This window comes from Spermophilus citellus, assembly GCF_964194105.1.
Source record: "Spermophilus citellus genome assembly, chromosome: 9".
Lineage (NCBI taxonomy): Eukaryota > Metazoa > Chordata > Mammalia > Rodentia > Sciuridae > Spermophilus > Spermophilus citellus.
In genome coordinates, this window is record NC_138191.1 from 79,378,908 (window position 1) to 80,532,340 (window position 1,153,433).

At 34.3% G+C, this 1,153,433-nt stretch overlaps 1 protein-coding gene across 1 annotated transcript; it reads left to right on the top strand.

Moving 5' to 3' along the window:
• Positions 1-131,920: 131,920 nt before the first annotated feature.
• NEGR1 (neuronal growth regulator 1) lies at positions 131,921-937,911 on the top strand. Its single transcript, XM_081305503.1, has 7 exons — positions 131,921-132,188; positions 455,652-455,884; positions 592,268-592,393; positions 655,851-655,982; positions 743,074-743,194; positions 758,381-758,532; positions 937,427-937,911. The coding sequence occupies exons 1-7, from the start codon at positions 132,013-132,015 to the stop codon at positions 937,549-937,551; spliced, it is 1,065 nt and encodes a 354-aa protein (XP_081161629.1). The 5' UTR covers positions 131,921-132,012; the 3' UTR covers positions 937,552-937,911.
• The last annotated feature ends 215,522 nt before the right edge of the window (positions 937,912-1,153,433 follow it).

Genomic DNA, 1,153,433 nt, shown 5'->3' on the forward strand with positions numbered 1-1,153,433 from the left:
ACTCCTCACACTTCAGATAGAGCCCTAATATCCAGAGTATACAAAGAACTCAAAAAGTTAGACAATAAGATAACAAATAACCCAATCAACAAATGGGCCAAGGACCTGAACAGACACTTCTCAGAGGAGGATATACAATCAATCAACAAGTATATGAAAAAATGTTCTCCATCTCTAGCAGTCGGAAAAATGCAAATCAAAGCCTCCCTAAGATACCATCTCACTCCAGTAAGATTGGCAGCCACTATGAAGTCAAACAACAACAAGTGCTGGCGAGGATGTGGAGAAAAGAGTACACTTGTACATTGCTGGTGGGACTGCAAATTGGTGCGGCCAATTTGGAAAGCAGTTTGGAGTTTCCTGGGAAAGCTGGGAATGGAACCACCATTTGACCCTGCTATTGCCCTTCTTGAACTATTTCCTGAAGACCTTAAAAAAGCATGCTACAGGGATACTGCCACATCGATGTTCATAGCAGCACAATTCACAATAGCTAGACTGTGGAACCAACCCAGATGCCCTTCAATAGATGAATGGATAAAAAAAATGTGGCATTTATACACCATGGAATATTACGCAGCACTAAAAAATGACAAAATCATGGAATTCGCAGGGAAATGGATGGCACTAGAGCAGATTATGCTTTGTGAAGCTAGCCAATCCCTAAAAAACAAATACCAAATGTCTTCTTTGATATAATGACAGCAACTATGAACAGAGTAGGGAGGAAGAGCAGGAAGAAAAGATTAACTTTAAACAGAGACATGAGATGGGAGGGAAAGAGAGAGAAAAGGGAAATTGCATGGAAATGAAGGGAGACCCTCATTGCTATACAAAATTACATATAAGAGGTTGTGAGGGGAATGGGAAAATAAACAAGGAGAGAACTGAATTACAGTAGATGGGGTAGAGAGAGAAGATGGGAGGGGAGGGGAGGGGGGATAGTAGGGGATAGGAAAGGTAGCAGAATACAACAATTACTAATAGGGCATTATGTAAAATTGTGGATGTGTAACTGACGTGATTCTGCAGTCTACATTTGGGGTAAAATTGGGAGTTCATAACCCACTTCAATCTAATGTACGAAATATGATATGTCAAGAGCTTTGAAATATTGTGAACAACCAATAAAGAAAGAAAGAAAGAAGAAAGAAAGAAAGAAAGAAAGAAAGAAAGAAAGAAAGAAAGAAAGAAAGAAAGAAAAGAGGGAAGTACAGAGAAATCAGAGTGATATGTTTAAGACTGATGAGATGTTGGCTATAATTTGAGGTTTAAATTCTGCTCTAAAAGCCGTTTGGACTGATACCTATAATGTGTTCTACTATTAGTAGTCACTATTGAATCAGGTGACAGAGAATGTGATTCTACTGCCATTATTCTCATTCCAGAGCAATCAAACTAAGATGTAAAATGCTTTGACTAGTCCTTTTGCTATCTTGTTTCTTTATAGTAGAATTGTAATTTGGGATATATTTTCTATCTTCAGGCCACTGTAAAAGTGTCAGAAGCTTAGAGAAGGTTCAAAGTATCCTATTCATTTCCTCTGTCTTGGGATGAGGATAAAAATCCTTAGTATCATACTCCCTGAAAACACCTTTGACAGTATTTAACTATGACATAGATGTGTATCATGGAGACACATGATCACAGGCTCTAGAAGCATAGAATTATTGTTGTTGTTTTTAATTCACTCTGTAACAGAAAAACCCTTTAAACTCATTACTCAGACTTAAAATTTTCAGTGTTGGCCACTGCCCATCTGCTGTCTATATCTTAAAAGACAGATATTTCTGAAATCCTAACCAATCAATATATTGCTACAGAAATGATACCCTATAAACCTCAATGGCACTTGTTGACATTAATTCTCATGCCTATGGGCTGGGGTTGTGGCTCAGTGACAAAGCGCTTGCCTTGCACATGTGAGGCACTGGGTTTGAGCCTCAGAAACACATAAAAATAAATAAACAAAAGAAAGATATTGTGTCTGTGTATAACTAAAAAAAAAAAACTCATGCATACAGTATACACAAAACACCAAAGATGTCATATGAATTTTCTAATTCTAAAACTTCTTTTCATATAGTATACTGTTTTCACTAATAAGCTGTGTTGAGTCATCCCTAAATATTTTGACAAAAGAGGGCTGTGGCTGGGCATGTGTGAGGCACTGGGTTCGATTCTCAACACCACATATAAATAAATAAAGGTCTATCAACAACTAAAAAAAATTAAAAATTTTTGACAAAAGTATTAAATCTGTAAATAGAGCTGCTTAGTAGTTTAGGCAGCATTATTGTGGATCAGAAATTCAGGCACTGCAATGTAAAATATCTGGAAATTTTATATGAACTGACCTGCACCTTCAAATTTATATATCCCAAATCTTTATATGGTTTACACAGTTAATAAGTAATATAACTTGATTTTTAAAAACTGACTCCTATATACATGTGAGGATTTTAAATTTCAAAAACTACATAAATCTCTAACATGCACTGGGAAAATTCTTTACACAAAACTGCAGTGTGTTTTAGTCAGTTTTTTCACTTCCGTGACCAAGAGACCTGAAAAAAACAATTTAAGGAGAAAAATTTTATTTGAAGGCTCACAATTTTGGAGTTCTCAGTCCATTAACGGCAGCCTCCATTTTGGGGGCTCAAGGTGAAGCAGGACATTACAGTGGAAGAATGTGACAGAGGAAAACAGTTGGAAACATGGCAACAGGAAACAGAGAGGTCTGCTCAACAAGGATAAAATGTAAACCCCAAAGACAAGCCTCCCAGGGACCCACCTCCTTCAACTATACCTTTCCTGCCTACAGTTACCATCCAGTTACTCCCTATTAGGGAATTAACACTTGATTAGGTTAAGACTCTCATAACCCAATCATTTTACCTCTAAATCTTCTTGCATTTCTCACACATGAGCTTTTGGGGGACACTTAATATCTAAACTATAACAGCATGGATATTTTAATATTCTGTAGTCTAAGTAGAAACTAAATACAGATACAATAAAATCAGTAACTTATTTGCATGATATTTATCATGTTTTTATTTATTCCAATATACTCATGCAAAAATGTGGTAGGAAAATATGTGCTTTTTCTGTAGATATATAAAGGATATAATTTTATACATAAGCACCAGAGACCAAAATAAGGATTCAAGTTCAAGATTCTCTGAATTCATTAGATTGTTGAGGTAAACATGTTGATGTAGCTCATTAAAAGGAAAGTAGAGTGGATCATTAAAATCTTTCCAAAATTTATCCATTTATAGACAAATCCATCTGTACTGACAGTCATTCAGCTACATGTTTTTCCATCAACATGTGTAAATGTAGCAAGATTTAAATTGTTTCTCTACAATGAAAACACAATTTTGTTCTAGTTTCCTGATTGTATATTATACTCTGAAAATTTCTGTTTGGTCTTTTGAGTGGTAATTGGCATTCATCTCTCATATGCTGTTTTATCATGTGCCTTTCTCCCTGCACATTGAATTTGGCTATGAAAAAATACAATATTCTTACAATTCAATATTCATACTTGTAGACAATAAACTTGGAGGTATATCAGTTTGCTTTTAGTATGTATGTCTTGTATCTTGACCTAATCAATTAGTTTTTATTACCTGAAGATTTAGTCCAGAAGTTTTCCTGAATTTTTTTTGAAGAAAGTGAAAAAAACATGGTTAATATAGACATGTAAAGAAAAATACAGTGACATAAAGAGGGCGGGTGCCATACAAAGCTAGGAAAAGAAATAGAATAGAATCTTCAACTTTAGTAGCTGTTAGGATTTGCCAACAAGGCCATTTTCTCCTTGCCAGATGGCATAGCTCAGCATTGTAAATCTTCCAGCTTTTGCAAGTAGATGAAGATCAGCAAACTGAAAAAAAAAATGTATTTGACTACATTGAAAATAGGAAATATAGAACCCAATAACAACCTAGTATTAATAAAAGTCTAATTGTCAAATAAGACATAAATAAGGGGCTGGGGTTATGGCTCAGCGGTAAAGCGCTTGCCTAGCACGTGCAAGGCCCTGGGTTCGAACCTCAGCACCCCATAAAAAATAAGTAAATAAATAAAACAAAGTTAGAAAGAAAACGACATAAATTATTATACATATATTTTGAGAGGGAAATTTTTTTTTCAAGATTTTAATGCTCTTATGTTTGTAAAAGTTGAAGAGACAGTAGACAACATTAAGTGGTTAGATAATACAGGCACACTGATAGCAAAAATATACATAATGATGGGAAATTGAGAAGCAGATAATCATAGACTACCAATTAACCTATGAAATCATTATTAAGTAACACTTGAGTAGAACTTAAACTGTAGAAAATGTACTGGGTAATCAAAATTAAATAGTGTCTTTTTCATGAGTTAAAAACATTGTATTTCTGCAGTTGAATTATGTTATACAGTAGTTCTCCTAATTAACCATGGTTCCTGGAAGCAAATTCTAAGTTCAATTACATTTTATGTTATTTTTGGTACCCAAACTATTGCCATCAAGAACAAGTGACATAAGATCATGATTCTTAATTGAATGAATAAATGAATGAATGAAGTCAAGTAGCAAGCAGTATTTTCAGCCACTTATAATTCTATAAATCATGAGATTATCATAAAATTTATATGACACTCTACTCTCTAGTTAACATTACCTTGTAAATATATTTTGAAAATATACATGATGGTACCTGAATGACCAAAAAAAAAAAAAAACTTGTTTTCTCCAATCAGCATTATAACAATGGTAAGAGTGTGAACATGCCTACCAGAATTCACTATTATAAGGTTGTGAAAATTTGATGTTTATTCTCTTATTTTGCATTTTTGTGTTAGTAAAATAGAAATAAATGTAATAAAAAAAACTTCATAGGCCGATATAAAAATTAAATGAGAGTCATTAAGTCAAATACTTAGCCCAGTGCCTAGCACATACTAGCAACATAATAAAGGGTGGTGGATTACTTGATTTCTTATCTTGTTTTTAAGGAGGTTTAAAAATTATTCTAGAAAAGCAAATAATGACCTGGAAATTTGCTGGACATTTTCAAAAATAATATCATGAGATAACAATAAGCTAGTCAAGTTAGTCAACATAATAAATATTCACAGACTATCATGTAATAAAGACAATGGGAATTGTCAATAAGAACATAAGCAAATCTTTAGATATAATTGTACCAAAATATTTATAGTTTTATGTTTCTACTTTTTGCATTTATTTATAAATGCAAACAGAAAAGAGCTAGAAGTAAATAATATTCTGTTTTCTTGGAAGGATAATGGCTCATAAAGCCTAGAGAAGATCTGGAAACATAATACAAGTAGGATCAAGTAAACCAAGGAAAATTCCTATGGTGGCTAAGAACACTCAAGGAAATACCACCTACATGATTTGGGAGAATATTATAATCACAGATGGAAACTTCTCATTTTTAAATTTTAAAATTTAATAATATTTGAGTTTGTAGAATGATACATATTGCATTAATGTACATAATGCATAATTAACAGATATGCAACATATTTACAAACCATGCTAAATTTATTATGCTCCCCAAGAATCTGAGAGGATCATTAAAGAAAATAAAATAAATGACATTATAGGAGAGTTGGACACAATTCATTATCCATTGAGTATTGTCTAGGATTTGTTAAATGCTGGCAAATCTGAATAATTTACAAAAGTATTGTAGACTTAGAGTTAATTCTTTTATTACATTGGGCAATATGAGTAATTAAGAACAAAAATACAGAACAATCAGATCATCAGAATTTACAAGTGTTGGTGAGGATGTGTGAAAAAGGGAACAGTTGCACACTGTTTGTGGGAATGTAAATTAGTACAACCATTAGTGAAAACAGTATGAAGATTCCTGAAAAATTTAAACTAGAAATGCCATGTAATCTAGCAATCCAAATATTGGCTTTATATCCAAATGAAATGAAATTAGTTTGTTAAGTGGACATCTGCACTCCCATGTTTATTGCAGTACTATTCAAAATAGCTAAGAAATTTAAATAATCTATGTGTCCACCAAGTGATGAATGGATGAAGAAAATGTAGTAGATATACACAATAAAATACTATTCAGCCATAAAAAGAATGAAATCTTGTCATCTGTGATTACATTGATGGGACTAGAAATCATTATGTTAACTGAAACAAGCCAAGCACAGAAATACAAGAATCACATGATATCACTGCTATGTGGAATTTAAAAAGTTGATATCAGAAGTTGGAGAATGATGGTTTCCATATGCTAGGAGAGAAGTTTGGGGAAAGATTTGTCAAAGCATGATGTTATGGTTTAGATATGAGGTGTCCCTTAAAAGTTAATGTGTGAGACAATGCAATAATTTTCAGAGGTGGAATGATTAAATTATGATAGCTTCAACCAAATCCATGGATTAGTCCACAGATCTGGATTAACTGGGCAGTAACTGTAGATAAGCAGGGTATGGCTGGGGATAGCAGGTCACTGGGGGTCTGTCTTGGGGGTTTAGGTTTTGTTCTCTGTGAGTGGAGTTCTCTCTGTGTTTCCTCCCAATCATGTCCTGAGCTGCTTCCCTCCGCCATGTCTTTTCCCCATGATGTTCAGTTTCACCTTGGGTCAAAAGCTGTAGTATCAGCCAGCTGTGGACTGAACCTCTGATACTAAGTCAAGGTAAATTTTTCCTCCTCCACATTATTCTATTAGTGCTTTTTGATCACAGCAGCAAAAATTAACTAAAACAGGGACAAAGTTACTGTTAGAAAGAAGCAAGAAATTCTGGTGTGCTATTGCACAGTCAGATGAATATAGATAATAATGTACTGTCAATTGCAAAATGTTAAAAAATAGTATTGTAAAAGTTTTCATCATAAATCAACAATAAGAAGATAGCTCTGTTTATCCAAATCTGTGTGTTAAACTTTATACAAGATATATTGCCGCAGTCTTGGCTGGGCACAGAATCACGAGCCAGTCAAGCAGGAACAAAACTTTATTTTGAAAAAGCCGCCGCAGGCAAGCCAAACCCGGTCCTCCCACGCGGGCGTCTGCCGGAACCGCGCGCCTCCCGGAGCCAGGGTCCCGGACCTTCCCCGGAATTTCCTCCTACTATCTTTCCCCAACCAATGGGAACTCTCCAGCAGTCCGGTAACTTGAGTCCTGTAGCAAGCCAAGGTGAACAGCAGGAGCCCAATTTGCATATGAATGTAAATCTTAGCATAATAATACCTCAGTGGCTAGTTGGCGTCACTTTACAACCAAAGGTGCCATTTATATTTTGTTTGTGGCTCCTAGCATCTGCCCCCTTCTGTTTAATTAAGCAACAAGCAATGTGGCTATGGACCGTGCCTGGTAGGTTGTCCAATTTAACATATGGTTCTTACCCGTCATGGGAGAACTGACCTTTAGGCGTCAGCTTCCTGTCTTAGGTTGAATCCATTGTAATCAGATCAACCCGTCACTGACTACCGGTCCAGCATTCAGCCATGCTTGTGGATAGGCCTATGCACCAGTGGGGGGGGTGAGGTTCTTGCCTCACCTTTGTTGGCCCCCAAATTTTGCCTTGGTGCCAGTGGGGGGGTGAGGTTCTTTGCCTCACCTCTGTTGGCCCCCAAATTTTAGACCATCACTAGTAGAAGGGAGGAGGATACAGAAATGCCACGACATTAAGCCAATTGATGGCTCCTTGAAAAAATTGCGTCACTGGTGACACCATCAGCAAAGATATGCCAGTATTACCACAATAAACATGGGGTGAGCTGGCAAGGAAATTGCATCACTGGTGACACCATCAGCAAAGATATGCCAGCAGTACCACAATTCGGTGCACCAGATGATATTTCACAATGTATGCAACTGATATATAGTCCAGGCAAGTTCTGGAAGCAGTTCAAATTGGAGGAGTCTATCAATGTGTCCATTTCCTCCCAAAGTAAATCAAGTCCTTGATAGCATTACTTGTTGAGTTATATTCATTGATGCATCAGTTTATATAGTTTACTGTGATTGCTATCATAGAAGCTGTAGTTTGGTTTTATCTTAGTCTTCACCGGCACTGGGATGGAGATGGGAATTCTGGCAATGATGCTAAAGAGACATTATCCTGAACAGAATTATTAAATATAATAAAAAGGAAAGGTGAAAGTAAACAAACAGATCTGTTAAACTCCTTTAAAAACAATCCTTAACAGCTGTTTACCAAATTTAAATTAGCAAACAAACAGATCTGTTAACCATCTTTAAAAACAATCATTAACAGCTGTTCACCTAATTTAAATTAAACCATATAAATCACGTGAATAAAGAAAAAATTTGGATCCATTTTTTCATGAGCGCTCCTCATATAAGAAATATGGACATACATACATACAGACATACAACACAAAACAGAAGTGTGCACACAACATACAACACATAAGACAATAGTAAATAAAGGCCTTGTAACTATACCTAGGTGAAATCTCCATTGCAATGTTTAAAAACTCCACAGTCAAAAAATAAAACACAGTCAAAAAATAAAACTGATCAGAAAAACATTAACCTAGGTTTGTATGAGCTCAAAAAATAAATAAATAAATAAAATAAAATAAAATAGAACTTTATGGTGTGGGAAAAAGCAATAATAAAATAGATATTGAAAAAAAAAAAAAACACCTTGGTTAATCACTGCCGCAGATGTAAGAATAGCCAAGCTGGAGCTCTGGATGTCAGCTGTTATGAATTTGAGTCAAATCATCTTCTTTTTCTGTAGAAATTGTTTTAGTTAATCTCTCTGGAATCCAAATCGGTTGTTGTTCATCCTGTGGGAAAACACAGACAGCACCCCGATTCCATACTATGACTGGATCGGGGCCTTTCCATTGTCCTGTTAGAATATCTTTCCAAAGTACCTTAGGCTTATGTACATTTTTGGGGTACAAGTGTCTTTCCGCAGCACTAAGTCCCGAAGAATCTAAATTTAAAAAGTTTAGAGTAAAAAGGGTTATTTTAAGTTTATCTTTGGGGGATATATACCCCTTTCCAATTCCCTCCTTTTGTTTTAATAAGTACATTTTAATAGTTTGATGAGCTCTTTCAACTATGCCTTGTCCTTGTGGATTGTATGGAATTCCTGTTATGTGAGTAATACCAAATGATGAGCAAAATTGTTTAAAAGAGGTGGAAGTATAACCAGGACCGTTGTCCGTTTTTAACTGTTTTGGAACACCCACAGTGGCAAAATTTTGTAAGCAATGAGCTATAACATCTTTAGTTTTTTCTCCGGCATGAAGGGAGCCCATCAAAAATCCGGAAGAGGTATCAACTGTAACATGTAAATATTTTAATTTTCCAAATTCTGGCAAGTGTGTGACGTCCATCTGCCAAATATGGTTAGGTATCAGTCCTCTAGGATTGACTCCAAGATTAACTTGTGGTAAAAATGTCACACAATTTTGACATTGTTTTATTATATGTCTGGCTTGTTCTTTAGTTATTTTAAAACGTTTTTGTAAAGTATTAGCATTGACATGGAACCTTTTATGAAAATTTATAGCTTCTTCTATTGTGGAGAAAATATGTATGTCATGTGTAGATTTATCTGCTAGTTCATTGCCCATACTAAGGGCTCCAGGCAATCCTGTATGTGCCCTGATATGACCTATAAAGAATGGATCTTTTCGGTCCCAGATTAGACTTTGTATAGCAGAAAACAAAGAGAAAACAGTAGAAGAAGGTGAAATCCTACCAGCATCTTCAAGGGATATTATAGCATTAACTACATACTGACTATCAGAAAATAAATTAAATACAGAATCTTTAAACATCATAAAAGCTTGTAATACTGCATTAAGCTCTACCTTTTGAGCTGATTGTTTGGGAACTAAAAATGTAAAAGTTTGATCAGGAGTAACTACTGCTGCTGTACCATTGTTTGACCCATCAGTGAATATATTTGGAGCATTTATGATAGGGGTTTTTCTTGTCATTTTTGGAAAAACTACAGGATGCTTAGACCAAAAAGACAACAAAGGATTAGATGGTAAGTGATTATCAAATGAAACACTAGTTTTACACATGATTATTGCCCAAGTATTTAACTCATTAGCTAACTCATCAATTTGATCCATAGTATATGGAGTGATAATTTTATTGGGAGAAATCCCAAATACTCCCTTAGCTGCTTTTATTCCTTTGAGTATTAATTGTCCTACAGCCTCAGGATATCTAGTAAGAATAGTGTTAGGAGAATAAGATAAATGTATCCACAATAATGGACCTTCCTGCCAAAATACTCCTGTAGGAATATTTTTTGTTGGTAGTACAATAAATAATAAAGGCAAACTTATATCAATTCTATCCAAATGCATATTTTCCATATACGTTTCAATGATTTTTAATGTTTTTCTTGCTTCAGGCGTTAACATGCGGGGTGAATTTGGATCTGATGGACCTTTTAGAATATCAAATAAAGGTCCTAACTCTCCTGTTGGTATGCCTAGATAAGGCCTTATCCAATTTATGTCTCCCAATAACTTTTGAAAGTCATTAAGTGATTTGAGTTGATCTATTCGTATTTGAATTTTTGGTGGACGGACCATGGTTGAGGATAATAGAACTCCTAAATAATTAATTGGAAGATTTAATTGTACTTTATCTATTGCTATCTCTAGATTATAATTTTTCAATAAGTTTGTAAGTGTGGCATAACATTCTAGTAATGTGTTTTTATCTTTATGTGCCAATAACACATCATCCATATAGTGAAATATTTGTAGGTCAGGATTTTGGTTTCTAAGTGGCTGGATTGCTTTATTAACATAAATTTGACACATAGTTGGGCTGTTAGCCATCCCTTGAGGGAGTACTTTCCATTCATATCTCTGATCAGGACCTTCATGATTCAGTGCAGGGATAGTAAATGCAAAATGTGGACTATCCTCGGGATGAATTGGAATTGAAAAGAAACAATCTTTAATATCTATAGCTAAAACATGCCAGGTTTTTGGTAAAGCAGACAATTGAGGAATCCCTGATTGAGCAGGTCCCATAATAACCATCTCATTATTAATGGCTCTTAAATCTTGTAATAATCTCCATTTACCAGATTTCTTTTTAATGACAAAAATGGGAGTATTATGGGGAGATACGGAAGGTTGTATATGTCCTTCCGCTAATTGTTGTCTGACCAAGTCATGGGCTACTTGTATCTTTTCTTTAGTCAGGGGCCACTGAGGAACCCACACTGGTCTTTCTGATTTCCAAGTAATTTTGATTGTCTCAGTGGCCCTTTCTGAAAACCCAATTCGTGTCTATTTATTTCTTGATCTATTTGAATAGGTGCTGTTATACCTTGTTCTTGTTCTCTTAATCTTTTTTCTTTCCTAAAGCCTTGTTTAGCCCTAGTAGTGGGCGCATTAGGATTGATGTTATTTGTTAATGTCAATCCTAATTGATCTAGGACATTTCGTCCCCATAAATTTACGGGAAGATGATCCAATACATAGGGCTGTATAGTTCCTTCACATCCTTCAGGATCCCTCCAATCTAATACCATAGCACTTCTATGGGGATTAGTCGCCACTCCTAGGCCTCGAAGCGTTTGAGTGGCTTGTTGTAATGGCCAATGTTTTGGCCATTCTTGACGAGAGATGACACTAAGGTTAGCTCCTGTGTCCAGCAGCCCATTAAAGTTATGTCCTTGTATATTTAATTTTAGCATTGGGCGAGAATCTAAATTCAAAGACAGCATAGCCCAATCTACACCTGTGGAGCCTAATCCCTTGGAACCTCTTTCTACATTACGACTGGAAAATTTATCATGCAGGCTGGGTATTATTAATAACTGTGCTATTCTATCTCCTGGTGAAATTACTGATATACCTCTTGGAGAACTAGCTATAATTTTTATTTCACCCTCATAATCGGGATCAATTACCCCAGGACTTATCGTAAGTCCTTTTAGTGTAGAAGAACTGCGTCCCAATAATAAGCCTACTGTTCCCTGGGGAAGAGGTCCTTTTACTCCTGTGGGAATGATTTGAACTCCCATCTCTGGAGTTAGTACTGCTCTGGCAGAGGAGCAGATGTCCAGCCCTGCGTTCCCTCTAGTTTGTCTGATGAGGGATTTAATGGATAATGCGTCCTGGGCACTACCTTGATGGTGCTGTTGGGTTCCTCCATTGCCCCATATATTTGTGGTTTTGGGCCCCGGGGCATTGGGCCCTCTAGTCCGTTTTTTGGCAACGGAGCTTGATACCTTTCTCCATGATATCGTGGGTAAACATTTGGTCTTTGTCCGTTTTTTGATAACGGAATACCCTCTATGGTGGTTTGAGAACGGCATTCATTAGCCCAATGTTTCCCTCTATGGCATCGTGGGCAAATACCCGGTATTCTATTCCTTTGATACCCCGCTTTGTTAAACCCTCCTCTTATGGGGCAACTCCTTTTAAAATGTCCTGTTTGATTACAATTATAGCATGTTTTTGGCCTGGCATCTAAAGCCTGTTGTACTGCTGCTAAGACTTGCCCTTGTTCATTAATGTCTCTACATAATTTAATATATGTGTTTAAATCTTCATGTCTCCATGGTCTAATGACCTCTCTGCAGCAACGATTTGCTTGGTTATAAGCCAGTTGTTTTATAAATGGCATTACCTGTTCTGTATTACCAAATATCCTAGAGGCTGACTGAATAAGTCTATCTACAAATTCAGCGTAAGGTTCATTAGTTCCTTGTATTACCTTAGATAATTGACCTTGTAAGTCTCCATGCCCCTGTAAAGTTTTCCATGCCCTAACTGCATCTACAGCAATCTGTGCGTATACGCCAGGGTCATATTCAATTTGCTGTCTTTGACCCTCATAAGGTCCCTTCCCCAAAAGCATTTCTATATTTCTTTGAGGATAACCAGCTTCTGCATTTCGCCTAGCTGTCTCCATGCAAAATTCCTCATTGGCAACTTTCCATAATAAATATTGTCCTCCGTTTAGCACAGATCGACACATGTTAGCCCAATCTGCTGGTGTCATGTCCAAGTTGGTAACAGATTCGACCATGCTTATTGTGAAGGGAGCTTGCGGCCCATAGGTCGTTACAGCCTCCTTTAATTGCTTTATTGTTTTGAAATCTAAAGCACGGTGAATTCGTTGCCCTCCTGCCTGCTCAAGTACAGGGCATGCTAATCTTTGGGGTCCTGCCTCAGAATTCCGTCCATCAACTACGGGAGTTGAGGGCCGCTCAGCGGTAGATGGAGCTGTTGGTTGAATTATGCCCTCTGGTGATAGAACAGAGTTAGTAGCAACCTCCTGTTGTAATTCTCCACCTGATGGCTGCTTTTCCTCTAAGCTTGGTTTCTTTAAATTTTCCTCTGTCTGACTAGCTTGAGAGACCTTCTCTTTTGCTTGACCTAGCGTTTTTTCTACCATAGTCTGGACCTCTAACAATTTACTTAGCAGTTTTTCGGTTTGTTTTTTACTGGATTCTAATCTACTATAAAGGTAACGTAACCCAATAAGATAGGATAAAACAAAGCCAAAACAGAATGAAACAAAAACGGAACAGACAATGGTTGTATCAATTTTCTCTTTCTCAGGGCCGAATAACTTCAAACCTTGAGCCAACCATTTTTCCCAGTTCGCCTGAGAAAATTCTAGGGCTAGGGAGCTTGAAATAAAAACAAAATAAATCAAAACAAGAACACATTGTTTTTCTAAATGTTCACCCATTCTGTCGCCTTCCCTCAGGGGCGAGCAGTTTTACTCACCTCTAAGTTTCAGGCGTTCCCCGTACGGGCCGCCAAATGCCGCAGTCTTGGCTGGGCACAGAATCACGAGCCAGTAAAGCAGGAACAAAACTTTATTTTGAAAAAGCCGCCGCAGGCAAGCCAAACCCGGTCCTCCCACGCGGGCGTCTGCCGGAACCGCGCGCCTCCCGGAGCCAGGGTCCCGGACCTTCCCCGGAATTTCCTCCTACTATCTTTCCCCAACCAATGGGAACTCTCCAGCAGTCCGGTAACTTGAGTCCTGTAGCAAGCCAAGGTGAACAGCAGGAGCCCAATTTGCATATGAATGTAAATCTTAGCATAATAATACCTCAGTGGCTAGTTGGCGTCACTTTACAACCAAAGGTGCCATTTATATTTTGTTTGTGGCTCCTAGCAATATATGTGTAATGAAACATCACATGACCCCATTGTTATTTACAAGTTTTTTGTTTGTATGTATCAGTTAAAAATACATTTAATTTAAATATTAAAAATCACCAAAAAATTATTGAAATAATTCTTTTGCCCAAGATATACAACAATGAAATTATGGATTCTTTTTAAAAGCATAAAAATGAGGATGTTTAACATTAACTTTACAAAATAAAAATAAAATTCTATAAACATCAAAACAGTATATGACACTTTTACAAATAATAAAAATGTATAAATATTTAGGAAAATAATCCAGAAGAATGACAGCAACTCATAACTATATAAGACTGAATTAAGGGAACAAATCAAGGGTGGATATATGAAACTGCAGAAAGGAGTGATGAGCATTGCAAAGGTAAATGTAAAAAGACTATTGACCCCTTAAAGCACATATAATAGATGTTCATTTTATAGTTTGTAACATACTTCTATGCATAAATAAAATGGACTCTAATAATACCAAGCACAGAAGAGGTAACTAGAATTTAACTTTTGCTTCTTAAGTAGCAGTAAGAATACTGATTTATGAAAGAAGATAATAAACCCAACAAGCATATTATACTTTGTAGGTTATAATAAAAGATATTTTATTGATATGATATGACCAAAAATAGAGTGAAAAAAAGAAAATGTCCCAAATGCTTGATTAATACAAAAAATAAAAAAATAAAATATTGCTAGTTATATTAAAAGTAATATACTCTAAGTAAAATACATTACATAATCTAAATAAAATACTGAGATTTTCAGACTAGCTAACAGCACCCAAAACAAGAAAAACATGCTGTTTACAGAGACATAGTATAAATACAGACATAGAAGGTTAAGTTCAAATGAATAAGGAAAAATACATCATCACTCACATATAAAAAGGCTGGTGTGGCAAAGTAGGAAGTAAGACAAAATATTTTGAAAGAGCAGTGTTTAATATTGAAAGAAGGGTCAATTCATCTGATGACATAATGTCCTTTAATATAATTGCATAAAATATAATAAAGAAATTGTTAAGATTAGCCAGGTGCTGTTACACATGATTTGGGAAGGTAGGATCAAGAGTTCAAAGCCAGCCTCAGCAATTTAATGAAGCTCTAAGCAACATAGTGAAAACTTGTCTCAAAATAAATAGTAAAAAAGGGGCTGGGGATGTGGCTCAAGCGGTAGCGCGGCCCGGGTTTGATCCTCAGCACCACATACCAACAAAGATGTTGTGTCCGCCCAGAACTAAAAAATAAATATTAAAAAATTCTCTCTCTCTCTCTCTCTCTCTCTCTCTCTCTCTCTCTCTCTCTCTCTCCTCTCTCTCTCTTTAAAAATAAATAAATAAATAGTAAAAAGGTTGGGGATGTGGCTCAGAATCCCTGGATTCAATCCCTGGTACCAAAAACAAAATAAATTGATAAAGACAGATCTCCAATCATCACTACAGATGTCAACCCATATTTCTTTCTAAAGGATAAAAAACTAGGTAAAACTAATTATAATTGAATAATATAATATTAAAATATTATATAATATTAATATAAAATATTAATGTTTTTGGATATTTGAATAACAAATTAATCGATATATATAGAATAGTGACACAAGTACAAAATTATTAATTTACATATTTAAAGAATGTTTACCAAGATCTTTCCTATGATTAATAATGAAATCATATCTCAAAAACTTTTTTATTGGTTCATTATAGTTATACATAATAATTATAATTCATTGTGACATATTCATGCATGCACATAACTTGATCAATTTCATTCCCTTGTATCTCTCCTTTCCCTCACCTCTTCACTTTTCCTGAGCCCATTTATTTATTGGTCTCTTTTCTATTTTCATGACCTCCTTTTTTGTTTTTCCTTTTTACTGTCTAGCATCCAGATTTGAAAGAAAAAATGTGACCCTTGACTCTCTTAAGTCTAGCTTATTTTACTTAACATGATGTTATGTTCTATCCATTTTTGTGCAAAACCCATAATTTTATTCTTCTTTATCACTGAATAAAAAAAAATGTACCACATTTTTAAACCCATTTTTCACCTGTGGACAGACATCTAAGCTGTTGCAATAACTTAGCTATTGTAAACTGCACTTCTATAACACAGGTATGCATGTATTGCTGTAGTATCCTAACTTCAGATCTTTTGTATATATACCAACAAGGGGTATATGTACCTGGGTTCCACCCTTATTCTTTTGAGGAACCTCCATATGTATTTCCATAGCAGTTGTATCAGTTTCCAGTCCCACCACAAGTGCATAAACATTCCTTTCTCTCCCATCCTCATCAACATTTATTAATATTTATATTCCTGATGATAGCTATTCTAAATGGAGCAAGATGAAGTCTCAGTTTTGATTAGCATTTCCTTGACTCCTAAAAATGTTGAACTTATTTTTCATATATTTATGCTCATTTGAATTTCTTTTGACAAATGTTTAATTCATTTGCTTATTTATTGATTTAAATATTATTATTTTATATATTAATTTTTTCTTTTTTTCAATTCAACCAATGATATTAAATTTTTTAATTCTTTATGTATATTACATGTTAATCCTCTTGTCAGATTAGTAGCAGCAAGGTTTTCCTCTCAATTTTGTAGGCTTTTTCTTTATGCTTTTAATTGTTTCTTTTGCTGTTCAGATTTTTAATTTGATGCCATCCCATGGAATTAAATAATTATTTCCTGAACCTTAAAATCCCATAAATGTAGTTGTTGCCTTTGCCTCTATGTTGTACTGTTGTCCCTATGTTGTCTCCTCGTAGTTGCAAACTTTTATGGTCTACTTCCTAGCTCTTTCACCCATTTTACTTGACTTTCATGCAGTGTAAGAGTTATGGATCTAGTTTCATTCTTCTACATATGGATATCACCTTTTCTCAGTATCATTTGCTAAAGAGACTAAATGTGACCTGACATTTTACTCCTGAAGTTTTTAGAATTCTATTCTTGTTTTACATATCTGGGATTTTAATTATAATATGTTCTGGAGAGGTGCTCTTTTTTTTGGTATTGTCTATTTTGGTTTCTAAATGCCTCCTGCCTTTAGATGACCATCTCATTCCCAAGGTTGGAAATATTTCTGTTACTATTTTACCCAATAGGTGATGCAATTAGTCTATATCTCTGCTCCTTCTTTGATGCCAATGATTTTTAAGGTTTTTTTTCCTAATGTTGTTACAGAGTTATTGTATATTCTGACAATTTTGTTGTTGTTGTTTGCTTGCTTGTTTTCATGTTATTTTGATGTCTTAGTGTTCAAGTTCTTGTCCCTTGTCTTCAGGGCTTGAAATTATGTGTTTTTTGTCTAATCTGTAATTGAGACTTTGAACTGAGATTTTTATTTGATTAATGAATTTTTCACACCCAAGATTTCTATTGGTTATTTTTTTTTCAGAATCTCTGCCAGTTAAATGATATGCTTTGTCAAATACTGCATTTTCTCTCTTGCAGAGATCTTGTAGGGCTGGGGATAGGTGTCATTGGTTAGAATCCTTGGCTAGCATGCATAAGACTCTGAATTTGATCTCCAGCACCACAAACAAACGAACAAAATCTTCTTTTAGTTCACTGACTATTTCAACAGTAAAGTTTTGAATTTTTTATCTGGCATTCCTTCCACATCAGTAGTAACAGCTATTGGAGTATTCACTTTGGGTGAAATCTTATTGTCTCATTGTCTTAAGTTATCTATATTGCTATGTTGATTTTAGTGCATCAGCTGGGGTGATTACATTTTATGTTACACAAAGGACATTTTAGTGAAGTGATTTTTCATTACTATGTGCCCTCTGCGGGGTGCATATATGTCAAAATTTCCAATCAAAATGATCATGCTACCATGTTCAGTTGTTATCATCATTTTGAGAGAAGAAAATAATCACAAGTACCTGGGGCCACTTCAGAACAAAGCCATATACTAGTAAATTTTAAAACTCTTATTGAAAATATTCTCTACAAAAATATTCTCAACTCCAAAGGGAAAATAGGAATAATGCTCTAGAAGAGATTGAGAAATTAGTTATTAAGGAAAGTAGACTTGTTATTGAAGTATATATGATATAAAAGGGAAATATAAAAAATAGAAAAACTTTAAGATAAATAATGGAGGAATAGAGACTGTAACAGATAATGCAAGAAGAAAAAGAGAGACAAAGAGGAGAAAGTATAAACATGAAGGGAAAAGAAAACATAATTCCAATTTGTGCTTTTAAACCATAATGGAAATACATAAAATTTGATTAAGGAATGCAATATCAAATAAAGAGGGGAAACCTATCAAATCAATACAGCTGTTGATATCCGTGAAATCAAAAACTGACATTTGAGAGATTTAAGCTATTACTTGACAAGCACTTATATGTGGCCCTTCCAGATTTTTATTTCATCTGATTTTGGGAAACTTAGTAAATGTCCATACCTCTTAGATTTACCCCTATGTTTCTGAGGGAGTGGAGGTAGCAATGTCACCAACCCACCTCTGACAGAAATGTAGGAGGCTCCTTCCATTCTTTTGTGTGTCCAATACATGTTTATGGCCTAGCATCTAGTTCTTTCCCTGTTTGGAAATGACATGTGTGTGCCCACTTATAGAAATCCTTCCTGTGCCTGGAGTTATCAAAATATGTGTGAGCTTGCCTGTGTAGATTTTAGGGTGCATGGGCAGTGGGAACCTATGGCAGAGATACAGCAGGCCAGCGATTTTTGCATTTTCCTATGGAAGATGTGGGTTTCTTCTCTCAGCTAGGCATGTGTTAGTGGGTCTGCAGTCCTGTAAACTCAGTGGCAGCCGATATCTGTGGAGCATGCATCTGGTAATAAACATGAATAGACTCAGACACTCGTTAAGCTATCTCCTTAAAAAAGTTAAAAAGCACCTGGAAATAAAATATGAGTTGCTAATAATGAAAAATATATTAATATATAATAAATGTATAAGCAATAAGTAATTTCTAAGGCTTATAAAGTGTTCCTTAAAAATAATAAAATGTCTAAATCCTAGCAAGAGTATAACCTATGAAGAACTCTTTTTCTTTTTGGCAACCTTTTCTCTTTCCTTTTTGAGTAAGACCCACCTGTAAAGGAACACCGGTAAAATTCTGAGAGGCAACTAAACAGATTCATTGTAACCTCAGGGAGATAAAGGTAAGGACACATATGCTGTCTTTATTTAATCCCACTTGTATCTGAGGGGTCCTGAAGCACAGAAAAGGTTTATGTAGCCTTGAGCATGGATCAAACTTTGGTACCTATTTATAAATGAGGAAACAGCTAACTGCACTTCTTCCTTTTGGGGCACATAATTTAGCCAGATGAGCATAAGACATCTGTTTGTCAGACCTTACTCATTCTCTAGTTTATCATTCTTGTGCAACTTCACAGACATAGAACTTCCTGACCATGGATGAAAGATTTCAGGAGACACCAGAAAGTTGACAGTCATCTTGGGGGAGGGCCTCCCTGGCATGCTCACTTAGGATGCTAGAAAGATCTGTCTGCTGACCTCTGAACACCTTGAGAGGGGCTACTGATGGTACTTCTCTGATTACCCCTGGTTTATCACCAGTCCACAAGTACAGAAACTATGTGCTTAAAACCAATCACTAAGGGGCTTCCTGAGACTACACAAAACCCTTAGCAAGCAAAGAGAAATTACAACTGAAAGAAAGACACTAAGGAACCAAAGAAAAGAACAAGATGAACACCTACAAAAGTATATGAAACTGATGAACTCAGGTGAGGTTTTCAACTAAAATGTAGAAAAAGGGATCAAAATTTTAAAGTAAAAAAATATATTAATAATTATCTTATAATATTACTTTTAAATTGCTTAATACTTTAAAGTCTAAACAACAAGAAGGAAGGAACATGACTAATATAAAGAATTGAAGACTCTGAATGTCAAGTGCAATGTCAGAGCATGTGGCAATTTTTTTTAAAAAAATGGAATTAATAAAGGGAAAAATGAAAAACAGGCAGAATAGCTTCAGAAAGTGTAGCATCCAAATGTTGATATTCCAGAATAAACAAAGAAAACAGAATAAGAACAATTATACAAGTAATTAAAACTAACTTCTCTTTATAATAAAAAGACTAGATTCTTCAGCTGGAAAGGGCTCATTGAGATTCATGCAAGATTCATTTTTAAATATAGACACAAATGTATTGTTTTAAAATTTCTGAACAATAAATATGAGTAGAGAGCTTCCCAAACAGCCCACCCCACAAAAGAACCAGCTTCTTATCAGGGAATAATGATGAGATTTTTTTTAATATTTATTTTTTAGTTTTTGGTGGACATAACATCTTTTATTTTTTTTTATTTTTATTTTTTTATGTGGTGCTGAGGATCAAACCCAGCGCCCCCGCTTGCCAGGCCAGTGCATTACTACTTGAGCTACATCCCCAGCCCGAGTTTTTTTTTTTTTTTTTTTTTTTTTTTATCTGTACAGAGATAGAATGATCAAATATTGTCCAGTACTTGATCAGAGGAATTGACACAGTCTGCTGAGAAGAAAGGGTTTGGCTCTCAAGAATCCTGCATCCAGACACAGTAGCATTTCCCCGCAGGATCTCTATGCAATTTTTAACTGTCTGAGCATACTTGATATATTCTTTCCCTGAGTAAAAATTAAATTAAAACAATGGTATGGTATAGATATTAGGTATCCCTTTAAAGCTCAGGTCTGATACAATGTAAGAAGGTTTAAAGGTAAAATGATTTGACATTTTAAATTATGACAGCCTTAAACTAATTAATGCATTAATCCCCTTACATGAAAAACTGAGTGGTAACTGAAGTTGAATAGGGTGTGGCTGGAGGAGGTGGGTCACTGGGGTGTGCCTTTGGGGTTTGTATTTTGTCCTGAGAAGGAGAACCCTCCCCACTCCAGCTGGCGCTTCTCTCTCTCTCTCTCTCATATATATATATATATATATATATATATATATATATATATATATATATATATATAAAAATTGTGGTGAGCTGCCTGAGCTACTTCACTCTACCACACTCCACCCTGATATTCAGCTTCACCTCAAGCCTCCAGGAATGGAGTCAGCTTTCTATGGATTGAGACCTCTGAAACCATGAACCCCCCAAATGAACTTTTTCTCCTCTAAAATTGCTCCTGTCAGATCTTTTAGTCACAGAAGAGAAAAAGCTGACTAAAGCAAACACTGAACACAAAAATGGGGACGATAACAATGAGCACAAACATCTATTCTTGTGTACATACCTACCTGAGACTGTGAGACTATTTAAAAACAGTTTTTGGACTGTCTTCTAAATGTCCATTTACCTTTGGATGGGATAACCTTGGTAGCAATAAAGGGCAAAGAAAGAATTCAAAGTAGGACACAGGCAGGTGCAACAAAAATCCCAAACCCTACCACTCTCAGTCCTGAAATTTCTTTTGTATTACGGTCTGCCAGAAGTTATTCATGACCACTGACATCAATCTTCCTATGTGAGATACACAACAGTCCTGCAATAAAGAAGAAATAATCAAGCTCCCAAGCTTCTTAAAAACAGACCTTATTTATAACCTCAAAGCACTGCCTGAACTTCACCATTTTTTCTTTTTTTTTTTCAAACCCTAGAGAATTTTTAATTGAATTAGTGGAGATGATCACACAGGGCTCTTTCTGCAAACCCCAAAATTAAATTAAAAAATCCATACATACTGGATGCTAAGTCAAGATGGCTCCTGATGGATTCTAACTTTGCAGGGTAGACCAATTTGTTCTATTCACCTTCAGCAGGTCAGAGCACTGAGAAGGCCAACCTTCTGAGGGTTAACATTTTTTTTTATTGGTTGTTCAAAACATTACAAAGCTCTTGACATATCATATTTCATACATTTGATTCAACTGGGTTATGAACTCCCATTTTTACCCCAAATACAGATTGCAGAATCAGGGTTTCTCATATCCTAGAGGAATTTTCTTAATACAGAGGTGGTTAGACCAACAATTCACACACCTACAGTCTGCTTGGGCTTCTCCTATGTAACTTTCCTTAAAAAGCCATCAAACTGAAACCAAGGATTCTGGACATGGAAACTGAGCTTGGATTTCCTGTTTTATCTGGTTGAAATCTACATTCTCAACCCACCACTTTATGTGTGAAAACTAAATCAATTTTGGCATCCTTCCCAATAAAAGTTTACCTGAATTCCCCTATTTCAAATTTAAAACTTTAATTTCCTCCTCTTAAGAAAAATACCATTTCCCTCTGTTCTGATTCTTAGTCCCTTAAAAAAATGTAATTATTTATAAACAAAAAAGATGTATGGAGATCAATACTGGTCTGAAAAAAGAAGTGGTGAAGTATTCTTAAAAAATAGAATTTATAAGAGTAGAATGGTAAGTCAAGATACCATATGTTTGCATCATTTCCTGTATGCAAAAATAATATATTTCAGACTTTCTTGAAATCAAGTAAAGTCACTAATGCAGAAAACTAAAATATGAGTGGAAGTAAAACATAAAAACACAATTTGGGGAACTTCAGCTCTCTTCTTCTGCTTTAGTAACTGAAGGGTCCATGGACTGAGGGGTAGGACACCCTAGGTAATGGAGGCCAATCGCCACGGCAAAAGTTCCCATGATGTCTCATAAGTGAAAAACAAACTTTAAAAGGCTAAAGAATTGAGATTCCAGCATTTTTCCCTCACAGTATAGCCTAGTTTATCCTGAATAATATAGGACGTAAAAGAAAGGAGAAGTGGAGAAGTTAATGTTTTCCAAAGCTTTTATCTTGGATTGTGGTCAGAGATAATGCCATTTGCTTTCATTACTATAACAAAGAAAAACAATGTATTAAATTATGATTATCCAGAATGAAAAGATGAATACTACCATATTGAAAAGCGTTGAATGTAATTAGCAAGGCAAAAAAGGGAAATAACACACTTACATTAAAGCCAGCAAAATAATAAAAAGGAAAAGAAAACAACAGCAAAGTAAAATAAATAGACAACATAAAATAAAATGCTAGTAATAAAAACAATTATATCATTTATTACACAAAATGTGAGCTGGCTGAATTTCCTGATTGGAGATGGGATAATTGTTAGAATGGGTAAAAGCAAAATCCACACATATGTTGTTTACAAAAAAATAAAATAAAAATAAAGTGATAAAAACAAGTTTGAAATAAGAGATGGGCAAAAGATTCTTAAGCAACTATAAACAGCAGAAAATGGTCTGGGAAATATATTCATAACAGTGGAATCAATGAAAAAAGCATTCAACAAGGAAAAATGGCACAATAAAAAACAATTCAAAAATCTTACATTTTCAGGGAAATGTAATAGACTTAAACCTTCACATATTGAACAAGATAGAAAATATCTGTATAAAACATCTTTCTAAATTGAATTTCTGAAAAACAGTTATAATTGAGAGTTAAAACATCTCTGTCTGAATTTTGACAAATCATATTTAACAAAATATAATAGCTATAGTGGATTTAAATGTTCTGAACATTATTAACAGACTTAAATATTCTCTCAAAAGGAATAATTAGTTATATCCATAAAATAATTTATTTTATCCATGGAAAAAAATATTTTAAAAATAACAACAAAATTAACAATTTTGTTTTAGATAGAGAATTCATATGCTACATACTGTGATACTAATATATAAAATTAAGTTGAATTGATAAAATGTAGCATAACTAGTACAACTTCCAACAGATATTCTCCCACATATTCCTCATGGACAAGCGAAAAACAAAATTAGAAATTAAGTTAAAAGTTATAAGAAAAGGTACCGCTTGAAGTGAAAACTATGACATTTGGGCATATCCCATTTCTCTTAAAAGTTTTTATTCAAATAAAAACCATAATAGTAATAATAGTTAACATTGTACATATTTATTTTATCAGGAATTGCTCTAAGAACTCAGAAGTATTATTAAACCTTATTTCAAACCTAAGAGATAAACACTATTATTTTCCCCATTTTACTAATGAGAAAATTGAGCCACAAAAGTGTTAAAAAAAATCCATGCACAAACCAGCATTCCAGTGTATAGGTGGTCAAGATCCATAGATCACATTCTCTAATATTAAACTGTAGTGAATATTAATCTTGAGAATTGGGATAGAGGAGTTACAGGGAACTAAAAGGAGAACAAGAGAAAATAGGAGTTTGCAAATAATTAATTTAAAATTGAAATTAATAAATCAGAAAAAAATATAATTGACAAAACCAGTAGAAGAAAGCTGAAAATTTTGGCAAGAGTAAAAAAAAAAAATGATAAACAATTATAAATCCAATACACAAACAATATTTACAACAGCATACCTTTTGATCAACTAATTCTATTTCTGGTCATGGATTCTAACTGAAAACTGGACAATCATGGAAGGAATGTACATCTCTCAAGACCTTTCATAATTAAAATTTTTGAAAAATATGTAAATAAAAATATGTAAATAAATTGTTTGGCCACTCAGTGATTCCATATACATGGAACACTTAACATAGAACAATGATAATATAGATCTACAGTATTGCCATAGAAAAGCATTAACAATTTTTGATGTTTTAAGGGTATCAAACATCATGTAAAATATCATTATTTAATAACGTGTATGTACTTAAGGAAAAGTATCTTAAAAGATTAGAATACAAACATTTAGTTTTTGTACTTGTGACCTCACCCAGCTCTCCGGATAAAAATTTTAGTGATTTATTTTTAGCTCTCTTCTTAATTAAATTATTTCAGGATTTGAATTGCTTTAGAATTAAAATTATTTGTATAGTAAGAATAAACATTAAAAACAGAAAAACAATGAATTCTGGATATTTAAAAAAATGGGTCACAAATTTTAAAGTTATATACTACCACTCAGTCTTAGAAAATGTAATGAAAAAGAGGCTATCTTTGGATTCACAATCATTAGAGAGACATTAGGCATAACTTTTTCTTCACAGTAAGTGTAGTTCATTATCTGCTTATAACAAATGCAAAAGAAGGCAAAGACTAGGCCGTAATAGAATAACAATTAGGAGCTTCCTAATAATTGGCTTGGTCTAGAGGCAGAGTTTTGGAAGTAATCTAACTTTTGATGCACTCAGAACTTTCTCTAATTTTTCCATATTTATCTCTTTATTTCTGTGAGATAAGTTTTAACATATTTTTTCTATTTCATATTAACATATAGGAGGCATACTTTGTAAAAATAGAATTCATGTTAAACCATATTTTAAACCAATTTTTGCTTTTAAAAAGACACATTAAAATACAATGAGATTGTCAAGATAATCTGATGAGTTTAAATTTATAGAAACTGTTGGCTGATAGACAAGGCTGACTAGAATTTACTTATCTCCTTCATATAAGAAGTGGATTTTTGAAGTCATTGTGAGGGTTAGGAGGCATAGATTCTGATTTCTTAATACAAAGATAGCCCTGATTCTATTTTTAAAAGTATTCTTAAAACATTTCATATCTCCCAATTAATCTTTAATTTAAACTATTTTGACCTATTCATCATAAATGTGGCAATAAAAAAGACCTCCCTAGAAAAATATAGTAAAACCTAAGAAGTAAAAATCTGGTGATTATTGGGATGCTAATCTATCTAATCTCACTATATTGAAGACCTACAACATACCTACCCTTTTTCTAAGTGTTGAGACTACAAAAAGAAATAAAACACAATACCTTTCACTCAAATATTCTAATGGAAACCCAAGGAAAACAATAATGGGAAGTTCACTATTATAAGCAGAAGCCATAATAATTTTGTACAAATGTATTTCTGATATAAAACTCCAGTAAAAATAATGCATTAAGTAAATACATTTAAAGACCTGTTATGACTTATGTCAAATTGTTTAAGGACTTAATATGTTTAAGTAAAGACAGACAGGAGTATACAGGAGTATACAATAAATCTTGTATCAAAAGAAAACCACTAGCTCTCTGGCTTTCAACAGATTTGTTATCACGTATTTTTTAGTTGTTATTTACCCCTTCTGAGTGTGTGTTCCTCATCAGTGATCATGAAATAATTATATGAAATAACTTAGTTTATAAATCAAGAAAAAATATGTTTTAATACATTTTTAATAGTGAATAAATGGTTAAAAAAACCAAAGAATGAAAATTCCACCTTTTTAGTTTTATGTCTTACTATAGTTTTCACTGTGTTTGGGAGAATACCCGTTTCTGGAGTAGTTGACAGTCTGTGACTACATCAGGATAGAGGGCAAAGAGGGATTAAGCTGACCTTAAAATATAGGAATTATTCTTGATTACTCAATCTTATCACAGAGCCACTTAAAAGGCCAATCTTATCACAGAGCCACTTAAAAGTGCAAGTGGGGAGGCAGAAGGGTATAAGAAAAGAAATGTGAGTACTGAAAGAAAAGAAGGAAGAATTGAAGGCCCAGTAGAAGTGAGAAAGGGAGGGATGGGTGTCTATGGATTTGAAATCTTTTACTCTCAAATCCTGATGTTTCACCACTTTTTTATTAATTTCTAATTTAAGAACAACACCTAAGGTATGGCCACCATGATTATATATTTAGGAAGGTGTCCCATCCATAGATCCCCTTGGATGAATAATGGACACAGTAACCTAAAGTCAAAAGGGATATGGAGGAATATAGGAGATTTTAAATGTGGAAGGAAATAAAAAGAAAATGTTAATTTTAAAGTCATTTTACAAAATAGGAGTGTCTCTTTTTCACTTGAATTAGGCTATCGGCTCAGGTTTGAATTTTCTTTTTAATCAGTTTTGTACTCATGCTATTTATAACAATGCACTCTAAGCCACGTAAGGAAAAATATTTGTGTGGGAGATTTCTTTCTATTTTTCCATAATTTCTATTATTTAAAATTATATTTGGTATTTTCACTTTTATCATTTTCTTGTTTTCTTAGCTCTGTTTTTGGACCTCTGGTCACTCTCGCTCTTTGTACCATTTATATCACATACTTAGGTGTTGATATTACAGCCTTTAAAAATCCATCTCATGAATTCCAGAGACAAGAAAGTTAGATGAAAAAAATTGGGCTGCTGAATTTGTTGGCATACATCTTACAAAATTAGAATGTTCTCTGAGAGAAAAGTTTACTGAGCTTTAAGCCAATTGATATTTACATATGTCTAACATTATCTCAATAGCTTTGTATTTGATTTGCAAAGCATTTTAAGGTCACTATTTTTTTAAAGCTATCTCAATCATAAAAGCACTTTTTGAGCTTACATAAAAAATAAGGTTTATTAGGAAGGAAAACTCTGCAAAATATCCCTCCTGCTAGCACCTTAAAATAACAAAAACAAACAAAAATTACAAAAGAATACACAGTTTAATATACTAAAATAATTTACATGATGCCATGAGTATATATGTATGTAAATGATATTACATTGCAACAAATTAAACAAGAAGTAGGGAATGATGATTTTTAAAATGATAATCATGTGAACATTTCTAAGGATCTCTTATTTATATGACAACCTTATTTAATTGTTTCATATATTGACCAAAAACAACCGAATTTACAATGATTTGTTCTATAAAACAGTTCAGAATCTTTTTCTAATAATTGAATGGCATTGAATTAAAACTCTTAAGTGAGTTTTTGCAGCTTCACTTTAACTGAGTCATCTGTATAACCACACATTGTTTCCATCCATGATATTATTGCATTGTAGGAGTAGACGTGGGTTAAGTTTTAATAAGATCTTTATAACTATTCACTAAACACCAAGTAGCTGATGAACAAGCATTAACTAAAGAGGCTTATGAATCAAATTAGGGTATAGTTTTGAACTTCTATTTTCTTAAATTGTATCAAATTCCACTGTTAGTCATTTATTTCAATAGTGGTTCAGCCTAAACATATTTTAAATTGAAAGTTCTTTTGAAGACTTGAAAATCTTTCATTTCATGATCTTTTCTTCATTAAATTTCCTGTCATAAAGCCAAAGCCCTCTAAATATTCATTACTTTGCTCTTCCAATTAGATAAATGTTTTAGTCTTCCTCTGTTCACAATACCATCTATGCCTAGAAATAAGCAGTTCATAGACCCACTTTAGTCAGGTCGCTAGTGACTCTTCTATCATTTTGTATATACAATAAACATATAGTTAAATAGCAATTAAAAATCTGCTCTACTATTTAGATGAGAGATAAAGTATACTCAAATCTTGCCTCTAAACATTACTTTCTGTGAACAATATTTATCTTTGTCTGGATTTTGTCCAGATAGAGTATAGAACTCCTGAAAGTTAGATTGGATTTTTGTTTGCTATATAGAACCAAAATAATCAGTATACATACTAATTCCACATCTTATCACAGATGGCAGAGAGGTACAATCCAGAGAAAACCCACAAGTGACAGTGGAGAGAAATGAGAGGCATAAAACAAACAACAGCTTTCATAAGGCCTAGAGCACAACAGTATTCATCTGCCCACCAAAAGCTTTCTCCAGCCTGGAGTTAAAGGGAAAATGAGGAAGAAATAGAATAATGGTCTGGTCTTCATCAAGAGCAAAGTAAAGCACAATAGAAAGGGAAGGACAATAAGGGATTATGCTCAAGATCAATACCATGTCTTGTAAGCAATCTGGGATCAGAGAACACTATAGACACAAACCAGGAATAGCAGCCCACTCATCCTGAGCCACTGAAAATCACAGAATATGATTAATACAAAGCAACATGTCCTCTTCTCTATATAAACAGCACATGTGGGGAACCTGGTACACAATATTACTTTATTTTAGAGCCCATTATGTTACATATTTGTTTTTCCCTTTCCATATTAAATATAGCCTGCTGAGCACCGTGGCTCATGCCTATAATCTCATCAGCTAGGGAGGTGGAGACAGGAGGATCCCAAGTTCAAAGCTATCCTCAGCAATATAGGGAGGCGCTAAGCAACTCCTGAGACCCTGTCTCTAATAAAATACAAAATAGGGGTAGGGATGTGGCTCAGTGATTGAGTGCCCCTGAGTTCAATCCCTGGTACCCAAAAACAAAAATTAAAAAACAAAAACCAATAAATATAGCCTTATTCACTTTTAAAACCCAGGTTGAAATAAAGAAACCCCTATGCTTACTTATAAATTGGCTTTATGTGAAAACAATTATAAATAGGGACGGATATTAATTTTTGTTAATAAAACCCTCCAATACTTAAACATGAAATTATGATTTTTAATAATTTGCTTTTATTCCGTAGTGTGAATGTTTGTGTGTTTAGAGTTAAATATAAGTCTATGTCAGTATGTTCTCATTTACAAAATTTGGCCTAGAAGCAAAAATAATAGTGTATTTCATTTCACTTAAATCAAGCAAGCATATCAGAAAAATTCTAGACAATAAAGTTTGAAAGACATTTTACCAACAGATATCAGTATACAAATATTATTTAAAATATACATATACTAAATAACTCAGATATACTATCATGAAAAGTAAAAATATATATATTCTTATTCTATTTCTTTGTCAATAAGCAAATCTACAATTTACCAAAACACACTTGCCAAATATCATATGTATAAATAACAAATGCAGTAACAAAACTCTAAATTCATATGTACTTTCAACATTAATTTATTGATTATTTCAATTCTAAGAACTTTTGAGAAGAATTTTAAGATTTATAAAAACACAATTCTCTGAAAATCCTCTGACCATTTTTTTAAATTCATTTTAATGATGCATATAAGTACTTTCTCCATGCCTTTATCCTAATTCATTCATTGGCAGAGTCATTCACCCATTTTGTTAAAATCCACCTATTCCGGGAATAAGTAGAAGTCAATTGAAATCAGGTTGGGGAGGGCAACAACATAGGAAGCCCACACTCTATTGACAAAAACTGCTATCAAATGATAAGTGCTATGAAGGGCAACACACCGGGACACACAGGAATAGGCTGGTCTGAGGATGAATATGGATTAACATATTATGAGACGAAAGAATATTTCAAGCTAAGGAAAGCACTTGTTCAAAAGTCTCAAATATCACAGAATATCAGTTGAATCAATTTTAAAAAGAGGTAATGTTGGAATAGAGATCATACAGAAAGGAATTAAAGAAATATATCATTCTTCAGACAAATATGTTTTTAAATTTTTTCTTGATGAACCTTTATTTTATTCATTTATTTATATGGGTGCTGAGAATCAAACCCAGTGCCTCATATATGCTAGACAAGTGCTCCACCACTGAGCTACATCTCCAGCCCCTTCAGACAATATTTATTGAGGGCCTATTAGACTGTTCCAGGTGATATGGATACAGTAGTAAGCAAAACAGTCCAAGAACCCGCAGAACTTACATACTTTTCATGGGAAAGAGTTAACATGCAATAAAAATTAAGTGAATGAAATATTAGGAGAAGAGTTAAATGTGGTGAAGTGGAAAAGGAATGTCAGGGGAGGGAAGAGGGTTGCTGTTAAATTGGGAAATATTTGCAGAGTGGTTAAGAGTGATGACTTGAGTCTAAATACCTAGAGGTTATAAAGGAAATGTTGCTTAACTTTAGACCTTACGAAACATGAAGCACTGCGAAAGATTCTGAAGTAGAGCGTGAACATAGATATATGAGAATATTTTTAAGTTCCCATCCTCCTCCTCCTCCTCCTCATCTCATAATCATGTTCATTATTGCCATCATAGGAAAGTAATGGAAGAAGTCATTGGAAAGAAACCATGGAAGAAGCCAAATGAAGAGCAAAATCAGTGAGAAGAACATGACAGGCAGAGGGAGTAGAGGTACAAAGACCTCAATGCAGGATCCAGTTAGGTGAGGTCACAAAACAATCAAGAGTAGCACTTGACCGGGGGATGGATAAAAAGGTATCTGAAGGAGGTCATGGCAATTTCAATAGATCTTTAAGAGTCCTTGCAAAAGATTGGTATGCATTAGGTGGGAAGGGATATATTAGAGTGATTTAAGCAGAAGAGTGAGATGATGTGATTTTGTGAGGATAAACTTGATTTTTATAGAGAACTGTGGAGGCAGAGTCAGGAACAGAAGGATGGAAAACAATTAGAATGTCTATAAATGAGGAAAAACAAAAGTGTAGTCAAGAAAGACCTCGGCCTGTCAACTGGAAGAACAAAAGCGATACTCATTGAAATTGCTAATCATGTACAAGGAAGAAGTTTGGTTGTGTTGGTACCGGGTGGAAAGGGGTAAGGAATTCAGTTCATACATGATATTTCAAATGCACATTCAAATGGTGTTGTGGAGAATGGTTGAACAGGAATCTAAAATTAGAAAACATTAAAAGATGTAAGTTGGTTGTATTCTTCTACACTCTCCTTGCCATTTATAGATAGATAGATAGACAGACAGTGTGTGTACACCCAGTCAGGCTCCACTTACCAATAATGATGCTGATACACTCTGAGAAATGCATCATTCCTCAATTTCTTCATTTTTGTGAACATTGTAGAGAGCACCCACACATACCTAGATGGTTTAAGTCAATCACTCAACCTGGCTTCTTGATATAGTCAAGAGGGGAGGAAAACAGGACATGTATGAGGAAAGAAGAGAAGAGATGTGAGAACAGAGCCTTGATGCATTCTGAGATTATAAAAGTAAAGGAGAAGAGAAAGGAGTCGTGGAGATTACCAGGGGTTGCTCTTTACTTGGAAGGAAGAGATTTCCCTGTGGGTGGATTATACTTAATTCTTTCTTCTCAACTCTCTCATTTATACTCTGAAGTTCAATTTTTTTTCCATAACTCACACTGATATCTTTTAAAAAAAATTAAATGGTGTTAAAATTGAAGACAAAGATTCTCTTTATAGATGAATAACAAGGTTTAATTTTCACTACTAAGACCAGGTAAGGCACTTTCTGGTAAGTATGAGGGAGGAAGATAGCCTTTTCTCACAGGGAAAAAAAAAATTAAAAATCCAAAGACATAATCAGAAGATATTGAAAACTTCCCTATTTCAATACTCACCATTCTTCAATAGTACTAAAAAACTCTAAGACCTACAGAAAACTTGACAATATAATAGATATCTTGTGTGAGGATAAGAAAAGAGAGAGGCATGAAGAGACATTTTGTACAGGTGTAGTGCACTTACCAGTTGGATCTAAATAGAACTAGTGCTCTCTGAGGGAGAAGTACTGGTAGTTCTCTTATGAGAGGATTCCAAAAGAAATTGCATTAAGTCACAAAAGGCTTATTAAGTTATTTAAGGTAAGAAGATCTCTATTCTGGTGGTTGTTAAGTAACCAATCATTGAGTCTTAGGGATTAAATAAAAATTATGTTAATAGCCCTCTTGGTTCTGTGGGTTGACTGGTCTCAGCTGGGAAATTCTTGCTTAGAGTCTTCTGTGAAAGCTGTAGCCAGATGTCAGCTGGAGATGGTTATTTGGAGGCTCAACTGAGCTTGAGAATTAAGATGGTTCATTACACGATTATGGGCTCAAGATTAAACTGATGCTATCAAGCAGAATGCCTACACTTGGCCTTTCTATATGGTCTGGACTTCTTGCAGCATGGCAGCTAGCTTTCAAAATGGAACATCTCAAGAAGGAAAGCCCAAAGAACAAGGGTTCCAAGAGGTTCAGGTAGAAGCTCCAAGAATGCTGCGACTTTGATATAAAATCATACATTATCATTTTCAAAACCTTTTAATGGTCAAAGCAAATCACAGGATACTCTCCATTCAAATATATACAATACTGCACATGAATACAGACAAGGATATAAACACTAGGAAGTGTGGCACATTGAAAGGATATTTTTGGAGACTGGTTATCACACTATCTACTAGAGTAGATTTTTTTAAATGTGATATAGCTAAAAATACAAACTGAATTTATTTTAAGTGTATTCTTTTGGTTCATAACCATTGCTTCTCTAACATAAAAGTATCTAGGCATTCTAGTTGATCCCCATCCAAATGTACCTACATCTGCCTTTATAACTCTATATAACATGCAAGAAATATCCTTACAGAAGCATTCTTACAGAATTCAAACTCTTTATAAATTATTTTTATCAGAAAAACAATAGACAATTTAAAGTGTTAATTTTAAAATGAAATGTGAATCTTCCTCCAAAAACTGCTATAATAATTTCTACTAGCATTAACAGTGCTTGGAGTTTTCCATTTCCTCACAGAAACCATCAAAAAACCCTTCTGATGTGGAAAATATATTTTTGGTCCATTTTTTAAATTATCTGTTTGTACTTGTCATTGGATCGCTAGTAAAACTGAACATACTTTAATCCACTTATTTTTATCCTCATATTTTATCACAACAATATATTGTGATTTTTCTGTTCAAGGTCTTTACTATATTTTCGATTAAAATTTGTATTTGTAAAAAGGTATTTTTGGTACCACATTAAATATTTTAATAAGTCATCAGAACATTGGTGAAATAAAACAAATACACCAAATACCATGGTCTGGATGACATCTGTGATTGACTTCATGAATCAGTACGTGATAATATTCGGAAACAGAAGCAGAAGATTACTATTATCTGTTCATTTGTGGATAATCTTTTAATTCATCATCTATCATATATTTATTTTATGTTGTAATAATTACCATCAAAATTTTGTTCCACAAAACAAATATATGTGTGTATATATATATATATATATATATATATATATATATGTATATGTGTGTATATATATGTATATGTTTATATATATAGGATAGGGAGATATATCAGGTCCTTTATTCCACATATTTCTTCTAAACTTTGGAGAGGAAAGATTAGACACCCCCTCTATATTTGAGGAACTAAAAGAATGTTCAGAAGTATGCACTGATAAAATGGGTAAAGAAAAGAAGTTTTTTCCTAACTAATATTGATAAATAATAAATGCCTAACCATAATTTGTATATTTACCAAACTGTAAAACTGTCTGTTTTCTAACAGGTGCCAAGACCATTTAATCACTAAATTAAGGGAGAGTGATTACATAAAGTTTCTTTAAAATTATTTTATTTCTTGCTTGTAACCAATGTTTATTACTAGTAAGAAACATTAAAATTATCATTATCAAAAACTAATATAATAATCTAATGAAATACCATTTTATCCAGTTAAATACATTTCTGCATTTCATTAATTCAAAATACAATCAAAACCACAAGGATAGAATACAGTTACTATCTCCCCCAAAAAAGTCATTGTGTGATACTATTTGTTTAAAATCATGAAAACAAATGGATCTTGTTTTTACTGCATAGTTTTATTTGTTTTAATGTCTAATGAAATACTGTTTTTTTCTAATATTTTACATGTTGAAATCCACTTTCATGCTACTGCATAAAACATGAGAATTAACTTTTGCTATCAAAACTGCAAAATTCATTTGTAAGGAATTCACTGGACATTGTCTAAAAAGAAAATCCAATTATAAAATTATGTATGATGTCATAATTTATACTTTTGAGTAACGAGAGTGGTAAAGAGCTCAAAGTGAGCAACGTATTATTGAAAAAGCCATATTTGTCAGAATAAGTGAGATAGTCTCACTAATTCCTGCCTGCTCAGGCTCTTGGGTTTGCAATCCTTCTGGAATTTGGCAGATAAAGACACAGAAACAATTCCTTGTTTTCCCCAGATAGCATGCTCAAAGATATAATACATAGCCTCTCTGAATGGCCCACAAATTTGTTATGTCAATTACTCAAACCTGTGGACACCTTGAAAACACACTCTAATTTATCTATTTTCCATCTTTGCCTATCACGTTCTTTTTCTTTTCTTTTCTTTTCTTATTTTTTAGTTTTTTATATATGCAACTGCACTTGAAAAAATGTTCTTTACACATTGGCTGTCATCAAACTAATAAGTTTTCTAGGGACTTCAGACTAGCACAGTTTCTCAGTTACTAGATCTTATGAATAAACAAACCCATGGGAGGGATCCACACAGCTAAAGAGATTGAATAGGCACCTAAAGCCAAAGTTAGACAAGATAAAGACTAACACCTATGAAAGTGAGAAACGATTCACATAAAAAGAATTACAGTCTTTGGAATAACAAAAAACGATTTTTGTTGTTGTTGTTGTTAGTGGGATTGAACTCAGGTTCACTTTACCACTGAGTTACTTCCCCAGACCTTCCTATTTTCACTTTGATACAGGATCTGGCTAAGTTGCCCAGGCTGGTCTTAAACTCCTTGTGCTCTTGCCTCAGACTCCCAGGTTGCTATAATTACAGTTGTGCAACCATGGCTAACAACAAAATCTTTAAAACCTTTGGAATCACATCAAAATGACTACATGCAAAACTATATTTTTGCATTCTTTAATACTGCTCCATTTTAGCTTTGTTCCTACTCATTCTATCATTAGAACAGTTTTTATAGCTCTAACAGGTTCCTGCCTGAATTTATAATAGTTTAATGTTTGCTGTTGAAAATGTGGTCTGTGAAAAGCATCACAGATACACCTGGGATCTTGTTAAAATGTAGACTCTTTAGACCTGCTGAATTCACTCTGCATTTTATCAAGATTCCTGAGCTATTCCATACACAAGAAAGTTTGAAAAAACACCAACTTATCCAATGGAAGTTAGCTTTGAAAACTGCAGAAAGACAAACTTAATTTATAATACAGCACCATGATAAGTGAGGTCTGGCTCTTGTCTCCAAGGCTGAAATTGCTTGGTTGAGTAAATAAAACTTTTGGCAGTTTTCCTTTAGTTTTCACTGACTCACAAGAAAGCCCAACTATTATTTGGACAAAGGGACAGATAGCGGAAAAAAAAAAAAAAAAACTAACAAATACTCAGTATCTATACTAGGTCAGGTACTTTACTTAAGGGATTCACCAAAGTTATTTTATTTCATATTATCAAGAAACCACTTGAGTAGTGGTAAGATGGACTTCATTTCACTGATGAATAAGCTGAGATTAAATAACGTGTCAGGATCACAAGCCCAATAACTCTTGGGCAAATATTTCTTTCTGCAAGAAAACACACTTTCTACTATTAAGTTCAGTGCACATGAGTTAGAAGTAGTTTGTGAGAAAATTTAGTATAATTAAATGCATGCAGCACATTTTAAATTACAAAAATGATCAGAAGACAGTATCATCACTGTGGACTGGTAAACTTACTAAAAAAGACTCATGGAGGGTTTGGAGTAGAAAGAAGGAGAAGATGTAGATGATGGGAAAGATGATTAATTATTTTTTATTTATTTATATCAGCTTTGTATATAGCACTGTGCTAAGAATTTTCCATTCATTTTCTATTTCTTATGCTAGCCCCATTAATTACAAAATATTTTCAACTTAAAGATAAAAACTAGAGTCTGAAAAGTGTAATAAATAAGATGAAGTTTACAAGTTAAATAGCGTACAGAATTGTGGAGTCAGAGTTTTAAAGCCATGATATTCCCACCAAACCACTGGGTGTAAAAACAAATATTGGTATAAGGTTCAAGGCAGGGGAAGGGGCTCAATTTATAGCTTTATTTTTGACGGTAATAATTTCCACAAATAATCAGAACCCATATGTATTAATCTTATTGATATTATGCCAAAGTGTTTGCTTTAAAAAGTCTATTTTTTTATAAATATCAGTGGCCTAACTATTCATGCCTCCATTGAATTATAACTGATATATCTAAGAATTTTCTTCAAATAATCTTCTGGTTCCTTCTGGGATAGAATAAAGAAATAGAAATACTTGCAGATCAAAAATACAACCTTCCAAAATCATATGTAACTTATCCCCTAAGTATAAAACTATAACATCACAAGCTTAATAATAAAGAAAATACCTAAGTACCTAAAGCCTCCTCAGGGGTAGATCAACATTACTGGAATGTTGCATTTTTATTTGCCATTATATCAAAGGGTATCACAATGGTCTCAGTGGAGAATCATTTTCTAGCTGTTTAATAATACCAAGCAACTAGTAATCCAATGAAAAACAAATCAGCAGGGCTATTTGATGTCACATATAACTCCAAGAGAGACTAATTCAATGAGTCTACAACCTACATTTCTAAGTAATAAGAATGTTTCATTGTATTATTCAGTACCTTGCAGAGACACATTAAATGTTTACTGAAAAGAATTTAATTGGAAGTAAAGCCAAAAGCCTCTTGATGGATGTGAATTTGTAGATATTGCATGAATTTCTACATAATTGATATTTGCATTTTCCTCTCTCCTTCATTTCTCCAGCAACACAAATGAAATTACTGATATTTGCTAACTGTAAGAAGTAATGCAAAGGATGCCTAAAAGAGATGTTAAAGGGGTGTTGATAGCAATAAATATACTCTTTTCATTAAACTTTAATATGTAGTTTTTATATTGATAGACATATAAAGTTCTTATATTCACTGGCACAGAATATACGTCATATATTCCCTAGCTCAAATTTCCATTAACACATTTTTTCATTAATTAATTTATATATTTTTATTCAGGCATTTCAATAAAATACCTCATGCTTATGTTCTTTGATAAAAATAAATAAAAATGGCACTTGCCTCACAGTGTTGTTGCAAATATTCAATCAGATAATCAAAGTTAAGCATCTAATATACTTTCCGATAACTAGTACATATCACTGTTACTATTACTAAATTAAATATGTCCAATAAATAGCACATTCCACTCTTATATTAAATATATATACTGAGAATCTAGTTTGAACAAGACTCTATGATGAAAAAAAACAATGAATAAAACAAGTACCTGGCTCTCATATTATGTACATCCTGGTAAGGAATTTAAGAAACATATTCATATAATATACACCAGTAAGGTGATGATAGTTTCCAAAAAAAGCTCTACAGGAAGGCAGAGACAATAGTATTCCCTTCTACAGTATACACTGACAGGTACTTTAAATTTTCTTTTTGCAGGTTTTCTTTTTCACTGACTCACAAAGCAGCCCATTCTATTTTTGGATATGCTTAATTATTAGAAATTGTATTTTATTATTCCATGTGAAAACTGACTTCAGTGCTTTTCAAAATATTTTCCATTATATTTCTAATCTCTATCAGGTATATTTCAAGCAAATGCAAATCAAATGGGAAAAAAAGTGAGAGAATTTTCTTCAGTGTTTTTTTTTTTTAATACAGAAACTAGTAACTTATAAGTGAATTATTCCTTGTATCATGTTGTTGTATTATTTCTGCTGACTTCTAAGTAAAATATAATTTTAAAAAAGGATAAGTAAAGGGCTGCCCTGGCCACTTGTTCCCAGTATATTTCCAAACAAAGAGCAAAACATTTCCTTGGGGAAAAAATTACCCTGCTATGTCCTTAACATTTTTTATATCAATGGATGTCTGAATTTCAGTTTAGCCACAGAAGAGAGCTGAAGGAACAAAAGTTGACAAAGTTGAGTGCAACTAATGAGAGGTAAGGGAGCTTAGAGTTTTGCCATGAACTCTGGTTTTCATTATAGCATTTTAGGAAGCAAGACCTATCAAGGAGAGGGATTAAATGGCATGGGGAAAGGGTGAACATGATTAGATTTCATTTTTGAAAAGATATATTAGAAAGTATGCTGTCAAAATGTGACAGTTACCTTCAGTTTTTTTTCAGTTATAGGCAATATTGTTTCTCCAAATATGACTTTTTTGAAAGTATTTTTTCACTTTGTATTTTTCAATTTGAACAAAATAATTGAGCTTGTTGTTGACACTATTTGTTAATAGAAATGATGGATATAAATGCAATATTGCCTAAGAATGCTCATTCTTTCTCATATTCTGCTATTGTGATGTCACATTTTACCTGTCTACATTTGATGTTGCTTATTACTGCAGGCAGCAAGAAATGTGCACATGTCAAACTGCCTCTAGCTAGCAAATATATTTCTGGGAGACATATGTTTTAAACAGGAAACACAGGCACATATCTATAAGGCAATCTGTCGACAACTAATAAAGTATTCATATTTTACCTCTAGCACTGTAAGTTCAAAGGGAAGCCCTTACTAGTAGAATTCCTGTGCATGTATTAAAAGTTATTATTATTAATACAACAGTTTTACTATTACAACAGCAAGTTTAACAAAGTCTTGTTCTAAAGGAAAATGATTTGTCAAAATTATTAAATGTGAATTTTTATCTCCTTTTCTGCTCAAACTAGTTTTTAATACCTACATGACATACTTAATAATGAATGTTTCATGATCCTAGGAACTTTTATTTCCTAATCCCCTTAATCATGGGATATACCTTTGAAATTCCAACCTAAAAAAGAAAATGAGAAAACAGAAAAAAGAAAACTATCAAAGAAAATTTTCATAATGGTATGCCATTTAATATCATAATAACTATATTTAGATTGCTGGGGATACAGAACTCTATTAAAACTCATAATAAATGAATTTTAAACTGACATTTGCTGCAGTGCTCTTTTATAAAAAATATTTTAAAGTGTGAATGAGACTTGTTTATTAAAATGTTTGCATGTATACATATGTAGATGTATTTATAAATTTGATTTTTCTACATATATCTACATAAAAGTTAAAGAACCCTTAGTGTCCATACTTTGAATCTCATATTTTCTGAATAAATGATAATTTTAAGTCTTACATTATAGACTTCCACCTCTGACCAAGATGGAATAATAATAGAATGACTCTAAAACAAACCCATACTAGATAAAATATATGCAACAATTACTTTTCAAGCTACTGGAGATCTGGAAATGCAAAATAAGGATATCAGAGAGAGGGTAAAGAAATGTGGTGAGCTCTAGGCTAGTCCATAACGCCAGTAGGGAAGACTTTACAATGCATGAGACACTGTATGGAGACCAGAAGTTCAGCTCAATCATGGCCAATACATGACCTTAAACTGAGCATGGCATTGGACTTTCAAAACAAATCTTAAAAACAAAGTTTGAAAAAATTATTGTCAAGTACACAACTGAGTACCCAAATCAAGTTCAAAACAATTCTAAGAATATAAAAATATCCAGAGCTGGGGATATAGCTCAGTTGGTAGAGTGCTTGCCTTGCATGCACAAAGCCCTGGGTTCAAACCCCAGCACCACAAAAAATAAAAATAAATAAATAAAAATATCCAGTACCCTAAAGGGAAAATGCATAATTACAAAGAACGCAAGGATTCAGGGGGAAAAAAATACCCCAAACTAACACAGAGGCTAGAGTTATAAAAATAAAATTTCACTATAGATTCCTCAGATATTAAAATTAAAATAAGAAATTATGAAAAAAATACATGATAATATACATTTAAAAACAAATAAAATGAAAAATTCATCTTCAAAAATACAAGTTTATTTGAAAAGAAATAGCCTGAATGATTATATAGCTATTCTAAAAATTAATTTAAATTAAAAATCTTCCAGCTGAGAAAATGTCAAGCCAAGATGGGGTTTCCAGTGAATTCTACCAAAAATTTAAGAAAGAAATAATACCAATTCAACACAAATGCTTAAGAAAATTTGAGGAAGAGAGAATAATTTCCAACTATTCTTATTAAGTTGACATGTCCCTGATACTAAAGTGATACAGATATACAAAAACCACATCAAATAAGAACAAAATGATATAAAATGTCTTCAACTTGCTAGAAGTATCTAAGAAAAAATATACCTAACATTTTACATTTTAAAAATTTTAGTGTAGTGAGAACAATTAAATGAGATCTATCCTTCTCTTAACAAATCTTTAAATGTATGGACATTATTACTCCTTATAGGTTTCACGCTATACAACTGGTCTTCAGAGCTTCATCCTGCTAACCTGAAACTTCATCACTACTCATTAGGAACTCCTACTTACCCTATCCTCTTCAACTTTCCTGATAACTACCAGCCCATACTTTGATTCTGTGAATTTACCATTTTATATGCCTCAAATAAATAAAATCATTAAGTATTTTTCTGAGTCTGGCTTATTTCAATTGGTCTATGACCTTGCCTTATCCTTAGCCCAGTTGTGTCAGGGTAGTGGGATAGATTGCAGACAGGCCAAAGACAGTGTCCAGAGACATCACCGGAGACAGTTTATTGGAAAAAGTTTTCAAAAGATGAGACTGTTAAGAGTTCTGAGGCAACAGGCTAATGGACACACCTCTGTCCCTCACAGTGATTTGTCAACCAATGCCTCCTCTCCCACAGGTGTTGTATCCAGTGGTGGCTGGCTGAATAAGTGACATATATCCCTTCCTCACTTCTGCACCTATATCCATTCAAGGAGAAGTTTTATGTTAGGCTGCAGAAGCCATGGAATCATCAGCATTAACTGGCTTAGTTTGCTGCATGACCAGCATCCCAAAGACTAACTGTCTTGGTGTATGTGAAAGAAAATTGCTTTCTAGAGATAATAGTAACTTGCATTAATTTCCAGTGCATATGAGACAAAGTCCTTTAAAATAATATGTATCTGGGGGCTAGGGTTGCAGCTCAGTGGTATAGCGCTTGCCTAATACATGTGAGGCACTGGGTTCGATCCTCAGCATGACATAAAAATTAAATAAGTAAAATAAAGTTATTGTGTCCATATACAACTAAAACATTAAACAACAACAACAACAATAATAATAAGTACCTGAACTTTCCAGTCTAGGCTTGATCTCATTGTTTCCTTAACTTGGCTAGGTTTTGGGAACAGAAAGGGAATATTTAGGGACAAGGTATTTTTCCATTTCCTTATGCTTTAGAGTTAAAAACAAAGTCAAGTCACATCTAAGTTGTCATATTTTGCAGAATTACATTCTTTTTAGAGGTCAAACAGTATTTCCTTGTATGTGTTTATCATGTTTTATTTATCCATTCATTTGTGGTATATTTGGATTTTTTTCTATATTTTCACTGATGTGAATAATGCTACAATGAACATCAAAATGCCAATGTATATTTGAGCTCCTAATTTCAACTCTTTGGATCAATATCTAGAGGTGGTATTGCTGGATCAAATAGTAGTTCTGTTTTCAATTTTCTGAGGAACCTCCATAATATTTACCTAGTAAGAGGACAATCTTGCATAGTTACTAAAAGTGTGTACCAGGGCTTGAACTCAGAGGCACTTGACCACTGAGCCACATCCCCAGCCCTATTTTTTTTTTTTTTTGTATTTTATTTAGAGACAGGGTCTCACTGAGTTGCTTAGTGCCTCACTTTTGCTGAGGCTGGCTTTGAACTCTTGATCCTCCTGCCTCAGCCTCCTGAGCTGCTGGGATTAGAGGCCTGTACCATCACACCCTGCTATCTTTTGGGTTTTCTTAGTAGCCATCCTAAAGGATGTGATATGATAATACATTGTGGTTTTTATTTGCATTTTCCTGACTAATAACATTGAGAATTTTTCCATATATCTGTTGGCCATTTAATTCTACTTTGGAAAAATAGTCACTTAAGTTCTTAACCCAATTTTAAAATCAGATTATAAGCTATTTGCATTTGAGATGTAGGAATTATATTTTCATATATTTTGAATTTTAACTATTTGTCAGATACATGTTTGCAAATATTTTTGCCATTCCATAGGTTGTCTTCCTGTCTTACTGATTGTTTCCTCTGCTATGCAGAAGTTTTTAGGTTGATATAGCCCTACTTGTTCAGTTTCATCTGTTGCCTGTGATTTCTGTGTCTTATCAATGAAATTATAATCAAGATTAGTGTTGAAAAGCTTTTCCCTTAGGTTTTCTTCTACAGACTTTATAGTTTCAGTTATTATAGTTCTTACATTTAAATCTTTAATCTATTTTTAATTGATTTTCACATAAGAAAATCATCCAAATTAATTTGGTAAAATAAACATTCAGTTTCATTTTTTGTTATGCAGATACACGGTTTTCCCAGAACTATATGTTGAATAGATTATCCTTCACATCTTGGTTATTCTGGGCATCCTCTTTGAAGGTAGCTGACTGTATATGCGTGGATTGATTTCTGAACACTTTTTTTTTTGTAGAATTGTAAATGAAATTGTTCAGATACGTCTTTGTCAGTTTATGAAAACATAACTGGTTCCATATCCTGCAACTTTATACTAAATTTATTTATTACTCTTAAAAGTTTTTACAGGATTTTCAGGATTTTTTAAATATATAAGCTCTTACCATTTGTAAATAAGAAAAATTCTATCTTCTCCATTCTGATTTAGAATTCTGACTTGGAATTATTTCTTTTTCATGCAAAATTGTTCTGGCTAAGACTTCTAGTACAACATTTAACAGAAGCAGCAAGAGTTGAAGTCTTTGCTTTGTTCCTGATTTTAGAGGAAAAACTTTTAGCTTTCCACTGTTGAGGATAGTTAGTTTTGAGCTTATAATGTATGGAGTTAATTATGTTGAAGTATATTTCATATTTTTCTAGCTTGCTAAATTTTACCAAATTCTCTTTCTATATCTACTTATATATAATTATTTGATTTTAACTCTTTATTTCATTAATGTGGTTTATCACATTAATTGATTTCATATGTTTACTCATCCTTGTATATGATCCATTTTTTAAATATGCTGTTGGATTCTATATTTGGTTGAAGACATTTGCATCTATAATCATCAACAATATTGGCCTATGATCTTCTTTTGTTCTGGTGTATTTGTCTAATTTGAGTATCAAGGCAATTTTGGACTCATAAGTTGAACTTGGAAAGATTCTAATTTTAATATGATAAAATATTGTTCCTTACCTCTTGTTATAGTTTTGATGTGAGGTATACCCAAAAGCTCACATGTGAGACAATGCAAGAAGGTTCAGAGGAGAAATGATTAGGTTGTGATAGTCTTCACACAATCAGTGAATTAATGTCCTTATAGGAATTAACTGAGTGGTAACTGAAGGCTCCTAGTATGTGGCTGGAAAATGTGGGCATTGGGGGGTGTGACTTTGAGATACATATTTAGTATCTGGCAGTGGAGTTCTTCTCTGCTGCATGATCATCATTGTGAGCTGCTTCCCTTTGTCATTGATGTCCTGCCTCACTTAGAGCCCTGAGGAATAAAGCCTGTTGTCTATGCTGAAACCATGAGCCCTCAAATAAACTTTTCTTCCTTTGCAAAATTGTACTGGTTGGGTCTTTTAGTCACAGAAGCATAAAAGCTGACTAAAACACCTCTTATAAGAGTTTTGGAGTAAAAGTCTATTTGTCTGATATAAATATAGCCATTCCTGCTTTCTTTTGCTTACTATTTACATGGAAAATGGTTTCAGTCTCTTCAGTTTCAGTCAAGATGTGTCTTTAAATCTCAAGTGAGTTTCTTGTAAACAGTGTATTATTTTATTGAAGAATAAAATCCATCTATATTTAAATTACTAATAGGAAAAGATTTACTATTGTGATTTTGCAGTTGTTTTCTGTGAGTCGTGTATTATTTTTGCCTTTCTTCCCCTCTCTTTATGTCTTTCTTTGCATTTTTAAAATTTTTGTACTGATGTACCCTAATTACTTTTCATTTTTCTCTTATATAATTTTGATAAGCATTTTTTTGTGATTTCCTTGAGGTTTACATAAAATACTTGTTAGTCAGCTTTCCATTGTTTTGACAAAATATCTGAGAAAATCAACTTGAAGAAGGAAAGATTCATTTTGGCTGATCAATTCAGAAGTTTTAGGCCATGATCATTTGGCTGTCTTGTTTCTGGACCCATGATAAAGCAGAACTTCATGGAATGATGCATGTGGTAGAGCAAAGCTACTTACTTCAGAGGTGCCAGAAGACAGAGTCAGCGGAGGCATTGGGATTCCATTACACCCTTCAAAGGAATGTTCCCAGTGATCTTATTCCAAATAGAACACACGTCCTAAACTTTCCACCAACTTCTGATATCCCATCAAGCTATTAATTCATCAATGGGTTAATCCATTAATAGGGTCAGAACCCTCTGGGACTGAGGTAGTGGCTCAGAGGTAGAGCATTCACCTAGCATGTCAGAGGCCCTGGGTTTGATCCTCAGCACCACATAAAACAATAAATAAATGAAATAAACTCCAACTAAATAAATAAATAAAATAAACTACAACTAAAAAATAAATATTAAAAAAATAATTAAATAATGTCAGAACCTTCATAATTCAATCACCTCCCCAAACCTTCATCTTTGAACATTGCTACACTGGGAACCAAGCCTTCAACACATGAGCTTTTGGGGGACTTCAGATCTAAACAATGTCTTAGAGCTATAATATTTTACTTAACCTGACAGCAACTTAAATTCAATTGCACGCAAACACAATAATTTATCTCATACATAATTATATATACTTGTAACAATTTACATAGATGCATATTGTATATTTTAAAATGTACTTTTAGTTTTAGTTATTTTGATATTTCTACTCTTTAACTTTTATGCCAGAATTAAAAATTAATTAACCACTTCCATGACAATAATACACTGTTATGGATTGGATATCAGGTGTCCCCAGAAAAGTTCATGTCTCAATGCAGCATATGTAATGAATAGAGTATGGGAGTTGTTTAGCCATTGAAAGAATTAGTAATTTGAGTGGATTATATCTAGGCATGCAGGGCATGGTGGAGTAAGTGGGTCACTGTGAACATACCTTGGGAATTACATATTTTGTCCCTGGATCTTTGATCTCTCTCTCTACTTCCTGGCTTTAACTAAGCTGTTTTCCTTGACCATGTCCTTTTGATATGCTCGAGTTTGGAACCCCCAAAAGACCACCAGAGACCAAGATGTATGTAAGCAGCAAAGAGGTGTTTATTACAAGCTAGCTCGGTCCTCCTCACACAGCAACTGACGCTGAGAGGCCCCAAGCCCAGGGTTTGCAGCAGTTTTATACACTCTTTGGGGAAGGCAGGGATTTTACATACATCATAGCATCTTTTAGCAAATCATCACACACCTCAGGGAAATCAAACAACAACTCTTAACATTGATTAGCACATTCACTGGTGGGAACAAGTTGGGTAAGGGTGATTGGTTAGTACAAGAGGGGGATTCGTTTGAACTGATTGGTTTAAGCCACGAGGGGTGAACGTCCTGAACCACATAATTTCCCAACATGTATCAACCACCATAAACTACTGGGAGAGTCATCTGGTATCCCAGGTATTTTCCTTGTCTCATGCTGATTGGTGGTCATTAGGGGATTGCTATGGGTCCTCACCTAGCCTAACTGAGTCAGGGACACCTGGCAGCAGATCTCTCCTGTTATTTGCAGATGAACAACTCAGCAGGGTGGGTATGTGCCTAGAAAGGTTCTGTGGGTTTTTCCAAGGACAAGGGTCATTCCCCCTTCCTTTGACAGGCTTTGCTCTGAGGTATAGGCTGTTTTCTCACAAATGGAGTCACATCAGTTTCTCACTTTTACCATGATGTTCTACCTCACCTCAGGCCCAGAACACTGAAATTAGCCAATGATAGACTGAAACCATGAGCCAAAATAAACTTTCCTTCTCTAAGTTTTTCTGGTCAGGTATTTTGGTCACAGTGATGAAAAGCTGACTAATATACACAGTCTTCTGTACTGGTCTATGATTTACCTATATCAACATGCTATATATTTCCTAGTGCCACTGTGTGGCTCTTTAGGGCTCTTTCATTTCAACTTTGAGTACAATCTTTAAGGCTTTTTTAATGTAGGTCTAATAAAGATGTCACTACTTTGGAGGGATAGTAATTCTCCTATATTTTTGAAGGAGAGATTTCCAGGTATTGTATTCTTGGTGAGTAGGTCTGCATTTTTTCCCCATAACTTTATTTATTATTATTATTATTATTATTTTAGAAAAAGGAAACAGAAGGTTTATTGCTTTGTTAGCAAATGAGAAATAAAGGGAATCCTGTGTCAGAGGTTGTGTTTCTGTCCATCAGCAAGAACAGCGAGCTTTTAAAGTTTTAAAGAAGTGATTCAAAGATGGCATTACATTTGTCCTCTGTTGTAGATGCAATTCACTTATTAATTTGGGACATAATAATTTCTGAGATCTCTTGGTACCTTCCAAAAAGTCTAGATTACTTCTTCGGAAGGTGGGTTTGTACTCAAGGACAGATAAATCTGCCTAAAATGGGGAAATAAAGTTAATCCTGTTTCCCAGGAGATTCAGGAGGGGGAAAAATTAGGGAGGAGCATAGAGAGAGGAAGAGAAAGAAACTTATTTCAATTTTGAAAATAAGTTGCAATGGCAGAGCAGCAAGGGCTATATTTAAAGCATAATGTAGACCACTGTTATGTCTCCCCACTGTTAATACCTACATTCCATTTCTATGGAAAAATGGGGAATGGTATCTCCAAGCTGCTTCTTACTAAAAGAGGGCAAAGTTAGGGCAAGTCCTTGTTCTCTATCAGGCAGGGCATGGACAGTTAAGGGTATTCAGCATCAGAGCAGTTCAGAGGTCCACAGTGGTTGATGGCAGGTGACTGAACAATGCATGCATAGGGCAGGGTTCCTGCTAAGAGGACAATAAGCAAGACAACAAAGTATTAATTTTTTTTTGCAAAAAATTAGCACAAAAGCAATTTCTATTTCAGCCAGTCTCTGAAACCATGAGGAACTAAGTCATAATCATATCAGTGTAAAACAGATCCAGTTTATCAATGTAGGAAGTTAGAAAGATTTGTAAGTCTATCAGATCAGGCTCAAATTAACTCAGGACAAACTTGCAACTCTACAGACATTTATGATCATCATTATTAGGCACTCCCACACAAAAACCCTTCCTTTTCAGCCTCCAGATTTACTTACTTTACTTTTGGTAGGGCTGACAAATTTGTACACCTTAAGTTACATTAAAAAAAAAAACATTATTTTTTCTTTTAAATGTCATGTAGGACTGTACTTTGACTATTCTTTCCTTCCAGGTGTTTAGGACCAAGTTGGTCAAAACTGACTTGGTTTCTATCTATTCTTAAGAATCAGCTAAGATTCCTCAGAGATCACTCTTGGAGATGTGTGTGAAGCCTCCTGGCTCCTTTAGATTTCCTCTACCAATGGTGCCATCTGCCAGAATGGGTCAGGATTTGAGAGACCATTTGTGGCTTCTCTTGGAAACATCAGGGACATTTCCCTCTCCAAGGACCTTCCCCTTTGAAGAATGTATACTGGTTGGGTTCTTGTTCTGAAGAGTCCTCTCAATCTCCCTGTTCAGCAGATGGGGTAACTCACTGGAGTTTCAGGACCCAAGAGGGGTCCAGTCATTCTCTGGATCCTGTCTGACCATAGATGGCAAGGACCAAAATGTTAGCTGGTTTTTTCTTTATGCTTTTAGTTCCTTGACTTATGGTCTCCAAGTTTGTGGTTTTAAATACCCAGCAGGACAGTTTCATTCTTAAAGGGGGGTGTAACAGGTTATAACTTCAATATCTATACTTTTACAGTTATCTCTTTCATTTAATTGGGGTCAGTATTAGTACTGGAAATCAGCATTTTATCTGTTTTATAGGTGATGGCTTATTATCTCAAGTTATTTCATTAGAATCAGTATCTATAAAACACTAACAAGCAACAGTTATAAAATTCACAAGGACAAAATGAAATTAACAGAGCAAAAATATATTCAATTTGTATAATAACTATGAACCAAGTAAAATGATTTTTATAATCTTAAACCTTAGTTCTGTATAATATGCCCTGTTTATTTTGAGATCATAGTAATCTTTACAACAAAATTCAATCTTTTGAACACAACTCTAAATGAACTCAAGTCTAGTGTATTTGGAGCCATTCTAACATGGAATAAGGTGGGAGGAAGAATCTTATCTCAGGTAAGGTGGGACTCTTGACAAATAACAATACAACATTACATCTAAAACATGAATCAAACAAAGGCTAAGAGAGCTTTTAACTTTCTTTTTGTGGAAAAAGTGGCAAAATGCTTCTATGTTTTACAGTGTCACCTTAAAACAGATCAGGATCTCATTATCTTCCAAAACTACACTTAAATTCTAATTCCAGTGTGAAGCAAACACAAAATTGTATATATAACTTATTTACAACAGGTTACTTTATTCACCTATATGGGTTATCAAATATCAAAGTATAGCCTTAATCTCTTCTAGTTTAGGAAACAGTGTTAATGATCATGAATTGACATAGTCAAAGCAAATAGATATAAGACAGACAAGTCTTCAAATGACAGTTTTGCCCATCTATGTCAGATACAATGTATAAAAAAGAGCACTTATTGGTTACCTTGCCAGTAAACTTACATTAACTTTTTTTTTAATATTTATTTTTTAGTTATAGTTGGAAACAATACCTTTATTTTATTTATTTATATGTGGTGCTGAGGATTGAACCCAGGGCCCCACATATGGTAGGCAAGTGCTCTACCACTGAGCTAAAACACCAGCCCTACTTTAACTTTCATTTTATAAACTTTTACATAACATTTAGATAAGGCTTATACACATATGTTTCTCAGATGCATACATATACTTAGTCACATGTACTTAGGATGTCAACCATGTTGTTATAACCTAAATAACAGTTGTTTATCTAACCAATTACAAGTGACCATTTAAGACTTTACAACAGGTACAAACACCAATTCCTTAAACAATTTGTTACCTCAAGTTATAAAACCTAACAAATGAAAAAAATTATCTTGATAGATAAGAGCAGATCAATGTTTCAAACTTTGCTTCATTTCAGCACATTAAAGTTCAAATAAATTTAGGCTAATTATAGACAATTTAATGACAAATACAAACTTTTTGAGATTTACCTTCCACAAACCTTCTGTGACTTAGTTAAACATTCACAACTTGACTACATCCTTAGTTTTGTCCTCTCTCATCTCAGATATTAGCCCAGGAATATTAATTTATGAGAGAAAATGCTTTCTTATCCAGAAACATTTCTTTTACCTTCTAATTTTCCACTCTAAAATATTTCCATATCTATAACTTTCATTTTACTTTTTTAGTTTCAGACTCTTTCTTAAATTCACATTCTGAAACAATCCTTATGAGTGTTATGTGTGCATGTAATCTACACAACAATTCCATCTCAGGAGAGGGATCAGATAATCTGGCAAATACAAAAACTGTGCCTTAATCTTTTCTCTTCCAGGTAGCATTCAGAGAGTAGGAGCAGAGGGTATTTTTAAGCCTTACCTGTCTGCCTTATTATTATCATGATGCCATCAACTTTAAGTGAGATTCCCAAATGCTGATTTTACCCAGAGGCTCCTTTTGGACCTTTTTCTTATGTTAGACATATTGACATGCATTGGAGGAAGCCCTTTCTATCCTTTTTCTTAGGTCTTCTTGAAGATCCCTTTGCAGAGGCTGCCTACAAAATAAGGGTTGGTAGTTTCTGTCTTTTTCTTTTCTGGGTGTATTTATTTATTCTCCCTAGGCATGTAGTTTTATGGGTTAAGAAGAACTGCCTGGCCCTGCCGCAGTCTGGCTGGGCACAAAATCACGAGCCACTCAAGCAGGAACAAACTTTATTTTTTGAAACTGCCACCAACGTCCCGTACGCGCCCGGGAAGATTGCTGATCCATTCATGCAGAGTTCTCCTGGAACCCCAGAGGAAGTTCCTCCCCTGGAATTCCCTCCTACTGCACTTCCCCAACCAATGGGAACTCTCCAGGAGTCCTGTAGCAGGCCGGAGGTGAACAGCAGGAGTCCAATATCCATATGAATGGAAATCTTAACATAATCATATCATCTCAATGGCTAGCTGGCGTCACCTTTCAACCAAAAATGCCATGTATCATATTACTTGGCTGTGGCTCTTAGCATTTCCCCCCTTCTGTTTATTTTTATTTATTTTTTTTATTGTTGGTCGTTCAAAACATTACATAGTTCTTAATATATCATATTTCACAGTTTGATTCAAGTGGGTTATGAACTCCCATTTTTACTCCGTATACAGATTGCTGTATCACATCAGTTACACTTCCATTGATTTACATATAGCCATTCTAGTGTCTGATGTATTCTGCTGTCTATCCTATTCTCTACTATCCCCCCTCCCCTTCCCTTCCCTCCCCTCCCCTTTTCTCTCTCTACCCCCTCTACTGTAAATCATTTCTTCCACTTGTATTATTCTTCTCTTACCCCTCATTTCCTCTTATGTGTAATTTTGTAGAACCCTGAGGATCACCTTCCATTTCCATGCGATTTCCCTTCTCACTCCCTTTCCCTCCCACCTCTCATCCCTGTTTAATGTTAATCTTCTTCTCAAGCTCTTCGTCCCTACCCTGTCCTTGGTTACTCCCCTTATATCAAAGCAGTCATTTGGCATTTGTTTTTTAAGGATTGGCTAGCTTCACTTAGCATAATCTGCTCTAATGCCACCCATTTCCCTCCAAATTCTATGATTTTGTCATTTTTTAATGCAGAGTAATACTCCATTGTGTATAAATGTCACATTTTTTTATCCATTCATCTATTGAAGGGCATCTAGGTTGGTTCCACAATCTTGCTATCGTGAATTGTGCTGCTATGAACATCGATGTAGCAGTGTCCCTGTAGCATGCTCTTATTAGGTCTTTAGGGAGTAGACCGAGAAGGGGAATAGCTGGGTCAAATGGTGGTTCCATTCCCAGCTTTCCAAGAAATCTCCATACTGCTTTCCAAATTGGCTGCACCAATTTTCAGTCCCACCAACAATGAACAAGTGTACCCTTTTCCCCCGCACCATTAAGAGAGGTAAACAGGGAGCCTACATCCTGGGAACAAATCTTTACCCCCTTCTGTTTAGTTAAGCAACAAGCAATGTGGCTAGGGACCGTGCCTGTTAGGTTTGTCCAATTCAATATATGGTTCTTACCCGTCATCGGAAAACTGACCTCTAGGCGTCAGCCTCCTGTCTTAGGTTGATACCACTGCAATTGGATCATACCCATCACTGACTACCAGTCCAGCATATAGCCATACTTGTGGATAGGCCTATGCACCAGTGGGGGGGTGAGGTTCTTTGCCTCACCTCTGTTGGCCCCCAAAATTAGACCATCACTAGTAGAAGGGAGGAGGATACAGAAATGCCACGACATCAAGTCAATTGACGGCTCTTTAGGAAAAATTGCAACACTGGTGACACATCAGCAAAGATACGCCAGCACTACCATAATTTGCTGCATCAACAGATAGAGCACAATGCATACAAGTGATACATAGTCCAGGCAAGTTTTGTAAGCAGTTCAAAGCGGAGGAATCTATCAATATGTCCATTTTCTCCCAAAATAAATCAACTCAGTGATTGAGCATTACTTGTTGAGTTATTATTCATTGATGCATAAGTTTATACAGTTTGTTGTGATAACTATCGAAGAAACTGTAGTTTGGTTTCATCTTGTCTTCACCGGCACTGGGATGAAGATAGGAATTCTGACAATGATGCTAAAAAAAAAAAATTATGTAACATTCCAACAGGTACTAAGAAAACAATTTTTTGAACAATTTACATTATCCTGAACAGAATTATTAAATATAATGAAAAGGAAAGGTGAAAGTAAACAAACAGATCTGTTAACCTGCTTATTTGTACACATATTAAAACAATCCTCAACAGCTGTTTACCCAATTTAAATTAAACCATTAAAATCACGTGAATAATAAAAAAAAATTCACATCCATTTATTCATGAGCGCTCCTCATATATGATATATGGACATACCCACATACAGACATACAACACAAAACAGAAATGTGCACACGTAACATACAACACATAAGACAATAGTAAAGGCCTTGTAGCTTTACCTAGGTGAAATCTCCATTGCAATGTTTAAAAAGTCCATAGTCAAAAAATAAAACTGATCAGAAAAACATTAACCTAGGTCTGTATGAGCTCAAAAGTAAAATAGAACTTTATGATGTGGGAAAAAGCAATAATAAAATAGATATTGAAAAAAGCATCCTGGTTAATCACTGTCGCAGATGTAAGAATAGCCAAGCTGGAGCTCTGGATATCAGCTGTTATGGATTTGAGTCAAATCATCTTCCTTTTGGTCTGTAGAAATTGTTTTGGTTAATCTCTCTGGAATCCAAATTGGCTGCTGTTCTACCTGTGGAAACACACAAACAGAGCCCCGACTCCAGACAATCACTGGGTCAGGACCTTTCCATTGTCCTGTTAGAATATCCTTCCAAAGTACCTTAGGCTTATGTACATTTTTTGGATACAAATGTCTTTCTGCAGCACTAAGCCCTGATGAATCCAAATTTAGAAAGTTTAGAGTAAAAAGGGTTATTTTAAGTTTATCTTTGGGGGATATATACCCCTTTCCAATTCCCTCCGTTTGTTTTAATAAGTACATTTTAATAGTTTGATGAGCTCTTTCAACTATGCCTTATCCCTGTGGATTGTATGGAATTCCTGTTATGTGAGTAATGCCAAATGATGAGCAAAATTTTTTAAAAGAGGTAGAAGCATAACCAGGACCATTATCTGTTTTTAACTGTTTTGGAACACCCACAGTGGCAAAATTTTGTAAGCAATGAGCTATAACATCTTTAGTATTTTCTCCGGCATGAAGGGAGCCCATCAAAAATACGAAAGAAGTATCAACTGTAACATGCAAATATTTTAATTTTCCAAATTCTGGCAAGTGTGTGATGTCCGTCCATCTGCCAAATATGGTTAGGTATCAGTCCTCTAGGATTGACTCCAAGATTAACTTGTGGTAAAAATGTCACACAATTTTGACATTGTTTTATTATATGTCTGGCTTGTTCTGTAGTTATTTTAAAACACTTTTGTAAAGTATTAGCATTGACATGGAACCTTTTATGAAAATTTATAGCTTCTTCTATTGTGGAGAAAATATGTATGTCATGTGTAGAGTTATCTGCTAATTAATTCATTGCCCAAACTAAGGGCTCCAGGCAATCCTGTATGTGCCCTGATATGTCCTATAAAGAATGGATATTTTCTGTCCCAGATTAGACTTTGTATAGTGGAAAACAAAGAGAAAACAGTAGAAGAAGGGGAAATCTTACCAGCATCTTCAAGGGATACTATAGCATTAACTACGTACTGACTATCAGAAAATAAATTAAATACAGAATCTTTAAACATCATAAAAGCTTGTAATACTGCATTAAGCTCTACCTTTTGAGCTGATTGTTTGGGTACTAAAAATGTAAAAGTTTGATCAGGGGTAACTACTGCTGCTGTACCATTATTTGACCCATCAGTGAATATATTTGGAGCATTCATGATAGGGGTTTTTCTTGTCATTTTTGGAAAAACTACAGGATGCTTAGACCAAAAAGACAACAAAGGATTAGATGGTAAGTGATTATCAAATGAAATATTAGATTTACACATGATTATTGCCCAAGTATTTAACTCATTAGCTAACTCATCAATTTGATCCATAGTATATGGAGTAATAATTTTATTGGGAGAAATCCCAAACACTCCCTTTGCTGCTTTTATTTCTTTGAGTATTAATTGTCCTACAGCCTCAGGATATCTAGTAAGAATAGTGTTAGGAGAATAAGATAAATGTATCCACAATAATGGACCTTCTTGCCAAAATACTCCTGTAGGAATTTTTTTTGTTGGTAGTACAATAAATAATAAAGGCAAACTTATATCAATTCTATCCAAATGCATATTTTCCATATATGTTTCAATGATTTTTAATGCCTTTCTTGCTTCAGGCATTAACATTCAGGGTGAATTTGTATCTGATGGACCTTTTAGGATATCAAATAAAGGTCCTAGCTCTCCTGTTGGTATGCATAGATAAGACCTTATCCAATTTATGTCTCCCAATAACTTTTGAAAGTCGTTAAGTGATTTGAGTTGATCTACTCATATTTGAATTTTTGGTGGATGGACAAAAGTTGAGGATGATAGAACTCCTAAATAATTAATTGGAAGATTTAATTGTACTTTATCTATTGCTATCTCTAGATTATAATTTTTTAATAAATTTGTAAGTGTGGCATAACATTCTAGCAATGTGTTTTTATCTTTATGTGCCAATAACACATCATCCATATAGTGAAATATTTGTAGGTCAGGATTTTGATTTCTAAGTGGCTGGATTGCTTTGTTAACATGAATTTGACACATAGTTGGACTATTGGCCATCCCTTGAGGGAGTACTTTCCATTCATATCTCTGATCAGGACCTTCATGATTTAGTGCAGGGATAGTAAATGCAAATTGTGGACTATCCACAGGATGAATTGGAATTGAAAAAAAAAACAATCTTTAATATCTATAGCTAAAACATACCAGGTTTTTGGTAAAGCAGACAATTGGGGAATCCCTGATTGAGCAGGTCCCATAATAACTATCTCATTATTAATGGCTCTTAAATCTTGCAATAATCTCCATTTACCAGATTTCTTTTTAATGACAAAAATGGGAGTATTATGGGGAGATACAGAAGGTTGTATATGTCCCTCCGCTAATTGTTGTTTGACCAGGTCATGGGCTACTTGTATCTTTTCTTTAGTCAGGGGCCACTGAGGAACCCACACTGGTCTTTATGACTTCCAAGTAATTTTGATTGTCTCAGTGGCCCTTTCTGAAAACCCAATCCATGTCTATTTATTCCTTGATCTATTTGAATTGGTGCTGTCATAACTTGTTCTTGTTCTCTTAATCTTTTTTCTTTCCTAAAGCCTTGTCTAGCCCTAGTAGTGGGCGCATTAGGATTGATGTTATTTGTTAATGTCAAACCTAATTGATCTAGGACATCTCGTCCCCATAAATTTATAGGAAGATGATCCAATACATAGGGCTGTATAGTTCCTTCACATCCTTCAGGATCCTTCCAATCTAATACCATTGCACTTCTATGGGGATTAGTCACCACTCCTAGGCCTCGAATGTTTGAGTGGCTTGTTGTAATGGCCAATGTTTTGGCCATTCTTGACGAGATATGATGCTAAGATCAGCACCTGTGCCCAGTAGCCCATTAAATTCATGTCCTTGAATGTTTAGTTTTAGCATGGGGCAAGGATCTAAATTTAAAGACAGCATAGCCCAATCTACACCTGTGGAGCCTAATCCCCTGGAACCTCTTTCTACAGTATGACTGGAAAATTTATCATGTAGGCTGGGTATTATTAATAACTGTGCTATTCTATCTCCTGGTGAAATTACTGATATACCTCTTGGAGAACAAGCTATAATTTTTATTTCACCTTCATAATCGGGATCAATTACCCCAGGACTTATTATAAGCCCTTTTAGTGTAGAAGAACTGCATCCCAATAATAAGCCTACTGTTCCTTGGGGAAGAGGTCCTTTTACTCCTGTGGGAATGATTTGAACTCCCATCTCTGGAGTTAGTACTGCTCTGGCAGAGGCACAGATGTCCAACCCTGCGCTCCCTCTAGTTTGTCTGATGAGGGATTTAATGGATAATGTGTCCTGGGCACTACCTTGATGGTGCTGCTGGGTTCCTTCATTGCCCCGTATATTTGTGGTTTGGGGCCCCGGAGCATTGGGCCCTCCAGTCCATTTTTTGGCAATGGAGCCTGATGCCTTTCTCCACGATATCGTGGGTAAACACTTGGCCCTTGTCTATTTTTGATAATGGAATACCCTCTATGGTGGTTTGAGAACAGCATTCATTAGCCCAATGTCTCCCTCTACGGCATCGTGGGCAAATACCCGGTATTCTATTCCTTTGATACCTAGCTTTGTTAAACCGTCCTCCTATGGGGCAACTCCTTTTAAAATGTCCTGTTTGATCACAATTATAGCATGTTTTTGGCCTGGCATCTAAAGCCTGTTGTACTGCTGCCAAGACTTGCCCTTGTTTATTAATGTCTCTACATAATTTAATATATGTGTTTAAATCTTCATGTCTCCATGGTCTAATGACCTCTCTGCAGCAACGATTTGCTTGGTCATAAGCCAGTTGTTTTATAAATGGCATTGCCTGTTCTGTATCTCCAAATATTCTAGAAGCTGTTTGAATAAGCCTATCTACAAATTCAGCGTAAGGTTCATTAGTTCCTTATATTACCTTAGATAATTGTCCTTGTAAATCTCTATGCCCCTGTAAAGTTTTCCATGCCCTAACCGCATCTACAGCAATTTGCGCGTATACACCAGGATCATATTCAATTTGTTGCCGTTGACACTCATAAGGTCCTTTTCTTAATAACATATCTAGATTTCTTTTAGGTTAACCAGCTGCTGCATTTCGCCTAGCTGTCTCCATGCAAAATTCCTCATTGGCAACCTTCCATAACAAATATTGTCCTCCATTTAGCACAGATCGACACATGTTAGCCCAATCTGCTGGCGTCATGTCTAAGTTGGTAATGGATTCGACCATGCTCACAGTGAAGGGTGTTTGCGGCCCATAGGTTGTTATAGCCTCCTTTAATTGCTTCACTGTTTTGAAATCTAAAGCACAGTGAATTTGTTGCCCTCCTGCCTGCTCAAGTGCAGGGCATGCTAATCTTTGGGGTCCTGCCTCAGGATTCCGTCCATCAACTACGGGAATTGAGGGCCGCTCAGCTATAGATGGAGCTGTTGGTTGAATTACGCCCTCTGATAATAGAACGGAGTTAGTAGCAGTCTCCTGTTGTAATTCCCCACCTGATGGTTGTTTTTCCTCTAAGCTTTCTTTCTTCAAATTTTCCTCTGTCTGACTAGCTCGAGAGACCTTCTCTTTTGCTTGACCTAACATGTTTTCTACCATAGTCTGGACCTCTAACAATTTACTTAACAGTCTTTCAGTTTGTTTTTTACTAGTTTCTAATCTACTATAAAGGTAAAGCAACCCAATAAGATAGCATAAAACAAAACCGAAACAGAATGAAACAAAAACGGAACAAAAAATAGCTGTATCAATTTTCTCTTTCTCAGGGCCGAACAACTTCAAACCTTGAGCGAACCATTTTTCCCAGTTTGCCTGAGAAAATTCTAGGGATAGGCAGCTTGAAACAAAAACAAAATAAATCAAAACAAGAACACATTGTTTTTTGAAATGGTCACCCATTCTCTCGCCTTCCCTCAGGGGCGAGCAATTTTACTCACCTCCAAGCTTCAGGCGTCCCCCGCACAGGCCACCAATTGCCGCAGTCTGGCTGGGCACAAAATCACGAGCCACTCAAGCAGGAACAAACTTTATTTTTTGAAACTGCTGCCAATGCCCAGTACGTGCCTGGGAAGATTGCTGATCCACTCACGCAGAGTTCTCCCGGAACCCCAGAGGAAGTTCCTCCCCCGGAATTCCCTCCTACTGCACTTCCCCAACCAATGGGAACTCTCCAGGAGTCCTGTAGCAGGCCGGAGGTGAACAGCAGGAGTCCAATATCCATATGAATGGAAATCTTAACATAATCATATCATCTCAATGGCTAGCTGGCGTCACCTTTCAACCAAAAATGCCATGCATCATATTACTTGGCTGTGGCTCTTAGCATGGCCCCAGTGATATATATCCCCTAACCAAGTGGGGATAGCCTGTCAGATCTTAAAAAGGAGAGACTATTCTAGTCCTTGAGTCATAAACAACAGTACTGAACTGAAATCCATTGCCACATCTTTTGTGGCCAGCAGTCTTCACACTCCATGGGCAAAAGAGGCTGAAAGGCAGTGTAAAGGCCAGGTTTGCTTTGGCCTTTATGCTACAGCCCAAGCAGCTTTGCTTGGATTTTTTATTTTATTTTTTTCCAGCCTCTGGGACAGATGGTCAGTGTCTCTGACCATGATGAGATGATCTGAAGCTGCCTGGGTCCAAGGTGAGGAAGAGTGCAGGAGCTTCTGTAGCTGCTGAGATAGTCCCTCAGTCCCTCCCTTTACTCATAGGAATAGCTCCTCCAGTTAAACTTGAGGCAAACTCACCTGTCTCCTAACTCTCCTTCAGTTGGATCTCAACAAGTTCATAATCACCTTGAATACTCAGCATGGAAGTGGGATTCCTCACACAGGGAGACCTGCTTAAGAAAGCTGGAGTGGGGCCTGCTCTCAAGGTCCCAGATGGGACGCCAAATTTGTTGCTGAAACTGGGTCCTTATTTGGATGCCAATCTACTGACAAGGACACCATTTTGAGAAAAAGGGAAAACAAGTGTTATTGTTTTGCTAGCAAAGGAGAAACACAAGAGACATCTGTCCCAGAGGCTGTGATTCTCTTTTACAGTACTTTGGAAATGTCATGTGACTGGATTCTAGCCTGCAAAGTTATGCTGAAAACTGTGCTGATAGTGTTCATTGAGATTTGCTTGTATAAAACAAGTTGTTTTTTACTTGCTACTCTTGAATTTTTTTTGTCTGACTTTTGACAATTGGATTATAAGGTGTCTCAGTGTGGGTTACTTTGGGTTCATCATATATAGTTTTCTTTGTGCTTCTTGAATATGTATGTTCACTCCCTTCAAAAAAAATTGGTGGTTTATTATTTTTTTAATAAACTTTTTGGTCTCTTCTTTTTCTATTTTCCCCTGATAGCCTCATAATTCATATACTGGTTTTATAGTATTCTGTATTTTCTTTAGTTTTGTTTACCCTTAATTTTTTTTCTTATAATTCTTCTGAATAAATTATCTTCCATAACCACAAATGTGAAAAACCCAAAACTAAACTTTTATGGTTTTCATACACTAGAAACTATAAATGTTGCTTATGAAATTTAAATATGATGCTGTAGTTTGAAACTGTCTTCTTCAAGATTCATGTTGAAATATTGTAATGGTATTAACAGATAAGACTTCTGGGAAGTGATTCAGTCTATTTAAGTTCTGCCCTCAAGAATAGATTTGTGCCTATAAAAGGACTTATGAGAACTAGCTTAGACCTTTTGCTCTTCACCTGCTGCCACGTGAGGACATAACATCTATCCTGTCTGGAAAATATACAAGAAGATACCATCTTGAAAGCAGAGAATGGAGTCCCTCAGCAAATTCTGCTTCTGTCAGTACCTTGATCTTGGACTTCCCATTCTGGAGAACTATAAGAAATAAATTTCCATTCTTTAAAAATTACCCAGTTTGTGGAATTTTATTTTAACAGTACAAATTAATTAAGAAAGATGATGATATAAATAGAAAAATAAACACAGATCACAGGTCATAAGATTTAATGGTGTTAAGATATTAAATGTCTTCATTTTTTCTACAAATTTAATGCAACATCAATTTAAAATCTTGCAGAGTTTCTTTGTCAGAAAGTGAAAACATAACTTGAAAATCATAAGAATATTCCAAGTATAATTTTGGAAAAAGTAAAATACAAACAATTTATTTCACAGCTTTTCATAAAAATAGAATAATCCAAACCATGTGATATAGAATTAAGATATATAATTACACCAACAGAAGAGACTGACACATTAAGAAATGGACCTAAACACATAGATGGTTGATTTCTTCATAAAGGTGCACAGCAATTCCAAGGAGTTATAGTAGTCTTTTCAACAATTGAAAATTGATATGAAAAATAACAAAAACTTGTTATATATACTATATAATGCAAAAATACATAAAATTGATTATAAATGTTAATATATTTCAAAATATTTTATAAGAATTGAGTGAATATAGGAAAAAGTTGTTAGGTTGAATAAGATTCAAAATTTTTTAAATATTACACTAAATCAAAATTTGTAAAGAAAAAAATTGACTTATCAGATTAAAAACTTCTACTCTTCAAAAGGTGATTTTGTGAGAAAGAAAAGTCATAGAGTGGAAGAAATTATTTATAAAAAAATACTGAATAGTGATCTTAGTATATTTAAAAAACATTCAAACAATAATCAGGAAATAACCCTATTATTAAAAATAAATTAAATTTATGAATATAAACATCAACAGTAAAAATAGTCAGGTACACGAACACAGGAAAAGTTGTGCAACATCTCACTATTTATTTAGTCAGTGAAAAATGTAACAACAGTGAATTAGCACTACAAATATTAAAATTGCTAAAATAAAAAAAAAAAATGACTGAACATACCACAGGTTAAAGAGGAAATAGAAACTGCTTCATTGGTGTTGAAAACATATGATATTAAAATTAACTTGAAGTAAAGTTTAGCATTTTCATAAACAAATATATGTGAAAATCATGTAACTACCACATGATCCAACCATTCCTTTTTAGTTTTTATCTAAGATAAATAAGAACTTGTGTTCTTATGAAAGACATTTACATGACTGATTATAGCAGCTTACTTTCAATAGCGAAAGAAAGAAAGAAAGAAAGAAAGAAAGAAAGAAAGAAAGAAAGAAAGAAAGAAAGAAAGAAAGAAAGAAAGAAAGCAGGAAGGAAGAAAGAAAGGAAGGAAGGACAATTACTTAAATGCCAACAAGTAAATGACAAGCAAGCCCTACAATGTAACAGTGCTCGGCAGAATAAGAAATAATAAAGGTAATGAACCATTGACATTAGCTACCTCATGGATGAATCTCAGTATAAGTAGGTCAGGTACAGGAAGCCAGACAGAAAATATCATTTTATTTATATGAAATCCTAGAAAAATCTAAGTATAGTATCAGAAAGCAGGTCAGTGTTTTCCTGGGGCTGGGAGAGAGAGACAGAGATGGCGCAGGGGCAAAAAGAAATTTGGGAGTGACATATTCACTTTTTTGTGATTTCATGCTTATATGCCTATATAAAAAATATTATCAGAATGTATCCTTAACTCTAAATTTGTGTCACTTATCTCTAAGTAAAATTCCCGAAATATATTGTTACAAATTATTTTCACTGAATTCATTACAATTTATTTAAGCATTATTTCTAAATGATTACTATGAACAATTATAACCTATTCTAGATTCAAATGTACTCTCTACATACATATTAATATAACACAAGAATCTTGTCATTTTGATATATATATATACTTAAAAGCTCTAGGGCTTTGGAACTACATATTTTAAGGAAATTTGGAAATAGTTGAAGTGGGCAGAGTGAACTCAGTTATTCTGCTGGGATTTCCCTTCTGTAGATGATAGCCTAAATTACAAATCACTTCTAGTTTAAGAAACAACAGAAAAGTGACTGCTAGGTGTGTGTGTTTGCATGTATTTACACTTAATGAAATTAGTGACAAAAGGTACTTGCTTATGTGTGGGAGTGATACTATGGTCTGACAACCATCTGTTTTCATTACAGATGAACTGAAGGATTTCTATTTACACTCTTAAGAATATGACATTAATTTTGCACTAGGAAACTTTGTTTAAGCTCCAACGATAAAATGGCATTGAAACAGTTGAGTTCCTGATAATAGATACAGAGATGAACATTTGAGGCAATTAAGAAAGTATCAGTAGAGAGGAAAGCAAAAGAAAGGTATTAACTAGCAAAATATCATTTTCAGCAACTATAACTTAGTCCCACCAGAAGAATCTATATAACATATTCAAAGTGAAGTGGGGATAGAAGACAAAGAAGTCGGCTGAGAGTGTTCCTGGTGTGTTATGTCTCTCATCCTACATGTGAGGAACTTAGCACACTTCTACTGTGAGAGAAAGCTTTCAGACAGATCAGAATCCATTTAAGGACCATGGCAAGGGGATATGGGTGAAGTACCAACAGTGCTTCCAAAAACTAAATTAATGTTACATATTCAAGAGTTTTTTTCATTAAAAAAGGATGGGGGGTAGATTTTGAAATTAGAATAGAAGCAATATTTACCAGAAGCAATGTTTATATACTTGTACATTAGGGTTACTAATACTGAGATAAAACAAGCAGTCTCTATACAAAGCACAAGGACTTTGGGATTTACAGAAACTATTAAAATAAAATAAAATGAAGACTCACTTGAGATGTAGACGAAATGAGTAGAGGCAACTAGAGTTATCCAAATAGATGCTCATGAGTTCTCGGATGAAGTCCCTTGCATTGGCAGGAATAATGGTATAAAACTGTGTGCAATGGTAAATGTAGCACATGTAGGAATTTTATTAATTTAGATTTTACAGAATATAATGGAATACAGATGAAATGCTTACCTCATGTAAAAGAGATTTAATATAAAGCTCCATGGAAAAATGGGAACCCAAGAAAGTGTTCCAGCAGGGAAACTTGAGCAGTCCACTTTGCCATACAGGAAGAAGCAACAATTCTGGAGTGCCAGTATCAGCCTGAGAAACCTAGTCACCTAGTCTTCCCCTGCTCTGATGCACTCCTCTAGGAACTCCAATGTAGCAAGTCACTTCTCCTCCCTTGCTGGTTTGAATGTTTCCCCCAAAGGTTATGTGTTGGAAACTTAATCCTCAAATTCATATGTTAGTATGTAGAGGTGGGGACCTTGTTGATAGTATGTAGAGGTGGGGACCTTAAAGAAATAATTAGGGTTAGATGAAGTCAAGAGGGTAAAATCCCAATGATAGGATTATTGGCTATATAAGAAGAGGGAGAGAGACCCAATAGACCCCACTATTTTCTCTATCCTGCATCTTGCCATGTTATAATGCAGCTAGAAGGCCCTCCCCAGATGTGGACTCTCAATCTTAGATTTCGATCTTAGAAATAAATCTCTGACCCTTATAAACTATATAACCTAAAGTACTATGTTATAGCAACAGCCAATATTCTAAAACACTCCTTTCTACTTTTTGTCCTCTATGACCATTGTTTTTCATCTAATGCCTCTTGCTGATTCCCCTCTCTCTGTTTCATAGTCAAGGTACCCAGGGGATATGACCTAATTGTATCACTAGGTTATTCTCCAATTGAGACAACATCATTAGACAATGGTCTTGTTCTAAAACTTCTTAAGAGTGGCTGTCTTTGCAAGAGAGCAGATTCCCAGCACAACATGTTGGATCATGGTAGCTGTCTTGTTGTAAAGCCTGCCCACTCATGGAAAGAACCCTATTCTAGTCACTTTATTCTTAAGAGGAATTGAATGTGCTAAGAATATGGTGGTTCCTAAAGTATTTTTTATTGTCCTCAGGAAAATGAGATCAGAGAGTTAAGTTTTCCTATAAACTTTCCTGAAAGAGTAAACATGGTTCCTGGAATGTGGTAATAAATTTGTGTGTGAAAATATTAGATGATGCTAATGTTTATTATAATAAGCTAAAATGGAAGGACTCTGAGAAATAATAACACCTGACTGGGTAACTTTGATAATGATATGATGAAATAAATAAGAGTAAGACCTATGAACCCAAAATAGTACCAAGCAAGAGAATTATCATTGAGTGTTCCTGAGAACACATGCATATGTTTTCATAATGGCAAACAGTGCCTTTTGGCTTTCCTGACATGTTTACTTTTTTTATGAGCAAATGCTAATGGACAAAATTTAAATTGTCTTTATTTATTTAACATCCAGGATATGGCTTTTATTTATTAAAAATTAAAATAATGAAGCAATATTACTGAAAAATACCTCCTCATGCAAATTAATGATACTGGTTTTTAAGTAAGCATTTTGTAAAGTACTTAAAGATCTTCTTGTGGTTTATACATAACAAACAAAAGTTTTGTTAAGGTTATCAGTCGTTTACCTGAATTTATTTAATTGAAAATGACCATTAATTAAGCCACCACAATCAATACATTTAAAACACTTTGAGTTGATATAGCACCTATGAATAAGGTGCATAATAAAGCTTCAAGTACACACTATATTAAAACTTTTTTTTAAGATGTGACTTCAGTTGCAAGGTAACTATAATTTAAGGGAATCTTTAATTATTAATATTTCTGGGAAATGTATAAACTCCTTTCTCTTTTACCCTCAATAACAACAACTCCTATAGGCAATGTATTTTCAAATATTCTTATTATTTTATCTCTTAGCAGTTTGTTTAAAAAAATCCAACAATGCCAAAGCCAATAATGAAGTCAGCTGGTGAATCATAATGCTACACATCTTATTGACACAGAGCATAGATATCTTAATAATTGACTTCAGATGAGAGCAAAAGAGTGAAGTGATTTCACTGAAAATAGTTCTTTCACATCATGTCTGAAAGATGAAGGGAAATACAAATATTTCAAATAAAAAAAATATTCCTGAGTCCTCCCTTTTCCTGGCTTTGTGCCAGGGCTGTGGGTAACACAAGGAAATTAAACCACAGTTCCTGATTACTAAGAACTTTTGATAGTAGTTCAAGATAATAAAAAATTTGGCATATTGCCCCATAATTAGTATAAACCATATAGACCTAGCTGCATGAAATGCCCTATGAAAAATGATTTCATGTTAAGGAATGTTAAATGTAGAATCACATTGAATACATTTTAAGTTTAGGAGAAGTTGAGGTATAGAGTATATGTAAAGTTTTGGGGATTTATTATCCATTTAATTGGGGATAATTTTATACTTCTCTCAGACAAATGAAAATATTTGCATTTCAAAGTATTACTGTGCTCTAACTAATAATAATTAAGCAAATCAGTGAATAAGAATTAAGATCCCAAGAATTAAGATCCTCACAGCAGAGCATGAGCTATGAACACCAGAACTAGTTGCAATGATCAAAACCATAAATAAAATTTTTTAAAAAATCAATAAATGCAATGGTATCAAACTAAAGAGCAAAGGAAACAATCAAGAACATGATGAGAGAGCCTATAGAATGGGAGAAAATCTTTGCTACCTGCAACTCAGGTAGAGAATTAATCTCCTAGATATATAAAGAAATTTAACAAACAAACAAAAAAAAAAACTTAACACCCCAAAACAAATAGCCTAATCAACAAATGGGCAAAGGAACTAAATAGAAACTTCTCAAAAGAATAAAAATTAATGGTCAACAAATATATTTAAAAAATGTTCAACATCTCATGTATGTATATAGGTGACTCCATGACCAGTGTGATTCTGCAATCTGTACAATTAGAAAAATGAGAAATTATACCCCAATGATTCAAATGTATGAATTGCCAAGATCATTGTAATGTCATGTGTAGCTAATAAAAAAATAAAATTTAAAAAAATGTAAATCAAAAGTACACTGAGATTTCATCTCACTAGAGCCAGACTGGAAATTATTATGAATACAAGTAAAAATAAATGTTGGCAAGGACATGGGGAAAAGGGTACACCCGTACATTGCTGTTGGGGGTGCAAATTGGGGCAACCACTCTGGAAAAGGAATATGGAGTTTCCTCAAAAAACTAGTAATGAAACCACTATTTGATCCAGTTATCCCACTCCTCAGTATATATCCAAAGGAGTTAAAATCAGCATTCTACAGTGATGCAGTCATATCGACATTTATAGCAACTCAATTCACAAAGGCTAAGCCATGGAGTCAATCTAGGTGCCCTCCAAGAGGTGAATGGATAAAGAAAATGTGGTACATATACAAAATGGAGTATTACTCAGCCGTAAGGAAGAATGACTTTATGATATTTGTCCATAAATGGATGGATCTGGAGACTATCTGCTGAGAGACTTAAGCCAATCCAAAAAAAAAAAAAAGTCTAATGTTTTCTCTGACATGTGGAAGCTAACTCAAAATAAGCAGGGGAGGAGAAGAATAGAAGTTCAATGGATTAGACACAGGGGAATGATGGAAGGGAGGAAGCATAGGAAAAGGAAAGACAGTGGAATGAATCTAACATAACTTTCCATTGTAAATATATGAATAGATCACAGTGAATCTCACCATTGTGTATGTCCACGAGATTGGGGTTCTAATTATAATAAGATACATTCCATGCTTTTAGGTATAATTATATCAAAAAGATTCTACTGTCATGTATAACTAAAATAAAGAAAGGAAGGAAGGAAGGAAGGAAGGAAGGAAGGAAGGAAGGAAGGAAGGAAGGAAGGAAGGAAGGAGTGTGATACAAAGGGACATCAAGAAGATTCTGCTATAACTGCATTCTTGGCATGAACTGCAAATGTAGTTGTGTTTAATGTATGCATTTTGATAATGATCCTCTAGTTCATACAACTGTGATATTCAGTTATATGAACTATTGGAAAATTGGAGTCTATAGCCATCAAGTCATGGTCTGAATGTGGCCATCCCATTCCAGCCATACCGGTTATGAGGGAGTGCTTTTCAAGGTGGCATTTCTTGCTTCTTTTCATTGTTTACTAGGACATCTAATAAGCTTTTCCTTCCTTTTAAAGAGCTTTCTATTAAGGGACCAAGTTGATCTGTTTTGAAAGAGGAAGCAAAGGATAAATGAAATATTGGGAGGAATGTTTATCTATTATTATCTATTGATAGGGATTGATAGGGAAACATCTTCATATAAACTTATCTGATGTGACATGTAAGGCACTCTGAACATTTCAATGAAAAATAAATTTTTGTGACATTGGTGAAATTATTTTATAACTACTTTGTGGATGACAGTGAGAGTGAGAGGGAAGGGGCATCTGTGTTTTCCTGTATTATCCAGTTGAGGCATCTCTAGCACGGGGCTAATAATACAGTTCAGGAATCCTAACACCTGGATTTAAACTCTATCTCTGTTTTTTACTTGTGGAATGAACTTAAGCAATTTGTTCAATAATTTGCAACTTTATTTCTCATACTTAAATTACAATATGAGTATGATCCTATAAATATTAAATATCACAATATTTAACACTATCAGTAAAAAATATTTTATAAGCAGTTATTTTCAAATAAAAAAATAATAACTTACTGTGGCCATTTTACTTGAGCTAATTTTCCCATCCATGTTGCTCTTTGGGCAACTCAAATCAATGAAGAAACCCCCATAGAGGAAAACTCATTAAATGCACAGTATTATTAATAAAATAGTGTACAAAGAAAGGAGTATTTAATAGCATTCTGTAGCCTTCTTATAGTCCACCTTAGAGAATTACTTTTTAATTTTCCCTTGGTCACCATGGAAATCACAAAATCCTTAAGATGCTCTGCCTGGGGATTTAGTCCCAGGGACATTGCCCTGGTAATGGTGATGTATTGTGTTCTGTAGGTGTTAGATCAGTGTCTTCTTTGATGACCAGGAAGCCAGAAAACACATAGCAATTAAAAAGATGTACAGTCTAATATATTCCAATTAGAGATGATTACGCACATCTACCAATGGGTATTCACAAATTACCTACTAACCCTTTCAAAAACAGGACTGACTTTGTAATGTTGCCATTGATTTTGAAAGATGTACAAAAGAAAATGAAGATTATATTAGGCACAGAGTGATTTTTAAAAATTTGCTTGTTTTTCTTTTCCTTTTCTGGATAATAAGTTGGTTCACTTTCCTCTTTAACATATAATATCCTTTAAAATAAGAACCTGAAACACTAACATCTTATTTGGAAAAAAATTATTTCACAGAAGGTAGGATCAATGGAGGAAAAAGTTACCAGTAATTTAATTCTGATCATTAGGATAGAATTATCGATAAGGAAAAAAATAAAATGAAGTATACAATTTCAGGGAAAATGACCTTGCAATATTTGTCTTTAAAATATATAGAAAATGAATTATGAAGGAATTTTACTGACTAGTCATACTTTTTCAACTAAGGAGTTAGAATGGAGCAGAAAAAGAAAACAGCAATAAGAAGCAGGCATGAATCTGTCCTACAGCTACTAACATGTTGTGTTGATATTTTTAACTTGATGTGACCAACTCAAAACCTTTGTTCTCTTTACTATCAACCATTCTTATCTCTCAAACTTCATAAATCACCACAGTCTTACTCAAGCTAGAAACCTTAGAAGTATTATGGATGTTTTTTTTTTCTTTTTCCTCACTTCTGACATTCACTCCAGAAAATACTATCATTTCTATCTCAAAAAGTGTTATCTTATGCCTGCTCCCTTCTCCCTATTTCCATACCTATCATCCTAACAGAAAAGGAAAGCAAGCCCTGGCTTTTTGCCTCCTGGCTGCATAGATTAAAGTGGGGAATGCTCTACTCCTTGGTAACATGAAGAGGACTCCAGAGATTCACTCACACAAATCAGGAGTGCTTCTGAGAAAAAGGAGCCTTCACCTTGTTACCATTAGTGCATTCAGAGTACAGACATTGAGAACATTTCTGGGAAAGCTGGCACGTGTCCTCTGGAGTTTTTCAGAACCAGTGATCAAAGAAGATAGTACCTTGCTTCCCATCGGGAGAAGTCAGCATGCAAAATGTTCTATCTTGCAAGCTATAAAAACACCATTTGGCAGGAGAAGAATAGTTTGTTTCTCATGATAACGGGAATGCATTGGTACCTGGGTAATTTGAAAACACCTCATCTTTCCTCTCAATCCTTCTACTCTCCTCTATCCCTAGACTAGTACCTAGAGAAGCCAGAAGCAATTAGAGAAGGAGAAAGACCAAGGTCATCGTAGAGTGCATGGAATACACCATGTTCCCCATTTTCTAGTGCTGCACAACAAATTCCCACAAATTCAACAGTGACATCTATTTATTAGCGTATAGTAAGTACCATGAGTCAAAAAATCTGACACAGAATGGCTTAGTTCTCTAGTTAGGATATCATAAGCCTGAAATCAGGGATTTGAACAGAATGAATTATCAGCATAAGGCTTTGGAAATTAAACAAAACAAAACAAAAAACCCAAAACATTCTGTGCTCAACTAATTCTTGCTATTGGCAGAATTCATTCTGTTGTGGATATAGGACAAAGGCCTCTGTTTTCTGGCTGGTTGCTCAAGTGCATTTCTACACTTTTCTCTGTCGTTACACCACCACATTAAGTCTCCCTCATGTCACAATACTCTGACTTTCTCTTCTATGATCAGCCAAAAAAAAAAAAAATCCATTTTTAAGAGCTCAAGTTATTGGGTCAGACTAATCATAAATTATACTGAGGGGAGACTTTAATCAAATCTGCAAATGCCCTTCACAGCAGCACCTATATTGATATTTTAATGAATAACCACCTGGGGGCTGAGAATCTGGAGGGGTTATCTTAGAATTCTGCCACCACACTTCTCTTTTTAACCACATTATCTCAAATAGCCTCAAACAGCTTAAATGATGCTGGGAATGAGGACAAAAGAGGTATCAACTAGATGTAAAAATAAAGTTGTTGTTGTTGGTTTTAATCTTATGTTTCAAATGACTGAAAATAAAGCTACAATTTAATTCAATAGAACTGAGTTATTATCAGCCTGCAAAAAAAGAGTTCCAAAGAGCAGGCTGTGGTGTTTACACATCAAGGGCCTCCTCTGACCACTCCAACAAGGTAGCCCAGTACAGCCTTCTACTCAGTTCTCAAAAAGGCCAACTTCTTTCACTTGTCACAGACTTCCTGCAAGTGGTTGTTTCTAAATAGAACATTATTTCCATTTCAATTCCCCCGTAGTCACATAGCCCACAAATTTTCACATATTTCTCTTAAGAAATTTTCTAGCCCACACCACCTAATTAGATACTGTTGTATTGTAACCTGTTGCTTCATCATCTCCGTTCTTTTCATAATATTTATGGAAGTTTGTAATCACTTATTTATTTGCTTGTTTACTTATTTTTGTCTCTCACAGCTAGGTCTCAATTTTATAAGTACAGGAAACATGTAGAGTTATGACCTTTCTCACGCTCAATCTCCTGAATAGACTTAATACTTAGCAGGTACCAATAACTGTTTTGAATAATTAACAATGTATAGTATTAGGAAATATAAGTATCAATCAAATCATTGAGAAGGGAATGAGGTATATACAGGTTATACAGGTGATAAAGTCACAAGGAGTTGAACATTGAGCCTAATGTGATCAACAGAGTTATTTTGTTTGGAGAAAGTATGTTTTTTTTGTTTGTTTGTTTGTTTGTTTTTCTTAAATAAACCAGAATGTGATCTGTTAGGGACTAAATTTCAATGACCTTTCTACCTTCTAATACACCCATCACTCTAGCATTTTTAATGCTGTCTTATCTCACATTTATATGTCCTACCTCACAAATTCAAACTTTAAAATATGTATTACTACTTATACAGTGACAAGAACAGGAAGCCAGTTGAAAATTCAGAAGAGTGGCTATATTTTAAGGCTAGGCAAAATAAGGCAAGGCTTGTTGTTTTGGTTTCTATTCTAAAAATACTCATGCCAGGACCTAAACCCTAACCTGAATTCTAATAAAATTCCAATTCCTGCTCTCTAGAAACTGTAGATCTAAACTTGGCATTCTATCATTTTATGTCCTTTAAAAGGTAATGTCTTATTCTGTAATAATTGAACAGGACTCTTCTTTTTCCTTCAGTACTACTATTTTTTTTATACAGGGATTAAAACTTTTACAAATTTCTTATGGTTCCTTATACATAGTTGATATTCAACAAGTGTCTCCTATGTAAAATGTATAAATGAGTGTTTATACTCATGAAGCCCTAACTGTAAAAAATGTAAGGCTCAGACAGCTTTTTTGTAAAGATTATCCACTCAGATTTAGAAATATAAGACCTTTACAGCTCAAATATAGTTTGCTGAGATCTATGAAGACACATCTTTATGTCATGCAAAGATTTCTCCCATTATTATTTTTGTATGCCTACCAGATGAATTTTATCATAAAGATGTTGTCTTGGAAAGTTTCCCATTATAACTATGGGGCACTTTCTTCCCAAACACATCTATAAATTGATGCTGCATGCAAAATAAAAATAATCATGCTTTTTATTTTATACTCTCCCATTCCCCATCCTATTTCCAATTAGACAGGTGAAATGAAACTTGTAAAGACTGGAAAGGTCCTTGCCTAGATGATAAGGGATTACCAAAGAAAAATACATATATCTCACAAGGTAGAGCAAATTGCAAAGTACTGGACTCACAGCTCTTCCTTCATGATTCCCTGCAGTTTTAATGTAGTTATCTGGCACCTAAAGGACACACTCAGAATTTATTATGCCTGCTTAGTGACAGTGATCCTGAAGAAAACTGGGCTGGAATTCTCAGCCTCAGTTTCTCCAATATTGAAGGTCATATATAGACTTCATTTTGTCCTAACCTCCATCCCATCACCCTTATCACTGAATCTCTAGGACATTTCCTCCTTTTTTAAACTCTTTTTAAAAAATATTTTTTAGTTTTTGATAAACCTTTATTTTATTTATCTGTACATGGTGCTGAGAATCGAACCAAGTGCCTCACACATGCTAGGCAGGTGCCCTACCACTGAGCCACAACCCCAGCCTGACACTTCCTCCTTTTTAAAGAGAAAAGGCAGTTGTGGGAAGGGATGGTACATGATGCTCTTTGTGCCTCTCACTAAGCTCTGCTATGCACTTTGTTTCCTGTTTAAACTTTCCCTCTCTATCATGATCATTCACAGCTATGGCTATTTTGCTTTTATCAAATGGCCACCCTTCAGCATGGAAAAATTGACTTCCATCTGTCTTGAATCCTTTTATTTTTTCCAACAGCAAATGCAATACAGAAATTCAATGATTTTCAGCATCATTATTGAAGTGTCCAGGAAAACATATTCATTTTTGGATAAATATTTACAGTATGTCCCATCTTGTCTCTTTCTAGATAATTATTAATTTTAAACCTATTATGTAATATTGCATTAATTCCCTTCAAGTAGAAAGATGAACATGTACCTTGTCTGTCTTCCTTCATGAATAAGTAACTCCAAAAATTAAACAATAAATGAATATATTTATTCACTTATATGAAGAAAGAATTCATATAAATTCATCTTTAGCAAAACTTCTTACTGTTGTCATTTTGGGTACAGGTAACATAAATAGTATAAGCTAATTACTTAACCTAATGTGCAGTAATGTTTTATCTCAGAGCTCCAAAGTGAATACAGTTAAGCCTGTAAAAATTATCCCATAAATCTGAACAGTCAAAAAGCATCACGTCAAATTTTATCCATGTATATGTGCGTTTCATATGCTGAGTTCACTCCTGTGTGATAGAAGACAGCTCAAGGACATGACCAAGATTAACTATAAATTTTCCTTCAAGGATCATCTTTATCTTTATACCAAGGAGGAAAGTCATAATCCTTTTCAGGTAAGTACATAATGCAAATACAGATCTATGGTAAAATGGTTTGTTCAAAATATTTTGGCTCTGGTAGCTAATAAAATATATATTTGTTATACAAAGAAAATAATAAAAACACAAACCCCAATTTCAGAATCATACCAGAAAAAGGACATTATATTGTGTTTTGTTTTCCAAAACTTCATCTATTTTGATATTTACATTTGCTGGTTTAGGGTGGAACAGTTCTTGCTAAATAAGGAACTGACAGCTTAATTATATGTGATTGATATGCTTTCTTTCAAGAAGTCATTGCTGGCATATAAACACCTACCTTTATTGTTATTTGTTTTTATCATACTCAAAATAAAATAAATATAGAATGGAGAAATTTAAGTTTTGTTGAATTTAGTAATGCTCTTTGGAAAAAAAAAAACCCTAACACAGGCAATATTCTATTTAGCAAGTATTAAATTATCCTGTTCTGCATTGTAAGGTTATTCCGCATATGGTATATTGTTGATCTAAAATTGCTATGCAGATGTAAATATGACAAGTACTGTTTTAATGAGAAATCCTTTACAACATATTCATTGCCATGTCTCTATTTAATACTCAGTGTAAACAGCAGGAAGAAACTGTCCATTTCTCCATCTTAGCTAAATTGCACAAAATTGTCTGTAAAGACAGGCAGTGTTTTAAAGAACTGCACTTTTAAATATCTGTACAGTGTTAAATGTTCTTCATAAAATGCCACCATTTCCAGATTATTATGCCTTTCCCATCAGTAGCAGAGTCTAATGGGAATAACATTGCCTTTGGAATAAAATGACCTGGTTTGCATCTTTGCTTTGTTACTTACTAGCTGAGCAAACTGGCCAATACTGTTCAACTATGAGTTTCAAATTCTTCCTCTGTAAAATGTTATTACAAAAATTATCACAAAACTTGCAGAGATAACCATGATGCTTAAAGTAATGGTGAGTATAAATTGTGTAAAAGCATGTATGCACTTTGTATACACTATCAATAAAATTGTTGTTGTAGTTGTCAGGACCGATGAAGGTTTACACTGAAAACTTCTTGATTATTTCCCTAAGTAGTAATAAACCCTTTTCCATATATGACTTTTAATGTGTTTCTCTTAGTCTGTAGCTTTTATTTTCAAGGATTCTTTCCATCTCTGGGCAGAATCACCTTGGTGTGACCAACCCCAGCTGCCTATGTCACGCTTGTTGCAGCCAACATAGCCATGCTGTGTCACATCCTAAGTTCACAGTCCATCAAGACAAGCAAGCTCTGCTGATGTAGTACAGAAGAGGCTGGACCCCCTATGAATTTTCAGGAAGCAAGTTTATTGACTCCAGGGTCCAGAGAGGCTATTGCCTAAAAAATTGTCTAGAAATTCTTTGAACTTTATATCCAATGAGAGGAGGAGTTAGGGGTATAAAGATTTACATGACAAATGCTTTTTGTCCTTTTTTTTTAGACTAGACAGAGTAAGAATTTTTGTAAGAATTTTTTTTTCCTGCAAACCTGGCATTTACAAAAAAGAGGAACTTACACACCACAATGCCCTCTGCAGAAGTTTTTGCTGATATCCTATGTAAAAAGCTTTCCAACAAGAAGAGGAGTTACATGTTAAAAATATGGTGGGAGTTTCTGCTTAATTATGGTAAGGGTCTTCTGGGGAGGGGTCTCTGTTCTGCTTCACTGGGATAGGACCACTGCCCATACTCCTACGGGCTACCTACTAAGGAGGTGGAATCCTGGCCTAAGACTTCTAGCCAGAGGTGATGCTTGGCAGAAAAGAAGTTTGAAGGACTGGTGCCACCTGTTTCTACCTGGTATTGAGGCTATACCACAGGCTCTGACCGTGGATACTGAACCAGGGAAAGGGGCCATTAGGTTATATGACCAGCGTTAGATTTTACCAGCTTAGCACTGAGTATCAAGGTAAAGTCCTATACTTACTACCCTGTCCTAATTCCCTGTAAATGGAGTCTTGCTCCATGTTAAGCTACCCAAAGTTGGAATAATATTGGTGAAGGCAGTGTCTTGGCCACTAATACTGTTGCTAAGCTGGGTCCCACCCGAATAACATAGCTACAGGGACCTGCACAGCCAGGTGCAGTGGTGCACGCCTGTAGTCCCAGTGGCTCAGGAGGCTGAGGCAGGAAGATTGAGAGTTCAAAGACAGCCTCAGCAACAGTGAGGTACTACGATACACAGGGAGACCCCGTCTCTAAATAAAATACAAAATAGGGCTGGGGATGTGGCTCAGCGGTTGAGTGTCCCTGAGTTCAATCCCCGGTATGAAATATGTATGTGTATATATCTGCACAGTCTCAGGGGAGAACCTCAGTCTATGATGCAGCTGGTAGGGATATTCAGGTTGAAACATGAACAGTTTCCCAGTAGTGCACACTTCTCTGTGTAATGCCTAGGAAGGTTCAGAGATGGGATATAAGGGCTTTTGTTTTCTCTTTGATGCCGAATCTTATTACAGCAGGCTTAGCACCAAGCTCCAAATCAAACTGCTATGTTTACTTCACTGCCCATCAGTGGGCAGTGTCTTATTTCTTCTGCTCTGCTGCCTCAGATTGGAGGGGAAAGGTGGTCAAGGCAGTAACCTAGTTATCTGGCTTATGCAGTTCTGGTATCTCAGGCCACAGGTCCTGGAGTGGGATCATGTATTGTGAGGTTCTGTCTGGCACATAGAGGCCTGGTTCTGGGTTTCAAGTTCTGGATTTCTTCCTCCTTCCCTCAGATGGATGGTGTCTCTCTCCGTACTGCTTGGAGATGGGGTAGAAGTAATGAAGAGAACTCTTCCCTGATTTCTTTAATAATTTGTATACTAAAATTAGTCTCTATGGTCTCTCACATGGATTCTGTAGCTCTTTTGAAGATAGTTTGGTGCCTGAATAGCTGTTCAACTTGGTGCATGTATCAGGAGATGATTGCAGGAGAATCTTAGCTGCCGTTATACTCTGCCTTTCATCTTTGACTGTTGAACCACCTTTACATACCTGAGACAAATCCTATCTGACTTTGGTCTATAATTCTTTATATACATTGTTTTACCTGATTTTCTTATGTTTTGTTGAGGGGTTTTGTTTCTATGTTCATGAAAAATATAGGTTTGCAATTTTCTTGCAACTTCTTCAAATGGCCTTGGTACTAGGATTGGTGTTGAGGTTTAATATTTCTCTCATATAATGAATAAGAAAGTATTATCTCTACTATCTCCCAAAAGGTAATATATAAAATTGAACCATTTTCTTCATTAAATGTTTGGTAGGACTCACCAGTGAACTTATCTGGGCCTGATACTTTATTTTTTGGAATGTATTAATTATTCAGCCAATTTTCTGAATCAGACACTGTCAATTTTTTCTTATGAGAGTTTTGGCACATTTTGCTTTAGAAAATTGGTGTATTTCTCTATATTGGTCTGTTTCATCAAGTTTGCGGGCAAAAGTTGTTAGTAATATACCTTTACTATCCTTTTACTATGTACAGTACCTGTGGTGATGTCTCCTTTTTCATTTCTGCTTTTAATAATTTGTGTCCTATTTCCTGTAGTTGGCATGGCTTAACAATCTGTGATCTTTTCAAAGAACCAGCATTTGTCTTTGTTCATTTTTCTATTAATTTCCTGTTTTTAATTTTACATATTTCTGCTCTAGTTTTAATTTGGTCTATTGAATTTATTTTGCTCTTCATTTATTAGTTTCATATGGTAGAAATTCAGATGTAATTCATATCACTCTTCTTTAGTTATATAAGCATTTAATGTTATCAACTTTGCCTAAGTACTAATTTCCACACAAATTCCCACAAATTTTGCTAAGTTTTCTTCATTTTCATTTAGTTGCAAATGAAATAGTAATATTATTATCTTGTTTTCTTCTTTGACCCATGTGTTATTTAAAAGTTGCTGTTTATTCCCCATTTATTTTGATATTTTCCAGATATCTTCCTGGTATTGATTTCTAGTTTACATTCTTTCATTATTACCCTCCAGTCTCTACTTGCATGCCAACTTCATGAGAAGTCAGATACGATGATGATTTTGTTGCTCTATCCTGGATCTGTGGTTTGTTCTCTGACATTAATTTGGGGAAATTCTTTGTAAACGTTTTAATTATTTCTTCTGCCCCTTTCTTTTCCTTCTGGTACTTTTGTACTTACTGCATTGTAACTTAAATGTCCTCTTTGTGGTGTTGTTTTTAGTCTTTGCCTTTGTTCTTTTTGCTTTCCTATTTGTAGTTTTCTAAGGAGTATCTCTAAGAGAGATTCTTTTGGAGATTCTTTCCTAAGTGACATCCAGTCTAATCAGAAGCCTATTTGAAGGCATGTTTCCCTTTTGCTGAAATAGTTTTATATGCAGCATTCTTACTTGTTCTTTCTTAGAATTTAAACCACTAATTACATAGCTGATTTGTTCTTATATGTGATGTGTCTATTTTATCCAATAGAGGCCTCAGTTTATTAATCATAATGGTTTAAAATTCCCATTTTGACAAATCCAGAATCTCTGATATTTGTTCTTTCTCTTCAAATTGTGGTGTTTATCTTTCAATATGTCAGTGTTGTGGTTCGGATATGAGGTGTCCCCCAAAAGCTCACATGTGAGACAATGCAAGAAGGTTCTGAGAAGAAATGAGTGGGTTGTAAAAGTATTAACCCAATCAGTGATTTAATCCTCTGGTAGGGATTAACTGAGTGGTAACTAAGGTGGTAGGGTGTGGCTGGAGGATGTGAGAATTGGGGTATGGCTTTGGGTATCGGTTTGTATCTATTAAGTGGAGTTTCTCTCTCTGCTTCCTTATCACTGTGATGTAATCTGATTCTGTCTGCCACCCTCTTCTGCTGTGATCTTCAGCCTCACCTCCAGCCCTGAAGAATGGAACTGGCCTTCTATTGACTAAGACCTTTGAAAACTGTGAGCCCTCAAATAAACTCTTCCTCCTCTATAGTTGTGCTGGTCAGGTCCTTTAATCACAGCAGCGAAAAAGCTGACTAAAACAGCCAGGCACAGTGGCACATGTCTGCAATCTCAGCAACCTGGGAGACTGAGGCAGGAGGCCAGCCTAAGAGACTTTGAGAGGTCCTAAGAAACTTAGTAGGACCCTGTCTCAAAATAAAAAACTAAAAAGTGCTGGAGATATGGCTCACTGGTTCTATCCCCAAGGACCAAAATAAAACAAAGCTAATGGTGATGTTGATCTCCCCTCAAATTTTGACTTAAAAACCCATCTAGAAAGCCCACAAACTAAATATTGGAAATGAAATATAAGTTTATAACCCTTTCTTGTTAAAAGTAAATGACCCCTAAAGCTGCTATCCCTTTCCTTAAAAGTTTAAGATAGTTTTGGGTAGAGGAAATCTTGAGTACCATTGTCCTAGGAGAGTAAGTTACCTGTCACCAGGGAGAGCTTTAGAGTTGATTTTATAATGCTGACCTATATTTGGGAGAAAAAAATAAAAGAAAGAGAAAGAAAAAGAAAAAAAAAACAACTCTATTTTTTTTATGATACTGTCATTGTAATCAAAGTAACACTGGTCCAGATATTTGGGTTAAAAAGTACACTAAAGAAAGAAGATAACCACATACAAAAGGAAAACAGATCTCTTTTCTAAATCATGTTTTGTTTGTTTGTTTGTTTAGTACTGTGGTCAGAGAAATGCAAAGTTTACCCTACTAGAAGGGTTCTGAAACCCTGTGTTATCTCAGACCGCAGGCTTAGAAACTTTGACGTGTCCTCCTGGAGCAAATTTGCCTGGGTGATAGACCAATAGCTAGGCCAGTAAGGTGCTGAGAGGTATGCTATCCTTCTAGCTGCCTTGTAAGTGAAAAATATCAATACAGACAGTGGAAGGAAGAGCTGGATATCTCACCCTTGTCATGTAAACTGTACAGTTTTATGATCTGGACTATGTCATAGGCATAAGGGTACAAAGCACCAGCCAAGATCCTCCAACTGAGGGTCGTGCATTTGAGAATCACTTGTGAGACTCTCTATGAAGATAGGGTGCCCTGACCAAATCAAAAGGGTCTGCATGCTGAGGTTGAAGGGGGCTGTAGAATTCACAGGAGAAAAAGAATAAGGATTGATGGAAGTGCTGGATGAGATGCCTGGAAGGATCTCGTTTGGTGGCTTTCGTGTTTGCCATTGCTATTGCTGCTTCCTCAGTTTGAACCTCCTGTTCCTGAACCAAACCTTTCCTGTTTTTCTCTCAGAGGTTGAGTTTTAAAGCTAGCTCCTCTGGAAGTTGTTTTCTGGGAACCTGGTCCGGGTAAATAGAGCTCCCAACCCTTCATTCTTGATGCTTCTTTAATACTATGGAATTGGCTTGATCCTATGGTAGCAAGTGCATGCTGAAATCACCTGTGTTGATTAAAATGTGTGACTGAGAAGACTGAAGAGGAATCTTGTTCATCAGACATATTATCATAAATCCCTCTGGATTGCCCATTTTCAGTCCTGCTTGATGTGTCTCTCTAAGGAAATGCATTTTCTTTAGTGTGTCATTTTCTCTTGATAACTACGCAATGATGGACTTGGCACTAGCTCACATGGAGATTTCTGTTCAGGAGTTGCAGCTTCAGTAAGTTGTGATTCTCTGTGTACTTCTGTCTGACTCTCCAATATGGGGATAATGTTTTGCTCTCAAATTTTTCTTCTCTTATGAATTTAAGAAGCATGTTATTTTTTTTTTTTTTTTTTACTTTAGCGAACTTTTTTACATGTTGTTAGTTGTGGAAACTTCCAATCTCATTACTGATGGAACTGGAAGTCCTTATCTTTTAAATCCACATTTTCTTCTTCTTATGTTTCTCATCTCACCTCCACTTTCTCTCTATATTCCCTTATACTTCATTGATATAATTTGTTTCCATTCTTTTTTTTTCTTGTCCCACTGTTTCTTCTTCATTAGTTTGGAAATTACAGCTTTTATTATACAGTAGTTATGCTTGAAATTTAATAATGTATATTACCTTAATAATATCTGAAATGAAATAATATCTTCCTCCACATTCTGAATAATTGAAAGCCATTGGAATAATTTACCTGTTATTACACTTTCCAGACATGCAATTATTTCTTATATATTAACCCTATGAATTAGATATATATTTTTATATACATAGCTCTTCAAATTTACATATATGCTTCCATTTATTTGGCTCACTGACTGTTAATAGTATCCATGTAATTTTCTTATATGGGGCATAACCTGAACTGGTTTTTTTGTCTAATTTTTTCAATTGTTTTTAAAACTTTGATTTTATTCTGTATTTCTGGGAATAAATATAGACAAATCTATCATTTCTGTTGCTTTAATATATTCTGCTTCTCTTTCTCTGTTGCATTACAGAAAATTTCTTCATAAAAATCCTTTATTTATATATTCATCCTTATTTTATCTTTTTGTTCTATTAATATTTTAAGAGTTTATTTTAAATAAATGATATTTATCTTTCTAGAAGTTTATTTTGGCTTTTTTCTCTATTAGTTATTTCTGATAATCAAATACTATTATTTTTATGAGTCCATTTTTTTCCATCCTTTGTTTTCTTTTTTTTCCACTTTAATGAACTCTGTCATACAAAAATCTGTACATATTTAATATATAAAACATGATGAGTTTGGAGATATATATATATATATATATATATATATATATATATATATATATTATGACAAGGGTATCCTGTGCTACATGCCTCATGCTTATAATTCTAATTACTCAGGAAGCTGAATCAGGAGAATCATAAGTTAAAGGCCTTTCTTGGAAACAGTGTGATTCTGTCTCAGACATATATATACACACGCTCATACACTTGCACACAAATACCATTAAACCGTTACCATAATCTATGCCATAAATGTATCATGGATCTTTCACCTCTAAATGTTTTCTTCTGCTCTCTCTCTCTCTCTTTTTGGTTGTGAGAACATTTAACATAAGATCTACCCTTTTATAAGACCTGTCAGAATACAATATAATACTATTAACTTTAGCCATTGTCTATTTTTTATTCCTAGATATTACATTGCCAATTATAAAAACTGAGGAATCAGACATTCTATGGACTTTCTGTGGACTTCAGCACATGTTGACTTTCTCTTTCAGTACTTAGTGATACTTGATTGTAATGTTGTAAAATTCCTATTATATTGTCATAATTCTCAACATACTCCAGGACTAAACAGGAGAAGATTTCCTCTAGAAACATTTCCCCCTTCTAATCCCCTCAGAATTTTTACCTTAAATAGGATTCCTGATTTTAAGACTTCTACTTATTGGTCATCCAAGATTTATTATTCTTATACCCAAAGTAATAATACTGCTTTGAACTTCCATTCTTGGTAATCCTATTCCTCTTATTTCCATACATTTTTGCCCCTCGATAGGAATTTGGCATTTGTAGTGTTCTCTATTTGTTATGTATGTTGGGAATAGCGATTAAAATTTTCCTTTTTTTTTTTCAAGCTGTAGATCATATTAAAGTACCCTTGTTATGGAGGATTTCCCAGAGTAGCTTGTTCACCATGATGCTGAAAGCAAAATCAAGAATTTGGGGATCATGGTTTGTAAGATTTCATCAAATACATAAATATCAGTAAGAAATCTCCAAAGAATCAGAACCAATAGGATGGGCAGATGTAGATGGTTATATAGATAAGAGATTAATCATGGAATTGGCTCACTTGATTATGGAAGCTGAGAAGTTCCATGATATGTGGTTGTCTACAAGAGAGTGAGTCCAGAAAGCCAGTGGTGTATTCAGGTGGCTGAAGGCCTGAGTGCCAGGGAAGCCAAAGTTATAACTCCTGTTCTGAAGCTAAAGGCTTCAGAACCTGTCAGGCCAGTGAACACTGGAATTACCTGTACATGTTTCTACATCAGAACGTCCAATACCAGGAGCTTTGGTGCTCAAAGCAAAAGATCGGTGTCCACAAGAAAAGAGACAACAAATCCTCCCTTCCTCTGCATTTTTCTCATGTAAAATACCTCCAGGAATTTGCTGACGCCCACCCACATTGGTAAACCTGGATCATATTTACAAAGTCTACTGATTCAAATTCTAATCTCTTCTGGAAAAAACCCCAAAAATGAACCTAAAATTAAGGTTTTACCAGTCATCTGGGTGTTCCTTAGCCCAATCACATTGACAAACAAAAGTGAACACCACAACATTTCGTTTGTCCGATTGTAAGAGTTGTTGATCCTGAATTTTTGTATCAATTTATTATTGCTTTAGTGGAATAGTTACTAGCTTAAATGCACAGAGGCAATACTGCAGTTATGCCTACTTCATGTTGTTACCTTTGTCCTTATCAACAAAAAAAATCAGTTAATTTTTATCCTTTCTCTGAAATATGCCCTTTTCTCTTTACTTTCTTCTTCAACTCCATATAAAACAAATCATTGTAGGTAATTATTAATTATCTTCTAGATGTAAAAGTCAATTTTAAAATGACTTTACTTTGTGTAAGTAAAAATGTCAAGTGTGTTGTTTTATTTTTTCAAAAATCTCTAGCCTTATACATTAAAGCAAATGTATTTCCTATTATCCACATTCTAAGTTAATTTCATTAAGCATCTTCAGAATAAATGAACTGTTTTAAGATAACTTTTTGTTTATTCAAACTATATGCATTCCTATGAACAAATGATAGATGTTCTTATTTCAGATTCTAGTCATATTCATTGCATTAGTAAAATAATTAATTTTGAGGTGGCAGGTGGTGATGAGTTGTACTTAGAAATGAATATATTTAAGAGGAAGGAGGCAGAAAGGAAAAGCAGAAATACTGGGGAATAATACTGACCAATTTATGTTGTTATATTGTGTGCATGTATGGATATGTAACAAACCCACCATTAAGTATGACTATATTGCACCAATAAAAGTGTGGGGAAAAATAAAGGAATATATATCACTCTTTCTAAAATATATAATCCCTTTCTTGTTGAGTTTATTAATATTCACCAATTATTAGATATGAGGTGTCCATCACAAATTTATGTGTGAGACAATGCAAGAATTTTCAGAGGTGAAATGATAAGATTATGAGAGTTGTAAACTAGTCAATGGATTAACCCACTGTTATGGATTAACTGGGTAGTAACCATAGGCAGGTAGGTTGTGGCTAGAGGAGATAGCTCACTGGGCATGTCTTTGGGGTTTATATTTTGTCCTGGTTGGTAGAGCTCTCTGTTCTGGTTGCTGTGTTCTGAGCTGCTTTCCTGTGCTATGCCTTTCACCATGATGTTCTACCTCATCTTGATCCCAGAGCAACTGAATTGGCCATACTTTGGTTGCACTATGCATAAATTCACATTATCATTATAATTATTTAATTATTATCACATATGCATTCCTTATTTTTGTCAGTGATATGCTAAACACTTCAGATTCTCATAAAACTCTATATGCAATCTTAGAATTGGAAAAAATGATGCAAAGAATATCGATGTGATTTGTTGTATTTTTCACAAAGCATGATTTGTTACATTTTAATATAAAAATTTACTTTTTAATAATAGTATTATACTTAAGACTCATCAAATCATTATGCAGGAAAAATACAAGATTATTGACTCAAAAACTCTAGTATTTCCAGGAATTTATTTTTCCAAAAAAAATACATTTTAAAAGTATTTTCTCTCTGACAATAATATTTGCATCCATATACAAGCACTTTGAAGGAAATGACTGAATCAGAAATCAACAGATTGCATCAAACCAAGGTCAGCAAATCTTGCAAATGATTATCATAAATGCCTGTCAGCAAGCCTATATAAAAATGGATAGATGTCATTGTTTGGTTCTTAATAGACAGGCACTAACTCCAGTCTCCCTTTCAATACAGTTGGCACCTCTGACTTCACATTGATAAAGCAAACATGTGCTGACCACAGCAAAGGCAAAGGCAGGATGAAACCAGCATGGAATATCAGAGGCTGCAAATATTATTAAAGCATTATCATTTGCTGAGCCCCCATCTGCCAGGAAAGCTCAAGTGATTACACACAGTACATCCTTGTAGACATATACTTTTCCTTTTCTCTCTCTAGTCCAAATTTTTCTTACTTCACTAAATTGGCCCTATATTTACATACAAAAAAAAAATGATCCAGCTGCCTTTAAAACAATACATCCCACTTTTGCAAAATGATGCAAAATAATTTCCATACCTGTAGCATGATGCACATGTGTGCTTATACACAGAAACACACAGCACTAAAACAAATTGACTAGATCTTAGAGCAGATATTTATATCTAGAATAGGTTTTTCAATGGTTTCTAAATATAAATCTAAGTTCATGACAGGTTAGGGAGTTATTTATAATTCTATGCAAAATATGTGATATGTGCTTGTGTTGTAAACAAATATCTTCTTTTCATACAAGAAGTCTTCTCTCCTTCTGGGGGAACATTCCTCTACCCCAAAGAACCAGTTCCGCATGTGTGTTATACATTTTCATGGCCTTGTGTACACAATTAATTGCACTGTGACTGATTTTTTTACCTAAACTGAACTATTCTGACTCCCTTTCCTAATAATTTGGAATTGTATTCAGACTTTGAGTGAGTGGCTAGAGGTTTATGTGCTCCAAAATGTAACATGCCCACTTATGTACTTACAGACTGTCATATTTCACTAGGGAAATAAAGTTATCTTACAAAATCAAAATCAGAACAGAAATAGGAGAGTTATTCCTGACAATACTCCATATTCTAAATGAGTGTATTCGGTTGAGGCCTGGCTTTATTCCTAGCTTAAATTCTGTGAGCTACCCCAATATATAATTAACAGAGTCATTGTCCTTAAGTTGCTTCAGATTGTTTCAGTTACACAAAGGTACATAAAAGATTGTATTATTTTTAAGAGAGTTGGTATGAGGGGTCACTGTTTTGAGTGTATAAACCCTTTTACAATCATGCAGATATTGCTCTGGTTTTAGGGATTGCTTTACTCGTAGTTCACCGTTAGTCAAAGCCTTGAAGAACCTCTTTAGCCTTGCAGAATATAATAAATTTCTTGTATTTTCTACAGAGGAAATAAGATAAGACTTGGTCATCAAAGTAAACATGTATTCTCAAAATAAGATATTAAACAAATACTGGAGTTAAAAAGGAAAAGTGCTTTTGGAATCAGACTACATTTAAATTTCACCATATGTATTTTCCTCTTTTTTATTTTTATAGCAATCAGTTCCACTTGATTTTTTATCCTTGAAATGGATGTTTCGGAATTAGAACAAAACCCTGTTAATTCAAAGTGTGGAAGAAGTCAGTATGTCACAGTGAAAAGAGAATGCACTTTTGAAATAGTTATTCTAGTTTCAAATTCCAAATCATCCATTACTATGTGCATGATCTTGGGCAAGTTACTTTATCACTCTGAGTTACATTTTCTTCATCTAAATAATGGTAAATGGATCAGTATGAGAAATAAATTAAATGAGATAGCACTTGTCATGTAGCTTGAGTGGTGCCTGATATATAGTAAGTACATAGAGCATATTAATTCCTTTCTCTTGCACTCACACTGGAAAACCTTTAGGCTTAACTCAGGAGTTTATGCTAATTCAAAATCAAGTTAATAAGGCTGGGTAGTGGTGACAGAGGTCCCCAAATGTTAATGTCCCCTAATCTACTGTTCCCACAGGCCCCAGAGGTCTTTCAGTGTTAATAACACCAATGATGAAGAACCTTTTTATTCATTCTAGAATCAATTTTCATTATGTATCTGTCTAGAACATTCCCTATAACAATAATAAATGCTGGTTATTGATCACTAACTAGGTAGTAATCAGCTAAGCATTGTATGATTTATTACATTTAATATTCAGAGCAACACCCTGAGTTAACTACTGCTATCTTTATTTTAATACTGTGAAATCTGAGGCTTAGAAAGTTTAAATAAGCCTATCATCCAAGGTTACCAGCCAGAAAGTCAGAGTCATGATTCAAAACCAACTTTGTCTTATCTCCAAAGTCAATATTATATTCAACCTTTTTTATATCTAGCCCATTAAAGTAATGGTAGCCTAACTTGAGCATTTCACAGGAACCCAGGAAGAAACACATCAAAAAAAAAAAAGTGATTCTACACACCAGTGCATTAAAAATGAGCAGTTTATATACTTAATCTTTTTTTCAACTTATACTTCAGAATGACATTTTATGATATATTTTTCAATTTAAAAATTGTACCAAATTCAATTTAATTTTAATTATACCAAATTGAACTGAATTTTGATCATTCAATTTCTCTCTTTAAAAAAAAAAACTGTGTGGCTTTGTTGCGGAGTGATTCTTGTTTTCTTCTGCACTATATTTCCTTGTTTTTGAAAATATATGCTTTAACTGGTTATCTGTTCATCATCTTGCTTCTCCACTAACATTCAACCCCAATAATTGCACAAACTTTATTTTATTCACCATTGTAAATGCCAGCACCGAGGACCCTGCCTGGAACCATTAGCAACTAAATGAATTTTATTACTAAAATATATAAAAAATGTATAAATCTTTTTAATATATGGTTAGAAATCTTGCAGTCATTCTATGAATAAATGAGGTGCAAATGATTAAACATTTAATTTATGTATAAATGTAGACCAAATTACAACAAATATACTGCCAAACTACTGTATATTTCTATTAATAACTCCTATAGTTTTCTTAGTGGGAATTAACAAACAGTGAATACATAATTGTTCTCCATCTGTTTTTTTTTTTTTCATTGTTATACTTTATTCATTGAAGTTTCTCTTTTTATTTGCCAATCCAAATGCTCATGATTTTCACATTATTTCCTATATTCCACTTTATAATCGGCTAATAAGTTTGACACACATGACACACTGACTTATAAGAGATTATTTTTTTTCTTGTTGAACAAACCATGTTACTCAAACATGTGAAAGAAGTGACTCTTCCATAATGTAAGTAAACTTCTCTATCCATCCATCTTATGTATCTATTTATTATTTTGAGAATGAATTTATCCAAAGCTTTTTCCAACACTATTTCCCATGCAAGTTAATAAAAGGATTAAAAGTATGTCTATGGAGCAATATTTCCAAATGCTATCTGATAATTATTTATTCTTCCTGTGCCTCATTTTATCTTAACTAAAATGAGCATTAGAGTTCCCACTTTACACAGTTGTCCTAAGTATAAAATCAGTTAATGGAAATAAAATAATTATTATCAACATAACCATGTTGTGAAATGTTAGTGTCTTCAAGACAATTCTCCAAAGACTTTTCATGTTTCTATACATCATACAAGCTGAAGCATTGAAAATTTTCCTCCAAGCTATCTTGTATGAATATTTTTGGAGTGAAAGTCTTGGAAGTCACACATAATAGTATCTCTCTCCTGAGAAAAAGGCAGATTTATTTACAATTCATAAAATAATGATAATATATCCTATTATAATCCTTATAAAGGATTAGCAGACTTGCTGGAAGACCATTATAAAGTTTGTATTCTTTTTAGTTTAGGGTTCCTCAGTTGTAATGTAAACATACTCTTTGTGCAGACAGAACCTGGCCCTCTTCTTTTTATTCTAAGAATTGCGGCTTAGAAAATAAGTATAAGAAAACATTGGTATTCTGGCTGCTACTAATTCTGTGAGTACTAAACTTTCTCTTGTCTCTGAACCACAGGCCTCATGTTCTCTCCTAGCATTTATGAAAATATAATGTGTATGCTACCAAGTAAGACAGAATGTCAAACTCTTCACAGATCTTGATAGGCAGCAATATTAATATAATGCTGTGTTGCTTATTTTTGGTTTGTATGTAACTTTCTAACTGTGGGCAACATAAATGTTTCTGAAGTAATCACAAGCTGGATAGCCCCCCTGCCCATTAACTGTAAACATTTCTCTTTTGTGTTTTACATCCCCTCAACTACTACATACCATCAAATAAAGCCCTGATTGGAGAACCTGTAATTAAAAAACTATTTCTGGGAACAAACCACTACATGCTAGTTTCTCTTATTTCATCATTTCCTATAAGTCACATATAAATTAACACAATTGCAATCAATTTTCTAATTGTGTAGGTCAAAGCACTTTCAATTTATCAAGAATGTTCAGACTTCTGGGAGATAGACTTCTTTCTTTCCTGATTTTTGCCTTACTCCACTATAATCTCTGTTGCTTTACTTCTCGATGTTCAATCTCTCCTGTTTATCCCACATAGTTCTTAATCCCAACTACTTTACCTTCAGGTGTTTTAAATATTCAGAGAAGTAAAATACAGCCAAGGGCTTCAGGTTTCTGTTCACTGCCTGAGTGATGGTGCATGAGTAAAGTCAGCAATATTTACTTTCCAAGAGATCTTATAATGAAACATTATCTTCATTTTTTTTAGACTCAGTTCCTGATTCCTAGTGAAATAAAAATACTCAAAATATCATGCAAGCTGGTTTAAATTTATATCATTAAGTAATTTCTTATCAATATTTTATGTTTCACATCAACATTTAAAAGGCTATCTCCTATGGTGTGTCTGGTGCAATAAATCATGATAAAGATTACTGTATCCTATGGCTTCAGCAGCAGTTATTAAGCTGTTTAGTAAACATAACTCAGCATGTTTAAGGTTTGAGAAATACAACTAAAACCAGTGTTGTAAAATCACTACTTATTTTTGAGTTATTGAGATTATGTTAACAACACTAGCAATTAATATAAAATTATAATAATCATTATTAGATTTTTAATTTATTCTGTTTGAGTTTAAAAAATAAATTAAGGAACTGAATCACATCATTTGTAAAAACAAAGTTGCCCCCAAATACCTAGAGACAATCTAAAATAAGACTTTACAAATCAGTGTATTTGCCCATCAACACCAATTCTCCCCATATTTTACACTAACAGAAGCAAAATACACAGGCACACACAACAAACACACCATAATGCCACCATAATTACATGGTGGTAGTAACAAAAGAAGAGAGATGAAAGATGGCTCAGGAACAAAACATTTTTTATTTAAAGTACACCATTTTAATATTCATAAAAACCTTCTGAATTTGTCATACAAGAAAGTTGAGTCTCTCTGGTCTGCTATAACTTGACCAGGGATTCTGAGGCAGAACCCCAGGATTCAATACTATGCCAGTCTGACTTTGGAAGGCATACTACCTGAATGGTTAAAATTTGGAAATACCATTGATATATTTAATGCAATGTTTCCTAAGGAGAATTCCAATCTTTATTCTTTCTTTCTAAGCTAACAAAAGAAAAAGTGAAGTCATGCTCCTCTATTTTGAGAACGGAAAACATAGAGAAGTTTCATGTCAAAGACTGTGGATATCTTGCACTGAAAATAATTTTTTTATATCTGTCAGTGTTTCTGGTTGTCTTATAATTTCATAGTTGGGTAAATTTATTCATATAGCCTGAACAGTTGTCATTATTCCTCATATACTAGCTGTGTGGCCTGAGACTAGTAACTTTAAAACTCTCTAATTTCTGTTGCTCCATATTTGAAAAATGGGAGTAAGAAATGCTCTGTCTTCACAGAGTTGTGCTGAGAATTAACAAATGATGCATGTGAATTGTTGGCACCATGTTTCTTACATAGTAAGTTCTGAAATAAGTGTTAGCTATTGGTAATTTTCTGTACATTAAAACTATTATTATTTTATTACTTCATCAAGATTATTACCAGTGCAAGAGAAATAGTATTTTAGACTCTTTTGAGCTTTCCGTGGCAGGCATATAATTGTGCTTTAATTAGAGTCCCTGGTAAAATCATCCATCTAATCTAGCCCTTTCTGAAGGGCTAGTTTATGATTCATATGTCTGTACTGAATTCTCTCTTGTATTTTTTGAATTCTGCTTTATGCTTCTGATGTGAAGATTTGGGTGTAATTCCTTGAATCTTTATCTATAAATTGACAATTCCATATTATCAGCAGATTTGTATGAGTGTTTTATAGTGTATGGGATAGAAAAATCTCAACATATTCTTTTTATTTTGTTTACTTTCTTAACTTATTGAATCTTTCCCATTCTACTTATAATATATGCTAATTATAGAAACATTACAAAATTACATGTAGAAATGAAAGGTAAAAGAAACAACAAGTGTTCTCAAGCTATTTAGAGATAAAGATTATAAACACTGGATTTTAATTTCTTTTAGGGTTATTGCTTTATATTGTATACAATTCTGTATTCTGATAAGTGGAAACATCTATATGGCTTTCTGTTTAAAATTATTTAGCACTTATTATATGTTGGGCCAACATGCTTACATATAAATTACCCACAATGAGTATTTGATCTATTATTTAACAATTTGTATTATGGGAATGTTAGAAAAGTGCACAAAACACATATGCTTGGTTTAAACAAAAGTTAAAAATTTAACATTTATTTAACCTGTATTGATCTAATGAGGAAGTAGAATGTACTAAACATCCTCAAAACTCCACTGAATAGGTCTCTCATCAATTCCTTCTTATTTGTGTCTTTTCAGGGATAAAACCATCTTGACTTTTTTTGCTAGCCACTTCCTCACTTTTTTCTTTCTTTCTTTTTTTAAAAAATTTCTTGGCCCATAAACAATAAAGTCTGTGAAAAGAACTGTGAGTGATCTGAGATGTTATCTTACATGTAATCTGATATGTTAGTACCCTATAATTACATGGGTAATACACAAGACTTCTATATAGTAGACAAAAGACAGTTTATCAATCACAGGAATAGAAGAGCCAGATAATTAGCACTGCTACAAGTTTCCTGAGTATTTTTTCCCACCGTGGTACTTGGAAAAGGTCAGAGGACCCACACTCAGTGAAATGGATTACACTAGAAGGACCCTGAGCTTACAGGACCCCATTATTTTTTATAATGGGCTGCAAGTATGCTTGAGTTTTGTCTTAGAAATCATTATTAATACAGCGTATGGGGCAGTAAATAACTGGACTGTTATTGAGGGTAAAATGTGCAGTGCAGACAGTATCTTTGTCTTCATGTCTGTTTACTATAACTTAAAAAAATAGTGTAAAGCAAAGAAAGTTAGTGCCTTTGCTCAAAAGGCATAAAGAATCACTTGGAAGACCTATAGACAATAATTAAGTTATTAGCACCAATTGTGGCAAAGTCAGTCCTTTCCTTAATTATCTAAAATTATTTATTTCTGGAGCAGGATGTGCATCTTAGTATATCTGCACATCCTTCTTCGTTGCTTTTGTTTTGTTGTTTTGTCTACTCCAGAGAATTACCACCTTAACTTTTTGTGACTTCTAAATTTTACATCAAAGATTACATGATATTAACCATAGTTTAATTATCTACATATGTTCTGACAGATACACACTTCTTGGTATTATTTTAGAATTTGTTGGCTACTATGAATATGGAATTTGCAAAATTTTCCCAAGCAACATCTTGAATATTAATTAAATACTCATTAACAAGTAAATCATAGTGTGATGCTACAGTAAATTGTATCTTTTAATTTTTTCTTCATGTTCATTTGACAAGAATAAAATTTACTTTATATACATACAAATATATATACATATGCAATGTGTATTTTTTGTTTTTAGTAATCATATTAATCAGATTAATTTTAATTTTATCCTTAGTATTTTTTTTTAATTTTTTTTCTTTTTATTGGTTGTTCACAACTTTACAAAGCTCTTGACATATCATACTTCATACATTAGATTGAAGTGGGTTATGAACCCCCAATTTTACCCCAAATGCAGATTGCAGAATCATGTCGGTTACACATCCATAATTTTACATACTGCCCTTTTAGTAATTGTTGTATTCTGCTACATTTCCTATCCCCTACTATCCCCCCTCCCCTCCCCTCCCTTCTTCTCTCTCTACCCCATCTACTGTAATTCATTTCTCTCCTTGTTTATTTTCCTATTCCCTTCCCAACCTCTTATATGTAATTTTGTATAGCAATGAGGGTCTCCCTTCATTTCCATGCAATTTTCCTCATCTCTCCCTTTCCCTCCCATCTCATGTCAATGATTAATGTTACTCTTTTCTTCCTACTCTTCCTCCCTGCTCTGTTCATATTTGCTCTCATTATATCAAAGAAGACATTTGGCATTTGTTTTTTAGGGATTGGCTAGCTTCACTGAGCATAATCTGCTCTAGTGCCGTCCATTTCCCTGCAAATTCTATGATTTTGTCATTTTTTATTGCTGCATAGTACTCCATTGTGTATAGATGCCACATTTTTTTTATCCATTCATCTACTGAGGGGCATCTGGGTTGGTTCCACAGTCTAGCAATTGTGAATTGTGCTGCTATGAACATCGATGTGGCAGTATCCCTGTAGCATGCTCTTTTAAGGTCTTCAGGGAATAGTCGGAGAAGGGCAATAGCAGGGTCAAATGGTGGTTCCATTCCCATCTTTCCCAGGAATCTCCAAACTGCTTTCCAAATTGGCCGCACCAATTTGCAGTCCCACCAGCAGTGTACAAGTGTACCCTTTTCCCCACATCCCGCCAACACTTGTTGTTGTTTGACTTCATAATGGCTGCCAATCTTACTGGAGTGAGATGGTATCTTAGCATGGTTTTGATTTGCATTTCTCTGACTGCTAGAGATGGTGAGCATTTTTTCATATACTTGTTGATTGATTGTATATCCTCCTCTGAGAAGTGTCTGTTCAGGTCCTTGGCCCATTTGTTGATTGGGTTATTTGTTATCTTATTGTCTATTTTTTTGAGTTCTTTGTATACTCTGGATATTAGGGCTCTATTTGAAGTGTGAGGAGTAAAAATTTGTTCCCAGGATGTAGGCTCCCTATTTACCTCTCTTATTGTTTCTCTTGCTGAGAAAAAAACTTTTAAGTTTAATTAAGTCCCATTTGTTGATTCTTGTTGTTAACTCTTGTGCTATGGGTGTCCTATTAAGGAATTTGGAGCCCGACCCCACAATATGTAGATCGGAGCCAACTTTTTCTTCTATCAGACGCAGAGTCTCTGGTTTGATATCAAGCTCCTTGATCCATTTTGAGTTAACTTTTGTGCATGGTGAGAGAAAGGGATTCAGTTTCATTTTGTTGCATATGGATTTCCAGTTTTCCTAACACCATTTATTGAAGATGCTATCCTTCCTCCATTGCATGCTTTTAGCCCCTTTATCAAATATAAGATAGTTGTAACTTTGTGGATTAGTCTCTGTGTCCTCTATTCTATACCATTGGTCCACCCGCCTGTTTTGGTACCAGTACCATGCTGTTTTTGTCACTATTGCTCTGTAATATAGTTTGAAATCTGGTATCGCTATACCGCCTGATTCACACTTCCTGTTTAGAATTGCTTTTGCTATTCTGGGTCTTTTATTTTTCCATATGAATTTCATGATTGCTTTGTCAATTTCTACAAGATATGCCTTTGGGATTTTGATTGGCATTGCATTAAACCTATAGAGAACTTTTGGTAATATCGCCATTTTGATGATGTTAGTTCTGCCTATCCATGAACAGAGTATGTTTTTCCATCTTCTAAGATCTTCATCAACTTCTCTCTTTAGGGTTCTGTAGTTTTCATTATATAAATCTTTCACCTCTTTTGTTAGGTTAATTCCCAAGTATTTTTTTTTTTTTGAGGATATTGTGAATGGAGTGTTTTTCCTCATTTCCGTTTCAGAAGTTTTGTCGCTGATATACAGAAATGCCTTTGATTTATGCGTGTTGATTTTATATCCTGCCACTTTGCTGAATTCATTTATTAGTTCTAGTAGTTTCTTTGTAGACCCTTTTGGGTCTTCTAGGTATAGAATCATGTCATCTGCAAATAGTGATAATTTAAGTTCTTCTTTTCCAATTTTTATGCCTTTAATTTCTTTTGTCTGTCTAATTGCTCTGGCCAGTGTTTCGAGAACTATATTGAATAGAAGTGGAGATAGAGGGCATCCCTGTCTTGTTCCGGATTTTAGAGGGAATGCCTTCAACTTTTGTCCATTCAGAATGATGCTAGCCTGAGGCTTAGCATAGATAGCTTTTACAATGTCAAGGTAAGTTCCTGTTATCCCTAATTTTTCTAATGTTTTGAACATAAAGGGATGCTGTACTTTGTCAAGTGCTTTCTCTGCATCTATCGAGATGATCATATGGTTCTTATCTTTAAGTCTATTGATGTGGTGAATAACATTTATTGATTTCTGTATGTTAAACCATCCTTGCATCCCAGGGATGAATCCTACTTGATCATGGTGCACAATTTTTTTGGTGTGTTTTTGTATTCGATTCGCCAGAATTTTATTGAGGATTTTTGCATCTAGGTTCATTAGAGATATTGGTCTGTAGTTTTCTTTCTTTGAGGTGTCTTTGTCTGGTTTCGGAATCAGGGTGATGTTGGCCTCATAGAATGAATTTGGAAGAGCTCCCTCTTTTTCTATTTCCTGAAATAACTTGAAAAGTATTGGTATTAATTCTTCTTTAAAGGTTTTGTAAAACTCCGCTGTATACCCATCCGGTCCTGGGTTTTTCTTGGTTGGTAGTCTTTTGATGGCTTCTTCAATTTCATCCATTGATATTGGTCTGTTCAAATTGTGTGTATCCTCCTGACTCAGTCTGGGTAAATCATATGACTTAAGAAATTTATCGATGTCTTCACTATCTTCTATTTTGTTGGAATATAGGTTTTCAAAATAATTTCTGATTGTCTTCTGTATTTCTGTAGCATCTGTTGTGATATTGCCTTTTTCATCCGGTATGTTAGTAATTTGAGTTCTCTCTCTTCTTCTCTTCGTTAGCATGGCTAAAGGTCTGTCGATCTTATTTATTTTTTCGAAGAACCAACTTTTAGTTTTGTTAATTTTTTCAATAGTTTCTTTTGTTTCAATTTCATTGATTTCCGCTCCGATTTTAATTATTTCTAGCCTTCTGCTACATTTGCTGTTGTTTTGCTCTTCCTTTTCCAGGGCTTTGAGATGAAGTGTGAGCTCATTTATTTGTTGGTTTTTTCTTTTTTTGAGGAATGACCACCAGGCGATGAATTTTCCTCTTAAAACTGCTTTCATTGTGTCCCATAGATTCCGATATGTTGTGTCTGTATTTTAATTTATCTCTAAGAATTTTTTGATTTCCTCCTTTATGTCTTCTGTAACCCATTGATCATTCAGTAACATATTGTTCATTTTCCATGTGATGTAGGATTTTTCCTTCCTTCTTTTATCATTGATTTCCAGTTTCATTCCATTATGATCAGATAAAATGCATGGTATTATCTCCACCCCTTTATATTTACTGAGGGTTGCCCTATGGCATATTATATGGTCTATTTTTGAGAAGGATCCATGTGCTGCTGAGAAAAAAGTATATCCATTTGATGATGGTTGATATACTCTATATATGTCAGTTAAGTCTAGGTTATTGATTGTGATATTGAGTTCTATAGTTTCTTTATTCAATTTTTGTTTGGAGGATCTGTCCAATGGTGAGAGAGGTGTGTTGAAGTCACCCATAATTATTGTGTTGTGGTCTATTTGATTCTTGAACTTAAGGAGAATTTGTTTTATGAATGTCGCAGCACCACTGTTTGGTGCATAAATATTGATAATTGTTATGTCTTGTTGGTGAATGGTTCCTTTTAACAGTATATAATGACCTTCTTTATCCCTTTTGATTAACTTAGTCTTGAAGTCGATTTTATTCGATATGAGGATGGCCACTCCTGCTTGCTTACGAGAACTGTGTGCGTGGTATATTTTTTCCCATCCTTTCACCTTCAGCCTGTGTATGTCTTTTCCAAACAGATGTGTCTCCTGGAGGCAGCATATTGTTGGATTTGTTTTTTTAATCCATGATACCAGCCTATGTCGCTTTATTGGAGAGTTTAGGCCATTAACATTCAGAGTTACTATTGATATATGGTTTGAACTTCCATCCATGTTTGATTGTTTATCCTTTTTTTTTTAAAAAAAATTTAATTTGTCTCTCTGTGATTATCTTTCCCCTCGCCCACTGTCTTTATTGAGGTACTTCCCACTGATGGTTTTGGTTATTGTTTTTCATTTCTTCCTCGTGTAGTGTTTTGCTCAAAATGCTTTGCAATGCAGGTTTTCTGGCTGCAAATTCTTTTAACTTTTGTTTATCATGAAAGATCTTTATTTCTTTGTCATACCTGAAGCTTAATTTTGCTGCATACAGAATTCTTGGTTGGCATCCATTGTCTTTCAGTGTTTGAAATACATTGTTCCATGACCTTCTTGCTTTCAGTGTCTGTGATGAAAAATCCGTTGTTAACCGTATTGGTTTACCCCTAAATGTAATCAGTCTCCTTTCTCTTGTAGCTTTTTATATTTTCTCTTTCTTCTGTATATTGGATATCTTCATAACAATGTGTCTTGGCGTTGGTCTACTGTGATTTTGTGTGCTCGGTGTCCTGTACGCATCTTCAATTTGTATATCTGTTTCCTTTTTTATTTCTGGAAAGTTTTCTGTAATTATTTCATTCAGCAGGTTTCTCATTCCCTTGGTTTGAATCTCTGTACCTTCTTCTATCCCGATGACTCATAAGTTTGGTTTCTTCATGTTATCCCATAACTCTTGGATGTTTTTATCATGTTTTTTTACCAGCCTTTCTGAGTTGGCTAGACTCTTTTCAAGATGGTATATTTTGTCTTCATTATCTGACGTTCTGGCTTCTACTTGCTCCACTCTGTTAGTGATACTCTCAATTGAGTTTTTAATTTGGTTTATCGTTTCCTTCATTTCTAGAATTATTGTTTGATTATTTTGTATAATCTCTATCTCTTGATAAAGATGCTTAACTTCTTCTTTTAGCTGTTTATGTAATTCCTTCTCAATGTGTTCTTTCGCTGCTTGAATTTGCTGTCTTGTATCCTCTTTAAGGTTCCATTCCATCTGTCTAAGGTATTCCTTGAGGTCTTTATATGACCATTTTTCTGATGACTCTAGGTTCTCCTGAATATTTAGGCTGTCCTGCATTGTTTGTACTCCTTTTCTTCCTTGTTTCTTGAGGCTGCTCATGTTGCTTCTTGTTATGTTTGACTGCTGAGTTACTGCTTATTCCTATAAATTTATTTGATGCTTGGAAGGAAAAGTATTAGAAGGGAAGGGAAGAAGTCACTAAGGAGAATGAGAGTAGGCAGGTAGAATTCAAGGAAGGGGGGATAAGAAAAATGAAAAGACAAAAGAAGAAAGAAATAGGAACTAAAAAAGAAAAAAAAATTAAAAAAAAATTTTAAAAAAATAATAATAATAATATTTAAAAAAATTAAAATTAAAATTAGAAGAGAAAGAAGAAGAAAAAAAGAAGAAAAAAAAACAAAATATAAAAATGAAGATGAAAGAAAAACCCAAATCAAAAAAAAAAAAAAAAACAAAAAACAAAAAACAAAACAAAAAAAACTAATAAATGCCGTCTTAGAGTTTGATTAACTTCTCTTCCACTAGGTGGCGCTGTGCCCACCAGGCCAAGTCTCTCCTGTGATTATGCGGGACCAATCAGTGTGCAGCAGCTCCTCCCAGACTGGGCGAGTCTCCAATCCTGAGTGCCTAGGGCCTCCTCTTGTGTCCAATCACTTCTACTTTTCCTCTAGCCAGGCCCCTCTCACGGGTGCCGCTCACCACAATACTGGCTACACGCCAGGTCTGCTGCTCCCGGGAGCCCTGTTTTCATGAACGACTGGGCACACTCTCCCAGTTTGCCATTCCCTCATACCCTAAGTTTGTAGAGCTTGGGGCTGAGAATCCTCAGTGAATTTTACTTGCCCTCCAGTAGCCACTCCCCCGTAGCTGGTGCAAGAGGCCTCAGCAGTCAGCCCTGGCGGGAGCGGCAGTCCCACGCCGCTAACTCCCTTGCTGACTCCCTCGGGCTGGCTGTAGCACTCTCGGGAGAGCTGGGAGGGGCCCTTAAGGTTTCCCCGATGGGTGGAGAGGGAAAGCCAGGGGTCCACACACCTGTAGCAGCAGGCTTCAATGAAGTTATCTCCACCGCTGCAGTCCCGCGACGCCAGCCCTCCGCCACAGTGGTGTCCCCCGCAAACGGCGACAGTTCGCCTCCCCCTGCCGGGCGACCAACGCAACGGGTGGGTCCCCACTGTCTCTCCCAAGCCCCGCCTGGACCCTGCGGCCACTACCCACAAAGGCCCGGCAGGCATCCACCTCCGTAGGATGGGAAGGGCTGACCAGCCGCCTCAGCCGGATGGATTAATGCCGAGTCGCAGCTGTCTGTCTCAGCTTTTCAGACGCAGCGGCACGGGGCGCGGAGCTCAGAGAGGCTTACTCACTTCCCGACGCCATCTTCCTCTTCTCGCTATTTTGGGATGATGGTGGGGCGCTAGCTCGCTCTCTCCGGTGTGTCTCAGCCTCGGGCTCCCACGCCTCTCTCTGCGCGGCCTCCACAGCCAGCGCTGCCCTGGTCGCTCTCTCCGCCCCTGGCGTTCCCGGCTTCTAGCCACACCGCGGCCCGATCCGTGTCTTTCTGGCTCACGGCTCCAGCGGCGCCCGGGGCCGGGGAGGCGACAGCCCCTCTCCGGCAAGTACCGCAGTCCCCGGGCCCCAAGTCCCGGCGGCCACAAACTGACACTTCTAATAGACCTACCAATTCCCGGCGGGACCCCTCTTCACAGAATTTTGCTAAAAGTTCCTTGGTATGTAGACTGCCGCTGTTCCAAAGGGTCTTTTTGATCCCATTAATGTGGAGACATTAGAATCGCTGCTTCCTCCTTGGCGGCCATGTTCCAACCCCCTGCGTAGGAGGGGTGCTCTCCGCACCCGCGGGGGAGGAAGAGGTGGAGGAGGCCATGTTGTGCAGCTGCTGCTGCTGCTGCTCCTTCCAGAAACTCCGCTCTCCGCCCCCGTCCCGCTCCTCCTGCCCCTAAATGTGGGACTTCTTGGGGAAAAAGTTCAGCTTCGGCTCAGGAACGCCAAGCACGGCTCCGAGACCTCCTTAGTATTTTTTATATTGTATTAATCACTTTAAAATAGTGTTATCCAGTTATAATAATTTTAATTTTGTTCTTTTCCTTGTCTCACTTCTCTAGCTAGAAGCCTGAGTAATATTAAATGAAATTTATAATAGACAATATTCTTACTTTATTCTTAACTTCAGTGGAAATGATGTCAACCTTTGATAATTAAATGTGAAGTTCCCTATAGGTTTTCTGTAACAGTTAACAAGTTATTAAACTATATTCTATTTGCTAGCATATAAATCTTTTTCTTAAATTGTGAATTGATTTTAGTTTTTATACACTGCCTTTGCTACCTCTATAGAAATGATTTTAAATGAGTATTTGATTTTACAATATTAGTATGGTGAGTTACTTGAATGATTATCTACTGTTTAAAGAATCTTTAATTCCTGACATAGAAAACATGTGGTCATGCAGTAAGATGTTTATATATTCAGGGTTACAATTTCTGATGTTTTCATTAGTATTTTTTGCTCTACTTATGAGCTTGATTGGTCTGTATTCTTTTCAAAAAAATTCTTTTGGATTTTGTATCAAAATGATAATTGGCTAATAATATGAAGTGAATAGTGTTTTTTTCTTTCCAATTGTCTGGGAAATACTTTCTCAAAATTTGAAATATCTCTTCTAGCTTTAATTATTGTTGGAATTATGAAAGAAAAATCTCACTCTAAAATTTTGTTTTTCTAGAAAGATTATTTCATTGTAATTTATTTTTATTAGGTTAAGTGAAGTTTTCTGTTTCCTTTTGTGTACATTAGTAATTTTTTACTTATTTGCTTAGCTGCTTGTGGGTAAAGTTGGTGGTTTAAAAGACAATTTCTGAGTCCACATTTTTTCATTTAAATCCCAGTTCTGACATTCATTAGTTGTATGATGTTGGTCAACTTATTTAACTGGTTTATGATTAATACCTAAAATGTGCTCTCTCCTACATTGCCAGTAGAAATGTACATTTTATAAACACTTCAGAAAACTCAAATATGTATAGATAGATGTAATAATGAAAAAATGCAGATGAACATTCAAAGCAGCTTTATTTATAAAAGACAAATATTGTATACATTCCTAATGACCTTGTTATGAAAGTGAAAAAGCAAACAAACAAACAAAAAAACACTGCATAATGTTCCTAAAAAAAACACTACAAAGCAATGAAGAATGACACTAATGCACATAGAATGTTTGCATCTCAATCACAGTAAGGAAGTGAAGTTAGGTACAAAAAGTAGAAAACATTATTTTCTTTCCTTTTTTTTTCTTATACCATAAAAAAACTTTTATTCTCATTAGGCAGGGATGATGTGGAAGACTTGGGAAAACATTATTTTCTATTACTTCAAAACAAGTCAAATTATAATAGATGTCAGAACATGGATTATCCTTCAATGTAAATACTGACAAGAAAATGGCATATGGAAACATTCTGGAATGATGAAAATTTTGATGGGTTATGGTTATGTGGGTACTGACATAAGTAAAAATTTATTTAGCTGAACACATTAGTATTATGGGATTGCCATGTGTAAAATGCACTCCTAAAATTAGAGAATTAATGGAGGCAGGTGATTAAATAAAGTCTATATAGATGATATTTCAAAAATAAAATAATGAGATTACAAAACCCCTAATTAATTTTCCATTATTCCCTGTCCAATATACAGACTCTTGTCTATTTAAATTTAAGTTAGTTAAAATTATAGAAAAATAAAAAACTTAGGTCCTCATTTGTTCTAGCCATATTTTAAGTGCTCAATACCACTTGTTAGGAAGATGGCATTTTGAGAAGACAAATTTTAGAATGTGTCTGTCAATGCAAAACGTCTATATGGACAACATTTACACTCATTCCTTGAAATCCTTTGGTATTCTGTAGAGAACAAAATAAACATCTGAATATCTGCTGAAATATTTACTGATGAAAAATAATGATTTTTGTATGTCTTTCATTTTATTTATGTCATTATTTTCATATTTTTATTTGTTCCAATATATCTTATTTCTTAGTTAAACATGACAGTATAACATAGACATGGAGTATAATTTATTCTTCTGGTTGTACACAATGTAGAATTATACCAGTCATGTAATCATATATGCACATATGGTCATGATGCCAGATTGATTCTATTATCCATCCTACCTATCATAGCCCCAACTCTCCATTCCCTCCCCTCTGTATAATCTGAAGTATCTCTATTCTTTCCTAACCTGGCCTTTTATTGTGAATAAGCATCCACATATCAGAAAAAACATTCCACCTTTGGTTCTTTGGGATTGGCTTATTTTGCTTAGCATGATATTCTCCAGCCCTTACCAGCAAATGCTATAATTTCATTCTTCTTTAAGGCTGAGTAATATTCCATTGTGAATATATACCACATTTTCTTTTTTGGTATTGAGGATTGAACCCAGGAGTGCTTAACCATTGAACAACATCCCTAGCCCTTTTTTATATTTTATTTAGAGACAGGGTCTCACTGAGTTGCTAAGTGCCTTTCTGAGTTGCTGAGGCTGGCTTTGAACTCAGGATTCTCTTGCCTCAACCTCCTGAGCCACTAGGATTACAGGCATGCACCAGGGTACCTAGCTATATACCACATTTTCTTTGTCCATTCATTTGTGGAAGGGTACCTAGGTTGGTTCCATAGTTAAGTTACTGTGAATTGAGCTGCTATAAATATTGATGTTTCTCCATCACTGTAGTATGCTGATTTTAAGTCTTATGGTTAACATAGATATTCCATTCTCACAAAAATATTTAGATATTACATTTATAACTATGTCATTTTATTCTATGTTCTGGACTAGTATTTTAAATTTTTCTTCAAGTTACTTATATTATGTTTTGTCAGTTTTAACCCATAATACCCTCAGTGTACATTTAAATTTTACTATTGGCTTTTGATCTTTTTGCAACCTTCAGGAAAATTTCTTTCCATCTCCCTTTTCATATTATCCTGTTTGTTTTGTCCTTCTCAGCATAGTTCTTCTTTAGGACTTCTGATTCTGTTTCATATAAGCATTTATTTCTTTCATTTTTGAAACACTAGAATATTCACAATCTTCATCTGTTTCTAGCAGCAGGGTATAGTTGTTGTTGTTGTGTTTTGTTTAAATGCGTGTTCTTTGTTCTTTCCAATTTTGGGATAGTTTTTTTTTCTTTTTTTTTTTTTAGCACTACTATCAAGACTCTTTAGACTTACAGATCAAAGATTGACTTGTAAGAATGACTGCCAATCTAGTTCCATTTTTCTATCTGATGCTCACCTGATGCCATATGAATGCATTTCTGTGCTTAGTTTTCTGAGACCACAGAATTCTTAAAAATTACAATTCCCAAAATGTACTTGAATAATGGTCTCTCTGTAAACACCACTCAGAGTATCAAAGCTCTAATTTGTAAGATTATAATCAGAATGTATCACTACTAATTCATATCATTCTGATCTGTTTCTTCCCATCCTTCTTTCCCAGAAAATACTCTTAGGTAGTATATAGAAATTGGGATAGAGAGAGTGAGGCATGAGTTCTTCAGATTGGGACAGTATTTTTCTCACTTTCATTAAAGGAGACACATATTTTAACATTCTAATTAGATTTCACAAAATTAGCTAAGAATGTTTTGGATATAAAAGTTAACTTTGTAGTCTGGCTAAACATCAAGAAGAATAACAAATCCCAATCTACTAAAATCATTTAACACTAGCACAATGTTAAAAATGGAAAAACATAATTTCTCATATAAAAATCAGTGCCAGAAATATAACAACGTACAGATCAGAAAATGAAGAAAAACAAAAAGTCTATTCCTGTATTATATACCAAATAAATTCTTCATGGATTCTAATATTCACAAAGCTAAAATAAAATTATAAAAGGATATGTTATAATATAAATTATTATGAAAACATTATTCCATGAACTAAAGAGATAGCAGAAGGCATTATTCTTATGTTCAGTATTCATGCTTTGGAAGAAGCATGATAGTCAAAATGAAAGTTCTCTCAAAATTATTCTATGGATTCAACAAAATCCCAAACTATTTAAAAAATTCTGCCTATTTTATAGACATTGGCAAATCAATTCTTAAATTTATATGGAAAATAAATGTATATTTAAGTTAACACAATATTGAAATGAAGGAAGAAAATTAGAGGCCTCACAATATCTGACTTCATTATTTACTATGAAGTTCTGGCTAATAAAACCCTGTCTTATTGGTGAGACGAAGATACATAGATTAGTAAAACAGCACAGAGATCCCAGAAATTGACCTACACAGATATAGTCAACTGATCTTTATCAAAGCGGTAACAGAAATACATAGTGAAATAATATTTTCCACTAATGGTGCTGGACCAATTAGACATAAAAAAAAAAAGAAAGAAAGAAAGAAAGAAACAGGAAGAATGAGAGACAGCAAGGAAGGAAGGAAGAAAACTTTATATGTGTCTCAAAAATACATCCAAAATACATCCAAAAGAAAATGGATCATAGACCTGTAGACTTTATACTTAAAGTAGAAAACTGCTGAGGGGTGAGGGGCAAAAGGACAGTCAGTGTAGGTAATGAATGATTGGGTTAGGAAGATGGTGGTTGATTCTAGAGGAAACAAAATCCTAATACCTCCAGGATTTGTCCTCCTCCAACCTATCGCCAAGGTTACTTGCCTCCAGGAAATTTTTCCACCCTACAAGGAGTTGTTAGTAGCACCTGGGTGTAAGTTGTTATTAAGTAGCACCTGCCTGTAGCCCTGGGCCGCTTGGTTCCTGCCCTTGGATCACTCCAACTTTTGGGTCACATAGGCAGGATGAGAAGAGGAGGGGACACAAGAACAAAGGAACTCTAAAATCTATAAATGGGACAGGATGTAAGAACAAAGGAACCAACTTGGATTCCCCTCTTCTGCGGAGGAGCCTCTGCCCCTCTCTCTCTGTTTACCCTTTAAATAAAACGTTCACACTGGCCTCAGCATTTCTCAGGTGTTCAGTCTTCAACATTAGGAGAATGAGGTTCCAACCTGATTCTCAATGTCAGTATCAAAATTATGAAAGCTCTATAAGACAACAGGAGAAAATCTAGGTGACGTTGGGGTTGGTGATGATTTGTTAGGTACCACATAAAAGGCATCCATGAGAAAAAAAAATAAAGTCATATTTCTTTAAATAAAAAAAAAAAACTTCTATTTGCAAAGAAAATGAAATATTGTAAAGACAATGAAAAAAGGAGTCATAGACTGAGAGAAAATATTTGCAAACACACATACATTGTAAAGGTTTTGCATTTAAGTAACAAAAAAGTCACTTAACACTCAAAAATAAGAGACCAACTCAATTTAAAATGCAGAAAATGTTCTGGACTGGACACCCCACCAAAGAAGATAAACAAATGACAAATGAGCATATGAAAATATGCTGACTACTGTTTTCCTTAAGGAATTACAAATTAACATAACAATAAAGTTTCAATTTACACCTATAAGAATGGCTAAAATCCAAAGAATTACTTATGAAGTGCTGGCTAGAACACAGACACCCAGGAATTCTCCTTCACTGTTAATGGGAATGCAAAAACCTACACCAACTTTGGAAGAAAGTTTGGCAGTTTCTAACAAAGCTAAACACAGTCTTACAAAATCGCAATTAAACTCTTAGATATTTACCCCAAATGAAATGAAACCTTATGTCCACACCAAACCCAAACACAAATGTTTATAACAGCTTTATTCAAAATAACTTGGAAGTAAACAAGATGTTCTTCAATAAGTGAGCATATAAACAAACTGTGGTGCGTTAATATAGTGTAATATTACTCAACTATAACAATAAATCTTATTAAGTCACAATAAGACATTTGTAAACCTTAAAAATACACTGCTACACGAAAGAAGCAGTCTGAAAAGGCTAACACAGTATGATACCAATTATAAAACATTCTCAAAAAAGCAAAACTATAGAAACATTAAACAAATTACTGGTTGCAAGGGGCTTGTAAGAGACTGAATAGGTTAAAAAAAAACAAGGAAGATTTTAGGTTAGTAAAAATTGCTCGCGTATGACACTTTAATGATAGATGCATGACATTGTACATTGCTCAATACATAGAACATTGCAGTACAAAAACTGAACATTAACATGTGCAATTTTAAGTCTCATTTAAGGGAACTATGAATCTTAGCAATGAGAGCAAATGTTGATGGAAGAAATTATTATTTCAAGTGTAAAGAACAAACAAACAAAAAATACCTCACCAAAGTGGTAGAAGAAAAAAATGCTGACATTTAAAAAAAGAATTTACTATTAAGCAAGGTGAGAAGCTAGGGTGATTCATATGTTAATAAAGTTAATAGAGTTGGGGATATTAGTATGAATTAATGTTTAGCTTACCATACATGCAGATGGTTACATATAGAAATATTTATGTATACCAATACATACTTGCAAAAATAAGGGAGCTCTCAAAAAACACAATAGGAAAAAACCTTGACTGATGAAGGTGATGTAGGACAGAAGAGGCTAGACACTTGTGGAATTTTCAGGAAGCAGGTTTATTGGCTATAGGATCTAGAGGGATTATCACATAAAATTCTTTGGACCTAGAGTCTGGAAATTCTTGGAACTTTATATCCAAGGGGTGGGTGCTTGAAGGTTTAATCTTAATATATATATATATATATATATATATATATATATATATATATATATATATATATATATATAGTAATAGATGGACACAGTATTTGTTTATTTTTTTTTTATGTGGTGCTGAGGATCAAACCCAGGGCCTCACACCTGCAAGGCAAACACTCTACTACTGAGCTATATCCCCAGCCCCCTAGGTTTGCATTTTTGTAGGAGTCTATATAAAAGTATTTTTTTTCTTAAGTTCACAGAAAATGCTATTCTTCGTTCCATTTATTTTTAGATAAGTCAGAGGTTTTACAACAAAAGCAGTACTGATGTCATCAAGTCTGTGGCTAAACTTGCTTTTTGCAAGACAGACTAACTTAGCCCTCACAAGAAATAGGAAGTCCTAACCAACATTGGGTTTTTGTAGAAATTTTTTGTGGATATTCTGTGAACTGGTGCATACCCTCTGCATTGTATGATAGAAATGGCACTCTATTCTGAAATCTTTTTCCCCAAAGACCCATAACCCTAGTCTAACCATTATAAAGATATCAGATAATACTCCAAAATACTGGATGAACAATACTTCTCAAAACTGGCCATCTCAGGGAACATATGAAAAACTGTCATAGCTAAGAGGAGACTAAAGAGAAGTTGTAACTAATGATAATAGGATCTTGGAACAAGAAGAGAATATTAGATAAAATCTAAGAAAATATTAATAACGTGTGAGCTTTAGTGAACAACAACATGTCAATAATGGTTCATTAATTGTAACAAATGTACCATGCTATGTAAAGTGTTAACATGAAAGAGACTGTATGATATTCTCCAGTGTTCTATGAATCTAGTGTTTTCTATAAAATTAAAGTCCATTACAATGACAAAGACTAATTGTTTTCACAAGCAATGTGCTCTGAGAATTTATGAAAACAGTGAGATAGAAAAAGAAACGAAATACATATGTATACATAGAACACTTACACATAAATCCTGTGGTCTGGATAAAGTTTGAGTGTGTCTTCAAAGAACTGAAGCTCAAAATGTGGTTTCTAGTGTGGTGATACTGAGAGGTGGTGGATTCTTGGAGGCAGGGCCTAGGAGAAAGACTAATAATGAATTCAGGTTGCAAGGAGGATCACCTTGGGAAGGGATTAATGTAGTTCTTAGAAGATGCCACTTAGTTCCAGACAGTGGGTTGTTATACAAAGGGCAAGCTTATCTCTTAATCTCTCTGGCTTCCTACTGCATGATGTGATGTCTTCTGCACATAGCCATTTGACCAAGGAGACCTTGATAATACCACAGCACTCTGTTCTTAGAACCTCCAAAACTATGAGCTAAATAAACCCCATTTCTTTACAAAGTATACAGCTTCAGGTATTTTGTTTTAATACCATGAAAGAGACTAATACCATCTATACACAGGCCAAAAGATGAATTAATAATAAATTTTATATATATGTACATATATATATATATAAGCAGAATGAATATCAAAGATTCATAAGAGATTATTATGAAAATTTATAGGCCAACAAAATAGTTAACCTAGAAAGAATGAATAAATTACTAGAAACATATAAGCCTGAATCATGAAGAAACAATCTGAACAACGTAAAAATGATTAAGGAAACTGAAGCAGTGTAATCAAACACCTCCTAACAAAGAAAAGTGCAGGTTCCACAAGGCTTCATGGTAACATCCTACCAATCATTTGAAGAATACCCAATTTTCTCACATTCTTCCAAAAATCTGAAAAGGTAAGAATTCTTTCAAAGTTATTTTACCAGGCCAGAACTACCATCATACCCAAACCAGAAAACAACAGTATAAGAAAAGAGAATCACAGGAGAATATCCCTGATGAAAAGAATTGCAAAAAATACTTAACAGAATATTGTCAAAATTCAACACAATATTAACAAGATCATACACCATATCCACATGGAATGTATCCCTGGGAAGAGAGGATAAATCAGCATATATAAATCAGTAAGTGTGATATACCACATTAAAAGAATGAAAGATGAAAATCATATTTTCATCTCAACAGATACAGAAAACATTTGAATAAATTCGAAATCCTTTCATGATAAAAACTCTCAACAAACTAAGTATAGAATGAATAATGTACCATACATGATAAAAGCCATAAATGACAATCCCACAGCTAATATCAAACTCAATGGTTAAAAAGCTGAAAGCTTTTCCTCTAAGATCAGAACCAAGACAAAGATGCTACTTTTTTTTTTTTAATACCACTTCTGCTCAACCCAGTCCTGGAAGTCCTACCTAGAGAAATTAGGTAACAAGAAGAAAATGGGGCATCCATTTTAGAAAGGAAAATGTTACATTTTCTGTTGGGAGATGACATAATCTTATATATTCAAAATATATATTTAAAATATATAACTTACAAGACTTAATTTTATATATTTAAAATATATGATATATTTAAAATCCTAAAAATTGTTGCAAATAACAATGGATTAAGTAAAGATACAAGATATAAAATCAACAAACACAATTTACATTTCTATATGCCATTAAAGGCTATCTGGAAAAGAAACAATAAACAAGTAGAACTACATCAAAGTAAATGCTTCTGCCCAGCAAGCTATCTCATTTATAATTGCATCCAAGAAAAAAAAATACCTAGGAATAAATTTAACTATGGAGGTAAAAGATTTGTACACTGCAAACTATAAAATATTGATGATAGCAATGGATAAAGAAAAAAATAAAGGAAAGCTATTCCATGTTCATGGATTAGAAGAATTGATATTGTTAAAATGTGTGTGCTATCCAAAACTATCTGTTGATTCAGTACAATTTCTATAAAATTTCACTAACATTTTATATTAATATAAAAATTCATGCATAATATAAAAATGATGCTAAAATTCATGCAGAACCATATAGAGTATCCATATCAGTTTTGAGAAAGACAAAGTTATAAACATATTTTCTGATCAAAAATAGAACACAAAAATACAATAATACAAACATGATGATACTATTATAATAACAGACACACAGACCAAAGGAATAGAATCTAAAGTCCATAAATGTGTCCATGTATATATATATGGTCAACTAATCTTTGCCATAGTTTCCAAGAATATTCAATAGAGAAAAAATAGTCTCTTCAATAAATGGTATCAGCCAAACTGAATATCATGTGCAAAGGAATGAAGTTATACCTTTAAGTTACAAGATACAAAAAAAATTAACTAGAAATAGATTAAAAATTAATAGACTAAATTTAAATCCTGAATCCATAAAATTCCTAGAGGAAAACATAGGGGGAAATTCCCTTGACATTGGTCATGTTGATAAGATTCTTGGAACTGAAACACAAAGTGCAGGAAGCAAAGCTACAAAAACCAAGTGGAATTTTATCAAACTAAAAGCTTCTGCACAGAAAAGGTAACCATCATCAAATTAAAACAAAGCAGTGGAAGAAACATTTGTAAACCAACACTTGATAAAGGTTTAATATAAAAAACATATATGGAATTCATACAAATCAACAGTTAATTTAGATGGACAAAGGACCCAAACACCTATTTTTCCAAAGATATACAAATGGTCAAAATATATCCAAAATGTCCTCAATATTTCCAATCATCAGTAAAATGCAAATAAAAATCACAATGAGGTATCACCACACTTTTATTAGAATGACTACTAGCAAAAGGATAAGAAATAACAAGTGACAATAATGGTTTGCAGAAATAGATGGGGTAGAGAGAGAAGATGGGAGGGAAGGGGAGGGGGGATTTTAGAGGATAGTAAAGGTAGCAGAATACAACAGTCACTAATATGGCAGTATGTAAAAATGTGATGTGTAGCCGATGTGATTCTGCAATCTGTATTTGGGGTAAAAATGGGAGTTCATAACCCAATTGATTCTAATCTATGAAATATGATTTGTCATGAGTTTTGTAATGTTGTGAACATCCAATAAAAAAAAAAGAAAAAAAATAAAGATAAGGAGGCAAAGACAAAAAAAAAAAAAAAAAAGAAAGCAAAATCTTTGGTCACTGTTGGGAAAATAAATTGATATATCCATTAGGATATGACAGTTTCTCAAAAAACTCAAAATAGAACCAAAATATGATCCAGGAATCCCACTCCTGGAAGTATATCTATAGGAAATATAGTCAGTATCGTGAAAGAGTTTTCTGCTCCTCCATGTTCATTGCAGGATTATGCAATAGCTAACACAAGGGAAGAGTCTAAGTAATCAAATTGATTTTAAAAAATGTGCTTCATTACACAATGGAATCCTACTCAGTCTTTATGAAGAATAAAATCTTGTCATTTGTGACAACATGATTGAATCTGGATGACATTATGCTAAGTGAAAAAATTCAAATTCAAAAGCAAAAGACAAATATTCTAAAACTTCATGCACATCTGGAATTTTAAAAAGTTAAATTCATAGAAACCCAAAGCGAAATGTTGGCTGTCAGGGGCTGGAGTGTGGAGCAAATGGGGAAACATTGTTAAAAGAATATAAATGTTCACTTACAAGATAAATAATTTCTTGAGATTTCATGTATAACATGGTGACTATAGTTTATACTGTATTATACAATTAAAACTTGTTAAGACAATAGATCTTACATGTTCTTACCCTTAAAAATTTTAAACATGGGAAATATGTGGTTTAATGAACAAGTAATTGACATGATTTTGAATCATCATATACATTTCAAATATATATCATTTTGTTAGTTATACTCAAATAACATGTTGTACATTTTAAATATATATAATTTTATTTGTTAGTTACACTTCAATAAAGCTGATAAAAATTAGTAATCAAACAAACATTAACTGAAACATAAATAGGATACTGTACATGGATTGTCAAATTGGAAAAAATAATAACCCAAATTCTCTAATGGGAAAGTAAATTTTGGCTGGGGAAATAGCTCAGTTGGTAGAGTGTTTACCTCACATGCACAAAGTCCTGGGTTCAATCCCCAGCAACACAAAACAAACAAACAAACAAACAAAAAAGAACAAACCCATAAATTGAATTGAAATAACTTTTGGAAAATAATTTGCAATATTTCAAAAATTTACCCTTCAAGCTTATAATATTGGACCCATATATTCCAATTGTAATAATTTATTCTGTGTGTGTATATATATATATATATATATATATATATATATATATATATACACACATATATATACACACACACACACACATTCATATTGATTATATATTATGTAAAGTTTTAGCACTATAATTGTATATTGTTTTAAATAGCAAAAGTTAGAACTTTTAATACTGTATTTAAATATATTTTTAGTTGTCAATGGAGTATTTATTTATTTATTATATTCAGTGCTCAGGATCAAACCCAGGGCCCCACATATGACAGGCAAGTGCTCTACCACTGAGCCACAACCCCAATGTCTTAAATACTTTTACCATAAGGAAATGATGAATGTTTGGGGAGACAGATGTTTATAATGATTTAAATATTGCTCATTATTCAATTGTAGTAAACATCACATGGTACTCCATGAATATGCATCATTTTTTATGTTTTTATATGTTAATTTTAAAAATAAGTTGAAGTTTTAAAAACAGCAAAAAATAGAAGAACCTAATTATTCCACTAATAGAAGATGAGTTAAATAAATTATACCTATATGATTACACACAGCAATATAACAACATATTACTTTGGAATTAAGATTTGGAGGTATATCAATGGCTTGAAAAGTTGACCGAATTAAAATCTTTAGCATATTACAAATTTTAGTGCAGTATAATTCTGTTTTTATAAATTCAAATAAAGCTACAGAATATCCAGCCTCCAAGATGGTCCTCAGAATGATCTTGACTCCCAGTATTCACAAAACTGTATAATGCCCTTTTGCACTGAATCATAGATATATTGCAGAACAATCTGTCTATGACAGAATTATGGCATATGACTTCCAAGGATAGATCATAAAAATCTCACCTCTTGGAGTTTGGATTGTTTACTGAGAGAGAAGGCACTCATAATAGCACTTCAAATACTCAACCACCCAAGAGGAGATCCTTTCTGAAAAGGAACTGAGACCTCCCAGCGAAAGCCAGTACCTCTTTTTCAATCCATGTGATTGAACTACCTCCGTAATGACTGGCTCTAATCTGAGAAAACCTTGAGATAGCTACAATCCCATCCAATCTCTGACTGGTTCCTCAGTAGAGATTTTAGGCAATACAATCCATTCTCAAATCTTTGACACATAGAACCTACTAATAAGTGGCTGGTTTTGATTTACACAGCATTAGATCACATATGCACATAGATAAAGTACTAGAAATGTATATACTAAAATGTCATCTCATGAAATGTAAATTATGGGAATTCTTTTGGATTATATATATTTCAAGATTTTCTATGATAAAGATTTTATGAACTATTTTTTAAAAGAGTTTAAAATGGAAACTTATAAAGCAGTAAAATCACTCTTTTTTTTGTTAATATATATATATATATATATATATATATATATATATATATATATATATATATATATAAATTCCTAAGATTCAAGGTTCTCCCAGGGTAATAAATTATCATTGTTTTTTTCAAAAGTCTTATGTCATGAGAAAAATTGGGGTATTTTTTTGCTTATTTTAAATGTAGTGTTAAACATCTTACAGTTTTAGAGATATTTCCCAGAAGTTAGAATCAGGATATTTATTATTTTAGGCTTCAGAATTTATACTTTTAACATTTTCAGAATATTCATAGATATTTCTTTGAAATGCTATCTTTGTACCATTTTAAATCGTAATTACTTTCATTTTTATTTTTAAAAATTTGAAGCATCTAAATATTAAAGAAATTCTTATTCATTGTCGAACATTTGGCAAACACAAAAGAGCACAACTTAAAAATGAACAAAAATAATTAATATATCACTAAGAAATAAGAGTTGATGATATTTTGTATATGAAGGATGGATTTGTATGTACACAAAAACAAAGATCATTGTATAGAAGTTGGAGAAGAAAAATAAAGACATAGGCAGATGATAGATTAAAATATTTATAATTTCCCTTTATTTTTAGGAAAGGTAGAACTGTATATACAAAGTTCCTTAGATTTCTGAACAAGGTCATACTGTACATATATGTAGTTTGAGATTGTACTTTGTTCCACAGAGGAAAGAAAAAAATTGAGAGGCAGAAGAACAGACAGAATAAATCACAAGTGAGATCACAGAACTAAAAACGCTGGAGGAGGAAGAGCTAAAAGACATAATCCAGAGCCAATATTCTTTGCTTTTCTTATAAATCCTATATGAGTTGTTTTCTATAGCTTGAACCTGATCTTAATCAAGGTAGTTGTTACAGAGACAGAATAGTGGAGAGGAAGAAAATGCAGAATTGGAAGCCCGATTTCTTCATTTCAGATTCCAGTTTTACACTTGAGGTCTCTGGGACCTTAATCATCCATTGAGCTGCTGTGTACCCCACTTTCCTCTTCTGTGGCTGGGACTAATGATGGTGCCTAACTAATGGGGTTTTTTATGATGATGAAATTATTTAAATATTAGAAATGGAAAGAGTGGCCATCATTAATTAGTGTTATTTTAATTTTTCATATAATTATTTTATTGGGTTTTCATTTGTTCTTAAAATTTGTGCAGTATTTTATAAAGCACAAAGTAAAATGTGCCTTGAATTTTTTTCATTCTTTTCTCTTTTGACATCTACACAGTCTTAAAAGTCCTTTGCATCCTGGGATCAGATAGATTCCATATCCCATTTGACCCTCAATGACTTTTGTTTTTCTTTCATGGAATGGCATAAGATGATGGTTTTTACTATTTTCTAAATAGTTGACTCCTTTTATCATTATTGTTTTTTAACTAATTTTTCCTCCTGTAATCTACTGGTTATGTGAACTTTATCATATTCATATACTAGGTATCAATCATTTTTAAAAATATTTTTTAGTTGTAGATGAACACAATACCTTTATTTTATTTATTTATTTTTATATGGTATTTAGGATTGAACCCAGTGCCTCACACATGCTAGGCAAGTGCTTTACCACTGAGCCAAAAGCCTAGCCTGGTATTATGCATTTTTATTTTCTGTAAGTACTATGAGTTCTTTGGATTTTTCCTGTATATCACTGGTCAGTTTGCTGCAGTGTCAATACTGCCAGCATGCCTCCATGATTTTAATATCGTGGATGTGAACTTAAATTGCAACATTGCATTTTTTTTCTCAGATAAGTTTTTATTTTTGCTGTGTATTCTTCTTGGTTTTGAAAGATTCATTTCTTTGTTGTTTACAGCATTCACATGAATGGATGCCCATGTAAGCTTTTGTTTTGTTTATATCGTTTTCTTTCTCAGGCACTTATCCAAAGAGAAAAAACTCTTGACTGATATTTGTTGACTGTTTCCTTGGCTATAACTATAAATAAATTTTAATAGAATCATTGGATAGTAATGCCACATCATATACTGGTAGTTTATAAATATGGAAGTCAATATATAGTTTAAATGAAGAACATTTATAGATATATACTATTACCTACACAGGTAGGTAATGTAGAACTTATTTTTAAAAAATCATTTGGTTCAAAACATGAATCCTGTAATTTTCTTTTCCATTACTCCTTTTATTTCTAATCTTTCTTATTGTGATTAAATTCTATTCCTAAAGCACAAAAGTGGTCATGTTGTTCTCCAACCTAAAATAAAATGGAACTTAATTCCATTCAGAAGACATATTCCACAATTCTCCCAATAGTGTTTTTACAGCATTAACATGTACTATTTCTTACTGCACCACTCATTTTATGGTCAAGCATACTCTTCATAATGATATTCTATATCCTAGATATGCTTTAACGCAGAGCTAAAATGTTATCTCCAAACAAAATACTAATAGCAATTCCTCTGTGTCATAACACTTCATTTCTATCACTATTGTGGTAAACTTTTCTATAAGGAGACATGAAGTTGTGAGATTATTAGACACTGAGGTCAGCCTTGGTCCAGACTGGAACATTTACCAAAAGTAAGCTGAACTTGAAATGAAATAGGAACTTGCTTCATCCAGAGTCATGTCCATGGGCAGGGATTATGTCTAGATCTTCTTAGTATGTCTGGGGTTCTTCCTCTGTAAGTGAACCTATGTCTACCTTTTTTAGGGGGTGGGGGGTGGTACCAAGGATTGAACTCAGGACACTCGCCCACTGAGTCACATTCCCAGCTCTAATTTGTATTTTATTTAGAGACAGGGTCACAGTGAGTTACTTCAAGCGTCACTTTTGCTGAGGCTGGCTTTGAACTCGTGATCCTACAGCCTCTGCCTCCCGAGCTGCTGGAAACATATGTCTATCTTAAAGGTAGAAAAACACAAGTCAAGGAATTAACAGTTATAACAGTTTATATGTTATTTTTTTTAAGAGGTGAGTGTAAGGTCGGGCATGATGGCCCACGTCTATAATTCCAGCAGTGCAGGAGGCTGAGGTAGGAGGATCGCGAGTTCGAAGCCAGTCTCAGCAAAAGTGAGGTGCTAAACAACTCAATGAGACTCTGTCTCTTAAAAAAAAATAGGACTGGGGATGTGGCTCAGTGGTGGAGAGGTCGAGGGCCCCTGAGTTCAATCTCTAGTACCAAATATAAAAAAAGAGGTGTGTGTGTGTGTGTGTGTGTGTGTATCACAGGGCCGGGGGTGGGGGAAAGAAAGAGGGGGGGGGGAGAGAGAGAGAGAGAGAGAGAGAGAGAGAGATCTATGAAAACAAGGCCTTTATCTTATGTACCTCAATTTCTAAAGCTTTATAGAGTGCTTAGGCATGTATCTTCCATGTCCAATATTTAAGTGAACTTATTCTTTAATTCTTTCAGCAAATATTTGTTGAGTCTCTGCCATATGCTTGTATTATACTAAACTCTGGCAATAAAATAGGAAGCAAAACAAATCTCAAGGAACATAGACTACTGTGGAAAGAAATTTGAGCACCCAAATTCCCATGTTGAATCACTAATCTTCAATGTGACTCCATTTGGACGTAGAGGTGTTAAAGACGTAAGGTTAATGAGATCATAAAGTTAAGGTCCTACTCCAGTAAGACTGGGGTACTTACAATTAGTGGAAGCAATATGAGGAATGTCTATAAAGAGGAAAATCATGAGAGTAGACAATGAGAAGGTAGCCACCTCCAATCTGAGGAAAGAGGCCCAGAGAAACTAACCCCTCAAAGACCTCCATCTTAAATTTCTTGCTTCAAGTGGGAAACGTGTTTCTATCTTTAGTCACCTATCTGTAGTATTTTGTTACCATAGTAGTATTTATAGTATTTTTGTTGCTTTGGAAAACTAATACATAGCCCATAATGAAGTGGGAGAGAAGCAGGATCCTGCAGTCTGCTGAATGGGTTGAGGATTTGAGTTATTATTCTTCACAATATAATATAAAACCATAGAAAAAATGAAGAGGAATAACAATAATTTTTGCTTTGAAAAACTACTCTGAAATATTAGTTTGCAGGAGAGCAAGAAGGAATTTTAGAGATCAACAGTTGGTTAGTTATTAAGATACAGAATTATTAATTACTTTTTGCTACTAAATGGCAAAAAACAGACAAGTCTTTATTTCTTAAATAAAGTATTCCTTTAAAATATATTAGGGCTTAATATAGCCTTAATAAAATAATTTAAAGCAATATTCACATATAAAATAATAATTTAGAGATACGGTATGTATATTTATTAAGAAAAATCAAAGAATAACAAATTTACTAACTAAACAACGAGAAAAGGAATAAGACCCTCACACAATGTTCTGTTGACTAAATTGCTTTATATAATACCATTACAATTGTGATTAATAAATATATTTAAATAAATTTAACTTATCTCTGTTTATCATATCATTTTTAAAAATAATATATATATATATATATAATATAATATATGTCAAATCACATTATATGAAATGAGTTAATGAAATAAACTTACAGAGTTTGGCATATAGTAAATTCTCGGTGAAAGTGGTGCCTTTTATGTCTTTTTAGATTTCTTATCAGTTTGTGTTGAATCTTCTGGAGTTTGCACATTATTTATTCCTTTTAATTGCTTCTAAGACTTTACAGTGATAATGGTATCCCAGGTTGCCAGATAATTTAGAGAAATCACTAATCATCTAAAACAAAACTGTTTTTGAAATAAATTCACTAGTAAGGTAGGATCTTAATAAATATAAATAGAAATCGTTTGAGAAATCTTTATTATAAATATTAATCCATCACTACTTCCATGCTGTAGCACCTCCATTCTACAGTGAATATTATATGGAACATTAGAAAATCAGTCATAATTAAAACAGTAGCTTGAGGTCTTTAAAAGCCATGTGACCCCTCATTGAAAATAACAGAATTATCATATATGAATAACCCAAGTAAATTAGTCATTTGGGAATGCCAAAATTGGTTTCTGAATGATGATATAGGAAAAAAAAAAGCACTTGAAAAAATTAGCTAATTACACTAGAAGAAATCATGCAATTGTCTGGCCACAACCCTTCTCTCCTTTCTCAGAAGAGACAGGACTAAATATCCCTAAGAGTTCCTGATAGCATCTGGATTTGAGTAATGGAAAATTAGATCACCCATAAATGATCACAGATAAAACCTTCCTCATAAATCCAATTAAAATTGACAGATCAGGGTAAGTGTACCTTCTAGATTATTATTACAGAAATAGAGAAAAGTTTTATTTGTTTTACAGCATGATCATTTACATGTCTCATGCCAAGGATGTGGGGTCTGGGCAAATATACTTTGGACTGTAGACTTGTCTCAATTTTAAAACAGCTCTCAAATGTTCTTTAAATCTAATAGTAGTCCTTAAAGATCTTTCATTATAAATAACGTGTGTTTGTGTGAGTGCACCCATATACACACATGCAGGCATTTGCATGCACAAGCCAGGAAATAATATGCACCAGGATAAACATATTTTGTTTTCCACCAAAATTGTATGTCTAGGTAAGTTGCTTGAAATAGCCTGCAACTTCAGCTTTGACACTTTGTCACTGTTTATAACTTATCCATGTGTACAAATCCCCATCTCATGGCCCTGATATTTTTTTACTTTAATCTCCAAGAAAAAAAAATATAACTGAGTTTAGTTGTCACTTTACATTGACTGAACTGTTGTTTTTTTAGGAATAAAAACGAGAACATTTGCCACCATAGTTCATGTCCAATCATATCCAGAATAAATGAGAGATAGAAAGTAAGTATTGAGTGTACAAGAATAAATCTCTTTAGGCAAGGACTATGGTAACCTATGATCTTATAGAAGTAAGCTGATCATTCAGTTATTAAAATATCTAGTCCCTCCAATTATTCTACAAGTAGCCTTAGAGATTACATATTATTCTTTTCTTTTGCATTGCAAGAGCTGAAATGGAATCTAAGGAAACAGATTTACCTTTGGTCCTTCACAACTTAGTAGCTAAAACCAGATGAATTGAGGTCTCCTGTCCTCAATTTCAGTTTTCACTCTGGTTGAAAAGATCATTTAACCTAGAGGTATCAATTTAAAATTTATGGACATCCATAAGAAAATTTCCTTTTCTTCATTTCTAACCTTGGGGTCTTTTCACTAAATGTACCTACCCATCATTGTAATTGATTTATATTGCCACAAAGATTTTCTGATGAACACACAACAACAATAGATAACAAAAAAAATAGATTGATAGAACCAAAGCCATTTCCATGATATCACATGAACACAGCCTGCCTGTTTTGAAATACATACTGAGTCTGAGAAGTTCTACAATTAAATTCATCATAAAGTTTTTTTTTCTCTAAATTTGTTTTTCTTACAGACATCACTGATATTATGTTCTACAGTGGGAATGTGGAAATGAACAAATTGGTTAAAGTAACATTCTATGATAAAAGAGATGAAATCCAGAAAAATTATTTCTATGATGATTTGTGATCTTATGTACTTTTTTATGTACTTGTTGCTCATTTTTATGTCTTCTTTGAAGAGATGTCTATTCAAGCCCCTTGTCTACTTTTAATTGTATTTTTCTACTATTGCATGATAACAGTTCTTCATAAATTTAGATTATTAGATATGAAGATTGTACACATTTTCCCATTATGGATGTTACCTTAAATTTTGTTGATTTTTTTTTTCTGTGAAAAGCTTTTCTAGAGATATTTGGTTTATTTATTTATTTTTGTTTTTGTAGCTTGAACTTGTGGTATTAAAACTAAAAAAAAAAAAAAAATCACTATCAAGGTTAATGTCAAGATCTTCCCCTGTATTCTGTTCTAGAAGTTTTATGGTTTCAGATCCTACATTTATGTGTTTTATCCCTTTAGAATTAAATTTTGTAAATACCATTAGGGTCCAATTTGAACTCCTTTGCAAATGGAAAACCACTTTTCCCTGCATCATTTATTGAAGAGCCTATCCTTTTCTGATTGTTATCCTTTTCCCTTGGTACCCTTGTTGAAAATTAGCTGACCACATATGTTTGAATTTATTTCTTGATCTGCTTTCTCATCCATGGTTTTATGTTTCCATTTTTCAACCATTAACATATTGTTTTGATATCTATAGCCTTGGGGTATAATTTAAAATGTGGAAGTGGGATGCACCCACCTTTGTATTTTTATTCTTCTCAGTATTGCTTAAGCTGTTAGAGGTTTTGTGGGCCTACACAATTTTAGGATTTTTTTCTATTTATACGAAGAATACCATTGATAAATGTTGCATTACATATGTATATTATTTTATGTAGTATGAAAAAGGGGGATTATCGAACAAAGAGAAGACTGAATTCTGCCACCAGACTCCCCTCACATTCAAGGATGAGGAGTAAATGGGGAGACAGAAGTCAAAGGATAAATATGTCCTCAAATTGGAAAAAAAATCTTTTTGAAAAATACTTGATAATTTTATTTAGCTCATAGAATTTGACAAAATCAAACAGAACTGGGTTTGATTAACTATCATTTTAAGTAGGAATGCTTCAGTATTCTAATCTGTTTTGTTTGGCACTCATTATAGTTTTAATGTAGTTTCAAATAGCAAAAAAGTTTTGAAGTCTGCATTTAAAATAAACTCAAATAATACGCTAAAAAAGCAAAGTTTTCTTCTTAAGTGCTTGCTTCAATGTTATTTAAGGGAAAGAAAGCCTTGAAAAGAATCAAATATTATATATCTAAGTGACAAAAGAATTCATAATTCAATGCTGACCTAAAATTCTGTTGATTACAAAGTACTGAAGTAATAAATATAGTAAAGGAATAGCCAATGGTTTATATTATTAAAAACTCTCTTACTTTAAGCTAAGATGAGGAAGGGCTACCCTTTAGCATGAGTAAACTGGAGGTATACGAGTGTGATGGGTAATATTATGTGTCAACTTCACTCAGCCCTGGTACTCAAATCTTTTATTAAACACCAGACTGGATATTGCTGTGAAGGTTGTTATTTTAGATGTGATTAATTTTTAAATCTATAGATTTTACGAAAAGCAGGATATCCTCCACATTTAGAAGGGGGATCATTTAATCAGTTGAAGACCTTAACAAAAACTAGATTGAGGTCCCACGAGGAAGACTGAATTCTGCCACCAGACTCCCCTCACATTCCAGGTATAATACAACACAACTCTAGGTCTCCAGCCTGCTATCCTACTTTGCAGATTTTGGATTTGCCACCTTCCACAACTGCATGAGACAATTTCTTAAAAATCTGTGTGTATGTGTGTGTGTTGCTTCCATCTGAATTGTATAAAGATGTTTTAGTCAGGGATAGACCACATATATGATGATGATCCAGAAAATTATAACGGAGCAGACAAATTCCTATGGCCTAGTGATATCATAGCTATTATAATACTTTACTGCAATTCATTGCTCATGTTTGTGGTGATACTGGTGTAAACACTCACTCTGCTGCTAGTTGCATACATCTAGCACATACAATTATGTATAGTATACAACACCTGATAATGATAATAAACAACCTATGTTACTGGTTTGTGTATTTTTATATTATACTTTTTATTACTTTTGAGTGTACTTTACTTATAAAAAAATGTTTATGGTAAACTAGTATGACATGTTAGGTCAGCAGCAGCCTCATATAGCTTCATGTTTAGAATGTCTCTTGATTCCATCATTTTCTCTTGTGCTTGATTTAAACTTGCATCGTGTGTGGTTTGGATGTGAAGTGTCCCCCAAGAATTCACATGTGAGACAATGCAAGAAAGTTCAGAGAAGAAACAATTGGGTTGTTAATTCACCCAATCAGTGAATTAATACCCTGATAGGGATTAACTGAGATTAAAGTCTGGAAAGGTATGGCTGGAGGAGGTGGGACATTTGGGGCGTGGCTTTGGGGTATATATTTTGTATCTGGGAGTGGAATATCTCTCTCTGTTGGCTGATCATCACGTGAGTCATGCTCTTCTGCCATGATATTCTGCCTCACCTCATGCCCCAAGGAATGGAGCCAGCCTTCTATGGACTAAGACCTCTGAAACCCTAAGCTCTTAAAAAAAAGCTTTCCTCCTCTAAAATTATTCTGGTGAGGTCATTTAGTCACAGCAATGTAAAGGTTAACTAAAACATATTGTTTTGTTCATAACGGCCTCTAGGTATACAAAATCTACTGTTAATGTTGCCAGTAAAAGGCATCATTGAGTGGTTGACCTGGACACAGAATTAAAAATGATTAAGGAGAATGAATGTAGAAAATCAGTGATTGTTATTGCTTGCCAGACATATCCCACTTGACCTTAGTTATCATCTAAAAAACAAGAACAATGTAATAGAAATCATTAAAGGATCTACTTCATTGAAGTCAATGAGACTAATAAAAATTTGAGAAGAGCCTATACTAAATATGGAGATGACCTAGATTGAATGACCAGGCACCTTCTCAGCAACATATGAATCACAGACAAATCAAAAGTCTATTTTTGATGTTTAAATGCAGATTGGCATCCTTGAAACTATAGCCAGAGCAGTTAGACAGAAAGAAGAAAGAGGTTAAAGGGATATGAATAGGAAAAGAAGAAATTAACTTATTCCTTTTTGCCAATAACATGATTCTATATTTCGAAGATCCAAAAAAATCCCACCAGGAAGCTTCTAGAATTCATAAATAAATTCAGCAAAGTAGCAGGATATAAAATTATCACCCATAAATCAAATGTAGTCCTATACATCAGTGATGAATCTGTTGAAAGAGATACTAGGAAAACTACCCCATTCACAATAGCCTCAAAAAAAAAATATGTGGGAGTCAATCTAACAAAAGAGGTGAAAGTCTAACGTGATGAAAATTATAGAATACTAAATAAATAAACTGAAGAAGACTTTAGAAGAAAGATGGAAAGATCTTCCACGCTCTTGAATAGCAGAACTGACATTGTCAAAATGGCCATACTACCAAAAGCACTATACAGATTTAATTTAATTTCCATTAAAATCCCATTGACATTCTTCAACAGAAAAAAGCAGTCATGAAATTAATTTGGAAAAATAAGAGACCCAGAATAGCCAAAGCAATCCTTAGTGAGAAAATGAGGCAGGAGGCATCACAATACCAGACCTGAAGTTATACACAGAGCTATAGTAACAAAAACAGCATGGTATTTGCACCAAGACAGATATGAAGACCAATGCTAGAGAACAGAGACAAACCCACATAAATACAGTCATTTCATATTATACAAAGGTGCCAAAAACCCTACCTTGGAGAAAAGATAGCCTCTTCAACAAATGGTTCTGGGAAAACTGAAAATCCATATGTAGCAAAATGAAATTAAACCCCTATTTCTCACCCTGCACAAAACTCAACTCAAAGTGGATCAAGAACTTAGGCATTAGAACAGAGATCCTGAGTCTAATAGAAGAAAAAGTAGGCTCAAGCATACATCACATTGGCTTATGAACTTACTTCCTTGACAAAACTCCTAAAGCACAAGGAGTGAAATCAAGAATTAATGAATAGGATGGAATCAAACTAAAAAGCTTCTTCACAACCAAGGAAACAATAAAAAATGTGAAGAAAAAGCCTACATAATGGGAGAAAATCTTTGTCACCTGTACTTCAGATTGAATGCTAATCTCCAGGATACAAAAATAATTCAAAAATTTTAATACCATAAAATCAAATAACCCAATCAATAATGGACTAAGGAACTGAACAGACACTTCATAGAAGAAGAAATAGTATCAGTCAACAAATGTATGACAAAATGTTCAACATCTCTAGCAATTTGAGATCACTGAAAATCAGCATACTACAGTGATGTTTATACCAGCCACATCAATGCTTATAGCAGCTCATTTCACAACAACTAAACTATGGAACCAACCTAGGTGCCCCTGAAGAGATGAATGGAAAAAGAAAATGAGGTTTACATATACAATGTAATATTACTCAGCCATAAAGAAAAATGAAATGATGACATTTGCAGATGAATGGATGGAACTAGATAACATCATGCTAACTGAAATGAACCAATCCCCCCCCCAAAAAAAGGCCCATTGTTTTCTCTGATATGCACATGCTAATTCATAATGAGGGAAGGTTAGGGAAGAACAGAAAAACATTGAATTAGACAAAAAGGAATGAAAGGATGGGAGGGAGAATTGGAATAGGAAAAATAGTAGAATGAAGTGGACATTACTATGTGTACATATTTGATCGCATGACCAATGTAATTCTATATCATGTACAACCAGAAGAATGAGAAGTTATACTCCATATATGTCAAAATACATTCTACTATCATGTATAGCTCATTAGAACAAATGAAAAATTATAAAAATATGAAATACAGGATTGGGCCTGACCAACACATTGAATTCACTGCTAGCTCTGAGTAGTTTAAATGATTCAAAAAGTTTTATTCATTACATAAAATGAAAGGAGTGATGAGCGCAAGTGATGATGTGTAGGAGGGATATGAAGAATTTTAGGAAACTGATCCTTGAGGATAGTTACTTGCCACAATAAATCTTCAAATGGATGAAACTTTCCATTTTGTATATGGATCCCTGAAAGTATTTTCATCCACAAAGAGATCAAGTCACTGCCAGGTTTTAAGGATATGAAAACCAGGATAACATTCTTGCTTGGGGACAAAGTTTCAGGCTACAGATAGAAAACACTGTGATCTGGCACAGTGGGAATGCATGGTCCACAAGGATCTTCCTTACTGCCCATGTACTACAGGAGTAATATGAACTCCTTAATGACTCAGCTTCTCTTCCAAGATGCCTTCCTGAATTGATGAGCCAGCAAAACGGACAAGCAGTATTGGGAGAATAACACACTTTTCAAAATTTTGTTTGTTATTAATAAAGCTCCCAACATCCTCTTTTATGTGGTTATTAACCTTCCAACATTCAAAATGGTATTTCTTTCTCAAAACAACACCTCTGGGATCCAACCCAAGATCAAGGTGTTATAGAAGCCTGTAAGGTCTATTACTTGAGGGGGACCTTGGCCCAGACTACTGCTACAACTAAGGAAGACAATGAGAAGACAATGATGCAATTGCGGAAGTACTGTGACATCTGTGACAGCATCAATAAAGACACAGGTGAAGTTTGTCCATGATTTCAAAGTATTTGCAAAGAGAGAGAGAGAGTGGAAGTTGAAAAAATCAACCTGGCTGTTGCTGAGATGGCAAACACCTTTAACTCCATTATGGATGAGGATAGACATTTAGGCTCTCCTAGAGCTGGTGCCTGAGGAATTGCCTAATGAGGAGGGGATGGAAGTGCAGCAGGAATACAGAGATGAAGCAAAGACAAAAGGAAAGGAATTGCTGTAGAAGAAAAAGATCTTGTTAAGAGTCACAATGAAGGGTTTAGCAGTAGCTTTTGCAGAACTTAACAAGTCCCTTTAAAGCTGAAAATACAAACCCCCAAATCTGCATGCATTCATTCACAGAAAGAATGTGTATCATCTGCTTACAAGCCAACATGATGAAAAGCAACAAGAAGAAGATGCAGCAAACCACCATGGACTTATTTGTGAAGAGACACCTCTTCCAGAAGACCCTTAGGCAGGTCCTTTGGAGGGTATTTCAGAAAAAGGCATTGTAATCACAGGAAATGACAGCTCCATATGTGTTGTTGCTCCTGAAGACCTTCCAGTAGCGCATGATGTGGGGGCGGAAGCCAGTGATATTAAAGATCCTGACCCCATGTAGGCCTAGGATAATGTCTGTGTTCATGTTTTATTTTTAACAAAATTCTAAAAGTAAAAAAATAAATAATTTTACAGTATACAAAGTGTTTGTGTTTTAAGATGATGTTATTACAAAAGAGTCCAAAAGTTTAAAATATAAAGTTTATAAAGTAAAAACTTACAGTAAGTTATGGTTAGTTTATTATGAAAATTTTTAAAAATAAATCTGGAGAAGTACATGTAAAGCTCACAGTAGTGTACAGTATTTCACATTTATTGACCACTCACTCACTAATGCAGAGCCCTTCTAGTCTAGCAAGCTCCACTCATCACATAAGTGTCCTACAGCGATGTATTGCTTTCTATATTTTGTACTGCAAATTTTTACAGTACTTTTCCTATATATAGATATGTTTAGATATACAAACACCATTTTGTTATAATTTCCTAAAGCATTTAGTACAGTAATATTTCATATAGGTTTTTAAGTCTAGGAACAATAGGCTATACCACCTTGGTTTGTAACAGGATTAACACTTAGGTTTGTGTATGTATACTCAGTGATATTTGCACAACAAATCACTTAAGGAGCATTTCCCAAAGTGAATCTATCATTAAGGGATGCATGTGTGTGTATGTATGTGTTTGTGCGTGATGTGTGTGTGTGTGTGTGTGTGTGTGTGTGTGTGTGTGTGTGTATGTGGTGCCCTGAGGGAAATTTTCAGCACTGATGTTCAAAAATATTTGTAGTATAATTTTTCTATAACAAACAATATAAAACATAACTATCTGCTAACAATATAATGGATATATATGCAATAGTATAGTCATACCATGAAATGCTATATAGATTTTAAAAAAATGAAGAAACAACAGTTGTACAATGGCACAGAGGAATCCTAATATATAGGATTGTTCAGCACAAGAGACCAAATACAATTTGTGTGTGTGTGTGGTGTGTATTTAACAATATATTTCTACTGTTAAATAAAACAGTATATCATATAAAGTGGTTTTGTATGAATACATGTAAAAACAAGTTATTATTTCAGATATATGCAGAACAAAGGGGCAAAAATGCAAAGACATTGAGGAAATGCTGACCATGAAATAATTAATTGTTGTAAATACATTCAAAGAAATAAACAGAGGTTGTAATTAAGAAAAGGCTTACAGGAAACTTTTGGGATACTGATGATTCTTGTTTGTTAAAGTGGATGAAATTAAATTGATGTTTAGTTCAAAATAATACTTTTAATAAATTGCACATTTATATTCTATGAACTTTTTGAAACAAAAATTCTAAAATGTCATGAACATGGGTGGGTAAATTTGGAAGGCAATTTGAAATAGTTCTTTAAACTTATTACACTTCAAACCTAGATGTTTTTCTCAAGTCTTAAGACAATTCAATTGTTTACTTTCCTATGAATATAGCTTATAGTAATAGCATTGAAGACCCCAAAAGTTTCTAAAAGTGGTCATGGAACAGAAAAGGTATAATAACTTTGTTTATGCTTAGGACCATATCTTAACGCCAAGTTTTATGAAAAGATGAAAGCGTGTTTTACAAAAACCATTTCAGTAGTGAACATTCTTCCAAATTAAAAATTACCAATTCCTGTCAAGGTGCCATCATAAATTTACACAATGAGGTACTTCCTCTTCTAAAAACATATATAAGTATATAAATTTCAGAAAAAAAAGGAAAAAAGGAAAAAGGTTGACAAGTCATAATAGAATTTTAAAATATTCAAAATAAACTTATCAGCAATAAGAATCAGAACTTTCCAAGAAATAAAATGAAATAACATAATAAAGGGCTTGTTTGAAAAAAATAAGGTTTTATAATTTTTACAGTCCAAAACGAAATATTAAGTTTGGTGTTTATTTTTTAATAGATGGTCCTGAGTTCCCTAAAGTCTTTTGGGAAGTGAGGAAAATCTTTTAAAATGATTACTGTTTCTAACTGGACCCATGCAAATATATGATTAAATGTCTTAAAGCCAGACTCATTATTTTATAAGCAAAAAGAATAAAACTTTCAGTGCTTTAGAAATGATTTCTACCCACACCTACTGTAAGATTTCTCTTTCCTGTTTAAGTACTTTAGTGAAATTTTCAGGGTCATTTTATGGGAATGGTTGAAGAGCTTCATAAATGGAGTAGGTATCCCCACTCCCCCTAAACAATGCACAAACACATACTTCTTATTTCTTTGTTTACCCTTAGAGCTGATAGTTATTAGAAAAGATGGTAAATAACTGGAAAGTGAGTGAAATAAATTATGATTATTAAACAGCATGATTCAATTTTGAAATGACTTTGTTTTTCCTCTCCTTTATTCAACAGCCATCTCCAAGAGTGCATACCCTGAAACTGCCACAATATAAAGAATACCAAGACTTAAATGAGTTCTGGCTGGAAACAAGCTCACCATTTACTTTTACTTGAAAACCACAAAATGACAAGTTATTTTAAAAATGAGAACTATCAATTCAATTCTGGCTTAAATGTAATCCTCCTTTAAAACCAAACCATGCATAACTAAAGAATGTATTCTAAAAATACAGAAGACATTGTAATTGTATATTGTAATTGTGGTCTTGAGAAGGTCTCCTACCATACATGAAAAAAAAATCATAGAAACATATTTTTATGTTCTGTCATTAAATTTATTGCATCTGTGCTAATCTGGGCTACTTGATTATACAGAAGAGTAAATGCAGAGAGTGAACTGATGAGGAGAAATGATTTTGTAGCTACAGAATTCAAATTAGTTGTTTTTTTGGACCAAAAATCTGCTTCATTATTTTGTCAACAAGGAGAAGATAGCATATATTTCTAGAAAGTAACCTACACTGGAATGGTTTGTAACTTGGGGTGATCCAGTTATCCATGCCCCCAATCCACAAAACATGTATCAAGTCAGGAGAAATTCCGGTTATCATAACTACTGCCATCTACTGGTATCACTGGCATCTAGTGTAGAGGCAGGGGATGATGTTAAACATTTTCCAGTGCTTGGGGCAATCCCTACAAGTACCTGGCCCAAAATGTCAAAAGAGTCTAGGTTGAGAAATCTCTCAACAAATTTGCCAAGTTTTATACATCTCATACTGATTTGAAAACCATCACCAATGATCAGTTTTAGGTGTCAAGGTGCTCCAGTCTTAAGCCAGTTTAATTCAAATAGAGAATCAATTATAGGCCAATTTATCGAGTTTTATTATTCATATGTCCTGTTTTTAAGTGTACCTTGACTGACTTCCTTTAGAAATTACAAAATGCTCTCATTAGTTCTTTTCATTAGATCTTGGGTCCTATCTTGCCTAAAATTTCTCATGCCTAGACAGTAATAATATGAAATATGAATATGGCTTTACTCATTATCAAGAAAAAATGTGAATTTATATTTTATCTTTTGGTAATAACAATCTCTTTTATACCACTGAATAAAAACAGGCTTATTAACTAACACAGCTTTACAATATTACCCTGCCCAACACTCCTGAATGTTCAAAATACCAGTCAGAGGGCATGGAAGAAAAGAGTGTAAATCAATCTACATAACCGAATAATAAGCTATCACAATCAGTCTCCACCTTTCTCCTTCCAAACTAATTCCATACAGATTATTATATTTCTTCAAATATTAGAAGTTGAAGTTTAAAAACAAAGGAAAGCACCTAATTATAAAAGAAGAATTAAAAGCAATGTCATTTCTAAAAATTCTGACTGAGGATGGATTCCATTACATCCAAGACAATCTTAACTATCTAAAAGATTTTTTTAAACAATCCTATTATCTATTCTTGATACTAGAAGGTTTTCTTTCATTTTGTTGTGGTTATTTGTTTTTGCTTTGGTTTTTCCTCAAAAAGGAGCCAAGACTTCCAGGATTTATGTTTCTGCTTGGAAGAACTCTGGGACCTCAAAAGCAAATACTGGAAACCCTGTAAAATCCTCTCAGATATATACCCTTAGAAAGGTCAAGGGGAAAGAATGTCATAAAAGGCTTTTAAAATCATTTTCCTCTCTAGTCAGAGGACAGCAGAAGTATACAGGGCAAGAGGGGCTGCCCCATCCAACATTCTTGCACTCACTTCAAATAGCACTGACCTACCTGTAAATAATCTCTCCAATGCTCTATGCAACTATAAACTAGGTTTAGTTATTGCTTCTTTGGGTTGTGTTCTGTGAGAATTAAGTGCTTTTTGATCAATGAATAGAAGCTGAGATAGAAACTAGAAATAAGGAAAATAAACTCTTTGCCTTTAAATAGAAGTGGCTCCAGCTTCCGTTTACAAGCTTGAAGGGTTGTTATACATATTAAAACTGCTGCAAAGCTTCATCCATGGTCACAGAAATCCCTCCTCCTTCTTTCCCAGTCCCCCGTTGACACTGAAGATGTCAGATCCCAGGGAAACAACAGTTAGGAAAGGATGCGTTTCATAGCTTGTATTAGAAAAGGCTGGCAACCCCATCTCTGCATAAAATAGCAGTAAAGTGAGTCACAATGCCGGAAGCTGTGCCTTCTGCTTCTCTTTATCCAGATCTAATTCATCTCTAGCGAAAATACTAAATAATATTCCATAGTTTTGCCCATGTATACGACATGTCAATTCTTCTAATCCCTCGTTTGCTCTAGATAATTTTAAGCTTTAACTATCGTGTACCACGCTAGAAGGAAAAAAAAAATTCAGTTAACAAGATGACAGTGTTATCTAGGTATTTGGCATCAATATTAGCAAGAGTCTGTCATTTGACAATTATTTCCCTAGCACACCAGACGGTAAAGAAAATGTTTTCATTCATCCGCAAATGACTAACATTTTATTGACGTTTCAAAATGCGGCTGCATACTATTGCACTTTCAATCTGAGCCGGTTTTAAGAATTAAGCCTGAATACTAATAACATCAGCAACTCCTCCTGCAAACCTCTTGGTTAATTGCTGAGCTTGGAGTGTTAGTTTAGCAGGGAAGTGTTGTTGGTTAGGGGCTCTTAGATATCAGTCAATTTGGGTGGTCACAGGTGATGGGAAGCCTTCCCTTTTCCCACACGTCCTTATGCATGGCGATAAAAATCACTCTGAGTACCACTACTACCAAGCAAAACGACTCCCTGCCTGCCTCATAAAGAGCTCGGGCTGGGGAGGAAGCCGGATGCTGACCCCTGCAGAGATTATTGCTTCGGTGCGCTTTGCCAAAGGATCCTGCTAGCGTTATGAAAAACGAGTTAGGATGTGCAAGGCAGCTATATTGCTTAAGAGGAGAAGGACTGGGGCGAGGCGAAGAATATCTTTTTGAAACACTACTAAAGGCGGAGGGGTGCGGGAGGAAAAGAATTAAGGAGGGGCTAATTTATTTTTAACTACTTGTTTCTCTCCACTTGGGTCCTCTGCTTCCCGAACTCCATACTGAACAAGATTGATCGGCAGAACTGCTATGGACTCCAGCATCAGTTCTTTCATTGATTTGTAAATGGCCCGGAATAGCTAAAGGATCTTGAATCTGAAAATGAGTTAAAGAAGGAAAGAAAAGAAAGCGGGAGGAGTAAGGGTCGGTTCCCCGTCTGGTACTCCATTCTACCCTGGGCCAGGACGGCGGTTTGCAGCAGCCTAGCTAAGCAGCAGAGGGGCTGAGGCTTGAAGAGCGGAGATTGCAGCTCTACGCCCCCTGAGATGAAAGCTTGTTCCAACCCGGTTTTGAGGTTGTTAAAAAAAAAAACTCTGTGACTCGTTAAACCCGATAACTCTGCCCTGCCTGGATTCGGATGAGCTGATCATTCCGTCTGATAGACGCAAACGGGTTAAACTGTTAAACTGCTTCTTACATAACAGGACTGACTGGCTCTACACAATTAAAACACTTGATTGCAGTCTCCTTCCAACACTGCATCCCAGCACAGCCCGCCTTGTCCCTCCCAGCGCGCCTGCGTGCCGCGCGCACACAAGCTCTGCGCTCGCGCCCCGCGCGTACTATTCGCTGTCTCACACACACACACACACACACACACGCGTACACACTTTTGCTCTCTCCCTCTCTCTAACACACACATACACACACACACACACGTGTGTGTGTGTGTGTGTGTGTGTGTGTCAAGACGCCTAGAGAAGGGCCGGCGTCCTCCAATCCATATGGGCTGACCGGACAGACTCGCCAGCTGCTCTACCGCAAGGCCTTGCACCCCTTCGTGTCCCCGAAAAAAAAAAAAAAATCGGCGCCCTGCCACATCGTCCCTTCAAATTCCAGAAAAGGAGTAAAAAGAAAACTAGTTAGCAGCTTCTTAACTGTAGCGCGAGACCACCCAGGCAAGATTAAAAACAAAACGGTAACAAAAACCAACTTACAGTCTTCGGCGTCATGATGGCGCCGACCACAACTTAGAAGACTTAAAACTTACGGTGCCTCAGGAGATAAAACGCACCGAAGAGGGGAAGGAAAGCGCCCCTCAGCTCTCTCCACCCCAGCCCCGGTACACTTTTCTAGCAAAGCATCCCTCTAGCGCTTACGACAGTGAGGGAAACCTTCCGTCTATGTGCATCTCTTTCCTCCTCAGTTTGCACAATTGTGATATACCTCCTCGGAATTTTTTTTTTTTTCGTTTTCTTTCTTTTCTTTTTCTTTTCAATCTTTTTTTTCCCCTTTCATTTCCCCCCCCCCTCCCTGCTCCATCCTCAATCCCCGGGCGGGGTTGCTAAGGAAACGGCCGCTTGGCAACGCGCGCGAGCCCGGGGGCCGGCGGCCGCCGCTGCGCCCCGCGCTGCTTCTGCCTCTGCTGCCGCTGCTACTGCTGCTGCGATTGCAGCCACCGCGGCTCGCCCTGCCGCCGCCGCCGCCGCCGCCGCGCCTCCTCCCTCACTCGCCAGCGCGCTCGCCTCCTCGCTAGATGGTGTGCGAGCCGCCCGAGAATTAGACACACTCCGGACTCGGCCAAAAGCAACCGAGAGGAGGTGTAGTGTGGCGCCAGGGGGTGGGAGGGGAGGGAGGGAGGGAAAGTGAAGAGGAGGAGGAGGAGAGACAGAAAAAAGAAACAACACCCGACAACTAGGAAGAGGGGGGAAAGAAAGAAAGAAAGAAAAGAAACCCACCCACCCACTCAAAAAAAAAAAATCTGTGGCGCGCCGCCTGGTTCCCGGGAAGACTCGCCAGCACCAGGGGGTGGGGGAGTGCGAGCTGAAAGCTGCTGGAGAGTGAGCAGCCCTAGCAGGGATGGACATGATGCTGTTGGTGCAGGGTGCTTGTTGCTCGAACCAGTGGCTGGCGGCGGTGCTCCTCAGCCTGTGCTGCCTGCTACCCTCCTGCCTCCCCGCTGGACAGAGTGTGGACTTCCCCTGGGCGACCGTGGACAACATGATGGTCAGAAAAGGGGACACGGCGGTGCTTAGGTAGGAAGAACGGCTTTCTTTTCGTACTTATCTCAGTCTCTCTTTCTCTTTCCACCTTCTTTACCTTCTTTTAAACTGAACAGTAATACTGGTGGTGCTCACTAATCAAAAGACCACATCTCAAGAAATCCAGGTGCTGATTCTTCCCAGAATCCAAGCCTCTTTTTTTTTTTTTTTTTTTTTTTGCCAGGGCAGGTAGGATGCTAAAGCACTTTGCTGGGAAGCCAAGTAGCCCAGGGTTGAGTGAAGTGTCAGGTTTGGAAGGAGGAGCAGGTGCCACTTTGAAACTCAATTCACAAGGTCTCTGTTTTACTGTCATGGGGTACTCTCGGAGAGTCTGACAAGTTTATCAGGTTTGTTTCTATTTCACTCTAGCCTAAGCGACTTTGTCAAAGTCCTGGCTCTCTGCTCCATTTATTTTTCCCTCTCACTCGGACACTCAGGCTCAATTTTTCTCCCTCTTTAGCTTTCTTTCTTTTTCTTTCTTCCGGTTTCTCCCCTCTCTTTTTTTCCTTCCTCTCTTTTACCATTTTCTCCACCTCCGTCTTACTCTTTGCTCTCGATTGCCTTCTTTCATCCGTTTTCTATTTTCTGTTTCCTCCCCTTTCAATCTCCTCCACTTTTATTTCTTATCCACTTGTTTAACCCTATCCCCTCCTTTCTTCACCCTTCCCTTTCCCTTAATTTTTCATTCTTATTAGTGTCCTCACTCTGTGCCTTGTCTTCCCTCTTTGATTCCCATTTCCCACATCCTTCTCCCCATGCTCTTCCCCACCCTTGTCACACCCACATGCATGTTCCCGCTTTCCCCCTAAGTACCATTTCTCACCCTCATAAATCTTAGTTTTATAAACGCACTCCTTCACATACTCTTTCATATCCTAGCACACATGGGCACTTCTGTACTCTACCGACCCCTCTTACGTTCAGATTCTTGCTGTTTAAAACACATACACTCCTCTCCTCCACACACTGTCACTCATATGTGTGTACACACTATCTCCCCCGACCCCCTCCTGCCTTCTCACCCTCCCCAACCTGCTGCCACCTCTTCTTCCAGCCTTTCTCCCTCCTTCTGGTCTTCAGTTTTACTTCTCCCCCAATCCCTTCTTCTGGTTTCTCTGAGCTTGAATGTTGAAATGGTTTGTCATTAATGAACATCCTAGCCTGGTTTTATCCCTAAGCAACATTGCAGAATGAGCTTCTGGAAACATTTCCTTTCCTGTGAAAATACAAATTTATGATCAGTAGTGCCTGAATCTAAACAAGGCTAAATGCTCTATTCCTTCATTTCCCATTGCCCTCCCTTCTCCCCTGACACCCCCACCTGACATATACCTCAAATCTTCCTGAAAGATATTCTTTCTCTCCACTGGGTGGTAGTTGGCTTATAAGTGTAGGTTACACAAATTCAGGATACATGGCTTGTGAGAAGTGAAAGAAATTGGTATATATTTCTGTTTGAATCATGCAACATATTTTAAATTTAATGATGTGGGTGTGGTATATGCCTTATACATCTTGAAACGTGAGTCCCAATTTGCAGACTGCTATTATAATTTCTAATATACACTAATTTATGCTTTAACAATATGTTATCTTTGTTATGAATACTGTTGTATATACAAAAGTAACAAGTTTTCAAATTACACATAGTAAAATAACTTCATTGTTGGTCATAACATTGTCACATAGAGAATATAATTTAAACACATAATTACTTTTTATATTGTTTCTTTTAGAAGTTTGAATAACAGTGATAAAGACAAAATACTACCTTCAGGGGCTGAAAACACATATCATGGGAGCTGCAATATGTATGTCTGTAGTGTCATATTGCTTATGTGTGGAAAGCAGTACCATTTTCAACCTAAGGGATTTGGTAGATGGCTTATCTTTTCACCATTTTACTTGGCATTTTTTTTTCCTAATGAATAATCCATCAGATACTATGGTTAATTACAATAGCTGGAGCCACATTCTGTTTCCAGGAGAACTCATTGCTTCCAACAGTGAAGCTTTCCTGACATGTGGGGACCATATCTTTCCAATGTTGTTGGTTTGGTGCAGTCCTTGTTTACTTTCTGAGCAGTGTACCTCATCCATTTATATGCTCTATCCTGAGTTTTGTAATATCTTTAGGAAAATTTTGACTTTTAAAATTTCTTAAAGCAAATAGAATCTCTGTCTCTTCTCAATGATGTTTTGAACCAATTATATTTTACTTTTTTGATGAACAATCATTTTTTGTAATATGAAACAGAAATCTTATCTGCATTACCTTTTACTCAAAGCAATTTGTTCATATTAATTTATCTAGGATGTATCCAATTGTTCAATTTTTTACATTGCCCAAATAATTAAACCTATTTATTTACAACAAATTTTATCTCTATTAAAACAACTTTAAGTAATATCAGATATTTTTCTTGACTTCTGCATTTGGTATTGTCTTTGTTCAAGACCAAAACATGTATGGCCTAAGGACTCATATAGTGTGGGCAACTTAGGTGCCATATTTTTCATCAGGAATAAACTTACAGAGTTATATTCTGGTTTTTTTTTTTTTTTTTACTGGTATGCTCAGCATCATATTTGGCATTAACCTGTAACTCATTAGAAAGCAAACCAAAAATCTACCCTCCAAATATACACCCCCTTCCCATCAAACTAGATGAATCCATTGTTAAGAGAATATTTAACTGAATTACAAGATGTTATTTATCAAGGTTTACGCAATATATTGTTTTTATTGTAGCATGTTCCCCAAAGTGTCTAATAAAAAACAAATGGTGGCATAACAGTTATCAAATAACTTTAAGTGGTAAAGGCCTTAAAGTGCAAGCCTGCCAGTCAGTGACTCTGTTGCTTGTGGTTACATTAATGAAACAGAAGTTTAAAGGTCAAATGATACATTTTCATCTTCTAAGTGCCAGAATGTCTGTTTTTAAGAAGAGAATCACGAAAAACAAAACTTTCCTTAAGTGGAGCTACAACTCAAAGGAAATTCATTCTGTGATCTACTAACTTTATCATGCAAATAATATAATCTGTTAAATTTGAATAGAGAATTTATAGTGAAATTACATTTAAAAATTTCAACATCTTTATTATTTTAACTTTGTCCTTTAAGGTTAGTCAATAATATTTTTCATTGCTAAATCTCTGAAGAATTCTCTTGAACTATTTGGACCTTCTTGATAAAATATTTCATGGTGAATATACTCAATATAATAATATATACTTTCCTTGCCTAAACTTTGGATTTAAGCAAATTCATGAGCGTCTAAAGGACATTAATTTTATATAAACAGAGCATTTCCATTAACTAATTAAATATTGACTTTGATCACTACATCATGTAATAATGTAGTATTTTATTTATAACAAAACTTGTTAAGCTTTGTGTGGACACATCAACTTTTTTATAGTTTTCATGTTGCATTTATACTGCATAGAAGATATGAGTTACTTTGTCAGTGGATGACAGCAGAGAACAGAAGATGGTAGAACCACATTGGTTCTATTGTAGGAACCAGAGTGTGTAGAAGTGAGGAGTGGGACAAACATTACTTTGGAAAAGTATGTAAATTTTAGATGACTTTTTTGTTACATAGAATGTTGACATTACTGTACTGTCAATCAGTTGCTTTATTCTTACCCTGTTAACATATACTGTTGTATAAACAAGTTGAAAATGGTTAACATTCTTTGGAAACAACACTGTGAACATCCTCATTTATATCCTCCTTGTGCCTGCAGATTTTTTAATTACATGTCATTTTTAAGCTAAATTTTTCAATCTGTTTCTCATTCAAACCCTTCTGTATGAATTTTGTGCATTTTTAGCCATCTTCCTGATAGGAATTCAAAATATCCTATTATCTGCTTGTCATGCTTTAATCAAAGGAAGGAAGAGAGATTCTTTACTTAAATGTGATATCTTCTTTTACTTTAGCAAAACTGAACACAACTCTGTCATTTTAATGCACTGAATTTGAATGGAAATTGTATGATATCCTACTATGATATTGTAATAAGCGGAAGCTTTTTGCTTACCGCCTAGAACACAGTTCTAGGAAACATTTTCATTGGAACATACAAAACTTTTTCAAGTATATTTCTAAATGGATATGACAATTATTTATTATTTCTCAGCATGTTTGTCCAATACATTTTGCCTTTTGACTAAACTGTATTAATTAGTATTGGTTTGAATGCATACTATTGGCTATAGTAACTTAAATGATTTATGTATAAAAATGCAGAATTACTTATTGCAGTAAAAATGCATTATGCTGTACTTAGGGAATATCATTAGAAAGTATTTCATTGTTGAGTTGTTCCTACAGGTGGATACTTTGCATATTCCAAGTAAACTTCTTAATGTGGCATAGTGGTTTTTCAGAACTATTCTGTAGTATGATGTATTGCCAAGTATATTATATACAGCCTTTATTAATTAAGTAACAACATAATATTTTTAACCTTTCTAGATAAATGTATATTTGCCATTGGAGATTTAGACCCTTTTAAATTTATTTATTCATTTTTGATACCAGAGATTGAGCCCAAGGGTGCTTAACAACTAAGCCATATCCTCAGCCCTCTTTTATTTTTTATTTAGCGACAGGGTTCACTAAGTTGCTTAGGACCTCACTAAGTTGGTGAGGCTGGCTTTGAACTTATGGTCTTCCTGCCTCAGCCTCCCAAGCCTCTGGGATTACAGACATGCATTATGCACATAGTTCAATTTTTTTTCTTAATTCACAATCATTGAAAAGTTCATTTTGTTGTATAAATCTTTGCACCAAAACATGTTAATATACTACTTATTTTGAATAGATTGGTTTTGTAATTGAACTGCTTCATGAAATAAGTTAATTCTGTAACACTTGACTTCTAAAGAATTTAAGAAATTGGTCATATCATGGTATGTGTCAGCCAGTTGTGGGCCTGTTGTACTGGTGAATCCTTTATCATTCGGCTCTTCTAAGTGTCTGGGAATAGGAGATGGAGCTAGCACCCCAGGTTTCCATGTCAGCTGTTTTCTGACTGTGACTGGCTAATGGAAAGTATTTTGGGAAGGAGGGAGAGCATTACAAAGTAAAAATCTAGGGTATTTCCCCTCTCCTGTCTTTCATTGTTTTTAGGCAGTGTCCAGGACCATATCCAGCTTGCACTAGAAGCCTTTTGTGCTAGCTTCCAACTGATAGCTAGCTCTTGGACTTGTGTTTACTGCCTTATCCTTTTATTCCTTCAACTTAGGAGTACTTGTGGCTTCCTGCTGTTACTACACACTGTGTTATCTCACCAATCTGTTTGGTCCTCAAAAATTCTATCCCCTTTGTAATAAATTCCCTGTATTAAATTGCCTTTGTTTTAAATATACTGAATGGTTTAAATGTTTCTTGCAGAGCAATGATTGATACATAGTGAAAAAATAATAGTTTCAGTGATTTTAATTATGTTTGATTGAATGACTACTTCCCCCTGGTACTACAAATGTTGCTTGCTGGGGATGGATGTAATACTTATTTAAGAAGAGATGCATAGAAGTTGAACAATAACATCAGGGTTTTTTACAAAGAAGAAAGATGGATACATTGTGGGTTTTTTTCCCCATACCCAGATTATGGTGAGAATAATAAGCCAAATATATAAATATTTAACATAAAATTGAGCAAATTCAGTAGAAAAAGATAATTTTTTGGATGGAAAATTAAGTTAGTGAATCTATATTGATAAAATTTAATAGGACTCTATTATTGCTTTTTACAAAATCAAAAAGATAACTAGGACTACGCCCTGCTTGTGGATATGAGATCAGAATGCTAAGACAATTCCTGTAGTATTGCCATGAGGATCAAAAGGAATTCAAAGTTTTTCTTTTATTTAGCTTAATACCTGAGAAGCTAATCAAAGTTTCTTGTTTCTTATAAGGTATATGATCTTAGCAATGCTCTTGATTCAATTATTTGACTGTTGTAGGATCTAGTCTCTCAAACTATAGAATTCTCTAGTTAGAAATAAGATCTATCTTTTATTATATCTTCCTTCAGAATGACAGAAATTAAGACATTGTAGACATTGCATGATATGACTAACATGACGAGCTATGAGAAGTTTCAAAAGTGATTATTGTTGCAGGAATTACTTAAGAGTGTTTTTTAAATTCTCCCCCTTAATGAAGGACTAGAGGGTGTAGTTACCAGTGACCTTCCATCCACTTCTGTAGAACACTTTCTGAAAGACAACTGTTTTTCCGAGTTGCTGTCTGGTTTCAATATAAGCAATTACAATCAAATCCTACTTTTGGTACATTTCTCCATAATTTTTTAGGAAATGTTAATTTAAAATCATCATTGATTAAATGACTTTCAGAGATACTTTAGAAAAGATTTCTGAATTAGGAGGAAAATTAAATTCTTGATGTCTGCCCTTCCATCTCTCAAAGCTTTGGTGATCCATTAAAGTTCATCATTGACATTTTTCCTTTGGTATATATACTTAGATATATAGAAATTAAAAATTATTGCTCTTTTTTTTTCCTACAAGCATCATCTTACCTATCCATATAGACATCATCTTACATGTCCATGTAGACATCATCAAAAATGTTTCAAATTAATTAGTGAAAACAAGGCCTTTCTATACTACCACACAGTAAGAATTAGGAATTTTCAGCATAGGCATAATAATTATCAAATTATAGTTCCATACTATAGTTATTTCGTGATGAAAAGTGCTATAATTAATAAGATTCTGAAGAAATTAGTAGCTTGGGATGTTTTGCTAAAATATACTTCTTTTCCTTTGCTATATTTTGATTAGAAAAAATATTTACATTTTTAAGTATCATGACTCTTTTGTATCTAGGGCCTTAGCATAATATCTTGAACACAGGAAGACAATGCCTACTATTTTTTTTTTAATTAGAGAATCAATGGAAGTATAAGGAGAGGAATAAAACAATTTGTTCCTTGTTGTTTCACATTTTAATAATTATAATACCATTAATACTTAATTGGAGCTTCATGTTTATAGAGAAATTTTTAAATTAAATCTGTATACCAAAAGTCTCTTGAGTAATTCCTGCAAAAGTCTTAGAAGATCAAGACATAGACATTAAAAACATACAGTGCCTTTAGATTGCAAGAAACAGTATGTTAGAGGGTCCTGAAGAAAATATGCTGAATATCAACAGTATTTGAAAAATAAAATGTACTAGAATGTAAAATAAAAACCATTGCATATAATAAAGAAAAATATTGTTTGATTAACCTTTTACTTTGTTTGTATTTATGTGTGCCTGCATGTATGTACTGCTAAGACTTGAGATGTTTCTTAAAGGGACTTCAACAGAACTTTAAAACATAGTGGTCCAGTTGCAGATTTTGAGATGTTGATATAATTTCAAAATCCAAGATTTTAAATTATATAGGAGGGCTTTTGCTCTTTGCAATTATAATCATCAGGTAATAGGAACAGTTCAAAATAGTGAAATGTCTGTTGTGACCTCCTAATAATTTCTGTGTTTCTACCTCAATGCATGAAACCTCCTCTTCCTTTCTCTTAAAGCTTCAATTAAAACGAAACCAGTGAAGATAATGAAGGTAGAAAGAATTGGCTGTTGCTACAGATGAATAACTCTGAATTATGAAAAATAGCTACACACCCAAACCAGAGCAGAATTTTGTGTTATTCCAACCTCAGCCATTCTCCAGAGATTGGCTAACAGTACTTTATAAACCACAGGGTATTGATACTAGCTTAAAGAATTTTAATGTGGCCATGAGGTTTTGATTTATAATGTTGAGGAGGTTATCTATTAGCATAGTGGTTTCTGAGCCATATCAAATTCTGAATCCTGACAGAGGACCTTTGATGCTCTTAAGCATCTAGCTGGCATGGAAACTGGTCACTTAATCACATTCTCTAAGAAAAGTGGGATAGAGGAAAGAGGAATTTGGCAATGTTGCCCACATTAAGTATTTGTCTTCTGACTAGAAGCCAATATATTATAGTTTCCAAATAGCTCGTAATTTGCTCGATGTATGGAAGATGTGTACAACCATTTTTAGTTCAGAGCTAAACTGTTCTTTACTGAAGTTCACAAAGTCATTTGGACATAGGTCCAGTGCCTATGCTCATGCTGCATTATTGGATTTTTGTTCTGTTTTGTATTGTTTCTTTCTTTTGTTTTTTTTTTTTTTGGAGTTTTTTTAAAGCTGAACCTACTCCCATAAAACTTTTAATGATTCTGGATTACTTAAAGGGTCACGGAAAATGTATGTTCTCTTGTCTTCAGAAAACCCTTTCCCCTCATGCAACTTAATTAAATTTATGTATAATAAATGGATTTAAGAGATACAGTAAATGTAAAAGCTATAATAAGGCATTGTATATTCACTCCAATAATATCACATCCTATGGTATAGGGATATTAAAAGAATAAATCAAAGGAATCATAAAGTTTTCCTAATCTTCTAGACAGAATATTTCTTCCAGGAGAACATATTTAGATATATTTGATTCACACGTAACCTTTTTTTAAAATTAATATCTTGGGTAATTGATCAGTTGAATAGAAAATGACAATTCTGCTGCTTCCCATAGTGTTTGGCCCATTATGACTACTGAAACTCAGAATGCAGAACGAAGAAATGGAAGAAGAGAGGGAGAAAAAGACCAGAGGAAGTGTTATACTGTTTGAGTGACTTATAATAAAAATATTTAAAAGTTTAAAGATTAGGAATAGCATAGAATTAAGCCCATAAATTGTCCTATATGCAAGTATAATAAGAGAACATTCGTTTGTTTAATATAATTAATTAAATAATGGACATTATCCTAAGCCTGTGTCCTTCCTATGATGAAATGAGGTGCACTGTATAAATTTTAACTCTGAAATTGTGTCTTTCACTCAGGGATATATCTTCATTTCAATTTAGCGATTCATTTATGATAATTTTATATATTGGCCTGCATTGAGGTCAGGCGATATGTTTTGCAATATGTTCATAAAAGGAAATTTTATATAAATCTTCAAATAATGGGATGCTTCTTTATCATTGATCAATATTTTTTGCTCATGCATGACTAATATGAGATAATAGATATAAAGAGTTAAGAGATATGAAGATTTGCTTTTTCTTATGCACAGTTTTTCACTTGTTATTGCTTAGTTTTACTGAAATTGGTCATCCTTTGAGGTATCCAGAATAGCAGGGACCCGATTTTTGCACACCTGCTTTTTTATTTAACTGGATTTCTAACCTTGAACAAATGCCTTACCTCAGTAGAACTATGAGCATTATATGAAATATTGCCTATGAAAGACTATCAGTATATAATGCATAGTAAATACTAAATTTATATCAGCCAATAATTTTGGGCTGCTTCTCTTCTAATCTCAATCTGAAGTTTATTGATACATCTTACCTACTAATGTGAGTATATTTTGGTCCCATTTAACTCACTGTACCAATTATTTGTGGCCCTCTGTAAAACATTCACCAAATATATATTTTACATTTTAAAGATTATATTTGATACATATACTTGCTTTTGTTGTTTTTAGCCCAATAAAAATGATATGACTCAAAATAGAATTACACCTATGAAATGTTAGCTATTAGAGTGCAGAACCAAGGCATGAAAATGCAATGGAACCATAAACTTTATGCTCAGCAGACTGATGGTGATTTGATTTCTTGCCAGTATTAAGAGAGGACAGTAACTTGGTGGTCACATGAAATGTAAAAGGCATAAAGGAGAAACAAAAAGACTCAGAAAAGAACAAATAAGAGATTAGAAAGTAGGATGCAATTCAGTGAAGGAGTCAGAGGGTAAAGATTAACATTTGTGGAAGTTTCAAAGAAGATTTGATAACTGGTGATAACATTGGAAGAGTAGATAAGAAAATTAGAAATTTAAAAAAATAGCTAACTCTGGACTCTGTGTAGGGTAGCAAATAATTATCCTGGATTAGGAACATCCTATGATTCCTTAGATCATCTGTAGGTTAAACTGAAAGTAGTACATATCAGAGGGAGGATTTACAGGCAAGATCTTTCTTTCTTGCCATTTTAGCCAAAACAATATGCTGAGTACAAGCTCAGAAATTATGTATGAATGCTTGCTCTAATTCTGCATATTTTAAAAATGCATAGCAGAATGTTTTATATACATAATGGTGGAGGCATCAACATCTTGACTTAGATCCATCTGGTACTCTTTGAATATCTATATGACACAATTTTGCAATAGTATGTTATGAAGTATTGATTTCCAAGTTTTATAACCACTTAGGCTTGTAAAGGTGATATAACCTGCTCCAGGTAGAATAGGAAATGACTATATCAGAATTCCAATCAGAATTCCAATCCAGGTCTTCCTATACCAAGTTCAGTGCCTTATCCATTATCTTTTACTTTTCTTAAGAAAAATTGGCATAATTGATAAATTTGTTATTTAGTTATTAAACATTTATTGAACACTAACTTCACTTTAGCTACTTTTGTGTCTACAGTGATAAAAATCAAGAATATATGTTATATATTGATGAAAAATATGAAATTGATCTAAATGAGACTAAGTAGTTTACACAATGCATTAGATGGTCATCAGCATATACTAGGTAGGAAAGAGTGAATTCTTAAAACTATGTATTTCCCCAATGAAAAACCTCTCATCCAAAAAAAAAAAATCATCTCTAATGATTACAAGCTACTGATAACACAGAGAAAAAAAACAGCTAGTGAACATAATATATAGTTAGTATTATATATTCGCTACTTCAACATTTCCTTGCAACAACATCTAATTTTTATACTCTAACTGTGGAGGAAAAATCATAGAAGTACCTTTCTGAACTTAATTAGGGGAGTAAATGCATGCCAGGACTTGGTCCTTGGCCTGTGTGTCTCCAAAGCCTATGTTCATTTTTAAAAGTGACTACCTTTTTTGATCTTTTGTATATTGTAATCCTTAACAGAAGGGACAAGCATTGGTTGCTCACTATAGTATTCCAAATCCCCAGTTTAATCATTTGAATGTTAATTCTGATATAACTCTGAACAGTTGAACCACCTTGATTTACTCCTTTGAAGAGGCCTAGGCAGCCGAGAGTGTCGAGTACCATTATTTCCCATAATAGACAGAAAGATCAAAAAATGCAGGAACCTATGAAAGATGCTTTTACTCCTGTTTCATTAAGCCTGTCAGTCTTTTTTAATTGCTAGAAATGAATAAAATCAAGCATATTAGGCATGTTGTCTTTTTCTGCTAGTTGGTAGGAGTGTATATAGTTTATAATTAGGCAACTATATGGTCTAATTAGAATATATATGAATGTATGTATATATATACACATGCACGTATATATACGAGTTGAGTAAAAACTTGTTTCCATCTGATAGTATGTAATTTATTAATATTTTTATTTTATTCTTATATATTCACCTGCTCCAGACTTTGCATGCATACCAAAGAAAAATGTAAATTTCATGATGGTGATTTGCTTTAGGTATCCAAAGTGCTCCCCAATAAATGTATAGTTTTTGTTTCATATCATCCTAGAACATTTTTAACCTTTCTAGGCTAATTCTAGCTCTGTCTTTGAATTCCTATAGCCATCATTTTTTTTTGCTATGAATTTTACAGTCTATTGTTATTTGACTTCAAAATAATATAACAAACATGATTTTAATTGATGTATATTATTGCAAACCTTTAATTCAACCTTGTATATCACAATTTCTTTAGAAAATTTTTATTAAATTTAGGATCCTTAAACTAATTTTGTTCATTTTTTTTGAAAAGTTATTTTTCCAATTGATGTGATAGTTTTTGCATAGAAAACATGGTCTTTCAGATTTGAACTCATTTTAGCATATATATTTATGGAGTCCCTGTAATACAAAGTTAAAGGAATCATTATAGGTCATTTTATACTAGGTACAATCTGTTTTCTCCCTAATAACTTCTCAGGTTTACCTATTTTTAAAGGAACTTTTGATACTGTAAAGAATAGAGGTCATTTAAACATGCAATGACCATCCCTTCATATTGTTTTTAATTTGAGGGTTTGTTTTGATAATTATCTGAAATGCTTTGTCTTCATACAATCCTCTCATTAAAATATTTATGCATAGATTTTCCTTCACCTTTATTGTCAATTTTGATATATTCTGAAGGTCCATAATGAGTTTTCTTTCATACAATTTCTTCTAATTGACACCTTGTTGCCATTGTAATTTGTTTCTTCTAAAATACTACACTTTTCTCAATGTACTTGCTTTATATTTTTTCTTGCTTGGAGTGATAATATTCAAAGGAAGACTTCATAATTACCACATGATGCTCTATTCGACTGACAAAGCAAACAGTATTTGTAATTCTTCTGTAAATTGAAATAGCGCTTCATTGAAATAGCGCTTCTGTGTTTTCGTCCCTTCATTTTCTCAGCTATTTCAATCTTTCTGCTCACAATGGAATGGATGACACTTCTTCCAAATGTGTAAATTGATGAATTTAATTTCTGACTTATCCTGGGACATTTAAAAAATTCTCCTCACGTTTGACACAAATAATCAGTTGATTTCTGCCAGATAATATCTTCACTTTTCTGTGTCATCTAGCTTTAGAAGTAAACAATCTGAATAATATTTGTATGGGGAAATCATGAAAATGTAAATTTTTGTTACTATTCTGAGGCAGCAGGATCATGAGTTTGAAGCCAGCCTCAACAAGTTATTGAGACCCTAAGCAACTCAGTGAGACCCTGTCTCTAAATAAAATAGAAAAAAAGGACTGGGGATGTGGCTCCTGAGTTCAATCCTCAGTACAAAAAAAAAAAAAAAAAAAAAAAAAAGTAATGGTAGCTGAAAATAATACTTTTTTTGCATTTGATTAAATAAAATTACTTTAATCCTGGTGTGCGTATTGTAATATTTTTTCCCATATATATTATAAAATAGGCTGTCACACATGGGAAGAAGAATTAAGTTTCTATTTGAAAGTGACAATCAAATAAGTTTCAGAATTAGAAAGTTCTGTTGATTATTATGTCTTAACATTGATGATAATTTCTATAGTCCAAGAAAATTTATTTAAAATTATAAAATTATAAAGACAGCTCATTAGAGGTTGTCCAAATATTTTGTAAGTTTCTAAGGTATATTTGATACTACATGTTTTAGTTTGAAGAGATAGAGTTCTTAGTTTGGTTTTAAAGAGAAGACATTTTGATTTCTAAGGTCTTCAGTATATATTAGTAGTAAGTGGAAAATTTAATAGATAGTTTATTGAATGATTATATCATGTATCCTTGAAAGCTTGAACTACACTTAACCACTGACTCATTATTCCATAATAAATTGTCATATACTCTAGGATCAAATTAATTCTTAGTTGTTCAACGAAATTGTGCATTTGCATTTCAAGTATTTTCCTTAGAGAAAAATGCAAAGAGGAAGTTTGATGTATTTTAAGATTAAATGGAAATACCGAAACTGATTGACTTTTAGTACCATAAAACTAATTAAGATTAAAGGATAACAAAACTATCTTCTTAATGAAAGAGTCGATTTATTATCTACTTTAAATGATTTTCATTTGGCATCAGCAACTAGGTTGATGGTCAAACAGGCAAACAGCTATCATCAGTCATGCATAATTAGAACATAAAAGATTGTCTGAGTGTGCAGAGTAAGTATAACTTAGGAAAAAATTGACATAAAAAGTGTAAACAAATTGGTAGTAATGGTGTAAACAACATTTCATCAAGAGAAAATGGAAAACATATTTAGCTTTTGTACTAGTTTTTGAAGAGTTGACAATTGAAAATATACTTAAAATGTATTCACTTCATTAGTTCATAAGAAATCATTAATGTATTATGTCTTCATATTCTTAGTAAGGACAAAAATACCTAAATTTAATTTTTGAAGTGTTTTCTACCTATAGAAAAAATGACTTTTGGTACATTTAAATTTTTTTCTTTATATTCAAGAGGAGAATTTTTAATGAAGAAATAAAATATTAGCATTTAAATATGATAACTATTGAAAAATTTCTTTATTATTAAATATGTTATACATGTCAGTAGGCTCTTTATTGTCTGTCATTGAAAATAACCAATCAATTTGTTTAAATAATTATTACCATAAAACTATGGTTTCCATATATATTATTTTACTTTGGATGATAAGTAATAATAAACATTATAGAACAATGAGAACCAAAGAACAATACTCATTAAAATATATTTAATTACATTTATTCATTAATTTTCTATATTTAAAAACCTTCAACTTGAAGTCTTTGTATTTATTAATACAGTGTAAACATTCCCATGAAAGTAGAAATTAGGATATGTTGATAACTATGCCTTATAAACTTCAAGTTAAAATCTAAGCATATTTCTTTCATACCTTTGAAATATTGCTTATTTGTTATCTCACTTAAATAGCACAACAAGCTTATGAGGAAATCAGAGCAAGTGTTAAAATTCCAGTTTTACAAGTGAATAAGGCTTGGATGTTTGAAGACCTTTTCTTGGTTACTAGCAATAAATATGTATTATAAACATCAAAGCTTGGACTGGAACCCAAGATGAGTTCTTACTTTTTATCCCTTGCTTCATATTACTGATTACACAGACATAACTACAGAGTTACAGATTCATTTGATTTTCCAGGTTCACTACAAAGGCTTTTGGTTTCACCTTAGCCTCCCTATTGCTTGTGCCTGTCATAGCTAATATTACCTCTAACTTGCAGAGACTGCTATTCCCATTTTGTGCTCCATTCCTCATCATACTCTGCCCATTTCTACAGAATATATGTACATTGAGTAAATAACAGAAACATCTAAGAAATGGAATCACACGAGGAGAAAAAAAATGTAAGAATGATGTAGAAAAAATGATTTCATCCTAATCTACCAAGATACCATTCCCTTTCTCTTCAGTCATTGTCATTGCCCCACTTCCACTTCAATAGCTTTTTCCCTTCACCCTGAAATCCAAAGAAGAAAATACCAGGAGAGGATAAATATGTTAATGGTTGAATGATATTTTTATAACATTTTCTTTTGGTGATCCTTCTTACTATATCCTCTAAGTAAAAGCCACATCCTATAGTTGTGTCTAGAATCTTTCAAATTTGTATTGACACAATCAAACACTTTATTTATAAGCTTCCACTTAAAATCTTCTAGAATTCTATTGAATTCCAACTGGAATTCATTTGAAATATTAAATATTAAAATAGTTTAATTCAAACAATTATTTTATATCAGTCTTGATACCTGTAGTATATTTTCTTGGGAACAGTTTTAGGAGTGCTCTACCAAGTAACAGAGGAAGGAACAGTGAAGTATAGTGTGTCTCTAAAGACAGCCTCTTTGTTTTCAATCACAAATTGCTACCACATAGGTGTGACTTTGGACAAATTGCTTATCAAATCCTGTGCTAATAGTGCATATTTTATAAATTTGTTTTGAACATTTGTTCGTATAAACTTATATATTACTTAAAACAATGTCTGGCTCATAATAAATACTTAGTATATATTAGTATATTACCAAATGTTGTTTGTGCATATGGATCATATAGCTTAATGAGTGAGAAAAGGTTGTAATTCAAAAACATTTTCATACAAATTAGCTCACCTATAGAGAATTAGATCTGGGTTTTGGGTGGAACTAAAAATGGAGGATGTCTTTAACTACATAATATAAATAACTATATAAATATAAAATATATAAATAAAAATTTAAATGTAGCAAAAGTCAATTTTTCTATAGATAGAAAACACTTTACCAAGAAATAAATTTAGGTATTTTTGTCCTTCCTAAGAATATGAAGACATAATACATTAATGATTTCTTATGAACTAATGAAGTGAATAAATTTTAAGTATTTTCCCATTGGTTGAAACATCATTTTAAGCCCTCGGATTTCAGTCAAAGTACTGTGGGATTCTTGACCTCCTAGACGATGTGACTTTTGGCAGTTCACTTAACCTCTCAAAATCAGCTAGTAATAAAAAGAAGGATGTGTCCCTAGTTCTTAGGGTTGCTCTGTAGATCAAAAGAGGAAAGTTATAGAAAGCTTTTAGCAGCATATACAATACTTTGTGAATGATTGATAGGTTTTGTTATGGTTTTTGTTTTAGTTTTATGTTGTATCTAGTTATGTTTAAAATTTATTTTAAATTAGAAAAGGAACAAATGTATAAAGAAATAATGCATGATGAAAATTAGAAGACTTACTACTGAGAAGTAAAGAATAAGAACAATAAAAGAGACAAGCAGTAGCAAAAGGTAAACTTTGCCTGCATAGCAGTTTTTCCTAAGAACTATATGCAAGAGTAGTTTTATGTGTATCTCATTATTGTCAAAGAACACGTATCAGCCTTCTGCATCTTCCTGGTTTTGAGATTGCCCATCAAATAGACATGATACTTAGCCTTTAGAAGTATATAAGGAGATGTATTTTCTCCATGTATAAACTCCCTTTCCACAATAGGCTTGATACAGCAGGAAGCTTCACTGCATCACAGTTATACAATAAAATAATAAAATAATAAAATTCCTCCTTTCATCATAGCTGAGACAGAAATTTTTGTTTTGAGATTTAAATACTAAAAACCACTGATGTAAATCAGGGGGTGATTTTATGAGCCAAAACTTGTCTTCAAATACAGAAGGAATCATTACTGATGGTGCAGGAAAAAGGGTGGGTGAGGAACAAAATAGTAAGATATTTCAGTGTATTAAATGAGAAGACAAGAAAAAAATCAATACTGAAGAGGGTCTTTGGCCCTGGTCACTTGTTATCTAGACTCAGCCTCACTTCGTCTTCCTTTGATGACCATCTCTTCAGGAGGTGAGCATTTCTCTCCTATCCTCAGTGACCATCCTTCAGCGTATTTTCTGAATTAAGGTCTACTGAACTGTACTCACTTCAATTCTAATCAATGGCTTTTTAAAAAAAATATTTTCAAGTTATTGATGGACCTTTATTTTATTTATATGTATGTAGTGCTGAGAATCAAACCCAGTGCCTCATGCATGCTAGGCAAGCACGCAGCCTCTAGCTCTTTGTTTTTAATGTACTTTCCTAAAGATAATCTTGTAGACTTGGTAAAAGCTGCCAAACTAATGCTGTAAACTTGGGGTTTATAAGACCTCATCATAAAAGACATTTATTTGGTCTTCTCATGGTTCAGATCACGTATAACTACAGGAAAACGAAAACAACTTAAAATGTATGAATAAAACAAGCTGGGATAATCAACAGGAAAACATTTTATATAGAGATACACTTTTTGAAGAGCCTTGATAATTTATTCTTCATTGGGATCTTTGGATGAGCTCAATGAAATATGTGGGGAAGTTTGTAAAATAAAAGAGAGAAAATAACCCAAGTCATGTATCTATTTAGTAAGGAAATCTAAAAAAACAATTTTCTGCTTCTCATACTTTACTTGTTTCATGCAACCAAAAAAGTGATAGGTGAATTTTAGTGCCTACATATACATGTTAGTATATTTAGAGCTTAATGTAGTTGATTACTTTCAGTTATAGGATATTTTCTCATGATTTATTATCCTTTTGGGGGTGGGGCAGTTCCAGGGATTGAACTCAGGGGCACTTGACTACTGAGCCACATCCCCAGCTCTATTTTGTATTTTATTTAGAAACAGGGTCTCACTGAGTTGCTTAGAGCCTGGATTTTGCTGAGGCTGACTTTGAACTTGTGATCCTCCTGCCTCAGCCTCCTGAGCTGCTGAGATTACTGGTGTGGGCCACTAAACCTGGCCTATTATTCTTTTTTAATTTTTTAAAGTAAAGTTAAAAACTAACTTACTTTTTTCCATATTTGCTTTATATTCATTACTTATTTGATCATTTGTTGTCTAGACTCAACCTCACTTCATCTTCCTTTGATGACCATCTCTTCAGAATGGGAGCATTTCTCTCCTATCCTCAGCGACCAGAGTATTTTCTGAATTAAGGTCTACTGAACTTGAACTTATATTTAGGTATAATAACTTAGTCATGTAATTGCACTGTGGAATGCAGGGCCATAACTAATTTTATTTCATAAATGTCCATAGCATTTTTATGATTGTTTCTTCTTTCCCTTTGTTCTATTTTCTTGTGACCCTTTTCACTTTAAACTAGTGATAATCAAATATTTTGGAGGTGTGTTTGTTCTTGATAAACTTAATAAAATCAAGGGAGTCTGATGAATGCTCAGATCCTTGAAGGGCTATCATGTATCTCTGAACTTTCATTCCAGAGTTTCTGAATTTTGAGCCAGAAGATTCTGTTTTGGGGGTTGTCTGGGTTTTCAATGTTTAGTATTATCTGTGGCTATTATCTGTGTGATAAAGGTAAATTATTGACAGATGCCCTCATAAAGTTAGAATCATCCTCAGTTGAGAATCATCAATCCATATACCAATGACTCTTGATTCATGAATTACAGATTTTAAAATCCTGCATGAATGGCAATTTGGAAAAGATTGAGAATATATACTTGTGAAATATTAGCTTCCCCAATTCAAGACTTCAACCTTTTATGTCATCATTTCCATAAACAATGACAAAAATGAACTTTTAGTAATTAGTGATGTTCATTATGTGTTTTTTTTCTGAAAAGACTTCAAGGAATTGTATAAGAAAATTATAACTAATGTGGGTAACATTTTTATCTTTATACTTTATGAATTTCAAATATTTGGTCTTTGCATTTCATTTCAATAGATGCATGGTCAGATAACTATTGTAGCCTCATATTACAGTTAACATCTCTCAGACCTGGGGGGATAAAATAGTCCACAAAACAGAGGTATATTCCAAAACAGTGAGCAAGAAAGAGCTACTTCAGTAGAGATGGTCATTAAGTTGCTTTCTCTTGTTCTATTTATTCCTGATAGAAATATTGCTGCCTTAAAAAAAGTGATGGAAATAGAAATATATGGAAGAAGGACATATGGACAGGAGACAATATAAAATTTATTTACACATATCAAACTGTAGTTATATATATTTATCAGCAATTTTAATAAAAATATATCAAATTATCATTTATTAAGCACTTAATATTTGTCAAAGGATAAATCAAATTACACACATATTTTTTCAATCCTCACCCAAACTTTTAAGAAATACTATTATATAATATTATTAGCTGATTGATTAAAGAAAATTCTTAGTTGTTAATTTGAATTTGAATCAATGTTTGACTTATTCTAGAACATATTCTGTTAACTACTCCATTATATTGATTATAAAGTTTTGTTATTATAGATTCAAATTTTTAGGATTAAGCTGTGTCATTTCTCTAATCAAGTAAAAAAAAAATAAAAACAGTAAAGAACAGTAAGTTTTTATTTATGCACACAATATAGTAGTAGTTTTTACATAAATTTTAGCTCATCAATTTTATTCTATGAACTGCAATAATAAAAAAGATGTGAGGAAATAAATTATGTTTTGTAAAATAATGTACTTACATGGTTAGAGTAATTATAATTCGTAATTTCATTTTAATTTCAAATGTGTATTTTCTACCTCCTCATCAATTTAAACTAGATAAACAAACAAACAAAAAGCATATTCTTGTTTTTTTTTTTTTTTTTTTTTCTGTTGAGAGTTGGGTAGAGGAAAAGGATCTGGCCAGCTGGTGCAGAGTTACAATTTACTGTAAATGGCAGTGAAAACAGACTTGTTTGGAATCTCCAGCTGGATGAGCATTGTGTCAACACTTTTGTGATATTTCTTGATGATATCATGTTAGTCTGAAGAGCACTCAGCAGATACTAATTATCATCTGGTGAATACTCTTCATTCAAAAAGGTGAAAATCTATTCAGTATGTGCAATGCATGCTTAATTGTTAACCTAAACTTCAGGCTACTAAGACAATAGTGTAGGTATATGCAAAGCATAGTCTGTGTTATTGCATAAAATATTTCTTTCTCAGCATTTGGATTTTGTTTTCTATTATTTTTATTGTGTTGGTTAAATAATTTATCTGTTCATACAAAATATATGTTATTGTACAATTATTATATAAAACACAACACATAAACATCTAGATTTGTCTTCAATATAATTTGAAGTTTTTGTTTAATTTATAATAAAGATAATAAATGTTTGCTATATGTCCATGGTAGGTATAATGGCTTAAAATTAAGATATATTTTTAAAAAATTATAGTAGGAATTCTTACGTGATAGTAGAGTTCTCAGCATGTCTTAAATACCAAAAATGGGACCGAGTACATTAATACCCTATATAGGTTAAAATTATATCCTGAATTTTTATTGTATTCTGAACATCTACTTATTTACTCATTCATTTATTCAATATCTATTCAAAACCTCATATATGCTAGCTATGTTAACTATCATTTCACGTTGCTGGAAATAAAATAATTGCTGTTCGTGTATTTTATCCAAATAACCACTCATACTATTTATTATTTTATTTAAATTATCTGTATGTGAAATATACTCCACAGCAAATGCAATCTTTAAAATAATAAATGTCAGATTAGCACACAAGAGGAACATTTTACTCACGTGTACTTTCTAGTCAAAAACAGCCCAGCTCACAGGTTTATTTTCCATAATATATTTCCTTTAAAGACCAACTGAATATTCGATACCATAAGTAGAATCAACAGATCAATATAATAATATATTGTTGGATCATTGAGATAATACAAAATCTAATGTGGATAATGAGGGAAAAACAAAACAAAGCTAATACTAAAAGTAGATAAACACTGATACATTTTACTACATCTTTAGAGTTGGATATATAAATTGCCCCAGTGAGTATCTGAAGAAATAGGAATGTCTGTAAATTGGGGGGAGGGGATTTAGGCAGAAATAATATGAAAGAAAAACATTTTAGGGAGGATGAGGGTATCAGGGATTGACTTCATGGGTACCAAACCACTGAACAACATCCCCAGCCCATTTTTATTTTTTATTTTGAGACAGGGTCCTGCTAAGTTGCTTAGGCCATAGTTAAATTGCTGAGGTTGGCTTTGAACTTGCAATCCAGCCTCAGCCTCCTGATTTTTTGGATTATGGGTGTGAGTCATCATGCCCAGCTTAAAAAAAAATACAGTTTTAAAGAAACAAAAGATCTAATTCTTGCAACTGAATCCTGAAACAAACAAACAAAAACTATGTAAAATTTGTCAATATTTTGCAGGCTGTTGAAAAATATTGAACCATGTGTGAATTTTATGTTTTTCATAATGTGTATAGAAAGTGGGAGCTAAGGTATCACTTTGGAAAACTCAAAAAAGTGTTCAGAACTTTAATGTGATGACTAGAGTGGCAGCAGCATTCCTCTTTCATTCATTTTATTTAGGCTGCAAGTATTCTGAGTGTCTCCTAAAACATATTTCTACTGTGCATTAAGCAAAAAATATAAAGCACATTGTCCATTACAGAAGAGTTGATTGTAACAGCAAGAAACACACCCATGAAAGAGGTACTATACATCAATTACATTATGAAAATATTACATAATACTTAAATCCAAAGAACAAAGTGAATGCATGATATAGAAAAATGGAAATGTTGTATGATCTGAATAAGGACTTGGCTTATGTATGAGATTTGGCTTAGGAAAGTATACATGTCAATTTAGTTGCTATTAGAAAATGTCATCCAGCTCTGCTTTGGAAACTTTTGGCCTGGGGAAAATCATTTGAAACTACTTCAGTTTTCATTTATTAATTCATAAAATGGTGGAATATAAAAAGGTTTCTGTCATTCAAGATCTTGTTGAATTAATCTTTCATATTAACTTCATTCAGTGTTTTTACTGGTGATTTTTCCTCCAACACACATCCAAGATCTAATTCAAATTTCCTGAAATCTCCATTTTAATATCATAGAAAGAGCATTGATATTCTCTGCCAATATCCTGAAATCCAAATAATACTTCTATTTATTCCATTTGAAGGCATTCACCATTGGATTAATTGTTCCTGTACTTTATTTCTTATATCCTTTTAATTAGCATCACATTTGACATCTCTCACAGATTTCCCATTTCCATTTTTATTGGTAACACAATGCTCCAGTATGTATCTCTTCCACAGAAAACATATTTATTCCTAGGGTATTTTCCATGTCTTTCTTTGTGTTCTCTTCTCTGATAGCTGAATGGAAAATACCCATCATTGGCTATGCCCCAAGATACGGCAGAAAGACTAATATATTGAAGCAAAGATGAGTGTTGATTTATTATTTTAATCCCTCTTCAGGCTCATTGTCACTCCATAAAAGTATTCTGATTCTGTTACTTGATCTGAAATTCATTGTCTGATTTCTCTGCCTGAACTTCTGGGCATCTAGCCTAATGAGATGGAAATATTTCCTAGAGAGTCCCCAAAGCATCTTAACATGAACCTTTCAATTCTTCAAGTATTTCCAAAAGAGATAAAATGAAAATAGAACTATTAGAGATTCTTTGTTGACAATGAGGAAGGGATGATGGATGCAGCAATGGAACATTATTGCTCAAAATCTTAAACAAAAATCACTGCCCACCAAATTCAGTATAAATTCTGAAGCTACATTATCAGATAATTTGAACAATGTTTTCACATCTTTTGGTCCATAAAATTCAATGCACCCAACTCAATGTAACTTTCCAATTATTTATGCTTGTCAAACTATTGCTTGAGGCAGAAGGTCCTTTAAGTTAAAAAAATCAGAAAACATATATTCCACTTAGATAGGGAACACCAGTTCATTGTTCCTTAGCAATGTCATTGCTTTCTAAACAGAAAATTTCACTTTGCCCTCAATATGACCATTTATAATCATCAGCCTGAACTAGATGTTGTGAAGTTATATTCTGTACTATTAAATCTATAAATCAATGTCCTACACATATAAATCACATACTACTTTCAGGAATTAATATATTTAGATCCCCAAATGGTCAAGCATCTGACAAATTTAGAACACCCAAAGAAACATTAAATAAAACCTATTCTCTCTCTGTTTCTCTATCTCTTTCCTTCTCCCTCTCTCTCCTACCTCTCCATCCTCTTACTCTCAGTTTCATATATGCACATACAGACTCTCTTTACTCTCTCTGCAAGTCCTTCTAAAGGTAAGTCAATATATAAACTATATAGAGTAATTGTAATGTCACAGAATATAGTAATTGAGCAAAATAAATCAACCAAAATGTCATACACATATATTAGAATTGTTGAGATTTGAGTATATCAAACAAACTTTGGGGTTATAGAACATGGTATAGTAATCTTTTAAATGATTTTTAAAGCTCTGGAAGCAACCTGACATAAGACCACATGGTATATAATATTATTTTTCAAGTAAATTCATTGACTTCCCTAACCAAACCTTTAAGTTATTAGGCTGCACATTTATAGGAAAAAATTCACACAAATTGATGTTCTTGGAAGTTTCAAGTAAGATATAGAAAGAATATATACTTCTAAATGAATTATTTATAAACAAAACACAATGATATCTACACAATAAAAAGCAATATGCTGAAAGTTCTAATGTGCTAAATAAAAGTCTTTCTATAATCAGTCATCTTATAGAAAAAGTAATTTATTAAATTTTGCTAGAATGCTTCCGTAGAAAAAAATACTTTAAATATATATCATAAGAAAATATTTATTCATAAGTATATAAAATAGTGTATAGTCATTTGTCCTTTACTTTGTCTTGCTTTAATATATTTTTGTGAAATAAATATTTTATTATTATCTATTAATTGATATATTCACCTAATACTTATAAATAATAAGATTTATTTATTAGAAGAATAATATCTACATAATACATAAAGTATATTTTGTTTAAAATAATACATTGCCTGAAAAAAAATCAATGATACAGTATGACCTAACAAGGTGTAATATGGTCCTAGCCTACTTTGTTTCCTACCTATTCACAGGAGAATTCTAGTCAATAAGAGTTGATTTTAATGTCCCATTACTCTTCCCACACATTTTCTATTTTGCCAGAGGATCTTCACATAGGCATAGGAAATCCTCTGGTGAATTTGACCGGGGTTCCTACAATAAAAAAATTCATGAGTTCATAAATCTTTCATTCTCTTCAATTTATCTGGAGAGTTATGGATAGCATGCTGGGTAGCACTACTTGGAGCAGATCATCTTGAAAAGTAATGCCATCTCCATAATGGGGAGGTTGCTATTTCCCAGTGGGGGTGAGTGTTTAGACTGTACAGATAGAGCCCTATTGCAGATTGCTGCTATCAGAGAAATTCACATTCTTGGTTTCGGTATCATTTTGAATATATTTCAGTGGCTAAGATTAATTAATTATATCAAAAAGAGCCCATGAAATCACTACTAAGGTTCTGATAAAAATGGATGAAAGAAGAAAATTTTACAGTTCAATGTATTATTTTTGTATTAAAGCCCTTCAGTGTATGAAGGTACTACAGGATTCTGGAATTATAAAACTATTTTATGCTATGCATACTGTGTCTTTAGGCACAATAGTAAACAAAGAGACTATTTTTCTTTGGCTTATTTTGCATATTTCTTTTATATTTTATTATGTATTACTTGAAGGAAAGGATCTGTATTTTATTGTCCTTAATAATCTTCCAAATAATCATTTTTTGAAGCAAGTTATCTTGCTCTTTGGTATGAATGTCACAATATGCGTGTAAGTGTTAAGGCTTAAAAATAGTTTTCTTACTAGACATGGAAAAAAATAATTAATTACAAATGTAAGAGTAGGAGATTAATCAAAATTCTCAAAAAAAAAAAAAAAAAAACCCAGAATAAATAGAAGATAGGCATACATGGCAGGGAGAGAGAAAGAGATTCGTATATTTAAGGAATTGTTTTAGGAGATTGTGGGGGCTAGAAAGTGTGGAGTTTGTAGGACAAGGAAGCATACTGGAAACTCAGGCACAGTTTCTATGCTGTAGTTTTGAGGAAGATTTCTTGTTTAGGAAACCTGATATTTACTCTTTAGTTCTTCATCTGATTGAAAGTAGCCAATGAGGCTGTTTCTCTGCTTTTTGGTCCCTGTGACCCAAATATCTGACATAACCAAAAGGAGGAAAGAGTCAGTTAAACTCAGGGTGTCAGTCCATGATCAGCTGGCTCCATTCCTTTGACCTCAAGGCCAGGCAAAACATCATGGTGGAAGGGAGTGGTAGAAGAAAGTGGTTCAGCTCATGGCAGTGGCGAGTGTGGCATGGGGGGAGAAGAAGATGGTATCTTGGGCAAAATATAGTGCCCTAGACACACTCCAAAGGATCTAGTCACTCCAGTGAGATCCTAACTCCTACTAAAGTTTCCACCTTCCTGTGATGTCATCAGTGTTTTAATCCATCAGTGTATTAGTTCACTGATGAAGTTAGAGTCCTCCTTATACAAATACTTCCCCCAACCCCAAATTCTGAACATCACTACCTAGGGGAACAAGCCTTCAACATATGGATCTCTGAGGGACACTTTTTAATCCAGACCATTACAGTGGCCCACCCACATGAAGCAAGGTAATCTGCTTTACTCAAAATCTCCCAATTTAAGTGCTTATCACGTCTGAGAAATACCTTCAAACCAAAATCTAGACTGCTATTTGAATCAAAAATTAGATTCCATAGCCTAACCAAATTAACACATGAAATTAACCATGACTTGTTAATAAAAGGCCAGTTTTTGTCATTACTGATATCACTATTAATCTCCCAAATATTAAAGAGAGATTTAGGGTATTTATAACAGAAAGGAATTCAGTGCAAAATAATTGTTTATTTATATTTGTTGAGGAAAATATCAGAATGAATCTCTTTTTTCCAGGCAGCGTGGGCATTATTCCCCACACCCACCCCTCCTTTTTTCCCCCATTTTCTGCTTTGCTTAGAACCATGTGTCTTCTTGTCTTCTAATTCAATTTACTGAAACTCTACCCAAGTTTAACTTCAATATAAATGTTAAGTTTTATTTAAAATTTCATGCTCACATTCATTTATTTTTCTCTGAAATTCTGTAATACCTATAATCTCCACCAGAGCTTGGTCCTTACTTCTCCATTAGTTGTACTTGTCTGTCTTGTATTTTTTCTGTTAGCATATAAACTCCTTTGGGGTCAGGAGCTTGACAACGTATTTTTTTATGTAGTTCCCCATAGTGCCTCACTCAAATTAAGTTCATAATTAGCTATCAGAAGATTTGTGTGAAAAAATATGATATATATATGTATATATATATATATATATATATATACATATGTTTATAATATATAATATTATATTATTTATAATATTATATATATTATTTGACATATCCATTAAGGATACTGGGACTGATCATATGAAAAATATACTTCTCTCAGCCCATTAGAGCTGTTGAAACAAAATATCATAAACTGGGTAAATTTTGAAGAACAGAAGTTTATTTTTTGTAATTATGGAGGCTGGAAATTCCAAGATCAAACTGCCACTGGGGCCAGGCATAGTGGCATATGTCTGTAATCCCAGCGGCTCAGAAGGCTGAGGCATGAGGATCAGGAGTTCAAAAAATAAATAAAAACATTTAAAAAAAAAGAAAGAAAGAAAGAGTTCAAGCCAGCCTCAGCAACTTAGTGAAGCCCTAAGCAACTTAGTGAGACCTTGTCTCTAAATAAAATAGAAAAAAGGGGCTAGGGATGTGGCTCAGTGGTTAAATGCCCCTGAGTTCAATCCCTGGTACAAAAAAAAAAAAAAAAAAAATTAGTGCCAGTGGGCTAAATATCTGATGAGGATCTGCTTTCTGAATCACAGATGATATCATATGATACAGAGGTGAGGGGTTCTCTCTTGAGCCTGTTTTATATAGGAACAAATCTCTGAGCCCATTAGAGGACTGTATGCCTGAACTACTCACTTAACAGAGGTTCCACTTTCTGTTATCCTTACATTAGTGATTAGATTTCAATATGTGAATTTTGGGGGGTTTGAAGATATAAAATTAAATTATGGGATAGCAATCAAGGATAACTTTCCAGAGAATATGGAAAAAATATCAAATAAATCAATACATGTTTTAGCCTTTTTACTCTTGCAGGATTATTAGATAATACAAAATAAGATTTCTTTATGGTGTTTTCCTATATTTTCTTTGGTAAGGTGCAATTGTTTCTAAATAAAACCAAAACTACTATCATTTTTACGGTACAGTTACTCCTTAACTAGTGCTTGCTTTACAAATAACATATTGTTGAAGACAGTAAGATGGACTTGCAAGATAAAGAACAGCATTGTACATTGTTTCTGTTAGTGATACAAAGAAAATTTTGAATGATTTATAATAGTTTTATGTTAATTATGTTACCAGGTGTAAAAATGTGGGACAGCAAGTCTGATGAGCCTGGACAGATTAAATACTTTTGAGGGTTGTTATGGGCTGAATTATGTCCCTTGAAAAACTGATATTAAAATTCCAACCCTCCATGTCTCAAAATGTGACTGTATTTTGAGATAAAAATTTGTACAGAGGTAACTTAAGTTCAAATGAGGTTGCTAATATTCACCCTTTCCAACATGACTGTTTCCATAAAGAAGACAGATGATGTGTTGTAACATGGCAAAGGCATTGGTCTACAATAGGCCCAGGTGAGAGGCCAGGAGCACATCCTTATTCAAAACCCTCAGAAGAAACTATGGCTGCCAACACATTGATCTTGGATTTCCAACATTCTGAACAAAAATTCTGTTATTCAGCTCTAGCAAACTAAAATACGGGTTACCAATATTCAAGTAATTGTGCTGTTGAAACACATATATTAATAAAGGACAAATAACCTATTCTTCTCTTATTAGCTTTTGTATTACCTTACTGAGGAATATGTATTTTTGTAAAACATTTAAATTAATTAAGTCTTTTGTTCTTCCTTAAGAACACCATAATATAGATAAGGTGAATTTTGGATATAGACATTTCAAATCAGAAATACTAAGTAATATATTTATTAGTTAATTAAGTCCCTTATTAGATGCAAAGGTAGTATGTATTATATGCTAGGAACTAGTCTATGAAACTTTACTCCTGGCATAGTTGTCTGTTTATTTTCTTCTTTGTGTTCAGAGGAAGTCCTAAAATAAATATTAATAAAAATTTCTTAAATTACTTTTTACCTTGAAAGTTATTCTTAGGATTTAAGAATGAAGTAAAATAAGCCGTTTTGTTCACAAGCAAAGGAATGTTTTTCAAACTTTTCCATGATTATAAAAAATCACTGTATTTTCAGTTTTAAAGATTTTTATTATACATATTTTTAAATATACAAAAAACATTCAAAATAACACAATGAATTCCTATGCGCTTAGTACCCAATTGCAGTAATTATCAGCATTTTGCCAATCTTGTGTGACATAGCACATATATATCTTCTCTTACTGAAATATATTAAATTATATCCTGGTTATCATAATAAGTCATCCACAACTTTAGGAAATACCACCATCATACTCAGCAATATTAATAATGACTTTGTGATATTTTCTAATAGCCATTGAATACACAGCACAATCTTGCAATCACCAAAAGTATGACAACCAGATAGCAAATAAGGACTAATATAGTGAAACAAGCAACATTCATCCTAAATATTAAGTAATCTTGCCAAAAGCATTGAGTCTGCATCTTTTTAAGTTTGTATAACTAATTACAAATTTAAAGAAAGTGCAGGTAGTAGAAAAAAATTTTTTAAACAAAGCCACTATGATACAGAATAAGTTCAATATATGCTTTACAATATGGTTATTTTTAATATAACCTTTACTGTAGTCAATAACAATGTATTATATTTAAAATTGCTAAGACAATAGATTTTAGGTGTTCACACAACAAAAATCTAAGTGTCTTAAGTAATGCATATGTTAATCCATGCAATTTAGATATCCCACAACATATACATATTTAAGAACATCATGTTGTACCCAATAAATATATGTACATATAAATATATGTATGTATATGTAAGGTTTATTTGCCAATTAAAATCTATAATAAAATGTAATAATGCATTCTGCTAACTAGAGAACTCCATAGGAATTTTTTTTCAGTAACTAACTTGAGAAAATATTTGTAAGTATGGAAGGCTGTAACTGCTATAGAAAATTAGTAGACATCAACTAAATGCAATGTTGTTAGTTTATTGATTTGGACAAACCAAGATCATGCATGCATTTTCAGATAATTGAGTCAAAGAAAATGAATAGTATGATTTAGTAAAGTCTAGAATTTATTTCACATTAAGGATTTTGCTTATTCATATTTTCTCTCACTTGGGGTAGAGAATATGGGTAATGGAATTTGGGTGAGAACACTCAATTTTGGAATTTCTTTTTTAGTAACCATTTATATCTTCTTCATCTTTAATTTATTTATTTGTAGTGATAATAGTCATAATAAAACCGATCTCATTCCATCCCGTGAAGATTAAATGAATTAATGCAAATAAAGTACTTAGAAGAGTGCCCAGCTAATAAGATCATTCATTGTATTTATTTTCTGTCTCTTATTTTAATGCATATAATTCCTACTATGACATGATGTTTCAAGCCATTTTAAAGGAGATGGTATAAAAATCTAAGATAAAAAAATGAAGTTCAACTAGTGATATTTAATGAACTTCTTACCAAATTACAAATACTTTTAATTCTTTTAATGTTACTTTCCTAAATTACAATAAAAGTAATTCCCCATTTTCTCTGTTACTACTGAATTATTTTAGGGTGAAGAATTGTCATCCTACTATTGTGCTGTGTACTAAACCAAATCAACATTTTAAGTGGAATACACAGAACTTCCTTTTAGTTTCATTTGTCTCAGGGCACAAAATCACTGGTCATTAGCTATGTGATAAAGCCTGTGTTAACTATTTAGCTTTCAAAATAAATAATATAAAATAAATGATATTGGTAATTAAGAAGTCACTCTAAGTCATTTGGAATATTATTCCAATATAATAAAGGAAACAGCAAATGGATGTTAAAATTTCTGAAGTGGAAAATGATCAAGATTTTTCTCAAGATAGCCAAAGCTTCATAGAGAAGAAAATGCTTGAGGTGCTTTTAAAATAAGTAACAGATCTTTTAGACAGAATAAAGGAAAAAGATTCTAAAGTATGAATGCAGGGCATGAAGTCAGAAAAAGTAACAGGATTTGGGGTAAATTAGATCTACTACATAATTGTTAAGGCACAATTGTGGAAGGGCATGGCAGGAGGTATGGTTCAAGGACTAGGCAAGGAATACAGTAATAATGATGTTTGAGTTTCATTTGCACAAAGCAAATTACAATAGTTTGGGTTTTATTTAGTTGGCTGTGAATTTTTTCATGCAACAGGGTGATCTAGGCAGGATTTTATTTTAGAAAAGTAATGGTTGGAAAAGAGACAGCAAAACACTGGAAGTAGGCTTATTAGTTTCAGTAATATATTGCAAATAGGCAATAGATAAATATAATCAGTCTATTATTAAATGGAACAAAACACTTTCTACAGTAAGATAATTGTAATTCATCTCACTGTAACAATGGAACTCACATAGTTCAAGGGAAGAAGAATATTTTGAAAAATACTAGCAGTTATATTAGGAGAGTAGTAAATAATTATTATTTTGATATTTTGGATTAAAGCTTGCATTTAGTTTCTGTAGCCTATTAATTTACATGTATTCCAGAAGTAGTTTTTAATAACATATGGTTTTATGTCATTTTTTAAAAATATAGGTAAAATTTGTTTGGTTCCAAACTTATACATTAGAAGTATAGAGTGTATAGTTGGTTTTAGATGAATGGAATTTTTACGTAGCAATTTTATTAAAATGAGCCATGAATATTCTATTTCATCATTGCAAATGCAAGAAACTTTGTGTAAAGTTGAAATATTTTATTTTAGAATATTTTTCACATATTTAAAATTAATTTTGAATCTTACAAATGATTCACATGAAACTTTTTTTTTCTTATGGCCAAGAGTATCATTCTTCTTTATTATTTTGACATGATTAGATTTAAAGTTTATGCCTATTTGACAATTTCAAAAACTTGTGTGTATTATTTATATAATTATTTAAATATTAATTGATACCACATGCATTCAGGAATTACTACTACTACTACTACTACTACTACTACTACTACTATTATTTTGGTACTGAGCCACATCCCCAGACCTATTTTGTATTATATAGAGACAGGGTCTCACTGAGTTGTTTAGCAACTAAGTTTTGCTGAGGCTGAATTTGAACTCACGATCCTCATGTCTCAGCTTCCTGAGCATATGGGATTACAGGCATACACCAGGCCGCCTGCCCAGGAATTATTAATGGTGTTGTGACCATGCATTGACTTGGGAGTTGACTGGAACTTGGAATTGGAAGAATGACTTTTCTGATGGTGTTGTGCTATTACAATAGATGTATTAGCATAATCCTTTTTGCTTCTAAACATTTCTTTAATAAATTTTAGGTAATTTACTAAAAAAGATATTTAGAATTTATTATAATCTCTTCTCAACCAATTAGAAAACTTTTGAGCTTTGTGATCCACTATGGAAACTTTGGCAACATATAGCTGATCCTCAATGTGTATCCCATATATGTGAAATTATTATTATTTATTTGTGATGCCAAAATCAACACTTGTGGCACCTGTATGGATATGCAAAGGGGGAAAACTTTGAGTTGATGGTGCTCTAATTTCTATTTGAGATCAAACCTGGTGATTCTGTTTTCTTATTTCAGCTCTTATACTTTCCTCACAGTCTATTAGTGATATATTTTCCACATTTTTGTTATTTTTGTTGGTGATTTCACTGTTTAAAATGGTCCCAAGTCAGAGTGTGGATCAGTTCAAGAAAAGTGTTATGTTTCTTATGGAGAAAATACATGTATAAGGTGAGCTTCATTGGGCGTGACTTAGAGTGTTGTTGGTGATGAAATCAATGTTAATGAATCAATAGTGCCTATTAAATATAAGGAGTGTTTAAGTAAAAGCTCATATAAAACCAGGCAGTGTATTAATTGGTTGATGAAAATGTTGTGACCAGAGACTCACAGGAACCTAACAAGAAATATAAGAAGTTAACTTTGTATTTCCTCCAGAAGCAATGGTCCAGTGTTTGTTCATGCAGGGTAGGCAGTGAATTAAAAGAACATTACTACCATAAATAATGAGAATTGACTGCTTTTGTGTACTCAGTTTGTAGATTTGGCAATGTGAGGGTAGGAGATGCAATGACAACATGATTTGCTTCCATGCATATGTGTGTATAGCTAAATTGAATAATGTTTATGAATTCATATTCTTGGTTAGAAAAATCCTGAATCACACATCATGTTACATAAAGTAGATATAAAAGAATTACAAAGTCTCATAGAACTAACACTTCTTAATATTTTGGGTAGGTAATTTAGCACAGGTTATTTCAGAGACAGAGAGTTCCAAAGGTATAAGTCTAACAACTGTCAAACAAAATGCCAAGGCATTTGTATCAGCTGACATGCAGTAATCCTGTCTTCATCCTGCACAATATATATTTTGAATATACACAAATAAAAAAAATTACATGTATGTGGCAAGAAGTTGTCTACCACATATTGTTTTCAAAGCAAAAACAAGTTCAGAATGCTGAACAAAATAAATAATTAATGAAACATAGAATTAACTTGGGATCAGGGACTGGTGTACTAGAAAATCAGATTAAGATGCTATCCTTAGATAAATCTGAAAGGATAAATCTAGCTTCTCTATAAATCACCTATTAACCTAAAACAAAAAGAATTTAATTTCCAATTCAAATTAAAATGAAAAACCTTGTTAAAACATATTTCAATAGCCCATCGCTATTTATCCAAACTTCATGCCATATAGAAATTAATGTACTTACTTTAGAAATAATTGAAAGTAGCATAAAGCCAGCAATATAAATAATATTTTTAGTCTCTTAATGCATATAATTAGTTAATGAGTTAATAATTGTAGTGGATATAATCCATCAAATTTATGCACATCACAGACTTCTTTTTCTAGATTGTTATGATTGTAGTCAATTTGTGGTTTTTGAGTTTATGCTATCTCTTGAAAATTAACTTTATTCATTTAAGAAATATATCTAGTATTAAAAATGTCTCCACAGGAGCACAAAACTTTGAGTATGATAGGCTCTGTCTTAAAGTCTGGTGGTAAAACCATTTTCAAAACTCCAGATTATTTATTATTTAAATATTAAAATCACCTTATAAAATAGATACTATTTTTTGCTTCAAAGTTTATTCATCCTGTTAAGAAACCTACCTTCTGAAGAAATAAAATAGCACTTTTAAGTTTATCATATCCAAAGATGCCATTGGTCATTTTAATTAATAGGGGTACCTTTATGATGTAGTGATAATGATTAGAATCATTTCTTGTGACCTTGATTAATAAAACTTGATTGATAAAACTCAATTTATTAATAAAATATTGATTATTAAAATTTGACCATTAAATATTACTCTAAATATTATCAGAGTCAGAATTAAATATTTATAACATGTTATTAAAATGTTTAAAGATATATAAATAATTAAAATATTATCTTATTTTTATTCATTTTATCCTGTTCTTTATTTATAGCTTAATAAATAGATTTATTATAAAGGCATGATTAATACCATTGCAATCAATATTACTTTTCCTAATCATGTTACATTATAGTTTTAAAACATGGTGTTAAATCTTACTTTGTAAAAAATACACTGTTATACCCAGAAAATAAATAGTGATATGTAGTATAGTAATATTTATACAAAAATTATTTTGGGTAGCCTCCAGGAAGGGTTAATTCCCCTATTCTTTGTTGCTATAACATGAGGCAGTGGTGTAGGGCTGGCCAAGAATGGAACTGAGCTTATTTTCAGCTTTGTCATATACTAATGTAATATTCTTGGACAACATGATTAATCTATCTGTGCTTTGATTTACTCTTGATATAAATGGAAATAATAAAGTATCATATAGCTTTGCAGTGGGGATTGGATTAAAGAATACATTTAAAGTGGTTAGACAGTATCTGATAAATTTTACCTGATAAATATTACAATTAGTGGTAATGTAAGCATAGTTTATATACACTATCATGAGAAGATCATTAAATCATGGTAACAGAGGCTAGTAAACATATCAGGAAAGAGTTGTTGAATGAAGGAAGGAAATCTCTTAGCTATCATGTGGGCCTGAACTCAGTCAAGACATATTTACTGAGTTACCATGTGTTTCTGAGGCCAGGAGGTAGTTCAATGAACAGGATAGATCTGGCCTCTGCCATTTCAATATTAGTACTTAAAGTCTAATAGTAAAACATAAAATGAAATATCTAAGTATTTCCATATACATACATGGAGAATACACATATACTCACAAATTTGTTGTATAATGACTACTGATGAATGTCTTATAGTTTAATTTTCCATCACAGATTTTTTTTCCTGTTATTGGAATTGAATCCAGGGGTGCTCTACCACCGAACCACATACCAAGTCCTTTTCAGTTATTTCTTTCTTTATTTATTTTTGAGACAGGGTCTAGCAAAGTTGCTGAAGCTAATCTCAAACTTGCAATCATCCTGCCTCAGCCTCCCTAGTAGCTAGAATTACAGGCATGTGCCACCAGACTCAGCAACAGATAAAATTTTTAATACCTCAACTAGTTTTACTTTAAAAAGAAGCATATAAAAATTTCTTTGTTCTAAAAGAATGATATTCAAGAGGATGATTATTTAATTTATAATTCACTTTTATTGTTCTATGAGTGATATGTCAAGAAAAATAATTTAGATAATATCAAGTATATACCATGATATGAATTCACAATTACTTTGTCATCTTGTCTATATTAATAGTTTATGCTGTAAAATGTATAATTATCTTTCCTATACTCATCTTTTGAATGGAAATTATCATCATCATTATTCAAACTAAGTCATAACTCCAAGAGTTCATTCCAAACAAAAACATTTCCTTCTGTGCATGATAGAAAATGTGTTTTGGATGCTTAGTATATGCCAAACACTGTTCTAAGGGTATTCCAGGTGTAATGACTTTTAAAGCTTCACAATATGTCTTTCAAATAGTTATTATTTAATATATTACTAGATATAGAAATAGAGACCAAATGAGGCTAAGTCCATATTCACAAACTGGTGGTAGAACTGGAACTCAAATCAAATCTGACTCCACAATTTGCATAAGTACCACCTTTATGCTGTACTATGTCTATTATGGAGCTGTTTAATTTTGGATTGCCTGGAAATAGAGGAATATTTTAATGAATTAAGGTTGGATTTATCTGACTTTTGAAATCATTTTTACTATTTGATTTAGAGGCCTAAAAATGAAAGAGGAAAAGTAGTTGATATGTGTTTCTAAATGTAGAATATGATAAACACCCATTCACACAGATTGTATAATAATTTTCTTTAAATAGACTTATTTCATAGATTTAGGGTTTATTATACCGATTAGTCATTCAATAGCTTTATATAAGTATTAGTGTAAAATCTGAAGTCATTTTAGATCTGTGCTGTCCAATCATTTTATTTTGAAAGTTATCTGTAATTTGGGTATTTTGCAGGTAAGAAAAGGTAAAAATTCATGTGAAAATCTAGAGTCTTAAAATATCTCAGATCTACCTTTGCAACCATGCAGATGTTGCTTACAGATGAGCTAACCAAGGCATGATTTTACAATCTTTCTCAACAAAGCACAGAGGCCACCTATAGGCATTGGTCAGAGTTAGTGTGTAAGGAAAAAAAAAAGTGCATAGCAGCGTGGGAAGCTGAGGCAGGAGGATGGAGAGTTCAAAGCCAGCCTCAGCAAAAACAAGATGCTAAGCAACTCAGTGAGACCCTGTCTCTAAATAAAATGCAAAATAGGGCCAGGATATGGCTCAGTGATCAAGTGCCCCTAAATTCAATCCCCAGTACCCCCCCAAAAATATGTGTGACCTTATTTCATACATTTTATAGAACCTGATTCATCAGTTATAGTTCTCACATTCTTAGAAGCCCAAAGAAAAACAAATCCCCTTTAAAGCACTTGCATAGACTTTATTAATAAAATAATTTGCCCCCTTAAAATTATGGTCAATGGGTAATATCAAGTATCCAGGACTTTGGATTCCAGTCCTATCTAAATATTTGCTATTTTAATTTAAATAATTCCTTAATCTCTGGAATTCCATATTTTCACCTGTCAAAATACATGAGGGAGGTTTTCATTTCTAAAATTATATTCATCTTGGTTCTTTAAGTATAATAATAAAATTATGGCCTTATTTCCAAATCAAAATACTATGTTTAGAATTTCTCATGTTAAAAAAGCAAATTATTTTATAAGTGAAATGTAAATTAAATAGTAACAATTATCTTTTAAGTCCTGTTAAACACTTCTCTTATTTCATTTTTTAAAAATTTTGCCAACTATAAAGTCAATTCTAATCCACTTATACTATCTCTTCTAGCCTCCAAATGATGGAAAGCTGTGGGTGTAATTTTTAGGTAAATTTTATCTGAAAATTTAATTTTTCTCTCACTATATTTTTATCATTCTGTTTGAAGAACTCATCAGTTTTCATCATGTAAAAATTATATAGTTTCACTACAAATTGCCTTTTCTGATTTTAATTTCAGAATACTACTTAGCCAACCCTGAAAAATAGGTGATATCTGTGAAGAACACAAGTAGCATAAAATGAAAAATACAAATCATTTTAAGTAGCTGAAGTACTTAAAAGGTTACTTATGTCATTGTTTCTTGATTCAGGCTAAAGAAATAAAGAAAAATTTAAATAATCTTAGCACCGTAGTTAATTGTTTCAAGGAAGAATTTTAGGAAAGAATTTCAACTGAACTTAATTTTATGATGAATTATTGAAGATTATTGCTGAGAGCCATAGCCCAGTCCCAGTGACGCATGGCATTTTTGCCAGAACAAAGTGGTTGAGAGGTGACAACAGCAAGCCATTGAGATGATAATGGTTATGTTAAGCTGTGTATATTAGACCCCTGCTGTCCGCCTGGGCCTGCTACTTTGGAGTTCTTGTGGGGATTCCCGGAGAGTTCCCATTGGTTGGGAAAGTGCTGGAGGAGGGATTTCCGGTTGGTGGTTCCTGGAAGAGCCACGTGGCGTGCGAGAGAGTTCCTGGGGAGCATGTGTGGAGTGTGCTGGTGGAGTTCAGAAATAAAGTTTGTTCCTGTTTGAGTGGCTCTTGATTTGTGCCCAGCCAGACTGTGACAGATGATGTCTATTTTCCTGAGAGCAGAGTCACCTGCATTCGTTTGCAGTTTTATATGCTTAGGGATAAAGCATCTTTGTGGGAAAAGAAAGACTAGTACAACATTCTCTTCATAGCAAAACTATTCTTTTCATACAAAAAAGTGATGGGTTGACGGTGACATATTTTTGTTTATTATTTGCCTTCTTTCTTAGTTGAAAAATAGAGGAATTATTTTTAATATTTTTTTAGTTGTTGATGGACCTTTATTTTAATTTATTTATATGCAGTACTGAGAATCGAACCCAGTTCCTCACCCATACTAGGCAAGCACTCTACTACTGAGCTACCACCACAGCCCGAGTAATTATTTTTGAGTGGGCGAAAGTTCATGTGAAATAAGATTTCTTTCAACAATTTGGAAGCATTTTTAATGTAGGATGTGAGACCCATGAACTCATGAACAGTGCTCAGGAAGGAGAATGCAAAGCACATATTTTTGAGAAAGTACCTTACTGTAACTTCTCTTTTACTATAACACTAATTATTAGGCTCCATAGTGTGAAGTACCATGAAAGGTTCTTCTGCACCACAGGTCCTTCCTATCCTTCCCAAGTTTTGAGCTTTAAATTCCTTGTTTATTCATTCTGCATTTGGTGTACATTTGGAGGAGACACGTAACTAACTGTATTTAGCCTGAGGATCTTTAGGAAGAATAGTAAGAGGGCACACTGAATCCTAAAATAGGATTGTTTTTTTCAGATTAAATGCAATAGGACTGCATCATAAAGGAGAAGAGGGCTGTGGGATCTCATGCAGTTGTCAGGAATTGTCTTGCTGAATCTCCAGCACCAGAGGCAAGGAGATGTCTATGTCTGGGAGGACTGTCCTGACACCCCTGAGATAATCCTGCATTCCCTTAAGGAGGTTTCAGTTGATTAGAGAAGTGGACTTTCATGATAACCCTGAAATAATCATGTCCCTGTAGGAACTAGGTTTTGTTTTATTTATTTGTTTTAATTTCATCAGCCTAACATAACACAGGTAAGAAGTAAGTATCTCTAGGTTCAATTTGATGTGGAAATTTAACGTGGTTTATAGCGTACACGGTAAAATCAAGAAGAATTTTATACTTTGCACATATTTCAGTTATCATCTGTACTCAATTTTATTGTGGTTATTTATTTATTTATTTATTTTGCAAGCCTATCTCTTCTACAAGAATCTCAGGTTCTGAAGGGTTGACACCATGTGTTATTCACCTCGGTATGGTTAACCTTTGTCACAGTGCCAAGGAAATTGCTATTGTCTGATGAAGGAGGAAAGAGGAAGATCCTAAAAATCCCTAGCATTACTACTTGAAAGGATTGAATTAGTAAAGGTGGATATTTGATGATGTTTGTCCGAACAATTGAGGAAATTAATCACTTATAAATAATCAGATATTTAAATCATACAAAAGTAATTTGTATGCAGTAAGACAAGAAATAAAACATGGTCCTAAAGACAAGAAAAAAGAAGGAAGTATAAAGAATAAGGAAATAGAATACCTACCAAGCTTGGCTACCATATGGCAAGTTTATTAAATGATCTCATTTAATTCTCACAACAACTGTGCATAAAGCCATTAATACCTTCATTGCACATAGGTACTAATTAAAATGTCACTTGTCTAAGTGACTAGTAAATATCAATACCAAAATGAGAGAACAGGTCTGTCCTTACCAAATTTTACTGTACCACCCAGTCTCCCTAAAAAGCATTTAATAGGAGAAATTTACAGACATCTCATTTTAAACTCTTAATAACTGGAACCTCTACAAATTGAATTTACATAGTCTGATGAACTGCTGGGAGGTGATGGAAACTGTAAGCAGTGGGGCATGGATGGAGGAAGTATGTCAATGAGGGGCATGCCTTTGGGAACTGTATCTTCTCTTAAGCCTCTTCTTCCACCCTCACCCATCCTGGCTACCATGAGCTGTGCATCTTTCCTCCTTCATATCCTTCTGCCTTGACATTCTACCTCATCTCAAATCCAAAGCAATGAGCCCATTGACCATGGGCTGGAAACTCTGAAACCATAAGCCAGAATAAATCTGTCCTCCTCACGGGGTTGTTTTTCTTGGGTATTTGTCACAATGACAAAAAGCTTAGTAACAAATCAGGCATTTGTCACTTTTTAATTAAAGTCAAGAATATATTTTTTTGTGAATATCTCATAAGACAGAAAATATTTTCTAAGTAACCGAAACATAGAGAAGATAAATGTGTAATATAACATTTTAACCCTAGGTTAGAACCTAGCATACAGTGTCATTTGAATCTTAATCATTCTTTTTTCTTCCCAAAACAAATCTCTCAATTATTTTATGTATTTCAACTAAAATTATACTCCAAAATATTAGAAAAATGAATCTTATCTCTTCATAAAAGTTCTAAGCAACTGAAAATGATTTATTCAGGTATCTCAGTGGAAAGAGAAATATAATATAAATTTGTTAATGTCCTTCATTCCCCTCATTTCTCTTTTACAGCACAAAGAGCACCCTTTAAAAGGAAAAGAGCCTATGACCAACAATTAAGAGGATGTTAAAAATAATTATTTATACATACTATTTAACACATAAAGGAAGGTCAACTATTGATTATTTCCCAAGATGGACTAGGTGTTAGTATGATTCAAAATTGCATTTAGTTCAATATTTTCATGTTTAATTTTTTAATCTCCATGATCTCACTTTAGAAGATTAACCTTCATAAATAATTTGATCATGGTTTCTTTAACTTATATTCTCTTAAATTCTTATATTTGCTGACTACACTAATTTTCTAGTAATTCTCACATTTCTTAACTCTTCCAAATGTTATAACTTTAACCATGTTACCTCTTACACTGTGCAGAGTGGATCCCTATGATGAACAAAGTACCAGACTCTTCAGACTAACTTACTTCTCCCAGTATTCCTCTGTTGTCAATTCGATTAGCAGTAATCTGCTTTACTATTCTAAATGCCATATTTTCTGTCTCCACGTCTTACTCACTTTTTATCCTTCTTATTTAACTATTTTACACAAACTTTGTATTTCATAGTGTACAAAACGCTGTTGCAAATATGACATTCCATAATCTCTTACTTCCCTCAGATTCATCCTATATTCTGCTTACCAGAAACCTCTCTAAAATGTAGATCTCTTTCTGCAATCATCCACATTTAAAAATTATTCATAGATTTCCATTGCCTAATAAGATACCAGTTTTTCTTGGTGTAGGTGTCCTCTAGCTTCATTATCTAAATGAAGGTGGAGGACACCTACACCTGCCTCTCCAGGTTATTCATCACCCACCAACCTTTACATTCAGTCCATGTTTAAGCTATGGTATGCAGTGTTATATCCCAACATGTACACCACATGTCCTGTCTGAGTTCCACACCTTAGCTGACAGTCATCTATCTGCTGGAATGAACAGTGTACCTTTCTTCTCACATCCTTCCCCATGTTCTTCATATTCAGGGCTCTCCTCTAGGCCAAGAAGTGTGATCTCCTTTCTCAAAGTTTCCCTGATGAGAGCAACTGTAATGGACTACCACTCTGTCCTCAAGGCCATCTCAGCTTTTAAATATTGCTTTTAACAAGAACCACACCTTGATATATATTCATGGAGGTGTTATTTTCTCTTTGTAAATTTTCAGTTCTTTGGGGGAGAGAAGCAATGCTACATTTCTCTGTATTTCAGTATGTCTGTATTTTTCCATATTTAATCAAAGTACAAAATTTGCTAAATTTAGTGAAAAACATGAGTTATCATAACTATCAGAATTGTGAAATGAAAATATAGCTGTATAGCTACATGACTATTTTTAAGACTTTAATGTGTAGCTCTTTTAATTCAGCTGTCTCATGCCCTTTTGTTGTTTTCTCTAGAGGCATTAAAAGCATCTCAGGGGAGATTTGATAATTACCTTCAGTCCTATGTGGTAAGAGAGAAATTCATGAGACATGAGAGTGAGTGAAGACCATGTTGTTTTAGTCATCTGTGTCCCTCTGCTTTTCCTTTGCCCAGGCCTACAAAGTGGATTGTGTTATACTTATTTTTCATGGAACAATATTTGATAAAAATGAGAAAATAGTAACCCAGGATACAATTGAAACTGTATTATATTACCTTATGGGAAAATATATTACTTACACATCATTCAAAGCACACAATTTCATAGATATTGTTTGTCAAGGCCAGAATGAAACATAGTTATAGCCATGGTGATGGTCAGTAACAAAGCTCATTCAACTATCAAAAAAGACCTTTTTCTATCTCCCCTTCTCTCTAAGAAAGCCAAATGGACTTACCTGAGTGGATTGACGTGTAGCATTCACATGCTTTGTGTACCTGTCTGTGCATTAAACTTTCCTTTGAGCGCCTGTCGAAAAAAGACTGCAAGATCATTCTAAGAGATCCTGATTCAGTAGCTGTATGCCCTGTTTGCTATTTCAAAAATTCCCCCAAGAAGCCAGACTTGTACAGCTCATTGATAGCGTGTAGTAGATTTTTCTCTGCTTCTATGTGAATGAGATTGTTTATTGGTGAATTATCAAATATTTTATCAAATTTGTGCTAAAACAACACCCTTCTTTCTATATTCTACCTACTTTCTATATTCTACTTAATTCTTTATTTCTTCTGTTTGTTATTCTTCTAAAATAATATTGGCTAATTAATGAAGCACCATGTATATTCAGAAGAATGTAACACAGTGCCCTGCTCCTAAATTATTCACTGTTTAGGTAGATGATCCCACAGATTAACAATTTTTTAAAAAATACTACAGTCTCATACATTTTGGGTAATATGAAGTCATTCGGGAGGAAAGTTGAAGGAATTTTATCAAAATGAACAAGATATCACATGACAGCAATTATAAAACCAATAATAATAGCAACCACTGACAGACCACTTACTATGGTTTTAAGCACTTTTTATATATGAACTCCTTTATCTTCAGAACAGTACTGAGATATGTATTACCATTTTCTCATCTTAAATGTGAGGAAGCTGATGCAAAGCAGAAAATAAAGAGGGATAAAAATTATTTGATAAAAGAAAGAAAAGAAGGGTAGAAAGGCAAGTATTGTGAAAAGAAGCTATGAAAGAGTAAGTTGGAAGGAGTTGATGTGCAATGTGTATAAAGACAGATGATCTCAGTTGTTTCAATCTGCCCACTTTGTGGGGTCACTCCTCTAGCCAACAACTTTCATGCATTCATTAGTCAGGAACTGGTTATGTTATTCTGGGCAGGACATGAATCACTATGTAGACATTCCTTGATACCTTGGAAATCCTTCCTTGACCCTTACAGACCACATAGAAAGCATTTAAAAATACTGATGTTTGCTAGGAAAGGGCAGATATTAAGATAGCTTAATTATATTATTTGTAAATAACTCAATGTTAACCTAAAAGGGCTTGTTAAATCATAGGTAGTAGGATGCAGTTCCAAAATCAGTATTATTTCATATAATTTATTATTTACAAGGCTAAAACAAGAGTGTGCTTATTAAATTTTGGATGACAGGAAGTTGGATACAGTTGAGAGAATTTTGTAAATAATAGGATAAGAATTCAAATTAACTTTGAAAAATCAGATAAATATTCAGCTTTATACTAGATGAATATGACATGTTCAAAGTGAATATTATAAGAGAAATAAGGTTTGAAATGACTGGCTAAGACTACTATTTTACACAGAAATCTGAACTTCAAAACTAGATAAAGAACATTGTGTTTCATTTATATTTATTAAGCAGAAATCCAAATTTATGTTTGTAATGAAGAACATCATAATTTGATTTACATATTTGATGACTTAGGAAATGCATTTGAAATCTACCAGGTTTACCTTCTATCTGTAAATCCATTTCTAGCAACAAAACTGTAAAAAATAACTTTGTGGGTCCCATTTGTAACAATGAGTTCTGCTTTTTTAGTTTAAGTTACATGTTGGATACAAATAATTATTTTGCAATTGATAATCATCTTGTTACACCAAAGAGAATTTTTGAGGGAGTTAGTTAACTTCATTCTTGAGAAGATTTTTTTAACTTTGAGTGAACTTTGGGCTGCTTACTTTAGTAGAATTACATTAGCAAATGATTCATGTGATATTTCTCGCAGTAAAATCTGCAAAGTATCCTACCCAATTTGGTTGCTTAAACAGTTAAATCTTCTGCAATCAGAGAACTCCCACTGAACTAGTGATTATCTGTTTGATATATTCTAATGTACTGAGCAACTGTGTAAAGATCATGTGGATTGATTGTTCATTTCACTAACTTCTTAAAGGGATTGAGTGGAAAAATTACACAGTACACTATTCATTGTACAAAATCTGCTTTTTGATAAAAGCAGAATGTCCTAGAAGAATAAAGAATTTAGAAATGTAATTTTCATTACTTGTTGGAACAGATTTTTTTATTTGTAATGAAATCTTTGAAATGAGAAGATGAATCTAAATAAATCTTAATTTTACAGGTGTTTTAGAAACTTCAATCATTGTGTTTCATTATAAATTAAAAAAAATAACCTTAAAAAATAAAAGGATATATTGATTAACATAAATATAATACCCAAGGACTTAACAATTACTGAAGTGTATTTTAAGATTTATTCTTACTTTTCTTAGACTCAAACATGAATTTTGCAATAAAGATTTAAAGGTCTTAATAAATATTATCTTTTTGAAAATGCAAATTATTTACTTTGAAAAATTTGAAATTTATTATAAGATTCTTACCAATTAAAAAAATAAACAATAAGATCTGCTATCAATACCTAAAATATTATTTACAAACAAAATATTATTTTATGTAAGTGTATATGTAGGCATATATATGTAATTATATATTTATAAAACAAAAATCTATCAGACCCAATACTACAGATTCCTGGATCAACTTGCTTAAGCATTAAGCCCTATGGAATGATACCCTGTTTCAAGACTCTGTAGGATTTTTGACAAGTGGAGTTGGGAAAGAAATTTGGTAATGACTTTCAATAGTATAAAACTAAGGATTTAATAACCTGTACATACTAACACATTAACAACTTAGTGAGAGCACTATTCTCAAGAAAGTGAATTTTTGTCATATTTCCCTTATTCTATTTTTCATTGCCCTAATTCTAACCTCCCCCGCTAAATTGTGAGCAACAAAACTTAAAAAAAATGCCCCAGATTAAACTATTTCAGTTTCATTTTCCTCAAAGAAATACAGCTGAATGAAAACATGAGAGCTTTACAATTTAAAAGTCTCTGACCACTCTTTGGTCTATAGATGTATCCAGACTTCCTTTTGATGCTTTATAGAGCCCAAGGTCATTTAGTATATCTTACATCATAATATAAAGGGATTTGTTTTGAGGAATTAACTCATAACATTAGGGAGGCCTAGAAGTCCTACAATCTACCTTCTCCTAGCTGAAGAACCCAGAAATTACAATGATGTAATTCTAGCCTGAGCCCAGAGGCCTGAGCAGTGGGAGCCATTCCACATGCAGGAAAAGACTGATGTGCTATTTTAAGCAGGTAAGCAGGAATCCAAACACTAAAATTCCTCCCTCTTCTACCTTTTCTTCTATTCAAGCCCTCAACAGAATAGAGGACAGGATGATACCCACCCCTACTGAGGAGGAGAGTCCACCATTTCAAATGCTAATCTCATTGACATTAAAATTATCTGCCAGGTACTGCTATCATACTGATTAGAGTGATGAAGAAAGTGAAGCACTGAGGAGTTAATAACTTGCCCAAGGACACACAACAGTAAAGCCAGTGTTCTAGATCAGGGCAGTCTTATTTCCTTGTGCTCTGGATAATCCTAGCTAAAATTGCAGAACACATTCTGTGAAATACAAATCTTTCTCCAATTTTATGAATTACCAATATTGTTCTCTCCCCCACCCCCTTTTTAATGGTAACCCCAGCTTCTTTGTGAACCTGCACTTATTCATATCACATCAAACCCATGTCTCACAAGGGGAAAAAAAACTTGCTTTGATGAAAGATTTGTATATATAGTAGAGGAAGAGTCTAAATTTAGCTTAGCAAAGTCAGATACTTCAAATATAAATGAAACATTTTCATCCTCAGAATATTTTTTAGCTCCTTCACTCCAAGCTGAGATGTAGTGCCAGTTTCTCCTCAGTTTCTAGCATTGCAATATCATCATGGTTTTCTTTCAGTCCTTCCCTTCTTGGAATCAAAGTGATTCATCTTGTCCCATGCAAAGTAGTTCTTCTGCAAACTTCCTTTATGACCTTTACTCTTATCTTCAGGTCATTGATTTTTCATCTTATTTTCATTATAACTTTAGTGTATTTTCACAAATATTTCCCACCCATAAAGGACTCTGGAAATAGCATTCAGGATGATGTAATTTTGAACTCCTTCTTCTATCCTTTATTTGATGTTCAGTGTTTAGGAGACACTGTTTTATAAGAATACTTCTCATGACTTTCCCACTAGATAGGCTTTTAGTATTCCTGTTTTAGATATGAAGAAATTTAAATTTTGATAACATTAACTAGGTTTTCTGACATTACAAAACTATGGAGTAGAAGACTACGCGTAGTAGCTTTGATTTTACTAAAACCCAATTTTAGTTTTAGTTTCAGGTGGTATCTTCTCATTTAGGTCATGGATATTCCTAAATGCGTTATTTAAACAAAGTATTTTAGGATTTAGACACTTTATATATATATATATAGGTTCCATTCTCTTAAGGCAATCAACTTGTTCGCTATTCTGTGAAATTAGAAGGGATGGCCATTTCGCTTACCCTAACACTGTAATAATTGTAACCTCTTGTTTCTTAGTGCCATTTTTAAAAGTTACAGAATAAAATATGACAGAAAGGAGAATGCTTTGTTTTATGTTGGTTTCTATTTAGCTCAGAGATATAAAAGTTAAAAAAAGTGTGTGTGTGTGTGTGTGTGTGTGTGTGTGTGTGTATGATATGATAACCCGGTTTTTAAATCACTTTTTTTCTTGAATTCCAAAAAATTATAAAGGATGGGAATAGCACCATTTTATCAAGAAGTAAATAATTTCAAGAACATATTGTGAATATTCTGGTAAATATTAATTTCTAAGAGTCACATATAAGTAATAAATACACTTGATTTTCACCAAAGGCTAAATATGGCTTGTAATATAACTTGAGAATTTCTGAAAATATGAATTTATGTATGAAGTGAAATGTAAGCTTTCCCTTGACAATTAGGAATTGAAGGTTATAACATTTGCCATTGAAAAGATAATTATTCTCTAGATATCCAATAAAGGCTGTGCCCTGTGACACTGGTGATTCAGAAAGCAGGTGCGTGCCCTTTATGAAGGATTGGCTTTGAAAGTAAAGAGGGCATGTGTGTCATTTGTAAAATGTGACTTTTTGGATCCTGAGTTTCTGATTGATCTTATTCTTTTATAGCCATTCAATTTTGATGTTCTTTGATTTGAAAAGATCTGTAGTAGTAATGTAGCATGTTGTAATATGTCTACAACTGTCTCTTTTAATGAAAGGCCCTCTTGGAATAATACCAAAAAATTCTGTAGTGTATATATTATTGATACATTAAATAAATATGTATTTTTTACAAAAATGTAGATTCCAATTATTCCAGTGGGTATGTTTAAGATTCGTTTTTCTTTTATTTCCACTCAAACAATATTTATGACTATTTACTTTATAATATATTTAATCCTTAAATTGTTTTTTTAATTTAGCTTCTTAGATCTTTCATTTTATTTTATTAGTTTTTGGTGGTACTGGGGATTGAACATAAGGACTCACCCATGCTAGGCAAGTGCTGTACCACTGAGCTATATCGCCAGCAGACCCATTTTAGATCTTTTAGTCTATAAGTCCCTACTAAGTGAGTTACTCAAAATATGTATTTGCATATAATACAAGTCTAAACTTCTTTAAATACATATTCCCTTTCAAAATGAGCAAACATCAATGGAATTTCATCAAAACCAAAGGTAATATGGATCAAATTTTATTCCAGTTCTTGTGAAAAGTAGCACTAATGGTCAAAGTAGTTGAGTTTGATTTCTTTGTCCTTTCATTACTACTACATGAGGCTATATTAGAAATGATCAGATTTAAAACAGAAATTAAAAATTACTAATCAAGATAAACTATCCATTTAAATTTAATTAGTCTCAATTAAAAATATTATTAGATGTCCATTAAAGAGGCTGAATATGTACCTAATATGTATGTTTATACTTGTAATACTCTTAATTCTTTAATATATGTTGTTCTTATTCTTTTGTCCTTGATTAATTTTGGCTTAAAGAAATAATCTGTAGCACAATTGTTTTGATACTAGGAGAATTCTGATGAGTCTCTTTTGTAAAGTCACTATTTTGTAAGATAATTGTTATAAAATACCTTGAAAAGTAAAATTTTATTTTTCAGAAATATGAATGTAACAGTATAATTTTCAAATCTATAATCAGTGCAGAACTCATATTTGAATAAAATAATAGTTTATTTGGACATAATAACCATAAACAAACTTGACTATAAAAAATACACAATGATGTTACCCTATTTAATCCAGCTCTGATGAGAAATAAGGGACAGTGTGATGTAATAATTTATAGTCACCTGAATCAGAAACATGGTTTTTAATGATATTTTATCACTTTTTACTTACTAGGAAGGAAATAATTAATAAGTAACTTCTCTGATTCTTAGTTCATTTATCTGTAAACATTAATAATTAGGTTGTTGTGATAAACATACACAGTACCTGGAAATTGCTAACAGCATTACTGATTCAGTAATTTTAAAATCTTTAATTTGGGGGATATTTTAATAGAAGATATCTTATCAAAGTCTCAGATATTTTTAACCATTTTTAACCAAATTTTAATTAATACTAAAATATTTTACTAATTTGCCTCCTTAACAAATAGAACACATTCAGATATTTAAATATTTGACATGGAATCATTATTAAGTATATTGTTTAGTCTAATTTTTATAGTCATAAGCAAAATAAATATTAAATCATTAAATAAAGTCCTTATTATTTCAATTATAAGCAGTGATTTTTGGACTTTATGATGTAGATTTTGGTCTTAAGGCCTCAGGTACCACTACCATGTGTTTGAAAGTGTAGGCATTCTCTGATTTCCATATACAACTGTTAAATTTTTGTGGTCCAATGAAGATGCAAAATAGACAATAAGACTCAGATTTGTAATCATGAGCCTCATCTTGATGTTGAGATGTTTTGAGTCAATTCATTATTCAATACTGTTGGAGTACAAAATAAATTTAAATGAACTGAGTTTTAAGTCATCAAATAATTATAGTCTACAATCTAAACCATTCTATTAGTTAAATAAATAATTATAATTATTCATCTCTTTTCATAATTCAGTTAGTTTAACTAATTTATTATATAGCTTTTCAAATCTAGAAACATTGTCTCTAGTCCAGATCAAAATAATCAAGTATAGGGGTTGGGGTTGTAGCTTAGTGGTTGAACACTTGCCTTGCATGTGTGAGGCACTGGGTTCAATCCTCAGCACCACATAAAAAAATAAATAAACAAAACAAAGATTTTAAAAAATAATAACAATCAAGTATATTTTGAATAGTGAGTGTCTTTATTGCTGTTTGTGTCTGTCTCTCACAGTTTTAGTTTGTGATTAACACAATAAACTAAGTTAAAAATTTTTAAAAGCTACCTTTAATTCAGACTTTGCAATATACTATCTAGGTAAGTTGCAAGTTATTTGTATAATCTTGGACATCACCTTGGATATTCAAGCAGATAATGAATATTAATTAAAAATAATATTGAGACCAAACTCATAGAGGAGTTATATGAGAATTACATTAAATAATACATGTAAAGAGCAAATAACTCAATGTTTTTTGCATTTTTATATCCCCTATGTAGAACACTCTTCCCAGGATATTCATCTTCCTAAAGATATTCATCAGAGAGAAATTTACTAACTCATTTAAAACAGCATTCTTTACTTCCCCACCTCCTCTCATTACATCTCAAATAACATGGCCATACATTAGGAAAAAATTCAATGAATTTGACAGCTTTCCTAATCAGTTTTCTCACAGGGTCATTCTTAATGATATGGTTCTCAAGAGAAATGTTATTAAACAGGAATCTCTTTTTCACAACTTAGTCAGAAATTGTTGAATCCCATACATCAAGGAAAGCCTGAGTTCTTGGGGGATATTTTGGTACACTTAAGCTTACAATAGTTTTCTAATTTTCATCAAAATTATTTTTAATTAAAGTGGTTGTCATGTAGCTGTGATGTTGTCACTTATCAGCATAATGAATTTAAACTGAAGACCAATCTTACTGTGAGGATGAACTGATTAACTGGAGGGACTGCATTGGTAATAATTAGTAAGAAAAGTGCAGTGGTGCAAATCAATATCTTGGTGCTGAGACTATCCTTGGGGAATCTAAACCATAACAAAGCTGTCAAGCTGCCAGAAGATGGGGAAGTTGCTGATTTGTGTTGCTAATTTATTCTCTGATTCCTTCAATTTATCTACTGAATACATCAAAAATGAAAGAAAGATATTTGACTTAATAAACCATACTGAAACCTTAAATGGTAAACTAATCACACCTTTTTTTTTTTTCCTTTTGAGAGAAGCGGAGTAAAAAGCTTCAAGGAATATAAGGAATTATTATAATGTTTTATTTTTTGGTCAATTTTTAGAAAAGTAGGTATGCATCACTTTCTATTTATTTAAAATGATTATGTTAATATAATTATTTCAATATTTTTTTTCATTTTAATGGAGTATTGCATTATAAAGTAGTCAGGATCTTTACTTAACTAATGAAATTATAATTGTTCTTTTGGTTGCTTAAACACCGTGCTTCAGGAATGAATCACAAAGACAGGAGATAGTTCACTCATTATAAGTGTTAGATTATCAAGTGTAATAACTCGTTAACAAAGAGGTATTTCTAATACTTTTTTCAGAAAAATCTTTCCTGCATCACATGGAAAGTAAGCCACACAGAATTTTGTATGAATCTTATTGTTTTGTTTTGTTTTTGTTTTTTTAGTACAGTATGTTAAAATACTGGAGTCCTGATCTATTTTTCTATAGCTACATAATGAACTACTCCAAACTTTGTGGCATAATGCAAAAGCACATGTGAAAACTCATGAATTCAGAAATAGTTAAGCAGATGTCTTGCCTTTGCCTGATGATCAGCACAGGGTAATATAAATGGGTAAGGGCAAGAATTATCTGCCTACTATCCAATAGGGAAGTCATTATTAAAATTAAAATTTATATTAACTAAAATTAAATAAAATTAAAAATTGAATTCTTCAGTCACACTATATTTTAAATGACTTATAGAAAAATACAGTAGCTACCTATTTAGAAAATACTGGCATATAGAAAGTACCTTTTGGACAGTATTAATCTAAAGATACCTTAATTCATATATTGAACACCTGGACTGAAATGATTCAGAGGTCAGGAATAGGTAGAATTGTTGAGTATGTACATTTGGGGGTTTTAGAGGATGAAAACTGAGTTCTGAGTGGGAGATTCTCAACAGCATGCGTTCCTAGAAAACAAGTTTGGAAGTTGCCTGTCCTTCTATTTCTTAGCTTCAGAAGTCTCGTAAAGTTCTATAACCTTACTTTATCAAATAAATAAGCCCAGCCATTAATAACAACCCACTCAGATAAATAATGAGTGAATATTGACTCCAGCTCTAGAAGTTTGCTGAACTTTCTTACAATGAGTATTTTGAATTTTTTGTTAGGCAGTTCATACATCTCTATTTCTTTAGCATCAGTTGCTGGTGCTTCATCTTGTTCCTTTGGTGATTTCATGTTTCTTTGTTCTCAATTGTCATAACTATGCCATGGTATCTGAGCATTTGAAGAAATAGAGACTTATTTCCTTCTTTATAGACTGGTTATGTTTGGGAAAGCCCTTTACCAACCAGCCCAGGCAGAGTGTTTTGGGCAGGCTCTCTATAACAGACTGTATAAGGACTACTAGTGGTTGGAGTCCTTCATCAGTCTAGCCTTGTGCTTGATCTTTAGAAATGGGTCTGCACCTGAATTCACTAGAGTGGACCTGCTGATTGGGTCAACAAGGGCTAGTCTGCACTGGGCAAACCTACAGCCTGTATCAATAAAGGCCAACACGAAGGCCATGTATTCAGGTATTGGACTGATGGCTGTAAGCCTGAAATTGGGGATGGTCCAGAATCTGGAGTTACCAGATCCAGGCTTGCTAGACAGAGACTGATTCTGTGGTGTAGATCTGGAGCCTGAATCTGTAGGGGCTGGTTTCATTTTGCAGCAGGCCTGATCCACAGGGTTACTTGGGTCTGATTGGCCTTACTTCTAAGTGAGGGGAATGTCAAAGATTCTGAAGCTGTAAGTTAATATCACAAGATAAATGGTGCCTTAGAAAACTAGATACTTACAGTCATTGTGGGAAATGCTCAGTAGTCAATAAAGAAGGCTTAGTTTAAACAATACTTAACAGAATTTTTTATAATTTTTATGGCTAATATCAGAGGTGGAATTATGTGATATTTTTACAATTGCATTTTATCATGGTGTATTTTAATAAATTAACACTAATTTGTATCCAGTAACATTAAGGTCCACAAAAGGAAAATTTGAGCAATGATAGATTGAGTATACTTCAATTTCAAAAATCATGATTTAATTTTACCCTTTTTCCAGAAAAAAATTATAAGATTTATTATGAATTAAAATTAAAATATATATAAGGGATTTAGCTAAATAAAATCATTAACACTATTGGATTGAATAGGGTTTCCCCTGAAATGCATGTCCACTGAAAATTTATATATAACCTAATTTGTAAGCAGAGATTTTGAAAATATAATCCATTTATGATGAGGCTATACTGGATTGGAGTGGCCAGTAAGTAATACCAAGGACTGGAATGCTTATAAGCACTATCTTTTTTAATAGCCTAATTGCTGGGGGTTGTGGTACACGCCTATAATCCCAGTTACTCAAGAGGTGAGGCAGGAGGATCCCAAGTTTGAGGCCGTCCTCAGCAATTCAGTGAGATCCTGGATCAAAATTAAAAAATGAAGGGTTGAGGAAGTAGTTCAGTGACAAAGTGTCCCTAGGTGCAATCCCCAGTATGTATGAATGTATATGTGTGTATACACATACACACACACACACACACACACACACACAAATGTAATAAAACTGTTTCCAAATAATATACTCCTTTCCATATTAACTACCAAGTTGGACATAGTATATCATTTTGGCATTGATCCTATTTCTAAATGTTCTTACCTTTCATTAAACTAACTCTATTCCTTCAATAAGAACACTCAGAATTAAAATGTTGGTTTGGTTAAGAGCAACATTTAATATTAAAGACACTTTAATAGGCTCTAGAAAGACTATAACTGTTTATGTGAAAATATTTAATTTAGAATGAGAAAATGTTTTCAATATGCCTTAAGTATTAACAATTTATTTGTATACCTGAAATATCATAATTTGATTTTCTATTTAAACATTATTCCTGTTGTTGTAAGTATATGGCTATATCCATATGTCTGCTATAAACTCACAATAACTTGATTCTACAATGACTGAAAATATTATAATTAATAATGACTTTTAGAAACTTGAAAAATTTATGACTTTAAGACTTTAAAATTGAGATCTCATTGTTGATTCTGGAGACATATATTGTTTAAATTAGTATGTGGTAAAAAACAAGAATATGTGAAATATATGAAATATATAAAATTTGGCACATCTCTGTGTTTTCAGGAATACTTGGAATGACTAAGAATTTATCCCACTTAGGCAAGGATGAAAAATTATCATGTCATTATTTGAAAATTATTTTAAAGCTTCTAGATTGATATTTGTATTTCAAATACTTCAGTTTCAGTATTTCTATACTCTGAAATATAATATAGCTGATACTTTCTGATAGGAAAGTGATTTAATAATTGGTCCTAACTAGATATGTACTTATAAGTACTTCTTTTGTGAATTATGTTCTTTAGTGTCTTTAAGATACCTAATATGAAAAGTTTTATTAAGGATTTTTAAACTGCATAATTTATCACCTTGTCAAATTCACTTTTATTTTTATTAGAAAGAACAAAAACTATATATATATGCATGTGGTTTATTTATCTATCTCTATATATCTCCTAGGCATATGCAAAGACTGAATCATTTTTGCAAATGTTTTACAAAATCAACAGGAAAAAATATATCTGGACACATAAATGCTGAATTAGTCCTTATTCATTCTTGTGAATGAAGAATTTACAAATATGCCTACCATTCTTCTGCTCCCATGTGAAATTAGGAGAAGACAATGTAAATAGTTACCTTCAATTCATACCTTTAGAAGTTTATCTGTCCATGGGCTCTTTAATAGTGTAATCAGAAAATGCAATATGCATATCTTTTGATGAGAATAATCTGTTTTCTGATGTCTTTGCTATGCATCTTTACCTCAAATGACTTTCCTCTGTTCCTTTTCACCACCTGTATTAACTGATTGCCTACCACAAATGGATTGTCTTATATAATGTTCTATCATGACAGTTAACCTCTCCCATATACTTCACACATTGTATGGTCTTCTATTCAAAGACTGCTTATTTTGCACTTTTTATGACAACTTCAAAAGTCTTATCATTCATGTTAAAATGTTGTTAGCTTTAGGAAGTGGGGATATTTTATATTTCCATATCTAACCTATGGCAAGTTGTTTCTCTATCCTAGTGAGTGGGAGGATGGATTTTAGAATTACTAATTAACAGTTTCTAAGTTTATTACCTTCCTCTCATGTGGATACTATTTTGCTTATTATTTTCTTAATACAAAAAAAAAACTGTATAAATAATTTAATGCTCCAAATGTAAGTGATTATTAAGGCAAAATGTAAGTAGTGAACTGGATTATAAGAACTTCCTTAAACATTGAGCATTTGTGATTTTAGTGGAAGTCTTAGTTTCTATTGTTGTTGGGTTTTTGATAAATTTGGTGTCCAGCTGCCCACCACCAAGCTTGGCTTCCTGAAATGACTTCCAGCCAAATGTGTTAATTTTGTCCTGTTCGTTTCAGGATCGCACCTAACCAGTGTGCCATCTGCCACCCTGGACATAAGAAAGACTAAGAAAAAATTATTTCAAAGTATAATATGATAAAATGAAAATATGGGTTTTGTAGTATTGTAACAAAAAGTTCATTAATGAAGTTTACTGGTTATGACTCAATGATAATTGAAAGAGAAAAGATTTACAAAAACTATCTTATTTCTTCAGAAAATTCTATCCCTTATTCTTTTAATATAGTTACATCCTAAAACTGAAAAAAATCAAAATAGTGTGAACATCTTTGCCAATATCATCATTTGGTGACTGGCAGGATTCAGAGAACATGTATCATGAGTTTCTACCTTTAGGAATAAGGATTTCATTCAACAATTATGTGTTTTTGTATTCCACAATTGTGTGTTTGATTTTTAAAATAAATTCTAACTTTTTTCTGGTCCATTCACTTTTCATTGCAAATGAACCTTAGAAAATAAATCTTTCCAAAGACAGTAGTAAGGAACTATAAGGTATTATTTTAAGACACTCTCCAAAGTTGTTCATCTTTTCCTAGACTGACTATTTTATCGATTGATCTTTGTCAATAGGGCAGCAGTTCTCAAGAGTTTTTAGTCTAATCACCTTTATACTCTCAAAAAATATTTAGAACATCAAAGACATTCTGTTTATATAGGTTATATTTTTCAATATTCACCTTTCTAGAAAGTAGAGAAATTATAAATATTTATCAGTTCATTTATAAATAAAACAACAAGGCCATTCCATGTTAATATATAATGAAAATAATATAAGCATGTGTGTATTTTGTAAACAAGATGAGTGGCATTTTGCATTAGATTTTCTGCATATCTTTGTTGTCTGCCTTAATAGAAGACAGTCTCATTTTATTCTGATTCTGCATTCACTTAGTGACACTATGATATTTAGTTGAGCATAAAAATAAAATCTGCCTACCCTTTTATAAATTTGAAAGAGCATAAGTGTGTTAATAGCTTTTTCAGAAAATTGTGAGTATTCTAATTTTAAGCTCCTTTAAGTAGAATTGACATATAAAGAAACAGTTCATATTTAATACATATAATTTCCTGATTATAGACATAAGCATACTCCTTTAATACCATCACTACTCAAGTTATCAGATATATCTATAATACTTTTAGAATTCATTAAAACTTTCATGTACTGATTTTTAAAAAAAATGTAGTTGTAGATGAACAGCATGATTTTATTTTGTTTATTTTTATGTGATGCTAATGCTCGAACCCAGTGCCTCTCCCATGCAAGGCAAGAGCTTTGTCTCTGAGCTACAGCCCCAGCCCACATGTATTGATTTTAAATGGTTAATTGCATTGTTGATCCTTGTAATATACCAATAAACTTTTTGTGTACTGTTACATTAAAATTCATTGATTTACCGTGCTCTTTGAATACATCTTTTACCTTAATAGGATTCTGTAATATTGCATATTGCTAAATTAGAAAATATTTGTTTTTAGGGTTATGCAACCTTTTAACAATTATGTTACACAATATCAGAAAAAAGAATCACATTTGTTAATATCATGGCCAATATCATCTAAAAAATACTGTGCAAGCTAGGAAGCCCTCAAATTAACAGTAGCAGAGTCAAAATGTCAGAAATTTATATTTTTGCTGATTTATATCTTTGAAATAGAAATTTTTCATGGGTGATAGTGCTTCATTTGAAGCATATATCTTCCACATATCTTTGTTTAATTTTGATTTCATCCACCATTTATTCCTTTAAGGAAAAATAATGTTGAAGGCAAATCCCACTAACTTAGCTTGCACTTCAACAACCCAGAAAACCATGGTACAAATCAGCAAAGGATGTACTTTTTGTGTTTGTTCCATTTCACCCCTAGAATACTAAAACAAACAAACAAACAAACAAACAAACAAAAACACAAGTGCTCAGGGATTAAATATTTTTTCCAGTCATGATGCCACATTGTTCTACTAAGTTATTTCTTGCTAAAGGCTGTCATTTTACTCACCATTGTTTTTACAAAATTATTGCAAATGTCAACATGATTAAAAAATAGTGCAACAATATCACTATAAAAATAATTTTTATGGAGTAATTGAAACTCACAGATACTTAGGTTTCTATGGACTACTATATAAATTAAACTTCCCTGTAATATATGTTCAGGAATGTCTTAAAAGCCTATTATATTCCTCCATTGTCTACATTTGATTTTACAAAAACAATAACTGGGTCTGCAAGATCGAAAGCAATTCATTATTAAATGACTGTCATTCAGTAAGTATTAAAAATGTTGCAAAGTAATCATTGTCATCATTATAACTATCATTGTGTGGGTATTTATAATGTGTCTGACACAATGATAGGAATGATCTATGATTACTTTGATTCCTTATAATTACCTATAAAGTTAGGTAATTATCTGGTTTTACAGATAAGAAAACTGAGGCAGGAGATTATGAAATTTGCCTATGTCTGCTGTTCATGCTTTCAATCTTTACTTATAAAAGTAATATTAAAAGGCAATGCAGAATGAATTCTTTTAAAATCATATTATGTGCATGTATAAAATCTATGTCAAGGAACTTCACCTGTATGCCTCGGTAGAAAGAACCAATCAAATATAAATTAATAGATGAGCAAAAAGAAGTCTAGTAGAGTAGAGGAAGATGGGAGATGGGAAGGAAGATGGGAAGGAAAAGCAGGGACATGATGAACTGAAATCTAATTCCATGTATGTATGAGTTTGTGAGGATGAACCCAATAATTATCTATAATTATAAAGCTCTAAACAAAAACAACTATTATTAATAAACTATCAACCACTTTCATGAAAAAGGAAGTAAATATTTACCCACATATTTGGAATGTTTAAGTGTATGTACATGATTATAATAAAATACCTTATAAAGGACAAAAAATATAAAAATTCAGAAATTTTTCAAAAAAGATGGCTCTAGTGGTTATAGGAATCTTCAATGAATGAGCAGGATACATGCCCAAACTGTTAGAATTATTTGTTATTTAATTGATTATCATGGTATGAGGGAAAATTCAAAGAGATTTATCCATAAAATAGTATAGAAATGAGTAGAAAAATATACTAGTTATAAAGGCTACTGTGGGTGTTTGAGAAATAGCAATGGTATTAAAAATAGAATACAGTGGTTGAAGGAGATGTGGCAAAAGCTGAAGACATGGTAAATCTGTGGGAGATTATGAGTCAAAGATATTTTGGGGTTTTGAGTGTGTGTTCATAGAAACATTGTATTTCTATGGCCCATGAGATGATGGATAATTTTTCTTATTCACAATTCTTGTCACTTTTCTTGAGAAAAATTAGATAAATGGGTTAAGGAGAGTTGCATAATTAAATAAGATTTCTATATTCCTCAATGTTGAGGAATATTTCCATACACTCTTCTGAAAATAAAAGTTAAGCATCCAATTACTTCCAAATAAGTGCATCTAATTTTTAATTTGGTTTTATATCCTCAGAAGACAAATGCAAAGGTAAAAATTTGCAAAAACTTTAGAAATAACCATATTAATTGATAATCATTTCTGGGGGGAGGGAGAAGAAACAGGAAATTTATACTGTTTGTTTCCTTTTTGTTATTTTTTTAAACCCATGAATCACCCCTTCCTTTTAAAATTCTAGCAAACCTCAAAGTAAGTACTTTGAAGTTGCTTAATTTTGGATCTATAATCGTACTTGTCAAATTATTTTCTAGTACCACTGGATATAAAATAGCACTTTTTAGAATATATAACCAATTGACATAGTAATTGTCCAATTTCTCACACTTTTCTCTATTCTCTATGTCTTAAATAAATGACTTAGATCTTTATTTTAATTGGAAAGTCAAAGACATTTCCATGAAGGAACATGTAATGTGCTGATCCTCTGCTTTGTGTCCTCTCTGTTCTTCTCTTTTCTCATGTTGTATTTTGTGCACTGTATCCCATGATTTTATTTATTTGATATTTAGTTCCTAAAATCAATCAGTTTCCTTATATACTTTACTGTGAACTTCTTTCAAGTGCCTGTATTTTGGCTTTTTTGGCTTGTTTTTGTCCTCATTGTCATTGCTGTTTTCTGTCCTCTCCAACTTACACCTTTCCTCTGTGGTGTAACAAGTTGTTTTAGAATAGTAGTTAACATCTTCATCTGTTGGTCCTAAACATCTTCTAAGAACATCTGTCTTCAATTCTTCATGGACCTATCATTCACTAGTAATAAATTTCGCCTCTGAGTTCTACACTTTTGAAAGCTAATCCTTCTTTTTCAAATATGTCTTATTTCTCTTTATAATTCATTTCTTGAATTCTCCTATTTTTCATCCCACTCCATTCTACTTTTGTATTTATTTTGTTGTGTTTGGTTCTTCTCCTTCTATTATAAAACTGTGTATGCCCCAAATTCCTGTCTTTAATCTTCTTATGGCCTTTCATCAATTTTAGCCACATTAGTGTTTACCTTTATATTAATATTTAGCAAATCTTCATCCCTAGACATAATCTTTTTGGGAAACAAATACTCAGTTCCACATTGATATACTGTCCTCTGAAATGCAAATGTGCAACTTAAACATGACATCCTTGCTCAATCACAATCTATTTTCTTTGAAAGAGTATACATGGGCACATTCTGCCTCAGAGTCATAGTATATGAACCATTTTAAAAGTGATAAGTCATAAATAGCATCTTGTGTGTAAGGAAACATAATGTTTGAGGCTTTAGTCATGCTGGCACTGTGGTCAGCTAAAGATTTCTAGAGATGATTAAAAACAAGTGTAACATTTGTTATTAGGAAGAATTCTTGATTTCTATATATTTGCATATAGTTGATTACTAATAAATTAGAGATCATGTTAAAATTAATATAACACATTTCTTAGAAATGTATGTACAAATACTAGTACAACTACAAACTTGGCATAACTCCTAGTAGCATATATGCAGTTTTAACAGTAGTGTGACATTTAAATATTTCTTTCTAATACCAAATTCATAGAAAGATTCATTCAGAAATAAATACAGTAACACACTCTTTTGCATATTTGTTATAAACTTCTGGTTAATATAAGAAGAAACTATTTTTGTGTTATTTTGTATTAACTGTTTAAAAAAAATAATCACATAGTTATTAAAACTCTTATTTTTCTATTTTCTATAGTTAACATTTTTGAAATAATGAGCATGAAGTGCAAATGATTGTAAATATAATGTACATTTTATGCTTTTGTATTTTTCTATTAATTTTCAACTCAATTTTACAAATCTCACTTTATAATGTATATACTTTCTCACCTTGTCTGGCATGTACCCCTTAAGTACTTTGTAACTAAGTTTAACCTCATTTTTGGCTCCTAAGGTTCTCTGGTATTTGAACTCAGAATTAGTTACACTGGGAGCTTCTCTGGCCCTCCAGTTTGCAGATGGCATATCCTGGGACTTATCTGCCTCCATAATCATGTGAGCCAATTCTTATAATAAATCTCCTTTTTATATCTAAAGATATGGATAAATATATCTAAAGATAAATCTATATTTATCTCACTGGTCTTGTTTCTCAGGAGAATCCTAACACAGTCCTCATGGGTGAAAATGAAAATGAGACTTGAGGTCATAAAATGTAATATGACTTCGCTCCACTTTAGTAATTCTCTTACTATAAGGATTAGCCTATCATCTCTGCATACTAAAAAAAAGTAATATCAACTTATAATGTATATACTTTCTCACCTTGTCTGGCATGTACCCCTTAAGTACTTTGTAACTAAGTTTAACCTCATTTTTGGCTCCTAAGGTTCTCTGGTATTTGAACTCAGAATTAGTTACACTGGGAGCTTCTCTGGCCCTCCAGTTTGCAGATGGCATATCCTGGGACTTATCTGCCTCCATAATCATGTGAGCCAATTCTTATAATAAATCTCCTTTTTATATCTAAAGATATGGATAAATATATCTAAAGATAAATCTATATTTATCTCACTGGTCTTGTTTCTCAGGAGAATCCTAACACAGTCCTCATGGGTGAAAATGAAAATGAGACTTGAGGTCATAAAATGTAATATGACTTCGCTCCACTTTAGTAATTCTCTTACTATAAGGATTAGCCTATCTGGTCCTTAACACATTGTTCATCTCTGCATACTAAAAAAAAGTAATATCAACTTTTTGAGCGAGGACAAAGTAAAACATAAAGATTAGTTCCTTGGAAAAACATTATATAAGATTAAGATTGTAAATGTAGGAAGATAACAAGTCATAGAAATAACCGTAACAAATTAGGAGGCACTTCAACATGCTGTCCAAAATTTATATCACTGAATATTTGCTTGCAATGAACATTAGGACACTGATATTTCTTGAATATTTGGTTTTGCTGTTTGTTCAGATATTTTAATAAATGTTGAAATTAATTGTGTTTTCTTCTCATAGTGTGCCACATTTTCAGAAATAGATTTGTGCCAAGACTCAGATATAATCATCTGTTAATAATGTGTATTTGATGCTTTTAAAAATAGCATTTCCCATACACACTCACAAAATTGCCTGACCTTCCTCCCCCACAGAATTAATCATGCCATCTGTAGTTGCATCGTGTTTAATTATACTTCAGTATAACGTTTACCATATCATATTAGAGTTAGTTTTATATCTCTTTGTCTTCTCCACCAAACCATGTGTCCCTGAGAATAGAAACATTTCATTCATCTCTGTATCCCCAGCAACTGGCTTCATGTTTGACATATAGTAGATATTCAATAAGACTATATCTGCATTCTTTTGAAAAGCAATCAAGTCAATGAATGGGAGTATTTTTTAATTAACAAAATCACCTGGTACTCATCACTCCTGAATGTGAAGCTTAAATTTCTTAAAAGTAGCAAAAAATTGTAAAAGGAAACAATCTTAGAAAACTAATAAGATTCAAGTTTCAATAATATCTACTAGACGTATAACTGAAGTTGAACTTGCACACTTAGCATCTATTTTGTCTGGTGTTATGTTTGAGGCAATTCCCCAATAGATGAAGGCCAGAGTCAACTCTTTTTTCCCCTGATTCCTAGAGTCATGCTTTGTATTCCAACCAAGATTGATTTACCCATTCCTGAACATTCATGGAGTTAGTACCTCTAGAGTGAAGAGATCTGATGTCAGTGTGTGGGTTGACTGAGAATGTAGAAGTGATAGAAAATCAAAGGAAACTGGTCACTGCAAATTGGGACTTGGTACTTTAAAATCACTTTCAAATTCCATATTAGCATTCTATCCAGGTTTTTTTTTTCTCTAGAAAAAAATATTTTTTGTTCCTTCCTAGTTATGATCCTGTGACAGGAAAATCCTACATTTGCAACAAATTTTTTCATACATCCAAGCTTTGTCTGTCATCAACACAGTTGTTTATTGTTTTGGATTATATTCTATAAAGGCATATATATAATTTTATTTTTTAGCATTGTTATATGCAATTTCAGATCTATCAACCTGCTTTAGATTTTCTATGACAAGTTGTAGAAAGGAAGCTGGAAATAATTTTAGTATTACAACCAGAATTGAGGTCTATTATAACCTGTTAACATCTTTCATTCTATAACATTTATTCTCATTTGGAAATTAGAATAAGTGTCCTGATTGTTCTGTTTGATAGTTCTGAAACAGAAGAATCAGTGACTATACGTATGTTTTAAGTCTTAGCTCATTAACACTGCCTTCATTATTTGTGTACCTCTATTTTTGTTGTTGTTTTCCTGTATTCTCAGCTATAACAATACTGCAGAGAAGTCAGCATCCAATTAGTTCGGATGTATGAAAAACAGATTGCATTGTTTCACATGCTGTGAACTTTGAGTGATCTACAATGCTGTGAAAGTAGCAAGCATCAACAGTGTTTCCCCTTAAAGCTCAACATTCTTGACTTTTTACACATCACTGCTTGGGGAACTGAAAAACACATAGGTCCTACTGATATGATGACTATTGACTAAAATGGCTGGATTGGTTAGCATTTATTGGCTTATGGCTTACCTCTAAAGATGCTTTTATTCTTAAAATCAATTGTGATCTTATTTTGAGCATGCATGTTACAGAGGAATAAAGGGAAATGGTGAGGAAAAATGAAATGAATTTTATTCTCATGTAATACCGACTTCAGTGAATCTAAAGATCTTTGCAAGGAACCAGGTGAATGATGTTTATGATTATGGTCCAGAAACACATTATGTGGTCAAATAGTTAATTCAAATTGACAGAGAGTTTTCACTGTGTAACTTTGTTTTATGAAGGTTTAGCCTTTAAGAAGGTTATTGGTTATTATTCTGAGATTTCACTGATGGATATTTGGTGGGATCAAGTCAGAGTTCAACGGCTGGTGGATCTAGTGATTATGACTATTCTAATTTTTCTTTCCAATACATTTCTATTCTAATCAGGTGTTTGGTCAAGATTAATTTAATCAACTTTTATGCATAAAATAAGACAAATATTTATAAAAACAAATTTCCTGATTCTTTTACTACCCTATCCCTTCAACATTCTAACATTTTTGAAATTATGACACAGCTTAAACTCCATGTAACCTTATGTTTGTGGTTAGTCAAACAGGAGAAACAATGTCAATGTCCTGTGTGTATAAAAACTTTGTCCAAAGCTATTATATTTTTCTTTCTTCATTTCAGATATATACACTGTTGAGTGTATAAGAATAGAGACTATTTGCCATATGCATCATCCTCAACTAATGCCCTAATAAGTCAAATTAAAATGAAATTTTGAACACTATGTTCTTAGAAAGCTCTGAAAAAAGAACAAAAGACATCTGATACATTTGATACTAATTAATAAAATATTCTCCACATTGGAGGAATATATTCTCTTTCAAAACTATAAACAAATACCTTATAAGACCCAACAAAGAAACTATTAAGTGAAGATGTATTGTTTTCTTACTAAAATATATGAAATATGATTTCCTGTCATTTCCAAATAATGTAAAATGAAAGCATTAGAAATTGTTTGATCTATTAGACTAAGGACAATAGATTTCAATGTAAATAAAACTGATAATACCCATTAGTATATCATATACAAATATTATTAAGTCATTTTATAGTATGTAGGATGAATTTTTCTTAGTTTTGGCACATAGTTTTTATCACTACTAGTGTATGAATGTAAGGCAACATAAAATTACTGAAATATATAATCTAACAAATACATGTAAATGCTAGAATGAAACAAACTTTCTGAACACATTCTTTATTGAAAAGTTAGATTGAAAGTTCATCAACTCAAAGGTATTCTCACTCATTCTTACATTGCTGTCAAATACTCAACTTCATTTAATATTTATGATGATTTTTAATTATACATTTTATATTTAAGTATAGGGTAGTAATGTCATTCATCACCTCTGGTGCATTTGCTGACCAGCAGTTTCCCCAAATGTATCAAATCACTTTCTCCAGTGGTTGATACATAGGTGTCTTTCTAATCAAAGATGGCATAAAAGAAGGAAATGATACACTAGAAAATTAATTTCAAGTTTTCAAGTTCAGCATTCACTTCTATATCAGAGTAGATGTAGGTACAAATTTTTAAGACATACTATATAGACCCATGCATGTTAGCATAGGTCTGTAACCTCAGGGTGTTAGGAGGCTGAGACTGGAGGATTGCATGTTCAAAGCCATTCTCAGCAACTTACAGAGGCCCTTAGTGGGACGCTGTCTCAAAATAAAACAAACAAACAAACAAAATAAGGGCTAGAAATGTAGCTCTATGGCTAAGCACACCGGAGTCAATTCCTGGTACAAGAAAAAAAATACAACCCCTCTTCCCTATACCCTCCCTCCCACACATAAAATACTATAGAGCAGCTGTTATAACAAGGTAGAAATCAGTGTTTGTCATACATTAAGTTGCAGAGGTAGGTGGTCCTGGCCTTTTGTGGTATTCCTGACTGTTACAAAATTATGCTCCTTCCACTCTTACATTATCTTACATTGCTTACACTTACATTTTCCCTATCCTCTATGTCACTCTTTGGCCAAAGGTCTTTAGAGCTCCAATATTATATCTCATTCCAGCAAATAGGGTGGACAGCAAGCCAGAAATCCACACACTCTTCCCTTAAAATTCATGCCAAATTATTCTCTTTCTTCTTCTCTTGTCCTTTGACTAGAATTAGTCTTCTATGTTCCTATTTCTGAAGGAGATTGGGAAATGGGGTCTTTATTTTGGGTATTATCTGAAAATTAGAGGCACATTTTCAGTTCAGAGAGAACTTGGATAAATTCTACCAGCCTACCTTCATACTCTCCTGAATCATACCTCTTTCTGCTACCCAGATAGAAGTGAAAAATTATACTCTTCAGAGAGAAAAAACCTTTCTATCTTATTTTCCAAAATATTTGAAATAAGTATAATTTTCACATACTACCAGGGTTTTATTATTCCTTACATGTCTTTATGTTCATATGATTTAATAAAAGTTTATTATGAATTTTGTGCTTGGTTAAATCCCATCTTATTGAATAGTTCCAGGACTGCAATTGAAATTGAATATAATAAGAATGGTTCTCCTGGAGTTGTGCACTATAATGCCCCTGTTTCGTAAAACAAAAAAATGCAAACAAAATGCTAAATTTTAACTGATTTCCTTAAAATCTCTTTTAAATATGAATGATATAAATTGACTCAACCAATGGCTAATGAAAAAGTCTTATTTTGTTTTTAAATCATTGAATCTTACCATCCATAGAAGTGTCTTGCTCTATTGTTGAGAAATATATTTTAACTTCTCTTCTTGGGTCTGGAGTTTGGTGATTCATACTTAATCTACTTGGAATAGTAGGTAGGTGACAATTTATCTGAGAGATGAAAATGGAATTTAAACATTTGGAAGTATACATTGCCAAGTATTGGTCAGTAAGCTGCCCCTGTCCTAGTGATTTAAGTGGCAAGTTTTTGACTCTATGTAGTTAAAACAGTGTGTGAATAATTAAAACAATTATTTTCACAAAGTTTAATATATAAAATATTCTATCTTGAAGTCTAAAAGCCAAATAGTAGAAGTAAAGCTTCTGTTGATTAAGGTTATATTTTCTATCATTCTACTTTGTAGCAATAAAATTGAGTAAATAAAGGTACAATAAGCAGTTATTTGGAATCTTTTATTAATAATGAAGAATATGATTTTCCAATATATGGTTTCTATTTTTATCACTGTAATAATTTAACTTGAGTACTTATTTCCTTGGTTATTTTATCACTTTTGGGGAAAGCATTATAAACATTGACTTTTAGTAGAATATAAAAGGTATATACAGCATAGCTCTTGTTGCTATCTGAAGTTTCCTCTGATCCAGGTATATCATTAAAATTTTTGGATAATTTTAAACACATAATATAAGCAATGTCATAAAATATTCTCCTGAAAAAAATTTATGTCAGCTAAATTCTCTGATTAATTGTTTCAAATTATGTTAGGTTGTCCCAAATCTACTTGCCGCTTTTATATGGCACATAGGGAAATGAAAAAATGGTTATTAAAATTTTAATTTCATTCTCAATTATTAAAATGACTTCTTGTGGGACACTGTTTTATTATCTCAACTTGCCAGAAATCCTTTCATTATAGTTACATGTATGTCATTTTCTCTCTTACACTGATTATATTTATAAGTAAAAAATTTTGCATTTCCCTGTCATTTTTACAAAGGCACATATTTTATTCAGCATTTTAGCATGTGTTAAATTAAAATTAAAGTCCTCACTTAATATAGCATTACTAAGAGTTTCCTGTGGTACTTCTCACTTCTCCTCCAAAGTCTTCTTGAAGTCTAAAAGCAAAATTTTTCAAAGATATTTTATTTGCCATCAAACTTTGAGTCTGAAAGGACACTGTTACCAGGAAGAAATCCTTGTTACAGTCAAAGTCCAGAGCAAGCAATTTAGGTAAGTTTCCAAGAATCCTTAGCTGATTCTCTGAAAAGCATGTAAAATCAATTATTTAACTCAAGAGTAGGCTACAAGCAAGGTTAAATAAACAGGGAAATATATTTTGAGTGTTCCATACCTCACAATATGAACGATTTTATTCAGCTTAAGGAAGGTGCTGGTACATGGATAGTATCAGATAAAGACGAAGATCTGGTTAACATTTTGGGGAACTTGATTTGCCCTCCACACAGGGGATTCTATATTTCTCTTCTTCTCCCTCTTCTGAAGATTCTAGTTGCATGACCACAGACCACCTGAATGACAAAAGGGCTTTCAAAATTCATGGTTGGATCTTCATATTTTATCTGATGTTTTCACTGTCCTCAGCTCCTCACCCTAGAAGATGTGTTCCATGACAGGAAGAAGAGAGTATCCTCTGCTGGACCCTCTACCTGGTTATTCACGTTTGTACACAACACAATGAGGCACAGGGATTTTTCAGGGACACTCAACTAACTCTACATTTGACCACCCTTAATATTCAGTCTAATTGAATATATATAATTGAATAAGGCTCATCACTATGATAATGTTAAACAACCACCATCAAAGTACTTTAGACATGCCAGATGTCACTTGAGGGTGAAGATTTACTCCTTATTGTTATATATTTAATATTTTCTCAATAATTTCAAATCTTATCAGGGTGACTTTATCTACTCCAAATTTCTAGGATACAGTTCAGATAAACGTTTTACTAGGAAATGGTAGGCCAAAGTTTCTTCTATGTTTTTAGTTGTAAAGCACAAAATTCATTTGAAAGCCATGTTAATTTTACTTAAAATTATTCTTCTGAAATTAAATAATTCAGGTTTTTTTCTTATTATGTAATATATTACTTTAGTTTAAAAATAGCAATTTGACAAAGGAAAACCAACGTTTAACTCTTGGAGATAAAAACCAGGCATTTTCAAAGATACATGAAAAAATATATTTGTGTGTTTTTGTAAAACCTTATGAAGTATAGTCAGATAACTTAAATTTTTTTTTACTTAACACTTATAATAATTTATTACTCTGATCATAATACTCAGGTAGCCTAGGTTATAGCAGCACAATTCTCAATATACAATGAACTAACCTAGGTGTGTATCAATAGATAAATGGATAAAGAAAATGTGGTATATATACAAAATGGACCTTTACTCACTCCTAAAGAAAAACAAAATTATTTCATTTGCAAGAAAATGGATGAAACAAGTCAACATCATTCTAAGCAAGATAAGCCAGACTCAAATTCAAGGGTAGTATGTTTGCTGTCACACGTGCAAGATAGAAAAAAAGGAAAGAAAAGGACCTTATGAAAATAGAAAATAGAATAACCAAGGTGTTGGGGAAGAAGGGCAAAAGGAGATAGGAGGTATTGGGAATAAAATAGGCTAATTTATGCTATCTGCAGATAAGACTGTTATCACAACGAATCCCACTATTATGCATAATTATAATGGACCAATGAAAACACTAAAAAATAAACACAAAATTATCAACAGTAAAACAGGTATTTGTCTTGATACTACAAATTATATTTATTAATATATGAGCTATATGAAACATGTTGAATGAGAAATGCCAGCAGGAAACAGTATACAAAGCATGAGTTCATTTTTATGAAAGTCTATTTATATGTGAATAAATGTAGATTTAAGCCAAAATAATAAATGGATATAATATCCAGAAATATCAATAGAATTAGGAATGATTGATAAATGAATGAAGGTCTTTCATTGATATTCTGCAAAATACTGCATATCTTATTTGTGCATTAAATTAAAAGGTGGTACATGTTGCACACTAAAGATCAAACCATTCTTGTTGTTGTGATGGTGGTGATTTAAGTTTCAGGAAAACTGAGAGAGCAGTTGCTTAGAAGAAGCAACCTAACAGTATTTCATGCATTAACTCTCAGTACATTTGTGCCTTCTTTGTCAAGTTCCCACAACCCCTTCCTTCTCCTCCCTTCCAATGACTTCAGTTAGGTACTACTACACAAACTTTAAAAATTTTGTTCACAATTGTGAACAAATGCTGCCACTAAAATTAAAATATTACTCATTTGTTTAATCCTTCTGATTACCACATCATAAAAAGATAGCAAAAAAATCGCTCCCTTTCACTGTTTCATCCTTATGTATGTGTATCTTTGAGATACACACACACACACACACACACACACACACACACACACACACTTTCACCCCTGTGGGCCCCATCACCAAGGAGGCAAGGAGACTGCATGGTTAGGCGGCACTGCAAAATTTGTCTTAGCCTACTAGAGAAGTAGTCCCATTTATGCACATACAGGGAAGTGCTAAGCAAGACACACATCTGGACAAATATTGATGTTGTTTATTGTATTCGAATACTTCTTTCTGTAAATTCAAGTGATGAATTTTTTTTTTCTTGTGAGTTTATGGATTTGTCAGTTCTATGGTTTGTAACAGTTTTTTGAATATAAAATGTTTATGTATTATTTTCTTTATTTTATATAGAGATGATGTACACTGACTGAAAGTAATGAAGTGATACATTAGACCAATATATTTAATAAATTTGATATCACTATGTTCTTTAGGCTGTGTCTGTATGTTTTAATTATAAAACTTTGGAGTTGATACATAGGGCCAAGTTTCACGGAATTACAATGGTGTTTAGGAAGTAGATTTTCAGGATTATAAAATGACCTGGGATGCATTTGAATAAAATTGAAAATAAACTATTTTATAAATACACACATGAATTTCGTATAGTAAAAGAATACCAACAATCAACTTTTGTATAGTCTAATGTAGGTGCTTGCTTCTTTTATACAAAATGCAGAAAGGTTAATTGAATAATTGACATTCCAAATTAGTGATTTTCTGTCCCTTACTGGCTCTAGGACCTTAGAGAAAAAAAATTTCTTTTTCACTTGATGTTCAAAATCCATATTGTAGATATAAATGTTCTTTTCCTATAAAAATGTATTTATTATTTAGAACATTAAAAACATTTTTTTTCTGAAATGTGGACTGAATAGGAACAATAAACAATGAAAACAAAATTGGACCATCAATAATCTAATTCTTTCGAGGTGTTACACACTTCACACAAAAAAAAAGAAAAAAGAAAGAAAGAAGCAGAATCTCAAACTGAGAAGAAACTATTCTACCATCCAGTGATAGAGTCCCCAGGTATTTACAAAAATCTGGACCTTTAAAACCTATAATTTGTAAATTATAACCCGGCATGACAAAGTAACATCCCAGAAAAACCCACCATTCTAATGTGGCAATATACAGTTTGATTAAATACAGTTAATACATTGAATATTTGAAGCTTAATTAGTATTTTAGTTTTCTAAGTGAAATATTATTATTCTTACTGAATCATTGCTAAGAATGTATCTCATAAAGACATACGCTTTTGCCCTCCTAGACTGTAATTTACATTTTTAATATTTGTGATTTGCAATTAGCACTATCATTACCTTTTATTTGGGGAGGTATATTAAATCAGTACTCTTAAAATTTTAAGAAAAATCCATATTTTGTAATGTTCTTCCTAGAGTTTATTATAGTGAAATGTATTTTACTATCTGCCAAAACTGCTCTCTTTTACAGCAGAAGATAAATTGTTCTTTATCTCTGAGCAGTGCCTTTTTGCCATAGCCAGTGGGATTCAATACCACTGATTCTTTTTACAATCTTGGTTTAGAAAATTAAAGAAACTCAAGTAGCACTGCTGCAATCCATTCATAGCTAATACATCTTGTCGCGCATGGCTGAGGACAAGTGCCCTCCAGATTAAATTTTGCTGCTCAGCACCCTGCATTTTCATAAAATATAGTCCTTACATAGCTCCATGAATATCCCAAGCATGTGGTTTAATTTAAACCAACATGCTTGAGTCACCAACTTAAATAAAATGTTTATAATGTTCCAAACTATTTTATAAATCTACCTTAAAATAAAACAAGCAAACACTATAATTTCAAATGAAATAAAATGATATCTATACTCATTGACAAGTAGAGACTTCTTCAGGGAGAGTTTACTGAATTAACTTGTAACCAGGTATTTGTAACTATTAACCTGTGACAGAGAAAGCCTCTATTGCCTGCTTGGTCTAAGTCAAGGTGCTGGATAGACTATCCTGCTTCCCAGTCTCAGGGCCAAAGCTGCTGAGTTATTTTCATTATGAACAGCCTCACCAAAAAGTTACCTTTTTTTTTTTTTGATGCTGTCTTTGAGTTCCATGCTACACCACTTATAATCACAGATTAATGGCAGTCTTTGATATGAATTTTGAAAAACAAATCTTCATAATAACAATTTATATTTGAGTTTAAAGGAAATCAAGACAGAAAGGGAAACAAAATGGACAAAACCAATCCCATTGGGGAGTTACTAAGTGTGTTGTATACACATACATGTCTTTTTAATGGTTCTTGGGAGTTATTTTTATTTTATGTATTATTTTTTGGTGCCAGGGATTGAACCCAGGAATGCTTAACCACTGAGCCACTTCCCTGGCCCTTTTTAAAAAAATTTTCTTGAGACAGGGCTTCACTAAGTTGCTAAGGGTGGCCTTGATCTTTCAATCCTCCTGGCTCAGCCTCCCAAGCCACTGTTCTTTGGAGTTATTTATTGTCATTATTAACATACATGTGGATTGGTTTTCCTATAAGAGGCATCATCTGAAATCTACAAGAGCACTTTATACTTATATGTGATTACTAAAACAAACTATTTAAAATAATCATCTAATGCTACAAGTTTCTTGTGTGTGTGCATGTGTTTGTGTATGTGTGTGTGTCTCTCTCTGTGTGTGTGTGTGTGTGTGTGTGTGTGTTCTAGTCTCAATATAATCTATCAGATGATTTCTCATAATGATAAAAATTTACTTTAGGAACTACTAATAGAACTTTTGTCCACATAGAAATATAGATGAGATAAAAATGAAACTAAAGGTTAAGGAGAAAGTATCCATCCATATTCTAATGACAAGTATATACAGTTATTAATGTCTGTAAACCAGTTGGAAGGGTATTGTGATCTTTTATTGTTAGAAGAGTGTGAATAGAACATCAGGCAAACAGGAGTCTGTGTGTCTGTTGGGAATTTGAAGGAATCACACCATATGGTTTATAGGGAGATCTACTGAATCATCATATAAAGCTTTAAGTAAACCTTCAACTAACATAACAGCAATATTATAAATTTAATTGAGGCACCATATACACAATGTTGAAAGTATCAAAGGTCATCAAAAATATCAAAAAAGTAGTGGAATCCATATAACTCAAAACAGATAGTAAACAAAATAATTTAATGTTTTAAAGTGCTTTAATAATTGTATATCATATACAGTTATGTCAATGTTTTAAATTAATTTTCACATGAATATCAAAAGCCCTTTAATATTTTTTTTCTAATAAGAATGACTGGTAATTTCCTAAGAGCAGTCTCATGACTTTAGCTATTCACATCACACATAATTATTAGTTATTCAGGTACATTAGCAGATGTATTTTTTGCCTCTGTAAAACATTTAACCAAAATGTTAATTCTATAGACATATCAATTTGATTGATATGTTAGATTAATATAATAGAAAACAATATTAAATTGAAATTAATGCTTAGGAACACCATTTCTTTGTTGGTAAGAAATAAAAATGTATGCTTTATGGATTAACAATACCATTGTTTTCAATTTAAGTAGAATACCAAAATTAAATATACTCTCCCACATAGATATCTAAAGGCACATTTTTATTTTAGTTACTCAGTTATAGGTAATTCATTAGTAATTATCAGCAGACACATTTCATGTAGTGAGAAGTTATGTGTCACTTAAATGCTCACATAAAAACTGTATTTAGTTATTATAGTAACTCTAGAAGTAAAGCACATAAACACACACCCAGCTTGGACACATACATATGTGCATGCAAACACACACACACAACCAGAGTATTAGAGGGGTTAAATTAACTTTATTAAGCAAATATATGTATTATGTGATAGAGTTGCAATATGAATGCATATATTTTGCTTTCCTTCTCATCAATTTGTTCTTAATATAGCTATGTTTGACAAAAGGAATTTGAATTTCCCATTTACGTACGTGTTATTTTGGATAGTGTATCGATATTTTCTACATTAGTAAAACATTTTAACATATTTTATTAAGTTGAGGGATTCTAATTCACTGACTTCTTGATGCTATTGATTAAAGAAATGACGATTAGGAAAAGAGAAAAAGGAGAAATAAAAATTTGTGCACTGTAAATTTTATTTCCTGACTATAAAGACCAGGATAAATTCTTTATATCAGATAACTTTGAATATTTTATATTCCTCTTAAAGTCAATGTGTTCTTCAGCTAAGGCCTTGAAGAATACTCTCATATGGTGACAACATAATGCCAGTTGTTATTATGTGTATCTTTGATAGTATGTTTACTATCTATATTAGTTCTTATGTGGGGAGAAACTATGTAAAACATGGATATATCACTTAAGCAATGTTACTTTGCCATCTCATGTGGGTACTAATTTATGATTTCACTAATCCATTGAACAAATATCATTTCTTAGGACCTGCTTTGATGACCATTATTTTAGTGACTCAGAATATAGAGATAAATAAAATGCATCGAAGCACATGAATTTTATATCCTCATAAAGTTTCAGAAAGAAATAAGAGAAGAATTGCTGCACAAGTGACCTTCTAAGAGAATATTCCTAGAGTATTCAAAAATATAAACATATATGTAAAGGAAAAATAAACCAATATGTTTTTATACTATCATAAAAATACAGTTTATCATTTGAATAGTGAAGCTATTTTCCTAAAGAGGAAAAATGAGATAGCATCAATTACACTTTTGACAAATTATTATGAATGGAAAAATGTGTTACATTTATGAAATATATTTTTGTGTTAAGTTATGAGGAAAAGAATCACTACTCAATAAAAATATATTTATGGATTTAAGACAAATGTGAAATGAAAAGTACATGTTAGAACCATTCCTGTCTTGTTTTGTTCTTGACTGCTATGAAGACCTGAGTTAAAGCCATTCAGAACTGAAGTATTTATCATGACTTGATGGTCTGACTGTTGTTTAAAGAAAATCTAGGGTTGGGGATGTGGCTCAAGCGGTGGCGCGCTCGCCTGGCATGCGTGTGGCCCGGGTTCGATCCTCAGCACCACATACAAACAACCATGTTGTGTCCGCCGACAACTAAAGAATAAATATTGGAAAAAAAAATTCTCTCTCTCTCTCTCTCCCTCTATCGCTCTCTCTTTAAAAAAAAGAAAAAAAAAGAAAGAAAATCTAATAGTTGTTCAATTCTGATTAGAACAATAGGAAACTTGCTCCCTACGGTTTCTGTGTATTATATACAAATAGTATACACTTAGAAAACATTTCCTAAGATGATTAAAAATAGCATAAAGGACTCTTGTATAAGCGGAAGCCTAGGAATACTATCTTGGATATCCTATACAAATCAATTGTATGGCCTTTAAATAGAAGAGTTAAGAAAACTCATTTTTTAAAGTACAAGCACTAAAAGCAAGAATATGATTCATTCTAATCCAGTTAATGAACTATTGCCAAGAATTAAACAATGGTATTCCACCAGTGTGATTAACCTACAGGCTATGGAGAATATGGACATAATACAGAAAGGTCATTTTTTAGACAAAAAGCAAAGAAAATTTTATGCTACAGATATTGAGAACAAGTCCAACCTTCTTGATCTCTACAAGTTCATAATTTGTGGATAACACTGCACCGTTAGAAAGGTTCATCTTTGAAACTTAATTCTAGTATTTTGAAACACCCGTGTAGTAAGAGAATGGCACAGAATGGCTAATGCGAGTCCCTCCACATTCCTTTCATGAGAGTAGGAGATCAGCGCTCAACATCAATTTAACATTCCTTTAGCTTCAGGAACCAAAACAATTTTAATGCTCAGAACGATTTGAATGTGTGTTGGCATTGAATTCTTCCTTATTCATTGATTAAATTAACCTCACTGAAGCCTTCTGAAGGAAGGCCACATGAAGCATGGAAATTCAGGATAGTCATCAAAAGCTTGTGCTAAGCCAGCCATGCTTGAATTTGTAAAGTGGCTCCATCATCACTCAGTATCTTTATGCATTAGTTACTCAGTCCTCAAAAGAGGATTTAAAAATTGTGTCTACCCTGACAGAATGGTGGACATTAACTAAGGCTACACATGGAAAGCTCTTAGCACTGTACTTGGCTGTGGCTCATTAAATATTAGCTGCTATTATTATATACTACTTTTGAATTGTGTGTCATATATAATTAAATATCTGTATATCTGTAAAGTTTAGGGTTCTCATCCTCCCTCTATTGGTCTCCCTCTCCCTTTTCCTGAACATTCAATAAGAATAAATTCAAGGAACCTCAAAATCTTATAGCTTGAACCTAGGAAAATATAGTAAATCTTAGAGTCATTTGTTCAAATATTTTGAATAGCAGTCAAAATGTTCCTGAATCATGTCTCAGGTATAATTGATCAGATAAATTAAGTTAAACACAACTATTTTTAAAAATAAACATTGAATACTGGACATATGTCAAGTACCATTCTGGAATCTGTTTTCTATTTTATATATATATATATATATATATATATATATATATATATATATATATATATAAAATAGAAATTATATATAATTTTTTGAAGAACTAGTATGAATTAGACAAAAATGTTCCTTTGGTGACAAAAATAATAGCCCTTGCTGATAAGATTTTGAAGGTTAAAAGTTTTATCACTAAAGGCTGAGCTTTCTCTAGAGGGGAGAGATACCACCTGGAAACTTGCTAAGGATGAGGATAAATCTGCAGTAAAGTCTCCTCGAGCTAAAGGGAAAAGCACTGGAAACCCCAGTGATGCCTTTCTCTTGCTATAATATCTGGCCCAAGCTTTCCCCCTCTTGCTGTCCTCTTGAATGATTTAAGGATATGCATTCCTCTAGTCAAGAATTAATGAAATATTCAAGATGAACCAAAAAAGAAAGTGTGTTTCCAGTGCACTTAGATTGGTCACCTACAGTGATGGTATCCTAAGTCCAGAATGATTGGCCACAGAAAGAGGTTTTCTTTGAAGCATTGAATAAGAGAGAAAAATAAAAATAAGAAGAGAAAGGTGAGTATTGCTTTCTCCTAGGGGGTACAGATCTCATAGAGCATACCAAGGACTATGCTATTAAAGGATTGAAAACAATCTTTGTGCAGAACTTTTCAGAGTTTTCAGCATTCTTCTGATATGCTTATCTCATTGCATTTTCAAAGAAACCCTTGCAGTTTTAAAATTTCCACTTTAAAATAAGGTAGCAGGCTCTTAATACAGAACATGACACAATTCCAAGAGTTATGCTTGGAGAACTAGGATGGCTCAGATTGAGAGTTATGATTTAAATAGCAATTTCATTTGAATTTATTGAGCTTGTAAATGTGGGATGGAATAATCTATGTAGTATCTTAAGCCCTGTTACAAAATTACAAAATCACCTCACCCTGTCTCAGTTCTTTGTCTACTAAGTAGAGAATCTGAGATTTCAGCATTTGTACTATATCACCTGGCCTGGTCCTTTTTTCCCCTGCTGCTGCCTCTTTTCAATGATTTAGGTTAGGCATTACCTTAGGCAAGAATTAATGATATATCCAAGAAGAATCAGTATTAAGTTATAAACTCTCCAATAAAAGCTACTTAGATTGAATAGGGAAGAGAACAGAAAAAAATGGAAACATTGTGGAAATTCAAAGAATTATTTGTTTTCTTGAGAAACATATTCATGAAAAAAGTAAAAACTAGAGTTAAATTTATTATGATGAACTTTTTGAAAGTTGTGTAGGCAGTTGTCAAAATGTCATGTTAAATTTCTTTTTTTTTAATTTTTTATTGGTTGTTCAAAACATTACATAGTTCTTGATATATCATATTTCACACTTTGATTCAAGTGGGTTATGAACTCCCATTTTTACCCGGTATACAGATTGCAGAGTCATTTGGGCTATAAATCAACAGGTGGAGAATGATCTAAATGCTTTTATGTGATATTTTCCAAGTTATAGGTGGACAGGAATTACCTTGATTAGGAAGATTTTTTTTTGCTGAATAGAGATAAATCTACTACTTTGTTTTCTATGATACATTTCCAGAAATGTATCATAGATTGCATAATCACAAATTACAGAATGAGTAATAACTTACTGCTTCTATTGATCTTAAGGGTTGCAGCTAGCATTTGGTATGTATTTTAAACTAAAGCCTTATAGTCTGTGATATTTTATATTTCATATTAAGTTAGATCTAATAAATTAAAACATTTGCAAGTCCAGAATAGTGCATGTATTTTCTTCACCTATAGAGGGGAAAACAGTATATGTGTCACATCTAATCTGACCAGTGATGTAAAGATTTTATTTATTATCCCAGTTACATTGCATGAAGGGTCCAACATAAATGTGGGTCTTCGTACTTCTCAATTTATTATACAGTTGAACAACATTTTAAGAAACACCCACATAGTAATCTGACAGTAATTCCCACCAGATTCTGCTTTTCGTCTCAGCTTCTGACCTAATAAAACATTAGACATATTTTATTTTTTTAATCTATCTTCTCCTGGCTGGTGACCTAAAGTAGGAAACATAATTTTAATGGTAGAAAACCCTATTTAATGCATGGAATCATTTCAATGAATTCCATTTCCATTTGTGCAGTTCTTTTTGTACTTATCACTCAGCCTTTCTACCACTCTCCTGGGGAAAGGCAGCCCTTATTGTTTCTCTCATTTTGAGACCCTGAACAAGTAATTTCTAAGTTTATGAAGTCAGTCATAACAGGTATATTCATATTTGATTGATTGTTCTGGAGAGTTCTGCCACTGGATTATACCATATTATGTTGAACTCTTTGACAGTCTTCTCTTTATTCACAGTGCTTTAGAATAAAGGGAAATATATCTCTAAGACTACTTAATTTAATAGGCTTTAATTCTAAACACGATGCAAATTATGGTCTTTTCCTTTAATAATTGCATAGGTATAAAGATTTATTTAATTGGTGACAAAATGATAATAACAATATTAGTAATAAGTTTTGGAAGAAGGAAAGTGAGAAAAGTAAAAGGAAGAGGTGCAAGTACTGAAAGCCTGCTGTGTGCCAGGCTTTGTTCTCATGCCAATTGTTTTGTTCTCATTGACTCTAATCTTCACACCATTAAAATGTGGTGTTTGCCATCCTCACTTTAAAAATAAGATATTCAATGTTCAGGGAGCTTAAGTAACCTGCTAATCATAATAAAACTAGTATAATAGCTAGCATTTGTTGAGCATACCCTATGTACTATAATTGAGCTAAGCAACTTTTTCTGTTATTTCATTTAATACTCAAAGAAGCCTGTGAGGTAGGCATTGTTTTTATCCACCTTTAGATATAAAAAAACAAAACAACAACAAAACAAAAAAAAAAACACTATCATTACAGAATTAACAGCATTGACAAACTAATAAGTATTTCAGCATACATTCAGACCTGGAACTTGAACTTAGTACCTAGCACTAGGATCAGATGTTTCCGAATGATCATCTGCATATTCCAGGATAAAACTATGGTATGACAGATCTAAAGGATATCAGTGAATTTTGTACCACTAATGTGTGATTTGAGCTATGCCTAAAACACAAGAAAAAATGGAATAATCATAATGAAACTAGTATAATAGCTAGCATTCCACTTATCCAAGAAAGCCAAAGCTACTGATTTAGGTCTGTTACCTAGTTGCTCATCTGTCCAAATCTGTCTCGCCTTCTGTTATTTTCAGTGCATCACAGGAGGCTTCCTAACTGTGTTCAGTGACTCAGGATGAAGCCATTTATTGTTCTTTCTCTCAAGTCTGATATACTTTGCAGAGCTATTAATTCATATGGTTTATTCTTTATTGCATTCCTTATTTCCTGAGCTTCCTTTTCAGTCTTCTTGCACGTTTCTTTTCGATTCTGGCTCTCTTTCTTGCTAGTGTTCTTTTCTGGTACTTACTTTGCCAACTGCTTTTCCGTCACCTCCTTTCAGGTATCTTCTTGCTCACTGGTCAGAACACACTTTATTTTTTCAGTGTTGTTACTATTGCTGCTACTGCCTCACAGAGCATTGGGGACGAAGCCCAGTACTCAACTGTTTTAGTTTCTTTTATTCTTGCTCATAATATATGAAGCTCTGAGCTGCTCTTAAAGCCCCATCCAACACCAGCCTTAAAAGTTTCCCCCTCCCACAAAGTTTGGGTACTTTTCATAATCCCAGACTGAATGAGAGCTCTACAAAGGGAAGGTGTATTTGACTGTCAAGATCACTAATAAAAAGCTTAAAGAACACAAATAAAATTTGTCCTTGGAAGCATCTTAAATATGACTGTCCAGTTATAGCTCAATAAAAAGTTAAAAATTGTTGGATGTTCTTTTCATATGTCATTTACATCCATGCTGCTTTGTCTACATCTATGCAGGTCCTTCTATTTGGGATATCCTCTTCCAACATCTTTCTCCATCCCTATCTTCCACTTAAGAAAATATCACTCAGACATGAAAGCCAATATCAAATGTCAGATCATTCGTGAAACCTTTAATGAGCTTCTCTTCCTGCAGAAGAAATAACATCTCTTCAAGTCCTTGTGCATGTTATATACCCCTGAAATCACAGAAATTAGCAAATTGCACTCAAAAGAAGCCTGTGAGGTAGGCATTGTTTTTATCCACCTTTAGATATTAAAAACATAAGTAAAACCAAAAAAACAACAACAAAACAAAACACTATCATTACAGAATTGACAGGATTGACAAACTAATAAGTATTTTAGCATACATTCAGACTGAAATTTTTAGGCAAGTAGAGATAAGTTAGGGTACTACAAATAACTATCACCAACAATAAGTTTTGAGATCTCTAGAGACATTCTTACTATCAAACTCTTAGCACCTGGTATTCGACATACACAGTTGATAATGAACAGATGCTTGAATATTTATTAAGTTTGTTAGATTTTCCAAGAAGCACCAGTTCAGGATTAGATTACAGTATTTGTCAGGGAAATATTTATGAGGGCTGAGGAAACTGGAACAGAGTAGGCAGGGAGAGACTTTAGATGGTGACACAGGTCCAACAACTGTAGGAGAGGCAGAAAAATGGAAAATTGAAGGGGAAGAGGATCCTCAAAATGCAGCACAAGACTGAGACAGACTTGTCCTGGTTGTTGTGAAGTTTCTCAGCAAATATCAGAAGAAAACTCCAAAGTTAGGAAAATCACAGTTTTTATAACACCCATGCACAGCCGTTCCCTAGAAGCATCCTTGGGAAAGCTTGGCCTTGTCATAATTTCCAAGTGGATATTTGGCCAGTATCTCTCTGCAACAGGATCTCTTAAAGAGAGGTTGCAATGATCCACTTTCCCCACTACCACTTAGTAGCTCCATAAGAATAGTTCTGTTACAGACTCATGTGGTTAATATATTGGAAAATGGGGGCTTACCTCTAAAATTTTTAAGCAGGTAGAGATGAGTTAGAAAAGAGCAGACCTAGATTTGGGTCTTATTTTTAGTACTTAGATGCATAATATTTGTATGTAACTATACCCTTGTACACCTCAATTTTCTTTTGTATATTATATTAAAACTTTTCTGTTTTTATTTTAAGGGAAATATAAATTGGCAAAAGCAGACTGTGTATATATATATATATATATATATATATATATGTGTGTGTGTGTGTGTGTGTGTGTGTGTTTGTATACCTCTCTATATGTGGTTATATACACATATATTTAATAAATATGTAATTATACAATTGTTACTTTTCCCAATTCAGACCTTACAGAGCCAGATGTTAACCTTAGGGTTGTAAGGTAGATTTGGGCATAGATTCTTCTTTCATAAGCTGCTTCATTACTAATATTAGTGTTTACTAAAAGAATCAAAAAGTAGAAATTGCAATGTTATCTTGTGATTGAAAATGAGAATGAAACATCCAGAACTTTGGACTGTGATAATTTACTCAAAGGGCTTAGAGATCCTTATTAAAATTTGAAATAATAATGATGATGATGATAATAATAGTAATAATAATAATAATACCTGAACATTTTTTAAAAATTCTGTATCTGATGCATTTTTGTAGTATTCTGTGTTCTGTTTCATCAGATGACTGAGTAAATCCTATTAAGAATGTCAATATAAAATTAATCTGTTAGGATAATAAAAAATGTAACCAATATATCTAATAAACGGGTAATTTTTAGAACTAGGGATTCTTCTAACCACAGGAGAAAAGGAAGTGTTACAATGTCGTTAAGCATGAAGAGCTGCAAGAGCCCTCAAGTCCATGAGTCATGGGTGTCCTGATTTAGCCTACTTGTTCATGCGAGCTGTCAAGGAGAATCAGTAGAGGGCAAGGGAAGTGCTGTGACAAGGTGCCACTGAGAAGAGAGCTAATTGGGATTCTGCAAACCAGTGGGTGTACGGGGTTCAGAGAAGAAATGGACCAGTTAATGGGCTATACTAGCTTTAGGAAATGACCATAAATATCACAAAATGCAATTGCGTATTGGCCAAAAATTCAGTGTCTGTATTTTTAAGTAAATTTAATTGTTAAGAATGAAATAATTTAAAAAACAGTGGTTATTATTTTAACTACACATAATAAACGATTTCTTCAGTACTAACCTCTCCTAGTAAAAAATGAACAACAACAAACAAACAACAACAAAACTACCGGTTTGATTATATTAATTCTCTGTCTTTGGCTTTTTAAAGACTTCTGACAACTAGGTTAATACCATCCTTCCTAAATTTTAAGATACTGAGATTCTAAAAACTTATGACTTAAAGTCTACAGTTAGGACCTGAAATCAGCAAGGTGTGCTTAATCTCAGTGAGTCATTCTTGCAGTCCTCAAAGAAACTTTATTGTTGCTCCTTGTACTGTCTGTGTTGCAGGTGTTCCCTGGTGTTTTTTAAAAATAATCTATCAGTGTATTGACGATTTTAGATGTCTTATACAAAAAAAGATATGGTCTACAATTACATTTAAATAATGCTGTTTTTCTAAAAGATGAGAATATTAATGCATTGAGAAGGAAAAGCTTATATGAATGATTTTTGAAGGAATTCTTATTTTGATATACTGTCCACATAAACATTAACATTATATGTAACAATTTATATAAAAAAAATTCAAAAAATGGATTGGTGTATGTACAATGATGTTTAATGTAGTATTAGTTATAATAATAATATATGTAAAAATAAAATGAATGTCCCATAATAAGAAAATGGCTAAACCCTAGTATATATAAACCACTGCAATGTGCTTGTGCCATTGCTTCCTAATCTTAGAGGGAGGCATTCAATTTAGCTAGAACTAGGCATTGTGTCCATCTCTTTACTCATCATATCACATTGCTTTTGCCTGAATTTGAATCATGACTTTGGCAATGGCTATGTACATCCCATGAGTAAGTTCCACACCTTCTCCTTGCCTCAGTTTCTTCATTTGGGAAATTGGAAAAAACAGCGGTATATATACTTTAGGCTGGCCAAGATCATATAACTACAACACATAAATCAACAATAGTTGCTCCATGAGCATTAGCTTTTAACTATTGTGAAGACCATGATACAATCATTTCTGTAGTTATATGAAAAATGTTCAGTGAGCCAATCTTGAAAATAACTACTCACTGTTCCCAACTATCATTATTTTTCCACTGAAATCTAACTTTTTTTTTTTCTTACAGACACTAACATCATTTATCTAAATTTAACCAATTCACTTCCCTATTTCAGATCTCCCAGTTACAGGGCATGGTGGCACCTGTAATCCCAGCTACATGAGAAGCTGAGGCAGGAGGATTGCAAGTTTGAAGCCAGCCTGGGAAATTAGCAACACCCTGCCTCAAAATAGAAAAAGTAACAGGAGAAACAGGGCTAGGAATGTAAGGTCCCCTGGGTACCACACTACTAAAAACCAACAAATAAATAAAGAATCAATCAAAAACCCTGTCAGTGGTCTCCCCAGCTACCATGATTTATCCCTGCTACAACTACAAGCACATTCTTAACACTCTACCTTCTATTTCATGTTCATCTATCCCAAACTGTTTATTCTTTCCCTTGTAAAATGGCAGCCTTTGTTGTTGTTTTTAAGCCAATGCTAATATCTGTTTCTCTTGTGTCTAGCAATACACATCTGATGACCTTGATAGATTAAATTTTACTCATGCATTGATGTTTTAATTCAGCAATTTAAGTATTCTTCTAGAGCCAGACTTTAGTTAGGTGGTTCTTCTCAGGACCCTCTTGATACTGCTTGTCTATTTCTATCATTTCATCTACCACCTTGTATTTTAATTGTTTTGGTGTTCTCCTTCTTCATGAGAGTTGGAGTACATTGAGGCCAAATTCTTAGGAAAAGGTATTCATCAAGCCTGACAGTGTTTAGAGCATACCGTTTTTCTATAAATGCTCAGAAATAAATCTTAAATTGATGCAATTGTTGTGATCTTTATAAAAGTACTTATGAGCAATTATATAGTCACACAAAAATATTTGTTTTATTTTCTGAGGTGAAACATGGTACAAAATTTCATAGGAGTCTACATACATACCATCATTAGAACTGTATAAACTAATCATAGATGGGGAGAAAACAGTTGACTTATGGAGAATTTCGATGTTGATTTTCCAATCAATTTCTAGAAAAGAGTTATTTAATATGTAATTTAGTACTGGTAAAATTTATGCAATTTTCTTAGAAAATCTTTTTAAAAGATTTTGTTCTTATTTTTAACTGTCTTCATAGAAAAAGTATCCTACAGTATTCATAAGTTTTCATTTCCTTGATATAGATAAAGGTTACATAAATACATTCAAACAAATAACATATAAGTTGTATCCATAGTGCAGGACTGGCTTAACCTGTGAAATATATGAAACATTTTAGTTATTAAATATTTTAGTTATTAAGTATTTTAGTTATTACATATTTTACTTAAAAAGTGTAAAAATCATTGATAGAAAAACAGTTGTAATTTCAAATTTTAATATTTTATTCTATAACACTTCCCAAAACTATAATCAGTAATTTTGTTATAGATGGAGAATATCACTACTTATATTTAGATATTTTAAAGATTTCTCCTGCTTAAATGTATATCCAAAACATACTCCACTTATATTTTCCAACATATTATATTTTCCAGCATTTTTACCTCAATACTTTTGGTTAATTATTTCCTAGATAGTCTTGATATAATCACATTAGTAGCAATTAGACGTTTATAAAGAGGAATGAACATGAAGTATTTTACCATTTAAGTAACTTTTGAAAACCATATCTGAAAGTGCAATCAAGCTACTAAACATCACAATGACAATAGAGAAAAAGGGGGAATGGACAAAACATTAAATGGGAGGAGGAGACCTCTGGTAACTTCTATTACTTTCCTTCTCGATAGGTTATATTTGGATGATGATTAGCCATCATTAATCACTAATCATCCATTAGTAATTCCAAATATACAATATCTAAACTTATCATACACAGTTCTTAGTGGTTGAATATATTATACATATTGTACATAAAATGACTAAGTCTCAAAGAATTTAAAACAACTTGTCAAAACTGAGTGAAATCTTTCCAATTCTTTTTTTCCCCCATTATTCCACTTTACCTCTCTTAGATCTTGGTAATGCAATAAAACAAAGATTTAAGAATAAGAAATAAAAAGACTTATGTTTTCTATTTTTTAAAACTTAAAAAACATAACTTCCTCCCTGGTCCTTTGATTCATCAATATTAGCATGCAAACTTTTCATTTGAAAAGAGTAACAAGGTTTCAAAAAACATACTTAGTATCAAAATATCTTTGTTCTAATTTAAATCCAGACACTTGACTGAGTAGATGGCTTGAGGAATGTCATTGAACTTCTCAAGTCTCAGTTAACTCACCTATAAAACAGGATTAAACATGCCCAGTGTAGCAAAACTCTACAAATGGCAAAGAGAGCAGTGACTGCCAGACTTTCGGAGAGAAGAATGAAGAGACAAAGTACAGAGAAATTTCTGGGCATTGAAAGCATTCTGTATGATGCTATCATGGTGGAAACCTCTTGTTATACCTTAATGCCACTCCACAGATTGTGCACTCACAAGCATGAGCCCTCATGTGCACTCCAGGTGCTATAAGAGATTAATGTGGTGGGGCATTTTGAAGAAGTCTGTGCACGTGTGAGTGAGGAATATCTGGTAAATCTCTGTGTTCTGTACTCAATTATTTTGTGAACCTTAAACTCCTCTAAAAATAAAGTCTGTGCATGAAGTACAGGATTAGAAAATGTACAACTTTATACCAGTAAATCTTAAATAAAATTGACAGTTTTTTTTTAGGAAAAAATTGTCTTGGGTGCTCATGTCAAATGATTGTTGTGCAACAATATGAGAGAATTAGAATGTACTTAAATAATTATAGGCATTGTAGAGAGTTACAACTTTATTATCATTGTCACTAATTATTTTCATCTATCTTTTGTTATTTAATAGAATGGCAATAACAATCAAAATGATGTAATGAGAAATATAATGAAGATTTGAGCTGCAGATGAAACTGTTAGAAATTAAGTAGCCCAAAATATGATGGGAAAAATGTCTAGCCAATTACTCTAGACATTTTCCTTTAAAAAAAAACCAGCATTTAAAAATATATTAAGAAACACTTATATGATACTTCCTTACAAGCTGGAATATTACATTAAATTATATTGCATAAAAATTGATTTAATACCTGGGACATATGAATATATTAGTTTATACAGCAAAAGAAGTTGAAGTGTTAGATGGAGTTGAGATTGCCCAACAATTGACTTTGAGATGAAGAAGTTATTCTGGATTATGCTGGCAGGCCTAAGGTAATCCTAACAGTTCTTACAAGAGGAAGAGGAAGATAGAGGAGAAAGAACCAGAGATAACCAGAGAGACACCTACAGTTACCTGGAAGGACTTAGTTCAACATTGCTGATTTTGAAGATGGAAGGAAGATCCATGAAGCAAGAAATAGGGGAAGTCTCTAAAAGCTAGAAAGGGCAGGGAAATTAAGTCCACCATAGAACCCCCAGGAGAAATGTAGCTGTTTGATCTTAGTCCACTGATACCCACTTCCAATTTCTGACTTTGATAACTGTAAAAATTTGTGTTCCTTAAACCACTGAGTTTGTGATAAATTGTTATTGTGGCAGTATGACACGGACATAATATGCTTAGCATAACAGGAAAAGAATATAACAGCTTTTTTCATCTGTTTATGATGATGGCAAACAGGTTTTCTATCCCAATGTGAAGAGTGAAGGCACCTTTGGGCAAATTACAATTGATACTGGTGCTTTTATTTATGGAGAAGGTGAACATATACTTATTACTATTAGAATTATATTCATAAATTATAGCTGAGTAGGAAGTTTTTCAAACTGTCTATTAACAAGTTGCATGTTGGTGAGTGAGTGAGTGCTATATACTATTTTCTTAAAAAATTATATATTGGTGCCTGATGGAAGCACACGGAATTATGATAAAACATTAAAATATTTTATATAGAAAAGATGTAGTATAGGTACTTTCTTATACCTGTCTATGATACATTTAATGCAGGCAAACTACTATTTAGGATGATTTTACTAAAAAAAAAAAAAAAAAAAAGAACTCACATTGGTTCAATTAAAAAACAAAGGACTAAATCATTAACATTCTGTAACTTACATCTTGATGACCTCTTTACCACCCACTGATGATGATTATTTCATAATCCAAAAATGTTTTGTTTTAATCCACCAGTTTTTTCCTTGTGTTTCCTGTTAATAAAGTAATTTGAAATTACAAAAGTTTGATTATAGAAAATATTGGTTTCACAAAAAAAAATCAGCTTTTCAATGACTTGATGTGTAGTTGTTGAAAGAATAGTTTTTAATACAAAGTACATTTCTCATAATTTTAGTATTTTGTATAAATATTCACAGAATAATGTTCTTAAGCTGGAGATTTGGGTCAGTGTTAAAGCACTTACCTGGTATGTGTGAGGCACTTGGTTTGATCCCAGTGTTCTTAAAATAGTTCTAGGTAATGTATTGACTTTTCTCTGTCAATCAAGAGGACTGAAATCGAATCTAAATAGAAGTTTACTAACATTCAAGTGTGAAACACTAAGAAGAGCACAGGACCAGTTAAAAGCAGGGGAAAGATTTCTGAACCTGGAGAGTTTACAATTTATTAGAATTTATACTAAGCATCTTGTAGAGATATTAAAAGAAGTGCAAACAAAAGAATCTTGTGTGGAAATAAAATCATTTTTATTATTGAGTATCAATAAATGTAAATCTGAATTCCTTGGTTAAACATCTAAAATTGGTATTACTGGTCCCACATTTTTATTATTTTTTCATATGGTGGTTTCAAGAGCTGTGTCTTTCCCCCTTCTACTGATCATTTGTGTTTAAGTCTTTCATTTGTCTTTCGCTCACCTCTAATTTGTCAGTGAACCTTTAACTGACATTTATTAAAGTTCACTAAATTTGGAAGCAATTCTCAAGGATTAGGAAGTGTCAGACATAATTTTATGCTAAAAACAATGGGTCAGAAAGGAAAGCCTCATCAGTATATATCCATTTAATGGAGAGTTTGGCATAAATTCTGGATCATATAAAAGCCCTTACAGGGGAGGAAAAAAAGCACTATTTGCATATGGATAACCATTAGAGAATTTCTACTTCATTAACCTGTTGAATCCTGTAAAAGGTCAGAGACAGAAATAATATTAAAAACCATAAAGAAGAATTCAGTAGAGACAATATATTTAATTCCTAAATTATAAGATTACACACTAAGTCCAGACCTGAGGCAAAATATCTTAGAATGGATAATTAACTGAACATCAGAATTAAATGATATAGGGAAATATATCCATTATTCAATTAATATGTAATATGAAAAACTGTTTATTAAAGACATTTGAAGCCTTTTAAAAATCTGAACTAGCAACATTTAATCCAATGTGCTGAAAGTTATACCTTGCTGATTTTGAGGAAAATAAAATTTCCTAAGGTATGTAAAGATTTGAATATGATTTTTAAATGTCTGATTAACATCTATTGTTTCCTAATATAGTCATGAGAAAAAACTTTACCTAACACTTAATATCCTTTCTTGATAGTAAGCTATTGAATATGCATGAATATCTAACTCCTTGCAACTGCTACTAATTATTCTGATTTTTTTATTGTGTAGAATGAATTTGGTACATTTTTTATATGAAAGATTTTTTTAAATTTAAAAACTATTATGTCCTTCTCTCTCTTCCTCATATCACTCTCAGATTCACCTTAATTAGTTCATATACTATGCATTTCATAAAATTTCCCAAATCTTTATGAAATTTGCAGTTACTCTCCCTTCTGAACTCTCTATCTGGGTTGCCAATGTTCTGTAGATAACTAATGTTTTGTGGGCCCAAAAATTAACAAAACAAATGAACAAAAATCATACAAACATATCTGTATTTCTCATTCAAATTTTTTTTCATGTGTATACTTTTATTTGTGTATATGTGTTCAGAGAGAAAAGGGATAAAAAAAAACAGGTCAACTTTCCTTTTAACTCACCAATTTCTCTCCAAAATTTAATGTAAAAACTTACTAAGTAACAGGTTAATTTGTCTATTTCTGGCACAAAAATTACTATATTTTTAAAACTTCATTTGTAAATTTGGAATAGTTCATACATTAAAGATGAATTTACATAGACTGGTAAATATAGAGCTGCATATTAGTTTGAAAGAAATTCAATGATCCAAAATGAGAGTTACATATGATCCTTAACATTTCATTAAAAAAACCATTAAATATACTTCATTTGATTTCCTCTACCTTAACTTCTTTCCATACTGATAAAAGAAAAAAGAGGGAATTAAAACAAAAACAAAAACAGAAAGCTGTGAATGTAAATATTCAAGACACTGATGATCTAGAAAATTATCAATTTTAGATACTCTAATGAAGTATAATATTCTAAAACTAAATAAAATACATACTTGAAAATCATAAATTTTATTTGATTTACAGTTTAATCTTAAAGTATTCATATGAATAAAATGACAGACAATTGTATGTTGAAAGAAAAGATGGCTCTCATTTGAAGTCTGGGCACAAAGTACAAACTGGAAATTTGGGAAGTTATTGGAGCTGATCTCAGCAGTTTGTAAGACAGGGCTTGAGATGAGTGGATCTTAAAAAGAACAGGTGGAGACAGTAAGTTGGATGATAAACAGGTAGCAATACCCTTCTTTAGGCTGCTCAAGGATGCTTCTACCTGTATCACAGAGAAAAACTAATAAGAAAATTAAACAATTTTCAAATTCATTTGGAATGGATTACATTCCAAATGCAAGGTTCTTTCTTTTAACCTACATTAAGTCTTTTAAAGTAGCCGTTTAGGATCTCAAAGCAGCAGTTCACCACAATGTGAGCTATAACTTTAAGAAAAGATAGGCTCCCTCTAAGACTCAAGGAATTTGGTTTTGGTAGCCTGCAAAGTAACTAATGGAGGCCTGTTTTTCCATTCACCTTCTGATTTATGCTTTTACCTTTACTTTAAATAAATGTTTGTCTGGCCTGGTGTTGTGGCATATGCCTGTAATCCTAGCAGTTTGGGAGACTGAGGCAGGAGAATTACAAGTTCAAAGCCAGCCTCAGCAATTTAGCAAGGCCCTAAGCAATATAGTGAGACCCTGTCTCTAAATAAAATATAAAAGAGGGCTGGGGATGTGGCTCAGTATTGAGCAACCCTGGGTTCAATCCTTTCTACAAATAAATAAATAATGTTCATCTGAAGATTTATTTAACTTTGGATTACTTTCTAATTCTTGTATCCAAAAGTGTCTACTTCCATGATATCTCTGAGGATTGAACATATTTTAACTTACAAGAGAATACTGACTTTCTGTAGGGCCATTCTTTTTTTGTTCTTTAGTTTAGATTTAGCTCCTAGTAGAAAATATGATTTCTGATGCCATAATTGAATAACACATTATACTTCTACTTTCTTTCTTATGCTGTGTGAAATATATCTATATTCATATCTATCAATCAAGAAACCTAATTACCATCTGCCTTAACAGTATTTGAGAGAAGGATAAAATTCATTTTTAAATGGTTGGATTGCTTTTGTCTAGTAGCACCTTTAGGTAATTTAGTTAAACTGTATAAAGTATTCTAAATTTGTAATCAGTATAGCTTAACAACTTAATTGTTCTAAAATACATTTTTGTGCCTACGTTTGTTTACATATTCATCAAACTTCTAACTTCACTATTTAGTAATCCTTTCTAATCATATTTGTGTGTTTATGAATTAGGCCATGGTAGAAATAAAGCACATAAAGAAATATAACAACCTCTAGAATGTTTTTAAGTGTGTAATTATTAAACAATAGGCTATGTTATTACCTTTACATCTCAAATTAGCAGTATAGGCTCTGGACAGGGAAGTTTGGATCTGATCCTCGCCAATCACCTTACACAAGTTGTCTCTGCTGAGTTTCCTTAAATATAAATCAGTAATAATAATAACAGTGTCTGGTACAAGGATTAAAGACAATTTCTCAGTTGTTTAGCATGTGTCCTTATCCTCATATTCTTATTGTAAAAGATATGTAATCCAGCAATGGAAGTAGCGTGGTTAAATTCAGCACAGTACCATTACAGAACACCGATGAATTCTACAGCCTTTTTGGTCAATCTTACACTATTTTTCTGATAATTTCCCCGCCAAAAAAACTACCTTATGTTACATATTATAATGTATCTTTATTTCATAATAAATGAAAGATAATGAAAATCTATATTTATTAAATACCAACTGTCCATAAACTCTCTGGGAAATTATCTATGTTATCAGGAAAATGTGACACTTTCAAGTTGTAAGAAATTTTCACAAATAATTTCCTAATTAAATATAACAGAAGCTGTTGATTTATTTAGGTGTACATTATTGAATTGCTTTTAAGTCCTATCTTTAAGAGAGTAGAATCTTAACAATTTTGAACTGCTGGGTTTCTAGGGCTCAGAATGTTGCTTATTATACTATAGGTGCATATATATAAATATTTGTTACTGAATGAAGAATCACTTAACTCCTACTACTCACTTTAGTCTACATAATATTGCATAAGGATGTAATGGTTTTTAGTCCCAAATTATTATTATTCAAGACTCTATTGTTCTCAATTCTTCAACCTGTCTCCTGATAGGCTAGGTTCATCTGTTTCTAAGAACAGATTTCATGTTTTTCTACTCCCATTTTCATAGCCACGTTGCTCTTTGCTGTCTATGTCATAGACATCATTGCTTTGCTGAGCACAGGAATTTTTATTAATGACTGTCACTCTAGTCTTGAGGCATGGAGCCATCGATGTCTTTCCTTTCTTTCTCGAACTTTTCCATATGCATACAACATATAGTTTAGTTGAACAAAATTAAATTATTTGGAACTTGTTGTGGTGCTTACCTTTTCCATAATTTCTGATAGCACATTTGGGTCTAAACTATAACTTAACACTAGTTGAATTAATACTTTAAGGAGAAAGCAAGGAAAATGCAAAACACCGGCATATGTTTCACAGTATCTGTGGTATGGGCATTTTGACTGGATATTCTTTAAATAGGTTGGTACCCTACACATCACATTGTAAGCTGTTTAGCTTCATCTTGGCTTCCACTTACTAGATGCCCATAACAACATTCCAAGTCATGACAATCAAAAATATCTCCAGACATTGCCAAATGTCCCCTGGGGGCAATACCAGCCCAGATGAGACTCATTCATCGAGGGGATATGGAACATTTCAGTTCCTACACTGGAAGTACTCCAATCCAATACACATCTAGGAAGCTAGATGCAAGCTTCCCCAGAAAAGGAAGAGAGGTGCTTTCTCACTGTAGTCTAAGTAAAGACCACCACCTGGCATCTTCGCTGCCCCAGGAATGGGCTGACTCTAAGTGATAAAGGGTATCCATGAGCTCTCCAAATCCAGCCTCTTTTCAAAATCTACAGTGGTGAAGTTGTCAGTCCTACAAGTCCTTCTAGCAGTAATTCTTCCTCCAAGATCCTGGAGTTCCTGAAATAATGCTCATAGTAATAATGTGCAACTAGATAGATACGTAACAGACTTTCACCCAACTTGGCATTACTAAACATAGAAATTGTCGGGTTCTTTCACAGAATTCAATCTGCCAAGAAACTCTGAGAGAGTCTTACTATGTAGCAACTTAAATAATAGTTACAACCTATTTTGGTTTGGTTTTGTTTTTCCCTAAGAAGCAAAGGGATGACAATAAAAATAAAAATTCAAGTCAGCCCTAGAAGGCAAAGACTGTTCACACATTTTTATGTGTCATTTTTCTATATTTATGTATCTTAAACTCTAGCCTCAGAAGGAATTCTATCTTAAGTATTGTGGCAATTTCTGATGTTCTGCAAAAGTTTCATTTGTAGAAAGACTTTTTTATAAATTTTCTAAAAAAAATACAAATAAGAATTTTTTCAGTAACAATATCATGATAGAATCTATGTATATATTATTGAAATTATTTTAAAGTTCTAAATTTGGATTTGGTACTTAGATTACATGAAGTATCTGACTGCCTCTCTGGTCTTATCATTATTGAAATAGACTTTTTATTTAAAATATTTTTATATTGAGAAATATAAATAATAAAATCTGTCATAATAATATTCTTATAATTGCAATTCAGATTTGTAATGGGAAGGAGAACTAATGAAACTATTGAAATAGTTTTAGACTTTTTAAAGTTTAATTTGCCATCCCACCTGGGCACTTTAGGGAATTTAAAAGTATTTTGATATAATATTCCAGGGAGAAAAGTCATCAGCAAACGGTCTGTTCTTTTTAGTGCTAATATTGTTCACCCATCAACACCTGCTTCTTCAGAGAGGGTAGCAGCTGTTTCAGTTGGAAAAAGGAATGAAACCTTGATAGTTTCACACTCAGTACTACTGTGTAATGAGCTGAGCCAGCTTTTGAAAACCCTACTTACCTTCTGGAGGAAAGTGAGACATTGCTTGCAGAAACTTTGGTCATTCGTTAAAAAAAAACAAAACAAAACAAAACAAAAAATGGTTACAAAAATAAGACAAGTTTGCAAAAAAGAAAAATGAATAAATAAATCACATAAAATCCATTTAGCTATAGTTATTAAACTATTTGTATGTCAGAAACACATTAGGCAGTTTTAATGCACCTTAATTTCAGATCAGTCATATATATATATATATATATAGAGAGAGAGAGAGAGAGAGAGAGAGAGAGAGAGAGAGAGAGTTTAATCATGGGCTAAATTAATTCAAATATACAAAATGTAAACCACACATTGTTCTTTCATCCACAAGATTTATTTGCTTATGTGTGACTTTATTATACCCCATTTAACTTTCGACCCAAATTATGCTGCCCCGAAATATTTAAAAGGTCTCAGGAAAAACCACAGCAGGAAATAAATTATATTAAAACAAAATGTGTGACATCAGACCCAAAGGAAACTGTAACACAATTCCTGGGAAAAGCTTTGCATTCTTCTGTAATATTTAAATTCATGGATACCAAAGTTTTTAATTGCAGAAAATGAGCATAATGTGACTCGGCTTGTAATATTTACTGTTTGAAATTGCCCTGCAGTTGTCTTTCTTACTAAAGTCTTGTAGCACTTTCCATTTGGAGATGTTCTTGAAGACCATGGGGAGATTTTGTGTTGTGCAGAAATCAGTGACCCATTTTACTTTCCAATGTGAACCCAATATTGCAGCCATGTTCTGTGGTACCAGCTTTACCTTTAGTGATTGTCAAGGTGTTGTGTTAATTAGCTAAAACCTCTATGATATGGCCTATCATTTTCTTAGCAGTAAAATTTTCTTCTCACTTATTAAAGAGAGAAGGTACAAAAAAACAAGGAGATAATTGCAGGCTCTTCCTACTCATAAATACCCTGTCTGTCTGAAATGAAAGTTTACAGCTGAGGATATACCCTAGCAGGTTTCTAAAGTAAGTACCAAAATTGGCACGAGAATAGACATCAACAGGCACACAAGAAAATGATTTTGTCTAACCTTTAGTAGACAGTTAGGATCTATTACACTAATTTCACATTATCTAGGCAAAGTACACACCACCTGCAGCCACAACAGATGTATTCTTCAGTCTCACAAGGGCCTTACACCTGTGTTTCATTTTATTTAGGGTTCAGTTTAACATGTTGAATTAGATAATTTGGGGTTTCATCTTTGTCAAGTGAATTCTTAGACAATACATTCCACATACTATTTATGTTTTAAAAATCAGCGATATCTTCATTTTAATTACAGTCATCCCATTCTTAAACTCAACTAATGTAACAACTGTGAGACACTTGATCAACTAATGTATATTATAGATCTTGTGTTTTTACTAATTTTCACATTACAACTTAGTTATTGCACAAAAGGTCTTCCAATCTGAAATGTAATGATCTAGGAAAAAGGTTTTATATTTCTATGGTGAGATGGCTTTATTTCAGTTCTATCTGACTTAAAATTTTGCCCCCAAATTTAGAAGCAGATTCATCAGACAAAGGCAGAGAAGAGGAAAAGGGAAATAGAAGATGGCAGGGAAAACTGAATGGGCTACACATAAACTGGTAGGGCTGGTTGGGCCACTGGGTCACATGAAAAACACAAGACTCTTCCCTGGCACAAGCTCCTTCGACTGCATCACAGCTAGTGGGCCTGCTGCCCAGGTCTGCCCACAGGCAGCTGGGCAAGAGCTGCACAAAAGGGCACTTTCTGCTGAGGATCCTCTTTCCTGAAGTACATCATCTAAGAGACTTTATGTCCTGACAACATTATAGAATATTATATTCATAAAATACTCCCCCCCCCAAGATGTCTTTTGACCTAGAAAAACTTTAAACACTGTAGGTGCCCATCTTTCCCAGATGATAGAATCCCCATGCTCTGAGGTGGTGAAGAATACCTGGTCTTTGTGCTATTTCTCAACTGTGTTACTAGAGGGACATTCCAAAGTCACTGATCCCTTCCATGGTTAACTTCAGAATGCTTTTCCTTATGTAGACTTATGTAGGAAGCCCTTAGCTTTTTTTTCTCCCAGTACGTCCATGGGCAAATGGTGAAAATGAGAGAAATTTGCTAAAGCAAATAATCTTTGATGTTTACTCATAATGCTTTTCCATAATATTTATTTATCTGTGTGAAATTTGGCCCTCTTTATTTTTTTATAACTTTATTTTATTTATTTATTTTTTATGTGGTGCTGAGGATCCAATCCAGGGTCTTGCACGAGCAAGGCAAGTGCTCTACTGCTAAGCCATAACCCCAGCCCCTAAATTTGATCCTCTTTCCTCGTATTCTAGTCTATTAGTACTACTGTCTGGTTCATACAGAGTAAAAATTGTGAAATGAATGCAGTGATTACTTTCTGTAACCAGGGTCTCATGCTTGTAGCTTTGTTCTTGAGTGAGTATGTGCAGTGATAACTTGATCTATCAGGTTGGCTTCTGGAGGGACTGGAAGACTTTGAAGAGAATCAAATAGCATGTACCTCAATTTTAATGACTTATCGCCCTCATATGATGAGGTGGAGCTGCCTTGGATTCATTGCATGCAGTCATTGTTGTCCAGGCCCCACAGTCCCCACTCTCTGGATGTCTTTACTGTGGTAGCCCAACTGACATGCTTATATTGGATGGAATGGTTAAGCTTCCCTAGTTCAAATTGCAAAAATACTCTCTTCATTCTAAGAACAATGCTTTTTGTAATCATGAATCAAATATAAGTGCAGAGATTAACCTTACAATGTCCACTTGGTTAAACTTCTAGTCTTACATACATACCTGTTTATAAGAATATGTGAAAGTAACAATGTATAGAATCATGAACCCACTGCCATAAAAGTTAGAGATAAAAATGTGGAAATTAGGGATTGCATTAACATTTACATTAAATATCGTTTATTGTAAGTTTTATTTTTGGTAACATGAATTAAAATATCTTTTTCCATTTTGGAAGTTAGTGGGAGACATTTCTTTTAATCTCCAAAACATTATCAAAGCAAACATGTAAGCTGTTTTGTATGATATATAACAAGCAATTGAAAGATAGGGTGTTTTACATCAACTGAAACATATGTATAAATTTTTTTCTTATCAATTTTTAAAAAGCTGACAATAGTACAAAACAAAAAAATTGTTCTCATAAAATAGGAAAACATTTTTTAATTATGTTTATTAATTTGTGTGAAATTCGACCCTCTTTCATTTTATTGTAGTCTATTAGTACTGCTTGGAGATTTATATATATATATAAATATATTATATATATACATATATAATATGTATACTTCATTATATATATTTCATATATTTATGCTAGTTATATAAACTAGTAATATATAATTTATGTATTATTTATATATACTAATATATATATTAGTAACAGCAGTGATAGAAGAGGAGGGAGAGGAGGAGGAGGAGGAGGAGGAGGAGGAGGAGGAGGAGGAGGAGGGGGAGAAATGTACCTTTTGCATTTGTTGAAATAGTTAATCTATCAAGAAAAGTTAATGTCTAATTGTGGAAAAAGTTGCTTAATAACAAAGTTCATGTGAAACATAAAACCATTTAGCAGAAATGAGGTAATGAATCTTTCCACTTCTTGCAAAAAATATTGTTTATGATCTAGTTAAAAACAAATATTAAGAAATTCATCTGAAACCCTTTGAAATACAGCTAAGTGGCCATATGGGCTTCCAAGCTCCAAAATATTGCCAAGACCAGAATTGTGATTTTTATATTAATTGAAGACTTAAAACAGGAATCTGAAATACTATTGAAAATATGACATATAAAATATAAAAACATGATCCAAGCAGGTAAAGTAATAATATGTTAAGTCTGTCTTATTTTCTAAAATCTCTCATTCCTATACTTTTATATACATAATACTTAGTATTATGTTATTCTATAACATAGTACTTTTTTTGCCAGAATGTTCATGTTAATTTTTATAAGAAGTTGCAGGTATTTTCCATTTGCTGTTTCTGATACTTTTCTTCTATGTGAAATTATTTTATAAACAGGACTACCCTTGTGTTTTAACCTAGTAGTATTCTCTAAAGGATGTTTCTACTTCAATTTGATTAGTTTGACGTGGCTTCATTTGGTTACCTTGGTTTGATTTGAGGAGGATGTGAAAAAAAAATTACCACTAATAAAATACATATCACTTAAATTTATAAGATCCACAAGGTAAGGATGGTGTATGTATCAATGACAATCATCACTGCAGACTTGGACTAAAGCAGGTAAAGTCATATATCCCCTACTCAAATTACTTGGGACTGGAAATATTCAGATTTAAGAGTCTTTTACCTTTTGAAAAAGTTGCATAAACTGGGTGTGCATACCTATCCAGAAAATCAAAAACCCTAAATGTTCCAAAGTCTGGAACTTTTTGAGCATGTTACATTTCAGTCTATAATTGGAATGATTGTAAATTGATGTTGTTTCTCAAACTTCCTGTTTCATCATTAGAAATTCTTAGGGTGGGGAGGAGCTTAGGAGAGCTTTTTAGTTAATTGTCCAAGGAATGTTGAAATGACTAGGAACATGTAGAAGATTTGAAATGTGAAATGGAGAGGTATCAAAAGCACACTTCAGCTACTTCCCAGTGATGCTTCAGGCTATTCTATTTCTTAGATAAATCAAATCTGACACTTCATTTAAATCTGCTTCTTCACATTTTCTCCATTTTCCCTGTCAATTTAATATTTGATGTTCCCTGTTAGCAACTGCCCACTATTGAATATGTGCTGTCTTCGACACCAATGTTGCATCACCTTTATTATCCCATTCAGTGTGTGTAAAATATTTTCCATTATCCTTATTTTGAAGATAAGAAAAAACTGAGGCTTAAATTAGGTAAGGAAATTTTGCAAGGTTGAGTCTCTTACAGTCAACATGTCATTTTGCTTATTCAACTAAAAGCCTACATTGGGTCTGAAGATATTGAGATAGATTATGTCTTGCTTAGAAAATACATTAAAATATTTTGCAAAATAGCCCCATAAAGATAAATATTTTATTTTCAATTATTAACCTGAGTAAGTAAAAATACTCAAATCACTTTTGAACTACAATGTAGTTAATATATCATTTTTTAGGAACTTGACTCATGATGAAATGACTATCTAGGAAGAGATAAAATCCTTGCCAAAATGTTAATTATTTCAAAATGGAAATCTGATTATTTTTAGGATAACTGACTAAGCCACTAGGTTATGTGATTTGGGTACTGATGACATTTCTTCCCTTAAATTGTGATTCAGAAATATTATGAAGGATGGGCTTCCTTGACTGAAGTTGATAGTTAATTTCTCAGCGTCCTTTAACTGCTAACATTTGAAGTGAACATTTTTATTACTAAAGAGGGATGCTCTTGGAACCACTACTGGGATAAGAGTCACAGTGGTTTTAGCAATGATGAAAAGGTTAGAACAATTAGAAAGTACTCATGGCATAATTGAGATGTATGAATTTCTGGTACATAATCAAACTCTTTTAAATAGCTTCAGGAAAAGTACAGTTAGATTTTAAACAGGAAAAATAATTTTAAAACAGCTCATTTAACTATTGTTATTTTCTATTATGTATTTTTCCCTGGAGGATCAGGAATTTGAAGAGTTATTCTATAATATTTATCATTGTGTTTACTATGTTTTATATTTATTGTTGTATTCAAAGACTAAAGTTACTCATAGCCATTCTTCTAATAGCCTCATTTTTAATGTAGCCTATTCAAATATGGTTTGCTGACATTCATTCTGAAGGATAATTTATTAATGTATTAATGTACCCAGTGACCTGTGGACATCTAATAACTGCTAAACCAGCAGGGCTCAGATTTGCCCATGAGTCATGTATAAAAAAACATATTAACCTAAAGTTACATATGATCTTAGGATTTGACTCAAAGATGTTTTTATAAAGTACACTTTGTGCATGTTCATATTGAGAGAAGTCAAATTTTGTATGAAATATACAATCTGTAACATTTATTTGATATTGAACTAGCTCAAAAGTGTTTCAGGGGCTGGGGATGTGGCTCAAGCAGTAGCGTGCTTGCCTGGCATGCGTGCGGCCCGGGTTCGATCCTCAGCACCACATACAAAGATGTTGTGTCTGCCAAAAACTAAAAAATAAATATTAAAATTCTCTCTCTCTCTCTCTCTCTCTCTCTCTCTCTCTCTCTCTCTCTCTCTCTTAAAAAAAGTGTTTCAGATTTGGTGGGTTTCTAGTTGAGTTGGGCCTTCCTGATATTCCCCCATTAGAAGTATATTTGTTATGTTTATGCTGTGGAAATAAATGTACATAGACAATTGTGCCCTGAAGGAAATGGAGAGCTTTCTAAGTTATAATGATGACAGAAATGGATTCTAGAAAAGGTTCTGGGAAGACTGGCTCAGCACCAACAGCCAGTCATGGACCAGAGGTCACAAACTATAAACTAGAAAAGAAAATTTAGAAGGTTCTGAATTGAATAACTGGTAAATATGTTGGTAAAAATTCCTGACTCTTCAGAGACTTCACTTTGCCTTCAAAAATTCACTCCTAAGCTCTTAAACTTCTCCCTCTGAAGTGCATCAATCACATGGGGATACTCATATGCTCACTTCTTGCCAGAATTAAAAACAGCCAATTTTTTTTCATGGTCCATAGATAACTTTTATTAAATATATTAAATTAGTTCAAATTTTAAAGATATTAGTTTTTTTCCCATTTTGACCTCCAAGAAGGGAATGCTTTTTAATGTGATGTACAAAAACTGTCAGAAGAAACATAGCCAAATTTACCCACAAATCTTTTCTCAGCACAAATGTCTCCCAGATACTGCATTACCTCAGCCTATACATCTGGGTAGAGATATTCACACTTACTATCAATACTTGCTGAAATCACATTCACTTTTCACATTTTTACTCTATGATATTAACTTCTACCACTATCCAGAAAGTTTATCTCACCAGATTCCAATCGTCTTTCTTCTACATAAATCAGCAGTCAATTTTTAGTCCTGAATATATTTTACTTCCAAGAAGCTCCTTTATCTTTGGGACTCCTTTATGTGTGTTTCATGCTATTGTAGGTTTCCTTACACTATTCTACCTTATTCTTCTTAGATTAATTCAATATCTTTTCTCACTTATCTTTAAAAAGATATGATCCATCCATACCCTATTTTTAGGTCCAGTTATCAATACTAAATGATTCCATGAATAATGTATGAATAACCTCACCTATATATGTAGCTTCAGTCATTGTTTATATAGTGTATGTATGCACATATATATACACATTTATTATCTATCATCTATCCACTTCCATGTGTCATCTGTCATCCCTACCTCTTATCACAATTCTGACCTTCAGTTCTATCTATTTAACTTGTCTTTTGGGCTGGGGTTGTGGCTAACTTGTTTTTTGAAGTCCTTATTCAGAATCCAAAAATCAATTTGTATCCAAGTTTATAATAATAATAATGCTTTCTTAAACTCTGATTTTCACTTGGGTCTTTTTCTCAAAGAATACTATTATTAGGATTCAATTTCCAAATGATATCTCTGTGTCATTTTAGATTTATATCTTTCTACTTTATTTCCTAAAGTTCTCACCTTTACTTCCAAGAATTGTGTATGTGTACGTGTGTGTGTTCATTTCCTCCACTTTCCTGATAAATCTTACCATATTAATAAATTTTTATAATTCTCATATATATAATTTTATTTGCCTTATGGTAACAAATCTTTAGCTTCTGATTTTGTTAAAATTAGTATTTTATAGGAAAGATGTTTGTTTTCCTTTTTGTGTTTTTTGTATTCCTTCCTTCCTGCCTGCCTGCCTTCCTTTTTCTCCATGTTTGCTAAAGAGTCAGAGGAGTTATTTAATGGACCAAGAACTAAACCAAGCAACCAAAGGGCTACAAATCAGGAAGATGGTAATGATACAAACTTGGTGCTACTATGTTTTTAATGTTTAGGTTGTAGAATGCCATTGGAAAATGTATGTAAATAAATAAAGTTACCATTTTTAGCTTTGTAAAACTGTCACAATTTCATATTCTAGTACAGAATACAACCTGAATGTGTATATTTTGAAAACCTAAAAATCATTAACAGATCTTTACAGGTAATAGGTTTTTGGCCAGTCATGGCTGTAGAAGTCCAGGGTTTTCCACAAACTCTAGTCACCCATGTTGATCATTTTGTGAAGTGATTAATAATTAAATACTACCAAAATATCACTCTTCCAAAATTTAAGATTTGAAATATGCATATTGTTTTGTATTTGATGTATTATCTCTACATTTGCTAAGGTCTCAGGTAAACTTACTTGGTTTCATTTGTCAATCTTTAAATAACGATCACAAATATCTTCTTCAAATTTATTTCAGTTCATTTTTGCAGTAATTATATTTACTCATTGCATAAGCAAGAAGTCCTATCACAGCTCTTCATGCTTCTCACACTTAAGAGGAGATTTCAACCATGTTTTCTCTCGAAGTCAATGTGTGTCAGTTACAAATCCCTAGTATCTTCGTATCTTGAAAAGCTTGTGCTTCATGACAGGTGTCAGGATCGGTGTTGATTCAAATTAATATTAAAGAATAAGAAATGCATGGAAGAAGTACAAAAATCTCTCTGAGATACTCAGCTTTGGATCTTTAATGCCTATAAAAATGAATTGCGACTAGGCAAATTACAGGAGGATTCAGAGGAGTGATATGTGAAGAGAATAACACAAAGAAAAACATAACAGGCTCTTTGAATATAGGTCTGGTGTATAAGTTTTAAACTTGCCTTATAGTTATTGTGTAAGGATATTAATACTTGGTGGATTTAAAATAACAATTTTGTAAATTGAGTCTATTTTTTCCCTTTTCCTTAAGAAGCTTGCATGTTAAAATATACTAGTTCTCAAAGTCTAAATTTAAATTTAGTGTGAAATCCTTTAGAAAAATATCAGTAACAAATCTCTTTTTTATGAACTCATATACATTTAAATGTGAACTTCTGCAATGATATCTTATTGTCTAAATATGACTAATGCCTTATGCATGCAACACAAATACGTACATGCTTGTGTGTGCACACATAGAACATTGTGCTATTTTCACAGAGTAAGAAAGATTGTAAAAGTCAGCCACAATCAAAATGCATTCATTGGGAGCATAGGTCAGTGACTAGAGTATAAAAATCCCCTGTGAATTGGAAAGCAATTGTACATCATGACATAGTAGAAAATTCAACTTTTCTCATAATTTCACAGCATATTCTACATAAAGATGTAGTCTCTGGCTTGTGTGATTGCATATAAATGACATTTGCTATGTGTATTTGTGCCACCTACCAACCCTTAATTGTTGAAATAGCATATTAAAACATTTTTAAAGATCTAGTATTGATATTGATATGGTAAAACAAAATCCTTCTGCAAAGAATTAAAATTCAGTTTTGGGAAGATCTCAACCCACACCAACCCTGACCAATAGAAAAGAGAAATAATGGGAATCACATAGCATGTGAAGACAACAGACCCTCTGAGAATTTTTCTGAATTATATCCTTCAACTTTAAAGAAAAAATTAAGGTATTCCAATTCCAAAATTATAATACATGTCATCAGAGATGGAGTTCTTTATATGTGAACAGAATTTAATAAAATATTTTGTTATCTGCTCAAATATGAAAAAGTTGATGGACTTAGTAAAAAGAATCCCTTTAACAGAAATGTCAATTAGCAAGGGAAAATTTATTTTTTTCAAAACACGGAGTGATATTTTAGCAGTCTGCTTTATGATGACTCTGAGTAAGTATAACAGGGTTACATGAAATAGTGAGAGTAAAGAAAAAGAAAAAAAAATGGAATCTCAGAAGCACACAAAGACAAAATTTTCTAGGATAATCAACTATATTGTGAGATATGATTTGGACCACCAGATGCCCACTTATCAAGAAGGCAAAAAGATGGAATTTCTACCACCTTAGTTTATCCAAGCTTAACATTAAAACACCCAGTTTCCTATCTGTCAAGATCATTGTACGGTCATGTGTAACTAATTAAAACAAATAAAAAAATTATAAAAAAAGACCCAGTTCCTCAAGTAGACAAAAACAACAGATTCATGACAGCATGGTGCACACTTATCACCCTGAAATTCGCACCTTGCAAACTCTACTTTCTGCTTTTATGTAGCATTCACAGGCAACCAAATACTGTTCAACAACTTGATTCACTTGACCTGAAATCACAATGATTAATGTACTTGGAATGAAAATAAAACTACATAGGTATATTTATATGATGCCAGAAGGACACATATAAGATAAATTTTTAGTAGTTGACTATGAGGATATCTTTTTTTCCCCCAAGCATGTCCTTGTACTTACTATCCAGAATGCTTTAAATTTCTTGGTATTATTATTTTTTTATTAGTTACACATGACAGTACAATGATCTTGGTATTATTCAGGATATTTAATGAGTGGCATGACTGCATGACTGACAAACTTTTAACGTGAGTTTATTTTGTAGGTATATAGGCAATATATACAGATCATGGAGGAACAATGAAAACCCTGGGGGCCAAGTTACATATCATATTTGAAGGAAAGATCATAATAAATTCTTTTCTTGAAATTTTCTAGGGACAGAGATATGTATTACACATATACATACATCAATATTAATTCTGAGTCATATGGAGGTACAGTTCAGGAAGCAGTAGATAATTTAAGCAGTAGATAATTTGGCTCCTTTTTCTAAAGTGTAAAGTGAAATAGGTCCCTTTTGATCCCTATGCCCCTTTTTCTTGTCTCTTAAATTTGGACATTTATCCACACAGGTAAAAAAGTAACTTTGGGAAGAGTTTTAAAATCTAGGCAATTTGTGTATACATAGTGCATTATTAAGGAAGGATTACCAAAATATGGTGAAATTCTAAAACATGTCTGCTTTGTTTGTTTCTTATGTGAAATATGTAGCTACCTAATTATGAATGTGTTTACTCCATGCATATATAAACTCTAGGTTTTGAATTGCTAATTCACATCCCATAGCAATTATGGCATATATATATATATATATATATATATATATATATATATGGTAAATTGCTGGTCTGTTTTTTACATTTTCTTATATTTTGTGATTACTTCCTCTTTATATCATAGGAAATATCTTAAATGTGAATGGTATTTGAAAATGTCAGATAATATTAAATATTGTGTTTTTCACTGACCATTACATATCCACATGTACTTAATAGTCTAGTATATGCATGATTATAAAATAAATGCATATTCAAAAATGAATGAATTTTTGAATAAGATATAATTTGGAGTTCCCTAAAGACCTATGTGTTTTGTATAATTTAGAATGAGCAAAATCTTGTATTTATTTCTGGACCATTCTACTCTGAATTTATATGCACTTGTTCTTCAGAATCAAAACTGTAGTAATTTTCCTTCTTCGTTTTAAAAGCCTACTCCAAATACCTGAAAGATAAAATACTTCTCCATCAATAATAGAATTGATGCAAAAGGGGAAAGGACAATGAGAAAGTACTAGATCATTCTGACAAGTCCCTCCCCATCTGAAAAGCCTGAGTTAATGAATATATACATTTAAAATCGTTTCCTTGGTTGTCAAGACATTTTCTTGAAGTGAAGATAACAGTGACCTCAATTTACAACGTGAAGGGACACTAAAATTGTCCATATTCAATAAAATTTTTACATAGAACAGGATTTCTCTATTGCTTTTCATTATTATTTTAAATATATTCACTATTGGAGTGGAAAATGTCTACTTTAGAAAGCATTTTTTGTGACTCAGAAAAAGTAGATATTTAATAATCAGCAGATACACAATCTGCAAAACAGTTAATCAGAAAAATAATAATTTAATGTAACTTTTGCAAATTATACAAATTTTAAAATCTGAAATTATTTTCTTATTAGAAATTCTCACTGAATGTTACTTATATGTAGCATAAATAAATGTTTATTTGGCCAATTGTGAACCCTCCATAATACTAATTTAATACATACTGCATTTTTATAAAATAGGCATTATTTTAATCCCCATTGTAAAATGTGCACTATCTTAATCCCTAAAAGAGAAATGGAGGCACACAGAGGTTAATAAGTTGATACGCATTATACAACAATGTGTTACAGCTGGAATGTGAATCCATATGGTGTGACTCTGCAATCTGTGATTTTAACAAATTGGAATACAGCGTCTCTGAAAAGGCTTTGTAAATATGTATTCATGATCATAGGTGAATAACGAAGCCCATCATTTTTTCTTCTAGATTGTGTACCGTCTTGATATTCTTTAATAGATAATGAAAAATGTGTGTTTCCAAATAATGAGTGGTATTTGGATGTTCAGCACTAATTTTCATTGGATTGTATTAGCTCATGTAATTTCACAATTTCACTCACCAAGCACCTCCTATGTGTTAGTCTTTGTGCTGTGAATTGAAGAGAACAAGGATGCCTGAGTTGGAATAACTTAAGAGCTAGGGCACATACAAATAATTTATTTTCAGTTATTATTGAACGCTAAATAAAACAAAATGTAATATGTGTAATCTCATTCCATATGATGCAGATACAGTCAAATTAGTAAAGTTTGCCTCATATAATTACCTTCTTATTGACTTCTGTATCATTCATTGAACAAATGTCTATGGAACATGTATTCTTCTTTACAGATCCAGGTGTGGAAATAAAACAATCATTAAAAGATGGACATCACCTTTGTCTCCACTGAGTCTAACCCACCCAGCCATCTTTACCATCTATCGCCTGCTCTTTATCTGTTCACCCGTGCTCTCCTGACTTCCCTTACCCACTATCCCTGCTTACTTTCAACACAGACACATTACACTCAACATTATGATTTCCAGCTCCATCCATTTTCTTGCAAATGACACAATATAGCTCTTTTTTATGACTGAGTAAAATTCCATTGAATATATATCCCACATTTTATTTTCCAGTTGTCGGTTGATAGACTCTTAGTCTGATTCCATAATTTGGCTATTATAAATTGCACTATGATAAACATGGGCATGTATTATGACTTTGATTCTTTTGGACAAATACCAAAGAGTGGTGAAGTTGGATCACATGGCATTTCTATTTACAGCTCTGTAAGGAACTCCATACTAATTTCCATAGTGGCTGTACTATTTTACATTCTCATCAGTAGTGCATTAGAGTTCCTTTTTCATGCATACTCATTAGCATGTATTGTTAATTTCATTCTTGATAATTGCAATTCTTACAGGGGTGAGATGGAAATTCAGGGGTAGTTTTGATTTGCAATTCCCTGATGGGGAAAAATGATAAACTTTTTCATATATATTTTGGTCATTCATTCTCCTTTTTTGAGAACTACCTATTTATTTCTTTTGCCCATTTATTGACTGGATTGTTTGTTTTGTTACTGTTGAGATTTTGAGTAATTTATATATTTTGGAATAGTAACTGGCAAAGATTTTCTCCTATTATGTTGGTTGTCTCATCACTTTGTTAATTGTTTCTTTTACTGAGAAGAAGCTTTTTTAATTTAATGTCATCCATTTCTTGGTCTTATTTCTTGAGCCATAGGGATTCCTATTCAGAAAGTCTTTGCCCGCAACTACAAATTGAAGTGTTTCCCCCTATATTTTCTTCTAAAAGTTGCAAAAGTTCTAAATCTTATACATGGGTCTTTGATTCATTTTGATTTGACTTTTATACATTCTTCTACATGTGTATATCAAGTTTTCCCAGTACCTTTTGCTAAAGGTACCTTTTCCTCCAATGTGTTTTTGTCATCTTTGCCAAGATTTTAATGAATGTATCTGTGTGGGTTTGTTTCTGTGACTTCTATTCCACTGATACACATGTCTATTTTTATGTTGGTCCCATGCCATTTTTGTTACTATGTTTCTGTAGTATAATTTGAAATTGGGAATTGTGATGTTTTCAGGTCAGGGTTTCTTTGACTATTCTGAGTCTATTGTTCTTCAATATGAATTTTATTACTGTTTCTTCTAGTTCCATAAAGATTGTAATTGGCATTCATGTGGGCTATATTGAATCTATGTATTGCTTTTCATAATATGACCATTTTAGCAACATTAATTCTGCCTATTCATGAACATGGGAAGTGTTTCTGTCTTCTAATTCTTCTTCAATTTCTTTATTTAGCATTATCATTGTAGAGGTCTCATATGTTCTTGATTAGGTTTATTCCTAGCCTTTTTATTTCTTCTGAAACTATCATGAATGGAATTATTTACCTGATTTCTTTCTCAGTGGATTCATTATTGGTATACAGAAAAGCTATTGACTTTTTTATGTTGATTTTTTTATCCTGCTACTTTGCTCAATTTCTTTATCAGCTCTAAAAGCCTTTTGTTGGAACATTTAGGGTCTTCTATGTACAGAACCATATCATATGAAAATAGAGATAATTAGATTTTTTTCTTTCCTATTTATATCCCTTTTATTTCCTTAATTTTATTTCCTTAATTTCCTGCTTAATTGCTCTCTAAAATTCTAAGTGCTGTATTAAATAGGGGTGTTGACAACAAAGGGAATATGCTTTTATTTAAATATCACTGGATCTGGACCAAAAGACAACTCTAAATTCTAATATAATATTTGAGTCACTGGTGCTACCAGGATTCAATGTAAAGCAGCCTGGAAGTTAATATGTATCTCAGATTGGTTCTTTTACTTAAAGGAAACAAAATGCATGCAACTCAGGCAGCCATCTGTATCCATGTGTTCCATATCCACAGATTCAACCAAAAGTGGGTAAAACTTAATTTGTAAAAGTTACATCAATACTGAACATAGAGAGACTATGTTTTCTTGTTTTTGTGCCCTAAAGAACACAGTACAACAGGAACATTGACACTTTATGAGGTATTAGAAGTAATCTAGAGATTATTAAAAGCACACAGGAAGATAGCATAATTTATATGCACATACTACACTTTTATTTTTTGTATACCTTAAGTATCTGCAGATTTTAAGATCTGTTGGGTCACTGGAAAGAATCTAGCACAGATATTGTGAGATAACTATGTGTTTAAGCTATGAAGTTACATACATTTTATATACATATGTATGTTATGAACATGCATGCACATGTATGTATGAATCTCTCTTTCTTACTCAGTATTGTAGTTTAAATATGAGATTTCCCCCCAAAAGTTCATGTGTATAACAAGACAAGAATTTTCAGAGGTGAAATGGTCAGATCACAAGAGAACTAGCCTAATCATTGGATGGATCTGTTGATTGGCTTAACAAGTACTATGGATGTTATAAGTGGGTAGGGTGTAGCTGGAGGAGGTGGGTGATGAGAGGTATGATTTGGGAGTTTTTATTTTGTCTCTGACCACTAGAGCTCTATCTGCTTTCTTTTCACCATGTCCTAAGCTGCTTTTCTCTTTCACACCTTTCCGCAATGATGTTTTGCCTTACCTTAGGCACATATGATTGAGTTGGCCATCTATGTACTGAGACCTCTGAAACTGTGAACACGAAATAAACTTTTCTTCCTCTAAACTTATTCTGGCTAGATCTTTTGATCACAGCAACAAAAACTCTGACTTAAACAGTCAGCTTTTATTACTCTAACAAAATACTTGAGATAATCATCATTTAAAAAGGAAGGGGTTATTTTGCCTCATAGTTTTGGAGGTTTTAGTTCACGACTGATTGGCCCGCTGCTTTTGGACCTATGGCAAGACAGCACATCATGGTAGGAGCACATGGCAGAGGAAATCTGTTCACTGTATAGTAGGAAGTGGAAGAAAGAAGAAGGAAGTACATAGGGCGTCTCAATAACCTTTTCAAGGGCATTCCCCTTATGTCCAGAACACCTCCTACTAAGTTCTAACTCTAAATATTCCACCATTCTCCAATGGCATTATGGACTGGAGACCAAGTCTTTCACACGTGGTCCTTTTGGGACACTTATCCAAAACCTAGCTCTTGGGCACTGGGGTTGTGGCTCAGCAGTAGAGTGCTCCCCTAGTGTGGGTGAGGCCCTGGGTTCAATCCTCAGCACTACATAAAAATAAATAAATAAAGGTATTGTGTCCAACTACAGCTAAAAAATAAATATTAAAAAAATCCTAGCTCTCTATAGTGACCTATCAGATTATTGTGTCTCATAAAATGTCTTATTTCCTAACTAAAGAAGTGGTCATGAGAAAAATCTGTCTTTTTTTGGTGAAACTAGGATAAAATATTTTGGTAATGTGGATTTTATTATGTTACCTACTACTCAGTAAGTGAAAATTGAGTTACTGGTGTTGAAGATCAATCTCATATTTTGCATGTGCATGTATCTTTATTTCCATGTGTCTCTGATAATCATTTAGAATTGCTTTTTGCTTAGTAAGAAATAAAAAACATCACACTCTGACAGAGTAGAACCTTCCTAATGAAGCATTAAATTATAAAATCTAAGTACCAATTGCCTCCTTGGGTGAGAGGGCATGGAGATGGAGTCTGGCAAAGTAGAATGAATGATGAACTATAGGTTCCCTCCAGTTCCTGCAGTCTGTTTCTCTGATGCAGAGATGTTTCGCTAAAGGGGTACTCCATTGGTTTATTTATAATGATTGCCTGGGTATGGTGTTCATGCAGTTGCTGCATTCCTTTTCTTTATTAGCTGTAGACTATTTTATTATCATGCTTTTCCTTTTTGCTATAAATTGTTAATTATTATCTTGATGGTACGGGTAAAACTTCTATTACTGTCATTGTGTGCCTAGCAGTTACAGAGATTTGCTTTTGCCAAACCCCTATCATACCAGACAGTCATAAACCACAGATACAATGCATTAGAGAAAAACCTTTCTGCTTTTGTGGCATTCAGCTCAAGGGGATATGTATGTTTCCAGGTGCATAAAGAGACGGTTTATCATGGCCCTGTATATTTTGTCATATAGGTGTAGTTGCCATCATTTAAAGGAATGATTCCACCAATGACATATGTTCCTTTAATGAACCTGTCACACTTTGACCAATGTTATTGTCACTGATTTGCTAAAAGTTTAATAAGAGATACCAATAAACTGAATGGTACTTTCAATTGGTTTCAGGTGTTGGGATTTCATTTGAATAACTTATTAAAAATTTATTAACTGACTTCCAAATATAGTTCAGGATAATACATACCATAGAGTTATACAGTGGATTCTGTTTATTGAAATGTGTGATTTTGATATATTTTATCCTAACTCCATGGTATAATTTCATATCATGACAAGACTAGAAAATATGGATAAAATATAGCTTTTTATTTTCATAATACCTTGAAAATAACATGCACATTTATTTTTTTTACAAAATACTTTTAATTTGCACAGGATGGGTCCATGTGTTTCCAGTTGCATGTTTCTGAATCTTCTGTTTTAGACAAACGCGTTTCTCTTACTAGAATCCCTGTCTTTCCGATTATTCTAATATTCGCTTCCTCTTAAAAAATGTTTTACTAATGTTTTATAGTTATATATAGTAGTGGAGTTCATGTTGACATATCAATACATGCATGGAATATAATTTGCACCCTATCAATTTCCATTTTTTTCCATTTTTAATTCCCTCCTCTCTCTCTCTCTCTCTCTCTCTCTCTCTCTTCCCCTTCCTCTACTCTACTACACTTTCTTTGATTTATTTATTTTTAAGATAGATTTCACTGTTGCCTATTCATTTTTGTACATAGGATAGTTGTCAATTTCATTCCACATTCTTCTCTGTCCCATCCCTCCTCCCTCTGCCTCAAACCCTTTCCTCTATTCTACTTATCTTCCTCTTATTTTCATGATTCCCCTTACCCTGTTTTCCCTCTTATTTCACTCTAGCTTCTGCATATGAGAGAAAATATTTTGAGTTTGACATTCTGAGTCTGGTTTATTTCACTCAATGTGATGTTCTCCAGTTCTATCCAATACCAGCAAATGCCATAATTTTGTTCTTCTTTACAGCTGAATAAAACACCATTGTGTATACATACCACATTTTCTTTACCCATTCATCCATTGACAGGTACCTAGGCTGGTTTTATAACTGTGCTACTATAAATATTGATATGCTGATTTTGGTTCTTTTGGATAAATAGCAAGGAGTAGGATAGCTGGATCTTATGGTAGTTCCATTCTCAGTTTTTTGAGAAATCTTTGTTCTGTTTTCCAAAGTGCTTGTACTAATTAGAAATCCCCCCAAAATATATGAATGCACCATGTTTCTCCACACCGTCATCGGTATTTATTATTATTTATATTCTTGATGACTTTCATTCTAACTAGAGTGGTATGTAATTTCAATGTAGTTTTGATTTGCATTTCCCTGATAGTTAAGGATATTGAACATTTTCTTTCATACATTATTGGCCATTTGTATTTCTTCTTTTGAGAAGTGTCTTGTTCAGTTGTTTTGCCTATTTATTGATTGTGTTTTGCAGTCCTTTATATATTTCTGGATATTAATCCCCTGTTGGAGGAGCAGCTGGAAAAGATCTTCTCCCATTCTGTAGACTCTCTTTAAGTTCTTATTTCCTTTGTTGTTGAGAAGCTTTTTAACTCCAATAGGTTGGAGTGTTCAGCCTATGTGTTTTTCTTGCTGGTACAGAATTTCTGGTCTAATTTCTATGTCTTTGGCCCACTTTAAATTGACTTGTACAGAGCAAAAAATAGGGATCTACTTTAATTCTTCTATATATATTTATATATTTTCCTTGGCACCATTGTTAAAAAGGCTATCTTCTTTCTAATGTATGTGTTTAATACCTTTGTTAAGTATTTCATGACTGTATCTCTGTGGATTTGTCTTTGTGTCTTCTATAATGATCTATAGGTATTCATGTCTGTTTTGTTGCCAATACTATGCTGTTTTTGTTGTTACAACTCTGTGGTATAATTTGAAATTGGGTATTGGGATTCCTCCTGAATTACTCTTTTTGCTCAGTATTGGTTTGGCTATTCTGGTTCTTTTATTCTTCCATATTAATTTTAGGTCTGTTTTTCTACTTCTTTGAAGAATGTCATACTATTTTGATGAGGATTGTATTAAATCTATATATTGCTTGTGGTAATATTGACATTATGATATTAATTCTGCCTGTTCAAAAACATGGGAGGTCTCTCTCTGTCATTTAAGATCTTTGATTTCTTTCTTTAGTGTTCTATAGTTTAGATTGGAGAGGTATTTTACCTCTTTGATTAGATTTATTCCCAAGAATTTTGTTTGTTTTTTGAGACTATTGTAAATGGAATAGTTTTGGAAGAAGTTTCTTACAAGATTCTGGTACATTGATATTGAATTTCCCCACCTCTAACTTGTGAGACAATATATTTCTCTTCAGTATAAGTTACCTTGTGTCAGGCATTCTGATAGAGCATAAAACAAACCAAGATAAACTCCTTTTATCCTTCCTCCCTCTCTCCCTCTCTCCTTCTTTTCTTCCTTCCTTTCTTAATACAAAATCATGTTAAGTCATTTGGAACTCAGATAACAGCCAAGAAAATAAGTTGGGAAATTGAAAGGGTGGTATATGGGTGTAAAAATAAAATTCTACCTCTACAAACAGTTCTCTATATGGGTTAGTTTGGTAACTGTATTCTTAACCAGAGGGTCTTTCTCAAAAATGATGATAAGCATGTTATTATTCTAAACTAGGAAGCAAAATATAGTGGCAATCTCATTCATTGGATGAACTGCAAGTACCAAGGTAAGTGGAGGATCTGCTACTTTGACCAATGCAAACTTAGCTATTGTTAAGAGAGGCACAGAAATCAAAAGAAATAACACAATTGACATTACTTTCAACATAATAAAGATGGTGTTTGTGATGTGACCTTTTAAAAAACTTTTATAATATTTAAGTCCTGAAAGAAATATTTCCATGATTATAGAAGACAAATGAAAAGGATTTAGTATAATAATAAACTACCCATTGAACAGATTTAGCAGCTGTTGAAGCTTTGTAATATTTATTTCATATCCTTTTCCATTAAGGGGATAAAACAATAAGATATAGTTAGAATATTGAAAAGAATAAAATATTATAAATTAAGCTAGAAACACTTTATCTAATTTCCTTTCCATCTGCCCTACAGTTATTTCATAAGCAACCCGAGGTTTCTAAGTTTCTGTATAGTATAAAATAAGAACTGTTTAATATAATTTTTAAAATGTACCAAAAATTATACCATACCCTAGATATATTTCAGACATTCATTTTTTTACTCATGTGATGTTTTGACAATTGATTTATGTTCAAAGTGATGATTTAGTTATTTTATTCATGTTATTTGCTATTTTGCATATCCATAGATTAATAATACATAATATAGTATTATTTGAATATTTTCTAGGCTCTTTGTGTTTTTTAAAAATTTTGTTCTTTTTGTTATTGTGTCTTAAATTTAATTAATTAATTGTTGTCTTTATTCCTTTTCTCAAAATATAAATTTGAAATTCTAGTTCTAATCTTGTGCAGTTTTTCTTGTTTTTAAAAGTTGTTCTCAACTTAACATACAAAATAGGTTAGTGGTTCTGTCCTCCACCCAAATGTTCCAAGAACATAAAAATACTTCAACACTTATTAGACCCAATGGAAAGCCCTGTTGTTTTTGTTGTTTTTATTCTACATTGTTTTAATTCCACATTGTTTAAACCCACCATTAGAAAATATTGCTGCCGGTAGTTTTACAGACAGTGAATGTGGAAATTTTGTTGCTTCTTGTTGATTTTTCTGTCCCACTCCTTCCCCTGAATTCTGTTTCTTCCTTTCTTCTTTTCTCCATTTTTTTGTGGTGTATTCAGCAAGAACATATGAAGCATGATTTCTTTATTTTGTTGGGAAATGTTATTATTTGCCCAGACTATTGAATACTTCAGAAGAGTTTAGAATTCTCTAGTTATGTATTTTTCCCTCAGCACCTTGCAAATGAACTTCTAGTATGTTTAATGTTATTGATTAAAATCACCTTTAATCTAACTTGCTATCATTATTCTGACATTTCCATTTTTCTTTGTACCTATTGTTTTGCTAGTTTTACACTAGAGATGTTCTATACATGGAGTTTGTTTTATTCATCTTTTTGTCACTTACAAAAAGACCAGACAAGGGCTGGAGATGTGGCTCAAGTGGTAGCGCTCTCGCCTGGCATGCGTGTGGCCCGGGTTCGATCCTCAGCCCTGCATACAAACAAAGATGTTGTGTCCACCGAAAAAACTAAAAAATAAATAAAATTCTCTCTCTCTCTCTCTCTCTCTCTCTCTCTTAAAAAAAAAAAAAGTCAACCATTATCAGTAAGAGATGGCTTAATGGGCTCCTGCTTCTCTCTTCCTCTTAAAAAAAAAAAAAAAGACCAGGCAAGAAAGGATAAAAAGTTTATTTGGGGCTCATGGTTTCAGTGGTCTCAGTTCATAGATGGTTGACTTGACTTCCTTGCTCTGGGCACAGGTTGAAACAGAACATTGTGGCTCAAGGGTATAGAGGAGGAAATCAGCTCAGGACCTGAAAATCAGCAAGCAGAGAAAGACTGCTTTGCTCAGCTGGGAAAAAGCATATACTTCGAAGGCATGCTCCCAGTGACCCACTTCCTCCAGCTACACCCTACCTGCCTATAGTTACTACCCAGTTAATCCATTCTAGTGGATTAATGCACTAATTAGGTTAAGGCTCTTATAACCCAGTCAGTTCACTTCTGAAGTTTCTTGGATTGTCTCACACATGAGCTTTTGGGAGACACCTCATTTCTAAACCATAATAGAGATTTTTCATTTTTATTCTAGATTTTGACTGATTATGCTTTTTCATTCTAAAGATTTAATCAATTCTAGAAGATGGCATCCATTTCCTCTTGCCATTCTTGTTCACCTCTTCCCCTTATCCCTCACTGCTTATACCAATCTGTCTCCAAACACTGATACATTTTCTATTCATAAATTTGTTTGCAGTTTCTACAATTTTACATAAATAGTATCTTATATACTTCAATGGATATAGGATATTCAGTTTGTCTGTGCTTTGATTGTTGGTGCCTTTCAAGGAACTGGTTCATTTAATCAAATTGTTGAATTTGTTGACAAAATTATTCATAATATTTCCTTATTATATTTTTAATATCTGTAGAGTCTGTAGTAATTTTGAGACATTCACTCCTGATAATAAATTATTTACTCTCCCAAAGAATGTGATTAAATTTTCAATTTCATTGGATTTTCACACATAACTAGCTTTTGTCTATTGTTTTTTTTTCTATTGTTTATTTCATTCATTTCTGCTCAGATATATATTATTTCCATGCTTCTACTTGGTTTGAATTTAATTTTCTCCCATTTTTCTTGTTGCTTGAAGCAAAAGATGAGATTATTGGCTTGGGATCTTATTTTTTTTTAATTTGTTCTAACTAGTTGTACATGGCAGCAGAATACATTTCAACTCAATGTACACAAATGCAGCAGAACTTCTTATTTCTCTGGCTTTATTCGATGTAGTCACGCCATTCGTGCAATCATACATGTACATTGGATGCTAATGACTGTCTCATTCCACCATCCTTCCCATACCCCCACACTCCCTCCTCTCCCTCACTCCCCTCTGCCCAATTCAAAATTCCTTCACTTCCCTACACCCCAGCCATTATGTATCAGCATCTGTGTATCAGAGAAAACATTTGGCCTTTGTTTTCGGGGGGCGGGGAGTATTGCTTATTTTGCTTAGCATGATATTCTCCAACTCCATCCATTTACCTGCAAATGCCATCATGTCATTCTTCTTTAAGGCTGATAATAATCCATTGTATATGTATACCACTTTTTCTTTATCCATTCATCTGCTGAAGGACATCTAGATAAGTTTCATAATTTAGCTATTGTCGATTGACCTGATATAAATATTGATATGCCTGCATCACTGTAGTATGCTGATTTTAAGTCCCTTGGGTATAAACCAGGACTTCTACAAAATCTCTAAACACTGCTTTAGTAACAATTGACAAATTTCTAATTTCTCTTTCATTTTTTATCAAGTTATTTATATATATGTTATCTAGTTCCTAATACTTAGGGGGTTTCCAGAAAATTTTATTCCATTGAACGGTAACTTAATTTTACTCTATAAAAATAGAATACTTTCAATGACTTGAAGTTTTTGAAAGATTTGAGACTTTGATGACCCAGAATATGTCCAATCTTATAAATGACTGGTGTTGCACTTGAAGAAAATTTACTAATCTGCTGTTTGGCAGAATATTTTATACATGTAAACTTACATCTAATAATTTAATAGTGTTTTTGAGGTATCTCATATCATCGCTGTATAATTCTATTATTAGTGAGAGACAGGTATTCAAATCTCCAACTATAATTGTCCTTTTGTTTAGTTACCCTTGCAGTCTGAGCAAAATTTTATTCATGTATTTTGTATTTCTGTTACTGGGTTGAAAATGACTTAGACTTAAATTGTTATGGCCTCTTAAATTGATGTACTTATAAATATGAAATCATCTTCTTTATATTATATTCTTTCCTCTGAAGTAAATTTTGTGTTTTTAATACAATCTACTGAACCTCCTTTCAATTTGTGCTGCCTTTCAGGTGTTTGCCCATCCTTTGACTTTTAACTATTTCTCTTTTCACATGTTAAATTGTCTTTCTTGAGAGCACAGAACTGAACGTTGCTTTCTAATCCAGTTTGACAATATTTGCCTTTCAATTAATGTGTTTGGAGCACTTATGTTTAGTGTGATTATTGATGTAATTACAACTAGGTCTATCATCCTGATGTGTATTTTTTAATTTTCCTATGTGTTTCGTATCTCTGTTTTATTATTATTATTATTATTATTATTATTATTATTATTATTATTATTATTTGTTTTACTTTCTTTTGGATTAATGGAGTTTTTTTTTATTGTTCCACTTTACTTCTATTGCTGGCTTATTTTTATAGTTCTATTTTGCTGCTTTACTGATTGCTTACATAATTTATAATATACAACTTTCAGGGGTGTTTTGTGTTTTTTAAGTAAATGATCTTTTGTTTTCATCTCACATTTAGTAGCCAAGGACATGCAAAACCATCCAAATTTAATAAGAACAATGTTTTTTAAAAACATAATTTGATCAAGCATATATTAAAAATGTTACAATGTAACTTAAAGTGACTTCACACCTATTACTCTGTATAAAAACCTAATAATAGCATATTCTGTTTCTTTCCCCCATTCTTCACACAAAATCTGTTTACATATGCATATGTGATAAATGCCACACTACACATTTTTTTATTTTTGCTTAAAAAACTAGTTATGTTTAGACAATTAAATAATAAGAAAAGTCTCACATTCCTCTCCATGGTACCATTTCTAGTTCTATCTAGCCCCTGTGTGGCTCTAAAGTTCCATATAGTATATTTTTTACACCTGAATTACTTTTTTAGTGCATCTTGTAGTGTGGCTCTGATGGTGGTAAATTCTTTCAGTTATTTTGTGTCTGAAAAACTCTCTTCCAGCATTCCTTAAATAAATTTTCAATAGTCATAGCATTTTAGATTGACATTTTTTTCAGAATTTTGAAGTTTTCACTTCACTATCTTCTATCTTCCATTGTTTTGGCAAGAAAGCTGCTGTCATTTAGAACACATTTATGCCTCTGCATGTAATATACTGCTTTTGTCTAGGTTTTTAAAAGGGGTTTCTTTATCACTGATTGTGAGCAATTTGTGTCGTACCTATGTGAAGTTTCTTGTGCTTGGGTTTATGGGTTTTCTGCCTTATTTTGGTTTAAAGTAGTATTTTTATTGTTTCAATGGACTTCATTTCCTCTCTTGGTTGTATGGGTTTAACATTTTCTCAAATCTGGAAATTTTTTATCCATTATTTCTTCAAAAGGTTTTTTCATCCTTTGGCTTCTGTTCTTGAGATTCCACTTACAGTTACATAAGGCATTTGAAGTTGTTTCCAAGTTTACTTGAGATATCTCTTCTCATATGCTTCATTTGGAAAGTTCCATTGCTGTGTTTTCGAGGCCAAGGTACTGATTTTTTTTTCTTGAAAAGTCTTACTACTGTCAATGCTACCTTTTGTATTTTTTTTTACCTTAGATAATGTATCATATTTTTATATCTTTTGTTTTTATTTAAATTAGCAAACATGTGAAATGCAATTATAATAATTAATATTCTTTCCTACAAATTCTAACATTTTTATTTCTGGGTCATTTTTGATTGATATCATTTTTGTCTTCATGCTTCTTTTTTCCCTTAATTTCCTAAGAGTGGATTCTAAGCAGTGAGAGTTTTATGTTGATTTTTGCTGGATATTTTAAATGCTGTGAATATTTTGATCCTTGCTATCAGAAGTACTTTAGTTGCTTGGAAAGTGTTTTATTCTTTAGAATCTGGATTTTAAAGTCTGTTAGTCATACCAGAATGATGAGCAGTATTCAACACATATTATTCCTTTCCACAATGGTGCAATTCTTCTTGGTATCATGCCCAATGCCTTGTGAATTATTATATTCTTCTTCACTTATTGGAGTTGTCATATGTTAATAAAGTACATGAATAATAGTGTTAATTAAAGAAATGACATTTCAAAAAGATTACCATAATACCTTTATCTTCAAATTTGGTCCAAATCATAGTTGATTCTACTCTTGACATGCTTACCTTAAGGGAGTTTTCCAAAGCACCAATTCATGGACTTTTAGGAGCTATGCTTGCTGCTCTCTCTGTTTCTGACCTCAGGTTTGGTTTCTTATAAACTGTACTTCCTCACGACACTCTAAGCAGAATAACCAAAAAGATCAAATTTTACTCTCCATCGAGAGAGTAAATAAATATGAATTTTTAACTCCATAATAACTTTTTAAGATTCTGAGGAGATCCTATCTGTGTTCTATTTATATTCGTAGACACTGGAAGTAAAAGGATTCTAAATGGTGGCAGTGTAGTATAAAGTCAGTCCACTAATGTACATATAAACAGTGAAGGCATATGTGATATATTATTAGATTTATCTCAACTTTTATGGCATTACAAAATTTTCTTGAAAAAACAATTTATTAGATATTTTTAATATTTGATATACAATATTATTATATAAAGATTAACTACTAGAATTTTTTACTTTATGTCTTCCTGACTTCTATAAAATGAAATTGTGCTAATTCTCCAATTAGTTGGGACTCAAAATTTCCCTCAAATTCATTTTATTTGTGAATAAAATATTCACAAAAGCACTATATGCTGGACCTTCTTTGTTTAAATTCCTCCAAGTCCACTCAATTTTTAATATATTTCTTCTGTATCTTTATTTTTACATAGTATATTGTATATATCTCAATCCCCTGTTATAATACATAAAAGGGAAGTTTTCTTCTTCATTTATTTCTAAAACACCAGAGTTGCTTGCAAAATATAATAAATATATAATGCATAGTTTTTGAGTGTGTATTATCAAATGTATTGAAATGTAGGTGTACTCAGTGGGTTGTTTATAAATGCTAAAGTATACAAAGTTGATCTTATTAAAAAGCTAGACCAAACTAATCAAGTGTCTGAGAAGACAGAAATCATAACAATTTTTTGATAGTTAGATGAATATGAATTAATAATTTGAGCAATGGAATTCTTTTATTAAAGTCAGTTCTGTTCCTTATCCATCCTTCCATCCATCTATCTATCCTTTCCTTCCATCCTCCTATCTAACATACTTAGGTGTGCACTTTTAGCTAGAATCTATTCCAGGTAGTAGAGATGTAGCATACATATTCCTAATGTCATGAAACTTATACTGGAAATGTGAGAAAGAATTTAAGGTTACTCAGGGGTCAATGAGAAGAATAGTGAAAATTAGCAAAAAGTTAATTGGAAATGAAGCTTCAGAAGTAATGAGGATTGAGGAATCCATGTTCGGTATTCAAACTGGCCAAACTTACTACTGCAGTCACCCCAAAAATAGCAGCCAAGGAATTTCCTCAGAGGAGTGCCCCAAACCATCTTAATATGTGACCAAAGAAAGAAACAATAACTGCCAAGGAGGTTGGTTCAAAGTACTTATTTCGGGAATTTACATACAAAGGACTTCAGCAGCTTATAATAGACACTGAGAAAGGAAACCAAGTATGTCTTTAAGGAGGAGTTGTGTTATAGAGTTTATTTGAATGTTTGGACAATTTGGTTCAAGACAAAGGCTAGTTTCTCTGTGTTTAGCCCCATTTTTGATATTTCAGAATTTCAGGCAACAGTTTAAACTTCACCAGTAACAGTATAAATGTTTAAGGTTTGGGCCTGGGTTCAAGCATTCAGGGGAAACATGCAGCTACTTGGGTCACTGTATTTTCTATGTCAAGACAAAGAAATCAAGAGTAATTGGGGAGTATGGTATTAGACTATCCGTCCACTAGTGTTCAAAGTGTACATGATGCAAAGTGAGATGGGAGTCATTAAGAATTTGAGAAGAGGAGTGGTAGAATTTGATTCACTGACTATTCTGTAAACTGGATTGAAAAGATGATCTATTGATGAAGCTATAGAAGCAAGAATAATAAATGGCAGACCATTACTGTCAACCAGGTAAAGGGTAAATTTAAGTTTGCCTTCAAAATATATAGAGAATGCACATATTAGACTTTTTTCTGATAAACCTAATATATAGTATCTCAGAGCAAAAAAAAAAATGTAGTGAGGGATCACTCCAACCTGTTAATTCTGAGCAACTTCAAGCAGAATAGAAATATCCTTAACTGAGAGAATAGTCAATCCTATCTATTTTCATTCTCTCCCATTCATTCTCATGGATCTTCCAATTTAGATCCTACATCAAACACTGAAATAAATTAGACCTCTATCTATCTTCCTACTTGCCTACCCTGCAACACTTCAGTCTCTTAGGAAACTCTTCCCTCCCTAAATTTTAGGATTAATGTTTTTATCCTTGTTTGCCCTAAATAATTTTTGCTGTATATTTCTTTCTCACTTTCCATTTGTGGTCTTCCATTGATTTTGTATGCAAGAAACTATTAACAAAGCTATACATCTATTAATAAATAAAGATATTTAGCTTAGTTATTAATGGATATAGTTTATTAGAATTTGCTGTTGGGTTTCTGTTGTTATTAGCATGATTAAATATGGAAAAATAAATACATTTCGTCAACTAAATCATATATTAATCAAAGAATATAAATATGCCTTCAGAAAGACTTATTTGGGAAATTTTAACAATAGCATTCAAAAAGATTGAACATGAATGTGTTCATGAGGATTTTCCAGGGAATCAGAACCTATAGGCTATATACATATGTATACCAATAGAATATATATGTATATATAAAATATATATAGCTATATATATATATATATATAATATGTATGATATATAAACACAAACACATGTACATCCATACATAATTAAAATTTTATATGTATGTGTATATACTGATATATATATATATATATATATATATATATATATACATATACATATATATGAATGCATCATACACACACACAAAGAAAGTATAGGGAATTGCTCATGTTATATGGAGACTGAGAAGTCTCACAATCTGTCTTTATCTGTAAGAGATCCAGAGAGGCCAGGAAGCCAGTGATATAGTTCCTGTTTGAGTCTGAAGGCCTGAGAACTAGAGAATCAATGATGTAATTTTCTAGTTCAAGTCCAATGGCCAAAGAGCCAAGAGCACTGATGGTGTAAGTCACAGTATAGTGACAGATGATCAATATCCAGTCCAAGAAATTAGGCAATATGAGTGAATTCTACATTCCTTCAAAATTTTGTTCATTCAAGTCCTCAACAAATAGAATGATGCTAACCCATCTTAAGGGGGAAAATTTATTTTAATCAATGTACTAGATCAAATGCTTATCTTATCAGGAATCCTCATCACAAAAACACCCAAATTGATGTTTAGCCAAATATGTGGACACTGCTGTCCAGTCAAGTTTACACATAAGATTAATCATCATCATAATAAAATTAATTAAAAATAACTGAAAATGTTTATGACTTTTAAAAATAATTTTATTTAAATATATATAGAATTTGAAAACTTATTTCCTATTTAGCATGGGTGGTCAATTCTATACAACTATCATATATATTTACAACTCCAGTTAATCTTGTTTTACACAACTCATGAATATTATCTATTATTATGTTTCAATTTCAAACTTTAACTGTTAGATATGTCTACCTTATGGCATCTCTGTTTATTATAATTCACACACTGGGGATAGAATTCATTTCTAGATGTGCAGGTTTCATGATTTATTGCTACACTCTAATACTTTTTTTCTTGCCTGCATAAGTTCTACACTTGTTCTCTATCAATATTTTTTAAAATTTTCAGTACATCTAACACCATTGAAAACCTTTAATGTAACATAGTATCATAATCCCATGTTTATAATGCAGTTTTAACTTCTTATATTTTTACACTTCTTGAGAGGGCTTTTAACAACCTATATCAAATAGCAAATGAGAAATATTTCATGTTTTATTTATTATGGATATCAAAGGAATGTAAGTTTTTATCCATATCATTTTAAGGTTAGATTGGGTTATTCTTGATTCTCCTACTAGTATGTGATGCCACTCTTCTTTTAAGGGAATTTGTTATATTTATTTGCCATATTCATACATTGTTATTTCAACATAAGAATGTTTATTGGCTTTGTTTTGTTTTGTTTTTGTCCTACAATCAATTACAAATAATATTTATTTTTGTCTTCTCTTTTGAACCTTGGAAAAGATGATATGGAATTATAAATAAAGGCTTATGTATATGGACATTTTCTCTTTTAGATTGGAAACATTGCAAGTCAATTATTTCTTGATTGTGATGAATTAAATGTCTTCCAAAGCCTGTTTTACCTAATAAGTGGATGCACTTAGGATACACTTAACTACTTGTTGATCTATTCATTTTATAAATTAAACATATGTTCAAGGTGTTGAGCTTTATAGAGAAATAACAAATTGGACTTCTTTGTCATCTTTAGAATCTTTTTCATCATTTCATTATATGAAGATTATTTTGGAAAATTTATATTAGTGATCCCATACAATGAATTACAATTCTTACATTTTTAAGTGCTATTATACATATATCAATCATACAAGTACCAATAGTCACAAAGATGATGCTATTATACATGGAGGGCCAATTTTCCATGGCATTTCTACACATCTTGTGACAGCTTTTGTCAAGACCTTTCTAAAGCAAACAGAATTGGAGGATATAGGTGGTGTTTCCTTTCAGGACAAAAGGCAGTTTGCCTGCAGATCAGATTGATAAACATAAGTTCTCTGGGGCAAATGTTTGGCATTCTTTCCTAAAGACTTCTTATAAGATTGGGATTTTCTAACTTCAGAGATCCTCAGCTACAACACATTCCTGTTGTGTAACATCAGCCTGGGCCATTCAGCATCACTTCAGAGAGTCTGGGTGGTAGGAAGAGGATATATGAGAACCTGAAATTCATACAAAAATAATAAAATTATCTTTGTAGCACTGCATGTTTTTTTTAATCAATGATGTCTTAACCTGGCATAAATACAATAATATGTATTCTTCAATAAAGCAAACTAGAAGGGAACTTTTTAAAATGATTATTTCCAATTTTTATAAATTTATAATTGTATTTTAATGTAAAAATATGTTCTTGGAATTTGGAAAGTTCCAGAAATAATATGGAGATGGTAAAAACAAACAAATGAACAAAAAACACTCTTTCTTGAACACTGCCTCCTTAATGTCACAAACATACTTTCTCCCTTTTTATCTTTCTCTCTCCCTCTGACTCTGTCTTTTCCTTTCACTCATTAACATTCTCCCCTCCCCCCACACACATTCACCATTTAAATTTCAGGAGAAAATTACATCACATTGCAGACTATCCTTAGTAGTATTAGTATATTTTAAGGATTTAGCATTACTGCTTTGGGAAACTGGAATTATTTCTTTGTTGGGGGAACTGTCTGTGCAAGACACCAAAATGTAATAAAATATTTGAAATAAGAGTCTAGACCCCTAAGTTCCATTCTCACACATCCCTACCAGTAGGATCATTGTAATTCTCTTAAATGTGTTGCTTCTTGTTCTGTTCTGCTAGGAAAATGAAAGTTCATTACTTTAATAATTTAAAATAATTTACAATAATTTAAAAGGCCATGTCCAATTGTAAGTCAAGTCTCTTGATTCTGTGTGATAAATATAAATACTGTCAAAGCAACAGAGTTTCCATTATTCTACTGCATCACTTCATACATACTTTGAATATGATAAGCATTAGTTGCTATAGTTTATCTATTCAATACTTTACCTTTGCTCTCTGTATATCTTTTTAGAAATGATATATTTTTTTACTATTTTCATAAAATATGATGAAACTGCCATTGCACTTTAATACTGAAACGTCTCAATAATCCAATTTACAAATAACTTACAGAAGAGTTGTTAAATGAATTTAGTGTATAACTTATTAACTAAATTTGAGTGCTTTAATTTGAGCACATTTTATATTGTACTTTATAACCTATAATATACTATAATAATGATGATGTAGGAAAATTGTGTTACTCTGCTATTGTTGCTATGCTAAAAACCTGTGGATAATTTTGTAAATATTTTCTTTAATTTTTTAAAAGCAGAAGCAACTGAAATACATGTGACCATGTAGAATTTTATTTGGGATATTTATTTGTCTATAGGAAGGATGAAGTTTTGTTGTTGTTGTTGTTGTTGTTTGTTTTTTTAATGTCTTGCACAGTGTTATTTCTTTTTTGTTAACTAGGAAATTTGAATGAGCTGTGATCATATGGGGTTCTACTAATACCATTTTATACTGTTTTGTGGAACTGATATTTTTATCAGATGTCATTCCTTACAACCTAACAGATTGCTTACTGAAGTTGTTATTGAGTGACATGAGGTCATGAAAAAAAATTAAGATTTAAGTTAAATTAACCTCTGATTTTTAAATAAACCTTGAAGTATTTATTACTAGTAAATATTTTTATTATGGAAAAAATACTACTCATTCTAAATTTTAACTAATACGTCATCAAATGAGGAAATGAACCATTTAGATGGCTTTGTACTTCCAAATGAAATTATTTGTAACAACCTTTCTGTAGTGAAAATGCTAGTTCAAGATAAATTCAGCATCAATGCTAGTAATAAACTAACATCTAAAATGTCTATCAATAGCAAAATTGAAGACAGTCATAAACCTAACAAATTAAGAACAATAAAATTAGGTCTGGTAATCTTTTCTGTATTCACAGGCAACCTAGATTCATTTTAGTTACAGTAATCCTGAATTTGGTCTTTGTTTTCCACATCTATGTTTCTATGTATTTCTGAGTCCCAGTAATCTTTCTTTATCTGCTGCCTTGCTCAAGGATTTGTTGTTCTTGTTCTGTTCATGTTTGATTTTTGGTTTGGATAGTTTTTTCCTACCCCAATTATGGAGACTTGGATTTTGCTCTGGGCTAATCCTTTTTCAGTTCTCTTTCAACTGTACTCCAGGGGTTTCCTCAATATTTTGGGGGGAACAGTTAGAAGAGTTACTATGGCCATAGTAAGAGAAGGCCACCTAGGAGATTAGTTATAAACCTGCAGTGAGCATAGAAATACACAGTGTTTGCTAAAATGTGTATTTACTTAGAAGGAGGGAGGGTCATGGAATCCCTGGGGAGTTAAAACCCTGGTGTTGGCTCTCACTGCTGATCATCAACAAACTTCAAGGCAAGAGATTTGCAAGCTAGCAGTTTCTGAGGTTGAAGGGAGAAATATGTTTTCATTTCCTTTCCTTTCCAATTCCTCAAACATTACATCTCAGATTATATAAACTATATAAATGATAAATTTCTAGTTTCAAAGAAGTGATTTATATGTAACTTTAAAAGAACATCTATTTCTTAGAGTATATGAAACAGCAGCAATGCTAACCACGGCAGAATCATCCACCTAGGCCAATGGTTGTACTTCACTATGTAAATGTAATTTTACATATGCAGATAATACCAAATAAATCCATTTTCTCTTCTGCTTTTAAAGATATTCAAATGCTCAAAACCTCAAATCCAGTCATCATAATAAAGAAGCTTTTGAATTCCATCTTTTAATCAATTATATAAAATTATCTATCACTTCATCTTTTTAGCTAATGACTTGTTTATACTTACTATTAATTTATTAGGACGAGAATACAAAAGGGATATAGTATCTGTACCTATACAATATTCTCTACAGGACTTTTCCTATCGCCTAAAACCTGTGAGAGGCTCTTTGTAACTCCTAAATTTGTACTTTTCTTCATAAATTTTTAGAAACTTAATGCATTATTTAGCGTTGAATTTTTCATCCCTACCTGGGTCGTTTGCCTTCATTTCTATATGAATGATTACCTGCAGTTAGAATTTGTCATCATTATGATCCTGAAGCATTTATGAAGCACTTCATACTATATGGTACCAAGCAAAAGGTATTTCTCGTCCTGCTGCCATGCTTCTTGAGGGATTTGCCTTTCTTATATATACTTCCATGAATTATACTGACTTATTCTCAAGATTATCACTATACATTTAAAATTTATAGGAATTATTTTATTAATGATATTTTATATTAGCCAAAATTGGCTTTTAAAGTAAAACATTATTTCACCATAGCTAAAGATACATGGAAAAGGACAAAGACAGAAACAACTAAAATTGAAAATCTTAGAATTTTTAATTCCAATTAAGAGGAATTGTGTCAATTTCAGGACCTTACCATGGAGAATAAAAATGCTACCAAAATAAAGCTTCTGAAATAAGTTTTTTTAATAACATAAAAATCTTTTAAAACAATATTCCAGGAAGTATTATATGTCCTCAAGGTCTCCGTTATTTAAACATACAGAGAATACTCCTAGAACTTTCATGTTGTCATTACAGAATATAGAGTTGTTTTATTTTGTATTTTGAAAATGTGTTAGAGTGTAATCACACTTTAACATTATTACTGGACCTTACTGCTTTCTATTAGGGACCATATGGAACTGTACTCCAACACGCTAAATAGTTGTCATTTTCTGATATTTATATAGTATTTTTAAATGATAATGTGCTTTTAAATTGCTGCCATAGCAATGGACCGTGGTACCCTGCACAATATCCTTCCGTTTCACGGATGCTAATATTTTCTATTAATTAAAGAACTCACTATACTAGTCTTAAGAAATTCTATTGAATCATGTATGTTTACAGTAGAATAAATACATGCATGCATGACAGATATCAGATACATTACATGCAAAAACACATATACTAATCTCCGTAGAAGTACCAGTATCACAAGTTTGCATATGTTTCTATATGTTGAAAATCATAAAGTTACTAAATGTATTGGGAGTAAAATTTACAAGATTTGTTTCACCAGCTAAGAAACTGCATGATTGTGCATGTTCTTGAAAAGGCCATTTCTTTACAAATAGGGTCCTGGGGGATTGATAACACTAGATGAAGCTTCCTTTTTATTCAATTGCTCTGGGATTTCCCATTTTGTCAGCACTACATGCACATTGTATTATAAATGAGAACATCTTGTTGAGGGCCATGGTTTAATGTTTTCTGGAAATAGATGAAGACAACAGGTTGTGATATATCTGTAGCAAGATCTCAATGGGAGTTTGTGAATATGAGAGTTTGTGGTTTGGTTTTTTGAACATAGAAAACATATTTTTGCAGTGACACCATTGATAATTACAAATTCTTCCTAAAGAAGTAATAATGCATATTTTCGAATAACCTGGTTTTGGGGAAACAATTGATGCTCAGTTTGCTCTCTGAGAAAACAATATTTACATATAAATACTATAAAGCCATTTGTATATTGACCTTAAAAATCCTCTTCATTATCTCTTTTGTTGTTGTTTTGGGTGTTTTTAAAATTTATTTATTTATTTATTTATTTATTTATTTATTTATTTATTTATTTATGTATTTATTTTCTTTATGGTGCTAGGGATTGAACCCAGGGCCTTGTGTGTGCAAGGCAAGCACTCTACCAACTGAGCCTTATTCCCAACCCCCACATTATCGCTTTACAAAGAACTAACCTAGTATTTTTTTTATTGTTAGGACTCAATTGATAAACTCTCCTTACTCATCTAGAAAATACTTACTTTTCTGAAAAAAACATGGGGTAAGGTAAAATAGTCCTTTCTATTTTTCCTCTAAACATGTTTTGCTTTCTGTATGTTTACAAGTCTGCTCATTCACAACACTGTAAAATTTAGTTATTAAAAAATATTTACTAATGCCTTTAAGGAAAACTAAGTTATGCCTTTATTTTCTATCTTCTCATAGATTGATAAAGAACCTATTCTTAGATGTATTTATTTAAGTCTTAGTACATATCTGAAGTAGAAGATTGAGTGTGGTATGGCATAAATATTATGGTATTGACTTTTTGAAAATATAGACTTAGAATTCTATGCAATTGATTTTAAAACATCTAGCATTTAAAAAAAATAGCAGGGATGATTTAGATCTGTGATAGGTGATTAAAAGATTGACCTTTGCTCTGGGAGTATGTTTAGGTAACAGTTTGTTTGCAAATGGCAAGGTAAAAGACATATCACGAAACAATAGTAAACTGGGTAAGGTAGTATATATAAAATTATACCAAACAGATGTAAGAAAATGACTCCAATGTGGAAGAAAAATTACCTCTATGCACCCCATATTTAAAGTTTAAGTATAGTCTTGGTGTACACAAATGTGCAAAAACTTGTTCTAACCTCCTGCAATAAATTATGTTTCATCAAATGTTGGCACCTCCATTACTGATCATTTTTTAAGAGAAAATGTTATATGACAACATTTTGCATTAAAGTGAACTATAAAAATATTTAAATCAAACAGCTTCAGAATGATACATTGTTCATTGAAAATTGCAAAGCATGAGGGAAAAAGGGAATGAATTTATAATAGACTTTAATTTCATCTGCTAAAAAATAGGCTTTCCTAAATGAATATCTTAAGAAGTACTGAATTATGCACAGATATATAAAACATTAATAGGATATTTGTTTGGAGTGGCTAATTTCATCCTTAATTGCTGAGTTTATTTACAGGATACATGATACCATTCCAATTTCCTATCTTTTCAGTTATACTCTTGAATAGATATATATTTCTAAAAGATACTACTTAATCAGCAAAGCATTCTTTTCATCATAAAATATATTTTTCAGATTGACCTTTTCCATTTTGAAAATAAGTCAAATATTTGTTGAATATAAAGAAAACTCATTTAACTCTCTTTGTTTAATATGGTTTATTATCATCCATTTATGACTATTATTTTTAACTCTTGTATTTCCCAAACGTTCTCTTATCTGTCATCTGAGCCTTTGTCATCAGACTTCCTCTAGAATTAAGATAGCTCTGAGACAATCTTAAACTCTTATTTAAATAAAATTATGTGAAATCCAAAAGGCCTTGATTTTGTCAGATTATGGTGTACAGTTTCATATTCGACTCATTTTCTAAATTAATAATTTATATATGGTTCACAAAAAGTTCACAGTAATGCCCATTTACGTGAAAACCTTGTCTTCCAGCATGGCCAGACATTTCAGAAGGTGTGAGTGTGACCAAGCGTCACTTGTCTGCAAATTCACAATGAAACGCTCTTTGAAGACATTCCAGGATTTCTCAACCACAGCTCATTGACATTTGGGGCTGGATAGGTTTTTGTTGTGAGGGTCTGTCCTGGGCATTGTAGGACATTTCGCAGCATCCAAGTCCTTTATCAACAACATGCCAAGAGAAATTCTCTGCCAGATGTGACAACCCAAATATCTCCAGACATTGCCAAATGTCCCCTGTAGACAGAGGGCAAAGAAATCGTCCCCAGCTTAGAATCATTGAAATAACCCAATATTCACAACAATATAAATATACCACCTGTTGACATAGCTCTCTGAATTTGCTAACCCTGGTAGTTTCTTTTATCATAGAAACAAAAGTTTTCTTCTGCCTGAAGCTGTTTTTTTATTATTATTATTATTTTTTTTTTTATTTTATAGTACTAAGGCATTCCAATTCTGGTCTTCAAGATACATTACATTTTCAGAAGCATCTTCATCTCTTTTTAAAAAAACGGTTTTGGAAACTATTCATAAATTTTAATCTAAGCACATTTACTAATACATCTTTGTCATTATCTTTATTTAACAAATTTAGGCCATTTTTATTCTTAATAAAAATAAGAAATTATTATTTCATTTATCATTTACATTTCAAATGAGTTACATCCTGAGAGCATTAAATTTGTTTGATGTTTACCAATTTCCATTTGTTCTGCATTCATTGCACTAAATTATATTGTGAAATTGGATTCTCTTTATTTAAATTGACATTTTACTCATATCTTTTTTCTCCACATGTCAAACTCCTATTCATACTTCAAGACCCAATTTTCCACACTTTTAGAGAAAGGTATATTCTCCTCCTCTATGTTCCCAGAGCACTTATTTCTAAATGTTATTCAATTTCATAGCTTAAATATAAAACATTATGAACAGTTAAATTAGAATAAAGCAAAACAAACTTTTAATTTTATTTACCTTAGAATTGGTTGAAAATCTAATTCAATTAAATATGATAAAAATTATTTTCATTACAGGATATAGTCAAGTTCCTTTTGGCATACCATGTTGCTTGAATTCAAGAAATTTTCTTAAGAACTAAAATATTTAATTGACAAAATCATATTTATTGGAAATTTGTTTGGAATAGCTGCCAAAATAGAAATATATTTCTATATATGTGTGCTCCATTTATAGAAACTGATTTATATTTATTAAATTCATGTATGTAATTTATGTATATATCTGGAGTCAGGTGAAGAAACAAAAACCAATACAACCATTTTAAACAGAATGAAATTGAGTTTGGGTACTTAAAACTTTTGAAAGGATAGAAAATCAGGCTATAGGTTAGGCTGCTAGTAATGAGTCCTAGAGGAACACTGCAAAACTGCTACTACCAGTTGAGCATCCCTATTCCAAAAATCCAAATTGCTCCAAAAATGTTAAAAATTTTTATTTTTTATTTTTGGTACCAAATATTGAACCCAACCTTGGGGGCACTTAACCACTCAACCACATCCCCAGCCCTTTTTATCTTTTATTTTGAGACAGTTCACACTAAGTTGCTTAGCAACTCACTAAGTTGCTGAGGCTTGCTTTGAACTTGCGATCCTCCTTTCTCAGCCTTCTGAGCTGCTGGGATTACAAGCATGCACCACCATGCCTGGCCAATGTTCAAAACTTGTTGAGTGACAATATAACATCACAACTATAAAATTTCGTACCCGACTTCATGTGACTGGTTGTGGTCAAAACACAAGCACACTCCAAATATTGCATAAGGAGTTCCATATATAGGAACTCCTTATGCAATATTTAGGCTTTAGGTCTCATTCCCAATATTTTATATTTGCAACTATTTCAAAATACAAAATTAAGCAAATTTTAAAATACTGCTGGTTCTGAGCATTTTGGATAAGTTATGCTCAACCTCTTAAACACCACAATCAGAAAGCAGGAAAATCAGGATATGGCTTACTGATTACAACATTCAAGATCATACTACCTAAGCCAGTGCCAGAATTTTTGCCACCTGAGATACAAAAAGTGCTGCATTAACCATACTAAAGCAAAAACAGTATTTCCCACTACTTAGCTTCCCAATTCACTTGGTTCCTAATTGTGATGGGCAGAACCTAAGTCATTTTGGAATTTTAGTTGCAAGAGATATGGGATAGTTTCCTTCCTCCCTCCCGCCCTCCCTTTTCCCTCCCTCCCTCCCTCCCTCCCTTCCTTCCTTCCTTTCTTCCTTCCTTCCTTCCTTTATTTTCTTTCATTCCATCCTGGGCATTATAAAGTGTTAAAAATAAGAAAGACTGAGGAAAACAATCACCTGCTGTAGTTTGCAAGCACAGAGTTAGAATATGGCCACAAGTAATATGATTCTGAATCCAAGGTTTTATATTACAACCACCAAAAGAAATGCATCAATCCCAGTACCAGGTACCTACCTAAAGGAATTGAAGGTTGGGGATATGGCTGAGTGGAAGAGTGTTTGCCTAGCATGCATGAGGCCCTGAGATCAATCCTCAACACTGCGAAAAATAATAAATAAAGGAATTGACATCAGTGTGCAGAAGAGATATCTATACTCCCATGTTTACAACAGAATTAGCATTACTCACAAATAGACAAGGTATGCAAACAACCTAAGTGCTGAGTGGATTAAAAACTGTGGTGTTTGTACACTTGGAATACTGTTCAGTTTTTGAAATGGGAAAATTCTGTCAACTGCAACAACACAGGTGTACCTAGAGTGGGGACAGAATTCTAAGAAATTAAAGCCAAGTACAGAGAGACAAATATTACATAATCTCACTTATATGTGGAATCTAAAAAAAAAAATGTGAACTCATCAAAGTATAGAATAGCATGTGGTTTCCGGAGTTTGGGGTAGGTGATTAGATGGGGTAAGGGGAAGCACTGGGCAACAGGTACAATGTTATAGTTAGATCCAAATATAAACATTGGTGTTCTCTTGAATAACATGGACCCAGTAGTTAATAATAATGTCTTGCCTATTTCAAATTAGCCAAAAAAAGATTTTTAATATTCTCAACCACAAATAATTAATATTTGAGTTCATAGATATAGTAATTAGCCTGATTTGATCATTTATGTTCTTTCCCTTTTGCTATAGAAACCTTTAAGAACACAAAACTACCTATGGGGTATTGTTTCTGTAACTAGGGTAACGGGGCTCGGTTTCTGTAACTGGGGTGACTGGGCTAACTGTGATTGGTTAGGCTTCCCTCCGCTTGACTGCACTGTCCCGCTTCTGTAACCTGGCTTGCTTGCATTGGCTACACCCCCAGAACATCCCGTTTGCGGTTTTCAGGCTTATAAGGAGTGCCCTTGCAATTGTTCAGGGGCTGATCAGGGGAACAGCCTTATGTTCTGGTCAGCCACCACCAGTGTGCTTCATTAAAGGCTTGATTCGATTATATGTGAGTGGTCTGGAAGTGAGTTTATGAAACCCTGGGACAAAGCTTCAACTATAACATCTATATTTTATATATATATATATATATATATAAAATATATGTATTGAAACATCATGTAGGACCCCATAAAATATATAATTATTATTTTTCAATTAAAATAAGGCTGAAGGTGTAGCTCAATTGAAGAGCTTTCCTATTAAATATGTACAAGGTCTTGGGTTTCATCCCAGCATGGGGGAAAAATATATATATATATAATACTTAAAAATAATCTAGAATTATAAATCATTGGGAAGAGTACATGTTTAGCATGCATAAGGAGCTGGGTTCAACGTTCCCCAACATTGTAAAAATAAAAATAAGGCAGGTGTAATGGTGCATGCCTGTAAGCCTAGTAACTCAGGACAATCAGAGGTTTCAAACCAGTCTTAGCAATGTAGTGAGTCTCGAAGAAATTTAATAAGACCCTGTCTCAAAATAAAAGATAAAAAAGGCTGGTGATGTGGCTCAGTGGTTGAGTGCCCCTGGGTTCAATCCTTGGTACCAAACAAATAAATAAATAAAAATAAAATGAAAAGGCTATATTATATTGTCCTTAACAACACTGCTATGGCCTAGCCACTCAGTATTACAGATGCAAGTCTTGGGGCATACATAGGAAGAAGTCCAAAACCTCAAAAATATTATCTACCTTTTTTTTTTTTAAAGAGAGAGAGAGAGAATTTTTTTAATATTTATATTTTAGTTTTCAGCGGACACAACATCTTTATTTGTATGTGGTGCTGAGGATCAAACCCAGCGCCGAGCGTGCATGCCAGGTGAGCGCGCTACTGCTTGAGCCACATCCCCAGCCCAATATTATCTACCTTTAAGGAGTAGGAACAGAAAAGTAGTTTCTTGCCACAAGAGATTTGCTAGCATTCCTCCAAGGCTTCCTTCCATCACATTTCCAGAAAAATGTGCAGATGACGTTCCAGAGTGAGTAGCTTCAGTTTTTAGATAGTCCTGCATATTCACAAAATTTCTTCACCATACTTTCTGTCTCTTCTCTTAAATAACATTTGGCTGCAGTTTCTAGAGCAGGTGGCACTTGAGAATCAAAAATACCTTGAGGCAAGTGAACATCCCTCTGCTTACAGTCTGGCCTATATAAAGAATGTTAAACTAGCAGGTGTCCACACCCCCAGATGCATTCTGCCTACAAACCAAAAGGAGATCTTTTTTTATTTTTTCCCCACTGGGGAATATATGTCTGGCTTTGAGAGATTGGTGGACAGTGATTAATTCCTTCAGTGTTAACAATGTCAGGTCATAGTGTATGTAAGTGGATAGGAATCCCGAATTCCAATGATCTTACTATAAAAATGAAATCTGCCCAGGTGTCTTGTATTTGCTTTCCTTCCCTTCCCCAAATGGAGCAAGGTAGAAATGTCATTGTAGGTGTTTTCTCTGTGCCTGGAATGCTGAGAGATCAAAGCACAGAAATCAGTGTCAGCATTGCTACATTCTGGTTCACCTTAAATCTTTATTCCCAAACAAGCAATTCACTGATGTGTTCAAAGGGCCGATGATACAAATAATAAAGGAACAAAGATTGCCACTAAACCTTGTGCTTAGAGATGGTTGAGGACAAAAAGAAGTCATGCATAAACATCTCTAGTTTTAATAAAAGTCACAGATTTAATGAGATATTTCTTTCAAAACCACATATAAGATGTTCTAAGCACATGCCACATAGTCTGTGAAAAGAATGGGCCTTCATTGTCCCAGTGTATTTAATATGTATTAGTAAAACTCATCAATTAGAGATGATGTGTGAAGATAGAGGAAGAAAAAGATGAAAGTCAAAATGGCTTACGATATCGCCACTTCTTTTTTGAACCAAAGTTCACAGAAAAATTACTTAAGCATTCTTTTGAGCTTTCAGACCAGCAATAGTAAGCTCAAATAAAATGTATTCTCCAAGGTACATAGCACCAAGCTATTAGTGAACTATTTTAATGTTACTTAATAAAATATTTCAATTAATGTTCTTGAAATCAGTGAAGAAAGTTTTCTATACATATGAATATTGGAGTACATTTAATGTTAGCACATTTATTTCTAAGGAAATAGGTGAAATAAATAATAAACACTTTTAAAGATTATGTCATTTGAAAGATTTAAATGTTAATCTCTATTTATATAATTTAAATGTGTTTTTAATTAAGCTGTTATCTGAAGTCAGCATAAATATTCTACATAAAGCAAACTAATTAAAACAACTCCGTAAGCGGGTATATGGTGGAAATCATGTTGGGATATTTTATTTTCATTAAGTAGGGATTAAATTAGCTGTAATTAGCTTAGAACCACTTCTGCCTATTTTTGTCTAATAAATATTTATTGATTATATTCTATATGTACAACAATTATGCTAATGATTATAAAGTTAGATCATTAAGTCTGCATATGACTTTAAAGAAATCCAAATTGCTAAACCTAGGGTTGTAAATTGGGTGTTATTGTTCACATTTCAAAAGGATCTATGCTTTGCAAAGCAATTCTTTTAAAATGCCATCTCTAATGCATTTGCTGCTTTACAGATCATAGGTACTTTTCAGAGATTTGATGGATAGGTACATTTTAACTTAAGGTTTATGGCTTTACTTCTTTCTAAGTATCTTTTAATGTGCAGGACGTTAAAAAAATCAAAAAGTGAAGAGCATTATTATACAAAAAATAAAAGTCTTTCACTACAATTCCTCTCATTGCACTCCCCAGAGTGGGACTTTTTCTGTATCTGTTTTGAGAATCAAAATTTCTATTATCCTTTTATTGAACCTCCAAACTGACAGTGACAATATAAAATCTCCAGGGTGATTTCCTTACTTACATAATATGTGCCTTCTGTTTTAAAGGATCTGATCAACTTTTGCATGATTTTGAGGTTAGGATGCATATAACAGTGTCTCTAATGTTTCATTGTTTCCCAGACATTCTTAAGTGAGTGTTATTGCTAGTCAAGCCCTACTTGTTTTCTTGACTTCCTGTATTTATAAGAACTATTTCACTTGCCCACCTGCCATCAGGATGGCATCACCGAAGATATAAGAAGACAGGCCCTTAACCTCACACTCTGAATTTGAAATTTTCTTTCCTTTAGTGACTATCCCACATTTCATTTTGGGTTAGTCAGGGATCATCTAGAGCTCATCCTACGTTTGACGGAAGTATTAGTGTCTCTGCTATGCCATCAGTGCCTGGACAGCTTGCCAGCCAAGTCAATGGAGCCACCATGCTCCCCTACTTTCATCTATCTAACTTGCAGGTGTTTCTCCAGTTGGACACATGGTCAGCCTCCTTTGTCAGACTTAGTCTACTCATGAGGCTCTTTCCAAAGGCCAGGCTGATGCCAGATTCTCTTATACAGATTTCTCATTAGCCTTAGCAAGATTATAGACTCTTGAGGCCAGGGTGCAACACCAAACAAGTTTCCAGACAACGACAGGAAGTGAAGAGAGAAGTAACTCTAACAAATGTAATTCTTGCCATTAAATATCACTGTGAAGTCTAATGCCAGCCACATTTCCTTTGGTTCATCAAAGATGCCTACAAGCCCTACTTCTCATCTTTGATCTATAGTGGGAATTCCCATGGGAGTATGCTTAACCCAAAGTGATGTGTCACTATTTTATATGCTAAATGGAAATATGTGAAAGGCCAAAATTAATGGATTGTTCAGTAGTTTAGTATTCCTTAGGTTGTTCTTTGCCTCACTCTGGCTCACTCAGGAAGATTAACAAAACAAAATTTGGAACCAAACTTTCAGTATTTTTTGCACAACCACAATAGCTTTCAGACTAGGAAAAAAACAGCTTTCTCATAATTCTACAAATCCTATTTTGTCATAAAAAAGCGATAGTAACAGATATGTCACTTCATCTTTTTACAAGACTCAAGTTTGTTCAAAAACACAAATGCTTCATGAATATAATACTTTTTACTTTCAGTAAATTGTAGGTTCAGTGAGCTAAAAGTCTAACTCCTATATGAACAGTTTGCTTCAAAGAAATTTGTGCTTTGCCCTTGAGAATGGTGGGGAATAGAATCAATTAGAATAAAGGAACTTCTCAGAACTCCTTTAGTTTCTTCATTTAAAAACAAAAATATCTTCCAAAATGTCTATCCAAAGTAGATGTTAATTTTTCTATGTCACCACTTCAAGTCCTAACTACTGCACTCAATTTATTAATGAGGGCTGTCCAAAGACATAGAAATAATAGGATGGCAGGGGTGTTAACTGAACATCTGACTCAGTAAGTTGATCAATTCTAAAACTTTCAAATATCTACAGGTTGTAACTGTTATCATGATTAGCAGGCAATAACAGAACATCACACAGGTATTTGTACATAGACTATTTGTATATATAAGATATGGTTCAGTGGGTTATTTGGTAAAAAGGGAAACATGATACAATAGCAGCAGACTGCTGAGTGATGAAGCAGTGTGTATGGTGCTGTCATACACAAGAGTCAGTTCATCCTTACATACTGTGCAAGGTGGTGCTGACTAAGAAACTGACACCCTGATAGTACTTGAAAAAAACGAGAGCCACCTAACTGTGAGAGAACAAATTCTACAGAAAATCCATGATTAAAGATCACAGTCTGAATCTGCTTAGAAAGAGTAATTTGGAAAAATAGCCTGAAGTGGTGCAATTCCTCAGCTTTGCCATCCAAAACACCAAGCAAAGGAGATCCGACTTGTTGCCTTTAAAAGGCAGGAAGTTTAAGAAAATCTAGGCAGGTGAGGGCCATGGAGTTAGTTCTAAAAGAAAGAATTTGAAGGGAAGGAAGAATAAAATGCAACACTAGAAAAGTTAAGAGGGAGAAAGTATTGGGGAAAAAACCCAATTCCTCATCCAAAACCTATTAAAAAGAGGAACCTGGAGGATCAAAAGTTATGCCATGGGATGGGCGATACTGAGAGAGGTGGGGAGGGGAAGGGTTATGATTTTCAACAGGAACATCATTTGAGCCCTAAAAGAAGAAACCTGGATAGCAGACGAATCACCTCTACCAACTAGAAGTAGTTCCCAAAGTTTACATCATTTTCACTTCCTGCCCCCCAGGTGGAGAACTGAGGGAACAGAGAAGTGGGGGAGCAAAGCAGAGGTCTCAGGAAAGGTAATCAGAAGCAAATAAATAATGAGATATATTTTTTCAGAGTTGGAATATGGTGCCTTGCTATTTCTGGCTCCTGAGAATCTATGGTTGCTCCATTATCCTCAGTAAACTACAGATTACTCTCTATCTTCACTTCTCCCTTTCCCCCAATCTTGGGAAAATAATTTTCTAGTCTGTAAAAACTATCTCCCTTCATTTTGGTGACTAAAACCTATTTTCCTTTGAATCATTGGATGTAGACTTCACTCAATTTTTGTATATCATCTCTGTGGAACACTGTGCCTAATACTTATAAAGTTAAATTAATCTGAGAATGATTCTTTTGTACTTTTTTATCCCTTTAATACTTTGTTTAGACCTATCAACTAACCAAGTGCATTTACTTTGGTGACTACACACTTGTGATTACAAAAAATGATTCTCAGGTGTCCCAAGCAGGGCTACAGCATCTTCCATAACATAGTAACAAGATTTCAGTAATCACTGTACACATGGATCTTTAAACTGCTGGTTATTATGGTTTAGATATGAGGTGTCCCCCAAAAGCTGAGATGTCTCCCAAAAGCTCAGGTGTGAGACAATACAAGAAGGTTTACAGGTGAAATGATTGGGTTCTGAGAGTTTTAATCAGTGAATTTATTCCCTGATAGGGATTAACTGTGTGGCTGGAAAAGGTGGGCATTGGGGGCGTGCCTTGGAGTATTTATATATATTGTATCTGGGGAGTGGAGTCTCTTCCTCTCTCTGCTTCTTGGTAGCCATGTACTGACCTGCTTTCCTCCGATACCTTCTTCCACCATGATGTTCTGATTCACCTAGAGCACTGAGGAAAGGAGCCCTGAGGAAAGAGCTATTTATGGACTAAGACCTCTGAAACTGTGAGCCCCCATAAACTTTTCCTCCTCTGAAATTGTTCTTGTCAGGTCTTTTTAGGATTTGGCGTCTCTGATAAACTCCATGATTGTGACATGCTTGGTGACTAGGAAGTTTCTGTGCAAAGACACAAAATGCCTGGGTGCTAGGAAGTTTCTGTGCAAAGACATGGAATGTCTGGCTGCTGGGAAACTCCTGTGCAAAGACACAGTATGCCTGGCTGCTACAGCAGTGTCCTTCACAAGGAAAATCTGTGTTGGAGTCTTATCAGTTTCGACCCTCATCTCAGGCACACAGCCTCTGGGAATATAGGGACTTATAGGTATTCTGACCATGGAAATGTATAGGGAAGTGTTCCTCTGGTTACCAAACTCCCTTGAGGGGGTAGAGGGGAGCTGGCACTCTGTTTCCCATGCTTGGAATGCACAGCAGTTTCTCCTTGAAGCTAGTAAGATAACTATACAGGTGCAATATCTAGTTTCTATGGTAATGTCCTTAGAGAAAAGGGCTCTGTGTCTTAATCAGCCTGGACTTTGATCTCACTTATCTAGCACCTGGGATTAAAGGAATACTAAATAATAATGTAGTCATGGTACTGAAGACCTAAGTAACTTTTGATATAAATAAACGCGGCTGCTTGGAGGAACAGCCACTTATTTTCCTGCCTCTGCATCTTGTCTCTGTGTATTCTTTTTATTTTCTTTACATCTTTTAGTCACAGCAGTTAAAAAGCTGACTAAAACACTGGAGGAATTATCCATGTAAAATACTTCATTTTATCTCCACACCAAATGGAAATTAATCTTCTGGGTTTTGCAGTTGTATTGTCTCTCATGGTTCCCCAGCCAGGAAACAGATTCTAGAAGTTTTCTTTCCTAAACTTTTGGTTTCCTATCAGGGAAAATATGAGAATTCCACACTGTGAATTTGTAAGTAACAACATCAGTGTTTTTATCCTGTTATCAATGTTTTTATTCTATTTTATTCATGACGTAGGGGCAATTGAAGGAAATTTTTTAAAAATATAATTTAAGAATCTTTATGGATATAGACATCCTTTTCCATACAGTCAGAAAGTAATCAAAATTTTACCCATTGTCTTATTGCCTAATTCTCTTGTTTTAAAAATATGGTAACAAATATGTTCTTCTTTGTTAATGCCAATGTTGATTTGGTTATTTAAAGCCAATTAGGAACAGTTGACTAGAGTCAGTAAGATTTAATTTCCTCCTGGTCTTGGGAATTAAAGATAGTTGTCAAGTTTCTGCCTTCATACTAGGAACAAATTAAATTTCGAAAGCAAATAGAGAGATGGGAAAATATAATACATATTTATAATTTTGAAATATAAAATGGATGTACAAAAGAAACAATTACTATAACATATGCCTCAGAATGATTGCACAGAATCGATTGAAAGTTCATAAATACTTTGAGCTACTTTAAAGAAAAAATTTCATTAAAAATACTCCTCTCTGTAAGTTTTAAAGGTAAAATAGTAGTGTATGAGTTCCTTGCACTAATAACTCAGGTAGAATTAAATGAAGTGTTTTTATTTACAATTTTTCCTGTTGTTTTTTTTTTTTCTCTAAACCATTAAGCTTGATCTTCCTTTCAATGAAAAAAAGGACTCAGATAAAAGAGAATGAAATAGTAACATAGGTTGGGAATTTTTTCTTTATTTTCTTGGAGCTGTATTTTAATGTTTAAACAATTTTAGAAATCACCACTATTTTCCTGTAAACTTGTTATTCTATACATAGTGTTATCACATTAAGAAATTTGTCCAGATAATCAGATTATTAAATTATTTTATATATTGTTAAAATGTGTTTATGTGAAAATGAGATGGAAATATTGGAATATCACCCATTTTCTAGACATGACAACCTTGTCTGGTAATGTTGCTTGCTTACCTGGGAAGTTATCGACTCATTAACACCAGGAGAATACTTTATAATATTAAGATCTATTAGTACAGTTGTATATTAAATAAAAGAAAAATTTCCAAAATAAATAAAAGCTAGACATCATTGCTTTACTATGAAAGAACTGTATCCAAATTAATACTCAGCAGAGCAGGAGACAAGGTGTTGCTGAAAAGAGGAACACACCAAGAATTTGGAAGCTCAATTCATTATCCTAGTGTTTTTCCTGTCCCCCTTGGAGAACTTGGATGTGTTTTTGGATTACTAAGGAGGCTGATATATCTGATTCCCAGGGTCTATTCTAATCTCCCATAATTGTGCTTTAATTTAGCAAATAACTGATGAGGTGTTCTTGAATCCCATAACACATACTTTTAATAAATTTTAATTTATTTATTCTTCTGGACCAAGTCTTATATTATTGCAATAATATGAGATTGTTCTTTTGTTAAAATTATATGTATAGAAATGAATAATGTTGAATTCTTTTGATAGACTCTAGTCTTACATTTAAATGATATATTATTTATCTAGTTCCATAGTGATTAATCATATTGCATCTATATATCATACTTGACAATGTAATAATTCTCTGAAGATACTAAAATTATCCTAAAATGAAAAGTAAAAAAAATCACAATTAGAAGGAAGGTTTGTCTGTAATGCTCTAATGAACGTAATAGAGAATGTTAACAGTTCATGGTATTACATTAATGACTTAAATAAAAAATGATGGGGATGTGGCTCAAGAGGTAACGCGCTCGCCTGGCATGCGCTGGTCGGTCTCTGGGTTCAATCCTCGGCACCACATAAAAATAAAATAAAGATGTTGTGTCCACCGAAAACTGAAAAAAAAAAAAGAATGAATCCAATGTGTAGTCATAACAATGAAAAAACCTTTCTGAATATTTTTGTCATAAAACATCTAATCATATGGGATTTAAGTACATGAGGGGACAATAGAAGGTGATTTTAAAAATATTTGTAATTACCTATTCAGTTACCCACTAAGATGTTCTGGAAATTGTTCAACTACAACTTTCATTTTTTTTTCTCAAAAGACTGTTCCCTTTTTTCTAGAAACCCCAGTTTCACCACAAATTGTGTGTGTGTGTGTGTGTCTATATGTGTGTATATATATACATATATATATAATATTATATATATTATACCTATAGTAACAGAATTAACCACTGATTTTAGAAAAGACAGGGAATAGGGTAAGAACTCAGCCAAATGTATTTTGTTAATTTTAAAGAAAAACAACATGTGTAGAATGATACAGATTTATTAAGTGCATATATATATTTGAAGATTCCACTAATATTTATTTAAATAGACAACAAAAAAATAGTTTCAGAGAAGAGAGACCAATTTTGGCGATTCCATGGATAGAAACTCATTTTTAAGTGGAAAGCATAATAGATATGACATCCTTTTGCCTAAAAGAGGCTAACATTAGTTTTTTTCCTTTGAAATAAGACTAGAAAATCAACCCAAAAGAAATATGGCAAATGGGTTTAAATAGGTACAAGTTGTTAGCACATATTAAAATATAATTTTAAAGTATATGTAAAAACTCTTACACATCTATCATATATTTTCCATACTAATATTTTTTTGCCGTTTATTTAGTATAATTTTTTATTCCAGAATAAGGCCTTATTCTCTATTATTTAGACAGGTTATACTATGTGTAGGAATTACCATGAATTTTCAAAAATAGACAATTCTAATCAGAAGTATGATTTCACAAAACTTCAGTGTGGTAATTTCACATAATGAAATTTTTAATATTCTCAATATAAGTTTGTTTCCTGCCTATGTTATCATTGCAAAGCAGTTCTGCAATCAGTTGATTCATTAGACCGTACTTTTAAGAAGATGTATGATTATTCACACCATAATGATATTTCACTCAAATCATTGTATACAGACCTAATAAGAGAAATTTTCTTATCTGAAAAATTGGTTTCTTGAAGAAGCTATATAAATCAAGCTTGAACCTTTTACAATTCTAAGTTTCATGAGTTGTTGCCAAGTAGCTAATGCCTCTTACCTGATGCCATAACAGGAAATAGGACAGTGTCATATATCTAACTCTCTATTTCTGTATTATAATGACACTCTTTGCCTTTGATAGAGAGGGAACATTGAAAATCCTGAATATCCTAATGATACTTCATTCACAATTGTGTCTAAAGATTTATCCAAAATTTAGAAGTAGTAAATTAATCTCTAATCTACCATTACTCTGATTCATTCAATTTTTCTTTGTTGAAAAGTTTGATGGGTTTCTTACTCTAAATACATTGCTGTCTTCCTTAGTCATATTTTCATTTTAGTTTTCCATTCAAGGCAATGGGAAGAAATTTATAACCTGTCATTTTAAAGGCATAATCCAATCATCCTAGAAATCAAAACCTTATTATTTAAGTCCATTTTTCCCCCTCTCCCAGCCTCCTTATTTCATAGTTGGGATTGAGAATAGATATCTGAAATGTATTATGAGTAACTTAAACTAACATAGTTAGCAATATCTACTGAATTTTTTCCTATATAATGAGGCATGCCTCTGAACAAAGAAGTTTGAGAAAGCAGGCAGTGAATTTTTAATATTGCATATTCCTGGGTCACTGCCTTCTCAAATTGAATTTGAGTGCTCAACACTGCTTTTGACCATGCTGCAGAATAGTGTAGTAAGAAAAGCTAACTGAAATTTCAAATCTACTACTGAGACCAAATTCCCATTTCCTTTGTCTAGCAACCATTTGATGTGGTTTACCAATCTTCTGACCCTATTCTAGAGTTACATTTCTTAAGTGTTCTTTATATTTGCCATTATTGTTTCCTTATAGTTTAATCTCAGTGTATCAGTTATTATTTATCATCATATTTCTTTACATTTCCTTCAACCAATTGTAATAACTTTAGAAAAGAAGTTATCTAATATTTTTTCTCCTGCTCAAAAAATTAAGTTTAGATTCTACTTATTCTAGGGCAAAGTCATATTTATCTTAGTTATATCTAAGTTTTCACTGCCATCTGGCATCTCTGATGCATTTTCTATTTTATTTTCCATTAAACCTTTCTAAAAGTCTTCTGCTCTCAATAAACTTAACACTGTTCTCCCTGCTCAGTTATGAAAAGCAAGTTTCTCTACTAAGGTAATAAAAAAAACTGTAATGCAAACTTCTTCAATATGCCCCTTTGTTGGCTTTGAAACATTCACCTCCATCCCCTTCCTTCTTTTTCCTATTGCTTCCCTCAGTCATCCTCTGTTACCATTACATGTGTAATTCTCTCTCTCTGTATACCTACAGATATCTTCAAGTTTCTATAGCATAAGATAGATTTCACAAATACTGTTGATACTTAAAGTAGTTTCTTTTGTTGTTGTTGTTTTGGCTGTTGATTTTTTTATTATATTTTAAAACCTTCATAATAAAGTAGTCTTTCTGCCAAAATTTTCTAATCTCTTACTCTTTATTGTCAGATGCTTGCCTTTTGCTTCTGTTGAATTTGTTCTCTTCAGAATCAGTGATGATTATATAATCAGCACATGTCATCCATTCTCTTATTAAGTAATCTCAGATATCAGATAGCTCTTGGGGCATAATGGGACAGTGGAACAAAAGGCAGAAAATGAACCTGAGAACCAGGAGAACTGACCACTGTAGACATTCCACTTTGAGGCAGGTCTGAATTAAGGGTGGAAGTGACAACACTAAATCAAGTTCAGAGTCATGATTAATATTTTGGACTTGACAATCTCAGCAAATTGAGATGGTGACCCAATGGGTGTTATCTGTGAATGAATACAGAAGGCATGAAAAATGCTAGATATTTCATCCATCATCAGAAAAGATTTTCCTCATGAAGTCAAACCTAAAGGAATTAGTAGGAGATAAAACATTAAATACATTGTGAGCATTAATATATTGTGATTTTTTAAAAAATTATTAGTTATGCGGTCAGCATACTGTATTAGAAAATGGAGGTAAGACCAAAGGACAAAGGAAGAAAATATACACACACACACACACACACACACACACACACTTTATTCACTACCTTTACTCAAATATCAGTGGAACACCATACAAAAAACAAACAAAAAATGAACTATTAACATCTTAATAATCAAGTATACATGAAAAGTGGAATTTAAGGACTCCATTTAAAAATTTGTAGTAAATACAAAAAAATGTGTGTTATTATATATTTAAAGAAAAGTACTTTTTGGAAAGGGAGATAACAAATACAAGCAGTTGCAAACAATTAGAAATATTATATTACAAGAACAATAAAAAGATAGCTATTCACTTAGAGTGGTTGCTTATGATATATACCTTTTCTCGTCTCATCTTCTCTGTTGACTTTATTGTGATTGTAAGGAATTGCCACTCAGCTAACATTGCAAAGTTTTCTTTTAAAAATCATTGCATATAGTGGATTTACTACTGAAGTTGCTTACCTTTTAAATATTGCTTGTATTTATTGAGAAAGATTTGGGATTCATTTTACTTACAGTATCATTGCTTCAGCAATAAAATAATCAATAATTAGGTAAAATAACTACAGGAGCAAATATAAATATATTCATAATTCATATTTAAAATATTAACAACTATAAGTGAATATAACTATATTCTTAATAATAAATATGAAAGTGAAGTATATGTGTGTCTATCCAAGTGTATAATATTTTATTTGTTTGTTACATAATAAGATGTGGCACTTCAGCTTGCTTTGGTAAGGAGGCCACTAGTAAACACCTCACTTTAAAAGCTTTTCAGTTATACTCTCATTAGCAGAAAGTTACATAGCTAGCATGTTTACATAGCTACACTAATTTTACTATCTTCCAAATGTGGGTAGTTCATTAAGCTTAAATACTATCTTTTTTTTCATTTTATAGAAGCAAGGTCACAGTTATAGCATAGAATGTTGCATATTGCCAAATTTCTTGTAAAATAGCAAGACTGCAATATTTATACAAATAGGCAGTTGTTTTTAAGTTTGGCCTTTTAATTTTGAAGGTCACCCTCATAAAGACCATGTAGCCTTCTCACCATTAGGCTTTTGAATTATTTAGAGCATAATTGAATTGGGAGGGGGTTGAAATACCCACTATGTCAGCTAACTCATCATATTACTTAGACTAATTATTTTCATCTTACAAGTAAAACATTCACAAGTATGCTTCTTTCTTCAATCTGCTATAGGATTCATTGTAAAGCAAACTTAATTGAGAACTGTTGAGAAACCCAAGTGTGTCCTTAGTTTTCTTTAGGGTAGCACCTTTTTTCTTAACTGCTCCCTAAGGTGACCAAATACTTCTTATTAGTGTTGAGGCAGTCAGCATAGCATTTCAGGTGTGCTATAACTAGATAAGAGATGAAGGAATGGGTATGCAGATACAGAGGCAGATAGTAAAACATGCATAAAACTCTAACAGATTTTAAAAAGCAATATAATGTTATTAAAGCTCAAAATCAGTTAATGTAAAAATAAAATAAAACCCCACTGAAGACATTGTTGCCATTTCTAATTTGATATCTAGAATTTATTTCTGTAGACCTCTGTATTAGAGAAGTTTCTTCAAACTCCTTACTTTTATATGGCCAGAGACTCAGCAGTGTCTGTTCTTTGCTGTGTTTGCAATCAGCATTTATTTTCTTTTTATTTATGGAACATTTGATATAAAACTTTCAATGATGTGGTTCTTTATTGGGGCTTAAGCATCTCTTTCTCTTTCAACCTTTTTTAAAAATAATCTATAGTCTCCAATTTTTCATTAGTTTCTAAAGAAAATAATAATAATAAAACTGCTCACAACTGTCCTGAAATATTGGTGAATTCAGTCCATTTATGCTCATTGTGTTTTATTTAAATCTTCAACTTGACATAGAAGTAGACTCCTAGTAATTAGGAGTTTTTAAGGGGCCAAACTTAGTTTGGTAAACTTACTACATTCAGAATTTAATAATTAGCAATTATTTTAAAAGTATTTGCTTCCATCATGTTAAGTACTTTACAGTTATATTGAAGGCATCTTTGCAACTGGATAGCTCTTTTCCTGCTAGAGAATTCTTCAACATATATGTTTAATGAGTTCTCATATTGATAGGTATTTTGTTAATGTTTTGTTGAAGAACTACACAAATGCCTCCTACTGAATTTTTGTTCTTTAGAATGTTTTATGGGAGAAAATGAGAAAGACAAAGCCAAGTTCAAAAGTTGTGCTTAAGCACTATCAAGGACTGAATCATGCACCCTCAAAGTTCATGTGTTGAAGCTGTAACCTGCAATTTGATGTGCTTTGCAGACAGCCTTGAAGAAGTAATTAAGGCTAGACAAGGTCATGAGAGTGGAGTCCTAGTGATATGCCAGTTACCAGTGACAAGTTCTACTTCCTCACATGTTGAAGTATAACATTAGAGAAGCACTCCAAGGCAATCATATAAAACAGGGTTTATTTAAAAATAGGTAACAGAGACTTCTGCCAGGAGGGAGAAGGGGGCTATAGTTGGTATCCTAGTATCCCAAGAAGTGAGTGTGTTCTGCCTTTTTATATGTCCCAGGCTTCCTTTGTTCTCCTGCTTTCTTCATCTTATCTCTCTCCTGCATACATGACTAGGCCCTGGGGATGCTTGATGGGATGGCCAGTAGGTGGGAAACAGGTGGGCTGGAGGGGCTAGGGAGGAGTGATCCTGGTAGGGAGAGGGCCCAGAGCAAATTAATTAGCAGTTCCTCATAAGATCAGAAGTTGTTTCATTATGGGCTTTATGTACAGCCACGGCTTTGGGAACATTAACATTTCAATCCTCCTGTAGCCCAGTTTCCAAACTTTGGAACCAAAGTGGTTTGGTCTGTTTTCTTCAATCTGGCCCAGAATACATATCTACACTGACTACCTGTTTTTTTAATTTTAGCTTTATTAGTCTGATGGGAATGGTATCCTTACAAAACAGGCAGAGACCCTTAAACTTTCTCATTGTGAGGATACAGTGGGAAGGTAGCCATTTATAAGGCAGGGAAAGATCCATTACCAGAAATCTGCCTTGCCAGAAACTTGATTATGGACTTACAGGATCAAGAACCACAAGAAAATAAATTTCTATTGTTAAGTCACTTAATCTGTAGTATTTTGTTATGGAGGCCTGAGCAGACTGACATAAGTATATGTCATATGCACATCATATGAACATAGCTACAAAAACTTGTGTAATTCTTAGCTCCATTTTTGTCCTCAGTAGAAAAAATTCCACATCACATCAAATGCTCACTAAGTAATTGATAAGTAATTAAGTGATTTAGAACTGTTCTATATGTCTGTATCATTGAAACCATGCCAGACCAGTTCCACAAACTGGAACAAGTCAATTAATTGTACTTAACATTACCATGGTCACATTGAGTGGGACTGACTGTGTACTGAGATGCCTAGGTTCTAGAATAGCACCAAAGCACTAACCTCCACAATACACTGAATAAATGCATAGCTGACAAGATTTTGTGTTGGCCGTTTTATGAGCTGAGATATGATAAATTGATGATATTGTGAAATTATAATAATAAAAAGTAAGTACTGAAATCAATTTTAAGCAAAACATGAACATTCATCTATGTGTTTTTCTCAGGGGTAGCTAGTACAGAAAATTTGTGTTATATTTCTAAACTTTCCTGGTGGATGTTTTAAAATTAAATATTGATTTGGTTTTCAGTTATACTCTTGGGTCCTTGGTCATAGCTAAGTTCCAAGTCTGTCTTTTTATTCCTCAGAAATAGAGAATCAATGAAACAAATCTGACAAGAATATTCTAAAAAGTTATTTGAGTCCTTAGAAGAAAATCAGATCATTTTATTTTTGTAATTACAATATTAAAATTTAAATCTTCTATATTGGCAATGCCAAGATCACTACTTCAGTTTTATTTTTTTTTCAGCTGTCATGCAATGGTTAAATATAAGAATGTTTGCTACTTAAGATCCAATTCTAGAGTGTTATACCTATGTAAAGATATTCAAATTTTTGTTTACTTAGAGTTATATCAACTAAAAGAACTTTACTGTTTGCAGAAGACAATAATGAATTTAGATAGACCATATTTAAAAATAATATTTAGGTTTTATAATGGTTTTAAAATGGTTCAGATGCTAACGACAAGCAAGAATTAAATTGGTGAGAAAGGCAAAGCTACACTGTATATAGTATGGTAGAATTACTATGAGGAATAAGCCAAATATTAGACCTATATGGATAAAAGATTTCACTAAGTTTACTGGGCCCAGTTTGAATGGTAAACCATTTATTCTTGCCACTAAAGAAGAAAATTGGTATGTACAAAAGAATTTTATTCCTTATATCATGCCTTCATAAAGTTAGAAAATCAGCAGGCCAGAGTCTGAACTAATATTTGTCTCTTTGCATTTTCCATTTAAGAAAAAAAATATTAAAATCTCAAAACTTTTATTACTAATGGACAAGATGTGCTCTTTAAGCAGCTAACTCATATAAGAAATAAAGTACACTAAAATATACAATACATTTATGCTAGGTTAGAAAAGACAACTAATCTTTGAAATAAAATCATTCTTAGGCTTAATCAAGAAATTTATAAAAACTGTTAGCATTTCTTCGATTCCTTGCTATTTCTTTCTATGAGAGTACATTATTTGAAATAACCTAACTTACTGGAAATTATCCTATGAAACATTAATACAAAGTATTTAAAATAAAATAATACTCTGTAATAATAATTATAAATTTCTGGTTCAAACAAATGCTGATAATAAAGATGTAGTATGTCATTAAAGATAATATACACAAATAAATCAGTAGACGAAATTCCACATCACATCAAATGCTTTATAAGAGTTCAAAGAACTGAAATGTTTTATAAGAGTTGAAATTATAAATTTTATATTACTGCTGATTTCAAGATGAAATGCATTTCATAAATATAATCTGAGTCAAAATGTATTTATTTTTCTAGTTTTAATTTTGTAAGTTTTGGAGTGCAAATGAGACTTTATCCATAGAAACTGAATTTTAACACAGCTGTAAATGTGGGGGACAAGTTTATAGTAAAAACAAACAAAAACCCTTAAATATTACACTGCTTCAAAAAAAAAGTTTGTCTTGTGACTTGAATATTTTTACTACAATGACCCATACCTTCATTAAAGCTTCTGATATAACTGTTTACTTTCAACTTACCTATTATTATTACATATTAGTATAGGCTTCTCAAAAAACTTATTAATCAAGTGAAGCTAACCTTTAGATTTAGTTCACATGTTTCTAGTAGATACTTCAAGTAGGAAATGAGAAAAGGTATTTATTTATTTATTTATTTATTTTTTCTTTTTTTTTTATTTGGTTGTTCACAACATTACAAAGCTCTTGACATATCATACTTCATACAAGAAAGGGTATTTAAAGGCATCTGTGTTGGATGATTTCAAAGTGGGTCTCACAAAGTACATAACTGGGATTGGACAAACTTAGGACACAATAGTTTTATATTGGTGCTCATAGAGTGGCAATGTCTTGATGTGATTCATGAGATAACAAGTGTTTTGTCTCTAAATAAAACAGTTCCTTGAGCTAGCACCTAAGAGCTAGCACCTATTTTTTTTTTTTTAAACTGGTCTCTTATTTAGCAGAGGAACAAAAAAGTAGGCCTGAACCCTGTATTTTTTAACACAGAACCAGGAGAGTGTGACTAGATCTGGTATTGTTTACTACTATAGGCAAAGGGAATTATATTATTGCTGTTCTCAGTCCCTTCTTTTGGTTATTTTTCAGCCTAAATTGGATAATAACCAATTAAGGTCTGGGAAATGATCAATCCCGCTCTGCATAGTTGTTTTATCATGGTCATAGACATTTAGTTTTTTAAGGTGTTGCCTGCCTCTTTTGCCCTTTTTCTTTTCAAAAGATTAATTATTCCACCATTTTACAGGACAGTGGCTATGCAACAGTGTTTAAAACTCTGAAGGTCACATTTAAACATATAGCACAAATACTAATAGAATGATTATAATCAGAGTTTTAAGCAAGCAGTTAAAATTGACCCCAGAGTTAACAAAGAGAACAGATTCCACTTCCAATGCAAAATTTGCACAGAAAAAAGACATGGGGCTTTAGTCAAGTTACCCACATTCTTGATTTCTTCTGTAATTTCTAAAATTACCTTAATGATCCCAGAGGTCTCTGCAAGCATGTGAGGACAGTATTCCTACCTTAAGGATGAGTGAACATGAAGATGAATGTTATATGTAAAGCAGCTGGTCCAGCTTTCAGGAAACTTTCAGAAAAGGCATCCTCTGGTCCTTCTGAAATCACCTGATTCTCCTGCTGTTCTCTGAACAAAAGCAGGTGATATCCTTCCTACTTTGTAAACCTTTTGTAAAACATGGCATGGAAGTCCTGGGGGATGAAAAAAGAAAACTGTCCAAAATTTCAATGAAATTTTTGAACTCAAAATAAGCCCTAGCTTATTTCATTTTCTATTATACCATTCATAATTCTCTTTTCTAAAAGGGAAATGAATGGGTTAAAATGGAGCCTGTATGATGTAAGCCATGCCTTACATCAGGAGGAGGAGGCCTCTGAGGCCTGTGCCATGGAGAATAATGAGACAGGACAGAGCAATCCCAGTAGTCTTCCCTAGCAAGATGCATTATCACATAGACTGATAATTGGGCACTTAACCTTTATGTGTGGGTCAGATATCCTGTAGTTGCTTTTCATATTACTCAATCCTCACAACCACCTTATGAGATAAGTACTGTTATAATCCTACCTTCCTGAGATAGAGTGAGCTTAAAAGACCTCCACATATTTGCTAGCTTCTAGAAAGTGATGGTAGTGGGCTTAAAACCCAGACTCAAGGGTCTTTAGTTTTGATCATTGTAAAATATCACCTCTCATAAGCAAGCACAACTTAAAAAAAAATAAGAGTTAAAACTAATCAATCTGCCTAAGAACTTATAAAAATTTATTTTGCCTGAAAATTCAAAATTAAAAGTTTAAAACACATATCTAGTTACGTTGACTTGAAAGAAAACCTACTTAATTCTCTTTTACACATTTATAATTTTTAAATGCACTAGACTGAAAAATACATAAAAGTATAATTCATCATTATTGACTTTATGATTTTCTAATCTGTATTAAAATAATATTTTAATGTTGGATTTTATAATAGGCAGCACTTAGTTTGAGTTAACTTGATATGAAAATAAAGTTAGACAAAACATGATAGCTTTAGAAAATTCATGCCACATTTCATTATTTTTCCTATTAATTCAACCAATTATTACTTATCGAGGTTTCTTATGTAGTAAAATAAGTTTAAATAATCATTGACTTTATTATATTATCTACTCAAATTTTTGTTTGCCCAAACTCTGGGGAATCTATAAACCAAAGAATGAAACAAATGGAGCATTTTGTTATTTAAGAACATTTAAAATGAAATAAGGTTCACCTTGAAACATCAAACATCATTTCTAGTTATTTGGTGTATATTCAACCTTAATTGGAAAATTGATCATTTAAGACTTGTATTTGAAGTGTAAAGAAATGTGGTCCACAGAGAGAAGAAAATTCCTGCACACTGGATTTGAAGCCTTGTGAAAGTCTTAGCAAGATGCTTAGTCATACTTTAGAAATCATATACTTTGGATCAAAGCTTTTAAAAAAGGACATATCTAATCCATTGCTTTGCTTATTAAAAGTAAATGTGAAAGCATGGGAAGCAGAGTTAAGAGGTGGAAGAGGAAACAGGAAAGAAAATACTTTCAAGGCTTGGAGAGAGAGCACAATTCTATTTTCATTAAAAATAAACCCTTATAGATGTACCTCACCTGGAATTGGTGTGGGTTAGGGTTTGCCCTCATAATTACAGTGCTTTTGGAATTTGAGGATTCTAAAGTTTTATATCTTATGAAATACCTAAATAGTAAAGAATCAAACTATTAGACAATGACATACTATAATAGACTTTGTTAATTTTTACTTTTAAAATAATGACTATGTAAGACACTGAGAAGGAGATGTCTGACTTTGAGAAATGTAAGCAGTATGTTAAACTTGGCATTCACAAAAAGCAGAACTTAACAGGAATTTTAGTGTGGGGGATAAGTAGAGGGCAGGAGATTCTTTAATTAACATAAAGCATTTCAAGGAAATACACCACACAAATCAATTAGAAGTGTCCTTAGATCTTCTGTTTGATTCCTACAAGAATTATACATGTAGAAGTAGTGTAATTTTGTCTGAAAAATACTAAATAGGAAATCACTGAAAAGGTAAGGAAAGTATGACTGCACTCTCATTATATTATGGAGCAGAGACTAGATTTTCTTGTAGATTTCTTGGAAATCTACAAGATTTTTTTGAGTGTAAGAATAAACATGAATTATTATTGAACTATCTGAAATGGATTTTAATCCAAAGTCACCACTAGTCCAAGTTTGTATTCTAAAATGTAAATCTCAAAGGAGACTTATATAGATAATATATAAAACCAAGCTTGAGAAAAGTACAATATTCTCGCATTTCATGTGCATACTTAGGTAATTCACTATTAAGTTGCTCAGGCATCTCCACTTGTGGAATAATTTCTTCTGAGTATTGTGGATGTGGGGAGGTACTAGAAGTTACTACAGTAAAAACATGACATTATGTGACATTCTTACATAACAGTTTTGGCAGCTGCAATGCACTATTAACCTTTATGAATCATGATACTTTTAAAGCCTATGCATTTATTATGGTGCTTATTTAATTAATTTAACCATATTACTTTTGGTCCATTCAATGTAATTATAAATATCTTCAGTTCCTGCTAGCAGTGACCTTTCCTAATGGTTTTCTTTAACCATTGGTGCAATTCAAGGTTACTGTTGGTTATGTGATGATTCCTATGGTGAATCAGTAGGAGACATTCCTATTGAATAATTGAGCTCTATTGTTTGTTCTGTTTTATTTATCTTTAAATGTTTCATTGTACTCAAAAGGAAAAAAAAATCCTCCTGCTCCTTATTAGAGCATTAACTTGAATAAAGTGAATGCCAATGGATTATTAAGCATTTATGTAAACTCATTTGAAGTATAAAGTGGGAAAAGAAACACTGAGATGTATAGAAACAAAAAGTATTAAGAAAAATAGTTTTTGGAGATTATCAGTGCAATAGTTTGGACTCAAGTAGTATCTATGTGTGCTATATATATGTGGGGACACAGGAAGAAGTGTCTTCATTTTTGATGATAGGATGAGAAAAAAAAAAACTAAAAAAACAGAAGCACAGAAAGTGATCCAAAAAAACAGATGCTAAAATAAGAAGATGATTAAATATATAGAGTGAGTGCTAGGTACATGACTAAAAACTAACACTCTATGACTAAATGCTCAGAGTCCAGACCATTTTGAAAGCATGAGGACACAGGGAGCAGGAAGTCTAGGTTTGTTCAGGGAGGAGTTTTGTTTCCTGTTGTAGACATTTGAGTATCTGGGTAGAAAGAAAGTAGCTCTGGGATTGAATGCCAATACTAAATAAATGTATTTGTGTTTCTAAGAATCTAGAAGCAATTGTCTTAATGGATGAAATGAGATTAGAAAACAGTCAAAAACTTTCAAAATTGTAACAGCAAATTATTTTCTCTGAAAGGATTTCTAAACTAGATAATCTTTAGCTATAAATGCAGAGCTAGACAATAAATATCAGTGAGAAAATTCAGTTATTGGTTACATCTGACTTTTACTCAAGTGTAATGACCTTTATTTCCTTCTAATCACTGCAGCATCTTTTTATTACCCCTTTTTCTTAAAATTCATATTACCAATAAACAAACAGTAAATCAACATCAAAATAATTGTGATGCCAGCCTAATAATTTTTTTTCTGGGGCTTTCCTTTGTTATTCTAGATGAGGGCTGAAACACACTTCATAATAAAAATCAAGCTCCATAATTCATCAGTCCAGTTATTTTCAATTCACATAGGAAAACTTGTAGTTTATGGCAAGAATCTATGCTCATTAAAGTTTTCATAGAGAAAGAACAGGAACCTCATTTATGATTCATTTGGGTTCAGAGCACAGATTATTCTCTGCCTGAAACATTCTATCCCTCTTTCCCTACTACTGTTAGTATTGAATGCCAATACTAAATAAAAATATGTGCTACTGCTTATTGATCCATGAGATTGTTGATTTTCTCTTTAGTTTCCCCAAATACATAAATTAGTTAATTCTCATTTTCCTTTATGACATAGCTCTGATATTATTCTTCATAGCCTTTTCTGTAATGGGTAGTTACAGATTTATTTGTGAGCGTACTGTCAATTTGGCCTCTTAGTCTGATAAACATGTGTTGTTCACAATCTCTAACATTGCTTTAAATTACATGGGATCATTACTTGCGTGAGAATTGACATCATTAATTAATTATTAAATAGTAAGGGAAAGAGATGAAACAAGCCAAAATACTTACAACTGAATGCCTATTTCTACTGACTTTTAAGCAATAAATGTCAACAAAATTTATTGTATTCAATTCTTTACTAAAAAAATGAATCACTCACATCTGTGAGTCCCTTCCTGCTTTGAAGTTAGATGTTCATTGTCCCAGAAATGTGAGAATGTGTACTAGGTGAACAACAGCATGCTAATTAAAGTTTTCACTAAGAAAGCAGAACATGGGGAATATTTACCGGCAAGATTTTAAAATGTGATCTGACCAAACTGTAGTTTTAGGAAAATGCTGATGTATAAGGAATGACCTTAATGAGACTTACAATTATAAACATCTTTCTAGGTAGAAAAATCACATTATCAATATAACCCAGTGTAAGGATGTTCTCATATCTTGCTAGATTTTGATTATGTTCATATAGTGGGTATTTGGAATAATAAATACTTTCCATTATAAAAACATAATGGCCACATAATACTATTACATATACAAATTTGTAAACTATTGAACATTGTTAATGACTTGAAAATACTTTCTTCCTCAAATCTATGAAGATTTGGAAGCAATTACGTAGTTTTTATTAGTAATGTTACATTATTAGACTCCTAAGTAAAAAATGTTTTGCCTTTTGCTTTATCATTTGAGTTTCACATTTTTAAAGAACTTTTGTAGTAGGTACAAGGCTTATAAAATGTCCAAAATTAAAATTAAAGATTCACCAGTAATAATAAGAATTTGAGGAAATTGCACATTATAGTACAACAAAGAGGAAGAGCTCATCTCCAGTGTGTTCATTATGGCCTGAAAATGAGAAAAAGCACAATTGTACTTCACTTGTGCATTATATTTTTTTGTATTAAGTAAAATTCGGTTAGATAAATGAAAATTATAGAGCAACCTGTGTTTTCAAAATTCTGTTTCTTTCAGAAGAAAAAGGGGGAATAACTAGATCTCTTTTTTTGTATAGCTAGAAATCCTCCCCAAGTGCAGCTCCATCTACTAGTGTATTGTTAAAAAGAAGTGAAGCATATCAAGTCAGAAAGCCTTTTCAGTGGTGGGTAGAGAGACAACACTAACTAGATAAACACTTCTTGTTGGTCTTTTCCATGGATGTTGACAGGTGCTGGATGCTCCTCCAGACTCCAGAGGAGGAGGGAATTTCAGACCAGCCTCTAATTTTCCTCTTTTTTCCTAAAACTTCCTTACTTGCTCTCTCTCCCAGCTGTACAGTACATGTTTGCATTGCTCAAAGCATAGAACCCTCTCCTCCAACCAGTACCACTCCCTCACACTGACTCAACACTTTGCCATCAGTGTTACAGACTAAATGTTTGTAGTTCCCCAAATTCCTGCTTTGGGCCTGAGCCTCAATGTGACTTTATTTGGAAAATAGACCTATAAGAAGTAACAGGAGTGTGGCTTTGACCCATTTAGGATTAGTGTCTTTATAAACAAACACACACACACACACACACACACACACACACACACATCATGTGAGGATGCAATGAGAAAAAATTGCCAACAAGACAAGAAGAGGCCTCAGAATGAATCCCACCTTGCTGACACCTTGATCTTGGATTTCGCAGACTCCAGAACAGTTCTGTTGTTTAAGCCATCCAGTCAGTCCATGGCATTTTGTTTTGGTAGCCCAAGAAGACTGACACAATTGGTCTAGTTATTCTGTGTGAATGAGAGAGCTAAAATTGCTCTTAAAGCTTCTAGAATCTTTCCTGACTTACAGTAAAGCAAAATTAGCTCTTCCTAGCTCTGCACTCCCATGGGACTTGAAAAAGATTGTGATATGACAGTGTGTGCTGATTTTTATAGTTGTTTATTCATTCCTTCCTTTCATAATATCCTTGAGACATAAAAATTGTAGTTTGGCACAAACGAAGAAGGAATAAAAGAGAAAAGGGACGAGAGAAGCCATGCAATCAGAGGGAAAGGAAAGGAGGAATATAGAAAGATAAAGAGGAAGCAGAATCTTATAAATTCAGCTATAGATTCATCACCATTTTCATAGATGTACAGTGTCCATGAAAATGGATGCCTTCATATATCTGAGTGGGTATCATTTGAAACATAAGTGTGGCTGACTGTCTTCCCCAGGCAGGGAGTAATTCATGCTCACCTCTCCTGAAACTTTTCTAGATCTCCAGAGGGATGGAAAGACTGAAACTGTCTTTTATAACTTGTAGGGAGGAAGATTACCCAATAAATTTAAGATATATTAAGCATATCAGAGACAGGGAAAGACACATCCTTTCCCAGCAAACTTCACAATTGGGGATTGCATCTTTATGAATCCTGAAAGCTATTAAAATCATCTCCAACAGAATTCCTAAATTCTTTATAGAGAGATGGCATTTGTGGGAATCTCAGCTTGACACTGCCTTGGATATAACCTCAGTCTTATTTTTCATTCGTGAAAATTCGGTCTACACGACTTCATGACTTACCCAAAGCCCCCAGCTCTAGTCTACTCAGGAAAAATGCAAGCAGGCAAGTGTGCTCCCTCCCCAGAAAGTGGGCCTGCTGCCTGCTGAGAATGTGCTCCTTTTAATTTTCATGAATCTAGAGTTGTCGTTAGGCAAGCTTAGCCAATGTGTTCAGTGAGCAAACTTGCTTCCTGTTAAAAAAATTATCCAAATTATCAGGTAGATGATCCTGGAGTTATTTTAATTAAAGGCAATGGAGAAAAAAATTAGGCACTTAGATAGGTTTCTTGGACTCATAAAATTCAAAAAGGCTCTTCTGTCAATATGTAGGTTAGAGGTAATTCCTGTAAATGTGAATGTAAATTAACTGTGTAAATTCCCATGCATATTAATTACAAAATAAAGCCTCACTGCACTATCTATTACTTCCATGATGGGAGTTCTGATTTTTAAGGGAAAAATTTTTATAAACTAAACTAGAAATGTTTCAGTTCTCTATCTTGATCCTGTATGACCTCAGACACTCAGGTATATAATGATTCTTTGATGAACTTTTGCCTTAAGGCATTCCACGAATGGAATGGTTACATAAAACTAAAGGACCCCACAAGGCAACACCCCAGGAGAGTGATTTAACCTCCAGGGACTCCTGCTTATAGGTATATTTAAAGAAATATGCACACAGCTCTACTATTAATGATAATATGCAAATTAGTTATTTGAAGCAACCATAAGTGATTTTGCATTTTTAGACAACCTTTTGATGGAGATAGAAATCTAATGTCAAGCTGTTAGTCATCTGGCAAATCCCTAATTTCTGACTTCAATTTCCAGTTTGACCATTTACATGATTAAAAAGCTCATAAAATGTAACAGTAATCATTTTTCTATTTAAGAAATTAGGAGAATTTCCATACCACAAGTCCCTGAAGTTAGGTGTGATTTGGTATTTCTTATCTCAACCAAATTTAAAATTAATCACTGAACTAATTACTTATATATATATTTAATAGTCCATAATTTAATCTTCTGTCTTCTGGGCAAGAAATTATTTAAAATGCCCCAAGTGAACATAGAGTATAACTGATCAGATGAAATAAAGAATAGATAAAGACTATCAGAAAAAATAAAAGGTGTATATAGAAGTTGTCCTTGGTGGAGACATATACCAATAACATATGATTTAGTAGAAAATCAAACAATATTACATAAAGAAATAAACTTTATTATTATACGAATTTAAGAATTAGTAAATTTTTGGAGAAGTTATTGCTTCAAATATAATGATTATACTCCTTTATATAAATTAATTATTCAATTAAAATTGTGCTTTCAATGACTGATACATATGTATTGACATGTAACTTCTTGTTTGGAATATTATTAGCTAAAATTTATGTGCTTTTGAGTGTCAATCACTATTCTAAGCATAATGTACACATTATGTCATTTAATACTACAACCATTATAATTTAGGCACTATTCCTTGTCTCATGGCACAAATGGAGCCCAGAGAGATTTATCAGCTTGCTTAAACTTACATCATTAGGAGTGGAAGTCGGTGATTCCATTCTGGCTAACAGAAATGTTCATCTTAACTTCCAGGTGTTGGTTACACAAAATATGGTTCATGTAACAACATTATTTGGTCCAATGAATGACCAACATCCTCTAAGAGCTTGTTAGAAAAGTAGAACCCGGGTCCCAATTGAGGCCTGATAATTTAACAACTAAGTACAGTCATGTGCATATAATGACATTTTGGTCAACAATGGACTACATATGTGAGTGTTGTTTAATCAGATTATATCACTAACTGATATTGCAGCCATCTTAGCTTGTGCAGGTACATCATGTGATGCTCACACAATGATGGAATTTCTAAGGACACATTTCTCAGAACATGTCCACATTAAATGGCACATGACTATACTGCCTCTTAGTGAAACATTCCTTCCACAACTATACTATGTATTATTTTATATTCCAAATTGATAATATATGCTTCCAATTTTAAAAGGAAGAAAAAACCTCCTTAGAATCAACTTCTGTAAGATTTTGTATCAATTAAAATATAAGACTTAGGCATTGAACCAAGAATTTATTATCTAATCAATTATTTATTAGAATATTATTATAGAATAACTAGAGAATAATAAATCCTTAGAATATTATTCTATTCTTGATCTTGCTATTTAGTGGGAGAAATGAAAGGTATACATTTGAGTCCTGTTTAAGACTGATCTGGGTTCTACTTCTTTCTGATTGAGGGCAAGTTACTTAAACTTTGTTCTCAACTCCACAAAAATTTGAGATAAATTTTGACAGTGTCTCTGAAATATACCCATGAATAGCTTTTTCTTCATCAGTCATATACCAGCATATTGTGGTAGCTTACTTCAGTAGTAGAAGTTTAGTGTTTACAGCAAGAGCCTGGAGGTCCTTTCAACTGTAAAGGTAGTTTCACTTCCTCATGGTTTCTGATTTCAGTAAGTTTGGGGTGACCTCTGACAATGTGCATTTCTTTTTGAGGGTACTGGGCATTGAACTCAAGAGCACTTGACCACTGAGCCACATCTTCAACCTTATTTTGTATTTTATTTAGAGACAGAGTCTCACTGAGTTGCTTAGCACCTTACTTTTGCTGAGGATGATTTTGAACCCTTGATCCTCCTGCCTCAGCCTCCAGAGCTGCTGAGATTAAGGCATGCACCACTGAAAATTTGCATTTCTATCAAGTTCACAGGTGATGCTTGCTTTTCCAGCTGGCTAAGGATTACATTAACAAGACACCTTTCTGGCCTCTGGTTTCATCTAGGTTGATCACCAACATTATTTCCCAAATTAATTTAATTAGACATTAAAGAAGTCTCAGGGTTATCTTGTACATAAAATAGCTCTGATTCTAGAAAGACAGTGAAATAATTCTTCCAAACTGGGTGGAATTATACCCCACTGTGTGAATACCTCCTAGGAACCTGAGGCATGCAAGTATTTGGGGGATATGTATTTTCTCTGCCTCTTTGTGAGTCATTTTATTTCTTCTTCCACGGAAGTCATTTCTTCCATGTTAATAAGCAAATGTGCTCTGAGAGAACTGTGCTGTTTGTTTCTACCAGGGTGATTCTGAGGAGTATATGCCATCCCATTATTGAATGTTTTGAACATAATCCCTGCATCATGTATATTAATTTTGTATTATAAAGTAAGTCATTCATATTCTAAGTATTTGTAGAGTCAAAGAATTTTTGAGTTCCTTTGAATTATCTCTGATAACAGTTCATATTTAAGATAAATGAAATATAGAAAGAAAATCATACTAAGAATCACAGTTCATTATTAGTATCAAATATAAAACAACTATAAAATGGGTTTACTAAACTTTAACCATATGTTTTTAATCACAATAATTTACTATACAGTATAATGATTTGGTTTTATAAATAATTATTTTTAATCATTGCTATGTATCTAAAGTTATTAAATGCAAGGAAATAAAAGTTATAACATTATTATAAATTGGTGATTAATAAACCTTTGGCAAATGGATACATGATAACTAAGAAGTTTTTCATAATAAATATAACACTATAATACATCATAATTGATTCTCATAATTTTATATGGATGTGTAAAAAAAAATTCAAGATATAGGAATTTATCAAATTACCAGAACAACTTTATTTAAAGGAAACCAAGCAGTCTAAAGTTTTAGCACAACCTGCTTAGTAAAACATTTTTGTAGCATAAGTACTCAAGTAATATCAGTCAGTCTAACAGATTATCTAAGTTCTTCTGATAAACAAATAATGCATTTATGTTATGAATAAAATTATACTATATTTAAACAAGAAAGTGGTCTAGGAAGTAATCAGGCTCTTTTTTCCATTTTTCTTTCTCATTTTTAATCTCATAGTACATTAAGCATATTTAACGGTAAACAAAGGGTGAAACAACAAATAGTGTAAAAGTTACAAGCCATGCCATGGATGACTTGTAAATCCCTGAAAAGCTGGTGTCATGTAGTCTGTCTGTGTTCATCCGAGGAAGGGAGCAAGAAACAGAGCACAGAGGATATTTAAGACAGTGGAACTCTCCAGCAATTATAATATAGAGGTGGATACATGTCATTATAAAATTTTCAAAACCCACAAAATGTACACCAAGAGTTCACACAGTGTAAAGCATGGTCTGTGGTTAATAAGGAGGTCAGTGTAGATTCATGGAATCCTAACAAATGTATCACTTTGGTTCAGGATATTGACAGTGGGAGAGAGACACACACAGGGCTTAGGGATTTGTGGGAACTCTCTACTTTCCACCCAATTTGTTGTGAATCTGAAACTGCTCTAGAGAAAGCCTTTTGAAAGAATCAAAGCATAGAAAGAATTTCCCTCTCTCCCTCAAAACAGAATGCTTATGAGAGGGGAGCAAATGTTTACTGGGAGGTATTGAACAAATGTCCATTGTTACTAAAAAAAAAATTGGATGATATTTTTCTTTATATATTCTAATTCTAATAGTTGTTTTATATCTAATTTTCAAATTTATTTAGAAAGAATAACATAGCCTCTATCGTTTCCTATTTTTTAATTTTTAAATTATACCAAATATTTCAATTATAAATAGTCGAGTCAGTATAGTTAATTTGTTTCTATAATGCAGAATATTGATCCAAGATTTTAAAATCATGGATTATTAATGTTTTCATTGATTTTCAGTTCATGTTTAAAAATGAAATTCATAGCACACTTTGTGTTTTGGATAAAATAGTCACTACGATGAAAGAAATGACAACTTAACCAATAGTAAGACATACACTGCAGAGTTCTGTGTTCCAACATTGAGGCATACACGTAAATCTTTAGGTTTTATCTTGATTTGGGTCATCATTTCTTTTGTCTTTAAGTGAAGGAAGTTAAGCTTGAAATAAATATAAAGACTGGCTAAGAAAACAATTAAGCAATATTTTAGACACAGTAATGCCAAGGCATTAAATGAGATTGCAGTTTCTGTCAGTATGATCCATAGTTTTCTTCTGTTTTTGTCGTTGTTTTGTAAGCATAGCATTTCATCATGTACAGGATCTGTTTTCATTCTTATCCATGAATAATCCAGGGAGAAGATTTGCTAAGGAAATAAAATGACCAGTATAAGAGATTGAAGATTTCTTTTGTGTGTCCTCAGATAACACAGTGTCTTTAATATGAAGATGGAATTTTGGTTGAGGAGAATAATATATGCCTCTATATGGAAAGTGAATTGTTATAGGTACATAAAGAAGGATACACACAAATTAATACATTCATTAAAATATTTGAATTGCAATAAATTTTCTATAGTTTGGATCTTGAATGTCTCCCAAAGGTTCCTGTGTGAAAGGCCTGATTTCCTGGGTGTTGCTGTTGGAAATTATGGAATATTTAAGAAGTGAATCCTAGTCACAAGTCTTTGAAGGCATGCCCTTGGAGGGAATAGTGGGACCCTTGCCCATTTTTTGGTTTCTCTTTGCCCCCTGGTGAATGGTTTTGTTCTACCAGGGGCTTCTCCCATGATATGCTACCTCACCACAGGCCCAAATAAAACAGCACAAAATGGTCATGGGCTTGACCTCCCAAACTGAGAAAAGACAAACTTTTTTTTTTCTTTATAAGATGATCTTCTCAGATCTGTTATAGTAATATCAAGGAAGTTAACATAGTCATTAATATTCCTTGATTTAATGTCAATTTTTATTGTTATCATCTTAAGTATCATCAAATAGTTATTGAACAGTGTGTTTGATAATACCTGTCACTTTCTAAGGAGAAGTCTATTAAGGATTTCTTTCCCTATCTCTTTCTTTAGCTCCTCTCTCCATCCTAATTCTAGTCCTTGCTGCTCAAATAACAGCCTACCTGTGTGGAGAAGGCAAGAAATAGTTACGTTCCCTGATTTTTGGTTGCAAAATACACTGATCAATTTTATTTCCATGATCATAGAATGGAGATCCTGGATATAGGTCTAGGTCAATTGAGAAACTGGTCAAGCTAATGTTTGATAACTGTCCTTCTTTGTTTACACAGCTGTATCTCATTAAAAATCTTCAAATTCAAATCTTCTTTGAGTCTGTTTTATGACCAACTAAACCAATTGATGCAGTCATTCACACAAAAGTTTCAGAGATATCTAATAAGGTCTCCTGAGAAAGTACATGGCGTGGCTAAGAAGAGGTATCAGGGGATACTCATAATACATAGTGATGAAGAAATCATAAGATAAGAATCAGGAGTGTTGCTTTTAGATCCAAATCATGTCACTCACTAGACATTTATTAAGACATAGTACCAAACACCCTTGGCCTCAGTTTCACCATATATTTTTTTCAGTTAATATTTACTTTTCATGTGTCTTGCTCTGTGTTGAGCCATTATGTACACTGGGATAAAATGATGAACATAAAAAAGGAGACATTATTTACTTTTAGGAGACTCATAGACTAATGGAGTCAAATTAATCAAGATATGGTTAAGTACAAAAAACGGAACCTACAGGGAGATGTAAAGAAAAATTATGTGAAGGTTTGGGACTATGTAATTTCTGAGATTTGTTTTAGATTTCAAATTTCATAAAATAATCACATAATCTTTGATACAAGAGGAGATATATTTAAATGCTGAGAGTGGGCATAGGGAAACTGCATCAAGCCCTCTTTATTCTTCAGGCAATCTTCTGCTTTCAGATTGGGTATGACTTGAGAAAGCCCTATTGTGCTCAAACACCATGCAGTTTGATTGGTTTCTCCAGAATGTACTAAATGTAGATTTTAGGATCACAATGTCTTTCTTTATCACTCAGTTTTGTGTGTGTGTGTGTGTGTGTGTGTGTGTGTGTTTCCTAAATTAAACCCAAGTCCTGCCTGCCTGCATCTTCCTGACTGGAAACTAAAAGTGTCTGAGAGTCTAAAACCTATCCATAGCGCAGCTTCTCTTCAATTCTCTATTGAACCTCACAAAACCTGTTTCTTTGAACCTGATCTTTCATGCCTCTGTCTTTTTTTTGTTGTTGTTGTTGTTATTTTTTAACCCATCCCATGGTCTGAAATCTCCTCTCCCAACTGGAGACTCAAGTGTACATTCATTCTTTTATATGTTCATTCATTCCAGTCATAATGTCAAAATGTGGAGCCCAAGTCATACCATGAAAGTTTTAGGAAGCCTTCCTTGATTCTGCCAGGAAAATCTAGTTGTAGTTACCATTTACCAAATGTTTTCCAAGTATGTGTTTCTGCCATAAACACTTTTCATGCTTCATGTCATTCAAACCTTGCAACATTGCTGTGAGGTGGTTCCTCTTATTCTTTCTATTTCACAAATGAGGAAATTGTAACCCTACAGCTGATATATGGTCATACCAGAATCCAAATCTAGGCATATAATTCTATAATTTTGTTTCTTAACCACCACCCTTGTCTTTTTCATTTATAAATTTTTTTTTTAGTTGTAGATGAACACATCTTTATTTATTTTCTTATTTGTTAATGTGGTACTGAGGCTAGAACCTAGCCTGGCAAGCATTCTATCACTGAGGCACAAACCGAGCCCCTCTTTTTTGTCTTTGAAACATTCCATTTTTTATCTAAGTGTAGTGCCTAGTACTTAATTCATTTTGTTTTTGATATTTTTAAATATCTTTCTTCTATATTTAAATATGAAATCCTTGTCCACAGGTGCCATATCATGTTCTTTTTATTTGCAATCTCTAGGAAAGCAATTTTAAAGTATATTAATTAATTAATTTTGTATATTATTCATGAACCTGAAAAAATGTTGAATCACTGTAATAAGTTTTGAAGATATACTTCTGGAATATGTATTTTTTCTCAATAAGTAACTATTTGAATATTTGTACATAAATGGTTAATACATTTGAAATACTAAAAGCTTATAATGACAAGATTGCATTACTTTCAATGTTTCATGATATCATAAATTTCAAAACATCCTAATATTTAACCCTAGAAGATTGATAAATGAATGAATTTATAATATCATATCTCAAGTGGAAAAAAACAATAATAGCAGCAAAATATGAATATTATACAGATCATTTTTTGCCCAAACAAGGCAAACCCGATTAATAATAGGTTTCTAAATAAATCACTTAGAGGGTTTTTGACATAAACAAGTTAACTATTCTGCAGCAGTGACCCTTGCTTGAATACCAGTTCCTTAGGAGACTAAGTTAGGAGGAGTCTTTGAGCCCAGGAGTTTTGGGGCCTGACTGGGCAACATAGTGAGATCCTATGTGAAAAGTGATAGAATGAAAGAAAGAAAGCAGGGAGAGAGAAAAAAAATAAGTAATGGTTCTATCTAGTGAAAGAAACCATAGATATTTATTCAAATATACAATTCAATCTTGGAATTTTTTTTGAGTGTGTGTGTGTGTGTGTGTGTGTGTGTGTGTGTAAGAGAGAGAGAGAGAGTGTGTGTTTTTGTTGTTTTGAAACTATCAGAATACTTTTGAATATATAGAAGCATTTTTAGTATTCAAAAGCAGACTTTGGGATTCTCTTCAATATGATAGAAAATTATAGAGGCATGTTTTGGTCTTTGTTCCTTAATTACTCTGAATTCAAAGACAATTCTCCAAATTTTGAATATTTTTTAATACTCATTTGGCTCATCTTACCTAAATTTGTAATGACTGGTTATGAAACATGAAATACATATAAGCAGATATTTATTATAATGACTGACATTGTTTTGGTTGTCAGATCCTTACGAGAAAATAGAGAATTTTCTATATTTCTTTCTTTGCTATTGTAGTAAGATTGTAAAGTAGGACTGATTTGTCCTTATGTCTGATACTGCTTTTTATCCTTAAAAATCAGAAAAAAAATAATTCCCAGATAACCAAATATTTTTTCTATGAGCTTTTGATAACTGTGACAATTACTTACTTAATTGGTGTATTACTCTTCCCACTGGTATACTAATTACAAGGAATTTACTGTCATATAGAATTGATGAAATAGTGTGTGGTTGTTTACGAATCTTAACTCTTAATTATCAAGATTACATTATTATATGTATATCACACAGAAATCACTCATCCATATTTCTAAATGAACTAATGAGTACTAGGGATTCTGAAATTATTTTTCATGTTTTAATTTTAATTTATATTCTTTTAGTTATAGATATATGACACATTTCATTTAAGAAGATTTTATGTGTGTGTGTGTGTATATCTGTGTATATATATGTGTGTGTGTATATACACATGTATATACACACATAAATGCCTACACAAATATCTCCTGTTAAAGTTACCATTGACATATCTATTAAAAATCCATATGTTTTTAGAAGTATTATGAATTTTTCAATTTTATATGTATTACAATGAACTCATCATTTGAACAAATGGTCTATTCAGAAGCAAGAGCTACATTTTGAAATGGAGATAAAGTAATATTAATATATGGGTTCATTATTATATGTGTTAATAAATTAATATAAACATAAATATTCATATCATTTTAATTTTAATATACACTGATAGTGAAATTTCAAGTATAAATAAGAACATATTCTCCCTACAGATATCAGTGAAATTGTAAACACAACCCCAAAACAAGACTAGATCCTTAGAATCTGTAGTCTTTAAGATTATGGTGTTTACATATGTATATGAATATTTGTATATGTCTTTTCTGATAAATCATGTATGAATTTTAATGAGATTTTTAGCTCAAAAGTAAAAGGTTGAAACATAGTGTGTTCATATTTTCTGGTCATTTTTCAGTCTTTTTTCTGGTCTTATAGTGAATTAAACTTACTGAAGATGCAATGCTGTAAGTTATTTTTCTGGATTTTATTTTTGCCAGTAAATTACATTTGGCATCTTTGCTGTGTCTGAATTTTTACTATGTGACTTGGATAACTCTTCGGGTTAAATTAGGGAGTAGTAAATTAGTACTCACAGTTGATCATGGATGAAAAGACAGGCTGTCTAATGGACAGAGATGTTAGAATTATACTCTCTTGAACTAGACATTGTTAGTTCCAAGCTAATAAACAAGAAATGTGCATCTTTTCAACAGGGTAGTCATTAGTTGTTCTGCATTTCCACTGTATTCTGATTATTTATAATTATTTGTTGCATTAGAACTGTAGAAAATGACTTAAATCAATAGATGCTTTATCCTGATTTCTAAAGACCATCCTCTGTTCTTTTCTAGTAATTTCACTTTCTTTTCTTGGTGCTTGACTTAGGAAAGAATAATTTTAAAAATAATTATTCATTTACCCTGAAGTGGTAAGGATTTTGATTTTTTTCTTTATAACTTTTTTTAGTAGAGATTTATGTGGAGAAAAGGAGAGCTTAAATAATGTGGTTCAGTTGGCATTAGTTTCTCTGAAGGCTATAGAACCCCATCATTCTACCTTGCTGCTTCCCCATCCTCAGCTTCCTCATGACATCCCATTGTCTAGTGTGCCTGCTCCAACTGCAGATGTTACATTCACATTTCATCAACAGAAAGGAGGAAAAGGCCTGAGAAAAGCACACTTTTTATTGATAGTGACTAGATATTGAATACTGATTCTGTTTTGCTTTCATTTACCACAGTTTGTCATATGGTGAATTAGTTAGGATTCTTCAAAGGAAATAGAACTAATTATATATGTGCATGTGTGTGCACACACACACACAAAGGAGAGAGAGAGAGAGAGAGAGAGAGAGAGAGAGAGAGAGAGAGAGAGAGAAGGAGGTATTATATATTACTATAAGAACTGGCTCACACATGTAAGCCAAGAAATCTATCTGCCATCAAACAAGTCAGCAAACTGAAGACCTTAGATACATATCATGTAATTCAAACCTGATGGGGGTAGGGTGCTGGGTAGCAGGTAGAGTTCCTATTTCAGTCTATTCAGCTAATCATTTATGAAGCAAAGAATGGGAATTTGTAGACTCTGTGTTTTGTCAATGCCCCATTTGTTTACCTCATTATATGATTCTCATGTAAGTCAGATAGATAAGGATGTTTCTTTTCAGTGACTATAGTAGTGAAAACACTGGAGGGTGGGGGTATTTCACTAACCTTCCTGTTCTTCCTGTTTATTAAATTGATAGGGTTTAGGTAAACAGGAATATTTTCACTGTGATAATTTAAAAGTCTACTAATTTAGAATAGTACAGAAAATTACACTAACAGCACAGAGCTCTATAGTGATATTAAATAACGCTTGACTAATGGTGGTATTGTACGTGCACTTGTCAAAGTTATTTGTAATAGAGCAATCCCATGATTATGTAATGGCTACTTATAAAGAATATGTCACTTTGTGAAATATCTTTCCTGCTGAAGCCACTGATTATTTTGGTTTACACTTCATGGAATACACTGGTATGGATAATCTCTAAATCAGCAGGAGTTGTCATTCAAGAAGGTGAGAAGCTCATGTCTAAACAAGGAAACTATATCTTTAAGAGCAGAACTTGGATATGAGAGGAAATGGTTCCTTCTCTTTTTGTCTCTATCTTTTGAGTCTGAGAATTTTGTTTGGGCTTTAACTGTTAGTAAAGTATAAGAATTGCTTCTATCCCAAGCTTGAATCTCTGCCCTCAGGGTGGTGGAGGTAGCCAGCCTCAAGCCATCATCATTCTAAATGGAGAAAAACTGAAGGTATTCCCTCTAAAATCTGGAACAAGACAGGGATGCCCTCTCTCACCACTTCTATTCAACATAGTTCTTGAAACACTCGCCAGAACAATTAGACAAACAAAAGAAATTAAAGGAATAACTAAAGGGAAAGAAGAACTCAAACTAGCACTATTTGCTGATGATTCTATACCTAGAAGACCCAAAAAACTCCACCAGGAAACTACTAGAACTAGTAAGTGATTTCGGTAAAGTGGCAGGATATAAAATCATCACCCATAAATCAAAGGCATTTGTGTATATCAGTGACAAATCCTCTGAAAAAGGAAATGAGGAAAACTACCCCATTCACAATATCCTCAAAAAAAAAAAAAAAACTTGAGAATCAACTTAATGAAAGAGGTAAAAGATCTATACAATGAAAACTACAGAACCCTAAAGAGAGAAATAGAAAAATACCTTAGAAGATTGAAAGATCTTCCTTGCTCATGGATAGGCAGAGTTAATGTTATTAAAATGACCATACTACCAAAAGCACTATACAGATTCAATGCAATTCTGATCAAAATCCCAATGGCATTCCTCATAGAAATAGAAAAAGCAATCATGAAATTCATCTGGAAAAACAAGAGATCCAGAATAGCTGAAGCAATTCTAAGCAGGAAGAGTGGAAAAGGTGGTATTGCTATACCAGACCTTAAACTATACTACAAACAATAGTAGCAAAAATAGCATGGTACTGGCACCAAAACAGGTTGGTAGACCAATGGTACAGAATAGAGGACACAGAGACTAACCCACAAAATTACAACTCTCTTATATTAGAAAAAGGTGTCAAAAGCATGCACTGGAGAAAGGATAGCATCTTCAACAAATGGTGCTGGGAAAACTGGAAATCCATATGCAGCAAAATGAAATTGAATTCCTATCTCTCACCATGCACAACAGTTAACTCAAAATGGATCAAGGACCTATGAATTAGACCAGAAACTCTGTGTCTAATAGAAGAAAAAGTAGAACCTAATCTTCATCATGTGGGATTAGGCCCCAACTTCCTTAATAAGACACCTATAGCACAAGAATTAAAACCAAAAATCAACAAATGGGATGGATTCAAACAAAAGTTGTTTTTTTTTTTTTTTTTTCAGCAAAAGAAATAATCTGTGAGGTGAATAGAAAGCCTACATCCTGGGAACAAATTTTTACCCCTCACACATCAGATAGAACTCTAATCTCTAGGGTATATAAAGATCTCAACAAGATAAGCACCAAAAAAACCAAATAATCCAATCAATAAATGGGCTAAGGACCTGAACAGACACTTCTCAGAGAAGGATATACAATTAAAAAACAAATAGACGAAAAAATGCTCATCATCTCTAGCAATCAGAGAAATGCAAATCAAAACTACTCTAAGATACCATCTCACCCCAATAAGAATGGCAGCCATTATGAAGACAACAACAAGTGTTGGCAAGGATACGTGGGGGGGGGGGGCGGGGGGGTGTACACTCATACACTGCTGGTGGGACTGCAAATTAGTGCACCCAATTTGGAAAGCAGTATGGAGATTCCTTGGAAAGGTGGGAATGGAACCACCATTTGACCCAGCTATTCCTCTTCTTGGACTATACCCAAAGGACCTAAAAACAGCATACTACAGGGACACAGCCACATCAGTGTTTATAGCAGCACAATTCCCAATAGCTAAACTGTGGAGCCAACCTAGATGTCCTTCAGTAGATGAATGGATAAAAAAAATGTGGCATTTATACACAATAGAATATTACTCAGCACTAAAAATGAATAAGATCATGGCATTTGCAGGGAAATGGATGGCATTAGAGAAGATTATACTAAGTGAAGTTAGACAATCCCCCCAAAAAAACAAATGCTGAATGTTTTCTCTGATATAAGGGGGGTGACTCAAAGTGGGGTAGGGAGGAAGAGCATGGGCGGAAATTATCTCTAGATAGGGAATAGGGGTGGGAGGGAAAGGGAGGGAGAAAGAGAATAGCAAGGATAGTGGAAGGAGACGGTCATCATTATACAAAATTCATGTATGAAGATGTGAATTTGGTGTCAACATACCTTATATACAAACAGAGATATGATAAATTGTGGTATAAAGGTGTATTAAGAATTGTGATGTAAAAAAAAATAAGAACTCATGTATAATGGCATAATTTGACATGAACATACTCTATATACAGTTATGAAAAAAAAATGCTGTGAATGGATAATTAAGAATGTAATGCACTTCACTATTGTCATGTATGTAAGAAATAATTTATAAAAAATTGCCTTTAACTGTGAAGTCAGGTGGGGTTTTGGGTCCACCTGGACTGAGCTTAGTTTTAAGCTAGATTATCTAAGCGAAATTATTTTCTGTTTTCCTCATTTTGGTTACTCCACAAAAGTTTTAAAGATGGACAAATCATTTCAAATTCAAGCCTTTCCGAATGTAATTAAGAGGCAACTCTAGTAATAACTATAATAATTTAGAAAGAAGTTAGACCATGATGTCAAGTTGTCCTTTCCAACTGAAAGATGCCCCTACACTGACAATTCTGTTTATGTCTTCAGATTACCTGTGAAGAAGGCTATAGAACCCCATCATTCTACCTTGCTGCTGCCGATCTTTCAATTGACATTTTATTCATGGTGCTCTAGCCAAAACATGCTGATAGAGTATTTGAGGGTGCCCAGTGAATGTTTTTAACCAATTGAAAAAAAAAAGAACAAAAAATTAAGGTGAAATAGTTCAAAATTACAGAGGTGTACCCGGTTGGAAGACATCGTTTAGTGCAGATAAAAATAGGCTTGCTAATTCCCTATCTCCTTGAAACATTGTTTAAGCATCTGGATGGAGGTATGGGAGAATAGGAGATGAAACCCCCTACCTAGAAACTTGCATCACCCAGAGCAGGCCAAGTGACCCGCCGGCGTGGTATCACGACTCCCCAACTGCAGCTGGGGCCAAGGAGAGTAGCCGCCCTCGCCTGGAACAGGACCAGCGACCCGACGGTACGGTAGCCAAATCACCCCATTTGGAGTGGGGGCTGTGCAGAGCCGCCGTCTGAGCCTGCAAGGTAGGCAGACCTGCAACCCACTGGCAGGACAGGCCCGGCACCCTGCCAGTGTGGTGGACAAGTAGCACCGAGGCAGTCACGTCACACTGGTTGGAGTGGGGGTGGAGCAGAGCCGCCGCCCATGTCCGGAAAAGGCCCAGCGACCCGTTGGAGAGGCAGTCAGGTACCCCCACTGGGAGTGGGGGCTGAGCAGAACTGCCGCCCGAGCCCGCAAGGTAGGCAGAAATGCGACCCACCGGCGGAACAGGCTTAGAGGCCGACCAGCGTGGTAGACACGTCACACCAATTGGAGTAGGGGCGGAGCAGAGATGCCGCCCACATCCGGATCAGGACCAACAACCCGAGGGCGTGGTAGTTACCACAATTGGAGTGGGGGCAGAGCAGAGCCGCCACCCGCGCCTGCAGGGTGGGCAGACCTGTGACCAACCAGCATGGTAGATAGATCACCCTAATTAGAGGAGGAGCACAGCCACTACCCGCCCTGCAAGGGAGATCTCCCAACTATACAAGAGCAATATAAATAAATAGGGGGAAAATTTCAAAAACACAACAGTTTCACCAAGCAGAAAGAAACGTGAGCAGTATGAAAAGACAAGGAAAGAAAGGACCACAAGCAATGCAGGTCAACTCAACTTTAGAAGAGGTAATAGCTGCAACAGATGGAATGTCAGATAAAGAGTTCAGGATATACATGCTTCAGATGATCTGGAGTCTCAAGGAAGACATGAGACAGCAAAATCAGACAATGAAAGATCACTTTGACAAGGAACTACATAAACAAATCCAGGAAGTAAAAGACCAATTTCACAGGGAGATAGAGGTAATAAAAAACAAACAAATAGAAATCCTAGAAATGCAGGAAGCAATAAAACAACTTAAAACCTCAATTGACAATACTACCAGCAGAATAGATCACTTAGAAGATAGAACATCAGACAATGAAGACAAAGTATTTCAACTTGAAAAGAACATAGACAGCTCAGCAAGTCTGCTAAGAAACCATGAGCAGAACATCCAAGAAATATGGGATAACATTAAAAGACCAAACTTAAGAGTCATTGGGATACAGGAAGGCACAGAGCTCCAAACCAAAGGAATAAACAATCTATTCAATGAAATAATACGAGAAAACTTCCCAGACCTGAAGAATGAAACAGAATCCCAAATCCTAGAAGCCTACAGGACGCCGAATGTGCAAAATCATAAGAGATCCACACCTAGACACATTATAATGAAGATGCCCAACATACAGAATAAGGAGAGAATTTTAAAAGCTACAAGAGAAAGGAAGCAGATTACATTTAGGGGTAAACCAATCAGGATAACAGCTGATCTCTCAACACAGACTCTGAAAGCTAGAAGATCCTGGAATAACATATTTCAAACACTGAAAGAAAATGGGTTCCAACCAAGAATCGTGTATCCGGCGAAATTAAGCTTCAGGATGGAAGATGAAATTAAAACCTTCCACGATAAACAAAAGTTAAAAGAATTTGCAGCTAGAAAACCATCTCTTCAAAAAATTCTTGGCAAAACATTACAGGAAGAGGAAATGGAAAATAACATTGAAAACCAACAGTGGGAGGTAGGACAGTAAAGGGGGGGAAGTAATCAAAGAGGAAAACAAATCAGGTTTAGTAACATTAATAAACAAATATGGCTGGAGGAACAAACCATATCTCAATAATAACCCTAAATGTTAATGGCTTAAACTCACCAATTAAGAGACACAGGCTAGTTGAATGGATCACAAAACAAGACCCAACAATATGCTGCCTACAGGAGACGCATTTGATAGGAAAAGATATACATAGACTGAAGGTGAAAGGTTGGGAAAAATCATTCCACTCATATGGACTGCGGAAACAAGCAGGAGTGTCCATACTCATATCAAATAAAATAGATTTCAAGCCAAAATTAAAAGGGATAAAGAGGGACACTGCATACTGCTCAAGGGAACCATACACCAACATGACATAACAATCATAAATATATATGCCCCAAACAATGGTGCAGCTATGTTCATCAAGCAAACTCTTCTCAAGTTCAAGAGTCTAATAGACCACCATACAATAATCGTGGGAGACTTCAACACACCTCTCTCACCACTGGACAGATCTTCCAAACAAAAGTTAAATAAGGAAACTATAGAACTCAATAACACAATTAACAACCTAGACTTAATTGACATATATAGAATATACCACCCAACATCAAGTAGTTACACTTTTTTCTCAGCAGCACATGGATCCTTCTCAAAAATAGATCATATATTATGTCACAGGGCAACTCTTAGACAATATAAAGGAGTAGAGATAATACCATGCATCTTATCTGATCATAATGGAATGAAACTGAAAATCAACGATAAAAGAAGTAAGGAAAAATCATGCATCACTTGGAGAATGAACAATAGGTTACTGAATGATCAATGGGTTATAGAAGACATTAAGGAGGAAATTCAAAACTTCATAGAGTTAAATGAAAACACAGACACAACATTTCGGAATCTATGGGACACATTGAAAACAGTTCTAAGAGGAAAATTCATTGCTTGGAGCTCATTCCTTAAAAAAAGAAAAAAACAACAAATAAATGATCTGATACTTCATCTCAAAATCCTAGAAAAAGAAGAGCAAAACAACAGCAAAAGAAGTAGAAGGCAAGAACTAATTAAAATCAGAGCTGAAATTAATGAAATCAAAACAAAAGAAACAATTGAAAAAATTGACAAAACTAAAAGTTGGTCCTTTGAAAAAAATAAATAAAATCGACAGACCCTTAGCCATGCTAACGAAGAGAAGAAGAGAGAGAACCCAAATTACTAGCATACGGGATGAAAAAGGCAATATCACAACAGACACTTCAGAAATACAGAAGATAATCAGAAATTATTTTGAATCCTTATACTCCAATAAAATAGAAGATAGTGAAGGCATAGATAAATATCTTAAGTCATATGATCTACCCAGATGGAGTCAGGAAGATATAGACAACCTAAACAGACCAATAACAATAGAGGAAATAGAAGAAACCATCAAAAGACTACCAACTAAGAAAAGCCCAGGACCGGATGGGTATACAGCAGAGTTTTACAAAACCTTTAAAGAGGAACTAACACCAATACTTTTCAAGCTATTCCAGGAAGTAGAAAAAGAGGGAGAACTTCCAAATACATTCTACGAGGCCAACATCACCCTGATGCCTAAACCAGACAGAGACACTTCAAAGAAAGAAAACTACAGACCAATATCTCTAATGAACCTAGATGCAAAAATCCTCAATAAAATTCTGGCGAATTGGATTAAAAAACATATCAAAAAAATTATACACCATGATCAAGTAGGATTCATCCCTGCGATGCAAGGCTGGTTCAATATACGGAAATCAATAAGTGTTATTCACCACATCAATAGTCTTAAAAATAAGAACCATATGATCATCTCGATAGATGCAGAGAAAGCATTTGACAAAGTACAGCATCCCTTTATGTTTAAAACACTAGAAAAATTAGGGATAACAGGATCATACCTCAACATTGTAAAAGCAATCTATGATAAGCCACAGGCCAGCATCATTCTGAATGGAGAAAAATTGAAGGCATTCCCTCTAAGATCTGGTACAAGACAGGGATGCCCTCTCTCACCACTTCTGTTCAACATAGTCCTCGAAACACTGGCCAGAGCAATTAGACAGACGAAAGAAATTAAAGGCATAAAAATAGGAAAAGAACTTATCACTATTTGCAGACGATATGATTCTATACCTAACAGACACAAAAGAGTCTACAAAGAAACTATTAGAGCTAATAAATGAATTCAGCAAAGTGGCAGGATATAAAATCAACATGCATAAATCAAATGCATTCCTGTATATCAGCGACAAATCCTCTGAAATGGAAATGAGGAAAACTACTCCATTCACAATATCCCCCCAAAAAATAAAATACTTGGGAATCAACCTAACAAAAGAGGTGAAAGACCTATACAATGAAAACTACAGAACCATAAAGAGAGATATAGAAGAAGACCTCAGAAGATGGAAAAATATACCCTGTTCATGGATAGGCAGAACTAACATCATCAAAATGGCGATATTACCAAAAGTTCTCTATAAGTTCAATGCTATGCCAATCAAAATCCCAACAGCATTTCTTTTAGAAATAGATAAAACAATCATGAAATTCATATGGAATAATAAAAGACCCAGAATAGCAAAAACAATGCTAAGCAGGAAGTGTGAATCAGGCGGTATAGCGATACCAGACATCAAACTATACTACAGAGCAATAGTAACAAAAACAGCATGGTACTGGTACCAAAACAGGCGGGTGGACCAATGGTACAGAATAGAGGACACAGTAACCAATCCACAAAACTACAATTATCTTATATTTGATAAAGGGGCTAAAAGCATGCAATGGAGGAAGGATAGCATCTTCAACAAATGGTGCTGGGAAAACTGGAAATCCATATGCATCAAAATGAAACTGAATCCCTTTCTCTCGCCATGCACAAAACTTAACTCAAAATGGATCAAGGAGATTGATATTAAATCAGAGACACGGCGTCTGATAGAAGAAAAAGTTGGCTATGATCTACATAATGTGGGGTTGGGCTCCAAATTCCTCAATAGAACACCCATAGCGCAAGAGTTAGCAACTAGAATCAACAAATGGGACTTACTTAAACTAAAAAGTTTTCTCTCAACAAAAGAAACAATAAGAGAGAGAAACAGGGAGCCTACATCCTGGGAACAAATCTTTACTCCACACACTTCAGATAGAGTCCTAATATCCAGAGTATACAAAGAACTCAAAAAATTAGACAATAAGGTAACAAATAACCCAATCAACAAATGGGCCAAGGAGCTGAACAGACACTTCTCAGAGGAGGACATACAATCAATCAATAAGTACATGAAAAAATGCTCACCATCGCTAGCAGTCAGAGAAATGCAAATCAAAACCACCCTAAGATACCATCTCACTCCAGTAAGATTGGCAGCCATTATGAAGTCCAACAACAACAAGTGCTGGAGAGGATGCGGGGAAAAGGGTACACTTGTTCATTGTTGGTGGGACTGCAAATTGGTGCAGCCAATTTGGAAAGCAGTATGGAGATTTCTTGGAAAGCTGGGAATGAACCACCATTTGACCCAGCTATTCCCCTTCCTACGATAGCAAGATTGTGGAACCAACCTAGATGACCTTCAATAGATGAATGGATAAAAAAAATGTGGCATTTATACACAATGGAGTATTACTCTGCTTTAAAAAATGACAAAATCATAGAATTTGGAGGGAAATGGATGGCATTAGAGTAGATTATGATAAGTGAAGCTAGCCAATCCTTAAAAAACAAATGCCAAATGACTGCTTTGATATAAGGGGAGTAACCAAGGACAGGGTAGAGACGAAGAGCTGGAGAAGAAGATTAACATTAAACAGGGATGAGAGGTGGGAGGGAAAGGGAGTGAGAAGGGAAATCACATGGAAATGGAAGGTGATCCTCAGGGTTATACAAAATTACATAAAAGAGGAAAGGAGGGGTAAGAGAAAAATAATACAAGTGGAAGAAATTATTTACAGTAGAGGGGGTAGAGAGAGAAAAGGGGAGAGGAGGGGAGGGGAAGGGGGATAGTAGAGAATAGGATAGACAGCAGAATACATCAGTCACTAGAATGGCAATATGTAAATCAATGGAAGTGTAACTGATGTGATACAGCAATCTGTATATGGGGTAAAAATGGGAGTTCATAACCCACTTGAATCAAACTGTGAAATATGATATATTAAGAACTATGTAATGTTTTGAAGGACCAACAATTAAAAAAAAAGAAAAAAAAAGAAACTTGCATCAAATAGTTACATATAATTTTAAAAGGCATATTAATGATTATTAACCACTGATAACTTTATGTCCATAACCAGAAAGGACAGCTCTTGCCTTCTTATCAGATGATTTCTGTACTCTTCAGTAGTTACCTTACTGTCTCACACAATGAGACATGGCAGACTCACCTTACATAGCTCTTGATCCAGACCCTGGAATAAGCCATTTATTAATAGACCTTACTTCACATTAGTGGGATATGAAATTAGAAACTACAACTGGATACCAGAATAAATCATGCTAGATATGACTTATTTTATCACAGATCAGTTTAAATATTCATGAGTTTATGATTTTCAGCTCTTAATGTTTTATAGATATTTTTCCTATACAAATTACCTTTCTTTTAAATTATGAAACCATGTAAACAAAACATTTTCAGTAATATGACAAACACATAACACTTGATTAAACAAAAAGTAATATTTTTCATTTGATTTGTATGTAATTTATATTCTTACAGATAACAAAGATATATATAAAAGTATTTATCCCAAAGCTGATGTGAGTCACACATAATAACATACATGTGGGTGTGTTTTATATTTAAAATGTAGAAAAATGACACAAAGAGGTGTGTATAATCTCAACTTGCTTTTTTCAGTGGACATGCTATATTTGTGATTTGCTCCCTGTTAATAAGGAGATGTGGCTTGATGTCTATATAGTATTATATGAAATGAATAAATAGGAGGTTAATTATCTCTTCAATTGAGAGACTGTTAGAGATGTTTCTTCTACTTACTCTTATTTACAATGCTTCAGCAAAACATTCCATCCTGTGTCCTCTTGTATTCATGTGAAAGATTTTCTCTAGGGAAGATATCTAGAAGTGAAATCGCTGCAGGAACTATATGTACAATTTTGATTTTACTAAGTATTAATGAAGTTCCTCCACAGATTGGTTCCACAGTCTACACTTTTGCCAGTGCAGGAGTTACTCCAAGTTATCATTAATATGTAGAGTTATAAGGCATTAATCTTTGGAGTGATACCTAGTTTTATATATATTTTACTTATTACTAATGGCATTCTATAGATATTTCATAAGTCTATTTTGTTATATAAGTGTGTATTTCTTCATCAGATTCATAGTATTTGATTGTTATAGAACTAGTAAGATTTTCTCTTTAATCCTGTCAATTTTGATAAATTTTTCCTATAATCTGATTCATCTTAATTTCCATATATATATTTGCATAAAGTAGTCCTAGCAGTTGTTTATGATCTCAAACATTGCTACTGCTTTATGTATTTATTCTTTGCCTTTCAGTAGATGTTTCTGTGTATTTGAACTTGTCTATTTTCTTGATCAGTCTTACAAAAGTTTATCAATCTTAATCTTCATAAATGAAAATCTTTTATTTTTTGTTTTATTTAGATTCTTTGATTTGGTTCTTAAAGCAATCTTGTTAACTATGTGTTATTATCCTTTTTAAAAGATGAAGAAACTAGAACTTAGAACATTTGAGATTTGCAAAACTCAACAAGCAGGAAAACTGTTAAATCCTGAGTTAAACCCAAGTACTCTGACTCTAATCTTAGTTATTTAATCTTTTTACTCATATGTAGGAAGAGTTACTCTTGTTCATACAGTTAAAAGGCACTAAAGTTAATATATAGAGGAAAATTTCTGTATAGAACATACCCAGGCACATTTCCACTTTGCAGCATGTTGACAAATGGACTTCCTAAGGCTCAACCAAAATATATTTTTCCATAGCAGCAGGAATAACTTTAGCTTCTGTTGAAAGGACCTGGGTAGTCATCTGTAGCATTCATTCATCCAGATGGTCAGCACCATAAAAATTTGGATGAAAATTAGAATATGCAGATGAGCTGTAGATGCTTCACAGCTTGACACAGCTGAAAAATTTTTAAAAATTGTGTCTGAGAGCGCAACATTTTTTATTTTGAAACATAAAGAAAAGCCACAGTATACATATTGTTTTACATCCAGTATGTAATCTTCATACTTTCATAGTGCAATGTTTAGAAGACAATTGTTTTAGGCTTTTTTTTTTTTTTTTTTAGTAAATCAGAATTTAGAGTAAAAGTAGTGTAACTCACCAGACTGACCTGCTTTTCTGTAACAGTGTGTAGGCAAGCATGCTTTAAAACAATAGATAGAAAGCAAACTTTTTAAAAAATTAATAAAACCTATATCAGTTATTTGTTTCTTACTTATTCAACTTTAATTACAATCTTGTGGATCTCTAATTTTTAAAACTAAATATTTGGTAAGCTTCCCTAAACCTATTCGGAATCTTGAAATATGGCAATATTTCAAAAAATATCTGCAATTATATTAAAGAAATTTATAGAGAAAATTGTGAACTCATTTTATTCCATGGTTCAAAAGTTATATCTATTGGAGGTAAAAATGAGTTAAACATGTAATATTTTAGGCTTAATATTATCCATATTTATATCTTCACAGGTGAATTTTGGAATGTCTGTTAAAATATCTATTACAAATACCTGAATTTGAAAAGATTTCCCAGTTATTTAAATTAGAAATATTAAGGGCAAAGGAATTAATAAACTTGTTTGAAATAATAAATTTAGAATAAAAAATAATAAGAAAAAAATGGAAAAACACCATTTTTTGAGTATTTTTGACATTGAGAATGATAACTTATGTTTCATAAATTTCATATTGTAGAATCCTTTTTGAAAAACATAAAATAAAGTAAAAATAAAAACATTTTGGGAGAGTTTACAAAGTATTTAAAATCTGTGCTTATTAACAATTTTGAATAGGTATTCAGGAATTTACCATATTATCTTCAAATAATGTCAAATTAATGACTTTCCCTTAGGTATTAATCAACTTTGAATTGTTATAATGAAATACTTGAGATAATTATCTTATAAGAGACTGGGCTTATTCAGCTCAAGGCTCTGACAGGACTCCAATCAAATATGAGACCAACTCCTTGGTCTTTGATAAGAGTGACAAATGGCCATGTGAGAAGCATGTGACACAGCAAATTGCTCTCCTCATGACCAGGATGCCAGAAAGGAAGAGAAAGTGAGTTGGTTCCTAAAATCCCCTTTGAGAGCAGCCCCTAGAGGCCTAAGAACCTCCCATAATGCACCTTCAGAGATCCATAGCTCCTCCCAATAGAATCACACTGGGGTCCAAGCCTACAACCAATGGACTTTGGGAGATGTTTAAGATTCAAACCATAGTCCCTTATATCAAAAGCTGATGTTCCTTTAATGTCATAGGAGTAGAAGCCCAGAAATTCCTTTTTCACTGCCAAGAACAGAGGGAAAGAAATGCCTTCTAAAATCTGAAAGAGCAGTGAATAGAGACATGTGATTTTTTTCTATCCCAACTAATATATGTGATACATTTACATTCAATAAATAAATAAATAAAACATGATGAAGAATAATCTAAGTAGCAATATAGTTAATCTTTATAAATGTAGCTAAAGCACAAGGAAACCTAACTTATTTTGTAGCAAATGTATATAGAAAACTATAACTTGAGGAACTTATAATCACTGACCAAGGAATAAACTTGAGTAATATCAACATGGTTATTTGTACATTTATCCAATTCAATCTAGTTTGGTACCAGTTTTCTTTTTCATGCCACTTCTTATTTTTGAACTTTTTTTTTCTAATTTTGCTATAGTAGTCCTTTAGTGAATCCAAAGGGCAAAGCTTTTATTCTTAAGAAAGGCTTATATGCAAAGATATTTCATTTGTTTCTCTAGAATTTCATTTGTGGAACTGTTCACCCAAGTTATCAATGTTTAATGGGAAAAAATGATCCTATTGAAAAAGCATTACCTTTTGATGCACTTTTTATGCAGTTTGTTGTAGATAAACCTTACCGGTTAACTTCATATTATTTTAATTATGTAAATATTTTAAAGGCTGTGCACTGGTATGAAAAGCCATTTCCTGTTGGACCCTTTGTTTCAGTCACCATAGTAGGTATTGAAAATTCAGTGCTTCGAACAGTTCTGAAATAATCTTCAAACATCTGAAAGTGAAGACAAATAACTTTTTCTGCCTGCAATCCAATTTGCATGTATATGTATACACACACAAAAGGGATTGAACACAGGTTCACTAAACCACTGAGTCACATCCCCAGCCCTTTTTGTTTATTTTTTGAGACAGAGTATTGCTAAGTTGCTAAGGGCCTTGCTGAGTGGCTTTGAACTTGGGATTCTTTTGCCTCAGCCTCCTGATCCATTGGGATTATAGTTATGCATCACTGCAAGTGGCCACAATTCAGTACTTTAAAAATATATTTGAAGGGCATGCAGAAATGTAATGATGTTACAAAAGATATAATAAACCCAGACTGGCATTTTGGGGTTTCTTATAACTGAGGGGACTTAAAAAGAACTGGATATTAGGAGAGGATTAGGAATTTGCCAAAGAGGAAAGACTATTTCAGTAGTAGTAACTGACATTAATAAAAGTAAAATACATTTATATGAAGTGTTTAGAAGGTACTGGGAAAAAAATAATACTGGATGAGTAGTTCTAATTTCATTCTGAAGTTCACAGTAACCATTTAAAGTTTTGTAACCAAGGGAGCATGATATTTAAATTGTTTCAGAACATTTCTAACAAAGAGGAGGACTGAGAGAAAAACGACTAAAGAGTGAAGATGTTGAAGTCAGGACAGTGTTTAACGTACTGCTAGGAGGAAGAAAAACAAGTTTCCAACTAGGTTAGTAGTTGTGGGAATAGGAAAAATTCTTTTTGAAAGATATTTCAGCATTAGACTCGAAAGAAATTAGAGATTAGTGAAATATAGTAGAAAAGTGGGATGACAGAGGGATAAATCCACAGTAGCACTAACATATTGCATTAAACTTACATTAAAGAATAGCTTATCAGAGATTCTTACAAGCCTCATGTACATATAGCAAATTCTAGTGGAGATACTGTCAATTAGGCAAAAATAGCAACTAATGCAGTTTTTTGCATGTATTAATATTGATTAGCAGTCATATTATTGACATCTAAAATATAATCATCGAAAGGAAATTATTGAAAGGAAATTAAATATGTACTCAGCTAATTTGGATAAGTTGTTTTCTCTATTATCACCAGTAAAGTGAGTACTTTATTGGGCATGAATATATACACAGTTAAATGTGTGTTTATTTTTGTGAAATTTTGAAAGAAAAATGTTTTAGCATCATGAAAGAATCATGGTTTTATTATTTAAATCACAATGATGTCTTTAAATTTACATTTACTAATATTTTTACCTGTTATAAACATTTGTTTCATTATAATAGTTTTAAACAAACAACATCTTAAATTTACATAATTTACTTTTTTTTTTTTTTTTTTTTTTTTGCTCATTGGCTCCTTGATTTAAATCCATCCTTTTGGAATCATTTTCCTACTTGAAGATCATCCTTTTACAGCTTTATTTTTCAAGTCAGTTGATGTTAAAAGCTTTTTCATCTGATCCTGTTTTTTATCAGTTTTGCTTGGTAATTATTCTATGTTGATGATCAAATTTGGGAATATATTGTTCTACCATATTTTGGGTGTATTGCTGCTGCTGAAATGTGTACTAAGTACTTAATTGTCTTGCTTCCCTGATAATATACAAGCCCCACTTTGGTTGCTTTTACAATAGGGTTTGGTGTTTTGCAGTTTCATTATGTTGGGTCTAGGCATGTACTTTATAAAAATATGTGTTTGGGACTTATTGTGCTTCCTGAATTTATGAGTGTATGACTTTCCAACAATTGTGGGAAAAAACAATCTGTTATCTCTTTAAATATTTCCTCTCCTCCATTCTGTTTTCTCATCCTAGTACAACTAGTCCTTGGAGTTGTTCCCTCCCTATGTATTAACATACCTTTAGTATTTTCTATCTCCTTATTTCTTCTTGCTGCATGCTAGATAATTTGATAGATCTACCTGTTCATTTTACATATTATCTTTTTATCTGAGTTTAATGTAATAGTCAACATAATCTCATGATTTGTAAAGTTTTTTTTTTTTGTATTTCAATAGATATACTTCTCAATTCCACCACTTTTTTTTTCTAAATTCAGATATGCCTGTGGCTCCACTCTTCATTTCTTATGTTGCTGTTGAGAACTTAAGTAATTAAATCCTATTTAGGTGCACTTCTCTAGTGGTTAACCAAATGTTCCACTTACTCTTCTTAGACTCTCTATATAAATGAATTTAAAACAGTGATTGGGTGTTTAGGTATGGGCATCAGAAACTACAGAGATTTATAAGTTTATATGAAATCAGAAAAGGCATTTTGCATGTGGAAACAGCATAAAGTTTACATCAGATTTTTTATTATAAAAGTATAACTTATATTTTGAGATTTTAAAAATTAATATGCTATTATTTATGGTATAAATTTAACTAGATTTTTCTTTAATATTCTTAGAAGATAACAAATAGCAAAACAAAGTAACCAAAGTACACAGTTGGATGGATTTGCATGGTGTGCTACATATTATCCTTATTATATGGTTTTCTGGTAGCATGAACACCAGTATTCATATTCATAGGAATAGTATATATTTTAAGGTTATACTGATGTACAACTTAACATAAAACACTTAGTATTTTAGTGTTTTATCTAAATATTTAGGTGTTGATTTTAGAATCTACCAATTTTACTACTTCATAAATATAGTTCTTTATTCTTTATCATATTTCAAACTTCTACTACATGAAGCAATAAAAAAACGAAACACAGAAAATTGCAGTATTAAGCATAAAAATTTTTTTGACCAAGTCGCTACTGATAGCTAATATCGACAGAACTTCAAATGAGAATCCTATGACTCTTTTGGGAAACAAGAGAACAAGTACAAAAAACATAGCCATTAGGAAAGAAATTTCAATTTTGCAAGTGCAAGAAGAAAACATTAAGCTATAATTAAAAAAAGTTATTGAAGATCTCCAGAAAGCTTCAAGCCAATTTAATTAATGCAGCCAATCTACTTTGTATATTATAAAAAAAATCAGTAATCTAAGGATCAGCTTTCAAAGTTTATGGAATTTGGCAGTACACATTTTAAAACCTAAATTTTTTTTAATTTTAATTTTTTATTTTTTTATTGGTTGTTCACAACATTACAAAGCTCTTGACATATCATATTTCATACATTAGAATCAAGTGGGTTATGAACTCCCATTTTTACCCCAAATACAGATTGCAGAATCACATTGGTTACACATCCACATTTTTACATACTGCCATAATAGTTACTATTGTATTCTGCTACCTTTCCTATCCTCTACTATTCCCCCACCCCTCCCCTCCCATCTTCTCTCTCTACCCCATCTACTGTAATTCATTTCCCTCCATGTTTATTATCCCGTTCCCCTCACAACCTATTATATGTAATTTTGTATAACAATGAGGGTCTCCCTCCATTTCCATGCAATTTCCCTTTTTTCTCCCTTTCCCTTCCACCTCATGTCTCTGTTTAATGTTAATCTTTTCTTCCTGCTCTTCCTCCCTGCTCTGTTCTTAGTTGCTCTCATTATATCAAAGAAGACATTTGGTATTTGTTTTTTAGGGATTGGCTAGCTTCACTAAGCATAATCTGCTCTAGTGCCATCCATTTCCCTGCAAATTCTATGATTTTGTCATTTTTTAGTGCTGCGTAATACTCCATGGTGTATAAATGCCACATTTTTTTTATCCATTCATCTATTGAAGGGCATCTGGGTTGATTCCACAGTCTAGCAATTGTGAATTGTGCTGCTATGAACATCGATGTGGCAGTATCCCTGTAGTGCGCTCTTTTAAGGTCTTCAGGGAATAGTCCGAGAAGGGCAATAGCAGGGTCAAATGGTGGTTCCATTCCCAGCTTTCCCAGGAATCTCCATACTGCTTTCCAAATCGGCCGCACTCGTTTGCAGTCCCACCAGCAATGTACAAGAGTACCCTTTTCCCCACATCCTCGCCAGCACTTGTTGTTGTTTGACTTCATAATGGCTGCCAGTCTTACTGGGGTGAGATGGTATCTTAGGGTGGTTTTGATTTGCATTTCCTTGACTGCTAGAGATGGTGAGCATTTTTTCATGTACTTGTTGATTGATTGTATGTCCTCCTCTGTGAAGTGTTTGTTCATGTCCTTGGCCCATTTGTTGATTGGGTTATTTGTTTTCTTATTGTCTAATTTTTTGAGTTCTTTGTATACTCTGGATATTAGGGCTCTATCTGAAGTGTGAGGAGTAAAAATTTGTTCCCATGATGTAGGCTCCCTGTTTACCTCTCTTATTGTTTCTCTTGCTGAGAAAAAACTTTTCAGTTTATGAAAATCCCATTTATTGATTCTTGTTATTAACTCTTGTGCTATGGGTATCCTATTAAGGAATTTGGAGCCCGACCCCACAATATGTAGATCAGAGCCAACTTTTTCTTCTATCAGATGCAGAGTCTCTGATTTGATATCTAGCTCCTTAAAAATTTTTTGTTTTTAATAGAATCAGAAGAATCTTAAAAATGCATGTATAATCTGAAGTTCATTATCTTATATTATAGATTATGAAATAAATAATTGTTAACAAAAATCATATTTGCCATATGAATAATAAACAAAAACTATTTTGGTAGAATTTTTTAAAATGAAGCTATAAATATTTGAGACTAACTTCTAGATTTTTCATGTCTGTACAGAAAGAGAATTCCATATCAAAACTGAAAGAAACATGCAATTCTGAAATGATCAGACCATTAATGTGCCAAAGGTATTCTCACATGTATGATCAATGGAATATTCCAAAAGTTTTATGCAATTTCATAACACAACAGGATTCCATTAAAAATTAAAAATTCAAAATGAATTCACCTTAATTGAACACAAATTTCCTTGCTTTGCAAAGTATTCCTTCAGCAAGAACTACTCAGAAATAATATTGAGGAGAAAGGATTAAAAATAAGATAGAAAGTCAGGGTGTGCCTAGGTCTGTACGTAAGGGAGAGGTAAATGCAGGAAGATATTTATGCAGCAGATAACAAAAGGTTTATGTTGTTTATCATATCACATAATGTACTTTAATCAACATCTTAGAGCAAAAATAATTGTTTAAACTATTGTTTACATATTAAACTGATTCAAATGATATATGATGTAAGAAAATTATTTTAGGTTAATTATGTCATTATTGGTTGAAATCTTAAGAATTTCCTATTAGAAAACATAACGATTTCTCTAAGAAAATAATTTTTCTAAGTGTTAATTGACCAACATTATGCTGGTCTAATATATCTTTAATGTTTCTCTGTTAAGTAAATATAACATTTATATCTGTTGTTTCAAATTAAAATGATTAAATTTTAGATATCAATATGTGCTAATATCTATCAAATTCCTCAAGAATAATTCCAAACTGGTATTTGGAGACAAAAGTCATTTGAGAACATAATTGTATAATTGCTAGAATGTAACTACCAACAGTTACTAATTCAGATTAAGTGTTTTCAATCTTCTTATACTGGCCTTCTATTCAAATAATTTATGATCTCTGTAAAGTTCTATTGCCTTCAGGAAGTTGTGTTGTCTTATGAAATTTTATTAAAACATTAATGCATTATCCATCCCATCATTTTCTTACCCTTCCATCTATTCATCCAAATAACAGCATTTTGAACAATAATCAGTGAACCTCTAATGACATTCTGTGAAGTTTCTGAAGAGATGATCCTCTTTAAGAGCTGATTTTACTGTGCATTATACTGCCAAAGACAAACTTGTCAATATACATTTCATCGCTGAATGCCAAAGTCTATATATTATATACAAAGGAGCAACACTTTGGTCTATCCTGTTAGAAAGTGTCCACTAAATATTTTTTTTTAATTTATTTTTTAGTTTTTGGTGGACACAACATCTTTCTTTGTATGTGGTGCTGAGGATCGAACCCAGGCCACAGGCATGCCAGGCGAGCGCGCTACCGCTTGAGCCACATACCCAGCCCCATCCACTAAATATTTTAAAATCTATGTAATCTTCACTAATGAGAATTGTAACTGGAATTATACTCAGTTCAACCAAATTGGATACTAGCTATTTATTGCTATCTTTTTTTTAAATTAATTTTTTATTATTATTTATGACAGCAGATTGCATTACAATTCTTATTACACATATAGAGGACAGTTTTTCATATCTCTGGTTGTATGCAAAGTATATTCACAGTAGTTTGTGTCTTCATACATGTACTTTGGATAATAATGTCCATCACATTCCACCATCTTAAAGAAGATAAATCTGATAACATTTTTATGTAAATGGTATATTTTAAGAACAGTCCCTCCCCAGGATGTGAAGTATATTCACATTCAGAAACCTGATATTATTATGCATTACTGAGGATGTTTCTTGTTAGAATGGACAACAAAATTGACAAGCTAGAGCACAGATTAGGAAAATTACTCAGTGTAAAACCACAGTTCAAGCAGGATTCAGAGCAAGTAAATTGTCTGTAAATTATGGTACCTTATCTTCAGAGTTTTATAAATTGAATAAGTTGTACTTCTTAAGATTGGAGTAGACATCAAGTCATATATTTTTTTTTCAGTAGTAAGAAATGGGTATGGTGTTAAAATACACATTTTATCTTCTGTTTGGTGCTTGAGGTATGACGAGATGAATCTCATCTTTACATAAAATCAAAATGTGGTTCACACTGTGAACTTTTTACAAACCAGTTTGAGCAGAACACTCATTAAGAGTAATGGAAATTGAACATATACAGACTCTGTTACACCACAACAAAATTTAAATCTCTAATGTACAGGATATTACTAAACATGAAAGATTCATGAGTTGAGTTAGGATCTTAAAATTAAAAGGTGTATAATTTGGTTTACAAATCAAGTCGATCTTTCCCATGTTTATAGAAGTTGCTATTTTGTCACTAAATGTTGTTACAACTAGTAAGATAGTTCTTTACTGCTTTAGCCAGGTATGATATTCCTAGCATGAAATAAATGTAAGGTAAATATATATTGATATTTTCTGTCAAAAATTTTAATTGATGATGGAAGGTTCTACAACTTATCTTGTCCTTCTCTACAAATGTTTCACTAGCATTCTACCTCGTTTTCAAAATTCTTCTAAGACCTTCTGCATCATACCTGCATATTCTTTAGTTACCAAAATTTATATGACAAGTATCTTATTCTGTTAGGGCAAACATAACAAAGTACTGCAGAGTGGGTAGCCATAAAAAGAGAAATTTCTTTTCTTGCAACTCTGGAGGCTACAAGTGTCAAACCAAGGGTAATAAGGGTTGTTTTCTCCTGCGGCCTTCTGCTTGGTTATCTATAAGTCTTCTCACTATGTCCTTTTTGGGGGCATTTGTGTCCCTGATGTCTTTCTTTTTATAACAAGGCCAGTCATTTCTGGATTAGAGTTCCAAATTTATGCTTTCCTTTAACCTTAATTACTTCCTTAAAGGCTCTATCTCCAAATACTTCACAGTGTAGCTTAGAGAGCTTCCATCTGAATTTTGGGAAGACATACTTCCATCCATAGTAGTCAACCATTATTTATTATTTTGTTTGTTACTCTATAAGATAAAATTTGGTCTCAGTTTCAGGCCTCTAGAGGAAGCAGACTAATTCTGTATATTGAAATTTTGTTGTGCACCATTATTTTGTTTACAGAAAACACATAAATTGAAATTAATGTTAATAACAAGCAGTGTAGGTGAGAGTTTTAGCCTGTGGACTCAGGTTTGACTATCTGAATTTGCTTCCCAGCTCCACCATGTATTGGATGAGAGATCTTGGGAAAGTTGTTCATCTTTCCTGTACCTCAAACTTTTCATGTGTAGAATTGATATGAATAATGTTTTAAGAGCAACTCATGAAGAATTTGAAAAACTCCTGGCAAATAGTAAATGCCTTATAAACATTAGCTACATTTATTATTGAAAATAGTTTTCTATCTACTCTACATATTTATAGGTATACTTGGGATACTTTTTAAAGTAGAGGAACTTTTTTAAAATAATACTTTTAATTGCAGGTTGGTTAATTGTAGGCTCTGATCTCAGTCTGCTTTGGTTTCTATCCTGGTTTTTTCACTTCTGGGCTTGGTGCTATTGGACAAATCATTTAATGTCTTTAAGACCTATTTTGCTTATGGAAAAATGAGAATTCAAAATAGTGCCTTTTAGTGGTGTTTTGAGCATGAAATCCAGAAATGAAAATGAAGAAGAATATTACCTGTTGTGAAATAAGAATTATGACTCTTATTTATGTTTTACTTAAATTAATCATCATCACATTGATATTTATATGCCTGTTTGCTAAAAGTAGACTTCATACTTTGTGTTTCATTCAGTGCAGTCAAATCTGGACAATAAGCCAAACTCTCCCCAAGAGTCATTGCTGCAGTACTTTTAGTAGACACGTGGAAAAGGTGCTCTGCTCCCAAAGCAGCCTCTGCAGATTGATTCTGTTTGTTTGTTCATCTGTTTGAAGCTTGGGTAGATAATAAGCAATGCCATTGTTTCCTATCTAAATCTTTGGGAAAGAAATTGGTAGTTTGCTTCTGTATATTCTGACAAAACAAATCAAATTCACACCATTTAGGACCATTCACTAAATTATGGATGCTATAGAGGAAAGACCTACAAAAAACATAAAGATTTAAAGAGGAACTGGGAGATTCAAAAACAGGTAGACAGGATGTTTTAGAATCCTTAACAAGTCTGCCACCTCTTTGACCAAGAAGTTAAAAATATCTTGTTATCTATATTTTGAACATAATATGAAAAGTGTGCAAAACGTACACAGGAAGATAAAGATGCCTAGTTGAAAAAAAACATGAAAATGCAGTTTACAGTCTTGTAGGTATTTGTATGCTTGTTTTCATGGCAAATGTATGAAAAAATATACATATGTATATAGCTACACCTGTTTACCAAAATATCAGTGGGTATCTTGAGATACTTGGATTTTTTTTCCTTAGAAATATCTGGCATTTGACCTACAGGTAGATATGAAAACCACAATAAGTATAACAATAATACCATAGAGCTTGAAGTTTATGGTTATAATTCAGACACTGCAACAAAATGTCATGACTTTAGGCCAAGTCATATGTATTCTGTATTTCCTAGTTCCTTCACTTATGGAGAGGAAACAAGAAAATGTACCTTCTGTATCTCAAGGTTGCTCTAGAATTTATGTGATGAAAAAATAAAAACACGAAAATGCTTTTCAGTGTTAAAAGAACAGTTTAAATGCCAGGTATTGGGGTTAGCAGCAACAAGAAAAATAATAATGATGATTCTCATTTCAGATGATTAATGGTTATAAGTACATTTGCTTTTCTGGTAAGGTATAGCCTTTGGTAACACAGATCCTATTAAAAGTCCATTCTGGAAAGAAATTTAAACTAAATTGACAAGAATGACTGTGTTTGGACACCACTGATGAAAGAATGGGGCCAGCATAAAGGAAGCCTTGGGCTCAAGGCCACTGTGCTCTGGTTTGATCCCAGCTGTCTGAACCACAGGAGCTTTTGCTCAGACACTATCAACATATTGCTTGTTCAGTCAGAGTTTATCTTGCTCCAGTTATTGGTGCACTAACAAAGCCGCAGAGGTAAAGGATCCTCAGCTCCTCTACATGCCTGGAGAGAGGATTAGAGGCTTTCTTTTCTTTAGGTAACTGTGTCTGGTTTCTGTATTTGGAGGGCTTATTTTTAATAACTGAAGAGAAAAAGGCGAAGTGAAAATGTTCTTTCTGAGAGACTGGAAAGGCAATATGATTTGTGATAAAGGCTGTTTCTTTCTACAAAATAAATGACACAGACTTAATTACCCATCACTTCTCTACATCCGACTTAACTCCCTATACCTTTGGCTAGCACAGTTTTAAGTAAAACAAATGCAAGAGAGAAGGAATTTTTTTTTTCCTTTTCCTTATCCTTTTAGGTATTTATTTCTGCTCCAATATTAAAAAATTTATTAAATGCACCTCTTGGATTGTTCTTTAAGCTGAAATTGAGTCTGTAAGTCATCTCATCACTGAGCATTATTTTATAGGATGGTAGCTGTCAAAAATTACATTAAACCTAACACTTTGCAGACTACATCTTACATAGAGATTCTGTGAGCATTAAGCCTTAGGAAGAGCACATAGACAGTGTGATCAAGAGCTGCAATCTCAGCTTTGTAGATGGTTAACACTGTGAGGGCTATTAGTCATGATTTAAATTGTGCACATATGGGCTGGGGCTGTGGCTCAAGCGGTAGCGTGCTCGCCTGGTATGCTTGCGGCCCAGGTTCGATCCTCAGCACCACATACAAAGATGTTGTGCTGCCCAGAACTAAAAAATAAATATTAAAAAAAAATTCTCTCTCTCTCTCTCTCTTTAAAAAAATTTAAAAAAAAAATTTAAATTGTGCACATATGTGCATTGTGTGTTACTCCCTGCATACTACTTTCAGGATGACATTTGCAGTAGTTTTGTGAGCTGCTGAAGGTTTTAATCTATATATTTAGGTCTACTTAGTCCTGTCTTAGAAACATCTTAGATTCCTAGTATATTGGAAATAGAACTAGCTTTAAAATAAACGAGACTCACATTCAAATTCTGGGTCTGTTATTTGAGTCCCAGAATCTTCATGTAACTTGTAGGGAATGGTAGAGGATTAGAAAATTGCATGTGAAACAGATTATCCATTTGCTTGTTGGGATAAGAGATTATCCAGGGAAATGTTTGATTTTGAAATTTATAAATTTATCCTATAAGATGATTCTTACTGATGCAGTTTGAGAAATAATTTAAACCTGAATAGATTTTATTCATTTCAAAATAGATATAGCACCCTGATCTATTAGCAATTCCACAAGTAAATGGTTCTTCAGCAATACAACATATAGAAAGAAGTTTCTTCTTTCTCTTTCCTTCCACTAGTTTCAGCATAGCATGGGTTAGCAGGCTTCACTCCACTTGTATATGCATATGTTACCTTCTTTTTTTATATCTTTTTTTATTGGTTGTTCAAAACATTACAAAGCTCTTGACATATCATATTCATACATAAGCTTCAAGTGAGTTATGAACTCCCAATTTTACCCCAAACACAGATTGCAGAATCATATCAGTTACACATCCACATTTTTACATAATGCCATACTAGTAACTGTTGTATTCTGCTACTTTTCCTATCTTCTACTATCTCCCCTCCCCTCCCCTCCCATCTTCTCTCTCTACCCCATCTACTGAAATTCATTTCTCCATGGAGTATTACGCAGCACTAAAAAATGACAAAATCATGGAATTCGCAGGGAAATGGATGGCACTAGAGCAGATTATGCTTAGTGAAGCTAGCCAATCCCTAAAAAACAAATACCAAATGTCTTCTTTGATATAATGAGAGCAACTAAGAACAGAGCAGGGAGGAAGAGCAGGAAGAAACGATTAACATTAAACAGAGACATGAAGTGGGAGGGAAAGGGAGAGAAAAGGGGAATTGCATGGAAATGGAGGGAGACCCTCATTGTTATACAAAATTACATATGTTACCTTCTTAACAGAGGAAGATGGAAGACAACTGAAGCTGGAGGTGCATTCTCTCTGAAAGTGGCTAACCATCTGTTAATTGGCTAACAACACCATCTGGGCAGACCTTTGTTTCCTTTTCAGGGAAAACTATCTCAGGCAAATATATCCTCTTGCAGTCTGAGAGGCACAAACCAACAAGGTCAGTTCAGTTGAGAAGTTAGCTCCTGCCCCAATGTTGGAGAAATAGCTAGGTTGAAGAGAGAACCCTCCTTCTGTGGCACCAGGAATAAAAGTCTACAAAGAGATACACAAGTCTTTTGGGAGTTCTTCATTTTGGTGACCAGAAAAAAATAGGTGCATCTCCAAAGTTCTTTATAACTACTTTATTTTTTGCTCTATTTGTATTTCTCAAACTAATTCAGCTTCTTCATACTATTCAACATGCTGGACATTTGAAGTCAAATCAGCATAACCTTCTGCTCAGAAGTGGGAACAATATCAATACATGTAGTATAAAGATATAACACCTAATAAATTCTGCTAATACAGGCTGTAGTAGTTGTACTTATAAAAGTACATAATAAATATTGTGGTATCACAGAGAAGGAGTGATTAACTCTGCCTGTTGGATTCTGGAAGTCTTTAAAACTTGGGTGACAGTAGTTGGGAAATGCCCTATTGAAGAAGGGGTCATGTGAGCTGGGAAATATTTTATAGGCAGAGGAAACAAAATAAGTAAATGTTGAGAGAAAGGAAATTTTATTGTTTTGTGGAATGCCCATGTGTATCGTGAGGCAGCCAGCTCCTCACCAGGGTAATTTTTCCTGATCAGGTGGTGATAAGCCACCTGAGAAAATAGTCTGAAATAATTAGTGAAGAAATTTAAAAAATAGAGTGAAATAATAGGTTTTAAAAGAAGAGCAACTGATAGATTCTTCCAGTCCTGGTAGGAACTGAAACAGAACAATTAAAAAATGGCTCTGGTAGTTTATTTAAAGGGGTAGGTCAAAGGCAGGAATAAGGTTTCAGGGGTAGAGTCTTGCTTTATGATGTCTTGGCTGTCAACAGGTTGATTGGCATCTTGGCAGGCTACACCCATCTCTGCGAGGCTGTGTGGCTACAGAAGGTCACCTCATCTCTAGAGGAGGAGTTCCATGTAATAGGTGATCTTAATAGTGTGATTGTCATTATAAATTCCCAAATACCAGATCTACCCCCTCAGTGGCTCCAGTGCTGAAAAGGTCCTCCTGGGTAGTTCACAGATGGCTCTTGACACATATGTGATGATGGTCCATCTTATTGAGAATTAGTTATTCTGGAATATAAAGTGGGGACCAGTTTGGAAAGATCTTGAATCCTTATTAAATAATCCTGCTTTATCGAATATGATCCTATTGACAGTAGAACACTAAGAATCACTAAGAGGCAAGGAAATTCATGTCAGCACTAGATGTAATTCTACTTGTTACTCAGATGGGGCTGAGATTTCTGTGAAAATATCTAATGAAAATTATATTTAAAAGTTTATTCCCTTGTATCTTGTTCCAGCTATGTAATGGTTGGTAGGGAAAAGTCTGCTATCCAATCATGTATTCAGTCTCCATGTGCTATATGTCATACTATGTATCAGGCATTAAATGAAACATACTAAGTACAGGGTATTAAATAGACACAACTATGACCTTGGTCATCTCACTGTTAAATGCCTGAAAAACCAAACCAAACAAAACAATGCTATGTATTGGAATAAACCATAGTGACTCTGTTTGAAAGTATGTGTATTTGTAGGGAAAAGTTCTCACTAGCTGTCCAAAATAAGCTCATTTTAAGTGCAGTTTTAGGGCAAAATGTCTCCATTACACTTGATGAAATAATGGCACACTGCTAGTAATGATACAGATGATAGGGTGTTAGACATTAATACAGCAAGCAGTTAATTAGGTTAGTTATGTGTTCCTTCAGCTAATTCTGAACCATGGAAGATATCTGTAGTTCTGTGTAGAAAAGGAAGACTTTTTATGTTCTTTTTTATTATCTTTTTTTTTCTCTTGACAGAAATCCATTCTAAAAGATAAAACTAGAAAAGTCAAAATAGGTATCAAACTTTTTTACTGGGATGAGGAAGTGGCTGTGCCATACATTCAAGCCCTGAGTGATGAAATCCATAGGTGACTGTCCCTCTTGCCCTGGGCCATTTTCCAATAGGTTCTTTTTAGTCCACCAAAACTTTTATCCAGCAGAAAATACAATTTGGGAGTTGGTTGAGCATTTTGGAATGTGCCAGGGTAAACATTCAGATAAGATGCAATGGATCTGATGTTGAGAAAAATAGGAATTAACCTCTAAAGAACTATTTATACAGGAAGTACATCACTTTTAAAAGTCCAGTCTTCTCAAAACAGTCCTGTTTAATGACTAGAAGCCTGGAGATTACAGATGGAAGATAATGGATGACACTAATGTGTCCATCTCAGTTAATTACATGAAAACTTAGGGAAATTGAGTACTGTTTATTGTTGATGTCCATCTCCTGCTGAGAACTGCTCCAATTGAATGTCACAGAATTTTATTTATTCCCAATTTTGAAAGAGTGTTCTGTAATCCAGGAGCTTATCGTATTAACTCCTCCTCTAAACAAGGGCAGAGATGCAAATAAAGAGGTTATTAAAATCGTCTGTAGAAGACATAGATCTTTCATTAAAAGTTTCTACACAAGCAGAAGCACACAAGCTTAACTCAAGGAGATTAACATGGTTAGGTTAGAGGCTAATTGTGTTTTGCATCTGAAATGTAATAAAAGTTTGTACCCTTTGGGGGGAAATACAACTAAGGTTCATCAATTTTTACCATCTTTAATTCTGCAAACCCTGGAAAACTAATTCAGAGCAATAGTACGGCTAGTTAAGATGATAAATCTCTAATTAAACAAGGAGCTATCTTCTTAAATGAATAATCTGTTTCTAGATCCCAATGTGTCTCATTGTATTTAACTGTCTGTGGGGGGCGATCAAGGTAGGTTCATAATCGTGGACATAGAGTTTGAATTATTTTGGAAATAGTATTGACATAGGTGTAAATTATTAATATCGTAATTTCCTAAAAGCAATTTTTGCCACTTCATGAATATGAACTTTATGAAAATTTTATTATAATTTTTCTAGCCAATTACTTTGTCAGAGGACTGCAAGATGGATTCTTTAAAACCTGAGTTTCCAACTAAATCATGTTGAAATCTGAATTGCTTTAGGCATTGTCATGGAGGGAGCACTGGTCTATGTGTGAAACAATGGAGAATATTTTCATTGTTTTCTAAATGTGACTTTGCTGCTTGTTTTATGTTTGTAAAATAGTTATTAGTGAAAACATGACTTAGGATTTAACATGCATAATGTATAAATTTACAAAAAGTACTTGATTTCATAATTACTAAAGCATGTTTGTTGAATGAATATTCGTGGTTATTTTTAATCTGCTGGATAAAACTGAGAAATCTGCCTAACATATAAGCAAAACCAACCAAAATAGAGGACGTTACTCTTTCTCTTTGCCATTATATATATTATCACTCAAACTATTAAAATCTATCTACTATTAAAAAATCATTGGCTGGATTGTCTGTGTATTTAAAAATGTATATTGAGTATCTATTTAAAGTCAAGGATGCTAAAAAGAAATGCTGATAAACTCCAGTAAATAGGATTTCACTTGTCAGTATCAGATCTGATAACAACTTGACACATCCAGGCAAACAAACCAAACAAACTCTTCCCTCTACCCTCAAAAAAGAATGGATGGTTCCTGAGTCTACAGGAAGATATATATATATATATATATATATATATATATATATATATATATATATATATATAGTGTGTGTTTTATTTTATTTTATTTTTTTTGTTTAAGATGGAGGATCTATAGTGTTAGTGGTGCTAAGAACATTTATTGTGAATTTGCTTTATAGACAGAACTTTATGGCTTTGGATGCTCATAATCCTTACTTCTTGGCTTAAAACTAGGAAATCAAGAGCACTAATAATGAAAGCTCAGGCTGTAACTAAATGCCAGGCTCTAAGAAGCTACATCTTTGACATCTTGTCACATTAACTTCCCTGCAAGTCAGATGTAAGAGAAAGACAAGAACAATGAAAACAAAAAGAAATCAATGTGTTGCCATAGATCAGGGACCGTTCTGAAAGACACACTTCTAGTTGTATTTCCAATGTGCCTTTTCCATTTTGTGCTGCTGTTAAAGTAACATCTTCATTAGATACCTCTGGTGTTTACAATCCCCACAATAGAAATAAAAAGGAAATGAGATGTTCCATTTTTAATATTACACATACAATCATTTTAGAGTTTAGAGGTTAATTCCACCCACAAAAGTGCATGAAAGAAATTAAAGGAAACAATTTGAACATTTTAATTCTTTTCATGCATTTCAAGGAGAGGAATTAGGCTCCAAAACACAAAACAATTATATGTGTAATTTAAAATACATACTGATTTTTTTCAGAGCAATAAATAGGCAATGGCACTAAAGTGTAGGGCTTACCTTGCATAAAAGAAATGTCTACCTACCCAATAGCATGAAATTTTAAGGACAGCTATTAGCAGATGCTTAGCTTACCATCATCACGTCTGTGTAATGACATAAACCTCAGCCATTTTGTGGAAAGCATACATGTGTAACAAACTAGACAACCTACCACTTAAATTTTTCTTCTAACACCACTCTATTTCAAATTTTATTAACTCTGTTTATTTAGAAACCATTTGATTCTCAGAAATCTTTAATAGAACCCAAAGCCTTGAACTCTTTAACTTGCTGTTAACAAGATACTAGACCAGAAATCATACTGAACTATCTAATGGGAGTATGCTAATTACTTGGTCTTTCTTTTGATTCTCTTTGCCAAATTTCTAAATTCCTTTTGTATTTTTAGTATTTTCGAAGGCAAAGAAAAAAAAAGAGCTGTTAGCTCTATTTATGATGTTCCTTCATTTCTTTCGAAATTATCAGGCTGAGTTATGTCACATGCAAGGATCCCTCTTAAAAGTTTCATGTGAAGGGAGTGACAGGACGCTGAATCTCAAGGGCACATGTTACCCATGTGAAACTTTAATGTGTGTCCTGTCAGGTTGATAATGTTCAGATACATCCTATTAAGTCAGAAAATTATCAGGGAAGGAAATGTAGAAAAAAATTAGTGTATATTATAGACATTTTTTTAACCCCCAAAATTTATGGTTTGTGGTCCCAACCCCCATTGTATTGTGTCTGGAGACAGGGCATTCAGCAGGTTAGGAAGTTTAAATGTGGCCAGCAGAGTGGAGCCCTAATCCCATAGGAATGGTCTCCTTAGGAGCAGAAGGCAGCAGAGGTTTCTATCTCTGCCATGTGAGGACAGAGAGATAGCAGCACTCTGTAAGCCAAGGAGGGAGCTCTTGATAGCTCTGCAAGATACCAGACTCCAACCATGCTTCGACCTTAATCTTAGGCTTCCAATCTCCATAGCTGAGAGAAAATTAATGTTATTTAAGTCCCCAGTCAATGGTATTTGTTCTGGCAGCCTGAGCAGATGGTATGGGGTGTGGGTAATGGGGTGGAGATCCTCCTTTAGAGGATTGCAGAACCAACAAGAATACCTGGTGCTCCTCAGATCCTCCAGGCTTTCAGCAAATGGCTAGGGAGTCAAGAATGGAAAAATCTTTTTTTCTTTGGTCTTTTGCTAATTCTAAACAAAGCGAATTACAAAACTATCCCTTTTTGTACCCATGATGTAAGAAAACTGCAAAACTACAGTAGGTATGAACATTTGGCTGTTTAACTAGAATCCAGATACCTGGACTAGTACACACAATTATCCATGCCAATCTAGGAGTAAGAAGTAAATAAATGAATAAAATACAAAGTTGAATTTAAATGTACTTCAGGAATATACCAAGTGAATTTTGCTGATGAGATTTTTAATAAGGAAACCCCTTCCTTAATTTAGACTGTGTGTAAGTATCTCATGCAATTCATTTTTTATTCATTCTTTCATCTGATAAATATCAATATTATTCACCAGCAGTAATATCAGGTACTTAGAGAACTCATCACTGCTCCCACTTTCAGGAACTCTCAGCATTTGGGGGAGAGAGGGGATTTTTAAATTATAATGAAAACAGATGAGAGAAATGAGACACTGGGTACTATTGTGATGCAAAGGAGAGATGACTGGCCCTACCTTTGTGCAGGGAGATTTGACAAAAAATGCACCTGCATTACCAGCAGTTATGAGCACTGAAGGACAGAGGTATCTACCTGTGTTGAATCAGAAAAAAAAATAGTTCCAAGGGGGTCAATAGAAATATATGATTAATTGGACAAATTAGTGGGCAAGTAGAGGAAATATAATATAAATAGATTTCAAAACAAAAGTTAAGTTTCACATTCTATTAATTCTTATTTAAAACACTGTTATGTGTAATGAAAAGGAACTAATTTAATAAAAATGAATTACTGGCTATTGTACTACATTTTAAATGTAATCAAAAGACATGGATCAGTGAAAATAATATTAATGAGCATAAGGAGACATTTGTTTCTTAAAATAATAACTTAGTGAAACTCTATTGCTATTCTAATCACTTTGGTGAGCTTCTTAAGTAAATCACCATAATTTCATCAGGACTTTTTGCTTTCTACTAGACTCTTCTAGTTTCTGTTTCCACCACAGCATCTGGAAGAACACTGACAATACTACCTCTGAGAGATTGAGAGGAAAAAGCTAGCCTCTTGCATTCTTATCCTAACTCAGCCAAGAATTTTCCTTTGATCATCTATGTAGTCATAAACAAAGAAACCTTCCTTGTGCTGCCAGAAAAAAAATCAATAAATAATGAGTAAATAAATTTCTAATTCAATTCATGGGATGCATAAATTTGGGTTTCTCTTTACTCACCTTCTCCCCCTGGACCAGCAAGACCCACACAAGGAATATAAAGGTTTGATTTACTCCTTAACAGTATTGTGTTGTTAGCTAAAATCAGAATATTGAGTATTATTGTACTCATTATACATAATTACTCTTGTTGGAACTATAAGTATTGATATCCCACAACAAACAGACTCGTATCTCTCAAAGAGCTTATTGATTTGCCAATTTGTCAAGAATAAGAACTAGGATATGCACTTAGTAGAAAATATATACATTCAAATCATAAGATCATGGAATTAGTTCTAGAATTTTAGGAATGATGAAAGTAGAAATCAGATTAAGTAGTTTATTTAGGGTAACACAGTTTTGTTTGTTTGTTTGTTTTATTTATTTTTTTTCAGAACTAGTTTTTAGCAGCTGGATTTCCAGGCATTAAATCTTTTTGATTCGTTTTCATGTGCTTTGTATTTTTGAAAAGGTTAAATGAATGAATTGTGCAGACTAGATGCATAGTATGAGTATTATTTGAAATAAAACTTTGACCACAGTTTTTTTTTCAAATACATCTAAATTGATATTTGTTTTTCCAGTTTGCTATATTTTTATTATAAGCAGTTGATACATTTAGGAATAGGATAGTACATTTTGTTTCCCAAGTAATTTTGTCAATAAATAGTATTTGGTGTTTCTGAAATAATGTTGAAATTAAGGCATAACTAGCATAATTAGACATATTTCACTTATTCTCTCATTTTTTAGTGAACTTTATAAGAGATTAAATTTTATCTCCAAGAATGGAAGGAAAGAGCATACTTAAACAATAGATAATTCTAGAGCAAATCAAGCAGCATTTTGAATCAGTAGAAAAAGACAAAAGTAATGGAATATAATTATTTGTTATAGGAAAAAGAATTTTACCCTATTAATCAATTGAAACTTATTGTAAATGACTTGTTCAAAAGGATTTGTCTATGCCATTAAGGATAAAGATTATATGAACATTGTATTTAATGTAAACCTCCAACCTTTGCAAAATATTCTGATATATAGTGAAATAAACACATATAAATATACATAGTGAAGAAAAAATAAAAATATTTGGCGTAAGCAATGTAAATATAAGTTTATTTTACTGTAAACTAATCATTTTGAAAGGAAAAAAATGTGGTCCACATGTCACTTATTGAATGTGTAATCTTGCTAATTACCTAATATTTGGAAAAGGCTTTGAAGATGAGAAGTGCTATATGTGTGAATATTATTTGTGTACTATATCCTCCATAAATTAAATCTTTGAAAAGGAAATAACCATTCTTTTGATCTCTCTAAGGGTAATTAGCGATTTCTGCCCTCTTCTGAATTTGTAAGTCATAACATCTCAAAATTATTAGAAATCCAACCTGATAATACAGGTTTTATATATATATATATATATAATATATAAAATATCTGCTATAGATAGCAAAGATGGAAAGTCAAATATTAGATGAACTCCAACAGCAAATTTGTATAGGACAATTTTTTTTTTTTATGATGAGTGTTAGCACAAGATGACAAAGCTTTGAGTCTGTTATCAAAACACAATTAAATACATATTTATTACTAAATAGGGTACCATAGTGCTGCAGATACAAATTAGATACATGTAGGGACAATTTTTGTAAATAAAAATTCACTTTCAAAAGTTAGTTTCTTTAAATAATGCACTGTAGCTTGAATTGAGTCAAGGCAGGAAAATAATAAACTGTTTCCAAAGGATCTATAGCCTGAAAGTGATTCTTCAGAAAATAGTTCCAAAATGCCAAGAAAAAAAGCACAAGAGAAGACAAAGGCAGATGGAAAGTGCGAAGATACAAAGATGTAAAAAGCCATAGATGTGAATATTCAAAAACGCACATGCATCCATCCTTTACTCAGCAACAGAGATCTTCCTAAGGGGTTCCGTGCATGCTGAAGGGTTTCTGGCTTAACCTGCAAAAGCTCTGATGATTTACTTTGCACTAGGGAAGAAAGACACTTTCTTTACAATTTTATTTTTCCACTTGCTATATTTTTCTTTTGTGCAGAAGATATTTTGCTGTAATTTTCTCTAGCTAATGTACCTATTATTTTAAAATTATTCCCCAGAGCTAATTAACTTCAGCAGGTTTAGATCCTCTCATTTTACCTTGTGACTTTCTACTCTTCTAATTGCTTAAACAATACCTTCTATCAGAAGAGATGATTTTATTCTGAATATTTAGACAATTAATTTAAGTTCAACAAATATTTAGTTGAGGTTATTATATATTTAAGGTATAAGAATCTTAAAGTTGAAAAAAAATCTCATGTTAATTGTAGAATACTTAAAATATTCTGACATTGATGTATTATTGTAAATATAAAATATGAAACTAGTGTTATTTTTAGATACAGTTCTAAGAAGGGGGTGAGAAATAAATGCAGTAGTTAAATAATTCAGCGTTTCTAATTTTTCCCTAATTCATCTAGCAACTTAGCTAATTACAGATAGAATTTGGCTGAGGACATTGTGGCCTTTGAGTTTAATGTTAATTACCTTACTATGATTCCTGGCAATTAATTTTAAAGAATAGATCAAGCAAATTGTTTCTAGACCCAAGTATGATTTATGTGATATGAAAAATTAAAAGATAATTTAAAAAATCTTTATGCTGTGCACACTTAATTGGCAAAAATATAATTACTATTTTTCCTATATGTAGTCTATTTACTCTTATTTAAATATTGTTAAAAAGTATATTTTTATAATTTAAAAGTCAGGGTTCACTTGGTGTTGGGGACTAAAATTCCCAAACTTTCACATAGTTCGTAATGATTAGCCTTACCTAGTTGTCCATTCAATTTTTCATTCCTAAGCAAGGAATGAAGGAGATGAAGGTATCTTCCCATATAAAATCATTTGTCTTACAAAATCAGGCTGCCCCCAAAATATCAAAACAAAGGAGAAGGTGTGTGTATTTGTATTCATTTACCCATGAATGTTTTGTGAGCACCTACCACTTCTAAGACATTGCGCTAATTAATATGTGCACTGAATGCAAACATGAATATATACTTCCTGTTCTGAATAATACTGCAATCTGGTGACAAGAAAAAGGAAACTACAATAAAATCAGGTAAGCACCACCATAGACATAGACAAGAGTGCTAGGAATGCAAAGAGAAGCAATGTTGACCCAGCCTAGAGAAATCAAGACAAATTCTGCTGAAAAGTTGAGATATATGGCCTTTCATTACTGCAGTCACCAAATCCATCTGATGGAATCACTGGGGGTCCCACACTGGAAAACAGCAAATATAAACAGAAATAAAAAATTGTTGTTTAAATCTATGTATGCATTAGCATGTACTTTAGTCATATACTAAGTTAAACTATTCGTAAAATGCCTCACTATTTTTATGCACAATTTAATGGTCCAATTCTAAAACTAAGATGAAAAGCAAGAAATTAAATTTATACAAAATAAAAATAAAACTTTTACTATTCAAAATTAATTTTCTTGACAAGACAACTGCTTGAATACAAATTTGAACTTGTGTACTTTCTGTGAAACATGGCTATATGTACATCATTTTGATGTAAATGGAGGTTGCCCTCCTTTTGATTGGAAATGTGCAAACTTTGACACTAATACCTAAAGAATCAGGACTTACTGTTAGTTATGTCTGTGAGGGTCTACCTATTTTTTAGAATACCAAAATTCTTTCAGATTCTTCATTTGAATTTTTGTGAGTTATTAGAGTCAGATTTGACCTTGAATACTTCAATAATGCTTTCTATGTCAATATCAAAATTATTCAGTGTGTGATCAGTTGTAAATCTATTTCAGCAGGAGCAATAATCAAAAATTCTATTAATTCTGGGATCCTAAGGCATTTTTTCATGGAAGAATTTGGTCAATATTTGTCACTATCAACTTAACCTGAAGAAGCATTTTTATAACATTTGGAAATTCACATAGATGTCCACCTCCTAATTTTGTTATCCAATTACAACTTGAACTAAATACTTCATGGTTTATCATCACTATCAAGAATGATGTCTTCACATTCTACATGAAATTCAGAAATACTCTTCTACATAAGTCAAGGCACCAAGAAGTGCTACCAAATTGTTTTGAAGATGAGCTTTATATCTCTTGAATTTTTACTGAAAGTTGGACCAAGTGCTCTGGAAAAGTTGGCAAACTTCGATGTAGGACAGAAAAACTTTATATTCTCTTTGTGTACTCTTGACATGTTTCCAAAAAAGGCAGTGATTCAAGACACTGGATCTGATAAAGTTCAGGACAGTAGACAAAAATTGTCTCAGGATCATTGGCACTGTTGTTAATGCCAGTGTATGCCAACTTAGAAAGCAGTGAGTCATAGTCTTGTGCAGGGCTCCTTTCCTCAGCAAAGCAGCAAAACTATGGATATTGCCAAGCGTCACAGGTGCTCCGTCTGTGCACAGAATTACCCACCTCTACTTCCAAGCTGAGTTTTCCTTGGCAAAGAAACTTTTTCACACTTTCAAGGATATTGATGGCCCTTGTAGTTTTCAAAGGGGACCGAAAAATGTAATAAAATAATACAGCATAACAGAAGTGTCCACAATTTTATACATATAATAGCTGACAATATATTATTTTTCTTCAAATCACAGATGAGGTGGAATCTTTCCAGGGATAATAACATTACCATGAACTGTCCAAAAAAAAAGTAGTTCTTCTTTTGCTTGACAACATAATGCTTAAAACAAAGGTGTTTTATAGAAGAAAAATCTAAATTCAGGAAACCAAGTTTTCTTCTCATGACAGTAATCTTGATTGCATTGTATATTTTCATGGTAGACAAATGCTTCATCAAAATTTTGGTCTTTCAGAAAATCTTTCTGGACATTAATGCTAATTATGTGTTCCTTGAAATTTACTGATAAATAGGTAGTCATCAGACATTCAAAGAAGGGTTGGGCTTAACATGTTTGGGGAGCATCACATGCAAAGCCACATGTGGAAAGTGCATAAGGTAGACTGGAAGATTAGCATGTTTGGGGAGAAGAGAAAAATTAACTTCTGAATATGAGACTAAGGGTCAATGAACAAGGTTCTGAGGTCCATGAAGCAAATACCAAAATAATTATAAATGAGGTACATTTTTTCTCTTTTCTTCATTAACTAAGAAAAATAATTTTATGTTAAATGAGGACATGATGTTGTCACACTCTGTACAAATTTGGAATATCAAAGGGTTTTACTATTTAGTTGCAGATCTGAAAGCCTGAGGATCTGATTCTAAGATGGTTCATAGTAAGGCAGGCGAATGGGTGCTAAGTCTTTTCAGAAGATTTTAATTTCATTCTCTACAGACTTCTTTGTACAGCTGCTCAAATGTCCCCAGGATACTAAATTCCCCTGGAGTAAGTAACTCAACAGAGCAAGATAGATGCCTCAGTGTCTTTTATAAACTAATCTCAGAGGTTACATGCTCATTCCCTTATATCCCATTATGTAACACAGTATTCCATGAGAAAGGAGAATTACAGAAAGGCATGTATACCAGAGATGAAAATTATTGGGAGCTATTTTAGAGGCTTGCTGACATAGACAATAATCTTTGTACAGCAGAATATCCAGAAGAGTCATCCATGGATTAAATATTTTAAAAACTTCTCTTTCTACATTAGTTAGAATTGAACTGGAAAAAACATTTCAGACAGTAATCCAGTACTTTAAGTATCTGACTATAGCAGCTAATAGATTTAGCATAGTTCTTAGACGATAATTTTATGATAATTATTGTTCCTGATTTGTGGCTTCAAATTAAATTTAAATGAAATTAATTATGTATTTGTATTGTAGAAATACCTTACAATATCAGTGAGTAATACTGTATATTAACTAATTCATTTACAAATAATTCATTAAAGATTTTAATTCATTTTTGAGATAATTTTAATATTAATCAGTAGCATTTAAGTGTATATGCTATATATTAATTAATTTTTTAAAGTTATGATTTTGTTAAGCTTTATAATTTTTTCCTTTTAGAATAGAATGATATTACCTTATCTAGAAAAGCAGTGGACTTGAACTGAATCAAATATTATAATGTAATTGAATTTTTTATCCTATATTAGCAACCATTTTTCTCCATCATGATGAAAAATACTTCAACTATCTATGAATTAACAAAAGAAGTAAAGCAAAAATTGTAAGTACTTTTCTCCATATTAAGCCAGAAGCTGATATATATTGCCTTCAACTTTCAAAATTGCTATTTTGAAAGGTTCAACCATTTTGGAGTTTAGCCTATTTAATAGAATAAAATTACTTGTAATAGAACACAATTCAACTTTTATTAATGCCCAGCAGTATGCAAAGAATTGGGATGCAAAGATGAGTCAGAGATGGTGCTTACCCAGAAAACTTCATCTTTCAGTAGGAGAAACTGGCATGTCCTTATTTAGCCTGCTTCCTAGATTCAGGTAGTATATATTTGAAGAAAGGCACACTAACGGAAGAGCATAGAGGAATGAACTTGAAACTAAATGCTCTGTGCTGTGCTGCTCTGCATCCAGATAAATATATGTGCAAACAACTTTCCATTCTGCAACTTTATAGGTTTCATTTGTTTCATTTTAAAGCATGGAAGAATTTTCTGATCAATAAGCCGTGCTGCCACCTATGCTCATTTAAACATATCTTTGCACTTCCTATTTTTCTCTGCCTTGAATGAATTTCATAAAATTCTTCCTGAGGCAGGATACTTTCATCTTCCATCCTCATTTTCAATGTCACTTCCTCAGAGAAATTTTAATGACTTCTCTATCTTGAGTAGGCCCCCAATTATTTCCTATTTCATCATTCTATATCTTTTCTTAATATAACCAAATTTTTGTAATCTCCTTGCTTATTTTCTGATTAGGTACCCAACTTCTTCACTACAGTGGAAAGTCCACCTATGTGATCTTGAGCAGGTGGTTTTAAGATCCAATTTGGAGAATTCCTATTCTAGGTTGTTCTTTTTTTGTTCCTTTAAGGTTGTTCAATAGTTTGACTTAATTGTCCAGAGGGTCTCAAGAATGTAGCTAAGGCAAAAGAAGGACTAAACCTCTAAGTGAGTGTAACTTCACTTTGAAGATGACAGGATTATCCCCTGGAGTTTGGGGAAAGACAAAACAAGCATCTGCAAATTAGTATTGTATTTTATCAGATCCCTGGGGAATATTTTACTCCTTATTTGCTAGTCATGTCAAAGCAAGGCTTGTCCATACTGTTCCCCCATCCTACTCCATTCTTCAATTCTTTTATCATCTCCATCAATGAAAAAAACTTGCTGTCTAAGTATGTATTTATGGCCAGGTGCAGCAATGGATGCGTAATCCCAGTGACTCAGAAGGTTGAGAAAGGATGACGGCAAATTGCAGACTAGCCTCAGCAAGTAAAGCAGGTCCTCTGTAAATTACCAAGATCCTATTTCAAAATAAAAATATATAAATAAATAGGACTGGGAATGGGGATCAGGGATAAAGCAACCCTGGATTCAATCCCTGGTACCAAATTTTTTACAAAACAAAGAAATTATGAAACTTGAAAGGACTTAGGCATTTTAAAAGATAATGGACTACATAGAAGAACAATGCAAAATGCAAGGTAGAAAAGAAGATTATCAAATACAAGGAATTTAGTCTTTTTTGCTTCCAGTGATATCTTCTTAAGCAATTTACTTATTTTTTTTCTCTTTTTTTATTGGTTGTTCACAACATTACAAAGCTCTTGACATATCATATTTCATACATTAGATTGAAGTGGGTTATGAACCCCCAATTTTACCCCAAATGCAGATTGCAGAATCACGTCGGTTACACATCCACAATTTTACATAATGCCCTATTAGTAATTGTTGTATTCTGCTACCTTTCCTATCCCCTACTATCCCCCCTCCCCTCCCCTCCCAACTTCTCTCTCTACCCCATCTACTGTAATTCATTTCTCTCCTTGTTTATTTTCCCATTCCCCTCACAACCTCTTATATGTAATTTTGTATAGCAATGAGGGTCTCCCTTCATTTCCATGCAATTTCCCTTTTCTCTCCCTTTCCCTCCCATCTCATGTCTCTGTTTAATGTTAATCTTTTCTTCCTGCTCTGTTCATAGTTGCTCTCATTATATCAAAGAAGTCATTTGGTATTTGTTTTTTAGGGATTGGCTAGCTTAACTAAGCATAATCTGCTCTAGTGCCATCCATTTCCCTGCAAATTCTATGAATTTGTCATTTTTTTATTGCTGCATAGTACTCCATTGTGTATAGATGCCACTTTTTTTTATCCATTCATCTATTGAAGGGCATCTGGGTTGGTTCCACAGTCTAGCAATTGTGAATTGTGCTGCTATTAACATCGATGTGGCAGTATCCCTGTAGCATGCTCTTTTAAGGTCTTCAGGGAATAGTCCGAGAAGGGCAATAGCAGGGTCAAATGGTGGTTCCATTCCCATCTTTCCCAGGAATCTCCAAACTGCTTTCCAAATTGGCCGCACCAATTTGCAGTCCCACCAGCAATGTACAAGTGTACACTTTTCTCCACATCCTCGCCAGCACTTGTTGTTGTTTGACTTCATAGTGGCTGCCAATCTTACTGGAGTGAGATGGTATCTTAGGGTGGTTTTGATTTGCATTTCTCTGACTGCTAGAGATGGTGAGCATTTTTTCATGTACTTGTTGATTGATTGTATATCCTTCTCTGAGAAGTGTCTGTTCAGGTCCTTGGCCCATTTGTTGATTGGGTTATTTGTTATCTTATTGTCTAATTTTTTGAGTTCTTTGTATACTCTGGATATTAGGGCTCTATCTGAAGTGTGAGGAATAAAAATTTGTTCCCAGGATGTAGGCTCCCTATTTACCTCTCTTATTGTTTCTCTTGTTGAGAAAAAGAGACTTAAGTTTTCTGATGTGCTCAAGAAAAAAAAAAAAGAGTCATGGGTGAAATGAACTCTAAAGTTGCTTCTAATTCTAACATCTTTATTTTAATATGAACTATTATGATGAGAAAGATCCATGGGGATTCAATGCTGTTCATGACACTTCTGACAGAGGATAATAAGAAAAAAAACTTTACGAAAAAAATGGAGTTCCAATGGATGTACAGAAAGGGGGTGGATTTGAACACTTAAGGATAGAGGTGGAAGATGAGAAATGGAGAAGGATATTGCAGATGAATGGAAGTACACAAAAAGAGAAGTCGAAGAAGTAGTTGGCCATTTTGGCTGTCTCCTGTGTACATGGATGACTAGATTCTGGGGGGCCTTCACTGTTTGGATGAGCTGTGTTTTCTTATGTTTCTTTCTGTACAAATGAAATTTTGTAGTCCTCTATATTTCACCTACTGAGCAGAAAAAAAACTTCATGTCCATCAATTAATAATAAAAATTTAAAGTATTGAATGTTAGTTAATGATCCAAATACTTAACAGAATGTGAATAGTAACCCTTGTTAATAAAGAATAAACTTCTCAAGTTGAAAATTTTAATTTCTAGATTTTCCATGTCAGTGGTGCATAAGAGGTGAATGATTGCTTACAATAAGAACATTCCTTTAAATTTAGAATAAATACCAAACAAAATTAACCTCTGAAGAATTCTAAATATACTTCAGAATAATTTATTATTTTAAAGGATTCCACAGCTCTTTAGGGATGACATAATTTATTAAATTCATATTTACTGATATCTCAATGAAACATGCTATCAAGCCATAATTAATTTTTATATTAAAATGGGCAAATTCATTTATCAATTATGTTATTCAAAAATCAGGGATTGAGTACAATTTTAGAAAATAAATCATCTGGCACAGCTACTCATTAGAACTGAATGAACTTTCTTTAGGTTTTAACTCTATTTCTGTTTCTCTTTTTAAATTCACTTATATATTGGGTGACAAGAGATACTCAAAAATCTTGAAATGGTTTTCTGAAGATTTAACTTTAAATCTCTTATTAATATTAAATCTCATCCCTTTTCTGAATGCTTGAAATGCTCTCTGAAATGGATGAGTAGATATTTAAAAAGCTAAGAACAGATTGCTGGTATAAAAAAAATATAGCAGAAACTAATCTTTAAAATGAACTTGAGTAGAGACCAGAAAAAGGAGAATGCTCAATTAAAAAGATTCTGAGTTCTTTTGATGGTAAGTGTGGAAAAGGTGGCTAATCATTTCTCACAATCTGTGTATCATTCTGCTTATTTGAAAATCATAGATACTAAAAGATGGATGTTTATAGGTCACATGGACCGCATCCCCACTAGCTTCTGAGATAGCATTTCAATATTTTTTTCTGCGCTGTTTTTTCTTGTTTCTTGTTTCAGGCTTTCCTGATTATTTTATTTGTATTTATTTTTATATATTTGAAATTTTTCTTATTTTTAATTAATGTTTTATTTATATTGTATCTTACATATTTGAAGTTTTTGTTCTGGTACTATAAATATATTACATATAGAACTCTAGAAGCTTTATAAAAGTATTTTATCATTGAAAAAGCTTTATTACTATTAAATGGGCAAATCTTTTAAATAACTAAAGATTATTTTATTTATTGCTAAATAATCAAATCATTTACCTGTTTTAATTAACTCTAATATAGATTGCTTTAGGTCATTTATCCAGCCATAATCTGCAGCCTATTATTTTTTTGTCATTTTTAAAGTATTTCAGTGCCCTAAACTTAATGTCATTGAACTGAAGTCAAGACTCAACTCTCTGCAGTTTGTTGTTTCTTGTATACTTTTCCTAAGTAAAATATTTTAAGTAATAAACTGTGCACATACTTTTCTCAGTGCTTACTTTGTTCTAAAGAGATTTTTAAAGAACTTTCTCCTTCCAATTATAAAATAAATAGATGATTTCTGTCTTGCAGAACTCTAATGCAGCTATGTTACGCTGAGTGAGAACAGGTTATGTTAAGAAGGTACCACTAAAAATTTCCTGTGAGTATAAAGGATCATGGGAAAATAAACTTAATTTTTGGTCACCACCTTTTTTTGTCAGGATATAAGACCTATAAATCTACAAAATCTGCTCCTGCTCCCTGTCCTTGAGTACCACAGAATGACCTCAGATATGTGTTGTTATGGAATAATGCTTTAGTTCTCTCTATTCTTTTGGGTTAAAAAAATAATGAAAGAAAGAAAACCTTGAAGCGTGTATAAACTTTATTTATAAGCCATTTGTCAAAACAGTAAAAGGTGAACATACACTTGACAATTTGGCTTTGCCATCAAATAATGCTGTTTTATTTATGATTAATCCTTAGAACCAAAGCAAGGTGTAAAATTCCCAAAGGACTATTAAGCACTTGCCTATAGGACAATTAATCATTGCAGAGTTTGTTTCTTCATTGGGTGAGATCATGACTTCAATTTTTTGGTGGGTGGATTAATAGAATATTTAAGTGGTTACTGATTCACCTTAGATGTCCTAAACATTATACACTGCTTAAATAACATCTGGCTATATCCAAGGCTCTGCAGTTAGGTATGGTTGCAAAGATGGTATCAGTGAACTTGTTATTTACATAACATCAAATATTGAATTTATTTAAGTAATAGTAGCTAAAGTTATGGAATATTCAATATCTCAGGGGAAAAAATCATGGACCTCCTTTATTAACTGAGGATATTATTCTGTTTTGTTTTCTTCTTTTTGTTTTTTTTGTATTTGTTTTTTAATAAATCTTAGTGCTAACTCTGTTTTATTACATTTAATATTGAACTGACAGAGTATTGAGATTTTTTACTTGGTAGGAATTTCTCAACATTCTTAATTCACTCACCAGTAATCAAGTCTTAGTAATATTAACCATCATATCATATATTAAGTAGTTATTATGTGTCAAGCACTGTGTTCAGGACTTTATGAACATTAGCTGGAGCTTAGAGAGATTAAATATTTTTCAAGGATTCAGTGGTGGAAACAGTGTCTGAATACAGATCAGTGTGTGGCGCTTCACAGTGTACATGGTAAAGCTTTTTATTTCTTACATCTTCGTTTTAATCCTTGTATTTTAATATTTTTAAAATTTTTACTTTTGTTTTTCTGTATCCCAGAGAAATAAGGGGTATTTATTCTGATATGCTTTTTTTGGGATATGGTTAAAGAGCAATTGTGCAGTCCAACCAAAATTTCCAGGAGTATTATATTATCCTTGCAGGTACTGATGCAACATGGGTCACTGAGCAGTGTAAATTCTACTGTACTATTTCAAGTGCCCTTGCCCAGAAGTCAATATATGTCACATTTATTCCAATGTCATTCAGACCATTTCAAAACATGATGGAAGGCTCAAATTTAAAAACCTCAAATAGCATGTAATTGAAAACACATAACAGTGTGGTTCTGAGCATTGCCAACACAGTTATGCTAGCTTTTGACTGTGAGATAGATATATCATTCATTTCAGAGAATATAGCATGCAATTTAACTTTTCTTTTTTGAGTTGAAACTTGACATTCATTCTGAAGTCATTTTATAATTTCTTGTAAACAAGGTATAAGATGAATTTATGAACATTTACTACAACTTCATCCTCCAACACTTATATTTATATTCATACATTCCGATATGACACGTAACACACGGTGTATCAGTCTGGGCCCAATTAGGATCAATGCTATTTCAAAGAAAGAAATTTTGACTAAAAAAAAAAAAGTGGGCAAAGGAGAGGGAAGGATGGAACGGGGATGGGGGAAGAAAAGATGGTGGAATGAGATGGACATCATTACCCTAGGTACATGTATGACTGCACATACGGTGCAATGCTACATCATGTACAACCAGAGAAATGAAAAGTTGTGTTGCCATTGTGTACAATGAATCAAAATGCATTCTGCTGTCATATATACCTAATTAGAATAAACAATTTTTAAAAGACAAAAGAAAAATAATGTTTCATACAAAATATTGCATAGGTTGGAGAATAACAGAGAGTATGAGGAAAATGCAAAGATTCTTGATTCCAGGGGAAAAATTGTCAAGTGAGCTCAGGAGATAAACTTGGGACAGATGTGCCTAATTGGATATCTTGGAGGAGGAACCTTCATGACTAAGCCATGTTAAGAAAGATAAGTACCAGATGATTGATACTGGTTATCAGGGGTATGAAGCCCAGCAGTTTAGCCCAAAAATGAGAACTGAGAATGTATCTACTAGGTATGCTCTGAAAAATTGGAACTTTACAGAGTGTAGTACGAAACCAGTTTTTTCCCTAACCCTTTCCCTGTGTTTATTTAAAACCACTATAGGAAAAAGAAATGTTGGGTAATATCTAGTATAGATTCTTTGAATTTTTGGGGTTGTATAAGATAAGCAGAACTGGTAATAGTCAGAAAACACACCTGTGTTTACAGGTAATATGTCTACAATGTCTTCGGAAGTATAATAGATAAAATTCTAAATTTTATTCCCCCAGTTTTGACCCTTTCCAAATGTGTGAAAAGGTGAGGATTTTAGGTGACTTTGTTTTTTTCCTTTTTCTCCTCTGTTGCTTATGTGATTTCTGAATTTTCTAGAGTTGATGAGAGGATACATCAAGGGGAGATAAGAAGCAAATGTGTTATTCTTTAATTTGTGCTTTCATGATCTGACATCGGTGCTCACTGTGCTTGGCAGATGTTCAAAATTCATACTTCCTTGAATATTTTCCTCACACATATCTGTGCTGGGGATACAAAGTGCATTTCTTCTTATGCAGGGTGTATATTCTCTGGATGAAGTCTTTTGGCTTCTTCTTATCCTGCAGTATCAGCAGGCTTTCCATGATATAGCAGGCAGGTTTCTGAGGTAGCATTCCTATAAGTCATCTCAGGCTGACTTTCTGTATCATATGATCTACAAATGGTCCACATTCACTTGCTTTGGCAACCCAGGATGTGCAGAAAAGTCCTATCATGGTCCCCTCACCTACCCCCTGCTGTTTGAGGAACACACATAATCTCTTTTCTTTTTCTCAGTAGCTCAAAGACCCCATGTGCTATGCTAAAAGGCCTGTCACCTGACATGAGGTAAGATATGTACACATCTACTTGCTAGTATTTCCATTTAAAATAAATAAGCATAATATTTTCCTAGATTCTTCCACATTCACCATTTTGTACCCTTCAGTGGGAATTGGCAAGTTTCACCAATCCAGATGATTACTCTCTTTGAAGAACTACCACATGGGTTAGATGACTTAGCGTCTCATTTTAGAACACAAGGGTAAATTTGCCATCCCTTTTTAATTCTTATTCTTTAAATACACAAACTATTCAAGACATTAAACTTATTTTGTAATAGAATATGGTAGTTCAGGAGACAAAAAATGAACTTCTGAAGAAAAGAGAAAGTACAGGTTGGAAAGAGCATAGGAAATAGGATATAAAATTCTAAATATGTGTGCTGCAGATATATGTATGTATTTGTATATACTGCATATACTGCAGATATATGTTAACTGTATTTATGTGTTGAGCACATGAAAAAAAATTTAGATCCTTTCAAAGCAGATTTAAAAGAGAACTCTGCAAGAGAACTTAAAGGAATTGATGAAGGATTTAGTATCTTAAGATTGGGATTCAATTTATTACAAACAAATGGATAAAAGTATTAGTGGTCAAAACAAAACATACATAAAGTATATTTTAATTATTTTATGCTTCATTTAACTTTTAGATTAAATTAATAATATTCTGTAGGGAGATTGATAATCTCAAACAAATTTGTCTCTTTTAACAAATTTCCATTAATGTATGCTGTCATTGATTACTTGAAACACACAGTACTGACATATGGATGAACCCAAATAGAAACTAGACTGTTAATTTAATGTCCAGAGAGGTACAGACTGTTCTGACTTGGACTTCCTTAACTCATAGTCTTTAGTGGAAAGATCATTGTTAAAGATTATGGCATTGATAACCTAGAAATAGTTGCAAGCCATAATTGGTGTTGGATTTAGTTTTTGACCAAATTTAAAGTGATATTTTTTCACAACTTCCACCTTTATATTATCATAAGCAGCACTTAGTCACCTATTTCGTTATGAACCTTGTAATAACCATTGTCTTCCTACTCTCTTGCATGCTGCTATGTGCATGTACATGCGCACGCACACACCCACACCCACACACACATTCCCAATTTCTTTCCTTTCACTAAGATGCAGAGTTGATGGACTTGTTCTCTGATTTTTTTGTCAGTGCTCTTACAGCACTTGCCAATTTAGCTGCCGAGGGTTAGCAGGCTGACAAGTTCATCATAATCAGCATCTATTCCATTTCCATTTTATACTCAAGGTCTATTGTTGCCAATTCATTCAAGAAGGTGTTTTTATTTAAGTGGTGCTTAAGTGCTGGCTTCTGTGCTCTGTGAATGCAGCCCTCGGAGGGAATGATACTGTGGAATGGTTCACTCCGTGTGATTCTAGGCTCTTGTCTATTTCTATTGCAAATTCATCGGAGATTTTCCTTTCCTCTAATGTAACAAGTGTTTATCTGGCTTGTCTCACCCTCTAGCATTTTGCAGGCCATTATGTTGCTTTCAGGGGAAGACTATTGCAAAGCCTTTGTCATAAGTTGTGCTAAATATATTTGGGGTTCAGCAATTATAATATATAATAGAAAATCATATACAAAACATATTAATATTATATACAATTTATAATATGCCTCCTCCCTACATTCTTGGCATGTTATACGTATTTGCACTTAATACCAGAAGATAGTCCTTTAGTATTTATTCCTTGATATCATATTCATTCTTCTTATCAAGTTGCCTAGAGTTTCTCTATTATTCTTTATATGCTTCAGGGAATCTGCCTAGTAAAAAAAAATCCAAAATCCTCTTCGTTCCTTTGATCACAATATTGAGCTGGTATCCAGGAATACAAGTTTATTTTATTTTTCTAACACTTAGATGGTTCTTCCTATTAAATGAAATTTATATGTAAAATGTATTAAATATGTGATACAAGTAGTATTAAAGGAAATGAAATTATTGAAGGGTTTGAGCATGTCTTGCCATCTAATTTTTTTCCTGGCTACACATTAGACATATTTTTTTTTACAGCTGTGTACATTGGATCTTACTTTATGCATTTACTTCAGAATATATGGAAAATATATTTTTGAGTAAAGTGCTTATGACCAGTCTTCTATTTCATCAGAAACACTTCTTAAATAGATTTTTAGAACTACCAATGGTTCTCAATCTGAGTAAAAACTGAATAAATTTTTAGGTCTTTCTGATCATAAAAGAATTCCAGATTGTTGTGAATCTTCAGGTCTCTTCTCTACATTCTTGGCACGTTATGTGTATTTGCACTTAATACTAGAAGATAGTCCTTGAGTACTTATTTCTTGATATCATATTCATTCTTCTTATCAAGTTGCTGAGAGTTTCTCTATTATCCTTTATATCCTTCAGGGATTCTGCCTAGTAAAAAAAACCCAAATCCTCTTTGTTCTCTTGATCACAATGTTGAGCTGCTATCCAAGAACACAATTTTATGTTTTTTTTTTTTCTTTCCAATACTCAGATGGTTTTTGCTATTAAATGCAAAACAGATGAATGCTGGAATATCAGAATTTTGAAGAAGTGAGTTCTTCATTATATTATTGTTTCCAAGAAACTACTTCTGAAATACATACTCTTATGCTTACTTTTCTGTGGCTGCAAGCATTCTTATCTGGGCTTCTGTAATAATGTCTACACATCCACGTATTTGTCCTTTACCTTGCTTACTTGGTGATCACTTTCCTGATCGAAAAACCTCAATGGTGTCTCAGTGTTTACAGGAAGAAGCTAACCCTCTTAGCGTAATATCCTTAGTTTCACATTAAGCAACCATTATCATCTGCAGTCATCTTAATGTGCGCTGAACTGTAATCGCATTGCATGATTTATTGTTTCCAGAACTTTTCACAATCTATTTCATCCCATGTCTTGACTCATTTTGTTCTGTTTGTTTAGAATGGCATTTCCTACATTGCTTTCTGAAGAGAGTTTACAGGTTCCTCAAAGTTTAGGTCAGCTTCTTCTGCCTTATTTTCCCTTTGGGGGAAAATCTCTCTTCTATGCACTCACAATGTATTTTGTTATATTCTTTTTACAGAAGTTATTATAATCTGAGTCATATGATTGTAACATCTGCATGTTCTCCTCTGAGTGATAGTGAATCCCCAGTGACCTGAATGATGCATTCCTCAGGACAGTCTTGCATTCAGTGTCTTACAAACAGTGTTACATTGGAATCCATTTATGTTATTAAAGCTGTTGACTCATGGAGCATCCATACTAACACTTTTCCTTTTCTTATTAATGTTTTGTCTTGGAACACAAGGATCTTCACATACCTAAATTACCATTGCTGCTCACTAATGAGATAATTATCTCAAAAGATTATAAGCTTTTGAAGACTGAAATCCTATCTTTCATCTTTGTACCCTTGCATTTGTGGGCAGAAATCTTTGCAAATGGAGATATGATGTGAAAGAGATGTGAAAGTTATATGCCTGAGCTTGTGTCCTTAATATCTCAGCTCTCTCCTAGCTTACTGAGTAGTTCCCTTCACCTTGAAGGCTAGTTTTTATTAAAATATCATGATTTAGTGGAAGTATTATGAGCTTCCTTGGGAATAGACCCAGCTCCAATCTCAGATTAAGCATATTAATCTATAACTTATCTTAATAAATGTATCATATTTGTGTAGATGATGTTTCACTGCAGGTTTTTCTTGACACTACATTATGGATATTTATCCCTGATGGTGTGCGTGGAACTACCTCATCCCCATTTATCACCATGAGCATTCAGTAGTATGCATGTAGCATATTTGAAGATTTTTTTTAAGGAGGAAACCACTGTACCATAGTGGTTACCACCTTCAGTTAGTGTCAGAATTCAATCCTTCTAAACCTTACTTACTAGTCATGTGACACCTTGGCCAAGGCCTGACGTGTAAAGTCACAGTATTTAAAAAATGGGAACCATTCACTAATGCTAAGAAATATGCTTAGCAACAGAAACTTTAGTTCTTTTATTACATGTAAATGCCACCAGAGGTGGCAGCAACTTTGAATGGTGGCCATAAACACCAAGAATGGTGCTTGTTTAATTATAGAAGGCTCAGGGAGCAAATAAAAATAAATGACCTGGCAAATATATTCTGTCAGTATCTTTACCAATAGAGCTGTGTTACATTGTTACATATTGTGTACTATTTAATAAAAATGAAATCATATTTTGGCAGTACATGATGGAAATATATTCAGATACTGGCAATTGTTCAGATCGACAGTCTAATACAAAAATTCATGGCATAGTCTTTTGCTTGATTATAAGTATAAAACCATTCAACTCTATTGTTTTGTCTAGGTTTTATCTAGGTGTTAATAAAGAAGGAAAAAAAAAGGCAAAGAATGATAACCAAGGCCATTGTGCTTTAGGTTGGAAAAGCAGAGCATTTTCCAAAGAATTGCTATGACACAGTTGGTTCAGGGTAACAAGAAACCAGTCTGAGCCAATAGTTTATGTTCCTATGCTGGCTCTATCACATGTTATGTACAGGACTTCAGAACACATTCCCTCATTTGTGAAGTGGTAATAATAATATTGATTTTCTAATGAGATTGTGAACATTAAATGATATAAGTTGTTAACAGTGCCAAGAATATAATAAGTACTCAATAAAATGTAGCACTTTTCTTTTTTAACATGGTCTTAAATTGTATTTTTAATTTTTTCTATTAAATATCTGTTCTTACATCTCTTTAAAATCTGTAGTCCTTAGAGTCAGTCTTTTTCCCAGATTTTGTGTTTAAAATATCAGAGATGTGAAAAATACTTAAGGTAAAAATACAGACACAAATTCATTTACAAAAGTGATTGATGTTGCAGTAGCAGGATGCTGGCACAGGCGAGAGAGAAACACCCAGTACATCATCACCTGTATTCTATCAAACACATCTGATGGGTACCTGAGGGAGTAGTACTTTCCTCTGTAAGCAAAAATATGAGGTTTGCAACATCTATTTTAAATGCTTTTATTTTACTCTTTTCCTCTATCTTTTGATATGTTCTCTGCATTAATGTACATATATAAGTGTACATATACACACACATACAAACACACATATTCCACCTTGTTGTAAAACAGAATAGAATTAACCATGATTATTATTTGCAGTATTTGGCCTATTTCTTTCATCTTGTTATACCTAGCATTATACCCAAGATATATATATATATATATACATATATATATATATATATATGTGTGTGTGTGTGTGTGTGTGTGTGTGTGTTTATAAAATACTCTTTTATCATTCTAATATACTAGTTGAATCTTTAATATTCCATCGATATGATTTAATATTGCTTTTAATGATTATTCAATGTGCAACTTTTTTTCTACCATTGCCTAGTAGGGCATAGAACCATATAAACATTTGTGACATTCAGAAATGTTAAATACTTATTAGGAATGCTTCACATTTTTCCATAGGGATTTTACATTTCAAGAATAAATTCATATCTATCTATCCATATAAATAAGTTATAGGGAATATCAAAGTGATCACACTAGGAAGACGGATTGCTGGATTCATTTCCCTCCTGACAGCATCACATTAGTACTCACTAAAATGTTACTTATGCTAAATCAGAGTGCAGTTGTAGAAATTGTGAATTGTTGACATGGTGTTCAAAGGAATCAAACATCTCTGGAATCTGAGAAGACAATTTTTAAATCTTATGCCTTTAAGATTTTTCAACTGTGATGCGATTTCTTACATTCAAAGTTATTCTAAATCTATCCATCTGTGATTTGTGAAGCTATTACAATACAGTGAGTGTAAATGTGGGAAGAACTTTTCTAACCAAATGACAGGATAAATGTGAAAAATCCCAATTCTCCTCACTCTTCTGGGTCCCTATTCGCTCTTATGTAAAATAGGGGCTGTAAAAGGACATAAGCTCAGACAGGTTTTGTGAAGGTTTAATGAATAATAAAGTGCCAAACAAGTATCTGACTCATAGACATTATCCATTCATGTTAATGATTTTCATTATTATAGAATGCTTTAAATCCTTTAAACTTTGACTTTCTGAGGATGCTTCTCCCAAGGGTGCCACTGGGCTCCCTGCCTTCCTCCACATGCATGCGTTCTCAAACCTCTGCATCATGTTGTAGGGAAATAGCTCTAAACACAGAGTTTAAAAATTAAACTTTTGAGTCTGAACTCCATATTATTAGCTGTTTAAATTTAAGCAAAACATTTCAGCTTTTGATTCTCAGCTCAGTGAGACTTGGTAAGATGCCTCATTCCTGAAGATTATTTGTAAGTAATTATCTCCTCTGATTTCTTACTGCCATTCTGCAATAAGGTTCAGAGAAGTCAGATGCCTTCCCTACTTATTAAAAGACTTTTTGATCCAGGGAAGTAGCAGCAGTCGTCCACTAATATCCCAGTTCCTTAGAACAAGAAGTATTTTCTATCTGGTCTATCTGTTCAACATTCTGCTTACTGTTGCCACCAAATAAGGTTTTGTGGATGAAAAGAAAGTGGGATATGTTTTCCACAAGAGAGATGCTGACTTATGCTTTTCCCAAAAATGGACTACTGAGTTAATTAATAGTAAACCAAAAAGTAAATACATAAAAACATTCTTCTCTCCCCTTTCCTGCTCATCAAAAAGGACATATGAATTATACTCCACAGTGGGTGATCACACCTGCATGTACAATAGGAAACCCTTCTGCTGTTTCCAAGGGCTAAAGATGTAAGACAATACTAGGAAAAAGTAACACACCTGTGCACTTTTGGCTAGGCTTGCTATGTATTGTAACTGGCCAAATGTTTTCAAATAAGAGTATTCTGAAACAAATTTTATATAAAAAACAAAACTATCATTCCATTTTGCACATCTTATTCAAGAGTGCCTCTACTAAATGGTTGCTGTGCTAACAAGGAAAGATACAAGAAAGTAATTCAGTTCTTGCTCTTTCCAACTTCCTGAAATACATGCAGCAATTAAGATTGGTTCTTTAACAAAGAGGATAGCATTTTGTCTGTTTTCTTGTTTAATGTAAACATATGAAAATAAAACAATAACTCATGGCAGGTCAGTGTTTCTGAATAATTTTCACACCTTAGAGGATATTTAGAAGCTTGAGTCCAAGAGGCTTTATTCAATTCAGAGACAGGTGATAAACCCAGAAATGCTCTAACCAGAATATTAATATTATGAAAGAGAATCCATACAAAGGAACTCACCTAGCTCTGTGCATTCACCATGTTATATACACATGGAAAAACATTAACATATTCCTAAAATGCACATTTGTAGAAGTTTTTGTTCATAAACCCAGTTAAATGTCCAATATTGTGGATAAAGCCAAGATTTTAGGGTTGGGATATAGTTCAGTGGTAAAAGTTTATTTAGCATGTAGGAAGCCCTGGACTCAGTCTCTCGCAGAGAGGGGGGGAAAAGTGGCAAAAGTTTGGTATAGTTTTTGAAATCAATTAAATTATTATAACTGGAAAAATTATCATAAGGTAATTGCTTAGGTAAATTTGATTAGAATTTGAGATGAATGAATTTACTTGAAAATGAAATACTGCAAAAGCTGATGATTAATGTTCCATATTTTAAGAAATAGCAACATTTATGAAATACATGACATCAGAATAAAATTCTAACCTGTATAAAAATCTCCCATTTGACAGTGCTTTAAAAAATCTTTCCATTATTGCAAGGTAATAGCTTGACTGTAATGTCTGCTGTTAAAGGAACAAGTGCCTGTACAAATATTAATCTTACATTATTACTGCTAAATATTCAGCTGATTTGAATATTAAAATAGCCCAAAGGCTCTTCAATAAAATATGTGATTACTGAAATAGTGCAGTCCCTTTTATCATGCCATACATATATTAACAGATTTCATAGTTGCTTAAGTTAAGTAAATATATTAGTTTATAATAGTGCCAAAGCCTGAAGTCTAATTTTGTCCTTTTAGAAATATTATTGCTATTATACTTTGACTTTTCTAGTAGATTGCAACAAAATCTTGACTATATAACATTTAACTCTTGTAATTTTGCACGATTTAAAAAAAAATTTAGAAATGCTAATGTAATTTTTAAATAAAAATATCATCTTAAATAACAATAGCTAACGTTTAACATATTGTATGCTATGTTGTATCAAGATACTTTGAGAGAGTGAATCTTTTAAGCCTTGCAGAAGGGCTTTGGCAAGTTCTGTCATTATTCTCATTTTAGAAATGAGGAAACTGGGTTTGAGGGTGCTTAAGTAATCCACTCAAATCGACCCAGCTAGCAAGTGACTAAACCAAGATTCTAATCAATGTGGTCACATTTTGCAGCCTGTGCTCTTTTATGCTAAAATGTATTTGATGAAGAGAATATTAGTCAAGCACAATGTTTTTTAACAGGACAATCTACATATGTGAGAATGTGAGGACAGTATGAATAATAACATTTGCAAAAAAAAAAAAAATCTTGTGTGTGTGTGAAATGGCTTCTTTGTTTTGGATGTGAATAAACTGAAGCAACCTGATGATCTTGAATCCTGGCATCCTATTTTATAACAGAACTCATTTATGCTGTTTAGACTAAGGAAAAGCTGAAGAATACAGCAAAAGTCCTTCATCTCTGCCTTCCCCATGGCATTGCAAGATTAGAGACACAATAAACAAGGACAGCTCAAGTCCAATTTTAAAGCTGGCAGGTGTCCGGTGTTCCTCACAGCTTCCCACTCTGTTACTTATTCTGCACACAAAGTTCTCCTTGGTTCCTAATCCCTCTGTTCCCAAACTTTAAAACTTGGAAGTTTTCTCCATAAGCATTTTCAGCTCTTTAGGATTCTTAACAAGGACTCCACCAAAATTAACCCATACTCAGACCCTAGATTTTAGGAATTTTAGAGTTGTCACACTCAACTACCTTAAAATGTTTGAATCAGATATGAAAATGTATGTGAGCAGTAAGTCATTTTCCATGTGTAAGATGCTTCTTGAAAATGTGGAAGCACAAGTGTTTTGAAGTCAGAAAAATCTGAGTTTATTTTCCAGCTCTTTTACTTTTTAACTCTGTGAGTTTGAGAAAATGAGTTCATCAATCAAAATTTGTTTTCTTATCTGTAAATCCAGATAAAATAATATCTATCTCACTGAGCTATAGGGATTGATTTTTTTAAATGCATGTAAAAATCTTGATATATTGTGGATACTGTATAAAAGGAACACCCTATCATTTTGTTGAATATACCCTTTTATTAGCCTCAAACATCCTCCTCTTCAGACCGTTTCTACCCCCCCCACACACCCTGTCCACTTCTGGATTCTCCTGGGCCTCTGCCTCCCATAACCCCACATAATTCTCAGAATCTCTCTGGACTACCATGCTCTCACTTGAAAAATGAAAGGATTTTTCATGTGAGATATTTTACAACCTCTTCTCATCTATAAAACTTGACAATACTTTACAGTGTTCTCACATTTAAATCTTTCTCACTTTGCTTCTCATTAACTCTAAAGTCATGAACAATCCACTTGTGATTTTGTGTTTTCTTTTCCCAAATCTTGTCCTGTGGAGGGTCAACTTTAAGGAGCAATTCTACTGATTACATTTAAGGTAAGAAATGCATTTGATTTTCAAAGTTGCAAGCTGAATTTTAGTATCCAATATATGTAAAAGTGGAATGGTACCACAATAAAGTAGGGTTGGTACAAGGAGTCCTGCCTCTGGACTCCTTGCTTTCTTGCCCTCAGATCCATTCTACCTTCGTATCTTCCCTATTGCCAATGTCTTTTTAATGCCTTAAACAGATGGTAGCTTTTCAATAGTATTCCAATAGTGTCTCAATAGTATCTCTCTCTAAGTGGCTCCATGGAGACTGAATTCCATGAAACATTATTTTAAAATCACTTCCTTAAACTGAGTGGTGACCTTTATGGGGAATCTTTAATTCTATCTGGAAAGCTGTTGTCGGTTACCTCTTCTTGGTGGTTAAGGCCCAGGAAAAGCCTAGTTTCCAAACAGCTGCAGGTTTCTGTGTTTTTTCCTCTCCTGTTTCTAAATGGACTGGTCTTCCTGGTAATCAGTAGGAGAGCCATCTACAACATGTAAATAACAATGAAAACTTAAAATTTTCAATTGTATTATGACTCAATTTTCTGAGTGTGCACAATGCAGAATTGTTTCAAAATGCTCATAACAAGTTGCTTTCCTTCAGTTTTTTTTCCTATGTATAAGTCTTCTTTTCTAGGAAAATGTAAAAAAATGCTCAACCAATAACTTTGTATGATCCCTGCAAAGATTAAATTGTCCCTATCATACTTTCCAATGGCATTGAGTGATAATTCAAGCAACTTGAAAATTTCATTGACTATATATAACTGCATTTGCTTTAGTGCAATTTTAATTATAAATGGTATATATTTTTTCATCTTTTGGCTTTGAACAGAAAATATTTTTATTCAGTGTGATAATTCAGAAGAATTCTGGTTGCTTTACCTTACTTGTATAGTTGATAGGATTACTTTTTATTTCATGAAGAAAAATACCCACGTGTCATGTACTATTATTATTTTAAGTGATAAAATTTGTTTCTTCTAATGAGATTTTTACACACAAGGTAGTCATATAAGGTATTCGTCTTAAACATGCCTCCCCATAGATACAGAGATAGAAATATTATATTTCTTAAGCCTTAAACAGATGGTAGCACCTCAATAGTACCCCTAATTGTGACTTTACGTGTAAGAATTTTACATTCCAGATTTTCATTTGTGACAAGTGTATACTAAAGAATGCTGATTAGACATACTTTCTAGGTGCATTAGGATTGGATTTAGTTTTATACTACCTACTTATAAAGTTGTATTAATTTTTCCAAACTTAGCTGTTTTCAAAAACATTTCTTAACACAAAGTACTTGAGAGAGAAAAAAAAATCTATAATTTTTACAGCATATTTACATCTTTCAATATGAATGAAATTATATTTTATTCACATACTATTTTTTATCAATAAACCTACTTCAATTCCCAAAATTAGGGTATGAAGTCTGAATAGTATTACTGTAGTTTAGCATTCTGACCTACTTCTATTTTAGCTATTTTTATTTCCTTAATTGGATCACATATAAATATAATTCTCTGCAGGTTGTTGAGCATCTCTCCAAATATACTTTATCCTTAAACATGTTGTATATAATTCAAATACTGTCTTTCTTCCATTTTCTTACATATGAATTTTGGTGCACAGAGGAAAAGTCTTCAACTTGGCCCATCATTTTCTATTTAAAAGTTCATATTTTCAATGAAGTGTGCTTATCAATAAATTCATCAAAATTACTCTGTCATGGACATACAATTCTTGATATATTAATGATCCATTCTGTGAGTTTCACAGTTAACTATTCAGAGCTGCTATCCAATTGCTGACTGGACATGGATCTTGCTAGGTTTTCCTTATATCTTGATCTCCACACAAACAATACTGAGATTGTCTCTATTCCTTTCCCCTTCTTACTTTTCTCTAAATTATTGCCTTATTTGGATCCCTTTCTCCATTATCTTTGGTCTCCTTTCTAGATTTTCAAATTATATTTTCAAAATGTAAGAATCACTTTTTGCATGCCAGTCTAAATGATTGATAATCTAATTTTCTCTAATCAGTCACTTAAATCGTTTCTTTTTTCTTGAACATTTTAGAGATATTCATATTAATAATTTCCATTTTTAATTTTTAATAAATATTTAGTTGTTTAATTTAATTGAGGTATTTAGTAAACGTTTTATTGTGCATCACACCCTGAAGGAGGAATATAAGACACGGTTCTTTTTTTTTTTTTTTTTTTTTTTTTTTTAAGAGAGAGTGAGAGAGGAGAGAGAGAGAGAGAATTTTTAATATTTATTTTTAGTTCTCGGCGGACACAACATCTTTGTTGGTATGTGGTGCTGAGGATCGAACCCGGGCCGCACGCATGCAAGGCGAGCACACTACCGCTTGAGCCACATCCCCAGCCCAAGACACGGTTCTTACCTCCAAAGAGTTAAACACTGAAACTTTGCAGTTTTCAAATTGCTGCAATAAAGAAATATGTAGGGTGCAGTGGGAATATAAAGCAAAAATATCGAAGTTTATCTGGAGAAGGTCAAAATAGTTGACAAAGGCAGAACTATTTGAGCAGAATCTTGAAGGTTAAGTAAGCATGTTCCACACTTAAAAGGGTGGGAGAAATCATTCTAGGTAAAGGTATCAGTGTGTACAAGGAGAGTGACAAAAAATCACTTAGTGCTCTGAACTCAGGGTGATGTGCTCAGGAAAGTGTAATTTGTGGGTGAAGTGGTCAGAGAGCTAGGGAGGAGGAAGGAAAAGGAGGGTTATTTGATATTTATAGGTAGAGAGAAATGATAATTGCATACATTTATTCACATGCATATATCAGACCTCCTAGTATATAAAAAACATACATTTTCATATATATTTTCTTTGTATTTCAATGTAAAAATAGATATTTGTGTGAAAGCTTTTATCAAGAGTATAAATAAGATTCATGGTTCTGACAAATAACTTCAGTATAATAAGAAAAATAAATTATAATAAGCTTGACACTAAGTCAATTTGAAAGGTGTTGTAATGGCCAAGGTAAAAAATGATAAAGGCTTAGAATACTGCTTTTACTGGGTTTAAAAAAAAAAGAGGAAACAATTCTGAAGATTATTAAAGCTATTTATTCAATAGGATTCAGTGGCTATTGAATGTATGAGGTGAGGAAGTCTCCAAGAAAATTAGTATGGATAACTGAGTGAATTGGGAGCACCAGATATTAAGACAGGAATTTCAGGAGAAAAGATATGAAAACATCTGTTGGAAGTAGAATATTGTGAGGATGAAGTGTTGGTGGAAAATCCAGGAAGAAAAATCTAGTATGATGCTTCTCTAAATTTAACATAAATACAAATTACCTGGTGATGGTCTTCACCTTTAGATTCTCCACTAAATTCAACATGGAGTACAAGGTTCTGCAATTATGGCAAATACTTCTGGGAGATGATAATCTAAGTACCCAGGTACACACTAGGACATAGTTGGATTTAATACTTAGTGAAGATATGAGTTGGAAACATAAATTCACCAAGGTGTGGTGGCATATACCTATAATACCAGCAGCTCAGGAGGCTAAGGCAGGGGGATCCCAAATTCAAAGCCATCCTGAACAAAAGCAAGGCATTAAGCAACTCAGTGAGACCCTGTTTCTAAATAAAATACAAAATAAGGCTGGGGATGTGGCTCAGTGGTGGAGTACCCCTGATTTCAATCCCCGGTACTCCCCCCTCCCCCCAAAAAATCCATAAGTTCTTATATTATTTGGTTGGCAGCTAACACCAGGCTAATGATTATTTATATAGCTTAAACATTAAAAAAAACTTTCCTATAAAACCAAATTTGAGAGAATATTTAAAAGATTCAAACTGTACTACTTTTGAATACTTTAAAATTTCACATAAAAATGTTGATGATTTCTACCTTTAACTAAGTTAGCCTACCAATCAAAGAAGCTCTTTATTGTAATTTATTTAGAATAGAATACATATGCCTTTTATCTGGACCTGTATCTTTCATATGCAATCAGTAAAGGCTAACTTTTTTTTTTAAGTGAGATAATCTCATTATCATAAATATCAGATGAAACATCTCAAACTATCACACAAAAAACCAAACTGGTAAATGAAAAAAATCTAAACATTCAGACCAAACCCAGTAATAATGCATAAAATGAGAAGAAACATAAGGCCAACTTATGTTTTCTACCTACTTCTCAAATATCCTCAGGGAGTGAGGATATTTGAGAAGTAGGTAGAAAAAAGAGAAGCTAGCTAAGCAAATAGAGGATTACTAGAGAGCTAGAAATAAAGTCAGGAATTCATCAAATTATTGCAAACAGAAGAAAGAGAGCACTAAGGAGGAATTTATAAATAGTAGTACAGTTAAGTCAAAAAAAGTAAGGTGGGGCTTGAAGCTGGTGCCTAAGAAGTTTTGCTTTATGCAGTTGATAACCACTGCCAGGACTACTCTGTAAACAGAGAGGAGAAGAACCCAGTTCTCTGAAGCTTGAAGACAGAACTGGTGGTAAGGAATTAACAGGAATCAGGGCAAATTCTTTCTTCTTTTCTAAAGGGATGTTATTATGGATGGTATAAAAGGGAAAACAGGCATTTTATAAAACTCATTTTCATGTTACGTTTTAATTTTAATGTTCAACTTTACTGATAAAGTCTTTAATGTGTTTTGGTGTGGGTGACACCTATACCTTAGGAAAAGAAATAGTCCAGAAGTAGAGAAAACAGTTTTAGTTTCAGTTTTGCCATGATAATCCACTTAATGGAACCATAAAATTTTCAAATCACCCAGTCTAAATGCTGCATGACCACCTTTTCCATGTCTTTCCATTCTTAACAGCAAATTGGTTGAGAACTACTTCACAGGTGGAGCAGAGATAATATTGTATTTGATCCAATGAACCATCTGCTTTAATTATGTCACTCCTTGAAAGTGGGGCTCCCTTCTTCAGAATCCAAACTTAGCTTTTGGGAGAAAGTACAAAGATCAAAATTACACTGCCTTTTCTCATCAGTGAAATATTTAAATGCTGCTACATGAAAAGTCAAAATTCAGCAGCTAACTCCAGGTAGATCACAGATCAAATTTGTTTTCCCAATTTGACCTATGCCTTGTTTATTTTCTTCAGTAACTTTCTCCATGTTGATGCTGCTGACTGGTCTGGGACTAATTGTGATCTCAACTTGGATGACATTTTGCTAGCTCTTGATCCCCAAGAGTTAGTAGAGTGCCTAGAAACATGAATGATGTCCCCCGGATATTTACTGAACCAAGCAATGAATTATTTTATTACTTATAAGAGTTTTAAAGACCATCAGAGGAGTATTAAGCTAATTAATATTAACATTTTTATAAATAAATTTTGTCAATAGGCATTTTAGAAGTATCGGATGTCTAATATGATAAGAAAGTTATATAAGATCATTTTTGTTCAGTATAGTATCCAGTATCTATATAGGCTCTCGACATAAAAAATGTTAAAATGTTTCATGTACAGAGAATTTGAACATCTTAGAGTTTTTTTGTGAAATCAATGTGAAGGTTATACTATATATTAAAACTTAACCATATGTATAACAAGTTATATTTGGTGTCTAAACTGAGCATATTCCTTAAAAGTTTAATAGACATTTTTGGTTTTTTGGACCATAATTCATTTGTAGAAAAGTGAAATTGAATTGTTTCTCTATAACTCCCAAGTGGCAAATCATTTCAAGAGTTCTATGAATAGGCATATTTGCACAATCTTATTGGCTACCCTAAAGGCAGAACCAATTATATTATGCTAATGCACATATTAAACTCAGCGATCTGAATTCTAGTACATCAATGTATATTGTCTTTTTAAGAGGTAAGCTTATAGCTGTCAAGTTTGCATAAAGAGAGGTTTTCAAGATTTTCAATTGTCAGGTTTAGAGAGCTTGAAGCATTCTTACATTTCATAATAATGACTGAATATAACTTTGACAGTAAATACAAAGTTGAATACAGTGGTAACCTTGATTAAGTATAACATGGTTGTGGAAACATTCTGAAAAAGGCTTTTGCATCTTTATGTGAAGTTCATAACAACCTAAGGAAAATTATTTGGAAATTTGCTCATTAAGAGCTTAGCAGAAAGACATTTACTTTGCATTGCCTAATAAAACAAACCAGTGGATACATATTTTTTTCCTAGGGCATATAGTTTATGGTTTAAAATGTTGTGGTACTTTTGTGACATAATTTACCAAGGGATTTTATATATTTTATTTTATTTCTTATCAGACAGTCTAACTTCAATGAAGAGCTTCCTCTAAAATAGAGTAAACAAAAATAAAGGCTGCTAACACTTCCAATTTATGTAGGTACTTTATAAATCCTAGGATGCTATGAGCATCACTTGTGCAACTAAGGAAAAAATGTATAAAGGTTTTTTAATTGAAATTTTATTTTTATTTTTTGATGAAAAGAAAAATAAATGATGTGGTAGTGGGGGAAAACATTTAGTACATAAAATTTTTCTCAAATAATGTCTGGTTTGTTATTCAGTAATATCATATAGCTAGATGGTTATCTATGAGAAATCACCTGTGAGTGGAAAGCATTTTAACCTGAATTTTAGCAAGAGTGATATATTGAATTAAAGAAAATTAATGACTTGCAAATGAGATCTGGGTTATAAATGGTGAAGTTAGGATATATGATGGCTTCTTTAATGTTTTTAAGGGCTTTTCTTAATATCGTGAAGGTGAGAAATGAATGTGCATCCTAGTTCTAAGCAACCCATTTATTTCACTCTCTGTCTCTGATTGTGGTTATCCTTTTGTTTAAGCAATACAGTGTGTTGAGGCAGGACAGCACAGCATAATATGATAGGAGAATCTAATAAAGTATAATGACATTTACTAGTCCCTAATACTCCTACCATGTTATTTTTGTTAGTTCATTAAACAGTTTTCTTTTTTCACTTTAATGTTCATTGATCCCTGGTGTGTATTAAAGCCTTTACATAGCTCAAGTCTTTAATTTGTTATTTTAGTAATTATTGTTCTTGGGTTATTTATTAAGACTTTTTTATCAAAATGTTTTAAACATGGAATGTAATCTAGTATGGAAGCATTATATTAACTTTAAAAATCTCTTGCTTTAATTTACAAGATATTTTCTAATCTCATTATGGGGGATTTAGCAACATAGCTCTCATTTATACAAAAACAGGCTGGTTGGCCTGTCTGTGTGGAAAAATTTGCATCTGCATTTTAAATCACTAAGCCTTTTTAATATTCCCCAGATAAATCAGCTTTTTGGATTCATCCAGCAAATAGGTATGGGGACAAACTATAAACACTTAGCTAAGTAGTTACAGATACATGAGCAATTAAAATAAGGTAATTTTATTTGTGTAAAGGGTTTGGGCTTAATGTCAGTCAGACAAGTGTCAAGGGCTTTGCTCAGGGTCCATTGCCAGCAGCAACACACAGAAAAGGAGTCAGCGGACTGTCTGCTTTCTGATCAATAATTCCTGCCACAAATATGGCAGTGAATAGAAAACTGAAATGCAGCAAAATGAGCACACAAAATTCTATTTCATGAAAAAAATTGTGTATATGCAGGTTTTACTTCTATCATTTCAGGGTAGTTCAATACACAGTATTACCATGACTTGTGGAAATGAAATAATATTTAATGAAAGTAATGCCACATGTAGAGATTTTATTATTACTATTGGGATGTTTCTATAATTCTATATTATGAGTCTTTTACCTTTTTTAAAATAACAGTAAAATTAGAAGGATGTAGAAATTATCATTACTCCACAATTTTTTTTCAAATTCAATGGATTAATTATTTTTGTTTAACTGAAAAAAAATTAAAATTTTTTCCTAGATATATTGTCAAATATGTTCTCAGAAACCTTGTCTTTTTATTATTATATTACCTTTTTAAATTATAAATTTTAAATATTTATTAGTAGTGTATAAAAAGGCAACTGATTTATATTATACTGATTTTATATGCTGCAGTCTTACTATATATTGAATTTAATTATGAATTTGTAGATTTGTTTAGTTCCTCCATCTAGATAATTATAAATAATGACAACCTGGATACTTCATTCCTGGATACTTAAGTTCTTATTTCTTTTTCTTGTCATATATTCATGGCTAAAGTACTTGTAAAAAGTGATAGTAACTTGCCTAGCATGTGTGAGGCACTGGGTTCCATCCTCAGCACCAAAATAAAAATAAACAAATCAAATAAAGGCATTCTGTCCATCTACAATAACAACAAAAAAAATGTTTTAAAAGTGATAGTAACAAATATTAGTTTATACTCAAAAGGAATTACATTTATTTTTTTCACTATTTATAATACTATATACTACTATAGCCCTTAGTTTATATCCATTTTAAATTTTTGTTTTTGTTTTTGGTACCAGGGATTAAATCCAGGGACACTTAACCACTGAGCCACTTCCCTGGTCTTTTTTATTTTGAGGAATGTTCTAGCTAAGTTACCTCAGGCTTTGCTAAGTTGCTTAGGCTGGCTTAAAACTTGTGATGATCCTGCCTCAGGCTCCCAAGTTCTTGGGATTACAGACATGTGCCACCGCACTTGTCTATATCCTTTACAAATTTAAACGTTCAAATATATAACCTTTATCAGTTTACTAAACTTTTCTTATAAATAAATATGAATTTTATTTAATATATTTTATGCATGAATTGAGATGATCATATACTTTTTCTTTAACGCATTGCTAAACTAATCAAATCCTTGAATAAACAAAATATGTCTAAGTGGTATTTTTAAAATAAACTGCTAAATTCAGTTTACTGTAGAATATTTATATTTGTTAATAAGAATCATTTATAATTATCCATTCTTATAGTTTTCTTGTCTAGGTTTGGCATCCTACATATAATTATTCAAAACAAAACAAAACAAGTACATAATATTTTCCTTATTTCTATTCTTTGAATTGGCTTAATATTGTAATATGGTTCCCTGGGTAATTGATGGATTTACTTGTAAAAATGTTACTGGATTCTTAGGTCAGAACAGTGCTACTTTGTAGAGTCACATCAAATCAGGTCTGATTACTCATCTCAAAAGATGAAATAGAGAAATATAATGGTGAAGTAGGAAAAGAGTTCATTAGTATAGCTACACCTGGAAGACAAGGGGACAACCATCTTTGTGGATACTGGCAAAAATTTCAGATTTAAATAGCCAAAGAATTGGAGCAGGGGAAAGAGGTGTATATAATTAAGTAGACCTAGGCAGATTGGTCAGGCTGATACAGTTATCAGGTTTGGTTCCAAGTCTCCATGGAAGTTTTAACTGCTTTAGGGGAAATTTGGTCCCTGTGTGTGGGTTGCTCCTGCTTGTGGAGGTGGCCTCAGTTCTCACCATAGGGTGATCTGTCTACAAGACTTGCTGTTCTTGTCAGGTTCAGGACAGTGAATGGAGACTTCTAGGTGCTGTCCAAATGGTATGGAACAAGACATTGTAAAAGTTGGTGGTTGACAATCCACTGAATATGGTGTCCATGTGAATCTTGAAAATAGCTTAGCTACTCTTGTAAAAGTCGACAAGAAGCTGTTGTCTTCAGCCTTGAAGGAAAAGGATTGTCAGATTTAGATGAACATGACTTAAATGATTAACATGCGTATGTGCAGAGTTGAGGAGGAATTTGATACAGAGTTTTAAGGTAATGAAGTCAACAGATATATTATAAAGGGGTAGATGCTAAGCTTTATCTTGGTTTTAGTTCCCCATGTGCAGATGAAGTGTCACTACTTTAGTAAATGCAACTTCTAAGTCCCTGTTATTAAAACAGGGATGATAGTCTTTAAAGGATGATGTTTTACTAATGATTTATTTTCAAGTGCCAGACAAAAACTATCAAAATCCTCTTCCTTTTTGAGTCAATTTCTTGATTAAATATTTTTACTACATCCATCATTTTTTTCTGGTTTTTAAAAATTGTTATTATTAAGATGCTGGGCATTGAACCCAGGGACCCATGAATGCAAGGAAAGCTCACTATCCACCAAGCTACAACCCTAGTCCCTTGCTTTGGTTCTTAAGTATATTGGCATAAAGTTTTTAAAAATATCAATAAATTGTCTTTTTAATTTATATCACATCTCTGTATTTCTTTTGTCATTTACAATATGGTTTTGATGACTTTTTAATTAAATTCACTGGATATTAATTAAAACTAATTTTTTTGAGCTTTGGGATGATATAATCTTTTTTTGTATTTCAATTTCTATTGCATTAATTATCATTCTTTAAAATTACTATTTTTACTTCTTGAATTTTATTTAACTTCTCATAAATTTACATACTTAGTTCATCACTTTTTAGTGTTCTGCCATTGTCTACATTTTTTAAAATTTTAAGTGCTATATATATGTGTATATATTCTTGAAGTTTGATAATGTATAATGCTAGTTATTGGTAGAACTCAGTAATTTTTAAAATATCTATTCTGATTTTCTTTAACCTATATATGACTTAGAATTCTGTTATTTTTCTAAACTAATAGATTTTTTAAAAATATAATTTTCTTTTTTTTATTTCAAATTTATTTAGTCAGAAAGTAGTCATTATGAAATTTGAGGGGACTTATAGGAGTCCCAAAAGTCAACTCTTCATATTAATAGGCTGCCCATTCGTAAGTTCAACCACGTGTAGATTAAAACTCCTCAGAAAAGAAAACATTCCAGAAACTTCAGGAAACAAACCAACAAACCTGAATTTTCTGTGCTCCAAGCTCTAAATTGAATCCATGTAAATAAAGAGATCTGCAGGCATACCCTGGTGGAGCCACCTGCTGTGAAGGAAGACAAGGTTACAGTGTTGCTGATGTTTGCTATTGTAGTTAGACCTTAATGCCCAGTCATGCTGAGCACAAACATTATAAAAAGTAAGGTCATCCCTGGCTATCATGGGGGATTGGCTTCTGTAGATATCACAATTCATAGATACTCATATCCTGTTTAAAATGGTTTAGTATTCACATATAACATACACGCATCCTCCCATATTCTTAAAATCATGTCTAGATTACCTATATGACCTAATGCAATTCAAAAGCTTTGTAAAGAGTTGTTAGGCTGTATTGTTTAGGGAATAATGACAAGGAAAAAATTCTGTACATGTTCAGTGCAAACAGCCATAATAGTCCTAACTATGTGATACTCCTCAACAATGTAGCATTTTCTTTCTTTCCTGGGAGGGGGTGTAGTAGGGTATTCCTATACATCATTTCAGTCAGGCAGATTCAGTGTAGAGCTAATTGGAATGTGGCCAATTCAAGTTTTGATAACTTGGAACTTTCTGGAATTTGTATTTTGAATATCTTCAATCCAAGTCAGTTGGATTTGTGGATATGGAAACCAGGAAAATGAAGGGCCAATTGTATTTATATAACTTGTACTGTACTCATTTTTATATGTGAGTTAGAGATGATTTTAAAGTATACCACGGGGTGAGAGTTGGTTATATACAAATACTACCAAGTTTTATCTGAGAAACTTGAACATCTGCAGATTTAGTACTCTCATCTCAATTCCTATGCTTACAGAGGGATGACTATATGTACTTAATTTTTATGAACATTTAATTGGCTCTTGGGAGTGTGTGTCCTTTCCAACAGTTTGAAAGACAGTTCAATTATGACCACTGAATCAGTCTCATTAATTGATTAACTTGTTCACATCTTTTATGCACTTCTCTGATTTTTTTCTTTAAAACTAATTAATCTTATAATGACCGGAGGAATTGTGTTAACACCCACTACTCTGATGATAGATTTGTTATTATATTTCTACGGTTATATTAATTTTTTCCACTATTCTGAAACTGTATTATAAGCACATCCCAAATTAAACCTTTCATACCTTTTCTATAGAATTGGCACTTATATGAATAAGTAGTTCATCTCTACTTTGTCTCTACTGTGTTTGTTGGTGGCAGTATTGGTGCTTTGTTTTACTATTTTACATCATAATGTATTTGATATTAGCATAATTACATCAGGTTAACCTTGCTCAGAATTTACCTGACATCTTTTCTGACGTTTGACTTTTGATATCAGAATGATTTTGTTTTATGCATTTTTTTCTTATAAACAGTATAAAGTTGGGCTGTATTTTATTTTAGCTAATCACAGATTTTTTTGGTAATCCACGGTATAATGTATCTACTATAGCAATTATCTCTTCTGTTATCTGGAAAGAGAATTTTTTTTCTGGCATAATAAGGGTGCTACTTTTTAGAATTCTAATATTATCACAGATACTCTTCCAACCTCCCAACTTTCCTGGGCCCCAAGTTTTGTCTATGGCCTTCAGGAATGACTTGAGATATCCAAACTAGTATTCATGTTTTGCCTTCCTACTTTAGACATTGTGGAAATTTTGTCCCTTGAGTATTTCGCTCCTTAATTTCCTACAGTTAAACCATACATCTGATATCCTAAATGACCATACAGGGATTATTTTCCTCAAACTCTTTGATGATTTATTACCAAAAACAAAAAGGGATTTTTAAAAAAATTAGTGTAAAAACTTAGAAGGAATTTTAGATGAAATTTGCCCAACATTCATATTTGTTTAGTCCCTCAGTTTCCTCATTTGATAAACAAGTATTCTAGAACCTAAATTCCTGTATTAGTTCTTTTATTATAGTCAGAATAAGGATGAAGTCCTTGACTCATACTTAGTCACATAAGAACTCAATGATAATTTATATGATTTGTCACTTATAAAGATTTTATTAAAATCAGTATTTTACTAAATAATGCCTTTAAAAAGAAGAAGTGAAGATGATGAAGCAGACTGTAAATAAAACTATAAATGATTTTACGTTAAAATGCATAGCTTCAAATTTACAATGATGCATGGAACAAAATGAGGAAATGTGATACTGTATGGCAAATTAGGCACAGTAATGAAGCTTGACCATTATTCAGCTTTGATCAAAAGAGAAGTGGCAACTTAAAAATTAAGACAAAACCAATTTAAAGATGTCTTTGCCATCCAAAAGCTTCCACCTAGTTGAAAGTTATTCATTGATTTCATCAAGATTTCATTTCTGTCTTCATGTTACTTTTTTTTTTTAAGTTCTTCCTAGCTTCTCTTACTTTTAAAGAATTTTCAGTTTCATATTGATGGAGGCAGCATATAGTACACATGAGTTCTCATATAGGGTTGTCCTCTATTTTTTTTTTCCCCTCTCACTATTTTCTAATGTGGAACAAGAAGACTCTCAACTTAGGAGCATTTTGTAACTGTGCATGTGATTATGTAAATATGCTTTTATGCTGTGTCCATATGATTAACACTATATATACATGTGAAAGAGAACTCTAAATAGATAATTTTACCATAGTATTTTAAGTCACCAAGACCCATCTTCTGTCTAATCAGCTAGATGGAAATGCATAAGCAGATAAATCCAAGCATGATGAGCACAGAACTGCCATTCATTTTATTGCTTGAGGTAACAACTATGGAATCATCCTTAGCTTTTCTCCTTTTCTCTCACATCATATACAGCCTGGGAATGTGTTTTCTCCTTTCTAATATCCAAATACATGTTGAATCATATTTCCTGATTTCCAGGCTACCATCCTCTCAAAGCCACCATCATCTCTTGAGTTTTCCAATGGTTATTGTTGCTTCCACTTTTTTTGAGTCCTCTGCAGAAAAGGCTGAGGGTGGTGATATCTATGTTAGATCACAACTCTCTACACTAAGAATCCCCCATGTCCTCTTATCACATTTAAGCTCAGACACAAAATTCACATAGTGGTCCTTAAGCACAACCTAAAATAAAATCTCTTACTCTGCCTATCTGGTCTTCATAGCAGCCATGCTGGCCTTCTCCCTATTCTGGAATGTTCTCTGGGAGATATGCATATAGCTCTATAGCTGCTTGCTTATTTTTTTTACATTTCATTCTGCTTTATGTTGCTTCATAACAATTATCATCACCTGATATTGTATTTTATGATTTTGTGCTTATTTATTTTTCTTGGATATTGTACACTTCACTTGCACATCAGAATTACCGGATAAATTATCAAAATTACATATGTCCGTGTGTGTGTGTGTGTGTGTGTGTGTGTGTGTAATCACTCAGAACACGAAGGGTGGAATCCTAGATTTATATAGTTTTTAAAAGCTCTTCAACCAGATTCCAAAGTGGCATATATTCATTTTGTTTTGATTTTTCTTCCTTTAATTGACTATAAACTTAAAAAAGCCATGGCATTATCTATTTTGTTCTTTGCTTTATTCCTACCCCTTTGAATAATACTTGGCTCATAGTAGGCTTCTGATACACATTATGTTCAAAATTTTTAAATGCCTGATTTAATCTTATCCATCTAGAATATATAAATAAATATGCACTATTGGTAATGTTGTAAATAATTCAGTAAATACTCTTGCTGTTATTCTTTCATCATCCTGTTCACCCACAGAAACTCTGAGTTGAATAAGTATATAAATATCTTTGTCCCCATGGAGATTACAATTTCATCCTAGTAGTAAAGTTCTGTAGATGATTATAGTTTTTGAATTAAGACTATCTAAGTCTCTTTAGGACTGGTTGTGAAATTATTTAAAGAATCCTTTTCCTTTAATTCAATGTAATTGCAACTGTTATTTTTGCAATGCTGTTTAAAGTAACTTTCCAAAGTAATTTCATAAGATTCTTTCTTTTTAAAACTATGACTAATTAAAAGAAAAACCAATTTTCTGCAAAAAAAATAATTAGATTGTAATAGATTTACAAGAAAGACTCACTACATCTATCTTAAAAAAAACTCATATTCTGCATTATAAATACAATTTGTGTGAAAACTCTGGGATATACTAGATGGAAAAAAATCTTAGATCATTTAAAAGTTCATCTGAGATTTATTCCCAATGATCATTGATTTATTTTTTTCACCCACTCACTCAACAAACATCTTCAGATGCTAAAAATTATAGGTATTTTCCTAGATCCTAAAGATAAAATACATGCCCTCTGCTCTTAAGAAGATCATTTTGTCAGAGAGGTCTACTTTCGTAAGGAAATATTTTTTAAAAAATCCTGTTGGAGGTAATATAAGCCATAGATTGTAAAATGCTAGGAAGCACATGAAGTGAATCCAAAGTGAATCCAAATATGGTCTTGGCCCATGCACTTAACTCAAAATCTCTCCCTCTGGATTTTGTAGTATTCAACTTGTTTTGTGTTAAGAGAGTCTACTTATTATTTACTCATGTTATTCAGTCCATTAAACTCCCTTTGTCTACAACACACACACACACACACACACACACACACACACACACACACACACATTTTGCACTTAATTCACATTGCATTGGGTACCACATTTGTTCAATATAGATATTTTATCAAATTGTATAGAAAAATATCAAATGACTATAAGGGGTTACAGTAAGTATCATAAACATCTACTACAAAATTCAAACTCATGTCATGCTTAAAGGCTACCAAAGTAGCAAATAAATTCACACAAATTACTGTGGTTACAATTCAAGTATAATACAGAAACAACTGTGAGTTGTAATTAAGGAGATACAAAACCAAAATCTCTAGAAAGGTCAAAGTGCTGATAGCATTATAGTAACTGCACATTAAACATAATTTGATATACCTATACTTATTCTCTGAGAGAGGGCCTCTGTAGTAGTTTTTAGAGTGAATCCAAATATCTCAACCTTTGGAATCGGGGCTTTATGAGTTGCTGTCTGTTTTCTTCCAAGTTTACAGGTTGTTTTCCTCATACATAACAGCAAGACCTAATCATTTTTTAGAAAATTTTATTTGTTCTTTTTAGATATACATGACAGTAGAGTATATATATTTATACAAACCTGGAGCATTTCATTTAGTCCTATTTCTTTGATTGTGCAAGTACTTAGGGGAAAAGGGGAAATTCCATGTACCTGAAAAATTTTCCAATCTATTGCCTTCCTTTCAACTCTGGGATAATTATCTAGCCTCTTTTTTTTTCTTTTTCTTTTTCTTTTCTTTTCTTTTTCTTTTCTTTTTTTTTTTTTCTTTTTTGAGGCAGGAGGCAGATGAGTATAAAGAGAATGAGGATCCCAGAGGTATCTAGGCCTGAATTTCAAATCTAGCTGTACTACTCATAACTGTACCACCTTGGAAGAGTTCATTTATTTAATTCTTAGTTTATCTACATGTGAAATAGGGAAACATTCTACATCTCACATACTCTCTTTTTTCTTTCTTTCTTTTCTTTGTACCAGGGATTGAACCCAAGGGCATTTAACTACTGATCCAAATCTCCATTCACTTTATATTTTTATATTTTATTTAAAGGCAGCGTCTCAGTAAATTGCTTAGGGCCTTCCTAAATTGCTGAGACTGGCTTTGAACTTGCAATCCTCCTGCCTCAGCTTCCTGAACTGCTGGGATTAAAGGTGTGCACCAACATCCCTTGTTCACATGGTCTTTTTTGTTTTGTTTTGTTTTTTATTTGGCACACAATCATACAGAGTTATAGGTCACAATGCAATGTTTTGAATCACATAGGCTTGGATAATTTTTTGGATAATTTTTGATGATTACATTTAAAAATCTTTGTAAAGGATGGTAAATAACAAATGTGAATTTTTCCTGTACCTCTCTTCCTTACACATTTTTTTTAAAAAATCTTTTTTAGTTGTATATGGACTCAATGCTTTTTTTTGTTTTTATGTGGTGCTAGGATCAAACCCAGTGCCTCACACTTTCTAGGCAAGTGTTCTACTACTGGGCTACAACTCCAGCCCCTTACACATTTTTATTAGTCAGCTTTTCATCACTATAACCAAAATATCTGACAAGGAAAAAAAAACTTTATTTTGTACTCATGGTTTCAGAGGTTCAGTCCGTTGTTGGCTAACCCCATTTCTGTGAGCCCCAGGTGAGGCAGAAGAGTAGGGAAGAGTGTGGAGGGGGAAGGCTGCTTAGCTCATGACAGCAAGAAAGCAGGTGTTGGGGGAAGGTACCAGGGATACATTAAACCCAAAGGCACACCCCCAGTGACCTATTCCTTCAGCCACACCCTCCCTGCCTATAGTTACCATACACTTAATCCATTTAAATGCTTAATCCAGCAAACTGATAAATATAATTACTAGTTTACAGCAATCACAGCCTAATGGTTTCACCTCTGATTATTCCTGTGTTGTCTGATACATAAGCTTTTAGGGGATACCTCATATCCAAACCATAACATTTTATCAATTATTTTTAGTTTAATTTTCTTTTATTCCCATTTGTTTCATTCTGAGTTGTTGTTTCCCTAAGGTGTGATTCAAATCTGTCAATGATACCTCAAGGAATTTATTTATTTTAAAAGGTCTTTTAAATGCAAACTATAAGGTAAAATTATCTCAGAATGAAAGATAATTTCTTAATTTGAGAAAATTTACCTAAAATAAAAATTACTACATTCTTCTTGTTTTTATTTCTTTTTGGACAAAATAAGAGGTCAGCCTAGTTTGGAATTCATGCTTATGACTTATTAGATAACTTTGGAGACCCATTTTTTTTTCTGATATTCTTTGAGATTTTTTGGTCATGAACTCCAAAATACCTGAGAAAAAATAATGATCATCTTTTCCATGGTAAAACATATATGTTTTATCTTTTCCATGGTAAAACATATGCTTGACTCAGAGGTCCACCATCTGTTCCCACCACAACTTTTGTATAACATTATGGATGCGGATACTCAGGACCATAGGACAATAAAATGTATATTTTTATGACTACAAAATTTTAATATCAATATGTTTATTTTAGAAGAATATAGATAAAAGGTGACATTAAACACTAAACATTTTTAAAAGATAAAAAATGAGTTACCAATTTCATTTATGCTCATAAAAGCATCACTCCTACAATAGAATTTTTATTATATTTCTTCTAAAAACTGTGCACATATAACAAATTCAGGGAGGTCCTCTTTTCTGAACTATTTAGTTATGTGTATGGAGTGTGTGCGTGTGTGTATACATACATATATATAGTTACAGATATAGATATACACATATATATAAATACACAAGGGAAGGAGAGATGCACGCACACACACCTACAAACATACAAACATATATATATATATATATATATATATATTTTTTTTTAATTTTGTTTTCTTTCAACTCATACTAGTACTTTTCTCTAAAAAAATGTTTTCTGATTGTTAACAATAATTGGAACAAATAAGGTGTTAGCTATGACATTATATTGAACACAGTTGTATTTACTTGAATTTCTTAAAATAGATTCTTAGACTGTAATACAATTTTAATGACAAATGTATGCCTAAATTTGGTGCTTTTGTTTGTCAAGAAATAATTTCTTGTGGAATATTTGGAAGTCTTCTTAATTGTTGCATTTATGTTGACATTAAGGGTTAGAAATAATTGTTATGTAGAAAACTATCTTGGTTGTAATAAGTAAAATGCACAGTATATATTTCCAGTTTAATGAGGATATCATAGTTAAATAAAGAACTTCCTTTAAAAACCTAATGTTCACACAAGTTTCATGAGAATTTAATATGCCAATATTGGTTTTATAAACTGGAAATTTTTATTCAAATGTGTTATTTAACTAAATTGCAATATATAGATATAGTATTGTTAATAGATCTTACAGAAATTCATTCAAAAGCTTCATACATCTTTCAATAAGTTTTATATGTTTTGCTGTTAGTATATGGTAAATAATATAACTTAGAAAACAATTAAACAACCTGAATTTTAAAGTGAGATTCGTAGTATTTTATGGTTTGGATGTGAGATGTCCCCTAAAAGCTCATGTTTAACACAATGCAAGAATATTCAGAGCTGAAATAATTGGGTTACGAGAGCCTGAACTCTTAATCAGTGAATTGATTCCCCTGATAGGGATTAACTGAGTGGTAACTCAAGGTGGGTAGGATGTGGCTGGAAGAGGTGGGTTATTGGCAACATTCCTTTGGGGTATATATCTGGTGAGCTGAACTTAGTCTCTCTGTGCTTCCTGATCATTCTATGAGTTACTTCTCTCTGATACTCTCTTTCAGCCTGACCTTGAGCCCTAAAGAATGGAAATGGCTGTCTATGGACTGAAACCTCTGAAACCATGAGGCCCCAAATAAACTCCTCCAAAACTGTTCTTGTCAGGTCTTGTAGTCACAACAGTGAAAAAGCTGACTAAAATATAGTAATAAGAATAAAATAACTGAGAAATGTTGCATCAATATCTCAGAAAAGATTTTTTCAAGTGTTAGTTCATTTATAAGTATAATGGTACCATTTATGGGCTAGAAATGTATCTATGGAACTCAACAGTCCTAGATACAAACTTTGTTCTGCCACTTACCACTTATGGGGCTGCTAATGGTTTCTCATATTAGCCACAGGCTCTTCAAAAATAACCAAGATAATGTTTGTACTGCAAAATGCCAGGAAGACAACAAGCACTCAATACATAATAGTAACACAATGATAATGTTAATCTGTATCATGTTAAAAACAAAAGAAGTTATATTGTTAAAGCATTTTAGAAACATTGCATATAAAAAAGGTGAACAGCTTTTATTTTTTCTTCAGTGATCTCTAGAGCTTTTAAAATGCTAATGTGCATTGTGAATCTCTTCAAATTCTACAATTCCCGAACTTAATTAACTATGAAGCACCCTCCTTTTTTTTTTCCCACAGAGCATCTCTTGGGACTAGTGTTCTTCCCACACACTTTCTTAAATGATTTCTTAGGTAAACACCTACCTATTAATCATGACGCATGTAGAATTCATATCGGTTAGGTTTTTAACTGCTTGAATTTTTAAAAAAGTATTAAATGTCAAATATCAGAGAACAGAATGCTTACAAAACTGATAATGAAGATGACAGTCAGCTAACTAGAATATTTTAGGAATAAAATTTCAACTGCATAAAAATTAATCTCTCTGTCCTAGATGTTACTGCAAGGACCAGAGCATAATTTCAACTAATACCAATGTTAGTAATTATCATTTGTTAATTATAGAAATCAATTTATTTATAGTTACTTTGTGTTAACAAAAATAACACATTATATTTCCCTTCTACCTTCTGAAGTTTCCCTGATTAAACTAGAAAGGGTATATAGGAGAAAAGGCACACACAAATTTATTAATATGCAAACAAGACAAATCATACAAGGGGAAAAATCATAGGAGTATTATTTCCCATGTGTTCAAAAGTACTTAAAAACGTATATACCCCATTTCTACAGGGGAGGATGGAATAGGGACTGTTGGTGAACATGAAATGATTTCTAGAGGAACTGAATGGGTTTGCTGAACATGTGATGGGCTAGGACAGTTCCACAGAAGGCACAATATCCTGTAAACGATTTTCTTTGGGACTGAAATAGAGGAGAATATTGTGTGACAAATGTCTGTCAAAGTGTATAGCCAGACTTCAGTCTCTTCCTGTGAGTTTTAGTTAACAGAAATGCCCGGAAGGGGCTATATGTGATTATTTTCCTCTCTGTGGACCCAACCTTTCAGCAGAGGAAATGGCAGAATTCAGCATCTTCCAGCACCTTCTGATAACTTTCTATAATTGGAAATAATCAGCATATGGGGTGACATGGGGGGAGATGCTAGTCCCTGGATTCTGGCAGTTAATATCACAATTTTCTCTTCTCTTTGTTTTTTTTTTAATGTTTATTTTTTAGTTGTAGTTGGACATAACACCTTTATTTTATTTATTTTTATGTAGTGCTGAGGATCAAACCCACATGTTAGGCAAGTGCTCTACTGCTGAACCCAGCCATGTCACAATTCTCTTTAGGGTCCAATAATGTGTAATCTTGTAAATAATAATAATAATAACAACAATAACTAAATGGCAAGATTTTTATCTTGCCCTCCTACAAAAGTCTATAGATTCCTTATCTATTGATTATAAAACCAAGATTGGTTGTTGAAGTCATTAGATATTATGTATCAACTTTAAATTTAAGCCTTAAGATCTCAAATACTACCCTCACTTGTGCAATTTTTATTCTATTTGGTCTGCCTTGTATAGTTTTTAAAAATACACCTTATGCATTGTCCCAGAGGGATTCGAAAGAACCTGACTTCTCTTTGCCTTCAGTCTAACTCTGAGCTCTAAACACATCCTAATGTTCTGCACAGCTTTGCTTGCACCTCACTCTTCACCCCCTTCCCTAGAACTTCATGTGTTTCATCACTTAAGTTTTCTCCACCTACAGTTTTGTAGGTTCCTCGAACTTCAGTTTGTTTGCTTGTCTCCATGCCTTTGTGTGTATCATTCTTCTTGGCTGCTAACTCCAATTTCATTGTTCGACTTGGACATCACCAGTTCTAGAGACCTTCTCAAAGCCTTAATCACTACTGCTTATAATGCCATTCAGCTCTGTTCCCATCTCCCACTATCACTTCTCTTATTTGCAGTGAACATGTTGTAGTCTAACAATATAAACTTTTATTCCTAAAAGGTCACCTTTGTGGCTCATTAATTCTTAGCATCTCTGTGGTATCTTGCTTGATCTATGGTTATTATTTGTGATTGACCTCACTAAGTGTTAGCAAATTTTTCCAGTAATAGATTAACCTTACAAATCTGTGAACCTTCCAAGTTACCCACATAGCATCTTGAGAGTATTTGATCTGCTAAGTCAATATTTCCATGTGAATACTATTATGTAACACTGAGAGATCATCCTTTCAAACCCTAAACTTCCTTTTCCCAAAGATATCCGCTCACCCACTGATTTTCTGAATTATTCTAATACCAACTGCATCTTATTCAGGCACTTACTGGTAATGAACTTTTCATGCTGAGCCCACTAATATCCTTTGAATTCTTATATTCTCTCTCAGCCCTCTTTCTGGGTAGAGTCTCAGAATGTTCATCAGCCCCCATGGTGCCCAAATTGATCTTCATTGACATGACCAAAATCATGCAGAGGGTACTACATTAGGCAATTAGGAAAAGCAGGAACTTGAAAGAAATAGTTTGTTTTAAATATGTACTTAATTTTTCTCCACTTACTTTATTCTATATTCAGAATCCCACTTATTCTCATGTCCCTTTCCATTTTCCATTGCCACTGATGCCATTTCTAGGACCTCTTTATAACAAGGGATTTCAGGATGAAGACAATAATGGAAGCTAGGGCAGAGGTCATGATTTGTCCTGTGTATCAATTTTAAATTATCTTTTTAAAATCTCATTGTGGGCACATGACATCCTGTGCTCAAAGAAACATCTTTTATTCACCCAGTCCCTTCCCATACACCTACCAGCAAACCAGTGCTCATATCCTCCTATACTTAGGAGACATTCCCCTGGAACTTACAGCCAAAGTCAAGTTCCCTTTGAGTTCCACACGATCCTGATTTCAAAGAATAAATCCTGTTATTTTCACTGTCCTAGTGGGGATGGGAAAGTATGGAAATAAGGATGAGAAAAAAAGAATATAAATAGACAGGAGAGAATATTGCGATGCTTTAGTTGAGCCTGGCAGGTATATAGAGTCGTATACTGCACATAAGGCAGAAATTTCATTTTTATCCATTTTCATCACATTTTCTTTAGTGAACAGAAGGAGGAAAAAGAAAGAGTATGACTTCGTACTAATTAGAAAAATAGAGATAAAAATAGGCATCTTGAAATTGGACATTTTATGGGCACCATTTGTTCTCTTTTCCTTCTGTTTTTATCCAGAGCTACTTTTCCTCTGAGTTCTTCCCCTTCATATATCCTCACCTCATTTTATCAGCTGTCTTTAACTTCTTCTGACCTATCTTACAAGCATGGGCCCTGGCAATGACAGTTGTCAGCAGCTCTTCACAGCTGATAGAGCCATGTTCTCACTTGATTCCCCACCCCCCCCCATTAAAAAAAAAAAAGAAAACAACAAACACCTGTTTTGACTCTTGTCTCTTTTTTTTTTTTTTCACCAATGGTAAATTAAACTACAATCAGTAGAAGGAGACTTAGTTCAAATAATGTTTAACTATATTTCTTTTTTTTTTTTTGCCAATAGTTTCCCTTCTGATGTTTCTTCCACGCATGTTTTTGAATGCTTAGATTATTTTTATAATACATTTAAGTCTTGGTTTTTAATATCTAGGATTTTATTTTTTCACTTCCCAGATTTAACTAGCAGTGGAACTGCTATATCTGACCCCATAATTAGTCATGTTTGCCAAGTTTAAAATAACTACACTATATTTCATTCATTTTCTAAGAACACAAATATTTATGATATGGTGATGCTATCAGATGTTGGAGCCAATGATTTGAATAACACATAATCCTGTTATTGATAGCTAAGCATGTAGTGACTAGCTGGATACAAACAGTTTAATAGATAGAGATGCAGGAAGTCTTGCCTGGATAACCCCATGGGTTACATGTAAACTGTCTCAGAAAGTTGTCCTGCCCGTATTAGGATGCTACTAGTCCATTTCCAGATGGTAACCAGTAGAGACTTTGAGGACTACTTTGTCCAAAGAGTATTTTTATCCTAAGATTGTGCTTTTTATAAACACAGCAAAAAAGCATTTAAAAGTGGAACGATTTTTAAAAAGAAAGAAGAAAAACGCAAGTTGGGGAAAACTGCTAATTTTGGATTTAAATGAAATCAAAATTAGAATATTATGTAAGAATCCATATGTTAACCTTCACAAAAGCATAGAACACTTAGAAGAACTGTCCCTGACATGTCGAGGGAAATGGAGTGGCTTGGTGCCTCTCATTTTCTATAGCTGACAATAAAGGAAACTTTGTATTTTAGTTCTGATTATTTATGTCATGGAAGATAAAAGAATTCAAGAGACAGATGTAAAACTTGTTGATTATCTGCTATATAATATTGCATAATGTATTTTGACAAGACATTCAGGTGGGTTTAACACTGATATATACTTGGACTGGCTTGTAATGCAAGTTTGTTTGATTTCAGTCATCCAACCAAAGTAGTTTCTGAAGAGGTTTTCCAAACTATCAACCCAGCAGTATATACTTAGCAAACACTATAGGTGATTCTGATGAAAATGGTCTAGAGGTGAAACACTGCACTTGCATCTTGAGTTATGACCATCAGTCAATCACCTGTTATTCAGAACAACTTGCATTAAGCACTGCAATAATCATGGAACTATGGAAAGTATTGATCAAAGAGAATCATAGAGGCCAAGGCTCAACTTTCAGTGAACTTGACTCACCAGTTTTTATGGTTTGGATATTAGTTTTGCAAAAGCTCTTCTGTTAATGCAGGAAGTGAAATTATTATATTATGGGATCTGTAGCCTTATCAGTTCATTATGATTTGAATGGGTGAACTGAATGGTAGGGCTTGACTGGAGGATGTATATCCCTGGGGATGTGCCCTGAAAGGGTTCACTTTCCCTGAGGCCTCTTCCCTCTTCTCTGTTTGCTTCTTGGCTTTCATGAGGTAAGCATATTTCCTCCGATGCCTTTCTGCCATCATGTTCTGCCTCACTTATCCTCAAAGCAATGGAGTTGATGGACCATAGATCGATCCTCTGAAATCATGAGCCCAAAATAAACTTTTCCTCCTTTAAGTTGTTCTTATGTAGTATTTTGGTCACAGTGATGAACCGGTGATTAACAAAACAATGGTTATGGAAATAACTTTATTTAAAGTGTATGAGCAATTATCATTTGTCAGGTCCCATTCAAACTTATTATATAGATGATCTCATTTAATTCTTGAAACAGCCCAGTGCGGTAGGTACCATTTTAATTTTCACTTGTGAATGAGAAATTAGAGCCTAGCATAGTTAAACAACTTGTATCATTGGTTCATGCACAGAACACTTCAAAAGTAGAGTTGGAGAATGTTTCTATGCATACTAGAAGATCATGAAAACCAAAGTAGGTGCAATTTATTGAGTAAAAAACAATATTTACTTGTAAAAAAGAGTGTAACATGAGAAGTAGATGTTTCTTAGTTGCTAGAAATTTCTATACCCTCTTTGATTATTCTATTAATTATGTGACTTTGGATGTACCATGGCTATTAAACTCAATTACCTGTTGTATAAAATGTGGATAATGGCCAGTCATGGTGGTACACTATTGTAATCCCAGCAAATTGGAGGCCTGAGGCAGGAGGATCACAAGCTCAAGGCCAGCCTCTGTAATTTAGTGAGGCCCCAAGTAACTTAGTGAAACCCTGTATCAAAATAAATTTTAAAAGGGCTGAGGTTGTGGCTCAAGGGTTAAGCACATCTGGGTTCAATTCCTACATCCAAAGTCACCTCTCCAAAAAATGTTGATAATAAGAATTGACACCCACTAAAACCACCAATTAACTTGTATATCCATACCATTATTGTTTCCTCATCTTTCAAAGTGATGTTTGTGTTTGTAGAAAGGTCACCAGATGTTTATTTAAATAATAAAGAGTATTGAAATAAATTTTTAAAATTTAGAATTTCGTTATAACTTTTCTATTTCTTCCTTATAGTCAGAACTAGTCCCTCTGTCCTTACATGGCTCATTATTACACAAATATAAATAAAGCTCACTCAACGTATTTTCATTGAAAAACACAAGGTTCAGAACTTGAGCAAAGTATTGTATTAATGCATGTCATGAAGAAAGAATCACAATTACTTATAGATTATAGAAATTATCTTCATCTTCAGAGTTCATTTGGAAAATTAGATTAGGTTTACTCTAAGCTTCCAAACTTCAAACAGACAGTGCATGAATAAGTAAAAATGATAACAAATGGATTTTTAACGAGTTCACTTTTATTGAAGGATCTGTTTAATTTGGGCTGTCTTCCCTTTTTGCATACTGGCTATAATACTTGATTTCTATGTGCATTTTTCAGCTGAGAGCCCTAGGACAATTGGTAACTTAGCTTAGCAGTGGCAGAGCAAAGCAGGAGCTGGTGGAGGGAAGTGACCTTCTTCAGAATCACCCTGGCTTTCCCTGCTGCCAATCAGCTGAGCTCACACTGAGCTTGACCCAGAAAATTGGTCAGGTTAAATAGGAAAGGAGGAAATTTCTTCCTTTTTTCTTCTTTTATGTGTATTTTTTTTTTTTATCCTTTGGACTAAGAAGAAGAAAAAAAGTGTTAAAAAGATATAATGCCTGTATTCACTCTGGGATACTCATTTCAAAAATGAACTCCAAACTGGAATAAACATACAAAAATTTGAGAAAGAAATGGTCAATCTTATAAGTATGCCAAACAACACTTACAAGTGTAAGTGAATTTTTATGTTTGCTTCTAGGGTGAACCCAAGTATTTAAAAGATACCTTTTTAAAAATGCCCTTGTTAATGTTTATTCTACTTTACTATAAAAGGAAGTGATTATTTTAGATGGGGACTTTTGGCCTTTGAAGGGAATGGAATCAGAACTTACTAACAGTAAAGAAATACGTGGAGATATACAGGCTTATTAAAACATACACAAACAAACAAAAAATTGCACCATTAACTTTGACCTTGATCTCTCACTTTACACTTTCATCAAAAAGCTGTTAACAATGTACTCATCCCCACTGTGCTCTGTGGGAAAGGTAAGGCTGCTGCAGAGACTATTCAACTCGGGGTCACAGGGACTTGTTAAAGGCACTCTAACCTTGTCTTTGCAAGCTACCTCGTTTTTTCTTTTATAGTTTTTTTTTTTCCTGCACTAAGTCAAAATAACATTTTAGAAATGGAGATTCACCTCCACATTATTTGAGTTGGTAATGTTATTATTTTTAGTGGAACTTTTCTGAAATGCCTTTGTTCTAATATAATTGTCATGTTCTTCCTCATCACATTATGCAGTTAGGTACATGGTACATGGTGTTTAATGTCAAAATGTATAATGTATCTGGCATGCACAGGCCTTTCTTCCCTTCATGATACCCTAACAGTATTGTGCGGGGTACTGACCACAAAAGAATATAAACAGGACAGTTAGTTTGGTGGCAGGGATACTTATAGGGGAAAATGATTATTCTGATAGAACATATATTACATTTTGTGGTGGAGAATTATGATTATAGGCATTTAAAATGCATGGAATGTTTCTGCTATACCTACATGGTTTGGAAGGCCTTTTCTATACAAGGCTTATTTACTCTCAGAACTCTAAATTTACCATGTCATTTTAACACAGTCTTGGGGGCTGACAGAGCCAGGGATACTCTCATAGACTAATGTAAGTGGACACACAGAAGTGCCAAAGTGCATTAGGAAAATGGAAATCTATTCTGCTTCATGGTTGAATTTACCCTTCTCTAGAGACTGAATTTATTTGCATATTTTATTTCAAATATATTTGAGTTACACTGAAAGAGGTTTGAAATTAATGCCATGATTAAATGACAGACATAACAATGGCTAACCTGGTAGCCACTCATGAATTTTCCTTTCCATAGAATTTAACTATTCTTTACTTTTTGGTTAAAACGATATCTTTCCTATATACATGAGTAAAATTGTATTGGAAATGGTTGGCCAAATAAAAGGTATAGTTGACACTTACTATATGTATGCATTACTTATACATAAGGAGATTTTTAGAACTAAATAAGGTGAAATTATAGAGGCTTTTCTAGTTGATTTTCCTTTTTTCTAAACTTTCTTCCTTGAATCCATGCATTGTTGTCTTCTGCTAAATATTTGGAAATATTGAAGTCACTAAAAGCTTGCAGGTGATCAACTTTCAAATAAAAATATGGAAACTTGATTTATAAAACAAACAAACCTGCATTATGATGCCCAAAGTTTGGAGAACTATCTCAATTAAAATTATTAAAAGCAATCTGAACCTGAGTTTTTCAAATAATCTACAAATTTCAAATAAAGACAAATTTAGATAAGTTTAACTAGAAAACATGAATGTTCAATGTTTGAAAACCCACTATCAACTTTGATACTTGATTTTATCTTTAATAAGTTTAATTTATAAGGAGAAAGAATACTTGACAGAGTGACTTATAACATTGAACATCTCATCAGTTAGGGTGTGAAAACATCATTTAGAATCATATATATATATATATATATATATATATATATATATATATATATATATATATTACTTATCTTGATTTTGTTGGTAGACTGTTGGGATCTTCCTCTCTTGTTGGTGTTGGGGAATTTTCATTCATGATGCCCTTATCTTGTCTCTACTGTTCAAGTTCCCTGAATTTCTCAACATCAAATAATAGAAATATCATACCTCAAAATAAATACACAAACAGAGTTATTTATTTTCAGCTCTCAGTCACTGTTACATATTGGTATGCCCTTGACTTGCAAATGTTAGCTTCTGTTTTACCTAAGAAAAATGCAAATGGCTCAGCAGGTGGAATGGAAACCAGCAAAATGGCATGCAGATAAACATAATCACCAAGGAAGCAGAGGAAAATTAATGTATCAATGTCATTATGACCACCCTAAAAATCTAGTCTGAGGTGCACAATAGATAACTGTTAGCTAAAATTAAAAGACTTTTATTCTTTTGTCTTTGTCTTGATTCTTGCTTTCCAAAAATGTATTCTTAGACTAATGAATCCTGAATTTTTAGTATATTGAAATGAATTAAGCAATGGTTTTCCTAAATATCAGTTTTCAAGTCAGAGTATTAGTTTGTGATTTTTCTTATATACACAGAACTGATCAGGGCAGCAGGACAGGACTATAATCCCAGCAACTTGGGAGGCTGAACCAGGAGGATCCCAAGGTCAAAGCTGGCCTGGGTAACTTAGTTTAAACCTGTCTCAAAATAAGATAAAAAGAGGTGGGGAGATAGTCTGGTGACAGAGCACTTGCGTAGCATGTACAAGGCCCTAGATTCAATTGCCAATACCACAAAAATAAGAAAAAGAGGTAGTTACATAATATTTGTTTTATTTTTCTATTTTACCACACCAAGGAGGTTGGTATGGTTATATATGTATACTCATATGTAAAACCCTATAATTATAAATATAATGTATGTGATTAGACAAAAGGAAACAAAACAAAAATAAAATTGTGACATGAAACAGTTGTGGGTTATGGGAATTTTGATTATCTATTTTCTCTACACTTCTTTCTTCCTCAATTAATTCAACATGCTGATCACACAAAATAAGTGGAAAGAAAATTTATCTTTACTCATTCATTTATCTTGCCATTAATCTTTCCCTTACTTCATGAACAGTGGCTCATGTAAATGAACTTCAAGTATATATATACTATGACTGTGTGTCACACACACACAATTGTGTGTGTCACACACACACACAATTCTAGAACAATAACAACAGTGTGCTTTGTAATGATTCTGAAATGGAATTAAACATTTTAGTTCTGTTTATCCCAGTATTTCAAGTTTTCACTATATTGAATTGATTCTGGAACAGACTGAAGTATATATTCCTTCATACTGATATTTTCTGTGTATGATTTTATACCATTTTTATACCATGTTTATTTACATAAGTTCAACAGGAGGATGGTCCCAAAATATAACCATTTTCAGTTAATATATTTTAAAAACAAAATTGAATCCTGTCTTCCAACAATTTTATGGCTTCCTCCAATTAGGCCTTTTTTCTTTCAATACTTCTATTTTATTTGTTTATTTTTTTATGTGGTGCTGAGGATTGAACCCAGTTCTTCACGCATGTTAGGCAGTCTACCTACTGAGCCACAATCCCAGGCCCAAATGTTAGCTTTTGACTTTTAAGTGTCTTTAATTTTATTTGCTATACCATAGTGCTCTATTTTCTTGTGCTTTCCTTTCCACCAATATTTCCTCCTTGCTTATTTAACTTTCTAATTAAATTCTTCCAGGATCCCGTTAGAGTTGCATTGCATGCTTCTGGCAGGCTTCATTTTGCTGCGCTGCTTCAGCTTGATTTCGGGTACAACAATGTTGATATTTACAAAGCATCCTGTGAAAGTCAATATTGTACCAGGCAGAGCAGAATAGCAGCTGGGTTGTCAAGCCTGACCTGCTAGCCCAACCCTCAGATAGGGTTTAAAGGAATCAAGGCTAAATGAAAACCTCAAGCATTTTTGTATGTATTTTAGGTTATTCTTGAATCAAAGATTAAGTTTCTAAGGAAATGAATATCTGAACGTAGAACTGAGTCTCTATCTTTTCTTTATATTTTTGTTTAGGGCTTGTAATTTGCCAGCCTTGAATGTGCCCATAGGAATGTTGCCTAGTTTTAAGTGTTACTTTTAAGTCACTTTACAGGTTAATAACAGGTGTAACCTCTCAAGATATTTTTATTCATATGCTATTTAAACTGTAACCCATTAGCAGCAATTACTTTTTGGTAAGCTTAGAAACATGCAGCATTTTACATTTGATGTGTCCTTTGCATTGATTCAAGGAAATCATGAGAGATCTGTGGTAAACTCTTTGGTGCAATTTGTAAAGAATAATTAATGAATCGCTGAATTGCATTTTTGAGAGCTAGTATTGATTTACATTTAAGAGTAGGCAATCAATATGACACTATTGATTAATAATAGGAATACTAAATTTTTTATATAATTTCCTCATACTATGGTTTTGTTAGTCCAACACTCCTACACCCAATTCTTTAAACTCCTATTGAACACTTTTTCTATAGAATATGTAGTAAAATTCTGCCAAACAATTATGTGCTTCTTTTAGTGCTATCTAATGACTGCATCTATCACTTCACTGGACCATGGACTCCTTGAGGATGCAGTTTCTATCACAGTGCAGTCACAGTCCAGGTGTTGAACAGCTTCTGTTAATTAGTTGGTATTAGAGACATCATTTTACTTTCCCAGATAATACTGTGTAAATGTGTTTGATTTCTTTGCTATCATCTAGCATGTTTAGGAATTCAATAGGGGAACTGAGAAGTGTATATAATTTAGAAAAGGTGATAGTTATCACATTGCTATCTTTTAAATATTTTATTATGTTTTTTCTGACTTTATAATACACTTCCCACACCTTTATGTGGAATTTTCATTAGAATAATATTAGCAGTTGATAAAGTCACTTGGTTACTCGACTCCCAGTTTATTTTCTATGGGTCATAAGACAATGTGAGAGCAGGAAAGAAATGTGTTTAAGTCCAGATTCAAACTAATTGTCTTTCAAAGCAGCTTACAAGATTTCACATTTAATAATAATTAAAAATATATATGTATTAAACTTTAAGAAGTTGTGACAGGATGAAAATACCAGGACACTAGAATTTTATTAATAGTAAAATTTAAAAACAAACATTTGATTCAAGAAAATGGTAAATTCATTTTATTCTCTGGAAAATCTGTAGAATGAATTATCAAATTGACTTTTTGAAAGGGAGACACTCAGGGAAAAAAAAATGTCTGTAGTCTGTGTAGCACAGGGGACAATTTCCTTGGAGTGAGCTCTTAAGTGCATCAAGAGCTTAAGGTGAACTTTAAGGAGATGCATTCTTATATGATTTTTGGCAATCACTTTTGTATTTCCTTGGTATTCTGATCTTGCACTGCTCTAGTTTGTTCTAGCTACTATACATAAGATTGAATGCAATATTTATAATGCCTTTCTTAATTTTAAAGGAGTTGATGAATGACTAGTCACCTATCATTCATCTTGATCACTTCTACTTTTCCTGGATAGTGCCTAATGTTAATCTGTCTATTTTAATATTTAACATTTTTTATTTGTGGCATGTCCAGAACATTCAAATGCTATGATATTGTGATTATAGTTCAAATTTGATCCCTAGAAGAGTGATTCTCAATATTAATAAGCATACAAATCACCTGGGAGCTTATTTAAATGCTGATTCTAATCCAATGAGATACTGCATTTCAAACAAGGTTGCAGGTGATGAATATTTTGCATCATCGAAAATCCAAGTTTATAAAATAAATGGCAAAAATGAAACGTCAATATAAGCAACAGGTGCTACAAAATACCTTTACCTTGGGATAATTTGATGTACTGCTCATTGGTACATTGCTACACACTATTTACACAAAAGAATAATTTTGTGACATGAGTATAAAAAATTTGAATAAACTGCATTTACCAACATTATGTGATAGAAGTAAATGAATGGTTTTCTTCTGATATAGGATGGTAAACATTATTAAACCAGAAAAAGTATTTTGAATACACAAAACCAAAAATGTTTAAAAGGAATTAAAATAAACTTTCAGATTTTATTTCTGGTAATACAGAATTTATATTTTTAGAGTTACTAAAGCTCAGAGTGCACTAAAAAAAAAATTTGCACATTTCCTCTAAACTCTTTGTCTTTATCTGGAAAATGGAAAGAGCATTACAGAGCACGTAATATCACTGTATGAATAATATACTTAGCACATGGATTGTGCAGGGGCTCAGACCCAGGAAGCAGATTTGAGATCCTGACATGTGGAAGAAGATTCAAGGCATGGTGGGAATATTGGTCATCCTTTATTTGCAGGTGGCAATAGCTGCTAGCAGGCCTCCTGGAATCACTTCCTGTTTTCATAATACAGGCCAAACAAAGAAGGCACACTGCCAACAAGTCACATAAATGAGCACATGCTGACAAGCAAATATTTATGACCTTGAGTAAATACAGTGAATCAGAGTGTTTCTGACCTTGCCTGCACACTGATCATAACATAGCCTATTCATGGCCTTGGTCACCCACAAAAAGCATAGCATAGTGTGGGAGCTTAACTATAGCCATTTTGTGACTGCCTCAACAGTATGAAAGTACTAAATCACTAGTATTCATTTTGATTGTACCCATAATTATTACCTTTGTCCAAAGGTCAAAATTAAGTAGAAACTAAGGGAACTTAGGAAGTAAGTAGCTTCATAATACATCATGCCTCTTCTAGAATAGTAGTCACCATGGGATTCAAGTTTTCAGAACAAACTGGAAATTTTAAAGTGTAGGCTTCAAAGTTAGCATTGTATACATTTAGGAGCTTGATTATGCTGCTTAGCCCTCCTGAGCCTTGGTTTTAGCATCATGTACATAGTGTTATTATGAGAACTATACAAGACCATCTACATTTCATTCACAACACAGTGACCAACACAAAGTAGAGACTCAATTATATATACTAGTTTTCAGAGAAAACAGGCAAACATGGACTATGGAAAACAAAAGCAAACTATTTAGTGACAATTAAGCAAAGTGTGGCACATAGCTAAGACTAGGATTTGAGACCAAGGCCTTAAAAAACTCAGGAAATCATTGATAGTCTGTAAACAAAGTGAAAGATATGTAATTTTAGTGACTAAAACTAACTGTCATGGAAAGCCAAGGCCCAGAGACCCAAAGGGGAAATGCATTTATCCAGATACAAATACACTAACATCTTGGGAATAGGGAACATGCATCTTTGAAATTATCAGAAGACAAAATTACCAAACCTGAGTGAAAATAGCTGAAGACCTTCAATTCTGAGGACTAAACCCAATTGCCATAGTTCTTGCTCATTCTTACATATTCCAGTTTCTTAAAATTTCTGATATTATGTCATCTTCCTAGACAGGAAAAAAAATGGTGGAGGGAAGGCAGATAATGATTCAATTTCCTTGAAAAATAATCTCAAGACAGTCTGCAAGAACTAATAGTGGACATTATTAAATATGAAAGGATAGAATGAATGGGGCAGGTTATGAAATCCCATTCAAAGTTGAACTCATTTAAAATAGAAGAAGTTTCCCAAGTAATGATGGCCTCGTTGAGTCTGGAGTGGACATTCTTGTATTTCTTTTCGGCCCTACTATTTTATGATGTCAATATAATTGGGATTCAGAAAGTGCATTTTAGAAATTGATATCTTTCAATGAGGAAAAACTGAGAGCTGGAGGAAAACCTTACATCTGTGTATTTTGCAGATGGTAGCATAGAAATCAATTCATTCAATCACATATTCTTACATTTAAGAAGACTGAACTGATCATTTAACATGTGTCAAATACTTAACTCACAGAGTTAAGGCTTGGTAGAAGAGAGCCAGATACCTGAATTTTACCATTTCCAAGTGCAAGAGAATTCTACATACATAGTATAATATATATGGGTATAGCTATAATAGTCCTAGATATGTCAGCATATGTATATATAAAATTGCAATACTCATTTTATATATCTAAATTACTTACAAATATTCATATGTAATATAGTGTATATAAAAACTACGTACTTAGAGTCATAATACATATTGTTTGTCTATTCAAATATATGAAGGGGTTATGTATATTATATATTATATAAGGGATTATATATATTATATAAGGTGTTTTATATATATGTATATATATGCATACATATATATATATATATATATATTTTTTTTTTTTTTAAATCACATACACAGGGAAAATTCAAGTCTACTGGAATATAGTAAATAAAAATATTGTGGAGGGCATGACCTACTTTCAAGCAATCTCCCAAAGTGTGAGTAAAAATCTACACAGGAAGGACTTAGCGGGGAGTCAGGAAGGGCATTGAAGAGAGAAAAAGACATGAGGCTTAAAAGTACATGACATACTTTTATCCTGCCTTTGTGTACTGTATGTGAAATAAACAATAGCATTATAAGACTATAATAGTTAAGTAGACTTCTATTATGGGTATATTGATCTGTAGGCCAACAATTGTAGAATTTATTTTGTGAGCAGTAGGAAGCCATGTGAACCTTCTAAGCAGGAAGAGCCATCATCAAGACTGTGTTAGGAAGATAGCTGTGGCCATAATGGGAGAGATAGGATTGGCATATTTAGGAAATGATTTCAGTAGTTCAGGTTACAGATGATAGGAGACCATACAAAGGTTGTGACAATACGAATGGAAGAGTGAGATCCAAGTACTGAAAATCACATGAATTTTCACAGAGATCTCTTCCTTTTAACAACTAACTTTTGCTAATCACAGAAATTCATAGACTCCTGTTACTCTGAGGCTCCAGTTTATTTAACTCTTTATATGTTATAATCACACACTAAATATAGATGGGCTTTACCTAAATTATAGAACCAGAAGAAATAATTCCAGAGTATTCTTTGCAATTGAATTTTTATGAACTGACTTGTTATACCAATGTATAAAGCAAATCTTTTCATTGAAACTGTTTAGTGCCTAGAAGATGGGAAGAAACAATTAATAAAAGACTTATTAAACTACATGCCAAAAATCATGGAAAACACTTTATATGCATTTTTTTGGTAATCTTCACAAAGCCTTTGTCATAAGTATTATGACTGCCCTCATTTTACAGATGGATTCAAAGGCAGATAATTTGTATAAATTTTTTATATAGGGTGTTAATTGAAAATGCGTAGGTTGGGCTGGTGATTTAGTTCAGTGAAAGAGTACTTACCTAGTTCCCATAAGAGCATGGGCTCAATCTCCAGCATTACAGAAAATTAAAAAATAAAAAATGTCTTAGTGTTTATTCTTTATATAGAATCTCTTAGCCTTACCATCCACAATTACAACAACAACTCAAAATTTTCTTAGGGAAAATTAAAAACTCATTTCAACATTGTTAGTTTTTACAACAAAAGATGAATCTATTAATGCTAAGAAATGTTAATGCAAACTCTATTAATGTTAATTAAAACTGGTAGGAGTATAGATAGGAAGTGATACAGTGTTAGACCTTATGTATAATATTGAAATTCATGACTGGCAAAAATGTTGGAGATTATTTAGAGTAAGTGTATAATTCAGTAGCTGGGCAACTGATGATCTAACTCAGTGAATATTACCAATTAAAGAGAGAAGCAAATAATTTATGTAAATGGAAAGAAAATGTAGCAGACCCATAAATATTTTATTAGTATATGAATTCTGGTGTCCTGCTATTCTTAAGAAAATGCATTCAATAAAAATTCACTGGAATCTTAGTTATGCAAGATTTTATAATGAATTCTCAGGAAGAAAGAAAAGTCCGGTGTTTTGTGTGTTCAGAAATTTCAGAGAGTAGAACATTATATTACATCAAAGAGTTAGAAATTAGTAAGCACTAATTGAAAAATACAGTGTTCTTACATGTATTAGATGATGCTCCATGGAAAACAATGGGGGAGTTTAAGTGATAATTAGGGTTTGTAGTAGTATACCTGTGAGTAGAAAAAGGCCTTGTACTAACCTTGGTGGCACAATGTGTTTACAACTTGGAATATGGGAAATTGCCTCTAATTTAGGAATAATTAAGAGGAGGTAGTAGTCAAATTTAAACTTGAAAAGTTAAATTGAAGTTAATTATGGAAATCCTAGAATAACAACCTACAGAGTTTGGATTTTATTCTACAAAGATTATTACTGAATGGATATGTAGAAGGTGTTTGAATTCAGTCACTTCATCAGATGATTCAGAATGATTAATCTCTCAGTAGGTATAGAATTCATAATGTAAGAGAAGATATTAAAGGATAAAAACAAGATCTGTTTGGAAGGATTGTACATTAATATAAGCATAAAGTCATCAGATCCTCAGATATGAGAAAAAAAACATAAAATAAAACAACAAAAATTTTAAATCTAATTGGTCTATAAAATAGAATTCAAGAATGTCTACAAAGTTTCCAGGCTGGTTGACCTTGTACCATTTTATGTCTATTTAGAGATCTCAGGAGAATCAGAGAATTAAAATGAGAACTTAAATTTTAACCATACTGAATTTTTGAAAATTGCAAATTTTTAAGAATTAGTTGGAAATACAAAACTGAAGCTAAGAATAGAAATGAAAGCTAAACTTTTAGTTTTAAGAGACATCAAACAAAGGCGACATTAATACTACACAATTATGTTATCTAGAAACAATGTGATTTAAGGAGAAGTAGTAAGGAAGTAGAAGGAACAAACAGGAAGAAATTTGGAAAATACAGCATTTCAGAAACAAAAGAGAAGCATGTTACAAAAAGGCTCAAGGAAAACACAAATCTGAAAAAAATAAAAAATAAAAAAAAGATCAATTGAGAGATCTTCGGTGTCTTTGGAAAGCATTTCACAAAGAATGTAAGGTTAAAGCTCAAAAGCAAAAGATGTGAAGGGCAAAGAAAGTGAGCTCTTTCAAAGCAAAAATAATCTTATCTATTGTTATGTCTCTGGATCCTTTCAGTCATGCCTAGAACTTTGTAGGAAAAAGGATTAAAAATTTCCTAAGGTGAGGATTGATGAGAGAAGGCAAGAAGGAATGGGATCAACATCATGTTATTGTTGGAATTGAGGATAGTTCCCTGAAGGAAAAGTTGAGTAGAAAAACAGACATATTTCTGAGATGGCTAAAAAGATTGTGAGAGTATCCAGTGTAATGAGTTTGATTTTTTTTTCTCATAGCATTGAAAAAGGAGTCTATTAAAAAATGATGGAATTGATTAGGTCCTCAGGGGTTTTAGAAAAGGCTTAAGAAATCATTGTGAGGATGTAAGAGGTAGGCACAAATGAATAAGCAGAATAAATAGCAAGGGTATATTTGTGATAGCAAATCATGATTCTAACTTGTCTCAATAAAATAATTGCAAGACTTCTTACAGGTATATTTGACTATAAGTAACTGAGTGCATATATTTAATTATGATATAAAGAGGTGTAAAGTATGTTTTGTTTTTATAAAATGTCAGCAACTTGGACGGACCTTAAAACATACCCATGTTTTAATAATGTTACCAATATTATTGCATATTTATAATACATGTTTATTATATGTCAAAAAACCTACAAGGTACTATACAGAAAATAGAACATTCTCCAGGAAGTTTTTCAAGTGGTATATATTGCTGGTGTATATGACTTTTTTCATCATATTAATGGTTATCCTTAACTCTTTATGCAGTTGCAAAGTTAAGAGATGTATATACATAGATATTTCTAATTTTAAGAAGATTCATTCTATAAACTAATGCCAAATCATTAAAAACATCTTTAACAAAGCTAGCTACCAAGAAAAGCAAAGGTTTTATGTATATAGAGAATGGCATGAATGCGATTAAAAAGAAAGCTTCAATTAATTTCATTTAGTAAATTGTCCTAGGATATTATGTTTGAGTTGCAATTGGTGACTGATGAAATGATCAGAGAAAGAAATGTTGATTGCCTGTGGCATTAAAAATTAGTTTAAATTTCTTGTCTTAATTAACCACACACAGAAAGCATAGGTTGTATATTTTCAACATTTTCTTGAAAATGTGAGAGGCCTATATGATAAGGCAGAACAGAGAAAGCAAATCAATGTACTTTTAAGTCTTAGAGTGATATGTTCTGAATAAGCTAACTCCAATTGATCCTTAAGTATAGTGAGGATGACAATGGAAAAAAGGTAACAAATGTAAGAATTTCCACCCATTTTTATACCTACAGTTAATTTGCCTGCTGTTATTTCCCTGATAGATTTGCCTAATTGATTTTTCCCCCAAAAAATACTTTCATTGATCCTGGCTCCCTAAATGTGTAGAATAGTAATGTTTTCCATGGTATAATCAAAAAGCATAGATTTGTGTCTCTACCCATTCTTTATAGGTTGTTCTTTGTGGGTACAGGCAAAGAGATTTCAGTCATCAATTCCCCCACTAGTTTGGCTGTGCTGGACAACACAAAGGAAGTTATCAAAGGAAGCTTCCAAGGTCTATGCTCACCCTTCCTAGTCAATGTTGGATGCAAACTTAAATCTTCTGATCTTGTTGTGACTCAGCTACTACCTGTGAAGGTTTTCTCTGAGGGCAAATTCATTCCTGGAACTTGGTGTTTTTACCTTGATGTCATAAATTGTGACTTTGGTAGTGTTCTTTTAGTAAATAACTTTTTAGGGGATTCCTCAAATACGAAAGCTGTTTCTTCTCTTAGATTTAGAGTTTTCAATTCTCCCCAATGCTTATACTGCTCTTCCAAAACTCCTGGCATACTGATGCCAGGCAAAAGTCTTGCATAAGCACCATCTGCTGATATTCCTGCACAATTCAAGTTAAGAATGAAAGAAATGAATCCAATGACCTGCCTCTGGGAGGACTGTGAAACCATCAGACAAGAAATTCACAGAGTAATACCAGGTTGTAGGTCCTAAGCATTGACATAAGCAGTTAGTCTGAGGTGGCATGATTTTGGGATTTGATTGGACAATCCCCTTTTCTTCCCTCCAGCTGGTATAGATGAAGGGCATTTGGGAAATAAACAATGACCATCAAACTTTTTATAATAATAAACTTTACATGGACTTCTTGGCTCTGAACAAATAAGAGAAGGGTAGATTTTTCATGGATAACATATTTAGAAATTTTAATATTAATGTTGTCTCTTCTACCTCATACTTATGGTTTTTAGGCTATTGAATCTCTAAGAGCAGGTGGCTTTTTGACAATGTGATCCTCTACATTAGCAAACTGAAGGCTGTCATTTTGTAAGTAGTTGACAGTAGCTTAAATGGCAGTCCTCACTTGTTCATGTGTTCATTAAACCACTGTTGTGATAAGTTTCTATTAACTGTTGGGAATATAAAGCCAGGTTCTCTAGTACTTTGTCACATTATAGATAATAAGAATGGAGAAATAGTAAAAGATAGTCCCAATGGCCAGGTTAGACATCCATAAATTGAAAAGAAAGAGTCCTCTAATAAAGGGTTGGATTTGAAAAGTGCTCTTTGTATCTATGGGTGACTCTCTCAGATTAAGATCATGACATTGGAGTTATACTTGCAGTCTGAGATCTGCCATCAAATAACTAACTGCATGAATTGAGGAAAAATTTTTTCTCTCTTTTTTCAGTTTATTCATCTATATTTTACCTATAACAATAATTCCTGCTTTATGATGTAGTTATAGAAAAAATTAAGAATTCATTGGACATTTTAAGGCTCATCTTAAGCACTTAACATGTAGTCATTATTATACCTTATTATACCTGAACTATTGCCCAACTTCCATTTTCTTTTTTAGTAACTAAAATCTGAAACAAATTTTATTTTATTGTTTCTAGGATAATTAGATAAATTCCATTGTCTTATAAGAAGATAATATGCATATTTATCTTTGTAAAAACAATCCATTTTTACATAATGTTTGGCTCTTGAGAGATCTGAACCTAAACAGTTTACATATTATTATGAGTACATTCGGTCAGTAAAATAGATGAGACATCATTTTTCAAGTTTAGTTAAGTATAGAATGAGGTCATAAATGGCCCCTAACTCCACTCTGCTCTTTGCCTATTACATAATGCTTTCTTTCTTAAAAAGTACTTTGCTGTCTGGATAGTCTCTTTAGATTCTAAGAAAGTTGCTAAGAGATAACATATCAGTCTAAAAGTTTAAAAGTTGGCTTAGCTCCATAACTAGGTCATATGGGGATCATGAACCTTTAGTTGAGAGCAGTATGAACTACCAAAGATATCCACATTAATTTGTCTGAGAAGCAACCTGCTGAGCAGTTGTCCCCACAGAATGCACTGCTTCAAGAAAGATGGAAGAAGGAAGATGGTACTCTAGTTCTCAGTTATTTGTCTGGAAATTTACAATCAGTATATTTGTTCATTTTGTAACACTTATGATATTGACAGAGAAAACCTATATACTGTTTTCTGAGTCACTCTTATTTTACATAAAAGATAGCTCAGAATTAATTATTTAAGTTACTTCAGTCAATATTTTTTGATACTCAAAGATGAACCAAGCACTCAATTTCTTATCTGCAGTTCCAATTTCATTCAGAGATGAAGTTTAACTAACTTATCATGAAACACAATTAAACCACTGTCCCGTGAACTTTCCAATTGATTCATCACACACAGCTACATATGACTATTAAATGTTGACATGATGGCTACTCTGAATTGAACCTTATTATAACTATAAATTTCACCCTAGAAATATATAAAAGGTTCCAAAATATCTCAATTTCATATCATTACATGGTGGAAATAATAGTTGGTGTATGTTGACCTAAATGAAACTTATTACAAAAGTTAATCTCTTTTCATTAATTATTTTTTAAGGTGCCTACAAGAAAATTTAAAATCACATTTATGGCTCATATCACATTTCTATTGGTTAGTGCTTTTCTAGACATGTAATTATACATGCCTTAAAAGACATCATTTGAGAGTAAATCCCTCAATTATTTAAGAAGTTTTTAGTGGCACGATATTTGGAATATTCTGGTAGTTTCCATTTCAAGTTTTGTTTTCCCTTTTTATATTTTATACCTATTTAGGGAATTTTAGGAAATTTTACCAGTTATTCAGCAAAAATATATGTGTATGTTTGTGTGTGTATATGTGGGTGTATAAAATTTTTCAATAATAGTACCTGATAATAGTCTCCAACACTTGAGTCATCTATGTTGGTATTAGATAGAGCATAATGTTTTATAATTGAAAACACTCTGGTTTATTAGTTTTCTGATGTTCCATAAACACCTACAATAGAGTTGGAACATAAAGTTGGATGCTTGGTTCTTGCTCTCAAATAAAATCCAGTAGATTAAATAAATAATAGAAATATCAGTAAGGATGCAGAGAAAGGTACTTTGATAGGAGTAAACAGAAGTTGTTATGAGAGTACACAGAATAGGCAGAAAAAATAGTAGAAACTGTGTTTGAGGAATAGTATGGACCAATTAGTGATCATCAAATAAAAAGTTAACCCACATCCCAGGTGCAAGCATGTTCTGTCAAGGAAGGAAATGTGTTCTCTGTGGCAAGAGGAAATAGAGGCTGAAAGGGAAGGAGTAGTGGCAAAAGCTGAGATTGTGCCAAATGATAGTAAAATATGTGATTCTAAAATATGAAATCCATTACATAGTATTGAGTACTATATAGGGAAACTTGCAATTTGAGAGCTACCTCTAACAGCAGATTAGAGGGTATATTTCAGAGTGAAAAATTGGAGGTGAGGAAATCATTTAGGAGGTCATTATAGCAGTTCCAACAAGCATTTGTGACCATCTTAGCTACAGAATTTTTATTCTGTAAGAAGTATGGCAAGGAATAAATAAATGAAGGCAAAGAGGATAGCACTGAGCTTTTTGCCTTGGGTTACAAGACATTTTCAAAGATGGAAACTGCAGGGAGACAAGCAAGATAGGTTCAGGGAATGATTATTCAATTGAATACATTGAATTTATAGCATCTCAGAATATCTTCTAGTCATTAATTATATATATATTACCTGGAGATATAGATCGGGAGAGTCATTACTGTATTTAAGAAATAGTTCCATTAAGTGTTTATGGATTGAGCATTCTCTCAAAAAGAAAATGTAGAGTGACAAGAACCTAGAGCTAGTGACTAAGTCTTTGGATGAAATTTAGTAGGTATCAGAGACATATCCAGAGAAAATTCATTTGCATTTTTCCAATATAATATAATCTGTAGCTTTGCTAGGCCAGGAATGTTCTAAAAGACAGATGTTTTATAATTTCACTAAATTATCATTTTACCAGAGATAAATTTTGAGATCCATACTATTATTCAAAAGTATGTAAATTAAATATAAAATATATTTTGGCATGCATTTGATGTCTATAACCAAGAATTTCCCAAAAATACCATATGAACACTACATACTAAGAAACTCCTTACAAATGACTGGGAATAGATAATGGATTCATCCAAAGGGTGCCCAAATGTATATACTTCAATTGTAACTTTCACTTAACAGTCTTTGGGGGCGGGGGGAATAATGTATATACAATAGATGAGTGTTGTTGTTGTTCTTGTTTTCATCAATGTTATGTTGTCAAAGAAATCAGAACTGCTGAGGTAATTCAGCAAACTTGTCCATTCTAGTCGCTATGAGAAAGAGAATTTGCCTTCTTTATGTAAGATCAACAACTTCTGTAAAGCGGTATGCTGTTTGTAGATAAAACTATTGGAAATATTATATTGACATCATTTGGATTCTGAAAAAGAGTAGTATTGCAGATACTGAAAACAAATTTGGCTGTACTTCATTTTTTTTTTTTAAAGAGAGAGTGAGAGACAGAGAGAGAGAGAGAGAGAGAGAGAGAATTTTTTTAATCTTTATTTTTTAGTTTTCGGCGGGCACAACATCTTTGTTGGTATGTGGTGCTGAGGATCGAACCCGGGCCGCACGCATGCCAGGCGAGCGCGCTACCACTTGAGCCACATCCCCAGCCCTGGCTGTACTTCAATAATTAATAATAAAATTTTTTTGTAGAAAGAATAGAAAATCTTTAAACTATAACATAGTGACTCCTTATAAATGGACACATCCTTGTTGTTTATGGTCCAAGTTATATCATTTTGCTCTAAGTTGTGTATCAGAGATCAAACAGGTTCAAAGAAAACAACAAGGGCAGTTAGGTATATATCAGGATTTACATATGATAAGTGATTGGAAAAATAATAATGGGAATGGTATTGAAATTAGAAAATCAAGACAAGGAGTTTTGTTGGGAGAGTCACAATCATGGAAGCTATGATCCTTATGACTTCTTTATGCTGTTTCATATTGTGTAGAAGAAAAATGGAGACTCCCTGTTAAATTTGTTAAAAATATACTTACCAAAGTGTTTTAATTTTCATCACTTGGGTATTTTTAGTAATATACTTCCAGTTCACTGTATGATCAGGTTTAGGCTTTATTCTCCCAAAGTTTATGAAATAAGCATGCTGGTGGGAATTTTTTAATGGACTGGGTCATTTTTAAAGATGGATTAAAATCATTAATAACATTTACAGGTATGTAAGCTCTGGCCCTGAAATGCCGTCACTCATTTGTTCTACTTAGGCAACACAAAGTGTAGTTGCTGGATTGATCAGATCTGCAGCTGGATCACTTACCGGCTCATTAATTTTTATCATATATTGAGTATTCTGACCTGGTACATCAGCTTTTGAAATAGCCACTTGTCTTCTTTCCCTGGGCAAATAGCTACTGGATGCATTTTTAAAATGTTGATCTAATTTATTTTGTTCTCATTGAACATCTGTGGGAGTGGAAAGCTGGTAAACAAGTGTTTAGGTTTACATGTACTTTGGGACTCATATCACCTCTGTGTACACTCAGGCAGGATCAGCCTAGGCAAATTTGTTTACGTGGCAAAACAGGTCTTCAGAACTTCACCTCTTTCATGCTCTCCTCCCTTCTCTTTCGGCACCCACCACCACACATTTAGTTTTAGCTCTTCTTGATACTTGGTAGTCTCAGAAAAAAATAATTTGTATGCTTGACATGCTTGTGCATTCTTAGTCGCCTCAAATCTTTCCCAGTGCAAAGAAAGCCCTTTTCCTACCCAGCAGGATAGATCCCATTGCCTTGACATCAAGAATCCCCATCCTACATATTCAGTGTCTCCTTCATGAGTCACAGGATGAAGAACAACAGGTGTGTCACAGAAGGACATTGATTCTGTTGACTTTAGGGACTTTGACTCCTTACACAGCATTTTCTTTTGCTATGCAAGTAATTTTTATCTTGTTTCTCCTCCTAATTCCAACAATCTGTTCCTATCTCCCAAATTAATGCACACCAGACTATTAGTGCCTTCATATATGTTTCATGCCTCTGAAATAGAGAAAACAAGACCTCCAAAGATGGCAGTGCTTCACATGTGATTTCAAATATTCATGATAATCTAAGCACAAAATCTTGTGTAGGTAACTTTTCCTTGCATTTCCAACCAAGTATGTTTAGCTGTACGGTCAGAGCCATTTTATTTTTTGTTAAACCACGTATTAGCACCGCAGGTTGTTGTTCTCTTTGATTTATTCAGCAGTTGTTTATGATGGACGTGTTTTGTGTGTGCACCACTGTGAAGTCTCTATGTGTATACAGTTCAGTGCCCTTCTCCCTCCTTTCAGTTTGGCCTCCTCAATTTTTATACCTCCTTCCCATTTTACAGTTTCCTCCCTTGAAAATGTAAGTCTCTGTTTTCCCTCTGTCTCTTCTCTTACTCTTCATCTCATCCTCATAACACCTGTTTCTTTCTCACTTTTACATAGATTTCTCTGACTGCTATCCTTTGTGTGTTTGTGTCACGGGAAGGGAGGATTCAGTTCCTTTATGGCGATTTCATGAAAGAACAATAACAAAAAAAGACAACTAATGTGTGCCTGACTGTCATGGTATGTCAGGAGGATCATGAATTCCCCTGCTGTTAATAAGGCAGGGCACAAGAAGTCATATCTGTAGGATTGGAGTGGCCATAGCAAACAAGAAAAAGATTCTTTTCTCATTAATAGCTTAGAGTTGACAAAGATTTTCTAAATGATTTTTAAAGTAGCTTCCAATACATCCTTTTTGAATGAAGGGCTATGCTTTCAAATTCCATGTGGCAGAGTTGATTATTTTATACACATCTTTTCAGAGACTTAATTGTACAGAAAAGGAACTAAGAAAAGACACAGAAAATAAATGGCTTTGATAAAACAGATTTTATAAAAAAAAAAAAAAAACAATTTCTTCAATTCATCATAATATTCCAGAGATTTTCCCCTGGCGATGAATGAATGTAATTTTCCCTTTTGTACCACAAATGGGGGTGTTTATTTTCCTACTGCTCAATAGTAGTTAAAATGCTGTGGGAATGTACTTCCGTGGTATCTTCTCCAGTGTGCTCTATCCCTGTGCAATCAAATAAATTGGATCATTGAAGACCAAGAGGCACATTCATGCTGCTGCAGTAGTGACAGGGTCAGTATTCTGCATTCTGTTTCTGCCCCTTTCCTTCTTTACTCAGCAGTGTACTATTTGGCCAGCATTATTTAGTGTTATTTCTGCATCATGTCCCCCTTCCCCTACCCTTTCCACATATCACTACCATGTGAGTGATTTGTTTCTCCCTAGTAGCTCTTGCTGTCCCCTCTCTCGTGCCTGTCTCTTTATTTCTTTTTTTGTGTGCAAGATGTGAAGCTGACATCAGGCCTTGATTGAAACCCTGGAGTAGCCCTTTCACTACTTCCTATTCCTACCTCTTCTTTCTTTTATCTGGATTCAGTAAGTGAAGGCTATATATTAAGCAGGTCTGGGAGAGAACTGGACATTAACCCTTTAGGAATTCTAGGGTGTCTGATAAAGCCATCCTGTTGAAAAGCAGGGCAGTTGTTTCCTAACAAGCTTGATTCTAGAGACAGCAAGAAATGCTCCTTTCTGGAAATCTCTTGTTCACAAAACACTCAAAATTCTGATTTTAGAGTACCAAAACTCTAAGTTAAATGTTTCTTCCTCAAAATATCAATATCAAGGCAGACATGGCAATTTTTTCCCCCATGGGTCACTATGTCGACCTCTAGATTCTATAACTGTGCTGCAAAATCATCATTCCCTTTTTGCACTCAAGACTATTGGGCAAAAGGACAGAAGGATTCTGAGTCATTTCTAACAAAAAAAAAAAAAACAGTATTAGAAAGCAGCATTTCAAAGACAATGATTAGAGTGAACTTTTAAAATTTGCAAGTCTGACATAGACCAGAGAGGCCCCAATAGCAAGTCAAGGTGTCAGGGGAGGATCTGTCTTATTAAATGTAACACAGGTAACCAGACATATAGACATCATTTTGAAGCACCATCTTCTTCCTAGACTACCTTGATTCCATTGATCTTTATCATGGAGCCCTGCAGCGTGTATCTGGAATTTGGAAGCCCTTCATGGTAAATGTCCTTGAAGGAGTACATAACATGAGGGAGAAGGTGTGATAGGAGAAGGACTGAGTGGGACACCAAGGCAGTCACGAGAGGTATGCGGAAGAAGTATAGAGTGAAGGCAGGTCTCTGGGGTCAGACCAGATATGCCAAAGGACATATTGAGTTGTAGCATCCAAAGAAGTGGAAAAGACAACTTAAACATTCATTCAGCCAAGACAAATATTTCTTTTAAAGTCTCATAATGCACTATTGTGTGGAACATATCTAGTAGATTAATGACCAGCTGTGGTGAAGGCCTGGAGCCGAATTTTAAGCTAGTGATAAATATCCTGGATTTAGAAGATTAAATGTTTCTGTAGCTAAGCTATGTTTTATGAAATGATAAAAACAATTACCCTGCCACATATAGAGTTCTCACATACTGAAACCAAATTTAATTATCTGTATCTTTCCAGACAAGATTGGAGAACAAATAAATATTAATATATGAGTATTTCCAGATTCATATAATCCTTTCTTTTTACAGTATTGTCTTATATATTTTCTTAGCTAACATATTTCAACTACTATACTTTCCAATTTTCTTCTAAGGAGCAAAGTTATCCTCATTTCAAACATGAGAAACCCTGGTGGTTGGAGAAAATTATTTCATCAAGTATAATGTTCTTCCAAGTATGGTGAAGCAATGCAGGTTGTCTACCAACGAGAGAATGAATAAACAAGTCTATCAAATGCCATAATTTTCTAGATAGTCTGGGGAGCCACCAATATAAAATAGATGAAATGCTTAATAGATTAAAAGAGAGAAAGAAGTTTTGCTTCTTTCCTTTGTGTTATTCTATGGTTACCATTTCTAAAATCCATAAAATCATGCATATATATAATTTAGTAGGCTTGTCAATACATTTTCATAGCTTTTATATGAAAAATCAAAGACATAAATATACTTTTCCACTCCCCCCTAGAAACTATAAAATGCAACTGTAAAATACAAGAATGTATATGAGTGAATATAATAATGCTCAGCACATAGTGAAAGTCCACTAAATGCCCTTTTATTATTTTTCAGAGAAATTCCTGATACACTAATAGCAACTGGAATATTTTCAGTCACATGGACATAATTCTAGGTCTGTCTTTACAGTTTTACATCTATGTAAACTTTAGCATGCCTTCCATAGTGATAATAATGATATCAAAATAATAACTCACTACTACAGAGTAAGTCAAATACTAATATGAGTCATTTCCATATATTAAAACTAAATAGATCCTCATAACAACCATAGAGTATTCTGACTCATATTTAAGGATGAGGAACTCAAGGAACATGAAGGCGTAATCACCAAGAACACTCTGATTGCAAGTGGCAAAGACAGAATTTGAATCCAGGCAGTTTGTCTTATTTTGTAGACTCCAATATTAGGCTGTCCACATTTAAATCCCAGTTGGGGATTTTATTGTGGTCTAACTTTGGGCAAATTACTTGAGCTTTCTAACTCCAGCTTTTTCATACGACAGCCTATGAAGATTAAATGAGCTATTTCATATCTAGTGTTACCAAAGTGATTTGAACATATTTTATTACATATTACAGACAGTGATATTTTCATGGCTTAAAGTGTACAACGAAGGAGGCGAATTCAAAGGATATCCAGTGCATCTTCATATTTTTATAGTATCCTAAAAGCCTAAATATGTGTGATACTTCCAAAATTATAATTTATGCTGCTTTTTATTTATGATTTTGTTTGTGAAGAGATTAGTAGAGTATAGAAGAGGAAACCAAAGCTTACAGAGATGAATGTAATGTGATATAGAGGTTAAGAGGCCAGATCCTGGAGACAAACTGCCTAGATTCAAATTCTGTGAGTTATTATTTTGATATCATTATTATTACTAGGTAAAGCATGCTTAAGTTTACACAGGTGTAAAGCTGTAAAGACAGACCTAGAATTATGTCCGTGTGACTGAAAATATGTCAGTTGCTATTAGTGTATCAGGAATTTCTCTGAAAAATAATAAAAGGGCATTTAGTGGACTTCTACTATGCACCAAGCATTCTTATATTCACTCATATGCACTCTTGTATGCAACTACTTTCCTTTCAGAGCAAATTTATCCTCATTTCAATCATGAGAATTCATAGAAGTTGGATAAAATATTCCACCAAGTATATGCTCTTTTAAGTATGGAGAAACCATACACATTGTCTACCAGTCAGAATGAGTAAAAAATTTTATCAGTTGCTGTGAGGCTAGGCTATTTTTGTTGGAATATTAAAAATTATTCCTTGTCCCAAATATAGGATGTAAGATGTTACTGTGCCCTTTTTATCCAAAGGAACGCGAGAGATTAAACTATTTGCCTAAAACCACCAGAAATCCAACAAAGTAGTCTAATCCCAGAGCATGCATAATGTTACACAAATTTTAATTTATTATTTTTCTCTGTATTTTTAAATTATCCTTTGTGGATATATATTAATTTTACAAATGAAATAAGTGAATATTAAAAGTTATTTCAACAGAATAACTATTCTTTGAAACAGTCAACGCCTGAGGGAATTGTGCACAACTGGTGATGACTAAGTTGTGGAGGCAGAAGGTGGGATCCTGTTGCTGTGGGTGGGCAGGAGTCTTTTATAAAGAGGAAAGAAGAGATAAAAAAGAGAATTAAAGTGTAGCAGACAGTAAGGGAAATGGCAAACTTTAGCTTCTCAAAATAAATACTGGGGGCTAGATCTATATCATAGAATTGTATGGTTATGATGCAAAACATTTCAAAGAGACATATTCTATCACAGCTGGATTAATGCAAGTATTGACACACCTTAGACGAACAACTGGTATATTTGTTAAATCACAGTTATTTAAAGAATAGCTAATTATTTTCAGTAAAAAAACAGACTAATTTTAAAAGTTACAGTGAGGGGAAAAGCTAATATATAATAAATAAAACTGGAGTTTAATTCAATATGCCTTATCTGTATTCATTACTATTTTGATCAGTTTTTCCATATTTGGGGATACATGGGTACCATTGATCATATATGTATCCTTTGTCCAATTTTTATTTGTGAGACTTAAACATTTGTTCTTTAGAGTCTTATCTAATTGTTCAAACATAGCTTGAACTTCTGCAGGTTTAGCAAGAGCAGCTAAGAGGCCTGAATTGGGTTTAATCTGATTCTGTTCAGTGGAATTAAAACTGACTTCAATCCAAGTCTTTGTGGCGGGTGCAGAAAATTTAGAAAGGTGGCAAATTATTCTCTGCTCTACAAATGTAGAAAGTAGTCTCTTTGTGACATGATCCAAAGAAATAAATCCTGTCAGTAAAAAACAGAGAAGAAAAACACTTGTTTAATTTGTCTTTGCAACTAGAATATAAATTTCTTTAATCATTTTGTTCTTGGGAAAAATAGGTGTTTATCTTTGTCCTTTCATTTTTTATATACCATTGTATCAAATTATTCATATCTTCATCATTGCATCATAGTGAAATTGCTTTTTACCTTATTTATTTTTATAGTAATTAATAGTTTAATAATTTGAAGTTTAATTTAGAATTATTTTTGTGGGATTTTTGTTGTTGTTGTTGTTATTATTGTTTGCTTTAGATTTGTACAGGTATTGCCTACAATATATAGGGAAAATAATTCAACTGCAAATTGTTTAATGATTAGCAAATGATAATGATTCCTGTTGCTTTCTATATGACAGAGCTATTAAACATAGTTTTAAAAGGATAGCTTATTTTTAAGTTGGTCAAATCCAGCTAGTATGTACAGGGACTTTGTTTTCTGTATAGGATTCATAAGAACTGCAATGATGCAATATCACATGAACACCACAAAGAAAGCTCCTGGGAAGAAATATGCCCAGAAATTATGCAATGTGAAGCAGAAAGCATTTATCCTTCCACCTATGCTGGTATCAGAAAAATCACCACTTTCTTGTTCTTGGAAGTTTAGGTAGTTAAGGATTTCTCCCCTTCAATAGACTTTCATGAATTATACTTCATTTACACTTGTTGATGTCTTCCTAAGTTAATCTTTGTGGCAGGCACATTCTAATTGAACTAAGTTCAATTAAATAATTTTGTTTCATTTTTTTTGTCCTTGTATTTGAGTATCTGAATCCACTTGGAGTTTTAAATATATACAAACACTGTGAAGCCTGCTCCAAGGTAATCAGACAACATTTATTGAACCCCTGCTTTATGCACTGCAATATAAGAACTGTACAACTTTTGGAAGAAAATAATGGATGTAGTTGCTAACTTTATGCAACTGGAAAAGCAAATGGAATATAGGATTAATACATTTTAAAATCAATAGCTATGCCATTTCATTTGTGAAAAAGGTTTTAATTAAAAGAAATTAGAATTCTAGGCTGGCTGTCCTGTATCATCAAGGTACTTTGTTTACTGTCCTAAGACAAATAATAGAGTAAAAGAAATTTACCTCTTAGAGATAAGGAATGGTAAGGATTTAATAATAATAATAATAGAGTCTTTGTTTTATGCTGAAAGTTTCTTGGAAGAAATGGTCAGGCAAATGCTCATGAACTTGGACATATAAAGTTTCAAGAGGACACTGTATTTATAGTTTGACTGTACTTTGCATTTGTAAAGCCTAAAGAAAAAGAGATTTCAGTTTTGAAAATTAGGATTTATTTATTATTGTATTTTTGAACTTACAAATCTAGAAATTCTTTTTTCCTTCTATAAATTGAAAGAACCAAATAGTACCAATATCACAAATTACTATTCCACAGGACATTGCTCATTGGATGCAAAGAAAAAAAAAGTGTCATTAAACATTTTTGCTTACTCTACAGTGTATACAATGTGTTTGCAATATATGTGCTTTAGTATTCTGAATAAGAGCTGAATGATTCTAAGCTGGGTGTGAATTTAGAATTCTTAAGTAATTCACATCATGAATATAACTGCAGGGCATGTGCCATCTTTTTTACTGTGAAACATGAAGCATCTCACTTTCTCACCCTCTTAAATCTCACCCTCTTAAACCTCACTTTCTACTTACTGGTAAGTCTGGGGCCATGACATAGAAATTGTATGCCTTCTACAGTGCCATATTGTTCACATGCTGAGATTGAAAACCTTGGATCCACAAGGATTCCATCTCACCAACATCGTGCTTTCCACAAACCCTGCAGAGGTTTCACTTATAAGTTTTCCTTTGTGATTCTCCACTGCCTGATGGTACTTTCAAAAATACTTTTTCAGTTTTTTTTTTTTTTAAGTCATTATGCCACTACTTACTTCACTCCCTTCTGCTCTACACATGTCCAAATACTTCAGTACCAGCCCCATTCACAAAGTTCACATTCCTCCAAGCTATGGAACTAAACCTTCCACACCATACACTAGTAACACTGAGCAGGTCTCTGCTTTCTGATGGATTTGCTTGAGACTTCTTGTATCCTCCACTAGTACTTTATCCTCTGCTTTAATGATGTAATGAGCCTTATCAAAGCTATCCTCATACAATAAACTCTCTGTAATAATAATATTCTTTCTAGAAATTCTCAAATGAGAAATGCTTATTTCTCATAGTCTTTTTAGTGTCTAAGTTGAATTATAACTTTCTATGTGAGCTTTGCTATCTCTATTTTTATACCCAGTAACTCTTGAGGTACAATTGAATGAACATGGTGTCTACTATGACCAGTTCTTGCACTCTCACTGCTTATGGGATTTCAAATGAGTCACACAGTGTACAGACAGAAGTTTATTAGAAAACATGAGTGAATAGATGCCCACATAGGCACTGAGTGGACCGACTCTGGGAAGAGCTGCAGAGTTCATAGAGAGCCCAGGTGTTTAAGGAACTTGTGTTCCTTTGTGCTTGCCTTACTTTTTTTCCCCCCTGTTATGTGATTTATTATGCTTTGTGTACCTACCCTTCATCAAATTTTCTGTGTGAGGGTCATGATCACAGGGTTGGTTGTGACATGATTTTGACATAGTAGTTCCCTTAAGGGGTTAAAGTTAACTATGGCCATGTAAGGTTTGGTATACCAGTTACCATTTCCAGGTGCTGCTTTGATAAAGTTCCCTGTGATTCTCTGTCCTGTTACCTATGGATTCTCTTTGATGTATATGTCTGATGCTCTCCCTGGGGTTATTGCCCTTCATTGTCTTTCCCCCATCCGTCTGCCATGGCTGCCTATCTGGACAATAATAAATTTCATAATATCTCTAATATCTCTCACTGATAGAATATTAGGCATGGATGTGTAGGTGATAAGATCGATGAGGAAGGACACCATGGTTACGGAGGCCCAGAAGGACATTTGAGCCAATCTCAGAGTTTTGGAAAATTTCTTGGCAAAGATCACACATAGGTAGACTAAATTATAAAAAATGGAGAAAGAACAAATAAATAAGAAGATGGAAAGAATATTTAAGACAGAGGGAATAACATAGGACTATAGTAACACTGAGGAATGTGGCTCTGGTAGAGATAGTTTGTACTGAGAGAGTTAAGTATATAAGACAGGAAATGTCCAGTAATAACCTAAAAGTTTGGCATTGGTTTGCTTAATTGTGATATGAAGGTTGAACATTATGATACTATGAGCTTGGACTTCATTGTATAGATGAAAGGTAGCCACTGAGTAGTATAAAGTGAGAAGGGACTACAATAAAGGGACTTTTAAAGCATATGAATATCTATATTCCTACTTTGCCACATGCTGTGAGCCATTAGGAATAGGGAGGTGTTCCTCATTTGTAAAATGTATAGGATAATTTTTAAATCATTTTAGAAGAATTAAATGAAATAATTCTGATATCACATGTTTTGTATGCTGCTTAGATATTGTATTTTTCTGTGTTGTCTAAAATATACCCTAGCATATGGAAAATTTGCAACAACCACTGTTAAATAGACCACAGTCCTATGCATAAGAGAATGGGTCCTATGTTGCACTGGGTTGCCAACAGAAATGGCTTATATTTGAATCTTTGTTTTATTTTTAGATTGAATTTTAATTTTTATCAAAGTAATGCATGTTCATAGCTTAAAAGTCAAAGACAACACAAGCTTTCTCACTACTATTTCTGGATCCTCAGAGGCAAACTCTTATAATTCTTATAGCTGTTTCTTTTTACATGTATCTCTGTTTTTCTAAATAACATTAAATCAATAGCGTCATTTGATAATTTTCAATTTGAGGCATTTCTTGTGAGTTACAAGTAGAAAAGATAAAATTCTGATTTTTCTAACTTCTTCCTCATTTCTGTGTATTTACCTATTTCTTTCCCTATTCATTTCTTATAATTGTATCACATTTGAGGGTTAAATGAATAATAATCAGGGACTACAACCTCACTACTATAAAGATTGTTCATACCAAATAAATAAATAAATAAATAAATAAATAAATAAATAAATAAATGTTATGATTAGATTTTTATGTATAGCTTTTTAAAAATACTATATTTAATAAGTATTTCATTTCTATAGTTGTTTATATATCTGTATTTACATTGTCTGAAGATGATATACTTAATATTTTAAATATTCAATTTATTTTTCTCAGGCACTTACATTGCTATTGTCCAGGAACTATTTCTTATCTATGACAGCTGTATCTAATTTTACTCTCTGAAGTCGTTAAAGGTGTTTTCTCTTTCTGTTTAGTGTTCTCACACTTCTTGCATCAGTTATTTTCTTTGTGTTCCTTTATTTTATTAGATTCATTTGTTTTTCTCAAATGCTTTATGATCCTTTCTGTTTAGTTGCTTTAAGTAATCAGTAGACAAAAAGAATTTCGAAATTATGTATAAGAATAGTAGTGTGTTTGTAGAAGGATCGTGTGTATAATACATCCATTTCTTTAAAAACCCCAGAATATCATTATCTGTGTCTCATGACATTAGGACATGACCCAAAGTTTTCTTATTTCCTGTCTCCTTTCTGGAATGGGGGGTAAGCCTGTTCTCCAGCTATCTGGTGGATGCACAGGAAGAAGAACTCTGTATTATATTGTTGTAATTGTGAACTTCATGTCTGTTTTAATCAGCTTTCTCGCTGCTGTGACTAAAGGATCTGACCAGAACAACTGTAGAGGAGGAAGAGTTTAATTGAGGGCTCACAGTTTCAGAGGTCTAAGTCCATAGAAGGCCAGTTCCATTTTGGGGGCAGGAGGCAAGGCTGAACATAGCAGAAAAGTGTAGTCTTGGGAAGCAGCTCTCATCCAGGTAATCAGGAAGCAGAGTCTGTTCCCCAGATACAAACACGTATCACAAAGCCATGCCCCAATTCTCACCTCCTCCAGCCACACCCTCCCACTTCAGTTAATCCCACCAGGGATTAATTCACTGATTAGGCCAAGGCACAATCATTTCTCCTCCAAACCCCTCTTGCATTGTCTCATATGTGAACTTTCAGGGGACATCACATCCAAACCATAACAATGTCTTATCCCTGTTTGCACTATAATGACTTTTCCCCTATTGTGCAGGACAACCTTGACTTTATAGTCTTCAGCATAATTTCCCTTGCCTAAATTAGTTGGAGAAGGATTTAAGTTATAGAGTTACACAAAATTCGAACTAACCTTTTTTTCGTGGCCACACTCCTCACTCCCATTTTTTAAGTTAGCTTGTTTTGCCTCTGATTTTCTAGCCCCTCTAAACTTTGATGATTCCAATTGACTTGCTTCTTTTCAGTCACAACCTCAAAAGAAACTTGGTTTTCATCTGTCTTATAAATCAGTATCCATTCCTCCATCACATTCTCTCCAAAAAAAAAAAAAAAAAAAAAAAAAAAATTCATCTCATTTATTTTCATGTCCATTTTTAGTCTCATCCTATGGTTTATTCTTTCTTCTACTTTGGTGATATTTTAGTGTAATTTGGGGATTAATTGAAGATGTAAGCCCTTTCAATCTGGAACTTTAACCCTAGATTTGAAATTTTCAAAATACTTTTTTGTGGACCATCTGATTTGACTCCCACAACAGTCTGGAATATTTCACAGATGGAGTCGGTTTTATCTCTATTTGATTGATAAGTTATGGGGGCAGCTTCTCAAGTTAAGTTTGGTAGTTGTTAGGTAAAACTTCAGATCTATAATTGGGTTTCATCTTCATTGCTCTTTGTAATATATTGCAGAGTCTAAGGTATAAAACATGGAGAAACTATTAGAAACTCAGAATTAAATAAACATAGAAAATAGAAAAATAAAAATTTATCATAATACCCAAAGAAAAGGTCTTACAAAAAAGCAAAAGATCTGTCCATCTTCTTTAACTCTTACATTTAATTCTTGCTCATTTAAAAAGACTAAATAATTTTCCAAAGTTAAACAAAATATTGGTTATTGCTCTGTCTCCTGTGTTTTACACACAGCACTTAGCTGGTGGTATTTGGCATGGCCTCTCTCACCATGATGAAGAACTCTCTGATTACAGAAATTTAAGAGTCTTACATGTTGGGGCTCATGTAGAAGACCATCAGGAGACTGTGCTCTTGCTGAAAAGCACCTTGAATAATGCTCATCACCTAATGCAGCCAGCCTGTCTGGACAGTCCTCTTGGTACCTCAAATTACATGAAACAGTAGCAGCAACAACTAAGGAGAGGATGCGTGAAAAGATATTTATTCGGGCCGATAGCGAAATTAGTGAAGTGTATCTTCAACAAATTCTACTAGTTTTTCTCTTTTATTTTTGTCTGCTTTTTTCTTGGCTCTACTCCTTGGAATTCTTTTCCCTCTCCCCCTTTTACTTTGCCATTGTTTTCCCTAATGTTTTGTCCATCATGCTTTGTAGGAAGAATGATATTCTTGGTAAAATTGTAATGAAGATGAGATAGTAAAAGGATGCAACCTGATATATAGTGTTTGGCGTGTATCTTTAAAAAGAACAATTTTTATACTTATTTTTTACATAAACTAGAGGTAGCTAAAGAAATGAAGTTCATTTAGATTCAGTTCTTATGGAATCAGTTTTTAAAGAATTCAGCTTTAAAAATTCATCATTAAGTTACACTCACTGACCAATTTTTAGGTGCCTAAATTCCCCCAGAATGGGATGTTATCTCAACAATAGCAAATAGCATCTCTAATATTTTACAGTCTTTGAAATGCAGGGACAAAAAGGTAGTTTCTAATTTTAGCCTTTCCCTCATAGTACCTAACATTCCATAACTACTGTATAAATTTTCCAGATTTAATTTGCCTTTAAGAAACTCTAAATGTGTGATTATAAGACACAAAACTCAGTTAAAGGCTGTCTCACAATCTTTGAACAATTTTTATGAAGCCTGCATTTAAATCTATTGAAGCATATCCTGAAAATATGCATTTTTTTCTTTGCTGATATTTCACTCGAAGCATGACTCTTGATTTTAAAGGCAGTGAGAGTAAGTTATTTGAAAGGAAATATTTGTGATTAAAATCCTAGTGCAAGATAAAAGTAATCTATAAAAACCTTTCATAAAAAATACATTTTTTTAAATTTCTAAACTCAGAAATAATTTTGTTTTAAAAGTAACTTTTAAAGAAAGTATGATTCCAAAAACTGAGAGATAGGTAATTGTCCATAGTTGAGATAATACACACGCAAAAAAAAAAAAAAATTCTGTAAGCTCTGATAGCCATGAGCAAGTCTCCCTCAATTAGATTCACTTATCAGGTATTACAAGTAAATAGAATGGAAACCCTGTGGCTTGAGCCAATGTATTCCAAGTTTGCATATTCACAGGAAATCTTCCAGTAAATCATAACATATGACAATAGCATGGAAATCTCAGGGCAATATCAAAGACACCCGCCTCATTACTCTTTTATCTCTTGGCTCATGTACATACTATATAAACTGATGGGATTGGCATTGCTTCAGTGACCTACATTTTGGATGGAGACTCCTAGCTGTGTTTCAAGGTTATGAAGGGAAGCAAAAAATAAAACAAAATAAAAATATTTCTTGAAAATATAAACTTTCCTTTTGGAAGTTTTAGATTAATTTATTCCATTGGTTATACATGAGTCTTACATATAAGCTGTTCCATTTGTATGAGTAAATATGATTATGGAACCCAGTTCTGGAACACTAATCAAGACTTACTTGGCTAAAAACATACTTACAGAGGATCTGTAGAATGCTAGCCATGGTGCTTGATGATGACCAAACAATGTCAAAGTCTCTGTACTTAGGTGAAATTAGAAATAAGTCTATTTCTCTTTCCAAAAAGAGATAATTACAATCAATGATATTCTCTTCCCAAAAATGATAAATGAATCTGGCTACATGGCAAAAATATGTGGTAATCATAAATTTTCAGCTGGGGCTTGGGGAGCACCTATTCCATCTAGAGATTTTGTTTTGGGGAGAAAAGTCTAAGGTACAGAGACCTTGCCTTCAGTTACAAGGCTTACAGCTTGCACATCTCTAGTGAACAGGACATGGGATACAGAGTCAGGCATATTTTCTTCTGTACAGGTTGTATTGTAAGATTACAGACACTTAGCTATCATTAGATCATACTTAGTTTGATTCCATTGAGCCAATTTAAGGAGCTTCTGCAAAAGTAGTATCAGACCTTACTTTAAAAATACTGATTTTCAGACTTTACATGAGAAACAGGACAAAAGAGCAGCCCACATGCAAAGATCTGAGTATATAATACTTCTCCTATCACATCCTTCCTGATCTAATGTTCTGTACCTCTTTAAGTTGTAATATTTTTAAAGTACTTAGATACAGCCTTAGTTTATCTGACACAGAGAAGAATATAAAAAATGGGGAAATTAATATAAAATGGCACAAGAAGTCAGAAGAAATGTGCCACAAATAAAATAACCACCATCAATGTTCTCCTCACTACTCTCTCAAAAAAGCTTACTTTGCTTTTCTACTTCTGAAATTAGGTAGGCTATGTTCTGTCTTATCGTAGGAATATATTTGAAATCCTCTATGCTCCTGTGGATAGATCTATGCTATCTCACATTTGTAATGCCTATTTAATAAGCGATTCAGCATGTACGTAATAGAAAATTGCTCTTTCTGGAATAAAGAACAATGACTGAAGAGCAGAGTGGCTATGTCTTCTCTTAATGTTTCCCCCACTGGAAATCTCTTACCATGTCTTTTTATGAGTCCCACACTGAACATTTAAGTGCATTAGTGAAGGAAACATTGACACAATGGGAAGTATACGTTCTGCCTTATGCTATTCTGGAGTTAGTTAAAGCTTTCATTAATTTCAACAAGAATTTGAATAAAGATGGTGAAACCTCATGATTAAAGTATATACCTTTTAATAGATCACCTGTATTAGTCTACCATATTTATGAAATAAATAAGAAATGCTAATTTCTGATTTTGAGTAAATAAATTCAGATGTAGACATTTGCAAAAATAATTATCATTGAATATAAAACAGGCTAATTTTAAAATAAAAAGAACTGTTAATTATGAAAGATTTGAAAATAACTTACCCTTAAATAATTTTAAGTTATTGCTAGAAAATCAAGAAATAACCCTATTACTTTTATTAATTTTTACTGATTATTTCATTAGTACTATATTAAAAACTAATAAGTTGTATGTTTAATTATAATTTGCATCACCAATATGTGGAATTTTTAAAAAATTTTAAATAATGCTATTTTTAAAGCGGTTAAATGTAATGGTCTATCAAAGGCTCAAAAGAAAAAATATAGTTTAGAAACTATATAAAATAGGTTTAATTATCCTGAAATTATGAAAGATGGATTATTATTTTACTCATTTTGCTCATATAAAAATAGGTATTAATCAGGGCTTAATCTAATTTGGTTGCAATACTATTAGAATAGGAAAATATCAAGCTTATTTTGAATGTCAAAAGAGATAATGAGTAACTGATTACAATCAGAATATCAGAATCAATATTTGTGAATGTCTTGAGGTAATGTTGTAAATGTGCATGTGCAGAGTGCTTTAGTATGGATTGTGGGAACAGCAGTGTAAGTATCTGTATTGAGAAGATAAAGAGCACCAGGTGAATAGAGATGAGGGTTCTGCTGATGAATACCCTTCTTCGACTGCCTTCTGTAAAAGGTGAAATTCATATAGTAAAATTTATTTCGCCCAATAAATGCATCAAATGAAAATTAGAATAGGATCTGAAGGAAAGAATGAAGTTAGGAAGATGGGAAGGATGGAAAGATGGATGGAAAGAAGCAGGGTGAGAGGGGAGAAAAACAGAAGAAAAGGAACTCGTCCTGTTGGCAGTACAAACACAGGAATCTATAAGGAAAGGCACCAATACCTGACCCAGACAGCTCTTAAGGGTATCCTCTTGGTGGCTAATACTCTTTTATTTTAAACATTCCATAACAGTCTAAAGAATGATAAAAATGGTTTCATTCATTTTTAGCCCAAATTTAGTATGTTTTTATCATATTTTCCAATATTCATTTTGCTAAAAGGGAAAAAAAGAGGGTAATCAATCATTCTCTATTTTGTCCCCAAATAGTTTTAAAACATTCTTTAAAGATAAATATTTCAAATAATATCTCTTGTCCCTTCTATTCTACATGGTAGATTAAAAAATCCCAAAGATTTTTGGGCACAGATTAAAATCTTTATTACTTTCTGAGAGCTTCTATAACAAAGTGATACAAATTTAGTGACTTAAAACAACAGAAATTTATTCTCTGAAGCCCTTGGGCCTAAAAATCTAAAATTGAGCTGTAGCCAGGACCTTATCCCCTCCTGGATGTCCTGGAGCTTCTGTTCCTGGCCTCTTCCATCTTCTGGTGACGCCATGTGCTAGTTGGCCTCTGGCCAGATCACAGAAGTCTCAGTCTCTGTAGTCACATTACCTCCTATTTTGCTTGTCAGATCTTGCCTGTGTTTTTCATATAAGAATGCTTACCTTTGGATGTGAGGGCCACCTGGATAATTCAGGAAGATCTCTTTATCTCAACATCTCAAACTTAATTGAATCTGCAAATGCTTTCCCCTATAAGGTAATATTCCCAAGTCAGGGAATAAATGATTGATTAGATTATGACTCTTGTAATACAATAATTTTACCTCTGAATATTCTTACATTTTCTCACACATGAGTTTTTGGGGGACACCTCATATCCAAATCATAAGATGGTACAACTCCCAAGCCTTGAAACTGTGGCTCAAATACCCATGTGGTATGATAACTTTCCAAGGCCATGAAGGCACAGTTTTAAAGGATTTCTTGTTGATCATGAATTTTTATATGTATTCTTCCCTTAAATGACCTAACTAATAGGCCTGCCATTGGGCTGCTTCTAGTTCCCACATAATGGAATCATTGTGAAAATTAAATGATAGACTATAAAGTTCTTGGAACCATACCTAGACATAAAAAGTGATTAGTGAAACATGCTTGCAACAATATTATAATATTTAATATAAACATTTTTGTATTAATATTCGTACTTCCATTAAACAAAAAGCTTTGTAATACATGAGTTTGGGAAGATGTTACTAATGTTAAATAAAAATGTTTATTCTTGCTGGCCACAGTGGTGCACGCCTGTAATCCCAGCTGCTCAGGAGACTGAGACAGGATGATCATGGGTTCAAAGCCAGCCTCAGCAAAAGTGAGGCATTAATCAACTCCGAGAGACCCTTTCTCTTATTAAAATACAAAATACAGCTGGGGGTGTGGCTTGGTGATTGAGTCCACCCCACCCTGAAAACTGTTTAATCTTCCACATTCACTTTGGTAAAGAGAAATTATCAGTATTTCTTGATTGGCTATTTAAAATTTAAGAACATCAACCAAATTGGTTAGGAGGTACAGATATATAACAGATATCTACCTCTTGAAATGTTGATTTTATCCAAGCTCTATTTGTTGGGTGTTAAATATGTTTTAAATGATGTTTTAAATAAATAATTAGGAAATACCTTCTGTTGAAGATCCTGCACTGAACTATGAAAAACAAAGGTAGATGAATGTAGTCTCTCCTAAAAACACTCATGACAAAGAGCATATCAATGTAGACAGATGAAAAATGAGCATGATTTGTGTCAGAAATACTGTACACTTGCATTCAAAACAGAAAACTATATTCACAATTTCTAAAATTAAAATATTTAAATGAATTAAAGAAATCTAGCATTTTTACACATTTTACAGGCAAGGCAATGTTGAATTCTCAAAATAAATATTGCCAAAATTACTTTCAGATACAACTGAAAAAAAAAGTGAGAACTTTTGTGGTTTCAGTTGATTAAAAAAAAAAAAAAAGTTTTGCAGGAAGGGCTATAACTCAGTGGTAGATCACATGTTTAACATGAATGAGACCCTGGGTTCAATCTCCAGCATTAAAAAAAAGGAAAGTTTGAAACTAATTTACATAAATAAGAAGCTTTCCCAGAAAAGACCATTACTAATTTGGCACATACATTTTTTTTTTTGTCCAGACCTACTCAGAAAACTGTAACAGAAAAATAGTTTATGAAAATCAAAGTAGGAACCAGGAAAATGTAAGCCAAAGACAGGCAAATCAGAATAATCACAAACTTTAATTATGTATGTTTTCTCATTTTTATTGTAATGTGAGAGAAAATGATATGACTTTGTGTTTAAACTATTGTGTTTCTCTTTCTTTTAAAATATGTATTTGTCTGTTCACTCACCCACAATGAATATTGTAATAACTTGTAAGAGGAGATTTTGGAGAGGACATCATTATTTAAGTCCTGGTATTTAAAAATACATTTACTGTGTTTCTACTTTCCAACCAAGTCAATGAAACCAAAGTATATAATATCTCTTAAGGTGAAGAGTCAACTGATAAAGTAATATAATGACTGTAATAATCTATCTCTGTTCTACCTCATTCATTACATTTGGGTTCAGCTATATCAAAATCAACAGAAATTCCGTAGTATCACAAGCACAAATAGATACTTGTTGAATAAATAGGAATACGTAGGACAGGAAGTAAAATGGTAACTGTTTTGCAGGATTTTGAAATCTCCTCTAGAGAAACAAATACTACCAGTCAGTAGAGTGACCTTTTCCACATATCAGAGAAACAGGATTAAAAAAAAATTAAGAGGGGAGGAAATGTAGCTAAGATTAGATATACCCAGGTTCTTCCTAAAATGTAATCTGACAGAAGTACTTTAAGAAAATGGTATATCAACAGAAGGACTTATTTTGTTCTTAGTTTCTGCTTTTCATTCAATTCTTTCCACTCACCTCAACCCTCCTTTACATTAAACATATATGGTAGGTGGGGATGGTGGTATATTTTTACTTTATAGTTATAGGTGTCCCAGCATGGTGTCTATTTATAAACCTGTCATTTTTAATTTGAAAAGCTTTGTAATATACCAGTAATAAATGAATTCATAACCACATCTTCTCTAATCACTACAGTGCCTGCACTGCTATTTGGCACTCATTAGCTGAAACTGCCATTCACCTATAATTTATGACTAGCATACAATTATGTGTTATCACTACTCCAAGTGATTACTACGCTGCATGTTTTTGAGATAATGGTATGCAACACTCTATGATAAATTGTAATGCAATGGATAGTTCATTTCTGTCATTTGCTCTATTATTTTCCTAAAAACAGTCTCAAGAGAATTATATTGAAATGTGAGTACTTATCAGAAGCAAGAATATTGGGTTAATGTTGTTCCTTTGAGAAAAGGGGGAAACTTCATTCAGGGAAGGAAGCACACTTGATGGTAATAAACACATTTGAAAATATTCTGATAAAAGTGAAATATGGAACTTTAAGGATTCACTTGGAGTTTTGTTTTAAAAATGTGTGATCATGTATTGATTAAAGACCAAAAATAATATATTTAATAATTTGACATTATTTCAACATTGAATAACATGGAATTTAGAATCAGTAATTGAGAAAGATCACAAAGTATCAATTTGGCTGTGATGTATTAAAAACCAAAATACTTTTAATTGTTTAAACATTTTAATTTTATTATCCTTCTAGTACTTTCACAACAGTTGTGAGAGCTACTATTATTTACTCTGTGTCAAATGAAGTACTGCTCTAAGTATTTCACAGGTATAAACTCATATAATTTACATATTAATACTATAAATTAGGCATTAGTATTTCAATTTTACAACGGAAATGAAGAACAAGAAGTGAGTAGGTTGTTCAAGAGCACAGTAAGACCACATGGTTGTTTTAACTTTGTAGGGCTACCATAAAAAAAAATACTTCAAACTAGGTGGCTTATAAAAACAAGAATTTATGTTCATTTTGAGTTCTAGAGGCTAGAAATCCTTACTTAAAGTGCTCAGAGGGCCACACCACCTCTGAAGACTCCAGGGAAGGTTTTTGTGTTGCTTCTTCCAGGTTCTGGTGGCCCCAGGTTTTCCTGAGCTTCTGGCAGTGGAACCTGATCTCTACCTGCATCTTTCAGTATTCTTCTCTGTGTGTCAGTGGCACCTCCTCCCCCAAGTAGGGATACCAGTCCTTGATTTAGAGCCAATCCAGGAAGATTTTATTTCAAGATCCCTAATCAGTTCCATCTGCAAAGGGTCTATTCAGAATTAAATTGGAGTGAATAGAATTAAATTGGAGGGGACACTACCGTGTCTGAGCTGGAGGTTCCATTCAAACATAAACATACCACACTATCTGTTCCCTTAAGCAGGTATGATTGTCCCAGGGTCTGGGTTCAGTACATATTTCATTTAATGACAATTCCAACCCTCTGGAGTGCTCTCTCTTTTCCATATAACGCCCAAGGTCATTTAGCACAAAGCAACATCATTTAAATTTGAAATGCTTTTCCTAAAACTTGGAGTATGCCATTTTCTAGCTTAAAAATTATTTAATGCATTAGTTATCTTCTGAATTAAAACTAATTCCTTAAAATAATTTTTGAGTCCCCCAGAATCTGGTCTCTGCCTGTTTCTCCAGCTCACACTTGTCTTTACTCCTATAACCTGTCAATTCTCTAGCAACCTGGCTTCCAAACTTTCTCCCAGGTTGTTCCCTCTGCCTACACACTTCCCCTGTAACATTTGTGCTTCTGCCTATTCTTTAGGTCTCACAGCATCACTGCAGCTGGACTGATCATTCTAGTATCCTAGTCATTTGTGCTGTAGAGATTGCTTATTTAATGGTTGATAACTTTGTGAGAAGAAGCACCACAGCAATGGGTTCTCAGCTGCACATTTTTTATGTCCTTTAAAAAATAATTAATTCTTTTTAGTGATACATGATAGTAGAATTTATTTTGATATAATTATACAAGCATGAAATATATCTTATTCTAGTTAGGACCTCATTCTTGTGGATGTATAAAATGGTGGTATTCACTATGATGTATCCATTTAAGTACATAGGAGAATTAATGTGAATTTATTCCACTATCTTTCCTTTTTCCTACCCCCCCATCCCTTCCCTTCATTATCCTTTCTGTAATCTACTGAATATCTATTCTTCTCCTTTCCCCCCTTATTGTGGGTTGGTTTTCACATATCAGTGAAAACATTCGACCATTTTGAGAACTGGCTTAGTTATTATTCTGTAATAGAGAACAGCACATACAAACATACTAGCTGTACTTTTAATACAGCTCTGCAACAAATTTTCAATATGTACTACATAAAAGAGTGGTAGCTATGCTAAAATATATATATTGAAATGTGAACAAAAGGAAAGAATTGAAGCCAGACTATCTCTACATATGATGCAGAAGCAGAAAACTGCCTAGTAATTCATGATTCAGTGTCTTCATCAATTTCCCAAAAGGCTTATTTTGAGTTTTTGTCAAGAAAAAAACACATCTGGATTTCCAGTGAGCAGCTGAAAGTCAAATAATATGTCTGCAGAGTCACTCCTGTTTTTCTTCATGATTCTAGAAGAAAAACATGGAGACAAGTGAGTTTTCATGACAGAACAGTTCTGACACAAAAATGAGATTGGCTGAGTTGTTTGATTAAGGTTCTGCTTGCATCCTGGGGTTGTACTTCTTCCAGTGCTCATGGAAGCCACATGATGACAGAGTCAGGGCAATGCTTTATGACAAGGTTCCAGTGGAAGAGTCTTAGTTCTGTGAACATGATATATCCCACTGTGGTGTCAGATGTGTGGGGGTAAGCCACAGCCACAAAGTATCAGACCTTTCATTTAGAAATCATGCAAACTATCTTATCAGGAAGCCACCTGCCACTGTGGAAGAGTGCAATATTTTAAAACATCATCATATTTTTAGTTCCACAAGCTGGTTTTCCATGAGAAAAAATATTACTGCCCACAAACAAGGCTATGATCCATTTATCTCTTGCCAAAAATATCATTTGCTATCATGTAGACTAACTACAGATCTAATATGCGATTTTACATGTAATTGAAACTTAGCTGTTTCTAATTGGGAAGCAGCAGATCAAATTTATGGGCGGGGGTGATCTATATTTTTGAAAAAATACCTATGCAAGTCACTCTTTAGTTAGCACTACACTTTGTAAAATTTCTTCTGTACAAAAAAAATAATCTTTTTCCATAATTTTTCAAAACCTTTCCTGTACTTTTTCTCTGTGTTAAATCTCTCTTCTTAATACAATTGTTAAGCAAAACAAATCTTATTCACCTTGTAATGTATATTAGGAATTTGTGTGTAGAGTGACAGTTCCAGGGATATTTTCACAGATTTTGTTCACTCTTCAACCTCCAGTGTCCAGAATTGGTACTCAATAAATACTTCAAATACATAACAAATATGAAATAAATGTTAAAAATGAAAGTACTGTGACTTTAACTCAGTCATTGGACAAATTTGATATCCCAAAACCATTTTGGAATACTTTATTTTTCATAGTAACATCAGAAGGTATTCATTATTTAAATTATCTTTATATATACAAAGAAGTTATTGGGTTATACTGGTTCTCTCTCTATTAACTGAGGAGTGCGTTCTTTCAGAAGTCTTTGTTGCAATAAAGGATTGATATGGAAGGTCTAAGTGACACTTACCAGTGCAACTTGTCCACTTACTTATAATTAAACAAGTTTAATTTATGAAGGGAAAGTTGATAAAGTTCCAGAGTCATTAGGCTAAGGAGATAATTTAAGTACAATGTTAGCAGGCTGAAGAGTGAAATGATTTTCTGGAAAGCAGATTTGTTAAAACATGACAACCTAGAAAATTCACTTTTCTTTCTTAAAGCTGTTCTCCATAGTTAGAGCAACTGATTATTTTTCATGTCATTTATATGACTAATCACCATCATTATTACAAAGTGATTTTCCACCTCAACATATGAATCTATGAATAAAAATCATATATTAAATATTATTTCATAATAGAGTATGGCACATACAAACAGTGATCATAAAAGTTCATGCAACCACTTTTCCAGTTAAATGTGGAGGATTTTACCCCAGTCACATGGTTTTAAGAAAATAATAATATGTACCATTAAATATTTGCAATATCCATTTTATGAAGAAATGTAGTGCTTCTGAATTATTTACATTTGAAAAAAAACATGAACAAAAAATAATGAATGGCCATATTATTGCCTGGAGTAATTCACTTATTTGTCTATATTTTTCTTCTTTGTAAATGTATCAAGCCAGAGTTGTTGATTATAGAGAGATATTCTTCATTTATTAGATTCATAGTTATGATAGAAGATTAATTTTGCTTTGAGATAAAACTCTAGATGTTAAAAATTGTAATCATCTATGTATTCCACCTACTCAAAATAAGATAAGATCATGTTCTTTAAAGTTCCAGCTTACAAGTTCCCCTTCCTCACAAAGACTTGTGGTGATATAAAATTAATATGCACCATTCTCTGAGAGTTCCATAGAAGAAAACTTATTGGTGCCTTTGGCTGATGGTCGGATTGAACTGCTCTATTTTCTTCCTTAAGCTGCTTGCTATGAGTAGGAACACCCAGCATGGACTTTTCCCATTGTCATAATCCATTTATTACAGAGATGTGGCATTTATTTGAATTTTGCAAGTATAATATCAGTTCTCCATTCATTATTTTTTCATAAGTGCATCTTAGTGTGATAATCCTCTGCTCTCTGCTCTCGTGTTTTTGTCAGAACCTATTACATCAGTGAAGAAATCTTTGTTTCTTTCTTAGCCCTGAACATACTCAGAGCTCATTTAGGTTTTCTAAAACTGAAATAAATGCAGCTAATTATTCCTTGACCTGTATTAACAACCCAGCTGGTCTGGGCGCATATTTAGCCTACTGAATATAAAATTATAATAAAATCTACTTGCAACCCTCTTCCAAGCATGAGCATGTGAAATATCATGAAGAATTTTAAGAGCTGCTTTTTTTTTTTTTTTTTTTTTTTACTTTAAGCATGATCAACCACTTTTCTATGGTCTCAAGCCGTATGTTGCTTTTAACTCCTTTAATTTCTGTTTCTCTGCCACAGAGCAGAAAACCAGAGGAGAGAAGTTGCCATCTGCATTGGCTGTCATCACCTGCAGGAACTTTTAACTTGCCTACTGAAGTGATTGAGGCATGGTTGATTTTCAGCATGCTACAAAAGATGCCTTTGTTTCACTGAAAACTCAATATATATCGAGATCTCATAGGCACTTTAACTCTTAAAAAAAAAGAACAAAAGATCATTGGATTCTTTTATATAAGTTAGAATCATTTTGAAGCTCTTGTTTGAAAAATAAAAGAAACTTAGAAAACAATTAGAAGACTCATATTTTGAAACCTGCTTTTTAAGAATCTTTTTTTTTATTGGTTGTTCAAAACATTACAAAGCTCTTGACATATCATATTTCATACATTAGATCCAAGTCAAGTCGGTTATGAACTCCCATTTTTACACCAATTAACTCCTTGCAGAGCAAAACCATTGATATAGGAAAAGGAGTACCTAGCCCAAGTAAGAATCAGCAGCACAACAGCCATCTAACCAGTTTGACTGAGGGAACACAGGGCTTCTTCTATTGTTTTGCTCATGGCATCTGACATTTTTTTTGAGAAAATTATTGCAATGGACAGAGTACATATACTAATAAGTTAAAATATAAAACCTCAACTTGAATAAGTTTGCCATATTAGCTAGCTATTATTTAAAGGGGTAGCCATGCTGTAGAAATAAGGGATATCTGTATTTTATAAAGTGCTAATAATTATGGGTTACAGGTATTTTAAAATTAAACAATTCATATCTACACACATATATAATGCATAAGTATATATATGTTTATATATAAAGAATATATGTATATAAAGTGTATATATACATAAAATATATATACATATAAGTATATATGTGAATACTTAGTATATATATATACTTATGTGCATATATTTTAAATTATGAAATATTATTTATGAGCTCTAACAAATATTTGTATAACTGAGATGAATTATTGAACTTTTTATGTAAAAGTATTAGCATTCTGCATAAAAGTTTTACACATGATTATGGAATTAACTTTAAATCATTAGATGTGATAATATAATTGTCCCCAGATTGGAAATTATTATCATATGACATACTACACAAGCTTAGACAAACATCAATACAGTTCTAACTGTTTACACTCTAAACATGCTAGATGAAATTTTCTGTTGCCTTATTACCAGGCTCAAATGAAACATATCTAAGAGATAGAGATTAATCTCTTAATACATTTTCAGATTATATGGAACTGAATTAAAAGTCATTTCCTACATTTAAATTTCCAAATTCTAATATAGTGTTTTAGGTTCTGTTAGGAAAGTGAGCAATTAAATACTAACCTAGAAGTGGCATGTAAAATCCCAAAGTTCAAGAGAATAGGTAAAGGTGCAACCTAGATTTTAAAACTTTTCTATGAATACATAAAGCCCATGAGTCTGATCACTACAAACTTCTATTCAAAGAAGAAAATCTAGGTTTAAGATACATAATCAGTCTGGAAGAGCTTAAGGGCAATGAGAAATTTCTTTAGAACTTATGGAGGAGAATCCAAAACACTTTTCCAAAGGATAATTTCTAAAACACACTGACTCAAAAAAAAAATGTTGTGGATTAGATCTGCACCACATTAAATTAGTTTTAGAAATCCTACAATACTTTATCCAATATGAGAGGAAGATTTAGAACGAAAATTCACAGGGCCATTGCACTACACAAATCTGGTAATACTATTCACACCCTAAAATATGAAGCCTTGACTATGTGACCTTATGGGGAAGGTGACTTTCTGAACAAAGTGCTGTATTTATAATGCATTCATCTGCAAACAACAGAAACACTGACCAAAGCTTTATGAAATCACACAGACACGCATTGTCCTTCTTATGATGGGAGATAAGTGAATCCAAGTTTTGTTCCCAGGTTTAATGACTTCACTCCTGTGTTTTTGGTCCAGAGTTTCTACAGTTTCTTTGGTTTACAAATAATTTGTGAACATAATTTCTTTGTTTACAAGCTAGCCAACACTGCTTCTAGCATCAAGTCTACATATATTAAAAATTCAAAGTACTACAGTGTTGATAATCACAATATTGCAAAATAACTGCATGGTAATAGAATTACCACACTTAACTCAGATTATTTATTAATCACCATCTGAGAGTGGGAGGTGGACAATTATCAATATCTATTTCCTCAAGTTGGACATGGGATTCTCTTTCACAAACTTCCAATTTATAAGTGCACTTTGGCAAATGTTTCATGTGATTACATATAAATATAATAAGTAAAATAGTTTTTTTAATGATTTACCTGTGTTACATAATAAACCACTACAAACATAATTTTATAAAATAACAACCATTTTATTTTGCCCACGGGTGATATTGATCATGAGTATGCTCAGAAATATCTGGGGCCTCTGCTGGGAAAATCAAATTGCTGGGGGTGACTTGAATGACTGGAGGTTGGAATTATCTAGAGACCTCTTTAATTCATATGTTTGGCACCTCTATGGCTGGAATCAAAGGCCCAACTGGGGCTGTAGATCAAAAGAGGTCATCTACACTTGGCCTTTCCCTGGCAATTGGATTCCAAGAAGAAAAAAAAAAATCAGAGAGAAATAATGTGGAGAGTGAGCACTACAAAGGAAAAAAAGAGAATCCATATGGGCTTTCTTTGACATGGTCTCAGAATAATGCCTCAGTATTTCAACCATATTCTAGAGGTTGCAAGCTCATCACTAAGGCAAACCGACATTTATGAGGGAAACATAAACTCTACCCTTCAATGTAGAAATGTCAGTGTCCTAATACATAAGAGACCAGGAAGAGATGTTGTGGCCATTCTTGGAAACTATCTGCCACAAGTATTAAGATTGAAGTGAAAAGAATTGGGATGGGATTTGCAATGACCTATCATGGATGCTATTAAAAAATTTTAAACAGCTACTCTAAACATTGCAAACCTGAACTTTCAATTCCAGTTATATTTTAAGATGAAAACGCCATTCTTCATCATTTTGAGTCTCTAAGAATCTGAATGTAGAATGGACTCTGATGTAATTTAGAACAAAGATTCCTGACCATAGTTGTATAAATCACCTGAGAGATCTATATTTTTTGATAGAACTCGTCTCATATTTACCACATCACAAACTCTCATAAAGTTTCTGCAATTAATGTTTTTTATTACAAATCTCAAAACTGTTAAAAATAATGATTACTAAATATGCTTAATCACAGGATTATCATTGAGAGTGTTTAATTGTGTATATACATATTTATATATAAAACATTATATAAATACATATAATCATATCATAGCAGATGTAGTCCTAGAAATTCTAAAAGTGTTAATTTTCAATATAATCTTCTTTTTCCCTCCTTCTCTGTCTCTCTGTTTCTTTCTGTCTCTCTCTCTCTCTTTCTCTCTCTCTCTCTGTATGTATTCATAAAATAAACTATTCCAACAAATACAAAAATGATGGGAGCAGTAACAATATTTAAGAAAGGATTTTGGCAAAATTAAAGGTACACATAGCCTTTGAGCCAACAGTTCCATTTCTATAAGCTTGTGCTTCAGTACTACCTACATTGTTACATTGAAAGCCTATTCTGTATTTATTAGCACATCTCCTGGGAAACAACTAAATAGCCCTATCTAAAAGGCATGACTGATTAACATCACTTGTATTATCTTCATAAAACACAGACTATTGGTGATTTCTTAACTAGTAGTCTCCTTCCTTGTTAGTTACCCTCATTGATTAATGGATCATCTATGTCTTCTACTATCTGTAGTGTGTGGATGAGTCATCAGGAACTCAATACAAAAGGAGAATGTGCCTATGGATAGGCATTAGAGGAACATGTCCTACATACATGATGAAAGAAAGCAAACTGCTTATAACATTATATATGGAATGATCTTATATATGTTAACAAAAAAATTTAAATAAATAAAGGTATAGAGAAATATTTTTGTTTTTATAGTACCTATAGAGTCATGATAAGAAATGAACAATTTCTTGAAAGAATGACAGTGGAAGCTTTGAAATGAAGAGTATTTCTGTATTTTGCTGTTGGTGGTGGTGATGTTGTTTTTTTCACTAGCATTCACTATTTTTGAACTAAGAGGCTAAGCAGGGGGCTTGGGGTTCTTTTTTACACTCTTCAAAGTGATTCTGATGTCCATTTGGGCTTAAGAGTAACTGTCACTAATGTGCTTCTTTTTTTCTCAGGTGAAAAGAAAACAAAAGGTATACTTAAAACAAAAAAAAAGTAGAACTGTATTCAGAAAACTTGAAAGACTAAAAGTCTGAGCTTTTTTATTTTTTTAACAGTGTATCCTTTGAAAGAAATAAGTAGGAGACATTTTTTATTCTTTTAAATTAGCATTTGTAAATGCAATAATCAGATATGCTTTAACATATCATTATCTAAGAGATAGGTGCTACTTAATTTCTAAAGGATTTTTAAGTATATTCAATAGAGCCAACTAGGGCAGATTTTCATTATAATGTGATATCATTATGCCAATGATTGCAGGCTAATTCCCCACTTACACAATCTGACCACTGACCATGCTAGATCAAGAGGGTTTAATTTCCTTTGTAAATGTTCGTTCCTGTTCATTTTACTTGAGAGCAAGTAAAATGGTAGTTTAATAAGGGAAGAAATCATTTTTAAAGGGAGAATATGTAAAGGCAAATGCTGTGGATTTTTGTCAGAATAATTACATACTTCCCTTTACCATCATCCCCTGACATACCTATGTAAAACCAAAAAGAAATCATGTTTTCTGATTTGTTTCCAATAACCTTTCAAATGATGTCCACGTTTGTGTTGACCTTTAGTGTTGACAAGTGCACAGTGGACTCTTGTCTCCAGGAAATAGGGTATAATAATAGATCCTATTCCCTATGTCTTATCTGACATTTTGGCATTCATCACTTTCTAAGACTGTATTGGGCATTTTTTTTAAAGCATTACTTTATACTTGCCAACAGTAAACTTTGTTATTTTCTCATTCACAATAATTTCTTAACAAGAAGAGGAATATGAAGATTAATAAAGCTAACATATTTAAATCACTCCCAAAGTTGAGATTATTTCATTAGAAAACTGATGTCAGAGTTATAGCAACTGTAGAATAGAAAACAAGGGAGAACTCAGAGAAGATATGTGACTTTCTCAGCTTCCATGATGGAAGTGTCAAAATGGGATCCAACCCATTTTGGATCTGTTTGACTTCACACCTCTGTCAACCATATTTTACATACTTACCTTTGCAAAGCAACTTATAGTTTACAAAGTATTTTCATGAACATCTCTCATTTTAGTCATAAAATGACTCTAATAGCTGGTTATTAATATTGGCGTTCTGCAAACATATAAAATGAAGGATTGAGGAATCAAGAGAGCTACCCAAGATGATGGAATTAGTATGAACTTGGACCTTTTACTTTCCATGGTTCTTCCCATTGTTCCTCACCTGACTGAATGATTTTGCACCCATTGTATCACCTAATTTAATCCTTACTACCACCTGTGAGGTTGGGGAGTTTTATTCCTGATTTTAGGATCAAATAAATGTGCTAGGAAAGTTAAGAACCAGAAATAGTAAGTGGTGGATATCACATCTATTGACTCCAAAGTCTGTGGTTTATTTAAGTCTTATCCTCTTGGCATTTTACAACAAAGTTAATGTCATCTGTAAATGTAGAACTTCACTTTGTACCCCTGTTTTCAAGCCAGTGACAAATAATTTTCAATAGCACATGTATCTGAATTGATTTCAGCTTTGCACCTGAAGACATAGAAAAACCAGGACCAAACTTTAGGAAAGAAAGTTCTAATGGATGGCTACTTAACTGGAATTAAGGCATAACACCCAGCCCTCCACAGCTCAAGTTTAGCTCAGTTGGTGACTTCAAAAGAAACTGATACTTCTTATTGAGCCTAAAATATGACCAAGGAATTTCCCAGGCACTTTAAAAAAAATGTAGTAAAAACCCTCCCCTGTGTGTATTTGACAAGTCTGATATATAGGCATAATAATAATTTGTTTATGGAAAATTTAAAAGTCATCAAATCACATAAGCCTTGGGGTTAATATTATATAAATGATACCTGAGGTAAATAGCATAATTTTATTTTGTGTTCTGGCATATAAGGCATTTTGTTTCATTGGGGGACATTTTTGTATTTCAACAAAACATATAGTTCATTTTAATAAAGATAATTTTTAGAAGAGCTGACTGAGTTAAATTTACTATTGTGACTTACGCAATAAAATTAACAAAAATTAGATTCTGCTTATTTCTAAATCCCAGGAAAGCAGGCCTTAATAATGGAACAAGTGTTTAGCCCTGCGGATTAACTTTGAGCCTCCTAATGAGCTACTAATGTTCATGGGAATGTTGGACAGAGCTGAAGATGGATATAAGAAATGAAAACTTAATAACAGGAAAATAATTAATTTGAGAATCTGCTCTGGCCATTAAAGATTTAACTTCAGTAGGAAATAAAAGGATACTTACATCTTCATTTTATTGCTGTGATAATTTTCTAGATACTATAAAACCCTTGTAAAATTATATGTAGTTGCTTTTATCAGATTCAAATTTGTGTGGCAATAAACCTTTTAAAGAATCTACTTTATTAACAAATACCTTGTATAACTTTGGCAGTATAATATAAAATAAAATACAATAGCTAGTGACATTGAATTAAGACAATCAGAAGAAATTCTTTTTTTTTCAAGAACCAAGTTCAAAACAAGCTTTTAAGGCACAAAATATTTTTCGTTTTTTTGTTTATTCGTTTGTTTGTTCTTTAACATGGAAGGTTCTCAGTAATTGGGTTGAAAGAGATGTGTGAGATTTCTTCCACATCTATGTAAAAATAAAAGATAATCTATAAACATACCAGTACCAGGTGTGTAAATTGTTCTAAATTCCATTTGGTACAAAGATAATATGAGTGAATGCTAAAGGCATCTTTACACATTTTTAATAGTAAATACTTGTTGTCTTTGTGCTTACCTATGAAGGTTTTGAATTTGAGAGTTGAGGGTAGAGAATGTCTATGCATATTGATGTTGTTTCCATTCATATAATTCAGAATTTTTGATATATCTGGTATAGAAAATAGGTGACATAATCTGGACTAAATGGTTATCCATTCATTATGTTACTTTTTCTTTATTTCTAATATTTACTTATTTACTTATTATCAAAATTGTCCACGGAAACTGTCCATGAGAAAATATTTCCACGCATAAAGGTTTTCAATTCACAAAATGTCAGTGAAAATTAGTAACTATTAGGGCATAATCAACTTTTGTCATGAAAATATTTAAAGAATTGGATATGGTGAAAAAGTTATAAGATTTAGAAACACGGTAAAATCCTAAAACATAAATTATTTGGCAATTAAATTACCAGAGGATGAATGTTAAGAAGGGGTAAAATTAAATATTCATTTAAGTTCATTTAGACCCCAAAATAGATCAGACTCCAGAGACACAGGAAATATATCTTGTATGCCCAAACCTGAATATTGTATTTAAAAACCTATGCATGTTTGTTAAAACCAATATTGTTCCACTTAGTAAATGACATTGTCAAAAAAGATAGAGAAATGGAGATAGCTTAAAACATTTGATTTATTTGCATTTGTAATTTATTGGTCACATACAAGAAAAGGGGAAAAAAGGAAGTGCTCTTTAACAGGGTCAATGTTGTTGGTAGTTGGCAAAATAATGAAAATTGGAAGAAATAGAGGACATAGAAGAAGGATTAGTCTGGTACTAAGTAAATTCAATGTAAGGCGTAAGTGCTTGTGCCCAATGGCCAGGAAAGTAGGAAGACTAGGTAGATGTGTAGACTGAAAACCAAAATGTTATAAATGGTAACAGTAGAGTGAAAAAGAATTAGGTCACCAAGCGGGGAATCCAGTTGTCCCTTGTCATCTACATTGACTGAGTGAATTATATTTTTAACAGTACAACAAAAATACTGAGATAATAGAGAAAATTAATCACTGGGGAGGAAGGGTTAAAGAGGATTTCACAGAGATGATAGCATGAAGTCCAAGGGGGTGGGTCTTAAAAGATGAATTAGATCTATCAAGTAGCCCTGAACTGAAAGACCAAGTAATATGAGTTGATGATGTCCTCACAGTTTTGAGACAGGTAAGTGTTCTATTCATCAAAATACTGAAAGTAGTGAATCAGTGTTGATGTCACTGCTGTTCTTGGAAGTAGTATGCTTCCTTAGAGCAGGAGAAAGTGTCCTTTTGGTACTTCTGTTTTCTCCATTATTTCAGTTTTTTTCCTGGATTCCTTTATTGAGAGACAAGAGTTCCGTTTCTGGTTATAAATTAGGCTTAAAATACAAATGTCTGGTTAAGTTACTGATGTGGATAAAATATACATTTCAAATCTATTCATTCCTAGTTTGAGAAAAGGAGTTAGAAAATTGGAAGATGTAGATGCTAAAAGAAGGAATTTCCCGAAGGGGAAATGTAGTAGAAGTAGAAGACTATGGACATGAAATTTTGTCTCATACTTTTCTTATGAAAATTCTAAACTCAGGGGATATGGGCAAATAGGAAAAAAAAATTAAAAGATTCTCCATGACCTACCTTAATTGTACATACTTTAGTGGAAACTATTCACATAGGATAATAACAAAAGGGAACTTCAAAGAGGAAATTTAAAATGAAGCTTAAAAAATAAAGGAAGCTTTATAATGTGGTAAATAGAAAGAGGATATTTCAGGGAAGTCTATCCTTAATGATTCAGTGTAGTAATCATTCAGGAAGGAAAAAAAAAGAGAGACCAAGTTGCCTATTATGCAAAGGTCATATTAAAAGGTTCTAGGAAAAAATGGCTAAAAATAAATAGAAATCAGATTATGAAAATCATTAATTCCATAATAATGCCTTTGGGTTTGTTTCTGTGGGCCATAAAGAGTTACTTGGTGGTACTGAGAAAGAAATTGTGTGGTCAAAGTAGAATTTCAGGACAATAATCAGAGAAATAGAGTAGAATGATGGTCAGATGGTGAGGCTGCTTCATGTTTTCCAAAGGCAGAACTTAAGAACTTATCTTGCTTACTGAGTCCTTACCCTACACTTGGTTGGTTTTGTCACACTTTTTTGTTTGTATTATTGATTTAACAGCAAGAAGTTTTATTCATATGGACATTTGATCTATGTTAAGCAATTTTACAGTACCAATGTTGAATTGGTTTCAAACCCAATTAACATTTTAATGTGATTATTATTTGAGAGTAATTATTGAGAAGGAGTTGGGTCACAGGCAATGTTAATCTTTTACAAAGAACTTAATGAGTATATGCTTTATTCTCCTCAGCTGCAAAAACATAAGCACTTTCTTGCTATTCATCTTCAACTATTTTCTAATCCCAAAGTTAGTTTCTCTCTCTTTCTCTCTCTGATGGTGATATAACCCAAGGTCTTACACATGGTAGGCAAGCATTCTATCACTAAGCTATACCTCCTGCCTGCTGTAACCAAGTGTGTGTGTGTGTGTGTGTGTGTGTGTGTGTGTGTGAGAGAGAGAGAGAGAGAGAGAGAGAGAGAGAGAGAGGATGAGATCAAAGCCAGGGGCCTGGCACATCCCAGATAAGAGGTCTACCACTGAGCCCCATCCCAGCCTTATTTTATATATTCTGGTCATGAATCACTATACTAATATGCATTTATCCATAAAATTACAGCTATGTTTCAATTTGATTCATTTGAGGGTTTTTTTTTGTAAATTATTTCTCTGTCTGGAATTGGTTTTAAATGACTTCAATACTTACAAAAATGAATTTTAGAGCTTCAAATTACTTGTGTAAAGCTTACTCTTGAATCTAATCCTGGTGCTTTGACTATTGGCATTTAGTGTTCTGCTCTATAGACTAAATCTCTAAATGAACCAGAATGAACAAAGTAAGATTCCAAAACACTAATTCTGGAAGATTACTACTGGACACCATGTTCAGAGGCAAAAAGAACAAAAATAACCTGTGTATTGTTTCTCTCTCATGTACATTAGTACATTGAATGGTCTGAATATTCTTGCAATGAGGATACCTGATCATTTTTGTTTATATACACATGGACATACAATTTAAAGAAATGCTTGTTAACTTCCCAGGGAAGTAGTTCCATGGAATCCACCTTGAAAAACTGATACTATTTAACTGTTAAGGGTATCTAGGTCTACAGACACTAATCCTGAATAATAGTTGTGGGCAGAACAAGATTTAGAGTCCAAGTTTCATATTCTGCTTTTGAGCCCTTTATTTTAGGTTGTATTATGAAGAGTGTCACATTCTCTGCATTTAAACATTAGAGCAGGTATACTTATGTAATCATTAAAATTTACCCAAAGTAAAATAGGACTTTATCCTGCTTATATGACTGTATATTGACAAATAATTTTAGAAACACGGTACAACTTTTGAAGGATCAGCATTACAAAATCATTGATTTTTGTTTCTCACCTTGACTTTAATAACACAATTTTATAAATCCAATTTCAGGTTACTTATTTCTCATTATTTTTATCATGTAGAGAAAGAGTTTTCACTCTTTTAGGCTACCTGCAGCTTTGGCAATAAATGTTTTCCAAAACCAGAAAGAAATGTTAGAATTTAAAGGCTAGAGTATAGCTCAATGATAGAACAGTTTTCTAGACTATCTACAGCTCTTAGTTTGATTTTGATCTCCAGGACCAGCAAAAAAAAAAAAAAAAAAAAAGAAGAAGAAGAAAAGAAAAAGTTAGCATTTTATAATTTTGTAAAAAGATTCTACTCAATCATTTTTATTTGATTTAGTTATTTTTTAATATCCTTTAATAAACTTGAATATATTTCAAACTTACATCATTAATAATCATGGTGAAAGATGATTTATTCAATTAGTAACATATTCAACAAGTATTTATTGAGTACTACATAAATATCAGAAACTGCTAGTCTCTGTGACTATACTGGCTTCAAGAAAATCTTTGTACTCAAAGACTTGACAAGCAAGTTGACATATGGAAGGTATGTTTAGTATTGAAATAAATCAGAAAAAAATAGTGATTTGTTTTTGTTTTTACTATCATCTAGTTGCCCAAAATATTCAATATTAGCACTGCCTTTTTAAAACATTTATGTACTTGAGATATACTTGGATTAATGGAAAACACAAAAGAAATTGAATTTATCTATTTTAATGCTGTCTTCATCATATCTTCAGTTTTAAGAGAGAAAAAGTTTTATATAGACAATAATACGTGAGAACATAAATTTCTGCACAGAAGTATGATTTGTTTATAAACTTTTTTTTTTCCTCAGCAACAGCATGGTTAACTGAACCAGCCTGAAGGTTCTGTGAAAACTAAATTTCATGCTATCAGCCACCACAAAAGCACAAGAAGAATTGACAACAAAGATGTATATCATGTTCAGTGTCACTGCCGACCTATAACTAAGATATTTTAATGGATACTGCTCTAATAATTTCCAGTGCTAAATTATTTTGAGAAAAGTGAATACAAAAGTATAAACTATAAAAATTAATAATACTTATTCTTTCAATACTAAGGCAGAAGACAGATCTTAAGCCAAATCACAAATAACTAATACTGGTTCATAAAGTGAACAAATAAGAAATTTAAAGGTTGTATAAGAAATAAGTGTACAGATGCAATCTACATTTTTGTTCTGCAGGGAGATCTGCTTCACCTTTGTGGTTATGACTGACTTCAGGGAGTTTGTAATCTGTCATGTCAGATAATCCTAGAGTCCAGAGTTCACTGCCATTTATATCTGTAGGCTAGGAAAGGGACAATGTCAGTACTCAAGCATTTATCTACTACCACATCAGAGAATTACTTTCTGCTTTTTTTTTTTCCTGTTTCTTTACTGACTGTGCCATTAGGCCCACAAACTGACCATAGCTTACCAAAAAACTTTGTTAATTTCCTGACCTCACTTAGACAATTCAGTGTAGGATAAAAAATGATGCTCAGTGGCATAGGGCTAAATTGAAGAATATCTTAGAAAATTATAATTTTATAATAGTCTGGAGAATATGATAGAAATGGCCAGGGACTTGGATTCACTTGGAACTAAATTGAAATTTCAACTATACCTACACCTAGCTTGCTCTTTGAACCATTAATTTCTTTATGATGCATCTTTATGTAAAGTTTAGCAACAACACTAACTTATTATAAAGTACTTGTGCATATTTGACTCGTTTCTAATATGTCACTAAGTACCTTTCATGGAATTAATGATTTAATACTAATATTAATTGTAACTTGATCATTACGGTATATGCCTCAGAGTCATAAGACTGAAGCACTTTTTACTATGATTGTATAATTGTACTTTTGACAACATACTCATGTGGGGTTTTCTTTTTAATGTATTGATTTCTCTAGTTTCCTTTTTAGAAGTTAGAAAAGCATAGATTATTAGAAATGATGATAATTATTCCAAAACTTTCTTCATTCTCAATTTAATATTCATTAATTCTAAGGCTATTATATGTGTGAATTATTCAGGTAATTGATTAGGTCAGCAAGTATTTTTCTCTCTTTCATTTTGTTTAGGCTAATATCCAACCAACTTCAATATACTATTATTCAAATTTTCAGCTTCTGAATTTATGGTCTGTGGGGTTAGTCTGTCAAGAAGATAGAAAAATTGGATTCATTGAGATGATCAAGAAGAAACAGGCATATGGCCTCTGTTGATAAATGTTTAGTATTAAAAAATACCTTTCAATATACTAAGTAAAAGTGTAATGGTAGGAACTCTAATTATTATTTTTCTCAAGGCGCTGAGTGAATAATAAATGGTGTCAAAGATGCTGTCCTGCTTCCATATACTTAAAAGTATTCAGATAAATCTGAAGGAAATAGAACTCAAGGATTCACACATTGTATTATTAATTTTTTAATTTTTTTTTAGTTATACATGGGCACAATATCTTTATTTTGTTTATTTATTTTTGTGTGGTGCTGAGGATCCAACCCAGGGTCTCACATGTGAGAGGTGAGTGCTCTACCGCTGAGCCACAACCCCAGTTCCCACATTGTATTATTTTGAGGACAGAAATACCGGTTTGACTCTACAGTTTAGTACAGATTGTTAGTTGGCTGAAGACAGACTTTGAATACAATTTTTGAAATAAAATTGTCAGCCATTAAATGATGCTTGCCAACTCAACAACCACCAAATAGGAGGTTGTGATTTCTAGTTTCAAAGCATTTGGGGTAAAAATGGGAGTTCATAACCCACTTGAATCTAATGTATGAAATATGATATGTCAAGAGCTTTGTAATGTTTTGAACAACCAATAATAAAAAAAGAGTACAGACCATACAGATCATCTAATTGCTCGGTTTTATCTATAAATAAAGACTGCTGTATGTAAGGAATAAGCTAAAGGAAGCAAACTGAGAGACATTAAAATGCAATGAGATCAAAAAGGAGGATGATTGGAAAGCTATTAAAAGTTTCAATGTTATATGAATCTACTTGTAATAAGACTAAGACTAAGCAATGATGGAAGGAGAGTTTTCTGTTCATCTTCTTTTCTCTTCCATAAAACCTCTTAAAAATCTTGCATCCTAACATTCTCCTCATTCTGCTAAAAATGCTTTTTGGTAATGCCACTGTGAAATAATCTTCTGGTTAGCATTTCAGTCTTCCTTTCCAACATCTTGGTAATATTAGACACTGAAGAGCTCCCCTTTCTTATGAAAAAATGTTCTTTTTATATTTTTCCTACTATTTGCAATACCAAAATATGCTGTACCTAATAATTTTTGAAATTCCTTTCTATTGATAATGTCCCATAGAATGGCATGCTTGCATTTATTATAAATAATTTTCAAATGTATCTTTTTCCTAGTAACCAAATTTATAATTACTATTTGACAGTCTCTTCCTGTTGATTCTGTTTGTATCTCAAATATATTAAAAGAAAATAATTATCATCTATGCCCTTAAACCAAGTCCCCTTTCAAACAAATTTAGGTAGTACTTGCATTTTTCCAGGTAGCTAAGTTCAACCAGATAGTTTCATTCATTCATTCATTCTTGTTTTTTACCAGACCACATGTCTTTTGAGACTAACAATCTCATCCTGACCATGACACTCCCATTTATCTTCTTTAAATTTTCTCTGTTGACAAACTGGTCTGGGCAGGCATGACCTCTGGCTAATATGAGCACATATTCTTCTAACCACATATTCTGCCTGTTTTAAGAATTCTTATTTTAACTCATATCACACACTCCCTCCATTGTCCTCTTTGGACTTTTTATCCACCTATATTATATTACCTAGAAGAGCATGTTCATATAATCTGCTTTCTGATATTTCTCATTATTCTTGAAATTTCTGGAATTTCTGGGGCCATATATTTCAAACTCAGCATCCTTAGCCAAAGAGACAGTGCTGAAACAGAAGGAAGTTCGGTAAGTGCTTGGTGAAATAGCAATTGGATGAACAGATGAATGAAGAGAACAGCTAGAAAACTATTTTTTTTCTGATTTTCCTACCTTGGGACAGTTATTGACAGCTCTGGAGCCTTTTATTTTAGGCATATAAAAAGAACAGTAGTATAAACCATGGAGGGTTATTATAAAAATTTAAATTATATAGTATATGTGAAATCATTTACCTTATTATCCCATATGGGATATACTTAAAAAAATGATTCCTCACAAAATCTTTTCAAGAATATTCCCTAGCTACTCTAAAATATCTCCATTGCCTATTGAAATTATTCTCAAATCAATGCCATTTAAAATCATCTATCATGTACCTCCCACTGAATTTTAGAATTTTATTCTTCATTTCTATCATATATTTCCAATCACCTTATCAGATTGAATATGATTGCACATCCTTTCTTCCCATTTTGTACCTTCTTCTCTGTAACTTCTTTTTGTCTTTGTTGTTGAGAATAATTCTTTCTATAGCTCTTATTTATCCTTTTTTTTTAAATTCTAAATGATTCCTGTCCATAAAGAGCCACTCACATTCCTATTTGTCCAATTAGCTTTCCTAATTCTAATGCAATGAGTTATGATCTTTCCCTTCTCCTATTCTGTTTTGGTCAGTTTTTTCACTGCTTTGACTAAAAGACCTGACAAGAACAATTTATGGGAAGGGAAAGTTTATCTAGGGGCATGGTTTCAGAGATTTCAATCCATAGAAAGCCGGTTTCATTCCTCATTCCTCAGGGCTCAAGATTAGGCAGAACATCATGGCTAAAAAGTGTGGCAGAGGTTAGTAGCTCACATGATGATTAGAAGCAGAGAGAGACAGACTGTACTTGCCAGATACAAAATATATACCCAAAAGGCATGCCTCCAATGACACATCTCTCCAGCCACACTTTACCTGCCTTCAGTTTTCACTCAGTTAATCTCACTATAGGATTAATCATTTCTCCTCTAAATCTTCTTGTATTGTCTCACACATGAGCTTTGGGGGGACATCTAATATCTAAACCATAACAAAGTCCTATAAACCATATGTCTCTTCTGATCCTTCTATTATGTGCATCATGGTGGTCATTGTGTAAATAGTTGGCTTACCTGCCCTTTTGGATTGTAAGCATATTGAAAGGGAACTTTATTCCACCTTAAGTTTCTAGTATATTTGTATAGTCAGAACTCAAAAAGAAAATTGGTTGAAGAGTCAAAATGAGAATTGACTCACACTCAAAACAACAATCTTAAGTTCATTTTGAAGTATTATTATTTATCAGTATGATTAGACAGGTGTATTTTGGTTTCACCTCGTTTTCTCTATTTAAAAACAAAAGTGAAGTTTAATTATTGATAATACTGTGATTTGCCTGACATAGTTGCTTTCCCATTAATAGCTTATTGGGATGAGTGGCTCATCTCACAAGGGTCACTGAGCATCTGTTAGATAATGATGACTTTCAGCCATTGCTAAAGATGAAAGATAAATGTTTCTCATTATGTGTAAGACAATTTGCTGTTTGGCAAAATAAAAAATGTGTTTTGCCAAAAATGATTTCTTTTAATTATTGGGTCAGTGTGTATTTCAAAGGAAATGGAATCAATTCATTTATTAAAACTCAATAAAATGTCACTTTAAAATCTATTAGCTGCCCATAAAGTACATATTTATTTTACAACTTATCTTTTTTCCCCTTTTGAACAAAATATATAAAAAAGAAGGTGGGCCTTTAAAGAATTGTGTAGAATTGATTTGAAATCTTGAAAACAAACATGATAACTCAATGATTTATCAAAAACAAGAGTACTATAGCTTCATTGAAGGACTCAAAATTAGGAAAATTATATATAGAGAAAAAAGGGTGTATCTGCATAGATAGTGTGACATTCATGAAGTATTTTAAATTAGAAGAGAGTCATAAATTAAGGACCTCTTGAAATAAGCAAAGCCAAGAACAATAGACCTGTGGGTTTGGTATTGATTGCAAAGACCAACATGAAATATGGGTAACAGAATAAAAGCTGAGGAAAGTACGGATGTATTCCTAACATGATTTTTACAAGGCAGTTTGTGCTTAACTAACTTGCTGGGCTTCTTGAAAATAATGCACCATGAAAGATAAGAAAAGTGGATATAGTACATTTCGATTTTCATAAAAGATTTTGACAGCTTCACATGAGAGATTAATGGCTAAGGTAGAGAACTATAGAGAACACAGTAAGGAGTTCCTTATAGGAAACCAGTTCAAGAATAAAACAGAGTATTTGAGGATAAAAATATTCTTAGTTAAAAAGAGTTTCAAGTGTAGTAACCATTACAATTCTCAGGGCATGGTACTTTTATATTTATAGTTTTTTAAAAAAAGCACTGGATCTCCATTCTTCTCCCTTTCCTTCTCTAATTTATAATTACTTTTATTATGATTAATTTTGTGTTATGCAATTATAACTTATGCAAGTTATAATAAAGGTAGTCACTAGTATATTCAACAAGAAAATGCAGGTAAATCCAAGGCCATTGGATGACAAATTTACCTTTTGCTAATAAATGAAAGATTGTCACGAATGAACTCTGAACTATATGCACTTTAATAATATTTCACTAAGACAAAGTTTGTAATTCATCAAAACAAAAATGGGGGGGGGACCCTATGCTTGCATTTGCAAGAGTGATAATTTAAAATATCACATTGTTTAAATTAAATTAAAGCCAGATGGGTGAGGTTTTCCCAGGTTTTAACAAAACATTTGTTCATTTATCGAGTTTTCTTCATGCCTCCTCCTCACCCACTCCTTATGTATTTAATCTAGCATCTGAGTTATTCTCACATAGTTCTGGAAATATAGAAAAGAAAATACCACCATATGAGTGGCTTTCAGTGTTTTTTTTTCTCCCTTCATAAATAGCAGTTTGATCTACTTTCATTGTGTCAGAGCTAGAATTTAACAGCACTAAGATATTTTTAAAGTAAAATTAACAAGCAGGTACAAGTAAACTCTCTAGATAATGGGTGTTCCTATTTGTTCTGAATGATATGTTTAATTTTTGAACTGTAGACAAAATCCAGAAATTCCTGTGTGTGCTTCAATTTAGGATAATCAGGGGTAATGAGCTAAAGAACAATAGAATGAGGGAGATGATGCCAGGGCTACCTCTTATACAAAACCTCCCCGACCTCTTTCAACATAATGTGTTGTTTTCTCTTTTATATACCATTCACATTTTTCATTTGGAATTGTAATTGTACTACAAATGTAAATTGTGTGTGTGTGTGTGTGTGTGTTGTGTGTGTTGTGTGTATAGGTGTGTTTTAAGTGCCCACTGTATGACAAACACTTTGCTCCTTACTGGGTATCACAAACAATAAGTTAAACGGGGTTGTCTTTTATAGTTTAGGAGGGACAAACTGTGATCCAGTGACTTTTAAAGCATACCAAAAGTGAGCAAAGTAGCTAAGATATGGAGATAATGCAAGCTTTAGGAAGGGCCCTTCACCTGTGTGGGAGTATGAAATAGAAACAGCAGGGAGAACTTCCCCCCAAAAAATGACATCTAAGGTTCATTGCTTTGATCTTATCACATGGGACATTTCAGTCAATCCTCACCAAACAGCTCTTGTAAGTATACATTTCTATTCCCTTTTTAAAGAAGCAGATGTGAAGGCGAAAAAATTTAGCACCCAAATCCATAAAGTTAGTAAGTGACAGGAAGAGCTGTGATTCAACACAAAGTTGTTCTGTATTCAAGGTACAGATGTCTTTGGAGAAACCCTTTCAACATTCTCAAATTTCAGTTCACTTGTTTTTAGAGCACAAGTCTTCATTGCTTTTTAGGTTTACTTTTTTAGAGTGACTCAAGGAAGTAATGACAAATATCACAGAGTTCTGACCTTGAGAAGTGATTAGTCACAGGGATAGGAAAATAGGCAGCAATCTTGTAAAGAGAGGTCCAGCCAGAAATTCATGGATGAAATCTCAGCTTTTCCTAAATCACAGTGGAATTTTATATCCCTTGGAGGCACTCACTTTCCGGAGCCAGCCAGGCACTGAGATATGACAGGTCCAGCTGTCCACTAGATGCTGCTTCTGGATGAGTCCTCTAGCAAGGGAAGCATTGATATTTGGGGAGATTCTGCTCTTTGTAGGAAAGAGCTCAGATTAAATTAATTTAAATTGTATATTGGTTACATATTCAAACTTCACTTTCCTTTACTATGTTCATAATTATAAATATTCATTTTTATTTCTTATTCATTTTTGTACCCAACATCTCTCTTTCTCATTCACACACACTTCTTTCTTGCAGCACACACATAACTCTCAAAGATTTAACAGTGACTAAAGAGTTGGCCACAGAGAAAAGGTAGATATTTTTAAATTTCTCAAATGAGAAATAAAATATATTTAAAAGTAAATATTTGAACTGCATGAATATATTCATAACATTTTTAAATGTATTTGAATATTGAGTAGATATAAGGAATGATCAAGTTCATAGGATTTAGCAAAATTAATAGAAAACTATTATTAATTTCAAGAAACAAACAGGGTAATAATTACTTATTGGTGCATACACAATTAAAATATATCCGGCTATGCCCCAGTTTTGTTTTAGTTAAAAAATTTGTTCCTAGCAACTTTGGACACAGACTTAACTCAGATTGAAAAAGACTTAACAACTGTATAAAAACCACCCCTGTTAATAATGAATGTCTTCAAACGACTACCCTGAATGTGTAAACTAATATTCCACTAACTCTCATACAAACTCAGTTTTCTGTTTACCCCATCTCTAGGAAGATATACATTAGAGATTGAAAGGGGGAAAAATAGAGACAAATATACTGATAGCAATAGAAGAATATTCTGGGCTCCAAATACAGTTAAGTACAAGGTGACTTTCTAAGAACTATGTATAAACACAAATTTATTTATTTATTATTATTTTTTGGTACTGGGAATTGAACCCAGAGGCACTTAACTATTGAGCCACATCCCCAGACCCTTTTATTTCAATTTTGAAATAGGATTTCTCTAACTTTCTTAAAGCCTCACTAAATTGCAGGAGCTGGTTTTGAACTTGTGATCCTCCTGCCTCAGTCTCCCCAGTCATTGGAAATAGAGTCATGTGCTACTACGGCTGGTCTAAGAAATTTTTTGATCTTAAATTTTTATATGTGTTTTTTGCCAAGACTCAGCTGCCTGCAAATAGTTCTGTGATTGGACTAGATCCCATTTCTACCACCTGCTTTTACACTATTCTTACCAAAAAAACTCTTAAATATGCAGTCATATCACATGGCCCAAAGAGAATAACCCCAAGATTTGAAATGAAACAGAGAAATTATTTAAAATACTGATGTTGAGACAACATCTAGAGGTTGGTAAATCCTTTCGCAAAATACTGACAGTTTTCAACACATCTGTGAGTGATATAATTAAGTCTCCAACTGATATAGCATTTGGAATGATTTTGGTGATAGATGACTATAATTTTTTCTCATCACTCTTAGGAAGTTAAAGAATTGAGTGGCATTAGTGGAATAGAATTTCTTCCATTTACAAAAGCAAGTTTTCTTATGGTTTCTATCTATAAAAACAAAACCTAGGAAGAATTGACTCTGGACACTGTTTTTGATTAAGCAAAATATTTACCCATTTGAGTAAAAAGTTTGTCTATTCATATAGATAAAACATATCATTAACATATACATTAATAAGTATATAAAATAAATATATATTTAAGTATTATCTATCCAAATGTGTGATATATATGATTTGATCAGTTGTATAATATTAAAAATTATAAAAAATAATATTTTTTACTTAGATTTTCATGGTCACAAAACTTTTTTTAATGCTGATTTATAAATATAATCTTATAGCAGAGAAAATAAGATATCAATACAAGATTAAAAATAAGATTAGGATCAAATTATGTGGCAGAAGCGATATGAAAATATTTATATGAGCAAAATATGAAATTGTGTAACTTCTTTTGAAGTAGAGCTTGTTCATATTTATTTAAAGGCTATTAAGTGCACATCAAATCAGGGTATTGTTTTGATTTTTTGAACACATTAAAGTAAAAATTAAAAATTTTATTTTAAAATGGATATAATTTATAGAAATACAAATTATAGGTTTGCAAAGACCTCAGGTTATGATTAAAAAAAATTAGGTGGCCAATTCATGGGTATACATAATTTACAAAACTGTTTAATGGGTCATAAAAGAAAAAAAAATGTGACTCTTTACATCATTTCAATAGATTTGAGATTTGTGTTCATTCAGTCTATAGAGATTCTTAATTCTGTCCTAAAATTATGAGATATAATCCATAGAACCTTATAATATGTATGAAGTACTTACATTCATAATTCAGTTTATAACTTTATGTCTTTATATACATGTCTGCTTTGCAGAGATTCTTAGATCACATACCAAATTAGTAGTTATTTAATACCAATAGTATTATCTCCATTTTGCAAATATGTAAATAAAGCCACAATAGAAGTTGAATTATTTGCCCTAAAACAACAATTAGTAGTAAACTAGGGATTTGGTGTCTGAATAAAGATTTTGAGTCTTAATGTAACTTTTTAAATTTTTTTGTACACTGATACCCTGTTTATAAACATTATCCTCATAAAATGGAGAAATATTAAAAAGAAAAAAAAAACTTTTATGGCTGTTCAAGGAATTTAAGTAGGAGAATGGTAAACATAGCATTCTGTTATCTACAAAATTAACTCTGTGAACTAGCCCTGTGCTCTGAAAAATCTACATGAATAGTTTTGCTATATCGGGCAATACTCTATGAATGTTTCTTTTTTTTCCTATTTATAATTTATAACACAGTTTTTGCTAAAGATGTTGGAGACTGTAGTTTTGCTTTGTTTTTAAACACAAAGTTAACCATAGTAAAGTAGGGTAGTTATAGTTAACTTTATTCACCATACTTAGCAGGTACCTGGTACATTAATCCAAATAATTAATTTAACTCATAATAGTTTTATCCCATAAGGATTTTTAATAGCCCCATCTTACAAGTGAAAAAACTAAGAAATTAACTTGCCCTGGGTTCCACAAGAAATAAGATATTTGAATCCCAGTGTTAACTATAATCACTACATTATGCAGAATAAAAAGAAAAAATAATAATACAAATAATAAGGTCTGGGAGCAGCTGGGTTTGTGGCTCAGTGGTAGAGCACTCGCCTCTCACATGTGTGAGGCACTGGGTTCTATTCTCAGCACTGCATATAAATTAATGAATAAAATAAAGGTCCATCAACAACTAAAATATATATTAAAAAAAAATAATAAGATCTGGCAATAATTCAAATTCGAGAGTATTTTTAACATCTCTTGGGAAATTCTTATCAACTTAAATTTACTTGTAGGGAGCTTGTTCAAAGTACATTCTTCTTTTCTCTGGGTACACTCCCCAATTTATATTTTTAGGCAGAGTTTGTACTGAATTATGGTTTCATTTTCTCAATAGAGGACACATAAATATGTATTAATGGCTACTTTAGTTAATGATACCAAGACCAGCTTTAATTGGTAGTGCTATGTAGCCATTCTTTATTCATAAAATAAAACTTGTGCTTGGAAAACTTTTTGCAGAAAAAAAAATATTGCAAAAAGAAAAATCCAACCAGGACCACCAGGAATTATAAAGATCCTTGTAAGCGGGGGAGGGGGGGGGATTTATTTTGTTTTTTAAATATCTCTATTCAGTGATACTGTAAAGTAGCACATACTTCCTTTGACAAAACACAAGCTTTTCTGCATATCCATTTTGTTTCTTATTCTATCATTTCTATTTATATGCAAATATAATACTTTTAATGATAAAAAGATGCTTAGAGGAAGGGAGTTTAGTTGTTAATGTTGTTTTTAGTTTAGCATCCATATCATTTGTTCCCTGGCTTGGGGAAAGAGGTATCTGTACCTACCATCCAAAAGGATAGACAAAAGGAGAGTCTCTGGGCCTGATGGCTTTCCTGCTATTTTAAACACCTCATGCCTGCATTTTGAATATAGTTTTCTTTCCCTTTATAGCTCCTGAGGTGAAAGTCCAACTTCTCCAGGAGGCAGCTGCCAGGGAGACAGCACTTTGCAGACAGAAATCTCCCACAGCGGTTCAGAGCACCTGCCAGTTAGCAAAAATCTTGAAGCTCTTCCAGATCCAAATATCTCACATTCAAGTCCATGTGTAGAAAAGCAAGCTGGTTTAGTTGAATTCAAAAATTAAAAAGTAGAGATGACAAAGAAATTTCCAAGTTGATCCATATGTAAAGCTTTGGAACAAAGCTATTCCTAAACTAACTTTGCAAATATATGATACCTCCTCCTTTTTAGCACCATTATATTCTCTGCTTCATTGGTCACTCTTAGATCTTCGTCCTTAAAGTGGGGATAATATGACCTGCCTACCATGCAGAATGTTGTCAGTGTTTAATGAGATCATATATAAAAGTGCTTTCTAAGCCTCTTAACTTATACAATCATGCAGTAGTGAAACTTATTATCATTGTCAGGAAATGGTGATGATTATTAGAATTTAGTAACAAGACCAAAACAAGTTTTTTTGTTTGTTTTGCTAGTCAGTATTTCACAGTTTCTTTAAGCATGATGTATAGAATACCTTTTGTTCTACTCATGCTTTTGGGGGAGAGGGGTACTGATACTGATGTTGACCGGTGACGAGTCCTTGCTTCCCCGATGTTGAAGAATAACACCAAAGAAGCACGCTGAGGTAAGGTCAGAGTAGAAATTAGAAGTTTATTAAAGGACAGCAGAAAAGACTTCTCCCGGAGGAAGAAGGGGACCCAAGAGGTGGAATCCGTGGAAGTGCGGTTGTTTCCCCTTTTTATAGTTTTGGTGATGGAATGTAGGTGGGAAGGGTTAGGACACAGGTGGGCCAAATGGGCAGGAAGGACTTTTGGGATGGGCTTATCACTTCTCTGGGATGGGTTATCTCCAAATCTGTTGGGGGCTGTTTCTTTGAGGGGGACTTTGGCCTAGGGCCTTTTTGGGACTTCATTAACATTCCATGAGTTGTCCTGTGTTTTCCCTGAGTCATTCTCAGCATGGCCTCCATTTTAGATTTCACTCGATATTAGACCCGATTTACCTAACTAAACTGACTGCCTAACTTTAAATCTGGCTTCAGTACTAGGGATTGAACTCAGAGCTATTGGACCACTGAGCCACATCCTCAGCTCTATTTTGTTTTTTATTTAGAGACCGGGTCTCACTGAGTTGCTTAGCACCTTGCTTTTGCTGAAGCTGGCTTTGAATTTGAAATCCTCCTGCCTCAGCCACCAGAGCTGCTGGGATTATCTGCTATATGTGCCACTGCACCCAGCTCATGCTTGTTTTAGTAAATGCTAAGTTACATGTTAAATTGTTTACAGATAACACATTCAATTACCTCAAATATTTGTTATTGCTATTTCTAAATCAAGGCATTATTACATGAAAGTTTGAATTGAATGTCAGTGGAAAGAATATGATAAAGCAATTTGGGGAAATATGTAGAAAAGCATGTTTTAATTATAAGTTAAATAAGTGATTCAGATGTTTAGAAGTGTGATCAATCCATAATCAAATTCAAATATGAATGATTCCCTAGCATTGAAAATATTGAAATTGCACACACACACCACATGTACACATACATACATATATACATATACATACATACACACAAGTTTAAATAATTAAATTGTGCCTTAAATTAAGACTGAAAAATACAAATGTCTATGTTACATTATATTAACATTCCTAGCTTTTAGGAAAGACATAGGCATAATTCTTTGTCAACTTTTAGGCATAGTTCTACATAAAAAAAAGCAAGAAAAATTCAAAGAGCTTATTATTTTTTCTAGGTTTAACTCCCTGTAACTTATAGCATCAAAATTTGGTCTTGCCAGTAACTGATACCTTTCAATCCTTTATCCAGGATATTTTTAAAAAGGTCTTATCTCAAAGAAGTACTAGAATAAGTATATGGAAAATAGATTTATATCCCTCACAAAATAAGAAATCAATGTTATTTGTGCATCAATATTTTTTTTCCTTTTTTGCTACTATAAAAGAAGAAAAGTATGGCCAACATGGTATATAACTCACATCCTGAAATTACATTTACATGCTACATTAATATTACTTAGGTAACTAGGCATTGAGTTTTAATGTATATAACCTCAGCATTTCTATACATTGCAAGTTTCAAAATATAAATCTTCTATAAGTTACTTAATGTCTCTAAACCTCATTTTCTTCCTTGTAAAATGGGCATAATGAGTATTTCACAGAACCTACCTCTAAGGTTTGTTGTGAAGACTGACAGAAATACATGCAATATTTTTAGAAATGTGTCTGGTATTTAGCAGTGTTAGTATTATTATTCATACAACCGTATTGAATTGTTACTTGCAGAAGTGTATTTCTCACTAGATTGCTCATTTGAAAAAAAATCATTTAAAAATATTATTTTTTACTATAAGGGTGAGTTCTTCATTAAATAATTGAAACTCATTGGACAAATTACTGATATTATAGATTTTTCACCATATAGGACAAGGTTTCCCATACTGCCAATTATTGCCAAAATAATGAGAGAAGGGTGTGGTGGAGAACACCTGTAATCCAAGCAACTCAGGATGTAGATGCAGAAGAATTGCAAGTTTGAGGCCAGCCTCAACAATTTAATGAGACCCTAAGTGACTTAGTGAGACCCTGTCTCAAAATAAATAAATAAAAATAAAGAGGGTTAAGGATGTAACTCCGTGTCCCTAGGGTCAACACCAAAAACAAAACAAAATAATGAGAATCATTTCTGTCTCAAATTAGTTCTAAGAAAAAAGCTTCATATTAAATCAATCATAATATTGCTAAAATGCTATTATATAGGAAATATGTCATGATTTATGCATACATAAATTATATGCAAGTTTATGTATACATACAAACACATTATCTAGAGAATAACTTTCCTGAAAAATATGAAAAGAAAATCCCTTAAAAACAAAGATGGGTGGGAGAGGGTATAGAATTTGTTCTGTTCCATTTAATTTCCACTTTACTTCCCTTACTGCACCTTGGCTTGGTAGTCAGGATGTCAAAAATTTCTTTGAGAGTAGAATTCACCTGAAGATTATATGGGGTTCTAAATAGTTTTGTATACTTTTGAAAATTCTCCTTCTGACAAAAGTAGTACTTTGTGATATAATGAAGGAACAAAGAAGTACAATGTAGGCAACTGGCCAAATCCCTTCATAGAAATATTGTTTTCACATGGTTTAACTTTGAATCCAAGGGAACTTGTGCTTTCCTTCTCTTATTGATTAGTGCATTTAATAAGGGCTTTCATTAATCAACATGGCTTGAGAAGAGCTGATCTATTTCCATGGAGCTGAGCAAATCCTGCTATATTCAATACCAGTGATGGTGCTCAGGCTCATGTTCAGGGATGTTCAGGGATGAGAACTGGAAATATAAAAGGGGGAAAAAATCATTCCTAAGTAACAGATTTTTTGCTTGTTTGTTTTGTTTAACAGAGCTTTAAAAATAATAGTAAGTTAATTTCCAGTAAACACTCTGATGTCCACCTTTCAGACTTAGTCATCACAGGAGGTAGTATCACAGGCAGGATCTGTTAGCATTATTCCACCCATAGTACTAGCAGCTTCTCAAATGGGACTTCATACCCCCATGTTGGGAGCCACCTAAAGTATAGTAACATCATTTATAAGGGGGCTCATGAAAGACTTCAGGAGCAGCAATACCATCCTTCTTAGAAAAGCATTAACTCCTGGAGCCAGGGTTTATATAATTAACAACTGTGAAACAAAATGAAATGTTCAAGTTATTTGCTGTACATATTCCAGTATCCAGATGTTTGGCACTATGTATACAAAACATCCATATGATTGACTGAAAATTTAAGTATTTGTCATTATATTTGGTATGGTGTTAACACAGCTTCTTCTGAAGAGCATATTTTTAGAACTTCTTTATTCATCACCCTGAAAAGTAGGTAGTCTAGCAAGTGCTTTTTTTATTTTATTATTTTTATTTTTTTATTTTTTGCAAGTGCTTTTTTTAAAGTGGAAAAAAAAACACACACACTTTCAAGAAAAGCCATGCCATATTCAATTAAAGAATATATTCATTATTGAGCATTTTTATTTAGATTCCTTCATTTTATATACTTCAAAGAGATTCTAAGATCATTAGCTGCTAAAATGTTCCATTGGGAAGTCCAGAGAAGAAAAATATTATCTGAGTTTGCCATCAGGGAAATGTGGCTTCATTCTGCCCATTAGTGATCTGACTGTTCTCACTTTACCAAGCCTCTCCTTTGGACTCCATTTTGAACAGGAAGAATGCTTTACCCTGTTATAAAATCCACCACTGGTTAAGAGTGAAGACAAGCTTGGTGATTTTTTTTTTAATAGCAAGGATAGTGTAAGAAGACAGTCATTATTATACAAAATACATGTATGAAGATTTGAATTTGGTGTCAACATACCTTATATACAAACAGAGATATGATAAATTGTGGTATAAAGGTGTATTAAGAATTGTGATGCAAAAAAACAATAAGAGCTTATGTATAATGGCATAATTTGGCATGAACATACTCGATATACAGAGTTACAAAAAATTGTGCTGTGAATGGATAATTATGAATATAATGAATTCCACTATTGTCATGTATGTAAGAAATAAATTTAAAAATTACTACAAAGAAAAAGAGTGAAGACAAAGTTTTGATCAAGTCGTAACCAATTATTCCCTTTGTTTTTTCATCTTTTAAATAAAGATAATAGTGGCATCTGACTCAAAGAGTTATGTGAGGATTAAATTAGACAATAAAAGCAAAGTGGCTAACATAGTGCCTAACACATACTATGCAGAATGTCCAGAAGTTTAAAGGAACTCTAGAAGTGTAGTCAGGTGGTGTAGCTTTTTCTTATTTCAAGTACCTATTTAGCGGTATATATGATTTGCTCATTCATCTATGTCATATAGCAGTTATTGTTTGTGTTACAAATATTTTCATTTAATTATATGCTATTATAGTTCATGTAGGTGTAATCCTGCCTTCCCAACTATGTTGCACTTGATAAATTTTTATATACTTTACTAAATTATTACTTTTTTCAATTATGTCTTACTTTTGCCTTCATTCAAGCACTCAACACACATTTATATTTATTGTTCTTTATGTATATAGGTCCTTGGAATATACAGACAAGCAAATAGACACATTCCTGAGTCATCTAGCTGAGAGAGGAAGAAAAAAAAATCAGTCAAGTAAATATGGTACCAAATGAAAGTTGTGAGAATAATGGTTATTTCTGCTATTTAATATCTTAGTTATCTTGATGAAGACCTAAATCAGAAAGGAAACAAATTGTGCAGAATTCTGGGGGAGGGAGTTTCAAGCAGAAGAAACAGTCAGTGCAAACTAAACATGCACACCTGGCTGTTTGGAAACACACCTAACAGATTGGTCTAGAGCAGAGTGGAAGAGAGTGGAGAAGACAAGGGTAGGAGAGCCTCAAGGACAGGTTGACCACCAGCTGGATTGTGTGTTCTTATGAATGAAACAGGCTGGGAGTTGTTGATGATCTGATTTAAACTCTAAAAGTTTCATTCTGTTTATTGTGGGAAGAAGAGACATGGATGTAATATCATGGGCAGGAGCCAGAGACTCTCAGAATGATCCAGTTGGAAGAATGATGATTTAATAACCTCATTTTCACTCCCTGTTCTCCATGAGGGCTATTCATGGACATGCTTTCTCATCCTTTTTTACATTATAAATTCTGCATGGACTAGGAATCCAACAGATTTATATGTTGAGTCTCATTCATGTGGTCTTTCTAATGTATGTCTTGAAAAATATTGGGGTAGGACCAATGACCATTATAAAATAGAGTTATCCTCCTCAATGAGACATAAAGGACTCCCTTTAGTTTTCCCACACAGTGCAGTAGTTAAGTTCTATTCTTCTGTGATGACCTTTGGCATGCCAAAACAGGGGAATAACGCTTATGCTAAGACTTGCTGGTTATTCTCTTAACCAATGTCTTCCTCTACACCAGCATAAAAGTAAAGCTGCTACTGTCTCTAGGGAAAGGGAATCGCCCAGCAGAGTGCTCCGAATCACACTTCCATGGTAAAATATCCATTAATAATTAATTTTCTGCTTCTTTTAGAATAGGACAGGTTAAGCAGTTGGTCACATTCAGTAAATAAGAAATTACTTGCGGTAATATCTGCAACATTCTAATCATCTTCCCATTTCTGAAACCCATTTAAAAAGTCTTTGATCTGCATTACAGTGGAAAGGACACATTGAATGTGGAAAGAGAAGACTTGATTATAAATTCAACTTTGCCACCCACTAATAATGTGGCTTGGGAAAGTCTTTTAACCTAAACATCTCTATTTGTTTTCCAGTGATTAAGGGCAAAGCAGTCCATATCCTACTGGGCTGTAATGAGTACCCAATATGACAAACTGCAAAGGCTATGAATGCAGCAGTCACACAATAAACACTTGATGAACCCAGATGCTAAATGACACAGTCCTACACATGGTATTTAGAGCTCTACTCTACAGCAGCGCAAATGTGATCTTGCAGAATGAGGAATATGGTCCCCTCTATCTTCTTTCTGCATATCATTTAAAATTACAATATACTGTAATTGTTCAATTATATTATTAAAGGGGTTTCATTTTCTTCATTAAATACATAAGGAAAAGCTTTTCAATTAACAATGACCTTTAAGACTTCTAGTAGTTGGGATTCTGTAGACGGTAAAGCTGTCTACAAATTAGATTCTGCAGTGTACCTTGCTGCTTACTTTTTCACCCAGTGATTAGTTTCATGCAGTTGGCAGCAGCCTGCCCTGTTGCCTTCAGCTTGCAATTTTGCAGCAATCTCAAACACTGTGTTCAATCCCCCAAGGTATTCTGTGGAAATGCTGTCAAACTATTTCAATGTATGTGTGTTTTCATTCTGTAGCTGTGCTTTGTACTCATTTAAGAAAACCAGTCTTTAATTTGTAACAGAACGTTTTCAAGATGAAACATATAATTCTAGTCCTCAGCAAAATCACTGGCATATGACCACAGCCTTCTGTTGTAAATCTTCAAGTGCTTGACTGCTATTAGATACAAAGCTGTATTTTTGAATCTTGTTATAGAATATGACTTTGAGTAAATGGTTTCAAAATCAGACTTAAAATATACAAATTGCTATTATGCTTGCCATCATCATATGGCTGGTCCCTCTTACCCTGTGTCCCTTGCTTTTTTGTGCTTTCATGGAACACCTCACTCCCTTTCTTCTACCTGGTGTTACCCACATGTCACACCTCTGTTCACAGTGCCCTGTCCTCCAAACCCCTCAGGGACTTCCTCTTCCAGAAAGTCTTTTTCTACATTCCCAAACCCCTTTCCTGGGTCCAGCAACCCTGTCTTGTCTACAATGTGTCTGTACATGATATAATAAAAATATTCTCTTCTGTGTAGTAATAATTGATTACTCAACTAGTCTTCCTTAGTAGTCTCAAACTTTTACAGAGAAATGGTAGTAGTACCTTTTGAATCCATAAATAAGTACTTATAAATATTTCAGAATAAATGAATGCTTCCTAGAAAAACTATTGGACAGTTTATTGAAAAGACAGTAAAAATTTGCTCCTGAAAGTATTATATTAGCTTTGCTACATTTAATTAAGACAGCCATCGGTAAAAGCAGTTTACAGTTTTATCAATAAAATGCAGTTTATAGTTTCTGGGTACAGGCTCACCACTGGGCAATTAAAAATAATAATAACACATGTGACATTATTCTATGCTTTTTATATCTGGTTCATTATATTCAGAATTGGAATAAATCAAATCCGTCTAACTCAGAGACCTTTACTACTGCTCATAATTTCTAACAAAGAAATATGTTTTAATGCAGAAAATTGTTATTTGAATTAATTCTACTTCACTCAGATTTGTTAGGATTTTTCATCCAAACAGGATAAAAAAGGAGTTTGATTGTCCATTTAAATATATTGAAACACCTTGCCCCCCCCACACACACACACACAAATGTATGCAGGTATTGTTAACAGATTTGCATTGGGAATGAAAGTTGTATCAGTATCCTGTCTCCTGAGTTTGATGTTTGCATTTGATGTTGTGCTATTATTCAACATTTGGAAATAACACTCAGACCAAAGATAATGTTGTTTCTCATTTTCACTTTGATTAATAGTGTTCTGTCTTTGGTAATTTTTAGGTGTTATTTGGAAGATGGAGCTTCAAAGGGTGCCTGGCTGAACCGGTCAAGTATTATTTTTGCTGGAGGTGATAAGTGGTCAGTGGATCCTCGAGTTTCCATTTCAACATTGAATAAAAGAGATTACAGCCTCCAGATACAGAATGTGGATGTGACAGATGATGGCCCATACACATGCTCTGTTCAGACTCAACATACACCGAGAACAATGCAGGTGCATCTAACTGTGCAAGGTAAGCCTTTCCAGAGGTGCTGTATTGTGAAGGACTGTATTTTAAAATGTTTAGTATTTAGATATCAAAATGAAACATAAGTAACAATATTGAAAGATATGCTGTCATTGTCTTCAGAAAATTATATTCCTAAACACCATTAAATGTAAGGGTATTGTAGGCATAGAAATCCCCAAAGATCAAGAAAATCAATATTGGTTAATGCCAGATGATGATTTTTGTATGTTTACTTCATAACTTCCTTTGAATAATGTCTTCTATAAATCTTCAAGAACCAATATTTAATACACTAAAATAAGTATTTGAAAACTATGATAAATATATATTGAAATATTAAACTTATAATTTTTTATCTGCATATTTATATAGATTAGTGGATTTCATTTTGACATATTTATATATTCATAAAAACAGATTTTGATTAGTTACACTTCCCAAACCTCCCTTACTATTCTTTCCTCACTTCCCCTGACCCTCTTCTTTTATTCTAAAGGTCTCCCTTCTACTTTCATGGAATTTCCCACTTTTTCTTCTTTTTTTTTTCTCTCTAGCTTCCACATATGAGAGACAATATACAATACTTTTCTGAGTCTGACTTAGATTGCTCAAAAGCATGGTCTTCAATAAACTTTTTGAAATATGATGGTACCTATTTAAAAGCAGTTCTCTTAGCCTCCAAACACTTTCTCCATCCAACTTCTGTTTACATTGATTCAAGGCACAATGAAAAGTGGCAGTGTTCTAGAATTACTTTATTTCAACATTGAGTAATTGAAAAAAATATGTGCACAATGCTTTATACTTAGATTTACTTTCAGTAGATCATAAATCATGCTAGCTAACTTATAATCTCCAAATGCAAACAGAACTATCAAATTATTTTGCTTCTGTTGCATACTAAAATGTAAGAGCTACATACCCCCAATTTTAGTACATTTCAAGAAATGTGCAATTATAATGCTAGGAAACCGGAAAATGTATATTTTTATTGCCCTTTACATTATTTACTTGTGCTCTATAGATTAATCATGTCTTGGTTGTATAGAAATATTATGCTCTATGGAATTCAAAAATAGCATTGCAATATTTCTAAGTAAAATTAATAACAAATTCTATGATAATGTGGTGCCAGTGCTTGCATGCTTAATGCCTAATGGAAAAAAATTGAGGGAGCAACTTTGTTGTACTTCTCTGAGTTTATCCTTCAATAATTCAAGGGTAAAATGTAATTTAAGTATAAGACTTAAGTTTGGAAAAAATAGCCTATAATTTTTCTAATTTGATCTCTGTTGTCTTATGTAAAAATAAACTGGAATGCAAACACAACTTAATTTATTAATATGTATTTTTACAATGTGATGAGGTTAAACTTCTTAATTAAATGATTTGATTTAAGGAAAAAAAGTATAAATTGAAAATAAATCAATGAAATTCCTCAATATTTTTTTGACGCCGATTGTCACATATCGTAGTGCTGCACATTATTATAAAGTGTTGTATAAGAATATGATAAAGTTTTTACAGGACTCTATCTTTATTCAGAGATTATTCTGGGACTCCAAAGGGCAAGAGTTTGTCCAGCTTGAAAAACTGACATGAGATTACAAGACACAAATACATTTTTCTGTTATCCACATGTAATCTGTTCTCTTGTTCAATTCTTTGCCTTTTGACCTGAGTTTCTAGACCAAAGACTACAAAAGATTTTTATTATCTGATGAAAAAAAATGGGCATAGACAAGATATATTTGAGTCATTTAATTTACAGACATTTTGCTGGTACACTGTAAATTTATAGGTTTAAGTACTGCATCTCTGAATACTCAATGGGTCCTCTTTTTCTTTTTCCATTCTCTCTTTTTCCATGCTAAGTATCTATTTTTAAACCAGACTATGGGACATAAGTCTTTCCCAGGCACATGTTTAATAGTCATAGGACTTTGTTTTAACTATATGTTATATAGACTATTTAATGCAGTTAATAGTTTAAAAATGACTGCATGAGTTACTATGGTAATAGTTACTTTTGCTGGCCATTTGGTGATAGTGAACATTTGAGCAGTTAAAAACACCCTTCGTGAATGTTTTGTCAGTATATTTTGTTCCTCTAGAAAAAAAACAAAAATTCAGGCTACTGTTTTGAAAGTATGTGGTGGGGTCAAATTAAAAGCTAATAATTTTACAGCATTTATGAACATAATTACTTATTATAAGTTGATTGGCATGTGGGCTATTTTCCAATTACATTAATAAAGTTCAGGGAATACATTAATAGGCTTGTCAGTCAATTCAAGAACTAAATAAATGTCATAAAAAGTCAGTCCCACTTAAGCTACATTTCCTCTCAAGGAACAAAAATAAACTGATGTGCACATTTCCTCAGTCTCTAATGTGTTAGGCTGTCTGATACTCAGGTATATCTGGATAGTTTTGAAGCACATGCTCTTTGCCTAACAATTTGTCAATCCTTTATTCACCAAGATAAAGAAACTCAGCAATTGAGGGAAGACCGTATTAATCACTGATGTCAAACATACATTGACTGGTAAAAACACAGCTCATCTTCAATTGTTTCAACTGTGTACTCCAGGGAGCTAGTTTTTCAAAAATCTTTTTAGAAAAGGAATAACAAAGCGGTTATCTTGCCAACACAGACAATGTGGAAGTTTGGTGCTATTGATTTCTTATAGCTATTTAATATAAATGAATGGAGTAATCAGGAAGGAAAACACTGGAGTAGAAGTCAGAAAACCTGGATTCTAAATTTTCCCTCAAAATTGAGTAATTTTCAAGTCTCTCTTAACACTCATTCTTTCCAATTGAAATGACTTAAGCAGATCTTTAAGTCAAAACTCAAAAGCAAAACAACAAAAACCCATAAAGAAAACAAATAAAAACAAACAAAAAGCAGCTCTACTGTTATTATTTGCCTTAGATTGTAAAAAGATAAAAAAGATGCTAAAAAATGAAAAATTTCATAACTTTCATTGAGCATCATGCTAACTAATGTTTGCACCAGACCTCCACTAATATTTACATATTTCTTTACATAGTTTTCTTTCACCATCTGAGCCCAACAACCTATGCACTCATGGAATTTATAGAATGTAATAATTTGGGGTTTGGTTTTAAGATGGCAGTAACTTGCTAACATATTCAGGAAGAAAATGAAATGTGTGTGTGTGTGTGTGTGTGTGCGTGTGTGTGTGTGTATTTAGTATTAGTAAATCGAGTTACCTAACTATTCAGTTTCAAATCATGTGATGCAACCTTTACTAAGGGCAATCAATCTTCTTTGTTCATGAGGAAATGTGCAAGACTGGAGAGGACTGGCTATGAAGCTAGAGCGCCCCATTATGACACCAAAATGATAGAAGCATAAAATGTAATGAGTGCTTATTTAAATATATGTCTAGAATATTTTGTACTTTGACTTCTCCATAATGTCTAAAGACAAGATTGAATATAACACAAAATAGAAATGTAATTAATATTATATATTAAGTATATATGAAATATATATATTTATATGGTATATAAATTATATATATATATATATATATATATATATATATATGATAAATAGATGTTTATCACTCACCTCATGCCTTTTCAGGTAGATATACTATGTGTGTTCTCTGAGCAGAGTAGATTTGAGTACATAACTACATGACCAAAATAACATCTTGAGTATATTTAACTTCCCTAGGATATTGCCATTTCCCCAGGGTTTGACATATATAGCATATGAATGCTAGACAGGATGCTACATTTTCTTCTTTTTCATCAAGGAAAAATTGTTTCTGTACCTACTGGGAATGTGTCATCAGAGAGCATTCACTGGTCAGTTCTTTTGGAGTGTAGAGATTCATTTGCTTTCCCAAAAAGGGCCTTTAAAACCTCTGCCCTGATTGAGGCAGAGGTTTTAAAGGCCCTTCTCTTGCAGTTCAGTTTAGGACAACTTTGATGGGCCACTTAAGCTCCAGAACTTCCAGTTGTCCAGCATGCACTAATATTTTTTGCTCAATTTGTCCTACTTCCTTCCTCTTTCTTCCCAGTGTGGGTCACAAGAATATGCCTTAATAAATACCCATCACTCTACACTGGATCTTATTTCACAGTATGCTACCCAAAGATCCCCCAAAATAACAATGTGAGGTCCTGGTCTGGCTTAGTCAGTATTTTGAAAAAGTCTTTGTAAACTAGAAAGACGACACGACACACTAAAACACCATTTATTATTAACAAAGTTTTATGTTGGAAGGGATTTAAAGTGGCTTATAAAGAAATATTCACTATATCAAGATGAATAGCAGAAATAGGAGGTGAAAGATAAATAAGGAAAGAGTAGGATGCAGTCAGAGGTGAAGTTGAATCATAAAGTTCATGCCAGGATTTCTATATACTTTCAGAGCTTCGTAAAATATTTAGTTTGAAGACTCCTAGCAGCCAATACAGAGAGAAAAACAGGATTTGTTATTCATTTCATGGTCCATAAGGTTAAAACATTTTTCTCAGTACCCTGATCCTGTTATTCAGAATGGAGAAACATTTTCACTGTGTAAGGACATCTCAGCAGTAACTGCTACAGGACACAGTGCTCATTCACTGGATTTTTCTTCATAACACCTTTCAGTATAACCTAAAGTGAAAGGAAGTAAAAATAAATAAGTAAATAAATAAATAAATTCAAAAAGGTGCTAGTTAATAACACAGAGATAGCTTTTTGATTATTGCCTTAATCCTTAATCCATGAATAAATTTTAGAACCTATCCTTCCTGAGGCAAACCTCACAAATACAATTGCTCTCAATGAGTCTTTTTTTAAAGTACCAAGTGGAGATACTTTAAAATTATACGACCAATTAGTATCAGGAGAGCAATTGTTCCATGTAGCCACAAGTATAAATCCATATTCTTTAGGTACCAGCACATCTTAATTTCAGGTTAACATCCTTTTTATGAATATTAAGACCTTTACATGATACACACTGCAACAGAACAGGCACCACACTTCAGTTCCATGTTGAGCTTAGGGGGGAAATGCAGCATCCTAGGACCTGGGTAGGAAAAGACTCAAAGGGGAGGAAAGCTTTAATGGTCAAAAAAAGCATGTCAAAATGCCACGTACGTTAGAAAACTCAAGTCACCGTTCGCAACAATGAACATTTCAAAATTTTCAACAAGCAACAAAATGAAACCAAAGAAAAATTATCAGTACTAGGAAAGTTTTAGAGAGCCTACAAATGTCAAAGCAGTCACTGCCTACATGTAGTAAGGGCTCAGAACAAGACTCTAAGACTGGCTCCCACCTGTGTCATTCCATCTCTATTTACACAGGAGAGAAAGATTAAGATTATACATAGGAAACCAGTTTGAAACATGCTCAAAAACACAAAGCAAAGGACAAAGTTCCTTAATACATGTTCTTAATGTTTTTAGTATGAGAACACCTAAAATTAAAATGGCCCCATAACTTCTTGTATATTACTACCCTTCTCTAAGAACCTTTAGCTTTAAGGAATGAAACTTTGTGGCATACCAATTAAATAAAACAGTTACAAAACATAATCTTAGGTAAGTGACAGAGTTGACTTGTTTGGCAAAGTTACTATAAATAAAGGGGATAAGGTTTCCCCAAAAGTAGACTTGGGTTTCTGTACATGATCTGAGTCTTTACAGCATTATTAAGATAAGAGAGATAAATTTGTAGGGATACCTTACAAGTGATGATATCTAATGATATCTGTTTGTGAGGAAATGATCATCATTTACTACTTAAATATTGACTAAAAGTGACATAAAATTATTAAGGAAATAAGTAGTCATATATTCCTTCTCATTCTTTCTGCAAGGAATTCCTTCCTGCTCTACTATAAACTAGTCTTTACTTACTCCAATTCATATAATGTGGTAGAATCCAATGAAATCATATTATACTAAGCTAACAAAGTCCAATTAATACTCAACTACTGGTCTCAGGACCAAAGACAAATTAAGTTCAATAAATGATACAAATAAGCTTATATTAGTCCTTACAGGTTTTCCCCACCATAAGGTAGTTGTAACAATGAAACTGAACCTAAAAATACTCCATTTTTAAATTTTTGTTGGTTGGTTGGAAAGATCCATGTTTGCAATTTATGAAGATAGGAACTTACTAGAATTCTGGAAAATAGGCCTCAATAGTTAATAGGAATATCATTATATTTCCCAAGCACTTAATCTAATGGGAAATGTGTAAATCTGTTGAAATATATGAGATAGTACCATGGAGGTCTAGAGATCAATGATCTGATATTTAAACAATTATGAAACTGGGAAAATTAAGTCTTTCAGGTGTCATTTATGATCTGTACTTAAATGACAGCATTCTTCAAAATGTTGTCATAGATAAACTCAAGCCCATTGTCTGTGCTCATGAAATATTGCAAAACAATTTTTTAAATGAATGCATTTTTTAAGATCTAGGTCTTCTGTTTATTTTCATGCAATCCAGAATGGCTAGAATAACTATTGTTACAAGGCAGCATATCAGGCCAGGTTCTAGGAAGCCATTGCCTCACATCTATCTGTAAATATAATAGCATTGATTGGGTTATTGGCTTAGCTAGTATAGTCCACAAGATATAAGGTTAATTGAACTAATTTTTAGTGAAATTCTCATTTGAATATTGGCTTTTGTTCCAGAACACATTTTTTTTTTAAGTATCCTTTCTCTCCTTACCTACCTTCCTTCCCTTCCTTATTCTTTCCCTTTCCTCCCTCTCTTCCTCCCTTCCTTCCTCCCTCTCTTCCTCCCTTCCTTCCTTCCTTCTTTCCTTCCTTACTCTCACATTCTCTCCTTCAGAGTCTTTAAAACATGATTATTGTCTATTATTTTATGCATTTGAGATGAAAGAAGTAAGCGGAAAGATAAGATAGATTTCAATAAATAGTATTTTTTCTAAATATATTTTTTGCTAGAAGTATAGCAATCATATTTTTCTAATCAAATGTCAGTATATGAAATTTAATATAGGCTAATGGAAATCAGATATTAGAATAATATTATAGATTAATGCTGTGCTAAATTTCGTAATGTACTCTTTACCATATTCAAAGGGAATGATGACATTTATGGAATTTATACTTTCATTTGCCAATGGGGGCAGGTAAGGAACAAGAAAAATAATATTGTAGATATTGCACATTTCTGGCTTTCATCTGAGTCACCCCTTTTCCTAGAGAAGGAGTATTGTGAGCGGGTAACAACAAATAGGAACAATATTGGAATACAAATGAGCATCTCTGCTGACTAGGAATTGTGCCAACAAGAAGGAATTGTGCCTTGGATTCACTCATGAATGCATAATTTGAGGATGTGGCAAAAGAAAGGCAAAAAACACGCATTTGTACAGTTTGTGTGCTGATGAAGAGCAATTGTGCCCTGCCTTATCCTCTTGTAGCTTTGAATCATACTGGCAAGGATTAAATAATAAGATATCTGGGAATAGGATGTATAATAAAGAAGAGGAACATTATTTTTCATTTTGACTGAGTAGAACAGTACTTCTATTTTTGATAATGAACAGTTGAAAATAATTTGAATTTATTTTGAAGTAATTAACCCTTTAAGCAATATTTTTTGCCCTTAAAAGTCCCTTAATGAATAGTGGATATTTATTACAAGATGTAAGGACATAGTTTGATAAATATCTCAAAGCTTGGATCAAACACATTTTAAATTTCTTGGTAGTAATTCTGAGTTCTGTTTAGTTTGTGAATTATAGAATGCTTAATTTGCTGACAATCAGAGAAAATATTTTTTTCAAAAATGAAATAACTGATAACTGTGTGTAAGTAATACATGACAAATCCCAGTGTAATGTGTATGATCACTATGAAAATCTCTCTATAAATAAAAGATTATCAACCTCTAGCTGGCCCATTTATTTTGAGAAACACTGCAAATAAAATCTAAATCAGGTGGAATAACTTATCTTCTAAGAAGTCATTGTAATGTTATTTGATCTATAAAGTAATTTTTCTGTTTTGCTTTCCAAATCATATATAATTAAGCTATTGTGACAAAGGAAATTAGGATTTTAATATTTTCATCAGTTAAATTCTAAATGACATACCCTTTATAAATTTATTTAAGTCAATGATAAAATATAGTAGAGAAGAATTTTTTAATCTGTTAATGATATTGTTTGATTTATAGCAGAAAAATAAGCATTAATCATATGTAATATCAAAAGGAAAGTGGTGCAATTGAGACCATTGGCAAAGTTTATTTTATGGGGTCAGAGTGGTCTAAGTCCCAGTGTTCCTCTACCCCATACCACTTCACTTCCCATCTCTTCCACACCTTCTGTTTACTGATCTAGTAAGAGCAGTAGACAGAGAAGGTGGACTATACACCTTCCCTTAGCTGTTAGCTTTCTAACCCACTTTGGTAGGTTTGCATTTAGCTCAGAAATTCTTTAAAAGTTTGTGGTCATTTAAAATTCTGATGAAATCTGTCAATCCTGTCTTTAGTAAAATCTTCACACCTTTAACATATTATGTATTTGCTTACATGAACATGAGACTCATGAACCCCCTACATCCATCTATAGTCTCCAAAGAAAACTCTTTGAGGATGAGGACTGTCTTAATCCTTTTTGACTCCCAAATATCCATAACAGCGCCTGATAAATGTTGAGAATTCAAGAGTGTTTTATTGGTTGGATACATGTGCATAATTTTTTTTTCTCCTTGGCTTCATGCCAATAATTTTGCTTAAGCTGTGACCTAATGTATTGATGCTATCTTCAGGGCATTAACAGGAGGAATGCTGACATAACAAGAAAAAAATTTAAATTAAAAGGATTAGTTAGGTATTCATGAGTTAGTTTGCTTATTTTCATTCCAGGTCATAGCATCCTTATCCTCTGCTAATCCCCATGTTTTCACTAATGCAGCAGAGTGATGGCATGTTGCAGAGAAAAAATAATAAATGAGATACAAGCATTTTACAAAACTTGTTTTTCTTCTAGCAATGTTATCTTAAGAAAAAATATATATTTTATATGGGCAGAATTAGTTATAAAGATTATAGTCAAGAGTTCAATAACCACTAAAAAAAAAAAAAAAAGAGTTCAAATACCAAACCCAAGTAAAATTTAAAAACATTTAAAAAGAGTCAAGAATTAAACAATTGAAATTTTCTTTAGATATTTTACAAATTCATTCTGGTTTTGATTTGAGCAAGTGGGTAGATGAACACATTTTAGAATGTTGAAGAAGGGGAATAGATTTCAGAGCTATTTGTCAGTGCAGAGTAAGGTAACACATACTCATTACTGTTACCTCTGCTTAGGACCCTTTCATTCTAAGATAGTTCACTTTAACAGGGCATATTAGATTCCTGCAGTTTAATTTGAAGGAGATGTGCTGTTCCACTTCAGTTCAATATTTACTATGTGCAAATGACTTTGCTCAAAGTTGCACATGTGTTCCTCCTTGTGGTGAGCAAGTGTTGTCATCTCTTTAAGACTTTCTTTCATCCTCTGAGAGCTAAAATGTAATGTCAGCTCTCTGGTTTGTCATGAAATTTTAAAAAACAACTAGATACATAAGACTTTTCAAAAAGTGTCTGATTCAGAATAGGTATTCAATGGATGTTGTGATCTTTCTTTTTCTAAAGACCTACTATTGTATAGACAGGTTCCTTCCTCCTTCCCTTTCAGTTAGAATAGAATTGATATTGCTCTCATTGATTTCAAGAGACTTTTTTTAATTTGAGAATATACATAATTAAGTTAATTTGTAAAATATTGTTAAAAGTAATTACTTTCCCTTCCCATGGAGAAATTCTTCTTTTTCTTTTTAAACATGGAATAACTTTGTACTAATGTTAAGATTTTGAGCTAATTAGAAATAATTTCACATTTTGGGGGTGCTAATTGCTACCTAAAGTTAAATAAAAGATATTGTGAGCTGGTTTTTGCCAACTTGATCTCAAAGCCATTCTTTGCTTCTTTCTTAGTATGCCCTGTATCACATCCATGAGTATATCTTTTCTGACTTCAGAAAGGATTCAGCCAGTGGAGGCATTGGCAAGAAAGAGCTAGGAGAGAGGAGGAATGAACAAGTAAGGTTGCTTTTCCCTCTCATTGCCATGGGCACTGTCTCCTGCAAGGCTTTTCTCCTTGGCAACAGCTTCAGCTGGACATCCCACCTTGACATTGGCATTTTCACACCAGGAAACCCCATGTCCTGATAGGACTGCCATTACCAGTCTGACCTCTGGGCTCTGGCAGTGATACCTACTTGCAGGAATGTCAGCATCTCCTTGTTATTACAAATCTCTGATCTGCCCCTCCTTCACATGCTTGGTCTTCTTAGCTTTTTATCACAGTTGTAAACTGCTTGCTTTATTAGATCCTTTTTATTTGAAATACTTAGATTGGTTTCTGTCTTCCTGACTGGATTCTTGCTGATACTGATTTTTTCAAGTGTTTCCTACTTGTAAATATTCTCAAGAGGCATGTTTTTTTTTTTTGTTTTTTTTTTTTTTTGCTTGTTTTGGTTTTAAGTTCTGTCCTCTATATAGGTAACCATCTTATTTAAAGATAATTACCGATTTACATTCTGGGAAAATATATCTCATTCCTGAGTCTGAAAAGCAAATTTAAAAACAAATTTTAAAATTAATTACACATATGTTGGGATCTCAGATTTACTAAACTAATTATCAGAAAGTAAGATAAATTAGGGGGAAAGCTAAAAGTATGCATAATTATTAAATGTTGGCATTTATGTGAGCCTTGGGCTTCTCTTTATTAGCTTTTTGGGTGCAATTATCATTAACATTTCAGTTGCATCTTTAATGAATATTAGTGCTACAAATACACAATGGCATGAGTGGAAACAGCAGTCTTTCATTATCTACACAGACTGCCACTTTAAGGAAAATAACCTACAGAGAAGCTGTAGAGCTATAGTTGTATATTTACCCTGGAAGCTCAGAGATGTCCAGCAGTATTCCTGGCCTTAATTCCCACCACCCCATCCCCCCCCCCCATCCTTACATTATATAGATGAAACCATGCCTTGTGGGTAAACTAGTTAAAAGTAACTTGAAACTCTTCTCCATTAAACTAGCTAACCAAGTTTGAATACTAAATTCTATTGCAGCAAAGGCTTATTCTCTGAACATTTGCTTTGTGTTAAGCATTTCATGTATGTTGGGATACAAAGATCAGCAAATAAAAATTAACTTTTCTTTTCAAAAAACATACAAATCAGGAGGTGAAATGATGTGAAGGCAAATGAGTGCACTAAAGTTGGATAGAGGTTGGATGAGTGTATCTGCAGGGCACATAGGATACAATAGTCCTCTTTTTTGCAGATTCATAGTCAATGTTTGGGATGAAGTAATTGGCAGGGAGAGGGGTTTGAGATTAAGTGATAAATAAGGAAGTGATGGTTAGTTTGTAGTAATCTTGGAAGTGACTTTTAGTGTGTATATAATAAATCATTCAGAGCGGAGTAAGATGCTACTTCAAGACTCAGCTAGGACTGAAGAAGCACTTGGGAGTAAGATGCACATTATTTTTGCTCTGTAAATTGGAATGAGGGCAGGGGGAGAGGTGAGAACAAGGGTAGATAAGTTCTTGAGGCTGGAGGAATATCTAGATCCGAGAGGTCTTTTAGAAGTGGTGCTGACAAAGAGATGCTCAAATATGCCTCTCCTGAGAGATGAAGATGCAGTTGGAGATTGTTTGAGCATGTGAGAAGCAATGGGACTCTTGGGGAGCAACAGTAGGAGGCTGTAATTGCTGGATTCAACTGCTGACTGGAGCCATTCATTGCTGAGAGGAGCAGCTGCAGAGAGTTTAAGCAGGGAGCCCTAGGGAACCACCGCTGGGAGCTTCCCCAGATTAAGAAGCTGCCAGGAGAAGCAACAGTTAGGAGAGTCTTCATATGGAAACTAAAGTTATCCATCCAGTTCCACCAGCTCAGCAGGTGGTAATGGAGAAAACACAGCCTTACTTACATAAAGATATGTTAAAATATTTTGATAAAATATACTTAAGATTTTTTAAATAACAACTTTTCTCAAAATCTTAAGACGATTCCTTGGCTGATGCAATATCACCTCTGTTGTTATCATTCACTGAAGGATAATTTTACCCTAAAAAGTAACTGTTATATTGGTTCACAAGAAATACAAAAGAATATATGCCAAATTTGGTCCATTTGGAGATATATATATATATATATATATATATATATATATATATATATATATATATTTTTTTTTTTTTTTACCTGAATGAATATAGTGGTGTTTTTTTTCTTTTTATGTTTTGTTTGGTGGGGGGAGTGAGGTCAATTTATGGTATAAAAACTTGGGAAAGGGAATCCAGTTGCATGCCATTGTGTTAGTCTACATCTCAATAACAGAAGGAGAAACAGAGTGGGTACTGTGGAAATGAAAGAATATGAAAGTAAACACATTTAACTTGTGAATGGATGCACTCTAAAATTTAAAATACATCCAGTAGTATTTTTGTTTTGCTGAAAACTTATAATGTTGCCAATTTTTGTCAAAATCACTCCATCTAGAAAAGTTTCACATGGATTAAGAACCACGGGAGTCAGTTCTCTGGCTTAATAGATACTTCATGGCTATGTGTTTTAATCGATAAACTCCACCTTCAAACTTTACCTGTTATATAATCTGTTCTGAGCAAACAATAGAATAAAGTGAAGTCAGTTAGGATTTGAGTATATTAGTGATTCCACAGTCTAGCTATTGTGAATTGTGCTGCTATGAACATTGATGTGGCAGTATCCCTGTAGTACGCTCTTTTAAGGTCTTCAGGGAATAGTCCCAGAAGGGCAATAGCTGGGTCAAATGGTGGAGTATGTTAGTGAACTGGGGATTGACTGACCAAGAATGAAATGTCAGAATAATAACACAGTAGAGAAACTCATTTTTGAAGGTTCAACATATTAGATTTTTTAATAGGTTCATTATATATAAAAGAGCATTTTAAATAGAAACACTATGTGTATTTTCAAAGTATCAGGGATTTAGCCTTGAAATTTCTGAACTATTAAACGTTCCTGGAAATAGTTACTTGAGTTCTGCTCTGGACAAATAAAAAAAATGCTCTCAAAGGTATTTATTTAGCTAATGAAGATGCCTTACAGAGCATTTGAACAATTATTTGAAGGCAGAAAACATTCCAAGACTCATCCATCTCTTGTGGAGAGTTGTCGGCTTTGCACACCTCGGAGTGTTTTTTTCCCATCTCCAAAGGAGACACTGTCCCACTTTTGGAGATTTGGCATGTGGTTGAGATTACTGTGAGGCTTTTGAGCTTGCAGTTCACACAGCCCACTTGTCTTTGACAGTATGATGTGTTCCTCTTTTAACTTTGCAGTACACAGCAGTGAGGTCTTACCTAAAGACAACCAAACTCAATATGTGCTTTCTGAAGTGTGGTTTCCTATTCAATTTGGCTGCTTCCAAAATATGATATGACTTACTTTTTGCATTTGCATGTAGTTAGCAAACTGGTATGGACTTAACAAGATCAAAGGGAGGGCATATGTGCATCTCTGGAACATTGAATTCACAGAGATTTCTTGGAACACACTCTAGGTTTAAAATATGAAGTTAATCAAAGAGGAAGAGCTATTTATTGGAGAAGCAAATTTATCTTCTGTTTTCTCCCTTTGAGATAGGTGAAGGAGCTAGACTTGTGGTTCATCACCTTCTGAAAGAAAAAGGAATATTTGTTATTATTAAAATATTCTTATTACTTTTCAAAGATAACAAAATATACCAGTTTGATTTAGCATGCTCCATAATTTTTCAGTTCTCTCCTTGTCCCACTGCAGCACTTAACATTCCATATCCTCACCATCAAGTAATATTTATTAGTAGCCATAGGCACCAAATGCTGCACAGTGCACTGTGTCAAGAATGGTGTCAGTCCTCTCTGACTCTCTACAAAGAGCCCTGACACAGATGGAGAATGAGAACATGTGCACACACAAGAACTAAATGTCACACTCACCTTGGCCTTTTTCTTTTGCCCATTGTTATGATTTGGATATGCAGTTCCACAAAAGCTTGTGTGTTAATGCAGAATATTCAGATGTTAAATGATTAGACTATGAACTGAGTGGTAACAGTAGTCAAGTCAAGTATGGTTGGAGGAGGTGGGTCACTGGGGGTATGGCCTGGAAGGATTTATCTGCTTTGTAGCTGTTCTTCCTTCCTTTTCTCTGCATTCTGGCTGTGATGAAGGGCACAACTTCCTTCCAAAATAATCTTCTACCGTGATGTTCTATTATGTCTTGGGCCCAGAGCAATGGACTCAGCCCACCATGGTCTAAACCTCTAGAACTGTGGGTGAAAATAAAAGTTCCCTCCTCTAACTTCTTCTTGTCAAGTATTTTGGTCACAGCAATGAAAAACTGTCTAACCAGATTCCTGTCACTGACCAATAATTAGAAGTTGCCTGTTGCATACAGCTGCATGTAACTGTTGTTTGAGCCCAGAATGAAAATATTAGATTTGGCTAAAATAAAAAACACTGGGGCTAGTATGGGGAAAAGCCTGTTTAGTGAAAAGTTAGAATACAGTGTATTAGGAATTGAAAAAAATCTTGGGGCTCTGTATTTCTGCATAAGGATTCTATATTTTCAGTATTTCATAGTGAATGAGAGGTTTCTTAAGGAACTCAATATCATTCAGAGACTTGCCATCAGATTATTGCTTACTATCCTGATAAGAAAGAACATTTTTCTAATAAATCTCATTATGTTTTTTCACTTTATTTTTTATATTACAAAATTAATAAAGATCTATTAAAGCATCAACTAAAAACAAATAGGTTTTTAAGTAAATGGATGGAATTTGAAGATATCTCTGTGGGAAGCAGTGTAGTCCAAATGTCAAACAACCTAGAACCTACAGCCTGATTCTCCAATGCAACAATCTCTTCTGCTTCTCTTTATTCTTTTGCTCCCCTTTACCTTTTGGAAGTACTGAATATTTTGAGGTTTCATTAAATAACCATTAAATGTTTCAAACATCTGCATTCTTTCCTGAAAATTATTCCTTTTTTTGAAGTAGAATTACTCATACAGTCTCTGAACCATCTTTGACTGTTTCAACCCTTCTATCAAAATCCCTTATTGCTAAAAATCTGTTCTGGCTAAGTGATAAACTACAGGAGGGTAGGTTATATTCATGTATTAGTCAGCCTTTCATTACTGTAACAAAATATCTGAGAAAATCAACTTAAAAGGAGAAAGGTTTGCTATGGTTAACAGATTTTGAGGTTCTAAGCTATGGTTGGTTGGCTTCATTGCTTTTGGGCAGGTAGTGAGGCAGCTTGTCATGGTGAGGAGTCCATGATGAATCAATCTGCCTATCTCATGGCAGCTGGTTAACAGAGCAAGAGGCTGGTGTCCCTCAATTCCCTTGAAACACAGACCACCAGTTACCTGAAACCTCTCATTATTCTCTACCTCTTTAAGGTTCCTACCACCTTCTAATAGCACCAACCTGAGGACCAGATCTTTACCACATAGGCCTTTGGGGAACATTTCAGATCCAAATGATAACAATTCATTCTTTTCAATAAATATTTTTGCCATAAACTTGATACTATCGCATGCTAATTTCTACTATCAGAGCTGATAGAATCAGCTAATGGAACTGTGTTTTGTAGATAAAAGACTTCTTTAGAAAGTGGTAGAGTAATCTGGGCACTGGGGTGCATGCCTGTAATCCCATTGGCTTGGGAGGCTGTGGAAGGAGGATCATGAGTTCAAAGCCAAACTTAACAACTTATTGAGGCTGTAAGCAATTCAGAGAGACCCTCTCTCTAAATAAAATACAAAAAAGAGCTGGGGATGTGGCTCAGTGGTTGGTTGAGTGCCTCTGGGTTCAGGCCCCTGTACTAAAAAACAAAGAAAGTGGTGGATGAATATAGGCCTTTGTTCTGTCACTTAGAAGTAGTATGAACTCTGATTTGAGATGCTTAGTCCATTTGAGGCTTGGTTGAGAATCAAACCTCTGTTACAGAATTACCTGAAGAATTAAGAGATAAAATGTCTTAAGGAATGGACACAAAGTCAATATTCCATAAGTGAGACTCTTTTAAGAGATTTGTGTTTATGTTTATAACCAGATAAAAGGATCTGTTTTGACTTTTCAATTTCACCTGTCACTTTAACTTTTTATTTAATAGATAGATTGACCTGCCTTGTTATAAATATTAGCTGCCTCTTTCTCCAGCTTCCTATTTTTTCCATTTTATTTATTTATGACAGTACAACATAGAAAAATGCATATACCAAGACATTTTTCAACTTTATAATGACAAAAAGGCTTCTTATCAAACCTAAATATGTTAACATGCCACTCAACTCCTTTGTTTATTAGAATTAATGAGATTCTTGCTAAGGTTTTTTTTTTTTTTTTTTTTAAATCTGACTAACCATCTTCTAGCCTGATAAACTAAGCATTTTTTTTTTGTTGTTGTTGTTAAAATATAGATTTTATAATGACAGATTAATTGTACACCAGACTGTTGGCAAATTTTTTAGTATCAACTAAAGGAAGAGAAAAGACACAATAGTGGCCCAAAAGACATGTATGTACAAAATGTTATTCATTACTAATGGCCAAACCAAGAACACAGAGCAGATGAATATACTTGGTTAAAATAATAGCCAGGGATTTCATTATGAGATGGCAGTAGCCTGAGCATCTACCTGGAACTACTAGAAACGGGGGGGGGGGGGTGATACCATTTCCTGATTGCTTTGAGGTTCTGACACATGTGAGAAAGAGAGAGACACTGAGAGGAGGAGAGGGGGAGAGGCTACACTGACCCAACTCTGGTAGTTCCCAATGTCCACCTCCCATCAGGAGGTGATACAAACTTATTATTTAGGGAAGAACCATATCTCTCCATAGGATGGAATACTTAGTGCTACACTGCCTGGATGCTTGTATAAACTGTGAGAATAATAAAGAAGCATCCCTGTATATCTCTTGGAAAGACAGCAATAAGAGCAACAAACATGAAATCATGTGAAAGGTGGGTTATCAAATAAATAGGGCATCTTGTTTGCAGTGTCTGGACCAGGACCACATCAGTAGCAGATTCTCTGTCTCCACTCCTGAAGTTACTGGAGGAAGAGGCGGTTAAACACACACACACACACACACACACACACACACACACACACAAACACACACACACACACACACACACACACACACACACTAGTTGTTTCACAAGTATAAGCTTACTTACTAAGAAAATATCCTGCTTCTATAGACTCAATTTTCATTAATTTCCAAAAATTCTGATTAATAATGAAAAATGTTTATGTGTGTGGTTTAGTTTCCTCCTCCTCCTCCTCCTCCTCCTCCTCCCCCTCCTCCTCCTCCTCCTCCTCCTCCTCCTCCTTAATAAAGTGGCCCTATGAGTATTGCATTTAAGTTCTCATATCTCCCTAGAGGTTAGCCTAGACATTTTGACTTTGTCAGCAGACTGTGGAAATTGAGGAACAATGATCTATCCAGTTAATTTATCCACTAACAGCCAACAACTTTGTGCATTATTTACCTCTTCAGTGAAATGTGGAAGTATAAATTAAAAGGATAAGTTTAATTAGTCATTAAAGTAACAGTCACTTCAATTTTGATTGATGAAATAAAAAATAGATGAAAGCTGTCTATGGTGGCAGCCCAGGATGAATCTGAACCAAGAAAAATAATTTATGCCTATTTTCATGGTTACCCTGGCAGTGTCTGCTAGGAGGCAAAAGTGATATGGATTGGCTCAGAACGAGTTAATTTCTACTCAAATTTGACATCTCAGAATCATATCCTAGGTTGACCATAAGCTCCCCTTTCAAGGGCCAGAAATATCTCACAATCCAATCTTCTTATATTGTTCAAATTAGTATGTCTTTGTTTTAAATTTAGCAATTCTTATGTTAATGGGAAAGGATGTTGGTATTGTGATCAACTCTTCACAAAGAAGCTTAAACCTCTGAGGGATTAGAGACATGCTGGGAAAAATATTGTTTGTCTTGCATACAGCAAGGGGTATATTTAGCTATCTCTTTTATTTTTTTTTCCCTTTACTTCAGAGGAAACAGTGTTACTAGAATTTGCAACTAGGTGTTAACGACTTCAAAATAACAGAATTCAGGAATTATACCTCAATTTTTTTTCTTTTTTCTTTGTGTGTATGTGTGTGCAATTCCTTTATTATGAAAGATTAAAAAGTGCTAAACAATTAGAAAAATAATTAGAAATGAAATCAGGGTAAAATGAATAGAAAGAAAATTCCAATCAGTTGATGAAGGCAAATCATTTGGCATTGAGTCTACTTAATGGTTCATGTATTTCTTCATTTTTCAAAGTTTAATCTCTAAGAATGAGAAATTCAAAACCAAGAACAACATGGGAACATCAAACACAAAATATGAGCTTAGTGGTAACATCAGGCAGGATTCTTTTCTTTTGTTGAAAAGAAAACCAAGATGTAATGCAGAGAAGGATTGCTTCCAATGAATTTATGAGGATAGAAATACACAAATTTTGGATCCAGTGTGCAACTTACTACTGTTCAAACTGACAAGGTTTTCCCCTAGAGAACTGTATATCACATGTATCTAACAATTAAAATTAGAGTTAAAGAAATGTCAGAGAAAGTAGAAAATTAGGGGGCCAGGTTTGTGGCTCAGTGGTACAGCACCTGCCTAGCATGTGTGAGGCACTGGGTTCGATCCCCAGAACCATGTAAAAATAATAAAAAAATAAAGGTATTATGTTAAAAAAAGAAAGGAGGTAGAAAATTATCTTAAATGGTGAAATTGAGAGAATTATTATAAAGTATATGAAAATAGTCAGTCTAATAGTAAATTTATATATGTATACATATATATCATATATAGAATGACACATCCATCTACTATTCCTAAATCTATCCTCACAGTACATTTTTAAACAAATAAATTGGAAAGATTATGATAGAATACATCTTTTTCTAATGTGTACTATTTAGAACAATAATTTCAAAGAATCATCTGCAACAAAAGGGATTCAAATGTTTTGAAACTTAATACTATACTACCCTCTAAAACATACACATGATAAATTCACATAGAATTCTCTAGCCCGAGTCCCTTCATAGTATATTTGACTTTGTTCCTCAATGTTCATATAATCTTGTTGAAGTAATTTTGTATCTTGGCCTCAATTCCTTCAAATACTTATGTTCACAAACAGCCCCTATTCTCATGGGGCTTAGAATCCATTCCTTAGCTTTACTCACAGTTAAGTTGAATTTGCTTCATATTCTTTCAACAACTGTCTGAGAAAATATGAAAAGGTATCTTATTTCCATTTTTTTTCAGAAATAGAGAAGTTGAGTTTCTTATTCTAGATCAAAGAGTAGTAAGGAGCTGGGCATGGTGGTGCATGCCTGTAATCCCAGAAACTTTGGAGGCTGAGGCAGGAGGATCTCAGGTGTAAAGCCAACTTCAGTAACTTAGTGAGGCCCCAAGCAATTTAGTGATACCCTGTCTCAAAACAATAAAAAGAATGGCATCATGGCTCAATAATTAAGTGTCCCTGAGTTCAATCCTCAGTACAAAAAAATATATATATACTAAGGAGCAGGGCCAAATGTTAATGGATGTCTTCTCTTTCCTGACCAGAGCTCTTAGTGTCTGGGCTCCTAGCATCTTAAAGTTTGAAATAGTGTCTTATTTCAAGTTTATTACCCAGTATCTAGCATGTGGTCTAGTCTCTGTTATTCATTAATATTTGTTAAATGTATAAGAACCTTCTCCCATAATTATGTAGCATTTAATTAGAGTTTGTGGGTTTACTTTAAAAATTCAGGATGAGAAAAAAATACTTAAAAAATAAAAAGTAGTATTCTACTCCTTCTGTTGATTTTAGTTTTAATTTCTTGTCTTTTTATTTTTGTATGCTCTAATCATATAGTAGACTGAATTGAATCTGTGTCATATTATAAATATGTATAAATAAGTAAATGTCAATGCTATTTATAGTGTCTATGCATAACTACAATTGATGACTTTGATTAAACATGTGTGATATTTCTGATATGTTATTTGTTATCTTTCTGTGATTAATAAATTTTTCAAATATATCCTCAATATTAATATATTGATTTAGTCCTCATAATGTTTTTGAAGTCTAATTTATTTTCCAAATATGTCCAAGAGAGACTTACATTTAGAACAAGATAAATCATATACAGATTTGTATAAAGTGCAATGAAATAAATATCCAAAAACTTCTAAAACCAAGTAAAAACCCCTTTCCAGTTAAAACTGACAATTCATTTCTCTTTTAAATTGTGGGTACTTGAGTGAGTTGTCAGTTTTGGTTATATTATTAACTCACTAGTGCCAGCCACTGTTATCATCTTGTCCCAGCTTAGAACAACAACAACAACAACAACAACAGCAAAAACAAAACAGAAGAAATTTTGTCTTGAATTTTGAAGTGGTTTGCTGAGATTAACCAAATAACAACCAAACAATCATGTTAATGAAACACGAGGAACATTAAAAGGCTATATTTTAGTTCAAGGTATGTCTCTGAAGAATACCAACAGTGAATTTTTGTAGTCACTCCCAGTTTCCCCATAGCTTTTCTTTTCTCTTTTCCTGTTGCCTTCTCTGTGGAATATCTTATGGGAAAAAAAAAAAAAAAAAAAAAAACCCACCAGCCATTTCAAGTGGACTCCTACTGACATCCCTTACCACATGACAGAAAGGATCTATGCATTCTCTAAAATGTTCTCTCTGTAAATGCACCACTGCATCTTTCATCTTTAGTACTGTGCCCATAGAGCACTGTGACAAAGACTTAAGTGATTTGAAAGTCTCACAAGCAATCTAGGAGGAGTTCTCCAAGCATCTCAGCAGCAACCTCCTTAAACTTCATTAATATTGTTGGAAGTCGTATGCTCAAGTGGTTTCAGATGATTTGTCTTCTATAATAGTAACCTTAATACTGTTTTAAAATACATTCATGTTAAATAAATAAGGGAAGAAAGCTCATTTTCCAAGATTTGACAAGAGAAAGGAAATATAAATAATCTAAAAATTCTTTAAGTCTACTTTGGTAACAAAACATAATGAAAAAATTGGGTTGGAACATATGGTTCTCCAAAAGATTATGACTATTAATTTATCATATGATAAAATAGTAGATTTTGCACATGGAACAGGTTTTAAAAATCAAGTCTCTTAATTTATAAATAAAGGTGCCAAGACCCACTGTAGTTTAATGACTTCCTTAGCTTGCAGAGTTAGTAACTGGAGTCTGAAAGATCTGTTTAAAATCCAAATTTTTCCTAGTTGGAGTACTTCTCAGAGCACCTTTTCTTTACACTTTCTAGATGAATCTGCTTTCTTCGGATGTTGCATAGATGCTGAAGCTTTTTCAGACATGTGGCTGGGTTCCTGTACCACAGAGAGTACATAACTCTGTGTATTTTCTTTCCCTTCCTGTTCTTTTGTCTTGAAAATTTTCAACTATCGCACATTTTCCAGACTTGGTTTGCTGAATGCAAACCTTGTCATAATCCAGATTTGTGATTGTGGTTACACTTAAGGAAATGTTTGCATCACAGAAGATCAGAAACGGTTCTAGAAAGACTCAAGAACATGTTGTAAAGAAGAGACCCAATGACTGACTATTCCATATGGATTAAACTGGTATCTTCAAAATTCTCTCTTTCTTCCCCCCGCCCCTGCTCTTTCTCTCATAATTTGACATTTGTTCCAAATAAATTATTTGGTATTTCTAACAATGATCAAATTCAGTGTCTTGGCCAATTATATTACCACATCAAGTTTGAGTTAATAAAAGCCATGTAGCTTCTTAAAATCACTATGGACATGACACAAACAGAGGTCAACTCTAAAAATTACTTTAAAATCTACAAAAAAAAAAAAAACTCACTTTGGGCCAGGTGTTTAATCTTCATTCAGTTAGAAATCATATTTTCTCCTATAAACACTGATCACCAGCTTTAATTTTTCTTTTTCAAATGAAGCCAAGTATAGAGAGGAAGAGGACTGAATTAACAGATCTAAGACAAAATGATGGATACCTAACATTTTCCTGTAGAGCCAACTGGAGCTAAATAGTAGGCTGGTGACAGCAGCTAATACAGCAAAAAAGTCATACATGTGAAATGAAGGGAGAGTCTTTATGAAATCCAATTGACTTCCTCAAGTTTCTCTTTACTAATTACTCCTCAAGCTAGATTAGAGTTTGGGTTAGTCAAGGGGCAGTTTAGGTTGAAATCCAGTATAATCTAAGCCAACAAAATGTCACATACACACTTTACCTTTTTTTTTTTTGTTTTGTTTTTTTCCTTTTGTGAGTCTGTTTGTTCTTTTTACTTTAGTGCAGTGATAGAGTTAATAGGACACATGTTTCTAGTGAAGTTTGTTAGGAGGAAAGCTTGACAAATTGAATATGACAGAGTTTATCTGACAAAGAACAATTCATGAATCAGGTAGCATTCAGAACTGGAAGTGTTCCAGAGAGCTCCACTTTAGGACTGTGCAACCCAGGCTTTATCAACAGAAGAGAGAAGCAAAGTGAAGAAATTATTTAGTTTTCTACATCTAGTCCTTTGACTTCATAGGGTATGAGCTAGTGGAAAACCCTTGAAAGTCAGTTGTTGGCTTCTGATTGGTTCTGAGTGTTTACATTTGGCTTCAGTTTGCTTAATTATGAACCTAAAATACTAGAACCATTCTAACCTAATGGCCTTTTAATTAAAAAGTTTTTAACAATCTCTAACATGTCACACTACTAAGTTCTAAGTGAATTTTAATGCTCCACTCCTGTTGGCCTATGAGAATAACATGCTAAGCCTCCTATCATAGGTGGTTTTGCTTATTTGGGAAGGAGTTATTACTGTACCCTTTTCTAAATCAATTTCTTTCTGTGAGCTTTGTGTCTTTTCCTGAATCAGAAAAGTTACCCCCACCTGTTGTTAGATTTAGAAGCTTAGTTTTATTTTGTAGGCCCCATCAAGAACCTGAAGGACTAATTAGTGACCAGAGGGACCCATAATGTTAAATTTTAATAAACAATTTTCATGACTTTAATTTTTTATTGATTATATTTACAATGTTCCAATGTAAGAAGAAAATTCCACTTACATTAAGGTGTGAATAATATATAAATCTAAGTAAAAAGATTTTACTAGAAAATATATTTACATAAGAATTTTTTATTTTAATTGACATTTATTTCTTAAGAAAGTTATACTTTAAAAATAAATAAAATATTTTTAAATATAGCTTTTGAAGAAAAAATAGGTAAAGTTTATTTTGTATTTGCACATAAAATTGAATTCATAAACTATATTTTTTTGTTGTTTAGCACTTCCTAATCTTTCGGTACTTTAAAAAAAAACTAAAATATTGTACCTAATATCTTTATACTTAAGACAAAATTACATATGAGAAACAATAAGCAGACTATACAAAAAAAAAATGTCCTGATTAAGAAGAAAAATCTTTCATGATCTTTTGAGAGCATTCTAATTTTATAGAGAATTAATTTGCCTACTCTAGTGTTCATCAGAAAGCTATGTTATGGATGTACAGAATTTCCTTGAATTGGAAGCTTTGCATATAGCGAGAGACTCCCATGTAAGTTTCCATCTTGAACATGAAATGTATTAGAATCTGAGGTCACATAACTTTGTACTCCAGTAGAACTGCCAGAGGACACCTTCCTCCTGTACTTTGAGTTCTTTCTGCATATCACATTGAGTCTGTGGATGCCAAAGGAGTAGAAGTTCTGAGACTATCCATTAGTGAGTTAGCTTGTTTGGGTTGGCAATTGTATAAGCAACTGGCTTATGCAAATTCTAGTTTAAATGTGTTCCCAGTCACCTTTATGGAGACAGATTTTTCACTTCTGAAGAAGAGAGGCTAATTTTATCAGATCCTTTACTGGAAGAGAAATAGAAATAAAATTTGAATGACAGTGTTAAAAAATTTAATAAACATTGCTACTGTATTAAGTTTATATTACTTAATCAGACTTTATGTCTTTACCATGGCAATTATAGTATCTTGCACTTAAGAGTGATAGTGATTGTTTAGTACCATAAAGTACACTTGAATATTTTTGGAGATCGTACTATAAATATCATATAATTCTATTCAGTTTTGTAAAATTGACACATAATAGTTATTAATAATGACATTCTATAACTTGTAATACAATTTTTGATTAACAATATAAATTAATTTTATTAAGCATTGTCTGTTTAAAATGAAGTTATTAATAAACATGCCCAAACACCCTCTTTTTCCCTTTGTGTATCCTGTTAGACACGGTTGCTCTCTTTAGCAATGCCATCACAATTGCTTTTGTTCCCTGAGGCACTGTTTCATACTGTATTTCATTTTGAATAGATAAAAGAGACACTAAAGGATTTTAATATGGTATATAACACAGTGATGAAATGGAGTCAACTCTTTAAGTTCTTATGCCACATAGATAGAAGAAGCAAAGTAATAAGTTTATTGTTATTAAATAAATGAATATGGTTCAAACAAATTATCACCCCGAAATATATTTCTGCACACTAATATTAAAGTCAATAAATAATAGCATGCATAGCACACATCTTACTGATTAATGGAAAGAAAAATAAGGCTATATACATAGATATATAGCAAGACAGAAAATGAGGGGGACTGATACATAAAGGAAATTTCATATATATATCACATTAGTGCTATATATGTCCATACACACATATGTATTTAGAAATATATATATATACACACACACACACCTATAATTAGAGACAGGTATAATGTTCATATTATTTAAATATTAAACATTTAAATATTTTTAATAATTAATTTAATTTAAATATTACATATTAAATTTAAATATTAAAAATAGTGAAAGCATATAATGAACATTTATTTGGACACACCAAAATTCATAGATAATCTCTCTTGTCTCCTGCATCACCTTAATAATGGGACTTCCAGAACATATCTAGACAAAAGATTTAGGTCACACTGGTGCTTTTGGATTGATTTAAAACTAACAATATCTGACATATTAAATATCTTAGTTGAAATGCTATCATCATATAAAACTCTTTTGTCAAGTTTGGTTAATATTTTATAGAATGAAGTGCATAGAAATAACAGTGAAAATAAGATTCCTGATATAGTTTGACTGAGAGTAGAACTTTAAATAGAATTTATTTCTTGTTTAGTAAACATACCAATGATATGAGCAGACACAACAAAATAGCATCACAGTGGTGTCAAAGTTCACAAAGTCTGTGCTGGTGTGGCATCAAATGTGTGCTTGAGTCATAGCAATGTGAAGAGGACTTTGTTTTCTGATCTATCAATGAGGATCTCTGGAGGAACACATTTTGGATCAACTTTCTTCATTTTCATTGACTCTAAAAATTCCTACACCTAACAAATAAATTTCACAGATGATAGCTCTAAAATGAGAAATTACAAAATAAAAGAGGATTAATCATAGCATTTCAATAATTCATTGTCTCAGAAAGTTTCCCTGTTTCAGATACATAGCTAATGAGATAGTACACAAATACATGAAAATATAATCTACAAGTGACACTCACCAGAAAAAATACAGCAAAAATTTAACTTACAATTGAAAGTATATTTGAGGATTAAAATGACACATTGTACCCACAATGTATTTATCTACTGTTATGGTTTGAATATGTATTGTCCCACAAATTCTCCTGTGTTGATGCAGAAATGTTCAGAGTTGAAGTGATTTGATTGTGAGAGCTGTATCCTAATCAGCCAATCCTTGTTTGAATGAACTATAACTATAGAGGAGTGGCATGTGACTGGATAAAGTGAGTCACTGAGACATGTTCTGAAAGTGCATCTTTCTTGAGATGCTTCCCTACCATCCCCTGCTTCCTGACCCTGCCATGAGGTGAGCAGCTTTCATCCACCATTACCCATCCGCTAAGATGCTCCAGGCCCAGAGCAATGGAGTCCATGGACTCTAACTTTGAAACTCTGACACAAAATAAACTTTTCATCCTAGAAGTTGTTGTCAGGTATTTTGGTCACAGTGATGAAAAGCTGACTAACATAAAAATTGTTACTGAAAAGTGAGGTTGTTGCTATGACTAACCAGACTAATGTGATTCAGAAGCATCTGGAGCTGGTTTTTGGAAGAAATTTGGAAAAGTTTGGAAATGCAGGCCGGGAGTCTCAAAATGTTGTAAGTAGAATTTAATGTGTGATTCTGGTGGGAGCTCAGAAGATCAGAATACCAACAGAAATTTGGACAAAGACTGCACATGAGATTTCAGAAGGAAAAGAGGATTCTATTGGGAATTGGATTAGAGGCTATTTGTGTTACATTCTGGTAAAGAACTTTCCTACATTTGGCCTGTATGCTGAGACTGAGGCTAAATTTAAAGGTGATGGACTAATAAATCTGGCATAGGAAGTGTCAAGGCAGGACAGCATTTGGCAGAGATTTTGCTGGCAGATTTTTAGCCAGGTTAACTATGGGAATTGGGAACAGAAGGCAGAGCTGAAGTATTTTAAAAAGTTGTAGTTTGACCAGAAAATTGCATGTAAAACTGAGACCAAGGAAGTTGTGCTTATTGAAGGGATTAAAACTCTTCAAGAGGTGGTAAGTACATTGCACAGAGACAATAAAAAGGATGGCTTAAAGACATCTCAGGAATCTGCAAGACCACAACCATTGCAAGCTCAAGAGTCTTGAAGGGAGCATTCCTTTGAGAACAGTTTATGGGGGCCTTAGGAAGCTCTTTTCCTGTGTTCAGGCACTCAGAAACCACTGCAGCTGTGATCCCTTGGGGGCTTATCTACTGCAAGAGCTGGTATTAGACCTTGGCGTCATCCTTGCCTGGTTCTACAGGAAGGCAGAATGCTGGAATTAGTGGGTCATGGGAGCTTTCACAGAAAGACCTCACTGGCCAGGCAAAGTGTTAGCAGGGTCAGGATCCCTGCAGGCTTCCCCCGAGAGGGCAATGCATGCAGCTTTCAAGGTGAAACTGAAGCTGGAATGGAAATCCCAGGAATTAAGAGATGTCAATAACATGGGCTGACTTCTGAGAAAGGTTGCTGGATGTAGAGCCAAGTTAAGAGCTGAGAGCCAATGTGTACCACAATAGGCAAGGTCAAAGAGGTAGAACTGCCTAAGCCCTTTGGAGAGCACATTTTTGCCACTATGTGTCCAGGTTTTGGTCTTGTTTTGGACCCATCCCTTTCTTCTATGACTTTATTTATTTCTTTTTGAATGGGAATTTTATTATGTACCATTTTATATATGATATTTGTAACTTGCTTTTGGTTTGCACTGGGTCTCTCATCCAAGAGCTTGCCTTAAGTCTCAGATTTTTGAACAATGTTGGAACTGTTAAGTCTATGGGACTCTCAGAGATGAATGAAATGCATTTTGCATTGTGAACTGGATATGAGCTCTTGGGCATCAGAGGCAAAATATTTTGGTTTGGATATGATTTGGTTTGGTGTTTTCTAAAAGTTCCTGTGATAATTCAAGAATGTTCAGAGTAAATGATTGAATTGTGAGAGCTGTACCCTAGTCAGTTCACCCTACTTTGAATGGACTGTGTAGTAACTATAGGTATGTGGGCATGGCTAGAAGAGATGGTCACTGTGGTTCTGCTTTAGAAGGGTTAATCTTCACTAAGGTCTCTTCCCCTCCCTCTTTATCTGCTTCCTGACCCTGCCTCAAGATGAGCAGCTTTCCTCTGCCACTGCACATTAGTCATGACACTCTGTCTCATCTTGGATTCAGAGCAATGGGGTCAGTCCACTGTGAACTAAATCTCTGAAACAGTGAGCCAAAAGGAACTTTCCTTCCTCAGAGTTGTTCTTGTCATATATTTTGGTCACAGCAATACAAACCTGACTAATACATTTACCAAGGAAATTTGATAGAATAATTTACAAGTTATATGTTCTCTTGAATAATTGTAAAGAAAAATTTCAAAAATTATAGTAGTTGTAATAGTAACCTTATAAGTGTTGAGGTAGCACATGAAAAGCAAAGGTTAAGTGAGTCCTGAAGTCACCAATTTATATTTGATGTAAAATAACAGATTATAATATACTTATTTCAAGTGTGAATTTAAAAATTGAGTTGATACAAAATAGCTCATTTTCTAAGCAGAAAATATTGACAATGTTGACAAAGCAGATCATTGTACACAGCAGATGTGTAAAAAGTACAGTTCTTTTTATGGGACACTGAATATCCTATAAATTGAAACAAAATTTTTTTGAAATACAATGTGAAAAATAATCCTTATGAAAAATTCTTCAACTTCTGCTAATCTCAAGCATTTTTATTGGCTAACAAAATGCATAAATTGATAAATACTCTTATATTAAATTAGCATTAAATAATGCACAGCTTTGGATTCTTCAGAATTTGTTAAATATCAAGCAACTTAGTCATATACTTTATATTAGTCATATACATTTATATTTTATCATCTGGAAAATGATTACTGGGCCATGGGCATTGGGATAAGGTGGCTAGTCTTGTCATTACCATTGGATAGTTAAATTTCTGTGTGCCTTTCTCAGTTTCTAAGTCTATGAAGTAAGAATAAATAGTTCTTTCTTTCTTTAATTTCCCCATACATGCAATTAACAAGAGAAATATATCTTATTTTTAAAGAAAAATATAGATATCATCATTTAACCTTTCCATTTTTGTGGTATTATGATTACAAATCAAACATAAGATGTTTATATCTTATTTCTAGGGAAAGGGCCTTTGCAAAGGCATTCATCAGAACCACAATGCTGCATTGTAGTTAGGAAGAAACTTTAACCCCAGTGACCTGTCTGAATCATTGTTTGATCTTCTCTAACCCAATTGCATGAACTCTAAATCATGATCAATGAAGTTAATTGCTCATTCAATATTTGCATTTTTAGCACTTAGTTTGTACCATATGTAGTTATAGAAGTTAGGGATTCAGCCATGTATGAGATAGCCTCAAGGGGCTGCTTTGTTGGGGCCAACATCCCAGTGAAGGGAGATGCATAATAAATAAGAAAATTGTCAGGCTGTAATAATGGTATCAAAGTACTAGTGGTTGGTAAATGGTAACTACTATTATTACCAGCAGCAGCAGTATAAGTAATTATAGGCTCTTGGAACTAACATGGGGGCATATTCTTTATTTTTAGATTATTTTCTTTCTACTTACTATGTCTTGAATTCAAACCTCATTTTAAACTTCATATGAGCACCGATAAAATGTTTGGAAAATCCCATATAGTTTCTTTATGAAATCCTTAGCAAATATAGATCACAGATTAACATTATCAGTAGTGGATTTTATTGTAGAGGAAAATGAGCTTTAAGGTCAGATGGTTATGTGTTCAAATCATTTAGTTATACAATTTTTGATGATTAAACAGGAAATATTTTGGAGTATTTTAATGCTGCTCAGCTACAATCATGATGACAGTAATGGTGACTATTTTATTTTTAATGGTGACTTTTTTGTAAAATTTAATACCTAAACATGTCTATAGCCTACTATAGATGCTATTTCTACCATAGATATTGTTTCGTGCTTCAAATTCTTTCTCCTTCAATGCTTCTTGCCCAGTAAAATATTTAATTAATATTAATTAAACAAACCTACATTTGATGTGGAATAATTCTGTACATATTGAGAGATGAGTTAAACAAATAAATGTGCTTTCCATCCCTAGCATCTATAATTGTGGGTACAGCCTAAACCTTATGTTTCTTCTTAAAAGTTATTAAAACATGCAAACATTCTTTTCCTACATTAATTAGAGCCCTGCCCTCATTTTCCAGTATATAGTTGGCTACCCTGCAAGTTAAATAACTCTAATTATTAAGATTCAAAACATTACATGTATCAGTGAAGGCAATTAAGATGATTTGAATATTATTAAATGAAAATGAACTATTTCTGTTTCAAAAAACTAAATAAATATGCTCAGGGATTTTTACATTGTTAAATTGCCTCAAAAATAATTGGACAATTCAGTATAATAAAGTGAATGCAATAAATAATTTTAATTTATAGTAATAGTAAGTAATGTGCTTATTTGCATGACTAGGATAAAGAACGGATTGTGCAAATACTAAATAGAGACTAATAGCAGAATGCATAGGTTATTGTATTTCTAGTTCGTAACTTATGGTCCTTTACCATGGTCCAATTGGCCCAGCTACACTGTAGCATCTCTTATAAGATACATGAGGAAATCCCCATGTATCCTACCAAAGAAACTGTGTAGCATCTTCCTCAGTAGGATTTCACATCCAGCAGAACACTGTATTGTTTGGCTGTTAGTATAGAAATGAAAACTAAGCTGTCAGGACAATGAAGGAGGGTTTTATTGGTCATTACCTCAAATGTTTTCTTTCACTAGCCACGTTTTTCTCTGTAACCCTTTAGAAAGATTCTCAAATACTCCATTGACGATTTAAGAAGAAGAACTTAAAGAAAGCTGTAAGCCCATAGAGAATTCACAGCAACTAGAGGTCCCCCCTCAATCAGTAATACTGACCTTTTAGACATTAGTGGAATGGCTCACGTTTGATGAGATTTGGATAAAATTAAAATGCAAATATGGAAAATTTCAGATAAGCCTGTTATGAGATAAAAAGGTTTCTGATCAAAACAGAGTTGAGTGTTCATAACTATGAATAACATGACCTTGGATTCATGACATTCCAACACTACTCAAATAATATTTCTATAAATGAAATAATATTATTTAAATAGAATAGTAAATTGCTCTAAATTTGGGTACATGAGGCTATTAGCATTACTGCAAAACTGAAATAAGGATTTATGTAATGCTTCAGCTGATCCGATGAATTGGAGTCCTTGGTGCATGCTCTCAATAGTTTCTTCCTCAGTGTTTCTTTGTTTCCAGTGCCTCAGTTCAAGTAATCTCTCAGGCTTAAAGCCACACCTTCTTTTCCCAGCCTCTTTGCTCTGGGCTAGTGTCCAAGAAGTTTTATTAGTTGATTCTGTCTGCAGATCTGTCCTTATAGATTGCCCCACTTGCCCTATCTTCCTACTCAAACACTATTGGGGTACCCTCTGTATCTTGAAATTCAGAGGTATCAACCTCATCTCTGAATCTAATGACTTTTTCATGGTCTCAATCTACCAGTTGCATTATATCTGTGAAGGTTGTTCAGAAACCAATGTCAATACCTTGGTTTAGTATTTGAGAAAACATCAATGCAGGAGGCAGTAGTTTGAGCTCTCCATTTTTAAAAAGAATTTTAAAAAGTGGACTACTTCTCCAGGGAATTTTGCATGTGTAGGCATTTTTTTTCCATTGAATTCCTAGGGGTGTGTGTGTGTATGTGTGTGTGTGTGTGTGTGTATGTATGTAAGTTTGTGTGTATGTAATGTGTGTATACATAATATATATGTATATATACATATATATGTGTATATGTAATGTGCCTAGAAATTATATGTATTTTTTCACCAATTTCAACTTTTGGATCTCAATTATTGCAAGAAAAATTCCAAACTTCTAAAATTTTATTAAAACCTTAAAAAAACTGCCTAGCAGTTTTATCTTTTAGGAAAACCTGTTGATTTTGATATTTGAAAACATTTTATGGAATACTCTCTTTTTAAACAAATGTATTAAGAAGACAAACAAGGTACAGCCATACCACTGAGGAAGAAATTATTAATTTCCTTGATGACTGAAAACTTAAATACCCATAAGACTGCCTTCAGTAACACCACTGAGTATCTTCAATGTACCCAGGCTGTCATTCCTAGTTCATGAGTTTTATTCCATCATTGATTGTAACATTCTAGTAACTGTGATAGTTAAGTACTTAAAAAATCAATTCTTTCAAAAAATGCTATCCTTAATACAAAATCATCTGTTAACTCTCTAAAGAACCAGGACTATTTAGCTTAAATTTTTGAAATTAGAAATAGCCTTGTTTTGGAATTATGCATATGTTGTGTTGGCTTCAATATTGATCAAAATTCTTTAAAATTCAGTATCAAATTTATTGGATGAATGTATAGTTATATCTACAGTTTTAGGTAAGCATTCTTCAATAATTTCTAGAGATTTAGTCCCACAGAAGTTGACCAAATTTTTAAGTCAAAACAAGACAAATAAATAAACCCCTGATGTTTTTATGTAGTCTCTGTGCTTTTAATCATAGAATCATGTAGGTGTTTGTAACGTTAAGTTAGTAAGTTTTTATACTAGGCAGTAAATACACTCTGCTTGAAAGCATGAATTAATTCCCTTAAAATAGTGGGGCCAATGTGCTTTTATCTTCAATTTTATAAATATCAAATACAAATTTATAGACTTCATTTGAAACACACCTCTCAAACTAGGGTTCCAAATGCACAATGGACTTTGGATATTTCAGTTTTCTTCTTTTTTAGTATAAAAGAGTAACAGAGAAGTTGAGGGATTTATTAAGGGATAGGTAATTAACCAGCTCACCAGCCAGGATTAGAACGCTTTCTTTTAATTCTAAATACACCAAAGAATATTGTCTTTTATCCTGGCTTATATGACATCTGTGTTATATTAAGCTCAGTCCTTACTAGCCATTCATGTTGGTAGTGGGAACAGTGTTATGTTTTGACATTTAAACATTTTTAAAAAATGGAAAACAGAGTAAATAACACTTTGAGTTATAGTAATACTTTGAATATTATTATATAGCTTTCAGTGTATGTTGAAGAGAATACCAAAAGTTTTTTTTTGTGTGTTCTGAACTTCCACTATTCCTTATTAGGTAATTTTTCTATTCGGAGATAGGTTAGAAGAAAAAATAAAGAGAGATAACTAACCTCTATTCTAGGCGAGTAGCACATGAAGAATAAGTTATGGGACCCTCACACTATTCAGACCTGGTTGCTATACTTGAAGTGTGTAAATGTGTGGCCTTTCTAAAATTCGAGCTCCTCTGGCTTTTGGTGCTACTATCTGTTGCAGTGAGATTGTACCATCAAGGGTCATGTGAACCAGACTTCAGATGGGGTTGAAGGATGCTAATCTTTTGGACTTCTGCATGGAGAAGATTTGTTTCTAGCTGATTTTACAAGAAAATATACATTTCTTTTTTTTTTAAAGAGAGAGAATTTTTTTTAATATTTATTTTTTTAGTTTTCGGTGGACACAACATCTTTATTTTATTTTTATGTGGTGCTGAGGATCAAACCCAGAGCCCCACGCATGCCAGGCGAGCGCACTACTGCTTGAGCCACATCCCCAGCCCCAAATATATATTTATTTATTCTTCATTATCAAAGAGAATCTATAGAGGACAATTGGAAGGAAAGAACTGAGAACCATGTCAGTTAAAAAAAAATAGTAGGCTCGGTGCAGTGGCACACTTTTGTAATTCAGTGTCTCAGAAGGCTGAGGCAGGAGGATCATGAAATCAAAGCCAGCCTCAGCAAAGGCAAGGTACTAACCAACTCCCTGATACCCTGTCTCTAAATAAAATACAAAACAGAGCTGGGGATGTGGCTCAGTTGTTGAGTGCCCCAGAGTTCAATCCCTGGTACATCTCTCCCCCAACTGAAAAAAGTAATTTAATAAACCTGGCATAAATAATGGGAGCAGATATTTACCTCTGATCTCATGACTTGCTTGAAGAGTATCTTAGTGCATTTCATATTGCTACTTAAGAATACCTAAAACTGAGTAATTTATCAAGAAGAGAAATATGTTTATCACAAATATGGAAGTTTGAAGTCCAAAATTGAGGGGCTGCATCTGGTGAGGCACTTCTTGCTGCCTCATGATATAACAGAAGTTCCCAGCTGGTGAGAAAGCTAGAGTATGCAAACATGTGTCTCTCTTCTTCCTATAAAAAGACAAATCCCCTCACAGGAGCACCACCTTCATGACCACATCTAACCCTAACTACCTCTCAAAGGCTCCACCTCCAAAGTCCATCAGCATGTGATTTTGTAGATTGTTTCCAACACCTAAAATGTGGGGGAACACATTCAAAATATAGCAAAGACTAAGGAAATAAAAAATTAAAATGTTTACATTTTTGATAGCTGTCAAGCTTATAATATGTCAATATCTTTCACACCAAAAGTATCTTGTTCTTACCATTGGTCAGTGCAAAATAAATATTGCAAAAGCAGTAGACCTAGCCTCTCTTTTTGTGTCTAATTCTTCCTTGTTTGCATCCCTTTACTTCCTATTTTAGAGAACAAGCAAATGTTAAAACCTATAAAAATACAAATGCAGCATACATTACTCAGTAGTTTAGTATCTCAGTTATTGTCACTGAAGATATTTCTCTCTGTTTAAGGAAAGGCTGGGAATAGGTGAGTGTAGATATACTATGCCTTATACCACCTGTTATGGTTTGGATATGAAGCATCCCTCCCTCCCAAAGTTCCTGTTACTGCAGGGATTTTCACAAGTGAAATGATTAGATGATGAAAGTTGTAATCTAATAAATCCATAATAATAGTTTGAATGAACTGAGTGACAACTGTAGGCAGGTTGGGCGTGGCTGAAGGAGGTGGGTCACTGTGGTGGTAACCTGGAAGGGTACATCTTCCTGTAGCCCCATTTCCCTTCCCCTCTCTCCCTGCTTCCTGACCCCGCCATGAGGTGAGCAGCTTTCCTCTGTTGGGTCTTTCCTCCATGATGTGCTGCCTCACCTTGAACCCAGAGCAATGGAGTCACCCATGTATGGGCTGAGACCTCTAAATCTGTGAGCCCCAAATAAACTTTGCCTAGTCTAAGTTGTTCTTGTCTGGTATTTTGATCACAGTGATGCAAAAACTGACTAAAACACCATCTGTATTATCCTTTTGGAAGCCAACTGATGTTAAAAAGTGAGGCTAAATGTTTTACCCAAAATAATTTTCCTGATTAAATGTGAAGAACTAAGGACTATTGATCTTTTCTACCACTAATTGCTGTTTCTATTGTTTCCTTCCTTCCTTCATTTTTTCCATAAACCTTGACTAAACACATGCTTTGCACAGGCCATTTTAATTTATAATGTGGGTTCACCCAGAACGATTTTAGATACCAATATTTTTTGTGGAATATCCAGATAATACTATGGTAGAAAAATAAAATAAAAATTCCATGTCTCACATTAGCATTGCTAAAGCAAACACTAACATTTTCATTTGCTATTCTTGTTAGGTTATAAATACTAATCATAATTCTCAAGGGAGAACATGTTTAGCAGGTTTTGAATTTAGAAAACTTCCCTGGATAATCTAAGCCCTTTTGTTATAGTTTTCAACACCTTTTGTTCCTTTGTGTATAATTAGCAACTCCTTTGAAAGCTTGCAAACATTAGAGTTCAGGCTTGTCATAAGGACTATTAATGGTTGATAGTCTTTTCCCAGAAGTGCATAAGTGAAAAAGCTGTCGTCTTTTGATATAGAAACTTCATTGCAAGATTTAATTAGCATTTTAAGTATAAATCTTTTCATCTTAGTCTTCCACTTATTAAAAGCATTTCTATATCTTAGTTTATAGTATAAAGACATTTTTATGAAAAAAATATTTTATAAATTTTCATAGTATATATAAAACCCCTATTGCTTTCTTATGAAAAATAATTAAGTAAATCTAAAATAGATAAAAGTTTAAATAGAAACATTTGATAAGATATTTGGATAAATCATAACAATGTGTATAACCACATGAAAATGATTTCCTAATATGTTGAGTACTTCTCTAGTCTCCAGTATCTCTGTGCAAATTAAATATTATGTTCATATGATTAATTAATGGCTTGTGGACCACTTCACTTTCTAAGAAGTCTGGAAGTTTTACTGTGTAGTTCAGTTTCTATGTGTAAACTTCATGTGTTTTTAATTCATCCAGATCCTCTTACTTATACTTGAATTGCTAATTTTTGTGTTTTAGCTCAGATATTTTTAAAAGGAGATAATGTGCACATTTTCCTTACAATTAAAAAAAATCTAAACAAGTAGAAATTCTGCAAGAAACAGTGCTATGTGAGTCAGGTCTTTTGGGAGAATTGCAAGCTGGCATTGTTCCCACTTATGCAGCGTTTCTTAATTTGTTCTACTATAAAATAATGTGAGTGTTCTCCCTAGCCATAAGTACCTCCCCAGTTTGAAATGCAGGAAGTGTAATTAGACTTGAAGCTGAAAAGGAAGGTACCTTGGAGAGTCCTGGCTCTTATTAGCTTCAGAGCTGGGGACAAACAGATGCCACAGACTATTTGAGGGCTGTTTCTTGGATGATGCTAATTGTTTACTGTGCTCATTATTCTGTGACATCCTTGGAATCACCCAGGTGGGGAGATGTCAGAGGAAAATTACCAATATCACACTTCCATAATGTAAGTCTGTTTTGGCCAAGGCAGAGGGATTCAAAGCCATTCTAAAGTTTATGAACAAGATTAAGAAAGCACTTGGCATTGGTTTACCTTGTAAAAATGGGACTGCCCAAAATTGTTTCAGATTCTTTCACATTCCCATCTCAAAGATATAGAGAAAAATGTTTACTAAAAGAAAGAAAGTCAGGGACAAGTTCAGCCTTTCTCTATATGAATTTAAATCATTTACTAGGCAACTGCTTTTAGTCACTGGATGTGACAGGATTGATTGGATTGCCTGTTGACAGCTCTTCCTGTCTCATTTTGAATAATTATTCAATATTTTTAAATGTAATTTTTCTTGGCATATTTTCTTCATGAAAGTAATGAGTATGTCAACTTCCCACATGTGAAGTACAGATTTCTGTATGTCATAGATATTTAATAAGAAATTAAAGCTTCTTACCAGGGAGAAGGAGATGTGATATTTGAGTTTTGTCAGGAGAAATTTTAAGACAAATTGTTTTCAAATTCTGAAATTTTAATCATTTGTTTATTTGATTTTGTTGCTTTATGTTAGTCAGCTTTTGCATGTCCGTGACCAAAAGACCTGACAAGAATGATGTAGAGGAGGAAAAGTTTATTTTGACTCATGGTTTTAGAGGTCTCAGTCCACAGATAGCCAACTTCATTGATCTGGGTGAGACAAAAAATCATGGCCAAAGGGCATGGTGAAAGAAAGCAGCTCAGGAAATAGCAACAAGGGACTAAGAGAGAGAGAGAGCTCCACTCACTAGGGGCAAAATATAAACTCCAAAGTCATGTCTCTGGTGACCTACTTCTTCCAGCCACACCCTACCTATCCACAGTTAATCCATATCAGTGGATTAATACAGTGAAATGATACACAATCATTTCACCTCTGAAAATTCTTGCATTGTCTCCAACATTAACTTTTTGGGACACCTGATATATAAACATTTACAGTTTGCATTCCAAATAATGAAATTATAAGTGTAAAATAAAGTGCTTTAAAAATAGATGGATTATATAAGTTAACATTGGAATAATGCTCATGTATACTGGTCAGTTGGGGTATGAATTTAGACTATGAGTGCATCTACACGTGAGTTGGGAGTGCGGAATTGTCATCATGAATAATATATAACTCTCAGGACAATGGAAGTTATTTGAACAATGTTTTTATCAACCTTTCTGAACACTCTATGGAAAATACCAATCTTGAAAGAAAGGATAAACAATGAAAAGCAAAATATAAGCTGCTGACCACCTCATGTAGAGTAAACAATTAAAGACAGTATTAGGAAAGATAGGGAATAAGGAGGGAATGACCTAAATTACTTTCAGCAGATGCTTTAAGGGGTCCCATAGAGAAACTGAGCAATTTGATTTCATTGATTTGAGAAAGGCATAAATATAGAATGGTGTTATGGCTAAAGACACAAAAGAGTCATAATGCCTAAGACAGCAAGGAAATTATTTCAGTCAGGTTATTGTTAACTCTTTACTCTTTCCAGAAACTTTACCTTATTTAATTTTTTGTTTTTTTTTAACAATAACTATTTGAGTTATATGTGGTTATAAAGCTGGATCTATGTTAACTGTAAGAAAATATCTCCTTTATGATATCTTATTAAAAACATGTGTTAGTGTTATAATCTATAATCATCTCTATCCTAAACAGTATCTTTTCTGGGATCAAATCATCAGATTTCTGTGTTGAATTATCTATTGGTGGCCTAACTTCTTGTTAAACAAAAAGTCATCCCTTTAATTTTTTCTATAAATTAACCAGAAGCCTAAAGTTAGTCAACATGACAACATAGGAAACAATAGTGGAGGTTTAATACCTTTAATTATTATATAATAAATCAGATATTTCAATATGGAGAAGAATATAAAAATTATTTTATAATTGACTATAATGTCTTACATTATAAAATCAGCTTTCTATTCTGAATGGAATGCAATTGCCCTTTGGTAATGAATAGATCTTGAAATAGTGGTGTTGGTGAGCTGAGCAAGTGTGTATGATTTGTGTTTGTTGAATAATGGTTAATACATATGAAAAAATCAGAAATCAATATTTCTGAGGCCCAGAGATATTGCTGCTCCATAACAAAATAGCAACAAAGTGGAAATCATACTTTTTGAGTTTATTTATGTTTAATTGAGTTAAAACAAACATTGTAGCAATAAGTGAAAAGTTACAGAGTTCACTTTAGTATTTACATGTCCTGGATATTGTGCATGTTTTCTCTAATCCTTTTGTAAAACAGATAAACATCACTTTCAAATGAAAAAAACAGAACCTTCAAAAGCAGAGGAAATTATTCATAATCATATAGCTAGTAAACAGGAGCAAAGAATCCCTTAAACCTCTTCCAGGTCTAGACTTAGAACTTCTGAAACTAAATCCTTGGAAAGAGCTCAAAATGATTTTATTTTTTTTCCTGATGATGAAGACTTTCAGTATGTGGAGCTGATAACCTGTTATCACAATTCCTGGGGGCGAGAAAACAGGAATACTAAAAACAGGTCCTTTTAAACCTTATTAAATTTCACAGTGTCTGTTTAATTTTTAAGGAACTAAAATTTTACACATTGTGTTTGCAAGAAAGTCAGCCATGAAAGATTCAGTGTTCTTATGGGAAACATTCTCTTCCCTAAATGAAAAAATAAATTCTCTGTTAACTCTCTTGAAAGGTCTTCTAATTGAGGAAGTCCATTCTTCCCTCAAAGCACGTGAGCAGTTCCCATTAATAATAAAGCCCTTAGGGGAAAAATAATTCCCTAAGACACTATAAAGTGCACAAACAGGATGAAATCTTCTGCCAAGGTTTATACTGACTCTGAGTTTTGATATAAGCAACTTGCTATGCATTCCTCAGGAATGAGGAAAATTTTATCAGCAGTTATACAACTAACTGAATTAAATGGAAATGAGCAAATATGAAAGTCAACAGATTTAAATTGTACCCTCTTATTACAAAGCCAGGTTTGCACGTGTTTATTTAGATGACAGTCCATCTTTGCGTGCCATGTTGTAGGATCCAAGAGCCCAAGAAAGTGAGATAACAGAGCTCTTGAATTCCACAGGAAGGCAACATATTTCAGAGAGAATTTTCCCAAACTGTGTTAATGTGAAAACATCTGTCAGTTGCAGATTAATTTTCTTCACAAATTTTCTACCTGTGGGAACATCTGCAGCTGAAATGTATTTCTCTAAAATGTAGATTACAGAGGTCAACCAGTTTATCAGCCATGCTAAGAACTGGTTGCTTTCTATAGAGCACAGATATAGCTGAAATAGAAAGATTGAGTGCACACCCTCAAAACCACAAGCAAAACACAGTTGGGCAAAGGAGAAAAACTTTTTAAAAAGAGCATATTGGGTCTAAAAATAATTTAGTTGGGAATTCACTTGTGAAAATCATGTGATACTTATTATATTCAGGAAACGTTTTAGCAACCTTTTTCCCACACATGAATTTTTATAGTAAAGACGTTCCCTTTCCAACTTAATAATAACTAAACAAATAATAAATTGAGCAAGTGCACCTTGCAGAAACTTTGTTAAAATGTTTATTTATAGCTTCATACTTAAATATTCTATTTTAAAATAGATATGCACAATAATAGGTTAGGCAAATGTAGCAGTAGAAATCTGTGCAAAGTCCTAATTGCTTAGCAATTAACAGTTACAATTTATTTTGGGCTAAGATTTAAGGCTCTTTAAGGAACTTGCATGCTAGTGCCAAAAGGCTTGGTGATGTCACTAGCATGGAAAAAATAGACTATCAATAGTGTTCTTATTAAAAGCTAAATTTGCTGTGAAGATACCGTCCTCTTCTAATTATCATCCTTTATGTGTGTGTGTTTGTGAGTGTGTGTGTCTCCTTTCTGTTTTAGACTCTTATTGTCCATACAAGTTTCTCATAAAACATCTGCATATTTGCGGATCCTAATATCTACAAAACTTCTAAAAGAGGTATTTTCTTGAAACTTGATATAAGTTTCACTGTAGGAAGAATTCTGACTGGACAGAACTCTTTTGGAAATGCTTTCTAGGTTTTTAAAAAAAAATGTGAGTGAGACACCAAGGGAAGGTGAGTCAGTAAATTTCTTCAATTGAAGAGCATATACACCACTAAACTTTTGCTATTCTCAAGGTTGGCCTCACTGATTTTATTTTATATATATATATTGCCTATCAATCTTATGGAATTCCAGGAAGATTAATTTCATGCTGGAAATTGAATCTAAATATTAATCAATATTAATTATTAAATAAATATTGAAGCTTCTCAGCCTATTTATTCCCTATTGTGGCAAGATGTGAGGTGTTAAAGAAAATGCTAGCAGCTATAAGCATAGAGTCTTTGTCCAAATCTCTTAGCCTTTTTTTGAGGTGTTGCATTTATGGGAGAGAAGAAAAATATTTATGCATACAGCTAGAATTGAAGGCAGTAGGTTATCTTGGTAGGAAGCTGCAAAATAATATTTCACTAGAGGGTAAAAGAGTACTTTAAAAAGCTCCATTGAAAGTATGAGGTTTTCTATCTATATCAAAGTGCTTGGAGCTCATTTCAAAGAAGTTAAAAAATATTTGCAAAAAGAAAATTCAACTGGAACCAAAGGATGTCTTAAATTTGAACAGAGAGCAACAAATAAAAAGAGTAAACAAAGAATCTTTGTTCTGCTAATGCTAACTTGCATATATCCTTAGAGGATTCATTTGGTCAATTAGAGACATAGTCATTTTTGCCTCTAGAAATGTGCTTTTAAATGAATTAAAATTATAATTTTATCAATCCTAAGAAGTTGGTATAAAGTGGCACTTTAAAATACAGGCATATTTCTTCAAAGTATGAACTATTAGTGTATTTTTTTTAGAAATTATACCAATAACATTAAAAATTATAGGCTTCTCAGTACATAAAATTATTGATTTTTTTGTTATGAAGTATATCTTCAAAGATTTCTACCTTGATACCTGGGGCATTTTTAAACATAAGAACTTAAAAGAGTCTCTCCATTATTAAATCTTAAAAGTTTAAATTCAAAATGATACTCATTTGAGAATATGCTTGGGAAGGAAATAAATTTGATACTATTAGCTGTAAGCAAAAATAACCAAAAACAAGAGCAGACCTCCAATCAGAGAGCTGTATTTATTGAGCAGCGGTGGAATGGTACATTTTCAGGGGGGAGAAAATGGCGACTGGTTGCAAGAAGGGTGTGCTTTTTATAAGTCTTAATAAGAGTTAATCAGAGAAGAATGTTTAGTGTGACTTAATCATTAGAGATTTGGGACAAGCCAGCTGGGCAGTCAAGAAACTAGTTGTGCAGGTTAAAAAATTTAACTCAGGAAAAGAGCTATAAAAGCTCAAAACTCATTCTAACTCAGGGAAACGGTTGTAACGGTTTGAAACACCTTGTTACTGGGATAAAAATTCAGAGCCCAGTGCCCATTTGTTTGCCTTCCTTGCCAGGACTCAGTGTTACCAGAAAGGATGAAAGATCAGAGCCAGGGCTTAATGTTTACCTTCTCTCTTCCAGACCCTTTTTCCTCCCTCTTCCCTGGGGGCTATCATCCCCTTTTTCTTGGGGGATGTTATTTTCCATATCTTTCATTAGCTATCTTGCTAATCTTGAAATATTTAAAGACAAAAATTACTAAGATTGATGTACTTGGATGCTAATGAAATGGTTGTCTTCTTACAGACTTTTAGTATTGAAAATAATTTTATAGTGAAGTTTTTTTATGAGTCAGTTTTTTTTTTCTATACTGGATCATCAGAAATCAAAAGTTTTGGTTCTTTTGCACTGTGATTGTCTGTAAATTGATTTTCAATATGAAGAAAAAATTCTAAAGTTTTAATCAATGCTCCATCTGAACACAGAGGGGAAAAAATAACTAGGCTCAAGAAATGCTGTGAATGCCATGCTAAAAACTTGGCATTTCTATGATTTTTGTGAAATGTTTTAGTAACGACCAAAAAAAGTTAAGATATTTTTCCTAGGAGAAAAAGAATATTCTATTTAATTTGTTGGCAAACTAAAACTTTTTTGCTTGTCTAGGGATCTTAAGCTCTTGAGGAATGGAATTTATTATATGTTTATCATGAAGCATTTAATCATCTTTTCACCTATATTGTCAGCTTTAGGGTCGGTAAGTCCATATTTCCATAAATATGGAGTAGATTTGGCCTCCCTAAAAGTATCCAGGCTTGAGCAGATTTGCTGGTATGATTTGTTTTCTTAAAGATATCCTTAATCATTAAAAATGATTCTCTTCTCTTAAATACTGAATTTGTTCCAGGCTGCCAACTCATATCCTTTCAATTCTATCTTATATTAATGGGGGTAGGTGAGGAAGGGCATAGTTTGTCTTCATTGTAGTTCTTTGCCTCAGTTCTAGGAAAATAAGAAAAAAGCAGTCCCTCTCATTACTCATCAACCTTTGCACATTTTTGTGAGTTATCTGATGGCCAATAGGTAGAATGTATATATGTTATACATGCTGCTTTCAATTTTGTGTTTTAATTGTCATATCAAACAATCAGGGGACAGATATTTATTTCATTGACCTTACTATATCTCTTATCAAAGAAATTCACTGATAAATATATTGATATATTACTTTTTATTGTCCTTGCCCTAGTGTGGCTAACACCATTTGACACTTGGGTGGGTAACATATATATTAAATGTACATTGATGTCTTAGAGATCCTTGAATGTGTTCTTGGTGATGATAATTGCATTTGATTGCATATCTTTGAGATGTCATCTGTTTCATGATTATTTCTAGCAATTTGTCATTAATAATGAGTGACTTAAATTAATTTATTTAATTAAAATTAGATATTTTCAGAATGGAAAACACTTTTATAAAGACAAAATGACATAATTTGATTTTATAGGTACAAACATCACTGTAGAGCAGGTTTTCAGAGTGATCTCTAGATTATCAGTATTGATGTTATTCAGAATTTATTACTGCAAATTCTCAGATATAGCCAAGACTTCATTCAAAGTTCAGTAATCTTTGCTAAAAATGTTTATGTGGGAAGTAAAACTTAGACTTATTTGTTCTATAAAATTTGAAAGAAAAAAGGTTAAAGAATATATTGACCACTGACAATTTGAGATTATTTATTGATTTAAGAATAATACTACTGCTTCTTTCTCTTTACTCCCACCAAACAATACTGAAATAGTAAGAGTAGGTTTTTTACAGTGTTTGAAATTATTGCCAGGAAAGAATCATTTTAAAGTCATTTCTAATTTCAGATAGGAAGGCCAAATCATTACCCTGACATCTCTAAATATATTTGCTGCAGTCCAAACTTATAATACAAAATCTATAAGCTTATCTCTCTCAAGGACTAAGCAGCCAGTCTTTAGTGCTGGGGTAGCCCAACAGAGTGTTCTCAAATTCAGGAGATATGCCTATCTATGTTGGCAAGTAAACACAAAGTGGGAATTTTTGTTGTGCTCTTCTTATAAAAGCAAGGTGAATTTATTTTACAACTTATAAATAATGAAACTAAAATCACAATTTTCTTCTTGTCTATTCTATTTTCTTGGTCATAATAGTAAATTGTGTCCCCTCTCCTCCCCAAAAATCATATTATCAAAATCCCAATACCTAGTAACTCAGAATGTTACTATGTTTGAAGATAGAGTCTTTAAAGAGGTAACTCAGGTTAAATGAGGGCCTGACTGTAATCTCAGTGACTGAGGAGGCTTGAGACAGAAGGATGCCAAGTTCAAGGCTCACCTTGGCAAAGAGAGTCCTATAACAGCTTAGTGATACCCTGTTTCAAAATAAAAAATTTACAAATAAATACAAAGGCCTGGGGATGTAACTCAGTGGTAAAGCTCTAGAATACAACCCCTAGTACCAAGAAAAAGAAAAAAAGTTCAAGGAATTCATGAGGGTAGTCCTTATCCAGTGACTGGTGACCTTAGAAGGGGAGGAGCTGAGAAGAGGCACAAAAACAAGCTCAGAGAGAAACAGCAGGAGAAGGCATCCCTTACAAGTCAAGAAATGTATAGTCAAAAGAACAAAATAGAAAAAAAAAAAAAAAACTTGCCAACACCATAAAAGGGCTTTTGACTGGTCTGAGTAGCCTTGTCTAAGTCCAAGGTAATCATCAATTGCTACAGCTGTTGGTGACAATATGAATCAGTTAAATTCCAAAAGCTCCAAATGATCAGGTATCTCTCTTTACAGACAGAAGCAGAATTATTTGGAAACAAAATTATGAGCTTTAGTTTAAGAATGATGATGATGATGATGATGATTAATTCTGAGACTTGCTTTCCAGTACAATTAAAGCAAATAAACACAGCCTAGAAGAGGATTACAAATTGACCCAAGGATTTATTTATATATTTGAGTTTCAGAAAAAAATGTTAATCTATAAGATTAGCATTTTAAAGGCATATCAATTTATTCTTATTTGTTTTGTGATTTAATACATGCACATTTTACATTGGAAAGTTTCCTCAGTAATCAAGGTCTGCAGAATATTTACTTGTGATGTTGTGATATGAAAACCCAGCTCCTCTTGTGTTGGCTAGTTTTTAACTGAAGGCACTTGGACCTTAGGGAAGGAACATACAGAAGAAGCAGGCCTGGCAGCTGAACCCTCCAGTAACAGCAGATTAATATTCTACCTGCTTTCCAGTGTTGTCTAATGATAATATTAGGCTGGGACATTGAAAAGGCAGAAAGTGATGATGGAGAAGATAACATTATAAGGTTAAAAACTCAGATAACATTGGGTTATAAATATAAGTATAGCCACACAGTTTTGGGGTTGAAGGTGGAGACACACAACCCTAGTAAGACACGGAGGATAAAAAAAATGAAAAGTTGGTTGTTTTAGAGAATAAAGATAATAAGCACCATAACTGTTTTATATTCAAATTTTTTAAATTTTATTTCCTGTGTTCCAAATAAATCTGGAATACAATATTAATGACACTGTACTTTCATAGAGTGCTTTGAGATCCTTGGATGAAAGGTACTAAGTGTGAATTAATGTCATTTAAAAGCCGTCTTAATGACTTCATGAGCAATAGTGGAATGGCTTCCAATTTAGTTCTAAATAGGTGTAAATCATTTCACATGAAGAACCAAGTGAATTAATTGCAGAAGAATAGTTCAGCATGCACCAAACCTATTAGGATACTTGAACACAGCTGCAACTCGGAGGATAAACTAGATTAGAATACTGTTTGCAGAAAATAGCAAATCGAAGCACTCTTTGAGGCAATTAACAAAATCAGAGCATCCTTTGAAGCAAATAAGCATGAAAAATGCCTTTCTTACTCTGATTTTTCCAAATGCCTAATTTTGCTAGTGTCTTGGATTATGTTCAGAGCCCAACACAACAGAGTTTCTCTCATATAGATGAGATTTTGTTTTGATGTGAACTATTCAACCACAACTCAATGCACATTTTCAACCATAGCAATGATGAATATGAACTATTACAGTAACGCCCACTCCAGCTTGACTCACTGGTGGTATTACCCTTCATGTTCTACTTAATGTTTCTCTATTGATTTGTGGGGACGGAGGGATGTAAGAAGATTGAAGGGGAAACAAGGAAAAGTTAAAATCAAGTATGAAAATCATAGATGTATGTTATTTAAAATACACAGTGTTTTTAATCTATGTTATCTTAATGTTATACAACTACCCTATGGATTAATAGGGTAGAAGTCATTTTCCTATATTTAAGAAAGGGAACATTTAATTAACTGGCCCAGGGCCATAGTGAGTCAATTGCAAATAAGGGATTTAACCTAATATTTTTATTTAAAAATCTTTTCAATAACTCATGCTACAATAAAATGTCTCCTTTTAAAAAGTTTGTGCTTCTTTTTTCTTTATAAATAAATATCTGAGATACTTATACTGCAAAATAAACCTTAGAGATAATGTTTTGCTGTGGGCTTTATATATTTCACATATTTGTCTCTATATTTACGTACTTAGTTTTCAAACCTGAAACTCAAATTATTCTATGAATATAAATTTTACTCTGTGAAAGAAGATAAATGAAATTAGGAAAAAAAATAAACACAGACTTCAAAACATCCTATTTGTCCTTTTTCTTCTGTGTCTTCAAAAACTTGTATTCAATATGCTTCAATTCCTAAAATGCAAACATTAAGAAATAGACATATCAAGAAAAGGCACATAGAGATATGAAATAAAGGCCATTTTGTTTCTGAGTGGAAACATCCGTGAAGCCCAAGAGGTATCTTGTGTCTACTAACCATCTACAGTATTTTCAGGAGGAAAAAAAAAAAGAAATAGAAATGACAGTAAGTGTTTATGGTAATATTGGCTATTATATCATTTCTTAGATTCCATATATTGTTAACTTATTTTGTTTCAGGTCCTATACAAACTGCTCACTTAAATAGTTTGCCCTTCTCAGGAGTGTTTCACTGAAATTTGAACATATATCTGTTGGTATATTAAATTATACTGTAATGTTATGGCATATCTTGTTTTCAGTGGCTCAAAACAACCAAGTTTTATTTTTTGCTTATGTTCTGTCCAGCATGGTGAGTAGAGGAGTGTTACTTTCATTGTCTCTGCTAGCTTAGGATGAGAATAGTGCAGCATCATCTTGAAGATTATGCTGGAGGGACAATTCTACATTGAAATAGGAAGCAGCACATGGTCACTTCTGCTTATTACGCTCACTCTGGAGCCCTTGTAAATGGCTTGTTACAGAAATTAACAGAGTTAATGTCTACAACACAACAATATTACTTTAGTTCTTAGAATAGCCTGTAGAACCATGGTTTGGAAAGTCATATGCAAGTAGCTACATTAGTCAACCTTTATCTATAGTTTTGCTTTCTGGGATTTCAGCTATTCAAGGTCTACTGCAGTCTGAAAATATTAAATGGAAAATTTCAAAAATGTATAATGCATAAGTTCTATGCTGCCTGTAGTTCTGTGTCTCAACTGTGATGTGAATCATCCTTTTGACCATCATATATACTCTATACACAATCCACTTTTCATCATCTAACAGCCCTCTCAGTTACCAGACACATCATCTTGGTATCACCGTGCCTGTGTTCAAGTAACACCTATTTTACTTAATATAGCTTCAAAGCACAAGAATAGTGGTACTGGCAATTAGGTTATGCCAAGGAGAAGTTGTACAGTGCTTCTCCTTTAAATAAAAAGGTAAAAGTTCTTGAGAAAAGGAAAAGAATCATACTTTGAGGTTGTCAAGAGCTATGGTAAGAATGAATCTACCTTAAATTGTGAAGAATGAGAAAAGGAGGAGAAGGAACAGAAGGAGGAAGAGAAGAAAGTTGTGCTAGTTTAACTATCATATCTCAGAAAACAAAAGTTACACCCATAATGTGTGCTGAATGCTCAGTGTAGATGGAAAAGGCATTACCCACTTGGATTTTGGAACTATGTGTGGTTTCAGGTGTCCACTGGGGATTTTGGGACAATTCCCTGTGGGTACTATAAGAGTACTGTAATTCAGCAAAATGCATTAAAATCACTACAGAAAACCATAGTCTAGGACTTAGATGCACCTAGAGGGAGACATCCCCATCTTCCGTTTTAGAATAATTTTTATATAATATTTAGCCATATAATTATCATAGAGTTGACTTAGAAGTTCATAATCTTAATGTATTATTATTTTCTACCTGTCTTACAACATTACCTACAATTTCCATTATTTATTTTTATTTCTGCTGTATTGTCTAGTTGGCCAGAGTAGTAAACTTTGTGGATTGTGCAAATTAAAAAATGCAAGGTTGATGCTGCCGTATTTGATTTTATGTAAGCAAAATTAAGAGGGGCTGCTGTGACTAATGTGTCCCACAATTCTCCTCAGAAAGGATAAATTGATATTTCAGTTATTCTTATTTGATTGTAGAAATAGATCATTTGAGCTCAAGTTAGATTTGTCTACTACAAATCAGTTTATCTTGTTATGTATGGGTATGCCAATATAAAGCATGTTGTTTCATGACTGGCCACAAATGTAACAGAAATGCAGAATGTGTGCAGCTGACAGGGCTTTTTAATATGTATTCTGAGCTTCAAAGAAGCATTAAACAACAATCACAATTGAGCTGCCAATGAAAAAATTGACTTTAATTCATTCTTACTTTGACATTTCCCATGATACTTAAAGTAGTACCATTAGAGGTATCTCTACAAGGGAAAATTATCCCACAACACTGCATTCAACACAAAAATATACAAAAATACTGTTCTATCAATTTTGAGGTTGAAGAACCATTAGAATTTTAGAGATTTGAGACCCAGGCAGGACTTCCAAAATGATTAGGTCATTCACTTCTGAGCTGCCCTAGGGCTATGGCTTTTCATTTCTGAGAATAATATATCACCTACATTAGTTAGCCTACGTAAGGGCATTCTGCAAGATGTTCTCTGCACTCCCAAGTCACTGAAACAAAGATGATGGAGTATTTGATTTTTGTAACACATACTGGAAAAAAGCTCTAAAACTACTACTATATGGCTCTTCTACTTAATGCAATCCTGCAATAGAATTTAACTTCTATTAGACTTGCACCTTACAGCTTTTTTATCCCCAGGTATTCATATGAAAGCTGAGATTCTTACAAACAAAATATTCTAGCCTTTAGGGTGAATTTTCAAAATCCTGCAAAGGCATGGCACATACAAAATCAGTTAGTTTATTTCATTTAGGGTACATGTTGCCTCAGCAGTGTTTTGAACATTCACCCCTTCAGGTTAACACATTCATTAAAAAACATCTCATGAGTATGATATGAACTCAAATTTGAGCACACAGATTTGAATGAATAAAAAGACACTTACAGAACTAGATAATAGTCACACCATAGGTCTGTGATTTTTCAACCTAGCTCTAGGCCAACATAATTTCACACAGTGTAACAGAATGAATAATAACATTATTACCTAATCTTTAAGACATTACATACCAAATTCTGGAATTAGGAAAATGAGTCAGCAATATGTATCTCCCCTACCCCAAGCTTTAATCATGGAGTAAATAGAGTTTGAGTTTAATTTATACCACTTTATTTTTTTCCCTTTCCTCCTCCTTCTCCTCCTCTTCCCCCTCCTCCTCTTCCTCCTCCTCCTCTTCCTCCTCCTCCTCTTCCTCCTTCTCCTCCTCCTCCTTCTTCTTCTTCTTTGGGGGGGGGGGGCTTATAATCTATAGTTTTATGATGTTTTTCCTTGATCAGTGGTGATTTTTTTCAAACTAGTATTTGCTCTTTCACCAATATCCAGGGAAGAATTCATTGATCATTCTCTAACACTAATTAATTAATTATGTAGCCCTCCAATATAATTATTCATTAATTATTTTAATTTCTTTGCATGAAAAATTAATCTCTATAAAACTGTATAAACTTTTCTAGCATATCTTTGTGAATAATGAATTCTATATTTGAAAATATTTAAAACAAATGATGTGGTTTGAGTGTTAACACATTCAAAATGCACAGTTTATAAACACTTTATAAGAACTATACAAACAAGTTTGATTAGTCTAGTAATATAAGACCACTGTTACATATTATAGATTTTTCAGAAAAAAATGCTATTTTTTACATTTTTAAGTGAATATAAGAAAAAGGAAAAAAAATAATTATTCTTTACAGCAATTAAAACATAAACTCTCTATTTTTATGTGACCTGAACATAAACTCTCTATTTTTTAATCATGTTTTCATCTTTATATATACAAATATTTTCTGGGCAGATTTCCAGCTTCTTCCCTCTATTTTGCTACCTTTTTCATAATGTAATAACCTGAAAATAACAAGCCATATAGAGCACTATCGATGCTATCTAGGTATCAGTATCCTTCACATTAAATAAATAGGAGACTAATTGCATTTGTATTATGGACTGTATTTGTCTTCCAGAATTTCAGGAAGGCAATCACTTTTGCATGCTCCATTTTCTTTAACACTTATTTTATATATAATAACATATTCTAGAATTATTTTTCACAATTATTTGTTATTTTCTCATGATAGCATAGTTTTAATTTATGGGATCCTTCTCCACATAATCAAGATTTGGGGGACTCGTGTTAGTTAAATATGGATCTACCTAATTTCATTTATAATTTCTTTCTCCCATCAAGTCACTAAATATTTAGCAAATATTTATCTAAACTAGTTTGAATCCTAGAGTTATTTGGTTCTGAATATTAATCTGTGAACAAGACATGGGAGGATCCTGCCTTCATAGGAAATAAAATGGTGAAGGATGCAGACGAACACATAGAAGTTTCAGGCATAGTGTAAAGGAAATAGTGTACTGAGAGGACACAAGAGGTACCCCTAAATGGAATTTTGGAACTGAGAGTGCACTCCCTGGAGAAACTTATGCATAGGATGGGGTAGCAGGTATAAGATACATAGGGTGAAGTGGAGTGAATGAGATAAAAGTCTTGTTGTCTATTATATACATACTTCTGTGAGAGGGCTGGGGATGGATGAGGAGTGGGAGAAGAGTCTGTGAGTGTGTTGGGGCAGAGGAGAATAACAGAGGAATATAAAGTGCAGGCAGAAATAGGAAGAAGGAATAGAAATATGTTTCAGAATAAGGTATAGCTTTCACTGAACAAGAAGCAGTTTAACATGACAAGGATCATATTAGAAAGTTCCTGAAACATTATTTGGCAATAGAAGTAGATTTTCTATGAAGCCAGTGAAAGTTAACTTTTAGAGGCACTCAGCTATGAGCAACTTCCATGGCACTGAAGTATAATTGTTTATATGAACATAGACCTATTTATCATTTACTTATCTACCACCTATTTTAATTTGTAAAGAAAAGTATTTTACTTCATCAGTTAAGATGACTGTGTCTTTCTAGTTCCCTTAGTATCACAAGAAATTGGAGTGGCCATTGTAAGGAAATTGAGATGATTGAGGGTTAGTGGAATATTTTTATGTAATTCAGTTGCTTCCAAAAATAGTAGTTACATTTAGCTATTCCTATGATAATATCTTTCTGGAATATGCCTGCTGAGAAATAAGGAGGAGTAGGTTCAGAAAATACTTGGGAAAAATATTTAAATGTCTTGCTGATTAGACATGGAAGGGTGATATTGTCAAAGATTATGTATAACTTATATGTGCCAGTAAAACGAGGCTATTGACCACATTGTTTTAATGTTGTCTTCCATTCAAAGAGCAAGTCCTTTGTATCAAACAGGTCATATCTAACAAAGAATTGATGGACTACTTTCCAAAACTGTTAACTATCCTGAAATAATTTCAGAGTACAACAATAGTGAATTGATATGCCGAAGCATGTTTTCCTAAACTAATATTAAAGGGATCAAATGTAACAAGTGCTGCAAAAGGAAAATTGAAAATAACCTTCCTTTTCTCTTGATAGAAAAGGCATCTTGTTCCATAAAAGGCAGAGTACCTATTTACTTTATAGGTGGTTCATAGTTAATTCTTAAAGCACTGATGCTTCTGATGTTTTAACATATGTTTGTCTCAATTTTCTTTTTCTAATCTTAAATAACTTTTTTCTCACAGAGAGCCCTAAATATTTTTACAAAGTTCTCTAAATACTGAATGTGTCCATCCGACAAATAGATGTACTCTTCTCATCCCTGTCCTATAATTCAGGTTATGTGATCCTCATTAATCTGTATCAAATGGAAATTGTTTTCTCCATTAAATCTTACAGAAACCAATATCATCATCTCAATTCAGTGATTTTTCAGAATTCTTGACTATTGAAGTACTTACTTGAATTGTGACCTATGGCACTATTATATTAAGAGAACTTACTTATTTCTTCAAACCTTTATCCTCTCTGATAGTCTAATGCAATACCTTAACTGATTTAGAATTTTGCTAACTGAAGATTGACTCATCTAGATTTTTAGAATTGTATCTTGTAATAAAAGAGTAAGTTGTTTTATTTTATTTTATTGTTCATTTTTAAAGAATGATGGGATCTCTAAAAGTGTTATTTTCTTTAATTTGCATGCTTTTCTTCATTTACTTTTATATACAATAATTAACTGGAATTAAATAAGGGGAACTAAAAATATACTGTTTTGATAGCACTCAGTGTACATATTTGAAGCACACATAGACTATTAATATTGGAAGGGAACTTTAATGCCTTCACCAAATAAAATTTTCCTTTCTGTCTTTAGCATACCTGGCAGTTCTCCATACATGGCTAGACTATTTCCATGGACAGAGAGTTAGCCATCAATTTCAAACGTGGCTCTCTCAAATCATGGCAGTCATAGTTGATATATCAGATCTCTGTTTGTAAGATCTAGGTGCTTCTTGAGTAATGTATTCATTCACTGTCATATTTAATTATAGCAGCACAAAAGAAGTAGTTATGTTTCCATTTTCAGAGATGGAAACTTCAGTTCAGGGAAGTTAAATGATTTATCTAATTCATTGTTCTTAGTATAAATCTTTGACTTGCCTTTGATGTACCAAGACAGTATCCTGTTATCCTATTATTTCATACCACATTTGTTTATAAAATATATAATAGTTGTTGATGTGTCCTAGATCTTCCCTCATGAACACAATTTAGTGACCATAAAATTAGCTTCAAACTAAACAGGAGAGTAACCCTGGACTTTCATTATGAATACGGCAACATTGGTGGAGTTACTACAGGGTACAATATCTAAAAGACAAAATTATTATAGGGCATTTAAGAGAAAAAATTTAATATCCCAGTTGTTTTAATGAAAATGCGCAAAACTTTGTAAGGTCAGATATTTGTGCCATCATTTAAAGGACAGCTTACATTATTCACAATAGCTATAGACTTTTTTCATTTTTTAAATATTGAAATATTAAAAGAATTAAATGGTTAGGGAAGTGTCTGCTCTTCATTATTATTTGATTAGCCTATTCTTACTGACATTATAATGGAAGAATATGATATGTTTTGAAACATGTCAAAAACAATTCCAACACTGCCTCTAAAGCCAAAATTCCTCTTTCTAATAATTGCTAATAGGAGATATTTTACTATTCATTTGATGTTTCTCTGATTATTGTTCAATTAAAGATTTTTAGATTATTTGAATAGTCTTATTTTTAAAACTAAAGATACAGTACCTTGGACATATTATGTGCTTCTTTTCTCACATTCCTTTCCTTTAGTAAAAGGAAAGACTTCTGTTTGCATCCGTTTTTGTGTATGTTCCTATGATAGGAAATGAGGATATTTTTAAGCTGGCACTGGGACATTAGTCCATTTTCTGTTACTATAATAAAATAACTGAAATGATTACTTTATACTGAAAAGAGGTTTCTTTAGCAATCACTTTTGGAGGCTGACAGTCCAAAATCCCATGTCCCCATCTATTTCTCTCTGGTGAAGGATCTCTTGAAACTGAACCACAACTTTTCAGAAAAACAGGAAAGAAAATGGCCATGTTCAAAAGAGTCAGATAGGACGGTTCTTATGGTTTTGGCGTGAGTATCTCCCAACATCTCACTTTTGAGACAATGCAAGATTCAGAGGAGAAATGATTGGGTTATAAAGTCTTAATCTGATCAGTAAATTAATCCCTGATAGGTAACTGGAGGCAGGTGGGGTGTGGCTGGAGGAAGTGATTCACTGGGGACATGGATATGGGGTATATATTTTGTATCTGGAGAGTGGACTCTCTTTCTGCTTCCTGATCACCATGTGAGCTGCTTCCTACTGCCACACTCTTCTGCCATGATGTTCAGCTTCACCTTGAGCCCCAAGGAGGGTGACTTCTAAGGACTGGAACCTCTGAAACTGTAAGCCCTCAAACTTTCCCCCCATCTACAGTTGTCCTTTAGTCACACCGTGTAAAAGTTGATTAAAACAATGGTCTTGCATTATAGTCTACTATGTTGAGAGCTAACTCACTCCCAGAGACCAGCATTAGTCTCTTCTGAGGGCAGCACTTCCAAAGACTTCATGATTTCGCACTAGGTCCCACCTCTTAAAGGTTCTACCACCTTAAAACCACTTTGAGCACATGAGTCTTTGGAAGACAAATAACATCTAAACTTACAAAAACTGTGGTATATTTTAAATGTTGACATTTTAAAAATAACATTTTCAACATAAATGAAAATCAGTGAATTACAGTAGTGTTAGTAATATGATATTTTTAAGATGTATGTCTTTGTTCAGGACAGCAAACAGAAACCACTTGAAGTATTTTAAACACAAAGGGATACTTTCTTTTTTCTTCTTTGCCATGCTGGGCGTCAAACCCTGGGTTTTATGCATGGTAGGCTAACTGTCAATGGGATTCATTTTTACACAGACATTGAGGTGCTCACCAGATTTGCTGGAGTGTTGTGCATCAGGCCTCCAGGTATGGCTAGCAAAACATTTTATATCTTATCCCCCAGGTGACTAATGCTGAAAAATAATAAGGTAGGGAATCAGGAGGCCACCACTGGAAGGGTCTAACCATTTTGCCCTTCCCACCCAATTCCATATTTTATTCACATGTGATAAGTGGTCAGTCATACAAACACCCATATCTGATCTGTCCTTGAACTTCTCTTTATTGACATACTTGCTAGAAAATGTACTCTCCAAAAAGTAGCTCATGACACTGTTTTCAGTATTTTTCTTTCTTCTTAGGGGTAGTCTATACTTTCCTCTTGTTCTTGATATATCCCTAAATCAGAATCCCTATAAGACACTGTGTTTTGTTTCTCATGTGATATTCAACCTGGTATATAATGGCATGTGCACCTAGAGCACTGTATAAATAATAAATAATAATATTTATGTCCTTCAGGGATAGACTGAAAACTTTTCTACTTTAAATGAGTTCTTCTGTTTGTGCTTTTGATGTTTTATTTATTGTGTGCTTTGTTGGAAGGATTTTTCTGTTTATTGTTATGGTTCCTGTTCTAGTTCAGCACTGGAAATAGCTCCTGTCTTCTGTTGCCCTTTTCTTTGAAATTTTGTTTAATTTCTGTCAGATGAAGGTGCTTTGGAGGCTGGAGGGCACTTGGGTCAATAAATTAAGGATATAAAAAATGCTGTCAGCCACTTTTTCACATACCATACAACATTCATCAATGTATCAGGAAAAATTACTTTAGTCACAATTCCCTCACAGAGAAATTTATTTTCTTGTTTTTCTCTGATGACCTTCTAATTTTTAGGTATAATCAGATTGTAGTGAAAGCCAGTAAATTATACACATGGTTTTCTTAAGTCTAACATCCAGGCATTGCTAGATCATTCAGAATGTAGCACAGCAAAAACCTGGCCTGAAGTGCAGAATGGTACAAATTCTCCCTTTCAGGATACATTAGTGGCCAGTAACTGATTGCTTGTGTCCTCCACAGGGGATATATTGCATTATCTCCATCACCAGAAATCACTTAGCATGAGTAACAACAAGAGATGATGCTATGACACCTGTGGACCTCGTGATTATAGCCCTCTGACAATTACCTGGGCAATCCATCAGTGCATGGGTGAGGGAAGAACCTGATTAACAATGGTGGGGGGGAATAATTTAGTGACATATGGGCAAGCTTTGTTAATGAGTTGTGAGGTAGTATCTGAGTTCCACTACATGACTTTGTCAAAGTTACTTACCTTGCCAAATTTCAATTTTCTCATCTATAAAAATGTAAAACAAAACAAACTTAAAATGTTGTGGGGAGAATTAAAAAAGACAAAATATGTAAAATTATTAGCATATAACAAATTTTAAGAAATAATATTTTAATATTCTATTAATAAGGGACAGCCTTCTTATTCATTATGTGCCTTGGGTGGGTGCCAGACTGTTCAATTAAATCTCAGGGGGCTCTGGAAGACTGGTACATTTTATTCCCAATTGTGAAGAATCAATCTGCTTTGGAAACTATGTGATAACTCTAATTGAAGGAAAACAAAAGAGAAATATAACTAGTATTCTCTCATTCAATCACTTATATATCCAAATAACATTTTTGAGGCAAATGCTATGAACAGTATTGTGCTACATATTGGGACTCTAAAAATGAAAAAAAATAATAAAGGTATGTCCCTCCTTTGAGAAGCACACAGATATGTCAATAATTGATTTCAGTGCAGTGTCACCTAAAATGTAGAATAATCTAAAATGCACACAATAGAGAGGAAAGCTACTGACCACTTAATGGAAGTGCAATGGCAAGATTTACTTTAGGAAGCAGGTTGAAATAGTTTTGTGAAATCATTAGGCCAGAACAGTTCTGGATAGGAGATATCTCAGAAAAGAAGGAAAAAAGGAAGAAGAAATTATCTCATACTATTATTGAAAATGAATGAATGGTGGCATACTAAAAGTGGGGACAGAGTAGGAACTCTAGCTCAACTGTGTGGTAGAGTATGATCTATGGCATTAGCACATCCAGGTTTAATTCTCCTTTGTGCCCCTTCCTAGTTATATTATGAATGTTTTTATGTTCAAATTTTCTTTTTTTGTAAATTTTGCAGAGTGTTTGTTTTTATAGATCAGTAGAGGACCTGCATATAAGAAGCATTCAAAAGGGATGATTATTATTTGTAATTGGGAAAAATTAAGACAATGTCATGGATTGTATATATAGATTAGGGTAAAATACACATAAAAATTCAAAACAACATTCATCTCAAGTTAATATCTATTCTGTCTTAAATACCTAAATTATTTCTTCAGATTCATACCTCTGTATATATAAAACTGACATATGTTCCAGATGAGAAACTATGACTTTATAAATGAGGTTCTGGGGTGCCAACCTTATCTAAATACATAGTTTCTCTTCATGGAGTGAAGTCTATTTCATTTTATTCATTTCTGTTGAATCAGATCCCTTAAATGGTTAAACAGAAAAATGGAAATGGTGATAATTACTCACTAACTTGAATTAATGCGACTGCATTATGCCCTAATAACTGCAGTTTACTCATGTCTCCCCTGTAATAATACAAAATTAATTTCACTTTATGCTTGCAAATAATCAGTTTATTTATAAAGGTTACCCATCTTTCTTAGTACAAGTTATTCATTTCTCATTACTTACTGGATTGTGCTAATGAAGCCAAGGCTGGGGATTCACACAGATCTATTTCTCCTGCTCTCTTTGGTGTTGAAAGAGCAGCATGGGAAGGAGAGAAATCTGCAGACAACTGAATTTGGGCCTGGAAATTTGATTCCAGCCTGAGATATCTGCCAGGCCTAGAGATGCTTACGTATCTCCTAGCACCTCCATGGAGGGAAACAACACTGCTCCAAGAAAAAAAGTAAGTTCTCTGAACTCAGGCACTGGCTGTGTAAGCTACCCTGTCTTGATTCTAATAATAGCACAGGGTGCTAATTGTATGCTAGCCTGTCTCTAAATGTATTACATTTAATTCTCATGATGATGACAGAAGCTAAGTGCTACCATTATCCTCATTTTATAGATGAAGAAACTGAGTCACAAAAAATTCAGAACCTGGCCCAGTTTCTAACAATTGTTACATGCTTAAGTCATGATTCAAGGCCAGGCTATGGGACTCCAGAGTTTGTGATCTGAAACATTATACTAAGCTGCTTCTTAAAGACAGAGCCAAGAAAATATTCCATAATTTTTAAACACAGTAGCTTCTTAGCTTTTATTATTTAGCAAAAGTGTGTCTTTTCAATGGCCTCTTCTTGCTTTTGGTTTCATTGGATGCCCAATTATAGTATTATAATTTGATTATGCAAATATGTTATTCTATAAGATTATCTTAATTTTCTTCATGTCCATATGTTCACTATTTCCAAACACAGAAATATTTTATAATTTGGGAGGTTGTTTATCCTTTCTGGGTAAGTATTTATTTTTTTTTCTTTTACATAAAATACTGGGATATAATTAAAATCTCTGAGGACTTTTTACTCGGAAATGTAATCCTCCTATAATTCCATAAGAATGGAATTAAAACTTCATATCATTCTTCTTTTTGTAGTTATGCTTTTCAACAAATCAAGTTCATAGTTTTGCACAGAGTCAATTTAAGAAAAGTCTTCATTTCATTGTATTTTGTGATAATATAAATTCTAATCTAATGATTTTTAAAACACTGTTTTTATTATACACTAGAATTAGTCACTAAAATGAAGTGCACAGTAAATTTGAATCATAATTTCCTGACCTGTGAAAACAACCCATAATATAATATCAGCTGGTTCACAAGACCTACTAGACAAAGATTTTGAATAAACTGCTGAAAAGAGGTAGATAATGGGTTGGGGTATACCTCAGTGGTAGATGCTTGCCTAGCATGCATGAGGCTTGGGATTCAATTCCCAACACCACAAAAATAAAATAAAAAAAAATAAAACAGAGAGATAGATAACAAAAAGAGTAGCTAAATTCAATAATTCCACATTGTATTCATAAATTTAACCATCAGTGTGTATCCCAAAAATTTATACAATTATTAATTGTCAGTTTTCAATAAAAATGGGAAAAATGTATAGTTATACTGTGCAATGATCCTTCCTATCTTGTAAGAGACTCATGGAACCAGTCTCTTGTAAGAGACTAATGGAACTACATGCTAGCAGATAGTATGAGTAAAAAGATCTACAAGAAGGGGGAGAGGAAGATGGAGTGTCAGATAGGAATGGCAGGGGACAAGTTACCAATGATCTAATATTTATGTTCTCAGAAGTAAGTTCTGAAAGAAAAGAAAGCAGGAGTATATTGGATCTCACAAACTTTCTCTTTGCAGATAGTTCTTAGTGAGAAGAACTTTAGACCAACCACATATGAGTGCTTATTCCATAGGTCTGGGAGTTTTTTGGTGTACCCATAAGGGTAAGTGGGTCATATGTAACCTGGATAGGCAGAATTTGGAAGGGAGCTCTCATATTCACAGAGCAGTATGGATCTGGAAACAGACTGTTGGCAGCCCCTCTTCCTTTATTAATCATTGTGAGGATGGCAGATGGTCCCTGGTTATTTTCCAAGTGAAGTGAGAACAGGGTGTGGAGAGAATTTCTTCTCTTATGTTGTCTTCATTCAGGAATATGTGCTGTTACCTAAAGATTTAGATGGATAAGTGAGAAACTTTTATTCAACCATTAACTTGTTGAAAGTCTGCTATATTTGATGTGTCATTATAGGCAGTGGTGAAAGAATAGTAAGTCAACCCTTGCTGTTGTGGAGTATACATTCCAAATATGTCCAGAAAGAGATGATAGATAAAAGAAATAAAATAAATCATACATTACACCTAGGATCAGCAAATTCAACCTGTAGGCCTAATGTGCCCTACCACCTACTTTTATAAGTAAAGTTTTATTGGAACACAGTTGTGTTCTTTTGTTTATCTATTGTCTATGATGGCTTTCGTGCTACAATGGCAGTTTAGAGTAGTTGCAACAGAAGCCATGAAGCCTGCATCTGTCCAGAAAATATCTGCTGAACTCAGGGTTGGATGCTAGCAGACAGTATGAGTAAAAACATATACAAGAAGGGGAAGAGGAACATGGAGTGTCAGATAGGATGGGCAAGGGACAAGTCACCAATGATCTAATATTTATGTAAAGCACCGAAGAGACAAGAGATCAAGATGTTCAGCTTTTAAAGAAAGACTGTACTAGGAAAAAGGAACCACAAGCTCAAAGCTCTGAGGCAGAAGAATTCTTGGAGGGTTCTGTTAGCAGAAAGGCTAATGTTGCTGGAGAAGGGTGAAGGAAGAAAAGAGGCAGGAGATCAAAGACTGGGGACGGGAGAGGGCAAATCATCACACAGGGCCTTTGTGGCCATCACAAGTTCTCGGACTTTGTGTAAAGTGGGTTGTGAAGCCACAGGAGGGTAGAGACCAAGTGGCATGTAACTTAAGTGAACAGGATCTTTCCCACTGCTGAGTTGAGAACATTCAGATGGAGAACAAAGCCAGGAGAAGGGAGGGGAGACCTTCTAGTTAATGTTATAAGGAACCAGACACGATATATCAGTGTCTGGGAATATAGGAGTATAGGAGGTGAGGAATTTTGAATTTTGGATAAAATTATCATGTCTAACATCCCTCTTCCCATCAAAGAGAACTGATAGAGAACTGATCTTCAATTAAATACCACTTTCGTTTAGTTAAGAGCAATTAATAATCCCATTTTGAAATGCAACGAATATTAGTTCTTTTCTATGGAGGTATATTTATTACGTAAGTTCCCCCCCCCATGTATGGGATACATACACACAGGCACACAATCACACACACACATGCTTAACAAGTAGTTATTTCTAATTAGAATTTAAAAAGAGCTTTTGTTTGTTCATTTGTTTTCCATAAGGAGTATGTGATTTAAATGCTTGATTATGGATACTCAAGCAGCCTGAAAAGTGGGAGAATAGCACCCAGATTCCTATAGATTCTTTCCTTTTCTTTAATTATCACTGAGAAATCCAGCAACTTAAAATAGGATTCTCCATCACTAACATGTATCAGCGAGTTTCCACTATAATAATTTGCCAATAAAACCCATGAACTTCAGGTTTTACATGGTGAGTTCTGAGATGCACACAAGTGCAAGGCTCAACAGGCAGTCTGTTTAATCTAATGTCAAAGCCATTGTGGCTTTTAAAACTTACCTGCAAGAATAGCTGGAAAATGCAGGCTGAGAAATAGAGTCCTAAGTTTCAGAAAGGAAACTTTAAGAGGAAAGATAAGAAGATCTTTTTCCACTGTGAGCTTTGGATAAGTGGGGGAGAAGGACATCTCTACAGTACCTCACCAGGCTGCTGACATGAGGGATCAGCTAGTCAAAACGTGTTTGTGCTGCTGTAAAGAGTGACCATTGATGATCACCACTTCAATAGAACTCTAGGGAAAATATGTTTAGAAAAATGGAAATTAGGACAGAAGAAAGTGAAAGCCAAATTGCAACGCTTGGTGTTAGAAAGTTGAAGGGAAAAGCAAAGCCTGCCAAATTCAATGCCCTAGAGAATATCCTAAGGGAAAGAGAAATTCATGCAAAATTCTTTAGCTTTGCAAGAAGAAAAGAAGAAAGGCTTTATATAGCAAGGCTTAAAAACACAAAAACATCCCTTCAATTAGATTCTTCAGAAAATTTTGGGTATTGTAGAATTTTTGAAATATTTGAGGTAGAGGTAGGTAGAATATATACTTTGTTGAAGTTATACTGGCTAGAATTAATATATCACAATTGAGAGATAAACAACTGTATCACATATTCCTTTAGAGCTTTATAATGTATAAAATGGTTATACATAAATTCTCTAATGAAACCAAGGAAGTTTGTGTGTTAGGATATATTTTAGGAAACAACAAAATAAAAACTGTGTCAGGAAAATTATAAATGACAATTTTGGAGAAAAAATTATTGCAGCCAAATTCTTTGGAGTCCTAACATAAGACACTTCTCAACACTTATGCTCCCTCTGACAGTGAATTCTGTCTTATATTCAAAATCAATACTGTATTTTATAACCACCTAGAAGTTAGAGGGTAAAAATACCTAAGCACTGCCATTTAGTTTATACTTTCCTGTTTATAAATCACCCATGGGCTATCCCACTAGCTCATTCCATTTTACAGAGAAGGAAAATAAACCTGAAGTACTTATCCAAGGTCACAGCATGTAAATACCTGAGTGAGAACGGAAACCCTAGTCGTCTGATTTCAAAGCCCCTGTTTCTTCCCGACATCATAGAAACTATACATGAAAACCCTGTCTATCCTGGTTTAATTCATGATAATGTGAACCAAATACCAGCAGATCCCAGTGGCACCAACACTAATGAAAATTAAAATAATCTACATTGCACTAAAGGTTTCCTTTAGATTGTGAGTTTCTCATAAAGGAGCTGAAATTTAAGCTATCACTTGTAAATTTTTATTTTGTACAATTAATATGCTGACTTGTACAATTAATATACTGACAGGCAATAAATGTTAAAATGGACAAAAAAAAAATAGATGAATGGACATAGGGATATGGGCAGAATTCTGTTTATCTTACTATTGTTTTATTTCCTCCTTCCAGCCTTTCATTATACTCCCTTTCCTAAGCCAAGAACTATTAGATGAAAGTCCTTTCTGTTTCCATAAAGTAAGGTGCATTAGATCATGTGTGCCTGTAAACAAGGAACTAAATCTTGCTAATCACTAGATATGGCACACTGTAGAGAACACATTTTCTAAATGAATGACTAAATGGACAAAATGAATGAAATTAATAGATAAATAAATAAGTCGTACAATGATTTTCTATAGGATCACGTGTTTGCTCCTAGGAGAACTCCTTCTTCATGAAGATTTCCCTGATATTAGCTCCCTAAGCAAGGTTACCCCTTGCAATGCCTTAGTACTATGTAGAAGTTTCTATGAACTTGTGTCATTTGGTGTATGTATCACCTGGTAGGGGCCGTACTTGTGTATATAATTGGTTGTTTTTTCACCAAGTTTTGAAAATGGACACTATTTCTCACTCATTTATTTGATCTAAGTACTTTGAACACAAGCATATCATAACTATCTGACTTTTTTTTTTTGGGGGGGGGCCTATCCTTAATCTTCATCACCAAGATTTGTAGGGAGACAAAAAAGAATCATATCCTGTGCAGCAGATGTAGCACACCAACACAGAGAATTGAAAAAGCATTGCTAGGCCACCTAGAGGGGCTGTGGAGTATGGTTGGAAACTAGAATACAATGACATCTGCTTGCTGGAATAACAGGTCATAATTATACACTTGAGCATGAAATTTCTAGCATATTCCAAAAAAGGTGTGTTTTGTGAATTCAGCCATTTCCTAGTAGAATTAATTTCACCTCATTGCCACCCCAATCATCTATTATAACAATGTTTTTTTTTTCATAGTGGCATAAATATTACCTGTGTCCTCTAAAATGCTTTGGGTATCTTAAAATAAAGTATAATGCAAATCTAAGAGAACATTATTAAATTTAAGACTCTCTTAAGAATGCATAAGTCAAAGCTATGGTTACTGTACCATAAAGATGATTAAGCATAATCAAAACCACAGACTTATTGTTCTTAACACAATCTGGTCTCAGTACCAAACATCTTTTCCAATTAATTCTTCAGCATCTTCCAAATGCCAATGTACATTATAAAGGAGTTTTTATTTTTCTTTTAGAGGTTAAATGGCTATGGAGGCTTCCTCCAGAGTGGAGTTGGCTATTTCCGCTTCATAAATCAACATTTTTTTCTCCTAGGACCAAGGGAACCTCTGGATTCATTTATTTCATTTTGAAAGAAAAATGAAATCATTATTAAGTGTCTTCCAAATAACTTCCAGTGGAAAAAAAATGAAGTTTCTTCAAGGTCTACTAGGAAAAACCAAAGATTATACAAATGTAGTTTGTCAGCAATTGCATATCGATTGAATAAAAGTTGTTTTGCTTTCTAATTGCCATGTTTCCTTACAGGGAGCTTGGCAGGTCAGGGATTTGAGTTTATTGAAGGAAAATGAAACGGGTTGCAGTTTGACCTGACAGACTGCACATAGGGAAATACACAAGTGAGTTACATTTTGAACAGGGAATTTGGGCAAGGAAAGTGATTTATAGAACTTCTACATGCCTAAACTTGGTATTCACTGGAGACTATTTAAAGATAAGTGTGGAGGATCCTAAATTCAAATAGCAAAATTCTGAGTCAAGAACAAGGTGAACTCAAAGTCTTACAAAGTAGACCTTGTGCAGTAATAGAATGCTCCCCAACTGTTTGGCTGTTGGTGCCAGTGAACATTGACTGTCAGGACTGCTGTTTTGATACTTAAGATTATAATTCTCAACAACTCCTGACTGACCAGTTAATTTATGGTGTTGAGTTAGATAAACTTTCATTTAAATATTTTTTAAAATATTGAATGCCCTATTAGAAATATATACATGATATGACAGGAAATAGAAATATAACAAAATATACTTTTATCCATTTACTAATCTACTCAATATGCATTTGATGGGAGCCTACTGTATTCTAAGAACTGTACTAGATTTGGAAATAGAGAGATTAAATATCATTTTGGCCTGAACTATGAGAACTCACATTTAGGAGAAGAAATTCTAGTGCTCACAGTGGAAAAAATTTATAGTCAGTAAGTCAGCTGCTCGTGTGCTGTGAACTAAGCACATTCATATGAAAGCAGACATCTAGCAGTGCTAACAACCAAGTGTGAACTGCACTATAAATGCAATCATCTCCACACCACACCACAGAAAACCTGGGGTACTTTTTGTGAAAAAAATTTTGCTCTGCAAATAACAAACTCTCTAGCTAATTTATTTTTCTGTTAATCCCTTTCTTGATCTTGCTATTGTGTATCTGAGTGTGGGTGGGGGGAAGCCTGTGAATTCAGAGAAGCCAAAAAGCATAACTAGAACTATAGAGAATCAAGGTAGTGTATTCTGTTCACCTTCAGTTTTCTCTACTGAGAGCTATTCATTTTTGCCTCCTTTCAGCTTAATTAATTACCTAGTGTGCTACATAGCTTATGAAAATTTCAAGAAAGAGGCAAAATTTGGTGGAATTCTACTCCATTATACTGGACACAAAATTTTAACACCAACATTTACCTTTGAAGAATTTGGAAATTTCATGATTATCCTTTAGCATAGCATAGTAACATTGAATTCCTGTATGTCACCATCACTTCATGTAGAATAATTAAGAAGAGTACAGTTATATCTGAGAATTCATCAAGCTTAAAACAGCAAGTGATTTCAGTTGTAGCAAAATTATGAGTAGGATCTGTGAAAATATGCCAACATTCTAAAGACTGATAAAAATTTATGTATATTCCCTATAATTTAATTCAATAAACATTTACTGAGGGCATACTTTTTGCCAAGCCAGTCTGAGATTATATAGATGTATTGTCACCTTTGCCATGAAGACTCACAGCTTATTATTATTGATTAGGAGGTGAAAATACTTCTGAAAGTCAGCATAAAATTTTACCATGACTCATGATTATTGGAAATCGCCTTAAATTGAAGTATACAAATTTATTTTGTTGCAAATTGAAATTTCTGCTATTTTTAGTCATACTCTGCTTCATCCCATTTCTGTTATGTACTCCTTCATCCTTTAGTTACATTACAATAAGTTTTTATTTTTACCTCTTTTTTCCCCCAGATAGCAAATTACTCTTTGTGATTCCTTTGGATTCATTTCATATCAACTCTTTTCTGCATACTTTCTTCATTAACTTGACCTATGTGCCTTTTATCTAAATTACTGAAAACCTTTTATTTACCTGCCTCCAATCTTGTTCTTCTCTAATCAAATCTACAAATTACAGAGCTGTAATACTTCTGAAAGTACCTGAACAAACCATCCTCTATTATTAAAAAATCAATCATGGTTGATTTTCCATTAAAGTATAAACTAAATGGGCCACGTATGTAACAAAATGAGTGAGTTGAATAGATTTGAGGTAATAGGGAGTGGTGAAGACTCTGGCATGGAGAGGCTGTTGATAAACCTCCAAAAGGACTTAGTTCTAGCTGACTGCTTTTGTATGGAAATACAGGATTTTTTGGAAAAATTTTTGCAAAGTATATGTTAAATTTCCTAATTTTGGAAATTCTATTTGGGTTGAAAAGCTGATTATGGAGACAGGCTGTTAGCCTGTGAATTCTGGTATATAAAGTTTGACCATTTTATATTGCCTGTATTTCAAGGCCCTATAAAATCTAGCTGTTTCATCTGATTACAATGTTTTGTCATTATTATTATCTAACATTGACTTTGTGACTGTTTTTATGGACACTACATCTGGAATTTACTCCCTATAACAGTTTAATGAAGGAAAAATTATTATACCTATTTAAAACATGAAAAAGAGAGAGAAAATTGGACAGTAACTAAATACTGATTTTTAGTTTTATGATTAATATATAACAGTGTTGCATTCCAAAATTTATGCCCTTACACTTTTGAATGCTGTTTCCTGGATACATGTCTAATAAGTATATATGTCTTTCCAAGAACACCATGGAAAAGGGACTGTTTTTAGCCTCATTTTGCAAGTGTGGTGAAGTGAGTTATATGACTTGTCTAAGGTCACAAAACTGCTAATGGAATAAACTCAGAATACAAATCCACACCATTTAAATCTAGAGTCTTCTATCTTATTAAACATCCCAAATAAGCAGAAAAAATGGGTAAAATAAGCTCATTTAAAAATCCTGCCCAGGGGCTGGGGATGTGGCACAAGCGGTAGCGCGCTCGCCTGGCATGCGTGCGGCCCGGGTTCGATCCTCAGCACCACATACCAACAAAGATGTTGTGTCCACCGAGAACTAAAAAATAATAAATATTTAAAAAATTCTCTCTCTCTCTCTCTCTCTCTCCTCTCTCACTCTCTCTTTAAAAATAAATAAATAAATAAATAAATAAAAATCCTGCCCAAATGCCACTTCACCTATAATGATTCTCCGATTTTCTTTATCAGAATTATTTTTTTCTTTCACTGAGCTACCATGTTACTTCACCTGTAATTCTCTTATCTACCTTGTGTTAAATTTGCATAAAGACCTTCTTCTTTTACTAAACAACATCAGCACCTTGGTGACCATGCACAGACTGCTGTACATAGTCAGAGCCTGATAAAATTGTGTTGATTGACTTTAATAAAATACATATGAATTAAAGAGTTTTATCTGTTTCCTTATACAAGAAATGTGCTATGTCTAAATGTAATAAAAAAGGGTGTCAGTTCAAAGCTCAGGGGTTAGAGCACTAGTCTTGTAAATGTAGTAAAAATATTAATTAAAAATAAAATGCCAGTTTCTAAAGAAAATTTGCATTTTCTTCCCACCCCTTGCTGATAATGCTTAAAAATCTTGGTTCAATATAATTCATCAAAACCATTTATTAAATTATTCAGCAAATAGGCCCAGGATGTATTTGTAAAATATTAGAAAGGAAAAAGCTCATTTGATCAGGAAATAAACCAGGGCTTGTGCGTGTGGGCGGTAATGTCAACATGCAAACCAATTCCCCTGGTAACACATTGCATAAAAACATTTTGTTCCAACCAGGGTATCCTGCTGTGTTGTGTAGTTTCCTGCCAAAATACTCCTTTGCTGTCATGTAGATAGCCAAAGCGATCTGTTAAGAAAACTCCCTTCTGTACACAAATAGCCTAACTCAGCACTTCTGAAGGCCCATAGGAAACAGGTGCTCATATTGAAATTTTCAGGAATGGATGCTTAGGATAAACACAGGGAGCTTCATGTCACATAATCATGGATACTACCCTCTCCCAAACCTTGAATCAGAAGTGACTTTAAACTGTATTCTTAACTCTCAAGAAAAATCTCAGCCTCCAGTGCTTCTAGTGTTGGACTTTTTTTTTCCCCTTAGATTCTTCTTCTTATTATTTTTTTTTCTTGATACTGGGAAACAAACCCAGAGCCTCACACATGTTAGGCAAGAACTCTACCACTAACCTACATTTGAGCCTTTTTTAAAAAAAATTATTTTATTTTCAGACAGTGTCTCCCTAAATTACCCAGGCTGACCTTGAACTTGGGAACTTGCTCCAGCCTCCCAAGTATCTGGGATTGAAGGCATGCACCACTGTGCCCAATTTGGGCTTATTTTTAAGTGAACTTTATCGAGAAAATTTTGAAAAATGAGTGTTGGGGTCTTTATAGATAACTATGACACCCAAGATAATAAGCAAGATTTTATTTTTAAAAAAATATTGTCTATACCCTACTACCACCCCTACCCCATCCCAAATAATTTTTTTTCTTTTTTTGGTGCTAAGGGTTGAACCCAGGGCTTTGTTCATGCTAGGCAAGCATTCTACCACTGTGGATTTAATAAAAGAAAACTCCCATTTCATCTACATATTTAAGTATGTATCTTGTCTTTGTTAAACATAACCATGGAACCTTTAGTGCACCTAAAAATTAAAACTAGTTTTTAGTTGTAAATGGACACAATACTTTTATTTTGTTTTTATGTGGTGCTGAGGACTGAACCCAGTGCTTCACACGTGCTAGGCAAGTGCCCTATCACTGAGCTACAACTCCAGCCCATGGTAATTTCTTAATGAATTTATATGCCAGTGTTTACATGTCTGTGATTATCTCATAAGTTTTCCCCAGCTTATCTTTTAGAGTCAGGATCTTGTAAGACTCAAGCAAACATTACAACTGGGTGGTCCATCTCCAAGTCACGTACCTTAAAATGAGACAAGATACACGAACAGATCCTCTGTATGCCAGTGTCTGTACTGCAGTTGTGTGTAGTCTTGTCATGGGCTCACCCTTCCCCATTTTTAAACTTTCTTTGAAAACACATCTAGTGGTTTTATGAATGTTACTGTTCCCTTTTGTAGAACATGGATATTTCCCATTTTTTTGCTATTATAATAAATATCCTTGTATATAAAAAATATATATTGTTTTAGTTGTAGATGGACACAATACCTTTATTTTATTTTTTATCTGGTGCTGAAAATCGATCCCAGTGCCTTCCACAGGCAAGGTGAGTACTCTTCCACTGAGCTACAACCCTAGCCCAGCAAGATTACATTTTTAGCTGCCCTACAGTTTAAAGATTAGAGCATCTGAATGTATGCTGTCTTTTCCATGAAAAGAAGGTGAGAGTGGCCAGTGACTAGCTTCATCATGTACTCAAGATTTCCCCCCTGGGAAACATATCCTTGAAAATATGTCAGCAATCTTTTTAACTTTCATAGTCTTCGTGTGTGTGTATGGTGTGTGTGTGTGTGTGTGTGTGTGTGTGTGTGTATGTGTAGCTCTAAGGAACAAAGGAGATAATCATGTGAGTAGTTAAGACCTCTTGTTGTGTAAGATAGATGTGGCTAATAGCACTCTGTGGTACTTGGTATTAGAAAAGCAATCTGACTTAAACTGCTTTCTATGAGAAGAATTTTGATGAGCTGGGAGGGCAACTTATCTAAAGACAGCTCTAGAGAAGGAGCCGGAGAAACAGGAACAGAGGCCCTGGGTCAAGTAGCAAGAGGCAAATACCTTTTTGCTTTGTGAATGTGTTAGCTTGATCTCTTTCTGCCTCAGTTATTTGTTTATGAATGGTGATAATAAGAGTACCTATGGTAGGATTGTTGTGAAAATTAAGTTGAATGTTAAATATTTAGAATAGACATTCCAAATAAGAAGTACCTGATAAATATTATTACTTTTTAGTAGTTGGTTTTGTTCTTACTACTTAGTTTTGGTGGTATCTGTTGAAGAACTTGGGGGAGGGGGTTGTTTTCTCTGAGTTAGAGAACTCCATTTATTTAGGGTTTGTTTCTTTTCTTACACCTTTTTCTATTTTTTCCTTTTTCTGCTTCATAAATATGATAATAATTTAATTATTTACTATTTTTTGTTATTTATGCCTGCTTATTTAGCACAGTATGACTTTGTATATCACAGTAGAACTTTATGACTGTAAATGTAAAATATATCTGTGCAGATATATAAGATCATATAGTTAATTATCAAAATTAATGAAAATTAAACTCTCCACTTTGGTTATTATGTCAAAATTAACACAAAAAGCTTCTATATGACTGCCTGCTCTGCAATTAAAATGATGTAAGTTATTGATTATTAAAAGCAATTTTCACAAAAAATGTAGTGACTTCTAATTTGTTTGAACCATTATATATCATTTTTAACATTGAACCTCTATCTTTCTTGAATTCTGATTGATTCATATTAAGAAAAATTTTAATAGATATTGTCAAAACCCCAGAGACTAAAGTCATTTCTGTCTGCATATGTGAACTCTTATGAATGGCAATTCCTTGGATGAAACATGGCTGTCCACCTTGGTAGACCTGTTCAGGTATGTCTGTCAGAGTATCCAGTTGGGTAAAATAGTCTTTTTCATGGTTTGGGTCAAGGCAAGTTACTATGTGTTCGTGATCTGACCTCCCTCATTCATCTCATCTCTAAACTCTTTGCAATTTTCATCTATTAAGCTCAGCAGGAGCTGTTGGAAACAGCTGGTGAGGAACTTCTTATTCCTTATCAAATCTAAAGCATAGAGTCCTTCCTTGGGCCATTCTTGCTAGTTGAGATTTCACGCAAGGCAAAACAACTCAAGAGTAGTTTTAATATGTGCAAAAGTTCAAGGATAGTCTCCCTGGAAGTGCTAATTGCAGGATCATGATTCCTGTCTTTAGCAGCTTATTCAATACCTGAAAGATCACGAATGAGGTTTGCATCATTAAGGTTGGTTTTGAAATGCCTAATAGTGGCAAAGCAAGTGTGACTTCTTTTTTCCCTTCACCATAAGTAAAATTGCTGTTGATTTGGTAATATGACCCTATCCTTTAGGAACCATTAAACAGTTTTTGAGGATCAGGAGGCCCTGATTTTCCCTTTGTGGTGTGATTCAAACCCAAGGGGTCATGAGGGAAGGCCTACTTCATAAAATTCTTCCATTCCACTCCTTTCCCCTCTGCAGTATTATGTCTTTGTTAAGAGATGGTTTCATCCATAGTTCTCATTAGTTTGATTAATGGTATACTTCTAATAGAGGCCGCCACCTGACATTTGGGAAAAAAATCCGTGGCAGGTAATTTTTAAAAAAATACAGAACCTGTCCCCTTAACCTAGTTTCATTCCCTCTGGTAACAGTGGCAATTGGATGTGACACTCATCAATGAACATAGTCTGACATCCTCTCTTTTCCTCCCTCCCAAGTTCAATTAAAAAGATAGACTGACTTTCTGGAGAGACCGAAAGAAATGCAGTGAGAAATGTATGTATCCCCAGCACAGTATCACATCACCAATTTTAAACTTTGCATTTCCTGCCAATTAGACACATTAAGCTTTCACCAGAATATTGAATTAATGGAGTGGTTCTGTTTCTAATAGATAATGTATCTACTGCCTAGCTTGTCTTTTCACTTAGAAAAACAATGAAGTGTGAAAATAGTTCAATTTGAAAATTTTCAAATGCTGAACATATCTGTTCAAAAGTCTTGCTTTGGATTGGCTTCAGGTCTCATTAATGAGACTACCTTCTTCATTCTTGGTCTTTGCAAGGACTACAAGTATTTCATATCCTTGATGGTTATCGACTGTCTCTTGCAATAACATGATGTAACTTAAATTTCAGAATCTATTTTGTTCTGAGATAATGCCCTTCTAACACATAGTACATAGAGGAGATACAGAAGTGGTCTCTAATCACCCTTCACCTGGTAGATTTCCTCAGTCAGTATGAAATGACTGGAAAGCACCTTCTCTGATTGCATTTTAGTGCACAAGGGTCAATATCCTCCACTTCTGCTCTTTTGTTGCCTAATGGGAAATGGATGTGTTTCAAATTCACTCAAGCAAATCACAAGTTCTTTTAAAACAATTTTTGCTTTTATCTTCAAGTTTTGTATTTCCATATCTAAATCTGTTTCTCTCTAAAGATTAGAGACCCTGTGTTTCTGTGCAATAGTTCAAGCCCTTCTCTGTCCCCATGCCACAAAGAGGATGTTGCTTCATCCTGGAAACCTATGACAACAGCTGTCCTTGGGCATGGATGTCCTCTTTAATCAAAGTGAGTTCCCTAATGGGCACTCTAATGACATTCATTTGCCATTCGGATGTACCTGATCTGACACTTGAGGCAATGCCACAATTATTTTCCCTTAAAAATGTGAAATAATTTTACAAAATATAAAAGATAGAAATATTACCCAAAGAAGTTCAGTTTTAAAAATAGCATTATTATCCTGGATCCAGGAATAATCATTTATCTCACACATAATAATAGAGTAATTTCATATTTAAGTTGGTAACAAAATTCTGTATTTGAGAATGATAGATCTATTGGTTGCAAAAGATCAATATGCAGACTCCATAACATTATTTCTTGAGTTAAGATAATGGTAACTTAATGATAACATTGTTAGGCACATCTGAGAAATAAAATGCTTTACTCTCTAGAATTTTAAATGTGTTTGGCAATGGAAGAAGTCACTCTACACTAGAAGCAATATTTAAAGCTAGCTTAATAATTTCAAGTTTTCCCTTTCATGGAATTCCTAATAATACTGTAACTGAGATGCAAGCAGGAAGATTTTCCATGATAATTTGAAAGACACATATAACATGGTAGATGAAAACACATTTTCAGTATATAATAGTATAGTTTTATTACTGATAATAAAATGCTTGTAAAATTTTGGAGAAATTTCTTAATATTTCCTCATTTGGTTGGTTATCAAACTTAAGAAAGCTAGAAGAATCTTTAGAGCACAGTTTGTTTTTAGATTCTTGGACCCAAGCCTTAAGTAAGTGCCGCCCATGATAGTCTGTATCTTGTCCAAGCATGATGAATCTAAAAATTAAGCTCCTCAGATAGGCGGTGCATTTTTCTCTTCAAAAGAATCACCAGGGACCATCCTTTCCTCACCTTCCCTTTCACTTTTTTTCCACTGACTAACAAACCAGAACAGCTAGACTTCTAACTCCCAGAGTGCGTCAGTGCCAGATCATCAGGCAGCATGAAAATGGAATAAAAGGACAGAATATTGTGATCAATCACAACTTCCCTTGTGATTTCCAAAGTAGCAAATGCCTATTACCCATCATCTAACAGACAATGACAGTGAGCTCCAAAGCAAAATGCAGGGTTTTGATTTAGATCTGCGTTAAATTCTTTGTTCACTGCTAAGCAGTGATGTGTGATCTTCAGAGCTGTGACTGTCAGAGCCTCAGGTTCCTCATCCAAAAAAGGGGGAAATAGTACCTACTTCAAAGTGATTTTGTGAGAATCTTAAAAATTCATACACCATAAACACAGCATAATTGGGATCTGCTGTCAACAGTGACTGACTGATGGCCCAGATTAAAAAAAGTTCTGAACCAGGTGATCTATGGATGGAAATTTGTTTTCCAAGGGGACTAAGAACGAGGATTTTACTCCTACAATGTGCTATGATTTTTTTTTTAAAGAGAGAGAGAGAGAGAGAGAGAGAGAGAGAGAGAGAGAATTTTTTAATATTTATTTTTTAGTTCTCGGCGGACACAACATCTTTGTTTGTATGTGGTGCTGAGGATCGAACCCGGGCCGCACGCATGCCAGGCGAGCGCGCTACCGCTTGAGCCACATCCCCAGCCCAATGTGCTATGTTAAGAGCATTGTATGTGTTATTCTCATATTGCCCTTATGAGGTAGGTGTTTTGTTTTATTGTTTTTAGTTTACTGAGAGTTACCTAACCTTTCTAGAGCATGACCTCAGAATGATGACTCATAGCCACACATTGTACTATCATGACAGTGTGTGCTCTCTAGGGCAGATAGATGGACATACATGACTGGAACACACAGTAAATAAGAGGGTTTTTGTTTACAGACATAGTATATGTTTCAATCTTTCAAACGGGGGATTTAACACCATGGTGTATAATAAACTAGCAAACCAAACCTGTTGGAATAATATTCTTTGAAAAGCTATTTCTTGAGTACTGGATTATAGTCAGTAATCATACCTCCCTACCCATTACTTCTGAAAATAGAATAGATTTATATTTCAGTGGTATTTAAGGTTTACATTATTCTACAGAACTGAGAGAGATATTCATATTTAATATAATTTTCTTCTCTAAGGATTCCTTACATGAACCTTTGTTCCTTGTTTTGGGTGGACATCTGATGATTATGCAGATTTTGTTAGTGAAGTTGTTGCCAAGAAACAGAATCAATAGGACTTTCATATATACAGAGAGATTTTTTTTTAAAGAACAGGTTCATGTGATTATGGAGGCTGCCAAGTCCAAAGTTTGCAGAGTAAGCTATCAGGAGGGAAGCTCAAGAAAGAACTCATGTTGAAGTTCACATCCAAAGACTGCTGAATTTCCCCTTGTTCAAGGTCAATCTTTTGTTCTATCCAAACTTTTAACTGATTAGATGGGGCCCACCCATATTATGAAGGGCAACCTGCTTTAGTCAAATCCATAAATTAAATAAGGTTATAATTACTATGAATGTCAAAACCTTTAAATAGTAGAAGAGATTCACATTTTAAAGTAAATTAAGCTGAGGATCCCAAATCATTTATTTTTAAATATAACAATAGAGAAGGAATAGTTAAGGCTTTTGTTTTCATATATAAAACACTACAGATAGTTTTGACAACACTGAAAAGGGACTCAGTCCCTTGAATTGACTTTTAGAGTGACTCTACTTAGAAATCATTTCATTATTTTCTAAAATTCTGGATATCAGATGAAATATTACCACAGAATACACAAAAGTACTGATTTTGAATACATACCTAATGACATGGTGATTTTGAACATTATTTAGAGTATTTATGGTAGCAAAACCCTAAACATCTTTTTCAGCAGCTGAACTATATTTTGCCCACTGTGCATAATCCTACAGATGTTGTTGATGTAAATGTTTCCTGATTCACATAAATCAGGTGTGATAGAGGAGCTCAAACTGAGCACACTTCCATAGTCCTTCTATAAAGCAAGCGCTTCCAGGAATTGTATTTACAGAAAAAGAGAAATCTGCTCTGGAGATAATGCATATAATCACATTGGCTAAAAACGGAAAAGCCTTATTACATTCTTGCTTAGTATCTTTTTTACATCGTCACCTGCAGCTATGTTCTGTTGCCATTATTCTAATACTAGTAAGAAGAAATCGCCACTGAAAACCTCAAAATAGAGGACTTATTTTGTAAAGCTATAATTATGTAACTCGAGTTTCAGCATCTCCTTCAAAGAATAACAACACAAGGGCTCTAAGAGTATTGCAAAAGAAGCACTTTGAAGAATCCTTCGTGAATATGTTTTCTTCAAAAATATACTTAAATCCTTGCAGAAACAAGGGATTTTTCATTAAGAGAAGAGTTTCAATACCCTGGTTAAAAGGAGATCCTCTGGAATATTTGCAAATAATATGCCCAATTCTACAGATGAAGAAGTAGCCTATTTGATCACAATAAAATTATATCCTTCTATCTAAGCTTTATTTTTTCTCTCTTGATTTTGTTTTCCATACTTTTAATTTTTACTATTTCTTTAGAAATATCCAGATCCTTTGAAACATTTGCAGAAAATTATCATAACAAACCCGTCCTTTCCCATCCAACTGTATTTTTCCTTTTCAATTCCTCTTTTCCGCGGGATTCCTCTCAGGGCCCTTGCTCCTTCTATTGGATGGGAGTCTGAAAGAATAAGTAAAACTGTTCTTAGCATCTTAAGTTTCCCAATGTGGTCATCCAGACAGTGGAATGTTTGTTTGTTTGGGGGTAATGATTACTATAAGAATTTCAATCTCATGGCCATTGTAAAAACAGCTTGCATTTTCTCAAACCATCACAGAATATCAGATTAATTTTATATTAACTATTGGAAATAACTCTTTTATTGAAATCAATTTTTAATTCTACTTCAACTTTTATTGGATCTATTTTTTAATCAAATACTGGCCTTTATAGTTCAAGATTAAATCTCATTTGATTAATTCTAGATGATTTTTTTCTAGGCTTTTTGTACTATTATATGATGTCTCATTGCTTGATATCCTCTCTCATCTGAGAATTTAATTACTGTCATTAACAACCAACTGCATAGCATTTATAAAGATGTTTAACAGAGTAGAGTTCAAGACTACTGTGAATGAAATAGAACACTTCACATCCATTGCCAGACTTACCATATGCCTTATATTCCTAGCTTAGCTTACCAGCATCCTACATGTAACCTTCTATTATGACCTAATATTTTTCAACAGAATTTTCAACTAACTTAATACACCAATTATTTTACTTACTTGAAACTAAGAATTCTTTATTTGACACGAATAATGATTTTTCCTATTGTGGTTTGGTATACATGCATAAATGCATTTTACTATGGAAAGAGTTCATTTATAATTTTATGACTAATTCTCAAAGAGTACTTAGTTCTCAAAATATGCAAAGTTATGTGTTTTCTGTCATGGTTATATTTAAAAAAACAAATTATGCTACATTTTACCTATGTGCCACTACTTTTCCAGTGGTGCCTAGCCTATATGTTATTCGTATCATGCAAATAAATTTTCTTGGAAAGTATTTTTTTATCAAAATCACATATTTATAACTGTCCTGATAACTTTTTTTTCCAAAATGCATATTGTAAATATGTACTATATTTGGCTAAAAAAAATATTAGAACCTAGAAACTGAAAAAAGTATCATATTGTTACCACTGTTTACGGGTGATGAGTCCTTGCTTCCCTGAATGCTGAAGTGTAACACCAGAGAAGCATGCCAAGGCAAGTGTAGAGTGGAATGGAAGGCTTTATTAAACGATAGCAGAAAAGACTACCCCCAATGTAGAAGGGGACCCAAAAGGTGGAATCTATGAAAAGGGGAGGTCTTCCCTTTTTTATATCTAAGCTCTTCTTTTAGTTCTCCCACATTTCTGTCCTTTGTTTTCCTCTATCCTGCAGTGATAGAATGAAGATAGGAAGGCCAAAAGGTGGGAGATAGGTGGAAGATTGGGCAGGGAGGAGTAATCTGGGCAGGAAGGGTCAGGGGTGGTTCAATTAGCACCTCGATGTTTGCTGGGAGCTACTTCATTAATAGTTCTTTAGGATGGAGGGAGGGGGCACGGCTTGGGGACATTAACATTTCAATTTCCCAAGGTGTTTTTCTGGTTTCCCAGGCTTGGATCCCACTCCATCTTTTTTATGGACTCCACTTTGGATATTGTCTCCATTTTCTTTATCTGACTGGATATTAGACCCGATTTACCTAAGTATATTAACTACCTATCTTTAAATTTGGCTTCAATATTATTTCCATTAATGTACCTCAAATAATGTGAACAAATGGGTATTATCTAGGGATTATAAAACTTTTAGAAAAATAAACCCTGTCAGTCTTATTTAATAGTCTTTCCTGACATTAATATTTTTAGAATGTCAAGAAGAGTCAGAAATCATTTTACTTTTAAAAAATGTGCTTCCCATTAATCCAGCAAAAAAACTGAGGGAAGTAGATGATATACTTTAGTATTTGTTCTAATTAGATGAATGCCCAATTGTGAGTGATTAACAATAACTCAATATTTTTCTCTTGGACTTTGCTTTACCATTTTAAATAGATGTTAATTAAGACTGTGCCAATGGTGGGGAAGCTGCAGTTGCACATGCTCTAATATTGAAGGAAAAGTGCATGCAGGAAACAAAATGTTATCTGCTCTTTATTTATATAGGGTAAGTAGAGTGCTGCATTCAACTGGGGGCCCATTATTAAAAGAGAGATGGAAATGTGTAGAGTGTTAACAAGAGGGTGACAAACATGACTGGATGTTCTGGATAAGATAAAAAGAATGAATGTATTGCAAGTGAAAAAAAAAAGAAGTCTGAGGAGAAATAGAGTGTCAGTGTTCTCTTCACACTAAGAGAATAAGGCCTGAAATGAAAGGAACCTGGATCCTGTTCCTATGAACTGATTAACAATGATCCTAACAATGATCCTCTGCTACATGCCCAGTAGAAATAATATCTACTTCACCAGACTATTGTTCAGAATGAAGATGACATAATATGCCTAGAATGGTGTGTGGCATATAAAAAAATCTTTCTATAAATGATAGTTGTTATTTGCTTTACTATTTTTATGAGCTACTTTGCATAAGGAATTCTGAAGCTGAGTCATAGGGCTTTCTTAGGATTGCTAACCAGAGAGTTGCTTTTGAGTATGTTGGTATTGATGGAGGGTGGAAAGCTAGGAGAATACAAGGAATACAAATATAAGAATGAATTGGGAAAAATTCAAACTTTGCAGAAATATGTATGATTTTCTGTTTTTCTTCTTTCTTTCTTCAAGTGCTCTAACCCTTTCCTTCATTTCTTCCCTTCCTCTCTCCCTTGCTTCCTAGAACTATCACTAAATATAGTCATGTGGCCCTGCCAGACATTTGTTCATCAGGTGTGACATGGCCATGAGCCTTCCTCTGAAGTGTGGTAGAAGGTGATAACATATGGCAGATAAGGAATCAAGTATTGGCTACATGTTGTTTTTGTTCTTTGTTTAACAACAATAAGGGATACCATGTATATAGAAATGTTGGCAAAAATGAAAGTACAATGTTGTTTAGATTAGCGTGAGCTCTTTCAAATATATTTTTTTTTCCAAAATAAAATTTTAAAATTTTCTTTATTGAAATTGATATCTACATAGTCCCAATTTTTTTTTCCTCAGGTGGTCTTGATAACACTAGAAAAAATAATATTTCATCCTCTTGCATCATCTTCCCTAACCGTAACTGCCATTGTATTAACTCTAAATAATTTTACTGAATGTTTTATTTCACTACTCTTAAGTTTTTAAAGTTTCTTATATTATCATTGCAGACATACATCACTGCTATTTGTGTATTATTAGTCCTTTTTATAGTTTTACAGGATAAAGAGTGTTATAGGAAAAATGAATATTGAAAACAGAATTTTATGAACAATAAAACCTAACCAAATAACTTACACTACAGAATGCAGAAAAATAAACTCTCATTGTATGCTTAGAATTTCCTTCAAAATTTAACATTAGTGAATTTCATCTATTTGGATTTAACGCAAAAGTGGAACATGCTGTATATACTCACAGATTAGGGATTGGAGCAGTCTGAGATAATGAGCCCACTCAGTCACTCAGCACTGGCTTTGCCTTGTCTGCTAATCACCAGAGGCCAGAAATCCTGATTTTATACCTCACTGAAGCAAATTAATTAATTAAATCACACACAACCCCCCCCCGCTCTCTCTCACTCACTATATACTAGACACAGATATTAAACAACTCAGGAACTCAATAACTTCATGTTGTATACAATAAAACTGTGGTACAAAGAGATAAACCAACAAGCACAGTTCACATACTTATAACTTGGCAGAATCATAATTCAAAACAAAGCAGTCTAACTTGGAGGAGAGACTGCTCATTTAACTGGTATGCTATTGTGCCTTCCTTGACTGCAATAGTGAATTGGAAGATTCAGAAACTACAAGATTCAAGAAAATTACAGGAGCCATCCCTAGTGATTACTTCTTGAAGTAGTTAAGTCAGGGGACTGACAGAAGGGACAAACAGAGCCATCTCCTTAATCCACCCCGACCTTCCTTTTCTGTTAGAAAGATGGAATTGCAAACATGAAAGGAATACAGTAGGAGTGAAGAAAAACCTAACAAGTAAGCAGGGAGGTTTCAGGCTAATAATAGCAATAAAAGCAATTTATTGAATGCTTATGTATGCAGGTTCTATGATAATTTTTATGGTGTGATATATTGCAAAACTGAGTATGTTTTCTCTACTGTTCCCTCTGTCCTTGTCCCTTTTCAGTGTACCTTAGCAGATTCTCCCATTAAGAGGCAGAATCTGTTTCTCAGTCCATTACTACTCGCTGTCCTTGTGACTAACTTTGACCCATAGAATGTAGCAGAAACCACATTATGCCTGTTCTGAGATCTGAAGAGTATTAGAGACATTTATTAGTTCTGGGTCTTAAACCTCTGCCATATTAAAAACAAAGAAGAATGTGGTCTTGTTACCCCCATCACACTGGCTGGCATCCAGCCAAATACCAGACATGAGATTTAGCCAATTACCAGAAAAAGATCATGAGAAAGTCTAGCTAAAATCAGCCAAGCCTGGTCCAGATCAGTAGAACTGTCCAGCTGTGTCATAAACCTGTGATCTAAAATAAGTAAGTTACTAAGTTTTGGGTGCTTTCTTGTACACGCAGATAATTGATATTTATTTGTTATGTGTTATCTCATGTAATCTTATAACAATACTCTTTGATCAGTATCATAATCTCAGGAAAAAACAAAGCAAAATTATTATAATAACATAGTAATGGCATAAACCAGCATTTATTCCCAGATTAAGTGATTTTATAGCCAGGGCTTGTCCTGATCAGAAGGGAGAAGGTTAAACAATTGTCAGTTGAATTAGGGAAGGTTTTCCAGCAAAAAATAACCAATATGATATATATAGAATTGACTCACACAATGTGAAGCCTGAGAGGTTCCATGGTCTGCCATCTGAGACCTAGAAGAACTACTGATATAGTACAATCTGAACCTGAAGGCCTGAGAACAGGGGAACTGTGGCAGAAGTGACATGACATGTTCCTGCCTAAGCAAGGCAGAAAATAAAAAGGGGATAAAGTCCTCCTTCCTCTGTCTTTTTTTTCTTTTCAGACCCTAATGGATTAGATAATGCCCAACTAAACTGGCATGAGCAATCTCCTTTACTAAATCTACAGTTCTTTCAATGTTTATCTCATCTGCAGGCACCTTCACAGATCTGCCCAGAAATAAGGTTTAACCTGGGCTCTCCAGGGCCCACTCTGTTGGACATATAAAATTAACCTTAACACCAGTAAATGAAGGTCTGGAGGCAAATTTCTATTTATTTCATATCTGAATCTTTATGAATCAAGCAAATTTTGTGAAACAAATGCCAATATTGGTGAAGGTGGCTTCACATTCTAGCACAAGGCAGTTTATTTGGTTATCATTGTGAAAATGTAGGCCAAACTCCAAGACTGAAGTGAAACTCATTTATTGATTCAACAAATATTTTATCAAGTGTCTGCCATATGCTAGGCCCTCTGCTTGGCACTATTATGTAATTAATTTAAAAATAATCCATGATTTCAAAACCAACTCTAACCTGAATAATTTAGACAGAGTAAGACAAGTTATTCACAAGGAGGCAGATTAATTAGAAACCTAGTTTAAATGCTATGCTCATGCCGCAGTGAGATTGCTATGGGATCTGAAGGGAAATGAACATAAAGATCTTAAAAAAAAAAAAAGGTCTAAATAATTAAGCACATGAAGAATGGCATTTGGGACCAAATTTCTTAAGCCCACTCTGCAGAGAACACAGCATGAATTTGATGCAGCTGGTTTGTAACACCAGATCTAGAACACTCATAACCCCAAGTCAGGATGCTGAAAGCTTGAACTAGCTTTATGTATAACTGGAGACAGCTCAGGGAATCAGGCTAAGCACCAGAATGCTAGAGACCAAGCTCAAAACGGCATTTGCCATTTGTTTTCTATGCAGCTTTGCTTTCTTCTCCATTGCCTCCAGCTCATAAAAAGACTAGTTTCTTCCAGAAAGATTCTCTCTGTTGAGAATTCTAGGCTTGACCAACCATGGAGAAATAAATTTTCTCTTCTCTCACAGTGTATAATTTTCTCTTCCTAATTCCTGAGAAGGGAGCATTGGTAGGAGTTAAAGGCATTTGCCTTCAGAAAACAATATTGTCTGGCTGAGAATTTTACAAGATCTATTTTATTTTCTTGTTACAAAGAAAAATCCCAACATTTTCTTACTGGCAGGTGCAATATGTATTTTTCTTAGTTAAAAATAATAATAATATTTCTGTTATTTTTAACATTTATATTACTGCAAGTAAATAAATAGTGAACAATCACAATTCTATTTTGTAATCATCTCAAAAACTAGTTTCTCATTTTGAAAAAAACAGGTAATTTCTCCTTATTGGTTGAAGAAAGAAAATTTATTCCCTCTGGGTCACATCTCTAGTCTCATGATGCTTTTCTCTCTAGGTATGTCATTGCAATTTCAGGATCCAGGAATTGCTTGCTCTTTTTTACATTGATTTTAAAAATATGTTAATAATTACTTACTAATACTATCTGTTCCTACATATTGTAGTCAACACCACTTGGTCAAAGCCCACTATTTAAGCCTATCAAATTCCAGATAGGATGGACTTCTCTCATTGAACTTCTCCAATTTGTCATGGTAGTGAGCTTTACACACAAGTATCAGAACAAGTGGTCCCATTTTGATGAGTTGGGTCTTGGCTTTGTGATTCATTGAATTTATTCCTTCTCCACTCTGTCCTCATGGTGTGCATCATTAAACTGCATTGTAAAGTCTCCACGGTCTTGTTAACCCCCCAATCCTCAGACCAGTTCAACAAATCTTCACTGAGGGCCTACCAAGTATTGTTATTTGATGTTTTATTATGGTTTATAGGTGACCTGGATGAAACTTCACAAGGAGAATGTGATATCTATTTGCAGTTCTAAATTGTATAGACATCAGAGCTGACCCTCACTCTATGGGCCTTTAATTCAGTCTGACACATGAGGTCACATCAGCTAGTGCCTTAGAGGGCTTCTTTTTGTAAGAGTTCATCATTTACCCATGTACTCCTGAGCAAGAAAAATCTAGAGACAACTCTCCTTTCAGTTTCATATCTCTGATGATGAGCTTTCAGACATATGGCACAAGTGAGGGGTGTCACTTTGATCATCTGGTTGTCAGTTCGTGGTGCTATGTTGATCCTGTCACTGGTATCACCATTCTTCCAGGCTATCTTTTACTCTTCCTGCTCATTCAAACTCAGTATTCGATCTGTCATTGAGTCCTGTCATTTTCTCTTTGAACTGTCTTTCAGTTTCTGCCCTCCTTTCCTTTCCTACCACAATCAACTAGGCTTGTGATTATTGCCGGTTGCTCAGATGAATCTCTACATTGCTAATGCTTCTTGTGCACTCATGCCAGTCCAGTGTTCCCAAAGTCCTATTTTATTTCTCTCATTCTCTGTTCAACAACCTAAAGTCATTCCCTTTTTACCATCTAACAAAATACATCCTAACTGTACCCCTATACCCTTCAAACCAGGGTTCCCATTCATCAGAGGCACCTCATGGATACCACAATTCGAAGTATCATGTTCATCCCTGCTTATTGCTTTCATTATGTTTTTCTCCCAGCCCCAAATTTCCTCACTTTCCCCTTTCTTATATAAAACCTATGGTGTCCTCATGGACCCATAAAAATACGATTCCTCACAACGTTCCTATAACAACTGTTAGACATCCTCTGTGGTTCCTTGGCACCCACTAATACTCAGAGCACATATCACATTGTGCTATAATTTTCTGCTTAATGACTGTGTCTCACACTCAGAAAGATTCCTCTGATAGCAGAAAACCTTTTCTCTTGCTCAACCTTCTAATCCCATGTGCCCAGAAATGTTTGATTCATAGTAGGTGCTCAATGAAAATTTCTCAAAGTATTTAATAAATTTCTCCCACCTTTAAATGTTTGCCTTTAAAAATAGAATAGAAGTTTAACAATATGTTGTGTATATAAAGATGAGGATTATAATATATTACATGCATGACCCTAGATAAAAGGAGCTTTTATTAACTCCAAAGACCAGCTTATTTGTAATTGTTTTCTTCTCAAAAATTTTCTAGAGGCAGAAACCATATTTTAATAACCCTTTGATCCTTTGATAGCAACTGGCATAATAATGATAACTGAGTACCTAGTGATCTTCTAGAACATGTGATCCCGGGTAACTGCACATTAACAATTGACTGCCCTAGAAAGACCACATACTGTTTTTGTTTACATCAAAGTGTGTGGACCTATCCAATCAAAGAAGACATTTTTAATTTTCATTGTTCTGTGTGCACTCATTGTTCTGTGGGCTTATGCTGAAGGCTACACTGAGAAAGGTGGAGGTCAGTCTTTAGAAATGTTTCTTAATTTAACAGGTTAAAATGTCCCCAGAATTCCTATTGAATTCCAGATGATACTAATGGCATACAAGGTTTTCCCTCCAACTATATGGTATGATCTTCTTGAAGATTGGAAATTTGGCTTATATAAGTACATTTTACCATAACACAGGTATCGTACAACAATAAATACTGAGTGAATATTTGCTGAACAAATGACTGAATTATATCAATTAAGAGCTAAACTTCCTTTTGACTGAGAGAAGAAAGTATTACTATGGAATAAAATAGAAAAGCATTGTACTAAAACAGTATGCTTAGACCTTCTCATATGTATATTCTTTATATCCCTTTGTGGCTTTATTTTTCTCTTCACACGTAAGACTGAACTGCCTGCTTTACTTATACATCTGGTATAAAAGTTTTAACACAGCAGAGATTTTTGGGTTTTAGTTGCTTTTTGTTTACCACTAGTGTCAAGAACAGGGATCAGCCAAACACCATTTATAGACCAAGTCTGACCAATAGTCTTGTGTTATTTTTGCTTTTTTAAATTTTTTTTATTAGTTGCTCAAGACAATACAATGATCTTGACATATTGTACATTTGATTCAAATAGGGTATGAATTCTCATTTTTCTATATGTACAGATTGCAGGATCACATTGGTTGTACAGCCATGTACATACATACAGCAATACTAGTGTCAGTTGTATTCTTTTGACGTGTTTTTTTATGGAAGTTTCATTAAACATAGCTGCTAACATTAGTGGCTATTTTTGTGCAACAATAGCTGAAATGAGTACTTATGATAGAGAACCCACAGCTTACACAACTGAAAAAACTTAATACTATTATTCATTTCCAGAAAATGTTTAATTCTTGGTCTAGATCAGTGACTCACACCCAGTAGATAGTCAATAAATATTTGCTATATGAATTAATAAGATAATAATTAAATGAATCAGAAAAAATTCAGATAACATTTAACCATGCCTACCCCAGTGGTCTTTTGTGTATCAAAATGTTTGGAGACCTTGTATCACATGCACAATCATATTTCTTTATCTATAGGACTCACAATATATTATGTGAAAAATAATTATGTGGAAAATAATTCAACCTACTTCTTGGGATTGATTTGTGTAAACCTCTTTTGATGGACTGGTATCCCTTAAAGGAGATTAGACAGATGAAAAGATTAATATAATAACTGAAAGAGAATTCCCATTGATTATAGAAACCTAGTAAAGTTAGGCAGACTTGAATGCAACTACTTAGTGCAAGTAGACATTTGGCTAACAAAAGGCTGGGTCAGACATGCCTTTGACCCCCAGCCCCACCTTGCAATATCAAGGATAGATTGTTGATATTGTTTAAAGAACTTGTTGAAGGGAGCAAAGGATTTTTTTCTTGCTGCCTGAAGAGGGAGGGAAGCTTTGGTTGCTTCTTTTTTTGTGTGGAAATGAGCACCAAATTATGGACTGGACTGCAGAGGTCAAGAGACCAGAAATGTGTTCAGAACCTTTGAATCCAGACCTGAAGAATTGCAGAGTTGTAGGCAGCAGCTCTGATTACATATCAGAACCCCCTGCCAGAAATAATTGGAGTGTGATATCTCTGAAAAGACTGGCTGTCTGCCTCATCAAGTTGATAGGAGCTTATTGCATTGAGATTTGGAGTATTGCTGGGAATGTAACAGAGTTTTACTTACTGGTTGGCGATGCCAGAGATTTGCTGGATCCAATATCTGTTAAACCTCAAAAGAAATGAAGATTTCAGTTTAATTTCTCATAAAAACTGAAAGAAACGTATGATATGACAAAAAAAAAAAACTTTGGGGATTTAATACTAATTGATTCCAGTTTGATTTCACATAATAGCTAAATCCAGAAAAAAACTCCTGTACATTACAAATTCAGGAAACATTTTTTTTTTAATTATGAAGTGCATCAAAGGCTTATTTTCAACTTAATTGGGATTCAGACTTCAGATAATAGCAATAGACTATGTGATGAAAAAGGAGGTTAAACTACACTGATGTTTCACAACTTCCTTATGTGATTGTTCTCACTTCTACCCCTGAGAAAACCTGCCCTGAAAGGCATACACAACCCCTTAACTCTCTGCCTTTAGCCTGCCTCATCACTCAACCGTCAGTAGTATTCATTGTACATTGATTGTGAAGAAAACATAAGCCAAACCTTTTTCCTTGAAGGAGCACAGCTCACACTGCAGGCAATAAATAATGACACAGAATCAGAACAAACAGCAGCTCCTGTGGAGTGAAGGACAGCAGGTGTACTTTGCTAGAAAGTTAGAAACTCAAGAATTTGGTCTCTGATGGCAGTAGGCATAGGTTACTGGAAAAGACAAAGCAACATGCACTTGAATCCCACAGACAAGACCAAGATCCTCAGGAGAGTAAAAAGCCAGTGGAATTGTGGAGAGCTGCATATATTATATAGCAAAAAGACAGAAAGGAAGGAAGGAAGAGAGAGAGAGAGGAAGAAAGAGTGGGTGGAGGAAGAGTAGGAGGGAGGGAGACATGGAGAGGGAAAGGGAGAAAGAGAAAGGAAAGAAAATCTATCTTTCTCAATGGAAGGAAAAGAAATGTTCAACAAACTATGTAAGAGCAACAATGTGTTTTTAGTTATTCCTTTGGGAAACCAAAATGCAGGTGTTATCTTCTGTTTATTTTTATATTTTCCTTTGTTTGCTATTATTATTTTTATTTTCTGTGTGAAGGAGTGAAAAATAGAACTATTTCAGGGTTAAAGAAAATGGTAAACATTTATGAGAACTAACAAGGACCAGAAATAAACTAAGCACTTTGTGCATGAGGAAAAACATTCTTTCTCTGAAATTCACAGCTTCCTTGAAGAATAAGCAAAGTTAAGGATCGAAATACAGAGTAAGAGCAATCAATTATTCTATCCCCATTAATCCAAAATATTCAGTGCATATCATAGCATTTACTATAACATCTTATATGCTATAATTCCATAATTCAAATATCCCTCTAGCTTTTAAAGAAAATGCTGCCCTTTACCTGTTTCTGAGATTTTATATGTGTTAGGAAAAATTTATTGAATTCTTACAGAAGCTGTTAGAAATGAAATATTTATTTTCTGAACTATTCACTTGACCTTACTTTTGGTTCCACAAGTTTTTTTCCCCCTTCTTTTTTACATCTGTGTGGTTGATATGGAATTTTTATTTCTATCTGGGCCAATTGGAATAAAGAGCAAATCTTTTACATGCCTGTTTATCTCTTGACATAGTTACATAAACTCCTAACCATGGAGGGAGTAAGACTTTGGAAAAACAGACAAGGAAAAAAAATATGATGTTTCGTGTTTTTGTCTTCAGACAGTTAATTTTGGAAGCAAATGTTTCAGAGAATAAAACAATGTTGTTTTATTTTCAATTTCTGGATTTCTGAGTTATAAATTATAACTGCAAAAAAAAATGTGCATAAAAGACAGTTGAAAGAGATTCAGTAAGCACCAGTGCTAGCCTGCTCTCCATTGGCATTTACCATGAAAACACAGAGTCACAAACTGTAAGGAAAAATCTGTGGCATCAGAAATTGAAGAATGATTATCTACAGAGAGTCGTTCAGCCTCTTCATTGATTGAACAGGGTTGCATGACAAAATAACTGTTGGTAAGTGATGTGGACCCTTCAATTTACTTGGAAAATGGAAAGCTAGTCATTCTTGGGAGATTTTCAACAGCCTATCAAATGTTACCCATCAATGGCAAAGTTGGGATTGTTTCTATTGCTCAGTAGTAAAAAGCTTTATGTATTTTTCAAGGAATGATGTTTCCTTTTCTCTCTGCTCCATTTCTCTATAAAATAGAATACAATAGAACACAAAAATAAAGGCTTCCTTGTTTTCCTATGTAATCATTGACCGTTTACTGGGTAGCCATACCAAACTGGATGTCACCATGCATCTCATCTTTTAGGAAAGCCCTGTCAGAGACAGAGCCAATATTGGCACCTGCTCTATAGCAGTGGCATGCTATAGACCCTATTAGTTAAAGCCAGTTGATTTCTCCTTCTTCAGGATAGGGAAGCTGACTCTCATCAGTCATACAATATTATTTGTAGACAAACATGCTGTTAGTTTTATGGGTGTTCTCTTTATCCTTCTCATTATCCCTGGGTCTTACTAATGCATAAAACGTATTCCATAAGGAGAGCTAGTGCATTTTGACACCAGATAAATTTAGTTCTGCAGGTAACTAGTTAACCCTTCCCTTGTCAGCAAGTTCAGCCTGTGTACAGATAGCAGATGAGTATCTTTTGAGGTTCAAACCACAACACCACTAACACACTCCTTTTGTAGAGAAAAGGGGAAATCATCTTTCCTCCTCACTCCTTCAGACTCATATGTGATGTTAAGTAAATGAAAATTTACTTGCACTTCTTTTTAGACAATATACATCATAGTTTTATAAGTTTTTTAGCTAAAGGAAGGAAGACCCTTTCAAGTAGGAAGGTACAGCTGGTTGTTAAATAAAATAAACCAACAAAACATAAGAAAGCCAGAATGAACCTCAAATGAGAGATGTTTTTGTGAAGGAGGAGGAGGAGATGGTTTAATGAAAGGCATGATTAGCAGGTAGATCCATGATTGTTGTGGTAGGAGAAGAAAAATTTACTGTGCTACAAAGTAACATCATGGAAGTTCTAGTGTAGTGTAATAAATGGATGGAAAACCCACAGAGAGTCTAGAATCCATACAGTGGGAACAGGCAATAAAAGATCAGACCATAAAATGGAAACAGGAAACATAATCCAGTGGTTCATTTGTGAATCAGAATTATATTTCAAAGAGGCCTTATGCTGGATCTTCCAAATTAAAAGGTGAGACCTTAGTGTAATTTTTAAAAGCTACATAGGTAAGTTATAAATGCCACAGGCAAACAAAGGAGAAGAATATAATCAAACTACTTTCTGAAGAAGATTAAAGAACATCTGAATTCCATGTGGGTAATAAGTGAAAAGAAACTTAGTCTCATGAGTTATGTAGAAAATTCATATTAAAACCATAATAAGATATAATCTCATACCCTTAGAATACCTAAAATCCAAACACTGACAATACTAAATGTCGCCACAGATGTGGATCAACTAGAACTCCTCGTGGGAATACCAAATGGTTCCATTATTTTGGAGAACTATTTGTGAGTTTCTTATAATATCAACCAATTTTATGACCTGCAAATTCCACACAAGATATTTACCTAAAAAAGTGAAAACATACCTACAAAAGACTTGTAGATAAATATTCATAGCAACTTACCAACTCATAAAAAATTTAAAAAAACAACTCAAATATTCAAAAAAGTAAAACATAATCAAATTATTGTGTATTCTGATGTTGGACTGTTATTCAATAATAGAAATAAACAAATGATGAATACATTATTGATAAAACTTACAGAGATTATGATGAACAAATGAAGCTAGATGATTCCATTTATATGAAACACAAGAATAGACAAAACTAAACTATAGTAGCAGAAAGTTATTACTTTAGAGTGTGTGGAGAACAGGGATTAATTGGAAAAAAAAACACGATATAACTTTCTGGAGTAATGGATATGTTCTGCATCTTATTTTAAATGACAGATATATAATTGTATACAGCTGTCAAAATTCACTGAACACTTAATATCTGTGCATTTAAATTATTCTTCAATTAAAAAAATTGTGGTGGGCCAGGGCTATAGCTCAGTGGTAGAGAGCCTTCCCTACCATGTGTGAGGCACTGGGCTCAATCCTTAGTAGCATATAAAAATAAATAAAATAAAGGCATTCTATCCATCTACAACTACAAAAACAAACTAAAAAACAAAAATAATGTGGTTTCTAGCATCACTCCATTTATCTATTTACAAAAGAAAAGAAGACTGATGATCAAGGAGTGTAGGTAAGATGATATGGCACTTGGGTTATAGATTTTTATCGGAATCTAGATCTCCTGATTTTTTTAGTCTCATACTTTTCTTTTTTCCAATTGCTTTTATATAATCATTTCTCCTTCACAATGCATCCATATGATTAGCAAAACAAACAGACTAAAACCTTTTTCCCCCCAATAAGAGTGCTAAAGTAGGAAAATTGCAAAAACTACAGCATCAAAATTAGCTTGCTTTGATGTTTTCCAGTAGACATCCATCATCAGCTCTGAAATCCTCTTCATATAGATTATATTTTGGTTCAGTGTCTTAGAGTGGCCTTGCATGCCACACATGGGTACCAAAATCTATACTTCTAGAAACAACCAGGGAAGATGACTTGGCACCTTTCTCAGGATTGCATTTTATATTTAAGGAGTACCTCCCACACTGGTAAACGTAATGAATAGAGTACATTTTGTTTCATCAAACAGCTTCTGTAGGCATTTGCAGAAGATCAGCTTCTGTGCACTTCAGTCAGATACACAGTTAAGAAAGTGCCATAAAACCTGTGTGATCACCACCTGCAATGTAAAAAATGCCAGCAATAACTTACCAAAATATTTCCAGTGAAAATATGACTTTGACCCAGATGGCAAAATAGGCTGCGTTGGCCATAAATCTGCAGGCAGTGAATGGGCAGGTGGTGAGTCTGCTATCATCGTTTCTGTTTTCTCAACACTTTATCTCTACAGACTTTTCATAAGGAAATAAAAATTCTGAAAATATGGAAGAAGAGACAAAACACTGACTGAAAATTCTAGTATGAGGTTGTAAGTTTCTTGAAATTTAAGTAACCTGTCCTTAGTTTATAGGCTCAGGTCTGAGATGCTAGGAGGTAGAGTAACAGAACACTGAGAACAGATGATAAAATATATGAAGGATGTCAAGTTCATTTCTTGTCAGTTTGGGCAGGAAGAATTAATGTTGTAATGCAAAGTTTGTTTTCTTCTTTATTTAGGAAATATATATATTTACTAAATACCTAAAGTTTATATACCTTCCAACCTCAATTTCCTATTACTTTGCCTCTATACAGAATGAGAGCAGAGATATAAAGAAGTTCATCATGTATAGATTGCAATAAACCATAGTTGATTTAAGAATAATTTGTGATCATATTTTGATTTTTTTTTATTTTTTTTATTGATTGTTCAAAACATTACAGAGCTCATGATATATCGTCTTTCATACATTAGACTCAACTGGGTTTTGAACTCCCATTTTTACCCCCAGATACAGATTGCAGAATCACAACTGTTACATACTCACAATATTACATAATGGCATATTAGTGACTGTTGTATTCTGCTACCTTTCCTATCCCCTACTATCCCCCCTCCCCTCCCCTCCCCTCCCATCTTCCCTCTCTACCTCCTCTGCTGTTGTTCAATTCTCTCCCCTTTTTCCCCCCCTCCCCCTTACCCCTCATAACCTCTTATAATTTTGTGTATCATTGAAGGTCTCCTACCATTTCCATATGCTTTCCCTTCTCTCTCCCTTTCTCTCCCCCCATTCGTCTTTGTTTACTATTAGTCTTTTCCTCATGCTCTTCCTTCCTGTTCTGTTCTTAGTTGCTCTCTTTATATCAAAGAAGACATTTGGCATTTGTTTTTTAGGGCTTGGCTAGCTTCACTTAGCATAATCTGCTCTAATGCCATCCATTTCCCTGAAAATTCTATGATTTTGTCATTTCTTAGTGCTGCATAATACTCCATTGTGTATAGATGCCACATTTTTTTTTTTTTTATCAATTCATCTATTGAAGGGCATCTAGGTTGGTTCCACAGTCTAGCTATTGTGAATTGTGCCGCTATAATCATTGATGCAGCCGTATCCCTATAGAGCGCTTTTTTAAGGTCCTCAGGGAATAGTCCGAGAAGTGCAATAGCTGGGTCAAATGGTGGATCCATTCCCAGCTTTCCCAGGAATCTCCATACTGCTTTCCAAATTGGCCTCACCATTTTGCAGTCCCACCAGCAGTGTACAAGTGTACCCTTTTCCCCACATCCCCGCCAACACTTATTGTTGTTTGACTTCATAATGGCTGCCAATCTTACTGGAGTGAGATGGTATCTTAGGGTGGTTTTGATTTGCATTTCTCTGATTGCTAGAGATGGTGAGCATTTTTTCATGTACTTGTTGATTGATTGTATGTCCTCCTCTGAGAAGTGTCTGTTCAGGTCCTTGGCCCATTTGTTGATTGGGTTGTTTGTTATCTTATTGTTTAATTTTTTGAGTTCTTTGTACATTCTGGATATTAGGGCTCTATCTGAGGTGTGAGGGGTAAAAATTTGTTCCCATGATGTAGGCTCTCTATTTACCTCTTTTATTGTTTCTCTTGCTGAGAAAAAACTTTTTAGTTTAAGTAAGTCCCATTTGTTGATTCTTGTTATTAACTCTTGGGCTATGGGCGTCCTATTAAGGAATTTGGAGCCTGACCCCACTATATGTAGATCGAAGCCAACTTTTTATTCTATCAGACGCACCGTCTCTGATTTGATATCTAGCTCCTTGATCCATTTTGAGTTAACTTTTGTGGATGGCGAGAGAAAGGGATTCAATTTCATTTTGTTGCATATGGATTTCCAATTTTCCCAGCACCATTTGTTGAAGATGCTATCCTTCCTCCATTGCATGTTTTTAGACCTTTATCAAATATAAGATAGTTGTAACTTTGTGGATTAGTCTCTGTGTCCTCTATTCTGTACCATTGGTCCACCTGCCTGTTTTGGTACCAGTACCATGCTGTTTTTGTTACTATTGCTTTGTAGTACAGTTTGAACTCTGGTATTGCTATACCTCCAGATTCACTCTTCCTGCTTAGAATTGCTTTTGCTATTCTGAGTCTTTTGTCTTTCCATATGAATTTCATGATTGCTTTATCTATTTCAACGAGAAATGCCGTTGGGATTTTGATTGGCATCGCATTAAACCTGTAGAGAACTTTGGGTAATATCGCCATTTTGATGATGTTAGTTCTGCCTATCCATGATCAGGGTACATTTTTCCATCTTCTGAGATCTTCTTCTATCTCTCTCTTTAGGGTTCTGTAGTTTTCATTGTATAGATCTTTCACCTCTTTTGTTAGGTTGATTCCCAAGTATCTTATTTTCTTTGAGGATATTGTGAATGGAGTGGTTTTCCTTATTTCCATTTCAGAGGTTTTGTTGCTGATATACAGGAATGCCTTTGATTTATGCATGTTGATTTTATAACTTGCTACTTTGCTGAATTCATTTATTAACTGTAACAGCTTCTTTGTAGACCCTTTTGGGTCTGTTAGGTATATTATCATGTCATCCGCAAATAGCGATAATTTAATTTCTTCTTTTCCTATTTTTATGCCTTTAATTTCTTTTGTCTGTCTAATTGCTCTGGCTAGTACTTCATGAATTAAATTGAATAGAAGTGGTGATAGAGGGCATCCCTGTCTTGTTCCAGATTTTAGAGGGAATGCCTTCAGTTTTTCTCCGTTTAGGATGATGCTAGCCTGAGGTTTAGCATATATAGCTTTTACAATGTTGAGGTAAGTTTCTGTTATCCCTAGTTTTTCTAGTGTTTTGAACATAAAGGGATGCTGTACTTTGTCAAATGCTTTTTCTGCATCTATCGAGATGATCATATGGTTCTTGTCTTAAGTCTGTTGATGTGGTGAATAGCATTTATTGATTTCCATATATTGAACCAGCCTTGCATCCCAGGGATGAATCCTACTTGATCATGGTGCACAAGTTTTTTGATATGTTTTTGTATTCGATTCGCCAGAATTTTATTGAGAATTTTTGCATCCAAGTTCATTAGAGATATTGGTCTGTAGTTTTCTTTCTTTGAAGTGTCTTTGTCTGGTTTTGGGTTCAGAGTGATGTTGGCCTCATAGAATGAATTTGGAAGAGCTCCTTCTTTTTCTATTTCTTTAAATAGCTTGAAAAGTATTGGTATTAATTCTTCTTTGAAGGTTTTGTAGAACTCCGCTGTATACCCATCCGGTCCAGGGCTTTTCTTGGTTGGTAGTCTTTTGATGGATTCTTCTATTTCTTCCTTTGTTATTGGTCTGTTTAAATTGTGTGTGTCTTCCTGTCTCAATCTGGGCAGATCATATGCCTTAAGAAATTTATCGATATCTTCACTATCTTCTATTTTACTGGAATATAGGGTTTCAAAATACTTTCTAATTATCTTCTGTATTTCTGTAGTGTCTGTTGTGATATTGCCTTTTTCATCCCATATGTTGGTAATTTGAGTTCTTTCTCTTCTTCTCTTCGTTAGCATGGCTAAGGGCCTGTCTATCTTATTTATTTTTTCAAAGAACCAACTTTTAGTTTTATCAATTTTTTCAATGTTTTTTTTGTTTCAATTTCATTGATTTCTGCTCTAATTTTAATTATTTCTTGTCTTCTACTACATTTGCTGTTGTTTTGCTCTTCCTTTTCTAGGTTTTTGAGGTATACTGTGAGTTCATTTATTTGTTGGTTATTTCTTTTTTTGAGGAAAGAACTCCAAGAAATGAATTTTCCTCTTAAAACTGCTTTCATTGTGTCCCATAGATTCCAGTATGTTGTGTCTGTATTATCATTTGTCTCTAAGAATTTTTTCATCTCCTCCTTTATGTCTTCTGTAACCCATTGATCATTCAGTAACATATTGTTCATTTTCCATGTGATGTAGGATTTTCCCTTCCTTCTTTTATCATTGATTTCCAATTTCATTCCATTATGATCAGATATGGTGCATGGTATTATCTCCACGCCTTTATATTTACTAAGCGTTGCCTTATGGCATAATATATGGTCTATCTTTGAGTAGGATCCATGTGCTACTGAGAAGAACGTGTATCCACTTGATGATGGTTGATATATTCTATATATGTCGGTTAAGTCTAGGTTATTGATTGTGCTGTTGAGTTCTATAGTTTCTTTATTCAGTTTTTGTCTAGAGGATCTGTCTAACGGCGAGAGTGGTGTGTTGAAGTCACCCATAATTATTGTGTTGTGGTCTATTTGACTCTTGAACTTGAGGAGAGTTTGTTTTATGAACATTGCAGCTCCATTGTTTGGTGCATACAAATTGATAATTGTTATGTCATGTTGGTGGACGGTTCCTTTTAACAGTATATAGTGACCTTCTTTATCCTTCTTGATTAACTTAGGTTTGAAGTTGATTTTATTCAATATGAGTATGGCCACTCCTGCTTGCTTCCGAGGGCCATGTGAGTGGTATGATTTTTCCCAGCCTTTTACCTTCAGCCTGTGTATGTCTTTTCCTATCATATGAGTCTCTTGAAGGCAGCATATTGTTGGATTTGTTTTTTTGATCCAGGTTACTAGCCTATGTCTCTTGATTGGTGAGTTTAGGCCATTAACATTTAAGGTTACAATTAAGATATGATTTGTACTTCCAGTCATGCTTCTTTATTTATTTATTTTAGTTTGGCTGGTTTTACTTTTTGGTTATTTTCCTCCCCCTTTATTGAGACACCTCCTGCTGTTAGTTTTGGGCACTATTTTTCAATTCCTCTTCTTGTAGTATTTTGCTCAAGATGCTTTGCAGTGCTGGTTTTCTTGCTGCAAATTCTTTTAGCTTTTGTTTATCGTGAACATATTTTGATTTTAAGGAAACATCCTAATGAGTAATTGTGTGTGTGTGTGTGTGTGTGTGTGTATGTGTGTGTTTCCTAAAAGGAAATGGATGAACTCACTATCCATTATCCTGTGAAGAATTATTTAATCTTCAAACAAGAAATGGTGCAGAAGTTAGGACTCTGGAGAAAGTATGTCCTCTAAAGTGTACATAAAACCTATATACCTGAGCCCAATTCTGTGGCATGCATTCTAGTGGTTAAGGGGAGCTGCCCTGTCTACATGGAGTTAGATTAGGAAGACTACCCTAGATTCTAAGACCTATATGTATTCTACTTATCAAGGATCCAGTGCCATGTAATGGTCTTTGCTTCAATGCATATTTTGAGTCTTGGAGAATGGAACCCTTCTCCAAATATTATCTATAACATGCCAATTCAGCTATGCTTTTCATAGGCTGTTCCAACACATTGTAAAGTCAAGAGTGTGGATAAAGTATGTGATAAAAAACAGTGGATCCTGTTGTCCTGGGTGCATTTATACATCTCCCTTGCAATGGAATTTGGTAGTGGCCCAAATACATTGTGAACCTTTGAATTATAGAGCTGAATCAGGCCCTAATATCAGTAAAGGAAAACCCATATGCAGAATGTATGTCTATCCCCGTGAACACAAACCACTGCCCTGTCCAGAATGCAAGGGAAACAAAGTAGTCAACTTGCAATTAAGTATCTAGTCTCCTCAAGCAATGGTGCCATAATGAGAGCTCAGTATTAGTTTGTTATAGAGAGTTGGAAACTCCGCAACAAAGGATATTTGGATATTTCCTTGGATACTTGGAAGCTGATGCTGTTGGAGCTGTCTGAAACATTCATATATATATGCCATTGCAAACACAATGTGTCCATTGTGTCACTCACTCAGCCAATGATAATAGCTGGGTGGCTATGACTAGCCAGATCATTCTATCTCCTTAATTCTTGAGTACCTCTTCCCTTGTCTGTGTTCTCTAGTGGATATTTACATGTGATATTTACAAACATCTTATCATTCTGTGCATGCCTTTCAGTCCATCTCTGTGCCTCTACTTCATTCTTTCTTGTTTACAACATTCTAATTTTTTACTTCTAGGTCATATGCATAGGCCATCTAGTGGACCGTTTTTGAGCCATTTCTCTTACTATACAAAGTAGAAGACCAGTTGTACTGCCTGAAGCTCCTACTCATTGAGAAAATGTTCCTTACCACTAACTTTTAAGGGTACACTATAAAATGCTTCCACTATCCATGTTTGGCTATCACACCACCCTTCTGGAAGCCAAACTGGAACTATTTCCTCCTCTATCATTTGTATCCTATAGTTAGTTGGTGCTCTGTCCAAACCAGGACCCAATAGCACAACAGAAAGTTTTCAAAGGGCATGTAGATCTCCCATTGAATGTGACATGACATCTTCTCAGAATTCTAAGGGTCTGTGTTTTGATTCTCCTCTCAGGATTGTCACAAATTTCATGTGGTATTTTTTCCCCATCACTGATAGTTTCAACACCAGAAGGTGTAACCCAGGTGGTAGGACTGTTACATTTTAGCAAAAACCCTTGCAGAGCTTTTTTTCTTTGGGCTTCACTCAGATTTGTATCCACCAATAAATTTCTGTTAACAAATGTTTTGTGTCAACTGATACATCTCTAGTTTTTGAGTGAATATATTCCCTTTTAGTTAGAAAGACCCAGGAGGACAATGTTTCCTTTTTGTACAAGGAGGTACAGAATGTAATCATTTATCCTTTTACTTAGGACTCTTCAAATTGTTATAAACAGGCTGACTTCTTAATCTTCACAGGATTTATCTCCCACCCTGTGAAGTGCATGTGTTCTACCAAGGCCTCCAGAATGTTAGCTACCTCTTACTCATCTGGTGTGATCAATGTAATATCATTGATGTAATGGATTAATGTGAAGTATTGTGAGTTGTCCAGATGGTTCAGATCTCCTCAGACTATATATATGACAGAGGGCAGAAGAGTTAACATAGCCCTGGGGCAAAACTGTAAATTAATATTGTTGTTGAATCCATGTAAATGTGAACTGTTTCTGATTGTCTTTTCTGATTGAGATAGAAAAGAACACATTTTCCAGAATAATGGCTTCATACCAAGTTCCTGAGGCTATATTAGTCTGCTCTAGCAAATATACTACATCTGGCATGGCAGCTGCCAAGGGACTGTTACTGAGTTAATCTTGCAGTTATCTTCCAGTATCCATCTTGTTTCTCTAGGGTTCAGACTAGTTAATGAAATTATAATATTATGAGAACAAATATCTTGTGTCCTTTAGATCCATAAGGTGAAACTTACCTACAACCCCATATCCTACTCCTAGGATTAAATAGTATCTTTGATTTTTTTCTTTAATTTCATCTTGGTTGAGGGGTACAGCACACTGGTTCAATAACTTTTGTTTTTGCCTCCTCTGCATGATAGCTCTTCCCCAAGTCACTAAAGATCCAGTAGAAATATTTTACTGACTTTCAAGTGTTATTCTTGGTGTTTCATTCAAGGACAAGAAAAATGACCATTAGTAAATATGCTATAATTGACAGGATATACTTGACATTAATGATCATTCCATTTATTCGTTTATGACCGGATACCAATATGCCCTCACACTCACCATGAGAATTGTCTTTGGAGGTCAGTGTCAACTTAGATCCGGTGTACAATGGTCATCAAAATTCTCAAAGCAAATAGCCACAGTCAATTTGAGGAAGAGCTAGAGGAATAATTCCCATGTACTCAGAAAATAAAATCGTGGGAGACTTGCTCCTAGAGACTGGAACATATCTTCCTTAAAAACTGGATCAGGTCTGGAAACTAGGCAAGGGATAATGAATTTTTATTGATGTGACTGACCTTATCCTCCTGGTCATCTAAAATTGAGTTGCTGGTATAAGCTGAGAAGTACCCTGTTGACAGCCTGGATATTTTCCCCTATGGATGCTGTGTTCTGCTGTGTCTCCATGACTCTCTATGGGTCCAGCTTCCTTGAATATTATTCTGATATAGCATTAATTCAACCACCTTGGGTTCTAACAGTTAAGCACTGTCATTCAGTTCTGTTTTGGAGGGGGCTCTATCATTCACACTGATATAAGTAGGTCAAAATCTATAAAGGCCTCTTTTTCTGCAAGTTCTGGTCCAGAGAGCTGCCATCAAATACTGATGTTGGTAATATCCCCTTTGCACATATACTTCATAGCCTCAATAAATGCTCTGTCCACTGGCTTTCATGTCAAACACGATCATCTACTGGGTCTGTCAGATGCACATTGAATACCTACTCCAGCATTGCCTTGCCCTTCTACCTCCTTCCTATGAGCTTTCCATGACAATTCTGGAATATTACTTTTACTTATTGTGCATCATAACTTCTTCCATATTTCTAGGAGCCATTATAATATGGGATTCATACCATCACTTGGGGTAGACACTTTCAAGTTAAATTCTGTACTTTGGGAAGACATACTCACATTGATAAACACTTAAATCCAATTTAAGATTCCAACCCCTTGAATAAGTACTCTCAGAATCCAATTGCACATGCACTCGCCCAACCCCAGCTAGTACAGTTCATTTGGATTGAGTAGGTCCTTAGGGTCAAAGACCATCTCATCTCACCTGGCTGATCCTGTGAGTGTATCAAACTTTCAGGACTAGGGTCAGGAGGAGAAGGTAGGGCAGATTCTGAGGCAGATATCTTTATCTCAGAGGGTAGAGGACTTCATACTGACTTTCAACAGGGATGGCAGCAAGTGATAGGTGTTAAAAGGAGGGTAAGCCATATCATAGGCTCAGAAAACTCAGAGCTAAGAAGGCAAAAGTTTGGGGGGGAATGTGCCCAGATGTATATATCTTGACCTTGGCTTTAATATTTACACTTCTTTCATGTTTGGCTAATCTATTAAATCCAGAACTGAGTCCTCTGCTTTCTTCAACCTCTCACTAGAACCAATGCTAACTTTTTTGGAAAAAAAAATAAAGAGGCCCACTGTCTTCTCTATCTTTCAATTCCCTGTTAACTAATCTTTAGTATGCCCCCACATAGGGCAATACTGTACCATAGAAATATAATGTTAGGTTCATATGTACTTTCAAATATTTCTAGTAGCCAAATTTTATAAATCAAAACAGAGCAAAAAATTCAATTAATTTAATATGTATTTTGTTTAATTCAATATATCCAAAACTGTTTGACATGCAATCAGCTTAAAAAATTAATGAGACATTTTACCTTTCTTGAACTGAGTCTTTAAAATCTGGTGTGAGTTAATCCATTCTGTGTATCTTAGTTTAGACTAACCACATCTCCAGGATATAACAGCTAATTTAGTAATGAGGCCATTACATTGGGCAGCATGGCTACAAAGCACCAGAAGAGCTTAGCAATAACTACTCCCCATATTCTTAATATACTATTTTCTTCATATTTCTTAAGAACAGTAGTGACATCAGCTGCTAGTGTATACCCCTCTATCAATACATCCTTATGATCAACCAAACTTCCCAAAGGGGAAGATTTTAATTGGATGTCACTTTGTGCCCGGTGCTGTCTATGTTTCCTATTACTAGTGATGGGTTGTCATTGCTTGCCAGATAGCATGTGATCTAGATCTAAAAAGCACACTTGTCTTTTAGCCTGCTTTCTCAAACCTCTCCTGGTACTGCCACAGATTGGATTCTTGGGAAGCAGACCATGAGTTTGGGTACAAGATATTTATTAGAAAATAGGACTTCTGAAAGGAAGAAAGAAGGAAGCAGGTTTGATCAGAAAAAAGATGTCACATTGTAATGAGCATCTGACAAAGGTTTGGCCAGTCTGGTGGGGGAATGGCCTAGAAATACAATAGCCAGGAGATTTTGCCCCTGCCCCTGAAATGGCTGGGACTTCTACTCCCCTTGCTCAGTCTTTGATGTGGGCTGTTTGAGCCAAGCAGCTCATCTAGCTGTGAAATCTTCACAGCAATTTTTTTTTCTTGAAGAAAAAATGGGCAGCACATCTCCATATCTGTTCAGAGGCCACTGGTAACCGTCAGGTGTGGCAAGTCTGCTGTTGTAGGGGAAGCTGAAGACTGAGTGAGTGGAGGGGCTTGAGGAGAGGATGGTTCCATGGCAAGTTGGTTTACTATGAAGTTAAATTTAAACACGGGGGATCAATGAAGGGAGGTTAAATTGAAGACCTGATTTTTTTTTCTTCATTTCTAAGATAAGAAAATAAGAACAGTATTGATTAAAATAGCATATAATTTCAGGAGGAAAGTTTCTGAGAGGCTAGAGGGATGTAATGCAAGCACAATTTGAAGGCCTAGACTTTAATAGGCCAAGAATATTATATTCACTGGAACAGTGAAGAAGGCAGAGAATATGAGTACAGACCAGATTAATTGGTAAGATTTTAGGGTGGGAGGAGGAAAGATTTCCTAGTTGAATGTATGAAAAAAAAGTTATCTACTAAGAAGGTGAATGGATATATAGAGGAAAGGAAGAAAGAAGGAAGAGACTCCTATGGGAGGTCTGAAGACAAAGAAGGTATAAAAGTAATAAGTGTAAAAAGTCTGGCATTATAAGAATTATTTAAAAATTAAATTACAATTTCACATATTATTGAGTTCTCATTTCAGTTTTGTGGTCATGAATTTGAATTCATACCACATAGTAAGTAGGTAAACAAATGCTTGTATTTAATTGGTTTTTTTTTTTTTTTTTTTTTTTTTTTTTTAGTTTCCCAGATGAGTGTGACAAAGGAAAATTGGCCTGAGGGAATTAAAGTCTTGGAAGGAAATGATTTATTTATGCATTTTGAAAACCACTATTTTTAAAAGCAAATTAAGGACACAGTGTGGGATGCTAAGTGATAGTGGAAAAAGCAGTTCAGTTCCATGAAGAAGTAATATATTAAATCTTTTACCATTTCAAATATCTTATTATCCGTTCTCACTGGCTAATGTAAGTAGAAAGGGAAACTTATCACTAGAAAAAGAGGAAGAAGAAGATGTTCATAACATATTTTACCAATAGCACATTTAACTGGAGAAGTTTTTTTTTTTATATATAAGCAAGGGATGGAGTCATCTATGGATTGGAATCTTTAGATTTTGAGTATCTGCAAGCCCATGTGATAGCATACAAAGAGCATTAGATATTGAGGCAAAGCATACCTGGCTTTGAATCCAGCCTCCATTATTTTTTCACTCATTCATTCCTTCTTTCTTTTTTCATCAAACATTAATTAAATAGCTACTCAGTGCCAGGCAATTTTCAAAAGGTTTAGAAATAAACTGAGAAGTTCTTCTTTCACAGGCTTACATTCTGGTGGCATTCTAATTCTAGAGGAGAAAGATCATACAAGAGTAAATAGGTAGGTAAGTAAGGTACAGATATAGATGGTGTAATTTCAAATTATGGTAAGTGTTACAGAGTAAATTAAGTGGAATTATGATGGGCTAAGGATGCATAGCAACTGTTAAATAAGGTGGTTAGAGAAGACCCCTCTAAGGAGGTAACACTGGCCTCCAGATCTGCATGACAAGAAAGAATCCACCTACACCAAAGGAGTATTCCAACCAGGGGAGAAAGCAGCTAACTCTGCCGTCTCAGATTAGGAACTAGAATTTTCTGAGCCTTGGTTCCTTCCTTAATAAGTGGTGATAATACCCTTTGTTGCTGTAAAAAGTAAAAATGGCATGTGGCCCAGTGACCAGAAAAGAGTGAATAGTCATTGTTTTAGTCAGCTTTGTTGCTCCTAGATTAAAGGACCCAACCAACACAATTATAAAGGAGGAAAAGTATTTGAGGGCTGATGATTTCATAAGTCTTAGTCTATAACAGGCTGGCTCCATTCCTTGGGACTCAAGGTGAGGCAGAACATCATGGCAGACAAGTGTGGCAGATGAAAGAGCTCAAATGAAGATCAGAAAGGAGAGAGAGAGAGAGAAAGAGAGAGAGAGAGAGAGACAGAGAGAGAGAGAGACAGAGAGAGACAGAGAGAGAGAGAGAGAGAGAGAGAGAGGCGCAGAGAGAAACAGAGACACTCACCAGATAGAAATATATACCCCAAAGCTGCACCCTAGGTGCCTTCAGTTACCATTCAACTAATCCCTATCAGGGGATTAATTCACTGATTGGGTTAAGGCTCTCATAACCCTATTATTTCTCCTCTGAACCTTGCATTGCCTCACACATGAGGTTTTGTGGGACACCTCATTTCCAAACCACAACAATCATGAAACAGGATTTGCCCTCAGTATTTCTTCACAGAGCAGGCAAAGTTCCTAGAATATTTAAGTTAGATCTGATCTCCCTGTGTTCTGGCTCCTCCAGTTCACATCTGAGGAAGCTCTTGCACAGAGAGATAGCAGAAGTGTTGGCCATTTGCATCTATCTGTTGCTTAAATACCTCCAGAATGTCAATGAAAGGTTTTTTTTTTTTTTTTTTTTTTTTTTTTTTTGCCATCTAGGCCTCTAGGAATGCCCTCTAGAAAAATGTATTTGAGTAATATCTACATTTAATATACAAGTGTTCACAAACATTGCAAACCTTATTCAATATCACTATTTCAATAAACCTATTAAAAAGCTTTTAATGTGTTTCAATCTTTATTTTGACATGGTATCACAGTATTAATGCAGTATCAATTCTATCCATGGTGGTATTAAGATTACCTAACTAAAAATTGCTGAATTTACTCTAAGGTCAGTGGCTCAAAGGAAAATTGGAGATTGTGGAGGTGAAGTACACCATGCTGACAATCCATTCTCTGAGTAGAAGGAACACTGTGATTTTAAGAATGTCATTACAGTATAATTGGACAGGATTTTTTAAAAGTTAAAGTGAATCAGACAGCAGCCATTCAGTCCTAGAACACAAAAGAAAACTTATTATAAGTACAGGAACCTCTTCCTTCCCCCAAAGTTGCCCTTGCCAGTTCAGCTGGAGTTTTATAACTATTAATAGTGCATATTACTAGCTTGAATAAATGAGTATATTAGTTCCTGTAACCTAAAGAAACTCATGGTTCATAATGAACCTCACTGAGATCAGGCATCTCAGTTCACTGACAACAAAACTCTTTCAACAATCCTTTAAAACACAATAACACTTTGTACCAGATAGTTTTAGTTTTCATCCATGCAAAACTTTTATGTTTTCCTTAACTTGCTCAAAGAAATCTCTTTAGGATCACAAGAAGGTTTAAGACTAAAACATCATCGATTACATTCTTAATTTGTAACCAAGTTTCATTGAATCTCTTTAAAGTGTTGAGTATTCACACACACATACACACACACACACACACAAATTCATACAACTTGTCAGTGTCAAATTGGACATATGAGCTTTCTCTTGGCAGTTATATGTCATATATAATGATGACATTACCATGAACTCAGAGAAGTTAATGAAGACCTTTGTTTTCTTATTGTTATCTGTTACTGTTATATCTATGCCTTTGATAATAAGCAAAATAACTTTTAGAGTTTAGGTTGTACTTTCCCATCATCTCAATTCATTACATTGCAAGGAACTGGAGGCACTTTTAATTTATCTTTATAACCCCCCATGCCTAGTACAAAGCCTGAGAAATAGACGATGCACAAGAACTGTTCTGTGAATGAATGAATGAATGATTATAGCCACTGAGCTTATGTTGTTTCACCATGTGGGTGGCCCTTAAATCACTCTTTGGAAAGTGAGATAAATGAGATAGCAAGCTGAATTTCCGTGGCAGTAAATTTCTAGAGACGAGACCAAGGCCTATTATATCTGTTTACTTAACTGCCTGGTGTAATGATGATGAGAGAAGTGTGATGATACAGGTTAATCAAAACCTCAGAGAAGCACGACTTTCCACCAGAGCCCACATGCTTCTGCAGCACCAATAAATTGGAAACAAACAAGGAATGGAGGCAGAGGCATTTTTCTTCCCTGTGCAGCCATCACTTATCTTGTCAGTCCCCCTGCTGCTGTAGCTCTCGCACATGGAGATGTGTGTTTAATAAGCAGTAGGTGCGAATCGTCCTCAGTGTGCTCCTCAATCACATTGCCGTTAAGGATCTAATCATGTAAATGGAGAGAACCACATACATACGCTCTTATTAGATTTTGCGAGCCAGTGACGAATTGGCATGTATAGAAAGCAGGCGACAGATAGACAGGTATTGTCATTGCCATTTTTATTTGCTTTGAGCTAATTTGGTGTGCATGGCCTTAAAAGCTTTAGAGAGTTTAAGGGGGGAAAATCACATATTCGTTTTGGATGTCTCCTACTCTGAAAAACAATCTCTCATTTCCCCTATTGTTCTCCTCTTTTTTCTGAAATAACCATATGTAATAAGGAGGGGGAAGTAATTATGCAAAAGATCCTACTCTTTTTTCACGTTAATGCTTTTTGAAGTTCAGAACTAATATTACCTTGGATTGCACAACAGATGAGGTACATTCTCTTGTTTATTCAGAAATCATTCAACTATAGTAGAAAGTATAATAAAAACTCTTTTGATCTATATGTGTAGAATACACCTGCAGGCCTGTGCCATCTGTGTGACTGATAGCTCCCTAAACTCTCTTCTCAGGCTGAGTTTCTTCATCTATAAAATAGGGAGAAATTCTACCTGGCACCATGATTATAGGAAATAAGCAATCTATTTAAATCACTCAATGGCTGCCAAAATATTTTTTTTTCATCTGCAACAAACCTCACTGATAACAGCAGAACAAGTGCCTCCCTACTCTTAAGTCCTTCAAAACAGAATCTGAAATACCCAGATAACAGCATCAAGAATTTGAGGTGAATTTCCTGAAGTTTGAAACATCATCACACATATATTTCTTCTGTTTCGATTGGATTCAAGTCCTGATTTTCAGACTGTGGCAGAGTGCTTTTCCATTTTAGAGTTTTAACATTGTGGTGTGGGGTAGTTGTGTTTCTGGGGAAGGAATTGATGTGTTTTATTTTCCTTTGTGAAAAGTCATATGATGTCATGTGTAAAAAGTGTATCTTTGTGTAAGAATTGAGTAGATAATTTCAGGTAGAGTGGAAAAATTAGTGAGATAATTTCCTTTTGTTGGTACATTTCTAAATTTATGAAATGAGAAAAAAAAATCTCCTGGGAAATCTGGGTGCTTTCTTGTTAGTACTCATTATTTTCCTTGCAGATGGACTTCTGTAGTGTGAAAGTGATGTTGATGGGAAGTAGGAGCAAATCTTAGTAAGAGACACTCTGCTACCTGCTTTGTCACTGCTAAATATTAGAACTGCATTTCCAATCTTCAGTTTGGTCTCCTGGGTTGAAGTATTGATTTAAAACCTTTGAAACGGTTTGTTACTTAGACTTTGTAAATGCAAGGAAAAGTATAAACTGAGACTAATCTACACCATATAATAAGAATCAGAGCATGGTAGGCAATTGAATTAAACATGAACATTTCCTATTAACTTTGGTTTCCCTTCAAAAGAATTCATTAAAACATTGGATTTGAAAAGTAGTATCATTATCCTCTACATTTTCTTTCATAAGGTCTTTCGTATTCACTCCTCATCAGTCTTTTTTTTAGGAAATTTTATTGCATTGCTGATTATTTGATTGATTTATATTTTCTTATCTATTATTTGAAAATGTTTAAATTTTTTTTCATAAATGTTTGAATTTTGTTGTTTGTTTGTTTTCAGGGGGGTACCGGAGATTGAACTCAGGGGCACTTGACCACTGAGCCACATTTCCAGCTCTATTTTGTATTTTATTTAGAGACAGGGTCTCTCTTTCGTTGGGGCTGGCTTTGAACTCACATTCCTCTTGCCTTAGCCTCCTAAGCCAATATGATTACAGGTGTAGCCACTGATACTGGCCCAAAGTTTTTTGTTGTTGTTGTTTTGTTTTTTAAATTGAAAGTCTTTTAAAGCCATATTTTGGTACCTAATTTCATAGAATGAATAAGTTTTCTAGTAACTCTTAAAAGTATCTTATATAGCATTTATCTCAAAAATATAAGGGCTGGGGTTGTGGCTCAGTGGTGTAGCTCTTGCATAGCATGCATGAGGCACTGGGTTTGATACTCAGCACCACATAAAAATAAAATAGAGGTATTTGGAGGTGTTGTGTCCACCTACAAATATATATATGATATCTATGATAGCTGGGCATGGTGGTGGTGCCCATCTGTAATTTCAGTGAAGGGGAAAGCTGAGGCAGAAAGATCACAAGTTTGAGGCCAGCCTTGGCAACTTAGCAAGACTTTCTGGGAATGATGATGATTGTGATAATAATGATGATAGGACTAAGTATATAGTTCAGTGGTAGAGCACCCCTGGGCTTAATCTACAGCACTGAAACAAACAAAAAGACTGGTATGTTAAAATAGTACTTAAGTTTGTGTGGTATACTGGCATTATAGAATAGGGATTAAGAATAATGACTTAGTGCCCCAAAACATCTAAATCTAAGTTCACCTTTATCATGTATTTGTCTCATAACCCAAACAGATTACTTAAGTACTCATTTTTTCTTAAAAATCCACTAAATGGGGACCATAAGTGTAACATTTTGTAGTACCACCATGAGCATTAAATGAAACAATGTATACAAGTTACCTACCAGAATTCTGGGAAAAAAAAAGAAGTTCTCTGTAAGTGTGAACTGGTGTTTGTACTATACTACACTATAGCAATTTTCTAAACTGGTTTGTGGCTCTGGTATAGAAATTTGTAGGTTATTTAAGAAAAATACTTGGTAGGTCATTTTTTGTTTTTGTTCTTTCTCTCTCTTCCCTTCTCTTCTCTCCTCCTCCTCCTCCTCCTCCTCCTCCTCCTCCTCCTCCTCCTCCTCCTCCTCCTCCTCTTCTTCTTCTTCTTCTTCTTCTTCTTCTCTCTCTCTCTCTCTCTCTCTCTCTCTCTCTCTCTCTCTCCCCCCCCCACCCCCCAAGGGTTGTGGCTATTTCCAAAAGAAGTTTGAGTCAAAACTATTTCTTACATTGCATATATCTACACATTATTTTGAAAGTTTTATATTACAGTATAGAAATCTTTATTAACATAGGTATATACAGTTTAACCCACTTGAGGGAGGGAGGGAAGGAGAGGGAGAGAGAGAGAGGGAGAGAGAGAGAGAGAAAGAGAGAGAGAGAGAGAGAGAGAGAGAGAGAGAGAGAGAGAGACAGAATAAACAAAAACAAAAAATCCCAAATAATGGCGATTCCAATTGCAGTAGGAAAGCAAGAAATTTAATTTTAAAATTCAAATGGTCCTCGGCGTTAGGAATTAAATGTTTTAATATTTTATAATATATTTAAAAATTTAGTATCACCTTTTTGGCCAAATATAATCAACAATTGATTAAAATGTATGGACCAGGGGGTAACCTATTATCATAGAGAGCAAGGACTTTGTTTATTGTGACATGATATTTCATGATACATCTGTAATTATTTATCATCCATTCCATATAAGATTCTTGAGTTACACCTTGCTTAATTTTCAAAATAATAATGGAAAATTCATGATAAATGTGAGGCAGATGTTTTGCATGCAGAGTTATTGTGGGGAAAAAAAAGCAATAGATTGAAATCCTTACACCATTTTGAGAATATTCTCAATCACTTTTATTTGGATAATGAGAAGTTGAGAGGTTGGCAAAAGCAATTATTCTATAGTCATTATTTTTTCATTAACCACTTAATTTCTGTTTGCTTTTCCAATGCCTATTACTGAGAACATGAATAAAATTTGCCATTTAAATAAACCAGGTGCACACATATTTCAATTCTGTGCCTATTATATATTACAGCAGGCAAGTAGTTAAGCATTTTACAAAAGAAACATGAGAAATTATAAATATTGTTTGTAAACTGTGATGAGTTTGCAATGAAATCTCTAGCTAAATACAACATTCCAATTATCTCTAAAATTGTGTTAGTGTTTTGTTTTCTTTGAAAGTGATATTCAAAAAGAGTGTACTGCCATCTCTATGATTCCACATGTGAACCTAAATTGGATGGTATCTAAATATGCAGTATGTCCACACATTGTACCAAGAGACCAGACACTGGACAGTGGCCAGCAGATCTCTTAGAATTGCATTATATGCTTGACATCTGTTCTTACTAATTAATTCACCTTGCAACATTCACAGTGGTTGGGAATATTGGCAACTGGACCTGTGTTGGCAGTTTATTATCAAGTTTATAACACATGAATAAACAAACATTGCCTAAGATTAAGTATAATACCCCTATTATTTCCAAATATTACATAGAAAATTTGTTAAGTATAAATATGCGAAATGAAAACAAAACATATTTTAGACTCCTGATTCCTCTTCCTGATATCACCAAGCACTTTTTCACTTGACTGATACCTGATTCATTATTTCACTTTAATATACTCATGTAAGAAACTATAAGAAATTTAATAAAACATTACATGTTATATTTTTAATATAGTCACCATGAATACGGATATGAAGACTACTATTCTTGACTAACAGAGATGAAAATATAAATACATTTTCAATTAACAAATGTTTATCAAATATCTGTTATATAATAGAAACTGTCCTAGGCACAGGGGTGAAGAGTGACCAAGACTGATAAAAATTCAAGAAATTTTCATTTTAATGAGAGTAGAAAAAAAGCAAAACACTTAGGTAATTTATATAATATGTTTGAAGTTGATAATTTCTACAAAGGAATTTTTATCAGGGACCATGGAAAGGTAACATTTGTAAGTAAAATGATTAGAGAAGTCATTTTGACAAGATGACATTTAGACAAAGTAAGGAACCCAACAGCAGCGGATGACACTGTAAAGGAATAGGGAGGGGAAGGCTACTGTCAGCCATTGAAAGGATGTTATCTTTCTTATGAGTACAATTATTTATTATTCTACAGGGGCTATCATAGCAAAAGACCACAAACTGGGTGACTTAAACAATCAACATTCATTTTCTCACAGTTCTGGAGAAAGGAACTCTAAGGTCGAGGTGCTGCTTGGATGGTTCCTGGCAACAGCTCTCTTCTTGAAATGTCCTCCTATGACCATTCCTTAGTGTACAAGGGGTGGGGGAGAGAGGGTGTGGGAAAGCCCTATTGTCTCCTCCTTTTCTTTTAAGGCCACTGATCATATCATATTAGGGCTTCACCTTTATGACCTCATTTAGCTTAATTACTACCTTAAAGAAACTATTTTAAAAAACAACCACATTCTGCTGGATTAGGACTTCAGTATATAAAGTAGGGGGTTACGATTCAGTCTATACAATTCAGTACATAATATGCTTTCCTCTGACTCCCCCAAATTATATCTTTCTTAGTCTGAAGTGCATTCACCCATTACATGCCACCAAAAGTGTTAACCATTCTCCCATCAAATCCAAGTTCAAAATCTCATCTATATAGTACCTAAATCTGATATGGGTGAGGCTGTAGATATGACTTATCATTAGGCAAACTTCCTTACCAGCTGTGAGCCTGTAAAACATTACAAGTGATGTGTTTGCCAAATATAATAGTGGGACAGGAAGAGTATAGATATTCCCATTCCAAAAGGGAAAAATTGCAAAGAAGAAGCCCAGTATCCCAAATGATTCCAAAATCTAGCAAGAAAAATTACATTAAATCTTAAAGCTCAAAAATATTCTTCTTTGGCTGGATGCTCTGCCTTTTAGGCACCATGAGGCAACAGCATGACTCTTGACACTGGAATCTAGAAGGCAACCCTACTCTCTGAAACTGGGGAGAAGGCACCCTTGTTTTTCTAGGTATGTACTAGGGACTGTGGTGACAAGGCAGCACAGATTATCTGAATTCAGAGATTCAGATAATCTCTGAATCACCTATAATGTCATTCTTCCCATTTTTGAAAAATAAAGCATATTCCCCGCTTTGTAGCATACCTCCATGCCCTATCTTGGTTTATTGTCAGACAAATGATTAAATCTATTGGTAATCTCTTTATGGAGTGATTATCCAGCAACATCCTTGTGGTTTCCAGAACATAATTTGTCCCTTTTTTGCAATATGAGCAGACAGAGATTTTTCTAAATCATTAAGTTCTGGTATGTTTTTATTTAATAATTTATTTTTCAGTTTGTATCTTTCCTCTGTCATGTTACCATGAACAGGATAGAACCCAAGCAGCACCTTCAACATACTGCTTAGAAACCTCTTTGGCTAAGTATCTAGTTTTACTGCTCACAACCTCTATTTTCTACAAAACTTCAGAACATGATTCGACCATGTTCTTTGTTGCTTTATAACAGAGATCTCCTTTCTTCCACTTCCCAATAAAATATTCCTCGGTTCCCTCTGAGAAATAACCACAAGCACCTTGACTGTTCATGCCAGCATTCTGTTCTTGGTGATATATTTATTCTCCAAAGCATTAATTTTCTCTGTTGCTCTCCTCTTCCAGAGCCCTCACTAGAATCATATTTACACTTTTTTCTACCAACAACACAATTCATAACATAACAGATGGAAAACCATTAGAATATTTTGATTAGAAGAGCAATATAAATCTAATTTATTTAATCAAAATTACTATTATTTCTGTGTTGAGAATTGATTGCAGAGAGTGTGGATGCCAAGCAGGAAGAACCATTTGGATGTTCTGAAGATATTAAAATAGATTTTCTGGTGTTGGAACTGGAAAGTGCCTCTAAACCCAGTGGAGCAAATTAGAAGCACCAGTTACCATAAATTGAGATATGGATGGCTGATCATATAATAAGTTAGAGTGGGAATAACACTAGTTCTTATAAGCCACGTTAAGGATGAAGTATATATTAGACACTCAAAAGGAGATACTTAGCTGGCAGTTGTATAGCTATACTTATAATTCAGAGGAAAGAGCTGGAAGAAGTGTCTACAGTTCAGGGGAGAATAGTCTGCCTTAGGCTTGGTATGGAAAAACATGAAATTTTCGAGGATCACTAAAGGACTGATATAGATAAGGAGGAGATCCCCAAATCCATTCCTTAGATCCCTTAATGTCAGAAGATCAGTAAGATAGAATAAACCTTCAGAACTGACTGTGCAGGAGAAGCCAGGGAAGTTATTAAAAAAACTAGGAGAGTGTGATGTCCCAAAATCAAAGTAGACAAAATGTTTCAAGGAGAACAAGGTGAACAACTGTTGCAAATACTGTGTAATAGAAAAAAATAAAATGAGAAGTGAGAACTAGCCTCTGGGTTAAGTAATATGTATGTCATTAGGGACTAGCAGGAGAGAAGGTAATTGCAGAGGAGTAGCAGTGGTGAAAGTCTAGTTAGAGTGAAATCTGGGGAGGATTTCATGAAATCAATGGGAATCCTAAGTATAGACACTATATTGAGGCATTCTACTACAAAATTAGTATTTGAAGGTAGATGAAGACTGGAGATGTTGTTTTTCTCTGTGTTTTGTTGTTTTCTTCAAAAATTAGAGAAATACAATACATTATAGGAACAATTCAATCAAGATTAAACACAGGATGATGTAGGAGACAATGGAAGAGCTACTGCAATGAAGACTTTCAGGAGTTTAGGGAAATGGGCTTAGTGAGCAAGTAGAAGGATGGGTCTGCATTAAGAACAAAGCATCCCTGTTGATAGGGAAAAAGGCAAAACCTGAGGGCACAGAGGCTTACATGGAGAATGAAAGCAAATAATTTTGATTGAACATGGACTATGAGGATAAGAATAGTATGATATAGGGATAAGGAAAAGGGATGTGGAGAGGAAAATACCGAGAGTTTTGAGTACCTATAATATACAGATATTCTCTAATGATTGAGAACACACAGACCAATACAAAGTCTTTTCTCTTAACTTCAGGAGGCTCCATTAGCAAGGAGAGCAAGTGGGATATAGTCTATTTATACAGGTTGGTTTCTTATAATACTAGCTGCAGCTACATACCTAAAGTGTGTATCCATCCCATCGATGAGTGCATTCACACTCATAAAATAGGGGCGTGGAACTCAGCTCTGTGAGCTACTGATTTCTTTACACAATATGCTCCTTTTAAGATTTGTTTTAATGCATCTCTCTTATTTATCTTTCTACCTTTTTTATCCATGAAGGGAAAAAATAGGCTTTAGAGTCAGAGGACTTCAGTTTGAATTCTACATCTTATGTCCCTGGTCAAATGATCTGAGCAAGTTCATGCATTTGCCTCAGTCTCCCAATTATCAAAATGGGAAAATAGTGCCTCACACAATTATTGTGAACATGGAATTCCTTTTTTATTAATATTTAGTTGTAGATGAGCATAGGACCTTTATTTTATTTATTTATGTGGTGCTGAGGATCAAGCCCAGTGCCCCATACATGTAAGGCAAGCTCTCTACCACTGAGCCACAATCCCAGCCCATGAAGGTGGAATTCTTTAATATGTATAAGTACTTAGAAGAGTACCTGGCAGATTGTAAATTTATCATCAATATTGTTATAATTAATCCATTTCTTTCAATATACATTATTTTATATTTTCCATCTCTTAGTTTTATCACCTTCCTTTTTCATCTTTTCTTACTCATTTTTAAACCTTTCCATCTGCATCTTCTATTTCTCATTTAAGATGACAATTTACCATGGATTTTCCCTTTAATACTAACTATTCCTATTATTCCTATGATTTTTATTTATTTTTTCCATTTAATATTAACTATTTCTATTATTCCTATGATATTTACTTATTTTTCCCTTTAATATTAACTATTCCTGTTATTCCTATGATTTTTATTTTATTTTTTATGTTTTATTTTTTTTGTTTTGTTTTGCTGTTTATGTTTGAGCTAATGAAGGAACTTTATGCACCATCAAGTCTGATTCAGACTTGTGAATGGGCTGGGGTCAATGGCAATGTCAGAAAGCCAAACACAGCTTCAGGAGGTTGGCTTCTCAACAGTTCCAACCTGGATGTGCTCTGTTTGTCTATGAAGTAGACTACCCAGTCTGCAAAGGGGAGAATATCTGACTCATTGTGTCCTTTAACATTGGCCATTGATCGAAAGACTCATATTTTTTTTTATTATGACAAGAAATGACACCTAATGAAAAAAAGCCGAGATTTTATGCTTGAGCACCTTCTACATCTAGATACTACAGTGAATTGGGTTAAACAAAATAAGCCCAGTTTGTTTTTCCTAAAGATATTAAATAAAAATGATCAGTGCAAATAGAAATTTTATGATTAAATTTATGGCACAGTCTATATAACCAGAGGAGATCTGCCCAAGAGTGTTGTTTAGAAGAAAATAAAGACAACTAAATAAATTAAGAGAAATGTATACATTATTCAGAACCATTCTGAAAAAAAAAATCAGAAAAGATTGCTGAAGCTATTCAGTGCAAGAATATTTCAATACGAGTTCCATAAAGGTATCATTTATCAAGTACATAATTTATGTCAGGTAATGTTCTGTTTCTGTACATGTATTATCTTACATATTCTCACAAAAAGTGCTATGATGTTTATTCTGTAATCATCCACATTTTACAGAAGCAAATCAAGAATCATAAAATTTAAGTTATTTATTCAATGTCAAACAAACAGGAGGCACCAAACTCATTTTATCTATTTATTTATTTATTTTTTGCAGTACTGGAGATTGAACCCAGGGGCATTCTTAATCACTGAGCTATCTCCCTTCCCTGCTCCATTTTTTTTTTCTATTTTTATGTTTGAAACAGGATCTTGCTAAGTTATCCAGGGTGGCCTAAAGTTTGCAATCCTCCTGCCTCAGCTTCTCAAATCACCAAGATTGCAAGTGTGCACCACCAGGCCAGGCTGCACCAACATGTCGAGGAAGCTAAGTCTTTTATGTCCATACTTTTATGTGCATATGGTACATTTTCATTGCTAATCTCATTACCAGGATTCAGTGGCTTAAATCCTTATGAAAAGTCAGCACATTTTGGTCTACTAAGCACAGGCTTTAGTAAAAAACAGTCTTGGAGTGAGACCCAGTTTTGCCACATAATATCTGTATGGTCTCAGAATTTTCTTTTCTTAGAATTAGTTTAATAGTTTCTGATTCATATCCTGTCTGAGGTACTGTGACTCATATTATTAAATGAGATAATAGATAAAAGTACCTAGCATAGTGCTTCCCTGTGAAGTATTCAAAAAATTCTTTCTTGTTTGCTTCAGTATTCCCATCTATCTGGAAACTACTGGCTTGTGTAAAGCCCCTTCTTTTCTTCTTTAATGATACAAATACTTCTTTTCACCACCTGACAAATATTTAATGAGCTCCAGTTATATAAGTGCCTCCTGTAAAAATGACCAATGCATAGGCTTTACCCTTAAGCCCCTAATAATCTTTTTTTTTTTTAAAAGAGAGAGTGAGAGAGGAGAGAGAGAGAGAGAGAGAGAGAGAGAGAGAGAGAGAGAGAGAGAGAATTTTTAATATTTATTTTTTTTTTAGTTCTCGGCGGACACAACATCTTTGTTGGTATGTGGTGCTGAGGATCGAACCCGGGCCGCACACATGCCAGGCGAGCGCGCTACCGCTTGAGCCACATCCCCAGCCCCCCCTAATAATCTTTATCTATAGTCTCTAAGAAATTTTTCTTTAGCGCCCCAAGCAAAAGTGCTTCTCTCAAGTCACCCAGAACTTAACTTTTACTTCTACTTTTCTTAACACTAAGCTATGTATTTGCTTTCTTTGTGATTTCACCTTATAAATGTACAGTCTTTGGCTCTGCAAGGGTATTATGAGGAAATGCCACCTTCCTTATTTAAGAGACCCTTCTGCATGGTGGGTATCTACCAATTTTCTGATGAATAAATTTAACAAAATATTTTATTCGGGAATTGATTTTGAAAACTTCTTCCACCTAGTTAAATGCCACCTTATTACAACAATAACAACAAAATTGTATTTGGCCACATGTTATGTTGCATTTAAATCCCTTGAACGTTTCTTCTGGCATGTCATCTCACTTATTTTTTAAATTATTTGAAGATGATGAAAATACACAAAATGAAAACCTGTTCCTGGATGATTTTCTTTTCTTCAAAAAAGAGCAATAACCAATATTGGGGGGTGTGGGATAAGTGAAGGAACTTTGGATGGGGCAAAGGGGAGTGGGGAAGGGATCAAAAGGGTAGGAAAGACAGTGGAATGAGATGGACATCATTACCCTAGGTACATGTATGATTGCACGAATGATGCAACTCTACTAGAGATGTAACTCTACCAGAGAGGTGAAAAATTCTGCTTCATTTGTGTACAATGAATCAAAGAGCTTTCCACTGTCATGTATAACTGATTAGAACTAATACATTTTAAAAAATAAAGGGCAATAACTTTGTCTATAATCACCTCCAAAATTAAAAACTATAACAACCTAGCTGATAATAGTGCTGTGCATTGATAGGGCATTCTTTTCTCAAAAATATAATTTCCCAAGGAGATGTGTAAATAATAAGACTCGTTTAGCACTAGACTGAAATATGGCCCCAACTCTGCAATGCCTCCTGAGATGGAGCAAAGAATACACAGGAAAGGCCTCTACATGTGAGCAATTGCTAACAGGCGGTAGGTGAGGTGGGGGAGGAGGAAGGAGATTGGATTGGAATTCAGGTGAACCAAATGTTAACAGTTAAAACATGGAACTATATTAATATGCAATCTGGAGAGCAAGACTGGCACCAGCACTGTTACAACTGCTAGATTTTGATGACCACAAGTTGGCTTCTCTGTAACCTACAAGCACACTCAGAAACGTAATGTTTTCTCTAGGACTGACAGGGATTTGAAATTATCCCCAAAGTTCATCATAGCAGAAACTGTAGATGTTCTTTATTTCATAGTATATCATTAAAAAAAAAAAAAAGCTTCACTCCTTCCTGAAAGGATGTGAACTTCAAAAATTTTGCGAAACATCTTTGTAATACTTTCTTTGCCTTATTCTATTTGTCTGCTGTTTGGTGATACACAACATAGAACTTAACCAGTAAAAATTTAATGGATATTGTTTTTTTTCATTTTGTTATAGTTTTTCCTTATATTTGTTTTTTTGTTATTGTTTTGGTTTTAAACAAATTTATGAAAACATTAATCATCCCATTGAGTCATCTGGATTTAATGTTTGATATCTAAAATTTATTTGCTAAAATTATGTGATAATTTTTTTAGTTTAATTGATACATATCACAACTATGGTAGAGATGAAAGAAACAAGAAAAATGTTAAAGTCAGAAAACAGAAAATGAAAAACTATAAGGAAGTAATTTCAAAAATAAAGAAGAAAAAAGGAAGGAAGGAAAAGATGAGAAGGAAAGCAGAGAAGAATAAATTGAAAACAAAGATGGAAAAGCATGAGAAAGGAATCATTAGAGAGGACTTGTTAGAAGGCTGGAAATCAAATGATTTTGGTTAATTTCATATTAATTTCATTTCTATTAATAATAACAGCTGATATTTGCAATTTCTGTTTAGTTTCTATTATAACAATTTTCATTAATAATGACAGTTAGTATCTATTTAGCACTCGCTTTGCAAAGCTGCTTCTTCATCCAAGCATCAAATTATCCCATTTACAGATTCATAACAACCTCATGAAATAAGGATCTTTGAATCTAGGCTTTTATTAAACTTTAAAAATTTTATGAAATTTGAAAAACACGGGTAACTATTAAAATAATATTGACACCAATGTTCCAATACACAGATTTAACCATTTGATAAAATTAATTCATTTCACTTTGTAAAATAGAAACAGTATATAAATCAAGCTAAATACTCATGCTATCTAATTCCCTTTAGTGATCCCTCTGTTAGCATATAGCTTTTATATTTATGTTTTTGCACTTTATCACATATGTGTGTGCCATAATAATTTAAAGGATAGTTTTATATATATTCAGTGTTTTCATAGTATAATTTTATTACTTATTATTTTCCATTATTTTTTCAGTATCATAAATTAATTCTATTAAAATATTTTAAATTGTCACTTTTTTTACTTGGACTTTTAATTCATGACAAATTAATTCTGAATATGATGTGAGATGAGAAATTCACTTTTTATTTTTTTTTCTAAGAGTAGCCAATTTTCTACTGTCACTGACTGAATCCTTCCCTGGCTTGCAATAAACCCCACTTTCACATTTCATACCTATGAGTGTGCATGTTCTGTGACTGTTATGTATTTTTTGTGTGTATTGGCTTTATTTATTCTGTTTTTTTTCCCTAGGGTTTTAGTCTTAATTTTGAGACTATCATAAGATAAGTTCTTTCCTTTAAAACTATTTGCCATGGCTCATCTTGCTCCTTTTTCTTGAATATCAATTAGGTAATCTTATTGAATTCTGTGAATAAAATGAAATGTTTAATGTAATTGCATCAAAGATATAGGTTTATTTGGGGAGAAATTAACATATTTTCTGTAATTTAACTGAACTCTCTTATCAACTCTAATAGTATGTAGCTTCTTTTGAATATTTTACAATTATATTGTCTATCAGCAATGCCTTGTTGGCAACTTTGTTTCCAGTACTTACCTTTCCAACTTATTTTTAAACCTTAAGGAACCAGCTGAGAACTCCAGTACAATGTGAATACAAGCAGTAAAATTGGGCTTACCTATCATGTTTCAGGTTTAATGAAACATGTCTAACATTTTATAACTAAAGAAGGTGAATACTATGGATTTTTATTATATGCTTAAATCACATAATGAAATTTTTTTCTGGTTTGCCACATTTTATTATAAACTATAGTATTCTTTTATAAGGCTTCTCCACATGTATTGGCATGATTGTAAACATATATAGATATATTTCTCCTCCATTTATTTCTACAAAGTCTGAGTATTATTAAATTGTTAAATAATCTTTTCATCTCTGGAATAAGGAATATATTACTTAGGACTGGTTTTTATAAAGAGTACTGGATTCAGCTGATGCATTCAATATTATAATTTAAATTTTTCTATATTCATAGATGAAATTACTGTTCTTGTACAGTCCCTGTCCCTATTTAATATCACATAGCATCAGTTTCATAAAAATGAATTCATAATGTTTTCCTTGTTTTATTTTGGGAAATAGGTTAATAGTATAAAAATTATTACCCTAGAGTTTGATTCTTGAATCTTCCTTTAAGTGAATTATGTAATGTAGAAATTATTCCTTTAAATATTGGTTGATCTCTTCTATAAAACTGTGTGGGCCTAGTGTGTATTTCTTGCTAACAGAATATTAAAATCAATAGTTCCTTATATAGAGAGACTGCATTCTCTAGAGTTCTCTGTTCAGTTCTCTTCTTTTTTGCATTTCTGTCATCTACAACACATGATTTCTAATTTCCAAGGGGTTGAGCATCAATCTGTAGGAAATACCATGGAGGATCACCCATGGGAGACTTTTTTGGGCCAAATCTGAAAGTAGCACAGATCACTTCTGCTCATATTACATTGTTTAAAACTCAGTCATAAGTAACTGCAAGGGATTTGTGGAAACTGAATCTAGTTGTGTGCAAAGAAGAAGAAATGAACTAGGTGAACAATTAGCAACCTTACAACATCAAGAAAAAAGATGTATTATATTTCTCTGCCACAAAAGAAAAGTTTATGCTTCCACCTACAAATTTTGTCTAATCCTCTTTTTTAAAAAATGCCACTCAGAAACAAACATACAACTTGGCCACTTAAATTACTACTTAAGTGTCAGATACCCCCAGCTTGATTCAAACAGTTTGATAATACAGTCACAGCACAATTCTGCTGAGTCCCTACCAAAAGCACAATATTATGTACATAATAAATCGTCTCATCACCTGGCAACTCTGCTCTCATTTTTTAAGTAACTGTCAAAAATCAACACTAGTCACTGCTGTTTTTGCAATATGCTTGAAAGGCAGGTGGTCATCCCATCTCTGGAAATTTAAAATAATTCAGTGATAAATGGGGAATAAAAGAGAAACTGGGGCAGAGAGTGTGTGGGTTTAGTTGTTTGGTGAAACAGGATGAGAAGGGCTCTTATGTTACTCATCAGCTGAGAAACATATTTCCATCTGTTTATACTAACATGTCAATCTGGATTCATACACTGTGAATGCTTTAATGTACCCAAACTCACAAAAATGTGCTTAGGTATAAACACTGGACATAATGCTCATATAATGGGGAAAAGGCAAATCTAAAGCTAGCCAATGGAATTTTCAAATACCAGAAAATAATCTTTTCTCTCCATAAAGATATTAATCAAACTTTCTTTCCATTCCAAGAATTTATAAAGAACTGATTTGTGCATGTTAAGTTTTAAGCCCTCGGAGAGAACACAGTGAATACCCATTTATGGCATGTTTGCTTTTGCATTTGCTTGTTTATTTTAGCAAGATTTAACTCAAGGTCCTCTATAATTTATTCCCATCCTGCCATTTTAATGTTGTTTCCAACTAAGTTTCTTTATGGCTAAACTGTCTGATCTACAAACATCGCCTAAGTGTTTACATAACTGTTTATTTCCAGACACTGATCTCACAATTCTCATCCTCTCAAGCACAAAGTTATTTATTATCCAAAGCTGAGCTGAGATTTCATCTCTTCAACCAAGCCTTTTCTGATTCTTCTCCACCTGTCTGCCCTTCCTCTGCCTACCCTCAGTTATAGCTAATCATTCTCTGTCCTAAAATTCCATAATAATCCTTAGGATATTTACTTTATTATTGATGTTCTCATTTTCTCTCTTAATTAGGCCCTAGACTTTTGGAAGCCAATACCATGCCTTTGATTCCTTTTTATAATCTCAATTCCTGATACGACATAGTTGGAACACTATAGAATATTCCATTAGTATTAAATATTTTAATATCTATTAAGTGAACAACTTTTACCATATATATATATATATATATTCTTTTTTGAGTTTTTATTTATTTTATTTTCAAATTTTTAATTTTTTATTTGTTTTAATTATACATGACAGTAGAATGCATATATGCACTCATGTTTTCTTTACACATGTACAGCTAAAGATTGTAGATCGCTGATAAATATTTAATAACAATTTCACCAAATAAAAACCATTATTTGTATCATTTGCCAATTTCCATGCTAGAAACACACCTACAGTGGCCAATTTCAGGTCACCACCATGATATCACTATCATGAAAGGAGATTTCAGTAGCATACCAGTACTTCTACCTCCTAGGTATAATGCAAGCCAATAACTCCAAGAGAATTGACAATAGGAAAATGTAATAAAATATCTAAGAAATGATACACTCTTGAGTTTTTATAACTTTTTCAAAATTACAAATTATGTAACTTTAATGTTATATTATTTAAATTTAGTAATGGCTATACTTAAAGTGCAACTTAAGAAATTTTTGAAAATCTAACAATTAGCTTTCACGTGCTAGAACAAATTAGCTCTAGTACATTGCTGGGGTTCTTTTCTTCCTTTCCCTTCTTCTTTACCTCTCTCCCTCCCTCCTTCCCTCCCTTCCTCTCTTCTTTCCTTTCTTGGTACAGGGGATTGAACCAAGGAGTGCTTTATCACTGAGTAAATTTAAGTTCCTCTTATTTTGAGACAGGCTTTTGCTAATTTGCTGAGGCTGTCCTTGAACTTGTAATCCTCCTGCCTCATCCTCCCAAGTCACTGGGCTTACAGGCATGGGCCACCACTCCTGGTCAACACATCCTATTTATATATTTTTTTGCTTAAAATAATTGTAAAAAGGGGAAATTCCAGATTTAGTATTTTTAGATGAAACAGAATACATTCCATTTCCCTCCTGTCATGGGCATACTCATCTTCCCTTTGTTTTCTTGTTATCCCTCTTGTTTTCTCACCCTCTTCTCCAAATATCTACCAGTCTTATTGCTGTTTCTGAACTCATGTTCTATGCTCATCATTTTAGTTTCTCATTTTCAGTTTCTAATAATTCTGGCCCTTTATGGTTTTCATGGTGTATGATTCCAATTTACTTCTTCACATATATATTCACAATGCAGCAAAAAAAAATTGAAAAATTCTTACAGCATATTGGATTCAAGCACCCACTCAATACAGTAATCCCTTCTCAATGCAGTAATTTTCTGTATTCTCATAAAACCTTTTGATGACAGTGAGTTTATATTCTCTTAAAATATCTCTTTTATGGGGAGGAAACTTCTTTAATACAAGCTGAAATCTGCCATTATTTTGTGCAGTAGGTCAAAGTAGAGTAAATCCACAATTCAATCATTTTCCTCCTTAGATTTCATGTCATTTTATAAACCTACCTAGTTCCTTCATCATTGTCTTCATGTGGTATTTTATCAGGGCAAACTAAATATCAGTTTGTCACTCTTGGGTTGATTATACCTGAAAGCATGACCTCTGGTAGGTACATCAGTAAATATGTCTCCAAGAGATGCACACAGGTTATATTTAAAATTGAGTGAAGAAATTTGAAAATTCAGACCGTAATGGTACTTCTCTAAGATTTCCCTTCATTTTAGCATGAACCCACCACCAATATTACTTGCAGTACCTTAACTAGTTAGGGTTCCATCTGGCTTTGTGAATACCTAGTCCATACATCATTTTATGGTTTGGAATTTCATTAACTACTTTCAAATGGCTCCTGAAATATACATGTACTCAATATGTTCGTAGAACTTCCTTCACCTGCTAAGCTAGTTAGTCTACCCATCAGGTATGTTGGGTTATTTTGACATAGCCTATTTATTTATTTATTCAAGCCAAAAATTTAGATATAGTTTTCATTCTTCTATTTTTACTTAAGAGTGAGAGCTGTGAAAAAAAAGAGAGTGATTATGACCATGAGTTGTAGGTGAAAATACAGAATAGAAGAGCCAACATTTATTGGATAGTTTGAGCTTTTGAACTTCCAGCAAGAAAAAAAAAAAAGGGTTTGGCTTGTTTTTGGAAGATTTATCAAGATGATGAGACTAGAGTACTCCAAAGAAGAAAGTTCAGCAGGTTGCAAGGGCAGTTGCAGAATCCAGGTGCCCATGGGGATATGCTTTTCCCTCTTCACTGCATTTTTAAGTTCTTAAAAATAGAATATGGTACTATCTAGAAAGCCAAAGTAAAAAATTATGATACTTTTAACCTGGGATACAAAAGATATGTTATATACCTAGTCTTTTAGAGAAGCTAAAGCAAACCAGTGTTTTTACTCAGTAGTCAAGGTAGTCATTTTCTCTCAATGTATTTTAATTCAAAAGGCAGTAATTGTGAAGCATTTCTGCTCCTCAGAATATAATAATTAATATGAGAGAGTGACTTCTTAATGAGTGTGTTGAAGATTCAATCTCCAAATAAGAAACATCTAGAACTGTTAAAAATATTCTCAATTTGTTCTTCCAAGTAGTTACTTATATTATTTATGATCCTGTAAAATACTCAGGGATGGATATATATATATATATATATATATATATATATATATATATATATATACACACACACTAGTTTCTGTATTCATCTGGTTTCTCCAGAAGTATTTAGAGAAAAGAGTGTTTCTTAATGAATAGAAAGGGGTCACAGGAATAATTTTAGATGTGACCAGCTGGGTAGTTCAGTCAACCTATAGCCATAAACATAAGACTATAGGGTCTACAGATGGCTCCTGATCTTACCCAACTCTGCACCTTCACAACTGTACCACTCTACCTGAAATGCACATCTCCCTTGAGAGAGTTCCAGCATATTATTCCAGTAATTATCTTTGTATCCTTCCATCTCCATTTGGTTTGGTTGAATTTCCTCTAGCATAAACATAATATTTTATGCATATGTCTCCCATAAAACTTGATGTAATGATATTTTTAATCTATTTCAATGTTTGTTTTCTAATATAATATACAACCTACCAGAAAACAGAAACTCTATTTTATTAAATTTTAAATCACTAACACCTACTGTGATCCTTTGTGCATAGAAAGTGATAAATGAAACTTTTCAAACCAAATGAAATTACATAAATCTGTAAGAGAAAGACTTTTGAGGCTATACTTCCTATAATTAGACCTTTCTGTTTATTACAATATTTGAGTATTAACAAAGACACATAATGATGTTATAAGACACACAGGCACAAACCATATTCAATGATATATACCCAACTATGTAAGTAATATACATATAAGTATAAATGTAGATAAGTACTTATATATGAAATTCACTAATTATATATTTATAGGTATATAACTATATTTTGGTTATATTATTTCTATATTTAATTAAAAATACTAAATATGAGTCACCAAATTTTTTTTAAAGAGAGAGAGAGAAGGGGGAGAGAGAGAGAGAGAGAGAAAGAGAGAGAGAGAGAGAGAGAGAGAGAACTTATTTTTTTAATATTTATTTTTCAATTTTCAGTGGACACAACATCTTTATTTTATTTTTATGTGGTGCTGAGGATCGAACCCAGCCCCGTGCATGCCAGGCGAGTGCGTTACCGCTTGAGCCACATCCCAGCCCCAACCAAATTTCAATATTTTTATCAGGGTCTTCCATAACATTTTAGCATATTTTCTAAGGATTACCTAAGAATACTTTCCCTACAAATGAAAATGCTTATTATAATTTCACCTAGATATAAGACAATATATAATATCTAATGCACTTGAGAAAACCAAGCAGATAAAGAGATAAAACTTTTCGTATACAAGGCCAAGATAATTTTAAGTATCTGAAATTATAAGTATCTGAAATTTTCAGTTTTGTGATTCATATTTAAATGTAAATCCCAGAAGCTAGCCCCAGTATAAAACAATTTCTGTCAAGAGACTGCCTTTTTTTATTCAATGAATAATTTAAAACTCAACTTTTTTTCATGTGAACTGTCTTATATCTTGGCAGTAGGCATAGTATTTCAATAATTTATATAATTTTGAATATAATATACTTAATGCCATAAAAGCAATTTCTTTGATATTGAATTATAAGAGAATGCACTTAGGCCACTGTGACTAATGATCTAGGGGCCAGCAGCATGGCAAATTACCTTTTAACCCAATTTCAGGCTGAATCTGTATGTGTAACCATAGAACTGTACCATCTTCTGGGACATAAACTGCATGATAACATTGGGTTGTAATATTTAAAATATATATATAAATAAATCATCTCTTTGAGAAAAGTAAATAGAGTGACATGATCATTAAAAAAGTGTAGATGATAATTGCATTTTTGGAAGCAGAGAATTAACATGAATCATGGTCTTTTATAATTTAAGTTTCTGAGTTAAACCTATTAGAATTCCTCCTAAGACAGGGCTCCAATCACTCTGGAGATTGAGTCCATGACCAGTGAGCAACCACATATTACTGTAATGATGCATTCCTTTTAGAAGAAATCCAGCAGTGTAACATGAAAATGGGTCTTCCACAGCAAAAGTAAGCCGAGGGCTTGCCAGGATTTAAGACAGAGATGGCAAGATCATGACTCCCTGGCTGAATCTGGACCATGCAGGGCTTGCAGCATATGGTGAAGATTTTGTACACACATAAATCTACAGGCAATGTTTACTTTCATAGACCATGTAGATTTCTGTATTATGAAAAATTTCCAGCATGTGGTGATGAAGTATCTTTGATAAGAGCCAGTTTTCTCTAATTCCCATAAAAATGCCATTTGGGTTGACAACAGGCTAAGTTCACAGAAGAGGTTGTATGGTACAAAAATAAATAAATAAAAATTTAAGTGTAAGAGCTAGTAAAGTTAGACTTCCATTTTCTAGTTGGAAATTAACTGTGAAACCTGCTCTCTTTAGACTGATGTTCTCCTCCAACCTCTGTCACTTACAATGTAAATATGCACAATTTGTCTTGACCCACATTACATTTTATCTTATATGTTCTTATCCATAGCTTTAAATATTTTAGTTTTTAATATAAGTAATCAGGGTTTTTTTGAACAAGGGAGGTTTTTCCATTTATTTCTGGAGTGTGTATTTTGTTCCATTGTCTATCTGGATGCCAACACTACTCTGTCTCCACTGTAGCTTTATAAATTGTGAAGTCAAGTAGTATAAGTCCTCCAATTTTTATTATTCTTTATAATATCATGCCCGAACTTCATGGTTTTAAACAACTACAATTATTTATTTTACTCACAAGATTATACTTTGGGCAATTTGGACATGATATGTAGGGCCTCCCTGGGATGACTTGAGAAATTAGAACCTAGTTGAGCTGGAGTGCTTCCCAGGCTCCCTCTCTGTTTCTGTTGTCTCAAAATTCCTCTATGCAGCATCCACATGTGGTATCTTCATGTGTTCTCACCAGCATGGTGGCCTCAGGGTGGTCAGACTAATTGCACAGTGGCTCAGGCCTCCAAGAGTGAGCATTCTCAGAGAATGAGGCAGGAGATCAATGGTATTCTCTATGACCCAGTTTGGAAGCTACACAGCATTACTTCTTCCCCCACACTCTTTTGTGACATGTCTATGAGCCTATGAGCCTACTCAAGTGCAATGGCAGACATTGTGAAGGAGGAAAGTTGCCTCTTCTTAGTGGGAGGAGTTTCAAAGGATTTTCGGTCATGTTGTAAATTACCACACAAGCCAACTACTCCAAAAGCAGATGGGTGAGTAGACAGTGGAGTTGAGGACTGGATATGTAGAACTATGCTAGATGGCCAATGCCACCTTTGCCAACAAAAGTGTCAGTAAGCCTTAAGTATATTACATTTGTCAATGCTCAGCAAATATTAACCCTTGCTATAGATACTTTTGGATATCTACATATTTCCAATAAGAAAATCAGAGACCCCACCAAGCTACCTTCTAGATCATTTTTTAGAGTATGTACTTCATTAAGGTACACTTTATTTTCAGCCAAAGCTTCAGCACTAATGTCCTGGTGAACAAGCTGGTTGGACTCCATGGAAATCTCCATGTAAAAATTCATGCCTAAAATTACTGAAGTGAAATATATTAAACTATTAATTGTGATGCTCACTTAATTGTGGCTTTACATTAAATTGAATCACAAGAAAATGCCAATATCCATTTGTTTTTAACCTACAAAGGACCATTTTAGATGGTACAATCTAATGTATTTTTCCTTCTTATTCTTTATGTACTTTTTCACATTCTTTTCAGTAATGCACATTATCTACATAATTAGGATAATAAATATTATTTACAAAGAACAAAGAAACCAGAACACTTCAAAGAAGGCATTGTTTTTCTAATGGTGCTGGGATGACACATCTACTTTGCTAGTACATAAAATACTATAGCAGCTTTTAGATATAAAAAAAAAAAATCTGCTAAAGCACATTTATAGAATCCTGAGCCTAACAAGGAACACTCACACTGAACCTAAACAGGCCTACTTCATGAAATCCAGAGACAGGTGTTACATTATAACGCTAGGACACCCAGAGTAGACATTGGACTCTCTGGTGTTTTAAAAAACCCTGAAGCAAGCTTTTAGCTAGGGGAAATGTTTGCAGAGAAGGCAGCTGGGATCTCGTTTGACACAGCTGGGCTGTTTCCTCTGGTTTATGTGGAAAATAATTCACTGCCAAGGATGAGGCAAGAAAAGTTCACTCAGGCCATTCCAGAGGGTATTTTTTTGGCAGGTTTCCAAACGGAAGAGTGGAGCCGGCCACCAGGTTTATGGGAATAGGGACTACACTGAAAGAAGGTACCTCCTTTCCTTATGATAAATTCCTGGAAGGGGAATCATTGGATCCATAGGTTCAAAAAATTTTAAAGTTCTTAAAACACATTGCCAAATTGTTTTCAGGAAAAGGCTCATTATGAATTCTTAATAAAATATTGCCATCACGGCAGTTTTTGAAGTTACAAGAGTTGATTCCTTGAGAGTTCAGTCTGGCAAGGAATGGACACCTATAGTATTCTTCTCAAAGGTGTTTGAGCGATGGTGTTCTTCCTGTGGCTTTTGTTGCCATTGTTTACTGAGGAGGAGGGTGAACTGCACAGGCATTGTTGAGTCCCTGAGTCCCTGTGAGATACAGCATTGCTATAAGTGGGCTCCAGCCTTCCTCCTGCTGCTGCTGCCACCACTGTCGCTGCCTGAGGGGGTAGCTTCTATTATGGTCCTGATTTTAAGCAGTATTTTGTATCTTTGAACCATCCAAGTAAGTGAAGCTGCAGCTAGCCTGAGGAACAGCAGGGATTTGAACTCTGGTGTATAAACATTCACGTGTACATGCCAGCTGTTGATCCTCTAGCCAAAACAGAGCAAAAATAACAATCTTCACAGTGCAAAGTGTTAAAACTCTTGTGTAACAATGTTGTATTTTTGCCTTCAAAATGTTTGTGCAGCAAGTAAAAAGTTTGCCTTCAACCAAAAATTTAAAAATAATATATAACTGTTATGCTACCAAAAACTATCCTTTCTAAAACCCGTAGCCTGTTTTTTAATTCTGGTGGCACACTTAATATTTAAATATACCAAACCTTATCTATGTATATCTGTATATGTGTGCATGTGAATGTGCCTGAGTGTTTTCAATTGCCAGAGAAAATCTACTGAGCAAAGTTATAGCTTTTTGAATGAGAAAATCTGTCTTAAAATTTACGGATTCTTGCTTTCTCTTATTGCACTGATATATAATTCATGTTTTTTATAATCAAGAGATAATGGAAAGAAAGGGAAGATAGAAATGATTTTCCTATTAATTTTTCCATAATTCCATTTTCTGTGGGTGTTTATCCTTCTCAAATGTTTTCTTTCTTCCCTCCATTGCTGATTGTTTTACTCACCTCTATTGACTCTGAATTTTCCCATGGGGAAAAAAATTTGCCATGGTATCTTCCTGCCTCTAGATGGTACCCATCTGTGCTCATCATTCTGTTATCCCCAAATCTGAAAATAAATACAAACTATTAAGGCATTCTGTCTTCTAGGGAGAGTTATAAAGGAAGACCTCTCTATTTAGAGTGCAGATTTTAAATAAATAGCAGAGAGTATTTTAGGGAGGCTTCCTTTTGGAATCCTGCAAATCAGTGTTTCCAAAATCTGTAGATTTTGGAACTCACTACATACCTACTGGTCAAAGAGCTCCTAAGTTAGTCTTCTTCCCACCCTAGGATTGTGAATAACTCATCAGATTATCCCTGATGATTTTCTAGATATAGGGAATTACTGTTTTTAAACTCTCACATTCTGCCCAAATTCCATCTGCCTCAAAAAGGCTTATATCAGCATCCCTTCCAATTCCGACCCCATAGAAAGAGTTAGATATGTATCTTTCTATTTCCAAAATATCTTGGAACCTCTTTGTAACTCTTTGTTTTCAAATCACTTTGGGTACCACTTTTTAGGACTTCTTACTCTATATTGTAATCAGTAATATCATGTCTTTCAAATTCTTTGGACATGGACTCCTTTAGGTTAGCCTCCCTGATAAACTTGATGCTCGATAAATGTCTGTTGAAAAGATGGATGGATAAATAAATTAAAACAAGTCACTACCAATTTGCTAACTTCCTGAAGGAAACAACAGGTTGAGAAAAACTTGTTCATAGTTTTCTAAATATGGAAAAACACTAAGATCAGCAACATGATTCAAAGTTGGAATGGAAGTCTAAAAGATATATTTTTTCTCAAACATGTTCTTTACCCCCTAAGTTTTTCTGGCATGTTCCATCTGTAGGCAATTCACGAATCTGGCAAGTTTGCTTTCACAAATCATGCTTGAGTATTTTTCCTCCGATCGCTATCGCTGAGTGATGGGATGAGGGGAGAAGGCATAGAAATCTCTGAAATGTCATAAACCATAAAAAGTCATTTATAGTCTATCAGCTGGAGAAAACAAGGTTGCTGATTAGACACGGGCCATGAAACCATCAAACACCCCCAAGTAAACCAATTTAGAAAACAAAATCGTGAAACAAATTTCTTCTCTCAGTTTGTGAACAGCACCTTTTCCAGGAGGTTTGCTATGTAAGGGAGATCTGCTTTCACCTTCTGGGGGCTGGCCAAGACGAAAAAGCAAGTGCCAGCCCAGCGAAAGAAGGAATGTTCTTTTGATATTGCCAGCCATCACAAGATATGGGAGCGCAAAAAAATAAAAAATAAAAATAAAGCCAATTCTCCAAAGATTTATAGTTATGTCTAGCTTGTTGACTCAAGCAGTTTGGAAAAGTTTCAGAAATATAGTTTATCTGAGCGAAGTCAGTTTCCAACCGAGTGGACTCAAAAACAAAAGTGGAAATAATATGTACATAGTTTTAGAGTCAATCCTTTTGACTCTAAATTTGCATAGCTTCTAAAGTAAAAAATACTCTACCCAATACCCATAGTGCTACTTAGGATGTGATAGCCCATTCTATTGAAAATAAATTTGTATGATTATTGTCCAATTATTTCTGTGGGTTTGCATGTCAAAAACAATGGTAGACAATGGAACAGGAAAAGGCTGTGCTTTGAAATGAGTTAAAAGGAATATTAACTCCCCAAACTCAGAGAAACCATAGAACTATAACACCATTTTTTTCATATTATAGGATTTATATTTTGTCATTCTTAAAAGGTATGAAATTTGGGGAAAGCCTTCACTGAGAAATTGAAGAAGTATTAGCCCAGCAGATGAAAGAACAATAAATCATTTTCATTGACTATTTCTAGGTGCCCAGTCCTTTTCTCTTCACTGGTGATAGACAGCTAAATGAAGTCAACAGGGTCTCTGCAATAGATCTCGACTAACCTATTCTCTGTAGAGACAACAGACAGTAAATAAGCAAGTGAATACCAACAAGCAATAGGTAGCAATGGATTATTACAGCAAAAGAAATACAAGAAGAAAAGGGATATAGAGTTGAGGGCACAAATGGTCATTTCAATAAGATAAACTCTGCCTTTGTCTGTTCAGGTTTCTGTAACAAAACACCATGAACTTGGTGGGTGATAAACAGCATGGATTTATTTCTCACAGTGCTAGAGGTTGGCATGATCACGCTTAAAGTGTTGGTAGATTGGTGCCTGTGAGGGCCCACCCTCACAGATGGTGCCTTCTCACTATTTTCTCACATGGTAGAAGGGACTAGCTAGGTCTCTGAGATCTCTTTTATAGAGGGACCAACCACATAGGTAATCTAACCACTTCCCCAAATCTGACCTCCTAGTGCCATTGCCTTGGGGGTCTGTTTTGACTTGGGAATTCTGGAGGGATGAAAACATTCAGGTAATGGGACATATTCTGGAAAATCTTGTGTTGCTTTAAGATGATTGATGTCATCAGTGACATGATGCATTAGGATCAAATTGTGCGCTTTAACTGCTCACTCAGAAAGTTTGTTTCACTGTTTTTTTTTTTCCTTTGTGGTAAATTTTTGGGTGAGAGAAACGATGGTAGGGTGAAGTAAGTCAAGTAGGATTTCAGAGTGATAGAATCATTCACATTTTGTTTGTTTGTTCGAATGCCCGTGTTTGGAGACACATTCCCATCAGATCTACTGTTGTGTGCATAATTCAGATAGAATTGTGACAACCTCCAGGGGCTTCAGTAATGAGCCTGTACCTCCAGAGGACACTGTGCTTGCCTATAAAACACTGCTCTGGTTTTACTCTGTGACTGAAGGAGCAGGTAGGATTGGTGTCTAGAATACTGTGGTTACATAAAATGCTAAATTTTTAATTTTTTATTTACCTGATAGTGCTTAGGGATTAGATTAAATAAACATGTCATCTACCTTTTAGTCCTGAAACCCTAAAGAATACCTCTAAATGAATTTGTATTTATCTCTGTGATTTTTTTCATGGATTTGTACAACTTATGAGCATGATGGGACATTTAATTAATTTCTGTAAAACAGTGCAATTGCCCAGATCCAAATAGTTTGTGTCTTGTATTTACAATAGAAATAACCATCAAGTGCATCCTACAAGGATCTTCAATATATATGTGATCCAACCTCATAATTGGTGTAGGTACAGACTCTTTCATTTACTACTTCTAAACAAAATCTGTACAGACTTTTAACATAATAAAACAACCTGTACTTATATGATTGGGGGGATATGCAAATCAGTTTGCCATATGTTGGCTTCTTATATTGTTAATGGTTATGTTCCAAGTTACATGATGAGTTCATGTAAAAAATTAAAGTTAAATCTGTGAAAACTGCTTATTAAACAAACAAAAAATATATTTCTGTAGATCAGAAAATATAGGCTGAGTTGCAGCACAGTTGTGGAGCACATGCTTAGCACATACAAGGTCCAGCAACAATAAAGAAAATAAATATCATTAAAAGACAAAAAAAAAAAAAAAAGGATGGGAATACAGCTCAGTGGTAGAGGATTTACCCAGCATGTGGAAGGTCTCTGTTCAATCTCCAATATAAACAAACAAACAAATTATACCCCCTCACATATTCATTTGCTCATTTTACTCCAATTAATGTGTGTATGGAGAATCCCAGATGATGGGCAGCATGGTAATCATTAGTACCTGTTTGGGGTGTATATTCCAGAATTTTTTCCTTTCTGATACTGCTTTGATTAAATTGAAACCAATAAGATGTTTAAATTCTCCTCTGAAAGTCAAAATCTATAGATACATCTAAATATGTCTCATTGTCTCATTTCAGATTCAAGTGAATAAGAGTTGACAACTAGGTACTAAGTAGCAATTGAGTTTGTGGCCAGAGAACAATTATAGGCAAAACAGATTAATTTGAGAATCAAAGAATGATTCATTTAAATGGATATGAAACTTCTGAAGAAAATTTCACCTAGCCGCGTTTGATGGTGCATGTCTGTAATCCCAGCAACTTGGAAGGCTGAGGCAGGAAGATCACAAGTTTGAGATCAGCTGGACAAATTAGCAAGATCCTGTTTCAAAATAAAAAGAGCTAAGGATGTGGTTTAGTGGTAGAGCATTTATCTGGCAATTTCAAAGCCTAGATTTAATATGAAATCTAGAACTTTTACATGTCCTTGTTTTTATTCATGTTATGATGATGTCAATTATGAGAATGATGTTACGATAACTACTTTCCATAATAAAAAAATTCACATTTATGTGAATATTCTATTTCTTCATTAGTTAGCCCTAGGTTATAATACAAAATATTACACACAGCAATCCAAAATACTTAGTAAAATCTGTAGTTAGTGCTTTAAAAACTATCAAACATATCTGCTTCCTTTTATACAAATTGTTTTTTAAGTATTTAGAAAAGTATACAAGGGAGTTTGAAATAAGAGATATAGAAAAGAAACCTACATCTAGAATAGTGAGTTATTTTAAAAATCTTTCCTAAATTTTCTATATTTCTGTTTAAGTGGAATATCTGCATATTGTGAGACAAACATTTCATAAGTTTGAGAATCCTACCTAGTTATGTGCAATCATCATTTAAATATACACTGTAACACAAGAACAGCTACCAGACCTAATAGTCTTCAGAAGCCTGAGATGTCACATTTTTCCCCCATCCTGCATCTAGGATAGAAACATCTCTACTCTCTTCATTTCGCTTCAGCCTGATGAGTCTTGGACCATTCCAAACCTTTCCCCAGTAAGGTGGTCTGGTGACAGCTGGCGATTGTGAGCATAATTAACCAATCCTCTGAACCTTCATTTTGGTGTTCTACATTGAGTTATTAATGATTTTTCTCTATTACATATAGCTCTGCACTGATGTGCAGACTATACTATGTGATTCACTGTCAAAGAAATCAGCCTTAAACAAGTATTACCTGTTTTGAACCCCAAAGTGTATCTACTGGATATGTATTACTCATATAAAATGGAAAGGGAAAATGTGGAAAATATTCGTCTTCTCTTAATTAGTTACATATCTCTTTCTCTCTTTTGATTCCAAGTTTCTTGAGGACGAGGATTATGCTTTTAAATATTTGCAGTTCCATTGGGCCCAGAATTATTCCTTCCATAGTACTCAGTAAAAATTGGAAGTCTTGATCACTGAATATGCAATTACTTTGAATATTCAGCAAACCAACATTTGTTTTGCCTCCACAAGTCATAGTGAATAAGAAGTGCAAGAGAAGGATTTTACTGTCCCTCTCTGCACAGCATCTGCTACCAACAGGTGATGCATTCTGGGGAGAAGAGCCTTGCCAGAGGATTCTCTCTTACCAATGCTCTCTTTCCAGATGTTTCTTCCCTGTGGCATATTCTGAATTATGAGGCCCTGGGAGGTGATTGCAACTACTGTGATGACATATCACACCTGGAACTCACCACTCTTTCCCTACCACATAATTTCTCATAGTGAGATGTCAAATCGGAGTTTATTGCTAAGGGACTTGGTTGTTTATCTAGTAAAATACTGTTGCTTAATATTAACTTATCATAATGTTTGGCACCTTAAATATGGGTATATGCATAAAGATGCCACCAAACTATTTTATTATCAGATAGAATTTTTAAAATAGTGTCATTTAGAGGACAGAATGAATGTTATGACGGCATACCATCAATGCTCTTAAATACACATACTTCTGTTAAACCTTGAATTACATAGTTGAAATATATAGATGAAGTTGTCAGACTGGACTAAAAGCTCTATGAACTATCTTCTAAAAAAGAGAGGAAGAACTACATAACTTTTTTCTGCTCTGAAATAGTGAACATTTGTATGTGTGTAAGTATGACTATATTGTGTGTGTATATAGATATGAGTGTGTGTACATGTATTTATATATTCACATGTAATTTGCAGTCATCCATAGCAAACTTCTCTCTACATCCAAATATTCAAATGATATTTTTGTTTAGTGTTATAAGGTTATTAGTTAAGTAAAGTTTTAGTTCATTAGTTTTTTTATTATTAGCTATTAGTTCTACTTATTAGTAAATCTTGCAAATTTTTCTTTATGTTTTTTCTAGGATGTTGGAATGTCTTTAGTACAGTTCAGTTTCAGTTAAGCTGAAAAAGACTTCCTTGGGATTTCTTTGTTTTTTAAATTATTTTCCTGAGAAGAGCTCAATAAAGAGTTTGACGAAAATATGTTTTAAATGCCAATTAAAATATGTCATTTAGAAACAGTTACAATCATATGTCACTTAGAAACAAGTCTTTCTCCATCATATCAACAGTTACAATCAAATGCTTTATATAAGTAATCATATAATCCTTGATTTATTTTTATCCTTGATTTTATTCCACAAAAATTAAAAGATACCATTAGAAGTATGGATATTTAATTTATACTCACAATGCATTTTGATAACTGGCTTTAAAAACAGCTGTGAAAACATAGTTCTTGCCTAAAGAAAGAGAATGGGATAATTTAAATGGTTCTGGTAAAAAAAATCATATTTTTCTACTAATTATCAAGGAGTATAATTGGCATTTGCTTAGATTTGACCTGAAACATGCTGTAACTTTTATAAAGTAAGCCAAGCGACTCATGGCACAATCAGTCATATGCACCACCAAAGTGTTGAAGATAGAGAAGAATCCTAAGGTTTGGGAAAGGGCAGTACTGAAATTAAATTCAAACACCATATGTGTGCTTTACAATATTTAATCCTAAAACCTAACACTGACTCCAGACACTTTTTGAAGTCCTTCAACACATACTGACTTATTTAGTCCCCAATGAAGCTAGCTATACAGACTTTGTACTATTGTTTCCAGGTTTTAGACGAAGACACTTAGACTGAGATAGATGAAGTAATTTGCCTCAGGTAACATAGCTAGCCACCAGAGAACCAGGCTCTACACCCATGTAGATTAAGAATTGAATGAGACCATTTAGTTGGCTACAGAATATGAAAATATAATCCTAGCAGTTTTTAGAGTTTTTTTCTGTGCAACACTAAATTTTATCCCACGATCAAATTCTGGGACACAAGTTTCAATAGTTCAATACATCAGAGAATGAATTCTATAGCATTTCCCTCATTATTCTTATAGTTTTTCAATGCATAGGGTATAAAGAAGGTTCTAAGAAGTCTCCTAAAGAGAAGAGATCTGACATAAAGACTCATTGAACCCACCTTTTACAGCCCTTTAGGATGTGTTCCTTAGAAAATAAATTCTGAGAAATTTTACCCCTACTGTCTTGCAGAGAGAAAATAGAAGCTGAAAATGGCTCATGACCCTAAAATCTTGCCCCACCCTATGTCCTACCTCATGCAGCTTTTAAATCAGCATGTAGGCCAAATACTTTTGCTATTTTAAGTTTCTTGAAATTTCCGCTTTTTTATTTAACTGTTTCAATAGGAAAACTATCACTGAAGTGAAGATAACTGAATAGAATAGGCTAGTTATATTCTCATTTAGCAGAACTTATTCACAATAAATATTTACTTTAAACAATATTTTAAAAGTGTTTACTACTAAGTATTTCATTAATTCCAAAGCATTTAAAATGTCTAAAAATAAAGCCAGCTGATAAACAAGGAAGTCTTATAGTCTTATGGTTCTAGAGCAGTCACTTTTAGATGAGGACCAGAGGCTTTACAGGCACTCTGTCACCATTTTATTTTATTTTTTTTGGGGGGGGATAGGGTACCACGGATTGAACTCAGGGGCATTTGCCCCCTGAGCCACATCCCCAGCCCAATTTTGTATTTTATTTAGAGACAGGGTCTCAATGAGTTGCTTAGCGCCTCGAGTTTGCTGAGGCTGGCTTTGAACTCACAATCCTTCTGTTTCAGCCTCGGAAGCCACTGGGATTACAGATGTGTGCCACTGTACCCAGCTGTCATTATTTCTTTATTGCAAGGTATCATGAAGTCAGTGACATGTAGTTCAACACACTACTGTTTTCTTCTGACAACTGCATGTTTTGCCATTTCAGTTCCTCCGAAGATATATGATATCTCAAGCGATATGACCATCAATGAAGGAACCAATGTCACCCTCACTTGCTTGGCCACTGGGAAGCCAGAGCCCTCCATTTCTTGGCGGCACATCTCCCCATCAGGTATAGTAGGAGTGAATGCACCACTGTTGCTTGTGCTGTTTGTCATTCTTCTACGACTCCCTTGTATAGAACTTGATTCACTCATGGAATTTCTTGTATCTTCTTTTTCTGAGGCAGGCAGAATCCATATTTTTATACACATACTTTATACTTAAAGGCACTGCAATTCACAAAAGTCAAATGAACACTGCCTATCAGAGCCCTGAATTACCCTATCTCTTGATTCCTAGTCAAGGTTATTTTCATTTTAGTATACTAGATAATCACAAATCAATAGACAAAAGGCTCAAATGGAAATATCACAAGAGAAAACTCTTCATTTAAATGTGTGAGGATTTATTCAGTCAGCATTCACATGTTAATAGGCCAGCATGCACTGCTGAAGTAATCAGGGGAGAAGGAAATTATACAATTGTGAGGTTGCTGGGTCTAATTTCAAACTGCTGTTCAGAATCAAGGATTTTGGAGTTAGAATTAAATTTTAACTGATGAGGGTTTTAAAAACCCCAGAGTTTAAGTAACTTGTGCACATAAATCACATAGGTAGGAGAAAGGAAGGACTGAACATGGTTATGGGTTTCCAGTGCTTCTGCCTCAGTACACACCCTCCCAAAGAAACTAAGTCAATTTTAGGAAGTTAGTGATAATCATCATCAAAACAAGTCTGTTTTCACAGCCTCGATTTTAACAATTGGGTAAAATTTAAAAGTTCAAACTACATAGCTTTGAGCATCCCCTGATTGTGAGAGTGGTATTTTTTTAATAAATAGGATCCCGCCTCATTTCAGATCAATAAAATTTTATTTAATTTTAATTTTATTTTATTTTGTTGGAAATAACTCTCACAAAGCTGTGCAGTGAAATTGCTTTTAACAATATCAGAAAGGAACATTTTATGTGGGTGTAGAAAGAACACAATTGGAACATCTATTTTATCTGCTAATGCTTTCTTTAATATCACTTATCCTTAAGTGTCTTTTAGTTTCCTCATTTATGCAGTGAATCTAATGAGACTTACCCACATCACATGCTTAGTATTACTATTAATGTGAGAGAAAATCAATATAACAGCAGTACACCCTTATATAATATGCATTATGGCCCTTATAATATTTCTGAAGTTTGAATGTGCTCTTGGCTGCCCATGCTTCACATTAGAGTTGCTACAAAATCACTGGTATGTGAGCATTGAATTCATGGCAGCACTCTGTGGGATAGAAGTGAAATGAACTCAGAGTTAGCAGTTAGACACAGGCACTTTTAAGCTGATACTCTTATACATCAATTCAGCCAGTTCTTGTGCACATCTCAGCCTCAGTGACCTTAGCTTGTTTCCTGTTTTCCACTGCATGATAATGATTTGTGACTTTTTCCCCCCAGTTAACAAACTAATATGCACTTAATGAGTACCACTGTATACTTTGAAGTACATATACATTATATAATGGTAAAATCTAGCTAATAATTAAGAAATGCATTACCTCACGAAGTTATTTTTATGGTGAGAATAGTTAATATCCACACTTTTCTATCTTTCAGGTATTCAATATATCATCATTAGCTATAGTCACCATACTATACAATAGATCTCTTGAACTTGTTCCTCCTATTTGACTGTAATTATTTAGCTTTTGACCAACTATGCATCCTGGCTATTGGGTGACTCAAATAATATAATATAATAGGCACAAATGTATTTTTAAAGTTATAATGTGATATGCAAATGTACAGCTGATTCTTAATCATCTTTCTAGGGATTTAAATCTGATATGGCAATATAATTTTTATGAGAACGAAGCACATAATCTTCCATCTTCATATAATTTAAGATTACTATTTCGGACCTAACTCTCCTGCTTTTCGTGCTTGTTAGTATGCATATTCTTCTTTTTAAAGGCTTGGATACATTTTTAGTTTAATTAAATAGCAGGAATGTTAGTAAAATTATTAGAATAATGATAATGGATAACATCATAAAGCTGAAAGAAGACAGATTGGGTTTATAAATTAAACTGTGCATAGATTTGTTTTTCTGATCCTGCCATCCTAAGCAAATGAGTTAAATTAGCATAAATATTAACTATTATCCAATAAATAGATAGACTTGGAGGATATTTTTATAAATGCCTCCAATAATTTCAAATCATAATTTGTTAACATTAAAAATCCACAGCATGGTGGATTTTCAACTTTAACACATAATAATAATTCTATTAGCTTTTTATCAGCTGTTATGACCATATTTGAAAGTAAAATTGGTAACTTCATTGATTTATTTATATTTCACCTGAGAAATCTCATGTTTTACATGTTGCTTCCTTTGTTTTATCGTGGAAAAAAAATTTGTCTCAAAAGGGCTCTTAATATGTAAACAAGGTTTAGTGTTAAAAACAGGTGTGGTTGTTCTCCATGTCAGTACTAAAAGCAAGAGCTAGTATTGTGCATGTGTAATTTGTGTATATTTTACCAGTAATTTTGATGTATCTGGTTACATGTTCAGGGTCAACTCTAGTTTTATAATTTAATAATAAATTACTGTTCATGGGATGATAGCTATAGAACTTCTAGTCCACAGAAAAACGAGGCCCTGTGTTTAGCCACATCACAAACATCATTGGAGACAGTTGAAATTGTCATTCTATTTATTATTTCAAACAACTTCCTGTACTTTCACCAAAAATATTTTTCCTAGAAGCATCTGGATATATAAGCTTCCTAATAGTTCACTTATTCCAATGATTTCTTTGTATTTTTTCTATTCAATATTTGGCAATTAACTTCAACTTTACGCTAAAAAGTTTGCAAAGATAATATGAATACCCTGTATTCTTTCTTTAATTTAATCAACATTTTGTTTCATCATTTGCTTTGGGTGTTGAGTATGTAGCATGAGAGAGAGAGAGAGAGAGAGAGAGAGAGAGAGAGAGAGAAACTCCTTGACTTTCTAAGGGGTTAAATTTTAAAAAAATGTATTTTAGTTGTAGATGGACACAATACCTTTATTTTATTTATTTTTATGTGGTGTTGAGGATCGAACCCAGTGTGAAGCAAGCACTCTACCACTGAGCCTCAATCCCAGTCTAAGGGGTTACATCTTGACTAACCCATCATAAGTTGAAAATATCCTAAATCAAAAATCTTGCAATACACCTAATTTGACAGAACATCATAGCTTAGCACCACGGCACACTGGATACCATTACTGTGTGGCTGACTGGTAGTTTTAGCTTGCTGTCACTGACAGCTTGGTGAGAGGATATCATACTATATACTAGCTTGGTGAAAAATCAAAATTCAAAGTACAGTTTCTACTGAATTCATGTTATTTTTGCACCATCATAAAGTTGAAAAATCCTGAGTCAAAGCATCATTAAATTGGGGCTGTATAAAATTAAACTATTTCATTGATTAATTTGAGAGCAGACATTCAAGGCCTGAGACTTGGCCTGTTTAATCTCTGGATATTCCAGTGCGTATTCCTAAAGAATAATGACACACTCTTTTCATAACCACAGCAGTTTTTGACTCCTGAAAATCCAGCATTGGTATCATGTTTTTATCCAATTAATCCATAATTCAGTTTGCCTACAGGACCATATATTATATTCAGTAGCCACACCATGTTAGTATCCTTTAGTCTAGGGACTAATTCCTCAGTCTTTCTTTGTCATTACTGAGCATTGACAGTTTTCAACAATGTCTGTACCCTTTTTAAAAATAGAATGTTTGTTTCTCATTTGGGGTTTTGCCTCATGTTGCCTCATGATTACATTCTAGTTATGGCCATCTGGAACTAAATAAGTGAAGTTGTATCCTTCTCAGAGAATCATATTCCGTGGCACATGATATCCATCTGTCCCTCATTTGTGATGTTAATTTCAATTACCCAATCAAGGTGTTGTCTGATTTCTACACTGTATGGTTTCTTCATTTTTTTCTCCCCATGCTACCAATAAGCTGTCTGTAGGGAGAGATTTTAAGAACATGACATGCAAATATGTGCTATTTGTCAACCCTTCTTTTTTGACATGATTTTGGTTCTTTTATGAACTAATATTTACTATGACGATCAAACTGGTGATATTTTTTCCCCTAGCGTCAGCAATCCTGCTTTTACCTATTAATACTTGTTATTCTACAGAAATAAGAAACTCACTTTATCTTACATGTTATTTATTTATTTGCTTATATATCTATTTTTATGACATGAATTTGTAGGTTCCAACTTTTGAAATTTGTTTATAATTGTTTATAATTCATTAGTGTCTAATTACTTTGATGTTCAAATTGACCCATACCTGGCCGGTCTCTGTCACTTCAGTCTCACTCCTGTGTCCTGTGGCATACTCCCATGATTTTCTTGAGTACTTCCATACTTTGTGGCATCACAGAATATCAGGATCATCTTGTGTCTTTCCTGGTCCATTTCTGGAGTCAACCATTTCATTTAATTTCCAATGAATGCATACACCTGGGGGTTTGAACCATTGCTTATTGGTTTACAAATTTAGCACTATTGATCTGTCTTATACTAAAATTATCAGAGACTGGAGTATCTAGGATATTTCCTATGATATTCTACTAATTCATAAGAAAAAATATCCTCGAAAATATTCCTGGGACCTATGAGTATGTCAATGATGCTTTTGGAATTAATAGTGGAGCACATTTATGTCAAGGAAAACACAAAGAAGCACTTGTTGAACCAGAGGTATGTTCAAGATTGTTTATTTACATGCAGTCATACTGCACCTACCAACCTGTGATGAGCTTCTTGTCCTTGTAAAAATTCTCAAGGTTTTCTGAAAATAACTAATATGTTATTCTTTTTCCCCCTACTGGTAATATAGGCATCTTATAGTTCCAATGTAGCATAGTGTTTGAGGCCATGAACTTTGATATTAGTCAAATTGGGTGTGATTTCTAGCTCTTCTTGTAACCATTAGTAAGATCTGAGGAAAAAAAAATATTAATTTCTTTAAACATCAAATACAAATGGTGGCTCCATGGTAGAGCATTTGCCTAGCATGTGTAAGGCACTGGGTTCGATTCTCAGCACCACATATAAGTAAATGAACGCAATAAAGGTCCATCAACATCTAAAAGTATTTAAAAAACAAAAAATACAAATGGTGGTAACAATCACACTTATTTCCCAGAACTGCTGAGTGTTCAGTGAAATAGTATGGAGTGCTGAACTAAGTTCATGACTTGTAGAGAACATCCTGTTATAAACAGTAATATACTACTGAAATGTGTTTGAAATTTTGACCATCCTGTTACTTTCCCTGGAATCGAGGGGCCTATTTGACTCTTGAATGTAATCCACACAGCTGCTTGGAAATGACTTGATCATAAAGCTAAAAATCAGTTCAAACTTCTAGAGAACACTGACAGATTTACACAAAGATGTGATTTTGAATATAGAGAAAAAAATAAAATTCTTATTCACTCACCATTATGTTAATAACCCTAGATGTAGTCAGAAAAAGACATAAGAAAAATTTAAAATAACAGATGAGATAAAACAGATTTGGAGACATTTTGAAAGCCTTTTTCAAATATTCACTTACTCATTGCTCTTTTTCTTGATCTCTATTTCCCTAGTTCATTCTTTTGTTATCTGAACTCTGCAGAGATATTCACACTTGCCTGTCTGATGGTGTTTATTAGCTGACAAAGGTATTCTTAGGACTCAGAAACCAAACTGTGACAATTAATACTGGGCTATATGGCTCAGCCTCTTTTTTTTTTTTCCAACCAAATTCCATATGCCTAGTGCTTTTAACGTGTCCTTGATTGTCCATGAGAATCAATGTTCTTACCTAATTCAAGGTAAAGACTACACTGGGCTCCTTTTCTTCCTACTGTTCAAGATCTAATTTCAATAAATATCAATTATCTTTATCTTTCACTTCTTCTTTTCTATTCACACCATCCTGCCCACATTTACCTAAGTTCTAATTCTCTTTAATTCAATCCCTGACATCCATCACTTTGATTTTATAAACAGATATTGAGAACTCAGAGAGGAGACCTCAAACAGTGCTGAAAAGATTTAGGGAAAGAATCAAAAGGATGTGATTTCAAGAAACCAACAGAGGAAGAGGTTTCTAGAGCAGTGAGTGGTGAACACTATCAGGTCAAAAAAGGTACAGACTAACCCAAATACTTAAATGTGTGAGGCCTGTCTGGTGGTCATTAGAGCAATACAGACATAATGGGTTAGAAACTCAGCTATGGAGGATGAGAGTAATGGGAAGTAAAAGGTTCAGATATAGAGGTATTGCTGTAAGTACTGTCAAGATGGAAATTCATTTCCTCTAATTTTAAACAAGGTGTTCACTAAGAGGGTACTTTGTTCCTTTATTCACTTGACCAACTCCTACTCATCCTTCAATTTTTCATAAAACACTTCATAAGCATTTTAGGAAAAACTGAGCCTTCCTTCTTTTATAGTTGAATAGAAGTTTGTGCCACCACATGCGTGGAGTTTGCCCCTGAATTGTAGTTATTGTCTTTACTTGCTGTGGTCTCACAGGATAGGGGACTCCTTGTGCCCAGAGACATCTGATGGTTCATGGCTGAGCACAGGGTCTGGTACAAAGTATAGACTCTTTAAATGTTGCTGGACCAATGAATGCCCCTGTCTGGGCATGGCTTCTCCTTAACCATTGCTCCTTTTGCTCTACTAAAGTAGAGTTGAACAAAAAGAGCTATATAACCAATAAAACCTAGGCTATTTGCCTAGGATTTTAAAGAAAAAGTTTGCTGACTCCTGCATCAGATATTTTAGAAGAGGTTTGGATTCTAAATGTTGTTTCCCAGATAAGAGACATATAGGTTTAGCCCACTAAAACTTTCATAATTATATTAAATACAATTTTAAGACAGAAAATGCTAATTGCTAATTATCAGAAAGAGTAGAAAAATGTAAAAAAAATGAAAATGATTAGTTAAGAATTATGCGAACTGCTGCAAACTATTGTTTAATATAATTCTGAAAATAGTTAAGTCATCACAGGTACAAACTGGAAAGTGTTAGTTCCTACTAGGGTTCTTAATTCGATTGCCATTCCTCTTTTGTGAAATAGTTTTCTTTGAAATGCCTGAGTGCTAGGCCAACACCAGGGCTGATATGGAGAAACTCTGTGTGTGTGTGTATGTGTGTTTCTTCCAAGTTAGCAGCCTGTCACCCAAACACTGTAATTCTTTAAGATTCGTGTTTTAGGTTTGCAGTCCTGACACTGCACTTTGCTCTTTGATGTTAGAAAAAAAGAAATTCAGTAAAACCAGCAATTTATGCTGATGACATTTCAACAATACTAGATCTTCAGATTATAAACTGTGGTTCCAGTTCCATTGTAGAGCAGCACTCTGTGGAAGCTTTGTGAATTTCCATAATGGCTTTACATAATGGATAATTATATAATGAATCTACATAACGATGGCAAGTTAAACTTTTACTATAAGAGCACACACCAGTAATTTATATATGCAGTTCAAATTGCCTCTTTGTTCTGAGTTTTCTTTATACTTTTTAACTTTCATTTGTCTGTCGCCAAGGTCCCCTCTACTTCTCTCCAGTTACTGGTGGGCCTGATTAAATTGTTTGAATACAAACAGTTTTATTATTTGAATATAGAAACAAGAACATTTTTAGTATTTTAGCACATATGTAAGAGTAAATCATGGGCCTGATGACATGATAAATCAATACAAAAAATAGTTCACTTTTCTCAGAGCAAAGTGCTAACCCATATAAAACAAACAAACAAACAAACAAAACAGAAGCCCACCTAACCCACTTAGAATTTCATAAGCTTTTTTTTTTTTCTTTTCCCCCTTATGGAACTTGATTTTCTGAAGGACTGGGACACTAGAAAACAAGAATACTGTATATTGTCTTCCCCTTAGTGGATTGAATTGGAGGGGAAGATAATCATTAACATTAGACTACTTACATTTGAGACTTAGATTTTTCTGAAGTCTTTTCCCCGAGGATTTTAATGTCATGTTTCATGTATTAGGGAAAGGTATTATAGAAATGGTCAGGTCTAAACAAGTTAGAGGCTTGGTTAAAGTCATCATCTGAAAAAATGCAGCTTTTATTTTGCTGTAAATTTCATGTTAATTTAGGTTGAGGTGGGACTCTACGAATAAAAATTCAGTTCATAATATTAGAAGAGTTCTATAAGGATTCAGAAAGAGCACTAGTAAGCACAGTAGATATATAAAATGGGTCCATTAAATATTTATATGAAGTATCAGTTACTGAGCATTAGTATGTTCTAGGCACTGTTCTAATACATGTTAAGCTAACATATGTTAGCTGGCTTTCATGAGACATATTTGAAGAGAAAATAGTTTAATAATGATTTTTTTTTAATCAAGGCCCAAAGTTTTCATGACAATTGTAGACAAGAAAACATGATAGCTACTCCATGTATATATAATAGATCAAAATATGCTCTACTGTCATGTATATCTAAAAAGAACAAATAAAGAAAACAAATGGTTGGCTTGCAGGATATTATTTGAGGAGCTTAGTGTGAACAATTACTATGTCTGTTTTTTTTCCACTCAAAATGAATATATTGCTATTGTATTCTAATTTTTCTCCAGCTTATTCTAAAATTATATTTTAGACCATAATTAGGAATAATCAACACTAGTGGAAAATTAGGATGATTCTAACAATCTTTTATCACTAAAGCACTAAACACTTTTTCTGTGTTATCTTTTTAGATTCAGAAAAGTATGGCTACATGTTTCATGAAATTATAGCTACATGTTAGATACTCGATAGATGTTTGGTTATTGAGCTTGTTAAATGATGTATTTTGAACACTATATAGTCTTTATATGATTAATCTGTATTAACTAATTAATATTCTTTAAATTAATATTACTAGGAATTATATTTACATCTATCACCTACATGACAAGATCATTTCTCAAAGAGATTATAGAAAAAGTTTACAACTTTTTTTGTAATTATTAAACTTCTATTTTAAAAGGCAATAACCTAATGTTTTAAAGGACTTGGTGAGTACTTGAACTATCTCATTTCAAATCCCTCCTCTGACACTCACTGCATGTGTTAGGCTGGGCAAATTTCTTAAATATCTCTGCCTTAGTTTCTTTATCTGCAAAAGGGAGATGATTATAGTAATATCACTGGGCTGTTAAGTAAAAAGTTTAAAAGAAAACACATCCAAAATTAAGAGCTCTCAAACTTAGCTATTATTACTAAATTTCCTTTTACATTTTACTTTTATACAGCTGCTTGAGGGCATATAATAAAATATGGTTATAAATACTGTGTTCTTAGGTGATAAAATTAGGGAAATGTAGTATAACAATTGCATTTCTGAACTGGTGAGGTGGTATTAAATATATATATGTGTATATATATATATATATATATATATATATATATATATATACACATATATACACTTTCTACGTACAAAATAAGGGAAAGAATGTTTACTGAAAAAGAACCAGAATAAATCCCAGAAAGAAAATTCTGAGTTATTTATCAGATTCCAATAAGCTGGGAATAAAGAGAGGAAAGGAAAAGAAGTACAATGAGGGGTAAAGTTTTTTAAAAAAGGATACTTTCTCTAGTTTCATTCTGTTTAGTAGAAAAAGAATTATAAAAATAAAGAACAAAAGAAGAATGTCCTTCACATAGCAATAGTATATTCTTAAGGGGTTAACATCAGAGTAAAGAAGCCTGTGTCTCTGAGACTTCCATATAATTACTAAAAGCATAGCCCAGGTAAAAGGATGTGGTTGTGGCTCAGTGGTAGAGTGCTTTCCTTGCATGCGTGAGGCACTGGGTTTGATCCTCAGCACTACATAAAAATAAATAAATAAAATAAAGATATTGTGTCCATCTACCACTAAAAAAAATGTTTTAAAGAAAAGAATACTGTGATCAGAAGACTAAGAATAATGGTGCCAGGTTTTTGGTTTGTTATTATCATCATCATCATCTATAAGTAGTCTAATCTTAGTTAAATGTGTGACCCAATTTCTGCTTATTAGAGCTTTCAAAAATTTTAAGGAGAGTATTTTTTTTTAACCAGAAGACAGCACTTTTTTAAATCATCAGTACCACACACACACACAAAAAAAAGATATCACTTTTACCCTCCATGAAAATGTTACAAAGGAAATTTTGTTAAAAGGAACAATGTTCATGAAAATGGCTCCTAGCCTATGGAAATGTCTCATGCAGAATGTCTCATGCAAGGGTGAGAGAGAGACGAATTTTGCCAGACTGACCAAAGAGCTTAAAAATGCAACACTTAATGCACAAAAACTTTTTCCTGAGATATTACGACTTGGAAAACTGAATTTCTTATATTTTCTTTTTTTTTCCAACTAAGGCTCTCTCAGAAACTTACACAGAACATTATTGCACAAATTTACAAATTAAAAACATCATACAAAGATCTTGAAAACTTGTCTTTAAAGTACACAAGATTATGGAATTCATTAAATTCAGAGTTCTTTTTGTGTGTGTGTGTGTGTTCATTTTCCTTGTTAGCCAAATAATTTTTTTAGTGCTTCTTTTTGCATTCAGTTTGAATGCAATCCAGTTCTAGCTGTATTGTTTCTGGACAGTACTGAAGCTTTGAAGATGTATTCCTCCCATGCATCATCACAGCATTGTCATTCTGACGATATATTAGTGTAATACATCTTCAGAGCTCAAATGAGAAGCTGTCTGGGAGGAATGGGTGGAATAGTGGATTCAATTCAATTACAGGACAAAAGAACCTGCTGAAGAGGAGCGAACTCTCCCAGTAAGCTTCTCTGTGAAGTTGATTATAACCAGGTATTTCATGGAGGTGTATTCTACTTTTTTCCTTTTGTGACATGACAAGGAATAATTGTGGATTTTGCACACATCTAAAGGATTAAATGGCTTCTCAACCTTCTGCTTCTATTTCAGTAGAGGTCTAATATGTTTTGGAGTCATTCAATTGATTTGGGGAGAAAAGTCTACAAGAAATACTATTTATTTAATATATAAACCTTTAATATACAGTTACCCTATGGATCCATTTATTAAAATGTGATAAGCAAAAAAGAATGCTCATTTTTCAAATCAAGTCTTAGATGAAGAATTTTAAAACATTCAGACCTAAGTAAAGGGGAACAATAGCTAGGGAAAAAAAGAAAAATAAAAAAGAGTTGTCAGCAGGGAACAAATGAGAGAATCAACTCTTTCTAGCTATTTTCTTGACTCCTTGACATTAAGCCAAATCAGAGCTGTTCAGAGTGATCAATAAATCCTATTGCTACTGTAAATTTTTGTTGGATATCCCTTGTGTATTGAAAAGCAGAAAGCCTCTTAACTTCATCATAGTAAAAATATATCCACAGCTCCCATCTTTCTATCTGGTTTACAAGTTTTGCAAAAAAAATATATTCCTTAAGTTAAAACCAAACAAACAACAACAACAACACACAAAAAACATTAAGTCACTATAAAAGAATTACATTATAAATATTTATTTTATATCTATCTATTTTCTTCAAAAATCTTCTTTTGGCATGTATTTTGTCAGACATCATGCTAGATGTTGAATATACAGTGGTGAGATGAAAAAAAAAATACAGCTAATACTTTAAATGAGTTTGCAATCATCTAAGAGATATCCATGAAGAAAAAAACAATTATATATGAACAATTATTTTTTGACTATGTGTATGGAATCCTTGAGGAGTTATCCTTAAAACTGGGCCTTAAAGTATAAGAACAGGAAGTTGTTGTATGAAGCAATGTCATACATATAATTGATGGGTTTAGCATTTGTAAATGCTTGAAGGCAAGAAAAAAAATTGATATGTTCTAAGACAGAAAGTCAGTGGGTCTGGAACAAAGAGAAAAAGAACAGAGTGCCTTTAGGTGAGGTTAGAGGTTTTTGGTACATAGGTAAGAGGAGTGCAGGTTGTAAGTCATGGTGAGAACTTTTGTTTTGTTTTGTTTTTCTTCCTCAAGACAAAAGAAAGAGTGTTGTGCATGGTAGTGCTATGACCTTATTTTAATAAAATGTTTTTGGTGGTATGTAGTGAATGAGTTGCATGGAAATGCTGAAACATAAACAGGAAGACCATTTAGGAAACTTTTCTAGTAGTTGAAATGTTGACTTTAGCAAGGCTCCAGAGGTAAAGATAATTGAGTAATCCTCATAATATTTCATAGGAAAACCCCCAGACCAATGATAGATTAAGGAGTGCCACTTAGTTTCATGGCTTTATGAACTTGCAGAAATGATCGATACATCATTAATGAACATGAGATAAACTAGAGGAGAAATATGTTTTAAGGAAACATCAAAATTTCTGCATGTTAGATTAGAAGGCATTTTGACATTTCAGAGAAAAATAGGAGGCCTGAACTCAAGGATGTGGCCAGGATGGAAAATAAGAATTGGAATCATGAGTATAAGTCTGTCCTTATAAGGCAGAGGAGAAGACAGAGGAGGGCCCAGAATCAGTGTCTGAAGACACTGTAAAGGAGTGACTGGTGAGATGGATGAAGACCAAGGAGAGTGAAACTCAGAAAGGAGAAGTTTTTAATAACTGGAAAGCAACCTAAGGAGTTGATGTAATGAGAAATATCATAAGACACATGTAGAAGAGTGCCAATTGTGTTTGGTAATAAGGAGTTTTGTTTTTGTTTGTTTGTTTGTTTGTTTGAGTTGGTGAAAGCTGTTTCAGAGAAACTGGGAACTGGACCCAGACTCGGTGGGTTAAATAGCCAGAACAGGTAGTGAGGTGCTCAGTAAGGGAACAAAGGTTTTCAGGAAATTTTGTGGTAAGTTGAAGAGAAATAGGTTGTTTACTGGATTGTTGTATAGGAGTCTAGAGAGAAATGGATGCTTTAAAAAAAAAAAAAAGAAAGGTAAACATAATAAACCCAGTATAAGTACCATTGATCTTCAACAGTTATCAATATATAGCTAATCTTGACCATCTAAAGTGCCTCTTTCAACCTAGGAGGGAGTTTTTAATCTATCTATCTATCTATCTATCTATCTTTCACAGAAAAGGTTTATGTTGAAAGGACCATAACAAAAATAATTGCAGAACATTTAAACTCAACTTATCATAAATAAATAGGAATACATGGTAGCAATTATAAAACAATCTCTCTTTCTTATTTGTGTCTCGTTATCCTATGAAGTGGACATTTCTGTTTAGCTAATACAGAACACACAAGGAGCCTGAATCCCCAGAACTATACTGTGTGCTGTTCACAAGATTTTTCCTCTGGAATATTTCAACTCTGTCCCTGGAATACTTCTTGTCACTTCTGAGTACCTTCGTCCCAGCTCTTTCAGGAAAGCCTCTAGTCTCCTCTTTTTGATAATGTGCTCTGTCTCTTAGTTCTGTTCCATTGCTCTGCCTTGAAATTGTGTGCTTTATGCCCAATTCATCACCCCAGGTGTCTGCTGCTGCTGACTGGGACTGTCACCTGGCAGTTTATTGCTCAAAGGAATCACCATCCTTTTCCTTTCCTTGTGGTCTGTAACAGGAGGTGCAGTCTTCGAAAAAGTCAGCCTTTCTCTTCCCAGGTGTTCTGCTCTGCAGCCGTCACAGATTGCCTACTGCTCCCATCACCATTCTGAAATGTTACTGAGCATATGTTGGATCCACAAAGTTAATCAGGAAGAAGGAGGAAAGCTACTTGATGTAGTTTCCAGATAGGGGAAAAAAATGCTTCTGTCTGAGAACCTGTTGAATATGATTTTGTACCGTAACAAATATACTTGCTCACCCGAATAAGAAAAGTACTCAGTCAGTCAAATACAATTTGAGCCTACAACTTAAAAAAAAAAAAACACACACAACTTTTCTGCATCGTGTTCTGGATGAATGTATTAAAATTTTAAGTGTGTTTCAAATGCTGTTTCTGTGATACACTGAGTCTGTGTATAGTCTAAGATAGTAACCTAAAAATATTAAGGTGGAATTATTATTCTGACATAGGTAGTTTATTAACCTTTATTTGGCTTCCCTTTACAAATTAGTCCTATGCAGGATTTCTTCCTACAGATAGAGTGGTAATCAGATGTGAGGGATTTGAATAGAATATGATTTTTACAAACCCTACTAGATTGAAGGACACATGTTAAGCTTGTTAAGACCCTGACATAATCATCTTTAATCATGATGTCTAGACTAAACATCAAACATGCCTAGATTAAGATGCAATTCAAATTGACTTTCAACTCCAGTTTCCTTGTACACTGCTTTTTAATTCCATTATTTGAAAATGGCTCCTCTCATTTATACTCTGAAACATTCAGTAATTTGAAGTCTACCCATGCAGGGCAATATAGACCAACTAAAGGTAAAGTAACAGTCCATCTTCAAAAAGCAAAGAAGTATATACAGTTACTAGAAAATCAGAGGGAAAATGTTGTTAACAGTGCACAAGCAGGAGACAGTCTTGGCAGTTATTCCCTATAACTAATTATGGAAAAGGCCATATTTAGATCTAAAATTACTAATGGGAATGGATGTTATCATTCTGGAACACTTGTCCAGATATGAGCAAAAACCTCTTATCCACATACCACTGTCACTTTTTAGGATTCATGTGGGTGTAGATAATGTTATCTTCTATCTCTGCTAGAGTGTAAGATCCCTGAGAGTTGAAACTACTTCTATCCTGATCCTCACTGTGCTTCACAGACAAATTATGTGTCTAGTGCATAGTTTTGAATGAATGATAAAACCTCAAATACATCATTGGTGACTTTGTGTAATGATTTATCTCTTCTTTCATTACCACTGACAAAAATATTATACCAACAGCATCCTCTTATGAGCACAGATTTTCTGCTGGGCAATTTATATTAATTTCTTAATAATACTTCAAACATACATACATTATACATAATACTGCTTTTACTTTTGAGCTACTAAAGAACTTTGGATCTTTTAGCATTTAGTAATTTTTCCAAGGACTATGATAAGTATCTTTCTGACTCAGAATTCACACTCAATATCAATTGAGTCCAAAGCTTGAACTATTAAACATAACTAAAAGGAGGATATAGAATGTGAATTACTGGCTACATGAAACTGCTAATAAGCAAAATTAGAATATCCAGCTCATAGACTTACTATTATAGAATGACGTTCACATTAAAATAGCCAAAATTTCTGGAAGATTTTCCAACAAAGAGAGCTATTCTAAAATAGAATTGGGCCCCTGTTAAGTAGTCAACACCCTATTACTGTAAATATTAGCAAAGATCCCATAATCTCCTATCTGGAGGGCTGCCTAAGTCAACACAGACACTTAGGAATGTGAGAGGGTATACTAATGAGTGAGTCAATAGTAATTGATTTATACATCAAGGAAAAGCATGTTTTATATTGAAGATGTCATTATTTTAGCAATTAAAGAAATATATATAAAAGTTTGATGTCTGCTCAGACCATTATTTCATAAACCGAATGTATTAATGCAAAAAATAAGATAGTATACATTTAGAATAAAATAGTTCTGTGCAAAAATGAGTAGTTGATAATTTTGCATCAGATTTTCATTTTATCTATTTGATCTAGCTAGTCAGGAAACACAGAATTGTATATTTTTTGCAAGTCAGGAATCAAAAATGCACGAAATAGGACAGATAGCTTTCACTCTTCATTTTTGTCGATAACATGTTTTTGGAACACAGCCATACCCATTTACTTCTGTATTGCCTGTGGCTTCTTCCAAAAATACAGCAGAGTTGAGTAGTGCAACAGAGAACTTATGACCTGCACATAGGAAAATACTTACTATCTGGCCTTTGAAAAAAGAAGTTTGTTCATCCCTGATGCTGATAATTAGAGGATCCCACTTAAAATGTATATATCTCATTCTTGGAATCTCTCAGAACTTGGACTCCTGCTGTATCTTAGAAGGTCAATATTTGATTTTATTGTTAATACTCCCAATGTCTTACATATTCCCATTCCAACAGAGAACTCTTTCTCCCTTTTTCTTCAATTAATCTATCAATTAAATTGATCGATTTTGTTTTTTATTTTGCTAAATTCATGTTTTATTTTGCTAAATTCAGATGACCACTAAATTTCTTCAAAGTCTGTGAGTTTAAAATTTCATATTCTCATACTATTTCAAATATTTCTTTCACATGATTTTCTCCACATCTGTGTCTAGAATATTTTTTTTTTATTACAGAATTCTGAAGGGATAAATCCTTGACTGCATGTTTCTATTGATAGAGAAAATGTGTCTCTGGACTTCTTTCTAGGAAGGATGCTCTCTGAGCCAATTTATGCAGCCACTTATGAGTGAGGCAGGATTTTTTTTTTTCTTTCTTGGAAAGGGAGCTGGAAGCTGGCACATTTGCCCAGGAGCCCTGTCAGCCTCCATTGAATGATAGTCACAGGAGCAGCTCTGGGCTGAATAGCTCCTGTGAAGTAAGATAAAAGTCACTATTTGATCAACATCCAATGGTAGAGAAAGTGCAAGAAACAAATAGTGGGGAAAAAAAAACTTGTCAAATAAAATCGATAAGGTCTCTGTCTGGGATTTGGGAAGTCAAACAATGGGAAAATGTGTGATTTAATAGTATTGATCTTCAGAGACATCCTCAGCAGAGCCTCTTATACCCTTAGTAGAAATTCATTGTGTTAAATGTTGATCATTCACTGTTCCAGGAGTCAAATCTTTTTCTTGATGTGTTCAAATTATACTGCAATCTAAACTATAATAAGCACTATCTCTATGCTTTAGAGGTGAAATAAGTAAACTGTATAAATAAATTTGAAATGGCAGATTAAAATAACAGCTCTTGGGTTGCTCATTACTGACCTTAGCTAAGAGTTTGGCTCTGATTGAAGAGGTTATAAAAACTGAAACTGCTAAATTTCTCAGTGCTACTCTATATTCAAGAATTCAGGCTTAAAGAACAAAAACAACAAAAAGAAAAATGACAACTATACTCCAAATATTTTACTATATTCTCACCCCTAAAAGTAGAAGAAATAAAATAATCTCTAAGGCACTTTGTGATCAAATGTTCTTTACTATTGTGATTCTAAGTCATAAACTAAAAATCCCATGGACAGAATACACAGCATTGCATTTCCTTACATTGTCTTGAAATACAGATACACAAATTTTTACATGTGTGTAAATATTAATGTACGGTCGTAACCTGAACATTAAACAAAACTTTGAGGTGCGATCAAAATAGAATCCTTGATAATTTGAAAGACAAAAATAAAGTAATACTATACTTCCTGGGACAATCAATAGCAGATCAGTAAAAACTAAAATCCAATCTTGCTGGCACATGGGATGATGAGAGTAACACAATGGCTGACTGTCCAAAAGAAAGGAGCAAACAATTTTATCAGGAAAGACAGTGAGACTTGAGAGGGATTTTTACATGTACCTAGAACAAGTGACACTAAACAGTTGAAAGGGTTCTAATGACTCTTTCTATATTAGACTAATTTTAAAAATGAACCATCAGTTGGAAAGGGTAGAATAATGCAGTCCACATGTACTACTTTACAGTGCTCTGACTTAATAAATAAGTGCAACTCTGAAATGCTGGAGGAGCTGGGCACAGTGGTGCACTCCTATAATCCCAGTCACTAGGGAGATGGAGGCAGGAGGATCCCAAGTTTGAGGCTAGCAGCAGCAGTTTACTAAGTCCCTCTGCAACCTAGTGAAACCTGTCTCAAAGAAAAGGACTAGGGTACAGCTCAGTGGTTAAACGTGCCCCTGGGTTTAATCCCCAGTACCAAAAAAGAAAAATAAAAAGTGTTTCAGGAGAAGATGACCAATATAACCAGAAGCCTCTTCTAGATACTGATTAGGAACTAATTTTGAAACATTTGAAATATGACCTTGCAACTGTTTTTTTCATATGTATAAATTTAGCATTTATTCTTGAAGCAAAATTCACAATCTGTATCTTCACAGGATAACTATAATTATGTGAGTCTGCCTGTAATGGGTTTACATAGACAAACTGTTTGATCAGATTCTATGAAATAGAGCAAGAGTTGGAAGTTTCTACCAAAGGTGAGGGTAGCTGCTGCAGGATGGAGAGAGAGTCCACATACAGGGAAGGGAAATATGAATGCAAATCAGGAGCTTCAAGTGGCAGGCAAAGATAGAGTGTCAGAGACAAGTGCTCAAAAATAACTGTGAAAACTGCCCTCTCATCATTATGTATATCATGACACAATCTGTAAATGCTATATTACATGTTGTGGTAACAAAGATGTGTTATTATTATCATTTCATTTTACTCACAATGAATCTGAGGCTTAAATAAATAAAGGGAAAGTATTAAATTAAGAAACAGGGTTGCTGTATAGTTTGCTGCTACAAATTTTGAATATTTTTTCCATTGAGATAATATTCCATCCATTGTTATAGCCAGGATAAAATTAACCAAATGGTGATTCAGTGAATACTTGCGTACCCCAGTAATAGTGAATTCAGGGGATAGATCTTTCTTTAATTGAATATTACCCCATGTTGCATCAGAGTATTCCATTCTATATGTTTGATTATAAGCAAACATTTTTTTGTTAGATTTTGGTCATATAAGCCTGCACTTTGATAGAGCATATTGAAAACATCTTTCTTATTTTAAATGGAAAAGAAAAAAAAGAAACCTCTCATTGGTTCTTGAGAAACAAGAGTTCTATGATCTTCTTATAACATTTACAAAGAGTTCTTTTCCTAGTTTGACTCCATTCTCCTTATGCCACATTTTGATTCTGTTTTCTTTAGATAATTTTCTTTGATCAGTCTCTAAATGGCTTTTTTTTTCTCCTCCTGTGTGAATCATAAGAAGCATATCACGGTCCTGTACAGAACTCAGTCCCTCTGTGTATTAGAGCTTCAGACACACTCTCCATTTTTCATTCCAAAGTGAAATTGTATTTGATTTCATTTGTTTTAAATTATTCCATTAAGTAAGCAGCAGATAGTCCCATAGACTTTTTTTTTCTGGAAATGGTAATAAATGTTTTTAAAGCAGAAATTTTATTTATTATAACCCACTAAAAATTAATCAGCCTACTGAAAAAGCAAACATACAGAACCAAAGGGCAGAGCCTCTGAACTTTCAGCTATTTTTTTCAGAATACTTATAAATCATTGATAAGGTCTCAATATATCATCACATTTCCATCTTTGGAGACTGATGTTTGTTTAAAACATGTCAAAAAATAGCAATCTATCTTTTAATTTAAAAAAAAAGATTTTTTTCAACGAATTAATGCAGGCCTATATGTATCTTTTCTCAGGAATGAACTTCAAATTCACCCCTAGGGAATTACATTGTAAACCCACATACTCTTTGTAACACTGATGTTAAAGAGGGACTCTACTTAAAAGGCAATTATACAAAGATAAATTGCCAGGCATTCTGTAAGGTAAGGTAGGAGAAATGAGCACTGGTCAGGTTGGGAATCAGTGGCGCTGTTTTCCCTCAAAGCTCTTGTATTGTGCTTTTGTGCACTGAACAAGATGTTTAATCTCTTTGGGATTTAATCTTCCATATCTGAATGGAGAAAGTTACACTTGCCCAACTGGACTGTTTTGATGACAAAATGAAATAATCAGCAAAAGAGCATTTAAAATCAGAAGTCTTAAACAAACTTAAAAAAGATGCTGGTAGACTAATTGTGTCTCATAAAATTAGATTTGAAAGGACTTGAATGATAGTAAATATTTTTAAATTGCTCTATCTCTTCTCCTAAAACTTTATAACCCATATTTCTCTAATCAAACATAAAAACAGAGAGTGAAGGCGGGGGTACAATGGGAAAGAAGGGAAGATCATATTGTGAAATGAGAAGTCAACCCATCCATGTCTTCTGTTATATTGTTTCTATCATTCTATAAAGATGATGTAAGCCATTTCACCAGGTCACCATTTTCACTCAGAAGAGACATGAAATGATTTCTACATTTATTGTTGTCTTAATATTGATCCCATGCTATACACTGAGATGGCTTTAATGGAGGAAGATTGACTGATCTGTGTATCTATGATATCTGATCCCTTTTATAAGTATCTATAGAGGAAGTACTTTATTCTTTTGTTGGTGTTATTGCTGCTAATGAGATTTATATGCCTGACTTCAGAACAGCTCTCTTCCAGTGTGTCTGTTTGTCACTAAGTCAGTTGTCCCATTTTTGTGTTAAAAAGCTGATATATTTAATATTCACTAAAGGAAACCATCTTAAGGAAGACAGTCCCCTCTTATACTAATTCAATAGTCATTTAAAAACCAGTAATGCAAATAAATCATTTACACTAGCTATTTCCTTTTTCTCCGGAAGAGGGTTGAAAACTCTAGTGACCCTTTGAATCAGATAAGCTCTTTATATAATTGAGGCAACCAATATTCTATTTTTAATAGCTAATTTTAAACTGCCTGAAAGGTAGTTGAGAGATGGAATTTGCTTTGCAATTAAAAGGGGATGGAACGGAACTGCTGAAAATACCTCTGAATTTCATTTTGGAGAATTTAGAAGTGTGTGTGTGTATGTGTGTATGTGTGTGTGTGTGTGTGTGTGTGTGTGTGTATTCACTTCAGGTCAAGTGACATTATATGCGTATTGACAGAAGTAGCAGAACAGAGAACATATGTTGAGGAAAATTCATTTATTCAATGGTGGAAGTTAAATATCTGGGATAATTAACAGGAAAAAGAAAGGATTCCAAATGTTATTCACTTAGGACTTAGATAAGGAACAGTGAACTTGGGGGTATTTTATATCTTTCAGTTATAACCAGATAACATTATACTAAGAAGTAGTTCAGAGTTACTGAAACAGCTTATCCAAGTTTGCTGTACTGTGTTAGCAATTCAACTAGTTCTTTCAGACAATCTTTAACTCTTCACTTTTGTATCCTTAATTAGCAAATTTAGCTATTTATTTATCAAGCAAATATTTATATAAAGCCCAACACAAAACTATGCTAAGTCAAAGGCAAGAACATGAAATATATCACATTGTGAGTAGAAGTTTGTTTCTGTGTTTTTGTTGTCATTGATTCAAATTTCAAAATTAGAATCAAAAGCAATGTTACCTTTCGCACTCTCATTTTATTTATTTCCCCATATCCATTTTCTCTCAATTATTGCAAACCTTGAATGAAAGGAGAGAGCCATCTTCATTGTTCTTTATTTTCAGTCCTATTTAGTCAACTCAAAATGTTCTTCTGTCTTCTCACCCATGAGTATTTTATTGTCTGCTCCATATCCTACCTTGCCTCTAAAGTCATCCACGCTTTGAGATCAAGGACCACAACTTCCTTTTATTCAAGTTTGGAATATATCACAATATATACTGATGGTACTTGATCAGCAGGATTTATTTTCAAATCATTGAGATTAGGCTCCTAGATGATTGCCCATTATAAAATCAAAATTTATTACAATTAGTTTCCTTTTTTATTTCCCAAGTATTTTATATTAAGTTTTGAATGGAATGCCTTTCTGATATAAAATGTCCATCTAGAGTTCTAAATAAATATCTTTCTTACTGGTTAAGACATTTAACACCTTTTTTTTCTTTTTTTGTTTTGTTGGCAAGTGCTTAAAAACAATTTCACATGCATTTTACAGTTAAAGATCTTTGAAAGTTTTAAAGTATAATTCAAATATACATGATTTCTATTTTTATTATTACTATATTATTATTATCAGTTACTTTCTTGAACCTCAGTGCACAACATATGGACAGTCAGTGTTGCTTTTCAGCTCACTGTCCATTCATTGGAATTCCTAAATGAGAATATGTAGAATTATTTAAAGATTTTTAAATTTATATAAATAACAGTGTTTAAACATTTTCATTCCTCCTATATCCTCAGCAAAACTTAGTTTTTTATCAACATGGCAATTTTGTCCAACCTGAAGGGATGAAAGTAGCATCTAATTTTTAAAAATTGTATTTTATTCAATTAACAGTGAATTTGAACATATACTCAAACACAGTATTAATTACTCATATTTCTCATTTGGAGGAGTTTCATTTTTAATTTTACTATTTTAGTTGAGAAATTGATGAGACTCCTTGTACATTTATTGCTTGTCTTAGACATTTTAGATAATTCCCATCATCTGTATGTTAAGTTTGCTTAGATTTTCTTTTGATGAACAGAAATCCTTGATTTTGCAAAAACATTAATTTCTTGCCTTATGGTTTGTGGGGGTTTTTTGTTTTGTTTTTTGTTCATCCATACGTCTCAAGTACATTCTGCCTAATTTTTTTTCTTTCTTTTCTCCTTCTCTTTCTATTTTGAAACTGATACTTTATATTTTCTGAGTGAATCACAAAGTTATCACCTGAGAGTGAGGATGAGATCTAGGAATTGAAGATTGAAAGAAAAACTGTAGGAACCCAGAAGATTTTTTTTCTGTATTCAGGGAGGAGAGTTTTTTTTTTGTTTGATTCTATTTTGTTTTGTGGATGAGAGTTATCAAATATAATAAGGATATTATGTGGATATGATGTGTGATCCTGTAGAGAAGACAAAGAGCCATCTATAGCCTGTAAATTACACAAAAGTAAATTTTTGCTTTTATGTGAAAAAAGTTCTGTATTAGAGTTGAAAAATCACCAGGTTTTTTGTTGAGCGATGGCATCTTTCTTATTTGGAATATATGAGGTATGTCAGAGTGGCAACTCATGCATACATTAAGAGTCCTTAAAGATCCAAGTCAATGTAGAAATATAATTCCACCATCTAATAAAATTAAAATAACAATTTTGAGCTAACTATACTAGTTACACATTTTTTAAAAAAATTATTGGGCCAGCAGTGGTGATAGCAAATAGAGCCAGATTTTATTTTATTTATTTATTTTTTATTTATTTTTTTTTATTGGTTGTTCACAACATTACAAAGCTCTTGACATATCATACTTCATACATTAGATTGAAGTGGGTTATGAACCCCCAATTTTACCCCAAATGCAGATTGCAGAATCACGTCAGTTACACATCCACAATTTTACATAATGCCCTATTAGTAATTGTTGTATTCTGCTACCTTTCCTATCCCCTACTATCCCCCTCCCCTCCCCTCCCTTCTTCTCTCTCTACCCCATCTACTGTAATTCATTTCTCTCCTTATTTATTTTCCCATTCCCCTCACAACCTCTTATATGTAATTTTGTATAGCAATGAGGGTCTCCCTTCATTTCCATGCAATTTTCCTCATCTCTCCCTTTCCCTCCCATCTTATGTCACTGATTAATGTTACTCTTTTCTTTCCACTCTTCCTCCCAGCTCTGTTCATATTTGCTCTCATTATATCAAAGAAGACATTTGGTATTTGTTTTTTAGGGATTGGCTAGCTTCACTAAGCATAATCTGCTCTAGTGCCGTCCATTTCCCTGCAAATTCTATGATTTTGTCATTTTTTATTGCTGCATAGTACTCCATTGTGTATAGATGCCACATTTTTTTTATCCATTCATCTATTGAGGGGCATCTGGGTTGGTTCCACAGTCTAGCAATTGTGAATTGTGCTGCTATGAACATCGATGTGGCAGTATCCCTGTAGCATGCTCTTTTAAGGTCTTCAGGGAATAGTCCGAGAAGGGCAATAGCAGGGTCAAATGGTGGTTCCATTCCCAGCTTTCCCAGGAATCTCCAAACTGCTTTCCAAATTGGCCGCACCAATTTGCAGTCCCACCAGCAATGTACAAGTGTACCCTTTTCTCCACATCCTCGCCAGCACTTGTTGTTGTTTGACTTCATAGTGGCTGCCAATCTTACTGGAGTGAGATGGTATCTTAGGGTGGTTTTGATTTGCATTTCTCTAACTGCTAGAGATGGAGAGCATTTTTTCATGTACTTGTTGATTGATTGTATATCCTCCTCTGAGAAGTGTCTGTTCAGGTCCTTGGCCCATTTGTTGATTGGGTTATTTGTTATCTTATTGTCTAATTTTTTGAGTTCTTTGTATACTCTGGATATTAGGGCTCTATCTGAAGTGTGAGGAGTAAAAATTTGTTCCCAGGATGTGGGCTCCCTATTTACCTCTCTTATTGTTTCTCTTGCTGAGAAAAAACTTTTAAGTTTAATTAAGTCCCATTTGTTGATTCTTGTTGTTAACTCTTGTGCTATGGGTGTCCTATTAAGGAATTTGGAGCCCGACCCCACAATCTGTAGATCGGAGCCAACTTTTTCTTCTATCAGGCGCAGAGTCTCTGATTTGATATCAAGCTCCTTGATCCATTTTGAGTTAACTTTTGTGCATGGCGAGAGAAAGGGATTCAGTTTCATTTTGTTGCATATGGATTTCCAGTTTTCCCAACACCATTTGTTGAAGATGTAGAGCCAGATTTTAATGTAGTCCAGTAAATTCATTTAAGTGATCTGAATTATCTATCAGTACCAATTTCTCAATTAAATGTTTTAACACAGAAGATAATAAAGGACAAAGATCAGAATAAAGGAAAACCTTTAAAATTAATCATTATATTTCAAAAGAAATTTTTACATGGCTCTTATTTCTCTTAATTTCTCTACTAAAAGAGGCATACACAGGCACTGGTCATGTTAGTAGTTGGATTTAAGAATATAATATGGAGATACATATGTATTAGAGATGTTTTTTTTAAAGATAGAGTGAGAGAGAGAGAGAGAGAGAGAGAATTTTTAATATTTATTTTTTTAGTTCTCGGCGGACACAACATCTTTGTTGGTATGTGGTGCTGAGGATCGAACCCGGGCCGCATGCATGCCAGGCGAGCGCGCTACTGCTTGAGCCACATCCCCAGCCCTATTAGAGATGTTTATACAAATCTTCCAGTGACTTAGAACAGAATCAGCAAACTATGGCTTACTGGCAAAATCCATCCTGCCAATGCTTTCTGTAAATAAGACTTCATTGGGAAGTATCCATGCCATTTGTTTTACACATTGTTTATGACTGCTTTCACAATACAACACAAAAGATAGGTACAGCAGAGAATATATGTCCTATAAAATTTAAAATATTTTCTACCTGTTTATTTTTAGAAAAACTTTGCTGATTTCTGTTTTTAAAGATGAAGATGAAAGATGAGAATACTTGTAACAAACTAAAACTTATACATCATCAGTATGAATATGTGGTGTTCACTTGTATGTTTTCACAGCTGAATGGATTATTATCATTGTTAACATTATGGAGCACTAGCTATGTGCTACATTTGCCACAAAATTTATGTCCACATCTCATTAATTATCATTAATATATTAATACTCACTCTTCCTTTAGAGAGAAAAAAATAAGGCTGAAGAGTAGAGTTAGCATTTGGAACCTGAGCTTGATAAGTATAAAAAGCCATGAAAAACTTCATGTTATATTCTGAGGCTAGAAAAAAATAATAAATGATATCTAAAGGTCATCTATCCAAGCTTGATAACTATAGCTCCCTGGATATAGAACTACACCATCTTCACTTTTTTGATAATTAATCCTGAAGTCACCTAAGTCATCAGTGGATGAGGATTGCAGAATTAACTAGAAGGAGGGCTAAGTAACATATTTTCAAGTTTTCAAGAACATATTTTCAAGTTTGACAAAAAAGATAGTTATTTTAAATGCAATTTGCAGTGTAAAGGTGATGCTTGAATGAAGAGGAGCAAAGAATGAGGTCTAATGCTTCAATTATGTGGCTAAAGGAGGACAACTCAATTCATGAGCTCTAAATATTAATTAATTAAATGAGAAACTCAAGTATCAAAACCCAGAGAGTCAGGGCAGAAAGACATTCAGAAAGACATCAGAGCCAAGCAGCATCAAGCTGGTCTTCAGGAGCACCAATCTGGGAAAAATCAACCCTATAAGATAAGTTATTAGGGCCCTATTACAGAGCCTGGTTGTATTACAATACTGTTTCAAGGGACTCCATAAATAAGGTTTTATTTCAACATGGGTAAGACTATTTTAAAAAATACCATACTAAGAGACTTTCATATTCAACATACTCAGCATTAGTTAAAATTAAGATCCTTTATTAACAAAGAGGCTGATCTGGTTATACAAATTTTAGTTGAAGTTTTGCTCAGGCTGTATTTGAAAAATAAAATCAATGGCAGATGAATGATATACTATCTGAATTGGACTCTTACTAAAAATAACAAGTAGAATTGCCAAGGTTGCATGTGCTGTCTAACCTCTGTTTGTTTTATGTATACATTCAACTATGTTTTACTCTTTTAAAGAAAGGCAATCTGAATCACACTGTTTTCAACATGCATAGATTCTATCTTACAGAGCAGAATTGGTATTGGTCAAATTGGACTGCCATAATAGTTATCATAGACTGGATGATTTAAACAAAGATTTATTTCTCACAGTTCTAGAGGCTTGAAGATCCAAGAACAAGGTGATGGATGATTTGCTTTCTATTGCAGAATCTCTTCCTAGTTTGCTGATGGATGCTGTTATTGTTTGAATCTCTTGGTCCTGAACTGCTGGTAGGCTGTGGAGAGGTGGAGCCTAGTGGAATAAAGTTAGGTCATTTGGGTGTGCCTTTGAAGTGGATATTGGGTACCTGGACTTTTCCCTCTCTCTTTGATTCATGGCCATCATGAGGTGAGCAACTTTGCTCCACCACATGTACCCACACAATATTCTATTTTATGAAAGGAATGGGGCCAAACAACCATGGATTAAAATTTATGGAATCTTAAACCAAAATAAAACTATCCTCCTTTTAAATTGATTACTATGACTTTCTGCCACGGCAACAGAAAGCTAAATAACACAGATGGTTATATCCTCACATGGTGCAAAGAGAGATCATTTCTTTCTCACCTCTTTTTATAGGGTACAAATCCCCTCTTGAAAATGCCCCCCAACCCAATTACTTCTCAAAGGCCCTTTCTCAAAATTCCATCACATAGGTTATTAGAGTTCAACATATGGAGTTTGGGAAGATACAAACATTTACTCCATAGCACAATGCATATGGTGGGTGGTTGTCAAATACCGGCACGAAGGATAAAACGATATTTGGAGACACGAACGAATTTTTTTCAGGAATATTAACTTGAAAGAACTGAAGAAGGAACTATTTTTGAACAACAAAAATAACAATTGAACAAACAGGAATAAGAGAATCGAATTCATATAAGGAAACAGTTAAAACATGAATTAAAAGTAAACTGATTAGTACTGGCAAAAGATTATGAATAATAATTGATATTCCGTGTCATTGCTGTTATTTTAATGTTCATGCCTACACAGAATACCATGTTGTAAAATATTTCATATATTTTATGAACTCTAATTTTACTGCAAATCTGTACCTTGTTTGACAACTATAACAGCTGAATCTCCAACCCAAAACTGCCCCACATGGAAAATTAACAGCCTCTAGCTGTCTTCTCTTTAGAGTAGTAATGAAAGATCTGAAATTTAGTATGAAACAAAATCAAGTGGTTGCATGCCTAACTGGGACACAGTAACTAGAAGAAATAATTAGATGTGTGTGTGTGTGTGTGTGTGTGTGTGTGTGTAAATTGTCTCTCATATTCTGAGAATAATTGGGGCACTTGAAGAAACTTATATGTCTCTTTCAGTTCATAGCATCACTGAAGCAAAGCTTTAGCATTATGAAATAAGTCCTGAAAACAAATTTTTACTTGTCAATTTTGAAATTTCCAATGGCCTAACTTAATTATGAAATAGTTCTTTAAAATGTCTCCATCCATTAATTACAAAAGCAATACAAGTGCTAATAATGCCATTGCCTGCCTCCTGGCTTCCCAAGAGATGCATGAGTGATAATTTTCCTTGAGAAGTGCCAGGGATAATCTTTAACAATGTACCTTATAAATCATATTTTAGCTGAATCTTTGTCTCAGCTACCTGTGCACCTGTTTTATTTTCCTGTTTTCAGAAGACAAGTCCTCAGAAATATCAATGTGTATGAACAAGCACATTTTGTTTCTGGAGGTCACTACTTGTCCCTAGGATCTAGGTGATTCATAAATAAAAGTTGGCCTCATATTTTCCATGTAGGCTAGGTATTTAATTACTTATTTCATATACTCTTCTATTAAATTAAATATATATTAATCTCAATATCTGAAAACCATATAAGTCATACAGAAACATAGCAAACCAAAAAATATTTAAAATCTTATAATAATGGAGCAATTCATTCACCACTTACTGAGAACTCTCTCTTCTCTATGAAGGGCCAAATTGAAGAATGGTTGTGAGACAAAACAAAACACATTGAATGCCCTCAAAAGTTTACAAAATATCAAGAAGATAAGGATGTAAATAACTATATTATAGAAGGATGATGTATATTCCCTAAGAAGAGCAATGAAAAAAATTCTAGGACAGTCACAGATAAGACAGATATGCCTAAATAGAACACATTTAAGTCTGGCATCATGAAGTATTTGAACTTGGTAATAACCCTTCCCTATCAGCAATCTCTGGAATGTGAAAACGTCTGCTGTAGTAATGCCCAAGGAGTATTTGGGAAACCAAATGAGGATGTTCAGGGTACATGGTTGGGATCTTAGACTTTTTGATTTGGTAAAAATTGAAAGTTATTAAGTTTTTGAGCAATGTAATAATAGAGCCATGCTTTATAAAGATCAAACCCATAGGGATATCAGAGCAGGAAGAAAAAAATCTATGAACTTCATGAAGGCAGTGATTTCTATGTTTTTTTCACTATTGTACTCCTGTCACCTAGATCTTCATATGTGCTCAATATACTTTTTATTGAATGAATAAATCAATTTCCTGATTTTGTGAAGGCCATGAAAAGAAAGTAAACTTTTATTTGATCTTCTAGGATTCATTGGAAAAATGTGTAATTGCACAGAGGTAGAATAGGAAATAAATAGCTGGTTTTTGAAAGAAATAAGAATGATTTAAGAGTTTTTGTTGTTGTTTTTTACTTGCTTCATTTCTGTTTTCTGTGTGCTTTCTTTAGTTGCTAGCTATAAATAAAGATAACAATTTGGATTGAATGTGGAAAGCAGGGAGTTCATATCATGTAATTCTGTGTATTTTCAGTAAAGAGAGGCTGAGCTCCATTTAAGATTTTTCTGAGAGGTCAAATGTAGTAGAGGCATATTTCAGGGGAAATAAGCAAAATAGGAGACACACGAGGGATGATACAACTGCACTCATCCACTTGGCCCACTTTCTTCATAGTTAGCAGACAAATTCTTAAGTCGTTTGATGTACTCAGCTAGTGTTGGCGCTGGGAAAAGGCACAGTTGCCTAAATGGATTGTAATTCCAGCCACCCATGTGGCTGGAGGACCTGGACCAGAGAGCTCCCAAAACGGGTTAGGAACGAGCAGGGGATATTACTCATGCAGAAGACAATGCAATCGAATTGAACTATTACCTTCTTAGCAGAAAAGCCCAGTAGGAATATCAGCTGTCCTGTCCTTTGTTTACCCAAGGGAACAAAAATTGAAAAGTCTAAAATAAGTTTTAAGTTTCATTTTGGTTGGCAAGTTTATACCCACCCCCCATGATTTAAAGACTAATGGCAAGATAAATGACCACCTTGCATAGTGAGAGAGTTCTTCTATCTGCCTCTTACTTTCATAATAACATTTCTACCCCTTAATCTCCACTGTGATGGATGGAACAAGCTAAGGCCTAAACCTTCAGTCAATGTTAGCATTCACTTCCCAGAAAAAAAAAAAAAAAATATATATATATATATATATATATTTTCTCACCTCTATCCCAGTGAGGTTTGAATATGAAATATACGGAAACCATGACCAGAATTTGTAATTCTAAAACTATTGGTTGAGTAAAAAGTCACAGTTTAACAGATATTTTGGGATATAATATGGTTGAGCCTATTTCATTTCCTTTTCCGAAGCTGAAAAATCAAAAGGATTTCTTTTAAAATTCAGGTTACATCTCTACTTTTGCTTGAGGTTTATTATAGCTGAAAGACTGGTTTTACACATAAAACTTTTTTTGCTTAAAACATGCATGAATGGTTTCTGATTTCTTCTCATCCCAATATTCAAGAACAATTTTAGGAAGCACCCAACTTTACCGAATTGCATTCTCGAGTGTTCTTTCCTGACTTCTCTTACAAAGCCCACCCAAAATGTGCCTTCCTGATGTTAAATACCAGTTGGCATTTTTAGTTTCTTTGGAATAGAATTGCAGAATTTTGCTTTTCTTAATTGTGAAAGAGGCACATAGTTATCCACATTTTTTTTCCTTCTGCATATCTAAAAATGCATTCAATTCTTCAGCAAATATTTAGCTCTCTTATTATTCCAGGCACTTGAAGGCATTAACCCAAAGGGCTGATTACAGTGGAAGTTCCTAGTCATAGGTAATATACTGAGCAATCTTCAGTCCAAGAGGACTTTTCTGATTCTACTCAAGCTGCGTTCCAGTGGCAGGAAGAGGAAGCTCACAACCTGAACAGCTCTGAGATCTGGCAGCTTTGCTGGCATACACAGGAAATGTGCATTTTAAGAAACTGTACTTTGTGCCAATTACACAGTCGTTTACCAGTCACTGATTACTTCAATATATTATTTTTGTCCAATGTCACTGCTCAACCTTGGGACTGGGGGAGTACATTTTAAATGGTAACTGCCTAAACTTTAAAGAGAATTTTAAAAATCAAATGCACTGCTTTTATATAAAAACAAAAAGAAATGAAAAAAAAAATAATTTTGTAAAAGTATATAAGGTCTTTCAATGTAAACAACCAGACCCTACTTTGGAAAAAAACCGAGAAGAACATCAAAGGATTTTCAACAAATATATCAAAGGTGGGAAAGAACTAATGTTGTAACACATGGTGGACTTAATAGTCAATAACCAATAAGTAAAATTTTCAATATAATTTTAAAAGTTAGAAGAGGTATTTTTCTTTTATAAATAAGATAGCTATTTTATCTAATTGGCTACAAAGGCTTAACAATTTTGAGTTGTTTATACTGAAAATGATGAAAATATGGAAGTGCTCATGATGTAGGGAGGGTATACAGGAACTCTGTATTCTTTCTGTGAATAATAATTGATAATATCAATGGAAGGTAAGAATTTTGCACTATACCATAGAGTTTTAAAGTAGATGACTTTCTCAGTCCTTCTTAGCCCTTTGATACATATGAAATAATTTTAAAATAATTTTTCTCAAATGACCTTGAGTACATATTATTCTAGAATGAATCATCTTCAATTATTGTCCACTAGTACCTATCATCACAAAAATGGAAGAGGTGAAAGAATATCCAAAATACCATACAAAATTACATATTCTTTAATGTGATATTTAATTAGATGTTTATCATTAATTAGACACACTTGCATTTCATATACTTAGTTATATGTATATACACATTTTATAAGAATATTCACTTGAAAGTTCCTATGATAGTTACTATAATCTTGTTTATTTTCTACTCCAGTGTGTCATTGTGCAATGTTCTCATATGCTTTTGTATGAGTCATGTAATCACTACATCTCCTTTACCATTTAAAGAGCTAATGTTTTCCTTTACTTTCATTCATTGGGTTTAGCCACCACTCATTAAATATCAGATTTTATGTTATCATTTTTTAAAGATGTTTGAAAATTATATGGATAATTTTGCATTCTTAATAGTTGACAGTGGTGGGTTAAAAATTGATATACAGGTAAAATAAACACAAATAAGAGAAATATAATTCAAGCTGAATTTGGAAATTTAAAATTTAACTTGACACTCTTAGGAGGCTTTCAAAAGGAAGCTCAATTTGAAGTGCGTTTTGAAGGATGGATGCTAAACTTGGCATCATTATTCTGAGTGATTCAAGTATTAAGAAGTAGAGAAACTTCCACTGCATTAGAGGTACTAGTAGGGCATCCATGAAAATATCATTGTAACTGATAAATGAAAATCACAAAATAGGTAAAATCTAGTGAGGAAAATTTGGAAGTTGGCAAAATATTATAAAAGGAGTAAAGGAGATTTCCAGGTAGAAAGTATATAGATTAAACTTGAAGATCTGAGGGTGGAGGCTTCAGAAATCACTGTAATAGAGATAAGCGGAGGGAAAGAACAGTTGAGGTGACTGAAGCAGGCAGAGATTAGAAAACTGAAGAGGAGAACATAGAGGAGGACAAAGCATTTTAGATATCAAAGGAGCAATGTCAAGACAATGAATTATCTACTGAACTTAAAACTTTAGAGGTCATTGGTGAATTTAGTAGAAGCTACATTTGTGGTCCACTGAGGCTCAGAGTCAAATTATAAACATGTAAGAGCTAGTTGCATCTGGAAGTAACAAAGAAGACCAGTCTCCAACGAAGCATGACAGTAAGGGAGGAAGAAAGATGGGACAGTCTGGTATGCCAAAAGGAACATTTTTTCCTGACTTTTAAGAAATTAGACTAAGAGTGAGAAACCAGTATAGAAGAGAGTTTAACATATGAGAAAGAAAGCAGATAATTTATGGCGAAAAGTTGCTTGGAATGATCAAAATAATGATATGTTGATAATAATTATTAAACTCTCCCAATGTGGTAAGCAGAATTCTAAAATTTTTATGTAAAAGAATTCACTAGTCTTAAAACAATTCTATGAAACACTATTATTATACAAATTTATCATATAAGGAAATTGAAACTTGGTGAAGAGTAATTCAATAATATGCCCAAAGTCACTCATTCTAGGAAAGGCTAGAGATTTAATTTGAAACTAGTCCATCTAGTTCTAATGGCCTCAACCTATAATTAAATCATTCTAAACTTCTCCCTTCTTTGCCAATAATTGCATGTTCTGTTAATTCTTGAAGTCAAAAATTTCTAAACCTGAGAGGAAAATCCAAAACACTTTCTTATTTATTCAGTATTCTGCCCCCTCCTTAGGGTTAGTGAGTTCTAATATTCCTATACTTTGATAAGTGAATCAGTTGTTCTCAGTAATATGAGGAAGCCTAAGAGCTTTTATGAGTATCTCACATCTTTAATAAAGTCTGGAAAATAACCAAATTGTCCAAATATTAATGGGGTGGATGCTTTCCTACTTATCAATACTAAGAAATTGGAAAAGGAACAAATAAGTCATTCATTTGGAGATGGACACAGGGTATGGCACATTAAGTTTTTCTGTTTATAAGCCATAGCTTTTGGCATGTTCTTCTGGATTGATTAGTATTCATAGTTAGTTCAGACATCTGGTTCTGTGCCATTTTATTTTGGTGTATTATTGTATTACTATTGCACAGTCATACCTTACTAAAGTTCTGAGAAATGTGTCATTAGGTGTCTTCATCATTGTGAGAACATTACAGTATACTTACACAAACCCAGATGGTATGATTTACCACACAACTAGACTGAGTGGGTTATATAGGATATATGGGATGGCCTATTGCTCTTAGGGCCATGATGAACAAAACAACACAAGATTAAATCAAACACAAGAGGAAAAGTTGCAATCTAGAGATGCAGTAAACACAAGATGTATGAGGCTGCTGCCTGTGTTACCGGGCACACTGGTTTATAGTAAATTTCTTTTATATATAAGTAGAAGGTGTATACTTTAAAGTAATGATAAAAAGTTTCACATAGTAAACACATAAATCAAAAACAGTTTTTTTATTATCATTATCTAGCATTATACACTATACATAAACACACATGTCACATTTTTCTATGCCTGGAAATGCAATGTTTATAAATACCAGCATGGCCCCAAACATGTGAGTAACCCATTGCACTATAATGTTACCATAGCAATGATTTCACCAGGGGATAGGAATTTTTCAGCTCCATTATGGTCTTTAGGGATCACTGTTGTATATGCAGTTCACTGTTGACTAAAATGTCACTATTTGATTATGATTATATTATATATTTTTTCAACAAATGAGCTCTAATGAATTTATTAGTATTTACTGAACTTTTCCTGGGTCCCTCATTTTTTTCTCTATTTAACCTCTCTCTCCACCCTCTTACTAACTTGTATTATTTTTGCTTTATTGAAAAGTTCTTAGAGGCCTGGACTCTTTGGTTGAAAGTATGATATGAAGCTGAAATATAAATAATGCATGAGATCCATTTTACTAACTTCCACTCTATCTGGGCAAGTGACATTTACAGTTGTAACAAACTGGAGGCATGGTGGTAAATAAGAATATTTGGACTAGGGCAAACTGTGGTTAGAAAATAGACTAAAAATTCTAAGAAAGGGCTCTTTCTCATTTGGCTAATGTATATAATCCACTTCACTGGTGAAATGTTCAGAGTCAGATGCTAAAATGCACATCTGTAAACCCTTCCCACAAAAACAATGCCATCCTTCAGAGCTCTCACTGATTCTTATCATTTTCCAAAAAGATAGTGCCTTTTTTTTCTCCCAAAGAGCAATAGCAGCTGTATCAGATGTGTGAGTATTAAAATGTTGATACAGTTGCCTTTTAAATCTCTGTCTAATCTCTGAGACTAACAGTGCATTGTGCAGCAGTTTGAAGACTGTTTTCTTCAGAACAAAAATTTCAGTAGATGATCTGTTGGAAAAAAAAGTTCCCTGAAAAGCTGAGCACACCTTTCTTGGAGATTCACCATGCACATTTTAAAGGCTCTGAATGTCCAGAAATAACAATGTATGGCTTTTCTCTGCTTAATACAGTATTTCTCAAGTTTACAGGAAAAAAGTTCTCCATAATCCAATTAAGAGAACCTTCTAAAAAATGAGTTTTTATTTGTGGTGATTGTTTTATGGTCTCTTTTTCCTAGTCCGGAAAATAAATAGACTGTGAGATCCTGAAGCCTTTGATTTCCTCTTTTTGATACAATAAGAGAAAATTCAACATTCTTGAGTACTTATGTGTCAGTCATATCAATTCATATGTTTTTAGTAATATGAAATGGAAAAATCTTTGAAAAGTGTCACAATAGTAAACTTGATTTCTTCTAAGCAGTGTATTCTCACAGAGATTTGAAGGTAGCTATCAGGAATCACCTGTATTTTATCAATGCCAATGCAAATGCCTTAAAAAAAAAAAGCCTTGTGGATTGCAGTATAGCTCAGTGGTAGAGCTTGAACAAGGCCCTGGGTTATTTGATCCCAAAATAGCAAAACTAAGCAAACAGACAAAAAAAAATAAGTTTCGATGCTACTGAAACACAATTTTTTAAAAATTTTTGATAAAATGTTTCATTAAATTTCCCCCACATGCATCCCTCAAATTATCAAATATAAACTTAATACAAAAGAATACCTGGAATATAGAACAAAACAGCAACATTATTGAATAATCAATTTAGTAAAAATCTTATCATGCTTTATGTTTCTAGTCTATAATACAGAAGGGGTGGCATCCACATTAAAAAAAAAAAAAAGAGGCACCATGTAATGTGTGTTGAATGTGACATTAATAAATTTAAGGAAGTATTTTATTAAAAAAATGAAATCATTGGCTGAGTCTCAGTACCTGATATAAAATCAAAATATCAAGTGACTTGATTTAATTGCATTGATTCATATACAAGAAATCACATCATTTTTTATCCCATAAATATATATAACTGGAAGTAATCAGTTTACAATAAAATCAAGATAATTTCAATTTCATATAAAATTATAAATTTTATATTTTTTTATTATTGCTGTAAACCCCATTACCTTATGAAAACTGGAGACTTAAATTTGAATTAATTAATACCTTTTCAATAAAGGTATAAAGAGAAATCAAATTAATGACAGTTAAATTGAATCTCACCCTTTTTCCCTTCATTCATTTGTGAATGGGTAAAGATATCAAGCTTTCATAAAAGTACTGACCCCAACCTGCAAATCACCTTAAAATTAAATCCAAACAGTTTTTTACCAGTTCTGTGCAATGGCTCTGTGCTAGTAAAGCATGAGTCTTGAGAAGATGCCATATATGAAAACAATATATCAGCGTTGTATCTCCTCCTGCAGAGGTAGGGAGCAGTAACAATCATTTTAGGCAAGTCCAATTTTGCCTGCTCCACTGGTGGCAGCCAAGAAAGAAACAGTGTGATTTTTAAATGAAATTTCTACCAAACAACAATAATAAAAAAGCTAAAAGAACTTCTGTCTTTATAAACTACACTGAAGAAATTGTTACACTGAAGAAAGTATCTATATTCTCTTTTTGTTCTTACCAAAAGAATCACCTCTAATTAGCAATGGTCCTGTTTGCTTTTTAAAACAACATATGCACTGAATTCTTTCTGTTTAAAAAAAAAAGTGATTTTTGGAAAGCATGACTTCAGACATCAGGGTGAGTACTTCTCACCCTGAGTGCCAATCACAAGAACCAAAATCCATCACCATGCAATCATGCAGTGATGGCTATTTGGCAGGAGGGCCACTCTGAGTGGAGTGGGCACCTCAAAGAGAAGTGTTCAGAACTGAGTTTTGTGCACTGTTCCGAAAATATGTCATGTGTTGCAGGGCAACAGTCAGTGCAAAGTGAGGTGAGCCACTGTAGAATACGTTCCACATAAAATTCATCATATAAAATTTACTTCCTTGCCTTATGTTTTGTTAATAAGAATTATAACCTTGATCTTGTTTTCATTAAATTGTTGAAATCACTAATCCATTTAAGAACAAAATCCCTCAAGTTTCTTCTTTCCTGAACCTCTATGCTTATTAGGAACCTAAAAAGTAAAAAAGCTTAATGATGACAAAATTAAACCATTGCCTCCTTGATATTGATTTTTTACTGTCTTTTCTATGGTCATTTCTTTGTATAATCAAATTACACACAGATATTCACACACACAAACACACATACACCCTCACCCTGGTACTTCTCTACAAAGGTAGCATATGGACTTGTAAAAAACTAAAACTGTAGGCTCAACAAGATTCTGATTTAAATACTGAACATGGGCTACCAAAGCTAAAAGAAACAGATGCTTGTGAATATTGAGATTTCTATTTACATTTTGTCACCTCATAGTAATTATGTTTATTAATGATTTATTTAATAATATTTTAGAAAATGCAGCAGTGAATATAAAGTATCTTTAAAAAATGTACTTTCAGAATTTTGAAAGCCCTACTTATTTTCCAAATAAAATGCATGTGTGTATGTGTGTGTGTGTGTATATATGTACACAGAAATTATGAGAGTATGAAGTACATATCCCACATGACTTGAAAACTATCACAGAACTTAGTTCAAAACACAAAGACCTATAAACTTTATTAAAAATAAATTTTTAAAAATCATGGTCATCATTACTATCTTTTCAAGATGGAATTTCAGGTTAGACATGTAGACAGACTTCTATACTATAATTTCATCTCTTCCTCCAAATCATTTCCTGATTCTTCACTATTGGCATTATCAACTGCCTCTTTGATAAAAGTATAAAACAAGCATTTCAACAATACTCTCTGTTGCTTTTATTGTCACCAAATGATATTTATTCTAAGAAATCTTCATATGTTCTTGTTATTTTCCAACAAATGACTCTGAGTTATTTGTATCTCTTCATTGCAAAAACCATTTTTTTAAAGGAGGCTTCCTATGTCTCTTGGTATTAAATTTTGTATCTGTAATCAAATTAAACATCCTGAACCCCTGTTCCAATTACCAGACTTGACAGACATTTTTCCAGTTTGAAATTACTTTGGTTGATTTTTATCAGATTTTATTTCAAAGTTAGTTTTGGATTTTCTCTCATAAGTTTTGTCTCCCAATCAATGAAAAAAATTTTAATTATTTCTTTTCTGATTAAAACTGTTCAGCCATGTCTCTTAATGAATTTTGTTATGTTGCTAATATAGAAATTCCAGATTTCTGTTTTAAATCACAACCTTTTTTAATTCAACAAGTATTTGAGAGCCTACCATGTGTCAAAGATTGGAATACAGTAGTGAACAAAATTGACAAAGGAAAGCTTCTTTTCTTGAAGAACTTTCAATCCAGTAAGGAAGAGAGATGATAAATAATAACTGTCTAACAAATTATATAGTATGGTAGAAGATGAGTAACTTAGATTAATTTAGATGGTAAAGTGATAAAAATGGATTAGGAATGCTGGAGCAGGGAAGAAATTGTTGTGATTTAAGTATGGTTCTCAGAGTAGCCCCCTAGAGAAGGTGGCATTTGAACAAAGACATGAAGTCAGAGAAGACATTATGCATGCAGTGATTGTTGGCATATTCATACAATGCAGGTGGGAGTGGTGTAAAGAGAGTTTTGTGACATATTTTATATCATACATTGGGTTCAAATGGGGTATGAATTCTTATTTTTCCATGTGTACAGATTGCTGGATCACATTGGTTATACAGCCACGTTTATACATACTGCCACATGAGTGTCTGTTTTGTAATATTTTGAGCAACTAATGAAAAAAAAAATTGCAAGAAAAAAATGTATTTACTCTATTTGAAGGCATAAAAATCCATTGTATCTGCAGTAGAATAAACTGATTTTTACTATCTGAATCATTAAAAAAAGAGAGTTTTGTGGCTAGAAAAGAGGGAAAAAGAGAGAAAGTGTGACCACAAGGAACCTGGGAGTCCCAAATCAGGCCACATTATGAAAATGTTTTAAGCCATAGTAAAAATCCTTCCATTTCTCTTTATCACCTTCTCCAATCAGAATTGACCAATGATTCTCTAATACCTATTGAATCAAAACACAAGAAATCCCTGACTCCAAGTTCCCAGGTTCATCTCTTCCTATCAGAGCTCTCTCATGGGTAGAACAAGATCACAGGAAGAACAACTTTTGATTTTGCTGCTCTTAACTTTTTTTTTTCCTCCAAAGTTCTTGTGTGCTTTATTTTATGGAAGTGAGAAAGAGATGAAAGTCGAAAAAAAAAGAAGAAGAAGTAAAGTAGTGAAAAGTTGAAGAAAACTTGCATAATGTGCATACATTTTGTGTAACTGTGCTGTTTATGAGGATATATTTCACATTATTTAGTCTTCCAAACTCTGAGAGGCAGTCAGTATGTTCATATTTACAGAGCAATGGAATTAAGTCTAAAAAGTTACACAAGTTGTCTAAAAATCACACAGTAAAGTTCCTACTCTAAATCCTAGGTGGAAAAGAGGTGTTAGATTCTGGTGAAAGATTTTTTTTTTTTTAAACAGAATGTCGATATGTTGCAAACATGTAAGAAAAAATAGAAGGTCAGAATATAGAGCTGTTCTAATATGGAGGTCAGTGGTCTCCATCTTATTCACATCCAGGTTTAGTTCCAGTCCTGAGAAGGCACTAAAGAAGCATACACTTCAGCAGTATTTATCTTATTATCCTATTAGCAAGATCAGTCCTGCTTCTTACCTTTTTATGGAACTCATCCTTCCAGTTTCTCTGTGTATCATTCAGCTTTTTGTCCCTGTGACCAAAATGTCTGAAAAGAACAACTTAAAGGAAGAAAGATTTATTGGGGTCTATGGTTACAGAGGTTTCAATCTATGTTTTGCAAGCTCCAATTCTCTGGGACTGAGGTGAGGCAGAACATCATGGAGGAAAGGTATGGTGGAGGAAAGCAGGACAGTCAGAAAATAGGGAGAGAGAGGGAGAGACAGAAGAGGGCCAGGGACCATATAAATCCTTCTGGGGCACACCCCAGGGACTCACTTCCTCCAACTAGATCCCACCCTCTACAGTTTTCACCAGCTCCCCACAGTCCATTCAACCATGATGAATTAGTCCTTTAATAAGGTTAGCACTTTCATGATCCAAACACTTCCTAAAAGTCCCACACCTGAACATTTATGCCCTGGGGAACCAAGCTTTCAAGTACATGAGTTTTGGAGGGACATTCCAGATCCAAACCATAGCACTCTACCTGGGCCCAATCTGTTCTTCTATCCTTCTGTGTCTCCAGATTGTTTGCACAAGTCTTCCCCTTTCATATCCTGGTTGTATCTTTTTGTTTTTAAATGAGTTAAAATGAATCAACATTCTACCCTTCACTTGTATTCCTGCCTATATAAGAGATCCACTTCAGCCAGTGCCTCCTTTCTGACTATAAGCTTCTAGTTTTGATCTACCTGCTCAGACAAGGAAATATTCTCTGCTCTTTGGGACCCAAGCATGATATGCTTGAATATTATATGCTGATATGGTGGATTTCATACACCTTTTCCATAATTGAAAAAGTGTGCCAAATTTTGTTGCTTTTATAACATGTATCTTGCTAATGTTGACCTGTGTTTTTCATACTAGTAAGTCCTCGTACCTGACAACAATGCTCAGGTTGTTTCTCACAATTCTTTAATATAAACCAAGTATTCTGCTCAAGTGGACTTGGAACTGTCCCTTTCCACATGTGAAATAGGATCATTTTTTCATCGTAGTTTTTTCTTTGCCACTATAGCCAGAAATGCCCTCTATGAATACCAGACCTTTCTTTAAAACTAAACAAATTTTGCTTTTCCACCAGAGTGCTCTACTTGGAGGACTTCAGTTTTTGGATTTCCATTGTATAATATGCTCACACAATGGCACACACACACACACACACACACACACACACACACACACACACGACTGTATTCTTTGATTTACTTGTGCTGGTTTTGGTGCCTGTGTGTTTTTGAATCAGTTTGCCATCTTGTTGAGAACTACTGCCCTTGATTTTTGTTCATGGCCTAATGATATACTAGTACCCTAGAAAATTCCTAATCAATGTTTCAAGTATGAGTGTAAATAAAATTTTATCAAGGTTTTAGCTATTTACCTCACTGGTTTTCTGTATCTTTTAGCATATTCTGAATTTATATCATTGTGCTTATTTAAACAATTATTACTTATTTAAAATGCTCCAAGATTGCCACTTTTTATGGCCTATTCAACTTATATACACTTATGCAATACCTTAAAAAATTAACAGCAAAATAGAAATGACTTATAAAGATATAGAGAGTGATAAAGAAAATAAAAACTAGTCTGATCTTATAAATGGTACCTAATTAGAGTTAATGATGATTAACAAGAGACAAAATCAGCAAGCTGTCAGTAAATCTAGCTGATGTTGTGGCCCTCCACCATGCACTGACCGTAGCAAAGGTGCCATATTTTCTGAATGTAAGAGGATTGAGGCTGCACACAAAAAGCTTAGGTCCCAAAGACTAAGATGTTCACAGAAACATGTCAAATATTACAAGTAGGTATTTGCTACATTTGCGGACTCAGTATGTCTTTTTTCTCCTTTGGAAACTACTATCTCTTGAGGGGAACTACTCTAAAAGGTTATAATACACTGACTTCATTATATCAGACCAGGATGAGTATGGGATTAAGGCTTCATCCTGATTCCACATCCCTTTGAAGGAAGTGATTGCTGGAGAGATGGTAGCGGACTGTATCAAGGCCTGCCCAAGCCTTTGGGAGCAAATTAACATGGATGGTGGAAGCCAAGGGCCTCGATCTTTCTGAGATTAAGAATATTAAGAATGATATAAGTCTGGGAATAGGAGCTATCTTTATGATCACAGAGACAACCCACCCAAGAGTAAAACAACATAAAAGAAAGATTATCAGAAGTACAGTTCTGTGAATTCAGATGACAATTTCTGAACTCCTGGCACTAACTCCTAACTTCAAACTCTTCAGTTACCTAAGACAGTAAATTTTCTTCTTTGTTTAACAAGTTTAAACTGAATTCCCTCACTTTGAAGGAACAAAAAAAATCATAGCTAATGCAGTTGTCATGTGGTACCCTGCAGAGCAAAAATCCATTGTATCTGTAGGACGGATAGAGCAAAATCAGAAGGAGCTCTCAGAATTTCTTTCTCCGACTCACTCCAAAACTGGGTGATGATAAAAACTTTATACTTTATGATTAGTTGCAAAAAAAGTATAAAATAACCACTCAGAGTCTGTCTTTCACAGAAAAAAAGAAAAAGAAGAGAAAAAAGAAAGATTTCAGCTAACACTTGACAGTAACAGCTGTACTTCAATAAGGATCACATAAGTACTAACTTTTCTAAATACTAACTCCAATAGCTCACAACAGCAGCAATTTATCATCCAACATTCTTTCCAAGCATCAGTACTAAAAGCTATCTTTGATAAATTCTTCAGCACATGTCCAGTTGCTGAAGATAGCATTTTTGTTATTTTTTTTCAACCAAACCAGTGACAGTCACAAGAACGAATGTCACTTACATAGAAGCAGAGAGATGCTGAGCAGATAACGTCAATTCTCCTACCACTGTGGAGCCGCAGTGATACCTCTTTTGGCATAGAATATTAACCTATTCCAAGCTTTAAAATGACTACTAGAACTGTGTTATAATGCAATGCTTATTAAGAAGTGTATCAGAAAGAAATGGGGAGGAAAGGATGGCAAGTTTAGACCCATCAGAGAGTATTCAAAGAGAATGATGACAGTAACAAAAAAAGTTTGGCCTATAGAAGTTTCCAGAGAATGGGCTCTGGACACAAGCTATCCAGAGGCATTCAAAAAGTAATTCTGTGATTTTAACTGTATGTTTTGTTTGGTTGTGATTTGATCTGAAGATAATAGTTTCTTAATTTTCCATTGGAAAATTATTAATTATTACATATTCTTTTATATGTAATGAAATGACATGCTTCTAATCAAAGATTAAGTAGAAAAGGAAGATTCAGAGAACTCACCCTTAAATTCATGTTGCTGTTAACCATATCCTTAAACTTCATTGGCATGAATAGAATTTAAATTCAAGGTTATATGCAAAGAAATATCCAGGTGCAGGATCCATAACTGTAAAACTTACTGAAAAGGTATCTAAAAGAAATATTTAGTTGGGAGAAAAATAGAGTACAAAAAAAGACCCGCTATTGGTTCTAGAATTCCTAGAAGACCAAATATAAAAGTGTCACACATGAAATTTTAGTTATTATTGCTTATTGAGATCCTTTTTGGGGCCCGCTCTTTTTGTTTTTGTTTTTGTATGGGGGATTGAACTCAGGGGCACTCAGCCACTGAGCCACATCCCCATCCCTATTTTGTATTTTATTTAGAGACAGAGTCTCGCTGAGTTGTTTAGTACCTCACTTTTGTTGAGGTTGGCTTTGAACTCACAATCCTCCCGCCCCAGCCTCCCCAACCCCTGAGATTACAGGTGTGTGCCACTGTGCCAGGCATCTGTGGGCCACATCTATCAAAAACTTCTTAATTCCTATTTCTAGGAAGAAGCAATAGAAACCAGATTTCTTCTCTCAATAAAATAACCACAAATTAGACTAACCATATGAAAATAGCAGTTCAAGAGACATTGGACAAGGAAGGATGATGATTCCTCAGACATAGCAGAGTCCCACTCTTGCCCAAGTTTACTGCTTCCAGAGAGTAACTAGGCCATGGAACAGGGACATGAAATCCAAGCAGGGTTGGCCTAATGCACTGAAGGCTGGAGGTAAAGAAACCGAGAGTCCAGGGGAAGCAAAGACCTGCAGAGAGCATCTTTCTTGACATATAAAGCAACTACCTGAGACTGAAGAAAAAAAAAATCACAGAAAAGGGTTAATTAAAGATGACAGTGTCTGCTTTAGTGGGGGATACATAGGTCTAAAAAGAGCACTGTATTGGACCTACTTAAAAGAACTGTAAATGACTAAGTTTTCATGTAACTTAAATATATCCAAGAACAAAGCAAGAGTATTTGTAAGATCCCAGGGGCTTGGAAGGCTGAGGCAGGAGGATTGAGAGTTCAAAGCCAGCCTCACAAAAGTGAAGTGCTAATCAACTCAGTGAGACCCTGTTTCTAAATAAAAGACAAAAACAGGGCTGGGGATGTAGCTCAGTGGTCGAATGCTCCTGAGTTCAATCCCCAGTACCCACCCCTAACGAAAAGAGTATTTATAAGAATGCAAATGTATCCATCAACCAATCAAATAAAATTAACATACATCTTATTTATTGATAAGGTGATAAATAAATAAATAAGGTGTATGTTAATTTATCTATCTATCTTTGAATTTTACAAAGCTCCTAAGCTAACATCTAAAGATGAGAGAAACGGAGAGAGAAGGGAAAGCATATGGAAATGGTAGGAGACATTCAAGGATACATAAAATTATAAGAGGCTATGAGGGGCAAGGGGGAGGGAAAAAAAAGGGAGAGAATTGAACAACAGCAGGGGAGATATAGAGGGAAGATGGGAGGGGAGGGGAGGGGAGGGGGGATAGTAGGGGTTAGGAAAGGTAGCAGAATACAACAGACACTAATATGGCATTATGTAAAAATGTGAATATGTAACAGATGTGATTCTGCAATCTATATTTGGGGTGAAAATGGGAGTTCAAAACACAATTTGAGTCTAATGTATGAAAGATGATATATCATGAGCTATGTAATGCTTTAAATATTCAATAAAAAATTAAAAAAAAAAAGAGGTGCTAACTTAACTACTACTGGACTTCTATATACATATTTTCCTAAAACTGAAAAAGATTGACTCCTTTTAACATGAACAATAAATTTCTATTGTGTATTTTCTCAAACTAATATACCTTAAATAAGATTTGTGTATTTTTAAAATTTGTTTTATCGCATACTTTAGTAAGATTGAACCAATGTCTACTTTTAATCAAACCACTTCATACTATTAGTATTAATAAGGGACTTTCTCTGAAGTCCACCATGAAGCCACTTACATCTTTTCAGTGATAATATGATGGCAATCACTTTGAATAATTACAGTTCATAAATCAAAATTTTAAAATAGAATAATTGGTATATATGTACACATGAATATGTTGATGATAAATCATTAAACTATTTACTATAATATCAAAGAAGGTACACTTTCTGATTCTATTCTAATTCCATAAACATTTGTAGCAGCTTGCAGATTACAGATAAACTTGATAAATTGCTTAATGTGAAACATTTAAACAGTAATAAAAAATTATTTTATACATTGAGGTATATTTATATCCACCTGAATTTATTTTTTATATTTTAATTTTGTGTTTCTTATTTATTTACTTTACATTGACGTTCACACTTTATATTTTCCTTTTTTCACTTATATTACTGGTATTCATTCTGTTTTTCTAAAGTATGAATTTGTACCCTGATTTTTAAAATGTTTTGCACCAAATAATAAAAGTCATAAAAAAAAAAAGAAAATTACAATCATGAGGTGATTCACTGGATGCAATTAAGTGTCAATTAGATTGCATAAGGAAAGATTAATAAACTTGAATATAGACATAGATAGTGTCCACAGTGAGACAGAAAAAAGAAAATTTTAAAAATGAATCTACCATCATAAGCTGTGGGACAATTTCATACAGTATATTCTTTATGTTACTAGAGATCCCAGAGAGGAAAGAGGAAAAAGTTAAAAAAAAAAAAAAGTTGAGGAATTAAGTGGTGGAAATTTTTTTTTCCCAGTTTGGTGAAAACTATAAACCCAGTGAGAGGTTTCTTTCTTTCTTTTTTTCTTTTATTTCCTTCCTGACACTGAATACGTTGTGTGTTTTTTTTTTCAAAGAGTACTTCCCCCACTGCCTAACACCATCTGTGTGGCCAGCAATTCAATGCAGTTCAGGCACTCTCACTGGAGTTAGCATCAGGACACACAAATTACAGGGTTTGGTCCCATAAGACTGCTCCATTTAGACACCAATTGAAAGTCCCAGAACACCTGATCATCTGTTCAAATGGCTAACAGGGATTCCCATAACCCCTTGTTCAGGTTCTGTAATTTGCTAAAATGACTTATAAAAACTTGAGAAAGCACTTTACTTTATCACAAAGCACTTGAATTAATATAAAGGATACAAATAGCTTCTAAAGAAGTAGATGGGACGAGGTCTAGAAAGCCCCCAAGCACAGGGATATCTGTCCCTGTGGAGATAGAATATGTGCAGCTTCTTGTCTTTGCCCACCAACACCCAAGATCCCCAAGCCCCGTTGTTTGGGATATGTTATAAAGGTTTTATGACATGGCATGACTGATTAAATCATCAGTCATCAGATCATTATTATTTTTTTAAAAAATCCTTTAAGGTAGATTAATTTGACTTCAGTCTATTTATAAAAGAAATATATAAATGAATGACTTAAAATAAATTTTAAAATTAATGATTCACTGCATTTGTGAAGATTAGAAAATGTATTTCTAAAGACAAGAAAGAGAGGAAGTGCCTATGCACAAGAGAAGGGTATGCAAAATGAAAAATGCTAATTTCAGGGAGAACTTACATTTGCAGATAATCAAGATCATCATCATCTCACTGTTTTTACAGATGTCACCTACTGACTTGCTCCCCGCTTTCTACTCATGGCTCTCAGTCCATACTCCAGACAGAAGCCAAAGTGATCTTCAGAAGCTCACACCAGTTACATCACTTCATTGAAGTGAAGCTTTCCAATAGCATATCATTACACTAAAAAAGAATAAAAACTTTTTGCCCTGGTGAAAATCATATGTAAACTGACTTCTGCTGTCCACTCTTCACACACTTCTCTTCCCTTACTGGTCTTCTTTCTGCCTCTCATCTTGACCTTGTTCTTCTGTCTTGGATCCATTACACTAACCCTTCACTTTGCCTGGATTCCACTCCCTTCAGCCTCCAGTGGGATGATATTGAGATCTCTAATTAAATGATATTTTGTAACCATCAAATCCCACTCATCCAGTGATAAGACAAACATTTACCATCACATCATTTTATTTTAGTGGTTCAACTCTGGGAATAATAGTCTGAAATGTTAGAAAAATATTTTAATTGATGGTGACTACTGTAATTTGGAGGGAAGAAGCCAAAGGTGCTCCAAACATACTACCATGCACAGGACAGCACACCCTACCTCCAACCCCCAAAGAATTATATGGTACAAAATATCAGTAGTGCCTGATTTCAAGTTTCATGAAACTACTTTAATTCTCTGCTGAGCATGTATAATGATCTTATATTCATTTCTGTGTTTACTTTTTCTTTCATTTTTTTATGCCAGTGGAAACAGAGGTCTTAGGTGTCTCACTCAGTCCTATATTCTTAGCTCTTTAAGTAGTAACTGGCCCAGAATGTTTTATCAATAAGTATTTACTGAATGACTGAATGCCACCCACATTTTCCTTTAAAAGCATTATATATAACCCACTGAGTATATCTCCAAATGACCTCCATCATGAGTAGAAGGCATATATTCCCCAGAGTCTGATTTGAGATTAAAGGAGAAGGTATTTACCTTTTCATAAGTTTTAAAAGAAAAAAAAATTGTATGAATATTGGATCTACAGGGGAGGAAGTTTGCAAGCACACATATTTTGTGAGCAAAATTCTTTTCATAGCCTATAAAAATAAATTTACTTTCTTAAATCTCGAGCAGGGTCAACAATTTGTGTTTAAATGTGCAAACTCATTGCTTCTCTGGTTTTCCCTCTGTCATGCTATAAATAAATTAACACTTTTGTCCAATCTGACTTGCTTCCACCTGTTATACTGGAAAAAATATTGCAGTGCTAGCTGATGTTTTCTCTGGAGGAAAAAAAAAAAACTATTGACCTCATTGCTTCAAGTAAAGGTAATAGATTTAACTGTTGATTTCCTGTAGTGAAAGCATACACAGGAGCAAGGATTGTGAATAATGGCACTCAACATTCAGGCAAATCATAATGAAACTTGAAGTTTAGAAGTTATCAAAATATCCATTTGGTATCCCCCCATGAAAAACGTGGTTCTACTTCATTTTGTCAAATATCTCCTCTCTGGAACAACTCCTGAGTTGTGACAAATTTATCAAAGACAAAAATCATGTCTGTTGAAATGAGGTCAAGTAATTTTTTCAGGCTCACTGAGTATTGGAGGTAGGATTTGGCTTTAGGCCATAAGGGAAATAAATAGCAATAGGTTTATGTGTTTTACTTCTTAGTTAAAACATTTTCACTTCAAGGAAGAATTTCAAAGAAAAAGATGCCTTCAGCTAAAATAATAATTAATATAATGGGAATTTCAGGCACAAGAAAACATGCTGTGGATATATCTGATATTAGAAAAAGTTATGGTCAAAGTCTGGAAAGGCCAGGTGGTTTACTATTTTGTATATTCTTCTCTTTTTTATTGTATTCTCTCATTCACTTTCTTCCAATTGAAATGAATATTGATGATGTGTTAATAAGCCAGAACTTTCTGAGTTCTCTAAGTTACTGGCTATAACAAGTGTTGGGAGTTAAGAACAAAACCTTCCTAAGCCTCATCTCTTATCATGTTGGTTCACACTGAGGGAGGGCAAACCCAAATGATCCTTTGCAGAACTGAAGGCTTAATGTGTTAGGGGCAAAAACATAAAGTACTTTACAACTCTTTCCCCAGAGAATGATACAATTTTACTTCATAAAACTTTTTTCCTTGACATGATCTAACTCAAACCTTTAGTTGATCCATTTTCCCAGCTCCAGCTTCAAATAGGAAGAAAGTAGCACTTTTTGTTCCTAACAGAAAATCTTAAGGATACATTTTTTTTCCTTGGACTTACCTGAAATTTCCTAAAAGGGATCAAGGGATTGGTACAAATAGGCAAACTATTACTCATACAGAAAGGGATAACTAGTCTACTGGAAAGAGAATAGAGTGTAAGAATAAAGATGAAGGGGAATAGAAGGAAGACAGAGATGCAAAGACAAAAGGATTAATGATTTGATTACTTTTAAATGTTGTGCTTTTTACAGAAAATTGAAAGCATTAAAATAGCAGGATCTTCTATATAAACATGTGACACTTAAAATTCTGTTTTAAGATAAACAGTAGTAACAAATACATTTTGAATTTATAAAAATAAAAATAAATTAAATTAAAAGTCAACCAATGTTAATAAAGAAGACCAATAGGGCTGGGGTATAGCTCAGGGCTAGGGTGCTCCATTGCTATGTGTGAACCCTTGGGTTTGATCTTCAGTACTGCAAAACTAACTAAATAAATAAAACCAGCAATATAAAAAATAATTCAAACTTCAAGCACTTGAAATATAACTAATATGTTATAATGGCCAACAGTACCTTTGCTGTTTTCATATGATATCAGCATTAGTTTTCTAGAGCTGCCAAAACAAAGTACCATAGACTAGGTGGCTTAAACAACAGAAATTCATGTTCTCATAATTTCGAACACACTAAGTCCAAGATCAAGATGTTGACAGAATGCTGTGAGGGAAGGATCTATTCCAGATCTTTCTCCTTGACTTGTAGATGGCATCTTTTGTGTCCTCACATTATCTTTCCAAATTTCTTCTTCTCATGAGGATACCAGTCATAACCTCAATTTCACCTGATCACCTCTTTGAAGATTCTATAAACAAATATGGGCACATTCTGGGATATTGGGGGTTCAGACATCAATATATAAATTTCTGAAATGACATAATTCTTCCAGTAACAGTATCTAAAGCAATGTTACTGTAAGAGCACATGTTTATAAAATGTATTTCTTTGGAGAATTAAAGTAGTTTTAGACATTGAGTATAGTTTTACACAATACTAGTAGACGCTGCATGGTTTTTAGGAAGCTTTTCATGGTTGGTGTCTTCAGTGTTATTGGGTGATCCACAGGTTGGGTTGTAATTGTATGGCATTTCTATTAGACACCAGGCTTCTTATCTTGGAATCTGCTAAGCAGATATTTCTGCTTATAAGCAAAGTGAGATCCAAAAAATTCCATGGTACTATCCAATAGGCAATAATCTCATATCCTTAATTTTAACATATTCTGCTCTGTTATATTTAATTTAGCTATTTCCAGTCTATCTTTGGCTTTATGTTTTTATTTATGATGGCTGATCTAACCACATGGTATTTAATGATCCTCAAAACACTGGTCTGTATAGAGAAATCAAAAGTAAATTATTCTTTACCTTGGCTTTAAGTTTCCTAGCAGCATAGGATAGAAAAAGAAACAATTTATTTATAGGACCACAGGTTACAAAATAAAAGGAAGTTAAGATGTCAGAAGTATAGTTTTTATGATTACCAACATGCACAAGTAGTTCCTTCCTGTGGCCTCCCTGTAAGCAAATGCATTGATGAGAGCAGAGGAGGGCATCAGTATCTTACCTGATAGAAAGATGGTAGGAAGTTTTATATGTTCTTTCTTATAATGTCCCCCCATGAAGATGGATAGGATAATATCAAAGCAAATTTGGAAAAGGTAATTTTTAGAGGTGCCAAAATAAGGCAGTCAAAGGTCACTATTTAATAAGGTACTGGCTTCTTTTGAAAATAAAATTTTAAATAGCTAAGGAAATGGATGAATTCCCTTTATTTAATTCTTAATGAATATTATCCCCGTATATGAATTTACGATACAAATTAAACACCAGAGAAGTCAAAGTTCTATTATGTGGGCAGATCATGTAGCACAGAGTATATTGCTCAAAACAGTGCCCCAAGTCACAGAGCTAGTACAATAGGGTGTTAAAATGAACTTGTATGTGAATCCTAAGGCAAGCAATAACAAAGTGGGTTGTAATTCACGTTACCTCTGTAGAACTTCTAAAACATGATTAACCAAGAGCCAATTAAAATCCTCCTAAAAACCTCTCCCCACTATGGGCCTCAAAGGACTGAGGTGTGATTTCTTAGGAAGGAGCTGTGCTATGTGCTCTGCACCCTCATGAACATTTGATACATTAATTTTTTCATTTCTACCATGTTAGGAGGTGTATAGTAGTACATCAGCATGCTTTAGTCTTTAGATTGATAGAGGATAAAAGCCAGTGTTTGTGGTTTATAGTTATATGGCTTTTGAAAAAAGCATATGTATTCACTACTTCAGTCAAGATACAGAACAGTTTCATTCTAGAAAATTTCCTCATGCTGCACTTCTGTAGTCAATGAGCCTTGCCTCCCTTAACACCTGGCAAAAATCTACTCTTCTTTAACTGGATAGTTTTGCCTTTTCCAAATGCCACATAAACAGACTGATAACATAATTGTTTAGGTCTACTTTCCTTCACTTAGTAAGATGTATTTGAGATGCATCCATATATGCTTGTATGAATAGTTTTATTGGCAAAGATACCATATTTATTGGCAAATGGATGTACCATAATTTGGTTACTTATTCACTGCTTGAAGACATTGGATTTTTTTTTTTTAGTTTTAGCAATTATCAATAAAGTTAATGTAATCACGTGCCGGTTTTTGTTTAAATGTTAAGTATTTAATTTATCCAGGAATGAGATTGGTGAGTGACCTTGTAAACATGTTTAATTTTGTGAAAAACCAACAAACTATTTTTTCTTTTCTTTTTTTATTTAGTTGTAGATGGACATATCTTTCTTTCTTTCTTATTGATTTTAAAAAATAAATGAAGCAGAATGCATTATAATCCTTATTACATTTATACAGCACAGTTTTTCATGTCTCTGGTTGCATATAAAGTATGTTGATACCAATTCATGTCTTCATACATGTACTTTGGGTAATGATGTCTATCACATTCTACCATCTTTGCTAATCCCCTGCCCCCCTTTCCCTCCCACCCCTCTTACCTATCTAGAATTCATCTATTTCTCCCATGCTCCCCCTCCCTATCCCACTATGAGTCAGCCTCCTTATATCAGAGAAAACATTCAGCATTTGCTTTTTGGGGATTGGCTAACTTCACTTAGTATTATCTTCTCCAATGCCATCCATTTACCTGCAAATACCATGATTTTATTCTCTTTTATTGTTGAATAAAATTCTATTATGTATATATGCCACATTTTTTATTTTATCCATTCATCCACTGAAGGGCATTTAGGTTGGCTCTACAGTTTAGCTATTGTGAATTGTGCTGCTATAAACATTGATGTAGTTGTGTCCATGTAGTATGCTGCTTTTAAGTCTTTTGGGTATACACCGAGGAGAGGGATAGCTAGGTCAAATGGTGTTCCATTCCCAGATTTCCAAGAAATCTCCAAACTGCTTTCCATATTGGCTGCACAAATTTGTAGTCCATTTCACATTCCCACCAGAAAGAAGACTTCCAGTTATTCTTCCTAGTAATGTTAGTCTCTGACTCATTTAATTTTAGCCCTTTTCATACATGTGCAATGGAATTGCATTTGGTTTTTGCATTTCATTTTCCTAATGAACTAAGCATGTGCAGCATCATTTGTTTAACATAATCCCTCTGAGTAATAAATTATTACTTCTTAATAAATTATCTGTTTAAATATTTTGCTTATTTATTAACTTAGTTGTATGTTTGTAAATTTTAAGGGTTATTAATTAAATATATTTTGAATACAAGTCCTTTGATATGTGATTTATCCAAGTTTTCTCCTCTAACATGGCTTGACTTTTGATTTAATTCATGGTGTTCTTCCCAAAGCAAAAATTTTCTTTAATTTTATGAAATCCAGTTTATAAATATCTTCTTGTATAGTTAATGCATTTAGAGTCATATCTGAAAATCTTCTTGCATAATTCAAATTACAGAGATGTTTTTTCTCTATTTTCTTCAAGAATATTTAAAGAATTATGATCCACTCTTTGGTCAATGAAAAATGTTGACCTTATCTATGTATAAGGTAGAGATTGTTCAGAGTGAACAACTTTCCTTGATGCTTAGTGACAAAGCATTTAGCCTTTTATCATTAAATATTAAGTCAGATGTGAATTTTTTTCACAGAAGTCTTTGTTAGTTTAAAAAATTCTCAAATCCCAGTTTTCTGCAAGTTTACTTTTACTCTTGATTGAATATGAAAATTTTCAATGATTTTTCTGAATGTAAAAATATTCACATTTTTGTTTTTGTTAATATTAGTAAATTATATTGTTTCATATTTTTAGTTTCATAGTCACCTTTTCAATCCTGAGATAAATTGAAGTTGGTTGTGGTCTGTTATTACTTTTATACATTGTTGTATTTGTTGCTAAAAAGTTATTAAACTTTTTAAATTCTGTGTTCATCAGTGATATTTTACACACATGCATGCGCGTGCGTACACACACACACACACACACACACACACACACACACATCTCCCTTTAGTTCTGATATAGTGTAATGGAAGCTACATAAAATAAATTGGAGAGTTTCCTTACTTATCCATTTTCAGAAGGAATTTACGTAGATTGGGTATTATTTATTTCTTGAAAGCACAAGCTTCTAAAGTTTTCTGTGTGGGTGACTTTTTTAAAATTACATATTCAGTTTCTTGTATTTGAATATAGTGAAGAATCAATTGTTTATTTTTTCTAAGTTCAGAAATTTGCATCATTTTAAAAAAATTATTGCTCATTTAAACTATTGATTTAAGTGCCATGTAGTTTCTTCTCAGTATTTATTTAGTTTCCATTCCATCTTTCTGGAACTATAATAATGTTTCCTCTTTTATTTCTGATATTGGTAACTTTGTGCCATCTCTCTTTTTATTCGTTATCAGTCTGGATAATTTTTATTGATTTTAGTGAACTTTTAAATGATTGACTTTTAAAAAAACTTTTACCCATTCATTATTGTTATGGTTTGAATCTGAGGTGTCTCCCAAAAGTTTATGTTATAGTGCATAAATATTAAAGGTAAAATGTTTAGATTATCAGAGCAGTAACCTAGTCAGTCAAGCCTAATTTGAATGTACTAAGTAGGTGGTAACTGTAGATAAGTGAGCCTTAGCTGAAGGAGGTGAGTCACTGGAAGCATGTCCTGGAAGAGTGCATTTTCATTTCAGCTTTCCTCTGCTGGGCTCTTTTCCTTCATGATGTGTCGCCTCAGCCTGAATCCAGAACAATGGAGTTGTCCGTCCATGGATTGAGACCTCTGAATCCATGAGCTAAAATAAACTTTTCTTCCTCTAAGTTCCTTTTGTCAGGTATTTTGGTCATAATAATGAAAAGCTAATTAAAACATCCATCTATTATAAATTTGACTGATTCCCATTCTTTATTTTTTTCATATTGTTGTTTATTTTGTATTTTATTTGTTCTTAATTTTCTATCTTCTTTAAGTTGAAGCTTACAATACTGATTTTAGACCTTTATTCTTTTATTCTTATCATTCCATTGCTGTCTAGCTCACATAGGTTCAGACAAGCAGTCGGCAGTATTTACTATTTTTGCTTTTTGTAAAAAACATGTACTAAACCTGTGGCTGATCTTCAGATTTTCTCTTTCCCTTAGGTTTTCATGATTTGTTTATGATGGTGTTGTGTATGCTTTTTGTACTTTTGTTTATCTTGCTTTGTGATCATTAACTTCCTGGATTTGCCATTATATTGTATAAATCAAGTTCAGAATACATTTAGCCCTTTTTTTCATTCAAAAATATGTTTCCTGTGCCAATTATGGGATCCCAATATCAAAACATGAGACCATTTTATATTGTTCAGCCCATCACTTAGGCTCTGTTTATGTGGCTTGTTATTTTTTGTTTGTTTGTTTCTTGTGTTTTTTTTTTTTTTTCCTTTGCTACATTTTGGAAATGCTATATAATCAAATTCTATATCTTTAAGTTAAATAACAATATTTTCTTCATGTCTAATCTGCTCCTAATTTTTTTAATTAATATTTCATATCATGTATTTTATGTACTTATGTTAAGAATTTTCACTGGGTGTTTTCTGATATCCATTGTGCTTATGATATTCATGTTTCTCTTAAATACTTGAATACAGTTATGATAATCAGCTAGATTTAAATCCTTGTATGATAGTTCCATTATTTCTATCATTTATATTTATCTTTCAGTGGCCTGTTTTCTATCCTGGTTATTGTTCATAAATTCCTGCTTCTTTTAATGTTTAGCAATTTTTATTGAATATAAGAAATTATGTTGTTTCATCATTGAACGTGTAGATTTTGTTTTGTTTCTTTAAAGAGCATTGGGCTTTTTCTTATAGGCACCCATGTCACTTACAGATCATTTTCTACTTGTTGAACCCTATTTTTCAGATTTATGGTAAAGTCAAGAATTCAACTTTCAGAGTCTTCCTTTAGATTGTGATAGCATAATTATGGTAATATAGCATCATATATTTACCCTAAATATTGGACTCATTAGACTTTACTGAAATTATCTGCTTATTAAAAAAAACATGGTGGAGTCTCTTTGAAATGAAATAATCTTATTTACTGCTCAGAGATCTTGATGTGATTTATATCCATTGAATGAATGCATGGATGGAAGGATCAAAGGCAAACAGGAAAGCAGGAAGGAAAGAATTAATTCTGAGCTGAGAACTTTCCTTCAGTGTTTTGTGATAGACTGGCAAATATGTAAATGAAAAAAAATGCCAATACCTTAAGCTTTTTACTTATGATTTCTTTTATTCTGAAACCTGTTATAATCATCCCAGTAGATGATTGTAGACTTCCATAATTTCTATATCCTAATATATCTTTTTCTCATTATTCCTTCAATTTCATATTTTTTCTGTGCTCTAAAAAGACTTCCTAGAATTATATCACCTGATATGTTTGTGGCACATTCTCATAAAGATATTTTGCTTCATAAAGTACATCTTCAATGAATTCATTTTTTCTGAAACTCTTTAGTACATTAGAGCAATTTAATGACCTCAGCAACTTTATAAACTGCACCACAAGTATTTTTTTTTCCTATTGTGCTTAGAAAATAAAATATAAATTACCATTTGTATGTGCAAGTAAAACTACAAGGAGTAATGAAAACAGTATTAGACATAATATTGGCCACTGAAGATGTCTAGGCCCCACTCCCTAAAGTTTGTGACTGTGCTACCTTTTGTGGTAAAAGATTCTTTTCAGTTGAGATAAACATTGAGGACTAGAGGTGAGAAAATTATTTTGGAGTAGGATGGTGGGCTCAACTGAATTATGAATGCTTAAAAGTGTAAGAGAAAAGCCAAAGAGAAGCTCAGAGAGATAAGGATGTAATAGAGAAAGAAGATTAAAAGTAATAGGATGTGACCCAACATTTGCTGGTTTAGAAGATGGATAGCACAAGGCAAGGAATGATGACAGTCTTTAAAGCTGGGAATGGTCCTTAGCTGACAGTCACCAACTAAGTAAGGGTCTAGTGTACTATAACAGCAAAAACCACAATTCCCCAAACCCTGAATGTGCAAATAAAGAAGACCCAGAAAGAAATCCTGTACCTCTTTAACACTGATTTTATTCAGGGAGACCCTGTATTAGTTTTATATTGTTATTATAACAAATTACTACAATCCTGGAGACTTAAAAGAGCACAGAAGTATTACTTTACACTTCTGTAAGTCAGATGTTCAGTGCTGGTCTCACTAGAGAAGTCGTGTTGACAGGAGGTGTTCCTTTTTCAAGCTCAAAAGGAGAATCTATATCTTGCTTTCAGCTGAGGGATAGTCCCAGAGGTCACAGCTTTCCTTGGCTCATCCCCCACTTCTTTAATCTTTCAAGTTAACAATTTTTGGTAGAGTCCTTTACATTCCCCCCTCTTTTGACCTTTTCTTCTGACTTCCTCTTCTCTTCTTAAAGAATCATTAGATTATATTAGACTAGATTAGATTAGATTCTTTTAAAATGAGTTTTGTATGTCAAGGTTGTTAACATAATCACATCTACAAAGTCCCTTTTTCCAAATAAGCTCAATTGCTCTTGTGAATAGAATGTGGATATCATTGGAGGACCTATTATTTTGGTTTTCATAGACTCTTCCTGGACTTCTGTCCTAAAGAACTATAAAATAATACATTTGTATCGTTGAAATCCAATAAATTTGTGGTAATTGTAATTTGTTATGGCAGACATAGACAACCAAGGTAAGTACCAATAGCACTTTCCAGAAAATAACATCTATTTCATGCTTTACAGTTCTAAGAACAAGAATTATATATACGCATCCTGATTTAGTCTTATAGTGAGCACTTTTATTAGCATACATTGGAAAAAAAAACCCTAATGTAGAATTTCAATTACATATAGACCAAACACTTAGGTTTCAGAATTTGTTCTGGGTTTCATACCTGTCACTGGGTTCATTAGCAAGATACTTAGCCACTTTGACCCTTATTATTGATTCCATTTATAGATAACTCTAATTCAACTGTGAATGATTAGGTCCAGGTCCCTCTATGGATAGCAATTCTGCCACCACCACCCCCACCATAAAATGGCATAATATTTGCATGTAACCTATGAACATTTTCCACATACTTTAATTTCTAGATTGTTATAAACAATGTAAATATAAATGCTATGGAAGTATTTGCTATACTGTACTGTTAGGGAATACTGAGAAAGAAATATCTGTTCATGTCCAGTACAATTGTTTTTCAGAATATTTTCAATCCATGTTTGGTTGGATCTGTGAATTCAGAATTCATAGATATAAAAAGTTAACTGTAATGGAATTTATCTCATATGTTTATTGAAGGAATTATTTTACTAAAAAGCATTCATCATGATACTATATACATAATGATAATAATGACTAAATAAAAGGCAAATACTATTATTGTTATTTAGGGCAGAATGGTTAATAATTATTAAATGAGAAGGTTAATCTACCTTTTCTAATAGAATTCAACATTATCTGGACTTTCTACACATTTTCTTTAATCATATAGTAAAAAAAATATAGATCCCATGTTAGACATGGACTAAGATGTAGACATTTATTTCACTGACTTATAACAGAAAAAATATTTTTGAAGTTGCTAATAATTAAATAACTAATAGCAAACATGCATGTACTATATAAAATTACTACAAACTTTTTGTTTCATTTTATTTTGGTTTTTACAAGGATGTAATGGGATCTACTAGACTAGGCAGTGAGTAAATTGGAGAAAGGTTTTTGTAGTAGGTACTGTTTGAGTAGATACCTGAAGAGTGAAAAAAAAGTTTAGTAGGTAATCAAAGGGTAGGATGTTTCAGGCCACAGAGAGATGAACTGAATAAGGAGAATGCCAGAGATAAGGACTTAATCACAACATGAAATTCTCACCAGAAACCCAAAGCAAAAGGCATCTTTGAATGCTGTTTTTGGACCAATGACTAGTAGAGATGGTTACATAAGTATACCTATAAAATTACACACAAGCTCCTGTGTGAGGGCACACACACACACACACAAGAGAGTGAATCAGAAAGTTTACATTGTCCTTGAGAATTCAGGAAGAGAGGGTGACTCCAATATGTAATCAATCTTCAGCTTAATCTACAGGTGTTCTGGCATGCCTAAACCTGTGCATTATAATAATAGCTAACATATTTTTTACATTGTTTTCATGTGTGTCACACAGTGTTAGAAGCTTTTCAATTGTAATTAACTTGCCCCTCACGACAATAATATAAGGCATATTCTATTATTATATTCATATGGTACATACATGAAAGCTAGAAATTAAGTAATTTTTGTAAGGTCACATACCTAACAAATGGCAGAATTTGGATTTGAGTCAGGTAATCCAACTCTACAACACACATCCCTAACCACACAGTATTTGCAATACACATAAGAGATACTTTCATGATACCAGATATGCTTGTGAGTAACAAGCTTCTGGGAAAAATTACACTCATAAGTGTACATTAACCTTCCCAACTATATTTTATAAGTTCAGTTGCAGAGTACCATCTAGTAATAACTGTCTATGAGATCCCAACAAAATATCTTTTTTACATGTCAATCTTGAAAAGTGTAATAACTCTTCATGAGCAAAGTTCTGAAAAATAATTGAAATGAGTCTGCAAAGCAGAATCCAGACAGGTATTTATCATATGTGCATTTAGAGATTAGTAACTGAGACTGGAGTTCCTACAAGAGGTTTGAGTATTCCTTAGGAGGTAAAAGTCCTAGGACATGGAGACTGATGGATGACAGAGATAAAAGGAACTGTCGCTGTTAATGCTCAGGTTTCCGGCTTGCACAACTGGGTCATGATCAAAGCTCTCACTGGGACTAAGAACATAAGAGGAATTACAGATAGAGCAGGAAAGGTAAATCGGATTTGGTCGGGTTGGTATTGACATGGTGATGAGACATGCAAGCAGGGATGTCAACTTGCGTATATGTACTTAAGAGTCAAAATACAGATATAACTAAGTAGATCACTTTGGAGCTTGTCAATGTGCAGACAACCATGAAATGCAAATGAATAAACAAGATCCCTTGAATCAGTATATTGATTCAAGGAACAGAAGATAATGGAGGGACATGAAGATCTGAAGGGTTTTATAAAAGTGAAAAGAGAGATATCCTTAGAGATATGAGGAAAACTATATCCTAGAAACTAAAGGAAGAGAGGTTTTTCTTGCAAATATTTTTTCTGAAATATATAATACTCTAGGAAAATATCAGGCTACTGTGAACAATTTTTTATGTGATGTAACAATGTTCGGTTGTCTTACCAAACTGAAAATCCAAATCTACAGTGGCGAGTATAGAACTCTTTCTGATCAGGTTTGTATCAGATAGATGTTATAAAGATAGCTTATCCTATTTTTCTGCTTCCTTTTGAGGATGGTCATAAAATTGGCATCATTGAAAGCTGGTGGAAATTCTTTTGTTCTCCATTTTTTGAGAAATATCTTATCACTGCCCAGAAGAGAACATGCACACAGGAAAACTGTTTAGATTATAAGCAGTACTTATCTTTTTTCCTAAAAATTGTATTTAATGTTTTGTTAGTCTTTATGATCTTAAGAAAGCTCTATGATAACTATAGATGTTGTTCTCATGCCTGTCAACACCTGTGATTTTAAGATGTCATCAAGGATGACAATTCTTTAAAATTCTTTTTTTCCCATAACTCTGAAAAGAAGTGGCAACTTCTTTAATTGTTAGTATTTACTGTACAGAAATTCATTAATTCATTTATCAACATATTTATGCAATAAGTATAAAACATATTGTGTTTCAGGCATTACACTTGAGCTAAGGACACAGAAACAAAGAAAAGAAGATGTCACTACACTGTTGGACAATGTCAAAATCTATGACCAGAAGAGGACTTCCATCTCACAATGTGTGTACATGTCATCCACATTTATAAATGGGTGATTAAAACACCTTATAATGTATAGATTTATAATAGATGTGCTAGGATAATGTCCATCTCTCATAAGCACTGCAGTCTTGGTTTGGGTGATGGATGGTTCTTATGTATTTGGTTTTCTACATCCTTTAAGCTTGGACTTCCTCTTCCATTTGGGGGGATAAATTGAGTAGTATTTCATGTGAGAATTGAAGTGTTCTACATTGTAATTTTGATGCACTATGCCCAAATCCTCTCACTGGAGAGAAGGGAAAAGAGGTATAAACTAACCAAGTGTCTAAAGACAAGAGTGGTTTTCTTGCACATAGCAGTAAGTTAAAAAATTAGCACAAAAGATAACAGGACAATAAAATACAAAGAGGCAGCCAAGCACATTATAGACAAATAGTGAACTCCAGGGTTTATATCCTTGGCAAAGCAATTCTAAGTTTCAAATCTGGAATTCACTTCTGATAAGATCAGAGTGATAACAGAGGCAGTTTAGTTTAGGATGGAAATAGTTATTTGTGTAAAAACAATAGAATGCTTAGTGCCTATCTTTTGGGAGAGCTGCTACACAGTTAATGGAAACAACAGATGGCTTAAAGTACCAGAAGTCTTGTGGGAGAAAACAAAAAAGAGATGTTGACCATGCTTTTATACTTTGTGTCTAAAAGTCTTTATATCAATGTCATATTATTGATACTGTTTGTAATATCCATCCACTTGCTCTACAGCTATTGAGTTATGGGTTATGCAATGCATAAATATATTTGCTGGCAATTCTAGCTGTAATACAGACCTTGTTCTATAGTGGGATTGGAGAAGAATTCAGAAATATGATTAGGTGGATTGTGCCATCAATCCAGAGATAGTCAGTAGATGTGAATGGTGCTCTTCTGGAGTTACCGGATGTGATGCTCCTGGCATTGGTGAGATTGTGTAATACCACTGTTTTGTAGTTTTTCTCTATCTTCCAGCATCTGCCATTTTGTCCTTCAGGATAGAAAAAAAAAACATTTTTGCTTCTTCCTTAATTCTGAAACTATAATTTGTTACCTTTAATTTTATATATTCATTTTGGGTAGACTTAAAAATCTATTGTGTTTATTCCTATCCTTTAATACTTGTTTTAGTCAGCTTTTTTACAGCTGTGACTAAAAGATATGATCAGAACAGTTATAGAGGAGGAAAAGTTTAATTGGGGACTCACAGTTTCAAATATGTCAATCTATAGACAGGAGGCTCCATTTGTCAGGGCTCAAGGTGAAGCAAAACATCATGACAGAAGTGTGTGGCAGGAGGAAGCAGCTCAAAGGATGATCAGAAATCAGAGAGAGGTCTCTACTTGCCAGATACAAATATACCCCAAAGCTACTCTCCCAATTCCCACCTCCTCCAGCCACACCCTACCACTTCAGTTACCACTAAATTAATCCCTACCAGAGGATTAATCATTGATTGGGTTAAGCTGTCACAACCCAATCATTTATCCTCTGAATCTTTTTGCATTGTCTCATATGTGAGATTTTGCAGGACACTGCAAATCCAAACCATAAAAATACTTAATAAGGCTATTGTTCATATTTTTCCATGTTTAAACAGCAAAATGATGATACATACACTCATATCTACCATATATCCTTATTTATTTAAGGATTACAAAATAGTTATTACTCAAATAGTTTATCACATATGCATATTATAAAAGGCATGCATTTTTATGGTACCATTTTTTAATTGTGTCAGTACATAAAAATAGGAATATTCAAGTAGCATTTTAATATCTAAAATAATTCAGACCCTAATAAATTCATTTTTACAGAGTCTCACAATAGTATACCTTTTTGCTTGTGATTGTCTTTAATTAATTCAGCTACACTTATTAGTGCTCTCTATACTTTAATGTATATTTATATTATTCTTACTCATAATTTAATTATAATTTCAAAATTCTTACTGGTAAATAAGAATGAGTCCCCTATATTTCAATAGTACTAGAAGATACTCTTAAACTTGCCATATCTTAATTATACGAGTGAAATAAGAAGAGAAGAGGGGACAATAGGAAGTAAATGTTATATCAGTGCTGAAGTTGGATAAGGGAATTGGGATAAGCTAGAAGAATGATGAAACAATCAGATTTTAAGAATCTGAACTGTAATGATAACTTATTTTCGTGAGCTTACATATCAACTATCTCCTCAGAAATTTAACTATCCCTTATCTATAATTTGGCATCAGCTAGATAAATGGAAAAAATAATTCCATATATTTAAACACGAGGTTTCAATTAGCAAAGTCATAGTTACCTGGATGAAAGCCTGTGCCGTAGCTAACATGGACCCAGACAAGCAAACCCACAGGGGAAAATTAACTAATTCATGTGGGTTTTAAATCTGGAAGGCCATAACTAAATTTCATTTTGTTTCATTCATTAAAATTAAATCTTCTTATTAGTTTTCTAACTTATATGTCATTGCAATAGTTCTGGTAATTCCAGTAAGATGAAGACAAAAATTACTTTGACTTTTGGAAACTGAACATTTAATGGAAGACTTGCTTCATTTGTTGTTCCCTGTGATATTCACTGATATGTGATGTTCAGAGACCTGTGCAAAGATAGAAAGGGTCCTTGCTCTCAAAATTCACACAGTAAAGCTTCCTTTGTCACACTTCTCATAACCAGGGTCCTTACTGCCCAATCATTCTCTGCTTGCAACTCAATTAAAATTCTGTTATCAAAGAAACATGTTTTCATTTCAAATATCATTCACTTGAGAATGTTCTTTATCTGTGTTTATATCTTTGTGTTTTTAATTCACTACTATACTGCTTTTAGCCAAGTAGAATGTTCAGATTATCAAAAAAAAATAAGACTATTCTTGTATTTATAACCATGTAACTCTTGGTTTTGATGTCATGAAGATTTTTTTCCTGAAATTTCTTGAGTGACTTGTAGATAGTGTTTACAGCCTAAACTTCTTGGCAACATTAGTAATTTTGGAAACAGAAATGCAGCAATGATTTTATGGATCTTTATACTCTTATCAAGCTATCTGGCTTGAAACCTTGTGTATGGTAGGAGATTTCCCCAAAAGAAAAGTAACATTTAGTTAGGTTAGGTGTCAAGTTGCTAGCTTACACTATATAAAAGTCAATATGTACCAAGTCATATTAGTGAATTTCATCTACACTGCTAGGAGGTTGTTGAACTCAATTATAGAAATGTGCAGAGCTCTATTTGATGTGTGAGGAGGTTAGGAGACCACAATCAATTAAAAAGAACACATGTATATCCTGTTCTGGGAAACAGCTGTTTTGGTATCCCTTGTTCTGCTTCTGCTTTATTTTTTTCTCTGAGTTTTCCTCTGAACACAAGAGAACAAAGAGTTTAATAATTCCCTAGTTTCATTTGGAATTGTTTTGTCAGCAATATCTAGTAAGAAGTCATGAGTTTGTGTTTTACTTGAATGAAGCCTCAGGCTACTACAATTAAACATGCTGTTGTGTTTTTTTTTTTTTTTTTGTAGCAAAATCATTTGAAAATGGACAATATTTGGACATTTATGGAATTACAAGGGACCAGGCTGGGGAATATGAATGCAGTGCGGAAAACGATGTGTCGTTCTCAGATGTGAAAAAAGTAAAAGTTGTCGTAAACTGTAAGTCTCATCACCATTTATCAAGATAACTTCTGATAAAATATTAAATACTGTGGAAAAATATTGTCTGAAATTGCTGCTGCTATTTTTTAAAAGGTGGTCTATTGGTAACTATCACCTGCTGACAGTGAAAAAGTATACCTGTTGGAATATTGATCAAATTGTTCTGTGTAACATCAGCTGTCCCAGCCAGTCCCCCAGAATTATATCTTTTCCAAAAGATAATTGTTTTTTATTGTTTTTTTTTTGTTCTTTTTAGTTATACATGATAGTAGAATCCATTTTGCTATGATTATACAAGCATGGGCTATATCTCATTCTAGTAAGGACCCCATTCTTGTGGATGTTCAGACAGCATTTGATATTATGAGCAAATTGAAATGTTTCTAGAAGGTGGCACCTTCTCTTTCCTCCCTCATGGGTTTCCCCTGGTGGACACAAGAGGAAGTTTAAGTGTGTAGCTCTATTCAGACTTGATGTAGCCAAAGTGTGATAGTCTCCACTTATGGAGAAGACCTGTGCTGTGATGCTTATATACTACTTGAACAGTTTAATTGTATTTAGCTTGGAAATTTTTGAAAAAAATAAGAAAGATGTTTTCCATTGTTTTAGTCAGTTTTTTTGCTGCTGTGACTAAAGCCCTTATCAGAAAACTTGTAGAGGGGGAACAGTTTATTTGGGGGTTCATGGTTTCAGAGGTGTCTGTCCATAGATAGCTGGCTTTATTCCTCAGGGCTCCTGATGAGGCAAAACAACATGGCAAAGAAGTATGGAAGAGAGAGGCAGCTTAGATGATGATCAGAAAGCAGAGAGAGAGACTATACTCACCAGATACAAACTATATACCCCAAAGCCATGCCCCAAATTCCCAGCTCCTCCAGCCACACCCTACCCACCTTCAGTTATCACTCAGTTAATCCCTATCAGGGATTAATTCACTGATTGAGTTAAGACTCACAACTCAATTATTTTCCTCTGAATTTCTTGCATTATCTTACACATGAGCTTTTGGTGGACACCTAATATGTAAGCCATAACACCATGAACATCATTATTAGAAAGTTAGAATATAAGTCAGCTACTTGCAGAACCATCAATGTTATTAAATCACACCCTTTGTCTAAATGCCTCCAAAACACTTGAAATAAGACAATTTTCTAATAACATCCTATTGCATATCTTATTGTCTCATAATAATGACTAAAGTTGACTTTACTCTTTAAAAATGCCCCTTAGTCTTTCTTTCAAAAACGTTCACATCCTTTAACTTTTTTCATATAAAACACCTTTAGGATAAGAATGCTTTACCAGAAGTATATACAACCTGCATCTTACTTTTTTCATTCCATTTATACATCTTTCTGCATATGACCCTTGGTAATAATTGCACATTGTGTAATGCCACAGATCAGAGGAATTGTTCCAAGTATATCCAGGAATGCTAACACTAATCAGTAGTTATTCCATATTAATATACATTTTTCAGTCTCATGAGCCAAAAAAATAACTTTCAGAACATGCCTAGCAGTTGAGTTTTCTGCCAGATCAAATCACTGTCATCAACTAGCATTTGTAAGTGACTCATGTATACACTAGGGGTTTAACTGTCTCTGTTAAACCAAGAAAATGTGCATGATACCGTATCAGGATAGCAGTTTTTGGAGCAAGATTTTTCAGAGTGCTCCACAAACAAACCGTGGTAGAATCACCAGAGAAGCTCATTATAAATGGGAATTTCTGGGCTTCACATAAATCCTGTTGAATCAGAATCCTTGGAGTATATGGCCTAGATTTCTGCATTTTGACAAGTTCCCATTGATTCTCAGGACTCTTGTTACAGAGGGCTAGTGCTCATACCTCTGGAACTTTCTGAAATAAGAGGTAACAAATAAGAAAAAACTACCAACCATTTTATTAATGACATACTTACCTGAATATATGTGAAGTGATTTTATTACTGGAGGGTTGGAAAAAGAGAAACATGATAATAATTAAGGAGTAATATTTTTTTAGCAGTGACTACTAAGAAATGGAAAAGTAGAGTTAAACTTGACAAATAAGCCAGGAACACAGCCCAGCAACCCAGCCTGCTTAAAGTCTCAGACCTAAAAATATGCCTTTGGTAGGGATAGCACTGAAAACCCACAAGCTATATGGATTTGCATGGGCCCATACTCCATACATAATCTCCATTTTCCTTTGTTTCATATGTTCTTTTTTTCCTCTAACTTTAGTTTATTGTTATTTAAAATTTAATCTGATTTACAGTTTTCACAAATGGCTGAGGACTTCAGACTTTTGAAGATTAAGTTAAGGCAGTAGAAACATGGAGAAAGAAAGACACATCAACCCAATTAAGTTGTCCTATAAAGGGTATGGATAGAGAAGAGAATCCATCCCATAAATCAAAAAGACAGAAACTGGAAGAATAAGATATCAAGAACTACAAGGGTTCTGCTAGTTTCATGGATGCTGGCAGTAGACAGACACAAAGGTCAGGTTAGTGCTCTGAGCAATAGTCATAACCAGAGTATTGTCATTTTCTAGCATTAGTTTCCCAAGCTCCAATGAGTATACCGTGTTATGATGAGGACTAGCTGACTCCTATACATATCTTACATAGTAGCTATGCCATAGCTGAAGCAGTGAACTTGGGACACTAAGTTTCTTTATAACGGCAATGAGAAAACCTGCCCTTCGCCACAGAGGAAGACATTACATTTATTATAGTGGACCATAACCAAACCTGTCTTATGGTTCAAAGGGAGAACTACTTCTACCATCTAAGATTGTAAAAAAGAATCAAAAACAAATCTCTCAGGGTCTCTGCATGAGAAACTCTCAGAAGTATCAAAGTCCCGTGAAGAACTATCTTCCAACACAAGATGGAGCAGGAAAGTTTGGAGCAAAATTACTTCACCTGAAGAAAGTACTTGAATTCTTTTTTTATGATGCCAGAGAACTTAGAATAAGTATAGAAGATTCTGTGAATCACTCTATCATAGGAGGATAACAGGAAGATAAAGGTAAAAGTGGGAGAAAATGGAAGGGAAGTACTTTTTTCCCCATATTTTTATTGGTGCATTATAGTTGCACATAATGCTGAGATTCATTGTTATGTATTCATACATGCATATAATATGACAATATAATTTGGACAATATCATTTCCCAGTATTTCCCCTTTCCCTTCTCTCTCCCTCCCCCTGGTCCCCTTTACTCTGCTGATTTGTTAGGGAAGTACTTTCTAAGTCATTACATGGATTACCTTTTTAAATAATTCATTTCAGGTAAGTAAAGTAGAGTCATAAATGGAATGTTGCTCCAGCTATGACATTAATTTCCCTCTCATTAAGTAATGGATCCAACATAATTTTTAAGTAATTTTAAATAGTTTTGTCTTTTGCCTCTCATTGAATCATACTCTGAAAGCTTTTTATGAATGTTCCATGAAGTAGTGTTTCACAATGATTGTGCTTATTTGCCTTGTGTTTAATATTACTTGTGTTCTATAATACTGATATCACACATATACAAGTGATAGCTAAGGTGCATAAGTGTGTGTATGAACATTGCACATGTATTCCTGTTCGTGATAAAGTTCACAGAGTTTTAATTTGTGTAAACTGTCCCTTGAAAAGGCAAAGATTGAGAGATGCTTATGTATTTTACCAAGTTTATTTCCCAAAGGAAATTAGCCAAAACCAAACTTTAGTCCACCAAAGTTTAGAATTGAGCTCAGCATTCTCTGTTGCTAGCATGAAACCGCACATCACCTGATAACTTGCAGACTCCCTGAGGATGGTGTCAGGCCAGGATCAAGGCAGGTCTTCATTTTATTGCTCTTAATCAATATTGATTGTATATATGGAATTGAAATAGCTTTGTGAGTTATAATTTGAAGAGAAACTCTATTCTTTTTTCCAAAATAGAGTTCAAGATTAAATTTAATAAATTTTCATAAGCTCTAGTATATTCAGTCATGTGTTAAGTCAATTTGAGAAAGAGATTTAGGCCCCCTGTAAGTTTCAAATGTTTACTGTTTTATAATTTGTCTAATACATCTGCCACGTACACTATATATATAAAAAACACATGTATAATAAATAAGAGCCTATTTGAAAAAAATTGTGTGTCTACAACTTTAATACAGATTTCCATTCAATTTAGCCAAATAGATTCATGAGATGATTAATATAATTGACTTATAGAAATTGGGCTGGTTTGCTGATTGAATAAATCAGTTCCTTTTGAGTTACTCAAACAAAGACTTACTATAGGAGAAGAAAAGTTGTGAGCCACTAAATTTAGGGTGTGGGATTATTTCTGAATAAGGTAACTAGGTAATTATTCTCCTTGTATATAAATATATTTATTTTATTTATGTGTATATGTTTCTTATTAAATCAAAAACAAACTAAAATAATAAAAAAGTCACATACATTATCATTACAAGATCTTGGGAGGCTAAAACATATGTCACACACACACACACACACACATGAGACACAGAGAGATAGATACACAGATCGACAGAAATTTGGAGCAGTTAAGAAGCCAGTTAATTTAGTTTTGGACAGATTCCCCACCTTATTTGAACTTGTGTTGTATCTCTAGCGGTAGCCTCATGCCCACAATTTTTATTGTCAATTACAAAATGGAAGAATGAATAAGTCTCAAAAAAACCCATGGACTTAACTGAATGAGGGAAAACAGGAACTCCTGAAGACTGAAGGTCTAGTAACGAAAGGAGAGATCAGAGTCTAGGAAACCAGCAAAGCTAACTCATTGGATGTCAAATCATCATACAATGTAGACCTCTGCAGAAAAGCAGAATCCCAGGTCTTAGAAATCAGCAAAGCCTGGAAGATTCAGTTCTTGCTGTTCTATGGTCTTGTGACAGAGCTTTTTTTCTCTACTCTCTTATGTATTCTTGTGAGGAGTAGCTGTCTCAGAAATGTGGTCCTTGTAGTCAGATATGATTTTCTTGGCTATAGTTATCTTTTAGAAAATATTTAATTTTTAGTTGTGGTTGGACACAATACCTTTATTTATTTATTTTTATGTGGTGCTGAGGATTGAACCCAGGGCTTCCAATGTGCTGGGCAAGTGCTCTACCTCTGAGCCACAACCCCAGACCACTGGCTATAATTATTAACAAATAATTTACCATTTCATAATTAATGTGGCTTTGAGAACCTGGACAAGATTTACTTTACCTGATTTACAACTTTTACTCTTGTAAATTTGAGGCAATTATATGATATATATAATAAAACATTTACAAATATATAAGTGTAAAATCATTTTACTCTAAAATGTAAGCTCTATATGGGAAGAAGTTTCCCCCTTCTTTGAAAATTGATATGGTTCCTGTCACTTAGAGCAGTACCTAGTCTGCAGGAAGACATCAAAAATTAGTTATTGAATGAATGGATTATTAAAGAGATTAGATTCTCCCAGGTGAATAATTCTATTAGGCAAAAGAGAGAGGAATTATTAGGTTTGCTTCATAATTTTTTTCTCCCAGGAAAATGAGTACATGATATGTTGACTAACATCCTTCTGACACCATTTTTTTCCTACCAAAACTTTCAGGTGGATCAATAAAGATAACTTATAAATATAAAGTTGAGTATAAATATAAAGATATTTGTATAGTGATTTCATTTAGAGAGAAGCAGCATTAATTCCAGTTTTTACAGATGAAATAATTGAGATACAGAGATATTAAAATGTTTAATAGCTTCCCCGATTTTTAAGAACAAAACAGACATGAATAAAAGAGTTTATTAAATTAACTGAAAAATATAGAGAGTCAGCCAGATTAAAGTGAAAAGAGCTTTGGATATTATTTCAATCTTTACTCGTGATAGATTCATAGACTGACCATTTTACTTAGTATCAGAAATAATTTTGCATATACTTTGCAGTAAAGGAGAAATAATTCTTCCCATGGTCAAATAAATAGTAAATCCATTTTGAAGTGTGCTACAAACGAATTTTTTATTCAATATATCACAAGCACATATTTGTGCATTATTTTGCATCCACTACATAGTCATTTATGCAAATGTGCACCATATCTACCAATATAACTAGCCCCAAACATGTGGAATAGAATGACCCAAATAGTATAACTTAGAACAACTGTATCAAAGCCTAAAATGAGGAACCACAGGGGATAGGAAGAGAAGGAGAAGGCTTTTAGGAAAATTACCAGTTTTCTCAGGCTATTCATAAAATTTTCTCCAAAACCTTGGACAATTTAGGCAGACATGTCAAACTTAAGACTAGAAAAAACTGAAGATGATAAGAAGCCATCGTTGTAAATAAAGAGAAAATCCTGGCATTTAGTATTTGAGTAGGGTAAAAAAATGCTATTGTGGGACCAGAAGACAATGATTGTTGGAAATCATAGTCATCACCTTAGTTTTTATTTATGGCTCTATTTTATGCCCTATATAACTTTTTGTTTAACTCTTATTTTACATTTTATTATAATTTAGTCCAAATTTGTTGCTGTTTTTTTAAGATAATTAACACTTACTTAGCCATAACAATTCAGAGCATAAAAAGTACATTCAGTTTCCTGTACACTTCATATGAAGTACTAGTTCATATTCCATCTCTAGAGTAATAATGAGGCACTTCAGTACATCTACACATTCATTCATTTAGCTACTTATTGCTTAGCATGAGACAGTCAAGATGTCAGTTCCTAGGAAACTGGTGTCCAACAAGTTCACTCTCTAGAACAGGAGAAACACAAAAAAAATTATATTGTTACAATACAGTGTGACAAGTGATTTGATAAGCCAATCATAAAGTGCTATGCAAGGCTCAAAAATGCACAAAACACAGCCTTGAGGTATCACTGAAAGCATCTGAGAGGTCTTAACCCTGATGGAGTTTAAAATATGAAATTGAATTTGACAGGAAAGAAGGGTGTTGTAGATAGAAGCAGCAGCAGCATTTGCTTAGCCTCCTAGGAGTCAGGGGACAGGGAATTGTTGCTTAGTCAGGCTGCGGTGGATTGGAGTGAACCAAAAAAGGAAACAGAAAGAAAAGAACATGGGCACCACAGGGAAAGCAAGACCAGATTGCGTAGAAGTTAATGAATTCACATAGGGATACTTAGACCCAGTGCTTCACAATCAAACAATAATACCTTTGAGATAGAGCTATTCAGAGTAAACTCTGAATATTAAGCAAATGTGTTTAAATATTTTCATTTCCCACAACTGTGGAGAATACTTGGAAGATTTGTTTTGCCATGACAAAAGTAAGGGAGGGAATTAAAGTGATAATACTGAGAATAATTCGAACTGAAAGAGAAATAAGGAGCTAAGAAATCTGAGGGAAATCCCTGAAGGTATTGAACAGTGAATATGACAAACATATGGATAATCACTCCATAAACATGTTTTTAAATAAAACATTTTTTTTTCAGAACAACATAAAAAAGTAAGACTTATTTCTTTTCTCCTTGGAACCATGTGATATGAAAAGGTCAAATTAATTCTATGGTGTATGTGATCTTTCAGTTGAAATAAGACTGTTATTAAATATATGATTAAGGAATCCATGATTTCTTTTATTAAGGGAGATGAAATTGATTCTCTGTTTTAAATGTTACACATACACTTGGATTAATAACTAGTGTGCTGAGATTCTTTTTACTTAATGAGTCTGAGACCAAGTTGAACTTAAATGTGTTCTCCCAAACTTTTATCTAAATTTTGAGAGGAGTTTACTATTAATAATCTATGAGTGATCTTTTCCCCTTTGTTCATGAAAAATCAAAAATGTATCTGCAGCAATGATATACACATATTTCATTGTTCTTAGCTTTTCTAAAAGTGAAAGCTGAAATAATCTCATTTCTTAAAAAACATAAACAAAACTTTTTGCTAGAAAAATCTGTATTTTATTTAGAGCTCTTTCTAGGTTGACATTCATCACTTCAGAAAAATTGTGTATAAAGTAGTATATAATAAGGTTTGACAATCTGCTAGCAAAAAGGAAAAAACTTGTAACAGGGTGAAAATGCTCTGGGTTTAAAAGGACTCCATGCCAAACTGAAAAACAATGTTAAAGATAGGAAGGAAATAACAATAGAAAAACTACACGTATGTATGCCTACATACATACACTGCAAATATACACACATTTGTGATGGTGTATTTATCTAGATTTAAGTTCTTATGTTTTGCCAAACTGGCAAAGGGTCAAACTCAAAAATCACAAAGGGAGTTCTTCTTAATCTATTCTTCAAAATTATTTTAAAGTTGCAAACTTTGCATTAGTCCATATAAACATAGAGTTTATAAACTTGTATTTATCTAAATCCAGCTTTATCAGCATGCTTTCTCAGTGAATACATACATCAAGCAAAGTAATCTATGGAATTGAATTCTTTTTAACCCAACACTTGAGAGCCATTCACAGAATGGAGCAACATTGAATTAATCTTGGGTCTTTGCCATATCATCATGATTAAGCTTCACAGAAACTGCCAAATATTCTTATGCCTGATAGTGCACATGTTTATGAGGCTTGTGTATGTGTGAGAAGAAGTAGAATGGAATGATTAGGGGAAGAGTATGGCAGACATAGCATAAAAAAAGACAGTATATAGAAAAAAATTAGAAGAAAAAAATGGGAACAAAAGGGATCCACTTGTATAGCAATACTAAACTACATTATCAAAGACATTTATATAATAAGAAATAGCAATGAATTTAATATGCAGATTCCAGAATAACCACTCACAGAAATTACTGAATAATTCAGACTATGTTATATTCATCTGTAAATAAGTGGGTATAATTTGTTTTTTAAAATTTACTAGATGATAACCCACATTTTAAGTTTAGGTATTATAGAAAAAAGTAACATAATGAGGCATATTGTCTTAATGCATACTAGTTTTTCTGCAATAAGTCATACTTTAACCTAGTCTAAATAAAGAAGAACTCTGTGGTCTGGAACAGATGTTGAAAATGTTTTCTGCATTTAGGACAATCAGCAACATTTACAAGACAGGACAGAGGGAGGTATATCAATTAGGTGAAGTTCACAAATGCTTCATTCATTAATGCTGTTTCATCTTTTTGAGCATATTGGTTTTGTAAAGCCTTCTGTTTTTCTGTGGATAACCAAAGAACTTTGAAGCTCTGTGTAATTCACCTGCAGATACAGTCTTTGCTAAAGTCTCTCATGAGCAGTTCTTCATGCCCAAACAGGAAATGAATTAATCTGATAATTTATAACTTCTTTACACATTAAGTTGTGTAACTCCAAGAATCCAGTATTCTGATATACTCTGATAGAATCTTCTCATTATCTAATGCAATAAAGTTTTCAAGTTGTTTATCAGAATATGGCTTTATCTCCTTCCCACACCTACTTCTTGCACCACTTCATCCAGCCGGCTTTGAGCTTAGTTTGGGCCCTGTGAACAAATTCCCTTGAGGGAAATGCAAGCAGAAATGATACAGGCCACTTCCTGGAGTGCCCTAAAAAATTTTCATGCATGCTCTGCCTTGCTCATTTCCCCTCTCTGCTAACAGAGATAGTAATCTCAAGTACAACCTTCAAAGTTGCATGTTGATGATGACCAAGCTGCCATTACATTGAACCCTGGAATGACTGCGTGCAACAGAAAACTCTACTCTTTACCCATTTCACTGCTCACGTTTCACTGACCTAAACATTTTCCATGCATGCTCTTCATGTGAGAACTAAACTTCTCTTTTGCTGACTCATTTCATGTTCACCTTTATTTGTTCCCAGAATATAGTCTCCCCTGACTAATGCTATCAAGGATATATCCCAAAATACCTTGGGTAAAATACAAATTTTGTATTTTATACTACTTCAGAAATCTAGCTTAGAAGCAATCATAACAAGCTCCCGGAGAAAAGTATAGAGATAATGGCTGTCTCTTCCTCTGTGAAGCATAGCCAATTGAATTTCTGTTTGTAAATTTTGTGAGTTACAATGAAAAAAATCTTTGAGTATCATGCCTTTGAAGCTACCTATGGTTATACCTAAAATAAAATTAGATTCAAAATATCATCTGGCTATAAACCTGACATGAACTTTCCTGACAAATTATGACTGAAGAAAAAAAAAGAAATAGTGGTTGTAAAACCTCCCAAAATTAAAATGGACATAAAAACAGAATCTAGAAGGAATTTATACATATAAAAGGCTCAAGAGTTAAAATATGAAAAAAAAAATATCTGCCTAGCTTAACCTCATGGAAAACAGCAGCCCTACCTCTATAAAAGAAGACATAGACTTCATTTCCTTTTAAGAAACTTCCAGAATGTACCAAAGAGGAAATCAGACATCCCCCTTCAGTGTATGCTTGCAGCTTTTGAATGCAGTTGGAGTAGCATTCCTTTGCTTTCATCCACCTCTCTTTATCAACTGACCCATTGCATTTTATATTAGTCAGGGTTCTCTAGAGGAACAGAATCAACAGGAAGTATAATTATAAAAATCAGACTTACTAGGTTGGCTTAAGGGACCAGAAGCTAGATAGTCCACAATGGCCATGTGCAGGCTGGAGAGCTGGAAGAACCAGTAACTGCACAATCCAAGATGCTGAAGCCCTAGAACAAGAGGGTTCAATTGTGCTACCCTAGTCTGAGACCAAAGGCTTCTGGAGAATAACTGGCAGAGTCTGATTTGGAAGAGTGAAGAAGTGAGAGTCCAATATCCTCAGACAATCACAGCAGCAATCAAGAATCCATTCAAGAAGAATGGAGCTTGCATCTGCTGCTGCTTTCTTGTTCCTCCAACTTTTATTCCATCTAAGCCATCATCCTATTGGACAGTGCTGCCACACTCAGGGAGAGTCTCCATTTCAGTTGGCTATCAATCATGCCAATCACTCCTAGACACACTCTCACTGACAAACCCATAAGCCTCTAATCTTCCACATCTCTTAATCCAATCAAGTTTACAATTCAAACTGACCATTACATATTTCATAGGGTGTGTTTTTTTAAACTTTATGTGTGGAAACAAAAAGATGAGAAAAGGACTAGAACAACACAATAGAAAGTATAACTCCATTGGCTCCAAGAATTATGGTATCAGGGAACAGATTTAGACAAAATGAACTCAAGTAGATTTTTCAAGTTGTATTTGATTAGTCATTTTGACATCAGAAAGGGGAGAAGAGCTCTGGCACAAACTTGCTCTGCACTTGGCCTACATCAGTTAGGAAGATTGGGGAATCCTTATTCCCCACCTATCCCTGTGTGGGAAAGTGTTCATTCAAACTAACACTCTGCAAAGGAGGGAGAAGGAGGACTGGGAAAGCCTAAGTAATTATATACTAGAACAAGAAAAACAATAGCATATATATATATAAACAAACCCATTGGGCATGAACATCTTACTTAAATTATTGGCAATAACAAAAGGAAAATGACAACTTTTTTTTAAACACACTTACTATTAAGGACTCAGAGTTTGCTCAACAAAAATATAATAAAATCATAAAAAGAGACTGAGATGAAAGAACCAGAGATTAAAACAATAGGGTGCATTATAAGGATAACTACTCATGATGAAAAGAAAGCTGGTGACTTATTTCTTACCATTAATCATAAGAATATATATATATATATATATATATATATATATATACACACACACACACACACACACACACACACACACACCATGAAAATGCTAGAAGTTAGATAGGATAAGAAATATGTCTTTCCCAGCATAACTAAACTATGGCAATAGCAGACATACAATTGGGATCCAGAAAGTATCACAATTGCTGTTCTATGGGCAAAGTGCCCAACCTAGATGTTCCCTAGAGGTGTAGATTCTGGTTTGAACTTGCCAGTATTGAGAGATTACAGACAAAGCCTTGACCCTTTAGAGTAAGAAAAATCACATTAATGATAACCTGCTTCATAAAGTTGGGACAATGAAAGTATAACACACTCAGGGAAGTCATAGGAAACGAATAAACAACAACAACAAAAACAACCCACCCTGTCAGGTATACCTCAACTTTGACATGAAGTAAAAAGGCAGGGGAAGGAGTTGTGTGAAAGAAAAACATTCTTCTGAGAATTTGCAACCACAGGCTTACCTCAGTGATAAAAGAAAATGCAGTATTTTTGCAGGATACATATTAAACACAGGCATCAAAAATTTTCCAAAGTTGAAATTCTTCATACATAAGTTCCCAATTGAAAATCCAGTGCATAAAAGAGAAAACAAGCCCACAATGGAAAAGCAAGCAAACAAATAACTGTAGAATAAGAGATAAATACTAAAAATATTGGAAACATTCCAAATATAATGTGAAGAAACAGGATGTAAATATGCTTAAAGAAATCAAAATGGAATTACAATATGATGAAATAAAATAATGCTATCAAAATTGATCAAACAATTTTAAATAAACCTCTTCAAAAAATACCAATATCTCAGCTTAAAAGGAGAATCTCTGAAGAGCTATAACAAATTTCATACATGTGCATTAAATGTAAATACATTTCCTTTAAAGTTAGTAAGACAATGATGATGCTTTTATCACTTTTCTTACCAAGGCTGATAATATGATCAGGAAAAAATATGAAAAATAAAAGAACTTGAAAACAATAATTAAAATTCCCATCATCCTCAGATCATGTTATTGCTTTTATATAAACCTAGAAGAATTTACAGATAAATTAATATAACTAATGAGTTTATTATGGTTAATAGGTATAAGAGAAACATGTCAATTTTACATTGCTATAAAGCAGTAAATAGTTAAAGTCAAATTGAAAAAAATATTGTTTGCAATATAAACAAAACATAAATATAATTTAGATATATCTAATAAAGTATGCCTTTGGAGTCTTTGAAATGCAATTAAGAAGAGTTAAGTAAATATAAAGGTTAAAAATAACCAACAATATCTGAAAGACCAAAACACCCTCATATTAAAATATATTGTATGTTAAAATTCAAATTATAAACCAAAGTCAGCTTTTCATGAATCATGGTAAGCTAATTCTAGAATTCTTATAGAGGAGTTGAAGATGTGGCACAATGGTAGAGTGGTTGCCTGGTTTTGCATGAGGCCCTGGGTTCAATACCCAGCACTAGAAAAACTAAAATAAAATTTATATGAAAAAGATAAGATTCTTCTAAAGAAACAAACAAACAAACAAAATAGGTGGATAATGTGCCGTATCGAATGAATGTTGAAGTGTGTTATAAATGGATATTTTAAAAAGTGTGGGAATCATTTAACAATTGTCAGATCTACAACTGGTAAAAAGAGAGGGCTCCAAATAGAATCATGATGTTCAAGAATTTTGACATATGAGTCACACTGGTAGAGAAAAAAAAACTGCCAAAATGTGTTGTGGAAAATTCATTTTCATAAGGAAATTAATCAGCAATATATGTGTAATCCTATATCACAAACAAAAAAAATGCATTTCGTATTTTGTTTTGCCTCCTGACTCAGAATGGAAAATGTCCTTGAGCCAAACAGGAAAGTGTAAATCATGGTGAAAATTACATTTTTAGACCTCATTAACATTAATAATTTCTGTTTCAAAGGAAAGCAAACAGAAAGTAGGGAAAGTATTAAAATACACAAAACCAATAAATATTAAATATCTAGAAATATAGAGAGAGCTTATTAAAAGAAATGTAAATAATTCCCTAAAATATTTTAAAAAAATAAAAGACAGGTAGGTGAAATGGATCAAAAACATATGAAAAGATATTCAATCTTATTGGTTGCTAAGTAAACACAAATTAAAATCTTAAATATGTATCATTTCAGATATACAGGTTAAGAATATAAATTTCATTCATTATTTTATATATAAAATTATATATATTATATATATATAATAGATAGATAGATAGATTGATTGATTGATTGATTGATTGATTTTGAATATCAGAGATTGAACTTGGGGGCACTCAACTACTAAGCTACATCCCCAGCCTTATTTTGTATTTTATTTAGAGACAGGGTCTCACTGAGTTGCTTAACACCTTGCCTTTGCTGAGGATGGCTTAGAACTCCTGATTCTCCTGCCTCAGCCTCCTGAGCCACTGGGATTACTGGCATACACCACTTCAGGAGGTTTCAATATCTTACATTTGTGAGAATGTGATACAAAGAGAGCTCTCACATACTCTTGAGAGGAATGTGAATTGAAACAATGATACAGGAAAGCAATTTTGTATCTTCTAGAAAAGTTAACATGTATACCCTACAACATGTACATTTCTCTCTGCAGTATAATCCCTGCAGTTGTGTACATGTGAACAAAAGAGCATACACAGGAACATTTATAAAGTCATTCTTTGTAATCACAATAAGACAAAGTATAACCCAAATGTTTGTCAGGGCATGTGTAAATTATGATAAGTTATATAATGAACTTCTATGCAGAAATGAAAGTAATTCTATAGTAATTACAATACCCAGTGTGGATTTATCCCAAAAGTATAATATAGAATAAGAAACAATATACAGAAAAATAACATGTTTGGAAATTTTTGATATAATGTTCAAAAATAAGCTAAAACAAGTATATTGTTTAGAGAAACTTGAATAGATTGTAAACTAGGAAGTTGTGTCTCCAGAATACTGATGACAAGGTCAGAAAGAAACAAACCCATAAAAGGGAAACAAATGAATTTTATAGGACTCATATATAATTTACCAATTATAAGTCTTTCTGAGGGAGAAGAAACCACAACCAAAAGAGGAATATTCAAACTAATAATTGAATAAAATTTTAAGGGATTAAAAAACCCTTCATATAGCTATGAAAATAGCCAATAAGCCAGAATGGTTGTGCTAATACGTGTCATCCCCATTGGTTACAGAACATTTATTAATTTTTAAATTAATTGGACATTAATTTAATTAATTATTGAATCTTAACAATTCAAGAAACACAAGTTAAGGAATATTATTAAATCCTAAAAGCAAACTTTATAATAAATGCAGTGCAGAAAACGCAAATGCAAGTCTGTTTCACACATAGTAACATAGGAAGGAAAATCTATAAAGAATAAGAACTGAAACCCATAAAAAGAAAAGAAAAATCAAATGAAAATATCAGTTATAATAACAAACTAATATGATTATTAACCCATTAAAGGGCAAAATTATAGTGCTTAAAACACTAATGTTTATTACATTTTAATATATTAATCAATAATATATTACTTACATAAGGGATCCTAAAGGAAATTAACATTAAAAATTAAAGTATAGATAGAGATGTATTAAAGTAAAGAGAATGGTAGTAAAATATTTCCAAAAAAAATATTTTGAAGGAGCATAATACATAATGTGGTAAGTTCTTTTTTGTGAGTTTGGAACCAACTGAGAGCTATATCTAAGATCATGACAAATGGAAATCTGTCCCCTATTACCACAAGTTTGGAGGAGATGCTGTACCCTATTGGAAGGATGCCTCTAAATAAGGAAAGCACCCAGCAGCCTGCCTAATTCCTTCTTTTAATTGAACATTTTGATAACTCACTCTTCCTTTCATCAGAATAGAAACAGAGATCAGGAAAATTATTCTAGACCGTCCACACAAAATTATGAGGCTGTAAAACTGGTGATTGTCTTCTAACAATCCATATCAGTAAAGAAATAATCATAGATCAAACAATGTACAATATACAGAAACACACACTCAGACATGTGTTTGTGTGTGTATATATGTATATGTGTGTGCATTTATATAAATCTAAGAAAATTTGTACTTTGTATAATAATGATTTGTATAATAATGTACTTTGTATAATAATGATTATCACATAGAAAATGTTTACAAATTCACAAATATTCAGAGAAAGTTTTAATTTCTGGACTAAAAAAATTAGAATGCTGGATAAAGTATGATATAAAGGAATGATATTGAATTAAAATAAATATATGTCCATAATAATTGCATGGAGATAAGAAAGTGCGGAAACTACTTTTTGTCTTTTTCTTCAAAGTATCTGAGACCTTAAGCAATCATTTTAATGATAATGTAAGATACACAGAACAGGAGATAAAGAACAGAGACAATTAAAATTATGAGACATCCTCCCACATAAATCAAAGTGCTGCCAGATGGTTGTACCTATAAGTAGGGATAAATGATAAGTGTACCCCAAATTTTAGAAGGATATATAGGAAACATTTTCTGTCTCGGGCTTGGCCCTGATTTCTAGGGGAAAACTCAAAATACATAACTTCACCTTCCCCACAAATAAATAGCCCCCAGTCACATAACTATATTTCACTTTTATTTTTTAAAATTGATTAATCAAATGAACTTTGCTCCCAGATAGGTGAAACACGCAGGAAACTGGCAAAAAAAAAAAAAATCCCTCAAATTTTTAGAGAAATGTCACTTTAAACTAATTAAAATAGTTTGAAAATCAGACATAAGTTCAAAGAAGCAAGAGTGAAGCTTGAATATGAGAAATAAATAAGAAATTTTTATCAAAATTCTTTATAGAACTTCCAATTATGAAAATTAGAATAATTATAATTAAAAACCCCACAACCAAAAAAAATGGGGTATATAGGGTATATACAGCTAAAGAGAGATTCAGCAAATTGGAAAATAGAACTGAAATATGTATTTAGAAGGCTAACCGGAGAAAGCAAGAAACAGAATTTTACAAATATAGATAAAAGATATTGAAGTATAGAGTATAAAAATCTAAAATACATACATATTATTCCATAGGACATATTATAGAGATTAAGGAAGTGGGGAATAGGTAAATTCAAGGACAATGATTTAGAATTTTTTAGAATTATTGAAAAATTCTGATTTTCAAAATAAGGAATCATTGTGAATCTAATGCAGGATAAATAAATGATATGCACATAAACATAATATTGAAGCTATAGAAAGCCAAAGAAAGAGATGTCAAGAAAAATTTTAAAGAAAAGATGATAGATCACCTATAAAGCAACAGGAATTAGACTGACAGCAGGATAATAGTAATGCCATTAGTGTCCTGAGAGAAAACTTACAATTACTTATGCCTGAAAACATGAAAAAGATCTTCAAACAATGAATAAGCAAATTTGTTATAAAATGATCTGCATTATTTAACTTGAGCATTTCTATTGCAAGGTAATATCTGATTCTCCTTAAGGAGACAACAAAACAAAACCAACTTCAATGGGTCATTTTCTTTTTTTTTGTTTGTTTGTTATTTTTTTTATTAGTTGCTTATGACAATACAAATGGGGCATGAATTCTCATTTTTCCACATGTACAGATTGCAGGATCACATGGTTATTCGTCCACATATATACATACAGCAATACTAGTGTCTATTGTATTCTGCTGCCCTTCCTATCCTCCCCTCCCCTCCCCCTCCCATCACCTCTCTCTACCGAATCTACTGGTCATTTTCTAAACCCTTGAACTTAGGTATATAAGTGTTTCAGAGATCTCAATGACCAGTAGAGAAAATACAGTATTTTCAAGTGGAATTATTTATTTATTTGTTTGTTTGGTTATTTATTTATTTATTTTTATATATGATAGCGGAATGCATTACAATTCTTATTACACATAAAGAACACAATTTTTCATATATCTGGTTGTATACAAAGTATAGTCACACCAATTCGTGTCTTTGTACCTGTACTTTGTATAATAATGATATTCACATTCCACCATCATTAATAACCCCATGCCCTCTCCCTTCTCCTCCAACCCCTCTGCCCTACCTGGAGTTAATAAATATTTAAATGCTGGTTTCTAAAAATCCAGCCTTCTTTTTAGCAAACTTGATAATCATAGGAGCACATGTTGACAAAGGGGTGCCATAAATTAAAGCAGTCTGAAGTGCTGATCTAACACATTTAAAACTGCTGTGGAGAGTCACCTGGACCCATAGATGATTTTACATGGATAAAGAATAAACTTTTTAATATTTTGTAAAGTCACCAATACTTTGCAGGGTTATGTCTTACTACAGCATAAGCTGACATACAACAAATATTTTCACATTTCTAAAATATAAGTTTTAAGCAAATGCCTGCCATATGGAAGGCCTGCTATATAGGAAATACATTAGGCAAACACATTGGTAAATAAATGAGTAAAACATAATTGTATATTTTTAAAGTTCTAGTCAATGTGGTGAAAAACTAAAACTAAAGTATTACACAACAACCTTGAAATGGAAGGAGAGAAATGATGTTTAAAATATCCTAAAGCTTTTGTATTATTATGAAAAAGTAAGCCAATTGATTTGCTTAAATCCAAAATTAATAACATAGAAACATACAAAGGAGTAGGACAAAGCTAAAATCTATTTTTAACACAATAAAATAAAGTCTGCTAGTGCCTTTATGAACTTTCCAGCCTTCAGAAACCTGAAAAACTTCCATTGTTTATAAATTACCTAGTCTAAGGTATTTTGTTATATCAGACTTAATAAACTAATAAAAAATTTAATTGACAAATATAATAGGCAAACTTCTAATGAGATTAGTCAAAAGTAAAAGAAGCAAAAAACAAAATTAAAAATAAAGGGGTAGTACAGAACTCTACATCCTGCAGAGAATAAGCAGGTATAAAAAGACTATCATTAATAATTTCATGATAATAAACTAGAAAGGTAGAATGGATAAATTTCCAAAAATATTACTTTCTAAACAATTCCATGAACAAACAAAATCAGAATGACCCTTTATCCTCAGAGATACTGAATCATCTCCCCTAAACGAATAAATTTCAGTTGTTTTCACAGGAGAATTTGAACTGACAACAAATAAATTCTTAAAATTCACACAAACTCTTCACGAGAATTTTTAGAAAACTGAAAGAGAGAATACTTCCAAATAATTCCATCAGATTTAAATAACTTAGTAATGAAAATTATATAAAGATATTAAATGACAAACATAAATAGAAAATAGATGCAGAAATACTAAACAAGATACTAACATACTGATTCCAGCAACGTTTAACAAAAGAAAACCACAATCAAGTTATGAGTTGAAGGTTGAGTTACATTGTAGATTAAAGGGAAAAAAATCAAAAGTAGATTTTAACAGAATCAAGGAAGTAAAATCAATAAATTCAATATATTTAACGTAGTAAACTAAAAAGAGAAGAGGACTTAATCTGATGGCAGGCATGTATAAAATATCTACAGCAAAATCTTAATTAACATGGAATAGTTATATACTTTTCCTTTATGATTAGAAATAAAAGAGTTGACTATCAGTGCCTATATTCAACATTTCAGTACAGTTACTTGTATTAAAAGACAGAGAAATAAAGGACCTCAGAACTTGTTGTGTTCTGCATGTGCCTCTCCAAAATTCATGCTGAAACTATTCCTCACTGTGGTGTTGTGGGGCCTTTTGGGTAATGTCTGAGTCATGAGCACCTTATAAAAGATGGTTCTGCCTCCTAAGGATGCAGGAAATAGATGTCAATTAGGAGGCCCACACCAGATATGGAGTCTGCTGGTGACTTCATCTTGGACTTTCTAGCCTCTAGACACCTAATAAATTGCTATTGTTTTAAAATTACCTAGTCTAAGGTATTTTGCTTTATCAGTCATAGTTCAATCAATTTGAATGAATTCCTACAAAACTGAAAAATAAATATGTCAAGGGGGGCTGGGGATGTGGCTCAAGCGGTAGCGCGCTCACCTGGCATGCGTGCGGCCCGGGTTCAATCCTCAGCACCACATACAAACAACGATGTTGTGTCCGCCAATAACTAAAAAATAAATATTAAAAAGAAAATTCTCTCTCTCTCTCTCTCTCTCTCCCTCTATCACTCTCTCTTTAAAAAAAAAAATATGTCAAGGGGCTGGGGCTGGGGCTCAGTGGTGGAGTGCTTGCCTTGCCTGTGTGAAGCAGTGGGTTCGATCCTCAGCAACACATAAAAATAAGTAAATAAAATAAAAGTATTGTGTCCATCTACAACTAAAAAATATTTTAAAAATAAAATAAATCAAATTGCTTTTATTTGTGGATAATGTCATGTTTTGTACCATAAAGCCAAAAGAATTCCTGTAAAAGCTGTTAAGAAGTTTACCTGAATAAACCAGACAATAAATAATAAGAAACTAAATTTAGGTATTTAATTTATAATAATAAGTATGTATAAAAGTTTATCTTAGACAAAATATATAAGTCTTTCTGGAAAAATATAAATCTTATGAAAAAGATTTTACTTGTTTAGCCATATAACAGGATAAATTTATGTCTGAGGATGCCACATTTTTTTTATCCATTCATCTATTGAAGGGCATCTAGGTTGGTTCCACAGTCTAGCTATTGTGAATTGTGCCGCTATAATCATTGATGTGGCATCTATACACAATGGAGTATTATGTAGCACTAAGAAATGACAAAATCATAGAATTTGCAGGGAAATGGATGGCATTAGAGCAGATTATGCTAAGCGAAGCTAGCCAAGCCCTAAAAAACAAATGCCAAATGTCTGCTTTGATATAAAGAGAGCAACTAAGAACAGAACAGGAAGGAAGAGCATGAGGAAAAGACTACAGTAAACAAAGACGAACGGGGGGGAGAGAAACGGAGAGAGAAGGGAAAGCATACGGAAATGGTAGGAGACCTTCAATGATACATAAAATTATAAGAGGTCATGAGGGGCAAGGGGGAGGGAAAAAAAGGGAGAGAATTGAACAACAGCAGGGGAGGTAGAGAGGGAAGATGGGAGGGGAGGGGAAGGGAGGGGGGATAGTAGGGGATAGGAAAGGTAGCAGAATACAACAGTCACTAATATGGCATTATGTAAAAATGTGAATATGTAACAGATGTGATTCTGCAATCTGTATTTGGGGTGAAAATGGGAGTTCAAAACACAATTTGAGTCAAATGTATGAAAGATGATATATCATGAGCTATGTAATGCTTTAAATAATCAATAAAAAAAGAAGTAGTGAATAAACTGCCTTTATTTCTACTATAAAATGTAAAAGAAAAAACTATTTTAAAAACTATAAATTAATTATTCCAATATATAAATTATGCAAATATATGTAAATTAGGACATATAATGTGAAGGGAGTGTTAAAAACTGAGAGCTCTTGATATTCTAGAGATAAGTAAGAACAAAAGCACAACTTACAAAAACGTATGAACTACAGCAAAGTTAGTACTGAAAATATGTCAAGATCATTGTACTGTCATGTGTAACTAATTAAAACAAATAAAAAAAAAGAAAAAAAAGTTAAAAAAAAAATTTATGTCTGAGGGCATCAAGTACTCAGGCCAGACTCAGAATCAAGGGTCCTGTATTTTCTCTCATATGTGGCAGCTAGAGAGAAAAAAAGTACAAGGGAAACCAGTAGAATAGAAAGAGGGATCAGGGGAAGGCCAATGGGGAGAGAAAGGGAAAGAACTGGGGAATGAAATTGATTACATTCTATTATGTGTATGTACAGTTATGTCCAAATGAATTGCACTATTATGTATAATCATAATACAGCAGTTTAAAAAGGAACTTAAGAGACCTTAACTATGAAGCAAGGTAAAAGTGTTTTTAGATCTGGAAATTCAAACTACCCCTGTAATAAAAATACTGTTTTTTTTTCTCAAATTGATCCATAAATTAAAAACATTTCTAATGAAGATCCCAACAGATATTTTTGGCCGTCTTCACAAACTGATTCTAAAATGAATATGGAGAATCAAAGAGGTCAAGAAGACTCAAGCCAGTTCTAAAAAGAATGAAAGAGTATAACATATTTGTAGACAGTTTGGTGTTGTTAGAAAGCAAAATATATAGGACTATAGAGTAGAGAGATCATAAAAAAATTAATGGTCAATAATTACAGTTTAAATTCAAAGCTAGTTCTGTTTGATTCCCAAACTTCTTCACATAATGTCCAGAGTAAACTTTACAAAATACACACCTGTCCTGCTTAAAAATCTTGAGTGGTTTCCCCTTCTTATAGGAGTATCAGTCCCTTGGTAGGATACTCTAGCCTTTTCTTGATCTGGCCCAGGTTAGTCAGGTTCAGGTCTCTTGCAGTGTTCTCTCACCTTACTCTCCTTAGGATGTTGTCTCAATCTTAAAGAGGAATTTGTTTCCTGTATTTGCCATGTGGTTTTGAAATTAGGACTGAAGATACAATCTTGAAGGTCTTTTTTTTGCTTTCATGCTGATGACTAATTCCTAATACTCTCTCTAGCCCCAAATGAGTAAATTTTGACTGCAGTGTTTAATAAATAAGTCAAAGATGGTACTTTCCTGGCAGCCCACTCACCATGAAAGTGTAGTATGCATATTCAATTGAGTCCTTTGATGTGGCCATTATATGAAGCTTGCTCTGGGAGGACCTGACTAGCAGTAAGGGGTGTTGTGTTGTTAAATGTGCTGGTGGTCAATCACTCAGAATGTGTCCAAATGTAATCATGTAAGATAAAATTTGAGTAACCACTTTATTACTTCCTGAATTATACTAATTTTGTTATAGAATAAATCACATTCTTACCACACCATGTAATTGACAAATGAAATAGAGGCTAAGCTTCAGTGTAATATAGTAAAGAGAAAAGCTTTTAATATGAATATTCATTTTACATATATCATAGTTGTCCAGTGTTTCAAATAGAAAGACAAAAATTATCTGGGTTAAAATTACCCTTATTTTCTTTTTATTAATTCCAACTAGATATAAGGAATCAATTTCCTTTCTTTCCATACAATAAAAATATAACAGAGTATACATTTTTCCTCACTTGTATGCATGAATTGTCTTAGAGGTGTTTGCATACTGTTTTCCTTTAGCACTGCACTCTAAAAATCCATCATTGTGACTGTACATGTGCTCTATGAAAAAAAAAGTAGTAGAATCTGAAGTTCAGTCCATATATGGACAGAAATCGTGAGGGCAATTTTCAAATTGATTCACAATAGATAAAAGATACAATTCAACTCCCTGTTACCAGTAGATCTTATTAGAATTTTCCATTATATTTTATAAAGCAAATGCTGATTTATGCTTAATAATCTTGATTTTTCTTTTACAACTTCAGTCTCAGATTGAGAAGATTTTAATGTCCCAGGAAGCTAGATTGCAAGTTATACACACATTACTCCAGGCTCACTAACTTTCCCATTTGTAAATTATGTTCGAGGACATTACTAAACACGAGAATCAGTGTGGCCATGCTGAGACAGTGAAAAATGAGACACATGCTCCGTGAAACAGGCTTTTATTTTAATTTATGTAAAATTGTCAAATCCTAAATTAATGAATAGCAAGTGTGAACTTCCAAATGGGCTCATGTGGAAATATTTCTATTTGCGGTTATCTTTTTAAATTATATTAAGGGCTTTTTCTTTTGTGGCTGTAAAATAAATATAACTTCATACCAAAACCCAATATTCACTCAATGAGAGTATAGCAGACATCAAATAAAAGCAGCCATGCAACTAAAATTAAAGTTCAATATCATTAATTTAATTATAGTACATAATCATTTGACAGTGCTACGGATTGGATTTAAAGGATGATATTGTAATTGATTGTTAATCATTAAGAAGCATGCAATAAAGATAATGCTGCCTGGGTGGTGGAAAGTTAGGATTTTATCCTGTTCAGGGACCAGATTGTGGGAACAAATGACTCCTGTCACCATCAATGAATCCTTGAGGATGGAAATGGAAACAGAGTGCTCCTCTGTGAATATGTGGGGCAATATAGTGACCACCATAATAGAAGACTAACAATGAGCAAGCTTGTTGCTAAACACTTTGCATATGTTATCTCACTTAGTCTTTACAATAAACTGTGAGGGTAGACATCATTATTTTCATGTCATAATAGAAGGAAATATAGTTCTGTGGATTGAATTCACCCACACATGGGCATGCATAATAGGCAGGGTGATAAGTCTGATTAGAAAGCCCAAGCTTTGAACCACTACTTATATTCCCTCCATTGAATATCTGCAAAATACATTACCCTCAGTTTGTTTGGTAGTTGCCTGTCCTGACAATTATCCTTTACATTCTACCAGATGTTTGCTGGGAACATCCTCTTTCCCTCAGAATTCTTTAAAATCTCTCTTCTACCTCCCCCCCTCTCTTTCATGATGTATAAAGGGGGAACTGAGAGAATAAAAATATTTTACTCTTTTTTGGTGCCAGGTATTTAACCCAATGGCATTTAACTACTGAGCCATATTCCTTATCCTTTTTTTGTATTTTATTTAGAGACAAGGCCTCTCTGAGTTGGTTAGGGCCTCACTAAATTTCTGAGGCTGGCTTTGAACTAGTGGACTCTTGCCTCAGCCCCCACAAACTACTGGGATTACAGGTGTGCACCACCATGCCTGGCAATATTTTACATTTTGATCTATGCTACCAGACAACTCTAATTGATAAGAAAAAGATAATAAGAAAGGTAATATTATGTGCCCTTCAGGCTACATTATGAAGAGACAGTGGTTGACAAGACAGGGCACCCAATAATCATTCAAGAAAGTTCTTATAAAGCAGAAATGTCCTTTTGCATGCAAGATCACCCATGGTTTGTTGGTGGTATTATAGGGGTTTCCCTTGCCTTATAGCAATCATTTCACTGTAGTGCCACTGGCTTTTCATTGTTTGTAGTTCCCTGGAAATTGATGATTAGATAAAATATGAAATAAGGCTATAACATCATTTTTTTCTCATCAGATTCTACTAGTATTTTGTTATTGATTCACTTTATTTTTATAAGTTATTGATTCACTTTATTTTTATACTTAAACCACAAAATCTTTGAGATGTATTGGAAGAAATTCTTTTCTTAAGAATAATTTCTAGAATAATAATTGTCCCTAATTTGCAATATGTTCACATAGATATATACATGAAGAAAAAAAAAAAGTCGTTGGAGGCTTGGAACATTTTCCCCAAATAAGAATATAAGAGTACCTAAACTTTGAAACTTACAAAACACATTCCCAAGCCTTATACTATTTTGCTTCGCAAAACCATTGTATATTGTAAATAAAAACTTCCTATTTTGAGGTAGAATTACTGAACTCTGTAAAAGTTTAGTATCATGCTAAAAATCAAACAGCTGCTTAGCATCTATGTTGTGACCGAAGTTAAGTTGTTTGGGACAAGACATGAATTCCTTGTTCTATTCACTGTATGTATGTATGATTTCCATCTATACCACAAACCCAATTTAATGCATCTGAACTATATGCCTAGTAGTGAATATTAGGTTTTCACTATTTATTTGGAAACCGCCACCCATATTCAAGCTCATAATCCTATGTATAAGAATATTTTTTCCTCGTGCTCTAAAACAAAAGTTATCCAGTGTCTCTTGGCTGACTTCATGGTGAACAGGAAAGTCTTTTATAGTGCTCCATAGGACATCTAAGGACACCACAAGTGTTTCTGTGTAAGGACAGGAGCACCTGAACTTTCCACATGACTCACATTCAGAGTGAGTGGAAGATCTAGTATCAGATGAGAGATCAAATCAAAGGCACTAAACTCTGTTCCCAAAGACATACTTGAGTTAATTTTTTCTATTTGTTAACTGGGTATATTTATACCTGTTTTAAATGTTGCTTCTGAGAGTTCTAATACACACAAACATACTATGTGAGTGTGTGTATACTATAAGCAGTATCTATAGCAAAATACCTTTTTTTATTAAGAAGGATTTCAATAGAGTGAGTGGAAAGATAACTTTAAGTGAATACAATTACAAATGCATGGGAAGTACCATTATTTCCTAGTTTAGGACTATCTTACATATTTGATTTGCTGGATTAATGTTTATTTTGAAATTTTCAAGATCTTTCTGCTGGTGACAAATTACATAATTATTATTTTGATCTATTTAAAATAGAGGTAAGTGTTGATTTTATGTGAATGGTAGCAACTTGGTGAAAAGAACTTTGAATTCCAGATATTTTTTTTAAATAAAAAAATGTTCCAATTAGTTATTCATGATAGTAGAATGTATTTTGACATATTATACATATATGGTATATAACTTCTCATTCTTCTGGTTTTACATGAGGTAGAATTACATTGGTAATGTAATCATATATGCACATAGGGTATGGTGGTGCACACCTGTAATTACAGAGGCCTAGGAGGCTGAGGCAGGAGGATCATGAGTCAAAGCCAGCCTCAGCAATTAAGTGAAGTCCTAAGTAACTCAGTGAGACTCTCGCTAAATAAAATATAAAAAAGGACTGGGGATATGGCTCAGTGGTTAAGTGCCCCTGGGCTTAATCCTGCTACCAAAAGGGAAAAAAATTCCAGATAGTTTTAGAAAACAATTTTTATTAGCAATAAGAGAAGATTGACTATATCTAGATCAATCATTTTTCTAAAAATAGAAGAAACAAATGATTCTGTTTCTTACCAAGCATTTGCTTTTTCTAAAATATACTTAGAGAATTGAGAGATATTTTTTCACATACAATACCCAAAATGGCATTTCAGTGATGGCATTAATACTAATCTATGATTGTATGAACACAAAAATTAATATACAAAAGAAGTGTGAGTCTTTGTAAATTTTCCTATTATTGCTTTCCTTGTCTATGTTCTCCATAGAGACTGAACTCTATTACACTGTGTCTAAAACATAGTAGGAGCTTGGCAAATAATTATTGAATAGAGAATAATTTAGTGAAAATAAATACATGTGGGCATCCGCTCTGTGTAATTACTATAAGTGCTGACTTGATTGCTCACACAGTGTCACAAGTCAAAGGGAACATGTCTGTCAGTGTCCTGAAACAGATTGCTTAGAGCTAAAGATGCATGAAGGCTTTCCACATTTTTAATATGCTTTACTTTCATTTTAAGGGAAATAATGTTTCCAAATACAAGGAGACTAAAAAATGACATTTTAGACTCAATCATGCCATATTAGAGCAAGTTGATTTTACAGCTGCTTTTCATGATCAGGCGTACCATAAAAGCTGGGACTAAGTTGAAATTTTCTCTGTATATTCAATGCCCATTAAAAAGAAGGAACTAAACATATTTCTGTTGGATATCAAACTGGTAAAGTGTGAACAAAGGATAATACATTCGGGCTTTCTTGTCTTTACCCCAATGTGTGGTTAACTTTCTTGCAAAAAGATGCATTAGTAGAATAATAAGCTGATGTCCTGGTTATAGTATATGGATATGATTGCTAAGTAGTCCCTGTTGATTTCAACCACCACAATTGTAATCAATGGCAGACCAGGCAAGCAGTTAAATGTATTGTGATGGGCTCTAAAAATTTCCAATTTAAAATTCCCTTATCCTAACTCATTCATGATCTGTTAGTTTTATTATTTGATAATTCATTGACACCAATTATATTTTTTCTGGTGTCAATTTAGTTTTATGTTAAAGAATACACCTGGGTTTTCCCCTTTTTTTTAAATTTAAAAAAGCCTCTTTCAATGTACTTACCATAGCAATGCTATTTGAAAGTTTGATTTGGAAACCACTGGACACTTTATCCCTCTATTAGGTCACCACGGAGCACCTCCTCATATTAAAGAGATGCTCCGTGTTGATCTAATAGAGGATTCTGGTTTACTTTGTTGATACCAACATTTTCTTTTCATTCATTTAACAAGTATTTTAAACAACTATAATGTACCGCTCTGCAAAGATTATGATGCACAGCAGTGAGCAAGATAAGACAGGATCTCTGCCTTAATAGTACCTATAATCTAGCAAGGAATATATACCTTTTGAAACATGTTTTTAAAAAACACAACTCAAGTATTTCAAGGGATCCTCAAGTGTACTTTTAGTTTAACTTTTAATGGAAATAGTAATTTTTACCTAAGTTCATTTTGTCTCCACCTAAAGCACTCTTAGTTAATACAGCAAATGATTACATTATGATTATGGTTACTCCATATCAATTCTCTCAACACTAAGATAAACTTTACAAACTAGTATTGAATTGCTCAGCCTTTAATTCTGAAATATACTTGTAAGGTCCTTGCTTAGTGTCTGGAAGGCCATCTTAAGTGACAGCGCCATTTTAAGAAAAATTTCACTTTCCTGCCCAAGGGGATTTCTGAGAAAGGCTCACCATTCCCTCATACCAACCCCACCCTTAACTGCCCACATTAGGACCCACCCAGCTTTAATCCCTGAGCCTGCCCTATGAAAGTCCTGATCCCCAGGCCTGTTTTGCCTCTCTCTGTCTATGGAGAAGTGTGCCTTTATTTGTCAGCTCTGACAAATGAACTCTCATGTGTATCTCTGCCTGGTCTCCATCTCATTTCTTGCTCACTTGTCTCCAGGTTCCTCGCTTTCCTTTCAATACTTACCTATTCAGAGCATGTATTTAGCATGGTCTATAACATTTATATAACTTTCAATATAAGAATCTATGGAATGGTGCAAATAAAGAGAGGACAGTAACAAAACATTCCTTAAAAATTTTAAAAAAAGAATAACAATCAATTCAATGAGAATAGCTATATAAATGGAACCTGGAAATAGATTAATTGAACACTATTAAGAATCCACACTTCACTGGGAAATTATGCTGGCTAAATTACATTGTCATATTGTGTGCATGTATAAACATGTAACAACGAATCCCATCATTATGCACAATTATAATGAGGGAAAAAAAAGAATCCATGGTTATGAAACAGAATCTAATTAAAGAGTTGTATATAACAGAAATCAGTGGGAAAACTCTAGCAGTCATAATTATCAGGCCGTAAGTAATGAGAAACTATAATGGAAATTGTGGGTCAGTAAAAGATAAAGGATGGAATATCAGGATGGACTTGAGATTGTGATGACTTTGCCAAAATGACAGATATATATACATAATGCCCTGGAAGCCACTGCTTGAAAAGGTAGCCTAAAAAAGCTTAGTTTTCCTTTTACATTATTCTTTATTTGTATAAATCTTAATTTCTCAAACTCATATCATTTACAATATCTATCAACTTTTCCCTTATTTTCAAAGGACTATTATAACCATAACCCAGATTTTACTAGGTGCCTTCCTTTTTATCTCTCACTGATGAGCTTTACTAATAATGGGGCTAAGTGAAGGATTCTCTTTACTGTATTTCCATCATACATCATTTCTAGGTAAGAAATATGTAGTTTAAATTCTTGCTCACTATTACCATGAGCAAGAATATAAACTACATATGGTGCAACATTGTCTTATACTCTGAAACCCCTCAAGTATGTAGTGGAATTGTTCTCACCATCTTACATCATTTTGACCCATTAATGTTAATTAGACTAACAAAGCTAGTAGTGATGAGTATATAAAATTCTTTTGCTGCAAAGTTAAAGGAACAAAATGGAAAAAGGATTGGTATGTAGCATACTAAAATTTCAGCCTATTTGATTTCTGCTTCCAACTCTGATGAAGAGCTTTGAGATAGACTCATGAAGTAGATTCAGAATTTTGAGAAGAAACACAATACAAATTTTAAATGCCCAAATATTACTTAAAAGTATCAAAGAAATGCTAACACAAATACTTGTGGGTAGAGATAATTATCATTTTTCAGCTTTTTTTATTCTGGGCATCTGTCTATTTGAGGTTCAGGTCAGGAGAATCCAAGTGTTTTCTTGGGCAGAGGGCCACTGCTATGGACCACAGAAAGAAGAATTGTTGAGGATTTCAAAGAGGTGAAGAGACACAATGAATATTTAAGGGTTGAGAAAAGATAGATAAGAACAAAGCCTAACACACGTAATTTCCTCAGATATACCAATTTTTTAGATGAATAAGAAAGGAATTTAAGAAATTAGATGGAAATACATGAAAAGCAAAGTTAAACATAATAATTTTTATCCGTCTTTCTATGCTGAGTAAATAAGATTTGGTGTTATTAAACTACCAAGAGGAAAGATCGAGGTGAGCATACAAGCAAGCCTGAAATTGTTACAGAGAACCCTTGAGTGGGGACCAACTAGACACATGGAAGCTTAAAAATTTTAATCCAAACTTAATTGAGATCAGTTACATATAATTAACATAATCAGTTCCCTGCTGTATTTTTCTACCTGATAAACGTGAACAAGTTTTAGAGGAAAATAGCATGATCTAGAGCCAGTATGATTTTTATTATACAAGGTAGAGTATTCAATTGAAAATACCAGACCAAAAGACAGAAACAAATGGAAAAACACAAGAGATTAAAAATACACAACAGACAGAGAGTCACACATAACCTAAAAACTGGAGTAACAAAGACTATAATTATCATGAAAAATTTCAAAGAAATAGCTAACACCCTGCAGCATTTTATTGATTTATTTGAATCCATAAAAATCAAGTGGAAATTATAACTGAAAATATGCTAACTGAGGTTAAGAAATCTACAGATGAGCTTAACAACTTGCCAGACATAACAAAGGATTAGTAAATTGGAAGCTGGATTAATAAATAGCAGGTATACAAAGTAAAGACAGAGAAAATGAAGATGGTTAAATAGAGAGAACATATGTCATGGTAGACATGCTATCAACTATATAAGAAATTGTAGTTCCTGGAGCAGAAGAGAAAGACAATAGTCCAAAGGAAATAGCTGAAGAAATAATAGCTAAGCCTTTTTTTTTTTTCCAAAATTCACGAAGACATGAAGTCTAACATTTAAAAAAAAAAAAAGTGTGAACTTCAAGAAGGGCGAGATAAAGAAGTCTAGGGTAAATACATTATAGGCAAGCTTCTAAAAATCCAAGATAGAGAAAAAAATCTTAAAAGCTGTAACACACACTAGAGAACACAATAACTTCAAAATGCACCAATAAGACAACAAATTTTTCAACAACAAAGAAGTGGAAGTCAGAAGGTCATATAAAGATAACTTTAAATTGCTGAAAGAAAAAAACACAAAGCTAGCATTGTATTCCAACAAAAGATGATTGTAAAATGAGAGTAAATAAGAATGCACTCAGATAAACAAAGCTGAGATAATTCATCACTGGGGGATGAACACTAAAAGAAAACCTAAGTCATATTTTTTTCAGGCAGAATAAAAATGATCACAGATGGTAACACAGAAGCAGGAGGAACTAGGAGCAATGAAAAGAGTAAATATATGGTATCTCTGTAAATGAATATTGTTCACACAGAACATTAAATATAATGTTCTAGAATATTAATATTTATCTCAAATTAAAATATTTGACCACAACAAGATAAAGAGTAATGAAAATAGTGTTCTAAGGTCATTGTTTTATAAGTGAAATGATAAAATATACTGAAATAACTCTAGGTTGCTTGTTTCAATATCTAGAAAACTACCATTAGTAAAATATTGTAAAACAAGAGAAGTAATAGAGAGCTGGGCACAGTGGTGCATGCTTGTAATCCCACCAGCTTGGAAGGCTGAGACAGGAAAATAATGAGTTCAAAGCCAGCCTCATCAAAAGTCAGGCACTTAGCCACTCAGTGAGACCCTGTCTCTAAATAAAATACAAAATAGGGCTGGGGACTCAGCTCAATGATTGAGTTCCCCTGAGTTCAGTCCTTGGTGCCCCTCCCCAAAAAAAGTAATATAGAAAAATAAAGTAATAAAAACATCTACTCTAAAGGGGATAAGAAAAAACAAATTGAAACATTAAGTTGTAAAAAACAAATAATTAGATTTTAGATACCCAAATATTTCATTAAATAAATCAAAAGTAAATAGAATATATGCTCTGACTAAAAGATACAACTTAAATAGGATATTTCATTGAGTTTAAAAAATATAGAGCTAGACCAAAATAGTTTGTGTAATTTTACCCTCAGACAAATGAGATTTTAAGGTCAGAAACTTAATTAGAAATAGAGAATTACATTTCCATAATGACAATGAGATCTACTACTAAGAGATTAATCAAAATTTGAAATCTGCATGTACTCAATAATACAACATAAAAAAGTATAAAGCAAAATCTGACCTAAGTAAACAGAGTTATAGGAAAATCTGTAATTATACAAAAAAAAAAAAAACAGTAGTAAATCTCTCTCAATAAATAAATGATAGAGGAAGTAAACCAAAAACTCAGTAATGGTTCAGTAGATAAGAACAACATAGTCAACACATGTGATGTACCATGGTGGCTCACACAAAGCAGACTGCTCTTGGAAACATTCTCTCCATTTCTGACCTGGTTCTCCATCTATATAATCTCATCTGTAAATCATCTCTCTGCAACATTTTGTTCCCTTCCTTGAGAAAATACCAACCCTTCTAAGAAAGGAATACTCATTTTTATTTCCTTTCTTCCTATCAGGAGGCATCCAGATGGTTGCTGTTTTAAGGTTCTAGGCAAAGAATGAAACCTCAGCCACAAAGAAAAGTAGATAAAGGTTATCTAAGTCACTTCCATCTTTCCATTACTGAGAGTTGTGTAAAGGTCATCTCCAGTACTAATAAAATCTTTAATGATGCTTATCTGTTAAAAATAAATATTCTATTGAATGAAGAAAAATAGTTATTCATGAGTGAGTGCTAACTCTAATTTCTAGTAGCCCTCATTATCATGCTAAATAGGAATCTTCCCTCTAACAGCCTAGCAGTAACTAAAAATGGCATGCCAGCTCCTGGTGGCTGCTTCCAGTGTTTCTCTGGGAATGGCACAGGCTTTTATTACCCATGTTCTCCTCTAATAAAAGGAAGTAAAAGGTGTTTTAGTTTTATCTGGTCAAATAAGGATGCACTCTTCTTCCAAGAAAAAGAAGAGTAAGGGTAATGGGCAGTTTACCAGCTGAATGAACTTCTATGTGATACTTTGAGAGTTGTTCAAACAAGTCCAGATGACACAATGAAGATTTCTGTATCAGGGAAGAAATATTTGGTTAAATTCCAACTGAAACAATGACTTTAACTGTTAGTGCCTAGCATAAAGTTTTTAACTTTTATCTTCCTTTCATATGTGTGTGTTTGTGTGTGTGTGTGTGTGTATCAGCAGAAAGGAAAAAAATAGGAGTAAACTTATTATTTAGTTATAATCCGCTGCTACTTTCATATAGATTAACAATGCCCATAATCATTATCATCATCATCATCATCATCCATAATAATAATAATAATAATTGTTAAAATGTATGTAGTGCCTAAACCATGCCAAAACTTTTTCTAAGCACTGGGCAAATATTTACTCTTTGCAATATGCTGTGACCCTTATTTTACAGACAAAAATGATGCTCAGGGAAATTTAAAAACTTTCTCAAAGTAAGCATAAGGGATTTGGAGCTAGGCAGTTTAGTTTGGGGCACTATGCCCTTAATCATTTTGCTACACTAAATTTCAACACAGAGGTAAAGTTTTGGTAAAATATTAGTCAAGCTATTGAGGCACTTTTGAGACACACTACTCTGGCTTCCTCCTTACCCTGAAAAAAATTACAAGTGTAAGTCTTTATTTTTTTTTTTTAACGTTTACAAAAAGTGAAATTTTTTGTTAAGTCCTTCCCAGTAATATTTCTATATTATATCCCCCCACTCCATTAGACAGCTCTCTCCACCAGACACCAATGTGTAGAATCAGCTAGAACCCAGATCTCCTGACACCATCCAGGACTCTTCCTCATGCTAATATCAAGGGATTACCAGTGACGAGTTCTGCTCCCTCACATGTTGAAGTATAACATTGGGGAAACAAGGCAAGGCAAGCATATAAAGCAGGGTTTATTTAAAAATGGGTAACATAGACTTTTCCCCTGGAGGGAGAAGGGGGCTGTAGTTGGTATCCTGGTATCCCATTAAGTAAGGGTGTTTTGCCTTTTTATATGTTATAAGCTTCGTTTGTCTCCTGCTCTCTTTCCCTTAACTCTCTCCTTCCTACCTATGTGAGTAGGCCCAGGAGATGCTCAGATAGGATGGCCAAAAGGTTCCGAGAAGCAGATGGACAGGGGGAAGGGCTGAATGGAGCAGCCCAGGACACATTAATTAATGATTTTTATAATTCCCTATAGGGAGGGGCAATTCCTGGGACAGGTTACCTTAGTAACAGATTGGAGCAGGGACAAGTTATCTTGATTGGGTAGAGGAAGGGTTCTGAAGGCATTTCAATCCCTCAGGAGGCAGTCTCCAACTTCCTGCTATCACTCAATTGGCCTCCTTGATCCGACTTGACTCAGTTTACCTATCTATACTGACTGCCTGTCTAATTCTGGATTCAGTGCCGCCAGATTGCAATTCTAATGTTCCCATCTGGCATAATGTATCTGAAGTTACTGCTCACATTCTCACCTGTGTGTATTTCACAGACCTTGGTTTTACTGCACAGTTACACAGAAAAGCTTAATTCATTACCACATTTTAGAAACCAGCTTCCGATGTCACTTGTGGCAGTTTGCATTGAATTACTCAAAACATTCAGAATGTATTTTTCAACTCACTTAAAACTGTCACATTGAAATCTAAACCCCCATGTTTCCAGCTTTAAAAAAAAACCCAAGGAATAAATTATGTAATTTTGGCATTTGTTAAGATTCTCTTCACTTTATATATGGTGTTCACCTTTTCTATTAGGTAACATTTAATATCAGTAAAGTGCTTTGCCTTCTCTGTAAAGCCCTGCTCTCATTTCTTTTGCCTTATGGACTTCAGTTATGACCAGACATAATAATTAATATATTCCTCTAGAAAGGTATATTATAGTAATATTATGAATGTTAATACTAGACCAAATATTTGTTCATGCCTACAGACAGATGCCCACACAATATTGGAAATTGGTTTGTTATATATGAGGTCATGAGACTTTTTTTTAATAGGCACTTGTAGTTGGGAAATAATGGAATGACTTCAATAGCAAAATAAATCTCAGGTTGGAAGGTGGTTTAGAATGCAACTTTTAAAAAAATCATTCAAAATTACACTTTAAAGAATAATGAAATACAGAAGCTATTCAGCTCTGTCTGCAGAACTTTTTCTGGTATGTTAAACATTTGAAGTCATAACAAGAGCTATACTTTGGCATAAATTTACAGAACAAAAGGAAAGTGAGCTTTTACTTCTGAGTGGGTATATTCTAGATAGAAGATTTGTAGTAAATCCCCACATAATTGCAGTCTGGGCTTAAAATGTTTCACCATGGATGTGGTGCTTACGTCTGTGAAAGGCTCCAATGCCATTTCCAAAGATAAACACTGCCTATTCTATATCCCGATCAAAATGAAAGATCTTTAACAGATCCGGGGTGGGTGTTAGTATGTTCATTTTTAATGCTGATTGAGTGCCTATGCTTTGGCTTCTAAAAGAACTGACTATTCTATTTCCATTGCAGGTCCCCACCACACACACACACACACACACACACACACACACACACACACACTTTGCAAAGACAGACAAAGGAAATTCCCTCAAGGGCTTCTTTAGTATGTGGCTCCCATAAAGGAATTATTTTGTTTTAAGATCCATAGTTTGAATGCAAATGAGTATTGTTGAGAGTGATCATAAAAATCCTAAAAAAGAAAATGGTATATAAGATAGAAGCATTGCTTGGAAGTATGTCTTTATGTTCATACATGAAAGAGAGGTTTTAAAAAAATGTTTCTCTGAAGCATTTAGGTTTGCTGTGTATTCATTTGTACGTTCAGGATCTGTGGGACTGTTTCCTGTGAGGGGAGAATGAGATGGAATGAGTCAGATGACTAACTGCTAACATCTTGAAAGCAGAGCTATTTCTAATTTACTATTTTATCCTCAATACTCAGTGAAGAATCCATCAAATAAACAAATACGCTTAATAGTTTAATGAATGAACAAGTGTTGTGTAATAATTTGAATTCTTTATTGTAGGCATCAGAGAACCTACAGAAAGGTTCAGTAAAGAAAGCATAACTCTTAGAGGAGACCAAGTGGGAGGTTAAAAATCTAGAACTCATGTTCTATAAAGTATGACTGAATTAACTGGTTTGATTTTTGTCCAGAGAAATAAGTATTTAGAAAACTACAGTCAGTCTCCAAATAAATGAAGCTCTACTATATGATACAAGGAATAAATGTCTGGGTAGCTCCAAAGAAGAGAGCCAGAACTAATGAGTAGTTCACAGTTTAGTGAACAATGGAGCTCAAAATGATTCTAAATGAGGGCTGTCCAACGTTGGAACAGTCTGATATTGGGAGTGGGTGCTATATCCCTGTAAGTGCTCAAGCACAGTTGAATGTGGGATCCTAAGGAGCAGTAACTGTATCACACTCTTTACCCCAACCACCATGTCTAGCTCATGGTGAAATTCAATACATGTTAATGGAATGAGTATAGCATAGGCTCAATAGAAACCTCACAGGGTCCTTGTAGCCTGATAATTTCCTCCTGATTAGCATATACATCTACTTTGTTTTCAGAAGCTTCACAAGTTTCCTGGAATTTAAAGTCAATAGAAAGTATATTGAACTTGAGATTTTAACTGAACTAAGGTGTATTTTTATCCCCAGATAGCCAAGATGAATGAAAATCGTGTGTAATGGAAACTATGGTTTTAGAAAAATTAGTTTTATTATTCCAGAATATTGTACTTTCACTTTCTAAATGTCCCTCATTTGTCACACGAAAGCCTATCTTAAAGTGTTTAATATATTTTCATGAATGATTTAACTTTGCAAATAGCTGTGGTAAATATTTGATATGCTGTTATTAAATTTTCTTTTGCTGACCTAACCTTTTGACAGTTATTTTACTTTGGCCTGATATTGTTGGATTTAAGTCATTTCTACATTTGGATACTCATTCCAAAGAAAGGTTTGATAGAAAATGTATGTTTATACCTTCTTATTAAAGGTTATCTATCCTAGAAACTTACATTTTTCTAGATAAAGTAAGTCCAAATGGCAGGCTACTCTTCTGCTGCTATTCTACTGCAATAATAGGATCAACTTAAACAGATCAAGGGGAAAAGAGTGTCAGAAGCACAAAGAGATATTTTGTACAATGCACCCTAACCTTGTCAGAGAGATAGGATCTTTTTTTTTTCTTTTTATTCCCGAAGGGACCAAATAACACAGGCAAGGTTTGGATTGATAGCAAAAAAAAAAAAAAAAAAAAAAAAAAAAAAGGAAGTTGATGAATTCTCACAAGGTTTTATTATAAATTATATCCCAAACTTAACAGATTCAATATTATTTGGTGTAAAATAGCAGATCCAGTTCACTTATCTACTCATTTCTCTTTTAAATTCCGACTGGGAAAAAAAAAAAAAAACTTGAGAGAATCTTAATAATCTTGGTAAGAAAAGAGAGGTAGAAGCAAACTGGAAAATGTAAGAAAATCTTAGAAGAAAATGTAATAGACAAAATTAGTTGAAGTAAAAAATAATAACATGAGTTAGGTGCCCTGTATATGAAACACACACACACACACACACACACACACACTAGAAGTCATATCTGTATGATGCTACAAACACATAAAGCATTATTAATTTTAAATATCTTTGGATTTTTTATGGGGTCCTTTATAATTCTCATTGTAAGAGCTGCATCACCACACCATGTGAGTAATTTCTCTGGGCAAATACAGTGGTATGGGTTTACATCTTTTTAAGCAAAAGGAAGCTTGAACAGAACACTGCCTTCTCTCTTCCACATAGAGGGAATACAACAAGACTCACAGGTTGGCTGTTGAAGAACAGAAGGCAGGTCAAGCCTGCTTTCCTTCTTCAGCATTGTGCCCTTACAGTCTACACAAACTGCAAAGCTCTTTGTAGTTACTCTGCTCAGATAACCCCAAAGATTTAAAAGTGTTGGTGGTTTAAACCCAAACTCAGAGAAGTTAACAGCTAGTGAGTAAGAAAGCTAAACTTCAGGAATGGTCCTCTATGGGCAAGGCCCCAGATCTTGCCATAAAGTCTACTACCTCATCAGATTGGGTTAAGCCTGTTACAGAAAACCCAAGGTACAATATCCAGAACAACTAGGATACAAAAATAACAATCACAACCTTTAAAATCTTGCCTTATCAGGAAAGACTTCTTTCCTTCACATTTGGGTTCTACTCAACAATTAGTTCAATAATATTGTAACCTACAATAATATTTCATATGACTTGTCAATTATAAAATGTCTCAGAGAAGGCAAGTATCCCCAGCAGAGTGTCAGAATGTAGTTCTCCAAAGATGATTTCTCTAAAGTTTTTTAAATGCCTAAAATTATATATATATATATATATATATATATATATATATATATCCCCCTAGAAACCCTGGTTAGTTCTGTACCCTTTATTTTGTATACTTTCCTAATCATTGATTATTTTTTATTTTAAATTATCAAATAGGCCTACATATAATCAGGATCCTTATTCTAAAACCATTCTGCCCAGAAAATAAAAGTATATTATATGTATGAGATGAAGGTGCAATAGCCACAATTGCCCTAATATATCAGCTTCTCTTTAACATATTCCCCCATCAAATGATTGAAAAATGTGGCACATTTAGAGTGAATTTTGGCACAGACATAAAAATTCAGGTTTCAAAATTATAAAGAAATATTTGGTACAGAAGAAAAAAATGTGGCTTATTTCTGCCCAAAGAAGATAATTATTTTCAAGTCAATGCATAAGTCATAAAATATCTAGATAACAGAAAGAAGTTTATTAAGAATTTAATCATATATCTATTTCCCCTAAACAAAAAAAAAAATCCCCATGTGTTCCATGTCTGTGCATTTTGCACTATGCTGTGTAATGTGGATCTAGTGATAAATGAACAATTCCTGCACCCAATGAGCTCACTCTCTACTATTGAGTAACAGATTGTAAAAGTAACTTTTAATAAAGTATGGGGTATGCATATGGTATTATGAATGCATGGAGTAAGAAGTAATTAATTATGCTTTGGCTGGGGCTATGCAGGGATCACGGAAGGAAATGACATTTAAATTGTGATTGAAAAGATAAGTCCTTTGGCAGAAAAGAAAAAAATGTCTAGCCATGGGACTTTGGACAAGCCTCGAAGACTGTTTGGGTTAATGTTACTACACAAGAGTACAAGAATATATGGCTTTTAGCCATGCTGCTATAGTTATTAATTTAGTTCTAAAAAAGCTACAGATTTTGAAAATATTTCTTTTCTCTATTGTGAAATCCTTGTTAAGCATTGCAAATAGTTTTTAACAAACTTTCCCCTCATTATCAATTACCAAAGGAGCCCATTCACTAGGGGGGATCAAACCATCAAAACTGGCATATGTAAAGTTCATGCTCAGCAGCCCCAACCAGCTCTTTGTAAGCTTGTTTTCTTACTTGTTGACATCTGCTTCTTTCTCCTGCCAGACCCTAATGTTTCCTTGCTTTTTCATCTTTGCCATTATTAAAATCTGCTTTTCTGAATGATCTTTTTGTTTCTAAATTAGTTTCCTCATGTTGGACATTTCTAATGAGTACAGAACTGAATGTTTCTCTCTTAAATATGATAACAAAACTTAGGCATCTTTATGACTTGCGATTTGGTTTTACAGTGACAAAAAGTAATTTCAAGAGTGTATATTCATGTTATTTATTGGGGTGAGATTTAGAGACCCAATGAGAATTTAATTCCCCAAGGAATAAATGTTCAGCAGAAATTTTTATTTTATTTTTGATCTTCAGACTTTTTTCCAACACTTATTATGGTTTTTGTAAAGGTCAAGATAGAATCCCTTTGAACCATTGTTAGAGTCCATTCCCAGAGATGGTTCCTGTGAAGAAACATGAGGTTTTGTTTGCCTTTTAAAGAATTCAGTAGTTCTTTATACTATTGTGGTTCGCTGTCTGAGTGTAAAGCTATTTCAAGACATTCTTTGTGGACTGCTGTTTCAGATCTCCTTTATCAAACTACAGTGGCCTATGGGGTTCCTTGCTCAATACTCTCGCATCTCTCTATATTCTGTGTGACAAATCCTGACTATTATTTTTGAAGCCAAAACTGTCCGTGCTGCAATATTGTGACATTGTGGTCAGTTTAGGGACACTGTCCTATTAGTGAATAAATGAATTAAAGGCATGTTGCAATTATTTGGAAAATCTAGGTCAAAGCCTTTCCCAAGATGCATGAAGCAAGATACATTCTGATACTTGAGAGTCACAAGGTTTTACTTAAATTAGCAATAGAGATAAAACAACAAATTCTCTTTTATGAAGAGGACTCCCTTATTCCATGCCTATGGAAATTAATTAATGAAACTTTTTTATATTTTTTATGATAGAAAAGGCCTAAGAGAAATCTAGTGCAAGCCTCTCATTTTGTATAGATAAACCAAGGATCAGAAAGGTTAAGTGGTTCTTTCCTATTAGAAAGGGCAGAGGGACCAGTAGACCTGCTTTGTCTTTTAATAGAAAATTCTGGTGTTTTGTTTTTTGGTTTTTTACTACATCATAAGAGTTTAATGATAGGACTCAATTTTTATGTCAATGCAGTAAATGTTTGAAATATGCAATGTTCCTGATTGGAAGGTTGCTATGGGTGTCAAATCTGGAGTCAATCATGCCAAAATAAGAACTCACTCAGTTATCGTTCATAAATATCCAGCAGTTGGGCAAGTTTCAATTTCTCATTTGTAAATCAGAGGAAATCCAATCTGTTGTGTTCAGGGTGAAGTGAGATATTATGTAGAGGGCTCCTATCATAGAAACCAAAATTCATAAAGATGATAAGGTTAATATGCCTAATAATTATGGTAGTTAATATTACTAAGCAGAAGTTTGCTAGGGTAGCTGCTCAGAAGACTTTGACATAAGATGAAATCACAGTGCCTGCAATAAATCATTATGGCAATTTTTATCTCTCCTCTGATGCCTTTCTTCTCTAATTAGATAATCATTTGTATAATAATTTTCTCAGTACTTTCTATATCTATAAACTGTAAACTCCATGAGAATAAGGATAGATCTGCTTTGCTTACCATCATACACCCTTATTTCAAGAACTAGCACAGTGCCTGGCAAGTGCGCCATACAGGTATTATTATCCTGCCTTTCCAACTCTGAAATAGCAAAGGATATACAAATATAGTGTGTGTCCTCCCTGGAGCAAAGTGGATCTTCAGAAGATTCACAAGTACAAAGGTACATCCTGTTCCCAAGGCCTTAGAGGAAAAAAAATTGAATCAGTTTTGTGTGGGATCTTCTCATGCACCTAAAAACTCAGAAATTGGTATGCCTTCAGTCACACCCTGCCTTTAGGGATGTAAGACTGTTTTGTGATACAGGTATTCCGCTTTTTCCCTCTGCAAAATTTGAATTATATGTTTGCATGTGTGAATGCCCAATAATACAATTTTGGATTCCCAGTATTAAAGGTTAATGCTTTGTAGGAAGAAAGGGAATTCACAAATTCTCCAAAATAGAATGCAAATATTTCCATTTCCTAAATTTTTATTTAGGAAATCTATTTTTTTTTAAATCTATTTAAGGCTTTGAGTGTAGGTGATGTCATTTACAGAGGCTTCCCTGATTGTTTAGCACATTTGGTCTGATCATGTCTCTAAAATGCACCTCCTTGGATATCCTAACATTTTATTTGCTCATGATAGCTCTTCAAATTCTTTGTAAGCTCTTTAATGGTTCAGAACACCACCATAATTTCTTTTACACCTTCCACCTTAGTAATTAGTTCTGGATTCTGCCTAAATGAAGGTACTTAATAAGTTCTCCTTGAATAAATGAATACAAGCATACTTCAGAAACTTCACTCTGAATGGAATTAAAAAGTGTAGTTTTGATTCCATAGGAGGAGTTTCCATTGAACATAAGCAAAAACAGGAATGAAAATTTAATTGATAAATACACACATTCAAATGTTTACAAAGTAGCCATCATGGGTGATTTTACTGCAACTTGAACATTGAAAGTCACAATATAAAATGTGTTATATTTTTCAATCTCAATTTGAGGGGAATATTTTTTCTTGTGAGTAGGAAAATACTTAGTAGTCCATCATTGAATTCATATGTTAGTCCCCTCCAAAATTTATGTTTCCATTGAAAACTAGCACCCTATAATGTCAAAACTCTATTTATGTTTATAATGTATCCACTCACAATAAAAGTATCACTTGTCATTTCTGTCAAGAGGAGTTCAGAAATTATCTATCACTTGACCTATTTGATATTAACCTACAGTAAATCTTACATCCTATCTCATAGCTGGCACTGCCTTTCCACACTCCACTGAATATATTCAGGATACAGAATATGCATGTCCCCAAAACCTCAAAATAGAAGAGTGGAATTAATTGTGAGTGAAGTCAGACTCATATTTATGATTTATTTAGTTCACTTTTAAGGTATTTTATTTTTGAGCAGTTTTAGGTTTAAAGAAAAATCATGCATAAATTATATATTCTCTTCATATTGCCTCTACTCCCATTCCCCAGTTTCCATTTATTAACATCTTATTTTAGTGTGGTATATTTGTCACAATTTGATAAACCAATATTGACACATTAATATTAAATCTATAGCTTACATTAGGGCTCATGCTTGGTATTGTATATACTATAGATTTTAATAAATGCACAATGCTGTGTGTCTACCATTACAATATCGTACAGAACAATTTCATTGCTCTAAAAATGACTGTGTTCCACATAATTCATCCCTGCCCTTGCAGTGCCCTAAAATCCTAGCAACTATTGATCTTTTTATTGTCCAAATAGTCGTGCCTTTTCCAGAATGTCTCATAGTTGAAATCACAGCCCCCATCGTCACTTTAGACTGGCTTATTTCAGTTAGCAATATTCATTTAAATTTCCTCTATCTTTTTTATGTCTTGATGGCCCATCCCTTTCATGTCCGAATAATGCACAGCCATATCTATATGAGACATATTTCTAGTGGCAAAAGGAATTATCTGAGATATCATGCAGAAGGACAGGAACTTGGAGCCTGACAACTATTGGTTTGTTTGAGAGTGGCTTTACCATGTTTTGGCTGTGTGTGATTGGGCAATTTACTAAAGATCACACAGCTGCAGTTTTGCCATCTTTCAAGTGAAAAATATGAAAATCTAACTTCAAATGTTCATGGTAAGAAAGTAGCATACAAAACCCCGGCACAGCACCTTGTCATGCCAGCAACACAAGCAGCAGCTGTGATGGTTGTAGATGCAATAGTATCATGTATGGCATAAAAGGGTATTTTCTTTTCTGATATATAAATATACTCTATTATGTATATATAAATATACATAATCATATAAACTTTATTAAAAGTAATATATATTAGATAATAATATAATTTAATATGATAAATTCTATTATGTTAAACAATGATAATAATATATACATTATATATACTTTTAATAATTATCACTTATAGCAACCAGACAGGGCTGTATAGAGCTTAAAAAAATACAATAAATGAAACTTACAAGTCTTCAATCTAATACAAAGAAATTGGCAAGCAAAATATAGGAGGATGAAGGTGGAAAAGAATCCCTTATCTAATGCATCTAGTTGCATAAGCATTTATGAAATGAAAGGCTTTTAGGTTTTCAATTAAAATGTTTTTTTGAGTTTCAGGAAAGAAAAGTTTATGCATATGAATATTAGGCTATGAATATTAGGCTTTTTGGTAATATATTGAATTACTTCATATTTTCTAAATATAGATATATAATATCATCATAAATTTTCCAAAGATTGTTCAATTAAAATAAAGACTGGGTGGAAAGGAAAGTTGAGTTACAGATTCATAGATTGCATTTATAGAGAATCACCATTGTATTTCTTCCTTCAGCCCTTTATTGAGATTATAGTAAATAATAAGCAAAACATTTGAGAATATAAATATAGAAGAACTGAATAAAGCAAAATATTTTCAGCATTGGTATTGATTATACTTAGCAATTTAGGTAACTGAGTCAGAGCCTGTGTCAAGAACTGGAATCAATAACTCTACATTGAGGTGGAGGTAAGAGGAATGTTAATGAGTCAGTGAATTCCTACCTCTGACAAGATGTTTTAAAATGTTGAGTTCAAAGAGAAAGAGATAACTTATTAAAGAGAAGACCCTAGCATAGAATGTATGATGATTTAGAACAGGGGTTGGCAAACTTTTCTATAAAGGAACCAATAGTAAATTTTATAATGAATTGAGGCATTTGTTGCCCTATGTCCAACTCAGGTGTGACATCATAGAGGATTAGAAGCCACAGATAATACAGAAAAAATGGTTGTGCTGTGTTTTAATAAAACTTTATTGAAAACCAGATGATTTAGAAAATAATAGTAAGAGTGAAATAAACCAGAAAGCATTTTGTTCAGCTTACAACAAAAATGACTTATCAAGCTATTCTTGGTAGAAGTAAAATACTGCCATTTGTTGTACAATGGAAGAATGCAGGGTTTAAAGTAAGAATTAGACATACCCTGGTTTTTATCTTAATTTGCAATTATGGGTTATATGGATGTTTTACTTTTCCTTTCTGAGTCTTGGTTTCTCTAGTTGTAAAAGATAAACCCTATCCCATGATCATTTTATACATTGTAATCCAAAGAGCTTGTGTGAAGCACCATGTCATTTCTGGCATGTAGTTGGTGCCCCCAAAGAATTTACAGGGAATTAGTACTTGTTGGATAACTTAAATTGAAGATGGAAAGTTTCTACAAAAGTAATAATGGTACCTTATTTACCTGAGTAGTAAATAAGATGATGTAAAAACACCTAGCATAGTGCTTAGCACCAAGTAAGTTGTTCTGTTGATTTTAGCTGTTGCTTGTGCTGCTGCTTTCACTAAGTATAGAAATGTATGGGATATAGGGCTGGGGATATGGCTCAAGCGGTAGCGTGCTCGCCTGGCATGCGTGCGGCCCGGGTTCGATCCTCAGCACCACATACCAACAAAGATGTTGTGTCCGCCGAGAACTAAAAAATAAATATTAAAAAAAAATTCTCTCACTCTCTCTTTAAAAAAAAAAAAAAAACTAATGACATTGTATCTCTCTGAACATTCCTCTAGAATGTAAGTTCAAATGAAAAAAAAATTAAAAAAAAAAAAAGAAATGTATGGGATATATACATTTAGAAGTGAGTTCAACATGTGCAGGATAGAATATACCATGACAAAGACACAGAGGTCACATCTGATTGGGGGATCAGAAAATGGTTCATAGAGGGATGACATTTGAGCTGTCTGAAAAGGGTTCATGATATTTCAATTGAAGTAGCTGAAAGATGTCACTGATGAAACAAAGGGTGAGGGCAAAACAAGAGAAGCAGGGAGCTGATAGGCATGTGGGAGCAGTAACTTAACATAATACTGTTTGGAGAATTTGCACATTTCTTATTCAGGCCTCAAAACAACCCTGTGTGGTTATGAAAGGCATAACTACTGAATCCAGTTTGGTCTTACAAGTAACATGCTGACCACAGAATCAAATTCAGTTCATACCCCTTTGCCCCAAAGTCCATGTTATTTATACTTTGCCAAATAGACTCTGTAAGAACAAGTAGAGCTTAGTGAAGTCTTGGTCCTCCATATGTAGGTCAACAGTTTCTCTGTGAATCTGTAAATATTTTCATATCTCAGACTTCATTCATTAGTCAAAAAATCCTTGAATTTCATTTTCTAAGATATTCCAAAAATATTTTAGCACCTTCTGTATGTCAGGCACTATTTTAGGGTATAGCATACATTGGTAAAGAAAGTAGATATCTGCTACATAGTTATGGGCTTCTATTCATTTTACTTTTTGGTAAGCATTTTCAAGATTGAGTTAAGGATGTATTACCTGAACAATGTTAGTATTTCCCTCAGAGGAAAGTACAAAGCCATTTGTTATCTAATTATAATTCTATTCCCCTAAATAAAGATATTAAAAAGCTAATGTCTCAATATTATTAAGAAAAGCACGATGAGATCTCCAAATAGCAGATCTTAGCTTATATCTACTTTGAAAATTGTTTTTTTTTTATGCTAAAATTCTCAGTGTTTTTTAGGACATATGGTGACAACAGTGAATTTATTTTTAATCAGACTTTAGGAAGATGCAACTTAAAGAATAAAACATTGTTGGTAGAAAGTTTTTTGAAATTTCAAAGCCAAAAAGAAAACAAATATTGTCATAAGTGAGCAGCAGGGAGAAAACTTGTCTGACCTTCTCTTAATAACAGCACTAAAAATGCAGGGCTCATTTGTAATAAGACAGGTGCAGTCTGCATTTCAAAATTTGTTATTTCTGCATTTATATCTTCACAGGTTCAAACTGCTGTTTAAAATGTGAAACTTGTGCTTACTAGTTTTAAGACCTAGAAATAAAGATGTGGCTTCCATGAAACAGCTGGTTCTAATTAGAACCCAAAGTTCTGATTCCACTTGATCTGACATCCCCATCTGTATGGAGTCATTTCACCATAAATAGTGTAAGCTATAACTTCCAGTTTCAACCATGAAAAAAAACCTCATAATCATAGTTCCAATGATGCATGGGTCACTGAATTTTCTGTTTATCATCACAACATATCTATATGTGCTGAATCCAGAGGTTAGAATGTCTCAAACAATAACCAAGAAATAAGGATTTTTCTGCCATGCATTTCTTTATTTATTTGAAAGTACTTAGATAGCTAGTGTCAGATTTAAAAATAAAATATTCTCTAGTGCCACTAATTCCTTGTGATATGCTTTCATGTTTTCTCACTTTTGTTTCATGTTTCCTATGTTTCCTGGTAGAATTAAAAATATTAGGAATGCAAAATACATTGTGCTTTCCTGATGCCATGGTTTTTCAGATGTGGAGGCCAATGGTCAGAGGAGGCTGAACTCTGACTTGTCTTCTGCTTACACATAGGAGTCCAGGAGTAAACTTGCAGACTTCTGAGTTCCCGACTAGCACACATCTCAGCATTCAGAATGGCCAGTGCAGGCAACTTTGCAAGGGTTTCTTCATATTTATAGTCTGAATTCGTGTAAGGCAAATTTGTTATCAGTTTTATAAATCATGGGCTAAAAAGTATATTCACTCTTAATCGCTGCTCATTTTTTGGATTTTATATTTGAGCATAGTTTGTGCATACATTTTTGCTTTCCACTTTATTTTATTCTGTTCCCAAATAATTAATCAATCCTTATGAATAGGTTTTTCAATGGCTATATGGTATCTTACACAAGTGTTCCTCAATCTAAAATAGCATTTTATTGTTTCACAGGCTGTTTCCAACTTAGTTACATAATGTAATGAAAATCCCTGTACATTGCTGTTTTGTTCATGTTTGTTTATGTCCTTAGGATAAATTCTTTGAATTGGAATTCTTGGATCATCAGAATTTTAAGCCATCAGATATGTATTGTCAAATTTTCCTTCTGAAAAGACTATACCAGTTTATGATTACACCCTCATAATATGAAAGTTTTGTTTTTCTGCATGTACAACTAATACTGAATATTTTCATTTCCTATTATTTCATGTGTAGTCAAAATATGGCATCCCATTTTAATTTATATTATGTTAATTAAAATTGAAATTTGACACATTACACATTTTTGGGCATATATATATATATATATATATATATATATATATATAGAGAGAGAGAGAGAGAGAGAGAGAGAGAGAGAGAGGGAGAGGGAGAGAGAGAGACAGAAAGAGAGAGAATGGCAAAATTAAGAAACTATACACAAGGAAAGAAATGATTGATTTCATCTGAGAGGATTGGGTACCACATTTAACCGGAGTTTAGAAAGAGTCATTGGGAATTCAATTTGAGGTGTGAAACAGAATGGAAAAAATGAATTGAAGAAGTATAACAAAGATTTAGGTTTCGTTTAGGAAAGAGTATAGTGAAAACTGAATGTGGTGGAGATAGATATAAGCCAAAGAAATAAAATTAAAATTTACCAACCCACTCTCTGAGTAATGGACAGGAACATGGGACACCATTAAAATCTTGTGGAAAAACAAACTGAAGGAACAAGAGAAAACCCTGCATTTTTGTGATAGAATCATGGATTTTTTTAGATGGGTCCTCTGGAGATGCTCTGGCTCAGTCATGTAGTTTCCACATGAGAAATCTGAGCAGTTAAGGACTTCGCCTAGGGTATCATCTGGTCAGGAGAGCCAGAAATAGAATCCAAGCCTCCCAGTGCTCAGAGGAATGCTCTCTGTTCATTTTTACAAGACCAAAACATCTCTGAGCAAGCAGAATTGTGATGTTATGTTTGTGTCCAATGAATCACTCAACTTCCAATCTTTAAAATGAGAATAAGACCAAATAAAGATGAAAATCCTTTGTTCTTACAAAAAATTATTGGATTTCATCTGCATATAGCCTGTACTCAAGTTGGTTGTTTCTTGAACTGTGCTAATGTTAAGTGTGTGTGTGTGTGTGTGTGTGTGTGTAATGTGTGTATTTCTCTTCATATATGCTTTTAGATGGCTGAACTGCTTTCTTCTACCCTGTGGTCAGGTAATTCAGAAAGTGTTCTGGTTTTTGTTTTAAATTGAATTTTCTGAACAAAATTGTTTCTTGGCTAAGATGATTTATAAGATATTTTAGACCCCAAAGCATTCTTTTAAAGGAGTTATAAACATCTGTGAATGGGGACATTGCCAGTTGGCTACATATTTTTCTGACTCAAGAAAAACTAGTAGGATATATTAAATGTTATTTTTCATTGGAATGGAAAAGAAAGGTTCCTTCATTGCTTTTCCCACATATATATTTCTCTCTATATATATTTTATATATATATTTTTTCTCTACATATATTTTTCCATATATATATATATATATATATATATATATATATATATATATATACACACACACACATATACACACACACACACGCACACTTTTCCCATATGTGTATATCCTCACATATAGGGGTGTGTGTGTGTGTGTGTGTGTGTGTGTGTGTGTATGTGTATGTGTACTTTTTTCACCTTCTCCCCTACTGCCTATGTTTTTGTGGATAAGCTTAGAATGAGCCATGACATAACAATTTAATTTCATAGACACTTAAGTGTCACAGAAGTATGTACAGGGTGCTAACTGCACATGATGTGACTGCTCTAATTCAGTGTATCCTGCTAATAAGACTATTATCATATGTTCAGTTCCTATTCTTTGGTTTCTTCACCCTTGGCTAGAAATGGTGACATTACTTGTAAAGGTGAATAAAGAAGAAATCAATCATCTTTCATGGGGAAACTAACGAATGAATAAAAGCCCACACATGAATCATCAAACTCCAATGGTTATCAAGTGTAAGACAATGCAAGAAAATTTAGAGGTGAAATAATTGGTTGTAAGATTATGATTATAAGAGCCAAAACCTAATAGATGCATTAATCAGAATAGATTAACTGGATGGTAACTGGAGGCAGATAGGATATGGCTACAGGAGATAGGTCTTTGGGAGCTGCCACCTGACCTAAAAGGGGAGGGAATTAGTAACCCTCAGAAGTGTGGGTCCACTGGAAATGAAAAGTCTGGAAAGTAGTATCAAGAAATAAAGCAAAAGACACAGGAAAATATGTTTTGAATTAGGGGCTGGATGGATCAGAGACCTGATAGGTCTGATCCTAACAAAGGGGAAAAGCCTGCAAATGCTTTTTTATAGTGAAACACACCAAAGGAATTTATTGTGAGGAGGGGTTCTTCAAGGTACATAATAAGTGAGAAGCTGTGGGGAAGTTGGCCCGATTGGGGACTTAACACTTGTGCAGTAGTTCTTCCTCCTCCAGGCAGCTGGTGCCTGAAGGATAGTTGGGGCACTGGTATCTCACTCTGCCTCCTGGGAGTTGCATTTGAACCTGGGTCTGTCTGAGTCAATAAATTCTAGGTATTACAGATTCTTTTCTGAGTAGGACATTTGTCAAGGCAACAAAGCAGTCTCAGATGGGTGAGATTACATCAAGAGTTCGATTGGCACACCTCTGCTTAGAGATGGAGTAGACATGCCCACAGTTCATTCATAGCTTCCCAAAGGGAGCATGTGGAGTGTGCCATTAGCATTCATATTTTGTCCTGTATGAGCATAACTTTCTCTCTCTCTCTCTCTGCTTTCTGGTGGGCATGTTCTGAGCTAATTTCCTCTACCATGCCCTTCTGCCTTGACATTCGGATTCACCTTGGGTCAACAGCAATGGAGTCAGCCATCTATGCACTGAGAACTCTGAAATCACAAGTCCCAAATAAACTTTTCCCCCTCTAAAATTGTTCTTGTCAGGTTTTTTTTTTGTTTGTTTGTTTGTTTGGTTTTTTCTTTTGGTCACAGCAGCAAAAAACTGACTAAAACAAGTGGCTCTTCTACCAGCACAGAACTGTTGTATTAATGTGTGGCCTCAAAGATTTATTGCATCCAAATGAATATTTCTTCACTGATGATTTGAATATAAATGTGAAGCAAATGTACCTCAGTCCCTCCTTATCAGAGATGAGACCAACGAAAATTCTGTGAAATTAGTGGAATTTTGTCTGATAAAATTTCTAAAGTTGTTTGTAAGTCTGGGTTAATGGACCCCTGGGTTAGAAGAGATTACTTGGTGCAAGCGTTTAGAAACCTACTGAATGTGTCAGGGGACCCAACTGGTTCTCAAGAACTGACAATGTTGGGAAAAGAAACTTTCCTATGTTTTAGATTTGAGACTGATAGAACTTAGTAAGAATAAATAGAATGGAAAGAACACATTTGGTCCAATATAGAGAATCATGTCGATGCCATTTTTACTGGACAAAGAAGATACTACATCAGCATAACTTTTAAAACAAAACTAAGATGACATGACTAGAACCAACCTATTCTAAATGTGATGATTATTTTTGCTTAAGGTTAAATATCATATCCATTGTTAGCTATTACCTTAATGAATTTACTTGTAGTCTGTATCCATGATAATAATTAATAGTCGAAATAGTAATATAGCAGGGGCAATATTTTAAGATGGAAGGCTACTTCAATATTATATAAATCCTCTTTTGGTGTCATTTGTAAGCTTTCAATTTCTGATGTAAAGTCCCTGAAGAGCCCTCTCAGTACTGGAGCAGAAAAACTCTGAGGCTTAGATATTACTCCTAGTTAAGGATAAACAGACTCAGCTATGGCTTACTTGAAATGATATAGGTATTTTCAAACACAAAGAGAGAAGCAATTTTTCAAATGCATGGTGATCATTAATACTATGTCATTTCTCTAACAGATTTTCTTGCACTCTAGTACAATTCTGACTTTCCTGAGTGGCCTAGGTCTTACCTAGGATCAAGCTTTCTCTTAATCTTTATGTCCTATAGTTCTTGGGAGGGAGAATCAGTTAATTTCTGGATATATCTAGCAGAATTTGCCAAGTAATGAAGATCTAGATTAGTTATATTACAAGGCCTGTTATAAATTCCAAGGATATGCTCCTTTCAAAGGAGATATTATGCTGGTTCAGGGAAACCTACCAATTCAGATCTCCTTCCTTAGAAGAGTACAGAAAAGAAAATGAAGTGCTGTTTTAAAAATTAATTTTCATCATGCATCATTCATATACAGCTCTATGAATGAGCACATATTTATGTATATAATTCACATGCACACACCTGCACATGCACATTCATCATTGGAAAGGGTAAAGAACCCATCATAGTCTGGGAAAAAAAAAACTATTGTAATATTTTGGTGCAAACTTGCACATTTTGGGGCAAACTCTCACTAATATTTCCACTAATGTAAGTTAATGGAAGCAATAGAGGAACTGGAAAAAATTCTGAGATGTAATTTTTCTTTCCTATGAATGTTGCAATCCAAAAATACCTGCCTAGAGTTCATGACCTCTTCTATGCAAGGCAGCCAAGCAGTGATTAAATGAGGAACTTCCCAATCATTACTCAACTTCCCTACAGCCCAATGTGTCAGCTGATTAACCCTGATTGAAATTTAATACCCATTGTTCCTACTCCACCTAATCTGTCAAAGGACTACAGACAATGAGGAGATAAATGTCATCGTCTTACTCCCAGAATATTCTTCAAACGTCCAGAAACTTCAGACTTAGGCATTTCCTTTAAAAGAAGTTAAATCTTACCATGAGCTTAAAAAATGGTTCTTTTAATATTTAAAACTCAGAAAAAGGCCTAAGGTATTATTTCACTCATCTGTTAATACATCATAAAAATAATTCTTGAAAAACTATTTTTTTCTCCTGTCACAATAAGAAAAAACATCTAATTCAGGAGTATATTGTATTCCTAAGACTATGTTATATAAATAAAAATTAAAGAGTGATAAATAGCACTATTATTAAGTGCTCGAATTTCTTTCTGCTTTCAATGATTAAATTTTTGAGGGTACACTACTATCCTGAATGTTCACCATAGTAAACAATTATACTCAAACTGTATCATAAAATTTGAATTATTTCAACAAATGTCTATTTCAGACATACCAAATGCAAAGCATTCACTGTGCTTGCATTTTTCAAAAGTCCAAAATTAGAATATAATCTAAGATTTCTGTTCTAATTAATACATGCAAAACTGAGAGTTATGAGGCAAACCTGATTTATTAGATGGATTGGCTCCAAGTTTGTGTTCAAGGGGTGGGTGCATAAGAGAATACCTTCATGTAGACTGTTGAGGTAGAGAATTGTACACAATTTAGAGCTGTACAGATGTCTAAGGACAGCCAATAAGAAAGCCATAAGAAAGTAACTAAAGAAGGCATTTGCATTAAGGCTATTTTTAAAAAAATTATTTCACTTAACAGTATAGGAACAGATAACAGTCTGGAGAAGTTATCAGAATAAGCTTGTAGATGAGGACAGCCCCATAGTTTGGGTAGTAACACAGGATGCATCTGTGCCTGGTGAAGATCCTAAGGATGGTTACATTTTATATGTATGCCAGGCTTGATGTTAAGCACTTTGACACATCTTGTTTCTATTTAAAAGATTTAGAAATTGAGGTATGTATATTAAGAACATTTTCTAAGATCACGCATCCACTATATTTATTCAACAGCTCTTTACTTATTACTTATCAAGTGCCAGATACTGTTTTACAGTCTTGGGATTCATAAATAAATACAACAGACCCTGACCTCATTAATCTTTCACTTTTTAATTTTTTTTAGTTGTAGATGGATATAATACTTCTATTAATTAATTAATTAATTAATTAATTAATTTTTATTTTTATGTGGTGCTGAGGATTGAACCCAGAACCTCACACATGTAAGGCAGGCACTCTGCCACTGAGCCACAATCCCAGCCCTAATCTTTCACTTTTGCAGAAAAAAAAAAAAGTAAAGAATTACCAAATAGAGCAAAAAGAAAGCAAAAAAAAAAAAAGGTAAATTCTATATTAAGATACAATAAACAGTATGGGGTAAAGAAAAAGCAAAGACAGATTGCTTGTTAGGAATTATGGTTTTTTAATTTTTTTATTCTAATTTGTTATATATGACAGCAGACTGCATTACAATTCATGTTAAACATATTGAACACAATTTTTCATATCTTGATTGTATACAAAGTATATTCACACCATTTGTGTCTTCATACATGAACTTAGGATAATGATGTCCATCTCATTGTATCCTTTTTTCTACCCGCATGCCCCTTCTCTTCCCTCCCACCCCTTTGCCCTATATAGAGTTCATCTAATCTTCTTATGCTCCCCCTCCCAACCTTACTATGAATCAGCCTTTTTATATCAGAGAAAACATTTAGCATTTGGTTTTTTGGGATTGGCTGACTTCACTTAGCATTATCTTCTCCAACTGCATCCATTTACCTGCAAATGCCATGATTTTATTCTCTTTTATTGCTGAGTAATATCCCATTGTGTATATATACCACATTTTCTTTATCCATTCATCTACTGAAGGGCATCTAAGTTGGTTCCACAGTTTAGCTATTGTGAATTGTGCTACAATAAATACCGATGTGGCTGTGCCTCTGTACTATGCGTTTTTTAAGTTCTTTGGTTACAGACTGAGGAGTGGGATAGCTGGGTCGAAAGGTGGTTCCATTCCCAGTTTTCCAAGGAATCTCAATATTGTTTTCCATATTGGCTTCCCCATAATGCAGTCCCACCAACTGTGTATGAGTGTGCCCTTTCCCCCCACATCCTTACTAACACTATGGTTATATGTATTCTTGATAGCTCCCATTCTGACTGGAGTGAGATGAAATTTTAGAGTAGTTTTGATTTGCATTTCTCTAATTGCTAGAGATGCTGAATATTTTTTATATATTTGTTGTTTGTATATCTGATATATATTGTATATCAGAATATTGTATATTCTGAGAAGTGTCTGTTCAGTTCCTTGGCCCATTTATTGATTGGGTTATTTGCTTATTTGCTGTTTAGATTTTTGAGTTCTTTGTATACCCTAGAATTAGTGCTCTATCTGATGTACAAGTGGTAAAAATTTGCTCCCAAACTATAAGCTATCTATTCACAGCGCTGAGAAGTTTTCTTTTTTTTTTTTTTTTTTTTTTTTTTTTTTTTTACTTTGAATCCATCCCATTTATTAACACTTGAGTTATAGGAGTCTTATTAAGGAAGTATGAGCCTAATCTGATATGATGGAAATTTGGGTCTACTTTTTCTTCTATTAGTATCAGCGTATCTGGTTTAATTCCTAGGTCCTTGATCCATTTTAAGTTGAGTTTTGTGCATGGTGAGAGATAAAGGTTTGATTTCATTTTGTTGCATATGGATTCCAGTTTTCCTAGCACCATTTGTTGAAGAGGCTATCTTTTCTCCAGTGCGTGTTTTTGGTACTTTGTCTAATATAAGATAATTGTAATTTTGTGGGATAGTCTCTGTTTCCTCTATTCTGTACCATTGGTCAATTTTGGTACCATGCTGTTTTTGTTACTATTGCTCTGTAGTATAGTTTAAAGTCTGATATACAATGCCACCTGCTTCACTCTTTCTGCTATGGATTGCTTTAGCTATTCTGGGTCTCTTATTTTTCCAGATGAATTTTATGATTGCTTTTTCTATTTCTATGAGGAATTTCATTGGCATTTTAATTGGAATTGCATTAAGTATGTATGGTGCTTTTCGTAGTATGGTCATTTTGTTAGTATTAATTCTGCCTATCCAAGAAGGGAGATCTTTCCATCTTCTAAGGTATTCTTTAATTTCTTTCTTTAGCATTCTGTAGTTTTCATTGTAGAGATCTTTTACCTCTTTTGTTAGGTTGATTGCCAAGTTTTTTTGTTTGTTTGTTTTTTGAAGCTATTGTATATGGGGTAGTTTTCCCGTTTCCCTTTCAGAGGATTTTTCACTGATATACAGAAATGCCTTTGATCTATAGGTGTTGATATTGTATCCTGCTTCTTTGCTGAATTCATTCACTAGTTCTAGAACTTTTCTGGTGGAATTTTGTGGGTCTTCTAGGTATAGAATCATATCAACGGCAAGTAGTGCTAATTTGAGTTCTTCTTTTCATATCTGTATCCCTTTAATTTCTTTCATCTGTCTAATTGCTCTTGTGAGTGTTTCAAGAGCTATGTTAAATAGAAGTGGTGAAAAAGGGCCTCTGTCTTGCTTCAGTTTTTAGAGGGAATGCTTTTAATTTGTCTTCATTTAGAATGATGTTGGCCTGCAACTTAGCATAGATAGCTTTTACAATGTTGGGATATGTTTCTGTTATCCTTAGTTTTTCTAGTGTTTTGAACATGATGGGGTGCAGTATTTTATTGAATGATTTTTCTGCATATATTGAGATGATCATATGGTTCTTATCTTTAAGTCTGTTGGTGTGATGAATTACATTTATTGATTTCCATATGTTGAACCAACCTTGTATTCCTGGGACAAGCCCTACTTGATCATGGTACACTATCTTTTTGATATGTTTTTGTATTTGATTTTCCAGAATTGTATTGATAATTTTTGCATCTATGTTCATTAGAGATATTGGCCTGAAGTTTTCTTTGTTTGATGTGTCTTTGTCTGGTTTTGTAATCAGAGTAATATTGGCCTCATAGAAAGGGTTTGGAAGTTCTCCCTCTTTTTCTATTTCCTGAAATAAATTGAAGAGTATTGGTATTAGTTCTTCTTTAAAGGTCTTGTCAAACTTGACTATTTATCCAACCGGTCCTGGGCTTTTCTTGGTTGGTAGGCTTCTGATGGTGTATTCTATTTCATCATTTTAAATTTATCTGTTTAAATTGTGTATATCATCCTGATTTAATTTGAGCAAATCATATGACTCTAGAAATTTGTCAATGCCTTCCATACTTTCTATTTTATTGGAATACAAGTTTTTAAAATAATTTCTAATTATCTTCTGTATTTCTGTAGTGTCTGTTGTGATATTACTTTTTTTTCATCATGTATGTTAGTAATTTGAGTTTTCTCTCTCCTCTTCATTAGTATGGCTAAGGGTTTGTCAATTTTATTTATTTTTTCAAAGAACCAACTTTTTGTTTTGTCAACTTTTTCAATTGTTTTTTTTTTTTTGTTTCAATTTCTTTGATTCAGCTCTAATTTTAATTATTTCCTGTCTTTTACTGCTTTTGGTGTAGATTTGTTCTTTTTCTAGGGCTTTGAGATGTAATGTTAAGTCATTTATTGGTTGACTTTTTCCTCTCTTAAGGAATGAACTCCATACAATGAAACTTTCCTCTTAGTCGTACCTTCATAGTGTCCCAGAGATTTCATTCACCTCTACAAATTGTTTAATCTTCTCTTTGATGTCTTTTGCAACCCATTGTACATTCAGTAGAATATTATTTAGTCTTCAGGTGTTGGAGTAGCTTTTATTCTTTATTTTATCATTGATTTATAATTTCATTCCATTATGATTGATAAAATGCAAGTTAATATCTCTACTTTTTTGTATTTGCTAAGAGTTACTTTGTGGTATAATATGTGTTCTCTTTTAGAGAATGATCCATTTGCTGCTGAGAAGAAAGTATATTCATTCATTGAAAGATGAAATATTCTATATATGTCAATTAAGTATAAGTTATTGATTGTATTATTGAGTTCTATAGTTTCTTTGTTCAGTTTTTGTTTGGAAAATCTATCCAGTAGTGAAAGAGGTGTGTTAAAGTCACCCACAATTATCATGTTGTGGTCTACTTGACTCTTGAACTTGAGAAGAGTTTGTTTGATGAACATAGATGCTTCATTCTTTGGAGCATATAAATTTATAATTGTTATGTCTTGTTGATGAATGGTTCCCTTAAGCAGTATGAAATATCCTTTTTGATTAACTTGGGCTTGAAGTCTACTTTATTTAATATGAGGATGGAAACCCGTGCTTGTTTCTGTAGTTCATAGTGGTATGATTTTTCTCAACCTATCACCTTCAGTCTGTGGATGTCTTTTCCTATGAGATGAGTCTTTTGGAGACAGCATATTGTTGGTTCTTTTGTTTTTTTTAAATACAATCTGCCAATCTGTCTTTTGATTGGTGAATTTAGGCCACTAACATTCAGGGTTATTATTGAGATATGATTTGTATTCCCAGCCATTTTTGTTTATTTTTGGTATTTAACTTGATTTTGTTTCTCCTTTGATTAGTTTTTCCTTTCATGTAATACCTCCCTTTGCTGATTTTCATTGTTGTTTTTCAATTCCTCTTCATGGGCTATTTTGCTGAGAATATTATATGGTGCTGTCTATCAAATTGTAAATTCTTTTAACTTTTGTTTATCACAGAAGGTTTTATTTTACCATCAAATATAAAGCTGAATTTTTCTGCATACAATATTCTTGGTTGGCACCCATTTTCTTTCAGAGCTTTATATATGTTGTTCCAGCATCTTCTAGCTTTCAGGGTCTGGGTTGAAAAATCTGCACAGAATCTAATTGGTTTCCTCCTATATGTAATCTGATTCCTCTGTCTTGTGGCTTTTATAATTTTCTTCTTATTCTGTATGTTAGGCATTTGGGCTATAATGTGCCTTGGTGTGGATCTATTGTGATTTTGCACATTTGACATCCTGTAAGCCTCTTGGAATTGGTTTTCCAATTCATTCTTCATGTTTGGAAAATTTTCTGATATTTTTTTCATTAAATAGACTGTTCATTCCTTTGGTTTGGTACTCTATGCTGTCCTCTATCCCAATAACTCTTAAATTTGGACTTTTTTGCTATCCCAAATTTCTTGAATGTTCTGCTCATGGTTTCTTACCATTTTTACTGTGTGGTTTACATTCTTTTCAAGATTATATATTTTGTCTTCATTGTCTGATGTCCTGTCTTCCAAGTGGTCTAATCTGTAGGCAGTGCTTTCAATTGAACTTTTAATTTGGTTTATTATTACTTTCATTTCAAGGATTTCTGTTTGGTTATTTTTTAGGACCTCTTTCTGCCTATTGAAGTAATCTTTTGCTTCATATATTTGTTTTGTAGCTCTTTGTCAAAACGATATTTTGTGCCTATATTTGCTCTCTTATATCATCCTTAAATTTACAGAAAAAAAATTTAATTATGTATATCCTGAACTCCTTCTCTGTCATTTCTTGTTTTGTGCTGGCTATGATTTCTAATAATGTGTTATCTTGATTTGTTTGGGTCACTATCTTCCCTTGTCTTTTCATATTGCTTGTGCGTCTTCACTTCTAGCACTGTGGATTTGAGGCATTACTGTTTTTACTCTATAGGCTTATAGTGTCACTGTAGGGATCCAATACCTCTCCTTTGAAGTGAAGGACAATGTTAACAGATCCCAATATAAACCCTAAAAACAAATGTTTGCTATTAAGACGTTTACAGTTTGATCACAATGTACAGAAATGATGAATTCAATTATTATCTACAATATGGTCAGCAGGTTTGTAAAAGAGTTTACAGTTTCTGATGGTGGAGAAAGAACGAGGGGTAAGGAATAGGATGATATGCTGAGGAGGCAGAGGTGAGGATATAGAGTTATTGCATCTCAGGATTTGTGAAAGGGAACTCTAAAGAGGAAGATTAGTAGCAAGAGAAGAGAGAGGAAGTAATTTTGGGTAGACAAGTAAGTGGGAAGACAGTAGAATACTTAAAACAAACACACCTATATATTAAGAAAAATAAAAAAAATAAAATAGTAGAAATTGTGGGGGAAAAAAGGAAGAAAAATATAAAAGAATATACAACACAACTGTACTATACTATTCAGATGTTCCAATCCTCAAAATCCTAATTCATGCAAAGTGCTCAGTTACACATATGCTGGGGATGTGAGGACGGGAGAATAGGGAGGGAGAGGAAAAAAAAATCCTGAAGGAAGAAACAGGGATTGTTTTGGTTGGAGATCAGCATCTTTCCAGCACCCCTTCTCATCCAATAGGTGGGGTCCTCTGTTGTTAGCTAATACCTCTCCCCAGGATGGTGAAGATAACCAGGGTGTCACTGTGTTGGCGCAGCTGCTGCAGGGGAGAGGGGGAAGTTAGAAACTGGGTACTTTGGCCAGCTGGAGTTCCCAACTGGGAGTTGCCCCCACTGAAGATGGTGATGAAGGTGACCCAAGATGGAGGCATCTGCTCTCAGTAATGGGATATTGGGTCAGGTAGGGGGAGCTGGGCAATGGCGTTGGACTATGAGTTCAGAGAAGAGCTCTGTGGTGTGCAGGGTATGGCTGTTGGCTGACTTCAGAGCCCGTGTGAAGTTTTCGAGTGCAGGCAGGCCACTGTGCATAGGGGACTATCTCTGCTGGTGCAGAGTCCCAAGAGGGCAGGGACTGGGAAGCTCCATGTCAGGTCCACATGGGAGTGGCGGCTGGAGTTCCTGTGCATGGGAAGCTGCCCGGTATCCTATGTGGGAGTGGCCTCCATGATTTCTGCTTGGGTGGGTGGCTGAAAGTTCTGTGTGAGTGCTGATGCCAATGGTCCTGCTAGGGTAGTCGGTAGTCCTGCATGGGCGAGTAGTTGGAAGACCTACTCTGATGCTGAAGCCTGGAGCCTTGGATGGGCACCATGACTGTGATTCCTGCATGGGAGTAGGAATATCTCTCTCAGAGAAGAAGCATTTTCACTACTTGAGTCCCAGGTCACAGAGTCCCAGGTCACAGAGCAATAGAATGCTGCCTTCCTCTGGCCCGCCCTCTTGGATCCTGAGAATTGTGTTTTAATGGAATTTTCAGGGTAGACCTCACTGAGAAGGTGACATTTGAGCAGGGACTTAATGGCGAAGAAGTTGACCATGTGCTGTCTAAGGGAAAATATTCCAGTTCTAGGGATAAAAAGTCTTTGGGTTTTGCCAAAACCCAAAGGTGAGACTGGTGAAGCTGGAGAGGAATGAAAATCTAATGAATAAGACAGGCATCACCAGAGAGTCAGAGTCAAAACCCTGGATCATGGGTGCATGCCGCATGCCATTTTTTTTTTTTTAAGTTTTGTTCTCAGTGGAAAATAGAGCTCCCTTGGACAGCTAGTATCCATGTTATTGCTACACAAATAGCAGAAGTTCTAAACTGGGCCAGAAAAGAATGCTCCATTACATCGGGTTTCATTCCCTGTGGCTGTTTAATGTTTTTCCACAGGAAACTTATATCATATTTTCTGTAAGTAATAAAAACTGCCATCAATTGTTTATTGTTCATTTAAATTTGATTCTGTTTTTGCAAAATCCATGAGGAAAACTAATGAATGACTTCCATTGACTGTTTATGATTCCAAATCATATCAAGCACCAGTCCTGAAGGCATTCTATTTACCACCAAATGATTCTGGATTGTTTCTGAGGTCTTATTGGATTTTGGAAAATTATAATATTTCTGAGCTTTAATTTGAAGAAGCTTGGAGTTTACAAATTACTGCAACCACCCACATGCAGATACATTTGTATTTGGAACATGGTTGGACTCGTGAGAATTTGAAGAACAGCAGTATCTTCCTCTCTCTCTTAAGGCTGATTCTCTCCTCTGTTGATCCTGCTTCCTGGCACTAGGTCTTAGAAACATATAGAGGCAACAAAACATGGTGAGGTACTATTTTTCTTTCCCAGAAGTTAAGTCTTATACAACTGAGAAGCAATGACATGTCTATCCAATTCAAATTTAGAGCCTGACTTTGCAATGAATTCTCAAATTGAACTACCAATTTTCCATCAACCCATTTTATTTTCTGGCCTAGGATACTGGGTAACTATGGCATTACCAACACCATCACTCTCAGTTAAAAAAAAAAAAAAAAAGACATGTTGCCTGAAACGTGGTCTCTCCTCTCCACATAGGGTGCATTGATGCACTTTGTCAACTGCATTTTGCCGACTTCTCGACAAACCTAACAACATAACAAAAATCATAAAAATTTCGGGCTAAGTCAGAGAAGAGCAAGGGCAAATTTGCTAACTTGTGTGGTTTTGCATCATCTCACATTCCACCAAAGAAAAGGCTACCTACATTGTCAGGCTGGACCCATCACCAGTCGCCCCGTTTGCAGCAGAAAAACAGTTCCCTTCATCTGGAGGGAGGGCCAACGCCTAGTTGGTGGTTTCAACCCTTTATCAAGTCACAATTCTTCTTCTTCCTTATTTTAAACTTTGCTTACTCATCCTTGATTATATTTAGCCCTGCCTAAAAGTCCCAGTGATACTCACAGGCCCAATCCTAGATAAAAGAGTGACAATGTGCCAAGAACTCTTGCTGTTACAACTCTCAGAAAAAGAAATACCAAAGAGATGAGGGAGAAATACATTTTACTTTTATAGAACAGATATTTATAAATTGCCTGCTGTAAGCTAGAATAAACATTTACAGATTCTCCCCTACATACTAAATACTGAAGCAGGAACAGTTTACTGTATTAGTTCCAGTTAATGTAGTGAATGAATGAATGAAGAGAAAATTAAACAAAGCAACAAAAACATTGCTGCCTTAATTGATTGTGATCTCACTACCATTTTAAAAAAATGTTTTATGTATTCAAAGCTGATCGCTCTCTTATTCTTTCTCCATCGCTCTTCTTCCTTCCCCCTCTCTTTCCTTCTTTCTCCTTTTTGTTCTCCCTTATCTTCCCCTTCTCTTTCTAAACTCAATGAATTACACTTTAGTTGTCTCTCTTTCTGATAGAATAATCAGTTTTGTCATTTTTCTTTATTCCACGGTTAAACATTTCACCACTGGTTCAGACACTTCTTCTCCCAGCCGTGTGGCAGTCATTATGAGTAGCACCTGCACTAAGAACAGTTGAGCTTGCCAGTAGTGAGAGGCACAGCCCTGCCAGCCCACCCCAATCATTGTCTGAGTGTAGCTGCATTGCTCCCCTGACCTGCAGGCATGTTGGTTATTCTGATCCTGTCTCTCATTTGAATAGAGGCCAGAAACTCTGCCAAATTATGTGATGATGACAAATGGGAACCTGGACAAAGCTATCAGGTAAATGCATTAACTCACCGTATTTCCTAAGGCCCCAAGCATATGGATCATTCTCAGGAATAGCTTAGGGAACATAAATTAGTGAACCTTGAAGAGAAGTCCAAATGAGTGGATCTGGTGCTTCTTGTTCCAGAGAGATGTCATCCTTGTCACTTTTCAAGGAACTTCAGAATATCTGAACTATTCTTATCCCCACATCTCTACTCAGGCAGAAGCCCTCTGCTTCTGAAACAGAAGCTTTTCAGCTTTGAAATGCATTGTCAGGTCTGTGCTAAGTAGCTTGCACCTTACTTGCCTGCATGCTATGTGACTGGTTCCACTTACTGATTGCATCCCCACTCAGCTCATGGTACTTACATCCCAAGTTCAAAACTGAGATGATGATCCCCTGCTCCCCTGTTCATCCTGTGACCGTCTGGAGATTTCAAAAGTGGGATGAGTGTTTCTATCCCAAGGATTCTGTGTCACCTTGGCTTTGTTTGTTTGCAAATAAAACTCTCATGACAGTAAGAACAATTTAAAGAAAAAAAATACCACTGGCCACCCGCCACGCTTTCATATGCACTTTTGATAGTGTGGTGGGTCTTATTTTTTTTTTTCCTTTTGGGTAAGCAAAATGTTTTTATACACTGATAGACCTGCTTTATAGATATTTTATCTTTTTTAAACATAGTTCATGGAGCTATAGCTTCTCAACCTTTCATGGGTATTCAGCAACTGTCTCGTATTTCATGAGATACATATGTATATCAGCTATAACACACTGTCAGTGAACAGTGGTTTTCAATCAAATAGGCTGTCAGTAAAGCTGATTCACTAACAAGAAAACTGTCAAGCTGTGACAGCTGCTGTCTTTGCTACCCAAACAATCTGTTCTGTGCTAATGGTGACTTGTGCACTCCCATTTATTATACAGTCGTAATGAGCAGTGTCCTCAGGAACACAATCTGAGTTAGTGGATTTACATTCTTTGTTGTGTGGGCTCTGCAAAATCAACACCAGCAGAATTAGCAGCTGGTTTTCCAGGGAGACTTTGGAGGAATTTTCTTTGTTCCAGAAGTTTTAGTTAATTACCAATGATGAGGAGTCATCTACCATTCATCCCACAAGCCTCTACTGAGTTCATACCATATATTCAGAACCCTTAAGTATTGGGAATACATAAAAAAGAATAATAGCTATTTTCTCCCATTCACTTAATCTATTAATAGGTCACATATTTGATCACTCCAAGTTTGAGTGGTTAGACATTGTGTTTCAGTCAGAAGCTCCAAGGTTTTAATAAATAATAAATGACTTCTTAATCTTCCATGCTGAGGTTCAATATTTAAGCTCTTCTATATTTGGCTATTGAGATAATTTCCTCTAGTCTGATACTGAGTTATTAATAAAGAACTTTATTTTATTTTCAAGTGACTATCTTCTGGGAGAGATTTAGAATGGTGAGGATACTCAATTCATAAAACATAGCACTTACCTCCTGATCATCATATATATCACTTTTGTTAAGAAAGGAACATTCTACCTTTTATAGTTTCCAGGATATTCCATTTAGGTTATTTCCCTGGCTTGAATCATTAGGGGAGACTAGTGAAAGGTGTGAAGGAGAATAATTCCCTTTGACACTCTGAGATTTCTCTGTGGTATCCCTTTGGAAGCCAAGAATATTGTTTCAGTTTCAAGGGAGCACCATGTTCCAGGTAGACTAGAGGTCTGTACCCCATGAATCTCTACAAAGCCAAATTTGCATATACACAGCCCTCTCCACAGCCAAGATTCCCCTCATTGTGATAGTAATGTGACCACCCATAATCCAACAGAGAGTTCCAAGTTGAATAACTTTAACACATAATTTATTCTTATGTAGAGGTAACCCATACATGTCTAGTCTTGACTGGACAGCAGTTCATTCAGGTCGCAAATGTTACTTTCTAGAGAATAATAACGGGACATATAATAGGCCCATAATTGTGCTAATGAAAATGTGATGTGTAAGGGAAGGCTATACTTAAGGTGCACATTGGGCATTTAAGAATAGAAGCGTAGCAGCTCTGCCTCAATTCATGATGTTTGTTCGCAAAAAGTGACAATCATCTCTGGGGAGGAGTAAATGCACGCTAAGAAGCATGACTTGTTCTTTCTCCTTGGGCAATCCTGATTGGTTTCTAGTACTCCCACCCCCTTTCTCCACTCCTATTAATACATCATGAAGACACTTTGTGACATGCACATCTCCATTCACATTTCCTCTGGTACTCCAGTGCATCATTGACATGTTCTGGTTGGGTGTATATCATGTTACTTGGAAAGTCACCAGTGACCGAATGCAAGTTTTTAAGTAATGCTTAGTGACTCTAATTTCCACCTTTACCAGCAGTGCATTATTTGTTCTGAAAAAAGGTTTTAATATACTATTGCCCAAGGACCATACCTCACCTTCTGTCTTTCTCTAGACACTCACACCTGCTCACGTGCGTGCCCATGAACACACATTCTTCCATTATATCACCAGACTATCACACACACTCACCTGCAAGCCATGTGAGACAGAGAATGTGAAAATATTGACAAAATGTCTTCAGCAAGAGCAGCAACAAAAGAAATAAGAGAAGCAAACCTTTGTGATGAGCAGGGACTTTGTTGAGCAAGCTCTTTGTAACTGCACATTGAAGAATTGCAAAAATGCTCAGTAATTGCAATCCTTTTTTCAGCTGATAAAAATCATAAAGCATAAACTCACCTAGTTGACAAAGCCTGTGATTGGGCACTAGAAAGTTGTTCATGTCCCTTTCATTTTTCTTGCAATCTGTTCATCTTCAAATATGCTGAAGTCTCTTTGTAAAAATAGTCTGTTTTTCTGTTTACTCATACTGTCCTCTGAACACCAGCACATGTGGCAGAGAAGATGAATGTGTGAACACAATGGTACCTGCACACAAGAGGCTCCAGCTCTCACGAGGGAGTATGAATTTAGAGCACAGGCTTATTCTTATCCATGGTAATTTATTTTATTCTTCACCCTTGACAGGCAAAATGAATATGAGTATAGCTGTTAACAGCTACAATTTTTCCCTCCATATTTAGACACTGTGGTATTATCTAGTGAATGATTTAAATTTGGAGAACAAATAGATCTTAAAAGGAATTCAGAAAATAGTTATCAGCTGCCCAGGTAGACACATGTGGAGACAGTATGGAAGATGCCACAGACAGTAATATGAAGGATTACTCAATGCAAAGAATTATCATCCATGAGACATAGTGTTTAAGGGTATGACCTTGGAAACCTTACCTCTCTTTGCCTCTGTTGTAAAATGGAGATAATGACAGTACTTACAGAATTCTTGTGAAGGTTAAGTGCATTGGCATATGACAAGTCCACAGAATAATTTCTGGCAATGGACTAAATTGTCCATCCATATTCCTACCACTGTGCTTTTCCTGTGCTACTTCAAGAATCAAACATCTAACATATATTCTTGGTTTTGAGTTCTTTTCTTGAGCCAGGTCCTTGCTAAATGCTGCTTTATTTTCATGTTCTCTAATATTTACAAAAACTCTAAAAGAGTTCATTCCTATTTTACTAATTAATAAATGGGATTATGGAGGTAACTTGCTTAAAACTCATATGGAATGTAATTCTATTTCAAAGCTATACCCTGCTGCCTGCTTGTAAGTCACAAATGATATACATGATGAAAACACATGGGAGGAAGGATGATGTCTTTGTAGAAGGATTTAGCAAGATTTTGATGAAGAGGTGGTGTCAACTGAGATGAAAAGCCTGTATTCTCATAATAAAATTATTGGAGCAGGGATAGCCATGTCCAAAGCACTTATGGAATAATCCATGTTTGTTATCATAATAAGAATTTCTTGAGTAAAACAAGCCTGCATTTGAATCTAGCTTATCAGCTAAGTAAACTTGGAAAGATTATTTAACCTCTGTAACTTAAGCTTTCTCATCTAAAAGATAAAAATAAATAGCACCAGACATATGGGATTCTTAAATAAGAAAATTCATTTTAGGAACTTGGTACTGTTTCTGGCACATAGTTGATGCTTAGTATAGATTAATTATCATGACTAGTATCAGTAGAGACTCTAGGAGTGAAGAGAGTGTTCACTGTCCCTGGAGACACACTGAAACAAGGGTTAGGTGGTCTCTATAAGTCTCTTACCGCATTATTACTCAATGATTCTTCCTTTCCTTTTTCATTTCTTCATATTCTTCTCTCTCTTCTTTTTTTCCTAATAAATTCTTCTCTTACTTCTTCCTTTAGAGAAAGATATGCATAATAAATATGGACTAATCATGGTGAAATCAGTGTGACTAATTTCCTAATGTATCTTCATTATGACCATAATTGCATAGCATATAAAATTTCTATACAAATTTTTATATTACTTCTGTTAACAGGAGTCATTTAGGCCTTTCTTCTGGTATTATTACTTTGCAATCTATAGAAATGAGACTGCATAATATCAAATTATGTACATGAAGACAATCATTATTCTATAACTCATCTCAGTTAAGATGAACACCTTTTAATTTTATAATGACAGTTTACTTTTCTATTATTGTATACAATTACATATAAAATCAAACAGTAATATGAAAAAAAATATCTTTCAAAGGACAGAAATCTGTTTTATTACTCTACCCTATCATTCTAGAACATACAAATTACTTAATAAAAATGTTTCAAATAAACATAACGCTTGACAAATTGTAATAATGTCCTGCCATATTGGGCATGGTGGACATATATATAGGAAGAACTGGTAGAATAAAATAATTAAATGAATGGTATTTGTAGAGATTTATACACTATAGTACCAGAACCCATGACCCTGGAAAATATTAAATTCAATTTTTCCCCCTGTGTCAAAAAAGAAAGATAAACAAATATCTGTAGGCATGCTTTGTGCCATAAAATTCACATAATAAACTTCTTTATATTTATTCTGCTTTTTTGTCCATGTAAATACTTATTTCTGCATACATACTCCTTTCCTTCCCCTGAATCCTATGTGCTGGTTTATTATAAAAACAGAACCTTGGGTTTATGGTAAAAGAGTTCCCTAAAGACCGGGACAATGGCATGCTCCTTTCATCCCAGCTACTAAGGAGGCTGAGGCAGGAAGATCATGAATTTGAGACCAGTCTGGGCAACATTGTGAGATTCTGTTTAAATTTAAAAAATAAAATAAAAAGAGGTTGCTCTAAGGAACTCCAAGAACATTTATAAATACTAACAACTAGTTGCTGAATGGAATGAATCAATGGAACACATTTAACAACAAGCCAGATACCTGTATTATGGTTGTCACTAAAGTTTCCATGAATAACATTCAGTTATGAAAACGTCACTTTTGCAAATATAAAAAATAACAATCAGTATGACTAGTACAGGCATTTCATAAAATTGAATCCAAATGTACCCTGAAAAATATTATTTGGCTGTGTCTATTCCAAAATAGCCATTAGAATGACAGAATTTTGTAGACTCTTACCTCAAAATAGGGAAGCTAGATTTTGATGGCAATGATTCATTTTTATTTCCTGTCAATCCATCCATTCCTCAATTCATGGATAACCTTGTCCTAGTAGTAATTCTAAGCTTTCACTAGTTTTGTTTATCCATTGGTATTTAATTTAACCCTTACTTTTCAAAAAATGTGTACTATTTCATAACAAAAATAGAAACTAAAAGACATAAAATGAAATGGTTTAATAAAGACTAGGGAGGTATGAAATATATAAGAAGGAACTTCTAGATTATCAATTTCTCGACAACTAATGTGAAATAGAAATTATTTTCTTCATGTCTCCTGGATTTTTAAATTTATTATTTACTTTTTCTTTTGCAAAGCCAACAATATTTCTTTCTGTTAACTTACTATGATATAATTTTAAATGAAAATATTTAATTATTTCTGGGTCTACCATAACATTAAGGATTGCTCTTCAAAAATATTGAAAAAAAATTTGAAAATTCATCAATAGTTCTATAATATAGGTCATTACAAGTACACAAGAAAGAAAAAGAGCTCTTTCAAAGTTCCAGTTACTTTCATCTTTGATTTAATTTGTCTTTTGAGTGTTTGCTTATTTACCACTTTTTCCTTTACTTTTAACATTTTCTGATTTCATGCAATGCTTCCATGACAAGAAACTAAAATATTTATTTGTACTCATGATACTACATAAACAGCATTACTTAGATAATATAAAGCATTCTTAAAGTGTGCAGTAACAAAAGAGAATAAATTAATTGTAAGTAAATTCTCTCTCAATCCTAAAATCTCATCTTGTACCCATGATATCAATTGAGATTTTTGCACAAGTGACTCAACACATTCATAACCCTAGGCTAGCTTTCTCCTCTGGGCCCTAGACCTTTTACATATCTCTTCTTCTAATATTGACTCTTGGATGTCTCAAGAGAGTCTCAAACTCCATGTTTCCAAATTGAACTTAGGATTCAGAGCTGCCTTCTATCATCAACGACTCACAGTGTCCTACCCTGGAATGGCACGATCATCCATCCAATTGTGCTAGCCAAAAACCCAAGAGTAATTTGTGACATCCCCATCTTTCACTCCCTCATATCCAGTCTGTCACAAACTCTATCCATTTTGCCTCTTAAATAATTCTCCTAAACCCTTTCTCATCTTGCATGTCTGTCACTGTAACTCTGCTTCTGTACCTCAACCTTGATTGCTGCAGTGTTCCTTCCTGTTCACTCCTATGCTTTTTGGCTCTCCTCCAATATTAGATTCAGATTACAGCACAACCAACAGTTTGTTTTAATTTTGTTTCTCTGTGGGATTATTTGGAAGGAAGAGGGATTGTTTGTTTTGTTCCGAGCCAATACAACTAATGTATATCTCATTTTTCTGATAACCTGATTAAGAACAGTTAAAACTGTGTGTTATTTTCCTCTATTTATCACTGTCTTCTGACTTTTAATATCCCATAGTCCCTTTAATATATATCTGGACAAGTCACTAAGATTCCGACCGTTTTTTTCTGAAACATTCTTCCTCTTCTACTATTTAATCATTATGAATTCCACCTTCCTGTTTCCATTAACCCATTGCTTTTCAGAGGAGTAAAACAAGAATTTTCTTTCTTGACTTCTTGAACCAATCTACTCCTTACTTCTGCCCAGACTTTTTAAGCTAACTTATAAACCTTTTAAGTCTGCAACAATATTATTGAAATGCTTTTCTTCCTCCATCTATAGGGATGCCGTATTCTCCTGATAAAATGGGTCCTATTCTTTTTATATATTAGTAAAATCTAAGACCCATTTATGAATGAAGGCATAATTTGGATCTCCTTATAAAACTATATTACCAATAAGTACAGAGCACCTTCAGACCACCATATTGTGAAGAGACTCCCAAGAGTCTTCTTGTTGTTCAAGTGGACTTGCTTCTTGTTTTCAAGCTTGGTCCTTTCTAGTTTCTTCTTTAAGTCCTGAAAGCAATCAAAATATAAAAGTGAAACGGAATTTGTGGAAGCTGAATTAGCAATTTTCACCTATTTGGGAACTCAGGATCTTTGTGATTTAAAGAATTTGGCCTTCCATCCACAGACTTAGCTGGAAAACACAATAAAAAATAGCATGAAATATTCAGCCTCATCTTTACTACCAGGCCAGATGTGCCAGTTGAGTTTAAAGTTAAGCTTCAGCAGCCTACTCATAACAGCCAGTTAGACCAGGGCTTGTCAAGGCCTCCTGGTGCCACCTATGTTTGGCTTTAATTGTCCTGGTTTATTTGGCCAATAGCATTTTACTGATATACCTGCTGGGTACCCTGCTCTTTGCTTAAGGTCTGGTGACCCACTGGATTACTTAGACCACTCCCATAAAAAGATGACTCTCTTATATATCTGCTCAACTAGAAAATATAGTCACTCTTCTAGTACAAAGACCCTGAAAGTACTATGAAAATCCCTTTTGGCCATATCTAAGACTTAAAGCAACATTCTTGATCAGAATAGTTCAAAGACAGTCACACAACTGCAAAAATAACCCATATAGTATCTATAACTCCAGGTCTAAAATAATCTGGTCTTTCCCAAAACCTCAATTTCTGAATGTTTATTTTTCTGATTAAATTCTTCTTCTTGTCTATATGCTTCAAAGTTTCTGGCCCAGTGCACCAGATTATAACACTTCCTAAACTTGTCTTCCAGCCACAGACACAACTGGAAAAACACAATCTTCCCCAGGTGCACTGCCTTTGTAAAACTTCCCCAAGGACATATTGCCCTTCTGGCAGCCAGCAACCTAAGAGAATCTTTAGATAACCTGTTCTTCTTCTTCTGTTATTCAAACATCAGTTGTTCCTCCAATTCGGGGTAAAACTGAGCCAGAAATATGCCCACATTCTTCCAGCAAAAATATTAAATGAAATTTCCCCTTTAACCTTAACTTTCCATAAGAATAAATGCTATTTTCCAACCCCCAGGCTCAGTTACTTCTTTCTGCATGGACTTTGCATTCCTATAGACAGCATCATAGTTTAGTTGACTATTGAACTGAATGGAGTAAACTTTCCTCCTTTTAGACTCAAACTCCTACAGTACACCTTATCCATAATGAAATCACAAAAGATTCAAAGTGAGGCCAGAGAAAAATCACCAGTGGTACAATTAATAGGTCTTTGAAATCATTCAGTAAAAGTTAAGAATTTTAAACATTAAATCTGTTACTATCAAAGGATGGCATTATACCATTACTGAAGAGACGACAAAAAAAAAAAATCCTTATGGCATTTCCTGATAGCAAAGAGCTCTAGGTATAAAGAAGATAAAAGCTAGTTATGAGGGGAGTGGGAGGGGTGGGACTGTGAGGATGGGAAGGACAGTAGAATGAGACAGACATCATTACCTATAATACACATATGATTACACTACTGGTGTGACTCTGCACCATGTAAAGCCAGAGGACTGAGAAGTTGTGCCCCATTGTGTACAATGTGTCAAAATGCATGTACTGCCATATGTAACAAGTTAGAACAAATTTTAAAAAATAAAATATCTTCCTTTATCCTTTTCAAAACAAACAACAAAAAAGCTAGTTATGAAGGTAAGCAGCTCATATGTGAGACTGGGCATGTTGGATCAAATTCATAGATCATAAAGAAATGGGTTAAACAACAGGACACATTCATAGTTGCTCTAATTTGCTGTTTATTACATCACCCTAAACAGTGTGCAATTTTCTCTGGCTCCAAAGTTGACAGAATTAAATCTGACTAGAGATGCTTTAAAAAGTATATGTAGCTATATGTACTTCATAAAATAAAACTTATTAATAATTTCATGAAATTAAATAAATATTAAAATATTTTTTGTTGTGAAAAGACTGAATGTATCTATAGGAAGTTTCACCTATGGTTGACAGATTTCACTTCACCTATAGAGTATTAAAGAAAAAATCATCTTCAACGAGCTTTCCTATAAGTAAACAGACTACATAATAGAAAAGCTATAATTCATTCATCTGTTCACTAATATGACAAATATTTATTGTTGAGGGCATAATTCCGGCTACAAATACTATTGCATATTAACTAATATGTAGTAAATAATTGATGTTTGCTTATTTTCAGAATAAAATGATAATTAAAGAATAAATTCAGAGATTGCATTGTGTTAAAGAAAATAACAGCATATTTATTAGTCATGACACTATAATAAGAATAACATGCTAAATTAATTTATAATTGTGTACACTCTATATGTAATTCTATAATATAATTCATATAAAATAATTATATAATGTTTACTACTAAAAGTGCTATCATAGAAATTCAGTGATATCAATTCATATCATATATAAAAATAAGTTTCATACTAGTCTATAGATGATTGTTGTCATAAGAATATGCAAATAGTGAACTCAGAATTCAAGTACATACTAAACAATGCCATGAATTTAAGAACATACTAAACAATAGCAAGGTATTTGAGATTATTATATTCAAAATGGTCAACTGATGGAATGTTAGTAGTTTTTAATAAAAAGTGCAAATAAAGACATATCTGTGTATATACACATACATAAATGAATATAAAACATGCATACATAGTTACATATGTGTGCACACACTTCTCTTTCATCAGCAGATCAATTATATTGGAAGATTTAAAAAAGTTGAGTGTTAGACACTTACAGCGTTCTGCCAAACAAGTATGAACTCACTTGAATCAGGCTGACTATAGTATTTGTGTGATAGCACTTTGCATTCTCAAGTCTTTATGCCAAGCCTTTCTAATACTCATTACATACATTCTCTTATCTACCTGTCACAAGTCTTTGAGGAACATTTTATCATCGCTGTGTTTCAAAGGAAAGACTTAAAGTTTTAAAACATTAACACACTCACCCACTCTCCCAAGAGGAGTTACTGGTCATAAGCTAAGATCCTAATTGAATCACTCCTTAATGCAGCACTCTTAACTATTGCACTATATGGATGTGAATATTTAGAAATTTTTAGATTAAAAATATCCTTGTAATTTTTACTAATCTTTGTCTGTCATATACTCTTGTCCACTAATGGTAAATATTACCTGGATCAAAAATAAGAATATCCAGAGTTCAAAACTACAACCTTATCTGATAATGATTGTTTCATTCATATTAAGTTCTGGTTAGCATTATTTTTCTCTAAGTGAATGTGAGTATTTACAAGAAAATTTTATTACCATCCTAATTACTAAATAATGTTTTGATTGCCCACTAGATACAGAGCTCTGTATTAAATTTCAAGGATGGAAAATGAATCGGGAACTGTTTATATTGTTGTTGTTTTAATATGAACAATTTGGCAAAGAATTAACATCTAAGTTTTGTGAAAATGCATTATAGTAAATGGGAAGAGAATTCTCCTTGGTAGAAATCAACTATTCTTAAACGTGAGAAGTATTTTTTCTTAAAGTTGCATATACCTATGTTTGTGGTATAAATAGCTGACCTCTCAGAAACTACTTGGCTTTACTTCCCCTCACAGAAAACTTTGAGTCATCTAATATTAGGCTTTCCATTGACACATCTTAACAAGTCTATGATATTTTAAATATTACAGACAATATTACCCATATATACTTAAATATTTTTAAATGGGCTTATCTAGTAATGGAATGAACCAAAAAAACTAAAATAAAAATTTGATGAAAATAGGCAAAAAGCAAAGAAGTGGACACAGATTTTTGACATTTACAATTAATTCCATGTAAATATTTGTTTAATCAGACAATATGGTTAATCACCAAGGTGAAATTCAAAGTTGCCAACACTGAATGCTGGTGTAAAAGTTAATAAATTCAGTTCATAATCATTATGCACATGCTAGTTATAATAATTTACTGTCCATACCAAATCTTTATAAGCATTGTAATTAAATATAAAATGCACATTAGAATTATAATGAGTAATTAGGGCAACATAACTAATATGCATGAAAGTCCCAAAGCTCATTAAAATGTTAAAAGACAAAACCTGTTCTACCTAGTGTTTTTGCATATTTTCTATAGCTAAATGAGTGCCAGTAGTCTGTGCATTGTTTTGCCATTTTTGGTTTCTATAAATTATGCATTTAAATTGCCCTGGAAACATTTGGTTTAGTTACCAAATAAAGGCTTATTTCTATTTTGGAAGAAACATGTTCACACACACACACACACCACACCCCATCACATCACATCGGAACATTTTATTTATGTTATTACTAGTTTGTTTCATAGAATTACTGCAGTAAAAGGAATATAAAACTATCTTGAACCATTATTTCTTGGAACACACAGTGGAGCACAATGGAAAAAGTTTGCAGACAATAAACGCAGTGAGGAGCATCATCTTGACCAGTCTTTACCCTTTTCCAACAAAGTCATAGTCATTTCCAACCAAGAATTTCCAATTTAAAAGGAAATGATGAGCTCAAATTCTGATAGAGAACCACATTAAGCACTTAACCAATAATGAAAGTAGAATGCAGGTCTTCTGATATCACTTGGGAACCATTCATCCTGCATATTTTGTAAACAGATACATACATTGCTTCTAATATGCCCAGTATATACCTAGTATATACAAGGCTCAATTTTTATTTTGAAATCAAATCTTGCAATTTACAAACAGTGAAAGGATTATTTAGTTTCTTAAATATATTTCAGGTTCACCAAAGTTTTCTGAAGAAAATATATGCTTATATCTTTAACAAGTGTATCCACTTATATGATTAAAATACAATTTGTTATAAGTAGACTTACAACTTTTTCAGGAAAATTTTAAACTTTAGATTAAATTAAAGATACAATAAACTGAAATTCTGCTATTCCCATGTCATTAGTATCCTTACTCATTAAAATGTATTCATTAACATGCTTTGAGAAAGGTAAATCATTAGAAAATGGCATTGATATAACTATTCAGCCATAAAGTACATGTGTATTATCACTTATATATTCTTTGAGCATAACAAGACTAGTCACATTAAATATAACTCATTGGAATTTATCTGTAGCAAGTTTAAAAAGCCTAAATGACAATTACAAAAGTATATATAATTATAATATTTTATAGGTACAATGAATTTATTTATTGCATTCATTTATGCAACAAAAATTTTAAAGTATCCATTTTATTCCTAATACTGGGCCAGGCCATAGTGAATCACAGAAGTCTGTGACACAATATGATGAATTTCTAATTCCTTTAGAACTTTGAGCAGGAGCTATTTTAATCTATCATTATTTACTAGCACTGAGTAAATAAATGAATGGAGAACAGGCCATAATTCAGAATAAATATGGAGTTAATAGATGACACATGAAAATAGAAAATTATCTCCCAATTTCCAAATGCATATTATTTTATAATCACTGAAGAAGTAGGAATTCTTCCAATGGTGGGTTTCATCATGTTTCCTGGGATCTCTAATAACACCTTCCTGCCATGCTGGCTGCCCATAGTCCTTGGTTTGCATAGCAGTCACTGTTTACTTTCATTTTCATGGGCAGCTCTGTTCCTTGGGTACATCTTCATTCTTCATATTGAATATATATTCTTCATATTGAATTACTCAGAAATTCACAATTCATTTCAGATGCTCCATTTTATTTATAGAGAATAAAATAAACCTTGTCTTCAAGGCAGACTAAATTAGAGGTCTCTTTGGCTTAAGTATGGAAGAGACTTTGAGATTGAATGACTTTGGAAACTTCTACAGACTACTAGTAGTCTGGATAATTTCTTCCAAATATTGGCTCCCTCCACCTCCAAACGTAAGGGGAGTAATATATCCTCAGCTACATAGAAAGACTTCATCATATGACTGCGTTAGCTAGTAGGTATTCCAGATATGATAGAGAATGGATGGATACATGAGTGAGAAATAAATGTTAATTATTGCATTTCACTAAAAATTTGTGGTTATTTGCTATGGAAAATTATTGTGACCATAGCTGACTAAAATATAAAATTAGCCAAAAAGTTGTTTGGAACTAATCTCTGAAGCATATGTTGGTAGGATAAAAATTGTTTGAATTTTTTTCTAGAATTCTGCTATTCAGATTATATATATATATATATATATATATATATATATATATATATATATATGCCTAGCTATGAAATACTACCTGAGCTATTGTGTAATATATAAAAATTAATTCCTTATATAAAAATTAATGCCTTAAGTTAACCATTTCATTTCAGATGCTTTGCTTCCTATCATTTGAATACTCTAACAACACATTAAATGTCTTATATAAGTATATTTTATATATATACATGCATACATCTAAGCAGAAAGAAATAAAAAGTATAAGGTATTATATAACAAAACTTACTAAAAATATGAAGGTTATATATTTGCAGACATTGCATTACACAATATTAGGTATTTTAAATGTAAAAATTATAGTGTTATAAAACTTTTCTATTCAGCAATGACACCTTCCTTGACCTGCAAGAAAATGTGCAACATTTCTGTAATAGAATTGAATGGTCATTGTATTGTATTCTTTACTCACTCAGCAACAGTAATATTTTAATTTTTTTATTTTTTAGGGCTTACTGTTTCAGGCACTATATAGGGGACTTGGGATGCATCATTGAACAAAATAAAGGCTCTTCCATTGTGGGTTGTATATTCCAATGAGAGAGATGATCAGCAGACTAAGGAGTAAATATATACTATATAATATAGAGATCATTGGTGTGAAGAATGGTAATGTCAAGAAGAAAATAGTTGCAGGATCAAGGACTTAGGATCATTATGTTGTATAGGTCCAGGATGTTCTCTTTATTAAGGTGGAATTTGAACAGTGATTGGAAATAAAAGCAAATGCAAGCAAGATGTGAAGATATATGAAAGATGAATATCCTGTATTGAGGAAGTATCAAGTATAAAGATCCTGTAGGGGCATATGCGTCCACAAATACCATACTTCAGCATGACTAAAGTAGATTGGACAAAAGATAATATACAGACATGTGGTCATTTCACTTAGCCTTTTGTAGGCCACACGACAAATTTGTTTTCTATTGTTATTGTAAAAGGAAGCATGGCTGTGTTTAGTAAGGGTGGAGGATTTGACTTGTTTTAGCTTAAACACCTGTGGCTGCTGTGTTGAGAACAACCTAAGTAAAGAAGGAGGAAGGGAAAACCAGAAGGGTCAGTTAGAAAACCACTGTAGTATTCTAAGCACGTAAACAATATATGCTTAAGGAAATGAAATGCTGGGTAGTATCATTACATATCATATACATTACATATCATTACATATCATATACAGGTATCAAACTGTCACACCATGCCCCATTCACATGTACAACTATTGTGTCAACTAAAAATAAAAAAAGATCCCTTTCGTCCCATCTCTTTGGGAGGTTGACGCAGGAGAATCTGGATTACAAGGCCAGCATGGAAATTAGCAAGACCCTGTCTCAAAACTAAAATAAATAAATAAACAAAAAGGGCTGGGAATGTAGCTTAGTAATAGAGTGTGTGTCAATTTCACATACACGCACAAAACAAAAAGAGGTAATGTGGGCTTGCATGCGAGTTCCAGGGCTGGTTAGAAATGGTAAAATTCTAGATGCATATTAAAGGCAGAACCAATAAGATTATAGAGTCACTTAGAAATGTTTTCTAATGACATTGATGAACAGCTAATAGTAACTGTTCAATAAGCACAAGAAATGCAGTATGGGGCTGGGGTTGTGGCTCAGTGGTGGAGTGCTTACCTAGCACAGGTGAGGCTCTGAGTTTGATCCTTAGCACCACATAAAAATAAGTAAATAAAAATAAAGGAATTGTGTCCACCTACAATTAAAAAATATTTTAAAAAGGAATACAGCCTGCAGCATGAGAGGAGTAAATAAAGACTATTTAGTGATTTTGACTGAAGGGCTCTGAATGAGATTGAGATTATGAGGAGAGTGTCAGCCTTATTTTATAGATACTTCACAGAGTGGAAGAAGAGAGAGCCCAAACATTTTTGTAATAATGTATTCATGTGCTGCTCTTGCTGACAGAATTTCTTTTTTTGTCAGTCAGACTTTTCCTTTCTTGACACCCTCTTCACTTGTCAAATTATGTTTGCTGATAGGCAGAGTTTTCTCATACCATGTTTTTATTTAATCATTGTAGGAAGTATGACACTTTTTTTCCTTGTAAAATATTCTTAGTGCACCAAATCTCATACTATTGTTTTTGAAAATTATACTTTTCCCACCACGTTTCCTCCCACATCTTCTGAATTCTTTGAAATATACTATTTTGTAGGTAAAATGTCTCTCCTTCTTTCTCATTCTTTTTCTCTTAGCTACTATTTTCTGTTTGTTCTGATTTCACTTTCTTTCTCCCTGAATACAAGTGTCTGAAACAATGTTTGTCTAATGAGAAGAAGTATTCTCTTTGTATTGCACAACGGCTACCACTTCCCATTAGGTTATTTTTTTCTCCTTGTTTGTAAACTTGTGGAAAGTCTATAGATACATCACACCTGTTTCACAGCCATGATGTCTGTTGATTTGCTCTTTGAACCATAGGTAAATGCTTTAATATGACATACTCCAGAATGCAGGTTTCATCATATAGCCAATTCTCACCTCTAAATAAACAGAGATGTAAATGTGGTTCTAGTTTAATGCTCATTTTCTTATTAAGTAATGTGTAGTTTTGGAAAATATTATTCACTTAACATATTTTCTTAAGTCTTACTAGACTTCTACCATTCTTTCTCATGCATTTGAGGGGAAGGGAAAAAGAACTTGGTAGCTTATAACTGTATTTCTATGATATAAATCCTTATTTTTTCTTTATTTTCTTTTTCATTCTAGCAATTCAAAGCTTACTTTTCACTTCCTCTAAGACAATGTGTTAGGAATGAAATTCTTTAGAATATATTACTAATATGAATTATTCATTTTCAGAATTAAACAAGTTTAATAACTGAATTTTAATCAACTTTTTCAATGTTCTATTTTAAGATTATTGAAGGCCACAGGAACCAGAAGAAATAATAAGCCCTTTAGGCAACTAAGAAATCTTATCCAGTGCTTATTCAATAAGGGCAGAAATCATATCAGCCCAATATTCTTTAATGCCTTCAGATTTATCATAAGGTCTTTGGAGAAAGCTGGTCCTAGGTCCAGAAGGAAACATGACCCAGTGAGGAACTGGCCAAAGTGAAGAGTCTACTAATGGTATTGCCAAGTATATCATTATTGCTTTAGTTTTGTAAATTGACTGCAAAAATCTTCAATGTATACAAAAATTTAGTTCATTCACATATTCAAAGATCACTATTAGTCTTTAAAAGTGTAACATGACTTAAAGCATAACAATAAACAGAAGCCACATCAAAATATCTTGGCTAAATTATAAAACTAGAAACATTTTCCCTCTGAAAAAAGTTCCCAATAATATTTTCATGCTATACAGGCAAATCTAAAGGAAGAATTTGAAATGCTCCAAACTATAATTTTTGAAGATTTATTAAAAATATTTTTGTATCAGTAAATTTATATTACCTTCAATATGAAAAAAAATACATTGAAATAGTTTTAAGATTTATAAGGTTTGTACTGAGGGTAACTTCTATTACAAGACTGTACATGCTGTGAATAGAGATGCCTTTGGAGAATCCCAACTTCACAATTCTTGCAAACTTGTCCAGTGTACCCAAATCAATCACATACAGCTATAATTTCAGCATGACTGACAACAGACAAGAGATCAAATCATGAACAAGTCTAAAGAAAGAGAGTTTAGAGAATAGCTAGGAAAACAGTGAACCATTTAATTTCTATTGATACAGCTGGTGGCCCAATAAATCTCACACATATTTTACAGTGGATGCCTCAGTAGAGTGTGCATTGCTGACTACAAGGAACAGCTACTTCAAGCTGTGATTTCACCATTGTTGACCCTTGTCAAAAGCATGATATGAATGGATTCTGCCTAAGTACCAACAAACTACTCATTATGTAGCCCTTTTTTTTTGTACTGCATTTTTATCTACATCTTTATGAGTCACAGATAACCCATCTACCCATCCATCCAGTAATCCATCAATCCATCAATCCTCAGTGGCCAATAACAGCACATACTCATATCAACACAATTCCATATTTTTCACATCACAATATAAATGACTAATGATAACTTAGTATATTTAATGCTTTGAAAGAGTTTAATAGGATAGCATGAAATCTGAGCTTAAGAAAAGAATCTCTTAAGTTTTAATCTCAAACAATGAGCATATAATTTTCTTTGAGGATTTAAGAAGCCAGTGCAAGGGTCTTCACTAATGTTGTTAAAATTAAATTTTATGTATAGTCATATATCTCAGCTTTATGAAATTTCTCACCAAATAGTTTGCTTTTTTCCTGTAGTTCTGGAAGTACAAGGAAATCATATCACAGCTTAGTACACTGTCATTTTGGATATTAAATGTTTAATAAAACCATTAAGGTCAAGTTTACATGTGAAATTCCATTTATCACTGTCTTTTTTGTGAAAAAGAAAATGACCTCATCATATGCTTAACTGAATCAATGCATTGATCTTTTGTATTCTTGAGCACATAACTCATTACCGCAAATGCATGTCTTTCTTGAAGGGATGCTTTTGTGTTACATGTGCTTTACATGTTCTATCACATTATGAAACATAAACTTAGGCCATGAAAAAAAAGAAAACAAAGTCTATCATATCTGTCTTTCAGAAAAGAGGTTCTTAATTAACTGCAGGACATGGATAGAATTCAGGGAAAGTAAGAATATACTAGTCCAGCTTTTAATTAAATCAATTACATGCTTGAGCACCAAGGCAATAATTTTTTAAAAAGTAAGTTTTCTATTTTACTCATATATTAACATTACTTCATGTTCCTAAAAGGAGCATGGTGATACTACCCTATTTTCCTGCAGTAATTCCTGCTTTAGATAGTGTTTTTATTGACTGCTAATTCAGTGCAAAGCACTAAGGTACACACTTTCCATGAATTGTTTAATATTGTCTATACGGCAACCCTGTGAAGTAGCTACTATTTATTTTATAGATGAGAAAATTGGGATTTAGAAGAGTTAAGTTACTCAGCAAATGCCCACTTTTGTTTGACTGCAAAGTATAGGTTTTTTCAATACAGCATTTTACCATTGTATAAATGTTTAAGGTTCAGGGGTAAGCTGGAGATACATTACAAACCAGATTGTTTTTATCTCCTGAGATGCTAACCAGAGGTTTAAGTCAATTTAGAAGTCCTTAAATCATAAAGGTTATGATTCAACTGTATCTTGGTAGTTTTATTTTTAAAAAAGATTCAACAAATTATTCTTTCACAAATTTTCTCTCAGCAATAAAGGGAGATCTTAATGTCATTTAAAGTAAAATTAGTCTGTAAACTAAGGGCATATTGGCTTCATGGAAAAAGTTTGTTGACTTTGAGATATGTTTCTTTAAAATCTGTGATAAACTTTGAAACTTTTTTTTATTTTTTCTCACCCATCTTCAAGGAAGACATTCTCAACTATCATCATCCTCATCTGTAACAATAATATATTGAAGGGGTGGAGGTGTGGTTCAGTGGTAGAGCACCTGACTTGATATCCAGCACTGCAAAGAAACCAAAAATGTATCAATCATATCCTATATGTATGTTCTGGATATTTGATCCCCAAATCTTGAACCCCAACACTGCAAAGAAACAAATAATGTATCAATTATATCCTATACGTATGTTCTCTGGTAGGTACTGGAGATTTTACATATTTTTCAAAGACTGGCCAAAGTTTTTCTTACTACAGTCTATAAATTCTAGAATCCAGCCCAACATCAACATGCTTATTTACCATAGTATTGTCAAACTATGTAGCTACTGTAGGACTGATTTCTTTCTCTTTGGGACATCTAAGTTTTCTATTTCTCTTTGGGCACTCTTCTTTGTTGTTCCAGTTATTTTACGCAGCACTTTTATTATTAGTCATCATTTTGAGGTATGAGGGCATTGGTAAAGTTTTTGCCATATGATCTAAAGATTCATTCAAACTACCTTGACTTGATAAGGTTATTAAAGTAATTTTTTGACTCATTCATTTTTTTTAAATAAGATTGTATATAACCGAAGCTCTCACTGAGGATGGCAAAAGAGAAAGAAGGTCTCTGTGGCTATTGTCATTTAACTAAGAAAATGAATATTGATTAGGCTTGTCGAGTGCCAAGTACAGAAGTTCTGTTGCTTGCACCTGCAGAGCCTGGAGTTTTGGATGAAGAACCTTTCATTATCTTCCTCTTGAAATGACTGGCTAAACAGTGCAAGAAAAAAAATCCCACTGAGTAAATGAAAAGGAAGGACTCTTCTTTTTTGAGCATCTAATCACACAGGTGTTAAATACCCCTTGTTGACCCTTTTGCTGGCTTTCCCCAACATCTGTTCTTTGCTCTTACCTGTATCTATCTAATAACATTCCTCTGAAATGGATTTTTTTCACTGTGTAATTGCTTCTGCTCACAGTCATATACCATTTGGCACAAGGGCTTAAATGTCAGCAGTACACATATATCAGTTTTTTCCAAACAATTCCATTGTTATTGTGAATTTCAGAGGTTCAAGCATTTACTTTCCTTGCTACTTTTGTGATTAAAATATTTCATCAGAGCAGAACAGAAAACTACCTTCCTAATAATTCCTGAAACATAAACACATTATGATGCATACATGTACACTCCTACTGTCAGCTTACATTGCTAGTGCAAGGCCAAAATTTACACAGCAATGGTAGGAATATAATGCTGAAAGAAATAGACTTGGAGAGAAATGATTTAGTTTTATCATGTAATCATTTTTCCAAGAAGTGCCCAATCTGATTTCTTAAAATATGGAACAATTTAGTGTAAAATGACTGTTTTGTACAATTTAGCCAAGCATACTTACAATTTTCACTGTTACAGCTCCAGTTGGAAATTTAATTAGTTAGAATTGTTTTCAGGGACATCTATCCCAGGCAAGTTAATGCCATATCCTTAGGATGCAAATAATTGAAGCTTTCTCCTAGCATGAAACTTGTAAATACAATCTAGTTCATGAGCACTCAGGAGCTTATGGAACCAATGCTAATTGTTCATCTTAAGAGTCATGGATCACATCACTGAAAATGTGGAATAGAACTTGAAGATCCAATAGTCCAACATATGCAGATATGTCTCAAGAAATATCAAGCCTACAAGATGCTCAAATAAAATCTTCTGGAATTCTATGATCACTAGTTTTTAAAAAGCTTTATCCAGGAAGAGATTTATAAGATGTACATTAACAACACAATTTCTGAGAAGTACTATATGAAAGAAACCTACTGGGCATAATCAGAAATGTCTGTTGTTGGTCAAAGAACCCCTTTATTTGTTCAAAGTAATAGAGTTCAGAACAGTATAACTTGAAATTTCACTAAAAATGTTCAGTCATTGTCAGTTAACTAAAGGGAATTGAGTACATGCAGTGTGATCAAAGATCTAGTGAATTAATTTTTCTTAATTCCTGCCTTCTCTATTGTATGTCCAATGACTTTCTCCCCATCCTAAGGTACTATGCCAGCCCCCTAGCTGCTTCTCTGCAAACTACATTTCATAGAACAGTCAAATACAATTTATATAATTGTAATCAAAATATCATTCTTGTGCTCAAAATCTCCCAAATATCACTTACTTAGAGTAATATTCAAAACCTTCACCAGGGGCTACCAGACCTACAAAATCTGGACCCCAGCTGCCAAACTACTTTCTACTGGATTCTTCTCAGTGATACTCAAGCCATCAAAAATGACTACTTTTCTGTGCTTTAAACAGATGCTGAACTTAAACGCGTGTTTCCAGCTAAATATGCTTCTCACTTAAAACCTTAATTCCTGCAAGTAACACATGACTATTATTATCACATCATTTAATTCTTTACTCAAACATTACTTTATAAGTAACTAGCTCCATGACTGCTCCATACCTTGCTATTCCTTTGCCCTGCTTTTTTTTTTCATCTCAGATTGTATCACTCTGTATTAGCTCTTTGAGGGAATATTATTATGTTTCATTAATGTGCTCTCTTTTACAAATATTTATTGAACTGATGAAGAAATGATGAATAAATAAGCACATGAATTCTCTTCCTCTCAGTCATTTCCAAAAGATGAAGAGTAATATGAATTTTTATGTACTAAGAAAATTCAATAGAGTCTTAGATTTGAATTTGTAATTTTGGCCACAAAATCAATCTACACCAATCCCCTATCTACACTGGTTGCCCTAGTGCCCATAGCCCTTTTACTCTCTACGACACACAATGTTCTTAGGATATTTTCTTATGTGTATCATTATTAATTATTGATTCACAATTTATTCATGCTTCATGTGACATTTTAGGTATCTTTTCTTTCACGGTGTGCATCAGCATTTCATGACTGCTTAGAAAACAGGATCAGGTCCCTTTAACTTGTGTGGTAAAACACCCTGTGCCAAGCCATATGCACACTGTACTGCATAAAAGCCTTTTAATGACAAATTAGATTTTTATTTAGGTTCATTACGCCTGGGTTTTCAGGCAATGTTCCGGATTTCATGCTTTTGTTTGTAATGAGTCATGGCCCCCTTGACAAACAAGAGAGTAATTAAACTAACCAGGTTATCAATAGAAGCTTGTGATGGATCTCCTGTTGCATATGGTTATTTCATCTTCAATAATAGTTGGATATCATGAAAGATTACGGCCTGTTAGTGTGACAAGGAGCAAGTTGAAAGCCTGCAACAACAATAGTAAAAATATAATCTTACCTGTACCTTTTACAAGCAAATCAGTGTCATACTAATTGACAGATGAGTGGAATTTTATTTATAGGTATATTTTATAGGTTTTATTGCTTTCTACAAAGGGACATGAATCTTCCCTTAACAAAACAATTAAAAATTGCTAAAGTATTCTTTACATTGTATTTGTGTGTATTTTTATGTGTTTGTATGTGTGTGTGTATTTAGCATGCAATCTTCCCTCATTCAAATATTTTTAATAAACATTCTTCCATTAATTTTCACCAAGTTATTAGCAAATAAAAATAGGTACTTGTGATTTTTTTCTGGAACCTTATTTAAATTGAATCTTTACTATTAAAAATAAAATACCATAGAAAAATAGAGGTGCAATAACTTAGAAATGAAGAATCACCCTTAATAGAAAGTGATGAATTTACTAGGGTATTAAAAAAAGACACTGTTTTATTATATGAAGGTTTATTTTAAAAACATTAAACCCTATTTTTTTATTGCTTTCCAAAGGAAACTTAACTATATTCAGAGCACACAGTTACTCAGGTCATGTTTCTAAGTGAACCAGGTATTTGCATTTTCAAGGATCCAGTTGTACTGAACTCTCTCCCATTGTGTCATTTAACATATGTGCTATGTTAAAAGCTTGGTAGTAAAGCAAATGTTTATGAAAAGACATATCATCCATGGCCTAAAATCTTCTCCAAAATTCTTCCCCCGACAGACTTCCCCTCTCAGTGATGGCATTCTTGCAGTCATGTAAGCCACCTGAAGTCACCTTGACTCTCATCTCCTTTTCTCACTTCTCACTGCAGTCAAGGGGTCCTTGGGGCTCCATCATCACAACAGGCCTGGATCCCAGCCACTTTGCACCACCTTTTGCCACTCTGCAGGAGCTGCCATCACTTCAGTTACTTGCAGCAATTTCCTAACTAATCCCTCTTCTTCCATCTTGGCCTCACCCGTGTCTTTCCATGACGTAGCAACCAGAGTGCTCCTTCCAAAGCACAAAGCGGATCCCACCTCTCTTCTGTAGTGGCTCACCATTTCACTCGGTAAAAGTCACATCAGGAACATGGCCCTCCAGGTCCCACCTGGTCTCCTGTCCTGTTCCTCTTGGGCCCTGACCCCTGTCACATTCCCTTGTTTCTCCTTGCTTCTGTCACACTGATTTTGGTATTTCACAAACAAAGCAGGGTTGCTTCAGCCGGGCTCTTACAGCAAGCTGTTCTCCTTTCCTATAAGGCCTTCTCCAGTTGTGCAGAGAGCTAACCACTCCTTTGCACCCAGCCTGTTTGTAAATCCTTCTTTCTCAGTGAGGCCTACTCAGACAGCTATCTAAAACATCACATTCCATTCCTTGCTCAAATTCTTCCTACTTCGATGCTGTAAGGTGTCTGCTGTTATGTTTCTGTTTTTACTATAATTTTATCACCTTCTGACTTTTACTCAAACTTCCTCCATGTCATTACATCTGCTGTTTATTGTCTCCTCATGCCTACCTCATCTGGAATAAGGCTGATAGTGGAATTGCTTTGTCCCTTGAAAAAGGCCTGGCGCCTCCTGGTGGCTCCATAACCATCTGATGACTAAAGGAACAGCTGGGTGACACAAAAGGTTTTGAAGCATCACTCTCTGCTAGGCACTCTGCTTTGATTTCTAAAAGTGCAAAGATGAATTGGATATTAACCCTGCCATCAGGAACTAACTAGAAAGCTACCCATATCCATGAAATCATTACAACAGAAAAGCAAAAGTGTAAGGCATGAGCAACTCATAAATAATACTCATAGAAGGGATAGCTATTTCCAGCTGAAGTAAGAATATGGAGACCATGACACCTAAAATAGGCATTGAATCTGTGGAAATGGAGAAAAGCAGTTTCCACATAGGTGAAAGCACATAACAAAATCACTAAATTGCTAAACCCAGGGAGTAAGTAGGGGAAAACAGAATAAGAAAGGGTCCAGACCTGCGTCAACATAGCCAACTTCAAGTACAAATTCTGCCTAGCTGTGTGACCTTAGACAAATTGTTTAACTTCTCTGAACTTCCATTTTCACATTTGTAAAACGGGAATAATACCATCGAGTTTAGAGAATTACTGTGAGGAAATCAGGAACATAAAGCACCTGGTCCATTGACTAACTCCTAGTGATTACTCAATAAACGAGAGCTGTTATTGAAGTGTAGTTTGACTGGAGTACAGATGAAGTGTTCCCCTCACCATGCCATTTTTCCAACAGGAAGTAAGACCAAAATGTATTGCATTTACTCTGCTGCTCCCTGTGAACATTCATCTATTGTCCAACTTGAAAAATGAAGCTGAAAATGACTAGTCTTGTGTTTCAAGCATAAAATACTGCAAATGTGATGCATTGGCATATCGGGTATAAGATTGCTTTGAATATAGAAGAAATAAAAATATATGTATGTTATATTTTTGCTGCAGATTATTTTTTTTTACTTACCAACCAGGTTTTATTTATTTTTATTTTTTTTTTTTTCATTTTCAGTTGCTCCTACAATTCAGGAAATTAAATCGGGCACTGTGATCCCCGGACGCAGCGGATTGATAAGGTGCGAAGGTGCTGGTGTGCCCCCTCCGGCCTTTGAGTGGTACAAAGGAGAGAAGAAGTAAGGACTTTGTGATTATTACTGTGTTTCAAGCACTGGGAGCTAATGTGTTTCTGTTTCAGATACTTACTTTAAGCAATTTCTTTAACTGGCTTGAATGATTCTCAGCAGCAGGCAAAAGGAAGGGGCCCACGTGGGAGGGATGAGCAGCTCATAGCATCCACAAGAAAAGTCCACATTGGTTTATATAATCTCAGAAATGCCTGCAAATCCCCCAGTGCCGATGCCTTTCATTTCTTTGCTTCCTTTCTGAACCAGCGCACCAAGCCTCTTCCTGACAACCGTGTTTACTTGGGAAGTAAACCTGGCTCTAAAGGACTTGAGCAGAGCCCCCACAAGAGCACTTCAAGTGCAACGGAGCTGCGGACTCGGCCTGGCTTCCTTGATAAGCCTCCACCCTTGCACCTGCCTGACTCTCCCATAAGACAGTGGAACGTTCTGTGTTATGGGACACTGTGTTTCAGATACTCTATCACGAAGGAGTCTGTAGAGGAGATAAAATACATAGTTAAAAGAACTAACCAGAGGATTTGGGGCTACTCTGACGTCAGCTCTGTATGATTGTACCCTAGAGAAACCACACAAGTCTTGGTAAGAGCTTTTGAACAAGAAAAGACAAGGATTGATATTTTCCTCTTCCTTGTACCAGTAGGCTCATGCATACCTCTTCAACTGCTCTTATCAAGGCTTCTAGGAAGCTGTTGGCTAACTAGAAGATGTCATACAGACGTAAGGATTATTATCTATACTACACATTTTTTGCTTCAAAATTAGGGAGGGACAAATTCAAGAAAAATATTAGGCTGAGTCATATTAAATTGCCATATTTTAGTAAAAAACAGAAAAGCCAAATATTGGCAATTCCATATAGTTCAACACAGTTGTATGGGGTTTGTTTACTCAGATCCTAGCTCAAAATTAATTGAAACTAACATCCAAAGAGAAAGCTGGCAAAATCACACAAGAACTTACAATTGCCATGATAGGTGAAAATGGATTAGATACGCAGTTACTTTTATTTTGAAATTGGAATCAAAAAGTGGTTTGTGGAAGACAGTCTCCCACTTTAACATTGGACTTAATGCTCTGAATATCTCACTGTGGGTTTACCTTAAATTTTTGCAGCTATATTATTTGCAACCTCTTATAATTTGGGTTGTTCAACTCTTATTCTTTTCACTAATTAATTTATGCTTTTTGCTAATTCTAATTGGAGCTTTGCGGTATATTTTTTTAATACTGAGAAGGAGATTAAATGATCTGTGGTCACCCCCATTCCACCTATGACATTCTAAGTCTTCAAATATAGCCTTTGTCAGATCCTCATAACCCAGGTTGAAAAATGGTCAGTTTGTAATTATCTACATGTACACACAACCAGTCAAGTGCTCTCAAAACTTGAAATGTGTGGAACTTTTTGTTCAAACATTATTTTATTTGAGAATTAGTATCTATGAACATAGCACTTCCCTGATAGATGTGGGATGAATGAAGCCTCAGTTCCACCTGTCTAGAGCTCCTCTCAGCATGTCCTTGCAAGACCTCTCAAACCCCCAGTTCCCTACAAAAGAGTTTAAATACACTGACTTACATTATTTTACCCGTCTCCCAAAGTCATTTTTAATATATGTTATCAATGGAATAATAGCTAACCATCAGAATTATTTGTCATCCAAGTGAGAGCTCCTTTGTTAAAGGCCAAATTTTTTCCAATACTTGGGTGTCCTGGATTTTTTTTTTCCTGTTCCATCTCCCTTTCCCTTTTCTAAATTCAGATACCATTGTCAAAAAAAAAAAAAAAAAAGTCTTCAATAACTCTCAGTCCACATTCTTGGCCTACACTGTATACAGCAAGGTTCCTATTTGTACCCACAATCACAGCTTCAGCTTTTTTCCTACTGGGATGACATACTACAGCTTTTATTATATTTTCAAAAAAAGTTTAAGAACTACTTGCTAACAAGGAAAAAATAGATTGGTTCTCCCCAATCAATGTTTTCCCCAACACACTCACACACCTAGGGAAAATCTAGCAGCTGTGAAAATCAGATGCACTTTTGAAAGGCAAACATATTTTCAGTTCTGAGTGAAGTATATGCATTTATCATTTTCTCAGTTTTATATAAGGAATTAATCAAATTTTCAAATATTTATAAATAATTTCCTTTCCAAACTATTGTAAAGCAAAGTATATGTAGAGAGAAGGAGTCTGGTTGCTGAATGGTTGTGACTATATTCCCTAAGGATTCACCATCAAGTTCCAGGCTATTCAAATAGTTACTTCATCAAAAGGAAAAACTATCTATTGCTATTTGTATAGCTAGTATTCTAAGTTGCTAACAAATATTAACATTTATTCTCATAACAAACTGATGAGAAATATACTATTATTTTTATTAGATTTTGCTTGTGGAAAACAAAACACACCATATTTTTAAGTCATTTGTACAAGTTTTTACAATTAGTGGCAGAGCTGTGATTTAAATCTAGGAAATCTTGCAAAAGAACCCATGGATTAAACCCTTCTACTATGGCACTGAGTGTAGGTCATGGCTCTGCAGAGTTTATCAAAAATAATTGGAAATGCCAATGATAAATACCAAAGGTATAGGCATTTCAGTTTGATTATAGGTTTGCAAACTAGGATACTCCTTATACAGATACTCACAACTTCCCCATTTATTTAGTCAAGGACACAGAAAAAATGGAATCAAGTGCACACATGGCAGAGACAGATACAACACATTTCAGAGTAGTCTTCTTGACCTTTGAGACCCTGTCCAGGAGTGAGATGCTGTCAGAGACCCTGTCAGAAGGAGGAAGAGTTTTTGCAAGCTTTGGAGGAGTTCTGTTTCCCAGAGATCTTTGAAAGTCTTTAAATTCTTTTTTTCTCATTTATTCTACACACCTCTGTGAGCTTACATGAAGAGTCAAAAATAATTTACCTCATTTTTTTACATGTTAGGAAATGTTTATAAATATACATTTATCTTAGATCAAGTTCTTCAAAGTCAGAATTTCATACAAATATACAGAAAACAGAGGCTGATCCTGGACATCCCTAGCCTTTTTTTGCATGCAGTTCTTCACCCTGTAAAGTCCATTTTCTATGTGCTGAAAATAATCAGCTTGAAACCCTTTTAAAAAAGAAACTCTATAAAATTAAGCCCACTTTAAAGGAAAGAAATAACTATATTATTAAGGAGAAAAAAAAACACTTTCCAGGTCTTTAAATTCTTTTTTCTCATTTATTCTACACACCTATATGAGTTAAGATTTACTGATGAAAAATTTAAGACACAGGGGAGTTAAAATAACCAGTCCAAGAGCATTCACTTTATGTTGCTTTCAAAACACATTTTAGATTTGTCAACCTCACAGCCAGCCCCACATTCTTTCCCTTGTATCAGCTGTCATTGTTAGTTATCTATCACTAATTAACAAAATAAACTTAAATATAATAGATTAACAGTTCCTGTGGTCAGGAATCCAGGAGTAGTTTGACTTGATGGTTATGGCTCAGGGGTTCTCAGAAGGTTGCCATCAAGAAACCACATGCCGCTGGCCATACTAAGGCCTGGTTTGGGCTGGAGGATCTGCTTCTCAGTGAGTTCATCCCATATGCCCAGCAACCTAGTCCTGGTGATAGCTGTTGGCAGATGGCCTCAGGTAATTGCCATGTGGATATCTTCATAAGGCTACCTAAATGTCTTCCTAACATGGCAATAGGCTTCCTCCAGAATTAGTGATTCCAGAGATAGCAAAGTAGAAGCTGCTTTATCTTTTATGACCTGGTCACAGAGGCATGCTGTGTTTTATATGCAATGTCTTATTGCTGCACAGGACAACTCTCTTTAATGAGGGAGGGGACAATGCAGGGACATGAATATCAAGAGATAAGAATTATTGGATGCCATCTTCAAAGATAGCTCCTAACGTATCTCGATTATAAACTGACTAATTGATTTTCATATTAGAAATATCAGACATTTGATTTAGTTTATTGCATTGTTTATATAAGCATTTTGACACTGACTAAATTTATATGGTTATTATTAAAATATTACTCTTTTGAATAAGGTAGTCATTATTTAACTCTTTAATCTCTTTCAGCATACCTAGCAGCGGCAGGCCCAGTAGTCTTAATTTCGCTGTCTATACATTTTAGGATTAGTAAAATCAGAGTTTGGCAATCCATTATAAGGAGTGCCAAAAATTTAACCTTTTCTCTTGGAAATAGAGAAGGTTGATAAGAAGAAATATATTCCTTATATGCAATAAAAGGACAATTCTAGAACATCCAATGTAATTTTAAGCCAAAAAAGTCTCTAATAATATAAAATCAAATTAATCTATTGCTTAATAACAGTACAGTCTACTGGGATTAAGGTTAAACCATACATTGTAATGAATTGACATGTCAAAAAGTACTTTAAAAGAGGGAGTGATGTATCACTTTGTGAAGTCAGAATCACAATCTTGTCTTAGATCAAAATGTTGCTATATGCTTATGTGGATGAATTCCCTCCTCTTCTTGATTACATGAAATTCAAACCTGACACCTGGAAATCTACACTTTCTGATTCCTTATGGCCAGTTTAACTGCTCCCAGTTTTTGTGGGGCAGATATGATTCAGTCATTCCACAATATATAAATATATGAAAGCATCACAATGTAGCCCACAATATATATAATAATTGCTCATCAATTAAAATAAAATGCTAACTAAATAATTAAATTTAAAATATTATTTTATTCACTTTGCCTGATCTTACACAAAGGGCCCATTATAGCAATGCATTTTGGAAATCAATTTCAACATTGCTTCTTTTTTAATCCTTCATCATAATTCAAGATAGGGATGCAAAAGTTATAAATACCATAAATAGAAATTTCTCTTATGAATGAAAAACATAATAAAACATTAAAAATTATCAATGTGTTAGTCAAAAACTGACATGCATCTTAAAAATGGAATCTTGTGCATTTGATAGTATGACAAGTATACTATCTTGACTTTTTAAGTAGCATGGTTCAAATTTAGTCCATGCATTTATAAATCATTCTTTACAAAACTTTTAGAGAAAATGTCATAACTATTTCTAATTTACCATGGTGAAAAGGATAAGATACTTATGTATTTAAAGCCTGCATGAACAAACATGCATAATATATATCAGGAGACAGTATATAGACTGGACAGGACCTACAATCAACCACATAGATGACCAGGTGAATGTGAGATTTCATGTCAGACAATGATGATTTTTTATTCCTGGCTTTACAGAGGTAATAATATGAGATATCATAATTATGTCAGTGACCATTCCTCTCCTCCTGCCTACTCTATTTTTTTTTTTTTTTGGAGGGAGTACTGGGAGATTGAACCCAGGGGCATTATACTATTGAGAACATCCTCAGCCCTATTTTGTATTTTTTTTGTAAACAGGATCTCACTAAGTTGTTTAGCACCTCGCTTTTGCTGAGGCTGACTTTGAACTAGTGATCCTCCTGCCTCAGCCTCCCAAGTGCTCAGATTACAGGTGGGCACCACTGTACTCTGACTCCTCCTGCCTACTGTCTAGGCAGTCCATAAATTTGGAGGGAATACTGGGAGATTGAACCCAGGGGCATTATACTATTGAGAACATCCTCAGCCCTATTTTGTATTTTTGTGTAAACAGGATCTCACTAAGTTGTTTAGCACCTCGCTTTTGCTGAGGCTGACTTTGAACTAGTGATCCTCCTGCCTCAGCCTCCCAAGTGCTCAGATTACAGGTGGGCACCACTGTACCCGACTCCTCCTGCCTACTGTCTAGGCAGTCCATAATTTCATCTGTTGAAGGAATTTAGTAAAGAGTGTCTTCTCTACTTAAATTTTTAAGGAAATCAGAAGAATGAATTAAAATATTTCTTTGGGTCTTCAGTTATCCTCTTTCTCATGTACTTTATTCATGTCAAAATTATCAACTCATGCCAGGCACAGTAGTACCTACCTGTAATCCCAGAAGCTCGGGAAGCTGAGGCAGGAGGATCACAAGTTGAAAGTCAGCCTCTGCAAAAGCGAGGCACTAAGCCAACTCAGTGAGACCCTGTCTCTAAATAAAATATAAAATAGGGTTGGGGACTTGGCTTAGTGGTTCAGTGCCCCAGAGTTCAACCCCTGGTACCCTCCCCCGTAAAAATTATGAACTCATCACATTTGTATAATGCACTAGGATTTTCAAAACACTGTTATATATGGTAGCTTTGCAAAATGTTTGCATTGTATATTTCACTTACAAAGAATCAACTCTTCACACCTGGGGTGCTACTTGAGAGAGGAATTAAAAAAAAAAAAAGCATGAGAAGATAAACATGTAAAGTACCATACAGAGCACAACTTGGTATTTTACTCAGTACCTAAGCTGGAAAAATACACATGATGGGAGGTCCATACCTTGCTGCTCTTTCAGGTGCTCCTCACTCTGATATATCTCAAATAGTGTATGCATCTCTCCCTTCCTTGTGAGAGTCTAACATTGAAGGTGTATATTTAATACCATAGTTCTAAAACAACACAGCAATGTCATCTGCTCCTCAATAATGGACAAACAGTGGTCAGCAACGCTTTTTGGAGTATACCTATGAATAAGATTTAATTTAATTTAATTTTAGGAAAATTAAGAATATACACATTCTAATTTTTTTTACTTATTTGTATCCTACTATATTATAAATGTTAAATGTCATACAGTAGACAAAACTATAAAAATGAGATAAAATTACAGTATAAATGAACTCTTGTTATTTTCTCAAACTCTAACACTCATTTTCTACTCATTTTAGGATTTTTGCTCTCCATTTTGGAGACTGTTATAAAGTATGGTAGCTTTAAAAAAGACATTTAAGAACTTTTCAAAGGCAATTTTAACAGCATGCAACTTTTACCCTACTTGCTGACTTTGCAATCTTACAACATACTTACATATCTCACCCATTCCTTGCATAATTACAACCAGTTTATACTTAAGGAATAAGCTATCCCTAAGAATAGAATGGGAAGTAAATAAAATTTTCTGATTCCCATGTCAGGATGTCTCCTATATTTTACACTGCAACTTTGATTATACATAAGGAACAAGAAATATATTCTATCTGTCTCTCTCTTTTTATCTTTTCATGTATAAGATCATTCTTACCAGAGTTGGAAGTTACATGTTTTGATTTAGAAGGGTGTATTTTTCCTGGGCTGGGTGCTCTGACAAGCACCCTAGTTCCAGCACCTTGGGAAGCTGAGGAAAGAGAATGGGTTGAGCTCAGGGGTTTGAGGCCAACCTTAGCAACATAGTAAGTAAGACCTGGTCTAAAAAAGAAAAGAAAAGAAAAATTTCCTGCTAACTTATGATTTTACTTCTTCATTCAACAAATATGCCTTGGGCACTTATCATCTGTGAGATAATTTGAAAAATTTGAAAAGCAAATAAGTTCCTGCATTGAAGGATCATGCATTTTTAGTGTTATCTTATTTTTATGTAATGTTATGTAATGTAATGTAATGTGATTCTGATGGTATTTCATTCCTTTTAACCATCAGTGTCTTATCAGTACAAGTCTCATCATTCCCGTGGATTCCATGGAGGTAAAGAATAAATATGCAAAGCAACTCAGAGCATTTCCTCAACTGGAAATTGGACAGCACATGTCCATATGAGATACAAATGCATATTATTATGTTTAAAATCTGGGCCAGTGAAGCAAAGAGGGAAGTGGACCCACTCCATATTGCATTCCCTGACTTAGAGAGTTTAGAATTTGTCATAAAAATCAACAAAATGAAATAAGCACTTATTTAGAAAATCCTCAGGGAATTTTTAGTCAAGTCCTGTGAAAGTACGCAGAAAGAAAGAGTCCCTTCAGCTCAAATCCGAGGATTAAAGAATGCTTCAGGACAAAGGTAGCTTTCGTGCTGGACACCAAATGTTGAATAATACTTTCAACCATTACAAGAGGTTGAGAATAATCATGGGCAAGGGAAGAACATGATCAATTTCAAGTGAGCATTTTATAGAGATTTTTTTTAATGCCTTAGGATGCAACATATGAATTCAGGTATAATAAGAAGTAAGACTAGCAAGGCACCTTAGAGAAAGGCTTGAACAGTCTGAAATGTGGTAAAGCATTCAGACTGGATTCTGTGGCATTCAGAAGCTATTCAAGGGTTTCTCAAAGTAGTAAACAATGCAGTTCCTATCAGAATGTTTCTTGAGGTAATTGGGGGAATGGATGGGAGAGGTAAAATAAAGCTCAAACTGGAGTACAGGCTGTACAACTATAAAGCAAGAGAGAGAAGTGGTAGTGTTTATTTATTTCAGTAACCATTTAGATGGGGCAAGACAATTTGAACATAATTTCACCTTTTTATCCAAACAATACAGTGAATGGTGAGTCCATGAGGGAGGCTGAAACAAGAAAAAATGGTGTGGGAAGAACCATGATGAGGTTGATTTAGGACAGATTAGAATCCAGGTATTAATATTGTGTATAGAGTCCACCAGTAAACACCTGGAATTTGGTTGCTTTCTTAAAATTTAGTGATCATTACAAATAAATATCTGACCCTATCACTTTATACATGAGGCCTGTTCATAGTTCTTTACTGTCCCTGGACAGAGTTCTAACAGCACAGAATGTAGCATGGAAGGCCTTCACACTGTAGCCCCTGTTTACCTCTCTAGCTATGAATCTTGTTATTTTGCACCTCACAACTTGAACCATGGCCATAGTGAGAGAGTTTCAGTTCCCAAATTGCACATGCTTGCTTTCGTTCATGCCTCTTCACATGTTGACCCCTTTGCTTAAGGACTTTTCCACACATTCCCATCCCTGGCTCCCCTGAGCTGTCTGCCTTCACTGACTAGTCCTTTAATCTCCATGCTGATGCCCCTTTCTCCAGGAATGCCACTCAGAGCCTTGTCTATTTGGGGAGGTAGCTTTATCAAAGCACTTATTAAACCATCCTCAGCTTCTTTTACTTGTCCCAGCTCACTTTTAAACTCTTACCTGGGAGTGAGGTTTCTCTTTGTTCACCATCACATCCCCAACACCTAACATAGTATTTAGCATGAATAACACACAATGTTGAAAGAATGAGTTATAGCCTTTTAATAATTATAAAGTAGAGACATTCTTATTTGAATTCAGTCTCAGATGGAAAACAAAGTATTCATACAACTAGATCCTGTCACTTTAGATTGTGGGACATTGTAAACCCAGCATATGTTTGGGGAAAGGAAAGTGGATTCTGTCGCTCAATTCTGTCTTCCTTTATTGTAAACGTAATCTTTCCAAAATGGTTGTGTTATTATTCTGTGGGACGAAATTTGACATTAAAACCATGGACATATTGATATTAGAAAAGCAGTTCAAGCAGAGGGGAGAAATTCAGTTGCAGGCCAGGTTGTCAGGGATACGGGAACTCATCGCAGTCAGAGGCGGCTTGTCACCTGCACTGCAGCCTTTGTTTATTCGATGTAGGGTTAAAAGGGATGATCCTCCCTCTGTGAATCAAACTGTCACAAGTAAAGCAGTCCAAAAGTCTCTTATCTAAAATTATGAATTTCATTAAAATTGATAAAATAAACAAGACATACATTTTAAATAGCTTAATAAAGTCTAGAATCATTAAAGTATCCTAATGTATTATAATAACATTAATTTATTCAAATGCACAACTAAAGATAGATACCCTTGGGGCTAAGACAGAGATGCATGATATTCTTCAGTCTGTTCCTAGGAATAAATGATATCATATTGTTTTCAAGCCTTAAGTATCAAGCAACACAATAAACCAATAGGTTGCTATAGCAGCATGTTCACATAAATTTTCATTTCTCTCTGGTTTCCAGCAGTTCTTATTCCTCCCCTTTTTACTCTTATTTTTCTGTTATCTACCCTGCACATCTGTGAAAAGTCTAGATGAGGTTGATAATGTGCATGTAATTGTTACTGAATTTGGCACATCTTGGAATCATAATGCCATGATCTTTTCAGTCACTCTCCAGATCTTTTCTTTAAAAATAATTTCCTGTATGCTCACTATTTAATATTTGGTTGCCATCTGAGAGGAAATGTATCTGTTCTGTCTAAGAAACAGAGCCTATCATCAAACAATAATATCACCTATCATAATCTAGTGCCTCCCGCACTTGATATATATGTGCATAGCTATTACACATTATATATTTTTAAAACATTCTTACATTAACATTTTGCTACTGGGTTCATTTTTCCCATTTCATAAATGAAAAAACTTAGAATTAAAATATGTAATAGCATAATACATGGAGAGTCAAGCATGCAGCACTCACTGTGTCCCTACCTATTGAGTGCCCAACACTATTATACTATGTGTTTGGAATACAAAAAGTAGCAAAACCCTTTAGAAACCTTGCCATAAAGGAGTTACACTCTAATAGGGAAGATGGACATTAATCAAAAATCACACAGATATATGAAATCTTAGAACTGAAATAAGATTAGAAAGAAAAGCATTTGATATTATGCTTATGGTTTGGCCAAGTCAGACACAATGCAGTCACTCTACAGCATCACTAGAACTTGAACTTTAGACAGGATTTTAGAATTATTCTAGAATATTGCATTCTTATCCCCTAACTAAGGTTGCATTCTTTGCCATTCTTGATTACATTCAGAGTATCCACACTGAGGTGAGATGTTCCACCATGCAAATATTTAGTGAACCTGGGGAAGGGAAGCAAACCATAATAGGGTTTGATGCATAGGGTATGTGGACTGGGAGGGAATTGGAGGAGAAAGGAGAGGAAAACCCATTTTATGCTTCTCATCTCAGGTTTCAAGAAGCCCAAAAAACTGACTCCCCTAGAGGCTAATGACAGCAACTTTGAGAAGCTTTATTATAAGACATAATTAAAAATCAAATAGTCATGAGACCTCTGACAGATTCATCCAGATAGCTAGCTGAATTGAAGCCTTTTGTTTGTTTGACTTTCTACCCCATTATGCTCAATCCTTGGATGGAACCTGACTTTCTTGGCACAGATACCACACACCAGTTGGCTATTGAGATCCATTGTTTTTTTTTTTTTTTCTCTGCCCCGAATCAATTTTCTTAAAGAACCAAGATTTCTGACTTCTATCTCCAAATGCAAATACTCAAAACTTCAAATATCCATGTTTACTCCTTATGATTTGAAGACTAACTGCTGTTGTAAGAGGATACCATGGTCAGAAGACCTGCATTTCAACCTGCTAATTACCAGATGGTAAAAGATAAATTAGATTCATCTCTCTAAACTTCAGTTTCCTCATCTTTATAACAGGAGCACATAGCACCAATATTCTAGAGTTGCTGTGAAGTTTAATTGATATATACATTTGAAAATGCTTACATGTTTTCTGAATATCAATTTCTTATGATCTTAACATTGAAAATTTTGGGGGTATAGTGCTGAATTTTTTTTTTTTAGTATTAGATAACTTCTGCCAGAGTGTATTGAGAACAACTACCATTTTCCACATATAGAAAACCTTCTTCCTCACACTGAAAAGACTAGAAATATAATTATAATGCAGAGCCTATATTATTTATTATTATTCCTGACCCAGAAAGACAGATAGGGAACAATAATCCCAAAATGTTGAGTGAAGCTAGATTTATATATAAAATGAATAAGGTACAGAGCAGCTTCTCCATTTATTTTTGCAATCTTAACAATTGGTACTCATGGCTATGTGGTCAGATTTTCTATAGTGATGTTGCTATAGGTTCTTTTGGTCATCCTTGATAACTACAGCCTGCAGGAGATTAAGACTGTAAGCATTTCATGAGTCTGAAATGTAGTATCTCTAGTAATTAGTATGCTTTCCATGTACTACTTTTGACTGACACTAAAAAATATAGGGGGACTATTCTAATTCAGAGCTAGTTAGTGGGTCGGGCTGTGTCACTTATGAGCTGGCAGAATCTGCTGGCAAAGCAAATAGCCTGCAGTTTACAGATTTATGAGACATTGGCAAAAGACAAAGGAAGAAAAAGAGAAATGGTCCCCGATATGGAGACAAACTTCTATTGGTGTCAGAGGCAGAGGACAGCAGGGTCTACAGTAATAGAAGGATCTATAGCCATATTCCCTGTGGGGAAGATGCAACAAAGAAGAGTGACCAGGTATTTCCAAGTAAGCACCACATGCTGCTAGAGAAAGGGATACCATGTCTAACTCCTAACTCAGTAGAAAAAAAAACATTTTTTTAGAAAAAAAATAAAAGGCTATAGGACAGCATCTTTCATTCTGTAAGTCAATATGAGACTGATTCTTTTTGTAGAAAGTATCATTACTGACAGTTATCTTGGAATAATCTGTTTCAAAAAGAAATGTCATCAATTAAAGAACATTTTTATTATGTGGTTTTAATCAGATTAAGGACATACCTACTTCCAGGTGTGGCTCAAATTTCTACAACCAATAACTCAGGGTGGGTGTGTTTATCTATAGTAAATGCCTCTTTCCATGTCTGACTCCTCTGCTTGACTTTGACCTTCTCAAGGGCAGAGTTCCTGTGCTACCTGTCTAGTCCCTAATCAGTCAGCATAGAACTCATCTTTATAACAATGGAATGGATATTTTCTGAATTGATTTGAATATTTAAGAAAGTCCCAAACCCAGATCCTTTCAAGAAAATTACAGTACATCCTCTGGAGATGTACATCATCTCAGAAGTCACTTTCCCTCACAGTCAGCTTTGCAAAGGCCCTCCCAGTCCTCTAGCAGGTAAAAGTAGGGTCTTGAGTGATGTCTGAGGAGTCAGCTTTAAACTTCTCTGATAGGTAAGCTTTGGACTTCTCTGATAATCTCAGACAGGTAGTTCCCCTGAGGAAACAAAACCCTTCAGGGAAGATGTTTTTCATTTTTGTTGCCCATAATCACCTGTGTGGCTGATCTGACTAGCTGGGGTTGGAGCGCTAAGTGACACTTGGTTAAAGAAACACGCAGTACTGCTGGCCAGAGGTCCAAAACAGGCTTTCCCAAACAGAGCATGGATGCACTGTGTGACTCAGCAACATCTGAAGCTTTTCCTTCAGATATGTTTAAGGGCAGGGAATCAAAATCCAACTCAGAAAGAACCATTAGGAGAATAAGCCAATAGCAGGATGGAGTGTCTGAGTTTTTGGGCTAGACCCAGAGTCTAATCATTGAAGATCTGGTCAACTCCTTCTTAATTTTTTAGCACCACAGCAATCTTGTTTTTTCAGAGATGGGGCACAATTTCAAGAGGGTTCCTAAGTCCTCTGGAATGTATCTATAACAGAAATGTTGGCAAATTGACTTGAGTCATAATGCTTAAGCTGGCAGGACAACAAAACTATGATTTTTATGCCTGATGTATACTTCTTAGATACAAAGTTATTAATGTAATGCACAAAATTATGCAATAAATGCTGTGGGACATTAAAGCAAAGTTTTATAGTCTTGAAATATGAGAAAGAGGAGAAAAAGCTGCCAGACTCATGATATCTGATGCCCTATTTTCTTTTATCAGAGTTGGGGATCATTAGATTTATTGCTTAAGCTGAACTTTGTTCAATATTTATTCAACTCAAAGTTCTGTTTATCTGATTAAAATTTACGTTTTCAATAAGTCAGATTCAGCTATTATATGAACTACAAGTTATTCCCAGAGTAGTCAAGTATGACTACTTATTTTAATCTGAATTTAACTATAGTATATTTTATCTAAATCCAGGTGCAAGTTACATAACACATGGCAAAGGAGTTCACCTTACACTCTCAGGGGATGCCATTTATTAGTATCTTTGATTGGTACTAAACTGAACACAATGAATGAAAAGGGTAATCTAGCATGACATTTGTACTATGAATTTACATAGCCCATATTGTCATCAGTACGTCTCTTTCACAATAAATCTAGGAATAGTCAGGGAGAAGTTAACATCTCATTGGCCTCCTCATTGCAGAAGAATTTATGTTTAGAGAGAAAACATCTTAAAGAGGCCACTGAAGAGGAACTTAATAACACCTGTGTTGGGAGACTATCACCTGGACTCCATTGGCCTTTGTGCTACTTTGTGCCTAAATACCACTATAAAGGACTAGGTATGATTCAAATATCAGAGAAACTATATTCACATGGTCTTACCTTTACAGGAGCTTAAAACAATTCAATTTTTTGTTTTGAAAAAAAAATACACCTTATTTACATGGAAGCTGCTGGAGGGAACAATGCAATAAAAGAATACAGAGAAGGAAGAGTCATTTAAGGAGAAACAAGAAAAAAGAGACAGGTCTTAAGGTGGGGCTGCCTAGGAGGGAACTGACAGAGAGAGAAAGTGTATAAGAGACAGGGAGAAGATTAAGAAAGAAGACAAAGAATGAGTGGATATGACAGGTGCTGACATGAAGCCATGCTACTTGAGAATAAGGGTCTCTGGTGCTAAGTGTGGAGAGAAGTTGTTGAGTAAGTCAGGGTAGAATCAAGTTAAATTGAATCCCATATTGAAGCCCAGAGAGGTTTAAGCACTTTCTTGGGCACATTCTGAAAACATGGTAAAGATGTGACTCAGCTTTTAAACACTATACTACTGTCTCTTCCTAGGTTTAATGTCCACCCAGGAAATTGTCCATCTGAGTATCCCGTGGCAATAGTAAAATCATGTTGATTTTGGTCTTAGAATATCATATCATAGTTGGAAGGTTAAGTTTCATGAGATTTGCCCGATTATGTTATCTGAACCAGCCTAGACATACGCTAACCAGCTTGCCTAGAAACCATCAGTTTCTAACTTAAGTGGCATCTTCTTATCTACTTCCTTTTTCTCTGTCTTGACTTTAATAGAGGAGTTACTATCACTATGCTGTGTTTAATTTCCTATAAAACAAAACAGTGCGTCAATGGGGCCTGTGGATATCCAAGCTCTGTTTGTTATGTAGCACAAATTATCCCACAGGAACAGTCCGCAGCTGTCAGGCAGTCTCTCCTCCTTCCAGTCTACCAATGCAAGGAAAATATAATTACATTGTTATCATCTGTACGCTAACCTCAATGTTATCAAACTGCCGATGGGTTGGCATACCTACCCCATGTAAGGTAAATGTGAAACTCATGTTCACGATACATATTTACCAAGACTTTATTTTGTCTTCTAGGCTCTTCAATGGCCAACAAGGAATTATTATTCAAAATTTTAGCACAAGATCCATTCTCACTGTTACCAACGTGACACAGGAGCACTTCGGCAACTATACTTGTGTGGCTGCCAACAAGCTGGGCACAACCAATGCGAGCCTGCCTCTTAACCGTAAGTAATACAGTGCTGAAGAAGTGCTCCCAGGGCCTCCCAGCGCCTCTACAGTGGCATAGATGAAACCTAAGAGTGGAATGTACGTTGTAGAACTCATTCTCATGTGACACATCCCTTACACACAGAAAACCTTGTCCCCAAACAATAGGGACATGTGAAATTTTGTAATTCCTATAGGAGTCTACATGTGCATAGAAAAATATCTTAGCGCTAAGGAAAAAAAATACATAAATAATAGGGCTAACAGAAATGTGACTTCTTACTGAGGACAGCTGCTTTAATAGGGTTTTGTTTGTATTTTGGGGTTTTTTAAAAAATGTGTTATCTTGAAGCATAAATTATTTATGGCTTGCTTTACTCTTGGTTAGTTTTCTTTAGACATTCATCTTTGGATAGCCAGAATTTCATAAGCCATAAATAAGATGAAATAGTAAGTAAGTAATGGTGGACAAAATATTTAATCCATACAGATAACATTTTTACTCAAGCCTGTGTTTTGGAATATAGCTTAAGAGCTCACTAAAATAAATATTTCATTGCTAGTGTGTGTTACTTCCTGCAAACTAGAAATGAATAAGAGAGCAAATACAAGGACATGTTAAAGGGAGAGAACCCGATACTGTTTTCCTCTTCAATTAATTTTAGTGTGTTTTAGAAGCCAAGGAAGCAAAAAATGGTTGCAACTCTAAAATATTTCTAATTTTCAAAGTGTGTGTTTCTTAAAAAGCTCAGAGAAAACTAGAGCACCCTGTTCAATCCCACAAAGTTATCTGAATTACCCTTTTATTTATCTTTAATACTTTATAGTAACCTGACGTGTATATTTATATCAGCATCCTGTGATAGTAAGCTATCCCTGAAAAATACACATGCTCTGCAGTTCATCACAGAAATTATCTTTTCCATTTTGTAGAAACAGGGATAGAATATATAATGTTCCTACTATGGGAAATATATTATCGTAACTTTCTTGATTTATGAACTTTGAATTGCCATGTCTTAGATATGAAATAAAATATATGAGTTTATATCACAGGGTTTTTTTAAATTTTAGCTTGATATTTCTTAATGTTAAATTTTGAAAGACATTGTTTGCCATGCAATAACTATAGTGTAATATGCTTGCTCTAGTGTCGTCCTTGAAAATGATTTTCTTAGTATGATTATGAATAAGGGAAACCATTGAAGATGTTATAAAACAGTATGAATTCCAATTTAATATAAATATTGATACTTCTTTGGTATATTATTAATATTTTACATAGTTTAAATATTCAAGAGCCTAAAAGAATCAATGAATTTAAAAGACTAAAAAAATTTAAGGCTTTATAACATATTAACTTTTTGCTATTTAAATTTCTAAATCACTTCCTGATTCTTAAAAAATGAAGTATTAATGAATGTGACAAATTAAGAACAAATGTCACTTATTTAAAAATGACTATTTTATTCTAACAACCTTAACATTATCATCTGAAAATAATATGCTGCCAAAAGGCTTCTAAATGTGGAATATATAGGATGGAATCTCACAATCTCTACCACTGATTTTCTGTCCATTGAGATGCAGTACACGCCAGTAAACTTCTTTTTAAATTTTGTTAATAAAGTCAAAATGTACAAATCTTGTATGAAGTTACAAACATAGCCATGATATCTGATGAAATTCCTATTTATTTAGAACTCTCATATGCACCTTTGAAGTACTCATTGCACTAAACATTTCTATTTGTACTATAATAATCATTGTATTTATTTTTTGTGGTGCTGGGATTAAACCTAGGGCTTCACATACACCAGGCAGGTACTCTAGCACTGTGCTATATCCCTACCCCCACTGTTATTTTTGTATAGTTTTAATCTTTCTGCCAAACCCTGAGTTCTTTGAGAAGAATCAATGTCTGATAAACAGTTTTATCTCCCCTACCAACAAGCACAGTGCTTGCTATTTAATAGGTGATTAGTAAATATTTAGTGAATAAATGAATTAAACACTAAATAGTTGAATTAATGGATTAATGAGTAAATGAAGGAGTAAACTGTGTTTCAGCCACAGAATGTGTACTTGCAACCTCCAGAGATACAAGGCAATATCACTGTAATTACAAACAACACTTGTTAGCTTACTCTGGGTCTATTCTAATTTCTTTATGTGGATTTGTTTAATTCTCACATAATTTAAAGTTAGATTCTACAATTCCCCTCTCACAGATAAGGAAACTTACAGAGAGAATATAAATATGGCCAAAGGCCAAGTGGTTGGTAAGTGACAAAGTGAAAACTTGAATTCTGATAGTCTGACTGCAGAGTCCAGGCTTTTAACTAATACACTTCATTCTTTATGAACATAAAACCATCAAGAAAGTCAGAGATAATTTGTATCATTTACAACATGCTCTTCAAAACGTAAATCTCTATGTATAAAATAATTGTCCTTTCTGTAGGTTTTATCAACTTTCCTTTAATAATTAGGATGTTATTTAATATATGAAAATTTATTTTAAAAATAAATGTCCACTCTTCTTCCATAAGAACTCCTCTCACATCTTCAAAGTCTCTGAAGGAGAAAAGTGCTCAACCTTTAGAAAAATGATCCAACACTAGAAACAAGTCCTAAACTAATCCAACATTGACCTGTGACCTTCTAAACAACCTCTATCATTTGTTACAGGTCAATGCTTTCTATAGGTTATGGGGTGTGTAATGCTAACTTGCCCAAATTCTTGTTTAGGGAAAAGGAGGTAGACACCAAGGGACCCACCATCTGTATAGATGATGTTGTTTGGCATATGTTTTGAATAAGAAAATTTTCATGTTTTGTGACTTGTGTCCTTGAACAGTTGATAAGTCAAAGTCAGGGTAACTGGCAGTGTGGGCTACCTGCTATAATGCTGATTAGTAGCATGCACTCAAACTCCAACAAAGTGGTAGCCACTAGGAATCAGCTGTTCATTCAAACTACTTAGGACAAACCCTGAGACTATTACAATTATTACAATCTACTTCTGGCTTGTAATAACTCACATTTTCCAGATCATCAAAAAGATAAATGGAAAGTTGCAGGTCATAACTAAGATGATCATAAAGAAAACACAACACTTTAGAATGTGTGAATGGGGGTATGTGTGCATTTCACATAGTGAGAGTCAAGTAGGTCTTGGTTGATCACATGCCTCACACATCAGTTGTGTATGCCTTCATGTAAGTTACCTAAAATCCAAATCTTCAGTTAACTCATTTGAAAAAGGAGGGTAATAATAACAACCCCCTTTCAAGATATCAACTACTGGGGATGTTTCATTTCATACACTTATCATTCAGCCCGGGACAAAGAAAGGCATTCAATATTGTAAACCATTGTACTTGAAGTAATGTATCAGATCTAGCTTCTAATTTAATCCCATCATTTGCTTAGTGCATTAACCAGACTTTGTGGCAGTAATTCAAGATTAAATATGATACCTGCAGTGTAGCAGTTTGGATAGGAGATTCAAAGAGTAAAGGCAGAACCAACACAATTCTATTTTGAGATCCAGATAATTCATTAACTGGTAATGTGTCAAATATATATATTGACTGCCTACAATGTGCACATCACTGTGCTAGATTTTGGCCTAGAATCCCAATCTCAAGGAGTTCTCAGACAGCTGAGAGGAAGGAAGGAAGAAAACAGGCAAATCTGTTGCAACATAGACAATGGTACTATGCTGAGGTAGGGAATAGGCCTAAATCTCAAGGATAATGAATGGACTCTCATCCAGAGTATCTAATATTGATATTTGAATTGTAACATCTTAGCCATTATTGTCCCATTTTTCCAAAAACAGAAGTTTCAATGACTCAAGGAAAGCTATAGAGAAGATGCCACATGAGCTAAGGAAATGATTGGGTTGATCCTGGGTATGAGAATGGTGTGAAAGAGTGAGGGGATGGCTAGTGTGGAACAGTTCATGTAAAGACATGTTGCGATGAAATAATGTGTTTGAAGACACAATAGTATTTCCATATGGTTAAAGAACAAGGAGAAGGAAAGTACTGAGATATGAGGCTAGACAAGTTGGCATGGATTAGGACAAGAACTTTATTCTGGATTTGGAGAATCACTGAAAGATATGAATGATATGAATAGATTTGTTTTCTGAAAGACTTTCTTAGTCGATCTGGATGACAAATCCAGATACTAAAACTTTGAATAATAAAAACAAAAGAAACTAAATGCACAGAAAGAAGAGCAGATGTGAGAGAGTTGAGATGGAATTAGGAGATATGAGTTGATGACCAAATTTGAGAGAACAGATAGGGAGTTGCAGGAAGCTATATAATTCCTAATGTTTAGTTGGGGTGACATTAATCCAAATAAGAACTTAAGAGAAGGATTCAGGCTTTTAGCTTTTAAAAGGAGGTAGAGATTGAAAGAAGAGAATAAGTTCAATTTTGGACATATCCAGTTTAAGGCAATGCCCAGTAGGTAGCTAAATGTAAAGTTCAGAATGGAGATATAGATTTGGAAGTCATCAGAATGGAGGTGGTGATTTTAATCATGTGAGTAAATCAGATTTCTCGTAAAAATATGGACATGAAAAGGTGACAAAGGATAGAAATACAAATAAAGTCAGCATGGAAGAGCAGATAGAGGAGGAGGAGCATCCTCTAGAAGGATGCAGATTCAGTGTGAATGGAGATGCCAGAGGAGGTTCAGTGCTGTGGAAGGTATGGGTGGAAACTATTTCAGGAAGGATGGTGGGGTGGCAGTGTCCTTTGCTGCATCAGGCCAGAAAAAGTCTGAAAGTCAACTTCTGCCTAACAATTGGACAGTTATTGGTGATCTGTGCCAGAGGATCTCTGTGGAAAACTGTGAATAGAAGATAGGTTTCCATGGATTAAAGTTGAATACGTGGATGAAGAAGCAAAGAGCTGAGAAATAAACCACCCTAGGAAGGAGATGAGACCATTGCTGTGCTTAGACGCCCTGAAGCCGGTCTTCTCAGGCCACTTTGCTCATTAGCAGGTCCAGTAGCTGTGTGTGATCATGAACCTGACCTGCAGAGACACAATACTTGGGCTTCAGTTAAATAAACTTGTTCTGCCTGCTGGTTTTCCACAAGCCTTCCTCATCTCTGGCTTGTTTGCCTCTTTTCACATCTTTCTCAGGCCCTGAAGAAATTAGCAAGGCCTGTGATTTAACTCAAAGTCATCTTTAAACCCTTTCTCTTTAGGCTTTAGGTTGTAATTGTAAAAGGGACTACATTTTTTTTTAAGTAGAAATTGTAGTGATTTCATCAGTGGGACTACTTTAAGTTACTTTAGCTAGAGTATACCTTGTCAACTAAGATAGAAGCAAAAAAAAAATGTGGAAAAATACAATAAAGTACATCGTGGAGATTTCTCATCATCTAGATCATCTGTCTAAAAAATTCTGAAGCATTTCTGCATTTAAAAATGTGAAAATTAGAAGTGTAAAGAGAAAGACTATTCTGCAGATCAGTGTAGATCAGCCCTCAGGGCAAAAAAAAAAAAAAAGCTTTAAAAAAATCATAATTGATGATGACAATGTGCCAACTATTGAAAACTCCTTATTAAGTAAAAGTTTGAGACTCAGAGTTATTTATTTTATTGTTATTTTTCACCTATGTGTTTTGCTTCTTGAATATGAGCAACAGAATAGATGATTCTTCAATGTCTGTTTCTTTAAGAATATGAACTAAATGGTACCATCCTGCCATCTATGGGTCCAATTCATCAAATATACACCATCATTTAAGAAGAAATTCAGTACCTAAAAAACATAAAGTCATTTCTATAAGTAAAACACATTGTATCTGCTTTCTTTCTTACTTTCACAAAACAACAAATATTTACATCAGAACAGTTATCCTTTAACTCACCATCTTAAGGGAAATTGGGAAGAATAATTAATTAAGAAAGAAGAGAGTTACATAAACAAAGTACACAACTTTGGCTTAATATAACCTAAGACCTGAAAAATGAAAATATCTGAAACAAATCTAGACTTAATATAAATGAAGTGTCTCCTTATAGTCCCCAAATAGATAAAATAATAGTATTGCTACAATGGGTGCATACCAAAATCCCCTTTAAGTTGTCCCCAAAAGTATGCTTTCAAATCCTTTTCTGGATTACAAGTCCTAAGGATACCATAGGGGCTTTCTTCCTTTGAGTGTATATGCATTTATCCAAAGTAACAAAGTATTTGTCACAGAATAATACACATAAAATATTACATATAAAACCTTCAAAGAACTCACCCAAACTTTGTCTTTCATCTGCCTTAGCTATGCTGTGGATAAAATAATGAAGTTCTAGCTTCCAGTGTTTTACACAGTCAGTAGTATTTTCTCTAGAAAATCTCTTCTTATATTAAAGAATATTTCTTCACTGCCTATTTAATTTGATACATACCTCCTCTTTTGAAAAAAAAAAAGTAAGTCAGTAGCTTGTATCTAAAAGGGAAATGGAAGAGGTAACCAGAGAATGTAAGAATTGGGTAATATGACAGCTTTTGCCTGTTCAGATTCAACTGATGCAAGTAAACAGTATTTGTTGACTGATTTGTTGAATCTGGAATGAACTCTACCTTTTGCAAGTAATATTTCAGCACTCTGCTAGCTTGAAATGTCCCCAGATGTTGGAAAGCTACTGTATAGGCTCTCTTGCTTTTTCTATTATAATGAACTCTGATTCTATGTGAAAGGAGATACCACAAATTTAAATGATTCATATTTTAAATCAAATCTGATATACCCTCCTGAAACTTAAAAAGGATAGGGTTTTCCTTCTGGTTGAAAGAGGCAGTAATAAATTTAGATTTGGTGATTATTGACTTCCCTTGATGTTCTCATAATAAATGCTCAACAGAAATTGTTTGCAGTTGTAGGCAAATTCTGATATATTTCTGCAGGCCTATCAAGTGACACACACTATCAACAGAACAGTCACAGAAAAATAATTATTACTCAAATAATGAGTGTATACAAATTTGCTGAATGGAGTTTAAGTGAAGGAAGAGGATTTCCCTTTCCCCTGGAACCTGTGTGTTTTTTTGTTTTGTTTTTTTTATATTTTAATTAGAGACAGGATCTCACTGAATTGCTAAGTGCCTCAATAAGTTTTTGAGGCTAGCTTTGAACTAACAATACTCCTGCTTCAGCCTGCCAAACTGCTAAGATTACAGGCGTGTGCCACCATGCCTGGCCCGTGTGTATTTTTAGGAAGATAGGTACAAAATGGTCACTATGTACCATACAGGTTTGAGATTGAAGAAGTCACAATGAGGTTCTCAAGGTCACCAAATAGTTATGAGTGAAAACCTAATACAGATGCAATCAACATTTTAGTTGCACATGTCAACTGACAGAGTTTTATAGCTAGCTAGATGGTGACTCAGATATTACTAGTTGATTTTATTTCAGTTTTTAAGAAAGCAGTGAAATTCTGTCTTCTCCCAAATGCAAACCCCTACTATTCAGTCATGAATTCACTTAACAATGGGGATGTGTTCTAAGAAAAGTATCATTAGGCAATTCTATCAAAATTCCAACAACATAGAATGTACTTACTCAAACTGAGATTGTGTAGCCTAGTACACACACACACACACACACACACACACACACACACTTACATAGCATAGCTTATTTCTTTGGAGCCATGATGAATAAAACAGAGATTAAATCAAGTGCAAGAGAAATGAATGATGTGATCTAGAGACACAGTCACCTGAGATATATGAAGTGCTTCTAGGGTAATGCAACACACTATTTTGCAGCCACTAGTTTTTTTGTAAATAGAAGAAGTGCATTCTAAAATAATAAATGATAAAATGTATAGTAGAGCACATAAGCCAGTAGCATAGTCATTTATTAACATTATCAGGTATTATGTAATGTACATAATTCTATGTGCCACACTTTTATACTATTAGTATAGTAGGTTTATTTACAGCATCTGAGTGATGCACTATGCTATGGTGTTGTGATAGCTACCATGTCACTAAACTGTAGGAATTTGTCAACTCCATTATAATCTTATGGGGCCAGCGTCTTCTCTGCAGTCCATCACTGGCTGAAAGCACATTATGCTATACACGACTGTATAACAAAGAGAGAATTGGAGATAGATCAGTTTCCTTGGAGGTAACCCTGGTAAATCTTTTTCCTCCCTATCACACTGCACAGTGACATTGAAGCCCATCAAAGTGTCATCAAATTCCAGAGAACTAGATTGGAAAACTTGTGGGTTAGTGCAATTCTTTCACTTTACTAGGTGAGGAAACTGAAGCCCCAAAGGGGTGAGTCGGAGCCCAACATCAAACCCCATAACTAGAGCTAGAACAGTTTTCCTCCCTTTGTTCCAACACTTCCTACTATATAGGTGAGGACATACATAGCTTTGAGTCAAGCAAAGCTGAGTTGAAACCATAATCCCACCGGAGGGATTCTGAATGGTTCTCTCAGTCTCAATATTTGAGCTTTACTTACCTCCCTTATAAAATAGAGAAGCATACTTTATATTTAGGGGTTTCCATGAAGATGAAATGAGATAGGACATACTAAATGGCCAATATGGGGCCTAATCTAAAACAAGTTCCCATTAAATGTTAGTTTCCTTTTCTTTCTGATATTATATACAACCTAAATGTTGAGTAATAGTCACAAGCAGGCTCACTTCCACATAACCCGAATAACTTTATAACCGTATTTCACTGTATATCCAAATTAACAGCATTTATTATTTGATTCATTTCTTTATCTACCTCTATATATGGTTATGAAACTGTCTTTTTTATTATAATTATTAATTAAATCAGCCATGCACATAAACATTCATTTGTAATGAGTGAAAAAAAAATGTGCAGGTTGATAGAGAAGGTTGTAAAAGATTAATTACTCTGCTGTTGTGTTTCTCTCAGGTTAAGAGGCAATTTGACAGCTGCATCTTCAAGCTTCTCGTGCTGCCTGTACATCCCCATAGCTGAAGGGTCAGTAAATACCAAAGGGAGAAGGGAACTTTGGTATTTGCTGTTGTTGATCAGCCTTGGAATGCTACAAGCTTATGGGAAATTAGGTACCAAAAATATATAGAAAGATCAAATTTAGACATAAGATTTTACCAAGAGCTCTAGCCTTGGAGTCTGACCTTAAATTGAAAGGTTGTCAGCACTTTACTCTCTGACCTGAGTTTACTTATCTATGAAATTAGAAGACTAGAATAACTGAACTCTAAGTTCTCTTTCAGCTGTACTGCCTTAAGATCCTAAAAAATCTATATAGTTAAGAAAGAAAAATAGTGGTGAATATATATGTACGTATACATGTGCATATGTTATTTTAAAAGTTATACTTACTCAAAAAACTAAAAAGGCTGGCAATATATTCCCTTCTGTAAAATTTTGTCATTGAACTCAATATTATTTTTTATTGACAGAAAAAAAACGTATTTTAATATATTTGGCTTTGCGGTGAGTTTCCATAAAGTTTCGTTCAAAAACACTGCTGGCCTAATCATTTTGTCATCTCTACAAAGAATTTTTCTCCCCAGGGAAATTTCCTTTATGTTCTCAGTTTCAATTCTGTTGGTCAGCAACCTATGGAAAGGCACTAGGAATTGACCTTCTTGCTTGCTGTTTTATTTCACAGCCCTAACCCTATAATAAATTAGGTCAAATATAACTTTGTGTGCATGGCGCTTTGGCTGTTAGGGCTTTATAAAAATGAAAACATGCCAACATTCTCAGCCTAAAGAAAATGTGTTAGCAGACACTTCCTTCAATAATACCATTCCCAGTCATGTCTCTGGGAGAGCTTATAAGGATGTCCTCTTAGAGATTCCCTTCCCATTATTTCTGAGAAGTCTCTTTACACATGCACTGTTTTCCTTATAGCTGTGAGGAGATCTGAAGCATGCTCTAGTGATTTGAGCACATAAGAAGGTTGTGAAGTCTAAGCTACCCTCTCCCCCTTTTGTATTTAGATTTCTTTCTCTGAAAAATGGAAACGTGACCCTTAATAAAAGACCCAAGGATGTGCATAGGGAAAAAAATCATTATTACAAAATGCTGGGCGTCATAATTATTAAACTTCCCATTTCTCCTTAGTTAGTATAAAGCATAATTAATGGAGTGTCCCACCAAAAGAGAAAGTTAAGTGAAGTTGGCACTTTTTTTTTTTTTTTGCCATTTTGATGTTCCAGATAAAGGCAGAAGAGGAGGAATTAACTGTGAAAGCAATGATATTTCAGTGGGCCACACTTTCTCTAAAGCACTGTAAATTCAGTTTTAGTATCCATAAAACTGCTGGGGAAGGGACTAAAAATGGCATGTCCTCATTGAATGTGTCTATTCAGCATGGGACAGATTTCCTTATAAGTGTAATTCAATTGGGATCCCTCTATAGAGACACAAATTAGCTATCTGCCCAGTATATACTTAAATAAGATTAGAATAAATCAAGCAAGACTTGCTGTGTGGAAATGTTATTTCACCTATGCTGTAGCCAGACATTTATAAGAGGCTGGATTTTTCCCAATTTTACCTTTTTTTTTTCCCAGCCGTCTTTGCGTTTCAGCAGTTATAAGGCAAAGAGGCAATTTGAGTTGCCTAGCTCTAAAATGTGATTTTAGATAGCTGCATACTCTTCAGTTCCTTCTTTTATTTTTGAAAATCAATCCAATTAGTGCACATGTGGAGCTGCCTAATTAGTGAGGCAGATCATAATTCTTGTCAAAGAACCATTCGGGTCACTACTGAGTCCACTTAGAGGGAATCACAAGTTCCCTGAAATACTTCATAAGACAAGACAGCTTATTTCCCGAAAACTGACAGAATACTAGTATGTACTCTAAGCAATAGTGGATTTTACTATAGGGAAATTAGTATTTTCTCAAAAAATGCCATCATCCTTGGGAGGGCTATGGTTTGGAATATAACAGCATGTTTACAAAATTGTAGCAAAGTGCTGTTTATAACCTGAATAATATTAATTGAGTAAACACATTTTTAGAAAGACTTGTATAAGCAGTAGATGCACAACAACTCCACAGGCTTAGAAGGTAAGTTGAAAGGGTTTATTTCCCTCAAGCTAGCATCTTGCCTGTTGGAGATCATATTTGACATCGTTTCTTACATCCATTTTGCTTCACGTTGCAGAAACACCTGTATTTTTCCAACATTCCTCCTGCCAACCTCACCTGAGAGAATGGGCCTCATGTGATGCAATAATTTTACACTGCCACATGGTACTGTCATGATTATTCTCATCTATTATTTATTTTCTTTATTCCCTTATTTAATTTTTCCCCTCTTGTTATCATTATAAAATTTTAAAGGGTTAGACACATTCCTGATTCATATATTATTAGTGATTGCCTCTCAATCACTATTTTTTCATTATTTTTCTTTTCTGTATAATCTCCTCTTGTTTGTCTTTCTCTCACATCTCCTCAACTCCAGGGCTTAATCATCACCAAAAGAGATAGATGTTTCTCTCACGACGAGTGTAGATTTGTGACAGAACCCAAACACCTCTGAATAGGCAAGCTCAAAATTGCTTTTGAAAGCTTCATCACTGAAAATGTAATCAAACTTAGCTTACCCAAAATTGATTTAAGTTTGCAGCCTAAGGGCCAACCTTTGACCAGGGCAGCATTCACACTTGCCATCGATTCTCCGTGCAATTGAATTACTCAGGCAATTCTGTGCGTTTTCAGCTTTAGCCCTCGAGTGCAAATGGCCAATTTGGGAAGCAACTTGGTTTTGCCTGAGATTTTCAGGAAGATTTTCTCAAACCTTCCTGGGGAAAAGCAGGCTTACTTTTCAAAAATATTCTTAGTCACAGAATTGGTTGCCCAAAGGATATTTGGTTTGCTTGTTCTTATGTTTGTTTTGATTTGAGAAGACTTTGCTTCCCCTAAAGAATGTCTTCTGACTTTGAAAAAAAAATGAGTTCTAATCCTTCAATATGGATTCTAAAATGTGGAAGAAATGAAAATTAACAGGAAATAAATATGACAACATGATATGCTGCTATTAAATAGAGGGAACATTCACAAAGAGCTTGCATTCAGTAGTTCTAGAAGCAGAAGTTAAAAATTTACTGAGAAGCAAAAGAATCTTCACTGGGTCTCTAAAGAATTGTATTCTGTGAAACACCTCCCTCTCTTCATCTCTAAAATATGTAAGAAACGTTACAAATCCTCTTCTGGGCACAACAGGTCTCTCTTATGCATTTCTATTTTTCATGGTTTTTCCTCTTATGCTGTATACCAGTTGCACATCTTCCACTCTTCTAACAAAACTCCTTCACTTTCTCATACACAATACCATCTCCATATATTTATTTAACATACTGACAACTATCAAATAGATTCAACTTTATACCTTGCAAACACTTCTCCATATGTAAATTCAGACTTACTACGTTATATTTTATTGGTTTCATTGTTATCTATTCAGTGATGCATTGATATATATATTTAACTGAAATAAAGAATGTGTGTAACAAAATTTACAAATAATAACATAATATGCAGTTTTCTCTATTGTAAATCTTAGATAGCTGATTAATTCTCACAGGTGCTTTTCACTAATTTTTGACAATCTGTAACCAAACTATGGTTGCAGTTCAACTGTGATATGACATATGGAGTTGTGTTCCAACTATGAGCATCATTGTAAGATAAATATGGGTTTGTATTTTTATTTATGATAAAAATTAAGATGAAAATAACACATGCAGCTTCTTTGTGGAATAAAAGAATAATTTGAAACATTGAAAGAAAATTCCCTCAATTTTTTGTGTTATTTGCAATGTAAAAGACGAAGACTTGACACACATTTGTGTTTAATTTCCATTAACACTTTTGTCCCTACTCTCTTAAGTCAAGACAATCAGTAAAACAATAAATAGACCCCTGTGGGGAACATTTGCCAGTTTTCATAGTATAAATGTGCCTACTATAGGTGATTTCAGGCTACCAAAGTGATGATACTGAATGAAGAGTTGGGAGGAAATGCACTGTAGCACTTCATTATACAATATTTCTACAATACAATATGATAGATGTAAATAATCTGAAGATCATAAAACATAATTTTGAAGTGATAAGGTTTGAGTAGTTATAAAATTCATTAATATAAGGTTATTAATACAATTTATTATGTAAGGTTATGTAATTTAGTTTTAATAGTGGCCATGTTTCGTGAGGCATTCACAGAATCCCTAAAAATTTAACTATTGTTCTCATGAACTGGTACCAGTTAGGTTCAATATTCCATTATTTAATTCAGTTGGCTATGAAGAAAAACATGATTCCTCCACATATAAACTGTCTGACCTTAGTCAAATTATATAATCCTTCGTATCTTCAAATTGCTCAACTATAAATTGGAATTAATAATAATTAATGCACATGGAGTTGGAAGAATTAAAAAAGTATAAAATATTTGGCACATGGTAAAAGTTCATATAATAGTAGCTTTTCTTTTTCCTCATATAACTTCAATCCCCCTCACTATATATACATAATTCCCTTAATTTTATTTTGAGGTAAGGAAGATGTAATTAAGCATCTCTTAATCCATGTAATGGTCCCTGATACAATTGAGATTTGCAGTGTCTCTGTGTTAAATATATGCGTACATAGTATTTTCACAAGTATGCTATATTTCTTTAAATTTGTTGCAGCACAAAATATTTCCCTCTTATGTAATTGACTATGCCTTTCCTACTCCGCACTAGGTTTTAAGCAACATTATTTCTTTAGACTTAAATTATCAGACCTCCAGGGATGCTTATATTGTAATATTTTAATCCAATGAAGCCAGAGGGGAAAAATATATTATCTAGTCATAAAAAACTTTTAAAGCCTCATATTAACATCACAATAGGATCCAAATCCATTGTTATCTCTCCTCTAACCTGGCCAGAGTCAGGGGAGAAGGAATACATATTTTAAACTGCTTTGAAAGAAATGGAATTAGTTCTTTCATACCATCTACTTCCCTCAAAAATACTTGAACACTTTAAAGGAAGTAACCCATAGTTTGTAAACTACATATTTTGGTATAGAAAGATTAACCGTTATTTCAAAATTTTAAAACTTTAGTACTTTCCTTCCTTCCTTCCTTCTTTCCTTCCTTCCTTCCTTCCTTCCTTCCTTCCTTCCTTCCTTCCTGTCTTCCTTTCTGTCTTTCTGTCTTCCTTCCTTCCTTTCTGTCTTCCTTCCTTCCTTTCTGCCTTTCTTTCTTTCCCTCCCTCCCTCTCTCTCTCTCTCTCTCTCTCTCTCTCTCTCTCTCTCTTTCTTTCTTTCTCTCTTTCTTTCTTTCTTTCTTTCTTTCTTTCTTCATTATTCAAACTGTTGACCTGTATGTCTAATCCTATGCTATTACGGGAATACAAAGACAAGCTAAGGTATCTTGATATTCAAATTTTTGGAGACTGCTCATTTTATTTTGGGTTTGATTTTGTTTGCTAATTTAAATTTCTTAACTGATAAATAAAAACCAAAAAAAATGTAGATATTTATAGAGCATTATGATATTTTGGTAATGTTTAAATGAGACTAAACATATCTGTCTCCTCAAACATTTACCATTTTTTTGATGGTAAAATAATTAAAACTTCTTTATACTAGCTTTTTGAAATACCTACTACATTATCATTTACTATACAATAGCACACCAGAATTTCTTATTTCTAACTCTAACTTAGTACCCATTGATCAAACTCTCCAAACCTCTCTCTCTCCCCTGATCTCCATACCTCTGGTTACTACCATTCTATTTGGCCTTTTATAAAATCAACCTTTAAAAGTTCCATTTATATGTGAGATCATGAAGTACTTTAAATTCTGTGCTTGGCTTAATTCACTGAACATGATGATCTCCTGTTCCATTCATGTTAGGCAAATGACAGAAACTCATTCTTTTTTTTTTATAGTTAACTAGTATTCCATTGTGTGTATCTACTGCATTTTCTTTATCCATTTTTAGTTTTCAGACACTTAAGTTGTTTCCATTTCTTGGCTATTGTAAATAGTGATGCAATAAATGTGGGAATAAAGATGACTCTTTAAAATACTAAATTCATGTCCTACATATATCTATAAATACACACACACACACACACACACACACACACACACGCAGGCACGCACACGCGCGCGTGGTAGTGAGATTGCTGGATCAAATGCCATCAGCAAAAATTATCTTTTTATATATGATTGATAGCTTTTAAAATGTGGGTGACTATACTTAACATGAAATAGAATTACTGAAATGTAATACCTTGATTCTTAAGATGTCTTATTGTACCTGAGGAACAACCCATTACTTAGATGAGGCTATTTGAGTTTCTTCCTTAATTCCTCTACCACTTTTGGCACTGCTCGCATTCATGTTCTTATTCATCAGTGCTTTATATGTTTCTAGAAAATCATATATATTTGTGCCAAATTGTATTTTAAGGAAGAGCAATTATTCCACTCTGTTGATCTATTATGCTGATCAAATAATAAGATAATTAGCACTGAACTGCTTAATGAGATGTCTAACCTTTCACTAATACATGTTTCCCTAACTTTTTCTTAGGGCACTTTTAAGTCTGTCCACTAATTTTTAATGTAATTGTATAGGCCAACCTCTTTTTCTTTCAAATTATGCAAGATGTTTCAACAAGCTCTCCAAAAACACAAAGGAGCCAAATTCTTTGTCTCAGAGTATATAATAGAATTAAATCCTTTTGCCACTGAATCGATCCATAGAGAACTTTAATATATAGATTTGTAATACCTTACCTTCTGATTAGAGAATTTCCTGGTTAACAATGACATGGATATAGTTAATTAATACATATAATTTATATGTCATGGAAAACAGACCCATAAAAATAGTTATTAATTTATTTATTCATAATTTGGCTATCCATTGAAATATCTGTTGTAGTATATACTATCACCAGTTTAAGGAAGAGTTAAGTTCTGGATAGGAGAACTTACATTTGCTTTTTTTGTTATGTCTTTGTTTATTGTTTCGCTTTGCTTTCATCTCTAATAGCCTCTATCACTAGTCCCAGCTCAGTGTCTGGAAATTAGTATGTAACAGGAGCAAGGTGAGAGAGCTGAGATGTTTAGTACAAATTCATCCCCTCTGTTAATAAATACACACAATATAGATCCCTGTGTATACACCCTGCACTAGCTGATGGGAGTGGGAAGAGAGAGAGAGAATTAGCACAACATTTACAGGCTATGGCTTTTGCAAGATCAGACTTAGTATCTGGGCTCAATAGAGAATGAGGAAATGCTGGGTGGACTGCAGTGCTATATCTAGATACAGATAATCATGACTTCAGAAATTCAGCAAGAGAATGTGTATTGGTACTAGAAAATACCAGCTCTAAGCAAGTATTCTGCTGATGGTGATTCAGAAACATTATCTTCAAATGTAAAGACAACATTATTTTCCTTTGTGATTTAACAATAGTTGAATTCAACATGATATAGGCCTAGCCTTAACAATTGTAAAAAATATTGTGCTATGTCAGTATTGTTACTATTGTTCAAGAAGGAGAGTGCAACAAAGTGACAAAAGTAGACAGAGGATGACTTCAGAGCAGAAATGGAACTGATTATCCCAGAGGCAGATAACAGAAAAGATCTGGAACCTAATGTGATGTTTGGAACTGACTCTGTGTGTGTGTGTGTGTGTGTGTGTGTGTGTGTGTATGTGTGTGTGTTAGATTAAAAATCACCCAATATTAATTTCAGTTTTTTTGTGACCACCATTATATGTATTGCTAAAAACCTATGCCTTCTAAAAGACCAGCAAATACACAATAAGTCCAAGTACTTGTTTATGCTCTCATTAAATAAGGGTTTAGATCTTCCTCCCAAAATGCTGATAGCTTTTAGAAGGTTTGCAGCCATACGACAGATTTTTTCATAGGTAATTCTGTAAAGTTTGTACAGTTCTTACATTTGTCTTGTTTTAAATGACTCTTGAAATTTTAATGTCTAAATCATTAAGAAATAAAGCAATTATTTTATCTACATTCTACTTTACCATTAAAATTCTATTTAAGCAAAGTATTTAGAGACCCTTCCCCCACCAGAAGAACGGGAATATTCTAAGAACTAACATATCATTTATATTTCTTAATATTAAATTTCTGTGGAACCTGGAAAGAACTAACAAAAAAGGTTAAGGTTTTGTAAATCTCTTCTTTAGATAAATTTTCTAAAGCATCTCTGTTTGTTAGGATTAGGAACAGTAGCAAGTGGCAAAGCTCAACATAACAATGACAAGCAAGATAAAACTGTCTCTCACACACAGAAGCCTGGATAGACAGTTCAGGGCTAGAAAAACATCAGTGCATCAAGGATGAACTTCCTCCTGGGATTTTGTTCCAAGTTGGAACATCCATTCCCAAGGACACATCATGGTCCAGGATGGTGGTTTCAATTCAATGCATCATATCTATACTTCATGCTTTAGGGAGAAGAAAAGATCTCCATGTCTCCTTTTATGAATACATCTTAAAATCTCATATACCACTGGTTCTTACTGACCTGGCTACTTAGCTGGCTGCATGAGAGTTTGGGATCATGTTCTGTTATTTGTTAGTATTCTTTGCAAAAATATACAGTTACTTTTTTGTTTTTCTTTTTAACAGAGAAATGATATGATGAATGTTGAAGGAAAACATTTATTTTTTATCACAATCCACTCTTCTGTTACCCAACTAGTCAGGCATATGCTCTCCCTATGTGTAGAATCCACTCATTTCCATAAAAGATAGGAAACCATAGTTTTCCATTCAAAGACTGGATCTAACTAAGGAACAGGATCTCTGGCTGTTATAACACAGTTTTCTCTGTATTAGCCTGAAAGCATCTGGTCTGATGACCTGAGGGTTAAAACAAATGCTTTCTGTCACACACAAGTCAGAACACTATGATGGACTATGCTCCAGAAAACTGCAATAGTACTTTTATTCTGGGAACATGAGAAAAGAAAACTCACAGCATTCACTTAACCATAGCAGCGATCAGATCCTGCCTGTTGCAAGAGTCACGACTCCCTTTTCCAACAGTGGAATGATCCTTAAGTAGCTTATTGGGCAGCAATTCACTCTAGTCTCTTGGGAAGAACTCCTAATCCATTGCCCCCAGTGGCCCTTGTGTTTGCCCTCTTGGAATATGTTTTTTGGACACTGTGCTCCATGACAATATCTGACAAAATCATCAACAGATGAACAGCTTATGTGGCCAACTTTGTACTGGTGCATAATCGGGACACAGAATTCTCTGTAAGGGTAAACAACTAAAATCCTAGTCTGAATTTGTGGTTTCTTTGACAAAAGGATTTGCTCAAAATGTGAGTAGGTTTCCCATATACCTAATTTCATTGTTAGGAATCGTAAAGATTTTTTTTTTCCTTTGGTGGAGAGGTTTATAATTCAAGAAACTCCAATCTTTCACTTACCACCCGCTTTGTTCCCTCTCAATCAAGTAACAGCTACATTGAGGAGATCTGAAATAATGAGCTTAGATGGAAGGCCAATAGAGTAGTCCCTACTATCTGTAAAAGATAAGTTCTTCATCCCCCAGTGAAACTGTACACTGAAACCCATTATGTACTATGTTTTTCCTATATGCCCTCCAGAATTGCCACAAAACACAAGTTAATCTATCCTGGTACGTGTTATGCCTGATGCCTCCTTTGCAACATGACTCTTGCACTTTGGGGCCATTATTAAATAAAATAAGAGTTACTTGAACATAAGCATTGCACAACTAAGACAGTCAATCTGGTAACTGAGACAGTTCCTAGGTGACTAAAAGATGCTAACATGTACAATGTGGATGCCTAGGACAAAGGAATCCTTCAGGTCCTGGGAAGAATAGATCGGGAAGACACAAATTTCATCATGCTGCCCAGAATGTGGTTCAATTTAAAACATATGGATTGTTTATTTCTGGACTTTTAAACTCCAGGAATTCCATTGCAGATCATGGTCAACTATAGGTAACTGAAACCTTGAAAAATGAAACCATGAATAAGAGGGGGACTACTACACTCTTGATGTTCTGTGCCCTCATAGTTCAGCATGACAAACATGTTAGTTTTCTTTTATATTGAATATGATGCTTTGTGGTTATTTCTTTACAGCTTTACTTGGGGTCCAAAGCAGTTTGGCTTTTCAGTGTTGCAGAATATAAATTACCAGTCTTCCCGTTAGTTCTCATTACAGGGTATATGTGACACGCCCTTACTGAAGGTACATTCTTCCTGCATCTCTGAAGAGGACCTAGGACTATACTAAGTTTGTGAGTCTGAAAGTGGCGTAGCTCAGGAAACACGTTAGCCTTGTGATTTCTTCTCTTGTTTTCTCTTCTTAAAAATCATCATATTGTTCATTTAGTCTCAAAAGAATTTTATATTAAATCATGAACAAATTATTTATCTTTCAAAGATGCCCACACTCCATAAAACTTCAAATGAATAAGGATCTGAACATGTCAAAATGAAACTGAATCAGAAATAATCAAAATTAATCATATATTTTTAATTCAATGAGTAATTGTCTTCACAAAATAAGACATTGTGTATGCACAGAACATATGCACATCCTTTCATGTAGAATCAGGGTAGGCTAAGGCAAATAAGTTACTAAGGTTTTCTCCTTAGATTGAAACAGCATAAATTTATTGCTATCTCCAACTCACAAAGAAATGTGCTAAATCTTAGAGGAAAAGAATTAACAAAGCCTTCTTAAGACATGAATGCTGACCTTAAGAAACTACCCATCTTCGAACTCCCATAGCCTACCTCATTTCTCACCTTCCTTCTCTCATATTTTATGTAAAGAAATCATTCCCAAAAGAAGAGTTAGTAATTCTTCTTTGGTATTACCATCCATGGTAGAACCTAGAAAAGAATACATTTCTTCTACCTTTGTATTTTGAAACTCTGTTTAAAAGAAAAGAAAGGAATACAGAAAATGGTGTCAATAAGTATAAAGTGTCTGAGATTTTACCCAATTTATAAGCTAATGGTAACTTGCCACAATTTCATGGATGCTGGCAGAAAACACAGCTCCTGGATTCAGAGATATGACTTTATTACACACAACACAGACAGTAGGCAGTAAGTCAGCAAGTTTGTTTTAGTTTCATGAGCCCCCATGCCCACAAGGTAAGATGGATTTCCTAGATGAATGTCTGAACATGTAGTGGTATCTGTTAGAGGAAAACACCAAGATTACAGAACCCAGTATTTTATAGCAGCAATAAGTAGGCCAGCTCTTTGTCTTAGGATATATTTTCTCATTCTATAAGACATGGTCTGCATAAGAGTATTTCCTTTTTTATTTTTTATTCAGTTTTTTGTTGTTTGATCATTTGGTACCAGGGATTGAACCTAGAGGTGCTTAATTACTACCACATCTCCAGCCTTTTTATGTTTTATTTTGAGACAGGGTTTTGCTGAATTGCTCGAATTTCTTAGGGCCTTGTCTCTAAGTTGCTGAGGCCAGCTATGAACTCACAATCCTCCTGCCCCAGCCTCCCAAATCACTGGGATTATAGGTGTATGCCACTGGACCTAGCCATGGATTTGTTTTGTTTTATTTTTATTTTGTTTTGTTCTATCCTTGTCATTCCCCTTAAATTATATAACAACAAAACATGAAGAAACTCAAGAGTCCTAGGAAGGAGAATCCCCCCAACAGTCTACAAAGAAGGAGAGGTAAAAATGGTGGCTGTAACCCTGGTGTACATCTTAAAATTTATCAGGCTTACACATATACCAAGGATCTTGTTAAAATGCAGACTTTGATTCTGTGCTTCTATATCAAAGGCTGACTTCTAATTCTCAGGGGTGAATGATACTGTAAGTTCAAGGGACACACTTAGTTAGATAACAAGGCTACAGGGAAGTCTGGTTGAGCTTCAGAATAGCTAATTAGTTAGCACACCATATTCTAGGTTCTGGACCTCCTATTTCCAAGACCTTGAGATTCTTTCTAGTCTGCTTTATAGGATTTAGCAGAATATGACAAACTGATGCTTTTAAAAAAATATGTGTGTGTGTGTGTGTGTGTGTGTGTATATATATATACACACACACATATATTATATATATATACATATATATGAGAATAGTGGTAACTTATATATATACTTATATATATGCATATATTATACACACACTATATATATAATGTGTGTGTATATATATATATATATATGTATATATGTATATATATTTTGATTAGACTCTAGAATACCAAAGTATTAATTTATAATAAGGGATTACTTGGATTATAGTATACATATTGGCATGATCATTTTATTCTATCCCTAATGTAAAGTCATAAGAGAATTCATATCAAAGTTAGAATTTGTTTTAATTCATTGTTAGAAATCATGGCTTGAGGACAAAAAATATCGAAGTCAGTACAACCGGTTATTCTCTCCAACATAGGCAAATCTACAGAGAATACCAAATTACAATCTGGTTTCATGGTGACCATGGATTCAAAAGAGGGGAAGACATATAAATCAAACATTTAATGGCATTAGTCTAAAATTTATGTTGCATCATTAATCTCACAAAAATGGCCATTTTTCTGGGCATAGTGGTGCATGCCTATACTCCCAAGCTGCAGAGGCTGAGGAAGGAGGATGGTGAGTTTAAAGCCAGCCTCAGCAACTTAGTGAGACTCTTTCTCAAAATAAAACATAAAAAGGCTGGGAATGTGAATCAGTGGATAAGTACCCCTGGGTTCAATCCCTTGTACAAAAAAAGGACAATTTTATCAGTAACACAAAATATGCATAACATCTAATAATTCTGACTCCTTTTCTTGGAGTGGTACATATTTCCAGCTTTGAATTTCTTCAGGTTTCCTCTACGACATTCTTGTCTATGTATGTAGATTACAACATCCTCTATCTTTACTTCCTTTTCCTTTACTGTAACATCAAACACAAAATGATCCATAGCCACGTTAAACATGTCCACAGTGTGCCTAAACCAGAAGCAGTGTCTACTGACTTAATATGTGGGAAAGGGAATTCTTCACACTTGAGGATTATCAGAAAAACCTTATCTTTATAAGAATTCAGCCTCTGGATTTTCTAACCTAGGTTTCTCCAGAAGCACTTTACCCATCTTCTCAGTAAATAAAACTGTTTTTAAGATGATATTAGCAGGGCTAGGGCTGTAGCTCAGTGGCACAGCACTTACCAGGCATGTATGAGGCACTGGGTTCGATCTTCAGCACCACATAAAAATAAACAAATAATATAAAGGCATGCTGTCCTTCTACAACTACCAAAAGAAATTTTTTTGAAAAGATGATATTAGTAAACCAATCTAAATTGTAACCCTTTAATCAAGTGTTCACTGAATACTCTTCTAAGGGTCCCTTTGAAAATGTAACAAACCATTTATTAATGTCTAGCACAACTGCATGTGTAGTCAGACACATGTATCAGCTACTGTTGTTTCCATAGTGATAACTTGAACCTCAAGTAAGTTAATATACGTATGCATTTGCAGATTAAGTTTGAACACACTATATTTAAAGGAATACTTTCTTATAAGCCTGCTACTTAAAGCCTTCAGACCTCAAGCATATATGTCCAGCCCCTTGTTTGAAATCAATGCTTAAACTAGAGTTCATGGTTTTTTAAAATGCCTGACAATCAGAAGAACCAGATGCTTTGCTTTTCTCAATATCAAGAAAAGAGTTAATGTGGGAGGTACTGGTGTTAAACATATTATATCCTGTTAATACTAAAAATATGTATGTGTTCTAAGCATGCTACTCACAGAAGCCCTTGAAACAGCAGCTCTGCTGGCCTGGCTTTGGTCTGAACAGAGACTTGCATTTCACTTGTTACTGCCCTTTTACCTAAGAGCAGTTAGTTTCTCAGAATCTCAACAGCCTGCTTTCTGCCTTTGTTTAGCGTTGCTATGTGTCACGAGCCTAACAGACCCCTTCAGTAGCTGTCTGTGATTAAGAATAAGGAATGGGGATCAAAGAGGTCACCAGTGCTTAGATGGCTTGTTAAAATTTTGAACTCTAATGAATCATTTGTGCTGGGGTGAAATAAAGCCTATTTAAACCCAGAAGTCATCAGTATTCTCATATGAAAGACAAAGGCTAATACTCAGAGTTAATCTGAAAAATTAAAGTTCCAGAGCATGGCCAAAACATGCTATGAATGTACAGCACAAAGAAATTCTCTGTCTCCACTGCCCCATTCTGGTCTTGTACTGTGTACATTGTGTGAAAATTAGCTATGATATGTCAAGGCTCATTAGTGTCATTCTCACACCCTTGACTTTTGAAAATGTACATTCCCAAATGTGGGTTTTGAAAACATCTACTATGAACATAATGAGCTCACATATCAGATTTGGAAATGTGTTATTGTTGTTATTTTTATATGTGGTAGTCAATTACTTTAATTTCAATCTGGGAAAAATTGATTGATAAATCATATAAAAAAGTACTTATTTATATTTAAAGCATGGTAAATCCATGATGCCAGCTCCAGATATCATTAATAATAGATGTGCTAGGGTTTCAGGGAATTATGGGAATAGTTCTGAGTTGATAAAATAATGTCAACTTCCCTAAATACACTTTGTGAGACACTGAAACCATGTAGATCCTTGATTTAACTTTTAAAAAACTTCAGATAAGTCTGTCCCAAAATAAATTTATGAACAAAAAGGAAGTGATGATAAAATGCTATTTACAGCCAAAATGTGTCCTACTTTCTAATATTAATTTTTATAAGATATATGAGCCCTTAACCCATTAATCTATCATGTTTAAATGAGGTCTAAAGTGAAAACTTCCTTATGCTGCTTGACACACCATCAGTTTAATCTGGCAATTAGCTAACATACCTAGAATCAAAGAGAGACATCATGGGACTGAAAGGACAGTGCAGCTCAGGGTAGAGCATTTATTTAGCATGTGCATTTCCTGTGTTTGGTTCAATACAGGCATCAAAAGAGAGGGAGGGTGCAGGCTAGACATTTGCAAAACATTCTCTTTTTCTATGAATATAAAACCAACAAAAGCATCTAAAAACACAACAATAGCAGTGATTACTAATGCTTTGGACTAAGCCATCACCTTCAACTACTTTGTTAACTCTTCATCAATTTAGCTAAAACTCATGTTGTTAGTTTTTCCCTGTAAGGCTACAATGACTTGCTTATCATTTAATTGCTGTTTAATTGCTGTTCCTTCATATATTTAACAGATATAGGTGACTAGGGATACAGCAATATTTTAGAACATTTTCTTTTAAAAAGTGATAATAATAAGTAACTAGTATAAACAAAGTTTATAGGTATATTAAAAATATTTTACTGTGTAACAAGAAATACTTATCCTGGAAGGACGAGTTTACAAATAAGAAATGTATTTATAATACAGTGATTTTAATCGTACCTTATACATGAAAAGTATATTTGTCTGTGACATTGACATTGTGGCAGTGATATTGGCAGCATTGTTAATGCTGTATGTCACTTCCCAGTTTATTTCTTTCAAAGCCACAGTGGTTCAGAATATGACTCCAGTCACTGTGCAAGAGGTAATAGGAAAAATTAAAAGTATATTCTGACCAACAATGAGCTGTATCGAGGTAGGAAGGATGAATTTAAAGTCCCATGCAATGTCTGTGGCATTGGTGTATAAGTATAATGAGTATGTGTAACTTGTCAAAAAAAGGTCATATATAAAAAAATGCAAGCCTATAAAAATGACAAATTAAAAACAGCTTCTTGACTTACAAGACATAGAAAATTATTAAACAGTTCCTTCTCACAATTCTTTTCAATCGTGGGCTTTCATTAGAAAAGTCTTATGTGTGTCAACAAATTATAAAACAACAAAAGATAAAAAATTTTCTAATTAACTAAGTACTTTAAAACACTGTTTTTGGTCCTTAAATTGTCTTGCATAAGAACTGTGAGTCTGTGTGTGTGTGTGTGTGTGTTTGTTTGTTTGTTTTAAGGAAACAGGCATCAAGAGAACAAAAAGAGTGCAAAGTCACAGAACTAGTTAGCAGTAGATATGAGGCTAGAACCTCATTTTGTCAATTCAGTACACTACCACTAGAAAAGAAATAGACAAGGATTGGACAAGAAGGAGGAGATGGCGAGCCACACTCGTGTCTGAACTGTTCCAAGTGTCACCTGACATATGGTTCAAGTCATAGTTTACAGCTCAGCCACGCAGAGAATCCCTCAATGACTTCATGTATACCAATGCCTCTGTCTCCATTAGCCAAGGAAGCACTGCAGCTGACTCTAACAGCAACCCAAATAAAACTCAAGCACAAGATATTTATCATCTCAGCTCTGCACTTAGGGCAAGAACCATGTGCAACCCCAATAAAACAGGGTTATTTCATTTTAATAAATAAATAAATTCGAAAGCCTTAAACAGTGATCTAGATCATTACTGGAAATTTTCTTATGCATGCAGGACAGACACCAGATTATTACACCACCAACAATAATAAATTTCCTTATCTATTTCTCCATGAAATGCACTAAACTTCTTGTTAACTGCTCAAATATAGTTTTCTTCTCTCTCTGCCGGCTCATGCTGTGCGGGCTATCTTTCCTACTCCCTCTTCCCCTTTCTCTCAACCCCTTTTCCACCAGATTATTTTGTCTCTTTTTTAGTGAATTTCTTTATATATGAAGTGATTCATTTATTTTTCTAAGATTGTAAATTTAGAATTTGAAGATTTTAAAATTCATACATTATCCCTAACAACAGATAACAAGGTTACATAAGCACACATAAAATATTCATCAAATTCTTATAATTTTACTTTAAACACATATATGTGTGTGAACATATATACATATCATATGCTTACTATACATGTATTTATAGGTGTATGTGTTTTTTCATATACTTTTCTTTTCATATACTTTTATTTCATATACTTCCATTTTATTTCATATATTTTTATGAGTAAGAAGATACTTACATCTTCTATGTTTTTATTTACCACTGAAAATCTAATACTCATCTAGGACTTGTCACATAGTAACTTCAATAAATATTTGATTACTGATAAACAAATTATTTTATTTTCTAAGTCTGCTCATCTGGAATTTAGGGATTACCTCCAAGGTCATTCTGAGGACTCCTGCTTCCCAGGTTTTGCACCTGGTTCTGAAGACAGACTCTCAGGGGTAAAAGAGTAGATCAGTGGCACATGGACTGTAGCGAGCAGAAGTGATTTTTCATTAGAGCTCATCATACTCTGAGGTGTAAATCATGGCTCTCTGGATTAGAATGGGTATCTACCATTAGGGAGGCCTACTTCATAGATGGGTTAATAAAAGTGGCTTCTTTATCTCAGCCCGGGAAATCAATAATTCAATTGAAAATAAATTTATTTTTCTCTTGTTACATAGTACAACTGAATGGGTGCAATGAAGTTACATATTGCATCTACTGATTTTCTTAGTTCAGGCTTCTATAACAAAACACCATAGACTGAGTGATTTATTAACAACAGAAATTTCTTCCAATTTTGGAAGCTGGAAGTCCAGGATCAGGGTGCCAGCATGGTTGGGCTTCTGAAGAGGGACTTCTTTTGTGGGTAATGGAACACAGACTTCTGGTTGTATCCTTACCAGGTGGATAGAGGGTTAGAGAAGTCTCCTGGGTCTTTCTTATAAGGACACTAATCCCATTCATGTGGACTCCCTCCTCGTGATCTACTTATTTCATAAATGCCTTAGCTCCTAATGTCATCATATTGGAGTTTAGAGTTTGAGGGAGACACAAACATTCAGTGTATATTGTACTGGTAAACTTTATTGTGAGCTGAACAATAATAGAAATCAATTATTGTATGAATCTAGAATAAATAACACAAAACTGTACTCATACATACACATTATGTGGAAATCAAATAATAATAGAACAAATGCACAGTTTACTTGAATTTTGTTCTAAATCTCAAGAAAGCAGAAAAAAAAAGGCCACATATAAACATTATTACCAGAAAATGCAACTGTTCAAAAAAAGCTCTGACTATTAGATTACAGTATAGGTAATAGAAAATGCTTATCAATTTCTATATCATTTCTGCCTTTTGCTAGAAATATTATTTTTAGAACAATCTTCCCTCAAGCCATTTTTCTAAAACTCAGCTACTACATTCACAGAAGAATCTATATTAAAAAAATACACTTTTGAAATTGCTCCAAACTCTGCAATACTTAATCAATTTTATCTCAAGCAGATAGTTTGGAAATATGATAGAAATAGAGATAAAAAGAACAAAAAAAAAAGGGAGAGAAAAGAATGCCATGGGTTTGCATTGCCCTAAATAAAATCGAGACATATATTCTTTTCTCAGTTTATGTCTTTCCCTTCAATTATCCTCAAAGAATCAGAAAGCTTTTACTAGACTTCTAAAGATTGAATGTTTACATACCTCCTCCACCAAATTCATATGAAAATCTGGACCCCAAGATAATGGTACTGAGAGGTGAGGATTTTCACAGGTGATCAGATCATGAATGGGACTGGTTCTCTCATGAAGGAGGCTTGAGGGGACCTGTCTGACTCTCCACTATGTGAAGATAGTCAGAATGTACCCTGAAGGATGGGCCCATACAAGTCACTGAATGGGACTTGTTCTTGCCTTCCCAGCTTCCAAAATTGTGAGGAATATATTTCTGTTTATAAACCACACTGTCTATCATATTCTGTTACAGCTTCCTGAGTGGACTAAGACAATACCTAGTGTGAATCCTTTGATGCCACCCTTTCCTGTATTCTTTACTTCTGCATCAGTATCAACTACAGAGTTTTTATGGGATAATAAATTGATTAACTTGCATTCAAATTTTTAAATGTAATTGCAGAAAGAGAGATGTGTGCTGAACCAGAGACCAAACATATAAGCAAAGAAGACCAACTAAGCATTCCCTTTCCTCAGATGTATCACAAATGCTCATTGTGCCTCCCATAACATCCAAGTAGGGAGGCTGAGGCCCTGTCCTCCAGGGTCATAGTAGGTGGCCTGTTCTTATGGAGATGTGTTATCCACAGGGGTGAAAGGACACAGATATCTCTAGGATTAGTCATACCGTGTATGTAATTGATGAGTCATAGCAAAGAAAATGTGTAGCTCCTACCTGCTGCTAGAGTAGGATCAACTAGCTTATGGTCTGATTGCAGATAATTTGAAAGCAGGACTCCAGTCTGGCAAAAGGCCAGCTCCCTCCAACACTATCTTGTACTGGTTTCTCCCCAGCATGAAATCTTAGCTTGTGTTTCCTAAAATACTTTCTATCTCTGTCTTAGCTTTTTGTCACTATGACCGAAACATCTGACATAGACAACGTAAAGGAAGAAAATTTATTTTGTCTCAGGGTTTCAGAGGTTTTAGTCCATGGTCAGCTGGGTCCATTGCTTTGAGCTTTTCGTGGCAGAGGAAAGCTGCTCAGCTCACATAGCTGGGAAGCACAAAGGGAAGGGCTGGGGACAGGAAGTATACTTCTAAAGCACTTTCAGTGACCTATTTCCTCCAGCGGGCCCCCAACTTCTAAAGGTTCCTCCCAGTAGTCCTTTCAGCTGTCAATGGGTTAATCCACTGGTGAGGTCAGAGCCCTTCCCAAAAGCCCCGCCTCTGAACAGTGTTGCACTGGGGAACAAACCTTCAACACTTCTGGGGAAATTATAGATCCAGAGGTGACAACCTCTAATAGTCATTCCTTGGCAGTTCCTCTAATTTAGTGTGACACAAACTGGATCTCTAAAGGTCTCTTGATTGTCCTCAGCACAGTAGTTCCTTCCATTCATGATTTAACTTTCCATGGTTTCAGTTACAGTCAGCCACAGTCTGAAAATATTACATGGATAATTCCAACAATAAGTAACTCATAACTCATTTAAAAATATTTATTGCAGTATGTTGCTATAATTGTTCCATTTTAATATAAGTTATTGTTGTTAATCTCAGTGAGCCTAATTTAGATTAAACTTTATCACAGGTGTGTGTGTCACTGTGTGTGTGTGTGTGTGTGTGTGTGTGTGTTTTCAGTTTGTATTTTCAAGCATCAGAGGAACATCTGGGAATGTATCCTCCAAAGATAAAAAGAGATTACTGAATAAGCAAACCCCGCCATTCTGACTTCCACCCACATCCCCTCTACACCAAAGATGTTCACACTTTTCTTTCATAGAAGACCCTAATCACCAGTTCAATCTGATTCACTTTAATGTGGAAAAAGGGGGAAATATTTCATTCTATATGCCAGATATGCCACTTCCTTAAATTTTTTGAATTCTTGAAATGTAGCAAAGAAAGAAAATTGAGAGAAAATGTTTGTTCCCAAATTCAGTTTATTAATATTCAAATCATACTAGAATATATTTTAACTTTTAGTTCCCAAGTCTTTTTCATGCTGGCCCTTTCTGTCTTTTATGGTTAAAATAGGGTTCTGAAAACTACTGCCCATGAGCCATATCCAGTTACCACCAGTTTTTTTTTTTAAGCTTATGAACTAAGAATGGCTTTTAGCTTTTTTTTTTTTTTTTTTTTTTTTTTTGGTGCAGGTACTGGGTATTGAACTCAGGGGCCCTTGACCACTGAGCCACATCTCAAGCCCTATTTTATATTTTAATAAGATACAGTGTCTCCCTGAGTTGTTTAGTGACTCATTTTTGGTGAGGCTGGCTTTGAATTCGTGATCTTCCTGCCTCATCCTCCTGAAATGCTGGGATTATAGGTGTGCACCACCACACCTGGCTGCTTTTAGCTTTTTAAGTGGTTGTATAAATCAAAAGAATAATATTTTTATGACACAAATATCATAAGAAATGTAAATTTCAATAGCAATAAATAGAGTTTTGTTGGAGCACAGCCTTGTCCATTTGCTTATATATCTTAGGCAACTTACAAATGGGGTGGATAAGTTGCTGAGGAATCATTTGCCCTGGATAGCCAATAATATTTACATCCCGGCCTTCTACAGGCAAAGTTGCTGATCTCTGTTAAAGCTGTGCTTCACTGAACCAGAGAGACCTGGGTTCTGATTTCCCTCTGATTTCCCTGTACAAAATTTTAAGAATTTTCCCTCTGTCAATTACTCGCTTGTTAATTAGTCTGAAGGATATAATAGCCATTTCACAATAGTGTTTCTGAGACTAAATGAGAAGATGCATACAGACCACCATAGCAATTTCCTGATGGAGAATAACATTAAATAAATGATTTTTTAGAAAGTAGGCTAAGAATTTTATTACTAATATCTGCCTTCCTTGTGTCTCAATTTCCTTATGTATAAAATATACAAAATATTGGAAAATATTTTGCCCTAGCTTGCTGATACTCTTTTCTAAATACCCAAGAGTATATTAAAATTCAGATACTTTAAAGTTAAAAGCAGTATTAGAAATCCATGCACCTAAATACCTATATTAATTTTCTCGGGCTGTAATAAAAATTACTATAAACTAGGTGACTTAAACAACAGACATTTTATTCTCTCATGGTTCTGGAGCCAACAGTTTAAAAACAAGAATTTGGCAAAGCTGGTTCCTTCTGGCAACTCGGGGGAATTGGTTCCACGCCTGACTCCTGGCTTCTGGCAGTTGCCAGCAGTTCTTGGTGGCCCTTGGCTCGTGGCTGCACAAATCCAATCTGTTTCTGTTTTCGCATGGCCTTCATCTTCATGTGCCAGACATTGTGTTAAACTATGGCATGTATTTTCATTATTTGCCTTATATATGGACATAGATAAGTAAGAATATATTATCAAAATATGCAGGATTTTTTTTTAAAAGAAATGTACAAAATTTTAAGAATTTTATAAATTACAGTCAGTATGCCTACCCGGAGTGTTTCTAAAAACCATATTCTTTCCAGCCTAATCTGGCTCTTTTGCTTCAATATTATTCTCTGCTTTCCAATATTTCCTATTTCTAGTCCATCCATTATATTTATTTCATGTTCCTTTTCTTTTCCTAAGCTTTTGAGCTGTTTCTTTTTTCTATGTCTGCTATGTACCTGGTAAAGAAACTGAAGAGTCAGCTGGCACTCTCTGCGTGTTCCTGTCTGCATGCCAATACTTGTTGCTCTGTCCTATTTAGAGGGCCTGAGTTCTTGATGAGGAAATGTGTTCTGCACAGAGACCAGCACAATTTTGGCAATCATAGGGAGAGACACTTATTTTCCCTGCTAAGCAAATAGCTTATTACTGAAAACCACTAAGAACCGAGATGAAGTCTCTATACAAGAAATGACATGAATTGTAAAAGTCTTAGCCAGGCTTAAACTATTGTGTGTACATACACAGAAGCATGCTCAAGCACACAAACTCCAGCTGTTTATTTTTTCCTTTTCTTTTCTTTTGAATATGCCTTAATTCTCTAGTAACCCCAAGCCAAGGATTAAGTCAAGTAGGATCTCAGTGGAAATTTGATCCAATCCAGTTTTTGGACAGGATTCATAGAAAAGCTCAAGCAGGGAAAGCATAGCTTCCTCCCAGGACCCATCAGGGGGTGTTTGCTTTACTTCCTTGCTTCTCTACCTAGCTACCTCTCAGTAAATACACCATTGGCGGGTTTGGGAAGAGATGCACGGTACTGATTCTTTACCTTATATAACACTATCCAAATTTGTGTGCTTTCAAAATGATTTCTAATTGATAGTCACTCTCAACTTCACCTTAGAGGCATATGATAGGTAGTAGAAATGGATAAACCATAAATGGGGAGTCTGAAGACTTGGGTTTTAACCACAGCTCTGTAATGGATGAGTTTGGGAAGTCACCTAAAGTCTCAGGGTGTGGGATGAGATTGCATGGGATGAGATTATCTTTAAATCCCTTTATAGTTTTGCATCAATGATTATATTATGATCTATATGTTCCAGTTTTATCCTTGTGGGACATAGTTATAAATAGTCTATCCTATCTACATACTACTTGATGCTTTCGCAATTTCATTAAAACTATTATCATTCAGAATTGATAAACTACAGTTATCCATAAAAATTTTCCTTATTTCTTTGAATTATAAATGAGAATTGTGTCGAATATCTGAGTTATTTTTAGTGTCTACATCTTTGTATTTGTGAACACTAAGAAAAAAGAGGGAGACACATGAGGGAAAGTAGAGGGAGCACTAGAAATTGAATTGTAAAAAACTGAGGGCTACAAGATCTTATGTTTCCAACTATTTCCTGGTTTTTAAAAGATAAAATTAATAAAAGCTAGCTGAGAAGGAAAAAAAAAGATTAAAGAGTCACAGAATTAGGTCCAAATTCTTAATTCACTACTTATTTCTGCATATGGTTTGCCCATTGTGTGATATCTAAGACTAAGTTCTCTAATTATTAAATTTTGGAAAGACAAGCTTAGAGTTCCTGGTGATGATTATGTGAGACCATATAAATACTTTCCTTATCAAGGGGCTACTGCCTAGGAGAAGTGTTTCTCAAATCTTAAAATGCATACAGATCACCTGCGATCTTGGTAAAATCAAATTCTAGTTCCGTAGGTTTGAACTGTGGCCTGAGATTCTGCATTTCTGACAATCTCCCAGGAACTGCCAAAGCTCTGAATAGAAAGGCAGAAGCATTTGATAAATGTATAATGTCTTTGCCCCTTATTCTTCCACTCCCAAACATAAGTAAAAATTTACTTTGAAATGTTAGTTTTTTTTTTGCTCCCAATCTGTATGCCTGCTCTGTACCATCATCTGTCACCTATAGTCAGGACAAAGAACACCAACAGTGTATCATTTTCAAGTCATCTTGCATCAACCTGCTAGGACAAGTCTCTCAGACTTCCTCTGAGTATTGTCAACCTCCCTTTCCTTTTTTCGGCCACCACCAACAGTTATCAAATGCTAAAAATTATTGATTAAATTTTTCACCCTCTTTTACAATAGAAGATCAATGTTCCCAGTAAAATTATATTTCTTTGCTTGCTTCAAACTTTCTATGTTAAGAATGTATAAGAACAACAAAATAATCTTGCGCCTACATTTCTCCTGGCTCATGGTTTTGCCATTCTTTAACGCTCTTCTGTCTCTCTAAATGATAGAAAAAGGCCTAGCGACAGTTTGTCCTTCTAGTTCTTTCAGTCAATAATAGATGATAATTTACTCTCTCTCTGTATGATTGGAACATATTTTAAATTATCCATTTAAGCTTGGTCTGTAATTAAAATTATGTGGGCATTTAAGACATTATTCTGCGAAAATGCTCTGTGGGCTCCCTCTGATCTTGCTCACAGAGTCCAGGTGCAAAGCAGCACAAAAACATTGAGGGAAAAAAATCAACCATTTCTTGGGTTCATGTACTGGCCATTTTTGTAACAGCTCCCAAGCAAAATCTATAGTTATGTCTTTTCAAGAGATTGAATGTCTTCCAAAGTAACCAGGAAAAATGGAATCTTCTCTTGCTTCACTTTAAGTAGAAGTGAGACCTGTCTCTTGTTTCATATATTTCATAGAGCATAGCTCTCATAAACAAATACATTTCTATGTGAGAGTCTATTATTATTCACAAATATTCTCTTACCTTCCCATAAGAAGTTTATACATCTATCCACTTTTTAAATGATGTATGAGGCCTCCCTCCTTTTGACATCTGTAGTCATGTGACTTGTCACGGAGTAGCAGAAGTGATGAACACCATATTCTGAGCAGGAATTCCAAGAAATATTAGAAGTTTGGTCTCTGACTTTTCCTATGCCATGAGAAGGTCATGAGTTAGGTAAATGAGATGCCTTGACCTTGGTCTTAGATAAAGACATGTACAACAGAAGAACAACTGCAGTTAATATCCAGTAGACAAGTTAAATGATTAAGAAATCAAGTTTGTTGTTGGAATCACTGAATGTTGATTGTTACCATAGCATCACCAAGCAAAAATTAACCAAATTAGTGTTTTTACCTTTGTAAATGACTTTAAGAACAGGACAGGGAAGCTCCTCAATTATAGAAAAGAAAATGAATGAACTAAACAATCAAGTAATTTTCTATAGCAGATTTTAAAGGTAAATGAAAATGCAAAAGTTACATTCTGCTTTGTACTTGAGTAAATATCTATGCAAGGGAAGACACATAGATTTCACCAAGAATCTAGTGCTACTTAATACAAAGAGCCTGCCTTGAAAGACTGAAACATCAAAAGAGGGGGAAAAAAACAGCTTATTAACATCTGTCTGTCATATGATGGAGGTAAAGGTAAGTATTGCAATATATTTGCTAGCTTTATTCTGGAACCAACAATAGCAACAAAAATACCAAAGTAAACCTGAAGATTTATGTATAGTGTTTTGACAAAGTAAACAAGATCCCAGTTGATTCTAGAGCAAGTTTCTGTTCTCAACTGTGTGCAAAGATAATGACAGTAAAGATAACAGAGCTGTATTAGTCAGCTTTTTGACACTGTTACCAAAATTCCCACCCCCCCAAAAAAAACTTAGAGGAGGAAATGTTTATTTGGATCTTATGGTCTCAGAGATGCAGACCATGGTTGGATTTTTCCATTGCTCCTGGCCCAAGATACTATAGAATATCATGGTAGATGGGCATGAGGGAAGAAAGCTGCTCAGTTTATGGCAGCCAAGAAGAAGAAAAGAGAAAGAGAGGATCCAGGGACAGGATATATTCCAGGCTATACCTCAAATGACATGTTTCCTCTAGCCATATCCCGGTTGCCTACAGTTACCACCTAGTTGTCCTTTTAGATTATTAATTTATTAAATGAATTAATCCACCACTGATGTGACAGTTCTCACAGTCTATTTGTTTTACCTTTATGTATTTCTGCATTGCCTAACACATGAGATTTTCAGGGGACATTAAAGATTCAAACTGTAACAAGAGCAGAGTAAGTTATACTGAAAAGTTTTATTTTTTACTGTCATACATTATTATTATTTTACCAAATAATCTATGATGTTTATTAATAATAACCTGAATCAAACCTTTGGTCCCTACCTTGCCACTAGGAAGCTTTTTAGTCACTGAAGAGTATAAATAACTACAGGAATTGATTATTAATGTATCTTTGTACCAACAATTTACTTCAGCCTAGATACTAAAAGTGGAACAGATTCAAAATTGACCTCCAAGGCAGGAATTCTAACATCCCAAGTGTCAAAAGTATTATTACTCATATGTTTTTGTAAACTCTAGCAAAAATGCAATTTAACAATCTCCTATATCTCTGATTCATGAATGCTACACTATGCATATTCATGAAAGAAAGACCTAAAAAGAATACTTTGTCACTTTTTTTTTCCTCTTTGATGTAGGCAGAACAGCCACTAAAAGGACACCTAAACCATCTGTCCAACTCTGAACTCTCTAGAACTTAATATAATTGGCTCACAGGACTTGAGTATCTGTGCTTTCAGGGTTCATGGTGTATGGAGAAACAATGAAATAAAAAAAATGGGGGCCCTACATTTCTATTTCAAATATCCATTTGTTTTAATAGTGTTTTATTTTCATTCTACAAAAAAATTAGTATCGTATTTTCAAATTTGGCTTGTGATTGGTGTTTTAAAAATTCAAATGAGGACAGATTTTATTCAGTTTAGTAAGTTTCTTTTATTTATCTTTAAGGAGGAAAACAAAGGATTTTATAAGTATGGGGGAAATCACTTTTAAATAGTATAATCATATAATTTATCATTCAAACTGATGTTTTTAGAGTAAAAGTGGGCCCCATAAAATATATAAATATCATCTCAAGCAAACCAGAATATATATTCATACTGGCTAAGAAAATTTGGAATTTGAATGTTGAATCAAATTAATAGCACCAACTGGGGATGTAGCTCAGCTGTAGAGAGTGTGCTTAGTATGTGCAAGGCCCTAGGTTCAATCCCCAGTATCATTTTAAAAAACAAAACAAAACTAATTTATAGCACTACTTACCTTTTTTAGAGATTTTTCTTTAATTCTTCTATGATAATCTTCTTAAACTCTCTCCACTGCTTATTCACTAACAGAAAGTGGGGCTGTCTCATTGGCTTAGTAAATTTGAATACTACCTGCCTGAATTTCTAATCTCATGAACATTGCCAAGATGTGCTATGGATTTTATGCCCATTATATTATTTGATCCTTAATGCAGTATTATGAGAGAGTTTCTCAATTACACATAACATAAAATCACATCTCAGAGACATTAAAGGATTTGTTCAACTTCATAAACTAGTGTGAACTGGAGCCTGTTTCAAATCCAGTTGTATCTAGATAGACAGAGGTAGGTACTTTTTTTTTTTTAATTCTTAGAGTTCTTTAGAATTTTTTCCCTTACATCTAGCCTTCAGAAGGTCAGTAGGCAAAAGTTAAGAAAATCGTTTCTACTTCAGGGAAGACAAGGGATATCAAGTTTACCCCTTACAAAGCATGACTTCCATTTTTATTTAATAGCTATTAGAATGTTGGTTGGTCCTTCATCATAATGAGACACCAAATGTTGGAATGAGAGATAAGGTTAATTCTAATTACCTTAACAAATATCCAGCATGATCTAGTTGAAAGAAATCAAATTTATATTGATATAATTTGGGTCTGAAATATACTAAGTGATATTTGGGAATTTGTTCTGTTTCTCAGAATCCTAGTATTCTCAGTTGGTACTGTTATCTTGAAGAATTGAAAGAATGATAGTATTTATTTATTTATTTATTTATTTATACTGAGGATAGAACCGGGGATATTTTACCACTAAATTGCATTCTTAATCCTTATTTATTTATTTATTTAGAGACAGAGACTCCCTAAGTTTCCGAGGCTGGCCTTGAACTTGCAAACCTCTTGCATAATCCTCCCTAGTCACTAGGATTTCAGGCCTATGCCACCAGCTGACAATAAATTGGATAAGATATATAATGGAAAATTACACAGTGCCTAGAACATATTAAGGTTATATGGTTTTATCTTTTCCAACCCCTGAAAACACATAGGATTTCAATATAGACAACAAGAAAAATCAGAAATTTGAAAAAGATCTGGGGTTAAGTCCTACCTCTGCTATTTATTAGATTTTTATCCTTGAGATAAACAGGCTTAATTTTGTCAACTTTAAGTATGGGCAGTGCAATAATAGGAATGCTGAATATCTTTCAGGATTATTGTAAGTTACACATAAAATAAGAATAAAAGTTCTTTATAAGTGATGTCTTTCAAATATAGCTATTATGATGATGATCATTATCTTCTCCAACATGAACTCTTAGTAATTAGGGCAATATCTGTGCAGTGGACAGCCATGGATACCAGACCTGAAGTGAAGGTGACAGAGCTGGTCTTTGGACAATTCTTTGAGAACCTCTGGGACAGAATATAGTAGCCAATAGGAAGATGATAAAATATAAGGTTGAAAAGGCAAGTCCAAGCCCATTTCTCAGGAGCCTTTTGAGCATCAAGAAATAAGCACAGCTTTTCAAATACTTGAAGATATTTTCCCAGAATGATCATCTGAACTGTGTTGAGATTTAAGGGATATTGGTGTTAAAAATGTGTACAATTGATGATGCTTTGCTGGGTAGTACGTTCCCTGAAAATTGTGGGATCAGAATGAATTCAATTCATGTTCTAACTTAGCAAGTATTTTACATACATGTTTTTGGAATTTGATTAAACATTAAAGTATTTTTATTGTCTCTTTTCTCTCTTCATCTCTTCCCCCTTCCTTTCTTCTCCTTCTGCCTACTTCTTCCTTTTTTCCTTCCTTCCTCCCTCCCTCCTTCCTTTCTTTTCTTCTTTTCTTTTCTTTCCCTTTCCTCCCTGTCTCCCTTCCTCCCTCCTTCTTTTCTTTTCCCTCCCTCCCTCTCTCCCCCCCTCCCTCCCTCCCTCTCTTTCTTTCTTTCTTTCTTTCTTTCTTTCTTTCTTTCTTTCTTTCTTTCTTTCTTTCTTTCTTTCTTTCTTTCTTTCCCTCTTCCTTGGTGCTAGGAGTCAAACCCAAGGCCTTAAACATGTTAGGGACACATTATTCCACTGAGCTGTATCCCTAGCCCTTTTATGTTTTTTGTTGTTGTTGTTGTTGTTGTTTGTTTGTTTGTTTGTTTGTTTTTGAGGCAGAATTTCCCGAAGTTTCTGATACTGACGGTGAATTTAGAATCCTCCTGTCTCAGCATCCCATGTTCCTGAGATTATAGGCATTCACCACTATATTCAGCTTTTTTTTTCTTTTAAAATACCTTTCTGAGAACTTTTGGGGTGATAGAAGTAATCTGTATTATATTGTGGCAACAGACGTACAATTCCATACATTTGTCAGAACTCACAAAATATACACCACAAAAGGTGAATTTTATTGTGTACAAATTTTAAACATCAAATAGGCTATCAAGGAAACCCAAGATAGAATGCAGATTCTGAAAAATGTGTCTAAGTTTGCAACAAATGAGTCACATTAACTGCACTGAAATGAGGGAGGAAGAAAGGAGCTCATCTGAGTAACTTTATAAAATTGTCCTTTGATTTGATGCTGTCAGCCTAAAGATTAAAAAGAAAATACTGTACCATAGTTGAAAAATTCATTTTTCAAAAGATTATTGTTAGCAATTCTGAAACCAATATAAAATGTATCCTAGGATTGAACAAATAAGTAAATACATTATAGATAATGACAATTGGCTTTCCCACTCTGTGCAAAAGAAATTACAAATAAGAAAGGGCAAATGCTAGAATGAACTAAGTGCTTGATTGAAGTTGCAAATGTCATATATATATATATATATATATATATATATGTGGACTCATGGACATTCATTTCATTATTTGAGTTATGAAATATTATCAATACTTGTTTCATATCTCAAATTGATCCAGTTTTGACCTTTTGGAGCTCTTTCAGGTTGTTTCTTATAAGTCTTTTGGAAATGTCCCCTGGTTTATCAGCATTTGCATTCTTTTGACCAAGATATACCCAATAAGAACAAGTTAGTAGAGGGAAAGTTTATTTTGGCTCATAGTGTCAAAGTTCTGACTCCAAAGATGGCCAATTCCATTGCTCTGGGCCCACAGGTGAGAGAGAAAGTCATGCAGGGAGGGCATGGCACAAGGAAGCTGCAGTCCTCATAGCAGCAAGGAAGAGAGAGAGAGAGGAGTGGGGAGGGGCCTATAGGAAGAGCAACCCTTTCAGGCACATGGCCAGTGACATACCATACCTCTCCCAGCCAAGCCCCACCTGCCGACATTTTCCACCTTTTTAGTCCATTCAAATTAGAGTGTACTCACCAGGGTTCAGTTCTCACAAACCAGTTGTTTCACCTTTCTATATTCCTGCATTAACAGAAGAGCTTTGGAGGGACACTTCATACCCAAAGCACAACATTTCCATCTATTTATTTATGTATTTTTTAAAAATATTCTTTCTTACATCTTGGCACACAGGTGCTTTAGGCTTATTTTGTATTTTCCCTGCCCATCCCCAGAATCAGCAGTTTTAGAATGAAGCATTTCTTCAAGGATCCCTGGTACCTCTTATTAGAACATGATATCAAAGACCAAGACCTGGGTGCTAGGAGCACTCCTCCCTATTGGAATCACAGTGCTTCTAAATTTCTCAGCAGACAGTGTGAAAAAAGGTTTGTATTTATACTAGCTCATGTATACACACATATCTATGTTAATCTCTGTATCATACATTCATGAGAGGAATCCAAATTTAGGGACATTCTTCACAACCCCATCTAGTACTCTTCAAAGTTTCAAAGGCTTAAAAAAACATTGATGAGGTATTTCAGACTGGAAGAGTTCCCAGACATGGGAACTAATGCAATATACTGGTTTGGATCCTGGAATAGAAAAAGAACAGTAGTGGAAACACTGAAAAAGTCTGGATAAAATCTATAAATTAGTTAATGACATTGCATCAATATTAATTTATTTGTGGAGATAATTATATTGATTATTAATAACTTATGGTTGTGTCTCATAGTGATGTAAGATTTTAACCTTAGAGGAAGCTGGGTGAGGAGGACACAGGGATTCTGTTCTGATCACATGCAATTCTTCTATAAGTTTAAAATTGTTTTAAAATCCAAAGTTAATGAAAAAGCTATTGAGATACTTTGACTTTTTGAAGTGAACGACTTAAATTATTTCAATGGAATTAATAGACATACTAAAAATATTTCATCAGTATTTGATTTTCCTCTTTGATTTATTTCCTTCAAGTGTTTGATGTTCATTGTAATTTTTGATTCATTCTGAACTTGACCTCTTGCCTCTCCCATACTATCTCTATCACAAAGCTAACACCTGCATAAAACACAGACAAATTTCCAAGGCTCCATCCTACTCAAATATCTCCAGTAACAAGCCCTGACAGACCAATTCAGGATTTAAGTCACTGCTACCTTCCTAACTCTCCACAATCCCCTCCAATTATTATGTGTTGTTTTCTCACATGTGCCCCACCAAAAAATTTGTGTTTCAAAAAGAAATGTGGGAAATGAATTATACATTCCTTAACTAATTCCTTAACTAATATTAAGCTTCACAGTATTTGAAGGTCTGTAGTTAGGAAGGCCTTTCCTGATTACTTCAGAGAAAACCATTGGGTGATTCTAAAACCATTCTAACTCATAGCTTTCATAACATAAGAGCATTTTCATGCTTTGCAAAATGCATTCTCAATATCTCTATTCATCTCATGCAAAATAAAAATTATACATCTGTTCAGGTGTTTCCATTTTACTATTCAACACATCTGTTTTGTGAACCTTCTTATTAAGCACATATTTCTGGTGTCATAAAAAAAAGATATGAGAAATAGGTTAATTGAAGAAAACAATGTATCTTCTTTCCTGCCACTGTTAACTTTGATATCTCCCCTCTATATGTCTTCATGTTTCTTTTTTTTTTTTTTTGAGTGTAGTCACATGAGTGTGAGTTTGTCTAGATCTATTAAATTGTGAAAAGGATAAAATTTCATTTAAAAATATTATCACTAACAGAATAGTATAATAAATTTTTGCAATTTGATAGGCATGTATATACAAGATAAGGTGTGCACCAGTATATACATGTATGTAAGCACATATATATATATACACATGTATGTAAGCACATATAACATACACACATTATTGTAGAAAATGCTGCTAGAATTGCTAAGTAAATCTTAACATTCAGTTTTACATAATTGCCACCTTGTTTCAATTCTTTAGGCATTCCAGAAATTCTTTCCCATCAACTAACTGAATTAAGCACACCTGTCTTCAGCACTTTTCCCTTTCTGTCTGACTATTCTCTTGACTAGGCAATGAACAGATGGTTTCAGACACATAAGGCAGGAAGGTTTACAGATATATTGTATGGAAATATGAAATGTGAGTTCAGTGATTCAAAAAGCCCAACAGGGAAACCCCAGGCTTCACTGCAATATAGATACTGCTATTGTGCATCAAAGTTTGATATATCTGCATCTCAGAATGTATTCCCAAACTATTTAATCTTCATTTAAAAACAAAAGGTCTAAAAAATGACAGCTTACAGTACACTAAATAATATTTTCTAAGTATACAAAGTTCAAAAATTCATACCATGTTTTATGATCTATGATCTAATCACGGCAACCATGTATATTCATGTTTTCTTGAATTTTGTTACATCGTGAATATACTGTTAACTAAGTTTTCTGACTGATATGTAAAAACATCAATAGGAACATGTGCATAATCTGATAGATGTTCTTCATAGAAATGTCTTCCTCAAGCCTAAGTGTAAATACTACATTGAGGACAAAGGGCATTTGAAAATATCTTATTAACTTTCCATCACTGTAACCAAAACCCCTGACAGGAATAACTCAGAGAAGGAAAATATAATTTTGAACTTATGGTTTCAGAGGTTCAGCCCATTAATGGCTAACTCCATTGCTGTGGGTTAGAAGCATGGCACAGTATCAGGGTGGAAGGGGATAGCAGAGGAGACCTGCTCAGCTTAAGGCAGCTGGGAAACAGAGAGAGAGGAAGGAGTCACTGGGACATGATATAATCCCCAAAGAGACACCCCAGTGACCTATTTCCTCGTGTAATAAGAAAGGCGAGGCCAAACATCACCTGGCTGTAGTGACCACCCAGTACAGCAGTCCTTTCGATTTATTAATCCATCAAACGAATCAATCCACTAATTAGGTTATAGCTCTCATAATCTTACCATTTTACCTCCGAACACTCTTGCATTAAAACAGGAGTTTTGGGGGGTATCCAAACCATAACAATATTCTCAACTCTAGGATTACAGAGAACAATTAAAGGAGTATCAGAGTTGGTCCCCATCCATTCAAAAACTGAGTTCAACTGTCTTAGTAGAAATTTTTTGTTTGCTTTAATTGGTCTTTTTGGGCTTCATTCTCCCAAGTTATCTGTGAAAGAAATAAACTTCAGAGAAATATTAAACTTCAAATATTGAGACTGGCTAGTCTTCTGCTCTGTACATACTCAGCAGGACTCTTTATCAACTAGAAGTAAATTAATTCACTTTCTTTTTGTGGCAGAAGACATATATTTCAACTTTATATGTCTTTATGAGTAGTAAATTTTTCAAAAATGTATGTTTCATGTAGCAAATAATATCACAAACCCAGATTCAGAAAGAAAATTCTCTTCTTCTAAGGCTGGGAAAGAAATATAGTATGTGGGCAGCTTCTTCCTACCTCTCTCCCCTGGCAGACATTATTAATCAACCTTAAAACTCTTTGTTGCTTAGTACAATTGCAGTCTCTAAAGTCCTACTTAGCAGTCAGAAGTGGCATTCAAGGCATGCCTGACTGGTTAAACAGCATTAATCATGGCTAGCTGTTCAGTTTAAACTGAGGTATATGGTAAAATATAAAATCTGTAATATGCAAGCAAAGGCAGTACACGGTAGCAATATCCAAACAAAACTTCTCAATCCATTACTCAAAAGGCTATTAACACTTTATTTCAAATTGAATTTTAAGTGGTGTTCCTTAGGTAGATACATATGCCATCTACCCATTTATTAGAGGGAAAAATTATTCATTTTAATGTGTGTGTACTTTGGGGAAGTTGTAGAAAGGCAAATTTGTTGAATACTTTTGGGGTGACTTTTTGGTGTTTTTCAAGAGAACACAGAAGAAATATTGCATTGAAGATAATTGGATTCATGATGTTTTTGTCCTCAGAAACTTCCCTTTAAATGCTTAAATTGCTGTCATCCTAGCTTTCCATCAGGTTCCACATGCAGGGCACCTAGCAACCTAATTGCTGAAATCCAGAGAAGAAATACAGGAACTTAATGTTCCGACTGTATTCTCTGATGAACAGAAATGATAAATTAGGTCTCAAGTATTTCTTCTATGTTGTCCAAATTCTTTTACCAGCAAAAAGAGAAGAAAAAGTAGAGTAAGGTCTTTGAGGAACTTCTACCCAGGAATATAGATTCACCCAAAGTTGTCTTTCTTGAAATTTGAAGTCAAAATAGGGTACAGTCGAGTAAAAAATCCCAATATAATAAATGACTTCCTACTTGCAAACACTTTACCTCTTAATTAAGTGACTCCCTCTTCCTTAATACAGAAACTATCCTAGCAACTAATATATTCCCCTGGATCAAACAAGTTCCCTCCAACAGCTATAAAAATGGCCTATGCTAACTGAGAGATTAATACCATTGTTTGATTTTTTAAAATTTATTTTTTAAAATCTATTTCCCGAAATGTCATATTCTACTACTTCTACCTTTAAATAGATCAAACGCTTCTAAATATCTAGAAGGACTAGGAATTTCACATAAGAATTTGTCCACTATGCACACAGTCCTGGTAAATAAAATTGCACACATAGCAATAATCTATGGTTATAATATGAGGTATTTTCTCTAATATGCCCATTTTCTCCTCAATTCCTCTCCCTACTTTCAGTCCAGTGGGCATGTACAGGCTACATGTAACATTTAGAGATCTTGAACAAATTCCTAATCCAAAGTCATTTACAGAGGATAATCTTCTTATGAATTTCCACCCACACACAATGTACAAAATGTACTAATTTTGCTAACTACATGGTCATATGCTGGCAATCTCTTTATCATCTAGAGACTAGTCATTGCAAAATTGGAACTTATTTTTACATTATCTACACTATACATACAGCAAAACAAGATGTACAAAACATACAAAAAAATGATGTCTGAAATGTTCAAGTATGAACACACTAACATATGACCTTTTGCAGTTGCCTCCCTCCCACCTTCTCTACATCACTGAACAAGTACAGATGGTACTATACTTCACACAGAGGTGGTTTCACAGTTCCTTCCCAAAATACAATCTTTTATTTCAATTTTAGCAAAAAAGATATTTACAAAGTGATATTTTACTTCCTGTATATTTAATATACATCAGGTACTTTTAAACATCTAGACAGACTAGATATTTCAGGTAAGGACTCAATTTGTCTGTTATGTACACAACAGTCTTGAGTAAACTGCACACATGTAACAATAATTCTAATTTGAAAATGTCTTCAAAATATGAGCATTTGGCTCTTTACTGACCCAGTGAACTATCATGCTTAAATTTTCAAAAAACAATCTTTACTAAAAATTTTAACACAAAACATACAAAATTAGTTTACTGCTTCTACTTTTGTCCTTTATGTACACTATGTACACAGCAGAGTAAAACAAAACCCATAGACATAAGGAACAATGGTTACTCTTGCCTCATTGGAAGCACACTGGTATGATGCTCCCAAGAACCAGCATACAATGTGTACTATTCTACAGAGAGAGTTTGGCTACTGCCATACCTCTCAAAATATTTCATAAGAATTTTAATGAAATAAATGTACAAAATTTTTTGTGTTTTACTACTTCTACTTTTAACATATATCAGGCACTTTAGAACATCTGTAAAGACTACTTCAAAAAGGTACTTAGCATTTTCATCTATATATACAGTTATAAGAAATGCTCAAGCCAAACAATGTTTATAATAAAAAAAATTCATTTATAAACAGAAAGAAGGTCCATGGTTTGATTTTATATTAATATTTAATTCTAAATTATTATGTATAATTAGAAATATGTTGTCTAATTAAAAAATTAACATCATCTGCAATTAGTTTTTGATTGATACTTGTCTAGTTTATACTTGTTTAATTCCCAGATTTTCCATAATAGAAAAAAATTTTAGAAAATAAATCCTTCGAGAGTTGGAAAGTTAACTAAAATTATTTATATAATAGTAAACCATTTTATTGGCCTGTTCTAGTATCTAATATGTCTAAAAGACATAAGGATGAAATCCAAACAACAAAATTGGTTTTATTAATTTTCAAAAGGATTAATTAAAGCAATAAATTTTCATTTAGGATGCTGACTTAGTTATTGCAATAAAACAGCCTTTCATCTAAAGCCTAACTTACTTTAAATATTATTTTTAAGATGGTCTATGATGACGATGTTTGATATTAACAAAAGTAAATATATTAAATAAAGAATTTTATACTTAAGTAAATATAATTATTACAAGTATGCTAATAGCGTAAAGATACTTGGGCTATAAATACATACTCAACCAAATTTGAGTTTAGTCAAACAAGGTATTTTTAAAACTATCAGCTAGTAAACCATTTTCTTTTCCAGAATGGCTCATATATGTAACCATAGTCTTAGGTAAAATTTTTAAAAACTACACATAAACAGATGTGAGTCATCTGTGTTCAATTCCTTAAAAAAAGATGGAAGCTGTTATTGTAATATATTTTGGATTAGTTATGTCTGTGCTATGAATTAAAAAAAAATCTCCATTGTATCATTCATTTTAAACCTTTCCATCTAAAAGGTTTATCTTTGAGTCAGATTTTTCCACTTATGACACATTCTGATAGCGTCTGGCCTACTTTGACGGCTTAAAGAGTGTTCATTAAAATGAAATACATTAACATATAAGCCACAGACAGGGAAGATGAAATTGCCTTAAATAACTACCAAGGAAGTAGGTGTAAATGAAAACAGTTATAAGTTGAAAATTAATTCAGGCATTAATACTTTGATACCAGGCAGATTCTAGGCTAGGCAATTAATTATTCATTCCAAAATGCTAGAAATAACCTTATTATTAAAAAACAGAAAAACTTAGAGAAGAGACTGGTCATTCAAAAAGAGGGTAAGTGAAAATTATAAGTTAACATACTCTGGTGCCTAAAAAATAAACATATGCTATGGGAAAAATATAGTTCCCAATATAATCTTATTTCTAGAAAGTGTATTCTCAGTAGAATTTTTAATATTAGTGGGAAAAAAAAGAAAGAAGAATTAAATTGCTTCACAATATAGGTAATTTTTACAATTTTGACCTGATTCTTTCAAGGAAGGATATATAAGTAAATGAAATCTGTGTTACAAAAACCTAAGAATAGAAAGGTCAGTGTATGTTCCTATATTTAGGTCAAATGCAAAGAAATACTTTTTCCTGATAATGCCTATGTCAAGAGATTTGGAATTTCTATTGTTGAATTCTCATGAGAATGTGCTGTAAAACAAAATGCACTTTTGCTTACTTATACATCAAAGAAAAAAAACAGAGCTGGCAGTAGTTGAGGCAGTAAAATTGCAATGAGAGAGAACTGGGCTCACTTCTGAATACAGCAAGCAAAGGTAGGCATTTATAATGAAGCAGCACAGTGGGAGGTCAATGGGGGATAATTATGAAGAGGAAACTTCAGGGGTAAGGGGTATTCTAGTTAAATATATCTAGCAGAATTCTTTGTTAAGGCAGGCCAGGATGATCCATATCTCCTGGGGAATGTAAGGGTGAGCAATTTTATCAGATAGAAAGAGTCATCAGAAATTGATGAGGAGGGATTCTCTCCAAGCTGACTGATCAAGGCTCTTGCTACAGCTGGGCAAAGCAATTGCAACAAGGACAGAGGCCAGTGTGGAGCCCTGGGGGACTTAGAGGAGCCAGACTAGAGTGAGGTCAAGGAGAGTCATTGTCAAGATGGAACTCCAAAAAAAAAAAAAAAAAAAAAAAAAGGAGGAAAAGGAAAATAAGAGTGTGATTAAAGATAAAGAAGTTTTCACTCTTGGGGCACTTGTTCTGTTTGCTATTATATGCATGAATGAGAATGGGTTATTTTCAGGCTCTAAGTTCTTTCAATATTGAGGTGTATTTTAAAGAATGAGCTTGCAGAATGCTCATTTAAGGTGATATACATGAGATAACCGATGGACTTTATATTGGGTGTAAAATCAGATCAAATGCAGCCACTACCTGGAGCCCAGCCCTGAAAAGGGGTTTGAGACCAATGAACAAGACCAGTGCTTTGATTGATTAGCACTGTGTACCACATGCAGAAAGGAGGCACCAATACCTGTTTTTGCCCTGATTTAAAATCTTATTTCTGTAGCTGGCTGTACAAAGTTATGTAATTTGCCTAAGACCTTAAACATAAGTAAAGAGAAATATAAAATTCCAGGTGTCCTAATTTCTAATCTTTCCTTTTTGTCTCACACAAATCTACCTGAATATGTTCTTTGTGTATATATTCAAACACTAGAAACATTTATGTGTGCATGGGGCTGGGGATGTGGCTCAAACGGTAGTGCACTCGCCTGGCATGCGTGCGGCCCGGGTTCGATCCTCAGCACCACATACAAAAACAAAAGATGTTATGTCTGCTGAGAACTGGAAAATAAATATTTAAAAAATTAAAAAAAAAAATATATGTATGACCTTCTCTGAAATACTCAATCATATGAATAGTTCATTAGGCAGTTTATTTCTCAATTTTTCTGTCTTACTATGTATTTGCAAATAAGAGAAAGTATGATTGAAATTCCTTATGACTTAAACTATGTTAGATTTTTCTTTAATGATTGTAATGAGATTGATCTTTTATAGAATCTTTCAATGCTCACACTTTTGAAGAAGGAAAGATGACTATTAAAGAGTAATATTTGCATATTGTAAAAGAGTGATGCTTGCATTTTTTGTGTTAAGGTAGGAGAAATTGCATTAGCAATCCTGATGGTGTGTGCAATATTATTTAATTAAGTACTTATAAACCATATCTATAAAAATCCTTCTTAAAGGCATAAAATGTGGAGTACTGCATTATGATATGGTAAATTACTTTCATAATGCTGATCCCTGAGACAACATAAATACCCAATATGTAGGTGTTCTAAGTTATATGTAAAAGATGTATTGTACACTTAAAACAGTGAATACTTAGGTGAGGTTCATCTCATAGTTTGACAGGTGGTATATTTCAAGATTGTTGAAGGAATCAAATTCCCTAAACACTTCTAATAATCTGATTGTTACCCTAAATACTGCAAGAAGATTTTCCTCTATCATGGAAAAGTATGGTCCATTTCTTTTTCCTAAGTGATTCAGATAAGAAAAATAAGTGAATGGTAGTGGCATCCTTTGGACTCCAATAGAGTTGTGGTTTCAGGAGCTGGTTCAGAAGCTAAGCATGGCTCACTCACTTACAGAAAGGACTAAGAATTTGTAAGTGAGCTGTCTCAGACGTTAATGAGAAATTGGTGTCTCCATAGCTGTGGTCATAGTGTCTTTGCACAAAGGGCTGTATTCAAGAAAATTCCACAACAATAAGTAAAGAAAAGTTGGATGAGGATCAAAATAGTCAACCCTGAACTCTGAGAAGAGCAAGTATGAGTTGGGAGAGTTTCTGTAAAGGAACAGAAAATGACATTCCAGGATTTAGGGGAGGAATGAACACTGAAGAAAATAGTACAATTTCAACTTTAAAATTTATGCCACATGTAATTTAACAAGTCAGAAAAAAAATCTGTGAATGGCTGGGAAGGTAGTATTTCAATGAAAATAGTCTCAGATGGAAAAGGTAATCTGTGCTGAAATTTGTAGCTCCAGCAATACTCATGGAGGCAAAAGATGGAGAAGCTAAAATAACTCAAAAACTGAATACTCCACCATTTGGTCTTAATAGTAGAAAGGATTATGCCACAAAATTGCTACATTTACAGTAGAATAGGTGATTTATGATATAGCTTAATTGTACTGTATCAATGAGGAAGGAAGTGTACATCATTGGAAACATCCTTATCATTCCTAAAGCAATCCCAAATGTATACCCTGATGCTTGCAGTATTGTAAAGTAATATCTGGCACAAAATAGGCATTCATTCAACTGATTTCAACCAAAGTTGTTTATAAACACTTTTATGTTTCTGACACTATCCTAGGAACTTGAGCTTTCAGTAGTAGTCAAATGGTCCCTGCCTTCATTCATTTAAGTGATTTGAAATAAATATTTGGAAAAAATATATAAAGTATATTTTTCAAGAAAAGTAGATACCATATGACACATCAGCTTTCCTTGATCATTGGCACTCTACGCAGGAATTCTCTCCTCCATATGTATTGCTTAATAAGAACATGGACTTTGAGTTTTAATAAACCTGGGTTTGGATTCATGCAGTTCTACCACTTTTCAGGTAAATGCCTTGAAAAGTCACTTTATCTCTTTGTGTCATGGTTTCAACACCAATAATTAATCTGTTAAAGTGTTTTGGAGACTTCCAGGGCTTATCTATTTCTGGTTCTCTGGTTCTCTTCTATCCAGGCATTTGGGAATAGTTTAAGCAAGAGCATGTGACTTGTTCTGACCAATGACATTTTGAGCAATTATGATATTTGGAGTTTCCAGAACAAAGCATGAAAGAGCCACTACATAACACTCCTTCTCTTCCAAGTCTAGCAAGGAGAAAGTTTGCCCTTTCCACACGCTACACTAACAAGAAGGTTACTCCTGTCACCGAAGGATATACAAAGATACATGGCAATAAATAAACAATTGTTAGGCTAATTCTCTGAAATTTTAAGGGTTGATCATCAGTATTATCTAATTCATTCTAATATAGGCTTGGATTAGATAAAGCATTTGAAGTGTTTAGCACAGTGCCTAGGATATAATAAGCACTCAATAAATACTAGGTTTGACTCTAGACGTTAAGTAGCTTCCCTGTATAAGTTGAGGTTGTTTCCCTGGTGTCCAGAAGGACAAAGTTTCAGCCACTTCTCATAGCATAAGAACTTTTCTATTCTCAGTACAGTGAAGTTATCAACCTCTATCCACACAGACTCATATGAAATGACTAGCTCCTTCTTTTATTTAAATCACTGTACGTTGACAATATTTGCTGTACCAAAGGGGCTCATGTTATTCAGCTCTACAAAGTCGCAAATAATATATATTTGAAAACAAGTGGTAGCTGATGTAAGCACCAGATGGCTCAAACATAAAATCAAGGGAGCTGCTTTTAGCTCTACCCCAGGGCTCTTAAAGCCGCCTTCTCAGTGCTCCTTTATATGTTGTAGTTTATTTCTGAAGTGACAATAAAATTGGGAACAGCAGAATGGAAAGGAGAACCACAGCTCGGCATGTTTTAACAATCTGCTATGCATATGAGATGAAACGTTGCCATCACTAGAATCAACAACATCTTGACACATGATTCAAACGTCAAAAATATCCAAAAATGTAAGATGTCTTTGAAACAGTGACAAAAAAGCTAAAGTCAAATCCAGATTGGAGGCTGATCCCTGACAGGATCTTGTCTCCACTTTTGTGGATGTTGATCAATTTGCAGTGCACGTGTTTTGGCCTTGGGGACTGAACACCTAAGATGTTCGTTATTGCCATCCTTTGTGTTGGATGGCAGCATGGAGCGTGTCTCACTTAGGGTGGCAGTATTGCAGAGACATACTATGCCTGAAGCAGCAGAACTGCTGCTACTCAGAGAAGCCACCAGCTCTGAGAAAGCTCACTGTGTCTGCAGAAACAGCACCATCTCTAAAAGAGAGGTGCCGAAACGTATTTAGTATATTTTGCTACAGAATAAATTACCTCTCAAATATTGTAGCTTAAAACAACATGCATTCATTACTTCAGTTTCTGTGGTCAGAATTCCAGGAGGGTTTACCTAGTGGTTCTGGATCAGTGTCTCTTGCAAGGCTATATTTACGATGGCAGAGTTTGACAAATGTGCAAAATTTGCTTCCAAGATCTCTCAGGGTGTTGTTGGCAAAAGACCACTATGTGGGCTTTTCTAAGGTGCTCACAACATGGCTTTTCCAAGCTACTGAGGGGATATGCAGTGAGTGGAGCACTGCATATTCTTACTCCAAAGCAGAACCATATGACATAACTTTTGCCACGTAAAGCTAGACCAACACACCAACCCTGGTATAATGATGTGAATACTAGGAGGCCAAGGACCACTGGGGTCCATCTTGGAAGCAGGCTAACATGAGAGCCATGGCTGTAGCAGAACTTGCAAAGCAACACTGCTCCTGTTCTCCTCTTTTCCTCTGCTGGATCAGTTTGCTAAAAAGTGCATTCAATCCTCACTTCTATCTGGGACCACATTGATATGGAGAAATGTTCCGTTTTTAAATCTCTTATTTTTTTTAATTGTTGAACATCTGTAAGTATCTTTACCTCTGTCTTCTATTCTGTGGTTGAGTATTCCTGTTTATATTCTTTTCAAGGGATGATAAAACTGTATTGCTATCAGTTCAGTTTTTAGAAGCCATCCTCCCAAATAGGAAAGACATAAGAGCAGACTATGAATGGCAGAAAAACCTACACTCTTTCCACTACAGTGACTTTTCTAAATTGCAAAATGTATGTGCTCTTATTTCCAATTAATTATCCCCAAATACTTCACAGTCTATTGTCTCTGTCTTTTAACAAATGAATGAGTTATATGGACAGTAGCAGACATCAAGGAAGGGCCTGTTACTTGCAATCAGCAGTGAAATGAGGTTTCAAACAAACTTAGAGGAAAAGACAAGGACAGCTGTTCATAAAGAATTTTTCTACCTCTTATTTTAGCGATATGAAGACATCAAAATATTCTAGAAATGTAGAAGATGGTAAACATAACCTCTTCACCAGTTATTAGTGGTCATGATAGTAGTCAAAACTATGTCTTAAAATAAAAACAACTTAAACAGAGGATGAAGTGGCAAACAAATAGCCTCCCTCTAGTTTTCTTTTCTTTTTTTACTTCATCATTATTTATCTAAATTTATGACTTGATTAACTAGTAGCAAAGAATAATTTACAGAGGTATCAACCAACCAGGCACTCTTTCTGTAGGAACTGATAGTAGGTAATTCAGGTCTTGACCTCTATTATTCTTGTTCCTCAAGTGTTGTAGGCTGTCTTTTCATACTGTTATAGGTCACTGATTACTTAATACATTCTAAGAACCAGTGGTTTAAGTAGTAAGTACACAGAGTCTAGAGCGCTCTGGGTTTAAATTTTACCTATGCCACTTATTTTTGTGACAACTTGTACAAGACCTCAAATTTTGCTTAATTTTTTCATATTTAATAATGATAATAATAACAGCATTTTCTTGTATTGGTCCATTTTCTTTTGTTATAACTGAATAATAGACTGTGTAAATATAAAGAAAAGAACTTCATTTCTTATAGCTCTAAAGACTAGAGAGTCCAGCCAAAGTCAAGAGACTCTATTGGGTGAGGAACTTCTTGCAGTAATGATTTCTGCAGAGTCCTGAGGTAACACACAGTAGCTCATGTCAAGACAGAAAAAGTAAAACAGAGAGAGCTCACCATTATGACAGAGCCACTCCTGCAATAACCCATCAATCTACTAATCCATTAATCTAAGAATGGACTCATCTATAAATGGATCAGTCTATCCAAGTGGAGAAAGATCTCTTCCCATTCAGCAAACGATGTTATAGAGAAGTTATAGTGAGAAGTTCCTTTCTCATTAACCCTAAAGCTAATGCCTGAGTGGGCAACTTCTCCAAAAGTCCCATCTCTCAAACTCCATTAATATATAACTTTGGGGATTAAGTCTATAAAGCAAGAAATCTGGGGCACATACTTGCTACTTCTCATAGCACCACTTCTCAGAGCACCACTTCTCTGGATTATTCTGAGGATTAAAAGGCTTCATATGCTTAAGTCATTTAAAATGTTGTCTGAAAATACATATATGCTATCATCATCACCTTTAAACCCAGTTTTCCTTATTTAATATTTGGCCAAAACATGTATTTTAGGTGCCTTATGGAAATTTTTATTCTAATTATTTGGCTATATTTCCACTAGAAAACAAATGCTGCTTTATTTATTTTTGTACTGCCCGCATTGTATGACAGTTTGCATAGTAGAGAATCAGTCAATGTTTGAATAGATTAATTAATGAATTAACAGATGAATCAAGTGATTTTATTTTTTCATCACAAAATTCTCATTTTACCCTCTGTTAAATAAATGGGCATTTTGGGGAAAAAATTCCATAAGCATTCCTAATTTATTTAGATTTTTAAAAGTTTGGCTGTTTCCCCTTCACAGTAACCATAATCAAATGCCAATCAAATAATGTAATTTGAAACACTAGAGCCTGAAGATCAATTTTATCATTTAAAAAAATTATCAACATGGTGTTATACATCTGTACTTTCAGCAACACAGGAAGCTGAGGTAGGAGGATTGGAAGTTTGAAGCCAGCCTTGGCAGCTTAATGAGAGCCTCAGCAAATTAACGAGACCCTGTCTAAAAAATCTATCTATCTATCTATTTATTTATTTAATTATAAATAGGGCCGTGAATGTAGCTCAATGGAATAGTATTTCTAGATTCAATTGCCAGTACCAAAAACAAACAAACAAAAAAGCTTAAATAAAATTCTACTTTTCTTTTTGCTAATTTACTGCTTTTTTATGATTATCAGACTTAAATTCCTCTCCACAGATGTAATCATTGAAACTCTGGAATCATATTATTTTTTATTTGTATCACAACACATTATTGTTTGTATTACAGCATATTAGTTTTGGTTTATATTAGATTGATAATTTTATAGGAAGATAGTAGCAAACGATGTTATAGAGAAGTTATAGTGAGAATTTCCTTCCTCATTAACCCTAAAGCTAATGCCTGAATAGGCAACTTCTCCACACACAGCCTGAGCTTCCCACTCAGGTCTGGCCTCTCGTAGAAGCTGCCAGGACTGCCATGTTCTGCATACCTCATCATACCTACCTGAAATGGAAGGGTTTGTCATGAAAGGAATCATGTCCGCAAATCGCCACAGCCCTTGTAGAGTTTAAGAGAATAGGAAAAAGTTTAAGACAAGAGTATGGCTAGAGAGAAGAATGAAGGAAAGAAGGAAAGACTACACACAAAACTGAGAAGTAAAAGGGACATTGACACACTGAAATTGACACAGGGCATTGAATTCCAAAGGACTCTAATTACCTCCAAGTTAGAAGAATTATGAAGAGAATTTCTTTTCCACAAAACCTATTTGAAAGCTACTGTGGAAGCCAGCAAAACTCAAAACAAATCTATTTTTAAAAGAGAGGGATTGGGGTTGGGGTGTGGCTCAGTGGTAGAGCACTTGCCTGGCATTGTGAGGCACTGGGTTTTATCCTCAGCACCACATATAAATAAACAAACAAACAAATAAATAAATATCAACAATTTTTTAAAAAGAGAGAGGGATAATTAGGTTATGGCTTAATGAGCATGAAGCACCCTTCATTCCCTCTGTGGGCAGGTCAAAGGCAATCAGACAGATTTTGATCTTCAATTTTTGAGCTTGGATCTGAATCAGTAAATCCAACAGGATACCTTGGACCATACCACTCCTCCCTAGTGGACTAAGAGCTTCATTGGAGCACTTACAACATTTTTGCAAGCTGTTATATCTCTAGCATCTAAGTAGCACCTGGAAGATAACAATTAATAATCTTTGTGGGATATACTAATGAATAAATTGGTTCAGATGGAGCCAGGAGCCAAATGGCTACTATAGTAGCAGAACTGACCTAGCAGTCAGGAACCTGTACTCCAATCTTTGTTCTGATCCCAACTACCATTATGGCAACTGACATGTTATTTCCTCTCCCTTGATTACCTACTCCATTTTTTGAGTAAGGAAACAGCCCTAGCAAGACTATGATGTGGTCAAAGAAGCAGGTATCTTGATAAGATGATACTATTTCAATTTGCATGATAGAAAATGTCTTAATCCTGCCTTAATTTTTTAAAAAGCTTTAAAATGTAGACCAAGGTGAAATTCCATTGAACTTGGAACTTCTATCACCTTAGTATCAGATTTAAACTCTAAGTTTAATATATTTGATTAGATTTCTGAGGGTTGTCACATGTGCATGACATGTGTGCATGTACAAAACAAAATATTCACACTTGAACAGATGTACCCACATGTGTATATGCAAATGTATACATGTTCTTTTATTCATCTAGTAAATTGTTATTGAGTACCTACCATGTGCCAGAAATATTTTAGGCATGGAGAATTCCATAGTAAAACAGACAAAATTCCTTACTTTATGAAGCTTATGTTATATTGATAAAGAAAAGAAATAAGCAAAAATGCTTATCACATCACATATGTGCATATCATATCATACGCATGAATAAAAAATTACAGATGTATTATAGGTATGTACTACTTTATATTCCAGTATAGATGTTCATAAATATTTGTACTTGTTCAGGTTAATTTAAGAGATTGTGGCAAATCTTTCAACAGTTAAATGTGTTCCAAAATTGGTGGGTCAGACTCTGGTGTCAAGAAATATCAGCTGTAGTGTTCTTGTTCTTCAGTCACTTTTTTTCCCTTGCTTTGCGGTGTTGGTTGTGAGAATCAAATGTTATCACAGGAGTGAAATTATGATACAACCTAGCCTAGCATATCACTAAGAAGACTTGGCTCTGGCTGAATTTTTCATGTTTGGAGTAATGTTACTGGGGTAGGGTATTGCAAAGGTTTTCCTCTTCCTCTTCATTGTCGGTGGATTGTGAGTGAAAGGAACAGTTTCTAGTTCCATCCCTGCATTTACTGGCTGTATGATTTTGGTACATTACTGTATTTACCTGGACCTCTTTTTTTCTCATCTATAAGATGTACTGGTGGATGCAGAAGAGCCTCTAATTTTTTTTTCAGGCGATAGGTCCTCTGTTTCTAGCTGGAATCATTACCCTGGTACTTCACTGCTCACAGAGCATATCTTATCATGCCCTCTCAAATAGCTCAACTCTGCAGAGCATTACACAGTGCAGAATACGCTCTAGCCAAACTTGCCAGCAGGCTTGCACCAGCAATGAATCCATCTGACTTCTCCTTCTGTTGTCTGTTACCAGCCTGGATGAAGCATGTGACTCATATATGGAAGCTAACATTTAGTAAGGCAATTCTTAGGAAGGTTTACCTCCAAACCTCTGGTTTCAAGAGATTGCCCCACTACATGCTCCTAAAATATTCTGAACTTATTTACCATACCGTTAATTACATAATTACTTGATTGTTTTTACTAATTGCCAATCTCCCTTATAGTATACTTTATAAAAAAGGAAATTTGTCATACCCATCACTGTTCCAACAACACCTAGCACCATGTCAAGAAAATAGAATGTTCTCAAAAGGTGTGTTGGAAAGAAATGAATAATTCCAAAATTATCCTGTTTGTCAGTATGACACAGAGCAGGCAGTTATCCTACAGGAAAACGTCCTTAGTCATCCCTCACGGCTTTGCCCTTGGCCTTTGGTATTTTTCCTTGGCTGAGCCAATAGTACAACTGCTTCTTGGCAGGACTGGTTTTCTGCTAGCATCAGTAAATTGTGTCATTGCCATATTGCTTTAAATAGTGCACGGGGAGGGCCCTAGCAACACAAATTCCACTAGCCTGTGGTGCTCCTGTGATTCCATGCTGTGCCTGACCTTACCCACCTGGCTCACAGAAACATGATGGCAGCTCCCTTCTGAGCTTGTCATGGAAGTCCCATAGCATCTCTTTTTGCCAAGGTTTGCTATCATAGCCATTTCATACTGGCCAACTGCTGGACTCACTTTACACATCTCCACGATGGAAAGCCAGTGTCTTAGGGACATTGATCACCAAACTCAAGCTGCATTTTTTTTACTGCTAGTTTTCAGGTTCCTTCTCTATTGCTTATATATTTACAAATATACTGTCCAAATTGGGTCTGGGGGTGACTAGAGAATCTTCCTTCCTATGATATCAGAAATTTTGGATCTAGATCACAGATACAAAAATTAGTACCTTCTAACTATCCATCAGTCACTGTACTAAGTGTCTCATCTTGGTTATTCATCTTGGTTATTCATCTTTAAAAGTACATATTACCAGTGATCAATAAATTGTAAAAGATCTCACTGCTAGTTTATGGCAGAGACTTGAATCCCAGTGTGTGTGACTCCAACCACATTAATGACACCTCAAATGACTAAGTCTTAGAGTGTTGATTTGAATTGACCAAATCCCTCTTTAGATTCCACACGTCAAACTGATAAGTAGTGTGCTAACCCAGGGGACTGAGTATCTCAAAGCATTGGACATTTCCAGTTCCTCAGAGATCCCTCAAGAATCTAGCCAAGAATGTCCAGAGTCAATAACTTTTAGTCAAACCTCCATATAATCTTAAGTGGGGAGTAATTAAAAAGAGCTAACAAGTTGTTGCCCGGTCCTTGGAAATAACAAGGATCTTGTAGGTTTAAGACAATAAACCATCCAACTATTTATTAAAATGTGTCTGCACTCTGCATATCTTTGCATGACCTCAGTATGATGGGCTTTTATAAATATATAACTAGTTTTTTAAATATATTCTCTTTTGGATGCTTGCTGTGTCCTCCACTATGTTCCCTTTATTTCTATGTGCATTCTAATTTGTAATAGAAAGGAAACCAAGTGTGTTTGTTAAAATATGAGGCATTTATTCTTCTGTGCTATTGAGAAGTATGTTTCTGAAATAATACCAGAGTTTCATCAGATTATATTCAAATATTAGTATCTACAAAATGATGAAAGTCAAACAGTATTTGGCCTTGGAGTGCTATATGAAATATTCACTCTAACCCAAAATACCTCAATGGCCTTTTGGCTCCATGTTATATTTGCTGAAGTTTGGTAGTTTACCCAGAAGTCTGAAGCAAACATTTGTATAGGTTGTAATTTATAGCCTGGACCAAAACTTTTTCAAATACATTCCCTCAAATATCATCCAGTGGGGAATATATTACAGTGACTTTTTAAGTCTAGAAAGCTATTTCATAACATGTAAAAATTTCCTTTGGTTACTCCAGAAAAAAAAATGTCCCTTACTCTAAATAGAACTGGCTTTTAGTTAACTGTTTTCACTTTCAGCAAAATAGTTTTGACCAAGATTAAGTATGGCAATATTTACATTGTCTTGAGACATTTACCAAGATGATAATATACATGCATCCTTTCTCAGCTTTGACAGAGCGCTTGTCTTCAAATGGACATTGGAGGAATACACATTTCGAGATTCTTATAGCAACATTCTAATCCTTACTCCTCTGTGACTCCTCCTTTACTCTATCACATACACAATGTTCAAGCACCTTCAAACAGCAATTGCATGTAGGCACAAAAATTTCTTCTGCAAAACATATGCAGAATATCTTGTGGTTTTGTAAAGTTAAAGTGAAATTTTGTTGATTGAGTGGAGCTAATGTAACATGTACACTTACATTTGGAAATACTTTTGTAATCATTTTATTAATAGAAATGATTTTCTAGAGAAAAATATTTACCTTTAATGTTGAGTTGCATGATAGTCACTTATAACATAGCATTACAATTACTTTGAAGATATTTATCATAACTCCAATTAAAAAATAAAATTTATAGACTCATGGTTATTTGCCAGTAACTGTGCTAAGTAATTTGTATGCATTATCTCATTTACTCTTTTTACAATGTTGAGTGGTAAATATCATTTTCTCCATTGCACACAATGAGAGATGGTGAGTAGCTTCTAAGTATTAGAGCCATGATTTAATTCTTGGTAAGTTTCCTCCAGACTCTGTTATTAATCACTGTGGTAAATCATCTTTTAAACAACTATCTGATGGAAATGAAAACAACCCATTGAAGTAATGGGGGCAACTATTACAACCTCTTTAATCATATAGAAGAAAAGTGAAATCCAGAACTTGCTTTAGAGTAGCACACCTGCTTTACCAGATGGTATAGAATCTAAGTCTTCTCCCTGCCAAGAATGCCCTCTGTATTAGAAAGTAATACCACATGAATATTCAGAGGTAATACATTTTCTTCTGAGGAGGCAAAACTGTGATTGCTAAATCTTACTCTATGTACAAAGTCCCTGCTATTCCAATGCTCTAGCCTTACATATATGTCATGGGCCTTCATATGAAGGAAAAACGTATGGGTCACCTTTGTTTATTTTTTTCTTTCTTCATTTTCTTAATTTGTCTTCTGTGTCCATCTTAGCTCACAGTCTGTCTTCTGTGGCTTCGTCAGCACTAACCTTGGTCATTCCAGAGCAACATCCTCTTCACTCCACTGTGAAAATGCAGTCTTCCACTCCACAATGATTGGGAGTCAGATCTTTCAGATGAAACCATGGCAACCAAAAGGATTGATTTCTGCCATGTCTTTATAACACAATCATGTTATCTCTCAACAGGCTAAAAGATAACTTGAACATATCACTACCCATATAATAGCATAAAGATAAAGTAACAACCTAGAATCCAAATGTGACCTTCCAAAATACATAGAAATGAAGGGGTTTGACACTGGACAATTCCAATAATATATATGCATAGATATACAACGATAATAATGTAGTCGATAGAAACAGCCATTAGCAATGGTTCCTTCCTATAGTACCTTGTCTCCTCAGTTCTTTGTTTTAAAGGAATTTCCTCTTGTTCTGGACAAAATTACATTTACAAAAGGAATAAAATCTTGTTTTACATGATACTTCCACATAACTGTTAAGAATGTCTGTTTTGGTGAACTTTTCTTCACCCCTGTTTTATGTACAACTAAAACTGTCCCCTTGCTAAAGCTATTCCCCACAGCAGTGCAGAACCAACAATGATATATTCTGCCGTAACCCTGGAGCACTCACTCTGCTTCTTCATGAAATGAGACACATAGAAAGTCTCACCAAGGACCTTCACTGTTGCTTGTCACGAGAGCCCACTTGGCACCTCATGAAGAATATTTCACTGTACAAATTGATTACGAAGATGTCAGAACAGAAGCTCAAATCTGATCCACATAAAAATGACAATTTTCTTGAAAGCTAAGCAATCTCTTTAAACTGCTGTTAGCAGAATGGAGGTTTACAAGTTCAAGATTCCTATTTAATTGTGTAATTCTGTTATACCATTCCCTGAGCTCTCTGAACAATTGTCCTCTATGGCACCAAGACTTCAACAGAAGCAAACGCCTATATTTGGTGTCAGCTCAGTATATGAGAATAAGATTGGGAAATGTTGTGCAGATCCTTTACTCAGAACAATGCCTGTGAGAGAAGCTCCAGGAAGAAAAACTGATTGAATCTGCCTCTCTCCCAGTTTTGATGACAGAAGCTACTCACTATTAGCTACCTCCAACAGGAAGACCTGGGAAAGCCAGCTGTTGTGAGGAATTATAAGATCCCAGGTACAGGAGTGTTCCATTTAAGTAATTATAGATACAATGAAGTGGATGGTGAGAGAATGAAATGCTATAATAGACTATTTTTATCTCTACTCCTTATTACTGGGGTGACTATGAATGAAATATTTAACTTCTCTATGCTTCATTTTCTCATCTACACGGGGAAATTAATAATAGTATCTACCTCAAAGAGTTGTTAGGAAGATAAAATGGGTTAATATATGTAAACATGTTTTTACTGGTAAATTTTCCTGGCACATAGGAAGAACTTGACAATCTCCCTAATTGTAATTAGTCTAATAAAAAGAATTATTATTGTCATAATGACTGTGAATAACTAGTTTTTGAAATATTGAATCAAAGATCTTGGAAGAGTAAATGGAAATATTTTTAAGTGCAGATTTATTTGATCTTGTCAGTTTCAACTACTATACAGACCTGGATTTTCTAAGTAATAAAGCATTATTTTCCTTTTTAAGAATTAGTTTGGTTGTCTTGAGTTAGTGGAATCATTGTGATTTGTATAGAAATAAAGGGGGAAATTTTTTTATTTTAAGTATTTCTTGTATGTCTACAATTTCACACAAAAGTCTCATTGTATGATTAAAATTCATTTTTTCCTTCACAAACATCTTTGGCTTTTAATCTATAAATGTGTATTTCAATTTTTGCCTCATTTAGAACTGTTAAAAATATCATAGATTCTGCAGTTATTTTGCAATAACTAATATGACTCTAAAATAATGAAACCAAAATATTCACTACTTTTAATTGGAAAAATTAATATCTAAATTTTAGGTGGAATTTTGTTAGTTATAGTTTCCACTATTTATGTTGTTCTTCATCTTTGTTTGAACTTGGTCAAGTTAAAATCTCCCTAAATTCTAAAATTCTATTTAATTTTTTATCTTTGATTCACATTCAATTATTTTTTTTCTCTTTGCTGGTATAAGTAGTGATTTAAATTACTACTGCTACTCATTCTCACTTGGCTATTTATATAATATATCTTCAATCTTTTCAACAATTCTGTAAAGTAGAAACTTTTAGCTAAATTTGATAAATGAGGAAACTGGGGCTTGTAGAGTTTCATTAAATTGTTCACCACAATGCAGCTGAATAATGAGAGATGTGAGCTCTGATTCTAGTTTTATTTGGGTCCTTTCTAACTCACCAAGCTACCTCACATCTAGGAATGTAGCTGGGTTTTATCAACGACGACCCTTAGCACAGCTTCTCCCATTCGGAGTGTTTTGATCTAATCTTACTTTGGTTTCTCTTCTATTTTATGCCTGTGTGACCCTTAGATTTTTATAATCTGAATCTCCACTCATCTAGCTTCTCTTTTTCCAATTCTTGCTTTACATATAATTACTTCACTAGGGATTCTACTTCATCTTAGTCTATATAGGAAAAAATTATATCTCACGTTAGCTGTGAAGCCATAATTATGGAGTGCATCTTGTGTGCAACATAATTTTTCATGCACCAAATTCCTGTATTCTTTTAAAAAGCTTTTCTAAGAGACAATGTGGCTTTACATAAGCAATTTAGCTCTACATAAGCAAGCACAATGAAGAGCTTGGTTCACTGGGATAGCTCTTTGTTTCTACCATCCTTTCACTAAGATGAAGTTGTAGTTGTATGCCACTCATCTTTTTCAATGAACTCACAGAGCAGCATTAGACTTCACAACAGGGGAAGCCAAAGAGTTGAAGAAATTGAAGTTCAGATATCCAAAATACTGACCACAAAAAACACTCTCTCCTGAATTTCCTATTTCCATGAATATATATTCTGAGTAGGTACCTACCTTTTTTAAGTCATGCTGTTTTCAATTCTCTTTAGAATCAACAAAAAATCCTTTCATTCAAGTGCATACTATAAGTTTATATTTATGAATTTATGTACAGTATTAGCTAATATTTTCATTATTTTGAAAGAGCATCTTTTACATTTTATATTAAAAATCAAAATATTTGAGGTTTCACCACCAGCCCACCAAAGAACAGAGTCAATTAGGGAATTATTTCTTTTATGATTTTTTTGACTTGGAATTTTATTCATTTTTATTACTAATGGAATTTTGATAAAATTATTGAATGCTCCTGTATTTTAAAAATTCTCAAGAACACCAAATCACACTGTTTGATGCAAGATTGGGCTTTTGACTTTTAATTGCTGCTTATTTTCAGACTACTACTTCTGCCACTAGAGAATGTCTTTGTTCAGAAATATATTCTTCAGTCCAAGATGTGTTATAACCCAGCCATGGACCTTGTCAGCTGTCCTTAATATGATACACTGACCCAGAATAGTCAGAAAAATACCCAGAGTCCTTCTGATAAGGACTTGAGTTCCCTAAATAATGTCCCCCCAAAAAAACCAGTTTTTTAGAAGTCTGATTTTATAGCCACACAAGGATTTTATTGTTGAGACCAATAACCAACGTAGACTAGTAGGTAAGTGACATGAGTGTACTAGTAAATGGAATTGGTAATTGTCATTGCCTTGTCAGAATCATAAAGAGGTTGCAAATAAAAAATAACAACAGCAGAAATTTACTTTGTTTTGTTGTTGCTGTTCTGCAGCATCTCTTGAAGGCAAGTAAAGCAGGTTTCCAGAAACAAGATTTTGCATGAGGGTCTCTGGTTTGATCTTCCATACCACAGGCATTGTTGAGTTTTAAGAATTAAGTCATGTGCTCTTCATATTATATAATTTTTATCAACTAGGTTCTATAAGGGTAAGAAAGATGTCTATATTCTCAATCTACTACATCATTAAAGTGTCTCAAAAATGTAGTATTTTCCTAATATTTACATTTCCACTCACTAAAATTAGTTCATATTCTTTCAGATTGACAATGATGGTGTTAATCTTTGTTCTACCACTGTTTTACTATCACCATCATTTCCCACTTGAACCTTTTTAAATGAAAAGCTGCAAACAGAAATCTTAAATGAAAGTATGTGTACACAATTTAAAATGCCATAGAACTTATTTGCTAGATAATTATTGGAAAATTATATTGACAAATCAATGATACAGTTATCTTTTGATTATACCTGAGATATAGCCAGCATTGCCTTGTAGCATTTAAATATATTTCAGTAATTCAAACTGTGTTCACATTTTTCTCCAGGTGTGCAGGGTGTGTAAGGGTGTCTGTGTGTATGTGTTTACTTTTTACTTGGAAACAAATAAACAACACAAGTTGCCACGTTCAGTAAATACACTTGTAAAATGTGAGATTTTTAAACTTTCAAAGAATTTTGGAGATAATTTGAATTTTACTCATGATTTTTATTTTTAGTGCATATTAAAAAGAAACATTTGATTGACTTCAGAAGAACTGCCATCAGCTCTTCAGAAGAAAGCATTCTATGTGTAGGTTTTAGTATTTTACTAGAATGAAACTCTGTAAACTATTGCTTGAGAACTCCCAGGGCGGGTCTCTAACCTTGGCAGGGCAAAACTTGATGATATAAGTATGAGAACATGGAAGTGACTCCTAAATGTTAGCTCAGTATAGGAGATGAACAAATAGCAAGTACAGTGTTGGGATGTTGTGTAAACCACAGAAATTGGATTTTAATCAACTTTTTGATGATCAGAGAAGTCTCCAAATAAGGACCCCCTGTGTTTATGTTGCATGACTGTTGATTGTCTTCATGGGTGTTTGTCTTTTTTGTGTGATTAATACACAAAATGTTTTTCTTTTCTTTCCTTTTCCCTTTTTGTAGAAATTATTGAACCTACTACCTCTAGTCCTGTCACAAGTCCAGGTCAGTATCCACATACATTCACAAAGTATGTCTGGGTACTTTTTTCATTAAACAAGAACTTCACATCGTGGTAGCAACAAAGCGAGTTGATTCTGGGCCGCATGATTGCCATGCTGCTCTCATGTCTATAACTTGTCCTCGTCTATCTGTGGTTTGTCCTGTCTTTGGATTTTGTGACCTGATCCTGATCCAACCCTGATTTGAAGTTAACATTTTCTACTTCATTCTGTAGGGCTTATGCAATAAATATGTGTCACATTGTAGAATAGTTGCAAGGTGATTAGCTTCTGCAACACCTTTGCAGACAGAGCTGTAGAGAATTTACAAGGTTTTCTGAGTAGCTATTAAAAAACTATTTACTTTGGCTTGGTATTATGTTATTGTATAATCATTATGAAGCAAGAAGGCATTTAGTGCTTCCAAAAGGAATAATATCTGGGGGAAAGCCGATACTTCTGCTCTTACCATATTACAGTGGGAGATTTTGGTCTTTTGAAACTGTCAAGTCAAAGGACTTATTTCAGTTGTTGGGCTTTATTTTCAGATTGTTCCTAATTCAACCACAAACACTCCATCTGAAAAGATAGGCCATTGCTATAAGTGCATTTTTAAGAGTTGTTTTCAACTGTGAACATTCCTGAGTGACACAAAATCGAGATAAAAGCTATTGATATTAGAAACAACCTTTATCTTGTTATATAGGAATTTAGCAGTTCATTTTGAATGTTGGCTGCTGGCTATTTAAAGAAGAAAGTGGAACTGCTAAAGTTATTTAGCTTTGAAAAGTTCATAGGGATTTCTTGTAACTGCTGAGTTAAAGGATTTGTTGATGCTGCCTACCCATAAAGAGGTATAAGTTAGTTAAATAGTTGTTTCTCCTCTCATTCCAGAAATGGCACTAAATTTTAGTCTAAAACAGGATTTGCTGATCTGAGAAACTGAGTGTTTTAGAAATGAAAAAAAAATTCTATCTCAAATTGTAATCAATCAAAAATGCTTTAAATTGCTTTAGATGATTATGAATTGCCCCCACCCCCCAAATGAAACAAGTTTGAGTAAGTCTATGATTATGTATTTAAAGACTCTCATAATATGACACTTTCTGGTCAAATTATAGAATACATTCTCATAACCTCTGAAAATGAAGCATATTTGAATAGTCTGTCTTAAATTATTTTATAGTTGATGCATGCAAAGTGTAGTTATGTTATTAATAACAGCTTCCTATTTTGCAGATGGGATTAATAGCCCCTCAAGTTTGAGGAGCATATTAATATAATTATAAGTAGTAGTTATTTAAATAGAATTTTTCTCTTTTTTATTGATTTAAAAAAGTAAATTGACAGCAGAATGCATTACAATTCTTACTACATGTATACAGCACAATTTTTCATATCTCTGGTTGTATATAAAGTATGTTGACACCAATTTGTGTCTTCATACATGTACTTTGGATAATGATATCTATCACATTCCACCATCCTTGCTAATCCCCTGCCCCCTCCCTTTCCCTCCCACCCTTCTGCCCTATCTAGAATTCAATTAGTTCTGATTTCTATGAATATCCATGACCTCCACAGAATAATGTAATCTAAGGTTTATAAATGATTCTAGAGTTATTCTTACTGGTAAACTTTTTGGTCTTCTTCTTTCCATCAATTTAAAAAGAGATATTAGGCAATTTCTGTAGAGCTATGTCACCTAGTGAGTATAAGATTAGATGAGCACTTACTTTCCTTCTTAGGACATTGCCTAAATTATTGGATGAAGTTAAATTAAAACAACAAAGTGCATTCCTTATATACTCAAATAAAGAGGAATGGTATGCAAAATGTCCTAAAAATTCAAATCTACCGGCATATAATAACATATTTGCTGATGGTGTTAGTAGAAAACTTTTTTTTTTGACAGGCCATCTATATCAAAAGTTTTTACAGGGGGATTAGCAAGGATGGTGAAATGTGATAGACATCATTATCCATCATTATCTCACTGGTATGGGCTTTTACAAAAATATTTAGCCATCATGAAACAAAAAACAATGTTCTTTAAAAATAATCTTTTTTTCTGAAAATAATGTATAGTATAAGGAATGAAAACATAAACCTTGAAGCTAACTGTAAGTTTAAATTCTAGCTCTTTTATCATTTAGCTGCATAAATCTTATCAAGTTACTTAGCCTCCCTCTGACTTAGACTGCTCATTTGTAAAATTAAGTGAGGGTGTAGCAATGATAGCTCCTATCACATGGAGTTACCATGAAAACAGTATTAACAAAGCACCTATATGAGTACTAGCATAGAGTAAGCACAGTAAAAGTGGAGGTCACAAACCTGGGGACGATGCATAAGATGTCTATATGATGTCCAGAATATAAAACAAAGTAATAATTTGCTTAAAATCAAGAAATTGGACTCTAAAGAGTCCACAAAGTCTCACAAAGTTATCTGAGACCTCATGATTATTGTCAGTGCCTAACAAGCAACAGCCATTGTGTCTCCAAATTGGTCAATGTATTGCTAGGGTTAAATGTTCTGAAACTATGAATGCATGAAAAAATAGTCTAAAATTGAAATTTTCAGCACTGTGATCTTTGACAAAGATAATGTAAAGCTTTTTCTGAAAATATTGTGAGTAAAGTTAATAAGCACATGTTGAATTGAACTGAATTGAGTTGAATTATGGGGGAGAAAAACAAATGCAACTATAAATGAAATTTACCCTTCATATATTGTGAATTTGTTAAAGGCCTCCAAGGAGCAGGTTGATAAGGCAAGAAGTTAAAGAGTATGTGGTTATAGCAGGATTGAAAGAGTGGTATAAATGATAAACAAAAGCTTTTTAAAAAATTGTGCACTTTGCTAAGGGAGATATCATAATTGCCATGCTAGACCATAACCTGAAGCAAAAGATCATTCAAGACAGATGGGAAAGTAATTTACTTTTTGAATAAAGCCAAATGTTATGAGTTCCAGTTGTTTAAAACAAAGCTCTAAAAATGTTATCCAAATAATAATAGTAAGTGGAAAATCTCACAAAAGTATTCAAAAGATAAGAAATATCAGATTTGCAAACTAGCCCATTTGATACTTCTACATAAGTGGAAAAGAGAATATAAAATAACACGACATAGATTTCATATTTCCTAATATTACTGTCAGAGAGTTAAAGCAGAGATAAAGTGAATACAGTTATGAAAATATTGAACATACTGAAAATAGATTGTAGAAAGTGAATTTATATCGTTTATGCCCATAGTTCTAAAGGAATGAAGGTCTTGAAGTCATAGCTTATATTTTTACATATTCTTGACAAGTCAAAATCTGCCACAACTGGCGGAAATGAAAATTGAATTATTAACATCATTATTCAAGAAAAGGCCACAAAATATACTACACAGTAAGAACAAAAGAAAAATATTCTTCGATCAGTCTCAGTCTCAACATTTGAAAGGTAAAGGGCGTTTTTCATGATGAATGAGATATGCAGTGAATTTGAAAATTTAGTCTACTTTAATCATAATTGCCATGCTAGATCATAATTTATTATGAATAATGATCATCAAGCTAAAAAATACCCACTGTTAGGCTAATAAAAATAGTATGTTATTCAACCAGCTGTACTATTTCCATTTAGTTTTTTCACACATATGTGTGTGTGTTACTATATATAACAATATATAATTTAAATTATAGTTTACATGTAGTGTTAATATATTTTAACATCAATACTAGACTTTATAAAATATAGAAAAAGGCTAAGGCTGTCTACTCTGAATAAAACTGTTTTCAAACTTATTTCTAAATTGATCTATTGATTTGCTAGTGAAATTTATCTGTGTGAGGGCACCACATCAGACTCTCTAGTGTGATCTTGATCTCAAGAAGTCAAAACTAAACATTCCAGTCCAGGATCAACTTATAGTGTTGCCGTAATTCTGGTTTTATATTCCTCTAACTATCTACATAGCAGCACAGTGATCATCCAAAAAGTTAAAATTCCAGTCAAATCAGCATTCACATGACTTCATGTAGAATACAAAAATTAATAAACAACAATCCAACCAACCCATTTCAGTTAATAGGCAGAAGAATAAAATTAGGGGTTTGTTTATAATGCACTGCAGATGTCCCATCTGGTATTTCTCCTTACTTGGTCCCTAGTAATCTCTAGTAGTCACTAATTGAAAATTGTTATTCTGAAAATAATTTAATTTTTAAGGGCATACCATTGATATTCGTAGTAAAATGGCTTTACTTACATATACTTTAGACAAATAGAGAAGTAGTATAATATGACTTTCCCATATCTGAAATTAAACCAAAAAATCAACACAATAGGAGTTGGAATACTTCACTATTTAAAAATGACTATTATAAGCACATTTTATTTACATATATTTTAACATCATTTTTTAAGTTTGTGAAGTAAATCTAGTTTCATTTGACACCCAAAGTAAAAAACAAAACATTTTTTTAAACCAAAGGTCACTCAGAAAATATATGATAAAACCAAAATTTAAATGCCCAGAACTTTATCATCAAGTTTGTGTGCTTCACTTTAAACAACAGATAGTGTTGGTGAAAAAATAAAATGTAATCTTTTAAAATGAAATCATTTAAATTCATCAGAAGATACTGCATTATGTAAAGAAATCCCACTCTGAACTGAATAATTCCTAGTTGATACATCTACTTAGCAAATAATTTTTCACTTTGCAATCTTGCAGGGTTTTCTTTAAAAGGAAACTGCATTTATTCAACTTAGCAGGAAGCCCAATTTCCCGTTTCCTCTAAAGAATTTAGTTCATCATTTTAGCAAACATTTACTGAGTAACAACAGTATCAGACACTGAGTACTGGGAGCATAAGGTTATAATCATAAAGGGGGTTGTATCCAATTAAGGAGACAAGTATATATGTGACTAATCATTGTTTAAAATCATGTATTCTCTCACTTCCATACAAAGGAAGAAGCAGACACTTTTTGCTGGAGGAAATCTTCACACATAGAAACTGGGTCTTCACAAGTGAGGAATTGTTGGAAAGGAATAGGTGTATTGAATGTAGCAGTAAAGGAAATGATTAAAATGTAAACACTGTGGAAGACCCAGGGTAACAGCCAATTTTAATTTTTGTATCTTCATACCTAAAACAGTGCCTGGTACTTAGCAGGTCCTCCATGTATGGCTGATACTTTCAGCAAAATTCCTGAACCAATTGTCAAGAAGGTATCTTTCCCCAAGAAAAGAAGGAGGGAAGGAAGGAAGGACGGATGGATGGACTTAGAAAACTCGTGTGTAGTTCACAGAATATAAGAAGAATCTCATAGGTATCTGTACTGTGCTTCAGTCAAACTTATTGAAGAGTGGAAAGTGGTGGAAATACTCCATCAAAAATCAAGATAGCAAGAAGACTGGGAAATTTATTCATTTGTTTACTAAACAGAAAATTCAAAAATCCCAATGATTAGGTTAAATGCATATACCTGACTACACAGGGATGAATGGAGTGTGGATGGATAGATAGACAGAGAGATGACTGATGAATGGATAACAAACTTATATGTGCTTCGCAAAGCTGGGCCATAAGACAAGTGTAAAAACTAGTAGACATTGAAAGTAAGTTTAACTTTGGTAGTTTCTGTTCATTCTCAAGAACTTATTGAGCATCTGAGTGTTCGAACACTGCATCATGCATTAGAGGTGCCTACTACTTGCCATTTGAATCTCACCTTTCAATGGCTGACAGCAACATGGAGATAGAAGAGATTAATACAGTGCAACATGTGTTATAATAGTAATATGTAATATACTCAGAATGCTGATCCAGCCTAAAGAATATCAGAAAAGACTTTCTAGAGGAAGTGATTACTGAATATTTTTAAAAATGGAAAGCAAAGAAAGAAAGCCATTTCAGACAAAGCTTCTACATGCACAAAGTAACAGAGGCATAAAACAGCATGATGTGCTTGAAAGGAACTGCAGATAATTTCTGGAATGCAAACTGGGCAGAGTACAGTGAGCCTAGGGGGTCCATGAGGCCAGATCATGAGTGTTGTGTGTATGTTGCTTGGAAGCATGGTCTGCTTAACCTTAGACAGAGTCTGATTATTAGGCTTCCAATGTAGTTTTGAGAATGGAACTGATTCAAATTATTTAGAAGAGAAACATCAAAGTGCAGTTGTTGATTAGATCTGGAGGACAGCGAGAGGGTGAAACAAGGACGACTCCCAGCTCTCTCTGCAGACACGAGCACCATGCAAGACAGAGTGTCATGCCAAACGATTTAGACTTTGTCCTTTTGTTTAGGAAAGGATTCAGTGTTTTGTTTTATTTGGTTTTGCTCTAACAGGGAAATAATATCACTGTCTGTGTTTTGCAAACATAATTCTCTAAAAGTAAGAAAATGAAGAATGGGGGTGAGAAGCATGGAGTCAAGTCTGGGGAATCACAATCTAGTGACAAATGAGGACAATGGCTGCCTGAGAACAAACATCTCTCTACAAGCTGGGTGATCCGTTCCTACAAAATAACTAACAAAACTTTTACATTATTTCAAATTTTACTTTAAGGTTTGTGGGTTTTTTTTTTCCTAATTTGAAATAATCAAGCTTCCATTATTCTCTGATTGTTAGAGCATAAGGAGTTTAACACAGCTCAGAATATATTTCAAATTCCAATTAATATTCAATATAATGAATTCTGATATTAATTATAATTATCTATAATTAGTTGATTAATTTCCAGATACAAGTATAGCAAAAAATCTGTGATGCAATTTATAATATGAAGCTATTGTTTAAAAAGGAAGAAAAAATGAGATGCTCACTAATCTGTGCTTCTCACCATTTATTTGAGACTTTCTTGATGACATATATTCAGCTCTGTCTCAAGATATAATTTTAAGCTATTGGCCTTTTGATTTATGATGGGGTCAGAATAAAGCACCATCAAAGGTATGAATCGATGCCTCAAAGTCAAACACCATATGTACTAATTGCAAGTCTTCAACAGGTTAAATCAAATGATTGATATATAGCAGAATTATTAAGATTACTGATGATTACTAATATTTTGCTTTATATACATAAATAACCCATGCTTATGAATGTCAGTCCCTGTTAAGTACTCATTAAATATCCTGTACTGCCTGAGAAATTACAGAGTTATATCACAATCGTCAGCTCTTAACACCTTACATTATATCTGGAGGTATGTATCTACCATAATCTAATATACCTCTAGATTGCAAGATCCTTTAGGGAAAGGAGCAAATTGGGTGTTTTTCTTTTTTCCTTTTTTTCTTTTTAAATATTCTCTTTATGTAACTGAGTGACTGGAACATGTTAAGAATTGAACTCACTACATGAATGTATAATTGAATAAGTTGGTTAATATGAGGAAGCTTCTAGCTGATGAGAAATTAGAATATTTGAAATCTATGTCTTTATATTTTATATTTAAAATTAAATATGCATGTATTATTTCAAGTTCAGCATAGAACTCAGATTTGCATTGAGAAAGAGTTCTCACAATGAACCTATTCAAAAGGGGAGACAGCAAAAGCTGGTGTAAAATTGAATGTCTTCCCAAGATATCTATGAGAAAGAGAAAATGTCTTCCTCATCTTATCATTCAGGACTTATCAACAAAAATAAAGAAAGAAAGGAGGTTAACAAAAGCAAGCTCTCCAGGATGAATACCGATTAGATGAATGTGTGGATATCTTGCATATTGAAAATATACAAGATTTGTTGAATGGATGAATGGATGGATGAATGAAATCATTGATGCATTAATTTCCTGTTGCTGCTGTAAAAAAAAATCATCATAAACATGGTGGCTTAGAACAACAAAAATTTATAATTTTATAGTTTTGTAGGTCAGAAGTTCAAAGTGGCTCTTTCTGGCTGAAATCAAAACCTCAAGTCTGTGTTTTTTTCTAGAGTTCTAGAGGAAAATCTGCTCTCTGCCTTTTCCAGTTTCCAGAGGCTGCCCACATTCTTGTGGTCATGTTTCTCTACCACCTTCAAAGCCAGTTGTGGTGATTCAGATCTTCTCATGTTACCAGTGACTCTGGCTCTTCTACCACAGTTAGCAACCCACAGGAGGCTGAGGCAGGAGGATTGAATGTCTGATGCTAGCCTCAGCAACTAAGCAAGGCTCTAAGCAACTTAGTGAGACCCTGTATCGATATAAAAAATAAAAAGGGTTGTGGATGTCACTCAGTGGTTAAGTGCCCCTAGATTCAATCTCTAGAACAAAAACTAAAATAAAATAAATCCTTGTGATTATATTGAACTCCTGGATAATCCAGGATAACCTCCCTATTTTAAGTCAGCAAATAAACAACCAAAATTTTATCTGCCATCTTAATTCCCCTTTGTCTTGTAATACATATTACTGGATTCTAGGAATGAGGATGTCAACACCTTTGGAAAGCCATTATTCTCCCTGCTATGCCAAGATAAATAATCCTTTTTCTCTACTTCTAAAACTTTCCCTCAAAACCAACCAAATATACTGGATTTGTCCAAAATTCAGGTATTTAGAGTTTGAGAATACAGGTTATTTGAACTTTGAATTCTATATTAAAATTTTTCAATCAATCAATGATTTCACTGTGGAAAAGGTAAAATATCTATTTAAAAGATCATTTTTGTCAAACCACATTATTTCATACAATATTACAATATTTTATAAAACAAATAACCTGATATCAGACACACACACACACACACACACACACACACACACACAATGTAGAGAAGAGACTGTCTTAATTTAAGAGATAAATCCCAACTGGTTAACTAATCAATCAGAGAAGGTATCTATAACAGGAAATGCAAGTTAATCTTGAAACAATTGGAGTTAATGACTTTTAGTCTAATAGGTGATTAGTTTTTCAATAATACATATAGGAAACAGTTTCTTTCTTGGATACTGGAATCTAGAAGGCAACAAGCAAATACTTATTTGTAGGTATCCTGAGTAGAAATGCATATATTTTAAATTGGATTTAATGCTGAAATACTAAAAGTAAACAGAAAAAAATCTGTTTTAGTAGAGTTTATCCTGAGAATAGGATAAAATTGATTAGAAAAGGAGCCCTCTCATTTTTTTTATATTTATGTTTTAGTTATAGTTGGACACAATGCCTTTATTTTATTTATTTTGTCTTTTATGTGGTGCAGGGGATCAAACCCAAGGCCTCGCATGTGCTGGGCAAGCACCCTACAGCTGAGCCACAACCCCAGCCTCTAGTGCTCTCTCATTTTTGCTTTTCACTATCACCTTTGTGTGACAGTTTTCCCTTTGCTACACACTTGCCTCTTTTAGAACCGCTATATCATCAGTCAGTCCTCCTAACTCATATTTTCTCACTGTACTTGGAATCCAGGTCAATGCATATAATCTGAAATGAGCAAATTTTATCCAGTTATTAGGCAGTTGTTATACCAGTGCATGCCTATGTGATGGTGTTTTTTTTTTTGTTTGTTTGTTTAAAGAGAGAGAGAGAGAGAGAGAGAGAGAGAGAGAGAGAATTTTAATATTTTTTTATATTTTAGTTTTTGGCGGACACAACATCTTTGTTTATATGTGGTGCTGAGGATCGAACCCAGGCCGCATGCATGCCAGGCGAGCCGCTTGAGCGACATCCCCAGCCCCTGCCTATGTGATAGTTAATGTCAATAACCTCAAATATGCACCTACCTAAGGATATTTGTGTTTTAAAAGAAGCTACTGATTTAAACCTAAATAATTTATTTCTAGTAGTGGAAATGGGCACTGTAGGGGAATGTATTGGTCCTGAGAGATTTCCTGTTGGACAAAAAAACCCCCCACAAAATCCAAGAATTCAAATCCTTGGGCTCTCCTGCTCATTTGCCCAGCTGTAGTAGCTGGATTTGCCTCTGAGTTTTCCTTAAATACACTAAATGGAGGTTTTATGAGAAGAAGTAACTAAGGCTTTTTTGTGCTTTGTTAGAGGAAAGTGATATTTATACTCATATTTCAAAGTAAAAATTTAAAAAGTATTTTTGAAGTATTTTCATTATTTTTCAAAAATAATCTATGATATCTGACTTACTTTATCAGTATTTTATAGAAAAACAATTTGAAGTTCAGAGAGGTTAAACAATTTATTTATTCAAGAGTCATAAATTCAGCAAGTATTTTTTTTTTTTTGATAGGGGTCTTCCTACATTACTTAAGCATTTCACATGTAGTCTGATTTCATCTTCAAAACTCAAAGTTATCTGCTGATCAGCTCCTGGGTAATGATCATGAATTTGAACCATGAGAGGTTGGGTGGTCCTGTTGGGAAATTTTATTCTAATAGGATGCCAATTGAACCAACGATCTTGTGCTCATCTAAACAAACAGAACATGGCATCTTTAATATCCTGCCTTATTTCTTAGAGGATCTGAAGAGAGTCTCTTAGTGGTTTAAATATATATATATATATATATATATATATATATATATATATATATACTGATTGGTTCATGGGCAGTGGACTTTGTGCCTCTGCTCATGAATTCAGGCAATCAACATTTTCCAACTCATGGAGTACCCATCACTTCTCCTTTCTTGTATTGCTTTTTATTGTATCAGCAGAGCACCAATCAACTCTCCAGAACATTACAATCAGTAGGCAACCATACACATGAGCATGAGAGTATGCACCTTCATTGTAGCTGGATTTTTGAAAAGCATGGCGTATGTGTGGAAGGGGCACAGCGATGTCTTGTGTACCCATTTTACAATTGATAATAGATTTGACTGGGTTTACACTGTGGATAAATGTATTCCACTGGAAGTCATTTCTGTTAAACTAAATACCTTGATTTCAACAATTCTTTCAGATTTTAAAATGACATTATACTCAGATATCTAGGTAGTGGTCATACAGTCATGAATATATCAAGGAAAGTTTGAGCCTGTCTAATTTCCTCGATAATGTGTTCTCTTGAAATTTCTGAAGTTCAAAGATCATTTATGTACTTACTCACTCAGCATCTTTTATCCAGAATCTATTACATGCCAGGCTCAGTTAAAAATAAAATAATCAAATAATCAGGACATAACCTGAAAATATAATAGTGGAGACAAGGATGTGTTGTGTCCTTTTCATCACATTTATGTTAGAAATTTTGCTTATTATGTTTATTAGAACTTCTGGGTTGTGCTGGGCATGGTGGCACATGCCTGTAATCTTAGCAGCGTGGGGAAGTTGAGGCAGAAGGAATGCAAGTTTGAAAGCCAGCCTCAGCAATTTAGCAAGGCCCTAAGCAACTTAGCAAGACCTCAAGCAACTTAGCAAGACCCTATCTCTAAATAAAATATAAAATGGGCTGGGGATGGGTTCAATATTCAGTACCAAAAATAAATAAATAAGTAAACAAACAACAACAAAAACTGCAAGGATGTGCACCCATAAGGAGAAAGGTACTTTGATGCCTATCTTAAGCTTTCATTGACGTTGTGGCCTTGTGGTTTTCAAGCCTTGTAGTCCATTACTCATTTTATCTTCTGGATCTGACAGAGCAGAGCAAACTGTGCATAGATGTTTTGTGTTATAATGTATTTAAGGATGTACAAATCATTCTCCATACTAACAAATCTGTACTTTTCACAGCTAGAAGAATGCTGTCACTAGGTGGCACTTCTGTGCTGTATTCTCTGGTGAAGGATCACAGTGACCTTTCTATTTAAGTACTGGCTTGTGCTGGAAGTTTGTGACATCTTCTCCTCTCCTACAGCAATATTTCATTAAATTGCGATTTGCACTAATCTTTTGTGCAAGTGTTGCTCCTGTAAATGTAATAATAACATTCTGAAATTGTTCACACTCACTGCCAATGAAAAATGAATAACTCAGCCTTGGTGCCTGATAGTTGAAGCACACTAAAACATATAATCCATTTGTATTTAATATTTCATTGGCTTGGGTCTAAAGAGGTAAGACAATGTACTTAGGCGATATACTACCATGATTAGTACACGCTTACTTACCCAAAACGTTTGAAATCGTGTCAGTTACATTCAGGACTTCAGGCATGCCTCAACTTATTTAAAACATATTGATGAAAAAAAAAAATGTTCTCTACAAACTCTCATTCCTCTGGAAATATAGGTCCATAAAATTGAATGATTAAGAAAATCTTAAAATTTGCTTTCAAATTTTAATTTCTGTAATTTTCCTATAAACTATAATAGGGTCTATGGGTCTTAATCAGCTATGAAATTGCTTTGGTATTCCTTATGAGCTTAGTTAAATTGACTATTTCCCAGTCATATGGGACATAGCATTTTTGTATTCTGAACTATCTGCATTCTATCTAGAATTTTAGAATTAGGAAGATTCAACATGGACATAAATCTCTATCCACAAGTCAGAGACCCTGGAACTAAGCTCTTGTGAGTGAAAAGAATCCTACAAATCCCATGTTAATAGGCTGCTAATTAAAATGCCCAAGAATTACAAGTTATATCTAAATTGTCGCTTAATCTGACAAGTTGCCAAAACTTTAAATGCAGGAATTTCCAGTAGATTCATCTAACTACTAATCAATGGCCCTTCAACTTCTCTTGGATTGGGATGGAGTGACAGAAAATGACAGTTGACAAATAAAAGCAGGGCAATCTGTGCTTCTTAAGTCATATTCGATAACCTTCCCACTCTCCCCATCTGTTCTTTCCTGTTCATTTTCCCTGTCCCACCCATGCCTTTAACATGACATGAATGAGGAGCTATTGATTTGTTGGTTTTACATATTGTTCACACAAGTTATTCCTCAGGGTGAATAATATACAAAGTCAAAACAAGGCGTTATTTCAAAAATCTAGACACCAATATGGCCTCTAGGAGTTATAAGAACAGAGATTTACAAATATTTTGAATAAACAAAAAAGCATTGTAGGCTTTCGACAGCCTTGTGAACAGTTTACAATCTTAACATATGTAATTAAAGAACATAGTATGTGAATCAATATCCTGACAATAGGAATCATTGAGATAAAATCCTCTTCCTGAAGTCCTGTCCAAAAGACAGCTTTCTGGAAGACAAACAGGACTGGATCTGCCTGTCATGAAGCAATGGATACTTAAAGATAAATTTGATTCCTTGCTTACCAAGCAACATGATGATACACAGAGGGAGGTCAGCATGTCCTAGCGGACAGCATTGAGGTGGAAATCAAAATCATAGTCATTACCATTTATTAAGCAATTACTCAGTGGCAGACACTGCGTTAAATAATTTTAAATGCATTATCTCAGTTAACCTTTATGACAACCCTAACAGTGCATATTTTCATCCCAATTTACAGAGGAAACTGAAGCTCTGAGGGCTAAGTAATCCAGTCATTGAGGTCAGGGTTTATTCAAGTCCAAATTCTGTGATCTTAAAAATTAAACGAGTTTCTCTGTTGACATTCTCACCTATCTTCTTAGGGGCTGACAAAGAAATGAAATTTTATCTTTGAAAAAATGAAATTTTATCTCTTCCTTTTTAATGGTAATCCTTAATAATCTTTTCACCACATATTTAATAAGCAAAAAACAAATAAATAAAAAAGAAAAGAAAATTTTCTTTTGCCCTGAGTAAATAGCAAGCTTTAAAAATCCTAGGTCCATTCATGTTGTCTTAGATTCATCATATTTTCACATTTTTCTTTAAGGGGAATTCATATATATCTTGGCTTGGTAGTAAAAAACTGTCTAAGGCCTCAGTTTGCATCCTATTTTGAGATTAACTATGTGATTGAAGTGGGTTACTTAACTTCCCTGAACCTCAGTTTCCTCTGCAAAAAGGGTATAAAAATGTGTACATTGTAGAGCTTTGCACTATTTTAGGAAAATATGAACACAACTGAACTTAATAAAGGTAGATATCAGTGTTAATTCTGGCCTGTTTTCAAATAAAGTGCCCATCAACCAGTTTTTATTTTATATGTAGGAAGTAGCATACATTTTTGAGCCTGTTCTGAATTTACATAGTAAGAGTCTTCATTGAATTTTATCAACTCAAGAATATAGAAAATACAGGTTTTTGGTCCCACAAAACTGAGCGCCAATTCCAACATACTGACAGACACACTGAGATAAAAACTACTCTGAGTGCTTTTCCTCATGACTCACTTTATTTTGGTGGGGAGAGGTAAACCTCTGTATCAAACAGAGAGCATGTAGAAAAATAAATCAGCAAACTAATCAAATCAAAAAACTAATTGGACTATTTAACATCAAAAATATCCCAGACTTTAAATCATAAAGGTACCATATAAAGAACTTAAGGTAATAAAACAGATTTCTTTAAGATTCACTTGAATTCAGCATTTCTAAATTATACCTATAAACTCATTTTTTCAAAAGAAATTAACTTTTTGTTAGTCTGATACATATATGTAACACTTTTTGTTAATGTTTATATATATATACACACACACATATATATAGCAAAATGTTAGTTTCTTGATAATCAAGATAAATATTATATTGGCTCCTATACATTTTATTCCAAAAACTTATTTTATTTACACAATTTTTGTCACACTTAATATTCCCAACAGAGAACATTTTACATCAGAAAAGCTCCATTTTAATGTAATTGAATAGCTATTTTAAAAATGCACTTGATTTCACAGAAAAGAAGAAATGTTTGTATTTTGAGAGGGAAATCATGATTTTGGTTTGAGAATAAAGAATAATAACAGTACTTTAAGCAACTTATTGCGGAGTTCTTCATTCATTATATCATTTTCTTGCATCTAAAATTTCAGTGACTTCAAATTTTTACACACTTTGAATGTTTTCAGAATGCAACTATATTGTGGATGTTTTACAATGATCCCCAAATTGGATGCATTCTTTAATTGTTTGTTTTAATTTATAAAAAATTATGATATAGACATTGGTCCATTTAAGTTTAAATATAAAGGAATAAAAATGTGCCTTATTATAATTTGTCACTACATGGTTGTTTATGGCAGATACACTTAATATTGTCTCTATGTCTTAGACTGATCCTGTCAGTAAAATACACAGGATGATAATTTAGGACCATAAGAATATTTTAAAAGGACATATCTCTCTTTGATTCTACTTATCTCAGTACAACCATAACAAGTACTTATCAGATAATTTATTTGACAACAGCCTGGCATTGATCTGCACAAAATCTGTATGTTAAAATTATGCGTCAATTTGTGAAATGTCTCTGAAAGTCTCTGCACTCCTAGGAGCTGAGCTCTTTCCACCAGTTGAGCTGAGGCTCTAAGAACAACTGAATGTAGTCCATACATAATGTATAGAGGTGAAATGAAGGCTTTAGAAGAAAGAGGGGAAGTAAATACTTCACAGATGTGCTAATTTGTTATGTATTTTAGTCAAAGTGGTTGGAAAGATTTGGGGACTTTGCCTCATTGCCTTAAAGATTCCAGTTAGACACTGAACACATAAAGATTCTGAGAAATGCAACAATAAAGAAATGAGTAAACTTTGTTTAGTTCCTGATTCTCTAAACTCACTCAAGTAGAGAATATCACACCTACTTTAGTAGAACATATGTGAGTGCTGGTGTCAATCACAGTTAAAATGTCTAAAGAGCAGTCACAAGCTGCCTTCCTTTTACTTACTCTTCTCCAAGGCACATCCCAAGAGTTCTTCCCAGACAGATCTGCAAAATTATTGTCACTCCCAGCAGCTGCCCCAAACTTGGAGAACTATTTAACATTGTTTCAAGCCACAAAACTTTCATTGAACAAACTTTGCCTTAGAAGATAATTCATAGGCCAGAGAAAATTCACTCTGTGTTCCAACCTTCGGGTTTCTAGTGTATGTTTCTTTTCCCAACAAATTTGGCTTCTGGCCAAATAACCATGGGTGCATATAATTATCTATTTAATTTTACAATGAACATGCACTTCAAGTGAAATTACTTTTGTTTCATCATTGATTATTTAAAAATATATTTTCCCTTCTGAAAGTGAAATAAAGAAGTCAACAAACTTCATACACATGACTTGATGCTTAACAATGTTGAACATTTGAATACATAAATGTGCTGTATTTGAACAGAGATATTTTTGTGCAATTTATAATAGCTGTAATTCATTCTATCAAAACAGAAAAGTCCTTCTCATCTGTAATTATGCTACATGAAATTTCTTATTGCTTATGTTTTTATGAACATTATCTTTTCACTTTCATATTGTACATTTCAGCATTCATTTAAAAGTTACCAGGGAACAGACAAATTTGTATTGAAATAAAGTCATTGATTTTTTTTTTTTTATTGATAAAGAGGCCATAAAGATTTACCTTGATTTCATTTTTCAGACGGGTAAACTAAAGGTCTGTCAACTCTCAGTGACATTTCTGGAAACTTTTAGTAGCAATCAGTTGTTAGAGCCTAGGTTTCATTACTAAACCAGGCCTGCTTTGCCCACTGCATAATATGCCAATCTCAGACACAAGTTTTGCAAAAACAAAACAAAAAAAAAAAAAGAAAAAAATAGCAGCCAGGCATTGGACGGGGGATCAGAGTGTTGTGTTGAATCTGCTTCCACAGAGATAGGGTTTAGAGATATTACTCAAGTAAAGAAATAAAGTGATTTAAAGCATGGGGAAAGGTGATCAGAAATGAAATTATCAGTGGTTTGTGCATGCATAACCAATATTCTTAGGTTTTCATGGGGTACGTGTTCAGAAAATGGTTAGCATGATCTGAGGGTGGAGTTTTCAACCTACTAATGTCAAAAAGTCATCCACTGGACACCTGCATGGATCAAAGTGATGAATCTGTGCTTTGGATAAAAACAGCCTCAAATCCCTGAAAAGTAACCATGGCAATTGTAATCATCGTAACCCACATGTCAGAGATGTTACCTTCAAAAAACCTAGTAGGAGACTAATAGAGCTCAGCTGTCTGACCTTGAGAATTAGTAATTTTTAAAGCTAACTAAATGCAAGTAACTGAGGGAGAACACGGTGGCTCAGAAAAAGAGTAGTAAAAAGTACAAAGCATTGGTTAATATAAATGAGATGAGACCAGAAATGTTTGTTGGTTGGTAGTTAACAGAAGTAGCGTTTTGTCCTCCCATGTAAACTTGGACACTTGAGGTCTTGTTCTTTTGATGGTTAAATTCTTGAGAATGGCTCTCAGGTCCTTGAGAGATGTTTTTGAGCTTCAAAAGATATATACTTACAATTGTTAGCCCGTCTTTTAGTAAATGCCCAGCAGATGATTGTAGCCCATTGAGCAAGCATTCATTTTTAGATATCCTAATTTACAACAAATTTATTTTACAAAAAAAAAAAAAAAAAGCCAAAGGGGCACTTGGGTATTTCAGCAGTATTTCAGAGTAAATGGATCATTCTTTGGTGCCATTTACAGAGTAATGCCAATTCTATTGAGTAATTCAAAATCTGTACCAATCTTGAGGACTACATAAGAAAGTTACAATATGATATTTCAAATTAACATGCATGCATGCACTATTATTGTTAAAATATAAAGTGCTGATAGAGTTTAGAGAAGACTTTACAGCAGTTTGCTAAAATGATAATGAACTACTTTGAAGATAAGAGGACATTTCATCTGATCTTTCAAAGTTCAAAAATATTTAAACAAACCAAGAATATGGGATGTCTTACATAATGTGAAGAAATTTCTCAATTCCAAAATTAAGACATTGTCCATGAGGAAAACTGAGTTTAGGGGAGCTGGGAATGTTGCTCTGTGGTAGAGGACTTGCCTACCCTGTGTGGAGTCCTGCCTTTGATCTCCAACATCAAAAATAAAATAGAATAGAATAAAATAAAATAAAAACTGAGGTTTCACTGTAGCAATCTTATTTTAAAATAAAATCCAGGGCTCAGTGGTAGGGTGCTTGCTTGGCATGTGGGAGGCACTGGGTTTGTTTCTCAGCACTGCATATAAATAAATGAATAAAACTAAAGGTCCATCAACAACTAAAAATATATATTTAAAAATGTAAAAAAAAAAAGTCAATGGTCCTGATGAGCAATTCAGATGAAAAAAATAGAAAAAAGCATTTTTCATTTCCTCATTTGCATTAATTTTGTAGATCATTAATTTGGCTATGTATGACTGTATTCACAGTCTGACTTGACACTCATACCACAGGCTAGAACTTTGTTCAATCACGCAATCATTGGCAATAATATAACCATCACAATTTTAACCATATTAGCTTACAATGTAGGAAGTTAAACAAATCATAACTGCAGATAGAATTTTCCTAAAATAGATTTAGATAGACATGAAGGAACTGTAGGACTGTTTCTTTGGTATTATGTTTGATTTGGGGGTCACAAAAACTCCTCTGATAATAATCTATTAACAAATAAGATGTTGAGAGCCACAGCCAGGTCAAGATGGTGACTTTTAAGATTTATTTCTAAGACTAAATATTAATTCAATAGAGAGAATTGCATTACTTTTTGAATACTACCATTGGCAGTTCAGTAAGATTCAGTGTTGCAAAGAGGTACAGGGTATGTAAGTAATTAATGACCCTTACATTGATCTGGCATTTATGGAGGTGAAATATTTTGATTCAAGTGTTTCAGTACTATGTTGTACATATTCTTTATTGTGGGTAACTTATCACTAGTAAACTTTATTCAATCAGAAATGACAAATAGTCCTTATTCTACCTGCCTACTCATATTGATTGATAATGACTATCTAGTGTAAAGGCTGAGAAGGAGCATGTGGCTGTGCCAGGCCTCAGGAAATACATGAGGCTATGATAAAAATCTTTATATTTCTGTTCCCATTAGAATAGAAATCCCACAAGGACAGGAATTTTGTATTCTTTGTTTCTTTGTTGCATCCTGAGTGACTGTAATAATGACCAGCAGAGTATATGTGTGTGTGTGTGTGTGTGTGTGTGTGTGTGTTAGTGAGATATGCAAAGAAGGAAAGAAATGAAGGAGAATGGCACCTCACATGGTCTCATTTGTTATATTTTTGTCTTCTTTGTGGTAGGTGGTTAAAACTCCCAACATCTCTAAGCCACAATCCTTGAGTATGTGCTAAAATATGACGACTGAGCCTATTTTTAACAAGAAGTTTTTGAATATAAAAATGCAAACAGTGACATACATATGGAGAAGAGTCATAAGCCCAATAAATCCCAAGAGGCCTGATTTTTAAAAGACTATCCTGTTAGACAAGGGAGGTTCATTTTTCTACATAGAAGAAAATAAACTCTTGCTAAAAACTGGCATTAACTCAAAATTTTTTTTTTTTTGGAAACAGAAAAAACAAAGGAAGTTTGAGTTCTGAAGTGTCCTCAAGGTCTTTGTATTTATCCTGCTGCCTCAGAAGCCAGTAGCCGGCAGAGGATTTCTCACTGATGGGGAATGGATTTGCCTTTGAAGCGACTTTGTATATAACTGGCTGCAACCGAGATGAAAATAATGGAAGCCAAGAGACCTGGCAAGCAGCTGGGTAGTGGGCATGCCCACAACTATCTCCACTGAATATATTCCCTATGGTTGAGTAATGACCTCAAGGTCTCCCATGATTAAGGCAAATGATCTCATGAGTGGTCATGAGTATGCACATTGATTGGGCTTGGCAGATTGCATAATCAACTGCAAATTAGCTTTTGGAAATGACTGGCTATACCCAGTGGGTAGAAGAAATGGAAGCAAGGGGATCTGGCAGACAGCAGGTACCCATAGCAGCTGTATGAGTTACATTCCCATAATTTACTGCTGAAGAGAGCCAACTCTGGACCTTTCATAGCTGTGCTTTTCATTTTGATATTTGGAGGGACTACAGGAGGAAGCTGCATACCCAAGCAATTTATCTTTAGGGTAGCAGTAAAACATAGTGAGAATGTCCTACTTACATTGGTCCACCTCTTGAATCATGATATGCACATTCCTTTTCTTTATATACAGAGAAAAGCACAACATCTGCTCTACTGATAATTGGACACCAGACTTGTCTGATAAAAGGATATTAATTTTCACTTCATAAATTAATAGACCTTGGAAGTCAACTAGTTCATCACACACTCTTACTGCAGGAAACTTCCTAAAGCAGGAGGATGTGTTTGAAAGAGATAAAGGCATGTTTTACAATGTTATGATTTCGAATGCTCTAAACTTCATCTTCTTGTATGTAGAGAAGTATTGCTAAATCATTCCAAAGAAAAGAACTATTAGATGGCCACAGCCTCTCTGCTGTCGGAGGAGAGCATGTTTTTCTGTTTGTATATTTTATCAAGCCCAGGCTCTCACTTATAAAAAGATCCAATCAATAATTATTAATAAACTCATGCTAAATTTTAAGTGATGTCTTATGGGCCATGGTAGCTATTCGCTCCTGCTTTAATTCAGCATAATTTTTTTTTTCTGTGAAGGAAAACAATACAAAATGTCTTTTACCTATCTTGATAGGAACATAGAAAATATATAATTTCACATTCTACCTTGAATAAAACAGATATTAGCAGATGGAAAAGCAAAAGAAAACATAGTGTTCAGTATTATTTTTCCTAAGACATTTGATCTATGCATCACCATCTTTCTTTGTCCTGCCAATGTTTATGTTTTATAATTGTCTAGTTTTTTATTCTTTATTTAGCTTCTTTAAAACTTAGACTGTATATTTAATAGGAACAATACGAGTCCTTGAGGCACTACAATGTAGAAGAACAACAAACCATGCCTATCTTGGGAATCAGCTGACACAAATTGATTGGGCTTGGCAGATTATAATTTATAATTTACTTATAAAAATATTTTGAAAACTTTATTTCAAAACAAGAGTCTCAAATTGTCTTAGGAAAAGCATATTTGAAAAAAAATTTAAACTATAGAATGAGAGTAAAGGTCTGTCTCTAAAGGGAAATATATTTTAAGCCTTATACAGAGGAAATACTGATATTACCCTCTAGCATTACAATACATATAATATATATGGTATTATTTCAGAAGACTATTTGAGCACAGGAAATTAAAATGATATCAAAATTTTATTTCTGGACTCATGCATCTCTTTCAATCAGAAGGAATAGACTCTTTTACATAAAAAGTTATCAGATTGCTATATTTCCATTATACCAAATCAAAACATTTGCTAGTACTAACTGAAATTTCTGCTTAATAACTTAGTAACTTAGCAGGAATGGTCTATGTTAACCGCAAAGCTTGTGTTAATTAATATAAATAATAAAGATGTTTAAGGGAAATAGACATTGGTGAGGGAGATAATATTGAGAGGATACTTTAAAGAGGATGCAGTTATGTACTATGAATTTAACCAACCGTGTACTTTGAGGGAACAGTGTTTGGAAGATTACCTCTACTTCAGACACATATCACAAGTTCCTGGATCTCTAGGACCACCCTCATTTCAGACCAGCTAGCTGTAAGTTCAGAGTCCCCAAAATTAATCTTGGGTTTTATGTCAGTAGAAGAAACCACATAACTCATTGAATGCTATTAAAATTACAATTTATTAAAGGGAAAATATAGTGGATCATCCAAAGGAAGAATTTGCATAGGGCAGAGTTGAGAAGGGTTCCAAGTACACAGCTTTCACTGGATTTTCTCCCTGTCCAGTCATGGATGGCATTGTCTCCTCCCAATCACAGTGTGTGATGATACACAGAGCAATGCCAACAAGTGAAGCTAAATTAAGCCTTTCATGTCTCAGATTTTTACTGAGACTCAATCACACATTAAGTATGTGTCCAACCTTTCATTTCCAACACCTCACAAAGGTCAGCCTATCTTTAATCATCAGTTCTTTACAAGGTCAGCAATGGTGTGGTGTGATCTCAAAGTCCTCATATGAATCACCTTGTTATACCATCTGATGGCCAAAGATCCCAGCAAAAACATTCCAATCAGACAGGACATGCCAAAAGCTAGAGATTGCTTCTCAGTAGCCAAAGGTAAAAGCCAGACTTCTCTTTTGGTGAAGCTGAGTGTCTTACTACATCATCCGAAAATGAGTTTTAAAGGAAATAGAAGATGAACTTAGGTAAAGACATGTGGTGTTGCGCTAAAAGATACACAAAAGGAACGGCTTGGATCAGATGTGAATGAGTGGATCAGAGGGTGTGCTAATGAAGGAATCCCAGCTCAGCTAAGGCCAGAGATGTTTTAGGAAACTGCAATAAATGAGCTGGGTTAGAACAGAGGACACAGAATTTAGATAGCCTTTAAAGTCAAGTTGAGCCCAGGCAGAGAAATTCTGCCTGGGAGCAATAAAAACTAGAAATATTTAAGATTCTTGAATTTGGGAGGTGAATAGGATGATGAAAATTTTATGTAAAGACATTCTGATGTGTCCTCTTTATACCTTGATACCACATTTTAAAATAATGCTGACAACTATAAAACACCAATAAGAGGGCAATTGAGATGCTGAGGACTAAGATTTACATACATAGGACTTAATACAAAATAGTTTTGCAGCTTGATAAGATTCCATATTTCAGGGAAGTAAAACTAGAATACAAGGGAGAAAACTAGAACAAGAAAGATACAAACTTACCAGTATATGGGGATTTTTTTCGCTATTAAAATACTCTATAAACTAAATGAAAACTTTTCAAAGAATTGGACTTCTCATCAACTAGTGTTCAGGTTGTAGATGGCTGTTCTGCTACATTTCAGGGTTGATTTGTAGTGAGTTTTTCTTTGGAGGCCCATGTCTACTCTTATTTTAGAATTCTGTGTTCTTTGAAGTACACAGGATGATTTCAATGAGGGAGGGCCTGGGTTCATAGACATCTGCTAGGAAATTGCAGGAGTATAGGTGTAAAGTGATCCAGTTTCAAGTATGGTGACAGTAAATGACCATGGAACAAAATGATAAAAGGAATCTCTCAAAAGAAAAATAAAAAACCATGGTAGATGGCTGGATGGGGAGTATGAATCTGTGGAAAATGCAGAGAATTCCCACCCTTCAAGCATGAGTGGCTAGGCTAACTGTGACACAGCTAGCAGAAACATAATTATCACAATGCAGAACAATTTTTGGGAGAGAGATGGTGAATTTTGTCTCCAACATAGTAAGTTTGAAATGAAGGGAGAGACCCCACCAGCAGTAGATAAGAAACAGCTCACATTTAGACTTCAGTGAGAAACAGGGTCAAGCCCGGAGGTGGTCACTAGAGGTTCCCTTTTCATTGCTTCAAGACTTTTATTGTGGCACTTACCACAGTATGACTTTCATTAGAATCATTGAAATACCTCAGAATGAATTCTCAGATTCTTGAAAGCAGTGTCAAAATTTTATAAATCTTTTTGTTTTACCTGACCAGTTTTATACCTTTCAAGTATTTGGTAAATATTTTTGTACCAAATTATTTAGAGATAAAAATCTGAGAGAGATCCATAAGTAGAAAACTCAAAAGGACATAGAGAAAAAACAGCAAGAGATTACTAAGTGCTTGGAGAAGGTAAAGGCAAAGAGCTGAAGTAGGAGCCACAAAAGGGAGAGGAGAGACAAAGATCAGGGTAGTACATTATTGTGGACCCTGAAAACCAACACTTCCAGATCAAGGACCTGGTTAACAGAGTACTTGATAATAAGAAAGGAGAACAATTTTTTAATAAAGATTTATTTTTTAATTTTGATTGATAACTTTCAAGACACTATTGTAAAACCTTTAGAACTTTCCATTATAAGAAAATTTAGTCTGTGCCTAAGGAACACTTATAGCAGGAGGCAGGCATCTTTACTGTAAGTGAGATCCTTTTTTTTTTTTAAAGGATGAGAGAGAGAGAGAGAGGGGGAGAGAGAGAGAGAGAGAGAGAGAATTTTTACTATTTTTCACTTTTTGGTGGACACAACATCTTTATTTTATTTGTATGTGGTGCTAAGGATTGAACCCAGCGCCACGCACATGCCAGGCGAGCGCATTACCGCTTGAGCCACATCCAGAGCCCAAGGACACCTCTTAAATCTGAAACTCTTCTATGCATTGTTGTTTGTATTTCATCTATGCCCTATATGTTAATCTGATTGCTGATATAAAAAATATATATACCACTACCTGGGCAATTTACAAATGATAGAAACTTGCTTCTCACAGTTCTAGAGGCTGGAAAATCCAAGATCAAGGTAACAATAGCATCTGATGAGGGCCTAGTCTCTGCTTCTGAAATGGTTCCCTGAAGTATGCATCTCACATGGCAGAAGGGCCAAAAGGGGATGTGGCTCTCTGAAGCCTCTTTTATGAATGCATTAATCCCATGCATGGGACTGGAGCCCCTAAGACCTAATTACCTCCCAGAGGCCTCACATCCCAATAAAGTTACTTCGGTGCTTAGAATTTTGGAGGGACACACATTCAAAGCAATAAAATGGAATACCACATTAAAATGAACCTTCAAAACAAGTTTTCTCTTTGGACAAAATGCTGATAGAAAGAAAAACCAATAAGCACATTCTTTTGTTTTCTATTTTACACATTTGGGGGGTGACCTGTTTTTTTCCTTTTGAAGATATAGACCTTTGTGAGAAAGAGACCAGTTGCTAGTGTTGTCCCTACAGGCTAGAAATGTGGAGAGGCCAGACTTCACCAGAGCAGGGTTGATTGACATTCACACTAAGATGAAAGGTGAGGAAAAACACTATGATGTGAGTTCATGTTTTCACTTCAAGAAAAAAGGGTCAAGCCCAGAGGTGGTCACTAGAGGTTCCCATATGTGCTTTTTCTTGTCTCTTCTCCCACAATACACACATGCTGTTGTTTTGAAGAATGACTTTGACCATGCACATTGTATCTTATTGTTTCAAATAATGAGATTTTTTATTAAGTTAGGTGGGTAGCAAATGCATATTAACTCCAAATTTGTATTTCAATATTTAAAGAAATATGTAATAGTTACTTCTTTTGCTTTTTGCTAAATTTTATACATTCTTGGTATGAACAGAGAATAGGTTAGAAAATAATACTTCTTTATTAAGAAATTAGTAGGTATCTACTATAAATAGTCCCAAGAGTATTTTATAAGACAAAATAAGAATAACATATAACATTCACCTATTTAAATTTTAATCATACAATTTAATTTTAAGTGGGTTGTATAAATTAGTACCTAAGTGGTAAGGCAATTCAATTCAATTCTTGTTTTATTTTGGGTAAGAGGGAAGTGGCTTCTTTTTCTGCCCAGCAAGTATAATTATTTTAGTTTTATCCTGTTTGGGGGCTGAAAAATTATAATTTGAGAGCAAGGTATCAAATCCCCTCCTTTATGTAACCTACATATTTTTCTTTATAATTGTTTAGAATTCCTTTTTAAAAATGCCTTTGTTTTCCGCCTTTCCTGTTTTAAAATATCTCAAATTGACTTGAATGGAAGCTTCCAGGGTATCCTCTAGGGAAATAAGACCAGTTAGGAAAATTTGGAGTTAGTAAAATAGTTCTGTTTAAACAGAAAACCAGTTCTACTTAAATATAAAAATAGGTTTTACAGTCTGTAAGACCAGACCTTAGATCAGGGTTCTACTAGTACTAACTCTATGATCTCCCAGTTTAATGACATGACTGAAATATGGCTTAGTTGCCTCTTAAATTAAGTAAAAAATACATATTCTGTTAATCAGTATTCTTTCTGAGAAACAACAGAAACCAAATATGAATACCTCATACAAAAATAAACATATTAGAAAGGTATATTAAAGCTAACAACATCAACAAGAGGCTGAGAATCTGACCTAAGAAAGGGTAAGGAAAAAGGGAAGACTGGAGGGCCAAGAATTAGAAAGCTAAAACACATCCTCCTGCCTCAGCCTCCCAAGCCACTGGGATTAAGCAAGGCACTAAGCAACTCAGTGAGACCCTGTCTCTAAATAAAATACAAAATAGGGCTAGGGATGTGGTTCTGTGGTCAAGTGCCCCTGAGTTCAATCCCCACTACCTGTTCCCCCTGCAAACAAACAAACAAACAAAAAGAATTAGAAAACTAGAAGCTAGAAACTCAGCATGGAACTTTTTTGGCCAGACTCCATTACTACTACTTTGTTTGCTTTAATTAATAACAAACCTCTCTGGAAGACTTTTTTTAAAATATATTTATATTGAGTGTTTTATTTGTGTGTGTGCTTTTTTTTGTGGGGCAAATGGGGGACAGATTGGGAATTAAATACAGGAGTGCTTCATCACTGAATTATAGCCTCAGCCATTTTAATTTTATTTTTATTTTGAGATAGGGCCTCACTAAATTGCTAAGCCAATCTCTAAAAGGTCAAAAACCTCAGAAAAAAGTTTCTAATTCACTGAACATAGATCATTATTACTGCTGTCTATTTTGCCTGAGACAAAAAACAGGAATATTTTCTTTCCTGTTTTTCTTTAATACTTCTGTCAAGACTACATACAATGGGGAAGAAGTAATTATTCAATAGTAAAAACATAGGCTATGTTCATATGTTTAATTATCTAATATAATCTTCACAAGAACTCTATGAGATATTTGAATCTCAGAAAACAGACTCAAAAAGATTAAATAACTTTTCCAAAAGTAGTAATTAAACAGTGGAATAATAGTAATAAAAAGAGTGAAGTCAGTTTCTAAGTCTAGATTCAGTTACTTCTACATTTTATGATTTTTATGCTATTTCATCTTTAATGGGAAAGAAAACCACTAGTTTTATGAATCTTGAATGGACTATTTTTGGTTGTACTAGTGGTTGCAGGCAACTATAGGAATCTGGGATGGGCTATCAAGTGATATTTGAAATCAGGGTGGCTCTGTTGATAACAAAAAAAAGGACACAGGTAGTTAACAAGTGGCAAAGATGATCAAGATATTTAGCTAATTTAATTAAATATTGGATGAATAATCTGATTCTTTGAAACTCAATATAGACAGAAAGTTATGGTACCATTTGAAAAAGTAGATTCTGAGGAATAGATAAATAACTTCAAAGAAAATTTTAAGACACTCAAATCCCTATTTCAAGACTTCAAACTTGAATCAGAATGAGTTTGGTTGTAGAAATTGCTCTTGTCTCATAAGCACAAAGTAACATTTTATAGGGAAGGAGGGTTGACAAAATTGATTGATAGGGCTATAATCATGGGCACTGTCTTGGCCCCAACATTGGCCTCCAAAACAACATGGCATACTTTCCAATCAAGGAAACTTCCACGTTCCTGAGCCAATGTCAGGAAGCTGGGGAAATCAAGAAGACCATCACAAAATAGATTGCCTCTGGAAATACTCTGGCTTAATTTGAATGTTGAGACCACAAGCTATAACCAGCACTGTGAACTCAAGAGTCACATTACTCCTGAAAGATTCACAAGTGCCAACTACCTCATCTCTGCTACATGAAGTTCTGAATTCGAATCTTGAGCTTGTACTCTGACTTGAAGAATATAAATCATGTCTGGAAACCTAACTCCAAAGAAGTCGGGAATGTTATTTTTAGTTTTCCAGTGTCTGCAGTACAAGAAAAAACTTCAGAAAGATGTTGGGAGAAAATGTCAACTAAGCTAATCTATTCTATCTACCACATCATTAATGTTTTTGAGGAAATGTTTATCTGAAACAGAAAGAATATGGGATTAGTCACTGCAAATTTATTACATTGTAAAGAAAATCAGTGAGCAAATACAACTTCTTAAGTTTCAAGGAAAAGTACATTTTGCTTACAAAGGAAAATGTTTGCTCATTTTTACCAAAATGTTTTTTTTCTTCCAAATGCATGCTAGGGTATGTATGCATCATAACAAACTACTCATACCATCAGCAGTTTCTGAGCAGAACTTTGTCACTCATAAATCAGTAATATTTACTCCTCAGCTAGCTCATTATTTTCATTTTGAACTATTCTGGGAAGATTGCATATTAGTCACTGGCTAATGTTTCAAAAACGGGACAAATAGTGTGGAACAGAGCGTGCAAACTCAAAGAGGCTTGAAAGACCTGGATTATGAGTGGATAAATGACTCGTAGAATTTAGAATAACAATGTATAAAAGGCATGAAACTCTGGAACCAAAATGATTAGAGGGTCTACAACTTAAAAGGGTTCAGAGAATAAAGTGCACATCAGGAGTAGAGCTCTTGAGTAGTTACAGATATTATACTGGAATCATCTGTCTAGGAGACAGCCTTGAGGAAAGGGGAAGGAAGACAGTCCCTGGGTAAAAGAGAAGAGAGCACACCTTCAGCTGTGACTTTAGATAAAGCATTATCATGTAGGATTATTTCAGCAAGAGCTCCTGATTCTGCCCTGAAAGGCTGTCATGATGATTATGAGGGATTGCTTCTTCAAAATGTGGTGTGGTCCTGTCAAAGAAAGACCCAGTGTTTTTAAGATAAACTTTTCACTTTCAAACAACTTGAGAGATGCAAAAATCCTCTATGTATTTTATCTCTTCCTCTCAGTTTTTCTGTCTCTCTATGGAGTAGAATTGGTCAAGGTCCTTACAGTGCCTGTATCATCTTGCTGTTATGGACAATTGAGTAAAGACCATCCTCCATCTGACCTATGTTTCAAGACTGTGGTAGGAAGCACGTATGGGAAAAAGAAACTGATTTTAGAGATTATATGCTTCTACATAACAATAATAAGAAGAAAAATAACATTGTTAGTATTTAAAAATATTGTTAATATATATTAATATTAATATCAATTATTGACTTGTTACTGTGTCTAGGGAGTCTAAATACTTTAGTTTTACTGTGTCTAAATACTTTATGTCAATTAGCATACTTCTTTTTTATCTCCATCTCTTTTGTTTTCTTTTACATTCAGGAACAAAAAAAATATGCTGAAAATGTCTCCTTAGGACTCATATAATAGACCCTTAGAAAATAATTTCATCAAAACCCAATTTTTAATAGTAGAAAAAGTGAACTAGCAGCAGAGGGTTCCAGAGAGGAAAAATCATACCACCTGCTTTGTGCCAGGTACGGTGTGTTTGACTCTGAAGGTCACCTTATATAAGGATGTGCTTGCTATAGTGGACTCATCAGCAGGGTCCTTGAGAAAGGAGTCCCACCTAGTCCTTTCATATTCTTCCTCTCCTAAAGAGGCAGGTTGCATTTTGTCTTCTTTTCTTTCACCATGAATATTCAATGGTAAAGGGTAGAATATATTCACAAAAGACATATCAGATAAAGAAATACTATTCAAAATATATAAAAAGTCTCCCCTAAAAACTCAACAAAAAGAACACAAATGACTGGTTTTTAAAAGGACCAAAGATTTTAACAAACACCTCACCAAAAAAAATAAATAATTGTGTGCGCGCGCACACACACACACACACACACACACACACTCACTCACTCACAGGGCAAAGAAGCATATTTTAAAAAGTTTCCATGTTACATGTCCTCAGGGAAATGCAAATTATATACTACTACCCACCTATTAGAATGGCCAAAATTCAGAACATTGACTTCAGCATAAGCTGGCAAGCATTTGGAGCAACAGGAACTCCCATTAATTGCTGGTAGGAATGCCAAATGGTGCAGTCACTTCTAAGGATAGTTTGGTAGGTTTTTTGTTTGTTTGTTTTATAGAACTAAACCTAAGATCCAGCAATTGCATTCCTTGCTATTTATGTAAAAGAGGTGAAAATTTATGTCCACACAAAAACCGGCACCCACCTGTTTATAGCAGGTTTATTCATAATTGCCAAAACTTAGGGGCAATGTGATGTACTTCAGTAGGCCAATGGATAAGCTGCAGTATATTCGGAATGTAGAATGTTCTGTAGCACTGAAAAGAAATGTGTTACAAGCAATGAAAAGGCATAGAAGAAACAAATGCACATCACTGACTGAAACATGCCAATCTATAAAAAACCCACACTGCATGATCCCAACTACACAACATCCTAGAAAGTTAAAATTATGGAGACACTAAGATTGGTGGTTGCCAGGGGCCGCAGGGAGGAAGGTATGAATAGGTAGAGCACAGAGACTTTAGAGTCGTGAAAATACTCTGTATAATATGATAATGAAAGATACATATCATTATACATTTGGCTAAACCCACAGAACACATAACAAAAGGCTGAATCCTAATGTCGATGATGGACTCCTGCTGATCATGATGGGTCAGTACAGGTTCTTCAGATGTGACATGTGCACCACTTTGATGGGGGAGCCATGCATATGTAGGGCAGGGAGCATGTGGAAAATCTCTGTACCTTCTGCTCTGTTCAGCATGAACAAAAACTCCTCTTTAAAAATAAAGCGTATTACAAAGAAAAAATAAAAATAATAAAAAAAATAAATTGTGGTAAAGGATACAGTCAGAAAGGAGGAAAAGAAATGGGGTAAATTTACATTTCCTCCCTTCTTCATCTACTCCCATAGACAATTATCTGTTAACTAAATAAGAACTGAAATTACCAAGGTCAGAATCCTGTTCACCATATCACTGGAATAATCTCAGTTTGGGGTACATTATTTAATTAAGTTTTTTGCTTACTCTTAGTAAATTCTATGAGGAATATTTTCATAAGCTAAAAATATTATAAGTAATTTGTCACCTCCAAATATTAAAGATTTATTTTGCTTTATTCAACATCTACTCCAACTTGGAGATAGAGTTTCATATAAGAAAAATTTGGACCAAATCAATGCAGTACCTGAACTGTTCTGAATGAGCTGGAAATAGTTTCTTGTCTGTTTTTCACTATCTGTGTGATTTTGCAAGTATTGCATAAATTCTGTGGTCCTCAGTTTCTCAATTCTTATAAAGAAGGAGCTGGGTTGGACAACTTAGACATGTATGATACTATGCCAACTTTCTCAGACACAAAAGGATGGGAGATTATTAATACTATTGGGTAGATGATGATAATATATTTCTGAAAGGAAAACCTACACTGAGAATTCAGCAATAAATTGCTGTCTTAGAACATTTCAGTTGCACACACTTTCTGGTAATATCCATTATATTAAAGGCCATTTGTAAGGTTCCCATATCTTGATTTATTCTAGTCTGGGATTGCTTTCTGAAGGGATAATCTCATTTATGATATTGCCTTTTTAAGATGTAGCAGCATTACACAGAAAGATAAATTTGCACTGCCAAGTAAATGCAAATGATCACTATTTTGAAGAAATATCTTCAAGCCTTTATTTTATACAGATAAATATGGAGATTCTCATATGTTTAAGGATTACAGGCAAGAGCAATAAATAAAATTAGTTAACCCTGGTTTTTAAAAAAATAACATTACATGAAAAGGAATGGTGTCCCAATTACACTCGAGGTTAATATTCAGCTGAATTTCTTCCATGTACCCAAATGGAGAAACTGTTAGAATGTTCAAAGCACTGAAATCCATGTCCATAAAGGGTATCTGTAAAGCTGAAGTAGAATTGAGAACTGATGCTGGCAAAGCTAGTTCTCAGCAAAAGATAAAAGTCCACAGTCACACTAAGAAAAATTTTGTAATAGTTGATCAATTTACCCCAAGCCACCCTTTGTTTTCAAGGTTATATGCCTCAAGAGCATACCAGTTATCTTCCAGAGATTACAGGAAATATTCTACAGATTTGTTGTTATTATTTACTTCTAATGAATAAGAATCCAGGTGAAGGAAATCCTTTGAGAAAGTGAAGATTTAAAAATCTTTTTAGATCCTGCTGTTAAATGCTAGGCACTTTTATTTTTGTTATCTGTTTTAAACCAAAAGCCAGACAGTCTTAGCTATTTAAAATCCACTACTGACGGTTGCCTCTGAACAGAGACAGGACATGTCTGACATCATTGCTGCTAATTTGCCTCTCCCAGGTATGGGACTCTATCCCTCTGAGCCTGAACATGACCTTAGAAGACTCTCTCATGATCACAGCACACCTGGTGGCCAATGGATAAGAATTTGCACTGAAGATAAACCTATGAGCCATGCATGCATGGCTTAAAGGCCTAATATATTTGTGTGTGTAAGTATATACACTTACACACACACACACACCACACACACACACACACACACACACACACACACACATACCACACACACACACACCTCACTGGAGTCCAGTCATTTCTGGTGGTTATGATATAATGTTGGCAACATCATTTCTATCAAGAGTTAATCTAGTATTTCCTAATTGGACCTCATGATACTCTTCTTGCTTCCATAAAGTTTATTCCAAACTGTTTAATTTTTTTCTCCTTTGATTTAGTGCTTTATAATTATACATAATAATGGGATTCATTTTGCCATGTTGATTCATGCACATGACAATTTGACTGATCTCATTCCCTAATACCTTCCTTTCCTTTCCCTCCTTCCTCTCTTAATCTCCTTGCCTATTATAATGATCTCCCTTCTGTTACTTTTATTTAATTAATGGGTTATAATTGTACATATATATATATATATATATATATATATATATATATATATATATATTATATTCATTGTTCTTACATAGACATAACATCATTTAGTAGATTTAATTGTTCAATACCTCCCAGTCCTTTCCCCTTCTCCCTCTCTATTGATCCTCTTCCTCTACTTTATTGATCTTCCTTTTATTTTTGTAAGATTTTCCCCCTTTTTAAAATTCCTTTACTCCCTCTGTCCCTAGTACTACATATATATGAGAGAAGACGTACAACCTTTGATTTTCTGTGTCTGAGTTATTTCACTTAGCACGGTATTCTCCTGTTCCACATATTTACCTGCAAATGACATAATTTCATTCTTTATTATACTTGAGTAAAACTCTATTGTAAATATATACCACAATTTCTTTATACATTCATCTGTTGATAAATACCTAGACTGGTTCCCTAACTTGGATATTATGGATTGTGCTTCTATAAACATGGGGATGCCTGTATCACTATAGTATGTTGATTTTTGTTCTTTTGGATAAATAGAAGGGAGTTGGATAGTTGGGTCATAATAATGGTGGTTCTTTTCCTAGTCTTCTAAAGAAACTCCATTCAGCTTTCTAAAGTGGTTGTATTAATTTTCTGTCCCAGCAACAATGTATAGGTGTATCTTTTTTCCCTCACATTCTTGACAGCAATTATTGTTATTTGTATTTTTGATGATTGCCATTCTAACTGGAATGAAATGAAATCTCAGTGCAGTTTTGATTTGCATTTCCCTGACTGCTAAGGATGTGGAACATTTTTTCATTTATTTTTTTTGGACATCCATATTTATTCCTATTTATCCTTTTGAGAAGTATCTGTTTAAACCTTTTGTATAGTGGCCAAACTACATGTTGGCCCAGGTAACAACTTTATTAATAAGACTTCTAAATTTCAAGAACTAGAACCAAAAATCAGTACGTGAGGTGGCATCAAATGAAAAAGCTTCTACACAGCAAAGGAAACAAGAATATGAAAAGAGAGTCTGCAGAATGCAAGAAAATCTTTGCCGGTTACTCTTCCAATAGGGGATTAATATCAAGAATATATAAAGAATTAAAAAAACTAAATATTCAAAAATATAAGAACCAATCAATAAATAGACAGAAGATCTAAATAGATATTATTCCCAACTTTTAAATCATAAGTCCTCTCCGCCAAGCTCTGCAGAGATTCCCCTTTCACAGGAATAGAAGCTTATGACCTTACATCAATCTTAAAATCCCCATGTGATCAGGAGCCCTGGCCTGTCTCTGCTTCATTTCTTGTTCCCTCTCTCTTCTCCACTCTCCCGTAATCAGATTGGCCTCTGCACTGTTCCTAGAACATGCCAGACCAGGTGGACTATGTCTCATGGCCTTTATACTACTTGTCCCCTGTAAGGGACACACTTACTTCAAAAATCTTCATGCCTTATCATTGCCTTCTTCAAGCATTTTCTCAGATTTCCCCTCTGGGTTGCCCCACTCTGACCACCCTCTTTCTAACTGAGTCTCACACCACTACTTGCATTGCCCCTTCCTTGACTAGATCACTTTTTGATCTCACTTATATGAAATATAATTTTTTTCTTCTGTGCTGAAGATTGAACTCAGGGCCTCACATATGGTGGACAAGCTCTGCCATTGACCTACATCTGTAGCCCAATTTTTTGTCTTTTTCAAAATCTTTCTGGTCCTCTCTCAACCAGAATGTAAATTTCATCAGGACATACCTTATTCATGACTTTATTCCCAGCATACTATTATAGGCAGTATATAGTTAACTACCAATTATATACTAAATTGATATCTACATGACTTGATGAATTAATAATAGTTATCACCATAGGACCTCAGGGAAGGACAGATGTGAAGTAGACATTAGGATGATCCTGATAAACACATTTCTGCTTGCAATATCCACTTTGGAGATTTGCTGTTTGTGACTTAAAAGTGATCAATATCACAACATTTTTATTTCTTAGCAACCAGCCTCAAAATCCTCTACTGTCACAAATTCCTTTGCACAACTGAAGAAATAAGAATTAAAAGTGGAAAGACAGAATATTAAAAAAGTCTAAGTTATGTCAGTCAATTCTAGGGTTTGCTTAAAACTGTGATCACTTTCTTGACAAGAATAAGTATTTTTTTTAATCAGAAAAGATCTTGTGAATTAAGTAAACATTTTTCTTCACTTGTTCGCACCACGTAACAGTTTGTTCTATTTTGTTTAGAAAGATGAGCTGTGGCAGGTGTTTTGCTTCTTCCTACGTTAAAAAAAAAAAAAATCTATATATGCAAGATGTTGACTGCAGTGACTGAGCTCAAAATACCTTTTTTGTTACTGTTTCTAAAACTAGTTTTTTAATATTAATGTGGTTCTGCTTTGGCAACAACGAAGATTAACAGCTATTTGTGGTTTGCATTTTATTTCTGTCTTTGGCTATTTAATGTACAGAGGCATCAGTAGGAAGAGTTATCAGTGCTTTAAAAAGTAAGCAGATGCTTGATCTCCTTTGCTCTTGATTCAGTGTTTCATCCATATCAAAAGACCCTCATGCTGAAAGTGAGATGGTACATTACTCCTAAAGTCTGATGGTTTGTGATTTGCTACAGAAAGTGGACTCTGGTCTTCAGGATTAGACTAGGATCCTAAAGGCAAAAGTACAGAGTGAGAAACAAAAGCTCCAAGAACAAAAAGAAGAGGAGAAAACAGAAAAGTAGTAAGTTTTAAAGTAAAAACATGAATATTGTTTTTACTTATGAAGTGATTAGAATACACATCTTTACCAGGCAAACAATAGAAATAAAGGAGATTAAATAATTTAAACAAAAGCTCGTATAGTGAAAAAAACAGCCTCTCAAATAAATGTTTAAGAGAAAAAAAATGTAGAAGGGAGAGAGGATGACAGAGAAAATCAATGTCTAAGATTCTATATTATCTGTTACCAAAAGAGTTTACAAAGTGGTTTTATCTTGAAAGAGTAGTAGTGAATATTAAAATACTTAGTGACATCTTCATTGGTAGAAAGATCTAGACTATCATGAAACCATGCTCCAAGGAGCACCAATCAGTTCAAAAGTTTTATTTTGATATTCACTAGGTTCAGTTCATTCTTACCATTGCTGCCATTTGGGAAGGGAAAGCATGAGGAAGCAAAGTGACTCACCTCCATATGCCCAATATATGTGGACAACCAATGGAAGGCTGAAGTTATCCAAATAATTTAAGTCCCCTGAAATTGTAATGTGAAGAATAGTTATAACAAGAAGAAAGAATTGCAGTTGTCAAAAGTATTTGTCAAGACAAGCTCAGTCTTATTGAATTTTTTTTTTTATTTCCTTCAAGCCTTTGAGCAAGTTGAACACCCACTATACCTGACTTTAGGGCAGCTGCTGGAACAGGGCAAGACCAGATGGCATGGAGAGGCCTGGGCTTTAGCTCTTCTGAGGTCCCACTGACCTGCTTTGCCTCCTCAAGCCAAAGCTGTATTCATTTCCTTGCCTGATAAACAGTATAGTTACCTTACTGAGTTATAAAATGGAATCGATTATGTGGAAAGAAATCAGGCAGAACAGTTGCAATGATGTTTATCTTTTAATAAGTATTAGCTATTTTTATTACATAAAATAAAGGAATTAGTTTTAATATAAAAAGAGTAAATCAGACTCAGTCTCCAATCATTCCTATTCTATGATTTTTAAGTTATTAGATCTCTTTGAGCACCTTTTTCTTTTTTTATTTTTAAAAATTTATTTATTTTTTCTAATTAGGTATATATGATAGCAGAATGCATTTTGAGTCATTGCACACAATTGCAGCACAACTTTTCATTTCTCTGGTTGTACATGATGGTCATACATTGCTGAATCAGCCTGGGTACAGCAGTAAAAGAACAAGGACTGATGCTCTTTATGTACTCAGGGGGGAGCCAATAAAAACATAATAAATAAACAAACCATATAGTATATTAGAAGGTGAGAAATGTTAAGAGAGAGAAAGGTGGGAGGGAGAGGGAGAGGAAGGGAGGAATGTAGTGAACAGAAAAGTAAAGGGGAGGGAAGTCTGCAATTAGCTACTTACTATACTAAAACCTTCACTATACTATACTTCCTATACTAAAATCTTCACATTACTTAACTTCTCTGGTCTCAGTTTTTTTAATCTGTAAAATGGGGGTATGTAATGTTATTAAATTTGTAGGATTTGTTTAAAGCTTAAATGAACACTTCATGTAAAGTAACATTTTTCACAATAGCCACTGTGTTAAGTGAAGTAAGCCAGGCACAGGAAGACTAATACCACATCTAAAGAAAGTGATGCCATAAAGCAGAAAGGAGGGGCTGGGGTTGTGGCTCGACCTGTAGCGCGCTCGCCTGGCATGTGTGTGGCCCGGGTTCGATCCTCAGCACCACATACAAACAAAGATGTTGTGTCCGCTGAAAACTAAAAATAAATATTAAAAAACAATTCTCTCTCTCTCTAAAATAAAAAAGCAGAAAGGAGATACAGGGGTTTACTGGAGGCTGGGTTGGGGAGAGGGTAGGGAGGATAGGCAGATATTGATGAATAAATGGGTACAAAGTCCAAGTTAGAGAGGAGTAATAAATTCTGGTGTTCTATTGTACAGTAGAGAGACTATCATGTAATAAATACTTCAAAATAGCTAGAAGAGAGGATTTTGAATATCTTTATGAAGAAATGATAATGTATGAGATGAGGTAATAGTATGCTAAATACTCAGATTTGATTATTATTCAATATATACATGTATCAAAACATTGCACTGTATCCCACAAATATCTATAATTATTATGCATCAATTTGGTAAAAAACAGAACATAGAACAACACCTGGCACATAGTAAATTTGGGGTAGTTATTAGCTATTATTATTATGAGTTAGAGAAATGCGGTTGCTATAATTACGAGTTGGCTCAAATGTAGTCTTCTCAATTTTATTGTTCACAGGCCATTATAATTATCCTGTTTTGACCATTTTGAAAGCCTAAAAATGTTTAAAAGTGAGTGAGCTGTCCTGGAAAATTTCATAACGAAGTAAAATGAACACAAACCATGCAAAAGAAGTACAAATATTTGAAATATACTAAACGATGTATTAGCAGTTGCAATTGATTTACATATAAGCAATCATGAAGCTACTGAGAAACTTTAATAAGCAACAAAACCACTGTAGATAACAAAATCAATTACAATATTAATTGCATATTGACAGGAAAAAAAGATTCCCTACCAACCAGGGGCTCTGATTTTTATCCCATAAATGAAAGAATGCAAATAGTTTAAAGTATGTTAAATACCTATAAATAAGGATTTTACACAAGATATGTTTAAGCCATAACTCTGTTGGACTGATATTGGTGTGAAAACAGTTTCCCAGAAGAAAGTTTTCTCCCTTAAGCATATATTTACCTTAATTGCCTATCACAATGCAGGACTGGGTGTCAGAAGGACCTAATAAAAATGAATAAATAACACCTAGATTCCTATTAAATATTTAGCCTGTCTAGAAGAGAAAACAAGCAAGTGAGACATACTTTTATAATGGCTTTTTTCTACTGATTGATTCTACTGGATAGTGAATTCAGCTGGATTATATCCAACCAGCTAAAATGGAATGCTGGTTTTCTGATTTATTTTTTCAATCCCATGTCAGGGTTTTGCTTGTGCATAAGTGAGTGAGAGAGATGCAGCAGGTGAAGAAAGGAGTGTGCCAGAATAAGACAGTAGGAAACTAATCCAAGCCAACCTATGGAAGCACAATGAAAATCATTAGCATTGATTCAACTGACAGGCACAGATAATCAGCCCCTAGGAGAAGTACAGTTAAGGCTTGGAAAATCATAAAGCCAGATCAGGTATTTTGATCTCTCCTATTTTTAAAATAGTAAAGTAAAATGATTGTTTCTGCCTAGTTCACATGGAAAGATATTTTATTAATAAAGTAAGCTTAATGCATATATTGCACATTCTAAATATTATAAGTTTGCGAGACTGTGATGACATAGACAAAATAAAATAAGAGGGATATATACATTTGTGTAACTGAATAGATAAGATAATTGGCTTCAGGTGAGGTTTGATCTAGTTGCAAATAGAGTGTCACTGAGACACTTTACCCCTGTCTGTCTTTCATGGTATAAACTTCATCCTCACACACCAGGTTTAACACACAGTAATTCTAATTTTCCCTCTGAAGTAGCAAAATGATTCACAAGTTCTAGGCCTTCGATTCTCACACAATACCATCACAAGGCAGGATGGGAGGAGATGATTATTTCTGGTTTCTCCTACAGATATTCTAGGCCTTGTATTCACTCTGTGATCCAAATTAGTCCATTATGTATTTACTATGTCCTAAGGAACAGGATATGCTGCTGTGTTAAGTCAGGGGAGGATGAGTCCTACACAATCTTAAACAGAAGAGTGTAGTTTCCAAATAAATATCAAGCCATAGTGAGCAGAGGAAAAAAAAATAATAACCGAGAAAGAAACAAAAACGTCATTTGCAAAGACTCAGCCTCTAAAAATGTTTGAGGGGTACAGAATGCCTGATAATTGTTGACACTAATAATTGCTGTGATTGTGAATTAGTTTCATGAGGCTGGGAAAGGGGGCTCATAGGCCAGATTATGAAATGCTTCAAATGCCAAGACGAGGAATTTGAGGGATTACCCGTGCTACTAGGGAATCTGAAAGATTTTAATCAGGGTAGTAACATGATGAGGCTTTACATTCTGTAGTCTGGCCATAGTATTTTTGTACTAGCCACACATGTGCACATCCACACCTGTGGTTTTGCCACAATGATTGTGCCTTTTCATAGCAAAAGAAATCAAAAGTATGAAAGAGTGTCAGTTCCTTGGGAGCAAAATAGAATGGAACAAAGAATAAAGGCACACATTCAACTTGTGGAAACCAATGAAAACAAATCCCAATTCAACAAAGAGCATCCTTAGCTTATTTGAAGGGAAAACCCTGATAAAATTATATAAGAAATGTACAAGATCATTGTGGTACTTTGTACTCCTCATGCCCTCAGGCTTCCTTCCAATAGGTTTTGATCTTTAACTTTGTGAATAAAGGAAAAAAAGAAGGAAGGAAGGAAGGAAGGAAGGAAAGAAGGAAGGAAGGAAGGAAGGAAGGAAGGAAGGAAGGAAGGAGGAAGGAAGGAAGGAAGGAAGGAAGGAAGGGGAGGGGAGGTGGGAGTGAAGGAAGGAAAGGGAACAGAAAGAAAGGGAGGAAGGGAAGGAAGTAAAATAAAAGAAAGAAAGAAAAATGATTACCAGGATGTAATATATTGTCAGACCATTGAGCTATCTTGTCACTCTTTGTAAGAGATCTGAGATCCTGTGCCAAAGTGTATACAGGAAACAAATATAACAAAGCACCAATAACCTAGTAAGGGAACAAAATGCTTCAAACAGAAGGGCCATGAAGTTTCAAGCAAGGGCTTCACCTTCCACTAACCCTGCTTTTCCTTAAAAGCATCTGGCATCCACTGCAGCTAACTGAGCTAAAATCACTGGACACCTTGTGCCATCAATTCGGTAGACAGGACTAAGTACAAGGTGAAAAGAGGAAGTCCCAGCAAAGCAGGACGGGTGGCAGGCAGCTGTGCTGCAGGCATAAACACTACTATTAGAAGGCAAGAAGCTTGGAGTCAGGAGGAGGTGAGAGTCAGGAAATGCTAACTTGCCTTCAGCATTCTGGCAGTCTCAAGGGAGACAATTAACGCAGTGTCACCAAAAGCAAACCTCAGCCTTTGACCAGTCCCTGTGAAAGGCGAAAAATAGCTTTTCATACACAGTTGTCAAGAAACCTGCTGAACAAAAGCATCTGCCAAACATTCTGCCCTAAAGTTGGATTTCCAGTGAACGTCAAAAAAATTTACTGCTAAAACACATATAAAAATCCATCTTTGAATATCTGCCAGTTACTTCTTATTATCAGTATTTAGCAAGGCTGCCTTTTTTTTTAACTTAATCTTTACAGATTAAGCATTTTTTTATATGAAGTGTTCACCAAAATCCTTGGTTGAATTAAATTTGATTCAAAGACAATATTTTTTTTCCTGTGTGCCACTCAGCAATACTGGCTCCTTACAGACCAGCCAGGGTGAGGGAAATCATCTAATTTTATGTGTGACAATGCATTAATTTCTTGTTTGGAGATTTTTCTGTTTATTTTTTTGTTTCTTATTTTCTCCCCCTGCTGGTACAACGTGAGGGTCTCCCACACCATCCTCAGTTTTGGTAAATTTGTTAGGAAGATTCACAGTGCTCACTGAAAGATGTTGTACTCATGATTACACTTTAATACAGCTAAAGGATACACATTGAAATCAGCCACAGGAAGAAAGGCAGAAGGCAAGGTTCAGGAAAGTTCTCAGGAACGGATCCTCCTTTGTCCTTCCTAGGGAGCCTTATTTCCCTGTGTCAATAATTAACAACATGCTTGGAGTATCACCAACAAGGGACTCTCACCTGAACCTTGGTGTCCACAGCCTTTACAAAGGCTCCATCACATGGACACAGTTGACTGTTCACCTGGCTGATCTCCATTTCCAGCCTCTTGGGAAGTTCAGCTCATTCTACATGGCCTGAAGCTTCCACCCTAAAGCATGTGGTTGTAGTGGTTCAAAGCTCCCACCTCTCAAATCTTCCTAACTGGCTGGCCTAAAACCCCAAGACAAAGAAAGACCCTTCCCCTAGCAGGCATGACATTCCAAAGACTAAGAGATTATTTCCTAGAAACCAAGGTAAAAATCCATACCTCTCTTTGGGTAATGTTAAATCGTTACATAACGGATAACGTAAATAACTGTATCTTGTTTATTTTACTGAATTTCAGTTTTTGTTGTCAAAAATTACAGTAGAAAATATAAATGAAGGACCTGGACTAAAATGGATTCCACAATCTATTTAAGCTTCCCTATGATTGCCCCATGATTTTCTTTCCTACCATTCAAATATGAACTAATCAACAGAGCAGGGAGGAAGAGTAGGAAGAAAAGATTAACATTAAACAGAGACATGAGATGGGAGGGAAAGGGAGAGAAAAGGGAAATTGCATGGAAATGAAGGGAGACCCTCATTGCTAAACAAAATTACATATAAGAGGTTGTGAGGGGAATGGGAAAATAAACAAAGAGAGAAATGAATTACAGTAGATGGGGTAGAGAGAGAAGATGGGAGGGGAGGGGAGGGGGGATAGTAGGGGATAGGAAAGGTAGCAGAATACAACAATTACTAATAGGGCATTATGTAAAATTGTGGATGTGTAACCGACGTGATTCTGCAATCTGCATTTGGGGTAAAATTGGGGGTTCATAACCCACTTCAATCTAATGTATGAAATATGATATGTCAAGAGCTTTGTAATGTTGTGAACAACCAATAAAAAATTTTTAAAAAAACAAATATGAACTAATCAAATAACCATTTAAAAAAAACTAGTTAATGCAAGAAATCTTAATAAGAGATTACTTTTATAATAAAACAGCAAGACACCTATTAAGAATTCTTAAGTATTCCTTAAAAATATATTAAAGGGACTGAATAAAACAAAAGCAAACAAAATTAACAACAACAATAAAAATAAAATCCTTACTATAATATCTAGGAAGGACTGTGAAAGTAAAAGTCTGTTTATAAACATATATTACTATGAGTCTCAAGTGAAGTCTTGTAAATTAAAGCCTAAAAATTTGAACATCGATACATCAGTGAAATAAAAAATAATTGAAGCCAGGAGGGGTGGTGCACTCCAGTAATCCCAGCCACTCAAGTGGCTAAGGCAAGAGGTTCCCAAGTTCAAGGGCAACCTCACCAACTTAGGGAGACCCTGTCTCAAAATAAAAAATAATAAAAAGAGCTGAGATTGTAACTCATTGGTAAAGTGCCCCTGGGTTCAATCCCCAGTAACAACAACAGCAAAAATGAATAATTGAAGATTCTCTAGAGAAAAACAGTGTAGGAATAATATGTGCCATACAGTACTAAATTTTTAGGGTACCAATTGAAGAAATCAAAGATCAAACCTTTACCAGAGAGAATAAGTAGAAAATAATTTGTTAGTTTACATCTTTGAAAATACCTTGTCTTGTACATTTTTAACCAGGGTTGGTTCCCTAACTCAATAAAGAAAAATTTTAAAAAAAAAAAAGATGTTCTTAAGAGTGTTTTATTCTTCCTAAAGCAAGAATGATGTCTCTTATGCCACCTCTAATTCTTTTAAGTAAACATTATATTCTTACTAATGTTGTGCTGTAGGCTTCGTTGTTGATTGCTATAATTTTCATCAATAATTTACATTGGAAAATATTGTTAAGAATATGTAACACATACCCAAGAAAAGTTATTTAAAGTTATACATTGTTAGCATACAAATATATTATGTCCTATTCTTGCCATCAAAATCTCAGATTAATATAACCAATTTTTTATATTTCCTTTTTGTTTGGAGGAAATTTGTTTAATGACTCAATCTTGGAATATTTACCAAACATCTTTTTAACTTCTTTTAGGAAGCACCTGTCACCTACAGTGTTTCAAATCATATTTTAAAAATACTTAATAGCCATCTTTAAGAGGTAACAGGATTTCATTTTTTAAAAAATAAAGAAATACAAGTTATTCAATTATCAAGAGAAATACAAGAATAATATGAAAAATTCAAGTATGCACCAATTATGTGTATCAAATGTTAACATTTACTGATTTTTGCTTCAGATTTCTATTTAGGGTGGATAGAAGTCCCACTTGCCCTATTGCCAGATGCTACCTCCATCCTGAATTTAGAATGGATCTTTCCCCACCACATTTATATGCACCCTTAAAGACTACATATTTTGAGATATTGTGTTTTAAAATTTTATATGTTCTTTTTCTCCTCTTACCTGACCTCTGTTGAATTTCTAATGCTTTTCTCTTTAAATTTTTCCCTCTGTTGATTTGGAAGCTGTATATTTCATATTTCTATTCTTTTAGTGGTTCCACTTGCACTTTAGCATTCAGAGTTACCTATTTTTTTTATAAAATAAGTCAAAATATATTCAGTGCCCGTTTCCCAGGCAAGAGAAGAAACATAATATTGTTTACTTATTCACTTAGCAACTTCCTCTCTCATTTTCTAATACACGCTCCTCATTTACTGTTTTGGGTTTTTATTTGCTGTATTAATCACACACACAAACACACACACAAGTGTGATATGTTTTTTTCTGTATTCAACAGATAATTCACTTTATCAAAACATAGTACTTTCTATATTTATCATTGTTTCTTTCACATCAACCTTCCCACTCGTTTATCTTTTTCTGTTTATTTTTTAAAAATAGATTCTTTTATTTCTTTCCATGTGAGTTTGTGGGTGGCAAATGTTTTTAACCTAGGTTTGTTAGGATTTTTGAATGATAACTGTGTTAATACAGAAGGCTGAAGTGTCAAGGAACACTTCTGCACCTTATAGATCTTACCCAGCACCAAACTTTATTAATGATTCAAAAGATACAGGCAAGCAGCAGGCTCAGGCAAGACATTCATTTCCTGCAGGAACTCAAGACTAAATGTAATTTCCAAAAACGTTCTTTCCCTTACTTTAGGATATATTTTCATCTCAAACAGAATAGTACTGAACAATATTTGCACATTGTTCACAAAGGAAACCATTAGGAATTTGGAACTCTTTCATTTTTATACTCTGATATTTGTAGAGATAATAAAATGATTAGATGACTACCAGTCTTCTTTCCCATTATCCAGCAAGCCATGCCCTATACACCTATAAGGTCCAAGTTCATTTACAATAAACAATCTAGTTACACCATACAGTTTCTACAAAAAAAAATATTTTCTTTATTTCTTTATAAAGGTTCCCTATCTATGGTGAAGTCTATCATCATACTCCATAGAAGTCTGTTCAGGTCATTGGGATGTTTATAAAGAAGTACACTAAAGGTCATGCATTTCCCTTCTGAATGTCTCCATTAGAGAATAATTGAGTTGCAGATCCCATTACAACACTTTTTCTCTCAATTTTTATATATTATTTAGAATTCTGGATTGTAAGTTTGTTTGTTTGTTTTTCCCTTAGCATTTTAAAACTAGCCTTCCATTATTTCTTGACATCCACTAGTTGCTAATGAGATGTCTGCTGTTGATGTAGTTGTTTTTGTAGGTCATCAATCCTCAATTTCTACTAGTTTTTACTATAGTCTCATTGTTATCCTTTGCAAGTTACTTTTAATATTACAATACATGTGAGTTTGTATTTAATTTCATTTATCCTAATTGGTATTCACTCTGCATTTTCAGTTTTAGTACTCATGTTCATTTAATTCTAGAAGAATCACCTTTTGTTTGTTTTTTAATCATGTGTTACTTCCCTATTATTTCTTGTTTTCTTCTGTTGAAATTTGTTTCAATTATTGGAGCCTTTCAGTCTCCCTTCTATTTTTCTTTTAACTATACATATATTCATGTACACACTTTTAAAAAATACTTTATCATTCTCACTATGCATTTCTCTATGGTTTTCTTTTTAAAAACTCTATTCTCCTGTCCCAGAGTAGTTTACTCCATCTTTATTCTTTTAATTCTTCTCATTTAGAAAACTTAATATATTTTTTCATACTTACACTTTTTCTTTAATTTCTGCCTGTTTGTGTTTTATTATTTCTTCCTATTATGAATAAATGTCTCAGTCCAAATTCTGAACCTTGGGGACATAAACCTAACTCTGTTTTCATTAGTTTAAAATGAAACAAAAATAGTTCCCCCCCCATTATCTCTTAGTGTGTTTTTTGTTATTATAACTGGAAAACTGACATTTAGTGATTTATAAAGAATGAAGGTGTGGTTTTTGGCTCATGGTTCTGGAGGCTAGGATGCTCAAGAGCATGTTGCTGGCATCTTCTCAGCTTGGGGTGAGGGTCTTGTGCTACTTTAACTCATGGTAGAAAGCTATGACAGCAAACAGGTACACGAGGAAGAGACCCAAAAGGGTCAAACTCCTGACACCACTAAGCCATTCTCTCAAAAAAAGGCATTCATGAAAGATCTGCCCTTGTGACCCCAATGCCTTCCATTGGCCATACCTTCTGACCCTGCAGCATTGAGAAATCAAGGTTCTAACACCTGGACCTTTGGGAGATACTACAATAATTACCATCTACCAGACTATCTAAGGAAAGGTTCCCAATGCATCACCTTTCTAAAAACAAATAAACACCAAAGGAGCATTTACAGATAAGTCAACTTGATTCTAGTACCTGAAAAAATAATGAATAGATCAAGTTGCTTCCATTTTAAAGTGCCCCAAAGATCTTAGTGTTCTAAGATATAACCAATACATCTTTATAAAGCTCAAGTCCCACTAAGCCAATTGAATTTCATCTTTGACACCAGAATTATGATCTGAGGAATGAATGCCCCCTGCAAAATATCACCATTTCATTAAGGCTATTTTAGGTAGACTTACCCAGAAACAGTAGAAGAAAAGAATAATTGAAAGTTCAAGTTTATAAACATCTCCAAATTAGAAGAAATAAATGGCAGTTCAGATGATTTGTGCTAGATGTGTTTGAATTATTAATCAATGCCATTCCATTATTTTAGCCAATACCCCTGACATCTCTCATTCATTCTTTCACTGCTCATATGAACTCAAGGAAAGGTAATAAAATAAAAAGAGTTGAAGGCACTGTAGATAGCATCTAGCCCAACTATTTGATTATAAATTTCTCATAAATGGTGGTTCTAGTGAAAACTAAACTGAAGGGAAATTTCAGTATGAAGGTCCAACATGCATCTAGAAGGGTCAGGATATCTGCAGAGAGTAGAAATTTTCCCAGAAGGTCTGGCATATAGGCTAGATAAAAGAGAAGAATAAGCTGTAAGGTGAAAGTCAGGTGGAGTTCAGCTTCTAGAAAGTCTGGAATGCCAGGCTGATAGGGAATACTGGGACATTGCACTGATGGGAATGAGGAACTGTGGAATTCCAGCTCCCCGAATGTCACTGGCACAACCTGTTGATAAGGTGGTACTGAGTTTGCTTCTGTAGGTAACTGACAAAAGTACCTCTACAGACTTGGCCTTTTCTCAGAGAAAAAAGTCACAGTAAGGTTATACTGAGAAATTAATATTGGGTTTAAAGTAGGTCTTTTAATGTGGGACTTGGTTAATACTGGGTTAGGATCACAATATGATCCTTTAACACTGATGGTTATAGCAAGAGAGGATTTTGAGAGGAGAATTTCAAAGTCTTAAGTTGTTGTATGATAGTTTTCCATCAAAAAATATTTGAGAAAAAAAGCTTGAATAAGAAAATAATTACTTTGGCACATGATTTCAGAGGTTTTAGTCCATGGCTGACTGGCTCTGGGTCTGATATGGAATAGAACATCTTGGCAGAAGGGCATGGTGGAAGAAAGGTACTCACCTCATGGCAGCCAGGAAGCCAGAGGTGTAGGGGATGAGGGGGTCCAGAGACAAGATATGCCCAAGGACATGCCCTTATTGACTGGGCTCCATTTCCTGGTTTCTACCATGTCCCAGTAGTACCACCAGCTTGAGACCAAGTCAACGTATGAGCCTTTGGGAAACATTTCAGAACCATACTATAATACAATGTAAATTGTTGATGCTTTTATTGAAGAATTGGTAGGTCTTCCATAAAAAAATAAGAATAAATTTTATTTGTATATTGGGATAGAATCTCCCCTGTGTTATTGAAGACAATGGAGTTGTAATGTCACATTATGGAGCTAGTAAGCTGCATAAGGATAGATGGTTTCAGTTCTTGGAGCCATTAGAAGTTCTAAAGCAGGGACATAATTTGACTTGTCTTTTACAAAGATTTTCTAGCATGTGTGAATGGAATGAAAAGCTACATTAGAAACAGAAAGCAGCATTAGCTGGGAAATTGTTTTGCAATAGCAAATGGTACATTTGCCTGAATATATGAAATAAAAAAAGGAGAGAGACAAAGGGAAACTAAAGGAGAAAAGTTACAGTTGAGTAGGTTGGCAGTGATGGGGTGAGGGGAAGTTAAAGCAATTAGAAAAATCCAGAAATTCAAGATGTTCATTTTAAATCTGAATGCCTATAGGAGATCTCCTTCTCCTCGCAAATGCAGACCTTTCTCACATGCTTCTTGAGGACTGTCCCATTCACTGAGCATTACTTCAACATTGCCTTTGTCAGAACCAGTGCTTCTTAACCCTAGCTGCAAAACAAAATGTAAAGAGTCAATGTTTTGACCCTATTCCAAAACAGTGGAAACTGTATGTGGAGATAGGGTCAGACATTCAAATTTTCTAAAGCTGCCCTAGTGATTTTGATGCACAGTGAGTATATAAACCATGAAGTAGAATACAGACATTTAATGCTTGATCTTTGACTTCAAGGGATTTGAGATCTTGATTGGAAAAAAAAATACTCACAAATTTGTGATATCATCAAGCCTTTTGGAACTTTCTAGTAGTAACAGGACTAAAAAAGACTTGATTTTTTGCTTTTAAAATAAATTTTAAAATTTTGGTGAATGTACCTATTCTTCATTGGGTAGTATTACAGAGCATGGTCACAACTATCTCTGTGGAAGAGAACCAACTGCACCATAATGTTCAGGGAGCATTGAATCAATTTGGTCTGCTTGACTTGAGCACTCTCAAGCATAGGCACACTAACTCTTTAATAATCTTCAAACACTAGAATTAATACATTTTAATATCTGTATTCCTACCAGATATGTGCTCCTTCAGAGAAAGATTTATGATCTCTGCTATTTTCTCAATAATTCATCAGTGGTCCCTTTCACTCTTGTCCCAGGCTATCTCTGATTGTATTAACTGGGCTGCAGACAAGGTCTCAGCTGGGTCTGCAGTGATGTAAGTGCTTCTGATGAAAGGTTTGTTCTTTTTTTTTCCCCTAGATATTTCTAATTCAGCTTATTGCTTTTCATTTGTAGCCCCCAATTTCCCCTAGATACTAAATTCAACTGGAGGATTTTCTCTTCTCAGAAAGTTAAACATCTGTTAATGAAAAATGACCAGAAGTAAAGTACTTATTAGAATTTAATTACAAAGCAAATTATGTTTTTTTTAAATAGTTTACAATGTGCTCCTGCTTACTAAAAGTGGTGCACTCTATTTTACAAATTTCAACTTTATCCCTATGCAATGACCAAATTATCTTAATGGGTGTCCAAGTGACAAATTAGATGAATGCCTTCCCCCTGAGTCATTTTCTGATAAAGACACATCGTTTAGTTGCAAGATGACAAACTATGTGTTCAAAGTGACAAATCATTTAATTAAAATTTACAAGCGGTTAAATACTGTTTGACCCAAATGGAGGCCGTTATCATGAATCAATTTCAGAGGAGGAGCAGGCTTTTCACAAAAATCAATCCCAAATAACCATAGCCCTTTTTACATATTGTACAATCTCTTCATCACGTTTCAAACACCTTTTCAGGTTAGTGGCAGTTTTTACCTGGTTCAAAAAGAATTTCAATCTAGTTGAAAAGAATTTAAGAGTTTTACTTAGTACTTAAACTCTACTCAGATTCATGAATATTTAATATCACGTTCAATGTTCAAGCAAAATGTTCTTCTATCTTAAAAGAAAATAGCTAAAATTTTGATGAGTTATGGTTTTTTATTGCATATACAGGCCAATGGAAATTGCAATCATCTTTCATGAAAAGGCTGGGTAGTTTTATTATTTGAGAATAAGGGTGGCCATTGCATTTACTTACTAATACAGTAAATGTAAAATTGCTTAAGTAACATGCTTTATTATTTATGCTGCCAACCACATAATGTGAGGGTAGTTTCATAAAAAATATAAATTAGAGAAATTTCACATGCCAGCAGGCTGTAGATCTGTTTTATGGCTCTGACTTAGCAGGTGCCCTTCTATTTTAGTCGTGCCCTGTAATGAAGTACATATTTAAGCAGTATTGAAATGCAGATAAAAATACAATGCACATAAGGCAAGTAAGTTCTTTCTCCAGTGACTCTGTACTTCACAAGCTCCATCATTAGTAGTTAATGACTTGGGATTCTTTTCATCAATTCAACTCAGTTTTTTGCTCAAGGTTTTTTTTTCCCCATGCCAAGGTTGATAATGTATTAAGAAGTATCTTTCCTCAATTTTGGGGGAAAAAAAAAAAACTTTTAACATTGATGGATTCATCAGATATGGAAAATTCACCTATGAATGAAAAAAATCCATTTATAGTCAGAATTTGATAGTGGTCCATAGCACCAATGTTTAAACTAACCTAGTAAGCAGAAGGGGTCAGACAAATAAGAATAATTATCTATAATATATGTACCATTTCTTAACCCACAATTATATTATAAGGAAAAGAAAAATTATAGTGCTAGATTATTTAAATTTATTAATATTATAACTATCATATTACTTTGCAATATATTTTTTTGTCTGTAGAAAAATAAGCTTAAATTTTTTACCCTTAGTTGTGTTAAAAGTCAGGATAATTAAGTATCCTGTAAAGTAACAGATTTTCAATTTAATGTAATAACTATTTATTATTTAAAAACATGCTCTATGACTCCATTTAAAATATAAAAACCAGCCAGGCATGATGGTGCTACACCTGTAATCCCAGCAGCTCCAGAGGCTGAGACAAGAGATTTGTGAGTTCAAAGCCAGCCTCAGCAATGGTGAGGTGCTAAGCAACTCAGTGAGACCCTGTCTCTAAATAAAATACAAAAAAAAGTAGTTCTGGGGATGTGGGGGATGTGGCTCAGTATTCAAGTATCCCTGCATTCAATCACTGGTACAAAAAGAAAAAAAATATATATATATATATATACACACACACCCCAAAAGTTTTGTTTTAAGAGGACAGTAATACAACCACTAAATACTTAAGACTTTAAATGTACTACACCTTAAGTCGAGATCTTCTTTGCAATTCCAGTTATCAAATGGACAGATAGCTATGATTTTGACAAGTAATTTAAATAGGAGAATATTTTATAAAAGGTCAGAAGTATAAAATGTTTTACCCTCAGTTGAAATTAATGGTTCAACTAATGTCTAATGTTTATAGTATTCTGAAAAACATCAGCCTCTAATTATCTAGAGTAGTCATAAATAACTGTCAAAAATGCAAATGAGAAAAATTCTGCCAAATTAAAATCATTAGTTCGCTAGCTAAAATTTCCTCTCATATTAAAAACCACTTACTTTCTAAAGTATGAAACTGAAAAATGAAGGAATCCTTTAGTATACTGTTACTGAAGAATTATTGAAATTTGACTTTGAAATACAAGCACAAATGACATAACAATTATAATGCAGATCATATAATTTTCTGGGTATTCATTATTACCTTGTTTTCTGTTTTTACACCATGACACCTCCATTAGCAAACTAATACATCAGACACGTTCCTCTCACACGGTAAACACATCTAACACAGCCTCAGGTTCACCCACATAGTTTCTACTAAACTTGACCTACTGGCTGATCTAACAAAGTAATCAAACCTTCAGTTTTGCACCCAAAGGGCTGATTTCTGAGAAGACAAGCCAATTTTGTCTTATTCTTCTTTCATTTATTAATTGTAACCAGTATTTTTCTATGAATATGTATTTTTTGCCATGGCTACATAAATATTGACAATGGACAGAGAGTAAGTCTTCTGCCCATGACATGTAAAACAAAAATCCATTAATGTTATGAAAAAGAGGTTTTCAGATTTGTCTCAGAGCTGGCTCAAAGGCAACCTATAATTTTTACAATGGGTTTGATTATCTTTTGTGAAATGTTGGTCAACTCCTTGGACCACTCTGCACAGCAGGATTCAGGCTCTCCTCTCCTCCAGATTTAAGAGGCTACATCAGAGTGTCATGAAGTGTGGTCTGTGGACCTGTGTGGGGTCCCATCCCCTCTGCTGTCTTCATGACTTATTTCCAACCCTTTCCCCCTAGCTCACTCTCCTTCATGGACTCTGGCCTCCATGTCCTGGCCACATGCCTGCTGTGCTCCACCTGAGGGTTTGTGGTGGCAGCATTCTTCCCCAAACATCTCCTGACACTCTTCTTTCCTTTCTATCTTCATCCAGTTATCATTTTCTCAATGAGGTCTGCTCAGACCAGACATGTTTGTTGGCTGGATTCCCAGGCATATCACCCTTCCTGTGCTCTATTTTTTTCATAGTACATGTCATATTCTAATATGATGTATATCTTAATTCTTTATTCTGTTCATGGTTTATAGTCTACCCACTGCTCCTCCTACCACATAAGCTCCCAAAGGGCAGGATTCTGGGGCAGAGTATGTTTTGTTAAGTAAATGTATGCCTAGGCATTAAATCAGGGAAGAAAGTGGTTACTAAATACTTTTTTGAGTATGAATTGAACACCATAGAAGTATGCTTCAAGTTCAGACTACTGGTTATACAAGGGGTTATGGCATGTTGGTGTATTGCTATGACTATTATTTCTTTACTAAGGAAAGGTTATCATATGGTGCCTACAGATTGTGCCTGGTATCACAATCAGGGCTATTATTTGCATATTGCTATCATGACTTCACACATGAGGGGACTCAGGCTCAAAGAACTTAAGTGGTCACATATTTAGGATGTGACATATCTAAGACTCAGAAACAGATCAGAAGTCTGTGACATATCTAAGAATCAGAAATAGTACAGAAGTCTTCAAGGATTTTACTATTAACCATTAGACAATACAAAAAAGTGCTCATCTCTAATATCAATGTGGCAAAAACTGGTCATAATCATTTTTTTCTAATATTCTCTAGTATTGAATTCATTGACCTATTATTTGTTACATTAACAAAAATAATAATTCCCTGGTATTCCTCGTTTTTTTTTTTAACTCTGATGTATTCTATATCCTGCCCTAACTTCACTTTCCTAAAATACAGCAATAATGATGCCATTAGTATGATCAAAGGCCTCCAACGTGCCTCCACTAATCACATATTTTCTATGACTCCAGTTTACTTAAGGTGTTAGCTTCCAGTTGCTGTGACAAAACACTTGAGAAGATCAACTTAAAAGAAGACTTGGGACATGGTTTCAGAGGTTGTGGTACAGGGTCACATGGCCCTGTTGCTATGGACCCATGGAGAGGCCAAACATCCTGGTGGGAACATGTGGCAGAATAAGCTGGGCATTTCATGATGACTGGGAATAGAGAATGGGACCCAGATACCCACATAAGCTCAAGGCACATCCCTAATGGCCTATTTCTTCCAACTAGGCCCTGCCTCCTGAATTTTTCACTACTTCCCAATAGCACAACCAACTGGAAATCAAGCCTTTCACATGGGAGATTTGGGGAGACATTCTAGATCCAGCCACAACACTCACACACTGATGCAGCTCTCTCTCCAAACACCCCTCCCCAATAAGAAAGACTTGAAGAAACTAGTAAAGGCAGAAGTAAAAAAAAAAAAATTGGGGTACTATATCTAACTTCACAGGCTCATGAATGCCAAGGTTTCAATAGGAAGTAACTCTACTATCATCTTTGCCTTTAAAACATGGTCACTGTTTTTTTCCCAAACCAGCATATGTGTATGTTGTGATGAGTTACAGAAGATATGAGTAGATGCTATGTCCAGATTATGGCCACGTCAATAGTGACCACGGGACCAGTCAGCAGCAGCCTGCATCACCACCAATCCTGAAATAATTAGGATCATGATTCAGGGGTCTTGTTGGCAGTCACTCAAGAAGAACCACAGGCTCTACCAGGGCAGAGACAATCTTATTCACTGCTGTATTTTTAGTATGGAGTGCAGTGGCTAGCTCCAAGAGATAATCATTACTTGACTCTATGATTTTTATTCCTGTTGTTCTCATTGAAACACTAATTTTTTATTCTCATTTGTCTTCTGTTACATACATTATAATTGCAGTAATTTTGCAGGAGGTGCAGGAATTTGTGATAGTTAATGAAATAAAAAGTACAAATTCTGAGGTCTCAAATATCATCTAAGTATTACTACAATGATCCTTGACTTCTGGATGAAACCCAATGAAGGCTCTGAAGTGCCTTTTTCTGTCCTGAATTCTAACACTCTTCTAAAGATAACTGATGGGGATTTTCTTAAGAGTGAATATAATATGTAGGTCATTTTCCCCCTGAATGACTGTGTACCAGAGGTCTTTGTTGTCACTTCAACTATTTGAGATAAAGTTTCTGTTATTCTATTAGACCCCATCATGTAGACTTCCTTCAACACCAAAACCCTGCAGTTCACAGTGTGAAGCGCTCTGTCCTGTCAACGATATACACAGGAGTGAGGCAGCATGTTTTTATTTAATTATGCAGAACAGAGTTTCCCAGATGAGTTGGTTCACAGGTGCTCTTCATTTCCTGTGCTCTGTGATGGAAAATGCTCTTTAATTTATATACCTCTGATTTTAAGCCTGCAACAAAACTGCATCTTTGAGAGAATATGATATTCTGTAATAAAATCTCAATCTTTCATTTTACATTTTTGACAGATATTTTTAAAACACATAATTTAGCAAAATTGTATTGGAAATGGGTGGAGGCAATGCCAATAAAGCTATATAATTTGAGTATAGATCATTTGTTGCTTCTCTTTATCTTTCTCCTAAACCTTTCTTTTTGTGCATGGTCCCTAGTAGTCTTTATTTTCTGCTCATGTTACTTCCCTTTTTAAACTTGCTATGCTGTTCCTCATGACTAAAATCCATCCCAATCTCTTCCAGGACAAAATTTGCCATGTTCCCTTAGCCACTGTAAGAAAGACTTAAAATCAGAAATTGTCCATGTTTCATAATATGGCTCTTTTTATCCCCAACCTAATATTACAACATTGTCAACTTTGGATTCATATTGTTTTTTGTTTGTTTCTCTCCTTAATGAAGAGATGAGAGAGCAAGTTGTTGATAGAAGATTAAAACTTGACTTTAATCTACTTTTATTAACTGCACAGATCCTTCGCAGATGTCTCCAACTGGGGTTTAAAAGTAAAGACCCAGGAAAGAGATGAATTTAACTCCTACCTTCTCCAAGAAGAAATGTCCTAGTTCTGAGTGACAATTCTACCTTGGATTCCTGACTATAAAACTCATCTAACATAAGCTCTACTTATTTTATTTTGTTTAGTATTCTTTTGTACCTCTCCTTCTCTAATTAGTATATAAATTCCTTAAGGGTTAAGATAAGAGTCCAGCGCTGAGCCTCCTACAAAACACATTATTTGCATGGCATGGTTTTGTCCCCATGCCAGATTTCTTTATTTGAAATACATATTTTTTTCCATATACCACAATAAGCAATGCATGATTTTTAAAAATTACCTAGGAAACTTGTTCACTATAATCCACAAAACAAATTGGCAGCCTGGATTCAGCAACTATTCCAAATTGACTGTGATCCTCTATACCATCAGCATGGGCAGGAATGATGCAGTAACGAAGTTTCAAGTCTGTGTTTCTTGCTCACATGACATAAGGGCCACAGAGGGCAGCTTCTTGTCTCCTTATCCTTCCCTTATTCCTTATCTGTGACTCAGGAATTTCTACCCTGTAATTATTGGTTTCCATATTAGGAGAAAGAAAACTTGGAGACTCATGAACTTCTCAAAGCTTCCTGCTTAAAAGTGGTGCATACAATTTGTGTTCACATTTCATTGGACCAGGTGAGTCTTATCACCTGGCAAAGTTTAAGAGTAGGGAAATGTAATCATAGCATGGGCATGCAAGATGAACAAGATCACCCCAATGCACTGTTCAAACTTTGCATGTCCTTCTCCCAGAATTCCCTGGCCTCCATTTCACTACTTAATTTTGCTCCACAGCTTTTGTCACTTTTTCAAAAACAGTTTAGTTAAGTATTATGTTTCCAGTTTCTCCTCTCATTCAACCTGCATTGTAATATACATTAAGACAATTTATTTTTCTTCTTTGTTTATTCCAGTGCCTGGAGGAGTGTCAAATATACAGGAAGCACTCAATAAACAATTATTAAATGAGTGAATGAACTATACATGTCCAGACCGCAAATATAAGATTAGCTTTAATCTTGTTTTCTTATTATTGCTCAAGTTTTATCCAGTGTTACTAGAAGCACACACTGTGCACATGTCTTTGTAACTCTTCTCCATTTTGTCAACACAAATTATTCCTTTTGAGGCATATAATTATAAATGAAATTTGGTACAAAAACTTGTTTATCAATTAATTGATTGGCTGATTCTTTTTAAGTAAATTATATCCAAAAGACAAAAATTTAAAAAGTGCTCTTTATATTCTTTTATAAAGGTACTGTTGGGGTTATTGTTCTCATCAGGACTGAAGGCCTCAGCTACCTGCTCTTCCAGTGTAATCTCTGGCTTTTAGTACAAAAGCCTCTCTCCCTTCTCTCAGGATGAAATCATTTGAAGTATCTTCTTCTATGATTGGCCTGGTGCTCACAGTCACAAGACAGGTAGGGGGCCTTCCTGCTGGGCAAGGCCTTGCTTTCTAAGGCCTGCTTTGCACTACAAAAGGAAACTACCTGCAGATCACCTATTAGTGCTTGATTTTCCTCTTTGCATCTCCATTGCCCTCTAACTGGCATGCTATCATGAAAGTGCCCTTCTTCTAAAAGGGTCTGCTGAATTTTCCAAATACCAGCTATTAAATCTGTATTTGATCCTAAAAGATTTGTTCTATTCTGAAGAAAGGATAAAAGACACCCTGAACAAACTTGGACTATACCTACTTAAGAAACAATTACGGGTTTCCATCTAATGCTGAATATTCTCCCCAAAGCATTAGATTTCATCTTTGATTTTACTTGCAAATGGGTGTTATTTCAAGGTTCCATTTGGAATTATCTGCTACCATGATAATGTTTCCTGTTCTATGACACCTAGTTTATAAAGGATACAGGTTAATAGACCAATTGAGTCAAACACATGTATGATTTCATAGTACAAATCATACCCAGGAATGAGACCCACCAGGGTTCAAATCCCATTCTACCATTTGTTCTGTCCTGTTGCAGTCTGGGCTGTTACTTGACCTCTTTAAGACCCCATTTCTTCCCTGACTAAAGGGCCTCTGAAGATTAAATAAGAAAAGTTCTGTAAAGCACTTATAACAATGTCTGGCACACAGCATTCAGAGAGAAAATGAAATTGGCTTTATTTTCTCAACTAGGCCTGCACTTCATGTGTTTCTGAACACGTACCCTCCTTCAAAGCTCTCTTCTCGCTTTTATGCTGCCTCCTCCAATAATCAGTTTCTTTCAAGCTATCAATCTAACTTCTCTAATCAGTTCTAAATGGAGATGGCCTCTTCCCAGGATCACCTTACTGGTGTTTGACATTGGATGCATATCTGAGATCCATTGGTGACATTTGTATAAGTCAGATGGGAAGATTAGACATAAGCAAACAATGTGTTCTTCTATCAACATTTGTTCAGCCTTCTGTGGGAAATACCAAGAGAACTTATTAGAGTAATTTGCAAAATTTTGTTGGGCCAGTTTGCTTATTCAAATTAGAAACTGATTATGCATTCAAGCTTTATAAAGAGAATAAATTAGTTCAAACTTCTTCAATAAAAATGTAAGTAAGACCTTCAAATTTGGCAATCATGACCAAGATCAGGATGTTAATTTAGCTTAACTAATTATGCAAATCTTAAAGACAATCATTTAGAGGTAATCTGTCTTATTTTTAAATGTAAGCATTAGGGATATTGTATAATTTTTAGGAAAAAAACTGTGACATGATAGATCGTCAAAAATATTTTTCATAAGATTTTTGTTAATTTAGTCAAAAATTTGGAACAGGTATCTTTTTTGAGACCATCAGTGGACAATTATGTTTATTATATATTAAGACATTCTACAGTTGATATTGAAAACAGGTAACATTAGATGAATACCCAATCCAATCCAATCCAATCCAACACTGAAAATGTACAAGCAGTTTTTAAATCATAAAGAAGACAAGTAAGCCCTGGGTGAAAATGTCATTGTCCCATGAGAAAGAAAATATAGGTTTCTTCAGGTTCATATACCAAAAAAATTTATTTGGAAATGGTATGGGATAAGTGTTTAAAAATGTGTATGATTAGAGTTAAACCAAAAATGTAAACTCCAACATTAGTTTTTACTCTTGATGTATATTTGTTCGGGCCAGGCAAATTGTGAAGTAACAAGATTGTGTTTCTGACATTTTATGGAATCTACTATCAGTGATTCTTCTCCACCCCAGAAATACTGCTGGTATGGATCCATTGATAATCACTTTAGTACCTTATTCTTTCTAGGAAACATCATCCCCAGACACATCCTATTTCTTTTATACCTGGTGTCTACATATTCCTTCCATAAATCTATAATGCCTTCTCACTACTTCTTCTCAGTAACCTCAAAATTTCCCCTGTTTTGTCATGGCATCCAAACCTACCCTGGACTCATTACCTCAAACTCTACCACAGGATTGATGACAGTGGGTAATATATGGGAAGCTCTATCCACACAATTTATTAAGTATCATATTATCTTATAATAGAGTCTAAACATTCATATAAGATAGATATTAAAAAAAACCTCATTTTATGAATAAGAAAACTAGGGCTGACAGGTTTAGATCTTAGAAACCAAGTTGAAGGAAGTCATGAGTTTGGAGTATAAAATACAAGATATTCACTTTCAGAGCTGTAAGAATCTACTAAAGTTTTGTACCTTAGCCCTAGGTCCCTTGCTTGCCTTTTCTTACCCCAGGCTCTATTGCCCATAGTTACTCTAATTGTATTTGAAAGATATGATGCAGTTCAATCTGAATCCAGAGCCTGTGGTTGGCTCTTTATCAATAATACTACCCCCACCTCCACCTGAAATACTTCTGGTATTGATCAATTCACAGATAACTTGAGTATGTCATCCTTTCTAGGAAATATTATTCCCAGCCTGAAATATAATTCACTTATTCAATTAATATTAAGTACCTGCTACCATCCAAATACTGTGCCTGGTTAGTATAACATACATTAGTAGGGCAACAAAGACATTATACTAGTGTTTATGGCATTAAAAGGCCTAGAGGAAAAAGTAAATATTAAGGAAGCAATCATAAAACTGAAAACAAGTTACAACTGTGACAATTATATGAATAAGTGCATGGTATTATGATTGTATGATTGTCAACACCACTGGTGTTTGATCAATTCAGGTGTTCTTAGAAGGATTCTTAGGAAGTTATGATTAAGCCAATTATCCAAAGGATGAGTAAATTACTGCATCAAGAAGGAAATAAGAAAATTCTAGGCATAGGGGCAGGTAGGGAAAGATACAGGTATTATTTGTATACAATGAAGAAAGTAATAAACTGTGCAAAAAAATAAAAATATGGGTGTTCAGGTTGGGATTCTGCCTGCAGGTGATTATAGGAAGTCAAGTGGAAGAGTTGGTATTTAACCTGAGCATTGGTGGAGGGACAAGATGTGGATATGCAGACATGGGGTAAGAGGATCATTCTAGGCACAGGAATTAATTACAGCAAAGGAACAAGGTAAGAAAGCTGAGCTGGATACAAGGCAAAAAAAAAAATTCCCAGAATTGATCCTTCAGAGTTAAGATGACTTTTGCTAGAAGAAAAGTTATCTTCAAATTGGAATAATATTTTCAAAAATATCAAATAAAAGATAAAAGGGGGGGACTTATTTTTTTACTTTAGAAAAGAAGATCCTTAAAGTAATGGAAAGAAATAAACAAGACAAGACATAATTTATTTTAAAAGTCCAGGACTGATAAAGAACTTAAAGCTCAAAGTCTGTAACTTGGTTTGATTTTGCATGTCAGGGACTTTGAGGAATGGGGCGACTATCAAAGCAGCAGCCTGGAGATAACTTTGTCAGAGACATATGAGACTGATGAAAACTGGGAGATACTGAGGCATGAGAGCTGATAAAGCAAACTTCAAGTCATTTAGGTAACAAATGACCAAGTTCTGGATACAATATAATTCTAGATCAAAGACATACTTGATTAACATTTGGAGAAGGACCTAGAAAAATGTGTCTCTTGTTGCTTTGAGGAAGTTGGAACCCCTAACTGAGCCACTCATCTATTTAATGAATATGTACTGGGTGCCATGTGTACCAGACCCTGTGATAGGAACTGGGCTCAAAAACTGTATATACACAGAGTCCCAATTTTAAGATACACATGGCTTACTTTATGGTTAAAGTCATATAAAAATTGAGTAGCAAGGATACAATTTGAATAAAATTATGCATACAATTGAAACACAATTTGATAATCAAAAATAAACTTTTAATAGAAATTATTTTGTGCAAAGTATTTCCATGGTGGGCTTTATAGAGGTTATTGTTAACCAGATCATCAAAGAATCCACAAACTATGTGAGTTTGCAAAATACAAATATACAATGGATTAAAACAATGTTTAATGACAGAGGAATGGTATAGATAATAAGAGTTTATGGGAGTTTAGAGCATTTACAGAAAGCAAGGACAGTAAGTAGAGAGTTTAGACAGCAGTCAGGTCTTGGGCTGCACCTTGATGAATCAGTTGAATTTTTATTTAGCTTAGCAAGAGAGACACATGATCCTGCCATGAATAAATGAGCTCCCTGGGGTAGCCCTAAGGTGCAAGGAAAAAGATACAAACTTTGCAATCCAATGGATCTAGATAAAGTGGTAATGTATCTGTGTGAGTTTTGGTAATAATGTAGCTTCTCTGATCCTTAGTTATCTTTCTCCTAAAATTAAAAAAAAAAAAATTCCATTTCACATGGTTGCTGTAACAAATAAAGGAAATCATTCAAGTCAGTTCCAAACATGTCTGTATAAAATGTTAGTTCCCTCTCTGAATTTTCAATAGAGAAAACTTATTAGTCATGTACTGCCTAAAACAAAAATTCCTTACCTTATATAGAACAATAAACATGATGAGTGAACAAAGTATACCTATCTATATGGCAGATTTCATGCAGGAAAGGACCAAAAAAAAAAAAAAACATTTCAAATTAAAGTAGAAGCCTGAACCTATTCTTTGAATTATATATTTACTGTCAAACAGTAGAGCATCATTGATAGCCGTAAGCAGGGGCTCAGTGTGATAAGGTTAGACATTATGAATATTATTCTAGAAGTCAGTGTAGTGGCAGAATGATGCAATAGCTTTTCTCACCCATGAGGGTCACAATGACACTCCTATAACAAAAACAGATCAACAAGAGAAAAACAGCTTATTTATTTATTTATTTATTTATTTATTTTGTTTACTGGGGACTGAACCCAGGGGTGCTCTACCGCTATGCTACATTCCCAACCTATTTTATATTTTATTTTGAGACAGGGTCTTGCTAAGTTGCCAAGGTCGGCCTTGAACTTGCGATCCTCCAGTCCAGCTTCTTTAGTGGCTGTCACTACAGACATACACCACTGTGCCCTACTAAGCCAATTTATTTAAGTAAAGTCTTATGTGACACTAGGATGCTCAGAAATGAAGATCGAAGACCTTTTTTTTTTTTTTAAATCCTGTAGAAATGTGATTGGACAAAAAAGGTGTGATCTGAAGGGAATAGACTGAAGGGGGAAACCCAATCAGAATCTGTTCTGATTCTTCTTGGTCTGTGTTGCATTCCTTCCTGCCAGGGATGGGGAAGGACCCCTAAGGAATAAGACACAGAGAAGGGAGAGAGTGACCTTTCTAGGTTTTGTCACTTGCTTTGGGGAAGAAGAATTCTAGTTTTTATGACTTGCCTTGAAAAAAGAGTAACTGTGTTTCCTGCTGACTCAGTCTAGAGGAGAAAAAGGGCCATACTTTGAAGTCACGCATTCTTAGCCTCAACACCAGGGAATGAGCAAATGAAGAGAATTTAGACCATGAGAGGGGGCTGATGGTAGGAGAGAGTAAGGGGTGGGTTGGAGAAGGGTTAGAAGGAAGAGACTTATGAAGGAAGAATTCCAGGACTTAGTGATTGGTTGACAAAGAGAGAGAGAGAGAAGCTGGGAAGAGATGTGCAGACTCAGAAACCAAGGGAAGGTGACAGTACTTCCAACAGATCTAGGGAAGCAAAATGGAGGGGCAGATCAACCATTCTGGTTTGCCCTGGTCTGAGAGGAAAGTGTCAGTGTTAAAATTAGTAAAATACCACACAAAGTTGACCAGTTGGTCCTCTCTGTAGCTCTGTGGTTCTTGAAATTCTGAACCCACGCTACTTCCGATGAGCAACACATACAACTTTATTATTTAGAGGTGAAGCATGCGCATACTACAGATCAAATTGTCTTTGGACTTTTAAGTCACAGAAGATGGAAAGGAAACAAATTTATGATTTGACTGATAAATCATAAATTAAAAAATTTATGTTGGAGTTATGAAAAAGCGACAACGTGGGTGCAGGTGATAGCATCAGCCTAATCCTCAAACATCTGAGCTCATGTCCCACCTCCACAGAAAGCTAACATAAAGCTAGCTGCTTAATGATACCAGACTTTCATCTGATCCCTGATCCCTTGCATTCAGTCATTTAGTCAATTACTATTTATTGAGAGAATTTGGTGTTTGAGTCAGCTTTGTGTTGTTGTAACAAACATAACCTAACAAGAACAACTTAGAGGAGGAAAAGTTCATTTTGGCTCATGATTTAAGAGGTTCAGTGGATGATCAACAGACTCCACAGCTCTGGGCCCAAGGAGAGGCAGAACATTATGGCAGAAGGTTTGGTGGACAAAAGCTGCTCAGTTCATGACAGCCAGGACGTAGAGAAAGAACACCACTCACCGGAGACAAAATATAAAACACAAAGGTGATTCTTCAGTGACCTCCAGCCATACCCAACTTACCTGTGGTTACCACCCAGTTAATTCAGTCAAGTGAATTAATTGACTAGGTTATAGCTCTAGTGATCTAATCCTCTCACCTCTGAATATTTGTGTATTGTCTCACACATGAGCTTTGGAGAAATACTTATATCCAAGCCATAAATTAGGAGTAAGGAAGTGACATTATGTACCAAGCATAGTACCAAGTGCTATGCCAGGGCTTCTTAATCTCCATACTATTGGTATTTTGGATGGAACACTAAATGTCTTCTGGAATTGCGAAAACATTGAAAAACCTGTACAGAAATTGGTTCTCAGTCTAAAAAGTAGAAAATACTGAATTGTCTCTTCAGAGTGCCATCATTGGATTCAACAAACCACTCACATCTATTGTTCAGTATTTATGCTACTGGAAGATTGTCTTATTGCCTCACTTGCGTTTGTGCCCATCCCTAAAGCGATTGCCATGGGATCTGATTGGCCAAGCTTGGATAGCAGACTTACCTCCATGCTGGACCTAGTGGAGAACAGAGCCAGCCTGCCCAAACCACAAGTTTTGACTAGGGAAATGATGGTGTCCTAAGGAAAGAAGTAAGCAAGATAAAACCTCCACTGTCTCCTGCAGTACTTTGCAAAGGCTATTTGCACTTGTGATGTAAATAGGCAGATCTCATAAGAGTCTTTATTTTTTAGGTACGACAGCAAAACAGTGATTTATCCAAGTTTTATATAACTACCAAGTGACAGAGTGAAAATTTGAAACTGGACCTTCTGTCCACAAATGGTCTGCTCTTTCCATTTCTCATGCTTCTTCTGAAGTATTTCTACCCATCTCAGGATGTGGAGGTCCACATTATAAGAGTAGAAGTTATACACACAAAAAAAAAAAAATCCACAAGGAAAAATGTCTATTTGAATAAATCATAAAGGATGTTTGTTCCAGAAACAAAAACATTTCAAAGATGTGACTGGATTTCTAGAGATGAGAACACATCAGAGAGGAAAACTAATGGCTTTGAAAAGTATCTATATGGCAGATATTATAGATGTCTAAGAAACTTTCCATCAAATAACATGACAAGGGACTGAATCAAAGAGAAAACATGTTAGATCCAGAATTAATGACAATAGACAGAGGCATCATAAGCTCTAAAGAAAAAGAAAGCTGAAAATCTAGTAAAAATTTCTTAAAAACAAAATGCTTTAAAGTTAACGAAAAATAGGAGTAATTTCAGTTGTCATTAGATGTTGATGGACAGGGAGTTGTTAAGGAGATGAAGAATAAATTAGGACATGAACAGTCATAAGAAATGGGGAAATTAAGTCTGGAATAAAATTTTAGTTCAAAAATATAGTAAGCTCATGAATTAAGGCTAAAGAGAAGGCAAAAAATGAAAGGAACAGGCAGACTCTAGTGTCTGTGGTTAAATGTGAGACCAACATTTGCCGTGTAATTGTGGCTCAGTTTAGGGCAAAGGAAAAGGGCAGAGGTTATTTGTTCATTGTACGATTCTGATTTATAACCTTTTGTCTACTGACTGTGGGGCTTTCTCTATTTAGTAGTGTTCCTCGTCAGTGAACAATCTGCTCAGAACCATTCCAGATTCATGCTGATCCTTATTAGTTTTTCATTTCCCTGGGAGTTTCTCTCTGACACGAACAATACTTTCCAGTTACAAACAGTTCTGCAGCATAAAATACCACAAAGGGCAATAGCACTTGTTTGTACTTCTTTTCCCCCTGTCTTATTGAAAAGCTGCCAGTGTTATTTCAGGTTCTTCCCCAGTCGGGTAAAACTTATAATTCCACTTCATGATAAGCTGATTGACCTCTGGCTTTTCCATTTCTTGCCCATCTTGGCATAAAAACTTTAACCTGTCACTGTTGTCATCCCGTGAAATTAAACCTAGGTTTATTTAAATTCTCTGACATTGAGTGGCATTTTACACTACATATCCTATGCTGAGTAGAATGACTCACTCCTCACAGTCCAGAGATTTAAGGATTTTCAAATTCTCTATCCAAACTGATCTGATATTACAATCCCATCCTTGCAAACCAGGAATAGGTTGGTATGTTCCTGGGACTACTGTATAAAGGCCCTCTCACACATCCTTGATTGCATCTTAGGCAAAACATAAAGATGCCACAGAATTTGCAAAGGATAAGTTATAGAATATCCTGTCCCCTAGATCAATAAAGCACAGCTCTGAATCCACATCTGTACCACCTGCAATTAAGTACATAATGACTTCTTCAGTTTCCAATTGTCACTGCATTTCTCTGCTTTCAAAAAGCTATCGAGAAACTTGAAGTATGAAAGATACTATATAAAACCAAATTTAATTCTGCACTATTCCAGTAATTTGCCTCATAAATACTTCTTGAGGTGGTGAAATACTTTCGGTTATATAAAAAAAACTTATGTATTCATGACCTATGTATTATTTCATCTTCTAGGAAGTCAAAGGACTCTTCCTGTGTTTATGCTACTGAAATAAATCTGCTACAGATGTTTTTACAAAGGTTATTAGTACAAGTGACATTGTTGTTGGAGCTAGCACCATTATCTGTTGTATTCTCAGCAATTACTTTTTATTTATTTTTCTGAGTCATTTGAAATGAAAGGGCTCAAATTTTTCCTCATTAATAACTACTTTATTTCTCCAAAACCTGACAGTTTAATAGATGGTTGGATGGGTTACTGTGACCTTCATGATCAGGAAAAATTCACAACAGGAGTCTCAACCAAGGTAGCCTTCAAGAGCTCTACTGAAGAGACAGCCTGACCCAATTTGGCACTGAGACAGGTCCATGTTTCTCCCAGTGATGTGTGTCTTTACATGTATCTTCCACTCTGAGCATGTCCATACATAATCTTATCTTGCCCTCTGAGGAGGCCCCTGCTCTATTGGCAACGTTGAACAGAATCTTCAACACTTTATTTATAAAAATCAGAAATTATTTTCAAACCTTATAGCAATGCAGATTGCTACTTTCACAAGAAAATGTTCTAAGAGTAAAAAAACAAAATTATGATGTTCTACGAAGTTTTGTGTGTAATGATATCATTGAGGATTGACTTTGTATCTGTGCCCTGGGAAAAATCTAAGTGTATGAGAATCAGCCATCCCATCATTCATACTTAAATGAAATAAATAAAATAAAGGAAGGTTTGTGACAATCAGGAATGTGAATGTGTGTTTAGAGGATTTACAAATTGGCCCAATATATCAAGTGATTATAACGATTTTTCCCCCATAGTAAAATTACAACTATTTGCATTATAGCATGAAGACTTTTCCATGATTTTAAAATGGATTTATTTTATTCATTCAGAAGCTAATTTTGAGCCCCTACTGCTGCTGAAGGATAAGATGTGGGTCCAAAGGTATGTAAGATATGAATCTTGCCCTAAGAGAATTCAAGGTCTAGTGAAGATTATATGTTTAAAAATAAAATCTCACTTGGGATTCATTTTTTTTTCAGAATTATGTATTAGAATATAGAATGGGATTATTGAATATTTTAATGGACATAATAAGATTTAAAATATCATATTTCAAAAGAATTTTAAATACTTACTTATAAGCCTAGCAGCCTAATTTTCACTCTGTCTCCTCAAGGGCAAGGACAGGACTCTGTTACTGTGTGTATAGTATTGGTTTCAAGTTCAACAGTCAGTCTATGGAATGATTAGTGATATCAACTTCTAGAAATTTGGGGTATTTTGAGTGCCTTTTGGTTCCACCAGTTTTATCCTGGGTTCATTTTTTTTTTTCACTATACAATTAGATAAAGTCTCTTAAAAATTTTTTTCAGAACTTTGTTACAAAATTTTAGAGTAATTTTAGAAGTTTTGATGTTGAAACTCCCATGTTGAACAAGCCCATCTGCCCTACCTATTGAAGCACCCAAATGCTATAAGATTCTGAAGGCATATGTCAAGGGTCCAATTGCTGAAACTCATTAGCAAATGAAAGGTGATTCCTAGTTTGGAGAAGAGAACATTAGAACTGAAACTTTCTTTGAATTCCAGTGCACTAGAGGCTAGACCTGCCCCAAAATGCTGGAAGCACTATGGTCCTGAAAGTGACATACACATTGCTACTCAGCATCAGACTAATTTTCTTCTAAAAGGTGTATTTTTCTATGCTCTGAGTAAGTGTCACATGTTCATGAGTAATTTTCTGCACAGATAAGAAATCGAAGAAAAAGTTACCCATCTTTTCAACACCCCCCAAAAAACTAGGGTAATATTAAATCTTATTTTCTAAAAAATTCTTCCAAAAATCTTTCCCATATTTTTGTTATTACAGTATTTAAAATTTAAGTAACATTTAAATTTTTGATTGCCACAGATATTTTTTTGTGCATTGACTTAATGATGGAAAGGATGCTTATGGATAAGAATATTCTATGTAAAATGTTGTAAGTTCCTAAAATTATTGAAAATAATAGAAGCAAATATAAAATATTTTTATTTAATAAATTATAGTATTATATTAATTAATGAGAATAACAAAGAGGGAGAGACAGAGACAGAAAGAGAGGGGAAAAGAAAAAAGAAAGAAATACTATTCAGGCTGAGAAGAATGTATTCAACAATGTGATCCAGAATTTGGAGTTCTAAACCATTGGTATAGGTCCTGAGTCTGTTTAATAATTGTAAATCTGAATGAGAAGTTATACTCCATGTATGTATGACATGTCAAAATACATTGTACTGTAATGTATAACTCAAAAGAACAATAAAATCAATCAATTGATCAATCATCATAAATCCTCAGCATATCAGTAAATCTCCTTGAGCCTCAGTTACACCATCTATAAAAGGGAGGAAATGATAAAGCTTTCCTTAAAAACTTGTTTTGAGAATTAAATGATAAAACATGTGAATTGTGATATAAACTTTACGTGCTACTAAAATGATGCTAGCAGACCATTTAGTAAGTTGAATTTAAAAATTAGTTCTTAAATTCAGTCCTTAAAATTATGTTACTCTTTATCTGTCATTTTCTTACAGTTCATACAACCTAACTTAAAAAATTAGTACTGTCAATTAGGTCTACCTTCCAAAGTTCAGAGATGACTTCTATGGTCATCTTTTAGCATCACTAAGGACTTTCTATCCACCTACCATCCTTGAATGAAGTTTTGTCTTATCTTTCCCATAAGCATTGTTCAAAATTTTCTAAACTTTAAAAGTAGAAATCACTGGGTATAATTTTAGCTAATATAAACAGTTTTAAATTAATTGATGTTAACAATTTCTAATCCAGCTAATTTATACTGCAAAACAACAAAATCTCCATATGAATGAATGAACACTCTCCATCCATCTCCTCTCCTAGATGCTGTGAAGGTGATTATGCATTCTGATACAATCAGGTTAGGCTTTGTAGCGTTGAAGAGAACCACTGACTGTATAAAAATATCTATTACTCCTTATGGGTGTTGTGAATTGTAGCATTACACCTCTTTGGGAGTCACACACAGACTAGTAGCAATCCCATGTTTTTCTTTCACAACTCTCATAAACGTGACAAAACCATAGCATAGACCATATTACAAGCTTCTTGTAAGTGGAACAAATGAAAAGTAATGAGATTTTTATCCTATGCCCTTTCACTGTGCAGTTATCACTAAGGTAAAGATTCCAGAATGCTCCTCTTGTGGTATAGCTTACAATGTTCACTGCCATAGAGTTGGATCCAAATGTAAAGGGACATTCAAGTTGGGAGCACCTTACCCTCCTTTATGTTTTGTCAGACTGTGTCTGTTGTAAGCCTTCTGTATCCACTGGGAGAGCTTGCCCTATTACTTGCTTTTAGAGTTTTTGTCTCTGGAATGTCACATCATCCTCTCTAATCTCTCTCAGTGTCTTCTTACCAAGGACTTCTCTTATCTGTCAGGGCTCAAGGAATAATGGCTTTTTGTTGTTGTTGTTTTACTTTTTCTTCAGAAGGCACTGCAAGATCTCCTTTTTTTTCTTCTAAGCTCCAATAAACCTCATTTCTATCTTTTTCTTTCAATATTGACCAAAGGCACAAAACACTTCAATTTCTAAATCACCTTTCAGGAACCAGTAAACAGGGCCTCTATTGCCAAAGTGGAAAAAGGGAAAACTTTATACTGACCTTCTCTTGGGTCAGCTTCTTCTTTCCCATGGGGGTATCATGCAGTTCTGTGAAAGTACCTAAAATGCAAGTGTATTGAAACTTTCCTCTTCCAATCCCTGTAATAAATATAAACCTTTGCTATTTTTCTTTTAACTATTCTATACTTTAGGAGATGTACTTTCTTTGATGGAATTTTAGTGATATTTAAAAGAACACTGAAGAGGGAAAAAATGTCATGAAAAAAATAGTTCATTCTCTCATTTACTCAAAAAAAATTATGGTGGGCAGTTTGTTAAACTCATTCTAGTCATCCTAAACACAAAGTGAAGGAGACATAGTCCCTGCATGAAGCTTCACAGTCTCTTAGAGAGAAAAGTAAAATTGTGTTCAAACATTTAAGGAGCATGGATGATGGACTTGACTGTGTGTGAAAGATCAGGAAAGGCTTTTCGAAGGCTGAGGTGTGGACCAGAGGAGGCAGAGTTCAGCACCCAGAAAAGATGGGGATACTATAGTCACTCCAGGAGCTGAAGTGTGGCTCCCCATGGCTGTTCAGAAACTGCAAGTCAAGTTAGATAATTGAAAGAGGAGGAACAAACATGTTATTCATGGATTCATGATAGAGTAAGGGGCTTGAATTGTACTGTATGATACTGAAATCTTCTAGGCCAGGAAGTGATTCCTTTTAATGTGTATTTGTAAGGATATCTCTAGGAGCATCACTTTGCTTGCTCTGGGCGGATTAGACAAAGTGGACCAAACACAGCAGGGTAATGAAAAACACAACAGGCTTCAAGAAGTCACACATAGTGAATGAAGATGTTGTGGCCCTGAAATACTGTGAAACACATTATTTGTATTTTCAATGAACTTCAAGACTTTTCTGTGTTTTTATTTAAAATTGAAAAAAGTCATATTTAACTATATGAATTTAAATAATTTATTATAGACTTAAACACTAAAACCAAATTAATTTCATGATTGAAAAGGTAGACCAAATATTAGTTTGCTTTTAAAACCAGACCTTTAGGACAAAATTCCCAAAAGGAATTTTGGAACATAGATTAAGATTATGAATTCTGAAGAATTGATCCTCCTATTTGGGATTTCATAAGACTCAGACAATAATATGCAATGATGGGTAAATAAGAGAAAAATAATAAGTCTCCATTCAGTAATAGAACAGAAGACATCATAAAAAGTTTTAAAAAATCACGGTTTTGAGAAAATATTTATAACGCATGCATATCCAACAGTGGACGTGTATCTCAAATATATCAAATCCCTCATAATAGTAATATTAAGACAGACCATGCAATATGGAAACAGGCAATATTATTGAATAGGTACTTCACAAAAGGCCATATCCAAATAATCAATAAACATTTGAAAGACCTTAGTCATGAGGTAAATGGAAATTAGAGCCCCAATTTAAAAAAAAAAAAAAAAAAAAAAAAAAAAAAAAAAAAAAAAAAAAAAAACTTCTCCATAGCCATCAAAATGGGTAAAGTGAAAAGGTAAAATAGCTATAGTTTGCTAAGATCTAAGAGCACTCTTATGTACTTGGTTGGGAGTTGAAATCACACAGCCACTTGGTAAATTCATTGACCATATTTGCTGAAGCTGAATCACCCTCTCACCTGGTAATTTCATTTCTCAGCATACTACACAAAGGAAGGCATATGTTCACCAACAGCTATGTATAGGAAAGTTCAGAGTAGTAGTACTGTGATAGGCCAGATCTACAAACACCCAATGCCTATCAGGAGAAGAATGGATAGACTTGCATTGTATTTACAGAATACAATCTTATACAGTAATGAGAATGAATGAACTCCAGTTATATCCAACATCATAAATAAATTTCACAAATGTAATGCTGAATGAAAATAGAGCAAACACAAGAGAATTTATTGTTTGATTCCATTTATTTGAAGTTGAAACTTTGGTACAGTTAGAAATCAACATAATAGTTACTTTTAGAAATGGGAGTTGTAACTAGACAGGGTACAGTCACTTCAAGGGCTGTGGTAATATTTCCTTTGTGACAATTATCAAGCTGTACAGTTATAATTTATGCATTTTTCTGTTATATTTCAATTAAAAGTTTACATTAAAAAGAAGAATCAAGTAAAAGAATATGAGTAACCAGCCTCTCTCATGAACATACAGCAGCCTCATATTGTCATCTTTAATTAAAATCTAAACCTGTCAACTAAATTTGTAGTCACTTAAATTGGTCATAGGGACACGATCCATGTAAAACATGTCAGTCTGAATTGTTTCTCCTCCTCAACAGTATCATGTGCAATTCTTAAAAGTCAATCTTGTCAAAAACAATTCATCGCACCTCCTCAAAATAATGAACACATTGTTGAGGCTTGCCTTGTGGTTTTATGAAACAATTCACTATTTCATGACATTTAAGAACGTGTAGCTTTTTTTCTCTCTTCTGAAACAAAAAGAAACCTCCCCAGCTTTCTTTTCTGAGATGGTTATCTTAGAACAAACTAAATAGAAATCTATTTGGTACACATCCGATTTGAAATGTCTCCTATTTCCTCTTCCTCACGGTTTTCTGTGAAATGATTTCCAATGAGTTCATCTCAAATGAGGCAGCATGACTTCTAGTAAAGGGAAAAATACCTTCTAATGTGGTCATGGACGCTGTAAAGGCCACATAAAGTCCTCCATACTGATATCTCCTTATAGCAATGTGATTCAAATTTTACATTCTGGGCTGCATTGGCTATTTTAAAAACAATGGTAGTTTTCGTTTTAGTGTTATTTTGAAAATTTCTTATGAAACGATAATCTAATATGTAAAAATATGATGGAGATTTGGAAAATAAAGATATGATATAGTCTTATTTCCTTTTTTTTTCTTTCTTTGATTTCATGATAATAGAAATCTAGGAAATTTCAGCGACAGAGGTTTAACTCTACTAAATCACACTGCCTAGAAATTTACTACACATCCTTGGAAATGTCCAGTGTCCATAACTGAGACCACAGCACTGTACTTGACCATTGAACTTGTCCCACATAGGTTCCCATCAGGCAGCCAACTCCCGGCTGAAACATAAGAATAAGCATATTGGGACTTTCTATTTTTATTTAACATTTCCTAGGTCTTATTCCCCAGCATCATAAATCAAATTCCTCCCAGGCATCTGCAGTTTAAAGTGTCTTGTTTGGAGAACTTTATTACAAACAGAACTCTCAGTAGTCAGTTGTGTCAGACTCCACACCAATCACTTACCTTATGCCTAGTCATCATTTCTAATTCAGTTCTTTATAGACCATCAGCCTGCTCCTGGAAAGTCATAAATCCTCAACTAACTTTAAGTGAAAATATTCAGAGATTTTTCTCTCTTGGTTTCTACAAAGAATTCTAAAATTTTCTACCTATATTGTCCCATTATCTATCATCTATGCTTAAGACAAGGTTGACAGCCTCACCTAGTTAAGGTGGCAAATATATATATATATATATATATATATATATATATATATGTATATACATATATATGTGTGTGTATATATATATATATATAATATTTTTAAAAAATTGAATCTGTGTTTTAGCCTTGAGTTTGTGATTTCTCCTTGATTTGTTGCAGTTTCTGAGAAGGCAAGGTTAAGGGCTTTCCTTACCATAAGTCATTAACCCCAGCTAGAGTTCAATGGGCAGGTTGGTAGAACCTTGCTTAAATAGCACTAAAAGTACATTGTTGTAACATCTCTGTCATTTCTAATTTTTCTCAGAAGCTGTAAGTATTTGTGGGAGTCATTTTGTGTCAATATGTTACAGTTATGCACTGTGCAAGTGCACATCTCCTTAATATTTCTGGACTTCTATCCAAGAAAGTAAACTCCACGAAGGCAGAGCTCATGCCCATTTGTATGCCTGGGATTCCGTAGCTCTAATATCTAGAATAGAGCTTGCTACATAGTAGCTCTAGCTCAAGCATACCAATTGAATTCATGAATATTGTTGTGTTAGAAAGTTTGTTGTCTTTTGAGCAAAAACTGTGCCTTATATTGAACTTTATATGACTCATCAAGTGAATACTTTAATGGAAATGCATTATCTTCTAGATCAGAGATTGGCAAACTTTTTTCTGAAAAGCCAAATAGTAAATAGTTTTGACTCTTCTAGTCTTAAGATATCTATAACAAGTACTCAACTCTATAGGAAGGACTTAACTCTGCAGCAGGAGCACTAATGAAGCCACAGACATATGTAAAGGAATAAACAGGCAGTCAGCCCATTCACCTCCTGGTTTTGTATAACTTTTGAGATAAAAAATGGTTTTTAGATTTTAAGTGGTTTTAAAAATCAAAAGAAGATTAATATCCCATGACACTTGAAAATTATAGAAAATTACAATTTCTGTGTTCATAAATAAAATTTTATTGGAACATAGCCATGCCTATTCATTTACATATTATCTATGAATACATTTGCATTGTAATGGTGGAGTTTGAGTATTTGCAAATCTGAAATAAACTACACAGAAGAACTTAAAAAAAGAAGAGGGCTAAAAATGATAAGGAATTTTCCTTTACATTCTCTGGTTATAACAATTTCCATATCTTCAAGACTTGTAAAATGCATGAAAGTTTAGTAGCTTTTACAATTAAAACTTGCTAATGACATAAGAGAAAGAAAAGACACTATTCCATACTCATTGTTGAGAACAAGTTACCTATAATCATTGATTCAAAAATCAAATGCTGAAATGATGCCCACAGGTGATGCTAAAGATTCACACAAATCAATAGTGTTAGGTTTCTCATCTCTATAAACTTTAAAACAATTCTTTACAACAGAATTGAAATTAACTTCTCACTTTTGTCCTCTTGACACAGTTGAAAGTGCTAATGAAAAAATCTAGAAAATCTGTATAGGAGTTAATCAAGAATTGACTATAGATTATTATCTTCTATAAACTATAAAAATAAAATGGACATTACTTACATTCATCAAAAAGAATAAAATTAAGTTATGTTTCTCACAAATTATAATACTCTGTTAAGGTTAGGCAAAGTGTATCTGAAAAAAAGATATGATTTTTTTATATTGGATTCGTAGCTTCAAGAGGATGTATAGAATATCTTATTCACATTTCTATCCTCATAGCTCAATAATTTAATGAAAGAATTAATTATGATGGTCAAAAAGCCATTTATTCATCCATTAATGCATTTGACCAACTAATAATCATTTAATGGCTATTCTGACCTATTGCTGTGGACAGAAGTTATGTAAGAAACTGCCTTTACCCCTCAGCAACACTAACTTGAGTAGATAACATATAAGTAATAAGAGTGGACCTAATGGGAGGCTTTAATATAAATTTAAAATAAAAGGAATTATAGGGCAGCATGTTTTTAAGAATTAAGGGATGGAACAGTTGTAGGGAAGAATGATCACTGAGAACTAGAGAGGTCAACAAAGGCTTCCTCTAGAGGAATGACTTGGCAAGGAATACAGAAGGTGAGAAATCACCCAGTAAGCATTAGATGAATAAGCGCTTGACCCCTAAAGAGAAAGAAAAATACAAGTGGATAACATTTCCAGTTTACTACCAGGAGCCTATAGGAGAACAAGTATCCACTGGTGGCTAGTGGCCAATCATGCTCTCTCTGCCCACCTCCACTGCTGTTTGAGCCTGGAGTACAGATCTATGAGTCAACCCTGAGTTAACCACAACATTGCATGATCTGGAACAGAGGAGGAGGGATAGAGTTTTTCCTGAAAACTCTGACCATTTTTTAACATCTAAAAAGATTGTTGAACACAAAATGCCTCCATTGTTTCTGACAAAACATCAGAGTCAACATAATCTTCCATCAAAACAAGACCCTGCAGAGAGATTCCTAGTGCTGTCTCAGAATTCCCCATACTGTTCTATACCTTCCATGACTAATTTCTGTTACCCTAGCTAAAGATCACTGCAGGTTTTAAGATTGTGCTATATAGTTAGAATGTCCAGTTATTTATTCATTTATTTATTTTAAAAATATTTACTTTTTTAATTGTAGTTGGACACAATACCTTTATGTATTTATTTTTATGTGGTGCTAAGGATTGAACCCAGGGCTTCACACACGCTAGGTGAGTGCTCTACCACTGAGCCATAACTCCAGCCCCAGAATGTCCAGTTATTTAACAATGGCAAATTTTCCTGCATTGTTTATTGGAGATAAAGAAACATATAAGCAAAAGTAATCTTACTTTTCTATTTTAAAGTGTTTTATATTTGCACATTCATGTGCTTGCAAATACATTTATATAAGAATGATTTTCTCAAGGTAAATTCCTAACGTGGTAAACAAACACCTATACTTTTCATGATTCAGATTTATGTAGGATGTAATTATCACCAATTTTATTTTGCTAGTATCTTATAAAGTACACACACCAATTTCAAACACCATTTGAAATATTTACTTAATATCAACATTGTGATAAGCATGAGTGTACTAAGTATAGCTAATGTAGATTTCCATCTTTATGGAGTAAAAAAGATGTAGAATTAAATAATTGTTTGTAATTTTGCAGGGGTTTCCTCTCCTGATTATACTTTTTTGGAAATATGTATTCATGTAGTGATTTTGGTAAAAGAATAACATATGGAACCATCTTCAGGCACCCTTTGAAATATTGACAATAACCAATTTGTGCTTAGCAGGGAGGGATTTAATGACAGACAATGCAGACTCCTGTCTTCAAGGAGCTAAAAATCTAGTATGAGTGATGACATGTACTGAGACAGCTGTGCTGCAAAGCAGAAAGGGATTTCTTGAAAACTCCTGATACCTTCCCATATCACTAAAAGTAAACACCAATTTCATTACTGTGGTTTGCAAGACTCTAATGATTAATCTGATCAATCATCACCCAGATCCCAAGAATGTAGACTATTGCTCACCATGGTTCAACATATTCTTTTGAGGGCTAGGGTCAGAAATGCCACATTGTCATTTTTATTTCATATCATTAGCTAAAGCAAGTCTCATGGCTGAATCAAATTCATGAAGCAGGGAAGTACATTCTGCTCACAATGAGAGGGTCCTGAAAAGTACCCAGAAAAGGGCATGGATAAAGGAAAGACTCAAGAGGAGAACCAATAACAAGCTGCCACACCAGGTTATGTGCACATTTATGTGATTTTGTGTTCTTTTGGTTGTTAGCTGTGCTGATTTCAAATTAGTTTATGTCCTTCTTTACTTCTGAGTGATTACTGACCACCCATGCATTGGTCATATTGCCATTCCAGGACATGGCAATACATTTTTGCCTAAGAGAAGTATATTTTGACTTTATTTGTACTGATAAGGACTTTTCAGAAACATGTCACATGTATTCACCTATAGGCACTTAAAAACATCTTCCATTTCAGGTGTAATGACCCAGAAACACTGACCTAAAAATGCAGGTGTACAAAGTGAATATCAATAAATGCAACTTTTGAACTGACTGCTTTATGCTGATATAAGATATGGGTGACCAGGATATTTCCATGATTCTGATCATTTAAAAATATTAATATTCAAAACCTTACTAAGCTGCTCACCTGCATCAGCTAAACTGATTGAGGTTGTTGGACCAATCAAAACCAGACACAACAAGACTTTCTTCTTTCAACTCTATAAATATGACATTTCTAATTCCAATGACAGAAATAAAAACCTATGGCAGTGTCTCTCAAACTTTAATGTGCATTTGAATCACCTAAGGAATCTTGTTAAAATGCAGATTCTAATTCAGTATTCTGAGGTAAGAAATGATAGTTGACATTTCTAACAAACTCCCAAGTGATATTGATGCTCTTGATGCTTGGACCATACTGAATGGCAAAGGCCTAAAGAATTCAGTAACATCCTTTCTGATTAGAATCCTCATTCATAAATTTCTTAAACTGCATGTAAAAAAATATGAGACCTCAGCACATATAGAATTTTTTCATATATCAAAGGTGATCTATCCTTTTGTATATTGATAATAAACAGAATTCATATTTTGGAGACAGAACACTAATCAAAATAAAATCATATTCATTAAAGAGCAATTACTTTATTGCTCCATCGCAGACTATGGTTGTTGGCCATGAACGAGGAATTATACTTGGACAAGTAAATTGGATCAATGCTCATAAGAAGTTTCAGAATATACTGGTAATTTAATATTTCTCAATTCATAGTAAATCATCAACTGTGCTCATTAGCTAACAAAATATATCGATTTACTTATGGAATCAGTGGAAATATATTTTGGGTGAAAATATTAAAAAATATTTAATACTTACTTGGGATGACATGGTAATAGGTATTGTAAGTAAAACAATGATGGGTGACACATGACACTTATTCTCAGTAAGTTTGCAAATAAGTGAGCAGAAAAGGATCATCAGGCAGCCACAAAACAATGCAGGAAGTACTAAATTCCTTAAGAAATTGACAGAGGTCCCAAGGAAATTGCTAAAAGGAAAAGTTACTTGAGGGTGAAGAAAAACAAGAACAAACTAATATCTCTCTCTCTCTCTCTCTCTCTCTCTCTCTCTCTCTCTCTCTCTCTGTGTGTGTGTGTGTGTGTGTGTGTGTGTGAGAGAGAGAGAGAGAGAGAGAATAAGACTATATAAGATACTGTCTGAATCCATATGGACATCAAGACAGTGAGAATGTGATAGAGATAGACAGATAAAAACATCAGTTGAATGTTCAAAATAAGAATTCCTGGGCTGAGGATGTGGCTCAAGTGGTAGCGCGCTCGCCTGGCATGCGTGCGGCCCGGGTTCGATCCTCAGCACCACATACAAAGATGTTGTGTCTGCCGAGAACTAAAAAATAAATATTAAAATTCTCTTTCTCTCTCTCTCTCTCTCTCTCTCTCTCTCTCTCTCTCTCTCTCTCTCTCTCTCTCTCTCTCTCCCTCCCCCCCCCTCACTCAGTCTTAAAAAAAAAAAAAAAAAAGAATCCCTGAACCAGAATCCTACTCATACATATGTAAGGTAAACATCAGTCTTGGTAGAAGCATTCAGTATATTTTACAGTTTAGTGAAGGAAAGGAATGATGGTGAAATTTCATTTGAACCCCAGAAACCCAAACAAAAAAAATTATAGTCACTCCTTAAATTTTATTCCTACTTGAACAGTTAATTTTTCATAGACTTTCACAGTTTGGGAATCTGTAAAATGAGTTGGTCTTCTTATTTATTATAGCCCTGTTTAGTGCTTGAAAAACATGATTATTTGGAGTAGTTTGGAGAAGAATAAAAACAGTGATAGAAAACATAATGGGGAGTGAAGATTAGAGCAAATGAGATTTGGGGATTTGTTCATTTGAAAAAGACTGCAGAGGACTTGGATTTCATTGCAAATGTTGAACTAAGGGTACTGAGCAAAGATTTGATGATTAGGACATGTAAAAAAGAACATGCACTTAGTCAAACACATGAGCAAGCACTGGTTCACATGTGCTTGGCCAGTATTGCTTGCCCCTCCAGCGAGTAAACAGCAGGGCAGGTTTCCACTGCTCTATGCCTGTCCAGGGATACTTGCCAATCTTCTAGATCAGCATATTCAGTTTCTAGCCATAATAGCACCAGATGTGATCAGGTGTTCTCTCAAGAGTGTGTCTGGCTCCATTTTACTTGTATAGTCTTATGAAATTTCTAGGATTCCTGACAAGCAGAATTCTGAACTTGGATAGAGTCCAGTTCATCCAAGAACCTTAACCCAAGATCATTGTTCCTGTTCATTGCTCCAATCCAGTATAAACTGTCATACCTAGCTAATTTTTCAATGTGAAAAGATTAAAAAATAGAAAAGAAAACCCACAAAACCAAAACCCTTTCTTTATTGCCCTGAAAGTAGTTCTTCAACCCTCTTTTCAGTGGGTTGAGAAGGCAATTATGTTTGTTTAGAGAGTTTATTATTATGCAAAGTGATTTTTCAGTACCACACACAAAAAAAGGAAGGTGCTGGGATTCATCACATTTAAAGTATCATTATAATTTGATAAGAATGCTTTACAATAGGAAAAGAATCTAGGAGTTTGACTACAAGTACAGATGCATTTTTTTCATAAGAAACAGATTGAAGTATCTCTGCTAAGATCCATTAATTCTTGGTGCCAAATTTAAGCATAGCCTCAGATATTGCAACACCTGTTATTTTGTCATTTGTATACCACCAACCCTGGCAATCTTTGACTAAAGGCTCAGAGAAAACATTTAAGTATCTTCAAACCTATCCAAACAGTTTATATGTTGTCTCTACCACTGAAACTCTCAGAGAGCATTGTAATTTGGTAATCGACTGATGGGAATCACAAATTAGCAGCCATAGGTGATAGAAAAAGACTTAAGAACCATGTCCGGCAAGGCATGCAGCTTTTGTGAGAAAGTCTCTCCAGAAATTACTACTAAGAGAATCCCTAAAATGGCTTTGAAAGGCAATGTTGCTTCCTAAAGTGCTTACTCAATGCAGTTCTTCTACCTTTGGCTGGGAGAGATATTATACTTCCTTCTCAATGTCTTGACTTCAACAACAGCTCTGCTTATTTGAATTTACCATGAACACTGTTTTAGTCAGCTTTTTCACTACTGAAATCAAAAGACCTAACAAAAACAATTTTAGAGGAGGAAAAATTTTTTTGATGCTCACAGTTTCAGAGGTCCTAGTCCAGAGATGGCTGACTCCATTTCTCTGGGCCCCAGATGAGGGCAAACACCATGGTGGAAAGGTGTGAAGGAGGAAAGCAGCTCAGGACATGGCAATTAGGAAGCAGAAAGAGTTCTCCTCACCAAAGACAAAATATAAATCCCATATTCCCAGTGACTCACTTCTTCCAGCCATACCCTATCTGCCTATAGTTACTGCAGTCCTACCAGTGGCTTAACGCATTGATTAGGTTAATGCTCTTGTAACTCAATCATTTCACCTCTGAACTTTCTTGCATTGTCTTACACATGAAATTTTGGGTGATATCTCATATGTAAACCATAGCAAACAGTAAGGAAAAGTCAAACAAACCTAGATGTATCTTAAGACAAATGCAAATTGGGGAATTTAATTTACACAAAGCAGTCAATTAATTACTTTTCTTCTTTTCAAAAATCTCATGCTCAACCTGACTCCCCACTCACATTTTCCCAAATAGAGTATGTACATATATAGATGAACCTAACCCATAAATACAAATTGGACAAAGTGTTTTGATAACATTATCAAAAAATGTTTGCATAGAAACACTTTCATTTCTTGACTCATTGATATATTGGCCTTTTTTTAGCACATGAATTTGTAATGTGAGCATTTTTTCTTATGGAAAAGACTTCATCTATTAGTTTTAAATATATATATGTATATATTTTAAAATATTTATTTTTTAGGTGTAGATGGACACAACACAATGACTTTATTTTTATGTGGTGCTAAGGATCGAACCCGGGTCTCTCCCATGCTAGGCGACCGCTCTACTGCTGAGCCACAATCCCAGCCCCTTAAAATATATTTTTGATACCAGTATTATGGAAATATAATTACTTGCATATAATTGGTCCATAAAAAGTATAAATTCTGAGGTTTTTAGCCATAGATTTATGAAATCATCACCAGAATCAATTTAAGAACGTATGCCCACCCTACCCCCCTGCCCTAAAATCCTTTTTACTCTTTAGCTCTCATTCCCCAAAACTTTTATCCCTCTTGGCCCTAACCAATCACTAATCTTTCTGTCTCTATCTATCTGCTTATACTGGAAACTTCATAGAAAGGTTGTATAATAATTTTAATAATAGGTTGTATAATAATTTTACTGACTAAATTTATTCATTTAAATATATTTCATTCTTTTAAAACATTTTTTTTCCTGAGTCATGAACCCAAAACAAATGGTATGTGCTAACAAAGATTTTAGGACTACATTTATAGCTTATATATGAAGTTCTGTGAGAGCTGGGATGTAGATGAATGGTAGAGTATATGTTTAGCAGGCACAGGGACCTGCGTATTGCAATTTCCAGCATGTGTGGACATGTGCATATGTGTGCATGTACATGTGTGTGCACATACATGTGTGTACACGCACAAACTCATGCAGACAAAAACCAGTTTTATGAATACATGCAGGGTTAAATATATATAGTTAAGCAAGTCTTATTTCTAACTTATAAACCTAGAGCTGATTTAACAACTTCAACATAGCTTTAATTTTTTTTAAATGTATATCTGGATAAAATATATTTTCAATAGTTTGTTTATGAAGTCATTTATGAAGTTGTTTATTGACAGTAAAAATAAGCCTTTAAACTTAGGGAGACAGTTAATTCCTCTGTCTCACATGCACACTGGGCTCCAAATTATGACACTTCTTTATTGCCCAGAAGCATTTTGGGGAAGTATGGAGCACAATAGATTCATGTCTACTTTAAAATTCTTTAAAAGCAACTGCTCTTGAGTTATTATGTGAGACGATAGCTATACTAATTTATTTGAGTATGGTAACCATTTCACTATTGTCTTAGTTCCTTTGTGTTGATAATAAAGGACCAGAGACTGAGTGATTTAATAACAACAGAAATTTGTTTCCCACAGTTCTAGAGGCTGGGAAGTCCAAGATCAAGGCACTAGGATTCTGTTTCTGGCAAGGGTTTCTTGCTAAGTACTCACATGACAGAGGAGAAAGTACAAAAGGAAAGGGACTCTTTCCCTCAAGCCCTCTAATGAGGATGTAGTAACTTCTTGAGGTCACTACCCTTAGGACCTGGTCACCTCTTGAAAGTTCCTTCCTCTTCACACTGCTGCATTGGGGATTAAATTTTTACATGAGTTTTGAGAAGGACACAAACATTTAAAGCATAGCAACTATGTGTAAGTATATTGGAACATCATGTTATACACCTTAAATATATGCAACAAAATAATTTCCTTTGAAAAAGAGCAACTGCTAAAAAATATATACTACTTTTTGCTTGAACTATTGCTATGGACTCCTAATTTCTCTTCTCAGCTCTGCATATTGCATCATCTTAGTCTATTCTCCATCACAAGGAGTCTGCATTATAAATTTAACACATGACTCCTCTGATCAAAACCATCCAATGTGTTCTCTTCTCATGAAAAATAAAATCCAGAGGCTTCTGTGTGACCATATGATCTTGCCTCCTGTTCTAAGACATCGTGTCTTATAACTTTGTCTCACTGGACTCTCATATTCTTCTCCAGACATCCCAGTTTTATTGTGTTTGAAAATAGCAAGCTTGCTTTTGCCTTGGAGCCTTAATACTGACTAGACTTCTTAACACTGTTTCCCCTCAAATATTTTTGTAGCTCATGCCATTGCAGTATTCGAATCTCCAGCCAAGGTCTCTAAGTCACCAGTTGTACATACAAGAGCACGCTTCCTTCCCACTCACTCTCTGTTCCTTCATGCTCTTGATGTTTCACTTACTTGTCCATTCATTTCTCTCCCTTTCCCTGTCCTGTGTGAGTTCTCTGAGAACAAGATGCTTGTTTGTTCACTGCTGTGTCCCTGGTGCCTAGGAAGTGCCTGATAACATAGTAAAATTGGTAAATATCTGTTGAATGGATGCACACATGGGAGGATGGATGGGTGGATGTTTGATTGGATAAGTGAGTGAATATATGAAAGCAAAAGAAATATTCATCTTCTTACCTTAAGATAAAATAATTCCAAAATAGAAGTATAGGATTTATATAGACTTTTAATTTTTCAAAGTTCAATGCTTAAATGTTTTCAGAGCTACAGGTTAGCTTTTAGCCCTGAAATCTCTTTTGACCTCCTAGATGAACTCACTTAGGTAAAAAGAGTGACTTGATTTGATTTTTGACTTGTAGAAGACTTTGAAGATTTATTTTATAAATAGGGATTTTCTGATCAGACTTACTAGAAACCTCATTTCAGAGCTGACATTTTGCAGTCATTGGATGAAATATTAGAACTTGCACCTTGATCATGAAGGTTCTGCAGTAAGATCCTGCAGAGACGCCGTCATCCCTTCCTCCTCTTCCACTAGTTCACACTTTAAAGAAAAATTGGAAGCTATGACTGTTTTTTATTTTATACAAACTCTATTTTTGTGTTTTAACATTAAATAAACAGAATTCATTATTTATATATTTATCATATTTTCAGTCACCTTTTGCCTTGCTTTTAAAACTGTGTTCATAGGTTTTGAATACATCTAAACAATGCCACAGAATGTGTTCATTGCCTGATCACAAAAAAATAATGTGCCTTTTTTATTCTTATATTGAGAGCCACAGCCATAAAAAAAAAAAAAAAAGCTATAAGACATCCCAGTTCTGAGAGTTCAGTAAAGTGTGTGAATTATATACTTTCTGTATTACCAAGCTAAAATGTGAGTATAATAAAAGAACTTCAGAAAATCCAGATACTCTAAGGGCTTAAATGAAAGTACAGTGTGACTACTCCAAAAAAAAAAAAAAATAAGAAGAAGAAATAAAAACTATGAATTTGAATTTTAAATAAAAACAAGAATAAAAAGGCACATTATCTCTTCCTGTGACCTAGTTGAGCCTCAAGGCAGAAAGCTACAGAGCGGTGAGTTACCTTAGGCCAATCCCAGGGGAAGGCACCAGGTGGGAATGACCTTCAGAGAGAGAGACAACACAGACAGGAGAGATGCACACTGAGGTTCAAATGAGATCCAAGAGCCAAAAGGAGAGAGGAAAAGCATCTTCAAAACAGAAATTAGGAGCTTCAGTGGCCATAGCTTGCCAGAAGGTGAACACATGTTCAGAGATGAGATGTCCCAGCTGCTAGGAGGATACTGTCTACTTTTGCACTGTAGTACCAGGCCATGGACAGTGGCTCTGCAGTGCTAGGGAGAGGTGGGACTTGGAGTTTGTATGATATTTACTTGTGAATTTTCTTTAACTGTCCTACCATTCCATTACAGTTTGAGACGAGAGACAAGGGCTGGCAAAGGACTTTGAACATAGAAGGGAGTCAACACATTTGTTGAATAATGAATGTACTTTATCCTCCCTCCTCACGAGTAAATCCTTCCTACAGAAGCATGGGTAATCCGTAAAGTATATTTTCACTTTAAAGCAAAATACATCTCTTTAATATTTCTCTGAAAGAAGCACTTTGAACTGAAGGCAAGCACAAAGTTTCCATAGGGAGAATATTTTGAGAAAGTTGTATCACAAAGCAGTGATTTCTAAAATGGAAAGGCCTCCTCAACCATAACCATAGTGTGTCATGCCTGCAACAATGTTTTAATTGCCACCATTTGTCTGGCTTCAGAACAATAAGGTATGGAGGGGCCTGGGACTGGCTGGAGAGTTCCCAGGGTGAGAACAAAATGGGATGCACCGTACAGTGGACCTAACAGATGGAGAAAGCCTCTGATGGATGACTTTCTGAACAGACTGCTCAGAGACCACAGGCTCTGGGTGACTTGGCTCAGACTATTAGCAAAAAGAAGTATTACTCAGACAGTCTTTCATCAATAAGGATTTTATTGTGCAATCATTGAGCATTTGAATTAAAATGAAATGCTGTTCAGACTTTGATCATTCAGACTTTTTTTTTGTTTTAATTGCACCTTTTGTACAGTAACAAAATCTCTTATGATACATAGACATGTGTATTCTTGACATAAAATAATCCATTTAAATATTGGGTGGTCGTTTGTTCCTTCTTTAGAAATAACTTTTTCACTGAATTTAAGTTCATTGAAAATAAATATGGCTGTGCTTGCTAGTAACAGAAGTTCTAGTCAATGTGGTTTATGAAAAAAAAAATCTAAAATTATCCAGATGTCACTTCTTAATCAAAGAACCAAAAATAATACATGCATCCATCATGCCAAGGTTTCTTCTTATTTATTATTGGCTTTTTTTGTGAAAAAGAAGTTGCAGAAAAGGCTACCTGTAGATGATAAAGGTTAGATTTTTTTTTCTTTTTATTAAAGAAAATAAAAAGGGATTTTCTTCATTTCTGTGGATTTGGTTTTTTTTAATGGCAGATCTTACTATAACCTTTTAAAAGTTTTATATCTTTTGGTTTATCTCTGAGGGGCAAATAGTAAAGTAGTTAAAAACAAAGATCTTAAAGCCACATAGATGGACTTAAATCTGAGATGCAATGCTTGCATGTCTTAATTTTCCCCATTTATAAAAATGGGGCTGTAAGAAGTAAATAAATTTATATATGCAAAAATCCTAGAATGGTTTTTAAATATAGCGGGTCTATGTAAGAATAAGTTTTTGTTGCTGTTGTTGTTCTAAATTCCAGAAATCCTCAAACATGCAATTATTTATCCTCCTTTAACTATGCACCTCACTGAAAGCACATTGTTATTATGTTCGCAGCATTTGAATTTATTAGGGATTATACTGAGAGCCTTAACAATGCAGCAACAATGACGATAAGTTGTTTTTATTTTCGGGAAGCATTGATTTGAACAGTGTTATTACATGTGTACTATTGAGGATAGGACTTAACACAGACTGTGCTGACAGCAGGTGTGAAACCTTCAGCCCACAGGCCAAACGTGCACCTCAGCTTAGTGTCATCAAGCCAGAAGGGCAAGCACCAAGAGCTGGCATTGCCATTCATACCTTCTGCTGTGAAATACAAAGAGGGCATTGCAGTCTTCTGGAGTGACATTCTATAAACACATAAGCTGAGGCTGTTTCCAATCCATCTCACCCCTCACCATAATTATAATTCTCAGTCTCTCTTTGCCTTTTCGATAAGTGTCATTGTGTGCCTCTGAAATGTTGGATGCATGAGAGAGAGAGTGTGTTGTCAGTCTCTCAGCTTTTCTTTTGTATGAACGCATAATTCCCTTTGAGCATCTCTCATTACTGTTTGTCCTTTTGCCTTTTTGGTCATTTTCTTTATATGACTTATGTTGTATCTTCTTAGCTCAGCGTTCTCTGTCCTTCTTTACTTTCCTCATGTTGTCATCTCACTTAAAATTCTAGAAGGTATGGATTAGAATGGAAGATTGGCTTATTTTACAATAGCTACATTCTTTAAAATCAGAACCAGATTTATATTTTGTGGCTTAATGAATTTATTGAAAAGAACTCCTTTACTTAGCAAATATTTAACACCTGCTATATGCCAGGAACTAGAAGCAGAGTTTGGTTTCTTATTCATATTTAAAACTGCAAGTAACATCATACATCTTTATTAACTAAAACATAGCTAGTTACTTAAATTTCTTTTAACCTGTTGATTGATTGCATTTGGTTAATTCTCCATAGAAAAGTAAAGAATTTCCTGCCTTTCTCTAAATTCAAAATAAGAAATTAATGTTAAAATATATAATATTAAACACATATTTCCAAATAGATCAGACTATGTTAATGCAAATCACAATAACAATGAATTTAATTAATTAACTTTAACATCAAAGGATTCCCTTTTTTAGAACAAAAGAAAAATGATGACAGTCTGTCTCATTGGCACGGTTATTGACTCAAGATGCGTGTACACTCTGGTTCACACAGTCGTCTCCACTTCCTCTGGTGGAGCATCTTGTGGTCTAGGCCATACTGTGTCTATAAAGTCTGTATGTGAGATTTAAGCTCAGATAAATATCTAATGATGTAAACGTGTGCCTCTATTCCATCTCCAAGGTGGGCATACAGAAGCTGATATTTTTAGAAAGCTACTAAAGTAAACACTAACTATTCAGGCAATGAGAGTAAACAGGCTTAAGAGAGAGAGAATAAGAATCAGTCCCATTTAAGAACAGAGGAAAAAAAAAAAAAAAAAACTTCAACATGTCTACTGTGTGGGCTTCCTGTACCCTTACTGGCATTTCTTTGATATGTGATTTTCAAAGCAGGTGCTATTCTTATTGCAATCACATTGTCACACTCCATTATGAGGAAGCAATTAAGCCCATAATAAGTTAAGAGGTGATGTTTTGTGTTTTTTTTTAATCTCACACAACCCGTTGATTTGTTAGCTTTTGAAAACAGATAGGAATTTTTCAATTACACCCTGCAAAATACCTTTTCTCATTCTGAGTGTTTGAAAAGCAAATGTATCTTGGATCCAGTGCTTTTGTGTTTACAAATCTGGATATGATTTAGTAAGCTTTAAAGAGATAGCAAGCGCATAGTAAGGAAATCAGATTTACATAATTTTCTGCTTGCTTACAGAACACAGCAGTTGAGATTATCTTTTACATTTGGGAAGACTGTTTTAATATGATAAGATGAAATACCACCTACAGTACACTTGATCTTTCTAGTTTGACTTCTTAAAATAAATGATGAGCTGATTTGTCATAGTGCCTTTTAACATAAATTGCTATTATAATCTAAAGAAACAATTCTAAAGGAGACTGCCATTTTACCTCATCTACATAAAAATATTTAGGTTATTTCTACATTTATTCTTGTCTCTCTGCAGTTTATTTGCTGTAACTTTACATGGCAGCAACAACAACAACAACAAAATCCATGCTTTGTTCATTCCAGCCATTCTTCTATTCATACATGAAAAATAGCAAAGAACAGCTTAAACTGAGAAGTGGCATAAGTGAAAGAAGTATATTGACTTTACTTTTTGCATATAAAAATAAAAGATTTTTGAGGGAGATATCTGTGCCCTTTTTCCCCTACTGGAAACACAATTAGATTGCAACCTTGGGGAAATAAGAGAGCTGAGGATTTTGCTCTTCAGCTGCTGCACTATGTATATATGTATATATTCTTGCAGCTTCAATAGTTGCTGTAAATAATGAGTGTCCTAGTCTAAACATCTTTTAGCTGTAGGAGTGTGATTGCTAGGAAAAGAGGACATAGTGCTAAACTAAAGGACCCAAAGGACCCTCTTATACAATCGTGAGCCTCAGGGAAATGTTTGATGTTTTTTCATCCTGATTTTTGCTTTATGTATTGTGAGCATTATGCTTGACTAAGCTTTCTGTCACCATCTCTAAACTCTATTTGTACAAATTTGCCATGGTGCCTATTTTCTGTATCATCTGTATTTATTATTTGACCACAAGAGTTAGAAAAATGAATGTGGTTGTAGGCTGACTAGGATTAGTTATTCATTGAGGTGTGTTTAGATTTAGCTATTGTATATTAAAAAGGTGTGCACTGTGGGGTGCACATGAGTCTTCCGGTCAAGCTTTCTTGTTATATTCTGTATAGAGATTACATGTAGGTATGCATTATCTCATTCAGGGCACAGCCTGAAATGGGAGTAATCTTGGATTTGTAAGTGGCTAATGATTATACCCTTTCAACTCAACAGAACAATAGTAGTGACCCGTGGAATCTGATCGGAGCCTTTGTTTTTATTGTTTTCCTGGTGGGGTAAGGTTTGTAATAACCATGAAAAATAGATACAGGCTTAGAGAGTGTTGTTTAAGCAAAAACTTGATTCAAAGTTGACAAATCAATTCAAAGGGAGATCTGAAGCTATTAGAAATTCTGCCCTGGCAAGCCTCCCCATGCTTCCAAGCTTCCTGATCTAGGAAGACTGTCCCACTGTAAGACGACCTTCTGAGACCTAAGATCACTTAATGTTTGATACTCAGCCATTGAATTTTGACATGTCTTTCCATTTCAATATGTTGTGTCTATTTCTTTAATCCTTGTATTGCTCTTTTTTGGGGGAAGGGGGAGGGTGATGCCGGTTACCGGGAATTGAACTAAGGGGCACTCAACCACTGAGCCACAACCCAAGGCATATTTTGTATTTTAGAGACAGGGTCTCACTGAATTGCTTAGAACCTCACTTTTGCTGAGGCTGGCTTTGAATGTGATCCTCCTGCCTCAGCCTACTAAGACACTGGAATTACAGGCATGTACTACCACGCCCGACTTGTATTGCCTTTCAACAGCTTTTGTAACAACACACTTCCATGAAAAAAGGCATTTGCTTTTAATTGTATGAACACATGATCAAGAATGTAGTGGCTGAAATCAACACAGATTATTAGCTCTCAATTCTGTAAGTTTGATATGCTAGCTAAGATGGGCTCTTGTTTACAGGCTGTAGATAAGACTCTGGAAAGCTCATTCCAATTGTTGCCAGAACCCACTTCCTGATGGTTATGACAAAGAGGTCCTCCTTTCCTTGCCATTAGAAGGAGGAAGTTTTCTATTTCCAAGTCACCTGCATTCCCTAATGCATGGACCTCTTGGTCCTTAAACTAGCAACAGCAAGGCAAATCTCCCTCTAGGAGTGAATCTGCGACTTGTGCCACTGACAGAGAATACTGCCTTCTTTTAACAGAGCTCACACATGACTAGGTTAGGCCCATTCAGACCATCTCCATATTTTAAGGTCAGTTAATTTAAGACTTTAATTACAACTGCAAAATCTTTCAGAGCAGTACCAAAATTAGTGTTTGACTTAGTAACCAGAGGATAGGAATCCTGGGTGAGGGAGACATCTTTAGAATTCTCCCTACTATACCTACCATGATTTATCATTCCCTGTGGCACCCAGTTCTATAACTACGGAGACACCAAATAAATGTTCTTAAGTGAATCTACAAATACATGAATGAATGAATGATAAAAGAGACATTTTAAGAAGTCAGGCATCTAACCATACAAATTACTGACAGGCAAAATTGAGCATCTAGGTAAAAATAAAATTTACTTTAACCTGAATAAATTAGTTTGGGGTAGTTATACTTCACCTTATGTTCATGATTAAGTTGATTCATCATGTAATGAATTACCATTCACTGGTAAGAGTTCGTTTAACAAATGACAACAAATTTAAGAGAGTTTTTTTCCTTTAAAATCCCAATTATCAGCTTCTAAAAAAGTGTGCCCTGAGATCAAATTGTTTTTTATAAACTAATTTATAAATCTATAAATTTATAAATTACAAATAAGAATCCCCTCCAATGCTCACAATAATTCAAATGTATTAATATCGACACCATATAGATAGAAATTTAAGGCTCATAGCACATCAGTATTTTGGTGGTCTTAATTGTTTATGTTTAAAGCTTTCTAAAAGCAATTAAATTTGCTTAAAAAAAGACAGGAAAATTATCAAAAAAGGTTTCTTGTTTTTTTTTTTTTTTTTTGGTACTGTGGATTGAACTCAGGGGCATTTCACCCCTGAGCCACATCCCCAACCCTTGTATATATTTTATTTAGAGACAGGGTCTCACTGAGTTGCTTAGCACTTCGCTTTTGCTAAGGCTGGCTTTGATCTCAGGATCCTCCAATCTCAACCTCCTGAGCCACCAGGATTACAGGTGTGAACCACCACGCCCAGCTGGAAATGATCAAAATGATAGAATTCACAAACACAATGAAGTGAAAAAAATTTTTTGAATGTCCTTTGCATGCCCTGCCCCAAACAAAAATTCTATCTTTTATTTAGCCCTAGGAATGTGTATTCTCAGAAATTAATACAGTAAGCTACATCAAGAAGAATCTAGCTTTTCCAGCACTTTGTCTAACTGGCTGGAAAAGGACCTTTGATCCCTACCTACCAGCAAAAGTGATAAAATAGTAACATCTCCAAAGGAACAACATGTGATATATATGTCTCTAACTGCCACCCAAGAAATAGTGATTCTCAACATTTTCTTCCAGAATGTTATATCCTTCCCTTATTTTAAAATAGCCTTTTGACTCTATTTTTTTTTTTCATGATTGAGTGATCAAGAAATAAAACCGTAGTGGAAATGTTGCTCCATACTTTAAAAATTAGCTCAAATGCAAGTCAATGATATAGGATGTATTTTAAGAATATTTTAAAAAGATGAATGGAATTAGTGGACTTCTCATTTAGCAAACATATCTACAAATGGGAAAGGACTCAAACTGTCCAATATGAAGAAAGGTATTTGCAAAGCTCCAAATGAATATGTTTGTGTTTTCAATGAAACTTTCTGTCACAGGGTCTCCGTAGACTACTTCTTCTCTCAACATTATTCAAGTTTCAATACCTTTTCCAACACTCCTTTTACTCCTGCTCAGCCACTCTCTTTCACTTACAAATCTTTTCCTTAATATCCTTACATCATATTTCTTTTTCTTGTCAGCAAACAGTAATACAAGGCCTTTGGCAAGTTATTTTCCTATACCTGCTAAACCCAGTGATAGTCTGTATGGGCTTTCGTAGTCCTATAAGTGGCTTTGAGCTAGACCTAGGCCCTTGCCTTTAGCATTCAACTGTGAGATTTCACAGGAATTGTCACCTTGTTCCTTAAAGAATAAAAATGGCATTTTGGCAATCTTAAATAAGAAAAACACTCACACAGAAACCATTATGACAAATTGAGGAATATTGAACTAGTCAATTTGTGCATTTCATTGAACATTCTGAACCATACAACTTTGAATGAAGCTTTCAATACACAAATAAGCCAGTTCTGTAACAATAGACATTGCCATTGTATATTAGACATTATGCATAGTGCAGCCAGCTGCATCAAAGAGATGGGGGAATTGGGACTTGTTTTCAATGTTAAATTGAAATCCAAAAAAATTATTGTTGTTGCTCTGTAATAAACAGGAATGCTGCTTAATGAAAACCTCTATTTGTATTATTGGTGAGTTTTTTTTTTTTCCTAATTCAGACATGTGGATAAAGCTGCTATATTACTTTTGCAAGCAGGTAGCTGCTTAAACTTTAGAAACAATCACCTTGTTCCTGTCAAGAATATAAGAAGAATAGCTTAAATACTATAGACAAAAAAAATGGCTTTCTATAGGAAGAGATTCCCAGAAGATTAGTAGAAAAATGAACAGGGTTTATTTCATCCCTCTTGTTGCCTTTATCTTCAGCACAGTAACCATGAGATATTAGCATTTAACATCTTTTCCTTTGGTGGAAAAGGGAGAAAAAAATCAACTCTTTTTTCTAATATTATAATTTTAAAAAACTCACTCAAGTGCAATTATGTAGCCCAGTCCATTTTAGAATGACATGTTTCTAAGAAAACACCAAAATATGTGATTGTTTTCTTTAAATTTTGTACATTAACTTACAGGGAACTTCAGATACTCTTTTTTGACAATCAGAATGATGCCAAATATCCCTACTAATTGTGATTATAGTTCAATTTAGTGTGAAATGGAAAATGTATATTAGAACACATATTTAAATGTGGCTCTCTGATTTCATTAGCAATTACCCTTAGATATTGGTGTACTAGGAGGTTGAAAAGTTACTGCAGTAAAACCAAATTGACACATTTATTGTTTTTAAACCATAGCTTTGCTCTCTAGGAATATACGGTTCCCTTAATCCCTTTTCTATTTTTCAAGTTTTCAAGTCCTGACCTAAAGCATGAATAATACACTGAAGCTGCGACTTCACTGGAAAATACAAAACAAAACAAAGCTGCATTTTATGCAAAGATGCCCTGAATGCTGATTTTCTGATTTCATGTGTACCTTTGAGAAACAGAGAATCAACAGTGAGTCTAGACAGATAGCAGAATTTTACAGATGCCTATTCTTTTGATTCTAGGCAATATTCCTCCCATACGAATAAATTAAGCATTCATAACACATTTCCAATATAATGGTTATTTAACTATCACTAATATTAATCAAAAAATATCTAGTATGAGCTTCATAGGCTTGAAGCACTGAAAAAGTCCAGCAGAATATATTAGAGAGAAGCAAATAAAGCAGACATTGACTATAGATCTTAGAAATTATTTTCAACAATTGATACTTCAAAATGCAATTCTATGGGCTGGGGATGTGGCTCAAGCGGTAACACGCTTGCCTGGCATGCGCGGGGCACTGGGTTCCGTCCTCAGCACCACATAAAAATAAAATAAAGATGTTGTGTCCACCAAAAACTGAAAAATAAATATTAAAAAATTCTATCTTTCTCTCTCTCTCTCTCTCTTTAAAAAAATGCAATTCTATAACTTTCAGCACATGTACAGAACAAACTCACTTAGTATTTCATTGGTTGAAATGACTAATTAAAGAGGTGACTAACTTTTGGATAATTTACTAGACTACAACAGTCTCTTGATTATATTAGATTTAGAAATATTTTAAAATTATACTTGCTGCATTTAATATTAATGAGCAGTGAGAGAGCTATGCCAGATACAAGATGCTAAATAAATTAATGTGGAGAGTGTGATATGCTGGGCCAGGCCCTGAACTCAAGCCTGGAAACCTGCATTAATTCTCTGCACCATTCTTCACTCTCCAGATTCCAGTCTCTTTTTTTTTTTTTAATATTTATTTTTTAGTTCTTGGCGGACACAACATCTTTGTTGGTATGTGGTGCTGAGGATCGAACCCGGGCCGCACGCATGCCAGGCGAGCGCGCTACCGCTTGAGCCACATCCCCAGCCCCAGATTCCAGTCTCTTTGGGCTTCAAAATGACATAAGCCTAGAATGTCTTTCTCTAACTGAATTTCTGATTTAGTTTTTACTTTCACAAAGAAGAATGGAGTCTTTCAAAGTTTCTTTTCACCCTGGAACTCGAATAATATATAATTTGGTGAAAATCATTCCTTTTCTTCTAGAATGGAATGTTTTATTTCAAATAGACTATACATTTCTTAAAGCCAAGAACTAGGTCTTGTTCATCTTTGTGTACTGAGTACCAAGCACCAAGCTTAACACAGAGTAGGTGATCAATAAATTATTTCATTGAATAAATAACATGATCACCGATATAAAGTCATTTACTCCTAAGTTATGATTTTTCTGACTGAAGTTCAAAAGAACAATTTTCCAGTTTTAGGTTTTAATGTATACATTCAGATTAAGAATAATTGAAAATGCTATTAAAGCAGAGGCAGTGCTCAATAAAATAAAGGTTTTGCCTTATGAAATGACAAGGCTTTCCCTAGTATTTTATAACCAAAGAAATTATGGACATAAAACTTAACATTCATGGACTAAAACATTTGTTAATGCAGGAAGTTGCTATTTCTGTGGCAAGCAAACACTAACATAAGTGATCAAATTTGAATATCTCAACAATGAGTCAGAATAAAGGTGTTTCAGTATAAGGTCTAAAAACTGTTACCCCTTTTTTTTTAATATCTTGACTAGTATCCAAAGAAATTATGACCAACTTATTATCTATACTTTTTTAAAGGATGTTACTAATCTTTAAAAATAGATTAGATTGTGTTTAGTCCTGGAGTCACTATGCAAATTTAATCTTTTTTTTTTTTTGCATCCTTTGGACACGTCTTTTTATTTTCATGTGTATGTTACCAAATTCCTTTCCTAACGATAGTATTTCTTATCTTTCCATTTGCAAGCTGGATCAACTTAGGTAGAAATAAAGTTTAGAATAAAGAGCATTTCAAGGTTGTAGGGGAGAGAGGCATTTTATAGTTGAAGTCATAATAAAAATATAAGAACCATGAGTGTCTTTAAATATTTAAGAAATACAACGGGAGAGAGGACTTTCATTAGACAATGTTGCTGGTATAGCACAAAACAAAATGATGATCTTGTAAAACAGTGGGTGATATTCCTGGGACAAAGTCTTTGAGGAAAAAAAAAAACAAGATTTAATTAAGATTTTAAGACCCTTTTTCATTACTAGGAGAATGTGCCTGCAAACACTATTATTAATGCAAACCTCATAAAAGTGATGAAACTGAGAAAATTGTAATAAGCCAAGAAGAGCAGTGGCAGAGATTGAAAAGTTGTTTACTTTCAATTGGTTTATTTACCTGAAATTAATTGGTTGTGTACCCACTATGTGCAAAACACCATGAACTTGGGAGGATATGAAGTTGCCCTAGGCCCAGTATCTGTAATCTATTGTCTTTCTCTTTTTCATTCAAGATTGTTGTCTTTGTCTGGGTTTACCCAAAATGAAGGACTCGCCTATAAATGATTATTTGGGGAAGGAATTTCAGGGAACCCTAGTGGACAGTTGAACCAAACAAAATAGGGAGGGAATAAATCCAATACAAGAATGTGTTGTTGACCTGGTCCTTGCTGTGTTTAATGAGGCTCTGTTCTACTGGGGATCCTCTGAAAAGCCAAGTGAAATCCACTTCAGAATTGTTTGCTCTGCACACAACTGGTTGTCATAGCAACAGCTAAAGTAATAAGGTAATGAGAGGATGTAAGACAAGACACAAGCCGTGAATAAAAACCAGTATATTTTGCAAATTTATCTCATGTAGAGATAAAAGAGCAGGTATTTATTAAGTCCTCCTTATATGTAGTCGCAGTGCTAGTCACTGGGGAAGAGGAAAAGAAAAGAAAAGAAAGATGAAAAAATCAAGAATCATGATCCCTGTACTTTAGGAACCCATCCTCAAGGGAGGAAGCCAGTCTGAGTAAGGCCATGACAGACAGTGAGCTGCAGTGGGGCCTCCAGGGAGGGAGCAGGCAGGGAAGTGATCCTCGAAGGAACCCTGAACTAGGTTCTTAAGGAGAAGGCCAAACAAGTCAGATACAGGTTAGAGAATTGGGAAGGAGTAATGGAAGGTGAATCTGAATAGAAGAAACACGGATTTCAAACCCAAGAAGTTACAGGGTGTGATTTACTTAGAGCATTATAATCTACTTAGAAGAATTATGTACAAAAGCAATATCCTACCACATACAATAGTAAACTGGAAACAGTAGGTACTCAGCATGTGTAGGTTCTCAAGCATTCTGTGTTCAGTGTATGTGGTAGGAGTATTATTCTCTCTTATTTATGGAACTTTGTGGTACCTCATTCCAACAACAGGATATTTCATCTTGGGTCAAGAAAGGAGCTCACACCCATACTTCTTATATTAACACATTTTTAAAGCCATTATTTATGGAGTGCTTAAATCAACACTGCACTGAGCACTTTTTAAGCTGTCTCATTTACTTATCACAACACTATGAAGAAGAAAATAATATCTCCTTTCTCAGCTCAGAAAACTGTGGGGGCTAGGTTAGCAAATGGTATGCTAAATTGGAAGCAATATAGTCTCCATTCATCACACATTCAAATAGAAGTCTAGATGGAAGTGACTATTTAAAGTTCTCTTGGAAAAAGCCAACGGTGTGACCCCGGAGATCCAGGCTGTCTGATACGCACGGCATGCCCCGAGGCTACAGAAGGCGTGGCGCCGCAGAGAAGGGGTTAACCAGTCAGCAGGGAATTAAGTGGCTGTGACACGGTGGTATCCCACCAGCCAAACCCAAGCCCGCACTGACCCCCGGGCTGAGTTCGGGATTGCAGTCGGGGAAGGAAGCCGGTAAGGCCCCGCTCCCCACAAGGGACACTCCGCCAAGGCAAACAGCGGCCACCATCTTAGAGGGCTGAAGTACCCACCGCCACTCTCCGACAGATTGCAGCAACAAAACAGGTGTGTGTGACCCAGCCCAGCCCCCAAACTTAGGGGGATTTCGCATAAAATCTCTCCTAGACTTTCAGGGGGAGGCAGTATCAGAGTGAGCCTGCATAAAGACTAAAGGGGAGCTAGAGGCACCTGACGCTCAACACCCCCTCCCATCAGTGGACAAAACAAAAGCTGCCTAGCCAGCGCTGGGGGAGGGGCAAGCAGAAAAAATCAAAACCATAGAGTGCCGGGGATCCCAAAAGCCAACGGTGTGACCCCGGAGATCCAGGCTGTCTGATACGCACGGCATGCCCCGAGGCTACAGAAGGCGTGGCGCCGCAGAGAAGGGGTTAACCAGTCAGCAGGGAATTAAGTGGCTGCAACAGGGTGGTATCCCACCAGCCAAACCCAGCCCGCACTGACCCCCGGGCTGAGTTCGGGATTGCAGTCGGGGAAGGAAGCCGGTAAGGCCCCGCTCCCCACAAGGGACACTCCGCTAAGGCAAACAGCGGCCACCATCTTAGAGGGCTGAAGTACCCACCGCCACTCTCCGACAGATTGCAGCAACAAAACAGGTGTGTGTGACCCAGCCCAGCCCCCAAACTTAGGGGGATTTCGCATAAAATCTCTCCTAGACTTTCAGGGGGAGGCAGTATCAGAGTGAGCCTGCATAAAGACTAAAGGGGAGCTAGAGGCACCTGACGCTCAACACCCCCTCCCATCAGTGGACAAAACAAAAGCTGCCTAGCCAGCGCTGGGGGAGGGGCAAGCAGAAAAAATCAAAACCATAGAGTGCCAGGGATCCCAAAAGCCAACGGTGTGACCCCGGAGATCCAGGCTGTCTGATACGCGCGGCCTGCCCCGAGGCTACAGAAGGCGTGGCGCCGCAGAGAAGGGGTTAACCAGTCAGCAGGGAATTAAGTGGCTGCAACACGGTGGTATCCCACCAGCCAAACCCAGCCCGCACTGACCCCCGGGCTGAGTTCGGGATTGCAGTCGGGGAAGGAAGCCGGTAAGGCCCCGCTCCCCACAAGGGACACTCCGCTAAGGCAAACAGCGGCCACCATCTTAGAGGGCTGAAGTACCCACCGCCACTCTCCGACAGATTGCAGCAACAAAACAGGTGTGTGTGACTCAGCCCAGCCCCCAAACTTAGGGGGATTTCGCATAAAATCTCTCCTAGACTTTCAGGGGGAGGCAGTATCAGAGTGAGCCTGCATAAAGACTAAAGGGGAGCTAGAGGCACCTGACACTCAACACCCCCTCCCATCAGTGGACAAAACAAAAGCTGCCTAGCCAGCGCTGGGGGAGGGGCAAGCAGAAAAAATCAAAACCATAGAGTGCCGGGGATCCCAAAAGCCAACGGTGTGACCCCGGAGATCCAGGCTGTCTGATACGCACGGCATGCCCCGAGGCTACAGAAGGCGTGGCGCCGCAGAGAAGGGGTTAACCAGTCAGCAGGGAATTAAGTGGCTGCGACACGGTGGTATCCCACCAGCCAAACCCAAGCCCGCACTGACCCCCGGGCTGAGTTCGGGATTGCAGTCGGGGAAGGAAGCCGGTAAGGCCCCGCTCCCCACAAGGGACACTCCGCCAAGGCAAACAGCGGCCACCATCTAGAGGGCTGAAGTACCCACCGCCACTCTCCGACAGATTGCAGCAACAAAACAGGTGTGTGTGACCCAGCCCAGCCCCCAAACTTAGGGGGATTTCGCATAAAATCTCTCCTAGACTTTCAGGGGGAGGCAGTATCAGAGTGAGCCTGCATAAAGACTAAAGGGGAGCTAGAGGCACCTGACGCTCAACACCCCCTCCCATCAGTGGACAAAACAAAAGCTGCCTAGCCAGCGCTGGGGGAGGGGCAAGCAGAAAAAATCAAAACCATAGAGTGCCGGGGATCCCAAAAGCCAACGGTGTGACCCCGGAGATCCAGGCTGTCTGATACACGCGGCCTGCCCCGAGGCTACAGAAGGCGTGGCGCCGCAGAGAAGGGGTTAACCAGTCAGCAGGGAATTAAGTGGCTGCGACACGGTGGTATCCCACCAGCCAAACCCAAGCCCGCACTGACCCCCGGGCTGAGTTCGGGATTGCAGTCGGGGAAGGAAGCCGGTAAGGCCCCGCTCCCCACAAGGGACACTCCGCTAAGGCAAACAGCGGCCACCATCTTAGAGGGCTGAAGTACCCACCGCCACTCTCCGACAGATTGCAGCAACAAAACAGGTGTGTGTGACCCAGCCCAGCCCCCAAACTTAGGGGGATTTCGCATAAAATCTCTCCTAGACTTTCAGGGGGAGGCAGTATCAGAGTGAGCCTGCATAAAGACTAAAGGGGAGCTAGAGGCACCTGACGCTCAACACCCCCTCCCATCAGTGGACAAAACAAAAGCTGCCTAGCCAGCGCTGGGGGAGGGGCAAGCAGAAAAAATCAAAACCATAGAGTGCCGGGGATCCCAAAAGCCAACGGTGTGACCCCAGAGATCCAGGCTGTCTGATACGCGCGGCCTGCCCCGAGGCTACAGAAGGCGTGGCGCCGCAGAGAAGGGGTTAACCAGTCAGCAGGGAATTAAGTGGCTGCGACACGGTGGTATCCCACCAGCCAAACCCAAGCCCGCACTGACCCCCGGGCTGAGTTCGGGATTGCAGTCGGGGAAGGAAGCCGGTAAGGCCCTGCTCCCCACAAGGGACACTCCGCTAAGGCAAACAGCGGCCACCATCTTAGAGGGCTGAAGTACCCACCGCCACTCTCCGACAGATTGCAGCAACAAAACAGATTGCAACAAAACAGGCCCAGAGTATAGCTTGAACTGCCGAGAACCATCACTGAGGGGAAATCTGGTCTAGCACGAGAACCCAAGCCTAGCAGGAGAGAACAGGAGACTAGAGGCAAGGCTCTCGTGACTGGGCAGCTGTAAACTGCAGGCCCGCCGGCGACAGTTCATCCACTGCCAGGGTAACTGGGCGGTAGGAGAACGCCCTCCCGCTGGCGATGGATCACCTGCCCACGGCCTGAGATACTGGGCGGCGGGAGTCTGCCTGCCTGCCACGACCGGGTGCTGAAACCAAACAGAGACAGTCCACTCACACTCCCCCATTAGGGCACCCCGGCAAGGAGACTGGGGCACGGCATAACAGAGTAGTGTCGTCACTGGAGCTCGGACGTCGGAATTCTTTCCCAGCAGAACCCACGTTAGCAGGCATAGTTCAACAACACAAAGGAGAGACATCAGAGTAATACAGAAACAAAACAAATCTATAGAAGAGAGCAGAAACACGACAATCAAAAAGAACTGGAAAGTAACGTGGACAACATGAGAAAACAAGGGAAAAAAGGATTTCAAACAATGCAAGACAACTCAATTCTACAAGAGGACATAGAAACTTCAGAAACAGGGATATGGAAAGAACTCAGGGGATACCTAACTCGAATGGAAAGGAATATTAGAGAAGACATGAGACAGCAAGTCCAAGAAATAAAAGTATATTTTGAAAATGAATTAAACAAACAAATTCAAATGGCAAAGAACGAGATCTACCAGGAGATAGAGATCTTAAAAAAAAATCAAACAATAATCCTAGAATTGCAGGAAACTATAAGCCAAATTAAAAACTCAAACGAGAATATTACAAATAGACTTGATCAAGTAGAAGTCAGAACATCAGATAATGAAGACAAGGTTTATCAACTTGAAAAGAATATAGTCAACACAGAAAAGATGCTTAAATCCCACGAACAATCTATTCAAGAGTTATGGGATGTCATAAAAAAACCAAATCTGAGAGTCATAGGGATAGAAGAAGGCACAGAGTTTCAAACCAAAGGAATGGACAACATATTAAATGAAATAATTCTAGAAAACTTCCCAGAGATGAAAGATGGAATGGAGTGCCAAATCATGGAAGCCTACAGGACCCCAAACATTCAAAACCATAATAGACCAACCCCAAGACATATAATTATGAAGATAGCCAACATACAGAACAAGGAGAGAATATTAAAAGCTACGAGAGAAAAGAGGCAGATTACTTTCAGGGGTAAACCAATTAGGTTAACGACCGATTTCTCATCACAAACTTTGAAAGCGAGAAGATCCTGGAATAATGTATTTCAAACGCTGAAAAATAATGGATTCCAACCAAGAATACTATATCCAGCAAAATTGAGCTTCAAATTTGACAATGAAATTAAAATCTTTCATGATAAACAAAAGCTAAAAGAATTTGCAGCAAGAAAACCAGCTCTGCAAAGCATTTTGAACAAAACACTACAAGAAGAGGATTTGATAAATAGTGCCCAAAACTAACAGCAGGAGGTATCTCAGTAAAGGGGGAGGAAAACAACCAAAAAGCAAAACTAGCCAAACTAAAATAAATAAATAAAGAAGCATGACTGGAAATACAAATCATATCTCAATTGTAACCTTAAATGTTAATGGCCTAAATTCACCAATCAAGAGACATAGGCTAGTAACCTGGATCAAAAAAACAAATCCAACAATATGCTGCCTTCAGGAGACTCATATGATAGGAAAAGATATACACAGGCTGAAGGTAAAAGGTTGGGAAAAATCATACCACTCATATGGCCCTCGGAAGCAAGCAGGAGTGGCCATACTCATATCGAATAAAATCAACTTCAAACCTAAGTTAATCAAGAAGGATAAAGAAGGTCACTATATACTGTTAAAAGGAACCATCCACCAACAAGACATAACAATCATCAATTTGTATGCACCAAACAATGGAGCTGCAACGTTCATAAAACAAACTCTCCTCAAGTTCAAGAGTCAAATAGACCACAACACAATAATTATGGGTGACTTCAACACACCGCTCTCGCCATTAGACAGATCCTCTAGACAAAAGCTGAATAAAGAAACTATAGAACTCAACAGCACAATCAATAACCTAGACTTAACCGACATATATAGAATATATCAACCATCATCAAGTGGATACACGTTCTTCTCAGCAGCACATGGATCCTACTCAAAGATAGACCATATATTATGCCATAAGGCAACTCTTAGTAATTATAAGGGTGTGGAGATAATACCATGCACCATATCTGACCATAATGGAATGAAATTGGAAATCAATGATAAAAGAAGGAAGGAAAAATCATACATCACATGGAAAATGAACAATATATTATTGAATGATCAATGGGTTGTAGAAGACATAAAGGAGGAGATGAAAAAATTCTTAGAGTCAAATGACAACACAGACACAACATACCAGAATCTATGGGACACAATGAAAGCAGTTTTAAGAGGGAAATTCATTTCTTGGAGTTCTTACCTCAAAAAAAGAAAAAACCAACAGATAAATGAACTCACACAACACCTCAAAAACCTAGAAAAGGAAGAGCAAAACAACAGCAAATATAGTAGAAGACAAGAAATAATTAAAATTAGAGCAGAAATCAACGAAATTGAAACGAAAGAAACCATTGAAAAGATAGATAAAACTAAAAGTTGGTTCTTTGAAAAAATAAATAAGATAGACAAGCCCTTAGCCATGCTAACGAAAAGAAGAAGAGAGAGAACTCAAATTACTAACATACAGGATGAAAAAGGCAATATCACAACAGACACTACAGAAATACAGAAGATAATTAGAAAGTATTTTGAAACCCTATATTCCAATAAAATAGAAGATAATGAAGATATCGATAAATTTCTTAAGGCATATGATTTGCCCAGATTGAGACAGGAAGACACACACAATTTAAACAGACCAATAACAAAAGAAGAAATAGAAGAAGCCATCAAAAGACTACCAACTAAGAAAAGCCCTGGACCAGATGGCTATACAGCGGAGTTCTACAAAACCTTCAAAGAAGAATTAATACCAATACTTTTCAAGCTATTTCAAGAAATAGAAAAAGAAGGAGCTCTTCCAAATTCATTCTATGAGGCCAACATCACTTTGATCCCAAAACCAGACAAAGATACTTCAAAGAAAGAAAACTACAGACCAATATCTCTAATGAACTTGGATGCAAAAATTCTCAATAAAATTCTGGCGAATCGAATACAAAAACATATCAGAAAACTTGTGCACCATGATCAAGTAGGATTCATTCCTGGGATGCAAGGATGGTTCAATATACGGAAATCAATAAATGCTATTCACCACATCAATAGACTTAAAGACAAGAACCACATGATCATCTCGATGGATGCAGAAAAAGCATTTGACAAAGTACAGCATCCCTTTATGTTCAAAACACTAGAAAAACTAGGGATAACAGGAACTTACCTCAACATTGTAAAAGCTGTATATGCTAAACCTCAGGCTAGCATCATCCTAAACGGAGAAAAACTGAAGGCATTTCCTCTAAAATCTGGAACAAGACAGGGATGCCCTCTATCACCACTTCTATTCAATTTAGTTCTCGAAGTACTAGCCAGAGCAATTAGACAGACAAAAGAAATTAAAGGCATAAAAATAGGAAAAGAAGAAATTAAACTATCGCTATTTGCGGATGACATGATAATATACTTAACAGACCCAAAAGAGTCTACAAAGAAGCTGCTAGAGTTAATAAATGAATTCAGCAAAGTGGCAGGGTATAAAATCAACACGCATAAATCAAAGGCATTCCTGTATATCAGCAACAAAACCTCGGAAATGGAAATAAGGAAAACCACTCCATTCACAATATCCTCAAAGAAAATAAGATACTTGGGAATCAACCTAACAAAAGAGGTGAAAGATTTATACAATGAAAACTACAGAACCATAAAGAGAGAGATAGAAGAAGATCTCAGAAGATGGAAAAATGTACCCTGTTCATGGATAGGCAGAACTAACATCGTCAAAATGGCGATATTACCCAAACTTCTCTACAGGTTTAATGCGATGCCAATCAAAATCCCAATGGCATTTCTTGTAGAAATAGACAAAGCAATCATGAAATTCATATGGAAAAACAAAAGACCCAGAATAGCAAAAGCAATTCTAAGCAGGAAGTGTGAATCTGGAGGCATAGCGATACCAGAGGTCAAACTGTACTACAAAGCAATAGTAACAAAAACAGCATGGTACTGGTACCAAAACAGGTGGGTAGACCAATGGTACAGAATAGAAGACACAGAGACTAATCCACAAAGTTACAACTATCTTATATTTGATAAAGGGGCTAAAAGCATGCAATGGAGGAAGGATAGCATTTTCAACAAATGGTGCTGGGAAAATTGGAAATCCATATGCAACAAAAATGAAATTGAATCCCTTTCTCTCGCCATCCACAAAAATTAACTCAAAATGGATCAGGGAGCTAGGTATCAAATCAGAGACACTGCGTCTGATAGAAGAAAAAGTTGGCTACGATCTACAAATTGTGGGGTCAGGCTCCAAATTCCTCAATAGGACACCCATAGCCCAAGAGTTAACAACAAGAATAAACAAATGGGACTTAATTAAACTAAAAAGTTTTTTCTCAGCAAGAGAAACAATAAAAGAGGTAAATAGAGAGCCTACATCCTGGGAACAAATCTTTACCCCCCACACCTCCGATAGAGCCCTAATATCCAGAATGTACAAAGAACTCAAAAAATTAAACAATAAGATAACAAATAACCCAATTAACAAATGGGCCAAGGACCTCAACAGACACTTCTCAGAGGAGGACATACAATCAATCAACAAGTACATGAAAAAATGCTCACCATCTCTAGCAATCAGAGAAATGCAAATCAAAACCACCCTAAGATACCATCTCACTCCAGTAAGATTGGCAGCCACTATGAAGTCAAACAACAACAAGTGTTGGCGGGGATGTGGGGAAAAGGGTACACTTGTACACTGCTGGTGGGACTGCAAAATGGTGAGGCCAATTTGGAAAGCAGTATGGAGATTCCTGGGAAAGCTGGGAATGGAACCACCATTTGACCCAGCTATCGCACTTCTCGGACTATTCCCTGAGGACCTTAAAAGAGCGCACTATAGGGATACGGCCACATCAATGATTATAGCGGCACAATTCACAATAGCTAGACTGTGGAACCAACCTAGATGCCCTTCAATTGATGAATGGATAAAAAAAATGTGGCATCTATACACAATGGAGTATTATGCAGCACTAAGAAATGACAAAATCATAGAATTTGCAGGGAAATGGATGGCATTAGAGCAGATTATGCTAAGCGAAGCCAGCCAAGCCCTAAAAAACAAATGCCAAATGTCTGCTTTGATATAAAGAGAAAAACTAAGAACAGAACATGAAGAAAGAGCATGAGGAAAAGACTACAGTAAACAAAGACGAATCGGGGGAGAGAAACGGAGAGAGAAGGGAAAGCATATGGAAATGGTAGGAGACCTTCAAGGATACATAAAATTATAAGAGGTTATGAGGGGCAAGGGGGAGGGAAAAAAAAAAAAGGGAGAGAATTGAACAACAGCAGGGGAGGTAGAGAGGGAAGATGGGAGGGGAGGGGAGGGGAGGGGGGATAGTAGGGGATAGGAAAGGTAGCAGAATACAACAGTCACTAATATGGCATTATGTAAAAATGCGAATATGTAACAGATGTGATTCTGCAATCTGTATTTGGGGTGAAAATGGGAGTTCAAAGCACAATTTGAGTCTAATGTATGAAAGATGATATATCATGAACTATGTAATGCGATAAATAATCAATAAAAAAAAAAAAATTAAAAAAAAAAAAAAAAATAAAGTTCTCTTGGGGGTGTGTGTGTTGTGTGTGAGCATGTATACACATGTCTCTGTGTATGTATAACTGTGTATTTATGATAACATATCTTTAGAGACAACCAAGAAGAAAATACTCTCCTTTCCAATAAGATGGAACCAATGTACTCTATAATGGTAGTCAATGTTTCTAAGTCCTGCATTATTGACTAACGATATCATCTGTCTTAAAATGCTCTTTTCTCTCTTTTTTTTTTGTTTTATTTTGAACTTTATATTAAGTCTCATTGAAATGCAGAAATTAAAACAATGCATCTATAATTTGGTGCTATATAATAAATATTTGATAGCACCATCCTTTGATCAAAAGCTATGAGTGATACAAAAGTAAATTAAATATGATCCTTGCTTTCAAGAAACTTAGACTCTAATAAAGGAGATGAACATGACAGTAATAAAGTATGGGTCAAAGTAAATGGCTATGAAAGAAAAGAGGAATTGACAGATTAATTCCAATCAGAGTTAGATAGTAATTTAGGGAAACTACATAGAATTGGATGCACAGAGAATCAGCATGCCCGAATTCTGGTCTTATTTGCTCAATCCCCACCAGCTTTCTCTCCTTATCTGGAAAGCTGAAAACTCCCTAAGAGTTCTGACAATCCTGTAAGCAGGTTGCATTGGAGATGGGTAATATTTCCAACCACAGAAGCCACAAAGACACAGGAGGCCCTCTCAGATGAAGGCACACTATGAGCAAAGATTTGGCCATGTCCTAAGAACAGAGAGCTTTCCCCCTGTGTGATTTGTGCAGAATGTGGTGGAGAACAGACATTGACAGGGCTGGAAAGGTAGCTTCCGAAAAATATACAGAGGTGTCAAATTCCATACAAAGCCTTTTAGATTTTATTAAGGTTTTTTTTTTAATAGCCAAAATACAATGGCAGAGTAACCAAAAATCAGCCTAGATTGTAAGATCAGAAAAATGCAAGGCCAACCACTAGCTTTTAGTCACATTTGAAAAGATAAAAACAGAAGAAACAAAACCTTGAAGGTATATGGAATATTTCCAGAACTGGAAAAGATAACCAAACCTATGAAATTCTTGACCCTAAATGATGAAAGAACAATGTTGCAGAAGAACAGAAAATAAGCTGGTTTAGGGTAAACTTCCTCACACAAAATATGCAAAAAAATAATAATAATAATAAACAAGATGATGTAATCATTAAAGCTCCAAGTTTAGACATCCATATAAAAACTTAAATAATTCACACCCACGTAATCACATATATAGTATCTTCAAAGAGACTTCAACTTACAGAAATGTTTGCTGGTTTGCAATTTCTCCTGTTTTTTTTTTTTTTGTTTGTTTGTTTGTTTGTTTTAACCACACTAGTGTCACAGTAAAGATACAGCTAACGGCAGTGACTATTAGTGACCTTAAGAACACAGCTGGGTTTCTATAAAGCCCTGTTTTCTTCAGCTAGATGTTGCCTTAAAGGCCCAAACTAAAATCTATATAGCAAATGTTATTTGTATATCTTTTGTGTATATATATTTTACACAACAAACCTGCTCTTAAAACATGCATACATACACAAACCTACATACAGAGACACACATATTCTAAAATATATAAGAATGCTTATATAGAAACTCATTTTCAAACTAACCTGGATGGACAACTGGAACATGCCAAGTTTAAAGGGTCATTTAGAGCTAGACATAAGTACCTGTATTGACAACACACTACAAAAAAGAAATAATATTTATGTAAATTACTTCTGATTTTATAGAAACAAAAAATATAATACATTTAGAAGATATTGATGAGCAATTAGTGATCTGTCCTTTTTTCAATGATTAGGACAGAAAAAGACAACAAAACTTGTCTTTATTTGGGTAAATGCTTTCTTAATCTCCATATCTCAGATTAGAGGCAGTGATCTTATAGAGTTTCATCTGGCTGTTACCAGGTAAAGGTATTTATCTACAAATATACATATTTTGGAATCTGGATAATAACAGACAGATAGATAGATATTTGAAATACCTATTGTAATTGACGATGAGTAGTTATGATGGTATAATATGAACTTTGGCAAGATAGTTATTCAGCAAGCAGAGTGGGACTCAGGATGTTGGTCTGCCAGAGAAATAGCTTAGTGATTACTAAGATCAAGTTATCAGGAAAATATCACTAGTCAGAAAGAGATAGGGATGGTATAACTTCCCTACCCATTCTCCTCATTGTTTATAACACACAAAAAAGAGAAACTTTTATGAAAATAATTATTTTATACTTTTGTCATTGTGAAAACTCAGTTTACCAAAGATGTTGGAATTTCTACTCACTCGGTTTTTCATCAAATAAAAAAACAAAAATCCAAAATATTTGAATAAGTATCTAAAATATAGATTTTTTTCTATAACCCTTAGACCTCTAATTTAAGAAAAGTTCACCAATGTTCACTTTGTTAGCTTGATTCCATCTAAAGAAAGGGAAAGGGCTGACTGACAAGAATTTGCAGCCACATATCCAATTCTTACATTCTTTCCCTAAATACCAGGGGAGTTGTCTCTGATAGAGGCTCATAAATTAATTCTTATTTTATCAGATCAAGAGCTTCTGGAAAAGTGGACCATGGTGTGTTTATCTCTCTGTATTCCTAGGAAATAGTATACACTATACAAGAAAGGTTTGTTGAGCAAAAACATGAATTGACAATCTAACCATTGTTATCTCTACCACATAACAACTGCACTAAATAGGCACAGTTGCTGAACCCCAAAGACTAGGGGAGAAAGAAGATCCCAGAGTATAGCAGCATGCAATATTAACACCAAGTCCTCTCCCTGGGCTTTACTGTGCCGCATGTGTGTGGTAGTGTATGAGAAGACACCATTTGTCTGTCCTTATCTGTGACACACTATATCACATGTTAGGACCTGGGCCATGTGATTACACATAATCTTGTGTGTAATTATGTCATTATACTGAGATTATGTCATTATACTGAGGCCTGCTTACTTTCACTATACTGAGGCCTGCCTACTTTCTCTAGATACCACAATCGAAATTATGCATTCAGTTGCAAAACATAACCCATTTGCTGTTCTTCTTGTCCCCTAAACTCCACTCAGAGTTTTGATAGAATTAAGTGACAAAATGTGAGGTGTAATCAGAGCCTCCATATGTTTCCTGCACCTGCTGATGGCATAGAGGGGTGGATATTGCTTAAAAGAGGATTAAACTATCTTTTGAGGAAAGTCATTCTATACTATGTGATGAGACAGGGTCACACTACCTATTGGATCGAATCATTGGTGCACAACCTTTTAGTACTCTAATGTGTTTTCTGTTTCAAATATACATTAATTGCTTTCTTACATGAAATAATTTGGGTGTATATCATTCACTTCCCATTAAGGTAGAAGCTTCCTTGGGAAAATGAGAGTTAAGGCCAGTTTTGTCTTATGGAAGCAGAATTAATGTACTTTAAGTAACTCTTACCTAAGACTGTGACAGGAATCTTAAAAATATGACTCAAAGCTAGTTTAGTTAAAGCTTGTGTAATTTAAGGAAATTGCCTAGGCGAGTAATTGGTATTGTACCAAAACTAAATATTTCACAGTTACATTTGCTCTTGCCTAAAAATAAAATCTAGAGCAATACAAGGGAAAACTGCCAAGACTGAAAATAATATGCAGCAGCTGTAAGTAATTGGGAGTGATAATCATAATTAGACAAGATGTAAGATATGTGTTAAAACCCAGATTGGATCTTCCTGTTGATAACTGGGAGAAATCCCAAAGGCTTAGACTCTACACCTATCCTGAGTACTTCTGCTCCATGCCTGAGAACTTCTTCAAAATCCCAGCAAGCTTTAGGTCAGCCATGAAACCACACTCTGAATGGCATGTGGAAATGCCAAAAGAGGAGGAGAGAGTAAAGGAGGAAAAGGTCACACTCCCTGACATGGAAGAGCCTGCAAAAAGAGACTAGCACATCATCTAGCAGTAACTGACATTAAAATCCATCCTTCCAAAGAAGCTAAGAAAACAGATAACTGTGATTTTTTGCTAAGAGAGAAAGGAGGACATTTTTGTAAGACCAGAGAAACACTGATTTATTTAATCAGTATAGGTTAAGTAAATGAAGTTAAAATGTGCTTGTTACATCCAGACTATCTTAAGCTATAAAGAAAATTCTGTGGGGACAGGGGACATTTCTGTTTTTCCCAGGGATCAGAATGTCTGGCATCAGGCACACTCTCAATGTGTTCAATACATGAGTGAATGAGGAGTAATCCCCACAATATCTGAGTGGGTGCTTGAGCTTTGTTAGTTACTTTACATCGACTTATTTTAATCTACTTGTAAACTTGAGATACCACTTATAAAAATAATGAACTAAGTAAAAATAATGAATTAAGTAAAGTTAAAAAAAAACTTGCCCAGTTTAGTCCAATTAGAAAGCAAAAGAGGTAGAATTCAAACCAATGTTATCTGTCTCCAAGTGCATATATCAAACACAATGATTTATTTAAAAACAAAAAACCAGAATACCTTAGCCTTATTAAGAAACTAGGAAGTATGACAACCAACTCTAAGTGTCACTCTCTCTAAAATTCCCTATTTCTTTTTTTCCTCTCTCTTTCTTCCCTCAAATAAAATGGTGAATATGAAACTAATACACTGCTCAAGGGCTGGGCATCTTTTCTCTCTGTTTTAAATCCTCATCCCCTTTGATTTCTTTTTCCTTTCTTAACCCCTTTCTTTCTCTTTTCCTTCTTTAAAATTTTCTTCTTTCTACTTAAAAGGTGTTGATTAAATAGATGTTAGAAAAGAAACAGAACACATTCTTCATCATACCCTTTTCCTTAAGGGCAAAAAATCATAGGAATGACTATTGAAATAGAATATCTTATCAAATTATTCTCAAATTACACAAATGTATACTTAGGAATATTTTCCAACATTTAATTTAACAGACATCTATTGAACACATTTGATAGAAGATACAGAAACACATATTATCAGGAGAAATGTTCCATAATTTTGAAATGCTTATAGTCAGTGGAAGATTTTATAACTGTAAGTTAACAAGGAACCAGTTCTGAAATCAGTATAAGTATATTAATAATTCTTACCTGAAAGACTGGAGAGAGCCTCATGGAGGAAGGGGTATTTTATTTGTTTATTTTATAATACTGAGGATTGAACCCAAGGATACCCAAACACTGAGCTACATTGCCAGCCCTCTGAATTTTAGATCTTGAGACAAAATCAAATAAATTGTCCAGGCTGGCTTGGAATTTATGCCCTTTTACCTCAGCCTCCTGAGTAACTGGGATTACAGATATGAGACACAATGCCCAACTCAGAAGAGGTTATTTTAGATGTTTAACGTTGATTAGGCATTTAATAAGTAGAGAAGGGATATAAGAAGAAGGCCACATAGGCTTAAGGATGTAGCATGTGCACATGACATGGGGTAGTAAAACACTGTGTGTTCAAAAATGGCTTGTCAGTCTAGAGTTGAGCCTAGGCATGAGTTTGGATGAGTGGGTTATAACCAGACAATAGAGGACTCTGAATTCTGGACTATGTATCTCTGGCTTTTCTCCGGAGGCCATGGGGATTCCTGAAGCTTCAAGCTAACATTTTACTCTTTCTTCCTCTAGTTTAACATATTGTCCTCAAAGTAGCCAAGTGATCATTTTAGAATGGTCAGACTCTCCTCTGGTCTCTCATGTCACTCAGAGTGGATCCTAAGCCCTCACCATAGGCCCCTACTCTCTGAGCATGTGACCTATGCCTCCTAATTTTAATTGGGATAATAGTAGTACAATATTCAACATAGTCAAAAATAGAACCTATGAAAGATCTGACGATTACAGAGAGGCACATACCAGATGCCTCCTGAATGTTCATGTTGATAGCTGGGGCCCTCTGGTTTATTTGCACTCACTGCCTTCTGCAGTGAGAGGATGGTGTTATAAAATTCAGCACACGTTCTATCTCCCTATAATCTGCCTATAATTTGTCCTCTTTTTCAAAATGCTTCAGGCAGATAGTCTGATCTGTACATATCAGAATAAGTTAAACTACCCTGCGTGGCATCTAGTAAACCATAGGCATTCCCTTGAGTATTATCACACTCCTCATTCACTCACTTATTTCACACATCTAGTGTGTGCTCTGTGCAGGCGCCTGAGTCAATGAGTAAAAGCAATAGGCCAGAAAGTAGAAAGAAAAGATTCATCAAAATATGGGAGAGGAAAGACAATACTCATCTGAAAAAAAAAAAAGAAGTCATGGTATTATGTCTTCTTATGTTTGTGGTGATAGTAGGGTAAATAGATGTAAATCATATAATCATTTGAAAACAAAAATACTGAGTAACTTCTAAATTATGGACTTTGTGATCAGTAAATAAAAAAAATATAGATCTTAGCTTTGGAATGTTTTTGGTCTAGTTGGAGTAAAATGTATAAACGTGATTTTATGAGTTATAAATAATATGGAGAACAGAGAAGAATGCTTAATATAGCATGGGATTTTTATAAATGATTTTTTTTTCTTTTTGATGTAGGTGATACTTTACCAGAATCTTGAAGCTAATTTCTAATTATAGCTAATAGTTATTTTCTTTAATTTTATTTTCTTTAATTTCTTAACATCAAAAATTCAACTGGGGTTGTGGCTCAGTGGGAGAGCACTCGGTTCGATCCCCAGCACTACATAAAATAAAAACAAATAAATACACGTATTGTGTCCATCTACAAAAAATTCAATTGGAATTTAACATGTGAAACAAATCAAAATATCCCTGAGACCCTTAATGTTAATACCGTCAGATCTTATCTCCAAATAGTTCAGTCCAGTAGTCACAGACACATAGAAACCGAATATGATAAATGTTCATTCAGGAGAATGAAATTACACAACAATGGGATACCCCAACAAAGACTGCTGCACACCATTTTTAAAAATGAGATTTGTATGTACTGAAGTGCAAATTCTATTTTTTAAAAAGTCAGGTTTTTTTTTTTAATACTGTTGCCTGAACTACTCCCCTGCTATAGTCTCTTATCCTTCTCAGGATTCCGTATTGTCCTTATAGGTGTGTATGTCCTATGTTCTCTATTTGCCTGTTTATTTGTATCCCTACTAGAGTGAACTCTTTTTGAAAGAGAGGATTGGGTTTTATTTATTTATGTTCATGTGTTATTTAATCCAACTTTCAAAACATAAAAGACATTCAGTATGCAGTACAAGAGTGTGAATGATGATATATGACTTATACTGGGCATCTGATGCCACATTTCCTTGACTAATTTTTTGTGGCCTAGTGATTGTTCATAATTTTCCTGCAGTCCATTAGCTATAATAATTGCTGGCTAACAATGCAGCAGCCAGCTTCTAGTTTACTTTAGTACTAGAATAATATTACATTCACAAACAACTAAAAAGTGAATCAATGACAAAAACTTGCTATTTTAATTGTAAGGTCATCATTAATTTTAAAAGATACTATGGATAATATCTTTGCCCTGTTTAAAATGATAGTAAACTGAGCAGAAGAAGAGGTGGACACATTTTGAAAAAAGATGTCCATGAAGGTAGATGTCAAAAAGACCATATAAATTAAACCATTAAATTCCCAGCACTCAATATGGTGAGTTCAATACAAGATTGCTAAATGAGTCAAGGAAAGTATTTTTATTTGTTTAGTAGGTTTTAAGTATGAGACTTGTTTCAGAAGAGATTTGATTTTTTGTGATAGAAATACACATTTTAATTACAAATTAATTTTTATGTCATTGAATCATTAACTTAGACATTTCTTGAGTATCTTCCATCCACTATACACCAAACTTTCTGTCAGGAAAACAGATAAATAAGATGGGGCCTTGATCTAGAAACAGATACATATACAAACATTTGCAATTAGTATAATAGTGATATAATAAAGGAATATAGATCATGGTGTAATGACACAAAAGGGTATTCAGCTCAGCTTGTAGGAGGAAGAACCAGGACTTAGGAAAGATTGCTCTAACATGCACTCCAAAAGATGGATGATTTTTTAGGGTTATTGATATTCTACATGCTTAGGTACTATTGAATTTGTCATTATAACAAAATAATTTACCTCTGGCTTGTATACTTAGCTTTAAAATATTTTTCTTATTTATTAAACCATTTTATTTATTATTGTTTCTTTATATTATAAGTTTGGTTACACGCAGATTCTTAAAATATGATTCTGACACAATCATCATTTTATTGAGAAGGTCATATAAAATAAAATATTCATTTATATTTTAAAAATATTCTTCTAGGTCTTAATTAAGAGAAAATAATGAGTTCTCTGGTTTTAAATTAGACTTATGTCATATATATCTGTTCAATCATAGATATACTGTCTTCATCAGGTTTTTATTTAAAAAAAAACCTCATGGGCTGGGGATGTGGCTCAAGTGGTAGCGCGCTTGCCTGGCATGCATGCGTCCCGGGTTCGATCCTTAGCACCACATACCAACAAAGATGTTGTGTCCGCCGAGAACTAAAAAATAAATATTAAAAATTCTCCCTCTCTCTCTCTCTCTCTCTCTCTCTCTCTCTCTCTCTCTCCTCTCTCACTCTCTCTTAAAAAAAAAAAAAACCTCATTTACAATGCATTTAGATACATTAAATAGTTGATTTGGTTCTCTGTTTATTAAAAAGCAGTAGCTTCAGCACTGGGATTCTAGTCATCTGGAGTCAGCTATTGCATTGTCAAGAAATCTTCCCACTGGCAGGGACCAATGCATCTTTCCTCCACTTTAATTCCTTAGTGGTATAAACAATACAATTTGTTCTTCTTCTGACATACTAATACTATCATTTATGAAAGTTCCATTAAAAACTACCTGCTAGTAATATAAACCCATGAGCACCTAAAACTTCCTGGATTTGAGTTATGAATTAAGGGGTAGAATAGTATACTTCTTTATTACATTATTCAATTTTGATTAGGAAATAATGCTTGAATTAATGAAAGTTTCTATTTAAAAAGGTGATTAAAATAAGTACATGAATATTTTGTTATTACTATTATTATTATTATATTAAACAAAACTCAGTCCTGAGCAATACTGAGCATGCATACAACATTCAATTTCTGGAGAAAGTATCTACATACAGGAGGTAGCCACCCCCTTGTGAAGTGAAATGTAATCTCCTCAGTAGATGCCAACCATATCCCAGACTAGATGAATATTTAGGGTTTGGGTGAAAATTCAGCATAACTGTTAGCTAAGTACCACATGAACTTCTTTGTGTATAATACTGTGATCTTTCTAATATATGAATATGGTTATATATCCAACCACTCCAAATTCTTCAAATTCTCCTTTAGATTAGAAACTAAAACTCTTTTCATTATAATCAAGGTCATTCTACTTGCCTAGAGCTCCAGTTTCAATTCCCTCCACTTCAGGCTCAAACTTCACGGTCCAGCACGACTAATCTACTTTTAGATCCTAGAAGTATGTCTGATCTCTCCTTTCCTCATGCCTTGGGATGTGTTATTTCCTCTATTCAAATGGCAGCTCTTTTTGGTAAAACTGTTAAATCATCCCTCTCTTGCATAGGTAGATTTAAATGCACCATTTTCCAAGTCACTGCAGTTTGCACATGCAATTTCTAATATTCCTAAGATTGTATTATAATTGTTTGCATGCCTTTACCCAAACTCATATAAAAACAGTCCTTGAAAAAAAGAATTTCTTTTTTTGTTTTTCTAGCATTTCATATAATATTTGACTGATCAGAAATATTTACAAATAGATGCATGAATGAATAGTATCCACAACTACAAATATTTACAATACATATGAGGAATAAGGATGTTCTTGGTTGTTTATCGAATACTTAGCACGTGTCTAGCCCCGTAGAGTGTATTTATGTGCTTCATCTCCCATTCTCACCACACCTCTGCCAGCTAGATTGTATTATTTCTGTTATTTCTAGTTTGCCCTTGATAAAACTGAAGCTCAGAGAGGTTAGTCAAATAGGCCACACATACTCATAGAGCAGAATCAGATGTGAACCTAATTCTGTCTGACCCCAAAGCCAATGCTCTCCCCAGTATACCCAGCTGTCTTTTGATTATTGTCAAGATCCTGAAAGGCACAAATTAGATTTTGATTTAATCTTTTCCATTTCTTTCCAGCTCCAAGTACAGCCCAGTATGGAATTACCGGGAGCGCTGACGTTCTTTTCTCCTGCTGGTACCTTGTGTTGACACTGTCCTCTTTCACCAGCATATTCTACCTGAAGAATGCCATTCTACAATAAATTTAAAGACCCATAAAAGGCTTTTAAGGATTCTCTGAAAGTGCTGATGGCTGGATCCAATCTGGTACAGTTTGTTAAAAGCAGCGTGGGATATAATCAGCAGTGCTTACATGGGGATGATCGCCTTCTGTAGAATTGCTCATTATGTAAATACTTTAATTCTACTCTTTTTTGATTAGCTACATTACCTTGTGAAGCAGTACACATTGTCCTTTTTTTAAGACGTGAAAGCTCTGAAATTACTTTTAGAGGATATTAATTGTGATTTCATGTTTGTAATCTACAACTTTTCAAAAGCATTCAGTCATGGTCTGCTAGGTTGCAGGCTGTAGTTTACAAAAACGAATATTGCAGTGAACATGTGATTCTTTAAGGCTGCAATACAAGCATTCAGTTCCCTGTTTCAATAAGAGTCAATCTACATTTACAAAGACACATTTTTTTCCTTTTTTGATAAAAAAAGCAAATAATATTGCCTTCAGATCATTTCTTCAAAATATAACACATATCTAGATTTTTCTGCTCGCATGATATTCAGGTTTCAGGAATGAGCCTTGTAATATAACTGGCTGTGCAGCTCTGCTTCTCTTTCCTGTAAGTTCAGCATGGGTGTGCCTTCATGAAATATTTTTCTCTTTGTCTCCAACTAATATAAAACATTTTGCTAAATCCTACAATTTGTAAGGAAAAAAATAAACCACAATGATAAAGTTAAACTATATCCTATCTCTAAAGAACAAAGGAGCTATGGGATTGTATTCCTTCATTATCAGTGGGGTTTGAGAGTGTTGCCCCACAATAACTCCGTGCTTGGGATAAAAAACAATTTAATCACATAGAAGAGTAAATGTACCGTACGATTTCTTTCGTTGAAGTTAAATGTTAGATCTACTGTGGGAAATAATTCCCTTTAAAATGACAGCACAGTCCACTCAAGGGATTGCTGAGCAAGACAGTATCTTTTTTTCTTTCACTATTTCAAGCTTAAATTTTTAAGATGGTTTGTCAGAGAGGACACAAAGTCCTATCACCTAATATTACAAGAGTTGGTAAGCAATCAAAACTAATTTGGTTTTGTGATAGACAAGTTATTATAACAGAAACATTGCTCCTGCAGACAGGAGCATTTTGCATATTTTCTATCTGAAAACATCACTCAGTTGATAATCTGGAATGCATGTTACATTGAAAAAGTTCCAAAATATTTTATATCAAATATTCTATATTAGTATACAGAAGATCAATCCCTGAAATAAATAACTCTTTAATAAAATCTTTCTTTATAACAATTTCAGTTCAAACAAGTGAAGCCAAAAAAAATTACCATGCTTTATTTCTTCTTACATGATATATGTAAGATGTGATCAAATGAAAATAGACACCAGTGATGAGAATATCTTAAGATATATTAATTATTCAATTACTGTGAGTATTCATTTTTTTTTCTACTTAAAGAATGAAAACTACATTTTTGAAGGAAAATTTTGTGAGTCTAACTATTATATTACAGGAATAGGCTGATGGTTTACTCTTTACCAAAGAAAGACCATAGCCTTGAAAGCCATGTTACAGGTCTGATGAAGTTGCCAATTTCAGCACACCTACATTTCTACGGATAGTCATCTTTTACAATCATACCAACAACCCACATCCTACTAAGATTAGATATAAGAAATTTTACAGAGGTCACACTAGCTAATATTTTGCCCTAGAAGTGATGACTTGAAAATTGTGATTTTTTTTCCAAATAAAATTTAAAGACAAAGTATGCCATAAATCTATTTTAATTAGAAAGATGACTCATAAATTAGGAGGCATAAATATAGTCTTCCCACAAAATGGCAATAATATGGCATAATGCTCTTAAATTTACTAGCTGTAATAAATCTATGATGTTTTGACTGATTAATATTAAAATTGGCTTTAAAAATATAGCATTTAAATATATTATATATTTGCTTTTAAAAATATTCTTTGTGAAATTGGCGAGTAAACTAAAAATACTTTTTTTTTGTATTGCAGCTTTAAAGTGGCACACTCCATAATAATCTACTTACTAGAAATAGTGGTGCTACCACAAAAGTGTTAACCATCTGTACATTGTTTGGGAGAAAGAAACAGATCAAGAATGCATATTATACAGTGACCGTTTTCCTAGAGTTAAAAATACCTCCTCTTTGTAAGGTTTGTAGGGTTAATGTGAGGTAAATTGAGGTATAAACTATGGATGAACCAAATAATTAGTTCAAAGTGTTGTCATGATTCCGAATTTGTGGAGTCTGGTGTTTTTCCCATAGAATGTGACAGAAGTACAGTCATAGCTCAGTAGCTATATGTATTTGCCTTTATGTTAGAAGAGATTTTCCTGAGTGACATTTTTAAATAGAGGAGGTATTCACTATGTTTTTTCTGTATCACAGCAGCATTCCTAGTCCTTAGCCCCTGGACAGAGTGAAATCATGAGTATTTATGAGTTCAATATTGTTCAAATAAGGCTACAGTATTTGCTTTTTTGTGTGAATGTATTGCATATAATGTTCAAGTAGATGATTTTACATTTATGGACATATGAAATGTCTTGATTATTCCATTTTATCAGTCCTGACTGTACAAGATTGTTGCAATTTCAGAAAAAGCAGTTTTATAAAATTGATTTGTCTTTCAATCTAAAATAATTTCTTAAGCTATTCCTTTCAGCATTGTGTTTTCCACAAGTTTCATTTGTGGGATTCCTTTTGTTGCCCCAAAATTTTTGTCGAAGAAAGAAGAAAAGAAAATAAAGAGCAGTTGAGAAAAAAAAAAGATAAAGACAGAAAAGGAGGTGAAGACAAAGGAAATAGAAGAAGGGAAGAACAGAAAGAGGAAAAAAGAGGAAAAGATGAAAGATAGGAGAAAGGACGAATGAGAGGGAGGCAAGAAGCAGAACGTTAGGGTAGTTAGCTTTTTCATTTGCATTCTCGGTTTAAATGCAAGTGGTGTAATGTGTTTTACAATTATCTCATTCAACACGTAAGTCCTGTTACACCATTAAGTTTCTATTATGCAGCAATTATATAATGAAAAGTACTGCCCAAGTTATAGCATTGTGTGATTTTTTTGAGACACTAAGATTTGAGAGAGAGAATTTCAAACATAAAGTCACTTTTGGGGGATTTATAACTTCACTGAAAATTAATGCTTCAGCATAACATTTAAGCTATATCTAGAAAGTAGACTGGAGAACTAAGAATATTACCCAGATAATTCAGAACAAAAATATATATAGATATATATATATATATAAATACCCCTATGTGTGAAGTCAGAAAACTCTGAAAAGCTGAATTATCAAAGCCAATCATCTATATTGATCAAATTACTGATAAATTGTTAATTTATCTATTGTATTTAGCTTTGTGACACAGCCAAAAGTTACCTATTTAATCTTTTCAATAAAAGTTGTTTTTTGAAATCCAGAAATGATTTAAAAAGAGGTCAGGTTTTTAACTATTTATTGAAGTATGTGGATGTACAGTATTTCAATAGATATGAATATGAATAAATGGTATGCCTTAAGATTCTTTGAATATGTATTTACTTTAAAGACTGGAAAAAATCTCTTCCTGTCTTTTAGTAAAACATCCATATTTCATAATCTGATGTAAAATGTTGTACTGTTTCCAATAGGTGAATATAAAGTCAGTTTATCAATTAAAATGTATTTGACTCATTTAAAAACTATTAGTTTAAGAGAAAAAATGGAAGAAATAATAATTTAAACATGCTTCTCCTAGTCCCTCCTTCATTCTCTGTTTCATTCATTGTATCATATTCACATCCTTCTAAGCAATACTGGTTGAAAAGTTTTGATGCTACAATTTCAAACACCTCCACATGGTTTTTCACTGTTGCTGATTCCCAAGAGGTTTAACAAATTTCATTACATCTAGCTTAGAAATATTTTTTCTGGAGATATTTTAATATCAGTTATTTAGAACTTTTACTTGTTGAAATGCAACAGTCAGCTATAGAGACTAATGATCAAATCCTGACAGTCTTACAGCTTAAGCAAATGAAAACCCAAATGCTTATAGAAGCCAAAGTGTAATTTCTTAAGAGGGCTGGGTATAAAATAACAGTCAGAGTGAGCATAGGCTTCCTTAAAGGAATTTAGATAGAATTTCTTTGAAAACATCTTTCCTTCCAAACAAAACATATGATTTGACTGAGCATCCTTAATGTGTGAATACTATAATATACAAATGGGAGTTCATTCCAAATGAACAATTTAAGCCTTCTTTCCCAGATCTGTCCATTTATAATAATTGACCAAAAAAAAAAAATGGGAACAATGTGGTTGATGAAACAATGCACCAAATCATGAAAAGATCCATGCTTGGTTTACTAAGCTCTTTTGAAATATGGGTGTTATTGCTATTCTGGGAAAACCATATACACTAAAACCTTCCCCCTACAAACAGTGAACATATATTTAATATGTTTAATTTTCCTACTGCCTCATTATTCCTTGCCTTTTCAACTTTTGTCATGAACTTAATTACATAATAGAAACAGAAACACCAAGTAGCAGATCTAGAAAGCTAGCACATGAAGCAGAGCTAGTTTTTAGGTTTGTTTTTTGCGGGGAGGGGATATAATAGATCAAAACACAAACACTTCAAAACCAAATACAGGTATTCAGAAAACAATTATTCACTTTAGCCTATCAGGAAGAAATGTAAAAAAAAGATTTTAAAGAGAAAATTTTCCCAAGAATGATTGATTCAAGATAAGGGAATTTGAGCCAGGCCTGGTTGTGCATACCTATAATCCCAGGGACTCTGGAGGCTGAGACCAGAGGATGTCAAATTCAAGTCCACACTCAGTAACTTGGTAAGACCTTAGCAATTCTGCAAGACACTGTTTCAAAATAAATAAAGAAAAAGGACTGGGAATGTAGCTCAGGGGTAAAGCACCCCTAGGTGTAATCTTCAATGCCACAAAAGTGGGGGAGGGGATTTGATCCAAGCACCACAGAGTCTTTATACTCCCTCTGAATTTCCCAAGCACAAGCCTTCATAATCACATGCCCTTCTATCAAATGATTTCAAGCTTAGAGAAAATATTTAGAAATATTTTCTAAAATATTTTCTAAAAATATCCGGAGATATTTTATTATCAGTTATTTAGAACTTTTACTTGTTGAAATGCAGCATTCGGCTTTAGTGGAAGGAGAACACACCATCAAGCAAATCCAATAAATACTTCCCAGCCTTCCTGGAGAGAAAGAAAGAGAAATCATTTCACCCTGTTCCCTAGAAGCTTCACCCACAGTAATCCTAAGGCTAGATCAAATTTCCCACAGCCTTAGGTCCAAAAGATGTGCCATCCTAAGAGACAGATGGGCAGCTGGAGTTATCCTGAGGGATCACAGATCTTGCACTTTGCATTTTATAATGGTAAAGCACTTTGGCAGACATTGCTGCTTTGGCTCCTACAATACTTCAAAATAACTCTAAGTGGAAAATACTATTGTCACACATTGATGATGAAAATGAGATTCAGAAATTTTAATCACTTGCTGGAGATTACACTTTTACCAAGCGGAGTATTTGAGCCAAATATTTGAGCCAATGCAAAAATTCTACCGGCTGATGTCTACCACCATTAGCTATCCTGAGAATAGGAAAAGAATGTGATGGCATTGCTACTCCGCAACTCTATGTATGTTTATATTTGGAAGATGGAATTGGAACATGGAAGCACGACATGTTTTATTTCTACAAGATTAATAATTGTTAATTTCCAAAGAAAAATCTTGTAGAGGGGCTGGGGATGTGGCTCAAGCGGTAGCGCGCTCGCCTGGCATGCGTGCGGCCCGGGTTGGATCCTCAGCACCACATACCAACAAAGATGTTGTGTCCGCCGAGAACTAAAAAATAAATATTAAGAAATTCTCTCTCTGCATCTATCTCTGTATCTCTCTCCCTCCCTCCCTTCCTCTCTCTCTCTGTCTTTAAAAAAAAAAAAATTTAGAAAAAAAAAGAAAAATCTTGTAGAATATGAATATTATAAAATACATATAGAGATTAAGTCTTCACTCTCTTCATTGGAATATAGAGTAAATCAGATATGGGTAAAACTCAAGGCATGATTCATTCTAAGGCAAATTACTCTCCAGCTGTGAATCTGTGAAATCAAATAAGCTATGACCTTCCATATTCTAATGACTCCAAAGGGTATGAGGTTTAAAAGCAAATCAGATTGTACATCTCATCTAAAACTTTTGGAGTGTGGAATATACTATGCCATTAGCTTCAGACACAAAGTGCTTGTTGTATTAGGACCATCACACAAAATGGAGGATCTTGTCACAATCACATGTAACTTTTTATATAACATTTTGCAAAAGACCTGCCAGGTTTTAGATAATCCATTAAGACTATTCCTCAGACAACTGCCATCAACAGAATTGTTGGGGAAATATAACTCAGAATACACATACCTCTTTTTTTGAGTCCCTAACAGACTACTGGTTTTTAATCTTAATCATGCTGCCAATTTATATAAAAACACTAATTATGTGTACATCTGTGTAGAGGCAGTCAAACCAGAGGGCAGTCCAAATTTTAGAAACTAAATTATTTGCAACCTAAGAAACATTTGTATTTTTTTGTCAAAATATAACTATATTGCAAATCCTATGACCATCACCTGTTAGTCCGAAGAATGTGGGAAATATTACTTACATATACTTATAAAATGGGCACATTAATTTGCTAATGAAAGAACTATGTAAGATGTTACAAACCAGGATAATTTAAGAGTACATGCTTCTATAGATCAAGAATAATGAAATTAATATGCTAAAAGAGGCAAAATTGGATTCTTCCAGAATAAAGAATTCAATTGAAACTTTGCCCAAAAGAATTAATTTCCATGTCTACCGAGAAGAAATATTTTGTTTTAGTGTCACTTATCTACAATTTGGAAGGAAGTAACATGCAATTAAAGATACAGACCCCCTTAAAATCAGAACCAGATAACCTGAAATGGTGGCTCTACATAATGCACATTTCTTAATTGTAGCAGAAATTTTTCCTGGGACTGAGGATGTAGCTCAAGGGGTAGAGTGTTTGCATAGGGTTCAATCTTCAGTACAGAAAAAAAAAAAAAAAAAAAAAAAGATCCTCTAAAAGGATATGTGAAAATTTTGGAGGCAGTTAGATTGACCAAATTGCTATGATTTTGAGCCTCCTTAATATAATATCTACTTTAATGAAGAAAGTTCCCAATGTATCTGTATATCTAATATCACATATTCTTTCTCATCTAATTACTCATTGTTCCCCCTCACAAACCATCACTTCATAGTCCGGGTCATGTAGAAATAGTGAACCATTATAATAAATACCTCACTGCAAGAAGATAACCTGTTGAAAAACTAATGTATTTTGAACACTTATTACATGACATAAATTCGAAGTATAACAGGCATTTTGCATCAACAAAAAGAAAAGTGAAATAATGATTGAGATAACAACATTTTATCCACCAAATACAATGGCAATGGTCAGAGCTTTGCAAAAAGCCATAGCAAGAGCTGAGTAGTCTACTTCCACTTAATGCTAATGAGCCCAGTCCCAGTGCAAATTTTGGTTTGGTAGGAACTACAGGAGGTGGCATGGTTCATTAGGCTTTCAAAGCTTTAAAATGCTAAAGGGGGTGGTTTTCCTTCTTCACTTCAAGTGGATTCTAAAAGCATTGGAATGTTCCTTGGTGGAACTTTGAATTTGCTAGTTTCTTCATTAAATTTGACCTTTTTACATTTAAAAAAAAAAAAAGTTCACTTTAAACTAAACCACAGCTGACTTATACCTCCTGCAGTTCTGAATTGTGTTTTTAAACAAGTACTCCAAGCACCTGGAATTTCCTGAGAAAATCTGGGGTACATGTATTTTAAAAACGACTTATAAAATATTCCTCGAAGCCTATAATATATTAACAATAAAGAAAAAAATGTTTCTTGATTGTTCTTAAACACCGAATAGTACCTATTGAACTCCTACATAGTTTCTAAGTAGTTTCATAAATATGGATGGGAATTGCCCTGGAACTTGACATCCCCCTACCACACATTTGACAAGTGACCTGGCAAAAAATGTGGTCAACAGCTCATTTTTGACATACTCCTTAAAAAATTGTTGCCAGAGATTTGAAACTGCTTCAAGCTGATATCTTTTTTGAAACAAAACCCATACTCAGACACAAACACAGAATTGCATTGCTATCAGTGATCTGGAAAATAAGCTTGCAAGCTGTCCATGTGGTATTCTGGATAATTTAAAGAAAAAAAAAAAGGAGAAGAAGTGACAACAGTACAACCACAGTTTCTGTTTAAGTTTCATTTGCAAGATTTTAGCATAAGGAACATCTTGTGATTTAATTAATCAGCAAATGGCACCTGCTTTAAATACTAACATGGTGAAAAGCAGACTTTTTAAAAAATTTGGAATAAAATTTGTCTCTGGAAATATGTCCTTCCTGTTGGTAGACAACTATTTATGTTTTGAGAGTCTTACTGTCTAATACCGTTAAATGTTGACAGGAATGAAGACTGGTTTGGTTTCCTTTTAAAACGTGGTATAAGCTTTTTTTTTTTTTTTTTCCTGGAAATACATATTTCCAATTCTTGAATATACAAAGTAATATGTGTGCTCAAACATTCTCATCTTCTCACAATTCAGTTTTTACAATGCATTAACCAGTCTTTATGGTTTGTGTATAACACATGTTGGTCTTTTATAAAGTAACACAGGAACTTATATAACGGTCTCCATTTTCATGTTGAGGTACATTCTCAGACTGTTATCATTTCAAGAAGAATCTGTCATCTCTTGATTCTGGAAATTTTAAAATCAAATTTAGACTGAAAAGACATTTACTTTAAGTGTGTTTTGGTCAGATAACTCGAACTGTTCATGTAGAGTTCATCTCTCATTCATTCATTCTTCAAGACAAAAAAAAAAAGTGTGATTCAAACGACCTTTGAAGAACTAGCTGGAAGAAATTGGTAGAGTGAATCGGGATATTTAGAAGACCAAATTGAAGGGGAAAAAAAGCATCAATTCTCTAATCTGTTTTCTAAGAAGCCAAGTTTTGTAAGACTAAAAGAGGATGAAGAAGACAAAGGGGGGTGGGAAGAAGTGGGGGAGACAGGACAGCAGGGAGGGATGAAAGGAAAGAGACAGAAACAGAGACACAGAGACAGACTGACATATATTTTCTCCTGGAAAAGTAGTTGCTGAAATATATATACTCCTAAAAATGTCGCTGGAGAAAGACTATGTGTGGGGTGGGATTAGGGGGAGTGTACCTCCTATTGACTGGGATTATCATTGCAATGGCTTCTTTTAGATATATGGTTTAAGTTTCCACATTTATGATTAGTAAATACAGCAATATAAATAAAGGTTGCTAGTCTATATTTTCTTTTTTTGTCATTCCTTGTTTCTTTAAAGTTTATTATTGTTCATGTGAAATTAGATCTTAATAATAGATATCACACCCTTCTCTTGAGAAAATATAACAATATTCCATTGCATCATATAACATAATAAAAATGAATAAAGCTTCCATTTCTCTGTGACATCGATAGTTAACAATGACTCTCATAAGCAATTACTGGAATTGCTTAATAAGGAACAAAATCTGAGTTTTAATAGGTCACCACTTTATAAATATGAGCAGTAAAAATGAAGAATCAGATCTTCTGTCATTGTCAGGTATAAACTTTTGATGATGTTTGAAAAAAAGTCACCAAATCCTTGAGAATTTAACTACTATATCTTGAGGCTGCCACAAACCTTAAAAAATATTTTTCAAAAGTAAATAAAAATAAAAGTTTATTTTAAAGGCTCTTGGTGTTTCATGAACTGTGATGTAAGTGTCTGTGTGTTATAGTTTATTAGTTGGGATTGCAAACAACAGAAACAGACTAAGTTGAGCAGAAAGAAATTTATTGGCAGGTTCTAGGGTAGGTCTCAGAATAATGGAAAACTTGGAGAGTAGGATGGCACCAAGTCATGAAACACTCAATAGTCAAACACACAGCTGAGATCATACCAGAAGGGTAGGTAAGCATACCACATTGATGGGGTTCACAACACATTACTTCAAAAATGTGATTTTAAGCATATTAATTTTAAGCTGAAGGAATGTAGAAATCACAAGTGTCAGAAGAATTCATTGACCTCTCTTTTCTCTACTTAAGCAGTTCATAAGACCTTCTTTCTGAGAGGTACCCTTCCTATACCCAGAGGAAAGAAGCATCCTTATTTCCAGAAACAAAAGAAAGTTAAGAAGAATCTGATGGAATAGACCTTGGTAAATTTCCCCAAGTTGACCACCTTAGCTCATACCGTTTTCTCCCACTATGTTTTCCACAACTACTCTCTGTCATCCTAGTATAAAACACTCAGGTTTATTTGTTTCTTCAGGTCTTCATTTCCTCTGAAAGCTTCTCTTATCACATACAATTTATTCTAAATAAATTTGCACACATTTCTCTTGTTATTTTTTTTCTTTTGTCATTCCAGCCAGATAACCTAGGAGGGAAATAGGAAAAAGAAATTTTCCTCTCCTACAGCTTTCATGGAGACACCTGTCACTAATATAGGACAGGTGAGAACGGACACACAAGGAATTAGTAGGAAGCAGGTTTATTTCTTGAAAGAGTATAGAGCGGCTGTAACCTAAAAATCTCTGCACCTTGAGTCTGAAAATTCTTTGAACTTTATACTCAGTGGGGTGGTTACATGTCAGAAGGTTGGTACATAACAGTTTTTGTCCCATATTTTTAGGCTAGACAGAGGTTTCCCAAGTCTTTACCACAGGAAGCAGAAGTAACAATTCTTGTACATAATCAAGTTAGTGGGCAAATTTAGCTTTTGCAAGACAGAGCAACTTATCCCTCCCAGAAAATAGAAAGTTTTAAACCACATTGAGTTCTTTGCAGAAATTTTTCCTGATATTCTGTTAATAGGAACAATTAAAGTGAGGGCCTCTGGAGAAGCTTAATCCTGACTCTTTGGTGGAGGAGGGGATCCACTTACATCACTTATGCTGAATCTCAGTTCTACTGCTGTTACTCTGAGATACAGCTAACTGTTGCCCTATCTGCTTCACTCCCCAACTATCCAAATGTTGAGCAGTTGCCCAAACCTAGGCTTATAAACCAAGAATTAAGCTACCAGGTGCAGAAGGTATCTTGGCTACCTGAGTTGTAGAAGCAGGAGGTGCAGCTCTTTCTTCCAACAAGATCCATTTATAGACAATATTCCAAATAGGAAGAGTTTCTAGGTATATTCAGACAAAGTATGGAAATTATTAACTACAAATCCCTGTAAGGTGAATTTGTAATAGATTATACATGGAAAGCCATTACTCATATGCTTTCATGCTAATTTAGTGACATTTTTTCTGTTTTTAATCTGAGAAAAACATTTAGTTATGCCTATATATTTAATGTCTTCCACACGCAAATTATTTTATCAGTAAAAGAAATATATTGAACCATACATCAAAATGATATATTTTATTTGATGTAGTCTTGAATAACACAGCAGAATTGATAGAATTTCTTAAGTTAGTATTTGTAAAGACTGAAGATTCAATTGGAAAAGATAATAGATGATAGATACACAGGCAGGCAGACAGATACAACTTTTCCCCTCAAGATCAACATTTCTTAAAAGAGGCAAAATGTCCAAATATTTATTTTGCTTCAAGTTTACTTTTTAAGAGCAAAAGAAATTCACCCTCAAAATATTTGTTATTTTAAGATAGATGTAGTATATTATGGTGAACCTATAGGCTTTTATACTACATAGTTTTAGAAAGAATTTTCTCAGGAGTGGTCTGGCTCCCTAATAATTGCTTACTTAAAATGTAGAACTGCAGAAAAGAGTTTCTATGCACACTTAATATTTTAGATTTAGTAGATACTTTTCTTATATTATAACTCAGTGCCTCTAATACAATCATATGTGTACGAACACTATTAAAAGTCATATTAAAATTAATATAAAAACTAATCATCCTTAGGAAAGTAGCTTCACAGAACATCATAGTATTCCAAATCAGATTAATGGCCTCTGCTTTAAGTTGAAATTATAGTATTGTTACTTTGAGCACAGATAAGCTCTAAGGACAAGGAGATATTCAAAAACTCTGAAACAAATTCCAGATTCTGTCTCAGATTAAAAAAGAAAAGAAAACTTTACTAAATTCCCCATTATTATCCATGAAGGTACTGAGTTAATCTGAATAATTTGATAGTGAGAAAGAGAGAGATTAAAAAATTGATAATCTAAAAAAAAGAAAAATATGAAAGCAGACTACAATGAATGGCATATTCCTGCCATATTTCTTGTAGATATTTTATTTCATTGTCAAAGAGAAAATGCTTGGCTACATTCATAGAAATAGGTACCCTTATTTCCCTAAAGTACTAGGCCTGTGATCTTGGGAAAAGTAAGTAAAGACCCTGCATTTACCTGTAATTTACAATACTCAAAATATTTCCTCTTTGGCATTGCCTTATGCATTTAGACTGGCTTTGAATATGATATACTCATCCATTCAATCACTAAGTATTTATGGAATGCAAACTTTTACTGAACACTGTGCTGGACTTGGAATGTAATGGGAGAAAAAGACCATAAATAAATGATTACAACACAATGTAGCATTGCAAATGTATTTATGAAGTGTTTGGGGAGCATAGAAAACAGTGCTTAACTGTCTGAGGGAGGCAGGAAAAATTTCACAGAAGAGGTGACATTGAAGCTTGATCTTGCAATGTGACAGTTTCATGCTGATTGTGAACTGCAATAAATATTTGATAAATATATGAGTTTGAGTCCTCATTTGGAGCAATGTATGTCAAGAAACTGAAATTCATTTTAATTTATGGCCAAAATACTACCATTTGTACCATCAAATGCAAAGTTGATATTCCACCGCCTCCAACTCTTTCTTTCTTCTAGTCCCTATTGAATCCACTCCAATCATGTTCCTGTCCCCATCACTTCAGTAAAACTCAGTGTCATCACCAATCCCCACATTGCTAAACCCAAATGTAATTTCTCAATCCTTCTTTTACTTGACCCATCAGCATCAGTTGGCAAGGTGAATAGATGTCGTGCTCTTCCCTGAAATACTTTATACACTTGGCTTCTGTGTCAATTTGTGTATTTCATTTTTCTCCTGTCTAGTCGCTCTTTTTCAGATTCTTTTTAATGGTTCCTCCTTTTCTTCCAAATAACTGTCAGAGTGCAGTTCTCTACTGCTTCTCTGTTCCTGCTACACTCAATTCCTAAGTGGTAACATTCTATCTCTCAATATTAAATGGAATCTGTACCTTGTATTTGTATTGCTAGGCCAAAAATCTACAATGAACACAAGACTGACATATCCAACCTCCCACTCAGTATCCCCACTTGTATGTATGCAGAACATCCCACACTGAACTGTCTCAAATCTGAGCTACTCCTATTTCCTTCAAACTAGCTCTTCCTGTTGTCTTCCCCATCTCAGGAAATAGTAACTCCTTTATTTCGGTTGTTCGTATTAAAAACTGTGGAATTAGTTCTAACTTTCACTTAGATTTCCCAGCCTGTCTCTCACCCAATCTTACCAACTCCAGTTTCAAAACACATCTACAATCTGGTGACTTATCACCTTCACTTTCCTGATCTCAGCCTCCCTCATTTTTGCTAGATTTGTGTAAGAATTTTGTAACTGTTCACCCTAATTCTAGCCTAGGTTTTTCCTCTATTCTAAACAGTGGAATCATAGCAATCCTGTCAGATCAAATTATTTCTCTGCTAAAAAAAAATTTCTAGTATCTGTCTGTGTCACTATGTTAGTTAGGTTTTTGTTGCCATGATCTGACCAGAACAACTTAGAGAAGGAAAAGTTTCTTTGGGGCTCCTGGTTTAAGAGGTTCAGTCTGTGTTCAGTCAGCTGACTCCATTGCTCTGGCCTTAGGTGAGTCAGAGCATCATGGCAAAAGAGCCTGGTAGAGGAAAACTACCATCCAGGAAGCAAAGAGCTAGCAGTGAGCAGCCAGGGAAAAAATATATAATCCTCAAGGCTTCCTCCCCACACGACCTACTTCCTCCAGCCACATTCCACTTGCCTACAGTTACCACCCAGTAATCTATTCAAATTATGAACCTATCAAATGGATTATCCCACTGATTAGTTTACTGCTTTCAAAATTTATTTTTTAACTTCCTGCATTAATATAAGAGATATTGGGGGACACTTCATATTCAAACTGTAAGTCACTCTGACAAGAGTCGAAACATTTGCTATGAATCACAAAATCCTGCATGATCCCAAATCTCATTTTTCTGTTATTGTCTCTTGCAGCTCTTCCCCTATGCTCATTTGACTGGCTTGCTAACCTCCTTGCTGTTACACACACACACACACACACACACACACACACACACACACACACCAGCCCTGCTCCTGCTGAGGACCCTTCACTTTTTGTCTTTCCCAATCAAGGGAAACTACATGAGGGCAGGGATTTTAATTTTTTCTTCACTACATTATCTCTGATATTTAGAAGCAAAGCTTGACATAGAATAGGTGTTCAATAAATATGTTTCAATAAATAAATAATATACAATAACAAAATTGAGGATAATACAAATCAGTACCAGTACTGAGTATTTATTCACCTAGGTTTTGAGAAAGCTACTAAAACAATAGATGAAAACTTGTATATCTCTTGCCAAATCAGAGGTCCTTTCAACAAGGAGGAAAAAAGTTACACATCCAGGCATGGATCCGTTGTTTTCTATCCAGGCCAGAACTCCAGATGGAAATTTGAGGCAGTGGCAGATCTGAAGCTGGACCTCAATGGATGTTAATGTTCTTTCCATAATGAGATGTGTTTTCCAAATCCTCTTCTATTTTCCCTAAAACCTCACCTTGTTTTAACCCTTATCAAACACTCATTTTATTTTTCTTTATATTTCTAATTGTAATTATTCGCTCTACTAAAAATAAGAATTGCTGAAATATAAATGACCAACCTTGCGTGAAATATGGTGATTTTTGCAAACTTACATTCTTTTTCCTTCAGAAATTCATACGAAATATTTCTATTGTGCGTTACTTAGTATGTTCAGTCTACTACAACAAAGTATCATAAAAATGGCAGCAGTTTATCACAATCTGCAGATTAGGAAGTCCAATCTCAAGGTGCAGGCAGATTCAGTCTATGAGAAGACCCACTTTCTCTTACACAAATGATGCCTTTTCTGTGTCTTTACATGGCAAAAGGGGCACAAAGAGCCCTCTGGGTCTCTTGTAAGGATACTAATACCACATGAAGATTACACCCTATGAACTAACCACCTCCCAAGTGTCCTACCACCCAACATCCTTACCTTGAAGGTTAGGATTTCAACATATGAATTTGGAGAAGAAACAAATATTCAGGTCACAGTAATCTGGAATATAAAACAATTAACTCACTTAAGCTATCCATGCCAATAAAAGAAATGCTATTTAAAAGATAATATTTATTTTGTTGTTGAGATGATAACACAACTCAAAATTTTATAGTTTTTAAAAAAAGTCTCGGGGCTGGGGATGTGGCTCAAGCGGTAGTGCGCTCGCCTGGCATGCGTGCGGCCCGGGTTCGATCCTCAGCACCACAGACAAACAAAGATGTTGTGTCCGCCGAGAACTAAAAAATAAATATTAAAAAATTCTCTCTCTCTCTCTCTCTCTCTCTCTCTCTCTCTCTCTCTCTCTCTCTCTCCCATTCTCTCTTTAAAAAAAATAAAAAAATAAAAATAAAAAAAGTCTCAACTAAAATCCACAATAAAATGTATTTGATTTCTTAACCTTAAAAATATTATTTTCAGGACTAGTGTATAATACTAGTGTATTAAGGTGTCCATAATGTTTATAAATGCTTGGTGGTTTATATAAGTTGAAATCTTTCACTTATGCAAAAGCCAAATAGCTCAGTGAGAGGTTTTCTCCTCTGTGTAGGCACTGAAAGACCTAGGCTGATGAATCTCCACGATCATCAACATGGATTCTAAAGCTAACTTATGCATTTAACATCTAACTTTAAGACAAAGGGAAAGAGCACAGAAATGTGCACAAAGTTCTTATGGGCTAGGCTTGGACATGGCATGCACCATATCTATGTTTTCTTTGATCAGCATTCAGAATTTTGGCTCCAACCTATTGTGAAAAGGGGCAGGAAAAATGTATCAAAGAGAAAAGGGAGATTAATTTTATTAAATTTAGCTAGACTCTTTCACATTCTGTATTTTAGTCACCACATATGCATTTTTCTTTTGGTCCCACACAGAGAACACATCCTCTCCCTTCCCTAAAGCTGCATCCAGTCACGGCATCCAGGTTGAAATCCAATATTTCTGGTGATGCAAAAATTGCCCATTAAAGCCAAATGTGGCTCCTGTTGAATTGACAACTCCTGTGACTACCAACCAACATGTGACCATCCACTACTGCCAAACCACACACATACCTAAATTATGAAAATAGTGTAAGAACAAGACAACCACATCACAAGCTCCTCTCCAGAAAAGGATACAAAACGACAGTAGCAAGGATTTCTAAAATCCTGCAGGCAGGCATTTTGAAGCATTCTTAACACATGAAGAAAGGAAAATGTCTTAATTAGACACTTAGTCTAATTAAGACATTAATTAGACTTCTGATTTCTGGAAAAATCTCCCTTGGCTCCCTAGTTCTGCTTCTACCCTTTGAAAAAGTCTTCCATGATCATTATTGTTTATATCCACATCTGAGATTGGTGTGGAGGACTGGGCCCTCCTTTGGGACTGTAGAGGCTTTGGAAGTCTGACCTTTGCTTCAGTGAGAAAGTCATACTCTTGTCATAGGTTGGGTCTTTGTGATCATTTGTCCCTCACAGTTGTTTCAATATTATATTCTATTTTCAGGAATATAGTGGCACTCATACTTCCAGTCCTTTCATCTCCCAAATGTCTGTATTTCTTTATTCTCTTTGATTTCTCCAGTCAACGTGGATATATTGGATATAGTAGAATATATTCCTTCCATGGCAATCTGGGGGCTACTGAGCCAGACATTAGTCATGTGACCATATCCAACTTCAACTTCAACTAGTTACAGGGGTCCAGCAGAAGAGGAAATCAGTTTCCGTCAGAACTATTAAATTTGAAGGATTGTAACTCGCTCTGTGAGTTACAGAGTGATCATTTTTAGTTTTGTTTTGCTTTAAAAAAAAAAAGATTTCATGATAGAGAAGAAAATGATGTCAAGAAAGTCTTTGAACTTTTGTGAAATATTTAATGTTTATGAGAATTCCATTTTTCTGAGACCTCTTGCTGTATCATGAGTAGCTTGACTACCAGAGTGAAAAATATGGAAAAAAAAATAGTCTCATTTTGAAGGAATAAAAAGCTTATCTTGCGCTCTTTTTTTCTGTCCTGTGTTTAGAATCCCTGCAGTTTGAGCATTCTTGTCTGCATACTCTATATACTCTTAGCTCTTGGCAGTTTTCATTGTTACATATCATACAAATTATGGTAAGTATTCAAGGTTCCGGGAAGTAGAAGAGGATGTGAGGATATCCTTAAAAATGTTTAAGAAGTGAATTGTTGCCATGTGTGGTTGAGCATGCCTCTAATCCCAACAATTCAGAAGGCTGAACCAGGAGGATCACAAGTTCAAGGTCAGTTCAGCAACTTAGAGAGATCCAGTCTGAAAATAAAAAATAAAAAGGGTTGAGGATGTGTCTCATTAAGCACCCCTGAGTTTAATCCCTTGTTCCAAAACAAACAATAAAACAATTGATTCATAATAGTTTTGAAATCAACCCTATGATATTGCTGAGATATTTAAATAAAACAGAGGCATGTTTTCAATGACAATTGTTTTTTTATTTAATAAAATTACAAAATGATTAAGTTAAATTATCTTCCATTTGTATATAAATGATCAAGTGTGGAATTTTTTCATGCAGAAGTTCCAAGAGCCCTCTTAGTTGGAGGACAGAAGCTATAGAGTGTTGGTATCTATTGCTTCAAGCTCCAAAACAGGTTTTCTCATTAGAGCATGCTAGCTTCCAGCTCCTAATAGTATTTTAGCAGAAAGATTAATTAGGATAGGGAGAAAAAAATAAGCTTACTTGGGAACTCTCACTATATACAAAAAGTTTATTACTTATGCCTAAATAGAGAATCAGAAACAGGAACTACATCACCAGCCAAAATATCTCTAAAATTCTGTGGTGATAGGATTCCCAGTAAAAGGAGTGAGGTTTGCCTGTATTTAAAGGAATAACTCAAACCATTACAGTTTTAACCTCTCAATAGATAACCCATACAAATCTAAAGCAATGGCTTCATTATGAATCACCTTCAGGTTTATCATCCACAAGAATCAGGCTTTTGTCTGTGGGCACCTTCTCAAAGTTTTCTCCGGGAATGCAAAGGAAACCACTTTGGTATAGATATAAATAAAGAGACAGCACTTCTAACACTTCTGCCCTCTTGAAAAATGTATATTTTCTTCCTCAATTACTCAGTGAATCATGCACTGATTTTGTCTGAATAACAAAAGACTTAAGTTTTTATCATATATTTATGTCTACTAGAACCACTTCTTTAACAAAGTCCCATCATCAAAGTACAAACCGTAAAAAACATTAAAGTATTTTAATTCGGTAATTCTCTTGGCTGAAATCGGGGGTGTGGGGGAGTATGAAGAGTTTTATTTCCCTTGACAAGCATGGACTTGAGAACTGGAATTAGGATTTTTTTTTCTTTGAGTCATTAAAGCTCAGTCTATCATCCATTTAATTTTATCCTCATTATACATTTTATTTTCACTAGTTACCAAAGACTTCACAATTCTAAATATATAGTTTTGTCAGCTCGGGACATTTGCAATAGGCATTTTTTCTTCACCTTGATTATGGCATAGAAAATCTTTAGAAATTTATACAAAGCCTATACTATTCATTCCATTTTAAATTCATCCCTCTAAATTAATGGTTTCTATTAATTAGACAACAAAAACTGAAAAGGGGGAAAATGGAAGGTATGGTGTTTTTCATCTAAAGGTGCACTGCTGTAAGAGATGTTAAACAGTTGGGCCAGATTTTAATGAATTCTGAGAAAGGTCTTAATTAGGGTTGACATCTGAACTGAATAGTTCTACGGTATCCTATACATGAAGGGTTCTTTTTAAAACTAAAACCTAGAATTATTATGTGTAATTAGTGTTATAAATGAAAGATACGAATGGCACATTTTGGTGCCAGGAGAATACTAATTCAGACCTCATTTCTAACAGGCCTTCAGCTTACACTGGCTACTGTTTCCTAACTGTACCATGTTTCACAAAGGACAATGTTTGAATATAATAGATAACAAGGATGAGAACACTATATTATTTTTATTCTACTGGTAATTTCACTTCCAATTAATTCATTTTTAAATCTATATGATTTCTGTATTCTGTGTAGCTCTCAAAAAGTTATCACACGTGTCTGCTGACAAATCCAATCTAATTAGAAAAATGGTGGCGAGTGTTCGTAAACACACAGTTTGAGTAAACTTAATAGACAAGAATGCTGCAAATGGTTCAAAAGCAATTACATTTCCTTTTTTTTTTTTTAAAAAAAAAGGATAGGGCTTGTTAATAGGCCAACACATAAATACTCCCTTTAAAGGAGACATTCATCTGGCTTACTGGACAAAGGTAGAATTTTTATAACTCCCTTTGATTCAATACTGAGGAGACAGAATGAGGCTACTTTAAAATATAGCTCTATCCTACACTTTTAAAAGCATTCAGACAAAAAGCAAAGGTGCTTTCAAGCCCTGCTATTAATTTCTTGTCAAAGAAAATGAAAATGCTTGGAAAGTGTTTGATTCTTGAAGAAAAACTTATTCTTAATTCATACCAAAATTAATAATTTGAATATTTCCATGCAAAAGTATATTGTCAAAGAACTATTAAATCATCTAGTAGACTTTATTTTAGAGCAAAAATGCAACCATGGAAAGTTTCTATTCAATAGAAAACTGCAGTGTGGATAAATACATCACCAGAAATAGCACTGTCAACATCAACATTAACAACATACAGGTATTATTTATAGATGTTCCAATGCACATGCAATATTAGGAAAGAAGGGTTTGGCAGGATCCTGTTTTATTGAAATAAATGGTCTAAATTGGGGTCTGGTGAGGATTACTGTAGATCAGGCATCAATATACTTTTTTTCTGTAAAGATTCAGATAGTAAATTTTTAGTTAATATGATATGTTACAACTGTTTAACTCTACCGTTGCATCATGAAAACAGCCACAGACAATATATAAATTATTTGATGCGGTTCTATTCAAATAACACTTTATTTATGGATATATATTTAAATTTTAGATCATTTTCATATGCCCTAAGCTATTCCTATTTGTTTTTTCAGCCATTTACATATGTACAAATCCTTCTTAGCCTGCGAGCTATTCAAAAGGAGATGTTGGCTAGAATTTGGTCCATGAAACACAGTTTGCTTATACTTGCTTTGTATCATAGTTTGTCCAGGAAAACCCTATTGTGCACTTATTGAACTTGCAAAATTATTAATTGCTACCTCTTTCCATCTCTGAGTGTTCTGTTGTAATTATGAGATCACCTAGCTATCAGGACAATGTATTGAAACAAAAGGCCAACAAAGCCATGCAACATACACAGCTTTACAATAGAAGTATATTATAAAATATTTTATTTATGAATGCCAATTAATTAGCATTATTAAATGTAAGTTCTGTTTTTTATCTTACTTATCAGTTCACATGTGAAAGCATAATTAAGTAATGAAAGAAAAGTGCTTGGTAGCCTTGCACAGTGATACATGCCTATAATCCCAGTGGTTTGGGAGGCTGAAGCAGGAGGATCTTAAGTTCAAAAGTCAGCCTCAGCAATTTAGCAAGGCCCTAAGAAATTCAGCAAGACCTGTTTCTAAACTAAAAAAAAAAAAGGGGGTAGGGATGTGACTCAGTGGTTCAGTGATCCTAGGTTCAATCTCCAGTATTGTACCCTCCAAAAACAAAAGAAAAGAAAAATGTTCAGTAGCTAAAGAAAGGAAAAAGTGGCATAAAACAAATGATAATTAGTTTTGTCTAAAGGGATATTCAGAAAGAGGAAACATGGGACAAATGAAGAGCCTTCTCTTTTTTATTGCAAAAACATTATATATGAAATATAGTCTGACACACATGAAGCAAAATCCTGTTTAATATTTGAAAATATCACTGCACATAAGGTGAAACTCAAGATGGCTAGCTAAGGAAAACAAATTGGGAATGAAATTTTTTCCCAAAGTTAAATGGGTTAAAAAGTTGAATACTAGGCATGTAACAGATAAATAACAGACAAAAAAGTGTTTAGAATCTCATTCAACAAAAACATTTTCATCCCTAGATTGCATAATTAGCTCATCCATGACTTTACAATGACCAATAAAATCCACATTTTTCCAGGTCAGTATTCAATAGCTGCATTTGCTGGTTATACCCAAAGCACTGTTAACTTTTGTATAGAAATATTTCATTTGTCACTAAAAATGACCAATAATGACAACATAAACTTTAGGTTGACAGCCACAATTTCATCAGGAGTATGTACAATTCAAAGAACATATTTTCTTCATCCAGCTCAAAGGTTAAGATGTATCATGGCAGATAAAAGCTACACTTTGTACCCTATGAAGACAAGAAATAATAACCATTCTTTAAGGAAAAGCATGATATGTGGTCTTGGAACCTATAGTAAAAACTCATAGGCATCCCCACGAGGTATCATAATAACTCCATAATTTACTGCTTCTCCCTAGTGTTTGGACCAGTGTGACTTTCTGAAGTGCTTACTGTTGATAACCATGAAGAATGGCTTCTTTCCCACATTCTTTTATTTCATTTACTTTTTTTTCTTCATCTAACATCAGACACTGTTGCTACATACAGGGAGCAGAGTCTAAGGAACCCACATAATTCAAGATCATCATATACCATGAAAACTAAAAAGCACAGCTCTCTCCACAAACTGTGTCCCATTAGCTTTATGACTCTATCCTTTCCTGACTGAATAATTGGTCTGCTTTAAGGAAACTACTCCCTAATAACAATGTAATTAATCAAGTTTTCTTCCTTTGCATTATCATATTATGAGAAAAAGAGTCCGAAAATAAAACTGACAAAAGAAAAATCAATCTTCATGCCAAATGGGAAAGTGAGATTTCCACCTAATCAAAACAGACATGGAAACAGATGTGTAGGGTATAGAATAACATTCAGGGAACCTATTGTGTAATTGAGGATGATTTATTCTAAATCAATCATTTCCCCATTTCAAGACAAATCTTTCTGAAGATCTTGCTGAGGTGTCTTGATATTGGTGTCTAATCTCTAACTAATATCTCCTTTCACTGACATCCTGGACACAATACATTTGGCTTCCTGATATGATCAATTGGCAGAGGACATGCACTCAGAAAAGTGTTCACACTATATCTAGAATCTCATTGAGACTAGAATCTCACTTTCTACTTGGATGCAGTGCTAGGTGTTAAAAATATTTATGCTTGGCATCCCAGGAATATACTGATTATACCACTTAAAGTCAATTTATTTAAGCAAATATATATATATATATATTTAAATTTGTATTTGTAAATACAAAAGCTAAAGTCAACATGAAAGCCAAAGTTTGGCAAATTGAAATTTGCAAATTCTGTAATGCACTTACTTGGTTAATGAAATTTTAGAGCATTTTAAGTCTCTTTGCTAATGTCCTTGAGTTTTTTTACATTAGCTTCCCAATTAACAAAATCATGGTTTTTGTTTTTTTCTTTTCTTCTCCAAGCTTCAAGCCTAAAAGATAGTTAGCTTAAAGCAAAAGCCACTTCTAATTTTAGGGCTTCCTTAATTAAAAGAAAAATTTAAGAAATATTTTTTCTCATGCACGAGTTTGAGTACCATGTAACTGTAGATTAAACATCTACAATAAGGTCAATTTACACATAAAACAATTGACATTTTGGAGTGCTTATCAAGTACACACTATTTGCTATGTATTTCATGACCATTTCCCACATATTCCTAAGAGTAACCTTACATTATGCCCTTTTTATAGAGAGGAAATCTGAAGCACAACCAGGTATGCCCCCCAAAAAAAGAAAAGAACAGGTAACATAATCCATGAATGATAGGTGGGACCACGTTTAATACAGGCAATCTGATTTCTGAACCAGTTCTGTTTATCACTACACTCTGTACTGCCCATCTGCATTTCATTCTTAAAACAATATGTTTGAAAAATCTTAAAAAATAAATAAATAAATAAGTGGGATATTCGAATGACTGACCTGATTCACTAACATATACCAGAGCATGAACCCTCTGTGTCAAATCTACATATGAATTATCTCTCACTCATGACATTTTATTTACTACAGTTGACAGACAACAAATAAATTCATCTAGGTGTGGAATCATGTAACTTTCTGTTTAATCCAGAGCTGTCAGAGAAAGTATAAATATCTGCTGCTTCTCCCACATCATCCCTCCTGAGGAATGCATTCATTACTTCACATTCTATTGAGGTCATAAGATTTCAGAAGTCTTACTTGTTCTTCTATCTGTTGAATCTATTGCTGATATCATGAAACTATTGGCTGATACTTTTTTAAAATGACAAGGTTACTACTTCAGCAATGTTCTCATTATGTGTGAATCTTCAGGTCAGCATCTACAGAGAATACAAGCAATGAGGCGCCTTCACTTACAGGGTTTGAGATTGCTGAAAAAATACAGTTCAGTAGGGTCACCAGGTTTCTATTCTCATAGCAATAACTTGAGTTTAAAGCTTCATTAATGGATCAAATCCAAAATGATTCTGAATTTGAAACCACATTACAAATGTCCAACTTCTGAATCACATTGACTCTTATCTAATCATGATTTGGGTAAAATTATAATTTTAAGGCAAGATACTGCATTAAAATATCATTCAAGCAGTTGATTTCTTTGTGTGTTCTCAATTTAAAGTTATTTTATAAGTCAAGAAAATAGTTTCTCCCCAGAACCTCCAGAAAGGAATGCAGTCCTACCTACACCCTGCTTTTATCCCAAGGAAACCTGTTTTGCACTTTGCACTTCTGACCTTCAGAACTAAAAGCAAAAAAAAAAAAAAAAATTGCATCATTTTAAGCCACTATACCTGTGGTAAGTAATTAAATAGAGTAGCAATGGGAAACTACACAACAACCATTTCCATTCTGTCTCAACTCTCCTCTCTCATGTGTATCTATACATAAACACAAAGGGAGAGAGTGGAAGAAAGAGAGGGAAAGAGAAGAGGAGAAACTGTAAGCTTTCATAGTGAGGAATATGCTAATACATATTCTTATTAAGCATATTTTAAGTTCCTAAAACCAACTTCTTTTGTTCTTGTCTGCTAAGTCATATGCAATCTTAAGAGAAAACTTTAAAGTTGAACAGACTTGAGAAATTAAAGTTAATGAATGCTTCTTTTGGATTAATTAACTATACAAATGGAGAGCAGAGTGCAAATCGGTTTGGGTCTCCCCTAGGATGCTGTTAAATAAAAAAAATGCTGCTGTCATTTTCACTAGAATGAGATATAATTTTGTTTCTCTCTGCTCATTCAGTCTGTAATACATAAGAACTCAGACACCATTGTGTTTGAGTAATAACTTAATGCCCTACCTGAAAACACTATAATAGGAAATTCTGATAAATTAAACCAATATCTACTGGAATGAGAGTTTAGGAAAAATGCTCCCATGTGATAATTACAAAACAAGCTGTTGCTAGCAGTAAACTTTACTTGTTATATTGTGAGGGCAATTTAATGGTCCTGTTGAAATAATTTCATAACTATAAAATGTAATTGCATTTTTTAACCCAATATGAACCCTTTTCACAAATGAAAAAAGAAATCCAGAATACTATTTTCCTTCCTTTCTTTCTAGTTAGAGGCCTAGCCAATTCATAATTGTGTACAGTCTGATTAAAAGGCTGTCTTATTTTTTTAATTAATGTACTAAATTTGAATTAATATCAGGTTCTTTGAAACAGTACTGACATTTTGATCCAACATGGAAGATTGAGAAATAAGAATATGAGGTCTAACAATGGCATTTTACTCAGTCATAAAGAAAAATAACCCGGGGGTCCTGAAGGCCACAGCTGGGCCGCCACCGTGCCGCCACTGCTGCCGCCGCTTCCCGCGGAGCACCATAGAGCAGACTCTTCACCGCGCGAGTGAGCTGCCGAGTTAAATGGAACAGCTGATAAGATGAGTGACAATTTAAAATCTAAGTGATCCAACATGGTGGCGGACGCGGAGAGATCAAGTCTCTAACCCCTTCAGCTGCGCGAGCATAGGGAGAAGTAAACTGTCAAAATACTGTTCGCTCAGGACCACTAGGCACTGTTGAGCTGAAGGGGATCCCGGGCGAACAGTCTGCCCCTCTCAGAACACACCGAGCCCGGATTGGGCTGCATTCTAGTTCTGGTTCGCCTGCTTCTAGTGACTCAGCACTAATGATCCCGCTGAAATAACTAGTCGGCCCACCTGAACTCACAGAGGTAAAAGCCAACTGAGCACGATAGTCAGACCCAGGGTATCCCTCTGCTGACAACAGAGGTCCCTTGCACCAGCTACCAGGGGAGTTGCTACCTGAGGGCAAACAAATTTGCTGGGGGTCCTCAGCCCCAAGCCCTACAAACTTAGGGTCTGAGGGAGGCAAACAGAAAGGGTGTGCCCAGGCATCCATGGAAACAGGGCTCCCAGGAGCAGCAGACCCGGTGTGTAGCCAGTATTGTGGCGAGCTTCACAGGTGAGCAGGGCCTGGCTTGAGGAACCACAAGAGAAGGCCCTAGGCACTCAGGATTGGAGACCCGCACAGTCTGGGAAGAAGAGCTGAGGAACAGTGATTGGTTCCCACCCATCAAGAAGAGAAGCCTGGCCCAGTTCCCACCTACTGGAAGAGAAGTTAATTGAGCTCTATGACTGCATTTATTATTTTTTTTTAATGATTATTATTGGTATTTTTTTAAATTTTATTTTCACTTTTTGTTGATGTTGTTGTTGCTCTTCAACTTTCTTATTAATGGTTTCAATTTCTTTAAATTCTTTTTATTCTATTATTATTACTATTATTTTTTAAACTTTAATTTCCATTTGTTTATTATCATTATAATTTCTTTTTGGTTTTAAATTTTTATTTTTCGTTTTTTCTTTCTTTCTTTTCACTTTTTTTCTTTTGTCTTTTCATTTCTTTTCAATTTTCTTATTCCCCCTTTCTTGAATTCTACCTGCCTACACTCACTCTCTTTAGTGACTTCTTCCCTTCCCTTCTAATACCTCTCCTCCCAAGCATCAAATAAATATATAAGAGTAAACAGTAACTCAGCTGTCAAACAGAACAAGAAGTATCATGAGCATAAAAAAGCAAGGAAGAAAAGGAGTACAAACAATAAAGGACATCCTAAATATTCAGGAGGACATGGAGTCATCAGAAAAATGGCCATATAAAGAACTCAAGGAACATCTGAGACAGATGGAAAGGAACCTTAAAGATCACATTGAAAATGAATTACATAAACAGATAAAAGAAGTAGTTAAGCATCTTTATCAGGAGATAGAGATTATAAAAAAAATCAAACAATAATTCTAGAAATGAAGGAAACGATAAACCAAATTAAAAACTCAATCGAGAGTATCACTAACAGAGTGGAGCAAGTAGAAGCCAGAACGTCAGATAATGAAGACAAAATATATCATCTTGAAAAGAGTCTAGCCAACTCAGATAGGCTGGTAAAAAATCATGAGAAAAACATCCAAGAGATTTGGGATAACTTAAAAAAACCAAACTTATGAGTCATTGGGATAGAGGAAGGCACAGAGATTCATGCCAAGGGAATGAGTAACTTGCTGAATGAAATAATTACAGAAAACTTTCCAGAAATAAAAAAGGAAACAGATATACAAATTGTAGATGCATACAGGACACCGAGCACACAAAATCACAGTAGACCAACGCCAAGACACATTGTTATGAAGATATCCAATATACAGAACAAAGAGAAAATATTAAAAGCTACAAGAGAAAAGAGGCAGATTATATTTAGGGGTAAACCAATAAGGTTAACAACGGATTTTTCATCACAGACGCTGAAAGCGAGAAGATCCTGGAACAACGTATTTCAAACACTAAAAGACAATGGATGCCAACCAAAAATTCTGTATCCAGCAAAATTAAGCTTCAGATACGACAACAAAATAAAAATCTTTCATGATAAACAAAAGCTAAAAGAATTTGTAGCCAGAAAACCAGCATTGCAAAGCGTCTTGAGCAAAACTCTACACGAGGAAGAAATGAAAAACAATAACAAAAACCATCAGCGGGAAGTGCCTTGGTAAAGACAGAGGATGGGGGGGAAAGCTAATCATGGAGAAACAAACTAAATTAGAAAAAAAAAGAGATAAATAATCAAACATGGCAGGAAGTACAAACCATATATCAATAGTAACTCTAAACGTTAATGGCTTAAACTCTCCAATAAAGCGACATAGGCTGGTAACATGGATTAAAAAAACAAATCCAACAATATGATGCCTCCAGGAGACACATCTGATTGGAAAAGACATACACAGGCTCAAGGTAAAAGGTTGGGAAAAAATATACCACGCAGACGCTCCTCGTAAGCAAGCAGGGGTGGCCATTCTCATATCGAATAAAATCGACTTCAAGACTAAGTTAATCAAAAGGGATAAGGAAGGACATTATATACTGTTAAAAGGAACCATTCACCAACAAGCCATAACAATTATCAATATTTATGCACCAAATAATGGCGCTGCGACGTTCATAAAACAAACTCTCCTCAAGTTCAAGAATCAAATAGACCACAACACAATAATCATGGGTGACTTCAACACACCTCTCTCACCATTGGACAGATCCTCCAAACAAAAGTTGAATAAAGAAACTATTGACGTCAATATCACAATCAATAACCTAGACTTAACTGACATATATAGAATATATCAACCATCATCAAGTGGATATACTTTTCTCTCAGCAGCACATGGATCCTTCTCAAAAATAGATCATATATTATGCCATAGGGCAACCCTCAGTAAATATAAAGGGGTAGAGATAATACCATGCACTTTATCTGATCATAATGGAATGAAACTGGAAATCAATGATAAAAGAAGGAAGGAAAAATCCTACATCACATGGACAATGAACAATACATTACTGAATGATCAATGGGTTACAGAAGACATAAAGGAGGAAATCAAAAAATTCTTAGAGATAAATGAAAATACAGACACAACATATCGGAATCTATGGGACACAATGAAAGCAGTTTTAAGAGGGAAATTCATCGCCTGGTGGTCATTCCTTAAAAAAAGGAAAAACCAACAAATAAATGAGCTCACACTTCATCTCAAAGCCCTAGAAAAGGAAGAGCAAAACAACAGCAAATGTAGCAGAAGGCAAGAATTAATTAAAATCAGAGCAGAAATCAATGAAATTGAAACAAAAGAAACTATTGAAAAAATTAACAAAACAAAAAGTTGGTTCTTTGAAAAAATAAATAAGATCGACAGACCCCTAGCCATACTAATGAAGAGAAGAAGAGAGAGAACTCAAATTACTAACATACAGGATGAAAAAGGCAATATTACAACAGACGCTTCAGAAATACAGAAGACAATTAGAAATTATTTTGAAAACCTATATTCCAATAAAACAGAAGATAGTGAAGACATCGATAAATTCCTTAAGTCATATGATTTGCCCAGATTTCAAACTATATTACAGAGCAATAGTGACAAAAACAGCATGGTACTGGTACCAAAACAGGCACGTGGACCAATGGTACAGAATAGAGGACACAGAGACTAATCCACAAAGCTACAACTATCTTAAATTTGATAAAGGAGCTAAAAACATGCAATGGAGAAAGGATAGCATCTTCAACAAATGGTGCTGGGAAAACTGGAAATCCATATGCAACAAAATGAAACTGAATCCCTTTCTCTCGCCATGCACAAAAGTCAACTCAAAGTGGATCAAGGAGCTAGATATCAAATCAGAGACTCTCCGTCTGATAGAAGAAAAAGTTGGCTCCGATCTACAGATTGTGGGGTCGGGCTCAAAATTCCTTAATAGGACACCCATAGCACAAGAGTTAATAACAAGAATCAACAAATGGGACTTTCTTAAACTGAAAAGTTTTTTCTCAGCAAGAGAAACAATAAGAGAGGTAAATAGGGAACCTACATCATGGGAACAAATTTTTACTCCTCACACTTCAGATAGAGCCCTAATATCCAGAGTATACAAAGAACTCAAAAAATTAGACAATAAGAAAACAAATAACCCAATCAACAAATGGGCCAAGGACATGAACAAACACTTCACAGAGGAGGACATACAATCAATCAACAAGTACATGAAAAAATGCTCACCATCTCTAGCAGTCAAGGAAATGCAAATCAAAACCACCCTAAGATACCACCTCACCCCAGTAAGATTGGCAGCCACTATGAAGTCAAACAACAATGAGTGCTGGAAAGGATGTAGGGAAAAGGGTACTCTTGTACACTGCTGGTGGGACTGCAAACGGGTGCGGCCAATTTGGAAAGCAGTATGGAGATTCCTGGGAAAGCTGGGAAAGGAACCACCATTTAACCCAGCTATTGCCCTTCTCGGACTATTTCCTGAAGACCTTAAAAGATCACACTACAGGGATACTGCCACATCGATGTTCATAGCAGCACAATTCACAATTGCTAGACTGTGGAATCAACCCAGATGCCCTTCAATAGATGAATGGATAAAAAAAATGTGGCATTTATACACCATGGAGTATTACGCAGCACTAAAAAATGACAAAATCACGGAATTTGCAGGGAAATGGATGGCACTAGAGCAGATTATGCTTAGTGAAGCTAGCCAATCCCTAAAAAACAAATACCAAATGTCTTCTTTGATATAATGAGAGCAACTAAGAACAGAACAGGGAGGAAGAGCAGGAAGAAAAGATTAACATTAAACAGAGACATGAGGTGGGATGGAAAGGGAGAAAAAAAAAAGGGAAATCACATGGAAATGGGGGGAGACCCTCATTGTTATACAAAATTACATATAAGAGGTTATGAGGGGAATGGGATAACAAACATGGAGGGAAATGAATTACAGTAGATGGGGTAGAGAGAGAAGATGGGAGGGGAGGGGAGGGGGGATAGTAGAGGATAGGAAAGGTAGCAGAATACAACAGTCACTAATATGGCAGTATGTAAAAATGTGATGTGTAACCGATGTGATTCTGCAATCTGTATTTGGGGTAAAAATGGGAGTTCATAACCCACTTGATTCTAATGTATGAAATATGATATGTCAAGAGCCTTGTAATGTTGTGAACAACCAATAAAAAAAAAAGAAAAAGAAAAAGAAAATCATGTCATTTGTTGGTAAATGGTTGGAACTGGAGAATATCATGCTAAGTGAAATAAGCCAGACCCAAAAAGCAAAAGTCAAATGTTTCTCTCATATGCTTGAGAGAGAGAGAGAGAGAGAGAGAGAGAGAGAGAGAGAGAGAGAGAAATTCTTCATGAAAATAGAAGAGAAACCAATAGAGTAGAGGAAGAGAATAGAGAAGGAGGGAGGATAGAAGGGCATATGAAAGTACTAATGTATTAAATCTTCTAAATTATGTAACATCCATGTATGAACATACTATGATGAGTTCCACTTGTGCATGAATACATTAATACATACATACACACACACACACACACACACACACACACACACACACACATACACACACAGTGAAACTGATGTTGCAATTTTTTGCTAAACACATTTAGTTAACCAATAGCTACAACCAGGTTAATAAAAACTCTGAAAACTTCTTCTCCTAGGAGTAAACATTTGAAAAGATATTATGTTGACTATAATAAAAGTCTTTAGAATTTTCACTCACCTTTTTTCTCCCAGTAATTTTTCCAATCACTATATATCTATAGTATTTTTCTTTAAAATGATTACAGCAGTCCATTCCTTAGGCAAGAAAAAAGCACTTCAAGACCAATAGGGATGCCTTAAACCACAGATAGTATCCTATTTTATGTTTTTCCTTATACATACATATATACCTACAGTAATTTTTATTTGTAAATTAGCTATGGCAAGAGATTGACAACAACTAACAATAATAAAATAGAATAATTACAACAATACATTGTAATAGAGGTTATAGGAATGGAGTCTGCCTTTCTTCTCCGTGTCTGTCTCTGTCTCCATCATTCTCTCAAAATATTGTACTAAACTCACCCTTCTTATAGTGAGGATGTGAGATGATATAGTATCTACATGAGATAAAGTGAGTTAAATGATGCAAGCATTATGATGCAACATTAGGCTATCACTTGAGGGTCACTTGAACATAAGCACTGGGATACCTCTACAGCCAATCTGATAATTGAGATAGCTAGTTACTAAGTAACTGATGGGTGGGCAATGTATACAGTATGTGTACATTGGATGAAAGGATAATTCATGTTTCAGTGTGCAATCACATGGAATTTAATCACACTAATCAAAAATGGCATGCAAGTTCAAACTCACGTACTGTTTATTTTTGAAATTTCCCACATAATATTTTGGTACCACAATTGAACATTGGTAACTGAAACAGCAGAAAACAAAACCAGATATAATGAGTGGACTGCTATAAACCTTACTGCAATAAAAGTCATTCTTTTCTTGAGCTAGGGACTTTTTGACAGATGTTCATTTTCTTATGGTAGTCTTGACTTATGGGTAGATTATTAACCTTTAAAATATACATAAAACATATAACAATGAGACACCTCTATATACATGGCCCCAACCAAAACATTGACAATTCTAAATGCTGACAAGGATGTAAAATGAGAGAAATTCTCATTTGTTGCTAGGGGAAATGTAAAATGGCAGTCACTTTTGGAAGACAGTTTGTCAATTTGCTACAAAACTAAAGATCCTCTTATCATTAATCCAGGACTCATGTTTCTTGATATTTATCCAAAGAAATTGAAAAAATAATAGATTCACAGAAAATCCTGCACATAGCTATTTATAATGGTTCTGTTCTTAATTGCTAAAATATGCACGCAACCAAGATGTGACTGGGTAAGCATGTAGTACATCCAGGCAATGGAATATTATTCAGCACTAAAAATAAATGAGCTATCAAACCATGAAAAGACACAGAGGAAACATAAATGCATTTTACTAAATGAAAGAAGCCAATCTGGAAACGCTACATACAAATGATTCTAACTATATGACATTCCAGAAAAGGCAAGGCCATTGAAATATTAAAAGGATCAGTGGTGTCAAGCAGCTGGGAGTTGTGCAGAGAGAGGAGAATGAATAGGAAAAACAGAAGATCTTTAGGGAAATGTTTTGAATGACACTACCGTAGTGGATATATGTTGTTATGCATTTGCCCAAACTCATAGATTGTACTACACCAACAGTGAACTCTTTTACAAACTATGGGTTTTGGACAATACTGATGTGTCACTATAGATGTATTGTGACAAATTTCCACTGTGGTGAAAAATGTTAAATGTAGGGAAGGCTGGTGGTGAGAAATGGGGATATGTGAAAACTCTGGGTACTCTCTGCTCCATTTTACTGTGAACTGAAATTATTTTTTCAAAATAAATTTTATTATTTATAAAAAATAACTTAAATAGCACTGTAGTGGCAGGAGATACCTTAAATAAATAACATCTGTTTTTAAAATAAGACGAAAAACTTTTAATTATTTAATCTGTTTATTAATTTTGGTAATGGGCACAGGTCACTGACATTATCCCTTATTGAAGTTTTGCTTCTTGGGGGATAGCACATAAACTTTGAGGGTCTTAGAGATCATTTACTTTATGTATTAAACATCTCCACGGTACAAAACTATTTAAATGTATTTTAATTTTAAAAATGATAAATTTATCAATATTTAGCTGATATTATTAATAACCTCATGCCCCACCAAGGAGTTTTTCTTTGCTGCTTACCTTTAATGATGTGTTTTTATAACAAATTCAGGTTCATTTCCACATTAACTTATGTGGAGGCCCAAATAAAAACGATATATTTTTATAAGGAATAAGTTCCTAACAGTACTATGAATGCAGAACAGCAATGATTTGACAACCTACAAAAAAAAAAATCAACTCCCAAACTCTCCAAATAACTATATGAAGTTACTGGCATTAAAGTTATGTAACCTAACTGCGACATACATTTTTGTACACTCCCAATGGGTTAAAGGAAAATTAGCATGTATGATAGTGCTCAAACTGAAAGGAAGGTAAGGAAAAAGAATTGAAAATACAGCCAGCTACATTTCCAATGAGTTATTGAGGAAGCAAGTAAGGTACACTGCTGAGAGCATTAACACTTCCGTGGTCATTACCCACCATAATGATAATTTCGAAACTGTATCTTAGCAGAGAAAAGAATTGTTCTTTTCAAATGAGCCTAATTTATTCCTTGACTGGATCTAACAACACAATCATATTCCTAATAGTACCATATTTAAAAACCCTCCTACATGCAAATAGAGAATGAAAGTAAATACTGTATTTAATCTATAAACCAAACACATATTCCTAGTTCAAATCATAGAGATTTAAGCACTGGGTTGCAAAGAGACACATAACACAATAAGCTAAGTATATTTTTACAGATTTTTTTTTACCATGTGTTTAGCTGATACTGTTCAGTCTGAAAACAACCCTCTTAACAATAACACCCAATAATTGAGTTATAAATAGATGTAAAACAGTAGGAAAAGGTACATCACCATATGTGGCTTTTGCAAATTGTATGGGATGACTTCATTATTAGCATACAGCTTGCCCCCATGATCATTATAAATCATTTCATTGATGAGATAATAATAATGGCTTATGATATTATGCCCTTGTCCATTGTCACAGCTTTCCAGTACAACTCAGCAGGAAGAGAAAAACATCTAACGAATTTGTATCTTTCCTTTGGCTATATGTTCATAGCAATCTGCACTCATAAAAATTTTTTACAAAAGCAAGAAATTATAGAACTCCTTCCAAAATAAATTACTGAGAAATCAATCCACATTTGTAAAAACTGTTGATCAGAATTATTCGAGCGAGCTTTATGCATTTAAAAACCTTGGCTATTATATGTGGTATTCAGAAGAGAAAGAAAGCAAAAGGGTAAAGCTTTCTCCATTATTGAACCCATATGGTGTGTCAAGTGCTTGACATAACCTCCCTTCCTTGATCCTCATAGACACCCTGCAAGGAAGACACTACTGACATCACAGAGACTGAAAAAACTGAGGCTCAACAATGACTAGGGGAGGTAAGAGTGAACCTAAATCCAACTTGGCACCTTCCATCATCACCCATACATAATCTACCTGAAATAAACTTGGAAGGAATGGTGAATTAAAAAGTTAGTAACCAGCATTTTTACCATAGTGTTGACATGTATGGAGTCAAGCATCGAAATGTTCAGGACAGACACCCATGAATATTTTATTTGGGATTCTGACTAGAGGGTAGCAGACTACTCAAAGCCCCAGGTACTTGCCATCTAGATCAGAGCTTCTCAAAACTATCTGTGATGAAGAACTTTTTGCTTGTTTTAATTTCCAGTCTACTGCATGTCACTATTTCATAAATTGCAGTACAAATAAATAATTATAAAAATGAAATTAAAATGTAAAGTAAGGTACATGGAATACAAGCTCACTTAATTTAATTTTTAATAATTACATTTGACAAACATCACAGGTTTAGATAGATCAGCAATGTCAAAATTCTGTAAAAGTTTCTAAATGCTTGTGTTGTTAAGGATGAATGATAAACAGTTCTCAAAATGGCTGATGTCCACAGGCCACACCCTGACTATGAGATCTAGAGAACTTGGTGGAGGCCCATTGCTTGCTTCGAGGTTGTCTGATGCACACTTAGGCAGTGCATGAATTTCAGAGATTCCCCAATTCTAGGCCACTATTTTGGAAACTGGTGAAAATTTACCAATTTTACCAATTTGCACAACTGCTGGTGGTTAAAAGTAAACTCAAACCTTCAGAACTTTTTAGTCATTTCATAGCACAGCCTGATGTGTTAGAATAGTCAACATAGTCTTTGTTGTTTAAGTTCCTTCCAGCCCATGTCATTAAATTGTTCTTTGGAAAAAAAAAACTGTTTTTGATTGCTCTGAGCATTGGACAATTTATTCCTAAAGTTTTGCTTTTAAAATTAAACCATTATAGTAGCCAGGCATGGTGGCACACACCTGTAATCCCAGAGGCTCTGTGTGAGGCAGGAGGATTGTAAATTCAAAGCCAGCCTCAGCAACTGAGCAAGTCTATAAGCAACTCAGCAAGACCCTGTCGTTAAATAAAATATAAAAAAGGGCTGAGAATGTGGCCCAGTGATTACTCCTCTGGGTCCAATCCCTGGTACTAAAAAAGAAAGAAAGAAAAAGAAAAAGAAACCACTACATGATTGTTTATCTTAAAATAAACCTTTAGAAATAAAGTTGTTTTTTTTAAAGTGTAATCTCAACCCTTGTCACTTTGGAATTGTCATTTGAAAAGCAATATGGTTTCCTTTGTCAATGCACAGACTCAGGTCCCTTTCTGGTCATAAACTAGCAATGTTTATTCTGTAAGCAATTTTCTATTAGTACATTTAAAAAACCTAAAAAATTGGAATGCAATATGAATAAATACTATGTCAATTATAACATTATATACATAATTTTAAGGCTCATGGTCTTCTTTTATAAGCCTGACTATTAATTGACAAAAAAAACTTAGATTTGCATATAAATGCCCTCATAATAACAGTGTTATTTTAACCAATAAGTGTAACATTTAGAAGGGTAAAAATAAACAGCAGTCTACTCATATGTAACTTTTTCTTCTTCAAGGAAACATTGTTAGAGCTAACAATTATGCTGCTTTCAGAGTAAAATGATTTCCTTTTAGGTTGTGTTTCTGGATATGTAGGTGGATATGTCAGCAAATGTAAATTTCAAAATTTAAGTGGAATTTCAACTGTGCTATGTCATTGACACATATTTCATTATTCCAGATTATCAGAGTTTCATCTCTAAAGTCTCAACATCAAATATCAGTTAGTTTAATAATAGAGAGTGAAGAGCATAAAAATATTAATATTTTATTTTCAAATTACATTCAGTATGTAATTTATTATCACATAATACCAAATATGTAATAGTAAATTTAGAAATAATATTAAACTTGCAATATAAAATGAGAATGCAAGAATTTAGTTTTTTCTTCTTATTTTTCTTGTGGTTGTTACTAAAAAATAATCACAAGTGAAAAATGTGCTAGAACATGGTGCTGTTGCAAATCATGTTTGGATATTTAAATTATGATTTTATTTTTATAAATTCTATCATAAAAATCAAATTTGTATTGAACACTCTAAATAGACTGATTAATTATGACCATATAGAAAATAAAAGCACTAATTTTTCAGAATTTCCAATGGTATCCAGATGATAGTGATCTTAAATTATTGATCTTAAATTAGTTATTTTTAAAGAACACACACACACACACACACACACGAACACACACACACATACACACACCCTGCTTGGTATCCTAGTTAATGAGATAATAACAACAATTATGATAGTATTTCATCATTTGTAAAAGAAGCAGCATTTGCACATTTGTTGCCATTAGCAGAATGATTTTTTAATGGATATTGCAATATCTTATATCACATAATCAGACTGAGATTCAGTCTATCCTTCCAAACAAAATTAAACAAAATGTTTCTGTCTTACTGAACTGTTTATTCCACTTCCTTAAAGAGCTGAAAAAGAAAAGCATGGTTTCTTCCCAATGACATGTTTATGCAACAAATATCTTTGTCATATTGCTGTGATCCATCCCACTTTTTTCCTTACGTTACACTAGAAGTATTAAAGAGATTAGATTTTGCCCATTGCAAACCTTTATTTTCTTCAAAGGCAAATATATTCACTTAAGGAAAAGCATGCTACCTTGCAAAAGTTTAAAAATTAAAAAGAATGAGTAAATTTTTAAAACACATTGTTGGACTAATGGGAAGAAAATTGGAGACAGGGCCTCTGTGTGACTTAGCAGCAATTTATGTGAAAAGATTTTTAGCTTCTAGAAGAACACACTGAAATATGGTAATGGTGAAAAAAAGTGGCAGAAAGTTAAAATCAAGTTAAGGAAAGTTAGCTGAGTTAAAGGAAGGGGTGGTCTTATGTTCTTTCACTGTACCATGCCTGGTTTCAGCTTCATGAACCATATTTTAAGAAGGTGATGGATAGAATCTAGACCCTCCAAAGGAAGAAGCACAGGAGTCTGGATATTTATCTATCAACTTTTGATTGATTTAAGCAAAAGTTTCAACTGGTAGCTGAGACACAGAATCTGACCATTCAAACATGTTTTATTTGTTGTGGAAAGTATTGAACTGTACAGTGATTTAAGTTTAGAATAGATATGCATATTTAGAAATAAGGAGATTTCGCATACAAACCAAATTTCAGGAATTAAAAAATCTGGCAACAACAGGCCCATATTTTTCCCCTCGGCAGCAAATGATTAAAGCTGAGAGCTGCTGCCTACGGTATTTAGATAAGGTATAAATTCTCCACCTTGTCTTAGCTGTGTCTCTTTCTGTTACCTCTCACTCTAGCTAAATTTACACATTCGTGGCAACTCAGCATGCAAAGGTGTAAGTTTGTGACAGATCTCTGAGTGGAGCTCTGAAGATGTGTGGGCTAGATAGACAAGAGGTGCTATCACCATGCTTTCCAATTATTTACAGATTGTTACACAAATGAGAAAAGGACTTTTAAGTTTTTAGAGAAAGCATAAGTAAGTCTTAAATGTGGAGTTTAGAGGAACATGGGTTTTAAGATAACACACACACACAAAAATAGCATCCTTTGGGATAGAGTTATTTAGCAATAGACAAGTCTTTTTATTTTTTATTTTTTTTCAGAAATGAGTATGTTCACTTTCATTAAAGATACGAGGTAAAAGCTAGGTAAAAAAATAGCATTTGTCCATTTAGTCCAGAAAATTAGTGATTTCATATAAATTTATTTTATTTTATCATTGTGTACAAGAGCAGTTCAATGTTAGTTGTTATGTTGTTTCTCAACTGAATTATTTTTGGCCTTTTCTTAAAATGCTCTCCATCTCTCAGATACCATATGAGAGAGGAAAATATGACACGTAAAAGACAAAATTTTAGTGATTGTTCAGAATTTTCCACTTTTAATATTAATCTCCTTCTTATTTGATGGTCTAAGCTATGGTAAAATCCTTATAAGCAAGAAATTGTTGAATAGAAACTTAGTACTATAGTTTGAGGGGCTGGGTATGTGGCTCAAGCAGTAGTGCGCTGGCCTGGCACGCGTGGGGCACTGGGTTTTATCCTCAGCACCATATAAAAATAAAATAAAGATGTTGTGTCCACCAAAAAACTAAAAAATAAATATTAAAAAGTTCCCTCCCTCCCTCTCTCTCTCTCTCTCTCTCTCTCTCTCTCTCTCTTTCTCTCTCTCTCAAAAAAAAAAAAAAAAAAAAAGAAGAAGAAAGAAAGGCCTTGTTCCCAGCACGGCACTATTGGGGGAAGACCTTTATGAAATGGGACATAGTAGGAGGGAGATTGTAGGTCATTGGGGGCAAGCTCTTGAGAGGGATGTTGGGATCCTGGCCCTTCCTCTACCTTTTGCTTTCCAGCCACTGTGAAGTGAGTAACTTGCTCCATGTGCACTCCTGCCATGGTGTACGACCTTGCAGAGGCCCCAAATCAATATGGCCAACAAACCACCGATCTCTAAAATAAGCCTTTCCTTTTTAAAGATGATTAACTCAGGTATTTTTGTTTTAGTATGGAAAGCTGAGTAACACAGTGAGACAGTAAGTCATAAAGCTTGGATGTGATTACATTTTCTTCAGAAACAGTGAATTCATAGGTATTGGATAGAATGAGGTTAGTTTTGGCCAAAGACCATTGTAAATTAAAAACATGAATATGCTTCCTTTAATAACCAATTGTCCCAGATATAGAATATACTATTTGATATAACTATATAATATAATCCATAGCTATATAATAATATTACAATATGATAATTATCATATAATAATGTTTATATATGTATATACATATGTGTGTGTGTGTATATACTCTAGATTGTGATTTCCAACCTGTTTAAATGCACCAGTGTCAATTTTGCTAAAATATTTTCAGATTTGTAAACTTGAACTTAATGGGTTTTAAAAGACAGGTAGAAAGTTCTTAACACTATTTATGAAGTGTCTTTAAAAATTTAGAATGGAATTTTTCCAAGCTCTGAATCTGAATAGCAGTTTATAGGACTTATGGGAAACAGAAGATCAAAGTGACCACACCTCAAGGAAACCATCATGACTCTATAAAGCAATAGACTCATTTCTCTAATTAGGCAATGTATAAAATGAAAAGAGAGGTCAAGTGAGGAGAGTGAGAAGGGAGACCATCAGAAAATAAAGAAATATAGTAGTCATCCAAATGAAATAAAATAAGTAGTCTTGTCTGATCACATATCACCCAAAAGAACTCAAAATATTTATGAGTCAAATGGGAAGTTTTGAGTGAAGACTGGTATAAAATACAAAGGAAAAGATAGTTTCCACCATGTAAAAATTCATCAGGCATAGGATATTTGCATATTGTTGAAGTTTCATTCCACATATGATTTATTAATTATAATAGGAAAGGGCACATTTAAAATGGAGAAATCTGGTGGGCATAGCATTAACCAAATGAGCAAACATAACATCATCAATAATGTAGCATATTGCTTGATGTGGTGCATCCATGTAATATTCCTGCAAAAAAAAAAAAAAGAAATTAAATACTAACTGAAATCTAATCATGAGGCAACAGACACATGAAAATTGAAGGCTACTTTCAAAATATTGCCTGAGTTATTTTAAAATATTAAAAGACAAAATGAAAAAAAATGAAGTTTTGGACAGTGTTCTAAAATAAGGGAGAAGTGCACAATGTGATCCTTGATAGGCTTGTGGATTAGAGCAATTAACAGTTATATAGAGTACTGTTGAGATCATTGAATGTCATTAAATAGAAGTGAATATTAGTAAATTATATCATATTAACTCTAAACTTTCTGAGAGTGATCATTTTCTTGTGATTTTGTAGGAGAATTCCAGCTTCTTCAGAGACTTATTCTTAAGTAATATGTACTATCATGATATTTGCAATTAATTCCTCACTTGGTTTCATAAGATAGAGTGAGAGAAAGAGTCTGTGCAAGTAGACTTAAAAAAGAAAGAAGGAGCAAATGTGGCCACATTTCAGCAATTGTTAAATGTAAGTGAAGAGAGTGCTTCTTTGCATTATCCTGGCAACTTTTCTGAAATTAGATATTTTGCAACATCTCAATGGTGATTGTGAGAAGTAATTATTTTAATTAGGTAGAGTATGATCATTGAATAGTAGCTATGTTAAAAATAAGAGTCTATCAATTCAAGATGAACGCTGAAGGAACAATAACATAATGTCTGAGAATGTCTTTAAAATACTACAGTTTAAAAAAAAGTGGTGGGAGAATAAATAAAACAGAATTGCAGCTGGGTAATCAATATGTGGAGCCTCATTTAAAATCTGTTTAAAGACTTATTTTCAGAATGTTTTATTAGAACAATTTTTCACCATGCTTTTCTGTTTGTTTGTTTGTTTAACTGTAATTTCAAAAGCAGTTTTGGATACAATTTTTGATGTGTAAAAGTAAAGATTTAGAATCAAATGTTAGAGAGTACATAATGTAATTTGGGGGCATTATTCAGAGTAGGTTAAAGACAATTTACAAGAAATTTCTGATAGACTTTCATATTCACAGGAAGAATAAAGGAAGAAAATCAGAAAGTCACACTTTTAGACTGGAAAGGGCACTTCTTCTCAAATAAGAAACATTCTAATTGTAGGGTAACACTCTGTTATGTTGTATAGTAGGAATCAAGATTATTATCAGAAGACAGACTTTACCATAACTATTTTCATTTCTCCCTAAATATATCCTTTCTGGAATAAAATGGGGCATATTCAATTATGCTGTGTTTTCATAACATACCAAAAACATAAGTTTTCTTTCTATAAATGTTACTGGTCATAAGGAAACAAAGCTCCTTGTGCTAACCCAGTAGAGGATAAAAGTATTTTTCACATAATTCCAGAAAAAAATATGCAAAGAGAAGGATTTTGTTTGTTCCTTGGAAATGCTCAATATTTCAGTAGTGCAGAAACAAGTTATAAATTTCTAATAATCAGGTACTAAATTATAAAATTTTTAAGAAGAATTTAAAAGCATTATTTCTAGATACAGTTCTTAAGCAGTTGATTTTATAGGAAATACACAATATTTTCTTTCAACTCTGCACACACTCATGCACATTTCAGATGGTATGCTCAACTTTTTTATTGTTTTTGACATATAGTTAGAATTGTTATCAAGGGTAGAAAAAAAGCTTTACTGTATTCTCTGTACACCAAACTGGGACACAAATATTAAAAAAAAAATGAGAAAGACATACAATGACAACATATAAATCAAAGCTTTAAAATTATATCCCTATGCTTCCAAAATTTCATGGTAAGTCTTCTTAAAAATTAAATTATAAGTTTTACTGACTTACTAGTGATTATTTAGACGTCCTTTTTCTTTGAACAGTCATTACTAGATATTAATATTCAGAGTTAAGTATTTTGTTTATCCTAAGAACAGACAGGTTTTATTTTTTAAAATAGTTTTTCTTTTGTAACAATCCTAACAAAATGTATTTCTATCATTGCATATCAATCAAGTTTTGCTCATAATAAGTTACTAATGGGCTCTAAAATACCTTATTACATTGCCCAAGACCCACAAATGTTCAGTCTTCCAAATGAAAAGTCATTTTTAACAATAATTTAAATAATTAAAAGTATTTTTTAGAATGTTTTATTTATTAAATGTTAAAAAAATGGTGTGGTTTGGATTTTGACATAAACAATGCTACACTGAGAAAAAGACTTTGTTGGAACCATCTGCTTCACAGCTCACAAATATATTTTCATTAGTAATTCTAATTGGGGGGGAGACTTATGTACAAAAAAATGCATCAAAACAAAAATAATCTAGTTTTACACTTCTTATAATTACAAGAATAATGAGTGTAATGCTCATATTGGTTTCATGATTTTAATAGTTTTTAAAAATTTAGGCTCAAATTTTCTAAACAGTGGTTAGCATCTATCCGTATCCTCTGTGTTTTATAAAATAGACTAATTCTCATGTTTAAAAGTGTAGTTCCAAAGTGAATTGTATAGAGAGGATGAATATAAACAGTAATGCTGCAAATACCTCCAGTCAAATGATGTCCTTAACCTTATAGGAGAGAGAACTTGGGCCCCATGAATGGGCTTGTGATTCTTTAAGTGTTTCCTCTAATAACAATGATCTTTGTTTTCTTTTCTTTCTTTCTTTTTCTTTCTTTCTTTCTTTCTTTCTTTCTTTCTTTCTTTCTTTCTTTTCTTACTTTCTTTTCTTTCTTTCTTTTTCAAGGAAAATTGAGGTTGATGGTAGTTTTTCTTGGCTTTGAAGATATTCAAGGAATGTAAAAAAATAGCAAGACTCTTTGTGTATCCCCTTCTCTCCCCAGAATTGAACATGTAACAGCCATGCCACAACCTGAGATCAAAAAAGCCACCAAAGACCATTCCCAATTCTCTTAGATTCTCCAGAAGATTCAAAATTTTTCAGGAATCAGAAATCAAAATATCTAGAAAATATCATTTTATTTGAACTTGCTCGCTAAATTCATGCATTCCACAGATACTTGTCGAGATTTGCTATGAGCCACACACTCTAGTATGTGTTGAAATAGTCAATTGTGAGTAACAGCCATGGTCTCTGTGCCTGAGAAGTTTCAGTCTAAGAAGAAATTCCACATTGACCAAATAAGTGCAAGTGAGATGCATATTATGAGTCTCAGGTGAAGGCGTCTGGGATGCTGTGAGGGCTACCTGATGAAATAGGGCTTCATCAATAAGGCTAGTGAAGGAAAAGATCTTTGACAGAAAAAAGGGGAGAGTACAAACAAAATGTGGAGATTGTCTTCAACATTCGAGTAGAATGCATGTTAAGAAAGAAAGATGAAGTTGAAAAGATTATAAAAATGAACAAAACTCTTTTTTAAAACTACTCTGAGACATAAAATTTTTTCCTGAGTTCTATTTTCAGTGAAACATAACATACAAAAAAGGTCAAGTTCAATCATTTATTTATGAATCATAATCCTATATAAAAGAGGGAAAAGATAGTGTCCAGTGATAGTGTGTATTGATATATCCCTGTAACTCACAATCTTTTTTTCAGAATTATATGAATAATGCCCAAACAATGACATTGATGACAATTGCTTAATTTGAACTTTTGCTTTACTTACTTATATTAAGCTTAATTATTTGATATTCTACTATTTCTTAATCTGGACATAATTCAAAGAGAACCATTCTAGATGGAAAATCTGATCTATTGTTTGAGTAGAAGAATATCTAATTTAAAAAATACTTTGTGTATATTATGAAAGTTTTGAATGTTCTTCCCAGAGAGAGAGAGAGACAGAAATTTTATAGGGCGACACCTCTTCAAGGACTCATTAGTTAGAAAGACCTATGGTAGAAGATGTCATTTATCAAGTTAAAGATTGGAGCTTCACGATATTAATCTCCTTTAAGAAAAATTCCACATTCTTTATAAATGAATAAATAATCTCTTCTCCTATAAAGTGTAAAAAATAATTGATAGGATGAAGCAAATTCTTTTATGACAGCCTTGTCTTTGAGTCCTAGGTCCTTAGAAACTCACAACAAGGAAAGGCAGCACCTGCTAAAACAAAAGAAGAGCATGGGGACCACAGCAAGTGGAGAGCTCAAAAACCACATCCTAAAGGAGCTGCTATAGGCACCCTGCCAGAAACACCCAGAGAGTCTGCAGGACATCTTGCTTCTATCAGGATCTGCTAACCTTAACAAACCCTTACAAGCCCTTGAAAACCCCAACCCCTGAGGACAAGGGAGACACCTGAGGACAAGGGAGACACCTTTCAAGGAGTCCAGACCCTCTCCTGTCTTGGACAGTGAATAAAATAGTTTATTGCCAATTGCTCTCTGCCTGCAAATCTTTGCACCCGGCAAGCACCATCTCTATTTGAACCACCTTAACAATAATCTGGTAGAACAATGTGATTATCAGCACCTGGAACATTTAAATTTAATTCAAACGGTTCTCAAAAAATAATTTTTTTTTTTGGTACTGGGAATGAACTCAGGGGCACTCAACCACCACTGAGCTACATCCCCAGCCCTATTTTGTATTTTATTTAGAGATAGGGTCTCACTGAGTTGCTTAACACCAGCTGAGGCTACCTTTGAACTTGCAATCCTCCTGTCTCAGCCTCCCAAGCCGATGGAATTCCTGGTGTGGAACATTTTTTAACAAGAATTTTTTGTTACTATCCCAGTAACTCCAACTAATAACAATACTACCCAAGACTGCATAAGTATATAATTTCTCTAGAATTATAGGTACTAGGCTGAGATGAAATAAATACAGTTAGTATAAAAAATCATATTCTTTTGAACTTAAAATATGTGCATTTAGAAATAAATATTTTGAGCTGGGCGTGGTGATAAACACCTGTAATCTCAGTGGCTGGGGAAGGCTGAGGCTGGAGCACCTTGAGTTCAAAGCCAGCCTCAGCAACAGTGAGGTGCTAAGCAACTCAGTGAGACTCTGTCTCTAAATAAAATACAAAACAGGGCTGGGGATGTGGCTCAGTGGTTGAATGTCCCTGAGTTCAATTCTTGGTACCCCCCATCCCCCTCCCCCCAAAAAAAAGAAAGAAAGAAATTGTGTCAATTAACAAAACTAATATTCAAAGAACTGATTAGATACAATCTTCCAAATTCTCATCATTAGGCAAAGAGGATAGTATATTTCTACTATCCTTAGATACAATCTTCCAAATTCTCATCATTAGGCAAAGAGGATAGTGTATTTCTACTATAAAAGAAATTATAAAAAAAAAGAAAAAAAATTAATGGAGGAAATTTTTCAGAAGAAAAAAGCAGCTACCAATTAGAGTTATCAGTCTTATTCATGAAAGGTTGAAAATAACTAACCGGCATCTTTTCCTCCCATGAGTACTTTAAGAAAATAGAGCCATAACTTTAAATTATTTCTATAAGATTTATTTTGAATAGCAGGATGCCACAAACCTTGTTCTAAATACTAGCAATTTCAATTGTAGCTTACATGATTTCTTCATTTCTTAAGTTGATTTCGGTATGTATTGAGTAGGACTCTAAATACACAGAGCATTTGCTTTTGTAATTTAAAAATGTCTGACCTTTACACCACATGAGTTTGCAGTTTAATTATATGATGGTACTAACAAGACTACAAAATGAAACCACTCAATAGCAAAACGTACGTGCAATATAATGTTGCACGCTGTGAAGTATAGCCAATATTACACAGTATGACTCCTCAAACATCTGAGAAATCATTCAACAGAATTAAAGCTTTTAAGAACAGAGATTTTTTAAGAGCAAATAAGGTCAAAACTTCATTAAGGGGCATAAGACACAGTCTGGCATTATTCATCAGTATAGAATATAAATCTTTAGTGACAGTGCTTAGCAGTTAAGGCAAACATTTGCATAACAGTTCACTTAACATAGATCAAATTAATAATAGAAAGAATTATTTAAGCTCTGCCAAATGATTTCATTACAGCCTTTATAATGAAATCTTGTTGAAAAGGGGATGGTGTGAAAAAAGTCCAAATTCGTACTTTAATAATTATTTCTAAGCACTTTGAAAATGAAGAACATACTGTAAAACAAAAGGAACCCATGTTTTGGCTTCTATAATAATGTGGCTTTTATATGAGAAAACAAAATTTCCTAGTACCAAGATTGAATTTAGCTCATTATTTGGTGATTTTTATCTATTATTTATAACAAATCCCTCAAAACTTATAGGTTGAAAACAATGATGACATATTATTTCCCACGATTCTGCAGGTTGCCTGGGCTCTTCTACACTGTACAATGTCTACTAGGATCACTCTGGTGCTATCGTCAGCTGGGCAGCTGAGATAACAGGTTCAGGAAGGCCTCCCTAACATATTGGGTCTTGGCAGTGGCTGGTGGTGGGGGCCTTGGTTATTCTTAACTGTTGCTAGCCCTCCAAGTGATTCTGCTTCCTTCATGTCTCTTCACTTGGCCTCTCACTCCAGTAGGTGAATAGAAATTAATTTACAACATGACACTTGAGTTTCCAAGGAAAGCAGTCTGAGAGGTCCTCACCATGAAGTATACATCAGAATTTTGCCTGCATCATTTTGCTAATATCTCACTGACAAAAACTTTGAATTGACCAATCCCAGCATCACTGTACGGGGCAGTAGAAGGACATAAAGACTGGGGTCATCTTCATTGCCTCTCCCCTATGTAGCAGTCTGCCATACATAAGATGTCTTTTCACCTGCAGAGTAAAGTCTATGAGATTGAATTTCCATTCTTCTGTATCCCTCTGTGATAAGAAGAAAAAAAAATTATGTCATTTCCTGCTTTTTTTTACATCTTATACAAACCAATTTTATAATATGAAATATTTCAAGCAAAGAGTATTTAATTTTTAGAGAAAACTTTTGTTACTTTTCAATAAATCCAGGAGATCATGTCTAAAATCAAATGTTAAAATGGCTTATTTTCTGGATATATATAGTCATTTATTTAATCCATTCTCTCTTTTTTATTTAAAAAATGATTTTTAAATATAACAAAATCAGTTACACCTACATTAACATTCTTCCAGAAGCTTATAATGATTACATTTCTTCTCTAGAAATAATTCTTACACAAAAAGATGGCCCAACTTTACATATCCTCCTCTACTCAGAGAAGCTTTTGTTGTTGTTGTTTGAGAACTGTGATATTACTACTAGTAGTACTACTAATAACAAAAATAATAACAACACATAAAATAAAAAGTGAACACAGTGATTATTTCACTGAAAGCAGTCAAACACCTGCATCAACCATAAATTTGCTTAAATGCATTGCCAAACTTGCTAGGGTATTCTTACTAGGATAATCATATAAAAAAAATTAAATGAAGGAATGAACTAGGACATGTTGCTGATTGCTCTAATAGGTGTTGGTCTTGAGTCATTTGAACCAGGTGAACATGTGTTTTGGTTTACTTTAAAGACTACAGGAGTCACTAAGGGTAGTGCAGAGCACAAGTAGTAGGCTACTTGTGTTAGGGAGTCTAATAGAAGATACTCCCTTGCCATAGGTACTAAAGGGTTACAACCACTTTATGTGGTGACTTAAAAATATACAAAACCTTACCCAAAAATACTACAGGGAAAGTTGCTTGTCTTAACTTTGTTTTGAATAGAGAAGGTAAAACAACTTCCATAAGAATTCTTTACCCACCAGGCATAGTGGTGTGTGCCTATAATCCCAGAGGCTCAGGAAGCTAAGGCAGGAGCCTTGAGTTCAAAGACAGCCTCAGCAAAAGCCAGGAACTAAGCAACTCAGTGAGATCCTATCTCTAAACAAAATACAAAATATGGTTCAGTGGTCGAGTGCCCCTGAGTTCAATCCCTGAGGAGCGGGGGGAGAGAATTCCTCATCCTAGTCATTTCTTCAAAGTGGTTTAGAAATGAGAATGTACATTATTACATGTTGGGTCCAAAAAAGTTTTTCAATAAATAATTTAATTTAATAATCTAAGACTGGTGCCCTGGGATCCTGGAAAAAGCAAATTCAAATGCTCTCTAAAGGAACCAACCAATCCTTCTACAACTCAAAGGATTTTTACAGATAAACTTCTAAAAAGTATAACTTTGCAGTCAAACATAAAAGGAAAACAAAGTATTATGAGAGAGAGGCAGATGGCAAAGTCACACAGCAGAATCATACCCAGAGAGTTCTGACTCTATAATTATCAAATTGAATAAATAAAAAAATAGAAATGCAGAAATTGTCAACAAAAATTTAAAACATGACTAATTAGGTGAAAACTAATAAGTAAACCTCTACAAATAAAAATGTATTGTTCAAATTTTAAAAACTAATCAATAGGTTTACTAGAAATAGATATAATGGAAAAAAGCAGATGACTGAGTTTGAATAGTGATCATAAAATAATATGTATAATTATAGATAACAATATTAAAACCATATATGAACATTGAGTAAAAAGTCTATTGTATGTGAAAATTGACCATGAGAATAAGAGAAAGAAGATAAAGCAAACACAATATTTGAAGAGATAATGACTGAAAATGTCTCTAAACTGACAGAAGATCAAATATACAGACCCAAGAAGCTCTGTGAGTCTCAAGTAAGAGAAATAAAAGTGGTTTAGACAGCTTTTTTAGCTATTGTGAAGAAAGATCTGAGCAGAACAACTGTAGAGGAGGAAAAGTTTAGTTGAGGGCTCACGGTTTCAGAGGTCTCCATCCATAGAAGTAGGCTCCATTCCTCCAGGCTCAAGATGAAGCAGAACATCATGGCAGAAGAGTACAGCAGATAGAAGTGGCTCACAAGATGATCACAAAATAGAGAGAGAGAGACTCCATACACTAGATACAAATTGTATACTCCAAAGCCACACCCCCAATGCCCACCTCCTCCTGCCCTATCCTACCACTTCGATTACCACTCAGTTAATCCCTATCAGGGGATTAATTCACCTTTTGCGTTAATACTCTTATAATTATTTCTTTCTTTATGAACCTTCTTGCATTGTCTCACAAGTGAGCTTTTGGGGGATGATTCACATTCAAACCATAACAAAAAGTAAACTGCAAAGAGAAAAGCTAGAGAGGGAACAGATCATTCTAAAAAAAGCAATAGAATCTGGCTCTGGTTTTTGTATTTTGCTGCTCAAAGTTTTCAAGTCCTTGCTAAGCACTTAGCAAGACCCTGTCTCTAAATAAAATATAAAAAAGGGCTGGGGGTGTGGCTCAGTGGTTAAGCACCCATGGGTTTAACTTTCAGTATTAAAAAGGTGTTTTCAAGTTCTCAATCTGTCAAAACTGATAAGAAAGCCCAATGGAATCCCTTCTTTAATACCAGTGAAATGTTCAAACCATGCAAACCCCGACCCCACAGGGCCACTCACATCCTGCTCACCCTGTCTATTGTGAATAGTCCCATCCTTGTCCACATAAAAACCCAGCTGTCCCCTTTTTTCTATTCTCTCATGTTTATTCTGAAGCCATGTTTAGCCAGCTTTGGAGCCTACTCACATCTCTATAGGAAGCTTCATTATGAGAGTAATAACATTTTGTAAATATTCTTGGTATATGCTTGGCATCATCATCATAAGTTTCAACAACTGAACCAACAATATCTGACCCAACATCTGGATGAGGGTCCATACTCCTGATAGAGTAACCCTAGTTCGTGCACCCAGAAGTACATGTGGACAGTGACCACTACCACCATCAGTGATTTTCTTCTCTCACTTTGTTTTGCAAAGTAATTTTTCTGCCTACTGCCGAGAAGGGCTTTAAAATTCATTGCTGCTTACTGGTAAACTTGTGCTCTCAGTTCTGCTGATCCATTCTGCATTGATAAATTCTACTAAGTCTGTGTTTAAATTTAACCAACTTAAGTTGGAAATTTTCAATAATTAGGGCTAGAACTATGAAACTGGACCCCTCCTTATAGTGGTAGTGGAAGTATGTCAGCCTGGACTTATCTGTCATGTACCTTGATTAGAGCCCAAGACATGACTTGGGCTAAGGTAAAGTGGTGAAACTTGTACCCAATGTCAGTGGTGTATGTGTCTAGGTATTGGTTTCCTTCTATAGGGTGTCCAGGGGTAAGAGTGATAGCTTGTGCATTATATATTGGCCACGGCTTATACGAGGAAAAGAAGTTTTAATGTGGTGTGCTGAGATAGCATTAAAAAAGCCAGTGGCTTGCTAGAACCCTATGAAACTTGTTACTAGCTATGTCTCTGTTTCAATGAACATCATCAGAATTAAGGAAGAACACACTCATGGCATCTTCATACAACAACCAGTGACTTGGTACTAGGGGAGGCTCCTAACCCTTATCACATTCATGTGAGTCTCTGGAATGAAAACGTGTTAGAATATAGAGATCAGGATATGGGTCTAAAGTATATCTAGTAACCATCAAGATAAACACACACACACACACACACACACACACACACACACACACACACACCAAAACAAAACCTGCATATAGGTGAAGAAACAAAGATATGAAAACAGAGTTCAAAGTTTAACCTAATTGGAAACCCAAAATTCACCAAAAGGATTCATACAATGAAAAGATAAAAAGGGCACTGATTGACCTTTTGCCTCTATAACATATTTTCTGAAAAACAGTTACAGCTATTAAAATGTATCAACTGAGGGGCTGCGGTTATAGCTCAGCGGTAGAGCGCTTGCCTCGCCCATGTGAGGCACTGGGTGTGCAAGGCACTGGGTTCGATCCTCAGAACTATGTAAAAATAAATAAATATATATATTTTAAAAATGCACCAACCGGTAAACTGGCATGGTCTTAATTGTTACAAGGGTTGAAATTAGTTATTCCTGGAGACAGTATAAATTAAATAAGGTACCCTTCCAATCTTTGGAGAGTTATGGAGCATAAATTGGAAGAAAAAGAGTTATGCCTCACCTTAGCCATTGGAACTACTGCCTTGCCTAAATTTCCCATAATCATAGTGTCCATTTTTCTAAAATATAACATTGTGGTCATGGCTGGTCTGACCCAACAAGAAATAAATTAAAATTAAATTAAGCTTTTGGCACTTAGAATTGGCTTGATAAAATGGGATCTGATGAACCTTCCCCCCAGATAAAATAGTTCATACTGCCAGATAAAAATTAAAAGTGGGCCTTCAAAGATTGAAAACCATTAAATAAGACCTATTTAAAGAAGAGGTGATTATCTCCATTGCTTCTTTAATTAACAGCCCAATTTGGCCTATTTTTAACCCAAAAAAGAACAAATGATACCTCATAGTGATTACTGTAATGTTAATGGTATCATCACATCCCACACCAAATATTATTAAAATTACTGACTCCACTTAACCAGTAACTGGTAAATACTTTGACTCTTTTACACTCATAGATTTGGTTAATATGTTCTGTTCAGAATCTATTTCAGTTGCCTCTCATGTGCAATTTGCTTTCACCTTTGCAAAGACACATTAAGGGATACTTATTAGCTACCTATGGAGTACATCAGTACTGTGATCAGACACAATCTTTGCAGGTAAGATCTTAACTGCATCCAACCTTCCCCAGGATCACAGGTTTGATATCAGTCTGATAATATCCTCCTCTAAGGAGACTCATTTGACCCATTCATTCAAGACATACAAATACTCACAAGGGGGTCCTCCAGAGACAGGTCATTGACCCATGTGTCACAAATCCACACCACTTCAGTTAAATCCCTAAAATTTACCTAATAAGCTAAAAGCTGCTCCATTCCTTATATTGTCAAGAAAATATATTGACCTTCTCAGCAACAAAGATGTTAAAAGAATCCCAAGATCTTTGGTTGAGGCATTGGAGACAACATATTCCTCATTTACAAATTTTATTTTAAGCCCAATTACACTGTTACTCACAAATTAGCCAACTTTGAATAGAACTTCCTACAGCAAAATAGTAGGATCTATCCAAATTACAATACTACAAGCACTTCATTTATACTGCAAAACCAACTTCCTCCATTCTAAGGGCATTAGCAACATTCTCTTATTGTTTCAAGAGTTTCTGATGTACCCATGATGACCATAAATTGCACATGGGTTTCCAGTGCAAAATAAATAAATAAATAGCCCTCCTTGATCCCACACTATATGTCATTAAGGTGGCAAGGACAAGCTGCACACTGGGCTCTCCTGAAAACAAAAGGTTTTACTAGACCAAAGCCTATGACCCTTCATATATAGTTGCTCATTATTCATTGGGTCATGGTAACAGCAGCCTTTGAGTTCAGCATGGTCACTAAAGTCTCCTTCCTAGGAAATGGAGCCAAGCCTTGGTTCTCTGACTTTTCCCACCTATAGGAGCTAGTGAAAGATGGAATGTATTTTCCTCGTTTCTTTGTCAAATGACACAGTAATGGAAAGGATCGCCCCTTTTCTCCACCCCTTAGCTTGCTTAAGAGTCCCTTGGTATCAACAGAATAAGCAGCAAAAAGAGTTCATATAGTAAAGGTGGCAGCTGCAACACTACATGCCATAAAACTTACTGGCTAGCTGCTGCTTTTCATTCTTCGACTGTATGTTTCTGATGAAGGGTGGAATCCAAGTGTCAGCTAAATTGACTGAATCTCAATCAGTCATTCAACACTGGATACCCTACCCAACAATCATCCTTATCTACACATTTTTACAGACTCTTTTGTCTAGTCCAGTCAATGGCATCTTCGACTTCTTAGCCAAGATTTCTCTTTGGGGTAAAGAACCCCAGGAATCTTTTGACCCACAGATGAACAAGTCTACAATAGAGTCACAGTAGAAGAACTCATTGAGATGTCCTTTATCCCTCAGACCACTGCACATTATTTATAGTGACCACTGGTCATTTCACTTCTCAAAATATAGAATACAGGGTATCAGTAACTCTTAACAGCCTCCATAAGGGTACAGGCCTCATGGAGCATCATCATGTCTTACTTAGATAAGATCAAATCCTATTTAATTAAACAGCACATTTCAGTCACCAGTAGCATCAGGACAAATTATTAGAGTCTGGCTTTTTTCCCCCCACATTTCTATTGGTGCATTATAGTTGTATATAATAATGGGATCTTCATACCTGCACACAGTAAAACAAGATAATTTGGCCAAAATCATTCCGCAATATTTCCTCATCTGACTTGTTTTCTGGTGCTTGAATACTGACAGCTTTCAAGATCCACTGGTCCTGTTTCCCCTTCATTCCTATTTTTGGGCTTGATAGAAAGCCCATTTCCCATTGGCAGGAAGTTCAAATAACAACAAAAAACAAACAAACAAACAAAAAAAAACTTTGGCTGGCAGCCTCAGACCAATAATAAAAGCCTCACCAATCTCCCTTCTCTCCTCACCAATCTCCCCCTCTCCTCACCAATCTCCCCCTCTCCTCACCAATCTCCCCCTCTCCTCACCAATCTCCCCCTCTCTGCTCACCAATCTCCCCCTCTCCTCACCAGTCTCCCCCTCTCTGCTCACCAGTCTCCCTTCTCTCCTCACCAGTCTCCCTTCTCTCCTCACCAATCTCCCCCTCTCCTCACCAATCTCCCCCTCTCCTCACCAATCTCCCCCTCTCTGCTCACCAATCTCCCCCTCTCCTCACCAGTCTCCCCCTCTCTGCTCACCAGTCTCCCTTCTCTCCTCACCAGTCTCCCTTCTCTCCTCACCAGTCTCCCTCTCTCCTCACCAGTCTCCCTCTCTCCTCACCAGTCTCCCTCTCTCCTCACCAGTCTCCCTTACCTCCTCTCTCAAAACATTTTCAAATCTCCAAAAAGACTCATTATGTGAATAACAGCCTTTTTAATATGGCACTGGTATATGTATAGTGTCATTAATTTTGAGATTCAAATCAAACTGGAGGAAGGGAGGTCTTATCCCGCCTCTAAAGGGGGACCCCAATATCATCTACCTTTTAAAAATTAAATAAAAAATAATTTATAGTAAGTTAAATTTATTAGAATTATTCTGTGATCCTTGTACTGAAAGAATAACAAATATTGACTAAACTCAGATTTTAAGAAGTTAGATCTGCATTTTAAAATTTTTAAACGAATCATTAGTGAATATGCAGGCATAAGTTAAAATCTTGTATATAAAAGAAATACAATGAGAAAAATCCATTCAGTATAAGGAAAGAATGAAGAGAAATATATAGGAAAGGAATGATAAAAAGTATACATAATATTAGAAATTAAAATATGATTAATGACCAAAAAAGCCCAAATTGATAAAATGTTTCCCCAGAAGACAAGATTTTAAAAAACATATTTAAACTTTTTGCTGGTACACCCCAAACATATGAATAGGGGCATGCTCAAGGTAAAAGGATTTAAAAGTACACAAAGGTAAATACCAATTTTAAAAAACTGGATATAGCAATTAGTATTAGAAAAATAGACATTAAGACAAAAATTTATTAATCAAGAAAAATAGAGCATTTAATAACAGCAAGTTTAAATTCATATACATCTACTGTGGTCTGAATATGTTCCCCCAAAGTCACACACTGAAACATAGAGTCAATGTGATAGTGTAAGAGGTGAGCCTTCCAGGAGATGACTGAGTCACAAATGGGATTAGTGAATCTATCAGGGAGGTGAGGGTAGTAGTTGCCCCTTTTTCTTCTGTCTTATGAAATATATAAAAGACACTGTCCATGAGGAATGGTCCTTGTCAGACATCAAATCCACTGGTTCCTTGATCTTGGACTTCCCAACCTGCAGAACCAAGAGAAATAAATTTCTACTATTATATATTAGCCAATCTAAGATATTTTATTACAGTAACAGGAATGAACTAAGATAGAACTTAATAGTTTAAAATTACATTTAAAAAAGAAAAAAACACACAAAAATTTCCTAATTACAACAGAAGATATTAACTCAACCTTTAGTCATTTAAAATTCAACCTGAAAAGTATGAATGGTCTAGGTTCTCCTGAATCTAGTAAAAACTTGATATGGTCTGGGAACTTTCCAGACATCTAATATTTATTTTTAATTTAACTTAATTGTGGTCTGAGACTACACTTTGAAGACTTAAGTCTTTTTAAAATTTATTAACATCTGTTTTATGAACCAGAATATAATTTAATTTAATAAATATATTTTGTGAAGTTAAAATGAATCAGTGGTTTGCTTATGTTGGGTTATAAAGATGAAAATTAGGACAAATTAGTTGACAGTGCTATTCAAGTGTTCCCTGTTCTTACTAATTTCCATTGGACCTTTTATATGAATTATTGAGAAAGAGGTAATGATAGCATTAATAATTATTATGAATTTTCCTATTTCTCCACTTAATTCTATCAACTTTTGTTTCATGTATTTTGAAGTTCTGTTTGCAGGTACATAAACATTTAGTGCTTTTATGCCTTTAATGAAAAATATTGAATTAGAAATTCAAATGGTAAATATGACATGTTCACAAATGAGGAGACTGAATATAATCAGAGGTTAATTATCTCCTTGTTGATCCAAGAAAATAGTGCAATCCTAATCATAAAATGCTTTCTTATGAGAGTTAACTAGTGATTTTATAATGTATATGAAGAGGAAAATAATCAAGAATGGTCCCAGTATTCTGAAAGCAAAACAAAAAGAATTTGCTTTTCTAGATATTGATTTAGCATAAATTTAAATTAATTAAATCATTGTAGAAATAGAAATCGAAAATTGCCAATGGAACAAAATAAAGAATCAAAAAGTCAATTCATATTAACATTAAGTTAATTATGACAGTTGTCCCTTAAGGTCAGTAAATAAGAATGGCTTATTTATTTAATAACACTAAGGACAAATGTGCATGCACGAAGAAAGAAATTTCTCCACTGTTCCACTTCAAAAACAAACAGTTTCACATAATCAAGGTCCTAAATATAAAAAGTAAAATAAAAAATTGGTAAAACAATGTTAAAAAAAAAACCTCTGACTTTTGGACAGAAAGTGATTTTATAAACAAGACAGTTATGGATTGGATATGAGGTGTCCCCAAAAGCTCATATGTGAGACAATGCAGGAAGGTATAGAGGAGAAATTACTGGGTTATGAGATCCTTAACCCAATCAGTGAATTAATGCCCGGAAGGGATTAATTGAGTGATAACTGAAGGTGGGTAGGGTGTGGTTGGAGGAGGTGGGTCATTGTGGGTATACCTTCAGGATATATATTTCATATCTGGCAAGTGGAGTCCCTCTGCTTCCTAATCATTGTGTGAGCGGTCTCCCGTCATCACACCCTTCTACCATGATGGTCTTCCTCATCTCGAGCCCCAAGAAATGGAACCAGCTGTTCATGAACTGAGACGTCTGGAACCATGAGCCCCCAGATAAAATTTTCCTTGTCTACAATTTTTCTGGTCAGGGGATACATATTTCACTGCTAAAAGCTTTAACTAAAAGCTAAAGCAATGAAAAAATGACTAAAACAGAGACAACACTGTAGTAAAGGAAAGTTGCAATCAAAATAACCATTTAAAGTATAATAAGAAGTAGGTTTTGATATATTTGTATGCTGGAAAATTATAAAATATTGCCACATGAAAAGAAAACATAAGGATAAATCTTAAAAACATAAGTTTCAGCAGGAAAAAACTCAGTCGTAAACAAATGTAGAGAATATGATTAAGTTATCATGACATGAAAGATCTAAAAAAGGAAATATTATTTTATAGTACATAGGGACGTGAATAAATAGCAAACCTAAAGAAAAGAAATGACAAATACGAATTTTTAGATGGGATAAGAGGAGAAGAATCAAGATTGGGGAGGACATTCAGGAGGCTTGACAAGAAAATGACAGTCTCCTTAAAACCATGAGGTGGGTATACATGTACTTTCTTGTGCACATGTATTTTAGACCCCAAATTTAATGTAACTAATTTTAAAAGACAGAGTTTTTAAAGTAAGGAATTATAAAACTTTTGTTTTTGTTTGGGGTGAAAATATTTTTAAAAGACCTTAAGAGCAGAAGGGAAAAAATGATGAACACCAACAATTAACTTGAGAGATCATGGAGTACAAGCCCCCACCTAGCCAAGTAATTATGGACAGCATTGTCATTTCTGTCACTAAGAGATATTATTTCATACATATGTGTTTTAGACAATATTGTTCTAATTATCAGTCATTATTGTTTGATCCGATTGCATTGCTTTTTTGCTAATTTGTCAGGATATTTAAGGTATAAATTCATTAACTGAAAGCACATATATTAAATATTTTACTTGATATTTATACTTCAGACCTTCAAACATCTTGATTGTAATATGTCTTATGAGGATTGAGGGTTTTAAAAAAAATTATTAACTATACATTTCCAAGTCAATAAGGTTAATGAGTTATAACCATAGTTAATTATTTTTAATTTCAGTAAAAGAAAAAAATAATACATTGATATGTCTTTTATATCAAAAATAATACATTGATAAGTCTTTTATATCTATGTGTATAATTTTATAACACAAGCTTTTGCAAAAAATGATATCTTATCTACAGGTATGATTAAAAAGGATAATGAGTAGGAAATAAAGGTCCCCCATAGTTTCTGAAGATGGAATAACATTACAGAGATCATCAGTGAGGCCAGTGTGTAACATACTGTTATAGAAAATAGAAAATTCATAGTTTGTTATGAATATGCAAACAGAAATGTTAAAGGTAAAAATATAGCAGTAGGAGAACCAGATACAATGAGAAACTGAATGCATGACCTATGCACTATGGAAAAATCAACTTAATTATGGTTTGTTACAATAGTTCCTCTTTCTCAAAGAAGTCCAGCTTTAATTAAAATCTTCTCATTCGATCAGATGGAGTTGCAGATGAGATTAGTTGAAACTACCTATTGTTCTTATTCAGTTTAATGTACTGCATTTCAGCATTAAGGAGACATACAAAAGAAAAGCATTTCACTAAGTCTTCAAAGAGTCTGTTACAATTCTAAATTTAATTAAATTAGATTAGTTGCACATCACTTATATTACTAAAAAAAATATCAAGCAATTTCTAAGAGACTCCCCCTGCAATTCTCCTTCCTTGGTCTATCTTGCACAATTCAAAATTACAAAATCAGTGTTGAATTCCTGGTAGTTTTTTTTTCGTAAATATCAGAGTATTTCTTATAAAAGCCTTTATTACTTTTCTCTCAACTATCCAGCAAATATAAATAGAACTCAATCAACAAATCATCTAATATCTATGTTAACAGAATGAACAGCTCACTAATTTTCAATGTTCATCTGAAGTTAATAATTGCAGTTTTAGATAATCTCTCATTTTTCTACAATTTTTTGGGTTTTGAAAAATAAAACATATTTCACATATTTCTCTGGTTTGCTTCCTGTGAATACAAATGGACAAAACAGATCTAGAAGTAATCCAGTATAATTCACATATTTCTGTGACTCAAATTAATCCAGCTGCCTCAGAAGAAATTTAAATATCATCTTTAACAACGGAATATCTCTATCCAAGGGATCTAATGTGGATGTACGTGTTGGCTGAGAAACACAACAATGAAAATACAATTTTAGTTTTTAAACTATTAAATTCTGGAGCAGTCCCAGACAAAAGATACTAAGTTGGTATCTGGGCCTGAGTAGGAACAGGGAAATTTGAGTAGAAATTAGTGTCAATGAAATGTGAAATGCCTTCCTTGAAGAAAGTGTTTGTGAAGGTGTGATAATTTTGAGGAGAACACAAAGAGGTATTAAAGAATGTCAAGAACAGAGAAGGAGGAGGAGAGGGAAAGAGGAATTACTGGGAACTGAAATAGAGCAAATTCTATTCCATTTTTGTATGTATGCATGATTATTTAAAAATGAATCCCACTATTATTATATGACTATAATGTACTAATAAAAACTTTAAAAAAAAGAACAGCAAGAAAATTTTAGTGCCATTTGGAGGATAAGGGTTTCAAGTATTTAGTAGTAGATAGTAGTATAGAAAGTAGAAAATATATCTAAGGAACTGTTTTGCTCAAAAGATTTCAAAGTGTTGAAGATGCTACCTGGTTTATTTATGTTTCTGAGAGTAAAATTTGAGAGTTAAGAACTGTTAAACAGAAAAAAATCCAAGACTTACTGGTGTTGAAATTCTATATTTCTTCAGATGGTAAACAATGCTACAATTAGGAAAACGGCTTCTGAACCATGTGAACAAATCCTGGGACACTCAAAAACAAAACAAAACAAAAAAACCTGAAACATGAAGCAACAGGTATTACCAAAAATTTCTTTCCGAGTTTCAGAAAGATCCACAGTTTGGACCTAAAAACTAGTTAAGCAACAGGAATTCTAAAATGTTTAAGGATATCTGCCCTCACCAGACTTAGTAGAAGCCCAAACAAAGTAGAAAAAAATCAATTGTAGGGTGGGGTTATTGATTTATGATAGGAACTCCAATAAGATTCACAGGATATCTACAAAGATTTTTAAATAACTATCTTAGCAGAAACACTACCAATCACCCGCAAAAGAACAGAGATAGTGCAAAATTAAGAAATGGTTTAATCTCACAAATTCTGTAAGTAAGGAGACTGAGAAAACCACAAAGCCATGCACATGGTTACCAATTACTGCTTGAAAAGTACAAGCAAAATTCTATACAGCTGAATTTGGAGACTTGGAGAATTCATCTTGGGCAGAGATAGTACTGAGAACTGAAACAAAATCTATTATTTGAACAGGACTTCAGAATTCCTTTGGATTCATGAGTCAACCCTCTGTTTCTATTATTTTCTCCTCCTTTGAACAGGAATTTACAGCAGTTATCTATGCTTTGCCTAAAATTATATGTTGGCTAATTAAGGATGGTTGATAAGTTCATAAATATAAAGATTTAGAGAAACTGTATTCAAGGAGCTGAACTTAAGAAAGTCTAACCAAGAAATAACCACCACCAAACCCTGCTTGGATTTTAGATGATGAAATTCTAGACAATGAGATGATGTTATAATAGAGATGAGATATTTGGGGAACTCTGAGAGAGGTTGGCAGTTTTTGAACTAGGGAGGAATATAAATATATTTTGTCCAGAGGCTGTACTCTTGTGCTTGATTATCCTTATTTTTAAAATTGATGAATCTTCATTGAACCATTATCATAACCCAAGGTTTACATTAAGGTTCCCTCTTGATGGTATGCATTCTAGGGGTTAGGCACCCTGCCAGATATTGTATATAGAAAAAAATAATAAAAAGAAAGGAAGATACATGGGTGGAATTGGAGAATGTCATGCTAAGTGTAATAAACCAAACTCAGAAAGTCAATGATCAAAAGTGTTCTCTCCTATGTGAAAACTAGGGCAAAATTAGGGGAAAAGGGGGGTAAGTGTAATAGAGGAAGGGGATTGAGTGAGAGGGGAGAGGGAAAGGAGAGAAAAAAAGAAACTGTGGAGTGAAATTGACCAAATTGTGCTATGTATACCATATATGAATATGCCACAGTGAATTCCACCTTTATGTGTGTGTATAAAGCACCAACTTAAAAAAAAACAATAAATAAATAGAAAGAAAAACCAATAAAATAGAGGGAAAGGGAGGGGAGGGGAGGAAATGTAGTGGAAGTACTGGGGATTGAAATGGAGCAAATTATATTTCATGCATGTATGAATATGTTAAAATGAATTCCACTACTATGTATAATTATAATGCACTAATAAAACACATAAAATAAAAAAAGAAGAAAGGAAGACACATTGTTTGTCCTCATAATCTTTTTATCCATAAATACAAAAACAGATTTAAAAAAACTTTCATGCAATAAGAAAATGTAGAGAAATAACTTTGTGTCTTTGTGTCATGGCAACATAAAGAAGTAGGCAAATCCTCTGGAAAGGAAAAAGAAAGAATAGATAAACTAAACTGAAGTGTCAAAAATAAATAAATAAACGACACTTTCAAACTGATCAAAACCAAACAATGATTTGATATTAATTCTCAAAACCTGCTATAGACTTAGGTAGGAGCAGCAGAAATCTGTGCCCTTCTTATGTCGGGATATTTCTATTCCTCCAGCTCAGTTAATGAAAACCATGGAGAGGCTTTCTCCAACACCAGTAGCATGGTTAGTGGAGAGAGCAGACTCAGTTTGGGATGAGAGTAAAAACTCCTGGTTTTGCCAGTTCAAAAATGACAAATTCAGCAGGAAATGAATGTGAAAACACTGTAGTTTAGATAGTTCAAAGTTGTGTTCAGCTGGGACAAGAAGTGGGAATGAGAGCAAAAGAAGGGCTAAGATAAGGCTGACTTAAAAGCTACGCACTTACTTGCGTGTTGTATACCTGATAGAGACCAGTAAACGAAAAGCCGAGGCAGAGTTGACAGCTAGCTGAAACTTTGAATGTATCCCACAACCCATGCATAGAGCAATAGTCAGAGGTATGGAGTGTAACCACTGCTCAAGTCATTGACTCACCACTAAGCTATACAGAGACAGGAGGAAACACTGGAAAGTCAGACTAAAAAAATAATAATTAATTAAAATAAAAAACTGAAAAATTCTGCAGCATAGATCCAGGTAAGTAAAAAATAAAAAGAAAAGCAAAACAACAACACTTAAAAAAAAAAACTATATATATATCTATATCTCCAGGATTTCTGCAATATATTGCCAAAAAATGTCCAATTTTAACCAAAAATTATAAGACATGCAAAGAAACAGTAAAATAAGCCAATACACACTCTCTCTCTCTCTCTCTCTCTCTCTCTCTCTCTCTCACACACACACACACACCATTAATAGAAATGTTCTAACTGGACTCTACATCATACTTCATAAAGATTTAAAAGCAGCTATTATAATATGCTCAGAAAATTAAACAAAACTATATTTTAAAAAATAAATAAAAATTTGTTACAATGACTGAACAAATAGGTAAACAGAAATTATTTTTAATGAAAATCCTAATATTTGAAAATACAACTATTAATAGAAATGGGAAAAAAAACCTAAATGGACTCAAAAGAACATTTGAGGTGAAATACAAATATATCAGAGAACATGAAAAGGAACAATCAAAATTCTACAGTATGAAGAACAAAGAAGAAAAAAGATGGAAGAAAAATGATGAGAGCCTTAGACACTTAGGGAATAAAACCAAACATGAAATACAAGTAATGGTAGCAGTCCTTTGTAGAAAAGACAGAGGTAAAAAGGCAGAAAAAAAAAAAAAAGAAAAATTGTTGGCAGAAAGCTTTCCATATTTGATTTAAAAACATAAATAACTTCAAGAGAAATAATCACAAAGATATTTATATATGTGTTTGTGTATGTCAGTGTGTGTGTGTGTGTGTGTGTACTGCTCAAAGACAAACAACAGAAAATTAAAGAGGAAAACATTCAAATACAGAAAAAAAACATGGATAAACTGTAATCCCCAGAAACAATGGAGAATGGAAGATATGGTATGGCATATTTAAAGTACTATACGAAAAGAAATAGCCAATTAAGAATTATATATCCAGCAAAACCATTGATAAAATTTAGGATTAAAATAATGATATGATAGCCCGGCATGGGGGAGCACACATATAATCCTAGCAGCTTGAGAGGTTGAGGCAGGAAGATTGCAAGTTCAAAGCAGCCTCAGCAACTCAGTGAGACCCTAAACAACTCAGGGAGACCCTGTCTCTAAATAAAACACTAAAAAATCGGGTGGTGGGGGCAGGATGGGATGTTGCTCAGTAGTTAAGCACTAGGTTCAATTCCTGGTACCAAAACAAACAAATAAATAAATAATGACATTCTTAGATTTAAAATAAATAAATAAATAGAATTTATTTCTAACCCTCACCTAAAAGACAAACTAAAAGACGTTCTTTTGACTAAAAAGCATTATAGCATTTAGTAATTCAAATCCAAAAGAAGGAACAAAAATCATGAGAAATATTATGTACATGAGCAAATATAAAACATAGTAAAACGAAAGGAGGGAGAGTTTGAATTTCTATTGATTCTTTGAATTTCTGAAAGAAAAAAACATCTTTCTTTCCCTGGAATTTTATGATTGTTCACTGTAACAGCAAAACTAAAAATGGCTGATTCACTTTAATGGACTGCCTTTTAGAGTCTGACTGTTGGTTCCATATTCTGCCCTCCTGGAGCCGCTAGTGCTGCCTCATTACTCCTTAGATTCTAGGATCTGTCCCCTGACTATCCATCCAAGAAATTTCTCTTATGCCTATGTTTACCCAAACTTTTATGTTATTACCATTAAGGGCAGTTACATATTTATTTCTCATGAAATACCTGGGTTTTTTAATTCATCATCATTCTTCATCAATTTGTTACATTTATTAAGCAACCACTGTTCTAATTTCTGGAATTACATTAGTGGGGGGAAAAAAACAGATGTGTCTCCTATTAAAAAAAAAAAAAAACTAACTAACATTTATCCAGATGATCAGAAGAAAAACAACGAATTTTTTTAAATTAAATGCATAGTAAACTATAAAAAGGATAATATATTATAAGAATATAGAATGGGACACAATACGGATGGTCGGACAAGACTTCTCTTATCTGGAAAATTTATTTAATGTTTTCCCAGGTTATAAGATTACAGAATACTTGAGTAGCCTGTCTTTCCTTTTCTTTTTAACTGACATATAAAAATACATAGTTATGGAGTACATACTGTTTTGATTCATGTATACATTGGGTGATAATTAAATAAGGCTAATCAGCATATCTTTCGTCTTAAAATTTTATCATTTCTTTATAAGGAATACATTAAAAACCCTTTCTTCTAGCTTGCTTTTAATTGATTGTATCTGTACATCTTTCCCAAATCCCCAAAACACTCTTGTGAAAAACCACAGAATATTTTTTTTATCTATTGTTTAGTCATCAAATAAAAATTCTGTTTATACAAAGCTGATCTCTCCCCAGTCCCCAGAGATGGGCTTAGAACATATTTACATATGGAAATACTAGATGTTATTGATCTGTGGACTGTAGCCTAGGTGGAATCTCTCTCCATGAAAGTTTTCTCTTTCTTTATCTTACTAATTGTCAGGGAAAAGAAATGACATGACTGTAGATCTTAAACATGCCATCCTTTTAAAAACAAACTGCACACCCGCAAACCACAAAAGAAGGTCAAATGAATAGCCTCAGAGTCACATTGCCAACATTCTCTACTACGTGAATATTTAGACCATTATTTTTAATTGCATCTCTAGATACAAAGAGGGTCAGTATGCCATATTTTCAAAGTGATGCTTAACATTTGAAAGAGTGTACTATGTGAACCATGAACAATTTAACAAGTCCAAACTTCAGGCATCATATAGCACTTTATAAAAACATGTAGTATTTTTAGTAGCAAATAATGTAACATTTGCAAACTAGCACAATATTTCTGATTTCCAAATGTAATACTTGCACTGAGCATTGTAAAGATAGACTCTTTTGTAAATTGTTTTTAAAATATTTTTTTTTCTCAGAGAGATAAAAATTATGTAAAAGATATAATATACATAAAAGAAAAAAGTATGCTTTTATGAAAGAAAATTTGTGAGTAAATGTAAAAGTTTTATGACAACTGTTCAAAGTATAAAAAGCTGGGACTTAGAAAATAATTTGTCTTTCACTAGCAAAAATTATACTACATTCATTTTTAAATATCAGTGTTTAAAAACATTAAACAAATATGAAATAAATTAGGGGTAGGATTTTGTAATCGTGACCACAGGTTTGGCATAACTACAATACCAGCTCATATCAAACTTGTATGCATTTAGCAAAACTTCTATTTAATATTATAGAGGTCCTGGGCTATGTTGAAAGGTAAAAAGTAATAATTTTTTTTACATTTATGTTATAATATGTAAAACATGTAACTTTATTATTATTTTTTACAAATAACAATTTTAAGAACCATGACAGCCTTTATTTGCAGAACTGCTCATACTTACAATGTTAAGGACTGATTCAGTCCTTTAACTCATACTTGATCTGTTAAAGATGGTAGACAAGACAGAACTCAGTTCTCTTGTGTACAAAGAGCTAAGCATGGAACTACCTACCTGTTCACATGTGTACACGAGGAAGACTCGAACATGTATCTGGTTTAAGCCAGTTTCAGGGCAAATAAGGATGTGAGTCTTTGTAACTGTCAGCCTAACCTGTTTCTAACTGACATCGGATGTGTCATTATTGTAAAATTTACTTAAAAATTATTCTTAAGGACAACTAAATAGACAAATTTTTGAAAGTTTAAGGTTAAGATGCTTGTCCATTTATCAATTTCAATAGTAAAATTCCCCAGGGATTTACCTAATCTTTGGGTGAATTTATTATAATATAAATCCTATTTTTTCCAAGTAGTTATGTTGTCTCCTTTCTAACTTCTCAAGTTTCTCAATATTATTATTAAATTTCTACTCTGTTACAGAAATCATACCTTAAAAGATCCTGTCAAATGCTAACTATGGTGAACTAATTATTTCTCATTTCTAATCTCTCTTAATACATCTATGAATGATTTTGTCACATTTTACTTATTATATTTAATTTGTTAATTTATTGATATATAACTTCATTTAAAAAATAATGCAAATCTGCTCTATGCTAAGTGCTAGGTTAGGTGCTATAAATACAAAAGATGAATATTAAAGTCCTGTCCATAGGAAGAGCTCTCAGTTTAATGGGGAAAGGTGGTCACAAACATCTTTATCACATATTGTAATAATACTATAATATGCCATTAAGACACTAACACATAAATTGGGGATCACATTCTATGAATAGTTGATTTACATTTAGTGTTCTCACTCTGACTTCTACCTACATCTTTTTAAATAATGCCTTTAAGTGATGACTATTTATTTATCTATACAGTATAACTATACAATATAACTTTATAGTATAGTGCTGATCCCTAGCTATGCCACCATTTTGAATGAACAATTTATATGCAGCAAAGTTAAAAATTTTATTCTTATCTTTGAAGTAAACCAACTTTTCTCTACATTTTTAATTATCTGAAAAGTTGTCTCTAATACCCAGGTAAAATAAAATTTTTCAAATCTACAATGATTAGTATCACACGTTGCTCATTCTCTACTTGCTGAATGCATTTAAAGCTCATCTTCTAGGTAGGTTGAAAATTATTGCTCCCTTTCTTTGTTAATTGTCTTGCAAATTTTGAGCTCATTTTAGAAAAATCTTTCTAAGCCATTAATCTTTAGCTTGTATGTGAGAATATAATATGAAACTGAACCAAATTTATCTGAAAACTAGATATTTTACATGTATTGTTTCTTGTTTGTTTGTAAGGATCATCACTATGCAAATTATCTTTGCATTTGAAAATAGGTGGACTGAATAATACAGTGTTTTCTAGGTTATCAAATCTTTCAGTCTTAAATCAATATCCTGCTTAAGTTTTTTGATACACTGGAAGATAAACAATCACACAAAATTACCAAATTTGGCAGGCCATCATGGGAATTAAAGAGTATTAGCAAATTAGAGTGCTTTAGTAAGACTGACTGTGTAAGCATGGCATGCTTGAATCCAAGCACAGCTATATATCTCTTATTCAATAAGGTAGTAAAATGCATTATATTTTTAAAGGCTAGATGCTTGGGGGCAAAACAAATGATCAGCATGAAAGGGCTAAGCCAGCAGATGCAATGACATAATAAAAAAGTTTAGGGAAAGTGGAACAGGAGGTAAGTGGCTATCAATAAAATCATGATATTGACATACTACTTTTGGGGAAGCAATAAGGAGATTTGGGGATGACTGATAGGCTGAGAAAGGCTGGATTCTAGAAGAAACAAAGCAGCTACATTCTAAATGCATCAGTTGATGAAGTACACCCCCAGGTAACTAGTGAATAATGAATTACATCCATCTAACACAGGATACAAAAAAGGAATCAACCCATTTCCTCATCTTTCCCATTGAGCTCAAAACTGACAACTTTCTGCAAAAAAACAAAAGAACTGCACTGCTTAGAATAACTTTCAGATCTCAAAGAATTCTAGTTTAATAGGTCTTGCATATTTGTGAGATTTTGTGTCATTAAAACAGTCACCACACATTCAAAGTTGAAAAACCAATCAGTGATATTCAATAATATTAAAAGAAGAAATAAAACGTTGCCAGAAATTCCCTTTATACTAAATGTTCTTGAAAGATTTGGGATTTCTACTTGTCAAATTTTTAACAATAGCACAATGAACATTCTTTACATACACTATGTAAGAGGTCGTGTTTACTTACAACATACATTCCACTCAAAACACATTTGCTGAGCTATGTCAAATTCTGCTGTATTCCAAGGGAAACAAAGTTGTGAGAGACAGGAGACAGCCCTGTGCTAAATGAGTTTATCGTATAATGCAAGAGACAATATAAGAGTAGCTAGAGTAGACAGAATATGATAAGTGCCATTAGAAAGGTACAGTAAAGTGTTGTGTTGCTTCATATGGTAAGGAAAGGAGAACAAACAATTTCATTCACACAATGCACATTTCCTGGAGGTCTCTCCTAGACATTTGGGGTAGATTAGTAAACAAGATAGACAAAGACCCCACCCTTTTGCACCTTTACAAATCTTAGCACACTTTTTCTTCATGAGAATATGGTGAGGCAAGTATGATGATAAGAAAGTGATCCTTTTACTTTTTGACATGTAAATAATGGCCTCTCAGTAGTGTTGGACATATACAGCTTAGAATATCAAAAGATTCAGTCTCTTATCTTGTCCTCCTTAAAATATATCCCAAAGTGCTAAACAACCAGTCTTGGTTGTTTCTACCTTTTGGTGAGAGGTGAATTTAAAGGCTGCAAATAGGGGAGACAATTCTCTAGGACTGATATCAGATGTTTTTGCTCTAACAACAATTCTCTTCAAGGTGACTACCAGGAATGAATGAAACAATGGTTTATGTTAGAAATAAAGAAACAAACAAGAGCAGTATATCAACCTCTCAAATAGGACTTGAGTGTCTGAAACCTTTATTCTATTCTTCAATAAGCAAGGCTTATATTGCTGTACAATTAAAGTTTTAAGTTTTCAATATCACTGTTATACTGCAATTATCAAAACTGACTCAATTACATATTCTGTATTAGATTTTTTTAAAGCAGAAGAGACTGTTAAATTTTAGAAATATTTTTAGCAATGAGAATTAAATCAAAATTTATTTTCTGGTCAGCCCAGGGAAGTAAGTTAATTAAAATATTTAATTCCTGGATCATTCTGGATAAATCAGCAGCATTTAATAGATTTAAAAGACTGTTCATAGTGATAACAATATTGCATTTTTCCAAATACCTCAAATCCCTTCAGATTTAGAATGACATTTTTTAACATCTTTTCTATGACACAAATATTAATGACTAGTGTTTTGTTGAGCATTTACCAAATGTCTAATACCAAACATATTACTCTTAATTTTCATAGTAACTTTCTAACATCATTCTAAGGATTTGGAAACTAAAGATCCACAAATAATAATATATAAAACCATAATTCAAAGGAATTTAATAAAAAGCATTTAGTGTCACAATAGTTCTCAATTAATGCTATCCTTAGAACTCATTTGTGAATTTTGCAAAAATAGAAATACCTTACACCATACTAAGAGGTATGAATCAGTTTTGTGGAGTCTTCATTTTTACATTTAAAAATCTCTACTGTTATTTCTGATCTAGCTCAATGGAATAGAATCTGTTAGATAGAAAACTGAATGTAAGATGATCCAATACCTAACTGAAATAAGATCTTAAAAATAATGTGTCTACATGCAGGAGAAAAGAAAGTAGGCCCTTGTCTCTCACTATGTATAAAAACTAACTAAAATAGATCAAAGGCTTAAATATAAGACCCAAACTATGAAACAACAAGAAGAAAACATGAGAAAAATCTCAAGATATTGGCCTGGGCAAAGATTTTTGGATATGATCTTAAATGCATAGATAACAAAAATAAAAGTTGAAAAAAGGGATTTCATTAACCGAAAAAGCTTCTGAACAGCTAAAGAAACAGTAAACAGAATGACGAGGCAGTCTATACCAAATGAAAGAAAAATTTTGCTTATTATTTATCCAACAAAGAATTTCCATAGAAAATAAGGAACTCAATTCAACAAAAAAAATAATCTGATTTAAAAATGGGCAAATGACCTGAACAGACTTTTCTCAAAAGAGCATATATGAATGGTCAACTAATATATAAAAAAAATTCAACATCACCAACCATCTGAGAAATAAAAATCAAAACCACAATAAGAAATTATTTCACTATAATTAGAATGGCATTATCAAAAAGATAAAACAAGAAATTCTGGCAAAGATAAAGATCTCATGCACTGTTGGTTGAAATGTAAATTAGTACAACTACTACTGAAAACAATATGGAGGTTATTCAAAATCTAGAAATGGAACTACCATATGATCCATCAATCTCTCTACTGTGTATGTATGTATGTATATATATATATATATATATACACACACACACACACACACACACACACACACACTCTCAAGAGTGGAAAAAGATATCTGTGCTCTCGTATTTATTACAGTACTACTTACATCAAGATAGGGCATCAACCTAGGTGTCCATCAACAGATGAATGGATCAAAAAATGTGGAATATATAGACTGAAATATTATTCAATAATAAAAACAATAAAATTTTGTCATTTGCAGCAATATGGATAGAATTTTAAGATATTATGTTAAGTGCAATAAGTCAAGTACAGAAAGACAAATCCCACAAGTTCTCACTTATATGTGGAAGTTGAAATGTTGACCTCAAAGAAGTATAGACTAGAATAGTGGTTACCAGACCCTGGGAAAGATGTGGAGGTGAGAGGAATGGACAGAGAGAGGATGGTCACTAGGTTGGGGAGTGCAGTTTGATAGGAAGAATAATTTCTAATGTTCTATAGCACAATTATAGTAAAAGTATAGTTGATAATAATTAACTGAATATTTCAAAATAACTTCAAAAAAGAATTTTGAACTTTTCCAGCACAAAGAAAAGATAAATCTTGGAGGTGCTCATTACTCTGATATGATCATTATACATTATGTAGGTGTGTTGAAATATTATACTATACCCAATAAATATGTATAATTACTAAGTGTCAACTAAAAAAAATATGTGAAAGGAATTGGGGACAGCTGTCTCTGAGCCTGGAAAAAACAGGAAGTAGTGCCAATGGTTTATGTAGTTTATGTAAATGAGTTTAGATTATGATCACAATTTTCTCAGATACCAGTCATTTCAAAGTGAATGTGGCAAATTAGTTCTGTCTTTTAACCAAAAGTGAGTAGACATAGGAGGAAATAATCATCTCCTAAGTTCCAAATTTATCTCTTCCCTGGCCTAGAGTATGAGCTGAGGTTGGGGTCAATGCATCTATCTATATTATTTATACTGCCTCTCTCTGTGCCTCTGCCTTAGCTAAACGGGGATGTCAGATTGATTGGTACAGCTAGGCACTTAGGTATCCTAATAATTCGTTGTAAGCCCTACCAATGAATCAGACTTGGTATAAAAGATAAAATTTATTTACCATTCTAGATCATTCATTTATTCATTCACACATTCCTTAAGCAAACACTTAATGAATGTCTAGTATTGTTTGGAAAAAATACTCAATAAGAAAGACAACAGTGAATAAGTTTTGTACCCTAATGTCTGAAAACAGTGAATGGCAGAAGAACCCCTTACCTATAGGCCTGAAATCTACTTCTAAAGTCCTTTTTTTCAAGCATTCATGTACCCTCTATGATAGCTCTTCATTCAAAGGTCTTTAAAAAAATGTTTTTGGAGTCTTACCACTCAGTCAGTTCTGCTTTTTATCATTTAATTCTTCCAGCAAACCTAAAAGGTAAATACTAACATCATCTATGTTTTACAGAAGAAGGAACAAAGATTTAGAGAGAATGAGTGAATTGCTGAAAGTCACACAAATACCAAGTGACAGAGTAGAGACTTGAACCTAGGTTCATCTGACTAAGAAACTTATGCTTTTAGCCATGAAACTTTTTTTTTATACTTCTAGAGGACAAATATATTTTTATTGGTCCAAGCCCTAGAGAGAACTTAAAACAGAAGCTTTCCATCTTCATAGAATAGGAATAGTATTGTTTTGTCAGTAAATGAGAAAAAGGAAGGAAGGAAAGGAAAGAGGGAGGGAAAGAGTAGGAGAGGAAAGTGGATGAGGAGGTTGAAGTCAGGAATTCAAGGGAAAGACCTCAGGAAGTGTACACTCACATAACTCTCCATGCCTCACTCATTTGAAAATATATTTAGGAACTGTGGACACTTTCTCTGATCTGCAAAATCTGATCACAAGAAGGGACTTGATGTCTTCCCCAGTCACCCTGACTTCAGGTGCCTCCCACTCATTGGTCATGATGCCCTCCAAGTTGCATATCTAGCCTCTTAAATTGTCTTGTTGGCCCATCATCTTGGTTGTCTTATCCTTATGTGATTAGCTCAATTTAGTTTTCTCTCAGTTGAACAAATCTGAAATAGGGTTTGGTAGCCTCCAATCACTCAAGAAGGCCATAGCTGTCAATCTCAGCCATAGTTGTTGTCAATTTTTTACAGACTAGAGAAATCAACATATGTAAATAGCCCTGAAGCTGTGCTTGCCAATAAGGTTGTTTGCTTGTCCTGAACCAGGTAAGAGTTCTTAGCAAGGTCCTAGAAAACAGAGCAGTACAAGTCATGTAGGGGCAGTGAGAAGAATGCAGATCAGTGTGTTCCATGTCAGTGCTGAGCACCCTGCAAGGCAAAGCAAGTGACAATCAAACTTAAGAACCTTAAAAGCTGCCTCTAGAATTGTTGTCAGTGGTGAGAATTAAACTTATTTTCTTTTGTCAAAAGTGAAAATATGTTTATGCCAAAAAATCTTCAACAAGGGATAAAAGGAAGTTATGTCCTTACATGATTATGTGAGGAAAAAATATCTTCACTCTCAACTCTGCATAGAGCAAAATTAAATTGTGTACTTTTTTGCTAAGAATTCTGACTGTAGTGCCTAGAATACTGTGAGTGCTCAGAAATATCTGTAGAATAAATGAATAAATTTTAAAAATCAGAAAATAAATTGTACCGAATGTTCTGTTAAATAACATAAATATACATCAGAGAATTGCCAAAAATTAATTTCATTGTGCCTTCAATCAATGAATGTTTAAAAATGTGATCTTTGAGAAAGACAGCCCTTATCTGAAACAAGGAATCTTTGCAAATACTGAAAATAGTTTAGTTTTTTAATGAAACTAATTTGTAATGTGTGCAGCTGATAGGATGATATTTTTCCCCCCTGGATATAAATGAGAAAACGTCTTTACCTAATTCTATTTGTTTATCTCAGAAGGTCTTCTTCTTTACCTACTAAATAGCCTCTTTTCTCAAAACACTGTAGCGAAACCCATTGAACCTTAATCAACTATTTAAAGTGCATCTATTCTTTTCCATTCTGGCTTTGTAATTACCAATTACATTATTTTTTTTCTCAACTAGAAGAAACACTTCTGGACTTATTTTGATGGATTTTTATCAGGCAGCTCTCCTGCATCTTTAAGTAGCCTCTTTTGTAATGGTTTCACTTTGCTTAGTTTATGCTAATCATAAATTTACATTTTTAGTTATTAATAAATTCAGATGTCTCATTTGTGTTTGAAAACAAAGGCCTAATAGAAAACAAGAAAATATTAATAAATTCTGCATTTGTGCAGTTTAAAAACCAGATCTCAGTTAAACACCATTTCCAAGAAAAGCAAATGCCACAGAGGCTACAAGAGCCAAAATTGCTTATTTTACCTTCATTTTCAATATTAGAAACTATAAATATTCGTATTTCTTCTTCAATAACTCCTTTTTTTCCTTAGTATGTGCATAAAAAAAAGAAAAATATGGCATGAGTGATTTTTCAATGCTACAACCAGTTGTGGCCTTTTTCTAGAGTAACTTGAGTTTCTGAATCACAATGGAGGTTGGTGGAGAGAGCACAGACATGGGGAGAGGCTTTTCCAGATTCCTCTTAAGTATACCTACCACCTCCAAGGCAGGACCGGGAAGCAGGAAGAAAAGAGAAATGCAGCCAATTCTTCTCTTAACTAGCATACATTTGAGTCAGAGGAACAGCCTGGAAGAGCATTATGCCCCACAGCTGTACAGCTTTGCCTAAATAGTGCTGGGTGGTTGGGAAGTGTATTGTCATTAAATGGTGTTTCCTGCCTAGGCTACTGTCTGATGGCTACTTGGTTTCATCAATTGCTATAATGTTTCTTAAACCTGGAACTTTAGGAACAAAATGGTTGATTTGCAGATCTAAGCAGGAGTTTCTCATCCATGGGGATATGTGTTAAAATCTCCTAGGAATGTTTTGTCACACAACTCATCCCAATATAGTGTACACCTGCTCCCTTTAGATTCAGAAGCAGCTACCTTGAACACAGTTGTGATTCACCATGTGGAGAATGGATAAGAGAAAAGAGAAGAGAAGAGAAGACAATTGGGTTGCACTGATTTTACTACTTCCCTTTGTTAATAATTGCATTTACTTCTTTGTGTTGTACTTTCTCTTTAGTCGTGTCGCTGACAGCAGACACTTAATCTCCTTCCTCTACAATACGACATATTAGGACATAGGGCTACAGGGTAAGTATCTTCATCTATGATACTTCTGAGAATTAGTAGTGAGAATTTTTCCCAGTTCATGTATATGACGACAGGTCAATAGTTTGAAAAGCCACGTCTTCTTTTGGTCTTACTGATCATATGATCTCAGTCACTGGTGATCTCAACCCCATGATTTATATCATATCTCTAATGCGTATATCTCTTGGAGATAATCCCCCAAAACTTCCACAAGAAACATATTTCTTAACATCCCTCTTAATTGCCCACATTTTTTTGCCCTGAATTCTCGGCATCTTCTTCATTCCACTACTTCTTATCATTCTTTAAATACATTCTGCAGGTTTCCGTTACCCATCTCTTATTAGCTCTTCATTTGCCACTTAAGAGTTCCAGATCCATGTTACCCAACTGTCTGGTGTTTTCCTCATTCAAAAGCTATATAAGACAACATATGAAAATTGACCCCAAATCATACTCTTTACAATTTTTCTTCATTCTGGTTTCCTGCATCCCTCACTGGATTCTCATACCATTACCTATCTAAGTAGCCGCAGAACATCTCAATCATAGATTAGAATCTAATCAGCTCTCCAATGACACCAGTGAAGTACTATCATCCCCTGCCTCCAAGTCTCAGGACCATACTTATCTCCCTAGCTGGGGATGTTCTCTACCTCTTCATTAGTTCAGCTCTTCTTTTCATTGGTGCCTTATAATTATATATCACAGTGAGATTTATTATCCATATTCATACATGCACATAACATAGTTTGATCAATCTTGTTCCCCATTACCTTTCATTTCCCTTCCTTCCTCCTCCCTCCTCTACTCATCTCCCTTCTATTATTATTATTAGTAGTAGTACTAGTAGTAGTAGTATATTATAATTATATATATATGACTCATTATAGTATGTTCATGCATGGACATAGTATAATTTGGTATATTTTGCACACCAGTACTTCCCCATGCTTTTGCCACCTTCCTCCCTCTCCAACCCCTTTCACTACTCTGTTGTTCTGTTGTTCTCCTACACCTTCTGAGATCGCTCTTTATAAAAAACTCCTCTCTCTCTCTCTCTCTCTCTCTCTCTTCTCGCTTCCACACATGAAATAAAACATTAGACATTTGACTTTTTGTGTCTTCTTAACATGATACTTAACATGACATTTTCCAATTGCATCCACTCACCTATAAATTACACAATTTAATTCTTCTTTATGGCTCATTAAAACTTATATTGTGTATTTATACCACTTTTTCTTCATGCATTCTGGTCTGTTGATAGGCACCTAGGCTGCATTACTTGGCTACTGTGAGTTGCACTGATTTAAACATTGGTTTGCATAGGTCTCTATAGTATGTTGATTTTAGATAAATACCAAGAAGTAGAATGTCTGATTCATATAGTGATTCCATTTCTAGTCTTTTGGGAAGTCTCCATAATGCTTTCCAAAGTGGTTCTACCAATTTGCTGTCACACAAACAAGGTATCACTGTACACTTTTTCCCATATCCTGGCCAGCAATTGCTATTTGGTTGCCATTTTAACTGACTGAGATGAAATTTCAGTGTAGTTGTGATTGTTATTTCCCTGAATGTTAAGAATGTTGATCAGAATACAACAGTTACTAATAGGGCATTATGTAAAATTGTGGATGTGTAACCGACGTGATTCTGCAATCTGCATTTGGGGTAAAAATTGGGAGTTCATAACACACTTCAATCTAATGTATGAAATATGATATGTCAAGAGCTTTGTAATGTTGTGAACAACCAATAAAAAAAGAAAAAAACAGACCTATTTCAACTTTAGCTAATAAAAAAAAAGAATGTTGATCATTTTTTTTTCACATATTTGTTGGCCATTTATATTTCTTCTTTTGAGAATGTCTGTTTAAGCTGAGCATGATGGTGCATGCCTGTAAGTCCAGTGGCTCAGGAGGCTGAGGTAGGAGAATCACAAGTTCAAAGGCAGCCTCAGCAACTTGGTGAGGCTCTAAGCAACTTAGTGAGATCTCCATTTCAAAAATAAAAGGGCCAGGGATGTGTTTCAGTGGTTAACCACCCCTGTGTTTAGTCCCAGTACTAAGAGAAAGGAAAGAAAGAAAGAAAGAAAGAAAGAAAGAAAGAAAGAGAGAGAGAGAGAGAGAGAGAGAGAGAGAGAGAGAGAGAGAGAGAGAAATGTCTGTTTAGAATTTTTGCCCATTTTTTTAATATTAAGTTTTTTGAGTTCTTTATGTATTCTGGATATTAATCCCCTGCCAGAAAAGTAGTTGGCAAAGATTTTCTCCCATTCTGTAGGCTTTCTTTTCATGCTTTTGTTTTCTTTGCTGTATATAAGCTTAAGCTCTATAATTTTATGCCATCCCACTTATTGATTCTCAATTTTATTTTTTGAGCTCCAAGTGTCTTGTTAAGGAAGACACTTGTTCTGTGCCAATATATTCAGGTGTTGACCTTATATTTTCTTCTAGCAGTTGCAGTGATTCTAGTCTATTTTCTAGCTCTTTGATGCACTTTGAATTGATTTTTGTGCAGGGAGAGAAATAGGGGTCTGCTTCATTAGTTCAGCTATTTTTGATGAGGTTTGTTCCAAATTTCTTGAGCTACAATACTGTCAGTTTTACCACTTAGTATGCACCTTCACAGGGGGGACAGGTGCCTCCAGGAGACTGGGTAGTGACCAGTTTCAAGTATAGCTTCTTGCTGTACCAGTTCCTTTGCTTCATTTGGCCCTGCTGCTGAATCCACCCTTCAGCTTACATATATGGGTTATCTCTGCCAAAGATCCTGTGGAGGTCTCCTGCATTTACACTTCCTAAGAGTCTACTCCTCCCTGCCCCCATCCATGAGCCATCCCTTCTCCCTCCCACTGCCCTAATGTCCCACCCCCTCACTGGGTCTATCAGCTGTATCTGTAATGAACCTTAATTGTGGATGGGTTTATAGGCTTTCTTATGATGCTCCTGAGACCCAGACAAATCAGGAAATGTGACTGGACATCTGTTTGTGTCCCAAAGCATCCTATCACAGTTAAAGAGACAGCCTGCCCAGAGCAGCTGGAGGACTTCCAACAGGTGTTTCCTAATTTCACTTGCTGGCACAATGGGAAACACCTCTAGTTCACCCCAGATACACACTGTTACACATGATTTCCCTAAAGCTCAGAGATAGCCAAAAAGGAAATTGATTCAGAAATCTGACTCCCAGGTCATATTTGACTCTTCAGTTTTCCGTTTCCTCTCCTATTCCTTCGCTAGCATCAGAGGTTTTCTCCTTGCTCTCCCCAACATCCCAGAACTCTTCAGGAGCTTACAGCGTCTTAAGCCTCATTAAAATTCAGCTCCAAGATCAAGAAAGGACCAGAGAGAAATAGGAATTCCTTCCTCAATTGTGCTGAGGCCTTCCTTTCCTCTGAAACGAACACCTGAAACATTCCTCTTTAGACTACGCAGGGCTCACAGATGTGTAAACTAATCCAAAGGACAACATAATCAGGATCCAGAACAAGGCATGAAAACCTAACATCTCTCTGAAACATCAACACACACATAAGAGTATCATAGTTTCCTCTTTGAAAAGAGCCCATTGGCTACTGGATGAAGTCCAACTTCTGAGCAAGGCAAAAATGCCTTCTCCAACTGGCAGTAACCAGTCATTTTAGTTTTACATTCTACCTCCCTCCTGATCCCTTTCCAAACTTACCTGACCTTAATCACTCCACATTACCTGCTACTCACCAAACCTGGCACGCTTCCTGCATTTGGTGCCTCTGTGCCCTCCACACCAAGAGGAGCTCTTCCATGTTCTTTCTATGGAAGAAAAAAACTTGCTATTTCTCTTTCCCAAATGTAGCTCAGAAAAGTTGTTCTCCTTGTTTTCTGCACTTTCACAGACCTATTAAGGTAGTCCAGGTAGTATCTATTAAATTACGTTTTAATTATTTGTCTGTACTGCTAGATTCTATGTGGAGCTAGTATCAAGCAATTCTTAGAGATTAAATGCTTGAATCTTTATGGTGTTTTCCCAGAAGATTCCAATATTTTTTTGCTGCTACATTATAGATCCAGAAATGAATAATTATTCTGCCATTACAGTTCAAGACTTGAAGGAAGAGCTTTTATTCCTTAATAGAGGAATGGTATGGGGCCTGGCAAAAAGTATGTTTATCCTTCCCCCTAGTACATACTACAAAGCAATGACAAGATTCATTTGCCTGAATCAAATGTGGCAGGCTGAGTTTTTCTGGAAGCAGACACTGAGATAGGCAGCGTATGGGTACAGGATAATGATAAGGATCAACACTGTGGTAGTTAGGGTGAGAAAACAGAATCTCCTGAAGAAAGACAAATGGGAATATGGATGTAGGCATGATAGAGCCTCACACAACTCCTCAGCAAACTTTGAGCACATGTCCATCAGAACTGACCTGCTATAGGCTAAAAATGATTGGACCTTTGTATCCTCACCATGATTAATCACTGAACATGGGCTGCCTTGAGAAGTTGCGACCTCGTTTGAAATGATTCTGTGCAGCTGAGGCAGACACTGAAGGAGCAAAAGACTGGAGTCTGAGACAATAGCAGCTAAGGCCGAAAATCTTTCCTTGAACACTGATCTGGATGGCATTTCTCATTCCACCACACGCAGATGTGACATTGAGCTTTTCCTCTGCAGTGCGCTCTAAGTGGATCAAGATAAGAGTTAGCAGGTAAGATGTTGTCTTTACACTACCCCTGTCCTCAAAATTTTAGAGCCCATTTCCAGTTTGAGCTCTCAAAAACTATATTTCCTTTCCAGAATTTCTGAACTAGGATAAAATGGCTGAGTTTAAAATTCAAAAGTACTGTTAACACTGAAACAATGTCTATGCCAATAAAAATAGCACTTTCAGCAGTTTTAAAATTTTTAAGTAAGTCTTTTCTACTAAGCAGGAATTGAGGCAGTTAATTCCCTCTTTCCTCTTATCCTGGAGATTTCAAGAGCATTAACCATTATGCTCCAATGTGAATTTGATTCTCTCCTCTTGCTCCTGCCTCTCTCTTCTATTCCCCTTCCTTTTCCTCTTCTCTCTCCTCACTGACCTTGTCCTCTCTCAGGGCTTTCTTCCTCTCACTCCTCTCCTCATTTCTCCTTCTCCTATATTCTTTTTCCCTTTAAAGGTTTGGTCCAAAATTAACCAGACTTGACCATTATGGGGCTGATGCCTTGAACCACATCTTTGTTATGAGGGAAATCAAGAGGCAAGGGAGGAAAACTCTTTTCCTCCATCCTTCATTCTATTAGATTTTTAGACTATAAAATATACTCCATCAACTGAAATACCACAAGCATTTCAAATAGCTAAGTGCCAAGGGATGTGTTGTATACTGTCCCCAACAAACGACAACCAACTCCATCCTGGTCATTGACAAGGTATGGTTAATGGGCTTCCTTATTCTTCTAAAGGGAGTTTGGTGAGTGTGTTTATCTGAATAAGTGCAGATGGGTATAAGCTAATAGTGCTCAGCTGTAGTTGTCACAGTGACCTATAGGCTTAAATGTCATTAGCAGCTGAAATGAAGTTGAAAATACTTGCAATGATGAATCATACCTTATGAATCATGCTTGGTTTGTGGTTGCATTTAACTATGATATATTAGTGAGTCCTCATTTCTTGTTGTCCCCAGAGTAGGAGGAATGCAGCTCAGCCTCTATTTTATTCTTATCAGTGTGATATAACTTTTTAAAAACACATTTTATTGGGGCTGGGGTTGTGGCTCAGCAGTAGAGCACGTGCCTAGCACATGCAAGGCCTTGGGTTCGATCCTCAGTACCACATAAAATAAATAAAATAAAGGTATTGTGTCCAATTACAACTAAAAAATTTTTTTAAAAAAATACATATATATGTGTGTTTTATTACACTTTGAAGAATTTTCTTATAGTATCAAGTGATTTTTTTTTGCATGAGTAAATTATGTCTGCTTGGATAAGTGATAAGTATACTGACCCATGCTGCTGGCCTTCTAAGACAATAGAATTGAAGAAAATATTTGTTTTTGGCTTATCATGGGTGATGGATAAAATAAAAATGGAAGAAAACTAATGAGAGAATAAAACTTTACATAGAAAAGAATAGGTTTATTAATGTGAATAAAATGGCCTATGGTCTGGCAGACTGAAAGAGAGAATAGAAAGGGAAGATGAAGTTTGAACACCTACCATAAGAAGTGAGACCTCTCATGCAAGACTTCTTGTACAAAATGGAAATATCTAAAAAGGGATTTTTAGGAATATTACTGTAATAGACTATAGAAACTCCATCTTGGGAGAGCAAGAAAAAATCTGGACAAAAACGCAAAACTCAGTACTTTAAAACAGGCATCCTAAAATTGTTTGGGGTTTGTGGTTTGTTACAGCCTGTGGGCTAATAATGATTATATATTTTTGAAAAAATATATATATACATACATACTTTTTTTTGGGGGGGGGTACTGGTTATTGAACCCAGGGGCACTTAACCACTGGGTCACATCCCAGCCCCCTTTTTAAAATTTTTATTTAGAGATAGAGTCTTGCTGAGTTGCTTAGAGTCTCACTAAGTTGCTGAGGCTGGCTTTGAACTTGTGATTCTCCTGCCTCATCCTCCTGAGGTGCTGGGATTACAGGTGTGTCCCACTGGCTGATTTTTATATTTTTAAGAGTTGAAAATATCAAAATTATATCTTACATATGTGAAAAATTATAAGAAATTCAAGTTACAATTTCTGTAAATAGTTCTATTAGAACATAGCCATGCTCATTTGTTCATCCATTATCTGAGGCTGTGTGTTATAGCTGCAGAGTTGAACATTACATCCAGATCATATGGCTCACAAAGCCTAAAATACTTATCTTACCCTTTAGAGTAAAATTTTAGTCTCCTATCTTAAAACAGCTATTTATTCTCATGTGTCTGTATTTGGCTGAGACAGCTCTGGTGGTCTTGGATGGGATTATCTGGGCAGCTGAGCTTCCTTTGTGAAGGTTGTGAGTGACTCTGCTCACATGTATTCATTTTGGGGTCCAGGTGGAAGTGGCAGCAGCAACTTGGAGGTGTCCCTCTCCTGGTGAAAGCAGACACAGAAAAAGCCAAGTGGAAACAGAAAAAGCCAAGTGGAAACATCGCATGGCTGAGTGCAAAGTCAGAGTAAAAGAAATATTTCCTACCCATGTAGAGGGCATGGCAAAGGTATGAGGGGGTGAAGAATCACGGATAATAATTCAAATTGCCATAAGTACTCTTATCTCAGCACTCTGAAAAGTTTAATCCAATCATGACATCAGTCTCAAGGATCCGATCATCTGTTTACCTCATGACCAAATGCAGCTGGGCCAAGAGATCTTGGTCTTTAGTTATACTAAGAAACAGTTTTTCCTTTTCCTTCATTCCTTGAACAATAAATTGAGTATACAGAAGTAAAGTTATTGCTCCAACTCTGAAAACCCTAGGAGAGTAGAATAGGGTGTTGCCAGCTCACATTATTCTGAAATAGGAGATACGCATTGTTGAGGTCCTGTTTCTGACCTCTAAGAGTACATCCCAAGTCCTGTATTATCCACAGACTACACTTTTATCTTCCATGAGGTGCTTATCTGTCCATCTTCCTCACTGCCTAATTCCAATGAAGGCTTTGGGAAATACTCTTTTTTTTTTTTTTTTGATAACTGAGCAGTTCTCAATTTCCATGTAGAGATTTCAAGGTCCTTTCACATTTCTAACAGGCTTGATTTATTTTTGTCCAATCTGGTCCTTTCTTAAGAATTTTGTGAATCTTTTGTAGATCTTTTATATGTTTGACTCCAGTTGACCTCATTGGTCAAAAACCACACTTACACAATTTTCTTTTAGACATGCTTCTCTCTTAGATTTAATTATAAATACTTTGAACCTGCTATTTCATGAAACTAATGGCTAATACGTCATAGAAACCATTTTGTTTAGATGAGAAGATATATTACTTGTCAACTTAATTATTACTATTATCTTAATAAAATTTTTGAGCATATTTCCTTGTTTTGTTCCAAGTACCCATGTTGTACTCAGTGCTCACGCCTTTGATTTAGTCTCTCCCTTTAGGCTCAATCCTAATTTGAGAAACTTTTACTGTCTCCAGAGGTGAAAGATAAAGAAACAGTTTTTAATTCTCCACCCAGAAAGTTATGGGCTGTCTGTATTTCCTCTAAATTTTCTTCATAAACTAGTCAGTTCTTTTATCTATTTCATGTAGGCAACTTTTCAAATACAGCTAAAAGCAAAAAACCTACACTCTGAATATTCTGTTTGAAAACCATTTTTCCCAGGTCAACAAATCCATCAGTACTTTATCTTCTAAGTAACAGGAGGTGGCAGATTTACCTAATTGTCTCACCGTCATTTTACACAGGTTGTCATTTTTCTAGTATCCTGTAAAATTTCCTACCAAACACTGGCTACAACCAAATACTTTAGGTTTTGTTTCTTTATTAGCATTCTATTCTAAGTATCAAATTCTATATCACATAAATATTGTGACTGTAAAACTGCATTTAAAAAGTAAACTCATTGCCCTAAAATAACCATCATTTATTCTCATGGGCAAGCAGGCCAGCTGGAGTACGGTTGCTGATCTTGGCTGGGCTGAGCTGGGCAGCTTTGCTCCAAGCTATGGTGTCAGGAGTGGCTCTGTTCCACATGCATTTACTCCCTGGCTTAGCTAATGATGCTCTTTTAATAGTGATTGAAGATGCAAAAATGGGCAATGCAAGCCCCAAAGGCTTCGTATGGCCTACATGTGGCTCACTGTCATTTCCACTCATATATCACTGAAGAAAGCAAGTCACATGGTAAAGATCAAGCTAAAGATGTAAGGAAAAATACTCCATCCATTGGTGAGGCTGTATCATGGATGTGGATGCAATGAGAAATGAAAAATTGGTGGTCAATCCACAACAAACATATCAATAGATGATAGGTACTTGATAAATATACAGATTACTTCTAATAAAAATGTTTAATAAAATAGAAATAGAAAATAGTCAATAGTAAACTTTTCCTAAATAATAAAGGACTAAGATTGTTTTATTTCAAATCAGGAAGGAGTGTTTGAGGATGACTTATGGTTTCACATTGTTTTGAAAGTTCTAGGGAATATAAGACGACCCCCCACCCCAAGCCCCTAAAAAGAAAACAAAGAGATAAAAAAAAGGCAGGAAGAGAAGTGGGGCAAGAAGGAGGTAACGATAACAGTGACTTATTTTACAAAATAGAAAATTAAAATTTTCCTTTATATTTATGACATCATCTACTTTCAAATTAACCATTTAAACAAATTAATAGGAGAATTTAATACCATGAATATATCTAAGATACATTTATAAAAGTCAATAGCTTTTCTCTTCTAGCAACAAGCACTGAGAAATGAAATTAGAGAAAATTCTATTTATAATAAAAGAGATATTCTAAACAGGCATAAAATTTTATTGGAGAGCATGTAAGTTTTGAACAATGGAAAAATACACATTATTAATTAAGAAACTTTAAAATAAGACTATCAATCTAATACCATTTATCTTTTAACATATGTCAATTTAAAGCTGAAGTCCAAAAAACTTTGGGAGGAAATAGATAAAATGTTTTAAATTTTACATAGATGCATTTGATGGTTAAGAATGGCCAAAAAGGATATGAAAAAGAAGAATGATGAAAGGAAACTTCCCTTCTAGTTATCAGCAGATTCTTTAAAGCTACTATAAGAAAATTATTATGATAATTAGAATTGAAATATATAAATAGATAAGTGTTACAGAATAGATAAAAATGGAACACCAGATATAGGAGATTTTAATATATTACAGACTACAGTTCTATTCAGTGGGAAATAAAGGATTGTTTAATAAATGGGGCCAGCACTTATATTCATAATGAGAAAGGAGTACAGCTGGAATTCTTTATTAAGCACATTGTTAAAAATTCATATTACAGCTGGAATATATATACATACACATATATATGTATGTATATATATGTATGTGTGTGTATTTATTTATTTGTTTATGGAAAGAAACAAGGGAAATTCATGGAAACCACATACAAATTTCTTTGAAATTTTTTTATTATATATATATATATATATATATATATATATATATATATACACACATATATGTATATAAACAAAACTTGCCATTTTAAAGCATACAATCAAGTGGCATTGATTTTACATTCACAGTGTTGAACAACCGTCAACACAATTTCCAAAACATTTTTACCACAACAAACAGAAACTTTTTAGCCATTTACCAATAGCTTCCTATTTTCTTTCCTCATCTGAGATAACCTCTAATCTACTTTATGTCTCTATGAGTTTGCATAAGTTCGCTATTTCATTTACTGGAATCACATAATTTCCTCCCTATTTAGCTTATTTCACTTGGCATAGTGTTTTCACAATTTGCCCATGTTGAAGCATGTATATAACTATATTTCTTTTTATGGTCGATTAATATTCTATTCTAAGTATATTCTACACTTTATTCTTATATTCCTCTGTCTGTAGACACTTTTGTTATCCTTTCAGCTTTGTAAACAATGCTGCAATCCACAGTAGCATAGCTCTATCTGGTTGAGCCCCTGTTCTCAATCCTGTAAGTATACATCTTGGAGTGGAATCCTGGGTAATACGGTGATTCTATGCTTAACTTTTTGAGAAACCATCAAACTGTTTTACATATAACTGGACATTTGTACATTCTTAACAGCAATGTCAAAGAACTCTGAGGTCTCCACATCCATTTCAACACTTTTATTTTCTTTTTTTTTAATTATAATCATTCTGGAGGCTGTGAAATAATACATCTAATATTGATTTTATTAATAAAGAAAAAAGGTTAACACTATTTATATTAAAATTTAAATACTTTTAGAAAAATATACCATAAATAAAATCAAAAGAATTATGTTATATTTAGAAAACACTGCAATGCAGATGATAGGGAACAAAGCTAAAAATATACAAGTTCAAATTGACAATAATTCAAAAGACAATTGGATAATGAATATGAATATACAATTACAAAACTGGAAAATATATGACAGGATACTTAGGGAAATGCACAGCATAGTAACATTTTACATTCATTTAGCTGGCCAAGGTTCAGAAGAGCAATAGCACCTAATGCTGGGCATAATGGGAACAAGAGGAGAAAGAGTATTGTTGTATGTACTTGGAAGAAATTGGAGCTGTGACAGCTTTTCTGTAGAACAATCTATAAATATCTATTAAAATTTTCAATTTTAGAACCCAAAAATATTACTTCATTTGTGGAGTAGGAGGGATCTTAAGTGAATGCTTAATTCAGCATCACTTTCAGAGGTTAAACATTTTGAAATAAAATGATTTCCACTCACTATGTCAATAATTTAATAAAATATATTATACTCCACTAGGAGATATTGTGTAGCTATCAAAGAGAATGACTTAGTGGTGTACCAGCTATTTTGGAGAAATTTCCACAAGCAATTGCAGAGGAAGAAGATCAAGACAAAGAAAAATACTATACATTTAAAAACTTTAAAATTTACTTCTGTTTTGAGACATCATAAACAAAATTGATACATTATACAAACAACAACTAGGAGAATATATCTCTAATGCAAAGTAACAGATCAATACCCAGAATATATAAAGAACTCATACCACTTATAAATATTCATACTACTCAATAATAATAATAATAATAATAATAATAATAATAATAATAATAAACCATGGAAAAGTGAACAAAAGACAAGATAGGAATGTTTATTTTAAAAAGTCATTTGAGTGACCAATAATTATGAAAAGTCCCTTAGCATTATAATCAATGGAATGTAAATTAAGATTGTAGTGAGATATTATTTCACAGCCATCATATTGGAAAAATTTTAAATATTATGAAATGTCTGCTAATTTCAAGAGTTAGCAAGGATATGTGAATAGCAATATACTTATATAGTAACTAATGTCTAATCAAGATGAAGATTATTTCACTGAGACCCAAAAGTTTCATCTGTTGGTATATGTCCTAGATAGATTCTCATACATGAGCGTAAGAAGATAAATATAAGGATACTGCAGCACCCACTAACTGACACCTCACCTTATTGCCTTTTCCCGGGCACAGATAAAATTTCCTCAACTTCTTACCATTTTATGACGCCCTACAATTGAATTCTAACAAATGATGGGCAAATAGAAATAATACGCAGGACATCTAGGCCTGCCCCATAAAAAACATACCCACACATAACCACTATGTTTCGGCCTCTTTCACTAACTTGAAGCCAACAAGCACAGAGATTTTAAATCTCACACAATGTCAATGGTGGAGCAATAAGATGGAAGGACCTGGGATCTCCATTCTACCAATCAAGAACATGCATTTTGGTCTTTATTAAGCTAAAAATAAAGTTCTATCATTTTTTAACCAATACATGTTTGCAAGTTTGTTATCAGAGTTGTTAATGTTATTTTAACTGATAATATATATGCTTCCTGCAGAATTGTTAATAAACATTGGAAGAATCTGTAGAGATTTGATAAATTATGGGATGTTCATAGGATGTAATAGTATACAAGAGTCAAAACCAATGTTCTTTACCTACATGTATCAATATAGGTGAACCTCAAAAACATTAGAAATAAAAGGTGAATGTTTTATAATACTAAACATGAAATTAAAGAACTAATCTAAAACATAAAAAGTAAACATAATACTGATTTCAATGACAAAACCAGAGCATAAAAAAGATGCAACATATTTCTTAACAACAAACTTGAGATTGCTTTGGATATGATCTTCATGCAGTCAATATCAGTATAAGCTAGAAGAAACATCTTTCTATAGTGGAATATTTGCCACAAAATTAAAGGTCCAAATTAACAGATATGGCAATTCTTAAATTTTCATTGTAAGAATAATAACTTTTAAATATTAAATATTATTTATCTTTCAACATTTTAAATAAGATTTATTCAGATTCATAAATGCGAACTACTATAAAATATTGATACAAGGTATAAATTTATGAATTATTATAATATATTGATTCATATTACCAAGAAACTATGCACTTTCATATTATTTTAAAATATATAACCTCTGAACAGAATCAAGCCTCAGAATAATTCTATCACTAAAAATAATTCACTATTTATTGTTATGGTCACTCAATTTTATTTAAAATAATTTATTATGAAAAATATAGGATAACATGATTAAGAGAATTGTTAGGAATTTCAATTTTTCATTCATGAATCCCAAAGATTACATCTACTGGAAATCTACTAATATCCTAACTAACCAAAAATAGTAAGTGCTTTTGATTGTAAGATGGATTTCAATTTCAGTAATGTTACACTGTGAAAATTTGGGGTCTTAGAATCAAATGAAGAGATCATATTAGAAGATAATTTCTTTCACTATTTTTCTAGGTCTAAAATATTCAGTGAGCTTATGGTTTAGAATTTTCTAGGAAGCACAGCACATTAGTAATTGCCCAGAATATTAATCAGTCATGTCTCACTCTTTTTCTTCTTTTTCCTCTTTCTTATCCAAATAGATTTTCTGTTAGTTTCTTTTTATATTTCCGTCTTTTCTACATGTAAATTATAAACAAACTTGATCTGCAGCCTTTTTTAGTGTTCAGTAATATTAGTTTTAGCTCAATGTAAATAATTTGAGAAAATGCATTTTTCTTGTTTTTGTTTTTCTTTCAAACAGCAGATGGTATAAAACCAACCATCCAGAAAGTACTTTTTTGTCTGCTCACTTTTGAAAAATACTATAGTAATATTAGAACTGAAAAAGGGTGTGAAATTTCAGGGATTATAACAGTTTATTTGATAAAATAAAGCACAAATTTAGATTGCCTTTCCCAGAAAGATAGTCTATATTAATATTCTGAGAAAAATTATTAAATTATATTCAGGGGAGTTGAGTAGCAGTGAACTTTGTGGGATCACTGGAGGTAGTATTACATAACAAAGGCTTATCAACACTTTAGAGTTTTTGTTAGTGGTTCTACTTTGCCTGTGTGTGTGTATGTTGCTGGGCATCCAACCCAGCCCTTCACATACTAGATAAGCAACTCTACTACCAAACTAAAGCCCCAACCCCACTACTGCTTTTTATTGTGATCACACTTAGCATGAATTAAGGAAATGTAGCCCTACACAACAAATACAAAGTATAAAAACACTTAACTAAATAGTTTTAGTGTCTTCGATTCCCTATATTCTATTCATTAGGGAAATCAAAATCCAAACATGGCTTTGCTAATATGAGATTATTGATTTTAGTATTTGCTGATCCCAGAATGCTAATCCCATACCCTGACCTCACCTTTGCAGTTCTAGAACAAGTCAGTTGCAACTTCTCTAAGAAGGGTAATAACTAGATCTCAGAAGAGTTGTGTGAGATTTCCTGGGAAATATTTGCAAAGTGCTTTGGAGACGAAAGGGGTTGTTGAATTGGCAATTACTATTATAGATACTAGCTCAGTCAAGTAGTGTAACTGTAAGATTGGCAGCCTGTAAAATTTTAGGTTGGTTGCAAGAGTTCTCATTATTAGAGTATCGATGCTTTCAGAAAAATGTATATTTAAATATTAACAACATTTGAGGAGCAAATACTCCCAGAGATAAACATATGCTTTGAATCTACAATTACTTATGCATCTTCCCTGTTCTTCCCCCATGTGTGCATTTTTAAAATTCTGTAGGTGAAGGACTGAAGTTCAGGCTCAAGGTCATTGAAGCGGCAGTGATTTTATTAGTATGCACATTGAATGTACTGTAGAAATGTAATTTAAGGCATTAATATGTACGCACTAAATAAAACCATGCAGGCTATGGGAAAAGTTATTTATGATGCTGGAATTTTACCAGTTATGGAAATAAATAATATAATGTGTATATCTCCAAAAACAATGTAAACTCAGCTTACTGAACAGAAGCAGTAAAGGAAATCTAAACAATTCTGTTATTCTATGAGGAGGGTAATTTCACTGATGACAGCCTTTCATAATTTTACTCTTTTAGATAGCAAATAATTTTCCTTATTCTTTATTTTATTGCTGTTCTGGATTGCACTCCTTGTTGGAGTTTCACATTTTGCTAATAATTCTTCAGGAAATGTATTTTCACTGTTTTTCAAATGGCAGTTACTACTGGCAGTACCTAGTTGAAACCAACAGAATTACAACTCTCTTCAATATCCCTACATGACATGGGTAATATTTCAGTTTAATCCAGGGGCATGAATTGAGCCAGGAACAACCATTTCAATTTCTACTGCCGTTTGTTTAGGCTTAACATGGACTAGCTACCATACCCTCTCTCGGTGAACCATATTAAATCGCTTACAGAGACCTGCTCAGAAAGCAAAAGGCATGGCTTTACTATTCTCATGACATACTTTTGCCTAATAATCATGAAAGCTATAAGAAAAAAATCCACCATAAATGCCCCCACAAAACTCTATACAAACTCTCAACAACCAAGTTCATACAGAAGAGTTAAATAGCTATTAAGATTATTTCCCTTTTATATAACATTATTTATTTCCATTACTGGTAAAATTATTATGTTTAGTGCAATATTCCTTAAAAACCACAGGATCCCATCTGTAATAATAGAACAGTTCTATTTCCCTGTACCCCAGACATAATAATATGACTCCCACATCTTTACCGTAGGAAACACAAAATGTGCAATCCTTCATCCACACATTATCAACTGCACTCTCATTCATAATTGAGGGCATTGGTTTACAAATGTCTCACTGAGGTTAAAGGAATTGTTTGTAGCCACAGAAGAAAACAAGTCTGGCACCAAAAGAAAAGATCTTAGGTAAAACAGATCCACATGCTTTATAAAGCCTGTTTATTTCCCCTTAAACTATGTGACTGTGCTTGTTTGTATCCAAACTTGACAACTGTTAAGGAAATTGTCAATAAACTGAAACTAGATTTTACTGACACTTACACATATTATGATGTTGGTAAAATGTTAGTTGATTGAATAATTAAAGGCAAATCCTTTAGCCAAAAATAAATACCTATAACTACATATAGAGATATTGTGTAAATTATCCTGGTTAAAACAATTTTAGGCTTTAATGTTCTTTCTTTTTGTAATTTTTTTCACAAAAGATACCCACTACACTTATTGCTCAATAACTGTTGCTTGGCTTTAACAGTGTAGTGAGTAGAGAAAGCATGGTAAGTGAACAAAAAAAGAAGAGATGGAGCTGGTCTTGGCTGTTCCACTAATTAGTTTCTGGCACTGGAATAAGACTTCACAATCCCTGCATTAGGCTGCCCTATGCTTAATGTGGAGGTTGAACTGTGTGTTCTTCCATGTTATAACCTTTTATGCTGCACTGTAGATCTACATAAGGAGTATAATTTATTAGCCTCCTCAATATAGAAAAACAGAATTTGAGAAGCTTTTGTTACCTCTTTCATATTAGATAAATAACTATCAATTCATTTCTAATCTTTCCACTGGATTTGACACATTAATCTATCACTCATTTATTGAGCAAATATTTATTACTATTTATTATGTAGCTACTAACTTTGCTTACTCTAAAAAAAAAATCCTAGTCCTGTGTCTTCGGTATTTTCTTTTCCTTAAGAGATGCCACTGTCTGTTTGTGTGTACAGTATGCGGAAAAAATGTTTTGGCTTTATTTTTGTCCTTAGGCATGGAACAAACAAGATCAAGAAATCACTGGTTATCATTTAGCAAGGCTGTGCAATTTTCAAAAATTATGTTATTTGTTCTATTGAAATGTGTGCAGGTCTCAAGGAAATCAAACTCTTCAGAAATTATTGAGGCCCTCCTATTTTCACTCCCCTGAATATTCTATCCTGTGGCATAGATCAATGCACTGAAGCTGTGTGACTCCCTGAAGGGCTTTTAGTACATTGGTAGAGCCACTTCTTTACACTCAAGACCTCTTGGGGAAAAGCTGTTAGATGTATCATCTGCTTAGTTCTGCTCTCTTCCCTTCTTAAAGTACTGATCTCTGCTCCCAATTCTGCTTCAGCAGGAATATTCCCGAAACAGATGTCTTCTTCATTTTCTGTTATTCTAATAATAACCAAAGACACTCTATGGGTCTTTTGCACTTAATAGACTGACAAGTCTTTAAGTGTATATTAAATTTGTTCTAAAACCTTTGCTTGTGATTTTATGTAATCAGTTTTCAAGACACTGCCCTAATTTCTAAAAATCAAAAAAAATCCCCAAATGACCTATATAATCTGAAAACTAATCAAGCTAATCGTGATTTTGTGTTTTCAGTGTTTAGGTTTGTTTTTAATTTGACAGGAGGATATATAAAAGTATTAACAACAGATATAGCTTTCGAATTATTTTAAGATTTAGTATTAAAATAAATTTATATTTTCCAACACTTACCAAGCAAAATTTTCTGTCCAATTCAAACTGAGAACACAATTCACATCAACAGATAGTACGGAGCTACTATTAAATGCATAGGTATTCATTAAGAAATCACTAGAACACTCTGTTTCTATGATGTTTATCTGGTAAGAAAAATAAGCCAAGTTCACTTATATCTCTACTAGAGTCAAGTAAGGGCCCTGAGAGAAGGGCAGATGTTATGTCCATAGGAGAGGCAAGACACTAGCTCAGAACCTAGGTAGGCTTTAGAAAATGGAAAACATTTTAATAAGTAGGGATAAATCATGCGAGGAGGAGGAAATACATTAAACAAAAGCAGAAAGGCTGAAATGTATGAGGCGTATTTGCAGAACAGCAAGCTAATTTGCTTTGACTGCATGCAGCGTTTATATAAGCAAGTAATGAGACCTGAAACTGAAAACTACATTGACCAAATATATTTTTATAATCTAAATATTATGATATGATATGCTGTTGTGTTCTGCATTAACCCAGGATTATACATAAAATGTCCCCAAATCCACAGTAACTAGATCTAATATTGGATATGATATTTATAATTTCCTCAAGAATACCACTTCTTAAATAATTAATTCTATAAAAATTAGTGCATTGATGCAATAAGGATAAAACTTTAAGACAATTATTAATAACAAACTCTCCATGATTTAGATACCAAGGTTTAGGACCTTAAAGTCATATTAAATGGCATTTAAAGTAACATACCAGACTTTAACTTAAACATGGAACATTAAAGTTACACATTCACCTTTACATTATCATGAAAAGAAAGGAAAAATGTATAAAATAAAAAGATAAATTGAATAAAAGAAAAGACAATAGCCAGTAAAAAATGCCAACAGTATTTCAAAAGATCATTAACAGCTAGATGACTAGTAACTGAATATGATCTGAGTCTTCTATAGTTTGTTAGGTGGCCAGGAGAGGAAAGGAGTGGGGGTGGGCTACCGGAAACCAAAAACAGCAAGCTGATTCATGGCAGTAGCACCACAAGGCTTTGGAGTTAGAGATGCCAGGCGTCTCTGATGGTGAGAGAGTATGGGTTAGGACAAGTAGGAGGACCCTGGGTTCCTCCATATACAGCCAGGCCATTTCTGCAGAATGAACTGATGAGATTCTGCTCTGTGCTGAATTGTGTCTCTCCCCAAATTCATAGTTTGAAGTCCCAATACCCCTAATTACCTAGAATGTGACTATATTTGAAATTAGGACTTTAAAGAAGTAATGAAGGTAAAATGGGTGGGCCTTAATCCATTATGACTAATATCCTTATAAGAAGAGATTAGGATATAGATACAGAGAAAAGACCATGTGAGGGTACAGGGAGAAGAGGGTGATCTGCAATCCAAAGAGAAAGATCTTAGAAGAAATCAAACCTGTAATGCCTTGATCATGAACTTGTAGCATCCAGAGTGTGAGAAAATAAATTTATGTTGTTTAAACCACTCATTCTGAGGTATTTGATGTAAGGGCCCTAGCAAACTCACTCTCTATCTTTCTCTCTTTCTCATTAGGATGACTCCTACAGAGGAATCCAAAACAGGGTCATCAAGAATAGCTGACTTGCCATAGAAATGAGAGGGAGAGAAAGCTCCTTTTGAGGATGATCAAGAATAACCTCTCTAAATAGGGAGCCTACATCCTGGGAACGAATCTTTACTCCTCACACTTCAGATAGAGCCCTAATATCCAGAGTATACAAAGAACTCAAAAAATTAGACAGTAAGATAACAAATAACCCAATCAACAAATGGGCCAAGGACCTGAACAGACACTTCTCAGAGGAGGATATACAATCAATCAACAAGTACATGAAAAAATGCTCACCATCTCTAGCAGTCAGAGAAATGCAAATCAAAACCACCCTAAGATACCATCTCACTCCAGTAAGATTGGCAGCCACTATGAAGTCAAACAACAACAAGTGCTGGCGGGGATGTGGGGAAAAGGGTACACTTGTACATTGTTGGTGGGACTGCAAATTGGTGCAACCAATTTGGAAAGCAGTATGGAGATTTCTTGGAAAGCTGGGAATGGAACCACCATTTGACCCAGCTATTCCCCTTCTGGGTCTATTCCCTAAAGACCTAAAAAGAGCATGCTACAGGGACACTGCTACATCGATATTCATAGCAGCACAATTCACAATAGCAAGACAGTGGAAGCAACCTAGATGCCCTTCAATAGACGAATGGATAAAAAAAAATGTGGCATTTATACACAATGGAGTATTACTCTGCATTAAAAAATGACAAAATCATACAATTTGGAGGGAAATGGAAGGCATTAGAGCAGATTATACTAAGTGAAGCTAGCCAATCCCTAAAAAAACAAATGCCAAATGTCTTCTTTGATATAAGGAGAGTAACTAAGAACAGAGTAGGGACGAAGACCATGAGAAGAAGACTAACATTAAACAGGGATGAGAGGTGGGAGGGAAAGGGAGAGAGAAGGGAAATTGCATGGAAATGGAAGGAGACCCTTAGGGTTATACAAAATTACATACAAGAGGAAGTGAGGGGAAAGGGAAAAATAATACAAGGGGGAGAAATGAATTACAGTAGAGGGGGTAGAGAGAGAAGAGGGGAGGGGAGGGGAGGGGAGGGGGAATAGTAGAGGATAGGAAAGGCAGCAGATTACAACAGACATGAGTATGTCAATATGTAAATCAGTGGAAGTGTAACTGATGTGATTCTGCAATCTGTATACGGGGTAAAAATGGGACTTCATAACCCACTTGAATCAAAGTGTGAAATATGATATGTCAAGAACTATGTAATGTTTTGAACAACCAATAAAAAAAAGAAGAAAAAAAGAATAACCTCTCCAAAGATGATATTTAAAGTCAGACATAAAAGGTAAGGACATATTTGGAGGAGCAAATATTCACAATCATTTCTAGGAAAAGGAAGGTGAAGAACAAAGATCCTCAGGCATGAAGGATATTAGTAGGTTGGGGACTAATCAGTGGAATACACTGGCTGGAATATACTGAGGAAGGAGGCTATTAGGAGAGGTACATTTTGGAGATAAGAAACTAGAATATCATCTTATCCCTATGATAAACTTTTTCTTTCTGCTGAGTACAATAGGTCTAAATATTAGTAGACTGTAAGAAATTTGAAAGTTTATTTCTCTAAGTCCACTTAAATCCATGTCCCAGCCCTTATCCTACCATACTGTCTAAAATTTTGTCTCATTGTCTGTTCCTTCCACTCTCACACTCATGCAAAGTATTACGTGAAGGTCCCTGTGTCCTCGGCAATGCCAGTAGCTCAGGAAGTGTCCTTCTGTAACTTTTTGGTAGACCGGGCTTCCTGTAGAGAAGCACATTCTGTCAATCCTCAGGGTCTCTTGGGATTTGGAGGCTCAGCTGATTTCATGCCAAAAGTGATGTATTTGAAACACCAAGGAGGCTAAAGGGTTTTATGCCTTGGAACTAGGCTTCGATAGTGACCAGAGTGCCATGGTCTTTGAGGTCTTGCCCCTTGTGATATCACTGTCATGAGCACTGAGAAAGTCAGTATAACCAGTGGTACCCACCAAGTCTGTCTTTTCTCCACATTACAAGAAGAAAAACATTTCTCTGTCTCTCTCCCCCTCCTAAATTCTCTCAAAGGCATTCCCTTTTCTCCCTTGGATAGTCTCTTCAGGGAATTTAGGCTTTCACAAAAGATGGGAGGTGATGCTGCCTTCAAGCGGCTGCTAGCTTAGGTCCGGCACATAACTCTGATATAAAATATAGTCTAGCTAGCTATCTGATTTAAAATAAGGAAATAAAACAGCTAATAAAGAACAACTGAAAATTAATATCTTAATAATTTTTTTCTCACTACCTTGAGTTAACTTTTGCTACTCTGAAGCAGTAATAATCAAATTTAATTAATAGAAACATCAACTTTCTCATAAAAGCTTACAGTGTTTACAAAATTCACTACTTTGGCTTAGAATCTATAATCTCCTCTTTTTCACCATTCCATCTACTTTGACATACACTGGTTTTCTGGGAAAGAGACGGTCTTCCCTGTCTCAATGCTTTAGAGTAGTAGTCAGCTGATTTATTCACCTATCTTTTCTCTTGGGAATTGGTGGCTATTGGAGATGACTAAATCAAACCATTATAGTCGCCTTCCCAGATATTTTAGACTATGGCTAAGCACCTTTTCAAAAAGTAGAAACACATAAGCCGTATGAAGTCAGGAATGTCAAATCACTGAAGAGTTAACAAGATGGAACACTATAAAAGAAAAGCTATTCTAATTTGGAAACCTATCCCCAATGAAATATGCTGTATTCTTCTTTCAGTAATCTTAAATCGGTCTTCACACAGAGTTTACGGAAGACATATTCTCCAGATAGTCCTTGATGTGGGAAAAGCTTTTATTTTAAGGCTAAAAAAGATGGATTTTTAAAATTGTCATACGCTATGGTTTAGCAGCTGCATTCTGCATGGTCCCTACACAGCTTATTCTTCTAATTATGCTGCTGACAGCTTCCCCAGTGAATTAAAACCCATACTCGAATTCTCTTATCTTTAACTTTTCATCCCCATGACTACCCACTCCACAGACGCCTCTCCTAATGCCTACTTCTAAGTCTGGGGACTGCTTAAATGGGTACTTGCACAACAATAAAGTAAAAGGAGACTGTAGTCTTTCTCTGATCTTGAATGTCTAATTTCTGTGCACATATTAAACACAGAAAAATGAAAATGTGATCTATTTTATATTACAAATGTTATCTGGTCCTTCATTCAGCTTTCAGAAAGTAGTAAACTTCCGATGATTCTATGAGAGGAAACTTACTTTAAATAAAAAAAAAAAAGAAAAAGAAAAAGCCGTCTTCACTCTATAGCAATAACCTTATTTGAATGGCATCAAAGAAGGTTGAAGTCATCTGGAATAGATTATTTGCATTACTGAGATTTACTCCTTAATAAGTAAAATCTTTAACCATTTTTTGGCTCGAAAATCTTTCAGGAGGTACAGAAACCCCTCAAAGCAAAAGATTGCTGAAATTTATTCAATATTCCTTTATTTACAACATACAAACAAGCAAAGAAATACAGTTTGGCTAATTTTGGTTCTCAATCTTTCTTCCTTGATGTTTTCCCACTAAAATCAGGCTTACCTATAAGGATATGTATATTTTTGTATTGTTCTCACTGTCTTCCTCCTCCTTGATCCTTTCAGTTTTGATGATCTGCTGAGGATAGGGAAACCAGACACTCAAGCCTGTTAAGAACTCTATAAATATGTCAGCCAGGGGTCAAGAAGGAAGTTTCTTGAGTTTTCAGCTGCTGTTTAAGAATTGTTCTTTCTTTAACCAGGCCTGGGCACTCTTCTAAAGAGTTAAATTAAGATAAGGTAAGTTTGTTTTTTTTCCTAGCACCTGACATGATTAAATAATTTGGATGCATGATTTTCAAGTCAGTCATGTTACCCTGGATTTAGAATGAAGAATTAGGAAGGTGGAAGGTTCTTCTCAGGGGAAGGAAGAAAGGTGAGAGGTTATAGGAAAATTCTCACCTGCTGCATTCATCTAAAAGATACATTATCCGCCCCCTCCCCCCTCAAAAAAAAAATAGAGGCAAAGAAATGTGTTCTGGGAACATCAGTTCATAGGGAGAAACAGCAGAGAATACACAGGCCACAGCTAGAGGCTAAAGTCTCTTCTCTGGTTTCTTCAGATACCAAGAACCTATAATAGTTTGAAAGGAAATTGGGGGAGAGGAAAGTGAAGAGCAAGCAAGACTCCTGGTCCCAAGGGAAAGGACATGGATCCAATGACACCTCAATTAGGTTCCAGCTATCAGGCAATATTCTATGGCTTGGACCATTACTGTCTAATGCATTCTTTGCCTCTTCATTGTCCTCTGTATCAGTGGAGTTTGTCCCAGCAGGCTGCTGTGTTTCCCAGGCTCCAATGTCTCAGCTGATGGAGGTCACAGGAGATTGAAGGGTAAGGCAAGGGAGAAGTAGTCTATTTCTTTCTCTCTTCCTCTGCTTCTGGGAGCATCACTCTCAGTGTTTCTCCATGACTCCCACCATACATATAGGCTGTGTTTGCCAACATCAAGGTGATCTCTGAATTTTAGTAACACCAGCTCCTATTCTCTCTCTCTCTCTCTCTCTCTCTCTCTCTCTCTTTTGGAAAAGTTTGCATCATTAATTCTGTTGTTTGTTTTTTTAAATTGATTTATTTTTTTTTAAATACATGACAGCAGAATGCATTATAATTCTTATTACACATACAGAGCACAATTTTTCATATCTTTGTATATAGAGAATGTTTATGCCAACTCATGGCTTTATACATATACTTTGTTTTATTTCTTGCATTACAATTCTTATTACACATATATACCACAGTTTTTCATATCTATGTTTGTATATAAAGTATGCTGACATCCAATTTGTGTCTTCATACATGTACTTTGGATAATGATGTCCATCACATTCCACCATCCTTGTTAATCCCCTGCCCCCTCCCTTTCCCTCCCACCCCTCTTCCCTATCTAAAATTCATCTAATCCTCCCATGCTCCCCCTTCCTACCCCACTATGAGTCAGTCTCCTTATACAAGAGAAAACATTCGCCATTTGTTTTTTGGGGATTTGCTAACTTCATTTAGCATTATCTTCTCCAACGCCATCCATTTACCTGCAAATCTATCCTTACTCTGTAGTATAGGATTGGAACTTGAACCATGCTGATGCTAATCACCAAGTTGCATGATCATTCCCTGTTTGGCCTCTTGGCTCTTTCATTAAATTTGTAACACAGTCTCTGTATAATACAGTCATGGTACTTATATACTATGCAGTGATTTCATTTTTCTAGTATGACCTTAACAATATAAGAGGCATTTTACATCTTATTTAATCCTTCCAAGTTCTCCACAAGGTAGTAATCATTACCTCTATTTTACAGATGAGAAAAAAACCTGAAAGTCAGCAAATTTAAACTCTTTGATCAAAGTCATAGTGCTAGTAAGTGGTAGAGCTATGATTCAAATCTGGTTCCAAAGTCACCCTTAAAATGATCTTCCTACCAAGGGAAATGGCAAAGCCAGGGAAACAGCAGGGGGTCAGAGAACCCTAGGCCTGTAAGCAGACATATAATGAGCAGCCTCACAGTCTGAGCCTGACCAGACTAAAAAGAGTTCCATCCCCACTGAGCAGTGAAAGTTCAGTAAGAGAGGCATCTGAGCTCCTGAGCAGAGTGTTTTTCTCCAAAGGGGCATTGCCACCTCTACCCTGGACCAAAGTATGGGTCTGTTTGTTGTGAGGAGAGCAGAGCCAGAGCCAGAACTGGTGGACCAAGGGAAAAATCAGATATATCTGCAGTCAGCTCTCTGACAGCTTGCTTTTTGCCTTTTGCCATTTTAAAAGTTTCCCACCTTTGTGGTGTTCTTTTGGCTTAAAGGCATATTTATTATATGGGGATTTGCTAACTTTTTATTATAAAAAGGCATTATTTTAATGGCAATTGTAACTACAGATATTCACTCTTTAAATTGATTTTTGTTACCTACAAGTCATACATTGAAGATGGTTCTGCCTACTGAATTCTGAATGGTGATTTCTAACAAAATGACAAATTAGGATAATAAAAGAAATCTGAAAGATCCCACATGTGATATGTGGGTGATATGCATCACACTACTAGAAATATTCTAACAACTTTTGCAATATTCCAATGCAGCCTGAAAAAGAAACAGGTGGTGATTATGAAGCCATGGCTTATAACAATTCAGACTGGTTGGTCCCCATTCTATTATTAATTATGGCCTTCTAAATGCCAATAAGCTTTCCTGCTAATAAATGTGCCATGTAGATTGTTACCATATACTCAATTACAAGGATATATGTACATGTAGACTCGGTGGAACACACATTCTTTAAAAACAAAAAAGGCAAAACACCAGCACATATCCTTGGTTCAGCTTTCTATACAATGCATCAGGAAAAAATAAATCAGAAATAGAAGGAACACCATTTTATGGATTTTAAAGTCCTCTGGTTTTTTTTTCCCTCCAGATCTCCTTGTTTCTCTGAACAAAACAGCCTCTGTTGCTCTGCCAGTCCCTTCTTTTATGTGCTACAGAACACCTGGTGGCCAATTGCTAGGTGGAGGATAATTAGCCCCTCAATTATCACCAGTTTATTTTCACCTGTTCCACTAGCACTTCCCTAGAACTTGAAGCTTGTCTAATTAGTCTTTTCTGACCCATTCCCCACCATCAGACTCAAGAAATAGCCCTTCCAATAAGTAATTAACCCGTGATAGGCCAATCTTCCAGCTTTTGTTTCAACTCCTGTTGGATTCATTAAAATCAAATGAACAAAGAAACATCATGGGACAGGGTAATAAGAAACTAAAAAGTTCTGTCTTCCATCTCCCTCTGTCAGCTTCCAAATCCAAATTATAGAAACTTTTAAGCACAGTGACATTTAGTCAGACACATATGTGCTTGCTGTTGAATGTCTTGAAAGAGCAAAATAGCACTACCAGAATTATCAAGTTCAATTCTTCCAAATGCCATAGGAAATATGGTGTTTATTTTCTACCCAAAAGGTGAAAGAGATCAAAAAAATCCAAATTTTAAAATGCAGGCCAAAATCTCCACTTGTAAAACTTTTCCAGGGGGCTGTAATTGAATCTTACAACTTACTCTTAACATTATTTTGTCAGTCTATGATTGTTTTTTTCCAAATTATTTATACATACATATGGAAATTTTTCTTTGGCTTTATTAAACAAGTTGATAGAGAAGTTCAGCAGAAATTTCTATAAGATTAAGAGATGGCTCATTTTTACTCATTCATTCAACAAGTATTTTGAGTTTCTACTTTATGTTGGGAATACTATTAAGCACTGGAGACACAAGAATGATAGAGGGCTCTTACAGTCTTGAAGCTGAAAGCCTTTCTCCTCAAAATATAGGTGATACACATTTTAAAAATGGTGCACTGAAATCCATTTACATGCTTTAAAAATTACAGGAAAAGATTCTCTTATGTGGTGGATACTTGTTATAGTTTGACCTGCTATTTTCTATTACTTCTTCTTGATGTTATCCCAAATTCCATTGAGCAACCACTTCCCTTCTGCACAGGGATTGGTTTAGGGCTGGGCATATGACCCAGACTAAGCCAATGAGAGCCAGGCTTAAGAAATTTGTTCTAGTATTATGGAGAAGCTCTTTCTTTCCCACTGAAAATCAGAGAATGTGAAGTTTTGAATTGATGCTGACATCTTTTCAAAATTTGAGAATAACACTACCACAAGAATAACGCACAAAGATAAAGTAAAAGGGAAAAGGCCTGGTGACACCAGTAAAGCCCCGTTCAGGCTATTTCTGAAGCTATTCCTAGACCCCTAAGCCACTGTATTTGTTTGGGATGAGGTCAATTGTAACCAAAGTGTTCGGACTGATAGAGAATTGACTCTCTAATTTTGCTCATATCAGTATAAGATGTAAGGTTATTGTGTAATGTAAGATTGGAGGATCCCACATCTTACTTATTTTTGTGCTTTTAAATATTCAGGTAGACATTGTCTATTATCTATCCCTAAATGTATTTTTTTTTAATATTTATTTTTTAGTTTTTGGCGGACAAACATCTTTGTTGGTATGTGGTGCTGAGGATCGAACCCGGGCCGCACGCATGCCAGGCGAGCGCGCTACCGCTTGAGCCACATCCCCAGCCCTCCCTAAATGTATTTTGTACTTGCTTTTGGCCTATAAAATTCTACAATTTCTTTCTGAGCTGTTAATTTGCTGTTGTAAATCTGGTGGATCATACCATTCCACGATATGCATTTCCAAGAAGTTGTATCCTTCATTCTTACATCATACCACATACCCTGTAAATGGTTAACACAGCAGCTGCTATTCTTTCTAGCTGAATAATTTGTTTTATATCCATATTTTCCCTTCATTCCACAAATACTTATTGAGTTATAACAATATAATGGTATTGGTAAACCAAAAATAAATAAGAAGGGTTTCTCTTTTCAAGGAGCCACTGGGATGTTTAGGAGAGTATAAAGTAATATAAGGGTGAACCAAATACTGAATGGAAACTGTTATGTAGGTTTCAGTCTCCTGTGTGCTAAATTTAACACAGTGTCACTCTTTCCAACACCTCCCACATCCAAGCTATTAGCACATCCTCCTGGTACTGCCCCCAAAATCTTCCTCAGATTTAACTATTTCTCACAGTTCTCTTCCATAAAACTCTAGTCCAAGTCACCATTATATCTCACTTCTGCAGTTGTAACAGTCTGTAGCTAGACTTTTGTCTCAACCCTTAGCCAGCTGACAACCCCTAATTTGTTCTTCACACCACAGCCTAAAGGATTTCTCAAAGCATAAATCAGATCAATCTACTCTTCTGCTTAAACCCACTCAATGTATTTTCATTGCTTTTGGAAAAATAATCTAAACATCTTACCATGCTCTGCTACCTATAATGCTCCCCTTCATCGACCTTACCCAAGAAGTGACTTTCTTTTCATGTCCTGGAAATGCCAAACCCATCACCATCTCTGGGCCTTTGAACTTTGGTTTTCTGATTATGACAGTCTTTCTTTCTCATTGGTTAGCTCTCCCTCACCGTTTCTGACAAATCTTCCCGACCATTTTTACTGCAATAATACCCTATACCCTAAATTCCAGTAAATCCCTATCCTATTGCCAAATTTTATTTTCTTCACAGAATTCATCACTATTTCAAATCAGATTACTTATTTGCTTAAACAATAAGCATTGGCCTTTCTCCACCCTTCACTAAAATGTAGCCTCCAAGACATCATGAACTCTGTTGTATTCATTGCTTTCTCCTCCAGTGCCAAGAGTGCCTGGCACATACTAGGCATTCATGCACATTTTTTGGCTGAGTGAATATAAAATTACAGATGAGACACATCTGATTCAAACTGGGAAAAAAACGCAAATGCAGAAGGATGTTAAGGATGACAAAATTTGGGGGTAAACAGGAGAAACTATTAAATGAATAGTGTATAGAATATATGTTAATGAAAGGTTTGAAGAAAGTATAACTTGTGGAATTTGTTCAAGTTTGTTTTCTGCAATCTCATCCTACAAAGCAAATTGACCATCAGACCACAGGGTAGACAAAGATGAATGGGAATAAATTAAATTGCAGGAGCATTCAAAGTACTAACTCTAGGGTTGTTGTGAGGTTCGTGCCTATTTAACATTGTTATTAATGACCTCGAAAAAATTGCACTATATTTGTGGAACTGTGGAGAATCCTAAATTGAATTTTGTTGCAAATATCAGTAAAGATCCAATTCTCAAGTAATACCAATTATCTCAAAAATCTAAATCGATTAAAACTTAAAAATTGATTGAACTCTGTTTAAAATATAAATATTTGCATAAAATTCAGCTCACTCTAATCATTCATCAAATAAAAGCTGAGAAGCTAATGGAGTAGTGGTGTCTTAGGCTGAAAAGTAACCACCCTCCCCAACTCCAAAGAATAGATATTTTTTGTATATTTTCTGAATAGATGGAACATTCATTAAGTATCCAGTATATATGGTAGACTTCACATTTGTTTCATTTTATCTTCAGTCTAATTCCTATAAGATTTTATTTTATTCATTTACTATCATCATCATCATCATCATCATCATCATCATCAATACTGGGTATTTAACCAAGAGCCTCTTGAATGCAAGGCAAGTACTCTGCCCTTGAGCTACATTCTCAGACCTCCTAAAATATTTTTAATCTCCATTTTACTTCTGAGGAAATTGGTGGAAATGTCAATCAAATCTTGATTGACTTAATTCCAAAGTTCTCTTTTATCACTAACATTTTCCTGTTGCAGGTTCCAAGATACACAGTATTTCAACAGAGCTAACCAGAAAATACCATTCCACTTCACTTAAGACTCAGTAACACGTTTAGGAACAGCTATTAGAAGATAATGAAAAACAAAGAAAGTTTAAAAAGGACTCCTGTAGTGAAAAATAAAACAAACAAGAAGTTAACAGGTATTTCTTCTAGGCCTCACCTAAGAAAGCAAGAGGGTGAAAAAAAAATCCCAAAATAATGAACCATAAAAGAGAATACTTATTAACTGAAATTAATTAAAAATTAATTTATTGCAAGAAGCTAACAAAGCTCTGCACATCAACAAATTTGTAAAGAAAAACCTCCATCAAGATTGATGAAAGAGGAACCAACCAATTAATAGATAAGCAAAATGAAGTCAAGTAGAGTAGAAGAAGGAGAAGGAGGGGAAGATGGGAGGGAAAAGGAGTGATCATGAACTAAAATCAACTTCCATACATGTATGAGTTTGTTGGGACAAACCCAACTATTATGTATAACCACTACTACTATGTATAAAGCTCCCATAAAAAAAGGTAGATGAATAATTGAATGAAGGAAGGAATAAGGACACTTTGTTCTATGCTGTCAGGAACAATCTTGCAGAGGTGGACCAGGGGATAGAAGGAAAAATTCAGAAATGAATTTAAGTTAGTCATTTACCTTTTTTTCCTGTGCCAAGAATCTTGTGTTTCTGTTGGAGGGGGGCTATAGCCCAGTGGTAGAGCATTTATCTAGCATGTGCAAGGCCCTGGGCTCAATCCCCAGCACCAGGGGGGAAAAAAATTAAACTTGTGTTTCTTAAGTCATTCTGTTACCTTTCAGCAAAGTAAATGACATTTTAATTGCTTCCCTTCCTTAAAGTAGAAGATAGACTCAAGATTCACTATCAGTAGGAGCTTCACCAGCATTTCATGTAAACTTGGGCATGACATCTATAGTATTTTCAATCTTCACATTTTTAATTTTTGTCAGGCAGTACTATAACAGGATCCTCCATGTCAATGTGCTACCAGAAAGGAGAAAAAAAAACTGGAAATAAAAGAAGCATTCATATAAAGTAAACAAGTTAGAAAGGCTCATTTTTCATTTGTTAACTAGCCTCCACATGGCTGTTGGCTGTGACAACAAATGATTTAATGAGTCCAATTTAAAATGGTCTTGTCTGTGCAAGATAGATGTCTTGGAAAATACTTTTTAAAATCTCGCAGCTATAGCAAAGGCTGCTTTAATATAGCCTGAGAAAAATCTGCACTGCAGTTCCATTTTCTTCCTAAATTTCTAATAGGCCAGAATCCAAGCTGGTAGCAATAAGAACCATAACATTCCCATTGTACCCGAGAACATTTCCTAAAAGTAATGGTTAAAAGATTCTTCAGGAATTCCAGCTCAAGAAGCCAAAAAGATTTGTCAGCCATGTGCAAAAGTGATTAGTCAACAAGTCTTTTTGAACCACATGTTCATCTTCTGCTGTCAGTAAGTTAAATAGCCCATTAGAACAATGCTTTGTTAAAAGTGGAAGGTGATAAGGGACAGGATATGGACAGATCCAGATGTGTAACTACCTAGATGGTGGCTTCTGATTTTAGGAAGTTTAGATATATTAGTTTGAACAGATAAATCCTTCCAAAACCTGCTTCCCAAGTTCATGAACACATTCTTTCCCCTATGCAAATTCTTAGATAGATTTCTAAATGATGAGCAGGCAGGAAGTGTTATATCTAAATATACATGATACTTTCCTTTAAATAAACAAAATTACATCATTCTGCTCATCCTTGACAACAAATAAAACATATTACACAGCTTCTGAGAGGGTCAAGTAGACCTAATTTTGTTGAATGACCTGCCACAGCTCAAAATTTAGTTTCTTGTTTTATTCCTTGCAACTTGAATAAGTCTAAATTCAATTAGGCTAATGTGTGTCTTATTGGAATATCCAGGTGCGGTGATTATCCAGAATTTGCCATCCAAAATCAGATGGACTGAAGTCACCTCTATAGTAATACTTCAGTTTACCTCAAAATGTTTTAAGAATCCAACGAAAAACTTGAATACCAATATTGAGGGATGTATACACTAAATAAACACCTAGAAGTCTGGAGAGCAGATGTGATTCAGAGCTGTCCTCATGATGAAATTATTCAAGAAGTCAAAGAAATGAGGAAAAGAGAAAAAGCAATGTCAAAATATTATCACATTAAAAAAGCAATTAACATATACTGCATAAATTAAAAACATGTAGACAAACAGATATAGCCATAATACAAATACCTTTTCAAGCCAAGTTTCAGTTTAGATAAATATAGATCCTGCAAGTAGGAAAATTTAAGCTATTTCTCACAGCTCTACATGTGTGCCTTTCTTGACTTTTGTAGCAATCTCAAGGAAAACAACAGGGAAGGGAGTGGGTGGAACAAATGCTACCAAGAAGATTGAGTAAATTGCCAATTGTCTGGTCTGTACAGGGCACGGACCTCACCAAGCTGAGCTTTGTTTGTGGTCCAAATCTCAGACCAGCATTGTGGCAGGCTATTGTTTGTACGGAACTAGCAGAAAACAAATTTCAAAATGTCAAATGCTACGTGCTATTTTCACACTCTGCACTTGTTCCTTCAGTCTTGGATGGTTTGAAGGGAAAGAAAATAAAGGAATTTACTCATCTGAAAAAAAAAAAAAATTTTTGTTTGGAAAACCATAACAATCTCCTCAGCCAAATGATATACATGATGTAAAATCCTCAATTCTTTGTTCTTTGTTGAAGATAAACACAATTGAAGTATAACCCAGAATCATCTGTGTCCACTTATTATAATGCAAATACATGATTAATAATAGATACTTTCTAAATTTATAAGTTATACTGCTGACTTATTTTCATGCATTTTGGTAATATAAATATATCATTAATAACAGACACTTTCTAAGTTTACTAACAGATACACTTGCTCCCCTCCTGTGGGCAGGTCTCATCCAGTCAGGCTCTTGGGCAACTTTGCTATTTCCAAATGATCCTATTTTGATCCTTATTGTGTTTCCTTTGCTATATGGCTTCCATTATAATCTCATTCTGCTGTTATGCCATATTTTTGATCTCTTGTTTTATTTAGTTAGATTCTTGTTAAATTGTTCCATATTATGAATTGCTTATGGGGGATTTCTTTCTGTTCCTTTTATTTATTCAATGTTGAGTTTTGTCTTTTGTATTGTAAATTTTTTAAAATTTATGTTGCTAGATAGCTGTAGCAAGCCATTTCTTTTGTTTGCTCATTGTTAAATGGTTTTATCTGGACTAGAAAATTCAGATTTTTATCTCTTTCCCCTTGTATAGTATAGGTAACTTTCTGATTTCTTCCTGTAGTGTCAGAAATCAGTTTGTCCTTTCTTCCAAAGTGCTTATAGTTTGAGGGCACAAGGATCTCTGTTTGATGCACATTTTCTCTGACCAGACAGCCCAGCTATAAAAGGGTGAGGTAAATAAATTGCATTTGACATAATGAACTAATCAGCAGTTTTATGAAATTCTAGCATCTACTCTTCTAAAATTTATTAAATGCCCTATATTAGAGCTAAATTCATCTAACTGTGAAAATAATGTTCCATTTCCCAGGAGAACACTCTCAGAATTCAGGTTGCTCCTTATCATCAGTATTAGATTGCCTCTCTCAAATATCTACCTTTTCCCCTTTAGTAACGGAACTCCTGATATTAAATTGTGCTCACTGCTGATCAGAATCAAGGCTACATTTTCACTTGGTAGACCACATCTCTATAACTTCTTGGTAGTTGACTGAAGTCACTACCTGTTGGCAGATAGGATACAAGGAAGGAGTATGAAAGCATTCTGGAACCTTCCTTCAGAGACAGCATGCTTGTCCTTTCCTCCACACCACTGTATCAGATGTGACTGCCATCCTCCTTCACAGGAGACCAAGGCTGCAAGCAGAACTGCCCCAAGAGAAAGGAAGCCTTAGGTCACTCAGAATACACCACCTTGTACCAACCCAAGATCACCTGCATTTTCATGGGAAATAAACATATGCATATCTTATTTAACTACTATTTTCAATTTTGTGAAATTTGATCCAAATAATATACCTTCTTTTAGAGAACATCAACACTTATTGATTTCTGTTTTCTCACTATCCGCTAGGCATTTGAGAAAGGAAAGCATGTGTATATGCTCCTAAATTGATGCTCTGTAGATCTGAAAGAATTCATGGAAATTCTCAGGACTTTGTCAACATTTCCCAATGGTTCCTGCTGGTGAGGCCAGCATTGCTCCCTTGAGGAGTTTCTGTTTCTTTCCATGACTGTTGTTGGCTTTTACTGGTGACTATATGTATGGATGAGGTTTTGTTTGTTTAATTTTTGCTTCCTTATATTAGTGATTCTACAAGAGTGTATCATTCTACATTTTTATATACAAACCTAAGATTGCATTTGTATAGCTTTTTGAGACTTGACTTCCATATTTTCAGGCCTATAGCTATTTAATGGATAAACACATCTTTCGGAGATGAGAATCAAGAGCATATGGTCCCAGTGATGTTTCATTGTATGTGGCAACTTGATTGGCTCATAAGGTACACAGATATTTGGTCAAATATTCTGGGACTGTCTGTAAGGGTATTTTTGGATGAGTTTAACATTTGAATTGGTAGACTGCCCTCCCTGATGAGCTGGACCTCTTCCAATCAATTGAAGGTCTGAATAGAACAGAAAGTCTGACCTTCCTGCAGGTAAAAGGAACTTCTGCCTTACTGTTTTGAAGCTGGAACACTGGATTTCTTCCTGCCTCTGGATTCAAACCGAGACATGGAATTTTCCTGGTTCTCAGGACTGCTCAGCATTCAGACAGAGTTACACCATTGGCTCTCCTGTATCTCCAGCTTGTCAACTGATAATCATGGGATTTGCAGTCTCCATTCCTCCATAATCATGTGAGCCAATCCTTACTACACACACACACACACACACACACACATACACACACATACACACACACACACACACAAAGACATGTCTGTCAGTGAAGTTAGATGGCATCCATCACATTATTTGTATTCACTGACTTACCTGGGAGTTGATTCACTGTGATGAGAGGACTTGAGATTTATATCCATAGATTTGCATTTTGGGATTAGATTGGGGGGCGGGGGGGAGTAAGTCTGCCAGATGGCATAGAAAGATGGCAAAGCCCTCAAAAAGAATTCATGCCAAAGCAAGAAGGAATCTAGAATGACAATTTCATGACATAGCTTGAGGACTTATGACAACAAAGATATAGTGAGATTAGTATCTACCAAAATCTCAGCCCAGCCTGGTGACTCCAGGGACAGAACATGTCCCAAAAGATCATGGGAAACAAAAATGATCCTTCTCTTGACAACTTAATATTTCAGAGCCCAAACAATCCCAAAACCATCCAATATACATTATATATTAATGCTCAACAGTAAATGACATATAGCAGTAAAACCTATTTTCCTACCAATTTGACCCTGAGTATTTCTGAAGCAGTGGACATTGTAGTTTAGGCTCGCCCAACCCCCACCCCCCCTCCCCAGGGTGTATTAGAACCAGGCAGTACCATTAAGAGCATGGGCCCTGGAACAGGATTCCTTTTGTTTCAAACCTTTTAGTTCTGCTGTTTGTTTGCTATTTTTCTTGTCTGTTGTGTGAATCAGTAAGATAATGAGTATAAAAACATTCCTTATATACTAAATAATTCTTAGCCATCATCAGTAGCCTCTCAATTTCTCTGATACTATTTTTATATTGCCATGTGTCTACTGTCTGTCCCATATACTGTTGTAATAATTATTATAATTATTTATGGTAATGAATGCCACTACAACCCTGAAAACCCTTCTTTAAGCATCACACAGTCATTTTTGTGGGATTTTCTTTTAAGCCTTTATTTTAAGTTATGGGACAGAGAGATTCTCTAAACATGTTACTCATGGGAAATCTATTGCTTGATAATCTGAAGAGGCAAAGTTGTGGTTGATCTTGTTCCTTCAAAAAGTCTGTCGATTCGTAATCATTAGCTGTTCACCCTGCCATAGCCCCTGCTCTCCCTGCTTTCCTACAAGGGGGTCTCATATGTCCTCAGAGAGGTTCCATGGCAGAGTCTTTGCTACTCTTAACAAGTTCAGTGATAGAAGTGCCAGAAGGGTAACTGTCATCAGTGTCTCATCAAACTCAGTGTGCATTATGTGATTTTTTTGAACTCATGTGTCTGCAAAATCAACAAACTGAGAATACTTAGGGATGATGCACCAGAACCATCCCTGACTGTAGTATATTTTCTATACAATATTAAGACTGTGCTTTATCTATTCCTTTATTTTAAAATAAAATTAATATTTTTATTTCAACCCCTGCTAGTGCATATTCCTGATGTGGGAAATTAACGATACAAGAAAAAAAAAAACAATAATGTTGTCTTTCTTACTGTTTGGCAGCTTTAGTATGCAGAAAGAGAAGCCCTGGTGGGAAAGAAAACTGCCTTGTTCTATCTATAATTTATCAACATGGAAACATTATAGTTCTAATCATAAAACATGAGAGGTCAGTTTTAACTCCACAACTGTGCTCGGAAGAGTTTCTAATTGGAAGAAATGTATTTCCTAAGGATAAAACTGTAATTACTAAAAGCTAGTGGGGGAAGAGAGGGTGCAGATGTAGAACATTCTGTAGGATAAATATACTATGTGAAGAATTCAAGAGAGTGAACACAGGGCATAAGCAGAGGGAGGAGACAAGAGGGAAGAGGCAGACCCAAAATGTCTGAATAAGAGAGATTAGGAGCCAGAAATAGGTGGGAGGGAGGCTGGAGGACTGGTCTTAACAGCTGCAATTGCACAGCAGGACAGGAATTCACTTACGATCAATTTAATTTGGGGCAGTGTTGGAGAGGCCTTAGGGAGAATGTAGGAGGACTAAACCTCATAAATCCGTTTTCAATGCCAGCACTAGGGAGGAGGGGAAGAGGTCATGAAAGTATAAACATGATGTGCATCAGGATGCCTTGCACATGTAGTCCCTGTTCTGCAATGGATGATAAAGTCAACAGATATATAACAGTCGTTGCCTACCCAGGATTACTCTGCCTTGGGTGCAGATCTTTACCTCTGAAAGTAACAAAACATCAAATCTATTTAGAAGGATGCATGAACTCCTCCCTCCCTTCTTATGCTGTGCTTGTTCCTAAGTGGTGTTTTTTTTTTTTAAGAATATTCAAGTAAAACAATAGTTTGTCAAGTATTTCTTGAAGACATCTTCACATATCACAAAAGCCCCATTCATCCAGTCCTTATTTTTATTAGAGTTGGCTCTTTACACTCTCATATCCTCATCTCAAGATTGCAAACTTGACAAAACCTAGACCATTTCTATCTCTGTGTCATTAGTAATAATAATAACAGCTAACATCAATTCACCACTTATTTGCCAGGCACTATATATTAATTTGTTTAATTTTCTCAACAACCTATAAAAATTTATTCTTTTGTTTATGCATACAACTTTATTTTTGGAATACCTGCTTAGGTTGAGTGCTGTGACTCCACCAGACACTAGCTAGATTCTCATACAACATCCACTCTGGCCAAGCCTAAATGAAACATTCTATTAAAAGAAATAGACTACACAGAACAAATAATCAGGCAAAAAAATAACTAAATGAGATAATTGTAACAAATAATCTATCTCTAATAATGAATAAGGTCAGAGAGAATGAATGAATGAAGGGGGTTGGAGGGTAGAGGGCTCTGTTAGACAGGATGGTCAGTAAAGTCATCTGTAAAGAGGTGACATTTGAGTCAGTATTGGAATGAACAAGTCACATGGCAAAGGGCTTACTGGAAAAGTTCCTGAGAACAGACCACTCTGTCTGAAGTAAACAAAGGAGATAGATGTGAAATGAACCAGAATGGGTAGGGAACTGTCAGATTGTGTAGGTCTTGGATGCAGGTCACCATAAGTAATTGGTCTTCTATATCTGTAGGTTCCACATCCTTAGATTCAACCAACCATGATAGTAAATATTTGGGAAAAATATTTTTTTCTGTATTAAAAATGTGCAGATGTTTTCTTTTTGTTATTATTCCCTAACCAACACAGTAAAACAAGTATTTACATACATTGTATTAGGTGTTACAAGTAATCTAGAGATGATTTAATGTATACAGGAGGCTATGCATAGATGATATTCAAATACAATGCCATTTTATATAAGGAACTTGAACATCTGCAGATTTTGGTATCCATGGGAATCCTGAAAATATTTGCAAATAACAAAAGATGACTAAAGTTTGAATTTTTTTCTAGGAACAATAAGAAGCACTAAGATATTTATCTATGATTAACCAAATTTTAATTAAAGATACTGAGGCTCTCTGGTGTGAATTAACTTGCTTAGGTCACCTAAGTATTAGGCAAAGGAACTCAGATGTGAACTCTGTGCAGTTTGACTCCAGAGACATTAGTTCCTGATTTTAATTCTTAACAGTGTGTCTGGTACACAGTACATTAGCCATCGTCATTATAGTCATTATACTCATCACCACCATCATTAATGTTTTGCAGAACAGGAAGCAAAAACCTTTAGGTTCTCAAAAATTTCCCCACTATCAAGGCCAATAAATAGATGGCTAATATTTGAATTCAGGTTCTCTTGATTCTAGATCCTTGGAACCTATACAGGTTTCAGTAGGAAGCTGATGTCCAATAAATATTTCCTGAGAATCTATAACCCAATAAATACAAGAGTACACTTAATAAGGTAGAAACTTTACTCTTTTTTAAAAATTTTTTTTCTTAGTTGTAGTTGGACAGAATACCTTTATTTTATTTATTTAATTTTATGTGGTGCTGAGGATTGAACCCAATGCCTTGCACATGCTAGGAAAGCTCTCTACCACTGAGCCACAATCCCAGCCCCAGAGACCCTACTCTTAATTGCTTAAAAATTAAATGAAGGGGCTAGGGTTGTGGCTCAGTGGTAGAGTGCTCGCCTAATATGTGTGAGGCACTAGGTTTGATCCTTGGCACCACATAAGAAGATAAACAAATAAATAAAAAAAGGTATTGTGTCCATCTACAACTAAAATTTTTTTTTTAATTAAAGGAAGGTAGAGATCATAAAATTATTCAAATGACGACCATAATATGGGACAGACTTTTTTTTTTTAGCAAACATTTATTTGACTCCTGATAGATCTCTGTCACTATGCCTGACACAAGAAAACAAAATATTGTTTCAAGTGGTAACACAGTTACTTCAAAAGGGTCCACACACCACATCTTGGGAAATCAAAAAGGGTCCATGAAATGGACTCAAAAGAGGGATAGAATGTAGATGGATGAAAAAGTGGGGACAGACAACAACTGTGTAAAGAGAAGCACAAAACTAGAAGTTTAAGAGCCAATCATGAAATAGACAATAGTCCAGTTTTATTACAAAATAAAATTCACATGGGAAACAAAAAGGATGGGACCTTGGAAAAGAAGTTGGTGACTGTATTTTAGGAAAATTTATTGTGTGGTAGGGATGCCTGTTCTCCTTCGAACACTTCTGGAGGAACTTCAGTTGAACTTTGAGGAGTTAAAGAATCAGAGCATTCAGGTAAAATGTTCTACATTTTAAGGAGGTTTATGGTCTACATTTTTAAAGAAGAATGTTAAGTGATGGATGCTCATTCTTGAAATCCCTTCTGTTGTTTCATATCAGCTCCATGAGAGAAAGTGCAACACTGTTTTGTCACTACCATGTCCTTACTGTGAATTAGGCAGCACCCAGAACAGTGCCTGATTCATGCAGAGGGACTCAATAAGAATTTGTTGAATGAATGAGTGAATGCATAGTGTAATTCTTCTAATGATTTCTATTAAAAAATTTATACTTGTTTGTTAGGAATGACAGTTTAAACCCCTCATCAGTTTAAACATGACAGTTTAAACCCCTCAGAAGGCAGTAGCACCCGAAGGGGTGTTCAAGAATTTATGGAGGTATTTATGCTCATCATAATGAGTAGGAGATACTAATGGTATTTAATATACAAGGACAAAATATACATAAGAAGATCTTATATAATACAAAATGGACCCAAATCCCACAGGACTTCTAAATGTGACACCAAAAATTCATTTAGATAAAGCACCTGTTTACAATCATCTCAGTCTTTCCTAATCCCATTTTACAAATAAATAAAAACAAGCAGTGCATTGTTTTCTTACAACTTGAAGGAACTTGCAAGTGGATCCTTCCTCAGTTGGGCACTCATGAGAGCTAAGCCTCTGTTGACTCCTTCATCACAGGCTTGTGAAACACCCTAACCAGAGAATCCAACACAAGCTATGCCCAGACCCCTGACCCAAAGAAACTGAGAGATAAGTAAATGTGTTGTTTGTTGCCACTAAATTTGTGGCAATTTCTTATGTGGTAATAGTAAACTCATATAAGTAGATTAAGTAATCTGCTTTTTGGTTGCATATAAAAAAGCAAACAGATTTGTGTCCGATGTCAGAGATTTTTCAATTATCAAAAACATTACTATTGGGAAAAAGTGAGGTTAAGATAGTTCATGTCAAATCACTTCAGTGTACTAACAAAATTGAAAGAAGAGGCTATATGCCAAGAGGGATACAAGTAGGATGGGATGCATGGCACTGGTACCCAGGAAATTGGCCGAGGCTGATGACACAGATTTGCAGTTATCACCTTATAAACAGTACGTTAAACTAAGAGCATGAATTAAGTTACTCAGAGAGTGGTAAAATTGTGAGGAAATTGGAAGGTAAACATTCAAGGGGTATCAAAGTGAAATGAGAGAAGGAGGAGGAATAGAGTTAAAAGGAAAATTGGGAAAATGGTACCTTGGAAGCCAAAGGAAGATGAATTTCTAAAAATAGGTAGAAGTCAGAGCTGAATGCCACAGAGACTGGAAATAGGATAGTGTTGAAAAATTCTTGTTAGAATTAACTATAAGGAAGCAGTTGGTAAAACTATTTGACTGAAGACATGCAGGTCAATAAATGGGTCCTACAAGTGTTCATAGACATGTGATCCACACGCTGAACAGGACAGGGTATAGAAAGATGCCACTTACAGCACTTGTGGCACTTTCTTACAGATCAACATAGATCGATTTATTTCAATTTAGCTTACAAACATTTATTTACTGAGCATCTGTAAGTCAAATAGACTGAGTACAGTAGTGCAGATTCACTCCACTATGCCTCATTCCACTCACATTTCTCCAGCTTTGTGATAACAATATGAAAGCACTTTATCAAATCCTTTGCTGAACTCAAGAGACAAGATATGTGTATGTTATTCCCCTGATCTACAGCTATGCAGCTGGTCTCCCAGGTGAATTCCCAGAGTCTGCAGAAGTTTTCACATATGAAATCCTAATTACTTCTCACACCTGAGGACAGCCAGGCCACAAGGAACTTTGCAGAATGATCTCAATTGCAAAATTACGTTCATTTTGTTAATTCTATGTCAGTCCCTGTTTTTCTTTCTGAGATATGCACTGTGGTTTCTGAAATGATCTGGAGAAAACTGGTTTTTAACAGCAATGTAAGTTTATAATTAACCATGCTATTTCTGCTTATATATATTTCTCAACCTGATTAAGAAAATTGCACTATATCAGATTTCTCTGGTTTGAGCCTGGAATGTAGAAACCAACATTTTTTTTTAAGTTTGGCCAGAGGCTGATAGTTCACTAACCTGAAAGTTAATGGTCAGCAATAAGGAAAAGAACATCCAGAATAATTGCTTACTTCCAAACAGTACAAGTTTATTCCTAAGTAGAACAAGACTCCAGAGATTCTGGACTATGACATGTCTATGACATGGTAATAAAATCAAAGAAAAATTTAAGACACATCTGTACCCAAAAGCTAGTTTCTTACACACAGAAATGACTGTTAATTATAACTATATTTATTCAGATTAGAAATGTTTCAGTTAAAGGGATATGAAAATTAACAAGAATGCACAATTTAATATCAAAATGTATTAATGTGAATTTGGGGAGTTACAAATTTGTCGAACTGAAAAAACAACAGCATTTAGAAAGCATCTACCACATATGCATCAAATCAAAATTTCATTGTTTTGTTCATCCATGTGCCTTGAGTACCTAGAAAAACAGTAACCAGCAGATCGTGATTTTAAAAAATTTAACAACAGAGTAGTGCCCACGGCTCATGAGAAGTAGAGGTTTCAGAGAGGAGTACACACCAAAGAGGAGAATCATCCAGTGAATGACTTAGGTAGGTATCAAAATCTCCTACCCTCTCACTGTGTGTGAAAGGAAGCTGCCTGGAGAGAGGAGGGGCACAGGGAGTGTGGAGGCTGAAGACATAGGGGAAAACAACCAGAGACTGGCACATACTCACATTGGCTGTCGCTTTGATGTGTTAACGAGGTGAGTGGCTTGAGCACAGGACAGGTCAATCCTTGTGAAGGGTTGTGGCTAGGAACAAGGGGACTGCAAATGGACTAATGTAAGCCCTGACCAAGAAAGATACAGGGAGTGCACCCTGCTTAATATGTTCCCTGTGTGTTTTGGAGCAATGCCATCTTATTTTCAAAAGGTCCCTGGGTACCCTTTAGACTGGTGGCTGATTGCCAGTGTTCTTTGCCATCCAAAAAAAGGGGCTGTTTGCCCTGAGTGAAAGAGTTTTGTACTATATAGGAATGTTAGCACCCAGAGGAAAGAATTTGTATGGAGACCGCAGCTATCTTGTACAGGACTCAAGAATCAATAGGCTTAGAGAATTTATAAATTGCAATAATCACTATCATCCTGAACTTTCCACCATTCCCCAGTTCTAAAAGCTTTGTGAAACACTGTGGTAAATTTCCTCAGGCTAAGTTCAAAATAAGGAATGCTATGAATATGAACGTCCACTGAGAGACTCTGTATACTATCCTTTCACGTGAATTCTCTTTGGTACAGGTTCCTTTTTCCTGAAATCTCTACTATTGTTCAGACTTCCTGAATTTTAACTATATCCCCACACCCTGGTATTTATATTTAGTGTTTGTCTTTCACTCATTAAATAAATATCTATCTCCTCCTAATATTTGATCAATAGCTGAATGAGGTTACTATTTTATCATTCTCATTTATAGAAGAAAAGGATGAAACTTAGAGTTACTCAGGTTTGTATAGCTGTTAAGAGGTGGAGACACAAACCCAGGCAATTCCATTCCAAAAATGGAGTTCTTAGAATAGATGGCAGCCATAAATCATTTGAAGGAGCACCTGGTTGAGTGGCCTAGGTAGTATGCCTCTCTTCTCCTTCAGAGACAGCAAAGAGGTCTATGTGGAAAAGTCACTTTCCCCTGTCCCATCCCTTCAGTGTCCTCGGTACATAAGCAGGGCAGAGACAGGTTTGCTGGGGTCTATTTTCCCCCAAAGCATGGTGCTTTGGCATGCTGAGTATTTGGATTTAAAGGAGAGTGGGAGGCCTCAGAAGCAGTCTTTCTCTCACCTTCTTCTGCCCCTGTTTTCTCCCCTGAAGCAAGTCATAGAAGCCAAAATCTCCTCATAGAAACTAGAACTCCTCTTCCTCAAAGCAAGCACACAACCTAAAAAATTTATTGTCTCCCTTCTCCCTTCTTTCTTAAAGGTGTTCATTCCAGAGGGGTCCTACTCACACACAGGAGGAAGGAATACAGCACAGAGATGCTAAAAAAAAAAAAAAAAAACCACCACCACCAACAACAACAACAACAAAAACCTGGCCAGACAGGCCTTGCTAGGTTCTGCCTCTCAGTCCATGACCATTAGATCTCCTCCTTTCATTCAATCACATTTCCACATGGCTGAACATTCTTTGTCAAACCTAAGCATAAAAACAGTTTTCCCTGAGTCTTTGGTCTTCATTTCTGAAGCCTTCTGTGTCACATAAAACTTTGATTAAATAAATCCATTGTACTCCCCTCTTATTAATTTACCTTTTGTTTAGTGGGTATTGGCTGTGACCATTATCATATGAAGAATGTATCACATGATAATATATTGAAACATCACACTGTAGTCCATATTTCTACAAAAATTATGTGCTAAGCAAAAAGAAAATAGACAATAAAATAAAAAATTTTCTCTGATAAGTTTTAGGAAACAGGCTGGCCTGGCATATTTTCTACTTATTTATTAACTATTTTAAGGAGTGCTTGCAGTCCCCTTGTTCTCACATTTTATAACCACTGTTCTGTTGTACAACTCATTGCTGATGTGCTTCAGCAGTTAGTTACCATTTTTTCCAAACTTGTTTCATTTTTTGGAATTCGAAGTCACAGAATTTGAAAACACAGGTGTTCTGAGCAAAATCATTTTAAAAATCCCTCATCAGGGTTTTTGTTTTGTTTGTTTTGGATAAAATGGTAGGGTACAATCATTTCAAATTAATCAGCATTGGGTATCCAGTTTAGAAGTTAGAACGATGGATTAGTATTTTGTGTTTTTAAGTCTACTATTTCATTTTGTGCCATCTTTTCCATTATCACAGTTAATTCTTCTTAAAACGTTTTGGTTGTGTCACATTTACTTTTTTTTTCATTTTGACATTTTCCCAACTGTTAATATAAAAATGGATCAAACTTAGCAAACTGAAGAGAGCTAGTTTTCATTGTTACCATTGAAAGGCATGTGTCTTGCACTTAAAAGTTTATTAATCCTAATTACTTTTGTTAAGCTTTTCAAAATAATACTGATTGTACTCTCTTTCTTATCTGTTATTCAAGACATGAGTGTAGAGGCATTTGTAATTGATTTACTTATAATCCAAGTAAATATAGATTTCTCGTGCTCTGTGGAGTCTTCAGGACTTTCAAGGTTCTCATTATACACATCTGGTTTGGAAGCTTCTCTATTGTAAGTAATGACTGTCTTGTTAAAAACAGCTTAAACAAAACAATAGATACAACCTTTTAGTCTTGGAATAGTCAAGCCAGAGTCTCATGATAGTTTGATTCATTTTATTTTCAGTGTCTGCTTGAATAGCATTTTCTTTTTCTATTTTTGTGCTCTGTTTGATTCTCTGTGAAATAATTGGAAACAATTTCCAAAAACTAAGTTTTTTATTATTAAATTCTGTTAAATAAAATTATTTCACCATGAAGCAGACCATAATGAAAGATTGCAGTACTTATTGAATACAATAACTTATCAATATAGAGCTGCTCTTGACCTTTATGATCATAAAAATTGATTTTTCTCTACTATTATTTTCCTTCTGCGTTTTGGTTTCTTGTTTGAGAGGTAGAATCCTGATTTTCATCTTTTAAATGAGATGTCCTTTGCACCATGTGTATTTTCATTGTTGTGACTATTTTCTCTGCTTTCATAATCTTGACGTTAGATTGTTGTTGTCTTATGATGTAATATAATATTTTTGGAATGTTGATATTGCTACCATTTTTCTTCATCTCAGTATGTTTCTGACTTCCATTTAGTTGCTTCCTTCCCATTATGTTAGAATTATAATTTTAAAAGACTATTTTATTGATATGAGCTGAAAAAAATTGCAAGACAAATTTTTCTTACAGTGTAAACATTCTATTATTAATAAATATCTGTGACAGTTCTGTACCTGAAACAATTGTACATGTCTGATAACTGTAAGAATTTTCCACAGACTCGCTTCTTGCACCTCTTTTCAAACTTTACTTCTACAACAGCACTCCAGAGCTGGATAATACGGGACACATTTATATTATGTTATCATTTCTATTCCTATCTCAATATGGATCGTGTTGGCACTGTGGGAAGTATGAGTATTCTGGAAGGCAGGGGCAGCTCACAGAACTTAGTTATTCATGGATACAACTCAAGGCATCATCCCAAATCAAATGCATTTCTGATTCAACTCCCTCTTACCTACATCCCCAAAATTCCCATGGCCACTCCAATGCTACACAACAAAGGGAGGAAGTTTAATGGAAGAGAACACAGAGTAGAAGGAAGAAGATGTGGTAAACATCTATTTCATTTTTACAAATGAATACAAATATGTGGCCATGTAAGATTTTTCTAGATGATTTCCCAAATTTCAAATGAAACCATATAAAGCTTAGATCTACCTCTGCATTTACATCTATGGTTTGTTCCAAGTTGTTTACAGAAGAGCTGAAGCCTAATCCCTATTTTCTGCTTCCAATGTAATGGCTAGCTTTGTTGATAGTGCCAGCAAAACACAGCTAGGCTATCTTCACTTCAGTTCATTCATACTAGCACCACCCTAGTACAACTCACTATCACCTTGTTCTCAGACTATCATTTGGTACTTACTCACTCTCTCTGCCTCTAACATCATCCCCTCTAATTCATTCTTCATATAAAAGTCAGGATTAGAGTCTTTACCTTACCTATTTAAACCCCTCCATGCTCTTAGAAAAAGAAATAAGTCTACACTCTTGCAAAATCTCTTTTAAATTCTCTTCTTTTAATCAACTGGGTTTCTCTATTATAGTGTTTTGTTTTCTTTGTAGCATTTATTGCTGCTTGCAATTGTTATTATGTCACTTTAATCACTTACTGATAATATGCCATCTCCAGTAGTATATAAAAGTTCAGTGCAAAGAGGACCACACTGCCTTTTGTTTATCATAGAATCCTTAGTACTATACTCAGTATATAAGACATAGTAAATATATGTATTTGTCAGCTTTCTGCCACTATAGTGAAATACCTAAGAAAATTGAACTATATTAGCTCACAGATTTGGAAGCTCCCATCCAAGATCAAACAGACACATCATTTGGGGCTTCTCAGTGGGCATGAGAGGTGGTAATGATGGGAAGTACATGGCAGAGCAAATGGCTCACCTTATGGCTAGGAATCAAAGAGGAAGAGGAAGGGGCCAGTGTCACATAGTCCCCTTTAAGGGGATGCCTCCAATAACCTAAGGACCTCCCGCTAGGACTCACCTCCCGAATGTCCTCAGTATCTCCCACTGTGACACCTTGGGGACCAATCTTTTACAATATGGACATTTGGGAGACATTCAACTAATCTATAGTAGAATACAAGAAATATTCACTTAATCAGCACATTAGTGAAGTACAAAGAATATAGAGAACTTGAAGCTATAAATCCACTGAAAATGTTTTCAAAGATCCATCACAAGGGAGTTCCTCATGCATAGACTCCCAGTTCCTAGTCTTGTTTTTTATTCTCGGATTTATGCCTATCTCCTAAATTGTCCCCTCCTTTTTCTAAGGTAAACTAGGTAAGTCTCTACCATTTTTTACTATCTGCCACAGAACCCCTGAAGGAGGAACCAAGGAGAAGACTCTGGCCTACAAGTCTCATAAGACACTCAGGGAATGTGTAAACTCTCTAAGAATTCAGATTTTCTCACAAATTTGACACTAAAGGCAAGAGAAGAGCTTGTTGTAACTAAACTGCACATATCCCAAAGAAAAATATTCATTCTTAGTGATAGTACAGTCTGAAGTCGTAAAGAAACTTGCCTGTGTTCCCTTGAATTATGTAAATCACATCATTACATAGAGCAGAGTATATGCCTTTTAATGACTTCTCTCTTAGTTTAAAAAAAATGCTTTGTGATCAGAGTTCTAACAGGATCTTATAAAATTTTTAACCATGGAGACCTTGCTCTCTCAGGGAGGGGGACTATTCATCTTATTGAATCTTCACAACAACTACTTGAAGAAGACATAATTTTTTACCCTTATCTTTCATCTGAGAAAACCAAGGCTTAAAGAAAAGATGTTAATTTCATATGACCACATAGCTGTTAGTGACAGATCAAAGAATGAAATTCAGATATAACTTTAACTTCATATCCTTACCCAGGGATGTGTGGGAGACGCCATGTGCTACCTCACACAAGCTGGTGAAGTTTTCAGGGATTTTTTTGAATTGGTTATTAAACATAGCTTCTAGTTTTTAAAAAAATGCATAAACACGATTAAATATATTATATGAAAATCAGAGGTAGCAAATTTAAAAACATTATAGTTTAAATACCTATATTTTCCTACTAATAGTGCTTTGAATTTTATTTATGTTTGTTTCATCTATATGGCAAAACTATTATATAATGGTAAGGAAATTTTTTTCCAACCCTCTGTTCAGTGACATCATGTTGCTACTTGAAAATAGCTATGGAAGTATTACACCATAGGAATTAGCAAGTACTGCCCTCCTGCACCTATTTAGAAGTATTACATCCTCTCCTCCCCTGCCGACTAGAACTGGCTATTATACTAGGTCTCTAAACAATTACACATCCTGCCCTTAGACAGTGATCATTTTTCTCTCTATGAAAATATTATCAAACAATTCATGTGTCTAAGAATTGATACCACCATCCTGTAACACTGCACCCCTTTGATCTAAAGATTCATATATCCTTAAATATTGTCACATATTGTGTGCTTGGGTAGGTATTGCTTCCTACAGTAACAGAAAAAGAACAAAAGGCACTCCCCTCAGATTTCCAGATATATTAAATATTTTACTTACTTAATAAGTATTGATAAAAATGATAGAGTGTTGTCCCTCTTAAATGGCCTTTCTGAGCAGTAGAGAAATTTAATATTTCAAAAACAAAATGAAAGAGACTAACAATAAAATTTCTTTAGACTACAGGCAGCAAAACAGACTACTATGGTTTGAATATCGTTCCCCTCCAAAACTCATGTTGAAATTTAATTGCCAATGTAGTGGTGTTGGGAGGCAGTACCTTTAAATTTAGGTGAGCGGTATAGCCAGCCAAGGTAGCCCAGGCCTATAAGCTCAGTGACTGGAGAGTCTGAGGCAGGAGGATCGAAAGTTCAAGGCCATTCTCAGCAACTTAGTGAGACCCTAAACAAGTTAGTAAGACTCTGTCTCAAAGAAAAAAAAAAGTAAGAAGTACTGAGGATATAGCTCAGTGGTAAAGCATGTTTGAGTTCAATCCTCAATTTAAATATTGAAAATAGCTATGGAAGTATTACACCATAGGAATTAGCAAGTAGATGAGTATGTCACGAAGCCTCTACCCTCATGAGTGAATGTAACCCTTTAAAAAGGGGCTTTTAGCAGTGGGTTCTCTCACTTCGCACCTCTGCTCTTTGCCATGTGAAGAACAGTGTTCCTTCCCCCAGAGGACACAGTATTCAAGGTGCCATCTTGTAGGTGGAGACTGAGCTCATGCCAGGCACCTAATCAGTCAACACCTTGATCTTGAACTTGCCAGCCTCCAAAACAGTAAGAAGTTAATTTCTCTTCTTCATTCATTATCCAGTTTTTTGTGCTTGTGCTATAGAAGCACAAAATGGACAAAGATAGAAATATATTGGGGGCTGGGGTTGTGGCTCAAGCGGTAGCGCGCTCGCCTGGCATGCGTGCGGCCCGGGTTCGATCCTCAGTACCACATACAAACAAAGATGTTGTGTCTGCCGAAAACTAAAGAATAAATATTAAAATTCTCTCTCTCTCTCTCTCTCTCTCTCTCTCTCTCTCTCTCACTCACTCTCTCTTTCTCTCTCTATCGCTTTAAAAAAAAGAAATATATTGAAGGAATTTTTAAATAAAAATCTCTGTCTTCAGAAAATTGAGATATTAAAAAAAAAAAGGTAGCCAGCAGAATTTGGTCCAAAAATGTTTCTGATTTTCTCCCTGTTGATTATGTATCTCATTTTAAATGTAGTCACAAAGGTCAGAAGAGCCAAAAGCGTCAACCTCAATTCCCACTTGAACTGAATACATTTATTTTGCATAGGTAAGTCATGTGCTGATACATGCCCAGTAAAATCAAAATGAAATATCCTCCTCCATTAATGTGACAATACTGTTGTTCAAAGATATTTATGAAGATATAAATTTTCAGAATTTGACACATATGAAGCATTGCAATAGCCAAGTATTTAGTAATGTATTCTAAGTTTTCTCCTAAATCACAAGTTTCCAGCAAACTACAGGTAAATATGCAAAGCAAAAGATATGGAAAATTAGGAAATTGCTTCATTAACAGTGAATATTTGACACAATTCCTTATTCTCTAATATAGAGCAGCTACAAAGCACAGAATAACAACTCTGAAATTCAATGTTTAAACAAGGCTATTTTTTAAAAATTGGCCTTATTGGATGACAGGTCCAATTCTGAACATTTCATAGAGACATAAAACTAGGCATATTGTCAAGAGGAATCATTTAGTTTGTTTCATTAAGCAGGAGTATGTATATACTAGCATTTCCCAAAGTTACAAATGATGTTAATAGATATTACATTCAAAAAGAGGATTAGTCAAGTAAGCTTAAGAAGTTCTGGGGTTTTTTGTTTGTTTGTTTGTGTTTAATTTTGTTTTTCTTTTCCTTGTAAAAGAGCTGGGGATTACATTTAGTGTCTCATGCATGCTAGATAAACACTCTACCACTGAGCTCTATACCTAACCCCAAGTGCTAAGTTATTTATTTTTTCCTTTACCACTTAACTGCTAAGAACCCTTACTATGTAAATGCATTCTATGAACTTTGAGGCTATATCCCAAAGATATTCAACTTTGGAGTTCTTAAGTCATTGAGCACCTTAGGGACCAATGATCCACGGGATACTGGGAAATGCTATATACTATATCAAATCAAATTTGTCATTTAAGAATTTCCAAAAAATATTTTCCTTTAGTAAAGCTCTTCACAGCCATTTTATTGTTTTGCTTTTTATTTTGTTTATTGCTTTTCATCCATAAACCACAATTCATACTGTTGTTGTGTAGACTAGGTTTGTAGTACTAAAAGTACTATCTGCAGAAAGTGCTGATCAGTAATCTTCTTTTTTCCAAACAGCATGAAGTGTACGTGGAAGTTCTATAACATTTTGACAGAACAATTTTATCTCTATAAATCCAATAATTAAAAATTGGAAAAATAATAGGAGCTTTGGTATGCTGCTTTCTTTTTCTTTTCTAGTAATAAGTTTTTATTTTTATTTTACAAAGAAATCAGTTCTCAGCAAATTGAAAATGTAAAAACAACAACTGGTCCATTACCACGGAGAGTTCAGAAGGACTGTTCTAAGGTCCTTCTGAGGAAAAATTTATTTAGTAGTTTTTGTGATGTCTCTTTTCTAAAATGAACATATGAACTAACATAAGTTTTGATTGCAATCCCAGCAGGAGGGCACTCCAGGAAATTCAGAAGAGTGAGCTCTGGTTGTTGAAGATACAGTTTCTCTCAGGCAGCCCTCTTTATATGGGTACCCTTTCTAGATCCTGGAAACCACTCTGTCCACTTGACCCCTGTTGTTGGTAGCCATGGAGAACTGTGCCACCCTGATTGTTTCTCCTAACCACATACGAACCTTTATAAATGTGTAAAACTCTTTTCGACTGTCCAGTTAAATGTGTCAACTGTTCACTGTTGACTGATAGTCACATTTCTCCATTAGGTGTACAGAGCCACACCATTTACTTTGGGGTTTTAAAATATCATAGGCCTTGATAGCAAGGTTATTCACTCTGGCTGGATCACTTAAAGACTAACAAAATCTCAAGGGCCCAACCTTTTTGGAAGATCAACAATCATCTTGCTGACTGCTGTCAATGGATGATCCTCATGGATGGGAACAAGAAGCTCTCCTAATAGCTACTCAATCAAGGCAACATATTCCATCATTTGAAAAGAGACTGGATGATGTTCAGATATAACCCTAGGCCCTGCATCATCCAGGAAATGGTCACAGGGATTCTGGCCCAAACAGAGCTAACATCACTATTCTCCATATCATCCCTCTTTGTGCCCCTTTTAGCTGAATAAAATCCTATGTATTCTTGGAACAGAAAAGTAATGCTTCAGTCCAAATGTTTTCTGTTTTACACATGGACCATTGCTTCTTAGATTCCCCTCTCTCTTTTTGTCGTGGTGCTGCGGATGAAACCTAGGGTTTCAGGTTCAGGCCTGGTGGGCCTGCTAGGCAAGAGCTCTACCATTGAGCTACACCCTAGATCTGGATTCTTTTATTTGTATCATTCCAAAGCTGATGGGGAAACCTCCCAAAATATAGGAGAAAAAATAAAATAAAGCATGAGCCTGTTGGAAATCTATCAGTATATCCCCAAATACATTTTCTTGCCACATAAATTTTGATAGATTCTACTTTAGAATGCTAGAGCTAGTACATATGTTTATGTCTCCTCTCTTTCCAAAATGTCCTTGAAGTAACACTATAAAACTATAAAAGGGATAAAGGCATTGAGAGTACAATGGCAGGCTAAAGATTTTTACAGAGAGCTGTAAAACCAAAGGCAAGTCAAATCAAATCAATAAAGAAATCTTAATGGAAAAATCTAAAACTCAGGATGTAAGCAGGAAGAATTGCAAGAAGTGGAAGCTCTTGTCATGACAGACCTAAATTTCTTACTGAATTGATGGACCAAAAGACTAATAGTTAGAGAGGAAAAACTACCAGAAAGAATTGTAAACTGGCTACTCTGGAATATGTCTTAGGCTGATCTGAAACCATAATCTGCCGAAAGGATGACAGGCTTAGAATTTCCCTTTAATCTCTTCAATCTTTCAATAGCACTGAAGAATGCTTTGTGAGTGTTTCCAGTTACAATAATTTTGTTGTTGTTGTTGTTGGTTCCAGGGATTGCACCCAGGTGCACATGATCACTAAGCCACATCCCCAGCCCTTCTTTAAAAAAAAAAAAAAATGTTGAGACAGGTTCACGCTAAATTACTGAGAGCCTCACTAAGTTGGTGAAGCTGGCTTTAAACTTGTGACCCTCCTGCTTTAGCCTCCTAAATCCCTGGGATTACAGGCATAGGCCACTGTACTTGGCCAATTACAATAATGTCAAATGTTGCACAGACGGGCAGATAGCACAAATCTCTATAAAGAGGTATCATAAAGGACCACTAAGTTATGAAATCATGAAAATGTTGAATAGTAACTTAAAGAATCATCACCCAGATAAAGAAGTAGTATTGGAAGTCAGTCAACTTCATAGGTATTAGAGAACAAGAAGGTCTTTCTCATCCGGCTGGTTGAATTTCTTTGTCTGCTTACACTATATAGCCAGTAAATAGGGAAGTGGTGCCTTTTATGTATTTAAAGTAATCTGTATTTTTTCCTTGTATATAAACAAGGTTTTGCAAATAACATCATTATCCTATTTTGACTAGTTGAAGACTGGTGTCAGGATTGGGATTGATCCCAAACAAACAGATCTCAGATCACAGTCAGAGGCAATATAATATAGTACAAGCTTATAAGTACAAGCTCTAATCCCCAATTAACAGAGTTTAAGTCATATCTCTGACATTTAGAAAGATTCTGATATTAGCTTCTCACATTTTAGTTTTCTCATATCCAAAATGGAGACAATCCTTTAATTCTCAATACTTAATTTTTTTTTATTGGTTGTTCAAAACATTATAAAGATTGCAGAATCACATCGGTTACAGATCCACATTTTTACATAATGCCATATTAGTAACTGTTGTATTCTGCTACCTTTCCTATCCTCTACTATCTCCCTTCCTCTCCCCTCCCATCTTCTCTCTCTACCCCATCTACTGTAATTCATTTCTCTCCTTGTTTTTTTTTCCCATTCCCCTCACAACCTCTTATATGTAATTTTGTATAACAATGAGTGTCTCCTTCCATTTCCATGCAATTTCCCTTTTCTCTCCCTTTCCCTCCCACCTCATGTCTCTGTTTAATGTTAATCTTTTCCTCCTGCTCTTCCTCCCTGCTCTGTTCTTAGTTGCTCTCATTATATCAAAGAAGACATTTGGCATTTGTTTTTTAGGGATTGGCTAGCTTCACTTAGCATAATCTGCTCTAGTGCCATCCATTTCCCTGCAAATTCTATGATTTTGTCATTTTTATTGCTGCATAGTACTCCATTGTGTATAAATGCCACATTTTTTTTATCCATTCATCTATTGAAGGGCATCTGGGTTGGTTCCACAGTCTAGCTATTGTGAATTGTGCTGCTATGAACATCGATGTGGCAGTATCCCTGTAGTATGCTCTTTTAAGGTCTTCAGGAAATAGTCCAAGAAGGGCAATAGCAGGGTCAAATGGTGGTTCCATTCCCAGCTTTCCCAGGAATCTCCATACTGCTTTCCAAATTGGCCGCACCAATTTGTAGTCCCACCAGCAATGTACAAGAGTACCCTTTTCCCCACATCCTTTCCAGCACTTGTTGTTGTTTGACTTCAGAATGGCTGCCAATATTACTGGAGTGAGATGGTATCTTAGGGTGGTTTTGATTTGCATTTCTCTGACTGCTAGAGATGGTGAGCATTTTTTCATGTACTTATTGATTGATTGTATGTCCTCCTCTGAGAAGTGTCTGTTCAGGTCTTTGGCCCATTTGTTGATTGGGTTATTTGTTTTCTTATTGTTTAATTTTTTGAGTTCTTTGTATACTCTGGATATTAGGGCTGTATCTGAAGTGTGAGGAGTAAAAATTTGTTCCCATGATGTAGGCTCCCTGTTTACCTCTCTTATTGTTTCTTTTGCTGAGAAAAAACTTTTTAGTTTAAGTAAGTCCCATTTGTTGATTCTTGTTATTAGCTCTTGTGCTATGGGTGTCCTATTGAGGAATTTGGAGCCCGACCCCACAATATGTAGATCAGAGCCAACCTTTTCTTCTATCAGACGCAGAGTCTCTGATTTGATATCAAGGTCCTTGATCCATTTTGAGTTAACTTTTGTGCATGGCGAGAGAAGGGAATTCAGTTTCGTTTTGTTGCATATGGATTTCCAGTTTTCCCAGCACCATTTGTTGAAGATGCTATCCTTCCTCCATTGCATGCTTTTAGCCCCTTTATCAAATATAAGATAGTTGTAATTTTGTGGATTTGTTTCTGTGTCCTCTATTCTATACCATTGGTCCACCCGCCTGTTTTGGTACCAGTACCATGATGTTTTTGTTACTATTGCTCTGTAGTACAGTTTGAAATCTGGTATTGCTACAACTCCTGATTCACACTTCCTGCTTAGAATTGCTTTTTCTATTCTTGGTCTTTTATTTTTTCATATGAATTTCATGATTGTTTTATCTATTTCTACAAGAAATGCCGTTGGGATTTTGATTGGCATTGCATTGAACCTATAGAGAACTTTTGGTAATATCGCCATTGTGATGATAAGATTGATAGACCACTAGCCAAGCTAACAAAGAGAAGAAGAGAGAGAACCCAAATTACTAGCTTAAGGGATGAAAAAGGCAACATCACAACAGACAATTCAGAAATACAGAAGATAATTAGAAATTATTTTGAAACCCTATACTCTAATAAAATAGAAGATAGTGAAGGCATTGATAAATTCCTTAAGACATATGAACTACCCAGATTGAGTCAGGAAGATATAAACAACCTAAACATACCAATATCAAGTGAGGAAATAGAAGAAGCCATCAAAAGACTACCAACCAAGAAAAGCCCAGGACCGGATGGATATACAGCAGAGTTTTACAAGAACTTTAAAGAAGAACTAATACCAATACTCCACAATCTATTTCAGGAGATAGAAAAAGAGGGAGAACTTCCAAATTCATTCTATGAGGCCAATATCACCCTGATTCCCAAACCAGATAAAGACACCTCAAAGAAAGAAAACTACAGACCAATATCCCTAATGAATTTAGATGCAAAAATCCTCAATAAAATTCTTGCAAATCGTATACAAAAACATATCAAAAAGATCGTGCATCATGATCAAGTAGGATTCATCCCTGGGATGCAAGGCTGGTTCAATATACGGAAATCAATAAATGTTATTCACCACATCAATAGACTTAATGTTTTTTATAAGATTTCAGTGAGCAAATACAAAGTCTCATGTACCTTACAGAAAGAAATTGTTTTAAGTTGTCATTTTATTATACTATACTAGGCCAGGGGTCTGCAAGATTTTTCTTTAAAAAGCCAGATAGTAAATACTTTAGGTTTAATAGATCAGGTTTTACTATTCTGTGTGTGTGTACAACACTTTAAAATAGAAAAAAAAACATAAAAACATGCTTAGCTCAGAGGCCATACAAAACTGGCTGAAAGTAATATTTGTTCCCCTGGATAGAGTTTGCCAGTCTCTGTCTTAAACATTCTTTCACTTTCTACTGATGGGATGAATATCCATTTCTTTCATTTTTGGAGGATATGGGGTGTGCCAGGGATTCAACACAGGGGCACTTAAACACTGAGCCATATCCCCAACCTTTTTTTTTTTTTATGTTGAGTCATGGTCTCACTAAGTTGTTTAGAGCCTTGCCAACTTGTGAGGCTGGCTTTGGACTTGTAAGCCTCCTGAGTTGCTGGCATTATAGGCATGCATCACCACTCCAGGCACATCCATTTCTTTCTTCTTAAGACATTGAAGCCTCATATTAAAATTAAAATCACCCATTTAAGAAATGAATAATAAGGTGAAATAATTCCCTCAAGATTTGTAGACCAAGAGAAAACAAGTGCATTGCCTGTCTCTTCCTTGTCTCTGTCACCCAATCTAAGAGACCCTCCTCTGAACAAAATTATACCTTTGAAATAAATTATTAAACTTCACTAGATGAATTATGTTGACAACATTACAACTCAATATTGTTAAGAACTACATATCACTCTGGAAATAAATTTATAGATATCAATTTCTCAGACACTTTCTGTCTAAACCTTCCTATTTAGACCAAATAGGAAAGGTTATTCATATTGAGCAGAGGGAAAATATATAAAGGAATTAAAATATTCATTCAAAGTTAGTGAAATATCTGCTTCAGGAATGTGGAAAAGGAAGATGCAGAACACAGCAGATTGCCCTGAATCTATCATCAGGTCATGCCCCCAAAGACGGAAAGTAAGGCCAGCAATCACTCTGGGTCCAGGACGTTTACCTGCTCCACACCCCCAAGGAAAGCATCTATCCTAAATGAGTTCGAATGGTAACTGGACTCATAAAATGAGAGATTCTAGCTTTTATAGGGACTTCAGCAAATTTAATCTGAAGCATTTAAGTTTTTGGGAATCACTTTGGTGAAAAAAAACACTTAAAATAAAACATACTCATGTTGACAATATTAATTCTGCCTATCCAAGAACAAGGTAGATCTTTCCATCTTCTAAGATCTTCTTTAATTTCTTTCTTTAGTGCATTGTAGTTTTCATTGTAGAGGTCTTTCACCTCTTTTGTTAAATTTATTCCCAAGTATTTTATTTATTTGAGGCTATTATAAATGAGGTGGTTTTCCCACTTTCTTTTTCAGTGGATTTGTCACTGATGTACAGAAATGCCTTTGACTTATGGGTGATGATTGTGTATCCAGCTACTTTGCTGAATTCATTTATTAGTTCTAGGAGATTTCTAGTGGGATGTTTTGGGTTTTATAGGTATAGAATCATATCATCTGCAAACAGTGGTAATTTGAGTTCTTGTTTTTCAATCCATATCCCTTTAATTTCTTTTGCATGTCTGATTTCTCTGGCTAGGGTTTCAAGAACTATGTTAAATAGAAGTGGTGAAAGAGGGTATTATCCCTATCTTGTTCCAGTTTTTAGAGGGAATGCTTTCAATTTTTCTCCATTTTGAATGATGTTGGTCTGGGGTTTAGCATAGATAGCCTTTACAATGGTGAGGTAAGTTCCTGTTATCCCTAGTTTTTCTAGCATTTTGAACATGAAGCAATGCTGTATTTTATCAAATGCTTTCTCAACATCTATTGAGATGATCATATGATTTTTATCTTTGAGTCTACTGATGTGATGAATTACATTTCTTGATTTCCGTATGTTGAACCAAACTTGCATTCTTGGGATGAACCCTACTTGATCATGGTGCACTATCTTTTTGATATGTTTTTGTATTCTGTTTGCCAGAATTTTATTGAGAATTTTTGCATCTATATTCATTAGATATACTGAAGCACTATTCAGATTCACTGCAATCCTAATCAAAATCCCAATAATATTCCTTATAGAATTAGGAAAAGCAATCATGAAATTTATCTGGAAAAATAAGAGACCCAGAATAGCTAAAGCAATCCTTAGAAAGAAGAATAAAGCTGGTGGCATTACTAAACCAGACCTTAAACTATACTACAGAGCAAGAGTAACAAAAAGCAGTATGGTATTGGCACCAAAATAGACTGGTAGACCAATAATACAGAATAGAGGACACAGAAACTAACCCACATAACTACAGTTATCTTATATTAGACAAAGTTGCCAAAAAGGTACAGGGAGAAAAGATAGTCTCTTCAACAAATGGTCCTGGGAAAACTGAAAATCCACATGTAACAAAATGAAATTAAACCTCTATCTTTCACCATGCACAAAACTCAACTCAAAGTGGATCAAGGACCTAGGAATTAAACCAAAGTCCTTGAGCCTAATGTAAGAAAAAGTAGGCCCAAATATCCATCATGTTGGATTAAGCCCCAACTTTCTTAATAAGACTCCTATAGTGCAAGAACAAAAACCAAGAATCAATAAATGGAATAGATTCAAACTAAAAAGTTTCTTCTCAGCAAAAGAAACAATCAGTGAGGTGAACAGAGAGCCTACAGAATAGGAGCAAATCTTTAACACAAGCACATCAGATAGAGCACTAATCTCTATGATTATATAAAGCACTCAAAAGCCTTAACACAAAAAAAAAAAAAAAACCAAATAACTCAATCAATAAATGGGCCAAGGAACTGAACAGACACTTCTCAGAAGAGGATACACAATCAATCAACAAATATATGAAAAAATGTTGAACATCTCTAGCAATTAGAGAAATGCAAATCAAAACTACTACTCTAAGAGTTCATCACATTCTAGTCAGAATGGCAGCTATCAAGAATACAAACAAGGCCACTGCACACTGTATCCAAGATGGCTCCCGGCTGGGCTCCCTGCAGACAATTGGTGGGCTCTGCATTGCCCAATCCGTGAGAATACCCCAAGAGCGCAAAGACAGGACCATTGACTTTGATAGGATTATTAAACAGCTCCTGGACACCCCCAACACCAGGGCCATCGTGATTTTTGCCAACGATGAGGATATAAAGCAAATTCTTGCAGCAGCCAAAAGAGCTGACCAAGTGGGACATTTACTTTGGGAGGGATCAGACAGCTGGGGATCCAAAATAAATCCTCTACACCAGCATGAAGATATTGCAGAAGGAGCCATCACCATCCAGCCCAAGCGAGCCACAGAAGAAGGATCACTAGGCAATGCTGAGCTGACGTGGATCTGGGGCAAACAGTCTGGGCCTCTCAGAACACACACTGAGCCCGGATCGGCTGAATTCAAGTTTCCCATTCGCCTGCTTCCCGCAGACAAACAGCTGTGACTCAGCACTAATCCATCCGGCTGAAACAACTGGTCAGCCCTTCTCATCCTACGGAGGTAAATGCCTACCGAGCCTTCATAGGTAGTGGCCACAGGTTTGAAACGGGGCTTGGGAGAGACAGTAAGGACCCACCCATTGCATTGGTCGCCCGGCAAAGGGAAACGAACTGTCGCCATTTGCAAGAGATACCACCATGGCAGAGAACTGATGTCATCAGACTGCGGCGGAGGAGATAACTTCATTGAAACCTGCAGCTACAGGTGTGTAATTCCCTAGCCTTCCCTCTCCACACAACGGGGAAACCTTAAGGGCCCCTCCCAGCTCTCCCGTGAGCACGATAACCAGACCGAGGGAATCAGAGGTGGCGCGGGACCCGCTGCGCGGAACTACCGCTCCCACCAGTGCTGACAGCTGAGGTCTCTTGCACCAGCTACCGGAGGCGTGGCTACCAGAGGGCAAGTAAAATTCGCTGAGGATTCTCAGCCCCAAGCTCTACAAACTTAGGGTCTGAGGGAATGGCAAACTGGAAGAGTGTGCCCAGTCGTTCATGAAAACAGGGCTCCCGGGAGCAGCAGACCTGGCGTGTAGCCAGTATTGTGGTGAGCGGCATCCGTGGGAGGGGCCTGGCTAGAGGAAAAGTAGGAAGTGACTAGACACAAGAGGAGACCCTAGGCACTCAGGATTGGAGACTCGCCCAGTCTGGGAGGAGCTGCTGCACAGTGATTGGTTCCTGCATATTGACAGGAGAAACTTGGCCTGGTGGGCACAGCGCCACCTACTGGAAGAGAAGTTAATCAAACTCTAAGACTGCATTTATTAGTTTTTTTTTCTTTTCTCTTTTTTTTTTTTTTTGATTTGGGTTTTTCTTTCATTTTCATTTTTCTTGTTTTTTTTTAAATTTTTTTTTACAATTTTTTTTTAAATTTTTTTTCTTCTAATTTTAATTTTAATTTTTTTATTTTTTTTTTTAAATTTTTTTTCTTTTTTTATTTCCTATTTTTTTTCTTCTTTTGTCTTTTCATTTCTTTTCAATTATCTTATCCCCCCTTTCTTGAATTCTACCTGCTTACTCTCATTCTCTTTAGTGACTTATTCCCTTCCCTTCTAATACCTTTCCTCCCAAGCATCTAATAAATTTATAGGAGTAAACAGTAACTCATCAGTCAAACAGAAAAAGAAGTAACATGAGCAGCTTCAAAAAGCAAGGAAGAAAAGGAGTACAAACAATGCAGGACAGCCTAAATATTCAGGAGGACCTAGAGTCATCAGAAAAATGGTCATATAAAGAACTCAAGGAACACCTTAGACAGATGGAATGGAACCTTAAAGAGGATACAAGACAGCAAATTCAAACAGTGAAATAACACACTGAGAATGAATTACATAAACAGATAAAAGAAGAAGTTAAGCATCTTTATCAGGAGATAGAGATTATAAAAAATAATCAAACAATAATTCTAGAAATGAAGGAAATGATAAACCAAATTAAAAACTCAATTGAGAGTATCACTAACAGAGTGGAGCAAGTAGAAGCCAGAACGTCAGATAATGGAAGACAAAATATATCATCTTGAAAACAGTCTAGCCAACTCAGAAAGGCTGGTAAAAAGTCATGAGAAAAACATCCAAGAGTTATGGGATAACATAAAAAAACCAAACTTAAGAGTCATCAGGATAAAAGAAGGTACAGAGATTCAAACCAAGGGAATGAGTAACCTGCTGAATGAAATAATTACAGAAAACTTTCCAGAAATAAAAAAGGAAACAGATATACAAATTGAAGATGCATACAGGACACCAAGCACACAAAATCACAGTAGACCAACGCCAAGACACATTGTTATGCAGATATCCAATATACAGAACAAAGAGAAAATATTAAAAGCTACAAGAGAAAGGAGACAGATTACATTCAGGGGTAAACCAATAAGGATAACAACAGATTTTTCATCACAGACACTGAAAGCAAGAAGGTCATGGAACAATGTATTTCAAACACTGAAAGACAATGGATGCCAACCAAGAATTCTGTATCCAGCAAAATTAAGCTTCCGGTATGACAACGAAATAAAAATTTTTCATGATAAACAAAAGTTAAAAGAATTTGCAGCCAGAAAACCAGCATTGCAAAGCATTTTGAGCAAAACACTACACGAGGAAGAAATGAAAAACAATAACCAAAACCATCAGTAGGAAGTGCCTCGGTAAAGACAGAGGGTGAGGGGAAAGATAATCATGGAGAAACAAACTAAATTTTTTAAAAAATGGATAAATAATCAAACATGGATGGAAGTACAAACCATATATCAATAGTAACTCTGAATGTTAATGGCTTAAACTCTCCAATAAAGCGACATAGGCTGGTATCATGGATTAAAAAAACAAATCCAACAATATGCTGCCTCCAGGAGACACATCTGATTGGAAAAGACATACACAGGCTGAAGGTGAAAGGATGGGAAAAAATATACCATGCACAGGGTCCTCGTAAGCAAGCAGGGATGGCCATCCTCATATCGAATAAAATCGACTTCAAGACTAAGTTAATCAAAAGGGATAAAGAAGGACATTATATACTGTTAAAAGGAACCATTCACCAACAAGACATAACAATTATCAATATTTATGCACCAAATAATGGTGCTGCGACATTCATAAAACAAATTCTCCTCAAGTTCAAGAATCAAATAGACCACAACACAATAATTATGGGTGACTTCAACACACCTCTCTCACCATTGGACAGATCCTCCAAACAAAAGTTGAATAAAGAAACTATAGAACACAATATCACAATCAATAACCTAGACTTAACTGACATATATAGAATATATCAACCATCATCAAATGGATATACTTTTTTCTCAACAGCACATGGATCCTTCTCAAAAATAGACCATATATTATGCCATAGGGCAACCCTCAGTAAATATAAAGGGGTGGAGATAATACCTTGCATTTTATCTGATCATAATGGAATGAAACTGGAAATCAATGATAAAAGAAGGAAGGAAAAATCCTACATCACATGGAAAATGAACAATATGTTACTGAATGATCAATGGGTTACAGAAGACATAAAGGAGGAAATCAAAAAATTCTTAGAGATAAATGAAAATACAGACACAACATATCGGAATCTATGGGACACAATGAAAGCAGTTTTAAGAGGAAAATTCATCGCCTGGTGGTCATTCCTCAAAAAAAGAAAAAACCAACAAATAAATGAGCTCACACTTCATCTCAAAGCCCTAGAAAAGGAAGAGCAAAACAACAGCAAATGTAGCAGAAGGCAAGAAATAATTAAAATCAGAGCGGAAATCAATGAAATGGAAACAAAAGAAACTATTGAAAAAATTAACAAAACTAAAAGTTGGTTCTTTGAAAAAATAAATAAGATCGACAGACCTTTAGCCATGCTAACGAAGAGAAGAAGAGAGAGAACTCAAATTACTAACATACGGGATGAAAAAGGCAATATCATAACAGATGCTACAGAAATACAGAAGACAATTAGAAATTATTTTGAAAACCTATATTCCAATAAAATAGAAAATAGTGAAGACATCGATAAATTTCTTAAGTCATATGATTTTCCCAGACTGAGACAGGAGGATACACACAATTTGAACAGACCAATATCAATGGATGAAATTGAAGAAGCCATCAAAATACTACCAACCAAGAAAAGCCCAGGACCGGATGGGTATAGAGCGGAGTTTTACAAAACCTTTAAAGAAGAATTAATACCAATTCTTTTCAAGTTATTTCAGGAAATAGAAAAAGAGAGAGCTCTTCCAAATTCATTCTATGAGGCCAACATCACCCTGATTCCGAAACCAGACAAAGACACCTCAAAGAAAGAAAACTACAGACCAATATCTCTAATGAACCTAGATGCAAAAATCCTCAATAAAATTCTGGCGAATCGAATACAAAAACACATCAAAAAAATAGTGCACCACGATCAAGTAGGATTCATCCCTGGGATGCAAGGATGGTTCAATATACGGAAATCAATAAATGTTATTCACCACATCAATAGACTTAAAGATAAGAACCATATGATCATCTCGATAGACGCAGAGAAAGCATTCGACAAATTACAGCATCCCTTTATGTTCAAAACACTAGAAAAACTAGGGATAACAGGAACTTACCTTGACATTGTAAAAGCTATCTATGCTAAGCCTCAGGCTAGCATCATTCTGAATGGACAAAAGTTAAAGGCATTCCCTCTAAAATCTGGAACAAGACAGGGATGCCCTCTATCACCACTTCTATTCAATATAGTTCTCGAAACACTGGCCAGAGCAATTAGACAGACGAAAGAAATTAAAGGCATAAAAATAGGAAAAGAAGAACTTAAATTATCACTATTTGCAGATGACATGATTCTATACCTAGAAGACCCAAAAGGGTCTACAAAGAAACTACTAGAACTAATAAATGAATTCAGCAAAGTGGCAGGATATAAAATCAACACACATAAATCAAAGGCATTTCTGTATATCAGCGACAAAACTTCTGAAACGGAAATGAGGAAAAACACTCCATTCACAATATCCTCAAAAAAAAAATAAAATACTTGGGAATCAACCTAACAAAAGAGGTGAAAGATCTATACAATGAAAACTACAGAACCCTAAAGAGAGAAGTAGAAGAAGATCTCAGAAGATGGAAAAATATACCCTGTTCATGGATAGGCAGAACTAACATCATCAAAATGGCGATATTACCAAAAGTTCTCTATAGGTTTAATGCAATGCCGATCAAAATCCCAACGGCATTTCTTGTAGAAATAGATAAAGCAATCATGAAATTCATATGGAAAAATAAAAGACCAAGAATAGCAAAAGCAATTCTAAACAGGAAGTGTGAATCAGGTGGTATAGTGATACCAGATTTCAAACTATATTACAGAGCAATAGTGACAAAAACAGCATGGTACTGGTACCAAAACAGGCGGGTGGACCAATGGTACAGAATAGAGGACACAGAGACTAATCCACAAAGTTACAACTATCTTATATGTGATAAAGGAGCTAAAAGCATGCAATGGAGGAAGGATAGCATCTTCAACAAATGGTGTTGGGAAAACTGGAAATCCATATGCAACAAAATGAAACTGAATCCCTTTCTCTCACCATGCACAAAAGTTAACTCAAAATGGATCAAGGAGCTTGATATCAAGTCAGAGACTCTGTGTCTGATAGAAGAAAAAGTTGGTTCTGATCTACATATTGTGGGGTCAGGCTCCAAATTCCTTAATAGGACACCCATAGCACAAGAGTTAATAACAAGAATCAACAAATGGGACTTACTTAAACTAAAAAGTTTTTTTTCTCAGCAAGAGAAACAATAAGAGAGGTAAATAGGGAGCCTACATCCTGGGAACAAATTTTTACTCCTCACACTTCAGATAGAGCCCTAATATCCAGAGTATACAAAGAACTCAAAAAATTAGACAATAAGATAACAAATAACCCAATCAACAAATGGGCCAAGGACCTGAACAGACACTTCTCAGAGGAGAATATACAATCAATCAACAAGTACATGAAAAAATGCTCACCATCTCTAGCAGAGAGAAATGCAAATCAAAACCACCCTAAGATACCATCGCACTCCAGTAAGATTGGCAGCCACTATGAAGTCAAACATCAACAAGTGCTGGCGAGGATGTGGAGAAAAGGGTTCACTTGTACATTGCTGGTGGGTCTGCAAATTGGTGCGGCCAATTTGGAAAGCAGTTTGGAGATTCCTGGGAAAGCTGGGAATGGAACCACCATTTGACCCTGCTATTGCCCTTCTTGGACTATTCCCTGAAGACCTTAAAAGGGCATGCTACAGGGATACTGCCACATTGATGTTCATAGCAGCACAATTCACAATAGCTAGACTGTGGAACCAACCCAGATGCCCTTCAATAGATGAATGGATAAAAAAAATGTGGCATTTATACACAATGGAGTACTATGCAGCAATAAAAAATGACAAAATCATAGAATTTGCAGGGAAATGGATGACAGTAGAGCAGATTATGCTAAGTGAAGCTAGCCAAGCCCTAAAAAACAAATACCAAATGTCTTCTTTGATATAATGAGAGCAACTATGAACAAAGCAGGGAGGAAGAGCAGGAAATAAAGATTAACATTAAACAGAGACATGAGATGGGAGGGAAAGGGAGAGAAAAGGGAAATTGCATGGAAATGAAGGGAGACCCTCATTGCTATACAAAATTACATATAAGAGGTTGTGAGGGGAATGGGAAAAAAAACAAGGAGAGAAATGAATTACAGTAGATGGGGTAGAGAGAGAAGATGGGAGGGGAGGCGAGGAGGGATAATAGGGGATAGGAAAGGTAGCAGAATACAACAATTACTAATAGGGCATTATGTAAAATTGTGGATGTGTAACCGACGTGATTCTGCAATCTGCATTTGGGGTAAAATTGGGGGTTCATAACCCACTTCAATCTAATGTATGAAATATGATATGTCAAGAGCTTTGTAATGTTGTGAACAACCAATAAAAAAATTTAAAAAAAAAAAAGAATACAAACAACAATATGTGTTGGCAAGGATGTGGGGGGAAAGGCACATTCATACATTGCTGGTGGGACTGCAAATTGGTTCAGCCAATATGGAAATGAATATGGAGATTCCTTGGAAATCTGGGAATGGAACCTCCATTTGACCCAGCTATCCCACTCATCGATTTATATCCAAAGGACTTAAAAAACAGCATACTATAGGAACACAGACATCAATGTTTATAGCAGCACAATTCACAATAGTTAAATTGTGGAACCAACCTAGATGCCCTTCAGTAGATGGATAGATAGGGAAACTTTTGTATATATACACAATGGAAAATTACTCAGCATTGAAAGAGATTAAAATCATGGCATTTGCAGGTAAATGGATGAGGTTGGAGAACATAACCTAAGTGAAGCAAGCCAATTCCAAAAAAACCAAAGGCCATATGTTTTCTTTGATATGAGGATGCTGACTCATATCAGCAATGGAAGGGGAGCATGGGAGAAATGGAGGCACTTCACACAGGGGAAAGCAGAGGGAGGGGAAGGGAGGGGGCAAGGAGGTAGGAATGATGGTGGAATGAGTTAGACATCATTACCCTAAGTACATGTATGAAGATACGAATGGTGTAAAAATACTTTATGTACAATCAGTGACTTAAAAAATTGTGTTCTATATGTGTAATATGAATTGCATTCTGCGATCATGTATAACAAATTAGAAAAAATAAATAATTTTTAAAATGAAACATAGCCTTAAGAACAAATTTTTAATTATAATCAAAGTCAGTCTGTTAGGATTGGGGCCAAACTATATTATAAATTTAGAGACATTTGGGACTCAGTTTGCCAAATTACAAGATAAATTAATTAGGGTTTTATCTTGGGGAGACCTTGCAGTCAATGCAAATTAACTTTGGTAATATAGGACTACTATAGTTTGATCTATGCAAATATCAAAATTAGGCCATCACACATGTTTTCTGTTGGTAAGTTTCTTACTACAGGTCTGTGCAAATTCGTGGCACATGAAAGTGGCAGTGCTTTTAACCCTTAGAATTATTATCCAATGTATTATGAAACTATAACAATACCTATATCTCATCTTATTTACTTATTTATTAGTATATGTTTACACATATGCATAATAGTAATAAATATCTAAATGGCTAAGGTTGGTTCAAAAACAAATATAAAGTTTTGCTTTCTAAATTCAGTGAAATATTTCAGTCTCATCCTACATTCTACTGCTTTTGATATGTATGTACTCAGCCACCTGCCTAAATAGTGATAAAGAGCAAAACTAGGAACTAGAAGAAGAAATTTTAGTGTTGTATATGAAAATTGGGGGTGCAGCATGAAGCTACTGAGTTACAGAGGGAAAAAATTCCTTTCTTTTTAAATAAAAGCTAACAATTCATTTTACTATTTTCAATTTAATAAAGTTTATATTTTAGCCCCAAAATAAAAGTATTTAATAAACTCCTTTTTCCAGTAGTTATTTTTATGCCACTTGTTGTCATATCAGAGTTTTGTCTCTTATATTCAGAAGTCTTTCTTATTCTATTTTTGTCCCTTGCCTCCAGTATGGTAGAGTTGGCTACCCAAACAACTTCTCCAGCAGCACTTTAGAGGACATACTACCTGAAAAGTTAAAAAAAAAAAATCCACCTCTTTCCTAAGAAATTATAGAGAAAACACAGGCAGAGAAGACCTAACAATCCTTGCAGAGTTCTATACAATTAGAGGAGACTAGCAATAAAAGGGACACATGTTTGAGATTTTATCTAAAACTAACTTTTAACTTTTCATTTCCATGGCCACTTCTCAATATTTACTTTTTACCTTAGATAGCAATGATATTGAATTATAATGAATATATATAAATATTTTAGATCAATATTATTGGATTAGTCCAATGTTTCAATTAGTGTCAGATAACACATCTAAATAAATGCCAGTTATCATCAGAATGTTTTATAATTCCCAAAGTTCAGACGGGAAAATTTCTGCAGGCTACATTGCCTTGTTCCACAAGACTCAACTTAAAATAGATAATAGCACATCAGATTATAACATGTTTCATATTCAATATTATCTTTAAGCCATATTTAAATATTCTACAATGTTCAAATAGAATAATTCAAATTATGAATTTAATAATAATTACAGAATTTTTTTGTTTATTCCTAATACTTTTTGTTGTCACATTAGACAACAAAATTCAGCAAGTTTAGCAGTATAAAACCCCACTTGAAATACGACTGTGGTAAATATTACCAGAAGCCGGCATGTGAAAGAAAATTCTCTTTCTTCAAACTGTCCTTTGTCATACTCCCAATGATCACAGAAGTGGAGTTGGGCTTTCTGGGATCACCAGCATGCTCCCTTCTATTCTGTCCAGTTGCTTGAGCTGTCTGCTCCTCTCTGACCCACAGTTGTTTGTTTGTTGATTCCACATTTTATTGGTGCCTTATAGTTGCACATAATAATGGGATTTGTCATTATACTTTCATACATGCACACAAAATAACCACATAATTTTCCCATAGACAGTTTTGAATCTCTGGTATGTCTTCAACTATGCCATTTTCTCCTTTAGATGCTCTTCAAGCTCACACACAGAATACCCACAATTTGACCAGTGGGAAGGCAAAAATCTCTAGGGTTGTCATGTCTACTGGTGAGCTGGTAAAGCAGATCTGTGATTTGTCATGCATCTTTTTCTTTTTAGTCATGATTTATAGCATTTACCTATTTCAATGGAGTAAATACTCCCACCATGTCTAACTGGCAAGCTACTAACAGTTTAAAAACTGGATCACAAAATTCCTAACCAATTGACAAAAATCTCTCAAAAGTGTAAACTGGTTCTGAGGTAAGATAGAAAAAACGAAAAAAAAAAAAAAAGGTAGAAAGGAGACCTACAAGAAAAACAAGGAAATAAAATTTTAATTTTAATGCAAAAGTCCTTCAAATGTTTCCAGACCTACAGTTCCCTAGCTTGTCTCTCTCTTCCAAGCCTGTCACTCCCAAATTCTTGGGATATCTGTAAATCTACCTCTGCACTATTAATTAACATCGGATAATTAAATTAAGTAAACAGAGACAGGACATCATGAAGAATCTATACTTTTGGTTGTTATGCCAGATTCGTGGGACCCCAATAGACCTCTAGGAGCTGAATCTGATGCAATCACACAAGAGTCTTTATTGCAAGCTTGAGCCTGGACTCACAACCCTTCCAACGCAGCAGTCCCAGGGAGTGAGTCCCAGTCCTTTGTTTAGTGAGATTTTATAGGTTTTGGGGGGTACTCTGTGTGTCACAACATCACAAAGCAAATCATTCCATACCAGGGGAAAATCAAACAACTCCTCTTAACATTGATCAACACATTCACTGGCGGGAACAAGTTGGGTAGGGGTGATTGGTTAGTACAAGAGGGGGATTCCTTTGAACTGACTGGTTTAGGCCACGAGGGGGGTACGTGCTGAACTACGTGGTTTCCCAACAAGTTATCAACCACCATAAACTACTGGGGGGTGGTCTGGCATCCCAGGTATTTTCCCTGTCTAATGCTGAGTGGAGGTTGCTAGGGGGGTTGCTATGGGTCCTCACCTAGCCTAACTGAGTCCCGGACACCTGGCTCATCAGACCTCTCCTGTTATTTACAGACAAATAACTCAGCAGGGTGGGGATGTGCCTAGGAGTGCTCTGTGAGTTTTTCCAAGGACAAGGGTCACGCCCCCTTCCTTGGACAGGCTTTGCTCTGAGGTAGAGGCTGGTTTCTCAAAAATGGAGTCACATCAGTTTCTCAAGGTGACTTTCCAGTGCTATCTATGTATCAGATAAGGACAGACTACCAGAAACCATCTTGAACTCCTAAACAGACATCATTCTTAATACTTTCTCATACTTACCAAGTTTCTTTAAAAAAGAGGACCCAGGAATCTCTGGCTACCCCAAATGCATCTCTCTTGAATTCACCCACATTCTCCCTTGAATACATATCTACATCCTAAATAAACCTCTGTCTATGCCTCTGACTAGCGCATGCTGGAATTCTTTTCTGTCACAGATGCCATACCAAGAATGATGAGGTCCTCAGTCCAGCTCCTCCTCCTCTCAGACCCTTAATTCAGAGACAACTCTTCTGTGACATCAACACACCACTAACATGCTTTCTTCATTTTGCTTTATCTCAGCTTTTCTCTGTGAATTGTTTACCTAAAAAGAAGAAGGAAACAAAGAAAGTCATGTCTGATTGGCTTGGGAAGTATTATTCCCTCTAAATTTAAACAGCTCACTTTTCTTTGCTACCCCATGAATTCTACTGTCAGTGTCAACACGTGGTGTTGGTAGTTGAGGTTGAAATTGTCAATCTGTTTTTTTCCCATTGTTTATAAAAGTTAATGCTTTATGTTTGCAAGTGTTGATGGACAGGAAATGAAAGAGAAAAGAAAGAGTGAAAGGAAAAGAGGACAGGAAAGAAGGGAAGGTAGATGTATCATTCTCCTGTCTTTTACAAAATTGCTACGTGCTTTGTGACACATTCTTGTACATGTATTATCACTTTCTCAAGATAAAAATAACTTGAGGAGCCAGGCTTGGTGGTCATACCTAGAATTCCAGCGTATTGGAAGGCTGAGGCAAGAGTCTTGGTAACCTATCTCAGTAGTAAGTAGTCAGCATACAAACACAAACTTGATGGTGTTTGTGGTCAGTTCCCCATCAATGTCAAGTTGATAATGTCAACATGCTCCTACAGTTCCTTCTATAATGGGAATCATATCTGACTGCCTTACTCTATTTAAGGGGATATTTTTGTGCTTCACTGAGATAATTACTCTTTGCTGATAATAGATCAACTCTTTCATTGGTAAACTGGTACTCAGTTATTCTTTTCTTCCAGATAAAAAGGGGAGCCCTCACAGACATATTTAGCATGATGTGACCATCAAAATGGATAAGAATTGGGTTTTATTTGGTATTATTCTGTTAAGAGTTGTCTACTAAAGAGAGATCAGTTAGTTCAATGAAGACAGTTTAATGCTGAGTTCTGAAATAGTTTGCAAGTTTAACTTAAAATGTAAAAATTGGTAATTAAAAATGAACTTTACTCTCAGAATTGGAAGAGAAAATCTCTATACAGTTTTAAACAATTGTTCATTTCCTTAATGTAGCAGGTACGAATCGCAAAATCATATTTAATTATTTTCTGTAATTTACTTAGCTTTTATTCTGAGTACCTACCTAGTCCCACTGAGTTGGTGAGAAATTTAACCTCAGTCATTTCCAGGCTTTTTCTCATACCAAGGTTTGTGCAAAGGCACTGGTGTTTTATTCCAGATCCAAGCCTGAGGGCACGGATCATTAGAGGTATTTGTTCATTTGTTAAGAGCTAGATTTTGCTGCAGCCACTAGGGTGGTTGATTTTCATGCCAGGCTTTATACATTAAAGAGTGCTCTTTCACAAGGCTGGGACACCAAGTTTGGCATCTAACCCAACTGGTTCACCATGTAGATATTTCCCCTTGAAGTCTTGCCATACCCTTGGGCCCTTCCAGGGAAGAACTGAAAGTACTTCTGTTCAAGGACCCACAGAACTGTCCCTTCCCCCGGACTTGGAAAAAGCTCTGATTTTCTTGGAGAACCTTCTGTCTCTTTTGGCTTCACACTGAGATACCAATTTCCTCTCTCTTCAAATTCTATTATCCTCAGTGGGCAAATCAGCCAGGAACCCCTGCCAAAAACCTTTCATGTGGCAAGGAAGTATGGAACTTGTTATCTGCTTGAATGGAGGACAGAAAAGGGGGAAAATTCAAGGAGAAAAATTAACATATCAAAATCTCAATTAACATCTCAAAAAAATCCATGTTAGCAAACTCTCTGTCAAACATCATCTTTCTGCTTAGGAATATCTATATTTAGGGATTTCATTGCTTCTAACTTAATCGTTTAGTTTTTCCAATTTCCAGTCTCCTCCCTTGACACACTAGCTTAAGTACATTCTATTCATCCTTTCTATCTACTTTCTCTTCCCCAACAAAATAACATTCTGCTCAAGTAAGGTGGGTAACTGCCCAAGTGAGACAACCTGAAGAATGTGAAACAAGCCCATCTCTGTGCACACATGCCTGTTTCTGTTACTGAGGACTAGGATACTGCCACTGGAAAACCACTGCTCTGTATTAAGGTGTAACCACAGGGTGTGTAAAAGAATCCATGGGTTCAACTATTCATTCAACAAATACTTATTAAGGACATCCACTGGCCAGACACTCTGCTAGGTAAGATAGAACACATTAAACAAGCAGACATGGTTCCCCCTCTCGTGAGGTTTGCAGTCTATTCATGAGAGAACTTATTTCTACATGAACTTGTTTCTAAAATGATTATTTAATTACAGTTACAAGGGTTACGAAAGGAAAACAGAGGTAATTGTCAGAGTTTACAGCAGGACAGCTGTCCCAAAGAAGCATCGATTAGACTAAAATGTAAAAGAAAGCAAGGAAGAAGAGATTTCTCAGACAGAGGAAACAATATTCTGGAAGCCTTAAAACTGTAAAATGCTGATTAAAAATTTGAAAACAAAACTGAGAAAGACTCAGGTGGCTGAACCCTAGGGGTAGGGGAGAATGCCTCAAGGTGGGGGTCAAAGTGGCCAGGGGCAGGAATACTCAGGGATGTGTTAACCACAACATAGATTTTGATCTTTATCTAAAAGGCAGAGGAAGTGTTTTAAGCAAAAAAAAAAAAAAAAAAAAAAAAAAAAAAGAAGAAGAAGAAAAAAAGAAAAAAGACAGAAAGAAAGATCCGGTTTCCATTTAACAATTCTGGCTTCTCTGCGGAGGAAGGCAAAAATTGAATATGTAAAACATTATGTCATTATCAGCTATTAGCGCCCTAGTGTCTCAAATTCTTTCCAAGTAGCTGTTGATACAAGAGTGTGACAGTTACAGCCCTCAGACTGAGATCCCCCGCATAGCCACATCCTCACCAAACCCCAGCTCTTAACTCTCTTTCCTTTCTCCTTAAAATTAAATTCTTTACTTTAGATGTCAATTTCATCACCAGGGTACCTGTTATAATCTCTGGAGGGTTATAATCCCTAACATTCTACATATTTGGGTTTCATCTTATTCTTAACATTCATGCCTTTTGACCCTGGACTGGAGTCACCTTGAACTACAGTCGGGTGGGTGGGACTTCTGGTTACCATGCTTTATTAACAAGACCTGCCCCAAACTCTACTTCTCACCATTCTGACTGGTACCAATCCCCCAAATCAACTCTCCATCCTTTCTTATCTCAGTTATTCCAACCTTGCACTGAAGAATCTTCCTTCTTGAAGCCATGCATGGCCCACACTGCAGAAAGAAAGACCTTGCTAAACCAAAAATTCTGCCATGTTATTTCCCCACTTAACACAATTCAGGGCTCATACTTCTTATAGACAAGTTCCACTTCTTTCATACAAGGCACTTTATAACTAGACTCCCTTTATCTTCTCAGTATTGTCTCATGCTTTTGTTCCCCTGCACTTAATGCTCCAGTCACCTTTAACTTATTTATGAACCTGCTTAGGGGTGAGATCAGGTGGGGGCCCACGCCTCACCGGTGCACTTTAGAAATATGAGATTTGCTTACATGAGTCTCCAGCTCCTTGTTTAACAGGCAAAATTGAAAGTGGTGTTGCTTCCGGAAAAGGAGTCAACATCCTCAAATGTAAAGAAAGACATTTTCCTCATCCCCCAACCAGACTGACTTACTAAGTATTTCTGCAAAGCAATTTTAGAATAACAGCTGAAAGTTGACAATAAGCTGAATTTCTAAAACCAAATAATATGTGGCATAATGCTATTTGTCAGGGATGAGTCATTCATTTTGTTATCTAAATTTTGCATTTTTAATATGCCTTCCCAAAAAAGTTCTCTGCTTCAAAACTCATGCAAACTGAAGAAAGAGAAGAAAATGAGGAACATTTTACTGAATAATTGCACAATATCGACTCTGCTTTGACCCAGCTGAAGTGAATTACTGAGTGGATGTGTTTTGCATATAATTTTTCTTAATAGAAAAATCAATTTCTCCCTAGCCCCCCAGAAATAAATATTGAACAAATAGGTTTTTAAATACTCATTTTAAGGGGTGACAAAATGTTACCTTGCCTTAAGGGCCCTCATTTCCAGCATGCTCATTGCAAGACCTGTGCTTTTTCATACATTCTTTCCTCTCCTGAAACAAGATTCAATTCCTTCTCCCTATTGCCTACTTAACTTAAATAACGCTTCTTCAAGGAGACCTTCCATGACCCAGATCTATGGTAGATTCACTTTTTTACTCTTCCTCCTGTACTTTTATCATTTCATTTTGCATCTGTCTTATTATATATTTGCACTATTTTATTATATACTTGTTCTTCTAGTCCTTAAGTCTTGGGCAGGAAATTCTGCCTTTGTTTTTTAATTCATATATCCCGAGTATCTAGACCAATGCATAGAACATAGAAGTTCCTCAATAAATATTAGATAAATAAATAAATTAATAAGTACACAAATAAAGGAGTGTTCCACATTAGAGTCTGTCTCCTTGCTGGAATTGTCCTCTGTCATTTATCACTATGGCTTCCAGCTACCATGTTCTTCTTGAAGGAGTGTCTATGAACTGAATTAATGCCAGATCCAACCATCGCTGCTGCCACACATACTCAGATACATGACAATTTTCAACACTAGTTATATAAAAAAGTAAACTCTAGGGCAATAAGCATCATAAATAAATTCATAATTTTGTAAATGGGTAAGCCTCCTCACTTTTCTCCACAGTTTTATAGGGAACCCTCTAGTCATTGACAAAATAGTTCAATTAATGAAGTCCCAGCTCTGCAGTTAGAAAGGGCTGTAGCTGTCATGGCTCCAGTGAATTCAAAGCTAAAAAGAATGTCAGGCCAACGTAGGTGCCTGGGAAATCATTGGTGTACTGTGAAGAAAGCAGTGTTCTCCTAGTCAATGTACTCACTCCAGAGATGCAAGGACTGACTATACGCCAGGCATGTGTTGTCTTCTACAAACACTAATGCACATGAAAATCTCTAAGATGGGTGCAGCTCTACCAACCTGTGCTACAGAGGAGAAAATAGGGAAGTTAAACACATTGATTAAGGTCATCCAGTTAAGGAAGGCAGAGCCTGAATCCCAAACAGATCTGACTCCAGGATTCAGATACCCCTAATAAAGTTTGTGTTCTTTTTCTCAAAGTACTGACTTTTAGAAGAAATGCAACCTAGTTCCAAAAACTAAGCAAGTTTATAAAAAACAAAATTTAATTTTTCTGTTCACAATATTATAATTCTTCATTTGGGGTTCTTTTCAACCAGCTGTTGCATGCTCTACTTTTGTGGTAAATAACATTTCTTTAAATGGAAAAGATGTCTCATTCTATTTACATCTAAAATTAATTAAGAATGATTAGGAAGCATTCAGGAAAAAAGTCTAAGCAAATGATTTTGAATGCATTCTATAAAATATATGAAACAGTTACTGAAAGATCTTGCAACCATTTCAAAAAAAATACATAAAATTGTCCAAATTATTATCATTCATAATTTCTATTAAAACTATAATTTTATAATGTTGTGGTTATGTATAAACAGCCCATGAATTATGGACATTTTCATGGGAAAAGAGGTCAGCACATTAGTTAAAGGGAAAAAAGTAGGTTTAGAAGATGCTGGAAATAATATTGACGATCGTAAGTTTTATGGTGATAGGGGGAAAGAAAGAAGACGATGACCCACTAAAATTGAGTATGGTTTCTCTTCCTCCTGGAGACTTTAGAGAAGGATGTAGGGCATGCATATTTGAGGGGAGTAAGAGTGAAGCATGACATGTTGACATGACAGTATGTCACAGGAAACAGAGTCAGCAAAGATGATATAGCTGAAAGGACACTTATTGAATATTTGTATATGTTCAATTCTGTGCTAAGTCCTTTGCATGCCTCTTTACAGACTTATAAAGAAGAGCTAAAAATAAGGAAAAGGAAGTTTTGTAGGATCAAAAATGTTATCTATTAATTAATTAAACTAATTAATTAATGTTTAATTAGGGAGAAAAAGTTGTCTAAATACCAGGTAGAAGTTGGCAACAGAAAAATAAAGTTGTGTCACTACTAGGTTTCTGCCATTCACTAGGGATCATGAGAAATTGAAAAAAACAAAGTGTGTACCTTTGCTCTGACATCAAGGAGTATACAATCTGTGAAGAAGTTAAATTTGACAAGTGAGCATAAAATATAGTAATAGTTCAGGCAAAGGATAAATTTCTATGGCTATGGGGTCAAATGAGACAGGCAAGAATTCCTCAGTACCTTAAAAGAAATACTAGAATTAAATGAATTCCTCTGGAACAAAGGCTTTCTCTAAGTGAAGCAACACAGGTGAAGTTGAATGTGACTTTTTAAAGGTTGTAAGACTTGCCCAATTGGAATTCAGGGCATATCCTGAGGAAAAGTGGGAAAGAGCTGGACCTATAAATTGGAATGGTTATGGCAAGCCTTTAAACATTTTATGGAATTGAAATATAAGGTGCTTGAACTCCAGTTGGTCTTTGCAGCTTCTCTTATCTCACAAACATCCAAGTGTTCTGCTGCCCACCCTGACTCTGACTCAGTAGCTTTCTACCTACATTTATGCCTAGCTCTCAATAGCTTTATGCCCATTTGCTGCTATGGTCCCAACCTGGATTTGAGATAGGTGTAAGGTTAGATTTATAACCCTTATATGGGAAAAAATAGTCACCCTAAAGGAAATCTTCTTGCCAATTAATAACATATCTTATATGCTATCAAGGTCCTCCTTACAGAGCAGCAGCTTCCCTAAACTCAGTTTCTACCACCTGCGGGGTAGGTGCCAGATCTGCTCTGGGTATAGAGCCCAGGCAGTCAGTATGAACAGTAAGTTTCATCAGTCTACAATGTAAGATGTGACCTAGTAAACACAGCTCACCCATAAATCAGGACAGGGCTGTCATAATCTCCTCAGAGAATCTTGTAACTGGAGTGTGCTATACAGGCAAAGCAGTTTTCTTTCTCACATTTAGTGGGGGGTGGAGGACACATTCTTCCAAAGGCAGAATAATGTGTATGAGCAAGGCTGGACTCCAGTTTAACCAGGCATCCTCCCTGCCAACACAGCAAGCCACCTCTGTCAAATGTGCTGAGTCTCACATCAAGGGGAGCAATTATGTGGGAAAAGGTGCTCCTCATAACTACTCTGGGCTGTCATAGTAAAAAGATACTGAAAACTTGAGCACTTTTAGATGGTGAATTTGTCACTCTAAGTAGGACAATGCCTAATGGTGATAAGAAAATGAAGCAAACACCTAACATTAAATCTCCTTTATGGTATTTTTATAGAAATTGGAGGAACACCTACATAATCTCTAAATTCAGGAAGGAAGATGGAAAGAAAAATATAGCCCTTAGTGATATGGACTTTGATAGCTGGATAGCATGTTCAGGATCATTAATAACAGCTCTTTTTCCAGGTTAAGAAATTGAGACCTAGAAAAGAGATTTGCCCCAAGCTCACAGAGATTTTGCAGGCAGAACAAGACTATTTGGACAATGTCCCAAATGTTGTTGTTGTTGTTTTTTCAGTGATGCCATATTTTAATAAAAAATTTAGATTTTCAGTCCATAAAACAATAGAAAATATATTATCATGATTGATCTTTACTGTAGACCTCTGAAGGTTGTATTATCTCTTCTGGACAGATCTTGGAGATTAACTGAAGTATCTAAATAGCTCATGGAAAAGGTTGAACTCATACCTATATCTGCTGCCCAACAGGCTGAGTCAGTACCTGGTACCGTGCTGCCTGTCTTACAGATAGAACCCCCTAGAAACCTCTTCTCATTTCTCCCATTGCCTCTACCCAGGAAAATGGAGTTACTGAAAGGAAACCAATGTTCAACAACCACTTCATTCAACAAACATATATCTTGTATGCTAGGCAATGCTCTCTTCACAGGGATATGGCAGGACTAGACAAAGTCACTGTCCTTGTGAACACACACAATTAAGAAAAAAACACATAGGAATAGGTGGTAATAAGTGCCACAAAAGGAAAGTGAAATAAGGTAAGAAGATGGAGAGTAACTAGAGAAGCAATTACATTTATCCAATGGCTCTGTCTCCACCTGAGTAAATCAGCATGCATAGATTTTCATGTAAAGATCTGTAAGCAACTGTAACAAACCTGATTCTTAAGAGTCTATAAGCTATGCTGAATGCTTCCAAATAAATAAATAACCAATAAAGGCATAACTTGAATATTTACTAAAGGAAAATTATATAGACTCCTTTTAACCAAAATCTTAGATTATATCAATTCTATGGAATCTCTATCACACTATCTCTATCTCTGTTTTAATCATAAATCCTGAATGACAAACAAAATGTCATTAGAGACCCCAGTCATTCTTCAATAAATGTAATTTTCCTAGTATGAAAAAAATGAATCTTTCCAAAAATCAGGGATTAAAGGGGAGAATTGTGTTAAGTGGTAACATTGTACAGCATCACCCATCCTAGGGCAAAGCAGATGAGATCTTTTAGAGAGAAACTTCATCCTTTCGGCACCAGGCCAATGCTTACAACATGTCATGCTGGTGCTAGGAAAACACATGTAATCAGAAAAACACGTACCCTTTATCACCTTCAAGAGCCTTCCTCATTCACATGACCACCTGCGATCCAAATCCAGTGTTTCCTCAGGAGCCAAGATGGTGTGGTGCTGCTGCCACAGCCCACAGCTGTTGTACCTCAAGGCTGTCCCTCCATTCTCAAGATCTTCCTCAGAGAAACTAAGCTGGCTAGGCACCTCTCATGATATGTGTTACATTAATTACCATTTTCATTTTGCAAATGAAGAAATTAAGGCTATGGAGATTAAGAATCATGCCTTTGGCCACTTAGTCTCTTTCTCCTTCCCCTGTTAACATGCTAAGCAACTACTAGTTAATCAACTGAGTGAATAGATGATATCTATATCTTTACAAGTTAGTTCAATACATTTAAGACAGTAAAGTCAGAATGTATGGGTTCCATATCCAGGAATTAAGCAAATAGGGAATATAAAATATTTTTTTTAATTGTGTCTTTAAGGCTGGGAATGTTGCTCAGTGGTAGAGTGCTTGCCTAGCATGTGTGAGGCCCTAAGTTCTAGTCTTAGCATTGAAAAAAAAAATTGTGTTTACTAAATATGTACAGACATTTTCTTGTCACTATTTCCTAAATAATTATTTCCTAAACAATGCAGTATAACAACTATTTACATAGAATTTACCTTATGTTAAGTACCATATGTAGGTCATATGCAAATACTTCACTATTTTATATAAGGGAGTTGAACATCACAGATTGTGGTATCCTGGGTTGGGGGATGTCTTGGAATCTATCTTCTACAAACACTGAAGGATGACTTTATAAACTTTGCAAAGAACTGAAGTGTTTATAAATTTCTTGCACATTCAATATCATAGTGCTAAAGTAATAAGAGACCGAAGTTATGAGTTCTTGTTAAAACTATTTTATGTTCCTTGTGTACCTATATTTTTTTAAAAAAAAATAGAACTTATAGTTGTCTAACTTTGGTTAGTGTGAAGAATAAAGTAGCAGAAGAACAAAGCAGGGTCAGCCTGTATGTTTAGGATTATTTTTCCAAGAGTATTAAGTTTAACTTTCCCCAAAGTAGAAGTACAGGTAATCATAATCATGTTTATGGTTAAATAATGAAAAAAAATATTGTTTTGAAATATACAACATGTTAGAGCCAATTAGCTGGTCAACCTGATTTGCTAGATAAATGTCTTGATTTCTAGTATTACCAAATTATATTTCCCCAAATCAATTAATAATTGTTAATAATAGTTCTGCTAATGCAATTTCAGACCTCATTTAATGCTCACAACCACAAGATGAGAATTATGAGCCTGATTTTATAAGTGAGATAACTTAGGTTCAGAGAAGTCAAATAAATTCCCAAGCGACAGGGTCAGCATTTGAATGCAGGTGGACCCCTCTCCAAGGCGGTGCAAGATGCACACTCCAAGGCTTTTTATGTGCCTTTCTCTTATTACCAAAGCCCAGGCCTTACTCAGATTCTGACTTTTACCACCTCCAAGTAGTGCCAAGGGGTATGTAAGACTATACACAAACCAGTTTCCTTTACAGATGAACAATTAAATTGGACATTCAGCAAAAGGCAATCTCAGAAGAGACAAATACTTAGGCTATCAATTTGATAATCCAAAAACATTTTAAGTGTTAAGTGCATTCTGCCACTCATAAAAATGAAGATGAATCATATTCTTGACTTCATATTAAAGTTAAAGGTACTTTTTTGCATGATTTGTTCTAAAATTAATATGCCGATGATTCACAGCCCCTTGGAATATCACCTTTAGCCTACCATTTTTTATCAATGTATTATGATAGAAATTGTCTCTTTGGGTTAAAGCACATTTATCTGAAGGAATGTTATTATGGCTCTGCATAAATAGCACTCCGTTGTTTTTGAAGAATTATTTTCTCCATCTGTTCAAATCTGCACTATGTTTATTACCCCGAAACAGGTGATATTATCTACCATAATTCCTAGCTTTAAGGGATTTACTTAGCCCCCTCCTGACCCTATAAGAAATGATCTGGATCTATTTTACTTCTCTAACAAGTTTTTCCTGACTGTTATTTTAGTCACGCAAAAAAAATTATAAGCCAAGATTTTTTAAAATACTGTACAGATTGCACATGGAGAAGCTGGCAGTCTTTCACACCATGTTCAATCTCTGCAGCACAAATCGTCACCACAATAAAGAACCTAAAACAAAAGCCAAATGCTGCATAAGGAGTACTTTTCCTCCTGAAAAAATTCCAACATTGTGGAGCATACTTTCCTCTGGATGCACATGCATAATTTCCATTATTGTTAATGGGAGCTATACATGCATAACACCCATTACTGCTAATGGGAGCTAAGTGCACACACAAGGGTAGAATACAGTGAAATCTGTCTTAGAAAATCACCCAAGAGACTAGCAAAAATCAGTTGCCTGGTAGAGAATGGTTTTAAATTAAAAGCAGAACAGAACTGAACTTGAAACCACAGGGGAACTATTTAACTTCAGGGAGCAGTGGGAATTAGCCTCTCTCTTTCTCACTCTATTCCAGTATCTTGTTTTCCTCATCGATGTTCTTGATGAAAGCCAATGACCTTGTGATTTCCTAAAGAGATGATCCGGAAATGAATTTCACACTTCCATTGATTCAAATGGTAGGCTTGGGGATCCTTTGGTGGGGGAAGGATTAGAGATACTGGATGATTACATCACAGCGCATGCAAAATACAAGTCACATGATATCTCTAATGACAGTTAATGAAGCAGGATGGAAACAGTAAAGCAATATTATCCTGGCAATTTATATCTATCATTCATTAATCCTTAAAAACATCTGTTCTATTATAATGTTATTGTAAAAGCCAATGAAAGATAAACTGGAAAGTGATTCCCTTCTACCCAAGTGGCCTACCGCATTTCCTTTGGCATTTCAAGACTTTGAAAACACAGACCATTCCTACAATACCTCAAAGACAAAGGTTTATTTAAGTCTAGTTTCTTCATTTTGCAGGTTAGTATATTACAAAGGACTCAAGTTGTTTATCCCAGGGTCACAGAGTACTATAGGTTGATCATGGAGGCAGAATTCAGAATTTTCCTGACTCTAGATCCAGTGGTTTAATGTTCAAAAGCACAAATACTTCCAAAGACTTTTATAGTCTTTGGTTTCACGTTGGTCTCTGAGGAACTAATGCACAGATGGGTGGTTGAGTTGCAAACTCCAAAGGGGACAATTCTGGAACTCTGGAGAGATGGAGACTAAATGTTTTTCATGTTACCCAAGTAATTGCATGCTCCAGTTAGTTCCAAAAATAGTTTCAAATCCCAACAGTGCTTTATTTTAAAGAGATAGAAACAAAATAGGAAGTGGAAATAGAAGGTGCATTACTTTAAGTTTAGAAAAGAGGAATGGAAATACTGCATTGTGCTTAGAGGACTTTTCTGTTCTATCTTCTACTTCCTAATTTTCCTTCTTAGAGTTCTAGTAAACAGCACCAGCAATAGTCATTCTAGTACCATCTTTGTCACATATGCAACACATGTTATGCACAGATATTCCTAGTTGGCCTTGCTGTTATCTGACTTACCCAGAAACGGGCAAGCATAGATAGAAAACAATATTAAGAACTGGGGGCTTTTTACAATGGCAGTCAATATATAAAAATTCATGTTACCGCTCTCTCACTCTCTCCCTGGAAGGATTCCTTGATGCCTTAGCTATCAGGCCCCCCTGCCTGTTATAGACTTGAATATCAGGTCCAAGGGAAATCGAATGCTCAGTGAAGAACGAGAAGTAAACAAAGTTCCATTCTAAGCCAGGTATTCTACATATCTTGGTCTTTGATTTTACAAAACATATAATCTCTCATAAAGATTTCTTTGAAATGGATAGCCCTGCTGATTTGAATCATAAGGAGCAGTTCGATCAAGCAACTCTTTACTCATCTCGCCAGTGTGAGTCCAGTTAAAAATTTCAGTCAGAAGAATAAAAAGGAGGCCAGGAGAGGAATGAAAAGAAAGACTAAGAATGGGGAATGGAGAGTATAGTGGAAAAGGAAAGAAAGGAATAGAAAGAGAAGGAATAAAGGGAAAGAGAGGAGAGTGTGGAAAGAAAAGGAACGTAGAGAACAAGGCACCACAGCATAAAATTGGTAAAAAGAGCAAAGATTTTGGATCCTGAATCACTGGGTTTGGGTTCTATTGCAATTTAACCAGCATTCTTTATGTGGCATTGAACAAACTAAATAAACTTGCTGCCTCTCAGTTTTTCCATCTGTCAGAAAGGCAGGAAAAACTATCCACTCTATTTTCCAGTGTAATTGTATTAGAGGAGGTAGATAATGAATAAAATGTTTTATAAACCACAAAGAGCTGTGATACAGAAACCCTATGACTCTGACAGCTTGACAAAGCAAATGATAAGGAACAAAAATCATACAGATCACATTGATCCAAGAACCAGAACACATCTCGATGGCCTCTGAACATCTTTCTGACTTTCATTGAGCACCTTCACTCAACACCATCTTCATCTAATGTGAAAAGCAACTCAATGGAGATCAAAGTCTTGGTGGGGAAAAAAATTGTTTTACTTTGTTCTATGGCTTGTAATTTCATAAAACTCTTTCGAAAGTTGAACCAAAGAAAACATCCCTAGACTACGTAAAAGGTGACCTTGGATTGGACTAGAAGTTATTGCTGTTTTCTCTGCAGAAAATCAACTCCAACAAATAAGAAACATGACTGCAGGCAGGGAAGTACCCAGAGGCCCACAGCTCAGCACAGTGGTTGATCCAGAGAGCTAGAAACCTATTCTGAAGGTACATAATCTTCACTGACACCTCTCAGCTGTTTGCAGAAAAAGAAGTCGGACATTAATTGATGCTCTGGAGTCCTGAAATGATAGGAATTTTTTATTTGCTTTTTATGACATATATCACAAACTAGTTTTTGTTGAACTTCTTTTGTGTTCATTGCAAGATATAATTTATCTATTCGTTCTTTTTCTCCAAGAAGCTGCAATCACTTTGAAGGCAATAAGTATTTTTTGTTGTGTTTAATTTCCAGTTTAGCACACTACAAGTCATATAGTAGAAGCTCAATTAATACTTATTTGATTTATTTATACATATAAGTTTTACCTATCTTAAAAGATTAAAAATCATGTAGACAGCCATTTTAGAGAGGCACAATCCAGCACATATTTTATATATTAAAATAATTGCATATTTCATCATTTTCATAATTAATTAATTCATCCAAGTAGAAACAAGTGCCCACCAAGCCAAACAAGCGATTTATTCTATAACAAGCATGAACTCCTGCCAAGTGGTAGAACATCCAATAATCATGTTTCTAAAACCCATCTTCTTGTAGCCTTTCAGAAAGACAAAGGAACAGTTGTTTGGACTTTAGACACATATCAGGGGATGATATCTTCTATGAGAAAATGTTGAGATAATTGTTTTGCTCTAGGAAACATTGTTTCCTGCAATTTTATTTAAAATTTGTTTTATTTGATTTAGAATTGACATTTTTCTTTAATTAATATTAGCATTGCACAAACTAACTCTAAAAATAAATGTTTTCTTACAGGGAGAATGACACTGTTGCTTCACTCTTGATTTAACCTGAAATAGTGAATGGGTTTAGGTCCCAGCTTGAATGTTTTCTGAATGTGATCTGGAAAACTTCTAATTTTACTAACCTTGCCAACCCTCCACTTCTTATCTGTAATATCTTTTGTGAGAATTGAATCAGATAATGTTTGATGTGAATATTGTCTGTCTGCTGAAAATCTTCACTGGTAGTAGTTAATGATAAAAATAGGTACCATTCTTTTAATACCTATTGGAAGTTAGGCATTCAGAATCCAACATTACCAATCCTTCCAGCAACAGCACAATAAAGCTGTTATTATTACTATTTAATAGATGAGGAAATGAAGCTTGGGGAGATTAATTAAGAAGTCTGTCCAGGCTCAAAGAATGACAAAAGAAAGAAGTCAGAATGTTAAATCCAAACTGACTGGTTCAAATGTTATTGGAACTGGGATGAGTTTGTCACAGAAAATTGCGATTTGTTTTCTTTTTTGTGCCCCCCCCCATTGCCATTTTTTAAAATTTATCATCTCTAGCATTCTTCATTTTTCTAACTTTGGAGAGAGCCACATGAGATAATCTGCCTCACAGTGTTTCTTACCTCTTGAGATCCACCTTCCTTCACTCTTCCCCATTTGACATAGCAGAATTTATGTGGTATTGAGTTCATCTGATCTGTTTCAGTTTTACTGGACGTTGTGGAGAACATATACACACAGAGACAATATCTTGGGTGACAAGGGGTTAGCAGTGCTCAGATCCATGAGAGAAATTTTCCAAGTACTTTTGAGTAGACACTACGTGTCATAAAATGACAAAAGGCCACAATAAGAAGATAAGATTACTGTATGGTACTTTTAAGGACAAACATTTCCAAGTTGAGAATGAATGTCACATTTATAACTTCATTTTCCCCAGATCTTTTGATAATGTCCCCATTATTTGTCATGGGGTTTGGGTTAGTACAACTTTGGGAAATAAGCTGAAGTGTAAAATATAAAGAAATTGTTTAGATGGAAAAGGAGGAGTTCTAACCCATATAAATCTTTATCAAAGTTGCCTTCTTCTAAGAGGGTCTTTACAACAGAGAAGTCTAATGGACATTAACATTATCAATGGGACAAACTGATAAAAATATGTGGTTCCTGATGTAATATATCTTGAAAGACACAATAGCATCTGTGCAACATTAACAAAGGAAGAAGAAACAATCAGAAAAAAATGTAAATTGAAAGTCATTCTTTGGAACAACTGGCCTCTACCCTTCAAATATTAAAATATCATAAAAGACCAAAGAGGGGCAGGGAGTACAGAGGACCAAATTATAATATACTGAAAAGACATGTATGATTTCAGCAGGAAGGGTCCTCAAAAAATGAAAAATACAAAGGCCATATGATCCAACAATCTCACTTTTAGGTATATACAACCAAAGTAAATGAAATCACTCTCTCAAGGAGACTGCACTCCTATGTTCACTGTAGTGTTAGTTACAATAGCCACCCTATGAAGACAGCCTAAGGGTCTGTTGATGTATGAATGGGTAAAGAAAATACCATAGATTAATATATAAATATGACATGGAATACTATTCAGCCTTAAGAAGGGAGGTAAATCTGTCATTCTTGACAACATGGATGAACCTGGAAGACATTATGCCAAGTGAAATAATCCAAACACAGAAAGACAAACACTGCAAGATCTTGCTTATATGAGAAATCTAAAAATCTCAAAAGCTCTTAGAAACAGAGTTGAAGGGTGGTTACCAGGCATTAAGGACTTGGGGAGAAGGAATATGTTGGCCAAAAGATATAAGCTTACAGTTATAAGATGAATAAGTTCTAGAGACCAAAAGTACAGCATGGTGACTATAGTTAATAGTAATCTTCTGAGAGTAGTTCCTAAGTATTCTCACCATATACACATAAACAGGTAGCTGTCTGAGGTGATAGATATGTAAATTAGCTCGACTATGCTAATCATTACATATGTATTCATATATCAGACTATCGTACTCTATACTTTGAGTATATAAAATTTTTATTTATTTTACCTTAATAAAGCTGAAAAAAATGGGGGGGCATAAAAATGTTGAAGCTATCTATATACTATGAAACTATGTACTGAGGAAAAAATTCAGCTGTGATTTAGTAAAAAACAGGTAAACAATGTCTATCTATACATATAATTTTTATAAAAATTATATACAAGGGCTGGGGATGTGGCTACAGCGGTAATGCGCTCACCTGGCATGCGTAGGGCGCTGGGTTTGATCCTCAGCACCACATAAAATAAAATAAAGATGTTGTGTCCACAGAAAACTGAAAAATAAATATTAAAAAATTCTCTCTCTCTCTCTTTCTCTCTCTCTTCTCTCTCTTCTCTCTAAAAAAATTATATACATGTATTTGTATACTAAAGAAAGAAATTCTTGTAAATAGCAATAACTCAAATGAATCAGACTATAAAATTAGTTATCAGTAGAGATGTAAATCACTTTCTTTTTGTTTTGGTCACCCTTCATAATAATGAGCTCTATGGAATGGGATTAAACCTTACAGGTTAGGTTCTTCAGGAAGCAGGTCCTGACATAGAGTCTGGTACTCAGGATGTATGTGCTTAGAATGGCAACCCTCTATCATCCCTGGAACTCTAAGAGCTGTCAGCTGCTGTTTTGATAATAGCAGTCCCTTAATACTTCTGCCATCATCAGTCATTGGAGTTTGGCTGGGGGCTCTCTACAGCAGAGGCAATTCCTGCTAACCACTGAACTCTGTCTCAGGCAATACTCCCAGCAGCTCAGCAACAATTCTTCCCTGAAAGAGGATCTGGATGGCACATCTCCATCTTCATGTATAATAATTTATTTGTTTCAGAAGTAACACTGTTTTAAAAAAAATGGTTTAGTTGAATTGGGGATTCTAATTTCAACTGCTCAGTAAGAAAATTAACTGATTTCTATAAGCTCTACCCTCTTCATTCATAAACCTATTATTATACTTGGGTTGTACTTGATTCTTATATTCTAATAATCTCTCTTAGTTGTTTTTGTTTTGTTTTGTTTTGTTTTGTTTTGAAGGCCAGCTATGGATGAATTGTATCTCCCTATAATTCATGTGTTGAAGCCCTAACATTCAATGTAACTCTGTATTTGGAGGTAGCATTATCAGGAAGTAGTTAGATTAAATTAGGCCAGCAAGGTAGAACCCTCATCCAATAGGACTGGTGTCCCTGTAAGAGGAAGAAGTCTCTTTACATGCATGCACACTTAGAGGAAAGGCCACAAGGGAAGAAAAGCAGTCATTTGCAAGCCTTGAAGAAAGTCCTCACCTGAAAGTGAATCTTGCCTGAACTGTGAGAAAACAGATTTCTGTTATTAAGGCATACAGTCCATGTGGTCTGTTGTTATGGCCTGAGCTGACAGAGCCATGATTGAAGGTAAGATCCAAAACCTGCTTAATGATTAGACCATGTAATTGATAGTCATTAGACTGACATGATGACATACATGGCATAAATGTATTCCAACAGTATGAATCTCTGCTAGAGTGACATCATGCATGTTCAGCTTCCTCTCCCCTTTGCATGGCTGTTCTGTGTATACTTTTACATTTAGTTATTGTTGTTTAATTTTGCATTATTTTTGTGTTTCAATAAATCACGGAAACATGTTATGGAAAAAAAACTTTGCCATAGAATTGGGCTTACTTTGTCACATTGCTTATTTTTATGATCCCAGTGTCATTGTGAGCACAATAAAGTTCCCTAGAATTCTGTGAGTAGGATTGGCCCATTTTTCTTTACCTTGCCTTGATCTATGGAAACCGTAGTTACTAAGAAAGGGTTCTAGTTACAGCAAATTTACCTCTTGGCCAGGTTGTTTGATGTGTTTTTTGTTTTTTCAGAAGGAAAAAGCTGACCTTGAAAAAATAAATCCATTCAATCTCACTTTTACTTTTTTGGCTACAGTTGAAAAAGAGCTAGTCAATGAATAGACATAGGCAAGAATGTATCTTTCATGCTCTTTTCAGTGAATAAAACTGTCCTTTATGGGACCAAATCCATGGGTTGGGGTGTATTATCACTGGGCCTTGAGGAGGGGAGCTAACTAGCCCAAGAGAATAAATTGGGAGATGTCATTAATTGAAGGGAATAAAGCAAATGCATGTCTAGACGTAAGTTAATGTATTACATCCCTAGGCAGAAATTGGAATATGTGCTTTTTCAGATGTAACATTTTAATTGGCCTACCTGATAGAAGGTTAAATAAAATGTACACTAAACCTCATTACTACTCAATTGTCAAATACCTTCCCTGCAACAGAACTAAAACGAGCAGAGTGAGTGGGTGCAACCTGGAATTATGAGAGAACTAAAAGTTGTCTTTAGCAACACTTTGCAACACAGAATTTTAAGTGATCCCATTAGGCCAACCACACTCTTGCTATTTTATCCAGGAGTTTTAAGTGCAGAGTTGGGTATTTGAAAATTCCCTTTCCATATAATAATCTATTTAAAATGCCCTCCTGGAAATTATCTGTGATAGTACATTTCTAATAAAATGTCACTGTTGAATGAAACCTAACCACCTGGCAAGAAAATAAAATACTACATCTTAGCATAATGTTTGCAAATTTTTCTGGTATGAAATGGTTCCAAAAATAAGAGATTGTCTTCTCTCTCTCTCTCTCTCTCTCTCTCTCTCTATATATATATATATATATATATATATATATATATATATATATCCCAAACAAAACTATGTAAAGGAGCTTCCCATTTGCAGCAGTGATAGATGTATAAAGATGAATGTCATTGACTATCAGACGTCTTTGAACTCTGAAAAATGAAAACAATATTCAAATAAAGACAAACTGAAAATTTGCCATGATTACATTCCTTGATTTTCTTCTGTATTGTAAGGAATGAGCTGCCAACATTTCTTCGTTTTTTCTGCAGCTTGACTCCCTGGCTAGTGGTTGTTCCAATCATCTATGCCTCTATGCACTCAGTAATAAGAAATAGCACAGCATGTGTCATTGTCCTATTGGAAATCTTTCTGCCAACAATTATTTACTGAGCCTCTACTTTGTGCAGCTGGTGATAGCCCAGTGAAAAAGACAACTTCTACCCTTCAGCAGCTCATCATCTAGTAGAACAGAAGACAGGTAAACTCATGATTGCAATTCAGTGTGATAAGAGCAAAATTGAACAAAATAGGAGATGGCAACAGAAACACTTGAGGGCAATATCTATGTGGGTCTTAAAGAATAGTCAAGTTACAAGTCCATAGAAGGAGTAGCATCTAAGTAGAAACCAGAAATGGAATAAAGAAGGGGATTAAAGAAAGATAAAGACAACCACATTGTGAAATGATCAAAAGTAAGAACAGACTTATCAAATTTGTGGAAATTAAAGTAATTCAGTGGCTTCACAGCTTAGTTGTCAAGGTGAGGTGGGAAGCACTGTGGGAAATCAAGCTGGTAAGTTGACAAGACAGTGGAGGACTCGCAGGCTACCTTACAGACTTTAAACTTTATTTTAAAGGCAATGTGGCACACTGAAGGATTTTAAGTAGTGAAGTCACAGGATCATATTGACATGTTCGAAAAATCACTCTGGCTGAGATATGAAGAACAGATTGGATCGAGGTAAGGCTGGAGGCCAAATGGTTGGTTATAAAAAGGCTATTGCAGCAACCCAGTGGCAGGAGGATGAAGAGAAAGAGATAAATTTGAGAAATATTCAGGAGGTAGTTTTGACAGGACTTAGTGATTATCTAATATGAAAAATGGAAGTGAAGAATCAAAGATGAGAGTTGAGTTTCTGGCCTGAGAAACTGCATATATCAGATAAGCAAACAATGACGGGAGGGGAAGAGCATGGAATCATGAAAACTAGTCAGCTTTCAAATAAAATGCGCAGTTGTGCTGTTCCACTTTCACTGAGAGATACGAGAGCAAGGAAGACCTCATCAAATGCAATGAGTTTGTAATAGGCAAGATGGCAGGACTCTGAGATGATTTCAATCAAATTATTTGTCTTTCCTTCATAAATTCAGAAACAATATCATCTGCTGAAAGGCAGAAGGCGGGAAATACAGAGGTTTGAAGAGAGTGGAGAAGTTTTGAAAAAGCTGATTTTAAGAATGGGGAAAAAATGATGAGGAATCCACAGGAGGATTGTTAGGCGATATTGATCCATTCGAGTTTGGAGATCATAAAATTAATTGGTATTAGTAACAGTTAGATGGCATTAATTTTCAGAGTTGGGTGTTATTTTTTTTTTTTTTTAGTAACATGCATCCTCCTGGATAGAGAGGAGACAAAAAAAAAATCCAAATTTATCTAAAGTTGAGGATTTTTCAGATGGCCAAGACATAAGAAAATAAGACGAGGGATTTGAGGATAACAACAACAACAACAAAATGTTTCATGCAGGAAGTGACAACAGGAAGGGGCTGACAGAGGAAGAGTGAAAGGGTAAAGAGGTGAGAGGTCCTGAAAGCTTGACAGACAAACCTATTGACAATCACAGAGGGAGAAGGGAAGATGGTAAAGGTGGTCAGAGACTAGAATATTTTAAATTACCATTTCAGAATGGAAACAGTTTAAGGTGATGACAAGCGAGTGATGACATGCTCTGGGGAGAGGGAAAACAAAGGTGAAAATCCCTGAGGTTGAGGCAGTGAAGGCACAGAGAGGCTGCAATGGACGTCCTGTCCTGCATTGTCCACTGCAGTGCCTAGGGAAAGGGGAAAGAACGGGAGTAAGTAAAAGGCTGTGAAGCCAGTGCCATTTTCTTGATAGAATGGGGGAAAGTAACCGGTAAGTCAGATGATGACACTGACAATTTGGAGTGGAAGATGGAGTGAGCTTCAATAAACAGAGATTTTGTACAAAAGTGAAAGAGTAATGATCTGGAATGAAAATTGGAGAGTGAAAACTACCCATGCAACACTAACCCGGGACATGTCAGAGTCAGGATGGAGAGAGAAGTGGCCTTTTCTTCTGTGAGCACATCTTATTTCCCTTCCTAGCAGGAAGATCAGCCTCCATAGATTTATTAAAATTTAATCATCAGTCCGAGTTGGTCTTATCATAATTATATTTGTGGATAATAAATCTCTTTCTCTTTTCAGAGTAGCTGTGTTTTCATGGTATGAATATTTTGGACCCTATTCTACAGCTTTTGCACATCAATCTTGTATGAACCACTAACAGAAAAAGTGCATGTGCCAGCAGAAGGTGAGGACCATACTGAGTTTTCCCATCCAGGGATGGTCACCCTGATGTGTAATCAATCAACGAGAAAGGTGTGCCTTTTGCAAAGATCCTCCAAGAGGTCACTTTCCTAGGTGTGATCAATCTCCCCCATGCTGATCATGTTACAGCGATTACCACTCTATTCTAACAGCTTCTTCTCCAGGGAGAAACAAAACTATGTCTGCAAATGTGTAGTGTGGTGTGTCTTGTCAGGTTGAATTACCTTATACCATAACTCACTGTAAATCCACCTCATAAGTAAAAAGCAATTGCAGATTTTAAAACACCATCAAAAAGCATTCTGTTTGGGGGTGGAATTATGTTGTACAATTACACATGAACCATGCCAGTGACCCTCACCATCAGCAAAAGAGTCAGCATTTCGTTGGTTCGGCACCTGAGGGAGGGCAGTGGGGATATTTTCCATGCTTTATGGCCTAGGAAGTTCTTGAAGGGCTAAGAAGTTAGTGTTACGAACAAATACTTACCTAATATATGTTACCCTAATGCTTCATACATGTTCTGTTCCAAATGACTCAGTATAAATACCACCTCCTCTTGAAAACCCTTCCAGACTACCTCCCAAATTGAGTAATGGTTAATTTTATGGGCTAACTTGAGGAGCCATGGGTGACCCAGATATTTTGTTAAGCTATTCTGGGTGTGCCCATGAGGGTGTTTCTGAATAAGATTGATATTTGAATTGTAGACTCAGTTATGCATATTGCTCTCCCCATTGTGGGTGGGCTCCATCCAGAGTGTTCAAAGACTAAACATAAAAAAGTTGAAGAGTGGAGAATTTTCTCTCTGCCTGACTGTCTTTAAGTTAGAATGTTTGAAACTGGAATGTTGGACTTGGACTCAGACTGACTTACACCACGAGCTCTCTTGATTCTCAGACCTTTTGACTTACACTGGAACAGTACCAGTGGCTATCCTGGGTCCCCAGTTTGCTGACTACAGATCTTATGACTCCTAGGTCTCTGAAGTTACATAAATTTCCTGTAATAAATAAATGGATAAACAAATATATTCTATTGATTCTCTTTCTCTGGAGAACCTTGACTCATATACAAATTAGGACCCTCATGCTACACAGTTCCCTTATCTTTTAGTCTCACTACTTACCTCTGCTTCTAGACAGCAAGTAATTTTAGTGAGTCTTACTCGTTTTATTATCCTGAGACCCAGAACAGTTCCTAGCTCCTAAGGTGCTCAGCAAGTAAGGTTAGTTAAGTATTTAATACTTAAATATTTAATAATTGTGATATAGTCCTTACTATTTTTATAAGGAAACTGAGCTTCATGGTCATCAAATAATTCATATAATACCACATTACAAGTGATAGAGCTGATATTTAAACTTGAGAATACCTCATATTTTTCTATACTGTGCTTCCCTTCTACTTCCCTTTTCTAATAGAATTTCTCAATGATTAAATTTAGTTTTAGAACTAGTTTCACACTTTAGAGAAGCAGTATATGGAATTTAAAAACTTTGGCTCTGGAGAAAGACAACATGAATTTAAATCCTAGATCCCCAGCTTACCGAGCAATTCTAAGTAAGTTACCTGGCCTATCTGTGGCCTCAGTGTTTTCCTTGATCCATAAAATAGGAATAAAAAATAACTTGACTTAAGTATAATAGTAAACTCTTTCCATAATAACACAGTCAAACAGACCACTCTTAAATTTAGTGGCTTACAGAATGCTCATTCTTACATATCTGCACATAGGCTAGGATCCAGCAGATATACACTGTCAGGGGTGGAAGTGCTTCTCTGATTCTGGTTGCAACAGCTGGAGCAGCTCTGCTTCTTACTGTCAGCCTGTGGTCCACCAGCTGCAACTGTGTGTGGAAAATCCTTCCTCCTGCAGAGTAGGTTTTTCTTGGTTGATGGCAGAGGTGCAAGAGGAAGAATGGAAATACTCAAGGCTTCTTCTGGATGAGAGTTATGGCTGGCAAGCTGGTCTTTCCACCCATATGGAATTGAACACAGTAGGAACATGACCAAGTCAAGGGGTAGATGAATATGATTCTCCCACAATGAGGCTGTGGCAAGGATGTGAGGATGCAATAAGTTAATACACATATCACACAAAACAGAGCCTGGCACACATTGAGAGCTGAATGTTCTATATTAAACATAAGGCAGTGTCATGGGATGGCCCTGGCTCTGTCACTAACTAGCTGTAAGACTGTGATAAGTCACAGGATCTTCCTATGTTCTTTTTTGTTTTTTAGCCTATCACTCGAGTTTACAATAGCTCCCTCACTTTCTTCATTGTGTCACTCAAAGGACTGAATAACATATGGTAGGTGATCATGTTTCAAAAAGAATAAAGCATCCTAGGAATGCAAAGTGTAATACATGGCTAATTTTAGATAACCATTTGGTTAAGCTCAATAAATCCCTCCAGTTTTAAGTGATAGAAAGCCATAGTTCTTATTTTATAGACAAGGTAAATGCTTCAAGGAACGAAAGTACTTCTTTTCTAGCCATAAATCCAAACATTGGCTGAGAAGGGATAGAATTAATGTTTCCTATCTTCTAGATGTTAGCTGGGTCAGAAACTGAACACTGATGCCAACCGTTAAGGTTTATCATCCTTCAGCATGAGGTAGTTCACATTCAAATTCTAGAGCTTCGGGATAGTAAGGACATTTCCAGGCAACCACGTGATCTCACATGCTCATTAAGCTAACAAATGAACTAAGATCCAGGGAGACAAAAATGGAAAACCCCAGTGCCTTCCCGCAGGGACTTAGAGCTGTGAGGCTAGAGACCATGAGAGTTACCAGAGCTACCATATAACTCTGAGAATAAGCCTAAATACCATAGCAATGAAACCAATGATTTCTTCTTCAATGTGATTCCAGAAGTTCATGCACCATATTCTATCTACTCCCCATCTCCATTGATAAGACGCAAGAAAAGAGCAAAAGGATAGGTATCCTGAAATTCACACCCAGAGAGAATGGTGTGAATTGAAGGTAGCAGGGGCAGAGGTTTCTGAGCAGGAAATGAAGGTATATCCTCAGACATCATGTGCACTAAACTCTCAAAAACCAGTACCAAGGCTTTAAAGCTATAGATCACTCTCCTTCTTTCACACTATCATAAGACACAATTAGCTGATTGCTCAAGCATTTTCAAGGAAATGGATTTTATGTAAGTCTTGGAACACGGCAGAATCTCTAGCAGTCATGGTGGAGATGACTGAGACAGGGCTGAAAGGGATCCAGTAACAGCCTTGAGGGCTAACAAGTACCTAGCATGGTGTCACAACACAATACAGCAAGTGCAAGGCCAAGGAAACACAGGGAAAGAGTCCCCAACTCAGAGGCTTCACAGAGGACACAGTGTGTTTGCTGAGATTTAAAGATGAGTAGGAGTTTGCCAAACAGACAAGCATATTGAAGGCATTTCTAGCAGAGACAACAGGTGCAAAAGCATAGCACATGAGAAAACAGAATCTGCTTGGAAAAGTATCATCATAGCGTATTCATGGGCAGCATTTATGTGCAATCTAGAAAGCAGCTGAAGGCCCCTGTTATGTCTCTCCCTTGAGCTGGGATCTGGAGCAGTTATCACAGAGTCTAAAAATAGAAAACTAAGACAACAATAAACAAATTCGAGTACACTGTGATATATGTTAAAATGGAAATATACAAAATGGGTTGGCATGGAGAAGAGTGGCCTTAAATGGGCTTGGGGAACCAGGTGTGTTATCTCAAGTCTTTGATGATCTACAGGTCCTTCTCTCATTCAGCACTGTTGTTGAATTTGGCTCACTGGATCACTCTTTTTCACTTACAAAAGCTTTTCTTTCCATGCTGCTACATCTAGCTTCTATTTGGCTTTCCCTCACCTTCTTAATTCATCCTATTAAATACCTCTCAACCTCATTTCCTATGGATGAGTTCCAAGGTCTTTTATAGGGGAATCCTAGAAGTCAGGAAGGAAATCACCGTAATACACCAACTACCATTTGCTTTTTTCAAAAATTATTTAACCACACATTGTGCAACAGGCATTGCTCTGGGCACTGGGGATGCTATGACAAGCATAACAAACATCTTGACTTCTATGGAGCATGTGTTCCAACACCTCAGCACCTCAGCTCTCAGCCTATGATCCAGCTAAGGCTCAACTCAAAAATGGCATAGTAGATATTCTGTGTTAAAAAGAGTAAAGGTTCTTAAAAGGTTTCAGAGAAATGTCTGCTTCCTGGAGATCCACCAATTAGATGACTTCCTATACAACAGGTACCACCGAGACATGATCACGAGTATCCATGTATTTGTGTTGTTTTTCTCTATTCCCACATTTCAACTCTTAATCTGTTTTACTCTAATGCCTGCTCATGGAAATAAGATTCGGATTGAGATCTGCAGTTACCTCCACATCTTACTGTATGTTTTAGTCAGCTTTTCACAGTGGTGACTAAAAGACCTGACAAGAACAATTTTAGGGGAGGAAAAGTTTGCTTAGGGCTCACGGTTTCAGAGGTCTCCATCCATAGACAGCCAACTCCATTCCTCCGGGCTCAAGGTGAGGCAGCACACCATGGTGGAAAAGTGGGGCAGAGGGAAGCAGCTCATATGATGATCAAAAATCAGAGACTCCACTCACCAGATATAAATTATATACCCCAAAGTTATGCCCCCAGGGATCCACCGCTTCCAGCTATACCCTACCTACCTTCAGTTACCACTCAGTTAATCCCCTTAGTGGATTAATTCACTGATTGGGTTAAGACTCTCAAAACTCAACCATTTCTCTTCTAAACCTTCTTGCATTGTCTCATACACTAGCATTTGGAGGACACCTCACATCCAAACCATAACACTATAAAATAGCACTGTTTGAATTTCTAACCCTTTTGCTTTATCTTGAAGAGACAAGTCTGTACTTTACCTTTTGGTAGCTAATTCTTTATATCTGTCAGTCACTAAAAGAGCTTTAACTGATTGCTAGGAAGGTGACTGGAATTCATTCCACTTCCCAAGGATACAACTCTTTCTAATTACACCCAAAGAGTAGATCTACTGATGATTCTATTTAATTTCGTCTTTATACATAAATGAAGTCACATCATACGTATGTTTAACATGCACATAATTAGCTTCAGACTCCAGGAGAAAGAGAATGGGAGAGAAAGAGAGAGATAGTTGAACAGTACAAGTTATTCACTTACCATTCCACTCAAGTAGCACAATCCTAAATTAAGTGTGAAAACAAGAGTTATGGTGTTTCCTCAGTCTGAGTTCTCATGGGCCTCTAAAAAATGAGTGTGATTCCAATGTTTAAAAATAGCATTTTTTTTCATACAACATTGCTCCCAGATGCAAGCCAACCACCTCATCGGATGCTCAACTGCAGATAAACAGTGCTCTGTTCCAATGCTGAACATAAACCTGAAAGTTGGATCTATTGAGATAATGTATGTCGAGAATGACATCTTCCTAATATATTTCCAAAGGTAATTTTGCTTTATGTAACATTTGCCTTATAATCTGTCTGTAAGACTTAACCTCAGTGTAAAATATTATTTTATTCTGCTGCCAAACAGAGATTGATCCAAGATCTTTGAACCTTATCTCTCCAACCCAGTGTAACAGATGCTGTCAATGTCTTCCCACATGCTCTCCACATTCACCACATCTGCACACATCTTCCAAACACCAGCTGCTCAGCATCTGTAACTCCACCTGGGGCTTTCTCTGGACCCCAAGACCAGCTCTGCTCCTGCATGGGACAGGTCAAAAGTGCAGGACAATTAACAAGCCCTAGAAGCAGTGTATAACAATGACAGACAAGAGATGGCCAAAGAAAGACTCCTAGGTGCATATTTCACATATGCCCCCAGATTTCCCTGAATGTACTAAGCAGAGTTGTCTGAGTGGTAATTTGCCTGAGGAAACCATGTAGTGGCTTTCTGCCTTCCCTTTCCATCTCCTAAGAGTGTTTTCTGAGATCCTTCTTGAGAAGCTAATTGCCCTTGAATTCTTGTTTCAGGAGGGACTCAAATTATAACAACCTGAATCCTTTTCTATGGTATCAGACTAAAAAATTAAAAATTAATCATGAAAATGAATGTTGTCCCCTTTGAATCATACCATCTTATTTGTGCAGCTCAAGTGAACAGCACTTGGTTTATATAATCTTTGTAACATTTCCCAACCCCATCTATGCCTGCACAAATACCAAATATATGGTAGTGGCTCAAAATTTGAACTTAATCAAATGCAATCAATTCTACTTTGATGCCTAATGCCATTTACCCATAGAAAGAGAAAAGTCTGAAGGTTACTTGGCTGTTTTCTGTGTCTAGGGAGATACTTGGATCTTTCAGCAGAAGCATTACCATTTATTCTGGCCTTTGTATTTAAGAACATAAAAATTTACATTTCAAGTGTGTTGGTCCATGGATATTGAGTTTGAATGACTGATGGTAGAATTCACTTGTATGAACTAATTCAAGTTATATGTTTAGAGCTTTTCTCAGGGTTAGGAAACTTTAAACCTGTTACATACACTCATACAAACCAAATAGACAAAATAGTACAGCATTTAATGAGGAAAATAATTACTGTTATCCCTAGATAGGAGAAATCCAGGATTCCATAAAATTTCACTCCCAAGAAAGTAGGTTTATTCCTGTATTAAAGTTTGAACCTAAATGGTTCTTGCAAAAATACTTTGGAAACCATTACATTTTTTGAGCAAGCAGAAATATAATACTGTTAAATGCTGTTAGATAGTGCATTTTTATTGGAAATAAAAAAGACTTAAGAGATGTATTTATTTTTTATTTATTTAGTTAGTTATCAATGGACATTTATTTTTATTTTTATGTGGTGCTGAGAATCAAACTCAGTGCCTCCCACATACCAGCCAAGTACCCTTACCACTGAGCCACAGTGGCTCATTTGGCCATGTTTCTTCTAAAATTGAACTTTGAGGCTAAATATCCTGTGCAAATTTCAGATATTAAAATGGGAAAATCTGGGCTGGGGATGTGGCTCAAGCGGTAGCGTGCTCGCCTTGCATGTGTGCGGCCCGGGTTCGATCCTCAGCACCACATACCAACAAAGATGTTGTGTCCGCCAAGAACTAAAAAATAAATATTAAAAAAAAATTCTCTCTCTCTCACTCTCTCTCCTCTCTCACTCTCTTTAAAAAATAAAATAAAAATAAAATGGGAAAATCTTCACTTTTAAGGGTGATAATGATTTAAAGTAAAGTAGTATTAGCTGCCTCTCATTGTGAATCTTCACTGAACACCTCAGTTACAGTCTCTAAAATCTATACATTATATTTAAGAAGGGCGATCTCCTCCTATTCCTGATGGGTTATAAGGACTCTTCCTTCCACTTTCTCCATTCTGCAAAGCACTGTATGTCTGTTGACATGGATTATTCTTGGCAGCCTCAGGACCCCAAATGACTGACTTTGGAATATATTGTATTTTTCCAACAATGACATTTGGGCCTCTCACTTGTTCCCTGGCTAACTCTGTGAGCAATCCATATACAGGCTGCCTTAGGTTTAAGATTGTGTCAGCCTATTGACACCTCTACACATTATTTATCTCTTACTTAGGTGACCAACAATTATTAATTTCTTATTCAAAACTAAAATAAAGTCATTTACTATGTATTTTAGGAAAATAATAAAAACATCCAGACTATATTGATTTTACATAAGTTGCAATTTTTTCTCTTTCAGGGCATAATTATTTCATGTTGAGATTAATATAATGCAAAAAATAATCAGCAATATTCATATTTGGTGGAGACATGAACTGTCTCATTCAAATGCAGAAAATAATTTCTAAATCACTGTAAATCATAACAGCGTATGCATAAGAAAGATACTAAAGAGGCCTTTTTTCTTTTCTTTAACATTTCACCTATGCAGGATTGTATCTCATTTCTTTGAGAACAACCCTTTGGTGCTTATTCCCGTGCTGTCTTTGAGAGCCAGATCTTCTGACTTCTGTTATAATGAGCTCTGGAGAGAGAGAGAGAGAGAGAGAGAGAGAGAGAGAGAGAGAGAGAGAGAGAGAGAGAGAAGAGAGAGGGGGGGAGAAATAGAGGATTTTTATGGAAGGATATCTTGTTAGATCCAATGGAGAGCTAAAGCAGCCCTAGCATGATGGATTATTTTAGTTTTCATCATTTTCAAAACAACGTTTGAAGAATATGCCAAAATCTTCTTAAAAAGCTGTTCTTCCTGCTTAAAATCCCAAGTAGAAGTCTTCAGATATTGTAAAAGCACATTTACATTTCATTACTATTGCCGCCCAGGCAGCTATATAGAAATCTATCAGTTGTTGATGTTTTTGTAGCACTGACAGGTAGTTTGCAAGGAAAATCAAGTGAAAAAGCTAACCCTGAATTAAAAGATACACAGATAACTCTCATTTTATGATGAATAAATTTCAAACCAAACCTCACACACACACACACACACACACACACACACACACATTTCTCAGTTAATACCAGCAAAAACACACTAAAATGCTCTTAGATGACTTTGGTACACTAGCAAAAATAAACAGACTAGCCCTAGACAACAACAGCATGACACCCCTATTTCTTTCTCTGAACAGCAAAGAGTGAACTGAATCCTAAACTTGCATCCTCCTAATGAAGTTGTGTTCATTACAGCCTATCATTAAATCAATTTCAAAATCAATATCCATTGGTAACAGAGTATTTGGTGCAGAGACCAAAATCTGGAAATGTTATAACCAAAATTCATAGCTTCAAGTATGAAAAGATTTGATTTTTAGGATACTTACCCATAGGGAAGAAACAAATAGTCCTTCCCCAATATTCTGCTAATCTTTTGGGTTTCTACTACAAAAGAAAATGCCTTACCTACATGGCAGAAGGAAATGTAAACAAATGGAATTGATACATAAGACAGGTTAAAAAATCAAGAGTAATGAAACAAGACTGATGAACCTGTTAAAATAATTAATATAAAGGGATAAATCAAGGTCTTGATACTAAAAACTTATGCTTAAGTTCTATGAATTAAATTTGAAAAATATCCTATATCTCCTTATGATGAACACTTTCAGATATAAACTTGCTTTTATTTCTAAAAAATCATTACATAAATAGAGGGTAAGGGCTGCACATTTAATGGCTGACGAATGTTATCCTCATAACCATCTTCCCATACCTACTCCCAACCCAGTTCTTTACATAAAACAACAATACCAAAGTTGTTATTTAGAAAGTTTGTTTGTAAATCTAAATAAGGCTACTCATGTATTAAAAGCACATTTTCTCTTTCCACTGATGTAATTCTAGATCACAGAAATCCAGGGGTGTGCACAATAATTTTTGCTACTAACACTGACACCATGATCTGAGAAACTGAGTAATTGTGTTCGGGAATCTGTCCATATTCCTAGTGCTACACTTGTTATCTGGAGACGCATATCTTTCCAAAGACTTGGATGAGTTGTATGATAAGGTTTTGTGTTTCTGGTACACCAAACTGAAATACGATCTTCAATCTCACACATAGTGATTGCATATGGCAGATTAATGTCAAAGAGTCTTTGAACAAGCTAGGTTCATCATCGGAATTTTCCTCTAGTACTGAGTTATGACCTAATGTGTTTCCCTGCAGTGTCCCAAAGAGATGAAAAAAGATGCTTAGAAATATTATATAGTGCCCATAAAAGAAGTGTTCTTTCCCATCATTCAGAAAAAAGCAAGGAAAAGATTTCCTAAACCATCATTTCTAGATAGCAGTCTATTGCATGACCATTGAAACTCACCTGAATTATTTTGAAGTAGATCATATTTTGAATGTCATTTTCACATATTGATATGATCATATACACATATTACCACCACCTCAAGTCAATCACTCACTTTAGATATAGTCATCACACATAGGGACTTAAAGAGTTTTCTGGGTGAGAAAAGAGCATAAATGTGGTCATGGTTATTGTTTTGATTTCTATATGAACTATCTGACATGGATCAAAACTACATCCCTTATAGTGACAAATTTCCTGCTATTGGTCTTAAGATGAACCACTGTGGGTGGCTCCCTGTGGGCTGGATCAACATCCCTTCATTTCACTTTGCCTCAAAACTGCTGCTATTTTTCTTTCGCTTTCCTTTCCCCAATCTTCTGAATCTTAATCTCTGAGATGATTCTGATATGGGAATTTACTAGCATTTGATAAATATTGGGCTAGATTAACCCACAGTTTAGGAGAGAAAGAAACAAAACATCAAAATGTAGTGGATTAGTCAAGTAAGTTTCTGAACCCATTTGCTGCCCAATAAAATAATAATGATTTATTCCCTTATATAGTTAGCGTAGCTCCTGGAAGAGTTTTCAAAGAAAATATAGCTTATTTTCTAGAAATAATAAATACCCCAACTAAGCCAGGTGTCTTTATCTGCACCCTGAGTATATCTCTGTCACTGAAGCTGCTAAAATGTACTTTTGTGTTCTATTACTGTTTCTGCTTCCTTAATTATTCTATTTTCCCAGATCCTTGAGAAGAAAAGACAATTTTTAATTCCTCTTGGAACCTACTATAGAATATACATCTCAATATGTAGTTTTTGTTCTAGAATAAAAAGTCTCATGTGTTCACTCACCAGCTCTGACACCACTAGCAGGCCTGTTTATCTCTTTGATCTTCTAGTTGCTCATGAAAGTGCTATAAAAAATAATTCCAGTTCTTTTTCCAGTTTTCATCCTCTACTACTGTATGTTTATCTTTAATGATTCTACAAAGGCTAAACAAGTAGGACTCTCCTCTGGAGGAAATGGGGATGTTTTGACTTCTTCCTAACCAATTTCTCTTTGACACAAAGCCTGATCTACTTAGCTCAGGTACATCTAAGCAATATCCTAGGAAACATGTGTTCTATGTACTGAAAAATCTAAAATTCTTGTGTCACCTTTAGAATCCAGTGAAGGTATGATGTATACATATTATATTCCACCAAATGCTGATCAACCATCCCTTTGGTTTCATTGGGGTACATATTACCAGAATTAGGTTTAATGTGTTCCAACAACCTGGAATCTTAATATTGAGGACAAAAGATAATAACTCAAAAACCATTTTACCAAAAACTTTATGGTTGAAATTATATCCTAATGAGATTTTTAAAAATCCTTCTCTGTCCCTTTCTGATTTAAACAGATGCAACCTAAAATTACTCAAATATTTACATTTCTGTCAATGGCTTTAATCCATTTTGTCACTTAATTGTATAAAGCTATCTGCTACAAATGGTATACTGGTATTTTGAAATAAATTGATTTTTAAAAATGGACATGGATAAAAAAGCTACAGATGGGGTTTTTATATACAGTTGTTTGCTTGGTAGATGGAATATTGAATCCTTCACCCATTAAATGTATCCTCACCACAGATTTGCTGCACCTGCTATTTTACATCTCAGTATATTTCATACTGAATATTTATGGTCCTTTCAAAATAATGAGTAGACAGTAAGTGGTCAGAAACAGCCCAATGCTGACATCTACTGGACATCCATATGGATACATCAGAATCCCATAATGAATTTGCAACTGTGTAAGGAATATAAAGCTAAACTTTACTTAATAAATGTTTCTGTTGGTTCTCTACAAATTCACAGATCATATCTAAACCAAGTACATCATTATGTTTCAAAATGGTTAATGTTAGAAAGACAGACATTATTGGACTCAGAGAAAAGAGGAAGGGAATAGAAACTATGGTATTCTGAATGGGGAATGAACTCAGAAATGTGCAAGTTAGCTGCTGACAACATCTTGCTATCAGTAATCCACCTCTTCAGGGAGTGATACTTTCCTTTGTAAGTGGGAAATGTAGCTCCTATGGCCTCCTCTTGGTCTTGGGAAATTGTGTGAGTCCTATTCTAGCTGACCTCTTCCACACCAATGTGCTTTCTTTGGCAGATTTTTCTTGGCTTCAATGGACCTATTATGGATTTATATCCTTATTTTGCCAAGATATTTTCAATTTATAGATAAGTCATTACAATATAAACAGACAGACTTGGGTTTAGATTCTGGAGAAGCTTACTTATGTATCTAGATGAATTAAGAAAGTTATAAAATTAATTACTATTTTTCTTAAGTAGGAAAGATGCTTAATATAACACCTACCCTCTTAAAAATTTAGGTACATAATACAGTATAGTTAACTATAACCACAATGTTGTTTGGCAGATATGCAGAATTTTTTCATCTTGCCTAACTGAAACATCATACCTGTTGAACAGTAACTACTTCCTTACTTTCTCTCACCCTGGCCCTAGCAGCTCTCTGAATTTGTCTATTTTAGACACTTCACAGAAGTGGAATAAAGCAGCACTTGTCCTGCAACTGGCTTATTCACTTAGCATAATTTCTTCCAGGTCCACCCATGTTGTTCAGTATGGCAAGGATTTCCTTATTTTTTTTTAAGAAAAAGACAGTCTCTTCAATGAATATATGTCTGGAGAAACTGAATATTCACATGAAAAAGAATGAAACCAGACCCTAAACATACAGCATGCCTAAAAATTGATAAAAAATTTAAACAAAAGAACCTGAAACTGCAAAACTCTTAAGTGAAAATCTAAGTGAAAAGCTTCATAATGTTGTACTTGACATGATTTCTTGGCTATGACACCAAAATCAAGACAACAAAAGCAAAATTGTACAAGTGGGACTACTTCAAATTCAAAAACTTCTACATGGCAAAGGAAATGGCCAAAAGAGTGAGGACAACTTACAGAACACTAGAATATATTGACCAGCCAAATATCTGGTAAGAAATTAATACCTAAACTATACATGGAATTCTTACAACTGGACACCAAAATAATAACAACCCAATTAAAACCTTGGCAAAGGACTTGAATAAACATTTCTTCAAAGAAGACCTACTAATGATTAACAGAAACATAAATAGATGCTCAATATCACTACTCATTAGAGAACTGCAAATCAAAGCTACATTGAAATGTTACCTCATGCTTATTAAGATGACTGTTCCAAAAATTAATTTGTAAAGATGAAAGCTGATGAGCATGTGGACAAAGGGGAACCCCTGTGCACTGGTGGGGGGAGTATAAATAGTGTAGCCATTATGGAAAATAATGTGGAAGTTCCTCAAAAAATTAAAACTAAAATTACATATAATCCAGCAATCCTACCTCTGCACACATTTCCAAAAGAATTTAAATCAGGATATTAAAGACATATCTATTCCCACACTTATTGCAGGGTTATTTCCAATAGTAACGATATGAGAACAACCTAAATGTCCATCCACAGGAGTGAATGGATAAAAAAAATTGTGATATATACACACAATGTAAGTTATTTAATTAAAATTCAAATAAAATCTGATTTATTGCAGTATTATCAAAAGAATTGGTGGATATATATATATATATATATATATATATATATATATATATATATATATATAAAACATACCAGTGTCTAAAAGTAGGTGTTATTGAACAGTACTTATCATTATCATCTTTGTTTTCAGCTTATCCTATAGAATACACCAAATTAGATTCCTATTTGAGGTCCTCAAAAGCAGGAGTCATAATTTATTTATGCTTGTATCCCTTGAAGCTAATAGAGTACTAGATACAATTGGTGTTCGATAAAGTTTGTTAATCTGAGCTATTTCTGAAGTGGATGGTATCAGGAATTCACATTGCATTCTACACAGATCGCATAATGCCAAAATATATGGCTATATTGTTGGTTCAAAACATCATACAACAGGGAACAGTAATAAATGGGAAAATATGACTAATTTGCCACTGTCAATTTTCAGAGCTCGTGGTGACTTACTGTCTTTACCAGAAGACAGCTTGTGTTTATGATATTCTGAGATACCATTATCCTAGCCGATGTCCTGGCAGGAGGATTAGTGCAAGGAAAGAAACATTTTTCCAGAGTGGAGAAGAGAAACTGTCCCAAATGCAGAACTGCCCCTTAGTCCTTTCAGCACATTTACAAAGTTCTATGAGCTTTGCCCTGAGTGGGTTCTTATTCAAGATTGCCACTGATCACAGACTCCCTCCTGTTTGAGCCGTGATGAATCATCTAGACAATAAAATTTACACCTGACACAAATGGCAAAACTGGGCCTTACAAAATAGAGTTGGGAACCACAGAAATAGGGATATTCCTACAATCACATAATCAAATCACATGTATTTGAGCCCCAATACTATGTGGAATTCAGAGGAGGAGATATCTTCAAGGAGTGGCACCCTATCCAGTGTCACATATTACATGCTTTCTATTTAGCCTAGTTGTAGGGGCTAATAATTCAACATATTCAAGCTCAGGTGCATAAAATATATATATTCTATTACTGGTTCTATCTTGTTCTTAAGTCTTCCATGTTACTAGGCAGTGGTGGAAAATATGTTTACCAAGTCAAGTAGTCCAGAAACATTTACTTTAAATGAACAGATCAACATAATCTCTTGTGGTACTTCTCTAGTTTTCTACTCCCCATCCCTGACCCCAATTCTCCAAACCAACATAGCCTCTGAATATAAGTATCTTAAGTATCTTTATGGTGAAAAGAAGAAGGGTCCACAAATCCTTATTCTTTCTTCTTAAACATTATTGACCTCAATAAAAATAGTTTCCCCCTTATGATTTTTTACATCCCTCTGGGACTCAGTATCTAAATTCATGGCTGGTGAAGCTCGAGATATTTTCTCAGCATGATTGGAAATCCTCTTGCCTACCTTGATGAATTGGTTCTTTCTTGTTCCCACTCATACTACACAGTCTCCACAATCTCTGCTACATTCTCCATATGGCCTCCTTGCCCAAAACCACATTCTCCATATGGCACTCTACTCTTAGCTACCTCTGCGTCATCTCTTCTGACTTTTCAAGGACAATCTGCATCTTTTCTATGCCAAGTTGGAGTCAAGAAAGATGCCTAGTACTCAGCCTTCTCCCCGCATAATTACTCACACCATCACTCTCTTGAGCAACCACCCACGCACAAGGGCTGATGTGAGATCAATAGGGCACAACTTTCTTATTTCAACTTCCTCCACAAATTCTATATTCTGTGTTAAAATGCTGCTCCCACGTTTCAAGGATGCCCTGTTGGGACACATGAAAAGAAATCAGTAACATCTATATTTGCCCTTCTTCTTCTACCTATCCCTTTCCTTTTCTGAAAACTCAAAGACCTTATTTTTCCCATTCTTGTGTAAGAGCACATTTCTCTCTATCACATGTCTTTTCTTGGTCTTCTTCCAAACGTTTTAAAATGGAAAAGTCTATGGTTGAAAAAGTCATGTACTGAGTAGGGAAAAATATGAAGGGAAGGGGTTTTCAAATGATGGGCAATATCTAAGGAAATCCTTTTCTCCTGGAAATTGAACTGTTTTAACATTAGTCATCAAATAAGACTTTTGTCTACATAGTCCAGAAAAAAAAATGGTATAACTGAAAATTAAACAGGGAATAAGAATGAAGACTTAAATCTTTGAAAATCTCTCCCAGCCTGTATCAGTATACAGAAAAAAAAAAAAGATAGGGATAGAACTCAGGAGCACACAATCACTGAGCTACATCCCCACTCCTTTTTTGTATTTTTATTTAGAGACAGGGTCTCATTGAGTTGCTTAGCATCTTGTTTTTGCTGAGGCTGGCTCTGAACTCGTGATCCTCCTGCCTCAGCCTCCCAAGCTGCTGGGATTACAGGCATGTGCCTCCATGCCTGGCAAGATTGCTTAATAAGAGCCTATCTTTGTCAAGAACTTGATCACACCCACATTAGACTTTTCTTTTCTAATAAACTAAATTGAAATTGTTAGATCCCTAGATTTCAAATACATATACCTTTTCACATGGTAAATGAACCAAGACAATGATTAATTTTAAATCCCACCTCGAAGTAAGACTCAGAGTGTTAATATTTGACTTCTCGGTCACAACTGGGTGAAAAATGAAATGGATTGATCTACAAGTGAAGAACAAGTCAATGGTATTAGGTAGGAAAAGCAGCTCACATACTGTGCAAGCCTCCGTAGTGGATGACCCAAAGGACAAAGGAGAGACACCATTCAAAACTGTCAGTCTTTCCTGATTTTCTCCTCATTCTCATTGGGGCATTGGGGCAACATAGTTGGTGCTGAGCCAAGATAATAAGGGGAACTTCTATATGTCACAGTCAGAGGAGATAACACGTCAGTACGACACAAACTTATTATTTAGCACCAGAGACTCTCAGTAGCAAATATTATCAAGTCATGAATATACTGCCTGATGTGGATGTTTATGTTACACTAAATGTTAGCATTACACAAACCCTTCCAGAGATTTGAAAAATCCTTTATTTTACTGGATTTTAAAAAGGCATCTACAGAGTAAGATATAGCATAGCATAAACCAGGAAACTCTTACCCAGAATATCAACCACACTCAACTATTTTTCTGTCATTACAATTTTATTCTTTCAAGTCTGTAAAAAGTTTGTTCAGAAGTTTAAATGGCATTTTTTGAAGCAACATAAGGTGGAATGGATCAGGAAAGTGTAATATATTCATACAACAAAACACTATAGAACAATGGAAATAATTTAAAATCGCACAAAATAATATGGATGAACCTCATAAAATAAAGAATAAAGAAGCAAGACACCTAAGAGCATATGCTCTGTGATTCCATTTAGAAAAAGAACAACAGCCAGTAAGGCTTTTGTGTTAGAAGCTAATAGTTATCTCTGGTAAGAAGAACAGTGTCTGGAAAGAGGCCAAGGGGGCTTCTGAATACCAATAATTAATGTTTTGTGTTTGAGGTAGGACTGATTACATAGATGTATTCCACTGTGAAGATACATCAAGCTGACCTTTAAGATACATATATTTTTGTGTATAGTATACCTCAATAAAATTTTAAATTAATTTTGGTACTCCTACAAAAGTATCTTTTGGCAAGTTGCATATCTTCTTTTTTTTAAATTCATCAATTTAAAAATGGTAATGAAACTATATACACTCAAAATTTCTTGTAAAGATAAAATGAAATTGAATTATTCAAATTTCCTAACACCTAGTGAGTGTTTCTACAGAAACCTTCTTCCACCTCATCTGTTTTTGAAAGGTAAGTATGAGCTAAAATATAATCTCTACCTTTAAGAATCTTTTAACATACTGTTCATCTTAAGTCTTGTGCTGTAGAGGGGGATGTGAGTAAGGAAACAGGGTAGCAGAAAGAAGAAAAATGCATTGATAGTCTCAGTTGGGAAACTCAATAACAAATAGAGGAAAACAACTAAAATACTAATAAATCATATGGTAAATCCCAAAGTGCTCTTTTGTCTTAATTCACCAGCTTAGAGGTTTCTTTGAAGAGCTACCAGAGTCCTTATATCTTTTATAAGGACTTTGTTCTTGAGTTCTTTATTCTTTTTTTTTTAAGACAGAGTGAGAGAGGAGAGAGAGAGAGAGAGAGAGAGAGAGAGAAAAATTTTTAATATTTATTTTTTAGTTCTCGGCGGACACAACATCTTTGTTGGTATGTGGTGCTGAGGATCGAACCCGGGCCGCACGCATGCCAGGCAAGCGTGCTACCGCTTGAGCCACATCCCCAGCCCATTGAGTTCTTTATTCTTAAGCCAGTTCTTCTCATGGTTACAAAAAGCTCATAGTTACTGGCATTGCATATACGCATAGTGATGTCCAAAGTCTCTTCCAGCAAAGAAGTAGGGGGGCATATGACACTGGGTTTCACATGATAGTTTCAGATACAGAGTTATATAAGCTAAGGACAAAGAAGAGAGCTGCAATTCAAGTGTATTCATTTCAATAGTTGGAATGATTAGTGACATTTTTTTTCTGGGGTGCCTGTAGTTGTAGAATATAGCAAATAGGGTACAAATTCTCCTGAGTAAAATATTATTTTCAACCTGTTACACCACTGTAATAGATTGCTGTAGGTCGAGGTGGGATGGATACTAATTCAATCTTCACCTACTTTTCAGTTTTGTCTTTTTATAGCTCTTGTCTATGAAAGTAGACATGATGGAGACTTGATCACTCATCCCAACCTGAGATACAGAGTATGAAACATGAAGGAATCATCTTCAAATATCATCAAAAAGAATGGTGGAAATCTTGCCAAATGCAGCTCAATCAAATGTACATACACTGACTCAGAGAAAGGTTAAGGAAATGTGTTTTCCCTATAAATAATAGGCCTGTAAAGTGATTTATAAAAATTCTTCAAGTTAAAAACTGCAAGAAAGAAGCAACATGGTTAGATAGATGTCAAGTATAGCTCAAACATCCATGCCAGTCAGAAATTTCAACTTCTTCCCTCTTTCATCTCAGCAGTCAAAAAGTATCTCCAACAGCCATATATACGGTCATAGTCAAATCTATTATCACTAGAGGATTCATTTTTTTTTTTTTTTTTTTTTTTTTTTTTTTTTTTTTATTGGTTGTTCAAAACATTACACAGCTCTTGACATAGCATATTTCTTACATAAGCTTTGAGTGAGTTATGAACTCCCATATTTACCCCCAACGCAGATTTCAAAATCATATCATTTAAATATCCCCATTTTTACAAAATGCCATATTAGTAACTGTTGTATTCTGCTACCTTTCCTGTACTATACTATCCCCCCTCCCCTCCCCTCCCCTCCCATCCTCTCTATCTACCCCATCCACTGTAGTTTATTTCTCTCCTTATTAATTTTCCCATTCCCCTCACAGCCTCTTATATGTATTTTTGTATAACAATGCGGCTCTCCCTCCATTTCCATGTAATTCCCATTTTCTTTCCCTTTCCCTCCCCCTTCATGTCTCTGTTTATTGCTAGTCTTTTCTTCCTGCTCTTCCTCCCTTCTCTAATCTTAATTGCTCTCATTATATCAAGGAAGTCATTTTGTATTTGTTTTTTAAGGATTGGCTAGCTTCACTAAGCATAATCTGCTCTAGTGCCATCCATTTCCCTGAAAATTCTATGATTTTGTCATTTTTTATTGCTGCATAGTACTCCATTGTGTATAGATGCCACATTTTTTTAATCCATTCATCTATTGAAGGGCATCTGGGTTGGTTCCACAGTCTAGCTATTGTGAATTGTGCTGCTATGAACATCGATGTGGCAGTGTCCCTGTAGCATGCTCTTTTAAGGTCTTCAGGGAATAGTCCGAGAAGGGCAATAGCAGGGTCAAATGGTGGTTCCATTCCCAGCTTTCCCAGGAATCTCCATACTGCTTTCCAAAGTGGCCTAACCAATTTGCAGTCCCACCAGCAATGTACAAGAGTACCCTTTTCCCCACATCCTCTCCAGCATTTGTTGTTGTTTGACTTCATAATGGCTGCCAATCTTGCTGGAGTGAGATGGTATCTTAGTGTGGTTTTGATTTGCATTTCTCTGACTGCTAGAGATGGTGAGCATTTTTTCATGTACTTGTTGATTGATTGTATGTCCTCCTCTGAGAAGTGTCTGTTTAGGTCCTTGGCCCATTTGTTGATTGGGTGATTTGTTATCTTGCTGTCTAATTTTTTGAGTTCTTTATATACTCTGGATATTAGGGCTCTATCTGAAGTGTGAGGAGTAAAAATTTGTTCCCAGGATGTAGGCTCCCTATTTACCTCTCTTATTGTTTCTCTTGCTGAGAAAAAACTTTTTAGTTTCAGTAAGTCCCAATTGTTGATTCTTGTTATTAACTCTTGTGCTATGGGTGTCCTATTAAGGAATTTGGGGCCTGACCCTACAATATGTAGATCGGAGCCAACTTTTTCTTCTATCAGACGCAGAGTCTCTGTTTTGATATCAAGGTCTTTGATCCATTTTGAGTTAATTTTTGTACATGGTGAGAGGAGAGGGTTTAGTTTCATTTTGTTGCATATGGATTTCCAGTTTTCCCAACACCATTTGTTGAAGATGCTATCCTTCCTCCATTGCTTGCTTTTAGCCCCTTTATCAAATATTAGGTAGTTGTAACTTTGTGGGTTAGTCTCTGTGTCCTCTATTCTGTACCATTGGTCCACCCGCCGGTTTTGGTACCAGTACCATGCTGTTTTTGTTACTATTGCTCTGTAATATAATTTGAAGTCTGGTATTGCAATACCGCCTGATTCACTCTTCCTGCTTAGTATTGCTTTTGCTATTCTGGGTCTTTTATTTTTCCATATGAATTTCATGATTGCTTTATCTATTTCTACAAGAAGTGCCATTGGGATTTTGATTGGCATTGCATTAAACCTATAGAGAACTTTTGGTAATATTGCCATTTTGATGATGTTAGTTCTGCCTATCCATGAACAGGGTATATTTTTCCATCTTCTAAGATCCTCTTCTATTTCTTTCTTTAGGGTTCTGTAGTTTTCATTGTATAGGTCTTTCACCTCTCTTGTTAGGTTGATTCCCAAGTATTTTATTGTTTTTGAGGATATTGTGAATGGGGTGTTTTTCCTCATTTCCGTTTCAGAAGTTTTGTCGCTGATATACAGAAATGCCTTTGATTTATGTGTGTTGATTTTATATCCTGCCACTTTGCTGAATTCATTTATTAGTTCTAGTAGTTTTTTTGTAGACCCTTTTGGGTCTTCTAGGTATAGAATCATGTCATCTGCAAATAGTGATAATTTAAGTTCTTCTTTTCCAATTTTTATGCCTTTAATTTCTTTCGTCTGTCTAATTGCTCTGGCCAGTGTTTCTAGAACTATGTTGAACAGAAGTGGTGAGAGCGGGCATCCTTGTCTTGTTCCAGATTTTAGAGGGAATGCCTTCAATTTTTCTCCATTCAGAATGATGCTAGCCTGAGGCTTAGCATAAATAGCTTTTACAATGTTGAGGTAAGTTCCCGTTATCCCTATTTTTTCTAATGTTTTGAACATAAAGGGATGCTGTACTTTGTCAAATGCCTTTTCTGCATCTATTGAGATGATCATATGGTTCTTATCTTTAAGTCTATTTATATGGTGGATAACATTTATTGATTTCCGTATATTGAACCATCCTTGCATCCCAGGGATGAATCCTACTTGATCATGGTGCACTATTTTTTTAATGTGTCTTTGTATCCGATTTGCCATTATTTTATTGAGGATTTTTGCATCTAGGTTCATCAGAGATATTGGTCTGTAGTTTTCTTTCTTTGAGGTGTCTTTGTCTGGTTTCGGAATCAGGGTGATGTTTGCCTCATAGAATGAGTTTGGAAGAGCTCCCTCTTTTTCTATTTCCTGGAATAACTTGAAAAGTATTGGTATTAATTCTTCTTTAAAGGTTTTGTAAAACTCCGCTGTATACCCATCCGGTCCTGGGCTTTTCTTGGTTGGTAGTCTTTTGATGGCTTCTTCAATTTCATCCATTGATATTGGTCTGTTCAAATTGTGTGTATCTTCCTGACTCAGTTTGGGCAAATCATATGTCTTAAGAAATTTATCGATGTCCTCACTATCCTCAATTTTATAGGAATATAGGTTTTCAAAATAATTTCTAATTATCTTCTGTATTTCTATAGCATCTGTTGTGATATTGCCTTTTTCATCCCGTATGTTAGTGATTTGAGTTCTCTCTCTTCTTCTCTTCGTTAGCATGGCTAAGGGTCTGTCAATCTTATTTATTTTTTCGAAGAACCAACTTTTAGTTTTGTTAATTTTTTCAATAGTTTCTTTTGTTTCAATTTCATTGATTTCTGCTCTGATTTTAATTATTTCTTGCCTTTTGCTGCATTTGTTGTTGTTTTGTTCTTCCTTTTCTAGGGCTTTGAGATGAAGTGTGAGTTCATTTATTTGTTGGTTTTTTTTTTTTCTGAGGAATGACCTCCAGGAGATGAATTTCCCTCTTAAAACTGCTTTCATTGTGTCCCATAGATTTCGATAAGTTGTATCTGTGTTTTCATTTATCTCTAGGAATTTCTTGATTTCCTCCTTTATGTCTTCTGTAACCCATTGATCATTAAGTAACATATTGTTCATTTTCCATGTGATATAGGATTTTCCCTTCCTTCTTTTATCATTAATTACCAGTTTCATTCCACTATGGTCAGATAAAGTGCATGGTATTATCTCCACACCTTTATATTTACTAAGGGTTGCCCTATGGCATAATATATGGTCTATTTTTGAGAAGGATCCATGTGCTGCTGAGAAAAACGTATATACCCTAGAAGATGGTTGATATATTCTATATATGTCAGTTAAGTCTAGGTTATTAATTGTGATATTGAGTTCTATAGTTTCTTTATTCAACTTTTGTTTGGAGGATCTGTCCAATGGTGAGAGAGGTGTGTTGAAGTCACCCATAATTATTGTGTTGTGGTCTATTTGATTCTTGAACTTGAGGAGAATTTGTTTTATGAACGTCGCAGCACCATTATTTGGTGCATAAATATTGATAATTGTTATATCTTGTTGGTGAATGGTTCCTTTTAACAGTATATAATGTCCTTCCTTATCCCTTTGGATTGATTTAGTCTTGAAGTCGATTTTATTCGATATGAGGATGGCCACGCCTGCTTGCTTGCGAGGACTGTGTGCATGATATATTTTTTCCCAACCTTTCACCTTCAGCCTGTGTACGTCTTTTCCAGTCAGATGTGTCTCCTGGAGGCAGCATATTGTTGGATTTGTTTTTTTAATCCATGTTACCAGCCTATGTCGCTTTATTGGAGAGTTTAAACCATTAACATTTAGAGTTACTATTGATGTATATTTTGTACTTCCAGCCATGTTTGATTGTTTATCTCTTTTTTTTTTTTTTTATAGTTTAGTTTGTTTCTCCATGGTTAGCTTTCCCCCCACCATCTGTCCTTATTGAGGTACTTCCCATTGTTGGCTTTGGTTATTGTTATTCACTTCTTCCTCGTGTAGTGTTTTGTTCAAGATGCTTTGCAATGCTGGTTTTCTGGCTACAAATTCTTTTAGCTTTTGTTTATCATGAAAGATTTTTATTTCGTTGTCGTACCTGAAGCTTAATTTTGCTGGATACAGAATTCTTGGTTGGCATCCATTGTCTTTCAGTGTTTGAAATATGTTGTTCCAGGATCTTCTCGCTTTCAGCGTCTGTGATGAAAAATCCGTTGTTAATCTTATTTGTTTACCCCTGAATGTAATCTGTCTCTTTTCTCTTGCAGCTTTTAATATTTTCTCTTTGTTCTGTATATTTGATATCTTCATAACAATGTGTCTTGGCGTTGGTCTACTGTGATTTTGTGTGCTCGGTGTCCTGTATGCATCTTCAATTTGTATATCTGTTTCCTTTTTTATTTCTGGAAAGTTTTCTGTAATTATTTCTTTTAGCAGGTTACTCATTCCCTTGGTTTGACTCTCTATCCCTTCCTCTATCCCAATCACTCTTAAATTTGGTTTTTTTATGTTGTCCCATACCTCTTGGATGTTTCTCTCGTGGTTTTTAACCGTCCTATCAATGTTGGCTAGACTCTTTTCAAGATGATATATTTTGTCTTCATTATCTGAAGTTCTGGCTTCTACTTGCTCCATTCTATTAGTGATACTCTCATTTGAGTTTTTAATTTGGTTTATAGTTTCCTTCACTTCTAAGATTATCGTTTGATTCTTTTTTATAATCTCTATCTCCTGATACAGATGCTTAACTTCTTCTTTTATCTGTTTATGTAATACATTCTCAATGTGTTCTTTCGCTGCTTGAATTTGCTGTCTCATATCCTCTTTAAGGTTCCATTCCATCTGTCTAAGGTGTTCCTTGAGCTCTTTGTATGACCATTTTTCTGATGACTCTAGGTCCTCCTGAATATTTAGGCTATCCTGCATTGTTTGTACTCCTTTTCTTCCTTGCCTTTTGAAGCTGCTCATATTGCTTCTTGTTCTGTTTGACTGTTGAGCTAGTGTTTACTCCTATAAATTTATTTGATGCTTGGGATGAAAGGTATTAGAAGGGAAGAGAGGAGGTCACTAAAGAGAATGAGAGTAAGCAGGTAGAATTCAAGGAAGGGGGAATAAGAAAATTGAAAAGAAATGTAAAGACAGAGGAAAAGAAGGAAAGAGAGAAAAGGATAGAGAATTAAAGAGAATTTAAGGACAAATAATAGTAATAGAAATGAGAGATGAAGTTTAAAAATGGAATAAAATAAGATAAGATAAAATGGATTAAAAATATCATTTAAAAAAGACAGTAACAATAAAAAAAATAATACTAATAATAAAAAAATTAATAAAAAAAATAAAAAAAAATAAAAAAAATAAAATAAGATAAAATAAAATTAAATTAAAAAAAATTAACAAGAAAAAAAAAAAAAAAAAAAAAAAAAAAAAAAAAAAGAAGAAAAAAAAAAAATTTATAAATGCAGCCCTAGAGTGCGATTAACTGTTCTTCCAGTAGATGGCGCTGTGGCCCCCGGGCCAAGATCCTCCTCTCAGTGGTCGGGATTCAATCTCTGTGCAGCAGATCTTCCACCCGGACTGGGCGGGTCTCCACTCCTGCTGTTCGCCCTGTGGGCGGGGCCTGTTGCCTAGCCCGGCGGGGGTCGTTTGTGGCTCTGGGCTGGCAGTTTGGATGTGGTCGTCTGGAGCCCTGTACCGCCAGAGGGGGTTCAGAGATCTGGGCCTGCTGGAGCCGGATAGGCAGTGCCCTCTCCCCCACTCACTGCAGCATGTGGGCAGCGGCCGCCTGTCTGCGGCTGGTGTCAATTTACAGAGCTGGACGGGCTCGGGCTCAGGCAGGCAGCGCCCGTCCCCACTGTCGCTGCAACGTGTGGGCAGTGGGCGTTTGGCGGCAGCTGACGACCACTCACAGAGCCCTATGGGCGGGGGCCCAGGCAGGCAGTGCCCGCTCTTAAACTGGCTGCAACGTGTGAGCAGCTGTTGGCGGAGGTTCACAGAGCCGCCAGCGCGGGTCCAGTCAGGCCGCGCCCGCTCCCACAATCACTGCAACGTATGGGCAGCGGCAGGGGCCGGTTCACCGAGCCGCCGGCGTGTGTCCGGGCGGGTAGCGCTCGCTCCCAAGGTCGCTGCAACCAGCGGCTGGGGCCGGTTCAACGAGCCGCAGCGTGTGACCAGGCAGGTAGCGCCAGCCCCCTAGGTCGCTGCAACCAGCAGCCGTGCCGTTTCCCAGAGCCACCAGCTTGGTTCCAGGCAGGGAGCTCCCGCTCCCAAGGTCGCTGCAACCAGCGGCCAAGGCCAGTTCACCGAGCCACCGGGATGCGTCCAGGCAGGTAGCGCCCGCCCCCAAGGTCGCTGCAGCCAGCGGCTGGGGCCGGTTCCCAGAACCGCCGGCGTGGGACTAGGCAGACAGCGCCCGCTTCTCTGTTTACCGCAACGTGTGGACTGCCGCCATTTGGCGGCAGCCGGCGGGACTGTGTCCCAGCTCTGCGTTGCCGAGGTACAGGCGTCTGGGACCCGCTGCCACCTCCAATTAAACTTACTAGTTCCAGGCAGGTCTCCTTTCAGCTGAATTTTGCTAGAGGTTTCTCAGTAGGACGCCTGTGGGTGTATTCTTTCTGATCCTGTTACAGCAGAGGTACTGACAGTGCTGTTTCCTCCCTGGCCGCCATGTTGTCCTCCTTCGAGGATTCATTTTTGTTAGTAGTGGTTTTGTTGTTGCTGAGCAACAACACCCACTCCCTCCAAATTAGCTTGGGGAAAAGACCTACAACCCCCTGGTCGAATGTCTGGGCTTCCTCACCTTCACAACCACATTAACCATACAAGAATGAAATTTGTTTACTTTCTTTTACCCATGCTACCTTAGAGGAAGAATAGGATGAGTGAGAAGAGAAAGTATAATTAAGAAAAGAAAAAAATAAATACATAATTACATATGAATTTTGTATATAGTTGAAAATACAAATCAAGATGATTTATCAATGTGCAAAACAAAATATGTTAAATGTATAATCTAGGCCAATACTATAAGTTTCTGTTCTTACAGAGAAAGCAGAAAAGGAACACAAAAGATAAAGGACAGATAAAAGAAGAAACAATATCCTATGTGTACGAGAATTAGGAGACCTGAATCTAAAGCCATGTTTCTTTGTTGACCATATTGACCTTTCAACCAGTATTTCCATATGTTTTAGCTGGTTCATCTTCTGACTTAGTCAATATTCTCTGCCAAATTTTAATGTGGCTGCAACTAATATGGTTAGGAATTTTTTTATTATGCATGTTAAGTTATTTAACAATGAATATTGCAAATAGATTAGTTGTAGCCTTTCTTGTCCAAACTCTTGAGTAAAGCTATTCTACAATTAGATCATACTATTTAGACATCCATGTTTTTCACTAGAGAAAATAGCTATAGATATTTGGTCTAGAAATAGGCATATTACCAGAGTGTACTCGTTACATTATCTGGCCAATGACATGTATGGCCCAACTGGAAAAAAAAAATGGACAAATAAGCCAAACTCTTTTTGGTTTTGTGGGGGTTTTGTTGTTGTTGTTTGTTTGTTTATTAGGAATCTAAATAGAGCAATAGAGAGAATTTTCTAGTTGAAGCAGACAGAAGGGAGAGTCTGAGGTATAGCTAGTAGCATTCATGTAAAATCACTAGAGTAAAACTACGTGTACTCTTACTACAGTGGTTCTTACAAATCACTTAGACAATTGCCCTTCTGCTTCATTCTCCATGTGGCATGGCCTTACAAGCAAGTGTGTCCATTTGTACAAAAAGCATTTATTGGCAACTGCTGTGCAGCAAACATGATGGTAAGCTCTGAAGACATAATATTAACCATATTGCTTTTACAGAGTTTGCAGTGGAGTAATAAAAACACACTCCAAATAGGGAAATGTTCAAGGAAGTTATGTGTGTACTTAACAGGAATACCTAATGTAGCTTTTCTCGAGGTAGGCTGATCATCTATCTTCATTTGTCAAAATTCTACTCATCCTTCAAGTCATCACTAGTGACTCCTGCTAGAAATAATCACACTCTGCTCTGAGCCCACTGGTGGTATTTTTATCCTAGTGCTTGTTTCATGCTATGCTAGTTTTTAGTGTATTATTTCTGGGTCTCATCCCTCACTAATCTCTAAGTAATTCGAGGAAAGTACAGTGTTTCATTCGTCTCTAGTGTGATGGTTGCTGAAGAAGTGAGAGAACTGGGAAGATTTTCTAATTATAATAATATTTTATTTTTACAGAGTCTAACTATTTCTATTTACAAATCCAAAGTATTAAAATTTTATGTAAATGGTTTGCTTTGAGTCCTAATATATGGCAGTGATGGTTGGTTTAAATACCGCTAATAGAACAGGAAGGTAATGTTGTATTTTTAAATATAGAATGTCCTAGAGGAAAAGTTGATGTAAAAAAGAGATTCCTCTGAAAGGGAAAGGTATTGACTGGGATCCTTTAAGTGAAATGTCACAAGAACCACTAAAACTAACTTGGAAATTTAGTGTAAAAATAGCTGGGAATTTTGTGTAAGTATAGGGACAAGTGTACAAGGAACTCCCTTAGGGCTGAAATAAGACTAGAATCAGAAACTCAAATGCTATCAAGGTTTATCCCCTAGCTCCTTTTGGCATGGTAGTACCTGTCTTCTCTCATGCACCATTTCCTCCAATCTCACTATAACGTAATTATATCTTCAAAATCCCCATTTCCAAATAAGACTATATTCCAAGCTACCAGGGATTAGGAAGCTTTGAAGGATACAATTCAGTTCACTACTTGTATTCATGAAGAAATGGGTTCAACTATCTTAGTTCCAATGTCAATATTTTCTATAGGGAAACATCTCTGATTATGAGGTAGACGTTTACCTCTAATCTACTCAAATTTATAGGGAATATGATCATATTTTACTCATATTCCTGTAATTCCTGCTACATCCATGTGAATATGATCATATTTTACTCATATTCCTGTAATTCCTGCTACATCCATGTGAATAGGAAATTCCTAGAAATGGATAAACAGGCAGTAAATCCATATATAAACAGTAGAAAGAAGAAGAAATAAGAAATTAAGCATAAATTTATGAGTTAGCACAAGACCAATGGGAAGAGCTTCTCTCAAACTGTTCACTGGACATGAAAATCTCACCAATTTAATCTGTTTAAGCCTCTGGTATTTTTGGTAAAAAAATTTAAAAGTGCTGAATTTTTGACTAAGAAAAGCCTAACCCTTAGTTCAAATAGAGAAAGTTTTCTACTCTTGTTTGCATGAGTGCCTATCATGTGCCCAGTATTCACATATTTTTATTCAGCCAACAAATATTTGAATATAACTTCCCATTTACCATTTTAGGCAGTTAGCATGGATCAACAAAACATACTGATATCCCTGGAAACTGGGTAGCTTACATTCTAGTAAAGAGAAATGGACCCTACCCTGAAAATAAAATATATTAAAGAAATATCAAGCAAAAAGTGTTAGATTATTTAAATAAGGACAAATAAGATGGCATTTGAGCAGAAATCTCAAGGAAGGGAGGAAGTAACAGTGAAGAAAGAATACATGGACAGAAGAAATCTCTGACAATGATCCAGAAATAAGATAATTTTTGTTGTGTTAAAGGATTTGCAAGACTGTGGCTGCAGTGGAGCAAGCAAGGAAGAAACAAGGAGGATTTGCCAGGTGTGGTGGCGCATGCCTGTAATCCCAGCAGCTCAGGAGGCTGAGGCAGGGGATCCTGAGTTCAAAGCCAGTCTCATCAACATTGAGGTGCTAAGCAACTCAGTGAGACCCTGTCTCTAAATAAAATACAAACTAGGTCTGGGGATGTGGCTCAGGGGTTGAGTTTCCCTGAGTTCAATCCCCAGTTCCCGCCCACCAAAAAGAGACAAGGACTTCAGGTTGAAAACGAAGCAGAGTTCCAGATCCAAAAGTTGCCTTGTAGATAGATGCTTTTAGATCCTTTGTAGACTTGGGCTTTACTCTAAGAAGGAAAACCATGTCAAGTAGAGCAGAGCATTAATGCAATTTTGACTCTTTGGGGAGAAGCTACTAAAATAATCTAGCTAACAAATAACCAGAGCAGTAATGGGAAAGTTAGAGAAACGTTAGCAAATTCTGGATATACTTTAAAAGCAGAGCTGATAAAATTCGTTAATGTGAAGACAGAAAAAAAAAGAGTCAAGAATGAGACTAAGGTTTGTGGCCTGGAGTTTAGAAAGCTTAGAGTTGCCATTTTTTGAAGTGAATTAAAAAATGATTTTGGAAACTGATGATAGAGTTATGTTTTCAGCATATTAGTTTTGAGCTGCCTCTCAAATAAGGACATTGCATGGCCAGATAGGCACCAATGGTCTGGGTTAGAGAAGGAGGGTAGGTTAGATATGTTAGTTTGGGAATCATCAGCTATAGATTCTATTTAAAGCCACAAGACTCTAGATGAGATCATAAAGAGTGATTAAACATGAAGACAAAGACAAAGAACTGAGTCCTAGGGCACTAACATTAGAACTACAAATTGAATATGATTATCCCCATTTTACTAATGAGGAAACAGAGACTCAGACGTGGTAAATAACCTAACAAGAGCATACAGTTAGCCAGCTGCAGAACCAAATGTCAAATAAGGACTATTAAGACCATCACACCACAGTGTGTTTGATGACAAACTGATTTGAAATATGTCAATGAAAGTAGTAAACCTAATGATCACAAATGATTCTGTAGGTCACTAAATCCCAAATGGCTTTCCACACACCAGGTGCTTGCTGAGGTGTTTGTAAAATTACAGTGTTGTAGACCCCACTCATTAAACTTCTCGTTAGTATATCTGGGGAGGAGTCCACGGAAGATTGCCTCTAGGTTACCTAGATGATTGTGATGCATAGCGAAGTTTAGCACAGAAAAAAAAAAAAGTCATGAACCAAAGAGGAAAATAACACATATAGACCTCCCCAAAGCCTAGTTCAGAGATGCATCACTTCCAGACTAAGCAAGTGGTCAGAGCTGAAGGAAAGGAAGGGCTAGCTCCAGACACCACTCCAGGAAAAGAAGGGATGCTGCTTTCTCAGGAGACACTTAACTTATAGCCCATTCACACAAAGGAAGATTCTTCTGCTAATGCCACCAGAGATCAAATTACCTTTCTGGTTTCCACAGGTAACTCCTTTTGAGATCATTGTTCATAGTCTCCAACCTGGATATACCTAGGAAGAATCAGAGTTCTTTTATAAAATATAGATTCCTAAGCTTCACTCAAGACCCAGAGCTTTAGAATTTTAGAGAGCTGGAAATCTGTCTTTTCACCAGCTTCCCAGGACATTGTTAGTCACCCAGTCTGGTATCAGCTTGTGAACTGATGTATCAGGGCCATTATTGTAGAACATTAAAGTCCTTAGGTCTTTTTCACATGTCCCCGTGTTAAAATGGAATCTCCAACAGTGCATATACACCTTAAATCTATTTAGACATAAATGCAAACCTATTGCATTGCTCAAGATAGTAACTATTAGCTACACATGGCTACCAAGGACTTGAAATGTGGCTCATCCAAATTATATAAGTGAAATACTGATTTTCAACGAGTGAATAAAAAGAATGTAAATCATCTCATCAATTAATAACTTTATATCTATTATATGTTGAGATACTCTTTTCAACCTATTGTCTAAAGTTAAATAAAGTATATCACTAAAATTAATTTTGCCTATGTATTTTTACTATTTTCAATGTATTTCCTAAAAATGTTCAATTTACATATGTGGCTCTCCTAGTTTACCATTAGCAGTGACTAATATGTTTACATATTGATTTTCTCATTGTTTGTCTCATTATATTCTCAACTCCCAGAGTCCTTTGCTGGTAGGTCTGTAAGAACCTTGTTATACAATATTCCAATTATCTTTTTATATGTCAGTCTCCACTGCCAGTCTCTGAGTGGTTTGAGGATACTGGCCTTATTCACCTGTCTCCTCTAGACCTAGCACAGTGCATGGCACCTGACAGATGCTCATAAACAGCTAATTTCTTGGGCTGCCTTGCCCTGGGCCACACAGACTGCTAATTGCAAAGCCTCATCTCTAACTCAGGCCACTTGACCTCGGTTCTAATGTGCTCTCCATGACATCTGCTGCCTAAATTCTTTCTCTAAAGATTAGCACAGAAAGCCGATTGAAGCAAAACTCAAATCACTCCAATTTACTACTCATTAGCAGTTTTTATGAAGACTGGTTGTGGAAGAGATTGAAACTCAAAGCTAATGTGACATTTTGAATTATCTCAAGTTGTCACTTTTCCATGCTGTGCTTCACTCTCATTAGGAAAAGTAATCAAGATCTGGGCCTATTATTACACTGTGTCCCTCCCTGTTATTAAAGCTTAGCACTTGGAGGTGGCTAGTGCTTTTGTTGATGCTACACTTTTCTTACTGGCACTAAGAGTTGTCTATTCACTTTTCCCTGATTAATGTTTTGGATAGTTTCCCTTTTTTCACACTATGCCCTCAGCCTACCAATTAGGTATACATATTGATTTTCTCTGAAAGCAATTGTTTCCATAACTTGATGGAAACATTTAGGCACCTTTATAAGAGACACATCTTATGACACCTGCAGTTCCTCTGGGACTTCCTCCTAACATCATAGTGCCTCTGGGTTGTGCAGGACCATGAGAAAATACTTTTTATATACAATATAAATAATTTGACTTTAAAATTTCACTAGCCTGTATTAAGTATTATCAGCCATCTGAATAAAGTTTCAAAATAATGGAAAAGAAGTATTTATATGTCATTTTTCATAAAATCATACAAGATTCTTTATAGTGCCCAGCCACCATCTCTTCCTGTTCAAATCAACTAACTGTCTCTGTTCATTGTTTATTGTCTAATGCTCTATTCCTGGCTAATTTCATCTCCTAACTAGGAGAAAAATGTACCAATTCTGTTATTACTTACAATACTGTGACTCTTTGGCTCTTTGGTACCTTTTGTATTGAAACATGATAGATCTTCTTGCTGCTGTAGTTCTCTAATACCATTTATCTAATGTTGATTATATCATTAGTCATGTAATAGTGTAATCATTCATTGTGCCACCTGTGAATATTGGCTTCCAATGACTATCTCAAAGGTTGCTGCTGTTTCATTGATGATGACCACAAATGCAGGTCTTACCCAGCATATTGAGGATAATGTGAATGATAATTAATTTTCTGATAATTAAATTTACCATTTAGAATTTTATAGCCTAACTGAAGAAAAACACTTCTTCCAACCATGTCTTCTCTTGAATTCCTTAAGCCATTTCTCTGCATTCCTAAAGTGTAATCTCTTTTGACATTGACTACCCCTGCCTTCTTCATAACACTCTCCACAAGGAGAATATGTGAACGGTCCATGGACAAGATGAGAAGAGTGGTCACATTCATCAAAGTAATAGCCATCCTTCAGCAGGTACAACTTAACACCATATAGGAAGAATATGGCATTTCCACATCTATCAGAAGCAGAAGACATTGATTAGAAGAGCCCATTAGTGTTGCAGAACAATGGTCTCAAAAGCCCACAGATAAGATAAATGAGATCACCTCAGGAGAAAGGACTATCATCTGGCATAGAACCAGCAAAGAACTTGGAGGTGGAGCCTGAGTTGTCAGGAATAGGGTGTGTACAATGATGGAGTGTACACAGGTTTAAAAATGCCTGCAGCTATCACCAGAGCCCTCCAGTGCTGTGCAACAGAGGTGGCACCAAGATTGGAACACAGGTGGGCAAACCCTGATGCATAGGCTGATACATGTAGCACAAAGACAATGATTAGAGTTGGACCGCAAATCTACCTATAGCAGAGCCCCTGCACTTATCGTGCATCATACATGAGAATCACCTAAAAGCTCATGTGATCCTGCAAAAGAAATACCATGTCGACCATGTTAACCAATAGGAGCAATCTTCTCACCATTTCACCATCTGGGCTCTGATGACCCTGAGATGATCTTACAGACATAGGTCACAGAGCTCCTCAAGGAATCTGAATGACCATATTGAGGTGGTCAGAAAAGACAATTTAAGATCACCACAAAGAGACTAAAATGGGACTAGGTCTGGTTCAGGTACAAATTCCATTTGTGGGGCACCCGCCTTGGCAGCACCATAAATCCAGGCCAGTCCCAATCATGGGTAGAAGAATTAAAAGTTTGGAGTACTACAGTTTGCAACTGAATTGTCCCCATAAAGTTCATGTGTTAAAGGATTTTTCACCAGTTTATGGTGCTATTGGGAGGTGACAGAACATTTAGGAAGTGGAGCCTGGTGGAAATTCAGTCACTTGGGGCATGCTATGGAAGGAGATATTAAGACCCACCGTTTCTTTTCTCTCTCTCTCTGTCTCTCTCTTCAACACCACTCCCGCCCCTGCTTTCTGGTCACCATGTGATGAACAGACCTCCTCTGCCAGGTGATCCCACCATGATATACAGTGCCATCATAATCCAAACGAACAGGGTCAGGCAACCGCGGACTGAAACCTCTGAAGCCTCTGAAGCCTCTGAAACTAAAATAAATGTTTCCTCCTTAAAAGTATTTTGGTATTTTATCATAACAATGGAAAGCTAACACAGGAGGCAACCCAAAGTGTGAGAGAGTCCCTGAGGGACTTGGGTACAATGGCTACAATATTTTGAATTTAGTGATAAAAGTCTTTGAAATGTCTTCAAGAGTAGACTAGAGAAAGCAATATACTCAAGGGAACCTATAACATGTTAGATAATAAAGGGAAATATGTAGGCTATTCCAGGTGATAGCAAATCCAAAGCCATGTCTCACTTGCCAATTTTACAAGTATATTTTAGACCATATAGATTTTAATAATCAGAAGAACTTATAACTTCCCCACCCAATACAAGGATGTCCTAAAACTCTAAAACCCTTCCAGGGTTTACTCATATATTTGGGGCTTGGTCCCCTTATCTTGCCAGAATAATAAGATATTTGCACATTAAAAGCTCTTTGGGCTCTTATGAAAATTCCCACAGTCTTATTCTCGTCACCTTCAGAATTCTGATAAGCAGTGTGTCACATCAGCAAAAGCATGACTTAGGGTGTTGTAGAACAGAGTTCAAATCCTGCTTTATGATTTACTAACTATGAAACACTAACTACCTATTTGATCTTTTATTTTCATCTTTCTTTTTTTGTAGAATAGTGTTAATACTATCTGCACCGTAGGGTAATTATAAAGATTAAATAGGAAAATTCATATAAAGTCCTTGGCAAATAAGAAGCAAGTGGTACATACTGGATAATTTCCATGCTGCTCTATCTCCCAGTGGCATTTGGCCCCCAAATCCAAGCACAGAGTGCTCCTGATTACCCAGTGTCCATTGATGTGCTATCTTGCTCCAGGACAAGTCCATGCTGACATTTCTGACCATGTATTCTGCTCTTCCAAAAACATCTATGAGCATTTTCTTCTCTTGGGGATCCTGTATTGTTCATGACAATGGCAGGCTTAAAGGGTTAGTTCAGAGGTTGGTCAGGTTCAACCTAGGCTGGAAGCAACGTCTGGCTTTTCCATTGGTGTAAAAGCAGGCATATTCCAAAAGCACTACTCTTAATTGATCACATCCTGCTTTTACACATCTTCCTTTAATATCTTCACAAGTATATAGTCCCCATTTTACCTTTATTAGATGATCTAAAAGGTGTCAATTTGGAGCCTATGCTGAAAGGTAACAAATTTTCCTTGTCTCCCCACCCACCCAACTCTCTCAGAATTCTGCAGGTTAACCAGGTAACTCTTGCTAGTTAGAATCCCATAAATTGCATATTTATACCCCAAAAGCAATAGCAATAAATAATATTATTTAGCTTTGATGTTTTGCCCTGTAGACTCTCTGGAACCCCAACTATCATAAGCTCCTTTCCCTAACTCAATCACATGAAAGTGAACTTGCTATAGCCAATATGCTAATATCTTCTCTCTTGGAATTAGAGGTGAAAGATTTGAATAGAATATTAATTGGAACAATTCTGGCCTTTTAGTCTTCTTTAAGTCAAATTTTGCTTTTCAAACCAGTGCTTCTCAGACTACACTGCTTATTATGATATGCTTTACCATCTTCTCAAAATCCCTGTACTCCCTGCCCACTGAGATTTTTATATAACAAGTTGGGAGATAAATATATATATATATATATATATATATATATATATATATATGTGTGTGTGTGTGTGTGTGTGTGTGTGTGTGTGTGTGTATCATATATAAGAACACATATATTCTTATATATACATCAAGCTCAAGTTTACGTATGTTTTTCAAGTTCAAAGATGGTTTTGATGTGTACCAAATGTTGAGAATCATTATTGGGAAGTGTGTTAACTTTTCTGCACTGTGACCAAAATAGCTGTAACAATTTGGAGAAGGAAAAGTTTATTTGGTTTCATGGTTTCAGAGCTTTTAGTTAATGGTTGACTGCATCCATTGCTTCGGGACAGCCGAAAGGTAAGGAAAAAATCACGGTGAACAGTCAGCTCATGGCTGCCAAGAAGCATAGAGATAGCAAGGGGCCAGGGCACAATACAGTCCCCCCAGGAATACCTACAGTGACTTCCTTCAACCATGCCCACATGCCCGCAGTTTCTCCTCCACCAATAATCCATTCAAATTATTAATCAAATGGCTTAGTCCACTGATGAGGTGAGAGCCCTCATGATCCAATCACTACCTGTGAACATTGTTAAAGTGGAGACCAAGCCTTCAACAGATGAAATTTGGGGGACAAACCATAACAAGGACTGATGATTATGCATAAATATAAACTATTCCTGGCTTTATGTCCAGATCTAGTTAAAATCCCAGAAAAAAAAATTGTCCTTTTTGATACTTTTTTTTTTGTTTGGGGGTTTTTGTTTTGTTTATTTTCTCTATTTCACCCATCTAAAACTCTATTGTCAATGCAAATACATTATCATTTGGAGCATAGCACCATGGGAGATACAGAAATTCAGAAAAGAAACTTAATTAGCACCTCTAGCATATAAGAAAAAAGAATTATATAAACACTGATAATCCTGCACCAGAAGGTGTAATAATAGGCTATCCCTCTATTCTATTTTACATGCTCTAGGAAATAATTTGGAAGATCATGATTGATCCCTTTGACATCAGAATGAAATGCTAGGGCATTACACATCATTGAACTTCTTAACAAATTCCATTTATAAGTTCATCCAGCAATTTTGCTATATTTATTTTGAAGTTATTTATATATTTAGCTTATGCCACTCTTTAAAAAGTGAGTATTTAGAGTTTACTACTATGACAATCATTATAAAAGAGATGCAAACATTCGGATCTCTTTTTTTATTCTAGAATATAATAGGATGACATTTCCCACCTATTGAACCCAGGTGTGGCCCAATGACTTTCTTTGGCCAAAAGAATGCTAGTGAAGTCACTTTCTGGAATAATAATTACCAGGAAGCTCACACTTTACTGTGTTCTCTTTCTTCTTCCTGCAATGTTCCAAAGAGTGACAGGGTCAGCAGGTTGGGTTCTAAAGCAACAAGGATAACTACATGGAACACAGCCATTAATGGACAAGACTTTTTTTTATGCCACTAACATGTGGACTAAACCACAGCAACTACCTTTTATTTAAAATAGTACTTCCTCTGCAATCTATATTTGGGGTGAAAATGGGAGTTCAAAACACAATTTGAGTCTAATGTATGAAAGATGATATATCATGAGCTATGTAATGCTTTAAATAATCAATAAAAAAAATTAAAAAAAATAGTACTTCCATCTATTTTTTCCTTCAACTTCCTTAAAATTTTACGTGTATTATTTGTTTTACTCTTCCAGTGCTGCAGAAGTCAGTCTTCATTCATTCATTCTGTCCTTAGTTTTCTGAATTTTTATGACATTCTTTATTCTCCCATTTAATTTTCTAGTTATATTTCATAACTTCACTTAATTTCCTAATTTTTTTCTCTTTTATAATGCTGTTCCCCATCCCTTAGTTTTAAGTGACCATGTCTGAAATCAATAGTTTTCTTTTAAGCTGCTTGAAATGTGGCTAAGTCTTTTTGAAGTAAGTTAGGTGCAACATTTTTGATTCTATAACTGCATTTCCATTCCATCCCTGTGAAAACAGTAGCCCATGTCCCTGAAGGTACACTCTAGACATTTTAAAGGAATTCTTGTGAGACTCATTCAATAGGAAATACATTCTATTTTAAAAGTCTCTTTCCCAAGCGTGTAATCCTAGCATCCACTCATTTCTCTAATTCACATTTTGTTTCATTTGACTCAGAAATCTATCACTCAGTGAAGTACTTTAGTTGCAACTTTCTTCTCTTCTTTCCTCCTGTCTTGGCATTTTGCATTTATTTGACACTTCTCTTCTGATAAGGATTGGAGACATTGCTATTCTGTGTTCTACTGTATCACAACCCATGGTCATCCAAATGAACTACACTCTCTTCCTGGTACCTAACATGGTGAGGCCTCCTTGTCCTCTTGAGAACATTAACAATAGAGATTAAAATTGTCCTTTTTAAATCAATAGGAGCCTTGTTGCCCTAGCAGCATAGGTGATAGTTTTACCCTGAAATTTATACATTTAACAAACTATTTCTGAAATAGTTTTATAGTTCCTATTTTAATAAGAAAATTAAAAATTAAATTCCACAAAATTAATCATTTTTTCTGAAGTTAAGAAGCATTCTATTCAGTGGAAAATTGTCTTGGTATGTCTATGCATTTAACCAATCGAATTTAAACTGCTTTGATGTCCAACTGTAAAGCTATGGAATGTGTATTACTAGTCATCTTATGGGTCAGTTCATGGCAATTTTGATGAGCTACCTAGAAATATAGTATATGAATGAGTTTTAGAAGTGAGAATAGAAGTGATGAGTTTGGTAAAAGTAGCTCTAATAGCATTGATAGGAGATGGAAAAAAATCAAACCAAAGAAATGGTTTTTGTAATGGAGCTGATTTGCTCTAATAAAATATAAGGATTGCATAATGCAGAAAGAGTGACAGTCTTAATAGCCAAAGACAGCTATAGTCTGTAAAGAATGAATGAACCAGAATGTGTATCTATCACTGCTCATGCCTATTCATTTGTTATTTCATGATCTCTTAGCAAAACTGGAGTCTTACTTGAGTTCTGTTATAATGAAGAGCCACATTAGGAAGAGGAGCATGTAGTTCACTGCTATCCTTCTTCAAACTCCTATAGTTAGGGTTTCCCCTTAATGCTCCTCTATTCCTCAAGGTGCCCAAGTCCCCTAACCTCTAGTTTACAGGTGTGTGTTAGGAACAAATGCTCCAGAACAAAAGATTATTTCCGTGGAAGTAAGGTAATAGCTGGGCAGTGTCAAGGGGAAAATGGCATTTCAAACTATATAATTAATGGAAATTAATTATGACCACCATCAGTAGCATGAAGTCAAATTAGCACTTAACTTGCTGAACTTCCTCAAGGAATACCCAGTAATGGTAGATCTTTTTATCATTATTATTAGTTGTTCAAAACATTACAAAGCTCTTGACATATTTTATTTCATACATTTGATTCAAGCAGATTATGAACTCCCATTTTTATCCCATATATAGAATCACATCGGTTACACATCCACTTTTTTTTTAAGAGAGAGAGAGAGAGAGAGAGAGAGAGAGAGAGAGAGAAGAGAGAGAGAATTTTAATATTTATTTTTTAGTTTTCAGCGCACACAACATCTTTGTATGTGGTGCTGAGGATCGAACCCGGGCCGCACGCATGACAGGTGAGCGCGCTACCACTTGAGCCATATCCCCAGCCCACACATCCACTTTCTTACATACTGCCATACTAGTGTATGTTGTATTCTGCTGCCCTTCCTATCCTCTACTATCCCCCCTCCCCTCCCATCTTCTCTCTCTACCCCATCTACTGTAATTCATTTCTCTCTCTTGTTTTTTTTTTCCCCTTTCCCCTCACTTATTAAAAAAAAAATTATCAACAGTCCCCATTCTTTCTGGATATTCGACTCTCCTATTCACACATTTCTTCTCCTTTCTTCAGTTTCTGGCATTTTTTATCTAGTCTCTTAGAATAAGAAACTAGCTCTACAATATATTTTTTAAACCTTTCTGTCTTGTATTTGGACAAATTACATTTTTGCCTTAGTTCAATATTTTCTGCTCTCAACTCTAGTTCTACAGAGGAGGCTAGAAGTTTATCCATACAAAACATAGGTATACAAGAGAAAGAATTTCATGAACACAGTTAGCAAAGGACAGAAATACACCAATTATTGTTGAAAATGCCATCTTACCTACTGCTAATTCTCACTGGTTAAAAAAAGGCAATATCACTAGTTTTTAAACTTCAGGGAGTCAAGGACTTGGTCTGTTTGGTTCACTTTTATATCCATAAGCATCTATATCAGTTCCTGGCATATAGCTACTCAATTAATATTATGTTAATAAGTTAATAAAAGAATAAATGAAAAAATAAGCCATCTATCTAATGGGTTAGATAAGTAAATAAGTAGCTCAACCTTTCTGTGACTTGCTTTCTTAATTCATATATAAACTCCTATATTAGAGATTGAAGCAACAAATTCTTCAAAGTCTAGAATTTAAAGATAGCCTATTCAACAAATGATGTTGAGAAAACTGTAACTCCATATGTAGCAAAATGAAATTAAACCTCTATCTCTCACCCTGCACAAAAATCAACTCAAAGTAGATCAAAGACTTAGGCACTAGAACAGAGGCTCTGCACTTAATAGAAGATAAAGTAGGCCCAAACCTTCATTATATCAGCTTAGAACCTGACTTCCTTAACAGGACTCCTAATGTGCAAGAATTAAAATCAAGAATTAATAAATGGAATGGATTCAAACTAAAAAGCTTCTTCTCAGAAAAGTAGACAATTAATAACATGAAGAGAGAGCTTACAGAATGGGAGAAATTCTTTACCACATGCACCTCAGATAGAGCACTAGTCTATAGGATATATAAAAAAACTCAAGAAACTTGCCACCAAAAAAACAAATAACCCAATCAATAATGGGATAAGGAACTGAACAGACACTTCACAGAAGAAAAAATACAATTGATCAACGAACGCATGAAAAAAATGTTCATCATATGTAGCAATTAAAGAAATGTAAATCAAAACTACTCCAAGATTTCATCTTGCTCCAGTCAGAATGGCAGTTATGAAGAATACAAACAACAATAAATATTGGAGAGGATGTGGGGAAAAAGGTACACTCATATATTGCTGGTGGAATGGCAAATTGGTGCAACCACCAAGGAAAATAGTATGAAGATTCCTCAGAAAACTTGGAATGGAACCACCATTTCACCCAGCTATCCCACTCCTCAGTTTAAACCCAAAGGACTTAAAATCAGCATACTACAATGATGCAGCCACATAAATCTTTATAGCAGTTCTATTCACAATAGCTAAAGTATGGAAACAATCTAGATGTCCTTCAACAAATGAATGTATAAAGAAAATGTGATACATATACACAATGGAATATTACTTAGCTTAAAGAAGAATGAAATTATAGCATTTGCAGGTAAATGGATGGAGCTGGAGAATATCATGTTAAGTGAAATAATCCAAACCCCAAAAACCAAAGTCCAAATGTTTTTTTCTGATAAGTGGATGTTGATCCTTAATGGGGAAGGAGGGGGGTATTGTGAACTATGAAGGAACTTTGCATTGTGCAGAGGGAAGGGAAGGGGAGGGAGTGTGGGGATAGAAAGATGGTGGAATGAGATGGACATTATTACCCCCATGTACATGTGTGATTTCACCACCGGTGTTAACTCTGCACCATGTACAACCAGAGGAATGAGAAGTTGTGTTCCATTTGTGTATGTTGTGTCAAAATGCATTCTACTGTCATGTATAACTAATTAGAATAAAAATTAATATTAAGTTAAATAAAAAGTGCAAAACAAACAAAAAAGTATAGAATCTTTGGGTTCCACATATTTAGTATCCAGAATAGTGTCCAGAACAAATGTTGGTGGAGATAAAAAGAGAAGGAGTGAAGATAGAGAAGATTAGAAGAAAAAAATAAAAAAGGAAAGAGGGAAAGGCAAAACAACAAGAAAGATGAACAAAATAAGGAGAATTTTGAATATTTGTTTAACAGTTGTATGCAGAAGAAAAAAAGAAAATAAACTTGCATGTAGATGTCTGAAGTGTACAGTGAGAACAGAAAGGGAGAATTCATGGTAGGGATGTAAGGAGTTCTTTGTTCGATTAACATGGGTAGTAAATCTTACCCTTAAAAAGTTCATAGAGATCACAGTAATGTTTATCTTGGCAAGTAAGTACTATATGCTTCCCTTGTACCAAAAAAAGAAATATGTATGAGTGGACATTATGAAATTTATTTTCCAAGAATAATTCCAGAATAAATAAAATGTGCATGTCTGGTATTTGAAGTGTAGTCCTTCCTAGAAGTGAGGAAGCTGGACTTAACCACACAATCTCTATGAGATCTATGAAATCTCATAGAAAAGTGCTTTGAAATACTCAGGAAAGATGTCATGGAAACTAAAGTAAATATTCTGGCTAAAATGAGTGGAAAATTGTTTCAACTTCATATTCCACCAGAACTTAAGCCCTTTCAGAAAGTTTACTGGGCAAACCTGCCCTTTTTCCTATAGAAAATCTTGGCTATGCTTTTGCCTACCAATGTTGACTAAATTTTGTTGCAGATTGACACTACATGTGTATAGTCAAAAATTTTAGCCAAAACTAAGTCATGAGCATGTAGCTCACTTGATTGATGTTACATTTTGGAGATAAATGAACATTTTGCATTGGTTAACAAAAAAATTTAAAAATACTAAATTTTTCCTCTTATTAGGTAAAAGCTTAACATACTTATTTGCTTGTCAGTGATTAAACATTCATATATGATCTTTAGTTAAGAATGTTTTAATCCATGTAGAATTCAAATTATTTAAACATGTGGATGATGATGAAACAAAGAATTTTAGTTTGATTTCCAAGTATATCAATACTCCATAATACTTTGCATTTCCTATTTTGTGAAACATTCATGTATTGATTCAATATATACGCTGCACTTTTTATGTATTTTTATGTTTTGTGATGTTTACATTTTATGGGAACAGGAAATTTTAAGCTCATTAAATCCCAAGTTTTCAATTCTGTGAACATAACAAATATTCAAATATTATTTCAGTTACCACAAGTGGTATATTTGTTGCTCAATTTAAGTTCTTATAAGAGTTCCACATACGGGTCAATGGGACAAAATGGGTGGAGAATATACCTAATTTAATAAGTTCTATAAAGAAAATTAAAGTTAGAGAAAGATATAAAGAGAGGTGGTGGAAGTACTATTTTAATAAGTACAATAATTGAAGATTGTGTTGAGGTTACATTTGAAGGGACCTTGGGAGTTAGCCAAGTGGTTTATTTGGAGAAATCCATAGTTGTCTGAAATAATCAAAAGTAAAGTAGTGTTATTGAATTGGGGGACACTCAGGAGCTCTCCTGGTTGAAGCAGAATCAGCAAGGGAGAGATTGGTAGGAGAGTAAGTCAAAGCGGTAGCCAGAGCTTTCATCCTATGAACAGTGATTCTCAGCAAGGGGAGAGCCATTTGTCAGTCTGTAGAGAGTTTCAGTTGTCACAACTGGCAGGAAGTGCTATTGATGTCTGGTGGGCAGAGGTGAGAGATGCTGCCACACATACTGTTATGCACACAACAGCCTGCTACAATAATTATCCATCCAAAATGTCAACATGCTGAGGCTGAGAAGCCTTGATATAGGAAAATTATTTCCAAGCCTGAATATACAACAAAATTACCTGGAAGGTTTTGAAAATGCTAGGGCCTTATTCAGACATTCTTGTTATTGAATTTTCAACTTAGGTACCAGTAATTTTTCAAACATAGGGGTTTAGAACAACTGATGTTGGACATGATAAGTACTCACCATACTTACCTTAATGAAGTACCTAATGATTCTCTTTCCTTTAGGCTGAAATTTCATTGAGGCCTGGGATATTGATCATCTTGCTCTCAGCAGTGTCTTAGTTTAGCCCAGTAACATATAATTGGAACTAAAAGGGAATGAAAATAGAAATATGAGATGGGATTATTCTATATGGTGATTTCATGAGCCTCATCAGAAACCTTGCAAGTTGACTTCAATCAGAATCATCAATGAAGGAGTTCTTTAGAACTTCTCACCTAGGCAACAAAGTTTCAGCAAGTTGCTATAATTTAAACTTTTTACCCATTTTCTTCTTCCGAGACTAAACAATGTCACAACCTTCTATCAGTTCCAAATATTTATACCTATTAAGCATGGTACTGGACATATCCAGTACTCTCTCAAACTAAGAATGTTTTTTCTTTGTGATTCCTTTAGTTAATATGAAGGATTTGAAATTTTGACATTTATCTAATCTGTTGATACTAGACACCAAACAATAACTCTGTGGCAGAATTTCAAGGAAGCTTTCAGCAACCATAACAGTGTACAAAAAGTCAAAAGATGCTAAGAATTCATAACATGAAGACAGAAAAAAATCTCCATGGAAAAGCAGCTGGTAATTATTATTTAGCCCTCCTTCTCTGTCTTCAAGTTTTTAGCATTATTTTTTGATTTTTCATACAGTGTACAATGTGATCATTTGAAAACAGCAATACACAATACCTTGCTTAAAACCTCCAATGACTCCCCATAGATTTAGAATAAATTCCAAACTCCTTAACATGCCCTGCAAAACCTTAGATGATAAGCCCTGCCTACTTCTCCCACCTCATCTCATTCACTCTTCCTCTCACCCAAATTTTTTCAGTCATCCTGGCTATCCTAGATTTTGTAATCTAGCAACTCATATTCATTCTAGCCTCAGGACCTTTGCTCTGCCAGGAATCTTGTCTCCCCACTTTTCCTGTACCCCTGGAAAAGCCATACATGGCTCATAACACCACAAATAGGAGTTGTTATTCACTTTGTATCTTAAATAACATCTTCTCACAGAAGCTTTCCCTGGTAATCTAAACCAACTCCAAACACTGTCTATCCTATCACTCCATTTCAACACCCTGTAACCCTTGACCTGATGATTTTCTTCCTTATTTCCAAAGTTTTTGTCGGTTTTCCCCACTCCATTAGAACATGAGCTGTGTGAGAGTTTGAACTTTGTCTGCCTTGTTCATTGTTGTTCCCTCAGTACTACAAACAATTCCTATCACATGATAGACACTCAACCAAATTTGTTACATGACCAAATCAAAATTGGTCTCTGAATTTGGAACTCTTAATTTGGTCCCCAAAGCTTTTTCCCAAGCAATACGAGAAAATCCTATGAAAATGAAATAATATAGCCAAAACACCAGGCCAGAAAACACACACACAAAAAAAAAAATTAGGCCAAAGATGGTATCCACTGCCATCACATTGTATGTTATAAATTCGTACAATTAGTTTGTCAATTTAAAAATACTTTAAAATAAATAAAAAGACAATATGCCAGAGACATACTAATAAGACATACTAAACAATGTCACATGATTTTCCATGAATTTAAACTGCAATTGTGTTGAAGTAAAATTGATGGTTGATTTTTTTTTCTTTCTTTTTTTAAATTTTTTTTTATTTTTTTTATTTTTTGGAGGGTCCACCAATTAGCCTGAAGTTCTCATGAGTGAAAAGGACTGAGATAGAACTGGAAGACTCACAGCTGCACATGCTCCCACTCTTCCTGGACTGGGCACCAGCAGGAAAAAATCATCAGCTCCTTCAGAAAAAGAAGGGATTATGACTTTTGTTAACAGGAGGAGACCAATACTCCCAGAAGCACAGGAAGAAAAATAAGTAAGAGAAGCAAGGTAAAAAGCCATTGCGAGGACAGTGAACACTAGGGGGAGAGGACACACACAGCAGGAAGTGTTAGCTGAGATCAAATATCACTAAGCTCAAAATTATATTTGGAGGCAATCCCAAAGGTTCCAATTATTATTTACCTTTGAATGTACCTCCAATTATAGACATCTCTTCATCCTGAATATATCTTTAGGAAGAAAGAATAGTTCCCAAATTACTATTCAGGGCTTTAAACAACAAGATTAAAATACTATAAATGTGCAAGATGGAGAAAGTACCATGCCAACTTTTGCATGAAATTTATTTGCAAAATGTAAATGTCAACTTTAAGATCTCAAAATGGAACATAAGATGATACTACTGTATTTAATTCATAATGGCATTCAAAACTGCTACAATGAGACACATTACCAAATTGCAAATGATTTCAGGTTCTGTACATACAGATGGATCTTGCCTAAGGTGTTTAAGTGCTAAGAGTCAATAGGTTAAAACAAATATACTCTACATGACATTAATTCAAGTTAAAAGTTTTAAAACGGCAAGTGTTCTTCCACTAAATGGTAATGTTGTTCCCTAACAAACTGCCAAATCATGCCCTTGTCAGGAGAAATAAGCAGAATAACAAAAGATGTGCCCCCAAGAGCCTGAGAGGCAGAGTGTTGCATATTAACTAAATCACGTCTCTCTAACTGCGCTCTTCTTCCCTCCTGCTAGGCAGCATGTCTGAGCAGCTCTGATCCACACAGTTCCTCCACCCACACAGCTCAGCATAGGTACATTGCTATACAGGGAGGACCCAGAGGCCTGCACACATACACAGGAATGAGAAGGTATGTCACCTCTGCTCCTTTGAGGATATCAGAGATGTCTTTTAAACCCTGCAAGATACCACCTGAACTCCTAAAAATAAGAATGAGTGGGACTAAACAAGAGAACTGTGCTGAGACTCCTTTTCTCAATGTCTTATCAATAATTTAAGAGCACTGTCCTTTCTAGAGTACATTCTTCCATTTCTAACATAGAATTTCTCCATTTTTATTTGGTTTTCTTTAAGATTTAAGATACAAGCAAGCACATTCTTTCCTTAAGGCACCAATATTTCCCCTCTAGAATGTCTGGCACCCTTCCCACCCCAATGGCTTTCTAACCAAACAGATAAAATATATCAGAACTGAAACTTGATCATATCATAGGCATGTTTCCAATGAAAGCTTCAAGGTGTGGACAATTTCTCTAAGGAGGAAAGAAGGCTGTTAATTAACATTTATACTCAGGAAGGAAGACCAGTCAAGAATACTCTGGTTTGCATTTGCAGTAGGGACAAAGGTTTTGTAATGACTCTTTCATTCCCAATGGTGTCACAAGAGGATGTCTATGACTTGATTTTCTGGTGGCTGAGACCATCATAAGCCAGAAAGTCCCAGAATACCAGGTACAAAAACACTCATGGAATCCGGAGTGATATGAAGGGAGGTGAGGGTGGTGAAAATTCATATAGAGTCAGAGAACCCACACTTAAGTTTTGCTATTAGCCAGTTATCTTCCTTTGCCTCAATTATTTAATATCTATGAACCTATAAAACAACAATAAACATGCCTAGCTTACAAAGGTACCATACTGTTATTTCTTTCACTCAATACTTAGTGTTCCTGTTCGAAATTCTGTTAATAAAGAAAGGGGTGAAGAGGGAGGAGAAAAGGAGGGGAATCAGAGGGAGAGAAAAAGTAGATGGAGAAAAGAAAGAGAAGAAAGAGAAAGGGATCTTGAACCATAAAGTCATAACCATTGGAATGAGAGCAAAATTGAAAGAATATTGGGTGGCAAGATAATATATCACTAGGACAGGTTCTACCCACTGGAAGAAGATGGACACATTCCCTCATGACACCATAAAATTATCACTGCCACCATGAATACCCTAGTACAGAACTTGCTGAGAAAGGAGGACAGAGTTAAAGGTGAAAATTCTGGATTGACTGAAATGAAATATGAAGTGGACTATGTTTACTCAGAATTTGCTTAGATTACTTTTTTCTGCAATTAAACAAAATTGACTTGACAAGGAGATTAAGTGCTGTCCCAAGTCAAGATCCCCAGAAGTAGACCCTGAGCCAAGGAGTCCTATTCAAGTGAATTATTAGGAAAGTAATCCTGAGAGAAACCAATAGTGGAAAAAAGAAAGCAGGACAGCAGGAGAAAGAAGACAAGTGAGGTTCCAGGCAAAATTCCAGAGAAGGGTTTTGGCTTACAGGTCAGAGGGGTCCTGGGCTTTGGAGGCCATCTCTCCATTCAGGCAATGACTAAGAGTCACTCTGGATAAATGTCATTGCCTACCACTTCCAGGTCTCTGGCAAGCAGCTCTAGTAGTCTGAGGGCATCTTCTAAAGAAGATTTGCAGGTATAGACTGAGGGAAGCAAATCCACACTGAAATAAGGGGACAAGTACACACACAGAGTGTGTAAAGAGGGCTTTAGGAGGAACACTGAGCCCAAGAGAGGAGTCACAGAAATGCCAGGTTAAACTTATCACCTCTGAGACTGCTCTGAGGTACTACAGTGGCCACAATTACAATACAGAGGTATTGTGATAAAGGTATGAATGAAGGATTATCAGGGAAACCCCAAGAGAAGTCCCAAGGAGGTAGTGACTAATTCAGTCTGCTGTTTCACAGTCTATATGATCACCCTTTGAAGGGCCATTGAACTTAGAGGACTGTCCAGAAAGCTGACTGAGTCTGGGTAAAGGTTTCCTCTGATGAGGTGACTACCTAGAATGTCCTGGGGACAAATAAAAAATAAAAAAGCTATCTGAAAGTTGCAAAAGAGAAGCCAGGTGTGGTGGCACACATCTGTAATCCCAGTGACTCAGGAGGCTGAGACAGGAGGATCACGAGTTCAAAGCCAGCCTCAGCAATGGCGAGGTGCTAAGCAACTCAGTGAGACCCTGTCTCAACATAAAATACAAAATAGAGCTGGAGGTGTGGCTCAGTGGTCAAGTGCCCGTGAGTTCAATCCTGAGTACCAGAAAAAAAAAAATTTTGGAAAATAGTCAAGTCACAGAATAGAAATAAATTTTTGGAAAGGAGAGTTGAGGAGTTAGCAATTACAATGAAAGTGAGAAGGCAAGGAGCCAGAGGAAAATAAGGACTGGAGTTCTTGTCATTCAACACAAAGGTCAGGACTATCCCAGGGAACATCATCAGAAGTGGTTATACAAAGTAGGAGTGTCCAGAGGTCATATCAGGGTTAGGGGGGGATTTTTAGACAAAGAAAAAGTATATGTCTCTAAAGCAAATGTATGCATAGAGACTAAACGTCACTGTGACTTGAATTTAGGGAATCTGGTGAGGAGAGGAAAGGGGGAAGGCGAGATCATTCTCAACTAACCTTTAAGTCACTCAAAAAGATTGCCATTAATCCAATGGTTAATGGATCTTTTTTCCATTTGTGGGAAGATTATATAGAGGATAAATTACAGTGCAGAGACAGAGAGACAAGTTTGAAGGGTGTTGCTAAAGTCCAGGTGAGAGATAATATACAATATAATTAGCATTTTCCCCCAGAGAGGCATTGTAGATCAGGCACTTAGCCCAAAGAAAAATATATCAGGTCTTAAAAGTTCTTTATCTCTTTTCATTCTATCTGTGCATTGGTAACTGCTGACTGAGGAAACAAAACACTCATCTATTTTTTAAAACTCTGAAAAAGGCTTGATCGTCAAAGTATCTTGCTCCTACAGAACATTGCTGAGATGAAATAGGAACTGAATTTTTTTCTAGGTAATAGAAACAGAAAGCTAGCTCAAAAATAAAATCCTGCCTCAGGCCTGGGGTATTGGGAAAATAACAGTAATGAAATGATTGATGCATCTCAAACTGCAGAGAAGGCCAGCATGAAAGAGCTACACAATGGTCTAATAACTTTCAGCATGTAAAAATCATTAACGTATGATAAGATAATAGAAAATCTACAAGTGCCTGCTACAGATGCTAAACTAAAGCAATGATAGTGAGATTTGTAATAGGGACAAGATTAGGGAGCTGCTTGGGGCTAGAATTAATAAAACTTGTTGCCAGGTTGCACGTGTGACATGAAGAAAACTAAAGAGCCCACAATGAGTTTTACAGATTGAAATTAAAGGAGAAGGAGCAATTTGAAGTGAGTGAGGCAAATGAAGAATTCAGTATTGTACATGCTTGTCATCCAAATTGAAGGTGCCTGGAAGGTGATTGGGAATAAGTGTTTAACTCAGGGAAAAGGTGACTCTGGAAATAGAGATGTAAAATCCATCACTATTTAGATGATACCTCACCAAAGAATGAGTTAGCTAGAGCTTAAAGGGGAAAAATAAGCATTCCAAGAACAGAATCCTGAAAAGCTCTGATAGTCAAGAAGCATCTCATTTAAAGAAGAAGATCTAGACAGGTTTGGTGACATACAGCTATAATCACAGGTACTCAGGAGGCTGAGGCAAGATGATTGCAGTTTGAGTCCAGTCTGAGCAACTTAATGAGACCCTGTCTCAAAATAAAAAATAAATTTAAAAAAAGACTGGGGATATAGCTCAGTGGTAGAGCATGCTGTTTTCAATCTCCAATACTATAAATAATTAAATAATTAAAGATAAAGATCTAAGCACATTTAGAAAGTTGGGAAATGAATACAGTTGTTTGCCACTTAATGACAGAAATACATGCTGAGAAATGCATCATTAGGCAAGTTCATTATTGTGGGAGCATCAAAAAAGTATACATACACACACCTGGATTGTACAGGTGAATCACTGTGGCCTCTTTAAAGACATGTGGTGATCATGGGGTATATGAGGCCACAGGTAGCATAGCATGGAAAATACTTTTATAGCAAAAATTTTTTCAAGTAGAAGAAATACACTCTAATAATAAATAGACAGTAATATCATAAACTTATCTTATAATGTTATCATTATAAGACATTATGTACTGTACATAGTGGTATGTACTGTACTTTTCTATGACTGGCAACACAGCAGGTTTATTTACACTAGCATCACCACATACATATTAGTAGTGCACTGTACTAAGTCGTTACAATAGCTTTGATGTCACTGGGTGACAGAATTTTTCAGCTCCATTATAATCTTATAGGATCACCATTGTATACAGATGAGTCCATTGTTGAACAAAATATGATTAGGCTGAGTATAACTGTGGTACTCTGTAAGCCAAAGAGTGACCAGAATGAAAATAAAACTATGATTCCCTAAGTCTGTGGACAACCTTACTACTAACTCACTGTATGAAGGGCAAGCACCTTAATCTCGGTAACTCTGTTTGTTCATCTGTAAAATGGAGACAATAGCACCTACTTTATGGGGCTGCTGTGAGAACTAAGTGATTTAAAATATGTAAAGTACTTAGAGAAGGGCAAGACCAAGAGAAAAATGCTAAGTTAGTAAAAGAAAACATGATGCAAAGTCTTTATAGATAAAACAAAAGGGCTAACCCATGTATAAGAAAATACAAAACTAGATTAAGAGTGAATTTAGGGCAGTAAACTTAAGTGTGGAATTATCACACACACAAATGTAAAAGCATAGGGAATTTATTATTAACAATATTAGGTGTCTGAAACATCACTGGAATTATTTTAGAAACACAGATGGTCAGACAGATGTATGCTGCATATGAATATGTGAATAGTAAGTGACACAAATGGTAGCTGTGATAGTCACCTTAAACTATACATCTTTCTTTCTGATGACATTTGATGAAAAAAAATGGATGTAACTCTACAGAATACTAATCTTTATTTATGAGCACATTATATATAAGTATCAAATTGTACAATTTAATGCCATAAATTATTAGGTTTTTTATATTTAACACTCATTGAGTGTTTATTATGTGCCAGACCCTACTAAGTAAGTTATGTGTACTCATCCATCTAAACTTCACACCAGCTCAGTGAGCTGGTTATCACTGACATCTCTATTTCACAAATCAAGGAAGCAGATACACAGATAGATACACAGAAATCAAGTAACTTGCCCTTGGTTGAAAATCTAGTAAGTAGCATAGCAAAGACTGAATCCAAAGTGCTGGTTCCAAAGCCCATGCAGTTAGCTCTTATGCTACACTGTCTCTCAATTAAGAAGGAGGAAATATAAAATGAGTAAGTTAGTAAGGAAGAGCCCATGCTGAATTTCAGAGAGCTGTCCCATTTTGTTAAAGAAGAAATTGTGCTCTTCCCAAATTCAAATGTTGAAGTAGTAACTCCCAGTATCTCAGAATGTGACTGTTATTGGAAATCAGACCTTTAAATGGATAATTAAGATTAAAGGACAGCATATGGTGGTCCCTAATGCAACCAGACTATAACAAGTCCTTATAAGAAGAGGAAACTTAGCACATGGGCAGACCAGCGATGTTCCTCTGACTTTCTGCCAAACAGAGAGAAGAACTTTCGAAGATCTAGCAAAAGGGTGGCCTTCTGGAAGCCAAGGAGGGAAAACACAGATCTTAGGAAAAACCAAACCTGCCAACATCTTGAACTTAGACTT

Coding starts and splice junctions, on each gene's coding strand:
- NEGR1 (XM_081305503.1), top strand. CDS start 132,013: ATGGACATGATGCTGTTGGTGCAGGGTGCTTGTTGCTCGAACCAGTGG. Junction 132,189..455,651: donor GGGGACACGGCGGTGCTTAG/GTAGGAAGAACG, acceptor GGTAATTTTTAG/GTGTTATTTGGAAGATGGAG. Junction 655,983..743,073: donor AGTAAAAGTTGTCGTAAACT/GTAAGTCTCATC, acceptor TTTCATTTTCAG/TTGCTCCTACAATTCAGGAA.